At 36.2% G+C, this 1082740-nt stretch overlaps 38 protein-coding genes across 46 annotated transcripts; 19 read left to right on the top strand and 19 right to left on the bottom strand.

Moving 5' to 3' along the window:
• Positions 1-130030: 130030 nt before the first annotated feature.
• LOC120631895 (insecticyanin-A-like) lies at positions 130031-135513 on the bottom strand. Its single transcript, XM_039901570.1, has 5 exons — positions 134708-135513; positions 134411-134476; positions 133617-133824; positions 132355-132453; positions 130031-130629 (listed from the first exon to the last, which is right to left on the bottom strand). The coding sequence occupies exons 1-5, from the start codon at positions 134744-134746 to the stop codon at positions 130412-130414; spliced, it is 630 nt and encodes a 209-aa protein (XP_039757504.1). The 5' UTR covers positions 134747-135513; the 3' UTR covers positions 130031-130411.
• Positions 135514-137361: 1848 nt separating this feature from the next.
• On the top strand, positions 137362-142435 carry LOC120631894 (apolipoprotein D-like). Its single transcript, XM_039901569.1, has 4 exons — positions 137362-137604; positions 138701-138908; positions 141509-141607; positions 142203-142435. Exons 1-4 carry the CDS (start codon positions 137467-137469, stop codon positions 142397-142399), a joined length of 642 nt encoding a protein of 213 aa, XP_039757503.1. The 5' UTR covers positions 137362-137466; the 3' UTR covers positions 142400-142435.
• Positions 142255-144560, bottom strand: LOC120631892 (insecticyanin-A-like). The gene is made up of 4 exons (XM_039901566.1): positions 144396-144560; positions 143834-144065; positions 143370-143471; positions 142255-142921 (listed from the first exon to the last, which is right to left on the bottom strand). Exons 1-4 carry the CDS (start codon positions 144558-144560, stop codon positions 142731-142733), a joined length of 690 nt encoding a protein of 229 aa, XP_039757500.1. The 3' UTR covers positions 142255-142730.
• Positions 144561-146165: 1605 nt separating this feature from the next.
• Positions 146166-150259, top strand: LOC120631893 (lopap-like). Its single transcript, XM_039901568.1, has 4 exons — positions 146166-146345; positions 147447-147672; positions 148534-148638; positions 149999-150259. The coding sequence occupies exons 1-4, from the start codon at positions 146229-146231 to the stop codon at positions 150190-150192; spliced, it is 642 nt and encodes a 213-aa protein (XP_039757502.1). The 5' UTR covers positions 146166-146228; the 3' UTR covers positions 150193-150259.
• A 5756-nt stretch (positions 150260-156015) lies between these two features.
• Positions 156016-160515, bottom strand: LOC120631896 (bilin-binding protein-like). The gene is made up of 4 exons (XM_039901571.1): positions 160392-160515; positions 158251-158467; positions 156957-157061; positions 156016-156251 (listed from the first exon to the last, which is right to left on the bottom strand). The coding sequence occupies exons 1-4, from the start codon at positions 160491-160493 to the stop codon at positions 156103-156105; spliced, it is 573 nt and encodes a 190-aa protein (XP_039757505.1). The 5' UTR covers positions 160494-160515; the 3' UTR covers positions 156016-156102.
• A 12710-nt stretch (positions 160516-173225) lies between these two features.
• LOC120631897 (bilin-binding protein-like) lies at positions 173226-181399 on the bottom strand. Its single transcript, XM_039901572.1, has 4 exons — positions 181295-181399; positions 179197-179413; positions 176465-176572; positions 173226-173374 (listed from the first exon to the last, which is right to left on the bottom strand). The coding sequence occupies exons 1-4, from the start codon at positions 181397-181399 to the stop codon at positions 173226-173228; spliced, it is 579 nt and encodes a 192-aa protein (XP_039757506.1).
• A 20642-nt stretch (positions 181400-202041) lies between these two features.
• Positions 202042-282131, top strand: LOC120632183. Its single transcript, XM_039901990.1, has 62 exons — positions 202042-202155; positions 206842-207049; positions 210090-210173; positions 210637-210869; positions 211820-212037; positions 217526-217537; positions 219031-219039; positions 220887-220936; positions 221737-221966; positions 224096-224312; positions 227250-227345; positions 232770-232889; positions 238761-238764; positions 246612-246717; positions 247757-247976; positions 248108-248200; positions 248596-248825; positions 249274-249484; positions 249646-249741; positions 249847-250073; positions 251839-252055; positions 252461-252556; positions 252867-253096; positions 253481-253700; positions 253986-254078; positions 254323-254552; positions 255142-255352; positions 255612-255711; positions 255845-256064; positions 256512-256728; positions 257062-257157; positions 257479-257708; positions 258396-258615; positions 259395-259487; positions 260811-261040; positions 262025-262238; positions 262557-262652; positions 262881-263107; positions 263258-263477; positions 264061-264150; positions 264688-264758; positions 264943-265162; positions 265473-265565; positions 265652-265881; positions 266337-266550; positions 267036-267131; positions 267836-268062; positions 268950-269166; positions 269809-269904; positions 270333-270562; positions 270918-271131; positions 271594-271689; positions 273000-273235; positions 274256-274469; positions 275032-275127; positions 276315-276541; positions 276672-276879; positions 277898-277978; positions 278710-278936; positions 279633-279855; positions 280577-280684; positions 281920-282131. Exons 1-62 carry the CDS (start codon positions 202042-202044, stop codon positions 282129-282131), a joined length of 10164 nt encoding a protein of 3387 aa, XP_039757924.1.
• A 2758-nt stretch (positions 282132-284889) lies between these two features.
• Positions 284890-302392, top strand: LOC120632042 (serine/threonine-protein phosphatase 5). The gene is made up of 9 exons (XM_039901803.1): positions 284890-285154; positions 285302-285543; positions 288435-288582; positions 288998-289119; positions 290426-290696; positions 294798-295028; positions 296630-296849; positions 298632-298713; positions 300503-302392. The coding sequence occupies exons 1-9, from the start codon at positions 285058-285060 to the stop codon at positions 300563-300565; spliced, it is 1476 nt and encodes a 491-aa protein (XP_039757737.1). The 5' UTR covers positions 284890-285057; the 3' UTR covers positions 300566-302392.
• Positions 302393-309694: 7302 nt separating this feature from the next.
• LOC120632365 lies at positions 309695-313423 on the bottom strand. The gene is made up of 5 exons (XM_039902221.1): positions 313350-313423; positions 312865-313000; positions 311959-312112; positions 310602-310788; positions 309695-309851 (listed from the first exon to the last, which is right to left on the bottom strand). The coding sequence occupies exons 1-5, from the start codon at positions 313421-313423 to the stop codon at positions 309695-309697; spliced, it is 708 nt and encodes a 235-aa protein (XP_039758155.1).
• Positions 313424-317847: 4424 nt separating this feature from the next.
• On the top strand, positions 317848-325817 carry LOC120632367. Its single transcript, XM_039902224.1, has 5 exons — positions 317848-317976; positions 318301-318387; positions 318681-318810; positions 325050-325197; positions 325621-325817. Exons 1-5 carry the CDS (start codon positions 317848-317850, stop codon positions 325796-325798), a joined length of 672 nt encoding a protein of 223 aa, XP_039758158.1. The 3' UTR covers positions 325799-325817.
• LOC120632366 lies at positions 319062-324767 on the bottom strand. 2 transcript variants are annotated; one of them, XM_039902223.1, is made up of 5 exons: positions 324612-324767; positions 321488-321595; positions 320847-320953; positions 320371-320595; positions 319062-319695 (listed from the first exon to the last, which is right to left on the bottom strand). In XM_039902223.1, the coding sequence occupies exons 2-5, from the start codon at positions 321570-321572 to the stop codon at positions 319156-319158; spliced, it is 957 nt and encodes a 318-aa protein (XP_039758157.1). In that variant the 5' UTR covers positions 321573-321595; positions 324612-324767; the 3' UTR covers positions 319062-319155. The 2 variants fall into 2 exon arrangements, with proteins under 2 accessions (XP_039758157.1, XP_039758156.1); XM_039902222.1 differs by lacking the exons at positions 319062-319695; positions 320371-320595; positions 320847-320953; positions 321488-321595 and adding an exon at positions 321813-324022 and having other exon boundaries at positions 324612-324762.
• A 791-nt stretch (positions 325818-326608) lies between the features above and the next one.
• Positions 326609-340228, bottom strand: LOC120632280 (L-asparaginase 1). The gene is made up of 13 exons (XM_039902104.1): positions 339896-340228; positions 337403-337528; positions 337108-337220; positions 336398-336523; positions 335963-336087; positions 332759-332988; positions 332030-332187; positions 331815-331928; positions 331077-331133; positions 330104-330248; positions 329122-329251; positions 328064-328289; positions 326609-326782 (listed from the first exon to the last, which is right to left on the bottom strand). The coding sequence occupies exons 1-13, from the start codon at positions 340161-340163 to the stop codon at positions 326633-326635; spliced, it is 1968 nt and encodes a 655-aa protein (XP_039758038.1). The 5' UTR covers positions 340164-340228; the 3' UTR covers positions 326609-326632.
• Positions 340229-341390: 1162 nt separating this feature from the next.
• Positions 341391-347575, bottom strand: LOC120632088 (N-acetylneuraminate lyase-like). Its single transcript, XM_039901876.1, has 7 exons — positions 347476-347575; positions 346561-346690; positions 345173-345318; positions 344430-344598; positions 343495-343640; positions 342365-342536; positions 341391-341615 (listed from the first exon to the last, which is right to left on the bottom strand). Exons 1-7 carry the CDS (start codon positions 347476-347478, stop codon positions 341470-341472), a joined length of 912 nt encoding a protein of 303 aa, XP_039757810.1. The 5' UTR covers positions 347479-347575; the 3' UTR covers positions 341391-341469.
• A 1186-nt stretch (positions 347576-348761) lies between these two features.
• Positions 348762-357098, top strand: LOC120632181 (SAGA-associated factor 11 homolog). Its single transcript, XM_039901988.1, has 4 exons — positions 348762-349175; positions 350988-351171; positions 353485-353619; positions 354869-357098. The coding sequence occupies exons 1-4, from the start codon at positions 348821-348823 to the stop codon at positions 355107-355109; spliced, it is 915 nt and encodes a 304-aa protein (XP_039757922.1). The 5' UTR covers positions 348762-348820; the 3' UTR covers positions 355110-357098.
• A 3500-nt stretch (positions 357099-360598) lies between these two features.
• On the bottom strand, positions 360599-385426 carry LOC120631882 (adenylosuccinate synthetase). Its single transcript, XM_039901545.1, has 10 exons — positions 385158-385426; positions 377077-377179; positions 373291-373424; positions 372631-372776; positions 371578-371783; positions 371081-371235; positions 370638-370762; positions 367974-368100; positions 367393-367513; positions 360599-365997 (listed from the first exon to the last, which is right to left on the bottom strand). The coding sequence occupies exons 1-10, from the start codon at positions 385338-385340 to the stop codon at positions 365945-365947; spliced, it is 1353 nt and encodes a 450-aa protein (XP_039757479.1). The 5' UTR covers positions 385341-385426; the 3' UTR covers positions 360599-365944.
• Positions 385427-385756: 330 nt separating this feature from the next.
• LOC120631948 (post-GPI attachment to proteins factor 6) lies at positions 385757-397323 on the top strand. The gene is made up of 4 exons (XM_039901658.1): positions 385757-386255; positions 389021-389272; positions 393993-395132; positions 396359-397323. Exons 1-4 carry the CDS (start codon positions 385973-385975, stop codon positions 397084-397086), a joined length of 2403 nt encoding a protein of 800 aa, XP_039757592.1. The 5' UTR covers positions 385757-385972; the 3' UTR covers positions 397087-397323.
• Positions 397324-402464: 5141 nt separating this feature from the next.
• Positions 402465-404782, bottom strand: LOC120631947. 3 transcript variants are annotated; one of them, XM_039901654.1, is made up of 3 exons: positions 404714-404782; positions 404316-404543; positions 402465-403767 (listed from the first exon to the last, which is right to left on the bottom strand). In XM_039901654.1, the coding sequence occupies exons 2-3, from the start codon at positions 404478-404480 to the stop codon at positions 403396-403398; spliced, it is 537 nt and encodes a 178-aa protein (XP_039757588.1). In that variant the 5' UTR covers positions 404481-404543; positions 404714-404782; the 3' UTR covers positions 402465-403395. The 3 variants fall into 3 exon arrangements, with proteins under 3 accessions (XP_039757588.1, XP_039757591.1, XP_039757590.1); XM_039901657.1 differs by lacking the exon at positions 404714-404782 and adding an exon at positions 404615-404712; XM_039901656.1 differs by lacking the exon at positions 404714-404782 and having other exon boundaries at positions 404316-404677.
• Positions 404783-405104: 322 nt separating this feature from the next.
• Positions 405105-414924, top strand: LOC120631944 (putative FERM domain-containing protein FRMD8P1). 3 transcript variants are annotated; one of them, XM_039901651.1, is made up of 11 exons: positions 405105-405268; positions 405712-405929; positions 406809-406934; positions 407613-407843; positions 408693-408858; positions 409301-409462; positions 410346-410531; positions 411135-411264; positions 412877-413017; positions 413706-413823; positions 414674-414924. In XM_039901651.1, exons 1-11 carry the CDS (start codon positions 405138-405140, stop codon positions 414856-414858), a joined length of 1794 nt encoding a protein of 597 aa, XP_039757585.1. In that variant the 5' UTR covers positions 405105-405137; the 3' UTR covers positions 414859-414924. The 3 variants fall into 3 exon arrangements, with proteins under 3 accessions (XP_039757585.1, XP_039757584.1, XP_039757586.1); XM_039901650.1 differs by having other exon boundaries at positions 407604-407843; XM_039901652.1 differs by lacking the exon at positions 406809-406934 and having other exon boundaries at positions 407604-407843.
• A 1897-nt stretch (positions 414925-416821) lies between these two features.
• LOC120631943 (dynein regulatory complex subunit 7) lies at positions 416822-666734 on the bottom strand. The gene is made up of 14 exons (XM_039901649.1): positions 666193-666734; positions 663916-664041; positions 430526-430720; positions 429681-429842; positions 429200-429385; positions 427789-427999; positions 426527-426674; positions 425544-425653; positions 424005-424152; positions 422345-422621; positions 420556-420777; positions 419611-419820; positions 418250-418341; positions 416822-417116 (listed from the first exon to the last, which is right to left on the bottom strand). The coding sequence occupies exons 1-14, from the start codon at positions 666616-666618 to the stop codon at positions 416960-416962; spliced, it is 2670 nt and encodes an 889-aa protein (XP_039757583.1). The 5' UTR covers positions 666619-666734; the 3' UTR covers positions 416822-416959.
• Positions 658178-663498, top strand: LOC120631946 (protein distal antenna-like). The gene is made up of 2 exons (XM_039901653.1): positions 658178-658462; positions 660870-663498. Exon 2 carries the CDS (start codon positions 660886-660888, stop codon positions 662425-662427), a length of 1542 nt encoding a protein of 513 aa, XP_039757587.1. The 5' UTR covers positions 658178-658462; positions 660870-660885; the 3' UTR covers positions 662428-663498.
• A 1532-nt stretch (positions 666735-668266) lies between the features above and the next one.
• Positions 668267-672039, top strand: LOC120632241 (calcineurin B homologous protein 1). The gene is made up of 4 exons (XM_039902047.1): positions 668267-668642; positions 669147-669410; positions 669823-669916; positions 670567-672039. The coding sequence occupies exons 1-4, from the start codon at positions 668576-668578 to the stop codon at positions 670709-670711; spliced, it is 570 nt and encodes a 189-aa protein (XP_039757981.1). The 5' UTR covers positions 668267-668575; the 3' UTR covers positions 670712-672039.
• Positions 672040-672107: 68 nt separating this feature from the next.
• Positions 672108-689198, bottom strand: LOC120631984 (protein transport protein Sec23A). 2 transcript variants are annotated; one of them, XM_039901709.1, is made up of 14 exons: positions 689061-689198; positions 688692-688979; positions 688165-688420; positions 687395-687965; positions 686938-687080; positions 686532-686671; positions 685261-685379; positions 684092-684245; positions 683452-683603; positions 682521-682695; positions 681023-681178; positions 674436-674501; positions 674159-674179; positions 672108-672625 (listed from the first exon to the last, which is right to left on the bottom strand). In XM_039901709.1, exons 2-14 carry the CDS (start codon positions 688968-688970, stop codon positions 672536-672538), a joined length of 2322 nt encoding a protein of 773 aa, XP_039757643.1. In that variant the 5' UTR covers positions 688971-688979; positions 689061-689198; the 3' UTR covers positions 672108-672535. The 2 variants fall into 2 exon arrangements, with proteins under 2 accessions (XP_039757643.1, XP_039757644.1); XM_039901710.1 differs by lacking the exon at positions 674159-674179.
• Positions 675885-677102, top strand: LOC120631985. Its single transcript, XM_039901712.1, has 3 exons — positions 675885-675975; positions 676266-676374; positions 676918-677102. Exons 1-3 carry the CDS (start codon positions 675924-675926, stop codon positions 677036-677038), a joined length of 282 nt encoding a protein of 93 aa, XP_039757646.1. The 5' UTR covers positions 675885-675923; the 3' UTR covers positions 677039-677102.
• A 538-nt stretch (positions 689199-689736) lies between the features above and the next one.
• Positions 689737-799231, top strand: LOC120631978 (metastasis-associated protein MTA3). The gene is made up of 16 exons (XM_039901700.1): positions 689737-690055; positions 714107-714268; positions 751838-751945; positions 763275-763304; positions 778529-778725; positions 781431-781548; positions 783336-783538; positions 784492-784680; positions 786109-786242; positions 787559-787680; positions 788370-788470; positions 788860-788982; positions 789576-789795; positions 790360-790578; positions 790810-790970; positions 798915-799231. The coding sequence occupies exons 1-16, from the start codon at positions 690028-690030 to the stop codon at positions 798969-798971; spliced, it is 2172 nt and encodes a 723-aa protein (XP_039757634.1). The 5' UTR covers positions 689737-690027; the 3' UTR covers positions 798972-799231.
• A 2237-nt stretch (positions 799232-801468) lies between these two features.
• On the bottom strand, positions 801469-815659 carry LOC120631938. Its single transcript, XM_039901641.1, has 3 exons — positions 815038-815659; positions 808495-809811; positions 801469-807792 (listed from the first exon to the last, which is right to left on the bottom strand). Exons 1-3 carry the CDS (start codon positions 815210-815212, stop codon positions 807764-807766), a joined length of 1521 nt encoding a protein of 506 aa, XP_039757575.1. The 5' UTR covers positions 815213-815659; the 3' UTR covers positions 801469-807763.
• A 1131-nt stretch (positions 815660-816790) lies between these two features.
• LOC120631963 (eukaryotic initiation factor 4A-III) lies at positions 816791-820028 on the top strand. The gene is made up of 6 exons (XM_039901676.1): positions 816791-816849; positions 817046-817241; positions 817763-818098; positions 818360-818582; positions 819235-819489; positions 819587-820028. The coding sequence occupies exons 2-6, from the start codon at positions 817088-817090 to the stop codon at positions 819837-819839; spliced, it is 1221 nt and encodes a 406-aa protein (XP_039757610.1). The 5' UTR covers positions 816791-816849; positions 817046-817087; the 3' UTR covers positions 819840-820028.
• A 1041-nt stretch (positions 820029-821069) lies between these two features.
• Positions 821070-822343, bottom strand: LOC120631964 (ubiquitin-conjugating enzyme E2 J1-like). The gene has a single exon (XM_039901677.1). It carries the CDS (start codon positions 822156-822158, stop codon positions 821400-821402), a length of 759 nt encoding a protein of 252 aa, XP_039757611.1. The 5' UTR covers positions 822159-822343; the 3' UTR covers positions 821070-821399.
• Positions 822344-822803: 460 nt separating this feature from the next.
• LOC120632348 (splicing factor 3B subunit 2-like) lies at positions 822804-837541 on the top strand. The gene is made up of 13 exons (XM_039902202.1): positions 822804-823739; positions 825459-825586; positions 825707-825864; positions 826482-826677; positions 827987-828196; positions 830805-831007; positions 832790-832940; positions 833353-833556; positions 834561-834636; positions 834922-835096; positions 835919-836025; positions 836822-837018; positions 837354-837541. Exons 1-13 carry the CDS (start codon positions 822953-822955, stop codon positions 837420-837422), a joined length of 2661 nt encoding a protein of 886 aa, XP_039758136.1. The 5' UTR covers positions 822804-822952; the 3' UTR covers positions 837423-837541.
• Positions 837542-838887: 1346 nt separating this feature from the next.
• On the top strand, positions 838888-842953 carry LOC120632347 (electron transfer flavoprotein subunit beta). The gene is made up of 6 exons (XM_039902201.1): positions 838888-839044; positions 839584-839742; positions 840056-840214; positions 840941-841021; positions 841731-841871; positions 842653-842953. Exons 1-6 carry the CDS (start codon positions 838994-838996, stop codon positions 842821-842823), a joined length of 762 nt encoding a protein of 253 aa, XP_039758135.1. The 5' UTR covers positions 838888-838993; the 3' UTR covers positions 842824-842953.
• A 1504-nt stretch (positions 842954-844457) lies between these two features.
• Positions 844458-859686, bottom strand: LOC120632346 (DDB1- and CUL4-associated factor 10). 2 transcript variants are annotated; one of them, XM_039902199.1, is made up of 11 exons: positions 859268-859686; positions 858612-858725; positions 857764-858133; positions 857053-857208; positions 856441-856500; positions 855309-855490; positions 853250-853367; positions 851890-851972; positions 850437-850628; positions 848428-848578; positions 844458-847554 (listed from the first exon to the last, which is right to left on the bottom strand). In XM_039902199.1, the coding sequence occupies exons 1-11, from the start codon at positions 859489-859491 to the stop codon at positions 847279-847281; spliced, it is 1926 nt and encodes a 641-aa protein (XP_039758133.1). In that variant the 5' UTR covers positions 859492-859686; the 3' UTR covers positions 844458-847278. The 2 variants fall into 2 exon arrangements, with proteins under 2 accessions (XP_039758133.1, XP_039758134.1); XM_039902200.1 differs by lacking the exons at positions 851890-851972; positions 853250-853367.
• Positions 859687-862094: 2408 nt separating this feature from the next.
• Positions 862095-864314, bottom strand: LOC120632254 (nucleoporin Gle1). The gene has a single exon (XM_039902075.1). The coding sequence runs from the start codon at positions 864107-864109 to the stop codon at positions 862187-862189; it is 1923 nt and encodes a 640-aa protein (XP_039758009.1). The 5' UTR covers positions 864110-864314; the 3' UTR covers positions 862095-862186.
• Positions 864315-867840: 3526 nt separating this feature from the next.
• LOC120631957 (DNA polymerase epsilon catalytic subunit 1) lies at positions 867841-915617 on the top strand. Its single transcript, XM_039901669.1, has 42 exons — positions 867841-868104; positions 868233-868356; positions 868809-869027; positions 869483-869712; positions 870740-871060; positions 872246-872346; positions 873705-873846; positions 875262-875394; positions 876895-877008; positions 877706-877880; positions 879323-879590; positions 882980-883089; positions 883694-883812; positions 884750-884889; positions 885371-885553; positions 887376-887494; positions 888381-888499; positions 890159-890360; positions 891288-891609; positions 892372-892603; positions 893346-893516; positions 894161-894325; positions 894529-894616; positions 894923-895041; positions 896443-896675; positions 897905-898030; positions 898575-898668; positions 898968-899149; positions 900338-900534; positions 901677-901827; positions 902326-902481; positions 903435-903567; positions 904710-904782; positions 906577-906721; positions 906920-907104; positions 908666-908790; positions 909966-910040; positions 911680-911837; positions 912725-912887; positions 913463-913638; positions 914454-914586; positions 915415-915617. Exons 1-42 carry the CDS (start codon positions 868025-868027, stop codon positions 915580-915582), a joined length of 6669 nt encoding a protein of 2222 aa, XP_039757603.1. The 5' UTR covers positions 867841-868024; the 3' UTR covers positions 915583-915617.
• A 734-nt stretch (positions 915618-916351) lies between these two features.
• Positions 916352-918222, bottom strand: LOC120632331 (protein SEC13 homolog). Its single transcript, XM_039902179.1, has 2 exons — positions 917541-918222; positions 916352-916809 (listed from the first exon to the last, which is right to left on the bottom strand). Exons 1-2 carry the CDS (start codon positions 918108-918110, stop codon positions 916438-916440), a joined length of 942 nt encoding a protein of 313 aa, XP_039758113.1. The 5' UTR covers positions 918111-918222; the 3' UTR covers positions 916352-916437.
• Positions 918223-918665: 443 nt separating this feature from the next.
• LOC120632038 lies at positions 918666-921307 on the top strand. The gene is made up of 5 exons (XM_039901797.1): positions 918666-918865; positions 918934-918993; positions 919082-919255; positions 920239-920382; positions 920804-921307. Exons 1-5 carry the CDS (start codon positions 918794-918796, stop codon positions 921164-921166), a joined length of 813 nt encoding a protein of 270 aa, XP_039757731.1. The 5' UTR covers positions 918666-918793; the 3' UTR covers positions 921167-921307.
• A 119-nt stretch (positions 921308-921426) lies between these two features.
• Positions 921427-930572, bottom strand: LOC120632206 (ras-related protein Rab-8A). Of its 2 annotated transcripts, XM_039902012.1 has the most exons (6): positions 930380-930572; positions 930068-930128; positions 929795-929999; positions 927574-927714; positions 927256-927258; positions 921427-922330 (listed from the first exon to the last, which is right to left on the bottom strand). In XM_039902012.1, exons 1-6 carry the CDS (start codon positions 930501-930503, stop codon positions 922226-922228), a joined length of 639 nt encoding a protein of 212 aa, XP_039757946.1. In that variant the 5' UTR covers positions 930504-930572; the 3' UTR covers positions 921427-922225. The 2 variants fall into 2 exon arrangements, with proteins under 2 accessions (XP_039757946.1, XP_039757947.1); XM_039902013.1 differs by lacking the exon at positions 927256-927258.
• Positions 930573-930831: 259 nt separating this feature from the next.
• On the top strand, positions 930832-935510 carry LOC120631850 (DNA-directed RNA polymerase II subunit RPB7). Its single transcript, XM_039901506.1, has 6 exons — positions 930832-930969; positions 931089-931198; positions 932748-932907; positions 933695-933745; positions 934067-934204; positions 935413-935510. The coding sequence occupies exons 1-6, from the start codon at positions 930958-930960 to the stop codon at positions 935461-935463; spliced, it is 522 nt and encodes a 173-aa protein (XP_039757440.1). The 5' UTR covers positions 930832-930957; the 3' UTR covers positions 935464-935510.
• Positions 935511-935615: 105 nt separating this feature from the next.
• Positions 935616-1054777, bottom strand: LOC120631849 (myosin-I heavy chain). The gene is made up of 39 exons (XM_039901504.1): positions 1054555-1054777; positions 1014082-1014141; positions 974062-974186; positions 972814-972876; positions 969377-969466; positions 966126-966285; positions 965125-965315; positions 964285-964506; positions 963653-963817; positions 962572-962814; positions 962313-962438; positions 961296-961556; positions 960586-960719; positions 959467-959673; positions 958164-958305; positions 957345-957577; positions 956267-956498; positions 955248-955629; positions 954814-954976; positions 954257-954407; positions 953761-953917; positions 952910-953064; positions 951869-951997; positions 950888-951166; positions 950280-950515; positions 949555-949693; positions 948877-949053; positions 948289-948436; positions 947855-948026; positions 946678-946914; positions 945905-946073; positions 945608-945793; positions 944735-944920; positions 943883-944090; positions 943196-943328; positions 942830-942965; positions 942015-942257; positions 941235-941438; positions 935616-940461 (listed from the first exon to the last, which is right to left on the bottom strand). The coding sequence occupies exons 3-39, from the start codon at positions 974179-974181 to the stop codon at positions 940357-940359; spliced, it is 6684 nt and encodes a 2227-aa protein (XP_039757438.1). The 5' UTR covers positions 974182-974186; positions 1014082-1014141; positions 1054555-1054777; the 3' UTR covers positions 935616-940356.
• A 341-nt stretch (positions 1054778-1055118) lies between these two features.
• On the top strand, positions 1055119-1070845 carry LOC120632061 (lysM and putative peptidoglycan-binding domain-containing protein 2). Its single transcript, XM_039901830.1, has 4 exons — positions 1055119-1055300; positions 1055392-1055678; positions 1069477-1069701; positions 1070208-1070845. Exons 1-3 carry the CDS (start codon positions 1055130-1055132, stop codon positions 1069682-1069684), a joined length of 666 nt encoding a protein of 221 aa, XP_039757764.1. The 5' UTR covers positions 1055119-1055129; the 3' UTR covers positions 1069685-1069701; positions 1070208-1070845.
• Positions 1070846-1082740: the final 11895 nt, after the last annotated feature.

Raw genomic sequence — 1082740 nt, 5'->3', positions numbered from 1 at the left:
GATCAAATCAAAGCCTATTTGATATAGATTTGTCAAATCTACAAGTTTGTTAACTTGAAAACTTAAACTAAGGGCACTATAGCCTCTGAGATAGAAATTCAGCTAATAACAAAAAAGTGAGGACATAGTTAGTAAAAAGTTTCGAAATATAGGAAAGGATACCTACCTATTTTTTATTTGAATTATGGTTTTCATTTAGTATTTCAATAACCATATGAGAAAAAACTATATGACTTACAATACAAATACAGTACCTATATTTGAAACAATGTAAAATTTATTTATAGTTAGCATGATGAGAGTTGAAATCTTACAATTAAACAATGAAATTGTAATCATTGCAGTGTTCAGGTGGTCCATAATAGTCGCAATATTTCTGATCCTATCAAAAATTCAAATAACGCGATTGCAAAGTTATTGATTTTTTTTTATTCATAACATTATTTTTTTTTTGAATAATATATAATTGCAGTAACAAAATAGAACTCATTTTATGTCAGTGTTTTAATGACATTCTTTTTATTGAAAAATGGTCTATGAAGCAGCTTTACCAATATTGCATTATTAATAGCGTTGTCAGTAATTTTATTATTGTCATTTAAATGGGATAACACACAGTTACGAACGCTAATCGTCTATATGAATAAAATAAATAAGTGAATTTTAAGATGGTCTTAAAAAATTAGATATTTTTGGTACTGCCAGTAATTATTTTTACTGTACTGAAACAAACATTTTTCCATAAAATATTCTGAGCATGGTCCAACTCAGGGTCCATGATATTTATTATGTTAATATCTCGTATTACAACAATATTAATTATTTAATGATAAATATCATAAAATAGTCAATTAATTTGACGGCCGATTAGCGCAATAGGCAGCGACCCTGCTTTCTGGGTCCAAGGCCGTGATTCGATTCCCACAACTGGAAAAATGTTTGTGTGATGAACATGAATGTTTTTCACTGTCTGGGTGTATTATAAGTATTTATGTATATTATTCATTAAAATATTGATCAGTCATCTTAGTACCCATAACACAAGCTACGCTTACTTTGGGGCTAGATGGCGATGTGTGTGTGTGTTTAGTGTATTTATTTATTTTTATTTAATTAATTAATTAGATTCAAACTTTATTATTGACCGTCTGAACCCTGGCTGTATTTCGTTAAGAGGATGATCAAAATCTAAAATAAACCTATACATACAAAATTTATGTTGTTGTTGTTCTCTCGTTTTGAATAAACAATATTATTATTATTATTTAAGCAATATTTATTTTGTTTTGCATTGTATAGTTTCAAAGCATCACTATTAAAATAAAGTTTTGGGGCGAATGTCGCTCGATTTAAAAATATGAGAAGCACAATAAAATGAAAAATAAATACATTTCTAAGAAATTGCATTTTATTTTTTATCTTTACCAGATTTTAGTAGGCAGTGTCACTTTTGAAATAGTCAATAGACCTTTCAAATGATTTGTATCACAGTTAATGTTAAGGTTTTGCCCTTCGAAGCATTAGCATAAGAGCAAATGATATGAAAAAAGAATCATTTATTTTAAGTTGGCCTACTTTATAAGCAATTCTGATAATAAGTCATATCTGCCTGTTTGTAGTCGCTCTACCTCTGACTTAGAGAAGTCAGTAAGAAACTCAGCAGTTGCTTTTTTCCGACATCAATATTTTACATTGTTTCTAGAAAGGGAACAATAATTAACCCCTTGTGGGACACCCATTAAGGTAAATGATCCCTAAAGCTGTAGGTATGTTTTTTAAATGCTTATAAGATAAAGCATGCCTCTATGTTGTATCACTCAAAAATGTTGGGTTTTAAGGATTATCATCATGAAGATAAAAAGTGGGACCAACAACTTAACGAGTCTTATAAAATATGAGATAGTATAACGCCAATATGCCGCCAGTATTTATTACATAAAAATACAATACCTTAATTTTGATACGACCTCGGAATCAAACCTACCCCCCCCCCCCCCCCCCCGTAGTTAAAAATACTAACCCCTTTATTATTATTCTCAAATTCTTCATTGTAAACTTGAGGCTTAGTTTCAATTTAAATTTCCGTAAGTACAAGTCATAAACCATTGAAATATAAAAGTAATCAAGCTACAAATAGAAAATCTGTCTGAATTTATTCCCCGGTGTATTTTCCTACCAGATCTAGATAGTAGATCTCTTAAGCAATTTTCTAGGGAGTCTTACATTTTATCTTTATTGTGCGTAGAACAATAGGGGTGGGATTCAAATCCAATTTATTGCGTAATTATTTGGAAATTAACTGCGGAATGAGAGAGAACTGTAACATTATTTTATGGGAAATGAGTTTCTATAGGGCAGAGATATTTTAACTGGCAAGATAGTTCATTATCCTAGTCCAGATCTAATTAACCAATTATTTCGGATGTTTGCTAATAGAATCCAGGTTGAAATTTATTTCGGGTTCCTTTGGACTCGTTTTGATGAAATTTTAAGTAGATAAATAGATAGATACATTCTTTATTGCACACAATTAAGGGATAAAGATTATATATATTGAAAACAAAAATACAAGATAAATAAAAATGTGCAAAGGCGGTCTTACCGCTTTAAGCTATCTCCTCCACACAACCCTTAATGAAAGAAGAAAATGATTATGGAAACGGGATAGTGCAATTTTAAGTAATATTCAAGTAAACTGTAATATCCAAAATATCGGAAAAGCAACATAGGATAAGCAAGTTAAAGTGGCGATGGGCATTTTGGAAGAATGCTGTTGGAGGCGACACGTTCTTTAGTAAATACCTAAGACCAGTGAGCGAAGTTTTGGTTTATAAGATGGCTGAAATTGGCTCGTTGAGAAAGGAAGCGTACCATGATGGCTCGCTCTCGATGTTTTGTAGGCTGCCGTCAATGATCATATAATATATTTCTCACAAACATTGAACCTAGACTTAAATAATACGAATATTGTTGATATGAAAGTCATTATCCATAAAACAATGTTACGGTTCTTTCTCATTCCGCAGGTAGCTTCCAAATAATTACGCAATAAATTGGATTTGAATCTAGCCCCTATTGTTCTACGCACAATAAAGCCAAAATTTCAGGTTTTCTAGAAAATTGCCTAAGAGGTTACTATCTAGATCTGGTAGAAAAATACAAAGGAGATAAATTCAGACATATTTTATATTTATTCACATTTCAGGTAGATTGAGTTTTCCCTAGTATTTTACTTGAGCTTCTAAGAATTATTGATGGGTTCTTAAATTATTCAAGCATCAGACAAGCATGGTTCAAGTTTAATATTCCTCTGTTGTATGAGAGAGATCAGAAGTGGGATACATTATAGGCTGATGATAATAAAAGGTTATTTATTTATTTATTAAATTTAGCTTGAACATGGTACAAAAGACATAGATGTTATGCGTAATCATGATCTTCATATTCAGCCAAGATTGGCGTGCAAAAATCATTAACATTATTTTAAAACTAACAATAACGAAGATAACGCAATTACAATTTTAAATACAATTTGGTTTCGAAGTTATGACTAGATTTAATACCATAACTAGCTGACCAAATCAGTTATTACCGGAATACACGAATAAAATGACATTTTCTAAAAATGAATCCTTGCTAGATCGATTAATCGCCCCCGAAACCTCCTGTATACTAAATTTCATGAAAATCGTTGGAGCCGATTCCGAGATTTCAATTATATATATACAAGAATTGCTCGTTTAAAGATATAAGTTATTAAAGCATGTCCTCAAATGTCAGCCAATACCAAAATGTTTAGTCAAGTTGATTACTCTTCTTAATGTTATATATTTTTTTGAATTAACCTAAATATTCATTTAAATCATAATAACATTGATTCAGAACAAGCTCTTTCAATTTATTTTTAAATATATTAAAATTATTTGTTTTAATGAGATCGAACGGTAGTTTATTGTATAGCTTATGTAACATAACATATGAGCTTTTGCTATATTTAACTGTTTTCGATGGAGGCATAAGAAGCTTGTGTTTTTGGCGCTCTCTATTACAATGTTTATTATATAAATGCATATTCTTCTTTACGAAAAGCAATGATTCATAAATGTATAATGAAGGTAATGTAAGGACCTTTAGTTCCTTAAAATACGGTCTACAGCTGTCAGTTTGTTTAAAGCCACATATTGGTCTAACACACTTTTTTTGGGCTTTGAACACGTGCTCTCGCTCTACAGAGTTGCCCCAAAAAATTACACCATATCTTAGAATTGAGCCAACGTAAGCATTGTAGGCAAATAGTAGTGTTTCTCTTTTTACTGTTTAAGAAAGCATGTAGAGGGCATATGATAATTTTTGCAACCTAATGCAGGCATGCTCAATATGTGCCTTCCAATTGAGATCTTGGTCGATTTGAATCCCTATAAAACTAAATGAAGTAGTAGCAGCGATGCCTTTCGTTTCCATGTTGAGCTTTTATTAATGGCCGTCGCTTATTTTTATTTACAAATGTCATGATTTTAGTTTTAGTATAATTTAATGTCAATCTATTTTCTGTTACCCATTCTGCAATAGTCGTCAAAGTATCACTTATATTCATATTAAGATCAGTTTTACCGTCTTTAAGAATTACGTCACAATCATCAGCAAACACAAAAATAGGATGTTTAATAAAATGAGGAAAGTCATTCATGTAGATATTAAATAACAGGTTGCTTAAGTGAATATTGAAAGTCAGCGTGCAGACAGTCGTACAATATAAAGTAAGCGATATAAAGTACCTACAAATTAACCATCACACATGAAATATGCATAAATTGTTATGCAGAAAATATAAAGCAAAGTTTATTGAAACTACAAACACACATAAACGGCTCTTTCTCCGCACTGGACCGCAAGTCGGCTTTAGATAGCGTCGCACTTATATCGCGATTGCAGACGTACACTTTCTAGATGCGAAGACAGTATTTAATAATCTAAACATTTGGAATATCTTACATTTACGAGTATAAAATATACACAAAATGTATATTTTATACTCGTAAATGCAGTAATGCAGTTAATTATGCAGAAATAACTAAGCAAGGTTTATTAAAACTACAAACAAAGGTGTGGTCCTCAACGAACTTATACGGATCTTTCTCAGCACTGGACCGGACTGCACTGGACTGGAAATTAGGTTTTTATAGCGTTGCAATTATATCTATCATGCTTGCATACGTGCGCTCTCTAGAAAGGACGAATATATTTAGTATACTTAACATGTTGAATGTCATAAAACATCTACAAAAGTTATGAAGAAATTATAAAGCAAGGTTTATTAAAACTACAAAAAAAGTTATACATACGGGTCTTTCTCCGCACTAGACCGCAACTTGGATATATATAGCGTCGCATTTCCATTACAATTGCACAAGTACGTTCTCTAGATGGGGCAAATGTTATTCGTCTTACTTAAATGCTTAACATGTTTAATGTCTGTTATTCATAAAATATACACATACTTTAATGTTGATAAATAAATAAAGTTATAAAGTAACGTTTATTGTAACTACAAACAAACGTGTGTAGGTCTTTCTATATCGATATGTGTTGTACGTAACTTGTAGATAGCGGCGCACGTAAATAACTATTGAAGAAGTACGTTATAAGTAGGATATTTTTTTAGATAAAAATGCTCAAGAACTTCATAGTCTTGTTCCACCTGTCTACCACAATACAGAGCTATCACGCAACAAGAAGTCATTGTTAGTTTCATAAGAATATGGCTGTAATCCAATAAACTTAACTTATTTAACAGGTCTAATAGGAGTGCTATCCTTTTTATAATGATTGACGTGGAAAAGTATCGCTCTATTTTTAGAAATGTTTATTACGTTTCAAGATTAAGCTCCAACCGAATATTTTAACATCATTATATACTAATTGACGACTTTAAATAGCTTTAAAAAATGGCCACATCCAGTAACTCTAAATCGCATAACACAGCAAATATTAATAAGCCGCCTAAGGCAGTGTTAATTTATGTGTTTAGACGGGCTTGCGCAAATGAATACATTTTAACAACAGACACACACACACACACACGAGTGTCGCATCACCCCAACTAAACGAGGTTATTATTTATTGGACTGACAGCGAAATAAAAGATGTCGCGGTGATAATCACGGAGCTAAGCTTCTGGGCTTGATTGATTGAGTCGTACGGAGTTAATTTTATAAGGAGATTGTAGCGAGGGATGGTTATATGCTCACATTTCATATAAATACAATGTTACAAATTTGAAAATCTGTCTTTTTGTCTGACATTCCTTTACGCTCTAGCTAAGTAACCAATCAAACCGATTTTTGGCATAGAGTTGGTTGAAAAGACGGAGAGTAGCATAGGTTTTTACTTCAGGACATTTAACAGTTCCCACGGGATTTGGAAAAAAACAAAATTTGCTACTAATTCGATCTACTGCATTCACCGCCCCATCTGCCCATCGTGATGAGTATAGGTATAAATTTAAAAACACCCAACTAACAATATTGTGTAGGTATATTATTCTACTAATCAATCCCTTTCATTAGATACTCATATTGTGGGAGTTGTTGTAGCTAAGAACACACACACGCACACACACACACACACGCACACACACACACATAAAAACACGCGCGCGCGCACACACACACACACACACACACACATGATTCTTGTGGCACCTCGTCGTCGGGGGCTAAGAAAGAGGTACGAATATAAATGATGTAAACGTACCTATACCTACTAAAATAGCTGTGCAAAAAGCTGTCATGACGTTGCAGACAACCGGGATAGGCATTTTTAATAACAAGCATAGACTATTACGACTCATTTTTGTAGATTCAAAATTTCAAACACGTGATTCCTTTATTAAATTCCCCACATTCTAAGCGCCAGTCCATCAAAGCTATAAATGTTAAATAAATATATGTACGCTGGTGTTAGGATTTTAATTTAATTAGCGGTGTAATTTCCACTTGTTTGTCTTTTTTATTTAAACTTATTTTTGAACGTGACGATCGGTTGTCATTCTCAACGCCGGTAGACGCATAACGGCGGTTACCAATCAAGTTGCTTGGATCCTACCTGGACGGCTGTGAGTTTTGGCGGAAGACTTGTGTTTTTCTGCTTGGCGGGTTGAATCGTTCTCTGAGAAGAATATATTCATATTGTCATAGTTTATAAGGTAAATTAATAAAGTGATATTTTATGGTACGTTTATTTGCATCTTTTCGTTATCGCTGTCTCACTACTGTTCTAATACTGGTATAGTTGTTTCGTTTCAGTTTATTATATTATATGTATCTAGTATAACACAATTAACTAAAACGAAATAACTAAGTATACCAGCGTACATATATTCATTATCGCAAAGAACAAAGGGCGTCAATAGAAACTATAGGCTTGTTCTCAATAACAACTACTGCTAAACGCCGATAGGCGTCTGCTGACGATGGCAGAGGCGGCGGAATCAAAGGATCAATATCCTTTTGATAAGTTGCGGTTGACTGCTCTTTGTGCGCGGATACAAGCCAGGCTTTACAAGTCAATCTGTGATTACAGTGTATTCCATGATCTTACGATGACAATTTTATTACAAGGCTAGTCAGAAAAGGGATATCAAATCTGAATCGACTTACTATATACGTAACTAGCTTATGATGACTATATATATGATATAATATGATTTCATCCCCTATTTGATGCCTTTGGGGTTGAAAGTTTTAAAATTTGTGAAACACGTATAATGAAAAACCATTTTTTTTTTTTTATATATACTACGACAATACACACATCGCCATCTAGCCCCAAAGTAAGCGTAGCTTGTGTTTTGGGTACTGAGATAGCTGATGAATATTTTTTTATGAATATAAAACACATAAATACTTATAATATACAGATGAACACCCAGACACTGAAAAACATTCATGTTCATCACACAAACACTCTCCAGTTGTGGGAATCGAACCCACGGCCTTGGATTCAGAAAGCAGGGTCGCTGCCCACTGCGCCACTCGGCCGTCAAAGTTAAAAAGCGAAAAAAGAATCATAACTAATTATCATATAAATCATCATCATCATCTGCAGGCTACTAACGTCCCACAGCTGGGCACAGGCGTCATATCTCATAGACGGGTCTAGAGCATAGACCCACCACGCTGCTCCTATGCAGGTTGGTGGGCTTTTACAAATACCATCACAAGTTATATTAACTGCTCTCCGGGGCACGGTATTCATATTATATCATGATATACTATTAACCAATAAGAATGAAGACCAAGAATCAAACTCAGGAACTCTTAGTAGAGCATTGACGACCAAAGTTAACCAAATAATGCGCAAGACAAAGTTATAGTAGTCCAAATGCCCTGTTACCCGAAATTTGTTCAATGTACGAAAAACACCTTCGTAATAAAATAAATTATACTGAATAGGATCTTTAGTTTAAGTTCAGACTATGGACTTTTTGTTAGCAAACTTTTTGTCTAGTCGCAACAAGACTTAAACTAAATATGAAAATGTGGAACCTTTGAGAACATTATGTCGAACTCTCAGACATGCCCCTTTCTTCACCATTTTTTTCTTCACCGTTGTAAGAATGAATGAATGAATACACTTTTATTGTACACCAAAGAAAAAAAGTAGTTACAGAGATATAAATGTATATCAAGAGAGTACAATTTGGTGGCCTTATTGCTACATAGCTTTTTCTTCCAGGCAACCAATGGCGTAAAATGAAAAAACATAGAAAAGAGGTAGATGGTGCAATAAATAAGATTTAAAATTTTACAAATATATAAAAAAAAATATATAACATAAATACCTATATAAATATATAACATATAACATCCTCAATTTATATGAAACACATAAATAATTAAAATTAGACACTTAAAATGATCCGCTTCAGCGATGTTCGGCTGATAGAGACAAATAATGATCCTTCCCTAGTTTCTTGAAGGACCCAATCGATTGTGCCTCACGGATATCTAACGGCAGGGCGTTCCATATTTTAATAGCCTGAACCGTAAATGATCCGTTGAAGAAAGAGGATTTGTGACCAGGCAACTTCAACATTAACTTCCTCGTAGAACGAAGTTCGTCTGGGAGTCCTACAAATTGAAACCTCTCTTTCAGGTAAATAGGAGTAGAAGGATGAAATTAAACACAGTACAGAATAGAAACAATGTGCAAAGTCCGGCGAAGTCTGATAGGTAACCACTTGAGACGAGACCGAAATTAAGAAATATGATTATATTTGCGCAACCCAAATATGAAACGAATGCTAGAATTCTGGAGTCTCTCAAGTTTATTTAACTGATCTTCAGTTAAGTTAACATAGCTTGCGTCAGCGTAGTCAAGAATGGGAAGGAGTAGGGTCTGTGCGAGCATAATTTTGGTAGGTAGGTATAAAATTTGGAAGACGACGCAAAGAGCCTAGAGCTGCAAATGTCTTTCTGCTGATCTCATTAATATGGTTCGTCCAACTTAAGGTTCGGTCAAGATAAATGCCCAGGTTTTTTACATTTTCACAGTATGGGACTGTGACACTATCAAACTCAATGGGTGGAAGGGAAAACCAGTCAATCTTTGAAATCTGCCTTCGACTGCCAATAACAATATCTGGAGTTTTTTTTTGGATTTACGTCAAGGCCATGCGCTTTACTCCAATTTGAAATAACCTGCAAGTCTTTGTTAATGCTAGCTATTGCGATTGGAAGATTATCAAAGGTTGACTGGGTGTAAATTTGGACATCGTCAGTATACATATGGTAGGGAGAAGATATATTCCGAGTAATGGAGTTGATGAAAATAGAAAAGAGTAATGGAGATAGCACGCCGCCTTGAGGTACGCCAACAGTAATATCACACCATGAGAAATGAGATTCCTCAGTGTGAATACGCTGCCGACGACCTTGAAGATAACTATGAAACCAGTCAATCACTGATGAATAAATGTTAAGAGAACGCAACTGACTCAACAGAATGTCGAAATGTACCGTATTAAAAGCATTACTGAAGTCCAGCATTACCAGAACTGTGAGCAGTTTATTGTCCATACCCCAACGTTTATCATCGGTAACTTTAATAAGAGCAGTAGCCGTACTATGCCCAGGACGGAAACCGGATTGGAATGGATTATGCAAGGAATTTCGATTAATGAAAAGGTTCAGCTGTTGGTAAATGAGCTTTTCAAGGGCTTTGGAAAGAAAGGGTAAAATAGAGTTGGGACGAAAATCAGAGAAGCAAGCTGTAACAGCCAATAGGAACAATTAATGGCAGCCAAAAACTTTAGATCAAAGAGTAGATAGAGATATGCACTTATCGTCATTATTGTCAACAGAGAACATTAAAAATGGAATAATTCAAATTTTTTTTTTTTCGATCAGAAGATTTTGGGACTTAAGTGTAGTTACTGCTACATATTATTTTATTTGTTATAAACTTTATGAAGGATTATTCCTTAGAACATAGGTAGATGACGACTTAACCAAGAATGTTATAATTTGTTTACTTTCTACAGCACAATATGGTTATTTTAATAATAACTCAATATCCTAATAGGTTGAATTCAGTTTTTATAATTTATTAATAAGAACTTGTTATAGGTACCCTGTTGAGGGGACTTAAGATAGTAATTATAAAACAAGCATTTATAGGCATCTCTTGACTTTGAAGTGTGTATGTAAATAACGTTCAACAGTTAGAAGTATGTAAATACTAGCTGTTGAACGCGAATTTTTCTGCGTTTGTTTCGATTTTTCAAATAATTGCGAATTCACGTTCTTTTTCCCGGTATTAGTAAGAATTTAAACAACCTACATGCAAAATTTAATTATAATCGGTTTACACCATAGCCGTACTTACTTGGGAGAACAAGGCCTTTTATTCAAAACCCTTGGGAACATTTCTGGCTTAAAATATCCTTAAGCTATCTCCAGGGTGCAAGTAAATAGATAGCTTTACAAGTTAAATAAAGATATATAGCTGTCAAGGACGTTGAGCCAAGGTAACAAACAAAGACACAAACAAACAAACTGACATACTTTAACATATATAATATCAGTAGGTACGGATAGGTAGGATATGCATTTATTAATCAATATTAACAATGTCATACTGAATTGCTAGTGTTATCAAAGCAGGAAGGAAAGGTTAACTTAGAGAAATCCACTTAAAACCGCCACTACTTTGTACCTATTCTGCTTATTTTAAGTCGGTTAGACTTTAAAAAGGAGGAGGTTCTCAATTCGTCGTATTCTTTTTATTTTATGTATGTTACCCAAGGCGCCTGAACCGATTTAAAAAAATTTTTGTAAAATTGTTTTAAAAACCAGTTACCACCTGAAAAGCCCGCTTTTCAGGTGGTAACTACCCATGCAAATTTTATCGAAATCGGTCGAGCTGTTATTAAAAAATCAATAATAAAGTAACCCAAAGTAGCAGATTTGATTTTCTTTTTAGTTCCTGGGCGTACCGCGTATGTTAAAGTCGTTTTTTTTTTATTTAAAAATATTTTATATGTAGATTAATTATTTACTCGTGTGTCACGCCGGGCAGGGTTGGTAACTAAGACAAATTATAGCCGATAAAATAATGTTCTTAGGAAGAGGTATAACAACACATTACCGGCAAAAAAAAAAACGTTTTTAACCCCTTCTCGTTGTGGGAGGAGACCCCGTGCCCTGTAGTGGGCCAGTAATGGGTTGAAATGCTGATGGCTATAATTAGAAAAACGGCTCAGTATTGTCATCGTCATATCAACCCATTACCGGCAAAAGTAATTATCACGCGACATACAAAAATAAGTTTTTCGCGTGATAATAACGTCTGTAGTGTGATCTTACGTTTAGTTAGCTAAAATATATTGAACTTTACCGAACATCCGATCTCCGGTGTTATTGGAAGGTACTTTCCTAATAAGATCTTATTAGAAAAGTATCCTACAATATCCCCGCGTTAGGAAGATAGGGACGGTTTTTGAGAAAATTTATTACTGACGCCATTTCGTTTGAATGAAAGTTTTACTAAGTTTAATTAAGCATTCTTTGTTCCGCTCTGAAGGGTGTGGTTGCAGGTGTAATTACACGCTTAAAACCTACGTCTCAGGTTGATAGACCCACTTGTGTGGGTGATAGACCCACCTGACCCGTGTCCTATGTCCATTCATAATAGAAAATTCTGTCTTCTTTGCATGTCCTGCGAACAGCTTTTTATTTCCATTACAAGAGCTACCTTGCAATCTCACCTGCTTGTTAGTGATGATGCGGTAAAAGATGGTAACATGTCAAAGCCTCCCACCAGAAAAGGTTGCATAAAATTCAGTAATTATATATTCCGGAATGGGCCCTGCCGGTGATCGACCGGGGAACTCCCACTAAAAATCACTACGTTCAACGCTGCTCCAGGGAGATCGACAAAATATACTCGTACCTCCGTTCAACTGATTTTCCACTTACTATACAATCAGTTGTGCCGTCCGCATCACGCGTCACTTGTTACTTAAAAAGGCTTATTCCACAAACAAACTGTATTGATAATTTATTTATTTATTAATCATTATTAATTTGAACGGCCTAAAGCCAATTACACTAATTTAAAAAAGATAAAAAAAAATAACAAAACGGAAAATAAACTTAACAATTAACCAAAAATAAAAGAAAAAAAAAAGAATTATTGATCTACATTTACACAGACTTCACACAAAACTCTCTCGCGTATTATCTTCATCCATTCATCAGCTAAAAAATCATGATCAAGTTCAGCTTCTAGGACAGCATTGATCGCAGACAGTGTGCGAGGTATTGGCGAGCAAGCACTCGCTACTGTGCGCGCGGCAGGTGTCACAAACAGTTTGCGCCTCCTGAGGCGTTTGCTCATATCAATAGCGGATATCCGCAGGAGCTGCCCGATGGTTCATCAATCTCGCCACGAATAAAATTAAGTATTGTGATCTGATCGAGGTTCCTCCTAACTTCCAAGGACTTATACCCCAGGCATAACCTACATGCTACGCTTATAATGGTACCGAAGAAAGGCCTTCTTCTAATTTTATTTTCTTTAAAGTGCGCTTTTATGCGGGTTCCAAACACACACAAAGGCAAAAAAAATAAACAAAATTCATTTATTTCAACAACTCTTTTCCAACATCAACAATTTACATTTTACATTTTAACATTCATTTTTCTATCTTGTGAGAGCTGAAAGCGGAGCCGGATGCTTCCAAGCAACCTTGTCATTAAGAAATTCATCAATTGTATAGTAACCTCGCTTCTAGCTTACTGCAAACCAGTGTATTAAATAGCAATTTAACTGGACTATTGTCACGAAAAAGATGAAGACAAACAATCAGAATTTTCTATCTAGGATTTTAAATATATCTTATGAGCCTATATTATATTTTAATCACGTATCGAGTAATATCAGAAAAGCGTCGTAATCTTAAGAACAGCGTCTGATACCAATATCGTATCGGATAATGTGAAAGCAACCTCGAATCAACTAAAAATACGTGGCGCCAACGACCAATTTATTTGGACTATCGAGATGCATACAGTTTAATAATAAACGGAACACGATCCAAACAAGACAGATCAATATAAACTGGTCGTTTCGGTGTTGCTTGAATTCATCAAATAAGACGTGAAACCATAATTCTTGGAGAGTCGACCACGAGGAATGCAATTTATAAAAGACGAGTTTGTCTCAAAATTCACTGAACACTCGTCCATGACGGTATCTAGACTAAGAGCGATATAAATATCTGGGAGGGTTATTCTGAAAGTCTTGCGATATATTAGTCTCTTTCTTATATTTCCGGAGTCTTATGGCCGTTTTCACTAAACCTAGGCATCGTCTAAGTCGAATGCTTAAAGATTTCAAGCAGCATTACTGTGCTAAGGGCTAAAAAGCAGGGTTGCCGTCGTAACTGCAGGTACATGAAGCTTAATACCTACTGTTGATGGACACATGGAGGCTTTTTGTTAGAACGTACTCCTTGCAGTGGCGTGCACTGGACTTCTTACCAGGGTATGCATACGGCGAGAAGATTGCCAAAAATGCCAAAAATACTCCTACTGTGTATACGAGTTATAATTCAATTTTAGGGTAGGCAGTGCTTTAGTGAATGTACGAAGTGCACGCCACTGATTCCTTGAACGCTATGTTAAGTGTTGCTATGTGTTTAGGCGATGGTTTTCCACCTAAAATGAGGTTGGCTATCCGCTTGGTCCGGTATTTCTACAAAAAAAAGCGTGACTTCTGGGATGTTTATAAAACAAAATTGGAATCAGCTGATTTTTTTTCGACTTGGTGTTTGGAACTTGGTGTAGCAACTCATTTCCGTCCTGCTACCACGGGCCACGAGAAGGGTTTAAGTCGCAGTCCACCACACTGGCCACAGTACGCACTTGCGTCGCGATTCAGACTTCACTTGGAACAATGTTATTCTTCCAAAACGAATGCACAAATTTTTAATTTCCCGGTATTTCAAGTGAAATCCGGGGTGTTTAAATTAAAAACGCCCATAATTCCGATTAGGTAGATCCGGAGAAGGAACTCCGTGCCTACAAAAGGAAGGCTGAAGCCCTAACCAATAAGCTATCACCGACGTTCCTAAAAAAACAATCGATGAAGATAATTGATATTTATTCACAAAAATCTCTTTTCTTAATGAACCGTAATGCTAAGTAGTTAGACGCTGTGACGGAGGTCGGACCGAAGAACGCACGAACATGTTTACCATTTTGGCATGGAACCTAAAAATCAGTGAAATTTTATCGTCCACTATCCTAATAGACGCCATCACCCCTTGATAGAAGATTTCTTTCTAATTTTAGCGCTAACCGTTTATGACGTTCGTCATCCTTTGTGACGCCGTCTCGATACGGTGCATTGTCGGCGCTTTGATATGTTTATTTTTAGTAATTTTCTTAACAACAAACACTACCAGGTGTCCTACATGACTGTCAGATGTCAAGTTTAGCCTGAAAGTTTTATTTTGTGGGCTCAATGATTCTTTGTGACTTGAAAACCGTATTTACGAGGATAACAACAAACAATTTGACGGACGGAAAATTTATATTACAATTGTAATTAACAATGCCTGATATGGTTATTATGAAATAACAGACTGATATTATTATAGACTAATAATAATTTGTCCTAATTTATTTGGTAAAGTAAACGTTTAAGCTAACTATCGACAAACAATGCAGTTACGATATTTTATTACATTTAAAAAGGTGTACAAAACATATTATTTTTAGCCGAATTTTTCGACTCCAATATTTTTTATTAATATTATAAAACAACGAATAAAATTACATTATACAACAAGTGCATTAAACAAGACACTTCATCATCTTGAGCCTAAAGAAGGAGGCAGATATTTAAGTCGAGAATTAAATAAGAATTTGTTGCAGAGTTTACTCTAAGCAGAGTTTAGTCTACTTTCTACTTTGATTGATGGGTAATGAGATATTGATACCGTCTGTTAATGATTACTCTAAATAAAATTTAAAGTTAAAATCAGACAGTATTTATACCCATATCTATTATGTTATCGTTCCTCAACATAACACAAACAATAAACATGCAAATTTTTATCTGAAATAGGAAAAAATGAGAATACGATAGCTGATTTTTTTTGCACTTATCTATTTTTTTAGTCTCCTAACTGAAATATTAGGTTTGTATTTTAAACCTATATGGCTTATCAGTACATTTTAACTTTATATTATTTAGGTAGAAGTGAAAAATTGTAACTTTTTTTATTTGTTTTCTTTCTTTGGCTCGACCACCGCATTGATTTTGATGAAATTTGAAACCTATATAGCTCGCATACTGGAAAAAGACGAAGCACACTTTTTCTTCCAAAAAACACTAAAATAAAATTCCGCTAAATAAAAAAAAAATGGCGTTGTTTAGTACGACTTTACAGCAAAATCGACGGTGAAAACTGGATCAAGTCATACTTATCATAGGTATGACTTGATCCAGTTTTTATATTCAATTATTTACCACTTTTTATCCTATAAAAATAAACGAGAAGGAAGTAACTGTCAACAGCAAGATAGCAGTAAGTTATAAACATCTAATACTAGCGTACCCAGCCCGCTTCGCCGGGCTAGATTTGGTTTATTTTATTTAAACAATAAACTTACATCATTAAATTTTTAATTTAAGTCTCATAATATATGAAATCATTTATCTCCGTATTCATTCTCTTCTATTCTCTTCTCGAGCGGGTGAAGATCATTATCTACACCCATGTACACCCAACAATAGAATATCATCATAGTAAATAAAAGCTGTATTTGACAGTTTGATAGTTCAAAAATAGGAGTGCTCCGATCGTCGCCAAACTTTACAGGATTACTCGCCAGGTCAATCCGGAGATTCCCTGAAAGTTTCATTAAAATCGGCTTAGCCGTTTCGAAGCGTATAAGGAAAATACTTTATCTTTTATATATATAGATAGATGTTATATTATCAATGAAAATAAAAACAAATCAGTTGTATCAGACCGACGTGCCTGTGCCCGTCTGATTGTCAAAGCATCGCGGTCGATTCAGCACGTAGGCTATAATTACATACAAATTGGTAATTGGCCAGTATTGCCAGCTCATTTTCATTGTTTTCCGCATGTTGTGAAAACCACTCGAAGCTCTCATATTACACAGGTGATAAAGAAGTGACATAACTTTTAAAACATTTTTTTTTCATCAGCATCATTCTAATGTCCGTCCAACTGGGACATTACGCAGCACGGTGCTGCAGTATTAAAAAAATGTAAACCTATTCCCAAAAATGACCATGGTAATGTAACCGAAAAATAATAATAACAATTAATAAGAATTGCAAACCGTTTATAAGTTAAAAACTGATCATATAGGTGATATTCTGCAGAATTCCATGATAAACAATGATTAGGCTTTATTTCCTTCTAGTTGTTGCCGTTTCTTTCTCGGCGTTTAAGACTGTTTTTTTCAAGTCCCGTGGGAACCTTCTCTATTCCTGCGATAAAAAGCTTATGTTACTGGCCGTCTTCTCAACTAACTCTATGCTAAATATCAAGTCGATAGGTTGCTTTGTTAGGGCGTGAAGGTAGTACAAACAAACGAACACATTTTCGCATTTATAATAATATTATTAATAATTAATAAAATTATTAATTTTCAGTAATATTCGCTGAAACTGGGCAAATCTGCTCGGTGCAATCTGCAATTTGTTCATCTCTCTTGAGAGTGTATTTCGGAGATATGTGTGGTGTATAAATATTTAAAAAAAAATTAGATTTGTCTGGTTTTGCACAGATTATAGAAAATTTTGCTTAATGTTCTTTGTGTAAAACTGTTACTAATTTTACGAAATTTTAAGTTATACCTGAAAAAAACCCCTTGTTTCTGTAATGGTCGGTTAAAAATACATTAGTGATTATTTTAATGACGTCTCACCTAATAATAAATGAAGTATCAGCCTGAAGTTTATTTACGACTTAAATTTTTAGCCTAATTTCCTGTTTAACGAAGTTTTCGTAAAAGTTAAGGTATTATAGGTCATTATAAATTCAAGATGGTAGATGCTCCAATAAGACGGATTACTTTTAATTTTGAACCAAAACTCTTAACTCTTAAGTAATCATTAAAACATAGTTTGGTATGCAAAGTCTACTTTCTCTACTATTAACTTTAGTTACAGAATTTGCACCAACCAAAAAAGGTTATTTAAGTAAAAAAAAAGGCAAGAAAGCAACAACAATATTTTAATGTTTTGTGAAGATGCTGTCGTAATTAAACTATACACTATACAATAGCCTGATCGTGAAATTAATCTAGCTCAGAACCTGTTGTCAGATGAGGCAAATAGAAAAACTCAATTACTTAAAAAAGTTATGATATTTTTGGCAATGCGTCTTGGTTTCCGTCTCTCGCCATACATCATCAGACATCTTCAACGGACACTGAGTCTTTACCGGTGGTAGAGCCACTACGAGCAGACAAATATTAACTTTAAAAATGTGAATGAATGAATGAATACACTTTTATTGTACACCACATAAACATAACAAATTAAAAGTAAAAATTTAACAAAAGGTATACAATTTGGCGGCCTTATCGCTACATAGCGATCTCTTTCAGGCAACCAAAGGCGTTAAAAACAGCTCAAGAAGAGAGGTAGGTGGTGCATTTAACTGTACTGTGTTGCAAATAAACATGCATAAACCTATATATACAAATATAATATGTACATATAACAAACTTACAATAAAATATATAGATAGTGATAATAATTAATACATACCTATATAATTAATATCAGTAATAAATAAATATATACAATATTGTCAAACCACAAATAAAACAGAAGGGAATAGGCAAGTTAAAGATCCGCAGATGCAGACAAAAAATGATCTTTGACAAGTTTTTTAAAAATGGTAATAGACTGTGCCTCTCGGATTTCAAGAGGCAAGGCATTCCAAAGCTTAACAGCCTGAACAGTGAAAGATCGGTGGAAGAAAGATGAATTATGTGAAGGCACCCTTAAGATCAACTTCCTTGCAGTACGGAGAACTTCACCAGACGACCAACGAATTACAATTTTTCCTTTAAATAAGGTGAAGAAGAAGGAAAAAACAACACACAGTAAAGAATAAAAATAATGTGCAAATTCCGGCGAAGTCGAATAGGTAACCACTTGAGACGAGAGCGAAATTGTGATACATGGTCATATTTACGTAACCCAAATATGAACCGAATGCTAATGTTTTGAAGTCTCTCAAGTTTATTTTACTGACCGTCAGTTAGGTTAACAGAGCTTACGTCAGCGTAATCCAGAATAGGAAGAAGGAGAATGTGCTTTAAATGTTAGACCTTTACATGAAATAAATTAGTTTTGAATTGAATTTCGATAAAACCCAACTTTTTAGACTTACATCACGTTGATTGCGAGAAAATATAGTTTAATGTAAATTCGTAAAGCTATTTACGTAATTAAACTCGTATTAACATACGAAATACACTTGTTTTACTCCAATATTACACTTTACTTGTGCAAGTTAAATGAACCGATGCCTGAACGATAATAAATCATGTTAATCGCAATCACTTCGGAATGCTCATGTGGAAGTTTTCCGGGGAATTTCGTTTTGGGGAATAGCGTTAAATTCGCTTTAAAATTAAGCAATCAATTTTTGTGATAATACGCAATAAGCTGCCAACTGCTCACGGCAATGTTTCTATTTACATGAATCTTCATCATCATGATAACCCATTAACGGCGCACTACAGGGCTTAGGTCGTAGTCTAGCATGCTGGCCAAACGCGGGTTAATAGACTTCACACACTTCTGGAAACATTATACAGAACTCTCAGACATGCAGGTTTCCTTACGATGTTTTCCTTCACAGCTAAAACAAGTGATATTTTAAATTTGTTAAATTAAAAAACGCATCTAATTCCAAAAAGAAACGGTGCGTTCCGGGGATCGAGCTCGGTCACTCCAAAAAGGAGGCTGAGGTTCTAACCACTCGGTTACACAAATACAAGGTAGGAAATGCTTATGAGTTAAAAATTCAGAAATTACTAGGCATATTACGTGTATATAAGCAAAAGTTAAAACATTGTATTTATATCCTCATTGCTATCAAGTTTTAATTATTTTGTTAATTTCATTTCGCAATAGTCGAGAAAATTTAAAAGAGATATTTATTGTAACGCAAGACCGGCTTTTCGACTTGTATGGTAGTACCGCCACTGTCGCTAGGCGATCCACAGCATCCAAAGCGGCCATTTTTATAGCGGCTTTTGATAACGATTGAATATTAACAGCTGACTCGCTTATAAATATAGAGCGAGAGCAAGCAGGTCACCCGTATGTAAATTGAGTGGAAATATTAGTAGTAGCATATTAAAGAAAGTTGGTTCTTTAATTTGTGGAAAAAATATCTGGTATAATGTAATGGAAAAGCACATATTCCACGCAGTCGAAGTAGCAGACGTCGATTGTAATAACTCTTATTTTTATATTCCGTATAAAATATTTTGCTAATCGAAAAATATATTCTAGTATCGTTCTAAATTAAGCCTATAGATGTAGACAAAATAACACAAGAGTCATTTTGTAAAATAATTGCGAACTCATAATAAGACTAATTTAGTACCACAATTTATGTTGCTTTTTACGGTTTTCCATAAATATACAAGATTTAATTAAGTTATGATTATGGCGATTTTATAATCTTCAGCTCTGTGAGTTACCGTTATTAGATATTTTAGGGATGGGCAAATATTACATAGATTTTTTATGAGTCATAAAATTAAACATAAGAAACCTCTCTAAGGTTTCTTATGTTGCAAAAAATAACTGATAATAGTAAAATTTAATTTAATTTTTAATTTAAATAAATTTATTGCATAAAAACGGACAAAAGTACAAAAAATATAAATAAAATACCAAAAAAAAAGTAGCAAAGATCACTCCAATAGTAGTTTATTAATCTTATATATCTGTGATACTCAATTAACTAATATTAGGTTGAATATAACTAAATAGGTACACGATTTTTTAATACCTTCTATGTACCTAATACATTTTGAAGATAATAATTGTAATACGTGAGCTACATGTGTCTTATTATAATTGATTACTACATGTTTTAGTGTACCTGTGCATGAATTCTAGCTGGTGGTAATAAAAAAACTTTTTCTACAAAAGTACTTTTCTTTGACATATTTCGTGCCTTTCATAAGATTGTTTTTATTTACTTAATTTTTTTTTTTTAATTGCGGCCAACTGTTGTATTCGGAAGTGTATTAACATTTTCACTATTTACAAAAGTTTTCTGCACAAACGCGCTCTGCAAGCAGTTTCGCAATAATTATTTTTTTTATTTTTAGACTTACAATATTTATCGATGTCGATATCTAGAGTAGGATTGATAGGAGCAACCCTATTTATAAATATTTTCGCCGTGCAGCTATCGTCCAACTGACGTCGTCACTAACTTGTGCTTACATGTTTTGTATGCCACCAACCTTGTTTTGACGTGTGGACTGTTTTCAGAATAGGAACTTGCCTTTTTTCAGTTGATAAACGGTGAAGAGACCGTTTTATTGAATTTTGAAGAGTTATTTTTTCAGCTTTTTTAATTTTATCGACATCGATATCTAGAGTAGGGTAACCCTATTTATAAATATTTTCGTCGTGCAGCTGTTAGGATCCGTCCAACTGTCGCCCTCACTAACGTGTGCTAACGTGTTGCGAACTGCGTGTATGTTAACAACCTTGTTTTGACGTCCCGACTGTTTTCAGAATAGGAACATGCCTTTTTTCAGTTGATATACGGTGGGGAATTAGTTTTGAGCCCGTTTTAGTTGATTGTTGAAATGTTTCACGAGAATAAGTGTTAGAATTGATAGTACACTGTACGGTTTTATTATGCGCTTCTCAGAAACTCTTACCAAGCAACGATGTGATGCTGAATGGTGTAAAGTGGTCTTGTATTAAATAATATACGAATAAATAAATAAAACAAATATTAACATAGACCTCAAGGAACGAGAATGACGATATCATACTTTAAAAGGGACCTTTAGTCCAACGAGTCCCATCAGGCAACCACAAGACGCAGGCGGTACAAAACTGTAGACTTTGGAAACATATTCAAGATGTGCAGCAATGAACGTTCATCCGTTGAGATGTTGATGGTGATATTATTTCGTCAGTAATTGTAGTTGCAAGCATATAACATATTATATTTATAACTAAAAATGTCATACGTCTATGGCATCATATCTTAGTTGTAACACTAAAGTTATTAGGTTTCCCTGACCGATTTCAGCCACGGCGGGCAAGTTTCGGTGGGATTTTCCAACTATGCGGGAGATATTATAGCACACAAGTGAGTGTTCAGTCCGATGGCAGATCCAACACTACTGGTAAGAGATCAGGCGTAGGACCGACCGTTTAACGTGCTCCCCGATGCAAGGGGCTGAATCACTAGAAATTTTTAGACTCCGGGCTAAGATTAGACTAAGGAACTAAGAATTTCTTGAAAGAAAAAATCTATTGGCCTGACCCGGAGATCAAACCAGGACATCATAACCAAATTCAAATATTCTACAGGCACTTTTGAAGCATTCATACATATATAATGTTCGCGTATATAGCATATCGTTCGCCAAGTTTAACCTAAAGACACGAGGATTCCAAACGCGCTTTGGTCTTAGAAGAGCCCACAACAAACTTATAGCCGGGTATGTATTTGTTATAACCATCTCACAATCAATAAATAATTAGCTATGAGGTTAGAGCAAATCATCAAGCCCAAGCTTTTTTATCGTTTAAGTAATCCTTAATTGTACCATAGGATTTTTCTATAAGCTTACGTTTTGTATAAACTTTGAATTTGTTTAGAGACATCTCAAATATTTCATTCGGTAAATTGTTATAAAATAATATACAATGTCCCTTGAATTGGACGTGCTCTCCGCTGGACCAACGAGTCAGTTACTAAAATTACACTAAAACATAAAAATTTTATAATCCTAAAGCGGAGACACACAACAAAAGGCAATTAATTCAAAAATGTCACAAATTTTAAAAGCAAATTTATAATTCAATCCGCAGAAGGCAATCACAAAGGCCTAACCTGACGTAGGTGGCGAAATTGTCAGGAGCCGAATTCCACGATGGCTGAAAAAATCCCCCATTGTCTTCACTACGTGCCTCGAATGCCTGCAATAGGCTGCGTCAGAAATTATTATTTCCCCATTTCTCTCTTTTTATTTACGCAGACATGCTATGTCTGCGTATTTCACTGGAAATGTCATCTTTTTAGCGTCGGGCTGTATTCTACCTAAAATTATTATATTCAAGTTTCAAGATATTTTTAGGAACTTCAGCATAATGTATTGCGTAATTCTAACTATTGTAATCCTTTTCAAACTCAACAGTGTTATCTGAATCGGTTCTATCGAGTAGTATCTGGTTTTATCGTGATACAAACTACTAAATGAACAAACAAAATAAAACTAGGGTTCTATCAATTTCCAGATTATCTCGTAACCAATCGACTTTTTATATTGTATTATACCTACATAGGAGGCAAAACAGTCAAAATTGGAATTTTACACGTTGAAGAGATCACTTTTTCTTTCAACACACGGTAACTTTACCTTTCCGCTTTTATTAATTGAAGAACATATCAGCTTTTCAAGACAATTAAAATAAATAAAACTTTTAAAAGGGTGACGCTTTGTGGGATCTGCAACAATAAAACAACGCGCTTAAATTGTTATTATGCTGTCTTCATTCTACAAAATTGTATAAAATTTCAGTAGCAGGATCAAATACCTCCCTGGCGCAATGGTGAGAGCTGTGAAATTGGAGGTCCCGGGTTCGATTCCCGGCAGGGGCAATTTGTGAATTTATTATTTCTAAATTTTCTCTAGTTTGGTGTGGGAGGCTCCGGCCGTAGCAAGTTACCTGCCTACCACCAAAGACGTGCAGCTAAACAATTTAATATTCCAGTACGTTGTCGTGTAAAAACCGATCAGGGATATGGGTTCAACCGACTAGGTTTGCTGTGGGCTTCTTGTAGACCAGGACGTGTTTGGAACCCTCGTAGCTTTAATTTTAAGTTAACGAATATGGTTATCGCCATTCGCTACTATCGTGTACATATTTCTCATGTAATGTACGCATCAAAAGTGCCATTTACTTAAATAAAGATATTTTTGACTTTGACTTTGACTTTGATTTAATAAAGCTGCCATGCTTCCTAACAGGTTAGCACGATAGCATCTTCCATTGCATCATACTAACCACCAGCTGAGATTGCAGTCAAGGGCAATCTTGTACTAGAATTTAAAAAAGAAAACTAGCAGGATTGATCAAAATATGCTACGCTAAATAAAAACTTTAGTGTTATCTTGTGTATGTTTGTCATTTTGTCATGGCCTTAATAAGGCTTGTTGAATTTTGGCACAGAGTTAATGAAATGGACTCCTTGAAGATTTTCTGACTTAACTGGTATAACATTTAGTAAAGACGGTATAAATAAAAGACGGTATTTTTTGTTAAAACATTTACTAAACAATTAATCTTTTTCTTTGGTTTTTCCAAACAATTTTTCTCTCTTCGCCATAATATAATAATTATGCCACATCCAGTTCTTTACATATAAAACCTTTTCTAAATTTCGCATTTGGTTTGTATTGTTACATTTTTTTGGAAGCTCATTAATGATTCATTGTGAACTCTAATTAGGCTTTCTATTTAGGCATTTAACGAGCTCATTAACCGAATTAGTCACACGTTCAAACGGGTTGATTAGCTTTGAGCTAAGTGGTAATTATATGATGTCATTAAAGTTTACGTCCCCAGCGTTTGATCACAAATGGAAAAGTTTTATTTGCCCTTATTCTTTTAGCGTAATATTTTCTAACACCAGATGCAAAGACGAGAGACTAGAGAGAGGCGAGATGTTATAAGTTTGACATTTCTGTATGTGTATGTGTGTGTGTGTGTTTGTGTGTACGATGTTTATCCGTTTAGGAAATTCGATGCCACAGACAAACAGACTGTGTGTTTGTTCGTCTGTGGTATTTCCCAAACGGATGGACCGATTTTGACTTTTTTTTTCGTTCGAAAGGTGAATTAGCCGGGAGTGTTCTTAGATATGTTAGATGAAAATGGGATGGCTGCTGCCACAAAACAGCGGATTACAATTTTTTTTACAACTCTCTCCATATGGGTATCATATGAATGGACTTGACTAGAAGAATACTATACACAGCCAATTTTTAAATTCAAGATGGCAGCTACCACGAAATGGTGATTTACGTATTTTATTTCACGACTCTCTTTGGTAGGTTTATACCTACATTTCAAATGAAAGGGTTTACTAGTAGAATAATGTCCACTAGACGTATTGGAAGTCGGTAAATTTAAAGTTTATATTTCTTGTCAACTTTTTTCATTACCTGTTAATTCAAGGCGTACACTCAATTTTTTTTTCTTTTTTTATTTATTTATCAAACAAAACAATTACATTAAAATGGTTAGTATAAAAACACCGAAAAAACCGCAGAGGTTTGTCCTCGGTGCCTATCTGCAACGATTACCCTTGGTGTTAATTAGAAGAATAAACCACCACAGAAGAATAAATCACCAGCTGTGGGAAAAACATACTGCCACATTGTAGAACGATAGGAACTAAGTAAGCCTGTAAATTTCAATTTTAAATAGTAGTAAGTACCAAAATAAATGAATATAAACTATACGAGATACAAAAGAGTCAGACAACTAACTTCACTAAAAAGTATTCTTTGAGTAATTGATTTTCTTTTTAAGAGATATTTATTACAAGCTGTTTTCCGCATCATTTTTTTATAGAAATAATACCGAGCAGATGGGCCAGCCATTAGCAAAGATACGGGGCCCCCAGGGTCAGAGCAAAAATAGTAAAATGGATGGTAGTACGTCTCCGAACGAGCACTGTCACTAAAAGCTATACTACTACTCAAAACTTCGTCTGAAAAGGCAAACTTATATCCACTTTAAGGGTTATGTCTACAAAAGAGTATGACGGAATTATAGGTCCAGGAATGGACGATATCGGAGGAGATTTTCTGTTACTATTTGCCGTCCGATATTCTAGCTATTCTACACCTGCCCACCCGTGCTATTCAATTTCGCTAGGCCCTATTTTTAGCTTTTGTTCTACGATACCTAGGTAATACTGATGTTAATTGGTACTTCTATTAGTACCTATCTTAATTTAGTGCGCTTTGTGGCAATTCGCCTCTGCGTTTATTTTATAATTATTCTTATTATTATATAATTAGTTTATTTTATATTCTTGGAGCTACATAACGGAAATGTAAAACTTGTACTGTAATTGTGTTTCTAATTAAACAGTTTTTTATTATTATAAACAGAATAGATTTTTGTTGACTCCCTAATTCTATACGCTATACACTTAATAGATACTAATTCCTTGAGGTTTCGTGCTCGAAGGTTGCCTGTTTTGGACGACCGCCCTGGTTCAGTGGTGAGTGATCTGTGCTCTGATTATGCCAGTGCGCGTCGTCGTCATTTGTTTGCTTTACCATGCTGCAGAACTAAATTGACCACGCACGCCCCATTGACTCCTGCGCTACGCTTGCTCGATGACCTAACTCATAGTAATTCGGAACTGGACATATTTCACACCCCGCCGCGCCGCTTCAGTTCCAAAAGCAAATTAAAATATTATTAGAGAGTAGGTAATCTAAGATATGAATTATATGTTTGAATGTTTTGTTTTTATAATTATTTTGAATTTTAATTTTTGTTTATTGTTATTATTTTACTTTGTTTATTTCTTGATGTTATATAGCTTATTTTTATGATTTAATTTAACTTATTGTAATTATTACTCGTCCATACATTCTTTTAATAGCCCCGGGGAGACGAATTGGGCAACTGTAATGTCTTCACGGTTTGCGTTGCTAAATAAATAAATAAATAAAATTGGGGGTCCAGAGTACTTGGAATTTATTATTTTTTAATTTTCCTAGTGCCGTGCTTAGTTACCACCCTAAGGACACAAGGTAGCGTTTTACGATTTTAGACTGCATCATCACTAACCACCAGGTTAGAATGCAGTCAAGGGCTAATATTTTGTGAAATAATAAAATATAAACACAAGGTTAGTAGGATAGACCCTAGGTCTGGTATCTATCCATAAAAGAAACCTATATCTAACTAATTGTACAAAATAATATGAAATAGATAGGTATACCTATACAGACGGCTTCATAGTCAATAACAGTAGAGCAGGTGGAAATGTGATAACGATTAGTATATATGTCTAATAATAATACTACTCGTAAGAAGGTGCTGCAAATGGTCGGATTTTGGACGCAGGATTTGGTGCAGTCCAATTTGTAAGCGAAAGAGTTTATTAATATTAGTAAATCACTCTTGAATACAACCGAGTACTCTGATTGGGAAGAAATGACGACAGCAGCTTAAATTACCCCAATAAAAAATAGTTTAAACAATCAATTAAATATCAAGGTTATTAACTAATTCATGAATTCCTTAATGACAAGGTAACTTGGAAGCAGCCCGCTCCGCTTTCATTTCACACAAGATAGGAAAATGATAATTAATTTGTATAATAATATTGGAAAAGTGCAACTATTTCCTTTCTTGCTCGCTTCTTTCCGGCTTTAATTTTTCGGTAGAATTTGCCTTCCAAACCGGCGGTGTACAGTCTCTACAACCGGGTATAAAGCGTCTCAAAAGTGCTTATTTTTTTTTTTGGCAATAATTACAACCTATAACCAAACAATTACTGTACAAGTCATGCCTGCATGGAATGGTGTTAAGAACGCTAACAGCATTTTTGCATTGAACAATGAGACTGATCCTTCGATCAAAAGTTGAGTCACCAGATGAGGCAATCAACCACGGTGTCATAACACCTCGGTTGTTGGCCTAAAAGTGCAAAAAAAAAAACTTGCAATAAATTTCACGCAAGATTTGTTTTTTGTACTAATGCCTACTTACATAAATTAACTGGAATATCAATAATTAGAACATGTTTTTTGGCTTCTTCTAGTCTCTTAAGTTTCATACAATTTATCCTGGAAATTTAGTAGTAGGAAAGCTTCTTGTGGCAGAGCTGGTACGGGGAAGAACTACCGCCATTCTTATTTCTACTGCAAGCATTGTTGCAATGCTGTTTTGTGGTCTGACGGGCGTGTTACGACGGCTTAACACCAACGACTCAGGTTGATGGAGACAGGGCGGCACTTTACAGGAACTGTTGCTGGCATGATCTGCGAAGTGTTGTTCTGTTTATAAACGATGGTTTTCTAATTACCATTCGGTCAACCATCTAGTTAGTCCGCCCATTAATACTATAAAATACGCTTGATCCTCATCACTTCCACCACCCACTAACATTGCCTGCCACGTTATAGGGGTGCGTGTCCAGAATTTTATGAGCTTCCAAATTAACCTGAAACTGTTATTTTTTCCCGAACATCTGCTTAATTATTCCAGAAAGATCTTGCCAATGGTTTTTCGTTAAATAGATAACAAGCTGTATTCCCTTTTTTTAATCCAATTTCATTACGTTGCGAATGTTTATTTCAGCCATTTGTATTTATTAGCGTTGTTTTTATGTTTAAAGTTAGATGCTTACCAGAGTTTAGTACTCCTAGTGTAGGTTCAAGTTGACAAACGAACGCCATTTTTGTTAATTGTTTTTTTAATATCATAATAATTGAGTGGCAGTGATAGCTTAGTGGTTAGGACTTCGGTTGCACTTTTGGGGGCTAAGTTCGAATCCCAGCATGCGCCTCTATATTTCCTAAGTTATAAAATAAATGAAATAAAATAGCCGTTTATTTCTCATCACAAATCACAAATATAAACAATTTACATTGGTTTTAAGTTCCATTATATACAAAATATGCAGATAAGTTCTCTTGGCCAGGATTAATTCTGATTACCGTGCATTTACTTGGCATAAGTTTCATGTAACTTTTTTTTTCTGCTTAATATCTTTATATTGTCACAGTTATATATACATTTCCTTTTGTCGTAATATTTTCTTATTAGTTTTGTTATTTCCGTTTTTTTAAAATGTAATTTCTTTTCTAAGTTATATGCGTTTATAGCAATAGAAATATCACGTACTTCTCCATAATTTTCTCAAAGGCTTGTGGAGTCTTTGGGATAATGAGACAAGACCCGTGCCCTTTAGTGGGCCGGTAATGGGTTGATATGATGATGATGAATCGAAGGACCAATCAGATGGAGCAATCCTTAGCAGGGAATGAAGAGAACCCGTCCAGCTACGCACCGCCCTGTTCCCATCACGAGGTGTAGATGTTAAGTCTCGCGTGCCTGTAATTACACCGGCAACTACGCCATTTAGACCGGAACACAGCATTACCAAAACAACACTCCCGACGAGCTCTGTCACAAAAAGCTCTACGACTGATTTAATTTGTTTCTTTTTTTTATTCCTCTACAGAACAGAACAGCCCTTTACTGCAATCTCACCTGATGTAAGTGATGATGCAGTCTAAGATGGTAGCGGGCTAATTTGTTAGGGAGTATGGTAGTCATACCCCTAATCGGTTTCTACCCGACATCGCACCGGAATACTAAATCGCTTAGCGGCACTTTGTCGGTAGGGTGGTAACTAGCCACGGCCAAAGCCTCCCACCAGACCAGAGAAAATTCAGAAAATATAAATTCGATAGATTCGGGAATCGAATCCGGGAACCACTGATTAAATTCACAGCGCTCATCGTTGCGCCAGGGAGGTCGTATTTTTTTAATACGATACCAAAGATATAAAACTCTTCCATTTTCCAATTACTGAAACAAACAAGTCATCTGAAAGTTTCTATTGGCTGTAATTAGTCGGCATTGTGGAAATTTAGCTCATTAAGAAAACCAACAATACTCAGACACTCTTAGATAAGTTGAAGTTCTTAAATTTTTTGCTGAATCGGATGCAGCCTCGCTCGGTTTTCCAAAGAAGTGCTATTGTCTGTGAACTTTTACACCGTGCGATATCTTATCGGAAGACTTTATTTATTTATTTAATGGACAATCAGGAGGTTACAATATCTCTTATAAAACTAAACAAAAAATGAAAAAAACATATAAATGTAATATTGTAGACCCACTTAGAGACTGCCACAACTTGCGAATAAAAAACTAGATTGTAAGTTAGAAGTAGCAAAAACGATTAAGAGAGACATGAGAGTATAAGCTGTAAGATCCATCAGGCCAAGACTTTAAAATAATGGAAAAATACGCGTATTAGGCTATGTAATGCTAGTTTTATTATAATCTCTTTATTTCAGGCATAGTAACACATTTAAAAATTACAAAATTAGAGAAAAGAAAAAGAAGAAAGATTCATATACATAACATTATACCTACAATATCGAATTAAAATTAAAAATGAAATATTAATTTATTTAAAATTCATGTCATAAATATTAACTATAAAATATTACCTATAATATATATTAACTATAATTTATTACGGTTTGCTCCGTGTGAGCATATGTAAACCCGCTGGGGGGTTAACATATGCTCTTCGGGGTGACTTAAAAAAAAAGTGTGTGCGTGTAACCTTTACGCGCGCTTGAAATAAAACTTTTATTAAGTATTATTTATTGATGATAATATTCCTGGGACTCCGCCATTTCATTTAATATACATTATTTCATTTTAAATTATATTTAAAATTCATTAATATCACATTTTATACGACCAATCCAAATTATTATTTTTAAATAGCGGAAACTACACAGACCTCTGACGTAAGCGTTACTTCCGTCAGGAAAAAGATCTGAGCTGTGGTTTTAAGCGGAAGGGCGATCCCCGGCAGGGGCCATTAAATTTATTATTTCTGAATTTTCTCTCGTCTGGTCTAGTGTGGCTAGTTACCACCCCACTGATAAAGACGTGCCGCTAAGCGATTTAGCGTTCCGATACGAAATCGCGTAAAAACCGACTAAGGGGTATGGGCTTACTACAACAATCATACCCTAAGCAGGTCAGCCCGTTACCAACTTAGACTGCATTATCACTTACTATCATATTACAGTAAAGGGCTAAATTGTAGAAGAATAAAAAAAATAATTATTGACGTTTAAAAATACATTTGTTAGAAACGGTATAGGTATGTACTTCCAAGATGGTCTCATTGTCATTACAATCTGTCTTGGAGAAATATATGAAACACTTCAACTAGGTAATTAAAAAGTGTATTTACTTGCAAACGATATATCGTAAAGTTTTAAATACACATTAAAAACGACAAATCGTATTATGTACATGCATCTACCAATTGACTGAAATTTTCAGTAACAGACGAAAACAGAAAATATAAAAACAATTCTTGCTTCGCCGAGTCGAGCTTGCGTAATCAAGAACGAATTAAAAACTCAGTGTAGTCCTATCAAAAGTAATTTTGATAATATTTTAGCTTTAATAGGTATGTAGTTTTAATACATTTATTTTGAGGTAAGGTTTATTATTTCGATCAGGTGAATATCTCAGCAAGTCTATCTACTATTTAAAGTTCTCATAATTAAATATATAGCGATGAACGGTTAGCACATCATCCAATCCGAATCTGTGTAAATACGTAGGGTAGTTTACGCACTAGGTTCAACTTATGTCATCCGATTTCTCTCCGTCACACGTGAGTCTCTAATTCAGAAGAAATATAATATTAACACACCGAAGTAGCCGTAGTTGGGACGAACGCATTTGGTTTACAAATCTTTTAAGCCGATTGAATGGAAACAATATGCTTGACTATATAAACGTTCGCCTAAGTTCGTAGGAATGACGTCATATCATAGATATGATATCACTCACTGGAACTTCGTTTCATGAAAGCGAATTTTCTTCTGCCGTAAAAATCACAAGCCTGTACCGATGTCTTAACAGTCTAAACAGACACTTCTTTGAATAAACCTTTTCGCAAATACAAAATAGGTAAGTCTAGATCGTTTCAAGCATAATGAGGAACTAATTAAAACTCACTTTGATATTACCCGAGTCTAAGCTAGCTGCGTCGAGTTAATTTTGTTGATTATAAAAGTCTGGCTTTCTTTTCTTTTGAGAGAATTTTTATGAGTACTTTTACGTATTACTTTGTTTCAAAGAGTTAACTAAGAGTGCTTTATGTTTAACATTGCTTAACCCCTACATAAACTCGTATTTCATCGAGCGGCCCCTTGCCTAGTTGTTAGCAGGTTCAGCTGCGGATCATAATGGCCTAGGCTCAGTGCCCGAATCAGTCCAATTGAATTTTTCTGTCTAGAAAATTTCAGGTAACTTAACTTTGGGACGTTACAGCTTACAGTAGTTACAGCAGTTACGTTTTGGGTACATTAAACCGTGATTTTTATCGCTAACCTTTTATTATGATAACAGTCGCTAAAATCCGCCAACTCGCATTAAAGCAGCGTGGTGTACTATTCTCTAGAATCCTCTTTCCTATGGGAGAGGAAGCAGTAAGACTTTAAGAGACTGCTTAAATAAATAATAAATACATATTTAAATTGATAATAAAAATATGTTGCAATAGATTTCAAATTATCCTTAAAACCCTAAAACAATAACCGCCGAAATCCAAGGCAAATTTGAGAACAACAGCTTTTTAACCCTCCATTGAGGGTGAAAAATTGCAGCTATTAAATAAATCTTTCAAAAATACGTGTCACATTAGAATATTAGGTTGTACGCAATTTAACACGACACGGACGTAGTCAGGTGAAAATAATTTTGAGGGGGTGACTGAAACTTTTACATGTGAGGTGCTTAGTACTATTATGTTCTGGAATCTGGATTACCCTTTCGGTTTCTGTTTTGCATACCTATAACCTTAAAATCTAAACTATTCAGTTTAGTTAAGGCTTCAATAGCTTCAATAATTCTGAAAAGAATACCTTTCCCGAGGCCAAACAAATGGACAAAACTACTTTTAGCAAATGTATGAAAAATACCTTTATTTGATAGTCATTTCCTCCAAGTTAGCTCCGTCGTCCAAGTTAGTTTAGGCTTTATTTAGAATTTTGTAGAGTTTAAATCTTAAAACAAATCGTAAACAAGATCGGTTTCAGTGTTAATCGGTTCAAAAGGAACGAAATTTATTTTTTAAATCAAGCTGCTCAATCAATTTTTATTACTTAAATCAAATTGGGACTGTCCTCTGGTATTTTTGATTTTTAAATCAAGCTGGAATAGTCCTCTTGTATTTTTATTTCTTAAATTAAATTGGAACTGTCATCTTGTATTTTTATTTTTTTAATCAAGCTGGAACTGTCCTCTTCTATTTTTATTTCTTAAATCAAATTGGAGCTGTCCTCTGATATTTTTTTATTTTTAAATCAAGCTGGAACTGACCTCTTGCATTTTTATTTTTTTAATCAAGCTGGAACGGTCCTCTTATATTTTTAAAGCATTAAAAGTAGCCGATGTCCGTCTCTTAGATGCAAGTGAAGATGGTTTTTCGGAATACTAAGTATTCTACTTCCATCTCTAGTATATAAACTATCATCATCATTTTCACCATATACAACCCATTAACGGCCCACTACAGGGTCTCCTCTCGGAAAGAGAAGCGTTGCGGTAGTAGTCCACCACGCTGACCGAGTGCGGATTATGGAGAACTCTTAGACATGCAGGTATGTTTCCTTCACTATTAAAGCAGGTGATCATTAATAGCCTAAATTAACTCCGAAAAGTTGGAGACATCAGGGATAGAACTGATTCATCCCAAATTCTAACCACTAGGCTATCACCGCTCCTATATAAACCATACATGTGCCATATTTCATGATAAATTGTTTAGCTGTACATTGATAAATAAATAAATATTCTACGACATTACACACATCGCTATTTAGCTTCAAAGTAAGCGTAGCTTGTGTTATAGATACTAAGATGACCGATGAATATTTTTATGAATAATATACATAAACACTTTTAATATAGAGATAAATACCTAGACATTGAAAACATTAATGTTCATTGCACAAACATTTTTCTGTTGTGGGAATCGAACCAACCTTATACTCAGCAATAAGGGTAGCTGCCGTCTTTGCCAATCGGCCGTCGAGTAACAAACGAACAGACATACTTCCGTAATTGTAATATGCATGTAAGGATCATGTAACGCCTCTGGTATTACCAGGCTCGTATGGTAGTACAAATTACCCGCAATCGTGTTGGCCGTAACCGCCTAATGGCAACGGACGAAGTACAAACGAGGCTGGTTAATCCCTATTAAATAATTGGATAGGCATAAATTTACGGTCGCACGCTACGGGTTAGAATTTGTTTTGGCTAAACGGTACGCGAAACACTGTTCATTTTGGTTGACCAAAGAGTACTCAATACTGGAAACTATTTTCAACCCCCGACGCATAAACGGGGTGTTAAATGATTGAAGTGTCTATGTGTGTCTGTGGCATCGTATTTCCCAAACGGATGAACCGATTTTGAACTCGTTTTTTGTTAAAAAGTTGGATTAGACGGGAGTGTTCTTAGCTAGATTTGATAAAAATCGATCCAAGATGGCCGCTGCCAAAGAATGGCGGATTCCATATTTTTTCACAAAACACTCAATATGGGTATAATAATATACGTATATTGTATGCCAGGGGTTTTTAAAGTTTAAATTTATATTTTATTTGATTTTTGGGAGGAAATTTTCACATATCTCCACGGGGAAGAGCCGCAGTAGTAATGTTGAACTTTTCGTTTTACTTGTGATTGAGCCACGGAAACGCTTTTGCACATGACCGTTAGCGCTAGTTCAGACGTGCGGGAACCGCGCGTTTACGAATCGCGCGGTTTGAACCCGCAAAATTGTGAAGCTATTCAGACACCGGGGGTTTTTTTCGATTTTCGTGCGGGGATAGCGTCAGTTTGAAAATGGAGGTCGACGAAGAAGTGTGAAAAAGGCGGTATTGGGTGCATCCTATATTAAGTGACCTACTAGTAGATGATCAGTTCGTACCTTTATATCCCAATTTAAGAGTGTACGATAAAAAATTCTATTTTGTGGCGGTTGGGTTGCGGTAACCGCGCGGCTTGACTAACAGCGAGGTAACGTCTGAACGATTACTTATAACTCATATAAATAAACCCGCGCGATTTCAATGCGATTCTATAATCGCGCGGTTCCCGCCGTGTCTGAACTAGCGCTAACTCAGCCGGCTCTGTGGGACCTAAGATAGTTTAAACAAATTAACATAGATTTAGTATAGATTTTTGTAACAAAGATCGTCAAGAAAGTGCATACTAAAGCCACGCTTATTTTGTATTGTTTCAAAGGTGTGTTCCAGTCTGAAGGGCGCGGTTGTCAGTGTAATTAAGGGACACAAGGTTTAACACCTTCGTCTCAGGTTGATGGACACAGGGCGGCACGTTGTGGGACGTGTTCCTTGCCTGTCCTGCGAAGTGGTTATAGACGATGGTTTTTAACAGGCAGGCCATCGGCTTTATTCGTAAATTATAACTTAAAAAAACCAATCCATAAAGTAAGGGTTCAAGCGGTCACACATCGCCATTTTCTCAACTCGGGGTATTTATATTAATTTTACAACAGAACTATATCAATATCTGCCCAGTAATTACAGTCCTGACCTGGTATTTGAACACAAAACATCGTGATCCGAATCTGAATATGCTTACCATGAGAGCAATGTGAAAATTAAAAAAAAACAGAACACATTAACGGCCCCTCTACACGGTCTCCTCTCAGGTTGAGAAAGTAAAACTTTCCGTCCGTAGGTACTCTACCATGCTGGCTAAATGTAGTAGACTTCACACGCGTTTGAGAACATTATTAAGAACTTGTAGGCATTTAGGTTTCCTCACGATATTTTCCTTCACCGTTAAAGCAAGTTATATTATAATTGCTCAAAATAGAAACGCACATAACTCCAGTAGCCGCTAGGCTATCGCAGCTACCCACGCCTACAAAAATATTATAGCAATTCGTTTAGTATGATACCGTGCTATTACTTTGATTTTGCGTGCTAATCCCTATACCTAGCCCTATGCCTATCCCTATATATATATATATATATATATATTACTAATATTATAAAATGTGAATGTAAGTTTGTTTGTAACGCTTTAAAAAACTACTATACCGAATATCACGAAACTTTGTACACATATTACTGAAGGTATTAGAAGTAATATAGGCTAAAATTTTATCCCGAAATTAAGCTCAGTTCTATTGGGAGAGAGGACGAAAGTGTTTGACGATTTTACACCGTATTCTTTGTAAATGATAGGACGAGCTGAGATTGATTAGACAGTGCTTTTGAGATTCATTTATAACTCAAGAACAGCTGGACCAATTTTTATATTATTGGATCTTTTGGATTCCTCTTAGACTTAGGATAATAAGTATTAAAATATACCTATTATCATATATATCTATAACATTCATAAAAAAAAAAATATCATCGGTACGAAGTTCGCCGGGACGGCTAGTAAATAATAATTAGTATATTATGTATTATATTATACGACATGGTATAATTCTGACCACTATGGTACCCCTGATTAACGCCTTCTATTTAATTGAAAATTCGAAAATATTCGAAAATACCTTTTCTCCGTAAAAAGCATTTTTTCAATTATAAATATATTCCTTTCTTTTACTATAACTTATTTAAGTTTTTGATACAAATTGGTTCAGCCTTTTGCGAGTTCTTGCGATATATAGATGTGTATAATAGGATCTCCTGATCTTTAGTCTAAAAGCCAACCACTCGAGTGGTCTAGTGACAAGACCAACGAGGCAATAAATAACAAACGTGAATTCTAAGATAAATCTGAACGTTTCATTCAAAAGTATCTAAATAAATTTGAACAAAATCAATAGGTACATAAATACCCGCCCCTTTCTCATTTCCACACAAACCTTACACTCAAAAGCTAATAAAATATTCTTACCCCATAGCTTATCATACAAATTTAAGGCGAGGTTACCTTTATTAAATCCACTATGTCGCGGATACAACATACTACGAGGACAAAACCTTCAAGGGATTACAACCCTTATAAACATGTAATTAAAGAGTAAAACTGCTTGAGGATAATATGCACTGTAAATATTATGATGGTCGTGTGTACAAAGTCGCGGTTATATTTGAAACTTATCTCACAAATACGCGTCTTGCACGTAAATTCTATAAATATTTGAGTTTTCTTCGCCTTCGGTTGAAATAGGGTTGTCAATATGCATTTTAATCAGCATCGTTGCCTATGAAAATTAAGCTTAATTTGCCATACTCCACGAAAAGCAGGAGAGTCGGTACGGCGCTATCTACAATTTCTTCGATCTTTATACTCCACACCGGACAGATATTCGGCACAGTACTCTCTACGCACGTTTCGCGTACACTCTCCGACACCGGAGCATCCTCAGGAGATGTCTACTTTACAATATTTATTTTTAAGAGCAACTATGGAGATATAAGATATAGACAACTACGCAGATATAACTATGCAGATACAAGATATATCTATATCTATATAAGAGATTTCCACCTATATATTGACTCATCACGATATCTCCGGAACCATGAGGCGTAGAGACTTGAAATTTGGTAAGAATATTCCTTTCGCCGAGTAGGGGTCAGCTAAGAATGAATTTTACGAAATTCTCACTATCACTAACATCACAATCACAATCGCAATCGCAGTCGCAGTCGCAGTCGCAGTCGCAGTCGCAGTCGCAGTCGCAGTCGCAGTCGCAGTCGCAGTCGCAGTCGCAGTCGCAGTCGCAGTCCCAGTCGCAGTCGCAGTCGCAGTTGCAGTCGCATTCGCAGTCGCAGTTGCTATCGCTATCGCTATCACTATCGCTGTGACATCACATCACATTTTTTTGTTCTCTGTAACACTTTCTTTAGTGAAGAATATTTTCTTGAATGTAGAAATTTTTTTCTTGATACAAAACAACTTATGTCTTTTTGTATTCGTTGTTAGCTGACCTCTACTCGGCGAAAGGAATATTCCTACCAAATTTCAAATCTCTGCGCCTTATGGTTTCAGAGATATCGTAATGAGTCAATATATAATTTAAAATGACATTGTGAGATGGCGATAACAAAAAAAAAAAAAAAAAAAACACCCGGCTAAGTTTGTTGTGGGCTTCTTCTTAGACCGGGACGCGTTTGGAACCCTCGTAGCTTTAGTTTTAAGTTTACGAATGTGGTTATCGCCATCATCTCACTACCATGTAATTCTTGTGTACGCATCAAAAGTGCCACCTGTGGGCCTACTTGAATAAAGATATTTTTGACTTTGACTTTGACTTTGACTTTGACTTTGACTATAGGTGGAAATCTCCTCTATATATACTCGTATATAGATCTATATGCTAGTATAGCAAATTAAGTTAAATTTTCTCAATAGTTATATCATGGAATTCCACACAGCATGGGTCTCCTCCCACAATGCGAAGGGGTTAAGGCCGTAGTCCACCACGCTAGCCCAGTGCGGATTGGTAGACTACTCATATGGATCATTCCTTGTAAATTGGAACCATCAAAAGGTACTGTAAATGTTCAAGGGCAACTGTCGCCATAAGATGTTAAGTGATAACTACCGTTTACTCGTTTGACCTCTACTTAAAAAAGATATAAAAAATTGCACCCTCACAATATAAATTTTAATTTTTTATTGATGGCAACCCTGAGTTAAAGTGAAATACTTAGATATATGTGAAATTCAAGCGGTATCGGTAAAATATTAATACTTGGAAGAATTATTAACAAATATGCAATAGGATTTTGAATAAATATAATTAATCGAATAATAAAATATTTTTATTTAAACAAGAATCAATGAAGGTTTATATGTGTATGAAGTTTTCTTTTTTTTTTTTAAATAAGCTTAATTAAAAGATACGTTGTCAGCTGTGCTAGTGTGTTAGCTGTGGGTAGTGTTTATTTTCATACTCTATGTCTGTCATGTGGCATATCTTCTTCACTGCATAGGCAATGACTTTATCAGCTGTAATATATACTAGACGCAGATAAGATGATACGCATAATCGTTTCTCAATCACGCACCGTGTTACTAATGCGGTACGTTCACATTGTTTGCACGTCTTTTCTGACGGATCACCGTTTATAATGATAGTCTTTGAAAACTCGCTCACTTTTTTATAACAATACCACTTTATTCATGTTATTTGTTTAGATCATCATCATCATCACATCACCCATTACCGGACAACTACAGAGCACGGGTCTCCCACAATGAGAAGGGGTTCAGGCCTTAGTCCACCACGCTGGCCCAGTGCGGATCGGTGGACTCCACACTCCTTTGAGAATATGATGCATGCCTGAGAGTTCTACATAATGTTTCTCTAAGGTGTGTGGAGTCCACCAATCGGAACTTGGCCAGCCTGGTGGACAACGGCCTTAAATATACGAATACACTACGACAATACACAAGTCGCCATCTAGCCCCAAAGTAAGCGTAGCTTGTGTTATGGTAGAAAGCTGTTGAATATTTGTATGAATATAATACACATAAATACTTATAATATACAGATAAACACCCAGACACTGAAAAACAATCATGTTCATCATACAAATATTTTTCCAGTTGTGGGAATCGAATACACGGCCTAGGTCTCAGAAAGCAGGGTCGCTGCCCACTGCGCCAGTCGGCCGTCTTAACCCCTTCTATTTGTGGAGACCTGTGCTCTGTTATCATCAGGTGGATGACGATTTTAATTGCATAGTTCCAATTACGTTTCTTTTTGTCATCATCATCATATCAACCCATTACCGGCCCACTAGAGAGCACGGGCTTAAGCCGTAGTCCACCACGCTGGCCCAGTGCGGATTGGTGGGCTTCGATATGTCATAACCCTCTGCGTTTATTACGGTTTTTTACAAATCACGTGGGAACCGTTTGTTTTCTGGGATTAAAGTAGCTTATTCTACTCTCTGTCCTATCAACTAACTCTATGCCAAAACTCTTGATGATTGGTAACTTAGTTAGGGCGTAAAGGAAACAAAGAAATAAATAAATTCAAAATTCATAATTCATTTATTTTAAGTAGGCCTAATGTCTGTTTGTGTACTCTACCACCAGTTCGGAAGGCAGATTCTACCGAGATTCTAATCTCTTTTCCAACATCAACTATTTACATTATACAAATGAACAAATACACTTTTGCATTAATAATATTATGAATAAGACTTATTCCGACTTTCAACCGGCCCTATTTATAATGTGAATAGACAAACATATATTACACATTATCTAATGTCTGAGACAGGCTAGTTTTGCATAAATTAAACGCAAATTAATTCCGCAACCTATGCTTCGATGCGTTATAGGTTACAATACGTCAATTTAGGATAGAAAGGGATATTGTGGTCATTATGTAACTACGGGATTATAGTGGTATTTACAGTTTGCGGTAGCACCTAATGCTCTATATAGACAAGCTATGGTCATACGGACCGGACGTGAACATTCACACACAATTACGCAAGTCAGTTGGAACAGATGCTGTTGTACTATTTAACATTTAGAATAGAATAGAATAGAAAAACTTTATTGCAACACAACACAATAGGAAAAACAGAACGAAAACAATGCTAGAGTTCAAAGGCGGCCTTATCAAAGTGATCTTTTAATGGCAACCTGAGCGCGAGAAGCCGATAAAAAAGTGGAAAGTCGGTGGTGCATAAAGGACGTTATGTTGTTACAAAAACTAAAATAAACTTACTGAACATACATAGGTACTACATTTACATATTAACTACAAAAATACCGATATAAATTTATATATCTTAATATATATAAATTTCCTGTCACGATGTTTGTCCGCGATGGACTCCTAAACTATTTGACCGATTTTAAATTAAATTAGCACACCGTGAGCAGTGTGGTCTAACTTAAGAGATAGGATAGCTTAGATCTTTAATTATAGTCGCAATTTTATTTTATTGCAAATTATTTGTCTATAATTAATTGACAGTCACATGTTATATATATATTTATACTACTATAATCATTTAAGGCTTAGCGATACTGAATACTTTAAAAACAAAATCAAACGCAGACGAAGTCGCGGGCCACGGCTAGTACTATAATATATATTTATGATATTTTTTTATGCTATTATAAACTTACGTAATACTCAATTACAGAGATAAATAATAATTTTTAGTTAGATTTTTATTGAGTAATTTTTATGACTGAAATGCATCTCATTTCGATACAGCGGTTTTATCAAGATACCTACGTAACGGTGAACGTTTTATAATATTGCTTAGTTTCCCTATCAATACAATTATTACAAACAAATTGACAGATCGACTATAAGGATTTCATGTATAACTATGCAATCTTAAAAGGTAGTAACAGTGAAGTTATGAAAGTAACAAACTCACTTGAGGGGACAGTTTGAGCGATGAGTGATCCTGTTAAAGGGCTGAGGTCAACTAGTGGACGTTATACGGAAGACGGACGACCAATATTATAAGACCCCACTTTTTTGTGAAACCGAAAAAGAAATCTGACGAAGGAGAAAATCTCACAGAGTAATAGAGGTCAACTACATTGGACATCGTATAGACGGCTGAGTAAACAGATTTAATAAGATAGATATATCAAGTTTATCTTTTCGAAAGATTTATTGGCTCTTTTTTAATATACCTACGTTCTTTTTTATTTCTATTAACGTTAACAAAATAAACTGTCAGTAAAAATGTCAAGAGTTATTAATACATACTTAGATGCAGGCACTAAATCAGACAATCGTAATCGATCAATATTTAATAAATAATAATCTATATATACATAAATGTTATGTTTGTTTGTGTACGCTTCAAAAACTCAAAAAGTTCTGGACCGATCGAGCTCAAATTTTAGCATACGCATCAAGGATTGTTTTTATCTATTTTTCTCAACCATTCAATCACAATGTGCCACAGCGAAGCATGGCAGGGAACAGCTAGTAATAAATATACTACGGCAATACACACATCGCCATCTAGTCGCAAAGAAAGCGTAGCTTGTGTTATGGGTACTAAGATGACTATGAATATTTTTTAAGAGTAATATACATAAATACTTATAATAACAGATAAGCAACCCGACACTGAAAAATAATCATGTTCATCAAAGAAACATTTTCCAGTTGTGGGAATCGAAACCACGGCCTTGGACTCAGAAAGCAGGGTCGCTGCCCACTGTACCAATCTTCTTAAGCTAACGCACTATGTAATTGTAAAGTTAGTAGTCCCGGAAGTTTTGTTCACAAAATCACTTACAATGATTGCTTGGAGTAAAAACTCCAAACGATTTTGGATCATTATAAGGAGGTTATACGCTTTTTTGGTTTTTTTTTATTGACTTCATGGCTGTGCGTCTTTAGGGGTAAAATTTAAAAAAAAATAGCTATCGGATGCAAGAAAGAGTTTTTAAATCCGACTGGTATTCCTAGAGCTTAGCGCTTACAAACAAACGGAAAAATCAACTTGATTATAAAAAGATATGTTTAGATAGATAGATGATAGGTTTTTGCGCTGAAAACCTTACAGAAAAGCCGTCTTGTTTGATGTTTCAAATTATTTGTGGAAAGGATTTAAATAGAATTACCAATGAGGATACAAACACTAGCGACATCTAAATGTTCTCTTGCCGAAGTGACCGATTGTCGTAAATAAGTACGTAAAGACCATAAAAGATAATAATAAAATTATTTTCGTTCCTGATTTATCAGTTTCTCCGAAATAGGTCTGCACAGAAGGTAAGGGTAGTAAACTTTTATTCGTAGGCAATAAAACTGTATCATCGCTTATACAGGCGTTTCGTCATCTTACCCTCATAACTGTCTAACTTTTGTAATAACATACAAATCATTGAGCGGTAATAAGCATACGAAGCTGTTCAAAGTGCGAATGTTTTTGTAAATTACAATTTCGAAGTTCTCGGCGGCAGAATACATACCTACCGTTGTAGAGTTCACAGTCTTAGTCCAGTAAGGGTAACATGCGCGCTATGTGATAATTATGTCTATCCATTTCTCGTGTGACCACATTGAAGGACTAGAAAATGGCAGATATAATTATCTCGTGGGACGTATGTAAGCCCTAAGTCTTTTATCTCTACAAAAGTAAACAATACAAAGAAAGGTTCGGCTGCGTTTTTGTTTAATTTTAAATACAATAACAAAAAGTGATTTTATATCAGTGGTTAGGACTTCATTCCGGGGTGGACCGAGTCCGATCCCCCGCACGCATCTAACCAATTTAAAAAAAATAAACAAATATACTACGACAATACACACATCGCCATCTAGACCCAAAGTAAGCGTAGCTTGTGTTATGAGTACTAAGATGACTGATGATTTTTTTTTATGATAATATATATAAACGCTTATAATATTACATATATTTATAAACACCCAGTCACTGAAAAACATTCATTTTCATCACACAAACATTTACCAGTTGTGGGAATCGAAACCACAGGCTTGGACTCAGAAAGCAGGAATATCACTTGCTTCAACGGTGGTGTAAAACATAGTGAGAGAAACTGCATGCCTGAGAGTTTAACATAATATTCTCGAAAGCGTTTAAATTCTTTTAATTCGCACTTTTCCAGCTAATGGACTACGGCCTGAACCCTTCTCATTCTGGGAGGAAACCCGTGCTGTGTAAGATGTCGCTAATAGGTTGATGATCATGGCGATGATGATGATGAAGAAGATTCGATGTTTCTATATTATTAAATACCATAACACACTGCATACATATTTTGTGTAGTAGGCGTAGGTATACGATGTTCAAACATAATTTTTCTCAAGCAAAGCTTAAACATCAATATATCCCTAATAAAATTCGTGTGTCATAAAAATATTGGTTATCTTGAATGAAATATTATACTAACATGTTTATTTAGCAAACATTAATGTTTTAACGCTTCTTGAATACCCCGACTTTTGTTTGTCTGGCAGAGATCGCTACTAAGCGATAAGGCCGCCTTTTGTATGTCTTCCTATTTTTATGTTTCTTTTTTCTTGTGTAATTCTCTTCTTTCTTATATAATAATAATTGCACAAGTATAATGTTTTTCAAGGCTAGCACAGGCAGGCAGAAAAATTATATCCCCCCGATTATATATAGGGGATATTTTTAACTCTAAAGCAGGAAAGTAATCATTGAACATGGAAAAGAAAAAGTCTGCCCCCGTTTATTATTAACCATATTTTATTTGGATATTATTTCTACTTGTTTGCCAATGCTCTGAGAGTTTTGAGTTGAGCTGTGGGAGAAGATTAACTTTTATGTATTCCCAGGGGAGATCATTGTCTCCAGCCCATGCTAGCCGTGCTGGTGTTACCACCATGATGTAGTCTAAGAGGCTAACGAGTTAGTGGTTTAGCATTTTATCAAACCTATATCCCTAATCGGTTTCTACGTGGCATCAGTAGTGGTTGATAACTAGCTACGGTACGCCATTTACCCGACTAGACCAGAAGAAATTCTAAAATTATAAATTCCCACATTGGCTCTGCCAGGTATTAACAGAACAGAGCAACACTACGCCATGGAGCTAAACCAAAATACCCTATTGACAAAATAAACAGGGCATGGAAAAAAGTGAAGACAATATTATGAAGTATACCGAGTTTTTTTTATATAAAGACTACCTTATTATATTTTTTCATTCCGAACTTGCATCACCACCAGAATCAGACGTACCTACAGCGCTAAAATGACGTCAATCAATTGGGGAAGAAAACTAAGTAACAGCAGTCTTTCCACTGGCATAATTAAAGGTCGAAGTATCTGTATAATTTTACGTAACAAGAAAATGCCATGAAGTTCCTTAGAAACCCTTTAAAAGAATATAAGTGTTGAGCATCATACTGTGGCTTCATCGCTTCGTCAAATAGAGATGACAGAGGATTGAGCATCTAGTCTAAGTAGGGCCTCGCGTTGTTGTCTCTGCGTCAAAACCATAAAATAAAAACTATATTTAAAATTAATTTAATTTCAAGTAACCATCCGTATCCGTATCCCTATCCCTATCCCTACTAATATTATAAATGTCAATGTAAGTTTGTTTGTTACGCTTTCACGCAAAAACTACTTAACCGATCCTCATGAGACTTTGTACACATATTTTTGGAAGTGTTAGAAGTATATAGGATACTTTTTATCCCGACATTAAGCTCGGTTCCTTTGGGAGAGGGGATGAAGGTGTTTGACGATATTACACCATAACTCCGACAAATTAAAACCGATTTAAATAATTATTTTGTACTGTAGAGGTTATAATATGCGTTTAATTTTGCCCAAACTGTGGTTGGAGATAGAGAACAGAACTCCACAGCAGACAGCAGCGAACCCCTCATTTAAGACTTATCGATACTGAATACTTTTATTTAGAACTTTAGAACTGCAACAAAATTTAATGAAAAAACAAAATCAAACGCAGTCGCGGGCAACAGCTAGTTCTCTATATTTTCTCAAAATATTTTCCGTGTAGTGACAGTTCAGAATACAGTTGTCTTCACCCCTCCTCTTCCAGCGGTCGTCATATGGGGTTGTTCAAATAATGACAGTCTAAAGTCAATACATATTCGAAAATTTAATGTATGTTCACAAAAATATATCAAAATTTAAGAGAACATGTGACTGCAATAATTTGAACGTTAGAAGCAAAAACAAACTTGCAGTGCAATACAGTAGACTACATAAAATAAGCAATTCATTTAAAGGGAATCGTATACTATTTTACAATAAACTACCGGTTCATCTATTGGGGATGTCTTTAAAAAAGTTCAAAGTTTGTATTAAGCGAAAGCTTATAGAATAGTCCTATTATAGTATAAAGGATTACCTAAACGATAACAAAGCTTAGGTGTTAACAATTGCTCTTACCAGGTTGCTTCTTAAATATTTTCAAATGACAATGTGAGATGGTAATAACAAAAAGAACACCAGACTCAGTTTGTTGCGGGCTTCTTCTTAGATTAGGGCGCGTTTGGAACCCTCGTAGCTTTAGTTTTAAGTTTACGAATGTAGTTATCGGCGTCACTACTCACTGCTATGTACACATTTTGTATACAATCAACGCATCAAAAGTGCCATCTATGTGCCTATTTGAATGAAGAAATATTTTTGGTGACTAACGGAATATTACGGAGAACGACCAGCGGCGTCCTCTATCTACTACTACCATCTACTGCGATCACCAAACCCTCTGCGAAGCCTGGTGATTACAAGCAAACCATTCCGTTGAGAAAGGCTTTTAGTCCACTAGTGGACTGCTATAGTCTATTGATTGATAAATTATTCTTTAAGCAATTTTGAAGAGTCTAGTCAGCCCAGTGGCGTGCATAGAGGGTATGCACAGGGTATGAGATGCTATATAACGAGTTATAAAAACGTAATGGTAGGCTTTTTATAACTCTGACAAAGCCTATCCTTAAGTTTTTTTATAACTCGTACTGAGATTTTTCTAAATTTATATAATCTGCATACTCTGTGCATACCCTATATGCACGCCACTGAGTCAGCCTGATATTTATTTATCTTGTGACAGATGAAAGCGGAGACAAATACTTCCAAGAAACCTTAACATTCAGAAATTCATTACCATAAATTATTGTACAGAAACCTCGCTGTAATAAATGTGTTTTACCATATTGTTTAAACTTACGAAGAGTATACTGGTTTTTTAAATATTCTACTACTGTTTAAACCTTGTCAGCAATCTCATCCGGTTGTTAGTGAAGATGCAGTCTAAGATGGTAGCCGGGTTATCGGTTAGGGATATGACAGTTATACATACAAACATAATATCTTTTATTTGTTTCTACGAGGAATTGTTACAGAACTGTCGTGAAGCTAAAGTGCCAATGGGCTCATAGCTCATCGCATTAGGCATCCATCTTTTATAAATATAAAATACTCTTTCTCCATTGACTGTCACTCAACCTATAATAGCCCGTATGGCTGAACGTAGTAATTATAAATTTTGCGAGCATATTCTCCATAAGAGAAAAAAATATATGTTTTGATAAATGCTTTTATGAATTACCTACTTTAATAGCACACCACAAAAAGTACTTAAAAAAATTATAACAAAACAAGGTATTCAATTTGGCGGCCTTAATGTTTATAGCGATTTGTTCTAGACAACCAATGGCGAATCAAATCAAATAAATACCTATCCCTAAGTGTTTCAACCGTTATAGAAAGTGTGTGTGAAATTTTCAAGTTCTATTCAATAGTATTTGGGCTTCTGGGATAAAAAATAAAAAAGCGTATTTCACAGTTTTTGATAGGATTTTGGCGGTAAACCGATTAACACGATGGAGATTTTAAAATAAGGCTAGTTATCTGAATCTTAAACGCGCTTTAGTCAAACTATTATTTAGTAAACACTTAGGTAAATATTCTTCACTACAACCAGTAGCAATAGTAATAGATTTGCATGCTCGCAATCGAAAAGTTATTTCCGAGTATTAAACTCTGTAGCGTCAAATTAAAATGGACCTAGTAGCACTCGTTTTAGAGTCTCAAATCCTGTAGTTCTGATTTATGATTTACAAACTTTTTGTCTAAATGATTGCAATCAAATATGAGCTTTAATTTAATGCAAATAAGATCCTTTTTACGCCGACGTTAAAGTTTTCCCATACCTACTCGAAAACGACTTCTCGATTGCGAGCGAGTAAATCTTGTACTAAAGCTAAAAAAGTGGAGTGAAGAGGTATCGAATGAGTTGCCAATAACGAAGAAACAGCCGCTCGGGCCTCCACAATCCTATTTCAGTCGCATTTCGCTCCGTTGCCCTTCCCTCCTATTTTTCGGATAAAACTAATTTTGTGCTTTGTTGACTTTCCTTGTGTTATATTTTCATTCCGATTTCTAGCGCGTGGTGTTCACTGATAAGAGGCGTAGAGTGTATATTTTTGGTTTGTCAAGAACATCTCTCTTGGATAACATACATGAAAGGTAAGGTGATTAGCTACAACGTAAGTTAGTCGAAAATTTAATAGCAACATTGACTCAAATTGGTAACTGGATAAGTGATACATTTTGTATGTTTGAAGGTTTCCTTTCGACCATTCGTTTGTGCCTCGGAGTGTTAAGACATTCCCCCTGTTCAATATCACTACAATCTACGTGAAATTCTATTAATATTATAAACGTGAGTCTGTGCGTCAGGAAGATTACTTCTGCAAGCTGTTTACCGCTGCGGTGGAAGACGTCTTTAAGCTTCTGGATTGGAAAGGACTGGGCATAAACATGAAATGGGTACGTCATTCAACGTCGGTTTGCCAACTATGTGGTCGTAATGGCAGAGACTCTGGGAGACCTTAATATGATGCTCAATGACCTTAGCAGAATCTCGTAATAGGTATTAGTACACCACTAATGAATTTTCTACGACCTCCCTGGCGCCACGGTGAGCGCTGTGAATTTAAGTAGGAGGTTGCGGGTTCGTTTCTCGGCACGGGCAAATTGGGAATTTATAATTTCCAAATTTTCTGGTCTGGTCTAGCGTGAGGCTTTGGCCGTGACTAGTTACCACCCTACCGACAAAGACGTGCCGCTAAGCAATTTAGTGTTACGCTGCGATGTCTCGTCGAAACCGATTAGCGGTATGACTACCATACTCCCTAACAGGTTAGCCCACTACCGTCTGCATACCTACCAGGTTTGATTGCAGTCAAGGGCTAACTTGTACTGGAATTAAAAAGACCGATAAATGCAGTCACAGTGTATTAGTAAAGTAAGTAAGATATTAAATTTTTGACGGCCGATTAGCGCACAGGGCAGCGACCCTGCTTTCCTAGTCCAAGGTAAAAGAATTGCACGCCCGATTTGGTTCCTCGCCCAATGTGTGTGTGATGAACATGAATGTTTTTCACTGGCTGGGTGTTCAAATTTACGTTTAAAGTATTTATGTATTAATCATAAAAATATTCATCAGTCACCTTAGTATCCATAACACAAGCTAGGCTTACTTTGGGGCTAGATGGCGATGTGTGTATTGTCGTCACCATCATCAACACTTTACCAGCCGTCTAAAGGGCACGGGTCTCCTCTCTCTGGCTAAGTGCGGATTGGTAGACTTCACACGCCTATAGAACATCACGGTGAACTCTCAGGCATGCAGGTTTCCTCGCAATGTTTTCCTCCAACTTTTAAAGCAAATGGTAATTAAATTGCTTAAATTAAAACGCACATAAGTCCTAAAAGTCAGTGGTAAAAGAGTCAGTTTAAAGTCACCGGGTTAAAAAAAAAATTTATAGCGATATATCAACTTAATGTCAACCATACCCTACTACACAACCTAGAAGCATGCGTTAAACCTGAATAGATCTAAAAAAGAGGGAAACCCTCTTTATAATAATTTACATGCAAGAATAAAGCAATTTTGGAAAGGAAAAAAACTAATATGTGCAAAATTTAAATGACGTCCAATTTGACGCATGATATTATGAAAATATTTTTGAAATGAAAATGAAATGAAATGAAATGAAAATACACTTTATTGTACACCTAACAGAAATTAAATTATAAACAAAAACAACACTGCTTGCTTTTGCTGTTATGATATAGTTTAAATTTGAATTCAATGAAGAGATAAGCGCGAATTTTGGTAAAACCTCGCCAAAATTGAATTCTGTAAACGCATGTTTTCAATTAGTGATTATAATGGTTTAATTATAAATAACTAATGGTGCTTTGCTCTGTAAACCCAAGGGTTAATAATACAATACAATAATACTTTAACATTAATTGGTTGTATACAGACTTTGAATGATAAATAAATTCACTAACAAATTATAAAGAAGATACAAACATTTTAAAATTAGTGTTAGAGTTTTTTTTCGGCGCAGTGGTAAGCGCTTTGGTCTTTAAGAGGTTCCCGGATTCAAACCTAGGGAGGTCGGAAGCTTCAGTTGTGGCTAATAACTAACCACGACAGACGTGCCGCCAAGCGATTAAATGTTGCGGTACATGCCGCGTAGAAGCCATTTAGAGGTTTGGGTTCGACAACTCTAAATGATTTCTACGCGGCATGCCCTTTTTTATTTCTAGTCGGCTAACCTGTTACAAGTGTGGTAGTTGTACCACACTTGTAACAGGTTAGCCATTCAATTGATCAATTTATAAAAAGCTATTTCGGTTAGTCCGACTCCTATACAGATCTCCTTCTTGATTTTATCAAATAGATATACTTCGAGTGCTACTATCTCAAAAACTTACTGGACAACCGTCATAAGTCACACCGTCTAAATGGACTTTCGGGTACCTAGGTATATTACGGTAACTAGGATAGGTAGGATAAAACGGTGTATATCCTTGGTGCGCAAGCTTCGGGCCTTCTGAGGGCACTTTCTGGCAGGATAGATTGTCAGTACCTGTGCCATTGCTGCATAGTATATGTGCTTTCCAATCGGGCATGCCAGAAGATTATTATATAAACTATTTCGTCAGGCTAAGTTTACTAATTTAATTTTGTATTTTCCTAACCATTTATGGTCCAAGTCGGTCGAAATAAATGCCTTTTATTTATTTATTTATTTATTTATTTAATACCTATCGAACAATGTCCTCCAATAGATAACAATGTAATTGCTTACATTTCCCTTATATTAATATAGTTATCAGGTTTTTTATTTACTAGTTACTTAAGTGATGATGGGGCTGGCATATCCGTGTTGGATAAAAGTCCCAAATAAATAAAGATTTAAAAAAAAAAAAAAAAAAAAATGTAATTGCAAAAAAGCCGTTTATTCTATTATCGTGACAGTTATGAGATAACATAACTCGAATATCATGAAAGCCGAAAAGAGGAAAACGCTCTCATTTGAAGGGTTTGAACGATAAGCGACTCAGTTTAGATATCATACCAATTATATTGATCCACAACGCCCGTTTTTAATTTAAAAAGTTTTCGATTAACGAGGTTAGAATTCTGACCAACCACCTGGGATAGCGTGGAAGGAATAAAACCTTCTGTGCTTTACGAAAGGGTGTTTGTACCTATGAGTGGGGCGTTCAAACGTGTGAGGATGATAACGATGAATGCCTGCTCTCTTATCAGCCTGATAACTAATAATAATAATAATTGTCTTTATTGTGTCTCATTTACAACGGATTCTTATAATCTAAGGAACGGTAACAACTGTGTTAGTTAGAATCTGTGTACAGCTATTAACGCCCACCTCCGGGTTTGCTTAAATACAAAAAGACTACAACAAATAAAAATTAAAATATCACAACTAAAACAATACAATTTTCAATTTTATAATGTACGTGTTTGTGTATGCGTTTGTGTGTGTGTGTGTGTGTGTATGTGTGTGTGTATGAGTGTTCGTGCGTGTATGTACGTGTGAGTGTTGCGTGTTTTTGAGTATGTTTTGAAGTGACGATATTTTCCGTATCAGTATAGGACACCGTCTTAAGCCACTTGTTAGTATAGTATTTACAATTTCTGTGATTCATCGGGTATATCTTTAAGAAGTGATTTATTTTGTTGTACAATATTGGACTAGCATAATAGAAATGCCTTCTCGCAAGTTGGGTTCTACAGGGTTTGATCTGGCAAACTTTGTCCGACCTTCTTTTATTTAAAAGTGTGTCAGGATCAAAATGTAATAGTTTATGCTTTCGTTTGATAACTCGGAGAATGTACATATGTCTGATCGCTAAGACATCACATTTTTCACAACTGTCTATTAATCAATTTTTAATTTAGACCAATGCAACGATAACACGGTTAATCTGTAGGCACCAGCTAATCCAGCTTCGTCATGAAAGTAACATAAGTGTACTTATTTCTAGCGAAATTGCATGCCATTAGCCTTTAAAAATGGATTACTTTTAACAAGGAAGATAGACATATGAACGAATTTATTTATTTCATCAATTACCAATAACAGTCCGTTTCCGCGTCGGTCAGTGTATGGACTAAAGACCTCTCATGACGGGATGGTTTGCCCATAATCACCGCGGTGGGCAGACGGGTTGGTGATCCCTGTAGATAGATGGTAATAATAGCACGCAGGGAGCTACCTTTTCTACTGTTCTACTACACCCCCCTGACAATTAGTTCGTGGAAAAAATGTTTTATTTTTACGATGTAATTAAATCCTTCAAATCCTACTGTAACTGCTGTACATAAATAACTTTTACTGAATATAATGTATTTAGTAAATGCTAGTTATGGAGAGCAGTGTCCCACTGTATGATTGTTGTACTTGGCTGATTGTCCCAGTGGAATGGACCGGTCAAAGCATTTAAAGGCAATGAGGCATCATAAGTTTCTATCTTTATTGTTGTATACAAAAACGGTTACTGATCTCTGTTACAAAGAGGATTGTCCGTCCCTCAACTGTCCTCAATATTCACCATATTAAGTTTTGACTACCAATACTTGAAATCGTGTTAAGAATAAAAAATAGCGACCTTGAAACGGCCAGAAACAAAAAAAAAACATCTCGTATTCCTATTTTATATCACGCTCTGACATTTGAAAGGTGCTGGAGTGACAAAACACTGCATAACTTTTCCAACGTTATGCTATGTAAAAAGGAGGTTAAGTTATCTCTCAGTGTTCAAAAAACAAAACACTATTTACAATAAAAAAAAATTGTTGAAAATCTTATTGCGCGATCGTCAAGTCACGCTGTAATTACTTATAGAACTAACTTTGTCCAACATTAGCCAAATTAAAACTACAAAGTTAAAAGTAGATAAATATTTATTAAGGAAACTGTCGTAAACTAACACGGAATTACATTTACCGAGAACGGGGAAGTTCCATTTTTAAATCGGTTGAGAAAGTTCAGAATTAATCTATATTTGCACTAGCGACGTTCGATCACACTTTTCCATTAGGTTCTTTTTAGTGTTGACTTCGCGAGGGAAGTCACACAATTTTGACCTATCCACTCTTGGCTGGAAGGGGTAGAGTGGCTGAAACTCAACAAATAAAACCTGCTTCAAACCATTCCACAAAGACAGGTAAAAGAATAGAAGGAGCAGTTTCTAATAATCATATAGTCAGACAAATTAATAGATAATATCTTATTCTCGTTAATGCATCCGGCTATATCTAATAAAATTAATGCCGTTTAATACAAAATGACCTTATCGCACCTCACCTTATCGGGTTACCGATGTTAAAAATGATCTTATCGCTTTCTTTCTCAAAAGTGGCAGCTACTACAGTTTAACGGTACGGTATGAAATTAATGCTTCGACAAACAATGCCACTACGAGTAGGCAAATTATTTTTTACGTAAGTTAGTTTGTCGGATTTAATTTTTTTTGGCATAAATTCGGATTCAAAGCCGAAAGCATCTAGGCGGTAGTTTAGTTATACGTACATAGATCTAAATCCCACAAATGGCTGCTCTAGGCCTGTTTTAATTTTATCGCTGGCCAATTGGTGCTTTTTCTTTTAGTCTGTGATAGAACCTGCTTCAATCCGTTCGAGTGGAGATAGATTGGGTATATCGAAGACGTGGAAACGATTTTATTTCCGATAAAATAAAAATTCTTACTACGAGTATGTACATTTAATGGGTGTGTTATTTTTGCAACATTCACGCTAAGTGCGTAGAGTACGGGGAGCATTATTTCATATGAAATTTATCTTACAACTAAATAATAACTTATTTAAGCCATTGGTAAATATAATTCTAAACCGTTTAATCTGCTAGCCCAAGGTTTCCCCACATGGGCGCCGTAAAGGGAACAGAGGTGTAGTGAGGTGTGTTGTGAGGTTTCAAAATTATCAAGAAAATAATGTTTTTGATAGTTTTTTGCAGGGGCTTGTCCTATACTGAAAAATTGTGTGGAGATCACCAAGATCAGCGATCTTATTGTAGGGGTAGTTTATTTATCGTAAGTCACGGCTAAAGTCTTCGAATCCACGCAGCGAGGCATAGTGCTTTAGATTTGGCAGCGTTGCGAATGAGCCGTTCAAAGGACTGTCCGAACTCATTCTTTGGCCAAGGTAACTGCCTCTTCTATAGCGGGCAGTTACCGGAAGAATCGTTAACCCTTTTTCATACTTACGCCTCTTGGCCTGCTCGGCATTGGTAGCAGCCGCCCCACGATAAATAAGCGTTGATAGCGCAGTGGGTAGGAGCTCGACTTCACTTTGGGGGGCCGAGTTCGAATCCTAACACGTACGTACGTACTTACTTTTCTTAGTTATGAAAGTTTTGAGTCATTAAAAATATCACTCGCTTCGACGTTGGAAGAAAACATCGTGAGGAAACCTGCACGCCTGAGAGTTCTACATAATGTTCTCAAAGGTGTGTGGAGTCCACCAATCCGCACTGGGCCAGCGTGGTGGACTACGGTAGTGGGCCGGTAATGGATCTATATCATGATGATGATGATGCACCCACCATTGACGTGAAGGCCTGGATGTGTGATGCAGCTAGAGTATCGCCACACGTTGCATTCCACACATGTGACCATCCCAGCCTCCACGGAATGAGGGTCATAACATCAGGTCTCTTACCATCGGTCCGCGCCAAACCAATAGGTTCTAATACAGCTGGTACGTGAGCGTTAGCAAGAGATCGTCGGATGATGTCTTTGAGGGTGCTATGGCGAGAGAAGCGACCAGCGCTTCTTGAACAGAGAAGATTTAATGGTGAACGTAGGCTGAATTATAGAGGCGCCAAGTCTAAGCAACCACTGAAAGAGCGGTGTGGTCTAACATAGTGCCCAGATTGACAGAAGGGAGAACATATAGCCAGTAGCCTGGTTCTTTAGCAGAGACAGAGAAGACGAGTACGGCCTCTTTTAGGTGGCATTTGGTCTACAAGGTTTTCAAAGGATTTTTTACACGCCGTCTCTGTGAAGCAAAAGAAACCGACAAAAGACCGGAAACACGAGCACACCAACTATTTCTTGCCTTTGACAACTGTGGATTCCAAAGATCTGGATATAATTTCAAGGTTGTATACTGTATACAGATAAAAGAAAAGCTGGCAGCGAAACACCCGATATTTCGCGGTGATTTAGAACGCAGTTAATTAAAATTAATATTATTTATTATATTATCATCGTCATTAACCCATTACCGGGTCACTACGGTTAATCCGTAGTTCACAACGCTGACCAAGACTTTGACAAACATTATACATACAAATACTTATACTTCCTAATTATAATATCAGCATATGCACCCATAATAACATAAATACAAAACAAAATTCTAATACCATCCCCCCTACTTAATACAGCACACGGAACTTAGCGAGCAGCTAAAAATTAATAAGGCCGCGACCGTGGCGCCATCTGTTCAAATAACCGCGTGCTAGGCAAAATTCATAAAACGCTTAATACTTAGTACAACGGTGCCGTCTGTATACGTCTTTATGGCCATGCCGGGACAGAATTCAAAATTAGAATTTGCCCAATTTAGGTTCTTTATTGCGACGCGTTTGTATTTGGAGCTGGGGTAAGGGTTCTTTATGTTAACTCGGTCGTAATCGTGATTTTTTATATATTTTAGGTGAGAACATTTTATTATGATTAGTTATTATTATCTTTTTTTAATTACCTACCCACGTTTTCACTCGCTTTGTTAAAGTCTATAGGGAATATCCCACGATAGCTGTTCATTTTTCTAAGAAAGATTTAAGCCATGATTTCAAGTGTTGTTGAAGAAACTGTGTATCTAAATATTATTTCTCAGTCAATACATGGCTTTATTGCTGCTGGCTTAAAAAAATAAAACTAAACCAAACCAAAGTTGATGAAATGTTTGCAACGTTGGATTTTCATTTACAATAGTTAAAATTGATACAGTTTTTGGTTTAATACTACGAATAAAAATTTAAATACTTAAATAGTAATAAAGGAAGTCATCGTCATGATTATGAGGTCTAATTATTATTATGAAATTCTTTATTGCATACACAAAAAAAAATACAAAAGGAAAACAATATATAAAATTCAAACAACTAGTTTAGGTGTGCAAAGGCGTCTAATCGCTAAAGCGAGATCCTAGACAACCTCTGGCGAAAGAAGTTCTAATAAGGAACGGGTTTGTGCGGCAATAAAAATTTTATACCTAAATAAAAACATACAAAATATACTACATGTTGTAAATTCTAATTCTACACATATTTATTGTATTTAATAAATTTTCATCATTATATTAAATGTACACTGCTTAACGATTTAATCGAGTGCCAATATACTAATTACGTTAAAAAAAATTAACAACAATGCGCACCGACGTATGTCATTACTTACAGGCATGAGCTAGAATAAATGAAATTATTTATACCAGTGTCCAACGTCTTCGTTAGATAAAACTGTAGTCTACTTTTAGTGGGTAATAAAATGTAGACATGTCTGTCTGTATCTAACATCTTAACTAGACAACTGTCTGCACATAATAAAAACGTTTTCTCTTTGTGTTTGAGGTTTTTACATTAATAACATAGACTTATTATTTTCTACGCTAGTTATACTTTCTGTACAACTCATTCACTACACTTCAGTGAATGAGTTGTATAGAAAGTAAACACATCCTACTTTATTTTTTTATCATTATCATCTTTAAGCATAATCTCATAGCAGAAAGAGACTGTCTCATGATATGAGACTGAAAATAGAGTCTCTATTTTTAGAAGTAAAACTTTTTTAGGCGCGACTGGACGAGACGTGGGAGTAACTTAGATCTTTGTTCTGACAGAAGTAACGCTTACGTTGTAAATTTGGATTGTTCGTAAGTATATGTAATATAATACACGCTTCTTGACTTATACGACTTATTATTTACATCCAATAATTTCAAACGGATCAATTGTCAATAGCAAAGTGAATAAAAATTCAACGTTTCAGGAAAATCTCTAAATATCCTTGTTTATTTATTACTTTTGTAATAAATATATTAATAATAAATTTTCATACGATTGCGACATTCTATAATATTCAATGACAAGGTTATATTGACATGTGCTGATCTAATCTTCATATTTCTCCTCTCAATTATTCTATTTAACAAATGAAAATATTTATAAAATATTAAAGTGATATTAATTAATTTTAAATTGAATATAAATATTTAGTGTGTATAATATTAAAAGAAATGGCGGAGTCCCAGGAACATTTTACTATTTCACCAATAAATAATAATAAAAGTTTTACTTCAATCGCGCGTAAAGGTTACACGCACTCACTTTTTATAGTATAAATGTTATACCAAAGACATGAGTACTTTTACTAGATCATTACTTCGCAGGGCATACCAGGAACACGTTCTACAAAAGTTCCTTGTGTCCATCAACCCGAGGCGTAGGTGTTAAGAAATAAGCATGGCGGTAGTGACAGCACTACTTGTATCAATGTATCCCTATCCCTATCCCTATCCCTACTAATATTATAAATGTCAATGTAAGTTTGTTTATTACGCCGTCACGCAAAAACTACTGAACCGATCCTCATGAAACTTTGTACATATATTCTTGGAAGTGTTGAAAGTAATAAAGGATACTTTTTATCCCGACATTAAGCTCGGTTCCTTTGGGAGAGGGGATGAAAGTGTTTGACGATTTTAGACCATAACTCCGACAAATTATTACCGATTTAAATAATAATTTTTTTGATATAGAGGTTATAATATGTGTTTAATTTTGCCCAAACTTTGTGTAGATCTGATGAATGTTGTTGAAGATAGAGGACAGAACTCCTCAGAGCAAACCCCTCATTTAAGGCTTAGCGATACTGAATACTTTAATTTTTTTAGAACTACAACTAAATTGAATGCCACATCAAAAAACAAATCAAACGCAGAAGAAGTCGCGGGCAACAGCTAGTTGTAATAAAAAGGAACTGACGCGCTCTTCTTCACCCGGCCGTATTTTGAATCGATGCCATTAACTTAGCCGTTAACAATCAAATGACAGATGTCAACTGTCATAACTAACAATGAAAACCGACAAAAGCCACTCCAAAACTACCATACAAGTTACTTTGCTATCATCACATGTAGTACAGGACGAGTATATAAGGTAGGTACTATTTGAGGCTCGCGAATGGCAAGAATGAAGAATGGCCACTACAGAGCACGGGCTTCCTACAATGAGAAGGGCTTAGGCCGTAGTGCACCAGGCTGGCCCAGTGCGGATCGGTGGACTCAACGCGCCTATTAGAACCTTCTAGAGAACTTTCAGGCATGCAGGTTTCCTTACGGTGTGTTTCTTTAACGTTGAAGGAAGTGATATTTTAATCGCTCAAAAAATACGTAACATACTCTAATTTTGAGGCATCAGTGCAGTGATATTATTGACAGCGAAAACAAATACGAAGCCTTGTTAAGTGACCTCTTGATCCGTCCCATAGTTTGATCATGCAATTCACTACATACATAAAAAGTACTAAAGTTTCATCATATTGTGGTTTTTCTTTGTGTTATGGCAAAACAGAAATTACACGCCGAATTCTGGAGTACGAGCATATAACAATTATGTTAAGGCTCATAGACGGGGGCCGTTCATTTGCGTATCTTTATCGGCTTGTTAAATTATTGTTCTTGTTAAATGTGATACGGTAGTTAGCGGCACAAAAGATGATTACAGGACAATGGGCCAACTATCGTACCCTTCTCGGGCAAATATTTCGCCTATTTGGGGGAAAAAGGGACAGATAAGGCCCTAATGATTAAGAGGGGTGTTTTCTATTGTACGTGTAATTTTATAGTCTCGTGGATACGTTATGTTTTGTGAAATACAATGTTGATGGAAATACTTATATTGAAGCCTCTTTTTATAACCTTCAGGTTTTATTATGCTTTCAATTGACAAACTAAGCAGATTCCAATGATGGTTAGTGTAAAACCATCGCCTATATATCCAGAGAAGTACTCCAGAACTTCTCCAAAGCATTACGACAATGCTGCTTAACGCCAGAAATAAGCATAACAGTAGAACCTCCCCGGACGAGCTCTGGCTTAAAACTCCTATGTACTATTAGTTTAACTGTTTATATAATTAAAAACCTCTGATTTGCGAAATCGAGTACATTATTCTACTAGTCAAGCGCTTTTATTTGATCGTTGAAAGTTCATCACTTCGTGGTGGCGACCTTTTTGGACCGATTTTCATCAAACAAAGCTAAAAACACTCCCGACTAATTCACCTTAAAAAAAAATGAAAATTGTTTCATCCGTTCGGGCGCTACGATGCCACTGAAAGACACACACACAAATAGCCACGTCAGACTTATGACACCCCGTAGTTATTGCGTTGGAGTTTAAAAACAAACTGGTCTGTTCGCGTACAATTTATTGGTTTTCTTTTTAAATTGAGAGATTTTCAAGTCGTGATACTCGGAGATCGTGTATTTATGGATAATGCAACTCAACTTTTCTTTTTTATTGATAGTTTGTTATATTTGTGCAAATAACTATACAATAAAGTATAACAGCTATTTCATTAAACGAAATGAAGTAAACGTAGGGGTGAATAATTTACTACTTTCCCACAGATTTGTCGCCGCGTAAATGCAATATCAAGATCGCCTACACGCGTCGCTAAAAACGTCACGAAGTCACCAACAGATGGTCACAGGGGTGAGTGCGTGTTCACATACGTTATTCAACAGACAGGGTACGCAGATACAAAGGTTGCAAATATACAATCGTGCTTAAAGCAAGACATCGCGCAAATATGAGTCAAACTGTGTTCGTGGAAACTACTTTATCGTGTAGTTTCTATTTTCCAACTCCTGCACTCGAATAATTTTCTATAACAAAAGTATTAAGTAATAATAATGAAACTCCGGTCCTTTTACTATATTTTCAATTAGCTATTTGCATGGGACGAATAGCAAATTCATCCGTTGCTGCGTGAAACAACGAAGTAACAAACTACCTACCACAACTGTTTTGCATTTAAATCATCATCATATCAACGCATTACCGGGCCACTACATGGCACGTTTCTCCTCTCGCAATGAGAAGGGTATAGGGCTTAGCCCACCGCGCTGACCTAATGCGGATTGGTGGACTCCTTTGAGAATATTATGGAGAACTCTCAGTTATGCAGGTTTCTTCGCGATGTTTTCCTTCACCGTTACAGCAAGTGATATTTTTGCTTAAAACTCACATAACCTAAAATAGTAAGAGGTGCGTACTGGGATTTTCCTGGTAAATAAAGCAGCCTATGTGTTAATCTAGTGCATAATTTATCTCCATTCAAAAATTGAGTCGGATTTGCTCAGTAATATTACGCAGGACTAAGATTTCCGCAAAATAAAACAAATATAACTTCGGGCAGAGTTACACCCTGGTTGAATCACACACGTATATTGTCCGCTTATTTATTCTACTACCCTGTTCATAGTATTTTCATCAATGTATCAAATCAAAATTTCATATTTAGATAGCTTATGCCCAGATGATTAATTTATGTAATAATTCATGATTACAATAATAACCAATTATTGGAATATCAATCAAATAATTAAATGAACATAAAACAGTATCTTGAAATAATTATGTGCCAACTACGTCACGTCCGTCGGGTGCCTATTGGATACTTGTTAACAGTAGTTTTTCCGCGAAAGAGAAACAAACATCCATCCATCCATACAATGATTTACATTTATAATATTAATAGGAAAAGTAGGATTTATTTGTCTACAGTGTGTTATAATATTATTAGGGTTAAAGGAAACGTAGGGGGTGAATAAATTGCTGCATTTTCACAGATTTGTCACTGCGTAAATGCAATATCAAGATCGCTTGCACGCGTCGCTGGAAACGTCACGAAGTTGCCAACAGATGGTCACAGGGTGGGTACGTGTTCACATACGTTATTCAGCACCACAGGGTAAGCAAACATAGAGGGTGACTCTACTAGATGGAAGTCAAGATGTCTGGGAAAATTTACTAAAGAATCTTAATGCACGATCTGTCTGTCATCTGAATGTTGTCTTATTGTTAGGGGACAGTTTCAATGTCAAAAAGCATCAGATTATAAGATGCATTGAAAAATTACTGCTTTTAAATAACAAAACTAAATGTAAGTTTGTAATGTGTGCCTTTCCTTATTGTGGCACTCTAAACTCAAAACAAAATGAACATATTTATAAATTAAACTTATTAATCTATAATTTGACATACCGTCATAGCGACGCAATTTTTTATTTTGACATTAATAAATTCACGTCATCATTTGTAATGACAAGAGATAAATTGTATCTGCCTAAAAAGTGTAAGCAGCAGATAGCGTTTTTACTAGCTTATAATTTAAATGATACTGTTACAACTGTTGTAACAAAGTCTATTGACACTTTTACAAATTGTACTTCAAGTACTTCTATTTCTATTACTGACCCTAGTACTTGCGCTAGTACTATTAAGAAATTTAATAATGATTTAAACTAGTTAATAAGACAACGGAGGAGCTCTGCCATATGAACATTGTACACCAAAATATACAGAGCTTCACCGGCAAAGAATTAGAAATAGAGCTGTTTGTGGAGAAACTCAATGTACATATTTTGTGTATAACTGAGCACTGGCTCACTGGTACACAAGTAGCAGTAAACATCGATAACTTTATATTGTCAAGTGCGTTCTTCAGAAGGACTGCAATTCACGGTGGATCTTTAATTTTTGTACGTAATAATATAATTTGTAAAGAACGAAAAGACATAGTTGGTCTTTCTGTTGAACGCATTGCAGAACTGTCTTGTGTGGAGCTGGAGCGATTTATAATAGTGAGTGTATACCGACCCCCTTCAGGTGATTTTAGCGATTTCGAGAATGTCATGGAGGATGTACTAAAGCGTTTGTGTCTTTCTACTAAAAAAGTAATTGTATGTGGCGATTTCAATGTCGACATTTTACTAGAAAATGCAGCAACTGCTAGATTGCTTAACTTATTTAAATGTTTTAATTTGTGTCACACTTTTAGTGAACCTACTAGAGTAACTGCAACTTCAGCATCCTGCTTAGATAATATTTTTTTCAATTGTGACATTTTAGATAAAAGAATAATTAATAATTTAAGGTCAGATCATTGTGGTCAACTTATTACTGTTTTAAATACTATCAATAAAAGCAGACAGATTATAAAGTGTAGGCCAATAACTAAGACTAAATTAATGCGATTCAAACGTGAAATTACTGCGAAAATCCCTGGTATTGCGTGCGAACATTTTCATCCGGACAGTCTTTATAGTGCACTATTTAATACTATAAACAACGAATTTAATAGAGTATTCAACTTTAAGCACATCAATGTCAGTAATAAATTAAAATTTAGTGACTGGGCTACTGTAGGTATATATAAAAGTAGGGAGAAGTTGTATGAGCTGTATGATGAAAAACAATTTAATCATACTCCAACTTTCGTAGAACACGTAAAAAAATACTCTAAAATATTTAAGAATGTTTGCACTAATGCGAAATCGCTACACATTAAATATAGTATAATGAAATCTGATAACAAAATACAAACAACCTGGAAAATAGTTAATTACGAGTCAGGAAAAACTAAATCTCGTGATGTGGATTTTGAACTTATTGTTGATAACAATAAAGTGACGTCTGACAGGGAGGTTGCTAATACTTTCGAAAACTTCTTTCAGAATGTTCCCATTTTGTTAACAGATTCTCTAAGCTCTTCACCAATAGCAGCTCAGCGTATATTGAGAGATAATGTTAAAGAGTGCAATGTTTTATTTAATTTTAAACATATATCTGCAATAGATATTGTAAAGAATTTCAGGTTATTAAAGTTGAAAAAAACCGGTGATCTGTGGGGTATGTCGGTGATGGTCATTTCTAACATTATTGACGTTATTGCCCCTTATCTAGCTGTAATTTTTAATGAATGTGTTGATATGGGTATTTTTCCGAACCTAATGAAATGTAGTAAATTAATACCCCTTTTTAAATCCGGTCATAAAAATGACCTTAACAATTACAGGCCTATTTCAATCTTGCCAACTCTTAGTAAGGTCTTTGAAAAAATTATACTTTATCAACTTTTAAATCATTTTAATGTAAATAACTTACTTCATCCGGAGCAGTACGGCTTCACTAAAGGTCGTAGTACAACGGATGCAGGCGCAAGACTCATAAAGCATATTTACGATGCCTGGGAACGTTCGCAGAATGCCATTGGTGTTTTCTGTGATCTGTCCAAAGCATTCGATTGCGTTGAACACAAAACGTTGTTATTAAAACTAAGCCACTATGGCATCAAAAACGTTGCACTCAATTTAATTGCCTCTTATCTAAGTGATAGAGTTCAAAGGGTATGCGTAAAAGACATAAAGTCTAAGGGATCATCTGCCTTAATGGGTGTCCCACAAGGCTCAATTTTGGGTCCCTTATTGTTTCTGGTGTATATAAATGATCTGCCACACCATGTCAGGGGCACTTGTGAGATTGTACTGTTCGCAGATGATACATCTCTCATTTTTAAGACTGATAGAAACAAAGATAATTTTGACGACGTAAACCGTGCTTTGTCACATGTGTCAGACTGGTTTACTGTTAATAACTTACTTTTAAAAGCAAAAAAAACTAAGTGTTTGGAATTTGTTTTGCCTAACGTAAAAAAAATTGATAAAAACATCATAATAAATGGAGAAACACTTGAAATAGAAAACTCCACTGTTTTTCTAGGAGTGACCCTAGATTGTAAGCTACAGTGGGGTACCCATATAGAAAGCCTAGCGAGTAAACTCAGCTCAGCTGCATATGCAATCAGGAAAATTAGACAGCTTACCGATGTTGAAACAGCTAGGCTTGTTTATTTCGCATACTTTCACAGTATTATGTCCTATGGGATCTTGCTGTGGGGAAAAGCTGCAGATATTGAAAGTATATTTATACTACAGAAAAGAGCCGTACGATCAATATATAAACTTGGATCACGCGAATCGCTTCGTGAAAAATTTAAACAAATAGGTATTCTTACAGTAGCTTCGCAATACATTTATAGTAATATAGTCTTTGTGAGGCAAAATATTAATCTTTATAAATCAAAAGCTGAAATTAACAATCGACTTACCAGAAACGGTCATAAATTAGTGATATCTGCATATCGTCTGCGAAAGGTGCAGAACTCCTTTGTGGGGTTGAGTATACGCTTTTACAACATGATTCCTAAGGAAATTCTTGACCTACCAATGCATACATTTAAAAAATGTGTAAAAACGCATCTAGTACAGCGAGGTTACTATACATTTGATGAATTCCTCAATGACAAGGTAGAATGGAAGCAGCCAGCCTCGCTCTCATCTCCCGCAAGATAGCAAAATCATTGTAAATGTTGATGTTGGAAAAGAGCAACTACTGAGTTTCTTGCCGGCTCTTCTCGGTAGAATCTGCTTTCCGAACCGGTGGTAGAGTCACACAAACATGCATACTTGACGTTTCAAAAGTGCTTATAAAGTAGGCCTACTTGAAATAAATGAATTTGAATTTGAATTTGAATTTAATCTTTCGCCTTTGAACAGTTTATGTAACACGGCAATTTAAATGAACTATACTAAAGTCTAATTATTTATGATAGACTTATTGATGATCCATTTCAATATAACTTATAATATATTGTAAAGGTCCATTATAAAAAATAGTTAAAACTTTTATTTTGAAATTTAAGGTCATAATATGAATGTCCTTAATGAAGGACTACTTTTATCTCAGTGAGTCAGTCCGGATACATTCAGATTCAGAGCAACTGAAATTTTCATTGATGCAGTCTTGGAGGACTTTTTCAATATATGCTTCTTTCAGGAAGGTAAATTTTGATATTTATACGACATTTAGACGAAACTTTTAAAGCTGGAAGACTTTGTAAGCTACTTTTAAACTTGAGTGCAGAAACTCTGGTAGAAGTATCTAAAGCCCAGAGGCTCGAAGAAAGCGCCAAGAACGTCTTCCTAATAATTGAGTTTACAGGCGAAAGCGACAACGCACCCGTATTTCAACAAACTCCCCATTTTCTTATCACGGACTACGCTACTTGTGAAAGTATTCCGCTTTAAACCTCATCAAAGTTTTAAACGGCACGTAGGTGGCCGTTTAATTTAGGAAATGGAATAGGTTTACACGTCGGTTTAATGCGAACAATTAAACTTTACGTTTAAAATAACTACGAGCGCGTTAGAAACATCGAGGGACCGAATGGCGGTAATTAGCATTATCTTTTAGGGTGTCAGGGTCCTTATACGATTCGGTGGGAGAGTACGAGCTTGGCATTTATATTGTACCCACATTACGGCGTACTTAGGCTGCGTCTCCATCGGAGTCATGCGAGGTAGCGTGGCTTGGAACGTGTGTGAAGCCCACCTTAAACGTTTTATTTGAACTTTATAAGGTCTTTTTTTTCTTTTTTTGAGATTACTTTATTAAATCTGGATGTTAATTCTATATTAGCATGATCAAACAATAATACCTATAACTTTATTAATAGTTTTGATTGATTCTGATGAGATAAGTACTTGAATAGTGCAATCAAATTTAATAACAGTAGGTATATAAACTAACGGACAAACTAGAAACGTGCGAGTGACGGGCTGCCTTGTGTAAAACGCTCCTGGCACCATTTAAGAAAAGCCATCGCGCGTCAGTCGGGCAAAGACATGGAATAATTTTTGGGTTAAATAACCACAAAGAACGGAATAATATTAAACAGTCATATACTAAACTTCAAGATACGCGCAACACAGTTAGTAATCGATAGTATCGTCTAAATTTGGAAATACATCGGCACTGCTAAGCTACCACACATACACTCAGTGGCGTGCCCGTAACTACACCAGGATACACACCGTTAGACCGGAACACAGCATTGCAAAAATGCTGCTTAGCGGCAGAAAAAAGCATCGTTGGAGTACTTCCTCGGAAGTGCTCTGTCACAAGGAGCATAAATAAATTGTCATTTTAATTAATCTGTGTAGGATACACGGATGAATTAAAATCCCACTAATATTATAAATGTGAAAGTTTGCATAGATGGATGGATGGATGGATGGATGTTTGTTACTCATTCACGCAAAAACTATTGAACCAATTTGACTGAATTTTGGGATGGAGATAGATTATATCCTGGATTAACATATAGGCGGTTTTTAAAATTGTAAGGCGGAAAATGTACGGTTCCAGCACGATTCATGAAAAAGCAAAAAACCGCGTTCGAAGCCGCGGGCAACAGCTAGTATATGTATAAATTAATTGCTGTTCATTAGCCTCTCTAAAACTCGAGAACGGCTAGACCAAAACAGCTTATTTATGTCTTGAAATATTTGTGAAAGACTGGAGGTGAGAATAATAGTAAAAACTACTTTAATTTACATATTATGCATATGCATATAAACGGGTTTAAACTACTCCCACTCCCTGTTTCCGTGATTTTGCAGCTGGACAGGGGGAGGGGATATAATTTTTGCTTCGTGTGTGTGCTAACCGTGTGAGAACAAAAGTCTCACATACATACCACCGGCACCTAGCCACGATGAAAAATAGAAATAGAAATAATACATATTTGCTTTAAGATAAAATGTAATTCACAATAACTTTTCTAGTTTCATTATATTCTACCATTTCGGCATGCAAATAAACAAATAATTATTTACAGCAATAATGATAATTACTAATAATGTAATTTTATGAATATTCATTTAGTTAAATGAAAAATTTCATAGTAAAATTAGTGTGTCACTATTAAATAGGATCGTCAAGTTAATAAATCTATTATAATATTTAATAATTGCTCAGCCAATTGTTTAGACACCAAATTATGTTAAAATTACTATGATACTCGTATGTCATGAAAATCAATTTAAATAATGCGATTAGTATGCGAATACAAATTTTATAATAAAATAAATAAAGAACTACTACTCAAAGTTTGTTCAAATTAAGTAACCGAATTACGAACCAACGGTTAGTTGTTTTAAATTTGAAACAATTAAACGACCAGAATCAATCTAATTTGAGAACGAATTTTACTAAACAGATTTTATTAGGGTTCCCTCGGGGTGTTATTCATTCGGAGCACGTAGAAATCCCGACACAAATATAAACGACCCAGCGTTTAGGATTAAAATTCTGTATGCGCGGCATTTATTCATTGTCTATACAAAATAAATATATTTTAATCATGTAAACCGATTACGATTTTCTTGAATGATATCTTATCTTTTACTATTATATAAAGCTGAAGTGTTTGTTTGTAGTTTTACTTGAACGCGATGATCTCAACTACTGGTCCAATTTGAAAAATTATTTCAGTGTTACAAAGCCCTTATATCGAGGTAGGCTATAGGCAATATATCATCACGCTAAGACCAATAGGAGCAAAGCACCATTTTTTTTTTCTTTTGAGAGCTTCCGCTGCGTGCGCTACGTGAATGGTTGAAGTTTCGATAAAATATGACAAAGTTATTTGTCTTTAAAAGTTAAAAAAAAGTATAAGGTTGAAAAAAAGTATACGCGGATGAAATCGCGAGGGAGCGCTAGTAATATATAATATGTTATATACAGGATAACTACTAAGGTTTCACAAATCTAGACTGTTTTGTGTAATCTTTGCAAACAAAATGGTAATAAACCGTTTTGACGTCATACTGCGAATGGAGTGGATTCAGTAATTTTATCACATTCTCATAATTTACCCGTTGGACCATCTGTTAAGGACTAAGGTAGGTATTGAAAGTTCCCAATTTCACGGTCTTATACCGGCTTCCTGAATAATGCTCTGAACCCACTGTGTCATATTGAACTACGAAAATATATATATACATATATATAATTATATGTATATGTAAAGAACTCTATTTTCGAGTTCTTTTAATAGTCAAAGGTCACATTTAAAAAGATATTTAAGAGTTTATTTTATGAAGAATATTTTTGATTTAAAGACGTGAAGTTGCTTTAAATGTTGTTTCTTGTATTTTCACAGAAACGCAATTTCTATTATATTTCTATATAACATAACATATTCACGCTAACGTGGAAGTAGCGTAAGTTTACATGAAAACGAATACCAAAGCTATATAGTATGTTCGCTGTAACATAAATATGGGTGTTTGTTTAACAGTAGAACTGTAGAACATAACTTTCACTTAACGTTTCAATGTTTTATGATGGAAACTTTGAAACAAGAAACGCCATAAGTATCCACAATAAATTACACGCTTCACGGAAATGCTAATACATCAAAACTTTACCACTTTAAACTGAGTCATAAACAACGTTTGTGTAGGTATTCAGTAGCACTGTGTTTTGCGCTAAGCTAGACTTGCATGTTCAGGGCCTCGATCCAACTATCATACATTACTTATATCTTATATCTTTAAACGAGCAATGCTTGTATATATAATTGGACTCTCGGAATCGGCTCCAACGATTTTCATGAAATTTAGTATACAGGGGGTTTCTGGGGCGATAAATCGATCTAGCTAGGATTCATTTATTTTGGAATCTCGGTCAAAAACTGAAAAAATATCCTTTTTAAGAGATTCTGATGCGTGCGAAGCGTGAACGGTAAACGTTACGCCAAACGTGTAAGTATATCGGAATTGTCGGAATTGTTGTTTCTTTAAAATTCTATAAAACAGTCCGCGACAACATACGAATATTTTTTAAGTCGTCTCATTCGCGGTCGAAGTCGCGTGGTTTCGCTAGTATCTATTAAAAAGACTACGGATGTATTCATCATTATCAACTCATTATCGGCCCACTACAAGACATTGATCCCCTCTTAGAGTGAGAAGGGTTTAGGCGGTTGTCCACCAAGGCAATTCTCAGGCATGCAGGTTTCCTCACGATGTTTTCCTTCACCTCTTACTTTCGCTCACTTGTACAAAATACTAAAGCGTTGCCACTTTTTATTCCGACCGCACCTAAAAGAGTAACACTTCAATAAATAGAAACCGCACCACTTTAAATGAAATCTAATAAATAAAATGGCCGGTCGTAAAATTGTTCCGGCAACATCTCTAAAACAAACTTCTCGACATTTTTATCGTCGACCATCTCACGTGCCGGCTGTATGCTATAAACAAAACGAAAATTTAAGAGATATAAAGAAGATTTCAATTATTGAAACAACGTTAAGCTTTTATTAACGCCGCTTGTAACCCGATTTTTTTATTTGTATGCCTATTTTGTTCTCTGACTCCTGAAATATCACTATGCAAAAAATATGTCTCTTGCTCTGTGAAAAACTAAAACAAATCTATCCCTCGGGAACCACATAAATACATCTCAGTACCAGCTCATCCAGTGTAAGTAAATTGGTGATGTTTGAGCCAGTGCATCAGCTGTTAAGCCGTTGGTTCTCTTTACTATCACTGCACCATGGTTTACCATCAGGTAAGATGGCATCTTGTAGTGGAACAAAAAAAAATAGGCGAAGTTTTGATTGTAAGTTCGCTCTGATGTTTTCTCTTATTATACGGTAACTTTTAACTGTACACAAAAAGTTACAATTTTTTAAGTATGTAAGACTGTATTACCTACATGTTACCTTCCGGCGCATTAGCCACATGCTCAAATTCACATACGCAAGTTTCACGCAGTGATAAAAAGAAATTACTTGCTAAACCAAAACGTTTGCCCGCTTGATTATCACCTTTATTATTATTCTACTAAGAGACATATTTGTTTGATGGTTTAAGTCCGTTGTTCATACAAAACCTTCAGGTGAACGTTACCAATTAGAATGGCCGTAGAGTCCAAACCAAACACTGCTACTCACATTAAAAACAACGACTTCGGACATTACCAGGCCGTAGGTCACACCAAAATGGAAATCTTGATATTATTATGCATAACTTATTTTGTTTATTCATATGTTTGTTACAAATTCACGACACAATGTCTAACTTTCGATATTATTAATATTCAATCTAACCAAAAATCTTCCGATGGCAGATTCAGATTGAATATAGTAATGCTAGTCTTATCTTTAGTGAAGAGTTGGAAAAGCTACTCAACTAAACAACTTTCATCACAGCCATCCTTGTCGGCTGGAAAGAGTAGGAAAAGAATAGCACAACTGTGTTCAATCTGCGATGCTTAATAATTTAGGCGATAATTTTTTTTTTAATGGTGATAGCTTATATCAACTCTGAATGATTAGGTTTACATATTAAGAGGAACATTAAAAATATACAATGTACCAAAGGAGATCGTTATTCTAAGGATTCTCTACCTTGGTTGGTTTATTTAAAAACATCCGGTGTTCTTTCTGTATTGAACGTTTATTCTGTATACTCGTTTATATTATACGCCTATATATAAGCCTTACTAATTACCCAAATTCTTGATATTTTTTAAAATACGTTATATCCTTCTAATTGTTTTACCATTACGTAACATGTTATTAAAATGAATTAATTGATGTTACAGTTCGGTATAAGCTGCGGTCACGGGGGTAAGACAGCGGAAAACACAACAAGCGTACGGGTAATTACACAGTGGCAACTAACAGCTATGCGCATAGAATGCTAAGCGATCGGTTAGCGTATCGCAGAATACATAATGAGAGTAGGCTGATGGAGATCCGACCTATATTAGTTGTTTCTTTGTCCACGTTACTTTGGTTAAATCCAGGTTAAAAGTACTAATAACCGTCTCCAGGATGCAAGCTGTCGCACTAAAAAAATTCATCGAGATATGTTAAACGGTTGAATTATGAGAATCCCACGGGTTTTTCCAGGTTAAAACTACTTATAACTGTCTCAAGGATGCAAGGTTTCTCAGTGCAGAACTTCACCAAGATCAGTTACGCGATTGAAATGTGCATGGTAACTAAAAAGTACAATAATAGCTGTCACTTTGTCCACGTTACTTTAATTTTTTTAATATTACAGAAATGGTTGTTTCTTCCGCAGACAAATATATCTGTACCTATTTTTATGCAAGCTAGCTAAACCTGAATATACAAGTAGGTAACCAAACCATATATTATGTTATTAGATTTTTTTTTTTTTAATATTGCGGAAGTTGCTAGTTTTTCTGACTTTATGAAGATCGATTAAGCAGTTGAACTGTGTAACCGACCTTTGTATTGTATAAGCTTTTATTTACGTTATTTGAGTTACTTACGTTTGAAATGTGCACACCATCGACCCGTATATTAGTTGGAAATCACGGGTTTTCCCGCAGACAAATCTATTTATACCCATTTTTAGGTATTAACCAATATATTTTTAGCTGTTACTTTGTCCACTTTATTATGGTTTTATTTTAAGTTCGCGAATGCCGTGATTTTTTCAGTACAAAAGTATCTCAGTGCAAAATTTCATCAAAATTTGTTAAGCATTGCTTATAGGTAACAAAGGTTATTTCTTTAATTTCAGACTGACGAGATCCATTAGGGTTGCCTTTTATCATTTTAAACCAGTCAATCAAAACTTTATTCAGTTCAGGCTTTAGATACAGCATTTATGAACTTTATTCTAACTGTAGGTTTCGTATGTATGAATACATACGAAACCTACAGTGAATGTTCTACCAGAGAGTAAGGATACAGAGAAATCATTCGGTCAGTCCGGGTTGGAGCGGAGCGAGCAAATATCTCTTACTGTGAAGCAAATTTAGTAAAATTAATATAATTGTTATATAAACTATAAATAAAGAAAACTTCACAGATATTTAATAACATAGGTGCGTACTTCTTACTTAAAAGGAATCCAGTTAATTAAGTATTTACACATATTTTTGACCCACGTTACATGATAGGAGGAGGCGATAAACCATTAACGTAATTTGAAATGGATCAATATTTATTATGAATACTATAATGTGGAATCATCAATTAAACATCAGAAAAAAAATAACAAATATTTTAAGTATATTAAGTCGTAGTGGAGTATGTGTGTCACAAGCTACGACCATGTCCTGAATCTCTTTAAAAAAAAAATTTGTTGTCTGTAAAGTCGGCTTGAATGGAACGCCTCAGAGCGAGGTAACGCCGCATACGTCATGTTTTTTCGTGCGTGCAGCCGGCTCCATCGAATTATAAGACGTTGTCACGTCAAAATAAATTTAAGCCATAATAAGTATGTAATATACGTAGCTTGACCTTAATACTATACGTAGGAGGATCTCTAAGCGCAGGAAGGCTTTCACATACGCAAACGAAAGCGTAGTAGGCCAAAAGTGAAAGGCTTCAAATTTATCTTGTTACACACTTAAGTCTAGGGATAGATCTGGATGAAAAAAGTAGTCTCGGTCTTATATACCGTAGGTAGGTATAAAGATACGTATTTATTTATACTCTTTATTTGTACACCACTCAAGCAAAGAAACAAGACAAAAAAATAACAAACACATGAAGAATGAAGCAGGATACAAAAGGCGGCCTTATCGCTAAGTAGCGATCTCTGTACGTAGGTACTAAAAAAAATATGGGGAGATATGGTAGAACAGAGAGGCTAGTTTTTTTCGGAAAATACGTAGTTTTAAGGGTAGGTATGGAGTTGGGATAAACGCATCTTGTTTTTCCTCCTCACGATGAAATCGCTAGACGGTTTTATGATGATATAATATTGAATTAGGTGTTAAGGTGTTAGATTTTCCTTGAGAACCTACTAACGACTGAACGTTATGAATACAAAAGAAAAGTTTGTTGGTTTTCTTTCTTTCACGTTTATAATATCAGAGATAAGGAGTAAGGATACAGCACATGTGAATAATCCACGTTGGCGCAGCAACGGGAGAGAATAAAAAGCTACTACTAGTAGTGGAGCGTTTTGTGACAGAGTCGTTTTTTTGACGTCTGAGGAAGTATTATCGCCATATCTAATTCAACTTTCAGCTGTGTTCCCTTCTAAAGAGCGTGGTTGCTTGTGTAATTACAGGTACATGAGGCTACGCTACGGCTACGTTTATGGTCACAGGGTGGCACTTAGTAGGACGACTTCTTGTATGCCCTGCGAAGTGTTGCTCTGTTTATAGTCGATGGTTTCTCATCCCATCAGGCTGGCCATTGGCTTGGTCAAGTATTAAGTTCTGTAAAAAAAATACGACGACGAATGCCACGACGTAAATCGCTTCCGCCCCGCTTTGTCTTATGTGTGTCCATCCTGGTTCCTTTTAATGCTTCTCTTCAAGGTAGTATGCGCAAAAGGCGGTACAGAGTGGGTGGTACACGACGCAATTAGAATTCGGGCAGTTTAGAATTAAGAGGTTTCTCTTTGCAAGCTTGGAAATTACTTTATTTTGCGGTAGAAATTTATAAATGAATCTGCCGGTTAAACCTAGTAAATGCTGAATTTTCTTGAAGTCAAGCAAAATTTAAGCACCTCTGACGACTTTTTAAATGGCTAAAGCGTGCCAATAAATAATGAGCAAAATTAAAATAAGCACACAATGCGTGTTGTCAAATTGTAGAGGGCAAATTGTACTAATTTCTTTCCGCCTTTTTTTTCTTAAGTGTAGTTTTTGTACAAACTCATTTAACGCACGTGGATTTCCGCCGTTTGCGTTAGTCTTCTCGAAAATACTATTTTTTTAATTACGTTATTATTAATGCCCATACCCAATTATTATATAGGTGAAACTTATTTGGCTAGTTATTTAAGTAGTTGTGGAAATTAAATCCTACAATTGATTGTAACTTTGAAGTTAGAAATTTTTACTGTTTTTAATATAAGTACAAAAAATTTTGGAAGTGAAACTTTTATATCGACGTATAGGAGAAATTTTTAAGCAGTGAAAGGTTTTTGTATCACGCGCCATCTTGTTACGTTTTTTTGTTACGCGCCATCTCCATTTCTATGTCACATTTTTCCGATACGCGCCATATTTATTTCTAATACTGAATGTATTGTACACACGTGAGAGTGATTATGGTATTTTTTTTATATAAATAATTTTATCATAACTTGAAATTTTAGTAAACATCAATTAATTTTAATAATGAAATAAAAAAAAATGATGTCATAAAGAAGTTTCACTTCTTACGTCTGTAATAACATAAACAATAAAAAAGAAAAGATCTTAAATTTGGTTACTTAATAACATTATTTAATTTTATTAAGTAACTAATTACAAACAAATATAATTCTATATTTGCATTGACATAATACTATGTAACGTTCACATCTCTGTGGTGTTGTTTCTCCCAAACAGAGTATTGCCTCAACGTTAATCTGTACACTAATTAATACACACACACATTTTTTTAGTGCTGTCCTACTATGTAAAAGGAGATAGCACTATTATTGTTAAAGATTCTGTGGTCTATTGGTGGCACCTTTTTTATCAGGCAATAAAATAGTAGATTGTGCTACAAGGGCATAAAACCATCCGCGACTAGAACATCCCCCCCACGCCTTCAGCTCGGGTGATAACCACCTCGGATAAAATGGGTTTTTGGACTAAGTTGCAAATTATACTTTTCACATAAATTGATTGATGAACGATAAAATGGGTTTTATGAACGACTACATATAAAATTCAGTAAAGATGTTACTGGAAGTACTTAATTTATAAAAAAAAACATTAAAGTAATAAGCTTTAAAGCTGCGATTTAATTAACATTAAGCATTTTTATTTATGTATGTTAATGTGATTGTATAATTACGGTATACGGCTCTCAAATGGACCATTAAGGGATGTTATTTTAGAGACTTTGCGTAAAGTGTGTTATTTCTAATTAGTCTTAACCGCGTTTACTTTGCCTACAGATTTTTAACAATTATATTACAATATCGATCTACCCGTAAGTCAACAGTTAGACGGCTTATTTTTATTATAAATATTATTTTTTATTACTTATAACTTAGTCTGATTTTGAATGAAGAAAAGTTTTAGTTATATCGATGTTTATATTTTTTATTTTAATATAGGTACCTAAAATTAAATAAAAATATCAAATTAAATTTTTTATTTTAAATTTGTAAATAAACAAATAAATATACTGCGACAATGTGTTATGGGTACTAAGATGACTGATGAATATTTTTATGAATAAAATGCATAAATACTTATAATGTACAAATAAACACTCAGACCCTAAAGAACATTCATGTTCATCACACAACCATTTTTCACTTATGGGAATCAAACCCATGGCCTTGACCGCAGAAAGCAGGGTCACTGCCCACTGCGCTAATCGGCTGTCAAAATATATGATTAATAAAAAACTTTTTTTAAATTTTTTATTATAGTGTTTTTACCACAGAATTAAGAACATACAGAAACCACGTACACGACTAATATTGAAGCGTCAAAAACCAATCCACTTTAGAAGTGTTTCTCAAACAGGCGGTTAGTTACTTCACTCCATAGCAGTTGACAGTAATTATTTTACATTGAATGTTCTAAACGTTTACCATAAAATGGGGAAATGGAAAGTTTGTGAGCTTGCAACATCACACGGGTGTGAAGTGAGACGCGCGCGTTTTCACTGCTTTTGGACACAATGTACTACATACAATCAAGCTGGTTAAGGGTTCTCTATGTTCCTAACACTGTGGCTTTTATCTACACTTGGAGGAAAGATCAAATTGATGAATTTTAATAATATATGAATTTGCAACATTCGTATAAATACAAAAAAAATACTTGTTTAGTAGTAAATAACCAAGCCAATAAGTTTTAATTGTGGAACTCTATTGTTTTTCCGTACAAGCGTACTTTTAGCGTAAAACGAGATATTAAAAAAAACGGTTAAACAGAATATTTCAGAAAGCGGACTGAATTTGACCCAAAATTCCAGAGCTTAGTACGTAAATACGTATGCTTAGTTGAAAAGTTTCATAAAGCAACACAGCTAAGAGATGAAATAGCGCTATCATCATCTAGACGTATAAACATTCATGATCCACAAGTAGTTTTATTTCAAAATTATAGTTTTATGTGGCATGCCTTGAACGCGGTGATAGTCTAGTGGTTAGGACTTCGTCTTCACTTTCAGGCCGAGTTTGAATCCCTGTACCTCTAACTTTTCTAGGTTATGTGCATTTTAGGCAATTAAAATATCACTTACTTCAACGGTAAAAGAAAACATCGTAAGGAAACCTGCAAGCGTGAGAGTTCTCTATAATGTTCTCAAGAGTATGTGAAGTCCACCAATCTGAACTTAGCCGGCGTGGTGGACTATATCCTAAATCCTTCTCACTGTGCGAGGAGACTTGAGCCCCGTGAGTGGGCCAGTAATCAGTTGGTGTAATGATGGCATGCCTTGACGTCCTTAAAATGAGAATTGTAATTCTAAAATAGAGATAACCAATATTATTATATACTTTAAGTAATGATAGTAAAAACCAATAGCAGCATCACCCAATGCTCTTGAAATTAGGTATGCCTGTGATTCTAGCATCATGCTTCGCGTGGCTGTGCTAAGAGCTATATCAGTCCTGCAGATCTCCTTATTTGATGATGTGAAAATATTCCATGTATGACCCTTTCCATTGTCTACTATCTCACTGAGTGATCACATAAGTTATCACTGGTTAAGAGTCATTGTTTTCGGGTGATCTTACCTTATGCGTAACGATGTAAAAATAGTACAACATAAGATTATCTAAAATTTATGCACACTTCAATAAAAATCACTAAACTCAGAACACGCCTGGGTATTCTAAAAGTATTATAGTATTAAGCATGTGTTTATTTTCTGACCAATTGGTCCTATATTTTGCAGAGTGAATTTGCGTAGTTCACTCATACGTAGAAAGGATTGCGATGCTTTTGAAAAAGTTGTGAATGACGCCACCCATTGGCGGCTTAGCGCCTCGATTCCAGAAGTTTCTTTATACGCTGGATTAAGCTAAAATGAGTTTTTCACTGAAATAGTTTTCACTGTAGACGGTTTATGCTTTTATGTTGCTATGTGGAAAAGTTTCTTTAAATTTGAAATACATGAGCTTATTCAATTATATTTAAATATTATTCTTGATAGTGTTACGTATACGTACGTACATAAGCGTAATGAAATATCTTTAAAAGACATTATGTGATTACATAAAAGCTTTCATCATCATCATACAAACCCATTACCAGCCCACGAGTGGGCACTGGTCTCCTCCCATAATGGAAAGTCGCCCACGCTGGCCCAGTGCGGACGTATAGTGGACTCCACACATCTTTAAGAAGCAGGTTTCCTAATGATGTTTTCCTTCACCGTTAATAGTAGCAAGTGATATGTAGTTGTTTGAAACGCACATAACTTAGAAAAGTTAGAGGTGCGTTCCGGGATTCGAACTCGCTCCCCCGAAAGTGAAGTCAAAGTCCTACCTACTGGTATATTTATATTTATATAATAATGTTGTAATTATAGTTTGGAACTAAGAGGGCTATAGTGACGTGAAAATGTCTGACCTATCTAAGTTTCTTAATATATGTGTGTGTTTGTCCAGGTCAATCTTTGAAACTAACCATTAAGAAGAATATTATAACGAAAGAAAAATCATTTGTTTATGGAAAGACACACACACACACAATATAAAGTGGCTAGTAAAATAGTAAAAAAGTCATATGTACTTAATGTATCAAAATTATAAAATTATATTAATTTTATAATCAAAAAATAGTAACCATTTTTTGATATTTTAACTAACTGGCATCCGCTAAGAAGACGTTTTAATTAAATCGTTGTATGTTAGTTTGCAAATTTGTAGGATGATCCTACTTGCATAAGCATTAAAAATAATATTTTTTATTATTATGACTCTATATTTGTTTTTGGAGTTTACTCCTTATGGTGCTCCCACATTGCCGTTATAAAATGTTTGTAAACATTTTATAACACCAAAACATTTACTAACAAATGTTAACAATTGTTGCACTTTGTTAGAAACTGTTACATGTTATAAGTGCTCCTACATTGATGGAAAATGTTTAAACATTTTATAACATCTAGTATTGGCTCGCAGTTTGGTTTCGCCTTCTGAGGGCTGAGGACGTCTACACGAAAATGGAAGAAGATTTGCTCATTGGAATAGCTTTTATTTTTTGTTTAAAAAAGAAGAAAAAGCGCTCTTATTGGATGCGCCAAACGCTAAAAGCTAGAGGAAAATATAGTGCCACAGACTATCTCAAGGATTTAGGTATTGATGGTTGCTTAAAAGATTTTATAAGAATGAACAGTTCCGAATTTGAATATCTACAAAATTTAATTGGGGCAAAAATAGGCAAACGAGACACTACATTTAGAAAATCTGTAAGTGTGACGGAAAGACTTGCGGTAACGTTAAGATTTTTGGCAACTGGTAGCAGTTATAAAAGTCTTGGAAATGTGTTCAAGTTGTCAGACCAAGTGATATCTATTATCGTACCAGAAGTGTGCGAGGCTCTCAATGAGGTTTTAAAGGAATACATACAGGTAAGTCAAACAACATTTTTAATTATTTTTTTATTTACTTTTAATATGATCTAATCTAATCATACTTTAGGTAGGTACCTATCTTACCTTACTAATAATTTTTTTAATACTTTATATAATTTAAATTTATTTGTGATTAAATGTTTGCTAACAAATGTTTACTAACGTTATTAAACATTTTCTAACGGCAATGTGGGAGCACCATTAAGAATAGATTTTCATATATAAGGCGCCCGGAATGAGAAAAATGTGAGGAGTAAAATCTGCTGATGGATGACCTCGTTACGTTTTCGCTTTGCGACGTTGCATGCCCGGCAACGGTGATGCGCAAACATGCAACGTCGCTTTCGCTTAATTAACTTATTTTTCCTATTTAAGTTACCAAGGAAACCGAATATTATATGGGTAAAGAAACAAAGACATAAATATATGGGACAGAGTGAGATAGAAAACATCATACATTTTTTTTCCTATTCTTGTTACCATGGAAACTAAATAATAACCATTACATTTATCCTAATAATTCAGACCTACCTACTCTACATCCACCACAATCTCCCGTAGGCTACTTTTAAGAAGTCACACTTTCGCCGTGTGTGAATAAATTGCACAGGATTTTTAACCCTTTCATATGGTATTTATCCTTATTCAGCTAAATAAACTCTTTTTGTGTATGTTTCGACAATCTTACTTAAGGAGTAAACTCCAGTCGTGCGTCACACACTTTTTTTGTTTTTTTTTTTAATCGGTTAAATGATGTTTGTAAGTTTATGTTTAAAAATTTGCCCTCGTCCAAACAGGTACTGGTAATTTCTGCCCAGAAAAACTCAATACCGTACAGTTTAAAGCCCGTCCCGCGAACCGACCCCAGAACTTCGTGAACCCCTGCCAAACATGCTAACCACTAAATCAAGGAAACAGTTCAGCAGTAATAAAATCTTCCCGCAGCATTCAGTTTGCTGAAGAATAAAGTAGGTGCCTATCCAATTCTCAGTAACAAAACACACTAAGCGTATCAACGCGCAAAAAATGATGATGCGCGCGCCGTGCTTTATACGTCTCACCCGGAAGCCGTGATAGCCCAGTGGGTAGGAGCTCGACGTCACTTTCGGGGGTTCGAATCCTAGCTCGCACTTCTAACTTTTCAAAGTTATGTGCGTTTTAATTAATTAAAATATTACTTGCTTCAACGGTGAAGGAAAACAGCGTAAGAAAACCTGCAAGCCTAAGAGTTCTCCATAATTTTCTAAAAAAGGTCACACACCTTTGAGAAAATTATGGAGTCCAGCAATCCGCACTGGACCAACGTGGCCGGCCGTTCTCCAGGTCTTAACCCCCTTTTCATTGTGGGAGTGCCCTCTAATGGGCCGGTAATGGGTTGATATGATGATGATGGCGATACGTCTCATCGCACATAAAAATATGGATTTAATACGGCTAGTAATTGTAGAGCTTTACGTGAGAGATCTCGTCCGTGGGACTACTTTTTCCATACTGGTTTCTGTCGCAAAATACTTGATTTATTTATGAGCCTGTTTGTCTGCAGCTGAGTTCACGAGGTCCTGCTATTGCCGCCAGTTCCAGCCCTGAGTTTGGAAGTAAGCAGTGATTCACCACCGTGCCTCGAATAGCTCATTAAGCTGTCGCTCCTGCGCGTAATTTCTTTCCGGTCGCTATAAAGCTGCCCTGCGAATGGTATATAAAAGTGAGGGAATAGAGAGTGCACCAGTGTTTGCACACACATGTGCCGTATACTGTCTCCCACGTACAACCGTTTTTCAGTGGCTACAACCACTTCGCGTCGCGTTTAATGTGCAGTAAACAGCGTTTAATACGCTCAGTGTACTTTAGGACTAAGCCTCAACTCTCAAGTCGTTTTCTAAAGTAGCCCGCTTGTAGTAATTTAGCGTAAAGCGTAAACAGGCAAGTTTCGAGACCAAATAAACGGCAATGAAACTTCCCGGTGGTTTTCTTCGCCAGTTCCATCGTTCGGAAGAACACTATTTAGCGGAACCATGTTTTTCCGGATTTTATTTTTATCTATTTCTATCTACGTAGCACTTTTTTGCCATTTCAAAATGGTGGTTACTTCTCAACTCTTGCAGTATATTATAACAGTAAAAGATTTCTGCCAGTTTAGCTATAAACATTTACCAGTACATACCGGTCGATATTAAATATTTAGTTATAAAAAAAAAGTTAGTATGTATGCCTGCGTGTGGTGAAGGCATACATATAAGAAACCAGTGTTAATATATATCTTATCTTTTACCTATTGAATTTTTTAATATTTAAGCATATTATGTTACACATATAATCTTGGCCATCACCCCGATGGCCAAGTTTTTGTTATAGTTACGTTCGGGGGTACCGAGTTTGACCTTTAACTTTTTCGGAGTTAATTTGCGTTGTTAATCTAGGCAATTAAATATCGCATCGTATTATCTGTGAAGAAAACATGCAGTCGTAGAGAGATGTAAAAAGTTCACTGGGTTGCCTATGTTTTACTATGTACTATATCTCATCATTTCATACTAATATATAAAGCTGACGAGTTTGTTTGTTTGTTTACTTGAACGCGAAGATCTCAGGAAATGCTGGTCCGATTTGAAAAATTATTTCAGTGTTGAATAGCCAATTTATCAAAGAAGGCTATAATGCTTATAATGGTTATAATGGTTTTTCTCTCTCTTTGGTTATAATGGTTATAATGGTTTTTCTCTCTTTCTTATAATGGTTCTTAACGTGATGATATAATATATGCTTTATATCATCACGTTAAGAACCATTGGAGCATGGCGACAATAAAGAATCATTCAAAGTTTTTTTCTCCTTTTGAGAGCTTCTTTTATAGTTAAGTTTCGATAAACTCATGTATGACAAAGTTTAAGTTTTAAAACAAAGTCCGCGACAGCATATCCTACAGATTCCCAACACACTTGCTCTACTCATCAAGTCAAATCCTAAGCGTGAGACAGTTGTATATTTTGCAGACTATTCTAAAAGTACACAAAACCCTAAAATATGAGTCTGAAATCTGTAGCAGAAGAAGAAAAAATAAAGTAATAAAAGTTTTGGCAGCAAAAACTTTATTTTCACGCAATCAGTACAAGAAAAAATCTGCAAACCTCTACAATAAAATTAATGAAATTCTAAATATTTACGGTAGTAATAATTATGAAATCAAAAATAGGCTGGCTCAATGGTTGAAAACAAAAACCTACGAAGAAACGGAATCTCTACTAGAGAACCCATTCAAATTGATTTAAAAGTATTCTTACACAAATAAATTTAATTAATAAATAATAATTCAATTTAATAAATAAATAATATCTAATTCAATTTAATAAATAAATAATAAGTTAATTTAATAAATAAAATAATAATCACACACAGACCCACACACTCACACGCACATACACACACATACACACACACTCCACAAGTTTGCATGCATGCATGATAAAAAAAAAAAAAAAAAAATTGAATAATATACAGCTGAATTACAAAAATTAGCTCAATGTATGTACACATTTTGTTATAGAAGAGCGAGACCTCCTGGTACAAGTATATTATATGCTTAAAAGGAGATCTCAGCGTATTAATTAATTAAGAATGAAATTGTTAATGAAATAAAATTTATTATTATTATTATTATTATTATTATATCATTTTTTAAGGTTGACTTATATGCAGACAAAGTTGCGAGGGCCTGCTAGTATCTAATAATATTAGATCGTCCAGGGCTAACCTTAAATGGCTTGATAGTTTTCATATATCAGACCTTGCCGAAAGAAAAAGCCCCCATCAAGGTTATCGATGACGCTATTTCACTTATCGCCCGAGTAAGGACTCACATTGACCTCAAATATATCATTTCCCTCATAATAAGAGTTTCCATCCACAACTCTATTACACTGGCGTGAAATAACAGTGCAAATATATTATTTTACGTTCAATATACAACAAGTAGATCTTTTTCGAGGTTTACGGTTTTTTTTAAATATACATTTATAAATATTTCTTGTAAACGACTTATATGTTTATATGTATATATATATACTCGTACATATATGGTATAGTTATATATTTGTGTAATATTTATATCTTTTTTATTGCACCACCTACCTATTTTCTGTTTTTTTCCTTTTACGACTTTAGTAAAGTTGCTATGTAGTGATAAGGCCACCAAATTGTACTCTCTTGCTCTATGTTTATATCTCTGTTACTATATTTTTGTGTACAATAAAAGTATATTCATTCATTCAATGATAGTAATGTTCTACTACAAATCAACCACTCATATAATTAAAAATGCTATTTACATATTTATCCAAGCTATGCTACGCCCATGTGCTAATTTATTTGTTTGTTTGTAAACTATGTCCGGCTTAACCACTGCACCGAAAGAAAAACATTGGCATAGTAACAGAAATTTTGGACAAGCATATGGCATACCATACACGACTTATGAGTTATGAGCCGATCTTGACGAAATTTTGTCTGGAGATATTATTATTAGAGTTAACATTATTCTCTCTTTTTTTTCCACTACAAGTAAGCCCTTGACTGCAAACTCACCTGGTGGTAAGATGATGCAGTCGAAGATGGTAGCGGGCTAACCTGTTATGGAGTATGGTAGTCATACCCCTAATCGGTTTCTACGCGACATCGCATCGGAACACTAAATCGCTTAGCAGCACGTCTTTGTCGGCTACGGTAACTAGCCACGGCCAAAGCGACCAGAAAAAAATTTAATATTATATTAATTGTTCAATATTTATTCACAGAATATAATAATTTCCGATTGGCTAAGGTTACAAAGCAATTCCAAAATGATATTAAAAGTAAATAATACCATAAAATCCTTTGTTGAAATCCGTTCCCACTCGAAGTTTGATTGATTAAGTTTGTAATGGTTTTATAATTGTTAGAGTTTAGCTCCGTTTTCATTTTGTCTCTGGTCAGAGTTCAGAGTGGTTATCGCTATTTACTCTGTTATATTTCAATTTTACTTGTCTACTAGATGAGTAACTCAGTTTGTATGAGCGGTGACAGCCTGGGCCCTATTAGGTAAGTGTTTGGATTTGATTTTGGAAGGATCGTTATTTGTTTTAATTTAAGCAATAAAGTATCTCTTGGTTTTACATTGTAGGAAAATATCGTAAAATAACCTGCATGCCTATGAGTTCTCTACTTGGCGAGCGCGGTGGGTCATATATCTAACGGCCAAGACTTTCTCATTATAAGAGCAGACTTGTGTGCTGTGCAGGTGGGCTCTTAATTTTTCTCTCTCATGATATAGTAAGTAAAAAAAAGGCCAAAAATTATGATAAAAGAGTAAAAACATCTAAGACTTAAGTCGTACTAATGAACGCCTTCTTTTAATTTTAATTTAGAACATCTATTACAATCGTCTGTAACTCGTACAATAATTCTTTCGGGGACTTAATGACTGTCTGGCTTTGAATATCAGCCATTTTTTTGTGCTAAGTATTAACTTAACACCCATTAGGATGGAAAAGGAGTAAAGAATAATCGCATTGAGAAGTGATTAAGGTAATCGCTGGCGGGTGTTGATGATCATTGAACAGTTAAGTTTTAAATTATTGCGGCCGTTTGCATAATTGAGTTAAATTGAGATGTTTTTATTCTAAGCTGACTCCAGACTAACGTCGCTTTAGTTGTTGCCGCGTTTAACAAAACGGCGTATGATAAATGTGCAGGTTAAACAAAATATCTGAACAAAATGACTGAGATGGTTAAAGAAAAAAGCAGTAAAACAAATAATTTGCAACACGAGTCCATCCAGAAACATTATCAATAATAAGAACAGGGAATAAAAAAAGGAGAGCAAGATGCTAATCTTGTCATTACTAAGGAGATCAAACTGCGAATGAACGAAACAAAGATTGTAGAGATATTGTACGTGAAAAGAAACCATAAACAGTAGATGACAACTTCTATGAAAAAAAACTAATTAATAGGCAGGTTAGGTTAGAAGTCCTAACATGTCAAATCATAAGTGGTTGAGTATAATTCTTGTTAAGCTAATTTGAACACTGTTCACCCAAACACCTAGCATGAACGATATCTTCAGAAAAAATCAATCAAGAAGTCGAAGATATATTATTTTGCTGTTCCATTTATTTTCAACCGACTAAAAAAAAAGGAGGATGATCTTAATTTCTCCAATAGACAGTTTTTGGTGAACACAGTTGTTGTCAAAGTTATGCAATTAAAAAGCAAGAAATAAATATTTTCAACAACATTTTTAAGTTGGTGCCATGTAAAATGTAGAAAATTACTAGGTAAGGTTTCTTCCTTCTTGTTAGACACTATAAACAGGAAATCGTATACAAAGTACATATATATACATACTTATTTTACTTGGTACCGACTAAAAAATGTTGTACCTATTAAATATTTATTTCTTGCTTTTTAATTGATTAACAAAGTCGGTTTCCTTTTTCCAAAAATCTTATAATACCAAAATATTCTTAAGAATAGGAAAATTTGAATTGCAAGGATACCGAAAAACTTATAGCAGAGTAGTATCAAAAATCAAAAGAATGGTGTCTGTTCGGTCTACAATACTCAATCTCTCTTGGTAAGCGTACGTGCTCTAACTCTGAGGCCCCTCTACCAAATCCTAACTGACACTAGGTAAAAAAAAAACTGCCCCGTTTGTAAACGCCCTAAATGAAATCAGAAGAACAGTTAGACTTTCAACCTTATCGTATAGTATTAAAGTTCAATGTCACATGTAGCATTGCCGACGTTTTTGTCTATTGTTCTCACATAAGAACAATCCACGGGTGCAAGTTTTCCGGTATAATCAGATTACGGCAGATGAACGAGCGGCGATTTGCATGCGTAATGCTGCTAAGTGCACTTTTAGACTGACTTGTTTTGCAGAATGACGAAGTTCATACCGCCGTCTGGATGTGACAAGGTATATGAAACCGACTCGCGAGCTTACGATGTTGAGAAATAAAGCTTTAAAAAGCGCTAAGAGATAGAACGCTTGTTCTGTATCCGCTTTCTTGTTATATGCAACTTAATAATATTCTAGGCAACAGTGATGTATCTTGTTATAGAAAATTGACCCCAACCGCTGGTTGATCACTATTTTTTTTTTTAATTGTTGTAATTAACGGACCACCTGATTTTATGTAAAAAACCATAGCCTATAAAAAGATCAACACTTCACAGGGAACACGTCCTGCAACATGCCACATGTGTCCAACATTTTGAGGCGTAGGTGTTAAAAGTCAAATATTTCTTTATTCAAAAAGGCACATAGATGGCACTTTTGATGCGTAAATTACATATAAAATATGATGACAGAGGAGTGAGTTGATGGCGATAAATAAATTCGTCAAATTAAAACTACGAGGGTTCCAAACGCGCACTGGTCTAAGAAGAAGCCCACAACAAACTTCAGCCAGTCGTTATTAATATTTTTATCACCATCTCACACTGTCTCAAAGAAGCAACCTGGGCCCCAAAGTGCTCTTACCATTGTGTGTATCGATCAGTGACGTCATACTTGTCAGTTTTGGCATATTTGTTATTCTGCTAACTTGACCACAATGGTGTCATTATGGTGTCATTATGATTTTCCGATGGAAGACCACTGACACGCCATTGTACATTTGCAAGACTATATTGATTGATTGTTAATCCTCATGAGCCTGTAAGCACACCGGCAACCACGCCGGAATTCGATCTCAGGCAACAGTACCTCCCCGGACGAGCTGTCTGCCATAAACAGCTCTACAACAACTAAAATTATTTTTTAACGAGGTATTTATTTATTTAGAACAGTTTGAAATAAAATTATAAATATAACCTAAAATAAACTATTTAAAAACTAAATAAAATCTAAAACGTCCTCGAAACCACCGCAGCGAGGCACAGTTCCTAAGATGCTGGCAGCATTGCCCCTTTGGATGGCCAAACTAATTCGTTGGCCAAGGTAACTGCCCGCTCTAGGATCACCGGTAGACTCGATAACCCTTTTCGATAATTCTTTGAAAAGGCCTCCGGACCCCACGGTCCCAAAGTCTCTACTCCAAAAGGCACAAAAATGAAGCTGCTATCCAGGTTTTCATATTTACGCCTCTTGGCCTGCTCGGCACTGGAAGCAGCCGCACCTACCATTGACGAAGTGGCCTGGATGTGTGATGCAGCTAGGGTATCAACACAAGTTGCATCCCACAGAAGTGACCTTCCAAGCCTCCAAGGTATGAGCGTCATACCATCAGGTCTCTTGCCATCGCTCCGCGCCAAACCAATAGGTTCTAATACAGCTGGTACGTGAGCGGTAGCTAGAGAACGTCGGATGATGTCGTTGATGGTGCTATGGCGAGAGAAGCGACCAGCGCTTCTTGAACAGGAGAGTCCATGGTGACCGTAGGTGTCAACGCTGTCACCGCAGTGGCATCGATGAGGCTGAATTATAGAGGCGCCAAGCCTAAGACCAATCACCACCGATAGAGTAGTGTGGTCTAACATAGTGCCCAGGTTAGCTGAAGGGAGAGCATGTAGCCAGTAGCCGGACTCCTTAGCAGAGAGAGCGAGAAGACGAGCACGGTCTCTTTTAGATGGCATTTGATCTAAAAGTGTGTCAAAAGTTTTTTTGCAAATAATGTCGTCCCACTGTCTCTGTGAAGAAAAAGAAACCGGCAAAATACTGGGACTAAGAGCCGACCAACTATTTCTTGCCTCTGCCAAGTATGACACTTCTAAGGAACCCAAAGAATTGGATATAATTTTTTGAAAAAGAGTGTGTGTACTGTACACAGAGGAAAGAAAAGCTGGCAGCGAAACACTTGAAATTTTGCGAATTCCAAGACCGCCATACCCTATCGGAAGTGAGGCCTGGGTCCATGCCTGATTACTTATGGGACAATTTAAAATATTAACAAGAATATCTTTTATAAAAGTATCCAATTTTTCCATTAAAAAATTAAATTTCCAAAGAGGTGAGCATCTAAGAAAATACGTAAATTTTGGAACAAATAAACAAAAGCGAATAATGGTTAGAGCCATATGTGAATTAATTTCGAAAAGACGATCGGAAGTGTTGCTAAATTTGGAAATTAAATCGAAAAAAAAATAAGATTATGTTAACTATAGTTCATTAGCATGTTCGAGAAGTCACATTAAGTTCTGGTTGCGATCCAAAATAGTCGGTTAGGTTTTATGTTGAGAAATAGTCGTACTGCTGTTACGGAGTGAAGGAATTGATATTTCCAAACCCGTGCCTATAAGAGCTATTGGTCCCCGTTTTGTATCACTACAGTCTTAGCTCAAACTGCATGGGCATAACAAGTTGTCTTCATTACCTTACATGTCAAAAAATCGCACACATTCCCACACACTAACACACTTATTATTACCTCAAATAAGCATCATAATTCAACACAACATATAAATTATACCATGTTAGATTACAGGTATTTTGTATTAGTTGTTAAGATAGATAAATTGTATACGAAGGAGAGCGGGGCTCTTGAGGCACAGGTTTTATTTTAAAACTTACTTCAGGATTCCCAACTCTATATTATAAGTATTTATTTTAAGACCTATTCATAAAAATATTTATAGGTCATCTTAGTACCCATAACACAAGCTAAGTTTACTATACTTTTGTATTGTCGTAGTATATTTGTTTATATATTTATTTACTAATGTAAACCGACGATATTTTAACTAAATACTATTTTTTTTTTCATTATAATTTTCTGGATATGCTCTCGACTCTTAATCCACTTTTTTAACACTACTTTTATATTTCAAACAATCCATCCATTAAGTCTTTTAGTAACATGATTTACTTTCTTCTGCATTACACGACAACTGTTTATCCCTATCCCTATCCCTACTAATTTTATAAATGTGAATGTAAGTTTGTTTCTTACGTTTTTACGCCACAACTACCTAATCGATCTTCATGAAACTCTTTATACATATTCATGGAGGTATTAGAAATAATATAGTATACTTTTCATTGAAAAAAAAATACGTAAGATAAAAAAATGCTTGTGAAAAAATCTAAAAATCTCATATATAATGTGTACACTATGCAGCAGTACGCTGCCTCCTAAAATTACGAGGGCGAAGCCGCAGGGCACATCTAGTACTCATATAAAAAATTTTAAAACTCGCCAACCTACGTTGTAGCGGCACGCTATATTTACGCTGAATAACCCTCTTTCCTATCATCATCATCATCATCAACAGCCTATTTTAGTCCACTGCTGGGCTAAAGTCCCGACTGGAGGATTTACCCATAATCACCACGCTGGGCAGGCGGGTTGGTGATCGCAGTAGATAGTGCGAGAAGAAGAGCGGTGGTGACAACTGTATTCTAATCCGGCGTAAGACAGGGGACTCTTCTTTCCCATAAGATAAATTACTCTTTCTGCTAACATAAAAAATATGTAAAATAGCCCTTCCAGTAGCATTTGAATCGCAGAATCACCTCAAACACGAACACTCCGGGTCCTGAAGGGTCATTATGGCGGGAACGTGTGAATAATGCCCTCCACTGGGCCCGAGCACTCCATGGGATCATTGAAGCCAAACTGGTAATCGTCGCCGTTTAATTCCGTCTCATCCTTAGATACGTGCAGAGGAATAACTCCCCTGTTCCGCTGTGTATACTATACTTTTTTTTTATACACTTTTTATCTCGAATGGAGTCCTTAGTATGTTTATTGTCACCGCAGTCTTTATCAAGCTTATATTATTTTGAGGTTTAGAGTTGTTCACGTTCATAGGTTTAGATCAAGGTTCGAGCACCCTTTACAAGTTAAGCAGCGTTTGCCCAAGCACACTATAAAAAAAATATCATGAAGACAATTCATTTTAACGCTCAAATATTACAAAGGGCCAAATGCCAACGAAGACTGATAACAACCGGCATTCAAAGGGAGGTTTCGTTTTTCGGTCACCTACATCTCTGTACAACTGGTACAGGTATCCTCTCGGATACCTGTACAAGTTTCGAAGGTTGATCCTTAAAGGGAAAATTACCGGGAAAAGAGCACCTGGGAGACAGAAGAACAAGTGGTTCGACAATATAATAGAGTGGACCAGACATACCTATTTAGAACTGAAGAAGATGGCACATCATCGTACCATTTTCCACCGGCTTACCTCCGAACTTCAAGATGTGATCGCTAATGATTATAATCGGTGTTTAATTCTGTCTCATCCAGAGAAACGTGCATAGGAATTTCTCACCTGTTCCGTTAAATAACCAATTTATATTTTACTAGCTGTTACCCACGACTTAGTCTGCGTTTGTTTTTGTTTTTTGAGACACATGGACATACAATTTTGGTGTAGTTGTACTCAAATTTCTTATTAAAAAACAATATGTGAAGTCTCAGCTCCTCCGATCACTTATAAAAAATAGTGATCGTTATAGGCCGAATCGAAATCGCATTGTTAATTGATTTATATGCTAAAGGTTAACGAAGAATATTTCTAACATTTTTTATATAGTCGTTGAGTAAAACCGTCAAACTTTTTAATCACCTCCCCCAAAGAATCTGAGCTTAATTTTGGGATAAAAAGTATTCTTTATTACTTCTATTACCTCCAAGAATATGTTTCCAAAGTTCCATGATGATCTGTCCAGTAGTTTTTCCGTGAAAGCGTAACAAACAAACTTACATTCACTTTTATAATATTAGTAGGGAGTAGGGACAGGGATAGGGATGAGTGAAGTCCATAGCATGTGTAAGTGTAGTTAATGCAGCCTTTAAAATACTTTGACAGATTTGGTTCGGAGTTGCTTGCTTTCGTAGGTGTACCAAAACTAGATTTAAACACTAGTTATACGTAGAACAACCTGTGCCCAAGCATTCTATCATCATCATCATCATCATTTCAACCAATTGACTGTTGAATATAGGTCTTTTGTAGGGAGTTCCACGATCCACGGCCCTGGGCAGGTTGCCTCCAGTAGTTCCCAGCGACTCGCCTGATGTCCACCTCGTTGACACTGACCTACGCTGCGTTTACCGGTGCGGGGTCGCCATTCCAGCACCTTAAGACCCCAACGTCCATCGGTTATCCGAGCTATGTGCCCGACCCATTGCCACTTCAGCTTCGGGACTCGCTGAGCTATGTCGGTAACTCTATTTCTTCTACGGATCTCCTCATTTGTGATTGATCACGTAGAGATACTCCTAGCAAGCATTCTGTAGGATCATAAAAACTAAACCGTGTTGAGCTTCGACACATCCTTAGATCCTTAAATTACTTCTCAGTTCCGTTATATATTTTTATCCTTTACGAGGGAAGTCCTTAGTATTTGAGTGTTTAACACAACCTAGTATTATTATACACAGCTCGAGTCTTTTAGGCAGTTCAATACCAGAATGGTGGTACTACACAAAAAGTGTTCTGGATGTTAACGAGTCACTTACTTGTTGATACCAACTACAGAAACAAGGTTCAGGGTTCGATTCCCAAAAAAAAAGCCTTTTCTAGCCCGGAAGCCGCTCTTGAACCTCGTAAGGATTTCAAGCCAACAATCCCGGTTATAATCACTAAAGCGTAAAATTAATTGTTAAACTCTATCAACCCGTAATGGAAAAAAAACCTCGGGGGCAAAGAGATGAATGGAAGAAGGGCTTATGAAAATATTCACATGCTTAATTCCTGGCATGTGCATTAAATGCCCTTATTCTTAAGATTCTCGTAAGTTGCGCAAAATGCGCATAAATGGTTAAAAGCTTTGTCAACAACGGGGGCTTTGGTTTAGGACGTCATTAAAAACATCTCATATCCTGACTTTATATTCTTCTCCCGACATTAGCCTGACACTAGTTAGTATTGCGTAGGTACTGCAAAAGTCTTGCTCCTTAACTTACTTAAATCTTCTTTTATTACTTTGTGATACTTACCTTATTGGTCCCGTTTGCGTTTGTGGACAGTTAGTTAGTTTTCAGTAACTCTGGTTTTTCTTCTCAAATCTGACTAGATCACGTAGGGTTACTCCGAGCACAGCACATAGCTCTATCCATAACTCAGTTGGAGTTATTCTGAGCCTTTTTATGAGGACAATATTTAGCGCGCGTTGTTTAATGAATTTGGTTTTGGAATTTCGGATGAAAAGGTTTCAAACCGTCCCTGGTCACGCAATTAAAATCGGTTTATCCTAACAACAAAAAAAACAAAACTAGTTTGCGAAAACAATTGGCTGCTTAAAGCGAAATCACCGCCTAATTATATTGATCCAATAAAAAACAAATCGGGTATTCGAAATTCGAGTCACGTCCGTCCCTCGCGCGACACCTCAGTCGAGCACTTCATAGTGCCTTATTGCCTTACTTGTCACAACGCCCTAGCAAACGACCAGTGCCTCACAAAGTTTTATATACCTATCTATTTTTCAACGTCTTAATATAATAAATCTTAATTAAATAAAATAAAATAAATTTAGAGTGGATATGATATTAAATACTTAAGGGAGATTACTTAATGGATGAAACGTTCAGCAGGAGAATCATTCACTGAAATAACCCAAATTATCCCCTAGTTGAAATGGTATGGCCATCCATGCTTGTCGTAGGTATGATGGCTGTTGGGTTAGTAAAGTCCCAGAGTGAAGACAGCGAAGAAACAAGCGTATTATGGGACGCCCTAAAGCATTTGGGACCGAGGACATAAACAGAATGTCGGGCGATGGGTAGGTAAAAAACGCGGAGAACCGACTGTGGTGGTGCCGAAGGTCTTTTTTTCCCTATGATAAGTGATTAGAAAGAATAGACATAATTTTTTTTCTGATAACGCAGTTTATACTTTTTTACGCAGTATCAGCCCGATCAAACACCTCAGACTATAAACAGAAAGGTAGATAGGGAAGACCTTTGCCCACCTATATATTTAAAAAAAAGTGGCTCGTAAACGAAATTTGTTATTAAAGTTAATAATGTATCATTATCATCATCACATCAATCCATTACCGGCCCACTACAGAGCACGGGTCTCCTTCAATGGGAAGGGGTTAAGGCCGTAGCCACCACACTGGCCCAGTGTGGCTCGGTGGACTCCACACACCTTTGAGAACACTTTGTAAAACTCTCAGGCATGCAGGTTTCATCACGATGTTTTCCTACAGCGGTGAAGCAAGTGATTTTTTAATGATTTAAAACGCACATAACAGAAAAGTTAGTGCTGGGATTCGAACTTGGCCCCCCGAAAGTGAAGTGAAACTTCTACCCAATGCGCTATCTCTTGTATATTGTGTTGTTTATAAATTAACACATATTACTTACCTATTACTTCTCATTATATTTCGTGGATACCATGTTTACTATTAAAAAATAATTGTCCCCAATTTTGATGCTGATATTTAAGAACAACTGCCCAACGCATGGGGGCAAAATGGCAAAACGCGTTTCGGACAAAGTGTTTTAATACAAAGGGGGAACCGGACTGGAACAGACCAGTCAATTTTTGGCTCTAAGTATGCCCTTTGGCTCTTTTTCCGTTATATACCGAAATAAATCCCCTTTTAATGTTTGAGCACATTCATGTTCTAATACTCATTTTATGCTATGCTACTCGTATATCAATAAAGGTTGAACATGAAAATCTAGATATAATATGAAAAATATTTAATTTTTCTGTTGAATAAGCTTATTCAAATCAGCAAATTTTTGCTAAATTCAGCTAATTTTTACTTGAACCTAATGTTAAAAAAAAAATCCTGTACAATTTATTCACTCACGGCAGAAGTGTAACTTTCGAAAAGTAGTCTACGAGAGATTTAGGTGGATGTAGAGTATCAGAACTATTAGGATAAATGTAAGGTTTATTATTTAGTTTCCATGGTAACTAGAATAGGTAAAAAATGTATAATGTTTTCTATCTCACTCTGTCCTATACATTAAGTGTTTGTGTCTCAATGAACTTATTTTGTCGTTTCATCGATTTGGAAATCACAACGATTCTAAAGAAGATTCACTTCAATAGCCATAGGTTAAAGTCAAAAAAAGAAAAAAAAACATACGCTTAAAAACAAAAGCTTTTTCCTTATGACGCGGGTCCCACTTTAGGGCAAACCGCTAGCCCAAATTAATGCAAACGCAAATTGAATCTGCGACCTTTTGCTTGTGAAATGAGTATTCGCCAGAGATTTCGCAAGTTTTCTTCGAGGAAACAATCTTTTCCCGTATTCCATTGTTACGTATAACTAAATAATGCAAGGGGCTGCGACAGTATGCGACAATTTACGACATACACTCCGCTTGCACGTACGGGACGGCCCTTCGACGGAAATCTATCGGCTTTCCCCGGGGAGAGACGCTATACTGTACTGTACACTCTATGAAGATTAAAATTGTTTTGAAAAAAGTTTATGTCAATAACAAAAAAAAGAAAAATGCGGCTTTTGTGTAATTTTCATAATGATACTCTTTCTATTACAAATATTTGCTGAATTTGTACAATATGCGACTTTACCAATAATTTTAATATATATACGTTAAGGCGCAATCTTATGGATTTTATTGTTACCGGTCACCTTTTAGTCCTCTGCAGTTTTGTTGCCTGGCAGAGATTGCTTTTTAAACGATAAGGACGCCAATTGTACAACTTAAGTTCAATATGTCATTTTATATCGTTGTTGTACGTATTTCTTGATGTGCAATAAAGTATTCTTTCTTTCTTTCATAAAAAAAAAGCACTAACTTAGTCACTGCCACGTCGCTGTATGAAATAAAGCGCATTAAATTATTTGAAACTGGAAAGTTTTTAACAGGTGTCGAGGGAAGTCGTTAAGGCGAAAGAGTGTCTGCACTTTGCACTTTGCCACTTAATTGTTTGATTTATGATTTAATTAGCAGAAATTCGCGGAAAATAAGAAAACACCGACGTTGTGGAACTTTGGATTAATTTCAAGTTATTGCTGAGGCAAGTTTTGTTACGGCTTCTTAGATTTATGTGATTTATATTATCTGACAAGTTTAAGGTGACTTTCGAAACGATTTCCAAAAATTCGCTTATTGTTTTATCCGACCAGTGCTTTTTCAGGAGGTAAGTCAATATGTCTGTCAAACCTAATGGGGTTTGCAATAATTTAATATGCTACTACTAAGATTTTGAATGTATTTGAAATGTTGGAACGGACGTTCAAAACGATCGTAATGGGAGCCTTATTTTCAAAAAGTGAAACGAGTGAGCGAGCGGTTGCTTGCTTGATGCGTCAACTCATAAGCAAAATTTGTAAAAAATGCATATACAAGTGTTTTTGGCTCAAACCGGTTATCAAACCCAGAACTTTATCACTAGATAAATAATCGAACTTGCTAACTACTAGACTGTTCTGCTCTTTATTCTGCTGCTCTCTGTTCTGTTAAGTTCTTTGTTCTGTCCTTGGTTCTTTTTTGTTTTGTCCTTGGTTCTGTTATTTCCAGACCAACAAGGTACCTATAGTTTAAATATTAGTTTTTAACTGAATTACCATCAAATATCTGTTTAATATTATTACCGCTGACACCTTCTTTTCTGTTTGATTCAAGTAAAGAAGCAACAGTATTCTGAGATTGGTAAAATAGTAGACAAATAACATTTTCTTCCAATGTGTTAAAATGCACACATCAATACCTGTACAGATAAACTCTTTATTATCAGACCAACTTTAAACTGTTTACGATTCCGCTCCTAGCGTTAAGAGGAACCAACCAATAAAGTTTATCTAACCTTAAAGTTTAGCGCCCCCGTAATAATTGATTCGTTTTACCGGAAAAGTAGGTAGCGCCAGGGCCACGACTTTTTCACACAAGCGGCAAACAGCGGTTAAAAACTGCTGTAAAAGCAATACAGCTTATAAATTGGTTAACACAGATATATTATATACAAAAGAGTACCCTATACCAGAATACAGTGGACCTATACCTAAAAGTTAAGTCGACCCTGATGTATTGTATTTATTCATTGACAGACGAGTAATCTGTCCTATGCAAGTACCAATCAATGCAGACCCCCGACAGCTATCTGCTAGATCTTCTCCACCACACCACATTCTGGTCAAGATGGATCCTCCACTATACTCATATATTATATCTATCATTTATAATTTTCATTTTTTATTTTAATTCTTAACAATGCTTAAAAATCAAAACACTATTAATGCGATCTATATTCATTATTGTTAGGTAATACAAAAGGAAAGATTGTTTGTAGTGAAAATGACTATTATAGCAGATAAAAGCTAGAAAAAACAAAGAATTGTGGGTAATTAGATTTTTTGATAGGAGATATTACAAACGCGAGCGAAACCTTACGAGATGGAAACATTTGTGTACTACGGAATTTTTTAAGTAATTACCCAATAAGTTGGGTGGTACACTATTCATAAATAAAATAAGATCGATACTTTGGTTATTATAAATAAAATTAGGAAGGTAAGAAGAATGAATAATAGAAGAATTAAAATTGAACTTAGTTTTGGAATTAAGTATATGAACTATTTGTTTAAATAATAACGTAGCGTTAAATCCCTATCCCTATCCCTACTTCCCTACTTCCCTATCCCTATCCCCACTAATATTATAAATGTGAATGTAAGTTTGTTTGTTACGCTTTCACGCAAAAACTATGAAACACATGAAACTTTGTACACATATTCTTGGAAGTGTTAGAAGTAATATACGATACTTTGAAACCCGACATTAAGCTCGGTTCCTTTGGGAGAGGGGATGAAATTGTTTGACGATTTTACACCATAACTCCGATATGTGTTATAATATGTGTTTAATTTTGCCCAAACTGTGGTTGGAGATAGAGGACAGAACTCTTCAGCGGAAAGCAGCAAACCCCTCATTTAAGGCTTAGCGATACTAAATACTTTAAATTTTGTTAGAAGTACAACTAAATTGAATGCCACATCAAAAAACAAAATCAATCGCAGACGAAGTCGCGGGGCAACAGCTAGTATGGAATAAGTATTTGAACTTTTCTTTTTTCAACGGTAGGCACAGGCCCTTCCTCACCTAGGTAGAGAGCTTAGACCCTCTATCCTCTCCGAGGCATGGAGGTGAAATAATGTTATTTTATAAACTTTGGCTCCGGCAATTAGTTCCCTAATATCGTTTTTTATTTAAAAACCTGTGACTTTTTAAACTTTTATACAACGTAGGAAAAATATACCACATTACCTCTCTAGCAATTAAAATGATAATCGGAAAAGAAACATAAAAAGAAAAGATAAATAATGATTGTTCAAAGCTCATTCATTATAAAGACAATAAATTCGGTACGGCATCGCAAATGAGGTCGTTAAAGGATTAACGTCAAACCGACGCTAATTTTCAGAACTCTTTAATTGGGAAGAAACGGATATCCCGGTTTTTGTATAGGTTAATTCTAAAATAAGAACTAATTTGTGAGAAGATTTTGTAATTTTTGAATTAGATTTAAATATACTCATGCCAAGGCCACTGGCATAACTATTAACGCCCGTAATTAAAAAATCTATCTTTTTAACTCCCGACGCAAAAACGACGGGGTGTTATGATAGTAACATACTAAATCAATGCTAGGTTTTATAACTCTGACGTTTCTGTGCATGTGTGTCTGTACGTGTTATTATTTTTTGAATAGCAAATTAGTCAGGAGTGTTCTTATCTATGTTTGATGAAAATCGGCCCAAGATGGCCGCCGCCAACAAAATGGCGGATACATATTTTTTCAAAACTCCTTCAATATGGTAAATGAAAGGGCTTGACTAGTAAAATACTATTGACAAATTTGTAACCCAAGATGGCTGCCACTACCAAATGGCAGTTTATAAAATAAGTCTTTCATATATAATGCCGAACAATGTAGGTACAACAGCAAAATACTAAGCCACAATATATACATAGACCTATCAACTAAAGAAGAAACCAGCAGCACCTGTTAAGTATAATTTAACATCCTTTCTTGTAAATTAATTCTAAAACGTATTAAGGGAATGCTTTGCAATTTCCAGCAAAGTTAAGCGAACGAATTTCCGCCCCATATTGCCGAAGTTAGTAACGTAAAATAACATGAAGTTATAGTAACTCCGTGTCACTTGTTGAAGATTTTATATACTTGTAATATCAGTATTTTACAATATTTTACAGTATTCATAATAAGTTTTTACGAAACTTTGATCCGTTGTTGGAATGTTGATCCTTTAAGTTAGTAATATAGGTACCCGTGCCCTCTTCCTGCTTTTTCCACCAAAATCTTTATGGTGAAATTCACACTATTAAATCATTAGACAATCAAATAAAATTTAAATTACAAAAAATGAATGTTTGTGTACGCGCGCGTGTGTGTGTGCAATGTACTGTTACACTAAATGATCTTAAATATGTATAATTAAATATTAGTTTCGTGATCCTAAGGTATTTTAAACACAATATATTGATATTATCCTATTATATTAAAGTGCTTGAACTGCTTCCTACGAAACATTAAAAGTTAGGTCTAGACATTGATTTATCATTCAATATGTTAATACTGAGTCTAGTTATCTAATTAGTTCCTAAAACTTTTTTTATAATTTACTTAACAATTGAATATAAATTTAATACACAAAATAAACGAAAAGATTGTTTACATTATAAGACAGTTAAGAAAGAATAGATAATATCGTAACATTAAAACGTTGAGATGAGGGACCACATATATAACACGGTAGTATATTTATACTTTATTTTTCGTGAAACGGTAAACATTCTAGTAGTATCATAAAAGTGCCCATAAAAGGGAAGTGTACAAAATGCGGAACCGCAAGTGCACGCAAATAAAATAAACTTCACAGTGTGTTGTTTTTTTCCCCCTTTTTTTTATTGAAACGCAGGTGTTTTTACTTTTTTAAAGTGCACTAGGCAACGGCATAGCGCTGATAACAAACGACGCAAGCCGAAAATAGTTTGTGTGTTCGGTCGAAAAATCGCGTAACGCTCTATTGATTTTTAAACTTTTTAAGTGAAAAAGCACAGAACTTGTAATAAACGTTTTCATTCTATTTTCAAAATTACTCTACGGTACTTATTTATTTTGGGATTGGAAGTCGGGTCAGCCTTAATCAGTAATATCTCTGTAATAAGAGTAAACTGTCCTTGCCAATATTATAAACGCGAAAGTGTGTTTTTTTGTCTTTCCTGTACGCCCTACCAATCGACTTGATTTTTGGCACAGAGTTTGTTGAAAGGACAAAGAGTAACAAAAGCTACTCGTTTCCCACGCAATTTAAAAAAAACCCGGACGATGAACACAGAAGCTAGTCGAAAAGTAATAACGTCTGACGACATCCGGACCTCGACCCGTACCACGGTCACGGGGGCGTTCGGTCTAAACCATCATTAGTGCAATAGTCCACCAAGTCAGATTTACGAGCCAAGGTCCGAGTCCTCGAAGGAGGCACCCTCGGGTCGACGTCCCTCACTTTCCCCATCAATGTCGTCAAACTCTGGGGCTCTTCTCTGTGAGCGGTCGGTTATCGGCAAGTGTCCATTCGAAAATTGAAGTAATAACCAAAAAGAGTTTAGATGTGGGAGAGTAAGTAACAAAAGCAAAAAATCGCGTCAAATATACAAACATCTCATCTCTCATCATCAATAAACAAAGGAAGTCGTAAATGTTAACCTCAGAGAGCACGTTACGTGTTTGGTCCCTGTAATGATAACTAACATGTCATGATAATCGGTAAATCCCACCACCCCGCATTGGAGTAGAATGGTGGGTCTATGCTCTAGACCCTCAGACCTGTGAGCAACGAAGCCTGTATAGTGAAACATTAATGTGATGATGCTGATAAAGAAAATATTATTATAATAAATCGACCTTGACAACTGACAGTGACAATAATTAATTACATTAACTAAAACACTGCAACAATTTTAATACTTGCACAACCTCCACAAACGGCATGAAACAGTAATCCACAAAGGAGTCCAACACTAAAAATAATTGGAGCGTTTTTTAAAACCGCCCACACTCCGGTACTTTGTTTTTCGTTGAAAAATTATATTATTTTCCAGTTTTTCCTTTGAGAGTGCTCCGTTTGAGGCGGATACTTCGCGTAGCCCGCAGAATTGTTCCAGCAAAGGATTCCTTTTGACTCGGCGAAGAAATATGGCTCTGAAATAGATTAAACCGATCTCTAAGACGTTATTGGTCGAGAAATTGCTTTAGAAACGGCCGTGCTCCAGATTAATACACCAACTTACCATTTTTGTAAAGGAATTTATAAATTGCAAGAACTATATCGTCCGCAATATATTACGTGTATATAATTAACGTTTACGTAAACAGAAATGCGTGTTTGTTGATTTTTGTTCGATTCCGCAGCAACAGAACAACGGGTCGATGGGATTATTTGCATCGATTTTAGTATATCAATAATAGAACTACGCCGTGATCGATTTCAATAGTGAGTATTTTCAGGAAGAAAGTACACTACGTCACTCTCCAGCCGATCAACTATCTCTATGCGGAAAATCACATACGCTAATCTGTTGCTGCGTGAAAATAGTACCAACCTTAAATTGAGAGCTGCTGTTAGAATAATTATGTAATGGTGCCAATTTTGTTATCTTTAAACTAAACAAAAAAAAAAACGAATAAAATGGAAAATAATGAGTTTGTGTAAAAAAGTTGTGTGGTAACTCGTGTGCTAGGCATCGGCCTTCATTTCGTGTGACCGAGTTCGATGCCCGGCACGGGTAACTTTAAGGAGTTATGTGCGTTTTTAATTCAAGCAATTAAAAAAGCTTTAGCGGTTAAGGTAAAACATCGCTAGGAAACCTGCATGCTTGAGAGTTCCCATAATGTTCTCAAAGGCATGAAAAGTCCACCACTCCGTATAGGGCCCGCGAGCAGTAGCTTGCATTTTATACATGCACAAAAACAATGCATACCCTGAAATGCTATAACTAGTCCGGGAGGAGGATTTTTGTCATTTTATGCCTTCTACCCGCATTTTGCCTACCCGAATCGATAACCCGGCACGCCACTGCCAGCGAGGTGGACTACGGCATAAACCCTTCTTATTTCAAGTGGAGAAGCCCGATACACCCGATACAGAGCCGTCAATGGGTTAATAACGACGATATTTCCGATCAGAATTCCAAAACTATTTTCTTACAATTAACTGTGAATAACTTACGGTAGCCTTGGGCTACACAAACGGGTAACAAAGCTTGAATACGCAGCCAAGATAAAAGCTAACCGAGTGTATATACCTAAAGTGGTAATGGAAAACTCCACCAGAATTTTAGATCGCGTTTTAGTTTGCAGCGTTCTTAAATCGAATCCGGTAATTTCCGTCTTTAATTGTCATTCAATGCGTTCTTAGACAGCAATGCTCAATTGGATCTGTTCCATGACGGGTGGACAGCATTGTTCAGTCAATTGTTGAGATACTCTCTGAGTATATTGAATGAAAACTTCAATATTCGCAGTCTCACTATAGGACACTACATTAATACCATGTCTTAATAATTTTTAGTGTCATCTTTCATTCGTTTGTCTTATAGTCATCTATAAATTATATAGTTGGACGGCCGATTGGCGATTCCCACTACTGGAAAATGTTTCTGTGAGGAAGATAAATGTTTTTCTGTTTTTCAGTGTCTGGGTGTTTATCTGTATATTACAAGTATTTATATATAAATTATTCATAAAATTATTCATCACTCATCTTAGTACCCATAACACCAGCTACGCTTACTTTGGGGCTAGATGACGGTGTTGGTATTGTCGTAGTATATTTATTTATTTATTTATTATTTAGTTAGTGTAAGTGGCCCTGCCGTACTAACAAGTTACCCGTAAGTTGTGGGCAGTGAGTCTGAGTCCAAGGCCGTGGGTTCGCTTCACACAACTGGAAAATGTTTCTGTCATGAACATGAATGTTTTTCCTTTTTTCGGTGTCTGGGGAGTTATCTGTATATTGCAAGTATTTATGTATATTATTCATAAAATAATTCATCAGTCATCTTAGTACCCATAACACAAGCTACGCTTACTTTGGGGCTAGATGGCGGTGTATATATTGTCGTAGTATATTTATTTATTATCTAGTTAGTGTAAGTGGCCCTGCCGTACTAACAAGATGTAAAGTAAATAAGTTTCTTGTAGCGAAAGGCTACAGCTCTTTTCGATACGTCTATTCGGTTGGTTCGAAACTAACCATGACCGGAGTTTTCCACCAGAGGCATATCAACAAATCAACAAGAATAAAGCGAAGTTTTGACATCCATGACTTTTTAAACGAAACAAAGGAAATTTTTTTGACGGCCGATTGGCGCAGTGGGCAGCACCCTGCTTTCTGAGTCCAAGGTTGTGGGTTCGATTCCCACAACAGGAAAATGTTTGTGTGACGAACATGAATGTTTTTCAGTGTCTGGGTGTTTATCTGTATATTATAAGTATTTATGTGTATAAATATTCTAAAAAAATGTTCCTCAGCTATCTCAGTACCCATAACACAAGCTACGCTTATTTTGGGGCTAGATGGCGATGTGTTTATTGTCGTAGTATATTTATTTATTTTTATTTACTCATAACTCTGACAATAGGAATTTGCACATTGTTTCTATTCTGTACTGTGTTTTATTTCATCCTTCTACTCCTCTTTACCTGAAAGAGAGGTTTCAATTTGTAGGACTCCCAGACGAGCTTCGTTCTACGAGGAAGTTGATCTTGAAGGTGTGTAGTCACAAATCCTCCTTCTTCAACGGATCATTTACGGTTCAGGCTATTAAAATATGGAACGCCCTGCCGTTAGATATCCGTGAGGCACAATCAATTGGGACCTTCAAGAAACTAGTGAAAGATCATTATTTGTCTCTATCAGCCGAACATCGCTGAAGCGGATCATTTTAAGTGTGTAATTTTAATTATTAATGTATTTCATATAAATTGAGGATGTTAAATGTTATCTATTTATATAGATATTTATGTTATATGTTTTATTTGTATTTATATATAATATATTTATATATATATATATATTTTTTATTTATATATTTGTATAATTTTAAATCATATTTATTGCACCACCTACCTCTTTAGTGTGTGTTTTCCTTTTACGCCATTGGTTGCCTGGAAGAAATCGCTATGCAGCGATGAGGCCACCAAATTGTACTCTCTTGATATGTATTGATATCTCTGTAACTACTTATTTTTCTTTGGTGTACAATAAAAGTGTATTCATTCATTCATTCAATATTTTACTTAATATGGTCATAGGAAGTCAACGCGCTAGCTAATTAGAGACCAATAAGAGTATCTAAGGTAGATAGATAAGCATTGCTCGCAATATTGCTTGCTTTGTTCCCAAATTCACTATATAATATCTGCCTTATTGGTCTAGTGGTTATTGATTTGACTGCAGATCACAAGTTCCTGTGTTCGATCTCCGGCTCAGGCCAATGAAATAGTATTGGGTTTTTCTAACAGGAAATTCTTAGTAAAAACCCGGAGTTTGGAAACTGGCGGTGATTAGCCCCCGTGTCTCGGAGAGCAAGGTAAGCTGTCGGTTAAACGCCTGATCTTTTTTCTGTCGGGTCAGATTGACCATCGCATCGAACTACTCCTATGAGAGTGAATACAGAGTGCACATATGTTGTGCACCGGTGTATGAGCACACAGCTATGCACCATAATATCTCGAGCGTAGTTTGAAAATCTCTCCAGAGATAGACCAACGTGATCGAAATCGGTCACAGTTTGAAACTGTATATCTATTGGCTACTTTTTTATCATCATCATCAGCCAATGTGCGCCACTGCTGGACATAGGTACTTTTTCAAGCAGCGCCAACTTTCCCTATTTTCGGATTCCTCATCCAGTCGTTGCTTGCCACTTTTCGGAGGTCGGCCCTCCATCTAGTTGGGGGGCGCCCGACACTCCGTCTACCGAAACGTGGTCTCCACTCGAGGACCTTTCGACTCGAACGTCCATCGGTCCTCCGACAAACGTAACCAGCGGACTGCAACTTCAGTATGCTAGCCCGAAGAGAGAGCTAAGTCAGTTACTTTACTTCTTTGGCGAATCACTTCGTTACGACTTTCTTTATACAAAACCTGTTAAATATTGGGTGTAATACCAGAAACATGTCACAAAGAAGCAAGTTTAAAATTCTCACAATGCCAGTGGGGACACCCCATTGAAAAGCAAAGTTTCTAAGAATACTTCACTAACGGATTCTATTGAAAAACGGTAAGTGGGTCAAAATAATTGCAAGGCTCACCCTTTCAAAAGCAATTTCCCGACCAATAACGTCTTAGGAGTACAGTTTAATCTATTTTTAAGCCATAACTCCTCGTCGGGGAAAAGGGATTTTTTTGCATGAAGAATTTCGTAGGCATAGCTGTTATTTCAAACGGGAGTTCTCAAAGCGAATATTGTAAATATTAATCTTACCAGGTAAGACAATATTTTTAACGTAAATTTATTTTTTTATTATTAAGTATTAAAAACATTTATAAAAATACCTCCTCTGAATATGGTTTTTGTAATCTATTACGATTTCTAATTGTGTTTTTTCCTACATAATGGTAACTTAATACTGGTAAAATGAAGCGGTAATAGCAGTGGGTAGGACTTCGACTTTCGGGGGGGAGAGTTCGAACCCCAGCACTAAATTTTCTAAGTTATGTGCGCTTTAAGCAATTAAAATAACACTTGCTTCAACGGTAAAGGGAAAAATCGTGAAGAAACCTGCATACCTGAGAGTTCTCCATAATGTTCTCAAAGGTGTGTGAAGTCCGCCAGTCCGCATTGGGCCAGCGTGGTGGACTACGGCTTTAACCTTCTCATTATAGGAGGTGACCCGTGCCCTGTAGTGGGTCGGTAATGGGTTGATATCAGGTTGGTAATGGGTGATGATGGTGATGACATTTTTATTAAATATAAAGCAATAGATTTATGACATTATTAAGGTATTTTTTCAATACTTTTTCATAAGTAGGTAATTCAAGATCTAAGCCAGCAAGAAATACATAGGTTACTATACATACTACATCTACTCAATTAGGCATGTCTTAACTAAGTTTTTATATACTATAACCTAGTAACTTCTACGTAACAAACTCCTAATTTCAGTTCTAATATTCAAAAAGGTTTCTTTGGTTACCATTTTCGCCAACCACTTATTGTTATGATCTGATACTAAAAGTACTGAAAGTAGACCGAAATAAAAAGATCTAAACAATTGTTTTGCGCTACTATATATCCAATGCTACTATATCACGAGGTGGTAACTCATGATACAGTCTAAGATGGTAGCGGGCTAACCTATTGGATGGAAGCAGGCGTTACTTAGCGGAAATCCATGATATACTATGATCTTCAAGCTTAATTTGCTATATTCCACGAAAGGATAATCTGTTTGGTGTAATTTATAATTTCTTCAATCCGTATACGGACGGCCGATTAGCGCAGTTTGCTGCGACCCTGCTTTCTGAGTCCAAGGCCGTGGGTTCGATTCCCACAACTGGAAAATGTTTGTGTGATGAGCATGAATGTTTTTCAGTGTCTGGGTGTTTATATGTATATTCTAAGTATTTATGTATATTATTCATATAAATATTCATCAGTCATCTTATTACCCATAACACAAGCTACGCTTACTTTGGGGCTAGATGGCGATGTGTGTATTATCGTAGTATATTTATTTGTTATTATTTATTATACTCCACACCAAACAGATCTTCGGCTATGTAACCTCTACGCACGTTTTGCTTTTCGCGGAGTATAGCAAATGAAGCTTGATTTTCGCAGGCTAACCTGTTATGGCAGCTATATATTCCAAAATTGCCCCTGCCGGATATCGAACCCGTTTATAAGACCAGTGCTTACCACTGCGCCATGGAGGTTGTCTTGTGCTAACTGTTATATTTTTTTTGTTATTTCTATAAATCAAGTTTAAATTTAATGTGCAACCAGCTTTCAGTCGCGAAAATGTTTGCAACTTCTGGTAACCTTGAAAATGTTGGTGTAAACTGAATCCGCGTAACCCTTTCATGGGTACAGGTGTGATGTTTTTTAGTGTCATTGGGTAAATAATGTATATCTATGCAATTACTGTTGATTTGCTTTTATTTCTTAATAAAGTAATTTCGTAGTTCGTTATCCGTTCTGTCGCCGAAACTCTTCATCAGATATATATGAAATCGAAATGGCACCATTTTGGAATACACTTACGAAAAAAAATATTTTACAAACCCGTCTATAAATGACGGCGTTGTGCCTGAACATACATTTAAAAAAACTACAGATTAAAAATCCTCCTCAATTTTGGAGCCGGATAAAATACAAGGCGTTTTTAGAAATACTTAAGACTAAAAGACGAGGAAATTAACAGTTAGTTAAAAATGCAATCCCTACGACATATACAACGCTATTATCTCCCTCCGGTACAACCTCTGCAAAATAGAATGTAATTGTTTTTCTAAGTCGGCGCCATGTAAATCGACTACTTCGAGCGGTGTCCGAAGACCGTGCTGCGGTTTCACCATGGGCTATAAGATAGCATTGGAGACCTCACAATCCCATTTGTAATAATAAAAAGTAACTGTATATTATGAAACACAATATACGTTTACATTTTTACGTCAGAAGCTTTCAAGATTTAGTTGAGTTCAAGTCAAAAGTAACTAATTTGCACTTGTCTAAGCATAGACAATCATAGACAATAGTGTTGCTAGTGTGTAAATAAGTACAGAGGCGAATCTAAACAAAAATCAGGGGTCGTGGAGGTTCTGAAACTCGCGAGGTCTGTTCACAGAACTACTGGTTTTAGGAGGCTACCAAGAGTTTTATGAGCAGATTTTTAAGGCACTCTTGTAAAAAAAAATAGTAATAAGTAAATAAATAATAATAATTTTATCCGAAATAAAAGAAGAACTATATAATTCAAATCATATAAGCTGGAAAAATATCGCGACCCCATTTCGCTTTTTTTGAAGGAATCAAAAATCGCTCCAATCAAAAATCCCCGGCAGCAAAAATAATCTTAATAAGTCATACATATATAATTATAATCATTAATAATTATTTTGTATATATATACATATAAACATATACGTACATTTTAAACTTAAATTGCTACCACCCTGTTCCCTCGTTTTTCCTAACATCAAAGGTTGTCTGGAAGAAATCGCTTTAGTGATAAGAGCGCCTTTGCACACTCTATTTTCTATTGTAAGTTTCTTCTGTATATGTGTTTACTTTGTATAAAATGTGTGTGTGCAATAAGGATTTCAAACAAACAAACATAGTAACATCCCATTACCGGCCCACTTAAGACTTCAGGGCACGGGTCTCCTTCTAAAATAAGTATTACAACATTCCAAATTTTGAGGAAATATTTTCAAAAAAGAGTAACCCCAGATTAAGGGGCTATGGCCTCAAACTTGAATATCAGCAGGCATCGTCTAATCCTTCCAAGCACATGAAATTCTTCAGAAGCACTGCAGGAGTGCCTTGCCTGAAGATGTAGTGACTGCAGAATCACTGAATCAGTTTAAGAATAGACTGGATAAACATCAAAAATATAAAGAGCGTAAGAAATGATATAGACGCATCAGCGAAAGCTGCTTAGTCTATTATATACTAATAATAATAATGAGAAGGGTTAAAGGCCGTGGTGGATTACCACTCTGGCTCAGTGCGGATTTTTGGACTTCACACGCCTTGAGAACATTATGTAGAACTCTAAGATCTGTTTCCTTGAGATGTTTTCCTTCACCGATAAATAAAGTGGTATTTTAATTACAACGCACATAGCTTAAAAAAATTGAGGTTCCTGTTATTAGTATTCTTGAGTCAGGGATTCAAACTCGCCTCCATAAGTGTAGTCGATGTCTTACTACTAGGCTATCACCGTTTTAAGTGATTACTGCCAAGTTTTGTCCTGATATCAGATCAGGACAAAAAAAAAATAAAAAAATAATAAAAAAATAGTAAAATACGTCCTGTACAGACAAAGTGACAGAGGAAAACAATTTTTTTTTCCTGACATGAATTAGGGACATTACGCTCGCTTGGTCAATTAAACCCCGAAAACATTACTTGAAGCTAACTTGATGATTACGATGACTTTCCATAATAGGTTAGCACTATCGTATTTTTAAATAAAGCTTCAGCGGTTTAGGCATGGCAACACGAGAAAAAAAGAAAGTGCGTGTGTGTTAAAACCGGGCGAATTAGCAACATATTTCTGAACAAACTCAGACGCAAACGTCTTTAGTTGCTTTAAAGGTTTATAAAGAATCTATGCCTACGCCCCGTAGCGTAATTCCTCATTTAAGTGCGTTCAAAATATATTCTGCTACATTTTTAAAACCTTAAACAAGTTTTTTTTATGCATATTGATTTAAATAATTAAAAACAGATAAAATTACCATTCTTTACTCGCGTATGTTTCAATTATTTTGAACACTTTTAACATATTTTACATTAAAAAGGTACTAAATGATAGTTCTTTATATCTTAATATATATAAATCTCCTGTCACGATGTTTGTCCGCGATGGACGCCTAAACCGATTTTAAATTAAATTGGCACACCGTGAGCAGTCTGGTCCAACTTAAGAGATAGGATAGCTTAGATCTTTAATTATAGTTGCAATTTTATTTTATTGCAAATTATTTGTCTATAATTAATTGACACGGCACATTAGCACAGCTAGTAAATTATAAATAGTTATTTTTATTTTTTATTACTAATAATTTTCACCGATGATTGACGGTAAACCGAGCCATCAGCGAAAAGGCTTTTATGTGCAATTTACTCGTAAATAATTAATTAAACAAAATAAAATGCACGCGAATCGTTTTCGAACCGCAGCGTTACTCGCCGGGGCTCAAAAGCTTTGCATAGAAAATGAGAGTGGGACTAAAATCCACTTTAAAATGTGCTAATTCCAGACCGGCGGGTTTAACACTTCAAACCATTAAAAGTGAACACCTTGCGAAGTTCGGCAAGTGGGTGTGTGAGTGTGAGTGAATCTGCTGTATTATGTCTCTTTTTTTATTTCACCATAATCTCACTTGGTTCTCAAATTCAAATTCAAATTAAAAATTTATTTATTCATGTAGACCTATCACAGGCACTTATGAAGCGTTCATACATATACATATAAAATGTTTAAATAATTGTAAGGGGATGGTAATAACTTCATTCGTCAATTTAACCTAAAGCTACGAGGGTTCCAAACGCGCCTAAATGATGCAGTCTAAGATGTTAACATCAACATTACCATCAATTCAACCGATTGACGACCACACCACAGCATTGCAGCTGGTGATAGTTTAGTGGTGTTAGTTAATAACACTGGTGTTTTGGAGGAAGTTTTACAATCCACGGTCCTGGCCGCTTGTTTCGAGTGCCTCCCAGCGTCTAGCTTGATGTCGTCTGTCCACCTCGTTGGGGGCCGACCTACGCAGCGTTAACTGGTCGTCATTCCAGCAACTTAGGACCTCAACGTCCATCGGTTCTCCGAGCTATGTTCCCCGCCCATTACAACTTCAGCTTTGCGACTCGCTGAGGTATTTTGGTAACTGTAGTTCTTAAACGGATCTCCTCATATCTGATTTGATCACTTAGAGATACTCCTAACATAACTCTCTCCATCACCTGCTGGGTGACTCTGAGCCTTCTTATGAGCCCCTTAGAAAGTTCTAAGACTTTGGTCTTGATGAAGATGTGAGCTTTAATCCCTAATCGGTTGATATACAGCATAGTATACCGGAACGTCATATTACTTGATGGCGCGATTTTGTCAGTAGGCGATAACTAGCTTCGAACAAGGCTTCCCAGCAAAATAAATATATTTCAGAAAAAATAACATGCCAAACTGCTTCTTGCTTCTATGCTGCTGTGATAAGAAAAAAACACCTAAGTTTCTTGTGTATACGATACACACTTCCTATTTACAGTGATGAGTTACGAAACCATAAAATGGCCGATTACTTTCCGAATATTCGTCCTCAATTCCATTTTAAGATTGGCCTGCAATATAAATCAAAACAAGTTTATTTACCCATTCAGAAATATAAATTGAAAAATATCGACACAGTTCAATAAATGCAACATTGTGCTCGAATTTCATTTTGGAGCGATGCCTCGCGCGTTCGATGAATAGCGTATCTATTTGTGCGCTGCGTTCATGTATCTAAGGCTTGTTGTACACCCACTGAGTGAATTATAGCAAACTAGCTTAAACCCTATGCAAATCACGTCAACCCTTTGCTATTTTTAAACTAAAAACTAGTAATTTTCTTTAATTTTATTCTAAAATATCGATAGGTACACATCACATCTGTTCGACGTAGGTACTACATCAATAACGAAAAAGCATTTTCTTTGACGGCCGACTGGCGCAGTGGGCAGCGACCCTGCTTTCTGAGTCCAAGGCCGTGGGTTCGATTCTCACAACTGGAAAATGTTTGTGTGATGAACATAAGTGTTTTTCAGTGTCTGGGTGTTTATATGTATATTATAAGTATTTATGTATATTATTCATAAAAATATTCATCAGTCATCTTTGTAACCATAACACAAGCTATGCTTACTTTGGGGCTAGATGGCGATGTGTGTATTGTCGTAGTATATTTATTTATTTTATTTTCTGTTAAAGTTTACAAACAGAACCGTTCGGCATGACATTTCGATATAACATGTCATATTCTCCAGCTGATTTACGCCGCACTGTACATTGCTAGCGCAGCGGCGCGTTTGAAAAAAACGCGGCACGGGACAAAGGCGACTGTATGTAAATATTGGATAAGAACAAGCGTTACTTTTAGGAAATCCATGATATACTATGAAAATTAATCTTAATTTGCTATACTATAAAGCAGGAAAATCTGTGTGGTGTAATTTACAATTTCTTCAATCCTTATACTCCACACCAAACAGATCTTCGGCAATGTACCCTACGCACATTTCGCTCCGACCCCAGAAAATCATCAGGAGATGTTGACTTTACAATGAATAATTTTACCCTTAAGCTTAATTTCCATAACGATCGTATCTAAGCGAATAGAAGCGAAGATATTTTCTTCCCTTATATCATATCTCTTATTGTGATCTATCCTAACCGTTCCCGCTCCAACTTACGACATAAACAACTAACATCTGCTTTGTCTTATTGAGTTGGCATTTGAGTATATAGCCTTTCAATGTGCCCGTATTCAGATCTGCTGGAGTACCTACCTATTATATTCTATTCTTATTAGACTTCTAGGCAAAGTTTCCCAGTGTACTATTATTGTACAATAACTTTGCTAAGGAATACTAAAATAATACTTTAAATGAGAACCTGTACCCCTAATATGTGTTTTCATATCTCGACTACGTTAATAGTTTTCGTGAGTGTCGAAACTGGAAGTTAGATCCACGGGTCACATAATCCCATATAATTCAATACTATTTTGTGAACAGGAAATATTTGATTTTTAGTACAATTATGTTTGTTTTTAAATGAATGAAATCAAAACTATGAAATATAAACTTAAGTAGTATCAAAAAAAAGGTTTCTGCAAATTAGTGTACCTATCATATTTCTTCTTTTTCGGTACAGAAGATTTGAGTAAAATAGGTAACGACGTCGTTTTAATACTAAAAAAGGGGGTAGGGATAGCAACGATATGATTTATAAGTTTTTTGAAGTAAATCTTATTTATGCGCGACTAGGGAGTAACTTAGATTTTTTTCTTTAATCTATCATATAAGCTAAGAAAAAAATCAATTACTTAGCTTATTGTTATCCGTTTAGTTTCGTCTATAACATCCTAATCCTTGGAGATCAAGTCTTTAAACTCAATTTCAAAAAGTCAGGTCACATAATGTTATCAATGCTCATGCTAAAGCAATCTCTCGACCAATAACGTCTTAGAGATCGGTTTAATCTATTTCTGAGTCATATTTCTTGGCCGAGTCAAAAGGAATCCTTTGCTGGAACAATTCTGCGGGCTACGCGAAGTATCCGCCTCAAACGGGGCCCTCTCAAAGGAAAAACTGGAAAATAATATAATTTTTCAACGAAAAACAAAGTACCGGAGTGTGGGTGGATTTAAAAAGCGCTCCAATTATTTTTAGTGTTGGACTCCTTTGTGGATTACAGGTTCATGCCGTTTGTGGAGTTTGTGGAAGTATTAAAATAGTTTCAGAGCATTTGCCCTGTATTGCTTTCAGATGATAAGAGTATCAAGTTGTTACAGCGAGAGTAAAGCAAACTGCGATGTAGAAAGAGAAAAATACATTATGAACAAACACGTTTTGTTAAGTGGCGAGCACGGCGTAGTCGCAAATAAATCGCAAAGATTCACATATTTTGTCATAGCCCATCAACCCGCATTGAAGAAGCGTGGTGGGTTTAATCTCTAAATCCGTCTCTCCTGGCCTCCAGCAGCACGGCTAGCATGGACAGGAGACAATTATCTCCCCGAGGAAAGGAAAAAAAATTATCTTCTCCCACAGCTTTATAAATCCTCAGAGCACTGTCGCGCAAGTGGAAATAATATCCAAATAATATGTGTTGTAATAAACGGGGGAAGAAGAAACTTTAAGAAGCTTTCGCTTGGTTATTGGATCAAGGGTCGGATACAGAAGGCAGTAGTCCTTGAGACGGTTCCTCACTCTGGAGCCCTGACCGCCGGTTGCTTGGTCATTCAAATACCCCGCACGCAGAGGGTAGATGTTTTTTTTTTCTTAAATGTTTAATTGTATTTTTTTTAAGCATTGTTAAGAATTAAAAAAAATTAAAATCAATAAATGATAGAAAATTTAAACGGGGGCAAACTTCTCCTATTCCATGTTTCCGTACTATAGCAGGTGGACATGTTAATTACTCGTATGTTCCTAGTTAGGGGATATAATCGGAAGATATAGTTTTTGTCTCCTGCCTGTGCTAACTCTGGTGAGCGACGTTTATTTAGGCTGCGGATGACTTCGTCAAACATTTAATACTTATAAAGTTATACGCAGGGCATATGGGTGTCAAAAGAATGGCAAGGGGCGGACAAGGAGGAAAACTTTTTTATTGGAATAAATAATTTATTTCATTTGGGTTTACTATTTGATCTACAATTTTTATTAAACTATTAAAAAGAAAGATTCTATTCGACAAGCCATTTCGCGGGATACGAATGACAATCAAGTTATACAATAAGAAAAAGTAAAAGTAAGGTTGAGAGTTTTTTTAGACATAATCTATTTAACTTATAAGTAGAAATATGGGGGGGTTAAAATTATTATAATCTCTGTCTGCAATTACATTAATAGTTTCCAGTAAAATTCTTCTACAAGTTCTTTTTGATACGAAGTTTTTAGTAAGTTTATGGGATAAGGGATAAAAGTACGAGTAAATACCTGTAGGAAAATTTTACTTATCCTTAATTGTTCACTGGCTTCTACCTGTGTAATGAATAAAGTTTAGGTTGCCCCAAGTTCCTACTATTACTTTTTGTTACTAGCTGCCGAAATAATTAATAGGTCCCTACAGTCAAACGGATGAAGGTGGTCCGCACGTATCCGGTTATAACCGGACACAGCCGGGCGGAACTGGCGCGCTGCGGACCAATTAGTTTGATTCCGGTGTATGTACATTTAACTGCCTTGTTGGTCTAGGTTAGATTGTTCATGTGTAAATCAAAGGTTCGATTCAGGGGTCATGCCTAAAATATGTAAAAATATATAATGGGTTTTTCTAAAACAAACAATACCAGCTCGGAGTTAGGAAACTGGCATTGGTATATTGGCAAAGTGAATCTTAGAGCACGTTAAACTGGTCATTATCACTAACATTTAACTGCACGGCTGTCAAATTTTAGCTGATAATTTAAACATAAACACTGTTTCTGTCGGTAGCCACACTAGGCAAGTCTGTATTGAGGTTGCCTATTCAAGTTTACAATTCTTGTTTACTATTCGCTCGGTCAGCGCAAGTTTTTTCACAATTAAATAAAAAGAAAAAACACATGCACTTTTGATTACAGACAATTTTCTTTTTGTTGCTCGTACCTATTATTTTTATTCATATAACCCTTATGATGTATGAGCTTGCCAGTCGACTCATATGTTAACGATACGAGCCAAGAGGTAATTTTAGATGTAGTTTCTTTAACAAAGCAACTTCCTTCTTATTTTACAAGAGTGTCTACTATCTTATTATAGAGATGTGAGTCTATGTACGGACCGAAGCGTTTGGTGAAACAACTATTGGATAGCAGCAGGCGTTACTTTGCGGAATTCCATAATGTATTATGAAAATTAAGCTTAATTTTCTATACTCCGCTACTCCGCGAGCAGCAGGAGAATCTGTATGGAGTATTGTTAAGATACTTAACAATTATTCATTGTAAAGTCAACAATTATTCATTCGCCTGAGGATGCTCGGGTTCCGGAGCGAAACGTGCGTCAGCACGCAAAACAGATCCTCGGCAATGAAGGGTACATTCTCATCTGTTTGGTGTGGAGTATACGGATTGAAGTAATTATAAATTACACCATACAGATTCTCCTGCTGTTCGCGGAGTATAGTAAATTAAGCTTAATTATCATAATATAATGAAACAACTATTAACTTTCGGGGATCTTAAGGACGCGGCGTTTAAGTAAGCTTTTGTAATCTCTCGATGTTATAACTGATTTGTTTTTCAATTCCAAACTTGCATTTTTTGAGTTACATGTTTGTTGCAATAAGCGTGCGATGTGTCCACTAACTCATACTTTAAGCTTGCTCTCTCGCATTGGAGCAGGTTCGAAGTTATTGGTTCTATGCTCTAATACCAGTGGGACGTAACTTGTCCGTACAACCATTACCGTGACACTTCTAACAACTCGCAAGCGTAACGAGATGCCAACGGTAAAAATAAATTACAGAATAATGATAATATCTGTTATAAATTATTCAGAGAGCCATGTGAATTAATCCAACAGCTTTTTACACCATGCCGCATGTTGCAGTCGAAGTGTGGTCAGACTTAATTTTTACCAGTTAGATAAGGACTTCATACTACATTTCGGAGCGACCGAGTTCAAACTCCAGCACCTATATTTTTTTTATAAATTGAATGAGTTATGTACGCTTTTTTCAGCAATTTAATATCAGTTACTATAATGGTTTCAGACAACATCGCGAGGAAACCTGCACTCCTGATGGGCCTCCGTAATGTTCGCAAAGGCATGTGAACTCTACCAATCCGCGCTGTCTTTACTAGTAGTACTAGGTAGGTTGTGCGGGGAAGTAGTACCACCACGTTTATTTCTGCGGCAAAGCAGCATTGCTCTCGCCAAGGGTGAAAGGCGTGGTTGCCGGTGTAATTACAGGCTCACGAAACGTAACAGCTTCGCCTTAGATTCATGGACACAGTGTTGCACTTTGCAGGACGTGAAGTCACGTACCCTGCAAAGTATAGCTCTGTTTATAGGGTATGGGTTTCCACTTATCATCAGGTTGGCCCACTGTTTGTCTTGTCAATTATTACTATTAAGAAAATAAGTCACAGGAAGACACTTCGAAAATTACTGTCAAATCATCGTAGGCTGAATGTTCACATATCATCAGTTCAGACTGCAGCTAAACGCTAATCTATAAAAAATCAAAATTCATGTATTTCAAGTAAGTACTTTATAAGCACTTTTGAAACGTCAGTATGTCGGTTTGTACCACAGGACTGACTGATTGGTGGAACACCGGTTCGAAAAGCAGAAGAAGAAGAGCCGGCAAGAAACTCAGTATGTACTCTTTACCAACATCAAAAGTTAATTTCGTTTTATATATAAAATATGTTTTTATATATAAAACGAAATTAGCTTTTGATAAAGGAAAATATATATAAAATAGGCATTCCATAAGAAGTCTTATAAGGGTATACTGAAAGTAACTCAGACGGTTCTGTGGCCTGCTTTCATAAAGGCTCTATGCATCTGCATTAACAAAATGGCCGACAGTAATGGCATTACATTCTTTCGTTTTGCCTCTGTTTCGTGTCCATATTATACTTTTCTTTGCGTACAATGCTGATATAAGACATATAAGAAAAAAATAACTATTAGTCTAAGGATTTGAACTATAAACGATAGGTTACAATGAAATTTCAATCTCATAGTAAGTTTTAGATTATATTTATTTATAGCACTTAATTCCTGATAAACGGCTAAAACGATTTCAGAAAAAAAAAAGAATTCTACCTCTAACTTTTTTATAGCGAAAGACGAGATATTACAATTATCTCGTGATGTACTTACAAGAGAGGTTAAGATTCAAATTCGACCCGATTCTAGATTCTATGTTTAATTTTTAGGGCACGATAAATACTGTCAGACTTGTGAGCATTGAATGCGTTTATTTTCGCAGAAAATCTCTATTTAGTAGGTACTTGCTTTATTTAATTCTTCTCTATGACTTCTCTTGTCTTAGAGTCTATACTAATACTATGAAGCTGAAAAGTTTGTTTGGCTGAACACGGTAATCTCGAAAACTACTGGTTATAATTGGAAAAATCTTTTTGTTCATAATAAAGAAAATTATAAATGCAAAATATTAATACACTATTTAAAGTGCCAAATACAAACAATTCATGAATACATGAAGCAGTAGGTAAGAGTAGCACTCGACCTATTTCCGAACACGGGCAAACGTTTAAATCTCTTTTTTTTTTAATTTATCTTGAACGCTAATTTATTTTTCAATCTAGGCTTGCTGGTAATTGTGGACTTATAAATTTAAATTTTATGTTTTACATTTATTTGAAGCGGTGATAGCCTAGTGGGTATTGCTTCGGCTTTCCTTTCGTGGAGACCGAGTTCGAGCCCCAGCACGCACCACTGACTTTTCGGAGTAATTTACGTTTTTAATTTAAGCAATTTATATATCCCTTGCTTTAAACGGTGAAGAAAAATATCGTGAGGAAACCTGCATGCCTGACTTGACGTGACGTGGTGGACTACGGCCTAAACCCTTCTCATTCTGAAAGGACACCCGTGCCCCGTAGTGGGCCCGTAATGGGTTGATGACGTCGTTTTTTACTGTGTGCATTATAATACTAACTTTTTTACATATTTCGATACTTACTCTACGTATTTACAATTTTGTAATAAACTAATTTAGCGATGGGCGCTTATCAGTTGCGACGGGTATCGAAACGCAGAAAGCAAGAAAAATGCATCGGGCCGGTAGGTAGCGCTGCAATTCGTTTCTAGGTTTTTTTAAAATATTAAACCCTCTAATACACCGATTTGGTGCAGACGGAGTTGCGCGGGTCAGCTAGTTTTTTTTATATATAACCGTTTTTTTTCATTTTTAATTACAGAACTAAAATAACTCCTAATTTGTAACTTGTGTTTTAGTTAAGTGATAAAGCATTTACCACTAACGTAATAAATTTCCACAAAGAATCAGTTTGGTGGAAAAATGCTAACAAATCCCACAAATTTCACTTAAGAGGCTTATGGCGTAAGTTTTATAGGACGCTGTGTGACCATAAAATAACAATGCTTAGCTATGGTGTAAATAGCTTGCCCATAGATATCTTTAAAGATATGTGATGTTGGATAGCTATACACCGTTTATTTATATTTAAAATGTAATGGATATAGACGCACTTAATAACATGTACACACACACTCACACACAAACACACACTCACGCGCGCACACACACAAAAATAAACACAACATACACACCAAGACACACTACTCAATCGTTTTAATTTAATTTTATCTTGTTTTTGCTATGGAAGAGTAAGGCCTCCTGACACAGGTTTTTGATGCTTACTAGGAGGTCTTCACAACATGTATCATTTACAATGTAAGAAACGAAATAAACGATTTTTATTTTATTTATTTTATACACCGCACATCTAACTTTTCGAATTTATGTTTTAAGTAATTACTTATTACTTGATTTAACGGTGCAGGATACCACTATAAAACCATGCGTGAGACTTCTTCTTAATGTTCTGAAAGGCGAGCTTAGTCTACCAATGCGCAGTTGGCCAGCATGGTGGACTGAAGCTAATACTTAATTGGCAGCCGATAGGCGCAGTGCGCAGTGCCCCTGCTTTCTGAGTCTAACGCTGTGGGTTCGATTTCCACAACCGGAAAATGTTTGCGTGATGAACCGCTAAGGTTTGGAACGCTCTTCCGGCTTCGGCGTTTTCTGATTCATACAACTTGAATGCCTCTAAGTCAAGAGTGAATAGGCATTTTCTAGGCAAGCGCGCCCCAACTTAGACCGCATCATTGCTTTATATCAGGCATGATAGTTGTCAAGCTTAAGTCTATCTAGAATCCAGTTAAAAATAACTTCTTTGGGACTACAAGTACAAATTAACTTATATGGGTCGCAAAACTACCTCGACCATACATCGCGAGGTTTTTGGTGCGATTGACGGGTTTAAAATATTTGGGTATTGGGTCGTTAACGTTGATAATAATGAAATAATGAAATAAGACTCATGTTTTTTTTTTTTGAATGTTTTTGAGTGGGCTTTTTATAAGTATGCTCTCTGAAAAACAGTAGTGCCATGTGTATAAAAATATTTAATGCAATCCCAAAATCCAACAGCCGTATTAACGTATCAAAAATTTAAGAATACATTAAAAGAGTGGCTAATGAGCAATGTATTTAATTCAATTGATGAATTACTGCAATTTAAGCCTCAGAACTAGATTGTTTATATATAATCGACAAAAATTTTGTATGTTGGGGTTGCCTGACCGGATATGTTGCGACTTTTTATTTTGTTAAGAACATTTTATCACATATTCATACAAATAAATACATTTCATTTCATTTCTCATCTCTCCCAAGATGGAAAGTTTAAAAGATTGTTAACTGTAACATGATGTTAAAAAATAGCAATCAGCTGAGTTTCTCACCGGTTCATCTCGGTGGAATCTGCCTTCCGAACCGGTAGTAGAGTCACTACAAACATACTGAGTTGACGTTTCAAAAGTGCTTATAAACTAGGCCTACTTGAAATAAATGAATGTTGAATTTTTGAATTAATATTATATGAAAAATTAATCAATTAATTCATTTAGAATTTTCGAAAAGGGTTATCGAGTCGTCCGGTGATCCTAGAGCGGGCAGTTACCTTGGCCAACGAATTAGTTTGGCCATCCAAAGGGGCAATGCTGCCAGCATCTTAGGAACTGTGTCTCGCTGCGGTGGTTTCGAGGACGTTTTAAATTTAATTTTTTCATAAATACATTCATCAGTCAACTTAGTACCTATAACTAAATCTACGCTTACTTTGGTGCTAGATGGCGATGTGTGTGCTGTTGTAGTACCTACATTTATTTATTAATTTAAACTGAGTGGGGAGCCGTGAAATAGTTTGCTAATGATGTTGATAACGGGTAATTTTGTATAGAAAACTGCCCGATCCGGAAATAGGTCCTCGTAATACTTAGTTGCCAACCACTAAACGAGGTAACTTTTTTATAAGAGAATTTATTATAACGATGAAGAAAAAAATCTTTGGGGTTCATTGCCCCCTACGGATTAGTCCTCAAAGCCTTAAAAATAAAACAGACAGCAAGTGTTGCAATCCCCTCAGATTGTGGGGGTCATAAAAGATAAACGGTGTTGTAATTCCAGCTCCCCTTACAAAACCCTTGGAACAAAGGGCCCCTTAGGTAACCATCAGTACACAGTAGCTACAGACAGCGTCGATAATAATGCTTACTTTTCAAAACTATTGTTATATTTCGAGAATGTTAATTTGTGCTTTGTATAAACAAGGTATATGATCTAGTGGTTAGCATGATCAAACTCGAGCTCCTAGGCTCGATTCCCGGGTCGGTCAAAAATATTTTTTTTTTATATTAATAGCGGGCCAACGAGCAAGTGGGTCACCTGATGTTAAGTGATCACCGCTGCCCATAATCATCTGCAGCAACATAGGAGACATGCGTTGCCGGCTTTTAAGGATTTTTTTTATCCCCGCGTTGAATATACCTTAAAATATAATTGTATTTTGAAGGAAACATCAGATGGGAGATTATTCTTCAATTCGCTAAAGTGCGCGGTAGAAATGATTTGGTATTGCGAATAGTAGAAGAGTACCAGGCATCCAGATGATGAGGATGGAATTTATTTAAATTGCGATAAATGTTGGACAATGTCCAACTCGGATTGCATGCCTCATAAGCGAAGCGTTGAGGTGGGTTTTACTATCAGATTACGCACACCGAGTGATTCCGCAACTTATAATGTCATTTTTTTTTACTCTTTATTGCTTTTATAAGTGAATATAAATAGAAAAATGTTGAGAAAAAACACTATTTTCAACACTCATGATATTTTTTAATCTCTTTTTATTATTCAAACTAATAAAAAATTGTTTAAAAAAGTTCCGTCTTGGACGTCCGTGTGTCTGTATGTGCGGATCCCGTATCTTGTGGTCACGATAACGAGCGAAATACTTCACTTATCGAGTTGGTTTTTTTTTATAGGCTTCAGTATTTTGAGGAAAAGACGCCTATTACTTTTCACGGTATTATCTGAATTTTATTGTAATGAATTAGATTATTAGGCGTGGATTTTCCAACTGTTTTAATATGTTATTTGAAACATAATACTTGATAATTATGTAAGTGGATACGCACTATGGATTTATAAATGGTTTTAAATTCACGTATGACATTATAAAATGTATTCGAGACATTTTTTCGTCTTAGAAGAGTGACACAGGTAATAATATCTATTGGTAAAAACACTGAGCTGTGGGTAAAAATAAAAAAACAAACAGGAAATATTAAAAAAATGAAATGAATATTTTCGGCGGGCATTACGAAAACTACGTTTAATTTGCTATACTCGGCGGAAAGCAAGAGAGTCTTTATGGCGTTATTTATAATTTTCTCTGTCTACAATTTTTTTACTCCACACCAAACAAATCTTCGGCAATGTAATCTTTATGCACTAGTCTATGGGTTATGGATGGATGGGTATGGGATGATGATGAAAACATCTTTGTGCTTAGCATATTTTCTGAGATAAGCTGTAAACAGCGGAGCGAATTTTATATGCATTGGAACACTGTGCTATCTCTTAACATGATTTCTTAGTAGAATCACGCCTATTTAAAAATATTTGAGGTACCTACTGAGGAAGTTTTGTCAAAAAAATTCAGTATCTAATAATAACTTAGGCCAGAAACTTGAATTAAGCACCTTGTTATCGGAAGCGAAGTATCAAACGACTATCCGGTGTGTTTTTTTATTCCATAACAAGTTAGCCCTTGACTAGTAGTGGTAAGTGATGTTCCAGTCTAAGATGGTAGCGGGCTAACCTGTAAGGGAGTATGGTAGTCATACCCCTAAATAGTTACCACACGATATCGCACCGGAACACTACATCGCTTAGCGGCACGTCTTTGTCGGTAGTGTGGTGGCCACGGCAAAAGGCCACCCACCAGACCGGACCAGAGAAAATCCAGAAATTATTAACTCCTAAATGGCCTCTGCCAGGAAGCGAACCCGGGACCTCCAACTCCTACTTAAATTCACAGCTCTCACCGTTGCGCCAGGGAATTGTTATGAAAATAATTTGATAATGTTAATTTTTAGTGTATAGAATAGTTTATTACTAAAGATATTTTCCTTCCTTTCTTTCCTTCAAAAGAGGCAAAAGTTCACTAAAGCCGGTTACCTATATAACATTTTCTTCACAATTATTTGTGGTGCGCGGAAAAGTTTCCGGCTTCCACTGAACCAATTCCGCCGCTAAAAGAACGAGCAAAACAATCTGCGGGAGGTACTTTACACTTTTATCCGCGAGAGTAGTTTCATTGTTACAATCATTTTAGCAGAGTCTTGGATCCTTTAACAGAGTTTACAACAATTAAATTGTAATGAAGCCGTGATAGCGCATTGGGTAAGAGCTCGACTTCACTTTCGGGGGACCAAGTTCGAATCCCAGCAAGCACCTCTAACTTTTCTAAGTTATGTGCGCTTTAGGTAATTAAAACTTGTTTCAACGGTTAAGGAAAACATGGTGCGGAAACCTGCATGCCTGAGAGTTCTCCATAATGTTCTAAAAGGTGTATGATGATATATTGATAAATTCAAATTCAAAATTCATAATTCATTTATTGTAATTCAATAGGCCTTTGAGAACATTTTGCAGTTGAAGAAACCTGCATAATGTTCTCAAAGGTGTGTGGAGTCCACCCAATCCGCACTGGGCCAGCGTGGTGGACTATGGCCTTGATCTCTTCCCATTGTCGGAGGAGCCCCGTACTCTGTATTGGGCCGGTAATGGGTTGATGTGATGATGACGATGATGAAATTCTATTTATACAAACATTTTTTTTTATTACTGCATCATATTATGACGCAGTAATAAAAAAAAAATTGTAAGTAATAAAAAAATGTAGTGACGGCCGACTGGCGCAGTGGGCAGCGACTCTGCTTTCTGAGTCCAAGGCCGTGGGTTCGATTCCCACAACTGGAAAATGTTTGTGTGATGAGCATGAATGTTTTTCAGTGTCTGGGTGTTTATCTTATACATTATATTATAAGTGTTTATGTATATTATTCATAAAAATATTGATCAGTCATCTTAGTACCCATAACACAAGCTACGCTTACTTTGGGGCTTGATGGCGATGTGTTTGTTGTCGTATTATATTTATTTATGCAGGATTATCGTTTTTATGTATTGCATATACAACGTGTAATCGATTTAGGAAATACTGTTAAAGGGTGCATAAGTATATTACATTAGGAATCACCCTGGAAATATATTAAATCTAAAGAAGCATATTATTTATTGATCCATACAAACTAATTAAAAAAAAAAAAGTCTAAGTGTTTACGTATGACTATCGTATCGTTCACGTAAGATCGTGCATCCTAATGAATCCTCTTTCAAACTAATGATTTTAATTTTGCATGTGATGTTAGGGCGGTATTTGATTTCTTTCAGTAAAAACTATGACAGTAGTTTACACAGAAGCGTTTCGGTTTCACAGTTAAGTCTTTTACAGTAAATAATGTACCAATAAAGCATGCGAAGTGATATTTCGGTTTTTATTTACACGTTGTATACATAAAGTTTACAGTTATAATAATATATTATTTACACACAAAAAAAATTACAGAAAATAGCGATACCATGCCCCAATCAGTGGCGTTCACTTCATACATGCACAAAAGCTCTGCATACCCAAAAATTTTTGTATAAATCATTAATGCGAAGGATTATTCCATTTTATGGCATCTGCCTTGTTTATGCATACCCTGGTCAAAAAAACTGTGCACGCCACCGGCCCCAATGTATGTCCGTCTGTCTGTTTGTTTATTTATCATTCAAAGTCCTACTACTATCAATGCAAATAAAAAGCAAATATCACTGAAGCCGTGTACATTTCCCTCACAAACCTTTGTGGTGAGCAGAAAACTTTCCAGCTTTCACCGAACCAATTCACCCGCTAAGGAAACGAGTAAAACAATCTGCAGTACCTAACACTTTTATCCGCGGGAGTAGTTTCATTGTAACAACCGTCTGAGTAAAGAGTCTGTGATCCTTTACAGAGTTTAAAAATATTAAAAACAGCAATATTCCTTTTTAAAACTTCGGATGGTTTTACACGTTAAAAAAACGAAGAAAGCACGTTTATTTGTTCTGCAACATAAAACACAAGTAATACAAGGAGAAAAATAGGTGGAACTAAAACATGAAGAAATTCTGTAGGTTACAACTTAACCTATCAATTGCACGCTTATGACGCAGAAAAAAAATGGCCGCGACTCAGCATTGTTCTGCAGATTTTTAAATAAAAACCTGAGCGACGAGTAAGCACACTAATTCGAGGTCATTTCCAAACATGCATATTTGTTGTTTAGCATCAGAAGAATATAAATACTCTACTGGTGCTAAACTTTGTTAAATAACAGACAGCGAAGCAATTTTCACTCCAAGTGGTTAATCGACATACATCAGTACATTCGCTGAGAGACTAAAGAGTTAAAACAAGGAACGCACCTCTAACTCTTTGGAGATATGTGGTTATTTAATTCAAACAATTGAAATAGTCACTTGTTTTTTCCAGGAATAAAAAGCATCGTGAAGAAACCTGCGTGTCTGGAGTTCTCCATAGCGTTCTCGAAGGAGCATGAAGTCTGCAGACCCTAACTTAGCAGGGGTAGCACACACCCCTAAAGTGCGGTCCACCTGCTAAAGGACGGAAACATGGAATAGGAGAAATTTACCCCCGTTTATTTTTACACATATATTATTTGGATATTATTTCCATTTGTGCGCCAGTGCTCTGAGAGTTGATAAAGCTGTGGGAGAAGATACATTTTTATCCTTTCCCTGCTCCTCCCTGCTCCTTCGTGCTGGTGGATTAAATCCTTCTCATTTTGTGAGGAGACTCGTGCCCTACAGTGGGTCGGTAAAGACTTGATAATGAAAATCTCTAGTTCTAGTCTAGTCTAGAGACTCTCTAGTTAATCTAAAATTGGTGCATCAAATGTTTGCAGGGTCAGTGTTTATTAAAAATGCAATGAGACAGACAATATACAAACATAGAACGTAAAATAAATACCCCTTCCTATGCTTTGCGGAAGTTAAAACAGGCTCCATTTATTCCACTATTCGGCATCAGAAATACAGACGTGTATACACAAGCCATTATTTATATCATTTTTTGTAAATATTCACATAAAAATATGGCGTTGCGTTGACTTTTCAAAGGGAAATCCATTCGCCCGATGGGATGCATAGACTATTTGTTGCCAAAGCCGTTTGTATTTGCGAATTTATATATAAACAAAAGCGAACGACTTTTTTAGCACCATTCACATTTTTTTGTTAAAAACTAGATTAGCCTTTGAACTTCGTACCTCCTAAAGATTGCCATGTAGTGCTTGAAAATAATCCAGACAGGCAAAGTCACACAAAGTTTCTTTTGGGGTTTTAAATAAAATCCAAATAGATCGATCTACTTTCGTTTACGTTTTGACGAGACATATGCAAGGTAAACCAAAATACTTCTGCTAATTTCAATAACAATAATTTAATAAGATGTTTGTTTCGAAACTCGGAAACTTTCTGGACAGATTTTGACTAAACTTTCACAAGCAGAAGATTAGACATTGGCAACTTTTTTATTCGTAAATCTATTACTAAAAGGCTGTATCGGAGTTCAATTTTTTATTGTAAGTGACATTCAATTTTAGAAGGTAGAGAGAGCTTCTTTGTTTGAACCTTTTAAGAAAGCATTTCTGTAAAATCTATTTACTATGATTAGGGCATGAAAATTTGTATAGTTTTAAATAAGTACCTGAAGCGTTTTTATAAAAAACCTGTAAAGTTGTACAATTTGGGAAAAAGTTTGGATTTGTTTTACTTTATTTTCCTTACGTAAAGATTGCTACTAATTAATCCCTACCTTAACTTGCGTTAATGAACTTCGTTTCAAAAACTTGCCAGACTAGCAAAAAATGGAGCTCTATTCTATTACTAGTAGCTTCGAGAGTACAAACGAAACTCACTCGAAAAAATAGAGCCTAAAATTCACAGAAATAAGACCTCTCGTGCCCACTGTAGCAAGAACAAGTATCTACGTCTGACTAACGTCAGTGTAGGTAAATGAAACCTCATCGAAAACGTACGAGCCGAGCACGGTTCCGTCTGAAATCCGCTCGATTCAATGCTTTTTCCCCAACCCACATGTTTGTTTGCGAAAATAAGCAGAGTGGACTGTGAAAATAATAAAAAAAGGATCATTCGAACTCCTACCTACTACCTACTCTGGATGTAAGGATTAGTTACAACTGTATTATGTAAACTATGTAACTTAAATATTGATGTTTTCAAAAATTAATTAAATTCCAATAATTCATTTATTTATTGCTTTCTTAAAGTACCTATGCATATGAACATAAAGCCCCGTCAGGGTATGCAGAGTGGTGCAAATTATTTTAAAACAGGTTATTTTAAAGGTGTTGTTTTTTTAATTTGTAATTTGTGTAGGGCAGACATCACGACGTTCTCCCTGGCGCAACGGTGAGCGCTGTGAATTTAAAACTAGGAGGTCCCGGGTTCGAATCCTGGCCGGGGCATGGTATAACTTATTATGGAATAAAATAAAAATAAGAACAACAAGCATATAGCAGTTAAAAAGAAACTCACAAGCATGGGTAAATACTAACAGCCCATCACCGGCCCATTACAGAATACGAGTATCCTCTTAGAATTAGAAAGGGCATAGGTCGTATACAATACCATGGATCGTATACAATGGAGAACTCTTGGCCATCAAAGTTTTTCACGATTATATTTATATGTTTATTGAAACAAAATATAACATATTTTATTGGTTCTTTTCACCCTTAAGCCTTGACGACTTGTGAGGGTATTGTACATTCCTTTTAAATAACAGATGAGGTACTTAAATATCTATCCTATCGCTATCGCTACTAATATCATAAATATCAATGTAAGTTAGTTTTTTACGCTTTCACGCAAAAACTTCTTAACTGATCCTCAGTAAAGTGTTAGAAGAACCTAACTTAGGATACTTTTTATCCCGACATTAAACTCGGTTCCTTTGCGAGAGGGGATGAAAGTGTTTGACGATTTTACACCATAACCCTGACAAATTATAACCGACTTTAACAATTATTTTTGTACTATAGAGGTTATAATATGTGTTTAATTTTGCCCAAACTGTGGTTGGAGATAGAGGGCAGAACTCCTCAGCGGACAGCGGCAACCCCCTAATTTAAGGCGATACTGAATACTTGATTTTTTTTAGAACTACAATTAAATTTAATGCCACATCAAAAAATAAAATCAAACGCAGACGAAGTCGCGGGCTACAGCTAGTACTAAAATAATACGAAACAGCAGTCATCATGCTCGCAATCAAATCATGCGAGAAAACATATTGTTGTACAGTCTTTAGCAAATTAAACAGTATCAAATTAGATGTGTCCCTTTACCTTAAAGTAAGTGATATTAAGTTGCTTCAACGCAAAGAACTCCGTAAAGTTAGAATGGCCATCTAAAACGTGTAAATTAAAACCAAAATATTACTTTAGACGCTTTAGAAATACTTTATTTACTTACTTCATTAAACATTATTTAATATTATTTACTTAATCTGAGACTTATCTGTCTAACCGAAACGCTAATAGTTTTTGAGTAAACATTTCTATGGATCTTATGAAAGAAATCAAGTACATCTCTAACATCACATGCAAAAGTAAAATCAAGTGACTCCTGTCACTTTATTAGGTAAGTTTCGCATAGCGTAGGTACTATGCGCGTAAATAATTCTTTGAATTAGTCTGTATGGAAAAAGTATATGCTTCTTTTGATTTAATAACTTTACTTGTAATTTTATTGTTATGCACCCTTCGACGGTTACGCGTTGTATACTCTAAAAAAATAACCACACCTTTTTTATAGGTCGTGTAAAAATCCAATTAGCCGTAAGAGGAAATTGCATCATCCGGATGCCGGTGTTAACAACTGTTGTGCAGTTTTCCGTCAGAATAATCTACCTGCCTGGGGCAAAATATTCACTGAAACTAGACAGTTAAATTAGAAAATTAAATATGTTGCTTTGTATTTGCACAGGCCGTTAGTCGCTTTCTTCGCCCGCGTTTATTACGGGTTGAACCATTATTTTTCCTGGGATAAAAAGTAGAATATGTTACTCTGAGTCTTCATAACTAAATAAAAATCAATTTGATTAGTGACTAACAGAGAAAAGAAAAGAGTTTATAGAAACTGCTATAGCGTGGATATCTGGGTTTCTTACCTCGTATTACTTCTGTGGCATTCAAAGCACGCTTGAAATGTTATAATCAAGGCATGCAAAACCTAGGCGACATCGGTTTCTATGAGGCATGGTGACAGGTCGTATAAAAAAAATCGATGATACATTCTTCCCAAATATTTGACCTTTTGAACTCATCGTTTTGTCAATATGTTTAAACGACAAAAATATAAAAGCCGGTTTTAAGTATTACGTATAATGTAAATATAACGTCAAATAACAATATTGGAACAAACAAATAAATACGCTTATTTTTACTTTGTTTCGTCCATTTTACGACTCACGGGTGAAATATTTTTGGAGTTGGCGAGCTTTTTATGGACTACGTCCTGATAAATTCTGCTCGCCTAGTACTTTAAATTAAGAACTTTCGTAATAACTGGCCGTTAAGCAAATGGAATAAAGTTAGTTAGTCGGTCAGTTATGAATAGAGTTCCATGGAATAACAAATAAATAAAATTCACGATGGAAACAAATTTGCGCAATGCCCTCTTGTGGTCTAGATTAAAACTATATCTAAGAATACTGCTTAGAGGTGATATTTATGGAATGATTTAAATAAAGTGGGTGACAAAGAGAAGAAGAGCCTACATCGACCAGGAGACGAAAATCATATCCCCCGATTATATCCCCGGACAAGGGATATAACTAACGTATCCACCTGCTAAAGCACAGGAACAGAAAATAGAAGAAGTTTACCCCCTTTTAATATTACACATATATTATTTGGATATTATTTCCACTAGTGCGCCAGTGCTCTAAGAATTGACAAAGCTGTGAGAGAAGAGAAATTTTATTAATATATATAACTAGCTGTTGCCCGCGACTTCGTCTGCGTTTGATTTTGTTTTTTGATGTGACATTCAATTTTGTTGTAGTTCTAAAAAAAATTAAATTATTCAATATCGCTCAGCCTTAAATAAGGGGTTTGCTGTTGTCCGCTGAGGAGTTCTGTCATCATTCATATTCATCAGATCTACACATAGTTTGGGCAAAATTAAACACATATTATAACCTCTATAGTACAAAAATAGTTATTTAAATTGGTTATAATTTGTCGGAGTTATGGTGTAAATTCATCAAACACTTTCATCCCCTCTCCCAAAGGAACCGAGCTCAATGTCGGGATAAAAATTATCCTAAATTACTTCTAACACTTCCAAGATTATGTGTACAAAGTTTCATGAGGATCAGTTAAGTAGTTTTTGCGTAACAAACAAACTCACATTGACATTTATAATATTAGTAGGGATAGGACTAGGGAAGTGGGGATAGGAATTGTCTCCTGCCCATACTAGCCATGCAGAGTGTAGATGGGATTGCCGCGTTTCTATGAAGCATCTATGATGTTTGCTGAAGCTCGAACTTCCAATGTTATTCTGAATAAGCTATCACAAAACAAGAAAATCTATTTATTGGGTATTTATCCACTAGGTAGGCATGCATGTGTTTTATTATTGCTCTGTTAATGGAAGGTATGTCAAATAACATACTTACTGTGAAAGGTTTAGTATTTTTAACGAATGCAATTTTTAATTATTTTAATTTTAATTTCATATTATTTTTACAAATTTATGTTATATCTGTGAATAAAGATTATTATTATTATTAATAAATTACACCGATTACGGTTCCGGTTACGGTAGTATGTATATGCGTAAACACGGCTGCTCCGTCGCGACCAGAAATAGATCAGGCGCAGAACCAATAGCTTTTTTTTTTACCGATAGCTTAACATGCCCTCCAAAGCACGATCGTGAATCACACCCAATTTCCAGTTACTAAGAATTCCTTGATTGAAAACCTAAAACTATTAATTAGCCCGAACTAGGTATCGAACCGCAGACTTCGTGATCTGCAGTAAATATGCTTACCACAAGGCTAACTAGGCAGTTGCACACAACCTCTCAAACCAAGCACAGAACCATTTTCATTTCAACGTAAGTAACGGATTTAAAAGATACATGGTTGAACAAATCACGTCTTTATAGCTTCGCCAAACTATCTCCTACTTAACCTAGTCCGCGACGAGCTAATTTGTTAGAACGCTTACCGACTTCACGTAACGTCTATCCTTAGAACCGCCAAAGAATACTCCCACCCACTATTTCACCTCAGACATTACTGTAATCAACTCGTCGAGAAACAAACTTATTTGCACCTATCGAAGCATACGGCAGACTAAATTGGTGTTTATTTCTCGGTGATAAGGATATGATTTCGTTGTTATAGATTTTCGTGTGTCGAAAATAAGTTAGCACAGTTTGTTTCAGCGCAACCGAACTCTCCATTCGCGGGTGTAAAAACTGCCATAAAAGCCAACGAGCTTCTTACTCTGGAAGTTGCCTGTATGTAGTAAACTGTGAACGGATTGTAATCATAATAAGTAACCGGAACTAACGATTGGATTGTAATACCCTTTGATGGTAAGGTGTAATAATACTCACTTTTACAGAAGAGGTAACCAATTAACCCAGGTTAGCGAGCGGCACAGTGGAATTTCATCTCGTAACTTACAATTAAAGAATTTAAAAACTACTTACCAAACCTATTTTAAACCCCCCACTCAAATATAATAAATAGATTTTGAATTTGAATTTAAATTTAAATTCGGTTACAAAGTTGGCAAATAATCGATAAAAACACGCAAACAAAAAAAATTGTTAAACAGTCTATTTACATTGTTTTTTTTTACTTAATATTTACCCACCTCCGTCATGCGTCCTCTATTGGCAATATCCTTAACTTCGCAGCAACTTTGTTACTGTTGGTCGGAAAAGCTGTAGTAGTTGTAGCTTCCGACTGAGATCCAGTAGTCGCGATGAAAAGTTGCTCAAATAGTCCATTAATTAAGAACTAGATGGCGCTGTTGGTTTTTTTTTTTAAATGAAATATCACTGACCTCTATTCTACTATAGTAGTATAAAATTATCTACTGGTTATTAATGTATTGAAAAAATACTTTTAATGAAGTTGATAGGTCTATTAAATAGAAGTTTATAAAATTTCAAATAAAAACATGAAAATCGATTGAGGAATGATAAATTAATTTTAAGATGCATAATATTTTATAAAATAATTTATTTTTTTGCCTATTTTTTTTTTAATGTCAACAGAATAAAACTACGAAAGTCAACTATAAATGTCACTTATATTAAATAATTTTACCTTAACTGCTAATGTATGTCTTTATATAATTTATTTAAATCTAAACTAACAAAATGTAAAATAGTAGAGACGTAATCTATTTAAACAAACAAACAAAAAACATATTTACAACATATTTAGGTTGCGAACATGTGATGAAAATCTTTATATATTTGAGTTAATCATTCAAAGACCAAAGAGAATAATAATATCAAGAATATCTTTGGCAAAACTTAATTTAAACTTTTTATTGTACAACTAAAGCCTGAGTTAAATAATTACTTGAAAACAGCATCTCAACGATCCAAAAGTGAACTCGAAACAACCGAGAGTTCTAAATGGTCTTGCTCGTATATTCTAACCGATTAGACCAAATTATTAGATAGCGTAATTGGCTGGATCATGATAAAACCTAGAAAGAGCCATTATGGTGATGATATACAAATATTTACAAATATTGACGATAAAATTTATGTAATTTTCAAAGACCTCCTTCAGTAAAGCCGCCTAAACAAAGTTATAGCGGCAGCTGAGGTCATAACTAACGTTGCAGGGTTCAAATGATTTCCAGCATTAATCTTGCATGAGCTTTCGGTATTATTGAAATACATAAACGGAGTAGACTGCAAGCTGTAGTTTCCGACGGCTTGATCTAATTTTATCGCATCTGTCTTCTTCAAATGAGGGGATCGAGTTAATTTCCATAATTCATCTGCAAGATAAAGTGTGAATTAAATACAAAAATAAGGTAATTGTTATTACGGAAGCGTGCCGCTCTGCAAATAAGTTTTTTTATTGCGAAAATGTTTTTTTTAGTTATAATTGACGGCACAAGCAAATGGCCCATCGCGTATAAACAGAGCAACACTTCAAATGGCATGCACGTCGTCCTGCAACATGCCGCCCTGTGTCCATCATTTTGAGGCGTTGAGCCTAATGTGCCTGTAATGACATCGGCAGCTACACCCTTCAGATCGGAACACAGCATTGAAAGAAAAAATTTAAAGAAAAATTGAGAATTATTAAAATACTGCAAACAATATTGCAAAGTCTTTGCATTGAGAGATTGCCATCACCATTTTGTTTATACGGCTATGAGGGTACTGAGGATGAGAATCATATTATTCATGAACTATGAGAAAACATAGGCAACGAGATTTCCAAACGTGTAACTAAACAAGGGATCTTTATTGTTACTTGACAGTTAGCAAACACTCTTGTTACTGTTAATGTTAAAATTACAGCTCCGTAACGAGGTCGCTGACTATGGATCTCATAAGAAGGCTCAGAGTTACACAGCAGGCAATTCAGAGTGATGTTCGGAGTGAACAAATCAGGAATGAGGAGATCCAAGAACCAGAATTACAGACATAACTGTCACAAATCACATAGCTAGGAGAACCAGTAGACGTTGAGGTCCCGAGTTGCTGGAATGGTGACCTCGCACCGTTAAACGCAGCGTCAGTAGACCCTTGACGAGGTAGACAGATGACATCAAACGAGTCACAAGGAGCCGCTGGACCCAAGCGACACAAAACCGTGGTATTGAGAACTCCCTACGGAAGGCCTATGTTCAATGATGATGGTTGTTCAACTATCATTATTAAAAGTAAGCAATAATATTCAGAGGCTAATCTAGAAGGTTGATTGTAAACAACTCACTGTTTAGGTAGATACTTATAATGAAGTACGTTTTTTTATTTAAGACTTCAATTAAAGTAATTCACACGCGTCAAGGCGCTTGAACTCCGTTGATGCATAAAATTGAAATGTTTACAGTAATCCTCCATTTTGTCTGCACTCAGATGGATAATTTTGTCCATCTTCTGCCTATTTACTCACAATTGCTGGGCACATCCCTCCTTTTAAATAGGAGACAGGGTTTTAGAGAATAGACCCACCACGTTGCTCCGATGGGGGTGTGCTTTAATCAATATTCGCTACGCTTAACGTGCTCTTTGAGACACAAAGGTTCACTGCGCCAAATTCATGAACCTGGGCTCGTAGGTACTGAGAATTCCATAAAACTCCAAACCCTAAATACTTTGAATTCTGATTCGAATCCATAACCCGTAGCTAATCACTAGACTGTCGATGCCTTAGACTATAAGCACAAAATTCCATTATCCAATTTACATACAATCTTTAATTCCTCGAATTTTATAAAAACAACAAACAAATATAATGACTACTACTGTACTGTGTGTATGTACTGTTTTCTGAGGGGTTATTTTCGCCCTCGAATAGAACTTGTTTTATCCAATCCTACTTTCCTATTTTTTGAAATAATATATAGTATCTTATTATTTATATTGGAACCTCAAGCATTGTCATACTTATTGCACAAGCTGTAGTCTTAGTTAGACAGAAGGAGAATTTAAGTTATGTTTAAACATCATAATTTGTTTTTAAATTGTTATTTATAAAAAAAACTTACAACTACTACTGTTTCCATCAGGATCATCGTAGCATGCAAAAATTACAGCATAGTGCTCGTAGTCCACATCTAGCACTGAATAGGTTTCCGTCTTTTTATCTAAAACAAATGATACAACTTTATTAGTTTACTATTAAGCAGAATGTCTGAAATTATCAAAATGTCGCTTTCTGTAAAATATATATCCAATTTGTATTCTTAAATAAAGAAGTTAGATAAAGCGTAAAAAAATTTAAAAATACCTTTATGTAGAGATGAATTGAGAACCCTCAGTTTTTTTAAAAAGTCATTAAATGAAAACAAAGTTGATTGATGAAAAACTTATTACTATACAATGCAATGGCCACTTCTGTCACTTTAAAAAAATAGTTTTCACAAAGATAACGACTCAAACTTTTAGGATCTAATCATCAACACATCACCGCTTAGATGAAATACCTACTTCAAATTTTGATTTAATGTACCAAAAATTTTATTCAAAAACCTTAGGTATTAAAAGCAATAAGGTTTTTATCTGCATGCCCATTATCCAAAAGGAAATTTCATACAAAATACCAAGGTGGAATATAGTCGAGAACAATCCTAAAGCTCAATAAAAAATAATAATAATACCATATTAAATCTGTGCCTTCTTCACCGTTCTACTCTAAGCTACAAGGTCTACATAACAGAAACGGAATGTGGTTTCATAAACCATTCAATCAACTCTTAGAAAAAGTTTTTCATCTAAGTTTGTAATACGAAACGTCAAGTCGACAAACCGCTCTTCCGGCTCTTTTCCAGCGTTTTATATTACATAACATTTGAGTTCCTTAAAAGCAATACCGCCTTGTACATAAATAATTGACATCTGAATATCGTTTGCGAAAGGTGCAGAAGTCATTTGTGGTATTGAGTATATGCTTTTATAATAAGATTCCAAAAGTTACTTGGACCTACCAACAATGTGTTAAAATTCATTAAATAAAACGTGGTTATGCAATTGATGAGTTTCTTAAGGACAAGGCTGCTTGGAAGCAGGCTCAGATCTCATCTCTTACAAGAAGAATTTTAATTTCAGACCTGACTTCTTGCCGGTTAGCTTTCAGCAAGGATATTAAAGAGAAGGTTACTCCGGCTCGAATAAACTCTCCATTAGAGTTCCAGGATGAATAATAATCCAGGTACAGTACAACAGTAAAGTGAATGAAAAGCTTTATAAATTATATGTAATATGCTAAAAGTGTTGTTAGGAAAACTTTTAGTTGTTTAAATAATATTACCAGTATAAGTGACCATTAAGAAATCCGCTCCAGTACTATCACTAGTAAGGGCAACGGAACCATTGAAGTAGCTGGCCGTGTTGTTGACAATCCAACTTATTGAGACATCCGTTGTGTTGGTATTCTTATGGCTGAAGACCACCATTGCGCAGTCACCTTGTATGTTGAGATCGGTGGCCACGGCAGCGAGATACCATTTGCCATCAAGCTAGAAAGAGGAGTTTTTGAAATTAGAAAACTGTGTTTAAAGGTACGAGGTAATTGACTGATTGATTAACTCATTGACTTACTAACTAACTAAATGACTGACTCACTGACCGACTGTCTGACTCTTTGACTGTTTGACTATGCTATTGACTGACTGACTGACTGACTGACTGTCTAACTGACTGACTGACTGAGTGAGTGTCATTGATCTAGCAACGCACAGCTCAAACTAGAGGACTAAAATTGTATATGGGCTAAAATTGTATATACAGATAGTTTTAATAACGTAGGCTTCCGGTAAGAAGGGGTTTTTGAAACTAGGGGTTTAACATTTATATGGAAATCCAACAAAATGAGCAAAGCCACAGGCAAATAAGCATGGGAAATAGAGCATTTCTCATTTGCTAGCTTAATGACCAAGCTTTTTTATCAGGCATGATATAACACCAGATGGCAAAGGATGATGCAGCCTAAGGTGAAACGTTATTCTTCTTGCGGTGCGTATTAAAACTACTTTGCGTGACTGGCAACACCAACCGTTAAAAAATATTTATCTTGAAGTACTTATTGACCAAAATGAGACTCACCTCAAATAAGTCCAGCTCTCTGGGTCTTACATTGGGGCAGCTTACGTTCTGGGTAACACTCTCAACCTCAAAAATGCAAAGCGTCAACAACAAAAAGTAGAACATCGTAGAACTCTATCGCACCAGCGTCTCTAACAGTCGCAAGCAAACTAAGATGCAAGGCAAAAAAGTTGTTACATTTATAAGATTTTTTACTAACAAACAATTATTTACTTCCGTAGATAAAAAGTGAAGCGAATTTTCCGTTGCTATTGTATTTATTTGTTTACGATTGTGCAAAAAGGTGATCTTACTTACCTTACTAGAAAACGGTAGACTGAATCGTAAGTCTGACATAAGCAACTTTCGATATAATTGGGTAGGTATTTTTCAGTTTATTTTTTTATAAGCCGATTAGCATCATAGTTGAGCGTTTTGTGACAGTGCTCGTTGCAACTAACCAAAAGATCCCTATTAAAGGTCTAACTCGAACTAGAAACAAGTTCGATTGTAACTAACCCAAAGATCCCTGGCAATACTGGCACGGCTAAGACCCCAACCTTGTTGTCCCATAATAACTCTACACTTTTAGAGCGTCAGAAGCAACGAGTTCACATGACCAGATTTTCCTTAAACGTCATAATAAAGTGATCTGAATTTAATTTATTTTTATTTGGATGTAGAGTTTTACAGCTTGTACCCTTCAACGTTAAGGGTACAAGCTGTAAAGCTCTACATCCACGCCAACAAGTATCACTATTGCATTTTAGCCCACAAAATTGCATTGTAGCAACGTTGCGGGTACAAGCTGTTTTACATTTCTTATCCAATTGAATTATTTAACAACCCAGCACACTTTAATCTTAAACATGGTGACTTAAACGCCACAATCACTTGCTAATCGCATCTAAGCCACACCGACCTCATATTGCTTATCTATTGGAGTAAAGTACAATCTATTTCACTACATAAGGCAAAGAGCAAACAGAGTCAAAAGTTAGGTTATTATTTAGCTAAGTAATTTTACAAATCGGGTAATAAAACTTTTGGGGTACCTATAACTTAATATGTGCTCGAATTTTTATTAAATTGATGAGCATTTTTACAAATTAATTTTACAATAGTATTTGAAATTATATTTGATTCACAGCGAAGCGGTGATAGCGCATCGGGTAGAACTAAGAAGGTCGACTTAACTTTCGGGGGGCCGAGTTCGAATCCCAGCACGCACCACTAACTTTTCTAAGCACGTTTGGGCGTTTTAAGTAATTAGAAAATCACTTGTTCAACGGTGAAGGTAAACATCGTGAGAAACCTGCATGCCTGAGAGTTCTACATAATGTTCTCAAAGGTGTGTGGAGTCCACCAATCCGCACTGGGCCAGCTTGATGGACTACGGCCTTAACCCCTTTATTCTTTTTTTTTATTTTTTAACTGTGCGTTAAAATCTACTTATATATATTATCTTTGTTACATATTTATATCTATTATTTATATTTTATATTTATATATTACGTATATTTATTTAAATTATATATGTATTTGTATCTTTACGTATCTTTGGTACTTATGTATATCTATAAACACTCTTGGCACTATTCCGTTCTCTTGCTGTAAGTCCTATCTACAAAGGTTGCCTGTAAGAGATTGCTTGCAGCAATAAGGCCGCCTTTGCATGTCTACATTGTGTGCTGTTTACTCCTTACTGTTTCTTTTCCTGTATGTTATACGTGCAATAAAGTGTTTCTTCTTCTTCTTCTTCTTCCCTTCTCATTGTGGGAGGTAATGGTTTGATGTGATGATGATGATGACAGCGAATATTTATGAATTGTGTCCGTATTAATATTATGATATTAATTCGAGCGCATTAACACTACACTTCCGTCTTGAAAAAAGTACCTTACCCTATACCTTCTTGTGTCATTAGTTTATAACTTGCACTAACTTTGCGACGCTATGTTGAAGTTTACTCGTGTTTATCTCCTTATGCTAACGTATACTTGGGTAATGTGCGCTTAATTCAAATTAATCATTAAGTTTATTACGCTCATTACACCCTAAAATAGACAAATGATTGATACAAATGCAACGCGTATGTTACAAGCGACTGTGCGCAAGATGTCAAAGTTTATACAGCAGAACAAAAAAAACTATTTTGCGTTCAAATGGCAATGAAACCACTGACTAGCAAACATTTTAACGAACGAGACACTCCGGTGATAAATTATCTTTACCGTCTGGCTCCGTCTTTGCTTTCGAGTGGATGAAGTGAAACAGGTCTTAAAAAAAAAAAAAATAGCCTTTAATTCCAAAACGTCATTTCATACATACTAATAAACATTTTAATACCTTTAAATTTAATAAACATTAATATATTGATTCGTTAGGTTAGGTATGGTTTTACAATAATATTGAAATAAAATTATGTGCTTAAATTAATAATTAATTATGACACGCGTTTCGGATTGCCTGTTGGTAAAGGCCTCCTCTAGCTCTCGCCACTCGTGCGCTACTCTGCGCCAGTTAGGTCCCAGGTCAGGTCAGTAAAACAGGTCTTACATTATACTTATAGAGGTACTAAGAAAATAAATAAGAACGTTAGTCGCGACTGTCGATCGAATTAGTAATAAGTATTATACAAATTATAGAATAAGAATATACCTGGCATCAATATCTCATGACTCACCCACAGGCTTTAGAAAAAAAACAACACTTATGGGTGATTTGAATTTTTGTCAAATTAACTTTACATAACGTCTTTGTCAATGGTATGTGCACTTGTAATTGACGTGCATACCAGACCATGTTCTTGTGTGTGTTCTATATTTAAAACGTGTAATATGCATGTTGTTAGTGCTCTTAATAAATAAATACAATTTAATTTGTGTTGTGTTGTGTTATATTGAGCACGTCTTTACGTCGCCCGCTCCTAGACTACATCAGAATACACATCTCCCGTTTTAAATGTGCAACGTAAATCTCAATTCGATATCAATAACAGATGCTTATCAGATAAACTAATCTCTGTTAGATTGTTGTAAGAATTTGAGAGTAACGCACGAAGTATTGTGAAAAAAATGAACGGTTCTACGATATGTAAACATTATATTGGTTTTTTAATAGTTCTAAATTCGTATGTAATATGTTGTGGGCAAGTGATTTTATTTGGAGACTGTACCGATGTGAGAACTATGGAATACTTTGAAATTGAAAGAGTGAGTTATTATATTTTTATTGCACATCGCTGTTCGGCTTTGCTTTAAGATTAAGATCTACCTCTTCCTTATTGACGACATGTTCAAGGGCTTATCCTTCTCTAACCCCCACTGGAAATATCGCAGAGAATGTAACTCTCTTAAAAAAATTATGGCGGCCAAGTTACAGACTGTCAGACAAAAATTAAAAAATACAGTATAGATTTTGTGGTTTTGTTTTCTGTACGTTCTTAGTCGCCTCGTACGAAATCCAAGGGAAGAGAATGGGAGGTGACAACTGTTTTTTGATCTGCCGTCACCACACAGTATGGGCTATCTACCGAAAAGAACCTGTTTCCTTTGTAGAATGCAAACACTATCTTACAATAACCTAGATAAAATTGTGGAAGTTTAGCTTGCATAATTTTTGTTTCATAAGCACTTTATTTATCTTCCACACAATATAAATATACTCTAAACATAAAATCGTAGTGAGGCTTGTAGACACTCAGAAATGTCTCGAAGTGTTTAAGATGTGGTACTACGGCAGAAGACAAAGAAAGTTTGAACCGTGAGAGTACTCCAGAGCGTCCCCAGAAGCCGGGATTAACCGCAGGCAATCAAGAAGAGAAATGTCGAATATGTTGGCCGCGTCCTGAGGCATTACCGATACCGGCCGCTCCAACTTATAATGATGGGCCAAGTAGAGGGCAAACGACGCGTTGGAAGGAATCCTAATTGCGAGATATCCGTGAATGAACAAACAACGCTAGAACGGGAAAATGGTTTCGTTTGGCACCAGACAGAAAAATCACAGAACTGACGGCCAACCTCCAGTAGAGAAGGTTCCGGGGGGTAAAGAAGAAGATTCAATCAAACACATTCACATTAAAATCCTTACTCTTGTTTAGATAGATTTCTAATAAGTGGGAAGTCCCTGCTTTCCGAGATAAGTTCATACTGGTTCGGAAGACAAGGGCACCAATAAATAAGTTTTCACAAAATTTCATATTTCATCTAAATTCTAATCTTGTAATTTGCTTTATCTTGTTATGTACTGTAATATGTTGTTTTGTTTGTGTAATAATAATTTTAACTTTTCTTGTATTCTCAAAAGTTCCTAGGCAAATGGTACACAGTCCAACGCGTTCCATCATGGTACGAAGAGTACGGACAATGCGCGTATAAGTTAATCCAACAGTGCGGAAGGTCGATCGAGTTCCAGCACAGATCCATTAGAAATGGCGTTGAATACGTCTTGCATATTAACAGCACTTACGCTCCAGGAGACGAGGCTGTGTTTGATATACAAAGAAATAATATAGGTTAGTATTTTTTTAATAGTAATTATTATTGAGAGACTGAGCGTGATGAATTTTAAGCAATTACAAAATTTGCATTAAACCAGACTGAATTATCTAGCACAATAGCTGGTTAAAGAAAACCGCAAACGTCGTTGTTTATAGTGCAAACATTTATTATCATCGATTGGTAAAAATAACTGCAAACAATATGTTCTGTGTTGATCTCCCGTATCGGTTACCTGATTATCCTCGTTTTGTATAACCCCAGGTTGCGATAAAACACTAGAGAAGCGAGATCGTTCCTAAATTTTGCGCCTGATATCTGGTATAACGCGTTGAAGAAAATGCTGGAACCAGATGCTATGATGTTTTTCTATCATAGGGTACATTATTCGTATAAAAAAAATAAAAAATGTATAATAACGTAGACGAAAAAGCGATTAACTGTAAATAATGTAACAGTTTTATAGCTCCATTTTTCTTATCTATAGCGATAATGTGCCACTTACTACAAAGAGAAGTACTGTTCCACATAATCTGTACACGCTATTAGTCACGTAGGACATGGTATAACAATATTATGGATCACTTAATAACATAAAGGAAATGAATGATCTGGTAGGCACCAAATAATTAACTTTAACAACGATCTCATAAATACTGTTTTAAGTTCGTTGGACATTAATAACAAGGCGAAGTATTATATTAATAAAAATAACAATGACTCCACCACATTATATTTTATCAGGGTACCAAGGAACCCTTGATGTGATCAAAATATGATGTGTTCGTCTAACATTGATTTTAGCTACAAATCAATTCAATTTTTGTTTATGCTTTTTATCTGTACCAACTGGGCGCAAGTTACTTCGCCAAAGTCTTATAGATGAAAAAGGCACGAGGAGATTGATCGGTCAAAATAATGAGAAGTTAATTTTGTATATGTACCTTAAAAGAAATAGATTGTTAGTTCTTAAACACAGAACACAGAAAACACAAATATAAATATTCTATATTATGGAAAATATATTATTATTTACCAGCTCGCAGTTCAATTTTATAACTTTCTATATATTTGCTTCAATCTACAATAAGGACTGACACAAACATTAACAAACTTTTAGCACTTAAATAATTTAAGGACTTATTTGAAGGAAGAGATTTATTTGATTGATTGATTTAGATGAGTTTGAGACAATTACAAAGAATGTGAGATACAGTGCCCTCATTTACTTGACTTTTGAAGTTATCGTAGATAATTATGTTTAACATTCTGTTTGATTGTCCATATTCTTAAATTGTTTGTTATCGCTTAGACGCGAGGCTTCGACGATGATGAAGATAAGAGTCCTACTAACCATCAAATACAAAAGTTTTAAAACTATACAAGTGTGTAGGTACTGTAATTATTTAATTTCTCTCTTAACAAACTTCATATAGGGATGTTCGTCGTTTTCTTTAAACAGGATTAGGATAGGTTTTAGGATTTGTTATAACGTGAGAAAACGTCGCTGATGTACTCCCACGCCAACTAATGCTTGCCGACCTAGTTTCATGTTGCATATACTGGGCATTACAATTTACAATTTTAGAGCAACTAGAATTCTCATCAAGTTATAATAAAAACCCAAAGAATAACAAACAACTCGCTACTTAAATGTCTCTTTCCGTTTTTCTTATCGCAAATACTCATATTATAATCATTGCTGTTATTAAATGCACATTATCGCAGATAAGGAAAATAATATCTTTAAAATCTTTTCCGATTTGATAAAAGCTAACATAATTTTTAATTAGGCAAAGATTTTTATCGCAGATAATATTTTATGCCCTGACATTAAAACTATGTCACTGTCACATTTCGTTAATCTGGAGCAAGGTAAGTACCACTTCCCATTAACGAAATATTGCAGTAGCCTATCTGCTGACAGGCCAAGTGTAATAGATTATTCATCTTCTTTTTTTTAGAAAAGAAGCTATACAGGGCTGAAGACCCACTGTCAATTTGATCATTACCAATCTATCGTAATCATCACTGGTTGCCAAAACAAATATTCACTTTCCTGGCCGGAAGCTATTTAGCATCCTCATGAGTTTAACTCTGTGTTTTCCAAGATAGACGCTAGATCAGTTCATAAACATCACGACAACCAATGGACGTCCACTGCTGCAAATAGAAAATCAATCGCTTTTTTAGCTAGTTCCAGATACTACGGTCTTGTGTTGCTTGGTTCCAGCAGCTTGCTGTGTCTTGTTTGATGGCATCTGTCCACGTCATGGGTTAACCAACGCAGCGTTTACCCGAAGTCATTCGATTATCAGAACTATGTGCCCCGCCCATTTCTATTTCAGGTACGCGACCCGTTGAACTAGGTTGATAACTTCGATTCTTCTACGAATCTTCTCATCCCCGATTTATTTTCGTAGAGATACTCCGAGTAAGCTCTATCCATCGGCCACTAAATGACTCTGAGCCTTCTTATGAGACCACGTTTCAGAGCAACACCCTACTGCTATCCTTATCGATTTATCCTTATCCTTATCCAGCTCCATTTGCATAATATGCTTTATATGCAATTAAAATTACTGTAATTTGATATCGTAACTTTTTTGTATTTCAGATCCATTCGGTATTCCCTTGTCAATTATAAAGACGGATTACACAAACTACGCTATCGTATATGGATGCAAAAACAATCAGTTATTACAAATGAAATATGGTAAGTATGTAAAATTTAATCTCTTCAGAATCTTAAGAGCTATGTTAAAGCACGAAAATGATATAAAAGTAAGAAACGATTTCATATAATATATCAATTGCTGTATAATATAAACTTCACACACTCATGGTGTTGACTAAGGCAGCCCAATAACCAAGTATGGTAAAGTTATACCATCATCATGATAATACCGGCCCACTACAGAGCACGGGTCTCCTCCTACAATGAGAAGGGTTTAAGGCCGTAGTCCACCGCGCTGGCCCAGTGCGGATTGGTGGACTCCACATACTTTTGAGAACATTATTTAGAACTCTCAGGCATGCAGGTTTCCACGCGATGTTTTCCTTAACCGATGAAGCAAGTGATATCTAATTACTTAAAACGCACATAACTTGGAAAAGTTAGAGGTGCGTGCTGGGATTCGAATTCGGCCCCCCAAAAGTGAAGTCGAGCTCCTACCCACTGCCCTAACACCACTTCGAAAGTTATATGCATGACAATAATGATTAAGTCATGCATATAACTTTAGACTATGTACAAAAATATTATCAGTGGAAATCGGAAATAAAACGATTGCATTTCTATTAATTTTCAGTTTTAGCGTGGGTACTAGCAAGAAATACGACATTACCTCCTGAAATACTAGATAATGCGTACAAGGAATTGAATTTATTACCCGCAATAAGTCTTGCATATATGGAGACTGTGGAACATTCGCAGGAACTCTGTAGTTACCACTGGACGGCGCACGTTCAAGCAATTTACTACAACGGCAGTGATATAGATCCATAACACTTTTTTAGTACCGATATAAATAAAAAATTTAAAATCGAAAAAAAAAACTATTTTTTTTACTGCTTATCGAATTTTATATACAATATAGCTGTTACCAGGTTCAGCAATTATGTTAATCTTCAAGTATAAACATTATTTAGTAATCGTAAAGCTTTGATAATTTTTGGTATTGACAATACAATACTGAATTACTTAGTAGTTTGACGTAAGCATTTCTTTTAGATAAAAAATGTTTTCAATCAATTTAAAAAATTTAGATTTATCTGATTTACATAAAAAAGATATTCTATGGAGACTCTAATGCACAAGTAATTATTATAAATGCCACTTAAATTGGCACTGGGAATCTAAAAGTCATGGGTTCTGTTGGTATATCTTCGAAGTATTTCGGAACGCATTTGCTTCGATCGTCTTTAACCAGCTTAGAGGAGTCAATACCGATTTGCTGCAAGGGTTTAATCGCCAACTCCTTTGAAACATCGTTCAGGATTGGATTCCGTGAAAGGATCCAGACGTAAACTGCCATGGGAAAAATATTATAACGTTAATATTATAAATATTATAGCAAATTACTTAAAATTCTTAATCTCTTAACAGTATTGCAAAAATTGATGATCCATCTAAAATCGTAACGGTCGATACCGTTACGATTTTAGATGGATATAAACTATGTTTCTGATTTTGCTTCTGATTATGCTTTTTAATTGAATTATTTTGTTCTTCTCTTTATCCTTATAATTTATTACGTCTTAGTTTACAGAAACCATTTTAGTAAATTGAGAATTTTACTTTTATTTTTTTTTGGTGATTGCAGTAGATGGTAGTAACCCGTTACATTCTCGTACGACACCCGCAAAAAGAGATGGGCTGGTTTCAATTGTATTCTGATCTGCCGTTACCACGCGGCAAGAGATATACATAAAACATTACAAATAAATTAACTGAAATTCTACATTAGGGGACTTACGAAAATGTTTGTCGATAAGTGGACTATACTGGCAAGTGTAGACAGTAGCAAAATAATTGTAGTTAGTTGCAAGCACGTGGAATGGGTATCTTCTTGTCTTTACTGAAAAGCAATAAAAATATGCATTAAAAGGTAATAATACATATAATAATCAAAACAATTTATCTAAGATGACAATACTAGAAGCTTGTGAGAAAAAACTACTTAAGTTAGAGCTACTAAAAAGTTGAATGCCTTATGGGGATGAATGTTTGCTAAAAAATATTAGATGTGATAAATGCAACCAATATTTTCCTATTCAAAATACTAAATAGTTATGTGACGAAAATAAAACAATTGGGTTTTTTATCATGTGACATTTCGTACACAGTAACATTGATTAATGTAGGCAATAAACAACTTAACAAGAAGCCACATTAGCAATAAGAACTGTTTGTTTAAATAAAGGACAACGTAAAACTTACATCGCCTGGGAGCATTTTTAAATGCAAAAATAAGATCTAAACGTGCAGCATCTTCCAATCTCGGATTGATATCAAGCTTTCCAATACTAAACCGGTGGAACAGACCGCGGTCAACTCTAGACTGGTTGAGATAAATCCCTGAAGGTCTAGTCAATAATTCTAGGCTTGAGCAATTATTTTGTTGCTGACCATCGCTAGAGTAGTGGTAGGACTGGTACCATTTTCCGTAGAACTGAAACAAACATCATAGTATATAACTCATAAAACATTACTTTTATGCTATAACAAAAAGTTAATATTTTTGACAAACACCGAACAAAATTACAAGAATTGCTGTTATATTTTTTATGCAAGAAATCGCTTTGGCGGTAATGCCGCCTTTGCACGCCTAAATAAGTTTCTGTGCTGTTTCGTTCCCTTTGTATCATGTCTATTTTGCGTGTGCAATAAATAATTCGAGTAAAAAAACAAGCAAGAATATTTTGTATAAGCATGAATTTTCAATCTGAATTATTTTACGTAAGTAATAATATTTATTCAAATGGAACCAAAGTGTACATACATCTGGCAATCTAAAATCTTCTTTTAACGTCACCTCTTCCGGGCAGCTTCCAGGTAGCGTGAAATAAGCGAACACATAATTAAAACAAATAATAAAAGAAACTATTTTCAACATTGCTGCGTGTTCGTGGCTACAGTAAAACAAGCAGCATCGAATTGTGTGCATGATTACTGATATGTCATAGGTTATCTGGCATTACGAGTATAATTAAATAAATGTGTTCTAAGAATAAATCTGCTAATTAAATTCTCCCTTTTGTTTTCTTATTAATATGACTAGGTAAGTCTATAGATTCAGCTCCTTAAGCATTTTGTAAATAGTCAGCCGAGTAACTTCATAAAGTAAATTGAAAGAATTGCTCCGGTCGAATGTACTCACACAGCAAGGAGGAATATAAACATAGTTAGAACGATACATATAGAAAGCACAAAATGCCAATGTTCTTGAAAACCTAAACTTTTTTCAGCCTTATTTTGATGAACCGTTAGATCATTATTTTGTTTTATTACGTTTTATACTACAATAAAAGGCTCATTAAATGTAGTGGTGCTATCCTTATCTACAGAAAAGATAATGAGATGAAAGAGATGAAAGCACCACTAAATACTATCTGCAGTCTAAAGATTTTCGATTAGATTGATTATTAATATCATGTGATAAAAAGTAACATCAGAATAGTAAGAAAAAAGAGCGAAAGCTTCTGGGAAATGTATTCGATATAAAATTTCCTTGTGATTACGAGTAGATAATATTAAATTATGGAAAACAATTTCCGTTTCCGAGTAATCACTTATTTATGTTATAAAGTTATAACATTTCTAAGAATGTATAACAAAAACGAAATGAACTGGTAATAATGTTAAAATTCCAAATTTCCAATATGATTATGCCAAGAGTAATCAAAGCTTGTAGATACGTCGGCTTCAATTTCAGGGGGCCGAGTTCGAACCTACCTCTAACCTACCTCTTACTTTGTAAGTTAAGTGCGCTTTAAGCAAACATCGCATCACCAATGGCAACTGGGCCAGCGTAATGGACTACATCGTAAATCCTTCTCATTTTCTCAGAAGACTCGTGTCCTGTAATGGACTAGTAATGGGTTCCTATGATGATGATTACCAGATGCAAAACATGTAGCTTTCTTGTGGAAATACCTACAGGGCAATATTATACCTTTCTTAGTCAAGTGGAGACCTCAAAGTGGGTTGATAATGAAGATGATGGGGATAAATTATTTTTTGAAGAGCAGGCATGTAAAATCATCGGCAGTAACTATTCTAGATCAATTAATAATGTTGACCTGATGTTATTGGATAGAACCAGGCGTTATTGCGAAATTCCATGATATATTATGAAAATTAAGCTTAATTGGCTATACTCCGCGAAAAGCAGGAGAATCTGTATGGTGTAATTAATAATTTTTTAAATCTTTATACTGCACACGAAAAAGATTTTGGGTATATTATATATATTTTTACGCACGTTTCGCTCCGAAACCTGAGTATCCTTTGGAGGCTAATGATGGTCCGGTTTTGGAGTGTACGTTGCCGAAGATTCTCCAGCTTATCGCGGATCATTTTATCATAAAAAAAGAACATGAATGCCTATCTAAAATAATCTGCAAGCAATTGATCTGCTTATTGTCCTAATGCATTTAGATCCTACGAAGTATTCTAAAAAAAACTCGACCTGAGGACGTCCATATTATAAGTAAACCCTTGAATCCAATTTAACCAGCAATAAAGTATATAAACGGTAGCGTATCATTCATATAATTAACGCGTGGGATGTCGGGCATTACATGCGAGACGCCCGTGCTGCTTGCTTGTCACAATGCTGTTATTGAGTTTTTGTTTTTGCTTAACTATCGCCTCTTCTCTGGGCGCAGAGTTCACATTGATCGGCGAATGTCCAGATGTGAAAATACAAGAGAATCTTGATTATACTAAGGTAAGACATTTTGTATAGTTTAGATGCATGGCGCACTCGAAATCCCTTTCAGCGTGAGATACTATAATCTGGACTGGGTATGATTGCACGTTAAAATTTCAGAGAGAGTTAATACAGTTTTATATTAGATAGTGTTGACCTAGTCGGGGATAGGACAAGAATGAAACAAAACGAAAGAACTATTACGCATTAGAAAAATAGTAACAAACAATTATTAGGTCAGTAATTGGATATGAAAAGGTCTCATACAATTTCTAATGATGTTTATAATAAATTCGATATTACTAACGAAATTTGGTGACATTAACACGTTGAGCAACATATTTTCTCTGTGTTGTTACAATAACCTTTCGTGCGTGGGATCAACCTGATTGTACAGGACCTCGGGGTTAAATTTTTTTGCTATCATGGTCAACTTTAAGTCAAAATCTCTTAAAAACTATACAGTTTTTATACAACTAAGGGGCGTTGAAACAAAAATGCACTAGCGAATGTTACAATCATGGTCCAGAAAATTCCACAGGTGTTTTGTCTAAATTACTGCTCTGCTGATTGTATATTGTTTACGATGTCGTGTACATGACGTTGAAAATACAATAGTAAGTTTTTTTTGTCTTCAACCTTATCTCTCAACCTTTAATTCATACATTAAATAGTCATAAACTTTGTACCATCCAAATAAGTTAATCAGAAACCAGACCAGATCTGCCAAACTTCAAAATTTATCGAGTTAAGAATCTGAATATCCCTTACACTTAAGAATCGAAACAGTTATATACTCGTACTACGCCAGAAAGTTCATCAAAAAGTGCAATCAAATCGTTTGCTACATAGGTATAATTATTTAATCTTTGGAGAGGTCAATAGGCTATTAGGCTTACTGACTGACAGACAATCTATACCCGAAACGTATGAACAGTTAATCAGGGTAAGAGTGTTTGTATGAAAGTCTGGCAGTTTTCAAGTTACATCGACGATTTATTTATTTTGCCTGTAACTTGCTTTCTGGTCATGTTATCTTATTCTTATGGGATATTAGAAATACTAGGTTTTTTCAACTGTTCATAAATTAGATCAAACTAAACATATTGTAATATGTAGTTTTCAGGAGAATGGTTCAACGTAGCTAGTTACGCCAGCGATGGCCGAAACACCTACGACTGTGCTTCTTTGGATTTCCAAGAAGATAATCTTGGATACACTCTGCGGGAGACATACGTGGACATAGATCAAGGCAATAGGACTCAGAAGTCATATTTTGCAAGAGTCGATCCCACTTTTGATGCTGGAAACAAAGCTCAGTTCATCGTTAGCCATGAAGATGGAGGTTTGTATTTTAAAAGACTGAAGGGTTCCTTTTCCATAGCAAGATGCTGCTTAGCCGATAAGTAGCGCAGTTTGTCGCCACAGAAACAATGTCAATCTAAAATCTTTTATTTCAATTTTAATTTTACATACAATAAATTTGCAGTTATTGTATGAACAGGGATGGAAAGTACTTTGTTTATTATTCCAAAATCTAATATATTCTAGAAATATTTACAATAATCAAATTGTTTATATTGAACAGAGCTTTAGTTGCTTACCACAGGCAACCTGCATATAGATTTGAGATAAAAATATATTTTATTGACTCTCCGTCCCATGAACTAAAATACATCTATGCAAAAAAATCACTCTTCCAATTTATATACTTCAAACTGCACTTATACTGGGTGATTGAGTTAACAAAATGGTAAAAACTCATGGTGGCAAATACAAAAATAATAAAATTATACCACGCAATTATAACTCGCAAGTTTAACCTCGTGCTCCCACGAGGTTAAACTTGCGAGTACGATACGGTAGGTTTAGTATAGACGTTCTAAACAAGGCTTATATTTCACTAATATGTGACAAACTTTTCCGTGGTCCGTAATAGTTCATAAGTATAATGATAGATGGCGCTAATTAATTTTTGGGAACATATTTTATTAATTTATATTGATGCCTCAATTATTTTCTCTGTTCATTGGCGGGTGCAATAAAGTTTAAAATATATTTTATTCCTAATACCAATCAATATTCTCTTATAGATTCGATTCAGTAAGGATATTATGTATCATGCTACTCTTAAGGATGGTAAAATTCATACCAAAATGTTGAATGGAATCGTATAAATGTTTCAACTAATTTATTTATATTCCAGATAAAGTGCTACAGTTTCCCTTCTTCATTCTATCCACGGATTACGATGGCTATGCCATTGCGTACACCTGCAAGACGTTGAAAAAGAAGTTAAGAACTCACTATGGTGACTAAATTTTATAAAATTAATATAAAAGCTCAGTTCTAACTTACATATAAGATAAAGAGCATAGAAACAGCAGCATAGCAACAGCCGAGCCGCGGAATGCGCCTCTAACTTTTCTAATTATTGTGCTGTTCACTTGCTTTAACTAACTGGCCAGCATGGTGGACTATGGCCTAAACACTTCTTATTCTGGAGCCTAGAAGTACATGCTTTAGACCAGTTTAGTTGATATGATGATAATAAGTCTAGGCTAATGCGTGCCATCTTGACTAGGTACCTATACATCATTAATTGTACTCCAATTAATAATCTCCTAGTTGAAGTAGCAGGCATTAGCCTAGATTCATCGTCATCATCATATCAACTAATTCACGTCCGAAACCCTGGGCTGTGGGCTACAGGCTTGCCACCGTGCGGTCCTGAGTGAAGATGTCGGTGATGACGCTCTCGTCATTGTCGTCCTCACCGTCTCCGACAACATCTTTGGTTTACGGTGTCGGTGAAGATTACAGGAGCTGCTAATTAGCGGAACTATTTATGGTGATGAGCAAACCGTATGTTGCGTGACCGCAGGAATGCAAACGTATTCCTGCACGCCATACGTCTCTAGGACAACGCAAATTCCAGATCCATTCATGTGCCAAATCTCATTGATATCGGTACTAAACCACCATCCTTACATGTAAAAAACTGTAATAAACGTGTAGGAATAATAATTTAATTTTGATTAAAATCAAACACACACTTGTGCATGTACAACATTAATATGGATATTGGATAAAAGCATAAGTTACTCTGCGGATTTCCATGAAATACATTAAAAATTATGCTTAACTTGCTATACTCCCAAAAACACGAGAATCTTCAATCTTTACGCTACTATACTATCAGAATAATTTCTTCAATCTTTATTTATTTATTTGTACGCCACAAATAGAAAAAAAAACCATGGACACAACAAGAAGAAACTTAAAGAGTAGGATACAAACGCGGCGGCTTTATCGCTTACTAGAGATTTCTTCCAGGTATCCTTAGGTTTATTAAAACCAAGGGTAACCGATTGGTGGGGTGTATTGTTATTATATACAAAAAATACAAATTATAATAAATATAATAAATAATAAACCAATATATTCTATAGCATACGATACATAAGCAATTGTATCGTATGCTATAGAAAATGTAGCATTTGAGTAAGAGTAAATCATTGTCTTTATGGCCCAAGATGACCTTGACTATCGTATACTTTACACTCCACACCAAACATATCTTCGGCAATGTACTCTCGCATGTTTCACTCCGACACCGGAGCATCCTCAATAATATGCATTCTATATATAGTTTCGTACAACGCTTTCAGTGTTCACCTGGGTGCTGTCAAGAAACAAAGAAAAGCTGCAGGGAGAAAAACTGAAGAACATCGAGGATGCCCTGTCAAAGTATTCCGAACTGGCTGAGCATAGGCAGTCCTTTGTGCTAAAGGACTTCTCTGAAGCCACCTGCGCCTATACAAATAAATACGAAGTTGATTTCTTTACAAGCAACTTTTGGTGAATCGTATAATTTATCGATGTAACTTGTGACCACAATATTAAAATCACATTGTTGATTTTTCTTTTAATTTGAACGCACTTTTAAGTATTTTGGTACAACATCCTGTCTATCGGTATTCTACAAGATATACTCGCACCTTTCTTATATGGTACCGACGGTGGCGAGCACAAGGTTTTCACGAGGGTAGGCATAAAGTATGAAGGTGATAAAAAATAAAAACATCCTCCTCCTCCGGTTTTGCCGAACGGATTCCTTTTTATCCGCCCATTAGACACTTGTAACCTCGAGTGAAAATTTTGACGAAATCCTGACGATAAAGGTAAGGTAGAGGCGGGCTCCAACGATAAAGAAGGTGCCCAGAGGAATATCGAGTCAGCTGTGGCGCTACTCACCTACACCAATTCCTGATTCCTGAGGTATACCTTAAAAGTCTATAATGAAAATCAAATGTTTGATGAACCAAACACAACTTGACAATAAAACAAACGTATGTTGGTATATAATTAATTTAAATTTAAAGTTTGAGCATTATTAAAGTTTTATTGTCAAAGGCTATCCTTCTTTAATCGCAGATTTCGCCAAGGCTATATGTCAATTATTTGCCTGTTGTTTTTTCTTTTCAAACTAATTATAACAAAAAAAATCATTAAAAAAATTTATATATGGTAATGTGTGTAATGTATGTTTTATACATAATTTTTAAGAAAAATGAGCATTCTGCACTCCTTTTCTGTATAAACTATAAATGTCGGAAATAAAGGCGGCAAAATCGGTGCAAAGTTCTGCTTCACTTATTAATATAAACATAAATTAGTTAAAGTATTCTGAGTATTTCATATAATATAAAAAAGGAAGCAAGGAAATATCTTTTGCAGTGCTTAATATCACAGGCGCTATTTTGGGGGGGTCAGTATTACGTGTAATAACTGATTTCTTCTGGTTTGTATGAATGAATGAATATACTTTTATTGCGCACCATAAAAAGTACATAAAAAAGAAAAGTATAAAAAAAGGTATACAAGTTGCCGGCCTTATCCATAGTGAATTATTTCAGGCAACCAATGGCGAAGATAAAAAATACAAAAAATAGTTAGGTGATGCATATTTGAACGAATGAATGAAATACATTTAATTCCACACCAATACATATCAAAATAGATAACAAGAATTAAATCGTTAAATATTGATTTTTATATGACTTAACCAAAGGTACAAACGAATTATTTATAGGCATTCCCGGTCAAACTAAATAAATTGAACCAGAAATGGTTGTGAAATCATAAAAAGATAAAAGCATAAAAGCCTCTAATTACAGAAACGCCGCCTTCTTTGGAAATCTGTGAAACAAATATTCTGCCATGCATTACTCGCCAGCTATCTTCTATCTTATATCTATATATATAAAAGATAAAGTGTGTGGGTATGTTCCGTATAGGCTCCGAAGCGGCTGGACCGATTTCAATGAAACTTTCAGGGAATCTCCGGATTGACCTGGCGAGTAATTCTGTAAAGTTTGGTGACGATCGGAGCACTCCTACTTTTGAACTGTCAAACTGTCAAATACTAGCTATATATATAGCTTTTATTTACTATAATGATATTCTATTGTTGGGTGTACATGGGTGTAGAATATGATTTGCAAAGAAGGCGATGTTTCTGAATTCGATGCCATTATCTTTTTATGATTTCACAGCCGTTTCTGGTTACGTAGCTCTCCAACCGATGAACCGACTTTGGTTTTATTATTTTTTTTTGTTTGAAAGGAAAGTTGCGAGTGTTCTTAGCCAGGTTTGATGAAAGTCGGTCCAAGATGCACAAAATCGCTAATTAATTTATTTTTCATAACTCCCTCAACATGGGCCAAAGGAATGGGCTTGACTAGTAAAATAAACTGTCATAAATTTCAAATCCAAGGTGGCCGCTACCACATTATGGCAAATCACATTTTCTCCCTCAATAATCAATATGTGTATCAAATGATAGGGCTAGTATATATATATAGTAGTATAATGACTAGTAGAGTAATGTAAAGCATAATCAAACCCAGGGTTTTTTAATTTTTATATCCTACTGTTGTTACATATGCTGTTGATGTTTGTGAGTATCAAGAATTTTAACAAAGAATAACTATTTTTGAACTATTCAATAATCATTATTAAATAGCTCTAAAAATAGTTTTATTTTTTAGTGCTCGGTTGGGATAGTTTGAGTACCTACAAGACCATCCCTGATGTCTTATATCTTGATATTTTTAATCATTTTAATTGCCAGCCTTTGTATTAACACACATATAACCGGTGATCCGTGCTATGAAGTTTCAACTTTTTTAGTACCTTTTGTGCCGCGCATTTTCGAAAACAACTTTAAACGTACTACCTTTTAAGTCCCAGTAGAGGTATGACAAATAAAAACACGTGAAGCATAAAATATTTTTCCAAAATGTCAATTAAGTTTTTTTTTAAAGTAAAGGTTATTTATGCTTGGTAAGAACATTCGACTTTTGAGACGCTTTAAATTAATAATCAATCAGTCTTATCCAAAATCTACAGATCGCAGATTGAATTTAGTAGTTCTATCCTTTTCTGTTTTTTCCTGTTTATGGACTGCTCAAAGTTTAAAATTCAAAAATCAATTATTTCAAGTAGGTTTACTCTATACACTTTTGAAACGTCAAGTCTGTATATTTCCAGTGACTCTTCTCTTCCGAAGGCGGATTCTACCGAGAAGAAGCCGCCATTTTCGTTTTAAAATTCACTCTCTCTATAAACTAATTTGAAGATGTTTGATTCGATGGATTATTTATTGACATATTTGGGCGGATAACGTTAACCTTCATTTAATTCAAGCGGAGATGGCCATTGGTAATACACAGTAATAAGTATTTAATAGGTTGCAATTCGATTACGGTAAATAGTTTGAAAGCAATTTCTGCTCGACACAATTTGAGTCTCCGTATGGGACTCCATAGGTCATCACTGGCAACACGCACTGTTCGAAGACTTTGGTCTTCAGGCACTGAGGGATTTTTGACGAAAAGATGTCATGAAGCTTCCCGAACGCTGCCCATCCGAGTTGGATTCGGTTGGATTCAACTGAACTGGCAATGGGCGTGGCACATAGTTCGGAGGAGGGATGGACGTTGGGGTGCTAAGATGCTGGAATGGCAGCCCCGCACTGGTAAACGCAGCGTTGGTCGACCCCCGACAAGGTCGACGGACGACATTAGGCGCGTCGCAGGTAGCCGTTGGATTCAAGCGGCGCAGTACCGTGGAATTTGGAACTCCCTACAAAAGACCTATGTCAGCAGTGGACGTCAATCGGTTGATATAATGATGATGACTGTGATAACTACAAACCAACGTGAAACGTGGTGACGGCATATTAGAATACGTACCTCTGGTATTCTCGTGAGTATCGTAAGGGACTAAGGGAGTATAAAGGAGAAGAGCAGCATAATCTGTGCAACCTCGGATTGCACCGTGTATAAAACTCTTTATAAGCACACCTGATTATGAGGATCGGAGAATAAAACATTTTTTTTCTTTTTACTATTAATAATTGACAGGCCAAGCAAATGGCAGATGACGTCCGTTCACCTGAGGCAAAGGTGTTAAGCCTCATGTGTCTTTAACTAGAACGGCACCCACGCTCTTCAGACTGGAGAATAGTTACAACAATGGTGCTTATCGGCAATCTATACTTATAATAAAACTGTAAATGGAAAATTTCTGTACATTTAATATATTTTGAAAATTTTGACCGGGGGATGCTTTATAATCGATACTAAGTCCCAAACAGATTTTTATTTCATTTTTGTCTGTCTGTCTGTCTATGTCTCTGTCTGTCTGTGTCTCTGTCTGTCCGGGCATCACGTGAAAACTACTGAACGGATTTAAATAAAATTTGGTATTGTGGTAGCTGGTATTCCGGGTCAACATATAGAATAGAAAGAGATTTTTTTTATCAAATTTACGTTATAGCTCCGTTAAATTTGAACCAATTTTAATAATTCTAGCTTCTGGATTGACTCATACGCGGACGAAGTTCCGAGGGTCCGCTAGTATTTAATAAATGAGTTTGGACCTTTTTTTTGGATATGCCATGAACACCTTTTAATACCTTTAATCTCCACAACATGTATCATCTCCTACATAAGAAACAATTTTTTTATTTTTTTGTTTGGCACTTGACAGACTGGTGATAGAAATGGAAGTTTGAAACTGGAACTCCCTTAGGGGATGTAATTAGAACATAGGTTTGCACCCATTTAGAGATTTCTAGATTTACTATCTTGAGCATTCTTCAATGCATTAAATAAGTCTGATAACAGTTTAAAGTGAACACTGGAACTACCTTTAGGCATGTCAAGTTTCTGTTCGTACAGTTGGTTGTCATAAAAACTTTGTAATGCACAAAATGACGAGAATCTGATGATAGAGTTAGAACTTGGAACTAGCTTTATGTATATGATTGGTAGTTAAGTTTACAATCATATGGTTTTTTTTAAAGGGCATTCTATGTATAATGAAAATAATGATTCGAGTCTGATGATAAAATTGTTAGATATTGGAACTAATTTACGGTATAATATAATTAATAGATAAGTTTGCGCACATGGAGTTTTTGTTGACATGAAAATAAAATTAGAGGTCATAAAGTTAAATGATAGGATTTTGAGTCTGATGATTGAGATTGGAGTCAGACTGAGTACCAGGTAGTCGTGACATATAATAAAAACTGATGAGAACTCGATGAGCAAGTTCTTATTAGTTATATGTGTATACTGTATATTTTTATATGTATATATATTTTATGTGCATAATGATTCTATAACTAAGCCTCCACTGTCCATTCGTCTGCCCGTTCATCCGTCTCTCTGTCAGCTAGCTCTATCTCAACAACCAAGAGTAGATAGTTGCAATTTTAACAGCATGAGTATATTTATATTGCCGCTATAACATAAAATAAAGGAAGTAATAAAATAAAAGTGAGTGTTACAATATATGCCAATAAGTTTATCATTAATTGATTGATTTAAAAAAGTGTGTCTAGTATATATCTATAAATGTGTAGGGTTGCAATGTAACTGATCTTTACATTTTACTATGTTTATTATAATAAAAGTAAGCTACATGTCTCCAATTAAATTAAATAATAAAGGCTTTTAAAGGCATATAATCTATACATTAACAAAATGACTTGACGGCCGATTGGCGCAGTGGGGCCGCAGTGGGCTTTTTAAATACTAGGCCTGTGAGTTCGATTCCCAGAACTGGAAAATGTTTGTGTGATGAACATGGATGTTTTTCAGTGTGTGAATGTTTATCTGTATATTATAAGTATGAATGTATATTATTATCATAAAAATATTCATCAACTCTCTTAGTGCCCAAGACACAAGCTACGCTCACTTTGGGGCTAGATGGCGATGTATCATGTGTGTATTGTCTTAGTAATTCAAATTCAAAATTCATTTATTTCAAGTAGGCCTAATTAATAAGCACTTTTGAAACGTCAAGACAGTCTATTTGTAGTGACTACCTAGTAGGAATATTTATTTCATTATTTACTTAAAGGAAGTAAAGCAAAAACTTACAATAACTGGTTCAACATAATAATATGTTTGTTCTTGTTTATTATTTTTGAGAAGGTATTAGAAGGTTCTTTATGCGTCGGTTTTGAAAATTGATTCCGTTTTTTGAAGGTAAAGCGAAAGGAGTTATGCGGAAATGTGATCGTGAATTCGAAGGACAATTAAAAGAAAAACATATAATATTTTTTTTAAATCTCTATATAATTTACGAGATTCTTTACATTTTTTTTATTAATATCTACTATATCTATACTAGCAGTTTTTGATATAAGAGAGTTAGACCCGCTTGTAACAAATTCTGACATCCGTATGCCTTATTAGGCCTTGACCTTGCAGGCTTCTTCGGAGAAATCGTTCCAGATCAGTTTGCCGCCGTCAACGAAGTCGTTCTCGTTAAGGAACTTGTCAATAGCGGCCCTGCTGGTAGCCTTCAGAGTCTTGGAGCGTGAGAAGACCCAAGCGTAGTCTGCAAATGTATATATAGTTAATATCAAAATATATTCTAACTAGAAAGTAGGTTGATGAGGGACGAGGAAAGGTCCCTCACTGGCCTTCGTAGTAAGGGTGTAAAGCGTCGAACTAAAGCAAATCTACGTTACAGATCTATGCAGACTCTGCAAGGAGGCTTGGAGACGCCACAGCATTTTATCTCTTACTGCCCCGCGTGGATGCTAAACGTAGCAATCTTTTGGGGAAGTATATAACTATTATTATTATTGAAACTGCTGCTGTTCCTTGCAGCAACCTATACTTGCTGGGAGATCTAGACAGCGGCGTCACATTAGATGATAACCGGTCAACGTGAAACGAGAGATCAGGCGAACCCGAGCCGCAAGCAGAAGAAGAGTAGATCATCATCATCAAAAGCCTATAACAGTCTACTGCTGGACGATGGACGGCAGGTCTCTCTGGGATGGTTTGCGCATTTTCATCACTCTGGGCAGACGAGTTGTTGATCGCAGTAGATAGTAGAACTTGCACAGAGGACCCTGCTGCCCGATCTTACTTATATTCTCTTACTCGCCCCGAACGACACCCGCGGATAGAGGAGAAGAACACACGGGTCCTAACTGTATTCTAAACAGCCGTCACCACGCGGCACATTATTTTTTGTACTGCACTTTTAATATATCATTTTAAGACAGGGGTTATAAAAAGTTGTTAAAAATACCTTGACGGGAGGTCTTGTCCTCATTTTCTTCGCAGTGGAAGAGTACGGCGGATTGGTCGTCATTGTAGAGCACATACAGCGTGTTCTCTGTGATGGCACCACCAGCTGAAAGTTTATAACATATTATTAAGGTTCGAAGCTCCATTCCTTCTCACATTTTCAACATTTCTCAAGCCAGAATCCGTCCCGTCGATTTGACGGTAAACGTACACTAAACTCTTCTTGTTTAAATAACTAACACAATTTAAATAATATTGACATGTTATAAATTATGTAAATTAGCATTAAAAAAATTGTGAAGCAAACTAGCACGTTTGTGTATTTTGAGCCGTATTTGAGTTATTCATAAAATAATATTATTTCATTTTAAATATAAATTAAATATAACTTAGTCAAACAACTATGTTTTTTCAAACGAAAGTATGTGCTATATTTTCGAGAAGAGTTTATTAGTTCGAAATACTAGTATATTCGTTTTTTTATAGGTCTGAATATTTATTGTCAAGAGCTATCTCATAACTGGGCAAAGATTTCCTCTATCTCGCCGGAGTGAATTATCGAACTGTAGTGTAAAGAAAAACAGAAACATTGACAAAACCCGGAAATATATCGATATTCAACTTTTATATACAGACTATTTAAGAGGCGATTAAACTGCAAAAAGTATACAGAAAAACCTAATATAATAGGATAAAGATTATTGGAGTATTGTACCTATTCAATAAAATATTTTTAAAAACCAACCACAAAAGCTAACAATTAACGTAAAAAAAATATCCTTATGATTTGGCAATCGGCCGACCCGAAAGATTAATTAGAATATAGGCTTAACCTTGACATTCAGTTTGCGATTTGTCAGGACAACTTTTATATTGAAACAAAACAATGTCCTTCCTGAGGTTTACACGCCCGAGTATTGGTGGAATAACAATTTGACGTTGAAGTAAAACCTAATTAAAACGGGAATTTCCTTCAATGCGAATTCCTCATTTGAATCAATAATTGATCAAAATTACTTCTTTTACACATAATTTAAGAGCTTTCTGCAGAATTGTATAAGAAGCCTGTACCCGCCTGGGGGCTTACAGAGCGAACAGTTAACTTTCTCTTTGTTTCAGCTTTTACAAACAACAATCTATCATTTATTTTTTCACAGCTTCTCCAATATCCACTCTCTAAGGACATTTCGCGCCGATAAAGGCCCATTTTTAATCGGATTAAGCCTTTTTGTTTTTCGCATTTTTGTCATTTTTAAGAAGACATTTATGGTTATATATAAATGAATGGTTTTAACCTCCATAAGGATAGCTGAAGATCATTTTTCCGGTTTTGCCAGCATCAGCAGCTAACTTGGCGGATCCCTCAATCAAACGCTTCTTGCCGAAGGCAACGTCGTAGTTCTTCACTCCCATCCCATCACCTTTTGGTGTGTACTCAGCGTAGCCGCAGTTGCCATTCTTTTCCATTTTGTTTTTGTACCTTGCGGCCTCAAACCATATGCCAGTTCCGAACTGTAAGAAATATATAAAAAATAAAAATTTAATAAACGATACGTTATGATAACTGTCCACCAAGCAGAAAATCCCTTGATGGTAAGACAAACCGAATCCTATGTTCACCCGAGGCCTGGGTATTAGGTCTCATGTCCCTATTATTACAACACGCCAGATCGAAACTCAGCAATATCAATGATTGTAGTACGCCCCCGGTACAAGCTCTGACTCAAAAACTCTACTCCAACTGTCTGGTGACTAGCTCGCTTAGTCATCCCAATCACTAGTCTAGCAGTTAAAAGAGGCATTATCCCAGTATAGACATTATTTTTGATCTTTTTTATTATTATATCTAATGATATTTTAATATCAGTAAATCAGGCTCAGCTCATAAACATAATGTATTAAAGTTACTTGTATACTGATCAACTTCTAGGTATAAATGTATTAATTGTAGAATTTGCAAGTTATAAAAATAAACGCATATTACATACTATGCAGTTTAATCACAATCATATTGATAAATATCACTATAAAGTCACACATTTTATCCGAATATTCGTTCCACAAATCACAATTTCGTCAGTATATCAGTCTACCATTTCATCTGTCTATTTGTTTGTTTGTTGTATGTTTTAGTTCTTTATTGCAAACTATATAATAAGACACAAAGGCGAAAATGCCATGAGGTATGTTATGAATGCGTTAATATCAAAGAGTCTTTACCTCGTCGTTTAACTCGTGTACGCATGGATGAAAAGCTACATTAAAATTTATTGCGTAAAATAACATTAAAATATTCCACAACTATATAAAATATTATCTTAACCCCTGTTTTTTAAATATACAGAGTTACGGTAAAGAAACCAGATTACAGTCGATTTAGTAATATTTTATTACTTATATATCAAATAGACATATTCAAACACACACCGTATCGGTTCCATTCGTGGATAATAAAAATAAGTACCTACTCGTTAATACATAAGTTGTCAAATTCGGGTTGAAGATCATATTTTGAAAGCTTGCTGTATAAATGTTCAAGTGTTTGATGATAGCAATTTATAAAATACTTAAGCCTGCCAATTTTAAGATTACATTTGAACCACAATAATTTTAAAATAAGTTTTAGATCACTATATTTTCCGCTAATTTCTAAATTTCATTAATGATTTTAATGAAATTTAGAAATTATGCAATAATAGGCTGTGATGCCCACAAATTTAAAATTACATTTATAACACTTTAATGACCGCTAATTTTGAATAAACATTCAACAATATTGCAGCTAAAGGAAAGCTAAATCTTTTATTTAAATTAATTAATTAATTAGGAATATAAAAAAATTGTACAACTATTTTATCACTCTCCTTATATAATAAATATTTTATTAAAATTTAACCCAAAAATTAAATTAAATTTGTAACACTTAACTGCCCGCGAATTTTAAATAGCATTGAAATATAACGCAGCAAGACGAAAGCTTCGATTCATATTAGCTGATATTAAAAGGAATCTAACTTTTTTTATCAATTTTCTGAAGTAAAAAATATATTATTGAAATTTAACTAGCGACTAAAATAACATTTATAACACATTACTGCCCGCGAATTTTGAAATAACGTATTAGAATAACCGAACTAAAAGAATTATTTAAAGAAATACGAAAAAATATATATTTATTTTTCTTAAATTATATTCTATTTAATGCATGTTACTTATTTTTATCTTTATTTGTTAGGGTGTTTCAACCCCTACGGATTTAATATTAAATGTTTCATTGCAATTACATTGTTGCACAATGATTTATCTCTTTCTGACTTCAGTAATATAACATTCAAAAGAAGGAGACAAAGCATGGGTAATTTTAAAATTAATTTACAACGATCATTTGTAGGGGGCTATAATATTTCATACTATTTTCAACTAATTCGATACTTACAGTTTTGAAGTCGAAGTTTTCAGTGGCTACCACATTTGTGGGACAACCGGCTTTTGAGGCGGCGGCCGAAGCCACGAGGGTGAGTAGAAAGAATCCGAACATTGTTGCTATATTGTCGCTGAGATGCCTGAGCTAACTGATGAACGACAAAGAATGCCACTCTTTATATACCACCTCCCAGGTCTGGTCAGAGGTCGCGATATCGCATAAACATACAATTAATATTGGCGGATCGTCTATACATTGTACGTATAGAAAAAAAGATTAGAACATTAGAACAATAGTCCCATATCATAGATTTCTTATATTTATAAGTTTTTTTAATGCGAGATTGTATTAAATTATTAACTTATTAAAATATGTGATTGAAATAGTAGGTACAATAGAGTACCAGTTTTTATTTCGCAGATTTATTGTTTTTTGAGGAACGATAGTTTTGATATATTTATTTTTGCTCTATTCAACAAGGCATAGTTAAAATGAGAACAACTATTTCAAAATCCTTAGATGTCAAAAAAATAAAAATAGTGCCTAAAAAAATGCCTCAAAAAGTGCCTTTTTAAGGGAGAAAGGATTTTGTAAGGAGTTTTAGTCTTTAACGTTTCTTACATGGCTGGGAGAGACGGGTCCCGTTCTTTATCACTTGCACCTATAAAAATCATTACTTGCAGTTTACGGAAGTCGAAATTACTAACTCACTCCCATTGATTATAAATAGAATTGAATTTTTTGTACTGGGTTAAAAGTACATTTATATATGTCTCTGAGAGAAGCGCTTTATTAATTATCAATCAAACGGCGTTACGTATGTTATATATTATTAAAATTCAAATTTAAAAATTATTTGTACGTGCTCATATATATTATAACTTTTCAGTATTATCAGGTTATGGTGATAACTAAAAGTCTGTTTTTTCTTACCTGTCTTATAATGGACACAATCGTTTCTTTACATTTGGGGTAAAGTTTATTTAAATGGAAGAATGGAAATTAAGAGAATGCTAAAAACACACTAGTACATGTTTTTATTTATTTGTTCTATTTTTAAAACATATTTTTCTATTTAAAAAAAAATGAAAAGATCGCTTTCATTATAAGAAAAGATATAATAAAAGGGTGAGTAGGTACATTCGTTTATTAAAAACTAAAGCTACGAGGGATCTTACACGCCATGGTTTAAGGTGAGCCCACGCTCCTTTTTTTGCTTTTACAACTGAACAGAATTTATTAATGACTAGCCGCTGCCCGCGACTTCGTCTGCGTTTGATTTTGGCTTTTGATGTGGCATTCAATTTAGTTTTAGTTCTACAAAAAATTAAAGTATCCAGTATCGGTAAGCCTTAAATGAGGGGTTTGCTGCTGTCCGCAGAGGAGTTCTGTCCTCTATCTCTGACCACATTCAGATCTACACAAAGTTTAAGCAAAATTAAACATATATTATATCCTCTATAGGACAAAAATAATTATTTAAATCGGTTATAATTTGACTTGTGTAAATGTTGACTTTACCATTAATAATGGTTGGGTGTGAGTGCGAAGAGAGTACATCGCCGAAGATCAGTTTGGAGTGGAATATAAAGATTGAAGAAGTTATAAATGGCTACAATACAGATCGCGGAATATAGCAAATTATCTATGCTTAATTTTCATAAGACAATTTTATTTCTCACAAGAGTTTTTATGTACTGTTTTGTGTATGTAATGAGTATTTATGTACTTATAACCCAGTATAAAAGCTTCAATTCTATTTATAATATATTTGGAGAGTGCGCTCAGAATCTTTTTAATTTAGTTTCATCTTCATCTTTCTACCATCGTAAGGATATACACCGTTACGTATTTGATGTGCCTTGGACTCGTAAAAAGCGTTTTGCTTCCTCGTTCCTACTTCGCACCGAAAAGATCTGGAATGCCCTTACGGCCTCCGTCTTCCCCCATACCTATAACATAGGTTCATTCAAATCAAGAGTGAATAGGCATTTCCTAGGCAAGCGAACTCCGTCCTAGGCCGCATCATAACTTATTTTCGGGTATGATTGCGGTCAAGCGCTAGACTGTGGATTTAAAAATAAAAATGGGAGTCCGTTAGTAACTCCGACTCCTATAAACAACTATAAATAATAAATTGTATTCGGTGTACCTAAATGATAAGGCATGGAAGAAACGGTATAAGCTAAAACTCCTTTCTTAATCCTTTCTACCTAAGAAAAGATTTTTGAGGTACTATTTTTACATTTTTGTCAGCTGAGCATTTTAAAATTGCAATTTATTATGGTTTTCATAAACCCTTATTAACGTTTGGTTTTTTTTTAAAAACCTTCTCCAATTATTTTTTTTGTAATCGAAAGTACCATCAGTAAAGTGAGACCTATTTGAATACAGAAATAGTTAACCTTAGCCACAGCCGCAGCCTCCCAACAGACTAGACTATTTCAGAAATTATAAATTTACCAATTTCACCTGCCAACGACAGAACCAAGGACCTCCCACTGTTATATACAGAGCTGACCACTATGAAGGGAGATGTACTATGATATACACGTTTAAGAATGGTCGAAGTCGCGTGTAATTACTTTAATCCAAGTCTATAATTATACTACTTATGTCTATATGCTATAATACTATGAGGAAGTAAACTTTGTCAGTTTTTGAGTTCGTGAGATTGTCGGGGTTAATCTATGTATCTACTGAACTGATTTTGAATATTCCTTTAGCAAATAAAGCCACATTATTTTGAGTGCCATAGGCTATATATTAACCTGAAAACAGAAAAGAACTTTTCGTGGTAGTCGGATTTGCAAAGTAATACAGAAAAAACGGGCGAATGACAACCGTTTTACGAACGCTGTCTTAACGATAAGAGATATTTGACTGAGTTTTAGAGAAATGTTGTAGAGCTTGATAATGTCTAGAAAAAGTCACCGACAGTAAATATCTAACTTTTAAATTAAAGTAGTTTTTTTACATAAAAAAAAGATTTTTTAAATTTTATATCTATGGGTCGGTTTTATATCTATGGCGACGTCGTGGCAGATTGCTAGCATAAGATATTCTGATTGAAGGCCTGTATATGAGTAGTCGCGAGAGAAACGTGATTTGATAAAAGCCTATTGATTTTTACCAGTCAGTGAATTTGCGTATTGATATCAAGGTCATTTTAATTCTAAACGATAGACCCCTTATGACGTGTTTTATAAATGCATGAATAATAACGAAATAAATAAATTAAATAAATAAAGCGTTTATTGCTGATAGGTAATATCTACACTGAATAAATTATTATCGATTAAATCTCGCACTATGATTTCTTTCATTTTTACTGCAATCTCACCTGGTGGTAAGTAATGATACGCTACCTGATGTAAGCGGGCTAACCTGTTACGAAGTATGGTATTCATACGCCTAATCGGTTTATACGCGACATCGCACCGGAACACTAAATCGCTAAGCGGCAAAAGCTTCAGCCTCTGACCAGACCCGATAATCAGAAATTATAAATTCCCAAATTGCTCCTAACGGGAATCAAACACGGGACCGCCTGCTTAAATTCACAGCGCTCACCGTTGCGCCAGGGGGGTCGTCAACTCCATGCATAGTATAATTTAAATAGCTTAACATTGAAACAAAGTGTTGAGATTAGTTGACTCCATACGTATTTCAGAACATTATGGAGAACTCTCTGGCTCTCAGGTTGCCTCACGATGTTATCTTCCAAAATTCATTTATTTCATGTAGGTAGCCCTAATATAAGCACTTTTGAAACACCAAGTATGTCTGTTTGTTGTGTTTCTACCACCGCCAAAGGCGAATATTTAATTCTTAAAAAACACTTAATTTTGAAAAGTTATAGGTGCGTTTGGGTTCAAACTCGGCCCGTCGAGTAAAGCGGAAGTCCCACCCCTAAGCAATGGAGTGCACTTCATACATGCACAAAAGCACTGCATACCCAAATTATTTTATATAACTAGTATTGGAGGGGAATTTTTCCATTTTATGCCATCTTTCTGCTTTATGCATACCCTAGTCGAAAATCCTGTGCACGCCACTGCCCCTAAGCTATCACAATGTTCACACAATTCAACATTGCAGACAAATTCATCATCATCATCTCTTCAACCGATTGACGTCCACTACTGGATAGGTATTTTCAGGGAATTCCGAAATCCAGCCCCGGAATATTCGGCTTTGGCGGTGGTAGAGTCATTTCCAGCGACTCGCTTGATGACGTTTGCCACATCGTTCTTGGACCTCGACCATCGACTGGGTTCTTCACATCTGGGACCCCAACGTCCATCGGTTCTCTAAACTGTGTGCCCGCCCATTGCCACTTCAGCTTCACGACTCGCTGAATCATATACTAATATATGAAGCTGAAGAGTTTGCTGGTTTACTTGAACGCGATTATGTCAGGAACTGCTGGCCCGATTTGAAAAAACATTTCATTGTTTGATAGCCCATTTATCGCCAATGAAGAATGTTTCAAAATCGGGTTTTTTTTTCCTTCTTTCCTCTGCGTTTGGTTAATGTTTCAATAAAATCCACAAAGTTGTTCCCCTTTAAAAATTCTTATACAAAGTTCGCGACAGCATCCTATCCTACTAATATTATAAATGTGAAAGTGTGGATGTTTGTTACTCAATCACGCAAAAATGGCTGAACAGGTTTGGATGAAATTTGGCATGCATGTAGCCTTGACACGTAAAAGAACATAGGCTACCTTTTATCCCGATTCCTTAAGTTGTTCCCGAGGGAAAACAGAAAATTGTTTACGAGCTAACCCGCGGGCAGACAGCTTTGAATTTGGTATGCATGTCACCAATGCTATGGAAAAGTACATGTTCTTTCTTTACCAATCTCTCATATAGTACCCGAGGTAGGGTTAAATATTGTTAACGGGCGAAGTTTTAGAGAGCGACGACCTACGGTATTTAACATTTATGAAGTCCACGCAGACGAAGTCGCGCGCAGAAGCTAGTATGTCTATGTTTTAAGGTTGACTAATACGCAGACGAAGTCGCGAGGTACCGCTAGTATAATTATATAACAGACAAATTTATATAATGATATTCGCTTAACAAACTAAATTAAATAACAATAGCTAACAATGTAGGCGTGGCCGCAAACATAGCCTTATAGGGGTGGGCTGGCAACAATTCAAAGCTTTTGTTTTTCAGTTACCATTCCTTAGTCACCCGTAACGTTTAACATTTTTGAATTTGAATTTGTTAACTAACACGTTAGGGGTATGATTGTTATAATAAGCCCTAGTAATCCCAATTGGTTTCTACGTGGCATTATACCACAACGCTTATCCCTTGGTGGCACGTCTTTGTTGGTTGGGGGTGACAAGCCAAATTTCAGGAATTATAAATTTCCAAATAGCTCCCACCGGGGATTAAGCCCGACCTCCCTCCGAGGGAGGTCGTCTAAATAAACCCATACCTGGTTACCTTTACCTGATGTTTCTACAAACATCATGTTGCAACGGTAAATCGATACCTTCTTCTTTGCCTTCGACCACCCAAAATGTTACTGTATGAGACTGTTAATACCAAAATGGTATCTCATGAGAAGCTTACGTAACTATTATTGCCAATCCAATACCGGCCCACAGTTCACGGGTCTCCTCTCATAATGAAAAGGGTTTAGGATTTTGGATTAGTGATTTTATGAAGTTATCCAGGGTATGCTGGATTCCTCACGATGGTTTCCTTCGCCGTTATAACAAGTGACATTTTTATTGCCTAAATAAAATAAACTAACACAACTCCGGAAAGAAATAGGTCTAAGGTAGGCTGGGGATCAAGCTCGTTCCCAACGAAGAGAGGCCGAAGCCCTAACCTATCGCCGCTTAGTTAATCGAATAATAAGTTATTAATTATGGCAAAAATAACAGTGGCTGCAAGCACAGATGTACAGCGCTTTGGCGACTATGCCCAGTCAAAGTTATTTTAGGTAAGGTATGCCTAATATGTATCTATATGTGCTTTATATATCTTCATTACGTTATTGTTTTATTGTCTTAAATATTATCCCTATCCCTACTAATATTATAAATGTCAATGTAAGTTTGTTTGTTACGCTTTCACGCAAAAACTGCTAAACCGATCCTCATGAAACTTTGTACACATATTCTTGGAAGTGATGGAAGTAATATAGAATACTTTTTATACCGACATTAAGCTCGGTTCCTTTGGGAGAGGGGGTGAAATTGTTTGACGATTTTACACCATAACTCCGACAAATTATAACAGATTTAAATAATTATTTTTGTACTATACTTAGAGGTTATAATGAGTCTAAATTTGCCCAATTTTTGTGTAGATCTGATGAATGTGGTTGGAGATAGAGGACAGAACTCCTCAGCGGACGGCAGCAAACCCCTCATGAATGCGACATCAAAAAACAAAATCAAATGGGGCAACATCTAGTATTCATAATAAATATTTCTTTTTTTTTACATGCTTTACAATCTTATTACCCTTTAAATTTTTTTTGACATTTATACTTTTTATGTCTTCTCTATGCACAAGATTTAGGCATAACCCTGTCTACTTTACTAAAGGTTAGACTGGTAGGAAATGCCTCCAGGCATTCAGTTTTGTTCAGTTCCATATTCCTTTTTTTTATTGCGCAATATATAATTTAAAAAGCAATCATACAAACAATGTCCAGTATTGAGTTTCAGTTTTCTTGATCAACCGCCCCTTCATGTACACAAAAGTATTTTCGTCGTTAACATTATTGAAAAAAAAACTCAACAAAACACGTTCTTCTAAATACGTACAGAAAACAAAACGAAATCGTAAATAAACGTTTTAAAGACACGGTGGTATTTCAAAAAGCTGTACCTACAAAAAAGTTACAAATAAACCATAAAAATATTCAATTGACATTTCGATTTCCTTTTGTTTTTTTTTTTTTTTTTACTTTTTGATTCTTAACTTTTTGTTTATATTTTTTTTTATAATCCCTTGGCTATAGCCTCTTTCTGTAGAGTTACAGTCTGAGATGGTAACGGGCATCATTATCATTTCACTGCTGGACTAAATGCCTGTCCCAATTGGAGTGGTTGCTTATTATCGCACAGCTGGGCAGACGTTTCGATGATCGCAGTTGATGGTAGTAGTAGCACAAAGGAATCTGCTACCCGTTCTCTGTTTCCTTAGTCGCCTCAGACGAAACCCGCGAAATGAGGATGGTTACAGTGAATTATTGTTAAGTCTAAACAAATAAATTATTTATTTAAGTTAAGTCTTAATAGATTTAAAAATTGTTCATTATTTCTCAACATCTCCTGAGGATGCGGTTTCGGAGCGAAACCTGCGTAATTTTCGGTAATGTACCTTACATTGCCAATTTATTTGGTGCGGAGTACAAAGATTGAAGAAATTTAAATTAAGTTTATTTTGATACTATCTTTATATATATATTTCTTGTGTGCGTGTGTATGTCACTGAAATCCTCCTAGACGACTGGACCGATTTGAATAAATTTTTTGGCATACGTTTGGGTGGCCGATAAACAAATTCCTTTAAAGCCGGCAACGCATCGGTGGCTTCTCTGGTGCTGCAGATGTTTCTAGGCGGCGGTGATCACTTAACATCAGGTAACCCACTTGCTCGTTTGCCAAAAAAAAAAATTGTTTTTACTAAGACAGAACGCTGACAAAATTAATACTTACTTCTTTGCCAAGTATGCCACCCACTACATAAAATGTTATCATATTAGACATAAAGCTTGATTTTTTATACAGATAATTATAGGCACATGACATTTTTCCCAGACACTGCAAACCTATCGATAAAAAGTTTTAATTTTCCAAAAGTTATTTCAGTTCACCGGTTTTTGGATGGAAACTACTAGAACCGTAATAACAAAGTTTAAGTAAGTTTTTAGTAGTAGTGTTAGAGCTTCTTGTGTTTAAGCTCGTCCGGGGAAGCACCGCAATGCTTATTTCCTGCCGTAAAGCAGCATTGTTGCTATGCTGTGTTCCGGTCTGATGAGCGTGGTTGCCGGTTTAATTACAACCACATGTAACACGTACGCCTCCAGTTAATAGATACACGTCATACATAGACATAGAAATAGCGCGGCGCGATGCCTGCCCAGAGAAGTGTTGCTATTTTATAGACGATCGTTTTCCACTTATCCATCAAATTCAAATATTATTTATTCATGTAGGCATATCACAGGCACTAATAAAGCTTTCATACATATATGTTTACATAATTGTGTAATGGTGATAACTACGTTCAATAACTTAAACCTAAAGCTAGGAGCATTACAAACACATAAACTTTTTTTTAACGTTTAAATAATCCTTCTAATAGGATTTTTCTATAAGCTTACGTTTTAAATAAACTGTGAACTTGTTTCAAACCGAATGGTTTTTCAATTATTAAAAAAAAGTCAAAATAAGTCTGACACACGTATAAGAGAAATGGTAGAGACCACCTTAGCTATATATAGTTACTTGAAAAGAAGGAACAGGGAAAACATCAAATTTAAGTGAACTGCACGTAATTTTATTTTATTGCAATTACGTGAACCGGCTTATTCATTACGGGTAACGTCGCCCTGGTGCTAGTTAGCTAGTTGTAAATAGTTTGAGAAATGTTGTTTTTGAGTTGTTTACAAAATGATTTACAAAAATCGAGGCCACATTCATAAAAATCAGTTCCTGCATTCATCATAACAAAATGTTTACTTACTCATCATGATACAAATAAAAATTTTATTTCTTGAACTCTTTGACATTGTACTGTTTTCCGAAGATAACGTCAAAATTTAATTAAACAGTTGTACCTAGTTATTTTATAATCTTAAAATAACATTACTAAAACACCAAATTATATTCATTGTGTTGACTTGTTTGTTGTTTGTACAATTAAAGTATATTCATTAATACGTTACTATTATCAACTATCTTACGAAATCTAAATAAGCAAATCAAGTACCACGAGTTTACTTGTATGAAATTGCACTGTCTATTTCTGTCTGATCTACAAGTATTATATAATCTATGGCCAGAAGCCCTCAAAATAAATTATAAGTTTAAAAAAAACTTGTGTTGAACAAACGAATAGGGGGACTTTTTTATTTATTTGAATTTTTTTTTTGAATTTTTATTTAAGACCTTGGGTATTGTTTTTTAAATCGGTCAGCACTACTTTGACTACAAAGCAGTGCTGACCGATTAAAAAAAAATGTTTTGTAAACTAAAACGTAACAAATGTAACAATTAATACCTAGGTACTTTACTTGCTGCTATAAAAAAGCAAATCATATATATACCTAATAATTGATATTGATCATCATCATCATATCAACCCAGTACCGACCCCCTAAAGGGCACGGATCCACAATGAAGAGGGGTTAACGCCGTAACCCACCACGCTGGGTCGCGCGCAGTATGGAAAACTCTCAGACATGCAGGTTTCCTCACGATGTTTTCCTTTACCGTTAAATCGAGTGATATTTTAATTGCTTAGATAATATATTAATTATAATCGTTTATAATTGTAAATACACCGATATTTGAAATAACTACGTTTTGCTGCTTTTCCATTTGAGATTCTGGGCCCATGGTGTTGGATACAAATTACTAACTATTTTCTGTACCTGTTTTTTATCTTCGCCATTGGCCATCACGATAAGGCCGCCAAATTGTATACGTTGTTTTGTTATACTTTTCTTTTTTTTCTATGTACTTTTTGTGGTGTGCAATAAAAGTATATTCATTCATACAAAACATTTGATTACTAAAAATTGGTCTATCTATTCAAAGTGGCAATACCGCCAGCGTTTTGTGGACCATGCCCATAAGTGAAAAGTTAGGGGGCTTATATTTATTGAAAATATTAATTCTTTAAAATTTTGCTTCAAATTTTTTTCCACGTTTTAGCCAAATTTTCTTTTTCATCAGACTGCTTTTACCAAAGCCGGGACAGCCATTGAATCGTTCAGGAATTCTCCCAGCATTCCTCCATCAGCTTCTTTGTGACGAGCATATATTGCTAACCAACCTTTGCCATCTTCTTCATCATCAGTTCCACATGAAATGGTGCTAAAGGTGCCTATTAACATAAAAAAATAGTCGTCCCGAGTCTCAGTGGATATGAAATCAGGTTATAAAATATGGAAAATGCCATCAAAGATAACGTCTTGGGCACGTATCTCAGTTGGCAACTGATGTAACTTTCCATAGTTTCTAACCTATTTTCATATCCGTCGATATATAAAATAGGCTGGTCAAGAACCCTGCAGACGCCGCCGCATGCCAATAATTTTGTATTAAATTATTATTACGATGCGGGGGCAATAGGCTCATTACTTTTGGAAATTATGATAAAACCGTTATTTACGTTTGCTTCACTCGTATACATAAGTACACGTGTTCGCCAATTGTTAGCACCTCGCTACAAAGGTTATCGATATTTTTGCAATTTGGCTCTTAAAACAATATAAAGTTTGATATGATACGCACGTAATTTTTCTGAGAATGAAGTTTTTATTTTTATTACTTATTGATTGAGCTCTTGAATTGTAACTAGGTTGCTTGTCTCTATATCCTTCTTCTCTCTCAATATGATATCGTTTATATGAAATTTTAGAAATTGCTCTAACTACGGCATTTACTCTGTTAATCTTAAAATCTCTCTATCTCATTCTCGTTAAAAAAAGGATTTTCTAAACATATATATTTCATTTATTTTGATTATTTGGATTTATCAGAATTACAGGCGATAACGGGTTATATAAATATTAGCGTATTTTTTATATTTTTGGTGTAAGTTTTCCTTTTACGCCAATATTTTTTTTAAAGGTGCAGATATGTATAATTAATAATTATTTGTATTATAATAATTAACTTAAATAATAATTACTATTCAGTGATCAGCCAAGTAAAATAAGTTTCTTCTATATAATTGTAAATGTGTGTAACGAATAACGATTGTGTAGACTTAGTAATGATGCGTAAGTATTATAGGTTCATAAGTAATAATTTACTTAAGACTATATATTTATTCCTTAATAAAAAAGTCTTCTACTAATAAAGGTAAAATACAGTGACTGAATAATTCAAGAAATATCAGAGAACTATTGAGCTTAATTAGAACTAGAATTTTGAAAATAGGAATTAAAAATGCGATGTTTTAAAGGAGTTAAGTTAGCTAAGAAACTCGTTCGTAAATAAGGGGATGAAAGGGAGACAAATGTTTTCAGAAAAGTCCCATTATTTTACAATTAAAGACATTGACATTAAAATAGATCTTGATTGAATAGTTACAGCAAATTACTTTTAAGAAGTCTATCATTAGCAAACTGTTCAAAAACATGAAAAAATGTTAGGTTTAAAAAATTCAAATTAGGAAAAGCGGGCCTCTGTCTAATCGTTAACATAGGTACTTTCTGCTCGGACAATAAATGTGTATTAAGCTAAATTTGCTTTAATTCGAAAAAACCACGCAAATCTGCGAGGTGCAATTTAAATTTCTTGAGAGAAAGTTTGCTAAGTGAGAAAATTTTTAGTAAGGAATAGTGAACTGCAAATTATACCATTCTTTTACATGCTATGTGTCGAAGCAAAACGTGCGTATATCACATCTGTAAATATCTGTGTGGCGTGATATATAAAAAAAATGGTCAAATAATAAGTTGCAACGTTCAGGTTTCGTATACTATGCAAAGTCAAAGTTAAAGTCAAAAATTACTTTATTCAACTAGGTCATAGATGGCACTTAGGATCGTACATTACGTGATAAATGTACACGGTAGTGAGATGATGGCGTACACAATTTTTGTAAATTTGAAACTAAAGCTACGAGGGTTACAAACGCGTCCTCGCCTAAGAAGACCACAAGAAACTTAGCCGGGTGTTCTTTTTTGTTATCATCATCTCACATTGTCATGTAAAATTATTATTAGAGCAACCTGGTAAGAGCAATAATTCACACCAAACGTAATGCTCATTATATATCATTGCCTCCCGCAAAGTAACGCCTCATTCTATCCATTCATTATCATAAACCCATTACCGGTCCGGTAGTAGAAAACTGCCACCATACATGCTTTATCCATATTTTGCATTCTGAAACCTAAGGTTCCAACTGAGTTCATTTCAACTCGGTAATAAAATTCAAATTCAAATTCAAATTCAAATTCAAATTCATTTATTTCAAGTAGGCCTACTTTATAAGCACTTTTGAAACGTCAAGTATGTATGTATGTGTGACTCTACCACCGGTTCGGAAAGCAGATCCTACCACTACTACTACTATACTATTCTAACACTACAATACTGCATTGAATCGCTTTATGTAGGTACACAGTATTTTTATCGTTATGCATCGATCTCCAGTAACAGTAAAAATAGTATATCTCATATAAAGTATTACTTACACTCGATTTAGAGAAATTATAATAAAACTAGATAATTTAGTATTGAAAAGTAACCTTAAATAATAAAACTGATAGGAAATGATATAAAAAAAGAAGCAATTATTTTTAAAATCAATCTTTATTTCAGTTTCTCACCACCATTTTATCTTCGACTAAAACTATTAACTTTTGTCAACTATTGCTGGAACTAGAATTAGTTTAATAACTATTGCGCTAGAACTAGAATTAGTTTAATAACTATTATAGTAAAATACCAGCTACTTAACAATTCAATACACTTGGATGCGTACATGCTCGACATTTTAAGTTCAAGCAAACATAGGTATGATATTAACGTCGAGCAATGCTTTTATACAATAAGGCTTCATCATCGATGATTTTATTTGTGTGGATCCAGCTTTAGTCTTCTTATAATAATTTATACGTAATTTAGTACTGCACTTTGCATGCCGCTTCCGAGAAGTCGGTGTATACGAATCTGCTGCTGTCAAGGAACTTGCATTCGCTTATGAAGCGTTCAATCTTTGCCTTTGACACGGCGTCCAAAGTCTTGGTCCTTGAGAGAATCCAGGCAAGGTCTGAAATAAAAGTTCAATGCATAAGCTGACATATAGCGTTTCTTAAGCACGAAAGTATTATAATTGACGGCCGACTGGCGCAGTGGGCAGCGAACCTGCTTTCTGAATCCAAGGCCGTGGCTTCGTTTCCCACAACTGCAAAATGTGTGTGATCAACATGAATTATTTTCAGTGTCTGGGTGTTTATCTGTATATTATAAGTATTTTTGTATATTATACATAAAAATATTCATCTGAGTACCCATAACACAAGCTACGCTTATTTTGAGGCTAGATGGCGATGTGCGTATAGTCGTAAAAAAATACATTTAAGTAGTATAGTATTATCAGGTCGGCACAGGTCTCCTCAAAGTATGAGAAGGTTTTTATAATTTTTATTAGTGTTTTTACCTACACTTGGCGGAATTATCAATTTTATAAATTTAAAATGCATATAAAAATTTTCGGAACCGACAGGATTTGAGGATTTTTTTTTATATTTTAATAAAAACACTAATAAAAATTATAAAAATATAAAAAAGCAATGTGTCATCTCTTGTTTCAAACGTGTCTCATTGTAAAATGGATCTTTGAAAAAGTAGATCGAAACTGCAACGTTTCCTACTAGATGACGCTACAGTCGCTATAATACTGATGTGAAAGGCCTATACTAATTTCGGCATGGACGGTAGGAGAGCCGTAGAGTAATTGGTGAAAGCGCTCAGGCCGCGATTGCCCGAGAGTCGCAGGTTCAAATCCTGTCGGTTCCGAAAATTTTTATATGCATTTTAAATTTATAATATGAGAAGGTTTTTGCCCGTAGACTACTGTGCTGGCCAAGTGCTGATTCGCACACCTTTGAGAACGTTATGAAAAACTCTCTGGCATGCAGGTTTCACGATGTTATCAAGCATACGTTATAAAGCAAGTGATATTTGATTGCTTAGTCATTAAATATTAATAAATATTAAAACGTATATTATATTAATATACCAGACGTAATTTTATGATAGAAAACATTTTAGGCTAGCTTTTAATGCTAGGTGTCATGTTATGATACAGAATATTGTAAGCTTTTCTCATAACTAGTTTGTCCCGTTTTTTTTTTATATTGGTCATTGACAATCAAATGTGTGCGCATAAAAATTAATTCAATTCATCATTAAGGACAGATTAGAGGCAGAGCGGGCTTTATCTTAGTGATAATATCCTGGACAGAGGTTAACGTGCATTCCAATACTACAGAGCCCTTTGCTCTGTGGTATTGGAATAGACCTAACTCGGACTTCGGAAGACGGCCACAAAATCAACTATCTACTTGATTAACGTATCGCAACTATGTTTCCCCGTCCCCCCTAGTTTTAATAAGACAGGGTATCAATATTGTCTTAGTCACAACGGAGTTCAAAAGACAACTGAATCGCCTAAAAAGGCGTGAAAAATCTACTCATAGATCATGGGTATAGTGGGACGACCCGTAATCAGCGAAAATTTGTCTTGTAAAGTAAACGATAAGTACTTCTCAAAATAACGAACCATTTACGTGTAATTGCATACAAATAAAATATGAGGGAAGTTTGTGGTAACAAGATAATTATCTTTTTTTATCAATAACTTGTAACATTCTACATTAGTGCAAGGTTTTGAAATAGGCCGTTATAATCTAGCCTTCTGGTAGGCTATGAAGCCAGCATTTATCCAGAAGATGCCTATTCACTTTTGAATTGAATGTACACAAATTATAGATGGTGGGGTAAACGGAAGCCGGAAGGCCATTCCAAACCTGCAGTATTAGAAACAAGGATGTAAATCTTTTTTTACATTGTATGGAAAAAGACTAATGCCTGTATTTATAATCAAACATCAAGCTAAGAACAGGTACGCAAGTTCGTTCTTAAGCATAGATTGACCGATACTTCAAAATCTGTTCTTATCGATTCATTAATACGTGCTGTTCTTATCGTTTTATTACTACGGGCCTTACAGATTAGACCCTCTCTGTTACTACAATGTTATAATTTATACATTACACAATTTGTTGCTAATACTAACCTATAAATGTATTATCTTACGTTACACGGCGTAGAGGTGGCCGATTTCGTAAATGTGGGCTAGTACTGAGTATTTCTTGGCGGTCCAACTTCCAAAAGAAAAGTATCTAAACTCACAACGGTTGGGCCTAACCGGGAAATTTAGCTACCACCGTCTAATCCCCTCCTATGAGAATGTAAGTTCATTAAAGCGTAACAAACATAAAAACTAACATTTGCATTCGATCGGATTTCCTGGTTCGCGTAGTAAAGAAACTGTGATAGCGCAGTGGGTAGGCGACTCGACTTTACTTTCGGGAGGCCGAGTTCGAATCTCAGCACGCACCTCTAAGTTATGTGCTCCTTTTCTAAGTTATGTGCGTTTTAAGCAATTACAATATCACTTGCTTGAACGGTGAACGAAAACATCGCGAGGAAACCTGCATACCTGAGAGTTCTCCATAATGTTCTCAAAGGTATGTGGAGTCCACCAATCCGCATTGGGCCAGCGTGATGGACTACAGTCTAAGCCCCTTCTCATTGTGGTAGGAGACCCGTGCCCTGTAGTGGGCCGGTAATGGTTTGATATGATGATGATGATGATGATGATGTAGCAAAGAAATAAAGATTGGTTTTTGTTCTTCACAGATCAAGAGATCGAAATATTTTTGCACATTGGTACTCGTAGTTTAGGGTGCAGATAAAAACACAACAGAATTTCCATGCGAAAGAAGTATTGAGCAGCAACTAGTATTTTTATAAGTATTCCAAGATATGGAGTAAAGATTTTAAACTAAGATTTTCGTGGTTAATCAACATTTCTTAAATATAGTTCAACGGGTACATAGGTACCATACCACCCGTCGTGACCACGATCCATGCAACTGGGTCGAAATATAGACAAATCCCAAGATATTATCGAGGTATGTTTTACCCGTTAAACTATATTTAAGAAATGGAGTACCTATCCGTAAAAAGCAAGCATTTGAAATATGTCTGTGTAATTCTATATGTTGGTAATTCGAAAATGTTATTCCTTTCAACATTTCTCGAAATCAGTGTGAAGTGTAATTTAATTTACCTTGACGGGTTTTCTTCTCGTGGTTGTATCTGCAGTGATAGACAATGGCGTAGTTCTCATAGTCGGTATCCAGAACCCAAGCTGTGTATTCGTTGAGAGCACCTCCGACTGCAAATTATATCAAATGAATAGTTAAAATTGCTAATGAAAAAACCCTACGAATTTTCAAAAACAATGATATAAATTAAAAAAAGATAGGTGGTGTGCGCTTGAAATGTTGCACTTTAAAAATTGGGTAATTAGACAATCTCTTATTCTTCAGAACCTTGTTGAACAGATATTTTTCCATTTAATAGAATACAATATGCTATCAAATTGGTTCCGTCGTAAATTCATCAAAATAATTCCAATAGTTAAATTATATCCCAATAAACGAAATTGCTTACTTTTTTATTTACTTATTTTATTAATGGATACTAAAAATTTAACAAAGATACCACAAAGTCACTACATACCTACTGAACAAGCATTGGGATAGACAACAATGTCAGAACTATCTTTATACGCACACACACGCACACAAATTTCTTTCACTATCTAATGTAGTTAATAACAGAGCTTAAATTTTTTTCCTACTATAATTGAGCCCGTCTTATGTGAAAAGTATTAAAAACATTACGCTGTTAAATGTGAGAGCCGAGCAAACGAAGTAGACGAAGAGCTAGTCGTTGGGGCATAGAGGATTATTAGTTTTTATAGTGATTTTATTTATATATATTTTAAACATAAATTATATCCAAAATGATCGGAGAAATAGGACTCGAACTCGCATCTCTCTAGCAAACGAAATTTGCATGCTCTGGATTGGGTTTTGATCACCAAAATTTTCAATAAATTCTATAACTATTTAAATTTGTGACGTCAGTTATCTAATTGTCTCTTAAAATTTTAGACACCGGTGAATTTAAATGTCATAAAGCCTTAAAGGGCCCAAGCCAATTTTTACCCCACTCCTTATATGCGAGCAAATTTATGGCGCAACCTACGCCTGGTAACTCGTCAAGAAATGTTTTATACTGGCCCAATTTGGACCTAGATATATGCGCCTATGTCGTGTGAAATAAATCAAAAATCGAGCACAGAACAAGTTCAGACAGTTTTGGATTACGCGAATCGCGTAAAACTTATGAAAAAAATGTATCATCGACATAAACATCCCTGTCCAACTTAAAACCGACGTCTAGGTATACATTGGTATTTTTTGAGGTAGAACTTGGCGTTATAATCTGAAGGACATAAAATGTAAACACATAGGCACATGCTCTCCATAATTGCTTACCGTATGATATGTCTGTTAAATTACTACTTTAAGACATTAATAAATCAAAAACTGTGAAGTATACAAAATCAACATTTATTTAAAAGTATAAAGAGCAAACGTTTGTAAACTGGCCAGTAAAATGACTATTTAAGACATTGATATAAAAATACAAGAAGTATAGAAAACTAACCGGACTAAATAAGTATATTAAAATGTGGTTATTACTTTCTTAGAAATTGATATCGACCTAACTATAAAACAGAAATAGCTTACGATACAAAAGTTCTATTCTAGAAGGTGAGCATCTAAAAAATATAAAATTAATTGTTTAGTTTTATTTTAAATAAATTAATGAACATAATTAATTATACATTATCAATAAATTGTTACATAAGTTTTTGTATTGTGGACTACTTCAATTGCACGTTATTATTAATGATTATTTATTGATATTCGAATCGAAATAATATCATTTCATTGAAGAATATAAAATTTCATCGGATAGTATAAATTTCTCAGTGTTGAAAAAATATTTACTTTTATCTTTAATAATAATAATAATTTTTATTTTTATTATATGTTGATAGTTTGGTCGACTTTGTGTAGGGTTATATATTTACGTTACTTCCACTTGTTAAATTGATTTAAAGTTTGCCACTCTACCTTACCACCACTACTCTTGGGTACATCCTAAGGACACTGCAACAATCCTGACCTGATGCAACAACCAGGGCAGTCTACAGACAATCAAACTCTGAGATTTTATTGAAGCTGAATCGTGTTTAGGCTCATTCATTAATAATGAAATCTTGATATATATGTTTTAAGGATGCAACCAACCAACGCAGCGTGCGTTTCTAACGTCATGATTTATTTATTTTTTGCTACTGGTTTGAAATATTATAGTAAACCGAATAACATGTCAATGAACCTTTGTATTTTTATATCAACGTGTATTATTATTAGGTACGAAGTAATATTCTAGCACGTTCATTGTCCTGTGAGCCTCATGTGTGAGAATTATAATTTCTATAGCGAAAATTACAATATTGTATGAATGTATCCAAAACTCTTATTCTGTGTTCTTCACACATTTAATCATCATTACAGTATTTATAGAGAGGGTCCAAAGCTAACGACACAAATTGCATTTCGGGTTTAGTTATGATATCAATACCCTAAAGAGCCAGGAGACTTATTATGAACGCTTAAAGCTCTATTATTTCCATTTTTTATACGATCTGGTTTCAGAAATATAACCCTTATTTTAAGGCATTCAAAGTCCTTAATTTTTAGTAATTCCAAGATGCTCTTGGATACAATACCCGAGAATCCTGTTATTTCTTTGAACTTTGAAGGGCTATGCCGTTTTCGTTTTGGACAATGAACGTACTATTGGTAGATTGTTACACGAAAATTAAAATTTTACAGCATAAATATGTCTATGGCTAAAATTAATCTAAGTCATTACCACCGTATGGGAGTGTGAACACCAGTTTTCCTTCGTTGGCACTGGGGATTGCGAGCCTGGCACTTCCGTCAATGGATGCCAGCCTGCCATTGGCGACGTGGTAGCTTCTCACTTGGAATGTGTCACCCTGGAGATGGTATTCCGTGGAACCGCACTGACCTCCCTTCTCAGCCTCATTGGAGTACTTCGCTATCTCGTACCAGACTCCATTTCCGTACTAAAACACACAAACATAATACTTCAATAAATAGTCAATAATAGTCTACTATTGGACTAAAAGTCTCTTCCAACGGGAGGGTTTGTCTATCATCACCACGCTGGGCAGACGGACTGCAGTGGCGTGCACAGGGTTTCTGAGCAGGGTATGTATAAAGAAGGAAGATGCCATAAAAAGGAAAAATCCTTCGCATTTACACAAAAATTTTGGGTAGGCAAAGCTTTTGTGCATGTATGAAGTGCATGCTACTGACGCGCTGGTAATCGTAGTACATAGTAATAGTAGCACAGAGGAAGCTACTGCCCGTTCTCTGTTATATTCTCTTACGACACCCGCCACCGTATTCTAGGAGGAGGGGTGGTAACAAATAAGTATTATAATTTAATTGTTTTTCAATTCAAATTCAAATATTCTTTATTCATGTAAAGGTATTAAATATATACCAATACCACAGTCTTGTGCCAAAGCGGTGACGGTGTTTTGACCTCCCTACAAAACACCAATGTAGTGGACGTCCATTGGTTGACATGATGATGATTAAATATATAACTAAGCGATGATTGACTAGTGGTTACGACGTCGGCCTCACTTTTGGAAGGGCTGAGTTAAATGCACGACACAAACTTCTAACTTACCGGATTATGTGCGTTTTAAGGTATTAATAAAATGATCACTTGCTGCATGCCTAGGAGTTCTCATAACGTTTCCAAACGGACGAGAAGTCTACCAATTCGCACTTGGACAGCGTGGTGGCCCAAACCCTTGTCATTCTAATAGGTGTCCTTCGAACTTAAATCCGAAAAGTTAGAGCTGCGTACCGGGGATCAGACTCGGTCGGTCAAAAAATCCTAAACCCTCAGCTATTACTTCTCATGCTTTCTATCAATCAAAATTTTTACATAGAAACAAAGTTAATTCTTTACTTATGGCAGCATTTAATACTCGTGATTACGTTTCAATTATTGTAATCTTACATTATTGATGACGCAGTCTAAGATGGAAGCGGGCTTACATGTTAGGGAGTACTACAATTATATATAACCAGAACTAACTACCCCTCATCGGTTTATATTCGTCACGTCACGTCTTCGGCACGTCTTTGTCAGTAAAGTGTCTTACTGACAAAGACGTGCCTTGTCTTGTTGACGTTGTCTTGACGTTGTCTTGTTTGTTACTAGTCCAACCGAATCCCCCCAACAGAGAATTTATCCCATATTGCTTGTACCGAGGACCTCCCATTTATAAGAATACAGCGCTCACCACTGAGCCAGCGAGGTCGTCGAAAGTTTCAGTATACATCATATTAAATTATTACCGGCCCAGTATACATCATATTAAATTATTACCGGCCCAATACAGGGCACGGGTCTCCTCCCACAATGAGAACACCACGCTGGTACTCTGCTCATTGGTGGACTCCACACGCCTTTGAGAACATAATGGAGAACTCTCAGGCATGCAGGTTTCCTCACGATGTTGTCTTTCACCGTTGAAGAAAGTGATATTATTGTATATTTTAACAGCTTTTATTATTATAACAGCTTAAAACACACATAACTTAGGAAAATTAGAGGTGCGCTGGGATTCGAAGTACGAACTCGGCCCCCTCGAAATTGTAGCCTAATTCCTAACCACTAGGCTATCACCGCTTCTATAGGTGTATAAGCAACAGGTATTTTTTGCTCGTGTTCCAAAAAAATTCATATGTGAGTCAATTTCTGTCTGTCTGAAAGACATCACAATAAGTGATAATGCCGCCTTTAACACGAATTTAACTTACTAGTTTACTTCGATAACTTCGTTATTTTTTTTTTGTTTTGAGTTCAATGAAGTTTTTTGGATTTCTTGGATAAATTGAAATTAAAAAAACATTTTACTTACAGCTTCCAAGTTGAAGTTCTCCACAGGTTTGACGAGAGGGCATTGTACGTTGTAGACGTTGGCAGAAGCCGACGCTACGAATGCAAGAAGGATTAAACAGTACATTTTGAGTCGATAGTTCTTTCACTAAAGCTTGTGACTAACTGATAAATGGTTCTCAAAAACCATACTTATAAACCCACCCCAGACTGGGGTCACGGTCTTCAAAAGGATCTAATAGTCCAGTATGTTAAAAAAATTGTCGTGTTTGCCTGCCTACTTGCTATTCTGTCTTACATGAGTGTTTATTAGATGTATAGAAAGGGACGCATATAATTATATGCTAAATAATAAAATTCAATTTATGTATGGGCTGGTTTTAGCGTTCCGCGGCAGAAAAAGTCCGAGTAGTGGAACTTATTCTCGTGTTATTATTATTAACTAACGAAATCGAACATAAAATGTCTTCTTCCCTAAATCTGTATAATATTTGTGATCGAACAAGGAATTACATTAATAGAAAACATGTTTTCCCGTTTATCTTGCATCTACCGAAAGATAAAAAGCTTTTCCATAGGCATGATGACTAACAATGATGGAATAATGTTTTTAAGTATATACTTCAAAAAAATATCACATTTCTGCAGAAATTAAAGTTTTGCTTTCCGTACTCGTGACGTCGTCGGCAAATTAGAGCTATAGAAATTCGTTGTTTCATAGCTAAAGATTATTGTTTTTGGTATTGAAATCAAAAAACATAGGAAACTGATAGTTTGAAATCACAAAATACTTAATACGCGGAGATAAAAGTTCAAGCGGTAAACACAGCAACACACGGTATGTAGACGTGACGTCATCATTTTGAATTCGCCTTTTCACATGTAATAGCGGTTCGCTCGATTTTGCAGTTTATTTTTACTATTAATAAGTAATTAGAGGTTTTTTCAACCCCTAAATATGTCGTAAGTTTATATAAAAAATAAGATAAGAATCCTTCTGCGTATAACGTACTACTGTTTTTCTACATGACGTTCCGAGCTCCGAGCTCATTCGCTGTATCCTTTAAAAACAGATTTACAGGCAACATTACGGCGATGCTGTAAGCGTTCTTAGTGGTTTTAACACTGTACCTATAGAGGCAGTTTGATAACGGAAGAACTGTTTGTTTCCACCCTAATAGAACAACTATAACCACTTGACTGCATGCTATAGAAATACCTAGATCTAACTTTCTGAACAAATGTTGTTTCCCGTGAAACTGAATTCGGAATGACGATTAAACTTTAATCATCGACAATGTAAAACAACGTATCATCGAGCCAATTTTATAATTTCAAACTTCATGGCTGTAATATGAATTTTCACTGTTTTCGTCAGTATATAATTGTTGCTTCTTTAACTACAACCACTACAACGAATGCCGTTCCTAACATATAACAAGTCTTATTTTGCCTAGTGGGATACTTTCGCCTTTGCTAGTTACCTATTGGTAGAAAAGAGGAACGTGATACACGCTAAGTGATTAATCCTCGTTTTCACTAACGAGTAACAAGGCAATGCCTAAATAACTAAAGCTTATCTAAGGTGACTCCTAGGCATAAATCAACGGTTCGCCAATAGTTCACCTAAATCATTAGACATTCGATTCAGGCAACGCCTAGGTTTATTGAAAACGGGCATATGTGTATTTTACGAAGCCGTGTAAAAAACATAACTGCATCATTCTAACAGGTTAATCGACTACCATCTAACACTGAATGATCACGATTTGAGGTTACATGGGCTAACCTACCACCAAATAAAAAATAACGTGTGTTAACCTATTTAGAAGTACACGCGTTAGATGTTATATCTACTTATTAGGCATAACAATATAAAAAACTATTCAAAAATGTTATCTTTCGCCTTATTCTACGTTTCCAGAAAAAACATCGCTAACAATAGAAAAAAGGTATTGTTTGAATTATTCAAAGTCAACTGAAAAACTAAAAAAAGAAAAACTAAAATGTTGGCTATAGCTTACTTCATGGTGTCGGTTTTTTGTGGCGGTGTGCGCGCGCATCGTAAAAGTTTACTCTCACCATTTTTCCCTAATGCGCCAAAAGAAGTATAACTTCAAAAAAAATTGCCTACTTCCAAGTAAAGCAATTGCTAAAGGCATCTAGTAGTCTTGATCCGACGTTTACCTCGGCAGGTCCTTCACAGCGCTGAAGCAAACAACGCATAGAGAAACGTGGGTAGAACGCGGCTACGATTTTCATATTAATCACAAAGACTGGGATAAGCTAGAGATCGACAGGTGTATAGTGTTGCCTATATTTTATTATAGGTCGTTCGCCTAGTGAAGTGGTAAATAAAATTAATAAATTTAAATTGAAAATAAAATTTAAAATTAATTAAATTTAATTTTTGGCCTCCTGAGAAGATTAAAAAAAATGTTGCTTACCCCTCATAACCTAACCTTACCTTATCTAAAATATTATGTACGAACTGTTTATTAACATTTAGTCTGCGGATAAATTGACAGCTCTTTAACTTGAGAGGTTTTATAGGGGAAGTCTGTAGAATCCATGAAAACGCATAGTGCAATGAAGAGAGCGAACAGGCGAGCGAGTGTCGCGATTGCGTCAGTAATTGTCATTTTTGCTGTACCAAATGTGAAAGAAATTGTCGCTCACGTATTGGTCTGGACATTCACGGGAGAAAGTGCCTCTGAGACAATGTAGGAATCGTCTAGCAGATTGACGTCATGGCCTTCATGAGGACATCCTTACAAGGCCAATAGCTATAATATAAAAATCCAGGGTCCAACCTCAAATTCTGTACCCATTTGGGTTGGCTTAGTTAAAAGCAAATTTCAGTACTAGCATAGCTTTTTGTGTCAGACCTCGTCCGGAGAGTTATTAATGCTACACTTATTTCTGCCACAAAGCAGCATTGTTGTAATGCTGTGATCCGGTCTGAAGGGCGTGGTTTGTCGGTGTAATTACAGGCACATGAGGCTTACACCTACACCTCAGTTTATGGACATAGGGCGGCATTTTCAGGTCGTGTTCCTGGTATGCACTGCGAAATGTTGCTCCGATTATAGGCAATGGTATTAACTTACCATCAGGCCATCTTCCGTCAATTTAGCAAACTAAAGAAATAATATATTGGGAACCGTATCCGTGCGAACTAAGCTCTCGCTTGTCCGGTTGTAAATTTAACGGCAATTAAAAAAAACCAGTGTCCACAAGGCGTTCTGCACGTTTTATGTTAAGGCGTACCCCTTATGACAATTTTATCAGTTCTATCACAAACATCATACTCGTAGTGTTTCATGTAAGTGAAAAGTGGTTATCAGATAACGTAGAGAAAATATATATCAGATAATAGAACTTCTTAGTTCTATTAACATGAATGATGTTTATTTTTTGAATTGCTAAATTATCTTTAAATAAATAATAAATACGTTTTCAGATTTGTACAGGTATTTAGACAAATTTAAATTTCAGTTAGGTATTATATCGTTCGAAAACCAGCTCTTCGTTAGGTTTTCTATTTTAACTATAAAAAGATTTAACTTGACAGATTGACAGTTGTTTAAATGAACAAATAAGAATTTTCAAATTAAATTAGAGATTACCTAGAGGCACCCCAAGCCTTTTTAAAAGGGGAAGAAGTTTTGAAGTTATTAAAGTCAAAATGATTTTTCAATAAGAAACACGTGTTTCGTAGTTTCTGAAAATACTATCCTCAAACGGCTCGAATAGGGAATGTAGGTTTGAATGAAAGTCCTTCATTGGTAAAATATCTACGAAAATGAATATTCTGGATTTCGGTTCGAACTTCTTCCACCCTCGATAAAAGTTTCTTGAAAATATAAAAAAAATTAAGTGGTTCGACTTTTATTTGATTTTAGATTTGGCTGTAGCTTATTTTCTGCGCGGGATTTCTTAATCTTTCGGGTATACCACAAATTCTACATAATAGGGCAGCAGTGAAGATAGTTTCTTCAATAGAAAAATATCCTTACCAATATTATACTTAAATGTGAAAATGTGTTTGTTTACACTCCGATCACGCTATATATGAGCAGCGGATGAACGTGATTTTGGCGACTGTATCCGTTTTCGGTTTATAGATTTCTAGATATTAGCCGCGCACTTCGTCAGTGTTTGTTTCGGTTTTAAAATCCCGTGGGAACTGTTTTTTTTTTCTGGGATAAAAGTAGCCTATGTTACTTCCCGTAATTTCAACTAACTCTATGCCCACAAACCAAATCAATTGGTTGCTTATTTGGGGCGTAAAGTAAGGAGAATTAAACATACACATTTTCGCATTTAGGATATTAGTATGGATATCATGTTTGGTGGCTACTTATTTCATATCGGTGAACGACTGTTTCATTTTGATAACATAAAAATTTAAACCACGTGTTCTGCAAATTTTAATCAGATTTGTTTTCATGACACTACTTATGCAAACACAATATCAAGAAGTACAATGAACAATAGTTGAAATACCATCGAATTGAAAGAAAAAAACAACTTGGTTGAAATTCATTCACAGGCTGGAATCGATATAGGCTTTTTATTTCGGAGAATTTCACGGTTACGAGATAGGTATAGAGTGAAATGCTACTATTATCTCCTAAAATTGTTAAGTTAATTACACCTTCAGTTATTAATCAAAAAAATATTTTAAAATTTAAAAAAACCACCTTCGGTTGTTGTTCAACCAATTTCGATAAAAATTAAATGGGACAAACCTGGAAAGTATGCCACTTAAAGCATAAAAATAATTTTTCATATCGGTTCAGGCATCGTCTTCGAGTAATCGCGTAAAATACATAAAAACAAAAAAAGATTCCGACGAATTGAGAACCTCCTCCTTTTTGAAGTCAGTTAAAAAGGGTTTTTTTTGTGTATCCATCTCTCGCATTTATTAAATAAGAGTAGAGTCACACGAATAGTATAAAAAGGACGTAGTAACGTGCAGAACTAGTATGTATAATAAAATTGACATCCTATTTCTCTATGTCAGTTTTAGCCACACTAATGATTAATTATTTACTAAACTCATAAATATTAATAAGTTACTTTTTAAAATGCCTTTTAACATTTTTGTATTTGCCGTTTTATGTTTTCATTAATAATAAATGTATACTTTGCCATTGAATGGAAGTAGCTCAGCGAGTCGCAAAGCTGAAGTGGCAATGGGCAGGGCACATAGCTCGGAGAACCGATGTACATTGGGGTATTAAGGTGCTGGAATAGCCACCCAGCACCGGTGTACGTCGGCCCCCAACGCGGTGGACAGATGACACCAGGCGAGTTGCTGGGACCCGGTGCAGGCAAGCGGCCCAGGATCGTGGATTGTAAAACTCCCTACAAAAGACCAATGTCCAGCAGTGGACGTCCATTGGTTGGTGCCATTGACGGCGGTTCTGAATTATTGTAACCTCTTCCCGCGGGTGTCGTACGAGGCGATTAAGAGAATAAAACAGGAAAAGGGCAGCAGCTTCTGTTCTATTACTACCATCTACTGCGACCACCTACCCGTCTGCGTGTGTGGCGATTTTGATTTTCAATCCCTCACGTTGGGAGAAACCTTTAGTGCGGTTGTAGACTTTTATTCATGTTAATGAAGAAACAGAATCGGAGGCGTTTGGGTATCAGGAGATTAGCGCACTGCGCACTGAAACTGTGCCAGTGGCGTGCATGGAGCGTGTGCACAGAGTTTGCAGTTGTACAAAACGAAGAAAATCTCCAGTACGAGTTATAAATACTTAAGGGTACGCTTTTAATAACTCATACAATGCCTATCCTTAAGTTTTTTTATAAATAAATAAATAAATATACTACGACAATACACCGCCATCTAGCCCCAAAGTAAGCGTAGCTTGTGTTATGGGTACTAGGATAGCTGATTAATATTTTTATGAATATAATACACATAAATACTTATAATATACAGATAAACACCCAGACACTGAAAAACATTTATGTTCATCACACAAGCATTTTCCAGTTGTGGGAATCGAACCCGCGGCCTTGGACTCAGAAAGCAGGGTCGCTGCCCACTGCGCCAACCGGCCGTCAAATAACTCGTATTGAAAATTTTCTCCATTTTATATCATCTACATATCCTGTACATACCCTCTATGCACGCCACTGAACTGTGCTCACAAATATTTTTGCTTTCTTTTACGTAAGAAATAAAAAAATACATTCGTTCGTCCTGGCAGTTGTCAAGAATAAAACTCAATAGGAGGTTAAACTTTTTCATCATTATTATCAACCCCTTACCGGCCCACTTCAGAGCACGGGTCTCCTCCCACAATGAGTAGGGCGTCTAGGACGTACAGACGCACCACAACTGGGCCCACAACTGGGCCAGAATGGTACACCATTCTGGCCCAGTTGGTGGTGGAATCTTGGTTGGTTATCCTTATTACTATAATTGAAAGGTGTTTTAGCAAAATAAATAAAAAAGTGTTGTTTCAGTAATAACTGTCCCAGCGAACTTCGTACCGCGCATAATTTTTTTTTTTTATTAATGTTATATTTAAATACTTAGTATCCTATTCCGGTCTAAGAGGAATCCAAAAAAAAACAAAAATAATAAAAAATTGTTCCAGCCGTTCTTGTGTTATAAATGGTGTTAGTTACACCATACACAACTTTCTTTTATATATATAGATTAAAATTTTGGTTACAGAATATACAAGGTAAGTAAATATATACTCATAAATATGATGCATATGAGAGCGTCACGTTGATTGTCGTGTCGGCATTAGAGTTGTTTTACTTCCAATGTGGGCAATAAGTGAATGTGGATATTGGATTTAACTCCTTGATAAAAGCGGCACAAAACCGTAGCTTCTGGAAATTTCCGCAAAAAATGTATGTCCAGCAGTGTAAAGCTTCGGTTGATATTATGATAATGGTAAAAAAAATAAAGTTTAATTCTAATCAACAATTTTGATGACAACGGTATGTTTTAAGCCTCAACAGATTGTTGGTAGAGTTACTACAAACATACATACTTGACGTTTTAAAAGTGTTTACAAAGTAGGCCCACTTGAAATAAATGAATTTAAATTTGAATTTATAAAGTGTTACTAGAATCGTTTGACTTTAGAGATTGGATGACGTCACAAAATGGCGGAATCTAACCACCGAAAATCAATTATTCGTCAAGCACGGTCTACAACTTAAACGGCAAAAAATAATGATTAATGAGTTTCTCTTTACATTTGTAAGAAGACGTGGGAGTGACAATGGGTGGATTGCGTCATAAATAAGCTAAGCAAAGCTTAAACGCACGTACCTAACTTTAGGTCTGCTTTTTAGGACCAATCTAGATTGCGAGCAAGCAAATGAAGTATTCTCATTTCAAATGCAATATAGTGCCTCAATGGATGTGTGGTTTGAAAATCCAAGACAAAATCTAATCAAAGGGTCGTAAAAAGCATAAATCCCTATCCCTATCCCTACTAATATTAGAAATGTCAATGTAAGTTTGTTTGTTACGCTTTCACGCAAAAACTACTTAACCGATCCTCATGAAACTTTGTACACATATTCTTGGAAGTGTAATATAGGATACTTTTTATTCTGACATTAAGGTCGGTTCCTTTGGGAGAGGGGATGAAAGTTTTTGACGATTTTACACTATAACTCCGAAAAATTAAAACCGATTTAAATAATTATTTTTGTACTATAGAGGTTATTTAATGTGTTTAATGTTGCCCAAACTGTGGTTGGAGATAGAGCATAGAACTCCACAGTGGACAGCAGAAAACCGCACATTTAAGGCTTAGCGATACCGAATACTTTAAATCTTTTTAGAACTACAACTAAATTTAATGCAACATCAAAAACCAAATCAGTCGAGGACGAAGTCGCGGGCAACAGGTAGTAATAATATAAATCAATCGTAAATATAGTGTGACAAAACACACATCGCCATATAGCCCCAAAGTAAGCGTTGCTTGTGTTATGGATACTAAGACAGCCACCCTGCTTTCTGAGTCCAAGGCCGTGGGTTCGATCCCCCCAACTGAAGAATCTTTGTGTAATGAAGACGAATATAAATCAGTGTCTAGCCGTTTATCTGTATACTTGTTATAAGTATTTACATGTATAATATTCATAAAAAAAAAAAAATTATCAGCTGTCTTAGTACCCATAACACATTCTACTCTTACTTTGGGTCTGGATGGCGATGTGTGCATTACGTAGTATATTTATTTATTTAAAGTATACTTAAGGCTTAATCTCAATGATATTTCCGTATGCTAATACAACTTAATAGTGTAACTTATATTATTGCAATAGACCTATGAATCAAATGTACTGTAACAATAAAATTAAAACATAACCTATCTACATATAAATAAATTAAATTGAACTATCTGTGTGTAATTTTGATTTACTGCCTATTATGGTTCCATGTCTGCTTTATTGGTTTAGTGCTTAGCATGTTCAACTAACAATCACGAGGTCCTAGGTTCGAATCCGGAAACAAAAAGTAGGTATTGTGTATTACTGTTAAAAAAATCAGTACCAGCCCGGAGTAAGGACATTGGCGTTGTCAACCCCCGTGCCTCAGCACGTTAAGCCGTCGGTGTCGGTTATTAGCACTTAATTGTTAAAGTCGTCGTTAAAGCCCACCGATCTACATTAGAGCAGTGTGATGGGTCTATGCTCTATGCAGCCTTAAGATTATGATTTATTTTATTGTGAGACAACATAGGCCCTTGATTGCAATCTCACCTTCTCGTAAGTGATGATGCAGTCTAAGACGGTAACGGGCTGACCTGTTAGGGGAATAAAAATAAAATAAATAAAACCAGAGAATTCAGAAATTGAACCCAGGCCCCTGCTAGGAATTGAACCCTGAACCTCCCGCATACAAGCTCACCGTTGCGCTAGGGAGGTCGTTAAAAATTATTTGCGGACATAGCCACGGGTGACTTATGTATTGCACAAATAAACATTTAATTGGGCGTGCAGTAACATACTGGCTTCACTTAAAGATTCGAGGTGACGTTCATAAATCAATCGGTAATTTTGAATACCTACAGAGGCGTGAGGGTGGTATAGTATTGTCTAGTTCCTGCAGCGCATATAAATCGTTTGTCTAGTGGTGAGCATTTTCAAGTATTATTTCCAAGATTTTGGATTCGATTCCCGAGTAGGTCAAAAATTGTCACATATTGGATTTAACTGTTAGAAATCCACCACGTTTCCGCCTGCGTACCTCGGAGAGTACGTTAATATATCGCTCTAGTTTATTCTCACTCAAATAAAATATCGTTAAAGCCTACCAACTCGCATTGGTAAGACAAGGGTGGGCTCTAAAATCCTGTGGGCTCTGTTCTAGGAGAAACGAGGCTTGATACCAAAACTAGGACGAACGGTAGGTTATTTTAACATTTTCATTGGTTAAGCAACAATGATCCAAAATGGAAGCTGGATACGGGAAATCATTCTTTTTTCGAACGGTAGATAATCCGCGTTAGGATTATAGATAGAATACATAGGCAGCAGCAACTGCCAGAACGTCATATATATATGCCTTCTCCGATATATATATAATATATAAATATAATACATTAGTGATAGACTAATTCAAAGGGGAAGGAAAGGGTTCAATGGTGTTTTTGAGAAATCCAAGAAACCTTTTTGTGAGGAGTTAGGTGACAAACAAACGTACCGAAGTCATATATCTTTATATACTAAGATTACTTGGGCATTAACAAATAAGCCCTCAATAAATGGAACTATTAAAAAGGGCACTCATGATACAGATACAGCTTCTTCCATTGCAGTGAGCTGGTTATTACTTTAATAAAACAGGGTTCTTAAACACGATTTAGTTTATTATAATTTTCATGTCAACAATTGCTAGGTTTGCCTCGATCGTATAAAGTAGTACGCAACCTCTGCCGCTGTGTAAATAAATACATAATCAGACAAAGAAATATTTGGTTATATAGATAGATAGATCTTTATTTGCATAATACACAGGTTTACATAGATGTCATTTCAATATGAATTTCGAAGTCATAGTGTATTGCCATTAGCTGGCATGCAAATATTACAAGCCGTTGGTTCGAATAAGACAGAGTACCCTTACCTAGCCTAGGTCATTTGCTTTTGTAAAACATGATGTTTTAGATGTACTACTGGTTTTAACCAGTAATAAAAATAAGTTCATAAAAGTAACTGGCACAGATAGATACGTCTAGATATGACGCCCCAAGTTTTTGACTAATTCGATCAACATAACGTTTGTTACGGAGGACCTAAAGGATCAGGTAAACATTGATATAAGATAGTAGGCAAACAATAATCTAAACTGCCAGTGAGCTGTTTAGGAAATAACTTCATTAGACCTAGACGCTGCATCTCCGTGACATAATCTAATGGATCTTAAAATCAGCGTTGCAGTATTTCTAAATTACTACCAGAAGCCGAGAAGGCTCAGAATGAGAAAAGTTTAGGCCGATCACCACGTATTCGTAAACTTCACACACCTTGGAGAACATTATAGAGAACTCTTTGGCATGCAAGTTTCCCCACGATGTTTTCTCTTTCGTAATAGAATTTGATATTTAGTTGCTAGCCATTAATAACAAAACGTTCTTTTTTTCTAAATTAAATAATAGCTATGGCCTCCGATGACCGATTTAGCGTGTCTTGGTACAACTTCATTAATTAGGTCACAGTAATGAGCTGTAATTTCAACGTGCTGTTCAGCCGGTCCTTTATATATTTCAATGGTAACCAGACTGGTTTGCCAACATCTTACACTGTGCCTACTAGAAATAAAACGCTGGCCATTTTATGCCATTAGTCAAGACTGGAAGGACTTTTTATTCCAAAACCAGTTAGGAGTTTACTGCGATCTCACCAGATAGAACGCTAACGTGGAAGGGATATAGTTTATTGAACCCATAGGTCCCTTGTAGATGCATCTTTGGAGAAGGAGGTAACTCCGCGGTAACAAAGAATGATGTGTTAGGATTAATGTAGCACACTTTACTAATATTATGAAAGCGACAGTATGTCTGTATTTTTATTTGTTGGTTTGTTACCCACGCCGACGTAAAGCAGCACCTACCTTGACGAAATTAGGAACAAAGAGTCCGATCCATAGAGTCATGATCCGGGAAATTTAAAATATATATTCTTTGATTACCTATCGTGACGTTCTCTGTGGCGCACTGTTGAGATCTGTGGTTTTATGAGCTGAGATACAGGGTTTGATCAGTGGTGTGCACATGATTTTTGACCTGGGTATGCACACAGAAGGAGGATAGCATAAGATAGAAAAATCCTTCGCCTTTATGAGTTATGCAAAAATGTTAGGGTAGGCATTGCTTTTGTGTTACTATAAAATGCACGCCACTGGGTTTGATGCCGGGCAGGGAAATGAAAACGCCCGGTTTGAAGGTTTATAAAGTCTGAATTTTCTCTGGTTCGGTCTGGTGGCTTCCACGTGGGTAGTTACCACCCTACCATCAAAAACGTACCGCCAAGCGATTAAGCGTTACCGTACGATGTTGCGTAGAAACCTATAAGCATAATGGCTACATTCTAAATTCAAAATTCATTTATTGGAAATAGGCCTTATATAATCACTTTTGAAACGTCAAGTCAGTCTGTTTGTAGTGACTCTACCTCATTATAACTAACATGCTACTAAGAGGAAAGGCTCTTATTCTCTCTTATTCTTATTAGACGGTATCATCACTTACCATCAAGTAAAGAAATAAAAAGAATGTAAAGGTGATGAATCAACATCTGGAGGTAAGGTAAGGCAGACGCGCGCCATTTCGCCATTATACTTGATTTTAGATGTCGTAGGTACTTATCCATATTATTATCTACGCGGCAACGTAACGGATCGCTAAGTGCGTACTTTAAAAAGGGGAGTGGCCTGATGTTTGTATACAAACTAGATATACTTACATTGCATTAATAGGTGCATTCCTGTTCTTTGAACGTAGCTTGCAATGTAGAAACGAATTCCATCCGCCAACCCTAACGTCCACCGGTCTACCAAGCCATGTGCCCCGCCCATTGCCATTTCATTTAGCTTCACAACTCGCTGATTTTCATCAGGTAACTAGTTTAATCGCAATTTAAAAAGTCCTTACCCTATAGGGTGTTAGTAAACTGGTCGCTAGCCTCACCCCAAAGCTTCCCAGTATAGAAAAAAGGGCTAATAAAGCTATTTTAGGTAATAACGGATGAATGGACAGATGGTCCACATGGGTATGATAGTAAGTAGAAAACCATCGTCTATAAACATAGCAACACTTCGCAGGCAATTCAAAATTTAAAATAAATTTCAGGTACATAGTTTAATTATAATGAAGTGTATTCGTTATTGAAACGTATAATTTAGTATTAACTATAGTTATAGAGACCAATCGTCCATGAAGCCATACACTCACCAAACACACACACATACACACAAACACGCACGTAAACTACTATGCACCTTAAATATATACTCGTAGTAATGTCTTTTTATTTTTTGTTTCTATACCTAGCCTCGTTTTATGTTTATTTCTTGTTATGTCCAGCCATTAGCGTTTACAGTAATTTAATTTACCCAAATAAACTTTTTTTTTTACGGAACTTTTGTAACGTCAATTTCATGCAAAGAACATTTCATGCAACGCGCTACCCTGTCCCCATCAACCGGAAGCGTAAGTAATTGCCAGTAATTACACCGACAACGCTCTTCAGACCGGAACACAGCATTGAAACAACGCTGCTAAAAAAAACCAACAACCATCTGTTACGCTGTCAAAATGGCGCGTGTCCTAATTTAAATTTTATTTCAATTTGCACGAATGCATTCAGGTAGGTACTAAAAGCCAGTTGTATTATATTGGAGCTATAAAAATAATTTATTGTAATGTCAGGGGTTATATACACATTTTCGAGTCGACGCTGCTACTACATATCCTCAAAACTAAATCGTTTTCACAGTTACATAATATGCATAAAACGGATAACACAATTTTGCGTGTTTTGCGTCGTCGAAATTATTTAAATGGTCAAGATCATCAGATCAAGAAGAATATAATAAGGAATAACTTAATCTGTACATATTACCAAAAAGGGTAGTTTTTACCGCATAGTATTTGATTAATTATGGCAAATCATCTTGTTTTCATCCAATGTATAAATTATGGATACAATCTAATAATAATATATTTATTTAATATATATAACAATTTCATAGTGGTGAAAACATACAAATACCAATTATATATAATTTATCGAAGATACGGTTTTCTTCATCAAATGATGCAAAATATTAAATATGGAACAAAACGGAGATAGCAGATTATGTAAATATTACTTACTGCAAATGTAAAAAAAGGCTTTGTCTAGCACAGTTAAGAAACATAAATCAACAATATTCATCTGCTATTCTTTAAATGCTATTATTTTATCATATTCTACACATATTCGACTCCTATGCTGAATTACGCCGACCCGCCTAGGTCTACACTACGCCTTATTGGTTTATCTAAAATTTGCACATAAATAAATATATCGTATATCATATCAGATTTTTTACAAATACATTGTTACCTACTTTACCAGTTTGTATATTATTATCCTTTTATTTTTTCATTTTCTTAGACAGGTTTTCAACTGGCCTTACTCAAACCTATTTAAAACTGCAATGAATAAGACTTTTAATCCAATGTATAAAATGGGTCCAAAGAGTCACTGAGAGATAGATTTAAAGATAAAGATAAATATCAGAAGCAAAAATATATTTTTAGTGCCAACAACCAGGCTACATGATAACATTAATTTAAAGGTAATTATTAATAAAAATAATAATAACATTTATTGTACAACATTTCATATAAAACTCATGAATTATATTCCGAGAATGTTTTAGCTCCATAAATCTTTCTTAAGCACCGATTATCAAGCGTCTTGAAAAGAAACAGGGCGGCAGTTAAAATCTGGAATAAGTATTATCGTGATCATCATCCTAATAATCCCTGAACTTATGCTTAACTCTATCAAAATCGGTGCAAAAGTCGATCGGAGCATATGTATCAATCCAAAATATAAACAAACAGAGACACTTACGCATTTATAATATTATGAAGGTAAAGATATCTCTGTACGTGTTCGCACTGAACATAAACGTTATAGCAGTAGAGGGTTTGAATTTCTCGAATTTCTGTCGCCAAGCATCATTGCCGTATTCCACAGTCTGTGGGATTTGGCTGCCAGTTAAATTACAGGCACATAATTCTAACGCCTCATAGGGCGGGACTTTGTAGGACATGTTCTTTGTGTGGCTTGCGAGGTGTTGCTCTGTTTACATTTACACTCTTGTACTCTTGTAATTGACCAACTAAATTAATGTTCGGCATAGAGTCAAACGTTTCCCTTGGTATTTGTAAAAAATCTTAATAAACGCGGACGAAGAACGCGGGCAACAGCTTATTATTGTTATAAAGATAAATAAAAATTGGATCCTCAGATGGTTTAGATTCCCAATAATGTTTGGTGGCGCTGCAAACGGTTTCTAGGTTATGTTTTATTTTCTGGACAATGTCCGCCAGTTGAGGTAGTTTTATAAAATAGTTGTAACATATTATAAACTAGCGGTCCTGTGTCCACGAATGAGTCGACTTAAAAAAATAGTCATATGTCCAATTAAGATCCAACTTTCGCAGTTCAAATGTACAGATTTCCCAAAATATTCAATGCCATTGTATGGAGCATTGATGCGAGATTCCGGTATACTACTTATTAATTTAAAGTGTGCTAAGGAGTTATTCGATTTAGTTGCTCTTAAAAGCGTGAGCTTTTATTATCAAAATGCAACTATCGTCAACTTGTTACTTGGTTAATTTACATTCAGACAAAATGAGAAAACTTGGTTCGTGTGTTTGACTTCGGAACCTAGATGTTTTATTACCTCTCTTTATAAATCAAATATATCTTAATGTTATGTATATATATTACACAATAATTTATTTTATTATCGAATTTTGTTAGTAAAGTAGGTGCGACAATTTAAAATGCCATCTTTACAAGATTAAAAGCCACGTCCATTAGGCATGTTGTTGATTATTTCATAGATAACTTTTTTTGTACCGAGCAAAAATGAAGCAAGAGAAGTTTATTTAACAGACTATGTACTATATCTAGTATAGATGTTCTGCAATCAGTAGTTCTATTTTCATAAAAGAGGTGCATTTCATTTAGTCTTAGCATGAAGTGACGTCATGAGCAATCCAATATTGCGGATATAGATAAACTAAACTTTTCTCACCTGTAAAGCCGTTCTGAAAGATTCAATCACTCTCAGTACAAAAACGAAAAAAACAAATGCCATCATTATTTTTGTTAGAGACAAATCATAGATTACAAAAAGCAGGCCGTGCAAGTTTGACAATGGCTGCATCTGAATTTGAATATTATTAATATTAAAGCAGAATGCGCAGGTGACTTTTTTATAATTATTTTTTAATTTGCGTGTATATACAAAAGATATTAACATAATATGAGGCACTGTCAGCGTTTCAAATAGGTAGGTTTGTAAATATTTTGATAATAGTTTCAATATAGAAGCTGTGTTGTGTCTACTAAGATGACTAATGTATATTTTTTATGAATATTATACATAAATACTTATACAGGTAAACACCCAGACACTGAAGAAGATTCAAGTTAATCCCACAAACATTTTCCAGTTGTGGGATGCACTGCGCCAATAGGACGTCAAATCAGTAGGAGAAGCACCACAACTCTTTGTGACACATTTATTTTTTCATGAACCCTATCTGTAGGGACATCCATCTGATTGTATTTAAGTGATTTTAATGCATTTATTGATTTTATAAATTTTCCTAACTAGGTACTCGTGTTTATCTTATATCAAGATAATGCAACAGCGCTAGTACGCGTTTTAAGTTTTAGTAGGTATCTTATCGTGTTACTTTAATAATTTGAACACAACATTTCAATAGGTCTATTGCTATGCAGATATTGTTACGCTACTCCCACGCGAAAAGATTCCTAATGGAAGCGAAACAATGTTTTTTTTGCAACGATCTTCCAAATTAACAACTATGTTTGGATGTGCTGAGCTTTGCAAGTGGGAGATTCAGGGTTTCTATTCAGAGTGGGTGTGTTTGGAAATTTGTAATTTTTGAAATGGATTAGATCAGTAGCGGTTAGTTGGGCCAATTAAATAATTACGTTTATTTAAATAATTATGATACAATTGTATCTGATGCCCTCCCTGACCGGATACGGAAGGCAATTTAAAAAAATAATATTTTCTTAATTTTCTCTGGTCTGGTCTAGTAAAAGGCTAGTTCTAGCTGCTAGTTACCGCCCTACCGATAAAAACGTGATGCCGAGAAATTAAGCGTTCCGATTAGATGCCGCGTAGAAAGCGATTAGGGGATCGGTTGCCTTAGACTGATCACTTACCAGTAGGTCAGATTGGAGTCGAATTTAACTTACCTGTAGGGGAATAAAAAAACTCTTACTGCGCGAGTTAGCCCTGCTACTACCGCGACGCGATCTTACCGGAAGATACGCCTAGCTAGACTTCCGGTACCATTTAAACTGATAAGAGCCGATACTCAATATCGCAAAATTTGTAATAATATGCAACATTCTTTTCATTCATATTTGGTTAAAGTATGGTTTAAAAGTAGAAAAACACATATGTGGTAAATTGAGAAAATAAAAAAAAAAAATCGTTGCATAACATAAGACTATTTTACAATAAGTACAATTTCCGTTGGTACAAAGAACCATGTTCCGGTTACCGTGAGTCTTTTAACAATAATTTCTTAAAGGAAAACACGGAAGTATTGATTGCAAACCATTTCAACTTGTATTTAAAGGTCGATTGGCGCAGTGGTCAGTGTCCTTGGTTTTTGAGTCAAAAGTCGTGGGTTCGATTCCCACAACTGGAAAATGTTTGTGTGATGAACATGAATGTGTTTATCTATATTTATTTTAAGTATTTATGTATATTATCCATAAAAATAGTCATCAGATGTCTATTGTATGTACTTTTTCCCATAACACAAGCTACGCTTGCTTTGTGGCTAGATGGCGATGTGTGTATTGTCGTAATATATTTAAAATATTTAAATTTAAATTTTCTTTTATTTATAGTAACATTAAGGTGAAACTATCGTATGAAAACAGTACAACACTTCGCAGGGCACGTAAGAAATACGTCCTACAAATCTGATGCGCCTGTAGTTACACTGTTAACCGCACCCTTCAGATCGGAACACAGAAATGCTGCTTGGCCGCAGAAATAAACATGGTGGAGTACTTCCCCAGACAAGCTCTGTTGTAAAGAGCTCTACGACTATTTAAGGTGATTTGCCAAGGTCTCCGAATCTCGTGGAAATCGTTTTTTACCTAGCTAAAACGTATCCAATGTATTTGTATCCCATACCTTTCTCAAGGACGCTAGCTTCTCTATTCAATTTCAATATATGCTTTAGTTTTAAGTTTACGAATAATATGGTGATGGCCATATTCGTAAACTACCGTGTAAACATTTCTCTTGTAATGTACGCCATCAAAAGTGCCATCTTTGGGCCGACTTGAATGAAGATATGACTTTGATTTGACTTTGACTTTGACTTTTACTTTGACTTTTCAGTGTTCCTACATTATTTAACATTGTTAAGATGGATTTCGATTTTAAATGTTATATAAGTACCACGTTTAATTATGAAACCCCACGGATCTCAACAAGCTATCTATACCAACAATGGACAATAAGATCACCACCACCAAATTCAAATTCAAATTCCAAATGTAGGCCTAATATAAGCACTTTCGAAATGTCAAGTATGTCGCTTTGTAGTGACTCTACCACCGGCAGATTCTACCGAGAAGAAGCCGGCAAGAAACTCAGCAGCTGCTCTTTCTATTTACGGAATATAAGCAAGAATGGTGATTAAAGCCCTTCCAAAAAAAAACAACAAATAAATAATTGTTATGTTCATTTTATTATAATTTTGATATTTGAAACATATTAATTAGTCATTCAAAAAAATTTTTGTTTACCTTATCATATTACCGTTTTTTAATATTATATATAGTTTTTGACGGCCGATTGGCAGAGTGGGCAGCGACCCTTCTTTCTGAGCCCCAGGCCGTTGGTTCGATTCCCACAACTATAAAACGTGTTTGTGTGATGAAAATGAATGTATTTCAGTGTCTTAATGTTTATACGTATATAATTCATAAAAATATTCATCAGTCATCTTATTACCCATAACACAAGCTACGCCTACGTTGGGGCTAGAGGGCGATGTGTGTATTGTCGACGTATATTTATCTTAATGTATGGTGATTAAGAAGCGGTGATAGCCTAGTGATTAGAGCTTCAGCATGTCTTTCGAGGGGACCGAGTTCGATCTCTGGCGACCTTCGACTTCGAGCATTTGGTAAGTGCATTTTTAATTTGTGTCGGGAAATGTCGCGATGAAACCTGTATATCTAAGAGTTTCCGATATTGTTCGCAAGACCGTGTGAAGTTTACCAATATGCATTGAGCCATAGTGGTTGGACCACGGCTTAAACTCTTCTCATTCTAAGAGGAGGCCAGTGCCCCGTAGTGGGTTATTAATGGGTGATAATCATGATGATATGGAAAGTATTGCTCTTCGAATTTGTCCGCTTGAACACTAAGTTGTGTTTAAAGAAACCTAGCTAATTTCAAGGGTCACAGTGTCCCGCAGGGTGATTACGTATCTCACAACAAGCTTAAGACGGGCTTAAATCGCGCGATCATTGCTGTTAAACGTCACTTTTGCATACAAACTCAGGCAATGTAACGGAAAATGGGCAGCAGCGTCTTCTGTGCTAGTTCTATAATCTATTGCGATCACCAACCCGTCTGCCCAGCGTGGTGATTATGGGCAAACCCTCCCATCGCGAAAGGCCTTTAGTCCAGCAGAGACTGTTATAGTCTATAGGTGTTAAGCCCGTAAACTGATGCACCTAATAGGCATTCTGCATCGTAAACTGTAAAATAACAAACTACTCAGTACACCAGTTGAAGATACAAAATAAATGGATACAGCTAGGGGGTACCTACAAGTCATTGTAGATAGAGTTTTTCAGAATCATTTAACCTTGCCAGTTATCATAGACATAATAAGTGGTATAAAGGCATAATCTTTGTTATATATCTTATCAGTTCCGTAGCCAGCATAACTGTTAGATTTTCAGTCATATCAGGAACGAAGATTAAAAAAAACGATTTTTATAGTCTTACGGAACTGAAAGAATTAAAAGGAAGTATATAATAGTATTCAACTATGAGATTTTCTTGATAAGGCAAAACACCTCAAGTCGTTTTATTAGAATAGTGGGTTTTTTGACACGATTGACTCCCAAAGCTTGTGTTAAGAGAACATAGGTTTTAAAATATTATTTTCTAATATGCCAGTAACACCTGTGAAAAACTCAAAGGATAAAGGAATGTTTTAGTTTGAAATAGAACATGCTATAGAAAAACTAGGAAATTTACGCAACTTCGGTATTTCTTACCAAATAATTCAAAATGAAAGATGTTAATGATGTAAGATGAAAATAACCCGATTTCTCTAAGTTTTATCTTATTGAGTGTGTTAGTAAAATAAAAACCTAAAATGCCGGAAGGTATTCCTGAATAAACGAGCAGTAAATCAGGCCAGGTGGAGCAAAGCGACTCAACTTTATTCGCTGCGTACCCAAATTCCAACAGATGCAGTTAATTGAATCATCGTGGTATCGAATCTTCGGAGTTACAATTCTTCAAATTCTAAGTGTCTCTGAAATGAAAACCTTAATATTTTGTGAACTATTTAAATTATGGCCTATAAATATTAATCTAACTGAGACGAGCTTATTTTTATGTGACTTAATTTTATACTTCGGGTCTTTAACTTATTTTATTGTTCTTATTTTATTTATATTTGAACTAGCTGTTGCCCGCGACTTTGTCTGCGTTTGATTTTGTTTTTAAAGTATTCAGTATCGCTAAGCCTTAAATGAGTATAGTAGTATATATATAACATGTGACTGTCAATCAATTACAGACAAATAATTTGCAATAAAATAAAATTGCGACTATAATTAAAGATCTAAGTTATCCTATCTCTTAAGTTGGACCAGACTGCTCACGGTGTGCCAATTTAATTTAAAATCGGTTAAGTAGTTTAGGAGTCCATCGCGGACAAACATCGTGACAGGAGATTTATATATATTAAGATGATAGCTCAAAGAAGACAATTTTATTCAAGCTACTAATCAAAAGAAGAATACTAATATTGATCTTATTAGTATTGTTCTTTTGGTTTGGCTAAATCTTCGTCTAACATGATCAGTTAAGACTTGCATGTTAGGGTGATTTCTTTAGCTTCAAGAAGAGCATCAGAGTAGCACATAAATTCTTTAGTGAACTGCCAAAGTATGTGAAGAATATTAGAGTGGAATATTCTAGAATGAAGACCACAACTGTAAAAATTATACTTAATTATTTATGCGTCATAAATTCAAATACTTGAGTCACTATTGACGAATTATTTTCAGGTACTCAATAATTGTGATTAGCAAGTATTTCGGCGGCCGATAGATTTGTCGATAAGATTTTTGTATAAAAAATGGTATATAAAGAGCTATATCGCCATTTCGTTGGGCTATCTTAAGTGCAGTGTACAATATGATCGGATGATGTTCAACATGATTGTATTAGTGCTTAGTATAGTTTTTATAGGTTTAAGTAGTGCTCAGTTGGTTCAAAATTTGAAGTGTGATCCAGATATTAATTTAGAGCCTAATTTCGACGTGTCAAAAGTAAGCTTTTTTATATGGGTGTGCTGTTAATGTGAACGTGGTATGGTCGGTGACATTCGGTCAAATTTGGTTATTGCTAAATTCTAGATCAAAATTCATCCAAACTAATCACTAAAACTGTGCATTCAATCCCTGATTATAAATTTAATGCGCTTTATTTAAAAGAAAATGGGTTTTATTAATTTCATGTCTCGACAGTACTTCACAGTCTTTAAAACTATCAGTGTAACTAAAATTATCATCATCTAGTTTTCCATCACCATCAAATTCTCGACCAAATGTATCTTTTTAGGTAATATATTTTAAATTTAAATACATGTGGTTTATTGCAAAATTACTCATCTAAAAAAAATATCAGTTTGTGAAACCAAACCCCGTTATATTAAGTTTCTACTAGATAGTCATACCAAGGCAGAATGGTGTTGCCAGTGTGTGCAGTTATAAGTAGCCGTGGAAGTAGCATCTCATCCAATTTTGAATGGCAGTGCTATAACAGACGTCAAATATATGTAATATATTTAATATGTAATATGTAATATCCATCAAATTTTCCTATAATCGAACTAACTTATTATCTGTTTCCTAATGTGGTTCACTAAACGCGTATAGTTGTCCAAAAAGTAACTGCGTCCTCCGCATTTACCGTGACTTGACATACTAATCTAAAGAAGAATTATCAGATCGACAGAAAATACGCGTAGATATGAGAACATTCTCGTATATTATCTTCGTATCACCTCATGTGTTTTAGATACCGATACTATTAATATGGCCTGTCATCTTAATGCGCAAATGTTTATTCCCCGTTTGTGCAAACGCAAATCAAAGTGAATAATAGGAGCTTATTTTCATAATTATTCTGTCATAAATAATGATCGATCAAAGAGATTAAAATATATAGAGTATTGTTTCGTTTTTACTGTTTGAAATTGAATGTAATAAACATTCAATTTTAAAATGTGAATAAAAATTTCAACCAGAGAAGCAAGGCCGGAGGTAGGGGAGTTTCGTTGATTCAAACCGAACACACACTTTTTGATCGCAAGCCTTTACTGGAATCTCACCTTGTTTCAGTCTGAAAAGGGGCTTGAAAGTGTGCAAACTTGTAAAGATGGTGATACCATACCCATTGTTATTGTTATTTGTATAATGAAAATACTTTAGAAATGCATCAGAACCATTTCTTAAAATAATTTTATCTCCCCCTGCATTACATCATTTAGTCTCAAATGTAGGAAATAAAATCTTCTTATTATCAACGATGTTTATATTATAACGATAATTGTTTAGTAATAAACATTCTTTTTTAAAAATACTGGCCTCGATACCAAATCAATTTGAAATTTTCTTATTTTACCTCGATTTGCAAATTTTAAATGAGTACCAACATTTTTCCAAGATCGGTTTAACTGTGAAGCCATTTTTTAAGTCCCCCGAGAACGTTATCCTGATGATTCTTTTCTGGAATAAAAAGTATCCTCTTATAATATGTCCAGGGTGGAAGATGTATGTGAGAAATACATTAAGATCAATGCCGCTGTAGAGTCAAATATAGACCACTCGCTTGCATTTATAATAATTAGTAGCAATTACTGCTTCCGTCGCGTACAATTAATAATGAGTAGAATTTTGCGACACACATCTACAATTCTGCTACGTCTATATACTTCAAAAACATTATCTTTCAACTTTCAAACTCATTTTCAAATAATCTTCCAACCCCTATTAGGTAGTAGGTAGGTAGATTCGTTTTTAATCGAACGCCAAGTTCATAAAAAAAACGTTCCAAAATTCTATTCCCCTAACTTTGAAAATAAGAGATTATTCATCACCCTTTGGAAATAAATTTCATTACTAAAAAAAATTAAACAGAATTACCTTTCTGTGAAAGTCGCGCCGTTACAGTCGATCCAATATCCAGCATATACAAATATGTTTGATATTTATTATCTTTTTAATAATACTTATAGGTTTAATAATGGGAGGCAGTTATTACATAACCACAGATATCCGCTTCCATTCTATTTATTTGTACAGAATTGATTTTAGTTTTCTTGTTTCCATCTGTATAAATTATCTTAGACTGCTCTTTGCAAATCACTTGGCACTCGTGAATGTCTCATCCTACTTTGATGACGTTCTGAAAAATTAAGCTAAGCATACAGACTGGCAGAAAAAACATTATAAACACTTTAAGTTTTATAGTTTGTCTAATCTCTTTCTTTTGCTAATATTTCTTTATTTTCCGTAATTTTCTTTTCAAGATTATTTTGTCTCATTTTACGCTGTAGTTTAATTTCGTTAGTAACTCAAACATATTAATTGTTAATTCATATGTTGTTGTGGTTTATGCATTTGATCTGCAATGTTTCTATACTTTATTTTAAATCATCGTCTGTATCAGTTTCAATATCATTTAATGACAACAATTTTGATTGAGTCATCACAATTATGAATTTCTCCTAACCATAGTCACTAGCTTCTTAACTTTGGTAGAGGGTAGTTAACTATATTTTGTCTGTATACTTATTTCTATATCTACTTGATTTACTTCTTCTTGGACAACCCTAAAAATAAATGTATTATGATGGCTTTAATAAATAAAGTCCTTTTTGTTACGTCCTCTAGCAAAAGTTGGGTAGTGTAATATTATCTTATTAATTTTATAACTACAATATGTGTCACTAGCAACAATATCTTATCACTAATGATAAAAATATATTTTTTTATGTTATCGCAACAATATATTCACAAACTATTGTATAAGCTTAATGAATCAAATCATTACCTACTTGTTAAATTTTCCTAATTTATGTACGTTAAGCTTAGTAATCTATTTAGATTTAAATTGACGATGATTAATAATGATTTTATTTATTCATCCATACTTCAAACTAAACATTTATGACGGAAAATACAACTTAAGAATGCAGACAAATATCGAAAAATTAGATACAATTTGCAAAAATAAATAAAGCGGTATTATATAAAATTACGGTACCTATATCCAAAATATTTGGTTTGCAAAGATAATATTAACGACCTGATTGTGGTTAAGAGGCGTGTGTATTATTTTAAATACCTAACACATGAATTCTGATAACCTTTTATGCGAAAACAACGTACTACTTTTCCTACAAAAAACAAAGTGAAATGTTTGTAGACATAGTAAACGTGCGACTTATTTAGCGAAGAGGCTCTTATGCCTCCTCGGGAAATAAGTCGCAATTTAACGCTTATTGTGACCATTTAACAAATCGCCGAAGTATGAATATGTTGTTGACTTGAGGATGAACGGATCTGAAACGTATTGTTGGTAGGGTATTTTGCAAATTAGACGGTATTAAATCACATTTCGTTGTTCGTACAAATAAGCAAATGAAAATATCAAATCAAATCAAATACACTTTATTGTACACCAAATACAAAGCATTAAAATATACACAAATAAAAATAAAGAAGAATAGGCCTTATCGCTTAAAAACAATCTCAGGGAACCTACTAAATCAAATTGAGTACATGAAGTTAAGAAGAAGGGTTAGGGTGTACACAAAATAATACTTAAATAATAAACATAAATTACAAAAATAAATAAATAATAATAAAAAAATAAATTAAATTTACATACTTCATATACGTACACATATAATATAAAAAATAAAATTGAATATTTATATACAATAAATATAATATAATATGATATATGTCAAAAAAAAGCGAGAAAGGAAAAGAAGAATAAAGAAAAAATATGGCATATTTGATTTGCTAACTGTTCCGTATATATATACAGTTTTTTTTGTGTATTGTATGTATCGGAGGAGTACATACTTATATATATTTTATTTATAAAGTTTACTCTTTTTGAATTAGGTAGTTGGGTTTAAGTTAATAAACGCAACATTTAAGGTTATTTTAATAAGTAATTTTAATTTTGTGTATTAGGTTGTGTTTGTTTATTTTGGATTCTATAGCTATCGGAAGATAAATAATTAGTCCTGGAAGTATATAAACTATTGTTCTTTCCCCATAAACATTTGGAACATTCTTAAGCTGGAACAATATATTGGTGAATATAGGTTTATAGGCATTATTGATTACTCATTTTACTTTACTGATAACTTTAGTTCCTTCTTCGTTTTATCTTCGTTCTTTTTATCAATGAACATTAAAAGTGAATAAGTGTTATTTTTTAATGATAACGAAATATTGTCCGCGCCAGATTTAATTAAGCGTACCTACATCTAGAGATATAGATATATTATTCTGATTTGCAGATTTAACAAGAATAAGGGGTTATATGAATCATTAAAATTTTTACGTAATGTTCAAATGCTGATTTTGTTTTTCACCAAAACTGGGAAACTGGTACTATAAAGATTAGAGCGGCGCGCCACCACACCACAGCTAGTAAAGGCACTAGCCGCCATGCTTATTTCCACTGTTAAGAAGCATTGCAGTATTCCAGTGTGAAGGGCCTGGTACCCGGTTTAATTACAGGCATATGGAGTTTAACACCTACGCCTCAATTTAATCGACACAGGGCGATATTTTGTAGGACGTGTTTCTTGCATGTTTTACGAACTGTTGCTCTGTTTATAGGCAATAGTAAAACATACCATAAGGCCATCTGCTGGGTCTGATAATTATATAAAAAAAAAAAGTATAACACCAGTTCTTGGTCCGCAGTTTCTCGGAAAATGGCACGTGGTGCGTCGAACGGAAAGGCCCGGACATCCTATTCATTGTTCACACTTAGAACTTGTGAATGTCAACGATGAGATCTCACTGCACGACAGGGTTGTCAATCAAAACTTTCTAGAAGAAGTGAAGAGCCCAGCAGCCCACCATGAAGGCACAGCAAAGCTAACAATCGATCGGTCAGATCCCACTAAACGTAAGTAGTTTTTTTCTTTTTCATTCAAGTATCACTAAATATTTATGACTGAAAGTAGTACCAGTAGAGCTTTTTGTAATGAGCTCCGGGAAAGTAATATCTAATTTCTATGCTAATTTCATATCATCATTGCTATGTTCCGCTCTGAACTGCAAACAGACTGACTTGACGTTCCTAGCTTAAAAACTAGGCCTACTTGAAATAAATAAATTTTGAATTGGAAGTATTTTACAAATTGGAGCGGATCTGCCTAGATTCGGTCTAGTGATTCTAGGCCTAAACGTTAGCTTTTTTTTAATATTTAATGATGTTGGAAAAGAGAAACTGCTGAGTTTCTTACCAGCTTCCCGGTAGAATCTGCCTTTCGAACCGGTGGTAGAGTCACTACAAACAAACATTCTTGACGTTTCAAAAGTGCTTATAAACGAGGTCTACTTGAAATAAATGAATTTTGAATTTAAATTAGAATTTGAAGTATACCACACATTAGAGAGGATCTGCCTAGATTCGTTCTAGTGAGTCTAGGCCTAAACGTTAGCTGGTTTTTAATATCAAAATGATGTTTTAAAAGAGCAATTGCTGAGTTTCTTGTCGGCTTCTTCTCGGTAGAATCTCTCTTCCGAACCAGTGGTAGGGTCACTACAAACAGACATACTTAAAGTGCTTATATTAGGCCTACTTGAAATTAACGAATTTTGAATTTGAATTCGAAGCGTGTGGTTGCCGGTTTCATTACATGGCGCTTAACACCTTTGCCACAAGATAATGAACACAAATTGGCAGTTTGTAGGACGCGTTCCTCGCATATCCTGCGAAGTGTTGCTCTGTTTAAAGGCTTTTAGTGGTTTTCCTTTTAATATCAGGCTGGCTTACCATCTTTGCCAGTTAATTATAACGTAAAAAAAAATTATGCAAACCATGTGCAAAGCACACGGCTTAGATAATTAATTGTAAAAAGATATGTGTAAAAAGTCAACAGATAGATAATGGATTGATAGTAAATAGTTATATTAGTAGTAAGTAGGTAATTAACAGGAAATATATAGATTCCTACTATAAAGCTTCCATATTTTTAAATGCCAAATAAATATCGAGGTACGGGAAATCAGTTACTTTGTTAATGCGAAGTTAAGTACAAACCGACACTTTCGCATTTTTATATTAGAAGGGATTGATTTACATAAAAATAAATGATATCAAACCTTCGTCACTGTTTGAATTAAGTATCAGTTTTTTATATATGCGTGAAATCAAATAATACGGTCATTTAAGTAAATAACGTTAATCCGTTAACGTTTATCGAGTATATTAGAATTTCAAAATGTTGTGAAATACTTCAATAGCGAAGAGATTTAAAATTTTGATATGACGCAACGTGTTCGTCAAAGACAAAACCCTGACTTTATCGTCTTGGAGTCATTTGCGACTTGTGATTATACCGCAATCATTTTCATAGTCTGAACCGCTTAAGTAGCCAAAGCATTCTACGCGTGATAGTAGATAGGATATAATAACTCCCTGGCGCAATGATAAGCACTGTGGCCTTATAAGAGGGGAAGGGGCAATTTTCTCTGGTCTGGGGGCTGGATTTGGCCGCGGCTAGTTACGTCAGAGATACACTTCCCAATTTTCAGAAATGAATAGTTAATTGCGATAACAGTTTGAAGATAACATAGTTGAGAATTTTCGTATGTAGGTAGATAACTTTGAAGTTTGGATAAAGGCGCCATAAAAGTAATTTAACAAATAAATAATCATTGATTGATTGGCTGATTGGAAAGAATGATTTTATTTCTAACTAGCGGTTATGAGCGTCAAATTAAACAACATAGTACTTTTAACAACTATAAAACCGCAGTGCTAAAATCTATTTATATCTCTACCTTCATCATTCATTATACCAAATTTCATCAAAATCCGTTTAACCATTTTAGACCAGTTGAATGTACCGGTGATATAAAGAGCTCGACTTCACTTTCGGGGGGCTGTGTTCAAATACCAGCACGCATCTCTAATTTTTCTAAGTAATGTGCTATTTAAGGAATTAAAATATCACTTTCTTCAACGGTGAAGGAAAACATCATAAGGAAATCTGCATGCCTGAGAGTTCTCGATAATAGTCTCAAAGGTATGTGGAGTTCAACCCGCACTGGGCCAACGTGGTGGACTACGGCCTTAACCCCTTCTCATTGTGACAGGAGACCCGTGCTCTGTAGAAGGCCTGTGATGGTTAGATATGATGATGATGATGATTTCAGAATGGGTATAGGTAGTAACACTATTGCGCTTAAAATACATCTTATATATAAAATTCTCGTGTCGCGGTGTTGGTAGTTCTCATGAAATTTTAGGTGCATATTCGGTATGTCTGAGAATCCGACAACAACTATTTTTCATCCCCCTATATATGGTCAGCTAGTATTATATAAAAAAATATCACAAAGATTCTATAGGTCCACTTCTGGAGGAAAATCTTTTATAGGAAGTACCAAAAACCAAATTCAAATTCAATTCAAAATTTCTTTATTCATGTAGGCCTATCACAGGCACTTATGAAGCGTTCATACATAATTGTTTACATAATTGTAACGGGATGGTGATAACTTCGTTCGCCAACTTAAATCTAAAGCTACGAGGGTTCCAAACGCGCCCTGGTCTAAGAAGAGCCCACAACAAACTTAGCCGGGTAAATTTATTTTTTTGTTATCACCATCTTCCAGTAAATTTAAATTAAGCTATGAAGCTAGAGCAATTCACACCCAAGCTTTTTTATCGTTTAAATAATCCTTAATGTTATAATAGGATTTTTCTGTAAGCTTACGTTTTATATAAACTTTGAACTTATTGAGAACCATAGTCCTGGGCCGCTTGTTTCCAGCGGCTCGTTTTATGTCGCCTGTTCACTTGGAGGAGATCCAACACTGCGTTTAAGGGTGTGACAAATTACTGTGATAATTTTCTGAATTTATTCTGAATTCATGTTGAAGAATTTATTTTTTGAAAGTAGATTACAGCTTTGGTTTTAAATATTTTGTTACAGCTAAAGACTTTTGGATTTTGAGAACAGATTATACAAGCTTCGCGATTGCTTTCGCATGCGAAGATAATGGTTCAACAAGAAATGGTATGTATATTTCTAGATATATCAATCGTTAATTAGAATCACTATAAGTTGGCATCGAATCGACCGTACCCTTTTTGATACAGACTTGAGGAGGAATATTGCGACGATGATCATTACAATACCCCGAATAAAATAATATCATTTTATATGTCAGGAAATAAATGTTTAGGTTTTAATCTTTAATTTACAAAAAAACGTTATTAAAATACTTAATCTGCTACTAAAGATTATTGCAATAACAATCGACAATGAGTAAACAACTTATGTGTGGATTCCGTTGTCCCATTTATAGAGAAAACCGTTCTTCTTAACCGGACAAGTCTACTCAATCCAAGTATACAAAAGGGGTTAAATTATTGAAAGACAAAAAACCTTAACTCTGTCACCAGCTTAGTTATTGACTAAGGTAAGTTCGCAATTATTTCATTTGGCCTTTCAATTTACAAAAAAAAATTCTTTACAGTTACAATATGGCAGTTGGGAAGAGAAACGTACTTTCCCACAGGCATGATAGAAGCTTTGATGAACCAATCTTTGTTCAATTCGTTTGGCATCACAAGAGACCACCTCACGCCTGTAGACCATTCGGAGACTGCATGCAAGACTCTGCCCGAAATCCCACCAGGACAGAATGTCATATTACCCGGTCAATGTGATGAGAATATCGCTGTGGTTCAGAACTTCAACGTTTCCGGGGTAAGTCCAAAAATCTACTTCGTTCTAGATTGTTGTTTATTTCAGGGACTTTCCTTGGTTCCCTATTGAACTGTTATCGTAACATTTATAAATACAGTTGATAAAGTAAAAAATGTCATTGCTTGCATTCAAAGTTGTCATGCACTTAACAAATTGAAGTTGTCCGCAACACTGAATAAAAAAGCTTGGGTGTGAATTGCTCTAGCTTCATAGCTTAATATAAATTTACTGGAAGATGGTGATAACAAAAAAATAAATTTACCCGGCTAAGTTTGTTGTGGGCTCTTCTTAGACCAGGGCGCGTTTGGAACCCTCGTAGCTTTAGATTTAAGTTGGCGAACGAAGTTATCACCATCCCGTTACAATTATGTAAACAAATATGTATGAACGCTTCATAAGTGCCTGTGATAGGCCTACATGAATAAAGAAATTTTGAATTTTAATTTGAATTTTGATCTTCACCCGCTCGAGAAGAGAATAGAAGAGAATGAATACGGAGAGAAATAAATGATTTAATATATTATGAGACTAAAATTAAAATTTAATGATGTAAGTTTGTTGTTTAAATAAAATAAAGGAAAATCTAGCCCGGCGAAGCGGGCTGTATACGCTAGTAGTAAATAGATCTCCAAATGGCCTATCGAATTTGGTAAACTTAACTGAACCAGGACATCCTTAAAGGTCTTATTAACGAAAGTGCAACAAAGCTCCACTGCCCCAATTACAGCCTGAGTGAAACATCTATACCTTAGGTTAGGGGCACATGACGGAACATTGCAAGAACTAACCTAGGATGCCCTGCGAAGTTGTTTGACGTTTTTGTAAACTATTAGGTACTATCAGGTGGAGCATGTCCGTCAATAACATTGCAAAAAAACCCTCCACGATGCGGCTCCAGTTGCAGAACTATAGTTAAAGGCTTACTCAGCAATTTGTTTAAATTTTTGCAGTTCATGGGAGAATGGTTCGGAATATCAAGTTACTTCTCTGCAAACCAGCTGGGCGAATGCGGTCGAGCCAAATACACACTAACTGACAGTGGCGTCGTCGTTGAGAATAGCCAAGTGGCCAATCAAATGCTAGAAGTAATAAAGGGCAGAGCCGTTGTCAGTTCCACAGACAACAGTGCTAAGCTCCTGGTGACACTAGAGATAAGACCTGGAAGTGAGTAAATAAATTTTAATAACGCTTTTAAATGTAAACGTATTTTGCATAGCGTTTAAGACTTTTTTATTAAAAACTAGCAATTAAACTTTTTTAAAATGAATATTCATAACAAAGTACGAATAGTTCTAGCCAGTATTAACCTTTAATTAAGTAACAATTTAGATTCGCACCTAACACTGTAGAAATATACATAACACTAAAGTAGCGGCACGCTTTGATGACCGTCCTAAATTATAGTGAACTTATAAGAAGAAGAGAAATATCAAGTTGAAATTAAAATCAAATGTTATTAGAATTAATAATTTAAGATTTTTAGGCCCGAACAGCTTGTAACTTTAGCACTTTTTCTGAGGTCAGGTTCTACCGCGCAGAAGCTGGTAAGAAACTCAGCAGTTGTGTACAATTTAACAAATAATTCAATTTTTTTAAGATGAAAACGGAGCCAACAGCTTCGAAGCAACCTTAGTATTAAGAAATTCATCAAATATAAACTAACCTCGATGTCTTCAATTATGTATTTCAATACATTGTTTAAATTGACGTGTTGCTTAATTTAAAATTACCTTCGAGATGATCCATACGAATATTATAAATCTGAAAATGTGTTTCTTTGTCACCTATGTTCGGTTATAATTTTTTGGCCGGTTTTTATAAAATTTTGAGGAAATAAAATTATATATGGAAATGGATATAAAATTCTGATTAAGGAAAAGAATCCGGGAAATAGTCAAGCTTGATTAAGGAAATGCCTTTCGTTAACCACGCACTTCTTTACAGCTATGCCGTTTATAATATATAAATAAATATAAATATACTACGACAATACACACATCGCCATCTAGTTCCAAAGTAAGCGTAGCTTGTGTTATGGATACTAAGATAATTTTTTATGAATAACAAGCTGTAATCATTGCTGCAATCGTATTGAAACGCTGCTCGATTCAAATCAGCACTTGATAAATATCTTGTTCTGCGTCGCAAATTATCTATTTGTTGACCTCTGTTGTTCGCTCGACGATTCTGCATTGCCAACCGAGCTGTTTCACGGGCTGCTTCACTTTGCTCTCGTGATTGAGAAGCACGAAGTCGAGCCATACTATCGCGGCGCTGTTCACGTGCAATTTCTTGTTCTTCTTCAGTCCTTTCATTTGCAGTATTTCGTATTCTTCTTGCATCACGGCTTTGTCGGGAAAGATTCGATCGTCTTGGTCGCGGCATTATTAATTAAACTTCACTTCACCTAAAAACTTAAATTTTTAACCATACCGAGTTTTATAGTTCACTTCACTGTTTATACGAATGGGCAATTGGGCAATAATGTTAATTATTTATTTAATAGAAATAGTTATATTATTGATTTCTTACAAATATCAAATAGTCATCCATACGTCATTACATAGCTGTCATTATACGTCAATTTTGTTATTCCAAGTCTGATTCTTTTTTGTTATACCACGTTTTATAGTGACTGACGTTACATGTCAAGTCACACGGGAATGATGTCGAACGGGATAAAAAGTATCCTATGTCCTTCTCCTGGCTCTAAACTACCTCCCTGCCAATTTTCAGCTAAATCGGTTCAGCCGTTCTTGAGTTATAAGTGAAGTAACTAACACGACTTTCTTTTATATATATAGATATACATAAACACTTATAATATATATAATATAAACACCCAGACACTGAAAAACGCTCATGTTCATCGCACTAACATTTTCCAGTTGTGGGAATCGAACCCAAGACCTAGACACAGAAAGCAGGGTCGCTGTCCACTGCCCAATCGGCGTTCAATTAAATAAATAAATAAATTGTGGCATAAGAATAGCTGGATATGATCATAGGGCAATTTCCAAGCAATTTTTAAAATACTTATAGAAACGCGGACAAAGTTGCGGGCAAAAGCTAGTGCTATGATATTTATATATAATAGTATTAAATAGCATAACGCTACTTTAAGTTTAGTAAGTCTTGTTCATTAAAAAACAATCAAAGTATGAATTATTAATTATTGTGATAGTATAACAAGATAGGCAACATCCAGTCCATAGATAATATACAAACTTGAAACCAACTTGTTTGGATTTGTTCGTGTGCTCATGAATATTGTAAAAAAGCTCAACGTACGGGTTTGACATTTATAAAAATGTGTTGCAATCGAGCATCTGTAAACGGAAAAGCTACGGCCTACTGCTGAAGGTGAATCAACATATCATCATCACAGCAAGGAAATGGGCATGAAATATATTTTCCACGGGGAAAGTGCAAAATGTTTACCTTCTCACACAGTTTAATCCACTCTTCGAGCATGTGTGCGTGGAAATAATATCCAAATTGTATATGAGTAAAATTATTAATCAGCGGTACATTTCAGGATACCCTATAGATCTTTATCTGATGAAAATGGAACAAGTTCTAAGCCGTATACCGTTTCCAACAAGTAAAGTATTTTCCATGACGATTAATAAATGACCCTGAGGTAAAAAAAATATATTTACTTTTTAGAACCTCCGCCTTTTTTGAAGATTTGATAGATTAAATTTCTGTTTCCCATGTCATGTCCCAGCTGTAGACCCACAGCCATACTTGGGCAGGTGGATAAGTAAATTTTATCCTTTTCGAGTGGATATAATCGGGGCAAAAAATGTTTGTCTCCTGCCTTCGACGTGCTGGTCTCCTCGCAAAAGGAGAGGGGTTGTTAGGGATTACACTTTGTACATTGAATTTGACTTCTTTAAGTTCTGTAGGCTTTACCGATTATTGTCACATGTTAGTCTTAATAAAATAATTAAGAGTTTAAGAAAAATAGAACTATACTTGTAACAATTTAATGGTCCATAGCATGCAGGCACTTGTAGTGGTCAACTTGAAATAAGTAAATCTTCACACAGTATTCAAGGTAATTTGACCAATTAAATTAAATTCACCAGTCCATATTTCCAATTGTTGGCATCCGTTTTAAAAATGTCCGGCATTCCAAAAACGTTTTAATTTTTTACTTATGTTGTTTTTTTTTTTTTGTAAGGTTTTTCTCTTATTTTGCGTTGCTCACACCCGATAATTAATTTTCACGAATGGCTAAAAAATCATTAGCACCCCAAATGCGTTTCCTTCAATTAACAAAAAGGTTGCCTAATCCCTCTAATATTGCAATAAAAAATCAACAATTAATATCAAAACTAGCAAGAAGGTGGGCACAGCAAAAAAAAATAACAAAGGAAGGTCAGGCCAAGGTTAATGTACGTTAACAAGAGATGAATTTGCAATTATAATTAATGCCAATTTGACAGGTGAAAAAAGGAACCAAGACAAAAAACAACTGAAAAAAAACTGTCATTTGCCAAAGACAAGAACCGTATTTTAGATAAAGCCGCACCTACATTTATAAAATTGCAGCCCGACCTCACTCTAGACGGGTACAAATACTATGTTCTCGTAAAGTAGTGCTTGTATAGACAAGGAACTGTAGTTGCAATGTAGTGCAACAAGTTTCTGGCGGGTTACAGTTATTTCTCTGGTTTATAATAGAGGTCATTGCTCTGGTTATAGCTTAGAATAATAAAACAAAACTACTTGTAAACTACGCTTCAATTTCAATAACCAACAGAATTGATCAGACTGATGAATAACGTGTAAGCCAACATATGTTCTTCTCTGTTAAAAAGTCGATTTGGGCGGTTGTTTAAGTAGGAATGCATGTTGTCGATGCTATCTCAATGCCTGTATTTATTGTGTCCTTAATGTCAGTTAACATGTAGTTCAATAAGAAATACTAACAACAGTTGAAACTTCAATTCCTTAAAAGAATCCATAAGGTAGTAACCGAAGGCGTGACGCTTAAAAAAAAAATCTCATAATGCGAAATCTTTTTCGAGGCGAACCACTTGTAATAATACCGTTTAAAAAAATTATCTAGTTCACAATCTTATTACTATGCAGTTTATGATTTTGTTTTTTTTTTAATATTTTACAATGTAGGAAAGGTTTTTGGTAAATATGGGATCCTCTCAAATCCCGCTGTTATAGGTAGGGCAAAATTATAAACTTACTAGCTGTTGCCCGCGACTTCGTCTGCGTTAGTTTTTGTTTTTTGGACATTAAATTTAGGTGTAGTTGTACTGAAATTTTTAAGTTGTGTATTCTTTTATAATAAAAAATCTATTCGCGTAAACAATATCTGAATACAATAACTGTCTGACCAGTCTCAGCTCCTCCTATCACTTAAAAAAAATAGTAATTGTTATAGGACGAATCGAAGTCGCATTGTTAGTTGATTTATATGCTAAAGGTTAACGAAGAACATTTCTATCATTTTGTATATAGTCCCAGTGTAAAACCGTCAAATTTTGTCATCACCTCTCCCAAAGGAACTGAGCTTAATTTCGGGATAAAAAGTATCCAATATTGCTTCTATTACCTCTAAAAATAAGTTTCCAAAGTTTCATGATGATTTGTTCAGTAGTTTTTGCATAAAAGCGTAACAAACAAACTTACATTCACATTTATAATATTAAAGTAGGGATAGGGAATATTATAAGGAGGTTAGTTTAAATTGGCCGGTGCAATATATAGGCACACGACGCTTAACACCTACGCCTCAGGAAGATGGACACATGTCACTACTAAGGACATGTTCCGACATGTCCTGTGCCCTGGGTTACTCTGTTTATGGTCGATGATTTTCCACTTACCATCAGGTTTTGTTTGTGCCGTAAATTAAACCTACAAATTTGTATGTGGTGTGGATGACGTGAATTCTCCCTATATATATATTAAAAAAAAATTAAACAAAAGTGTACGTTCTGAATTCTGTGAGGGGTATGAACTTTGCTACACTACCCTTTACTAAAAAGAAAATTTAAACGGTTGACTAGCAAGGCATTATATGATTTTGATATAACACGATGTCACTATGAAATTATATACCACTAGCTGATACCCTCGACTTCTTTCGCTTGGATCAAGGTTTTTATTCCCGCGCGCTTGTTCAATTTTTTAATCTTATCACGGGAACTAATAGAGATTGGTATAGAAAGAACATGTCCTTTTCCATAGCATAGGTGACATGCATACCGAATTTCAAAGCTGCCTGCCCGCGGCTTTTCTCGTAAACAATTCAATTTTCAATTTTCCCACGGGAAGTACTTAACGAATCGGTATAAAAGGTAGCCTATGTTAATTTCCATGTCAAAGGCTACATGCATGCTAAATTTCATCAAAATCCGTTCAGCCGTTTTTGTGTGATTGAGTAACAAACATCCACCTTAACATTTATAATATACTCGTTAGTAGGATGACTAGTTTAATTACTTTGGGTCAGACAATAGTGTTGACAAGACAATAGTAGATTTTAATCAAATGATACTTCCACTTCTTATGACTGAGATTTATTAAAATTTGCCAATATTTTAGATTGAAACATTAATATCAGAAGATAAATATATACATAAAACGTTATATTCTTTGGTGCACACGTATAAAAATCAAAAGAGGCCCAAGAAGTAGTTTTATGGGTAGGTCTTTAGGCACCTCGCGCACTACTCGGGATGTCTTAGTTTGACGTTGATGCGACTGTGTTGCGCGCTACCTTTTTATGTAATATGCTCATTCAGAATGTTCAAACACATTTTTCATAGATTTAATTAAAACCTGAATTAAAAAAATGACTATATTTTTGATATACGAGTATAATGTAAATCTTCAGCCTTAAGTTTCTGTTATTAAAATTGCGTATTTTTTAACCAATAATGAAAGCACCATCATCTTAGCTGAGCTCTTAGCCTATGTCCCATTGCTTGGAACGTGTTATCTTATCTTTCATAAAGTCTTAAGGATTATGAGCTTAGCTCCTATGCGGGTTGTTTGGCTCTTTTTCTTTCATTTTAATCATAAAGACTAAGAAAGCTGAACGGGCATTATAGATTTTCATACCTAAAATAAGGATTTATTATTTCGAAACCATAAAACAAATACTTCACTTTAGGAGTGTAAGCTTCCTGAAAGCATTGCGATCATCACGTCACTGCTGCCATCCGACGATAAGCGTCCCAAGGCGTGATATTAACCGCGTAGTTCGCGAGCTTCCTTAGATTCTTTATGCAAATACTGAACCAATAAAAGCTAAAACAAAAACCTACTTATTTTCGCGCGCCATTAAAAATAATATTAGTATCCAAATGTTACATGCAAATTGTATGTTAAATAGTAGGTTTTTAAATGCTTGTCGTTTGGTGATAAATGAGTAAATAGTTCTTATTTTTTTCTAGCCACTTAGCGGCTATCATAATAGCAACAAGTTTTACATAAGTAGATAGCTATTATTCTTGATGTTGTTGCGATAAAATAGAGATAAAAAAAATATATATAAACATCTATGTCCACCCAAATAAATAAAATTGCTATGTCTGTCTTTGACATTCTACATCTATTATATAATTTCATGTTATTATTTTTAGTTACCTTAATATCTACATCAATTTAGCTACAATTCAAAAAAATAGCGATTATTTGGACTATCGCATTAACAAGTATACGTTTTTAAGTTTTTGTTTTTCTATCCGATTTTTTAACTGCTGAATCGTAGCCTTTTTTTAGTCCGTTGCCGATAACTTTCATAGGACAAGTTCTTCATAAGGACTGTTTTAAGCTAATTTTTTATGAGAAAATGGAAAAAAAGCGGGAACAGAAAGTCGCAAAAAGCTTCTAGTATGTAACAAAGTGTGTAGTGTAAAAGTATTTTTTGCTCGTTCATTTGGTATCTTTTATATCTTTGACTAATTATAATTTTAAAGACTACAACTACACCCGTGTCTGGCAGTCCGTATAAACTTAAGTCCGCGATTGATTTATGTACGTATCTTTAATAATGTTAACCAGAAGAAACATAAAAATAGTCTGTACGTTCGTGTGTAATGGATAAACTAATCATCTACTCAACCGATTAAAAAAATGCCTAACAGAGTATACATTCTCAGCAAGTAACATACCATCATTTTAGTAATAATAAGTCCTTCAGTAAGTATTTGTAAAAATAAAACAATCTTTACTGTACCTACTACTACAAAAATATTTGTCTTTTGTCAAAGTAGGAAGGAGCCACAAATTATTAAATATATTAGAAATAAATACTACGACAATACACACATCGCCATCTAGCCCCAAAGTAAGCGTAGCTGGTGTTATGGGTACTAAGATAGCTGATGAATATTTTTTTATGAATATAATACACATAAATACTTATAATATACAGATAAACACCCTTCCATTGAGCATACAACGATCCAAATCACTGGCGATATTTAAAAGAGCAGTTAAGGCTTATTATATTGTTAACAACTATTAATAGCATGTATATACTTACTCATTTATTGTATGTTAAAGTATTTAAATATGTAAGTGTTGTTATTATATATATTAGTTTATTTTTATATTTATTTATAAATTATATTATTTACTTTTTATCTATTTGTGTACACTAGTTTATGTATTCGCATGTATGTATTTTAATATTTGTTTTTGTTATATTTTATAGATGTTAATGCTTTGGTAGACAAATAAAGAGTTTAATAAATAAACACCCAGACACTGAAAAACATTGATGTTCATCACACAAACATTTTCCGATTGTGGGAATGGAACCTAAGACCTTGGACTCAGAATGCACTGCGCCACTCTGCCGTCATTATAACCTAGAAATTAAAGCCCGAGAGAGGATAGATGGTAGTAGAAGGCCGAAATCCGAACAGTTTTTTTTTTTTATTTGAAAGCACGAAAAACTTTACAACTTCGCCTCGGGTTTATCGACACCGGGCGGCATATTGAAGGGAGTATTCCTTGAATGTCCTGCGAAGTCTTAGTCTGTTATTATAAAATGCCAAAAAATCTTCGCGTACCAAATAAATTCCATCTTTCCTATTTTTTAATTCGGTTACTACCTCCCAAAACTAAGTAAGCTACTGTGGCGTAGAACTTAAATAATAAATAAATTAGTATTTAATGTTCTTTTTATAGGTCTATATAAATAATTATGTCTATGCGTATACTTGCATAATATATGATAATACTATACAGTCGGTGACGTTTAAATGTCTAGTTTTGCACTTTAGTGTCCATTATAAATAATCAAATTTATTGGTGAGGACAAAAATAAAATAATAAAAAATATTTATCGGCAAAACCTACCTATATCTTTTTTTTTTGTTCTTAAATTAAATATTATGGTGGCTTTCGTTTTAATTTGAACAAACAGATTTTCACCATCACCTAATCTTACAAAAATAGTATAATATATTAAGTCTGAGCTAAGAACGATTCAAAACAGTATGACTTAAGCCTACTTAATTACAAGAAAATACTTCTGAATTCTTGAATACAATTCATCGAAATTTTATACTTCCGTACAAGCTCCTATTACCTACCATTTTTCAGTTTTCCCTAAGGTATCTGGATTCATTTTAATTTTCCTCTAAACTATGGGCGAGACACGTTTAGAATTGTAACTAAAAGAAACAAAAGTTTGCAATTTTTTGCGTGAAGCAAAAAGGATAACATCAATCAATAATAATGAGCAATAATTTAATTTGTTGAACGCAAACTAAAACGTCCATGTTTACATTTATTACTAGTTTTATAAAGAAAATAACAGGTATTTGTTACATGTTGCTTAAAGCAATAAGTTGGTCTAATGTCCTCTCCCAACGGAAGGGTTTGTACATAATGACCGCGTTGGCGTGATGTGAGAAGACGGTGCTTCCTAAATGAATCAAGATAATAAAAAATAATAATACTTATGATAATTTTTGTTACAGTTTTCGTCGACTCTCCGCTCTACGTACTAGCAACTGACTATGACAGTTACGCGATCTCTTATAACTGCAACAATCTGCCTAATAATCAAAAACAAGGTAAGTTTACAGGTATTATTCTCTAGAATATTGGATTTCTTGTTGCGGCACAAAATTAATATGTACGACTATAATATACATAAATTGGCAGAGTGACCAAAACAACCTGCGTAATATATGAGACCGGAAATATATTTATAGTAAAATGCCACGCGACCCCGGTAGAGTCTAATGCCCGTTTTTACTAAACCTAGGAATTGCTTTAATCGTATGCCTAATGATTTAGGCGATGTTTATAGAAAAAAACGTTTCACCACACTGCAAACATTTAGCGACGAGTTTCTTTTCTTTACATATTTTAATTTAGGTATGCCAGAAGTTTTGGAGGTCTTTATTACCATATCTTTACTTTGTTCAGTCTACTATCTAATGTTTTCTTACACCAGATCAAATCAAAAATGTTGTATTCAAAAAGGCCTATATATTTAGAAGGAAAAGTTTATACGTATTTTTTCGTTTATTTCACCAAAAAACGCTCCACCAACTCTTAGGTGATAACTATAAGTGAAAGTTAAGTTAGTCAAAATGGGCATAAGTAGCATTTTTTTTTAATTCACTGCTACTTGGCCCTTGGCACACTAAATCGCTTGGTGGATGTCTTTGTCGATAGGGTGGTAAAGAGCCGAAAGCCGACCACCAGACCAGAGAAAATTAGAAATTATTAATCTCCAAATTTTCCTAGTCGAAGCTAGAACCCGGTACCTTCATCATATACCACAACGCTTATCAGTGCGCCAGGGAGGTCTACACTCCTCAATGACGCCTAAATACGATGATGATAAAAAGTATTATATTTTCAGTAAACGCCTGGATCCTAAGCAGAACACGTCAATTGACAAATGAAGCGCAAATTGCGGTTGATGAAGTAATAAATCGCGAACCCGATTTGAACAAGCGTTTTTTTATCGTTGATAACCAGACCGATGAGAGTTGCTTCTATTATCCTGAGCCAGCACCAAAAACGCCGGTCATCTTTCGTGGACAATGCGATGTTAACATACCAGTAATGAAGAATTTTAATGCTACTGCGGTAAGTCCTGTGACATCTTCATCATCTTGGCTTATTTGTGGGTCTTCTCCAAACGAAAAACAGGCTGGTTGGGGTTAAATAAATAAATAAAAAGCCTTTTTATTCTCACATCTCTTAAAATACTTACAAATGTTGTTATTTAGTTAGTACACAATTATATACTTAAATCTATATTGTTAGTTTGGTTAGTCAGTCATTTTTATTATGCTTATGTTAGGAAATATGAGCCCCTTCCCGGGTAAAGGCCTTCCCCAACCTTTTCAATGTTTCTCTTTCCTTGCCTTGCGTCATCCAATCGTTCGCTGTAGCTTGTTTGATGTCATGTCTGGTTGGGATTACGAGCCTGGAAACAAAGCCTCATCATCCGGGACATGTTCTTGCCCTTGGCCAGCTATGCTGCCCTGGTATAACTTATTTTAGCCATTTATATGGACTAAGACCCGCCATCTTATTTCTGCCGGCAAGCAGCATTGCTGTGTTCTGGTCTACAGGGCGTGTTGGTCAGTGTAATTTGAAGCACATGAAGCTTAACATCTACGCCTCAGGTTGACGGGAACTGGGCGGATAATAAGGTGCCCTTGGCTAGCTATGCTGCCCTGGTAAAACTAATTTTAGCCATTTATATGGACTAAGGCCCGCCATATTATTTCTGCCGGCAAGCAGCATTGCTGTGTTCTGGTCTACAGGGCGTGTTGGTCAGTGTAATTTCACGCACATGGGCTGCAATTTGTAGGACGTGTTTTCTATATATAGGCTACGGCTTACTCCTTACCATCAGGTGAGCCTATGAAAATAATGCTTAATTGCTAAACTCCATAAAAAAACAAAACAACTCCTCTTACAAGTCTGTAAGGTATAATGTACATTTTCTTCAACCTCTCAAACTGACTGTTGACTTTACAATGCTTAAAAATTATCCATTGTAAAGCCAACGTCTCCTGAGGATGCTCCGGTGTCGGGGCGAAACGTGCGTAGAGAGTACATTACCGAAGATCTATTTGGTGTGGAGTACAAAGATTGAAGAAATTGTAAATTACACCATACAGACTCTCCTGCTATTCGCGGAGTTTTGTAAATTAAACTTTGTTTAATGGAATTCCGCAAAGTTACGCCTGATTCTATCCAATATCAAGTTTTACGAAAATCCGAAAAATTAGTGAGGCGACATTGCAATTTAGCTGATAGTCTTTTTTTGAACAACGATTCTTAAGACATTAAACTTTTTATTGCAAAATAAACTAAAGGTAGGTACTAGGATATAATACACGGAAGGTATTTCCGATTTTTTTTTAATTCTTATAAACTTAACAAAACATAATAATTTAAAATCAAAAATAAATTTTAATTGCTAATTAATGCAGACATACAATATGCATACACTGCAGACATTTGGCGACGAGTTTCTTTTCTTTACATATTTTAATTTAGGTATGCCAGAAGTTTTGGAGGTCTTTATTACCAAATCTTTACTATGTTCAGTCTACTTTACGACCTGATGTTTTATTACATCAAATCAAATAAAAAATGTATTTATTCAAAAAGGCCTATCGAAGGAAAAAGTTTATAAGTATTTTTTTGTTTTTTGTGAGGTGATGGTGATAACTATGTTCATTAACATAAAACTATCAATATGTAAATACTTCAATAAATGATAGTTATTCTTCATGATAGAATATTTCAAGTGTGAACAACACGCAAACGAAAAAAAACATATACCAACTAGTACTGGGGAAGCAAAGAGAAGGTAATTTACTTATGACAACCCTATTGAAGATAAAAGACCGACACAAGCATAGTACCTACGCTACGCGACGCGTACCTAATAAAGTGACAAGTCACTCGATTTTAATTTTACATGTGATGTTAGAGCTGTATCTGATTCCTTTTAGTAAAAACTATGGCAGTGGTTTACTCAATAAAACTATTTTCTAATAAAGATTTCGGTTTCTCAGATTAATTTCAGAGACAGTAAATAATGTACCTCTAAAGCCTGTGAAGTTATATATCGATTTACATTAACACGTTGTTTATATATATATATATATATATATATGTATATATAATATTAGTATGTAATATAAGCCAGGAGTTAAATTAAAATAATTGAATTTGTTTGTTTTGTTATTCAGTACATGGGTCTCTGGCACAACATTCAGTCCTACCCTTCGATATCTCAAGCAGGCAGTTGTAATAACGCACGCTACACGCTGAAAGATGGATTTGTCGACGTTTTCAACACTCAAGTCGTGGGTGAACAACTCTTAAGCATCAACGGCGTGGCCAGGGTGGCTTCTGCCGATGGAAGTGCCAAGCTCACAGTCAACTTTCCCATAGCTGGTACAGACTGTAAGTATTGCTCAGAAATATCGATTGAGAAAAAACTTTTTTTTTACTTGCTAGCTTTGCACCTACCACCCAAAGAACGCAAGTTGCAATTCCCATAAAAAAAAAATTGTTTGATTTTTTAGCGGTTCCATTGAATCTTTAAAAAAAAGATTAAATAAAAAAAACCTAAATCAATCAAGCCATATTGGAGATCTTACGACAGTGCATACAGGGTACGCACAGGGTATGCACTAAGCCAGCAGAATATACAAAATTATATAAATTTCCAGTAATAAAAATCTAAAGGATAGACATTGTAAGAGTTATAGATACCCTTACGTTTATATAAATCATACTAGAGATTATCTTTATTTTATATCATCTGCATAACCTCTGCATACCCTGTATGCACGTCACTGCTTACGAAAAATAAGAAAAGATTTTATTCCTGATAGATCATGAGATGATACTCAACATTAGGTGTAATAGTCTGCATGTTAAAACAAATATAAGGTGTCAGCTTCGCGTTTTTAGTACTCCTATTCTCAAATATAATTAAAAGTATAATATTCAATCTGTGTAGCACAAAGTATTACTCAAAAGCTTCTAGCTCAGTATCGTTCTACATGCAAAACATACAAACAAATAACAGAACCAAATAACATGCAACGACTACAATTAGAAAGACAACAAGGAGGTCTCCTTAGAAGAGGCTTGTTCGTAGCTCTTCGCTTTCTGGACTTTAAAACCTCAACACGCTGCAGTAAAATAATAACGCATTAATTAAAAAACAACAACATTTGACACTTTGCTATTTATTATTCAGCTTTAACACGTAGTTGCGACGTTTGAATATGAATTCAGAATATAAATTATTCAGTATCAAAAGAAGAGATACAATCATAAACAAAAAAATTGGTAGACCAAGAAGCAATAATTTATAAAATCCCTACCTACCTACCTTTTATTTAAGTCTATGGTGAAAAAATTCTACTCTGTTGCCCGAAAAGAGACTGACTTTTTTGTTTCAGTTATAGTAAAAAATAAATTAATAATAAATATACTATGAAAATACACACATCGCCATCTGGCCCCAAATTAAGCGTAACTTGTATTATGGGTACTAAGATGAGTGATGAATATTTAATTTATAACTTACATATAAACACCCAGACAACATTTATGTTCATCGCACAAACATTTTCCAGTTGTAGGAATCGAACCCATACATAAAATAGTAAACATGTCGCTTTAACAAATGGAGTCTATGGTGAAAATATTCTACTCCGTTGCAAGAAGAGAGACTGTGAGCATTCTTGTCTCAGTTATATTAAACAAACATGGCTCTTTAACCAGCTAGATACATGTTTTTAATAGTAGGATACGTTATTTAATTGTAGATACCAAATGTTTCGCCTAACAACAACGGATTTGTAAAAATTTCCAATAATAATTTTGCTGATACACAACACCTCTGACCTTATAACTTTGCTAAAGTAGATAGTAGTTTATCATAAAACAAAATTTAGAATAACAAAAAAATTGTAGACAGTTATTTGTTTATCTAAAACATTTGTTATCATAAATTCGTTTATATCATAAAGAAATATAACTTTTGAACTTGCGATTAGAATGTTTGCTTAGAAATGAATAGATAGTAATAAGATGTCTAATTAAGTTTAGTTTTGCACTGATAACTTTTAATATGATGATAAAATAAAAATTAGGTTTGTTGCGAAAATTGCGTCAGTTAAATTTTAAAGTTGGTAATACACATTAAATGTACATAGGTACATACTTTAAAGTATGCAATTTACGTTAGGGTGCAAAGAAGTGCAAATGTAATGTAAAACTAATTTATTACTCAAAAATTCAAAATAAAACTATAACAAATTGTTTGACTGCAAATTGTTTATGCATTTTTACGCCCGGGTGAACCGCGATTGATGTGAGTGAATCCAGGTCACCTCCAATAGATTTGAGGATCGTTGCTGACAGCGCGATTTGCTGAGGTTAGAATGTTATGTGTGTAACACCTCCCCTCGTAGAGAAGCGACTATTGCGGGACTTGTCTAAGACGGTCACTGGAAGGCATCCAGGCTTGGCAGGGTGCCGGGATTGTATAGGCATGTTATTTTTGGGTGCCCACAAATATGATTTCAGCTTTCTTTGGCCACATTTTGTAGTCGTGGTTGGCTGTACCCTAGATAACTTGTAGGAGACAACATTGTTCTTGTCAGTAAGATGTCGTCATTTACCGACAAAGACACAAAACAAGTGGCGCAGGACCCTGGAATTTGGAACGCTGTACAAAAGATAGTAGACCTCAATCGGTCGATACCGACGATAATATGAGTTACCTAGAAACGGCTATTTGAGGGGATCGCTCACTTTTGTTTTCAGAAAGCTTAGGTATAAGAAAAATAATTACGATCTACTGTTCTAAACTACATAGAATTTTGACATTGGAAAAACATCAAAATTCTATGCCTACTTGAACAATGTTTAGACTTTGACTTAGAACATTAAGTATGTAGAACTTTAAGGCTTTCCTCCTGAAAGTTTTCCTCCCGATGTTTTCCTTCGCTGTGAGAGCTAATAACGTTTAGTTGCTTAAAACGGAATAGCTAAAGGTGCTCGTCGAGGTTCGAACTGGGCCTCTCAAAAGTGTAGCCGATATCCTGACCACCAACAAACTTTTCATTTACCGCGATTTGGCATTCCGGTACGGTGTCGCGTACAAACCGGTTAGGGGGATGAGTTTAATATGACTGCCATACTACCTAACAGGACCATCTTAGACTGCATCATCTCTTGCCAATTTAAACACGGTACGGAGTTTGCTAGAAGCAAGAGGTTTGGAATCGGTTTGCAGACTTCTCAGTTTCATGGTCTATATGAATGCATTTTATGGTTTAATGATATAATAATATTGTGTATATTTTTGTTTTTTCACAGCAGTTTCTACGGCAAATTACTGGGTTCTGGACACTGATTACGAATCATACGCCTTGGTGTACAGCTGCGTGAATATTGATGATGAAATACAACAAGGTATGTTTTGATATTAGGTACATGTACAATATATGTTGTTTTGACGGACGATTGGCTCAGTTTGCAGCGACCCTGCTTTCTGAGCCCGATGCCGCAGCATGAGCCGCAGTGGGTCCGATTCCCACTACTGGAAATTGTTTGTGTGATGAGCATGAATGTTTTTCAGTGTCTGGGTGTGTATATGTATATTCTAAGTATTAATGTATATAATTCATAAATATATTCATCAGGCATCTTAGTACCAAATACCCATAACACAAGCTACGCTTACTTTGGGGCTAGATGGCGATGTGTGTATTGTCGTAGTATATTTATTTATTTATTCATAAAAAAATAAAAAAAAATAAAAATTTGGCAGACTGTAGACACTTTCCCCATGTCACATTCCCATCAAAAAAACTAAAGAGGCAAGAAAAAATATTCTATTATTTACTAATAACAGTTCAGTAGTTTCGGAGCCTATTCGGTACAAACAAACAAACAAAAAAATATTTTCTCTTTATAATATCATTAGATAATATCTTATAGTTTACATAAATTATCAAATAGTATAATGATTACGATGCTAATAGTATCACTGTTTCTATGGCACGTCTCAGAAACTGTTATCGAAAATAACATTACCACGATTTATTTTACGGCCTAACATTATTTAGCTTTTATGTCTGCATATATAGATTAGGTATATAATTATAATATTTCGAATTCATCTGTCAAGGTATTATTATGTGACAAACAGCTGCTATTTAATATTGCAACGCATACAAATAGGATATATTTATAAAATAGTGAATCTATTTATTATCGGATCTCTTTAATTACATAGATACCACCGAAAAACATAATTTTGTCATTAAGAACTGGAATTTTTGATTTGAATATGTGTATAACAAAGGCCACTACTCAATTCACTACGCCTTGGATAGGCAGTTAGGATTTCATGTGCAACAGAAATATATGGGTGTTACTGAACTTAATTTCTAGACTTTAAGAGTAGCAGAGCTTTTTGGAGTTTACTCCTTAAGAATCGATTTTCATATATAAGGCGCCCGGTATGAGAAAAATGTGAGGAGTAAAATCTACTGATGAATGACCTCGTTACGTTTTCGCTTTGCGACGTTGCATGCCCGGCAACGGTGATGCGCAAACATGCAACGTCGCTTTCGTTTAATTAACTTATTTTTCCTATTTAAGTTACCACGTAAACCGAATATTATCTAGGTAAAGAAACAAACACATAAATATATGGGACAGAGTGAGATAGAAAACATTATACATTATTTTTCCTATTCTTGTTACCATGGAAAATAAATAATAAACATTACATTTATCCTAATAGTTCTGATAATCTACATCCACTTCAATCTCCCGTAGGCTACTTTTAAGAAGTTACACTTCCGCCGTGTGTGAATAAATTGCACAGGATTTTTAATTTACCCTTTCATATTGTATTAATCTTTATTCAGCTAAATAAACTCTTATTGTGTATGTTTCGACAATCGTACTTAAAGTAAACTCCAGTCGTGCGTCGGAGCTGACACACACTTTTTTGTGACGGAGCTCGTCCCGAGAAGTACTACCGCCGTTCTTATTTCTTCGGCCAAACGCCACTGCAGTGTTCCGTAACTACAGGCACGTAAGGCTTCAAAACCTACGCCTCAGGTTTAATGACACAGCATTTTAGCCGCATTTTGCAGGGCGTGTTCTTAGCAATCTTTGCGATGTATTTATCAACTTAGATGAGCCATCTGTCCCTAAAGGTTATTTTTTTGGACTATTAAATATGTATTCTTGGAACTTTTTGGGCGACCTTCCTGGCGCAGCGGTGAGTGCTATGAATTTAAGTAGGCGGTTCCGGGTACAATTCCCGGGCGGGGAATAAATTAAATTTTGGGAATTTATAATTTCTGAATTTTCTCTGGAGTGGCTTTTGCAGTGGCTAGTTACTACCTACCGCCAACCACGTGGCGCTAAGCGATTCAGTGTTCCGGTGCGATGTCGCGTAGAAACCATTTAACAGGTTAGCCCGCTACCATCTTAGAGTGCATCATCAGTTACCACCAGTTAAGAATGCAGTCAAGGGCTAACTTGTAGTGGAATTTAAAAACAAAATTTTCGTAAGCTAAACTAACATATCTTACTAGCTGTGGTCCGCGTTTGACGTTTATTATTGTTTTCAACGAATTCCGTGGAAACCATTTGTTTTCCTGGGATAAAAAGTAGCATATGTTTCTCTCCGTCCATTCAACTAAATCTATGCCAAAACAAGCATACAAACATACGCACTTTCGAATCGATAATATTATTTAGGTATATAATAGCTTATTTGCAGTGTAAATGCAAGTAAAAGTTCTATTTCTGTAGAAATTGTAGTTATGTTTTGTTATACCTGTTTTTTCATTGCAATTATTTAAAAAAATATATATACTTGATTTTAATATAAAAAAATCTTATTGCCAGCACGTACGTATATTTATTTGTTGAAATAGATACCAGACGTTTTTATTCTCCCATTAATAATTTATTGATCTAAAGTTGTATACGAAAACTGTACAAATAAATTAAGGTTTATTCTACTTTTCGATTTATTTATAAAGTATACGTTATATACAAAATGTTAATTTTAACGACAATATCGATACTCTAATTTCACAATATTTTTTTTTCTCATTCGGAAATTTCATTGCTATTGTTTTTCCCAATTCCTACCAAACGCTCATGCCAAATCTAGATCATTATGGTGTGATATTTCCAAATTTGTATGGTTGATGGAATTATTAATTTTTAATCGAACTAACCTACCATAACTTTTCTGCAAATCAAACTGGACTTTTGCATTAATTATCGATTGGATGAATTACTAGATTTGCATTGTGAATGCGCTAATCTGAGAAACTTTTAGTCTACCTTGAAATATTATTAGATTTGTATGTTATTGAGGTAGGTAGTTCCGTGGTTTATTTTCGTACTTTTTTAAATTTTACAAATAGTTTCTTCATTAATTTCCAAGTCCATTATTAGAAGTAATTTCCATAAAGAAAAATAATATAGGACGGAAAAAAATATAATTGTCGGTATTGGGAACGTTTTTAGATAAAATAAAAACCTTTAATTCTAAGTATTTTAATAACAAAAAACAACTGACAATATTGGTGACGAGCTTGTTTTCATATGACATTTAGGGAGTAACTTGGCCGGATTTTAATACTCAGTTATGTCTCTCGGTATCTCTTTTTTTTTTGTTTTATCCCATGATTTTAATAAATAACCAACAATAACCACTATCTTATTGAAGTCATACTTCTTTTGGCGCGTTAGGGAAAAATGGTGGTAGTAAATTTTACAATGCGCGCGCACACCGTCAAAAAAACCAACACCATGAAGTTAGCTATAGTCAACATTTTAGTTTTGCTAAAAAAGGTTTGACAGTTGACTTTCAATAATTCAAACAATACCTTTTTCCTATTGTTAGTGTCGTTTTCTCTACAAACGTAGAACTTATTCTACGTGTTTTCCAAAACTTCTTGTTTTTCAAAATTTCGGGTTAACTTTGTTATTTTCTCTATAAAGATTTTTTTTACCGTATAAAGCTAAGTTTTAGTCAGAAATATGATATAGATTGTTAATACTATAAGTTCCTTCAACCTTTAGCAGCACTGCCGTTTGCCGTATTTCCGCTTAAGGTGCCGACCTTAAGCGGAAATACGGCATATTCTGCACCTTTCCACGCGGCCTTACAATAAAACGCTAAGGTTATATTTTTAGTTGCCTATAACTTTTATTGTAATACATAAAAAATAAAAAAATAAAAATTCATTAAATGTAATAATTACTACACGTATAATATATTCGTTTCAAGAAATCAGCAACATTAATATTTATATGATAACATTAATATTCAGTTAGGAGCTTGTGAGCTAGAATATGTGTCGCTAATTTTATTATAATATAATAACTTGACATTGGCTATTTACATAAAATTACTTAAGATCTCTTAACATAAAACTGAATTTTCGGCATTGACTTTTGAATTTGAACTCGCATTTGAATTTTGAACATTGAAACAAGTTATTAAATACGTTGTTAATTTATTTTGTAAATAAGGATAAGTCGATGTCTGTGACTTACACTGTAATACCTTTTTCTCTAATGCTTTCTCATCAGAGAAGCATTTACAACTGTGTAAAGGATAACTATAAGTTTTTTTTTTTAATATTTATTTATTTTGGCGCCTTTATAAGATTGCTGATCGATACTTGGTTTTTTTTTTTTAATTTTACCTTAATTTTTATCAAACAGTTATATAAGCATAGATAGAACTTTACGAATGGATAAATAAATCAATATTAGTTTATTAACTAAATTTTTTCGTAAGACTTGAAACTAAAATAAAATAGTGGTAATATGATGCAAATTTTTTCGTTTGCATGGTCTAAAAATATACAAATATGTTGTTGAGGGAGTTTCACTTCACTCCGCTCCCGGCAGCATGCATAACTAATTTCCTACAATTGTTTCAACATTTTAAGTTTGGTATGCAAATCGCTCCGTGAACCGATAGACGTTTAGGCATCAATATGGTGGAATAGCGCACCCCGCATAAGTAAACGCAGTGTGGGACCCCAGCCAGGTGAACAGACAAATTCGAAAGAGTCGCTGGGAGGCGGCCCAGGACCGGGGATTTTGGAACTCCAGAGAGTATCCAGCATTAAATAATAAACAAATATTCTACGGTAATACACACATCGCCACCTAGCCCCAAAGTAAGCGTAGCTTGTATTATGGGTACTAAGATGGTGAATTATGAATAACTAGCGTACCAAGCCCGCTTCGCCGGACTAGATTTTGCTTTATTTTATTTAAACAATAAACTTACATCATTAAATTTTTATATTTAAGTCTCATAATATATTAAATCATTTATTTCTTTGCGTATTCATTCTCTTCTATTCTCTTCTCGAGCAAGTGAAGATAATTATCTACACCCATGTACACCCAACAATAGAATATCATCATAGTAAATAAAAGCTGTATTTGACAGTTCAAAAATAGGAGTGCTCCGATCGTCACCAAACTTTACAGGATTACTCGCTAGGTCAATCCGGAGATTCCCTGAAAGTTTTATTGAAATCGGTCCAGCCGTTTCGGAGCCTATACGGAACATATCCACACACTTTCTCTTTTATATAAATATAGATAGATAGATAGATATACATAAATACTTAGAATATACATATAAACACCCAGACACTGAAAAACATTCATGCTCGTCACACAAACATTTTCCAGTAGTGGGAATCGAACCCACGGCCTTGGGCTCAGAAAGCAGGGTCGCTGCAAACTGCGCCAATCGGCCGTCGAATTGCACGTCAATAGATTAAGTGATAATGATTATGAGGATAATTCAAAGATTTTCTTTTTCAGTTACGAGTTGGAAGCTAAGTCGGACTAAAGAGTTATCTGCTGAAGGTTCTACAGCTATAAACGCCATTATACAGAGTATTCGAGTTCTTGATCAACGTTATTTTGAGGACAATGACCAGAGTAGGAAGGGATGCTTCTATTTCCCCAATGCACAGCCAGGAGTCCCCGTCGTTTTCCCAGGGCAATGCAGCGACACGGACGTCCAAGTTGTGGGAAGCTTTAACGTTATGGGAGTAAGTGCATTTGATAGCATTTGCAACAACGATCTGTTTGACTAACAACATGTTTTAAACTGGATTAATTTCGGATCTTTATTAAAAAATAAATAGGTAGAGAAAGTGATCTCCTTGGTTTTAAGTTCGCTAGAGGCTGGTTGATTGGACTAGTCTTTGCTGGTGAAGTGCCCCAAAGTCTCGTGGTTACCTTTTTCTACATATCACGGGTTCGATCTTCAGGACACGCTAAATGTTGTATTGAGACTCCACGTGGCTCGCCATTAATGTATTTAATTTCTTTAATAAGAAACGCTCATAACTCTTAAAAGTTCCCCCGAAAAGGAAGCCGAAGTCTTACCACTAGGGATTTCACAATATTTAATTAAGACTATTTTAATGATAAATTTTATTACAGTTTGAAGGAATGTGGAATGAAATTCAGGCTTATCCCAAAGAACAGCAGCCAGGTCAGTGCGTGTCACACGCATTCGCAGCAATCGCTACTGGCTTCAATCTCACCACCACAAGTGTCGAAGACCAATTCCTCGGGTCCACTAACAACATTGTCACTCGTACCACAAATGATGGAACCGCCAAATTTACTATTACTGTGAGAGGCGTAAATGGAGGTATGTTTAAAGATATTTTTTTTTGTAATAATAGACGGATCAAGCAAATGGATGGCATCGCCTATAAACAGAGCAACACTTCACCTGTGCCTGTATTTAAAACGGCAACCACGCCCTTCAGACCACAGACGTACTTACAAGAAACCAAACAGCTTTCACGTTGGTCTATCAAAAAAAACAAGAGGGATTTAACTCCTACAGTAGTCTTACTGCTTTTGCCATGATAAACCCCAAATAAACACAAACATACATTGCGTAACTAGATATTACATGAGGCGAAATCTTCTCAGTGGAATCTGCCTTCCGAACCGGTGGTAGAGTCACTACAAACAGACTGACTTGACGTTTCAAAAGTGCTTATTAAATAGGCCTACTTGAAATAAATGAATGTTGAATTTTGAATTTGAATTAAAAAAAAAAAAAACTGGTTTAAAAAACATAAGAGAGCTTTAAGTAAATCTTGCAAGAAAAATAATTGAAACTTGTTTAACAGGAATACATAAAGTACCTAATACAGATATCATTATTTAATAAAGCTTTTACGTCATAATCATGGCATGACATGTTTGTGACATATAATGCAAATATAAATCATAAAAAAATATAGGCATACTTTTTTGATTGCAGGCATTAACTTATCATATTTTGTTGTAAATTAATTGGTCAATTTAATATATTTCATAATGTAATACCACGTGGTCTAATTAAAAATATATGCTTGTTCTTGTCACTTTGAGGAAGTGGGACAACCAACGTGTTAATTGTACTATTTTACACTGAAAGTTATTTGACTTCATCTAAAGTCATAAAGCATTAAAGAAAATGTTTAGCGTGTGATATTTGTCCATTCAATTTAAACTGCTGCTTCATCTCTTTTTTCACACGCTGAATTTTACATTTATCATATTATTTGGCAGTTTTATTCTGCTATTTATATTTTGTGTTAGTATTTTGCTTCGTTGCATTTATTGAATAAATTTAAATATTTAAGATTTCTTTAGCAGGTAATAGGAAAAAGGTAATGGGACATACTTTCATACTAGAAAATTTTAGAAAATGTTAAGTCAAGATTTGAATATTACGACATCTTAGTTTCTATTATCTGACCTTATCAGTAACCATGAAGTTTCAATTAATATGAGTATAATTAATGTCGGTAATTTTTTTCTAGATATAACTCTACCATATTGGATTTTGGATACAGACTATACAAATTATGCTTTGGCGTACAGTTGCATGGACATCAATGCAGATTTCAGAGCAGGTATGTCATTTATAAAATTGTGTCCTTTAATAATTTTAAGTCCAACAAATAAACGGCAGGAAGCTATCTTCAGCCTCTCTCATTCAATTTACAGTAGAATCTAATCTATCTACCTAGGAACGTGGTGGCTTCACTCTAATTGCATCCTCACGGTCCAACGTGAGTTGTTTTTGATTTCAACGCCAACCGATCCTTCAAATACCAACGCACTGCCTCTGTTATTATTTAGTACTTTTGTAGTAATAAATAATTAAAAATTCGAGTACCTATAACACCATCAAATTGTCTTTGGACTAAGTACATTTCTTAAAACTATTTTAATATTTAGAAAAAAATCTCTAGAAAATTCATTTTATGATCCTAAAAGTTGATTCGACCTAAGGTTCATATATTTTACGAAGTGTCGTTACAAAAGTATGGAAGTGTCAGAGGCGTGGAATTACAACATTGTGTATAGGTTAGTTATACTTTTTAGTAAGTAACCTATACACACGTTATAAGATTTTTGTAAAGTTGAGAACGAAGTCATCTATAGCCTATAGCAGTCCACAGCTTGACTAATAGCCTCTCCGTAAAGAAGAGTTTGCTCATAATCACCGCTCTGGGCAAACGGGTTGGTAATTTTAGAAGATGGTAGTAGTAGCACGGAGAACGCTGATGCCCGTTCTCTGTTGTTTTCCCTTAGTTGCCTAGTAAGACACCCGCAAGAAACGGAGGGGCGTTCACAACTGATTCTGATCTGCCGTCGCTACACGTGAAGCAAGTAATAACATGAAATCAATTATAGTTTACAGCTGGAAACTAAGCAGAACAAAAGAGCTGTCGGTAACTTCCGCCAATGCTATCAATAATGCTATTCAAAAAGTCAACGTATTAGAAGAAAGATATTTTGAAACCGTCGACCAAACAGAGGCAGGCTGCTTTCACTTGCCGGAACTATCTCCAGGGGAATCCGTTATATTGAATGGACAATGCGATCCAAATATTCAAGTTGTACAAAACTTTAATGTCACTGCGGTAAATATGGTTTAACATTACTTTATTATTAGTACTAGCTATTGCCCGCGACTTCGTCTGCGTTTGATTTTGTTTTTAGATGTGGCATTCAATTATTTGTAGTTCATCACATTCATCAGATCTGTACAAAGTTTGGGCAAAATTAAACACATATTATAACCTTTATAGTACAAAAATAATTATTGAAATCGGTTATAATTTGTCGGTGTTACGGTGTAAAATCTACAAACACTTTCATCCCCCCTCCCAAAGGAACCGAGCTTAATGTTGGGATAAAAAGTATTCTATATTACTTCTACCACCTCCAAGAATATGTGTACAAAGTTTCATGAGGATCAGTTGAGTAGTTTTTGCATGAAAGCGTAACATACAAACTTACATTGACATTTATAATATTAGTAGGGATAGGGATAGGGATAGTATTGGAGCTTTTTGTGACAGAAATCATTCGGAGAAGTACTTCTGCTACCAAGCAGCATTTTGGCGGGCATGGGGGCCGGTGTAAAACAGGCATTAAGGTTGATAGACACAAAGTACTTTTTAGGACGTGTTCCTTGCATGCCCTGGGAAATGTTGCTCTGTTTATAGGCATTGGTCCTTTTCCAGCAGGTGGACCTAATCGGTCAGTTAATTATTGACCTTCTCCATGTCAACCCTTATCGACCAGGGCACTCCTCCCGCGTGAGAATGGTTCAGACCATAGTCCACAACGCTGGCCCAGTGCGGATTAGTGGACTCCACGTGCTTTTGAGAATAATTTGGAAAACTTTCATGCATGCAGGTTTCCTCGCGATATTTTCCTTCATCGTTTAAGCAAGTGATATTTAAAGTACGTAAATCCGTCAATCATTATTACGATAAAAAACAAATTCGCGTTGCGAAATCTTAGTACTTATATAATGTAACATTGAGCAGGTCAATTCCTAGAGCGCAATCAGACGGTTCATCTAAAGTCAATCATTTTAATTTTAGCGTAAGATAATGGACTTATCACTCACGTACTCGTATTATAGAGCTGTGATATCCTCGTGGTTAACACCACGGCTTCTCTTACCCCCGCAAGAGAAGCCGTGGTGTTTATCACGGACCGAGTTTTATCGCTAGCCGATATATCACTAACTTTGCGTGTTTAATTTAAACAATTAAATATTTATTTATTCACTTGCATCTATGCCTCAATATATTCATGAGGTCCTGTCAGGGCGTAGCAATAAGAAACAGTTTGAACCTTATAATTATTACAAAAACACGATTTCTGTCTTAGGATTCTAATTAGTGTTAGTAGAAATATATATCAGATGTCAGAACAATTAGTTACTATTAAAGATCGTCAAGTTAATAAATCTATTATAATATTAAATAATTGATCAGCCAATAAAACTTACTGTGATATGTCATGAAAATCAATTGAAATAATAAATATCACTTGGTTTAACGGTAAAGGAAATCATCGTGAAGAAACCTTCATAGTCACACGGCGGTACTTTACGGGACGTGTTCCATGCGAAGTGTTGTTGTTTTGTTTTTGGGCGAGGGTTATCCACAACTATCAGGTCGGCCATCTTCTTCGTTCGGCCAAAATCACCATAAAAGAAAAACAAGGTGGGGTCGCCATTATAGGTGGGTACCTGGGTACTCAAACGTATGGCTAGCATCAAAGTCAAGTCATAATAAAAATTTCCTTATTGCCAACAACCAACTTGGCCGGGTGTTTTTTTTGTTATCACCGTCTCAAATTGTCATTTAAAATTATTAGAAGAGGTTAGAGGAATAATTCACACCTAAGCTTTTTTATCGATAACGTCGTCCTTTATAATATAATAGGACTTTTCTATAAGCTTACCTACACTTGGATTCACTGCCTTGATACGTGCTAGCTTTTATTTCTTCAAGTTATACTTCTTTTGGCGCGATGGAGAAAAATGATGAGAGTGAATTTTTACGATGCGCGCGCACACCGACACCTGAATTCTACATCATAAAGTTAGTTCTAGGTGGCATGAAAACTATGTTCAATTTGTATATTCTAGTATTTTTATATTTAGAACACGTGTTTCGTAACAGTACAAATACAATAAATAAATATTATTACGTTAATAAAACCTTTTTTATTTAAATAAAATCTTTTTGATTGATTTTTATATTTATCGTTAATCACTACTGCATTTTAGTTATTTTTTTTCCATACGCCAAAGAAGTGTGACTTCTAACGCGTGTACATAAGTAAGTACAGTACACACACTCTTTTTTTTTTTTATTCCACTATCAGTTAGCCTTTTCCTGCGATCTCAGTCCTGGTAAGTGACCTCTTAGGATCATCATTATTAACCATTATTTGCTTAAGCTACAAGAAAAACTGTATAAGCATAAAATTCATTTTTTGAACTGAAATAACATGCCCATGTATGCTTTGATCCGGTCTGAAAGGCGTGGCTGCTGGGATAAATAAATAATTATAGGCATACGAGGCTTAACCTCTAGGTACGCCTCAGGTTTACGGACACAGGGCGGCACTTGGATTTGTTTCTAGCATACCCTGGGAAGTTATGCTCTGCTTAAAGGCAATGAATGACGGCCGATTGGCGCAGTTTGCAGCGACCCTGCTTTCTGAGTCCAAGGCCGTGGGTTCGATTCCCACAACTTGAAAATATTTGTGTGATGAGCATGAATGTTTTTCAGTGTCTGGGTGTTTATATTTATATTCTAAGTATTCATGTATATTATTCATAAAAATATTCATCTGTCATCTTAGCACCCATAACACAAGCTACGCTTACTTTGGGGCTAGATGGCGATGTGTGCGTTGTCGTTATATATTTATTTATTTAATAGTTTTCCATTCTCCATCAGATAGGCGACCTACTAGGTCCGTTAACTAATATTAAAGAAAAAAAAAAAATTTGTAATTTTCAGTACTCAGGCCGCTGGCGTCTCATCGAGAGCTATGCGAGTGACTTCCAAAGTGGAACGTGCCAGGAGACGACGTACTCCATCACTAGTCCAAATACAATCGTGGTGTTAAACTCCCAGGTGGTCAACCAAAACCTGGATACCACTTCTGGAACTGCTGTGGTCGCCACTACAGAGGGAAGGCTACTGGTTCTCGTGACATCACCTAATGGTAACTTACCTATCTCCTCATCAACAAGCACACACTTTTAAAACTGACCTTTGACGTCCCGACTTGGGGATAAAGTGACCAGGTGTCGAACATGTCCACTACTAAACGAACGAGGTAGTTAGGTCAAGACACCTACTTTTTATCCGGTATTTTTGTTTTCTACTCAAATTTCGGGATAAAAGTAGGTACCCTATGTCCTATGTTGTAGCATGAAATTATGCCAAGTTGCATTTAAATTCATTCAGTAGTTTGGGAGTAATGCGCGGCCCAGATACAGATAGACAATCAGACAGGCAGACAAAAATGCGATCATACGGTGCCCTACAAATTTTTTTCAAATATTTTCTTATGGAATTAAACTTCTCAAGTTTAATAAAAAGTATAGAAACATATGAATAATACTCGTTATTCATATAATATATATTTTCAATCAATCAATCAATCAATTTTTTTTTGTCAAAATCTGATATGTACAGAACTACAGATCATAATAATATATTGAGTAACATTCATATTTCGTCATTACCGACAACGTCCAAATATTTAAAATTAAAAAATGCAACTTAAGCTATTAATATATTTTTCATTATTTCTCTCTTTTCAGCTCAAGCTAATGAATACCTGGTGCTCGATACGGACTACACATCATTTGCCCTTGTTTATACTTGCGTCAACATCAACGCTCAACAAAGAAGAGGTAATTTGTAGTATCGCTTTATATAAAGGCATGTCCTTATCATTATTGTCTACCCTTTACCAGCCTAATATGGCACAGATATACTCCTAAAATGAGGAAGGTTTAGGCTGTAGTCCAACAAGCTTACCAAGTATGGATTGGTAGATGATAAGACAGATGCTAGGGATGATAATAATAATAAATAAGTTCAGTCGACCGTTATTGTTCCGATCGTCGTTTCAGTCAATGGTCTTCTCTCGAAAAGCTTCGACCAACATCTTAAGAAGCTTTCGCTTGGTTGTTGGATCAAGGGTCGGATACAGAAGGCAGTAGTCCTTGAAACGACGCGTATTGTGAGGAGGTTCCTCACTCTGGAGCCCTGACCGCCGGTTGCTTGGGCATTCAAAAGCCCCGCAAGCGGAGGGTGGATGTTTTTTTATAAATTTTTAATAGTGTTTTTTATTTCATTTTTAAGCATTGTTAAAAAGAAATTAAAAAGAATAAATGATAGATAATAATAAATAAATAAATATACTACGACAATACACACAACGCCATCTAGCCCCAAAGTAAGCGTAGCTTGTGTTATGAGTGCTAAGATGACTGATGAATTTTTTTTTTATGAATAATATACATAAATACTGATAAAATACATATAAACACCCAGACACTGGAAAACATTCCTGTTCGTCACACAAACATTTTCCAGTTGTGGGAATCGAACGCACGGCCTTTGACCCAGAAAGCAGGGTCGCTGCCCACTGCGCCAATCGTCCGCCAATCGTGCAGCATTACTAAGATTAAGACTCGGCATGGTTGCCGGTGTAATAACATGCTTATGAGGATCAACACTTACGCCTCAGGTTGAAGGGTCAAAGATAAGTTCATCGCATGCCCTGCTTGATTTAAAGGCGATGGTTTTCCAGGAGGGTCGTCTGCTTGCTCCGTCAATTATAACTACAAATAAAAGACGCCGACGATCATTATGGAGAACTCTCAGGCATTCAGGTTTCCAAACGATGATTTCCTTCACTTTAAAGCTACAGATATATATTGCCTAAAACGCGCGCTTGGAGTAAAGCAGAGATCCAAGCGTGCTTATTGAATCTGTAATTCGTCAGTTAGCGTTGTATTTTGATAAGAGCTGTATGGTTTCAATAACAGCTAAATATAAATCTATAGATTACGGAATTTAATAAAGAAAAAATAAAATAAAAAAATAGAATCGACTTTGTTGTACAACTAAAAAACAAGCAATAAATATTTCAAATAAAATGTAGAAATTTCTCGTGGATCACTTCAACAGATCTTGTCCTGATGAAAATAGGACCACATGGGATGTGTACCTTCTCAAACAAAAAAAAAATTCAAATCGGTTTATAAATTATGGAGTTCTGAGCCAACAAACATTAAAAAAAAATTATAACCGAATTGAGAACCTTCGTCTTTTGTTTTTTGTCAGTTAAAAATCGACGTTATGTTCTATCAGGTGAAACCTTTATCATCGTTCTTAGCTTTAAAATACCCCACTACAAGGCAGAGGCCATATCTCTCGTAGGAAAGAGGGCTTGGGTTCTTTGACCCTCCACGCGGCTCGAATCTCTCTGGATATTTAAAACCTTGGCAGAAATGGGTCGGCGAAAATTTTGGTATTAGCTTTAAATAGTTACTTAGTACAGTTCCCAAAGACACAAGGTCTTTGGGAACTGTACTAAGTGAATTTAAATTATGTTTTCAGTCTGGAGCTGGAAACTTAGTAGAACTACAAGTTTGTCCAGCGCCGCCATTGAGCGTATCGACCCGATTATCAATCAAATTGATGTTCTGAACGACCGATACTTCCACCCCGTGGATCACTCGGACAACGGGTGCTTCTACTACCCCACGCCTAATCCTGAAGCACCAGTCATCTTCCCGGGACAATGTGATCCTAATATCAAAGTTGTCACAGACTTCAATATTCCTGCGGTAAGTTGCACTTGTTTCTGAGGGTTCATCATCGGCTACCTCTAACAGTCGAGTGCAGTCGAGTGCTGGTTGGCCTATTCCAATAGCCCATAATCACCACGCTGAAACGGTGGGTTGGTTATGGAAGTAGTAGCACCAGTGGCGTGCACTGCATACATGCACAAAAGCACTGCCTACCCTAAAATTAACATAATAATAATATATACTGGTTTTTATCCAATTGACCTGCTGAATCCGGTGCACGTCACTGAGTAGAACAGAGGACGCTGACGACTGTTCTCCGTTATATACTCTAAGTTGTCTCGTACGATACCCCTAGGAGTGTGGGCTCGTGAAAACTTTATTATGATCTGCCATCACCATACGGATGGAGAGTTTACCGCTAATAACCACACGGCGAACGGTTTAGTGAATATGCTTAAATTTCAATTCCATTCCAAGAAGGCCTTACTTTGTTATCAATACTGAAACAAGTTTTCCTCGCCAAGTTTGTTGTGGGTGGGTGGGTGTCTAAGTCCTGTAGGGCAAAGACACGTGCCCTGCACGGCTAGCATTCCCATGCTAGCCTAGCGACAATTATCTCTCCGGGGAAAGGAAAAAAAAATATCTTCTCCCACAGCTTTATCAACTCTCAGAGCATAGTGCGCCAATGCTCTGAGAGTTGATAAATAATATCCAAATATACGAGTACATATCCGCTCTGGCCCAGTGCGGATTCGAGGACTCCACACGCCTTTGAGAACATTATAGGGAACTCTGAAGCGTGCGGGTTGCCTCACGATGTTTTCCTTAACCGTTGAAGCAATGATATTAGAATTGCTTATAACGCACGTGACTTAAGTTATAGGTGCGTGCCGGGATTCGAACTCGGCACCCCGAAGAAGTAGCCGAAGTCCTAACCACAACTCACAAGGCTATCGCTGCTTCCAGTTAGCTATTATTTCCATACTTATTTAAATGTTTCTTTTAGTAGTGAATAAGAACTTAATATTCATTGGACATATTTACTGAGTCGCAAATTTTAAACAATAACACAGCTGAGTTCAATATAAGAATGCTAATTCTAGAATTTAAACTATCGCGAGTCAGTTTCAATTTAAATGTGTAATTGATGGCTGAATGCTAATACTAAGTATAATCTGTTTGTAGTTTTGAGCACGTTCTTTTAAGGATAGCCCTTTTATTTTCGATTATATATTCACGTTTTTAGAAACAAATGGCAAGGTAATCGCTAAGTAAGGAACGCCTAATAAGCGAATTTCACCAATCGATTTACACTTGGTAACTTGGTTCTTGACACGAAGTGTAGTATTTTGCTTTTGTATTCTCATATTTTTCATTTTTCGTATGGATTGAAAATTAAAATTAGACTTATTTTTACTTTTTTTTATAAATAGTAGTAAAAATCTAAAATTAAATAAGTTACTTGAACTAACGCAAATTTACAATACTTCCGGTTTTATGTGTTATTACAACTTTATAATAAAATAAAGCATACTAGGTATATAATTTAATAATATCTGGCACATATCAAGCTTAGTTATCAAAATTTTAATTAATTTATTTTGTTACTTAATAATACTCTATATATTCATCATTTTCATCATCATCATAAAGAATATTATTAAGAACACGTTAGCGGCACTACAGGCCGCGGGTCTCCTCTCAGATTGAGAAACAAACAGGAATGAATTTTACCTACTGACAATTTAGGTTACCTTTAATTTTTATTAAAAAACTAAAAATTTCAAAAAGAGTTGATATGCACGGATCCACCATGTATCATTGTAGGTCGCGTTTTAGTTTGCAAATTTCGAAAACAATATACGGTCATGTCAAAACAAGTGATATATGTTATCTATGCAGATTTATTTCGGACTGGCCACTTTACTAGGTACCTACGTACATACATTATTATTCAATGCCTAAAAGCCTAATAAAAAAAAATATAAACCTGTTGTAAATTGTAAATCCTTAACAGTTTTCGGAGGTCATATCCAGTAAGTAGCTTTGTGTAAAAACATGTAGCCTGTCAGAATCAGTTTAGAATATTAAACAGACCTTGGTTACCTACCGGGAACGTTCTCGAACGAGAAAGATGACTAATAGTAACCATGTAGGCATGTATCTAGGCTGCAAATTATGATAATGTAACGAAGCGTTCGGCCCGGTTCATTATCACAAACGCTTGCTAAATTATTAGCAAATGTTTTTACATCACTAACCGAGCGTTAGATATTGTTATCGGTGAGCTTCTATCTATGTTTTCAACAGCATTTTAACCCACGACGCGCGCAAAAACAACGGGTTTGAGTTTGATGTGTCTGTGTGTGAGTGTGTCTGTCTATGGCATCGTACTTCCCGAACAGTTTAACCGATTTTGATTCGAGGATTATAGCTAACTAGCTCTTGCTCTCGTTCTTTCTCTACTTTTTTACTTATTTTACAAATCCCGTGGGAATCCTGCTGTTCCTGGGATAAAAAGTAGCATACGTTACTCTCCGTCCTTTTAACTAATTCTATGCTAAGTTGAATGGTTGCTTAGTTAGAGCGTAAAGTAAGGATATACAAATAAAGGAAAACACTTTCGCTTTTATAATAGTAACCAGCAGGGTTCAAAAATATTAAATTGACGGTTTCCCGCGACTTAGTTTATTTTAACAGGAGATATGTGGCATTCAATTAAGGCGTAGTTCTACAGATATTTTAAGAGTTTTATTTTAAAATCGGGTGTAGTTTTTAAAATTAACATTTACAATTAAGTAATCCTATCTCTAAATATAATTGTCACCTGACATTGGGTAATCTGTGTAATGAAAAAAATAGAAATAATTCTTTTCTGCTTTGCCACAATATTTTAAACTCGCGATAACTTCTACATTGTATGTCCAATTGGAATGAATTAAAAGCAAAATAATCGTGAGTAAACCTGCATGCCTGAGAGTTCTCCATAATGTTTTCAAAGGCGTGTGCGGTCCACCAATCCTAACTTGGCCAGCGTGGACTACGGGCTAAATCTCTTCTCAATGGGAGTAGACCCATGGCTTGTAGTGGGCCGGTAATGGGTGGATATGATGATGATGATGACATATCTTATGAATAAACTTGTTTTAGATTTTATTCCTTAATTTCAAACCGTTTAGGCAGCGCATGCCGTACATTATATTTATTCAGTTTGTTTTGGGAATGCATACATATGGCTTTTATGGACAATGTTATTACACAACTTATAACAAAACTTATTACTGCACCTTTGTGAAATAGTGCTAGGTAAGCTAGGCTGCTGGCGCAGGACAGCCAGGTTGACCCTTTGCACAAAAAATAAGCCAGCCCTTCTGGGATCGGATTTTGTATTACATTGGATAAATTCGTTTTCAGTACATGAAACTTTGGCATGACATCGAATCCTATCCCGCCCCGTTCCTGAGAGGAACTTGTCCGAATGCCTTCTACACGTGGAATATCATTGGAACTGTAGATGTCTTTAATACCGAGGTTATAGACCAAAGATTGGACACAATCCAAGGAGTGGGTGAACCAGCAGCCTTTGATGGAAGTGCCAAGCTTTCAGTTCGCTTCCCCATCGCAGGAAGCACACGTAAGGATACTACTTATGTTTATATATATATATCTCTAAACTGAAGAAGCGTGTTTTTCGTTCATGGTCGAACTTAATAATGTAGTGTTATATATTGTACTCTGGTGCAGAATCCTACGTGTGCAAGGCTAATTCGCACCTTAGTCAGTTGTTATATTATACATTGTTTTTTAAAAACATGGGATATCTTTTTTATACATTTCGTAAAGAAATGGCTCTTTTACTTATTTCGAAAACACTTTAGCGATAAAGATTAGAAGATGTTTCTGGGCTGGTAGGAGGTTTCGGCCGTGGCCGTACCGAGAAACACGTACCGCGATGTGATTAAGTGTTCCGGTACGGTGTCGTGGCTAGGAAACAATCGACACACAAAGATTTACCGCCATGCCTTTTATCAATTAGGGATATGGTCTACTGTTCTCGTAACTGTTATACCTAACCTAACAGGTATCAAACTGTGTCATAGAAAGTATGATATTAATTAGGATAGGTAATTATTTTATTTGTACCTCGAGAAATTATTACAATTGCCCGTGGGAAGGTAGAGAGAAGATAGAAGATAACATGCAAAAATAAAACGTTGTGTTAAAATTTCCTATTGTGTTGCAGTAAAGTTTTTCTATTCTATTCTATTCTACTTTTTGAGTTTTGGGCACATAGACATACGAAACTGTTTTTGTATATTTTATATTTTAAGAACTTTGTTTTTGACAACATGAGAACTTCAGTTCGATACTTAAATAGTTTTCTGTAAAATATTACAAACCCAAAAGTAATATTTATTTAACATGCATTAAACAATAGGAATGTGTTTGATTTCAGTTTACAACACAGCACCATACTGGGTTCTATCAACGGATTACTCTACTTATGCCCTCGTATACAGTTGTGAGAATATAAACAATGAACAACGTCAAGGTAATATTTGAAGATTTTTTCTAGAAAAAATAAGTGTATTTCTTCAATAGTGTGGCTTCGTCATGGGAAAGTTACGCACATAAATAGTTTGCATCCTGGAAACGGTCATAGGATATTTTATCCCGAGGAAATAAAGAGTTCCTGCGGAATTTTCAGTAATTCAATTAAAAAGCATATAAAGTCAACAGTTTTATATAGAGTTGCACTCTTAGGAATAGTTCCTATGAACGTCAAATATTGTAAACAAAGAACTAATTTCAGGTACTTATTTCAATAGATTTTAATATTTAAAGCTTAATCATTTTTCTACAGTATTCTCGTGGAAGCTAAGTAGAACGAAGCAGTTGACAGATTCAGCGAGGGCAGAAATCAACAGAGTGACTAGCACTATTCCCGTGCTCAGAGATGACTACTACGTACCAAGGAACCAAAGCAGGGAAGGATGTTTCTATTTCCCAGATCCGCAGCCCGGTGTACCTGTGGTTTTCCCTGGACAATGTGACGTGAACATCCAAGCTGTGTCATCATTCAATATGACAGAGGTAAGTTATCCCCAGTTATTAACAACACTAATCCGAACATGATCAAGAGAGAGAGTGCTCTCTCTTGATCATGTTCGTCAAGAGTGACGACAATATAACAGCATTATGTAACCTACTCCTTGTTTCGATAGATTTTTTTAAAATTACGTTCGTGATGTGATGGCCCCTAGTTATTATGTGAGTGTCAATCGCAGTATGATGCTTAATTGAATCCAAAATAACTTCCATATAAAAACCTGCACGTAATATTCGAGCTTTACTTACGTCTGCCGCAAGGCAGCATTGATATGTTCCGGTCTGAAAAACGTTGTTGCCGGTATCATCATATCAACCCATTACCGGCCCACTAAAGGGCACTGGTCTCCTTCCGAATGAGATGGTGTTAAGGGCGTAGTCCACCACGCTGACCCAGTGCGCATTTTTGGACTCCACACGCCTTTGAGAACATTACGGAGAACTCTCAGGTTTCTCGTCTCATGTTTTCCTTCACACTTAAAGCAAGGGATATTTTAATTACTTAAAAACCATATAACCATATGGCCATTTTTTATTTTATGTTTTTATTTGTGTATATTTTGTTTACGTATTCGTATGTAGTTATTTGAATGTAGGTTTATAATAATTTTACACCTCCTTTTTGTTCTCGCTCTTGTTGTCTCCTAATCCTAAGGTTGCCTGGCAGAGACCGCTTTTAAGCGATAAGGCCGCCTTTTGTATTCTACTCCAGTTTTTGTGTTTCTCTCTATTCGTCCTTTATTTTCCTAACTGTGTATTGGTGTACAAATAAAGAGTTTACATAAATAAATAATAAATAAATAAATAACTTAGAAAAGTTAGAGGATGGGCTGGGGCTCGAACTCGGCCCCCGAAAATGAAGTCAAGTCCTACCCACTGGGCTATCACCGCTTCGTACAGGTACATAAGTACTCGATGCTTCAAAATAGTTTATAAAAAGTAGCAAAAGGTACTTAAGGTTTGGATTTGAGACTTCAGAGTCTGAAAATTAATATGGATACTGGATGTAATATTTTTTTTTTAGTTCCAAGGAATATGGCACGAAATTGAAGCTTATCCCAAAGAACAGCAGACTGGGCATTGCGTTAATCACGAATACACCCTGGGCACTGGAAACGCATTAAACCTCATATCTGCAAGTGTTCTTGACCAAATTCGCGACACAACCAATAGTCAAGTTACATTCACTTCCGCCCAAGATACTAGTGGAAGATTGACAATAACCCTTACATCTGGTGGATCTGGTAAGAATTTAAATAAGTTATCCTAACATCAATGAATTAAATGTATCTTATTCTTTGAAATGTGACTACATTCTTTGGAAATCTTTCAAGCTTAACTATATTCCGTCATCTAATTATTATTTTTGTTATAGTAATCAATATACCATTTTGGATTATTGAAACGGATTACACCAGCTATGCTTTGGCCTATAGCTGCCTGAACATTGACAATGACTACAGAAAAGGTAAGTTTGATTTTAAAAGAAATTAGGATGCTTGAATTATATTCAAAATATAGCCAACAATGAATTACAGTGATTAAAAACGGTTCATAAAGAAATACAAAGGAATTTTTTCGAGCTTGAGACTTTATCTTATTATCAGCATTAACGTTTGTTTTAAAATAAGTTAAAATAGGATTTTAAAACACTCTCAAAAATTAAAAAAGAACTTTTAAAATAAGTTGATTGGTTTGAGTAAAATTCTCTATCTCAGTCTTTAATCTATTATCTCAACTCTCTATTTTTCAAGTTTCAAGTTCGAAACCACCATCAGATTTTGGTCAGAACAATGACTTGTTTACATATTTCTGAAAATGAGTATGATCATCAACAACCCATAACCGATCCACTCTTTCCAGTTTTCAGTTGGAAGCTCAGTAGAACTCAACAATTGACAAGTGGAGCTCTCTTGGCTATTGACGAAGCCATGCAAAACATAGATGTACTACAACATAAATACTTTGAGACGATCAAACAAACAGATGACGCTTGCTTCTACCTACCAGATCCAGTGCCTGGACTACCAGTAACTTTCTCAGGGAAATGTGATGAGAGTTTACCTGTGGTACAGAATTTCGATGCACCGAGGGTAAGTAAAGGCATACTTTATACGATAGTCAATAGTCAATAGTCAATAGTCAATAGTCAATAGTCAATAGTCAATAGTCATTTATTCATAAATATTAATATTATACGTCACAAAGTAATTATTCAATAATAAATTGTCTCATGCAAATGTATATTGAAATTTTATAAATTCATTATAATATTATTCTATAATAACAAATAAGTAAAGTCAATCTTCACAATATTTTACTATCCAAGAATTCATTATAACTGTAGAAAGCCTTCTCGACAAGCCAAGTCTTCAGTCGATATTCTAAACCAATTATTTGTAATCCAGTTGCGATCATAATAATTGCCATCCTCAGCCTAATAATCTAGCACTGTGTGGCACAGCTCTCTTCTGCCATATAATGTGGTTTTGTAGACAAACATTTAAAGTATCAAAATAAAAATAATCTGCAAATTTTTAGTACCTTGGACGCTGGCGAAGAATTTCAAGTTACCCAGAACCTTTCCAAATTGGCAAATGTAATGAGGCCACATACTCCCTCAACGCTGACGGTTCAACTGTCGATGTCTACAACACACAAGTTATAAATGGGGAACTGGATACTATTAATGGCACAGCGATTATAGCTTCAAATGATGGCAGCGCTAAGCTTTGGGTTAATTTCCCTAGCAGTAAGTTTTTATCATAACTTATCTAATAATTCTATTTATTTTGCAATTCCTTACTTTTTATTTCAGAACCATACACCCTTTTATCTACGAACTCAAATTTTATGTATATGATGCATTATTTAATTTTTATGAACTCATTTCAATTCGTTCTATTTTTTCAGCCCCAGAGCCTGCCCCTTATTGGGTTCTTGATACAGACTACGATTCATATGCATTGGTCTACAGTTGCAGGGACTTACCAAATAATCGACGAAGAGGTGTGTATCTTCCTATTGTTACCTTCCTAGCGCATAAACATATTTACCGCACGGTATCATACCTTTTAGATGGAGTTTTATAACACTTTGTCTTTTGTGTTAAAGTTACAAGCTGGAAACTTAGCAGAACAGCACAACTGACTGCAGCAGCAGCGGAAAAGATAAACCAAGTAGTCAATAGTATCAATGTATTAAATGACCGCTACTTCGAAATTGACGACCAATCTGACCAAGCTTGCTTCTATTTACCACCGCCTGGTCCCAGCACACCCATCTTCCGAGGTCAATGCGATTTGAATATTCCTGCTCTTAGTAACTTCAACGCTGCAGCGGTAAGTAATCTTTTAGTAAAACCAAACACAAAACTAAAAATTATTATTCGATAATCGTTGTCATATTTATTATTGGCTAAATTGATGGCACGTTTATTAAAATTATTATGTGAATTGGTGGAAAAACAATGTTTTAATACAAGGTGATCTAGAGTCACTCGGTGATTTACTTAAAAATATAATGGAGATGTATATAGACGAATCAAAGTTAGCGAAACAGAATATAAAAGAACTTTCATAGATAAAAGAATTATTTTCATCTTACAGACTTTCATCGTATAAGTAAGTACAGAAACGTCATCAAACTCTATTTAACATAATATTTCTGTTTATGTTCACTGTCGCCTCCTTTTTCTCCCGTTGCTTTCCTTTTTCAAATCTTTAACTAGGCATCTTATACTGGATTATTTGCATACCAATACGCATCATTATTTTTCATTAAGCTGGATGCCTGACATTTGATTTCCTACTTACAAAAAAGATCAGTGACTATGCATAACTATGGCCATACAAAGGGCAGTTTTTCATTTCAAATAAACCTAGGCAATAAGGCACTTTTGCTAGCATTTAGAATTTCGATTATATTTTGACACTACTCTTTAAATGAATGTTGTGTATAGTCACTACGGACCCTTTTCTTTTTATGACTTACAATATAGAATGTGCACTGATTGAAAGTGGCTGACTGCTTTCCAGTCAGGGAGTTTCGTGCCATGATCATCAAATTTAAATGGAGTAATTTAGACGATATAAGCTTTCAAATGATAATTATAGTCTCCAACTAGCGGACCCTCTCGACTTCGTCCGCGTGAGTCAATCGAGAAGCTAGAATAGATCTGATGCTAAAATTATAATCATCGTGGCTAGCTATGTACCTACTTTCTTTATTTATTATTTATTTATTATTTTACGTAGTATACTGAGTTATCACGTTGTCATTATTTTAGTTGATACGTACTCGTACATACATGGTACGCATGCATTCGTTGTGTCCATCTCCGACAAATATTTATCAGATACTTATTAAAATAAGACAATGCATGCTTGATACACTTTCAAATAAAAAAAGAATTATTAAAATCGATTCAAATTTAACGGAGCTATGAAGTAAAATTGATAAAAATTGTCATCCAATTTCCGGAAGTAGACTTATTGTTTATTGGGATAAAAAGTATCCTATATATTTTACCCGGAATATCAGCTACCACCATACCAAATTTTATTTAAATCCGTTCAGTACTTTTCATGTGATACCCGAACAGACAGACGGACAAAAATTAAATAAAAATCGGTTTTGGACTCAGTATCGATTATAAAGCGTCCCCCAGTTAAAATTTTCAAAATATATTTAATGTACAGAAATCTTCCAGCTACACTTTTATTATTAGTGTAGATTACATCCACAAAAAAAGATTTCAATTTGTGTAACAAAGATCTGCACTAATTTTAAAAAGCCGTTTTTAAAGGAAAATGCTAGCCAACAAAACGCGCTGTGCAGATATGAATCATTTTCACACAAGGGAGTTAAAAGTGGTCGCGAAAAAGGAGCATGACGGCATAAGAAAATGTCACATAATTTGCCATAAATATTGGGTCAATTTACGCTTCAAACGCGGGCATAAGTTCTTCATATAAAAAAATTCATCTGATTCTGAATTTTAGACATTCGAATAATGGGACATTTAATGCGGAACTTTCTTTAACGTTAAGATTTTATAGCAGACTTTGTTTTAAATAATAATTCTTTATCTCTCTTTCATTCCAGTATTTGGGCCAATGGTACGATATCGCGTCCTATAACACTGCATTCCAACAAGGCACTTGTAATAGCGCTTACTATAGCTTAGGAGATGGTGTTGTCGATGTTTTCAACACCCAAGTGGTCAATCAAAGATTAGACACCATGACCGGAGTCGCAAGGGTAGTAAGTGACGATGGTAGTGCTAAACTATCCGTTACTTTCCCTGTTGCTGGAACTAATGGTAAGTAAAGAATAAGGTGTTAAAGCTAATACATAACCATGAATAATTACATTTTGTTATGTTAAAACTTAAAACTAATTTTAAACATCATCATCATCATATAAAACCATTAGCAGGTAACCTGCATGCAACTATGTAGGCTTCCTCACGATTCACCTTTCACCCTAGAAGCATGTAATATTTTAATTGCTTAATATATATTGAAAATTAAAACACAACCTAAACTAATTACGATAAATGTAAATCTTACATGCATGCAATGGTGCTATGAATATTGGCTATATTTCCAATTATCAAATGATAGCTTCCAATTTCCATGTCTTGTATCCTACAGACTATGATCCAAAATCTCGATGAAGAGAGGATTTTAGAACTCGCTTTTATTTAGTTTTGTTTCTATTACAGAAAATATCACAACGCCATATTGGGTTCTCGCGACGGATTACACATCGTATTCCCTTGTGTACACCTGTGTGAATATCGACGCTGAAAGACAACAAGGTAATATACCAAAATCTATCTTCAATCTTCTTTATATTTACATGAAAATTAATTGCCGAGCGTGCGTGTGTAGCCAAAAATCGTAAATGACTAGACCGATTAGTTTTTTTACTTTTTTGGTTTAATAAAAGAGTAGATCGTTAGTCTTTATTGCACAATATAAAAAATAAAAGCGAAATATAAAAAAAAATTAAAGAGAGAATAAGAGTTAAGAAACCTTTAAGATATGAGAAATGCCAAAGTGGATAACATAATGCGTGATTGATTTATAAAATCGATAAACTTGTAAATTTGAAGCTCTACTCCACAGTATGGTCTTGGAAGCTCGGCAGAGAGAAACAACTAACAAATGTAGCAGAGACAGCTATCAACAGAGTCATTTCTAACGTACCAGTACTCGATGATAGGTACTATGTCAAAAGGGATCATAGCAATCAAGGGTGTTTCTATTACCCTGAGCCCGAAGCAGGAATACCTGTTGAGTTCCCTGGACAATGTGATCCTGGAATACAAGCTGCTACCAACTTTAATATGACCGCGGTAAGTCAGAAACTTCACCATCATTACTTCTGACTATCATCATCTTCATAAGTTGTCCACTACTGCCTCCGTAGAAAAGGGTAAATAGAATATGGTTTTATTCAAGTTTAGATCAACAAAAGAGCACCGTGAAAGAACATCGATATTTTCAGTGTTAGTATGTTTAATTTGTTTGCGTAAATAATTGTTCTCCACCTTCGGTAAGTTTTTATGGTAATTTTTTTTTTTAAATCACGATAAGAAAAAATGCGAAGATATTCTCGTTGCTTTAAATTACTTTGAACGTAGTATTAAAAGGTAACTTAAAATTAAGCATTCAGACTTCAGGGTCTAAATATTGTTGTGGTAAAAATATACTCCAAAAATATATAAGAATTATTTTAGTTTCAAGGAATATGGCATGAAATTGAAGCATATCCTAAAGAACAGCAGACTGGGCATTGTGTTAATCACGAATACACCCTGGGCACTGGAAACGCATTAAACCTCATATCTACAAGTGTTCTAGACCAAATTCGTGGCATAACCAATAGTCAAGTTACATTCACTTCCGCCCAAGATACTAGTGGAAGATTGACAATAACTCTTACATCTGGTGGATCTGGTAAGAATTTAAATAAGTTATTTTAACAAAATTTAAATAAGTTTATCTCATTCTATCTGAGCCGTTTATTATTGTGTTTCACATTTACCGAATCAAGATTATAATATGCTTTTAGCGCATGTTCGAGATTTCGCTCTGAAAAGTAGTAACATCATGCTTATCTTCTTTTTGTTAAGTCCATTTATATTTTTTTATTACCTTGATTTAATGTGACTTTATTATTTAGAAATTGTCTTTCAACCACTTTCAACCTTCACTTCATGTAAATTATAATTTTTGTTACAGTAATCACCATACCCTTTTGGGTTATTAAAACGGATTACACCAGCTTCGCTTTGGCCTATAGCTGCGTGAACATTAACAATAACTACAGAAGAGGTAAGTTTGATTGATAAATAAATTATTTAAGAAAGAATTAATTAGACGACATAAAAATTGTATTCAAATTAAATGCTACAATTGATTACAGTCATTAAAAACTTTTAATACAGAAAAAGAAAAGAACAGTTTCAAAGTCAAGGCGCTATAAGCGTTTCATATAGTTTGGAATAATTGACTTGTTAAGATATTTATGCAAATGAGTATTATCATCATAAACCCATAACCGGTCCAATCTTTCCAGTTTTCAGTTGGAAGCTCAGTAGAACTCAACAATTGACAAGTGGAGCTCTCTTGGCTATTGACGAAGCCATGCAAAACATAGATGTACTACAACATAAATACTTTGAGACGATCAAACAAACAGATGACGCTTGCTTCTACCTACCAGATCCAGTGCCTGGACTACCTGTAACTTTCCCAGGAAAATGTGATGAGAGTATATCTGTGGTACAGAATTTCGATGCACCGAGAGTAAGTTATAAGCCATATTATTCTAAATCAATTTAATTAACTAAATCTCTTTACAGTAAGCAAGTTTACTTCACCCTCTAAAACTGATTTATGAAAATTTCGTGAACTGCTGGAATAGATAATTCTTAATTCAAAGTAATATATATACTTTAATAAAACCGTGAAATGATATAGAATATATTTTAATAAAACCGTGAAAAAATTATAGATAATACAAAACTGACATGTCTCCGGAATTTAATGATTAAGGCGTACAAAAGTAAGAGATCATAAATTTATGTACACCCCTTCCCGTTTAGGTAAATTTACTTATTGTTGGGATCATTATTATCACCATATTCAGTCTATTTATCCATTACTGCGTGACACAGTCATCTTGTGACATATAAATAAGAGGGATTACCTTCCACACTTCCATAATGCGATTTTGAAGACAGACATTGTTTATCTGTCTTCAAAACCGCATGGTTTGAATCTTCTTTGAAACCAGCTAATGGCAATACACTGCGACTTCGTTAATATTTTAATGGCATCTTTTTAAATGTATGTATTATGCAAATAAAGATCTATTCTATTCTATGATTTTTAGTACCTTGGACGTTGGCGAAGAATTTCAAGTTACCCAGAACCATTCCAAATCGGCAAGTGTAACGAGGCCACATACTCCCTCAACGCTGACGGTTCAACTGTCGATGTCTACAACACACAAGTCATAAATGGGGAACTTGATACTATTAATGGCACAGCGATTATAGCTTCAAATGATGGCAGCGCTAAGCTTTGGGTTAATTTCCCCAACAGTAAGTTTTTATTACATTATATAATCTTATAATTCTATTCGCACTGGTTAACGCAGTGCTGGTCGACACTGAACGAGGACAGACAACGTCAAGCGAGTCGCTGGGAGCCGCTGGAAGCAAGCGGCCCAGGACCGTGGATTTTGGATTTTTGTAAGAAAAACCATGTGCGTGTGGACTTAAATCGGTTGAAGTGATAATGATCATGATATTATAATGTAGGATCAGTAGAACTAATTTTAATTTCTTCCATTTTTTCCAGCCCCTGAGCCTGCACCATACTGGGTCCTTGATACAGACTACGATTCATATGCATTGGTCTACAGTTGCAGGGACTTACCAAATAGTAGACGAAGAGGTGCGTATCACCAACGTTCTTTGCCCGAGCACGTACAAAAATCTTCCCATTTTTACGTTTAATATAAACATATTTTTCCACGTTATCAACCTTTTTTGATGGAATTTTACTCTTTGTATTTGTGTTTTAGTTACAAGCTGGAAGCTAAGTAGAACAGCACAACTGACTGCAGCAGCAGCGGAAAAGATAAACCAAGTAGTCAATAGTATCAATGTATTGAATGACCGCTACTTCGAAATTGACGACCAATCTGACCAAGCTTGCTTCTATTTACCACCGCCTGGTCCCAGCACACCCATCTTCCGAGGTCAATGTGATTTGAATATTCCTGCTCTTAGTAACTTCAACGCTGCAGCGGTAAGTAATCTTTTTGTAAGTGTAAAACCAAACACCAAACTAAAGATTCGATGATCTGAATCGGTGGAAGTTCAATATTTTTAACCAAGATGGTCTCGGTATACCCTGTGACTAACTTAAAAAATAATGGAGATATACTAAGAACCAAAGTTACCGACACAGCTCAGCGGCAAAACTAAATGACTACAAATCTATTCGTATAAAAGAATTATTTATTTACATACTTTAAACGTATTAGTAATAACATATTCCGTTCACTCACGCTTGCATTCCTTTTTTAAATCTTTTTCTAGGCTTCTTACGCTGGATTATTTTCTTACCACCACGCTTCATTTCTTCACTTATTTTTCATCATTGAGGAACTTTCTTTGACATTCAAGTTTATGGAGGACCTTGTTTTAGATAATAATATTCCTAATATTTCTTTTTATCTCTACTTATTTCCAGTATTTGGGCCAATGGTACGATATCGCCTCGTATAACACTGCATTCCAACAAGGCACTTGTAATAGCGCTTACTATAGCTTAGGAGATGGTGTTGTCGATGTTTTCAACACCCAAGTGGTCAATCAAAGATTAGACACCATGACCGGAGTCGCAAGGGTAGTAAGTGACGATGGTAGTGCTAAACTATCCGTTACTTTCCCTGTTGCTGGAACTAATGGTAAGTTTAGAAAAAGGCGTTAAAACTTATACCTAACCATGACTTATTCAATTTGTTATGTATAAACTTATAAGTTATAACTAATTTAAAATATAACCTAAATCGCGATAAATGTAAATCGTACATGCATGCATTGGTGTTAGCCTAGGTGTACCTTTTGAATAATTAAATTATAGTTTTCATGGATTCACAGTTCTAATTTAATTGGCTTAGGATGGTTCTAATGTCATGGTTTTTAAGCAGAGTTGTCATGTTAAACGATCTACAGCTGGACTCGCCTTTATTTAGATATAACTATTAAGTAGTCGTAATGTTGTATTGTTTCCATTACAGCAACTATCACAACGCCATACTGGGTTCTCGCGACGGACTACACATCGTATTCCCTTGTGTACACCTGTGTGAATATCGACGCTGAAAGACGACAAGGTAATATACATAAAATCTATCTTAAATCTTCTTTATATTTACATGAAAATGAATTGTCGTGCGTCTCTCACTAAAACTCGTAAATAACTATTTTTTTTGGTATATTGAAGGAGTAGATAGCTAGTCTTAATTGCACAATGTTATAAAACAAAAAAAAATAACAAAATATAAAAATGCGGAAGTGTGATCTAACCGCTTTAAATCGAGAAGAAGAGTATTAAGAAACTACCGAAAATATATTTTATGTTAACATGAGAATGGTCAAATCATGAGTGATGGTTTTAAATATCGTTAAACTTCTAAAGAAGCTCTTTTTCACAGTCTGGTCTTGGAAGCTCGGTAGAGAAAAACAACTAACAAATGCAGCAGTGACAGCTATCAACAGAGTCATTGCTAATGTACCAGTGCTGGATGATAGATACTATGAAACAAGGGATCATAGCAATCAAGGCTGTTTCTATTACCCTGAGCCCGAAGCTGGAAAACCTGTTGTGTTCCCTGGTCAATGTGATCCTGGGATACAAGCTGCAGCCAACTTTAATATGACCGCTGTAAGTCATCAGTTACGTTTATAATCGTCTTACTAAGTTTCCGTTAGCCTCTTCTTTGAAGGAAGCAGTAGTCCTTCCTTTTTATAAGCCTAAAACAATCATCAACTGCTGGACTAAAGGACTCTCCCTTCGTGCTTGGTTGCCCACAATTAGCTGGAAAGACAGGTTTGTGATCGCAGTAGACGGTAGTCATAGCACTCAGGACGCTGCTCGGCCAGCAGCATCCTTCACCGTTTTTTTTCCTCGTCTTGTGGACACCTGCACAAACACAACTGTATTCCGATCTGCCATATTTGGTGTCGGCACTAAAAGTTATTATTTTTGATTTTGAATGTTAACTCGAAATTTTAAAAGTGTCAAAATTGGCGGTGGCTGGCTCTTGAAATAGATATAATTTATGGTTTAAATATTTAAAACTCAAAAAAATAAAAACTATAAATTATTTTAGGTATTTCAAGGAGGACTTTTGAAAAGTCAAGTCTCTGTGTTTGTAGTGACTCTACCACCGCGCCGGTTTGGAAACCAAATTCTACCGAGGAGAAGCCGGCAAGAAACTCAGCAGTTGCACTTTTTCCACATCATCATTTTTACAATTAAAGGTCTTTTGAGAAAATAATCGGAGCGGAGTGCTTCCAAGCAACCTATCAAGAAATTAATTATTAAAACTGTTTTCTCTTTTCATTACAGTTCCAAGGAATTTGGCATGAAATCGAAACTTATCCGAAAGAGCAACAATCTGGTCAATGCATAAACCATCGATACACTTTGGGAACTGCTAACTATTTGAACCTTGTATCGTCTAATGTTATTGATGAAATTCTCGGAGTCACTAACAGTAGAGTGACGTTTGCGTCAGCACAAGATTCTTCTGGAAGGCTTGTTATCAACCTAACGTCTGGGGGAACAAGTGAGTTTAAATATGTGATAACAACGCTGTTTCGCTCTCGTTGATGTAATTTTTGGCAGTCAGTTGACAAATGTCCTTCTTTAAACGGTATTTTTCCATCCGTCGAGAACAATACTTGTTGTAAAAGAATTACAATAATAAAAGTAGAGCTTTTTGTAATGGTAGTAGAGTTTTTTGTGACTGAGCTCGTCCGAGGAATTAATATGGCAATGCTTATTTCTGCTGCCAAACATTTGCAGCATTTGCCGTTTTCTGGCCTGGAGGGCCTGGTTGCCGGTGTAATTAAAGGCATATGAGGCTTTCATAGTACCTATGCCTCGAAGGGATGGACACAAGGCAGTATTTTTAGGGCAAGTTTCAAGCGTGCCCTGTGAAGTGTTGCTCTGTTTAAAAAAAAATATTTATTACATAGGAATAGAAACAACGTATGTAATATAACAGAAGAATTAAAATTAAAATGAATTCAAAATAAGTGATGGTTTTCACTTACCATCAGTTGGGAAATCTGCTTTGTCCGTCAACTATTAAGTGCTATTAAAAAAATCGCTCTAGCCCAAAAAAAAACATTCCATAGGATCTAAAAATTTTCCGGGTTAAAGAGCCAATGTCGGTTTCCGACTCATAAACTATCTATGTACAAATAATCACGTAAATCCATTGGTCCGTTGCTACGTGAAAGAGGGACAAACCAAAAAACACACTCTCGAATTTATAATAAAAGTGAAGACGAAGCTTAATTCTTAAATAAAAATAGTCATTTACGTGTAATTTTTTTTCAGCAATAACAATTCCATTTTGGATTTTGAGCATAGACTACGAAGATTATGCTTTAGCGTACAGCTGCGTCAACCGTAACGCGAATCAGCGAGCTGGTAATTTAACCTTGTTTATTTTTAACACCCGACACAAAAACAACGGGTTGTTATAAGTTTGACTGCATGAGCGCATGTCTGTATGTGGCATCGTATTTCCCGAACGGATGAACCAATTTTGTTTTAGTTTTTTTTGTGTGAAAGATAAATTAGTTGGAAGTGTTCTTAGCTACGTTTGATTAATGTGGCATCGTATTTCCCGAACGGATGAACCGATTTTGATTTAGTTTTTTGTGTGAAAGATGAATTAGTTAGAAGTGTTTTTAGCTAGGTTTGATTAAAATTAGTCCAAGATGGCCGCCGCCACAAAATAGCTGATTACATATTTTTCACAACCACCTCAATATGGGTATCAAATGAAAGGGCTTGACAAACAGAAATGTACACTGTACTGAAAGTCGGGGGTTTTGAAATTTATATATATATATATTAAATATATATATATATATAAATCTCATTTCAATTTACAACGTGTAACCGAATTACGGAATAATGTTAAAGGATGCATAAGAATATTTCATAAGGAATCACCCTGTAAAAATATTAAAACAAAAGAAGCATATTTATTTTTCCATACAAACGAATTCAAAACATTCTAAATGTTTATTTATGACAACCCTATTGAAGATAAAAATCCGACACGCGCATAAAATCTACGCTACGCGACGCGTAACTAATATAGTGACAGAAGTCACATGATTTTAATTTTGCATGTGATAGTCCGGCTATAGATAGATAGTGTTTGTTATATGTGCCATAGTTTTTACGGAAAGAAAAAAAAAAACTTTACTCAAAAACTATTAGGGTTTTGGTTTCACAGATAAGTCTTAGAGACAGTTCATAATATACCTCTAAAGCCAGTGAAGTATTATTTCGATTTTCATTTACACGTTCATTGCTTATTCCTAGTTCTCACATGTTCGACTCGACTTTCTCAAAATACTGTAATTTGGATTTGTTTAGATTATTTTTATAAGGCAATCTTATTTCGATAGCCAGTCACTCGGTCTGGTATTAGTCGGATTGCTGCTGGCGTTGCCTTGCAGAATTCAATAATATGCATTGAAAATTAATGCCAAAACGACGAACAAGGATGTGCCTTAATAAGTAACTCCAAATAAATTAGGCATGCATCAACTATTCACCAATATGTATCACCATTTTTTCTATACACATCACCTAAATCGGTAGGCATTCGATTAATGCGATAGGTTGTCTAAACTCCGCGAAAAGCGGGAGATTCTGTACCCTGTGTTGAAATTTATAATTTCTCCAATATTTAATCTCCACACCAAACATATTTTTTTAATCTGATTCTTACAGTTTTCAGCTGGAAGTTAAGCAGATCAAAAGTATTGTCGACTGCAGGAAGTATAGCAATAAACAATAAAATATCGGAGATCGATGTTTTGGATAACATTTATTATGAAAACGTCGACCAATCCGACAAAGCTTGTTTCTCCTTACCCGAGCTATCTCCGGGGCAACCAGCTATATTTGACGGACAGTGCGATAGAAATATTCCAGTCATTCAAAATTTCAATGCCGTTAGGGTTAGTATTTAATTATTTTTATCATTTACTTATTTTAAATATTTATAACATAAAAAAAGCTTAAAATTCCATTATTTTTATTATTATAATTATCTTTTATAAACTATCTACCACTATTGGTTCTCAAACAAATGCGATCTAATAAACTATTGAGCTGAGTCATTTAAGTTTAACCTTAACTTCTCAATCTTATACTAATATTTAAAGCTGAATAGTTTACTTGGTGCATTTACTTGAACGCAATAATCTCAGGAAATACTGGCCCGATTTGAAAAATTATTCTCTGCGTTGGATAACGCATTCATCGAGGAAGGATATATATTATCTAAGACCAATAGGAGCATAGCACCAACGTTAAATGTTTCAAAATCGGGGGATTTTTTCCTTCTGAGATCTTCCGCTGCGTTCGCTGCGTAAACGATTATAGTTTCGATAAAATCATTATGACATAGTTGTTCCCTTTAACAGATCTAAAAAAGCCCACAAAAGCATATCTTTTAAGGTTGATTTTTTAATTGGCCATCTGCCTAATCCATCCATTACTACTATTCAAAAGAAGTATAACACCTAGATAAGTGACCCTTGCTTACATCGTTCGGAAATTTTTTATAATTAAACTTTTAGCAATAATTAATTAATGCATGAGAGAAATCGTTTCTTTCGCACCCTGCTGCGACCCCTTATATCTGTCCTAATACTATTTTTATGTTTTGTACGCAAGATTTCACAGGACCTCATATATATTGTACATCATATATTACGAAAACGTAGACCAATCTGACAATGCTTTTTTCTTACCCGACCTAGCTCCGAGGTAACCTGTATTGACGGACAGTGCGAAGTATATTATCAAAATTAAGCTTAATATTTCCGCAAAGTAACGCCTGCTTCTATCCAATAGTGCGAAATATTCCAATCGTACAAAATTTCAACGATCAAAAACGCTTTACTACAATATTAACGCAATTGTTTACTGTTTCACAGTATCTTGGGCGCTGGCGTATGATTGAGACATATCCATCTGACTTCCAAAGTCTAATAAGTGGTTGTAACGAAGCTAATTACGCGCTTGGACCTAACAGCGTCGTTGATGTTTATAACACTGAAGTAATTAACCAAAGACTTGAAACTATTAATGGTACTGCGGTGATAGACGGAACTGACGGGAGTGGAAAACTTCTTGTCAATTTCCCTGGTGGTATGTTATTATTTTCCAATAGTTTAAATAGTGATCGACCTAACTGTGAATCAGTACTGCCTCATCAACATCAATAGTCTATAACAGTCTACTCCTGGACTAAAAGCCTCTCCCAACAAGGGAGGGTTTTACCATGATAACAGGAGACCAGAAGCAGCAGTTGATAATGGGCAGAAGGGTTGGTGATCGCAGAAGAATGTAGTAGCAGCACAGATTATATATTCTTAATCGCCTCGCATGACACTCTCGGGAAAAGGAGAGCTAGTGATAACTGCATTTTGTTCTGAATATTATATTTTTAGTTTCCTTTATTTTCAGCTCCTACTCCATCGGAATATTGGATTTTGGATACAGACTACGACTCCTATGCCTTGGTATATAGCTGCCTAAACATAAATAACCAACAGCGAAGAGGTAAAATTATTTCATATTTATGTATTTTTCTTTCAACTATCCACTTAACTACTAGCCTCTAATGCTAAGGCCTCCTCTAAAAGATCACTGTCACGGTCAATTAATAGGGTCACTTTTACACCCTTCTTCTTCTCCCTTCGCATCTTTGTGTTTTGTAAGATACTTTATAGGGCATCTCTATAATAAATGTTTTGTTTAAAAACATATTAAACGAGATATTTTTTTTAGTGTGGTCTTGGAAGCTTAGTAGAACAACAGAACTTACGTCTGCAGCTACAGCCAAAATAGACGCAATTGTTGATTCCATTAACGTCCTAAACAAACGTTTCTACATGAAAATTGACCATTCTGACAGCAGCTGCTTTTATTATCCCACTCCTGATGGCAATCCTGTGGAATTCAGGGGGCAGTGCGATCAAAACTTACCTGTGGTTACTAATTTCAATGCAGTAGAAGTAAGTAGATGTAGTCTTGCATTAACAGGCAAGAAGTGAATCTGTTTGATGTTGTTTTTCTGTAACGTGTACTAAAGTATTATATACATCATTATATTATTTTTTTTGTGTTCAACAGGATGATGTTTAAAGTTAAATTTATGTTTACAGTACCAGGGTTTGTGGCATAACATAGAATCATATCCCACACAAAACGCCCGTGGCACTTGCGGTAACGCTCGCTATACACTACGCGATGGTGTCGTAGAAGTCTTTAACACACAAGTAATAGATCAAAAACTTGACACAATCAGTGGTACAGCGTCATTGGTAGCAACGACTGATGGATCTGCTAAGCTAATCGTAAGATTCCCAGCTGGACCATCATTTAGTAAGTACCATATAAGTGTTAAAAATACTTGTTTCTTTTACTAATCTTTACTAATCTTTAATATCTGAAATATTGATCCATCCACTCTCGCGATGTGCATTTCGCAAAATTTTTGCCCTAGAAACTTGAGTCAGCGGAATATCTGAGGTAAACATTAAAATTTAAAAAAAATTATACAAAAATCTTGATTTAAAAAAATATATTTAAAAGTAAGCTAAAAATTTAAAAAGAACTAAATTCTTATTCAAAAATATTATAAAAATTTATAAAAGGACAAAAGTCTTATAATTTTATTTGGATTATCAGCTTCATCGGTGTTCTCATATTAAAATATGTGTTCACTCCAAAATCAGAGAATCGTCAGGTCATGTTGACTTCCCAACGTACAATTGCAAAAATTCTATCACTAGATCTTTTGCGTATTTCTTGATTATTAAGATTAAATTTATTTAATATCATTGTCTATATCTCATAATCTATCTGCGTTTTATCATAGAACATTTACTTATTCATTTCTTTATCTATCTATCAAATATTTAAAATCACGATATCTGAATTCATGATATTTATGTTTCGTTTATAGCTGAAGCACCATACTGGGTCCTGGATACGGATTACAGAACATATTCGCTTGTATATACATGTATCAATATCAGCACGGAGCGAAGACGAGGTAAATACCATAAATTTTAAATATCACCTTAAGCCAGATGTACGTTTTTAAATGTTTTAGTATATTATTCTTATGTCGTAATAATTATTCTTTTTTAATGGTAGAATTACATTCAGTAATGGATATACTATCAAAAATTCACAGTACTCGAGGTTTTACGATAACTCTTAACACCTAATAGACATCATTAAATCCCGCCAATTCCTCTTGAAGTTGCGTAGACTAAAGCTGCAAGCTATTAATTTATTTTTTACCTAGCAACAGGACATTAATAGGCCGACGATGATAGTTATGATTAAATAAATAAGGAGGCAAGTGTTGAGGGCATCCATCGTACCCTGGTAATCGCATTATTTAAGCATATTGATAATGTTTTAGTGTCATCATGGAAGCTCAGTAGAACAAAACAATTAACCGCCGCTGCCGCAACAGCTATAGACAGAGTTGTAAGGACTGTGCCTGTCCTCGATGACCAATATTATGTCAAATCTGACCAAAGTGACGAAAAGTGCTTCTACTATCCTGAACCTCAACCAGGTGTTCCTGTCGTATTCCGTGGACAGTGCGACAACAGTATTCAGGCTGTGGCTAACTTCAACATGACTGCAGTAAGTTAATGCAATGTATTTGGCACGTTGGTTGTACCTACACCTCAACGCATGCAACTTTCGGCTTTTAAGTGTTATTGTACTGAAATACTTAAATAGGTGTGGTCAAAGCTTGTGTATTCCCGCGTGTGTATTCTGATCAGGCCAATTTTGAATAATAATTCTCTTCTACTCGTATCCACAGTTCCAAGGAAAATGGCATGAAGTTGAAGCCTATCCTAAAGAACAACAAACTGGACAATGTATTAACCATGAGTATACTTTGGGATCAGGCAATGCATTGGATCTTGTATCCTCTAGCATTTCCGAACAAATTCGTGACTTCACCAATAGCCGTGTGACATTTGCATCTGCTCAAGAAACTAGCGGAAGATTGACCATTACACTTAACACTGGAGGATCAAGTAAGTCTAATTGAGACTAAAAGAATAATTGTGGCTTGTCTCGTATGAAGCAGTCACTTTTAAGGCTCTGCTATGTTATGAGGCCTCCTGTGGATTTAAGTGTAAAATTCTCAATCTAGATTAATGCAAAATCTTAATCTAGATTAACGCAGTCTACTCGACTGATATATCACTTTTTGGAACTTTGAAAGTGTGAGAAGTATTTAAAGAACTAAGATTTGAAATGAAAATCCAGCTTCTGAGATCTGCGCCACCTTTAATATTTTATTATGTTATTTAAACTGAAGTGTAATTTAATTTATTTTTTCAGCCACTACAATTCCATTCTGGGTTCTTAGCACTGATTATGAAGACCATGCATTAGCTTACAGCTGTGTTGATCTGGATCAAAACTCAAGAGCAGGTAAAGAATATGAGCCTTAAAATTTTTACTTATTCTACAATGAACATAATATTAATGCGGGTTTGTTTTAAACTTTATTTGTACAGTTTACAGTTGGAAATTGAGCAGAACGCAAAAACTTTCGTCAGCGGCTGTTATTGCTATGGAAAATAAAATAAAAGAGATTAATGTTTTGGATAATAAGTATTATGAAAACATTGACCAGTCTGACAAAGCTTGTTTCTACTTACCTGATCTTATGCCTGGTGAACCTGCAGAGTTTGTTGGGCAATGTGACGAAAACTTAGCAGTTGTACAGAACTTTAACGCACAAGCGGTAAGTGAAATTAATTTATTTGAAATTTTTATCATATTAGTATTTTTTATTAGGCTACATTACAGCTATGGTATCCATAATGGTCATATTATAGTAATTTTTCGGAAAATAACAATTAAAGCCACAAAACTATCATTAATTCTAACAATCAATAGTGTCAAAGAAGTAACCAAAATGCGTTACAGAAAAATGATCGCGTTATTGTATTATGCCTTAGTTACAGTCTTAACTGATCACTCTTAGATTAATGATTAAATTTATTTGGATTAATTCTAAACTTGCTATAATTCCATCTAAATCAGATTTAGATGAAATTATATCAAGTTTAGAATGTATCCAAAACACGCTCAATTTATTTAATTTATTTAATAGCTTAAAATCCTTTGCTCCCAGTCATCCCTCTCGATGGCCACTTATATACATGAACTACTTTATAGTTTTTATGTCCATTTCAGTACGAGGGTCGCTGGCGTATGATAGAAACCTACCCATCAGATTTCCAAAGCTTGCAAGCTGGTTGTCTCGAAGCTACGTACACACTGACACCTGGTGGCATAGTTCAGGTTTATAACACTGAGGTTGTGAATCAACGACTCGATACTATTAACGGTACCGCAGTTTTGGCTTCAACAGATGGCAGTGCCAAACTTCTTGTTAATTTCCCCGGCAGTAAGTCATTCACTTTTTGTTTTTTTTTTTCTTTGCTACGTCAATTTTAATTTTAATTAAAAAGACATATTATTCAAAATTATAAAAACCTTGACTTTCAATAAACCGTACATTATTCAACAAGTCAAGCCCATTAATTTGATACCCACATTGAGGGCGTTATGAAAAATCCAGCAGCCATCTTGGACCGAACACTTTCGACGAATTCACTATTCAAACAAATCCAAAATTGATTCATCCGTTCGGGAAATACGTTGCCACATACAGACACAAATACACACGCACACGCCGACGAGTCATACTTAAAAGACCCCGTCGTTTTGCATCGTGGGTTAAAAATAAATAGCTGAAATATATAGAAAACGGACGGACATAATATATGAAAAGAAAGGTAGATTACACTGGCGGGAAACACAGAGCCTGTCTCAAGTGTATGAACTTCGAATAACGGTACAGACAAATTAATATATATTTTTTACTATCAGGTCCAGAACCGGCTACTTACTGGGTACTCGATACAGATTACACTTCGTACGCTCTCGTGTACAGTTGTCGTAATATCGGCAATCAGCGTCGCAGAGGTAAATAATATTGTAGTTTTTCGCATATTTCAACGTTCAAACTTTCATCTCTCTCTTTGACGGCCGCGTGGCGCAGTGGGCAGCGACACTGCTTTCTGAGTCCAAGGCCGTGGGTTCGATTCCCACAACTGGAGAGTGTTTGTGTGATGAACATGAATGTTTTTCAGTGTCTGGGTGTTTATCTGTGTATTATAAGTATTTATGTGTGTTATATTCATAAAAAAATATTCATCAGCTATCTCAGTACCTATAACTCAAGCTATGCTTACTTTGGGGCTAGATGGCGATGTGTGTATTGTCGTAGTATATTTATTTATTTATATCTCTCTTGCTGTGTTGCCCGAATACTTTTGTTATAAATCTCTTATTATGAACAACCAGTTTTTCACTGTTCACAATAATACAAATATGTTTCCTGATTCTTACATGTAGTAGTAGCAGCAGTAGTAGAGCTTTTCGTGTCAGAGCCCGTCAGGGAAATTACTACCACTTTATTTCGGCTTCAAACAGCATTGTTTCTAGCAATGCTATGTTGCGATAAGAAGGGCATGGATGGCAACTTGCCGGTGCAATTACAGAAACATAAGACTTAAAACCTTCATGATGATGATGAAGACGATTACGATGATGATGATGATGATGATAATGATGATGATGATGATGATGATGATATGATGATATATTTAATAGAGATCAACTTTCAGTATGGACATGGAAACTCAGCCGTACCAGAGAGCTGACTGAAAATGCAAAAACCAAAATCAACCAGACAGTCAACGCTGTGGACGTACTAAACGAAAAGTTCTACATAAGCATAGAGCATTCCGACGCCTCGTGCTTCTATTACCCGATTCCTGATGGCAACCCTGTGGTGTTCAGAGGCCAGTGCGATCAGAGCATTCCAGTGGTCATGGACTTTAATGCTGCAGCGGTAACTATTCTAAATATCAATAATAAATAATTTTTTGAAGTAAATCTCCTTTAGAATGGTTGAGATTTGATACTCGATGAAACGAATATGCGTCACGCTACATAAACAAACACGTGTAGGATTAAGTCGGCGATAGAATGAGATAGAATGCGTTACAAATTTTGCTTTTGTTACCATTGAAACTGAATAATAATTATATGGAATTTTTATATTTATCAGTATTGTTGAATTTGTGTAGTCTGGTTTATGTATTAGTATGTAGCTATTCGTATGTATGCTTTAAGCAGTGTACCCCACCTTTTCGTTTTTCTTTTTAGTTTTCGTAATCCTAAGGTTACCTGGCAGAAATTCAAAAAAATTTTGTTATTCTGAATTTTGTGGTGTACAAATAAGGAGGCAGATAAGATTTTAAATAATCTTCAAGCTTAGAAAAAAATTATAAAACCTTACATTTATTCTAACACACCAAATACTGTATATCTATCTCAATTTCTAGCAGGCGTGTTCTCTGAAGTTTCACTTCTGCCGTGTGTCAATTGCACAGGATTTTTCTTACTGGCCAGCAGTAAAAAAAAGGTCGAAGCGTCCTGGTTTTTTAAGCTTTTCGTAAATCCAAGGCATGGTAGGAAAAATGGTTATTTCAATATTACAAACAGACACTCACACACATAATACATTATATCGTTGGTATATCAAATATCGTGAAAAGAACTTCCATAAGCACCTGCACGTAATAAAGAGCACACACGTGTTTGCTGTGTTCTGCGCTATAATATCTCCCGTGCAGTTGGAAAATCTGTCTGCAGATTGGCCACTGTGGCGAAAATCGATCTGGGAAACTGTTTCAATTCATTGGGACTTTAACTAAGTGTATCCACGGTTTTCAGTACATGGGAACATGGTACGATGTCGAAGGGTACCCAGTTCAATTCCAAGATGGCACCTGCCCAAGTGCTACTTATTCTCTGACGTCGACTGGCGTGGATGTTTATAACACCCAAGTTGTCGACTCTTGGCTAGACATTATTCGAGGATCTGCTGTGTTGGCCACTAGCGATGGATCGGCTAAATTGACGGTGACATTCCCTATCGCTGGAACTAATTGTAAGTATACCTTATAAATTGACATAAATCCTGTAAGCGGTAGAAGAATATAAGCAATTCAATCAGATTATTTTTTTCACTACGAGTTAGCCTTCCACTGCCATCTCACCTGGTGATAAGGAATAATGCAGTCTAAGATATCATCGGGCTCATCTGTTAGGGGGTATGGCGTTTGTCGACATCGAGGTGGTGCGAGAACCTCTGCTCGGCGTTTAAGACTGAATAAGCTTTAACCTTTCGTCGCTATTAAACAATGCGTTGTGTATGAAGTACTGCACTAGGCGACTTTTTGTAAAATATAGTGAAGCTGGCAGCTGTTACAATATCGTGCACTTTACCAAATCGGCAAGCTGTAGATTTAGTGAAATGGAATTCAGTAACAGTTAATGTTCAGGGTCCTATCAATGACTAAACGCCTCGCCCAACAGGAGGGTTTGGACATTATCACCACGCTCGGAAGACGGTTAGTGATCGCTGCACATGGTAGTAGTAGCACAGGAGTCGCTGTTACCCTATCTCCGTTCTAATCCCTCAGTTATCTCATATGACACTCGCGAGAAGGGGAGGGTTTGTGACAACTGTATTCTGATCTGCCATTACCACACGGTATTAGAAGGCTAATATCTATTAATTTTCTTTCAGTAACTACCTCCACACCTTACTGGGTCCTAGGCACTGATTATAGCAACTACGCTCTGGTCTACACTTGCATTAACATCGACTCGGAACGACATAGAGGTGAGATACTTTTTTCAATGGGGATTCACATTGACTTAGAAAATAATAGTCTCGTCTCGCCTCAAATTAAGAATGCATTAAAACAATTCTGCATAAAACTCATATTTCTGAAAGCGATCACAATCTCAGATTAAAAGAAAAAAATACTCTCCCACGATTCTCTTTAATTATTTGTCTTCCCAGATGAAGAAATAGATTCGTCGGGAAATTAAGATAACATTAGCTTGTGATTGCGGTGATGGAATAAGATGACGTGTAAAAAGAACGCAAACAAAGACATTTGAACACACTGCGTTAGGTGCATCATAAATGCGGCATCAAGAAGAAATATATTAATAAACCAACTGCTAATTTCGATTTAAAGTTAAACGTAATTAATGTTTTCTAAGTAATCTATCATATTTTTTAACTACTTCAATAATTCACAGTTGCCAGCTGGAAGCTAAGCAGAGCTAAAACACTCAATGCAGGATCGAAAACAGAAATTGATAATTTAATCAGCACCGTTCCAGTCCTTAGACAAGATTATTACGTCCTCAGAGGGCACACTGAAGAGAATTGCTTCCATTACCCAAATAACGAGGGAGGTCCTGTTATACAGAAAGGACAATGTGAATTAAGTGGAATAAATGTCACAGAAAAGTTTAACATCACCGCGGTAAGTTTCAAAAAGGGTATAATTAATAACTGCTAACATCAAATATATACAAGCGATCGGACTATAGATGGATGGACTTCTAGGTGAGAATGGAAGTTTCTATTGTTCAATAAGGGCGTGTATGTAATTGACATTACAGTTTACACATTGTTGAGTAGGAAAAAACAACACTTTTTATTCACACAACATTGTGATATTGGTTGCTTGGTCAAACCTCTTTCAAAAGCCTAGTGCATTTTGCAACCATTCAAATTTGCAACCATAAATTGTATCATCTCGGCCAGATGCCGACGCCTTGCTTACAGCTCAGCAGTTTTTTATCCAGATTTATACGTGATTCGCATCCTTTATTCAGTTTACAGGGTCTTGGTACGAAATCTCGCGCTTCCCTTCAGAAATCCAAGATGGCGAATGTGTCTCCAGTGAATTTAGTATCGACAATCAGAAGATACAAATGCGTAAAAGCATCGTATCCAATGAGGAAAAGACAACTTCGACTGGACCGGCTACGCTGTCTCCTGATGGAAGAGGAATTATGACAGTCACGCTTACTGATCCTGTTGCTGGAGGTAACATCAATAAAGTATCTAAATTAACATTTAGACGAAGATTTTATGTTTTTTAAGTGTTAGTTAAGTTGTTATGTCAAGTTTTACAAATAACTCCTCATTTACAAGTTTTTAATTTGAGAAAGAATTCAGCACTGAACTATTTTTAGGATTGATGCAGGCCGCTCAGTTCTTATGTCTTACAAGGAAACGATTTCTAAAGACTGTTCAACTGTAAAATTATGTTGAAAAAGAGCAATCTGCTGAGTTTCTATCTTCTCAGTAGAAACTGCCTGCCGAACAGCGTAGCGTCGAGACAAACAGACTTACTACACGTTTTAAAGTGGCTTATAAACTAGTCCTAGTTGAAATAAATGAATTTTAAATTTTAAATTTTGAATTTTAGGTTTTTTTTTTAATTACAGTATTTATAAAACATAAAGCATAATTTTTCTACTTGTTCAAAAACAGTTTTTCTTGCAGGAATCTTCGAAATGACCTTCCATGTGTTGGACGTTGTGTACGACGATTTCGCATTATTGTACGGCTGCCAAAACATCGACGGGACAAACAAACAAAGTAAGTATGAAAACATTAGATAAAATGCTTTTGCCTTTGTTCAATTTTACTGTTCTTGTTCTCTTAATGTTGTTATGCAATTATTTAATTGGAATCGTTACAAAATTATTAAGTTTAAATGCAACGACATTTTATGTATGATAGCCTATGATCTTCATGTTCGAAAAAGTAAGTTTTACAACAGGGGTTTTTAATTAGGGTTTTAGTAGGCACCAGTGGACTGTGGAACAAACCTTGTAATATAGATGTCTTGTTCCACTTGTGCTTTTTATGTTTTGCAATATTTTATGCTGGATATATTTATATATTTTATACTTGGGTCCAGTACTTAATTATAAACTGTTATATATAATTAAAAGCTTCTTTGCAATACCTTTAAAGCAATTATGCTCTGGAACAATCTGCCTGCTGAAATCCGTGGAAGTAGTTCCCTTCCGATATTTAAGAGTCGTCTGAAGGACTACTACCTCTCTTTGAGTGATGAAATATGAAGTAGATTCCTACATTCTTTTTTTTTTTTTTTACTGTGTGTTAAAATCTACTCATATATATTATGTTTGTTATATATTTATATATATTATGTATATTTTCTATTTATATATTACGTATATTTATTTAAATTATATATGTATTTGCATCTTTACATTTTGGTATTTATGTATATCTATCAACATTCTCGGCACTATCCCGTTCTCTTGCTGTAAGTCCTATCTACAAAGGATGCCTGTAAGAGATTGTTTGCAGCAATAAGGCCGCCTTTGCATGTCTACATTGTGTACTGTATACTCCGTACTGTTTCTTTTCCTGTATGTTATACGTGCAATAAAGTGTTTCTTCTTCTTCTTCTTCTTTGCTCTTAAAATTAAAAATCTTTATTAGTGAAACACAGTGTAAATGAATCTTAAAAATCTCTAAACTAGAAAAGGCTGTTTCTTAGGGCCTTTGCAAGCATTGAATCAATCGTTGACTTTGTTACTTTTACTACTAACATATTTCTGCAACCAAAGGTTATTTCATATACCTAGTTTTCTTTTTGTATGTGCATTAAAGACTTTCTATTCTATTCTATTCTAAAACTATAATTTGATGAGTAAGTAAGTAAATTTACCGTTATAAAAATGGTTATTTTCCTTTATAGAAAAAGGCTAGGTGAGAATAGCTTGCTGAAAGTACGTACGTATGTGCGTGCGTACTTGCGTGAGTATGTGCGTGCGTGCGTGTGTGTGTTTCTATTTTTATGTGCAAATACTTACTATTTTAATCTTTTTACAAATAAAATCTTATTACAACTTAAAAAAAAATTATTCCAGTCTACAGTTGGAAACTAAGCAGATCACAGGCTGGCTTATCAGAAACTGCAGTTGCGAGAATAACACAAATCGTCAGAGATACACAACCGCTGTTTGAACGTTATTTCGAGAACACAGATCAAACTCCTAATGGTTGTTTCCATTATCCATCATTTGATGATTTACCTCCAACTATCGAACTGGTAGGACATTGTGATACAAGGATTACCGGTAAAGCCAACTTTGACGTTGAAGCTGTAAGTATATTTTGTGTATCAGCGTTAACCCTTCCAAATGTTAGGAAAATCATTGTTATATTGGTAAAAGCTGATGTGGCAAAATAAAATTTTCTTGAGACTCGACTCGACTCTTTCTAGGTCGAATTAATTAAAAAACATTTTCAGTAGTCCAGTGTCCAACTATTTTAACGTACTGTTTACGTTACTGTAACTTTCTGCAACACTAACAAATTAATCCAACAATTTAATCGCTCACCAAAATAAAATTCCTAACTTATTAGGTCGGAAGCTTAAGTTGGTATTTATGCATTTCAACTTAATTACGCATTTATATTTTTTAAAACACTTTTAATAAGTGTAACTAAAGTTATAAAATAAAAAATAAAAAATTTGGTGATAATTTCTGTGCAGTCAGGTATACAAAAAATATAGTTCAATGAGTAAATTTCTGTTATCAAGGCATTTAAATATCTTAACAGTCCCTGTATATAATATATATAGCACTCCACTGCCTAGAACGTGACATAACGTGACGGTTTGCCCATAATCAATCGAATAGAGTAGTAGAGCTTCTTGTGACAGAGCTCGTCCGGGGAAGTGATCGCAGTCAATGGTAGTAGTAGCACAGAGGACGCTGCTGCTCTGGTATATAATATATGGGACTATAAGTGTAACCGAATTACGAAATACTGTTGAAGTATATTTCGTAAGGAATCACCCTGTAGAAATATTAAATCAAAAGCATCATATTTTTTAAGAGTTTACTCATGACAACCCTAATGAAGATAAAAGACCGACACGCGCATAGGACCGACGCTACGCAAAGGTTACCTAATAAAGTGGCAGGAGTCGCTAGATTTTAATTTAGCATGTGATGTTAGGGCTGATTTATTTCAGTAAAAACTAGGAGAACTCAAAAACTATTAGCTTTACGATTTCACAGATTGTCTCAGAGACAGTAAATAATGTACCTCTAAAGCGTCTGAAGTAATTTTTCGGTTTTCATTTACACGTTGCATATACCCATAACTTTTGTAGTATCTCGGGAAATGGAACGAAATTGCCAGCTACCCTCAACCCTTCCAAAACGGAGAGTGTGCTCGGGCACAATACAAACTTGGTAGTGATGGAGTCGACGTGATCAACACCCAAGTTGTCGACAAGCAACTGGACGTACAAATGGCAACCGCAGTGGTCGCTTCGGACGATGGCAGCGGGGTTTTGGAGGTCACCTTCAAGTTCCCTAATGGAGGTTAGTACGTTTGGAAACCCTCAACCTTTCCAGCTATGAAGAAAGTAGACGTAAATTATATTTTTTTCTCACTTGGCTTATAATGTAAAAAAATCTTTTCACTTTTCACATTTTTTTTAGTGTAAAGTATTTAAAAAAAAAATGAATACAATAAAAAGGGATTAAGATTTTTTTTATGTTAGTATGTTTTTATAAGTTTCTTAACAATTTACAAATAAACTTTACACTTAAAAGTAACAAAGAGATAATGTTATCAGATTATTAGACAATTATGAAAAAATGGACTGTACCTAATGAATTTCCCGGCATGGAATCGAACCAGTGACCTCCTCGTGAAAAAACCACAGCGGGCACCATTACGTCGTCAAAATGTCGGCATTGATCGCGACATAAATATTATGATACATATCCGCTCGGCGGTATCTAATTAAGCTGAGCGTAGATGTGAGAATAACGAAGATCTATTGGTTGTTTAAAACATATCTCTTCTCATCTCTTCTTGTTTTCGCATTCGTGGAGACCGGGCTTTATTCGTTACTTACTATAATTTTTTTTTGTACAGTTGTAAACGTCGTAAACTACTACATAATCGAAACTGATTACACAAGCTTTGCTCTGGTCTACAGTTGTCGTAACTTAACTAGCGGTTCAAGACAAGGTAAGTTTATCGCTATTCTTTAACTAATTTAAGGAGTGTTGTGGTAGAAACGTATTTAACGACAATCTACGCCACGTATGTGCAAGGATTGTGTTGTAATAGAGCTATTCTATTGGTAGGTCAAGAATTACCTGAGAATCATGTTGTATAAATAGAATAGTAGTAGATAAATAACTAAAAGTATAAGATTCTTCCAATAAACAGTTGTGATAATAATTTAAACGATTATTTAGATACAATCTGATGCCTATAGACACGTTAAGTATACTTTTATTAATTGTCGTTATGACTATATTTACCTCCAAACATCTCGGTAACGTGTCACTGTGGGTTACATTGTTACATGAAATTTTTTGTTCATCTATGTGCTCTCTACCAAAACCTTCCACTTTCATTGTGCGCTGCGTTTCTAAAAATAGTCAAAATGGCGGCGGGTCGCTATGCCAGCCATACACAAAGGTTTGATTCCCTTTATAAGGTAGTATTGTGGTTTTTCTTTTAAAATCCCCGTGCCTCGGAGAGCACGTGAATCGTCAGTCCCGGTTATACGTGCGGCAATAGTTGTTATAGCCTACTAACCCACAATAGAGCAGCGTGGTGCTTTAAAACCATATAAATAATAAACATATGAGAGAGGAAGCCTGTGACTAGCAGTGGGACGTTAGTAGGCTACAGATAATAACGATGAATGAAATTATTTTATCATCATATCAACCCGTTACCGGCCCGCTACAGGGCACGGGTCTCCTCCCACAACGAGAAGGGGTTAAGTCTTTTATCCCCCACGCTAGCCCAGTGTGGATTGGACTCCACGCACCTTTGAGAATATTATCGAGAACTGTCAGGCATGCAGTTTCCTGACGAAGTTTTCCTTCACCGTTACAGCAAGTGATATTATAATTAATTTAAACGCACATAACTTAAAATGATTTAATTTTGATTTATCAATAAGCGAAACTTGATTGAAACTAAAAATAAACATTCAGTCATCATCTAGAGCCTATAACTATCCACTTCTGGACTAAAAGCCTGTAACAAGGGGATCGCTGTCTATGGTAGTAAGACAGAGGACGCTTGCGCCTTTTCTCTGTTATATTTCCTTAGTCGCCTCGTACGCTACCCGAAGAAAGGAGAGGTGTGGTGATTACTGTATTCTGATCTTCCATAATCACACGGATTTCTTTCAGTCACCAGTTGGAAATTGAGTCGTGGAACAACTCTATCCGATGAAGCACTTCTGATCATTGACGAAGCTATCAATAGCACTCAGGGTCTTAGACAAGATTACTACCAACCCACCAGCCAAACTGAAGAAGCATGCTTTTATATACCGGAAGTCAATAAAAACGAGGCTCCATTGTTTAGAGGACAGTGCGGAAATATTAGCGGTGTACAAGGATTTGATATTCAAAAAGTAAGATAAGTTTTTACCTTTAACTGAAATCTAACAATAGTAAACGGTACTAAGAAATAGACAAGCAGATTGGTTTTATATTTTATCGGCGTTAAAAGTTAGTATATAATTTGTTTGTTGTATTTTTTAGTACCTCGGCTGGTGGCACGAGATTGAAAGCTATCCAACAGACAATAGCAGAGGAAGTTGTGTTAGCTCTGAGTTCGAGCATATTAACGGAGAATATCATGTAGTAGATACGAACATCTTCAACAACATCGCGCAAGTGAACTCCAGTGTAGTCACTGTTACCAATGACGGGAGATTAACGAAGGCCTACAGCAATGGAGAAAGTATCGGTAAGTATTTCTGATTTACTATAACAGGACTTCCCAACCTGGGCGCCGTAGAAAGTACAGAGGTACACCCCGAGGGGGTGACTGTATTTAAGAAAAAATATTTTTTTATACTTTTTGTGCAGTGGTGTCTCGTCTTGTTCAACACTTTGAAAAATTGTGAGAAGCTCACCAAGCTCGGCAATCCCATTGTCGGTGTTTTTTTTTTCTTAATCCTTTGTTAAAAAAAAAATTACGGTTTTATTAGTTTCATAATAGACATGCTTTATTTTTGATGTGAAACATCCATAGGCGGAGGGTAAACCTGATTGTTGGCGTGGCGACACAGACCGTGGCGAAGCATAGCCACGCTATACAATTTAATATATGTACTATATGTAGTTGAGTTGTCGCAATTTCAAATAAATTCTTTTTTTTTTTTTTTTTGATTTTGTTTTTAATAAAAATGTAATAAATAGTATTTTTTTTTTTGGAACACATTTGTAATGCTTTGTCTTTTTAGTACGCTTTATCTTATTGATGTCGTAATCTATACCGTATTTTTTGCATATACTCGTAACTTAAAAAAACAGTTTCAACGTTTCACATCTGCCAGGCGTCCCGTGACGGCTCACATTTTTTTAACTACCTAGGCTAGTGCGCATACGCCTTGACAAGCTTCTTAATGTGTGAGTGCGCCACTGGCTTAAAAAGGTTGGCAACACCCTAAAATCATCCTTGTTGGAGTGTAGAACGTAGTGTAGTAAGAGTCCTACACCTGAGAGAGCATCATTACTGTGTTCCGATTTGAACGGCGTGGTTGCCAGTGTAATTACGGACTCTTCGATGGACGTTTCCCTCGCATACCTCGATGGGTTTCCAATTACCATTTGGTAGGCTATCTGCATAGTCCGTCAATTATAAATATAAAAATAAAGATTTTAAAAACAAGTAAGGTACTGGGGGATCATGATTTACTGTAGGTACTTTGGGTAGGTACTGTGTGTCGATACGTTAGTTTAACCGTGTTATTTTGTTTCAGATATCTGGGTACTGGCAACAGATTACGAAACTTATTCTCTTCTTTACTTTTGTCAGAATGTTGACAGTCAAAATATGCGCGGTAAGTAAACCTTTACTGTCAAATCCAGAATAGCGGGTAGTAAAAACATTTCACGTGTCCCAAATCTGAACTGTGCTTAGTTATATTATGGTACCTAATGAAATCATCTCAGTCCCAGTCAGATATGCTGTCTCTTGCCTTTTACTTTCTTAAGAATCTTATCCAATATACTTTATTTTTTACTAGCTGTTGCCCGCGACTTCGTCTGCGTTTGATTTTGTTTTTTGATGTGGCGTTCAATTTAGTTGCAGTTCTAAATAAATTTTGAGTATTCAGTAACGCTAAGCCTTAAATGAGGGGTTTGCTGCTGTCCGCTGAGGAGTTCTGTTCTCTATCTCCAACCACATTCAGATCCACAAAAAGTTTGGTCATAATTAAACACATAATAAAACTTCCATAGTACAAAAATAATTATTTATATCAGTTATAATTTGTCGGAGTTATGGTGTAAATTCGTCAAAAACTTTCATCCCCTCTCCCAAAGGAGCCGAGCTTAATGTCGGGATAAAAAGTATCCTATATGACTTCTAACACTTCCAAGAATATATATAGTGTACAAAGTTTCATGAGGATCGGTTAAGTAGATTTTGCGTGAAAGCGTAACAAACAAACTTACATTGACATTTATAATATTAGTAGGAATAGGGATAGGGATTAGCTTAAATAATTAATTCTTAGTCGTCCGTTTTCTATCCATCTTGCAGCCTATAATAATTTCGATTCTTCTACAGTATGGAGTGCAAAGCACAGCAAAACTCGTCAGCTAACGCCAGCTGCGCAAGAAGCGATGGCCAATTACATTGTATCCACACGTGCCTTGGAAACTCAGTTCTATCAAGTCGTAGACCAGACTGACAGCGCCTGCTTCCACTATCCCGAGAGATCTGGGAACCAGATCATAATACCTGGACAGTGTGATCTTAATATACCAGTGGTCCAGAAATTTGACGTACCCGAGGTACTTTGTTTCTTTTTTTACACGCTTATTATTTATTTGTAGCCGACTCCTTTGGACTTGATTTTGACTGTTATCATACGGTCTCATTTCGTTCAAACTTTGTAGATATATCGAGGACCAATGACAATACGAATTCGATAACATTAGTATTCCACTTTCTTTTCATTTGAAAAAATAAGTTTTTTGTTAATTTATGCGGAGTATAGCAAATTATGCTTAATTTTCATAAGTATGCAAAGTAAAAAAATTTAACTGAATTGTGTTGATACGGTTTAGAGTATTCTTTTAGTACAAGAAACAAGTAATTACTGTTTCTTGTACTTATTGAAACGGTACCTACTTATTATAAAGACCAGCCTACACCATGGGCAGTTGCGTGCATAGCCCTTTGACCCAGGGTATGCACAACACAAGGTGCTTAGCACTAATAGATGCATGGCGTTTTCATATATTTTTTAATCAGTTTACTTTTAATTACGAAACATTAATGATCCTCTGTAAGACCCTGAGGGTATGCACTGCTTATTTGCATACATGCAATGCACGCTACTGACGATGGGTTACATTAGAACGCATTAGCTCCAAAAAGTCGGCGGTCTCCACGAAAGGAAAGCCGAAGCCTTACCCACTAAGGTCTAGGCTATCACCGCTTTTTATGACAGATATATTGCATTGAAATTTTCTTTTATACCATAGTATTCAGGTACGTGGTACCAAATTGAACGGTACACACAAGTGCACGAAAATGGAACCTGCACAGGCGCTCGGTATACCTTGGACAAAAAGACGGGCATTGTCACTGTATTGAACTGGCAAGTCATCGGTGACGTATTGGATACTGTCGAAGGAACTGCAACTGTGAACTCTACTGATGGCAGCGCCAAACTTATTGTTAAACTGCCGATACGATTTACTGAGGGTAATTTGTTTTTGTTTATGGCATTATTAATTTTAGTAGGATAGCTTTTTATGACGCAGCAGATTGTTGTGTGTGGCTTAACACATATTTATAATTAATAATTTTTATAATTTTAAATAGTGTTTTTACCTACCTACACTTCGAGGATATATCAATTTTTTAAATTTAAAATGAGTATAAAGGGTTTCGGAACCAACAGGATTTAAACCTGCGACTCAATCGCGGCCTGAGCGCTTTGACCACTACGCTATGATTCTCCTTCTGCCGAAGCCGAAATTAGTATATTAATTTATAAGAGTCATATTTTTTTTTCCATTAAATATATTAAATAATATACTACGACAGTACACAAATCGCAATGTAGCCCCAAAGTAAGCGGTAGTTTGTGTTATGGGTACTAAGATGGCTGTTGAATATTTTTATGAATGATATACATAAAAACTTATAATATACATATAAACACCCAGACACTGAAAAACATTCATGTTCATCACACAAACATTTTCCAGTTGTGGGATTCGAATCTACAACCTTGGCTTCAGAAAGCAGGGTCGTTGCCCACTGCGCCAAACGGCCGTCTAAATATATATTTATATAGTTTATAGCGACTGTAGCGCCATCTAGGAAACAGTGTAGTTTCGACATGTATCTATAAATCATCATTATCATCCTATTACCGTATTTCGCGCCTGAAGTATGAATTTTGCTTCTTATTTTCCAGAAGCAGAACCTATTATGGTGTCGACGGAGTTGTACATTCTCACGACAGATTATATAACACACTCTCTCGCCTACAGCTGTGTTAATGTCAACCCATATCGACGAGCTGGTACGTACCTACCTACTGTAAAATAGTTAACTATTTAACAAGGGAGTAATGCAATGCTTTATTATGGGCGCCGGGAGAGATCCACATGGAATCTCTCCCGGCGCCCATAACAAAGCAATGAGGGATTTTTGAGGAACTGCCGAGTGAAGCACGAGATTTACGGACCTGCCCATGCCCTGGACATACCTACCATTCTGATATGAACTCATATCACCTTCGGTTGCCTGGAAGAAATCGCTACGTAACGAAAACACCACAAAATTGTATCCTCTCTTGACTTGCTCTATTGTATTTTTATTTCGAAAATGTGGACTGAAGTGCAAAATAAATGGGCGCCGAGGCGAAGACCTGCAAATACCATTTTTAATATCAACGAATATTTTTCGCTATATAGCATACGAGCACAAAGTTGTAATGTCTTGGTACCTGAATTGTTTTATCGTATTTTTATTTCAGTAAATATCTCTGTGGTGTACAATGAAAGTATATAGGTAAATCATACAGTTTTTTTTAATGCGGCTTTGCCTTGTTGCATAGAGAATATAGTGCTCTCTAACAAGGTGTCAGAGACCTTCTTAATGCGACTTTTGCTCTGAATAGTGCCAGCTCACGATTGTCGTGTTACGGTTTTGCTATTTTTTGACGTGACAACGTCTTATAATTCGATGAAGCCGGCTGCACGCACGAAAAAACATAACGTATGCGGCGTTAGCTCGCTCTGAGGCGTTCCATTCAAGGCTTGAAGTGCAAGCGAGAGCGCGGAATGAGCGACAAAGAGGCACAGTCGGCCTCCGCGTTCGACATCTGTCTCTCTCCTACTTGAGTAAGCGATGCGGCCGCGTGGACAGCTTCTATACAATAATACATTTACATGTTTTCGGCAAGGATGAAGTGCAGTGGAAAGTGAATGTGGTGTCAATTGTTTATAGCAACGATAATATCTATCAAAAAAATAAAATAAAAAATTTCTTTTGAAAAATGCAACCATTCCATCAGTATTTTCTTACGACGTTGTCACGTTCAACTATCGTCAGTAAGCCGACTTTACAGACAACCAATTTTTTTAACTCCCTTTCCCTTTTCAGTAGCCCTGAATGCTCCGACAAATGACGTGAATGACATAAAGTGATTAATATTAAGTGTCAAACGGTCACACACCACAAGTATCAATGCTATATGCGGCTTATGCAAAATGGTAGAGCCTTAATCAAATATTTGTTTTTCTTTTTTTACAGTGGGGGTATGGAAGCTTAGTCGAACCCGTACGTTGACTGAAGAGAGTAAATCCGCTATCGACGAGTACATAGCTACAAGGAAAGAACTCCACCAGCCGTACTTTGATACGGTCGAGCAAAATGACGATTGCGATGAACCCAGTTCCGCGATCTTAGTTAAAAGCAGTATTATTATTATGTTAGTCTGCAGTATTCTACAATTCGTATTATAATTAAATAATTGTTAATTTATTCATATATTTGTAAGGATAAATATTTTTGTTAATATTTATAATGAACTTACAGTTCCACTTTTTTGGTAATTATGAGAGAATCGGGTTACTGAGTTCGTTGGTCTCACAAGTCTGACGAGACGGTCTCACCTTTGTAAAAATGTTTAAATATAGTAGTGTAATTCCTTAACTACAGCCCGTTAAACTTAACTTGACTCTTTCATAAAAAATAAAGACACATTTGGTCCCTAATTTTTGGACCGCAATTCATTATTGAAACATGCAGCACTGAATGCTCCAGTTCTGTCATACAATTTACACGTCAAATTAAGATAAACGGACTATAGCTCCGATCATATCTGACATTTAACTTATTTATTATGAGATTTATAAACTTTGGACTGTTAAACTTCTTCTGTGATTTAATAATTATTTTTAAGTAATTTTAAACTGATAAAACCAATTTAAATAATTATTCTTTTATTTTATTTTTATAAGTTAACAAACATGATTAATTGCCCTCATTCAAGATTTAAAATATCAACCAAGAACAATGGCAATTTCAAGGTCTACCCTAAAATAAAAGTCTCAAGACCTAGACTGTCATTACGTAGGGTAAAACACCCAGTTTAAACTTGTTTGTGGGGTAGCACTGCCAAGTACCAGCTCGAAACATAAGACGCGGTGGGTCCTCGTGCCAGAAGAATTATAATAGGCGACATCTATGAAACAACCGAAATTTTACGTTAACAGCACCAACGTAATGCTGCCTGATTGTAGGTTTTTTACAGGTGAAATTTCGGTTACTTTGCTCAGGAACCCAATAATCTTGTCCCTCCGACGTAAGAGTCTTTATTCTATTTATGTTCAATCAACACACAAAAAACCATTTTATCCTCGTTTCCTTCGTATCTATATAATTATTGTGTTTCCTGCCACGTTTAACTTAAGTACCTGCAAGCGAACAGTAAATAGGCAATTTCTAGAAAAACATGCATGCGTCAACTCAGACCTCATAGACATCTTCTATTTATAAGCGATTAAATTTTATTGATGGATAATAAACTCATTGACATATCGCGAATAGGTTCAAATCGCGTGCGGATAGTATTAAATATTTGTTTTTTAAATACCATTTAAATCAATCGTGGGGCTGCCAGGTATAAGCAGGTGAGTACCTAAATATTATCGATATACCTACTCTCATCAGTTATTTGACCATAAGTTATACAGCAAGGCAAATACTTTACTTTTTGGACACTTTAGGTTATATTCTCTCAACTGCTGTACGATAACATTTCATAAATTTAATGCATAAAACTATTATTTAATACTATCCGTACGCCATTTGACTAGGCGACCTATTCGCGATATTTCAATGCGTTTATTATGTATCAATTATTCCTTATCTACACTTCTACGCTAATATTATAAAGAGGCAAGATTTGTATTTATGTGGCGATTAAAAAAAAAATCGCCATTAGAAAGCTAAATTCGTCCTAATTAAGTAACATAGTCTATATTTATTGCTATAAAAAATAAGGAAACAAATAAAAATCTCAAGTAACGTAACCAAAAGGCGCAGGATGCGCTAAGGAAACTATTGATGATAGAACAAAAGCTTGTTCTGCTATATTAAATAACTATAAAAAAACTTCGCGATGCTATAGGTATGTCTAATAATTGTCACAATAACCACATTTTTCCTTTTAAAAGTTGATAGTAATACCGACCAAAATTAGACCATGTTATTCATACTTCTGTTTGATTCCTTATCCAAATAAATCATATTGTTTTCAAGACTGTTTCAATTCATGTAGATTATATTTAGAATTGTTCAAATCCGCTATTCCAATCAAGAGATATAACGAATTGAATAAGACAGAAATAGAAAAAATAAACGTTGTGCATATTACCTAATTGTTATTCATAACTCTTTATTAATCCTTATTTGTACTTTTTGCGTAATTGTTTCAATTGTATATTACTTTTTAAAATTTTCAAATCGTATAATTCAAAGGATATTGCGAATTTAAAAAGTCCCAGATACAGAAAAAGCGCCGCCTCCGCGCCGCCGTGCCGTGGCTAGGCATTGCAGCGGTGCTAGAGATAATATATAAAGCTGAAGAGTATGTTGTTTGTTTACTTGAACGCGATGATCTATTGAATTACTGGTCCGATTCGAAAAATTCTTAAGGAACATAGCACCAATAAAAAATAGCACGAAAAGTTTCAGCACAAACCTTCTTTCTGCACAATATCACTCAACCAAATGGCTTCAGCAAGAATTGGGCTCCCGAATGCTCATTTATTTTTATATCTGTGTCACAGGCCATGCATATGAGATTTATCCCGAGTGGTGTTTTAACATATTCGCGCGTTCAAATATACAAATATTCAAGTACAAGTACAGATACAATAACCATTGTTTTTTGGTGCAGTGGTATAAATTTTTGTCAAGTTTCATTGCCTACAAAAACTAATTACTAATCGATAAGGCATAGATAAATATTTATTGAAATAACAAACCACAGAGGATACAAACATTATTAAAATATTAAATCCCCCGTTAGATGAGAGTGATAAAATGTCCTTTGCATATGCTAACTGTGCTTTACCATTTTAAAAATAGGACAAGATAAGTGTCCCTCTAATTAAATTTTTGTGTATGTTGAATTTTTTGACATGGTATTTTAATGACATACTAATTTCATTGATAAATATCAAATAGCAACATTTCATTAACCAGTCAATAGTCATTGATCATTCAGAAAATCGTTCACTCATCAGTCATTTTTCCCCGATTTGCGAATTGCAAGTAAATGGATGTGAGAAAGTCACATTTCTATCTTAAAAATAAGCATAAAACTCAGGTGTAATAGTTTAAAGTTACATCTTCCTACCTGATAAATCTCGAAGGGAAGCCATGGCTGGAAGCGACGAGGTACCCGGTACCATATCTCAACAAGATAATATTGATGCAGCAGAGATATTCAAAAATGAAGCGAATGAATATTTTAAAAGTGAGTTTTTATCAAATTACCTATAATCTCAGTTAATCTTATGGTTCCGAACTATGAAACAATCTTTCGGATGTATTTCCTTGAAAGTCTGTGATTATTGTGTTATTTAAATAATGATTACTAATCGGTTAATAACCTAAATTTTAGAACAAAACTACGACCGAGCTATAGATTTCTATACCAAAGCAATAGAGAAGAACCCGAAAAATGCGGTATACTATGCAAATAGGAGTATTGCAAATTTACGATTGGAAAATTTCGGGTATGCACTGAGCGATGCATCACTATCGATCGATCTAGACAAGACCTACACCAAGGCGTATTACCGACGAGCTGCATCGTATATGTCCTTAGGAAAGTACAAGTTAGCCCTAAAGGATTTTGAATATGTAAGTATAAAGAAATCACCACCAATCATTTGTGTCCTAACACTAAACATAACATGATTAACACATTGCTGATAGAATCGTTAAAGTCAGATGTACTAAGTATTCAATGTGATGTTGCATACCACGTTGTAAATTGCGGAGCTGCAAAAATGTTCTGGTAGGGTTAAACACTTGATAAGCATGGCATAAGTCCACAAATTAGGTATGTTTGAGTAGTAACATACTGTGTTGTTGAAGGTGACAAGAAAGTTTTTCTTCACTATGCTGAAAGTTACAAATTTTATGGTAGGTTTCTCAACTAGCATCCATAAGTCTACAAGCATGTGAAAAGGAGACTTATTTAGAAGTCATATACATGCTTCTGAATGGGTCAATGTGTTCCATTCAACACAAGCGTGGTGGAAGACAAACTTGTGTTTTTTAGCTTTTTTGTCCTGTGTCATACTGTTATTTGATAAGAGAATATAAAAACAATTTTATTCATTGTAATGCTATAATCAATTCACTTGGTGCTGTGTCATCTTTCTAAGTTACTTGTAGATTTGAATCACATAATTAGTAACCATATAGCCACAATAGCATAATTTTCTATAATTACATGAAAACCATATTTGGCCTAAACTAGACATTAGCATATACTGGATAATGTTGTTATCTGTATTTCTCTTTAGGTTCAATTTATGTATCCGGTGCCAAAAATTCAGATATTATAAATTCTCCGATTGCTGCTACTGGGTGTCAAACCCGATAAACCTCCCACATATAAGAGCAACAGTCCAGGCACTCCCCAAATGACCAATCACCAATGCACCAAGAAGGTTGACATGCCTGGTTACTATCATATATAAAACCTGGAGCAGCTTAAATCTATCATTTAAACTTTAAATCAGCTTTTTTTAAGCGAGGAGTTTGTCTAAACTGCAGTGGAAAAATAGCTTTAATATTGAGGACGAGAGGAGAGAGAAATGCTAGATAATAGTTTTTGTATTATATCACTCAAAATATAAGAATACTTATGTAATATTTTGTAGTAATCTAATCTAATTATAGTTACCTATATACCAGTTCTACACCTATTTGATCAAATATTTGAGTAAAATTATAATGAGTAAAATATTTCCTTTATATATTATGCTGCCTAATAAATTAAGGCCACTAACAAAATGTATGCTTACAGCGAATGTACTTGATGCATCATATACCAAAGTCAATTAGCTTTTTTCTTATCTCTCATGTTTCTAACCTTGGTTCATCATCTTCATCTTTCACAATTTTCCTTAATTTTATTTAGTCATTGATTCCAAGTCTATTTGGTTCTCCATCCCATAATAATATCATCAATGACATATTTAATGCTTATAGGATTTTGTCATTTCATCATTAATCCAAGTCATACAGTTTTTTAATCCAATAATGTGTCCTTTTTTGCCTGGAAGAGATCGCTTTGTAGTGATAAGGCCCCTAATTGTATACTTTGTGTAAACAAGCTTTTTTTTATATCATTTTTCCTGTGTTTTTATGTGGTGTACAATAAAATTGTATTCTATCGCCCGATTGGCGCAGCGGGCAGCGACCCAGCTCTCTGAGTCCAAGGCAGTTGGTTTGATTCCCACAACTAGAAAAAGTTTGTGTGATGAGCATGAATGTTTTCCTGTGTCTGGGTGTTTATATGCATAATCTAAGTATTTATGTATATTATTCATAAAAAATTTCATCAGCTATCTGCTGTACCTATAACACAAGCTACACTTACTTTGGGGCTGGGATAGCAATATGTGTATTGTCGTAGTATATTTTTTATTAATTCATTCAATCATTCATTCATTCAATGTGTCTTAAAATATCTTATGTTTAAATGTTCTGTCAAACTTTAGATGGAAAAATTTGTTGGCTCAAAGCTTAATGTCTCGTATGCAAGAGTACGCTTAGTATAAGATATACATACTTGCAATTGTGGAGTAATTTTGGAATATTGAAACCCTGTAATGTTATAGTAAAACTTACCTAATGTTTGTCATATTAGAATCATAAATTTAATAATCCTGTTTGTATTTTGCAAGAACACAATTTTACTCTGTTTGTTACAGTTTCAATAGTCCAAACTGGCATAAGGGTGAAGGGAGCAAATGAGCTTTTGAGTGTAAAACTAATAAGACCATGCGAATTAAAACTACAAACAGGTTTTCAGTTGTTGTATACACTTTATCAATTTTGACAACTATGTTGACTGTAACAATCAACTGCAACCTGTTAATATTGAGTTGTGGCTATATGGTCGGTTACTAATCATTTCATATCTATAATAAATTTTAAATATGAATAGTTAATGTCTGATTATTTATTGGTTACTTTAATTTATACTAAAACTTAGCTAGATATTGGCCTTATATTAAGTTATTTGCGGCATCAGGTTAACACTCTTACTTTTCCTTAGTTTATGATAAATAATTCTTCAAAGATGTTATGAAAGATATGTACTGTCAATCTTGCAAAAAATGCAATCACTATCAATAATAATATTCATATATCATCATCATCATCATCATCATATCAACCAATTACCATACCACTACAGGGCACAGGTCTACTCCCACAATGAGAAGGGTTAAAAGGCTGTAGTCCACCATGCTGGTCCACTCGGATTGGTGGTTTCATATATACTAATTATTAATTATTGCATTAGTATTCTAACAGCAAAAGCTTTGTGCAATGGTCCTAAAATGTATTAAAACAATAATTTACACACACATGAGTAAATAAGATATTAACTCATTGTGATAAGTTAGGGTTGTCAACTTTAGTAGTCATAAAAAAAATTGTTTTATTTATTTTGGTACAACAATAATTCATATGTTAGTAATTGTAATTACAAATAAATAACATTTTTTCAGGTCACCAAAGTTAGGCCACATGATCAGGATGCGAAAATGAAATACAATGAATGCAACAAAATAGTAAAAAAAATTGCCTTCGAAAAAGCCATATCAGTGGACAAGAAGGAAATAAACATAGCGGACACGATTAACCTGGAAACTATGAGTAAGAATATATTGAGATTTATGTATTACGTACATCTAGGTATTTGAATAATTACTTAAGCATAAATAATATAAAAAATTTACCTTTGAGTAAAATTTGTATTATCAAACCAACCAACAGCTTTTCTGTGAACTAACTAACTCACGCCACCATACCAACCAAAACAAGCCACTATATTTCGCCATTTTTCTGTTCATAATGATGCGTATAGAGAATGGTATCACCAGGACGATATCATTTGAACTTCGAACATTTATATGAAACTCCATATTAGAGAGGCACACTTGGGCAACTTACCGTTTTCAGCTATCCAATCTTGATGCTTTCTCCCTGGTATGACATGAGACTTACTGCTATATTACGTATAAATTTGCTATTAAAAACATTCAATTTATTTACTTGTTTTCTAATATAGCCATTGAAGATGAATATGAAGGGCCCAGTCTGGAAGATGGCAAAGTGACACTCAAGTTTGTCACCGAGCTGATGGAGTACTACAAGGCACAGAAAAAGCTACACAAGAAATACGCATACAAAGTAAGTTTATAATTTCATAATTTTTTATTAGTGTTTTTACTGATAATAATAGGGACTGACGGCTTTACGTGCTGTCCGAGACACGGGGGCTGACTCGTATACAACGTGTAAATGAAAACTGAAATATGACTTCACAGGCTTTAGAGGTACATTAATTTCTGTCTCTAAGACTTATCCGTGAAACCGAAACACTAATAGCTTTTGAATAAACCACTGCCATAGTTTTTACTGGAAGAAATCAGATCTTGTGTTAAATCTTTCGCGTAGCGTAGGTACTATGTGCGTGTCTGTCTTTTATCTTCAATAGGGTTGTCGTAAATAAACACTTAGAATGTTTTGAATTAGTTTGTAAGGTGAAATAAATATGATTCTTTTGATTTAATATTCTTACTCGGAGATTCCTTATGAAATATTCCTATGTATCCTTCAACAGTATTTCGCAATTCGGTTACACGTTGTATACATTTTTTATAGTTGATAGAAAATACACAACTCCTTATATAATTTGGCACGGACAGGAGTTCAAACCTACCTACCTACTTGAAATAAATGAATTTCGAATTTTAAATGGATAGTTTAAAAAAGCGCAGTTCCTTATTAATAAATCATAAAAATAATAATAAATTAGACTTATAATTAATTAATCATTGAATTAAGAAAGTAAAGAATCCACAGCAGCCATTATTGTATGCAGTGCATTGTGTCCAAAAAGGTGAAAACGCCCCACGCACGTCTCACTTTACAACATCGCAATGGTGCATCGCAACTTTTTCCCATTTTTCCAATTTTATGCTTAGAACAGAGGTACTATAGTGAAGTGGTTTTTGATGCTTCAATATTAGTTGTGTACACAGTTTCTGTATATTCTTAATTCTGTGAATTTAATGTTTGATTAATCCTGAAACATTGAATCGTAAGTTGAGTTTTTGACGACCTTCGTGGCGCAGCGGTGAAAGCTGTGGATTTATGCAGGAGGTCCCGTGTTCGATCCACGGCAATTTGGGATTTTATAATTTCTGAATTTTCTCTGGTCTGGTCTGGTGGGAGGGGCTTTTGCCGTGGCTATTTACCATACTACCCACGTGCCGCGTTTAGCGTTCCGGTACAATGTTGCGTAGAAACCGATTAGAGCTATGTGTTTAATATAACTGCCATACCCCAAACATGCCTGCCCGTTTCTAACTTACCACCAGATTGTAGTCAAGGGATAACTTGTAGAAGAATAAAAAAAATTGTTGACTTTTATTTTGAATTTGTTTGTATTGAAAATACGTAGCTACGTACATTCACCTATGTCTATTTTCAGATTCTGATAGACGTGAAAGCATATCTACAAAACCAACCATCTCTTGTGGATATCAAAGTGCCTGATGATGAAAAATTCACAGTGTGCGGTGACATACATGGCCAGTTCTATGATCTCATGAACATCTTTGATCTTAATGGGTTACCATCGGAGACTAATCCGTATCTATTTAATGGAGATTTTGTGGACCGGGGGTCTTTCAGCGTGGAATGCATCTTCACACTGTTCAGCTTTAAGATGCTGTATCCCAATCATTTTTATATGTCACGAGGTAAGTTTTAGTTGAATTGTTATTGCTGCACCATTAACTTTCAGTTAGGTATATCTTAAAATTAAATAACCAACACATTGTTCATAAACTATTTTTGTTGTATTAAAACCAATGAGAATACAAACACTGCGAAAAACATCAGGATATTTATAATTCCGCACTCCTATATACAGGCTTGGGTTGACCAATTCACAAGTGCGTTTTTATACAATGTTATTTTAACCGAAGAACATCCTTAAACATTTTTTTAACAAATATACTCTTTGGTTTTATACTCTACACTTTTACTCACAGCCACTGGCTGGCTGCATATAGTTTTTTTTACCAGGGTAGGTATCAAACAGGAAAATGGCATAAAATGAAAAAATCCTCCTACTGTACAAACAAGGCAGCCTAAAAATGAATTATAATTAAATTAGCTCACACAAATAAGGGCCTTATAGTCGTAAAAATTTAATAGGCCCGTTTTGACATTTGTCATCGCGACGTAACTAGTTATGGAACCATAAGACTCGGTACTCGATACTCACGATAAATCAATTCAAGTTTGTATCAGTACTTGATTGATATGATTACGTACAGTGGCGGTACTACCATACAAGCCGAAAAGCCGGGCTTGCGTTACAATAAATATCTCTTTTGAATTTTTCTCGACTATTCCGAAATGAAATTAACAAAATAATTAAAACTTGATAGCAATGAGGATATAAATACAATGTTTTAACTTTTGCTCAATAATGTATATACTCTTTGTCTTCTTTACTGAAAGCACTACGTTACTCTGGCAGGTAGACTCTGTGGTAGCAACCAGAAGAACGGCGCGGCGCCGCGCCGAACTATCAGTATCGCGCTCTTCGCGTGTCTTCGTACGCGATCGGAGGTCCGGCTTTGTCTCGGTCACACTCATTTGCTTATATGGGGCTTTTATTTTACTGCTCTCTCTCATAGAAATTTCAATGTATTTAGCAGAGACAATCTAGATTATTTAATAATTTAGTATGGAGATCAAATGCCAGATTGCGAGTTGAAGTTAGGGAAGATGACCAGCGAGCGAATTGAAACAACTTCACGCGTGTTATTATTTGCACTACAACTAGTTGACACTTGACAGATTCATTATTATTGATTAGTAACTACTTATTTAGGAGTTTTTTATTGTTTTTTTGAGTTGAATAGTGCATTTTATTGCTTTGTTTTCTTACAAATTATAGTAAATATTGTTAAATATGAGCTTAAATTATTTGAAAATTGTTTCTGTGGCGAAATCAAAAAATAATTGGCGAACAACAGGTAAATTTTTTTTATTTAAAAATTGTTTGTTTGTGTTGCATATCTTTTTTCAATTGAAAATAATGGTTGGAACGCGGCTGGTTACGACATAAATTACCAGGCATCATAAAAATTAAAGAGAGCAGAACTCAAATAAACACTTGGGATTTCTATGATTACCTTTTAAGTTTGGCAAACATTGCATAGAAACTTCTTTATCATAATTCGCGTGCTGACCTTAATCGTAGTGTTTTTCAAAGATTTCTTGATATTGTTTCTCATTTAGCACAACAAGAATGGTTACTTAGAGATCATGACGAGTTAAATTTGTCCTTTAGGTAACTGGGCTTGCTCAAATTCAAAACCCTAGGAACGCCACTGATTACGTATTGTAAAGTGTTCGTTCGTTCAAAGTATTCCTTTAACTTCACAACCAATTCGCGTGACAGCTGTTGATTATACGTCCACTTTTCAATATGTTGAAACAGAGTTCGTACTATATAACAACAAACACAAAAATCGAGTCAAATCACTATGTTTAAATCAATATCCAAAGTAGAAGAGCAAAAGTTAACGTAATAGTAAACAGTATATATTATCAAACTTAAACGAGCGCACAGTCTACTTTACGAGATGGGGAAGGAAGAACTGCGCAGTGCGCGCAGTCATGTGCCGCTTGGTCAGATACATCAACTCAGTCTGAGTTTCATTATTTAGAACCCAGTGTCGTCAATTCAAAATTTTATTTGCGGCTTTGAGAACCAAGCGCGGCGGCTTTCGATATTCGGTAAAAAAAATGGTTACAACTCTAGAATAAAAAAAAAAAAAAAAAAGAATGAGAACGTAACTGTTCGCAACAATTATAATTGCATGCTACTATAAAGTAAGCGCAAAAAGAATACTCGCGATATATTCTTTCATATTATTTAACGTCCCAAAAAATTTTACGTATTTCTTAAAACACTGTATGTAATTGTTTTCATTTTATTGTTTCTTTCAGTTTTGTTCCAAGTTACATTCTATGGTCTTGCACAAATGTCAAAACGGGCCTATTGAATTTTTACGACTATAGTAGTTTAAACTGTTTTGAGTGAAGTCTTTCTTATATTTAACCATCGGACCCAAGCGCCATCTGTCGGGCTGATTTGTGAATCTAAACCATCCAGGGCGCCACCCAAACGCATACCAAAAAAATCATTCAAATCGGTCCAGCCGTTTAGGAGGAGTTCAGTGACATACACACGCACACAAGAAATATATATATAAAGATTATCTGTATATTATAAGTATTTATGTGTATTATATTCATAAAAATATTCAACAGCTATCGTAATACCCATAACACAAGCTGCGCTTACTTTGGGGCTTCTTTTTCTTCTTCCTCTGGGCTGGTCTCCGTACTTGGTCGGCCGGAACCTTCCGTTGTACGTAGTGCCACTGGTACGGCTGCCCGCTGGGTCACTCCAGACAGCCGAGCTTAGCAGGCCGCCCAGGTCGCCAAGTGCTTCAGGGAGTGATGCTGGGGAGCCAAGGTATGCTGCGCGTTGTTCCTTTACTCCTCTACATTGGAATAGTACGTGAGTCGGTGTTTCATCTGCCTCCATGCATGCTCTGCACAGAGGACTGTCGGTTATACCTAAAATGAAAAGGTGTTTGTTTAGTGAGCAATGCCCTGTTATCATACTTACTACCGTCCTTAGTTTTTTCCGATTTTGCTTTAGTAGTTTGGTTGTTAGTCGTGTGTTTAGGTTCGGAAAGACCTCCTTTGTCTGTTACACTCATTTTCGTTAATCCATAGCTCTGAGTGTGAGGATTGCGTCTGTTTACGAAGCCATGTTTTGTATTCACTGAAAGCCATGTTTTGTATTTGTATGATCGGTTCCGGACCTGCCACTTTCAGTGATGTGGCCAGCCGCGCTAGTTCATCGGCTGCATCATTTCCCACGTTTCCGTTATGACCTCGTATCCATCTCAGAGTTACTCTGTTTGATTGTGTTAGGGTTTGTAAAGCATTGTGGCAGTCTAGTAGGATTTTGGATGAGGTCGCGTATTTTGCTAGAGCTTTCAGTACTGCCTGGCTGTCACTGTTTATGTTGATCAAAGCCTGATACCTTCCTGTTTAACATAGCTGTGGCCGCTGTTGTGATACCCACGCACTCCGCTTGAAAGACAGAGTTGTTCCTCCCGAGTGCTTGGGCAATGTTTATGTTGAGCTCCGGGCAGTATACTCCTGCGCCTGTGCCTGAGTTTGTTTTTGACCCGTCCGTGTAGACGTCGATTGCGGCGGTGTTTGTTTTGTATGCCTTTTTACAGTTACTTTGTAGCTCCTGTCTAGCACATGTCGCTTCCGCGTTTTGTCACATATCCACTCCAGTTGTGGACATTTTGTCATTTCTTTTGATAGTATCTTTGTATGACCTGTGTTTGTGTTTTTCCACAGACCATATGCTTTAAGTCTGAGGGCAGTGAATGTGGCTCTTTGATGTGTAGATGGTAAAGGTAAAGGTAAGGTAAGGTAAAGGTGGTATGGCGAGTGTGACCTCTAGCGCTGTTGTTGGGATCGTGCTTATGCACCCTGTGATTGCAAGGCATCCTTGTCGTTGAATCTTTTGTAGTTCTTGTTGCGTTTTCTTAAGTGTTGTTCTTGGCCACCATATAACTGAGGCGTAGGTTAGCGAGCTTCTGACGACTGCTAAGTACATCCATTTCATTATTTGTGGTTTTAGTCCACTTTGGGGCTAAATGGCGATGTGTGTATTGTCGTAGTATATTAAAAAAAAAAAAATTAAAAAAGATTTTAAGAGCTAAAAACATTGTTTTCCTTTATTCCAGGCAACCACGAAACCCTAGATATGAACCGCATGTACGGATTCCGGGGTGAGGTGACATCTAAGTATACATCGCAGATGGCCGACCTTTTCACCGAGGTGTACAACTGGCTGCCGCTAGCTCACTGCATCAACAGCCGCGTACTTGTGATGCACGGTGGCCTGTTCTCAAAGGATGACGTCACTCTCGAGGACATACGCAATGTGGACAGGAATAAACAACCTCCTGAGGACGGTAAGTGTGTAATTATTGGTATTTAATGTCACATTGAAGCGGTTATAGCGCATTGGGAAGGAGCTCGACTTCACTTTTAGTGGGCCGAGTTCAAATCCCAGAAAAAGAGAAAGAAATGCACCTCTTACTTTTCTAAGTTATGTGCGTTTTAAACTGCTTAGCAACATCCGGTTACTTTGCTACCCCTTTTTACGGGGGGTTCAAATTCAAATTCAAATTCAAAATTTCTTTATTCATGTAGGCCTATCACAGGCACTTATGAAACGTTCATACATATTTGTTTACATAATTGTAACGGGATGGTGATAACTTCGTTCGCCAACTTAAATCTATAGCTACGAGGGTTCCAAACACGCCCTGGTCTAAGAAGAGCCCACAACAAACTTAGCCGGGTAAATTTATTTTTTTGTTATCACCATCTTCCAGTAAATTTAAATTAAGCTATGAAGCTAAAGCAATTTACACCCAAGCTTTTTTATCGTTTAAATAATCCTTAATGTTATAATAGGATTTTTCTGTAAGCTTACGTTTTATATAAACTTTGAACTTATTGAGAGACAACTCAAAGATTTAATTTGGTAATTTGTTATAAAATAATATACAATTGCCCTTGAATGAATTTGCAATTTTGTGTAGCCTAGTAAACTGCACAACGAGTTTATTTTTGCTTCTAATATTTATATTGTTACAGTGCATTTTCTTTTTAAATTTTGATATATTTTTATGGACATAAATTAAATTTTCATATATGTACTGACTATGCACCGTCATTATTTTAACTTCTTTAAATTTATCCCTTAATGACTCTCTTGGGCCCATTTTATATATCGCACGAACAGCCCTTTTCTGCAGGACGAAAATAGAATCTATATCAGCAGCATTACCCCATAATAAAATGCCATTGGACATAATGCTGTGAAAATAACTTAAATAAACAAGCCTAGCAGTTTCTATGTTTGTCATATGACGAATCTTTTTTACCGCGTATTCAAACTAAATATGCAGTTACACAAAATCAAGATCATAAAGATGTTAAAATAATGGTCTATGCCAATAATAGGAAATTTAAATGTATGTTCACATAAATATATCTTAATTTAAAAGAAATTGTGACTGCATTAATTTGAACGTTAGACGCAAAAATAAACTTGCAGTGCAGTACAATAGACTACACAAAATAAGCAATTCATTTAAAGGAAATTGTATACAATTTAACAATAAATTACCAGTTGATATCTCGGGGATGTCTCTGAAAAAGGTCAAAGTTTGTATTTATTATTTGAGCGAAAGCTTATAGAAAAGTCCTATTATAAAGGATTACGTAAACGATATTAAAGCTTGATTGTGAACAATTGCTCTAACCAGGTTGCTTCTTAAATATATACAAATCACAATGTACGATGGTGATAACAAAAAAAATACCTGGCTAAGTTTGTCGTAAGAAGAACTTACCTCACTTATTGCCATAACTACTCACTACTAATGTACCTACACATGTTATATGTAATCAACGCATCAAAAGTGCCACCTATATACCTATTTGAATAAAGAAATATTTGACTTGACTTGACTATCACCAAAATCCTAATATTTTCTTTCAGGCATTATGTGCGAGCTACTATGGTCAGACCCGCAGTTCATGGCAGGTCGGGCTCCATCGAAACGAGGTGTGGGATGTCAGTTCGGACCCGACGTGACCGCCAACTTCCTGCAGAAGAACGGTTTAGACTACATCATACGCAGCCACGAGGTCAAGAACGAAGGCTACGAGATCGCACACGATGGGAAATGTATCACTGTATTCTCGGCGCCCAATTATTGGTGAGTTTTGTACGGATTTTTTTTCTCCCCCACGATTTAATTACAATCTAGCGTTAAGACTAATAAGTAATTTTTTTTTTTAACCTAAACTTATACATTAATTCATTTTTAAGCCTTCATCATCATCATCATCACTTCAACCGATTGAAGTCCACAGCTGGACAGGTCTTTTGTAGAGAGTTCCAAAATCCACGGTCCTGTGCCGCTTGTTTCCAGTGGCTCCCAGCGACTCGCTTGATGTCGTCTGTCCACCTCGTTGGGGGCCGACCAACACTGCGTTTACCTGTGCGGGGTCGCCATTCCAACACCTTGGAACGTCCATCTGTTCTCCGAGCTATGTGCCCCGCCCATTTCCACTTCAGCTTTGCAACTCGCTGAGCTATGTCGGTAACTCTGGTTCTTCTACGGATCTCCTCATTTCTGATTTGATCACGTAGAGATACTCCCTACATTGCTCTTTCCACCGCCCGCTGAGTGATTCTGAGCCTTCTTATGAGCTTCATAGCATTTTAAGCCTTATGTGGCTGTAATTACGCCGGCACCCACGCCCTTCATACCATAACAGAGCATTGCGACGATGCTGCTTAGCCGCAGAAATAAGCATGGTGTTAGTGCTTCCCCGGATGAGCTGTATTAAACTCTGTAACGCCAAAGAGAAATAGACCTAATGCCATTCGTTCTACAGTCCCTTTACAGAAGTAAAGTGTTTGCGACTGTTTTTTGTTTTCCAAGCGTTCTGTCAAAACCGCCGAACTAAAGAATTGTAGGCAAATTCGAGCCTTAATGCAATGCAAATATGATTCATATTAATCCGATGAGTAATTATTCAACATTAGAAGACGACTTCGCGTTTGCGATAAGTATTTATAGGTATGGTAAAAGCCAAAACATGTCACTAGATAATAAGGTGCCTAAGAAACACCCTATGGCGATTGAATATGTTATAACGAAAACTAACTTTACACAACTGGTTAAAATGTTTTAAATTTTTAATGCTGCTACAAGTTAATATGTAATTTGTCATTTGTTAGTGATACGACAATCAGTTTTTGTATTGAACTCTCTAAGCCAAGCAATGGAGCATTCTATAAACTATTTCTCATTAACCCACGACGCAAAAACGGCGGGGTGTTATAAGTTAGACGAACATGTGTGTGTCTGGATGTCGCGAACGGATGAACCGATTTTGATTTTATTTAATTTTGTTTGAACGGTGAACTCAGTCCAAGATGGCCGATTACATATTTTGTCACAACTTCCTCAATATGGATACCAAATGAAAGGACTAGTAGAATAATATACACTATACAACGTGTAAATTAAAATCTAAATAATACTTCACAGGCTTTAGAAGTACATTATGTCCTGTCGCTGAGACTTATCTGTGAAACCGAAAACCTAATAGTTTTCGAGTAACCCACTGACATAGTTTTTACTGAAAGATATCAGATACAAGCCCTAAGAACACATGCAAAATTAAAATCATGTGACTCCTGTCACTTTATTAGGTACGCGCCGCGTAGCGTAGGAACTATGCGCGGATCGGTCTTTTATCTTTAATAGGGTTGTCATAAGTAAACACTTGTGACAACAAATGTTTTGAATTTGTTTGTATGGAAAAATAAATATACTTATTTTGATTTAATATTTTTACAGGGTGATTCCTTATGTGAAATACTTATGCATCCTTTAACATTATTTCGTAATTTGGTTACACGTTGTATGGGGTTTGGGGTGTCGGGGGTTTATTAATTTTTTAATTTATATGTTATGTTATTTCAGTGACACAATGGGTAACCTCGGCGCTTTCATCACAATGAACGGCAAAGACCTGAAGCCCAATTTCAGATGCTACACAGCTGTGGTATGTTGTATAGCATTTTTGTATCTATTATGTCCTATGACAGCGCTAGAATGACTAAATAGCAGAAAGGAGATATTTCATAAATATATGGAACCTGTCTTATCTATACATGGGATAAAACAAAGTCACTCTCCCTATTGTAGGCTTAGGTCTTATAAACTATGCAACAGATTTTAATGCAGTTTTTAGAAATAGATAGAGAGATTCAAAATATACTATGTTATAGAAGAGATGTCAAGTAATTCAAAGATTTCTAATGGTATGTAGTAACAAACATATTTTTGTGCGTTTACATTGCAAACGCTATCTTAACCTTTGGAAATAAATCAAATTATCTACATCAGATTTTTTTGTGTTCTGTACATTTAAAATTATGTCCTTTCTGTGAAGATATTTATTTCCGGCCAGAATATAACAAAAGCTCCAAAATGCCATTAAGTAATTCATTCAAGTTTCTACCCTTAGTACATCGCAATCGCAATCATGGAGACGTTTTCGAATATCGAAACACAGTAATGACAGAGTAACAAAGAAATTATTAATATTGTGTCAAAGTTTAAATTCGTTTACACTTTTTCAGGCAGCTCTCTCGGTAGAGCTTGCATGATTAGCGACTCTAAAATGATTTCAATAAAGTACACTTTATTTTATAGTAATAATTGACTAACAGATAGCCTAGCTGACGGTAAGTGAAAACCCATCGCCTATAAACAGAGCAATAATTCGCGAAGCATTCAAGGAACATGTCCTGCAAAGTCCCGCTTTGTTTGCTAATGATGGCGCAACAGTGAGTGCTGTGAATTTAAGTAGGATGCGCGGGTTCGACTCCCGGGACCTCCTACTTAAATCTCGGAATTTATAACTTCTGAATTTTCTCGGATCTGGTCTGGTGGGTGGCTTTGGCCGTGGCTAGTTACTTAGACTGCATAATCACTTACACTACCAGGTGAATGAATGAATGAATGAATGAAATGAAAATACACTTTAAATTGAGTACATGAAGTTATGATGAAGGGTTAGGGTTTATACAAAGTAATACTTAAATAATAAACATAAATTACAAAAATATAAATACTTCATATATATATATATATATTTATATATATATATATATATATAATAGAATGCAGTCAAGGGCTAACTTGTAGTGGAATAAAAAATAAGCAGGGCGGTTGTACTTCCCCGGACAAGCTCTCTCACGGAAAGCTCTAGTGCCTCACTTACTAACAACATAGCGTTTCGATATTCGAAAACCAATTTACGATTGCGTGTGTTCAAAACTCATACTAAGGGTTTCTCGGAATTTGAGGTTTTCCAATAAAATTAAATAATAATTCTTTCCAGAAACACCCGGACGTCAAAGCTTTGGCTTTCATAAATATATTTGCTTAAATAATAATGATTTTTGTACTACCAAAGGATACCTACCCTTATTTTTTTTTTGTATCATTCCCGAGATCTTCGGACTTTCTAATTTTTTTGACATTTTTTTTTAATTTGTTTTAAAAAAAATGGTGTGAACAGAGGCTGGTAAATTTGCCTTTGAAATTAAATGATAAAAACCGGCCTAGTGAGAGTTCCGTACCATTATATATAAAACATCTACTCTCGAGTCAGTCAGTAATGGCATCCCTTTTTACCCTTTGAGTACGGAACCTTGAAAAAAATAACTCTTAATCTCAATTGCTCTAATAAAACATAAATAAGATCGCTCTCGTTTTCTACTTCGGTGCCGCGTTCTATACTTACAATTTGGGGAGTCCAATAATAAAGTAATTATTCTTTCCAGACCCACCCGGACGTCAAACCCATGGCCTATGCAAATTCATTTCTGAGTATGCTGTGTCAATGATATGAATCAAACTTGCCGGCCAGCCCCGATTCGGACCTCTTCCACGGGTGAATCCGACTTGACCGGCAATAAAAACCTTAAAATAACCTCGTCTAAAAACCTAAAAGAAAATATCATACACCGGGGCCACGGCTTTGTCTATAGATCGATAGATTAGTGCTACAAAAAATTAATTAATGATTTAAGAACAGGCAAAAAACTCTCAGCGGTGCGGGTTTAAAGGCGTATTTTCATTGCAAGGCGTAAAATTCTTCAATTGTTGCAATTTTATTACGACCCAGAATTAACTTACAACTATATAATCCTACATCATTATCATCACAACCAAAGCTACTTTCTGATTACTTTGATGGCTACGTTAGTGGCCTCTTTCTGTAAGAACCGGTTCATATTTAGGCAAATAGAGTAACTGTATACACGCAATAGCAAAAATCTAGTCGAGTGCTTGATAACATTTAAACATGCGCACGCGCAAACACGTGAAAATTAGATTTTAGATCTGTTAAAGTCAAAACTTCTTGGTTTTTCCATAAGGAGGGTATTAGTTAGGGAGGGTTATGAACTGCTCCACGATGTGTTGTGTTGGTAACAGGCATGCCATGCGACCTACATTCAGGGCATTATTTCCTTCAGCGTTACGAGTATATTGTGGAATAAATTATTGACCGCATAATTTCACAAGTCACTAGCCTGCATGTTGGGTCTCCTCTTAATTTTCGAACAGTGAAAAGACACTTTAAGACCTGTCGCTTGATGCATCGGCAAAAGCCGTGGCCCTACGGTTGAGATCACCCGGTCTGCTCAGCTATAGAGTTATACAGTTCCTGGCAACCCCTTAGGCATATATTTCATCAGTTGTTACATTTTCTAAGGCACTGCGTCAAACAGCATCAATGATATCTCTACAGCTGGGTCGGGTAGACTATTTCCCAGTAATGACAATTCCAAAAAAAAATAATTGATGGTTAACTGTTTTCCAACAATACAAAAGTATAAACTGTCAAAAAGAAAAATGAACTCGTCGAATTTAAAGTAAATGTATAGTTTCACAAACGGTTTGTGATGAACTAGTTTTGGGTTCGATAATTTCCTTAACTGCAAATTGGAATACATAGTATGTAGAAATTGTACTTGATTGATTTGTACCACTATAATAATTTGGTACAAAGTTACCGAGAACACAAAAGTACGTAAGCTCATGAAACTTATCCACGTTTAGTGCCGCTTCATTCGTGACCGATACAGTAAAACCTCAAGGTATTTGAGTGTTTTCAAAATAACAGGTGCGAAATCCAAAAATTGTCGTTTTCACTAGTTTTAAGTGTACACGCACTAGAATTAGTTTAATAATTTCCATAGTTCAATAACGTTCCAACAATACAAATATACCAGTATTGTTTATCTAGTATGTATTTCTGAAATTGAATAACTTTTTTCCAATTTTGGAATGCCTAGTTAATTATGATTTACGAGTACAAGCATCAATTATTAAATTTTTTACCTAAAAATTAATTAATAAAAATATTTCCTACAATACAAAAGCCTTTTTTATATGAATTGTGAAACTCCAGTTTAAAAAGTGGTTGATAAATAATTAGTTAAAAAAGCATGAGTGAATAGAAAATGTTAATACTCTGCAGAAAAAAAAACAATTACACAAAAATAATTTTAAAATAAACCTAAACAAATGTAGTGACTACTGCTAAATAATAATAAATCTTTTTATATTGTACATGAATGCATTTTTACTCTGTATTTAGAATCTAGTGTTGCCATTACTTAGTTTTATATTTTTATGTTGCAATAAACTGTTGAAATTTAAATATTTTTTCGCATTTACTTTATTTATGTACTCTCTTCTATAATCTTGATCTATTTATGTTCCTTTCTTAGTTTTAAATAATTTCACAAAATATTACGACACAATGAGTTAATTTTTTCTAAATTACCATCATTCTTCATTTGAATACAAAAATAATAAATAATATGTTTGAAAATGAAACCTTTTGATAATAAAATACACTACAATTACTTAAGAAAAAAATAATAATTTTGTTTTATAATTTTCTATTTAATTTATGTTCTAAGTAGGTATCCTTTTAAAACAATCTGCAAAAAATACTAAACAAGAACAACTTAGGCATGTCTTCATGTATATGGAAATTCCTCAGATAAAATATGTATTATTTGACTTGAGAAAAAATGCGACGCCTGCTGATGATGTCAATCCGCATTTTTAGAACTGAATAAAATGCTATGCGTTCTCAGCTTTAGAGATTATTTTTCTCTTACATTGATACTTGTTTAAATTTACTCCGTCACTATTAATTCTAAAAGAGTATGTGGCTATGTGCTCTTATTAAATGTAGTAAGATTAAACGTATAATAAAATGTCTACTTATTATGAATAGGGATATAAGGATCTATATTCTAAACTATGCATATGAATTTAATTGAGCACATTTAATTCTCATACCAATATTAGTTACCTTTTCTTACTAATATTTTATGTTTATAAAAAACGATTGTCTATACCAGTTATGTTCGTTTTCTTTTACCTTTAACAGTAAATGGGTTGAGACCAATTTTTTATGGTTTCACGGAGAAAATTTATCAATCTTGAAAATAAATGTAGCAGAATTGAATTATCAAATTAAATTGAGAATACCGTTACAATATCAATAATATTTGATATATAAAACGATTTCATAATTTTTATAAATTTTGTCTGACACAATCTACATTTCTAACTTTTATTTGATCTTCTAAAAACAGCCTTGGTAGTATAAGCAGAATTGATAGAAGCTGTGTATAAAGAACGAATGAATGAACGAATAAATGTAAGCAAAATGACAATTTCAAAAAATTCTCGTGTAAAATGTGTTGTTACAATATTTGGTTTCCATTTATTTATTTTATTAATTCCTCTGATATATATACTTAAGTATTTAAGAAATGTGCTCAAAATCTTTGAGTAATAATGTACTACGTTCTAGAGGAGACATCTCGTAGCAAGCTGGAGCGCTACGGTTCATGTACCACTTGGCTACAGCTGCTACAAGTATCAGTGTATTATCTAAAGTCTAGTCTAAGACATGCCATTTGAAATAAATCAATCTCAATCGAGTCTATTTTGACTTTGCTGGATAAAAATGCGTAAATGCACCGTCCTTCGCGCGCTTGATACGTTCTAACTGCAAAAAATAAACAAAGCTATAAAAATGAAAGTTCATGAAGTCCGAAAAGTAACACCTATCTATTATATATGCATGAATCACTAAAGTAAAACAAATAAACTCATTATTCTAATATGGTCATCCACGTGACTGTAGGTGGCATACATTTCGCTTGACGTACGTACTCTTTGATGGAAATTGCCCATCGCCTGTGCCTAAGAGCATGTTAATACCGTTGATCCCGATTATTCTCACTTAACTACATGTGATAATAATAAATAAGTCTGAGACACAGAGTGGGGGGAACGAAGATCTAACTCCTTCCTGTGATTTAGAAAACTTAAGCCAAGGTTTGGGGCACTACACTGGGGGTTTGACACACTGATGATGATGATGTCTGCTCTATCACTTATTATATTTGTATTTTCTGTCTGTGGTACTTAATACATTATTACTCAATGCTCAAATTATTATTTCATTGTATGCACTCTCAAACAAACGCATTGAATTATATATGTATAGAAGCGCTATTCCAAACCAAATGTCGTGTCGCAAGTCACCGGTTGTGTACGTATTTCTTGTATGTACTATTAGAAAAATATCTCAACACTACGGCATGTTAAATCAATCGAAACTAATTTTTCGTTTTTGCAACCGGGCAGAACACATTAGTGATGAATATTGTCTTCTCTATTAATATAACTCAATGTTCACGAATTTGTTTCCAGATTCGTAGACTTAACTTTTTAATATGGTATTTTATTATGGTCTAAGAATATCTGTCTACTTTTAAATGGTACTACGTAAGTTTATATAAGACGGTGGGCGCTTTTTGGTGCACGTAGTTTTAACTTAGATGTTAAGTTACGCCAATGGTTGTTTCTAAAATATACATTGGTATGTTAAATGGAATGCTGGTTCGCGTCATGTAAGTTGAAGCTGTTACATAGTTTTCACGAAGTGAATGGCGCTATCTTAAGAGGTCTCGGGTTTGATTTCCGCCCCGTGTCAATTTTTCAGCAGCGTAATAACGTCTCACTACAAAAAAAAACAGGCCTACACAAGAGATTTTAGAGAAGAGCCGTCAATCCAATGCGTGTTTTTCTCAGAAATAATACTCCGTACGCACAGGTATAGTTACGAACATTACGCTGTCAGTTTTGAGTTCGTAAGTTCATAGCGAACTTCGTTAGCCCCAGTTGTCAACTTATGTGACGTGTACACTATTTACTGTGTGTTTTATTTAACTGGGACTATAGATATGTCTTTGCAAAACTGTGGCGTTCAACACATTTGTCATAGAATAAAATAAAATAACAGCCTTAGCACGGCTTGTGGTAGGAGTTATCTTGAAGATGAGGTAGAAGATAATGAATAAAATAAAATAACAGCCTTCGCACGGCTTGTGGTAGGAGTTATCCTGAAGATGAGGTAGAAGTTAATGAATAAAATAAAAAACACATTTATTATTGCGAGGTATAAATACGAAGAATTAATTTCTTAATGACAAGGCTGCTTGGAAGCATCCGGCTCGGCTTTCATCTCAAAATGTCTAATGTAAATTGTTGAGCAACTTAAAGAGCAACTGCTGAGTTTCTAGCCGGCTTCTTTTCGGTAGAATCTGCCTTCCGAACCGGTGATAGAGTCACTACAAACAGACAGACTTTACGTTTCAAAAGTGCTTATATGAGCCTACTTGAAATAAATGAATTTTGAATAATGTTAACTTTATCGTCACGTAATGGAAAAGCGTTATGCCCGTGCCATGTGAGTTCGGTTCCGTCCGGCGCATTTCGGATATTATCAAGTCGCGTGTGTTACAGTAATTTTATAAAGTGGGTAAATAATTAAACATTTGCTTACTAACCAATGTTCGTGACATGGAATTGGTGGGACTTTTGATATAAATACGACTGCATTATCGATATACTCCAGTGTAGGACTGGAGACTGGATGGACTCGAACGATGCAAAGATACCTCCCGGTGCCTTTGTCGTTTATTACGTGACTTGCATGCCATTGTTGCTCTGTTTATTGGCGTTGGTTTTATTGTTCCCAAAAGGTTGGCAAAGGATGAAATGGAAACCGTTAACCCTGTCTAGACATCTTTAACGCCGATATGAGAGCCTATAGACAAGAAAATCTCTCTTCTCTACTTTAGGTCTCACTAATACTTGTTTTCACTTAATCCAGGCATCGCCTTAATCGAATTTAATAAAATTTCACCAACTCTTAGGTGATAACTATTGGTGAACGGTTGATGTATGACTCTGAATCTTCTTAGATTAGGCGTTACTTATTTAGGGATTGGTTTGTATGTCGTTAGTGAAAACGGGCATAGGTGATCTTAAACTGGAACCCACCCAGTGACGTGCACTTCATATGTGTACAAAAGCGCTGCCTACCCTAAAATTGATATATAACTCGTAAAGGAAGAGGATATTTCCCGTTACGTGCAATTTTCTCGCTGTATGCATACCCTGGTTTTTAGTTGGATTACGGTTAGGCTGTCCCAGTTTAATAAAACGTTTCGTATTGGTACGGGAGCAGGGTAAAGAAAAATGGCGTCAGCTAGGGAAAGTCGTTTTACTCCAAATTTACTAAACCATGTTTTGATTAGGTACCTACATCTAAAAAATTCTTTACCTTGATGAAATATTGATGTATATTTAGGTAAGTCAAGTCAGTTGTAATAAAAAAGTATGATAACTTTTATTCTAATACATATTTTAATTAAGACTAGCATAGACTGGTGGCATGCGTAGTTGAGATGAAATTTCTCTATTGTGCCAATTCCTTGTGAGCCAAGTGTAAGTTAATTAAACGATGAAGTAATTTTTATGCGATTTGGAAGTCCATTGTGACTATTATTTCTTACACTAAAACAATAAAGCTCGAAGCAATAGTGAAATTCCGTTTTGGACAACTCAGTTTCGCCCTGTACCTTTATTTTGGTGTGCAACTCTATGTAATAAATTATGTAAGTACTTGTAACTTATGTCTACTTATTGGTCGTATGTAAGTATGTGCAAAGTTTAAGATAAAATTATATGTCAACAGTACATTATGTAAAGTTGCCAAAAATAATGCTCAAAAGCATTATGTTTGTAATTATAATATTTTAAATATTAGATCAGGGATGGTAAACCTTTTTAGCGCACCGTTTTTTGTTTCGTTTGTTTTTAGTGATCAATAGATCTAGTTTTCAGTTAATACATTCATTATTTTTTCATACTTACTTTATATTCGTGCACCACTTGGAAATTTCCAACAGGAATTAATGTCCTTTTTATTAGTCCTTTGCAAAATAGCAATTGCAAACATTGAAACTAGAAAATTTACGATGGCAAAATGTATGGCCATTGTAACAGCATATTTTGTACAATATTTTTACAAAATTAAACTAGGTTCACATAAAATGAACACACAAGCGAGGTAAAAAGTCCACAAAACATTATAATTAGAACACGAAGTTAGAACGAGAAAAATAATTCAAAAAATCGTGATTACTTTTTATTAATTTAAGAAATGTTATTTAATTTCTAAGTATTCTTTTATTTCGAACCCAACAAGTTCGCGTGCCAACGGTTCGGCATCCCTGACTTAGATGATAAAAATGCATTTATTTTTAGAGGTACGTCAATATGTCGTGTTTCGATTGACTTTGCCTTTTTTAATCAATATTTTTGCAAACAACATGCCTAATTTTTTTTAAACATGAGAAGCGAATATTTATTTGATAGCATTAAGTGCATTTACATAATTACTAGGACACCAGTAAATGGCGGCGCAACCAGTTGCGCTACAAACAGATGTATACAGCTCTTTGGAGAGTGGTTTCGCGACCAATTTTGTGGCTGCGACCGGATTAACCCGTTGGTGGCGTAACCACTAAAATGTATAGAGCGATTTGGCGTCTAACTCACTCAACCACCAGGGTCGTCCCTCCCTCAAACTGTTCGTAGGTACGTAGGGCGAATGCAGTGTTAACTTTCGACGATAAATTTTTAATTCTCATCATAGATCATAGTGCGCGCTCTGGTGTCTCTCCTTTGGTATTTCGAGACATCACGGAAGCGTGACCGGTGGCGTCGCCATAGTAGCCTAAGACGAGTAAATAACAGACAATATTACCAATAGGAAGTGGGTTGCAGTTGGTACAGCTAAACCAGGCATCTGTGGCCTCAGTTCATGATTTGGTCGCTCGCAATTTAGTTTTTTCTAGTATCGAATACTTGAACATTGGAGAAAAATGGATCATAGTAGCAGTAATTTAAAGGTCAAATTTTTAGGCTTTAGGCAGAACGATTGTGAAACAAAAATCAGAAGTACAGGATTTGCGACTCTATATCATATGGCATTAGTTCCATTTTACTCTAACGATACATATTTTATAAGTTGAAAACGACTCCGAGTTGCGAGTGAACAGATCTTGTACTAAGGCTACTGGCATAAAAGTCGTATGACTGAGAAGCTCAGTCGAGCCCGGTAGCAGGCAGGGTTTACACGTCGGTCACTTCATTCACTCCTCGTGTGTGCAAACTTACACGTTTACGTGGTCGTAAATACGTCAGCCTCCTAAGTTTTTTTTTTTGAAAGTATGCTCACTCAATCTAATCACGACACATTTTTCTATGTCATAATAATTAGAGATGCCGCGGTTGCCACAATTCACTAAACTAGACCCCTGTTCACTAAACCGATGAAGATATCAAAACAATCTAACAAACTTTAACATCTTCCGACTATTGAGTCGGGCTTAATTATCAGACCGGCTCCACGATTCACTAACTTTCCAACAAGTTGTTAACTTATCTTCATACAAAACGCGGAATTTATTTGTATCGCAAATTTTGATGAGGGTCTGATTACTAGCCGAATATCAATTAATGACACGTAACTTTTATTAGACTTAGCGAATATTTGTACATATTTAACTAGAAACAATAAAGTTAAAAATCGCGTGACGCTTTCTCCTTAAAATATATTATAATTTATAGTAAAAATGGGAAGAATAACTAACCCTTAAAAAGGTAATCAGGTTTCAAGTCAAAAGTAAGACTCAAAAAAACAAAATTGATGAATTTCATTAATTTTCAGTTGGTTAGTTAGGGTCGAGACCTTTCACCTAACTACTTAATGGTTTTTTTTAATAATCATTAAATATAATATATATTTCATTTCATAATTATCCGAGTATTCGCGGCATCTCTAATAATAATTTTCTAGCTTTAGGTATATCGGGAATTCAGTAGCGGTATGGAAAATGGAATTTGGTATCGAAATTTACTTAATCGTGATTCAAAAATATGTCAAACTTTTTAAAAAGTTGTAAAAGGTGCGTTGTGTATTGAGTTGCCGAGCATATCAGATGTCGATTTGGTGTTGACTTTCAAGAAATAAAATTGTTAAATTTGGAAATAAAAATCCTTTTATTTGTAACTAGATTACCCGACAGACGTCCTGTCCTAATCCCGTAAAAAGAGCACTTGCCGATTTCATGCTTTCACGTTTTAGAATTGAGAGATTAGATTCCCTAATGTGTCAGAGGAGAACAACGGATCATATTCTTCTGTTCCTGGGCTTTTTTCGCACTTGGTTGGTCTGGAACCGTCCGTTGTACGATGTTACTGACATAAAATCCGTTTCCGAAGTAAGCTAGGTAAAAAATGCAAAGGGTAATTTGATTAGAGATAAAAATTGTTAAAAGCAAGTATCATTTAAATAGGTATCTAGTAACGTTATAATTTTCATAAGTCATATTATACATACGACTAGATAGAATATTATATCATTTTAGGATGCTCTGCGTTATTGCAGAAATAAAATTAAGGGAATAGACTAGAAACCCTGGAGAGAACTTGTTCAAACAAATTACGTACCTTTGCTTTATTTTTGAAGCAGGTAATTAAAAAATAAAAAGTTCTAGTTTATTAATAAAAGTGTTTTATTATTAGGAAGGTACAATTTGTGTAATCATTTTGACAACAGTCTTTCTGTCAAGTTTACACTTCGGGTAGAGCTGCTGACAATCGGTGTCCAAGGAGCGTCCGGTCGACATGGCCTCGTATATCGAAGTGCCATCAAGCATGCGACGAACTAAAGAGTTACTGTAAACAAGCAAAGTTTTAAAAATGCTAACAACTTACGACGGTAATGTACCTAACGTAAACTCCACAAGATCGCCGAGTGCAGGCTAGCGGTGAGTTCCTAACGAGTCACACCCAATCGTGTCACACTGACTCTTTGGAATATCTATCTCATTATTCTCATGGCTAGAAAGGTATCCTATCATCATCCATACAAATCAATAAATAGTAAGTATACATAAAGTCAACGTCGCTTGTGTTATGGGTAATCACTGAGTTGACTGATGAATATTTTAATGAATAATATACATAAATATTTGTAATATGCATAATATAAACACCCAGACTCTGAGAAACATTCGTGTTCATCACACAAACATTTTCCAGCTGTGGGAATGGAACCCGCGGACTCTGAAAGTAGGGTCTCAGCCCACTGCGAATAAGTGAGTGTAGGGAATTTTCTTTTCCCATCGAGTCAAACCTGTTTACTCATTACAACTTTTTTTCATGACGGAAATAATTCTCCAAAAGTCACAGTGTGAATGTGACTCGTTGGGAAAAAAATCCCAAAGCCGCCAAAAATCAAGTTAACTGGTTGCTTAGGTAGGGCGTAAAGGAAGTACAATAAAAAACAACAAAATTAAGTAAGGACGAGTAAAGATTAAATAATCATTCTTTAGCACATCCCTAATTGGTTTCAATAAGGGAGTAAGGTCAACTGTTAATCTCTTGCCAATATGTAACCACAGTGCGTCACGATAAATATCTTACCTAGATAAATTGGTAAGTAACGCATCAAAATCAGTCGCGTTCCCAGTCAACATGTTCTCATTGGCCAGTTGCACGTAGGAGCATGCCAGACGCTGCATGCACGATGACGAATCGATGTTGTATCGAGTCAGAACCTCGTCGAATCGATTTACCATGTCCGATACTGAGCTAAGATCAGTTTCGACGCCTGTTGATAATCAAATGTGGATTTATTCTACATAGCAGATAGATTTTGCAGTAGCTCGCTTCGCACCCGAGGAATGTTGCAAGTTTTCGCAAACTTTTCCCATTTTCCCCTATTTTAAGGTAAACTAAACATTTACCTTAAAATGGGAAAAATTACCATTAGAGGACTAATAAAGAGGAGTAGAGAGTAGTTTTTTTTGCCTTAATATTAGAGGGTTTCTGTAAGCATGTTTACAATCTATGCTAATTTATTGTGCTTTAGGGCCGAACTCTATAGAGAAGTAATACCTATAATGTGTACAACGTGCCTATATGACGTAGCTATAAAATAGTTAAAAACTTTTTCAGCTAATATTTTGATTGACGCGAGTACTGATTAAAATAGTTAAAGTTATTTAAAGTAATTAGATACCTCTATAAAGTATCTTAACGCAACTTTTTGTTTAACCGATGGAAATATTGTGGTAGTAGGTACCTACGCAGGAGACTTGTTTTGTATAGGTAATCTATTACCCAAGTGCTTGACCACAATCTCACCTGATGGAAAGTGTAGATTTAATCTAAGAAGGGACATGCTTGCCTAGAAGATGCCCATTCACTCTTGTTTTAAAGATACCCTAGATAAAGAAATAAAAATAAATATACTACGACAATACACACATCGCCATTAAGCCCCAAATTAGGCTTAGCTTGTGTAATGGGTACTAAGAAAATTCATGAATATTTTATGAATAATATACAGAAATACTTATAATATAGATACAAACTCCCAGACACTGAAAAACATTCATGTTCATCACACAAACATTTCCATTTCTGCGCCAGACGCCAGTGCTCAGAGATTTGATAAAGCTGTGGGAGAAGATACATTATCATCCTTTCTCCGTGGAAATAATTGTCTCCTGCCCATGTTAGCCGTACTGAGTGTTGAGTGCGAGATTTTTCATCTATTCGATCGAGTAAAAGTTAACTATGATTTGTATGGCGTCTAAAGAGCGCAATCTAGGGACCAGAGATGGAACTGTTTCGACTCCATACAAATCACAGATAAAAAATCTCGCACTCAGCACACTAGTGTCTTGCGGTGCGATGGTATGATTGTGAAGATTATGGGTTTTTGTGGCGAGTACCTATTGACTTGGTTGATTTAAAAAAAAAAATGGTTACATACTTCGACCATATCCTCCGTAGCCATAGGAGAAGGCGTGAATGATCTTGGGCAGGATGATCACAGCGCCAAAGCCCAGTATGGATCCAAGCAGTACCCCGCCCAAATCTATTTTCAAAGGGCCGTAAAGTCCTGGTGCTGTGCTGCCGTATGGACCCTAAAGGATTAGAGTTATTGGATTTAGTTTAACTGCTTAAAGACTTCTGATCCGATCAGAGAAAACAAGACTCTCCATAAAACAGGGGTATTAAAAATATAGATTTTTCATATATCCCTATCCCTACCCTGCTAATATTATAAATGTCAATGTAAGTTTGTTTGTTACGCTTTCACGCAAAAACTACTTAACCGATCCTCATGAAACTTTGTACACATATTCTTGGAAGTGTTAGAAGTAATATAGGATACTTTTTATCCCAACATTAAGCTCGGTTCCTTTGGGAGAGGGGATGAGTGTTTGACGATTTTACACCATAACTCCGACAAATTATAACCACTTTAAATAATTATTTTTCAACTTTTGAGGATACAAAATGTGTTTAATTTTGCCCAAACTGTGGTTAGCGAAAGAGGACAGAACTCTTCAGCGGACAGTAGCAAACCCCTCATTTAAGGCTTAGCGATACTTAATATTTAAATTTATTTTAGATCTAAAATTAAATTTAATGCCACATCAAAAAACAAAATCAAAAGCAGACGAAGTCGCGGGCACCAGCTAGTAAGTATATAAAGAGTTGCCATACGACCCGTATATACGAGACTGATGACTGTCAACGTTTTGACCATCCCGTCCCATATAAATACTACATGACCCGGTTTTCTCCCGTATTTCGACAACAAACGACTGGGCGAAATTTTTTTATAACCAATGTGGTTTAATGTAAATCTGGCTATAATCTCAAAACTCACCGTATTGCCAAAGTCGGTAACGCCAAATCTCTGTGTCCTGTCCGGCTGGTTGTCTCTCTCGTCTCTGCTCTTATCAGCTCTTGCCGAGGGCTGAGCGAGCTGATCTTCTGTGTGCTGGTAGCTGCTTGGCATGAACCTTTTGTATATTATGGAAATTAAGCTACATTTGCTATTGTTAGACAACTCTCTTCAACAAATTACTCCTTAATTTCCTTTTGTTTATCCAAAATAAGTCGTACGTTTTTGTATCTAAAATAATTATACAGGGGAGAGCACTTATACCTATAGTACGAGTTTTTACACAGTTTATGTATAACTGTTTCAACCAAACATAGTATGTATTGCTATGTTATGATTTCTGTCACTAAGTATTTAAAAATCGTGTGAATAAATTATTTTATAATATCATTAAGTCAACAACACCTGAGGATTCCGCCTGCTGACCGATGCATTTAGACTACTAGTTAATTCAAAGAATTTCTCACCCATCGTTCCCATAATTTCCAGCAGCGCACCCCAAGCAAGCGGCCACCAGTGCAACAGTTATCTTCGGACCCATCTTGACAAGATCTCAGAAGTCACTGCCCTATTCCGCGTCCGTATGAATACTTTATAGAAATCGTTCCAAAGCCTGCTTCAGAACAATCGTATGGGGAAACACTATTGTCGTGTGATCATTACGCAATATCACTTTTACCACGTCACGGTTCGAGATGGTATCGAAACGGGAAGATTCTTTATGACAAATTTCGGATATGCTGCACTCGCGCCCTAACCTATTTAAAATAGATAGGTACTATGAAAATTAAGCTTAATTTGCTATTTTATTTTATTAAGTTTTTTTATTTCATTACGTTTCGCTTCGAAACCGGAGCATCCTCAGGAGATGTTGACTTGACAATGAATAATTGCGATACATGCGTAGAGGGTACATTGCCGAGGATCTGTTTAATGTGGAGTATACGGATTGAAGAAATTATAAATTACACTATACAGATTCTCCTACTGTTCGCGGAGTATAGCAAATTAAGCTTAATTTTCATAATATATTATGGATTTCGGCAAAGTAACGCCTGCTTCTAACCAATATTTAGGTACTTACTTGCAGTAGCTTACATAGAGGGTATGCAGATGATATAAAATGAAGAAAATCTCCAGTAAATCTAATAAAAAACTTAAGAATAGGCATTGTTAGAGTTATAAAAAGCCTATCCTTAAGTATGTATAACTCGTACTGGACATTTTTTCATCATATATCATCTGCATACCCTGTGCATACCCTCTATGCACGCCACAAACAAAATCATTTACAAAATCACCCTAACTGTGAATTTAATAAAACCATAATAATTAATAAATTTTAACAAACAAATTATAAGGAAAAATAAAACTACCCCAACATGGGATAGCTGAGCTTGGAAACTCAATTTTTCAAAGTGTGGAACAAGCCTTTTACGCCGCTGCACAAAGACCACTAAAAAAATATTCTTTTTGATTTTTTGAAGTACAGAAGAAACGCTTCGAGGTGCACCACCTTTGTAAACGGTTGGACCGATTTGAATGAATTTTTTGGTATGCGTTTGGGTTGCACCCTGGATGGTTTAGATTCACAAATCAGCCCGACAGATGGCGCGGGGTTCCACTAGTAGTCTATAAATGCTAACTATGTACACATACGAAAAGTCCTTCGTGAAGCAAGGGCAAAAAAAATAAAAATAACTTCCATCCTTACAAATATTATAAATATATTTATTTATATGTTTTATTGTTTGTTTGTCCTTCATTTACGCCCTAACTTAGCTACCATTCCACTTGTGTTTTGGCCAAAAGTTAGTTGAATGGACGTAAGTAGTAACATAGCCTACTTTTTATCTAAGAAAAAAAACGATTCGTCGGTTCCCACGGGATTTGTAAGAAACCGTAATAGACGCGGGCAACAGATAGTTTTGTGACGACCTCCTTGGCGCAGCAGTGAGCGCTGGTAATTCAAGTGGGAGGTCCTGCGATCGGCCCCCGGCAGAGGAAATTTGGGAATTTATAATTTTCTAATTTTCTCTGGTCTGGTCTGGATGGAGGCTTTCGTCGTGGCTACTTACCACCCTACCGACAAAGACTGCTAATCGATTAAGCGTGCAGGTACGATGTCGCTTAGAAACCTATTAGGGGTATGGATTTAATATAACTGCCATAATATATAACATAATACATAATAACCCCAACAGGTTAGCCCGTTACCATTTTAGACTGCATCATCACGTGAGCATGGTTAACTTGCAGTGGAATAAAAAAAAAAATGACAATATACTGGATATGCCCCGTGGTTTCCTCTGCAATGAAATCGTGTATTTATTATCATTATAAACGCATTAACAGTACATTACAAAAACGGGTCTTCCTCTCAGAATGAGAAAGGTTTAGGCCGCAGTCCATTACACGGGCCAAGTTCGGATCGTCGGACCTCACTGATAAACTCTCAGGCATGCAGGTTTCCACACGATGTCTTCCTGCACCGTTGAAGCATCTCGATAAAATTGCATTTTAATGGCGGAAGAATGATTAAACTCGATTCAGTACTTTCACGGTATATCGATTACAAACAAACAATGAATCTTAAATCTTCAATCCTCTTCATATATTATCGATAGAAAGAAAAAAATTATAATAAATAGATTCGTTCGCTAAGAGGTCACCGAAATCTATGTGAATACTAAAGTAACGAAGCGGTGATAGCGCATTGGGCAGGAGCTCGACTTCACTTTCGGGAGGCCGAGTTCGAATCCCAGCCCGTACCTCTAACTTTTGAGTTATGTGCGTTTTAATAAATAAAAATATCACGTGCTTTTTTAAAGACCTACATTACTATTGGCAAAAAATCAAACAGGGGGTGGTAGTGTCTACCTAAGATCCTACTTATCAGTGCCTTCTTATTTAGTGTTTATAATTTTTGCGTGGAAAATAAAACATAACAAATGAGGGTCGGCTTGTGTATTTACAAAAATGAAGACTATTTTGCATAACAAGGTATAATTATAAAAACAAGACATCAGTTGTTCATGTACCGTAAATAATGTAACAATTGTGTGTTATTTTTAAATCATCAAGAGTAAAGACGCTACAAGACTGGCTGGTTTAGTAAAGATTTGACTTACTAACTTTGTGATTCGATTCATGAATTACTGTAGCCGTCGTGCAGGTTTTAATGCTACGCAACGCCACATCTACGTGAGCGTGAATCTGTCATTTTATGTACCTAGATAAAACAAAACTTCAAAGTTTGACTATTTCATACAAATTGAACAGATTTTTAGACTATGAAATTTGTATGGAGAGATCTCAAATTTTAGTAAAATTTTACACACCCTAGAAAAGCTCGTTTCTACAGGCACGGCAACCTGGGCTGCGAGCGACGCACCCATGGTCACGCTTCATACGTCAAGTTTAGTACGTCTCTGTATATAGGTCACAAGACGTGTCGTTTATGCTAGTATAGAACATCTTGTACATATGGGTCACGAGTGTCGTTTATGCAAGTATATTACGTCTTGTAAACAAGTTGCAAGTTTGCAAGTTTAGTACGTCTTGTGTACAGGGTGCAAGTGTACTTTATGCGTGTTAAGTACGTCCCGTATACAGGAAGCAAGTGTAGTTGATAAAAGTTTAGTACGTCCCGTATACAGGAAGCAAGTGTCGTTTATGCAAGTTAAGAACGTCCCGTACAGGTACAAGAAGAAAGAGTAGTTTATGCAATTTCATCATCATCATCATTTCAACCAATTGACGTCGACTGCTGGACATAGGTCTTTTGTAGGGAGTTCCAAAATCCACGGTCCTGGGCCACTTACCTCCAGCGGCTCCCAGCGACTCGCCTGTCAATTACATCTGTCCACCTCGTTGGGAGCCGACCAACACTGCGCATACCGGTGCGGGGTCGCCATTCCAACACCTTAAGATCCCAACGTCCATCGGTTCTCCGAGCTATGTGCCCTGCCCATTGCAACTTCAGCTTCGCGACTCGCTGAGCTAAGTCGGTAACGGACATTTCTGATTTGTCACTTTGATCACGTAGAGATACTCCTAGCATAGCTCTCTCCATCGCAAGCTGAGTGACAAGATGAAGCAAAATGCTAATTTAGTTTAAAATAACTCAGCTTTTAAACCGAGTAGGTAATCGGTCCATCGCTAATTTATATCCAACTAGCTATTGGCCTTGGGAACCTTCTGTTTTCCTTGGATAAAAGCTCAACTAACTCCTTGCCAAAAATCAAGCTAGTTAATTGCTTTGTTAGGAAGTAAGGGGAAACAAACAAACAAACTCAATTTCGCATTTATAATAAGTATTAGTTCAAGTTTCACTCGGGATGTTGTAAGGATTCTTAAGATACCTTATACAACTAAATATCTCAAGGCAAATACACTATAACATACACAAGACACTGAGCGTGTTATTCCTCGCAAACTACTAAAGTCTAAATTCCATCAAAATCGGCTCAGTCTTCCCCGCGAGTCCTCACTTTACCTGTGAAAGCTCCGTCATGACAGACAGACACTTCAATTTTGTTTTATGTGCTATGTAAACAGTCTGTGGTAAAATGCCGTGTCTATTTTTCTACTAAGTAACGCATGGCGATCGTTATCTTGTATGTTCTAAACCGTTATAATTTTTCGCAACAATACGCGGAAACACGAATCCGTAAGGCTCGCAGTACCTTCCTATGCTATTTCTGTAAACTCATCGTAAAATGTCGCCAAACAGACTAAAGTTATGGTGGAATAAACATGGTTGATTTTTAGCTAAAATGATAATTCAAAATTCGAACAAAATAGTCCAACAATTGTTGTAAAGGTCAATTGCAAATATTTTCAACCCTACTAAACTATCAGTTACTTATAATTTAAAAAAAAACTCGGATTTCTACACAAAGTTTCTTTCAGAAACTCGCAAGATAAATAAATAAATTAAGTTCGCTTCGAAATTTGAAAATGATGCTTCTGTGTTCTCTTAATTTTATTATAGCGAGTAGTATACTGGGTTTTGTATCAAGTGACGATTTGAAAAATGAATCCAGGCAACCAAGAATATTTACTTTCAACGCAGATTCTGAGGATGTTGAGGTAAGTATCTATCGCTATTTTTGTCATGATTACCGGAAGGATCGTATTGATAAACCTTCATCAACATATTATTTTTTATGATTTAAGTTAACAAGATAGCTCTTTTATTGTGATAATTCGAGAAAAAACTTTGTCCAACAACAACGAAAATTAAATCTATCTTTATACTTCGCTGCTCTCTATGAACAAATAAATAAAATTAAAGTGTTCAGGTTATAATAATTGTTCTTAATTTGGACGACACCCACATTTTTTAAAATGGTGCAAGCAAATATAATACTACTTCCCGGATTGCAAGTTTATCCATTTTTATTTTTATTTCAGGTTGGGTTCGATTTTTCAATACCATTTTTAAAAATACCTTTCAAGAAAACGATCAATGCCGTGGCGCAATTTGGTTTCCCAGGCATTGTGAGTATTAAACCATTTAGTTTTATATTTTAAGGGATTTATCTGTCTCGTGTCTCTACCGGTAGTTTTACGACTCTTCATAAATTCCTTTATTTTACATTGTGGTGTTTGTATCCTCTTTGCGGTTACCTACTCTTCCTTATGCTTATCACTTTTGCACATAATGGTCGTTTTTATAGGTTTTCGTTTAATATAGGCAGTATTAAATTAAAGTAATATCACTGCTGAAAAAACTTAGGGTATTTATCCTTGGTACACTATCTGTTGACATTAAATGAACCTGCCTGTTTCAGAGTATACCAAAGATCAATTTAAACCCAATGGCCTTAATGCTTGGTGGGTTATTGATAATATCAACGAGTATTTTCGCACCTCTGTTGAATAAGGCCACGGCTTGGCATCATTTGGATCGCAATTCGAGGAGTAAGTAAGAAATAAATAAAATCTTTTCAAGAAACGTTCTCCATATTATTATGAAATACTACATACAGAAAAAATTGTTTTGTTGAAAAGATATTTATCTACTTTGGTGAATAATGTAATAGTGTGTGTTTTATTATTGATCGAACTGCCTTTGTACATGAAAAAATATAATACACAAATAAGATAAAGTTTATTGTAGTTAGTTTTACAAATCAAGTAAGCAGTTTTAAAACTAATTTTATTAAAATTATTGTAAAAATATCATAATACCCTTTTTTAATATTTCTAGAAAAAATCCCACTGTCACAACACACTAAAATTTGAAAATCCAAAACCAAGATTGCATTACCGACACGGGCTGCAACAAATCTTCTTCGCCTTACTCTTCCTCGATTTCATGGACGCAGATGATTTTTTACACTTTATCCTTGGTGGCTCAACAATCCCAGCATCTGCGGGAATGTATTGGGTCTCAACATGGATGTAGTTCCTACGCTTTTTCGGAGCTAAATCGAAACAGCCAAAAGGTGGTGTGTATTCGATATCCCAAGTAGCATTGCTAGATAAGGAACTCAGAGATTCACTTTTACAAACGCAATCAGGTTCTTTAAACGCTGGGCAACTATCTATAACATTATCGATAGCCGTCAAATCGTTACAGAAAACATCCATGTAAGCACACTTGCAGATATCCTCGACAGCTTCGGACAAAGCTTTACGTATTTCAGCGTCTCGCTCTTTCTTCAATTTGACCATCTTCCTTGCTTCAACCTTCGCCTGTTCCTCTGGACTCCTTTTCTTGATGATCTTGAATACCATGGGGTCGCAGTTTACGTAGGGATCTTCGTACGGACTGATTTCTGTGAGATCTTTAAGGGGATTCACCTAAAAAGAACTGGAGATTAAGTTTTTAAATATCTTATGAAATACTTTAGCTACCCATTCTGCTTACAGAGTCAGTTAGATGCTTTAAAGTAAAGGTCTTCCATCTCCAAAAGAAGTTGTTCCAATCAGTGTCTGTGTGTTTATCTGTATATTATAAGTATAGTCTGTTCAATTTCATAGTGACGGTACAAAGACAGGAGAATTCGGCATTTAAATTTATGTTTTTAAATTGTTTTGTAAATTTATCGTGAATACTTTTTGTTTCACAAATCATTTGTCTATTTTATTGTCTTTTGTTATTTATATAATAAATACGAATATAAATAACAAAAGACAAGTAAAAGGAAAATTTAAATGAAAAATATGAGTAGATAAACGAAAGCAAAATAGCCTCAGCTTTTCATCACGATGTGTTGTTGTTAGTTTCAATGTGTCCTGTACCTATTTATAATCAAACGTAATTTATTTCTGAATAGATCGTTTTTTTGTCTCCGAGACACAGGGATAGGCAATTTTCCTAACTCCAAGCTGGTGGATGAGATTTTTTTGAGCAGAACAAACCTATCACTTACCTAATCATCTTTTGCCCGATCCTGGAATCGATACCAAAACCGGGACACTTCTATATAAACGCCAGTTCTTAGTTCTCAAACTCTTACGCATTGCCAAACTTACCAGAATCGTAAACACATCTCCTTTCCTTTGAACCTTTAAAGTCGGCTTGGGTTCTAAAGGCTCATCTGGTTCCGAGTCACCCCCTCCCAAATCAGCGCCGGCAGCGCGACCTCTCTTCTTTTTCTTCTTATTCTTGTCCTTCTCCTGACCGCCGCGTGGACATTTAAACGTCATCATTTTGGCCACACTTTTACCAATAATGCCTGGCTGCCAACCACGCCGAGGCTGCAAAGGTCAAAGTAGTACCTATTAGATTGTTATCCCATCTATGACGATTGATGTCGATTGATTAGTGTGGCACCTTTGTTTAACAAAATGGTATAACATAACTGCCATAACAGGCGGCTACCAATTTAGAAACATAAAAACTGTCTAAATAGCAAATAGACTTGTTATGTATAAATACAGTCTTAGTCGTTTTGGCGATTATATGTCTACTGAAACATAATCACTAATATGAAAGAAATGCGTAACACCTTCATCCCTGGAACGTCCGTAGAATTCCACAGCCAGCCCATCTCCGCCGGAACTGGGTACCCCGGTTTGAGAAACGGATTACATCCCTTGTGGCCAATTGTGTTTCCTAAAATTAAAACAATAATTTTAATATTAATTGTACCTGTACTTAGATTAATGGCCTTCGGCCTTACTTTCTGGGGACCTTAGTTCGAATCCCACATAATTTCCCTAGTACGCACATAGCGTTTAAATAAAATATCAATTGCTTCAACGGTAACGGATAACATCGTGAGGAAACCTGCATGCCTGAGAGTTCTCCATAATATTCTCAAAGGCGTGTGAAGTCCACCAATCCACTCTGGACCTGGTGATGAACTATGGCCTAACGCTTCTCATTGTGGGAGGAGACCGTGTCCTGTGGGAGGAGACCGTGTCCTGTGGGAGGAGACCGTGTCCTGTGGGAGGAGACCGTGTCCTGTGTCGGTAACGGGTTGATGATGATGATAGTAGGCCGACCAGATCCCGTTGATCGTGGTTCGCTACATATTAGCTCGATTCAGCAGAGGCTATAAAGACTTTACGCGTTTATCTACTGATTTACTTTTTGAGACTAAAATTTGGTATAGGTAGGTCGAAATATTTTATTTTAAAGGTTTACCTGGATGCACGTCGCCAAAACTGTAATTATACTTGGAAGCATTTTTCTTCTTCTTTCTCTTATCGCCTTCTTCATCTTCAGCCATTTTGAATATTTAAGAAATAATATCTACAATAAATGATGTGTCAATGTTTAAGTATACTCGTTGTCAATGTTTAAGTATACTCATTATTATTATCAAGCCAGCTACTGTCGGGTAAAGTCAAGTAGCTAGCCGCTCTACCAGTTCCGAGTACTCAACCAGATATCATGAACACGAGCAAAGACTTCTTTATAATTAAAAACTATTACCAAATTCATTATGCATAAAAATAAAACATCGACATCAGTTGTACAAGTGTATTTAGATCTTAAACTATTTACACTAGTGGGTTACAAAATAAAATATCAATGTTATTCTAATTGTTAACTTTTCTTACTATCTTCTTTTAACTTATATTTTTCCTGTGCAGCCATTTTGTGAGCTCCGCAGCAGCTTTTACCCGTTAACGCTAGAAGAATATCCTCTCTGTCACAACATCTCCTTTCAGTGTCCAAGTTGAACCTGTTTACGCATCTATAATCATTTTCCTTCTCATGTTTCATATAGTCCTTCAGTGCTTTCTTTATTCGTTCGTATTCCTTTGAACAGCAAACCTTACCTGCGTCGCTGTAACTAGGTGGCAAGGCAGGTAACGCTGCAGTTTTGTACATTCTGGCGAACCCGTCTGGAATTGAACAAGGTCTTCCCATTACAGGACAGGGCCCGAGCTTTATTGGAGGCAAGCCGTAAGGAAGGGGTTCAGCTTCGTCTTCATCATCTTCAGCTTTCTTAGCCTCGTCTTCGTTTCTTACCGTCACTGGGCAGTTATCTTTGTGTTTGTAAGATGGACAGTAAGGTCTGTGTGTTTTCCTCATCTGGATGTCAGCGGTTCCTGTAATACATTCGCAGTCCAATGTTTTACAGGGTGGAGTAGGCTTGGGCGGATTACATCTGCAGTCCTTATTATCAGGCACCGTTACACAATCATAAACTGCCATTTTTATTTTTGGCTCCTTTTCCTTAACATCAACATTGTAAACTAAAGACTGGGTTAGGTTAGAAACATTCTGATTAAATACTTTATTTTCTGATGGCTTTGAGCATGGTGTACTTATTTTATTTTCTTCGGGTTGCTGTATGATCGCTGGTGTTGATGTATTTTCCAGTTCTTGACTCCAAGTGCATCCTGTACGGCCACATGCGCATCCCTTACTGTAAGATGAGAGAGTTTTGTCAAGCTCTGCATCTATATTTGTCAGGTTCTCAACTATGTAATTTTTTCCATACAGAGATTCTTTGAAACCGGGTACTTTGGTTACACTGAAGACATACGCAACTGTTGTTTTACTGGACTTAGGTGTACAGCCAGTTCCAAATGCTTTATTTTTGGTGTCTTCGCAAGTATGGCTTTTTGCTGTCATACCGCCACAACCTTTACACTCGACCTTATTTAGTTTGCCTTCTTCGTTATAGTTTTCGGGACATTCATCGCGATGCCAGCGGTCATCTTTGCAATCACAAGAACCGCAAATCTTTTTTGTTCTATCTCCCTTTGTACCGGTCACTTTACCTTCGGCTTCTCGTTTATAGGTTTCCAAGTTTCGAATATAAGTTTTAACTTTATGAGCTAATGGACAATTTGTATTACCACATGGTCCTACAATTTCACCCATTTTAATCTTATCAATAGGATACTTCGTTTTCTTCTGGGCCGAAGGATCTTCAGTTTCGTGCCTACAACTGTAGTCGCGATTATTTTGTGCGAAACCACAGCTTTGTAATTCCGTGCAGACTTCTATTCGCTGCTGGGCTTTAATAACCACAGTTGGATCTTCTAAAGTAGTCGTTTCGTATAAACTACCTACCATACAGAAGTTCGGATCATCCCCTTCAATTCGTTTGCATTGAAACATGCTTGGTGCTTTGTTGGTTCTAAAAACAAAGGTGTCTGGATCTGTCAACAGTTGCTGGAACTCTGTAATGATAGTTTCCCCTAAAGCGCTTACTCTGAGAATAAATGATATCTCTCCCACTCGTTTACAACAACATTCCGCAAACAGCACTGTATTCTGTTTTATCGACAAAGGTTCATGTACTTTAGAAGGATCAGCAGTTTCTTTCAACATATGATAGAACTCAGTTTCCCAAAACATTGTACCAATACCAACAAATATTTCGACTTCGTTTTCATCATCGTTCCATATTTCGATCTCAAGTGGAAACTTGCTAAGGGTCATAAGTACAGTATCAGGATATGACGGGAATAAATATGATTTTCCCACTCTTATTGTCCTAGTCCATTTTCGCTTTCCGTTTTCATCACATTCCATAATATCATCTTTCTTGTCCTCATTTAGAGCCAATTGGCCCTCCTTGATAATAAACTGTACTTTTGGCCCAAATTTAATTTTTATTATAAGATTTTTATTCGCGCTGCTCTTTTCATCTTCTTCGGTGGCATAGATGGTGACCGTGTCTATGAATATCTCAATCAGGTACAATTGCTCCATGACCTGCCAAGTTCAATATTTTTTATCAGAATACTCATTCGGTTTTCTGCGCTTCATTTCCTAACACTAGAACCAGTTGCCACTTGCATTTTAATAAAAGTCTTCTAGGAAAAACAATTAATTCTTATTAGTTTTAGATCATAGATCAAGATCATATCGAAAACGAAGGAAGTGTGTGAGTTCTTCCGTTTAGACAGTGGTGGTATTTAGTAATTTTTTTAAGCGGTGATAGGGCATTGGGTAGGAAGTCGACTTCACTTTCCGGGGCCGAGTTCGAATCCCAGCACGCACCTCTATTTTTCTAAGTTATGTTCGTTTTAAGTAATTAAAATATCACTTGCTTCAACGGTGAAGGAAAACATCGCGAGGAAACCTGCATGCCTTTTATCTAATATCGTGGTCCAAATCACTCGTTTATCCATTAAGTCTAGGTCGGACGACTTCATAGTAGATTAGGTATTATTGTATACATAATATGAATATCCGAACCTCGGGTTACTTACCTACTGAAAATTTCTTGTCAAAAAAACCGTAGGTTACATTTTGGGCAAAAAATTAAGCGTACGAAAAAGTTGTGGGATGAAATACTTACAGCTAATTTATTCCAACGCCCTGTCCTTTGAAATGGTATGGACACTGAAAATTTTATTTTGTAACCCGAAAGTTCGATTTTTAATGTCCTCTATACAACTGACATTTTGTTGTTGAGCGAATTCATTTGAAATGAGAATGTCATAACCAGACAGAATTTAAGTTTTCTGTCAGTTATTAAAATACGTTTGTTAAACAAAAAGAGGTTTTAGTAAAAAGTTTTAAGCCTTGCGTCTGGAAGTTTGGAAATTAATTTAATTTTAAAACTACATATGTGCTACCTGCAGTGCACAAGTATTTAGGTAAAACGAATTGTAATAATTGGTCACAAGTAGTAGAATGCTTTGCGCACGATCCCTTTGTTTTCGTTTAGCTTTAGATTCAAATAATGTGCATGCTATTGACTTCTCAAGTATTTACACATACTTTTCTATTACAGCAGCCTTCGGTAATGAATCTGATTCTTCTTTGTACATAACAGAAAAATTGTTATCAAATAGCCGCGGGTGTCCCGAAAGAGTAGCCTGCTGGTCCAGTCAGATGACTAAAAGCCCTGAGGTCATGAAAACATTGAAAGAAATTATGAGGTAAAGCATTTCTAAAGTTGTATGTCCATAAAATCAGTAGGTTTAATTAAAAACATACAAAACCCTCATATCGCTAAAATAAACTCGCTATTATTTCATGAAGTGTATGGTGCCCAAAAACAGTAAGAAAGCCCCGCGCACGTCTGACTTCAAAGCCGCGGAATGTTGCTAGCTCAGAAACCTTTTCTGATTTTCATATATTATGATAAACGTTCCGAACATTAATCGAGGTAAAATAATTACTGTCAACTGCTAAATGGAATCAAATGATTAACCGCTTGTTCGAGAAACACTACTGAAGTGGAGTGCTTGTGATGCTTCAATATTAGTCATGTACACGGTTTCTGTATTTCTTAATTCTGTGGCATCTTTAAGTTATGTCAGTTTAATATTTCTGATATTAAATGTTACTTTTATTTTCAGCAACAAACTTCTATCGTCAATAGTAAATACAACAGCTCTTGAGATAGCAACAATAAAAGGACGTGGTGGTCAAAACTGCGAGCTTTACAGCCCTTGTCCAATAGACGAAAAAACATTGCCTAAAATTATTAACAGCTTCACAATTTTGACCAACTTAAATCACGAGAGTAGTGGGTAGTTACAATTGTTTGTTGTAAAGTAAGATTTCTTTAGTAGGCACCTATTGAAAATAAATCGATTCTGAAAACTAAGCTGTCTTTTAGTTTAATCATCAATCTGATGAAGGAAATTTATCAAGGCTGAAATTTCTTAACACATCGGATTGAAAAAAAAAACTTGTGTGTACCTACTTATGTACACTCTATAGAAGTTATACTTCTTTGGCGTAACAAGATAAAAATATTACAAAATTTTTATTATAACGCATTGTATAGTTATCTCATTAAAGGACCGCCAAGTTTCACTGAACATTAAAATTTGAGATTATTATACAATTGAGTCAATTAAATCACAGGAATGAGCTCGCAGACTTTGACAATAGAAACTGTATACCGTAAAACCTTATAGCTAACTTCAGGGTGCCGGTTTTTATGACGGTATGCGCGCATCGCAAAAAGTGAGTTTGCGGACGATATATTCCCCTCTCATTCGGTTTCTACTACTACCTTCATCCTGTTAAAAACGTGTAACTATGTGTGCGCGCATATCGTTATATCTTTTAATTTCACTCCCATGTTTTTTTCCTAACGCCGCTAAAAAAGTATAACTTCAAAAACTCAAAACGATTTCAACTAATATACATTAAGTTTACCAGCTACCAGAGCGAAGCTACATACTTTAGAGCAAACTTGTAATTTAGAAATTCATCAATTGTATAAGGAACCTCTTTGCAGTAAATATATCGAGACCGTGTTCAGAACTAATAAATCGGCAGGTTCTAAATTACCTAAACTTAGTTGTAGCTGTTAATGGAAAGAAGAAACAAAAATAAAACTTGATAGTGATAAGTTGTTTATTGATTCAGCATATCAATGATATTCTGATAGCCAAGTTTAACTGCGCAGTCTAATGGTGTAAAACCAAGAACGTCCATTAAATCCTTTTGTACTTCCTTTTGTGCTAGAAGATATCGTACGACGTCAGAACTATTGCATAGCACCGCCTGAAAATTAACCGAACATTTATACCAATGTTTATTAAAACACGTAAGAACCTATTAATATTTCCTTAGTAGATAATAATGATTTATCGAAATATAGAGTAACTCTAAAATAACTTTGATGGAGATAAAAAATAGACGTAAAATTTTTCTACACAATCATGTCTATTTTCTAATGTAAATACTAAATTATAAATATAATTTCTAATAATAATATATTGTGCTGATGATATTATTAAAAAAAAAACTAATAAACTAACACAATCAAACACACATACATAACAATCTCTCTAGATCACACACAATCTATCCAGATTCTCTTGTTGAAGATTAAAAATGTTATCCAGATATTTTCTTGTAAAGACTGTCTACCCATGGATATATATGGATAAATGGCATGTGTCGATATATTATCATCTGATCTTAAGATGTTAATAAATGTACACATAAGTTAAACTTAACATAATAAAGTCATCTAACGAATTATTTAGTTGCAATGAATGTACATTTAACATTACATAATGTTACAGATTGATTCTGCTTATAATATAATTGTTGAACGTGCATTGATTTTAGAAATTGTCATAGCGAAGAACGCTTTAATGAGATGGCTATATTTTGTACTAAATATACGCAATTGTTTCGTGTGTCGCAGTAGTTTTATAAAGTGGGTAAATAATTAAACTTTTGATAAATAAATTCAAATTTGCCAGATATTTTATTAAATTCATTACAATTTTTACAAATGCGCTATTATTAATAAATTAATGCGCTAATATTAATAAATTATTTAATTTAATTTAAAAATAGTTTTCAAGAAACAAATATAATTATATTTAATCTACAACCACTGTTCATGAATTGAGTTGTTGGGTATTTTGATATAAATACGTGAGCTTTTACGATACACTTCAGTCCTGTATGGACTCAAACAATGCATAGATACCAACTCGAAATTCACCCTTATTAATATCAAAATACCCATTAACATAATTATAAACAAACTTAAAAATAATTTAAACTATTTCTTGAATACTATTTATTAATTAAATACGAATTAGTAGCACATTCGTATAAATGGTAATCAATTTAATGAAATATCTGGCACATATCAAGTAATAGGGTTGTTTTATTATAAGGTTTATAATGACAAAATTACTGTAACCAAAACTTATGCCGTTCCGCATTGACGTAGATACTGCCTTGTTAGTAATGACTTACAGTTAATACAGACTTAGATGTTAAGTATGATGATAACTTATATATCTTCATCTGATAACTTACTTTATGCAACGGGGTATGTTTAATTTCATCAGTAGCATTCAGATCTGCTCCAGCTATTCTCAAAGACTCAATTCTATTGACCATACCACTTCTAGCTGCCAATGAGAGCATTTCCGCTACAGATTTATTATCAGCATTTGTTAGGTGAGCACCGCATTGTTTTAGTAAATTGATAACTGTGTGATCGTCTTTATGTATTGCTGTCAGTAGAGGCGTTTCACCGCACCTGTTTATATTGAATTGGATAATTTTATTATAATGACGATTAGTTAAAAATTCAATGTTACAGGCAATTACGCTTTGCTAGTGATAAAATAGATTATAAAATGAAATGTGAAACTATTCAGCAGTATAATCTACTGGTTAGAGCTTCAGCCCACCTTTCGGGGGACCCAATTCGTTTCCGGCCCGCACCTCTAACTTTTTGTATTTTGCAATTGCATTATCCGTGATGGAAAACGGGCAGGATTCAGAGTTCTCTATAACGTTCTCAAAGGCCTAGGCGAGTGAAGTCTACCAATCCTATTTCTGTGTTCGTTTTTATACGCTATTCGTTGCCAGGAAGAAATCGCTATGAAGCGATAAGGCTGCCGTATATGTTGTTTTGTTACACTTTTCTTTTTTTATGTCCTTTTTGTGGTTTGCAATAAAAGTATATTCATTCATTCATTGAATCCGCACTAGGCCAGATTGATGGGCTGGATTTACCTTTCTCATTCTGAGAGAAAAACCGTGCCCTGTAGTGGGACGGTAATAGGTTGACGTAGATGGTTCATAGTTGTTTAACATTAAATAACGTTTTCTATATTTTTATTTGCTTACTTATATCTAATATTGAACTAATTTGTTAGATAGATAGATAAAGTCTTTATTGCACCAATTAAAAGTGAAAACAAGAAATAACAAAAACAAAAAAAAAAAAATATATAAAATGCGCAAAGGCGGTCTTATCGCTTTAAGTGATCTCCTACAGACAACCCTTTATGGTAGAATGAAGTTAGGGAAAACGGGACATTGCAACAGGTTAATAACTAGTGATTAAATTAGTTTTGTCTGACCTTGTCTTCAAGTGTACGTTGGCGCCATTCTTCAATAAATATTCTATAATCGGGACATTACCCTTTAGTATTGCTTCATGTAAAACTGTTTTGCCTTCAGAGTTTTCAGCATTGACATCTGCACCCATATCTGAAATATTTACACCATTTACTTTTACTATCCACTGTATTACTGCTGCAGATTAAACTGAGATCAAACTTTTTTTTTTTAATTACTATTAAGGTCATACCAGCGTGGAATAGTAAAGTCATAGTCAAAAATATCTTTAATCAAGTAGGCCCATAGGTGGCACTTTTGATGCGTAAATTACAGGAGAACTACACGGAGTGAGTACCAAGAATGCGGGCTGCATTTTCGCGCTGAACAGCCACGCTGATTCTTTATGCAAAAACTTTGCCAGCCCTTTTGTCACCATATGAGGCAATCAGCCACGGTGTAACGTCTCGTATTGTAATCATTATATTAATAAGCGCTCAAAAAATTCATATTTTCATCATCATGATCATCATCATCATTGCCGTTCTTATATTTCAAATCAAATCAAAATACACTTTATTGTACACCAAATACAAAGAATTAGAACAAAAAAAAAAAGAAAGGTACAATAGGCGGCCTTGTCGCTTAAAAGCGATCTCTACTAGGCAACCTACACGAAGTTAAGAGAGTGTATACAAAATAATACTCAAATAATAAACATAAATTACAAAAATTAATAAATAATAATAAATAAAATTAAATATACTTACTTCATAAACGTACACATATAATATATAAAAAATATATACTATAATATATAAAATATATACCGATATGTCATAAAGAAGCGAGAAAGAAAAAGGAGAACGAAAAAAAAAAAAAGAGACTGTTTAGGTGGAAGCAAGCTGAAAAAGGGGCGAAAAAAATCATTATTATTTTAAGAATAGATGTTACAATACTGGCTTAGTTATCAAAGTCCATATGTTATTGAACTAATAGTCTTACCTAACATCTTCCTAACCGCTCTAGCATCATCATGTTCTATTGCATAAAGTAATAAAGCACTGAACACTTTATCTGTTACTTCTATCAGCTTCTTTGGCGATTGTATATTTAGACTTGTGGCTAGTGCATCGACCAGGGTGTTATCCTAAAATCATTGATACATTTTAATTCGCACATAACTCATTGTTTCGAATCATAGTCATCGTCAACATCTTCTAACAGTCCACTGCTCTCCAAACGGGAGGGCATCACTCTGAGTTGGTGATCGCAGAAGATGGTAGCAAAGAGGACGCTGCTGTCCGTTCTCGGTTATATTTCCTTAGTGGCAAAAAAATAGCTATAAATCGTTTTGGAAAATCCCTCATTGAGGGTGGTTAAGTAGGGGATGATATTCTATTACAACCTGAAATTTAGAAAATACATTTCTCCTGAATAGAATCTGCATTCCGAACCAGTGGTAGAGTCACTACAAATACACAAAAAAACGTTTCTAGTTGAATAATAAACACTTAAATAAAAAAAAAAATTTAATATCGTGTCACAAAAATTGGTCCTTTGGTGACCCAAGAGCTGGCGCTTATTTAGCCCAACTGCTAAGTCTAGCAATTCAAAGGGGTAATAGCGCCAGCCTTTTGGGTACCATGTCCATAAGTAAACAGTTAGACGGCTTATACTCGTATTTATTGTAAAAATTAATAAATTTAGTTTGTAATCATTATTTCCCTAAAAAAATATATTATTCGTTGGTTCTTAAATAAATTGAATTGGAATTCCAATTAGAAGTAGTTACAACATTGCTCAAGTGAATAACTGAACGATGACAAATCTTGCCTTCCCTACGCGATCATTAAAACTCGCGTATGATAACTAACATCCAATTATACCCAAATATGAAATAGGTACTTTTATATATTCGATTGTTTACACTTTCTTTAATATTATGTTGATCGCTGATTCTGGAACTAAAACTTACCTCAATAGCTATTGATGATGTGTTTGTTAATTCGCCTCTTATGTTTGTTACCATCATCTGAAATTTAAAAAATATATATTATAGACTTAATTTTAATTTTATATTAAAATATTAGTAGCTAGCTTTTTATGGTAAATCAAGCTGGGGTCCATTGATTTCGGGACCGCCCGATTGACCTAAACCTTGTAAATGAAGGTCCAATTTACTTTCGTATTCTAATCATATCGTACCACTTTTTCATTACCTAAAAACATGACGTTTTCCAAAAATGAAACCTAGCTGCTCTAGATGCTGCAAACTAAATTTCATGAAAATCGTTAAACCCGTTTTTGAGATTCACTCGTATATATGTATTGACAAGAACTGTTCGTTTAAAGGTATTAGATAGATAAGCTACCAAAATAATAGCTAATTTTACTATGCGCAGCTCGTGTAGCTATGTCAGTAACTCTGGTTCTTCGACGGACCTCTGCATTTCTGATTTGACCACGTAGAGATATTCCATCGCCGCTGTTGACGACCATATCGCTGCATACCTATAAGCGGTACAAAACCGTAGCAAGTGAAAATCCCTACAAAAGACAATAATATGTCCAGCAGTATACGTTTTGTGGTTGATATGATGATGATGATAATGTCTTTAGTGAAAGTGGGGTACGTCAAGGTGTTACAATTGGACCAATTTTATAAATAATGAACAAAAATCGTAACGGTAAATAACAACGATATTTATAATACCTCTACTTTTTGCTGGTAAGTTAGTTCTGTTTTGGACAGAACATAGGAGAGTTTGGTGAGAGCGGCCTCTGGAGTCATGTCGTAGCCTGATACTACGCCACAAGCGGCAATCAACTGGAATTAAAATATTAAGATTTACAGACACATTCTTTACAGTTCTTTATCGGTATTGTCCTAGTGACAGTAATGGTGATATTTATGATGGCGTCACTCACTCTCCCAGTCTCGTACATTGGTGTGACGACACTGCCTGTGGCGCACTGAGTAATGTTGACGACTATGACGCCTCGTGCCACGGCGGCAGCTATCTCCTTGAACACGTCATCTCGGTTCGAGGGAATGTTGCCAGAACCGTAGCTCTCTAGTACTACACCTGTTTCAATTAAAACAATATAGTTTACTACTCTGATCTGACTGTTCTAACCACGAATTTGCGATGAGTGTTTGAGCAACGCGGTCAAATCATTTTCTTCAGTTAGGCATTATTATTTAAAATTATTCGATAAAGACAATAGTTGCAATTTTAGTTTGTTTTTGTTTCTTTCTACTTTTAACTTAGGACGTCACTAAACTTGTGAGCGATTCCGTGCTGTGTCACACTTGGTTGACGGTCTGTTTCGATGCATACCGTCATTAGGTGGCTGATTGGCGCAGTGGGTAGAGACCCTGTTTCGTTTTCATGGCCGTAGGTTCGATTCCCACAACTGGAAAATGTGTGTGTGATAAACGTGAATGTTTTTCAGTGTCTGGGGGTTTATCTGTATATTATAAGTATTTATGTACGAGAATATTATTCATAAAAATATTGACTACGCTTATTTACTACGCTTACTTTGTGGATACAAGATGACGTTGTGTGTATTTAATGTTATATTTATTTATTTATAATGGTAGCCCCTTAAATTATGTGTTTTGATGTGGGAAGTTTATATACAACAATTTACCTTCTATCGGCTGCTGGCAAAATGCTTTGATAACAGAAGAACTGATACTAGGAAATATTCTGAGAAGGCCAACGTTCTTCGACATCTTAGCATGGAGATGGCACCTTTCTATCACGTTTGGTTTGAATATGGCCTTTTTGTTCACCTCAAAGTCTATCCCGACTTCGACGAGAGGTACACAGTTTGGGGAGTCAAATGCGTAGAGGTTGTTTACGGACACCTTTCTGGTTCTAGGGAAACAAACCAAGCAAAGATATAAAATTAGATTAAGAAAGAATGAATATTTAATTAATGTCATATTCATTATGTTTTTAATATCATAATCATGAGCGTAGCAAAGGGGCAGGGGCAGGGGAGGGCAGCACGACAAAAATGAAAAATGCGACAGACAGACAAAAATTAAAAAAATACAGTTTTGGCTCCAGTATCGTTAGAGCTCTAAAAAAAATTCACAAAACAGCCGCGGATTATGAGACCTTAAAATCTCACCCTCCTAGACCAGAAGCTGGGTACGCCCATGGTCATACTGTTGTTACATCCGACTGATGTAAAAAAAAAGACTTCCTAGAAACACTAAATAAACAAGTAGGTAAAGATTTTCTACAACATTCTTAATTCGCCGCAAAGTAAAATGTATAATTACTAAACTTAGTAGGTATAGTACTTTGTACACGTATCCCTTTTATACCACAAAGGAAGCGCAATCTGTGTAATACTTATTACTGTATAGTTCCGGTGGCCATCCCTGGTCTGCATCATCAGTTACACTTACCGAATGGAACTCAAGTCACAGTATTTATATGCATTTTAAATTTATAAAATTGATAATTCCCCCAAGTGTAGGTAAAAACACTAAAAAACATTATGAAAATTTAAAAAAAAGCAATGTGTCATCTCTTGTTTCAAACGAGTCTCATTGTAATATGGACCTTTGAAAAAGTAGATCGAAACTGCAACGTTTCCTACTAGATGACGCTACAGTCGCTATATGACTGATGTGAATGGCATATACTTATTTAAATTATGCATTTTAAATTTATAAAATTGATAATTCCTCCAAGTGTAGGTAAAAACACTAATAAAAATTGTAAAAATATAAAAAATAAAATACAGTACAAAATCGCTTTAGATGGGCACAGTATTCGAAGAGATCCCTTGATCTTTCTATATATCAAAGCCAGTGGCGTGCATAGGGGTTTTAACCAGGGTAGGCATAAACAGGAAGTCGCATAAAATTGAAAAATTATCCTTCTATAAAAGTGGTTTAAAATTTTTAGGGTAGGCAGTGCATTTCTGCATATATGAAGTGTACGCCACTGAATCCTAATAATAAGTTTATAATTGGAGGAGTACTCGCGTAACAAATATGCAAAAGAAAAAAAAAATTGGTTGCCTGTAAAGTCGGTATACGGGCGAAAGTTTTACGTGACAACGACTTTGAGTGGTAAAATAATTTTAATGTGAATATTCATTCGTATAGTAGGAAGAAGGATGAAATAATAGTAACAATTTAAAACATTTATTTATACAAAGAATTATATTTAAAACATTAATTTATACAAAGAATCTTGCACTGAATTTCATATTAACAAAATTTAATTTTTACCTTTACACATACATACGTATTTATATACAAATATACATACAATAACTTGCAATACATTTGCGTACAATGAAACAGCGTTTACTACAAAGGGACGCGTGCCTTTCACTTTTTATGTCTGTCTCTCTCGCTCTTAGGCGGGCGCGTGCCTCTCACTCGCTCTCATTGTGAGCGCATAACGTGAGCGGAGCGTAACGCAGTTTCTTGAAGTGTCACCCGGCAAACCAATTTATAAGACGTTGTCACGTCAAAATTACACATCCTGTGAAAATCACAACTCTACCTATTATACAGACGGCTGGCAGACGAACCCGACCGCGGAGGTTTTAATATTAGGATCACGTTGTCACCGATCGTTACAACTCACTCTCTTCGTTTTTTATTGCGTAAAGGCACTACTGACAGTGGTTACCTTAACTTTTCTTACCTTTAAATAGTGCTTCGTAATTAGAGTTCATTTGCACTGGATAACTTCTAAGTATAGTTCTAGACTTTTCTGATAAATCCTATAGTCCACATAATATCTATGAATTTAATGCGTCTTCGAATATTAGACATATAGACATAGTTACCTACGTAACAATTACAGTTATGAAATAAACATACGATAAATATACATAAGCTCAAGATGATTGTAAGTGCATACTTATCTGTTAATTGGAAACACCAATGAGTTGGTACTTGGTCACGCAATGAAATTACACAATGTATGTACACTGGCCTCTAATAATAGCGCTAATTTTATTTTGCATGTAAACCCTAAAGATTTATGTTTTACCACTGATTTATTATGTCTGTATAAAGAACTAATAAAGTCGCTATAAGATTGATAAACAGGTCATATATTAATTTCGGCACTGGTGGAAAGCGAGCCGTAGCTTAGTAGTAAAGCGCTCAGAAATTAAAATCCTGTTGGTTCCGAGGTTTTTATATGCTTTTTAAGAATTTAAACTATTAATTATTATAATAAAAACTAAGCTTAACATAACACAGTGAATTTGAATACCTTCGATAGACGACTAAATTTCGGCGAACGAAGAATAATTGCTAAATTTTATATTGGTTATTTTAAATTGGTAATGGGTCTTCGAGTATAAGACAGTGAGATAGACAGTCAAACTGATAAACGTATTATAAATCTACAGGATCTCTTATTGTTTGTTCAAGGACTGTCTGTATCTGCCACCGAACACGCCATCAAAAGTATCAATATACCTATACAAATTCACATACCTATTCTATTTTTTCTAACTTCTCTTATTATTTATCCACCTAAAATATTTCCATTACTTTTTACTGTAAAGCATTTTTCTGATCCCAGTAGATAACAGTAACAAATTAAATATATAAAAGAAATTGCCGTTGTAAACGTGCCTCGGAACTCATGTTAAGCCAGTCCCGGTTATTATCACTAACATATCTTTAAAACTCACATTCAAGTAGCAAAGTGGGTATATTCTTTAAAAAATAATACTAAAAGAGCCTTGCCCATGTGGGACATTAATATGCAGATGAAGATATATAATGCGTAGCTTAGTAGGTAAAGCGCTCAGGCCTCCATTACCAGATTTTGCCGGAAAAAATATGGATTATGTACTTACCTATTTCCTCTAAAAAGTTTGCTTCCAAAATACACAGTAACTTCCGGAATGTTGAGACCGCCAGCGATGATTAATGACGATACAAAATTGTCGGCTCCATCGCTGCGAGGCTCAAATATTGGAATCTGAGGATGACATTTTCCATTTACAATTGTAGTCCGTACCGATGAAGACAGGCCGCCAAGTGATCTAGCGTTCTGGTACGATAGCGCGTAGAAATCCCGTGTTAGCTATCTAACATGTTAGCCCCCTGTCACATTAGACAACATCATCAATTACCACCAGGTGAAGTTGCAGTCAATGGCTAACTTCAGTGGCGTGTTACTCAGTTTATCGGTAATGGTTTACCACTTACCATCAGGTAGGCAATCTGCTTGGTCCGTAAATTAATTGTTGCGATATAAGTGTACGTTCCTACCTTTCTTGCTATATTACCTGTGATCCAGTAAAAACGACTGCCTTGCCAATGTTTTCGAACATAAAAGATATTGCTGATGCTGTATACGAGAGAGTGTCGGTACCGTGGAGGACCACGAAACCGTCGTACTGTTCGTAGTATTTCTGAAAATAATCATTTAATTTTAGTGTTTCGTTCGCTTTTTTGATTGAACATAGGAAAACCGAGTTTCCTAAAAAGATTCCTTCAGGTAAATAAGTACAATTTCAGTTCCTGTTTTCGCTAGGTATATTCAGGTCTGTTATAACGAAGGCATTGTTTCATTCTTAAATGGCAAAAATAATCTTATTTTTTTATTTATCTACGAATGTACGAAATGTCTAGTCTGTCTACAACGGCGTAGACAGACTAGACATTTTCAGTAAATAGCTGCTATATTTACTCAAAATGACTAGACAGAAAAATTTAACACAAAATAAAATTATTGGGGGGATTTAAATCCCCCACAAGTGACAAGTGCAGATTTTTGAATTATTTGTTTATCATGGCTGAGGCGTCTTGCTTAAAATAATGAACGACCATTGTCACTGTCCATTATGTAGGTCCATTTGTATAGCGAGACAAGCGGGCAATCAAAATGTCTAAGTAGTAAAGACAGAAGTCTTGCCGATAATATGGGATTAGGTTTCTAGATTAGAAGAAAAGGTGGTTAGGAATATTTTACATAGAAATATAAAATTTAACCCACCATAATATCTTCCGAGATTTTTATCCATTCCACTTCAGTCATATTTGATGAATCCAAAAGTGTTTCATACTCCACTATCTTATAGAAAATCCTTACGTCAAGCTCTTTTGCTTCTGAAAATGCATTCAAGTGTAAGAATTTATCTACTTCCAAATTTAAAGAAATAAAATAAGAAAGAAAAAGGTACCAAATTGTACTCTCTTTATATGTATTTATATCTTTGTAACTACTTTTTTTTTCTTTGGTGTACAATAAAAGTGTATTCATTCATTCATTCATTCATACCTCACATTACCTGGTAATACTAGAAATGATGTATCGAAGTCAGCTTCACTCAACCTTTGCCTCCAAAACATATTATCGTGCAACTGTGGGTAGCCTCTGATAAGATTCTCGAAAGCACCTTTTTGTGGTATAAGTACTGCGAAATTTAAGTTATATTAAAATACAAGCTGACCCCAGCGCCTTTTGTCGGGCTGATTTGTGAATCTACACCATCCAGGGTGCAACCGGAATGGTGGTGGGATTGAAAGGGCAATGTTAGGAGTACTTGATCAAATCAAAAATGACGAGATCCGTAGAAGAACTAAAGTTACCGACATAGCTCAACGAGTTGCGACGCTGAAGTGGCCATGGGCGGGGCACATAGCTCGGAGTACCGATGAACGTTGGGGTTCCAAGTTGTTGTATTTGCAACCCCACACCGGTTAACATTGGTCGACCCCCAACCAGGTGGACAGGCGATATCAAGCGAGTCGCGGGGAGCCGCTGGATACAAGCGGGAAAAAAATCCCAGAATCGTGGAGATTGGAACGCTCTACAAAACACCTATGTCCAGAAGTGGACGTCAATCGGTTGATTTGATAAACTGCAACAATGGATTAGTGTAAAAGGAATGGCGAGTGTTCCTTGAGTGTCCTCGCCTGGGAAACAGCGTTGACACTAGATGTCGCTCTGTCGCTTTCTTACCCATATCAAATCGTAGTTAACTTTCACGCCATCGCATAAGTTATCGTATGTGGAAAAACTCTAGGCATTTAGACCGTGACGATTTAAGAACTCCAATTATTTATTGCGCCATCAAACAATTCCAACCAATATAATTAATGAATTCGACCTTGAGAACTTTCAAGTACCAATCGGTAATAAGTAAAGCTACTGGTATAATTATTATTTATTTAATTTATGTAATACTGGGTTTGTTTGCTATTTATAGACACTTTTATTATTATATCACAATCGCCTTCTTATTATCCTTAATCCAACTTCTAAATTCGTGCTACATTAGTGCCAAAATTTCGTCAATTCCAGTTCAACGGTTGAGTCGAACATAAGTAACAAACAAAAAGACAGTTTGAACAGTTAATATAAAGGAAGCCGCAGCGAGTCGCTGGACAAAAGCGGCTCAAGAATGTGTCATTTAGAAAATCCTACGAAATACGTGTCCAGCGGTAGATATAGTTCATCGGTGGATATGATGATGATGATGTTGATATGTATACCGTACCGTATGTATAGACGCTTGGGTAATCTAACTAAGATCAACAATCGTTTGACCCTGCCCTTAATAAATAACGTTACGCATGTTATGTTTTATAACGCGTTATAAGTAAATATTTATCTTAATTATTTTTCTGCTTGAGTATTATGCATTAGTATTTTTTTTTTCATAAACTTATAAATTAAATTATAATGCAACTTAAGCAGTGAACGGTACCTCAATGGATGTATTTGTTAAGGGTTACACGGGGAAACCATGTGAAATGCACGTGTTTCGTTGTATACCGTTTACATAATATTATCTAGAGAATATATACCAAGTACCTACACGTTTCGCCGAGGTATGGAGTACCGAGTTTTACACGGTTTTATTGTCGCCAACCCGAGTAATTGGCAGAGTTACTGAGATCAGATTTTCACATCTTAGAGGAGCAAAAACCGGTTTATAAAGGTACGGGCCATTTCTGCGTTCACTCTGCTTTCGCTTCAAGTGTCTTTTTCAAGTTTAGTACCTCGTATACAGGTCGTTAGTGTTTTTATGCAGATCTATCTAGCACGTCTCTTATACAGATCGCATGAGTCTTGTATGCAAGTTTAGTAGGTCTCGTATACAGGTCTTTGGTGTATTTTATGCAAGTTTAGTACGTCTCGTATACAGGTCGTTGGTGTCTTTTATGCAAGTTTAGTACCTACGTCTGGTATGTAGGACGCTAGTATTGCAAGTTAAATATTTCTTCTACTTATAGGGGTTTCAGTTTCGTGCACAGGGTTCTTGTCGAAAGTATAAATAAAACAAGAAGAATTAATCGGGCTCATAACTTACCTACCTTTTACAAAATAGCTATTATGGCAGTTGAAAACAAACGTCTATAAATTAAATAAAAAAAACACTTGTTCCTATTAAGTTCCTACCTTAATTGAATAGGGAAACTGGTAGCTTTGTATCCTATTCAGTACGATACTATCTGACTCTTGCTTAGTTGAACAACTCTGCATTGAAACGGAGTTATTCGGCTGAATAGTGTTTATTTATTGATCAGCTGATGTTGTTAAAATTGTTAGGAATTCTACTTTACTTTACTATTTTAAGTTATTATAATCTGTTATTTAACCTATTTAGTTTATATTCTGTAAAGTTTTAAAAAGGTGTTGTAACCTTCTGAATTAATAAATTATTTATTTGTTTAACTTAAACTAGTCATCAGAATACGAACTACTTATTGCAATGCAATTATTTAATTAATAAAGATTTTAAAACAAAACGAACTAAAAATAAAACAAAACTTACCCCCATCCTTATTTTTCACCATGCCAATTGTACCCCCAGTGTAAAGAACTAAAACTCTCCTCTCGTTCCTGCCCAAACTTTTAACGGAATTGGCCATATTTAACATAGATAACTCCACATAACTCCTAGCCTTTTTAACTTTCGTCTCAATTTTCGTATTAACACTTTTACATTCGTAACCATTTATAAGCTTTGAATCTCCATTTTGATTATTACTTTCCCGCGCTACGTCTTCACTGTTGCGTTCAAAAACATAATCGTTTTGCATTTTTTTTTAATGTCAATAAATAAATAAATAATTTAAAATATAATTAAGGAGAGTACACGCCTCAAACAAGAGTCGTGGCAAACTAAATCAGTGCTATAGTAGACAGTAAACCGCGACATTATTATGCAAGCTTACCGAACTATTAATAATCCTACAGCAAAGCAAGCAAATGTAAACTGTCCATTGCGTTGTGCTCATTAATATTATTGATACTTTATAGTTCATAAACAGCTATGTATTAACAATAATACGATAATATCGCTTCCGCTCTACATTTTCTCATAATTTCCTCTGTTATCGAAAAAGCACGTGGTTATTTATTCTTTAGCCTTTACTTACTTACTAATTTCTTTTTACGCAATAATTATTTCACCTTAAAGTATAAGGTGTATACTTGTATTAGCCTGGATTTACTAAGTCAAAAGTTTCATCAAGTTGATGGGTAGGTACGTATATAAATTTACTTATTTATTTTAATTAAAAGCTTATTAAAAGAAGCTCTAGTTAGTAAAAAAACGGATTATGTAATTAAGCGATCTGTCGTCAGAAGAATAGTAAACGACTGTCATTATAATTGACGGACGAAGCAGATGACCCACCTGATGGCAAGTGGCACCCTAGCCTATAAACAAAGCAAAAATTCGCGGGGAAAGGAACCCTGTGTTCAACAACCTGAGGCGTAGGAATATTTTAAGCCTCACGTGTCTGTAATTACACCGGCAACCACACCCTTCAGACAGTGGCGGGCGCAGGGTTTTTGACAAGGGTATGCATAAATAAGGAAAATGGCATAAAATCCTGCCCCTTTATGAGTTATACAGATAGGTAGAAATAAGCATAGCGGTAGTACTTCCTTCCCGATGCATTGTCAAAACAGATCTACTAATAACTTTAAATCCATAGAAATATGAAAAATATGACAATACAAACACAAAATACCACACCATGTGGTATATCATAGACAAGTTAGGTTTATAAATGTCGTGTCAAAATCGATTGGTGAAAGTTAAATGTTACGAGTATGACTAGCTATGTTCTTTGATTAGGCGTTACCTACTTAGGCATTGCCTTGGTCGTCGTTAGTGAAAACGGGGGGACAAGAGTAGATTGGAGGTATAATTATTATATATCGTCCTATAACCCCCTACCCACATTTTATAAGCTTGTGCGTGATGATCTCAGCTCTTTCCTGAATATTAAATTAAAACTCTACCTGTCCTTTAACAGTTTTTATTATAAGTTAAGAAAAGCAAACATAAATCATTAATTTTGGACAAAAATAGTTCTGCATTTTGTTAGGATTATCTCAATTAATCAGTTGCAAAGTTTTCAGTCTTGCCGCAATCCTCTTCTTGGCTTCATCGGAGATCGGTAACTGGGGCAAGGCAGGAGGCCCCATCTTGATACCACTCACAATCTCCATACCGGCTTTCATTATCGGGACCCAAGCACCTGGAATTTATTTCTAGATTAGCACCTACCTAGAGATTCTGTGACAATGACGTGCAGCCAAGCGATTAAAGCGAGGGCCACCACGTTATACCTGCATTTTAGTACAAGATTTGCTTGCTCGCAATCGAGTGGTCGTTTTCGAGTACGGAAATACTTGGACATCAGAGTAAAATGAATCCTGTTTGTATCACATTAAAGCTCAAATTTACTGCCAGTCCCAAACTCGTGCCGAAATAATTTAAGCTCACTGAGAAACACAAACTTTTTTTATGCTGTGTAGTGACTAATGGAAAATCAGAATATTGTCACCACCCCCCTCTTCCAGTAGGCGTCGTACGAGGTGACTAAGAGATGATAACAAAGCAACGGCTTTCATTGTACTACTACTACTGTCAACTGCGATAACACACCCATCGACCCAGCATGGTGATTATGGACACACTCTCCGTTAGGAGAAGTCCAGTAGTGGACTAAATAATTATAAGCTAATAATTAAACGTTTATTTCTAAAGTGAAGTCACCGCGTCCGATTTGCGTTTTAAGCAGCGTATAAGTTTGCCTGCGTACTAAAAATCAAAAGACCCTTGTTCGAACGCGAATTTGAGTAGTTGGTCGTTCGCTAACGCAAACGTTGTCGCTTGCGTTAGCGAACGCAGGTTAAATGCAGGTAAAATGCAGGTTAACTTTGAGGTTTGGCTTAGCCTTAACACATACAGTTTTGCGCATTTAAAGAGTTCGCATTTCGTTACCTTCGATGGTATGAGCCTCTGCAGCCAAACTCAATTTATTTTGAAGGTTTCTAGCTTGCGCAACGTTGTTTTCTTCCACAGCAACCAATATATCTTGAGCCAGACGCGGGAACAAGTTGAATGTTGTTCCTATACTGGATTTTACGCCTAACAGGGCTGCGGGAGCCAGTAACTATAACGGATAAGATGAGAAGAAAGACAAGTGGATTAGTGATTTAAAAAAAAAAACACTAGGTACTGCCGAACACTGTACAGCCGACGTATTGTATTTTTTCCATTGCCAATGTAACTAGAAATGGATGAAGGATTATATAGTTACATGACTTTTCCGTGGAAGTACTGCCGCCTGTATTAATTCTATCGCTAAACAACTTTTTTTTGCAATGCCATGTTCGGTACCCGTGGGCGGGTAATGAATTTATTATAACGATGATGATGGTAGCTTGCTATCGAGTCAAACATACCCTTCCATTGAAGAAGGCAACTGAATGTCCCAGCGCAGAAAGATTTACCTTTGCATAAGTTTAAAACATATATGAAAACCAGTTTAATAACATTGAGGTTACTATACCATTGATGATTATTTTCATCACGAAATGGCTTGGAAGCAAGCTGCTCTCCTTTCATCTCACACAATATAAAAAAACGACTGTTGAATTGTTTAATAAAAAAGTTTAATGAAAAAGTATCGAAATTAAGCTTAATTCGCTATAATCCGCAAAAAGCAGGAGAATCTGTATGGTGTAATTTATAATTTCTTCAATCTTTATAACTACTCCACACCCAACAGATCTTCGGCAATATACCCTCTACGCACGCTTCGCTCCGAAACCGGAACATCGTCAGGAGAGGTTTACTTTAAAATTAATAATAGTTAAGACAAAAATTAATATTATTTAATTAATTGACTTAATTTTAATAACATATCATGGATTTCCGCAAAGCAACGCCTGCTTCTATCCAATATTTCAGAGGTTGGAAAAGAGAAACTGTTGAATTTTTGTCGGCTTCTTCTCGGTAGAACCTACCTTCCGAATCGGTGGTAGAGTCAATATAACTGACACACTTGACGTTTCCAAAGTGCTTATATTAGGCCTATGAATTTTGAATTTCGAAAAAAATGTACTAACTGTATCAGCGCCAAGGAACACCTCCTGGTCCTCCTTAAGAGCTCGAAGAACTTGGGCGCACTCGCTTAAATCGTTTGATGTGAATTTTATGCCCTTAAAGTTTGGTATGCTTTGTGTGGCTTCGATGATGAATGATGGCATGTTTACTGAAACAGATAGATAAATAAAATCATTTCATTGAAAAAAAAAAACTAAAAAAGAAAAAAATTACAATCAAACTGATGAGGCGAACCGAGGGTAAGAAGCTTGGGGAAGATCACAGATAAAAATAAAATACAAATAATGCACTTAGAGTGCACAGGCGTCTTTATCATTCAAACTGATAAGGCGAACCGAGCGTAAGAAGGTTGGGGCAAGATCACAAATAAAAATAAAATATTTACTTTATAAGTGGGAACATAAATAAACCAAAACTACATAAAGCTAATATAAAACTAATTGCTTTACATTTATCTTGCGCTTGCATGACATATTACGTATATCTTTTTATAATAGGGATTTACCTACTCTGAATAAATAGCGAACCCAAAATTTAAAGTCCCACCCACCGCGGAGTGTCAACAACTATTATGATTAGTCAAATTTTTATTTAAACTCACTAGTTTGTGAAATATTAAATATTAAATATTTTACATAAATACTCTACTTATTACTACTCTGTAATGCAACAGCGCAAACCACGACTCTCCGTGACTCTATCGTGCGGTCGATGACCCGACTTTACAACGTTATCGAATCATATGTATTTGGTTTTACAGTGTAATGTCACTTTACAGATATAACATGATTTATTAATTCTTTTGCATGAAATAAAGAAATGGGGAATTTTGAAAAGTCGTAGAACACAAGTTGTTAGTTTTTATGATAGGAACTACAAGGCCGAGAGCTTTCTGATATTTTTTTATTTATTTAACCCTGTATAGAAGGATACGTACATTCAACTTTACTCATGCTAGGTATGTGGTAATACAACACAGGTAAGTTGGGTGCACGGTTAGCTACTAACTTCACGTAGCTAACCAACTCTGAAACCGATTGAGGCTTGAAGTAAAGTTCTGGTAGAGTAAGCAGTGAATCTACTCCTATTTTCGAACAGTATTCCGCCTGAAAAGGAAAAATAAAATACAATTTGCAAAGAAATTATAAAGTTAAAATCAATAGTTTACTTATTTGTCTTGCTTAAAAGAGATCGCTGTGTTTTATGATCGCAAATATATACCCCCTACCTTAAACTTTTAGCATTTTGTGATTTCATTCCAAAAGGCTAAAAATTATCATCCTATTACCGGCCCAATACAGGGTACTTGTCTCCTCCCACGATAAGAAGGGGTTAAGGCCAGAGTCCACCTATTCTGTGGAATTGGTGGACTTTATTCCCCACATACCTTTGAGAACATTATGGAGAACTCTCAGACATGCAGGTTTCCTCACGATGATTTTCTTGCCGAGTTGAAGCAAGTGATAGGTATTTTCATTTCCTAAAACGAGCATAACTTTAGAAAAGTTGGGTGCTAGGATTCAAACTCGGGCCTCCGAAAGTGAAGTCGAAGTCCTACCCACTGAGCTATCATCTCTTCTGTTTTCGTTCATTTATTAATATTTAATAAAGTACCAGTACCAATGTATACCCTAAACTTTGTTCCTTATGAAAATACGCGTTATTTTTCAATTGACTAACCAATTCCAAAACGTCGGAAAACGGAGCTCCTCCTACTTGAACCATTATGTGAAGCCCGCAGGTTTTGCCAGTTTTTACCCATGCGTCTGCCACCTTCTTCCTATCCGCTACGGAGAAGCACATATTCTCCCCGGTCGTGCCTCCCACTAAAATATAAAAGTATACATATACAATATACATACCGTCACAACTAAGCAAAAACTAAAAAAAAATGTATTTTTTTATTTACAGGGGTTTTCTTTTCGTCAACCCAGTTACCTAATTTATTAGATATATTTTATTCGACTACCTCGTGGGTCTAGTGGTTAGCATGTTTAACGAAATTCTGAACAGATCACAAGGTCCTGGGTTCGAATCCCGGGTCGTAAGTTGATAGGAAAAATTTAAAAAAATATTTTCTGTTTATTGTGCTAAAGAATTTTTGGTACCAGCCCGGAGTTTTTTGAGCCCACATTTTCGTTTATTATCACTAACTTGTGACTTATCGTTAAAGCTCACCAACACGCATTGGAGCAGCGTGGTGGGTCTGTGCTCCGTCTCCTATGAGAGAGGAGGCCTATACGCCGCAGCGTTTGCAAGAGATGCAATCCGGTGTTGATATCACCGCAATGTTCCGGTTGTTCACATAGCGAAAGTATGAATACTTTAATTACATTTAATCAGTTGTTTTGAATAAACAATCCAAATAAAATTCGATAAAAACCGTTCTATAGTAGGTATAGATATAGCTGCGCTGGTTTGTTTATCACCTTTTTTTATATCGCTTAATAGAGATACCTAGTTACCTTACCTACTTACCTATCCGATTGAGATCGTAAAGATTATAAAAAGATATTTATAAACTTTATAAACTTTGACGTCGAATAGGCTTAGCGGGCAGTGACCCTTCTGAGTCCAAGGTCGTAGGTTCAATTTCCACAACTAGAAAATGTTTGTGTGATGAACATAAATGTTTTTTAGTGTCTGAGTATATTATAAGTATTTATGTATTTCCAAAAACAATTAAAGTTCATTCAAGCAGGCCTAGTTTATAAGCGTTTTTGAAACGTCAAGTTAGTCTGTTTGTAGTGACTCTACCACTGGCTCGGAATCAGATTCCACCGAGAAGAGCCGACAAAAAACTCAGCAGAAAGCTAAGATTAAAGAAAGTAAGAATATTTTTATTATTCATAAAAATATTAACCTGTCATCTTAGGGCCCATAACACAAGCTAAGCTTACTTTGGGGCTAGATCACCATGTGTGTATTTTCGTAGTATATTTATTTATGTATTATTTAATTTTTTTTTTTATTATAATTTTTTTTGGGCTTTTGCAAGAACTCATGTCAACCTTTACAGCCGGTAGTTACAAAAAATAATAAAAATCTTAATATTATTTTTCCCTTACCGAGTACGGACTTAATTCCATTGTCAGCTAAATATTTAGCGTATGCTGGAATAACATTATAGTTGATGCTTAGATCGTCATTTAAGGGAGTGAAAACCGGCGGCATCAATCCCCGAGCATTGAAGACAACCTAAAAATATTTATATTTTGCTCTGACGATAGTGTTTCAACTCACTCACTCAACTTTAGCTAACAGCTAGCCAACGTTGAGTGATGAGTTGATATTATAATTATTATTTAACTCTTTATTGGTACACCACTATGAAGTTAGGGAAAGAAAAGAAGAATAGAAATACAAAGACGGAAGTAGAATACAAAAGGCAGCTTTATCACTTAGTAGCGATCTCACTTGACTTGACTTGATACCAGGTTTAACGGTTTGGCCAGCCCTAGTTTTTTTTATAAGTATATTTTGGCCTTATTTAGGCGTACGTAATTAGGGTGCAAATAGTGAAATCGGAATCCACTATTTGAACCGCAAAATTTAGGCGATAATACGAAAAAAAATTATAGCTGGTCTAACCGGAATAATAGACCGGTTTCGGCGATTAACCATACTAACAAAATCATTGCGGTTTTGGCTTCGGTTTTACTGTCCGTTTCTAATTTTATAACGATTTTTAATAAAATGTAAAGGGCTTACCAAAACGAAGTTATTTTTATGATTTTCCGTATGGCAGATAAAAGAGGGAATTCAAGGACAAGCTGAAGGTATGAAAATGAAAAGTAAAATAACTAACATCACATAATTTCCTTAAACATCGTGCAATCGGCTTTTAACCGATAGGTTTTTCGGTAAATAATATTTTAAAAAATAATTGAAAGTACAGACCCTGTCAAGAACGTAATAACCATCGCAATAATCATTCTTAAAACATTTTAAACGCTCCCTTACCCATTGCAGATTGTACGTACCATGATTTTTGGAATGTAATATGTTTTTCTTTTAAATTATTAATAAACACAAATTTACTCCGTGTAAGTAAAAGATCTATTGTACCTATTGAATGAAAACTTGAGAATGAATGCTGATTCGTATTAACTGTTCTTAAATATTGGTTATTTTGATTAAATTATCTCTCAGAAATACTTGCACAAACAACGCTTATTTATGTTTTCTTTGCATCGAAAAGTGATCTTTAGCTCATTTAGAATAGGGTTTTTATTTCAATAGTTTGTTATTAGGGGTGATAAATAATAAAACGTTGGTGATGATAAGCGATAGGTAAGTAACATAATATATTCAATTCCTATGCATGCATAGGTACGTATATACTAAAAAAACTATACCTATCTAAGGTTTTTGTAGGTAAATCCAATAGAATTTTAATTAAATATATGTATTGTAATATAAATATTATATTTTAAGACGATATGGTGTACGTACTTTAAATAAGCTATTTATAATTATCTTTTAATTATTAACACCATACTCCAGCTTTTCCAATAATAACTAAGCATTTATAAAAGGTTAGTACTTGTATACTCATTGGCATTTTAAAGCATGTAATGTTGATTTACATTTAACACTCTTCAGGGACAAGAGGCAGGAACAAAGATTATCTACAATGGGCAGGAAGGCGAGTAGGATTGTGGGCAGCGTGATAATTATATTTTAAGCACTTCATATCTCCTAATTTGTAAGCTGCCAAAATGCTGCTGGGCTGGGCAACGAGAAGACAATATTTTATGATTTGCTGGAAATTCATAAATATTAAACTAAATGAATGACGGACTACAAAGAGACTGTATCGTGTCAAAGTGGGTAACTTCAGCAATATTTCTGGTAGCCTGCTGGCACCACGAACAGCAGAAGCAGGGACTGAATATAAATGAGGTTTTCAAAGCACGGATTTCTGTTAGTTAAATATTCGTGAAGCAAAGCTTCTTGAGAGAGAGATAAGCTTATTAAAATTAAATCCAAAGAGAATACAAACACTACGTTCGTTTTGCTTTCCGTTCCGGTTTATACTAAATGTAAACTTTACACTTTGTAATATATACTTACAAAATGGATGTCATCATTCATCTGATAGTAATTATTAGGATAGATTTTTGTAACTCGTGAATTTCGTCATTTTGCATAATTAGTCAAAGACTAGATAATTATTATGTTTGAGCCTCTGTTTTCATTATAGTTTTCATTAGAGGACTAGAGATACGTTAGTCTATGGTTTTCAGTTTCAGTAGGTAATTTCAGTCAGTCGTAGTCAGCTGTTTTGATTGCTGATTTTTGTGAACACTAATTTTGTGTCCCAAGATGAATACAATAGTCAGTGAATTGAGTATGAACGATTTAAATAGTAAATTTTTCGACATAATACAAAACGAAAACAACGCCGAGGACGCAGCCAACTTTATATTCGATAGTGTTTGTGAGGATGTTACTTTGGGAGTACTTTTTGAGGTCCATCATGGGATAAAAACTGGTCTCACGGAGCTTTTAGAAGGGGAAAAGGAAGATGAAGAGCAATTCAAGATCGTGAACTCCCCGGAATGCGATGTTTTTGGGTTTTCAATACTGAAAAAAACCCCAGACGCCAACTGTTCCTGTCCGAATTGCGAGAGGCCTGTATCAGCGACACGGTTTGCGCCGCATCTTGAAAAATGCATGGGTTAGTACACTGTGATGATACAACGCCTATTAGGCGCTGGCGTCTCAGACCAGGCACAGGGTAATCGGCTATGAAACATTTGAATAAGGCTTTAACAAAATTATTGATTGATGCTTTCGTATTATGATCTTAGAGGCTTGTGTAGCTCCACAACTAAACCTGGCAATCCTAAGTAACAATAAGGCACCATGCCTATAGTTAACCACTGCTAAGAATTATATTTGGTTGTAAATATTTGAACTGCTGGTTTTGGTATCTTACTAATGAACAGTTCTTAGTAATCTTTTCATCTAAATCTTATGAATCAAAAATCCCTCTGTACCCTTCTGTATCCTTCTGTACACACGCTAAGAGCGGTCAGGGTACATATCTTCTTCAAAGTTGAAGACAGACTAGTTTTGGTTTTAGCATATATTTTATGATACCAATACTTATGAATGATCAACTTTCCTTTAAATGTGGCAAGATTGTAGTCCCTTTTTAAGCAGACCTTTAAAACCCTTGCAGTGAAGTTTTTATAGAATCAGTACAGCTTATTGAGACACAACTTGTCCGGGGATATCCTACCACACTACTTATTTCTGTTGCTAACCAGGATTGTTGCAATGCTGTATTCCAGTGTTAAGTGTGTTGTTGTCTGGGTAATTACATTTACAGGTAAATTACAAATACAATTACAATTACAATTATGCCTTAGATGATGTCCATAGGGCATCATCTAAGGGAACTTATCTTGCACATTGCAAGATAAGTTCCCTTCAAGCTGCAACATGTTGTTCTGTTAATATGTGATGCTTTTCTTCTTACTGTCATCATGGGCCATTTACTTGCTCTGAAAAGTCAATTATATAGACTCATTAAAAGGCCTTACCTGGTATTACTTATAAGCAATAAAATTACCATTTCAATTCTTGATGCTGTTATAAAATTATAAATCAATTAAATTCTTGTTGTTTGAGTAATTTTTATATACATGGGGACATAGGGACACTTGGAGAAGGCCTATAGGTCAGGTCCTCAGGAGATGCACTGATCTTGCAATATTAATAATTGTTTTAAGCATTTAAATTGTAACATACATCAGTAATCAATTACAATCTTATTCATTAGTAATTGCATACTTCTTATAGAGTATGTCTATTTTGTATGTAGGTATTTTGTATGCAAATTCAATTTCCTGTCTCTCGGTTTTAAGATCCTTTTATGCAGTGAGCCTGAAAGAGATCACTCTTAGTGATATGGAAACTTTTGTCTGTGTTATTTTTAAGTCTGCCAATTGTATCTCTGGTTATACGTTATACACAATAAAGTTGCTTTTAAATAAATTATATATAATAAGTGCCAAAGGTTCTTTCAAATTTATGTAACTGATAATATTTACCTGAACTTTTGAAAATTAAAATGAACTTGGTAAACAAGCAAATTTGTGGCTTCGGCTGTTGATAGCTTTTACTTGTATTAAAAGCTATATTGTATTAATAGATATCTTGCTTTTACGATATCTAACTGGAAATGTAATGACTAGTGTATGAATACCATTCTTTATTATTTTGCGGAATTTCATGAAACATTAAGAAAATTAAGCTTAATTCGTTATACTCCACAAAAAAGCAGTAATCAGTAGGGTATAACTACAATTTCTTCAATCTTTATACTCCACACCGATCAGATCTACGGCAATGTACCCTCTTCGCACGTTTAGCTCCGAAACTGGAGCATCTCCTGAGTATGCTCCGGATGCCTCATTGTTAAGACTTCCTAACAATTATTCATTGTATAGTCAATATTTTCTAAGAACTTCTGTATCTCCAGGTATGGGCCGCAACAGCTCACGCATAGCGTCCCGTCGGATCGCGTCCAACAGCCGAGAGCCTACATCCTACGCTGGGCTACCGAGTGACGACGAAGATGACGCCGACTGGTCCGGGACACTGCACAGCGAGCGACGCAAACGTAGAATGAAGAGCAGCAACAAGCGGAACAGCAAAATCCACAAGTATGTTTCACTTATATACGTTAAAAAATTGCAGAACTTGAAAATGCTGACAACATTAAACGGGAGATGGAAAGAAACTCAGCATAAACAAGTACAAATTTAATTTTATTTGACACAACTTCGGATTCCCTCCGTCAATACCTAGCCTTACTCGTCGAATAAGTGGTCCAATCTGAAATTGTAAAATGGCGGCTTGCGTAGATACCTACTGATTTTGCTCACGGCTCGACTAGCGCTAGACTTTGAACCATACACATATTGTTCAGATTAGACTATTTGCTTTGCGATCACTATAAGACTTGCATCCTGGCAATCGTAGTCGTTCCAGTGTATAAAAAACATTGTAACGTGAAAGTGAATTGGACCTAAGTAACCTTGTTTTTAAGTTTAACTTCGTCTAAATTTCTACAGATATAAAAAAAACAGTTACAAATCATTTAGGACTTTCAATCGAAGACAAAAAGGTAATTTTACTTTGTCGCTCATTGTATTTCTATATTCGAAAACGAGTACAATTGGTGTAACTAAAATTGGTGCAGTAACTAGTAGTAGAGAGTTTTGTGACGGAGCTCCTCCGTGGAAGTAGAACTGCCATACTTATTTCTGACGCTAAGCAGTATTGTTGCAATGCTGTGTTCCGGTCTGAAGGGCGTGGTTATCGATGTTAGTACAGGCACATGCAATGGCGTCCACAGGGTTTTGAACAGGGTATGTATAAAGAAGATGCCATAAAATAAGAAAATCCTTCGCATTTACGAGTTATACAAACATTTTAGGGTAGGCAGTGCTTTTGTGCATGTATTAAGTGCACGCCACTGGGCACATGACACAGTGCGGCATGTTGCAGCACATGCTCCTTGCATGCCCTGTGAAGTGTTGGCAACCGTTTTCCACTTAAGATCAGGTGATCCATCTTGCTGGCGTCAATTATTACTATAACATTACTATAAAAAAACAAAGGGTAGGTTTATAAAAGAAATGTAACAGGGCTTTAAAGACAAGTCAAGACAAGCAGCCTTATATGATGGCATTTTCATTTTACATAAGATAGCTAGACTTAAAATAAAATATTCTCTTTGTGTTAGATGTATACATAAAAACCGGCGTCAAATTATCGCCAAGAGAATCATGATTCTAAATAAACTTTTTACTTATAACTAACAACATTAACTTACTAACAATATTGCGAAATTCTTGAAGTCCTCAAGCTTCTTTCACTAATTCTTGTAAATTCATTCATTTTTTCATGAACAAGAAGTCAGTAAACTCACCGTACAACAATACAATCTAGTGCAATTTTGAAATGGCTTCTACGTAGCATAGGTCAATCTGTCAGAAGATGTAACATTAGAAAATTATACACTATTGGGTTTTACAGACATTATTAAAGCTTTATATAATCTTAGTTCAAATTTAAAAGTTCTGGCTGAGTCCCCCTAAATATTTTTTATTATGACACCGAAGATAATTGAGACATACTTTTTTTAGCCCATTTATACATTTGAATAACTTGCTCTTACCCGAGATTATATTCGCAAAATCTTCATAATTATATCACTTCCAATTCCATAGTATATGTCTGTATTTTCATTTTGTTATACAAAAAATATAAACCCTAAAAAAATAACTGTACAAACACTTCAATTAATAGAAAAAAAAACAGATTTTAAAACTCAAATAGAACCAAGATTAATCTGAAGAAGATGCTACTTTGTCATAATAAGAAATGTTTAGCCTATGTTGTAACGAAATAATGCAAAATTATTTTTGGATAATGTCCTTGAGTCTGACATTTCCATCTCTATTTTTATTGTTAAACGATCGTTAAAGCTGTATTTTTCCTTATCTAGAAAAAGAGAATGGTAAGTGTAATGGCCGGTATATTGCCGATAGTATTTACAAATCATTGGCTTACTACTACACTCAGTCAAGAGTGCAGGCGCACGTCCAATCCGTACCTTGTCCGTCACAAGACTACCCGATTGACAGCTACCCCCTCTGCTTGTGTAAGTGAGACAATGTGCGTGTATATTTTTTATAGATACCCAACACTGCAGTAAGTCTCAGATATTTCTGTTTTAAAAGTAAGCAAAGTGCTATAATTGAAAGTCGAAACGGTTCAAGAATTAATACTTAAGAATCTATACACTGGTTTCGTAGTTTACTTAGATTTTTTTCTTAATCTAGACACAGTAGGACATCAATAAAAGTTTCTGGGTTGTTCCCTCTAATCCTGGACATCGCGCAGCCTCTGCCGGCTGGTCATACAACCTTCCGCGTTCTTCCTTCACTTAAATTTTCAGCGGCAATTAGGAGTAACAACGGGAACCATAATTCGGAGAACAACGACGGCGCCACTTACGAGACCATGTCTGCCAACGAGAAGAAGAACCTGCTGCTACAGATATGTGGGGTTGTTTCAGAGCATACCAAGAAATTGTGTACACGGTGAGTTTACTGTTGGACACAAAATCGACGGTTAGACAAGCAGTCGCTTGCACTTCATACACACAGTAAGAAACAGTGGCAATGCAATATCCAAGTAGTTTACAAAAACTGTGATTTTCTTTTTACAGTAAAAAACAGTCTCAATGTAAATAACTATCATTTTATATTATCAGGCGCACGTATTGTCATATGTGTTATAAGTGTACAGTAAGACTACTCGTTAAGAGTACTGGACCAAAACTGGGCCAGCCTATCGAAGGCGGCCTGTCTCACTGTATGCTTATGACACATATGGTAGTGTCCAGAGGAAAGTTTAGAGACACATCGTGCACACACACAAGCTTTAAACTGCTTCGAGCAATGTTGACCCTAAATTCAATTTAATTATTCATTCTAAAAACCTACATTTTAAATAAAAATACTTATCTCTTCTCATATTCATTAATTATATTTATTATGTGTATTCGGTATTTCTTTCTTGACTGTTTTTTTAGATGTTTATTAAAACACTATACAACAAACAATTCTCGTCAATCGATGGACGTCCGCTGATGGGCATTTTTTTTTGTTATAAAAACTTTATTAGTCTTTATTATTATAGATAAACCATCTGTGAAAATTTATCGAAACGAAGGTAAAGATAAGGTCCCATCAAAGGCGGATTTAGCTATAAAAAGACCGACCCGGTGACTTTGACTTTGTCTTTGTCTATTTAAATTACTTTTTCAGTTTTAAGTATGTTTTAAAAAACAAAACAAGCGTGTTTAAATAAATAGAATCTCATAAGAGTATCGATATAGGTTTCATTATTTATTGATATTTTAAAACTATCTTACACTTAAAAGTTATTGATAAACTGTTAACATTAAAATACGAGGTAGAAAAAATTTACTTTACGTACAGTATGGAAATAATACAGAATTTCGAGCTCCTGGCGTTTTCTCAATGTATAGCGGCTATATAGGTCCCTTACTACTGGAGTCAGTAAGGGTCCGCCACGCCCCGCACTTACCGCAGTATTGCTTTGTCTCGACGGCTTCGTAGATTTTCATTTCATGATGTTGATGACTGTGCTATAAATTGCTTGTAGGGACCTCCACGCACTATCGCCTTGTATAGCTTGGGTTATCTCATAGTGCGGTCTTATCAGTCCAGCACCTTTAACCCAACTTCCACTAGTCATCTAAGTTATGTGCCAATGAAGCTTCGCAACTTAAGAAACAAATTCTCATCCTATTAAATTTTCCAGATCAACCCGTTGTCCCCAACATTCCGAAGAGCAGCGACGCGCGTTGCGGAATAACGTTCTAGAACCTTCTACGCCGGAATCCCAATCCATGGGTCTCACAGCAGACGACGCTGGCTCTCCACCAGATTCCAGCCCTTCATCATCTTGCTCGTCTTCAAGTCGGAAACGCGACAGACATCGCGCTGTGCCAAGAACGAAGAACAAGCGGGAGAAATTGTCCCCCCTTAATGGGAGGGATTAAGCTGAAAATTATACTAGCTTATCGAGGAAGAAAATAATAAAAAAATATTTATTAGGTGTTGTATTATAAAAAATGGAAAAAAATTAAATCGAATCTTTCTTCGGTGTATTAACTTCGTATTCGCGCAAGTATGTCATATCGCAGTATAAAGAGATACAGTGGTCCGAAGCCTTTGATCTCGTGGTAAATGCCGACGTCGCGTCGCGTCGACTAAAAGCGTCACACTATGTAGCGTAGCGTGTTCTTTGTCCCACACTGATCGGAAGATTGCGTTCTAGACGATTTCGTCGGATATGACAATGTTTACTTTATGGTCAGGATATAGTTGCCAAAACACTCATGAGTGATGTAAACAAAATATGACTACGATGCTTTATCATTTATAACAAGAACATAATATCGATGTGGTAGTTGCTCTTCTTCTATCTTAAATTGTAGATGGGCCAAATCACCCAAAAAAAATACTGTCTCACCACGCATAGGAAAGTAGGCAATTTTGTTAATAGCGTTTATTAACTTCGTTTATCGACGATTATGTCGACAATAGACGACAATTTGTCTCGTTTAATGTATACCTAAATTAAGAATTAACGGAAAAAAACGGACCCACCTGAATTAAATGATTTAACCTAGAATGTATTTAAAGTGGCTAATCGAATATGAATGTTAATATCGCCGCCATTACTGTCGACTCATTGTAGGCGACAAGACACAAATTTTACAGAAGGTTTATTTTACTGTTTTCAATCTAAAAAGATATAGGTATGTTCGGGAATAACTCCGATACAGATGGATTTGAAAAAATTTTTTTTCGTTCGGAAAGAGATTTATTCCGAAATGGTCTCGTTTAAATTTCATACACTCAGATTTGATGAAGAGTCGTAGACACAATGGAATTAACAGCAAATCATTGTTTACCTTTTTATTATAACAATTAAAAATTCTAATAACACAGTTATCTGCAAAATATTGAAAAAAAAAAAAAAAACAAAAATGTAGATTTTTTTTAAGTCGTTTACATTAAGATGACAGTAATGGCTCGATATTTTAAACAGGGTACCACAGTTCAATGTCATTTATTTTGGCTTAGCGTTGTTAATTATTAGAATGGTCTTAATAAAAACAATCTTAAAGTTATATGACTAAGTTAATCGAAAGAGAGGAAGTAAAACAGAACAAATTTTATAGAAATAACATTCCGCCAAAGAGAATGAAATGTACAGTTCATTATGCAGGGATTAGGGGTAACGTGAAATATAAAGATCAGCTCAATATCAAGTGTTAAAAGAAAATTTGTAGATTAATATAACTTTAGTTTTTAACACAAATTATGCTGATTTTATGGCAACTTGGATCAACTCTTCGTTGAATACGAGGCAACCTTTAGCTCCTTTATAAAGGCACAGCTTATAATAACATAGGTATATAAATAACATAGGGATTGTCGATGCGGATTCGTGGAATAACCCGACTAATATACCTATCATTATCACCCATACAAATAAATAAGTGTTTTCTCTGTCTGAGTATGATGGAGGTTTCGGCCTTACCTTTTGATGGTACCACTCTCCACAAGGACGTGCTGCCAAGCGATCAAGCCAGGCTGCAGGTGAGATTGCAGTCATGGGCTGACTTGCGGGTGGCAAGGGTTGGTAACTCGCCGCGGGTTATACCTTTAACTGGCCTTTATATCTAAATGAATCTAAAACGTAGGGTCAATGGGTGCTCCTAAATAAAAAAGTGCCCAGTTGCCACAATGTGTGAAAAGGTATCTGAAAGGCGTTCGTGGAGAGTCAAGATCTGGGGTCACATTTTCGTCGTTATAGTTCTATCGCTTGTGTTTTAGGATAGTGATAAATGTTTAAAGAATAAAATTAACGATCTCTAAGTATATCTATTGAAGACAACTTCACGTAGGTACCTCACTATTTTTGTATAATACTTGTAAAAGCCCTAAGTTTTATTCATGTACCTATACCCGGCGGGTTCCCATCGGAGATCCTAGTTAGGTCAGATAAATAGTTAGGAATTCTGTTCTACCGAATAAAACTTAAAACTGTTTGTCTTCTGTGAAATTATAGTTATTTATGCAACTGCTGTATAATAAGTGGTCTTAAAACACGAACGTGGGCTTATATAATTATTGATAATAATATCACATGAGTGTTTTAATACTTAATTTTCAACAATAGTATACAAGACTATCTACACCCATAATATGAATCCTCTATAAAAGATTCTGAAACATTTAGCCTACTGCTAACATTAAAAAAGTCAGTCCTAGTAACCTATCTTAAAAGTAAAATATCTTATATCATCCATTACAAAGTATTACATACAAATAAGCTGGTAGTAACTGGCGTTCTGGTAGTGAGACGTGCGTGATTGACAATGTTCCTTTTTTGAAATTCATACAGATACCACGCATCGAGCAGTATGTATGTGGCTATCTGTTGAGTAAACCCTTTGCACAAAAGGGATAAAAAAAAACCAAAAGAGTGTTATCATGGAATTCAGTGAAACATTATGTCCTTGGCTTCGATAATATTATGATTATTAGAACATTGGTTATTTTACTGTTGGCAATAAGGTTTGTTTTAGAATGGTGTAACTACCCTTGGGCTAGAAGGAGCAGTACCTCGGGCCCTAAGGTTCCCGAACCTCCCCTCAAAAGTTTCATTGGATAATTTCAATTGAATGTTTTTTTTTAAGAAATAATTTTAAACTGCTATGTTTTTGGCCCCGAGTGCAAAGTGTAAGATTTTCTACCTACGTTTACTAATTCGATCGCGTAAAAGTTAGTTACGAATTGCATGGTATCGAAGTAGCGCCATCTACGTACAGTACTGGGAAACCAAGAACTGCCACTAGATGGCGCCACTAAGGTGGACATCGCTAATTCCCTAACTCCAGACTGAGATTGTTGGCAGTAATCATCATCAATTCAACCATCCATGGCTTGACATAGGTCTTTTGAAGGGAGTTCCACAATCCACGGTCCTAAGCCGCTTGCCTCCAGCGGCTCCCAGAGATTAGACTGATGTCATCTGTCCACCTCGTTGAGGGCCGTCGCCATTCCAGCACCTTTAGACCCCCACGTCCTTCGGTTTTCCGAGCCCCGCCCATTGCCACTCAGTAGTAGTTTCGCAGTAAAGTACCTATTTATTGATTAGTGCAAATATGGCACCAATTTCATTTATGCCTCGGGGTTCTTTGATTATATAGATATGCCACTGGTTCTAAAAATATTGTTAAATACGTTGATTATTATTGAAAACTTGTTAACTAAAGATTATTTAATAGTTTCCGTGAATAATAATCGGTTTAAAAAAAAATGCAAAATTTTAGATTTCCCACTAAATTTTGTACGACCGAATTAGCATCAATGTCTGTACTTTAGGGCTTAAATGTTAAAATACGCTTAAATATTATAGTTATAAGTAAATACATATTTTATTGGTGTTCAATGTTTATCGATGTCTAATGCTATCAATATAAAAAAAAAGTATGTGCGTATTATATTAGATATAATAAAATGGTATTATAAGTAAAAAGAGGGTAGATAGGTTACATGACCTCGGGGTCACGAGGGTGGACATCTACTGTTAAGTGACTATTTTGATAGGTATCCCGATACTCGATTTACCTATTAAGATAAAATATCACAAAAGATAAACTAAATAGATTTAAGACAAAATGTGTATTCTTATTATTGTAAAAAAGTGTATGCGTGTAACCTTACGCGCGATTGAAGTAAATCAATTACTTTTATTTATTGATGAAAGGGTAAAATGTCCCTGGGACTGCTCCATTTCATTTAATATACACGATTTCATTTTATATTGTATTTAAAATTAATTAATATCACTTTCACATTTAATAAATAATTTCATTTGTTAAATAGAATAATTTAGACATGTCAATATAAACTTGTCGTTGAATATTATAGAATTCCGCAATCGTCAAAAAAACTATAAATAATTAATTATATTTAGAGATTTTCAAAAAACTTTGCAATTAATTTTTTTTTTTTTAAACTTGAATTTTTATTCAGTTTGCTATTCACAACTGATCCGTTTGAAAATATTATATTAGCTACTAGCTATATACTTACGACCAATCCAAAAGGTTATTTTTAAATAGCGGAAACTACACTGAATAAAAAAAGGATGACAAAGATGCGAGAATCAAGGTGGTTTCAATTTGTTCTTTGAAAAAATACGTCATAGAGTCCTTTTTGTTCCGTCTTTTCCTACACAAAAATGGATTTTTGTAATGGAATACGCTGTCAACGTCACTAACACCTACTATCTGCTCACGTCACCCTATAAGTCAACCTTAGAACAAAGGAAAAAAGTTTACATCTTTTTACTTGTAACATAATTGTTTAAAATTGTATTTTTAATAAATATGGTTTGGGTGCCATTAATGGATATGATATTAACTGTCGATAAGTAAAACAAATACATATGTATAAATGTAGTGTACTTTATCTGTATTTTCATTTTATCAACCCTCTTAAAAATAACCTGTTAGTCTATAAAGACTTCATAGATAAAGCTGCGTTTAAATTAATGCCTTCTATTCACACTGATTCTAGGTTCAAACGTAGTAGTCTGAACTGCACTACAGTCTGCAACACAGCAAGGTGAAAGTTTCGTTATATAAATTAACATGCTGTTGACGGCTACTACCTTCGCATTTATAGATTAAAAAAAAATCCAGCGGGCCCGATTGTTTTTCGTAAGGTAAAAGATTCTTCAGTCTCTAAAACGCAAAATGTTATGTCGAAACATACAATTTCAGCAAGATCGGTTTAGCGCTGTATCTATGGCTAACAAAGGCTATTTTTTTCTCAAATCCGCGAGAGCGTTACCTATACAACGTGTAACCGAGTTAAGAAATACTGTCGAAGGGCGCATAACTATATTATAAGGAATTGCCCAGCCCTGTAAAAATATTAAGTCAAGAATTATATTTATTTTACAACCCTATTGAAGATAAAAGACCGACACGCCCATATTACTTTCGTTATACGAAGCTTACCTACTAAAGTGACAAGTCATAGGATTTTAATTTTGCATGTGATGTTAGGGCTATATCTGATTTGTTTTAGTAAAATTGGCAGTGGGTCTACTCAAAAACTATTAGCGTTTCGGTTTCATAGATAAGTCTTAGAGACAGTAAATAATATACCTCTAAAGCATGTGGAGTAATATTTAGGTTTCCATTTACGCGTTGTTTAATAAATATATGAAGTACATAAGTTTTAGGAAATATATATTTTTGATAAAGAGCAATCAATTTTTTTTTGACACTATCTGCATCTCAATAGAATTTTCAACTTCGAATCATACGGCCCTGTTGAGCTTAACCACCATTTTAGGCTACGGATGAGAATGTTTATGATAAATTATAATAAGCATGTAGAATCAGGGAATGACTCAAAAGCCTTAATAGTTACAAAAGGTAAAAGAAATGCATACACGTAAAAGAATAAAACATTATTTATTGGCATAATAATAACCGTAAAGTATTTACATTAAAAATTACAGATATCACATAAAACACACGCCAAAGAATTTTGGTACAGCCAACAGTAAGTTTTAATAAGTACAATTAATTCGAAATTATTAATCAAAATAAGAAATAAAAAATGTCCTAAAACCATAATTAAGTTCGTATGTTAGCAGACTACGTCACGAAAGGTTCGGAACAAATTCGCCACATTGGTTATGTTTTGACGTCATAACGTATCCATCTAATACTTTGCTAAAGTAACTTGAGGTTATTATTTTTATCGCCTAATTTGTTCTTTAAGAGCTAGCACACACAATACAATTTCACTTTCGCGCGGTGCGGTGCGGTTTAAATTCAAATAACGACTATGCTCCATAATACTGTCAAAAATCTTTTAATTTTACTTTCTGAGCTTTACTGTCAAAAAAAGGTGAAATTCGGTACGCGAGAGTAAAATTTTTTTTGAAGAACCCCCCTACTAAATCGATGAAAAAAGGTGCCTTGAGCGAGCTCCCTAACTTGTAACATCAAGATATAGATAGCAAAGAAAAACTTAACCTTCCGCAATCGGATATGAAGAATTAAAAAAAAAAATAATGTAATTAAAAAATAACATTTATCGATATTAAATATAAAAATGATTTATTTTAAAATAAAATATTCATCATTGATTAATAAAATTATACAATTAAAATATATATACGCATTGTATATAACGGTTTTAATATCGTTTACATTGTTTTTTATGAAATAAACATAAATTTATAAATAACATTTCAGCATAGGCTGAATAAGGCCGGAAACACATTTACAATGCGCGCAACACATGTTGAGTCTTATCAAATCTCAGTATTTTCTAGGGTCAGAAACAGACACAACGAACATGATAAGATGTGTATTGTGTCCTAATCGAACGTCGGTTATAATTTCGATAGAAAATGGAATTTATTCCATATTGTTTTAAAGTCCACATTGTCTTAAATGTTCCCCGCATGGACACCTCTAATGCCAAACAGAATTATCGCGTTGCATAGCATTTAAATAAGCTTTATGGAGTCAGTGTTGTTTAAATTGGAGATGCGTGGGCAAACAGTGGACTTTTGAGAAGATCGTTAGAGCTCCATCGAGTGTTGGTATAAACCGCGCCAATAAAGAATAGATTCATAAAAGGCGGGCGAAGTCCAGCTTGCTCAGTAGAACACCCGTATGTGCGAAAGAGATAGCACGATCTCGGTCGCCTTTTCTAAATTTATTTAAATTTGTTTATACATAATTTTTTACTGCGCATACATTGTACTAAGATTTGAGGATTTGACTGAACACGCACGGCGTCAAATGGTGAAGAACGTGACTTGTTAAACACAAATATAATATTGGTAAGTGAACACAAAGATGATTTTCTAGAGTTGTCTGTTTGTGCCATATATGTGCTGTATATAAACTAATTTTGTCCTAACATTATGGCATTAAAGTCTTCGCATCGATATCAAAACATCGATTCTGAAATTTATATATCTACTGAAATCGTCCGAAAAGATCGAAATTTAATATAATATATTGTATTTCTTCATTTTATGTTGGAGAAGAATATCTTCTCGGAAACATAATTTGCTCGGTATAAAACTAAATTCGTAACAAGTGCAAAGAATTTTCGACCCTATTGCTTTAAGAGTTATGAGCGCAGTTTAATTATTTCGGCTCCAGTTACTCGGCGCCTCAATACATTCCACTGTAATTTCACACAGAATCACGGATTAATGAAATGTTTGAATTCTCGTAACTTGCCCGCTGTCTAACTTACCTGATGTTCAAATGTAGGTTGGCAAAACTTAATTATCATAAAATGTTAATAATGCCCACCAACTAACATTGAAGCAGCGTGGTGGTTCTATGCAACACAAACATCTCTCCTATGAGAGACGAAGCGGTTGCTCAGCAATGGAACGTTAATGGGCTGATAAAGATTTTAATTATATTTATTATGTTTTTATAATATTGTAAAATTATTTAACTATGGACACTTTTAGGTGTCTATTAAATTTACATATCCTAGACAATGGGGGGTATGAAAAATAAAATAAAAATTTATTACAGGCACTTCACAAAACATAATGGTGAATATTTATTTAAATAAATATCAGAACTGCAAAATCAGCAGTATTCAAACTAAAGTCATTTGAAATTTTAACCACAGTCCAACCTGCCGATGCTAAAATTTTTTATACGTGTTTGCTAGTACTTAATACAATTTCAGCATCTGAAATTGGCTTATGTAACAGGGACCATGCCAGTCACTATTATAATTATTAAAATATAATTCAATATTAAAACAATTTTTTTCTGTGAAACATACGGGGATAAAACAAGGATTCTGTAATGGAAAATCAACGTTTGTTTCATTACTTTTTAGTCAAAAATATGTTAAAATACAACTTTAGAAATCTCTTTGACTACCATGTATTAAAAATGTAATAATCTTTTACCCCTGCACCTTTACGCCCTATGTTATTAATCAATCTAAGAAAAAAACCTCCAGATGACAGATTGCATTTAGTTTATGTATAGCAGAACATGGGTATGGCCTTAAATAACACGTTTTATTAATTACACATTTTCTATATTCGGGCAGTTTTCTCTTCTTCTTATACTAAGCTATGCTTCTTCTACAACAACCAAACAGACAAATAATATTTTGTGATATTAGTTTCTTATAAGTTATTACACAAACTATCTTTTGATTAATGTATTTGGAAAAATAATAAATATTTTGATTACAATTATAACGAGTTACATAAAGGACACCATTCAGACTACCATCTACAGGGTAGAGTAGGAAAAGATTGCACTACCAAATTCAATCTGCCATCTTAAGTTTTTTTTATTAGATACGGGGGTTAATGTACGAAAGAATTGTTTTTGATTTCAGTTAAAGTAATTTCGTTCAAATTGAAGAATACAAAATTTTTTGAGTGATAACGTCGATTAAATATTGCACCAGTTTTATTTTATTATCATAACATTTATGTATAATAAATACCATTAGAACATTAACATGATAACTGTATAGTTGCACAAAAAATTATCAAAAGCTGTATATATATATTTATGTTTTTATAGCGTTAAACTTTTTATAAACAGCGGAGACTGGACAAGGCCCATAAGCGCCACCTTCACGAGCGAATATAAAGCGGTAATAGCATCTCTCTTAACAACTTTAATTACTCAGCGATAAAACAAAAGTTTATTCTGTATTAGTTTTTGAGCACAAAAGATCCTGGAGGGTCGAAGTGCATCCGCTGAAGCGGGCCTTATTACAAGATAGATAGATCTGTGTCGGTTTATATTGTTAACCAAAAATTGTAGTAAGTACATGACCCAACCTGTGTTGGTGCAGAGCTGGATCCCAATCTCTTATGAGAGAGGTAATAAAATTATTATCACAACCTTATTAATGTCTCAAGAGCTGGGATTTTCTCTTATCGGAGAGAGGGATTAGAGTTTTAACCATTTACGCTGCTCCAAAGCGGATTGAATGGCTCTCATCTATTTCAATCACGTGGCAATCTTATATTCAACGTGTAAATGAAAACCGAAATAATACTTCAGAGGCCTCTAATGCCTTACATTATATGTACGTATACTAAATATTGTCTCTGAGACTTATCTGTGAAACCGAAACGCTAATAGTTTTTGAGAAAACCATTGCCATAGTTTTTACTGAAAGAAATCAGAATCAGCCCTAACGTCACATGCAATAGTAAAATCAAGTGACTCCTGCAACTTTATTACGTACTATGCACGTGTCGGTCTTCTATCGTCAGTAATGACAACAGTAATGACAACCCTATGGTTGTCATTACTGTTTACAGTAAGAATGTTTTGAATTAGTTTGTATGGAAAATAAATATGCTTCTTTTGATTTTACAGGGTAATTCCTTATTAAATATACTTATGCACCCTTCCACAGTATTTCGTTATTCCGTTACACGTTGTATATATATATCAATCCCACAATTGAGTTATCCCGACAAAATATCGCGGTAAGTTCGCGCGTGGAGGTGACGCCTTATAAATTGTATTGCCTACAATGTTTTAGGTGTATAAAATAATACAATGCAACAACATTGTCTCTATACATACTCATAGGTATTATGTTAAAAAATTACCCTCCTGGTGAAGTCGGGTAAAAATACTGTTGCTAGCATATAGCATATCGGCGTGCATATACGGGTCGTTGTTGTTATTACATATAAATAAAGTTGATCAGCACATATATACGAATATACGACGAGATTTGTATACTTTCGTTTGTTGCTTTCGAGTTTCGAATAAATTGTAAATAAATAGTGCGATGCAATATACAACACGATGATCAACAGTGACAATAAACAACAGTGGTCTCAGCGGGGCCGCGGGCTTTTTTTTTATGCATATAAATCGCTTAACTGCAATCACACCTGATGGTAATTGATGATGCAGCCTAAGGCCGAGCGCGCTTGCCTAGAAGATGCCTATTCACTCTTGATTTGAAGGTACTCATATTGTAGGTACCGGGGAAAATGGAAGCTGGAAGGCATTCCAGATATTTACGGTCTGTACCAGCATAAACCGCCATGATTCAACTTCAAAGTTAGTACGTAAGTTATTTGTGTGTATTGAAAGTTTTGGTAATCTTAATTGCGCTACTAAACGATGATATGCGGATGGGCATATTCGATGCGGCATCGTTCGACAACAACGCAAACCAGAATCAAAGTTTTGCCAAGCTTCCAGGATTTACATCTTTGTCAAACCGTCATCGCATAAACAATGAATCTCTCTCTCTCTCTCGAAGACAGTAAAGATGAATTTGATTCACTTATAAAGTAATGAAAAATACGGCCGGTGCTGTTAAATGTGCGATCAACTTTAACAACCCTTAATAACTATTTGCATATTATCCCTTTAGTCGGGAAATTGACGATTGTATAAAACATGGGGATGTATCGACTATTTCTGAAGTATACTTAAACTGCGCTAAAGGTGACCTGACATAATTCTGAACAGTTATTTTGATAGCAACGAAGCAAATTGTCTCCGTTAATTAAATACTATCAAAAGTACAATATAAAATGACATAATATAACAGTATTTAACGTGACACTGGAGTTTGAATGCTAAGCCACTTCTAGAAGTTGCTATATTTATATTACAGGGAGTGTAGCTTACGTGCTTCAGATATAGTCGAGGCCCCATAGTATTAGCCGTCCCTACATATATTTAGCGTACAATTAGAATATAACATACATTTCACTAACAACTTCGAACGTCGGGCGTTAATTCGCACTGATGATGGATTCGCGACCTTGACCCACGCCGATGTATTTCACTAGAACAAAAAAAAAAGTTATATGCTGGTGTTTAGTATTATATTTAAGTTATATATATAGTTAGAGTTATGCAGAAGCAGCAGAGTTTTTTGTGACGGAGCTCGTTCGGTAACTTTTAGGTACCAGAGTAACAATGGTAGCAGTGTCGTGGCATAGAGGGTATGCACAGGGTATGCAGATGATAAAAATTGAAGAAAATCTCCAGTACGAGTTATAAATACTTAAGCGTAGGCTTTTTATAACTCTTACAATGCCTATTCTTAAGTTTTTTATACCCTCTATGAACGCCACTGAGTAGGGTAGCTTGTAGGGTGGGTTGGTCAGTAAAGGGTGTGGTTGCGAGTGCAATAATAGGCACATGAGGCTTAACACCTACGCCTTCAGTTGAAGGATACAGGGTGGCACTTTATAGTATGTGATACTTCCATGCCCTCCATGCGAATTTTGCTCTTTTAATTTTTATAGGCAATGGTTCGCACCTAACATTAGGTGGGCCATGTGCTGTGTGCCCATCAATTATTACTATATAAAGAAAAAAATAATATTTTGGATAATTCTCATTTTCGTTAATTCCACCTTCTAACTCGCTCTCTTAATAATGCATTAAATGTCGAAAATAAAATTTAAAAAGTAAGATGTGACTTTCAATCGACTTTTTAGGCATAGTCAATAAATCTTTACAAAAGTTGTCATTTCACTATAAAGAGAATTGAATAATAAATATAGGACAGTAAAAAAATGTGACTTCGGACGAATTTACGGGAGTTTACTTCTATGAGTAAGGTAGGCAGATACGGCTTGCATTATGACATTTTGGGATTCATGTGAGCAACAGCATGTCATTTATACATTTTTTTAATTCCCAATCCACTACTAATTAGCCATTGACTGCAATCTCACCTGCTGGTAAAAGTTAATGCAGTAATCAGTTGCCGATAATAATAATAAATTACAACGACAATACACACATCGCCGTTTAAGCCCCAATGTAAGCATAGCTTGTGTTATGGATACTATAAATAGCTGATACATTTTTTTATGAATAAAATCCACATAAATACTTGTTAACAACTAGACACTGAAAAACACGTACAACCAACAAAAATTTTTCAACTCAGAAAGCGGGGTCGGGGTAACGGGCAAAATTTTAAAGGGGGTAAGGAATTTATATTAAACCCATAAACCTTATCGGTTTCTACGCGACAACGTATCGGAACACGAAATCGCTTAGCGGCGCAACTCTTTCGGTAAGGTTATACCACGGTCACGGCCACGGTCTAAGCCTCACACAGGACCAGACCAGTGTAAATTCTGAAATTATAAATTCTCAAAGTGCTTCTGCCACTTAAGACCACAGCGCTCACCGCTGAGCCAGATTGGTCAATAATATTTACCCGGCACTTGCAGGAAGTCCTCGATGAGTTTGACGTAGTCCCGCGCGGCGGCTGGCAGGTTGCCCATCTCGCGCACGTGCTCCGTACTGCAGGCCCAGCCCGGTAGTGTTATGTACTCCACCTGCGAATTGGTATTTTCATTCAGGGCTCGGAAACCGAAAAAAATTTAAGCCGGTTTCGGTCATTAACCCCGGTATTGGAATCATTTCGGTTAAGTTTTCGGTTTAGTTTTTTAACAGGTTAAACAGAGAAACCGGTTCTTATTTAATTTCACTTAATCCATTGAAGGTGAAATCAGTCTAACACAGCTGTTTATTCGAGAACAGTAGTCTCCAAACTTTTTGGCCGCTCTTAAATGATTTTACGCGTGGTCCAAAGTGGGCTAGAAGATTGGAGGCTATGCGTCCAATTGACGTAAGATAAAAATGTATGAAAATATTTTTTTTTTTACATTTTCATACGTTACGATTGAACTTGGTGCCCCCAAAAGGAAGGCAAAGGGTCTAATCACTAGGCTATCACCGCTTGGTATGTATCCTATTTAAATAATATGAAATAATACACATGGTCACCATGCATACCTCAACATTGCTAAGTTCCGGCATCGACGAGGGGAAGTAGTTAATTTTCTTTCCGTTCGATTTGTACGCCACGCCGACTTTGATTTCTTTCAACGTGTCCAAAATGTCCAGCTTCGTTAGACATAACCTGTAATCAAAAAAGTAGTAATCATTGATCAACTATGAAGCGTTCATTTATTATTTTATTATTTCATCAAATGATGAGAGTAAATTTTTACGATGCCGACACCCTGAAGTTAGCTATACTCAACATTTTAATTTTTCAAAACAACATTTAATATAAATTTGTATAAGTTGCCATGCCATGCCATGCAAATAAAAATGTCGATTTCTCTAATTATGTAGAATTTTTTTTTTTGTGATATTGAAATAAACTTTTTTAAACTAGATAATGCGTTACAATAAAACTTTCAATATATTAAATACGTTTATTTCTATAACGTAGAATGAGGCGAAATTTTTTAAAAAGATTTTATCTTGACTCTCTCTTTTAAACTTTATTGCACGTAGTTGTAGAGCTTTTTGCGACAGAGCTCGTCCGGGGAAGTACTACCATGTTTCTGCCGCTAATTGCATAAGCATTGTCCCAATGCTGTGTTCCGGTCCTGACAGGGCGTGGCTGCCGGTGTAATTACAGGCACATGTGGCTAAACACCTACGCCTCCGGTTCATGGATACAGGGCAACAATTTCCAGGATGTGTTCCTTACATGTCCTGGAAAGTGTTACTCTGTTTAGAGGCAATGTTTTACCACTTGCCAGGCTATCTGCTTGTTCCAGCAATTAATAATTATATAATAAGTACAAATAATATAAGTTTCCTGAAAAAATAAAATCGGTATGCATCATCATCACATCATATATAAAACCATCACCGGACCACCAGGTCTCCTTCTTATACTTTTATACTGTGTTGTTGTGTGTGACTCTTCATATGTTTTGTCTTTTTTTTCTCGTTTTTGTGAGTGGTGTACAATAAATAAAAAAAATAACATTGTGGATAACTCTCAGGCTGACAAATTTCCTCACGATGATTATCTTCACCGTTATGGTGGGCTATCTGCTTGTTTCAGCAATTAATAATTATATAAAAAGTACAAATAATATAGTAAAGAAATAAAAGAAGAACACATTTTAGCTTGCAAAGGTTTTATCGCGAGCGGCCTTATGACGTGCATAAATGAGTCGCATTGCCGACTAAGAGGACTTTAAGTGGAGTGGTGACTATGGAACTCTCACCTAACACACACACACTACATTTTAAGACCTTAGTCACTTACGTAGGAAACTTAATTTTCTATAATAAATTATTTATATTACACTATATACTAATAATATTTTTTTATATTACACTTTGCCATTAGACCAGCCAGAATTCAATTCAACTATTATCTACTCATTCAATGTAATCGTCTTTAAATTTATTGGTATTATTACTTAATATATAATAAGCTAATATAGTTTTGAATACATTGAATGAGTTTACGTTTTGTATAGGTAATTTATTATAAAATTTGGCGCCTTTAAAGGTTAGGGATAAAATCAAGAGACTTCTTAAAAAGCGTTTTATGTATCTGGTTTATGGTTTTCTTTTGGCTTGTGCCAATTTCCTTTAAATTGTTGGCTTATATATTCCCCTTCAAACTAGGCGTGCACAGTAACTACCGATTTTCACGAGACTTCTTAAACTCTCTTCTCGACTTAACAATTATTAATTGTAAAGTCAACATCTCCTGAGGATGCTCCGGTTTCGGAGCGAAACGTGCGTAGAGGGTACATTGCCGAGGATATTACACCATACAGATTCTCCTGCTGTTCGCGGAGTATAGTAATTAAATTTAAATTTAAAGATTTTAAAATAATGACAGTGTATAGTCAGTACATATTTGAAAATTTAATGTATGTTCATAAAAACATTTCTAAATTTAAGAAAAAATGTGACTGCAATAATACATTAGAATTAAGAATAAACTTACAATGCAATATACTAGGTTACATAAAATTCATAATTCGTTTAAAGGAAATTGCATACAATTCTACAATAAACTACCAACTGACAGCTTGGAAATGTCTCTTAAAAAGTTCAAAGTTTGTATTAAACGTAAGCTTATAGAAAAGTCCTATTATAGTATAAAGGACTACGTAATCAATAAAAAAGCTTGAGTGTATATTATTGCTCTAACCAGGTTGCTCTTCTAATAATTTAAAATGACATTGTGAGATGGTGATAACAAAAAAAAAACACACGGCTAAGTTTGTTGTAGGCTTCTTCTTAGACCAGGACGCGTTTGGAACCCTCGTAGCTTTAGTTTTAAGTTTACGAATGTGGTTATCGCACTACCGTGTAATTCTTATGTACGCATCAAAAGTGCCACCATGGGCCTACTTGAATAAAGATATTTTTGACTTTGACTTTAAGCATAATTTTCATAATATATTATGGATTTCCGCAAAGTAACGCCAAAAAATGCTTCTTTCCAATATTCTTAAAAAGCGTTTTATGCAACCTTAATTTGGCTTCTGTGTCAATTTCCTTTATATTGTTGGCTTATACTGTATGCTATATAATTATTAGTATTTTTGTGGGAACGGTGGTCTATCCACGGCTGAAGCCTCCCGGGGACAAGCAGAAAAACGTATTATTTCAAGAAATGGATAAACTTACGATGTATATCCGTTGACCATTGCAGTATAGCGCACGACGACTAGATCGAGCCATCCGCAGCGTCGCACGCGCTTCGTGGTAACCCCCACCTCGTGGCCGCGGTCTTGGAGTAATCGACCAGTTTCCTGAAAAAATAAAATCGGTATGCATCATCATTTTTCTGAGTGGTGTACAAATAAAGAGTATAAATAAATAAATATATATTGAAAAGGGCTTAGGCCGTAGTACACAGGCCTTTGAGAACATTGTGGATAACTCTCAGGCACGCAGGTTTCCTCACGATGAAACTCTTCACCGTTAAAGCAATTAATATTTAATTACTTCAAACGCACATAAGTAAGATAAGTAAGAGATGCGTGCCGGGGTGCGATCTCGTAGAAAAAAAAAGCTCCTATAATTTTATGCTTTTTATTGTTTTGCTGTTGATCCCATAAATTACTTACATCATGTAACTCTGTAGGGAAGGGTCCATCGCCGACTCTCGTGGTGTATGCTTTAACGACTCCCAGAACCTCCCCTATCAGTTTGGGGGGTAGGCCGAGACCCGTGCATACACCGCCGATACTGCAGTTGGACGACGTCACGTAAGGGTATGTACCTGAAAGCACATATATAATTAATAATTGTTTAGTAAGATGAACTCAGTGGCGAGCATACAGGATAAGCACTAAACTGGCAGATTCTATAACATTGAGAAAAATCTCCAGATGGTATAAGTCGGTGGGCTGGTTGGTTTAACCCCCGCGTTTTTGTATGATTTTGTTTTTTTTTGTTTGAAACGTATATAAGTCGAGGGTGTTAATTTTTATAACTTGTACCAACTGGATATTTTTAGTATGAGTAGTTTTTAAGATTAGTTTAGTAACTGTCCGTGTCTACATTATTTATTTATTTACGTACTTCCACGAAAGTACATAAAAGTACTATTCAATTGTCTCACCGAAGTCAATATCCAGCATGGCGGCATTGGCTCCCTCGACTAATACTTTCTTCCCGTCCTCAATCTCCGTGTGCAGATACGCAACAGTGTCGCGCACTAAAGGGCGTATCTTGTCAGCGTATTCGCGATACCTCACCAGCTCGCTGTCGATCTCAACCTCGAGGGATGGGAACATGCGTTCGTAGTTCGCTGCTAAGGTTCTGAATCTGTGGGACATCCATACTTAATTTTATAAACGCGAAAGTGTGTATGTTTGTCTGTTTTTTTACTTAATCTGTTGTTAGCTATTTGGGCTCAAAATTTGCACAGATCACTATGAAATAGATTGCATCCTGGAGAAGCCCATAGGATACATTCAAACAAAATATATTATCTTTATTTATAAAACAAAGTCGTGTTAGTAACACCATTTATAACTTGAGAACGGATGGACCGATCTTCATTATTTTTGATTCCTGTTAGTCCGAAATAGGATAATAAGTATTAAAATTCAATATTTTTTTTTAATTTAAAATCAAAACAATTATCCGTTCATTAGTAACAAAACACAACTGACAGCGCACGTCATGTTGTCTATACCTAATCGTAAAACTGTTGATGTGACCTATAGAGAGGTCGTTAATCCGGAGTAAGATGACTTTTACGGATTGTACTTTATAAATAAAATAAATTAATTAAATAATAGACTACGACAACACACATATCGCCATCTAGCCCCAAAGTAAGTGTAGCTTGTGTTATTGGTACTAAGATAGCTGTTGAATATTTTTATGAATAGAATACACATAAATACTTATGATAAACAGATAAACACCCAGCACTGAAAAACAATCACATTAATGTTTGTTTGTGTGAGAAACATGAATGTTTTTCAGTGTCTGGGCGTTTATCTGTATTTTATAAGTTTTTATGTAAATTATTCATGAAAATATTCATCAGTCATCTTAGCACCCATAACACAAGCTAGGTTTACTTTGGGGCTGGACTACGATAATACAACTATTGTCGTAGTTATTTTTATTTATTTTAATTATTTATTTATAATTTACTTACTTTTCCTCAAATATATTGAAGTCGCCGAGTAGATCGCCAATTCTAATGCCGTTTCTCGTGGCTTTTGAGGAGTATGTCGGACCAATGCCTTTCTTTGTTGTTCCCAAGGAGTTCTTTCCCTTTTCGGCTTCTTGAAGACCGTCGACCTGAAATAAAGTTTTGTTCATAGACCATTATAGTAGGTATAAAAAAACTGGCAAATGGTAAGCGGATTCGCGTTCTGAGGGTAAACTAATACTATGCAGGCTTTAATAAAAATTACCAGACAACTCTCGGCCTTGTAGTTCCTATCTTTAAAACTAACAAGTTTTGCTCTATGCTTTTGCAAAATTAAGTATTAATTTATTTCATACAAAAAAAATCATAAGTCATGCTATTTCTGTAAATTCATATTCATATTTCATATTCGATTCCCGGCCGGGGGAGGTATTGGTGGAAGGCTTTGGCCGTGGCTATGTACCGACAAAGACGTCCTGCTAAGCGATTTAGTGTTCCGGTGCGATGTCGCGCAGAAACCCTTTAGGGGTGTAATAAAACAACACACAAAAACGCATAAATTGACAGCGCAAGTTTTACACTCATAAATTATATATTGTGTCAACATCGGTTAGCAACTGTCAGCAACGTTACTGAATACGAAATCAGCTTGGGAAAACTTACCTGCTGATGTATATCGAAGACAAGATGCGCCCGGTCGGATATGATGAGCCTCTGCTGCCAACCCTCCATTCCCTTCAGCTCGTTTTTTTTCAACTCCTCGAACAGCCCCGGGAGATGTATCACCACTCCATTGCCTGAGAGATAAAAGTAACTAGGTATATGAAACTGTTGCCCGTATGAACTGTTTTTTTTTAAATCCCGTGAATACAGTTTGTTTTTCTGAGATACACTTTCGAATTTATAATATCATGTTTTGTATATATATGTCTTTGTTGTTTTTCATGTACCTACTATGCTATATGTTTATTTTATGTTCATGTAGCTAAATCATATTATTTTACTTTTATATATATATTTTTTATCACCTACCAATTTCCTATAGAATTTTCCCGTGTGCCTTTGGTTGCCTGGAAGAGACCTACCTTATTGTGCTATTGTATATGTATATTCATTCATTCATTATATTACCCATTACCAATCCACTACAGGGCAATCCTCCCAAAATGAGAAGGCTTTAGGCCCAGTTTGGTCCACATGCCTTTGAGAATATTATAGAGAACTCTCAGGCATGCAGGTTTCGTCACCATGTTTTCTTTCGCCGTTGAAGCGAGCGATATATTAATTGCTTAAAACACACATAACTTAGAAATGTTAGAGGTGCATGCTGGGATTCAAACTCAGCACCTTGAATGTGAAGCCGATGTCCTAACCACTAGGCTATCGCCGCTTATTATATAATATATTATTATTAGATATTATTAGATAAAATAATTGGCGACGGCCGACTGGCGCAGTGGGCAGCGAACCTGCTTTCTAAGTCGTTGCCGTGGGTTCGATTCCCACAACTGGAATATGTTTGTGTGATGAACATTAATGTTTTTCAGTGTCTGGGTGTTTATCTGTATATTATAAGTAATTCTGTTTTTAATATTCATAGAAATATTCAACAGCTATCTTAGTACCCATAACACAAGCTACGCTTACTTTGGGGCTAGATGGCGGTGTGTGTAATGTCGTAGTATATATATTTATTTAATTCTAACAAACTGACAATACAATGTTAGACAACGATTTAAATGGAATATTAAAATAATATATATTATTTTACTACTAATAAAAAACTATTTATTGCCCGATGATATTTTTCATGCTAGCAGCCTAGCGTGACATTCGAAGTTACTTCCAACAAATTCATATAAGAATCCACAATGTCAGAATAAACATTTGGATAGTTTTAACTGTAAATAATAATAATGTAAAAATACCGCAACAATCGCGTGACATTGAAAACTAAGACCAAAATTGGCATGAATATTTGCGATTTGTCGGCAATTCTAATATCACAATGAAAATGAAACGTCGCAAATCAGGGTCGCGAGTTTTGATCGATGCTCGCGATTATCTGAATCTTAGTCATTAGCTGAATTTTGTGGTTTTGTTATAACAATAATTCGTTATCTGTCGCGGTACCTTTATATTTAATTTCGTACTGTTGCTATCGTCATTTACTAGCATCGTCATTGAAGTCCACCAACCGCACTGGGCCAGCGTGGTGGACTACGGCCTTGACCCCCTCTCATGGGAGAAGACCACTAAAGTAGTGGGCCGGTAATGGGTTGATATGATGACTATCATCATTACCGTCCCGTTGCAGGACACAGGTCTTCACAGAATAAAAAAGGGGTAGGCCTTGTGCGGATTGGTACTTTACACGCCTGTGATAGCTTTATGGAGAACTCTCAGGTTTCCATGACGATCACGATGTTATCCCTCACCTATTCCCTTGTTAAAGCCAGTTTTAGCCGCTTTTAAGTGCTTTCTAAGAAATTAAATATCACTCGCTTTAACGGTGAAGGAAAACATCTAGGGGTCACCTGCAGCAACCTGCAACTTGCAGACCAAGTCGAGGGCAACTGCACACTAAACCATCACACTTATAACAACGATTTCATCAAATCCTTCGTGTGTTTAAGATCTTATGCTCACATAAATATATAATGATAAAGAAAATTTAAGAGAAAATATGATTCAATAATTTGATGTTCGAAGCGAAAATAAACTTGCAGTGAAATATATACTAGACTACATAAAATACGTATAATTCATTTAGAAGGGATTCTTCTTAGACCACGGTGCGTTTGGAACCCTCGTAGCTTTAGTTTTAGGTTTACGAATGTAGTTATCGCCATCACTACTCACTACTATGTACATATTTTGTATGTAATCAACAAATCAAAAGTGCCACTTGACTTTGATTTGACTTTGACTTTGAGGACATGAGTACCATTTTTCAAACTTCAGGCTGGTAGCCGTCCTTTAGTTTAAATTTTTACTCGATCCGAGAATCGAACTCAGAGTCTCGTGATCGTTTAGTTAACATTCCAACAACTCTACTAGTTGGAATGTTAACCGGTCCGGTTGTCCAACCGGTTATCACCTTACAACCCCTCATATAAATGGGAGAATAATAATACTTATAGATATTATTGCATTTTTTTTATTAATAATGAAAATTGCAAAAAAAGGCATGTCAAATTCATAACCCTCTCTGCCTTTTTGAAGCGGTTGACGGCTATTCAGAGCATTGCGCAACATTCCTGTTGGAAATACCCAAAACTACAGTCGTCGGTAGGTTGGATGATCTTGGATTTCGTACCGGTCTCTACCGGTCGTACGCGGTACCGCGTCAAAGATCGTGAAAGATATAAAAATGGAATGCTAATAGCAATGAAAACGATGTTAATGTAATTGCAGCGGGCCGGAGGAAATGTTCCAACAACATCTGTCGTCAATTTTTTAGGTACCGATGCACGACAGGCACGACCTACTGGGGCTAATCACGCTTTCTGAATTAACGGCCAAGGTTCTTCCAGCCAGTGGCGTGCATAGAGGGTATGCAGATGATATAAAGTAAAGAAAATCTCCTGCACGAGTCATAAAATGTAGAGGGAGGCTTATTATAACTCGTACGAGAGTTTTTTTTTCATTTTATTTAATCTGCCCGCTTAGTGCATACTCTGTGCATACACGGCATGCACGCCGCTGCTTCCAGCCCCAATTGGCTGAAAGCAACCTGGCTATAAATTCGGAAAGTTCACCGTTTGGGAAACGTGCTTAGAGAGTAGTTACATTACTGAAGATCTGCTTTGAGTTCAGTATAAACATAGAATACATAATAAATTAGTCTTACTTAGAATAAGATACTCCGTTTCTTCTATTTGAAGCACTACTTTTTCTATTATTTTATTAATCATGAATTCCAGTGGGTACGACTTCGACTTCACTTTCGGGGGGCGCCGGCAGAGTTTGAATCTTAGCACGCACCTTTAACTTTTTCGAAGTTATGTATGAAATATTAGTTGCTTCAACGGTAAACGAAAACATCGTCAGGAAAAATGCATGACTGAGAGTTCTCCATAATCATAATGGTCTCAAAAGATGTGTGGAGTCCACCAATCTGCACTGGGCCAGCGCGGTGGACTAAGGCCTTAAATATAAATCTGAACATATATACATAAGCGACCACGTGTCGGATCCGTAAGTCATCACGGGCAATACGCACTGTTCGAAGACTTTGGTCTTCAGGCACTGAGGGATTTTGGACGAAAAGATGTCTCGAAGTTTCCCGAACGCTGCCCATCCAAGTTGGATTCGGCGGTTCACCTCTTTCTCAAAATTAGACCTACCTAACTGGATCGTGTGTCCTAGGTACCTATATGTACTCGTCTACAATCTCGAGTGCAGAGCTCGCAATATCGTATAGGATACTGATGATTTATTATTTACCTATCACAGATGTGCATTTTGAGTTGATGATGCCGCTGGGCAGCAGATGGAAGTCGAACTCCTTGCCGTCCACCACGACAGTGTGACCAGCGTTGTTACCGCCCTGGAATAAACAAAAGAATCATCAATCAACTACCTATGGGAACTATCTCGTTGGTCTAATGCGATGATACCTTCATCCTTTATTGTGGTCAGTAATGGTGGATCTTATAAACGTGTCTAAAGCAGGGGAACAGGGAAAAGGAGAAGTTTGGTCTCGTTTATTATTATCACATATTATTTTGATGTTATATCAACTTGTGTGCCAATGCTCTGAGAGTTGATTAAGCTGCAGGAGAAGGCAAATTTTTATCATTTCCCCGGGGAGAACATTGTCTCCTGCTTATGCTAGCCGTGCAGATCATATTTAAGAAGGTTGTAACTTTGAATTTGGCTTCCCATGTTTTAGGAGCCCGGAGTTAGGATTGGAGTAGTCCATTCCATTACTGTCGGATCCGTTTATTATCACGATCTTGGGATAACAAGCGGGAGCGATGGGCATGGGGCAATAAATAACTAAATAAATATACTACGACAATACATCGCCATCTAGCCCCAAAGTAAGCGTAGCCTGTGTTATGGGTACTAACAGATAAACACCCAGAAATTGAAAAAACATTCATGTTCATCACACAAATATTTTGCAGTTGTGGTAATCGAACCCATAGCCTTGAGACTCAGAAAGCAGGTTCGCTAGGCACTGCGCCAATCGGCCTATAATGTGTTTAAGTATTTCATAAACATTAAAACAGCGTGGACTTTTCATACTAGGAATTCCGGGGCCAGCAGTTAGGCAATAACAGCCCATCTCATGCCAAAAAACAGAGTGATACTTCGCAGGTCATGCAAGGTTCACGTTGTCATACAACGTCTCGCCCTGTGCCCGTAATAACAGCGGCTGGCAGCTGGCTGCGGACATAAGCATGGCAGTACTACTTCTCCGGACGGGTTCTTCTACTTTTACAAAAAGCCACTAATAAAGCTACTAATACTACTCGATCTGCAGCGTGCACTTAATACATGCACAAAAGCACTGCCTACCCCAAAAAATTATAACACTCGCAAAGTGTTTTTCCATTTTGTGCCAAGTTTCAGAATTATGCCTACCCTGGTCTAAAACCTTTTGCACACCACAGACTTGAGTCAGATCCTTAAATAAGGTTAAGGGATATATAATATCACAATCTTGCCCTTAGCCTAGCAAACGAAGTAATAGCCCGGGCAGGCGACTTAATAGATCTGGGAATATCGAAAATAATAAAGGAAGTTTGTTTATATGGGAAACTTATTAGACTTATTACGCTGTACGCGGACAAAGTCGCAAGAAACCGCTAGTCCACTATATTTTCGCGTGGTGTCGCAACTGTCTGTCCATTACTACAACAAAGGCGCGGAGAAATCGTAAACAGATCACAGATGTCTAACATCAAGGCTGGAGCTGTTCATTTGATATCGCACTTTTTGTTGGCTGGTACAATTATTTTTCTCCTCGTGCTACTTATTATAATTAAAGATGGCGAAATCGGCCTGATTAAAATTTAAACGAAAATAAAATTGATTTATAAGACGGGGAGAAGTGGCCAGTTACTTTCATTTATTAAGGAAGATAATTTCATACGAAAACATGTGATACTTTTTTTTTAACTACTAAAAGTTATGAAAGAGTTAGTCTCTACCACACACAGTTTGCCTGACCAATTTCGGCCACGGAGGTCTATCTCCCAAAGAGATTTTCCAACTACTGCACTCTCTATTCTCTCACTCTCATCGTTCGATGGGACGGGAGCTCCGAAAGGATTGAGAGAAAGAGATCAGGCGCAGCACCGACAGCTTAACGTGCTCGCAGAGACACGGGCATGGCTCACCACCAATTCCCAAACTCCGGGCTGGTAGTACTACTTAATAAGATTTTTTTGATAGGAAAACCCAATATTATTTATTAATTGGTCGTACCCAGGGATCAAACCCAAGACCTCTCTTGGCCTGCATCTTTTGGCCCATTTCCCAAGGTCCAAAGAAGCTTAGAACCTTATTACAAAATTCGTCTACTACCACTTTAATTGAAATAGGACCTGTTTGTTTGAATGTTTCGTTAAAAGAGCCCTTGAAAATCTTCAAAACTGAAATCAGGGCTCGGTAACCGGAAAAAATTTCAAACCGGTTTCGGTCATTAAGCCTAGTATCGGAATCGTATCAGTTAAGGTTTTGGAATCGTTTTTTAGCAACCGAACCGGTTTTTATTTAATTACATTCAATCGATTGAAGTTAACCGGTTTTACAAACTTTAATTTCATTTTCTTTAGAATCTGAAGCAACAGGACGTTTTAATGGTCAAAAGTTATTCCATGTACAAAAATTTTTCTTAAATTGCTGGTTTTTCTTTGGAATTGGCCAAAAGTGTCGACATGGGGTACCTAAGTAATTTTAAGTCCTAAAATTATGCTTTATTTATTTAAACATATTGATTTAAAAGAAATGACACAAATCTATTTAAAAAGATAAATCATTTATACCATTCTAGCTCTTTTCAAAGATCGCGGTACGAACTAGGCTAAGTATTTGTCTAAGGAACTAGCGCGTCTTGCATAAACCGGTTAATTTAGGTTTAATAAACGTTAGGAAATCGTTCGCTCAATAAGAACGATAGCCATTTCGGTTCGTTCGATCACTTACCCGGTACCGGAAATTGAAACCGGTTCCGAGCCCTGACTGAAATCGAAATTGGCACTGTGTTAGTGATTAGTTAAAAAAGAACAGATATCTATGAAACAAATATGAAAACCTCTACAACAACTGAGACCGAAAAAGGTCCTGTGTAGTTTAGTGATTAGTAGTATAACACCTATTAAAATCCTCTTTATATCACTGAAGTCAAAATCGTTTCTGTGTGTTTTAGTAAGAGGATTCATGAAACCGTCATAATTTATCTGATTACTGATAGGGAATGTTACATACTCTGTAATTGAGAACGAGTGCGTTTTATCTCTATAGGTATATGTATCTATACAGATAAATTAAATCAAAGTGTCGGTCTGTTAACTTTGTAATTACAGCCTGTTTTAACCGACTTCCTTCAAAAAGGAGGTTATCAATTCAAATGTTTTTTTTTTATGTTCGGGCATATACGTCATTTATAGGCTGAATAGCGGTCACTCGCGACTTCTTCTGCTTATAAATCAACCTTAAAAGATAGAAATAATATGCTGTTTCGGACTTTTTTTACAACTTTTAAAGGCGAACAACTTTGTCATTGTAACGATACATTATTGTAACAAAACTTTAACCGTTTACGCAGCGGAAGCTCTCAAAAGGGAAAATAATCCCTGACTTAGAAACATTTATCATTGGCGCTATGCTATTGGACTTAGCGTGATGATAGCCTTCCTCGATAAATTGGCTATCCAACACTGAAATATTTTTCTAATCGGACCAGTATATCCTGAGAATCATCGCGTTTAAGTAAACAAACAAACTCTTCAGCTTTATATTATAGAAACAATTTCGATGGAAGTTTTCAGAATAGTATCGTGCGTGTGTTCCAGTGCTACTTAGGTGAAAAAAGTGAAATTGGGCGCACACGAAGTAAAATCTTGTCTCTATTATGATAACATCTAAATACTATCATTTATTAGTATTAGGAGTGGTACTTGTAATAAGCATTTAGCAATAAGTTTCTGTATTTTCCGACAGCCTTGCATGCTCTGTACGGCTTATACCCGTAGTTTCGGCGGATGCCTATTCGTGACTTTAGCCTCGGCTAGTTGGCGTTTGTTATGAGCTAAATAAATAATATCTTAATTTCTTTCTATTTGTCACGAGGTTTTATAAACAATAGGTTTAGTAATGATCTTGTTACGCAGTTTCCGGTTCAACTATAAGTTGTCACATTTTCTGGCGAAGCGGTAAGAATCGGCGCTGTGAATTTAAGTCGGAGGTACCGGGTTCGATTTCCGGCAGGAAGGAATTGAGGAACACGAATGGCACAATTGAGGAATTTACTATTTCTGAATTATCTCTGGTCTGGTCTGGTCTGGGAGGCCACTTACTACCCTAAAGACAATGACGTGCCTCTAAGCGATTTAGTGTTCCAGTGCGATGACGCTACTATCTTAGACATCATCATCACTCACCACTAGGTGAGATTGCAGTTAAGGGCTAAACTGTACTCCGTGATCCCATTTAACTTTAAATTTAAACACAGCAGATGGTTAAGTTGTCACTGCGTTACATCTTTTTATGACAACTTTGTAAACGAATTTCTCTAAAAGTATCTCAGGAGACATCGCAAGCGTGCAGATTTCTTTTATTGTGAAAGCAAGTGATATATCATTTCTTAAAGCGCACATAAATCGGTCCACCCCAAGTCTATCACCACTTCTATAGCTTAGCAGTTAGTAGATGAAAAAGGGAGTAGGAACTGCAATACCTCATCAAACTTACCTTGATTAGACTCTGACTGAATTGTCAATTACTGAAAGTTAATTTATTTCATTTAATCATCGTCATCAACCCATTACCGACCCACTGGGCACGGGTCTCCCCTCTAAATGAGAAGGCTTTAGGCCGTAGTCTCCCACGCTAGCCTATTGTAGAGTGGTAGACTACACACGCCCTTGAGTACGTTATGTAGAACTCTCAGGCATGCAAGTTTCCTCAAGATGTTTTATAAACACATCGAGACCCTGGAAGTTATCCAGAGTAAAACAATGACTCATGTCTGATATCCGTCTACGCTTTGTAGTGTATATACATATATTTTGTGTAAATAAGTATTGTACAGACACTTAGTTATATTTATGCATGTGAGTCATTAAACTTTGACAGCCGGTTGGTGCAGTGGGCAGCGACCAGGCTCTCCGAGTCCAAGGCGGTAGGTTCGATTCCCACAACTGGAAAATGTTTGTGTATTTATAAGAAATATTCAACAGTCCTCTTAATACCCATAACACAAGCTAATATATATTTTTTGCAACTATATATATTTTTTTAAGTGTTTATGTGTAATATATTCATTAAAATATTCATCAGCTACATATAACACAAGCTACCCTTATATTGGGACTAGATGGCGATGTGTGTATTTTCGTAGAATATTTATTTAACTATAGACCTATCGCTTCGTTTCAGTTCTTTTCTATTAAATCCCGCGGGAACCGTCGAGGCGATCGAGTGAGGCTGGATATTCTTTTAAATCCCATGGATCTGTTTAGCAGATGCCATTAAAAGTCCTATGCCCATCTCTAAGCCAAAATATTACATTAAAATTGATGCAGTAATTATGCAGTCTGTGCAGTACTTATGCAAACAAACAGACATATTATATCATATTAGTATAGATTGTGAATTCACCTTCACCTCACATTCAATAAGATGATGAATTGTGTTAATTTAAATACTACTATACTTTAAAAGCCTATTTGACAGACTCCATTTTTTAAATAATAAAGTTTGATCGTTTGTTTGTTTTTTCATGAGTTTGGCATATAGCTTGCACCCAGGAGATGGAAATGGGATTATATTTATCCCAGAAAAGGAACACCCAATCAGGGGTAGCATGATGATAATTTATAAAAAATTCTTTTAAAAAAATATATATTGTATATACATGATTTATATATATTATTTATTTATATATATATATATACATGATTTATAATATTGTCAGGACGATTGAATTCTAACATCTTCCACAAAGTTTCACAATTATGTGAAATATGATATCTTAGTGTGATTTAGTATGTTTTATTCCTCTATAGTCTGTGCGTATTAGTTACACCCAGTGTGGTCATAGTTCAAGTTTTGTGACTAATCAAGAGCAGATATTAACAGAAATTAACGCTGGTACAAAGCAGTTTTATCAAGAAACACTAAGTAATGACTCCATCATGATTTATTAATCTATATAACATTATGTATGTTTTGATTTTGATAATATGTCACTACTACGTTAAACAACTGTTTTATCTTTTGCATACATATGTTGGAGTTAAACAAATTTTTATATAAGGGTAGGCACATACCCAAGGGTATGTGCCTACCCTTATATAAAAATTTGTTACCACACCCATATTCAGATTGGTATTCTGAAGGGATTTTAATAGCAGTTTTTCCATTTTAACATGCTAAACTCTGATAGTAGCAGTTGTATTTGAAAAATCTTTTGTGTTTGATAGCCCAATTATTTGTTTGTTCTTTATCTAAGCTATCTAAGCAAGCAATCTACTAGACTTTTACCATAGAGTTATTTAAAAGGGCGAAAGTAACAAAGGCTACTTTCGAATATGGAAAACATCAAACTCCTTAATACAAGATTTGATTTTTTATTACGCTGAAGCAGTTGGAGAGAGTTGGTGAGTCAGGATATGTAGAATAGAGGAAAATGCATTGTATGATGACATCGTCATGGGAAAATGCTTGTGTTATATTTGTCTTTTGTTTAATTTATTAATATGTTTGTTTGTAGTTCAAAAATGTTGTCTAAATAATGGAATATTTTATTTTAAGAGTGACTACAATCTACGTACTATTAGAAGTTATTATTTCATATTTTAAAGCACTTTGCCGATGATATTCTATTGTTGGGTGTACATGGGTGTAGATAATGATCTTCACCCGTTCGAGAAGAGAATAGAAGAGAATGAATACGGAGAGAAATAAATGATTATATATATTATGAGACTTAAATTAAAAATTTAATGATGTAAGTTTATTGTTTAAATAAAATAAAGCAAAATCTGGCGTTGCGGGCTGGTTACGCCAATACAGAATATAATCTAAATCTGTTAAATGGTAAAGTATATAAAGTATGAATATATTTAGCACCAAAAGGCAGCTGCATTTATATATTTATTTAAAATATAGTAATATTATATCAATATATTCACTTAGGTGAGTGTGACAATAAATGTCCCAGACCTTGGCAGTAATCCACAGTTATTCTGTCATTATACACAATAACTATGTAGGGTGAATACACACTACACACTACATTTGTTGTTGCATAAAACAAATAAAACATAAATTATAATATTTTGAATTGTTAAATAATCATCTTTTATATTTTTTTTACTTGTATGTATATTTGATATTTAGTATCAGTTCCTCTTCTTAAGAGCAGTAAGCTAAAAATGAAGAAGATGAACTTTTGTTTATGTAGCCCTCACCAACATCCCCTTTCCATGACCTTGTCCCTCCCTATCCATCTTGTCCACCTCTATGAGGTGCCTACTCGAACCTTATGTTTTACATGTCTCACAAAATCAGGCCTCACTCATCCGCTTTTTTCTTTATTTATCTTATTATTATCAGGAAAAGTCTACCTAGGAAATTTTAAATGAAAAAGTGTTCAAAACAAAACAGGATAATTATTTTCTCAAAGAATAAGAATGAATATAATGAATATGTGTTTTTAAGCCAGATTGAAATTTGGCGGACTGACCAGTTCATTCGTAAAAACCCTGAACAATAAATTTTCTAGATTTAAAAAAAACTTTACGTTTGACTGCTGAAATTTTTTTAATTAATTGTCCAGTGAGCAATGCGCTAGTGTGTGCCGAGCTTTACACGCTTTACGCTACTCTTAGCAAATCAATCAGTCACATGATTAAAAAATGCACTATACGCGGGAAATGCGCGTAATCATTACGTAACCGAAGAATAGCTCTACAGTCTACACATTGTTTCATTACCGCTATTATGCTATTATCAGCTAAGCAAGTTCGCTCAACAAAACATCACGTTTATACAAAAACAGATCGGCGTATTTTCAAACAATTTGGCCCGCCGCCAATTATAGTTTTTACAAAAAGTGAACTTGAAATTTAAATGGGACGCTAGTAATAGTAGTTGTCAAGGCGGCATAATTGTTTTTCAACAAGAGCAATAATTGAAAACACCAGCGTATATTATAACCTCAAATATTGTTTCTAATAAACAACCATAGCAATAACGTATAATATTCATTGCTTGTTTTAAAGATACTATGTTATAATTTTCATTTTAAAATTACGAGAAACTATGTATTTATTTTTATAAAATCTAACCTGACAGCGGCACACGATGTCAGAGTTTATGGCGAGGAGGTCCACCACTTTTCCTTTTCCTTCATCACCCCACTGAGCACCCAGGACTACAGTCACTTTGTTATTTTCCATTTTATAATTTTTATTTAAGCGCGGACAGTCGCCGTTTACTTCGGCGGGCTTCGAAACTGTAATCGAAGCCATTATTCACTTCACAGAATAACTTCGAAAATTTATGCGAGTGAACTAGACATGCGCGCGCAGAATCCAAACAGAAAAAAGGTTTTTTACATTTTTTCTTTTGGAGCGCACTTCGCAGTGATACCATAATATATACATTGGATAGTATTCAATATTTTTACGAATTTAATTTCAGCATAAAATAATAATTATATTTATATGTGTTACTTCAATTCAAGTAAATTTTTAATCAATTTTGAATACAACGTAAGAAATGTATTGTTACGGGTTATATCCACTTTTTTTTAGTAATGGTAGCACATCAGCATAGGTCAGTAATTGAGGTCAGTACTGTTTATGGTTAAGCTGTCATTTATCCATAATCATCTGCTGTCACTTTGACAATAAGTTGTCAGTGTCAAATGTCAATGGGAAAAAGTTGTTGGAGTGTCCAAAAGTCAAACAATAATAAGTGGTCGAAAGGCGAAACTCGAAACACTAATCAAAATTCTGTGATCGATGATCGACGTCGAACGTATATTTCGTGTAAATAAATATGTATCGATAGCAAAAATATCTTCTTTATATATTATTTATTAGTGAGTGCATGCTTAAAGTTTTATCTCCAGCTAAGATTGGAAAGGTTTTGCCGCGAAATGAGATATGTTTATTTGTTATTACTCTATATTTGTTATGTGGCTTCCAATGGTGATAAAGAGGATGAAATTGAGTACAGGAAAAGGAGGATTATCGAGCAATTGATGAACACACGACCTGTTCTATTACCAGGGTATCAGTTGGTAACCAGACATGTGGGCATCGATGTGTTTATGTACAGGAGTTATCGGACAGTTGCTGTTGTTTTCTATCCTGTTACGAACGACTTGAGTGATGCACGGTTTACATTTCAATGCGAAGAACTTCATTTGAATAACATAGGTTGGTTTTTGTTGATTTTATATTCCTACTATTATTGTTCACAGCAATAAAGCAACAGATTGTTGTGATTTGGTGTATAGATGTATTTTACTTAGGGCTGGAGAGTAGATAAAGGCAAATTTTTGTCCTAAAAATCCACTCCCTTAAAAAGGTTAGGAACTTGAAAGTTCTCCTATAAAGATATAGACACTAAACTATTCAGGTAGATTTATATAAAACAACTTGCCAACCGCTTCATGTAAAGTTCAAATGCAAAAATCTGAATTATATTAATTCTATACCTTCCTGCTAAAGTCTTATCAAATTGACTCAGTTATTCTCAAAGACTAGCCCATCAAACAGATAAAAGTTTTCCTGATATTTTTAGGAGGCAGTTCAATTTGTTTAATTTGTTGTAAGATAAAAAAAAACTAACAACTAATAATAATGTAACAATACTCTTTATAATGTATTACTACTAATAATGTTGTATTTTTAGCATATAAAATCAGTATCATATCTCATTAATGTTTAAAAATATTTGTAAAACTCAACCAGCTCATTATAACTTGATAAGCATTATACTATGATAAAGATTCTAGTAATGTTTATATTATGAACCAATTAGGTTGGGCTTGTTTTTGTTGTATTTTTAATTTTTTTCAAATGTAAACTATAAAATTAGGTGATGCAGTCTCTGTTAAATTGCTAATTGTTGTTTTTTATGGCTCAATAAAAGCAGAAGAGAAGCCATTCTAAAAGAAAAGTAAAGTTTTTCTAGAAAAACTATATTTAAGTGACTTATGATATTGATGTCTCCAGATTTTTTCCTGCAAATGTGTGCAATGGTAGATAGGCAAGTTTGGAAACTGCACTATTGAGTTTTCATATTGGATCACTGGCAAGTTTGGCAAGCTTTTTAATTGATGTGAATTTTTGCATTTATTGACATTTATAGGCCAGAGAATGTCATAGACCATTTTAATTACGCAAAAAAAAACCTCTCACATAGATATAATGCATAAATAGATAGATCGATAGAGCAAAGTATTCCTATGGAATTTTATATATGTCTGTGTTCATGAAGCAATTGAAGCCTTCGCCAGCATAGACTCTGTGCACAGGTTGTATCTAAGTGTGCTACTTGGAATGCATTGTCAGTCGTCATTTAGTCTGAGCCAAGACCAAGCTGAGCTGCTGAGTTACCACTACGGCCCGGCTCGGCACTATTCGCTTAGCGTCACGGCGGGGCGTCTCGTCGCACACAAGCTACGAGTAAAGATTGCATGTCGCAACTATTTAAATCGGAATTACTCAAATAATCTAGTTTGATTAAATAAACGCAGTTGCAAGGAATCCTTAATACCTCCTTGTTTGCACGTTAACCCACGTACCTATGTAAGCGTGCAAAATTACAGGAAATGAGTAATTTTTATCTCTGTAAACGAAACCACTCGTTTGAAGCCAGTAAATTAAATGATCTGACTTATGTGAAATCCGCATCGTTGGTCTAGAGGTTAGTATGTTCTAATAACAAGGTCGAAACTCAAATAGGAACCTACGAGAAAACATATTATGCAATTTGGAAATAGCGTATCAAATGGATCTTATAAACCTTCGTTTCAAGTTCCATCGTTCCATCCATATGCAGATATTATATGCAACAAGCGTTCTTCGTTAGAGTCAAACTGGGTCCATTTTACTTTGAAGTTTACTATTTCTATACTCTGAAACGAATGCACGATTGTGAGTATCCAGAAACTAAGTTGCGGGTGGACAGTGGACGGTGCAGCACGGCGTAGTTATGCTACCGGAACAGTGCACGGCGCGGTGGCACGATGAATGTCACATTGCGGCGTAGCGAAACGATGCAAAGTTATTCTGACGAGAAAGCGGTGACCCTTGCATTAGCTAAAAAAAACATCGAAACCAACTTCTTCTTTCTTCTTTGTCGCAAGTAAACAACTCTCTCTTCTCTTACCGTTTATTTATGCCAGCTTTACTTATTAAGGCACGCAAGGCAGTACGATCTTGAGCCTTTCGTCTTGGATATTCAAGCGAATGCATTTACAAATCCTGTCGATCCAACGGGTCGGTACTCTTCCTCTGCTCCTCTAACCCTCCACACGCCTTGCCACGTGGCCAAAAAGTAAGAGCTGTAAAGACAGCTCAAAGTAGCTCATACACTAGAGAGACGGGTCTGGATCATCAGCTCCTCCAGGATAGACACGTTTTTGCGATGCGCACTCCATGGGCACTCGCAACATTTTGCGCCAGCACAACATTTAGCATCGTCGCAGCGCAACATCAATTCTGGAGAGGTTACGAGATTTTAGGGTCCAGGTTTCTGAGGCGTATAAAATATACAAAACATCAGTGATCGCATTAGTTTCACTTTTGTCTTGCGCTAGATGTTCCGATTCCTCTGATTCAACCGGATCTTTTCGTGAGGTTTTACTGCTACTTTAGTCATTTGCGCCCTTTTAAGCACCTCTTTTTTACTGTCACTAGTTACCACCCTACCGACAAAGCCGCTAAGCGATTTAGCGTTCCAGTACGATGTTGCATAGAAACCGATTAGGGGTATGGGCTTAAATCACTGCCATACCCCTAGCAGGTTAGCCCCTTACCATCTTAGACTGCATCATCATTTACCAGCAGGTGAGATTGCAGTTAAGGGCAAACTTGTAGTGGAATAAAAAAAAAGTTATTAGCGATCCCAGGTAAACAAACAAAACGAAAGCAAACAACTGAACGGCGTCTCAAATTAAACTCTTTTGTTTCAGGATCATGTAGCCCCAAAGAAGTAGTCATCCATCTTAAACAAGGCTCATACCCGGCGGTTAACCCGGATGGATATAATTTCCCAAAGACCTTCGTTAATCCTGTATTAAGGGAGGAGCCGATACATACGATAGAACTGCTTTCCAATGGCACTAACTTGACGTATTCAATACCGAACCCTAAGCCTGGTATATGGTATGCATTGGCATATATAAAATGGCAGGATCCGAGAGCTCAAAAGGTTGAGCAGCAAGGTTAGTACAACAATTTCTTAAAAATGTATTCACTACTATAGAGCTAAGAATATTTTCGTCAATGAACTGGAGTATCTAAGTACCTGACAAGAAAATTCAGGAGTTTCTCAGTAGGTAAACGAAAGAGAGAGCCTTCAGCATCTCTTATACGCTATTAAAATAGGTATGAAGATATCCGTAGTTGAATCACAGTTACCGACATTACTGGCTCTATCGCGGACCACCAATTATTGGTTTCCAAGGTGCTGGAATAGCGTTCTACTAGAAAGTAAGACGAGTCGCAGGAAGCTGCTAGGCACGAGATTTTTGAATTCGAACCTATCCTAGACCTATGCCAGCCACCAGCCGCGAATGTCCATAGGTTGAGCTAATGTATTAGAGACTTCATGTCGCTACGGGGTTCGCTTTGCAAGGCTACAAAATGCTTTATTAGTGACTCCAAAGCGCTCGCAGTGAAATATTCAAGGCTGAAGGCACGTCAAATAAAACAAATGAATCTCAAAATACCATCCCGTGTGCTCAAAGGCTGCGTGAATCACTCAAGGAAATTGTGTAAGTCCATTATTCTGTGATATCATTGTCACCCACGTGACTATCGCGTTCGAGTGGATTTCGGATGTCATAACTGTTTTTAACTTTGTGCATTGTATTTACTGCTAACAAAAGCTATTTTCACCTCTACCTAGCATGAATAATCCTTAGTCTATCAACTAGAAGTTGGATACTATATGGGCCTAAGGCATCCTCTCAGAAGAGAAGGATTCCGTAGTCCGCTGCTGCTTTAATAAGCTTTGATAATTATCACGTATTAGCGATGAAAATCGGATACGCGTCCTCTCCGAGCAATAGGAATGGGCATCGCTCATTTCCTGGTACTAGAAATGCCTTGATTGCAAACCAAATACCGAACCGATGCTTGAAATCTTTCTTAGAGCCTCGTTTCGATTCGTCGTCGAATATGCGCACGGGCAGCGACCACTACCTACCGACTACCGGGTACTTCCTCTTGAGCAGTGGCGTGCACAGGTTTTTTGACCAGGGTATGCATAAAGCAAGTACATGGCAAAAAATGGAAAAAATCCCCTCGAATACGAGCTATATAAAGTAATTTGGGTATGCAGTGCTTTTGTGCATGTATGAAGTGCACGCCACTGCTCTTGAGTGGGTGAGCCTTGCCTATAGACTAAACAGCAGGGTGATTACGTATCTAAAGACACGCTTGCGACAGGCGTAAATCTATTATGAAAATTAAGCATAATTTGCGTTACTCCGTGAACAGTAGAATAATCTGTATTTAGGTGTCATTTGTAATTTCTTCAATCTTTATACTCTCTACAAACAGATCTTTGGAAATTTATCCTCTAGGCTCGTTTTGCTGCGACTTCGAAACATCCTCAGGAGATGTTGAATTTTCAATTAATAATTGTTAAGCACTGATTTTACAATTGTAAAATCAACATCTCCTGTGTATACTCCTGTATATCAAGGCATTCATCCAAGGCGTGAATTTTGCCATCTTTGCTGTCAAACGTCACTTTTGTAATTTTTTTTGTAAGTAAAAGGGACGTTTCGCGAGATTTACGCCTGCCGCATGCTTGTTGTCGAATACGTATTCACTTTGCTGATCTCAAGGCTGACCTTCTAATTTCAATGAGTCTGTCGTACAGAGGAACTTCTCCGAAAGTGTCCGGAATGATATCACGCAGAAGCTCAGGGAGACGGGAATGACTTTGTAATTCAATGGATTATATCCGTGTAATTTAATCACAAACGTAAATAGTAATAACCATATAGGTTATAGTCTGGTGGTTAAGACTTCAGCGTTTCTTACGGGAGAGCAGAGTTCGAACCCCGGCACGCACCTCTAACTTTTCGGAGTAATATCCGTTGTTAACAATTGAATATCACGAAACTTGCATGTGTTTTTAATGGCGTGTGAAGTCTACCAATACACACATGGCCAGCGTGGTGGACTATGGACCTAACCTTCCCATTCTAAGGGCAGACACGTGCTCTGTAATGGACCGATAATGGGTTGATAATAGAGGTTGCGGTAATTCCACCAACAAAAACATTCGGAACGCCTGTCCGACAGTCGTAAAAATATGCCAAAACCAAAACGAACCTAGTCCAAGTAATAATTGACGGACCAAGTAGATGGCATACCTGATTTGTGGACAACCATCGCCTATAACCAGAGCATCTAAGTGCCACCATCTGTCCAACAACCTGAAGTGTATGTGTTATGCCTTCTTCTTAGTCGTTACAGTCTTGACAGACTGGTCGTGGTCGTCATCTGGGTGTTATGACTGGCTTTACAATCCGTTGCCACTCTTCCTTAACGGTTGCCTTTTTTGCGCATTCATGTAGAGGAGCCTCGATTGCGCTAAGCCTTATTGTACATACTTCCCTGGACGAGCTCTGTTACAAAAAGCTAGAAGTCTATGTAGACTTTGTAGAAGTATGTAGCCGAATAAAATTAACTAACTAGCAACAACTGACATGTAGAGTACCGTCAAGTAGGCCGGATGCTGTGACAATCACAGCGACGCGCAATCGAGGTCACTTTAGGGCATTATGTTTTGTTGCTATATACAGAAAACGTGTACACGATTAATATTGAAAATGAGAAAAGTTTGTGAGCTAGGCTAGCAACATTCCGCGGGTGTGAAGTGAGTCGTGCGCCTCCCGCTTTACGTTACGTTTTTGGACACAATGCAATAATGGCTGTATGAGGGTTCTGTACGTTCTTAATTCTGTGCTCTATAGTATTCAACTATTTCACAATGTGAGTAAACTTTTAATTTGTTGAATGAGTTTAAATAACAGTCTAGACTGTTAAAGTAAAAGCAGAGGTCAGTTATTGCCGTTGGGAACTTAATAACTAACTGTCGACCTCTACATGTATATCCTTGATTGCAATCTTACCTGATGATGCGTACTTTAATATATTTACTGTGTCCATGCGACAGACAATGATGACGAGAGGAGCGAGGCAAGAGTATCTAATAGCTCCTTTGTAAAGAAAAGTCGAAAATGCTTAAGTTTTAATTTATGCAACAAACGATCTTAAATAATATGTATGTGTACGATCTACAATAAAACACTCAAGTTGTTCGTGTTTAAGATTGTTAACTTAAATGTAGGCAACCAAGGCAGTAAGATACAGAATAAAATAAGCTTTCATTTGATATCACATACGATTAAATAACTGATGAGCGTATATCGATAACTTTTAGGTACTCACTTGCTTAAACCGGCAATTCCACAGATGGGCAAAGGGGAACAGGGCAACCTATACTTTTTTAATTCTGCAGGGTATGTTGTCTCAACAGGTGTACTGTTTTTTTAAGAACTTCAAAAAAAAAGTACATCAGTTCATATTTTAAATAAAAAAAAAAATTAATAGTATCCGTATGCGATTTGACTACGCAACCTATTCGCCATATGTTATTGAGTATATTTATCTATCGTTTATCAATAATCAATAATAAATAACAGATGAATTTGAAATTCAAGGCAAAATTACGTGACTGGTTGGTTGATAAATGCTATTACTCGGTAAAAGAGTTCTTGGATAATAAAATATAATTATTAGTTTAGTTATTTTTTACTTGACATTCCATGTTTATTGTTCCATACAGAATTAAAATTAATGAAATTTTATTATATTCAGCAGATTATTTTGATTTTATTTATTTTGATGTTTTATTAATTATTACATAAATGAATTTGTTTAAATTAAGATTTGCATGTCATATTATATTATGACTAAACATGTATACCTACAATGTTTTATGCAAATAAAAGGATTTGATTTGATTTGATTTGATGATTTTTTTAAATTCCTTAAGTTTTTGCTTTAGTCTCAATAGACTAATATCTGCTAGTTCCCACGGTAACTTATTATATATTATAGTCCGGTCAATTTAGACATTCGAAGGTGCATAAAATCCCAACAAGCTGAAAATCAGTAAAATTGCTCAAAACATAATTATAAATAATATTTGAAAGTTCCTTATCATTCCCGTGTATGGAAAGATTTTATTCAAGGTCATATCGATCAAGGAAATGAGTAATTCGCGATTTTCAGCAAAAAATTCATCGTTACTTATTTCCTACGAGCCACCATTTCTGAGATATAACGATTCAAAAGTTATAAAAGTTGTTATCGTCATAATATGCACACGTTTCCACGCCACCTATGAGGTAATGTACTTAGCGTGTTTTTTTAAATCGTTTGTTATTTTTTTAATATTATTTATAATTATGTACGGAAAAATTCTATTCATTTTCAGCTTGTTGGATTTGTATGTACCTTCCTACCTACCTACCACCTACTTTAATTTTTTTGTCTAGATTAACCGGCTTTTATAGTAGAATGGTTTTTCTAAATTGCGCACTTAACTTTTCGGAATTACGATGTTTAAACGGTCAAGTAAAAAATCGCGAGGAGACCTGCATGCCTAAGAGACCTCCGTAATGTTCTTAAAGGCGTGTGATGTCTGCCAGTGAGGTTGAGTATGGCCTTTACCAGTGGCGTTCACTGGGTTTCTTACCAGGTCATGCAGCAGGAAAATTGCATAAAACGGCCAAATTTCTCCTCCTATATGAGTTATATATATGAATTTAAGGGTAGCTGAAGTGCACGGCACTGGCCTTAACCTTTTTTAATGCTTTCTTCTAACTATGCCCTTACGTTTTATGTATTTATTTCCAGGTTTAGTAGCAGACTGCCATACAATCTGGTACACGGACCTCCAACATAAAGTCGAAGAGTCCTCTGTATTAATAAACTGTTATACAAGCTTAAACGTCAACTATGCAACTTTACCGGCACTATACAAATGTAAAGCCAAGGATAACATAGAGCCAATAATACTAGAATTAAACGTTATTAACACTACAATTAGCAGTGCAAACATAACTGTGCGAGTGCAATCAGAATCTCCGCCGACAAAAGATGATTATCTCATATACTGTGCCTTCGATCCTACGCTTAATAATACACAGATAATAAATTTCCACACCCACCCAACCGCCATGCACTTTATATACCTGGACATAATTGAAGGAAACACATCAGACATAGCGAATTGTGAATCTTATGATCTCAAAAATTTCGAAGAAAACCAAAATAGGTCTTTAACAGATCTAATGAGAGATGATACAGATAGGTTTTTCACTTTCGCCTACGGATTACCAACAACCGATTTACTGGACATGACCAGTCTAGTGAATGTAACTTCAAGCGAAATAAGGGTTCTGAGATTCGATGTGAACCAATTCATAGATATAGGCGGAAGCTTAGTAATTGAAGCGAGTTTACTTATGAGTGCAGGTTACTACGGTGGGTACAAGAGGGAGCTTCTGAAGGGATCGCTACTAGGTTTTACAGAAGATAACCAATTTTTCAAGGTCGTCGTATGTTTGAGCGTTGGTCACGCCAGCATTCCATTACAATCCGGTCAATGCAGGTTTAACGATCGGGTCACACAGGCGCTTTTTGTGCTGAACAGCACAGATTCCGATTCGATATACGACAAAATTATCATTCCGTATCCAGAGGCAGGGTTATGGTACGTGACGATACGTTTGTTCTGCGATAGCGTCGTCTGTCCATGTCCGACGTCGATCGATGGGACGAAGTATTACGTTCAGACGGAGAAAGGTGATGAAGATTTCAGCACGTTTTCGAATGTTACAAGGAATGGGGAAACTGATTGCAACGCGACCGTGTTGCTATCTCTGACTTCCGGTTCCTGTATCAGCGGGAAGTGTAGTAACAATGGAAATTGTGCATTGAATACTTTCAGCGGGCTCGTGATGTCATATTGTTCGTGCTCTGCAGGATATGGAGGTGAGATTAATCTTATTGAAATTTTAATTTTGGTTATTCACCTTTATTATTAGATTTTCGCTTGCGCTTGACCACAATCTCAACTGATGGAAAGTGCAGATGTGGCCTAAGATGGGACGCGCTTGCCTAGAAGATACCTATTCACTATATATCTTTCTGATTACTTTTTGCATGTAGTTATATCAATGTCTCGATGCGAGCTATCTCTATGCAAAATTTTGGACGTATTTAGAACGTGCGCAAAGTGTATTTGAACCGAGTAAAGACAACTCAATGAAAAACAAACACTAACAAAGGCCGATATAAAAATTATTCTATGTCCTTCTCAAAATTACATAGGTATTGAATTGCCAAATTTCGTCAAGATCGACTAACCCACTGACATTAAAGTTGCGTTGACGCGACGTTAACGTTGTAAAGTTGTAACGAAGACGCTTGCCACTATAGACTTGCGACGTTGACATACCGTCAACGCGACGTTGAAGAAACACTTATGCAAGAATAATGCCAGTGGGATAGGGGCCTAATTTGTTGCACAACAATGTTAATGTTGACGGCCGATTGGCGCAAAGGGCAGTCAACCTGCTTTTTGATTCCCAGGCCGTGGGTTCGTTTCCCACAACTGAACAAATGTTTGTGTGATGAACATGAATATTTTTCAGTGTCTGGGTCTTTATCTGTATATTAAAAGTATTTATGTGCAAATATTCATCATTTATCTTAGTACCCATAACAAAAGCTACGCTTACTTCGGGGTTAGATAGTGATGTGTCTATTGTCTAGTATATATACAACGTGTAAACTAAAACCGAAATAATAATTCAGAGGTTTTAGAGGTACACTATTCTCTGACTCTGAGACCTGTCTGTGAAACCGAAACGCTAATAGTGTTTGATTAAACCATTGCCATAGTTTTTACGGAAACAAATCAGATACAGCCCTAGCGCAATATGCAAAAGTAAAATCAAGTGACTCCTGTCACTTTATTAGCTACGCGTTGTGTAACGTAGGTACTATGCAAGTGTCGTTCTTTTATCTTCAATAGGGTTGTCATAAGTAAACACTGAGAATGTTATGAATTAGTTTGTATGGAAAAATAAATATACTTCTTTTGATTTAATATTTTTCCAGGGTGATTTCTTATGAAATATACTTATGCACCCTTTAACAGTATTTCGTCATATTTTTTTTATTCATGTGAAATAATGGCTTTTTTTTAATTTCAGGTTGGGACTGCTCCGACGATTCAAGGGTCGACAGCCACGCGTACATGCTAGTGTCCATTTTCCTACTGACCCTTAGCAATTTACTTTTTCTCTTCTCCATTTACGTAGCAACAATACGTCTTTACTACGTCGAAGCTATCATGTACGCTTTTACAATGCTATTCTCCACGTTCTACCACGCTTGTGATGCGCCTGCGCAAGTTGCGTATTGTATTTTGAGAGGCAACGTACTACAGTTTGGGGACTTTTATTGCGGTCTCATGTCATTCTGGGTGACATTGCTTGCCATGAGCATTATAGGTTTAAGTTTAAAGTCGTTCCTACAAATCATCGGTGCAATAGTTATAGCTTTATTAACAACGTGGAATATGCATTCGATAGTAGCTTTCCTATTACCTGTTGCATTCGGAGTGTTGGTGCTTTTAGGAAGCTGGTACCTGGATTTTAGAAAGACAAGGTTCTTTAGGTATCCAAAATCTTATTACGCGGTTTACATGCCTATAGGTTTAATTCTGGTGTCTATTGGATTGATTTGTTACGCGTTCTTGCAGACTGAGCAGAATTATAAAATAGTGCATTCCATATGGCATATGATTATAGCCATGGGCGTTGTTTTCTTACTGCCAGATATTAGGCGGCACGGGGAAACCCCGTTTTTACCGAATCGGGAATGCTTTAAATCCCCTTTCTATAGTTACTTTCGTTGTACTCGTCCAGAAAGTCCGTAATGTAATGTAACTAAGTTGTTATATATTAGGAAGTAATTCCCGTTTTCACTAAACCTAGTAAACTGTTAAATCGGATGCCTAATGATTTAAGTGATGCGTAGAAAAAAATAACGTTTCACCAACTCTTAGATGATGACTAGCGATGTTGGGCGCCATCTGAAGTTACGACACCGATTCGGCTTGATGAATTAATCCGGTTTTTTTAATAACCTTAAATCCGTACGAACAATGAAAAATATGAAAATACAAACACAAAATACCACTTGTGGCAAGAATCGTAGACAAATTAATTTATATGAGTTGCCTAGAGAAAATCGATTGGTGGAAGGTAAATGTATGCCTAGGAATCTTCTTTGATCAGGGATTGCTTACAAAGGTATTGAATTGTTCGTCGTAAGTGAACACGGGCTCAAGAATCAAAATTAATTAAGAAAATGTTTTGTATCTGTTTTGTTATTGTTCTTAACAATTATTAATTGTAAAGTCAACATCTCCTGAGGATGCTCTGGTGTCGGCGCAAAACGTGTATAGACCAAACAGATCTGTTTGGTGTATAAAAGTTGAAGAAATTATAAATTACACTATACAGATTATCTGTTTTTCGCGGAGTATAGCAAAGGCCCCGAAGGGCATTCCAATCAAGAGTGAATGGACATCTTGGTAAGCGCGCCCCATCTTAGGCCGCATCATCACTTACCATCGGGTGTGATTGCACTCAAGCGCTTGTCTATATATATATATTTAAAAAAAACTCAGTCAGTCTAGTTTTGTATAGTACCAGCGCCATTTTTTCTGTAATTTTATCGTTTACTAATTATTAATAGAAGACTTGTGATTATCTGGATTGCTACTATAAGAGATATAAAAAAGCCCTCGTGCATAATAGACTTATATTCTCTTCGATCAATTGGATATTATATACGCTGTCAGTATCAATGAAATATCCGTGAAATAGGTTTTTTACTCCCGATTTGGGAGTCCATTTTCGTTAGTTTGCTAGTGTATCAACCAATGGACATTACAAAAACACCTTTTTTTTAAAAAATTCAATATTAAGTATTCAATATAAGTAAAAAAACCGAACACTTGGTAAGTATTTTTAATACGTGATTGATCTAAGCCTTCCTATATTATGCTAATAACTTCATATCATTCTATACTTTAGTTATTAGAAGTGTACGCTGCATTTAAAAAAAAAAAATTTCAAAACGTTGAAGGCGATTTCTAATTCCGTCGTTAGTATATAAAGTGCAATTTTTTTAGCTTGTAAGATGTAAGTGGTAACTCAAAAAAGGTACATAGCTTTCCTAGTCAAGATAGATGTCACAAACTTTATTTATAAGACCCTAAATGATTACATTTAAAGTTGGCATAACGTTGGAATAGTTCTGCTGAGTTTTTGGTGCTCTCAGTTGAAGTATGAGAAATACTGAATAAATATTTCGACGTAAGTCTTATTTGTAAAGCCCAGACAACAGGGAATGCCGAATGTTTTTGAGATTTAGTAAAATTAGATTAAAATTATCACGTGACAATACTCATAGAATTTTTAAAAACTGATCTTATCGATCGTGTATCAAAGTTTTTAAAAAGCGAACGAATACAAAAAAAAAAACGCTTATATTATAAATTTTTTTTTTTTTACTTTGGTTAGTTCAGTCAGTATGCATCTAAAAACAATATTTTCAAAGTGTTGGGATGGGGCAAATAATACCCATTTCCTGAATCGCGACGATCTATATATCTCTTCGGCATTATTGCACGCCTCATAAGCGAAGCGTTGAGGTTGTGCTCTACTCTCGACATTTCAAAAATGCTTTTTTTGAAACTGAAATTGATTTTTTGCTATTTATATTGCACTTACAGGTTAATTTGAGTACACTAATATCAAGTTAAATAATTTGTCAGGCACATAAAATACATTTCAATAACATTTTTTTTGTTTAACATAGTAAATAATAACACTAAACATAATCTTTTCTGGACGTCCGTGTATGGACGGGTGTATGTGGCATCAAAATTGGTCGAAAAAATTATCGTATCGGAATAATTTTTTTTTAATTATCTAAAGTAACACACGACATAATTTCTTAGTTAATATGAGCGTTCAATTCACTGTCGTTAAATTTCCATGTAATTATTCTAGCTAATATTAATTGTAACTTTCAATGTGCAATCATTATGACATTCCCGTGTCTTGTTTACAAAAAATGAATAATAATTAATATGAAAAAAAAAAATTGTAAAGAGCATTGAAAGTTTCAGTTAAAAAAAAAAAAATTTTATTGTGAAAAAAATGAGATTATGAGGCGTGCAGGCGTTTTGGATTTTTCAAATTTCACTTTATACTACAGTAGTAATTTATACTAAAATATTCCATATTTACAGTCTAGTTTAAGTTGTTATATTGTTGCACATTTATAACAGACTATACATTCCTTTTTATATTGTTGTAAATTACTTTATTTATCATTCCTGTATTAATATTATGAGCTTTTATGTTTGTAGGTCGCCAACGGTATGAAAACGCATGGCTCACACCATAATTAGTAATATATTGGTGTATCCACAGAATTAAGAATACACAGAAACCGTGCACACGACTTATATTCAAGCATCAAACCACTAAAGAATGGTTTCTCGAACAAACAGCAGTTACAGTCATTATTTTACCTATTATGTTCTAATCGTTTACCAAAAAATTTAAAAATAATTGTGACCTAGCAACGTTCCGCGGGTGTAAAGTGAGAGGTGCTCGGGGTGTAATCAGCCGATAAGTTGCTTTACAAAGTTGTAATTTGTTAAAATTGTATGGATATTTTTTGACAATGACAACATTGCTAAGTAATCAATCTGTAAATTACGGATAGATTGAATATAAAAAATGGGCAACAGTAATTAAGTTACCTCTAATGTTCTTAAGAACGGGGAAAATAGGTAAAGATATGCTCGGGGTGTTTTCTCTGTATTTGAACACAATGCACTGCATGCAATAATGGCTGAATGAGGATTCTGTATGTTATTAATTCAATGGGTGATCGATATTTGTTTGCATTTTCTTCTACTCATCTTACAATACAAATAATGTTATCATTATTATCTTTTAAGTCTATGGTATGTTTTAAATTCGCGGTGTAAAATTTATTTGCATCTGCAGATGAGACATGAAAAAGTGTAAAAGATAAAATCGAGAATTCAACCATATACGAGTACGGAGTAGGTCCTAGATTAATTTGTTTTCCATTTTAGACGTCATCCGGATGTAGGTTGGTAACTGAAATGTATTTATTTATTTTGTAAACAATGACGTATTCTTAACCGCTAATGGATGAAACGATGATCACTGTAAAAGTATAAAATTGTGGTTTTATCCACGGTCACTCGGGAGTAAGCACTAAACTACGTTACCTTACAACTCCATGCCTATATTCCGTAGCCATATTAGTTATTTAAACTTGTGCCATACCATTTTTTTATTTTAATAATTATAATTTAATATTTTCCAAGCTCTCTTTACCTTACATAAAATATTAATAAAAACCCACGTTCTTGCTACTTACTAACAGCAAAGGATGGATAATGTATGTACCGAACAATCGATGTATTTTGTTTGTATATATAGCGTCGTTATAGTCTATGATGTTATGGTCATACAAAATGACGGATGGTACAGACAATTAAACGAAAAAACAAATATATATATCAAGTTAGGTATCAAAATAATAAATTTTTAATTTTAACTTTGAATAGAATAATCTCAGGGAATACCAGTTACATTTGTAAGCTTATTTTTGCAACCTTAATATAACCCAAAAACATGTTTACTTTCGGTTGTTCGCTTTTATATATCATCACAATGCGATCCATAATTAACGCAGGTCAAACCACCGCGAAGTGCTATCTTTAAATAATTGAAAAATGAATAATTTAACTTATTATTTAATTTTTTACCTTTATTTTGTAGAATTAGAACATTTAAGTAATCGAAGGGGACCACAGATTATTAGTTATTTGTCTATTTTTAATTATATTAATGAATATAATATTATTAAGCCTTATATAAAATGGTAGTCCAGAAAGGTTGTTTTTTAACTGTTCTGATTTATTATTTCTACAAGAATTAGTAAATATATTCTTATTTACAATTTGAATCGTTACTTATTATCATGTTGCATTTTCAAAGTTTAAATATATTAATAAGATTGCTGGCACATCAGCTTCCTTACTATTTCTTAAAGCAATATTACTTTGATATTAGTGACCTTTTGTTTCAGATCTATATCCTTATTTTTAGGGTGTCAAGGTGTGTCAATTGATATTTTTTTTTTAAAGTGCTTTAGGCAATGGTAGTGAGCCTCCTGACAATCAGAGGGGTTTCGTTGGCTTTCATTAGTCGTTGTAAATAAAGAAAAAATTAGTGTCATTCTTAAATCCAACGAACGTTGGGTATCCAACGCAAAATTCCTTCGTGGGATTGTTGTAAAATGAATATTTCATAAATATATTTTCATACAGATTAATAATTTCCACAAGTGTGCTCATTTAATTCAGTTGCATACTTCCTTTATATTAATAAATTAGATTAAATTAATTGTTAAAAAGTGTAAACGAAAATAAAATGTTCTTTACTGTGACTGTTAAAATATAATTTAGACAAGAATGTGTGTTGTATTTAAATTATAATTTGTTGCATCTTTGATGTAGAAGTTATAAAATGACCGGCGTTGCGTCCATATCGGTCCGACAATTGCCAGTCATAGGGTTTCTTTGGAGCTTTTTTATACCACTACAATTTGAGCCTTGAGTGCGATCTCACCTGTAGGGCTAGCATGCGCACCACGAGATAATCTCTACCCGTTACTCGTATTTTTTCTATAGAGAGAGCGCATCGTAGCCCTACTGGTGGGGCGTTATGATGCAGTCTAAGAAGGTTGCGGGTTAACCTGTTTCTACGCGGCATCATACCGTAACGCTAAGCCGCTTTCCAAAATACCCAAATAACCCCCGCCGAGAATCGAGCCCGGAACTCCACCTTAAGACCGCAGCGCTCACCACTGCCATGGAGATCGTCAAGAATTTCTTATTGGTCCTATGTGAATATATCAGAGATCATTATAACTCAAACATAGAGTTACATCATTAGCAAACAAATGTTGGTTGTCCTACTAATCCAACGACAAATCCTTTCGTAGTAAATTTGTTTCGTTGGCACTCTGTTCGATGTGTACGCAACTTGTTACCAATATTTTAATCAAATTCCTAATTTCATAAATAATGTGCTAAATTTGTTGGTTCTTGATAGCTTGCTGATAATATTAATTATTGTTTAAAATATGTTGCCATTTTATAGTTTTTTTTATTGCTAAATGTGACGATAATTAAAGACAAAAATATATTAAATATATTTAAATTTTATTTCGCCATACATTCCTTAGATTAACCTAACTAAAAAGCTTCAATAGCTTGTCAAGTCTTATTTACATTATTTTTATTGAAACAAATCACTGAACACAGCTGTACAGTGCTTTTTGCACCTTTGCGTTTTCCCTATGGAAAAGAATAAACATAAAAAATGGAAAAAAATAAAACTTATGGTTTTATCATCATTTTCATCATAGATTGACGTCCACTTCTGGATACAGGTATTTTGTAGGGAGTACAAAAAGCCCAGTTCTGGGCTGTTTGTTTCCCGTTATCTCAACAGTTTACACAAATATAAATTATGCAAAGTAAAAGTAAGGTAATTACTTTTGCTGGACAGAACAGTATTACAGTGACACTGCTAAAAATGCAGTAGGTATTTAAATTGCCCAATTCTGTAGATAGGTAATAAATTTTAGAAATGATATACTAAACTTATAACTTTTAAAATTTTATACCATACTATTTTTAACTGCAAATGTGACGTTAGGTAAGTTATTGCTTTACAATTTATGATAAATATACTAGTATGTATTAAACACTTTTGGTATCAAGATCCTACATTTGAGCATAGATGAATCTCAAAAACATGCTTTTGTGTACTTGTAGACAAGGGCACAAAAAAATTGAATAGCACTATAATTTTGCCTGTCAAATTTTATAGTAAGGCAATCATTTATAAAGCTTATAAATGATATATTCAGAGGTTATTGAGATTGACAAATGGACAATCGAGTAGGCTCAGAGACATTGAGGCTTCAACCAGTCAATCAAATTTATCTTATAAATATAACATATTTATAATATATTTTTCCCTAATATTAAATTATTTTATCTATTTTTAATATTTTCTAAATCATTGTTAAATAATGCATGAGATAAAATTATTTATCTTACACTACCAGGTCCAAACCGTATCTCTTTTTCAAACTGTTCTGCTTTTAAAGTTCCGTCTATACTGACACAGTGGGCATTAAAGACGCTATAAGCTGACACCTCTCCTTTCTTTTTCGGCCTAGTCCTAGTATTTAAACATATGCCTATTAGGGCGGATACAACAAAAAACACTGCACCAAATTGTAGCTTTAGGAAGATCACATATAACGTTATCCAGATAGTGGCATATAATAGCCATTTTATTGTGAAATATAGCCATGATTCTTGGTTTTCTTCAACTACAGATTCATTTTCTACTTCTTCTTCCATGATAAGGTGTGTTTTAGGAACATCGTTTTTGTCTAGTACTTCTTCATTTTCCAGCTGTAATTTAAAAAGAAAAGTACAGTCAATAAGAAGTTAAATGATCAATGCCTAGTTGGTAAGGATGTTGAAGTACCAATCACACAATCCTTGGTTTTATTCCAGAGGTTTTGGTAGGTTGGGCTAAGAATTTTTAGGTGCTGGATTTTTCATTAAAAAATTCTCAGTTCCAACAAAATTGTGTAGGTTTAAGCTCTCTAAAACCCTTTTTCCTACAAGCCCTGTGCCCAGCAATGAGATGTTAACAGCCTAGACATAAGAAAACCTGACATAAATGGTCACACCTCTCGCTCTATGAGGATACAATCTTTGCCTGTGTGTTGCTGTGCTGTAAAGCTATTCCTCCATAGCTTTACAGTGCATTTTGCTGTCTGCCTAATCACTGTAGGTGCGTCATGCATATTTCCACATGGCGGGACTCATCATTACATCTTACTCTAACATTGAATACAGCATTTCAAACTTAGATCTCTGGAGTATGTTTGGACAAAAGTTTCACTGTAATAGCCCAAATTTAATTTTTAAATATCTGCTTAAATTCAACTTACCAACAAAACTGTATCCTCATTTTTGTCTTTTTCCATGTCTCTTAGAAATTTCGGAATTAGAAAATTAAATAATTTCTCCCTTGTTTGTACCAGCTTTTCCTTTGCGTTATCTATCATTTCCTTTCTCCGTCTGAGCGCGCGATACTCTCTTAGTTTTGCCTCCATAAGGAAATTTTATTATCAATATAAATTTTTGCTACCCTGATTGTTATTGCCTTGATTAGTTATCTGAAATTATCGAAACGTGTAACATCATAACAAATAAATGAGAAAACGTTTTTCAAGGTTTTTACTGTTACTTGATATTTTTTATATTCAAAGGAGTAAAGTTCCATTCAATTACTATAACTTTCATAATTAGATTATAAAAATAATAACTTTATAATAAAATAACTCACAAAATAAAGTAAAATTATTATAAAAAGTCGCAGCTGTTATGTTGACGTTGCATTGTCAAGGAGAAATAACATTTGTCAACTGTCAATGTCATTTCACTATAACGTCATGAGATTGGTCCAACGAATGTTGATAAAAGAAAAAGATCTTAAGGGACTCTAACATTAATGAACAATTAAATTAAAAATGATCTAAAGTCTAAACTATTAAATCCGTAGGTACTAAATAAGTAGGTATTCTTAAACTAGGTATTAATAACGCTTGCAAAATCACTTTTTATTAGACTAGAGGCAACACTAAAAAAGGCGCGAAGACAGATCGATATTTCCGCGCATTGTTATTGTGGAGTTTTTTCATAAAGGTATTCCAAGTACAATGATATGGATACGCTGTATGGATGTAGAGAAATAAATTCGTTAGAAATACATGGAACATCAATCGGAAATGGGAGCATATGGGGAGAGCTCCAATGTCCAGAACAGCGGGAACTATATTACGATAATTCCCGTGGAATACTCAAGACGTGGATATCCAATACAAGCGGAATATCAATATAAGTAAGTACATATCTAGGACTATATTTATATACTAGATTACTTTTCTTGTGGGAAATAATGGAGAAATAAAGAATATTTGGATAAAGGAAATATTTATATTCATTCGGTGCACTCAGAAAAAACTTATATCAAGTGCGAGTGAGTTCGTCCTTACGATCAAAAATGGAATAGGTACCTACTTATGATCAGCTGTTCCAAAAATTAATAAGTATTTTAAATTTTTATTTTCATTACAAGCGTAGTAACAATTTGAACATTGCCCATTATTCTGCTATGTGTTTTCCAAGCAGAATCTTCCAATTGGTCAAAGAATCGGTTCATACTAAGTGAGTAAATCTAAATACCCCTATGATAAAAACCAAAACAGAGATACTTTCTAAAGTTTTCCATAAGGCAAATTTGGAATACATATAATTTTAATTATTCTATTCTTCTTTTTTTAGTGAATTCAGATCACGCGAAGAGTACTACAGCCTCCAGAGCCAGAAGCTTCAAGCGGAGGTCAACGCACATTTGTACTCTGTGTCACAGCGTTTACCCCATCTGTCATACAGTCCCCTAGGCCGGCACAATGAATGGGACAAACATGATCCTCACAAGCCCCTGCAGCCTGACTCTAAGGAGAGCAACTCTTCGGATTCCCTCGATAAAAGTGTTATGGGTGGGTTTTACGTTCCATTTTTACCAGTTCGCCAACAGACTGAGTTTCTCCTGTACAGAACGCGCAATCTAAATTGGCCGGACTGAAATGAGATACGAGTTTTTGGTCATCATATAAGTACCATTACCTACTTGCATAATCTTCCTTAAGCAGTTTCCCTTTAAACTGCGATTTGGGGTAGTTCAAGTTCCTCAATAGATTCCTGAAAAGTCCTGCAGATGTTTATGGACGCTGATAATAATTTATTATCTTGGGCTACTCGTTCGTCCGCTATTTTTGTAGGAAGCTTAGCCGTGAACGTAACTCAAATTACCAACTTCAGGCCGGCCAAATAAGATCACGTGACCTTGACTTAGTCTGTTGGTTTTTATTAGATCGCAGCAGCACAGAATGGGTTATAGAAATCAAGTCAGTGGCACTAAATTGCTATTGGAATCTCCATTCCGGTCGCAATAAGTAAGTTTTCTTCGTTAACACTGCGAGTTTTACACGGAGCTACTGACTTGAATAATAGATTTGCCATGTGACTTCCGCAATGTGTTTAAGATTATCGAGTAAATATTAAAATATCAATAGGTAGGAGGGATTTGGTATTATATTTCAGTCGTTATAAGCGGGAATGTAAAATACCGAGAGTAAAGATTAACAAATCGGGCTAACGTATTCTTTGCGATGCTACATCAAATCCTATTAAATCTAAATCTCTTTCGAAGTATTTTTATTTGAAATAATGTATAGTCAGGTTGGTTTCATTAAAATTCAGTAAAAATCTGATGAAGATATGTGAAGATAGAGGACTTCCTCCGCGGACACCAGCGAATCACACGCACTAAGTGCAATAGCTTAGTAAACAGTATTCAATGAAGTCAACGATTCCAGGCTCAAATCTCAGCAGTTGTTCCAATCAAACAGGATCCAGTAGCATTGCGGCTGGGTCTTTTAGCACCACCGAACCCATAACTAGTGGGGGTAGTTCATCCAGTGCTATTTCACCTCCATTACCAGGTATGATTACGAATATTACCCACTAATTTGAGGGTTGCATTTTTGCTGATACATTTACTGATTCTTTGTGTCTCGGCAATTGTCTTAACAAACTACTTATTATGGCTCTCATATTCAATCCAATATTCAATGGGGCAACCCTTATCGATAACTCTCGTGCAACCGGGCTTGGTTAAATATTAGACTGGTACCAACTTATCCATCCAACGGAGATGCAACTCACGTTGTGGAGTCACCAAAAAAAAACCTCGACTCTAACCTACGCTTATACCAAATGCTAGCTGTTATACCTCGCTTTTTCAATGCTTCTCGTTATTTTTTACGCAAGACTACTCGATTTTCTTATTGCTAGATAGTCTTACTTTTAACTTAAATAGAGCCATACGTTCTTATAGGTCAGGATGCGGTTGCTAGGATTCGAAAGGTACCTAATTTTTGTCATACGAAGCAGAAAACAAGGACGGCAGATATTATTTTTTTCCGCCAAAATTTTATGCTTTCCTCTTTATCTTCCATCACAAAAGTGTTTCACTTCCTTCTTGTTTACTTCAGCCTTCATTTCGTGCTTTTTGGCTTCATACAAAATCTTACGATAGGAAAAGCTTGTGACGAATTATTTGAATTAGAATAAAGAACTGAGTATGAAAAAAATACAGAAATGGTTTTCAGGATCATCAGGAAGTACGGCCTCTTCTGCCAGCAGTACTTTGAACCCTGTCACCTGTGTTTACTTGATGTCTAAAACCACTGTCATGGTGGAGATGAGTTCTGAGGAAGTTCCCTCGTGCGTCACATCTGCAAGATTCTTAAACGCAGTTTTATCTACTGAGGAATTAGGGTTGAGTTCTCCAAGCGCTAGAAGTTTGGCTACCAATGTGTTCGCTCTTTGGATGTGCAGCCCATTGCTAGGTAAGTATCTATATTCTAATATAAGGACCTCTAGCAGTTCATTAAATCCTGTTACTTACTTTTACCTTAACTATATATTATATGCTTGTGTTTTTTGTCACACTTTCGAGACACGGTATTATTAATTTTCTCACAAGGCCGTACTAACTTGTGTCTAAACCCACTTAAGTACTTTTTTACTAAGTTTAAGTTACTTCCTAACTAATTGGTTCGCTATTTGGATGTGCAAAGGATCTGTGTTACACTAGATCCTGAGTCCCATGAAGATCACTTCATATTCAATATTATATAACATAGCGGCGAGTCTGTGGATCAAATATACAAGATCTCAATTGTGCAGGTGCAACCTAATAATAAATGGTAGCTTTAATGAAATCGTTCTTATGTATCACTAACTGTGCTGAAATTAATTTCTTTTTGTGTAAATTTGATACAAGCTTACAAGCTTCTTACTGGATAATTATATGTTTTGCTAGAAGAATTTAATGGGGATTGATTCGTTTGTGGAGATCAAAACTAAAACTTGAACTTTATGCGGCGTTACAATTAAAATTAAGCATAGTCAACGATGCAAGGTTTGCGCGACAATAACGTAACATCATCAACCTATATGAGTGATGCTGACAGAAAGTCAGCAGTCTGTAGGCCAAAATCTACTCTTTCACAGGAGAGAGGGGTTAACAGATCTCCATGCTTTTCCAACGCGGGTGGGATGACTTTAAAGATAATTATACCATGTTTGTGATAATAGTTTAGTAACTAGTTTGATTTCCAAGTTGTTAAGTGTGCTAAGAATGTTCTCATTACATTCTTCAAAGAAATCATCATATTTTTTTTAAATCATGACAGAAATCCAGCTTAAACCTCACCACTGCCCCTGGCGTATGTGGGCGGGGTGGCAAAAGTTGCTACAGCGATACGGCCATGGCTCTGAATCACGACGAGCTCGCGATCAGCCCATACTGCGACTACAAAGGAACGTCTTCTTTCCCAAGCATCTCGAAGAAGGAATCAAGTAAGATCTGACTTTCATCTTCCTAGAGTAATAGGAAACGTTGAAGACGATGTGGAAATATTTAAATAACTAGGATTAGGTATTACAAAAACAGAAAAGAGTCAAGGTTTTCGATAGATTAAAAATTAATACTCGCATTATATTAAAGATTAGATTTTTTAGACTTTTTCAAATGCATGGATGGATCTCGTAATCGTTTAAGAAAATAAGCGGAAGTTGGTACGTACACTGTCGTTTCTTGATTAATTTAATAAAAATGAAATGAAAACGAATAATCAAATCAACTTTGCGGTTAGTTTTACAAGGTTATTCCAGGAGGTCATTTTGGATCTCTTTTTAATTAAGACCAGTTCGCTTTAAAGACCCTCGTAGCAGCTTTAAGTTAACTATTATGAGATGTTGAAGTGTTTTAATAAGGCCTTTTTGAATAATTAAATTCCAGAGATTCTCGAATTCAAGAGTTGCTGTACGAGGAAGCACGACATAACGTGGTGACTGGACGGTATCCGTTAGAAAGTGCCCAGGCGGTCATGTTGGGAGGTCTGCAGGCCAGGATTCAGTTAGGTCCTTATGACCCACACCGACATACGGCGAAATTCTTTAGGTGAGGCTTCCCTTGATTTCACAGCTATAATATTCCTCTTCTTAATTTAATCGTGATCGAGGATTTGATTAGGACGAGCTAAACATTTTGAATGTGTTTGCAAAACAAACAAACTCCTAAGCGTTATTATTTAACTAGCTTTTGCCCGCGTTCTCAGTCCGCCTTTATTACGGTTTTTTACAAATTCCGTGGAAACCGTTATTTTTCCTGCGCCGTATGTTACTCTCCGTCTTTTCAACTAAGTAACTCTATGCCAAAAATCAAGATGATTGGTTGTTTATTTAGGGCGTGAAGGAAGGATAGAGAAGTAACAAGCAAACGCACTTTCGTATTATATGTAATAATATTCGTTGTCGTCTGTCCATCTTAATGACTGCACGGCTAGCTTGGACAGAAAATATTTTTCTCCCCGGGAAAGGATAAAATAGTACCTTCTTCCACTGCTTTATCTACTTTCCGCCGTGCTTTGGCCACATAATTAACCCTCTTTCAGCCATTATTGCATGCAGGTCATTGTGTCCAAAGACAGTGAAAACGCTCTGCGCACGTCTCAATCCACACCCGTGGAATATTTCTAGCTCACAAACTTTTAAATGTTTAGTACATTAGAGGTAAACTAATTATTACTGTCAACTGCTAAATGGAATAAAGTGACCAACCGCCTGTTTGAGAAACACTACTAGAGTGGAGTGGTTTTTGATGCTTCAATATTAGTCGTGTACACGGTTTCTGCAAGTTCTTAATTGAGTGGCTTTGGCATTATGGATATGGGTACAAATATTATACGCTGAGCTGTTATTGTTTATCTGTTTTCTATATTTATTAATGTATCAATGATTAGATACAGAAAACAGAAGAAGAAGACATGACCTTTATCTTCCAGAGAGCAACAAGACAAATACCTACCAAGACATGCCAGATCTGGCAGATGGGCTCGTTTATTGCCGGCGGGAAGGAAGGGCAGTCCAGAAGCTAAGCTTCTAGAACAAGCACAACGACCACCCGCAGCGCCCCCTAGGAAGCTGCGACATAAATATTTATCGCACACGAGGACGCTTCCCACTTATGGGTATGAAGCTACTTGAAATTGTAATGAAAAATATGTTGTTGGTTTTTTATATATCCTGGAGGAACTGTTTGTATTTGTATTTCCGAGCTAGAAAAGAATCCCGTTCTCTGCGACGGTAACAAAGATCTACTGCTTTCACCCGTCTTCCCAGCACGGTGATTATGGGCAAACTCTCTCCTGGCTTTCTATTTGTATGTGCAATAAAGACTTTTTCTTCTTCTTCTCTCCATGGGAAGGGCCTTTGGTCTAGCAGTGGACTGTTAAAGCCTATTTATGATTGAAGAGAAGTTTGGCTTGGGTTGACATTCTTTGCTATTATTGAAGACCGATTTGCGCAGTGAGCAGCGACCCTGCTTTCTCAGTCCAAGGCCGGAAGCTCGATTCCCACAACTGGAAAATGTTTAAAATGTTTGTGTGATGAACATCAATGTGTTTCACTGTCTGGGTGTTTATATGTATATTATAAGATATATATGTGCATTATTCGTAAAAGTATCCATCAGTCATCTTAGTAACCATAAAACAAGCTACGCTTACTTTGGGGCTAGATGGCGATGTGCATATTTTCGTGGTATATTTACCTATTTTTATTATACCTTGCAGTGCTGCATTCTTCCAAGGTCAGATCGAGCAGCCTGTCAGAAGTTTGACCAGTCTTCTCACACACGAAGATATTCCCGTGTTGGTAGCTATCAATTCTAACGGAGTCTACGTCATTGATGATACTGAGAGTGTAAGTTATGGGGAGGGGGTGATTGCTCAATCAAATTCTGTGTTGAATTTAATGTAAACCATATTTGCTTCAAACCCAACAATCAAGTTTTGCCTTTAAATCTTTTCGAGCACTGTAATATGTTCTTTTGAGTGACTGAAGGATCACTGAATCAGTTCAAGAACCGACTTAATAAACGAATAAATGTATATATTGCATTTCTTTCAGACTACAAAGGTCCATGTGTTAGTATTTCAAAATAAACTTAACCTATTGACTGACCAAAAAAATTTTATGGCTTTATTTATATGGTTCAAAATTGCAAAATTTGGCTACTTTCTTCTTTATTTTGTTGCTTCACTATTCAGGGAAATGCGTAACAAAAAATAGCCAGACTACCTATCATGGTGGTAAATCGCTATGTAGCGATAAGGCCACCAAATTGCACTCTCTTGATATGTATTTCTATCTCTGTAACTACTTTTTTTCTTTGGTGTACAATAAAAGTGTATTCATTCATTCATTCATGGTTCTGTAAGCGGTAATGGCTTCCTAAATAATTTATCTTTATGTAAGTGTAATTTACAAAATCAAAGTCAAGCTACGAGGGTTCCAAATGGGTTACAGAAGCTGAAGTCCACCATAAATTGTTAAAAAGAAAAGAATGCGAGAACAATAGCGACAGAAACCTTTATCCTTATGAAAAACCTTAATACCTATGTCAGTTAATATAATTAATGTTACTACATACTTAAGCTGACAGCCAGTGCGCTTTAAATACACCATCCTGTCAGTTAAAACCTTCCGAACAATATTGGAGCTGCTCTCGATCCTACGTTTGAGGGACGCGATATTTGACACCAATAAAAAGCACAGTGGACTGAGATAGGCTGATGATTTTTTTTTTTCAAAATTAAGCTTAATTTGCTATACTCCGCGAAAAGCAGGAGAATCTGTGTGGTGTAATTTATAATTTCTTCAATCCTTATACTCCACACCACACAGATGAATAATTGTTAAGTTTATTGTTAACTTAAAAATTATTCATTGTAAAGTCAACATCTCCTGATGATGCTCCGGTTTCGGAGCGAAACGTGCGTAGAGGGTGTATTGCCGAGGATCTGTGTGGTGTGGAGTATAAGGTTTGAAGAAATTATAAATAACACCACACAGATTCTCCTGCTTTTCGCGGAGTATAGCAAATTAAGCTTAATTTTGATAATATATCATGGATTTCCGCAAAGTTGCTTCTATACAATTTTTTTTTATTTGCCTATCTCAGTCCACTGCTGGACTAAGGCCTCTACAATTGCACGCCATCTCGGTCTATTGCTGGTTAGCTGCACCCAGTTCTTCCCTACTGACCTTACAATATCATCTGTCCATCGAGCTGGTGGTCGGCCGATGCTTCTGTGTCCAGTGCGCGGTTGCCAATCCAGAATCACTCGGCTCCGCCGCCCGTCCTCCCTTCGACATATGTGACCCGCCCAGTTCCATTTCAGGGCCGCTGCTCTGTCAGTGATTCCAGTTCAGTTTCAGATCTCTACGTTGGAAATCTTATCTAAGAACAAGAATGGTGTAGCCGAATCAGCAAAAGCTAGTCTGTCTAGTTATTAGAAATTTATTATTTCAGACTGTACTCCTCGGTCTTCTTTACGAAGAACTCTGTTGGGATATTGGTTTGCCATCCGACGATAATGAAGATTGTCTCCCGTGTCTCTTCCTACAGTTCATGGTGGTTGAGAATGGACTAAGGGTCTCTAAAATACTTCAGGTGAGTCTTTATTCTATAAAAGGCTACAATTGGTAAGTAAAGTCGTTCTTCCTTTCCCGATGGGGTCATCATCGTCATTGGGTGCCATCTTGATTTAGATTGGAGTTTGGTATAACTATTCGCTGTAAAGATAACATCTCTAATCTAAATTAGAGGGCCGATTGGCGCAGTTTGCAGCGACCCTGCTTTCAGAGTCGAAGGCCGTAGGTTTCATTCCCACTACTGGAAAATGTTTGTATGATGAGCATGAATGTTTTTCAGTGTCTGCCAGCGCGGTTGACTACGGCCTTAACCCCTTCTCATTGTGGGAGGAGACCCGTTGTAGTTGGCTGGAAATGGGTTGATATGACGATACATAAATACTTTTTTTATTAATAGCTGGCAAACGAACAGGAGCACCTGATGATAAGTGATCACCGCCGCCAATAAAATCTGCAGCCCACCGATGCGTTCCTTGAATAACCCTAGATTGTATTTTTAACACACTATAATATATAAATAAGCACCCAGAAACTGAGAAGCATTAATGTTTACCACACAAACATTTCGGGAATCGAACCCACAGCTTTAGACGCAGAAAGCAGGAGCCACTGAGCCAACCGGCCGTGACAGGAGAGGTAGAGGGGACAACTGTATTCTGATCGCAAAATCTATTTTCTCGTATTTACGTAAAATTTTAAACTTTTAGGTATTCTCTAAACAAGCGGTCATGATGGATACACTGGTCGAACATTTCGCCGGAGAATACAGGAAGAGACTCGGCCAAGAAACGCCGAGCGAGCATGCGAATTACGACTATCATTCAGGTATGAAACTATCATATAGTTTTTAGTTTTTAGCTTTAATCTTTCCTGCAGGACAAAAAAATCGCGATCAATATTCTATAGCAATGAAAACATTAAAACTACACCTGCTCGGTATAGTCCTTTTTTTTTGTAAAACTTCTATGAAAACGTTTGTACCTACTACACTAGCTCGGAGAGTACCTTGATATTTTTTTGAAAACATTCATACCTATTACACCTGTTCGGAAATTACCGTAAGTAATAGTAAGAATAAATAAATTGGGCGAAAGTGTTATTCCAGTAAGACTTATGTTAGGTGTTACGACGACATTAGGTGATTTATTCTTACTCATACTTATTTAAGTATATATCGTATGCTATGGTATATACTACATAGTTTATTATTTTTTGTATAGTTATTATTTTTAGTATTTTATGTGTGTAATCTTGATAAGTATTAGTGTGTAATTATTTGTAAGTATGTATATAATAATAATACAACCCACCAATCGGTTTCCCTTGATTTCCTAATTCTGAGGTTGCCTGGAAGATTTTGCTACTAAGCGATAAGGCCGCTTTTAGTATCCCACTTTTTAAGTTTCAATATAAATTCCAAACTTATGTGTATTGTGACTCAAAGTAGATACTCGTTAGTAATAAATCGGTCGATGTCTTACCGTCCGCAATTTTCAATATTTCCAAAGGATCTCTTTTCCAAAACAGTGCTAAGAAGATTAAAAAAAGAAGTACTGGGATTCAAACTCAGCCCCTCGAAAGTGCCTCGAAAGCTCCTACCCACTGGGCTATCACCGTTTATCATTAGGCACCGTATATAAAGGTTTAGTAACTAGATATTTCTTACTATTTTTAGATTCAGGCAGCATATCTCTCCCGCCATTGTCGCGTCCGGACTCGCCGCAGCGTCGTCTAGCCAACAAACTGTCGCGTCTAGCTCTCGCGACGCACGACGGTCGAGGCAACCTGCTTGGCGGGGCTGGCGACTGGAATAGCGGGTTGCACCATCGACAACCTTCGTGGATACTGCCCAAACACTAACATCATAATTATTAAATATCTATATATATATAAAAGAAAGTTGTGTTAGTTACACCATTTATAACTCAAGAACGGCTGGACCAATTTTTTTGATATTTGATTTTTTGGATTCCTCTTAGACCCGAATAGGATAATAAGTATTAAAATATAACATTCATCAAAAAAACCGGTATACTATACTATATATTTAATATAATACAATAATATCTCATATCATTTTCTCACTAAAACCTCAATTATTCTTGTACTGGAGCTATGGTTGAATAGGAAGATCTTCCTTCGAGCGGGTGCTCGTGATCGAGGACCGACCGTATATTTTGATTTTTCGGAAGGACACTTGCCAATAACCACCTGAAGGGTTGCTAGGGCGTCACCGGGGGGAGTGGCTATGAGAAGAGCCCCAGGGCTCGACCACATCGGGGGAAGTGGGGGACGTTGACCCGAGATGTCCTTGGAGGACTAGGACCTCGTTTCGGTTCGACGTTAATACAACCGTTCATATTTGGAAGCTTTATATATGGTCAATGGCTGTGAATACTTTTTTAGCGCGATGCAAGATATTTGTGGCGCCATCTAGTTTGGTAACGTGGAGACCGCCACAGTTTATAAGACTTTTCATCTCGTGCCGAAACTTGGCGATCTTAACTTGGCATTACTAGGTAGCTTTTGATTTATCATTATCATCGTCATATAAACCCATTACCGGCCCAATACAGGGCACGGGTCTCCTCCCATAATGAGAAGGGGCTATGGCCGTAGTCCACCACGCTGGCCCAGTGCGGATTGGTGGACTCCACTCACCTTTGAGAACATTATGGAAAACTCTGAGGCATGCAGGTATCCTCACAATGGTTTTCCTTCACCGTTGAAGCAAGTGATTTTTTAATTGTTTAAAACGCACATAACTTAGAGGTGTCACTGTCCACTGGGCTAGCACCGCTTTTAATAAAATAAATAAATAAATCAATCAAAAATACTTTACTGAAAGCAAAAAGAAAATGAAAATTTAAAAAAAAATACCAAAATTTATATTTGTGTAACAAAGGCGGTCTTATCACTTAGTGATTTCTGTCACGCAACTTAGGCAAGCATACCTGGTAAAAAAGTATTAATGAAGTAAGGAAACTGTGTAGCACGTTTTATCATACTCAATCAATAATTATATTTACGTGATTTTATATCAAAATACATGTGATGGAATGTATAAACAATTTCATTGTTAGTATGTAAATCTCCTTTTTTATGCCACTTGATGCTATGCAATACGACATTTTAGTTATACGTTTAATATAATATAAAGCAGTAAATTTTACGTTATTTAACTCTTTACGTATGTCCATACGGGTACGTAAAAACAACCATTATGAAAAATAGGCTTATGGATTGAATTTGCGATGAGAAAAATACTAAGAATTATCTTAAAGTTTAATTTTGTTACTGATTGAGCATAGTGAAACTCAGGCAGTAAAATTTTCGCCACTATCGCATCCGGACTCCTCGCAACGTGCAACGTCACAAACTCTCGCAAAATAGTGATTGACAGATACTGTTTTATTGAATAAGATGCCATTTTGATCTTTCCATAAAAACATATTTAGATGGGCTTAACACTTCTACCATCACATTTTGTAATGCGCCTAACATTTCCCACTTTCTAAACTGATGATTAAATTGGATCATTCTGTATTACCTAGGTACGAAGGCTATTATCAGTATAACACTACTGATTTATTTATGTATTTTATTTATTTATTTATTTAAGAGCACTAACAACATGCATATTACACGTTTTTTAAACATAGCACACACACGAACACATGGACTGATCATGAGAACATGTTGTAATCCCATTTCTGATAAGAAAATCTGCGGAACAGCTTTATTTTATTTCAAATTGCTAACATTTCGAAGTACTAAAATGTAACTTTACTTACATGGGGGATAAAAATATGACAGCAAAATAATTAATTCAATCAATTTAATATTAAAATTTTCAACAAATTCAACAACAAACTAAAACAGTTCACCAATAACGTATTATAAAATATTTTCATCAAAAACAAATTGTAAATTATTTCAGTAAATAAAAGTATTCTATTTCTCATTTCATTCGATAGTAGTGCCGCAATCGATTGAACTCTTTCAATAGAGGATGCTTCGCCAAATAATCTTCCAGTACCTTGAACCTTTGGGCAGATAGATCCTTGTGTCTCGTCAGGCGAACCTCTAGGGTGTGAACTTGGAAGGCCAGTTCCGCGCTGAAATTAATTTTTTTTATTTGGATGCGAAAAATAGAAAGAAATATAGAAATAGAACAAAAGGTGGCGTTAGCGTTATCGCCTAGTTTTTTTTTTTAATAGTAATAACTAGCGTTTTTATTCCTTGGAGTGGTGTGTGTTACTCTCCGTCATTTCAAGTAATATCAACCAAAAATCATCAGTTGAATTGTTGCTCAGTTAGGGCGTGAAGGAAAGACAAACAAACACAGTTTCGCCTTTATTTAGGAAGTATTCAAGAACCAAGCAGATTTTCTGATTTATGTTAGGTGGAAAACCATCTCTTATAATTATTAACAGAACAAAACTTCCTATAAATGATCATAGATGACAGTATAAATCACTAGGTGTAATAAAAATTACTTTGTACGTAAAATTACATTTAAATTAGTTTCTGTACTGCATTTTATATTTTTGGAAGCCAACAGATTTTTAATAATTGTGACAGGATATTGTATTCAGAGTAAAGCATCAAACTATTTAATAAGTATTTATGTATTTTATTTATGAAAACATTCAACAGTTATCTTAGTATCCATAGCACAAGCCACCCTAAGTTTAAGGCTAAATAGTGGTGTGTGTATGGTCGTAGTATATTTATATACACAGTAGCTGATGCTCGTCAGGAGAAGAGCCGCAGCGCTCACCGAAATCGGGGGGAAGGGGGGACGTCGACCCAAGGTACCTCCTGCGAGGAACCGGACCTCGGCTCGGCTTGAAATGTCGGACTTCTAGGTGGATATTGATGTAATAATGAGTTAGTCCGTGGACCCACGTCTGTATGACGTCGGAAATCGGGGCCCTCTTTATCGCCGGCGAAGACACTGTGCAGGCGTTGCGTGCGCGTCATTGTGACACATCTATCTATCTTGTAATGAGGCCCGCTTCAGCCGATGCACTTCGACCCTCCAGGATCTTTTGTGCTCTATTAATTGGGACACATAGTACGTAGTTACTTATTTCATCGTCAGGATTGTCAAGGACGTGTTTCAGTCGTCTCCGAAAGTCGCCTGGACCGCTTGTTGTGGGTTGTCGGACTGATTTCACAAAAAAGGACTCGTCAAGACATTATAAGCGAATGCATAAAAAAGATAATTAGCTGATGGATACTAAACCTCGTAACAAAATATGCGCTTTCCTTTTCTGGCGAGAGAATGAACTGATTCGCTAAATACCACAACCTCTTGTTCTTGTACTCCGTGTTGAGCTGCGAATAAAAAAGTATTTATAGTTTTTTTATTCATCATTTTCAACCCATTACCAGCAAACTACAGGGCACGGGTCTCACAGTAAGAAAGATTAGAAGAAAGGCCGTGGAATACCACGCTAGCCAAATGCGGATTGCTGGACTTCACATTGCTTTTGAGAACTAATCTTAAGGTTTACTATTTTTACTAATATCTGCCAGATAAAAGCAAGATAATATGCTGTAGAGGACTTTTTTTAAGTAGCTACCCCACCATACATTGCTTTCACCTAGGCTATGCAAAACAGAAGGCAGATTTTTTCCGACTTATTGAAACTTTTATTATATTTACCATTATATACAACTAGCTTTTACCCGCGGTGTGGTAATTTGAAAAACTTTGTCAGGAGGAATAGGACACCGATCGTGAATACAGAACAGTGCACTATCTCAGGACGCTTGTGTAAACAATGTTGTAAGCGTATCTTCCCCTAGGAACTTTGCTTTTTCCGGGATAAAAAGCCCATGCCACTCTCCGGCCCATAAACTATCTCTATGCAAAAATTCACATCAATCCGTAGCTCTGTTGCTGCGTTATTGATGGATGGATATTAAGACAGATTTACAATATTAAGTATTGATATTTTTATATAGGATTCGAGCACGCAACAAGCCTGTAGCTTGTTGCGTGCTCGAATCGAACTCGGTCCTATCAAAAGAGAGGCCAAAGACATACCCACTAGCTTACGATATATTATGTCAAACTACTAAATATATATGTGTAGGTATATATGTCTCAACCGACATCTATAAGTAGCGGTGATAGCCCAGTTGGTAGAACTTCGACTTCCTTTTGGGGAAGCGAGTTCGAATCCAAGCACGCACCTCTAACTTTTCTATATCTCTTGCTTCAGCGGTGAGGGAAAATCATCGTGAGGAAACCTGCATGCCTGAGAGTTCTCCATAATGCTCTCAAAGGTGTGTGGAGTCCACCAATCCGCACTGGGCCAGTGTGGTGGATGGCCTTCTCACTGTGGGAGGAGACTCGTGCCCTGTAGTGGGCCGTTAACGGGTTGATATGATGCTGAAATACATATGTCTAATAAGCATACGGCGAAGTTGTAAGGACCCTGCATTCCTGAGTAATGTTCTCAAAGGCGTGTAAAGTCTACCAATCCGCAGTGTGCCAGCGTTTTTATAGGTAAACCCTAGGTTTTTATAGGAGGTCCTAACAGCAGTGAAATGTAACAGGCTATCGATGAACATAAATAGTATTTAAATTTCAGTTACCTTATCAAACCTCTCTTGCACAAGATTCTGTCTGGCCAGTTGCTTGGCTCTGAAGTCGTTTATACACTGCTCCCTGACAAATGTAGCTTCCTTCACCGTGATTGGAGAGCTCGTACCGAACCCTGAACCGAACATGCGCGCTAAGTATGGTGCGAGAGGATCTATTTCCGCTTCAGTTTCACGTTCGGTCACTGCAGCTTTTTGAGTTACCTTGAAAAGATACAATTGAGTATCAAATAATTATTTATTTATTTTAGTAAAAACACACATTAGAGAAGACATTACTCAAATAATAAAAAAAACACAAAAAATTTAAAAAAACAATAACAACAAAACATACATTTATACATTTAATTGATATTGCAGAGACCCACTCTCTAATATTTTTTTCTTTTTATGTGGAGTTCCGTAGTAGAACCAAAATTTTAGCAGCACATCTGTATCTCATGTTTTTTACGTTCGCACCAGCGTCAGGTTAAAGGCGAAACCCTCTATGACCGTCACCCTTGCGTGGGAATTCAAATAATACCATTGGAGCTTTGATTGCCAATTTTTCATTGGAGATTGATTCTCCAAAATTTATTTCTTGCATATAAAAGACCTACATCCAGCATTGAACGCCAATCGATTGATTTTATGAAATGATTAGGTTGGTACTGGAAGCGATTAGATATGTATCAGCAGCACGTGTAGGTGTGGTATGTTTGACGTTTACCTACATGTATAATGCATACAACACACCTAATATATATGCATATACACAAGTTATATAAAACTTAAAGATATTCATTTTAAGTGTTATAAAAAGCCTAACCTTAAGTATTTATAACTCGTACTGGCGATTTTATTCATTTTATATCATCTGCATACCCTGTGCATACCCTCTGCACGCCACTGCATATATGTTAGGTGTTTTCAGGAATTATTAAGTTTCAATGGAGGCACCTGTTCCTTCCATCCTTTCTTCGCAGCTACATTCCTCTCAGTATCAAACAGAGCGACAAACAGTATTGGTTCAGTGAGTTCTCGTAACCTTAGTTTCAAGTAGTCATTAATATCTGTCTCTCGATCTCGGATGTGCTTGCGCGACATATTCTCATATTCCATGTTATCGCAGAGAGCGTAGTATACGTCCAGTGGACGAGGTTGGTTGCCACATGGATCTGCCTAGAATTCACAAAGTAGATCTAGCTATAGTATTACTAGAAACGCGACTTACTAGAAATGGTCAAACATTAGTGATATCAGCATATCGTCTTAGCCCTTTAGCCGTCTTACCCTTTGTGGGTTGAGTATATGCTTTTATCTATATGATATTACCTTCGGTAATAATAGATTTGCCATAACAAAAGTTTCAAGAATCAAAAACACATTTATACATCGAGGTTACTATACGTTGGACGGCCGGCGCAGTGGGCAGCGACCCAGCTTTCTGAGTCCAAGGCCGTGGGTTCGATTCCCACAACTGGAAAATGTTTGTGTGATGAACATGAATGTTTTTCAGTGTCTGGGTATTTATCAGTATATTATAAGTATTTACGTGTATTATATTCATAAAGATATCCATCAGCTATCTTAGTACCCATAACACAAGCTTTTCTAACTTTGGGGCTAGATGGCGATGTGTGCATTGTCGTAGTATATTTATTTATTTATTTATACTATTGATGAATTTCATAATAAAAAAGGTAGCCTGGAAGCAACCCGCTCCGCTTTCATCTCAAACAAGATATAACAATGATTGTTAAATTGTAATGTTGGAAAAGAGCAACTGCTGAGTTTGTTGCCGGCTTCTTTTTGGTAGAATCTGCCTTCCGAACCGGTGGTAGAGTCGCTAACAACAAACAGGCATACTTGACGTTTCAAAAGTGCTAATATAAGGCCTACTTGAAATAAATGAATTATGAATTTTTGAATTATTTTCGTAGTAGTAAAGCTGTTTGTCTGTGTGACAGAGCTCGTCCGGGGAAGTACTATCGCCATATTTCTGCCGCAAAGCAGCATTGTCGCAATACTGTTAAGCAGTCTGAAGGGCGTGGTTGCCGGTGTAATTACAAGAAAACAAGGCTTATACTTACGCCTTAGGTTTTTTTTCGTTTCACTATTAGTTAGCCTTTGACTGCAATCTCAACTGATGGTATGGGATGATGCAGTCTAAGATGGTACGCGGGCTAACCTGTTAGGGGGTATGGTAGTCATACCCCTAATCGGTTTCTACGCGACATCGCACCGGAACACTAAACCTAACTAGCTCAGTGGCACGTCTTTGTCTGGTTGAGGTTGATGAACACAGGGCTGCGCTTTGCAGGAAATGTCTAAGTAGATCGCTTAATATTATCTACTATTCGTGGGGTTTCACGTACATTCGGTTGAAATACCTAATTCAAATCACAAAGTTTTCAGTAAACAGCCTACCACACGAGACATATCAACTCTATAAAATGATTGCTCTAGAGCACCAAAAATAATGAAACTGTTATTTGTACCTAATTATGAAAGATATAAAAGAAAAAAACGTTATTGTTTCTGAATTATTCTTTGAAGTTTAAATGTTAAAAGTGGCTTTAATACAAACTCTGCTAGAGCATTTGATCAATAATTTGCAGAAATAATTTAGATGTAAAGGAGAATAATGAAATGAGTACCCAAAATTAATTACTAACTTACCAAAAATAACGCAGGGATAAATATAGCAATACCTACACCTACATACATGTCAATTTAGTTTACTTACTATATATCCAGATGTTTTATCCGGATAAAACAATATTTTTCCACCGGTTTCAGCCAAATTAGGCTTAATAAACATACGCGTGTTGTTCGTAACGAAATTGTATGCATAATGGTACAGCAATTCAATGGTGTTCTCTTGGACATGAAATATCTTCTTCCAGATGTCATTCTTCGCTGGTATATGAGTATTACGGCTGAAGGTTTCGACTATATCTTTAACTTGTCTTTTAGGCTCTGTCTTTGTGGCTTCCGTGTATGTAATGTATCTGCATTCAAGCCTGAAACCAAAATTAGCATCTAGCAGATTAAGTCTGTAATAGAAAAATAAAAAAAATTTATCATTTACCAACTCCGTTATTTAATCAAATCAATTAAATCCAAAACTTTTATATGACAGATTGAATTCAAAAGTTCATCTACTTCAATGCTCTAATTTTCTAAATGTATAAAAGAATCTGAAACAGTTAGCTTTTTGCCAACATTAAAACACCCAATGTGCTAATAATAAAATATCCTTCGCCTTGTGTGTGCTAATACCCATTATTATACACCAGTTGCATAAATAACTATCCTATAACACTTCCCAGTATGAGGATTTAAGATAAGATTTAAAAATTACCTAACATCGGACTTGAATGTATACAGGATCGATTGATTAATAAAAAAAAATAAAAATAATAATACTTTCTACTTATTACTTAAAAAAGCAAACGAACTATGAGAATTCTCCCATCCGATGTAGGTATGTAGCAGAACTTTGTTATTTTCGGTAGAGGGATTTTTGGTTTTTTTTTTTGATTCCAATAGCCCCAAACTGCAATCTTATATGTCGGTAAGTGATGATGCTTCATGCTGTCTATGATGTTAGCAGCTTATCTTGTTAGGGTATGGCAGTTATAAGTTAGTTTAACCCAAACCTCTAAAATCAGCTTCTACGCCACATTATATCGGAAAGCTAATTCGCTTGGCGGCACTATTAGGTAGGTAGGCTGGTAACTAGCCGGGACCGAAGTCTCCCGCACAATTTGCCCTACTGGGGATCATACCCAGTACCTTTCATTTATAGGCCTAAAGCGCTCACCGCTGCGTACGGAGGCCGTCATAAAGGTGTTATGTACGAAATAAGAGGCTTATTTATTAAGGCTTAATCTCAGAATTACGAACATACAGAAACCGTGTACACGACTAATTATGAAGCATCACAAACCACTCCATTTTAGAAGGGTTTCTCAAACAGGTGGTTAGTCACTTCATACCATTTAGCAGTTGACAGTAATTATTTTACCTCTAACGTTCTAAAAGTTACCATTATATTCCATGGGTGTGAAGTGAGACGTGTTCTGGTCGTTTTCACTGTTTTGGACACAATGCACTGCATGCATCATGTAAAGTTATAAAGTCAAAGTCAAAGTCAAATATTTCTTAATTCAAATACATAACATGTAAAATGTGACATAGGAGTGAGTTGATGGCGATAAATAAATTCGTCAACTTAAAACGAAAAGAAGCCCACAACAAACTTAGCGGGTTGTTATTTTTTTTTCGTTATCACCATCTCACATTGTCATTTAAAAACTATTTAAGAAGCAACCTGGTTAGAGCAATAATTTACACCCAAGCATTTTTATCGTTGACGTAGTCCTTAATATATATGTTCTTACCTATCGTTCCTGTTAGTATAGTATTCTTGGAACGTAAGCCGTGTGCAGATGAGCTTGTTGAGGTGGTCGAGTCGCGCGTAGTAGTTGAATTCCAGAGTACGCTCGCCTTCCACCGATGTTGTCGGAGCGTCGATAGCATATGTGTGCTCTGTTAATTATCATCATTATCAGTATCATATCATTCATCATCATCATCATTTTATCATTTTGTTAGGCGGGACAAAATGATAAAATGATGATGATGATGAATGATGCTCTGGCCGTGGCTAGTAACCACCCAATGGCGTAATTGAACGCGATATCACTTAGCGACGGGTATTTCTCGGTAGGGTGGTAACAGTGGCATGCATAGACGGTATGCACAGGGTATGCAGGTTATCAAGGTTATATTTAAATGTATGTGTGTATATATAAGCATTAAGTGAAGAAGAAGAAGAAGAAATACATTATTGCACACAATCATGAAAAAATACATAAAATAAAGAATAAACAAAATAGCAAATATTTTAGGCTTGTAAAAGCGGCCTTATTGCTGCAAGTTATCTCTTACAGGCAACCTCTGGCAGAAAGAAAAGCTGGAAGAGAGCGGGATAGTGCAGTTATATATACATATAATATATACATACAATATATTCGAAAATAAATAGACATACAAAAATATACAATATACATATAAATAATAATAACATATATAAAATTATATAATGAAAGAAGAAAAATACAAATAATACACATAAGTAACGATATTTGTTTAAATGACTTCACTCAAAGACAGATAGTAATCTTTAGGACGATACTTAAATATGGGCAGGGTGACTTTTACAGATGTCAGCAGGAGAATTATTCCAAAGCATAATAGCCTTAAAAGTGGAAGAGTTACCGAAGAACTTGGTTTTGAAAAATGGGAGTACCAGACAGTTATCGTGCCGAGATCGGAGGTCAGTATGTAAACCAGAACGGAAATTTAGCGAAAACGGTATTTGAGGTACGAGGGAGTGACTGGATTATTTAGTGACTTACCTTTACGTTCGAATCTCTCTTTATAATAACAGTAACTTAAACTGTTGTTTATAATTTAAAATATAATACACACAATACAATATATAATGCACGATAAACAGCTAACTACACACACTCATCTCCAAATAATTGTTAAAATAATTACTTGATTTACTTATTATAACGTTTCTACCAATTATAACTATTATATTAACAAAGACAATTATGAGGTATGAAAATATAATAAACACAGAGTTACAGCTGTATTTTTCTCGCTCTTGTACACTCGGCGGTCACGAGCTCACCCGATCTGTCACGCTCTGAGATGAAAGGCTCTTTCACCTCAGAGCGTGACTGTTTAGCCTAACTTACTAACTACGGAAAAATCTGTGTGCGTTGCGCCAAGAGAACGTTTCACTTCAAAAAAACTGTCAAATTTCGTGACTGGTTGTTTTGCACAATAACACAAACGCGCACTGGATGAATAGGTAAGAAGTTGAATATGTGATTTATCATTGTTTAATTCTGGAAATAACTTACTTATAAGATGATCTCGTCTCCCGACTGAAAACGTTTCCCTTATCTCCTTCTTTATGTGATCGATTCTCACCGTCTCCATTTTATCTACACGGTGTTTGTACCATTCGTATCTGAAACAGACTTATGTTTCAAAGTTCAAGGTTACAGTACATTTTTTTATACAAAATAAATGCACGTGAACAGGTGGGGAACCGGACGTTAAGTGCACAGAAGTTAAGATCATACAGAATCCAAATTCAGCCATTGTTGTATGCAGTGCATTTTGTCAGAAAACAGTGAAACACCTCGCGCACGTCTCACTTAACGCCCGCTGGATGTTGCTAGCTGACAAACTAATGGTACATAAACCCCAGTTTCCCACTTTATGGTAAACGTTTAGAACATTAGAGGTAAAATAATTACTGTTAACCAATAAATGGTATATAATTTTACTAACCGTTCGTTCGAGAAACACTACTAAAGTTGAGTGGTTTTTTTGCTTCAATAAGAGTCGTGTACACGGTTTCTGTACATTCTCAATTCTATGGTTATGTGATTATTATTATATGTGAGGTTACGGACATAGAGTCGAGTCAAAATCCGTCAAGCCGGAGATTAGCAAGAACAATCAGACAAACAGCGGAAGCTACCATTTAGCACTAGGCCGCCGTGGTAAGTGGTTGATTATGATGAAAACGCAGTTATTTTAAGATTAATCATTAATGTCCACTGCTGGACATAGGTCTCTTGCAGCGAGCTCCAAAATCTACGGTCCCGGGCCGTTTGTTTCCTGCAGCTCTCAGCGACTTGTTTAATGTCATCTGTCCATCTCGTTGGGGGCCGACCAGTACAGTAAGTTCTAAGCTAGGGTGCAAAGGCGGCCTTATCACTAAAAGTGATCTTTTAAAGGCAAACTGTGCGGCGTCGCCATTTGAGCAGTATCATTTCGAGATAACAAATAGACAATGAAATGTAACTTATACATATATAGATTTTACTCTTACGTAAAAAGTGGTACGTTCAGTGCGTAGTCTTCAAATATTTTGATTCTCTTAATAACTCCATCTCTTTCGGAGTATGGCGAGAATTTCTCCAACAAAACTTTCTTGTAATGTATTATTTTGTGACTGCCAGGATATCTTTGCTCAAATTCTGTAAAAAATATATGTTTATTTTTATTATTTTAAATGATAGTTCCGACTTCAAACGGATGGAATCTTGGAATCTTGAGGTAATATTCATTGAAGATATACTTAATTCAACTCGTTTTATATACAACGTGTAACAGGATTACGAAATAATATTGAGGGATGCATAACTTTATTTCATAAGAAATCACCCTGTTAAAATATTAAATTAAAAGGAGCATTTTTTTCCATACAAACGAATTCAAAACACTCTAAGTGTTAACTTATTACAACCCTATTGAATATAAAAGACTGACACGCGCATAGTACCTACGCTACGCGACGCGTACCAAATAAAGTGACAGGAGTCACATGATTTTAATTTTGCATGTGATCTTAGGGCTTACAAAACTATTAGGTTTCGGTGTCACAAATAAGTCTCGCAGACAGTACATTATGTACCTCTAAAGCCTGTGAAGTATTTTTTCGGTTTTCATTTACACGTTGTAAATAGGACTGGAAAAAATTACAGCCCAATGATTTCGATCCCGGCACTTGTAACTTTTCTGAGTTATGTATGTTTTCAATTTAAACAATTAAATAACAGTGCTCCTATAATTACGCGGTTTTGGGGACTTCTACAGAACACGGGAACACGGCTAATGTCCGTTTCTCAGAGACGAGTAATTACTAATGCCCGAAGTTAAAAATCAATACAATCCGAAATCTTCATAACAAATAATGTTAGTAAAGTAGGACAGAATAGGAAAACGATCAACATTATCATTATCAGCTCGTTATCTGCCCACTACAGGGCACGGGTGTCCTCACAGAATGAGAAGCCGTAGCCCACCACACTGGTAAAGTGCGTGGTAGACTTCACACGCCTTTGAGAACGTTACAAAGAAACTAACCTAACCTAACGATGAACAAACAAACGCACAAAACTCCGAAAAGATAGAGGTGCGTCCCCGGCACGCATTCAAACGATGATCGATCCCGCCGAAACGGAGGCAAAAGTTCGAACTACTGGGCTATCACCGAAAAATAATGCAGTATTAAATACACTTTTAATGTAAACGTTTTTTTTTTAAACTTCAGTCGTTACAGGCGGTAAGCCTCGCAGAAAATCTTCTTACCATCTGCTGTGATATCTAATTTCTCGACCCAACTCGCAGGCACGTCCAGATGCTTCTCAGTATCAACGGCGGTCTTCTTCTCAGCCAAGTCTATACCGACTAGCTGCCTCCGATGAAACGGTTCACCAGCCAATAGATGCTCCCAGCAGGACAGATCGCTGAGTTCGTAGTTGATTGAGCCGAGACCTTCGTCGCAACTTTGGAGATTTACCTTTTTGAATTCAGTAAGATTTCTACTATAATTATCATCATCAATAACCCATTACAGTCCATTTCTGGACTGATGGGTTCTCCCAAGGGAAGGGTTAGGCCATAATCATGCTTGGCAGATGGGTTGGTGATCGTAGTGCAGTATATTTTTGCTTTGTAGTAGTAGGAATGCAATCCGGAAAAACGGATTCAGTAATCCGGCGGATCCGGCATCATTAAACATTCAACGGATCCGGGGCCAATATACCGAATCAAACGACCGTATCCGATGCCAGCCATTTTTAGCAAACTAATCAGCTCTAGCTGTTGCATGAGTAGGTGCTTTATTAGACAGATCCATCAAATCATGATGGTATCTGCCACAAATACAACACTCGTTAGTTAGAAATAGTAATAACTCTCAAGTACTATATAATTCTAAGTATTTATGTATATTACTCATAAAAATATTCATCAGTCATCTTAGTTCCCATAACACAAGCTAAGCTTACTTTGGGGCTAGATGGCGACGTTTGTATTGTCGTAGTACCTATATTTATTTAATTGTTGTGATCTCATCTTAGTAAATTACGGAAGGTTAAGTAGATATTACATTTTATAAAGTTACTTACTAAAATAAAAAATCTGTCTGTGAAAATGAAATCTTGGAACTGACTGAACTACTCTATAAATGATTAAAATTTTACTATAGTTACCTACATTGCTAGATTGAATTTGTTTTTCTCGTTCTCTAACCTTAACATCGGTCTTAACGCGTATTCTAGAAAATATACCAAGTTTATGTGATTAATAGCCAAGATATTGAAGCACCCTGAAATTTCTAAGGAACTGGCTCCGTTCAAAAATTTAACGCCTAGTACCTGAGTAGTAACTTGAAAAAATTGGTTTTTTACCGAGAGTCAATAAATACTATTGCAAAATTCTTCTAATAGAAAACTCAAACTATATGATACCCTTTTCTTATGGTTTACGGTACATTTCTTAGAAAATGTAGGTATTTTGCACAACCTTAATAATCAGAAATCGTTTATGAATAGAAATGGAATAATTTCTAGAACTCAATAATGAGAAAATAATGAGAACTCAATAATGTAACCAATAATTGTTTATTGTTTATTGTTTATTGATATATAATAATGAGTAATGACCTTCAAAGTAATGAATAGTCTATCAAATGCCTTTATTAATTCAGACAACTTACATAATAATTCTCGTGATTATATACGCTATCCAGGTGCTGATATTGTGGAGCGTTCAGTGGATACGCAGTCCCATCACTCGGTTCTATAAAGAATGGTGCCTCAATCCCCTTAAACCCTGGTAGGATAATCACCCAAGCGTGTGTACGCCAGCCGTCTACATCGTCAGGAGGTGGTCTTTCAAGTTCCTGCGAAGTAGAAAAATCATCGTCATTATAATCAGTCCACTACAGGACACGGTCTCCTCTCAGAATGAGAAGGGTTTAGGCCGCAGTCCACCACAGTGGCTAAATGCGGATTGGTATTTGGTAGACTTCAAACGCCTTTGACAACGTTATAAAGCTCAGGCATGCAGATATATATATATTTTTTATGCACATATTACAGACCACTAATCCCAACTGGGCCAGCGGGGTGGTAAACTCAAACTCGGGCTGAGTTTGAGTTTACAACCCCGCTGCCACCGCCCTATATACTTTATACCTCTATTCTCCTGAGCCTCGCGTTCTCTATTTTGTCTAGTTCTCTCTGTTTCCTGTCTTGTTCTTTCTGATCCATTTCTTTGCAGTACTTCGATGTGAGGTCTGGTAGTGGAACTAGCCGGTACCTCGGTTCTTCTGTTGGAGGTGGAGGCTCCTCGATAACCTTTAATTTTAATAAACAAGGCGATTATTTTACTGTCAATAATTTTCTGACTTTTTTTTTTATAATTGACGTGCCAATCTGGATGGTAAGTGGAAAACCATCGGCAAACCGAGTAACACTTGGCATTTTAGGAACACGTCCTGCAAGTGCCGTCCTGTGTCCATCAGCCTGAGGCGTAGGTGCCTGTAATAACATCGGCAACCAAGCTCTTTAGACAGGAACAAAGGACTGCAACCATGCTGTTTAGCGGCAGTAATAAGCATGGCGGTATAACTTCCCGAACGAGCATTGTCACAAAAAGCTCTACTATTAGATCTCATTACTATTCCATTTAAATCCATATTTGCCTACAATTCTTTAGCGCGCGCTTTTAACAGAACTTTTGTAAAATGAAAATAGACTCTCGCGATAAGACCGCCTTTGCACGCTCAATTTTCTATTCCAAGTTTCTTCCATGCATTTGTATACTTTGTATAAAATGTGTGTGTGCAATAAAGTTTTCAAACAAACAAACTCTTAAAAGTAGTAGCATTAGGTCGACTTTACTTTGACGATATAGAGTTTGATATGCGTATACGACTCCTCGATTGCGAGAACGCAAATCTTGTACATAGGCCACTGGTCTTCTAATAAGGCATTGTGAACCGGTGAATGGTGTGAAAATAATAATATTATATAAGAACCTCGTTTTCATTTGGCAATTCAGGGCAAATAGTTCTGTATCGGATTGCCAGGCATACGTCACGTTTGGCACAACCGACGACCACGTAGGCGTCGTAGCCGGCGCCAATCAACCAGGAGACCAGGACGTGGGCAAGCTCGAATGGGTTACCGCTTCGCCTCACGATTGCGGTGAAGGGAGACATTAGACGCTCCGGCTGGAAAATTTAATGAATTAATTAATATACTTTTATTGCACACCACAAATAGTACATAAAGTATAACAAAACAACTTCATAACGATTTCTTCCAGGCAACCAATGGCGAAAATAATAAAAAAAAAGAAAATAGTTAGGTGGTGCATATATACATATACCCATAAGTCAGTGCCTGATTAGGCAAGCGCGCGCCCCGTAGCAAATTCTTTAAAAGAGCCCTATATCTGCTATGGGTTCTTAAGTGATAAAAATACAATTCAATACTCAATACGTATCTTAAATACGTATAAACGTATATTAAATACATTACGTAGGTACTATAATAGTGTAGTAAATTACTATAGGCAACGTCTGTGTGCGTGTGCGTGTACATGTGCGTGTGCGTGTGCGTGTGCATCTTCGTGTGCGTGTGCGTGTCAGTCAGTCAGTCAGAGATGAGTGGTATTAAATATGCGGGGCTCCCTTTCGCGCGGGGCCCGTAGCAATTGCTATTCTTGCTACGTGGTTATTCGGCACTGCCATAAGTTATCATTTAGTAACTAGGTTATAGTTTTCATTAATATGTAAATCATCATCTTCATATACATTATTATGTATTTATACGTTTTTTAACGGTGAATGAAAACATCGTGAGGAAACTGACATGCCTCAAGTTCTCCATAATGTTCTCAAAGGTTTATGGTCTGTACCAATCTGCGTGGTGGACAAAAGCCTAAACCCTTCTCAATTTTGAGAGTAGACTCGAGCCCTGTGGGACGATAATGTGTTTGTAATGATAAGATACATTATACAGTAATTCCTAAGACTAGTACGTTTAAATATACAAAAAAATTCAAGCTTAAATATATTTATACTAGATAGATACGCCCTGCGGCTTCACCCTTGAAATTTCGGGACGCAGCGTACTGCTACATAGTCTACGCCTATAGTCATACATGAGATTTTTGACAAACATTTTGTTATCTTTCGTAAAAAATGTATATATTTTTTTAATACAAAGTATCCTATGTTACTTCTGATACCTCCAAGAATGCGTGTACAAACTACAAAGTTTCATGATGATCGGTTAATTAGTTTTCGCGCGAAAGCGTAACACACAAACTTACATTCACGTTTATAATATTAGGAGGATGATTTTAAGTTCTATACAGGTTCTAGATAACTACAAAAAAAGTTGTAACTATCTTCTAATATTAGTTTGTTCTAAATTGCAAATTATTAAAAACTATTTGGATTCGTAAGTTACCTACATTCAGTTAGAGACATTAACATCCGTGGAAAAATGTTCACGCATGCTTTCGCAGTTTTTCACCACTAAGCGGCCATGAGAGTTCGAGTTTCTTATATCTAGGGTTCAGGGTATGTGGTTCTTAACAATATTGTAAAATTGCAGCCTCACTGCAATAGATGGCGCTACATGTAAACTAATATTAAAAGTTCGTATTTCTATAATCTATTTGGTCAGTAGTTCCTATTACTACTACTGTTTAGTTTTAACTTCTTTAAACGTAAAAGTTAAATTGAATAACAAAACAATTTTTTGATTTAAAAAAAATCTAACAAACGTGCCAAGCTTTCATGATGTATGTGTGTATCTAAAACTTCCTTTGAAAATATTTTTCGGTATGTGAACTTAATAAGTAAAATAAGTAGATTTTGAATTTAAATGCTTTAATTTAATAAATATTAAATACTAGCTGTTGCCCGCGACTTCGTCTACGTTTGATTTTGTTTTTTGATGTGGCATTCAATTTAGTTGTAGTTCTAAACAAAATTAAAATATTTAGTATCGCTAGGCCTTAAATGAGGGGTTTGCTGCTGTCAGCTGAGGAGTTCTGTCCTCTATCTCCAACCACATTCATCAGTTCTACACAAATTTTGGGCAAAATTAAACACATATTATAACCTCTATAGTACAAAAATAATTATTTAAATCGGTTATAATTTGTCGGAGTTATGGTGTTAAATCGTCAAACACTTTCATCCCCTCTCCCAAAGGAACCGAGCTTAATGTAGGGATAAAAAGTGTCCTATATTACTTCTAACACTTCTAAGAATATGTGTACAAAGTTTAATGAGGATCGGTTAAACAGTTTTTGCGTGAAAGCGTAACAAACAAACTTACATTGACATTTATAACATTAGTAGGATAGGATAGGATAGGGTAAGATAGGATAGGATAGGATAGGATAGGAAAGGAAGTAGGATAGGATAGGGAAGTAGGGATATGGATTAGGATATACCAATGTAATATACGATTCCATTTGTTGAAATTATGGACTATGGTGATGATAATATACCTACTACTTGTCTTTCGTGACTTTTTTCTCAATCAGCTTTCATTTAATATTGCATCTTGCAACATCTATTGATTGATTGAAAAAGGAAATTATTCATTTCCGTTCAGCAATGAACGGTACGAACAACAAGTTTTGTTTTCCGAACGAGAACCATAAACGGTTCATTGTTACGGTAGGGCGGGCGGGGGTGCAAGGCGGGCGGACCCACCCTTAGCCTACAAATTGAATACTAAGTTGTGAGAAAACAAAGTCGGTTGCCGCAAACTTTCTCGACTTACGGCTTTCACTTTTCGCTGAAAACTTTTCAACACTTTCGCTGGCCGTCTTCTTTTTAACGTCCCCTCCCCTCCTTACCTCGCCCCTATATTCCCTCGGCGACGCGATTCCCAATTCCCTCTTGTTCTTAGTTTTTTGTTGTTTACGAAGTACGATTTGCTGACTATTTCAAAGTTTAAGTGGTGTTCGGTGTTTTTAGTTTATGCGGTCTGAATTTCTGACTCCTAGTTGGGAATATTATTTTATTGATGTTGTTTATGAATATTATTTACTCCTGCTCGAAGGGGGATATATATATATTTATTGAAAACATCTGAAATGCAATTACTTATTACGTTAACTACGCCATATCAAGCTTAGCACGGAAAGAATATTCTGGGGATAATAAAGGACAAATTTTTGTATAGATTAAACGTAATCTTTAAAATTTAATATGTCAATTTTATATGTTATTATCTTATCGCTTCATAGCGATTTCTTCCAGGCAACCAATGGCGAAGATAAAAGTACAGAAAATAGTTAGGTGGTGCATATATACATATACCCATAAGTTATCATTATGTAATTAAGTTATAGTTTTAATTAATATGTAAATCATCATCATTATATATATTATTATGTATTTATACGTTTTTTAACGGCGAAGGAAAACATCGTGAGGATACGGCCATGCTTCAGAGTTCATAATGTTCTCAAAGGCGCGTGAAGTCTAATAATCTGGGTGGTGGTCTTGGCTGAGCGGTGGACTGCGGCCTAAACTCCTCATTCTGAGAGGGGATCCGTGCCCCGTCAGTAGCCCATAACAGTCCACTGCTGGACTAGAGGCCTCTGCAAACGGGAAGGTTTGAAAGTTTGATAATCGCAGTGGATGAAAGTAGTAGTAGGTACAGAGGACTCCTCGTGTGGCATCCGAAGGGAGAAGTGGGGTGGTGCAGTGCCGGATTAACCACGTAGCAAGAGTAGCAATTGCTACGGGCCCCGCGCGAAAGGGGTCCCCGCATATTTAATACTGCTCATCTCTGCCTGACTGACTGACTGACAGACAAACACGCACACGCACACAGACATCGCCTATAGTAATTTACTGAACTATTAATTACCCACAAAATTGTAACCTATAGATAGTAAATACGTATTGTATGTAAGTTATTTTTATACGTATTTAAGATACGTATTGAGTATCGAATTGTATTTTTTTTACCACTTTATACTTAAGAACCCATAACAGATCAAGGGCTCTTTTAAAGAATTTGCTACGGGCTCCGCCCTTGCTTAATCAGGCACGCATTGGGGTGGTAAAAACTGTATTCTGATCTGTCATCACCACACACCACCGTGCTCTGTAGTGGTAATTGGGCAGATAATCAAGAACCTTACTCCATTAAAAATTATATTTTCATCTAAATCAAACAATCCTGACTGCACTTCTAGATGTTAATATTTCGTTATAAATTCTCAAGTAGGTAGATCTTGGTTCTTAAATTACGGCTCCAAAAATAGTTACACAAAACAAAAATAAACAAAAGTAGTCACACTTTTGTTTATTTTTGTTTTGTTTAACTATTTTTGTAGCCGTAATTTTAGTTTCTAGTCAAACTGATTATAAACATAATAAGAAACATTTCAAATATTGTGTGCACAAGCTATATCTTGATTTTTTAAAGTTTTTTCTATTGCACTAGTACTTTGTTTTATTTTTGTTTTGTTTAACTATTTTTGTAGCCGTAATTTTAGTTTCTAGTTTTAGTCACAGTGATAAGAAACATAAAATGTAACATTTCCAATAATAAGTATTGTGCACAAGCTATATTTTTGTTATTTTTTTTGGTTTTTTTTTTGCAGTAGTACTTTGGCTTATTTTTGTTTTGTTTGACCATTTTTGTAGCCTTAATTTTAGTTTCTAGTTTTAGTCACACTGATTATAAACATAATATGTATCATTTCCTCTAATATGTATTGAGCTGTTGGTTTTCCTTTAATAAATTAAATAATATTTTTTTACCTTTTCCTATTGTAGTAGTACTTTTCTTTATTTTTGTTTCACTTAAGTCACTCTATTATATTATGTATCAGTGATTTGTATCTTTAATATATATTGTAAACAAGCTGATAGTGTTCCTTCAATAATTCAATCAATAAATTTAAGATTTTTTTAGTTTTTCCTATTGTAGTAGTACCTAAGTACTTTTTTCCTTTACTTACGTTTCGTTTAACGATTTCAGTAGTTTTAAATATTATTTGAAGTTTTAGCCACAAAAGAAGCGGTGATAGCGCTGTGGGTAGGAACTTGACTTCACTTTCGGGGCCGAGTTAGAATCCCAGCACGCACCTTTTACTTTTCTAAGTTATGTGCGCTCTAAGTAATTAAAATATCACTTGCTTTAACGGTGAAGGAAAACATCGTGAGGAAACCTGCATGCCTGAGAGTTCTACATAATTCTCCCAAAGGTATGTGGAGTCCACCAATCCGCACTCGGCCAGCGTGTTGGACAACCCCTTCATATTGTAGCAGGAGACCCGTGCTCTGTAGTGGGCCGGTAATGGGTTAACATGATGATGACGATGATGAGCCACACTGATTTAAAACAAAAGTGATATGTTACATTTCCTATAATATGTATTGAAAGAAAGAAGTTTTTAAGTATGCCAAAACAAGCCATACAAACGAGTGTCCGATGTACCCGAGGTCGTCGCGGGTGTATAGGTGAACATGGTGAACAAGCTTGGTGTTCCTTAAAAGAGTAAATAAATGAAGGTAAACTGTAAAACACACACAACAATAAAGTTACCAAGTAATATAAGCAAGGCGTTTCCACCATGTTTCTACATTTAGGCACATAGGTACACAAAGCACATAAGATATTCCGTAGCTCAGAATACGGGCACGCTGCAAGCACAAATTAGAGCGGGCCACGTTCCTCGCTTTGAGTTGCGCTTGACCAAGCGTTATTCGAATTTCCAACAAGACGCCCGCCGCACTAGAGATGTACTATTGCGTTATCGATATCGCAAGTATCGATTCAGCCGTCGGGAAGGCGGGGCGACGCCGCGGGCGACGCTGAAATGCCACTCGTGCGAGTCTGTTCTTCGTCTTTAATTGAATGCGCTGCGATGTGTTACAGTATCGACTGTCGATGTTTCGATAATTTACAATAGTCCTGTGAGATTCTGAAAATCACCCAACCGGCAGGGGCAATTTAGGATTTTTTAAAGTTATGGATTTTATGTTCTGGTTGGTGGGTGCCTTCAAACGTGGCTAGTTGCCACTCTACTGTCAAAGACATGCCGTCAAGCATTTAAGCGTTCCAGTACGATGCCACGTAAAAACTGACCAGGGGTATGGTTTCAATATAGTTGCCGTACCCCTAACAGGTTACTTGCTGCTATCTTAGACAACATTGTCCGTACCATCAAGTGAGATTGGTTAGTGAAGTGAAGTGAAGGGCTAACTTGTAGAGGGTAAAAATTTTGTTTAAAGCACTTTCACGCTTCATGTTTTCTTTATGTCTAGTCTCAGTGATTTATCTGTATGTTTGTTTATTTGTAATTTATAACAATACGTTAAAGCCGTTAACTGGGTAAATTCGCGGGGAACAGCTAGTTTTTTATTTAACAACATGTCTATTATTGATATTATGTACATAAAGTAACATGTATTTTTGATAGGTTATGCATAATTATCTCCTTAATTTTTCGGTACGTCGTTTAACCTTTTGTAATTATATCGAAATCTGTCAACTGGGTCAGACGTGAAACAAACAAACAGAGTGACTTTCGAATTTATAATATTCGTAGATATGGAATCGTGTGGGAAGTATGTATTAAGCTTAACGTACATCGGAAAGAGAATTAAAAAATTCCAGCATCAAATTTTACAAAATATCGATAAAAATTCAAACAAAAAAATCGCACCACAGCCGCAACTCAAAGCACAAGAGGGAGTCCTCTCCAAGAACGGCAGTCCGCGCGAGTGATTTGCACCACCCGCCGTCGACGCCGCGCGGTCGCGACGCGGATTAGTGATGTGACAATAAAATACTTTTATTTCTTTATCGACATCGATGTTTAATTAATTTATATGTCACATTTTTTATGTCCACCAAATAGCAAAAGATAGAGAAACAGGGACATTGTTGGAGACCTTTACCGAATCCGGGGTTCTTGCAAATAATTAACAGACTGTAATTTGAAAAGTAGAAGCAAATTAAACAATTACATTTAATTATTTATATTAATTTATTATGTAATGTAGTATAGTATAGTTTAATGAAAGTTGATATAAACAATAGGCTTTTTATTGTTTATGACATTTTTTCTTTTATAGAATTAAGTAATAGGTCATAATAGTTTTTGTTTGTGATTTTGTCTGTTTTCTCGTAAGACTTCAATATTTTCTAGAATTAAAAACTGTAGGTACTATATACTGATACATTAAAATGATTGTTGGTCTAGAAATAAGCTTGTTTTCACAATAGATTCCCAGGTCGAATCAACACAGTGGAGTCATCAAACTATACCTTTTCGGGGTTATGTGCTTTTTGTTGTTGTGTTCTGAGAGGCGTGTGAAGTCTAGCAATCCGCACACGAAGGCCAGCGTGGTGGACTACGGCCTGACCCCTTCTCATTCTCATTCTGTGTATTTTAATTGTAAATTTTTTAAATGCTTATTTTTTTAATTTGGTGTACAATAAAGTGTATTTGATTTGATTCAATTCTGACGTTTACTGTAGTGGGCCGGTAATGGGATGAGAATGCTGAAAAGAAAAGGCTCTATTGGTTTAGATTGATTGATGCGCATTAAGTTCGTTTGGAGACCTTTACAGGCCGTTCAAGGTATATTTGAGACCTAACAAATAAACAATGATTTCCCACTATGTTATTTCAAAAGTCAGTTGAAGTGTGAAAAAACACTGTAACTATTGCAACGTTATTTAATTGTAAATAACTGCGAAAAGTTAGCGATGCGTGACGCGGCATCGAACTCGGCCACCTCGAAAGGGGAGCCGAAAGCTTAGCTAACTCTAGGCTATCACTACCTTTTAATTTAACTAAGTCAAATTGAGAATCTTTCTTTTTGGTTTTTGGGTAATAATGGCAGCAGGCCGTAGGTGGCGTTTACGAGGGTTTTTTTGCCTAGTCGCCATTCCGCGCGTTGCGTGTCACCGGCTAGGCTAACTCGGGGCTTCGGCCGCGTCTCCAAACAAAGGAGATGTTTTTGTCGCGGCGCCACCCTCCCGCCGCGACTGTGTCCGCGGCGACGGGCCGGCCGCGGATCGATATCGCCGAGATCTCGGCCTACGCGCCCGCCTCGCCGGCCATTTGCCTACCTCGACGCCTCGGGCTCGTGCTCGTGTGTACATAACCCGCCACCCACCACCCGGGCCGATACACCCCCGCAGATTACCGCCTACAAAGCAAACTTCATTGGTACGTGCATGCAATATGCGCAAGGAGCCCGAATTGCGCCTCCGAGTTCGGACTCGCTCCGCCGACAGATAGCTTTGATACACCCGGCCCCGTATTGAGCAATGCCTGTTCGACCCCACTGCACTTCCAATCTTAGACGGAGGATACATACATGTTCATTACGTTTTGGTTCCAACATTGATCAACTAAGGAACTAAACAATAATTCCTAATATAACCTAATCTAACCTGACCTGTTGGTTATCGTGATAGACCTCAGATCACGAGGCGTTTGGTTCGGATCAAAAATAGCAAAGTAAAATTTCTTGACAGAAAACCCCCTGTCAAGAAATTTTCTGTACCACACATTCCCGTATAATGAAGACTAAAGTAAGGAAAAAAGGGCAAAAAATGAATTTGAAATTTTTAGGCAACTTACCAGGAGGACATGATATTAATAAGTTGAGTTAGGGTTTTACTTTAATTTGAATCCATCGATTGTTACAAGGCCGATCATCAGATAACGATGTATGTTGAACGATTCCCGGTTCGGGTTAAAAATAGTTGAGTATGCGAGATTCCTGGCAAGAAATTTTCAGTACTAAGTACTCCGCAGTCATCAAATTACAGAAAATACGATAAGACATTAGTCACTTACTAACGAATCATAAATAATAAGCCCGGCACTCCTCACTTGAGTACCGTTTTGGTTCATGGAATTTTTATAATATCCATGAACCAAATTTGCACACTATTAATTTAGTTTAAGACATCAGTCACTAACTAACGAATCATAAATAATTAGCCCGACACTCATTTGAGTACCTTTTTGGTTCATGGAATTTTTCTAATATGCATGAACCAAATTTTAATATCCGCACTATTAATTTAGTAGAATGTTATGCCCTCTAAACTGACTGTATTGTTTATCAACATCTTGGTCTTGTACAAACATTCTTGCAAATAAATGATTGTTATTATTATTGTCTAATCTATACATGATAAGAGCCCTGTGCCCAACAGTGGGGCCTAAACAGGCTGACGGCGAAAGACAAGAAAAAGATGAAAATCCCCTGACTAAGATCAAAGCTAAATGCTTTCTAAAACATCTTAATAAATGGCTTTTTAATTTAACATTCAGTCAGGGCTGCCACATAAATTCTTACAGTTTATTTTTGAACCTCGTAAGTATTACGCTAATGTATTCAAACTTTTCTCTCTCTTTCTCTTATTATGTTAACGGGGGAATGACTCTTTAGCTTAAAAAGCCAAAACTTTTGAAAACGCGTGATTTTTTTAATAGTCTGTTAAAGACACAGAAATCAAACAATCCTGACTGCACTTCTAGATGTTAATATTTCGTTATAAATTCTCAAGTAGGTAGATCTTGGTTCTTAAATTACGGCTCCAAAAATAGTTACACAAAACAAAAATAAACAAAAGTAGTCACACTTTTGTTTATTTTTGTTTTGTTTAACTATTTTTGTAGCCGTAATTTTAGTTTCTAGTCAAACTGATTATAAACATAATAAGAAACATTTCAAATATTGTGTGCACAAGCTATATCTTGATTTTTTTAAGTTTTTTCTATTGCACTAGTACTTTGTTTTATTTTTGTTTTGTTTAACTATTTTTGTAGCCGTAATTTTAGTTTCTAGTTTTAGTCACAGTGATAAGAAACATAAAATGTAACATTTCCAATAATAAGTATTGTGCACAAGCTATATTTTTGTTATTTTTTTTAGTTTTTTTTTTGCAGTAGTACTTTGGCTTATTTTTGTTTTGTTTGACCATTTTTGTAGCCTTAATTTTAGTTTCTAGTTTTAGTCACACTGATTATAAACATAATATGTATCATTTCCTCTAATATGTATTGAGCTGTTGGTTTTCCTTTAATAAATTAAATAATATTTTTTTACCTTTTCCTATTGTAGTAGTACTTTTCTTTATTTTTGTTTCACTTAAGTCACTCTATTATATTATGTATCAGTGATTTGTATCTTTGATTCTGTATTGTTTATCAACATCTTGGTCTTGTACAAACATTCTTGCAAATAAATGATTGTTATTATTATTGTCTAATCTATACATGATAAGAGCCCTGTGCCCAACAGTGGGACCTAAACAGGCTGACGGCGAAAGACAAGAAAAAGATGAAAATCCCCTGACTACGATCAAAGCTAAATGCTTTCTAAAACATCTTCATAAATGGCTTTTTAATTTAACATTCAGTCAGGGCTGCCACATAAATTCTTACAGTTTATTTTTGAACCTCGTAAGTATTACGCTAATGTATTCAAACTTTTCTCTCTCTTTCTCTTATTATGTTAACGGGGGAATGACTCTTTAGCTTAAAAAGCCAAAACTTTTGAAAACGCGTGATTTTTTTAATAGTCTGTTAAAGACACAGAACAGATCACAAAATCATTGGTTCCTTATTCAAAAGTACGGCCCGTGGAAATCAATTTAATATGTTAAAACCTGGTTAAATTTATTTCAATTCCAAAAAAATCATGTTTTAAAGAACTGTTTTTTGAAACATAATAAGTACTGGTCGTATAAGTTACTCTATAACTTTAATTTCTAAAATCAAACATTATAGAATATTGTAAGGTTTTTACGAGAAACACTGCATTGTCCTGGAATTGGTACAGCCAAGGTGGCTAGACCTCCCTCTTGATATACTCCAACATTTCTAAAAGTAATAGAGTCTGGGTTGGTAACAAATAATTACGAGAAAAAGATCTGTCACATAATTACCGGAATCACCGAGAATTCCCGTCCATCTGGCAACCCTTAACACCATATACACCCAATATAAGATTATGTGGGAGCTAGCAAAACTTTTTATTTTTGAGATAAAGTCTTATTTGACGAAGTAAAATGATTTACAATGAATAACAAGTTATTGGTATAATCTGAATATAAGCCACAGATAAACACACATGGCATTTTATTAAGAAAATAAACTTATTCAGCCATAATTGTCATATGTATGCAGTGTATTGTGTCCAAAAACAGTGAAAAGAAATGTGTACGTCTCATTTTACAACCGCGGAATGTTGCCCATTTTATGATGAACGTTTAGAACATTAGAGTTAAAATAATTACTGTCAAATGCTAAATGGTATGAAGTCACTAACCGTATATTCGAAGAACCATTCAAAGTCAAAGTCAAAGTCAAAGTCAAAAATATCTTTATTCAAGTAGACCCATAGGTGGCACTTTTGATGCGTACATAAGAATTACACGGTAGTGAGATGATGGCGATAACCACATTCGTAAACTTAAAACTAAAGCTACGAGGGTTCCAAACGCGTCGTGGTCTAAGAAGAAGCCCACAACAAACTTAGCCGGGTGTTTTTTTTTTGTTATCACCATCTCACAATGTCATTTTAAATTATTAGAAGAGCAATCTGGTTAGAGACATGAGGGTTTTGGAATTTCGGGACCGCCCCCATTGGAGAAATTCGCTTGACAAAGCCAAGGCCCAGCCAGGGCTGTAGAGATTTGGTGATAGAATGGGACATAGAATTAGTGCATTGCAAAGTTAGCATCTCAATGTATATTATTGTACATTACGGTTTATACGGTTATTAAGGTATAGGATACGGTATAAATACAAAATAATGCCTGCTTAAATAAAATTATAAAAATAAGCCTGCCTATTGTGTTGTTATGTTCACGAGATTTTAGCTTCAATTTCCGAGTGACGAAAAAAAGTTTTATTGGGTTTTACTGTACTGTAAAAAAACAGTACGCAACTTACGTACCTAAGGAACTAGAAGTATGAAAATTGCGGTGTTCATCCCTGTGCTATAGCTATCATCATCATAATGCATAGCCTATTATCGTCCCACTGGCACAGGCTTCGTTTCTCATAGTTTTACACCAAAGACCCACCACACTTTCCAGTCCTTTATACTATAATAGGACTAGATTCTAAAGTGGAGTGGTTTTTGATACTTCAATGTTAGTCGTGTACACGGTTTCTGTATGTTCTTAATTCTGTGCACACTTGGTAAAACTTATATTATATCTTCTTAATACGTCACGCCGAAAAGGGTACGAGAGCTGCTAAGAGTTTGATGAAGGGCGAATTGGAGTGGCGTACAGGCTGAGGACGATTCAGGAGTCGGTGGATTGATGGAATATGGTGTTCATCCCTGTGCTATAGCTATCATCATCATAATGCATAGCCTATTATCGTCCCACTGGCACAGGCTTCGTTTCTCATAGTTTTACACCAAAGACCCACCACACTGTTGGTTGGTCCAATGTGGGTTGGTGGGTTGGGTGGCTGTCTTGGTAACGTTTTTTTTTTAACCCGCTTTGTAGCGGGTGAGTCAAAGTTCTAAAGCCCTATCTCCTAAACATTTGCCAAGCTGTGGGAAGGTTAATAGACTAATATTGGTGGTACTACGAGACACCTTCAACTAGCCACTGTTAGAAAAGTTACACAATACGGTGTAGCCTCTGTCTTAGCCTACATCTCTGTTGCAGTGCATACGACGCTGCAATCAAGTTAATTACTCGAACGTAGGTAGTTTCTTGGAAGCAGAAACCGAATAGGTGATATGAACTGAGATACCTAGCGTAGCTTGCCCGTTCTCAGCTAGACTCACTTGCGAGACACTTAGATGGAATTACACCAGCAGTGTTACACTACGTAATTTGCAACTCTATACTTTAATAATATTTAGATGGCCGAATGGCGCAGTGGGCAGTGAGCCTGCTTTCTGAGTCCAAGGCTGTGGGTACCATTCCATCCCACAACTGGATAATGTTTGTATGAACAACATGAATGTTTTTTAGTGTCTGTATATTTTAAGTAGTTATGTAGGTACCTACATTTATCCATCTATATCCCTACTAATATTATAAATTTTAATGTAAGTTTGTTTGTTACGCTTTCACGCGAAAACTACTGAACCGATCTTCATGAAACTTTTTATACATATTCTTGGAGGTATTAGAAATAACATAGCATACATTTCATTGAAAAAAAAAATACGTAAGATAAAAAAATGTTTGTGAACTAACTAACACTATAGGGTTAGACTATGTAGCAGTACGCTGCCTCCAAAAATTATGGCGACCTGGCGAGTTATCCTGTAAAGTTTGGTGACGATTTGAGTACTCTTATTTTTGAACTGTCAAACTGTCAAATACAGCTTTTATTTACTACGATGATATTCTATTGTATGAGACTTAAATTAAAAATTTAATGATGTAAGTTTAATGTTTAACTAAAATAAAGCAAAATTTAGCCCGGCGATGCGGGCTGGGTACGCTAGTTATTTAAAAAAATATTCATCAGTCACTCGGGCAGCGTGGTGGACTATGGCCTGAACCCTTGTCTTTAGGGCTATGGTATATTACTGACATACGTTAGGTACACCTTGTCCCGCTACTATCTTAGCATCATCATTTACCGCTACCAGGTGAGATTGCCATCAAAGGCAAAATTTTAGTAAAATAAACAATAATAAAAATGCGAAGGCGTATCTGTATGTCTGTCCTTTCATTACGCCCCAACTAAGCTACCATTTACATTGATTTTAGGTATAGAGTTAGTTGAAAGGACGGAGAGTAACGTAGGCATTTTGACGCGAAAAATCTTCTTCTTCTTCACCAAAATAAAAAACCAGTTGACTTGATTTTTAGCATAGAGATAGTTGAAAGGACGCCGAGTACAAATGGCTACTTCGAGTCCTGAAAAAACGTGAATTTTCAAGTTTTAATTGCAATTACGCGTACAGACTTTTACTAAAAAAATAATTTATGATATCGCAAATATTCTCCACTCACACAGGTAAAGAAAAGTAAACTAATCCGACGAAGCAGCAACGTGTAGAAATGGTCGTGAATTTCAATAGAAAAGCTCGGGAGGGTCGTAAATCGGCCAAGTGCAGCGCTCCTCTGTCCTCCAAGCCCGACATGGGAGAGGGAAAGTTCACATTTGCATATTGGCGTCGGCCTCCGTCGCCCAATTCAAACATACTTACAAAAGTTTACTTTGCGCAGTCGTCCGCACTCCGTGAACGGCCGACTGCGTTGAGTTAACTTTTAATTTGCTTTGCATCATTATGAGTTATACTTTTACATTTGTTTGACGCCTCACTACAGAGAGGTGTCTGGAGATGATGTGACGCTTTTCTTATTTGACTAATCAAAGCTAGTAAGCTCAAACAATATTTTGAAAATATTAACCAATAAATGGGAAAATCCCTTTACGGAACACTGGGTTGGTACACACTCACACAAGTGCTCAAGAGGGTACTTACCTTAGTTAGGAGATTCCTAATTATTTATGGCTTTGGCATATTTTAGTTTATAATATAGTAAATAAGATAATTGTTATTGTTGTAGCTTTTATTGTTGTAGTTTATCTGAATTTAAAGTTATTATTATTATTATAATCAAGCTAAATACGTACTACTGCCTTAATAAATACTGCCTCGTTGGTATAGTGGTTAACGAGGCCCTAGTTTCGATTCCGGGTCGGAGCTATTGTGTTTTTCTTCCAAGAAAGTCTTAGTAGGTAATTTGGGATTTACCCACGTGCCTCGGAGAGTAAGTCGGGCTGAGAGTGCAATTGTGCGCTATTATATTTCTCGCGTAGTTAGTAGAAAAATCCCCCTTGCGGTAATCCACCACCGTGTCCGAAATTGGTCATGAAAACTGTTATATATACAACGTGTAAATGAAAACCGAATTATGTTCGTTATTTTATAGTCCAATTTATATTTATATTTGTTAGTCCAATTCTTTGGGAGGGCTATGCTAGAAAACTGCACGCTTCAACTTTGAGAGCAAAGTGTCATTACACTTTACATTTACACTACAAAATAAAGTCACAAAGAACGCTAAGTGGAAGCGTGGTTAAACGGCGGGCGGTTGATGCGCCACAGTCGGTAGTTCGAAGGCAGTTTATAAACAATCCGATTTCTTAAGAATTTATCAGCGCGCCGGGTAATATCATAATATTAATAACTGTTGTGTAAAACGCCTGAAAGGCACGAGAAAAAGGCTTTGCGGCTTGAGTCTCTATACAATAATACATCCGAATTTAAAGAATCTCTACTGCGGTTATAGATTCGAAAGATCTATGAAAATATTAGGTTTTTGAATTTAGAGATATTGAAATATGGGAAGGGTTTTGCTAAAATAAATTTCTTTAGGGTTTAAAATAGGCTTCTTAAAGGTGCATGAATTATGAAAGTAGGTGCTATGTTTATTAAGTTAGAGAAATTTTAATTTTGAGGTTAGATTCCTTTAGAAGAAGTAGACATCCGTCAGTGATGGATTTTGCTAAAATAAATTCCAAAAGGGTTGACATAGGGGTTGAAAAGTTTTATGAAAGTCCTTTGTTTTCGAAGTTAGAGATACCTATTACGGTTTTGACATTCACACCAGCTCATGATATTGTATGTGATAAAAAAAAATTAAATGTAAAATGTGTATGTTGTGAGTGTACCTAACAAATAAATAATACCGATTGGAATTTGGTGGGTGGGTTTCGTCATTTGTAATGGAAGATTCTCGCTAAAATGTATCCCAAAAGGGTTGAAATAGGGGTTGGAATTTTTTTTGAAAGTCTTAAATTTAGAGATTTGGAATTTCGAATGTAGATCATAAAGATTTTTCTAGAGGTTTAGCTGAGATCAATCTTAAAAGGGATGAAATAGGGACTAAAAAGTTGCATTAAATGATAGGGTTTTGAACGGAGGTAGATACGAGATAGATTTCTCAGATCAAACCTAACCCTAGGTAACTTTAATATTAATTCTTTATAGTAGTCTTTAAAGTCCGTAGTCCACCACGCTAGCCCAGTGCGGATTGGTGGACTCCACATATATATATATATATACTAGCTATACCCGGAAAGGAAAAATAGATAAAAACAATCCTTGATGCGTATTTATATATCATGCTAAAATTTCAGCTCGATCGGTGCAGAAATTTCTCATTCCTTCACCGTCGAAGCAAGTGATATTTTAATTACTTAGAAAACGAGAAAGAAAACCTAAGTTAGAAAAGTTAGAGGTGCGTGCTGGGATTCGAACTTGGCTCCCCGAAAGTGAAGTCGAGCTTCAACCCAATGCGCTATCATCGCTAACAGGTAAGTGAATAAAACTTGCATCTGAAGGCTAGGCTAGTGCAGGGAAATTCTGCAATCTCACGGGAAATCAAACATTGTACGTGAACTATCGCGGGGAACCTACTAAGTAGTTATGGATATCTATCCCATACCTATACAGAACTCAATAGTTTTACGTTCAAAATTTTAATCTTAACTAGAGACAGCATTCCAAAGTTTAAAGATAAATTGACGAATTATTTATTGATCCAATATATACTACGACAATACACACTACTACTAAGATAACTGATGAATAATTTTTATGAATAATATACATAAATACTTATATTATATAGATAAACACCCAGACACTGAAAAACATTCATTTTCATCACACAAATATTGTCCAGTTGTGGGAATCGAACCTACGACCTTGGACTCACAAAGCAGGGTCGTTGCCCACTGCGCCAATCGGCCGTCGAAACACGGTACCGCGTATGGTAAACACGATACCGCGAACGTGATGTCTACAGTAAGAAAAATATATGTTTTTGCGCATTTTAAAACTTATAGGTAGTATTTTTGTTTTTGTATTGATTAATTTTTTTTTCTCTAACTTATTTGCAATTATTTAATTTATAAGCACCCACTCTTAGTGGGTTAACATTAAAACTTATTTTATTATTGTTTAGCTTGCACGTAATAGTTGTTTTATTTTTTGTAACCAGTTAGAGCCCTTATTAAAAAAATAAATAAAAATATACTTAATAGTATAATTTAGGTCTTAGCGTATTTATTGGTTTTTTTCAATTTACTAGCCGATGCCAGCTATTTCTTAGATTCATTTTATACGTTATATATAATTTCCTCCAACTTTCCAAGTGTAGGTGGTAAAAATGTTCCAATAAAAATATAATTTATACTGAATTCGAGGCTCCTAGAATTCATCAAAAAAAAGCAAAAATAAACCAAAAATAATGCAGCCTGGATATTGGAAATTGAATCAGGTCATGACTCATTTATGGATCAGTTGCACAAAAGTCCAATATTTTTGAAGGTAGATCTTTCTTTTTATGGTGTAAAATAAAAGTATATTCATTCATTAATTCCTTTGCGGCTGTGGCTCTACCTTAAGGGGGTAAATTTATAGTTCAAAAATTGTTTGAAATTCAAAATGCTATGGCTTAGCACCTACGCCTCAGATTGATGGACACGGGACGCCACTTTGCATGACATGCCCCTCGTATACCCTGCGAAGTGTTTTTTTTTGTTTATAGGCGATAGGTATACACTTACCCCCACGTGATGACTTGATGGACCAAGTACATGATCACTTGGTCCATCAATTATTACTATACAAACAAAAACGGTTTAAAGTTAGAGGCTGTTTGAAGTTATAAGATAAACAGCTTGCTCTCTGGAGACTTGTGCACAATAAAACATCGCCGGTGCCGAAAACACACGAAATTATAATGAACGTGATCCAAAATCTTCCATTGGGGTATTACAGCCCTCATTATCGTTATACCCATTTACGGTCCTCTACAGGGCACGGGTCTCCGACTGAGAAAGCCCGTAGTCCACAACATTGGCAAAGTGTGGATTGGTGGACTTTACAAGCAGTTTACAAGCAATTGTGGCACTGAGAACACAATTATTTCTGGGCCTTATGACCTTGGATAATGAGTTGCAGTGGGGTACCCGTACACTAGCGGGTAAACCACGCTCGGCTGCATAAGCAGTCTGAAAAATTGGACAGATTACTGACGTTCTTTTAGCTAGGCTTGTTTAATTGGCTTACTTTCAAAGTGTAGTCTCCTACGGGATCTTGTTATGGGACAAAGCTGCTGATATGGGAACTATATTTACTTATATTGTAGAAAATAGCTGTACCATCAATATATAAACTTAAATCACGCGAATCCCTCCGTCAGAAGTTTAAAGAAATAGGTATGCCTACTTACTGTAGCTTCACAATATATTTATAATAATATAGTATTTGTAAGACAACATATTACTCTATATAAACAGTCGACTTACAAGAAATGGTCATGGATTGGTGTCATCTGTATATCGTCTGCGAAGGGGAGCAATCGGCTTCGTAACAAGTCAGTGCAATAACGATAGGAGCAAGATAATTTTTCGTTCACTCAACAATATTCGCTCGTAATAAAACAAAAGCGCTTATGAAGCACAATAAACAGCAGAAAACAAACAATAAAGAAGTGAATGGAATGAGTGCGAGAGTTGAATGTGAATGAACGGCCAGGCGCCGCGGTGCTCGGCGGGAGCGCCTTCGGGAATATTTTAGCGTATTTCAATAAAGGCGCGACATCTTTAATCTAGGCGGGATCGGGTAGGGGCATAAATCTTGCAGGTCCGGGCGAGTTTTGAATCATTTAGCGCGGTGCGGCTTGAGCCCTGCGCGACTTCCGTCCGACACGTGCGCCCGCCCGTCCCGACCCGCCACCCGCTGCCCCCCGCGCTTATACGAGCGCGTCTGTCTTGCCGAGACAAAGGGGCAACAGGGATGCGAACGTTCCGTTGCTATCGATAGAGCTTATTGTATTAATAAGTTGTTCTAAACTAACAATACCGTAATCCGAAGCAAAAAACAATTGGAAAATCGAACCAGGACCCCGCCATCTGAAGTTTCTGTACATTTTTTTTTTACATTTGTTAGTTTGGTACTTGGGCTAAAAAAACATGTGGAAAATGTGGCATAGATATTAGCTTGAATTCTGAAACGTTTTTAACCCAGGAAAATTAACGGTTTGAAAGGTAATCCTTTGGGAACCGTTAATTTTCCGCGAAATAAAAAAAATAAAATAAACGGGGAAATTTTGATGTTTAAATAAAAATATATCGATGATACCATATGGTTAATGGTGAGGCAGCCTAAGGTGACTCGCGTCTTAAGGAACGATAATGGTTAATGACCCCGTATTTCGTCTATTTAGATTAATTTGATTCTTAATTTGAAGAAACCCATTTTATAATAGAAGAGAGAAGCTGAAATGGCTTTATTTTATAAATACAAATTTATACAACATTGGCGAACTTATCGATAAGCAAGTAGAGTACTCAATCCCTAGTACACGACGTCCGAGCCGCCTCTAATTTGAATTCACGGAGACTCCGCGACGCGTCCGCCGCGTCGGCCGCGCCCGACTTAATGAATCGCGAGGGGGGTGTGGGGGCGCCCGCAGGGGGTAGCCGGGAGGCGATCGGACGGCCACCGCATCCTCCGCGCGGATAAGTGACGCCCGTGTTGCTCCGTAGGTACATAGCTCCTTATGTATTGCGGCATGGCACATAGCCGGCCTGTACCTACGTAACGCTCGCCAAATTTATGTCCCGCACATGTCTAGAGACCGCGGCGTACCTTTAGAGGGATTTTGCGTGTATACGGACAAACAGGGGCCGCCCAAGATATTCGAGATGGAATTTTGTGCGGACCTTTATTGATGAGTTGCCTCGAAGGACAGGTGTATTTCATCTCGTCTATTTAGGTGAAAGACAATTTTTGCTAGCAAAATCATTTTATTATTTCTTACATGCCCTTAGATATACAATCTTTTACAATATAATTATCTATTTTTTTAATAATCGACCATCTTTTAAGTATGGTAAATAGTTAATGTTGAAAGAAGAGATGTCAAATCTTAAAGTATAATGTTAAACAAATAAAAACAACTAAGAATTTAATAAGTACACTTCGGTTTCTATTTTTGAAAAATTACTCTAAACCACTTTCTAAAAGTGCAACTGCGAAGTAACAAAAGGTATATTCCATTTAATTTAATACCCAGGCTACGTAAAACAATGCTAACAAATTTAAACTATTTTTTCGAACCAAGCCTATGTTTGTTGCGTGAAAGTTCTTAGGTACCTACTCAAAATTAACTACGAGTATGTGCGTAAGAGTCTACAAAAATAATGGAAGCCGTAACAGAAAAATAGAAAAATGTACCTTCGTAGGCGAGGCTCTGCATATATCATATTTTTTTCCATTTCGTAAGAATGGACTAAGGGAGGGATGTAATAGCCTACCGCTCACGTGTCAACATTAGAACCCATCGGTTTGGCACGGAGCGATGGCAAGAGAACTGATAGTATAACGCTCGTTTCGCGGAGGCCGGGAAGGTCGCTTTTGTGGGATGCCATCTTTGTTGATATCCTAGCTGCATCACCAACCAGGCGACCTCGTCAATGGTCGATGCGGCAGCTATCAGTGCCGAGCAGGCCAAGAGACTCAAATAATATGAAAACCTTGATAGCAGTTTAATTTTCGAGCCTTTTGGAGATGAGACTTTGGGACCGTGGGGACCGAGGGCTCGTGCTCTTTTTGAAGAATTTTCAAAAAGGGTTCACGAATCTACCGGTGATCCTGGAGCTAACTGCCAGCTCTAGGATCACCGGTAGATTCGTTAGACCTTGGCCAAAGTTTGGTTTTTTATTTAATTAGTTTGGCCATTCAAAGGAGGGATGCTAGCATCTTTAGTTTTGTTTGAACATAGGTTACTTTAGGTTATTTTGTTTATAAATACTTACAAACAAATAAAATCAAAACCACGGTATCTAAATTAAAAGGGACGACCTAATGCAGCGCGTCCCGTCGCCTCCACGATGCGTTATTCGGACCCGTTTTTTTCTTCCGTTACATCTAATCGCGTCCCCCAACTAATACCTCCGTTCAAATTACTCGCCGCGGTCGGGGGCCTCGCGGCCATCCGTGGGAGCCGCTCGCCATTATGCTCGATAATCACGCGATATCGATTGACGACGTGCGTGCAGCCCTAATTTGGATTCTCGTGAAATTACCTCGCGAGTAGAGCTCGTGTTTCGTATTTTTTTTTATTCCGTCGAAATAGTTTCGCGTAGATGGGAGGTATTTTATAGCTATATCCTTGCTAATGAAGCGGTGGTAGAGGTTAGGACTTCGGCTTCGCTTTCGGTGGTAGTGTGAATCTCAGCACGCCTAACTTTTCTAAGTTATGCGCGTTTTAGGCGATCACGAGCTGCAATGGTGAAGGAAAACACTGTGAGGAAACCTGCATGCCTGAGAGTTCTCCATAATGTTCTCGAAGGCGTATGGAGTCCGCCGATCCGCACTAGCCCGGCGTGGTGGACTATGAAACACACACACACACACACACACACACACACACACACACACACACACACATACACAGACACGTCAAACTTATAACATCCCGTGGTTTATGCGTCGGGGGTTACAAATTTGCTGGGTGAATAAAAGACAAGCCAGCGAAAACTTTCATATTAATTATATTATCACTTGAGATTAGTATGATTAGGTTCTGTGTAGCAACAGGTTGCGCCATTACGAGATATTTTAGAACTCCCGGAACGAAGTTGCGAACTTTGCAATTCGAGATCGTGTTTATTACGACTTTGATAAAGCAACTTTCAAGCTGTTTGCGAATATCGAAATGTTTATTTTGTACTACTAATTTTGTCAGTATTATAAGCGGTGATAGCGCATTGGGTAGGAGTTTGACTTCACTTTCGGGGGGCCGAGTTCTATTCCCAGCACGCACTTCTAACTTTTCTAAGTTATGTGAGTTTTAAGCAATTAAAATAACACTTGTTTCAACGTTGAAGGAAAACATTGTGAGGAATCCTGCAAGCCTGAGAGTTCTACATAATGTTCTCAAAAGTGTGTGGAGTCCTACGGCCTTAACTCCTTCTCATTGTGGGAGGAAACCTGTGCTCTGTAGTGGGCCCGTAATGGGTACATGTGTGACTGATTGTATTAACTGACTCTGTGGTTTGCGTGCACGATGTCGTGAATCAAGAGGTTCAGGGATCGATTTGTAGGTTGGAAAGTTGATGTTGGGTTTTCATATCAAGAAGTTCTCAGTTACAGCCCAGGTTTAGTAAATTGACGATGTGGGGTGCTGGGGTGCTGAGAAAAGAGCACGTATGCAGCTGTGTTATCCCACTAGGTGTAGTAGTGATAGTAGCGAAGCTCTATGTATGCCTTATAACTTAAAAATAAATAGGTCAGAGATACATCAGATGACATACTTATTTAAAAAACAATTGATAAACTTTCACTTTCATAACATCGTAATGAAAAAGTCGTTGTCTTCAAGATAAAGGTTAAAAAAAATTACATCTTAAACAAATAATCCCCTGTAAAAGTAGTAGAGACAGTGGGCCTACTTTTAATTCAAAATTAAATCACCTACTTTTACACTATAGTAACTAGGTTAAAGTTTTAAACTTTGACTAAGAATAATCAAGTATAATTGAAGTACTACACCAATTAAAGCAAAGTAAAACACTCTCGCTGGACAATCAATAATTATATCATAACATCGCAATAAATTTAACTTTGAAAACCTCCTCTGGCAGGTAAGTTTACCAGTTAGTTAGACATTTTTTAATAAAGATATTTGCAAAAAGTGATTTTTGTATAGAGACATATTCTCTATACCTACTTTAATACTATAGTAACTTTGATACTGTTTTATTTTTTCAACGCGAACTACGAATAATCAACTGTACTGTATAATTTAAGTTCACCAACTGAAGCAAAGTGAAACCCTTTCGCTCGACAGTAAATAATTACGTCATAACATCGCAATAAAATGAAGTTCAAAGTCACGCGCTCGAAGATGAAAGTCTTCAAGTTAGACTTGCTAAGTTTTCGCTATAAAATATCACGTAATGATGCAACCTGTTGCTATCTAAGAGTTACGGGGTGTTTTGTTACGAGCTACGAAACTTCCGGACTGCGATATTTCAATTTAAAAATATTAATGCTCTCCGTTATTATTATAACTTTAGACATTTTTGGAAGCTATATCGATATTGACATCGCCTTTATTATTGTGTTTATTGACTGCTAGCTGTTCTGTAGCGGTTTTACTCGCGTTAACTAAGGGTCGTTATTTAATCCTTGGTAATATTCTTAATGTGAAAGTCTGTTTGCTTGTTTGCCCTTCCTTCACGCCCTAACTCCGAGGCATGGGAGTGAATCACCGCCAATTCCTAAACTCCGAGCTGGTACTTACTTCGAATTTATTTATAGAAAGACCGAATACTTATTCATTGGCGCGACCCGGAGTTCATACAGGACCTCGTGATCGGAACGTGATCGTCCCAGCTATACCATCATCTTAATAAATTAAACCTCGTAATTCTTGTTGAAGTCAAACGCACCTAATAACGATAGTATATATATTGTTCTAAATAAGATTCTGTGTAAATCAAGATTTGCTATATATATATGGATATGTTTAGATAAATAATTAAAAAAAAAAACACAATTCATTTATTTCAAGTTGGCGTAATATAAGAACTATTGAAACGTCAAGTATGTCTGTTTGTAATGACTGTACCACCGGTTCGGAAGGCAGATTCTTCCGAGAAAAAGCCGGCAAGAAACTCCGCAGTTGCTCTTTTCAAACATAATTTTACAATTTACCAATCACTGTTCTATCTTGTGTAAAAGCGGAGCGGTTTGCTCCAGGCAACCTTGTCATTAAGAAATTCATCAATAGTATGGTAACCTCGATGTATTAAACGTGTTTTTATACATTCTTTAAACTTTATAAATATATATATTATTATATATTTATTTCTGTAGGTGTTAGCTGACAGACAGGAAAGTGCATTCAAAGTCACACTGGATGTCAGCTTTTTATGTAGCAACATTAATTATATGAACTAACATAGATATAAAGTTTATTGGAATTACTACTGTAGTTACGATATATTACCTTTGTAGTCTTAAATTAAGTGAATACATATAAACATAATATATAAAAGAACAACGATTTAGTAGGAAAGTAGAGGCGAATATACAAGCGGACAAAGCCATCCGGCAAAGCTAATGAAATATAATGATATTATAATGAAAAATGGCGATGCAATTTCTCTGACAGATGCGCTCGGCATCGCAACTAAGGTTGGAGGTGTCGCTCTCACGGGAGGCCGCGACGTGCCTCCCAGCTGCGCCCGCGCTGACCGCGTATCCGCTGCGCTGATAGGGCTGTTCTCTATCGATATAATCATTTTTTTATATATTTATCTTCAGTAGGTAGTATAATAATTTTACACGTTTCGATCCCAAGCCTTATTGGATATAATTATCAACCTATTCCATGTCTACTTCAGAATGAGAAAGGTTTAGGCTGTAGTCTTCTAGGCTGTCCTAGTGCGTATTGGTAGGACTCCAATGCCTTTGAGCACTTTATCGATGCAGGCATGCAGGTTACAATGGATTTGCTGAAAACGCATATGACTGAACAGGAGGTTCAGTTTCGTACCTACTGGGGATCGAACTTGGCAAGCACTTAAAACTAAAATGAAAAACTATATTGTTGATAGGGCGTAGTCAATTTAATGGCAACAGACTGATACAGCTACTTCGCGCCGCAAGCAAAGACAAGGTCTACAAATTTTTTCATCTCCCTGACTAGGTCTAATGTCTCGTTATTTCCAACGTCACCCCGAGTCGAGATCAGTTCCCGGTAACTATATCACCTGATCAGTAACTTTCATATTTAGATTAGGTATTTAACACTTAAAAATAACAAATTTACTGGTGTAATATTCGTATAATTTGAACACCACATTTAATTCTAAATGAACTATATATTGAAATCTTATTGCACATGCGTACTTACTTATTAATATTTGAATATTTGTTAAACCTTGTAGGTAAACGTTAGAAATTTTATCAAAATGTATCGACACTTTGGATAGATGCTGGCGTTACTTTGCGGGATGATATATTATGAAAATTAATCTTAATTTGCTATTCATTGTAAAGTCAACATCTCCTGAGGATGCTCCGGTTTCGGAGCGAAACGTGCGTAGAGGGTACATTGCCGAAGATCTGTTTAGTGTGGAGTATACAGTTTGAAGAAAAATATAAATGACACCATACAGATTATATTGCTTTTCGCGGAATATAGCAAATTAAGCCTAATTTTCTTAATATATCGACACTTTGACCACGTCCAAAACATGGCCCATCACTACGCCCGCGGTTTCTCCCGCGACAATCGCGTGACGTCCCTCAGGCTGCGATAAAATCTCGCGACGTGCGTGACCACATCCTGTTCCCTGACCCCTTCCCCCGTCCCCCGTTCACCGTCCCCTATACCGCGCTGTGAAGGACTCACGCGCACCGGCACGGCGGCGCGGCGTGGCGCTTCCGCCCGCGATCACAGTCCGCAACGTCCCTTGCGGCATAACGTTACATAATAGATAGCGCTATAATAATAATATGTATTCCCATTTCGTTCGTATGTTAGGCCCGCCAACTTATATTTTAGAGTAGCGTGGAGGTTTCCTATGAAAGAGGAGACCTGCCCGTTGAAGTGAATAGGCTGAGAATGATCATTATTCTATATCATACATCATAGTATACTATTTTATCCCCCTACAAGTTAGCCCTTGACGGCAATCTCAGCTGGTAGTAAGTGATGATGCTGAGTCTAAGATGGTAGCGGGCTAACCTGTTTGGGAGTATAGTCAGTGGCGTGCACAGTGGCGTGCACATGGCATTAAATGGAAAAATTCGCCTCCAATACGAGTTTTATAAGATAATTTGGGTATGCAGTGCTTTTGTGCATGTATGAAGTGCACGCCACTGAGTATGGTAGTCATACCCCTAATGTGTTACTACGCGACATCGCATCGGAACATCTAGATGACATTTAATTAGTTCACTGCTATTATGTGTTACAAGATATTAACTAGTATTTCGATTTTATTACTTAAACTTTTATGTGGTTCGGTTTTCCAATAAGCGAATTAACTTGATATTTTCATGAACAAAAGTGTGATGACTGTTAGAATATGTCTAGTGTATTTTTGATCGAAGTTGAAGCTGTAACTACCTAGTTTCAGGACCTCCGAAACGAAGCTTGGGATTAAAAAAAGGCCGCCGGGCACACCTGCGGACGTTAACGGCCTTTGACGCGATCGTAAATATGGGAGTTACGACCCCGCTACAGTCGCGAAGTGCTTTATGAGAACTGAGAGTTTTGTGCCTGAAGGGCATAAAGCTACTCACTTTTGATAATGGCTGTGATAAAACTTATTATAGCCTTTAGCAGGCCTGTTTTAGTCTGCGCTAAAAGTAAGAATAAACTTACAGTAAGAATTATTTTACAGTGCAATATACTAGGTTACTTAAAATTCATAATTCGTCTAAAGGAAATTGCATACAATTCTACAATAAACTACCAATTGACATCTTGGAGATGTCTCTTAAAAAGTTCAAAGTTTGTATTAAACGTAAGCTTATAGAAAAGTCCTATTATAGTATAAAGGACTACGGAATAGATAAAAAAGCTTGGGTGTAAATTATTGCTCTAACCAGGTTGCTCTTCTAATAATTTAAAATGACATTGTGAGATGGTGATAGCAAAAAAAAAACCCGGCTAAGTTTGTTGTGGGCTTCTTCTTAGACCAGGACGCGTTTGGAACCCTCGTAGCTTTAGTTTTAAGTTTACGAATGTGGTTATCGCCATCATCTCACTACCGTGTAATTCTTATGTACGCAACAAAAGTGCCACCTATGGGCCTACTTGAATAAAGATATTTTTTATTTGACTTTGACTTTGAGTACAAAATCATACCTCCCTGTAGAAATGCCTATTCTCTCCTGTTTTTTTGGGGATTCACAGTATTGTTTCAATTTATTGATATTCAATGTAAGTATAGATTTATATTAATTGTTAGTATATATAATATTATGTAGAAATTTAATATTTATATATAGATATATTTATAAATTACTCGCTGTTGCCCGCGACTTCGTCTGCGTTTGATTTTGTTTTTTGACGTGGCATTAAATTTAGTTGTAGTTCTAAAAAAAATTAAAGAATTCAGTATCGCTAAGCCTTAAATGAGGGGTTTGCTGCTGTTCGCTGAAGAGTTCTGTCCTCTATCTCCAACCACAGTTTGGGCAAAATAAAACACATATTATAACCTCTATAGTACAAAAATAATTATTTAAATCGGTTATAATTTGTCGGAGTTATGGCGTAAAATCATTAAACACATTCAACCCCTCTCCCAAAAAAACCGAGTTTAATGTCGGGATGAAAAATATCCTATATTACTTCTAACACTGCCTAGAATATGTGTACAAAGTTTCATGAGGATCGTTTAAGTAGTTTTGCGTGAAAGCGTAAAGAACAAACTTACATTGACATTTATAATATTACTAGGGATTTATATGGACCACCTACCTCTCGTCTTGAGCAGTGTTTTACGCCATCGGTTGCCTGGAAGAGATCGCTATGTAGCGATAAGGCCGAATAATTGTATACATCGGGAAAACTAGTTTTTTTTTTACAATTCTTCCTGTGTCTATGTGGTGTACTATAAAAGTGTATTCATTCATACTTACCTACAGCAATGGGCGATCATCATGGTAGTATAATGATTTTTTTTATCTTACTACATGCTACAGCTGCCCTCCCCTGCTCCCACTTTGGTACGCCCATGACTATGGCCTAAGCCCTTCTGATTGCAGAAAGAGATCTGTGACCTTCAGTGGTCCGGTAACGAGTTTTATGATGAGTAGGTACGATCACCAGCAAGCACCTCTGGCTCCGGAGTTCTATACATTTTTAATTTAACCAGTTAAATATCACTTGTTCTAACGTTAAGGAAACCTCGTGAGGTAACCTGTATGCCTTGGAGTTAAGGCTACTTTACTTAGTTTTTTTTTCAAGATGAAAATTATCAGTATTTTATGCAAAACCAGGTACCTTAAGTGTTTCATGTTAATTATTTCTGAATTTTATATAAAAGGAGGATATATTGATATAAGTATTTATTTTATATATTTATATATGTTGTATATGATTTTTAGTAGATTACATTAACTATGGGTAATTTCATGTATGTTTATATCTTATTTGTATTTACATATAATTTATTTATATATTTGTTTAAATTTTAAATCTTATTGATTGCACCACATATCTCTTTTCTATGATTTTTCCTTTTACGCCTTTGGTTGAATGGAAGAAATTGCTATGTAGCGATAAAGCCACGAAATTGTACTCTCTTGATCTATGTTCATATCTCTTTAAATACTTTTTTCTTTGGTGTATAATAAAAGTGTATTCATTCATTCATTCTTACCTTAGTTAAAATCAAATATTATGAGAACCCTTCAAGCCTTTTTGCTACGACCGCGAATAGCAAAATTGCACTTAAGTAATTCATTGCGTTATCGGAAGGCAAAAGCACGGACCAAAAAAACTCTATTAACCATTTATAATAATAGCTAATGAAGCGAAAGTTACTTTTGTTGATTCTTCTTTCTTTCACACAGCGTATATATTTGCTTAATTTCTTGAATGGTACAGTTGCAAGGGTCGAAGAGTAACATAGATTCTTTTATCTCAAAAAATTATTAACATAATTATGTTTATAATCCATCTAACCATGTAACATTAAATTATATATAACCACTTCTTTTGTATCATCGAAATCGATAAAATTTGTCTCATTAATTCAGTAACATAACAAAGAAAACATAAAAAACACTCGAAAGCCTTCCTGTAGGAAGTTAGTTGAAAATCTACATATAATATAATTAATCCGCTGAAACCAACGTTAATACGAAAAGTGTTTGATAAACACACTGAAAGTTTTATTACAGGGATAAATATCGGAAGATTATCGACCCGGGTAACAACATCCGTATTTAACTATGGCCCCGCTTATATTACGAACCCCGTGATTGATACTTTATAGTTACTAACCGAAGATTCGGTTTCGGTCAGTTTATGCCAAAAATGGGATAGAACTGAAATACAATCTTTTCTGTACAATCCTCTTTCCTGCTTAAATTTCCGACCGAATATTTAACCGGGTAAAGACGGCAGATACTATGGATTATTCGGTTATTATTTAGTAACAAAAAAACATACTCGGCCCCAATACCTACGAGTACATATGCAATAATTTCAACTATCTACCTATTATGGTTCAGGAGATATAATAGCCCGTTGACAGACGGAGCCTCAGTAATTTATTCCAATTCGCATCTTAAGGAATCTTAGAAGCATCGATCGAAGAGATTTATTAAATCGTAAGCCAAAGAAAAAAAAATCTTTGTAAGAAAATTAGTTTGCAAGACGCAAAGCGTTTGCGCCAGAGATTATTCAATTATTGACGTTTACAGCATCAACTTGACTGCCTTCTTGGTCATGTATATGGAGGGTAGAGGTAAGGAGAGTCATCTTATATGGGAGAAAAGTTGAAAAAGTGTCCAGTTGTATGCGCTAAATAACAGTTCAAAAATCCTCCACAATGGCGCTGGTGGATGCACAGGGTATGGTATGAATGTAGCAATCGTAGATGAATTGAAGTATGCCGAGTTAAAAAATTTAATGTCATTATCGACTAAAATAGTTAATTATTGAGAATTTCAACAACTTACGTTGTACAAAATATTGTGGTAAGAATAACCTTACTTCCTTGTTTATTTTTCAAGTCTACTCTAACAATATTTGGTTTGGCGCTTCTTTTAAGAGTTACCTTGATGCAAATGTGGCGCCATCCTAATTTAATACATTTTGACGACACTTTTTCATATACACAGATGATCCTCCTTACCTCTACCCTCCATAGTCTAGTGGTTAGCATATCCAACTAAGGATTACGTGGTCCAGGCTCAACTACTAAAAATCTTTTTCCGAAGATACAAAATACCTTACTATTCAAATACCGGGTCGAGCCAAGAATAGTAAGGTATTTTGTATTTTCGGAAAAAGATTTTCCACTACTAGCCCGAAGTTAGGAAATCGACGGTGTCGACCCCGGAGCCTCAGATAGCACGTTAAGTTGTCCGTCCCGGCTATTATCACTTACATCAAACTTGTGGTAATAGTAGTCAAAACCCAGCAACCCGCATCGGAGCCGCGCGGTGGGTCTGTGCTCTAAAACCGTGTCTCCCATGTGAGACGAGGGCTGTGCCCAGCACGGCTAGCGTGGTCAGGAGTCAATTTTCTCCCCCCAGGAAAGGATAAAAAATTATCTTCTCCCACAGCTTTATCAACTCTCAAAGCATTGGCGCACAAATGAAAATTATAACAAAATATATGTTTATATAATAATAAACGAGGGTAAACTTCTTCTATTCCCTGTTCCCGTGCTTTAGCAGTTCGACACGTTAATTATATCCCCTGTCAGGAGATATAATTTTTGTCTCTTGCCTGTACAAGCTCTGCAGTGGCACGTTAATAGGCTGCGGATATCATTATCCGCAGCATCAAAGTTTTCTAATCCACCCAACGCGGGTCCGTCGAATCCTCACATTTGTATCAAGTGGGCAAATAAAGAAAGCAAGTTAGATGGAGTGAGCCGGACCGCGCTCGCGACTAATTAACCCCCCCGCGCGAGTGGGGTCGCATCGGCCCCCTGCCGACGACGGGGGGGTTGACCTGGCGTAAAAAATACGAGTCCAATGAGGCGACGGGTTTTAAGAATTTCGCATGTGGAGTGGAGTGCAGCCGTTTTTTTGGATTCGGCTCGTTTGTTGGAAATTGGGGAATGAAAAATACTTTTCTATTGCATTGTATTATTGAAGTGAGAAACTTCTTTAGTGGCGCACTTTTTGGACGGACTAAAATCGTGGAACTCGTATCATATTTTTTTATAATTTGAGCGATAAACATGACTTAAATATTTAATATATTTTTTAAACTAATTTTGTTACTTAAAAGTTATAAAAATGCTGTCTCTGACTTTTTTTGTAGACATTATCAAGTCCTAAAACCTTCCTCTAGAACACAATCTTATATCTCTCATCGTTGAGGCAGTGTTCGTAAGAAAGGTTTTAGTCCGGCCGTTTTTTCTCCGACTTACTTTGCGACTCCGACTACCATAAAAAAAACCTCACAAACTCACAAACTTTACCTCTTTATAATATTAGTATAGATTGGGAAACAAGTTTTTATTTTCTTTTCAGTAGCACGTTTTTAAATTAAAAAACGTAAAATAACTTACTATTTGTCGGAAGGTTGTAACGAGAAATACAATAGAGACAAATTGATGTAAATAATATTATAGAAGTTTTTGTAGAAAATGCATACTTAAATGTTAAAATGTGCATATGTGTGTATATTTTACTCAATTGTATGTAAACGTTTGTATACAACTAACGTTACAAATAAGTGTATAATGTTTGTAACAGCGAATTTCCCTCGTATTTTATTTGTATGCAATTACACGTAAAATGTAATTTTGGTAAGTTCTTATAGAATACTTTATAAGACTCATTTTCGCTTATTACAGGTCAAAATTATGCCCGTGTTTGAGTAAACTGTTCACTCTAAAAAAAGAAAGCCAACTAAGAGAGATTTTCTCTTAGTTGACGTTATATAAATTATAACAATTATGATAATAAACATAACAACAAAAGCTGATTAGTTATAGCAGCAAGTTCATTATAGATTGAGCTAACAATGTAGGTATGTTCATTGATTCTAACAAATAAATACGTTGTTTCTATTATTATTTACTTCTTTGTATGATTAGATCATTTTTAATTATTTAGCTTAAACAAGTACGTAAATTGAATCAGTTAAGAATATGCCTTAGTTAAGTAACAATAATAGAAGCAATACAGTTGCCCAGTCCATTGAATTATGATAAACAATCGTTATCATCTTATTTGATGTATCTATGTTCTTGTTAGGCTCGTATGGAATCAAGATGCTTGATCACAACAATCACTATCTTGTTAGGAATAACCAATTTTTTTTTAGAGTGTTTGAGTCTTAATAAATAAAGTAAAATATCATATCCTACACATTATGTTACTAAGGTAATGACTAACACGAGGGAGTTTTGGGATCTTTATCCAATAATACATAAATTAGGTACACGAGTTTTGGAGTAACGGATGGCTTCTGAGTAGCGAATTAGTTTGGTAAGTTGCGACTACAGCAAGCGTCCCCGCGGGGTCAGCGAGACCCGCACTAATGAACGCGAGTCTTCAAAGGGGTCAAAATAGTCCGACAGTAGGTACCGCCTCAGGCGATCTCGGCTCTTGCATCTTTGAAGGGTTTACGGCGGGAGAGTTTCAAGAAAATATCACGTACGTAGTTTAAACGCTGGTGTAAGTCAAAGTCAAAGTCAAACATGCACAGCGCATACTAAGGTAAAATGTTAATTTAATTATTTGAAACTATTACATTTGACTAGCAGTTGTTAGTTACGTCATTCACGTTAGATTCAGTTTTTTTAAAAGTCAAGTAAGTTTTCAGTGCGTCTTCCCAGTCATGACTAACGATAACGAGGGATGGACATTCCTAGAGATAAACAATGTTTTACGAACTCTTAAGTGATGTCTAACGTTAGGCACCGTCTGTAGTTGCGACACCGATTCGGCGGATCGTAAACTTAAAGGGGACTCTTAAACTGACACTTGACAGATGAAATAATATAATTTCGGTTTTTTTTTATAAACTTAAACATATAAGGAAAATAAAAAAATATGATAATACAAACACATAATACAACCTTGTGGCAAGAAACAAGTCATACGATATTTTCTTGCAAGACCCTCGGAGCCCTTAAAAATTAAGGATCGCCGCGGGCTGGAATGTTGGTTAATTTTGACCGATATAAAGAGCCTTTTGATTAGTGGGGCTGGTGGCACTGACCCCGCGAAACCGGACCTTCTGTAGATACAATATTAATCTACGCAAAATATATACATTACTGTGACGCGGTGAACTTCTAAAACTACTTAAACTCAACGTTTACCATTACGTTAAAAAATATTTAGTTTATTTGTTTTTTAACCTTTGCTAGACTGTTATACCAACATCATCTTCTTTGCTAATATTATTAGACAAGCTTTTGCCCGCGACTTCGTTCAAGTTTGTTTTTGTTTTAAAGCATAAGCTGTATATTGTTGTAAAAAAAAATTGGGGTTAGTTTTTAAATAGAACTTTTCCGATTAAGTTCTATTTGTTCAGGTGTTCTTAATTTTTTTTATCTCACGATGATTTAAAAGATTTTTTCTAAAATAAACGTAGCCTAAGTTAATCCTTATTACATCAGCTACCTGCCAATAAAAGCCATTCAAAATCGGTTCTGCCATTTAGAAGATTAGCCGGAACTAACAGACATACAGACAGACAACAGACAGTCCAATTGCATTATATATTTATGTATATATAATTCATAAAAATATTCATCAGTCATCTTAGTACCCATAACACAAGCTACGCTTACTTTGGGGCTAGATGGCGATGTGTGTATTGTCGTAGTATATTTATTTATTTATTTATTATATGTATAGATATAAGTTGTTAAACAGGCGCTGAAAAACCTGGGGGTTTGAAGGGTAAAACGTTTAGGACACGGGTATGGTCTAGGTATTTCAAACAAACGAACAATTCAACAGTATTATAATAATATTAGTTTAAACAGTAAATTCACGATACACCTATCAGTTCAGTAGTTGAACGGTAATCAAACTAGAAACTTGTACAATTACAACGAGCGGGCGACGACGTCCCCGCGGGGTCAGCTGGCCCCCACTAATGAAGGCGAATCTTCAAAGGGGTCCGAAAGGCCCCGCTGTCCGGCCCGCGGCGCTCTTGAATCTTTAAAGGGGTCGCACGTCTAGAGAGTTAAGAAAACTATGCTGTTTGCCTCAGAGCAGGTAGGTAAGTACATGATAAAACTATTCCCTGTCTCTTAATTTAATTCAAGCAATTTAAATATCACATACTTTAACGCTGTACCAATACGCACCTGGCCTTAAGAATTATGGCCTTAACTCTTCCCATTCTATTGGATGGAAGCTGGCGTTACTTTGCAGAACTCCACGATATATTAAGAAAATTAAGCGTATTTTGCCATACTCCGTGAACAGCAGAAGAATCTGTATGGTGTAATTTATCATTTCTTCAATCTTTACCACACATGTGTGAGTGAATAGGCATTTTCTTGGCGAGCGCGCCCCAACTTAGACCGCATCATTGTTTTACATCAGGCATGATAGTTGCCAAGCGCAAGTCTATGTAGTATAATAAAAATAAAAAAAAAACACCAAGTGTTAAGTGTTAAGATCAACTATTAATCATTGTAAAGTCAACATCTCTGCTGTCTCAACGATCTGTTTGGTGTGGAGTTTAAACATTGAAGAAATTATAAATGACCCCATAAAGATTCTGATTTTCCTGCTTTTCGCGGAGTATAGCAAATTAAGCTTAATTTTCATAATACCTTCCCATTCTGAGAGGAATGAGAATCATATTAATCGCGGTAATTCTAAAAAGGTCAATAATCAATATACTTAATATTTAAACTACCGCTCTCATTCCAACCTATTTATTAGTAATTGCACTAACCCAATAAGTCCCCGCGTTTATTTCGAATATTAAAATATAACCAAATAAATGTGGAGAAGAATCATTTAAAATGAAAATACTCGTAAAATAAAGATTTCCTTTACCCGGTAATTCTCCAGTCAAAGTGCTAAAATCTCTGCAGCCTAAGTGGAAATTCTAACGAGCCGTCTCAACTCAACTGTTGCTCAGTTATATTTACATAATAATATTATCTACTCACTAATAGTATGCAGCAAAAATGTAATATAAAAAGACAATTAATTGCACCAAAATCTCCCTACATACTATAGTCGTAAAAATTTAATAGGCCCGTTTTGACATTTGTGCCAGACCATAGAATATTACTTGGAACGAAACTGAAAGAAAAAATAAAATAAAAAACAATTACATATAGTGTTTTAAAAAATACGTAAATTTTTTTGGGATGTTAAATAATATGAAAGAATATATCGCGAGTATTCTTTTTGCGCTTACTTTATAGTAGCATGCAATTTATAATTGTTGCGAAACGTTTCGAAAACAGTAACGTTCTCAACCTTTTTTTTTTATACTAGAGCTGTAAACATTTTTTTTACTGAATATCGAAATTAAAAATTGTGTAGTAATCTTTACTGCAAATAATGAGCTTGATTCTCAAAGCCGCAAATAAAATTTTGAATTGACGACACTGGGTTCTAAATAATGAGTCTGAATTGATGTATCTGACCAAGCGGCACATGACTGAAGCCTCCCCGCGCGCACTGCGCAGTTTTTCGTTCCTCATCTTGTAAAGTTGACTGTGCGCTCGTTTAAGTTTTATATATATTGTTTACTATTACGTTAACTTTGGCTCTTCTATTTTGGACATTGATTTAAACATAGTCATTTGACTCAATTTTTGTGTGTGTTGTTATATAGTACGAACTCTGTTTCAACATGAAAAGTGGACGTATAATCAACAGCCAGTCACGCGTATTGGTTGTGAAGTTAAAGGAATATTTTGAACGAACGAACACTTTACAATACATAATCATATCAATCAAGTACTGATACAAACTTGAATTGATTTATCGTGAGTATTGAGTACCGAGTCTTATGGTTCCATAACTAGTTACGTCGCGATGACAAATGTCAAAACGGGCCTATTACTTTTTTACAACTATAATCTCTGAAACTTTGAATTGCAAGAATAAATATGTACTTGAGTGTTTAATGCGTTATAATATTATAAAAAGTCAGTAAAAAAGATAGTATATTAAGATAGCATTAAAAAAACGTGTTATTTATGTACACGCGTTAGAAGTTATACTTCTTTGGCGTAACAAGATAAAAAAAAACTAACGCCTTTTACCGTTGTAGAGAATACGACACTAACAATAGAAAAAAAGGTATTTAATACATCGAAAGTTTTATTATAAGGCATTATCTAGTTAAATCATTATCAGTCCACCAAGTTTCACTGAACATTAAAATTTGAGATTTTTGTACAATTGAATCAATTAAATCACCGGTATAAGCCAAACTTTGATAATTGAAAGTGTACACTGTCAAACTTTACGTGTGCGTGCGCATCGTAAAAGTGAGCAGGCAGACGATGTATTCCCTTCTCACTCGGTTTCGCAACTACCTTCATCCTGTTAAAATCGTGTAACAATGTGCGCGCGCATTTCGTAACATCGTATAATTTCACTACCAGGATTTTTCCTAACGCTGCTAAAGAAGTAACTTCGGTAATATCATGGTCTCTCTAATAACGGATCATAATATTATTATATTCAATTGGAAAGGCAGTCATTCAAAAAGATAATTGCATTAAGATTTCTATTACCCTGTAATTCTAAAGCGCGAGTGCTAATAAGTGTATTTTAACGAGCCATCTCAACTCAACCTGTTGCTCACTTGTATTTACATAATAATGTGTGGGTTGACTCGAGTGTATCATGCATTAAAATATCACGAAGTGCATAAAGAGCATTGTACTATTACTAATGAGGTTGTGTACTTGCTTATTTTGGTATATTATTCAGTTTTAAACTAGCGGATTCTATGCAATTTTAAGAAATTCTCAAAGTCTAAAAACCATTTAGTTACAATGTTTTATTACTTTGAGTAATAAATAGAAATAAATAAATATACTACGGAAATACACACAGCGCCATCTAGCCCCAAAGTAAGCTTAGCTTGTGTTATGGGACTTGCTATGATGACTGATGAATATTTTTATGAATAATGAACATAAATATTTATAATATTCAGATAAACACCCTAAAAATACCCTGAAGACACTGAAAAACATTCATGTTCATCACACAAACATTTTCCCGTTCTGGGAATCGAACCCATGGCCATCGACTCAGAAAGCAGGGTCACTGCCTACTGCGCCAGTCTAATCTTAGTCAGTGTTTAAATTTTCCTAATAAAAGATTTTTTTTCAATTATAAAACACATCACTATTAAAGAATATGTTAATATGAAAATATTTCCCGAAACCGAGTTACAGGCAAAGCTAAAAAGTCAAAATAGTTCCCAAGTTTGAGGATATTAATTTAAAAATTGAATACTTTCTTCGAAGTTTTATCCCCATAGTTGTATTATATACTCGTATTATAACTTATTAGCTTTAAAATAAACTTTCTTTCCCTGTTTAATACCCTTAGCGGTAGAATTAAAAAAAAAAATCTTCCGCCTCACCACTTTCAAAAAATTAAGGATTTTTTTCTCCAAAACTCAATGCAGAAGGTCAGATTTTTGAAAATCGTCAGTCGTGGTCTATGCTATAGAGTCCTATGGATTGTATAGCATAGACCTATCTTAGGTGTAAGTGTTTTTTGGGGTCCGTACCCAAAGGGTAAAACGAGACCCTATTACTAAGACTCCGTGGTCCATCCGTCTGTCACCATGCTGTGTCTCATGAACCATGAACATGATAATTAGACAGTTAAAATTGATCTAAATTGATGAAGCATCAAATGCGAAAAGAGATAATAAAATGAATAGTAAAAGGGGCTGCCATACAGACATGATTTTTTTGCCGTTTTTATAGAATCATAGTTTTCATAGTTAGCACTTGGCCGGTTTTCTGAAAATAACTCCACGATCCCGAGTGAAAAGCGACTCGTAGACTGTAATAAGTACGTAGTATTCTGGTCGGGTTCTCTCAGCGCTATTAGGCACTGAAGGTATATATGGGTATCCACTATATACCTGCAGTCCTTTAGCGTGGATTCGCAAACTTGAGGAATAACGGAGCTGTAAGGGTGTGAGAGGGTGGCGGGGTGGTCGCAGCTGACGTCGCAAGCCGGCCGTAACATCGTGCCTAACGTTGCTACTACCTAATACCTATATGCATATGTATGTAAGGTATATGCCTTTAAAGGACGTCGGTATATCTGCAGTTTGGGACAACGAGAATTATTTCGGTAGCGTATCGTTGCCCGCGATGCTCATCTGCGTGCATCACGGGTTTTCACATTTCCTGGGATAAAAAATAGCCGATGTTACTCACCGTCGGAAGGCATATTCTACCGAGAAGAGCCGGCAAGAAACTCAGCAGATTGCTGTTTTACCACATCATTTTACAGTTTACAATCTTTAGAATTTTTTATCTTGTGAGAGATGAGAGCGGAGCCTGCCAAGCAGCCTTGTCGTTAAGAAATTCATCAATCGTACAGTAACCATGATTAATTAAATGTGTTTTAACACACTGTGTTTTTTAATATGCAATGAGTATTAACAATTACCGCTTATAATGGACAAAGGGCGGCACGTTACTGGACGTGTTCCTCACATAACCTGTTTATAGGCGATGGTTTTACATTCACCATCAAGTCACCTGCTTTGTTCGTCAATTATTACGATAAAAAAAACTTTTTCTTAATCTGTGAAGTTTTTGTTTCTGACTAAAATATATGTTATTTATCACCATATTTCTGACAAAATGGCAAAATATTAATTAAAATTTTCTCGAAAATTTTTAGTAACGTTTTCTTGTTTATTAAAATTTTGGGAATAAAATATTATTTCCTAGGGATTACTGATTATTCTAGTTTTGTTCAATTGGAATTAGGTAATTAAATAATGGAAATGGAAAAATTTACGCTGCGGCCATGTAGTGTTTTAAATTCCTCTATAGTTTGCAACGTTCTGAATTTTTTAGGAGAATATTATAAAAAAAATCTAAATTATTCATAATATGCATTCAAGAATTAAACACAAGTAGCTTGTTCAAAAAAAGTGTTTGTTCAAAGGCAACTCTTTACGCATCTTTAACAAGATTCAAATATCCATTATCATCATATCAACCAATTACCGACCCACTATATGGCAAGGGTCTCCTTCCAACAAGGAAAAGCGGCTGAGAGCGTAGTCCACCACGCTGACCCAGTGTAGATTTATTGATTTACTTCAAACACCTTTTGAGAACATTATGGAGAACTCTCGGGCATGCAGGTTCCTCACGATGCATTCCTTCACCATTGAAGCAAGTGATTTTAATTACTGGGAAATCGCAGCTCGCCTAACTTTTCTAACTTAGACAAGCTGGGATTCGAACTCGGCCCTCCGAATGTGAAGACGAAGTCCTACCCACTGGCCTATCGCCGCTTCCAAAGTCCTAAGTAAATAATAACAAAAATTCAAAAGTTTTGTCTATTTACTAAAATCAAAGATGATTTTAGTAAACAGGAGTGAGGGAGGCTTTTCTGTTAAAAGGAGTGGGACTTTAAAAGGCTAATGATAATATTTATGTTTGCTTATTTGTTACCTATGGTCGGCTCAACCACTGTACTAATAAAATTTTGCACATGACGTTATAGCTTGCTTTCTTTTGATATCGTAACTTTTATTTTACTAGCGTATTAGCGTACATAATACTGTCTTCTTTAATTTTAACTTTCAATATATAACTACGAGTGACTCATAATAGTTTAGTTTAAAGTTATCGGAAAAACAATGAAAATTTAAAAATCGGGCTGGAAAATCAAAGTAAAATGGACCTATCGCTATTCTTTTCAGAATTGCAAATTCTGTAAGTAATAGGTACTGACATTTATTTCAGAAACGTTCCGCTAAGAACTCTTCTCTCAGTCATATAAGAGGAGTCTTATGCAAAGTAGTGCGAAATACATAGACACTAGAATATATCTTTTATTTACCCATATAGATGCTCATAAAAATATAGGTAAAACAAATCGGAAAAAACAAAACATCAGAAGCCTCGACAAACAAGATAAAAATTGATCGAGATATTACTTATAGATTTTTGAGATGCAATATATCAAAAATCGATTGCCTATTGGCCAAATTTCTCTCATTTACAGAAAGAAAAGCATCTAAGCTTGCCAAGGGATAATGTAAGTTAATGTTTGCCACCCAAAATATCCTAGCAGTGGGATGCTAACAGGATGATGAATATATAATTAATAAGACTTTGAAGTATATTTAAAACTTAAAAAAATAAGTTTTTTATTAAAATCATGTTTGTTAAAAATATAGGTGAGACGAATCGGAAAATATAAAACATCAGAAGAGCGGGATCGACAGACGTGATTTAAAACTTTCAAGTTGTCACTTCAAGATTTTTAAATTTTAGCGTTCGTTAGCCCATCGGCCTATTTCCCCACGTTCACCGAAATAACAACTCGAGCATCCTAGGACAGAGTATTTTCTCTGTAAATTAATACAAATTTAAAGCATCGCAACTCAATTTTTAGGTCACCACCCAACAATGGTTTGCCTTATTCAAAAGTACATAAGACATGTTTTTGATTAAAAATGCTATATTAAAACGGCGGTCAACCGACAGTTCACAAAGCTTGGCTTGCTTTTGTCTTAACAAAGGCCTAGGCGTAGTATTCAGACTGCGTTATATATAAGGCTGGTATATAGCCTGCGCTGGTCAGGAGTTCGGGACATCGAGGGTCCGGCTCTACGGCCGCGGAGTCCGCGCTCTAATTAAAACCCCCCTCCGCCCACTGCCGCCCGATAAGTCACAGAGCAGAACCGAAAATAAACAGACGGGTCTATGGACTATAGACTACGTACTATTTGCGTCGTACTGTAGCATTAGTAGTGAACTAATGTTTCAAACATTATTTCCCTACTAATTTTATAAATGATATGGGAATTTGTTGCTTGAAAGTCGGACAAATAAAAATACTCACTTACGCGTCTTTAATGTTTATACTTATTTAAATGCAAAAGTTTACTTTTTCATTTTTTCATCGATCACATGCATTGAGATTATTTTTTAGCAAATTTATATACAAATAAAAGCTGTGAAAACAGTAGCTTATAAATCAGATGCGACTTTATATTTTTATACTTACTTTATAGGTAGGACTTTATAGGTTTTGGAATATATCCACAGTATATAATTTAATTTCGAATTTTAAAACCTAGGTGCTTATGACTCAACATAAATATAAGAAATTGAGTTTGCCGTTTTGTCCTTTCGAACGAAGTCAGCTACGTATGCCGGATAGTACCTAAAGTATTTAGATTCATCATGTGTTTGTTAAATTGAACTTTCTCCGATGGTCCGAGGAGTTAAGACGTTGACATCAAGGCATCACAGGAGATTACATTGTAGTCTGTAACTTGGTACCACTTGTGAAAGATGATTGGATAAAGAAAAAAAAAATCTGCCCTATAGCCGAAAATATAACTATTTTGGGGCCAGTACTCCCCGGGGACAACATCACTGGGGTACACTGGTCCCAAAATTTAAATTTAAGGAAATTGTATTATTAGTTAGAGACAGGGACGTAGTTTGAAATCGGAAAGGCTATGGTAGTTCTACTCGTAGATTCCACGAAATTATTCTTTGACAACGCGGCGCCGCTAGAGGCAATGTAAAAAAGGACAGCCACGTGCCGCGAGTAAGATTGCTCCATGAAAGCTCCCTATGCCTGCGAACCTATATACGCGTAATTATATAGCAGGCAAGCCGAGACAAAAGGCGGCCTAATTAAAAGATATGTGCCTTACTCACATTACGTTTCAGTTGGGAATTTCGGTTTCCAAACAAATATGGAACTTTTTTCGAACTTCTACAGAACGTTCTTGAAAAACAAGCTCAGTAAAGAGATGATTTCGATCGAAATTATTTCATAATGTCTATAAACTACTTCCAATATAGTCTAATAAAATTCCTGGCTAACCGAAGGAAGCCTTATGCACTTAACGTTTCAGTTGGGGGAATTGGTTTCAGAACGAATTTAGAACTTTCTTCAAACTTTTTTAGAACGTACGTACTTGTAAAAAAAGCGGTGCGATTCTCTGTGGACTACTTGTTATACACATATTTACTTAATAATGAAGCAATAGAATAAAGGCAGACAGAAAGGGAGAGTGTGCTCATTAGATATTCGATTTGGTTAAACCATCCCCTTTCTACCATCGAACTGCGAGGCACCAAATGAATCTGCACCGTCACACACACAGTTGAAATACCATCAGTAGGTACAAAGCGCTTTGCTTCTTCCTTTCACCGCAAAGGTCTGGAATGCCCTTTCATCTCCCGTCTTCCCCGACTCCTATAAACTGGGAACCTTCAAATCAAGAGGTAATTGGCATCTTCTAGGCAAGCGTGATTGTGACCGTCAGGTGTGATCGCAGTCAAGCACTAGATTATACTCGTATATTTCAAAAAAAGACTCATTTAAAGATGCATGATTTATGTATAGCTTTCCAAATAGGGATTTTAATTTCAAAACAAAGATGGAACTTTTTCGAATTGCTTCAGAACTGTCTTCAAAAACTAGTTCAATAAAGAGATGATTTCGAACGAAATTGTAACCAATTGGATCTGCTGCTTCATTTTGACGTGCAATAAAAGAGCGGGCATACCAATACCAAAGAGGGCATAAATGTGCCATACTCACTTTACGATGAGGTTATGTTGGAGATTCTGGATTAAAAACAAATATAGTATTTTCGCGGAACTTTTAAATCAAAAAAGAATTACTAAATTGGTTATTCAGCTCCTGTGTTGGCTAGCATGCGCACCACGAGATAATTATTTCTACCCGTTACTCCTATGAGAGTTGAGAATAACATTTAAGAATTAAATTTAATGTAATAATTAGCGCTCGATCTTTAAAAGACACAACGCAAACATGCTGAGTGAAGACCACTTTTGGGATCACACCGTAGCTAGCATTGTTGTGTAGACTATAAGTTGTATTTTAATTTTAGTGTGTGTACACCACCAAACAGAACTTCGGCAATATACCCTCTACGCACGTTTCGCTCCGAAACCGGAGCATCCTCTGGAGATCATGACTTTACAATTACATCTCCCCAGGAAATTATGATCCTCGTAGAGGGTACATTGCCGAAGATATGTTTGGTGTGGAGCATAAGGATAGAATAAATTATAAATTACACTATACAGTGTCTCCTGATTTTCGCGGAGTATAATAGCAAATTAAGCTTAATTTTCATAATATATCATGGAATTCCACAAAGTAACGTCTGCTATATCCAATAAACATTATTATTATTAAATTGTTATTATACAAATAAAATAAGAAATATTGTCGATGTTTCGCGCATTAAAACCGCGCATTATGATAGGCTAAAATAGTTTCGCGACATATATTAAATATATCCCAGAAACAGCTCTGTCCCAAAAAACTATACTAGTTGGAAAAATATTATCAAATAGGTATTCCGGTGCAAAGATTTTTACGAATAAAGCGAAATTCCGCTAACGACTTCGGAGGCACACGGCGTGGCTGCGACGGAGGCGAGCGAAAAAAATACCGTTGCCGGATTCTGAATGCCCTCTCCAATATCTACCGGGCTCGGGAAATTCTATTTCCTTTAATAAATACGTATTAAATTTCAATTCAGAAAGATCAAACAGTGTAAACTAAGTATTTAGAGGTTCCGAACGGTAGCGCTGAATAAATTTCTAAATGCCATAATGTTATTATTATGTAATTGCGAGTAAAATTTATACAGATGGCGGATTTTAATAGACTGGTAGTCCCCGCGTTTTCATCCGCATATTAAGCTTGAAGATTTTACCGCCGAAATCATTATACCTTATACAAAGACAGTTTCTACAAAAGATTGATTTTTTTTTGTTCTTCTATTAATTAAACTATTACAGACAACTTATAACACCAACGGAAATAAACACTCAAATTCAAGTATGCCTAATATAAGCACTTTTGAAACGTAATGTATGTCTGTTAGTAGTGACTCTACCACGGGTTCGGAAGACAGATTCTACTAAGAAGAAGCCGGCAAGAAACTCAGCAGTTGCTCTTATCCAACATAATTTTACAATTTAACAATCATTGTTCTATCTTGTGTGAGATGAAAGCGGCGCGGCTTGCTTCCAGGCATCCTTATCATTAAGAAATTCATCATCAGTATAGTAACCTCGATTGTATTAAATGTGTTTTTATTCATTCTTCAAACTGATGAAATGACAACTAGTTTGAATCAGTAAAACAAAAAAGTTTAAAAAAACAATAGAATAAAATAAATAAAACTGTGTTTTAAAACACTCCGACAATTAAAATGTTTTAACACACTGCATAATTATTGCGTCGCTATGTCACTGTTTCAATTTGTAAGGCCCACTAAATCGAAGGAATACACTAAATTTAGAGACTTTAATGTTTTCATATCTTAAGTATAGTTCGGCGGGTACATACCACGATAATATTTTGGATTTGTCGATATTTCGACCCAGTTGCACGGATCGTGGTCACGACGGGACTCAAGTACGTACCCGTTGATCTACACTTAAGAAATGTTGATTAACCCTTGAAAATCTTAGTTTAAAATCTTTAATTAACGTTTTATAGTTGTAATTGAACGGCCGAGCAGGTGGCCCACCTGATGGTAGGTGGCAACCGTCACCTATAAACGAAGTGACACTGCTATGTGCCGCCCTGTGTCCATCAACCTGAGGCTTAGGTGGTTAAGCATCACGTGTTTTTTATCACACCGGCAGCCGAACTGGAACAGCATTGCAACAATACCGGGGGTGTAAATAAGCACGGTGGTAGTACTTTTCCGTACGAGCACTGTCACAAATACCTGTACTACTGCTGGAAAGCTCTATAACTGATAGCAGAAGGCCTACTAATGTTGCATATATAATTCATTGTTTCGCACATTCATGTGGTGCATTATTGATGACTAAAATAGTTTCGCAAAATAATAGATCTACCGGAAGGTTCTGTCCGCTCTGGTTACAATCAGTTTCAACAAGTATGCGCATATTCCTGTGGCACATATTTGGCTCTCTCTTTTGATCGCTAACAATGTTTACACATTTTCGTCGCAGATGAACTAAAACTAAGATCATTCTTGTTAGTATTTAGTGAGACGCGATCGTGTTCCCCACAAAGTTCATTTACGCCACTGTATTTTTTACGAATTCCAACAAGGAATAAATGCTACACAAGTGTATAGAAATTTATTAAAAGTGTTTGGTGAAGGTACAGTTTCTGATAGAACATGCAGAAGATGGTTTCGGATACGAAAAATTTCATGTAGGTGATTTCGATCTTTCTGATAAGCCATCTTTGATCGACGACGATACTGTCAAGATCATGTTAGAGGAAATTCTGTCGCATCCACATACTCTGTCAAGAAGTCATAAATAATGATGACAATTTTATTATTCAATAAAGTTTATCCAAAGTATGAAAAAATTTATTCCTTTGTTTCGTTCTAAAACGGACGGAACTTTCCAGTAGACCTAATATTTAAAGTACAACTAAGAACCACATCGGTAAGATACTCCCATGTTATTTAACAAAGTGGTAAGTACAGTACATAAATACAATGTTCCAGGTCCGCGTTGGATATCAAATTGCGCAAAGACAGCGGTTTGTGACGTAAAGAAGGTCGAGTAGACACGAGGGTCGTCGAATGCCGCTGATGAGGGCTCGACGGCACTCAGACGGGTGACGGGTTAGGGATGCGCGGCTATCAAACTCACGCCGGTGTCACTCTTGCCAAAGACTCGTTTTTAAAGAGTATTAGATAAAAGGAAGCGTTACTTCGCGGAATTGCACCATATAAAATGAACATTAAACTAAACTTTGACGGCCGATTGGCGCAGTGGGCAGCGACCCTGTTTTCTGAGTCCAAAACAACTGAACAATGTTTGTGTGATGAACATAAATGTTTTTCAGTGTCTTAGTGTTTTTCTATATGTTATTCGTATTTATGTAGGTACATTAATGATAAAAAATTATTCATCCACCCATCATTAGTACCCATAACACAAGCTACGCTTATTTTGGGACTAGACGGCGATGTGTGTGTTGTCGTAAAAATAAAAATAAAAAATAAATCCGCGAAAACAAAGGCGATGTGTACAGTGTAATATATAATTTCTCCAATTTTTATACTCCAAGTCCACACAACACAAAAGACCTTCCAGAATGTACTATCTACACTCTGACACCGGGCTATACTCAGATGAATAATAGGCATGATAAATTAACAAAGAATCGTCAAAATATTGTATTTATCTAATGATATTTTATTCATGTATAATGAAAACCGTATTTTTATTTATATTTGAAGTATAGTCACTTCAAGTATGGTATTTATTTTCCACAAATAAAACTGCAAAATCTAACGATCTGCCATGACTGATGAAACGCTGAACTCAAAATAATGACGTCACGTCTATATAAACATAATTTTTTTACCACTTGAACTTCGAAAATCTCTGCTTATATCCTATATCGTAATTTGTGATTTCAAACTGTCAGTTGCTAAATTTTTTGTTATCAATACCAAAATCAATAATCTTTAGTTATTGAACAAAGACTTACCAAAGCTCTAATATGCCTATGACGTCACGAGTGCGGCCATGTCACACGACGGTGTTTCCGCGGGAAATAAGTTTTTAAAAAATAATTTGCAATTTATATCAATAAAACGATTAATTTCTGCGAAAATCAGTATATATGTATAAAAGTTAATAATATTTTTTGGATATAGTAGATACATCCGAACTTCATAGGGGAGATTTCAAAATTTGACATTACAGCCTATGATAGCTTTTTTCCATTATAAGGTCAACATATCTTGAGGATGATTCGTACGAGGCGTGCGTAGAAAGTATATATATTAAAAAGACTTGGTTTCGAGTATAAAGACAGAAGAAATTATAAAAAAAAAGATGAGAATAGTGTAACTCCGGGATAGAATTCGTTTTAAACGCCACACTATGTCGCTGTCACGGAGTCGAGAAGATTGTTCTTATTCAACTGATCCCAGAGATGGGATGGCGAAATGAAAAGATCCTTTTTTTGAATAAATCACAATGATCTTTGACTATTAAATATTCATTCTGGGAGCCTAGTTAGTTAGATTAGCCACAGGTTAGAATTTTGGCATCCTAACTTTAACTTAAATATTGCTTACTTTACGTCACGAAGCGTACGAAGGACTAAATTTAAAATATAGTTTCACATTATCATCATCATATCAACCGATTGACGTCCACTGCTGGACATAGGTATTTTGTAGGAAGTTCCAAATACCACTGTCTTGTGCCGCTTGGGTCCAGCCACCAGAGGCTCCCTGCGAGTCGCCTGATATCATCCGTCCACCACATCGGGGGTCTACTAACGCTGTGTTTATTGGTGCGTGGTTGCCACTTCATCACATTGGCACCCAAACGTCCATCGGTTCTCTTGTTAGCTATCTCCGTAACTCTGGTTCTTCTACGGATCGCCTCATTCCTGATTTGATCACGCAGAGACACTCTAACTTAGCTCTCTCCATCGCTCCTTGCGTGACTCTGAGCCTTCTTATGAGTCCCATAGTCAGCGACCACGTTTCTGAGTCATATGTTATCACTGTTTCACATAAATAATAGAATTTATAACATTTTTAATTACTTAGAAATGGTATTTATGAAACATTGTATGAAAGTCCATGTTGATAGAAGTTTTATTTTAATTTGGAGACTTTGAAATGTTTCTTTAAGTATAACGGTTCCAAATAATAAACTTTACACTGAAGTTAAATGTGTTTATTTATTTTGAACAGCCCCTAAAGATGGAGAATAGGGGACGAATCTCGACTGTATGTAGGGGAAAATTATCCTAACTGTTAATATCAGTTAGCATTCAAATTTGATAAAAATACTCTTCAAAGTCTCTTATCTCTTATTTATTTTAAAAGCCCCTAACGAGCGGGAGTTTAGGGGTGTTAGAGATTGTGTGGGATAAATTACGTGTTTTTCAGTTAATTATTGCAGCTCTTTCTTCTTTTTGAAATTGCGCCTACACACACTATTATTTAACACACAAAACACACAGAGCACACAGAACAGTCATAACATAAACATTAAGAAGAGCAACGCAATAAATAAAATAAGTCACACTCCACCACATGCGTGTAAAGATGCAGCAAATAGATGTTACCAATTTACGTTCTAGGATATTTTCCTGAAAAAGAAACAAGTTACATATTATAAAACAAAAGAATAAAGTGTAAGAGAATACAGTGTCAAGTTAATTAAAAAAAAAATGATGGTCACTAGCCACCACAGAATGACCCTTAAGGTATAAAAAAAAAAAAAAAATGATGATATAATATAACCCCCTTCTGCTTCTAGGAGTCTTATAAAAGTGAAGTGTTAAAGTATCTCTTTAACATAAACATAGGTATATTTAACACAAACATTGTAACACTTTTTATACGTAAATGATATAAAATGGAAATAATATCTGTTATACAAAACTTAACGGTAGGCATTGTACGAGTTAAAAAGCCTCTACTTAAGATTGTATAACTCTTACTGGAGATTTCTCCATTTTGTATCATATGACCGCTTATCCCTTAACCTGTATGCACGCCACTGGTGACATTGTACAAATATGACGTCAAAGTACGTTAGTGGAGACGAGCTACGTCAAGTCCCACTGATATGGGCTCAACGGCACTCGACGAGCGACGGTTTCGGCTATCCCAGTAAATCCTTTGTCACTCTAAACTAACTGGGCGCTTTCGTTCATCCGACCGCAGGGATGGCAACACTGAAGTGCCACGTGATAACATTCGAAGGAAATTGATGTGCGTCGCTGCCAGAAAGAGTATATAAATAATATCATACTCGCATTGAAGGGCAATTTGATTAGATGCGTTTTTGCATTTACCATATAGGTAACGAAAGTCGAGAAAACATTCACAAAAAACAAACAAGAGAATTTTTAACAAAAACAAACCGAATTCTGAAGTAAGCATTATACCGACTAAAAGGTGAATAATTTTTTTTTGAAGTTATCAAATTATGGCGCGTTAGGGAAAAATGATGAGAGTAAATGTTTGCGATGGGCGCGCACACCGTCACAAAAAAACGACACCCTTAAGTTAGCTGTAAGGTTTCACAGTGTACACTTTCAATTGTCATAGTCTACGGGCTCATTGCGGTGATTTAATTGATTCAATTGTACTAAAATTGTAATGCTGAATGAAACTTTGTTGTCCGATAATGATTATATTAGTATTCCAATTTTAATTACGTTTACTATGTTCATTTTTTTTTGATATTTAAATAAACTTCATTTAACTAGATAATGCGTTATAATAAAACTGTCAATGTATTAAATACCTTTTTTCTATTGTTAGTGTCGTTTTTTCTACAAACGTAGATTAAAGCGAAACAAAAAATTTGAAAAGATTTTTACCTGGGTACGCTAAAGAAGTATAACTTCTAAAGCGTGTACATAACTACACACAAGTTTTTTTTTTATCAAGCCCGAATAGTTTGTGCTACAACTAGATTTTAGTCGAAAATTAATACTACTAACTTTTTGTCTTTGTTTTCTTGGAAAATCTAATAAATAAATAGAAGTACCCCGATATAAAGAACACATCGTAGCGTAGCCTTTTCGAGTGTACATGCTTGATGTTATGTAGTTCCGTTGTCTGTTTCCGGAAGTTTTCATCAGATTTATAGGAAATTTAATTCGGACTATTTCAGTATGAGAAAATAAGATTTCGCAAATCGGTCAATATCCTTCTTATTCGGAAAGAAGGCGGTCATAAACCAAATAATGATGGATTCATGGATGGTTAACCTTTCTCACCTACATCGTTGCATAAATTCTAGAACGATTCAGAGGTGCGGATAATATTGATTAGTTTTATTCATAGCCTGTAAAAGCTGGACTAAAGGACTTTTTTTTTCGTGGGGAAATCCTCATGGATACTGAATCTGTTGAATGCATATAAATATTATTGCAGTCTTTTTTTTATCTTCATGCATCTTGCGATTCTTAGCTATTGTAAAAATTTACATTCACATACTCTAGATTCTGGGAAGCTGGTGTGCATTTTTCCCAAAACGATAAACACCGAAGATAGTTATTAAAACAGAGGTGAAATAATTTTAAAAACAAGCTGAACAGTTTCAGATATCAAAAATATTTACACCCATTATAGGTTGGTATCTAACCGTCTCAAAGGCACAAACTTCGAAATTGATACATATCATTGAAGATCTTGCGTAGGTTGATATTTGTTTAAACTTACGACCAAAGGGATTCAATATCATGTATTTCAGTGGTTATTTATTTGGGATCAATAAAGTCCGCTCTGAGGCCAGGGCTTGTAAGTCCTAGGTTCTGGACACGTTACTCGGTTGCATCAAGTTTTTTTCTTTTTCTACGACAATGTATATATCGCTATCTAGCCCCAAAGTAAGCGTTGCTTGTGTTATCGAGACTAAGATGACTGATGATTGTTTTTATAAATATTATACATAAATACTTAAAATATACAGATAAACACCCAGACAATGAAAAACATTCAAGTTCATCATGACACAAACATTTTTGGGAACAACAGTTGTGGGAATCAAACCCAGGAGGGGCTCCTCTCTAGACTTACAAAAAAACTCTCTCTCTCCTCTTTAGACTTTTCAGTAATTGCCAAGTGTTATAGCGTTCCAGTACAATGTTTATGCGTAGCTACCGACTAGGTTGAGCCAATAAGTTACTAAGCACGTTGACGAATGGACGTCCACACTCCAATGCTGTATAAAGTAAAGTCGCTTCCCGCTTTCCGTCTCTCCCTATATAGATCTTTAAAAGTACGCAGAAGTAAACAGATGTCGATGCGGTTTTTTTTATGGGTAAAGTGATTCAAGAGGAGGGTTTATATTTATAAATCTTGCATAATATATTAGAGAAACACTGATAATTTTACAGGTTTCTAACGTGTTGTCGTAAATAGATCTTTGTTAATACTCAGGTTTAAAACTATTACTATTTCACCCGGTTAAGTTTGTTGTGGGCTTCTTCTTAGACCAGGGCGCGATTGGAACCCTCGTAGCTTTAGTTTTAAGTTTACGATTGTAGTTATCGCCATCACTACTCACTGCTAGGTACACATTTTGTATATAATAACGCATCAAAAGTGCCATCTATGTGACTATTTGAATAAAGAAACATTTGAAAAAAAAAAAAAAAAAGAAAAAAAAACTACTTCTGCAGTCTTTACGAAAAATGCAATTAATGAAGGATCTGTGAGGACTGCAACGCGGTTTCTCATAGACTTATATACATACTCGTATAACCGAAATAAGCAAAATGAGTGCTATATTTTCTTCTGAAACAGTTTTCTACAAATATATCGCGAATCTTGTTTTTTTGCAAAGCATATCTGTGGCTATGGTTGCGGTTTACTCATCAAGACTGACATAACTCTATTTTTAGAGTGAATAATCAATCATACTATTTTTAGTTAATTAATATTTGAAATTTAACCTATTTATTGAACGTATCAAGAGAAAAGTAGGCGTGTTTTCAGCTTTTATATTTCTAGTTATAAAATTAACTTGCATTATTGTATTTATCAAAAACCTGCCTACATATAGATTTAGTTATAGTTTCACTTATTACTTTTCTGTTCTAGTTTTTTAAGCGCAACGAAACAAATTGCAATCGTTACATTAAATTATACAACAAAATTTTTGTCCAACTTATTACATGTTATAGTCTTGGAATATACATAATCATAATAAATTAATTTTATTTTAATGACATTATTACTAAATCATACATCACTTGCTGACCCTCGTGACTTCGTCCGCGTGTGAGTAAACTTTAATAGTCGTATGTTGCCGCGTACTGTTTTAAAGAACTTTAAAGAAACAATTCCGACTTTCTTCCTGCTTTCTGTTCTATTTTGGAAAACTGTATAAACTGGCACACGAGGTACTTGGGGCACAGAGGATCCAGCGATCGATCGCGCGACGCCCCGAGGGCGCGTCAATTTGCCCTCGCCTCGTCAGCGCTAAATTATCCCGACATCTTTAAATGGAATTCCGCGGCTCGCGTCCGAGTCCCTGCACGTTTCTGTAAGGCGACCTCCACAATGGATGCGACTGTTTATTATAATTTTTAACCCAGAAAAGCGAAGCTTATTAATTTATAATACGATTATATATAATCGCTCGATTATCTAGTGGTTAGAATGTTCACGAGATCTGCATATCGTCTAAGATAAGTGCAGAAATACTTTGTGGGGATGGGTATATGATTTTATAACATGATACCGTAGGTTAGATCTATCTTTACCTAAGTTAAAACAATATTTTAAAACACATTTAACCAATCGTGGTTACTACACGATTGATGAATTCCTTAACAACAAGGCTGCTTGGAAGCAGGCCACTCCGCTCTCATCTCTCATAAAACAGAAAAATTCTAAAGATTATTAAACTATAAAATGATGTTGGAAAAGAGCAATCTGCTGAGTTTCTTCCCGGCTCTTCTCAGCCTTCCAAACCGGTAGTAAGTCACTACAAACAGACTGACTTGACGTTTTAAAAGTGCTAGGCCTATTTAAAATAAATGAGTTATGAATTTTGAAATTTTTGAATTATGCGAGGAGGGTTCGAATCCCAGGTCGGCCATCGAAACGGATTAGAGTAAGGTAAGGGCTTAGTAAGAATAAGAAGCGGAGATAGCCTAGTGGTTAAGACCTCGGCCCCGCTATCGGAGAGGACCGAGTTCACGCACCTCTAACTTACCGTAGTTATGTGCGTTTTTAAATTAAGCGATTAAATATCACTTGCCTTTTGGTTGACCAAAACTGGATTTTTTGACAAATTAAAGGTTGTAGTATGGTTAGTATTAGATAGGAAAAAGAGAGGGCCAAAGAAAGGGAAGGTTTGAGAGGGCTACATTGACAAGAGCTTAGCTCTCAACTTGAAGAAGTAGAGAAGAACAAGGTGAGCGGTGAATCCAACTTATAGTGAAATAAAAAATTGTAAGGTTTATGTGAGACTTTATGCTAGTATGAGATATCTCAAAAATATCTTATACTAGCAGTTCCTCGCAACTTTGTCCGTCTATAAGTTAACCATAAAATATAGACATATGCTTTTGCAGAAATTTTTTTATAACTCTAAGTTCTAAAAATAAGTCTGTCTTCACTTTGTCTCACATGAGTTTATCGAAACTTTAACTATGTACTCAGCGCATGCAGCGGAAGCCGTCAAAAGAGAAAATTACCTCGAATTTGAGACATTCCTCATTATTATCAAAATTAAGCTTAATTTGCTATACTCCGCGAAAAGCAGGAGAATCTGTGTGGTGTAATTTATAATTTCTTCAATCCTTATACTCCACACCAAACAGATCCTCGGCAATACACCCTCTACGCACGTTTGGCTCCGAAACCGGAGCATCATCAGGAGATGTTGATATTACAATGAATAGGAGCATAGCACCAATGAGGAATGTTGTATAGAAGCAGGCGTTACTTTGCGGAAATCCATGAAATATTATCAAAATTAAGCTTAATATGAATAATTATTCATTGTAAAGTCAACATCTCCTGATGATGCTCCGGTTTCGGAGCGAAACGTGCGTAGAGGGTGTATTGCCGAGGATCAGTTTGGTGTGGAGTATAAGGATTGAAGAAATTATAAATTACACCACACAGATTCTCCTGCTTTTCGCGGAGTATAGCAAATTAAGCTTAATTTTGATAATATATCATGGATTTCCGCAAAGTAACGCCTGCTTCTATACAACATTCCTCATTGGCGCTATGCTCCTATTCGCCTTAGCGTAGATATATCCTTCCGCGTTAAATTGGCTATCTAACACTGAAAGAATTTTTCAAATCCGACCAGTAGTTCTTGGGATCATCGCGTTCAAGTAAACCAAAAGACAAACGAACTCTTCAGCTTTATATTTATACTAGCTGTTGCCCGCGACTTCGTCTGCGTTTGATTTTGTTTTTTTATGTGGCATTAAATTTATTGTAGATCTAAAAAAAATTAAAGTATTCAGTATCGCTAAGCCTGAAATAAGGGGTGTGCTGCTGTCCGCTGAGGAGCTCTGTCCTCTATCTCCAACCACAGTTTGGGCAAATTTAAATACATATTATAACCTCTATAGTACAAAAATAATTATTTAAATCGGTTATAATTTTTCGGAGTTATGGTGTAAAATCGTCAAACACTCATACCCTCTCCCAAAGGACCGAGCTTAATGTCGGGATAACAAGTATCCTATATTACTTCTAACCCTTCCAAGAATATGTGTACAAAGTTTCATGAGGATCGGTTAAGTAGTTTTTGCGTGAAAGCGTTACAAACAAACTTACATTGACATTTATAATATTAAGTAGGGATCGCCAGTATAAACGCGGCCTACCGGTTCTTCAGTGCCACGCGGGGGTGGCTTACGGGCAGCTTTCGGTCCCTGACGGCCGCGCACGCGACGTGCCACCTGCCTGCTACAGTTTGCTGAGCGCACAGCGAAGCGAGCTACGTACATCCCACACATAACATATTCCAGTACCTATACACGGATACGGATTATTTGTCGAATCTTGGCAACTTTCTCAGAGATGGTACAGAATCGTTAATATAATCTACTATAAAAAAAGGTTGCATTGCGTGCACACAGTGGCGTGCACTTCATACATGCACAAAAGCGCTGCCTGGCAACAAAGTATTTTGCCATTCTATGCCATTTTACTTCTTTATGCTTACCCTGGTCAAAAATCCTGTGCACTTTCCTACACACACACACATCTTTCCTCTTATTTATATTAGTATAAAAGTATAAAAAGTATAGAATAGACTAGAAGGTCTGGCAGATGTTGTTATTGTACTGCTACGGCCAGGCTTACTTTAGGTTAGCTACTAAATAATTTCTCTACATTCAAGCTACGCAATGCTACGAGTTCAAAGAGTTTTTTTCAAATTATTCAGTGCATTGTATGTACATGTATATTTTTATATAAAGTTATAAAAAGGATAAAAAAGGGGATAAAATGCATGTTATGGCCGTCTCCGGGATGCAACAAGATAAATGTGTGCCAAATTACATCAAGGACGGTCAAACGGTTGAGCCCAACAACGGTGACAAATTAACAAAGAGACACACTTTCGTATTAATAATATTACTACAGATGAATGGTAGAACGGATTTTACTTTATTATTTAGCATAATAGATAGATTAATTACTACAGGCCGTACTTATAATTTTTTTTTTTTTTATTTACAATTATATAACTCGGGATTTCGGCAGAATATTTGTGAAAGATAAATCAAAAGAAAAAGATTTGCGGTTCTAAAACGAGTGACATTAGGTCTATTTTACTTTGACGAAACAAAGTTTTATTCTCGAAAAAAACGATTGCGAGCGAGCAAATCTTACTACTAAAGCTACAGAACGGGTGGTATAGTCAATACTACGAACATAGTTGACGTTTCAAATATGCTCATAAAGCCTACTTACAGCAATAAATGAATATTGAATTTCTTGATAATTACCTATGTATTTGGAAAAATACCGGACTTTGGAATAACATCTAATACCACGCGGACAGACTAGCGAGTGTTTTGTTTTTCTTTATTTCTCTATACGTTAGCCCTAGAGTGACAATAAGTAAAGTAAGTAAGGTAAGTGAATAATGATGATGCAGTAGAAAATGGTAGCGGGCTAACCTTTTTGTGGTACGGCACTCCAATCGGTTTCTACGCGGCATCTAACCAGAACTCTAAATCGCTTGGTCGCACGTCTTAATCGACAGGATGGTAACTAGAATAAAGAATCCCACAGACTTTGTAAAAGTCACGAATAAAAGAACAGATGGAAGCCACTTAAACATTTTTCTAATATTTTATCGGGAAACGGGCATCCGCAACAATAACTGACATAGCCTATGGCAACGGATATTGAAATCGGTCCCGAAATTTGATACATTTTAATCGGATCAATCAATGACTTGCGTTGCCTAGAGGGTCTCATTGTGTTGAAACGCGAGTTCTAAGCGACATTAACGAAGGTTGCAAAGGACCAGCGTAAGAAGACCTCCGTAGTTTAACCCTGCTGGCTATGCTAAAGCCACAGTCTTAAATAAGCAGCAGTATCAAAGTCTACCTAAGTATGCATCATCTAAAGTTATTCCTTTGTTTCTTCATCATATCAACCGTTTACTGGACTGCACAGGGCACGTCTCCTCCCACAGTGAGAACGGTTTAACGGAGAGGCCTTAGTCCACCACGCTGGCCCAGTGTGGATTAGTGGACTTCACACGCCTTTGAGAACATTATGGAGAACTCTCAGGCATGCAGGTTTTCTCACGATGTTTTCCTTCACCGTTCAAGCAAGTGATATTTTAAATACTTTAAACGCACATAACATAGAAAAGTTACACGTGCGTGCTGGGTTTCGAACTCGACCCCCCAAAAGTAAAGCCAGCTCCGACCTTCTGCGCTAATACGTTTTATATTAGCAAGTAAATCATCATTACCAGCATCCCATCACGACCCCACTACAAGCCTGAGCCGTGTTTACTCTTAGAATGAACAAGGTTGGCCTGTCTCAGTTCCCTCACGAAGTTTTCCTGAACCGTTTAAGCCAATAATATTAAATCGCCTAAAACGCATATAGCTCCGAAAAGTAAGTGCGTGACCGAGTTTTATCTGGGGATCAAACTCGGTAGAAAGTGAAGCCAAAGCCTTATAAGCCCGACAGCGCTAATGTAGAGTAAATTCAGTTTTCGAAAAGGCCTTAAAAGAGGTAAAGAGAGAGACAGAGCTACAGTCGCACATCAAAAATTTCAGAATTAGACTTCATAAAAAAGGCTCGGTTTTCATATCGTAGCTTAGTCTTTGACTATATTATAACACAGGCATACTGTATTTGCTACACTGTAACCCGCTACAAACAGTGAGCGGCTCCTCTCTCGAGGGGTCGCCTGAGGACGGTCTGAGTATAGCGGACAAGGCGCGTAATTTACGCGTGAGTGCTCGCCGCTAGTGATTACGAGCGCCGGACGGAGCTGATAATTCCGAACGGTATTATGGCGGGCACGACTCTGACTCCCATTCACTGTGAGACTATTCGACGGACCAAGTAGATGGTAAATAGAAAACCATAGTCCACGTCCATCCACGGTCGTTGGTATAAAGTTATTTGTAATTACATCGGTAACCATGCCAACGAAAAACAGCACTGTTGCTTTATGATAGCAATTCTGCTAGAAAGTATTCCCCGGACGACCTCTGTCACTACTTAACTGTCTTAAATATATATAAAAGAAAGTTTACACCCTTTATATCTCAAGAACGGCACGACCAATTTTCATGATATTTAATTTTTGGCTTCCTCTTAGACCGGAATACGATAAAAAGTATTAAAATATAACATTCATTAAAAAAAAAATGATCCGCGGTACGAAGTTCGCTAGGACAGCTAGTACATGAATAAACAATTCTTAAATAAACAATTCTTAAATAAAAAATTCTTAATGTTTACACCAACTACAAGTAAAGGAATTAGAAGGAGGGCAAGTGCTAAGAGCAGCCAGGTCTAATAACGTTTGTTGTAACTGTCGTTCTCAAAAGAAAAAAAAAATTGGCAATAAAAACAACGAAACTCTTTAGCAGCGAGATAGTTTTGTTGATTCACAAATCGTTATATTTTGTATTAGTACGCTTAAAGGTTTGATGATAAACGAGTTAAAATTATGTCAGCAGTAGTATAGGGCTCCAACTCAAAACAATTAGATCATCACAAATAATAATAGAAACAATTACAGTACAAGGATCTGACATAGAGTACGTTGACAAATACATTTATTTACGAGAAGATATATCTTTTATAAAATCAAGACATGAAGACGAGGTCGCGAGAACAGTTAATATAACGTAGAATAAAATCTAGAGCCACACAGAAGTTTTACAATCCAGCTTGCCTCCTTGCACTTAAAAAGAAAAGTTTACCTTTGCCTTACATACGATTTCCAGACTTGGATCTATAATAGTGCAACGTGACAAAAAATACTAACCTGCCAACGAGCAAGGAGGAGTCTAAATATTAAACTCAAAGATAGACACAGAAACTCAACCATCAGGAATAAAACCAAAGTCATAGATGCCTTGGCCTTTAGCAGAACCAGAAATGGTCAGGACATGCAGGTCACGTCGCACGTGACCTGCATGTCCTGACCAATAATAAATGGACAAAACGCACATCTCTATGGTGAGGTCCAAAGGGCATCAGAAAGCGGGGTCAACCAGAGGAACGGTGGGCAGACGAAATTGGGAGCGTGGCTAGTGAGAACTGGGTTGAAAGAGCTGAGTGGCAGAAATTGGAGGAGGCCTTTATTCACAAGGGGTACTTGTTTTCATAAATCAATATATAAAAAAAAAAATTTTACATAACAAATTTGCATAAGCATAATTTTTTTTTTTCTGATCTTTTTTGTTAACTTTTTTCTGTACTTGTCAACCTAGGAATAAGGAATCCTTTTTATTTATTTATTTATTTATGCTTAAAGGTTTATTAATGTAGGCAATAATTTATCGGGCAACGTATAGCTCGCCTTATGCTCGGGTGATTTGGCCTTCGTCGGACACAGGCGTGGTGGCGACGCGAGTCATTAAGATGGCGTGTGACTCGTTATGCCCGGGGGCGCCTGCTCGGTATACCTAATACCGTATAACCTACACTATATTTACCTACACTATGTAACAAACCACCACTCAACATATCAAAAGCTCTGCATAATTTATCTCAGCAGATAAGAAATACGGATACGTAGGATTAACATTTGATTTGATTTTCGAATGTCGATTCGATTTTAGAATCGAACCCAGTCGCAGTCGAAATACGAACAAAGCATGTCTTTTTTTATTAGAAGTACTAAAGTTTATATCATCGTAAAAGAAGGTCACCTTCGCATTGAAACAAACTATCACGCTCAACATACAAAAGTTCTGCATAATCTCTGCTCGGTATACCGCATAACCTACACTATGTAACAAACCCCGTCAGCAGATAAGAAACACGGATTCTTACCTATGAACATTTGATATGATTTTCGAACTTCAACTGGGCTCGATTCTAGAATCTAAGAAAGTCGTAATTAAGATTCGAACAGTGCATGTTATACTTATCTAAACTATGAAATAAATTATTTACTCCATATGTCAAAAGCATAATTTCTCTTCTGCATAAGTTCTCAGTAGATAAGAAGTGAGATATGGATTGTTTTACGGCTACGTATAAAATTTTTTGCCTGTACCTGGAATCGAACCAAGTCAAATGGAACATAGCACTTCATATCTACCACTACAATAAAATAAGCTAAACATACAAAAGCTCTGCATAATCTATATAAACAGATAAGAAATATAACAGAAAAAGTAAATATAATCAAAATTTTCGCCTGATCCTGGATTCAAACCCAGATGTAGTCGAAGTTAGAGCGTTGCATTCCGTATTTATTTTCATGATCATTCATGATAAATGATCTTACAAAACATATCAAAAGCTCTGCGTAATTTATCTCAGCATATAAGAGATGTAACACAGATTGTGTAATGGCTCTGTCTCAACAGATAATAAATTTGGGACGGATTGTTTCACGGATTGCACCTAGCAAACTTCCGCCTGTCCCTGGATTCGAAATAACCTAACCTAACCTTACGTTGCTATTTTAAAGTTTTACATAAATCCTCAATAACCTGTATTATTAAAAGTACCTATGTACTTTTAAAAACTTAGGTTATACGCCTAGTAATTATTTCCACGCTGTATTCCAATAGGTACACGATTGCTTAATAGAACTAACAAGCAAGCGCCCAGCAGCCACTCCTAGCGCTAATGACGCACCTGGCAGCCATAATTGAATCCCCGCGAGCAGTGGACGCCTTTATTAAACATCCAGCATTATCTTCCCGACGCCAGCGCACGCCGAATCCAATATCCGAACGCAATAACAATCGCGACCGTCTATCGGACGCGCGTAAATTATGCACGGAGCCTTACCCACTTGGGAAATCAATCAGGCAAAACGCAACTCTATTTCGCAAGCGATAAGGTTGCTTTTTAGATGGATAGCTGGATCTCCCGCGGACGCTCGTCGACGACATCGTCGTGCTAATGGCTGAAGACCTCCCCATGTCCCCCTCGTAAGGGTTTCTCTACACTTGATGTTCTGCATGCAAAGATTACTAATCTAAGCAGAAAGCTAAACTATGGATGACTAGAAAAAAGGATAAGTGAACCACTCTCTCTCTATTATATGTAACGTACCAATAGAGACCTGCCAATGAGAGAATAAGCGTTCCAGTACGTTGCCGATGCTGGCCACAAGCTTTGTTCCTCTTAGGAAAATTTTATGCTTTGACCCTCCATTCTGTTCGAAAGCGGAATGCGGGTATTTATTCTCATATTTTATTGAAAAAACCTTTCATTATACCTCACATTAACGCACTTCAACTTCAGTGCTCTCATTTGAGTGTGAAGGCTTTACAGTGTATCCTTACTAAAAATATAAATACGAAAGTGTGTTCGTATTTAACACAGCTTGATTTTTGGCAAAGACTTAATTGAAAGGACGAAAAGTAACATAGTCTACTTTTTATCCCCGAAAAATCATCGGTTCCCTCGGGATTTGTGAAAAAACCGTTATAAAAGCGGACGAAGTACGCGTGAAACAACTAGTAAAATTATAAATTAAACCATACAAATTTGTCTGATTGCCACGGCAAATTGAGCTAATTGTACATTGGGATTTAAACCTGTTTTGTAAACAATAAAACAGACAGGTAAGGCGCAAGTGACGTAACATCCAGTTTTCTCGGTGTTTCCTCCCGCAGGGCCGAGCGCCGGTGAATTCTCCGCGTCAGCAGGGAATTAGATCCGCCGGAGTGGAGGCCGAACAGAAAAAAACAAGTTTACGACTACCGTATCTAATGCTATCTATGTTATTGAGAGGCAATCTCTAACATCCGGACTTGCAAGTATTATTTTTTAGTAATAAAATAAAGAGAGAAAAATATATCTTTGAAAGAGACGTGCGGCGTAACCGTCGAAATATCTGGTGACTACAACAAATGTTTGGAAATATAATAAACATGCCATGGGTAGAGGCGACCGGCGACGACGCGACTAATTCTTAGTAGTACAGCGTTTTGTTGAGTAACAGAGCTCGTCCGGGAAAGCTCTGCCACCATACTTATATATTAGCAGCTAAGTAGCATTGTTGCAATGCTACGGTCTGAAAAGCGTGATTGCCGGTGTTATTACATCGCCATGAGGCTTAACACCTACGCCTTAGGTTGATGATTCTTAGGTCGACACGGTGTAGAACGTGTTCCTTCGGCGAAAATTACTGCATGCCCGTGCAGTTGTCTTGGATAAAGGGACCTTGGAGCCACGGATGGCCGGAGTGAGGGTTCTGGCCTCTCACACGTTGTCCCAGGAAGACGCCGCCGGTGGCTTGATGCGGCTAAGGCTGCTTTGCCTCACATAGAGACAAAAGAGCAATTGGGGAACCCCCTGATGATCCAAAAAGGGCGCCGTGCGTCGGAGACACCAGTGTGTTCTTAGGAGGTCCCGGAGCCTCACAAATATGTTTTGAGTACGGCCATCAAGGGATTATTTTTTTTTTGGTGGGTAGGCACAAAATAAACAAGTCATAAGTTTTCTGCTCTGATTTTAATTATTGATATAAATTAAAATAAGTGATTATTGTTTACAAAATATGTACCTTTAAATAGCCTAATCCTGCCAGCTTACATACAATTATTTGCACAGAATTATTCAACAGCTTACTCAGTATCCCAACTTAACCTCACTTTTCACTGACTCATTGTATATTTACAACTCTAACAATGGAGTCTCTAAAACAAAGCTTGGATGAGATTAAGGATCACTTCAATGCCAGAATGGCAGAGTTCCAGAGGGATCTAAAGGGTGCTGTCCCGGCCACAAGCCCTACTTCTAATGTTAACTCGCAGTTTGGAGCCTTTCGGTCATTTGTCTTGACTGCCTTGGAAAATCTTCAGCTGCAGATGGAGCTCTTGGCAAGGCAGCAGGATGAGCTGGAAATGCGTTCTAGAAAGAAGATTCTTCTGGTGCACGGTGTTGCGGAGGCTGACAAGGAAGATCCGGGAACTTCTGTGTGTAATATTTTATCTGGGCACCTCAAATTACCCCATCTGACCCCAGAATCTCTGAGCCGTTGTCATCGCTTGGGACGTGCTGGTGGTGATAAACCCCGTGCTGTGCTCTTGAAATTTAAAGATTGGGCACTCAGGAACACAGTTTGGTCTGCCAAGACCAACTTGAAGGGCTCTGGGGTAACAGTTTCGGAGTTCCTAATTAAAAGCCGTCACAACATCTTCCTGGCGGCTCGACAGCGATTTGGCGTGGCGAAGTGCTGGACTAGGGATGGCATTATCATGGTGCTCGCCCCTGACGGTAAGCGGCATCGCATCGTATCCATGTCTGAGCTGAACGCTATCCCAACCTCCGTTCAGGGTGTTTCTGTGTCGGCCAGTGCTGCTACTTCTGCACATCAAACAGCTCCGAAGGACTCCAAGGTGGCTAACCCCGAGGATTAAACGAGTAGTCCGCAAATAGGGCTTAAGCATTTTTTTTTTATTTTTTCTCTCTCTCCAGTGTGCTGTTTGACCGAGAATGTATAATTTTACGGTAACTATTTTTCATTTCACTGCAGATTTATGCTTTAAAATTGTTATTGTGAATTTTGTTTTGTTGACAACTGACTGACACCGACAGGCGTTTTATTTTATTTATTTTTTTCTTTATTCTTTCTCTTAGGGAACGGCAAAGGTATATCACCATACAGCCGGGTCTTCAGTGTTTGTTTTATATACAACTCGGATTTTGGAATTTGACATTAGACAGTTCGTTCGGAAACTCTATAGATCTTTTATTACTAGAGCACAGTCTATTGAGGCCTACAGCACTCTGGTCAGAAAATATTTTATATCCGTTAGTTTTATTGAGTTACTATTGTTTTGTTCTTTTTTTTTTGTTACTTTCTGTGTAATTGTTTTTTTTCTGTTGTTTTCCATTATTTATTTTACAGCTGGCGGATTGGGAAAATTAGTTCGTATATAGTTTTAAAAGACACGTTGTCGTTGTTATTATAATATACATATATATATTTTTTTAATATATATATATATTTTTTTTTTTTTTTATTATTAAATTTTAATTTATTTTATTAGGTTTATATTGATTATATTAATACTTATTATTTTATTATGTCGTCTGATAGTCTAAATAGTGATCTTTTTCTGTCTATGTCTTCTAGTTCCAATAGTTTCCACAGTACATCTTTCCTTCCTCTTAATGTCTCCCTTGATTCTTATTTCTCAGATTGTCTGAAAACATTTAATGTTGTTCACATTAATGCACAAAGCATCCCGGCTCATTTTCCTGATATGCTTGCGTCTTTTGAATCCCGTAATTTGCATGCTATCTTGGTGTCTGAATCTTGGCTTAAAACTTCTTTACCTTCATCAGCCTTCTCTTTACCAGGTTTTCGACTAATTCGGAATGACCGTGTTGGCAGGGGAGGGGGTGGAGTTGCGATCTACTTGCGATCCTATATTCCTTTCTCTGTTGTTAGTTCGTCTTCTCAACCCCCTCTTCCTGATGCGGCTGAGCACTTACTGGTGGAAGTTCTCCTATCTCATACTAAAATCCTTCTTGGTGTATTCTATTGCCCTCCATCTATTTCCAATTACTTTCACTCTTTTGAAACCCTGTTAGAAAAAGTAATCCCCTCGTACAGCCATTCAATTATTATGGGAGACTTTAATACATGCTTACTTAAAGATGATTATCGTTCCAGGAATCTTCTGGCTACGATAGAATCCTGTAGTCTTTCGCTACTCCCCCTTGCTGCTACACATTATTCTCCCGGCTGTACTCCCTCTCTTCTTGACTTAATTATAGTTTCTTCTCCAGATTTCGTCAATAAGCATGGTCAATGTCCTGCTGATGCATTTTCCTATCACGATTTGATTTATCTCTCCTATAATATACGTCCTCCTAAATCGAAAGCGAGAATTCTTCTGCGGCGTAACTTTGGAGGGATTGATAAGAGTCTTCTATGTGATGATGCCAGACATTTAGATTGGGCGGCTATCATGAATGTGGATTCCGTTGATCGCAAGGTCGAAATATTCAACACGCTGATTACACAGCTCTATGATAAGCATGCTCCGGTAAGACCAATTAAATTTAAGCACTTGCCAGCTCCGTGGTTATCAGAGGAGATTAAAATTCTAATGCATAAGAAGAACACGGCAAAATTTAATTATAAAATTAATGATTCCGATGCTAACCGTATAAAGTATCATAGGGCACGAAATCGCTGTAATACATTGTGTAGAGATGCCCAACGTCGCCACATCCATAAGTCAGTCGAGAACGGTGATACCGCTAAGACTTGGAAATTTCTTGAGTCACTTGGAGTTGGTAAATCATCCCCTAAGACTTCTATCAACATTGATATTGAACTCCTTAATAAACATTTCTCTACTTCTGATACAATTGATAGTGTCAATAAGGAGCGTACTCTTAGTATTCTTTCTTCGTCATCAACTCCAGACTTTTTATCTTTTACCTTCAAGACTTTCACTGAATGTGATGTTAAGAAGAGCATATTGTCCATCGCCTCGAATGCAGTCGGTACTGATAGCGTCAGCCGTAATATGATCGTTCCCATTCTTGATGTTGTTTCCCCTTTTCTTACCCATATTCTCAACTATTCCATCTTGACTAGCAAATTTCCTGAAGCTTGGAAGAATGCACAAGTCACCCCTCTGCCTAAAAAGGCCAATCCTGTTTCTTTCTCTGATTTCCGTCCCATTTCTATTTTACCGTTCCTTTCTAAAGTTCTTGAGAAGCTAGTTTACGAACAATTCCATCTTTTCCTTAATAAAAACTTACTTCTCAGTCCCTTGCAATCCGGCTTTCGTGCTGGTCATAGTACAGTTACAGCGCTAGTAAAAGTAACTGATGATATTCGGTGGGCGATGGATAATAAGGAACTCACAGTACTGATACTGCTAGACTTCAGTAATGCCTTTAACTCAGTTGATTATGATATCTTGTTGAGTATCCTGCGCTCCATTAACATATCTCCATCGGTGATAGATTGGTTTCGGAGTTACCTGTTTGGTCGTCGGCAACGCATTCGGATTGAGGAGACCTCTTCATCCTGGTGTGATGTTGCGGCCGGGGTACCTCAGGGCGGCGTGTTATCTCCCTTACTCTTTGCTATTTTTATTAATTCAATTTCCAAACGTATCTCTTCTCTCTATCACATGTATGCAGATGATATCCAAATCTATCGTCATTCAACCCTTGATAACCTTGGTTCTACTGTTGCTGCTATTAACACCGATCTTAATGAAATTTTTGAGTGGAGCAGGCAGTATGGACTTAAGGTTAATCCAGCAAAATCTCAGGCTATTATTATTGGAAGCCCTGGTATGCGGTCAAGGGTTGATTGGGGAAATCTACCTAGTGTTGATTTTAATGGTGTCATAATTCCGTTTTGTGCCTCTGTAAAGGACCTTGGCTTGCATCTTGATAAAGAGTTATCGTGGTCTGTGCAAGTCAGGGATTTGAGTAGAAGGACTTTTGGCACTTTTAGGTCGCTGTGCCGTCTGCGATCCATTCTTCCAATCCCGACTAAAGTTATGTTAGCACATTCTCTTTTTCTCTCTATTCTCGACTATGCGGACGCAAGCTATCTTAATTTGTCCGAGGACTATCTTAACAAACTTGAGCGTCTTCAAAATCTAGCTATTCGGTTCATATTTGGATTACGCAAATATGACCATGTATCTGAATTTCGTCAGAAGCTTAAGTGGCTCCCTATCCGCCGTCGCCGGGATCTTCATGTACTTTCACTTCTGTACTGTGTGTTATTTAATCCTAAGACTCCTTCTTATCTTAAGGAGAAGTTTAAATTTCTTGGAGTGCAGTCGGAACTTAGATCGAGTCGTGCGCTGACTTTGAGCATGCCGTTCCACAAAACGAAGTTTTATAAGCATTCGTTCACTGTCAAAGCTACTGAATTGTGGAATGCACTCCCATTGATCATAAGACAGTCGAAGTCATTGGGCATATTTAAAAATGCTGTTAAGGCTCATTATCTCGCTCAGTAAAGACGACTATTATTATTTATTATTATTTATTTATCTACTCAAACTCATATTTAAGTATTTATGGTATATTAGGATATGTATTAGTATATTTATTTTTTTTATATTTATCAATAGTATTTTTAATTTTTTTTTTTATTTGTGTAGTCTGGTTTATGTATTAGTATGTAGATATTTGTATGTATGTACTAAATAGTGTACCCCACCTATTTGTTTTCTTTTTAGTTTTCCTAATCCTAAGGTTGCCTGGCAGAGATCGCTACTTAGCGATAAGGCCGCCTTTTGTATCCTGCTTCATTCTTCATGTGTTTGTTCTTTTTTTGTCTTGTTTCTTTGCTTGAGTGGTGTACAAATAAAGAGTATAAATAAAAAATAAATTATTAGTGGGTAGAAATCCCACATAAGCCGATTTTCTCTCCAAGAAGTCCGGTATCTTGCTTTCAGGACATTTTCCCCGCGTATACAAAATGCGATAGACCAGTGGGTAGGAGGGCGAGTTTACTTTTTGGGGGCTGAGTTCGAAACTCAAATCACCCTTTACTATTCTAAGTTATGTGCGGTTTAAGTAATTAAAATATCACTGGCTTCAACGATGTAAAAAAACATCGTGAGGAAACCTATATGCCTGAGAGTTCTTCATAATGCTCTCAAAGGCGCGTGGAGTCCAACAATCCTCACCGGGCCAGCGTGGTGTATTACGACTTTAACCTCTTCTCATTATGGTAGGAGACGCATGCCATGTAGTAAGTCGGTAATGGGTTGATATGATGTCCCACACATTCCGCACAAACGCTAGGAAAAACAAACCTCAAACGTGTAATATACGTTAATATCCGCCAGGGCACGCGCGCGGCTCAGTCCAAGGCAGTTAAACGGGATGACGCCTTGCTTGGCGGCCGGTCAAAACTCATTAGTGCTAGTCGATTTATGCACCTATAAATTCCCGATGAATGTGTCCACACTATTCACTAATATTATAAACTATGGCTATATTTATCATCATCATCCACAGCCTATCCATGCCCCAAGAATTTGCGCAGGTCTTGTTGGTGCGAGATCCGGTAAGAAATTTATACCCTTATATGTTATTTTATAAGTCTTATAAAATAACTGATAGATAATTAACTCATTGACATATTGCGATTAGGTCGCCTAGTCAAATCGCGTGCAGATAATATTAAATAATTAATAAATCAATTTATTAATTATTTAATATAATCCGCTTTAATCGTGGGTTGAATCCCACTCCTGAAATATAACGTTTACAGGACAAGGGCAGCCGAATAAGAAGCAGTTCTTCTCGCCACTTTATTTTTTGTTTTACAACAACCGAACGCCCGATCACTCCACCTTTTTATGGCCTCGTAAGACCGGAAGTAATCAAAACAATGTCAATAATAAGTTCAAGCATAGCGAGGATTACTGAACTATTAAACGAAGTTTATAATTTTATAACTATTTTTATTATTGTTGTTTATTATTTAATCATGACTCAATCAAATGTTATCAATTACTTTTAACTAGCTGTCCCGGCGAACTTCGTAACGCGGATCATTTTTTTTTTTTGATGAATGTTATATTTTAATACTTATTAATATTATCCTATTCCGGTCTTAGAGGAATCCAAAAAATCCTATATCATAAACATTGGTCCAGCCGTTCTTGAGTTATAAATGGTGTAACTAACACAGCTTTCTTTTATATATACTTATATAAGATTACATTTAACATGCATGTAAATAATTATGTTCACTTCATTGTTGTTATTAATTAAAAAGGAAAATATTAAATTTAATAGTTAAGAATAGAAGGAAGTATGTATGGAATACTAAAGGAAAATGTATCCTGTTGCCAATGGAACATACCCTGTCCAGTCCAGCCCAGTCATACCCTAATAGGTTTCTACGCGTCATCGCATCAGTAGTCGTTGCCAGGTATGAGCAGGTGAGAACTTAAATATAATTGATATACTCTCATCAGTTATATAATCGTAAGTTAATAACAAATGAAAACTTACTTAGGTTGCCTTATTAAAAAGTTAAATAAAATAAATAAGTAAATAAATTATTTGTTAGAATTTGGGTGGATAATTTGTTGAAGAACAATTGAAAATCACAGTTTATTTTTAATTTTTTTTCGACTACAACTTAAATTACAATTACCTAACATATATTATGTAACCACGGAATTTAGAACATATATAAACCTTGTCCGCGACTAATATATAAGCATCAAAAACCACTCCACTTTGGTAGTGTTTCTCGAACAGGCGGTTAGTTACGTCATTCCATTTAGCAATTCACAGTAATTATTTTACCTCTAATATTCTAAACGTTTACTATGAAATGGGAAAAATGTATGCTAACATCATTCCGCGAGTGTAAAGTGAGACGTACGCAGAGCGTTTTCATTGATTTTGGACACAATGCACTGTATGCAATAATGGCTGAATGAAGATGCTGTATGATCTTAATTCTCTCAGATTTTGTTACTTATATTTTTGTAATACCTATTTAGTATTCCAGTTTATTAAAGTGAGTTATGCGGAAAATCAGCTAGAACCATTTTTTTGTCGTTTGGTTTGCGTGGAAACGAAACAAAGCCATATATAATTATATTATATGATATTACTGGATAAAATAGTTTAGTAGGTACCTTTTGGTAGAGAAATGATTAAAATCGGTCTAGCAGTTTCAGAGCCAGAGGTACAAAAACACAAACAAAAACATCTTTCCTCTTTATAATATTATTACAGTGAACATCCCTTTACAATTATAGTACTTTGTTATAAATACATTCATCAAATTAAATCGAAACGCGTGTTCCAAGCACACCCTGGTTTCGTTGTAGACCACGGCCTAAATCCTTCTCATTCCGAGAGGAGACCCGTGCCCTATAGTGGGTCGGTACCGGGTTGATGATGATGATGATGATGATATATATATATATATATATATATATATATATATATACATACTGTCGCGTCGCCTGCTTTTGAAGTAATAGTTTTAATTTCCAGAAGCCTACGATCGGAAGACCGAGAGAAAGGCCTGCGCCGTGCTTTACATTAACTAACAATAATGCACGAAGAATTTCCAAAACCAAGCCGCTTATTACTGCGAAGGCTGAGCGTAAATTCAATTTCGCTCAAAATATCTAAAGACCGGCCTGCTACGCATACAATGGATGCCGGCTTTGGTCGTCGGCGGAGCGTCATTATTATTTAATCTGTGGAAGCATTTAGGCGCAACGAGCATCAGCCAGGCATAAGGCTAGGTGACTTGGGTCAGATCTGAAAGGCGAGCCCCTATTTACCAACCGAGAGCCGCACATAGCGGGTATATAGCTGACGGCGAAGTGAACAGAAGCGCGAATGGGGCTGTGACACGCTCAACTTCAAGATATCGACAATGGTGGGTTAATTACTGTATTTTTTTGTTTGATGGTGGTTTTTTTATAGTTATAATTGAGGGAGGAAACCAATGGCCCACCTGATGGTTAATGAAATAGTTACGTCTATAAACAGAGCATCAGTTTGCAGAGCATGCAAGAAACACGTCCGACAAGTTGTCGCCCCGATTCCATCATCTTGAGGCTGTACTATGTACGCCTGTTTAGCCTCCTGTTTCTGTACCGACACGCCCTTTAGACCGGAACACAGCGACTGATAGTACTTACCCGGACCAGACCGCATCAACGAGTAAGGTAGCCAACTCCAGGTTGTGTGGCCTACGTTTCGAAGAAGCACAAATCGTCGCCCTAACGGCATCTTAAGTAAGAGAACCGTGGCTTGGTTGGCAAAGTGTTCAGGCTGCGGTTCCGGAGAAATCTTGCCGGTTCCAAAATTTTTAAATGCATTCTAAGTTGTCTTTTCTTTTAAATTAAAAGATATAGATTAATTATAGGTTTCCAAATGAATATAATTGTTGAGGCAGCGTGATTATGTGAGCATTCTGTTTTCAAGTGGGGCGTACCCGGGTCCAATACCCGGCAGAGAATTTGGGAATTCATAATTTCTGAACTTTCTCCGGTCTGGTCTGAAAGCCTTCGACCGCGGCTAGTTACTGACAAACGTTGTAACGTTATGGTACGATGTCGCGTAGAAACCGATTAGGGGTGTGGTTTTAATATAACTGCCATACCCCTAACAGGTTAACCCGCATCTTAGACTGCGTGATCATTTAAAAGCAGGCAAGACTGCAGTCAGGGGCTAACTTGCAGTAGAAAAAAATGTATATCGATAATATTTCACCAGTGGTCTGTCTTCCCTAGTGGTCTGCATGCGCGTCGATAAATTCCGACCGCGTTGTCAATCGCGCGAGGAGCGTTCAGGAATTAACGGCGCTGCGCTGTCAAGGCGCCCGCTCGGCCCCCTTCCGCCGACAGGGCTGTGCTTGCGTTCATAAAATATTACCTCAGCGTAGCTCTGCGATAAGATTTATGCTTAGCATGCCTACCATTACATAATGCTTGCTAAAATGTGAATACGCTCAGCTCGAGCTGATTCACAAAAAGTGTTATAACGTCTCACAGTTTATTTTAATTGAACAAATAAAGAAAGAAATCCCTACTAATATTATAAATGTATATGTAAGTTTGTTTGTTACGCTTTCATGCAAAAACTTCTTAATCGATCCTCATGAAACTTTGTACACATATTATTGGAAGTGTTAGAAGTAATATAGGATACTTTTTATGCCGACATTAAGCTCTGTTCCTTTGGAAGAGGGGATGAGTGTTTGATGATTTTACACCATTACTCCGACAAATTATAACCGTTTTTAATAATTATTTTTGTACTATAGAGGTTATAATATTTGTATAATTTTGCCCAAACTGTGGTTGGAGTTAGAGGACAGAACTCCTCAGCGGACAGCAGCAAACCCCTCATTGAGGGCTTAGCGATACTGAATACTTTTTTTTTAGATCAACAACTAAATTTAATGCCACATCAAAAAACTAAATCAAAAGCAGACGAAGTCGCGGGCAACAGCTAATAAAATATAAATAGTAGTAGAGCTTATCCGATAAAGTACTGCCAACATGCTTATTTCAACTGCCAAGCAATGAATTACTGCGTTCTGGTTTAAAAGGCTTATGCCGATTAAAGTACTGTCACGTACTGATCATCTGAGTCACCCCCCGTGACCTTCCTGTACAATACTGACTGTCTAATGGAAAAAGATAATGGGTAGAAATGGTCAATCTCAAACTCGGTCGTTTACTAGTTAAGTTAACGAAGGCATACTTACCGTTTGCTTGGTCCAGCAATTACAGTGATAAGAAAAATAAAAACAATATTTAACTTGCTCTCTATAAATATTTACTGGATAGCACTGTTAACATTGCCGGACACGGGAGTGTAGAACTCTGTACAAGAGCAAAAGCGTCCTTCAGGTCAAAGCAATCTGATTGGCGGGGAAATAAGCTTGACGGTACTGCCCCGACTATGTTACAAAAAGCTCTAATTTTTTAATTTGTTTTGAACTTTGTGATTTTTTTTAATTAACCTTATTATAGGCTAATATTTTTTTAATTGGTTCTTATTAATTAGGCCTAACTGTTCCGTAAACATATCTAAAAAAATATATTATTTGGTCAGCCCTGAGTAAATTGCACGTGTACAGTGCCCCCGTGAATTATAAGGATTATACGGCGCGCACATGCGAGCTATGTGGACGATGCACGCCGCACCCGCTGCCGTTGCCATTACCGATATTAGCAACTCTTAGACGCTATCGACTCTCAGAATAACTTTCTCTAGTGAGAATAAGCATAGCTAGAAATTTGGGGACACGCATAATCTATACTTATAATAAAACTGTTACGGGTCAAATTCTGTGCATTGAAGATATTGACCAAATTTTTTTTGCAGAGCACTCTATGAGCACTGAGTAGGCCCTAATTTACGCGGGCGAAGCCGCCGGGCACGTCTAGTTTTCTAAATAATGTAGTACCGTTAAAATTTGGGAACAATAATAAGTAACTTTCTTCTGTGAAAATTAGCATAGCTAGAAATCAGGGGACCGGACATAAATACATTTGTCTTTGTGAAAATTAGTATGTCTACTTATTTAGGGGCATTTAGGGGCTTTTCTTATCAAAATTTGCTTAGCTAGAATTAACAGGTCGTAAATGACTTTGTCTTAGAAAATGATTTAATTTCAATTGGTAATAAACTCGGATACAAATATAAATATATAAAGATTATATCTGTCTAGTGCTGGAAGTTTTCCGATATGGCCAGAGAAATGCGAAATCTCTTTTCTTCCTTACAAAATATTTAGCGATCTACGTGCTCTCGTTTCTGTTACGTCATTGTCCATTCACTTGTGGACGTCGGCCGTAGATTTCTCATAAAGATTTCCACACCCCTGTGACTACCGTGGTTTCGAACGAAGACAATAGTTTAAATTGATGAAACTTAAAATGGTATACATGTATACCCTCCAGGGATCTATGACGACTTATGAGGCGTCTTTTTTAGCAAAAATAAAATTTGATATCTAGAGTAAGCATTTATAAGTCGTGCAATGTCTACGCTTAATTTTTTTATGACTCGAACTGGAGACTTTCTATTTTACAACGAATGAAAACCGAAATAATACTTCACGGGCTTTAGAGGTACATTATTTACTGTCTCTGAGACTTATCTGTGAAACCGAAACGCTAATAGTTTTTCGCACGCACCTCTAACTTTTCTAAGTTATGAGCGTTTTAAGCAATTATAATATAACTTGCTTTAACGGTGGATGAAAACCATTCGTGTGGAAATCTGCATCCCTGAGAGTTCTCTATAATGTTCTCAAAGTGAAGTCCACAAATCCGTACTGGGCCAGTATTGTGGACTATGGTTTTAACCCCTCCTCATTGTGGGAGGAGACCTGCACCCCGTAGTGGGCTGTTAATGTGTTGATATGATACATGGTATGTTTGGAGTCCTAATTTTAGTTTCTCGGACATTGATTGGTATACCAGCAACACGGTTATCCACCGCGCAAAGATAGCGTCAATCAATTGGCGACAAAAGCAAAGTGATAACAGCCAGTCCAGTGGCCGTAAAAGAGGTGAGTACAATGAGTAGGTAGGTACATCTTATCCTATTACAGTAACGTTATGTATATCTGTAACATAACTGAGAATGGGCGTACAGCTCAGAATATGAATGAATGAATACCTAGCTTTTTATCGTACACCAAGGATAAAAATCACAAAAATGCAAATACAATAGAGCGTTAAGGTAGAAAGTACAACAAGGCGGCTTTATCGCTACATAGCGTTCTCTTTCAGGCAACGGAAGGCGTAAAGGAAAATTCCATAGAAGCATGGTGGTACACAAAAATATACATGTAACATAATATGTAACATGTAACATACTATTATAAAACCGTAAACTAAATACACAACAATATAATATAAATTTAAATAATAAAAAGGCCTAAAGATACAAAAATATTCGATATAAAAAAATCAACCTAAACATGCCAAACATCTTACGAGATCTAATGTTGTACCACAAATGAAGTGTTGCCGTGCTTCTGATGCCAAACCGCAAAGGTACCCTATTACAGCAATTAGGGAGCTTAAACGTCGAACCTCGTGGGAAATTATATCGTATGATGAATCTGTTTAAATATCTATTTTCCTAACAAATTCGCCTCCCGATACTTTTGACACGGGAATACAGCATCTAGATAAGACTTAGAGATTGCCTTAGATGCGGAGTAGACAAAACGGAACCGAAAAAAATGGTTGTAGATACGCACACGTGCTTATAAAGGCCTATTGCAATAAAGGAAAATTTACGTTAGAGTTTTCCTTGTAAGATAATAAGTATAAAAAATACGCGCTGTAAATTAGTTGAGCTTGACTATCGACTTATATTTTGAAGAAGAAAAAGTCTTTATTGCACATACAAATAGGTTCTCTATCTAGGTTAACAAAAAAAACGATAATACACATATGAACAAAGGCGGCCTTATCGCTTGAAGCGATCTCCTCCAGACAACCTTTGGTTGAAGAAACATATTACATAAAACGGTATTGTACAATACCCAAATTGTGCTAATTATATAGATTTTGAGTGTGCACGAACAAGACACATCCTTAAAATATACATCAAAGAATTGGTTAATGTTATAGTCATTAAATCATTTTTGAATCAGACTCCGGTATAAAATAGGTTCCTCATCAAGAGCAAGGTGCTTAAAAAAAATGTTTAGAACGATTAGCCTTTAGAAACGCCTCTTAAATATTATTGACTTAGGCATACATATTATGAATGTTACTGGTGAAGTTGTAGTGGACTTTGCGGCAAACATTATGCAGCGGTAAATTTGCAATTCCTATGTATTTATTAAATATGTTACAGTAATTTAGAATATAAAGGGTTTGTCGTGATCATTTTATCACAGAATATGGAATAGTTACTAAGAATTGATAGCAGTTATAGCCCAGCGGGTAGGGCGTCGACTTTCGGGCCGAGCTCAAATCCTAGCACGCACCTCGAACTTTTTTAAGTTTTTTTTTTATTAGTTATGTGCGTTTTGAACAATACAATTTCAATTGTTTCAACTTTGAAGGAAAACATCGTGAGAAAACCTGCATCCCTGAGAGTTCTCCATTATGTCCTCAAGGGTGTGTTGAGTCCACAAATCTGCACTGGGCCAGCGTGGTGGACTACGGCCTTAACCCCTTCTCATTGTGGGAGGAGACCCGTGCCCTGTAGTGGGCCGGTAATGGGTTGAATATGATGCTAATGATGATGATTAAGAATAGTTATTGCTTATGGCACGAGAAGCAGCGTCATACACAAAAAACAACGAAAACAACAAGTTGTTGTAAAGTTCAGGGGTCAATCCCGCCCCCGCCAATAAGCCCGATCCAGCATCGATCTATCTCCGCGCACGTGGGTAGTTGTTAACGAGAGACCGCGCCGGGTTTCGCCTAATGTCTTCATTTGTATTCAGATTTACCTACGCAGATAGAACGTGTGTACAGCTCGCCGCAACCTAATAGTTGCGATTAATGCGGAAAACCTTCACACAATAACAAACTTTATCACAAATGGATACGGACAAAAATCGCGTGGAATCATTCCAGCTGTGGAATTGCTGCTCAAAGATAGTACGGGCTTACGGCAGATATAGGGCGGGTGTTTCCAGGGAAGTCGTGGTCACAGTCTAATTAGGAATTAATTATTTGATTGGGTTTTAGATATTGGTTGTGTCTTAATTGATACTATTATTATTTGTTGAATAACTTTACAATATCCACCCTTAATATATTGAGAGCTTAATATAAAACCTCTAAATTACTTAATTCCATCGGTATATTAGGATTGTTGTGACAGGGTAAATCATTCGATTGCTAAGCTTAAGCAATGTTCATCTTACACCCGAAATTAACAATCAATGTAATCCAACATCTTAAGATTACAGATTGGATTTGGTAGTGATATCCTTATGTTAAGCGAAAAGAAGGAGAAAGAGCTTCTCTCAGACCGTAGTTTAAGAGACTGGTCAAGGAGTACCTCTTGAAAATGTATAAGAGACATCCTTCCCCGCGGCGTAAGCACTTTTGTCTTCTTTTGTGTAATATATTTGTATTCTTTATTACACGCATTTTAAAGTTATATATGAATTTAGTTATAAGGATATAAGCTATATATATAATTTTTTTTTTTGGGCCCACCCTCACTTATTCTCGCAAGTTTGAAGGTTGGCTGATAGTAATTACTTTAGCATTAAGTCCGGCTTTTGTAAGCTGATTTACGTATTGCAATGAAGAGAAAAAAATACAAAAAAAGATAAAATAGAATAGAGTAGAAGTCTTTATTGCACATACAAATACAAAGCTAGATTAACAAAACAAACTATAATTTTTAACAAAATACATGCGCAAAGGCGGTCTTATCGCTTGGAGCGATCTCCTCCAGACAACCTTTGGTTGCAGAAATACTATGTTACATGAAAAGATATCACTGTTCAAGATTGATTAACTTGATGCGTTAGTCGATAACTTAGGAAATCGGACCAACGGTCTTTAGATCTGTAGTCAATTTATCTATAACTACTAGAATTTATCATGTATAACTAGAAGAGATATGGCAGAATAGAAGAAAAACAATAGAGAATTGGGCAGTTTAATAACATAGCTAATGATTTCCTGTAAAATATTGATAGAAGTGCTCCTGCGAAAAAGGAAAAACAGTAAAAGTCGCGAGTAACAAATAAAGTTAAAAATATTTATTTCTTTATTTTCGCTGCTGTAGTATAATAAATAGCGTTGTGGGTTGGTGCGGCAATAAAAATGTATACCTAAATAAAAATATTGCAAAGTAAACTACATGTTATAAATTCTAATACTACACATATAATTATTATATAATGTAATACTTATTGTTCATACATAAAATAATAAAAAAAAACTACATACTATAACTTTTTAAACTACATTGAAAAAGAGGCAACGATTTTGCCCGAGGTATGTCAGCAGGTAGGGAACTCCAGAGTCTGACACAATTAACTGTTAATTCTTATTTCAATAACACCTAATAATATATTTTTTTAAGACAAATGCGATCCCTTTTTATTTTCTGCAACAAAAATCCAAAATCGAAAACAATTTAGCGTCATTACATAATTTACGTCGTCATAACAAAAGTTAGCGTCGGCCATTTAAAATTACAAATTCACGGCGCGTGACGTAACAGCGCAGACTGCGCCAGACACTGTTATATAGCGGCTAAGTAGTTAACAGTATGTACGATGTAACTTTGACCCAATTTTAGCGACTTAACTTTTATTACGTTTGCTTTTACTCTACTTTTATTGCAACATTGATAAAAGTTCAACGGGATACATATACATTGTAAATAGTTTATTAATTTGGAACAAAGAACTTCAAAATATTCATGAATTTTATTTTATTACACATAAAAAATAAATTTTATAAAAATGTACGATTTTCGACAATTTGAAAACTGTTGTATAAAATGATATTAGCGCGAGCGAAATAATTACACCAAACGGTATTATTAGAGACGTCCATTTTAAAATTACAAATTCACGGCGCGTTACGCAGCATCGCAGTCGTCTGCGACAGACGGCGCTGTTCTATAGCGCCTAAGTACTAACCTGTATGTTCGGTATACATTTAACCCAATTTTAGCGACCTAACTTTTATTACGTTTGCTTTTACTCTACTTTTATTGCAACTTTGATAAAAGTTCAACGGGATACATATACATTGTAAATATTTTATTAATTTGGAACAAAGAACTTCAAAATATTCATGAATTTTATAACACATAAAAAATAAATTTTATAAAAATGTACGATTTTCGACAATTTGAAAACTGTTGTATAAAATGATATTAGCGCGAGCGAAATAATTACACCAAACGGTATTATTAGAGACGTCCATTTTAAAATTACAAATTCACGGCGCGTTACGCAGCATCGCAGACGTCTGCGACAGACGGCGCTGTTCTATAGCGCCCAAGTACTGTATGTTCGGTATACATTTGACCCAATTGTAGCGACCTAACTTTTATTACGTTTGCCTTTACTCTACTTTTATAACAACTTTCATACAAGTTTTAGGGGATAAATAGATAATATAAAAAGTTTATTAATGTAGAAGAAGTTCAAAATATTCACGAATTCTATGTTACACAAAGAATATTTAAATGACAAAAAAAAAACTGTATAAAATTTACGATTTTCGACATCGAAATATTTACACCAAACAACGTTAATCAAAAAACGCTCTTTTAAAATAAGGCATTGAAGACGTCTGCCACAGACGGCGCTGTTATTTATTATTTTTATTTGTATACCACAACATTAACATATACCTACATAAAATAAAAAAACAGAAACATGAAGAACGAAGTAGAATACAAGAGGCCTTATGGCTCAATAGCGATCTCTGCCAGGCAACCTTTGAATTAGGAAAAAAGAAGCTGTTCTACAGCGACTATGTACTTACAAGTACGTACGGTATAACTTTGACTCAATTTTGCTACCTTGGTTTTATCTAAAATCCTTCCACTCTATAAGTACCTAATTGGTGCAACTGTGATAAAAAAATTGGCAAATTCATCATTATCATTAAATAAGGCGATGCTTAAAATTAGTCACAAATTTAATTTAAAATAAAGAACATTTAAAGGAAAAAAATCTCTGAAAACGTAGTAGGGCGTATTATTATTTGAAGTTATAAAATCAATTTGTGACTAATTGACTCTTTCAAAAATATACTCTCATCTAGTATCTTCAAGTAAATTTTATACGATGCACGCGCACATCGTCACAAAAAACCGACACCGTGAAGTTAGCTATAGTCAAAATTTTAGTTTTTCAATAAAAGGTTTGACATTGTACACACTTTCAATGGTTTGATTCAAATGTTGCGTGAAACTTGGTTGTCCGATAGTGAGATAACTAGATAATGCTTTAAATTAAACTTTCAATGTATTAAATACCTTTTTTCTATTGTTAGTGTCGGTTTTTCAGCAAACGTAGAATAAGTCGAAAGATAACATTTTTAAAAAGGCTTCTATCTTGTTACGCCAAAGAAGTATAACTCCTAACGTTTTTACATAAGTACACTCACGTTTTCTTTTTAGAATAAAAATATTTTTGGTAAAATTTGAGGTTAATAATTATGTTAACATTTATATCTCAAATCCTAAAGAAGATAAGTATTCATATGTATCATTATATACATAAGTATTCATGCTCATGTTGTAACGAAACCTAACCTAGGCTAGTTCTGAATTTGCAAAATACTCTTTTTTCCATATTTCGATTTTGATAATTCCGATGACTTTTACACAAACACTACAGAAGCGGACCGAATGACGTATCAAGTAAATGATAGCGTCTTATGGTTATTTCTTTATTCACAAAAATACACATTGCACTTTATTAAAATTAAAAAAAAATACGTTTTATCTTAGGTATATTAGATTTCCATCAATGACTGATTTTTACTCACTAAAATTGCAATTTATGCTTTCGATTTTGTCCATAACTATGTATTTCTTCAAAAGCCTAGAAAAGGTCTAGAAAAGTGACCATCCTCTGTCGAATGCGCAACTCAAAATAACCAAATTCCAGGACGCACGATATAAAAACCACTGCTCAATGTATACTCATAGTCTCGTTGGTTTAGAGGAGAGCATGTTTGACTGCAGATCACTAGGTCCTGGGTTCTTAGCCCGCGGGTGGCGAATTAAAGGAGAAGTTTGTCACCCAACTAATAACAGGCCTAAGAAGGTGGCGTGCCGTGTAGCGCACGCATCTCTGGAGGATTTGGCAGCGATCAGGCCATTTATAATAGGACCCGTCATGCACTGGGGGGTCAAAACCTTGGCGAGAGTGCGGTGAATACGCAAGTGAACCCCGTGCTCTCACTTATAGGTCTATCGAGGGACACACAGAGTTTTTAGTGGGTGCAAGTCCCACACCGTTTCCCCCAACGGAGTGCTATGCGTTAGGCATTTTCTCTGTATAAAAAAAAAAGGTCCTGGGTTCTCTTCTATTACAAAATTCTTAGTACAGTTTGAAAATTGACGGTCATTCACCCCTCTGCCTCGGAGAGCACGTTAAGCTGGCCGGTGCGCGATCGCTTTCCGGTCGTGTCGGAGCTGCCGTTCCATCGGACTATGACAATGAGGAAATAGAGACCGCACCGTTTTTGCGCAGACACTTGTGCTCTATAATTATATCTTCCGCGTAGTTGAAAAATCTGTTTGTAGATTTCTCACCGTGGCCGGAATCGCTCATGGAAACTGAACATAAATAAATATATATAAATATACCACGACATTACACATCGCCTCATAGCCCCAAAGTAAGCGTAGCTTGTGTGTGGGTACTAAGATAGCTGATGAATATTTATATGAATGTAATACACATAATTACTTATAATATACAGACAAACACCCAGCCACTGAAAAAAAATCATGTTCATCACACAAACATTTTCCAGGAGTGGGAATCGAACCCACGGCCACGACTCAGAAAGCAGGTTCGCTGCCCACTGCGCTAGTCGGCTGTCTGAACATGATTTCAGAACATTGAGCTGTTTTCACAGCTTTTCGCCATCAATTAGGTTATAATCTGTGCTCCTCATCCTACATCAGAATCTTCTATAAGAGGTTTGGCAAGAGCAGCAGTTGCAGGCGATGAAAATGCCCTGGATGCTGGCTACTTTTAGAGTCAATACTATTTTACAATACGATCCTACGATACAAGTATAATTCACCTGACCCACTTTTCGTGAGCGTTCTCTAAAAACTCAGCTAAAAACTACTAAAAAAAAAACTCAGTGGATACCCTCAGACAACCCTATAAGTGTATCTCTAACCATCCAATGCTAAAAGAATGAGGTTATTGAGAAAGTTTGGCCTACCTTTCAAATACGATTTTTACTTTTTACTGTCATTACATCGTCTTTTGATTAAACTTAATAAAAGTGATTCCAGTTATACCTCTTTGATAAAGTTTAACATTTAGGTAGAGTTTTTATCGGGAAAAAATACATGCATTTGCTAAAACAAAATGTTGAACTATTATGGTACCTGTACTTCCTCAATCTTTATCTAGACAGCCGGACGTTAACTACTTAAACCAAAACCAGCAAGGGATTGGGTAAATTTAATAATTTAAATAACCTATTTTTTACTTTTGATTTCAATAAGATACACCACCAATTTTGTATTGCTGCATTGTCAATATTAAGTTATAATTTCTAGTCCATGTACTAACTGTACACTGTTATTACAGATACACATAGCACTGAAGGATCTCCAAATAAAAACAATAAAAATATGTTATTAATAAAAAATTAAAATTATAAACAATTATAAAAATTAATTATATAATAATAAATGCATAAACTATTAATTTCAGAACCGGCAGGATTATAACCCGCGATATTACTATCGATGCCGAAATTATCATATGACTTTTCAAAAGTTCATAAAAAGTCTACTTGAATGAATGATTTTTTATTTAAAACGTCGCCACACAGGACGCCAACAAATGAATTTGCTTGAGCGGCACGCTAAGTCGCGACGCGCGAGGGCCCTACGCATAGCAATCTTAATAACAAGACTATGTTATTAAGATTTTTATGGCCCTACCTCATCTCCATGATAACAATTTCAGCGTGTGGTGCAGGACTGCACTGTGTGGCATTCCATGGATTTTTCTAAGCGAAAAAACCGCAGCTGCGTCGCTTTGCACCGCGCCTCGTCGCGCCCGCAACGCAGTGTGGAACTGCCGTAAGACCAACAAGGGAGTTCAGTTCGGGTTCATTCGGCTAGAACATTCAAATCACATCGATTCCGTACCTACCTGTTCGCAGATAAATAAAAAAAATACGTGCCGGGAATACAGCGCTAACTCGATATTCGTAATGAGAGGAGCGTCCGTCAATTTAGATTTGCGCAAACAATTCAAAAAAAGACTGCTTTCCGTCGATTCGAGATGTCTATTCCTTTCATCTGTTTAACAAATAAACGAGAAAAATTATGTAGGGAGAAGCTGTTTTGCTGGTTTTTTCATTGATCCATTTATCTACATATATATATCTACACTTATAAAATAGTTTGTTTGTTTGGACGCGTTAATCTCCGGAACTATGAATCGGCTTTGAAATATTCAATATATAGCCATGTATTTAACATCACGTTACGTTTGTTAGGAGCTAAAGAAACGAAGTAGCTTGGTGGTAATTATTTCTGACTATTTTCTCAGTTCGGCAAACTAGGTATCAGCAGTGGCGTGCATAAAGGGTAAGCACCAAGCGGGAAGATTACTGTACGGGGAGCTATGGTGATACACTCGACCGTAACAATAGGAAGATCTTTCTCCGAGCGGGTGATCGGGCTCGGGGACAGAGGCCCGAACATTCATCTTTGGAAGTTGTATATATAGGCATTCTTTCTGAACGCAGGATGCAGGATTTTTGTAGCACCATCTAGTTTTGTAATGTGGAGACCGCTACATGACAGAAATGAAAAAAAATCTCTAGTAAGATTCATAAAAACCTTAAGGCCTTATAAGAGTTATAATAAGCATACCCTTGTGTTTTTATAACTCGTACTCGAGATTTTCTTGATTTTACATCGATTGCATACCCTCTACATACCCTCTATGCACGCCACTGGGTATAAGTAAGCACTTGCCAAACTGACCAGACCTACCGAACATAAGCGTTTCAGTATCCCATAGTAGGTACCTTATGCCATAATAATGCAACACAGAGCTGCGAAGGTGGCCCATTGACGACAACGATGCGATGTACGTTTTCGTAAAGAACATTTTCTGGTGAAAGGCTCTTATTCCGTGGCTAGTTACCACCCTACCGACAAAGACGTGATGCCAAGCGACTTAGCATTCCGGTAAAATGTCGCGTATAATTATAATTGCCATGAAAGATTATCCCGCTACCATCTTAGGCCGCATACAATCAGATCAGATTGCAGTTAAGGGCTAACTTGTAATGGAATTACAAAAATATTTGTAAACTTTTCTATGTTCTTCTTGTTTATATACTCTGGCGTGTTATTCATTTGTTTTTGTGTATTGCAGTAGAAAATATTTAGTTATGTCAGTAAAAACTGTTATTTTATATACAATAACTTTAGTATTTTGAATTTAAATCTGATTATTTTGCTTTTGTGTCCTCAAAGATTCAATGCTCTATTTTTTATCCTTGTTACATATCTTTATTGCTCACCATAAAAGTACAAAGACGGCAGTAATTTATCATTTGATTCCAAGCAGTAATCTCTCTCAATGCTCTCCAGAAGCTGTTAGATCAACACAGTTTCATAAATACGAATAGGTAATTAGGACTCAAGTCTACAGCGTGGTCCACACTGCACAGCATCAAGCGGTATTAATTACGGTGCCAAAGGCTATGTGGCATGTACATATAGGCTCGAATTTCCAAGCATATACCTAATGTAGATACGTGGGCAACGTCTCGCGGCCCTCGCCCACCCCATCCTTCAGGCTACCCCATCAGCCTAGGGTTGCCGATCACCCAAGTCCAGATAAACTTGCCCTTGTTTTCTTTCAATTACCTCGAAAAAGTGATGCAACATCTCTGTCTACGCTTGACTTTTTTTTCATTTAGTTTCAAGGTTATAATTGAGTAGGTACGCTGTTTTGTGATTTTTCTGTTTTATGTACTTTATGTGTTGTACAATAAAAGTATCGGTCATACATTTATCATCTACATAAATACTACACGCTATTTGACAGATATTGCGTTGAGCTAGTATCAGAAAAGACTGACTGTGTCGTTATCGCTGGGCCAGCTTGGTGGATTACGGCCTTAAACCCTTCTCATTGTGGTCTCCTACCTGTGCCAATGGGTTAATATGATGATGATGATGATCAGAAAGTAATCAGTAATTCTTCTAATGGAGAAGTAAATTAACTAAAATTTTATCATCAGTGCTAATTATAATATTAAGTTCAAAGTCAATTCTTGATGCATTTTGGGAATCGTTGAGTTGTTATAATTTTTTTTTTCATTCGCATTGTTTTTAGATACACTTGCGATGAAATATTGTAACAACAACAGTAAGCTGTATTGTCTACATATCTATTAAGTATTTCTATGTTATCCCAAGATTTTAATAAAAAAACTAAAAAATTCTAACTTCAAATTCTTCACCTATGACATATTTTCTATGACGTAATTTTTACTAAATCATGAAAAGCGAACAACCGTGTAGAAATACGGTCAAGAATAACAACCCTAATTTTTTTCGTTGTGAGTCCTGTGTGTCATTTTTTAAAAACTTAGTTTAGTTTATTAATTTTAAATTAGTTATTTCATGTTCTGTTAATGTACAAAAAACTCGTTGATATAAAGAGGAGAGCGCTGATGACTATTATATGAGTATATATCAATACTTAGTTTAAGCAAAAGTGGTCAAATTTACTATATATGTTGTCATTTTTATGGAACAATAAAATTATTTTTGTTATTATTTTAAAGAGTCCATAGTGCCAGCCCTGACATCAGTCGACCCGTCTAATTGACGCCGCACCGGACGCGAACGCCCGCGGGGACTGCGCTCCGCCTTCCGGCCTGCTCCCGATTTACAACATCGGCCGATAATCTTTTCTTGATGACGCAGCACGGCCGTGTACGTGTGAGGAGGTTCCGCTCCGAACTTCCGACGTACTAGTCCGCCGGCATTACGATAATGAGGCTATTATTTCACATGTTTACTTACATGAGTTTCGCGCTCGAGTCCGGTCGAGCCCCTAAGAGCTAAGCGGTAGAGATTGCGAAGGTGGTAGAACTCTAGCGCGGAATTCATCTGACATATAATAAATACTATGTTCCGGTTTCGCTAAAATCTCGCGGGAGCAGTTTGATTCTGTATTCTTATAACCTACACTCATATTATAAGGACATTGTTTCGAGCCATTATAATAACTACCCAGTAAAGAGTAGTAAATATTCGATGTAAAAAAACACTTTGCCCTTGAATGCAATCGCAGGCTTAAAATATCTCTTGCTTCAACGATGAATGGAAAACTAGGTGCCTGCATACCTGAAAGTTCTCCATAATGTTCTCAAAGGCTTGTGGTGTCCGTCAATCCGCACTGGGCCAGAGTGGTGGACTATGGTCTAGACCCTTCTGATTCTGGGGAGAGACCCTGTAGTGGGCTCGTAATGAGTATGAGATGATGATGAGACATCGGAAAAAAATTGTATCCACAGTATTACACAGTAGGTAATTATTAATTACGCTCCCGCTCCTACCAAATAACGCAATCTTAAAGTCTTTGACACAGTAGCCGACTATTTCCGTTATTATCCGCCGCTGAAGGATCTACCAGCTAAAACAAAGAAGGCCTCGTAACGTAATGTAGATTTTAATTAAATTTCCTCTGGACGCGCCGAACTGAACCCCGTGAAGTATGCTTTGAAGGATTCCGAAGTCTCTAAAATGTATCTGATAGATGGTTGGGTCACATAATTATTAACTTCCCTTTGTGTCATCTCAAGTAATAAATTCATTATTTCATAACTTAGATAACAACAAAAAAAACATTCAAAGTAGATGGATAGAAAGAAAGTGGTCAAAGTGGCAACCCGGTATAGTGACACAGGTCAATAATTAGTTCATAAATAAATTAAATGCACATAACATACTTATAATACATACATTAAAATAAGATGTATATATAGATATAATGGCTCTCTGGCAATCCTGAGTGCTTTACCAGTAACCGTACTTAACCGAACCGTAGCTTAATAGCTACGGTTCTGATACCACCGTAGCCAAAATAAGTATATGCCTTCTTTCGTCAGTGATATAGCGATTGTATGCTTTTAAGCGATAAGGCCGCCTATTGTATCTTTTTTCCTTTATTTTATATTTTTTTTATATTTTATTGTGTATCTTTTTAATTCTTGTTTTTTTAATTAGGTGTACAATAAAGTGTACTTGATTTGATTTGACTGTATCGCCATCTAGTAGGAAACATTGCAGTCCCTATAAGACTAATATTCATATTCTAACTTCGGCAATTTAAAGTTCGGGAAAAACTGTTTTTACTCCACTCCATAAATAATTGATATGAAAATACGTACAAAACGCCCGACGTCGCGCTGTAAACACAGTGCGCGCGAAATGTAACCGCACGAACTTTGTCGCGATAAAACCCTTTGATGTTTGCAATTTACCGCCCGCATCGCGAAGTTTATTCGACTTCGAATACTTCGCGATAGGTCGAAGTTCTTGGCCAGACGTATTCCGACAACGCGACGCGAAGCTTAGCGTTATCGCGATAAATGCAACTAACTAGGAAAACCTTCTGCGTAGCTTATGACGTCGTATTTTGTGACGTTGTATTTTGTGACGTTGTCTTTTGTGAAGTGAAACTTCTTTAGAATCGTTGTGATTTGAAACTCGATGAAACGAAAAAATAAGTCCATAGAGACACAAACACCTAAATCTATAGGATTCAGCCGGTGAGAGAATGAGATAGAACACATTAGACGTTCTCGGACTTAATGCATTTTTTCTGTTTAATGCATGTGTTTGCGCCTGCGTATTAGAAAGTTTTAGTAAAAGTGTGTTGATTGTTGATGAATGTTTATTTTTGTCAATATTTTCATCTCCTTGATGTGTTAATTTTAAGATTATGCCAAAAACTAAAGTTAAAAAAATTGTGAATACTGGCAATAAAAATAAAAACCCGCAAAAAGTACTACGGAACGTGTTCAAGAATTTCGTGCACGTCAAAAAAAGTTATTATGACACGTATAATATGAAAATAATAGTTCTAACGTGAATGATAATGTACCCGGTGTACCAAGTAGTAAGTAGGTACTTGAATATTTTCTAATATTTATAATACAAAATTGAATAAATGAATTTTTATATTTAATCATTAAATTTCATTATTGTTTCTTACTACTCATAAATCACATGTTTAACCTCAATGTATAATGTGTATAGCCTTATTTATGTTGCTTCTTTTTTTTTAGATGATTTTCAAGGGCAAAGTGATGTTCCAACGGAAAATAATATTATAAACAATGATTGTTAGTACCAGAAGCTGAAGTTAGTATATGTCTCATTGCTTTATTTTATGTACTTATAAATATATACAGTTTACATGAAGCGACTGTGCTTTTTTCTAATAAGTTTATTAATCGGGGACTTTTCAGAAGTTTCAATTCTACCGTGTGTACTCCACTCCATAAATAATTGATATGAAAATACGTACAAAACGCCCGACGTCGCGCTGTAAACACAGTGCGCGCGAAATGTAACCGCACGAACTTTGTCGCGATAAAACCCTTTGATGTTTGCAATCACACACACACACACACACACTTTTTTATCAGGAGGGTTTTACTTAACAGTTTATAGAAGTTAACGATTAAATAAATGGTCAAGAATAATAGTTTTTTGTCTCAGTGAAGAAGTTCATAGATTTATTGTTTTATTTATTTGGTGTTTGAATTTCATTCATAATACTCTAATAATGTAAACAATATTTTTATTACTTTTTAGGGTTTTAGGTATTTTACTATCAAATGGTTAAGAAAATAATAAAAGCAAAGTAACATACTGAAAGTTATTTTTATTGCGTTTGCTAGTTATTTTATCTGTCGCACTTGTTGTTCTTGGAAAACCGTTTTTGCGTTAAAAGAATCATGATATTATTAATTTATGTACTAAACAGATTTTCAGCTTATAGCATTCTTTTGATCATTAGGTACTCCTTATATTTATTCTTACTTGTCTTAGGTATAATGAAAACAATATTTTGTATATGTTTTTTGTGTAAATTTTTTTTTGAAGTGGTTAAAAAAATAATAAAATCACATTTACATAATGACTATTTTTTATTGCGTTTGTTTTTATTTATTTATAGCATTTTTTAAAACATACTTTATACTAAAAAGTACGAACGAAAATATTGTTGACATCAAAGACAAGTTAGAAAATATGGGGTTTACATTTCTACTGCTCATATCATCTGGCTGGCAGGCTGGCTTAGAAACAAGTCGAGTCACGCCTGAGGCTCACACGCGGTACGTCGTGAATCAATATCGACGGACCCTTATTAATTAGTGCGTTCGTTACGCGGACCCTCGCGTCTCCCCCCGCGCCCTTCCCACCCTCCAGCCCCTAGCTTCACCCCCTGCCGGTTCCGGCGATGAGCGTTTTTAATTAGGATCCCGAAGGCGATGTTGACACCTTCCTTGCAAATAAAGGTGGCAACTGAATGGGGGCTCGATTGGCACACGTATACAGTTTTTCAAGGACGCCGGAGTTCTTTCGCTTTGGTACGCTTATGGGGTAAGCGATGCTAAGTATTAGCACGGGTAGACGATGTTACGCAAGAGCAAGCACTTTATACTTAAAAGACTGGAAGATACTTGACATTCGACCCTGCGTAACGACTTTTTTTTCGACAGTTCTGACCTTTCACGGAGATTTTAAAGCGGTAAAAATATTAGTAACAGGAAAACTTTAATACAAACTTTTTTATTTTATTGGTCGATTACAGCTTTGTCGGTAGGGTGCCGCAACTAGCCACACCGGATCGGACCATAGAAAAATTGTTCCCGCCGGGAATCGAACATGGAACCTCCCACTTAAAGCCACAGCGCTCACCGCTGCGCCAGGAAGGTCGTCACTGAATGATATTAATAAGTATCGCTTAAACCAGTCTTCTGGCCAGAAGTATTAAATTTTATATTGATTCTTCAATAACATTTCATTAAGAGATTGAAAAGGAGAGTAGAAACATTTTTTTCGGACTTTAAATTAAAACAATCAAACCTAAATTATATACTATATATACTACGACAATACACACATCGCCATCTAGTCCCAAAGTAAGCGTAGCTTATGTTATGGTTACTAAGATAACTGATGAATTATTTTATGAATAATATACATAAATACTTATAATACATAGATAAACACCTGGACACTGAAAACATTCATGTTCTTTACACAAATATTGTCCAGTTGTGGGAATCGAATCCATGGCCTTCGACTCAGAATGCAGGGTCGCTGCCCACTGCGCCAATCGGCCGTCGAATTCCAAATCCGATTCCGACTATCACTCGACATACAAGTTGCAAATCATATTATTATTATATTTAATTTAGTAAAAAATATAATAAGTTTTTTCTATAAATATTAGTAGAGCTGTTTATGACAGAGCCTTTATTATTCACACCTTTATTTAAAACCATTGAACCCAAATTCCATTTTCCGTTCATCTCAACTTTAGAAACATGAGAATATTGTTAGACATATCTACAACTTTCAAACCAATGCAATTTAGTATGATTTATTGTCCACTATACAGTTATAAACTGATTGTTAAAAAATTATTTAGTTTTTTTTGGAATTATTATTTATTTATTAGCATGTTTTATTACCAGGTAGCCCTTGACTACAATATAACCTGGTGGTAAGTGATGATGCAGTCTAAGATGATAGCAGGCTAACCTGTTAGGGAATATGGTAGTAATACCCCTAATTGGTGTCTACGCGAAATCGCACCAGAACACTAGTAGCACGTCTTTGTCGGTAGGGTGGTAACTAGCCACGGCCAAAGCCTCCCACCAGACTAGACCAGACAAAATTCAGAAATTATAAATTCCCAAATTGCCCGTGTCGGGAATCGAACCCGTGACCTCGACTTAAATTCACAGCGCTCACCCTTGCACCAGCGAAATCGTCAAGACAGTTAAAAGTTACATACGAGTTTGTAAATTATGTCAAAAAATATCAAAAAGTCACCGTCAAAAAATGTAGGTACATACAGGTTTGTAGGTACCTACTTTTAATCCATTTCAACATTTCAATTTCTACTCCCGACACAATTGAATTAGAAAAAAATTCTCTCCCCCCCAATATCAGGCAAGTACGAAAATCTTTTCACCGCGCAAAGTAACGAGCTGGTCAAAATAGGTACATTAGTGAAAAATTCTCAATTCCCATTCGCCCGCGTTCCCAGTGACGGCGAATTTGCATCGGAAAGAAAGGTAAAAGAGGCAAAAAGAGCAAGGTCTCACCCCCCTGCCACCCCGGAGACCAGCGCTACCCACCACACATGTCCTATACATTGTACAACATGTTATATGTAGATAGGTGTTTAGTTTTTGTTATCTGTATCGATTAAGAACTTTTTAATCGGTAGGTCCTCATTTTCGAGGCCCAGATAAATTGTCGATGCGAAGCATTTACTTGGCTTGGCTTATGTTCTAAGTATAACATTCCCTTTAATAGATGTTACTTAAGCACCTACTTTCGTTGAAAGTCAACCTTATAATAAGCCAATGCTTAATTTAGCCATATTACAGAGTTTTCTAGACTTAGCACGTTCTAAGCATAGATATCGTATATTATTGGCAACTATTAAAAAACTATTTCACTTTAATACGACTGCATGGTTGTTGATTAATGCCACAACCCCGGCAGTGTCAATTAACTAAAGCGTAGTCGACGAATTAAAAAAAAAACCTAAAAAATCATTAAAAAAAAATATACAAATCCAAACTACCAACAACAACAGACACATTTATTGATCTGACAGCTCGAGTAGAGCACACAATTTTTCTTCTTTGTTCGATCCCATAGGGAAAAGGCAAAGGTGTATCACCAAGGTGAGCACACAGTACATGTGAAATTCGTTGAAGTTATGTCATAGGTAGCGTTCAATTTTAATATATTGTTTAAATTCTAGGCTACACTATTTTTACACACATAGTTGATAACTTTATTAATTTTGACATGATATTCATTAAACATGAAAATTAACAACGAAAAAAATCAAATTCTGTTTATTTTGGTTGCTTTAAGAATTTAATATGTTATGAAGGCATCCGAAAAATTAAAGGAAAGTTGGACTGTGGCTTGAACTACGACTATGCTTGTGGTATACAAAGCAATGCCCTTAGATCCGTTTATTTAAGTCGGTATAAGTGACAGTGTTATGTCAAAGTAGTTAATATTAAAATATTTTCAATAGGCTTTCTGGCCGATGAAAGGTGTTAGTCATATGTAAAATGTATCCGTTGTATTTAAATTTGACGGCCGATTGGCGCAGTTTGCAGCAACCCTGCTTTCTGAGCCCAAGGCCGTGGGTTCGATTCCCACTGCTGGAAAATGTTTGTGTGATGAGCAGGAATGTTTTTCAGTGTCTGGGTGTTTATATGTATTTTCTAAGTATTTATGTATATAATTCATAAAAATATTCATCAGCCATCTCAGTACCCATAACACAAGCTACGCTTACTTTGCGGCTAGATGGCGATGTGTGTATTGTCGTAGTATATTTATTTATTTATTTAAATATGAATGAATGAATATACTTAATAGAAGCAATAGTTGAAACGACGGACAGTAACATACTACTCTTTATCCTGAAAAAAACGTTATATTCCTAAGAAAGATTAAAGGCACCAGACTTTTTTGCACGCAAAATCGATCTTCTGTAAAGAAATGGAAATTATGCACGTATATTATCGTACGTATATTATCCCTGGAAAGCTTACGGTTTCTTCAGGATTTAAAAAAAACCGTAATACGCGGACAAAGAACCCGGGGAAGGAGTGTCTAATTTATAATTGGAAAAGTTGGTAAATTGCAAAGTTAGTCAATATAAATAATAAAAAATAAATAGGTTACAGTCATAACCCATTTATTAGTAAAAATGTATTTTTTTCTAAATCCGACCTCTGCTTCTCTTCCCGTATACTACATTATATTGGGTCGGCCCACTACTCCTTCAAACTTGAAGACTGGCTTGTTTTGGTTTTGGAATATTTTTACCGACCTTCCTAACGCGAGCCCTCGTTTTATTGACGAATTTTTTAATCCTATACTTAAAACGTAATCAAATTGGGCTATAACATAAACAGTGGTTTACTATTTACACGTTACAATCAAACACTTCTTTTTAAATTGAACCAGACCATCAAAAAGTACAGTAAGAGAAAATGTGATTTAATAGTAACACAGGTAACCTGTTCTAAAAATCTCTAAAAATAAAATTATGTTGATCCAGTGCGAGAGACACTCAACAATCCATATTCCAGCACCTGGCAACGAACACGTTCGACTCTCTCGGAACTTTTATTCAAATCCTTTGCCTCGAGCGATACACAAAAACTCTTTGAAAAATCCATTGAACCCTGCGATGTTAGGTTAAAAAAGTTCCGCGCTCCCCGGAAAACGTTCTCAAAATTCCGAATGCAAATTCGAATCCAATTGTAAAATTAAACGCGATACGTGTATTAATATCTATATTGGATATTGATACCGTATGTAGATAGATAGATACCTTAATAAATAATCTTTTGTTTATTTTACTATCCTAAGAACATAATGTTCTCAACGGCATGTGTATGTTAGAGTAGGTTTAATATTGGGGTGCACCCGCTTTTATGCCGCTTCGGAGCCCTAGAACCTTGCTTTACTCGGAAATCGTAAGCTAAGGAATGGAAGGAACCATGTAAGCATATCGTTTATTAGGTATTTAATTAATTTATGTACCTAGGGTTTTGGAATTAGAACACCTAAATGACCCTAGTTAAACTTTGGCAATCCGCACTGGGCCAACGTGGTCGACTACAGCCTTAAGAGTCTCAGTCTCAATTTGAGAACCCCGTGCCCTGTAGTGGGTCGGTAACTGGTTGATATGATGATGATGATGATGAAGAATAAAATTTATAATGGAAAAATTATTTTATAATTAAAAACAATGGCATAGAATGGCAGATTGTAGAACGGAACTTGTTATGTTTTATTATAACATCAAATTTGTTAGCCTGCACTCACGCAAATAAAGATTTGAATTTGATTTGGAAGAACATAAGGTATTTGAACTTTGAGTATTAGTACAGCTTATTGTGTCATAGCACGTCCGGAGGAATGCTACCGCCTTATTTCCACTGCAAAGCAGCATTATTGCAATGCTGTGTTCCGGTCTGAAGAGCGTGGTTGCCGGTGTAATTCCAGGCACACGAGGCATAACACCTACGTCTTAAATTGATGGACCAGGGCGGCATGTTGCTGGACATGCTGCTTGCATGCCCTGTGAAATGTTGCTCTGTTTATTGGCGATGTATTTCCATTTACGGTCCACCATCGGTATTTTTTGCAATGGGCCAGCGTGGTGGACTGCGGCCTCTCACTGTGGGAGAACCGTACCCTGTAGTTGGCCGGTAATGGGTTGATATGATGATGATGATATTCATTTATTAAATCCTACTATAGCAAACTAACAATGAGTGGACAAAATTCGTATTAATTGATTAATATGCTGAGTATTCTAAAATAAAGTTTAAATAATATACTCAATATAACATTACTAGCTGTCCCGGCGAACTTCGTACCGCGGATCTTTTTTTTTTTTGAATGTTATATTTTAATACTTAGTCTCCTACTAGCTATTGCCCGCGATTTCGTCTGCGTTTAATTTTGTTTTTTGAGGTGGTATTAAATTTAATTGTAGTTCTAAAAAAAATTTAAGTGTATAAAAATTTATATGTATGAGAGGTTTGCTGCTGTCCGCTGAGGTGTTCTGTCCTCTTTCTCCAACCACAGTTTGGGCAAAATTAAACACATATTATAAACTCTATAGTAAAAAAAATAATTGTTTAAATCGGTTATACTTTGTCGGAGTTATGGTGTAAAATAGTCAAACACTTTCATCCCCTCTCCCAAGGGAACCGAGCTTAATGTCGGGATAAAAAGTATCCTATATTACTTCTAACACTTTCAAGAATATGTGTACAAAGTTTCATGAGGATCGGTTAAGTAGTTTTTGCGTGAAAGCGTAACAAACAAACGAATGCGAACGCGTATATAGAATAAATTCTTGAACTTCACACGTCCTTCAGCAAAAGAAAGTTATTCTTGATCATATGTTTGACAAAACAGTTAACCGTTTTACAAAAACTAAGTACCTATACAAAATTTATAGTTAAAAATTTTAGGATAAAATCTAATATACTTTATGTACAGAATACTGATCATTTTGTTACTGTTTGGGAAATTAAATATTACGGAAGAAATAGAAAAGGAAACTGCACGAAACGGCTACGTGGGTGGGCAGGTAGGTCGCCATTTTAATTCGAGTTTTGGTTTGCAACGTTCTGAAATCATCCAAAAAAAAATGTTAAGTTCCTGAAGAGAGAAGAGAAACACTCTTAGAGTACTCGAGGCAAAAATTCCGAACGTCACGATGAAAATGTTCTTATTTACGGCGACTTTATTATCTTCCGTGAAGTAGTTAGGTGCGAGTAGGTCGTAAACGGATGCTCGCTGCTCCAAAGGCTACAGAGCGAACTGGCTGTAAAACTGGCTTATTAACTGTCATGCCAACCAGGTGACTAGAGTTACAGTAATTTTATAAAGTGGGTAAATATCCAACCTTTTGATAACTATAAATTCATATTTGCCAGATATTTTATTAAATTGATTAGGATTTTACAAATAACCTAATAATTATTAATTAATTCAAAGATAGTTTTCAAGAAACAGTTAAAATTATATTTGATTAATAACCAATGTTCATGACATTGAGTAAGTGGGTATTTTGATATAAATACGGGTGCATTTTCTATACACTTAAGTCCAACATGGACTCGCACGATGCACTCATACCTGCCGGTTTCTTAGTCGTTTATCACTAGAGTTAGCATTTATTTTCATAGATCAGGGCGCGTTTGGAACCATCCTAGCTTTAGTTACAAGTTGAAACATGTAGCTATTACCAAGGTCATCGACATTTTCTGCTTAAACTACGACGGGTGTTATCCGTGACGGTAATCATTAATTTCTTGTCGCAGAAATAGAAGTTCCCAGCTACTTTTGTACAAAAAACATTGTTTTGTTACCTGCAAACCTTTTATTACTTATCATCTTTAATCTTAGTTCCTTATCATAAAAGTAATTAAGTTCAGCAAATGAAGTTGTAAGGTTATTTTCAGGTGCATTTTCTATACACTTAAGTCCAACATGGACTCGCACGATGCACTCATACCTGCCGGTTTCTTAGTCGTTTATCACTAGAGTTAGCATTTATTTTCATAGATCAGGGCGCGTTTGGAACCATCCTAGCTTTAGTTACAAGTTGAAACATGTAGCTATTACCAAGGTCATCGACATTTTCTGCTTAAACTACGACGGGTGTTATCCGTGACGGTAATCATTAATTTCTTGTCGCAGAAATAGAAGTTCCCAGCTACTTTTGTACAAAAAACATTGTTTTGTTACCTGCAAACCTTTTATTACTTATCATCTTTAATCTTAGTTCCTTATCATAAAAGTAATTAAGTTCAGCAAATGAAGTTGTAAGGTTATTTTCAGGTGCATTTTCTATACACTTAAGTCCAACATGGACTCGCACGATGCACTCATACCTGCCGGTTTCTTAGTCGTTTATCACTAGAGTTAGCATTTATTTTCATAGATCAGGGCGCGTTTGGAACCATCCTAGCTTTAGTTACAAGTTGAAACATGTAGCTATTACCAAGGTCATCGACATTTTCTGCTTAAACTACGACGGGTGTTATCCGTGACGGTAATCATTAATTTCTTGTCGCAGAAATAGAAGTTCCCAGCTACTTTTGTACAAAAAACATTGTTTTGTTACCTGCAATCCTTTTATTACTTATCATCTTTAATCTTAGTTCCTTATCATAAAAGTAATTAAGTTCAGCAAATGAAGTTGTAAGGTTATTTTCTTAAAGTAGAGTTTTTGTGACAGAGCTGGTCCGGGAAAGTACTGCTGCCGTGCTTATTTGTGTGCCGTGCTGTGTTCCGACCGAGTGTGGTTTCGATGTTTAGGTATTAACCTCTTGCCCATTGCGGGAACCCCGTGCCCTGTAACAGTGGCGTGCACAGGGTTTTAGACCAGGGTATGCATAAAGAAGGAAGTTGCCATCAAATGGAAAAATCCTTCGCATTTATGAGTTATAGCAAATTTTTAGGGTAGGCAGTGCTTTTGCGCATGTATGAAGTGCACGCCACTGCCCTGTAATGGGCTGGTAATGGGTTGATATGATGATGATGATGTAGAACGTAAGGTATTTGTACCTTTAGTAGTAGTACAATTGGCTTGTTTATAGGCGATGATTTTCCACTTACCATCAGGTGGCCAATCTGCCTGGTACGTCAATTATGGCTATATCAAAAGAATCAACATGTGCCTCATGTGAGTCACTGCTGTGCCATTTCAAATGGATTCGAGCGGCAGTGATTAGCATACTTAAATATTATGAATTCATTTTTGTTCATTATTTCCTAGTTATCTTTTAGTTATAAAGAAATCGTGTATTTTATATATCAAAAATATGAGCCTTTAAGGCATCATAAAATAGCAATTATAATTATTATTACTATTTTAACCTCAATATATAAATAAACTTCAATGAATAATGTCAAGAAACTTCAACAAAAAAACTTAATGTTTGTTTCGTATAGGTGTAGGTATATCAATACACCTAAGTATTTTATATACGATTGGTGTCGTAGTAAGAGTTCAATTGATATTGTAATAATAGTTATAGCGAGCTACTCCACTTGATATTCCCGATGATGCGAGTACATAGTCTATATGGGCTTTTCAAATTCAAATAATTCTAAATTTAAACTAGGCCTACTTTTATTTAAAGTCGACCTAGTTTATAAGCACTTTTGTAACGCCAAGTAAATAGTTTTGAGCGCTTTATTGCATGACAACTAATGTCAGGGCGAAATTAACCTACCTAATCTGGCACATTATTTGGCACATAACCGGTCCAATAGTTCACGCATTATGCGGCGTGCCAAAACAAGTTAACAGGACTGTACGGAGCAAATCGAATTAATTCGCAATAATTACACGTTCAAAGCGAGATGGCATTGCAGTTCAGCATCAATATCTACGCTAAATTACGCTTTTAAAGGTATGGCTTTGTGTCATAATCCTTTGCAGTCTTATTAATAAACATGTTAAGCGCTCTATAGCTAGTACAGAGTAGCTACCTTTTTTTTTAATACAGAGAAAATGCCTGACGCATACCGCTCCGTTGGGGGAAACGGAGTAGTTATGTGGGACTTGCACCCACTAAACACTCTGTGTGTCCCTCGATAGACCTATAAGTGAGAGCACGGGGTTCACTTGCACGGTATTAACCGCACTCTCGCCAAGGTTTTCACCCCCCAGTGCATGGCTGGTCCTATCATCAATGGCCTGATCGCTGCCAAATCCTCCAGAGAGGCGTGCGCTACACGGCACGCCGCCTTCTTAGGCCTGTCATTAGCTGGGTGACAAACTTCACAGAGTAGCTACCCTATGGTAGGTATTTTTTCTATAAACGCAGAGTAAGGCGAAAGATAGAAAATGTTAAGATTTTTATCCAATTACGCCAAAGAAGTATAACGTCTATCGCGTGTACATAAGTACACACACGTTTTTTTCGTATTCGTATCTTTAAATCGAAAACACTTTCATCCCCTCTCCCAAGGAAACTGAACTTAATTTCAGGCTAAAAAAGTACCCTATGTCCTACCTCGCAGTATGAACTCGTATCGTGCGAAAATTCATTTTCATTCAGTAGTTTCAGCGTGATGCGCGGCCTAGGTACAGACAGATGGACACGAACGCAAAAAAATACAGTTTTTGGTTCCAGTATCGGTTATAGCGTACCCTCCAAAATTAATTAGTATAGATAAATTGGTTTGGTTTTTTAATAACGACTGACTGAAGACGATCGAAGCAGTAGGTTATTGAAACTGCTATTAAAATAGATTGTTTCAGATGTTTTTGTTACTTTACGTTATTTATATAATAATACTACTTTGTTTTTAATTTGAATATAAAATTTAATTATTTTATTAATTTATCTTAATCATTAAATGTTTATTTACCATTATTAAGAGTACTTGTTTATATCTTATATATATTTTTTTTCTTGTGTGTATGTCACTGAACTCCTCCTAAACGGCTGGACCGATTTGAATGAATTTTTTGGTATGCGTTTGGGTGCGCGTGCGGGTCATCTCCAAGCGGCCAATAGGCCAGTCGGGGATACGGGCCTCGAGGCAACGCCTCCTTACCCGGGTGATATTCGCAGGGCAGCTATGCTGCTCTGGTATTTGTTGTTTTAGCACCTTTATAGCGGGCTAGGGCCGCCATCATTGATGAATGATGCCACTATTCGCACGATTGTCTGGTGGAGCTTCGCCAGGAGGCCGGCCGGCGTTTGGGTGGCACCCTGGATGGTTTAGATTCACAAATCAGCCCGAAAGGTGGCGCTGGGGTCCGCTTGTATATGTATATATATATATATATCAAAAAAAATCAAAATCCGAACTTTCCTGATAAGCTCTGTGGTCTTATACGTAAGTGGGAGGTTCAATCCGATTCCCGACGAGGTCAATTCGGATATTTATAATTTCTGAATTTTCTCTTGTCATATGGGTGAATTTAATTCAACTGCCGTGCCAGGTTGACCCACTACCATCTTACACTGCATTATAGCTTACCATCAGCTGAGATTGCAGTCAAGGGCTAACTTGCAGTAGAAAAAAAAAAACTAAATTCTGAAATGACCAGTCTGTTTCAGAATCGACCCGCCGACCGCACCGGTCCGTTTGCGGCCGAGTTAACAAACGACGGTGCAAAGCTCATTACAGTTCGAGTAATAAAACACGCGGACACCTTTCGAAAGTCTGAAGATGCAATTAAGTATCCTCACCTGCTTAACAAACTCGAGTGTGCTCGTTTTCCCCCTGTTTTATTGATGTTGTATGTGGTTGCGACCACAGAATTAGGAACGTACGGAATCCTCGTTCAGCCATTATTGCATGCATCCAACGCCACGCGCAAGGATCACTTCACACCTTCGGAATGTTTCTAGTTCACAAAATTTTCCCATTCTCCCCATTTTATGGTAAACGCTTAGAACCTTGGAGTCAAAATAATTGCTGTGACTGCTAAATGGAATGAAGTCTAACCACCTGTTCAAGAAACACTACTAAAGGTTTTTGATGTTACAATATTATTCGTGTAAACGGTTTATGTACGTTCTTAGTTCTGTGGTTGCAACTTAATATAACTGCCTGGATACTCACACATTTTTGTGTCAGTTAACCACTTACATAGTCACAATGTCTTAAATAACAAACCGAAAGGGATACAATAAGGTATTTTTAACTCTTAAATCAGTTACTAAGTTGACTGGCTGTGCGGAATTGTGATTTTCTAAAGATAAATAATAAGGAATTCACATGAATCAACATTACATGTTGTATTGTCTCTAATACCTATGTTCGCACCGAAAAGCTTCTTCGGGTTTCCTTTTAATAACCTAGCCTAATTGTTAACTAATTGAAATGAATAATGTTAATAATTGTTGGATGTAACAATTATTCATTGTCAAGTCAACATCTCCTGAGGATGTTCCGGTTTCGGAGTGAAACGTGCGAAGGTACATTGCTGAAGATCTGTTGGGTGTAGAGTATAAGGATTGAAGAAATTGTATTTATATTAAGGATTAAAATAGGTTGTACTATTATATTAATACTAATTTAAACGGCGGTAGTAACTTGTAACAAAGAATATACTGGCGAGCTAAGGTTAGTTTAGCACGTACATTGTAGATAGCGGCTTGCTATGTTCGCCTCACGTACCCACTCCGACCATTTGTTTAAATGCACATTGCACTAAGCTTTCGAGCAAATGAGGTATACGGTATTAAATCTTTATGACATTGGATATTCTGATGATATTGGCGAGATACTATCTGAAAGTTATAATATTGTGTTTGTTTATAGAATAAAGGTTTACTATATACTTTAGATAGTCTTTAACACCAGCAAATAACTTTGTATGCTTAGAATTCTGAGACATTGTGTGCTTATGAAATTAGCCTGCGTCATCACTTACCACCACTTTTTTTCAGTTTGATTCCACTACAAGTTAGCCCTTCACTGCAATCGCATCTGGTGGTAAGTGATGACGCAGGCTAAGAACATTCTTAAACAAGTCAATTCGCAGCGGGCTAATTTGTTTGGGAGTTTGGCAGTTATATTTGACCTATAAACCCTACCCTTAGCTAGTAGTGTGTTGGTCACCCAACAAACCAGCCAAAAGAAAGCCACAGCGCTGCAGTCACATAAAATAAAAATCAAATAGGTATATAGATATATCTAACTACAAAAACGAAGGACTATTTTCTAGGAATACATAATTGTGTTTCCTATTTATTCTTAAATATATACGTTTAGATCTCTCAGGCATGCAGGTTTCTCACGGTGTTTTACTGAACCGTTGAAGCAAGTGATATTTTAATTACTTAAAACGCACATAACTTAGAAAAGTTACAAGTGAGTGCTGGGATTCGAACTCGGCCCCCGAAAGTGAAATCGAGCTCTTACACAATGCGCTATCACCGCTTTGTTAATGTTCTCAAAGGTGTGTGGAGTCCACCAATCCGCACTGGGCCAGCGTGGTGGACTACAGCCTAACCCCTTCTCATTGTGGGCTGAGACCCGTGCTCCATAGTTGGCCGGTAATGGGTCGATGTGATGATTATGATATACGGATATAAAAAAGTAGCTAAGTCCCCAAGTCCTTCAGAACAAAGCTTAACTAAGTCATGAAGATGGATCGAACCTTCTAGACTGTTTGCATACCGAGTAACGCATCCTCGCTCAGCTCTGGTGGGAAACTGGAAAGGCGCCTTAAATCTTAATATGTACATACATAACGCAAACCCCTATCCAGGCACGTCAACAGGCCGTGGGTATATATATACTAGTAGCTACATATCCGCACTGCACATAAGCAAATGTATAGCACAATCGAGCTCTGGTAAGACGGGCGACCGCACGAACAGCCTTTGTGCGGGTTGGTTGCTAAATTACAACGAGATTACGCTAATAAGCGGAGCGAGTGGCACTTTAATAAACGTCGACGCATATTGGGTGATAGTTTAATCGGCAATGCACACAACAAAGGTATAAGAAAACCTAACAAATTGGTAATTGATATAAGAGGTGCTGTTTTGCGTAGTATTTAAAAGTTATAGGATTACAACAGAATTAATAAGACAACAACACAGAATACAAGTCGAAAGAATATACAACAACAATACAAATATCTAACCCCAAAGTAAGCGTAACTTGTCTTATGGGTACTAAGATTATGATGATGAAATACTTATAACCAGAACCGACCATTTGTTAGATACACACCAGACACTGAAAAAAATTCATGTTCAACACACAAACAATTTCCAGTTGTAGGAATCGAAGCCACAATTCCTGAACTCAGAAAGCAGGGTCGCTGCCCACTGCGTAAATCGCACGCCGAACATAACGATTGCTTTATTTAAACAGGACACTACGGAAATTTTAAATTCCAAGACAGAGAGGTCCATGAGTATTAACTCGATCTCTTTTTAAGTTCTATCATATATTCTCTTTTTCTCGGTCTTCGAATATTTTTTATCTGATGCCAAAGTCCAGCTGTCTTATTCGTCTCATCTATTATTCAATTTTAAACTGTAGCTGGCATGTGTTGAATATCTTTAACTTGGGACTTCAATCGGAACGAAGATGAAAATAAGCGTCATTTGTTTTACCTACATGATGTATTTTCCAAGCTGGGTTAGACAAATACAATGTTTTTATACTTGGTAGCGAGCACATTGCTCGTTGATATTACGTTACGATGAACTTGTACTGTACCGCCAACCCAGATTTTTTTCTAAATCTTTATTTCTAAATCGCTTCCTGTAGACTCTGTATGCGCCCCGAACTCTAACTCGTGGAGCGGCGAGCGTCAGGTGCCCGTATTTTGGCCGCCACGCTCGGACAGCCTTCGTTCAGTTTATGTAGCATATAAACATATACAACTACCGTAATATAGCTCCTGTACAGCCTGCACCTTTACTAATCATTCTATACAAGGTTTTGCTCGCGACTAAATCCGCGTCGATATATTTTTTCAGTACAAAAAGTATACTCTAAGTATTCAAAACATTACGCCAGGTCATTGACAAAGAGAGAGTCATAAAACACTTTCAAACTTTACAATAAAACTACTTTATTAAAATCACTTTTAATTTACTTTAACGATAAGGTTACCGCCATATTTCTTACAACTATAAGTTGTCCGTATTATAAAGCATCATTGAGTAGACCTACAAAGAGTATACTAACACACTTATCCTTCTCATGAATTCTAATAAAAACTTTATTCAAATACGCCTGTTTATGGTAATTGTGATACGACAAAACCTAGAGATCGTGGTGATAACCATATTCGCAAACTTAAAACTTAACTAGTTGAGGTACTTACACAAGAACCCAAGAGTAAGTATTATCATTAATTAGACGATATATGATATTTATTTATTTTTCCATGACTTTAAAATATTGAAAAATTCAGACCGCATCTGGATATTACTGAAACAGTAATAGGATCTGTGATCAAAATCAGAACTATTTAGGGGGCATTTTTAGCATGACTACGACATTGAGCTGAGTAGAGCTTCGGAGAACGTTTACATAGTTTAAAGTGTCATTAAAATCTACAAATCCTGCCACTGCTAATATACAGAAGAAGCAAAATAATCTAGGCATATCTTTTGCTAAACCAACATTTAAAAGAAGCTTTTAACATAAATCAGAAAATGCTGAAACACGAAAGTAAAAGAGGCTTAAAAGAGCTTAAAAGAGGCCTACGGTCATTATGATGATGATTATGATGAAAAATAAAATTTTCAGGAATTGAACCTGACGATCGCTGTCTCAACGCTTTACCACTAAGCTACGGTTTTCATACATTCAATGCCGAAATTAGTATATGCCTTTTTATCAGTCGTACAGCGACGCCATCTAGAAGGAAACATTGCAGTTTCGATCGGTTTTTTTTATGTGCATTTTAAAATTTATAAAACTGCAACTATTAGCTCCTCATCATCAAGACTTCTTTATAGGCAGTTTAGTAGAACTAATCAATTATAAACCATCAGATTAATGCCGAGTTGACCAAAGCGGATAATCCTGCTTGAGACGACATAATGCCAGGTTAACGAGCAATTTAACCAGTTAATTGAATCATACCTTGACTAAATATCTGTCTATTCAAACAAATTATGAAATACGTCGGCACGATTACAGATGCACAAATTTCTACCGCGGTTTTAAATTATATTTCTATAGCACGTATTTCGGAGAGATGTGAGAGCTTACCCTACTGAATGAAAAAAGTATTTTTTAAATGATTTTGAATAATAAAGTTATAAAATAAATAAATAAATGTGACCTTTATTTTAATTGATGTAACTTAAGTGCATTTCAATGTGGTTCTATATTACATCTTTCTAAAAAACAAGCATGTATTTTAAATGGCGTTGGGCCGGACACATAGCGAGAGCAACGGAAGAGCGATGTACGGAAAAGTTACTCCACTGGTATCCACGTGAAGATCGCCGACCGAGAGGACGGCGACGGTCAGGTATCGGTGACGGTATTATACCAAGGCTGCGGGAACTACCTGGCTAAAGGCTGAAAGCTAAAGGCTGCCAAAAGATAAAGAAAGATAAATGGAAAAGGATGGTGGGCAAAAATGGGCATTCCAAATGACTTTAAACACCTTACACCGACATACAACCATTTTATAAATGACATACCACTATAATAATTAAAACAATAAAAGCTTGTACAATTTTGAGATACGAGTACACATTATACTGACTGAGTTTATAGTGAAAAAAATTATTAGTTATTCAATACGATGGAAAACTTATGTATTTATGTGAAAAATTGTGAATGTTTTACATTTGGAAATAAAGGCTTTATTTATTTTATTTATATATCTAAATTCTACCTACTTTTCGTGGGAAACGGTCTTTGATAGGCCTCATTAAAATTTAGTTTATATTCTTTATTTGTTTCATTTTCCCGGCCTTTTATCTGGCTGTAAAAAGCACCATTATTTATTACTCATCTGCGATGCTTTTAAAGTGGGAAAAACTGAAACTATTCTATATAACGGAACTTTTAGTATAAAAGTTCCGTTATATAGAAATCATTTAAAAAATACTTTTAGTGTAATTTGCACAGATTTAGAGAATGTTTCAAGGTTAATTCCATTCTACTATACAGTGTATGAAACGGGAAGAACGAATTAATGCTCGGGTAACTGCTAGTTTCAAAATCAAGGCTAGTAAGGAGAGAAAAACTATAGGTGATATATAAACGTTTAATTTTTTTAGTGTATAATTTTTTTCATACACTTATGCAAGTATATCATGGAAAGAGCAGGGCTCTTTTTTGCAATGATGTCCAATAGGCAATAAATAACTAGTTAAATATGCCGGAAATTAAAGGCTGGAGTTAGCAAATTGAAGTTTTCTAACCCAGTGCTTCGGAAAGCTAGCGATCCCATTCATTATAAGTTTTCAAGGTGCACCCGTTTCACATCAACTAGTTATCATCGAAGTAAAGAAATTACGAAATACCCTTCCTTAAGGCTCACCTTATCCTACAAATACATGATCTAATTTCCCCATCGTTAGTCCTATAAATAACTAGTAAACAGAATAACGATATAATATTGAACGATGTATAAGTATATTGCATAAGAAATCACCTTGTAAGATATTAAATCAAAAGAAGCATATGATAAACCACTAAGACACAGGGAGGTATCTCTGCAACGTTCGAGTCCATGTAGGACGGAATTGTATAGAAAATGCACCCGTATTTATATCAAAATACCCACCAACTCAATGTCATGAACTTGAGTTTAATTATTTAAAGTGGGTGCTTTATAAAATTACCGTAACACATATTTATTTTTCTATGCGAACGAATTCAAAACAATCTAAGTGTTTAAGACAACCCTATTGAAGATAAAAGACCGACACGCGCATAGTACCTACGCTACGCGACGCGTCTCTAATAAAGTGACAGGAGACTTAGCTTTTAATTTTGCATGTGATGTTAGGGCTGTATCAGATTTCTTTCAGTACCAACTATGGCAGTCAAAAACTATAAGGTTTTCGAATTCACAGATAAGTCTTAGAGGCTGCACATAATGCCTGTTAAGTATTATTTCGGTTATATAGTAAAAATCAAATCAAATACAAAGCTACGCAGCGCAGAGGAAACTGAGGAAAATACATTTAGTAATAATTGAAGACACTAGTTCTATATTCTGTAGACAGCTACTGGCTGTATACAGCTGAGCAGGTATAATACCTACCTGCAGATATATAACGGACGGTATCGCCGCGGACGCTTTGCTCTCGGCCGCTTACCGCGCTGCCTCCTAATGACGACGTTAGTAGAGGCTAGGCTAGTAAGGCGGCTATGTCAGAACTAGCGATAGCGATTGGCGATTTTAATTTGGTAACATAATTTTTTTTTATTCCTATACTTACTTGAAAATATCAAAATTTAAAAAGATAATGGACTGTAACCATATAAATATTAGAAACAAAAATAAACTCGTTGTGCAGTTTACTAGGCTACACAAAATTGCAAATTCTAAAGGGTAATTTAATTGTATTTTATTTTATAACAAATTACCATATTAAATCTTTGAGATGTCTCTCAATAAGTTCAAAGTTTATCGTAAGCTTACAGAAAAATCCTGTTACAATATTAAGGATAATTTAAACGATAAGAAAGCTTGGGTGTGAATTGCTCTAGCTTCATAGCTTAATATAAATTTACTGGAAGATGGTGATAACAAAAAAAAATTACCTGGCTAAGTTAGTTGTGGGCTCTTCTTAGACCAGGGCGCGTTTGGAACCTTCGTAGCTTTAGATTTAAGTTGGCGAACGAAGTTATCACCATCCCCTTACAATTATGTAAACAAATATGTATGAGTGATAGGCCTACATGAATAAAGAAAATTTGAATTTTGAATTTGACTTGGCGAATTCATTAGCAATACCATTTATTACGTTTAATTGGACAGCCCCAATTCAGCTGCAGGTATCATCAATATAACCTATAATAAACTCCACTTTTGGACTAAAGACCTCTTTCATCGAGAAGATTTGCCCATAATTGCCCTGCAATTGTCAAAGATGGTAGCGGGCTTACCTGTTAGGGGAATGGCAGTCAAACCGGTTTATACTATTATTATTATATTATTATATTTATATATTAAATCGGTTTAATAATTTTCGGTATATTTATTATATTAAATCGGTGTATACGCTACATCAAGCTGTGAGGAAATCGACTTCGCTTTCGGGGGGCCGAGTTCGAATCCCAGCGCACACCTCTAATTTTTCTAGGTTATGTGCGTTTTGTGCGATTAAAATATCACTTGCTTCAACGGTGAAGGAAAAAATCGTGAGGAAACCTGCATGCCTGAGAGTTCTCCATAGTGTTTTCAAAGGTGTGTGGAGTTCACTAATCCGCACGGGGCCAGCGTGGTGGACTGAGGCCTTAACCCCTTCCTATTCCTAACTCGTGCCATATTGTGAGCAGTTAATTAATGGATTGATAATGATGAAGATGATCATGGAGGTATTGTGATTGAAAAAAACGCGTAGCTTAGTTGGCAATGCACTTAGGCCGCGATTTCCGGAGAGATGCATTTTAAATTTATCTATACTATGATCTAAAATTGAGACACCAAAACGTCTTAAATCGCTATTCATTCCACTTTGCCCGCAGCCCATTGTCGTAGAAATGGACGGAGCCATGTGACATCTAAAGGACCTGCACTGTGCCCCGCATGGATATATAACCTGTCTTCCCGGATACCACCCCTTGATTTAGGGGCTGAATCCTCCACATACAGCTAAAGGCACCGAATGTGCAGATACCTTATGAATTTAAATCGTGCCACCCTCGTTCTATCTCTACTATGGTAGGTATGATCAAAGACGACAAAACCCAATATTTATAAAAATGATTAAGTGAAAAGAAAAGTGATTGGTCTAGCAGTTATAATGTTTTAATGCGAATATCATCAGATGGAAATTAAGGTAATAAAAGTATATATGCATAATAAGTTTATATATAGAGATATGCATGCTATGTATAGTGTTGTAATGCATTTTATTTATTATTTATTTAATCTCTTTATTTGTACACCACTACACAGTTAGGAAAATAAAGGACGAATAGAGAGAAACACAAAAAAAACTGGAGTAGAATACAAAAGGCGGCCTTATCGCTAAAAAGCGATCTCTGCCAGGCAACCTTAAGATTAGGAGACAACAAGAGCGAGAACAAATAGGTGGTGTAAAATTATTATAAACCTACATACCAATAACTACATACGAATACATAAACAAAATATACACAAATAAAAACATAAAATAAAATAATTATAAATAAATTTAAAAATAATAAACTAATACATATTCTGAAAAGCTATATTAATTAATAGTGATATAAAAATAAAAACCAGTCGTCTTATTGCGCAAGATAATAAGCTTTAACTGCATTTTTAAACATATCAAGCGATTTTGCCTGTCGTATGTTCGTAGGGAGAGCATTCCACAATTCGAATGTATGCTATGTATAGTGTCTATAATAGTGTTTTTTTCGACTTATCATCGTAACCAGTTTGAGGAAATTTTAAAAGATTATCAAAAAGCTATATAAACCGCAACAGCTAGTTATAAATATTAAAAAAAAACTTCATCTCAAACTCCATACATTGAATATCTAAGAAGTTAATGACATCCAATTTTTTTTTAAATGAATAAACAACTTTTACCACCTTTCACATCCAAAATTATATTCTGAAAGCTATTCTGAGCTTAAAAAAATTAAGTAAATTAAAATAATAAAAAATCCTCAGTTATTTAGCGCTAGCAAGAAGCGTGAGCAATACACAAAAATAAAAACCTGCTCATTTGTGCAAAATTTTCCAGAATTAAGAACTTTATGTCCTATGCTCTAAGAATTATATTTATGCATGTATGAAGAATCACAGGTACACAGTAATATAACCTCTATTGCTATTTCATTAAGAGCGTTAATTGCGTGTATCTAGGTGTATTTTAAGACGGTACGTGGACACGTGAGGTTGACCTAGTTGCCATGTGCCGTGTGCGAGCGACCACACGTGTCTAACTTACCCTGAATGTGTTCCTATATGACATCTAGGTATACCTATAGACATCTAAATATACCTATGGACATATAGGTAGCCATGTGGAAATATTCCGTAGAGGCTACTCTATGTACATACGGACGTAAATTTAAAAATAAAAACTAAAAGCATTTTACCTATCTTATTTAAATGCTACGTAGGTACCTAGATTATGAAAGAAAAACTGAAAACGAATAAATTCTACAATAAAACACTAACACTCACCACAGTGAAACACTCAACCTAAGAATAATTAATGTCAAATGTAGGAATGAAAAGAGCGATTCGTTCCTTCCAAACAACTTTAATGAAATTATCTTTTTAGTACTAATGAAAAATTAACTTCTAAGTATTCAAATAAAAGAAGAAAAACTTTCAATAAAAAATCTACACCTTTACCCGTTACTACAAAGCTCTAGTTCAAAAATAAAAAAGTTAGCATCACATAACACAGGCAATTAAAAAAGAAAACTTCAAATAATCCCGCGCTTTTTAAATAAAGCATCTACGCTCACCTCAGGCAGCACGATTACATGATGCCATAAATTATGTTGAAAACGTAATAAAACTAAATGCATGAAACAAATCGTCGACTACGAAGAGGGTGGCGAGGGGTCGACAGAGGGTCCGGGAGGGGGAGTCTACAACTCTACTACGGCACTCTCGGTTTCATTCATAACTTTTTACAAGTTTATCTGCGGCGATACCTCCTACATATTTATGTTTGTGACTGTCGTCAAAGATTAAGAATTTTAATAAAACGAAATATTATTTTCCGGACAGCAATTGATCTCTGCAGTGGCCTAGCAGATATCGTTTGTAGAGTAATGGTAGCCATTTGTAAAACTGTAATTGCTTTTTGGTCTTATGTTAATATTGCACATGTTGCTTATTAATTTGCCGATCAACAAAATTTTTAATTTTTTCATACGTAATATACGTATGAAATAATATACGCATTTTATTGCGTATCAATAAAATGCGTAGGGCATCGTAATACTGAACTTTTAGTGTAAATCCATAACTGCGAGGTGTAAATATATTCTTAGAACTGCAACAGAAATGATGAACTGCAATAATTTTTTTTTTAGTTGGTCAATGAGAATGAATTAAGGCGATAATGTCGGAGTTAAACAGGCAACAATAAACCCAAAGGTATATTTATTTTTTTCCCGTACTAATTTGAGATAGAATGCACGTAACTTAACGCAACACAGCATGGTAATACGCACACTTGTAAATTAGAATCAAAATTGTTCTGGTTAGGCGATGGGCGGGAATGAAAGCAATTATTATTATTAGTATTAGACTCTGAGAGACAAATTGGCAATAGGCAACAATAAAAACCTTGAAATGTTTCCTTTTCTCATATTACTCTGTGACGAAACGCACACAAACTCAATACACACACTTGTAAATTGGAATAAAGTTTGTTTTAGTTGGGCAATGGGCATGAATGAAAGTGAAAGAGGCGGGAGTTTAAAATGGATCGCTATCAAAACATTTCACTTTTTTATTCGTAAACTTTCATACCGTTTTAATATTTTATTCAGTTTTAAAAGTTTGCAATGAATGAATTTGAATGAATTGCTTGAGACGTTCAGCTGTTTTGACTTTCAATAAAATGTTCCTATTTAAGTTGGGCTTTTGTGGTTTCCGCTGTTATATGTATTTTTTGAGTTCTTTTCATATTGGTCAAGGAACTAACAAAGGTAACAATATTGTTTTAGTAAAAAAAAAACGGCTTAGTCTGACTTAGTGAGACAAGAGTTATGTACCAAGGTGAAATATAAAACATCATCATCATTAGGAGAATACATACCAGACATCATAGACAGTGTGTGCCTGTGTGTGTGTATGTGTGTGTGTGTGTGTGTGTGTGTATGTGTGTTTATGTGTGTGTTTGTGTGTTTATGTGTGTGTGTGTATATATGTGTGTATGTGTGTGTGTTTGTGTGTGTGTTTGTGTGTGTGTGTGTGTGTGTGTGTGTATGTGTGCACGTAAAGGTAAGTTCAAGTTGTAATAACCATTTACTCATTACAAGATTTTGATATTTGGAGGTAATTTGGCTACATCTACTACGCATGGAGGAGGTGAGCGCTAAAGTCTTAATAATGGCAGGTCCCGGAATATATCCGCGGCAGGGATAATTTGGGAATTTATTAATTATAATATTTAAATTTTGTTTGATTTGTGGACCCGCAATCAATTTAAACGCGACATCTCGTCGCTTTTTTCCGGTAGGGCGGTAACTAACCACGGAAAAAGTCTACTACAAGACCACACAAGAGATTATTAAGAAATTATAAATCCCCTGCCGGGATAGAACCCGGGACGAAGACCACAGCGCTCACCAGTGCGCCAGGAAGGTCGATAAAACAAATACTTTGACATGTATGTCCATAAGTGGACTTCCATCGGTTGAGATTTATAATTTTTTGACGGCCGATTGGTGCAGTGGGCAGCGACCATGTTTTCTGGGTCAAAAGCCGCGGGTTCGATTCTCACAACTGGAAAATATTTGTGTGATGAACATGAATGTTTTTCATTGCTGGGTGTTTATATCCATAAAATAAGTATTTATGTATATTATTCAATTCAAAGTCGACGCTTACTCTGGGGCTAGATGGCGTTGTGTGTATTGTCGTAGTATATTTATTTGTTAATTTAATTTTCAATTTCTTATTATACTGTTATTTATCATCCCTTGGCAGCAAAAGGCATGATGACAGTAACAAAGAATGAAACTGAAAAGTGATCTTCAATAAATAAAACTGCAAATCTAGCGATCCACCAACATGTGAAACTCCGAATTAAAAATTATGACGTCATGTCAATGTAAACAATTATATTCCGCACTTATATTATTAAGTTTTTTGTTATCAATACCAAAATCTATATATATCTTAATATATATAAATCTCCTGTCACGATGTTTGTCCGCGATGGACTCCTAAACTACTTAACCGATTTTAAATTAAATTGGCATACCGTGAGCAATCTGGTCCAACTTAAGAGATAGGATAGATCTTTAATTATAGTCGCAATTTTATTTTATTGCAAATTATTTGTCTATAATTAATTGACAGTCACATGTGATATATATATATATATATATATATATATATATACTACTATACTCATTTAAGGCTTAGCGATACTGAATACTTTAAAAACAAAATCAAACGCTGACGAAGTCGCGGGCAACAGCTTGTATATTATATACTCTTTGGTTATGGAAGAAGGCCTTCTTAAGCTCCTATTTGCCTATGACGTCACGAAGACGGCTATGACACCCGTCGAGCGTTTTCGCGGGAAATATTTATTTTAAATTTTATTTGCAATTTTTATTAACAAAACCTTTAATTTCTGTAAATCGCTCAGCGGCACGTCTTTGTCGGTAGGGTGGTAACTAGGTCCAAGCCTCCCAGTTCCCACCAGACAACCAGTTATCTACGTTTTAAGCAATTATATTTGACGCAATGAATTGCTGAATTTGTTAATGACAAGGTTGCTTGGAAGCATCCGGCTCCGCTTTCAGCTCTCACAAGATAGGAAAATGAATGTTAAAATGTAAAATGTAAATTGTTGATGTTGGAAAAGAGCAACTGCTGAGTTTCTTGCCGGCTTCTTCTCGGTAGAATCTGCCTTCCGAACCGGTGGCAGAGTCACTACAAACACACAGAGTTGACGTTTCAAAAGTGCTTATATTAGGCCTACTTGAAATAAATGAATTTTGAATTTTGAATTTCGAATTTTGCAGTGGACAGCGACTCTGCTTTCCGAGTCGATTTTGTGGGTTCGATTCCCACAACTGGAACAATGTTTGTGTGATGAACATGATTGTTTTTCAAAGTCCGAGTGTTTCTATGTATATTATATACATAAATACTTATACTAATAAGTATTTATGTATATAATTCATAAAAATATTTAGCAGGCATTTTAATACCCTCAGCACAAGCTACGCTTACTTTGGGGCTAGATGGCGATGTGTGTATTGTCGGTGTAGTGACGGTGAAGGAAACCATCGTGAGGAAACTTACACGACTGAGACGTGAGAAATCTCCGTGGCGTGTGAAGTCCACCAATCCAGTCGGGGCCGATGGTTGACCAAGGCCTACACCCTTCTCATTCTGTGAGGAGACCCATGCCTTATAGTGGGCCGGTAATGGGTTAATAATGGTGATGAAGATTCGTCTTATTCATAAAAATGTCTAAGAAACCTTGGTTACTTTTTATTTTGGCCTTAAAAGTTTTAGAGACCTGCGGCAACCGCGTCTCATACAACAAAATATGAATAATTTTCGGTACAAATTAACAATGAACTTTGATCTCTCTGGCACAGTAGTAAGCGCTATGTAAGGTCCCAGCTTCGATCCCGGGCGGGGAAAATTTGGGAATTTATAATTTTCTCTTGTCTGGTCTGGTCTGGTTTTGGCTGTAGCAACTTATCCACCCACCCGACAGAGACGTGTAACCAAGTGATTTAGCGTTCCGGTACAATGCTGCGTAGAAACTGATTTGTTCAAAATTCATTTATTTCATGTAGGCCTAATATATAAACACTTTTGAAACGTCAAGTCTGTCTGTGTGTAGTGACTCTACCACCGGTTCGGAAGTCAGATTCTACAGAGAAGAAGCCGGCAAGCAACTCAGCAGTTGCTCTTTTCCAATATCAACCATTTATATTTTAACATTTTAAAATTAATTTTTCTATCCTGTGAGAGATGAAAGCGGAGCCGGATGCTTCAAAGCAACCTTGTCATTAAGAAATTCATCAATTGTATAGTAACCTCGCTGTTATGAATGTGTTTTAACACATTCTTTAAACTTATGCATTGGTAGGTTCGAAATTACCTTAGGAATTATATAATATAAATCATATACTCAATGTACCTTTCGCAGACGATATGCAGATGTCAATAATTTATGACCATTTCTTGTAAGTCAACTGTTTATATCCACTTTTTGTTTATATAGATGTTATATACATATAATATGTTGTCTTACAAATACTATATTGTTATAAATATATTGTGAAGCTACCGTAAGTATACCTATTTCTTTAATTTTGCGATATGGATTTATAACAAAACCTTTAACAGGTTAGCCCCCTACCATTTTAGACTGCATAATTATTTATAACCAGGTGAGAATACGTGCAAGGGCTAACTTGTACCTATTCCATACAAAAAACATGCAGCTAATACATTCAAGCTGAATTCAATGCGCCTTAAAAGTAAGGTAAGGTCATCAATAGCCAGAATAGTGACTCAAAATAGACCTTCGAGACCTCTCATGCCCACCTATAGGATATATGGTAGGTACAGGCACCTATAACAAAAACAAGTCGGGTGTTTGACCGTGTGGCGTGACGAGGACGTTATCGGGGGGGTTAGCCGGTAGGTGCAGGTGGGGGGGAGGAGGAATGGTCGTCGCGAGGCTGCATTGAGCGACACACTGAAGTCGACATAGCGCTGTTGTCAGACGTAAAAAGATTCGCCTGACTGTAAAGTTTAATTGTAAGATATTAAATGTTTATTAATATCTTACAATTAAACTATGATATTAAATTAAATGGAACAATGTTTATGACATCTTTGTCAAACCAAATGCACGATCCTGTGACATTCTTTCCGAATGTAAAAAGTCTGCACTACTTGATAAAAATGATAAGCTAGTAATTTTGGTTGGTGCAAATGATACAAATCCATTCGAAGTAATTGATGCCCTATCTTTGAAATTAGAAAAGACATGTAACACTAACGTAATCATATTGCCCGTTGTCAATAATCAGTTTCTTAATATAAGCTCTCTGAATAATTTTATTGCGTCTACCGCTAAGCTATATAAACACGCCAAATATTTGAAACTCGATAAAGATAAACTAAAGCATAACCGAGACTTGAAAACACTATACTCGGAACTAATAAATTTTTCAATTGATTTTGACGACTATAAATCCAAGTATCTAATTGACAAAAGTTCTACAAAAAAAATATATTTAAATAATACTTCTAACAATCGAATTTCCTCACCACCGGTAAAAAAAGGTACAATTCCCTTCTACTTCGGTAAAAAAGAAGTTCTAAAGGAGTTAATACCCAACGTATCTAGTCCAACCCCTTCAAAAGGTACTATACCTTTTTATTTTCCAAAAATAATCAATCGCCCGAAAGTTTCTAGACCAAATAAGCTTTTTCGTGACTGCAAAACCAGCAACACATAAAGGTAAAACAATCTTACATCAAAATATAGCATCAGTCTTATAAAAAACCGACTCGATTGAAATTGCACTCAATGAACTGCGATATAAAAGCATACACATTGACATAATTTCCCTTAGTGAAACTTTCTTGAAAAAGGGAACCGAGCGTAATATCAAAATTAATAATTTCTCGATAGCATCGTCGTATTCGAGGGAAAATGAAAAAAGAGGCGGAACTTGTATACTAATAAATAATTTATCAAACCTAGAATTCAAAAAGATTAATTCTATAAACAAATTAGCAAAAAAATATGAATTTGAATGTTGTGCCATTGAGCTTCCCAAATGTAACCTAATAATTTGTTGTATCTACAGAGTACCAAAGGATGAAAACATTCAAATGTTTTTTAATAAACTTAACGTAACACTAGACATTTTGACGCGCAATTCCAAATACAAAGTGGTAATTTGCGGGGACTGGAACATAAATATATTATTAAAAGGTAATAAATTTACACAAGAACTCAAAGGCATTTTAAGTAATTATAATATGTTAATTCATATTAATGTGCCGACTAGGCGAAACGCATGCCTAGATTTATTCGCTAGTAATGTAAAATCAGTTAGATATGGAGTTCACGTTCTGGGGCTGTCGGACCATGAGACTGCTCAAACTTTATCAATAAATGTACTAAATCAAAGAATCAACTCTTATTGGTACGACTATAAAAGAGACTACTGTACAGAAAATAAGCGTAAATACAAAGAATGCATGAAATCATTATCTTTTGCAGAAGTATTTGAAAAAATGAATTTAGATGAAGCATTCGACTATTTTTTGGAAGACGTTAAATTGTTCTACGACCTTTGTTTTCCATTCATAAAAGTCAGGTGTCAGTTTAAAAACGAAAAGGTAAGATGGCTGACGAAAGGCATAAAAAGATCTAGTATAGTAAAAAGACGTTTATATCTAAATTATATAAAAACAGCGTGTAATAAAAAAAGAAACAAATTTAAATACAACAATTACAATAGATTATTAAAAAAATGTATAAATACTTCTCATAAAATTCAGAATACGTTATATGTAACTCGCCATAACAACAAATCCAAGGCAATATGGTCAGTTATTAAAAACAATGTAGGCAGCATTTCTCAAAAAAATAGTATAGCTAACATTAAAAAAGAAAATAATATCATCACAAATCCTACACAAATTGCAGAATCTTTTAACAACTACTTTGTACAACTAACTAATAAATGTAAAACAAGAATTCCTCATGCTCTAAGAGAAAAAATCGACTTAAACGTCAACAGCTTATTTCTTACTCCTACTAACTCGTATGAAATTTTAAAAATAATAAAATCGCTTCGAAATTGTAACTCAGTGGGATCTGATGGCATAAGGACAGACATTGTTAAAGAAATAGCCCAAGAGCTTAGCGTCCCACTAAGTTATCTTATTAATTTGTCTTTTGTGCAGGGTAGATATCCTAAAAAATTGAAAGAGTCTGTAATAAATCCAATTTTAAAAAAAGGTGAAAGTGATGAAATGTGTAACTATAGACCGATCGCTCTTATAACTACATTTTCAAAAATCTTTGAAAAGGCGATGTACACTAGGTTGAATCACTTCATTACGATGTCAAATGTTTTAAAGGAAGAACAGTTCGGATTTCAAAAAAATAGTTCAACAACCAAAGCGTGTTTCAATCTCATTAAGACGGTCACAGAATGTTTGAATAAGAAAATACCCGTTGTTACTATATTTCTCGATATGAGTAAGGCATTTGATTTTGTGAATCATGATATATTGCTCTCTAAATTAGACAAGTATGGAATACGCGGCATTACCAATGATTGGTTTCAAAGCTATCTTAGCGAACGAATGCAATGTACAAAGATTAGTAAAATAATGAACGGTGAAAATATTAATGCACAATCTTCTTTTATACATAACGGTTCTGGTGTTCCACAAGGAAGTATTTTAGGTCCTTTGCTATTTCTGCTGTACATTAACGACCTTCCAAACGTAACCGAACACCAGTGTTTATTATTTGCCGATGACACTACGTTAATCATTAAGAATAAAAACGAAAAATTGCTTGAATCGGACATAAATTTTACATTTGCTAATATAATACATTGGCTAGAAAATAATAACCTACAAATAAATGTTGACAAGACAAAATTTGTTGCGTTTAGAACAACTAGAGCAAAAAAAATACCACTACTAATTCAATATAAAAATATGATTATAGAGGAAGTTACTGTATTTAAATTCTTAGGTATTACACTAGACTGCCATTGCACCTGGAAGGCGCACATAAACGACCTGTGTGATAGAGTAGACAAGTTTGTGTTTGCTATTAAAAGATTAAGACAAGTGTCTAGCAGAGAGGCAGTTTTATGTGCTTACCATGGATATGTATCTTCTGTGCTCAGCTATGGTATAGTCATATGGGGAAATTCTGTAGATGTAGGCAATATTTTTAAAGTTCAAAAAAAATGCGTTCGTGCCATAAGTAAGGCTCATTTTATGGACAGCTGCAAACCTTTATTCAAGGAATTAAAAATATTACCTCTACCTTGCATATATATAAAAGAAGTTTGTCTGTTTGTGAAAAGGTATCCCGAGTACTTTAAAACTCGAGGACAGCATTTTGACAACGAACCAAGGCATAAGGATCGTCTTCTTGTACCTAGGATTAAACTAGCCTTATATAGAGAAAATGCATTTTGTATGGCTATTCGAGTATATAACAAGTTGCCAGACTCCATAAAAGGAATGAATCTTCCTTTATTTAAGAGGAAACTGCATGAGTGGCTATTATTTAAGTGTTTTTACTCAATTAATGAATTTTTTGACTTTACTTAATATTATTATTCTCGATAATTTTTGTATGCATGTACTATCAACAATATAATGTATATTACTCAAGAATGACTTTGTTAATTTAAATATTTTTGCGTCCAAATTGTAGTTGTAATTTCTTTTGTAATGTTTTCCTTGTATGTTTTTATTACATATAATATGATTGTAAGTTGCACGCCAAATTAATGGTAATACACTGTTTCAACAACAAAAGCTAAATTTGTAACATCTGATTATCTACGTGTATTTATGCAATAAATCTAATTATTATTATTATTATTATTAAACAATGCATTCAAATTGTATTAAAGTACTGTTATGCTATCACATGTCACACCAACAACTTGCAAATCGCCTAGCAACATGTCAGCGGCAAGTCACGGATGAGACCTCGATTCCCGCCCTCTATTTGCCGCCGAGAAGCACGTGTCTAGTGGTATACAGCTCTTCCAAAATGAAGCCGCTGACAAACTCAAAGAAACGAACAAATTCACCAGGCTGTGTAGCCGGGTTGGCAACCTATCCAAAGACTTTAAGTTATTATAATGTGTGTAATTACTGTGTTTATTTCTATATAAAATAATAATATGGCTTCTCCCCCTAGTAAAAAAGTTAGTGAACTACTTACTCTTTGTAAGTATACGGAGCCAATGTTACAAACAGTGTTATAAGTGAACGATAACTTCGCTATATTATGCTAACAATACAGATCAGTTAGTCCCACACAGGGAACCATTACGTATGCCTGTGTTTATTCTAGCGAAGGTTACACTAAAATTGTAATAATAATAAGTTTGTTCTTTAAAGGAACTTAATAAAGGTAACTCCTTGCACTTGCATAAAATGATTCTCTATACTCTGTGCTAAGGAAATTTGTTATTCAGAGAGAGTGGGCCATTCCAAGGTTTGTATAAGCGTAGAATTCTGTTTTAGACCCACTGGGCATACAGTTTTACATACAGAGCGTTGCGTAGAGCATATCCCCCGTGAGCGGAGGGAATCTTTCTGTTAGCGAGGCCGCCCTTGCGAAGGTGACGCGACAATTAGCGTCGCGCGGTCATCGGCCGAGCGCGGCCGCGAGCTGGCGCGATGTCAACGATTCCGATCGCGATAGCGTGACCGGACGCGACGCCCGCGCTCGCGGTCGCGGACAGTGCTGTGACCATTGTCGCTGTCGATATTCTGATCTTAGAATCTTGGTTTCGAGTCTAGTAATTTTTTTAATGGGGTTTTCCGTAAATTAAATTAGTTGCTACCTGTAGCCCACCAAACGCTTTGGAGCGTGAATGAATGAATTAATTTATTACTTTTATTGTTGAGAAAATGCAAATACTATAAATAGATAAGATAGAAGGTACTTTGCTCTAAAACAGTCCCGCCTATGGTGAAGATGATGAGCCTTGTATCTGTGTAGAAAGGATTTTCTGTTTTATATTGTACCTCTATCGCAGCGGTTGATAGTTTATTTAAAAGTCTATAACTTCACATTTACTTGAGTTTTAATTTTAAAATGAAGAAACGTCTACTTCCTTTTTCAAATTATACTACCCCGAAACGAGTGAAATATGGAAGTTGAAGTTGTTATGGAAAGTTGTTAATTTTTCAAGTTTTATCCACGTATATAGACTGCTATTTTGACTCTAGGTTTGTTTTAAAAAATTCCGCCCGTATCCCCAATGTGGGTTACATTGAGTATAATAGTTCTATGAACAGAATTGCACTTTTGGGTTGGTTTGCCCAATCGGCAGGGTGATTACGTATCTCGCGACAGGCTTGCGACAGGCGTAAATCTTGCAATCACTGCTGTCAAACGCCACTTTTCCATACAATAAATAAACAAAAGTGAAGTTTGACAGCAGTGATTGCAAGTTTTTCGCCTGTCGCAAGCCTGTCGCGAGATACGTAATGACCCTGCGGTTTTTTCTATAACTCTCACACCCCTTCCATCGACAGCATCATCACTAGTCACTAACTTGCAGAAGAATTAAAAAAAAATGTGAATTAACTGTTTTGATTTCAATAGCAACAGTTTACTGTTGGTTCCAAGTGTAATGCTTTCACTTACTTTTCTTCTCAACTATACCTAGAGAAGAAGAATAAATCGAATGTAAAAAACTACGTGAATAGGCATATTTTCTTAAAATCTCTTCTAACACACTATCATAATAAATAACACACATCAGTCTATTATCGTAGTATATTTTTTTTAAATTAATAAATAAATATACTACGATAATACACACATCGCCGTCTAGCCCCAAAGTAAGCGTAGCGTACTTTTATGCATATAATACACATAAATACTTATAATATACATATAAACACCCAGTCACTGAAAAAAAATCATATTCATAACACAAACATTTTCCAGTTGTGGGAATCGAACCCACGGCCTAGGACTCAGAAAGGAGGGTCGCTGCCCACTGCGCCAGTCGGCCGTCAAATTAATGGTTTCTCATAAAAATACCTCAAAATATCGACAATAATAGTTGCTCATTACTAATCAAATCAGCCATCCCTAAAAGTTAAGCATGCCGAAGCCAAACTCGCTAAATCACGCTACTAAAACGCGTCTCTCGAATTGGCCATCGATTAGAGGCGACCAAATAAAAAATTGGAAGCATTCCAAAGAACATCCAAATCGGTGAGTTTTTCAAGCGAAGATTCTTATCGCGCGTGACTTTCAGACAAAATTCGATTACGGACTGAAAATAAAACACATCCTGCGAGTCCATAAGCCGACGAGCTTATGCTCATGTAGACTTACTTCAGAAAGCCATAGACTGAACTTTTCACTGCTATTAATGAATGATTGAACCCACTTTTATAATAGGCTATAGAAATAAAGGAAAATACTAAATAATAATTTCACACCTATATTACCTATGGTTCTGGAACATAGTCGTTAACTATGGGCCTCATAAGAAGGCTCAGAATCACTCAGCGGAGAGAGCTATGCTCGGAGTATCTCTACGCGATCGAATCAGAAATGTGGAGATTCGTAGAAGAACCAGAGTTACCGACATAGCTCAACGAGTCGCGAAGCTAAAGTGGCAACTGGCCGGGCACATAGTTCGGAGAAAGTATGGACGTTGGGGTCCCAAGGTGCTGGAATGGCAGCCCCGAACTGGTAAGCGCAGCGTTGGTCGATCCAAAACGAGGTGGACAGACGATATTAAGCGCGTCGCAGGTAGCCGCTGGATCCAAGCAGCACAGAACCGTGGAATTTCCAGCACCTTGGGACCCCAACGTCCATCTTTCCTCCGAACTATGTGCCCGGCCCATTGCCACTTCAGCTTTGCGACGCGTTGAGCTATGTCGGTAACTCTGGTTCTCCTACGAATCTCTTCATTTCTGATTTGATCGCGTAGGGATACTTCGAGCATAGCTCTCTCTATAGTTCGCTGCCTGACTCTGAGCCTTCTTATGAGGCCCATACTACATGAAATCATTTTTTTTATTACAATTAGGTACGTGTCTCTGTGGACACCACGTCCACAGAGACACGTACCGTAGAGCGCAGCTATTTATTACTAAAAAAAACACATCAAAAGTTATGACGTCGATGCTATACCACCGTGCCCATAATCCGTAGCAGTTGTTTATAGTTATATCGTATTGACAAGAACTGAATAGTTATTTATTCGTGTAGGCACAGTATATACTCATGGAGGTATTCTTCGGAGGCATATAAGGCGTAATGGATGTTCGGAGATGTGAAAGCACAGGTGGCATTCGACGCGGCCCATCGATCTCGGTAAAAATACGATAATGCCGTATATTGCCTACTCCGCTGGTTAACGCCCGGGATAGAGCGACGAGCGGAAGCGAAAAGAGTATGTGAGTTATTAACGCAATCGTCAATAACTCACATACTCTTTTCTACGCTTATACAGTAGATTGATGTCCTACTACTGGCCTCGTGTCTCAAAAAAGAGAGCACACAAAAGAAAATTCAAACAACATCATCAGCATTATTATTAATATTATATTTTAATATATCAAAAATACATAAAAAAGAAATTATATATATAGACCACACACACATCGGCATCTTGACCCAAAGTATGCGTAGCTTGTGTTATGGGTTCTAAGATAACTGATGAATACATATAAATAATATTCATAAATACTTATAATATACAGATAACCTGAAATAAAATCATGGTTATAGCACAAATGTTTTCCAGTTGTGAGCATTGAACCCACAGCCTTGGATACAGAAAGCAGGGTGCTCAAAAGCTGCCCACTGCGCGAATCGGTCATCAAATTTTATTCCAATACCCGTTAGAACTCATCTGGTGCAAGTATTGATGCAGTCTAAGATGGTAGCAGGCCAACCTGCTAGGGGTTTATACATATAGTAAACTCCTTATCGGTGCCCAAGCAGAACTGTAGAGGAATTCTAAATAGCTTTGCGGTTTTGCGGTAACTACCCACGTTCCAAGCGTCACCTCCAACCAGCAAAATTATAAGTTTAAAAATTCAAAATTCAATAAAATAAATAAAATATAGATAGATGGAATCTGCATCTTCAGTACTTAATTGACTGAAGGTTATCTGGGAGAAACATATTATAACATAACCGCTTTCCGCTCATGACTGTGGCATCGCGTCGGTATTGCCTACGCGCGGCAAAAATACACGCGATTCGTGGCCGTCAGCGATAACGCAGACCCTGCCGCCCACGCGACTCACACTTCACTAGCTCCACTCCACGCCACTGTACAGCAATCGTACAGAGGGATTAACTAAGGTACAGGGATAAATATACTATTGCCTAGCCTACTTACCTACGGTGATGCAAAAAATACCATAGTCAATAATTGTTATTTATTTGAATGTCCATGCACAAAGTATAGCAAACTTAACTAGAGATAACGTCTCCAAATCTCATAGATTGGTTCACTCATCAGTGGGGTGCTCGCACAGGGTAGGTATTCGACCAGTGAAAGCATTAATAAAATGATACGAGCACGATTTTCAAACCACGCTGCAGGTAAAACGTTTCTACATAGCAGCATACTGTATCTATGTCTTTAGTGCAAACCGTAAATATAGCCTGGAAACCTACCTACTACTTACAATTTAGTATGGAAAATGTTGTAAAGCAATTTTAATGTTTGTTCTGTAACAGTCCTATCTTTACTTGTATAACCAATCAACCCAATATGCTCGATTCCACAAATAACATAGTAATCTGCTCTAACCTAACTACGATGGCATATCAGTTGGTCAATGGTTGTACACACATTCGTTGCCAATTGGTACGATTGTCAAACCGTTCTCCAGTTATAACATTCCTACAAACGTGCATACTATCTATGTGCAAGCCACGTCGTTTGCTCAGTAGCGAGTCTGATCCGCGGTAAATATAGCCGGGGACGAAAACCTGGAAAAGGCAATATTGAAATCCAAACTTCCATAGCCACACTCTATGTACAAAATTTCAAGCACATTAGAGTACCAATAACTGGAGTAGTTATATTGATAAATGAACTCTATGTACATAGCTCATCAAATGTCAAGCACAATAGACTAATAACTGAAGTAGGTATATTGATAACGAATTCTGAACCGAAAATAGCCACCCCACTTGTTAATGATGTCGTTGTTTTGTATAAAGAATGTAATAATGCAATTTAATGAATCAATTTTATTACAATAACTAATATTTAAGTCTGCAGCCCTGTACGCTCGATACGCTTAAAATCGGGCAATGGCTATCTATGCCTATACTCGATGCCCATCTGTATGATTGTGAAACCGTGCTGCAGCTATAACGTTCCTACATAGCTGCATAGTATATCTGTATACGAGCAAGCCGCGTCGTTCGCTCATTAGCGAGTCCGACCCGCGGTAAATATAGCCGGGGACGAAAACCTACCTACTACGAGAAAATGCAATACCGCGGCGCCGTGAATGCGCCATTCCGACTCTGGAATGGGTTTTTTCAACTGAAACACTCGTGGTTTAGCGGCCCTGATTAACTAGCGTGCTAACGTAAACTCGACCGCTCAATAAGTTCACAGAGGCGCTAAGTTTTATACATATCTTCATACACTTAAATAGACGAAAGAAAGTTTATGTGTCAAAGATAGTCCGGTGAAGTACTATCTTTCGTTGCTTTATTTGTCTGTTTTGTAATAACAGGCACAAGTACACAAGTTAACACCTACGCCTCAAATTAATGGGCAAGAAGTATTTCCGGGATGCCCAGCGAAGTGTTGCTCTGATTATAGTCGATGGTTTCCCACAAACCATCAGGTCACCCATCTCTTTGGTTCAAACCCCAAAATGAAGTTTTCAACTGAAACACTTGTGGTTTAGCCGCCCATATTAACTAGCGTGCTAACGTAAACTCGACCGTATAATAATGTTTTCAGAGGTGTTAACTTATTGAATATATCTTTAAAAATCAAGTATCTTAAAATCTATTTGCGACAGAGCTCGTTTGGAGTACTACCGCCAAGCCACCAAACAGAAATTTCTGTGTTCCGGTCTGAAGGGTGCGGTTGGTTCATAAGCGATGCCGTCAATTATTACTATCAAAAAAGACTGTAAATGTGTAATTAACAAGGTCAAATACAACGTAGGTATTATGCAATTTTAAAGCATGAGCAAGTTACCACAGAAGCGCTTGTGTGGTATTATATCAAACGATTCAAGATCATCAATAATGATATACCAATATTATATATATACCAATGTTATCTACGCGCTATCAACCACGGTATGTAACAAAGCGTCGCTTTTTGCAATGTAGAGTCAAATACTTCGTCGAAGTTTTCAAAGAATACCGTTGTTAACGGTCATCGATCGATTTCCCAAGAGATCCTTTTATTTTTTCTTTCACACATCACCATAATATACATAAAATAAAAGTACCTGCAGAATTAAATAAAAAAAAAACACAACACAAAATTCATTCTAATAATTGTAAACATCAGTTGATTCCCCGCGATTATCTAAAAAGGCGTACAAACAAAGGTTACGTTAATTTCCCTAATAAATTAGCATTTCGGATCAAAGAGATCCTACCCGATTTTAACAACTTGCTCTACAACCTCTTTGGCATTCCCAGCACAAGCTTATTCGTAGACAACACAAGACATTCAATAGAAATTCTAGCTATTTTCACACATATATTATTCGTATACCGACATAGTCGCTTTCGCTAATCTTCAGAGATCGGTCCTAAATGACAAGACACGCTTTGTACGGCACCGTAGTACGCGTATGTTTATGCGCATTGATCAGCCGGATTATACGATTATACACAATTGTATACATTATACATATACACGGCGCCTCAATATCAGATAGCGGGCTAAATTTATACCGAGCGGTGACTGCAAAAGGCGAGCTCATAAAAACCGCGGCACGGTTGATTACAAAACGGCGCCGGGAATAGTGTTGCCAGGTATCACGTATTATACGGGATGGTCCTTAGTCGAAGTTAAAGATTTCTGTATTCAAATGGACATATAGATGGCACATTTGATCCGTATATTACATAAAAAATAAGTACATAGCAGTGAGATGATATTGGATAGAAGCAGGCGTTACTTTGCGGAATTCCATGATATATTATGAAAATTTAGCTTCATTTGCTACACTCCACGAAAAGCAGGAGACAGATTCTCCTGCTTTTCGTATGGTGAAATTATAATTTCTTCAATCTTTATACTTTACACCAAACAGATCTTCCGCAATGTACCCTCTATGTAATGATAACTACATTCGTTAACTTAAAACTAAAGCTGCGATGGGTCCAAACGCATCCTGGTCTAAGAAGACGCTCACAACAACCTAGGTGCTGTTTTCTTTTGTTATTATCATTTAAAACTATTCACGAGTGAAAAAGGCTTTTTTATCATTATCTTTAATACTATTGTTATTATAATAGGTCGTTTCAGACTTTCAGTACAGCTTAAGTCATCATCATCATCATCATCTCAACCAATTGACGTCCACTGCTGGACATAGGTCTTTTGTAGGGAGTTCCACAATGCACGGTCCTGGGCCGCTTGCCTCCAACGGCTCCCAGCTACTCTCCTGAAGTCATCTGTAACCGCTGCCAGAGCCAGGAATAGCGGGGCTGCCGGGGACTAGGGGCTGTGGCTTTCTTTCCTCCATTTACAAAGATTTGCCCGATAATGACCACGCTGGGCAGGCGGGTTGGTCATCGCAGGGCTAGACTGATCGCACCGGCGTCGCTGCTGCCCGGCACCGGTCTGTGCCATTTATTCAGTCTAGCCAATTTGAAGTAGTTATACCGCCACTTGTCGGTCGCCAGAGCCTCGTCGGTTAGACGGCAGGGTGCACCACGTGCAGGTGAGGTTGGCATTTTGGGAGGCTGACTGGTACTAGCCTCCCCCTTACACCCCTACCCCAGCTTAAGTACAGAACATTAAACTTTTCGGACATCTCTAAGATATGAAGCGGTGGTTTTTTTGTAAAATTGCCTTTTAGTTAAATACAAACTTTTTGTAGTCTATTATATTGCAAAGCAACCTTTTATTTTTGCAATGATTGACCCACCAAGATAGCTCACCTGGTAGTAAGTGGAAACCATCGTCTATAAAAAGCTTTTGACGACTTCCCTGGCACCGTGGTGAGCTCTATGGTCTGATAAGTGGAGGTCTCAGGTTCGATTTCCGGCGGGTCCTACTTGGAACATTTTGAAGGGATTTAGCGTTCCAGCACGAATAAGATTATTTGAGTGCCATACCCCGAACAGGTTAGCCTGCTATCATAGACTGTATCATCACTTACCATCAGGTTAGGGCTAACTTGTAGAAATAAGCATTGCGTACTACTTACTTCACTTCCCCAGACGAGCTATATCAAAAAAGCTCTTCTATTAGTAAAACTTAACTTAGTACACATTAACTATCTACACACAACATTTCGAATCCACACACTCACTTACTTTACTTCCCCGGACGAGCTACAAAAAAGTTCTTCTATTAGTATAACTTAGGTTTAATCGGGTTCCTGAAATGTGAGAGATCATGGCAACCCTAGTCGGGTTTACGGGCGCATCGCGTACCGGCGCGGCGTACCGTGCAGCAGCTCGCCTCCAAGGGTAGTTTTTCGCGGCCCCGCCACATAAATAAGTGATCACCCCGCTCCGCCCGCGCACCTCCGCTCACCCCCGCTCGTAAACTAAGCGCAGATAGCGAGAGGACTTAATGGCTGATCGGATTTTGATTAGCGAAGGCCGGCGACGCAACCCTGCTCCCGGAGCTAAATTTGAATAGATAAGTGGGCACCCGAGGACGGCCGCTCGCGACCGTAATTTACATACTTACTGGCTTTCGGCGAACGAGGAGGGTGCCAAGTTATGGACGACGCGAAACGATAAAAGTTAATATACCGCTTTGGTCATCGATTTGGCGGCGGCGAGCGGTATTTCACCGAACTCGGATGCGAGAACAAACATAATCGCGGCCATTTTTTAAACGACTTCAACAATAGGGACTGCTTAATACTATTCTAGGTACACATAAATAGAACAAGAAAGATGCAATAGACATCCATCTTTTTTGCTTCTTTCTTTTATCTAGATAGAAATCCATATATTTTAATTATAATAAAACTGTAACAGGTCGAATTCTGTACAATGAAGATTATTTAAAAAATTTAATATGGGTGCCCACCCCAGAAACAGACTAAAAAAACTAAAAAAAATCGTGAAGGAGATTTTTCAAGAATTCTTCTGTTTAGCGACGTCGTGGTTTTCAGGCAGATAAAGCGTTACGTTGTCTTCATCGCTTTCAATGCTACCAATGAATTCAGGCTAGTGCAGATATTATTTATTTTTTTGATGGCTGATCAGTTATTATGTTCGGCTAAACCCGCACTGCTCCGTTAGTGGTAAAATACGGCACAGAGATAGTTTGCATCACGGACATAGAATACTTTTTCCCTGAGGAAATACAGAATTCCCATAGGATTTTCGTGTTGTCAGGCATTTGAGTCAAGATTTCGAAAACTCTGAACCAAGAGCGTTTTTAATATCCAGTGGAATTTTCTTTTATGCCTTGAAAACGCTCCCGGTCGAGACGTGAACCATCCATTATTTTTAATCTCTGATATGTCATAACTTTAACCCTATTAGTATCCATAGCTGGGCATATGCCTATCTCATCATCATCATCATCAATCCATTACCGGCCCACTACAGGGCACGGGTCCCTTCTCACAATGAGAAGGGTCCCCGTGCCCTCGCTTCTCAGAATGAGAAGGGTTTAGGTCGCAGTCGACTAGACAGGCCAAGTGCGGATCGGTGGACTTCACTGATAAACTCTCAGAAATACTGGTTTCCTCATTGCTTAAACTGACGCACATAACTCCGAAAAGTTAGTGGTGCGTGCCGGGACTTGAACTCGGTCTCCAGGAAAGGAAAGCCGAAGCCTTACCCTATCATCTTGGCAATCATCGCTTTACGAGAGCAGAATTCAGAACTTGGGCCTCTCGCTTTATACTTGACTAGCTGTTGCCCGCGACTTCGTCTGCGTTTGTTTTTGTTTTTTGATGTGGCATTTAATTTAGTTGTAGTTCTAATAAAAATTTAAAGTATTCAGTATCGCTAAGCATTAAATGAGGGGTTTGCTGCTGTCCGCTGAGGAGTTTTGTCCTCTATTTCCTACCACATTCATCAGATTTACACAAAGTTTAGGCAAAATTAAACACATATTATAACCTCTAAAGTACAAAAATAATTATTTAAATCGGTTATAATTTGTCGGAGTTATGGTGTAAAATTGTCAAACACTTTCATCCCCTCTCCCAAAGGAACAGAGCTTAATGTCGGAATAAAAAGTATTCTATATTACTTCTAACACTTCTAAGAATATGTGTACAAAGTTTCAAGAGGATTAAGTGGTTTTTGCGTGAAAGCGTAACAAACAAACTTACATTGACATTTATAATTTTAGTAGGGATAGGGATAATAATATATTAGTAGGGATAGGGATGGGTTGGCGGGCTTTGGTACGAGACGAAAGAGAAATCGAACTTGCTGCTTACTTCACTGGCTCAGTGTGCCGAAGAGGATCTTGACCTCCGACACCAGGAGCTTCCACTCACGCGTCTAGCGCCACTTCACGCAATCCTTTCTTCTAAGGGCATTCAAGTCCTCACAAGCTTTATCGATCCCAATACGTAGGGTGTTTATCTATTGGACGCTCTATTAAGTGTGTCATTCTTACAGCTAAATCCTACGCCTCGTTGTTCTAGTGGTCCAGTCCTGAATTCATTTTCCGTGTCGGGTCAAAAATTGCTGAATTTAAACTTCTTTTAGCGAGTTATGAAAATCAGGAGCATGTATTAAATAACTGCGATGAATTTTTCGGAATATACCACAGAATATATATGCGACAAAAATAAATATCTCCATCCCAGTTTTGAGATCCCTGTAAGACTTTTTAATTTAGATTTATATTCCTGAAATGCAGGAGTGTAAAACACAAAAGTTTCAAAAAGCTGGATGTAGAAACTAAAAAATTCACATCATACGAGGCGATTAAGGGAATATAACGTAGAAAGGACAGCAGCGTACGCTGATCTACTGCTAGCATCATTGTAAGAGCCAGTGCTCTGTAGTGGGCCAGTAATGGGTCGATATCTTAGTAGCCATAAAACAAAGTAGGCTTACTTTGAGGCTAATTTTCGGTGTGTACTGTCGTAGTATATTTCTATCTTCCTTCTATTATTTTGTTAACAAGTAGCACGACGTTTCTTTACCTAAGTTGTGTCCGTACCGGTCATCGATTCGTTTCAGATATAGCAATGTTTTGCCGTACAACGTTTGTTATCGTCCACAGCCCGGTTCTATTGTACCTTTTTTCGTCCGATGTAATCGCCCCGCGTGCTCGGCTATTGAAACAAAGCCCCGGACAGTTTTAACAACTCACTTTTGTATTTCAAATTCCCACCGGCAGATAAATAATGCCCCGTTTTTTTGACATTCATGTCGCAACCATCCCATGCGGAATTTTTGTGACATTCAAATACAGTGGTAGTAGAGCTTCTTGTGACATATCGTCCAGGGAATTATTACCACCATGCTTATTTCTGCCCATAAGCAGTATTGTTGCAATGCTGTGTTCCGGGTCTGAAGGGCGTGGGGTCGGTGTAGGCTCATGAGGCTTAACACCTACGCCTCAGATTGACGGAAACAGAGTGTAACGTTGAAGGGCATTTTCCTTGAAAGAAAGAAAGAAAGAAAAATCGACTTTATTGTCACACATTTGTGTAAAATGTTACATTTGTGTCATAAAATTGTTAAAGTATAAAAAAAAAAAAAAAAATGTGACAAAGGAGCTGGCTCATTATCGCTGCATACTAAAACGCGCAGCACTGGTTTTCAGCCAGGCCTTGCATACCCTGCGAAGTGTTGCTGTATAGGCGATGGTTTTTGACTTACCATCAGGTGGCCCATCTGCTTGTAAACTATTACTATAAAAAATCTTTATATATATATATGTATTTCTTGTGTGCGTGTGTATGTCACTGAACTCCTCATAGACGGCTGGACCGATTTGAATGAATTTAATGGTATGCGTTTGGGTGGCACCCATTTAGATTCACAAATCAGCCCGACGGATGGCGCTGGGTTCCGCTAGTATATATATATATATATATACTATCGGCTATATACTAATATCGGCTTTGTGTCATTTAAAACATTTGAAAATTGTACGCTCTTAGAACTACAATTTTAAATTGTTTTAAATGACACAAAAAGCCTACCACTACTAAATTAATAATAAATAGAATCCCCTTTACTATGTTGTTTAAAGCGACTTCGAGAGCTTTCCAATCTTATGCTAAGGGTACAGAGACAGCCTACGAGGTTGACTTTGACCGAGCGCCGCTATTGACAGGTCCCTCCCCAGGCGGATTCTGAAGCAGGTAGATCGGGCAAGCCGGCTCAATAACACGCGGGCGGGTGGCCCCCTCGACCCTAGCCTCCCCCCGTCTTCACATTTGTTTACTTTGGCAAGCCGCGTGCGTGTAAAAATTAAACACGTTTTTCCTCAATGTACTATTGTGTTCGTGTTGTCGTGTTGTTTGTTTGTTTATCCATTGATTGTTTAGTTAATTAATATAGCTCTAAAGAAGATATACATAACTACTATATCTGCTACAGAGCCATATTGGTGCCAATTGAAATACAAATTCTTTATTTCGAAAAAATATGGTAACTTCTTAGGTACTTAACACTATTTTGCAGTTGTTAACATTTTGTGTCTCACGTATAACGACGTCCAAATATTAAGGTTAATTAATAAAGCTTCTTATAATTACAGGAAGTATCTATAGGTAATTAGATAAATTGAGTGAAATATTTTTGTGCACTAAAAATTCCTTGACAGAATAAAGCGAATTTTGCAAGGGCCATACAAAGCAGGTTGTACATGAATCTCTAAATGTCATTATTCTATCTCGAAATACGCTTTTGGGAAAATTGAGAAGAACTCTCAGGTTAGAGGCACTCTTACAGGTAGGAGATGCCATCCGACATCTCGTACCCGGAGTCCCATGGTGACCACGATCCATGCAACTGGGTCGACAAATCCCATATTGTATCGTGGTATTTATCCGTTGAATTACTTGTATATTCAAGTAATGTTGATTAAGCACGAAAATGTTAGTTTAAAATCTTTTGTCACTCTTACAGGTTTCCCAACTGTGATTTCTTTAACTAAAAACGTCCTTAACTCCGAAACGTTAGTGATGTGTGGCTATTTGCCAAAGGGAGGCCGAAGCCCTAACTACAACGCTGCACCGCTATAATATAAGGCGGATTTTATGGTAACGTACGATGTGCGATGAGTATCGTTATTTAAGAATCCTCTGCATTGGAGCAGAGTGTTAGAACTCAGCTCTATTACCACTCACGGCTCTCGGAAATAGGGCTGGTGCCCGTTTTCACTAACGACAAACAAGGCAATGCCTAAGTAAGTAGCACCTACTCAACGAAGATTCCTAGGCATACATTTAACTTTTACCAATCGATTAACACTAAGCAACTCATATAACCTAACTTGTCTGTGGTTCTTGCAACAAGGTGTGATATTTTGTGTTTGTATTATCATATATTTAATAATTTTGTATTTTTTCATCTGTCAAGTGTCAGTTTACGACTCCCCTAAACTTTACGATCCGTATCTTTAGACGGCGCCTAGCGTCATTAGACATCACATAGGACATCAGTCCCGTCGTGACCACGATCCATGCAACTGGCTCGAAATATCGACAAATCTAAAAATATTATCCGTTGAACCATATTTAAGAAATTTGATTAACCACAAATTCTTAGTTTAAAATCACATAGGAGTTGGAGAATCGTTTGGAGATAAACTCCAGGGATAACCTAAATCGCTAAGCATCCGATTAAGGCGATTCCTAGATTTAGTGAAAACGGACATAAGTAGTCTGTGTGAGACTAATAGATTTATCATGAAGCTGTTAAACATGCTAGGTGGCTAGAGTCCAGTCGTGTGATGATTAGACTGACCATAAAACTGTCATCAGTTTTACAAAATCCGGGCAAACGATCATAAATATCTCGCATCTTAAAACATTTTAGGCTGTCCTTAAAGTTGACGATAAACATCTAAAGAGAATAGATATCCAATTAAATTAACAAAGATGTCCGTAAGCCCATTCATTTGGGAGCGGATGGATCGCGATGTAGATCCCTTTCAGATTCCAGCCGAGGTTCGTTTACAAATTGAACTGAATTCACCATAAATGAACTTGACATTTCGAACTTTTAATCGCTTATTTGTTTCTATAAATATGTATTTATTGCCTATGAATGAATTTGAATACTATACTTATATATAAAGCTGAAGAGTTTGTTTGTTTACGCCATGATCACAGGAACTACCGGTCCGAATTGAAAAAAACTTTCAGAGTTGGATTCCCCTTTTATCGAGGAAGGTTCTGTAGTGACTAGTGGGCCCGTAATCTACGGGCCCACTACAAAGCACGGGTCTCCTCCCACAGTGAGAAGGGGTGAAGGTCTTAGTCCACCACGCTAGCCGACTGCGGACAGGTGGACTTAACACGCCTTTGCGAAAATTACGTAGAACTCTCAGGCATACAGGTTTCCTCACGATGTTTTCCTTCACCGTTGAAGTAAGTTATATTTTAATTACTTTACAAGTAGATAACTTAGAGTTGACTGATCTATGATCATTGACTGATGAATTCTCACAAAAATGTAGGATCTGACCTATAAGATCAGCGCATTAATCAGGAAATGTCACAGTGAGGCGAATCCATCAACAACGTGTTTATCGCAGCCAAAGTGCGTGGTATAGATGACCTAGTGCGCGTCACGTTTATGGCGGTTTTTTTACAAATCCCGTGGGAATAGTTTACTAGAGTAAAAAGTTATTTAATTTACTCTCCGTCCTTTCAACTAACAACTATGCCGAAAATCAAGTTTATTGGTTGCTCAGTTACGGCGCAAAGCGAGAACAAGCAAACAACCTTTCGCATATAATATTCGTAAATAAAAAAAAAATGTATTCTACTACCATTAACCTATATAACGGCCGATTGGCGCAGTGGGCTGATTCCCACAACTGATTCCCACAACTGAAAAATGTTTTCGTGATGAACATGAATGTTTTAAGTGTCAGGGTGTTTATATGTATATATTCACAAAACTATTCATCAGTTATCTTAGTACTCATAACACAAGCTACTCTTACTTTGGGGACTAGATGGCGATGTGTGTATTGTCGTAGTAAATAATAAAAAAAAAAACAAATTAAAATTTACATATTTCATGCACTTACTTAATTAAATAAGATTACATAATTCAAATTATAAATATTTTAACGAATTACTAGCTTGTGTTTAAAGCTATGTGTGTCTTATTCATTGTTACTAGCGGTAGAACTCTCCTCTCTGGCTCAGGCCTCCAGAGGATGACTTAAATCTCTATGGAACATAAACGACTTTTTTGTGTGCCAACGGTATGGTAGGTAGGTATATTAAGGTCACGCTACAACTTAGGGATGCCCCAAAAGTTGTTTGAGAGTCAATAAAAGGGAGTTTTACGAGCTCGATCGAACCTACAACTATTTCTCAGGCCGTATTAAATCCCTCCTGATTTACTCTAGTTAGAGATAACGCGAGCATTGTTGGACCGCATTCCCGATCAACTTGTGTTATTCAATATTGGTATTTCATTAAATGAAAAGTACTCGTTTACAAGGCATATATTAGTTTACGGGTTACTTTTTTCTTTTTGAATTCACCATAATCTCTTATTATGGTCCGAAATTTTTTTTTTTTACGTCTAGACATTTTGGTGATTTTCGACCTAAAAACTGAAAATTCTTTTACAGTTCGTCTTATATATCATATAATACATATATATATATATATTTGTATATCAGTTAATACATTTGTATTTTTATAGCATTTACTTTTTAAAGCAAAAATCTACGCCAATCCGTTTCTTTGTTCGGTTGCTACGTACCGGCGCTGTACGAAACAGTTTCCACGAAAAAAAAACAAAGTGATACAACAAACACACTAGCGCATTTATATTAGAAGTAGAGTGAGATGAAGGGATTTCATAGTAATTCCTGAAAGCAGAAAGAATTTTCAAAGACAAAGGATGCTAGGTTAAAACTATGTACGAAATAATTTCCAAACTAATAAAAATCATAACAATTTTTTGTTTCGTTCCAGCGTGAATGGAAAAGAAGCAAACAGAATTTCGCATTTAAATTATAGGTAGAGAAGAGTCTGCCTACCGTTATAATACCGTTTTCATATCGTTCTGAAAGAAGTGTGAAGTCTACCATTGTGCCCTTGACCAGAATGATGGACTACGGCCTAAAACCTTCTCAATCTGAGAGGAGACCCGTGTCCTTGTAGTGACCGGGAATGGGTTAAAAATTATGATGACGATGATTATTGGCAGAGATGTCGGAATTTTTATTTTGAATTTTCAAAGACAAAGTAAGCTACGTACCTACGTATCGTACGAAATAAAAAATCCGAATTCAAATTCAAAATTTCTTTATTCATGTAGGCCTATCATCATCAGGCACTTATGAAGCGTTCATACTTATGTGTTTACATAATTGTAAGGGGATGGTGATAACTTCGTCCGCCAACTTAAACCTAAAGCTACGAGGGTTCCAAACGCGCCCTGGTCTAAGAAGAGCCCACAACAAACTTAGCCGGGGTTAGGAATAAGAATATACAGTTTCCATCATAAAATGTTAATTGCCTTATAATATTTCAGTCGAAACTCTCACTCAAAGTTGTGTTAAGTCTTGGTAGACTTAACACAACTTAGCCAGAGTAGTGGCCTACGGTAACCCTTCTCATTAAGTATCAATGGGTTAACGGCAGTAATTCCTGAAAGCAAACAGAATTTTCAAATGCAAAGAACGCTACGACCTTCTTACGATGTACGAAATAAATAGTTTCCATGATAAAATGTTAATTGCCTTATAATATTTCAGTCGCAACTATCACTCAAAGACATGTGAAATCTATTTATCTGCACATGGCCAGCGCGATGGACTTCGGCTCTTCTAATTCTGAGAGGAAACCTGGTGCATGTACGAGTAGTACCTAAATGAGTTGAAATATGAGTATAGGTATGATTATTAGCAGAGATGACGGAATTTAATTTGAATTTTCAAAGACAAAGGACGCACCGTACCTACGATACGTACGAAATAGTTTCCATGATAAAATGTTCAACGCCTTATAATATTTCAGTCACATTTATCACTCAAAGTCCGTCGGGGTACGCCGCGCGGACGCGTGCCAAGTGCTGGCACGCAGTATTCACTTGATATTTATTATTCTTAGATGGTTTGTTATCGATGAAAGGTTCGCTCGACATCAGTGGATGCCATTAGAGAGAATTTGTATTCTCGAACGTTGACGGTTTTCGAATATCGAAAGCACTATAAACTTAGAGTATAATTGATTGTAAATAAACCAACCCATATCGGGGTATTATTGACATACTATAATAACGTCTCAATACAGTGTTTTTCACGCTCTGACATTTAAAAGGATGCTGTCAGTTGAAGTGTGACGTCCTTTTCGTTTGACTATCAATATTAACATTAGATTTCAAGAAACAAATCTTTTATTAATTCCGTGTTGCACCATTATACATCATTTGATTTTAATTAACCTCTATTAATTCTATAATTAAGTGAATCTTTAGATCTACATAAAATTCTTAAAATTTAAATAGGACCTACAAACGGCATTTTACTTTTAGATCATCTCGAATGAATCATAAAAATCTATTCGAATTTAACGAAGTTATGAAGTAGCATTGCCCTGAAAAATCAAGTCAATTATCTATTTATTTTAAGGGCTCAGTTGTTTTTTTTTTTTTACTTTGTTCCTTTTTTCATTCTGATTACAAAGAGCGTACGTTAGGACGGCATAAGGCCTGCTATCTTTGTTTATAGACTTGTGACGCTGGTTGTCAAATTCTTTTCTCCTGCGCTGTTAGATTAGTTCACGTATCCACCGGTATGCAAAAGGAGTTTTAGCTTGCCCGGTAAACCCCGCTGTAAGGAAGAACTTGAGTTTCAAAACAAGTGGAATTAAATTCATTTTACTTCTATGACGCTGTAATGTTTCGATATTCAAAACTCAAAACCATAGACAATAGCGAGGTGTTTCATCCCGTACTAAGGTAGTCGGCTGAGTGCTCTGAAGCGCTTGACTACTTTCTTACCAGCAGAAGAAGATAGAAGCAGGCGTTACTTTGCGGAAATATATATATATATATTATGATATTATGAAAATTAAGCTTAATTCATATCGTAGAGTATAGCAAAATAAGCTTAATTTTCATAATGCATATAAAAAATTCGGGACGGACACTCTACGGCTCTATGGCCATTTAACAACGTAGCTACGATGGTAGTACTACTAATGCCGTAAATAATCCTATTCCTTTTTTTTCAGTCTTAAAGCCGATCAGTTTTATGGGCTTAATATAACAGTTTCGATCTACGTGAATTTTTACATTCATTTTATATTAACGATTTGTTAAGTACTCATCCTTATCATCCTTATGTATCTGAATTAATAATTATTAATATATTACAAATTATTTTTATGAATTTTCCTGACTCTCGAGAAACGCACAAACGCATTCGCAGCTAACTGCAATGTCCACAACGCAAGAGTCGTATCCTCGCTCGCCGGTTATCGTACTTCCACCGCGCACTTTATGCGATATACGCAGAGAGACGCAGACACGGTCGGTTAGATAACGTCCGAGCGCTGTTTAAAAGGCCATCAAAGCGGCGTCTACATAAAACGAGTCCCATTTTACATTGCGCCCCGCAGGACCCCGGTTTATAGCGGACCGACAGGAATTCGACTAGTAATGAGAAGGCTTGACCGGTACTAATGGCATTCTACACGAACTCGATCTCCTCTCGATAGCATCTCTAACTTTGCATACTACACTTGAACAATATTATCGACGATTAGCAAAAAAGATGCAAATGTAAAAGATCGCTTGGCACACATCTAGCTTAAAGTTTAATATTACTATCATGATCAATAGCTCACATTCTAACTTAAATTTGTATCCAGTTTGTGTGGAGAAGATATTGTGTGCCTTGTTAAAATTCTTGATAATATATTATGGGTGTTACAAAATTCATAAGTTAACATTTTACACAGGTTATAAGGCCGCCTCTACTTCTATCTTCTATCTTTGTGTTTGGTTCAATAAAGCTATTTTATTGATAAATCAAGAGATCGCTACTAAGTGATAAGGCCGCCTTTTGTATTTTGCTTCTGTCTTGTTTTGTTTTTCTTTTCTTCTTTTGTTCCTTTAACTTGTAGTGGTGTGCAAATAAAGAGTATAAATAAATAAATAAACACTGTCTCTATGGTCATTCCTTTATTACTAATAATCGTGGTCCTACTGAGATCTCATCTTCGAGTAGATTTACCTACTGTCTCCATCGGCTATTTTGGCGGTTTATTGAATCGGCACGAGTTGGACTCTTACAACTGGTCAGTCCATCTCGTTGGTAACTCGCCTCTAGCTTTTTTCAAAATTAAAAATTATCATTAGTCAACATAAGGTAGGGGTAATGGCTGAACGAACAGCTATTTTAGCGCTGGCACCTTATCTGCGTGAAAAGCGAGCGCGACTCACACTGCTCTTTGCACTCTCAGTTAGTAAAGATTGAGATTTCCAGACGATCACTAATAAACCCGTGTGACAAAAGAACGAAACGAGATGCTAGCCAGAGAGAATCCAGTCACAATGCAAGCATTATAACCCTTGTTGTATTTACAGTAACTTGTTTTAAAACTAAACTGAAAACAATTTAATTAAATTCTTTTAAACAAATGCTGTAGAAGATATACTTATATATAATTGAGAACTCTCCATCCTCAACATTAACGTCACCACAACCTTACTCTCTCTGGAAATCACCATAAACTGAGAGGATGTCTGATGATATAGTAAAATCTTTGTTAGATATAATTTTAAAAAAAACGTGTGTATACTTATGTTTTTACCGATAGACGTCGCCTAAATCATTAGGCAATCGATTAAGGCGAGATTCCTTGGTTTAGTGAAAACGGGCATAAGTAGTACCAGAGGCTTACATGAGAGAAGAGGTCTTTTTGAAGTTATACTTCTTTTGGCGCGTTAGGGAAAAATGGTGAGAGTATTTTTTTCTTTTCTCTTTTTGAGAAAAGACCCGACCACTTTAGGGCTGTGGCCGGTAAAGGGCTGATAGTGACGATGATGATGATAAGAAAAATGTAGACAATATTTATAAGCCAAATACTCAGAGATAACCTTTAAAAGATTTTAACTAGATCATCCTCAATGTGGAGATGTAAATTTTTGTAAAATCGTTTTTATAGAAAAATTAAAAAAGAAAAAAAACATACGATAGAATACATTTTTTACTTAATACTACTTAACTCTAAAAAAAATTAAGAAAAGTAATTAATTTTAATTTAATTTGCCGTTTAACGGTGAAGGAGGGAAAACTGACTAAGCGTATTCTGCCATAGTGTATTCAAGGGCGTGTGAAGTCTACTAATCCGCACTTGGCCAGCGTGGTAGACTATTATGGCTTAAACGCCTCTTATTCAGTGAGAGGGGTTTAAGACATTATAGTTTTTACCCATGCCCATGTAGTTGCTGATAGTTATTAAAAAAGAAAATCAAAATACACGTGGTCTAAAAAGTTTGGGAGAGTGTTGTAACGGAATTTCACCTTATACATGTAAAGTACAGTTTCGCTAAACCTTTTCGAGTTAACACGTATAATGAACAGACGTCATTACAGGAGTGAAATGGCAAAGGAAGCGCAACTTTTCAGCGCTTGGCAAAAACCTGCCAAGCGGTGTTCACGTTTTCAGGTGGCGTGCTAGGAGCACGTTTACGGCGTAGGTAGGGACTCTCAAGCGCCTTCTTTGACATTACCGCGATGGCATAAAAGCTTATTTTCACCCACGCCACGGAGACCGTATATTATACGTCTGGAATTAAAGTTCAGAGGTCTTACTACCATCGTTTAAATGGCACCCTAAAAGAAGGATTATATATTTTTTATTATTCCACTACAAGTATGCCCTTGACTGCTTCATCGCCTGCACATCTAGCATGGGCAGGGGACAATAATATCCCCTGGAAAGATAAAAAAATCATCACCTTCCTCAGCTTTATCAACTCTCAGCACAAGTGGAAATAATGTTTAATATATGTAATATTAAACTTCTCATATTCCCTTTACCCGTGCTTTAGCATCCGAAGCTGTAATATCCGAATATTCTCTGGTCTGGTCCTTGCGAGATGTTATTACCACCCTAACGACAAAGTTGTGCCAGTTGTGCAAAGCGATTAAGCATTCCGGTGTGATACCACGTAGAAACCGATTGGGGTTGTCATACCCCAAACAGTTTAACCCGCTTCCATTTCAGACTGCAACATTACTTACCACAAGCTGGTAATGAAGACGAGGGCTAACTAAAAAAAAATAACTTTTCCGAGTTATGTACGTTTTTAATGTAAGCAATTAAAATATCACTTTAGTTGACGGTAATATATCGCGAGGAAACCAGCATGCTACCCCAAACGTGTCATTCCTTTACCATCTTGGATTTCTGTATCATAACTTACTAGAGTAAAAAAAACATGCTTTATTAGCGTTTTTTTTTATAATAGACGTGAACAGCTACGTCAAGAGAAGGTTAGACACCTAAGCCGAACGTCGAACTTCATAAACCAAACAAACAACGCTGACCTACATTCCGAAGTAACTTTTGCGCGAACAAACGACACATAATTTACCGGCGAGCGTGTAACATAAGACTCGCAGACGCAGGTCCAATAGCTCCGATGCGACCTACCTATCTCGAAAACCAAACGTCTTTTCTAACTTACGCAACAGAATTTACGCTTAAGCGAACCGAGGTCCACTACTAACATTTCTCACACACACACAGAGGCAATGTGTGTGCGGAGAGCCCAACGTAGCCTGATCCTCCCCGCTTCCCTTATATCTTACTTAAGAGAGGAGAGCGGGGCGAAACTGACTCGCGGTCAGAGCTCTTGTTATGCGAAACTATGGTAGTGCGGTATCGGTAGTTGGCTTGTGTAAGTTGAGCCACGTCGTACGCTTAGCCTCAGAGGGTTGGTGGTACGCGGTGGGGTCGCGTGAAGCTGGTTGCTTTGGGTAGGTATTAGCGTGGATGTGAAGCGAGGCGAGTGGCAAGCGGGCGCGCGCGGCGTGTGGGTGAGACGTTTACGGTCGGATCGCTGGTCGACAACGACACTGTGTCCATCAATTTCATGTGTTTATGCAGGATATGTTATAATTACGGTAGCTGCACAATATATATATAAAAATATAGTATTTGTAAGATAAAACATTACTCTTTATAAACGAAAAGTGGATAGAAACAACCGCTTTACACGAAATTGACATAAGTTAGTCACATCTACAACGTTTGCGAAAGGTGCAGTGAAAGTCATTTGTGGGATTATATACTATATATATATATATAAGAGAAAGTGTGTGGGTATGTTCCGTATAGGCTCCAAAACGGCTGGACCGATTTCAATGAATCTTTCAGGGTTCTTAATAATATTATTCCTAAGGTAATTTGCGACCTACCAATGCATAAGTTTAACAATGTGTTAAAACACATTTAATAAATCGAAATTACTAAACGATGGATGGGCTTTGAAGCAGGCTCCGCTCTTATCTCTCTTGGTAGGAAATGTTAATTCAAATTCAAAATTCAAAAATTCAAATTCAAAATTCATTTATTTCAAGTAGGCCTAATATAAGCACTTTTGAAACGTCAAGTCTGTCTGTTTGTAGTGATTCTACCACCGGTTCGGAAGGCAGATTCTACCGAGAAGAAGCCGGCAAGAAACTCAGCAGTTGCTCTTTTCCAACATCAACAATTTACATTTTGCATTTTAACATTCATTTTTCTATCTTGTGAGAGCTGAAAGCGGAGCCGGATGCTTCCAAGCAACCTTGTCATTAAAAAATTCATCAATTGTATAGTAACCTCGCTGTAATAAATGTGTTTTAACAAATTCTTTAAACTTGTGCATTGGCAGGTCCAAAATCACCTTAGGAATCATATTATAAAAGCGTATACTCAATCCCAGTTAAAGATTATAAACTGTAAAATGATGTTGAAAAAGCAATCTGCTGAGTTTCTTACCGGCTCTTCTCGGTAGAATCTGCCTTCTGAACCGGTGGTAGAGTCACTACAAACAGACTGACTTGACGTTTTAAAAGTGCTTATAAACTTTATTTATTTTAATTCCCCAGTAACCAAATCATCACTGCCTCGTTGCAGTGTTGATTCTTTTATTAAAATATTTTGTGCATTTTCTATGTGGTGTACAATAAAAGTGTAGGTATTCATTCATTCTTTCATGTTCAACTACGGTATTCATCTCTAGGTATTGGGCTCGAATCCCAAGTCGCGCCAAGAATTCTTACGTATTGTTTTTTTCTGTTAAAGGCAGGCAAGTTAAGCCGCTGATCTGTATATTATAAATAAATATAAGGCGACTAATTGATGAAGTTGGTAAGGAACAAACAGGCTTCGGCTTTTTCTTAATAGACCTTATAAACTGATGGTAGAGTACAAGCAGACAGACTGGTCTTTTAAACATTGCCATAGTAAGCTCACAATTTTAGTACTCAAATATATATATTTTTAAATATATTGACAAGTGCTTGACTGCAATCACACCTGATGGTAAGTGACGATGCAGACTAAGATGGGGCGCGCTTGCCTAGAAGATTTTGGTTTGATTCTATTCACTCTTGATTTGGAGGTACCCAGATTATCGGTATCCGGTAAGACGGAAGATGGGACGCAATATAGGCGTCTGCGGTGCGGATCAGAAAGGAAAAAGCAAAACGCTTCGTACGTGTTGATGTTATTTCAACAACGTGACGGTGAAGATTGTTTCGGTGCCTCGCAGTTCGATGGTGGAAAGGAGATGGTTTAACCACATCGATATATTTTCATGAATATACGTATCACCAGTGGCGTGCATAGAGGGTACGCATAGGGTATGCAGAATAAATAAAATGAAAACATCTCCAGTAAGAGTTATAAAAACTTAGGGGTAGGCTTTTTATAACTCTTACTCTTACTCTCCTTATATTTTTTATAACTCGTACTGGAGATTTTTTCATTTTATATTATCTGCCCGCTTAGTTTATGTATGCACGCCATTGCGTGTCACACTTTTTCGTCAAGTATAACTTCCGATTTACATAAAGAGATTGGCGGTTCAGTCCCAAAAAAGGACACCAAAAGCGCAGTGACACGATCGCGGCGCAATACCGCGCTGCGAGACGCGCCGCGGTCGGCCCCTCGCGTCGCGCCAATTAATTACGGTGGCCATCTTACCCCCACACCCCCTGCCACCCCCACTGGCCCCTGACGGACAATAATTGCCGACGCCGAATCCACGGCACTTGCTAGTCGCTAGCCTCTTGCCCGCACCTTATTCGTCTACACTACCCTACAGTTTCACGACCTCCCTGGCGCGCAGTGTGCGGTTCAAGTTATAGGACCAGGGTTCGATTCTCGAAATTGCCATTTGGGAAATTCATGACTTCAGGATTATCTCTGGTCACGTCTTGCGGGAGGCCTCGGCCGTGGCTAGTTACCACCCTACCAACATAGACGTACCGGTACGATGTCGCGTCGAATAGAAAACGATTTGGAGCATGGTTAGCTCTCTAATTTAGACTGCATTATCACTTACCACTAGGTGAGATTGCAGTCGAGGGCTGACTTGTAGTGCAATAAAAAAAAACGGTCGCCTCTTCGCTCTGCATCGTGCAGCCTCTAGTCTTGGGCAACTGTATTCTAACTTTACAATTCGGAAATAGTAGCTACAGCTTCGAGTTTAGAATTCACTAAGCTAGGAATAGCGAAGTCATCGACTATTCTAGATGTACCTAAATAGCTATTGATAGAGGTTTTTTGTGACAGACAGGCTAGTTATATCAAAGCGGCACCCTAACGGAATGCCATAGCTTGGTGGCCCTCTTTGTTAATGGTTTGGTAACAATCCACTCAATTCAGAATTCAAGTTTAAAAATATTTGTTTTACTTTATAAATTCCCAAATTTACAATGCTGGGGTTCTAAGCTAGCTAGAGTGAACAACAAGTATTAGGTACTTACAATTTGCTAGCCTTTCACACGCACTTTATACTGTACGTATACCTAGCTAGCAAAAGTCTCTACCAACTAAGCCGCTGTACAAAGTGGGCGCAACCTCGAGTCTTGGGCAACTGTATTCGAACTTTAAATTTCGGACACGATGCAAAGCTAGAAATGGCCAAGTCATCGAATATTCTAGGTACAGGTGGTAGCTAGTTACTGGAATATTTTAGTAGTTACCGATATCAACTGTGAATCAGAAACATCATCCAAGTACTTACCCAATTTCTCCCCTATGTATGGATTTTAAGATTGTTAATTAGTCTAGTAAAACATTGCAATTGTTATAACAAATTATTAAGTTGTTAAACATAGCATTTCATTATTTATTAATAACTTAAAAACTTTTAATATACAAGCAATTCTGAAAAAAGATCTTAAAAGAGGAGAAAATTTCAGAAATGAATATTTAATACTAAAAATATATTTTGTGTGATAGAAGTTTCAAGCGGCGTTGCCGTCATACTGTAATGGCCGAGCGAAAGGCTGTTTTTGGCGTTAAATTAAGATTATTAATAATAGATAAATAGTTCCGGGAGTTAAGATTTTTTTTTTGGAAATTTCCTTGTATTTACAATATAGTTTTTGAGTTAATAAAAAAAAACAAAATGCTATTTTTTCATCTTCATTTGTTTCCTTGATCATTGATCAAGCTCAGCGCATGCACACAATGGTGCCCGTTTGATAAGAAACCTCTTAGAAATCTTTATAAAACTTGTGATTAAGATTTTAAGAGTTAGCCTTGTCCTACAACATGGTAATCCAAATAAAGTGCGTCGACAGTCGACGGTATAGCCATCCGGCACATGTAGACCTACAGACTCCAAAAGGATCGAAATAAATTCATTATATAAAGTTTCTCACTTTTCTTACGCAAAGCCTTGGCTGTCATCTACGAAAGTGAGCACCCGAGGCCATAGAAATGCTGCAGACCGGTACTCCAATAAGATTAATGAGGGAAGACAAATTAAAATTAATTCTTCAACATTTCTTACATGTAGGAGATAATGGAATTGCAATAACATGACTTTTCTTTAAATTATATAAAGTATCTAATAAACACAACATCCTATTTTGTAGCTCTAAGGGCAAATCTGACGATCATAGAAAATGGCTTTTATTTTAATTCTCGCAGCAGGGTGCTTAACCAAGATAAAGAGTACCCTATGCCTGCATTCGAGTTCTCGATACAAAGTTTGATCAAGCTCAGGTCAGAAGTTAAGCCGAACATAATAGGCAAACGCACACAAATTGGAGGAACTGGCCGATATAACTCTGGATCTGCCAAAGCCTTAACCGATGAACTGACGCAATGTCGCTAATCAAAATATCAGATAAGCTTTAGGGATAAGGGATGCTCTATGAGAAAATGGTTCAGTCTGGTTTTGAAGAACATCTCAAAACGTACAAAAATGAATTTAGAACAAAATAATCGATACTGAAACGAAGTTATTCTAGATGTGTGGACCACGCTGTGTATAAATATATGAACTCGAGACGAAATTAAAAGTTCAGTAAAAAACCTGTATTCGCTTTGCGATTATTAAAAAGAAGAAATAGTAGAAAAGTAGTAGAAATCCCCAAATAAAATGTGGATGAAATATAATAATGGTCATGTAGGAATATTTTTTAATAGAGTTTATTAGTAAATATTACTAACCTACATATTTATATTTGAATCAACTACCAAATGGGTCATGAAAATGTAAACAAAATGATACTCATATTATATTTTATTTCTTTTAAGTTTTAATTAATAATATGAAAGGAACGAAAAAAAATTCAAATTATATTTAAGAAATACACACAATATTATTAAGTTTAATTTCAGTTTATATTATTAATTCAATTACAGGTTTTTTTCATTAATATATTACTAAATTAAATGTTCATTCACCACTCTCCGCGGTTCTACCTAAGATTTTAGTATAATACCCTCAAGTAATTAAAAAAAAAATATTTTGCAGATGCAGTGTTGAGAAGTTTCAAGCGACTATGCAACGTGCCTCAAAAATAACGTCTCGAATGGGAAAACAAAAGACGAGGAAACGATAAGTAGAGTCTTGATATCATCATGTCAACCAATACACGTCCACTGCTGGACATGTGTCGGGAGTTCCGAATACAACGGTCTTGCGCCGGTTGGAACCTACAAACGCTGCATTTACGGTGCGGTGCGAAGTCGCAATTCGAACACCTTGCGACCCTAATATCCATCGGTTCTCCGAGCTATGTATTGACACTCCAGCTTCACGTCTGGTTTAGCTATATCAGTAACTCTGATTCTATGGATCTCCTCATATCTGTTTTGCTCACGTAGAGATACCCCAAGCTCTCTCGATCGCCCGCTGGGTAACTGAGCCTTAAGAGACCAAAGTGAGCGACCACATTTCGTAGTCCTAATATGGCAATCAATTGATATCTTCGACCGTTACCACTTTTAAATGGCAGCATCAACACAATTTTTGGGACAATAGCAGACGTTACTTTGCGGAAATCCATGATATATTATGAAAATTAAAATTAATTAATTTAATTAAGCTTGATTGCGGAGTAAATTGAGCTTAATTTTCATGACACATTATTTTTTTTATATATAAACTTAGAGTAAAAACAATTAACGACAACTAAGTAACTCACCTCGTCTCAAACCATAAAGGTTTTATGTGACAATACATTTTTAATTTAAGTCTCATAATACATATATTAAATAATTTATTTCTTTCCGTATTCAATCTCTTCTATTCTCTTCTCGAGCGGGTGAAGATCATTATCTACACCCATGTACACCCAACAATAGAATATCATCATAGTAAATAAAAGCTGTATTTGACAGTTTGACAGTTCAAAAATAGGAGTGCTCCGATCGTGCTCGCCAGGTCAATCCGGAGATTCCCTGAAAGTTTCATTGAAATCGGTCCAGCCGTTTCGGAGCCTACACGGAACATACCTTCACACTTTCTCTTTTATATATATAGATTAGTACACGTATTTCGTTATTCAAATCTTGTGAGCTCCGAGTTGCATACCGTCAGGTCCCTGAGCGAAAGCTGAAATACCCCTTTGAATATTATTCAGTTACCTTTGTCAGTTTCTGGATACATTTGAAGGCTTTTGCGACCAAATATTTCACGAAATGTTATTCTACGATTTACTGCAGTTCCTGAAGTATCTTTAGCTGTTCTGATGTAAATGGAAAGGCTTTTCAAAGGAGATTCAACAGAGAGGTAGTTAGTGATCCGCCCCTTCTATCAATAATATATATACTCTAGGTCTAGACATATCTGTTATCTTAAATATTAGTTGGGGCCTCGAGCTTAATCCCCGGCCGAGGCAGTTAGGGAATTCATGATTTCTGAATATTCTCTGGTATGGTCTAGTCTATGGGAGGCTTTGGTCGTGGCTAGTTACCACCCTGCCGTCTAGAAAGTGCCCCACCCGAGCTAATTTTTATAATATTTTACATTTGGAGTGTCATGTCATCATTGTCGCATAAAAGCGAACTATAATAAACATTAATTTATATTGCATGCCCCTGCTTGATTTATATATAACCTTCCTTCTTGTGCAGTTGCCACCCTACCGACAAAGACGTGCCGCTAAGCGATTTAGCGTTCCGGTACGATTTGGCCTAGAATCCGATTCTTAGTAAGTATGGGTTTAATATAACTGCTATAGCCTAACAGGTTAGTCCGGTACCATCTTAGATTGCATCAACACTTAACAACAGGTTAAATTACAGTCAAGGGCTAACTCATAGTAGAATAAAAATAAAAAAGCTGGGAAAAGAGAGAACCAAATCAAATATATTGTTTGTTTCATAAAAGACATCAACGCAGTCAGATAGGGCGATTGTTGCAGCAATTAATAACATGTTATGTTTCAATAAACCCTTCTCAGATTTATCGTATTATAAAATTTGATTCGGACAGTTTTGCATTAGTTTAATTTATTGATTCGTTTATATTAGTTTTATTTTTGGATGTAAATTCATTTATTGAAATAAACTTCACTTCATAAGCCTTTTGGGAAACATCAAGACTGCCCTGTTTGTAGTGACTGTACCATTAGAGTTCGGAATGCAGATTCGAACAAGAAGTTAGCAGGAAACTCAGAAGTTGCTCTTTTCCAACGTCAACCAAGAGGTACAGAGAAACCAAATCTGCTAGACTTAGGCATCTATTATAAGTGTTAATGTGTATTATTCATAATAATATTCATCAGTCATCTTAGTACCCATAAGACAAGCTACGCTTACTTTGGGACTCGGTGGCGATGTTTGTATGTCGTAGTACAAGAATGTTTATTTATATATCGATTTATCTAAAAACTATGGTATTCAATTAAAAAAAATCATTATCTTAAAAAGTTAGTACAGAATCTTGTTATAAGAAAAAGAATACATGCGGCCATGTATATACAAATACATTCATTGATAGTAAAAAAAATTAACGGTTCAGAGTACAGCTTCAAAATTGTGAAAATAATTTGGAAGTAAATAAATCTTTTGGAATCTTCGGAACATAGGAAATACAAGCTTATTTCAAGAATAATAAAAATCTTAATAACAAATAAATAAAAATCACACTCATAACCGCGGAAAAATCAGTATGGAAATAAAACAAATGGAAGTTTTTCCACGTTTCAAGAAGTAGATTAAACAAAAATTAAACCAGCTGTTACTCGCGGCTTCGTACGCGGTTTTTCGTGAATCCTGCGGGAACCGTACATTTTTCTTGGATAAAAAATAGCCTATGTATTAATCCAGGATATAATCTATCTCCATAAGAAGTGAAAGAATAACAAACATCCATCCACCCATCTATCCAACTATCCAACCATCCATCCATACATACAAACTTTCGCGTTTATAATATTATTAAGATAACTACCTTACATTGGAAAAGAGCTCTTAAAAATATGCATCTATGACAAATAATCCTGGGAGTTTTTCGGTCCTTCCCGAAAAAGTCCCAAAGCCGTGGTAATAAACGTCATGAAATATATGTTGGTAAAATCATACCGGATTATAGCGGCCAAAGTGTATGAAACACGGGGTAACGTTGAATCAGACACCGCACTGCGCACAGCAGCGCAAAGGAATTAGTAATTTGTACAAAGCTAATGGCCGGAAGCTCGGCCAAGCTATCGTTTGGGTAAACTTGATCCGCGCGGGCGTTTTATTAACTTGCCTTCATATTAGCTTTCGGTTCTGTTGTTTTAAACATTTATCTATCCTGCGAGTTATCCTTTGATTTATGAATGACCCCACTTAGAGATGAATGAACTGGTCTTATAAATGAGAGGGTCTACCTTGAACCGCGGCACGCAGCTTTGTAGTTGTTGTAGTAAATATCACATGCTTTAACGGTTAAGGTTTTTTGAAAATAATTTTTTTTTTTTTATTTACATTATTATTAATTTATATTTATTGAAATTTTCAACACTATTCTTAATTTAAATTTATTATTATTTTTTTTCTATTTTTTAGTCCGGTTTTCTATAAAAAGCGTGTTTTTTAGCTTTTTTAAACTATTATTTATTTTCTACTTTGTAGTTTGGTTTATTTATAATAGCTTGTTTTTTTCATTTTGAACTATTGCACGACTCATGATGCAAAGCATCAGAGAGTGCTTCACGATCGAAACATTTTTTTCACCTCATTCGCCTCAGTTAATTTTCTGTGGAATTAGTATTTTACGCTACGCTTTTTTTAAGTTAGGTACGCGAACGCCATCTGTTGGTAACGCCATAGGTTTTTTACGTTTGGGTCTAGATGGCGCTGTAGTAATTGTAATTTATCGTTCGAAAAAACTAAAAAAAATTCTTAATTTTTATATTGAAAATGGAATAATCTTCTCAGATTAGTGTATTGTCATCGGTCCTCGATATGTCTACAAAGTTTGAAAGAAATCTGACCGTTTAAAGTGGGTCAAAATCGAGCTCAAAGGGGTCGGTTACATACATACAGCTAATATAAAGCGTGTTAAAAGATGTGCCGCTAAGCGATCTAGTGTTACGGTGCGATGTCGCGTAGAAACCTAGGGGTATAAATACCATACACCTTAACATCTTAGACTGCATCATCACTTACCACCAGGTCAGATTGCAGTCAAGGGAATAGTATAGTATATAGTAATAGTAATAGTCAGTCTTTATAGTGGAATAAAAATAAATAAAAAATCTTTAGATACATAGAGATTAATACACTTAACTATACATTACATAACGACATATTTTCTCCCCGCCAGGGGAAACCAGATGGTCGGGGGTCAGGGTGCCAATGTTATTATTATTAGCAATGGCCAACTTAAAGTGGAATAAAAAAATAAAAGAAAGTGGTTAGAAAGTGGGAATTATCAATTTGTACAAAGCTAATGTTCAACTTTGTAATAAGCAATGTTCAGCGACATCACACTCACTCTAATAATCTCAAGACCGGTAATTTAACGGTTTATACCGACTTGTTGACATATAGAACTTTTTTTTTATTCTTACCGATCTATTAATATTTTAGCCACCGATATTTAGTCAAAAGAAAAAAAAAAACATATTTTTGTTATGCTTATTTAAGCACAAAAACTGATATATACGCGTAACTGTTTTTCGTATTGGGTCTCCGGTCTCGGTACCAAAATGTGCATTTTTCTTCACACAAATAGTCGGTTGCAGGGACAGGTAATTTCGTATCTAAACCTAGCCTTAAAGGTGAGTTTTGATAGTTGTATAAACTGTTTCAAACAGGGTGGGGGAACCCAAGGCTATAGCAGAAGTGGGTAGTGAGCGGGAATTAGCAATTTGTACAAAGCTTGATGTTCAGCGACATTACACGTGCTCTAATAAACTCTAGCACAGAAGCTTTATTAAAGTCAATTCAACTGTTTATACTGACTTGTTGATATGACAGTTATATTAAATTTATACTCTTAATCTTTTTCTACGCGGCATCGTAATATAACACTAATTTTCATTAACGGACAAGGCAATATAATAGTAATAATAAAAAGAATAACTCATATAATATAACTTGTCTATGGTTCTTGCTACAGCGTTTTTTGTGTTTGTATTATCATATTTTTCATTTTTTTGTATGGTTTATTAAATTGATATATTTTTTCATCCGTTATGTGTCAGTTTACGAGTCCCCTATACTTCTCTGCCGAATCGGTGTGGTCGTTAGACTGCCTGTAAGAGATGGCCTGCAGCATTAAGGCCGCCTTTGCATGCCTACAACTCTTGTATTCTTATATTTTGTTTATTCTTTATTTTATCTACATTTTGTTGTCTATGTGCAATAAACTATTTCTTATTCTTCTTCATTTGTCCGTGTTCTTTCGTTTATAGGACTACTTGCACCAAAGACGCGCACGCCACTGGTAGCAAGCGGCCCAGGACCGTGGACTTTGAAACTTCCATGATATACAAAAGACATATGTCCAGCAGTGGATTCCATCGGTTGAAGTAATGATGAAGGATGCGTACTGGACGCAAGGTTTGGCCTTGCCTTTAGAGCTATGCTTATACTGTGTGATGTAACAAAGGGAGGCTGACTACGCTCCGGGCGCTCGTCCGGTCAGCACGTTTTTTGTCACGCGCCCGCGGGACTTCGCCACCCTGACGCCGCCCGCTCCCCCCCGCGTCACGCGCGACTCAGAATAGGGGTGAGATCAGCGCGTGCTATAGGGCTGCCACTTATTGCTTATTACATTTCTCATATCAATTATAAAGATGTTAATTTCCCAGTAAATTCGAATCCTGTCTCGAGCCAATAATATAAAAAATAGGGTGATATAATGATCCTTTTTTATTAAAAAAAATATAATACCTGTAAACAATTGAAACGTATATGACATTATTCGTCTCTAATAAAACATGATATGATGTTTATAACTTTTAATAAATATTGTTGAGCCTTAGCTTTTAGCTATCCCCTTTAAGGAATATAGTAGGTCATGATTTATTAGACCAAATCCTAATGTTTTGTTCATAAAGTCAGACTGTAAAAGTCAATAAAAAAATAAGTTAATTTCCTAAACCTCCTTGCAACTAGTTCTATTTGGGCCTCTAGAGGAAAATAAGTGTCTTCGAAGTAGTGTTGTACAGCTGCAATAGTTACTAGTAGCGTAGAAGTGCAGCTGACCTTGGAAACACACAAACAATTAATGCAACATTATAACACTTAAACACTTTATATCACGAAAAGTAGTAAACGAAACGTTTCTAGTAAGGTAAGGTCTGTTGTTATTATATATATATTAGTTTATTTTTATATTTATTTATGAATTATATTATTTACTTTTTATCTATTTGTGTACACTAGTTTATGTATTAGCATGTAGTTATTCGCATGTATGTATTTTAATATTTGTATCACCAGTAGTCTATTCTCCTCTTCTTTTTTTTCCTACTTAAATTTTTTCTTAATTCAATTTCAGAGATCGCTATTAAGCGATAAGGCCGCATTTTGTATTACTACTTCTTTCGATATGTTTCTGTTTTTGTTATTTTTTATATATGTTAATGTTGTGGTATACAAATGAAGAGTTTAATAATTAATTAATAATAACGATAGCACTTTGGTAACGTGAGAAACAAAATAGAATTTCTGCAAGGACGTTTCTCTTTCTGTCCCGTGGCGAGCAAGTAAGATTAACATTATTCTATTTCAGACATAAGGGGCAACCCTAATCTGTAAACATCGTAGCCTTCATTGTAATACCGCGCTCGAGGCCGCGTCGCGTTGCCATAACAACCGCCCGCCTACCTGCCCTCATTAATATGTACCGGACCGGACCGGACCGGACCGGCTACTGGGTAATTTGCAGCAATCGACAGCTGAAAATTTTATCAGCTCGCCGCGTTTGTTTGTATAGTCTTAGAGATTACGGAGATGATATTAGAAATGCATCAATATAATAACTTCTTCAAAGTCTATTTCTTTCTTACTTGTCTTATATTATAAACAATCGTTTTGTTACTTTTAGTGTAAAGTTTATTCGCAAATTGTCAAGAAAGTGATAATAATACACCTACATAAAAAAAAGTCTAATTTGATTGTGTTTGTTTTTAAATTATTTTATCGCACATGTTTTTTTTTATAATTTCTGAACATCCTACTTTACACTATAATAAATAATGAAAAAACTGTTTACATTATAAGACAAGTTAAAAAAGAATGGAGTAGTTGGTTCGTTAGATATTGCTATGTTCACCATCCTGTCTGCCCACTGTAGAGATAATGACCAAAACCGTCTCATCGGTAGAGGCCATTGAATTTAAAACTTTTAACCAGTAAATCTCGATGTAGAAGTTTCGCGGCATCGCTATCGCCATACAGATTATTCCAAGAGGGCAACACTAGTATTCCCGTACACCAGCAGGAAGGATTTACGCGTAATCTTTTTATTACGTAAACCGCTGAGCTCGTCGTTGATTTCGCCGTTGTGACTAGATCTAGACATCGGTGAGCGAGACAATGATATCATGACGTCTGTTCACTTAAATTAACCTATGGTCCGCCTAAAATTGGATCATAGGAAAAAATCTTTTTCATGTTTCGTCATCAAACTTTTAAATGGACCTTTTTTTTAGCTATACCTTTTTGAAAATAAATCGATATTAATACTTACAATATATTTTTTTAAAAACAGGATTTAGCTGAAAGTATATAAAACCTGTAACTTCTATTTACGACTTCAGAACAACAACCTTAAAAGATGCAAACTCAATATTGTCTACTATTGAAGTAGATTTAGAAAGTGTAAATATGGTAACTTATTACCAGGTATCAATTCACAAACATGCTAATAATCTTAATTCGAGAGTATTAGTATATTTATCATCTTTCACGCAGCAATGGACTAACGAATTAAAATGATTTTAAGCGACATCAGAGAGTAATAGACGATTTTTTAAAATAGGGCACAACTTCATACAGGCTTAAGTTATAGTTGAATATATAATATATAAACGTACCTATAGGCATTTAAAATTAATAAAATTTATAGTTTCTTCAAGTGTAGGTTAGTGTAGGTAAACATAATATGCAGGCTAGTGGCTGTGTTGCGGTTGTGTGCGAAAGCGTTCCCATGACCCAGTCACCAGGCGATGGAGGGAAGACCGTGGGGTTTCAGTCGGTAAAAGTCCGGCATAACCACTGCACCTCCCCGTGGTGTAGTGGTATCCATGAGGATTTCCCCGCGAGAACAACAAAAAATTTTACATACAATAGTTCATCGCTGCGTCAGCGTTGAATGGAAGGCTTCACGTTAAGAGAATGAGAATACAGATGTATTCAGCTTATGCAATCCTTCGTGCTCGTATCACATATCAGCGGCTATAGCTACGTACGAGTGTGTGCCGTGTTCGCGTGCAAGAGGGCTTTCTGCGTATTATAGGGTCCAGCTCGCAGCGCCACGGCTCGTAACCGGGTCACCCGATACTCCTTGAGGGAGTTCACTGCTCGCTGGCTAGGCTATAACTGTCCATGTGAAACGAAATTATGGGATTTTTCCAATAAATTAATTGAATCGTTTATTCAGCTTCAGCTATAGTTCGATCGCTCGAATAGTTTACACACTAGCCGCTGGTACATGCCAAAGGCTGGCGTCGGCTACTACAAAGATTCGGCACGTGCTGTACACCCGCAGTGTATATTAGTGCGTCGCGACTCATCTCCAGGCAAACAAGCTACAGGTACTTAACTGTAGCCCCGTAAGATCAGTTCGATAGTTTATTCGTCAGATAACCAAATCGTTTTTTTTAGCTATGACATCACCTACATATAAACTACCCACTCGCTAAATTATTGCGTCATATTAAGTTAAATTGTCGAGATCTCTCTTATGATACACAATGAGTCAGTCAGTCAGATTTTTCAGACAGTCGCTTTATTTTTCACAAAAAGCTCTTGAGTACAATCTAATTCAGTGGTAAGTACTGTGATGATGCCGTCTAAGATCAGGTAACAGGCTATCTGTAAAGTCGCAATGTTATTGTATTAAATCCATACTTGTAATCGTCATTTAAAATCGTCGCTTCAGGTAGGGTGGTAACTAGTCACGGCCGAAGCCTCGAACCAGACTGGACCAACCAGAAAAAAACCAGAAATTATAAATTCCCGAATCGATTCCCCGCCGGAGTTCGCACCCGGGACCTCGCTACTTTAAACCAGGGAGGTCATCAAAATATACATTATTACGTATATTTGCTAGTTATTCAATTCAAATAAAACAACAACACAGAAGATAGAGGTATTACTTTTAGGTATTACATTACCTACCTTTGTCAGATTGATTCCATAACCCCGAAAAAAACTACTGAATTCTAATATTCTTACGCCCCTCTACGTAATTAATCTAATCTAAATTCTTCAGAAGGCAGATTGAATTTAGTATTGCTGTCTCTTTCCTATACTATTTCCTATAACTAATTTACAATCAATAATTATTGCTTATAAATTTGTCCGTTATCCAGTTTTATATCATAAAATTCAACAGTAACAGCTATTGATATTATTTTATTAGGTAAATGTTTCATTTTTTGACATCCTTATTTGCCCTTGCCCTTTACCAACCAATGAACTTAATTTTTGGCACAGAGTTGAAAGAACGCTATTATAGGTAGCTAGGTAACTAATTTTTATCCCAGACAACAAACTTTATCCAGGGAATTTTTAGAAAAACGTAATAAAAGTGGACGTAGACACCGGGCAACATCTAATATTTTGAATTTTATTAATAAATGTATTTCTTTTGTAGTCAGTATTATTAATGTATATGGTGAAGACCAATATAATTTTTTTTTACACTAAGCCGTCAGTCCCGGTTATTCTAGCTAACATATGGCAATAACCATTAAATCCTGCCAAGACGCACAGAAGCAACGTCTAACTAAGCCCAAAATCCGTCTCCGCTCTGAGCCAGACCTGTGCCTCAAAGTCGTAGGTAGCTGGTAGTTCGCAATACATACATCCAGAGCGTACCCTTACAGAATATTAGTAATTTACACTGAGACGTAAGGAGAAGCAGTCATCGTACAGCAAACTTAACACGCTAGCGTTACCTACATTTGTAGGTAACGCTAGGGACTGGAGCTATCAAAGAGACTTCGGTACAACTTACCACCTGTACCTATAGAATTGATGCCAATTAGTAGATGTCGTTATCCTACTCTACAGGGAAGATAGTGACAAGGACAGCGCTAGATTCACTTAAAGTTTAGATTGGAGATTTGTGTACAGCCAAACTAACAGGATTATAGTGTAACTTACTTCATTTGTAGCGTATCCAAGTTACATCTGCTTAAAAATTGTAACTACCTTACCTTAGTCTGTACATATTTGCTTATCTTCACAGTATTTTTTGTATTTTTGTTTTAATTTTTGTCATTTTTGTCATATGGTTATTTGGCCTGAATTAAAAGCATTTATTTATTACTAACTGTCCCGGAGAACTTCGTACCGGGTATCTTTTTTTTATTTGTGAATGTTATATTTTGATACTTACTATCCTACTCCGGACTAACAGATATATATATATATCTTCCATTTATATATATATATATATATATATATATATAAATGGAAGTTGTGTATAAATATATATATATATATATTTATTTATTTATTATTTATTTTAAACGTACAAAGTTTCTAATATGTCATTATATTCACTTAGGAATTGTAAAATGCATATCGGAATAATACTTGTGTATAGTATGGAACAACCACACGTCTATAAATCGGCTTACCATTGTTCGTAAACGCACAATTAGTTTTTATCCTAACGCTGTTTTTCTATTTTTTTAAACTAAAAGTATTGATAGGATTCAAGAAATTAGAAAAAAAAACCATACTTAAATATAATATTGTAAGCAACATCTCCAACTCCATACAAATATAGGTGTATACCTACTGTACATTTAGAATTCATACGTTTATTTTTTGGGGGTAGTGTTAATTTTATCTTTGGCGGGAAACATGCCATACAAGTGCCATATATATTTGCCAGTTTTTAGGCTCTGGATTTCTGTTGTAGCTAAAAAAGTCTAGAAACACAAAAAAAAAATTCTCGCCACTATGCAGTTCAAGGACAAGGAGAATAGGCACAACAAAGCCATTTTTATTACATTTAAATATGATAGACAATTGTATCTTAAATTATTTTTTGTATTTTTAAATATTAATTTTTACTGCTAAAAATAGATAAAGATCTATTAAAATATACGAAGCTATTTGTAATCAAGAGGAAATTTTTTTAAAGTCTCATGGCGTTGTATTGTATTGGAAGTTGGAATATAATGTTTTTATTTCTTTTATTTCACAATATTTTCCAATAATTACCCACTATAAATTTCTACTATGTTTTGCTAGGCTTTAATATTTATTAATCTGCTTACCAATAATGATATTAAATTTTAATGTAATTTATCTTAAAACTTTAAAAATGTGTCAATTATACAAATTACTAAACAAATTACATCATTAAGTTTGATTATGTGCCTACATTTGACTCGTAAACGTAGATTATCTATTAAAAAAATATAAAAACCTACTACTGATTTGGCTGTATGGCCAATAATCTTTGCCTAATACTTTGTACAAATGAAAAAACAATAACATAAACACGATTGGCTATCCTTACTTCTCTTTTTGAATACTTTACCGGCCACGGTAAAGTAATGAGGTGTTTTCCTACCGCAGTTTAGATAAAACCCCAATTTTCCGAATATGATATATGGAAATACATTTTCTCAGTTTTCTAAACTAGCACCTTTCGATATCTATAGAAACTACAATAGATGCTAGCAAGTCCAAATAAAGCAGAGTCCGCACTGTGGACTGCAGGGTAGAGGGAATTAGCAATTTGCACGCGGCTAATGGTCGGAGGATGCAATCGTCGCCCGAGCAAACTGGAAGCTCTCTGGAGCCTGGGATATTGCACACAACTGACAATCCTACGTATCGGGCTTTGCGAATTCATAAGGGAACCGAAATACCTACCTGTGACTTGAGCATAGAAACTACGTGTACTACGGATATTTATTACCTTAAATTGAAATTATGCACGAGTTTGCACGACTTACGCGAGTTTACTTGCATGTGGAAACGCACCAAATTGCATAAAATTTGTATTAATGGTTTTGGATATATATGCATATCATCAATTGCGCCGGACTGCAAGGCGACTGATTGCCCAACGTATGAAGACCTAATGGATCTTCTTTATCTTATAGTAAACTCGCCATGCTAGTTGGGCAGCAGCCAGCACATAGCAACGAGTTCGGTAGCCCGCCGCACTGGTATGAAAGTAAACACTGGCCACAGAAATTTCCGTACCTTACTAATAAATACATCAAAGAGCGGACGCTTAGTTAGCAAAGGGGGCTCTCTCGAGCAGTATTGGGTGACCCCATTTCGAACTCTAGTTGGAGCTGGGATTTCGCGGAAAGCGAAGCGCCTGCGGACATAATATAGGTATACCTACTCCGATACGTAGAATATCGGAGATGTGTAAGGATCGATCATCTAGGTCGCCTAGTTGCTATGGGAAACAAATAATTTATGTTGTAGCTTCTTCTTCTCAGTCGGTTCGCTCTTTTCAGAGCGGTCTTGGTCGCCATTTAAGAGTTGTGGCACGCTTTACTATCCGTCGCCACTCCTCTCTGGCAGTTGCTTTTGCAGCCTTTATTTGTACGATCTCCCGCGTGATCTGGTGCCCTCAATTCTTCATTGGACAAACCAGACGTGTTCAATGGAGTCATATGGCAGCTAGATGACTTCACTAATCTTTTTCATCTCACTAATTCGACAAGGCTTTCTTTGTTGTTTGAAATCTACGCGCGGTTAGTTTATTTTATCCGCTAGCGTGTAAAATTCATTCGTGTAGCTTTTATTGAAATTTCACCATCGAAACACCGAGGCAAAAGTATATAAATTTACAAAATAGCGACTCATTATTCTAAGTAATCGTTCACACTTCACAATAAGTATATATTAAAACAAAGTCGCTTCCCGCGGTCTGTCTGTCTCTCTATATGCTTAGAACTTTAAAATTACGCCACGGATTTAGATACGGATTTTTAATACACAATCGTAATTATGGATAGAGAAGTAAAGGTTCACGAGGAAGCTTTATATTTATATAATACATAATATAGTAGAAAAAAAGCTGATAAATTCTAATATGGTTTTGTAATACATTTAAAACGCTGGCTGAACCTGGCGAGATGGACCAAAATAATGTATACTACGGTATTATACACCTTAAAAAGTTCCCAATGGTAAATTTTTATCAAATCACTTATTCAACCCGGAGTCCGCGGATAACAACGCTAGTTTTATATTAAAATAAATAAAATATATCAACATTGTAATTATAAGTCTATATTACTGAAAATATATTATTATTATTATTTAAAAAAGCCAACAACTCTAAAAAGATCCGGGCGACGCATATGTGACGGCTACGATAGCGTCGAAAATAAAATTATTTTATCTCGACATTTTCCCTAAAAAACTTCGACGCGAAACCTTACTGCATTTTTTAAAATCCTACATATATTTTCTAAATTTAAACAGAAAAAGGGGAACGAATCAAAGGATAGCAGGTTTTCTCTAAAGATGAAAATCCTTGGATCGATTTTCATCTTTATTTTTTTGTGGGCCGCCGCCACAAAATAGCAGATTTTATTTTTTATTAAATTGATTAGTAGAGAACTCTCACAAGTATCAAATAAAATTGCTTACTTATGGAAAATTGTGGGTATAAGTACCCACAATTCTTCTTACATGTTTACCTAATTTCAATATTTGGTATTATGCGAACGTGCCAAAGCAACAACCTTCCTATAACAGGCAGGTCTCACAAAAAGCGGCGATGAGAGTAATAAGCCCTTTGCTTACGTACCGAAATTAAACGGATCGCCCGAGTTCTAATTTCAAACCGTTTGGGACTCGAACGTTCGAGAATGACAAATGGAATTCTACGTGACGCTTTTGAAGGACGAATTTCGGACATTATCTAAACTTTATGATCACCCATTTTCCTCAATGGCAGTGAATTAGGATTTCTCAATAAATTATCATGTCTTTAACTTTGACCATTTAATTTTATTAAGCGATCTTTTATCATAAAGAAGTTCGCGGGTAGAATTTATAAAGTGTAAACTTTAAGTTTTCGCTCTAAGTTAACAACCGCATTCTTTTTTCAATTTCGAACTCGAAAGGTAAGATATAGAATCAAATATCTGCAGCCTTGTCATATTTACTATACGTTAAGGCTCAACATTATAAGTTAGTTAAAGGCTGGGCTATAACAACAAGAAACTTTAAACCTAAGGACAGTTTTTTTTTTCACAGGGTAATAACAATACGCATAAAAGGACAAAAATATATTTAAAGTTGTTTTAATTTAGAAATTTGTGTAAAAACACTGACTAACTAACTCTTAGGGACTTATAAAGTTAGAAGTTAGTAAGTTTAGTTTTTTTTACGTTCTGCTAATTTTTAAAAATTCAATGGTGAAATTGTAAGACAAAGTGCCTTAGGCACGTACAATAAACGGGGAAGATATAAGAACAGGATCGAAGCATAGATTGACTAATATTTGAGAATCAGGTTAAATAGGTGTCGGCTTATTAATATAGCCTTTGATAAGTAATAATATCTACCAGGCGCAGTGAATCACAAACGCGGGTGGGCCCGGGCGGCGTGTCATACGCACGTGCCGCGGGCAAAGAGCCCCAGCCATACCGCCCCGAGTCCTGCGTCCGGGCGAATGGCGCTCATAAAGCGACGGCGAGCGTAATAAGCCCTTTGCTTGCCGTTTCGGTGCCTCGGCGCGAAATTAAACGAGCTGCGGAGACCCGGGCATTCTAATTTCAAACTGTTCGGAACTCTATCGTTCGGAATAGTGTTGCCTGGTTTATATCCTCTTTGGTGATGCCTTTGAGTCACTGCGAGTTTATCATAATTCTGGTATTATATAATTTAAATTATATAGCGGAAAATTTGTGATATCTCGTGAACCTTGTATTTATAGATATGCATATAATGTTTCTAGTTAGGAATACAAATACCATCATCATAATAATCATTCCAACAGATAAATGTCACAGCTCTGTCATTTGCAAGGATTTCCACACTCCATGGGTGCTACCCCTGTAGCACCCATGGAGTGTGGAAATCCTACAGTGGCTGCTAAGCGACTCTGATCTAGAAAGGAGTTTATACGTACTGCGTTGACCAATGCAGGGCTGCCACTCCAGCACTTTGACCAGCCAGATGGATGTAGACCTTAGGTTTCAACATCCATCAGTAAAAAGGGGACCCCTCCCATAGAGATTCTGAGCTTTTTGAGGTCCATAACAGACAACCTGATTGATGTATTGAGGAAATAAACGTCCCCTACCGAAAATTTTAATCATTTGTCATGAACTTTCCGAAGGTACGTTTATTCAAAATTCATTTATTTCAAGTGGGCTTACTCTTTAAGCAATTTTGGAATTTTAAGTCTGTTTTTTTGTAATGACTACCTCAAACTTAATTCCTAGACTAGGGCACGTTTGGAACCCTCCTAGCTTTAGTTTTAAGTATGATATAATTAAATACTAATGAATGATATAATTAAATACTAATGTAGTTATCCAAATAACCCACAATTCACAATAATGAAAACAAATGTCTGTTAAGGTTTGACACATGCTTGGCATAAATGAATAAATAATTTTAAAAAATAATTTTGATTTTGTATATGCCATTAGACAAAGTCAATCCACTACGCTGTAAAGCCATGCTACTAACCACTTGACCAACGTGGCAGTTTCAATCGCCAGACAAACATTTATCAAAGACACACACGGATAAGCCAATTTCTAAACTCGCAAATTCCACGCCATCAAACAATTTGCACAAATTTAAATACGATGCCAACAAGTAACAGACACTCCATTCGGCAAATAGGTACGGCCATTAACAAAGTTGCAAAACCGAGTTCAACAGGTGGTGCTATTCGTTTCAATATCTGCAAAACTTCCCGGCACGACTCAATAAATCGACCACCCCGGCTGGAACTCCAACATCCCCCCACAACTTTGCCGGTAAAACGGGAACGCCGAACCGGAGAGTTCCGTTTACGCTGGTCCTTCTTTGCTCTGTTGTTATAATCATCGCCCTAATAGGTTGAGAGATGGCGAACGATTTGTCTCGTTGCTTTTGTGACGATAGAGAAGTTTTTCATAAAGCTTTTTGCAGCGTGATGGGATGGATCCGAACAACGGAAAAGAAAAAAACTGACATGAGTAAAGTGTAATAAGAATAGTTCAGATGAGTTCTCGAACGCAATAACTGCAGTCCGTTCCTCAATCTCCAGTATAAGTAAAATACTGTAAGAGGCGAATATAATTGGAGTTTACTCCTTAAGAATCGATTTTCATATATAAGGCGCCCGGTATGAGAAAAATGTGAGGAGTAAAATCTACTGATGAATGACCTCGTTACGTTTTCGCTTTGCGACGTTGCATGCCCGGCAACTGTGATACGCAAACATGCAACGTCGCTTTCGTTTAATTAACTTATTTTTCCTATTTAAGTTACCAAGGAAACCGAATATTATCTAGGTAAAGAAACAAACACATAAATATATGGGACAGAGTGAAAAAGAAAACATTATACATTTTTTTATTCCTATTCTTGTTACCATGGAAACGAAATAATATACATTACATTTATCCTAATAGTTCTGATACTCTACATCCACTTCAATCTCCCGTAGGCTACTTTTAAGAAGTTACACTTCCGCCGTGTGTGAATAAATTGCACAGGATTTTTAATTTACCCTTTTATATGGTATTAATCTTTATTCAGCCAAATAAACTCTTTTTGTGTATGTTTCGACAATCGTACTTAAGGAGTAAACTCCAGTTGTGCGTCGGAGCTGACATACACTTTTTTATTTTATTCGTATCTCTGAGTTACACTAACTACCAGTCTGATTCTAGCTTAACACACACACAAAAAGTTCCAGAAGTGTGGACCTACAGACAAAGGTTGTGAAATTTATTTTGATTATTTTCGTATAACGTATGCTTGTATTTTCTATACCTGCTAAACTCTGCCTGGTCCAATCCGGTCTGAAGGCTTAGTCATACGCGTAACTTTTACATTATACAGATCTACGTAGATGTAGATCTAAGGAATTATACAATCGTGCTGCTCCGTTTGCACCGTTCAAACTTAGAGCAGAATCCTAGAGTAATAGCTTGCTAATGTTCTAGATATCCATAAACTCTTCGACATCGCACGCTTCTGATATAAACAGCTAAGACGCATTACAACTTTCCCGTGACATCTGTATGCAATGTAAAAATGAGTTACTACAAAGCAATAGTAAATAACATTTTCTACAGGTGCGCCCAAACCATTATTGCCATCAAAAAACATTAAAAATGGTAACGCGCTAGCAGGACAGTGAACCCATACTTCCTCTCGAGTCTCGTATGCTATGCGCCGGAAAGATTCACTTATCTTACTTCACTACTTTGGTATGTACCCATACTAATACTGTAATTGCGAAAGAGTGTTTGTTTCTTTGCTTGTTTGCACTTAACGTCCTAACAAAGCTTTGTGAGTTGGTTGTAGGGACGGAGAGTAACATAGGTTACGTTTTATGCAACACAAACAAACAGTTCCCACGGGATTTGTAAAAAACCCTAAGAAACTCGGATGAAATGCAAGCAGCAGCTAGTAATCTACTAGAAATAAATTTAAATTTTTTCTTCTGTATTATTCTTTACCCTGTATAAAGGTTTGGGCAAATCAGTACACCAGCTCTTGGTCAATAAAGGCCCTATTTGAAATTGAACTTTATTTAAAGCCATAAAAGCTCGTTTTTTGTATTGCGAGGCGTTTATTTAATATTCAGCAGTTAAGTGAGATGTTATTATGAGGGATGACATATTTTGTGATTGTCGAGATCAGCCTTTTATTGTTGTTTTTAAAGTAAGGTGACATTTATATGTTGTACGTACTAATTCTGTTGGCAGAAGTTTTTGACTGCCGTTATAAATTTTATGAAACAATTTTTTTAAATTCTCTATTACTGTAGGCTATTGAATGTATGAACGTATTTAAATTATTCAAACCATTCATACCAAACGGCGGACGTATGTAGTAAGTATATCGGATTTATCGAAATTGTTGCTTGTTTAAAGTTCTATAAAACAGTCCGCCACAACATACGACTATTTTTTTAAATCCACTGATTCGCGGACGAAGTCGCGCGGGTCCGCTAGTTATAAATAAAAAATTATTATCTGTACACAGAATTATTGTCATTATACAGTTATACTTTTAAATAAACGCCTTGCGGAAATAGGTAAACCACGTGATGTCGAAAGTATAAAAATAGTATGACTTGTCAAAACAAGGACAGTCTCTTTAACCGCAAACAGTTGGTTCTTCACGTGTATTGCTATTAAAGTTAAGTGCTTAGCATAAATCTTATATCTTTAAACAAGCAATTCTTGTATATATATATATAATTGGAATCTCGGAATCGGTTGCAACGATTTTCATGAAATTTAGTATACCCCTGTATATATGTTTCAGGGGCGAGAAATCGATCTAGCTAGGATATTTCATTACTTTTAAAACAATTCAAATCTATGTTTATAATTTCCTAGTAAATTCTTTTATAGTATAAAATATGATGTTTATAAAACATCAAAGAAATAATTGTAATAATATGTTCTTAAACACGATATTTAAAAGATTGGTTGCTTTGGAGTTTCTTGCGCGACTTCTTCTCTATGACATACCCACACCCTTTACGAAGTGGTAGTTATTAAAAAAACATAACATTAAACACAAGATTAATGATATGACCAACATACCTTAACCGAAATTTGCTTGTTTTATTTTTATGTAATTTATTTATTTTATTATGACTTTAGTTAGCAGAATAATATTCGGTTAGGTTAAAGAATAACAACGTACGCACGCACGCAAGCACACACAGACGTCAAATTTATAACACCCCATCGCAAACACGAGATAAAAGATTTTAGATCAATTGAGTGAAATTTTATCTAACCTTTATGATTAATTTTGTTTTTTTACCATTGACTACGGCGCTTATTTTATCTACACAAAGTTACAGTATAAAAGGCCTTATACCAAAATTAATAGGTTGTTCCATGAAAAGGGGAGGAGTAAGGTTGTCCCTAATTAGATGAGTCGCCCGCATCATTATTCCATACTTCATGCACAGACTACAGATGTACCTATATCGACAATGTGGGCATGTAACTTGTAATGCCCGTCGCGTCCGCGTCCTGTCCTTTCCGCGTGAGTCAGCGAACCGCGGCGTTGTGCGCGCGCGCACGTCACAGCGCGACCACCTCTGTGCGCCGCGAGTTATAGGACATAGCGTTAGCGTGAGCGAAAAACGAATGAACATCCTACAGATGTATTCAACGCTGCAAATTTTTAGTCGTAGGGGCTGAGACTGATGGACACCAAATTCTCCTTGAAACTTTTAAAGTGCACCATCCATTTACTGACCGAAGAGTCTATGTTGCTTGCTCAGCCTTATTAACTAATATCTGATGCTGCTATAAAGGCACATATTATTTGCAGTCATTTGTTATCGAGAGTAAAATATCGTTTAAGGTATAAGGCAAAAAGGGAGTGGGTCCCCGGGACGGTCATTTGCTGATTGTAATGTTAACGTGATTGAAGGTTTTAAATAGTGAGTGATTATATGCTCTAAGAACAGAACAGAGTTTTCCACTTACCATCACTTAGATTAGTTCAATAAAAATAACAATGTTATAAAAAAATAAGTTGGCCTCACGAGACTACTCGCTGCGCCGGCCAGATGTGAAATCAACGATCAAACATAATATGGAGTAAAATAATAGTGAATAACTTTCAGTGGTATACGCGAGCACACGCAAAAGTGGTGGCGGTGGCATGACAGTATAAAAGAACTTTATTCCGTTTGAGGTAACGGCATACTGGTCGATTTTACTGTGATGGCACGCCAATAGAAAATTCAAATTAATAAATAATAGTTTAAAAAAAAGAAAAAACACGCTAAAACAAAGAAAAAAATCACTTCTTCTAAGGGTCGTAACTAGTATCGTAGATTTTTTTTATAGCATATAACCTAAGTTTTAAGCGCCACCTGTCTCTAGTAATATCAATAACGAAAATAAGGCAACCTTTAAACTAAAATTTAAGTAATCTTTACGTCCTATCCCATATATTCTTTGTTTACATTAAAAAGGTTACCTACTATAAGGACAAGTGTATAGCTATAGTTAAAGTGCCGTTATAATTGGTACCGTAGTTTGCATTCATTATATTGTGAAGATGATAGACATCGTGATATCAATAATCATTTAGTTCGCATATTAATATTCGCAAGAGAGTCAACAACCTCTAGCGAACTCAAATTTTAATTTCGAAACAACTTATTCAGTTCACACATTCTCAATTTTCGCTGGAAACCTAGCCTTTAAAACACAGCTGCGAATACTAGCGAGCAGGCGATGCACTCGCCATGTATTATACGTTACTGCAGCAAGAAGACGCTCATGGCTCTACAAATGATATTCTCAAGAAGATCGTTATAACAGAATAGTTTCTCAGTTCCCGCAACTTCGCTAGCACCTAGTACCATTCTTTCTACCTAGGTACTTAGGTTTTATCAGGAGATTTAATATGAGATTTAATATGTGACGGCCGACTGGCGCAGACCCTGCGTTCTGAGTCCTAGGCCGTGGATTCGGATTCCCACAACTGGAAAATATTTGTGTGATGAACATGATTCTTTTTCAGTGTCTGGATGTTTATTTGTATATTATAAGTACTTATGTGTATTATATTCATAAAAATATTCATCAGATATCTTGGTACCCATAACACTAACTACGCTTACTTTGGGGCTACATGGCTATGTGTGTATTGTCGTAGTATATTTATTTTATTTATTTAATATGCAAAATGCCTGTATAAATTGATGCGTTTTAGATTTTGGCAGTTAATAAATAACGACAAACGGCACTAAATATTGAACTTTAAACGCTTATTCAAGCGGTTATAGCCTAGTGTTTAGACTTCAGTTTTACTTACGGGGGGGGGGGGGGGGGGGGGTCGAGTTTCACTCCCAGCGCCTCTAACTTTTCTAAGTTACGTGTGTTTTAAGTAATTATAGTATCACTTGCTTCAGCGGTGAAGGAAAAACATCTTTAGGAAACCTGCATGCCTGTAATGTGCCCCATAATGTTCTTAATGGCGTGTCCACCGCCACCATCCGCACTTGGTCAGCGTGGTGGACTACGGCCCAAACTCTTCTTATTGTGGAAAGGGAGTCGTGCCCTGTATTGGGCCGTTAAAGGGTTGATGTGATGATATGCTGAAATGCTTTATTCATAACGTTATTGAAAATGACAAAGCCTGATATCAAGGTACTGTATTTGCGATAACTTCATGTATTAATGTTATACGTATACCTTAACAAATTAAGTTTCTTTATTTTGTAACTCGTAACTCTTAACTCTCACTCAGTAAGTGTATATATCTCTTATACCACCCTGATGGTAGTGGTAGTAAAACTAAGATTACAAATGCGGAACTCTACTATTATAAATGCGGAATTTAAGATGAATAATAAATATACTAAATATACTACGACAATACACACACATCGCCATCTAGCTCCAAAGTAAGCGTAGCTTGTGTTATGGGTACTGAGATAGCTGTTGAATATTTTTTTATGAATATAATGCACATAAATACTTACAATATACAGATAAACACCCAAACACTGAAAAACATTAATGTCCATCACACCAACATTTTCCAGTTGTGGGAATCGAACCCACGGCCTTGGACTCAGAAAGCAGGGTCGCTGCCCACTGCGCCACTCGGAGGAATGGATGTTTGTTAATCAATCACTAAAACGGATGTAGATGAAATTTGGCATAGATATATATTATAGTCTGAAACAGTAAATAGGCTACATTTTAACTCGAAAAATGAACGTGGGCAAGTTCCCGTGGGGCAGTTTTGTTTTTTCGCACAGCACGGTACATGATTTTTAGCATAATCGTAGTTTAGGGGACTGAATAAAGAAGGACGAAATCACTAGAGACAGTAAAATAAATTTCACTATAAATATGAAAATAAATGTTTTACTACCTAAACATCTTTTAATATTGAGTTTTAAAATTTAAAAACTGTAAAAAAACGTGAATAATAATGACGGTAATTAACAATGAATATCTCCGGCAGGGACAATTTAGGCAGACAGGGTATTTGTAATTTTAATTTTTTTTCTGTTTTGGTCTTGCAGTTATAGACACAATAATACTCCTTTTCTAATAAAAAAGGCATGATAGAAACAGCTTAAGATTTACATATGGATAGATATGGAATTAAATTTATTTACTATCTTTTTATAATTACTAAAATGTTACGTCTTACAAACAAACAAGTCGTAAGTCGAAACATCCTCTTCTTGGAAATTTATTTATTAAATAGTGACCATTATTTTACTGTACTTACTATAGATAGTGTATATGAAGTAAGTAAATTTAATCAATTTATTATTATTTATTTATTTTGTAATTTATGTTTATTATTTAAGTAATATTTTGTGTTCACTCTAACCCTTCTTCTTAACTTCATGTAGGTTGCCTGGTAGAGATCGCTTTTAAGCGATAATGCCGCCTATTGTACCTAAATTCTTTATTTCAACTGTGTTTGTTTATTGCTTTTTATTTGGTGTACAATAAAGTGTATTTGAGTGATGAATCCTTAATACAAGACCTTTGTTTGTTCTTTTCAATCTGTTAAACTCTTGAAATACATAAAATAAAAGTTCAGGACAGCCACCAGACAACGGAGTATTTTTGAAATGTTGAAAAAATGTTCTATATAAACCTTGTTAACAACAAGATCTTAAATCTTACAAATAAGGTAAAGAACAATCGATTACCACTAATTCCATTAAGCTCACGTTGGCAATTTTACGCGTGTTTGTGTCGAATTAAAAAAAGTATTTTCCGCTTACGCATCCGCTCTCGTCCGTGTCACAGTCCGTGTTTTTGCAATTCACGTTAAAAACATCGAGCAGCTGCGGCCTGGTGCAGTCGGCGTCGGCTTTGAGAGGGGAAACGCCAAAGCGGATAGTTTTACATCACTGACCACCGCGGCGACTAGTGATGTCGATCGTCCCACATTTAAGCGACATACCGAATGTCACAGATTTTCTTGCCGTGCCACCGAATCGCATATTTTCCCGCAATATTATTTACCAAAATGTTAGGGTATAGAAACATAGACTAAAAATCAAAGCTTCTCTCAAAATTTCCGACTCCCAAAATGCGCATAATGGGTTTGTCAACCAACAAAACCTAGTTGCTGCCCTAGTTAGTACCTGTACTTTGAACATTCCGGACCAGCATCATTTCTAAAAGCTATCACCGCATTTCTAAAAGCTACGTAATTTTTGAAAGGCAATACATAAGTCATACGAGCTCATGCAGTCTTCTTGACCTAAACCCCCCCTATTAAAGTACAAAAATCCGAAACGAGATACTCTAAGCAAGCCGAGAAATACCCCTTTTAAAAAAGTTTTAGTCTTCACTTGAATATAACCTTGCTAAACTTAGCCCATGCATACCTTAATTTACATTACCTACTTCAGTTACAAAAATTCGAAAATATATTCGACGCATTTAATTTAAAATCAGTTAAGCAACTGAATGATTAATTTACAAGTAACTTATACATGTTATTTCGTCGTTGTTTACGAAAAAAGTTACCCACATTGATAGAAAAGAAAAATTCGGGACATGAACATTGTACAGTGCCGAATCCCGATATCTCAGTGAATGCACTTCGCAACACTAATCGCGAGCGACAAATTCCGCCCACCCGCCTTCTGTGAAATACGGCGATAACTTCCTGGAACGCGATTTACCTATTTAAATGAGCTCACATTAGTAACCTATATTTTGAAGTTTAGCTCTGTATGCACTGCTTTACCGATTTTTTAATGATTATAAAAACGTAACCATAACACCGATTTTGACAACCTCTCCGGCTCGGTGGTGTGCGCTGTGGCCTTGTATGTGGGAGGTCCCGGATTCGAGCACCGGCGATGGCAATTTAACAAAAAAACCGGTACAATGCCGTGGGGAAACCATAGAGGTATGGGTTAAATATATCTTACATCAGGTTGGCTCGCCACATCTTAGACTAGGTATATCACTACTTCCTTAAAGGTGATATTGCAGTCAAGTGCTAACTTATAGTGGAATAATTTTTTGGTAGACTTCCCACCCTTATGAGAACTTTATGGAGAACTTTCGTGCATGCAAGTCACCTCACGATGTTTTGCCTCCAGCGTTAAAGAAAATGATATTTTAAATTTTTTACATTAAAAACACACATAACTCCGAAAAGTTAAAAATGCGTGAAGGGGATCGAAATCCGAAAAGCAGGCCGAAGCTACAATCACGAGGCTATCACCGCTTCTGGATAATACCGGCCGTAGAGATGCTAAGGTAACATATCTCACTGGAACGTATCTCACTCAACGCAGGTTAACAATCCACGTAATAAATATCTCACGCAGTAGCAATAGGCAATAAGCTATAAGCATGTAATTAAGCGGCAGCGAGGGGCAATCGCCCTCCGAAGTGGCGCGGCTGCTAACGTGGGAGTGAGCGCTGACTCACAAAATGTCCGCGGTAATGCGTCTGCGCATCGCATCCAAACGGCGCGCACGTTTTATTGCTGGTGGGCAGTGGACTGTAGGATAATCGAACGGGAAGTTCGACAGTTTAACTTCACCGTCCTTACTAATTAACTTGTATCATCGTCGACCCATTACCAGCCCAGCCAGGGTATAGGCCGTAGTCCACCAAGCTGGCCTGGTGCGGATTTGGTGGACTCCACACGCCGAAAATAACAGAGAACTCTCAGGCATGCAGGTTTCCTCACGATGTTTTCCTTCAACGTTGAAGCGAGTGATATATTTATTTCTTAAAACGCATATAACTAAGCAGAGTTAGTGGGTGCGTTAGTGAGGTGCCTGCTGGGATTCGAACTGCCCCCTAACCACTAGGCTGTTAGGGCTTTACTACACTTTTTATGCCGGAGGAAAAAACATATTCATGCCTTCTATCAATAATAGTACTATGAGAGCTTTTTGGGAGTCTGTTCGACCGGGGAAGTACTTCCGCCATGCCTATTTATGCTACAGCGACCGCGACAGCGCCAGCGACAGTGGCAGCGACAGCGGCAGCGATAGCGGCAGCGATAGCGGCAGCGATAGCGGCAGCGACAGCGACAGCAGCAGCGACAGCGATTGCAAATGCGATGATTGATAAGCTATATCTCTGACCGCATAGTCGTAAGTCGTATGTCATAGTACGACAATACCTTGTCGCCAATAATCAACTAAATACTCTTCTTCGAACCTGTATTGCGTATTCAGGGAATATTTGTTTATTATTTTGTACTATTTGCTGATTATCTTCATCTCTTTCATGCTTCCGCCGCATAATTATGTTAAAGTAGGTGTTCCTGTGTGTGTGTTTTCCTATATTATGCAATAAAGTTGTTTAAATAAATAAATACAGAATAACCGCATTAGCATATCCCCCTTACCACATAACATTGTATATGTAATGTAATATAATGATTTCAATTTGAACATATTTCCCTGCTTTATATCAAAAAGGTTTTAGTTAACAATTTCCGCATCTCAAATATTCATTGGCAGATGGATTCCGGGAATCAGTTTCGGGTACGCCCTACGCCCCGGGGATTCGCCGGGTTGTTAGTTGAGAACGCACAAACTATCGAAAACTAACTTAACTTACAACAGGTAGTAGGTAGGAATTAGGGAGTCCCGGGAAAGGCCTTGGGGCACGACCGCTGATTATAGAGGCCGCTGCGGCCGATCAGAAGTCCTTAAAAACACAGGGGATGCAACTTTAAATTACTACGCGCCACATTGTGCGTAACGAAGCAGGTTTCAATAAAAATTAAGTTTAATTTTCAATTGTTCTATAATCCGCAACAACAAGACAAATCTTGTTTAATTTATAATTTCTGAATCAAGCTCAGCCATTGTGGATTGTAATAAATTTGCCAAAGATGAACGCGCGTGCGCAGAAAGCGCATTTAAGAAACCACAGTGGCTCCATCTGCGGGTGATCGATTTCAATTAAATGAGGGTACTATGGTAAAATATTCACTGCTTGCTTTCGTGCCTTCAATAACAGTGTATCTACATATTTGTGTTTTTGTTATTTATTAACGATTTCCCCTGACGCAGTAGTGAGCGCATTTGTCTTATAAGTGGAAGAACAATGAGGCAACGATTAAATCAAAATACTAAGCATTAGTCATTTGAACTCTCCGAATATATACTGCGTGAGTACAGTACGTGCCGATTCTTTGAAGTAGCCGACGCTAGCCTGAGCTGGTCGCTTTCAAGGAGAGCAACTGTTTTTCCAAACGAAATAAATATTTAAAGTCGGTGGTTTTAATGTAAAAACCTTATATCTTGATCACTTTGCTATATTTCACACAATGATTCTCAGAACATTACTTTCGTTTTTACAGCAAACTAGTTAGGGTTCAAGCGTTAATGTAGACTTAAATTTCGTAAGCACAAAAAACCCAGTATTTAGATGTAAACAAGAAATTCCTAAATACTGGTTACCTTCTGAGATCCCACGTACAGGTAACTACTGGACTTAACCATGAGGGCCATAAAACTTGCAAGATACCGTCGAATGACAAATCCTCACCGACACGTCTCTTCCTGCTAAAGACGATTACAGAGATTTCGCAATACTCGACATCCATTGCTGAATTAACAAAATAAATATTTTGCAATTACAAAGATATACGTCAATGTGTATTGAATTTATCGAAGGTATGATAGCAGGTGATTCGATGGTACAGATTCAACAGCGTTGATTCACCTACGCACAGAGAGATGGGAGATTCGCTAATTATATTATAAATAGTTTCCGAGTTGAGAACGTCATTATTTTGAAGGGTAAAGCTTTAATATATGCAACTTTTGGTAATTATTATCCGTCTTAAAAAAGGGAAGATTAAAGTGAAAGAAGACTTGTAAAGTGCGTTGTATTTACCTTGAATTGGTTAACTATGGCACAAGCTAGTAGCTTTACGGATAGCCGAAATTTGGCCTTTACTGTGGCGTCAATCCCGGTAACTTATATCTACAATCTATACGAAAAAATTAATCGACGTGCGTGTTTTGCATAATATTAATAATGATAATATACTCGACCCATTTGAATATACTTCTTTTTAAAAGTTTATGTAATAGAGGTGCTTACATTCGAAAAATGGGAAAAATCGCAATCGGTAATTTTGTACAAAAATCTACATTACCTTCAATAGATGGCGTTAGATTAGTACTGATAATCGATTATGAATATTTATTTATTTATTTATTTGGGTTCACAAACAACATCACAGTATCACATTACACAATGGTATCCATAGTACAAATAATTACTCACTGCGGCGTCAACTGCGTAAACCACATATTACAAGAAATATTTGTTAATGGGGCTTATTCAAAAGCTAATAAAACATTATTGTTGCAACATTTTCTACAAAAATACAAACAAAAAAAATATAAGAAGGAGATCTGTAATATTATTTATGAATATCTTGTGATCGCAAAACTTTGCCTGTAACAATAATTGATTATCACCCGGAATACTAGTATATAAATTTAATTTTAAGACTATTTTAAACAATCTATGACCGCCTTCTTAAAGGCGCCTATTCGCGTAGAAAAAATGTCTATATTATTAAAGTTCTCGTTATATGATTGTGTCATTCTAAATAATGGAGAACGCTTGCCTGCATTGGTGCGACACATAGTAGTAGCAAAAAGCTGATGCATTCGATTCTTTCGTATTGGAGTTCTAAATGGTATTCTATAACAAAGTTTTCGGGTTAAGGTAATACAGTCATATTTATTATGACACAAGTCATATAAGAGCATCGCTTCCAGTTGTTTTCGTCTAGACTTAAGGTCAAGTAGGTTATACTTTTTAAGCAGTTGGTCATACGAGAGGTAACTCTTAGTACGTTTGTAATGCAATCTGCGTAAAAATTTTTTTTGTACAGTCTCAAGGCTCTTATTATATTTATCATAATAAGGGTTCCAGATACAAACGGCGTATTCTATTTGTGAACGTACTAATGTCTTATACAGGTGTATATACGTTGTGGCTCGTTTAAAATTATTACTAGCTCTCATTATAAAACCGTACATTTTATAAGCTTTATTTATAATATTTATGACATGTGAATCTAGGTGTAGTTTACTGTCCAAGGTTATTCCTAGGTCTTTAATTAAATCAACTTTTTCCAGACTAACTCCACAAAGTAAATACGTAAAATTGCTACTAATATTTTTTTTAGTAAAAGTTATATGTTTACATTTGTTCAGGCTTAAATTTAATTTATTGTCTGTACAATATGCTGTGAATCTATTAAGATTGGCTTGAAGAAGGCTATGATCCTCTGTCATTTCAATAGTTTTAAATATTTTAAGGTCATCTGCGTAAAGGAGTATTTTACTGTTTTTGAAACATTTATGTATATCATTTATAAATATAATGAATAAAAGAGGCCCAAGAATAGACCCTTGTGGAACACCAGAAGTTATCACAGCCGTCTTCGAGACATGACCATTAACAAAAACTTTCTGACTGCGATTTCTTACGTACGATCTGAACCATCGCCACAGATCACCACGTATACCGTTATAGGCCAACTTTTCCAATAAGCGTTTATGATCCACCCTATCGAAGGCTTTTTGGAAGTCTGTATAAATGGTATCTGTCTGTTTATTATTATCTAAATTTTCAAATAATTGTGTTGTAAACACAAGAAGGTTAGTAACTGTGGAACGTTTTTGTACAAATCCATGTTGTTGTGGAATAATGATATTGTGTAGTATAGGATAAATTGAATCATGTACAATTCGTTCAAAAAGTTTAGACAGCACAGGTAATATAGAAATCGGTCGGTAGTTTTCTACATTCCTTTTTGATCCCCCCTTATGTACGGGCACTATACGTGCTATTTTCCATTTTTTTGGGAAAATGCCTTGCTTCAGACACATGTTGTACAAGCTATGATAATCAATATAATAATCGAAGGAAAAGAGTATTAATCAGGCTGATAGTCGATGCTACCCTTCGCAAAAGTCTTAAACTCCGAAATATGATCGTACGCTCATAGTTAATACTAGCTGGCAGTAGTGCCTGATAAGACGATTCGTTTAGGATTTAGGAACTTAATTCAGTCTATCCAAACCTCTAGTCTTACGACACGAACCCTTGAAGTGTGAAAATCCCTACAGAGGGACCTCACCACCGGCCAGGGAAGTCGACAGGTCAAGTGATGGGCCATCCAATCCTCTGGACTACGATGATACTGAACCTTTAAGTGGAATCATCATCATCATCATATCAACCGATAGAGTTCCAAATTCCACGGTTTTGTGCCGCTTGGATCCAGCGGCTACCTGCGACGCGCTTAATGTCGTCTGTTCACTTCGTTGGGGGTCGACCGACGCCGCGCTTACCCGGGCGGGGCTGCCATTCTAGCACCTTGGGACCCTAACGTCCATCCTTTCGCCGGACTATGTGCCTCGCCCATGGCCACTTCAGCTTCGCGACTCGTTGAGCTACGTCGGTAGCTCTAATTCTTCTACGGATCTCCACATTTCTGATTTGATCACGTAGAGATACTCCGAGCATAGCTCTCTAAGAGGCCCATAGTTAACGAGCATGTTTCTGAACCATAGGTCATCACTGGCAATACGCCGCAACAAGCAGTGTAGGCCAGAGATTGAGATGATGGTGATGATAACTTCATATAACGCTACTTTAAAGGTTCATCCTTTAACGTCTCGAACCCTAGTACTTCCCTTGACATTTACGCAGCGGTTGTCGGTAAAAAGTGGTCAGATTAACCTTTCCGGCGCCCGTGTCGCGGTACCGTGCGTCGCCGCGCCGCGCAAAATAAAGGAAACGTTCGATGCTGATCGATCGCGGCTATATCCGTTCGATGCGGTGACGAAACGTGCCGCGCCGCCGAACTACAGCCCGTGCGCACCAACATGTGGTACTACTTACATTTTTTTGTATTTTTCGGATTGTGTGCAGCTGATTAACCCCAATGATTTCAACAGCGTAACGTTGTTGGCGTGCCTCGGAATAGGGCTCTGCCAGGAAGAGTTTAAACCCTAGGGTTCGAAGAAGCGAAGGGATCGTCGGCCTGAGGGCGCCTAATGTGACGCCGAGCCTGTGACGATTGGAGTGAAATGGTTACGGACAGTGATTAGTCCGCACGTCTCCAAGGCCGTGGTGTTAGCCCATGTCCGGATGACGTCAGAAGTCTGTGACTACTTCTCACAAAAAATCAATCAATCAAGTCATTTATTGCAGAAAAATTGGTTAGGTACAGATCTTATTCAATGCATAATAATGGTTTCCACCCAAGATTCGCCTAACTACTAATATTATAAATGTGAAAGTTTGTAAGTATGGATGGATGACTATCTGTTACTCTTTCACGCAAAAACTACTGAACCTATCTGAGTGAATTTTGGAATGGAGATAGATTATACACTGGAAAATGTACGGATCCCGCTGGATTCATGAAGAACCAAAAAACCGCGTACGAAGCCGCTGGCAACAGCTTGTGTTTGATAAGAAACAATTACAAAATATAATAAATACCTTATAATTGATTTTTTTTGTCAATAAATAAACTAATGTCAAGTAATTGAATCGTGGATCTTGGCTTCCTCTACTACATTTCTCCATTGGGTTCTCCCTTCCACATCCTTCTTTCACAACTTTCCAATTTTGTGTCCCACACAATCCATCCACCTTTTTTGGGTCTTCCCTTGTCCCGTCTTTTTCCCTTTTTCGCTGTGGCCTCCATTTTTACCACCATTTAGTATAAATTCATAAAATATTCATAATATTTCAAGTATCCATACCAACAGTGCAGTGTGCTTCTTGCCGTGCCGTCTGCTATCAGAGGTTGGAAACCAATCTGGACTTTGGACGCAGCTGCACGAAACAACGATCGGGTACTTTTGGCCGAATAATTGGCATAATATTTCAGCCACGATGTTCTTCTTCGGCCCAGCACTTCACGATTTGCAGTCGAACATGCGAATTACTAAACCAATGAGGCGACTAATATAACGCTGACGGTGATACATATCTATATAGCTTAACCTTAGGCTATTCCCTTCTGTATTGTTGGGGCATTGACAATATTGTATCTATTTATGTATTACTAGCGTACCCAGCCCGCTTCGCCGGGCTAGATTTTGCTTTATTTTATTTAAACAACAATAAACAAACTTACATCATGAAATTTATAATTTAAGTTTCATAATATATTAAATCATTTATTTATCTCCGTATTCATTCTATTCTATTCTCTTCTCGAGCGGGTGAAGATCATTATCTACACCTATGAACACCCAACAATAGAATATCATCATAGTAAATAAAAGCTGTATTTGACAGTTTGACAGTTCAAAAATAGGAATGCTCCGATCGTTACCAAACTTTGCAGGATTACTCGCCAGGTCAATAATAATAATAATAATAAATGATAGAAAAAATAATAATAATAATTCTTTATTTTCAGGCACGAGTCCCATAGAATAGAATTGTTTTATAGTACAATAATAACAATAATAATAAATAAAGCTAGTGCAGATGTAAAAAAATATTAACAACCCGAACGTGTGATCCATTTAAAAACACTGGCAGAACTACCTCCGGACTTTTCAATCCGGAAATTCCCTGAAAGTTTCATTAAAATCGGTCCAGCCGTTACGAAGCCTATACGGAACATACCCACACACTTTCTCTTTTATATATATAGATAGATAGATTGATATTAATTGTATATTTAAATTATCAATATGTATATATAATATTGTGTTTAAGTTTATTATATACTGTAGTATTTATATATAGGTATAATACAAATAGGCAGGCACCACCTAACTCTCTTCTTGATCTATGTTTTACGCCATTGGTTGCCTAGATCGCTACGTAGCGATAAGGACGCCGAATTGTATACTTTGTATAACAATTTTATTGTCAATTTTTCTGTATTTTTATGTGGGTGCAATAAAGGTTTATTCATTCATTCATTCGTAGCTTTCAGGAACTCAAAAGAAGTCCAAGTTGTCTTTTGTACGTGGTACAAGCACGAACGTCTCAGCGAGCCAACAACAACTTCAAGAAGGATTGCGCCAACTGCAACCGCAACGACATTTAGCGAATGGGTCGTACATTCGTGCCAGTCGCGTCGCGAGGTCACTGCGACATGCCGCGAGCCTCGGGCCGTGACGCACCGTTGATAAACCCAACAAACAATATATTTATACTGGTTAAGGGAGACTATAATAACGTACTAGCCGTGAGAAACTACATCTGGCAGACTTATGAAAAAGCTGTAGATGCATTAAAATAATCCAATTAATTATGAATAAACAAATATCATAAAGAATTAACCTAACCAATAATATGTATATACTGTTTAAAGGAGACTTTAATAACCTGCTGGCCGAATCTATTTTATCCTCGTCCTACTAGTATAATATTATAAATGCGAAAGCGTGTAAGTATGGATGGATGGATAGATGGATGGATGGATAGATGGATGGATGGATGGATGGATGGATGGATGGATGGATGGATGGATGGATGGATGGATGGATGGATGGATGTTTGTTACTCTTTCAAGCAAAAACTACTGAACCAATTTGCCTGAATTTTGTAATGGAGTTATACCCTAGATTAACACATTCCAGCGAAAAATGTACGGTTCCTGCAGGATTCATGAGAAACCAAAAACCGCGCACGAAGCCGCGAGCAACAGCTCGTCCTAACTAATACCCGGGAAGGGTAAATATAGAGAAAAAATATACTAAAGCAAAACACACATCGCCATCTAGCCCCATAGTTAGGGAAGCTTGTAGTAAGGGTACGAAGATGACTGCTGAATATGTTTATGAATAACATACATAAATACTTATATTATACAGATATACACCTATACACTGAAAAACATTTATGTTCATCACACAAACATTTTTCCAGTTGTGGGAATCGAACCCACGGCCTTGGTCTCAGAAAGCAGTGGTCGCTGCCCACTGAGCCAATCGGCCTTCAAAAGGCGAAGCCAGACCCCTAGTGGCTATTACCGCTACTACAAAAATTACAAAAAGTCAACAATATAATAAAAATACTAATTTAGGCGATGGTAGTAGGGTGATAGCAATACATAAAGGGCAGGTAAAAGGACACCTTGGTCAGGCCTTCATTAAATTCGAAACGCACGCTGTAGTGATTGACGAGTCAATAATTAAATAAAACAAATACCTACGAGACAGACGCTGAAAGCGGCCAACATAAACATACGTGTGAAATACGGATGACATATTTGGCGCGTAATTATTGCAACAGCATTGAGCGTATGCGCTCTTTGTGCGCGCCGCGAGGTCGCCGCGCCGCTGCGACACATCGCGGACACGGTTGTACTAGTGGCAATATCGACATTTACAATAATATCGACATTATTATTATTACTCTTTAAGTATTTATTTACGCTCCGTCCCCGCGTGTGGTGGTGGTAGATCAGAATACTCGTACAGTTGTCACCACCCCTCTTCATCCCTCGGGTGTCGTATCTATCTATAGCCTTTTAATTAGTGTGTTTTAGACCTACGTGCGTCATTACGGTCAGGTCATTGCGGGTACCGAGTCGTGACCGGAATATAGTTGTCACCAACATTTCTTGTCCCGCAGGTATTATACGAGGCGACCTATTACAGAGAACGGAGAGCAGCGTCTGGCCATCGTCGTGATTACGGAAAAAACTCACATTAGGAGAGGTATTTAGTCCATCAGTGGACTGTTATGGGCTATTATTGATGAGGAATAATTTATACACAACAAGGATATGTACAAGAGAATCACAAAACTTCATATTTCTGTTTTTCTTGTACATATAGAAAGAAAGAAACAAGTAGAACGCAAAAGGCGGTCTTATCGCTTAGTAGCGATCTCTGTAAGGCAACCAATTGTACAACTGAATTGTTTGATGTGTCGTTTTTCTGTTAATAATTTCTGAGTTTTCTCTAGTCTGATCCAGTAGGAGGCTTAAGTCGTTGCTGGTAACCATCCTACAGACGGATACATGCCGCTTACTGATTTAGTGTTCTGGTGCAAGTCTCGAAGAAATCGCTAGGGGTATGACTACCATACTCCCTTTCTCTAGGCTGGTCTAGTAGGAGGCTTCGGTCGTTGCTAGTTACCGATAACGCTAACCGATTTAGTGTTCCGGTGCGATGAAACTGATTAGGGGTATGATTACCATAATCCCTAACAGGTTACCCGCTACCGTCTTAGACTGCATCATCACTTACCAATAGGTGAGATTGCAGACAAGGGCTTACTTGTAGTGGCATAAAAAAAAATATCGATGGAACTACAAGCATCACTATCGCGACCGCGGCCTGCGCTCACGCACGCATCAGCCGCGTGACGGCAGTAACAGGTCACCGTCTGCCTGGACGATTGATGTTTCGAGTTCCGAGCTTTCTAGAAGCTCTAAACAAACATGGATGACGTTGCCGACAGCTAGTGTAGAAACGAAAATGATATATAGAAAACCCGATTAAAGACTCTATAACAGCTGTTAGATAGGTACCTAAATAAAGCTGGGAACTACCCGCGTTATTGTAAAACATATTTTGACGTAACAACGTCTTATAAATTGGTTTGCCGGGTGACACTTCAAGAAACTGCGTTACGCTCCGCTCACGTTATGCGCTCACAATGAGAGCAAGTGAGAGGCACGCGCCCGCCTAAGAGCGAGAGAGACATACATAAAAAGTGAAAGGCACGCGTCCCTTTGTAGTAAACGCTGTTTCATTGTACGCAAATGTATTGCAAGTTATTGTATGTATATTTGTATATAAATACGTATGTATGTGTAAAGGTAAAAATAAAATTTTGTTAATATGAAATTCAGTGCGAGATTCTTTGTATAAATTAATGTTTTAAATATAATTCTTTGTATAAATAAATGTTTTAAATTGTTACTATTATTTCATCCTTCTTCCTACTATACGAATGAATATTCACATTAAAATTATTTTACCACTCAAAGTCGTTGTCACGTAAAACTTTCGCCCGTATACCGACTTTACAGGCAACCAATTTTTTTTGTTTTGAATGTTCTGAAACCCACATGCAAAAAAGATTAAAGTTTTGTTCAACTAACTTCATGCCAAAAATCACGTTGGTTGGTGGCTGATTAAGGGCGTGAAGAAACGACAAATAAACAAACGAACTTTCGCCTTTTTTACCTTTATTTTACAAACGGAATGATAACATTTTAAATCATAACGTATCAACGTTACAGTATCGTTAAATACATAACACACGAGTAAGTAAATTTTAAAGCAAACTGCCATAGAGCTAAATTACACTGCTACATTAGATTCATACAAAATTACTAGTGGCTAATTGCTTTCCCGTTCGCCGCGAACATGAAAATTTCCCACGGGAAAACTCCAATTATCTCAAATGATAGAGAACTTTAATCTAGTCTACAGCGCTGAGCTCCCGGAATCTAAATGTGCCAAGTGAAGATTTTAGTAGCACTAGTTTTTTGTGACAGAGCTCGTCCGAGGAAGTACTATCGCCACGCTTATTTCTGCCGCTAAGCAGCATTGTTGCAGTGCTTAGAGCTTCTTGTGGCAGAGCTCGTCCGGGGAAGTACTATCGCCACGCTTATTTCTGCCGCTAAGCAGCATTGTTGCAGTGCTTAGAGCTTCTTGTGGCAGAGCTCGTCCGGGGAAGTACTATCGCCACGCTTATTTCTGCCGCTAAGCAGCATTGTTGCAGTGCTTAGAGCTTCTTGTGGCAAAGCTCGTCCGTGGAAGTACTATCGCCACGCTTATTTCTGCCGCTAAGCAGCATTGTTGCAGTGCTTAGAGCTTCTTGTGGCAGAGCTCGTCCGGGGAAGTACTATCGCCACGCTTATTTCTGCTGCTAAGCAGCATTGTTGCAGTGCTTAGAGCTTCTTGTGGCAGAGCTCGTCCGGGGAAGTACTATCGCCACGCTTATTTCTGCCGCTAAGCAGCATTGTCGCAATGCTGTGGTCTGAAGGGTGTAGTTGCCGGAGTTATTACAGGCACATGAGACTTAACGAGAAGGACAGCATGTCGATATGCCGATAAACAAAGACAAAATAAAATTCGATTTGAACCAGCAGTTCCTGAGATTAGCGCGTTCAACCAAACAAACTCAAAAGCTTTATAATACTATAGCTGACCCGTGCCCACTTCATTGGGCGTTAAGTATTTTTACTGGTGAGTATCGATCAGTAGGTACCTAGTACCTACTGAGTGCTATGATTTATTTCCTTCCTTCAAAAAGGAGGGTTATATTTTACACATATGTTTGTATGTATTTGCATACCAATTTGGCTACATTACCAGGTTTCAAATTAGTGAATAAAATGATTATTATTGAATATATTATGTGGGTATATTTTTACTGTTCAAAATGTCTTATACTATAATTAGTGCTATGCCCGTTTTTACCAAACCTAGGCCTTTAATTTAGGCGATGTATATCGAAAAAAACGTTTCACCAACTCTTAAGTGATAATTATTAGGCAATGATTAATGTATGCCTAGGAATCTCCTTAGATAAGCCGTCACTTATAAAGGGCCTTTTGGCATGAATATAATTTTTATGTTAACAAAATATTACACAGTCCTGCAAGAATTCTAGCCCAATATAAGCCAACATAGATAATTTATAAATAACTCGACATTTTAAATATATACAAAAACCGTCTAAAAGAATTAATATCACTCAAAAGATTACGACATGGTCGCGATTCCATACCTATCTCGTATTTTGGATTCTCGTATTTTTATCTCGGATGTTGGAAAAGAGCAACTGCTGAGTTTCTTGCCGGCTTCTTCTCGGTAGAATCTGCCTTCCGAACCGGTGGTAGAATCACTACAAACAGAGAGACTTGACGTTTCAAAAGTGCTTATATTAGGCCTACTTGAAATAAATGAATTTTGAATTTTGAATTTAACTCTTTAACAAATCGTCCAAATTATATGCAGTAAAAGGAAAGTCTTTTGTTTTAAATACTTAAGACGATAAGTGCACTTATTTTGATAATATGGCTAATAAACATGACCTAAAACAATGGTATTTTTTTAGTATGAAAAATTACTTTTTACTTAAGTAACAACTTAAATAACAAATTTATACATGTCGTTATTGTCGTTTTGGTTTCATTATCAAACTCTACAACTTTTCTCTGCGGCAGCGATCGTAAGAAACGTTTTCGTTCGATTGTTTTTATTCCAACTTACTTTGCAAATCCAAATACCACGAAAAGTTCTTTTCAGTTTTCAAGTAAAAATAGGCACTAACAAATAATGTGGCTTTATATTGATGAAAGAATTTTCAAAATTGGTCCAGTAGATCCCGAGATTCTCACAAACTTTACCTGTTTATAATATTAGTACAGATAATCAATGATATGCTAGTCGCTAGGGCTAGGGCTTACACCCTCGAGTTGGATTCACTTCTAACATTTTTAACAATCTCAGAGATTTACTTATGTGCGTTTTATTTAGAAATTGAATAGCAGTTAATTCAACTGTGAAGGAGAACATCGTAACAAAAACAAATAAATCTTACCTCTTTATAATATTGTAAATAAAGATTGAGAGCGCTAACCACTGCGCCATCGCGGTGAAACGGTAACGACCATGATAACCACTAATTACCACGGGGCGAGTGAGAGGCGAACGGTGGTGACTCAACGGACGCGGACGTTCGCTGATCGAACACGTTTCAAACGTATACATCTGCTGGTCAATACTCAACCACGTTACAGGCGGATCGAATTCGGACTATTTAAAAAAAACCAGTTATGCATAATGACAACCAACACCGCGACGTAAAAACGACGTAAATGTAATGAATGAATGAATTAGTAATCACTTTTTTTTGTACACCTCAGATATCAATAATATAACAGAAAACTTCTACAAGTTAGGCCTAGACTGCAAAATAACCTGCTGGTTTGTGATGCTGCATTCTACAATGGTAACGGGCTAACCTGTTGGTAGAATGACAGTTATTAAAACACACATCTCTAATCGATTTCTACGAGACATCGCTAAATCGCTTAGCGGCACGTCTTTGTCGGTAGACTCGTAACTCGACTCGGCCGACCGCCGAAGCTTCCTACCAGAAATTATAAATTCCCAAACTGTCCCTGCCGAGAATCGAAACCGAGACGTCCCAGCTTAAAAGACCATAGCGCAGTCCACTGCGCCCGCGTCAGGGAGGTCGACACTAACCACTAGACCAACGAAGCAGTTGGTGTTTATTGACAATAATTTCGCGTGTCGACGCTATAACGTTACCATTAATGTAAATTTGTTTACATTATTTTTTTCTCTATTTTTTTTTTCGTACCCTAATTTTACATAAATACCTATTGTTCGTGTAGTTCATAAGTACATATAATGTTGTAATTGTTAGACAGTGTAAGTGGATTTGTCCTTACTAATTAATTATTTAATAATAAATAAATAGCCCTGGCCTAGGTTTTATTTAAAAATGCCATGAATGCCATCTGAACTGCAACGCGTGCATTTCACGCGCGGCTTGCCGGAGCCAAGTAACTATCTATACCTGGCGTTGACGCTCGCGATCTTATTACCGCGCCGGTGGAAAAAAAAAGACAAAGGAAGCGACGCGGACGGCCGCCTGGCCTCGGAGATTTATGAAGGCGCGGCGCCGCCGGGGGCCGCGAGCACGCACGCCGCGCGGAAACCGTACCGTTATGAAATCCTTCGGGAGGTTGAGAGCGTATGGAACCGTTTCGAGAATCAAATTAACTTTGGATAGAAGCAGGCGTTACATTACGGAAGTCACTAATAAAGCTATAACCCGTGCTATTAAAGAATACATTTGTGAAAGACTACCGATGTCGTGCTATCTCTTTTGACTGCAAACAAGTTATTGTTTCTAAGCATTTAGCAAATTAAGAACTCCCTCTAACTATTTCCCGCGACTTCTTCGAGATTTATGAAGAAATGGCAGCACCGGGCCAGGACCGCGGGCTCGCACGCCACACGGAAACCGTACTGTTATGAAATCCTTCGGGAGGTTGAGAGCGTATTGAACCGTTTCGAGAAGCAAATTAACTTCGGATAGAAGCAGGCGTTAAATTACGGAAGTCACTAACAAAGCTTTAAGCCGCCCTATTAAAGAATAGATTTGTGAAAGGCGACCGATGTCGTGCTATCTCTTTTGATTGCAAACAAGTTATTGTTTCTAAGCATTTAGCAAATTAAGAACTCCCTCTAACTATTGCTGCGACTTCTTCGAGATTTATGAAGAAATGGCAGCGCCGGGCCAGGACCCCGGGCTCGCACGCCACGCGGAAACCGTACCGTTATGAAATCCTTCGGGAGGTTGAGAGCGTATTGAACCGTTTCGAGAAGCAAATTAACTTCGAATAGAAGCAGGCGTTAAATTACGGAAGTCACTAATAAAGCTTTAAGCCGCGCTATTAAAGAATAGATTTGTGAAAGGCGACCGATGTCGTGCTATCTTTTTTGACTGCAACCAAGTTATTGTCTCGAAGCAAATTAAGAACTCCCACTTACTTTTGCCCGCGACTTCTTCGAGATTTATAAATAAATGAATAACAAAACCAGCTATTAGTTTTTGAACAACTAGCTGTTGCCTGCGACTCTTTGGAGATTTATGTAGAAGCGGCGCCGCCGGGGTCCTTGAGAGCACGCACGCCGCGCCGCGGAAACATTCTAGAGGTTGTGAGCGAATGGAACTGATTCGAGAAGCAAATTAACTTTGGATAGAATTAGGCGTTTACATTTATAGGTATACCCGGCCAATAAAAAATAAACTAAGATATATGAACCTACGAATACATAATTTTAAACAAGATTACTATGCATTGATAAATTTCTTAGTGTCAAGGTTGCTTGGAAACTTTTGCTCCGTTTTCATCTCACAAGATAGGAAATTAAGAGGTTTATTTTCGGGAAACAAATTACTTTAAAAGAGGCAGACGTTTCATTGCGCAAGTCACAAATAAAGGTATAGCCCGGGCCATTAAATGATTATAATGTGATTCCTAAGATATGTTTTGACCCAATGCATTAGTTAAAACAATGTGTTATTTACTGCAACTGCAACGGTATGAATACCCACATTCGTGTTTCAATACCCCTTATTATAAAACAGTTGCATAAATAACTATTATCACAGCAAGTGTACTATACAATTAATAAACGTCCATAATAGCAACGTCGCGTGAAATAAATTTTGAAATTTAAAAAAAGAGCAACTGCTGAATTCCTTGCCTACTTCTACTCACATGTGCAATCCGTCTCTTACGTTATCGCTCGCAGGGTTTGCACCGTGCATGGAGACCTTCATGTAAACGCGAATATGCCAATGCCTCAAGCATAAGATCGGGACATCGTCGCAATGCGGGATGGCTGGCAAAAAAGAAACAGAAAAAACAACAAAGGAAGTAACGGCTACAAGCGGCCAGCCTTTCGAAGACGGAGGCGCGGCGTGGCGCCTCGACTCAAGACTCGCGTCCAAGCTGCACCACAGAGCAGGTAATATACAGTTCGGAAAAGTACTTTTTGGCCGCATTCATCGTCCGCATGTATTACGTTTCTATAAATCCATTGGGAACAGTTTGTCATTCTTACATAAAAAGTAGCCTATGTACACTCCGACCTTTCAACTAACTCTATGCCAAAAGTTCAAACTGATTGTATTCGTAGTAAAGGCAAGACAAACAAACTCGCTTTCGCAGTTATAATATTAGTAGTAGTTGACGGACCAAGCCAATAGCCCACCTGATGAGTGAAAAAACATCGCTTAAACAGAAGTGTAGCTCATCCTGGGCATGCGAGGAATATAATCTACAGAACGCGGCCCTGGATCTATGTACCTGGGGCTTAGGTTGTTAAGCTTAATTAGCAAAATCTGTAAAACAAAAATGTAAAAATTTACTCTTAATTTACTTATTATACTTACTAGAAAACCAATGTATTTATATATTTGCAATAGTCATAATGCGGATGAACTAGGCGCGTCACTTATTATCGTTGACGCCTCATAATGAAAAGTCAAGTATACCCGACAACTGTACGATCGCTAAGCTATGGCCGCTGCACGCACACGTGTGCATGAACGTACAGTGTCGGTGTCGATACGCGGAAGTGATAGAACTGCTTGTGAGTGTGTGTGTTGCTTAACTAACGAACCATCTGAGCTGACAATTACGGCGCCATTTCACCAGAGCTTTGCGGGCATGCGTTAACCGACCAAAAGGATCGCTTCAATTTCAAACCCCTGCTTAGCTTTGAGCCCCTAGTAGTTTTATTTTTTAAGTGGCTTTACGCCATGGTGGCCTTGGTCGGACGCTTCGCCATATGAAAGTATTCGCGAGGAAGCCAGATCATTCGAATATTTATTATTCTAATTAATCATATGCAGTACAGTGTGCTTGTTTATTTGTTTTTTTGTCGCTTATTCATTCATGCACTCATCTTCCCGAATTAAGCAACTCTATTTTTGGCAAAGAGTTCCTTGAAAACGGTTGAGCGACCCTGCTTTCTGATTCCATGGCCGTGAGTTCGACTCCCACAAATAGAAAGAGTTTGTGTGATGAACATAATATGTTTACCAAATGGCAGCCTGGCCAACGTGGTGGATAACAGCCAATCCAGCTCATTCTGACTGTAGACCTGTGCCCTGTGCTGTGTGTGTTCTGACTGTAGGACGGTAATGGGTTGATAATTATGACACGTGTTATGTTCCCTCTACACGTCGCGTGGAGTCGACAAAAGTGTTAAAAAAATTAAAATACAATAAATAATGTTAACCTTCAATGTCGCATTTGTTCATTTCTGACACGCAAGCTGTTTTTCCACCAAAAAAAGGGTTTTTAAGAATCACAACAAATATTACCATGTTTAGTTTTTTCCAATTCAATTTACCTAACTTATCCCTTCTCATGGTTGGAGACCCGCACCCCTTAGTGGGCCGTCAATGGGTTGATATGATGTTGAGATGAATTAGTTAAAATAATAAAGATGTGGGTATCTACATTATCTACATGCATCTGTAAAGTATTAAAACACCACATCGAATTGCTCTGTTTTGCTTCTCGTACCAACTATTTGTGTTAGTAATACAGCTCAGGTACTGAAAAAAAAAATGCAGCTCTTTGCTAATGGACGCAGTTCTATAATATAAATAAACAGGCGATCGGGATGGTTACCATGTAATTACCGAGTGTAATTATGTCGCCTCGCTAGTATTGACTCTCAGGATCAATTTTATTTCCGCGATAAAATGGTATTCCACTGCTGGTTGTACAAATGTCGTCATTCGATAAGATACAATACTAGTCACATAGGCCTATTACATCATTTTACACATTCCACAGTCTTGTGTTTCATGCGTCCAGTCCTTCTATTGGTTTTTTTTCCGTCCACACCAATCACTTGCCGAAACTATTCACGCCCATGTTTAGACGTTTGGTGGAGCGCAACGTGTAGAGGAAGTTTAAGAAGCTGAAATCACGTTGTAATGAATTTTACATTGCCCGTACGTCATTATGTGATATATGTTTTCCTTATAAATAGCAATTCTTTATTTATACCGTCAACCGCATCATATAGATTTGCGTCAGTAATACTTTAAGATGAGTACCTTTACCTCGGTCCTCCCGAAAACGTGGGGTAATCTTCGGGGTGAGGTTTACCTCGCTGGCGCAGAGGACCCGAGTACGGGGTGCTGAGACAAAAGCACACAAACCTATGTTAGGATCTTGCGGTGGACTATGAACTACCTCGTTGCCGGTGAGGGCAATGGGGGGGTTCATAAGTCCACCAAAGGCACTAGGAGCAGCAGCACGCGCCGATGGAGCGCGAGCGCAACACCTGCGGGGCATCGCGCCATACCATCGGCGCCTGCCGGACGTCAGAGGCCTGCCACGAGACCTCCTGGACTTTTAAACGCTTCCTCACCGCTGGCTGATGGGCGCTTGCCAACTCACATTGGTAAGCTCGACCTTGCTGAGCGGCGGGCGTAAGCCCTCGGACATTCCAAGTCGCCGCAACACCGCTGATCGCCGCGACACATCGCATGCTTGATCGCGTTGCCGCGGCTCTACCCGGACACGACACCACGGACCCAACGGTCCCACCCAGTGACCCGTCTGTAGTTGCGACGGCGCTGCAACCACCGAAAAGGGCCATCGCCCTGAACGGTTACCCCGAGCCCCAACTGGGACTCCGAGGAAGACTAGAGTTAGTTAGGAGCAACAGTGCGCAATGCTTATTTCAACCACTAAGAAGCATTGTTGCAACGCTGTGTTCCGATTTAAGGGGCGTGGTTGCCAGTGTAATTCAGACACACTAAGGCTGAACACCTTCCACCGCCTTAGATTGATGGACACAGGGCGGCATGTTTCAGGACTTCCTCCTTGCATGCCCTGTGTAGTTGGTCTGTTTATAGGCAATGGTTTTCCACTTACCATCAGGTACATGCACAAAAGCACTGCCTACCCTTAATTTTGGATATCCCTACTAATATAATAAATGTGAATGTTAGTTTGTTAGTTACGCTTTCACACAAAAACTACTTAACCGATCCTCATGAAACTTTGTACACATATTCTTAAAGTGTTAGAAGTAATATACGATACTTTTTATCCCGACATTAAGCCCGGTTCCTTTGGGAGAGGGGATGTAAGCGTCTGACGATTTTACACTATAAATCCCGACAAATTATAACCGATTTAAATAATTATTTTTGTACTATAGACGTTATAATATGTGTTTAATTTTGTCCAAACTGTGGTTGGAGATAGAGGACAGAACTCCTCAGCGGACAGTAGCAAACCCCGCATTTAAAACTTAGCGATACTGAATACTTTACATTTTTTTAGAACTACAACTAAATTGAATGCCACTACAAAAAACAAAATTTAACGCAGACGAAGTCGCGGGCAATAGCTAGTAACTCATATATGCGAAAGATATTTCCATTTCATGCCATCTTCCTTCTTTATGCATTCCCTGGTCAAAAGTGCACGCCACTGCAGGTGGACCATCTGCTTGGTATTTTATTTATTTTATTCCACTACGCAAGTAAGTCCTTGACTGCTATCTCGCCTTGTGGTTAGTGATGACGCAGTCTAAGATGGTAGCGGGCTGACCTGTTAGGGAGTATGGTAGTCATACTCCTAATCGGTTTGTACGCGACGTCGCACCGGAACAGTAAATCGCTAAAACTAGCCACGGCCACATTATCACAAAAAAAAATAATGTATTAATTTCAATCCCTCTCAGTTATCTCTAAGTGGAACTCGAGTTTTCTACCCCAACATCAGGAAAAACAATATGACAGTTGGTATAAATAATTTTGCATGCTAAATGTACCATGTTGCGTAGTCTTATCCAGCGAGCGAGGAAGCACAGTTCTGGTCCGTACACTTGGAACACGGGGCGAATATTGATTGCCTCTGGACCTATTAATAGGGCCAGGAGAGCAGTCCCCCGCAGAAATGGTGTCCATTCTAGGACATGAATTTTGTGGACATTCAGAAATTAAGGGTCTCAGTAAAGGACACCATTCGCAAGAGGGATAAGGCAATCTTAGTGATTCTTAGAAAGATCTTATCTCATAGAGGAGGGTACATTGCCGGAGATCTGTTTGGTATGGAGTATACACCATACAGATTCTCCTGCTTTTCGCGGAGTAGGTATAGCAAATTAAGCTTAATTTTCATAATAATCGTTAACTAGCAAGGCTAGCATGGGCAGTATACAATTATCTCCCCGGGGAAAGGATAAAAATATATATACTCCCACAGCTTTAGCAACTCTCAGAGCACTGGCGCACAAGTGAAAATAATATCCAAATATATATGTTTTTCTTATATATAATTCAACGGGTACATACCACGATAATAAATTATATTTAAGAAATGTTGATTATCATAGAAAATGTGTAATTATAAACGGGAATAAACTTCTCGTATTCCATGTTTCCTTGCTTTAGCAGGTGGACGTGGTTAATTATATCCCCTGTCAGGGGATATAATCGGGGGATATAATTTTTGTCCCCTGCCTGTGCTAGCCCTGTTGAAGGTAAGTAATGGTAGCGGGTGAAGCTGTTAGAGGTATAGCAGCCATGTCAAACCAATACAGAGTATTAAATCATACAAAAAATCGTACTTTTAAGACGTCGTCGTTGGTCTTGTGCGGTTTGATGGGCTTCGCACGCTTTTTAAAACATTACGGTGAACTTTCGGGCATGCAGGTTCCCTTACCATGTTTTCCTTTACCGTTAAAGCAAATGCTATTTAAATTGCTTAAAAACGCAAATAACAAGAAATTATAAATTACACCATACAGATTCTCCTACTTTTCGCGGATTACAGCAAATTAAGCATAATTCTCACAATATATCATGGAATTTCGCAAAGTAACGCCTGCTTCTATCCAATATTTAAGAACTTCTTGAAAAGGTCGCTTGGTCACTGTAGCCGCGTCCGAGGCCCGAGCTCGCCGCTCGCCTTTCCGGTTGCCATTTCGCTAATTGCTTCGCATCGGACGCGTATGTCCTCGTTAGGAGCGGCGCGGCGCTAGGCGGTCGGCGACTAGTAATTTTAGCCACAAAGCGTCTAACAGGATTAGCTATAGTCTATTTTTCCTTATCTGGATGATCAGATTGACACTACACTTAAGATTGACACGTCGAAGGTTCTTAAGAACGCGTTAACGACTTACTTTAAGTAAGATAGTTAGAGTAAGATGTTCTCATAGGATCCTAAATTATGTTCCAGTGCTGATTAACCGTTGCTAAGTCCTATTATAGTATAAAGGACTACGTAATCGATGAAAAAGCTTAGGTGTGAATTATTGCTCTAACCAGGTTGCTCTTCTAATAATTTTAAATGGCATTGTGAGATGGTGATAACAAAAAAAAAACACCCGGCTAAGTTTGTTGTGGGCTTCTTCTTAGACCAGGACGCGTTTGGAACCCTCGTAGCTTTAGTTTTAAGTTTACGCATGTGGTTATCGCCATCATCTCACTACCGTGTAATTCTTATGTACGCATCAAAAGTGCCACCTACTTAAATAAAGATATTTTTGACTTTGACTTTGACTATTCTGAGAGGAGACTGGCCAGTAATCGGTTGATGATGCTGACATTCGTAAAAAAATAAAATTTTTGAAATTCGTAAAAAGAATTTCACTTCTCTCTGATAATACTTTAGTTATAGTAGAGCTTTTTGTGACAGCGGTCGTCCGGGGAAGTACTATCGCCATGCTTATTTCTGCCGCCAAGCAGAATTTTGCAATGCTGTGTTCCGGTCTGAAGGGCGTTGTTTGCCGGTGTTATTACAGGCACATTAGGCCTGACATCTACGCCTCAGGTTTATCGACACAGGGCAACACTTTGCAGGATGTGTTCCTTACACGGCCTGCCAAGTGTTGTTTATAGGCGATGGTTTTCCACTTTCCATCAGGTTACTATAATAGACAGCAGGTACTCCATCTGATTGGTCCATCAATTATCACTATTCCTACTTAATATTATAAATGTGAATGTAAGTTTCTTTGTTACGCTTTCACGCAAAAACTGCTTAACCGATCCTCATAAAACTTTGTACACATATTCTTGGAAGTGTTAGAAGTAATATAGGATACTTTTTATCCCGACATTAAGCTCGGTTCCTTTGGGAGAGGGGATGAAAGTGTTTGACGATTTTACACCATAACTCTGACAAATTATAACCGATTTAAATAATTATTTTTGTACTGTAGAGGTTATAATATGTTTATAATTTTGTCCAAACTGTGGTTGGAGATAAAGGACAGAACTCCTCAGCGGACAGCAGCAAACCCCTCATTTAAAACTTAGCGATACTGAATACTTTACATTTTTTTTTTTTTTTTTTATATTTATAGACGAGCGCTTGACTGCAATCACACCTGATGGTAAGCGATGATGCAGCCTAAGGTGGAGCGCGCTTGCCTAGAAGGTGCCTATTCACTCTTGATTTGAAGGTACTAATGTTGTAAGAACTGGGGAAAATGGAAGCTGGAAGAGCATTCCAGATCCTAGCGGTGCGAATTAGAAACGAAGAACGCGTCCGCGGTATATCGACCACGTAGGGATGCAGATCCTTCCGGTGCCTCGCGGTTCGATGGTAAAAAGGCGAGGGGGGAACTAGATCAAATAGTTCTTGAGCACACTCTCCGAAATATATCCTATAGAATACCGAAAGGCAGGCAACCTTGCGACGATGTTCCAAACTCTTAAGTTTTTTATTGGCTAGGTCACCGATGAGCCTTCTAGCACGGCGATCAACCGAATCCAGGGCATCAAGCTGATACTTGGCAGAGCCATCCCATAAATGGGAACAGTACACCATGCACGATCGAACTTGAGCTTGGTACAAGGTAAGAAGCTGTTCAGGCGTGAAGTACCGCTTGACCTTATTGAGGATGCCAAGTTTCTTGCCAGCTGTTTTTGCCCTGGATTCGATGTATTGTCTAAAGTTGAGGTTGGATGAAATATTGACACCTAGAAGCTCTAAACTGTCGGTAATAGGCAAAGATATACCTCGGAAAGTCGGAGTCAGGGGAAATGGACTCCGTTTGGTAGTAAATAAACACGCTTGCGTTTTGGTAGCATTAAATTTGACCAAATTGGCGTCTCCCCAATCAGACACCTCATTTAAGGTCAGATTAATGCGTTCCACCAAAGCCTCTCTGTGTCCTAAAATTTCAGCACCACTAGCACGGGGACCGGGCATATATCTCTCCGTTACAGTGCATCTGCGTACCCAAAGATACCGGGTTTCAACAGATCATTAATGTGAAGCAGAAAAAGCGTAGCGGAGAGAACAGACCCCTGAGGGACACCGGCATTGATTGCCATTTGATCTGACGAGGAGCCATCTAAGACAACTCGAAAAGATCGTCCACTCAGGAAATCAGATATCCAGTTGATGAGACTAGTGGGTATCCCGTAGCTAGGTAACCTATTTAAAAGGCCTTCATGCCAGACCCGGTCAAAAACCTTTGACACGTCAAGGGAAACGGCTAGCGCTTCACCATGTTTGTCAATGGCCTCGCCCCAGATGTGAGTGGCATACACTAAAAGATCCCCCGTCGATCTATTACGACGAAAGCCGTACTGTTGATCCGACAGAAGGTCATTTTTCTCGAGGTATGCCAGGAGGTTGGAGGATGGTTATGCCGGTGGTTCAATACACGCTCCATACTTTTGCAAAGTATGGAGGTGATTGCAATAGGCCTGTAGTTGGCCGGGTCTGCACGACTACCCTTCTTAGGTACCGGTTGTACGTTGGCAACCTTCCAAGCTTTAGGGATTCGGGCATTTTTGAACGAGAGGCGAAACAAACGTGTTAGTACTGGAGACAGCTCGGCAGCACAGGTTCTGAGCACTATTGCTGGTATCCCGTCTGGGCCGCTGGCCTTATTCACGTCTAGATTGCGCAGCACTTTTAAAACCTCACCTTGGCGAATCTTTATCTCTGCCATGACGGAGTCGCAGGGTGAAAGGGTAGGTGGAAAGGCGCTTCCAGAATCGAGACGTGAATTTTTAGCAAACAGAGTCGCTAAGATGTTAGCTTTTTCTGTTGCAGTAAAAGCCAGCGCCCCATCCGGTTTTAGCAGAGGTGGCAGCGAAGGACGGCAGAAGTTCGTTTCCACCGACTTCGAAAGAGACCAAAAGGCTTTACTTCCACGCGGATATGATGCTAATTTGGCCCCAATTCGATTAGTGCGGTTGAAACGAGCCTTCCTAAGAACCTTCTTGTAGGACTTGGCGGCATAATTAAAGGCTCGCTTTTTCGTACTGATGTCCGGAGCTTTTTGGGCACGCGCGTCAGCCCATGCAGCAAAAGCCATGTTCTTACGAGCTTCAGCTTGGGCGCATTCTGCATTGTACCAGCGTGGAATCTTGCTATCTAGCGATACGTCAGCGTAAGGTATAAAAAACTCCATTGCTTGACGTATCACTTCCGATATGGCTTTAGAAATACAACTAAATTGAATGCACAACAAAAAACAAAATTAAACGCAGACGAAGTCGCGGGCAATAGCTAGTTTTTCATAAATAAATTATAGTAATAATATATATTACTAGTTGTACCCTGCCACGCTACGCTGTAGCACATGTTTATGAAATGGTTGAGAAATGAGAAACAACACAAAGAATACATTACATATGTCAGCGAGTGTTTTCTCGATTTCGGCAGATCGATCGTTAAATAAAACTGTAGTTTCGCGGTCTCGGATATGTGACAGATGCAAAAAATAGATAAAAACAATCCTTGATGGGGATATCATGCTAAAATTTCAGCTCGATCGGTGCAGAACTTCTTGAGTTTTTCAAGCGTACACTGACCAACATAACATTTTATATATATATATAGATAGGTAGTATATAGTAGAGAGAAGAAATTGTAGGTTAGATAAGCCAAGTAGCTCCAAAGCGCGTTGTCAGAAAGCACATAATAAGCTTTTATTAGAAGGGGTAGAGCCACAAAAGTGAACACTCGAGCGCGCTGTAGAGTCTGCGAGATGTAGCATCTCACGGCCAACGAGTCTTTAGCATACATAATGACCCGACACAGAAAACCACTTGGAAATACACCTATATACTTACTATACTTACTAATTAATATACTTACTTGTAAGATAAGTTTTTGAGACATCGTAATAAGGAGAATAACTGATCGGTATAAATAGGAAGTTTCGAATTTCGAATCCATGTCTACATGCTTTAAAATTTTCTATACATCTAATTGGTTCTTGTCGGCTTCTGCTCTATAGAATATACCGTCGAATCCGTAGTAAATTCATAACAAACATGAAACATGACTTCTTCATAGTTGACGTTTTTAAAAGTATGTAGTTGTAAAGTAGGGCTTCTTGAAATGAAATTATTTTGAATAAATTCATATATTTTTTTTCACTTAGTAATATATCGAAGACTAGCTATTACCGCGATTTCGTCCGCATTTGTTATGGTTTTTGTAATGTTGTGTAAAATATGGTTTTAAATACCTCGGGAATTGTCTGATTTTTTCAAGAATTATAAATCTGATCTATCGCTTGCTGTTTAACTCTTTCCTTTACCATCAGGTGCAGTCTAGCACTTAAACGCAATCTTATCGACAGGTGAGTTCGCAATACAAGACTAGATTCCCAAGTTAGTTTAGAACTAAACAAACAATTGATCAAATCTCTTGAATGGCTTTGACATGCTAATTCGACACAAATAGCATATCTAAGCCAACAAAAGCCAAAAATCTATATTGAAAGGGTTACACACTCTGATCTGTGCGAGGAAGCCAACACATATGCTTGTTAAGTCAGTTCAAGATATACCTAAACAAATACCGATAGAATCTGGTCCCGCAACACGCTTTGAGATGTAAATTCTATACCATATCTAGGCTAACAATCCCAATTTCAACGTAATAATGATCTGAGATCTATTCTATACTAACTCTGCCTGAGGCTTCGCCCGCGTGATCTCATCGATTTTAGACGGAATACAATATTTGCACTAAGCCGGCAGATGGTATAAAATTAAAAACAACTCCAGTACGGGTTATAAAAAACATAGATAGGCATTGTAACTGGGGCTAAGGCCGTAGGATTGACGGACTTCGTACTGGGGCAGAGAAAGTAAGAAATTATAAATTTCCAAATTACCAGCCGGGAATCGAACGCGGGAGCTCCCTCTTAAAACCACAGCGCTCACCGCTGTGCCAGTAGGTCGTCAAAAAAAGTAGAAGCTAGGTGACCAACACACTAACAATGAAATTATATATATGTATTATGATATAGTATCGCGTAAAATCGTCCCTAAACGACGCGCGTCTTACCACCTACTCGAAAGATTCCTCGAGTCAGCAAAAAATAGCATCGCTAAGCCACCGAAAGCCATTAGCATATTTAATGATCCCTGATACTTGGACCAGTTTGCAGATTTTACTCCTACTTACTTATACGAGCGTGATAAGTGACTAATTGTTGCTACAATGTCACGTGTCACGCCTAAGTTATCCTTGGTGACAATATAACTAAGAATATAGAAAATAGAAACTTTTAACAAAAAAAACCGTCATTTACCAATAAAGTATAAAGTAAATAATTTTGCTATATGTTTTTTTATATTTATATATGTTTGTTTTCATTTGCAATTCAGTTGATCAAGCCTTACCTATAACAATCCCGAAGTCGATAGCATTATAATAATGACCTCCAAACACTAACAAAGTTGACAAAAATGATTTTGTTGGGATTGTCTTTCTTTATTATTTAATCTTTGTAAAACAAAAAAAATAATCTTTATAAAAAAAAGTGGATATAAATAATCGACTTACTAGAAACGGTCATAAATTAGTGATATCAGCATGTCGTCTTAGGGAAGTACAGAAAACCTTTGTGGGGCTGAGTATATGCTTTTATAACATGATACCGAAAGTAATATTAGATTTACCGTTACATAAGTTTAAAGAATGTATTAAACAGATCGAGGTTACTATACTATTGATGAATTTCTTAATGACAAGGTTGCCTACAAGCAAGCCACTCCGCTTTGATCACACACAAGACAGAACAATTATTGTTGAATTGTAAAATGATGATGGAAAAGAGCAACTGCAGAGTTTCTAGCCGGCTTCTTCTAGGTAGAATCTGCCTTCCGAACCGGTGGTAGAGTCACTGCAAACAGACATACTTGAAGTTTCAAAAGTGCTTATATTAGGCCTACTTGAATTTGATTTTTCGCACAGCAATTTTTGCAAGTAAAGATGAAATATAAGCGTATAGTCCCACGAGGAAAGCTGCGGGCGTAACTACAACACCTATACTTCGAAAGAGCCTTTAAAAATAAACGCTTATCTAAATATCGTTTAATAACCCGTTCACTGTTACACGCGAAGATTGTAGATACAGTCTATCTCATTACTCACGCTATTGTGATGCGACCGTACGTACACATTACTTCAATAGGTAGGTACCCTGCTTACTTGACATTATCTATTACTGATTTTTACCCAGTTGTATTGTAGTGGGTACTGTATTTTTTGGGCTTTGTGTTTATTGATGAAATTGAGTTTATTTCACTGGTAGTTATTTTACTATTGAACAACTAGTGAGTTTGCGCGTTGAATGATTTCACGAGAAAATTATCGAACGTAAGGAATTATACTCCTTTTTTTCCTTGAAATTATTATGCAATTCACTTGGTTATGCAACTTTTATGGTCTTATTTGTGATTTGATCAAAAGGAGATGTAGACACTGAACAAGTTGTTACTACAGAGATTAGAACGTCGTAGCAAAGTGTACATACGTCGTAAGAAATACACGTGAAACTAATCGTTATTACAATTATCTACTACGTAATATTTCTTCATATGTTATTAGTTGCTTTGTCAGTCTCGTCTCGTCTCGTTCTACCGCCAGAATGTATTGTACTCATCATTTTAGCATTTATTGATAAAATTGTATTTATTTCAAAGATAGTTATTTCACAGTTCAACGGCAGGCAAGTATCCGCGTTAAGAAATTTCACGATAAGTTAAAACGCAAAAGCAACCCATATTGTCTCATTTCTGATTGGGTAAAAAGAGATATTAATACTAGATGACATGTTACTTCGAAGTTGGGATCATCAGAGCAAAGCCCTCTAAAAATGCTTAACATACTTGAAACTTAGTCATTGTTATAATTATCTACTACGTATTATTCTTTCGATCTTGTTTTTCGTCTCGTCCTACGTACAAATCCGTATCAAATCAATAACAATAGGTCGCTGTTTTTTTTTTTGCCAGGAACGGAATGGTTCGCGACAATCTATGCACCCGGTAGCGTGAAGCGAAACAAAGGTGACACTGAAGGCGAAATTATGAGCCTGGCACACTTAAAAGTGATAATACAACAAGACACTCGACCTGACGCTACGTCACGTAATGAGACTTATCAAATCGAAGTACCTAACTAATTTTACTCTTTATATTTTGTCTTAAATATCATAGTTAGGGTTAGAACTTGAATAAAAAACATTTGACGTCTGATTGGCCCAGTTTGCAGCGACGCTGCTTTCTGAGTCCAAGGCCGTTCATTCGATTCCCAAAACTGAAAAATGTGTGTGTGATGAACATGAAAGTTTTACAGTGTCTGAGTGTTTCTCTGTATATTATAAGTATTTATGTATATTACTCAAGAAAATATTCATCGGTCATGTTAGCTACAACAAAACTACCCATAGCACTAAGTTTTTACTTTAATTTAGTTCTTTTTTATTGCTTCTTTAATCGCTTTGGTTAGTATGTTCCATGGATATTACTAAGATTTACCTTGACAGACGAGTCGTGACGCCGCGTCTGTTCGAGTACAGTGTTTTAAGTCTGTAACTGGCATTAGAATTTCGCGCCCGCGACGTTACTGGTCGCGATACCCGTGAGAACGATCGCAGAGAAAGGGTTAGAGACCACGGAGTTGCAAAAACTAAGGGACGGTCCCACGATAAAGAAAGTTTGCGGATGTCACGAATTCGCACAGAGGTATCTTGTATGCGTCTCAAATTCACAGGGTTGGGAACTAATTAAAAAACATTATTTCTAAGTTTGAAGCTGGCAGCATTGCCAAAGTAAATGTTAAATAATTACCACAAGATTAATTTGTTATAATATATTGTTGAACTTTACGTTGTAAAGTTAATATATGAGCCTCTACCACTAAATTAGCGTAACCGACAGATACAATTTATCCAAAACATGGCTTATTTAAATTTTCAATTAAACCTTTTTTTGTGAATTTTTTATTTGTCGAATTCGCTAAATCGGCGGTAGGTAAAGGCTCGATATCGATACAGCGCGGTGTGAATAGAGTGTGATTTTTAAAGGTTGCAAGTTTTTATGTAAACTTACGTCACAACAACGTTAGCGTAAATCTGTCATTTTATATGCAAGACCTAGACAGGACCCCACGTCAAATTTCAAATTTAAGTTTTAATTCATTATGAACTAAGATCATCAGTTACAGTGCTAGAGAGTTACAGCTATAGAAACTCTGTGGCATTGCATATAAGAAAAAAATAAGAAATTCTGATTAATATGTAATAACACTAATTAAAATTATAAAAAAGCAATGTGTCATCTCTTGTTTGGAACGTGTCTTATTGTAATATGGACCTTTGAAAAAGTAGATCGAAACTGCAACGTTTCCTACTAGATGACGCTACAGTCGTTATAAGACTGATGTGTAAGGCATATATCTATTTCGGCATCGACGGTAGGAGAGCCGTAGCTTAATTGGAGAAAGCGCTTAGGCCGCGATTGCCAGAGACTCGCAGGTTAAAATCCTGTCGGTTCCAAAAACTTTTTATATGCATTTTAAATTTATAAAAATAAAATACATACTTCAACAATATCATTTTATCCGTCCATAAAGCGTTTTTCGTCTTGCGCCTATGTATCACAAACATCCTATATTCGATTATAATATTAAGGATTACTTGAACGATAAAAAAGCTTGGGGTGTGTATTGCTCTAGCTTCATAGCTTAATATAAATAAACTGAGACATGGTGATAACAAAAAAAAAATTACCCGGCTAAGTTTGTTGTGGGCTCTTCTTAGACCAGTGCGCGTTTGGAACCCTCGTAGCTTTAGGTTTAAGTTGGCGTACGAAGTTAACACCATCCCCTTACAATTATGTAAACAATTTATGATCATTTGGACGGCCGAGTGGCGCAATGGGCAGCGACCCTGCTTTCTGAGTCCTATGCCGTGGGTTCGATTCCCACAACTGGAAATCAGTGTGTGGATGTTGATCTGTATATTATAAGCATGTATGTATATCTATATATATAAAAATGTTATGTTGGTTGGTGTACGCTTCAAAAACTCAAAAAGTTCTGCACCAATAGTTCTGTAATTTAAGCATGATATATAATATGCATCAACGATTGTTTATATACATTTTATGCAACAGTTGTTTAGACTTAGATGAGCATTGCTTTTCACATGAACAACTGTATGTTGGGTGTTCCCGAGTCGGCAAACCAGATAGTCTTTATATCTACGCAGACAGTGGAAAAACAAAAAATATCGTATATCCACAAGTATTGCAAAATTAAACTTATATGAAATGTATTCTTTGTTTTGTTTCTCATTCATTTCTCAATCATTCAATCACAATGTGCCACAGCGAAGCGTAGCAGGGTACAACTAGTTATTCATAAAAATATTCAACAGTCATCTTAGTACTCGAAACACAAGCTACGCTTACATTGGGGCTAGATGGCGACGTGTGTATTGTATCTTTTACCTAACTGAGGTATTTCGTGGTTGCAAAATGCCGTTCTTTGTCCAAGATGAGCGGTAGGTGTTTAGCCTCATGATATGAAGATATCTCTTGATGCAAGTTAAGAAGATATACCTGACTTAAATAAAAAGCTACACTAGAATCGGTGGCTACCGAGTAAAATTAAAGCTGGCGTGAGAGATTCCCATATTGATAACGTAATTCAGTGTTAATTGCAGTACTTACTCTTTCGAAATTTGGGCTCGTTATGCATGCATGCATGCGTGCCGCGACGAAAGGATTGTACGTGAGGGACGACGGGAAATGTATTATTAGCTTTTCGGAATCGTGTAACTTGGTTGAATTATTCGACGGCCGACTGGCGCAGTGGGCAGCGACCCTGCTTTCTGAGTCCAAGGCCGTGGGTTCGATTCCCACAACTGGAAAATGTTTGTGTGATGAGCATAAGTGTTTTTCAGTGTCTGGGTGTTTATATGTATTTTCTAAGTATTTATTTATATATAATTCCTAAAAATATTCATCAGTCATCTTAGTACCCATAACACAAGCTACGCTTACTTTGGGGCTAGGTGGCGATGTGTGTATTGTCGTAGTATATTTATTTATTTATTTATTTATTTATTGACATAACAGCTAGCTACTACTATACTAGGCGATAGTTTTAAGTATATATATCTAATACTTATTATGACTTATTTTATTTAGATAATCTATTATGGAAGGTAAGCAAATAATATCTCTACGCTAAATATAACTCGTATTGACCGAACTTGCGTTTTAGACTTCATGGCGTTTTAGCCTTCATTTTTGACCAGCCTATCGACGAAGACATGTCATCGAGCCATTTTATGTTCGATTAGGGGTATGGTGTTCATATAACTGCCATACCCTACCAGGTTAGCCCGTTAACCTCATAGACTGTATCGTCGCTTACAAACTGGTGAGATTGCAGTCAAAAGCTAACCAGCCCGGCAGGGTGATTAAGTATCTAGCGACAGGTTTGCGACAGGTGTAAATATTGCGATCACTGCTGTCAAACTTCACTTTTCATCACTTTTCCATACAATACATAAACAAAAGTGACGTTTGACAGCAGTGATCGCGAGATTTTCGCCTGTCGGAAGCCTGTCGCGTGATACGCCATAACCCGGCGGAATAAATCACCGCCAATTTCAAATTTCAACTCCGTGCCTCGTAGAGCACGTTGAGCTGTCGGTCCCGCTTGATCTCTTTCCAGTCGTGTCGGTGATGCCGTTCCATCTTACTATGAGAGTCACAGAGTGCACTATACCACTTCCGCGTGGTTACCATAAACCACCTTTTACGCCATTGGTTGCCTGGAAGAAATCGCTATATCCACCAAATTGTACTCTCTTGATATGTATTTATATCTCTGTAACTACTTTTTTTCTTTGGTGTACAATAAAAGTGTATTCATTCATTCACCACCGTGGCCAAATCGGTCAGGGAAACTGTATGTTTTAAACATAGGCACGTTATTACGGGCCGCTCCCGAAGATTATGTAACCGAGCATTGTTCCCTTATCACACGCGGCGCCGTTATCAGCATACCTACACCGGTGTCCGTGATGCCTTATCAGCCGCAGGTTCGCCTCGCGATATCACTTGCGGAGATCGTTTATCGAACACGTCACTGCAAGACAACTGTATTTCAAAACAAAGCTTTATCATAAAACAAAATTTTCGCGTAATTGAGAAATGTTATTTTCTTCGTGGGTGTACTAAGGTGCAGATATGTATAGGTACAGAAGGCTTATTACCGTAACTTAGAACAGTATATATATTACTTATTTAAAAGCTAGCGACCCGACTTCGCATGAGTCAAAGTCGCATGACTTCGTGAATAAGAAAAAAATTAGCGAAATGTTACAGTAATTTTTCAAAGTGGAATATGAAAAATGAAAAATATGAAATGAAAATTTATTTGTTCACATGAAACAATAGCAGATTATGAATTAAACCTTCACCTGGGAGCTTACTGTTATCGCTAAAAGCAGTGTTATTTTAATATTCCCGACGCTTTCCCGGTGTTTCATAATGTCTTCATCTACTTTTCTCTACATGGTATTGAACAAAATAACTTCACGCTGTTTACCCGCTAACTCCACCTAAACTACGCAATGGATTGCGATGCGGTATTCACCATCGTTCTTTCCAGACACTGGGAGGTATCCTCGTTGGAGGTATAGTTTGAATCTCAAACAAGAACGAAATGTATCGAAAATGCAGCGATATCTATATTAAAATACCCACTGACATAATGTCATGAACATTGGCTTTGAATCAAATATACTTATTTTCATTTTTGTGAAAAATCATGAAGTTGTGAAAAAAAATTATAATTAGCCATTTTGTGGTGGCGGCCATCTTGGATCAATTTTCATCTAACATACCTAAGATCACTTCCGACTTGTTCGCCGTTCAATCAAAAAAACAATATCAAAATCAGTTCATCCGTTCGGCCGCTGCAATGCCACAGATAGACGCACACACAACCACACCCAGACACGCCAGACTTACAGCACCCCGTCGTTTTTGCGACGGTGGTGAAAAACAAAATATTCATGACATTTGACCGTAGTTCCTAGTAGTAAGTAGTAAGTAGTTCACACAAAGACGGTGATCTACTAACACAGCACTGCTATAGTTGCTAAGCCCGCATCTAAGCGGGTAGATGAACGCTCGACATTTCCCACCCTCGGCCTCGCGACGGATAAAGGTCCCCATTCACAGGCAAAAAGAGATCCATCGCTTCAAAACTGCCGACCACACTTCTACACAACTGGTCACCGAAATCGAGCGATATTTCTTGCTTGCAACGAGACGTGGCATCATGGAAAGCTTGTGCAAGTAGAGTGCCCCAGTACAGTAATATATGAGTAGTAGGACTGTGCTTGCACCAGTTACTTGTGCTAGTAGCTTACACCAATAACATGTACCAAACGGTAACGCAAGGCTTACTCGTAGAAACGCACTATCATGAATGCGATCTGTGAAAACGCCTTGATGAAGGTGCAGGTATTCAAACTTTTTGCCTTCTTGAAATTATTGCGTTTCAAAACGCAGAATTAAATATTCCGTGTCAGCCAATCAACGGGAAGGTACAGTTGACTACCTTTTCGAAGTACACTCGCAGCTAACTTCTGCGAGGACATAAAGTTTGAGTCGGGCTGTGTATGGGCGTACACGTGGAATCCGTCGCTCGCGATGACACTTGCGGCTGGTTTCTTCGTGTATGGACGATTTAACATTCGAGAGGGATCGTGGGGTTTTAAGTGACTAGCTGCGAAGTGCGAGGTGTCTGCATGTAGCTCGCCTATGTGCTGGAGTGGAAAGAAATATACCTATCTGCCCCTGTATGTCGGTAACATTTCTAACCTGCCAGCATCATTTAAAAATAACTTTATCAGTGACGTTTATTCATTGACCGCCGATTGGCGCAGTGAATCCTATCCAGCTTGCTGAGTCCAAGGCCGTGGGTTCGATTCCAACAACTGGAAAATATTTGTGTGATAAATCCGAGTCCGCTTTGTAGATTTCTCACGCTTTTGAAAACATTATGGAGACCTATCAGACATGCAGGTTTCCTCACGATGATTTCCTTTAAAATTCAAATTCAAAATTCATTTATTTAAAGTAGACCTAATTATAAGCTCTTCGAAACGTCAGGTATGTCTGTTAGTTCTGACTCTAACATCGGTTCGAAAGGCAGATTCTACCGAAAAGAGTCCGGAAAGAAATTCAGCAGTTGTTCTTTCCCAACATCATTTTACAATTTAACAATCATTGTCTTATCTTGTGTGAGATGAAAGCGGGACGGCTTGCTTTCAAGCAACCTTGTCATTTAGAAATTCATCAATTGTATAGTAGGTAACCTCAATGTATTAAATGTATTTTTATACAGTCTTTAAACTTACGTAAAGGTAATTCTTACATTACCTTCGGTATCATGTTATATAAGCCTATACTTACACTTACGCACTTTTCTAAGACGTTATGCTGATATCACCAATTTATGTCCGTTTCTAGTGAGTGGATTGTTTATCTATATCCACTTTTTCTATAAAGACTAAAGTTTTGTTAAAAAAGATTAAGCTAATATTCTATATATTTATCGTTACAGCAAGTGATATTTTTTTGCTTAAAACGCACATAACTTAGAAAATTTAGAGGTGCGTGCCTGGAATCATGTTATAAAATCATGTACTTTTACTCAGGCCCATAAAGGTTTTCTGCACTTTTCTAAGACGTTATGCTGATATCACCAATTTATGTCCGTTTCTAGTGAATCAATTGTTTATATCCACTTTTTTTATAAAGACTAAAGTTTTGTTAAACAAAGATTAAGTTAATATACTATAAAGTCATCGTTACAGCAAGTGATATTTTATTACTTCAAACGCACGTAACTTAGAAAAGGGTGCGTGCCGAGTTCGAACTTGGAAAAGTCACATAACCTGTTATAGGCAGTTTATTAATCGTAGATTAAAAAATTGGTTGCCTGTAAAGTCGGTATACGGGCGAAAGTTTTACGTGACAACGAAATAATTTTAATGTGAATATTCATTCGTATAGTAGGAAGAAGGATGAAATAATAGTAACAATTTAAAACATTTATTTATACAAAGAATTATATTTAAAACATTAATTTATACAAAGAATCTCGCACTGAATTTCATATTAACAAAATTTTATTTTTACCTTTACACATACATACGTATTTATATACAAATATACATACAATAACTTGCAATACATTTGCGTACAATGAAACAGCGTTTACTACAAAGGGACGCGTGCCTTTCACTTTTTATGTCTGTCTCTCTCGCTCTTAGGCGGGCTAACCATGCCCGAGTGGAAGGGACGCGTGCCTCTCACTCGCTCTCATTGTGAGCGCATAACGTGAGCGGAGCGTAACGCAGTTTCTTGAAGTGTCACCCGGCAAACCAATTTATAAGACGTTGTCACGTCAAAAAACAAAAGGATGAAGGCCTAGTGGTTAAATTACGTTAAGACCTCACGCTGAGTAATAAAATCAATGATTGCAAGTAGGAATCGACGCACGCGAGTAGGTAAAGGAATTGATGGAAAATCACTATGTAGGCATGCCGCAGGATATAGCAGATGCCGCGACGCACCGCGCATTTACATTCGCGCGCGCTTCTCTGCAGCCTCACAGCCGGCACGCGACACAGATGTATGTCTCGGCTAGACATGAACCCGATTATTGACAAACGTGGCATAGCGCCGGAATAGATACCTTATCCTAAAAACTCCTTCCCATAGTACTACTTTCTACTCTAAAAACCTTTTTAGTTGAAGCTGTTCGGCTATGGAATATCTCTCCCCTTCCAAATTAGGCGCGCGGTGTCACTACCGATTTTCAAGATACTTCTTAAAATGCATTTTATACCACGCTAATTAGTTTTTTTTTTGCTTCCGAGTCATTTTCCTTTGTGTTGTACAAAACTTTGTATGATATAATGATTGATATAATATTTTTTTAATTTGGTAACTTCTTCTTGTGTACGTCCTAACCCTAAGGTCTAAGTTTTTTTTTCCCTTTCCTTGGTTGGTTTGCCTGGCAGAGATCGTTTTTTAGCGATAAGGCCGCCCATTGTACCTGTGTGTTATATTAAGTGTTTTTTTTTACAATTTCATTCTGTTAGGTGTACAATAAAGTGTATTTTCATTTCATTTATGCACGCAAAAACACTGCATAATTAAAAAATTTAAACTTAGATTTTCTTGGCTAATTAACATTTCTTAAATATAGTTCAACGGGTACATACCACGATAATGTTAAGGGAATTGTCAAAATTTCGACCCAGTTGCATAAATCGTGGTCACGAATGGACCTCGCAGGTACCAGATGTCAAATTGGATGTCACTATATTTAAGAACTGCATAATTATTGCGACATTGTGCAACGTTTGACACCTAGTGTTTAGAACTTCGGCTTCTCGTTCGGGGGTCCGAGTTTAGCATACACCTCTAAGTTATAAGCGTTTTAAGAAATTAAATATCACTTGCTTGAACGGCGATGGAAAACATCGTGAGGCAACCTGCATACCTGAGAGTTCGCCATAATGTTCTCAAAGGCATGTGAAGTCCACCAATCTGCACTTGGCCAACACGGTGAACTACGGACTTAGCCTTTCACATTGCTAAACGAGACCCGTGCCCTGTAGTCGGCCTATAATGGGTTGATATGATGATGCAAGTTTTATGAATAAAACCCAAAGAGATTATAGACCTTACAAATATTCATGGTATGAAGTCGGAATAGTTATAGTATTTTGTTATACTTCAACCGACAGCACCTTCCAAATGCCTAAACCCGACTTAACATTGCTTAACTATACCGACGTGAATCAACCTTTATTAATAAAACCTGAAAAGTTTAAACACCTTTAAAAAGTCTTGGCATAAAGTCGGAATAATTGTTTGTGCCTGACTAAGCACTGCATATCTATTCTGACGTTATGTCACATTCTATGGGACCGAACTTGCTCGTTTGCCAGTTTATTAAAACGAGTTCAGGTAGTATTTAAGTACGAACGACACTGGCGTAGTGTAGAAACTGCCTCAGCAATTAACGCATCCAGCGTGGGCCGGTCCTTGGTCCGCGAATCACAGTAGGTACCTGAGCGAAGGTGCTCATTACAGGCGTCTACCTGCCGGAGCCACTATTACACGCCCAAGGTTTTTTCCGCGACACCAATTTTACCGTTTCGCGCCTTTAATTCTTAACTGGAATTCTCAAAGTGTGCATACAAAATGCAAATTCTTAGCTACTTACCATCGCTTTGAAGCAATATTATTTTAATATTGTTATCGATCTTGTTGCACTTGTTTTAGGGACGTCGCAAAATGTCATATAAATCTGTGATTTCAAAATAACAATACTCCTACTGGCATCATTACCAATGGCATATAGCAGGGAGGGTTGGCCTATAGTCACTAAGCGTGGCAGACAGACCGGGTGACTCGCAGTTGATGAATGATAATTACACATTTATTGTACACCAGACCAAAATATAGGAAAATTTTAAATAACAAGTTCGCACAATGCACACAATTTGGCTAGTACGGCTGGCGGTTACGGTTGGGCGGTTTGGCTACATAGCGAAACACAACTTAAGAAGAGAGGTAGATGGAGCATTTATATATCAATATATATTTATATAAATAATAAATAAATAAATAAATAAGTATACTACGACAATACACACATCGCCACCTAGCCCCAAAGTAAGCATAGCTTGTGTTATGGGTACTAAGATGACTGATGAATATTTTTATGAATAATATACATAAATACTTAAAATATACATATAAACACCCAGACACTGAAAAACACTTATGCTCATCACACAAACATTTTCCAGTTGTGGGAATCGAACCCACGGCCTTGGACTCAGAAAGCAGGGTCGCAGCAAACTGCGTCAATCGGCCGTCAAATATATATTCCTATTGCACTATTTTATATATCAATATATATTTATATATATCCCTATTGCACTATTGGCTGTTATCGTGTAATTGATAATAGTAAGACTAGAATAATATTGTCTTCTGGTGACGGCAGATCAGAATACAGTTGTCACCACTTCTACTCGTCCCGCGGATGACGCGTACAGCAGCGTTTGTAGTACTACTACCATCTATATATCATCTATATATTTCGATATATTTAAGACGATATTATTCTAGCCTTACTATTATCAATTACACGATAACAGCTAATAGTGCAATAGGGAAAATCCCTGGTATTGTGTCGTAAAACTACCTGCAAAGCGTCCCTAACGAACGCGTATATATAACCTTAAGCTATTCCGTTGAAAGCATAATTAGCGATTAGGGCCCGCGGACTTCTGCGAAGCGTGCGTCTTTGGGCAGGCGTTATCACAAAAATTTCTCGCGCGTCCCCGAGCGGGCACGTCCGAACGCAATAAACCACCTTGATAACAAAAGGTGCAGCTCTTTTCAATTAGTTTTTACGGAGATAATGATTTACAGCGGAGTGGGCCGCGACGGCGCGGCGGATGGCGGGTGGCGGTAATCGCGGCCATCTTTTCCCGGAAAGCGACAATGACGTCCGCGCGGTTCGCCCTTTTGTTTGGGCCCCGGGCCGTGAAGCGGCGCTGTGGGGCAATAATAATATCTTGCGCGTCTCACGGCACGGCATGTGCGCTGCGTGCGCGTCGACATTATTGGGGCTTAATGTATTTACGAGTTTTTGCTACACTTTCTGTTTGTTATTGTCATGTTAGGTTTGGATTTTGTTGTACGTATGTTTGCTCCTACACAACATCATAAGATATTAGCATAATACTAATACGCGTAGGTGAATTATTTCGGTTTTAATTTACACGATGTATGTAGATTACAACGCGTAAATTAAAACCGAAATAATACTTCAGCTTTATTTACCATCTGAGATTTATCTGTGAAACCGAGAACCCAATAGTTTCTAAGTAAACCATTGCCATTGTTGTTACTGAAAGAAATCAGATACAGATCATACATCACATGCAGAAAAAAACTCAAGTGACTCCTGTCACTTTAATAGGTACGCGTCGCGACGCGGAGGTACTATGCGCGTGTCGGTCTTATTTTCAATAGGGTTGTCATAAGTAAACACTTAGAATGTTTTTAATTAGTTTGTATAGAAAAATAAATATGCTTCCTTGGTTTTAATTTTTCACCGAGTGATTCCTTATGAAATATATTTATTCACCCTTTAACAGTATTTCGTAATTCCGTTACTCGTTATATATTGATAACGGAACGTAGATTTAAGTTGGTCTTTTGACATAGCGCAAAAATTAATCAACGTTACGTGGGGAAGCTTCATGAATACTACTGCACCCAGGGAAGTGCAGTAGTAACGTCAGATGCTTACTGACTAAAAACCACGGCGCGGTGTTCCAACTTCCAACTTGTGGCCTGGTGACCGGGTCACGGGAACGCTTTCGCTAACATCCGCGACCCAGCCAGCAGCGTACGTTGAGGCGGAACCTCCTCCGGGGGCAAAAGCTCAATTGTAGGGGTACAATCGCCACAGGCTCACTTAAAAAACTCACTACAGTGAGCTTTCCAGCCCGAGGTTTTATCTCCCACAAGCGAAAGATGTCCCCGTATCTATCGCCCGGAGATCCTCCTTAAGGAAAATCTTGCGCGAGTGGCCTTCACCCGAAACTGCTGCGGGGGGCGGATGAGAGTCAAAGGCATCTTTTGTCCCGTCTTCTTCTGCATCGTCACGTTCTTGCACGAGCGGGCAGGGAGAGATACTGATATTAGATAACCTACAACACAGTGAAAGACCCATTTAACTCAGCCATATTGCAAAAAAAGTAATTACTTAAAAACTACCACTACTTAAAAACAGGTGAATACATTATTCATCTATTTTATTTTTAAATAGGGCCCTGGTAGAACATCACTAAACCTTCCCCGTAAAATCTATTAAATATTTTTCAACACAGACTAGGTACAAAAATTAACACAACACGCCGAGCGAAACTACTAATTTACCCTTATCCAAACACAATATAAATCACAATACAAATCCACCGAACGTCCGAGCGGACGTAATAGCCATGTACGAAAAACCCTCAGAAAATAATACGAGATACGCAGGCGTGCGTGAATGTGAGATCTAGCTTCAGCCGCCTGCCGCGTGCGTGAATAATCCCGCGTCGAAAGAGACGTGCGTCACCCATTTAGAGATCACGACATTATAAAACACCTAATGGAAATACCTTCACAGGAATATAGGCTGTAACTATATAGCTATAAGTACATAAATCTCGTGGTGTTTTAACAGATCTAAGACTCATCCAATGGATCGTTGCATTTAATTACGCACAGTATTCCAGTACTCTATTGCACATTATTCTATACTGTTTTGCTCCATTATGTGACAGCTTCCTGTTCCTTATTTGTAGAAGGTGATTTTTATGTTGTCTTATTATCGATTTTAGTAAAACTGTTTCCTTTTTATCTATTCTAATTTCAAATGTAGGTGTAAGTACCTCCGCACAACCAATTAAACATGAATGTTTGTCTTTGATCTCGAAATGAATGCCTATTAAGTTTTTTAATGATTATTTGCACTATAACTACGCCTTTTTTTGTCCGTCCGTTTATTGATGTAGTTCTTTTAATTTTACAGGCGGGTAAAAGGCTCTATAGAAAGTGTCCTATACTTTCAAAATTTATGATCAATATCAACCCCATTACGTGCCCAGGACTACTCACGGAATAAGAATGGTTTAGGCCGTATTCCACCACGCAGGCCAAGTGCAGTCATCGGCTGTGGGATGAGAACGCCTTCTTAACGTTATCGGCTATGAGCAGTTGCCACAGATAAAGTTTGTGCTCTATGGCAAATTGGAGAGCTTTCAAATAAATATTTTAAGTGGTAACAAATGTCCGCCAACATTAAATCATAGCAAAAAAGTTGAAACCGGAATTATAATAAGTCTATTTTTAGGGCTCCGTAATAGAGATACGAGTACATTCGTAAAAGTGAAGTAAGTGAAAAATAAACTGCAGTAAAAGATATTTCGAAGAAACGAATTTCCATAGCTGCCTATTATAGCTATGGAAATTGGTTGGTTAAAACAATAAAAAAAATTCGCGAAGAGATAGAAAGAAATTGTATTTTAATGAACCTCTTGTAGGTTACCAGACCTACTTATTACTTTCGACTTATTTTGCACAAAGTGTAAAAGTTAAATCTAAATTATTCGCAATTATATTATAAAAATATTCTACTCAAAGCTATTAATATACTGCAGTGAACATAAGAGTAAATAATAACTTTACCGAGTTGAAATCCGCCTTTTCTGAAAGCCAGTTAAAATATCTAACTGCGCTCATAATAATTTCTATAACTATTGTTACCAATATACGATAAGCAGTGTTCTTTATGCTGGTCTCAGCAAGGAGCCCTATCTTATGCGTAATCCGAAACACCCTTGACCAGTTTTTTTAGGATTTATTTTCGTTCGACCAGACTGTTAAAGTAGAAATATTGGTTATTTTAAACACTTTAGTTCGCAATTACAAAAAAACACTCAAATCTCGGTCAAACTTCCATCGCATTTTAGATTAGATGGTTATTTATGAACCGCTTTTGTCAGCCAATACTGATGTTTAGTGTTGAAGCGGTGATAGCCGAGTAGGTAGGCCATCGACTTCGCTTTCTGGGGGCCGAGTTCGAATCCCACCTCTTACTTTTCTAAGCTATGTGAACTTATATGACACTTGCTTCAACGGTGAAGGAAACAATCGTGAGGAAAACCGCATGCCTGAAAGTCCTTTATTATGTTCTCAAAGGTGTTTGGAGAAAACCAATCTGCTATGGGCCTACGTGGTAGACTATGCCGTAACCTCTTCTCATTGCGGGATAAGACCCGTGCCCTGTAGTGGGCTGGGCCCCCGACTTTTAATAATAATAATAATAATAATAATATATAACTCTAATACATAACTCTACTAGAAAAGCTCTTTCATTTCATATCCATATTAAGGGAGTTGTGAAAAAAGATGTAATGCGCAATTATGCGGCGGCTGTCATAAACCAATTTCATCCATCTAGCTGGGAACACTCCCGACTAATTAAACTTGCAAACAAAAAAAAACTAAAATCAATCGGTTCATCCATTGGAAATACGACGCCACAGACATACGGACACACACACAGACACACACGCACACACACACTCACGCACACACTCATTCACAGACACACACGCACACACACACTCACGCACACACTCATTCACAGACACGTCAAATAAATAACGTCCCGTCGTTTTTGCGTCGGGAGTCACAAGTCAGAAGTCTCAACTTATTTGTAATGAATCGTATCAGGCTTTGATAGCAACTCTTTTGGAAATAATGTATGTCAAGAAAATAAGCCTTAGTACATTTTTAGGTGTGCCTCGTATGCTGCGAAGTCTGATTAGAATCCAGGACCTAGTAAAGTTGTTTTGCTGAAATCCCCATGCGGCCAATTACGGCCATGGTGGACTCCAGGGAGTCTACGCGGGAAATATTATAGTGCACACAGGTGAACTCTCGTAGTCCGTTGGGACGGCAAATCAAACACGACCGGACATCGATCGGGCGCAGGACCGACAGCTTAACGTGCTCTCCGAGGCACGGATAAAGTACCTAACAGACAAACCAGATTACTATAGAAGTATAGATTACCCACTCACTCACTCTATTAGAAATACCCTGATAATGAGAATTACTTTAAATCATAACAATTATGTAAGTGTCAATAAAATATGTTTCGCATTGCGCAGCCCTACAAATCTCATATTCGAGCCACCTGTTGATATCTATTGTGTGAACTCCACTTAACTAATTTAAGCGTTTTATTGGCTTTTGTTGTTTTGTTTTGTTTTGTTCATTTTAGACACACATCTCGACCGTACGAGTAATATGCTTTCAGGTAAGAGGCTCAGTATACGTGTGTTATTATTCACTTTAAAACAGCTGATCCGATTTTGATACGGTGTTTTGCATCAGATACGTTTTCAGGTCTGTGTCAATAAACGACATCGACTGAAAAACTCGCTCTCTAGTATCACTATGTATTTTGCTTGATAAAAGTTATTCGAGAAAAACTTATCAGCTTTTTTTCTCAGCAAGTGTAGTAGGTACTTTCATGGTATATTTTGCAATCCTCACTATCCAGAGAAACTTACTATATAATAACAGACATAGCTATCCTTGTAGGCCGCACTTAAATTACCGCACGAGGGCGTTTTATGTGATGGAAAAATGCACGATGTGCGTAATAAGGTACTTTAAAGAAGTAACAACGGTGATAAAAGAGTCACTTTGTGAGTAAACGTATCGAAAATTATTTTACTACATTGTTATTTTATGAGGCTTCAGTAATTATACTGTTGCGAGTATGTAGATGCAGGTAACCGCAAAAGTCGGATAAGAGGGGGAAACCCGTAAGTTTATGCCTCACTCCACAATGGCATTCATTATTATTATACATACGTTACCTAAATGCTATCGTTAATGAATTGAAATCAAATTCGAAATACACTTATTTCAGTTATTTTATACCTCTGAGAGTTCTTTTTTTAATTTTCACAAATGCACGTGTAGTCCACCAATCCGCACTGGGCCTGCGTGGTGAACTACAGCCTTAACCCTCCTAACTTAAGACTTGTACAATTTTTAAATATTGGATAGTAGCAGACGTTACTTTGCGGAAATCGATGATATCAGTCCCGTCTTGACCACTATCATTGCAACTGGGTCGAAATATCGATAAATCCAAAAATATTATCGTTGTATGTACCCGTTGAACTATATTTAAGAAATGTTGATTAACCACGCAAAATTAAGCTTAATTTGCTACACACCGCGAAAAGCAGGAGAATCTGTGTGAATTTATAATTTCTTCAATCCTTATACTCCACACCAAACAAATTTTCGGCAAACCCTCTACGCACGTTTCGCTCCGAAACCGGAGCATCCTCAGGAGATGTTGACTTTAGAATGCTTTCTGCTTTCCGAACCGGTGGTAGAGTCACTAAAAACAGAAATACTTGACGTTTCAAAAGTGCTTATAAAGTAGGCCTACTTGAAATAAATGAATTTTAAATTTGAATTTTTAATTCGAATGAATAATTGTTAAACTTGGTTTAATTTTTAGCTGTTCTTCGATTGCGTTTATTACAGTTTTTAACAAATCCCGTCAGAAGCGTTTGGTTTCCTGGGATAAAAAGTAGCATTTGTTATCCGACCGTTCAAATTACTCAACGCCAAAAATCAAGTTGATTGGTTTCTTAGCTAGGGCAAGGCAAGGCAAGCACAAACAAACAAACACATTTTCACATTTCTAATATTAGCATTTTAATTTTGTAAATTGTAATTATATTTTTATACCAGCGTACGCCGCGACTAAAACAAAAGCTCGGTTAAATAGATTATCTTAGTGTTTTAAATTGAATTAACAAAGTTATATTATGTTAAGAAGTGACGCTTTCTTTCTCCCTTCCAATAAATGGTTTAAATAATAACGTACGTAACTAATACAGATATCGGTCTTGTTCTTACCAAACAATAGATTCCCATATCTTTTCTAAGTAATTTTTTGCTCTACATTTTAAAATTTCTCATCTGGACCGCGCGCAATTGGTTTAAAATTTTTAAATGACCCTCCGTCACTTCTCTTTTGTTTAGGGTTGAAGCAAAAAATGAGTCATAAAAATATCAGAAATCACGTACAACAATGCACTGTAGTCGTAGGGTGCGACAGTTTCGAGAACTTTCTATTGAATGTCCCTACGAGCAAGATGGTTTTGTTTAGTCACGCGGATGTTGTCTACGATCTACGGGTAGATCAATGATAGCATAGTGCTTAAGGTGAAGGAAAGCATCGTAAGGAAACCTTCATGCCTGAGAGTTTTTCATAATGTTCTCAAAGGTATGTGGAGTCCACAAAACCGCACTGGCCCAGCGTGGTGGACTACGGAATTAACCCCTCCTCATTGTGGGAGGAGACCAGTGTAGTGGGCCGGTAATGGGTCGATATGATGATGATGTATCCGCTTTAATATTTTTAGTAATGTATAATTGTCCAGTGTATGAGATATTTATAGATTTTTTTGAATTCCGAACAGTTGTTATCAGCTTCGCCTCGTCATCGTAAACAAAGACATAAAAAGAGGTTGTACATAAAGTGAACAATAATGCAGGTCGCGGGCACGTACCGCGAGGTGACGTGTCCGTCGGTCAGCTCGTTAAGCCGTAGGTACCTATTTAATGCAGGTAGCGGAAACGTATTAATGACTTCACAGAATATCCGCGGTCCTTGCGATTCTCCGAATGCATTGACGGATTGACTTTTTATCTCAGTTTATGGTCCCCTTTTAAAAGTTTGAAAGAAAAAATAATACAGAATATAGAACACTTTTTAACAAAAAATAAAACGACTTCTTCCATAAATGTTATATCAACTAAAAAGCAAATATATGCTTGTATTAAGCAAGCTTGCGTACTACGCGCTACGACTGGCTCCGAGTCGCCAAAAATATGCAACTACTACTATCTTCGCTAGAAAACGTGCGTGTAACCCGATATACTGAATACACTGCGTAACCTTTTCAAAGTTACAGCCATGATGTTATGTTATGTTATGTGATTTGACAATCGCGGTTTAATAATAATCATACTAAAAAAAAAAAAAAAGAAAAATTATAAATGATATAAATAACTATTTTTTTTCTCTTCTGGCTTTACAGAGATTAGCCAATGTCAGGTAAAAAAATACTAATATTATAACCCTACTATCCCTACTAATCCCTACTAATATTATAAATGTCAATGTAAGTTTGTTTGTTACGCTTTCACGCAAAAACCACTTAAATGATCCTCATGAAACTTTGTACATATATTCTTGGAAGTGTAGGAAGTAATATAGGATACTTTTAATCCCGACATTAAGCTCGGTTCCTTTGGGAGAGGGGATTAGTGTGTGACAATTTTACACCATAACTCTGGCAATTTGATAACTCCGATTTAAATAATTATTTTTGTACTATAGAGGTTATAATATGTGTTTAATTTTGCCCAAACTGTGGTTGGAGATATAGGACAGAACTCCTCAGCGGACAGCAGAAAACCCCTCATTTAAGGCTTGGCAATACTGAATACTTTATTTTCTTTAGATCTACAACTAAATTTAATGCCTTTGGAATTTAGTATGCATCTATGCTATGGAGAACATGTATTTTCTATACCGATCTCTCAAATAGTAAAATTAAAAATTGTTAACGAGCGAAGCTTTAGACCCGATTCTGAATTCCTCGCAGACGAAGTCGCGGGCAGAAGCTAGGTAGATAATATTACGAAGAATTCCGTTGTATGTCTCCGAAACTCTTCATCGGATCTATATGAAATTTAACCACTGGGCCACTGCTGGACACACTGCTGTACTCTTCTCGATTAAATTTCGCACAAAGTTTTCGAAGTATACCTTCTGGAAACTGATATCATATATGGACTGTTTTTATCGCGAGACACAACTAGAGTTCAATATTAAGAGGGCATTAGAATGGCAGCGATCCATAATGGGTTGACTGAGAACATGCGGGCCAACCATCCATCTTGGACGGAAATCAATCATTCCACTTCATCTTTGAAACGGCAAATGGCAAGTAGGTATAGGTGATGTCTTGTAAAAAGGTTTAATGGAAACAAAACAAAATGTTTAAATTAAGCATTTTTTAAGTGTTTCGTTTCGTTCATCATTATTAATATTAATAGTTTGACACCGGCTTTCTATTTCAGAAATCCTCCAAACGGATTGCAAAAAGGGGGGTTGTAACATCATTTAAGTTATTAATAATACACTTAGGTTTTTGAAGTTATACTTCTTTTGGCGCGATGGAGAAAAATGATGAGAGTGAATTTTTACGATGCGCGCGCACATCGACACCAGAATTCTACATCGTAAAGTTAGTTCTAGGTGGCATGAAAACTATGTTCAAGTTGTATATTCTAGTATTTTTATATTTAGAACACGTGTTTCGTAACAGTACAAACAGTGTGAATAAATAAATATTTTTACGTTAATAAAACCTTTTTTATTTCATTAAAATCTTAATAAATAATCTAATCTTTTTGATCAATTTTATTATTTTTTTTTATCTTCGGAAATATCAGAAATTCTACGCAACATCCGGCTGACGTATACAATTAAGTTATCTGTCTGCGCCTCTGAAGGAAACGACATTCATATAGGTAAAAAAATAAACAGCTGCATTCCCGCTCGTAATCAAAAACATCTAGAAACGTTTTCAGTCAAACGCAAAACTCAAAGCCCGACGCAAACTGTCCTTGAGAGTTGAGATATTGTGCAATGCAGTCGAGTACTGGGAATTAGGTCATACGAACCTAGCTTAGGATATCGCCGCAACGCGGACCTACGTACGTGTACTTTGGAGCGGTAACACACCTTCGCATGGGACATTCCCTGCCCGGCGGTTTGCGTCGAGGCTTTTAAGGCTCTATAAAAAGACTTTAAAAATGTTAGTACATACAGGATTCAAGCGACCTCTCCGACGGGGTAGTGGGGACTGGGGAGGTCCCCGGAGGAAGCAATTTGGAGATTAATAATTTTTTTAAATTTCTCTGGTAGGAGGCTTCCTCCGTCTCAGGTTACCTACTGATTCAGCGTTTCTGTATGGCTTATAATATTTTTAAAATGCGTACTCATTACTTAAACAGTAAGATAAAGGTACCTAACCTTAGGTACCTATGAAAAATATAAATAAAATTAAAAACATAAAGTATCCTTTTATTTTTCATTTCCAACCACGCGAATTCATTTTTATCCTAAAAGTAATATAACTTCTAAAAATCCTTAGAAAACTTTCAGAAAATATTGAAGTAAATTTAACAATTTACGCGCTTCTTCTTCACATTTGATTTAAAAAAAACACCTAGTCATCAAACCACTATTGATAGTTCCACCATTAGTTGTATGATATGCGAAACAAAAGCCAAGCTGCATGTCCAAAGCTAGTGCTCATTGTAATTTCTATACGAGACTCTTGATTTATGTGGTTTCGATGTACCTATTCAGATACTGTTCATATGTAAGGGTGTTCTCATTAATCTGCTTGGGAATAATCTAGTTAAAATTTGAAACAGTGGATGTCACAAGATGACGCTCTTTCAATTCTATATAAATCATACTTCACTTTCACGCCATCGAATAAGTAAACGTGGGCAGAAAATCTCACACCAGGCACCCTGACCGTTCATTTTGTGACGTCATATCGGTATACCTTTTCGGCGGAGGTGTGCAAGCGCTCACTATTTTAGTATGTTACCTTTAAACCGTTCGGTATTTAGTATTCGACTCGACGCGGCGCCTCTGATCGCGGCATACATACAACAACCACTTCATAACCCTTATTCCCTGCACGATAGGGTACAAAATCATTAGCGTGGATATCTAAAATGTTCTTAGTAATTGTTATCATGACGCGAGTGCAACAGGGCCGCGCGTCGCGAGGCCATACGACCAATATAGATAACGGCCCAACCCTGCGATTCATATATAAATGAACTTAAATCTAAACCTTATTGCGTTGAGTTAAAATTGGTTTTCATTTGTGTTCTGGTTAGGGTTGTCAACAACCGGGATTTCTGCCGTCAATCACCCGTGCCGTGCGACTATTGTGTTTATAAATTAATCTCTTGATAGCGATTTTACTGCGATCTCTTACGGTTATGAGTCATAATATTGTGGCTGGTTGTTGGAGGCAATTTTATTAAGTCGTACAAGCATTCTTATCAGTCTGGACTCGACATCGATTCAAAGTAATACGATAATGTTGCCTTTACGTTTATTTTTAAAACCGAGATTTTTTAGTTTAGACTTCTAAAAATTGTGCATAATCTGTGATCTATATACCTAAATTGAAGTGAAATTTCCAAATTACAGGAATCCAGATCACAAATGAGAGGATTGTATAGATGATTTAAGAAAAGTAGATATTAAAAAGTGAATAAATTTAATTATTAGTTCAAATAGTTTTTGAGCTTACAACGAGTCATGTTGTAATTAAAGACATGCTATTAAACACTAAGATAATAATAAAAAGATTCCGGTAATAATTTACAAAAATAACAACTTAAAAAAAGTACATAGATAGATAAACACCCAGACACTGAAAAACATCATGACACAAACATTTTCCAGTTGTAGGAATCGAACCCACGGCCTTGGACTCAGAAAGCAGGGTGCTGCCCACTGCACAATCGGCCGTCCCTATGGGCTTACTTAAAATACAATAATTTTGAATATTTTTTTTAACTATGAGAATGACGGTTACTGCCAAAACCACAAGACCTTTTTAATAATAACGAGTTGTCGTAGCCAGGGTAACCAGGGTTTATGGGTAAGGTAGATCATGAGAGACGGTTCAGAAGTAAATTTTTTGACGTGACAACGTCTTATAATTCGATGGAGCCGGCTGCACGCACGAAAAAACATGACGTATGCGGCGTTACCTCGCTCTGAGGCGTTCCATTCAAGGCTTGAAGTGCAAACGAGAGTGCGGAACGAGCGACAAAAAGGCACAGTCGGCCTCCGCGTTCGACATCCTACTTGAGTGAGCGATGCGTCCGCGTGGACAGCTTCTATACAATAATACATTTACATAGTAGTAATGTAGACTCCCAGAGTCTGATAGCGCGCATGCTCTCCAGTGAAGAGGAATGGCAAAAATATGCACAAATGCTAAGAAACATTATGGTGAGGAGAGAGGAACGAGAAAGAGATGAGAAGGAAAAGAGAGAAAACACTTAAAGAAGGTCGGCATGAAGTAATGCCCAGCGGTTCCGTGCAGACCTGGCAGATACTGGGGGTTGTTTTAGTCCGTGCAAGTCGGACATGCCCTGCCATAAGGCAGAAGTCCGAAGGGATTTTTTCCTCCTCGTTTAAAAAAAAAAAAAAAAAAAAAATACATTTACATGTTTTCGGCAAGGATGAACTGCAGTGAAAAGTGAATGTGGTGTCAATTGTTTATAGCAACGATAATATCTATCAAACAAATAAAATTTTCTTTTGAAAAATGCAACCATTCCATCAGTATTTTCTTACGACGTTGAACTATCACGTTCAACTATCGTCAGTAAGCCGACTTTACAGACAACCAATTTTTTTTTTCGTAGATTTATTTTCATTCAAAGGGTTTTGAATATTAAACTAAGGAGTCTGGCATACCTACTATAGATACTGTCAAGTGATTTCGGCCCGTATTAACCAACCGCAATCGAGCTAAGAACAGGTTCTCAAGTATCGTTTATTATCGAACCGGTGGTAGAGTCACTACAAACAGACTGACTTGACGTTTCAAAAGTGTTTATTAATTAGGCCTACTTGAAATAAATGAATTTTGAATTTAAATTTGAATTCTTTAATCTATACTTAAGACACAGTTTTGGCCACTGACATCGGGATTTTGCTGCTGCACTCCGGTATGATGACGAGTAGAAACCCTACTAGGTATTATATTAAACCCTAACCTAAGGCTAGCACGGGCGGGAGATAAAAAATATATCCCCCGATTATATCCCCCGACAAGGGATATAATTAACGTGCCCACCTGCTAAATCACTGGAACATGGAATAGGAGAATTTTACCCCCGTTTATTAATACACATATATTATTTGGATATTATTTCCACTTGTGCGCCAGTGCTCTGAGAGTTGATAAAGCTGTGGGAGAAGATAATTTTATATCCTTTCCCCGGGGATATAATTGTCGCCTGCCCACGCTAGCCGTGCTGAATGGTTACCCCGCTACCATCATAGACTGTCACGAGGGTTAACCTCTAATGAAATTTTAAATCAATCGGTTAATTAATACAAGCCTATGAACTCACTAAGAATTAAGAGGTGTGGCAGTCCAATCGGTTCTGGAATCCTACGCGACATCGTACCAGAAGACAGTCTTGGTTGAAGTCGTCCAACCACCTAGTGGGTGGTCTGCCGACGCTGCGTTTCTGCGGTTCGCCATTCCAACACCTTGGGACCATCGGTTCTCGGAAATAAGAGCAACTAAAACTACAAATTATGCCAGGTGGGTTTTTTTACGTTTCACCAGTCGCCATGGTTGTCACTGCGTATTTTTTTGATAACTTTGTAGTTATTCGTCTAAAAGTCATTGTTCGTGGAAAGTTTTTTGTTATTATGAACTCTGTAATACACCATCAGATATTGGTAGCGGTTTCTTGCTCTCCCTTTGCAAGCTCGCTCTCTTTAGCCTTTGACGACCTTCCTGCCGCGGCCGTGAGCCCTGTGGTTTTAAGTGGGAGATCCCCGGTTCGATCCCGCCGGGGGGAATTTTGGGGATTCATAATTTCTGAAGTTTCTCTGGACTGGTCTTATGGGAGGCTTTGGCTGTGGCTAGCTACCACTCCACCGACAAAAACGTGCCGCTAAGCGATTTAGTGTTCCGGCACGATGTCGCGTACAAACCGATTAGGGGTATTACTACCGTACTTCCTAACAGGTTAGCTCGCTACCACCTCAGAATGCATCATCACTTACCACCAGGTTAGATTGCAGTCAAGGGACGTTCCCCTTAGTTAATTAGTTACCCCAAAACATTAACTCGGCGGATATAATCGCATAATGGATGTTTCCGAAATTTGCCTCTGTTCTAAAATCGAATCTGAAAACGGTAACCAAAGCGGTCTTCATGAAAAAATACACCATAGATAGACTTATGTATGTGTACTAGATAGTAGTAATTTGCACAGATAGCCCTAGCTTACACGTATGTATGTGTGTGTGGCATTCGGAGAGTGGCGTCTAAAAATTCTTGTCGCGGCGTCAGCGAGTGCAGCCGGTCTCGCGCCATCGGGCTAATGAGTGGGGGGTCGTGAGGCGGGGGGTTGCCGCCGGGCGGGGGGTCGGGGGCCGCGGGTCGCGGTAATGGCGCGCGGCGTCGGATGTCGCCGGGGGGTGCCGCGCCGCGCCGCCGATAACAAAATCACTAGAGAACGTGGACGCAGATGTCGTGCGGACACTTGAGATGGATGCGGTAGATAGATAATATATGGTTAGTATACGTTTTTTTTTTCATATAAAATACTACATCTGCCAATAGCTTCGCTAGCTTTGATCCCTTGGGTATACTCTAAACAATAGTAGTAGAGCTTTTTGTGACAGAGGTCGTACGTGAAAGTACTACCGCCAGGCCCATTCCTGCATTCAATCAGAATTGCTGTACATCAGTCTGCGGGTTGCAGGTGTAATTACAGGCAAAAGACTGCTTAACAACTCCGCCTTGAGTTGATTGACAAAGGGCGGACTTTATAAGGCGTGTTCTTCGTATGCACTGCGTAGTGTTGCTCTGTCTATCGCCGAGGGTTTTCCACTTACCAGCAGGTGAGCCAATCGCTTGGTCCATTAATCATTCGTATAAAAAAAACCTCTCCGTGCCAAATATCGATCCATACTAACCGATTTATGTCAACAACTAGAAGGGTGTAAGTTAAGAAGTTTCCACCACTTCCGTTAACAACAAGTCTCTGGGCTAAATGTCGTAAAAATTGGCTAAGCATTGCAACTCAACAAAATTAGAATGGTTTAAGCCGAAGTCACCACGCTGGCCAAATGCACATTTGAGAACTCTCAGGCGTGCAGGTTTTCGCCATTATGATTTTCTTTACCACTAAAGCAAGTGACACATTAATTGCTTGCATTGAAAACGCACATTACTCGGAAAAGTTAGAGGTGCGTTCCGGAGATCGGACTTAATTTAATTAAGTGTGAAAAACAAAAATATAATTGTGTACCGCATCCAACAACTAACGCTCTGTAAACATCGCCAATGCCCAAAATACAGTGCGGGCGACGCGCCGTAAATCGCGCGCTCGGAGGGCCTTAGTGGCCTCGAGTTGGCACAAACATACCTACCGCCTGCCTCGCCGCTCGCCGGCTATCTACCTCTACCCGTGACGTCACACTAGCGACACGTGTCGCCCAACAACACTAACTTGCTATACCTCATTGAGTGCTTGACGGGCTTTAGAAGCCTCGAGTCAGTCAAACAGTCCTACCGCTTTCCTCGGCGCTCGCCGGCTAACTACCCCAACCCGTGACGTCACACTAGCGACACATGTTTCGCAACAACACAACGTGCTATACCGACATCATCGAGCGCTCGAAAGGTTTTAGAAGCTCGCCACTTGCAGTATCACCTATAACTGTGACGTCACACAAGCGCCATTCGCCCACACACAACTAGCTACTCGTATGTCCAGTGAGGTCACTAGCTATACTTAGCACCATATACCTGTTATCTAACTCTTCATGTGACGTCAGAATAGCGACATCATAGGTTTCCTAACAATTTGCTATTGCTTCATAGTGCGCTCGTAGAGCCTTATTGACTTCTTTACGACAACTTCGTCGCTATTTACCGCCGGCCTCGTTCCTCGCCTGCCATATCTACCGCATGCCTCGTCATTTGCTGACTATCCGCAGATGTAGAGACCCATGACGTCACACAAGCGCCATTTCTACGGCGTGACAAATGGCGCTTTGGTATTTGATATACCAATAAAAATAGCAAAATTAAAACAACACTTTATAATTTCGTCTCGCTTGGAGTTCACTATATACAGTACGCACACATCATATATATGCACAATTGCACTGCCAATGCAAATGAAAAATATAGCTGGTAAAGGAGGATTTCTCCATTGTATGCCTTCTGCCTAGTCAAAAACTCTGTGCACGCCACTAACTCTTGACCCCAGCCCGTGTTTTGAAGTCAGTCTGATCCGTAACGTCACAAGCATTTGCGTCGCGACAGATATATTTTGAAACAGAATGTCTTTAGTGTGAACTGAGGCTAAGACTGGCACAAAAACATGTGAGCGCAAAAACAGTTAGCTAACCGCGCCTTAGGTGGGATCTGCAGAGGCAAACGTATGTAGGTACCCTGAGACAGGTAATTGTAGGTACAAACCTAGGTGGATGCCTCGTGAGATAAAGGGGTAACTGACTTCAAGATGGTACACCTAAAGGGGTAAAGCATTTTTAAAGTTGTATTCATTTTATTTTTAATGTAAGCAATTTAATATAACTTGCTTCTACGGTGAAGGTAAACGTCGAGAGTAACTTAAGATTTCTTTATTATATTCTCAAGGACGTCAAGTTAACCAATCCGCACTTTGTTACTAAACCAACTGGGTCCCTATCAAGGATCTCTCCGTGAGGTTTCATAATTTCTTAAATAATACTGGCACATGATCATCCAGAGGATAAGACCCCAACCTTGTCATCCCATAATAACTAAAGACTTTTACAGCGTCAGAAGCAACGAGTTCCCAAGACCAGATGTCCTTTTAAAATATTGTTTATTTAGCGAGTACGGTCGATTCGTTACAACTTGCCCAGCGTGGTGGACTACGGCCTAAACCATTCACATCCTAATAGGACACCCGTGCCCTGTAGTGGGCCGTTGATGGGTCAATCATGCTGATGATGAAGCAATTGTAAATACTAACAAAATAACCATTTCAGATCCTTCATGGAAACTTTTTTTTTATAGAAATTATTGACGGACCAAGCAGATGACGTGACGGCAGAGTGGCGCAGTGGACAGCGACCCTGCTTTCTGAGTCCAGGGTCGTGGGTTCGATTCCCACAACTGGAAAATGTTTGTGTGATGAACATGAATGTTTTTCAGTGTCTGGGCGTTTATCTGTATATTATAAGTATTTATGTGTATTATATTCATAACAAAATATTCATCAGCTATCTTGGTACCTGGCGATGCTAGATGGCGATGTGTGTATTGTCGTAGTATATTTATTTTTATTTTATTTATTTAGATTGTATAAAAACAGAGCAACACTTCACAGGGTATGCAAGGTCCAGGTTGCAAAGGTCCTGCAAAGCATTGCCCTGTGTCAGACAATTTAAGGCGTAGGTGTTCAGCCTCATGTGTCTGTTATTACACCGACAACCACGCTCTTCAGACCGGAACACAGCATTACAACAATGCAGATTCGAGGCAGAAATAAGCATGGCGTTAGTACTTCCTCGGACAAGCTCCGTCAAGAAAAGCTCTACTTATACAATTCATACCAACTTCACATGTTTTATGTATACCTAGTACCTTCTTATATGTGGAAATATGTTATATTATAAGAGAGCTGATTCCATTATCAACTGTTATCAGTTTGGCGGAATGTTTAGTGTATATAGTAGTAATATTTATTTATTAATTATATATACTTATCAAAAGTTTAATTATTTACCCACTTTACAAAATAACTGTAAAAGAAAATAACTGGGAAAAAGGCTTAGGGCCAGCGCACATCGGGAACGGTACGACACAGATCGACTACAAAGTCATCAAAAGAGATTTGTCAAGAGATGGGATTGAGAAGAGATGGGTTAAATTCACACACAATATACACATACTTTCATAGGTCTTTGTAATAGGCCTTAGCCTATAATAAACGAATATTGTAATAGGCCTTAGCCTATTACAATATTCGTTTATTCTAACAAATCTCACCTGGTAGTAAGGTTGAACAGTTTAAGATGGTAGCGGGCCAACTGTAGGGGTATGGCAGTTTATTTATTTATTTGTTTATTTCGGTAATGTGGTAACTAGCTCACGGCCAAAACTTCCCACTAGACCAGTTCAGAGAAAATTAGGAAATTATAAATCTTCCGGAAAAAAAAAATCTCCTTGTTTTATAAGTGGGAGGGTGAACCCGGAACCTCTTTTTAAGCACTTTTGAAACGCCAAGTCAGTCTGTTTCCGAGAGTCTCAGTCCAAGAAGAGACGGCAGGAAACTCAGCGGATTGCTCTTTTTTAACATCATTTGCCAGTTTACAATCTCTCAAAAGATTGTAAAATTAGAATTTTACAATCTTTTGAGAGATGAGAGTGGAGCGCCCGGAGTGGAGTGTCTATTTCCAAGTAGCCTTGTCATTAAAAAATTCTTTAATCGTACAGTAACCAGAATTCAAAGCAAGTTATCTTTGATTGCTTAAAACGCACATAACTTCCAATGTTAGCGGTGCGTGCCGAGGATCTAACTCGATGAGATCGAAAGGAAAGCGTAACTCATACTCAAAGGGAAGCGTAACTCAGTATGAGCAAAAGGGTAACAAGAAAATGATAACAAACGAGCAAACATACAACCTACAAACTCAAACACACACTATATATTGTAAACTTGAAAGGATACAATATGTATGATAGTATTAAAAACACTATAAACGAGTAACAGAGGCAAAAATAAAATCTCGAATTCAGATTTATATACCATCTGCTAATTCTTACACCGAATAAATTCTGATTAACAAAATTACCACCAATCAAAAACTTTTAATTAAAAACGGTAAAATTATGATTTCCATATTCAATAATTTTTTTCATATTTTTATTTTAATAACACCATGCGGCGAGATATAAAGTTGCCCGCAATAGATTTCAACGCGAGTGAAGCCGCTGAAAAAGCTAGTTGATTTCGATTAAATAAAATTATAATTTCCTAAACACATAAATATTTTCTAGTCAGTTATTGTATTACACAACAAATATATTTTGGGAAAAATAATTTTCTAAATTGTTATTTCTCATGAATTTTTATTTACTGTTATTATACTATACGTCTAGGCACCTAATTAAAGCACCTAATTAAAAATCTTGGCTTAAGTCTTCTGAGGATGAACTTAGGGCTTAATGTATGTTTTAATAAAAAAAATATAGTCATGATTTTCTATAATAAATTAAGCTATATAACTACCTTAAAATTTCAAAGATATACTAAAGTAATGGAGAGTACAGATGTCCGTTAAGTCCATCTTACATCATCAAAGATCTATTAAATCTCTTCACCCAATAGAAAGTTATTCGTGAACATCGACGAAACGTACCTGGTTTTCAAAACCACCTCCTCGTTGTTCAAAATAGCCACAATGATAAAGCAAAGTTTTAAATACTATCGTCATCATCATGCTATCAACCCATTCCCCACCATTAGAAGGTTTTAGGCCGTAGTCTACCACGCTGCCCCAATGCGGATTGGTGGACTCCACACGCCTTTGAAAACTTTATGGAGAACTCTTAGGCATGCAGGTTTCCTCACGATGTGTTCTTTCACCGTTGAAGCAAGTGATATTTTAATTGCTTAAAACGCACATAACTTAGAAAACTTAGAGATGCGTGCTGGGATACGAGTTCGGCACCCCGAAAGTGAAGCCAAAGTCCTAACCACTGATCTATCACCGCTACTAAATACTTACAGAACGTGAAAGAAGATGTCCTAATATTCATGTATTGTTTACAATAAGATTATGAGTTTGCAAGAAAACAATCATAACCGAATTATTAAATATTGTACGTCGCGCGTCGTTGTATTGTTCCTACCGGTACTAAAATTATCCTGAAACTTAAACTAAATTTAACTCGTAAATAAACTCATAATTTTTTGTTGATGTTTTTAAATATGATAACACGAAAGAAACAATGCGTAAGTTGTGATAATTATTGCGTTCATCAGCCGTTAACTGCCCGCCGAGACGGCCGCGAGACGCCGCGCATTGTGATAAAGTTAAGAAAAGTTGCGAGCGTGCGGAAAAGTTGAGTGAACTTCGCGAACGATAAAACTTCGCCGTGATCTTTTCGGTAGAAAGTTGATGCGCGGAGAATTAATTGCGTTAATAAAGTGCGGAGGCCGGTCGCCGGTGTTTACGGCTCGCGGGGGCCTGCGGGGTGCGGCGGACGGGGCGCGGGTGCGGGCGGGCGCCGATCGGACACAAAGGAGAGGCGCGGCCGGCGGACGGCGGACCGCGGCTGGCCTTATCACCACCGGCACACAGTCGCCGCGCGCGCCCCGCGACGAACGTCTCACCGCGACCCGCACGACCCGAAGGACAACTGAACTAGTGTTGCGTGATAGTGAGTGAAATCCTAAACTGTGAACACGTGCCGCGTTTGCGCATATCCGCATTAGTTTTATTGGTTGCCGTGCTGTTTGTGAACAAGCGCAACGGCTGACCTGTCAAAAATTGTAAACACAACACACGTGCCGGCTCGCAAGTAAGTTGAAAACTTTTCATAACGCTAGGTAACTAGGTAACAAATTTTGGAAACAGGAATTTGCTTTGTTGTTGCAATTTTTCCGAGGTTTTGTATTTAATTCACGTAGTTACAGGCGGTAAAATAGCTCCTTTACCTAACTTTAAGACCGTAAGACAAAAAAAAACAGTTTACTAACGTTGTGACCAATGAAAACAGAAGTAAATGAAAAAGGTGCTTTCTTAATTAACTTTTCATTACGGTAACAGCTTAGAGACATGAGATAAGCTTTGCAATTTCAATTTTCGATCTGTTTCACACAATATCTTAAAGTAACTTACCTTATTTAAATTCTGATTTTTGTACTTGGTTACAGATAGGTCCTAAAATATTAAACTAATATAATAATTACTTGACAAACTTTTTATCATGAATAGTTGTGGGAAATTGGTAGGTATTGCTTTGTTGAAATTTTTTCCGAACTTGATTATAATTCTTTATTTTCGATCGTGATCGACCGTAGGGTAACGTAACTTATTTTAATCGGGATAGAATTTTGCACTTATAGGTAAATAACGTAAATAATTCGCAGAAAAAAAAAATTATAAATTTATAGATATTTCCCTTGATTGAACTACTTTTTTAACGCTGACAATGGGCAATATTCCGTTGTCCCGCAAAAAAGGTGTTTTTTAATTTAAACAAAATTCATTTAAAGTGGCAAGGTATAAATCTCAGAAACTATCATGTTTGCACTAATATAACCCGACAAATAACCGCAAACAGAAGTATCAAAACAAAGTAGTTAGGTAAATACCGAAACAAATTACGATAACAAACAAATAGGTAAAACTAAAACGAGTTCCTTTTTATTATAAAAATACCTAATACAAATAAGTTTTAGTCATTTATGGAATGGAATAACTAATTTTGGGTCTTCCAGTATAGGAACCTACATTACATTAGTGTCAGATTATTAGATTCACGAAAAATATATCTCTGTTACTACCGAGTCATCATAAATCTTAGTCTACACTCTCAAAAATATAATTTTATTAAAGAAAATACGATAACAGTAGCCGTCGGCAAACTACATATAGATATTTCAAAATTTCGGGATACTTGAAATCATAGCTCCCAAATATATTGCTAAAATTTAACCTAACCTAAAACAAAGTTGTGCTAATTTAGCTTAGGCGTCTTTTTCCTAAAAACAAAGTCTTATTACCTAGTTTCACAAAGCAGTTTTGGTACCTACTTGAGAAAAATTACTTATAATCATGTTCATAAACCTAATTTATAAGTAATCATTCATTAGCTAGGTATACACAAACTAAATCCGCGCTGTAATAAGTAGAATAAGTACCCACTTAGACATCAACTAATTATACAACTAATGTAAATAGGTAACACCCCGCAGGTAATCGGATAATCTGATAAAAAAAGAAAAAGTATAATATATAAACCAGTAAAGTTTAACCAGTTACATTTTTTAATAGTAAAATTGGTTTTGTTAGTTATTATATCATAAACAAAAGTTGTTAAAGGAAATATTATTTTCTGTGACATGCAGAGCCATCTGTTGGCGGCCGCGAGATGCGTGCGTCGCATGCAAGGTCACGATGTCAACGACCCGACAACTTTTGCCGCTTACTGTTGTCGTAGGTCATAATTTTATGTGTTCTTTTTGTTTATCTTTTCGTAACTTTATAGCTTCCCGCGTAAACACATTTTATCGTTTTTACCCAAATATACAATGTTCGCGTAAATGTTAATATCTATTATAAAATTACTGAATGATGTTTAGCGGTCATAAAAATCTTTAATCTGCACAGGTCATTGATATGATACGAAATAATTCAACGGTGTAGGTGCATTGATAAGTAAAGTTCAATGAACTTATGTCGCATTATTCTTTGTACCTCAAATGATTTAATTACTTGTATAGATTTCAAATTTCCTTATAACAGTGATTTGCAAAAATGATAGGCATCGTCAACTAGTTAAACTCAACGTCAATTTCACAACAACTAGTTAGGTACTCGTATGTAGGTGGATTGTAATTTAAACAATTACATACGTTTTTGTATCTAAAATATGAACATGGTATAAATTTTTGGATAATATAAAATATTAATAGGCTGATAGCGAAGTAAATAAAAAAAAATTAAACCACATTTACAAAACAAGCGATTTCATAAATCTACCTACCTAACAAACGTTATCTGCTTTATTTAAAATTATATTACTCGAGAGACCGCTTGCAATAATTTTCCACACAAACTGTCGATGACGACGGTCAACGTGCTAATTATCCGCATATATAAGCACCTCAACTTTTTTGTGTAGACTCAAAAACATGTCTATGAAGAATAAAATTTCCTTTCATAAGTGGAAGTAACTGATGTTGTAATTTGCTTTGTTACAGTAAGCGAGAGGCCAAAATGACGACGAAGGGCAAGCGTCCTATGCGCGCCCTCACACCCGGTGACAAGATAGAGGCAATACAACGCGTCAACGATGGCGAGTCCAAGGCGTCAGTGGCACGCGACATCGGCGTACCGGAGTCAACACTCCGCGGTTGGTGTAAGAACGAGGACAAACTGCGTTACATGACCTCTCGCTTGTCCTCGCCGGACACCGATAAGAGCAATGACGGGGAGCCTCCCGATAAGCGTGCGCGTACCGAGTCTCCAACCGCGCCGCAGTCACCCGTTGCGACCGGCCTCGACCTCTCCAGCCCCGCGGCCGTGACGCATAGTGCGCCGCTGCCGGTGCTGCCGACCGACTCGCCCGTCGAGCTAACAACTAAACGGAGTGAACCATCTCCTCCCTTGCACCCACCTAGAGAGCGTCGTCCCGACCCGGGTGCGAGCGTTTCCATGAGCGCAATCAGCCCCTTGTCGGGACTTGCACATTTACCCGGCCTTACCCATTCTCATCTTGGCTTAAGCTTCAATGAAATTGCAACAAACCTGACTTTGCTAGCACAACTGAATCCTGGTTTATCTGCGCTGTCTGCGCAACCTGCTAGTCGAGCTTTACGCTCAGTTCGTTCCCCGAAACCAGTACACAACGGAGTACTCAACTTAAACGAAACAAAGCACCGTAGTAAATCTAGCCATTCCTCAGACCCTTATCGGCATAGTGGATCTAAGTCAAGTCATCATATGACTTCGCAATCTTCCGCCGCTCAGCCGGTAGACGATACGTTATGGTACTGGCTTAAAACTCAACAGGCTATGCTGGACTTGACAGCTCAGACATCAGCCGCTCACCCACTTCAATTAGGAAAGCCAAACGATCCGACCTTAGCCCCCAAACCGGTTGCTCCGACGCCACCCGTCACATCCCATCTCGATTACAATAGGAATTCATGGCTTTGGCAGTATTACAAACAATTTGGTGGGGCAATGCCACTACCCGAAGACAAACTCAAATCAGCATCTCAGGTTCCAAAGGATAAATCTGCAGACAACATCCTGTATTCTCATCTTACCAAAAGCAAAACTGAAGAAGATCGAGGTGCTACGAGTCCAATACATGGCCAAACACAAACTGTCGAAGTACGCGAAACGGTCACCGTGCCCGAGGAACCACGAGCGGCAGAGCCCGCGATAAATATTGAAGTGGGAACCGAAAATAAAGAGCCAACCACCGAGAGGTCATACGACACCGGCAAAAGTCAAACAAAAGCTCGCAACGTGCTGGATAATCTGCTTTTCAACAGCAGCCAGTCTGCGAGTGAGGAGAATAAGGCCAACGGACACGTGAATGGAGAATGGGAAACTGGCACGGCAGCGGCGCTGGAACACGGCGATAAGTTCCTGGCGTGGCTAGAGTCGAGTGGTGACCCGAGCGTGACGCGCATGCACGTACACCAGCTGCGTGCTCTGCTGCACAACCTGCGCACGCGGCGTGTTGCGCTGCCCGGCACCCATGGCCCGCCCGGCGTGCTCGCGTCCGACGCCGCCCGCCGCAAATAGACGCCCGGACGCTGTGCGCTCGCTACAGGGAATATTTCAATTACGTGTACATAGTCGTATATACGTCGTCGCCAGTAAGCGTTCACTTGTGATATGTGTAGCCAAATTTGCGTAATTTCTTTGTTCTAAAAGAAAAGCTATGCATTATTATCTCTTTAATTTTAGTTATAATTCAAATAAGTTAAGAATCCGACGCTGTTCTCTATGCTTTGTCGTGCGACGATAGTTAATCTATTTCCGAGTTTATATCAGATGTAATACAGATATTATAGCTAAACTTTTTAAATGGATGTCACTGATCGGAGATCACGTTACTTTACTATGCACGCAATCTGTTATGTGGTTAGAATAAGTAGTACCGCTGCATGTTGCCATTTGACGATTACATTCCTAGATGTACCCTACTGTAGTAGTTCGAACCCTAAGTTCTACCTCAAGTCATAGCTAATGCTAAGTCAGGGCGTCCTTTCACCCGCTCACTGACGGGCCCGGCCGGCTTGCCCGCAGTCCGCCGCCGCTCGTATGTATTATACCAAATATTGAAAGGATGCTGTGTTCTCGTGTGCCAATCATGTGAACAAGGTAATATTGTTAAGATAATTTATGACTACTGTGTTAGAGCTAGACACTCGTATAATTGTTTTCTATTGCTCAGTATTTTATATGGACGTCTATGTCGCGACTCGGAATTGTATAATATGTTAAAGTTAACAGTTAAGGACACTGTGATCAAAATTATAAATTATTGAGAGATTATTAATATTGTAAGTACATTCCTAATGAATAGAGTGTATTATTGTAATGTTAAAGAGATTGTCCGAGATGGTTTAAGCGCAGCTGAATCGGCAATGCGCAATAAATTCTTCTAGCAGAGTTCAAATCTCATTTTCACTGAATTTAGAATATATGTAGTTAATTTGCATTTCGTGTTAATTATAATAGCTCCAGTGGATATTGTTTGAGAGATGATATTTTGTACAAAATTACAAATTGGAATTATTAAAAATTATACTCCCTACACAAAGTTTGTGAACTTGAAAATGTTGAAGAATTAAATATGATTGAACTTTATATGACTTTTTCTTACCTTTAAATATTATAAATATAGTTGAATCTTTATACTAATTGCCTAGACATAAAATAATGCACCCAAGTTGTCTGGAACTCGAGACTTGTAGCGCCATCTATTGGAAAATACGTACATACGTACGTATTGAGAATATGATTTCAAAAAAACACAGCAGTCTCACTGTCAAAAAACACTCGCTGATATTATGTGGAAAAAAGGCAAAGCGAGAAAATTTACTAATTTCTCTCATCTTATATAGTCTTCAATGAAAAGCAAAACAGTAACCTTGCAATAATATATTCACAGTCCATTAGAATCACGGGATTAGACTTAATTACCCTCTCATTAAGTAGGTAATAATAAACTTATCACAGGTAAACTAAGATAAATTAATACAACTTAATAAACTATCTACTCACGTGCAGCATTGGTTTTCGTAACGGTTCAAAGTCAAAATAGTCCGAAACCAATGAAGATAGACCCTGCCAAGTATTTGTCTCCGCGAAGCAAAGTTTTGTAGGCCGTATTGAAGAGCACACCATTTTCTAGGAAAAAAAAATTAATTGAAAATCCAGCATGATAATATGGAAAGCTTCATTTTAACTATCTGTAACGCCATCTAGTGATGCTCTTGAAAACTAAAGTTCTGTGTTCGACGGCGTGTACCGCAGAAAATTATTGGAAATAATGTAGGTAGTTATTATATTATTAATACGAAACGGTCATAAATTAGTGATATCTGCATATCGTCTGCGAAAGGTGCAGAACTCCTTTGTGGGGTTGAGTATACGCTTTTACAACATGATTCCTAAGGAAATTCTTGACCTACCAATGCATACATTTAAAAAATGTGTAAAAACGCATCTAGTACAGCGAGGTTACTATACATTTGATGAATTCCTCAATGACAAGGTAGAATGGAAGCAGCCAGCCTCGCTCTCATCTCCCGCAAGATAGCAAAATGATTGTAAATGTTGATGTTGGAAAAGAGCAACTACTGAGTTTCTTGCCGGCTCTTCTCGGTAGAATCTGCTTTCCGAACCGGTGGTAGAGTCACACAAACATGCATGCACGTTTCAAAAGTGCTTATATTAGGCCTACTTGAAATAAATGAATTTTGAATTTGAATTTTTTTGAATAATTATGTTTTACTTATGTTATGGGTCACTGGCCTCTATAATTATCAATTACTGACACTTTGTGTCTTTTGGCGCTGTAAGTTGTGGATCAGTTATACTTTTTTTTTAAATGTAATACATGGCCTGAGACCTATCGCTTATGAATAGGGCATGCAAAGAACACGTCCTGCCTGCCCACGCCCTTCAGATCGGAACAGCATTGCAAGAGCAGTATGTTTTTCCCACAGCTTGTTATATTCTTCTAATGAACACCTAATGTAATCGTTGCAGATAGTCACCGAGGACAAAGCTCTGCGGTTTTTTCGGTGCTTTTACACTAACCATTTCAATTTGATAAATAAAAAAAAAACAATGTGGCTGGCGGTAGCACTTTTCCGAACGAGCTCCGTCCAAAAGGCTAATAAATTGTCCAAGTAAATAGCCTAGTTGGTTTTTAGTCCTAGATTTAGGACTAAAAACCAACTACCAAATTTAGCGCTTCGAATGAGGTTACTATATCAGTTGTCAGGATAGCCAGTCCTCTGTTAGGTCAGTGTTCTGGGTACATTGGGTACTGGGTGAGTTAAAAAACCGTTGGGCTTGAAAGGTATATTATATGGTACCTAGCTACCACCATTTTTGAGTTCATTACACGTAGTTTGCATACTTCAATGGTCTATCGGTTAGTTCGTTCGACTTTGGATTACGAGCTACTGGGATCGTCTCCAGAGTCCCAAATCAGACCGAAACTTTTAGGTAGCCCGAATTTAGGAGTTAAAATGGCAGTACCCATCCTTGTGCCACAGGTGGCACGTTGAACCTTTCGTCATGAATATTATCACCAACTTTTGATAATAATCATTAGAACCTTCGATAAAGTACCTACTAGAAATGCAGTTCATTAAAAAACCCTGCCGAAACTGTTTCGGTTCTTAAGACGTATTTAAGGGTACCGTCACATTTATTGCTTTCTCGGACGAACACGAACACGCCAATAAAAGTCCACTGCTGGAATAAATGCCTCTCCCAATGGTATTGCAGATGGTAGTAGTAGCACCGAAAACGCTGCTGCCCGTTCCCTGCTATATCCTTAGTCATCTTGTACGACACCCGCGGGAAAAGTAAGGGTGATGAAAACGGTTCTGAGTGCACCCGGCACTCCCAAATCATGAGTAAATTCTTATTTTTTCCATACTTTCTGACGACTGACATCATATTGAATAGAAGCAGGCGGTACTTTGCAGAAATCTATAATATATTATGAAAATTAAGCTTAATTTGCTATACTCCGCAAACAGCAGGAGAATCTGTATGGTGTTATTTATAATTTCTTCTCCGTATACTCCAGACCAAACAGATCCTCGGCAATGTACCCACGTTTCGCTCCAAAACCTCCAAATCCTGCTGTTCGCGGAGTATAGCAGAATAACATCATATCTATTATACGATTGATCAAAAGTATGTAGACTGCTAACCCTCGTTGGAGCGCTCTGGGTTAAAGTTCTAGACCCCTTTCCTGATATGAATCAGGAAGCCAGGCAATGACTAGTCGAACTTAAATATTGATGGTGAAGTTACCTGTAGGCCACATTCATTCGGAGCTTGTAAAAACAGCGGTTTTCGAAATTTGTAGTGGAAGTGAAATTGTCGTCGAAAATTTTCTGCATATGCCAACAACAGCCTCTCTTTATTGGTGTTGGTATAGTAACTTTTAGGAAAGCAACTGCGAGTTTCGAATACTGGCTCGGTTAAATCTGGCCAGCAGAGATTAACAACGCCGAGTTCATATATTGCGTTATCTAAAGCCTCCAACGACAAAGGCTCTGTTATATTTTTTTGTCCAAAAATTAACGGTTCTATTTCTTCAAATTCGCCTTCTTCGTGAGGACGGTCGAAAAGTTCACTTCCTACATTTTCATTCACTTCAATAACTGGGTCAAGCTGATCAACGTCCGGTTTCCTTTCTGAGGGGTGAGTCTCAGATGGAACTTTAGTAGCACTCATTTCCACGCCGATTGCAGGTTACTTATTTAGAAATTTTGATAATACTTTTGCATAGTTATTAACACAACCACAATATTGACTCATATTTATTTATGGACAACTGTGTCAGCAAGAGAAGTAGGTCACCCCTGAAACTACAGGTTTTCAGCCTGTAACCTAGCAACCAAAAACTATTTTAGTATCAGAGCCAATCTTTGAAACTTTATGATAAAAACATTAAGCACACGTGGTTTAAGGACAAATAAATAGAAATTGACAGTGCATTTATTTATTATGTACCTACATACATATTTACACTGAAATTGTTGTTTTTTTTGTGTATTTGTTACTCGATTAATCCGACAATTATACACCGATTTTGATGATACTTTCTTTGTTTGGTATGTCATACCTCAGGCAGAAGATCTATTAGGGGGCCTGACAAATCAAGGGACTCTTCAAATGTCATATCAACGCCTATAGTAATGAATATTTTTTAATGTGTCTTGAGCATTTTCTATCGAAAAGTAAACGCATATATATATATATATATATACATTAATAAGTATTACACTAGTTGCGGTTACGATTATAGTAGGTAAGCAATTTATGCCCGCGAAATAAAGGAGCTCATGGTGAAGTGCCCGGAGAACTCCTCTACCATCAACGCCGCCTGCTAGGCTTCGGGAAAAGCAACATTTTGTAGAAGGTTGAAATTTGACTATTATAACTTAAATATAATTGCAAACCTACCCACTAAAATGCGTAATTTTTTTTTTTCTAATAGTAATTTTCTACATTTTACTTTGCACCGGCTTAAAAAGGTTGTAGTTAATATTTATTTTATGCTTTTTAGTTCTTTTACAAACTCGGTACTTTTTTATTCATATTTTTTGCTTGTTTGTTTAGTTATTAAAATAAATTTCTAACTAAATCTAAAATTCCTTTATAGTACAAATATAATATTTATATAATAAAGAAAAGACAGCTAGTTATCCTAATGTAGTCAATCCTAATCCATAGATCCATCGAATGTAAATTGATTTATTAATTTTTTTTGCAGTCATGGAAATGTTTAATTTAATTATTGTTTAATATAATTATTAGACTATTATTGGAGTTATGATATCCGCTAAAAACAGCTGATAACCTTGAAATGGCTGAGCCGATCTTGATAAAACATTCTAAGACCCTCTGCTAGAAAACCTGCATTTAAATTTTAAAAACACGCACCCTAATTGTTTTACCAGGATAGGAACTACGGTGCAACAGACAGACTAAAACACCCAGCAGTCAAACCTATAACATTCCTTTTTTTGCATCATCATCCATTTTTCTGATTTGAGTAAATTAGAAGATTTTTTTTCGAAAACTACGCTTGGCATACTGCATTTTACTTTACTTTATTTATAGTTTCTACAGTTTACTCCTTTTTGACAGCCGCTTCTTCAAAGAACAGAGATATTTAATAATTTAATCACAGATGCGTGAAAGAAAATTTTTCATCCATTTTTTTTATTTGAGACCGAAGTGCTTAACGTTTAAATGATAAGCTTTTATTTTCTTCTAGAAAACGTTAAAGGGTAACTGTGCAAAGTTCGGTCTTTGTTCTTGGTTATTTATTATAATCTGTCTGAAATATCTATGGTTCCTATTTTTGCTTTAGTTTGTCAATGTCAAAAAAAACAAATAAAAATGAGAAGGCTAAAGTTAAAGGTCGCGAGTATTTTATTTGTGTAATAAAATACTAATATCTTCCTGTTTAGGATAGCCTTTGGACATTTCTGTTCGTATTAACTATTCATGCAGTGTGTAACCAATTAACAATTTAGTCCTATTGTTACGTTAGACGCAGTATTCCGAGCATATCAAATCAATTATATCCCAGCCTGTCTGAATTTTACGACTAGCGGCCAGCTTATCAGTTAATCCTCCAACCCAGTGCTAAAGTTAATAAGTGTAGTCGTGGTGTAGCAAAATGGGCAACAAGTCGTCTTTGATGCTGAGAGAGGAGGAAATTGCACAAATTCAAGATGAAACTGGATGTATGTTTTTGTTTTACGTTTGTTCACAAATTGGCGCTGTCTCGTCTAGACTCTGTTTATTGTATAAAATTATAAATAAAATTGTTTTAATCTCTGTCTGACTTGAGCCCTACTGAATTGTATGGGTTTGTTGCTGGAATAACCTTTCGATTCCAAGGGGTTAAATTGTAATTACCTTTTATTGGCAAAGTCAGTCAGTCTCTCTGAGCATCCAAATTCCTTTTCAAGACAGACTACTTACATTAGAAGGTCACCACATCATGTGTGATAATTTGTATATTATTCTATGTACATACATTTAAATTACATTTTGAATGAAGAACACTCATTCCATCAGATTTTAACTAAATTTACCATATTACACTATATACACTACAAATAAGAAACAACTTTTTATTATTGCTTGATTTTTTGAGGTTTGAATTAAGCCTTTACTTTCATCTTCACCTTTGTATTTTGTCTGTAGTCAGACCATAATACTACTAAACCTATTTTATGTTGCAGTTACTCCAAATCAGATAGAGCGCCTGTACTCACGTTTCACAGCATTAGACAAAAATGACTGTGGTACTTTAGCAAGGGAAGACTTCCTTCGTATCCCGGAGCTAGCTATAAACCCACTGAGTGAAAGGATTGTCCATTCATTCTTTGCTGACAGTCACGATGACAGAGTCAACTTCCTGCAGTTTATGAAAGTGTTGGCACACTTCCGTCCTATTAGGAAGAATAGGGAGAATAGGCTTAACAGTCGAGAGGAGAAATTAAGATGTAAGTTCATTTAATAGTTTTACATCCAACACTGTAGGTGGCTTTCTTTCCAAGATTCAATTCCTCTAAAAACAGTTGAATAAATACTCAAAATTCCATTATTTTATCACATCAGCAAAACAATACAGTCAGTCAGATTCAACCACTTTCTATATCCAAACTCTGCATCTATCTTCTTCTTGCTAATCACTGCTTGATTAAGGTTACTTTTTAACACACTTTTAAGTAAAAAATATTTGATAACTGTTTTTTTCCACAATATTATAAATTGTTTTGCAATTGAAAACTAGCCCTCACTAGACTTTACCAGTATGGTTGTTACCTCCCTAATTTAGTTATCCACTTAATAAAATATCATAAGCTCTTCATAAGATGTTGGTCATATTTATAAAGGGTGCTTGTTGATTTGCAGTTGCTTTCTCTATGTATGATCTGGACAGTGATGGAAAAATATCAAGAGATGAGCTGTTGGCCATTCTACACATGATGGTCGGAGTAAATATAAGGTAAGTTGAATGTCATGCTTATTTTGCAGTTTTAAATGATATGACTAATATGTATACAGAATACTGTGTTATTAATGCATGATAAAGTCCATTTGCAGGTAATTGTATGGTAATGAACGAAAATTATAAAAATTCCAATTGTTGAAATGCGTTTAACAATTTATTTCAATAAGAAACACTATTAGAAATATTTTAGTTATAGAATAGAAAAAAATTAACTATGATTTCATAAATTTTCTAAAGAGATGAATTAATTGTGCAAGCATTTCATATAATCAAATATTATATCATAGGTGATAGCGTAGCTCTACCTCACTTTCGGGGGGCCAAGTTCGGATCCCAGCACTCACCTCTAACTTTTTTAAGTTGTGTGCATTTTAAGTTATTCAAATATCACTTGCTTCAACGGTGAAGGAAAACATCGGAAACCTCCAATCCGCACTGGGCCAGCTTGGTAGTCTACAGACTAAACCCCTTCTCAGAGTGGCAGGAGACCCGTTATCTGTAGTGGACCGGTAATGGGCTGATGTTTATGATGATGATGATTATATTAAATAAATATTTTACAAAACATTTATGTAATTTTTCTTTTCTAATGTTTATAATGCATATGCTCTTTAGAAGATAATTCATTACCCAATCCCTTTCAGCGAGGAACAGCTTACGAGTATTGCAGAAAGGACCATATTAGAAGCAGATACAAACAATGATCAGATGATTTCCTTTGAAGAGTTCTGCCGAGCATTAGAGAGGACTGATGTTGAGCAGAAGATGTCCATTCGCTTCCTCAATTGACCTCCAACCTCTTGAACTATATACATCACATATGCTATGACTGTGGTTCTGGCATTCTTAGTATATGGACTGCAAATGAAAAAATAAACGCTCTGTGCTTCAATATAAATTAATAGTTTAATAAAGTTTGATTTTATAGAAGTTTTCCAAACATATTAATTATGAATGAATACCATTTCAAAAATTCTCAATGATTCGTCAGCGCCAATTTCTAAAGCTGTCTTTGCATTTAAATTTGTTTTGCTTTGTGTGTGTTGCAAGTGCAAATCATGCGAAATTAATCACAAAGTAACACTGCATTCTAGTTTAAAACTGGCTTAATTGTATTAATAGTTACCGTAACGATTTAAAGATTTATACTGGGAATTCCACAGGGTTGGAAATTTCTGTAAACTATAACAGTCATAAAATGGTTAACTACATTAAAAGGTATTAGTTTTAGATGAATTAGAAATAAATGATGGGTTTAAGTGGTGTAACAAATATCTCTCTATATATAAATATATAAAGACTTGTATATTATATTAGTATGTGTAGATAGAAAATGCTTAATTTATTTAATAGAAGAACAATGTTTTTAATAATATATCTAGTGTAAATGGCTGAAAGCCAAAGTGCGGTAAATCCTAAAATTATCTTAATTAAAATAAATATGCCTTATATGGCCACTTAAATGGCACATGACAAATTAATTCCAATTGATGACAATCCGTAATTATTCTCGTAGTTAGCAGGCCGATAATACAATTTTTTTTAATGTAAACGTTCATAATAAATAATAGATATTTTTTCAAACTCTAGATAAAGCCACTAATGTAAATTAAAAAAAAAATGTATAAACAGCAAATTTTCATCTCTCGTTTGAAATGTTTATTAAAACATAGTTTTGTTTGCCTTGAGGCTAAGCTCTTTGTCCGAGGTTTTCCGAAAGAAATGATAGACCTTTGAAAGTCGATCGAAACTACAAGGTTTACCTACCCACAAGAGGGCGCTAATATTCCCTCTAAGACTTACAAAGAATTTCAGCATCGATGTCAGGAGGACCTTGGCTTAATTGGCAAAACACTTCTACCATTTATGAAACTCCAGTCACAAATTTGCCTTCAACACAATCAAGTCATGAATGGGGAGTTTATGAAGTGCACAACACTGAGAACCAACGGGAAGTAATAAACAACTCATAAAATTCATCTTTACATGATGACTCCAATTTTTAATGGCACAAAATGTACTCTGCGCTTTAATTTAAAAATTGGTGAGACAATTGTGGGTATCTAGATTATACTTAATGAAAACCTGGTTATGTTTACAATAAAATATTTTTCATACGTTGTTGTATTTACTGCTCCCTTCCCGATAAGATTAAAAAAAAAAATATAAAATAAAACAAAAATAATGTTCCTTTAAATAAAGATTTATTTCTACAGAGTACTTACATTACAAGGTAGAAAATATTACTGAAAACTTCTCAATCCAGAACATTTAATACCGATTTCAAAATTTAATATCGATTAAAATAATGTAAACATTATAACAAATTGCATTTTATTTTATAGTCGCCAAGAACCATGGCTATCTAAAGAAAATATTAGCTTAGAACATTAAATGACGTCAAGTCCCTTTCACGCCACTCCCAACCTTCATTCATTTACAACACAAGCTATTCTCTGTTCGATTTTTACAGGAAAATTAAATGCGCATTTTATACGCGCTTTGTAATAAAAAAAATATATCTTATATGAAAAGTGTTTGAAACAATGGAAAATAATATTATACACATTCAAACATAATATTATGAAAGCAAAAAAAAAATATCGATTTATTTTACGCGGTCGACGACACAGCCAACTTTTTCAAATGCTCCATGAAGACTTGCAACGAGACATCGTCAGTTAGCACGGGGGCGCCACCGTCCTATGAACACAATAAGTAGGATTATTATATTGCACATGTTTTGAAGCACGCTAATTTGTTGTTAGGCTTACCTACCTTAAACCCGTAAATATATATAATAGAAGGACTTTCAGTCAGAAGTTGTCAGAAAAACGAGATTAACAATGTTAGCGATCTTTGTCGCCAATCTAGTTTGAGAAACGGATTAACATATTATATCTCCTTTTCGCTCACATGCGAAATTGCAATTGAAATTGTAAACATTGTTATTTTCGTCTTACTGTCATTGCTTTAGCCACAAACGTATAATGAACATGCTATTTCTTCATGCTATAACAGAATATAGAATAATAAAGCCTGACCCATTTTTCTTTATATCAATAACATATGAATTGCATTCTGAAATTGAACAAGACATTCATTCCTTTGAACCTCAAATAAGGTATTGAGATTCATACTAGATTAGTAAAAAATTTAAATATACATAATATATAAGTGATAGTTTTAGATCTAAATATAGGTTCATATATATAAATGTAAATTGTTACGAACACAAACACAAATCACTCAAAAAGATTATTAAATGATAAGCTTTATAATTAACATGCGACTTGGTTTTGCTAATGCCATTTAACTTTTAAAAAAATTTGCTTATACATTAAAAAAATATTCAAAACAAATGTTAATGTTCTTTGTGAATTTAATTTTTAAATAAGTTTGCAAACAAATAGGCTTATGCACAAATTGTTATACTTAATACTAGCAATCAAAAAGCATAAAGAATACAGTCCATTTTCCTTCAGTCCTTTATTTAATATAATATAATATAATATATACTACGACAATACACACATCGCCATCCAGCCCCAAAGTAAGCGTAGCTTGTGTTATGGGTACCAAGATAGCTGTTGAATATTTTTATGAATATAATACATAAATACTTTTTATATTCTCGTATATAATTATAATATAAACACCCAGACACTGAAAAATATTCATGCTCATCACACAAACATTTTTCAGTTGTGGGAATCGAACCCACGGCCTTGGACTCAGAAATTAGGGTCGCTGCAAACTGCGCCAATCGGCCGTCAAATTTGTCTTACTATGTTAACAATGTTTCCATTCTTGTTAAGTGTAAAGTATTCTTTTTTTTTTCAAAATTAATAATTACAGATTCCACCTTTCTTACAAACCTACAAAAAGCAATGTGCCAAATAAAACGAGATTAATACTAAAACATCATCAAAAGCGAGGCATAATGACTAAGATGCTGGTAGCATTGCCCCTTCGGATGGCCAACTAGGTGTAAAGGCGTAAAGCATAATTTGAAAACAGTTCATAAAGACCTATAGAAGAATAAGATAGCTCTATTTTATTGTGTAATTTAAAAAAGTTTTAATACACTTGTTCTATTTTTGAAAAAAAAAATTGCACTGAAAGGTAATGATAATATTGTTTACACAATAAGACAAGTTAGAAAAAGTAAGGTATGTATAGGTAGATTGCAAAACCCAAAACCATTTTTTTTAAATAAAGAAAAAAAATATGTACCGCAGATGGTATCGGCATCGCCTGGATTTCGCCAAAACAATGATGAAACAAAAAAAAAAGAAAAACGTCAGTTCAAAAACCATGCTCACATGGCGTATTAAAACACATGCAAATTGCATTGCTATAAAAAACAAAAAAAAATTAACTCAAAAATAATATCAAACATGAATCTCTACAAATTTACTTAATGTTAAAAAAAATCGTGCAAACTTCATAAAATATTCAACAAATGTACTATAACAAAACTATATAAGAATTATTATGCTAATAAACTCACCCCGCCGTAAGCATACATGTTGTTATGCGTCTGCGATGGATTCACTTTGGACAACAGGAATCGGGCCTGCAACGATAAAGAAAGTTTTATATATAGTATCAACCTTTTCGAACTATAGCACTTTTAGTCAAACAAGAGTAATCATAGTCTATAGCTGGACTAAAAGTCTCTCCCGACGCGACGGGTTTGCCCATAATCACTACACTGGCCAAACGATTTGGTGATAGTAGTAGATTTTAGTAGGATCACTGAGAAAGCTACTTTCCACTCTCCGTTATATTCCCTTATAGTACGACAGCCGCGGGAAGAGGGGTGATGACATCTGCATCAGATTTATTTATTTATTTATAAGACACCAGCAATTAATAGTAACTACATTCATAAAAAAAATTATGTGTTAGAATTACAAATTCTCTCTAGTGTCATTACAATAATCAAGTAAAGGAGTATACAGCATCATCTTCGTTATCTCCAGTCACAATAAAAAAAAAAATTCAAACTTAAATAAGTATTTAACGAAAGATTATTAAAAATATTAAAAATAATAATATAAATATGAATTAAGCTATTATAACAGATTGATTAGTAATATTAAATTAAAATTCATAATTAAGATTATTTATATTTAATTTACATACAATTTTCTTCCTAAAACTTTCTAGGGTATCGTGAAAGATATCAGTGTCAGGGTCGCAATCACTCACCAACTCTAGTCTTCTCATCAACACATTACCAGACCACCACAGGGCACTGGTCTCCTCCCACAATGAGAAGGGGTTAGAACCGTTATAGTGCCCCACACTGGCCCCGTGCGGACTCCACACACACTCGAGACCATTATGTGGAACTCTCAGGTTTCCTCACGATGTTTTCCCTCACCTTCAACGGTGCAAGTGATATTTTAATTACTTAAAACGCACATAACTTGGAGAAGTTAGAGGTGCGTGCCGGGATTCGGACTCGGCCCCCCAAAAGTGAAGTCTGTGTCCCCTGTGCTGTCAGCGCGGCGGTTCAATCACACAAAGTCTAGTAATCTTTAGAATCTATATTTAAAAACGGATACATAGTCCATAAACAATCTTAATATTTAAGCCCTTCTCATTGTGGGAGTCTCCTCCCTGACAGACCTGTGCCTTTTAGTGGCACCGGTCTCCTTGATAAAATGTTGTTGTTGATGATGACATTTATCATCGCAATGAGTTTATATCGATCACCGGGTTTCATACAAATTATAAATAAGAACGTTTTACAAACAATGTAGATTGTTGTGCAAAACATGTAAGTAATAAATAATCTTAAAATTTAACCAAAATAGGTTTCGCTAACTCCGTGGCGCGAAATCATTTACCGTCATAACTTAGAAATTGTTCTTCACTCAAACACATCAGAAACTTTTTTAGTTCCATTAAGTCTCAAACAAGCACAATGAGAGTACAATAAGTAGAAAACACAACATGTGATCAGGTGGCGAGGCGATAAGACGTCAGAATGTGCAGAGTTCTGATCGCCGCGGTCGCCCTTACATGTACGTTATCACACGGTCAGTCGACACCACGCTTAGGCCGGATAAAAGGTTCCAAAAGCATACTTAAATCATTACTTACGTTATAATTGCGAAAGTGTTTGTTTGTTTGTCCTCCCTACAAGCCCTTACCCAGGCTCAACTTAGGAAGTAGGCGGGCAACAGCTAGTTTAAGTAAACAGTGCCAAACAACCTACATAAGTCCCTTATAATTACGAACATAATACAATCGCGCCGAAATCTGTACTATACTATATACTGTAGTATAATTTCATATTGCAAAATCGATTTTAATGTTAAACTTTCAGACCTAATGTGCATTTTGTTGTTGAGTGGAATGCAAAAGGAACACTTGGACGGTAATTTGTTGACAAAACTGCAACGACACAACGTAAACATCGAGGATATGAACAATGCGTGAGTACTTTATTTTATTTGGAACGGACAAGCTACATGTATTTTTGTACATAACAAAGAATTAGGACTTACGAAGTTATGGCAGAACATAACCCAGATATATAGCTTAGTTCTGTTCTATTCTATTATACAACGTGTAAAAGAATTACGTGATACTATTGAAGGATGCATAAGTATCATTCATAAGGAATCATCCTGTAAAATATTAAATCAGTAGATGTATATTTATTTTTCCATACTAACGAATTCAAAGCATTTATGATGAACCTATTGAAGATAAATGACTGACACGCGCATAGTACCTACTCTACGCTACGCGTACTTTATAAAGAGACATGAGACATATGATTTTAATTTTGTAAAAACTATAGCAGTGGTTTACTCAAAAACTACTAGCTTTGTAGTTTCACAGATAAGTCTCAGAGACAGTAGATAATATAACTTTAAATACTGTGAGACATTGTATAAAAACAATACCAAAGTTATATGCGTTCTTAATCAAAACCTTAAGAAAAATAAATAAACTTTTCTTATTTGTCCTAGAAAATTACTGCAAGCTTGCGTACAATCAAGGGATAACAATAGCGACGATAAATTTACAAACATAACAGAAACTCAACCATTCAATCAAATAAAAAGTAAGTCGATCTTTCTTTCTAATTAACTACATATTTAGGAAAGTTTAGACAGCGGTTTATAAGTTAAACTATTTTACAGATGCTTTAATAAATGACTTTAAAAATATTGGTGAGCCTGCAGTATTAAAAAGCTCTCGCATAGAAAATAACTCTTACAACGCCAGTAATGTATATAAAAGTAGACATGAATTCCATGAAGATGATAACGAAGCTTCCAACAAAAATGCATATAAATATACTAAAAGTGTTACTGAAGTTATTCAAAATAATGACGGACAGCCTGAGTTAGAAATACTTCGGCATGACACGGCAATAAAAAAAGTGAGAAGGCAGCTAATACAAAAACCAGATTCTATAGCAGAACAAGAAAGTAAGAGGAGGTTATCAGCAAATATTCACTCATCCGAATCTGACACCCTGAATAGTTTACTAGCAAAGTTTTTATCAAGAAGTTTGAGCACTAAATCGACAACAACGCAAAAAACTGTAAATGTTGATATTGAAAAATTGTATTTGATGCGAATACAAGATATGGAGAAAATTACCAATGGTTATTTAACAACGCAACAAAACGCTCTAAAATCGCAAATACCAAAAGAAATTATCGATATAGAATCCGAGTCAAAAGGAGAGAAAACAAACATAATGAATCGCACAAATTCCAGTGATGCTTTTATTCTTAATACATTTGAAAATTTTAACACATTTACGCAGAACGCTATTAATGTCAACAGAAAAATTAAAGAAAGTTTAAATTTGCCTAGAAATCCGTACTTCTTACCAAGTTTTCAAAGAGTTGATACTACGAGTGCGGAAAATATACAGCTAAAACATAATATATCTCGTGATATGATTAGAGAAATAGCTGACAGTGTAAAGGAAATAATTTTAAGGGACTTGCGAAAAGAATTGCACGTAACAACAACAGTGTCTACAAGTGCTACAACTTTAATTTCTACAACTACGGTACAAAGCAAAACACTAAGAGGTAAATTTCGATTTAACTATAATAGGTTTATGCCCTTAGTTATACCGCGTAGTCGAATGGGATCAATTTTCATTAAGGTAGAAGTATTTCGGTCTGACTATCTGCATGAAGATATGAAAATTTTTCATCGATGTAAACAAATCGAACTACTGTTTTGTTTGTTTGTTTGTTTTAAAAATATATTTATTAATTAAATAATTGTATTACAGTTCATATCCTAGTGACTAGCCTAGGTTGAACAAATAAATAATATATTACTTACAGTTTTGCAGGTTACAAAACCTTTTTAAAACTTTACAGCATATAAACTAAACATTTTTAACAACTTATTGAGCCACATAACAGATGATAATAACTTGTTTTACGTAGAACTTAGTACAGACGTACGTTTATTAATAAAATTAAATGCATTTAATTGTTAAAGATATTAATCCTATATTTATAAATTAAACGAGGGTAGCACTCGGAACTATGCAACCGTTACGTACAAAGCATTCACTCAGTAGTCGAGGAAGTATTGATGTGGTAGTCGGTACCGATTGTACTTATCCATATATGATAAGTCTTTATCCAACACAAGCGAATTTTTATATTTTTTATTACAAACTATATAGAACTTTTTGGATTGCCCAAGTATGAAAGCTTACTAAACTACTATTACAATTATAATTTTATAAAATTAGTATATTATTACAATTGTATTCCTCAATTGAATTCAATAAATCAATGAAGTTCAATTATTCTTAATGTGTTATATTGTTCTATTTCAGAATCCGTATTCAAAACAACACTTCAGAATGAAATACCAATAAAACTAGATTCTGTAATGAGTAAATTCTTAGAATTATTCGAAGAAATAAAATCTTTGAAAGAGAACACTGTAGTAATTACAAGTGAAACTGAAAAAGGAATTAATAACAAAGAAACAAATCAAAACGTTAATATTAAAGAATTTAATGTATTTCCTCACAGGACAAAGTCTGATTTATTACCAACTAACAATATACAAGCCAAAGTTCCTTATTATACCAACCAAGTATACGGAATGAAACAGTACCCAATGGTAAACACAGAAAATATTATTAATTTTGCCCCACAACTCCACAAATACCGATCAAAGGGATCCATCGATAGTCAACCAACGATTATGAAACCTCCACTGATTACAAAACAGGAACCAAATAATAGTTTACTTCCTCTAACTGTACAGACTAATAATATAGAAATCCCACCTCTAGGTATAACTTTAGATAAATCACAGAATCTAATAAGACAGAATATTATTATAACTACAAAGGCGCCATACAGAATAACTCTATTTGACAATGGTAAAAGGGATGCAAGTATAAAAGGATATCAGCACAGAGACAGTCCACATTTAGAAAGGAGTAAAAATTTTGAACCGTACATACTAAAACACCTAAATACTCGTTTATCTGATAAACCATATCGACCACCCTCGCACAACTTTCATGCTTACGATAATGACGATGTTATTAGGTTCACATTAACCAATAATGAACATTCTAAATACAACGCCAATTATTATGAAAGGATCAATTTAGGGAAGTATAAGTCACTAAAAAACAGCCACGAAATTACACATCAAGAAACACCACGATACCATGAGAAGTTGGAAAAAATTGAGCGCAATCTAGATTATCCAAAACAAAACAAGTATATAGAAAGAAATGATTGTTGTAACGAGAATTTAGGATATTCAGAAGCAATGGTAGACTGTTGCAACAGAAAAATTGCGTCTCGTCATCAAATTACGCTAAACAATATGAAAAAGAAATCGTACGACGGCGGGCATTTCCAAAAATTTCTACAGTCCCAACAGAAAGTGACCGATATGCTCGAGAAAATTTTAGGAGACAAGGGAAATGTTCAAAGCGTGGAGACGGCTTAAATACACTTTCAATGTTAAATCTTTTTGAATGTAACGATTACAAATTTGAAACTCAAACCGACTTATTTTAGCTCAAAAAGCTTTTCCACAAACTAACTTTGACCAGTGTCATTCTTTAGTAGTGAGTCATTCTTGAAACTACAACGTTCGCTGCTAAACGGTACTGAGTCGAAAATTAAATAATCCCATAACGAGAAGGGATTAAGGCCGTAGTCAACCACGCTAGCCCCGTCCGGATTGGTGGACTTAAAAATTCGAAACTACATACTATAAGAAAAGAATATGCCATCCACAGAATTAAGAACATACAGACACCGTGAACACGACTCATATTGATCCATCAAAAACCATCAAAAACCACTCAAATTTAGTAGTGTTTCTCTAACAGGCGGTTAGTCACTTCATGCCATTTAGCATTTGACAGTAATTATTTTACCTCTAATGTTCTAAACGTATACCATAAAATGGCGAAAATGGAAAAAGTTAGTTAGCTACCAAAAGTCCGCGGGTGTGAAGTGAGACATACGCGGAAGGTTTCCACTGTTTTAAGACATAGAATAATGGCGAAAGAGTTTATGTTCTTAATTCTGAGACACCATCGGGCGGGAAAGCCAGAGACGTCTTGTGCCTCGGAATCCGCAATGTTGTAGCCGCTAATTATTTCTACTACTAAACTATTCGGCTAAGGTTCGCGTTGTCGCGATCCGTTCGGCTAAAAAACATAGTCCTATCACTAATGATTTTAAACGAGCTATTATTTCTGCTTTGTCAAGCAATCCCGACTGCACTATTGGATCATAGTTTTTAGTTTTTTTATGTTACTTTTGTATAACTTTTTCGTATCTTTCATTATAGTTTGTGGTGTTAAAATCGTACATTTTGTAGTAATTGCTGTGCACACTGATTAGAAACAATATATTATATATATTGTATATAACAACCTGATTGTATATAACTCCTTTCATAAATAAATAAATAAACACTGCGGGCGGGTGGTTAAACGGCAGACATACAAGGATTATATCGCGATAACCATCTATCCTGTGAAAGACGTGGCCTGTGCCCAACCAAATAAAAGTTAATCTAAAAGTCTATGACTAAAGTACAAACCTGTGATCCACCATGCTCAGTGTCGATATAACGCGGTACGGGGAAGCGACTCTGCAGAATTTCTTGCGCATCATCTATGGGTGCGCGAAGCAATTGCGCAAAGCTTTCATACTCCGCCATATCCTGATAGCGGAGGGCTCGCCACTGGGCTATCGTCTGAGGAAAAAAAAAATCCATAAGTGGCTTGTCATTTCGAGATTTCAATAATGGATTATATTTGTGGGAGTTATTATTATTAATATTTAATTCTTTAGTGCACACACAGAAACAAGATACAAAAAGAAACACAATAGATAAAATGTAAAAACGGGATATTAAAAACAAACCTGTACCGCAAAGTCAAAAATATCTTTATTCAAATAGGCCCATAGGTGGCACTTTTGATGCGTACATTACATGAGTATTACACGGTAGTGAGATGATGGCAATAACAATATTCGTAAACTTAAAACTAAAGCTACGAGGGTTCCAACCGCGTCCTGGTCTAAGAGGAAGCCCGCAACAAACTTAGCCGTATGTTTATTTTTGTTATCACCATCTCATATTGTCATTTAAAATTATTAGAAGAGCAACCTGGTTAAAGCAATCATTCACACGCAAGCTTTTTATCGATTACGTAGTCCTTCATATAGAACTTTCCTCTAAGCTTACGTTTAATACAAACTTTGAACATTTTAAGAGACATCTCCAAGATGTCAATGGTTAGTTTATTGTAGAAGAGTCAAGAGTAAATCTTAATTTATTATAACGTAAAAATCTGTCATAGTAGTTTACCTAGTATTCACATCATCATTGTTTTAATGTTTTAGTTTTATACTAATATTGTTTTTCTTTTCACCAGAGATAATAATGATAATACTGTATACAACTATGATTGATTGTTGTAATGACAATAGAAAGAATATCTAATTGTTTATTTTTGTGAATGATATAACAACGAATTGCGCATGTCTCATAAATAAATGAATAAGGGATATGTTTTGTCATATGGAAATTACAATAGGGATTATGTAGATTCCAAAATTCTTCTATAAAAATAACATTTCATTCTAGCGGTTCCACGCAACATTATTCAACGTCTATAACAGTATTATTTTCTTGCATTCGATATTCTACACAAAATACCCGGACACACCGCGTCGCACCACCCGCCGTGCTATAACTTCCTTTTGCTCAAATCGGACGTAGTGTTAGCCAAATTGTAAAAAGTATTTTTCCAAAGTTATGCATATATAGTATTTCAATAGCTATGAAAAAAATAAACTACAAAACTCTCAAGCTTTTGTATAAGAATAGATTGTCGATTAAGATTTATGATTATTGATGTTGATTATCTTTCATCCTGGAGATCTCGTTTTGCTTTAGTTCAGATTGGTTAACTTCATGAAGATAGCTGTTTAGCTCAAGTCTCTCATACACAAGTCAGCATGATATACGCTTTTAGTTAAAGGATTGCGGATGTAACTGCAAAAGATTTATGAAACACGTGCTTCATTACCTCGCCATGATATATAAGGATCTGGAAAAATGTGTCCATGAGGAGTATACGGTCAGGTTGTATCGATGACGTGTCCAGCAGGACCGGTTCCGGCGGTCCACCAAAACTGTACGAATACAGGATTGGCTGGATCATGATGAGCGATTGCGTTAGGTCCTCACGCATCAGCATGTGCCTAGAAGAAGAGATTTCAACTGTACTCGATCACGAACCGACTACCTCTGTCAGGGCAATTTTTATTTTATTTCATTTAATACACTTTATTGTACACTAAAACATACTAAAAAGTTTAACGAGTATATCTGTATTTTTACCGCTAACAAAATTCAAAATTTTGAATTTTGAATTTTATTATTATGAATTTTGAATTTTATTATTTTGAATTTTGTTAGCGTTAAAAATACATATATACTATAACAAGCCATCTCTACCAGGCGACAGGACAAGAGAAAACAAAAAAAAAAGGGTTACAGTAATTTCATCCCAAGGCCGTTCATCATATCAGTATATTACCGGCCCACTATAGAGCACGGGTCTCCCCACACTTAGAAGGGGCCGTAGTCCACCAAGCTGACCTAATGCGGATTGGTGGACTCCACGCGCCTTTGATATCATGATGGAGAACTCTCAGATATTCAGGTTTCCTAGTAATGATTTCCTTACCGTCAAAGAAAGTGATATTTTAAATTTAAAACGCTTATAACTAAGAAAAGTATGAGGTGCGCGCCAACAAGGCCCCCCGAAAGTGTATTTTTGCTTAAAAAAAATATTTTAGAATTTTTGTCGACAGAATATAACGTCTCAAATTTCTGTAACAAGCTTTATCTATGATAATACCGCAATATAGTATATATGATGTATAAGATAACGAGGACGATGATGAAAGTACAACAATCAGAATGTCAGAATGTATTCGTTAAATCGCAATTACCTGTAGAATGTGGTTTCGTCGGGCGAATTGTTGAACACTTGCAGGAACTGTGAGCGACGTAGATGGTACATGAACTGCGGGTACAGGCTGAAGTTCTCGGACAGGCGGAAGCTGTTCGGATCGTCCTTTGCGTATTCTCCAAATTTCTGACACTGGAAGTATAATTTTCCGGTTAATTTTTAAAAGTTATAACCTAAAAAAAAGTAAAACATGCCGCTAAATCATTTAGTCTTTGTCGATAGGGTGGTAGCCACTAGCCACGGCCGAAGCCAGACCAGAGAAAATTAAAAAATTATAAATTCCCAAGTTGCCTGTATTCCCGGAATCGAACCCGGGACCTAGCACTCTTCGCATGTGTGTATATATTATGGTTTTTGACGACCTCTCTAGCAAAATGGTAAGCGCTGTCCCATTTATAATTTCTGCATTTTATCTGGCCTGGTCTGGTGGCAACCTCACCTGGTGGTAAGCGATTTAGTTTTCAGATGCGATGTCGCGAAGAAACCGATTAGGATGACTACCATACTCCCTAACAGGTTAGCCCGCTACCATCTTAGACTGCATCATCACCTACCACCAGGTGAGATTGCTGTCAAGGGCTAATTTGTAGAGGAATTAAAAAAAATATATGGGTGGTTACCAATCTGATGAGCATCCGGTCCAACCAGCGCAGGACATCTGGGCCGTCCTCCTGCTCGGCGCGGTACACCACGAGGCGAGCCATCACCACAGCAGCGGCCTCCTGGTCGAACCCTGCCGAGATGTGTTGCAGGTTCACTGCTGCGTCGCCCCAGCTACGATAACATCAATACCACTTTAATATCTATCAGTATTTTATTGTGTATCTTTAAAACGCGACCTAAAATAGTATTTTAGGCGTTGTTTTTGCCACACCTAAAATAGTATTTTAGGTGTGGCACCTTGAAGTGAATATTTAAATATAACCAAAATAATCAATAATCCCTACATTTATAGTATTTTTTCATTTACAATTTTAATAAATAAATAAGTTAAAAAAAACCTAGCTTGATTTTTATTCTGTAAAGAAATTTTACATGAGAATTTCCCAAATTCTTTAATTCCGATTAGTTAATAATTAAAATAAGAATAACTTTTAAAAGGTCAGTCTATGTTTTCTAGAGCAATTTGAGAACTAAAAATATGTCAATAACATTCCTTGAAATAAATTTTAAAAAAAATGTGCCAAACAAACAGTTGTAGTAAAATAAACTTACAGTCTTAAGTCCACATTTGCCTTTGCATATAGTATTAAGATTAGGAAAAAATTTATTGCCACAGTAATTTTATTATCATAAAAAAACATGCTTTAAACCAATTACAGTGCAATTCAATATCGATATTAGCGCTTATAATAACGCAACTGTTGATATTTAGTTATGAAAACAATCAAGTGATGCACTTGGATTCGCCTCACACACAACCCACATAATACCCCTTATTGTTACCCCTACTGTTTTAATACCCAGTATGGGTAGCAATAATAATATACAACAGTTACATAAATAACTATTATAGATTTCGATATACCTTCTTTAGTGTATGCTCACATTATGTAATAGTCTAAGTTTAATGTTTTTTCTATTAAGCGAATTTTTGTAATTCTTTTGAGAAATAAAGATCTTAAACCATAAACCATACTAATAGTGCAACAAAGCCTGAGTTAAGAATACTAATATCCATAGTAAATTAAAAAAAAAGTGTTAGTTGTTTTTATATAAGATACATATAATTTAGAAATATTCATATAAGATGTTTTACCTTGCAAACATTTGTATACTAAAAACTTACTTTCGAGCCGCGGTTGTGACGCGTACACGGCGTTGCCCGCTTGAGTGTTGGTACTGCGTTATGAGTTGCACGCATCCGCGCCCACCTTGCGGCACTGGCGCCGTGTGTTGATTCACAACCTGAAATACAAAAAGCCAATTTATAAGCAATATTTACAATAAGCGCTGCAATTTACTTGACAGGATTCCATTCCAGAATCCTAAAAGAATCCACCACCTTAAAGACATAACACCCACATCTGGACACAGGTCTTTTGGAGGGAGTTCCAAATACCACAGTCTACCTGCGAATCGTTCGACGTCATCTGTCCACCTAGTCGGGGGTCTAGCAACGCTGCGTTTACCGGTGCGATGTCGCCATTCCAGCACTTCGGACCCCAACATCCATCGGTTGTCCGGGCTATGTGCCCCGCCCATTGCCACTTCAGCTTTTGACTCTTTAATCTATGTCGATAACTATGTTTCTTCTATGGATCTCCTAATTCCTGATCATGTAGAGATACCCCGAGAATACGCCCGCTGAGTGACTCTGAACCTTCTTATGAAACCGAAACGTTGTAACTGACTGCATTTACAACGTTTCGGAGCCTTAAGTCATCAATGGCAACACGCACTGTTCGAAGTATACTATAAAACATCTTAATATATATAAATCTCCTGTCACGATGTTTGTCCGCGATGGACTCCTAAACTACTTAACCGATTTTAAATTAAATTGACACACCGTGAGCAGTCTGGTCAAACTTAAGAGATAGGATAGCTTAGATCGTTAATTATAGTCGCAATTTTATTTTATTGCAAATTATTTGTCTATTTTTAATTGACAGTCACATGTTACATATATACTATTATACTCATTTAAGGCTTAGCGATTCTGAATACTTTAAAAACAATATCAAACGCAGACGAAGTCGCGGGCAACAGCTAGTATTACTATAAATTATAAGGTATTGGGATTTTTTGTCAAGAAAATGAGAAATTCTCTGTGGTAAGAATTCTGTTACTAAATTGACATTGAAAGCAGTGCTTTTCGTTTCACACTGAACTCCCTTTACAGACTTGTCTGCTCAGTTTACAGATTTATTTACAACCCAAAGTTAGGAGTTAGCACAGTCTTGACTTATATGAATTGGATAGTGTGTTACACTCCACTCCACTGGTCCAGGATATTATTAAAAACATGTGGTAATAACTGTTGCAAGAGGCATGTGGCCATTTTTAAGATGTTAGATGTAAGAAAGATTTTATTTAGATACAAGGATAAAATCGTACCTCAAAGAATATAGCCATCGTGGTGCTGGGGGTAAAAGTGCACATCTTCCATTGACATGTGTTGCCCATACCAACCTCTTGGTCTGATACACATGGGCCTTTCACATTGAGGGATACACATGAACCAATTGCACCCGTTACTGTAAAGAATCGAATTTTATAATTTTTGTCATTCTTTGAAAATATGTTGATCTTTTGCAGAATTCTTTGAAGTACTTGATGGAGAGGTCAATAATATTTTATATTAAATTCTGTCTCATTTGATGATGATTGAAATCTATTTGATTAGATTTGATTTTAGTGTATATTGTCTTGGGTTGTACTATGTACATACAGTATAATAGTTTACCATCTTAGAATGCAGGAACTAGTTTTTTAGTAAAGTAAGTAAGACCTATTTACTTACTTTTAAGTTCACGGCTGCATTTAACTTCTAGAGTACCATTAAATGCCATTTTATAATCTCCTTTCTGATCTTTCGCAAAGACCCTTTGGAACGTTTGCTTGAAAAGTGAAGAATTGAATGAATCACCCATCACCATGTGACCTCTGAAAAACACTCATCATTGGTTAATATGATAAATATTTAAAAAATAGATTAACATTAATTCTTAATGCTATGAAAATATAAATTGATAAATCTTTGACAGAAAAGTGAAGGCTATCATCCTATTTGCATGACTGTAAATATTGAAAACTTTGTTTTTTTTTTACCAAAATGATGGAAAGGTATAACTTTTCAAATGAACAGTCCAGCCAATCACATTATATGCAAATCCTGTAATGGGTCAACTAGGAGGCAAGCCCAGTCATGAGAAATTAAGTAGAAAAAGATAACAAATAATTAAAAGGGATATACTAACCCTGTTGAATTGCAACACTGCTTCATTTCCATTAATCCAGTTTGATCCAAAGCACAAGAGTAGATATCAATGGCATGGCCATTTGTTGCAGCCCTGAGTGATAAAGCTTCATAATGTTTTATGGCCTTCTTCATGTACTTTGCATTATCCTTATGAATATCGTGATGTGATCTGATCGGCTGCTTCAGTTCATCATTGACTACTTGACCTGGACCTTGAGAGCAAGGTCCTCCGAGGAACAGCATGACTCTTGCTCCAGTATTAGGATAAGTTACCTCTAATAAGCCTACAGCTAAGGATAATGCAACTCCACTGCTTCTTAAAGGCCGTTTACCAACACCTAAAGGCCAGGGGTCGCGATCCAGTTCACTCAGCAAGTCTGTCAATGCCATGTCACATTGTTTTACTGGTTGTAAGAAACGGTGTGCAGGTGGCTGAGGTGTAGGGGCCCCTTGTCTTTGTTGTGGATTTGGTGCGTTCACACGTCCAATGGCTAATTGCTCTTGTATTTGTTTACCTGTTAAATCTTTTGTGCCCTTGAATACAAAACACTTGTACATGCCCTCGGTACCTGCAATAACACACAACTTTTCAAAGTACCTCACTAGTAAAGTAAGCATACTGTACCAGAGTAGAGGGTAACTAGCCACAGCCTTAGAGCTTGAGACCAGATCAGAGGATGTTCAGAAATTAAAAATTCCAAGCCTGACAGAAAAATAGACGTGGTTCAAACCTTGAATTTTCTTTTCTTTTTTTGTTTAAAAACTTACCTAATTCATGTATTTGTACCATACGGCCAAATGTAATGAGACCGACAAGAGCATTTTGTGGCATCAAACTAAGTGAAGTCTGGAGAGAATCTTTGAGAGCACAGAGTTCCTCTTCATCTAAACATGTATCAACCACTAATAGGAAAATGGGGGGCATACTTTGAGCCCTTGTTATTGTGTACTCTATGGTGGAGAAGTTTGCTATTAGCTCGGCAGGTTGATGCTGTTCTGATATTGCTGCATATTGCGGTGGAAACTAAAAATAACAATATGAAATTAATTGTATCCTAACTTGCAATTTTGCTCCAAAATGATTCTTGAAGTTATTAAATATTAAAGTCAATAATTTCAGTCTATATTCACATATGATTTTTATTTTAGAGATGATTTCTAGATTTGCACATTTAATCTTTAGCCCTGTGGAATATGGCTTTGCTGTAGTGTTTTGTACTAAATGTATTAGTCTGTTACTGTTAATGTTAAACATTTTAAATTATTTATACATAGAATATTTATAAAATACTTACAGGATTCCTCTGGAAACAGAAGTTACAGACCCATAACTTAGCTCTGTAATCCACTTGGCACATTGGATTTAAAACTGCACGACAAGTATTGCGTGTACATAGCACAGGCTCATACTGAATCGGTGGTAAATCCGGTCGTTCCTTCAAAGGTTGGTACAGGGACACTAAGGGTACTACAAGTCGTGTAGCTTCAATTCTACTTGAAGGCCACACGTTCCATGTGAAGCGTATACCATCCCTGTCTTCATTCTGCTGGATGAACTCCTCGTAAGTCGCCATATCACCGATCTAATAACGAAACACGAATAACAACCAACCATACACTATAAAACACAGAAAAACACTAGTAAATATTAGAAATATACAAACCAAAGATACATGTGCCTACTTTAAGCTAGATAGTCTAGCAATATATTAATAATTCAATTCAAATTCATTCAAAAATCTGTAAGAAATTGGTTTGAGAACAATTTTACCAGACGGACCGAGCCTAGCTGATTTGGCAAATGTCAATTAGTCAATACCATAGACCACCAAACTGTCACTTTAGCCACGTCATTTTTGTAAACGCAGTCACTGAAATTCAAACTTAACAAACATAATTAATTTAATTTAAAATATTATATAAATAAATAGTATAAAACCCAATTCCTATTTTAATTATTTTGTAATTTTATAAATTCCTCTAAATAGAACATTTGTCTATTATTAAAAATGCCATAGTGTAAATGTGCGTCCTTGTCTATGATTTTTAACATTACGTTCCTTTGCAAGCATGAAATATAAATAAGACAATAAAAAACATCGAATTAAAAATTTCAGACAAAAGCAATAATAGGTGAATTTACTATTTTTGATGAATGTAAAGTTATTTAAGATAAATATTACTGTTATTATGCATCTTCTTTCAATTTTAGTTCAAATTAAACTGTTAGATGACTACTTTTTTATGTTGAAACGAAACGTTCTTGAATGAATGGTTTTTTTTTTTTTAATTTTGATATAGTAAAATATATTTCAATCGCGGGACATGATTTGTAAAATAATATAAAATAATAATTAAAGTAGAATTACTTTCGAATAAAATAAGTGGATATAAAATTAATGATAATTATGTCATTGCTTTGTTTCAAGAGCAAGAAGTTTACGCCAAAAAGTGCGACTGCGCACTGGCCAAATTAGTAGGTAGTGTGAAAGAAAATGGCGATCAGCGAAAGGCGTCCGGAGTTAACGTGATGAAAAACATTGTTAAAAGCTCAATTACATAGTGTTATAGTTATTAATTGTGTCAGATGTAGATTAATTAAGTGTTAATGAATAGTGATTGTGTATAAAAATGGCTGCGAATATGTACAGAGTCGGCGGTAAGTAACAATAATTGGTTATTTTTGTTGTAGCTTCGCCGGTTCACCGCCAGCCGACTAGCGGTGCTTTGCTTTGATTGTCGTACCTTCATTAATTGCTCATATTAATTAGTTCAGTAAAGTTTAGTATAAAGATCACAAGAAAATAGCCTGGTTTATAAATATTTCGTATTGTTAAAGCCGGTTTTGTAGTATTTATCAATGACTTATTATTTTTACCAAAATTCTTCAAATAGGACATTAGCATTTGCATCTAGGTATCATTGTATTGGCTTGCGTACTGCGTGCGGATGCTAAGACATGAGAATGGAGTCATTAGAAGCTAGTTATTTGGGCAATTTCTCGCTTGTTTGTGATGATTTGTTAGTTTTTGTCACGAGTTTTTAGGTTATAACTGATGTTGTCAAAACATTTTGATTCATATTTCTGTAAAATATTATTATGATGGGTCTATATGTGGGATCTAAAACCGGAGTAAAGTTGTGTGAAGGCAATTAAAGTCGTTTATGGTAATGTGAGATTGTAATAGTCGTGCGGTTTGATGGGACGGGTCTTCGGATCGGCGCTTTGGCGCTTCGGTCTAGTGGTTGATAGAGGTGGCGTTGTCGCGACTGGCGGCCGTGTGGCGCGATCCGCGGTCGCCGCGCCGAATATTAATTAGCTCTTCCTTTACACTACTTCCTATCACTAAATATCGCGTCATTGAAAACCTATAGCACTCTGTTTTTGTTACTAAAACTGCAACTCTTATTAAAAATACTATGAAAAATAATAACAAATTGGTAACTGTTAACTTTTATTAACGAACAATCTCAAATAGTAGCTATATGTTGCGAATTCTAAATACAAATTTGTATATTCACATTACATACATGTTCAATAATATGTTGACAGATAATGAATTTACATGTAGTATGAACAATAGGTACATATTGATTAATATTTAATTGTACTTGAGCGGTTATCTTTTAATTTGTGGTGACCTTTAAATACCTGCATACATAATATACTTGTGTCTGGCAAAGAATTACCTGACCTACATCCATAACCTTGAAGTTTTTCATTTAAAACTCAAATGGTTAATATTATAATCACACTGACCATACAATAATTATATTACTGGCAATGTTTTTTACCAAATAAAGGTTACTTAATCAAAAAAAGCTTACTCTCTTGAAGTGTAGTTTGTTTTGTTTGTGTGCTCGATAGGCACTAACTAAAATGACCATTGGTTCGAAGTGCCTTGAGATCTTATTTTTTTTTATCAGTTCCTGTATCATCTTTGTGCCCCTATGCCAATGCTACTTAATTCAATACTAATATTGATAATTGAGTGTTAATCCTGCTTATATATTTTTAATAATGCCTTTACAGTATATTTACTATGTAACATTTTGATTTGCTCAAGATAAATTATATTGTAGAAGTTTTAATATTTTTGTAAGACAAAAAATATTCATAACATTTTAAACCTGAAATATTCAATATGCCATATTCAACAAATGAACTAAATGTATAAATTTTTCAGTGAAAAGTTTTTTTTAGTAAAGGTGTGCCTCATATCAACCACATCCAAACAACCAAAGTTATAACATTGGATATTTCCATTTTGCACACAATTGTCTATGCAAATGAGTTTGTTCACCTCTTAGATAATACTGAGTGAACTTTTACTTTGTATGAGTACTGTAACATTTGTCTTTAAAAATTATCTACCTAGTATTTATAATTGTGCCAAAATAAAAAAAAACTGAATCAATTTCTTGATTTATCATTACTTTAACATTGACTATGAAATATATTAAATCTTTTTTAGCTATAAGCAATTTTCAGTTATTATTATTCTGTACTTTGTCTTATCAAGAAAGAGTAAATTTATTTTATTTCTGTAAATGCCAACAGAATAGCCCACTGTTGGGCTGCAATGGAGAAGTTTTGAATTAGCCCTTTGCCCGAAAAGGGTAACTTGGGACACAAAGAGTTAGTAACTATTGGCAGATTTTACTCAAATGCTAAAGTAAAGTATAATAACTTTATGTGCATTTAAATTTGCCGCTATATGATTAATGTTATAACTTTAATCCTAAATGTGATGCACTACAGGCATGCTGCTGGTGTGCAGCTCATAATTTTTTTTTTCTAATCTACCCACCCTTTGTTCTATATCATCAAAAAATCATGCCTTGTTTAAATAATATTGTAACATGCAATAAATTTATGTTGAAGTGACTCATTAAGTTTGTCTATGTACTTTATGATAATATCTAATCTTTGCAAAGTAAACATAATGGGTTCATAACATAGGCAGAATTCTTATATTACTCCTGCTTTTTAAAAATTGGTCCAGCCAACCCAGGACAAACAGACACAGTAAAAAAAATTGATATTCTTTTTAATTTAACTACAGAAAAACTAGCTGTTGTTTTCGTTCTTTGGCCGCGTTTATTACTTTTTTTTTTTTACATTCCATGTTTGTTTTCCTGACAAAAAAAGTAGTCTGTGTTACTCTCCATCCTTAGAACTTAATCTATGCCAAATATCAAGTCAATTGGTGGCTTAGTTAGAGTGCAAAGTAATGACAAACAAACAAACACACTTTCGCATTTAAAAATATCAGTATGGATAACATAGAAATACTATGGATGAAATTTTATTACTGCTGTGTTAAGAAAATAATGTTTAAATCAACACTTAACACTCTCTACACTGACTGCCAACCGACCCAGTTTATCTCCAGTGGACTTAGTCTATAGAAGAGGTAGAGGAGGTCTATACTGACCAGAGCAGAAAATTCACTTCTTGCACACCGTTTATGTAATGGCAACTCTAGCAGAGCGGCGATAAGTAGCGATTTTCTAGCAGCCCCGCTAAGTTTGCATAAAGAACCCTCCTCTCTCTGACCCTCCGGAAACATTCGCGAGCGTTAGTGATGCGAGCACATGAATTCGCAAACAAATCATTCTTTCGCGAGCACAACTTTTAGAATTGACCGGACCTTTTGTTCGAGAATGTGCTTTTTCGTGGCAAACGCTCGCGCACCGAATGCTTAAGAAAATGAGTAAACTGTCCTTGCAAACTTAGTTTAAAAAACTTATCGCTAGTACTCTTATAATTAAAAACAGCCGTCGCTCGCCATTCAGGTCACAATCTAACTAATATCATAAATGTGAAAGTTCGGATGTTTGTATTTTTGTTACTCCTTCGATGACACAACAAAATTATCAGATTAATCCTCTGCGTTGTTTAGCCCACTACAAATTAAACTGCAATCTCACTGGGTTGTAAGTGATGGTGCAGTCTAAGATGGGAGCGGAATAACCTGTTAGGGATATGGCAGTTATATTAAACCCTTACCCCTAATCGATTTATTCGCGCCACCGAACCGTAATTTATTGCTTACCGTATTTGTTGCAGTAACTAGCCGTGGCCAAAGCCTCCCAGGCCAACCATATTAGATCATAGGAAATTATAATTTTTTGAATTATTCCTACCGGGCATCGAACCCGGCACGTCCCACTTCGACAGTGAGACTTCGAGACTTCCTTCTTAGGTTGACAGAACTCAATTGCTTAGCACAGACATGTCTCACTGAGGAGAAAAATATAAAACTTGAATCATTTACGCTATGGCTGGATTTAGATAATTAATGTCTGTATTTCGAAACGGTGCTAGTCACAACAAACGGACCGACTTAACTTGCCACAGGAGCTTATTTGTTATTAGTCAAGTGTTAGTTATAATGATTGGGACCGACGGTTTTAGTGTTTTCCGAGACACGGAAGGAAAGGTAAATGTTACCCGACTTGTGTTAACGTTGCTTCACCAACACCATCGTCTGATGAGGGTGCAACTAGCTGCAAAAATATACTCGTTATAATGGTTGGAGGCAGCGTTTTTTGTTATGAATGAACGAGCAGACAAATAGGTTTGAATATGTTTATTTACATTCCGCTCCCCATTTTCCAAAATCGCGGCCGCGAAACAACTTTTATGAATCATTAGCTGAAATCAATACAAATAAGTTATTTAACATAAGATCGAAATCGTCTAAAGTATTCAGAAATATAAGCTACTCTAACTCTAAGTCTAGAATTTCCCTAAAAACCTAAAAGGCGGCAAGGAAAAACATTAGTAGCCAATTCGTACGTTCTAATTTTATTGATTACATACCACGAATAAAAATTTGATAGTTTGCATCTCGGAAACCTGACACATTAGAAGATGTTGTCTTTAATAATACTTATTTGTTTTATGATTGAGGACAGTAGGTAGGCAAGGCTCCATACTAAATGATTCAAACCACTCTGTAAGGTTTATAGCTACGTTTTTCTCGATTCTACATCCTCCGCAAGACACTTTCTTTCTCACGTTTTGTTCCAAAACAGAAGCATTCTTTACGGGCATTCTAGCTAAGCACCAAGAGAAAATGATGTCTTCCCATTATCTCGTCATCGCTATAGAAAAATACGATTAACGGGTAGAGATTATCTCGTGGCACGCATGCTTGTGCTACAGGAGGTGTACAACTCACAGTCCCTACATCCTGGTTGTACAGCCAAGTTATCGTACTCTATTCCGGTTTACTGACGATCTTTAATTAGCCGCTAAAAGTTAAACGTACTCTTTATTTGTAAACACAAATGGCGCCCTAAAAATCGTCGGATACGCAGCCCCTAAAATAAACTACACCCAATGGTGCCACTTATCAATTTGCTTACGCTTGCGGCGCTAAACAAAAAACGTATGGCGTGAGTTGTAATGTTTTGATGCTTAAATTAATATAATGTAATCTATATTTAGGGTTCCGTAATTATAATGGATACCATAGCCAAATACTGCGAGGTAAAAAAAAATTGTATTACTGCAATTTGCGAATACTCGACCAATAGCGCGAACGGTCTCTGGCGCAATCCCCAGTCAATGTGAATTACCACTTGTAGAATTGTATGGTTACATTTTGTCAGAATTCCAAATAACTTGAATCTGCAGACATGGCGGCAACCGCGCTCGCTTACGTGACGGAGTCTCGGCTAGTCGAATATTAATTCTAAGTACTATCCATACTTAAATTTTTCATCTATACTAAAATTCAAAATAACCTGTAGGGTAGCTATACGATTTCTGTAAATAAATTTTTTTTTCGTAAATTTTAATCGGGGTATTGATGAAACTTGGCACTTAAATAGCTGGAGTCAAAAAAACTAAAACGAATGCGGACTTATGTACCTGCACACTTTGTTTACACTTCATTTTACATATTATGTCAGTCAGTCCTTGTGTCTAGGGTCCTTTTTGTTTAAATAGCCGAGCATCCTCTTCTGGGCACCACAGGTATTTTAAAGGGAGTTCCAAATACCACGATCTTGAATATAACTCACAGACGCTGTGTCGAATCTATTCGATATGGATTGTGAATGCCTAAAAATCGTATTTATCCTATAAGACATGAAATAATGAAGTATTTCTTGTGGTACGTGTGTCTAGGCCCTTTTTGTCATCATTCAAATCACTTGAATCTGTATACAAAGTGGCGACCGCGATCTCTGGAATACATGTGAATTCCTATTGCGCAAGCGGTCCTGCACTCTAAGGGGAAATTTGAATGATTTAAAGATCAGTTTTTTGTCACGTCTGGCTATCTGTTTACGTAGGTACACCTTTTTTCCAGACTTTGAATAATCCAACATGTACTTTCAATCAAGTTTCACAGGTTTTGATTAGATGAATTTCTATGAGCGAAGCGAAAAATCCTTTGCGAAGTTTGATTACTAACCACTAGTAGATACATTTGTCATCAAAGCAAAGAAGTCTCATCATAAGTTAGGGTAAGAAGCCAATTCTTAATGAGACTGAAATCACTTGAAGTGAGAATATTCTGTGCTTTATTAATTATAATAACTAGCTTTTCTCCACAGTTTCACCCGCGGTAATTAGGATCGTAATGTAATAGTCATAGAGCCCGTAATCTAGAAGTCTTGTGAGGATAACTTTTCTATGGCTAAAAATGACAATTTACAATCACATATTGATATTTTCGGTATATCGGTTCACTTAGCGCAATAGGATAAGCAGTTAGGTAGCACTAACTTTTTTTTTACTTATATTAATTATACATAGCCATATATATATATATATATGGCTATGTATATATATATATATAGCCATATGTTACTTCTGACTAAAATAGCTTTCTAAAAGTAAAATTACTATTAAAATCAGTTAATTAATTTAAAAGTCTACCAATTAAGTACAAATAAATATTTAAAAAATCTTTCCTCTTCATCAAATGAGTTAAGTTTCGGTTGTGTAGCGTCGTCGTGTGCCTATTAAACAAGATATAATAATTTCTATTTTAATCTTTCATCAATTGTATCTTCTATCATCTTAATAGGGTAGTTAGGATTAAACTAGTTAACATGTCAATTCGGTGAACTAATAAACATCTTAGTGTCGATGCCTGTAACTATGCCTATTGCCTTTTACTTCCGCATTAGTTATTCGTGAGTGTGTTCAAAGTGACGGTGTAAGGTCATCGGTCCCAATTATTGCTCTCCGTTGATAAGCGTCAACCATGTGTGAGAGAGATTGTTGCAATCTTGTGTGGATAGATTGCCCTTAATACGCTTCAAAACATACCATAATGATCAAAACGAAATGGTAGAACCTCGGAGATGTAACTTTTATTCGCCTTCATCCAAAACTATGTGTGTTGGTTTCAGGATGTTTTCTTCTACCACTTATGGCAGCTCTCCGCTGACTGTTCCTTTTACTGCACTGTTATCCTCTTCTCACAATCCATATAAATTATTTTTGGTATTTTTATACTTCGTTATCTTGCACATGTACATAATATTAAAGAAATACATTATTAAAGAGATCGTATCGAAATAATCTACTTTTTTGCTACACAGGGATGTCGACGATTACAAAAGTATAGTTGTTGATTAATTTATGTTCGTTCTCGAACACGATTTTTTTTAATAAAAATTTTGATACAATAGATAAATATCACAAAGTTTTTGTTGACCTGATTGTAGTGACCTTACAACCCGATGCGAAACTAAAGAAGTATAAATTGTTTCTAGTATAACTATGCGTGAATTCCTTTTTCATAACAGCTAACAGTACCTACTTATTATACCTGCTAGATGCAAATCTTTAATTTTTTTTTTAATTAACAAAAAAAGTTTTGTATGCTTAATTCTACAAGCTACAGCTTTGACTTCATTTAAGAAGAACCTAATTACAATTGTCAGTGTCTTCATATTTATTTGTATTAATATATAAACAGCTCAGTGCGAGACGGACTCGCGCACTGAGTTGAGAGGGTTATTACCGTCAGACGGGCCAAGAAACGGAAAAGGGAAGGGATTTATAGGTATATAATTTTTATGAATCGGTAAAATAATTAAAGTACTATCTTATATATCTCAAAGTGTATCTTTTTCAAATTGAATGCTAATATTTAATTGTAGATACGTTGAGCTCTTTGTTTATACGTCCAACACATAACAAAAAAACTGCCAACTCCGCCTCTCATTCCAATGTCACTCGATTAGGCAGCTGTATCCTATTATTAAGAAGCGTTTACGACACAATGGGGTCATAGGTGCCTAAGTAACAGAATGGAGCTTAGTATATGGACATCTGCCCCGTTGGACGATTTCGGTTATTATTATTTGTTGAATTTAGGTACACGTACACACCGCCAAATAACGCTTTCATATGAAAAACTTTGCCATACTTTACTAACGGGCAACCGACCGTGAGATATATTTTTTGATGTTTGTTTGATGCTGAAAATTTCAGTTCAGTTTTTGTTTCGTTCCAATTGTTGGCCTTCCACTATCTCACTCTCATATGAGACACGAGAATAAGTGAGATATAAGTAGAGTTTAGAGCTGAAAAATTCAATAAAAAAAATTAATAATCGAAGATGGCATTTATATAAGTAATATTAAAAAATATAATTTAGTATGTGTAAACAGTTGGCGGTGATATTCTTGTGTGTGATTTCGACACGCATAAAAGTAAAACGTGAGATAACTTGCATGTCTCTCGTTTTACTTTTTTAAGAGTTTTTTTTTGTTTTGATTAAGAGTTCGCCATAATAATCTCAAAGGCAAAGTCTACCACTTCGCGCTTGGCCAGCTTGGTTTGGTGAAATAAAAAATCGAAGAAGGAAATTTATTATAGATTAGTAAAATTTAAAACAATTTAGAGGCATTTTAAACGAGATGTCTCTTAAGTTTTCCTTCCCCGTCAGAGTTTTATTTAATTGCGTAAGTTAAAAACGCACATAACTCCGAAAAGTTAGAGGTGCGTGCCGAGGATCGAACGCGGTCCCCCTAAAGGGAATCCGAAACATTACCCACTAGGCTATCATCGCTTGGTTTTATTATATGCAGGTAAAGCTGAACAATAAGTCACTTTACAAAGCTTCAGCTCTACTCAAACACCACTTCTAAATTGCTTACGCCTTCTCGGAATATAAGGAACTGAGTGCAGTTGCTAATGACGTGACAGGACTGCGATCTCTATTATATATTTGTATACAAGTTATTGCCCGCGACGACTTAGTCCGCATACAATTTCTGACGAGTAAAATTTACCTGTACAACCTTTCAACATTCTAGACCCTTGAGTTATCAAAAGTTCCCAATGCAAGCTTACTTAACAAATGTAACACACAAGAACAAGAAAAGTCTATATTTAGTAAATTCTCTGAATGGCTGTCCCATACTCATACCGGTAATATTGTTGTTTCTTGTGTGAACAAAGAAGAATTATAAAAAAATGCTAGATATCTGATGGAGATTTTCGGAAATGAAAGAAGGAGGTCCTTATTATACAGCAGTAAATCACTCTAATTCTGTAGAATAGTATAATATTCCAATACAAGTTTGTCTTTGACTGCAATCTCATATGGTAGTAAATGGTGGTAGCGGGCTGATCTGTTGGCATACGGCAGCTATGTTCAACTCCGCGATGCAAGATTTCTACGCGGCATCGTACCGGAACGCTCAATCGTTCGCGGCACGTCTTTGTCGGTAGGGGATGTAACCTCGCCTGAAGTTTTTGTTTGAGTCTGTTGGGAAACAGATTAAAACTTAGTACAATTCAATAGCACATTAATTTCAGTTATTACTGTTTTTTATTTATTTGACTGAAGAAGTGGGGTTTTATTCTGTGGTTGTTGTTTTTCATGCATAGGGCATCGATAACGATGCGTTGTTTACAGTTTCTATTAATTAGCGTTAGCTATTAAAATGAGGCGAGCGTATTGTGTACAATTATTATAGTTGGGCAGACTCGTATCACGCTCGAGTTGGTCTGGTTTAATACTTACCTACCCATATCATCACTGATGTAATTGCTAGCACATCATCGTAGCTTTAGGTTTAAGCTGGCGAACGAAGTTATCACCTCTGCCTTATGTTATGCCTCTTACAATAATGTAAATATTGCACGAACGCTTCATAAGTGACTGTGATAGGCCTACACTAATAAAGAAATTTTGGAATTGAATTTGATCTGAAAAAGATATAGAATACATACATGCAAGGTACCTTAAGAAAATATGCTCTTCGCACTGACAGTACACTCGATTATTATTGTGAAGTTAATTTAAAAATTATATTAAAACTAGAGCACCCGGTAAAACTAACGAACTCCATCTTTTGGAAGTAGTAAGTGGCATTTCACACACATAAGATTTTTGGGATTATTCAAATGTGTAACCTCTGGGTTTTTTTTCTAATTTTCTTTTTTTTACACGACCCTATCTTTCGCAAACCTCGAGTTTTCTAGTTTTTGCGGACAAATGCTCAGTAATTGATTTTTACTTTATTTTTTAGTTTTATTTTTAATCATTAAGTAAACTTTTTGTTTAATTGATTGGTAACAGTTTGCTAGTCAGACAACATCATATCTTAGAGTAGACACGTACTGCTGAGCTTAAAGGCAGGGCCTTTTAAACCAACGCGTTCTGCCTGCGTCCGATGGCGTGCATAACTTCTAATATAACAAGACGCACCGGATTTTCCACCTGTCTTGTTATTGGTAGCAAGTAGGACAGAATTGCTCGCCTCCGCGGACTTTGGCTGTAACTCAGTTACGCCCTGCATTCATTCCATGCCAAAATCACCCTCGGTAACTTCAAACTTAAAGAAAGTCATACACACAATCTGAAGAAACACTGTTATTTGCTAACACGAATTCACTACATGAACCAAGGTATTATATCTCGGGAAATTCAAATGAATAAAATTGATATGCCATTATTTATATTTAATTTTTATAATATTAAATAAAACCAGTTACCGATACTTTTAATAACCGTTGGGAGTTATGCGAGGAAGGTGAATTTTATTACCGATAATTATTTAATTACACTACTCTTAGGATGTTTTATCCGATATAGTTCCCGGCATCTCTGTTTCTTGTTACATGTTATATTATGAGCAAAACTCATTAGGCATAATCTTGGCGCAATCTTGAAGATTCTTCAAACGCGTTCAAAATCCAACTCCTGTTTCTATTATGCTTGATTGCAATCAAACGCAAACTCCTACAATATTATCATCAGGATCATCATGGACACAGTTCTCCTTTTTCATAGAGATTGTCTTAAAGCATAGAACCACCACACTGCTGCAATAAAGGTTGGGATCTGTACGATTATTATCACATGTTAGTAAAAACTTGGTAACGACCACTTCAATTGCTCTCCGAGGCACGTGAGTAGACATAGCCAACTTCCTAAATCTTACTTTTAACAGAAATATCTAATACCAAACAAATCCTGGCCTGGCCTTGAAATCGAAGCCGGGACCTTGTGATCGTAGTACGATCACGCTAATCACTTTACCAACGAGCCTATTCAGCCCCTCTCTTCAGTACAGGCTGTACGTGTCCCTCACGATAGAGAAGGAAAATGTTTAAAGTTATCTTTTTTTTTTTAAGTTCAACACATGTAACAATGATCCGTTAAACGCTATGAACTCGCAATTACCAGCGTCCACGGTGAAAGTTGCATACCTAAGTACGTTTCCGAACAATAAACTGGTCCTGACAAGCTAAACTCGACCGACCAGTTGCCGCAATTTATTATTTTACTAACAATTTTCCGACGCACATCGCTGGTGTCGCGTAAGACGTTACTGAGTTGTTGGTTTAAAGTGTAACGACTTTTTACTAACTAGATTATGAGTTCGAAGTAAAGCTGGACTTATGGTTTAAAATGTGATGTCTTAAAAGTTTTGCGGCACACAACCCATTATGTAACATGCATAATGGGTAAGTTGGGATCAACACGATAGTTTTATCAATGCGGACGAATGGAAAGAATAGCACAGCGGGAAGCAACGAGTATTTACTAGTTACGCAAAAAATTCAAAAAAGGTTTCCAGTTTCCTCAGCCTCCGAAAACGTATTATATGTGAAAATTAATCTAAAAACCTTTTTTGGTCCTAACCATGTCTGCGTGAAGTGTTTTTTTGAAATCCCTGACTAAGTAAAATAATTTTGCTGGTTTTATCAGTGATCGACTAATAAAAGTTTTTACATTTATAATACTTACCTTTCTAAATCCAATATATGATTGAAGCTTGTTGGCTGACAAGTGCCCAAATATTCTTCTTTGACTAGCAAAGATTAGTGGTTAGCTTCTTATACAACTGTATTATATTCTCCGCGAGGTGAAAAAAAATTGCTTGATTTGCGATTTCGCATGTTCCCTAGTCAGGGCATTTAATGAGACTCCCATGAATGGCATACATAACCTCGCGGTTTTTAATTGACGCGAAAAAGCATTTCCATATAGGGGAGACTCTGGGTGCCCAGGTAATGTCCAATATACCTTACAAGCTTCTTTATGTCGAACCATAAACGCTGATCTGGCTTAACCGACATAAAACCAATTCTAAGTTTTGGACTTTTTTTCTTATATACTTTTGCAGAACATTTTCTGCAAACTTGAAATTTTATCAAATTGACAGGTATAATATCTGTAAGAATATAAAAAAAAACAACAACAAAATTGTGTTTTGTCGGTTACGCTAAGTTGGCGGTTGGCGGTGAGGGGTTCATGTATTAGACTTATTTAAGTCTTCAATACATTACCCCAAAACCGCCATACATACGGATGTGAGGCGTGTACTATGAAGTCCACGCCTCACATGTATGTATGAGACAAATGTAAAACGCAGTAGTCGAATGCGCAAAGCCTTTAGGAAATAATCTTTCAAAATAAAATGGGGCTTATATCGCGCAACTCCCGCGCAGGTGTTAAACAATGCACATAATAAACAAAGGCTATTTTCAAATTGCGCACTGTTGGATTCGAAGATATTGGCTATTTGTGAACTAAATCTGTGAGGTGAGGCAATTCGTCAACGTCGCGTCGCCTCGGTTGTGCTTTACCAAAGAGATTTACTTAGAAGCTAGAGCGGCTATTCACCTTTTTTTTACAAATGAAATGTATGAGTTGACGATGTTGAAGTATATTTAGTATAATACTAGCTGTGTCAGCAGTTCTCTTGCGTAACGTTGTTTTATCAACCTTATTCTGTTTATAAAATTGAATTACCACTAAATTGCTTACCTACTTGCAAACTGACTATTGCTCAAAAAACAATATTGGTTCAATAAATGTTAATCCCTTTAAAATTTAATAAACATTAAGCTTGACCCGTACAATTCCTAAATTAACCGTATAAAACGTTTCCCATGTCCGTCTCCAGGATGCAACATATGCTAATACTTATTAAAGCCCACCAACTCGCAATTTAGCATCGTGCTAAGACTATGTACTTAATCGCTTATCCATGAGAGAGAAAGCCTGTGCATAGTAACATTAATAGGCTGAAGATGATAATAATCATTGTAAGGAACCTTGCCAAAATAATTCCTATAGGTTTTGATGCCGTTGTTCATCCGCCTGCTGTTCGATATGACAATCGATATAAACGTGCTTATAGGTTTTCAGTGACTGAGAATAGTGCAAAAAATGTCAAAATAAATAAACTAAATAGTGCAAAAATGTTATGCCTGCATGGAGCAGGCAGTATTTCCTATCTTTATCTTTAAGATTATTAAAAATTCCAAATTTATTTCCAGCAAGCCAAATTAACGAATAACGGAGTTATATAATTAATCACTCAAAACTGTCCCACATTAATATAAACATAGCACCCTTGATAAGTCGGGGCGGGTCGCTTGTTCAAAGTAATGTCTATTGGGCCTGTCTTACACTTATAATAACGATTTAATATCTTTGTGGGCTTCCTAAAACCAGTAGGTCAACGATCGGAATATGTGCAAAGTATCCATATTTATTTATTCAACAAACACTTGGCGACTAGTGTGTACATACTACATAAGCATTAGAGTAGGCTTATGTTCACGATAAATTGGTATAATACTTATTATTGGTTGACATTACGGCTATACCGTGGATTTACTATACGCTTTATCTAGAAGTTGGTAATTGAATAAATACTTCAACATCCGCATAATCATATTCACCGATTAGCGGGAACTTCTGTGGCCTATTTTTAAATATTATTTTTATTATTAATTTAAAATAAATTATGTGTATATAATCTGCGAGTTTCATTGCAGATTGCGCAAGTTTTACATTTTAGTACATATATGTATGTATATTTAGTATATTACATACATACATATATACAAAATTTGTACCACGTTCCAGCAAATAAAGATATTCTATTGTACTCTGTTTTATTCTATTGTTTTCTATTTTATTACAATTATTGTGTGACAGTGGTCGATCAATGCCAAAAATTTTTGATGAAAATAAAAATTCAAATAAGTAAAACAATTTGACTAAAGATAAAATTTCAGTTGGTTCCTACGCTTGGTAGACCTAAATCGCGGGTGCCTATCCAAGTTTACTTTTCGTAGATTTAGAAAAATTTTAAAGTTGTTTATAATATTAAAATCAAACCATAAATCCCTTTCAATCAACCAAGGCAGCTTTAACTATCGACTATATGACTTTAAAATGTGTGTATCTACAAACAACATTATTTTTTTGCTTTTATAATGCTACTATATCACTCCTCCTTTTGTAGTTTTTTTTGTCTGTACATAGTTGTGTTCCAGCATTAGCATTAGCCAATTTAAGAGTACGAACAAATCAAAACTCAGCTAGGGCGCCTTGCTGGTTTAATAACATTGTGATAAAATTCCAGCTTATTTAACAAGTAGCCCGCACCCTCGCCGAATGTCTGTTTTCCCGCGATGTAAACTACCCTAAGAACATTACTTGCAAATTCCTTACTATTTTTTAAATCTAAATCGGACTGGTACAAAGTTGCCTAGATCACTACTTGAAAAGTATAAATTACAGTCTCTTCAAAATAGCTTCAGTCTTTTTCAATATTAGCCCCGAGTTTGCGAAGGCTAAATAATTAAAGTGCCAGTATATCTGTTTGTTGACCAATTTTCTTTCTATTGAGAAGCTGTGGACGAGCAATATTGTTATCAAGAAAACAAACAGTACTTAACCGATCTAATTTCGACTACTCGGAGACCAGACTAGCAATCATAAAAGCTCAATAAAATAAATTGAATGCTTACATTTGTGTGATATGATGTGATAACTACTAACTTAATATTCAAATATGAATTGTAAAAACTAATATTACAAACTTGAAAGTTTATGTATGGATTTTTGGTCTCTCCCTCTTATGCAAAAACCACGTTTTTAAGTTTTTGAGTTTGAGTACTGCGTGCGTCCCGAACTTGAACGCCGCCTATGACGCCACGATTTGGGATTAAGCGTTGGTCATTAATGTCAAATTTTAAGCTCGCAAAAGTTGTGATCGGTTTTCACGATCGAAACACCGTCAGGGTAAAATTCAAGTTATATTCTTAACAATACAGCTCAAATTCGTAGACGCAATACCAGTCGGCGTACTTGGTTTCTATACTAAAAATTACTAGTATTTTACTTTGACGTAAAAGTGTTTCGATACTTACTCGAAAACGACGACTCGTACGAGCATGCAAATCGTATACGAAGGGGTTTGCATAAATGGCCAGGTAGGGAGCTTTTTCTGTGTTGACAAAATAACTCATAAAATCCCGACGCCATAATTGTATACCCCGACGGGATAATTTAATGACTTTTGCGCAAAGGGAACTTTAAAAATTATGACATGAACGAGGACTCTGCAGGACTTTACGTTTTAACTGGTTCACAACTTCAAGTGGATGTTTAAGTACGCACTTAGTACATCATATGTGCCGTACCACAAAGTGATTCTGTGATATCTATTGTATCTCCTATATATTTTAGTAAAAAAAAATTACTAGATAATTAAGAAATTGAATTTTTTATAATAAAAGACGAAAAACAACAATAAGATACAAACTTATTGCCTTTTTCTTGTTGATTAACTGTACACGTGTTAATGATTGGCAGCTCTTGCGAATTGTATATCAAATATTAAAAATCCCTACTAATATTATAAATGTCAATGTAAGTTTGTTTGTTACGCTTTCACACAAAAATTGAGTAGTTTTTCATGAAACTTTGTACACATATTCTTGGAAGTGTTAGAAATAATATAAGTTACTTTTTATCCCGACATTAAGCTCGGTTCCTTTGGGAGAGCGGATGAAAGTGTTTGACAATTTTACACCATAACTCCGACAAATTGTAATCGATTTAAATAATTATTTTTGTACTGTTATAATATGTGTTTAATTTTGCCCAAACTTTGTGTAGATCTGATGAATGTGGTTGGAGATAGAGGACAGAACTCCTCAGCGGACAGCAGCAAACCCCTCATTTAAGGCTTAGCGATACTGAATATATATTTTTTTATAACTACAACTAAATTGAATGCCACATCAAAAAACAAAATCAAACATCGACGAAGTCGGGGGCAACAGCTAGTATTGAAATAAGATGCATTGAATTTATAACTTTTTTTCAAGCCTTTATCTATCTATATAATATAACAGAGAAAGTGTGTGGGTATGTTCCGTATAGGCTCCGAAACGGCTTGACCTGGCGAGTAATCCTTTAGTGACGATCGGAGCACTCCTATTTTTGAACTGTCAAACTGTCATATACAGCTTTTATTTACTATGATGATATTATATTGTTGGGTGTACAATACGGAGAGAAATAAATGATTTAATATATTATGAGACTTAAATTAAAAATTGAATGATGTAAGTTTATTGTTTAAATAAAATAAAATTAAATCTAGCCCGGCGAAACGGGCTGGGTACGCTAGTTCACTATAACTTTTAGGCTCAGTGTAGTCTTATCTTGAAAGGTAAATTTGGAGTTGATCTGATGATAGAGCGGGAAGTGGTGGCCATAGGAATGCCGTAATGAGTAGTAGTAGACCTTTCTGTGATGGAGCTCGTCAGGGGAAGCAGTACCACTATGCTTATTTCCGCCGCTATGCAGCATTGTTGCAATGCTGTGTTCCGGTCTGAAGAGTGTGGTTGTCAGTTTAATTAAGGGCATTTGAGGTTTAAGACCTACGTCACGTGTTTCTTGCATGGCCGCCGAAGTTTTGCTCTGGTCATTGATTATAAAAAATATATATAGTTAATAAAACGAATCGAATTACGATCGAATTTGAAGTAATTTTAACAAAGGGCTCTGGTTCTAGGCTTAAGTTTCTAAATATAAAAATCCGCAAATTTTGCCGTTTTGATTTCCGGGTTGTATTCGAGTTTCGGAACACTACTTCGAAAGTAAAGTATATATGATTTTTATTCAATAAGCCAGGTGTAAAGCGCCAAAAGACTGGGCTGGGCTGACACGTAAATCGTCATGTTCGGTACATGACGATTTACGTGTCAGCCCAGCCCAGTCTGTGCGAGGGCGCTTTCCTCAGTTCAGATTTTGTGGCTGAGGGCGTAGTCTGCCATCATAGGAAAGCGAGACATAAATTCCGTCCTTCGCTTAAATAATATTTCAACGTTTAGTATTTATAAGATGGATTATATATTGGAGATGGATATAAGGTTCTGAAACGGGTTCTTCTTTCGAAACATCGTTTCGCTTCGATACTCGAAAACGATGCTAATGCGCAAATCTTACTGGTGCTTTGTGGCCAGCAAGATTTATAACACGAAACATTTCCATCAACGTTCGATCTGCGGGAAATCCAATCATTCCCGATACCAACATCTTATGATGACGTGGCCGATGCTAAATTTACTACACTTACTTATTGACACGTTCCAAAAATACACTAAAGTCTTGGCAAAACTGAACGGGCGTTAACATCGCTATCAGCCGCATAATGCCTCTCCTGACATATATGTACATACATGAATATATAAGCGGCCGTGTAGAATAGGCCGTCTCGCTGCTTGCGCCGCGTGTGTTTGTACTCGTAGTTACGTTTATGCAGATGCATTGGCGCGGGGCTTATAGGAAGCGAGATGAGCGTCTAACCGTTGTTAGGTTACCTAGTAATATCTAGATGCGTTTTTAAGTCTCCGCACCTTTTTTTTTTAACGGTGATAGCCTAGTGGATAAGGCTCATGCCCGTTTTCTGATAACGACATTCAAGGAAATGCCTAAATAACTACCACCTAGTCTAAAAAGATTCCTGACACTAGTACATAACCCGTTCACCAATAGTTATCACCTAAGTTGGTGAAAAGTTTTGTTTCTCTAGACTTCGTCTGAACCATTAGGCATTCGATTTAAGCGATGCCTAGGTTTAGTTAAAACGGGCATTAGCCTTGCCTTCACACCCGGCTAAGTTTGTTGTGTGTCTCTTCTTAGACCAGGTCGTTTAGAACCCTCGTAGCCTTCGTTTTAAGATTTCGAATGTAGCTATCTCCATCACTACTCACCACTATGTACACATTTTGCATCGAAAGTGCTATCTATGTGCCTATTTGAATAAATAAATTATTTGACTTTGACTTTCGGGGGGACCGATTATGGTCCCCAGCACGCTTATACCTTTTCCGATTAAGTTATGCGCTATTTTAATTCAATCAATTAAGTTACTTAAATACTTAATTAAGTAACTTGCTTTAAAGGGGAAGGAAAACATCGTGATGAGTTGATGATGATAATGATGATGACCTTTTTTTTATAATCCCCTTAAAGCATTTGACTGCAATCTTAACTGATTTTAAGTGTTGAAGTGCCGTCTCAGATGGAAGCGATAGTGGTTTAACCTTTTGGGCTATGAGGTTAAAACCAATAAACGTTTTTAAAGCGGTATTGTACCTAGACTCTTAATCGCTTAGCGGAATCGTTAGTCGGTAAAATACTTACTAGCCGCAGAATATCTCACCATACCATAGAGAACATTCAGAAATATATAAATGCCCAGAGAAATGGTGCATACGTAATTTTTGAAAATGATGTTTTACTTATGTATATCGATATATTATACATACAAAAGATTTAAGAGTTTTTAGATATCTCGAGCTAATTTAAATAAGAAGCGATCCAAAATTAAACTCCGTGGTACACGAGTCATTGTGCGCAGGGCACGTGTTCTATTGTAGCCGGTAACGGTAACCGCCGCCATTTTATTTGTTAATTCATGTGATCGCAACTAAGCGTGTGTCGTTACTGCCTAAGCAGAGACGTCCGTGGTAATGGTTTTTTTATCTGTATTGGAACGAGGGGTAACGTTTGCTGGATGTACTTAGTTTATTCTTATTTATTGCATTCAAATCAATACTAGTTGTATATATGTGAAAGTGATTCGTTTGTTTGTTATTATGTTCGGCTCAACCTCTAGATGAAATTCGGCAAGGATATTTAAGCTGGCATTTCAAAGTAGGCCATATTATAAGGTGTACTTTTTATTCATCCCGGAAATGCAACCATACACCGTTATAAAATTCAAAAATGTTTTATTCATGTTGGCCTATAACAGGTACTGATGAAGCGTTCATACATATTATATGATACCATTAATGTTCAGTGATGGTGATAACTACATTTACGAACTTAAAATTATAGCTGGTTAAGAAGAGCCCACCACAAACTTAGCCAGTGTAAAAACAATTTTAACTCATGCAGATCTAAACCGATTTTGACCACATTTTGTACAGAGGAAACCTTGAGCTCTAGAGGAAAACATACTTATACGGGTATAGTACATAACGGGTACTTTATACCTATACTGAGAAAACTTACGGTTCTTTTTAGAAAAACGAAGCAATCACGGGCAAAACCGGAAGTCCTTCTATTATTATATCATTTCAAGTAGCACGTGTGTGTAACAAATTCTTGGACGAATACAAAAGACTAAACTTTTTCACCTCTAAAATTTTGGATTCCAATTAAACATGTTTTTAGGATTTTTAAAACGGTCCGCTTGTTTATGCACAACATTTTAGGCCAAAAGAGAGCCACTGAATAGCACATCAAGTAGTGTGACCGAGTTCATCATCACCCTTCGCACCATTGCTCGACATTGCATCTCTCATTGGAGGAAGGGTTTTCGAGCACAGCAGCTTAATAATTGTGATAGCAAAAATAATCGGATTCGGTTTGTAAGCAACGCTGATCCAAGTCGGGTGGACCGATTTTTATCAGCTAATGCTTACAATTAGCCCGGTATTACGGAAGCAACAGTATTGGACCGAATTTGAAAGATTATTGAAGAAATAATTATGTAAATTTTAAGAAAATTATAACTACAAAACACATTCACTTCTGCAGCGCATAGCAGTAATGCAAAAACAGCATCAGAATATGTTCATCCGTTTGTGTGTTACAATGACGCTGGCAGACAAAGCGGTGAAACTTAAGTTACCCAATTTTTGACGTGACAACGTCTTATAATTAGATGGAGCCGGCTGCACGCACGAAAAAACATGACGTATGCGGCGTAACCTCGCTCTGAGGCGTTCCATTCAAGGCTTGAAGTGCAAGCGAGAGCGCGGAACGAGCGACAAAGAGGCACAGTCGGCCTCCGTGTTCTACATCTGTCTCTCTCCTACTTGAGTGAGCGATGCGACAGCTTCTATACAATAATGCATTTACATGTTTTCGGCAAGGATGAAGTGCAGTAAAAAGTGAATGTGGTGTCAATTGTTTATAGCAACGATAATATCTATCAAACAAATAAAATTAAAATTTTCTTTTGAAAAATGCAACCATTCCATCAGTATTTTCTTACGACGTTGTCACGTTCAACTATCGTCAGTAAGCCGACTTTAGAATAGGCAACGCATTTGTCTGTATATTTAGGTGTTGAGCCCCATGTGCCTGCTGTTATTACACCGGCGACCTAGCCCTTCAGACATGAACACAGGGATTGGGGGCAGGAATAATCATGGCAATAGTACTCTCCCGGACGAGCTCGAGTCACAAAACGCTCTACGACTAATAAACAAATAGTGCTTTAATAACAAAATAAAAAATTTCAAGCCGGATGTATGTTTTTATTACATTTAAATATTGTTTTTCACATACTTAACACTAAAAAGTAAAAAAAAGTTGTTTTACATAATGTCATATTATAGTTAGAAAAAATTGAGAATAAAAATATTTATTAGACTTTGATAGAGTTGCGCAAACGTGAATGCCCAATATACACTCAGAACTTGGAACTGCAAGTTATTTACAAGCAGCGAGTATCTCGATAACGATAAGTTTAAACTAAGGTTACACTAGTGGCTAATCGCTCTTCAAAATGTTATTATGTCAATCAAGTCGTCGTCCTAGGATCCCAATCGATTGTTGTAAAAAACATAGGACGATTGCAAAAGTAGCGGATAATACGGACCAAACTGTTTCCAATCAGCAACCATCCAAGCTAGGTAAATGTATTAATAAGACAAAACACATAAAACACGAATATTTATGTAATTACCTAACCTAACTTGGGATTTTAAGAGTACAAAAACTTTCTTAGATTCCAATCATGCGCTCCGTTGCAAACGTTGTCTCTTGTTGACCACTTATAAGTGGGAGGATATAAGTTGTTAACAAAAGACAACGAGGGATACTTATTTTCTCTGGTTGAAGCTTCGGCCTTGGCTAGTTATCACCTTACCGACAAACACTAGCTACTAAGCAATATACCATTTCGTACGACACGGTAAGGGGTAGAATTCATTTTTTAAAACTGTCAAACCCCTATAAGGTTAGCCCGCTACCATCTTAGACTGCATCGTCACATCCAGACTACCTTGTAGTGCATTAAAAAAAAATTAACCGCAATGTTAGTTTTAAAGATTTTATACTAAGATTTTCGTGGTTAATCAACATTTCTTAAATATAGTTCAAGGGGTATATACCACGATAATGTTTTTGGATCCGTCCCGTCGGGACTACGATTCATGCAACTGGGTCGAAATATTGACAAATCCAAAAACATCGTGGTATGAACCAGTTAAACTTTATATATTTTGTTTTTGATATACCACGACAATACACACATCGCCATCTAGGCACAAAGTAAACGTAACTTAAGTAATGGGTACTAAGATAACTCATGATTTTTTTGTGAATAAATACTTATAATATATAGATTTAAAACCTCCAGTCACATTCCATTAGTGGAAATCGAACCCACAGCCTTGGGCTCAGAAAGCAGGGTCGCTGCCCACTGCGCCAATCGGCCGTCCGACCGATCGTTCTATATAAAGAAGGTGCGTTGCTCACTGTCAGGCAGTTAAATATCCTTAACATAGCATGCATAGGAAGCATGCCGTAATTCCACCAGAATCTCATTTGAAACCACGAAAGCGCAGTATACGGAACACTCTTACCGTAAAACAATATCGAACTGCTTTTGCCAGTCGGCACAGTTGTGTTCTTGGTGCTCGAATATATTATAAAATTAACAAAATTCATAATAATATAAGTTCCAAGCCACGGAATCAATGCAAGCAAATACTTACGTCGTGGTTAAAAACTTTGACATACAAGGAAACAGAGGAGCTACTTAAAATCATAGAATAATTATTAGTATGTTACGCACTTTTCAAACACACACATACACACACACAAACACACAACACAATGTAAATAAAAAAATTAAATCATTGTAATTAATTTAATATATATATTTTTGTTTTATCTATTATGTATTGCGATGATTGTATTTTCTAATTTCACGTTGTTGTAATGGGTCCGAAGGAAGGTAGCGACACTCTTAACACAAGTTACCTTAGTGCAAGTGTTTAAGCACTCCTTTTTGCACAAATCAATAAAGTATCACTGTGTCCATTAGGAGATTTCTGCTCTATACATTTTTAAATATGAAATAAATAAATAATAATAATAATTATTATTATTATTATTATTATATATAATTAGGTTATAACTATTGATGAACAGTTGATGTATGCCTAGGAATCTCCTTAGATTATGAGTTACTTATTTAGGCATTGCCTTGTCAATCGTTAGTGAAAACAAGCGTTACTATCGTTAATAATCGTCGTCCTCGACTGAGATATTATTGTATTCTCGATGTAAGTGAACTATTGTGTTCTTTTTTGAGAAAATAAATGTCTTTAAGCTGAATAAGTTATGAATTTAAAAATCCTTAGTGCGTTCCTAGCCTTACCGCCGTATCTCGTCACACAACGCGTAGGTCCGCACTTCAAGATCTCGTTCCCATGCGTTTCGCTTTCGTTGTACCCGTCGCCTATCGTCGTAGTCGCGTAGTGGAACCGGTTTGCGCGCAGCCTAATAAAACCGAGTAGCTGTAGTGCCTACTCGATATTGATAGGCTTTTAAGAGGTTTACTTTAAAGTCATCATATCGATACTGTTTTTGGTAAAGAATTTAAGTTACTTTCTTTAATATATTCGCTCACGATAAAACAGTGTAGTATATGGTAGTAATATGGTTTGTTTTAAATACCAGTTAGCCCTTGCCTTTAATCTCCTGATTACACCTGTTCGGTTAGCAGTTCTATTCAACCCATCAGTAACAGTAAAGCTTATTGTGACAGAGCTCGTCCGAGGAAGTACTACCGCCTTTTCCAGCAGCATGTTGCTTGTTGCAATGCTGTGTTCCAATTTGAACGGCGTGGTTGCTGGTGTAATAGCACGCACGTGAGGCTTAACACCTATGCCTCAGGAGACACAGAGCGGCATGTTGCAGGACGTTTTCTCTATGCATGCTGATAGTTTTCTAACGATCAGGTGGACCCTATGCGTGATCCGTTAAATTATTACTATTAAACAAAAAACCCATAACTCGGATGAGCTCTCGCCATGAAAAGCTCTTCTACTATTGAAGAAAAAAGTTTTTTTGCTGTGAGAATTGCAAATGTTAGTATCTTGCTAGTCAATGTTACCGGAAAAAACTTTTATATTGTAAGAATCTATTTAGTCAAACAGGTTTGGTTGGTTGATATAAAAATGAAAGGAATCCGCAATACTCTAAAGTCATTGAGTTACGACCTATTGTCGATACATTCTTAATTTTTGAAAGACGTTCATACTTCAAATATTTAAGGCCGGTTTTTCAATCGTCGAGCATAGCTCGTTAACATTGTTTTGTTTTCTACAAGTTTTTTAAGCGAAATCTCTAAAATGTATTCCTTGCTTTTATTAGGTTATTCTGACTTTTACTACTTCAATACAGTCTGGAAAAATTGAATTAATTGTTCAGGCAGTCTTAAATAACAGGTCACATATATTTCGAAAATATCGGCATCCGATGCAACTTATAGAGAACATAAAATAAAAAGTATTTCCATTAAGCAATCTTAAGGTGATATTCAAGAAGATATCAATATTTGTGTAAAAGTCTTACTAGCAACTTTCATGTACTTGGTCAATAGATTATCCGTAATAAGTGATTAATATCTCATTCAAATTTAATTTTTGAACAAGGATTTTCTACAAGTGGCTACTTTATAACAGGGAAGCTGATAAAGTCGCACTTATCGCACAATCATACTTGAGCGGTCGCTCATGGAGTTCTGTCTCGGAGACGGACACACGTCACTCGCGACTTAAGTCCGGCTAACTTAGATTACTTATTCCGTAATTTAGTTATTTATACTGTTTCTGTGATGTTTTTAACATTGTATTTTTGTTTGTCAACAGACTGCGTCTATTTCGAGACGTCGTCGACGTCTCCGTACCAAATCCGGCGGATAGAGGAACTAAATAAGACGCCGTCCGGCAACGTGGAAGCAAAAGTCATGTGCTTCTACAGGCGGCGGGACCTGCCCAACCCTCTCATACAATTAGCAGATAAGCATCAAAGTGAGTTTAATCAATTTTTTTGTTCGTTTAGCCACGTATTAGTACTAATGTTTTTTTAAGGATGCACCCCTATTACAGTATGTGATTTGTATGCTTACTACCGTTGCGTCGTTTTCGAGTATCGAAGCGCTGTTACGTCAAAGCAAAATGGACCTAATACTATTCGTTTTAAAGTCGCATGTTCTGTAATCGTGCTGTAGCATGCAAGCTGTAGAGGAATGGACGAACTTGAACATGACAATAATTGCTATTAATTTAATTTTACTCTGACTAAACCGACCTGAGATAAGGAGCATATAAATGATATGATATACTAAGGGTACATACAGAGTAGAGTCTAACATCTAAACACAGTTGCGCCAAAGTAAAATCGACTAAATGTTCACTTTAAAAGTCGTACATTATGCACCTCTTATGTCAATCTATTTCAACATGTATTTCGCTGGAAATGTTAGCTGTTAAAGAGGTGTAGACGCATTTTGGCTTTAAAACTAGGTTAATTCGGTGAATTTACTTCAGAATTACTATTAATTTACGGTGTCGTTGCAGCGTTTCGGTATACGACAACCACGTCGTAAGCGTGTGTGCAAATCAGCTACGGAGAATATTTTTTTGCTCTCCTATACTAAGGGGTCACCTGTCCTTATGACTGTCGCTTTTAATAGCTTTAAAATATGCTTGCGAATTTTTTTTTTCCTTTATATTTGTTGTTGTTATTGCTCTTTCAGTATATAAATGCTTATTTAAAATATCAGGCGAAAAATAATATGATTGACATCAAATTTAACTTTATGTATATTGACAGTTTTACTTACATTTTGTATTTATGAATGTGCCACATCTTCTAAAGTTAAATGTACATTTTTGATTGATATACTAATCAGAGACTTGACGAGCAAAGGTAGGCCAATTTTCAATATCGAAAATCATCTTATATAATGTGGAATGTTTTTAAAATCCTCAATTGCGGACGGACTAATGCAAAACACGAAAGTAACTCATTACGTTAAATCCTTCAGTTTATTATTGGCGTACTGAAAACCATACGTAACGCGTAACCAGAGGCGCTTACTTGCAGGGAATAAAGTTTGAGGTCGTAATGCACGAAAATTAAAGACCGACCTTTAAAAAAAAAATTTTGAGCTGTCCTTTGGAGCAGCAGTGAGACTAAAAAAAAATAGTCGTTTTTTTGCGCCACCCTACTCTATAGAATTAAAAGTACTTGCAAAATTTTTTTTTTTTTATTATAACTTATTGATAAAATTGGGGAAAATAGTGTTAATTTTTATTCCACTACAAGTTAGCCCTTGACTGCAAATGTCACCTGCTGATAAGTGATGATGCAGTCTAATTTGGTGAAGGTCTAAACTGTTTGGGGTATGGCAGTTGAACTAAACCATACCCCACCCCACCACCCCCAGTGGCGTGCACAGGGTTTTTGACCAGGGTATGCATAATGCCGTTACATGGCATAAAATGGAAAAATTCCCCTCCAATACGACTTATATACAATAATTTGGGTATGCAGTGCTTTTGTGCATGTATGAAATGCACGCAACTGCATACCCCTAATTGGTGTCTACGCAAAATAGCACGAAACGCTAAATCACTTAGCGGCACGGTTCGAACCGAGGCAGAAGTCTCCTACCAGACGGGATGTTATAAAAAGGACAGACTTCTACACCAGTTAACTTAGGTGTGTTTAGAGTTGTGTACAACAGAATCGGCACCATTACCCATCCAAAAAAAGAACAGTAATTTCGGTAGATAGGATGGGAGTCCACATTTAGTTCGCCAATGGACTACCACGTCAGCGCAACCCATGTGGCTCTAAGTGCGCTTGATTAGTTTCTATAAATAGACGATTATCCTATATTAACTACTAGTAACGAATATTCGCAGCGGGGTGTCTAGAAACTTCTAATCAAATTCGTACTTTTTATGGGAATAATTTTCAAATATTACATTCTCAGGAATTTGCAATAAGGGTTATTTTTGAAAGTGATTTATCGAATTGTATTATATTATTGCCCTAATGAAGAAATGTCAAAACTAAAAACATTACACACACAAAAATAAAATCTGTTGAAGATTATTAAAATATGAATCGATAATTCACTTAGTTTCTTATTTAGATTTTTTATATTTTTATACTATTATTTTTAAATAGTCGAGTGATCGTCCGGTAATGTTTGCATGGATAAACGCTCAGCAAACGCAAACAACTTATTAGCACAATAACTGTGCCTGTTTTGTACATATGTTGTTTTGTTACCTTTAAATACGATTTCTATTTAATTAATCGAGTACAATAGTAAAGTAGGTACATTGATGATATGGAAGACGTAAATAGCAAATGACTAAGATTGTATTAAACACTAAGTCTCAAAATCATTAATGAACAATGTTGGTAGGTCCCTAAGACTATACGCAAATTAATCATATAATTAAAATTATTGATAACGATTAATTTTGCCAATGCACTCTGAGCGTTCAGTTCGGTTCTCTGTCGTTATAGTGTTTCTCGGATACCTCTCCCGTTCTAGACGAAATGCTATGACGTTATAAAGTACATCAAAGCTCAAGGCCTCACAATACTTGTGTATCTGCGAGGCCTTAAGTTATAATAACGTCGCAAGATTTCTTTGTTGCCATCAATCAGATAGCAACTACTGCTGATATCACCAAGCAGGTCTGCCCAGCGTGGTAATTATACGCAAAACCTACCGTTGGAAGAGGCCATTTGTACAACAGTGGACTGTTATAGGATATATGATTGGCTGACAGATTGAATCATAAGTATGCCTATATATAATTTAATATCGGATCCTAAAGTTGTCGAAAGTGGTCGTGGTCGTGTCGGGTGACCCTACTGACAAAGATGTGACGACAAGCGGTGTAGCGTTCCGGTACGATGTCGCTAGAAACCGATAGGGGTATGGCTTTAATATAAGTGCCATACCCCTAGAATTATAGCCCGTTACCACCGTAGTCTGCATCACCACTTACTACAAGGTGATTTTGCATTCATAGTCAAATGACAAAACAAACTCAATATGCAAATACAAACCAACTAAATTATTCTGCTTTATTACATTACCTAAGTATAGATTGAGCGGGTTATTCAACCTTGACCCAATTTGGTAACTGGATGGTCTAATGGTGGAACCAACTAAGGTGGTCTGAAATTGGCGGTTACAGAAATGGCGTATAGTCACGGCACAGGTATAAATGTGAAGCCTTGAGCTTTCTTTACATTGAAATCGCAAGCTCGGTTATAGCTTTCGATTTAATACTTTAAGATTTCTTCAACTGCGAGGTAGATTTGAGCTGAGGTTACCTGAGTTATGCCACATGTCCACTGTACTTTGTCACAAACACACACATGTACATAGTCTGTGTGTGTGTTTCGTACTGTTATTTTTAAAGTTATATTTCAAATAGTTAATTATAAAAATAGTACAATAAATAATGTAACGAGCGATGCGGTATTTTGCTCACTTGGATACTTTATTTGATTGAGATTTGCTTGCTTGCAATCGAGAAGTCGCTTTCAAGTGTCGAATTACTTACAGGGTTACTTGCAAACAGGGTGTGACAATAAAGCTTTATAATAATTATTATAAAAATCAACGTAACTAAATTGGAAAGTCTAAAAATAGTGCTATCCTTTATAAAGTTAAACATTGTTAACAACAAGCACTACTTTTGGACCTGTCAGTATAGTTTAGTTTAGAGATTTGTGTATATTAGCATTGGCACCAGTTTGAGGGGGTTATGGCTTTAAGGGTTCTTGACGTTATATCAGAAGGGGTGGCGTGGCCTAGTGTTGACAGTCAATCGATTGCACTGCTCAAGTAACTTTGACCCAAATCGGTAAATGGATGAACTACAATGGCAGTCTGAATTTAGCCTTTACCTTTCCACAATGCCTCAGTGAGCGAGTTAGAATGCCCGTCCGGTAATTATCAGAAACCGATAATTACTGTATTCGCGATTTATTTGGAATGATTCTTAGGACTGCGGCTTCATTTCTTGGGGACCGAGTTCGGATCCCAGAACGCACGGGCTTTATACAAATGCTATACCCCTTACAGTTGAGCCCGCTACCATCTTAGATTCCATCATCGCTAACAACCAGATGCTAGCTGACGTGGGAAAAATTGTAAGGAATTGGGCCTCAACACGAAAAATTGCGTACAAGCGAACCCGGCAGACGCTGAAGTTGCCCTACCCGTTAAAGCAACGCCAACCAACGGGTGCTGATATCGGTGAAATCGTTATTATTAATAAGTTATCATGACCCATGACCAAGTGAGACAGGGATTCATTTTTTTTGTAGTTGCTGACGTTTTGTTTCAGAATTATATTCCCTTTATTTAGGAAATAAAGGTATGCCATGTAAAATAATACTGTTTAAAGCGGTGGTAGTCAGCCTCCTGACAATCCGCCTGACGCGGGCGGGCGGCCACTTTTGAATACATTTACCATGTACATACATTACATACTTAACAAGCGAGTACGAGTAGGTACTACACGTCACGTAACGGGTAGTGAACTTATAACAAGCTGTTTACACCTTGCTAGTGAGATTTTATTAACTGGCTACACAGTTACAGTTAGTTTGGTTCACTAAGGGACTTGATATACCCAGTTCTGTCCTGCAAAATGCGCGCGCCGAGGTGATTATGTGCATCTATTTCCCGTCTTATCTTTTATAGAAATATTAAGTGACAATGGCAGACTTAATTATGATGTGCCGTGCATCATAGCCCTACAAAAGAAAGCAGCAGCGACCAAGCCTTGCCATAGTAACCCCTGAGGAAAGACACTTAAGAAATAAAAATAGATACAAATAAATATATTCTGTGAATTAGAAAGAACACCTTCTTATCAAATTAATAGGATTTTTTATTTGAAATTTCTTGTCTCTCTGATTAAGCCGAACATAGATATAAAATAAACCGACAGACACTTTCACTTTAAGAGTATTAGTTTATACTTTAAAAGGAATTTATCAATGAATTATTACAGAATAAATTACTACTTGTCATTCCGCGGCTGTCCTTTTAAAAAACGTCATCAAATTACAAAATGTTTCTGGAAGAATTCGTGAAATCTCGTAGCATCAAATAACTCCATTTTTGCACAGCACCACTCTCAATATAGTTACTTGGAATCGCGCTGGCGATTTTAATTAATTCTAATTAGAACCGAAACATCCATCTCATCGACTTTCATTAGGCGACCCTCTACCTGAATAGCGTTATTTACAACTTCGCAGACGCTATACATATGAATCACATTCATATAGTTTCGCGCTTTGTGCTCACTAATGTATTCCCACTCTGTATTCGGAACTTTTCTATTTACTATTTAGCTTAATGCTGCGCCCCTCGTACTATAATATTCTATGAAGATCATCGTTGTACACGCCTCGTAAAATTTTAAATTTTACATTTCCCGCGTTAATCCTCTAGACGAAAAACTAGTGTCAAAATCGGTTCAGAAGTGATTCTCGTGGTAAGAAAAGCAACGTGCTCTACTTACCCCTGATAGTCTGGTTAAAATCGGTTCAGCCGTTACGAAGATTAGCCCGAACAACAGACGTACTCACAGCCGGTTAAAAGCGTATTTAAGTTATGGTGTGATTCAAAAATGAAATATCGACCTCGTAATTAAGGAATTATTATCTAGATCATTACTAATAGATTTGTCTCTATAATATGCTATATAAAAATTAAGTTCATCTACAAAAAAATAATCTTCATAATTCATTTAGTTGGTATTTTGACTTTTATGTGTGGCTTTTAGCTTTGCCTTATGCTTGTATTATATGTATAGGCGCCTCGACAAAATTCTTAATCTCACGGCATATCAGTAATTCTATATTTATTATATATATATATCACACTTAAGAAAATAGACTTTCATACAATTTTTTGTTCCCATGTTCTTAGTAAACCTCTAGGCTACTCAGAGAAATTTTATTCAATATTTAAAATTATTACATTTGGAATAAAGGTTGTCCGTCAGACAGTAAGAGCAAAGCCTTTTATAATTATTGATTAGTAAAGATTACGTATGTTGTATGCATGCTTAGTATAATATATCATGCACCTGGCGGGATCGTGGCTGGAATTAGTTCAGTTTCAATTTCGAGAGGTAGATTGTATGCTTGTTGGTTGTGCATACAGAGTTTGTGTGTCTAGTTAGGGAGTTCGTGACATTGTGACCGGGCACTCGTGTCAAGTGGCTCCTCGTGGAAAATTGGAAAGCTTTTTTCTTAACGTTGAATATTTCGCATTGAGTACATTGAAGAATTTTAATTTTCATTTTATCTTCTACTATCTATCTTTTTAAAATGAATTGCCGTGCGTGTCTCGCAAAAAATCGAAAATTGCTTGAATTTGAATGTTATGATTTTTTCGTTTTGTTTGCCTCAATATAGGAGTGGTTTGAAAAATAGGAAAATTGGGAATTTCTTTATGCAAATTGCCACTTTGGATTACTTTCAATAAATTGCGTTCTTTGGGTGGTACGAACTCACCTAGTTTATATGAAAATTTACGCTACACATTAATCTAACTTTATTTGTACCAGTACTAAACTGGCCTGAAATACTTCTTGCAGTGTCGTTTGCTACTTAATTAGGAAAGTGCCATCGAAATCTGATCGACTTTTGCTTCGGTAAAAACCCAATTGCAGTCTACCAACACAACAAATAAGCCTACTATTATGTTCCTACTGATGGGCACAGGCCTTGTCTCTCGTAGAAAATATGGTTTAAGAGTGGTTTAGAGTTTATACCTATCACGCTGCTCCAAGTGGCGATAGCTAAGTGGCTTTTTGTAGTACTATAGATTCGGGCCCCTTTCGGGGGGAAAGAATTCGATAGCCGGCACGCAACTCTTAACTTTTAGGAGCTATGTGCATTTTTAATTTAAGTAATTAAAATGGCACTTGCTTTAACGGGGAAGGAAAACATTGTAAAGGAAACCTGAACGCCTGAGAGTTCTCCATAACGTTCTCAAATGCGTGTGAAGTCTACTAATTCGCACTTGGCCAGCGTGGTGGACTACGGCCTAAAAGCTTCTCTTTCTGAGAGGAGACCCGTGCCTTGAAGTCGGTGATGCGTTGATAATGATGATGATGACGCTGCTCCAATGCAGGTTGGCGTTTTTATTGCATATGATCCTATAACAATTTCAAAAGTAGTTACTTGTACCCTGTTAGTTTTTTTTCCTCTCTTTACCTCCGGGTAATGGACACCACAGCCTATCAAATCTTCCATCTTCATGTCTGTGGTAAACAACCACTCTAGAGCGGAATAGTCTGCAAATACGAACAGTTGAAAAATTCTCTCAGCTTGTTTAGGTCAGAATTTTATAAAGTCCAGACTACCGCAACCACAGAGTTTTACAGCAACCAGAGGGTACCCAAGTAGCGTGAAGAGGATGTTGTTAGATGAAACGTTGAAGTTGGAAAGTTTTCTCTTAACGCTTTTATTCTACGGTAAAATTTTGGAAGCATATTTAAATTATTACAAAGCAGAATTGGTTTATTATTTATTACTTCTTACTTCGAGGACCTATTTGACCTTATTATGCTCCTTTTTGTTTAGATGCCATTATTGCATACTGTGGGACTAGAAATTATCGAAAAATGCATTTATTTACTGTTACACACTAAACAGTAATAAACGATTTTCTGCTTACAACAAAACAGAATAATAATTCTTATACTAAATGCAGTGCACAGCTCAGTGTTTATGTCTTGCATTGCAAACATATACAATACACAATGAGGATTTTCAACTGAGACCCTAGTTATGTCACAGCAACAAAATTAATAGCACGCTGACACTTTGTCCCTTTCGCTACTTTGAAGCATAATTCTAACAATTGAAAATCTTATGCCCAAGGTACATATCGGATACACTTTAAACATGTGAACCGTTTCCAATATCGTTGCGGATATTGTAAAAGGCCGTTTTACGATATTTTATATTGTAGGTATTTACAAGTTGTGGCCGGCACGCGTTGCAGTGCAAAAAAGTTTTGGGTTTTTTATTGACAGAAGCTTTCACTGATATTCAAACAACAGCTCGCAAACGTTTCATCGTAATCGAATGGTACAGGAAACACATGGACGACCAATAAACGGAGAACTCTAATCACTTATGTGTATTTATTGGTGTTTATGTGTGATATACAAAAGATAAGCCATTGATTCTCTATCTACTACCGCCGCGTTCCTTTTTATTTTTTTTAATCCTGCAGGAATCCTTTATTTTCCAGGGATAAAAGGATCCTATGCCCGTATCCAGGATGCATTCAATTTATATGAAACATTTCGCCAAGATCGGTTAAGCAGTGAAGCTTTGTTTTTAAATGTCTTGAAAGATTACCGGCAGCTTTTCCGGGTTCAATATTATCCAATGTCCATCTGAAGGATGATTTACAAACATCAAAAAAAATAACAAACGGTCACAGTTTGGCATTTATAAAATTAGTATACAATTTAACGTGCGGTGCCGTGTGGTGACGGCAGATCAGAATACAGTTATCACCACCCCTTTTCTCCCCGCGGGTGTCGTACGAGGCATCTAAGGGAATATAACGGAGAGCGGGCAGCATCGTCCTCTGTGCTACTTACTACTACCATCTACTGTGATCCAACCCGCCTGCCCAAGCGTGGAGATTAGGGGCAAATCCTCTCGTTGGGAGAGGCTTTTAGTCCAGCAGAGAACTGTAATAGGCTGTTGATGATGATAATAAGATTTTACAACGAACAGTTTTTTTTTCGTTCTATATCGTAAATTTTGATAAGGTGCCTGTAAATAATATAAATTCACAATTCGAATTAAGTTTTTGCTTTTTCTTGCCAAAAAAAAACCACAAAACATCTCGTTTCCGAACTTCAGACCGTAGTTAGTGTAAAACCACGTTTTTTATATGGTTAAATTTCGAATTGAGTGCGTTTATGTTTTTCGACACCAATTTTTCTAATACATGAATGGTAACAAAGATTTTCTTAACTGAAAAACCTTACAATTTTAATTTGACTACATCCAGTTTAAAAAGTGTTGTTTATGTTTCTTACTCATGATTATCTTTCGACTGTTTAAAAGATCATTTCTATTGCTTTTTGGGGCGCTAAGGCTACAAACAAATAGGCTTTTTCGCTAGCCAAATAACGAATGCAATGCGAAAGCAAGATGGGAAGTCATAAAGGATGTGACATCTTGCAATAACACTAAGCCTGAATTTGATAAAATTGCTGTATCAGGTATGGAATATACTGATCCAACAAAAATTTGTGAGTTATTTAATGATCATTTTATTGATATATGTACTAAATACAGGAAAGAAACAAAAACGGCTGTAAATTTTTTAAAAAATAACACACATTCTATGTTTTTATCACTAACTAGTCCTTATGAGATTTATAAAATAATCATGACACTTAATAATACGTACTCAGCAGGTTATGATTCTGTTACTACTAAGATAATAAAAAGAGTAGCTCCATATATATCGGACATCTTAAGCTATATTATAAATTTATCGTTCTTGCAAGGCTGTTTTCCAAGTAAATTAAAAATGACTATTGTTAAGCCTCTATACAAGAAAGGGGACAGAACGTTACTAACTAATTATAGACCAATTACATTAGTTCCTGTATTTGATAAAATATTTGAAAAAGCAATGCAATCAAGAATCCTAAATTTTATAACTACACATGATATTTTATGCAAAGAACAGTTTGGTTTTAGAAAAGGGAGCTCTACTTCGTTAGCTTGCTTTAACCTTATTAAGGATGTGACAGAATGTCTTAATAAAAAAAAACGAGTAGTATCTGTCTTTTTAGACATGAGCAAGGCCTTCGACTTCGTGCATCATGAGAGACTTCTAGCAAAACTCGAAAGATATGGCATGAGGGGTAAAGTCTTTGACTGGTTGTCAAGTTATTTGTGCAACAGAAAACAATGCACAGAAGTCACAAAAATACTAAACTTTGAAAAACGTACCTTTAGATCATCCTGGTGGATTATCAATAGTGGTGTTCCGCAAGGAAGTATATTAGGTCCGTTGCTCTTTTTGTTATATATAAATGTCATAACAAGCATTATATCTCACAATTGTATATTATTCGCTGACGATACAACTATTACAATTAAGGGCAAAGACGTAACTGACTTTGAAAATGACATTAATAATTCAATTTATAATATAATTCAATGGTTAGATGAAAATAATTTAAATATTAATATTGACAAAACCAAATTTATTCAATTTGAAACAACTAATTCATATCAGCCGTTACTAAACATACATTATGACCAAGAGCCAATAGAAAACGTAGAAACTATAAAATTCTTAGGTATAACAATAGATAAAAAACTTAATTGGAAATCTCACATAGACACTACTTGCAAAAAAATTAACAAATTTGTATTCGCTTTACGAAGAATAAGTCAAATTTCCTCCATACAGGCTTCCTTGAGTGCCTACCATGGGTATGTGTCACCTATCCTTAATTATGGTCTTATTTTGTGGGGTAACTCACCAGATTTCGAGAGAGCATTCAGAGCTCAAAAAAAATGTGTCAGGGCAATAACTGGGGCACATTTTTTGGATAGTGCAAAACCAATCTTTGAAAGACTTAATATTTTACCCTTACCCTGCATGTATATTAAGGAAATGTGCCTATTTGTAAAAAAGTATGGACATTATTTTATAACTAAAAAAGTACAGCAGGCGAAGGATTGTAGGCGGGGTAATAAATTAGTATGGGCCAAAGTAAACCTCACTTTATATAAAAGAAATGTTTATTGTATGGCAATAACAATTTATAACAAATTACCAAATACTTTAATTGACATACCTCTGCCTAAATTTAAGATAAAAATTATTGAATGGCTTATGCTTCATCAATTTTATTCAGTAGACGAATATCTAAAATCAAAGGCTTAAATTATTGTATTTCTAGGTTTATATTTTGGTTTACTTTACATTAATTAATTTTAAGTTGACATTGTAATTTAATTTCATAATTATTGATACCTTAATATTCTGACATTTTGTATAAATTGGAAAAATAATTTTATAATTAAGGTGTTATTATAATTTGCATGCCATAGAATGGCAGATTGTAGCACGTAACTTATTATGTTTTAGTATAAGATCAAATTTGTTAACCTGCAATCACGCAAATAAAGATTTGAATTTGAATTTGAATTTGAATTTGAAAATAGGCTGCCGACTCGCGATTGAGAACATATCTTACAAATACACGAATCCAAGAGACGAACGGCAAAATAAACAATAAAATGACTAAAGATTTGACCGAGATCGAGTAACATCAAAACCAAAATACACACTCATCTTGATACTCACCTACTGTAAGAAGCCTTTTTATAGGTTTTCTCGAAAGTTTACCGTTTCAAATCCCTAAACAGCAGGTAGCCTGACAAAACAACACAAAGCGAAGGTATTCCCTTACTCGTGCCTGCAAGGGCAAACAAATCTGTCTTCTCATTTTCCTCGTGCGAGAGCAATGACCAAATGACAAAATACCTACTGTACTTACATCTTTTACTACATTTAATTTTAATAGTTTTTTTTTAAAGAAAGCTGAGAATAGAAAAAAAATTATTACACTAGTTATAATACACATTTAAATTTAACAATGGATTTTCTACTATTATTTCTTTTCCATTAAAAAAATTCTATGTTTCAAAAAAAATTTACGTCGATTGTTTGTCTTTGTAGTGTATTTTGAAAATGTTATTTTATTAAAAAAAAAATATTAAAGAATGACTTTATTTTATAGTAAAACTATCATCTTATCTCATCCACGGGGTTTCTCTTTCGTTGCCGCTCCGTGAGCAAGCTGGGAATCTATGTTATTATCACGATCATCTGACAACAATTACAAACCAAAGATGGAAGATATTTTCTAACACATAGTGCGTCCTTGAATTTATAATGTAATATGTTAGATTACCATCGTCACGTGTACAAGTACTAGCTGTGTTTCACCTTATTTGACTGTACTGTGCTATTATATAATATTGCTGTTATATAAAGTGAAATAAGGGATTTATTCTTGGAGTCTCGTGGACCGAATCCACAACTTCACAAACCACTTATACTTCTAACAAAATAAGCATTAATAATTATAAGATTTGTCGACCGCAATGATTCTAACATCAAAATAAAATGATAAATTGTACAGAATAAGAGAAAAAAAATCGAATACTAAAATTCTTCGGACTCGTCTACTGGTGAAAAAATGTATTTACCCCTTCGCATACAATATCGACTCAACAACGACTCGAACGACTAAAGTAAACCTTGAAAATTGTTGTGACGAGTTGCGCTGACTGCGCTTTGCGCACACGACATACAATCCAAACAGAACTTAAAATCACATAATGTATAATATAGATCTCACCTTTCAAAATTATTATCTGAGTTGAATCGGTGTTGAATCGAAAATGGTTAGCGAAAGCCAAAAAGCGCCCATTGTTGACAATTCGCCCAAGCATTAGACCGATTGAATCATGTTCTGGCGTGATTTTATAGAGCTACGTTATTTAACTTACTCATGACCATCAACATCGTTATCAAACCATCACCGCTCCAACTCAAGGCAACGTCTCCTCTCATTATTAGAATGGTTTAGGTCATACACCATCCGCACTATTTCCACATGCTGGCCTAGTGTGAATTTACACGGCTTTGAGAACAACAAGGAGGCATGAGACACACTCTTGCATGCATGATTCACAATGTAGTTTTTCTGCACCGTGAGAGAAAGTAATATTCAATTGCTTTAAACGCACATACATATCTCCAAAAAATTATGTATACTTATACGTATACGCCGGGGATCGAAGACGGATTGATTCGGTGTCTGTTATCTGTTTTACCAATTCTTGTACTTAATATTTTGCGACGGTATAGTGTCCAAATATATGTCTACACGTAAATAACATACCTCATACAAAAACTACTATGTATGAGGTATAGCCCAAAAGGGGAAGAATCGTTGAGTTTGCAGTTTATCAAGCACAGAATTATGTCGCTGATGATTCCTCGGACTTTCGTCAGTAGTGATGTGAATGCATTATTATAGCAGATTATTTCAATAAGGTCTAAGAAAATATTGGAACGCTTCATTTGATCATTATTCTTTTCAGATTTACCGCCCTTAGAAACTTGATAAATCTCTATCGTATAAAGAAAATTCTTTCTTAAAATCTTGTACCCCGCAAACCCTTTCCACAAGTTCTACTACATGTTTGGATAAAACGTGGGACAAAGATCGAGTGTTAATTCGGTCCGCGTAGACCGTGGGGCGGCTTGGCCCGGGGTTAGTAAACATAATCATGGCCTCCGCCCGCTCTACAATTTAGTAGCTAAATGGGAATGAAGAGCTCCTCCACCACCCCTCCCCCGCGCCCCCCTCGTCTGCCCCCCGGCTCCTGAACAACGCGTATTGTTACACTTATTAAAATTGCCTACCTACAGTTTGCAATCGAACCCAAATGTATAAATTCGTGTCACGGTAAAAGAGCTCCTACGGGCTTACTTGAGTCTTCTATACTTATATTATAAATGTGCGAAAGTGTCGTGGTAATTTTTTTTTCTTTGTTGTTTTTTACAAATGTATATATGTACTTAAACCTACAAATAATAGAGTAGTCTTTGACACTAGTAGTGCTCTTTGTATATGGCACCTATGGTATCCCTACTAATATTATAAATGTCAATGTAAGTTTGTTTGTTACGCTTTCACGCAAAAACTACTCAACCGATCGTCATGAAACATTGTACACATATTGTTAGAAGTGTTAGAAGTAATATAGGATACTTTTTATCCCGACATTAAGCTCGGTTCCTTTGGGAGAGGGGATGAGTGTTTGACGATTTTACACCATAACTCCAACCAATTAAAACCGATTTAAATAATTATTTTTGTACTATAGAGGTTATAATATGTGTTTAATTTTGCCTAAACTGTGGTTGGAGATATAGGACAGAACTCCTCAGCGGCCAGAAGCGAATCCCTCATTTAAGGCTTAGCGATACTGAATACTTTACATTTTTTTTGAATTGAATGCCACATCAAAAAATAAAAATCAAACGCGGACGAAGTTGCGGACAACAGCTAGTATATTATACAAGTCTTTTATGTCCGTCACCAGGACGCAAGCTCAAGCTTGGTGCAGTGGTATAGCCGAACATTGGAAACAGATCCAAAATCCTTGCAATAAGTGCCCTGTTTATTTTACACCTGTTAAATATGATTCTATTTTCTGTGGGTTTGTGTATGTTTTTTAAGCTACAATACTTCAATATTTATTTACACAGCTATCAAATTATATATGTAATAGTTTAACTAGCAAGCGATGCAAATTTTACTTACCATTTATAGAAAGACTGCGCTGATTAAGAAATCTCCTAATCGGTTTTTAGGTGGCATCGTTCCACCTAAATCGAACGCGGAGGCGTTTGGCGGCAAGTCTTAGTCGGTACGTTAACTAACCCGCACACGAGACATTGCTGATGTACCTAATAAGAAGAGGGACTAAAGTACTAAACCCCAACCTGCGTCTTAACTGGGACCTAGACAGACGATAGACAATTGCTCTTGCTAGTAAACATATCAGTCTGCTTGGAGAATGAGGAAATGCTCGCGAGAGTCGCGGATAAACCCGGTCGTATCGACCGTAATGTCGTCATCATACGGTATGCGTATGCTTATCCCGGCTTAATTGTATGTCGCCACGCGCCAAACGGTGACTCCCGGACAGGATCCCCCGACCTGGCCTTGAATGACTGCATTGACTTGTTATTAAATTTCAAATATTACGAGTATACCCTATATATCTGGAACATAATCGCAAAACCTGTTGCTTTTGCTACTATATGCCGTAATGGTAAACACAAAGCCCTTATTTTTTTAAAGAGTGTCTGATGAGAAGCAATGATGAGGTGTTTGTTGGGACTCGCTTGCCTAGTAAAGCGTTCCACACCTTAGCGGTAGCTAAATATCAGAAACGTTTCGTACGAGTCCACCGAATGGATAACAAGATGTATAGACATAAGATGCACTCGCTCACAGCATTAGGTCTCATGGAAGAATGAGATTCTAAAATTCTTGATTAAAACGTTATTTATTTTTTGTTTCCATTATAAGAAATGTTATAACAATGGATTTATTGATTTATTAAGAGCACTAACAACATACATATTGCACGTTTTTAAATATAGCAATAATATGAATGTCAATTTCACAAACGTCACAAACGACAAAGCGTCATGTAAACATAATTTGGTAACCTTCTATCACATAATTATAAATCCTTACATTTAAAACGAATAGGTACAATAATAATAATACATCAGATCTCAGAACCGAAAGCGTTTTTATATTATCATGTCTTACGTATCTTAAAATTGCCTGCTAACCGAAACGTTTTAATCACATGTCCGATAAGGGATCACTATACTGACTCGCACACATTGCGTAACCGATTATTGTGTAAGTCTTGCTTGTACGGGTTTACTCGATTTCTGCAACATCCAGCATATTGTTAAAGCACTGTTTACACAACTCTACCAAGACATACGTTTTTCGCAAGTAAATAACATGATAATTTATCTGTTTCTAGAATATCCTTTATTTTCCTTTTTGGAAATTGAATAAAAAAAATCACTATCATTACTCACTCTAACCAAGAAGCTTCCAGGCCTTCCACTATCGCACCTTTCACCAGTAACGCTATCAGATGGCTTTTCGCTGGCTTAACGGACAATAATTATCGAAGTTCGGCCAAATTATACTTCACTGCTACTTAGGAACTGGACTGGATTAGGAAAAACACTGCGCGGCTATGTAGGCATGGGCAGGACATTTTTCTCGACACAGGAAGGATGCGCTGTTCGTCTTCTTTGACAGTTTTATCCACTCTCCGTGGGTACTCTCATCCATATGCCGTACGCACGTACGTACTGAAAACGCGGGGGTAAACTTCTCTTTTTCCCTGTTGCCGTGCTTTGGCAGGTGGAGAAAGAAATTTTATTCCTTGTCAACGGTACATGAAAGTGCCCCAGCTTTTTAAACGACTCATAGAATGAGGAAGTTCTAGTGTTGGTAGAAGACGGCCAATCGGCGCAGTGGACAGCGATTCTGCTTTCTGAGTCTAAGACCGTGAGTTCGATTTTCACAATTGGAAAATGTTCGTGTGATGAACATAAATGGTTTTCAGTGTCTCGTAGTTTATCTGTATATTATAAGTACTTATGTACCTATATTATCCATAAAAATATTCATCAGTTATCTCTGGGGCTAGATGGTGAGGTGAGGTGAGGTGATTTGTGTATTGTTTTAGTATATTTATTTATTTATTGATATAAAATAAAAATAAGATAAAGTTCTCAACTCGATGCATATTTTCTTGTATTGCACAGATATATCTTTTATTCCCTAGGAGAAGCCTTCATGGAGGTTCCCCAATAAACAATATGTATATTTCGATGTCGGGTGATAAGTTAAGGACCTCGAGCATGAGGCCGCACAATGCGTTGCAGTAGTAAATGTTGCAACCGAAATCTGTATACTTGAACTATCTTAAGGCGGCCAGTACACAGTCAATCTCGATCGATAATCTGCGTTTGAAATCAATGAATGCGATCAAGATTGATCGTGTAAAGAGTGGACCAGAACACGATCAACCTGTGTAGTAGCCAAGCCATACGTTTTATGTTTAACATTCGTCAGCCCAAAGCACCTTACATTTTAGCGTATGTATCACGTCGATAAAATTATTTCCGAATTAAATAACTATTCCTCTTAAACTGATGTTGTTATCTTTAACACGAAGAGCTAAATCTGACTGTATCGTGTTTGTATCCGGTACGGAACGCTTATCATTTCTCGTTTAATTTAATTGTTACTAAATGTAACAATAATAATATTGTTTGTACTTGTCAAATATAATCTACTTGTATATTTATATATGATAGAAATATACAAGTAGATGGACTATATACAGACTTCTCAAAAGCGTTCGACCTAGTCGACCACGAACTTCTTATTAACAAGCTTAAATATTATGATTTTATCGGAAATATTCTTAACTGGTTTGATTCTTACCTAAGAGATAGACATACGACAGTAGTTTTGGGAGGCTATGAATTATCTGTTTCTTATATAGCTCGCTCAGGAGTGCCCCAGGGATCCATCCTGGGTCCGGTGCTTTTTAATATATTCATCAATGACATAATACATTGTTTTAACTCTGAAGTTTTGCTTTACGCTGATGACTTGAAAGCGTTTAGAGTGATCAACTCATTTAGGACTACTTATTGCAGGATGATCTAAATTGTTTAAATCAGTGGTGCATCGCTAACAAAATGGATCTAAATCATAAAAAATGCTATAGTGTTTCGTTTCATAGAAAAGTTCATCCTTTTCAATTCGTGTACAGTATAAATGGCCATGATGTTCAAAATGTAAATTGTGTTAGAGATTTAGGGATCACCATCGACCATAAACTCAGTTTCATTCCTCATATTGATAATATATGTAAAAGAGCATCAAAAATCACTGGGTTCATTAAGCGTAGCTCCAAAGACTTTCGGAATTCGAACACCAAAATATTGTTATTTAACGCTCTTTCAAGGAGTCTCCTTGAGTATGGTTCAGTTGCTTGGAATCCTCATTATAATGTTCACTCAATGAGAATTGAACGAATCCAAAAGCGCTTCCTGCATTATGTAAGTTTTGGTGATAAGTTATGTAATATTAATTCTAGCTACTTTTCCAGACTGCGGCACTATAAGTTATTAACTCTATCTGATCGTAGAAAACTATTGGACCTTTGTTTTTCTAATAGACTTTTTAATAATGCCCTAGATGCGTCTGATCTACTTTACAAAGTTTCTGTCAGAATCCCAAGGCCGTTCAGTCGTGTAAAAAATTATATGCCTTTTAAAGCTGCCGTCTCTAAAACAAATCTGGGGGTCTCAGCGCCTATTAATAGGTTGTTAACTTTGTATAACAGCATTAATAAAGTGCTTGACATAGACATAATAGGGGATAGTCTTCCTATATTTAAAAAAAATCTAAAGGCCCACTTCCTATCGCAATACGGTGGTACTGTTTAAACTTAGTTATTATTATTATTATTTTTTTCCTTTACTCTTTTTTGTGTTAGTTTAGCTAGCTTATGTCTCTCTTAATCGTTTTTTCTCCTAACTGACAATATAGTTTGTATTTGCAAGTTGTGGCAGTCTTTAAGTGGGTCTACAATATTACATTTATATGTTATTTCATTTTTTGTTTAGTTTTTAAGAGTTGTTGTTGTAACCTGTTGATTGTCCCTTAAATAAATAAATAAATAAATATAAATCAGCCTTTTAAATCGTCATTGTTAAGCACAGTAGTACGGCTAGCAATAGGCAGGAGACACAAATTATATCCCCCGATCTGTGCCTGTTTATATAACCTGACAAGCGATAAAATATACCACCTCAAAGCAAGGCAAAATTATGCCTGTTTATTATAACACTTATATTATTTGGATATTATTTCTACCTGCGCAGCAACGCTCGTAGAGTTGATAAAACTGTGGGAGAAGATATAATTTTGTTCTTCGGTACGAAACGTTTCCTCGGAGTAAGAAATGCCTCCTGCCCTTGTTAGCCGTGCTTATCTCTTCCCTCGGAGGAAAGAAGAAGAGAGTAAGGATTTCAACCCATCACTCAGCTACAAAGCTGGTTGGCATGCTTGAATGATACTTATCACGCCACGTTAATAATAATTTAACTCCACCTGGTCCAGAGAATATTTTAACAGAAAAACTCAACACTTAACAATTTTGACCCTATTGGAATTTAAAATTCATTTATTTCAATTAGGCCTCATTAATAAGCAATTTTGAAACGTCTAGTCAGACTCTAACACCAGGTTCGGAAGCCACATTCGAGAAGAGCCGGCAAGAAACTCAGCCGATTGCTCTTTTTCAACAACATTTTACAGTTTATAATCTTCATATTTTTTCTATCTTGTGAGAGCGGAGCGGCCTGCTGCCTAGCAGCCTTAGCGTTAAGGCAAGGAGAATCAGACTCTTATCATAATCGAATGTGGCAACCACTATATACAAACGAGAAAGTAAATTCTTAATCTGTGATGTAGCATCCTTGCCAGTTAACAATAATTCTCTCATGAAGACTACGTATTGGATCCATATCATGCAAGCTTTAAAGGGTCGGGCTTTGCGTATATTACCTCAGTATACAAACATGTTTTGTATCACTGAGGCGAATGATGTATTACGAAATAATTTTACAACCCACGATGTCTGGACGTATATTCCCATAACACTGTCTGCATCGTTTTAACACTAAAGCGTGGTATTTCGCACTTTCTTTCGTCTAGCCGTGTTTCTTGTTTAACTTGCATGTAACCGATTTTTACGTTAAAAATTGCCTACCATTCTTTGAATACTGACCGTATTACCTTAACTAACTTAGCTATAGTGCTATACTATACTTTTTGCTGACTTGTGACTGACATATCATCGACCGTTTGATGTCCATTGTTGGTATAGATCGGGGTCAATAACACACCCTAAAATGGGCATTTTTTTGAAACAAAAGTTCTTGTTCTGTTCCTGGGCCTGTGTCCGTACTTGGCTGGCCTGAACCGAACAAAAGTTATACTATTTCGCAGAATATTTGATTTCCAACATTGATTAAGTAGGTCAGTAGAATTGTTATTTTCGTTCCAAATGGTATGACAACAATGTATTGTTTGCTAATGAGTAAAGTTCTGTATTCACTAAAAATAAAATGGATTCTCAGTTAAGTCAAAAAAAATATTGAAATATGCCGAAAAACGTAATTTTACGTTAATTCGATTTGTGGAATTTACACTATGCGTGACTGCTATAGTGCGATCCAAGTTGGCCCGCACGTCACGAGTGGCTGGCGCAGATGTTGTTTCGGTACGATGTCATGTAAAAACTATTAGGTGTATGGGTTTAACTAAAAACAACTGCCATACCCCAACAGGATAGCCTGTTAAGCTCCTAGACTGCATCATCATTTACCAACAGATGAGGTGGCATTTAAGGGCTAACTTTTAGTAGATTAATAAAAAATATATATACTTGTACATGGCATTCGCGCGCGCACGTCTCGGAGGGTCAATTTCAGCCCGGCCAAGTAAGATTGTCCGCACTGTAATGTTTGTGAAGACGCGATGGGTGTAAGTATGCCAGTAAGGAGAAGGCCAAGATCTAGTACGGTTCCCATGACAGTCCTAATGAGGAGCCCAAACAGCTCTACGCTCTGGCGAGCGCCGCGCCAGTCGCCGTGCACCGTTGCGTCCTGCGGTGACGTCAGCCACCGCTGCCGGCACGTGGGGCTGAGGAGCCGCGGGCGCATCGAAAGTGAGACCGCGGGGCGCGGGGGAGGGGGCACGGTTAGATGCCGGGTCGACGACCTTCGCGCATCCAACCGATCCGCACTTGTACATGGACCGTCTTATTGTTTCAATTTCCGCACCACGTAGGTAGCTCTACGATCTATACTTTACTAGTTAATCCAACAGTAGATAATACTGTCCGTCAAAAAAATCTGACCCATAATTCCCGTCACCTATTTTCTTTTAATTAACGAGTAAAATAGGGAAACAGCGATAAACGTAATACAATATTTATTATTTCAAGTAAGAAAAATATTATGCTTTATTTAAAATATTTAACATATAAATACAAAAAAAAACCGAGTAGCACACGAAGGGAGCCGTAAGAAGGGCAATGGGAAACAACGAAGTCAACATCGCCAAGATTGAGAAAAAACCCCAACAAAATACGTTTCTTGGCATGGAGATTCCACTTTAATTTTATTATTCCCTGTTATATCGGCAATAGATATATCTACACTCTGAAAATTTTTTTGAACGTTATCTATATCGTTTAATGACATTTGTTAATAAACCGGCTATAGATTCTGAGAAAACTTGGTTACCTACAGCCCGCTACAGAAGAACAGCGGAGACTTTGTAATACGTCCCGTTGGCACCCTTTGGCGCCCTTTGTGTACGAAACTCTGAAAACGGGAGACCTCCTAAATGGGACAGCAATCAGCATATCTAAATTATTATAATTGACATGAATATATAACATTGCTTAATTCAAAAGCTATTTATATCCGTACATATTATATGTAAATTAAATACACATAAAACCGTCCCGATATATATAACCTAAAGGTTGCGATGCTTTGCATAGCTCACTTTATCAAGTTTGACCAAAACTAAATATCACGTACCAATGAGGTAGGTAACCAGCCAGACCCAGACTAACAGGTAGTGACCTAACACCTGTCGAGTGTCCGTCAGTCCGACTTCATACGGTTACGGATATTATATTTTGATTTAGACTTTATAATCAAAGCCTACCTTTCGATAGAGCTCGGCCTACCTTTCGGTTGGACCGAGTTGGAATCCGGTATGCACCTCTAACTTTTCGTAGTTACGTGCGTTTTTAATTTAAGAAGGAAAACATCGTGAGCAAACTGGTATGCCTGAGAGTTAACCATAACTTTCTCAAAGGCCTGTGAAGTCTACCAATCCGTGCTAGACTACGGCTTATAAGCCTTTCTCATTCTGAGAGGAGAATCGTGCCCTTTAGTCCGCCGATAATGATAATGATGAGTTATGTGGGTTTTTAGCAATTAAAATATCACTTGTATCAACGGTGAAGGAAAACATCGTGAGGCAACCTGCGTGCCTGAGAAAGAGAAGAGAACCCACATAATGTTCTTGTACTTTGACCTCAACCCCCTCCGATTGCGGAAGGAGACCCGTGCCCTGATGATTGATAAAATGAAGGTGATGATGAAGCCTCAGCAAATGAGCGCCAACTCACTAGGCCCTGGACCTTCCTTATCCGGCCACGCCTCATTTATTTGATTGTTACATCTGCTCTTGGAGCGCTATTTTCGCAGCGCCGTGGCATCGTTGCATTGCCTCAAAGCTGGCGTGGCGCTTTGCGTTTTTTTTTTATGATGTGCCCCCGCAACGCGCTCTGCAGGGCGTAGTTCTGGTAAAGCGGCTGGAGTTCTGTGACCACAATTCACTTACCCATTAATCCAGATTTTCTGTTATTAACTTAAATTATTGTGTGGTGTGGTGGCATATGTAGCGAACGACAGCATTTTTATCTACTCGTAAATATTAATAAGTGAAGCAGAAACTTTGCACCCCTTTTTAGGAAAATTGGCCGGACGGAGGAGTATGATATTTCCGGAGGAGTGCAGATTTTTTTTTTTAATTATGCATAAAACATACATTATATCAATAAAAAGGACTTTACACACACTACTCAGTGGCGGTACTACCATACAAGCCGAAAAGCCGGGCTTGCGTTACAATAAATATTTCTTTTTAATTTTTCTCGACTATTCCGAAATGAAATTAACAAAATAATTAAAACTTGATAGCAATGAGGATATAAATACAATGTTTTAACTTATGCACAATAATGTATATACTCTTTGTTTACTTTACTGCAAGCATTACTTTACTCTGGCACGTAGACTCTGTAGTAGCAACCAGCCGATCGGCGCGGCGTGATCGGAGGTCCCGCTTTGTCTCGCTCACAATTATTTGCTTATATGGGGCTTTTATTTTACTGCTCTATCTCATAGAAATTTCTATGTATTTGGCAGAGATAATCTAGATTATTTAATAATTTAGTATGGAGATCAAATGCCAGATTACAAGTTGAAGTTAGTGAAGATGACCAGCGAGCGAATTGAAACAACTTCACGCGTGTTATTATTTGTGTTACAACTAGTTGACACTTGACAGATTCATTATTATTGATTAGTAACTAGTTAGTTTATTATTGTTTTTTTTGAGTTGAATAGTGCATTTTACTGGTTTGTTTTCTTACAAATTATAGTAAATATTGTTAAATATGAGCTCAAATTGTGTGCAAATTGTTTCTGTGGCAAAATCAAAAAATAATTGGCGAACAACAGGTAAATTTTTTGATTTTAAAAATTGTTTGTTGGCTTTGCATATTTTTTTTCTAATGAAAAGAATGGTTAGAACGCGGCTAGTTACGACATAAATTACCAGGCATCATAAGAATTAAAGAGAGCAGAACTCAAAGAAACACTTGGGATTACTATGATTAATATCTTTATCTTTTTAATTTTGGAAAACATTGCATAGAAACTTCTTTATCATAATTCGCGTGCTGAACTTAATCGTAGTGTTTTTCAAAGATTTGTTGATATTGTTTGTCATTGAGCACAAATGGTGACTTAGAGATCATGACGAGTTAAATTTGTCCTATAGGTAACTGGGCTTGCTCAAATTCAAAACCCTAGGCACGCCACTGACACTACTATGTATTTGACACGTACGCATACACATGTTACTCTTTTTTAATATTTTTTTGGATCATTCCTAATTTGTTTGAAAAAAAAACAGTCAAATTGGCAGTGTAGCCTTGGCGAAATCTGTGATTAAAAAAGTCAACAGTCGTTGACAATAGAACCTTATTGGTGTCCAAATTTACAATTTGCATTAATTATGGTTGAATATCGACCACTAGGCAGCCACTAGTTCAAATTATTCTGCATGTACCTTTAACTAGATTATAATAATAGTTATTAGTAAAAACCATCTCAGGATGCGTCGCCGTCGCGCCATTCTGTCGTTATGGTAAGTTGGCTGTAGCGACACAAAATAAATGGAAAGTATGATTATAATTCATTGTTAGAACGATGACAATATCGGAGAAAGCTATTCATAGGTGTTTCTTGCAATTATCCAGCGGAAGCGGACCACTGAAGCGAATATCCGTTTCTACCTGCGCAGTTATCATTGGGAACTATGAGTACACACCTACAGCACGCGGGTTTCGTTATTATGCTTTTACCCTTATTAATTGGTAACATAATTTATTCCAATCTAAGATCTGTTTTTATTTATAATTTATTTTTGCTTCGATTGTGTTTCCGTCGGGATGCGTCGGATTAAGACCGTAGTCTACCACGCTGGCGAAGTGCGAATTTGTACTCTTCGCACGCCTTAATAATAACAATATGGAGAAATCTCAGGCATGCAGGTTTCTTGACGATACGTTTCTTAATTTTAAAGCAAATTATGTTAAATTGCTTAAAACGCACATAACTTCAAAAAGTATGAGGGGACCAAACTCGGGCTTCCCAAAAACACACAAAAAGTTTTACCTTAGAATTAAGCTGATTTTTTAATTCTATCTGAGTAACAGTAAATGGGAAATAGAAATGGATGCTTATCGAACCTAGGAACGCGTGTTCTCCACTAGTCCAACGCGGTAGATACAGCAATAAGCAACCTATCAACTTGATTTTTGGCATAGGGTTAGTTGAAAAGAGAATACCATAGGCTACTTTTTATTTGAGGTCAACCAACAGCTCCCAGGGGATTTTCAAAAAACCTTAATAAACGCGGTCAAAGAATGCGGGCAGAAGCTAGTTATTGATAATAATAATAACACCGAACTGTCTCGAACCGTGGTCGATGTTGCAAAAAAAACGGCTCGCCTTCACTTCACAGACAACCTTACTTACATAGTCACGTTATTTTAAACAAACCATTTAATTGTCTTGCGAATACCGAACGCTGAACGCTCGAGAGTACTATTTTATAACGAAGGTCACACGAGTTTTGAGAACTAAAAGCAATAAAATGGTTAAATTGCTAGATGCGCCGCTCAAGAATTTGATTTCAATCTCATCATCTCTACGAGATTATATCACTAACTAGGAGATCCGTAGAAGCACCAAAATAACCCAAAGAGGAAAGAAGATAAAGTTACAATGGGCAAAGCACAAGGCTCAGCGGGGCCGATGCACGTTGGGGTAAATCAAGTTGCTGGAGTGCCAACCCATACCGGAAAATGCAGCTTTGGTAGACGTTACCAATCGCCTTGCATTGAGTCGCAGTTCACAAGCGGCGATTGTGGAAATTGCTACAAAAAAGGCATCATGCTCTTATCAACTTAATAATATAAACCAGGACTTCCAAAGTGTTTATTTTATTTACATTAAATGGGATTGTAAGTAGCTGAAAATAAGACAAAAGATGCGACTTATGTTTCTTTAGGGCAGGAATTGTTACCGCAGTAGAAGATTTGCCTATCGGAAACAAAGACCAATTTTAATTAACTTTGAATATAGGCTTTATTCGGTGTTAATAATGGTATAGCCATAAACTGTGAACGTTCTGATATAGGTCTTAACATAAAAAAACTATTCTTAAATTGTCTTTCAAATATCGTACTCTGACCGGTCGAGTGTTATGTTTTTGCGAAGGTCACTAGATTTGTGGCTCTTCGTGGTCGTTATCCACTCCACATATATACCTACTGCATCGGTGTGTACATGTATAGTATATCGCCCACATTTTTTACGTTTCAATGAGTGTGTACGCAAGCACGTTTCGGAACGGGCACGCGGTATAGTAACGTGATTCAATTGAGGACATTATACTTATTAGTTAATATACAAAAGGGTTGTTGTGTGTTATCTCGTTATCGAATTTAATTGAAAAAGGGTTTTTGAGGATAATTGACGAAAATTTATAACAACAGGTTAATGTGTTCTCCAAAGCACGGAGTCGGAATAGGTGTCCACAGGCCACTGGCCACAACCACAAAACGCCGCCACCCGTGTATTTTCTGCAGTGAGCAAAAGCGACGATTTGTATGTAGCGTGTCGCGGCCACCAGTGCCGACCGTGTGCAGCGAATCCATATAAAATCCATACAAATGTAGCCCCTGACTTCAATCTCACCTCGATTTGGTGGTAAGTGATGATGCAGTCTGAGATGGTAGCGGGTTAATCTGCTAGGGAGCCTTAACCTTTAAACTACAAATAATATGCCGGTGGCGGCGTATTGTGGTTGTGACCAGTGGCCCGTGTGCGGTGGTGAACATAGGGTGATTTTTACGGGCCGGCACCAAGTGAGATTTATAAAACCTAATAAACTAATACAAACTTGGCATAGCAACGATATAGTAGGACTCTATAAAACTTGGCGTGAGATATATTAGCAGAAATATCCGATATGTCAAAAATTTTATCCTGAGCAGGTGGAACCTAGAACTTCGTGATCGTACACTAACTACTATCTACACATTCGAAGCAGTTGTTTGTATGTACGGTTATCTAGCAATTCCCAAAATACCTATTGGATTATGATAAATGGGGTGTCGTTCGTTTGGTTTCAGCGTTCCCTGTCTTATAAGCTAAAAGACGTCAGGATTAATCTAATATGGCGAATATGACGCACAAAAATACATGACATAAAAAAAATATTCAGAAATACAGCGCATTATCTTCGAGAAAGGTTTCATTGTTTAAATCGAATTATTTATTCGAATATGTATTGCGTTGACTTTGGAAGAAAATCGCTGGGAAATCGAACTAGTCGCAGTGGTGAGCGCTGTGGTCTTATATGATGGAAGTCCTGGGATCGATGCCTGGCAGGGGCAATAAGGGAATTTATAAGTTTGGAAAGTCTATCGAAAAAGACGAGAGACGCTGCCAAGCGATTAATCGTTCTGGTAGAAACCGATAAGGGGTTTATACATCTGAAATAGCTGTAACAGGTTACTTCTCTACCAACTTGGACTAAAAGCTTTATTCTATAACGGAGCCTCAGGAGGCGTAGCGTATTTGAGATTTGCCTTTTGCCGATTTGTAGAGGAAAACATTTGCTTTATTTGGTCACTGAGTCAAATAGTTGAAAAAAGGCGTATTCCGCCTTGTTCCTGTTGTCTCTTGTCGGTTTTTAATGACGCATCAAAGGAATCAATATGTTTGCCATTATTTTCTGGTACACTCCATGTAGGAAAAGCTGATTGGGAAAATTTGTGTGTATATCAAACTCTGCAAAATACATCAGATACCCGCTACACATATTATACGCTACGCCAAGTGAGGATCAACCACCATTAGGTACTTCGTTTATAACCCGTGGACACGCTGAAACCGCTTTGTTTCTAATATGTACCGCAGTCTTGTCTTTAAAGTGTTCAAATAACGAATTTGCATCTTTTTGGAAAGCGCATTATACTATAGGCTGCATCAGTAATGCACCCAATCGCAATAAAATGAATGTATTTAAGAAAAAACCTTCGGTCCAGATTATGTTAGTATAAAGATTGAATAATGTATGTACCTTATAGGTACATAGCAGCAAATTCGTTGTTATAATTTTAAATCAAAACAACAAGACTCATAAAAAAGCTGTTAAACCACACCGGTGCTTTCAAGGAGCTCTTCATTCGACTTCGTCGTTTACAGATAGGTACTGCATATTTACCGTTGAGCCGAAGAAAAATAACTTGATTTGTTTACCCTGAGGGTTACGCAATCATGGGGGTCATGCGGTCCGCGCCCAAATGTCGTTCCCGCGGAGTTGAGAACAGTCATATCCTATCGATTTGTTAAGATGGCGTGCGCGGGGTGGGGGTGACGTGAGGTGCGGGTTGCAGGGGGGAGGGCGCGGGTGGCAGCCTCCCGGCGCAGCGTGCAGCTTGCACCTGCCCTGTATCGCGACCTAACCACCGTGCACCGCGACACACTAGCGACATCACTCCGCACTTGAGTACGCGTACACTGCAACACAACAAATAAGTAAGGTTTCGATGGGACATCAGGTATCATGTAGTCCGGGGTTCAATCCCCGCAAGAAGCGATTTAAGATTTCATAATTTTTGAATTTTCACGGCTTAGACCGTGGCTAGTTTCCACTTCAACCACAGAGACTTGCCGCTAAGTGTTTGAGCGTTCCGGTACGATGCCGCGTAGAAACCCGCTACAGCTAACTTGAAGAAAAGAAAGAGAAGAATAAAACCTAGTGTAGTAGGCTCGTATAATAAACCAACATTGAGCTAAGAACAGATTCCCATGTTCAGTATTAAGCATAGATTGACCTAGGTATACTTGAAACCCTGTATTCGATGTCGGTATATTAATACGGCTCTAAACTGCTTGTAAAAATCCCGCGAAAGCGATAAGCTGATCCATAGATTAACTTGAATTCACTTTAAAAAAGTGATGAGCTTATTATGTCAATAATTAACTTTGCCACAAAAAGCGTTTTAGTGTCTTCATAGACCAGTCTCCTTGCGTGTTTGTAACCTTTAACCTTATTTAATAAAACGAAGTATCTATCATACATATTTTTAATATTTGACTGGCAGTTCCTGAGGTTCTCCTTTCATTTATCTCATTAGTAAAGACACAGGTATCTCTATTGCATATGAATCTTAACGCATGAGCCTAGATTGGAGCATTAAAAGTTTGTTCACAAACATAATTATGGAATCATACAATGCATCCTAACGTATAATATGGAATCAATCCGTCAGCCAATTGAAAGATGATGATGTCACTCATTTTTCCACTACGGACAATAACAACAGAGCGTTAAAATGTTTTCCCTCTTTGTTAAATGTCGGCGCATATTATTTGAATAGATAAAATGAAGAGCTTAATAACTCACCTCCATTATGATCAGATACGTGGAGTTTAAAACGCACTGTTCAAATAGAACGTTTGATTTATACAACTATATTAAAGATTTTAATATCAAACATGAAGAATAATCACCTTCGCGCACCATGTCGACTCGACTGCATTAAAGCATTGGAATGTGAGCTTAATGTTACGTGACATAGACTTAATAAATATTGGTCAAATCGTTCCACGAGTGTACGCAGACTTTCCTCTAGCAAAATCTTCGATGTCCCCTTTGGCCTCGTTCCATTACCGCTGACCCTGAACTGTACTGAAATTAAATATAAACTGAGTGAAAAAATACTTAAGGTCCTAACTTAAGTAGGTTTTAAGGAAACTTAGTTTCTCCGTAAATACGAGTATTGATATAATTTCTCCGAATAATATATGTATTTACTTATACCCTGCACCGTCGACGAAAGTAAGAATGAATTAGAATATAATGTTGGGTGGTGTATCACAATAAACAAAATCAATAAAAACTTAGATACGCAGACAAGTCAAATGTCATTCAACGTACCTACACCCGCCCTCCCTCCTGCGCCGCCGACCGACCACTTCATGATTAATTTTATATACGAGTAGATCTACTTGAAAAGGGCAGAATAGCAAATAGGCTTGAAGTAAGTGTTCATGTGCATGTCTACAGAATACGTATAAGCTCACTAAGTACCATTCTAAATATATGAGACCTAAAATGAAAAAATGCTCACAAAATATTATTAAAATAATGACTTTTGAAATCGTTAGCTTAACAGGATTTCTTTATGTTTTTATTTGTAAATAATAATAATAAAAAAAAAATTGGTTGCCTGTAAAGTCGGTATACGGGCGAAAGTTTTACGTGACAACGACTTTGAGTGGTAAAATAATTTTACTGTGAATATTCATTCATATAGTAGGAAGATGGATGAAATAATAGTAACAATTTAAAACATTTATTTATACAAAGAATTATATTTAAAACATTAATTTATACAAAGAATCTCGCACTGAATTTCATATTAACAAAATTTTATTTTTACCTTTACACATACATACGTATTTATATACAAATATACATACAATAACTTGCAATACATTTGCGTACAATGAAACAGCGTTTACTACAAAGGGACGCGTGCCTTTCACTTTTTATGTCTGTCTCTCTCGCTCTTAGGCGGGCTAACCATGCCCGAGTGGAAGGGACGCGTGCCTCTCACTCGCTCTCATTGTGAGCGCATAACGTGAGCGGAGCGTAACGCAGTTTCTTGAAGTGTCACCCGGCAAACCAATTTATAAGACGTTGTCACGTCAAAAAAAACGACGTCTTTTTACCTGATATATAATATAAGCTTATTTAATGACTAATGTTACGTTAATTTTATAAAGTGGGTAAATAATTAAACTTATGTTCATGACATTGAGTTGGTGGGTATTTTGATATAAATACGGGTGCATTTTCTATGCAATTCAGTCCTACATGGACTCAAACGATGCAAAGATACCTCCCGGTGTCTTAGTCGTTTATCACTAACATTTCAAAAATAAATGTATTGTTGGACAATTCACAGAAAGTAAAAGCTTAAAGTCTAGGCCCTCGAAACATTATGCAGATAGATACTCGTTGTGAAATGTCATTGGCGTACGCCCGCCCTCGAACGTGAGCGCGACCCGCCCAATAACTCGCATGTATCTTTTAGCACAAGGCCGAAATGTATCTACAAGAGCTTTATTATTTACTACCAGGTGCACGTTAATGTACACTTTTATAACTAAAATAGATCACCGGAATGTATCAAGATGCTCCTTTAACGTTACCTTTCAGATAATCTTATTCATAAACTTATACTAATTTCGAGTTTGATTCAATACCAAATTAAATAGAAATAACATCTCAAACTCATTAACATATTTTATAAAGTTATTTATAACAATATTTCATGTAAATCGTTTTCTCTCCTCAGGCTAATAGAATTCTTATTTTATGCTAAAATCGAACAAAAATCTCCTAAAATCGAACTGAATAGCAGAGAATAGTAATAAATTGTATTAACAGAAAATAAAAGTAGATTGATAGGAACCTCAATATCAATGTGCTTATGCGTTTTTTTATACAATTTAACATTTTCTAGGTTAACTCAGATTAGAAAATTTACACTGTCACTTTGTACCTACGTTATTTGCTCAAGCACGAGTACTTTTCTTTCTGCTACTTTAATGCTGCGCTGCAAATGTATAAACACAGTATCAAGAAGAGATGCAATAGCTTGACTCCTTTGATATGGCAAATGCCGACATCGTTCGTCTTTAGTTTGCCATCGTTCGTCGTAGATTATGAAAATCAAGCCTAATTTGCTGTACTCCGCGAAGGCTCCTTCCGAGGAGTATTGCAAATTAGGCTTAATTTTTATAACATACCAAGGAATGACGCAAAGTAAACGCCTCCTACTATCTAATATGCAGTGGTGTGCTTAGAGGGTATGCATATGATATAAAATTAAAAAAATCTCCAGTACGAGTTATTAATAAATAAGAGTAAGTTTTTTTATAACTCTTACAATGCATATCTTTAAGTTTTTTATAATTCCTACTGGAGATATTCTTCCAATATGACATCGTCTAGGTAGCGTCGTCGTAGCGATCGAGGGCCTTTATTGTTAAGGCCAGAAAAAGTAATTCCTCGTCCCGCACTTACCGCACAATTGCACTGTCTAAATGGCATCGTTGGACCTCTGTATAACTATCCCTACTCTGTGATGTAAATACCCTGTTTGTGAACATGATTGTGACCCATATTTGTACTACGCGTTGGATAGGGTCATGGTATTTTCATGTTGTACCACAACAGTTACCAAAGCTCTCAGCGCCCCTCGACACGAAGCGCTCGTGACCGAAGGCGTACCCCCAAGGCCGCAGACGTACGTTGAAGTGCTACTCGAAGAAATATCACAGCTTTGTATTTGGAATACATTAGGTTGAGAGTTGCCATGGATGTGCGAAGAGAGACTAGTGATTACGGTTATATATAGGTAACTGCCCCACTATTCTTGTTGAGTGAGGTCGCGATTTTCATTTCCATTACATACGTGTGCTCTTTATTTACTCGTTAGATTTTTAGATATGTAGAAGAATGCTAAAAAGTTTCATATATAGATATGAGTTCTTAAAATAAATCAAGACTAGAATGACAGCTGTGACCAGTGCTAAGAAAATACTGATCAAATCGAAAAATTATTAAAGATAAAATTAAACAATAAACCAAAGTCACAATAAATTTATTTACTTAATAGTTTAGGTACTTCCTAGGTCAGTATCGTCATCGTCATCAGAACCGCAAGAACAATCCTCAAGAAAATTTACATGAAAAGGACATGTTTTCAACAATTTTTTTCATGGAAACCTTTTTTTATCGATTAATTTATAATTTATCAGTAGTCCGTCCCTAACATGTTTGCAACATGATGTAATCATGTTAAGAATTATTAGGTATGAAATGTTTTATTAGAAGTTCTAATTATGTGCGTTTTACATACTCTTTATCCCTAACGACTAACGCACGGGATCGAGAAAGATATTCAAATGTCAGGCTGAGCTTGACTAGCTAATAGAATATACGAATAGATTTTATGTTATTTGAATTAAACAAACACACTCTACATGTCGGGTACGGTTGCGATTTATAATTTGGTGTATACCTACCCCTCATAATTTTCACAGTTCATGGTGGTCCGACGCGGAGCGCTCGGAACCGAGGCCCCAAGGTCGTAGACCAAATGTCAAGTTGCAATATCAAAACCGAGTATACCTGAACGATAGCAATTAGGTACGTATCAGATATTCTTTTGATTCAAATTAATTTAACGATTTTTCAGTTTTAAAACTGTTAAATATTTGTCGTGTTCAGTCTTCAGCCTCGTTCAGGAATTTGAAATTTAACTTAATCAATATTTTGGCAACCCTAAAAAAATATCTGAAGTTAGAAAAAATAATAAAATATTGATCTTCCCTTTCAATCCCTCCCTCTGGCAAGGGTTTTTATGAGGGTGTCTCTTGAGAGAAAAGTGTTTCCGGTGAAGAGGTGGACAACCTCTTTTCTGTTTATTTATTTATCACTTCTTTTGCTACTAAAAAAATCAAACAGCAGGGGCAAAATGTCACAGGACTAGATGAAAACAAAAATATGTGTTACTAACATATATATATATAATACAGTAGCGGTTTTTTTTATTCCACTACTGGTGGTAAGTTATGATGCACTGTAAGATTAGGTAGCGGGCGGGTTGTAAGGTAGCCCCATACCCCTAATCGGTTTCTATGCGACATCGCACCGGAAAACTAAATCGCTTAGCGGCACGTCTTTGTCGGGAGAGTGGTAACTAACCACGGCCAAAGCCAGAAAAAGCAACGTCGTCCGCGTGCAACTTCTGATAAGTTTCCTGTACAAATTTATTCCTCTTTTCACCATATACCATATACCCTGAGCCACTTCGTCGTGTCGCCCGGTTGCGCTAGTACTCGGCTCCTAAATCGGTTCTCTTTATAATTTGCTGCGATTCTCTAACTTGAGGGTAGCGTTATTCTAAAAAAAGAACTTCCATCTCCTATTTAATTAATGACCTTTTGGGTGAAATTTTATTTTATATACCCACCTAGCTTGCCTTTACAAAGACAATTATTGGGGAAAACCATTCCTAAAAAAAAATTTTTTGTAGGGTATGGTAGTTATACGACTGGTAGTTCCAGAGATATGAGCGTTCAAACAAAGAAAACTTATCAGCTTTATTATTTGTATGGATTTCACATTACAGTCTTTAATTTCATAGGTTACTAGGAATCCACGAAAAATTCACAATATAATAATTAATACTTTTATTAATTTATCACTAATTAACTACAACTTATGTTGACCTTCGGAAGGGCTCACACCTCTGATTGGATCTAAAAAGTTCGCTACTGGATGTCACTACAGTCGACAAGATTGAAGAAAGATTTATATATAGATACTAAAAAAGGTATTGTGCGTACGAATCCTGTCAATACCGCAATTTAAGATAAAGCAATTACTCCACTTCAAGTAGCCCTTGACTATAATCTCACCTTAGCACCAGGTTTGATTGCAATCAAGGGCTATTTTGTAACGTGATGGTGCGGTCTTAGATTGCGGGTTAACCTATTACACATCCCTGCATGACATTTCAGCTCGATTTCAACGCGATATCGTACCTGAACGCTTAATCATTTGCTGGCAATATCTATGTCAGTAGGATGGTAACTTGGCTAGTTACCATCCTACTGACATAGATAAACCCCCCATTATTTCTACCAGATCGTTTGTATCAATGCAAGTTAACAATGTTACGCAAATAAAAATACGTATTACCGTGTCGCCCAGCGAAGCGGGCTGCGTTTATTCTCGCGCTTCCGAAGCAATACATGATACAGGAGTTTAAAACGTTCCCTTAAAGAATTATGAACACAAACTTTAAGGGAACGTTTAGCACTCTATATGTTACCGCTATAAATGCTAAAATACTACCTGGCCCACTTTTTAGAAAAACAAGTTAATTCCCTGCCAACTGGCGATATATTTCAGAAATGGGTGTTTATTATCCCATTATTGTTTTGCAACTACTGATTGTTGTCTACCTACTGCGATTGGAACAATCTACATAGTATAGGATTACAAAGCACTATACAGCTATTATGTAGATTGTTCTCTAATTGATTGATTGAGTTCTAGGCTCGCGTAACATGATAAGTGAACGTTCGATAACATTTTGCAGCAGCGAAATGTTTGTTATAAAGACTTCCTAAAAATTATTAAAACCCACATATCCCTGAAAATATAACTTTGTGCAGGTAACTTAAAAAAACCTCCGCACTCTGTGCGCTTAACTGTTCTAACACCTTCCGATAGTCTTATGAAATCGGACTGGACCGTTAGGGAGTTCCTTTTGAATTAATCCTTCAGCAGAACGGGCTATCTTAAATAGCCTGTTATAATCCACTGGTGCAGGGCTAGCACAGACAGGAGACAATAAATATATCCCCTATTATATCCCCTGACAATGGATGTAATTATCATGTCCACCTGCTAAACCGCGTGAATAGGAGAAGTTTACCTCCGTTTAATACATACATTTATATTATTTGAATATTATTTCCACTTGTGCGCCAGTGCTCGTGAGAGTTTATAAAGCTGTAGAAGAAGATAAATTTGTATCCTTTCCCCGGGGAGAAAATTGTCTCCTGCTAGCCGTGCTGGACTAAAAGCCTCTCCCAATGGGACGGTTTGCCCATAACCACCACGCTGGGTAAACGGTTTGGTGATCGCAGTAACTACATGGTAGTAGTAGCACAGCGTACGCTGCTACCCCTTCATTAGTCACGTTATACGACACTCGCGGGAAGAGAAAGGGTCCGGGCCACATAGAAATATTTTTTAGGCTAGGCAGAGATTTTTTGCAAGTACATGATGATGATCTTTTAGAATGATCATCATCATCATCCTAACCATCAGTAACTTATTGACGTCCACTGCTGGACATAGGTCTTTTGTAGGGAGTTCCAAAATCCACGATCCTGGGCCGCCTGTTTCCAGCCGCTCCCAGTGATTCGCTTGATGTCGTCTTCTACCTCGTTTGGGGCCGATCTACGCTGCGTTTCCCGGTGCGGGGTCGCCATTCTAGCATCTAAGACCCCAACGTCCATCGGTTCTCTGAGCTATGTTCCCCACCCAGTGCCACTTCCGTTTCGCGACTCGCTCGATTTGATCACATAAAGATACTCCTAGCATAGCTCTCTCCATCGCCCTTCTGAGTGACTCCCAGCCCATAGTAACAGACAACGTTTCAGATCCGTAAGTCATCACACGCAACACGCACTGTTAGAAGACCAAAGGTGGTTTTTAGAAAAATAAAGTCTAACTTTACCTATAAGATCTGTTTGTAGATAGTACTATAACTATATTATGTTACCATGTTCTAAAAGCTTATAACATATCAACATAGTTTTCGTCAAAAATATGTTGGTTGTAGGTAACCTCAGTAACAAAACATCGTAATATCACTCGTCTTAGAGTAGCGAATTCTCCACTACTGTATCCTTAGTATTAGATTTGTACGCTCCCAATCGAAGGTCGTTTTCGACTATCGAAACTCTTCAGAGCAACGTGGAGCTTATGTTCCTGGATTTTAGTAATGGTAGAGCTTTTTGTCCGGAAAAGTAATACCGCCATGCTTATTTCTGCCCCTAAAGCAGCATTGCTGTCGCCAGGTAGTAATGCTGTGTTCAGGTCTGAAGGTCGTGGTTGCCGGAGTAATTACAGGCACATGAGACTTAACACCTGCGCCTCATATTGATGGATAGGGTGGCATTCTGCAGGACCAGTCTCTCGGATACCCTGCGTAGTATTGCACTGTTTAAAGACGATGAGACACTCAGCATCATGTAGGCCATCGGCCGGGACCGTCAATTATTGTTACAAAAAAAAGCTCAAATTCGGTACTATAAACGCTCTTGGCAAAATAAATAACAAGATTACAGAATTTGCACCTTTAAAACTAGCGATAGGCGATAGCGATAGGTCTTTTTGGTTTCAGCGTAACAGACTCTACGATTGCGCGCACCGCTACAACCCAAATTTATAAACGCCTGCATATCAGGGGGCCTAGTGGTATTAAATATACTTTCTTTTAATTTTACCTCTTTACGGTTCAATCACTGAACCGATGTTGATGAAAAAAATTTGGCACTAAAATGAGATAGCTTTCATCTGGAGATAGATGGACGCAGGCTATTTTTTACCATGCCAGATTGCTCACGGAAACCAATATTAAAAGCAGTTCAAGACGCTGGCATAAGCTAGTTAATTATGAAGAATTAGAAATGAATATATTAATACATACTTAATTAATTCTATTGATCCGATCAATTAATTTGAATTGTTATGTTATTGCTCTTGATTTATAGACTATCAAAGCGTAGAAGAGTTATAATTTTTTTTATTTTAATACAAGTGAGCCCTTGACTGCAATTTCCACTGACGGTAAGTGATTATGCAGTCTAAGATAGTAACGGGTTCGTACCGGAACGCTTAATCGCTTTGCTGCAAGTCTTTGTCCAACTAGAGCAGACCAGAGAAAATTCAGAAATTACCCCTGCCCGTTATGTTTATAAAGTCTAATAAGAATCTGTTTTGATAAACAAAGATGACACGTGCTTGAGTTTGTTTATCGTCGTTGACTGCTATTTTAAATGAAAATTTGATTTTTTCTAACCTACCTTTGGTATTATTTTATTCATGTTTATTAAAGATTGCATATTGTGTATATTCAAAGTACTTGTAAGGAATATTGTTAGACTAACTAGAAAAGATTTATAAGGTTCTAAGTTTCATGCCATGAATCTGTAATTTATATGGGCTACCTAACGCTATTATTTAGCAACTCTATAAAAAGATGGGGATTAACATAGCGCTAGCTGTTGGTCCAATTATAAAAAAAACACAACTTAATTTCTTTATTATTTTTTATATAACATATTTTATACAATATCAACCCATTACCTGCCTATTAAAGGTCAAGGGTCCCCTCCCACAAGGGTTTAGGCCGTAGTCCTCCACGCTAGCCCAGTGCGGATTGGTTAACTCCACACCCCAATAAGCCAATAATCAAAACATTATGGAGAACTCTCAGACACAGGTTTTCTTACGAGGTTTTCCTGCACCGTTGAAGCAAGAGATAATTTAATTGTTTAAAACGCGCATCACTTAAAAAGTTACAGGTGCGTGCTTGGGATATGAACACGGCTCCTCGAAAGTGGAGCTGAAGTCCTAAGAACTAGGCTATCACCGATTAACGATTAGTCCAGGTTATATCATATCCTTTTCACAAGTCTGTCTACTACCTATAATATTACTTCAATCACCAGTGAAATTATAGTCCGAAATATTAATGTTTATTTTGTGTTACAGTGGCCCAGTCAGAAGACTCACCGGTAGCAATGAAACTCAAGAAAATTTGCCTTAAGACGCCGATAGGCGAGGAACAGGCGGCACAAGCTGTTCTAGACCCTGCGATAGGTAAGCATAAGGTTTAAAATTATCTACTTAAAGTTAACCTATAAAATTTCTCTCTCCCGACTAACAGATACGAAATAACCGATAATAGTAAAATAAAAAATCGTTTACACTCTATACGACGACGTAGCAAACATTTTACCTTTTCGTAAGCAAGCGCAAAAGAGGTTATAAATTCAGAGCTTTAAAATATGCAATTTGGGACCCAATTCTTTTTGAACACATCCCGTAAATAAACTAAATTGTTAGTGGAAAAAGTTAGCATTACTTTTAGATTTGTTAAATTAGTTTAGTTTAGAGATGTACAACAGAATTGGCACCATACCTTCGGAACGAAAGGACCGAGTTGGAACATAACGCAAGGTCCGGGAGTTCGGGGTGGAGACAAAACTCAAAAAACTGAAGCGATCGATTGATCGGATGGGAAGCTTGCTAAAGAAACGAAGTCGAAGGTCAAATCTTAGAGCGAAAACCAATTTTTTTTTTGTATTGTCGTGCCAAACACAATAGGTCAAAGCAAAAAATAATGACAGTCTATAGCCAATACATATTTGAAAATTTAATGTATGTTCACAAAAATATATCAAAATTTAAAAGAAAATGTGACTGCAATAATTTGAAATTTAGAAGCACAAATAAACTTGCAGTGCAGTACCCTAGACTACTCAAAGTAAGCAATTCATTTAAAGGAAATTGTATACATCTTTACAATAAAATACCGGTTGATATCTTGGGGATGTCACTAAAAAAGTTCAAAGTTTGTATTAAGCGAAAGCTTATTGAAAATTCCTATTATAGTATAAAGGATTACGTAAACGATAAAAAAGCTTGGGTGAGAACAATTGCTCTAACCTTCATAAATATTTTCTAATGACAATGTGAGATGGTGATAACAAAAAGAACACCCGGCTAAGTTTGTTGTAAGCTTCTTCTTAGACCACGTCGCGTTTGGAGCCTTGTAGCTTTAGTTTTAAGTTTACGATTGTAGTTATCGCCATCACTACTCACTGCTATGTACACATTTTGTATATAATCAACATTTCTCATTAATGCTGGTAGTCTTTGGTCGTAGCGTGATGTTATATAGCTTTAATTGATACTACCAATCCAAAAAAAAGCAGCAAAACAGCATTTTCTAAGATTAGCGCGTTCAACCCAACAAACTCAAAAGCTCGATAATATTTTAACTATGCCTATCTATAAAAACCACGTCAATCTAAAACTCCGTTGCGCGGATTTTGAAACACAAATGCGGAAAAAATAGCAATGCTATCCTGTAGGAGCTGTTTGCTTTTCCGGGATAAAAAGAAGCCTATGAGCTATTCCAGGACGGTACGCATGCATTCGATCGTTCTCCCATATGTCTTGCGACGTGCTGTTATCTGTAAAGAATTATGTCCTTGATCTCCGACAATATTCATCAGATCTTCATTAAATTTAGGCAATAAATGTTTGGTAGTATATACTTTCAAATCGATGCAAATTTAACGGAGATATGAAGTAAAATTGATAAAAAATTTCATACCACTTCCCGGAGGAAACTTATTGTTTACCGGGATAAAAAATATACGATATGTTGACCCGAGATATCAGCTACCACTATACCAAATGGCAGACAACCAGGCAGACAAAAATGAAATAAAAATCTGTTTTGGGCTCAGTATCGATTATAAAGCATCCCCCGGTAAAAAAATTCAAAATATATTAAATGTACAAAAATCTTCCAGTTACAGATTTATTATAAGTATTTTTTTTTTATACTAAGACAATACACACGTCGCCTACCCCCAAAGTAAGCGTAGCTTGTGTTATGGGTACTAAGATGACTGATGAATATTTTTTTGTTAATTATATATACATAAATACTTAGAAAATACATATAAACACCCAGACACTGAAAAACACTTATGCTCATCCACAAACATTTTCCAGCTGTGGGAATCGAACCCACGGCCTTGGACTCAGAGAGCAGGGTCGCTGCCCACTGCGCCAGTATAGAAGAAAGTCAAAAGTATTAGGAAACTCAATTATAACACAGTGACATGTACCCGAGCGTTATAAAGTAAATGTTTTACGAATACATTGATGCCTGTACGTAGGTACCAACAATGTATAAGTGCTAACAAAACCTTGCTATCTTTATTTCGCCACCTGTTATTTTAACGGCCACGTATCATAATAGCTACCTAATTAGCATTTTTTATGCATTACAATAACTTGTGACTCTTTTTCGTCTTACAACGACTTTAATTTGTCCAATACCTAACTATTCATTTCATTACTAAAAATGCAATGTAAAAAATAATTTAAATGAATGATATTGAAGAAAATAATAAATTGTTCGGTACATTAAGAAACTACTACTATGTACGGGAATCAATGCGATAGGATGGGAGTGCGGTGCGTTCGTTCATTATTTCTAGCGTAAAAATACTCTATTAGGGTCCTTAATTCGACAATCAATTTCAAAAATGCAATTGAGGGTATTTTCTAATATTTTTGAAACGATAGGTAGCATACCGCTGTAGATAAGACGATGAAAAACGCCATGAGGACCATAGAATAAAAAGCCACGTAGCAATTAGTTGATTGATCCGTGCTTCTAATTCCCAAAAGCGCTTACCAGCTTCGTCCGAAAATTTCTGTTTTCCCTAAAAACTGAACAAGCCTTCTAAATTGTTCATATGCCTTTCCTCTGAAAAGCATAGAATCTTGCGATCCCAATTTCTCCAGCTCAGTGGAAGTTTTTAGGAATAAAAGCCGACATCAATAGCAGTATAAAACTTAACCTTTCTCTAAAAGTCCTCTCGATGTCGGTGCAAGCGTTCCCAAGATAATCCCGGACAAATAATCATTTTTAAAAAGTGTGTTGTGTGTTGGGTTATCAGAATCAAATTCAAAAATGCTTTATTCATGTAGATCTATCATAAGCACTTATGAAGCGTTCATATATAAAAAATATGTTATTGTTTAAATAATTTAGAAGGTTAATAAGAGGCAATCAATCTGCGCCTTTTCTCGTCTTATCTCATAGATCTAGCACGTGAAAATGGTAGAAATAGTTAACTTGTGGCGGGCATCTTATACCTAATCCCTAAAGAGCCATGCGGCCATCGGTTCAGCGATTAACATGGCCTGCCCTTATTACTTGATAAGTGGTAGACAATACACATTGACTAGTCGGCATAAAGAGACAGACAGGGAAAAAAGTATCAGTTATTGAAAAATCACAGATACATTTAAATTATTAATTTTATAGGAGATTTCCATCCGCGATTATGGCTATGATGTCATCAATTTAATTAAGCCAGGCCACTTCATTACATACCTTTAAAACGCTATTTATTTCGCCGCTTACACGGCGGTTCCATCGAACCTGTCATACCTTTTACCAAGGTCATGTAATCGATAATACTTTCGTTGTAATTACACCACGTGTCTGTATAATAAATAATTTTGTTAACTATACAAATAAATAAAAGTATCTATTAATGATTTGATAATAATTACCAATAATAAAGCTTGCACCATGTTTGTCTAGTAGTAAGCAATTTAAACTGCAGATCACAAAGGCTCACAAAGGGCTAAAACAAGTTTTACGGTTTTCTTCTGTCTTCTTCGAAGTACCAAACCGAAGTTAGGAAATTTACACTTTCTACTCTCGTGCCTCGTATTTCCTATCAAGCGACAAGTGTAAACACCGTGGGGTTTTAGTCGGCAGGAGTCCGACGAAACCATCGTGTCTCCCCGTGGACCGTTTGTATTCGAGAGGACTTTTCCACTTACTCTTTCAAGGTTATCTGACAGATATTAAAATTAATTTAATATATTTCAGTATTATTGTAATTTAAAAATAAATAGATTAAAATTTAAGTATAAAGTACCTACCTAGTACGGTCAAACTCATTGTACTAGATTCACGAAACAGCAATGGCTTTCAAGTTCCAACAAACAGCTTTCATGCCGAGTTTTTGGGATCATATAACATTTTTGTCTATTGAACCCAAATAAAATTTTCTTTCATTCAACGCAACGGGTCAACTTATACAATAATGGTAGTGTACTTATGAATCTTACACAATCTTTAGCAGGTTGTTAATGGTATAAAGTAGATCTGGTGCGCGCAACGCGAGAGGAATAACCTATAATTAGATGCGCGTATAACCAATTCTCGCCTATGGAACTCTGGGCACGTTCACTCTGTTCCGCATAAATGTTTGATGTTAAACAGTCTCCAAAATTTGCGGACTTTGTTTTCATTGCGTACCGCATTCTAACACCCGTATTCACAAACATTACTATATCGATCGTCGTTGTACCTCTGGACCTTTTAGGATTCCTTATTCGAAGGATGCCAAACGCTACCCTATTACTAAGTCCCATAAATAAATGTCGATAAATATTGACAACATGACGTCAACGTTTCAACTTTATTTTATGAAATGTAATATGCAGTAGTTTGAATATGGTATCACTGGTAGTTAGGGGATTCTTATAGCTATGCGGGTAACTCTAGTTCTACGGATCTCTTAACTTCTTTTTTGACCGCGTAGAGATACTACCGACCGCGTAGAGCATAGCTCCCTCCTTGCCCGGTGAGGGACTCGGGAGCCCTTACTTCCCATATCCAAGTTCACTACCTTTGGAATCGCAGTGCAGGTCCTCTCCCACCGACAACACTGCTGCCCATTATCTGCTCAGGTAATATAACGGAGCACGGGAAGCAGCGTCCTCTGTACAACGATTACCATCTACTTCGATCACTAACACGTCTGCCCAGCGCGGTGATTACTACTGGCTACTTTTTACAGGAAGTGTGTGAAATAGGCGTCGAGAGATTGTAAAAAAGCACGATACATTATAATCTGCACTAAGATTTCTAGGTTTACAAGAGATAGAATAGGATGGTATTGGATTTTTTACACTTATTACAAAACGAACGTAGATGGGTCGCAAGTTATTAACTTTATCGCCTTTTTAAAAACCCCCATGGAGTTTCTTAAAGAAGTTATTGAGATACAAATTAAATGCAGTAGGTATCTGAGAGCTAAATAATAGGTATCGGAGAAAACTGCCTAAAGAGTTACGTGAAATCAATATGATGCAGAATTGTACTATACCCCCACTCTATATGGTTACCGCGGGAAAAATCTTTATACTCACGGGAAATCAGAAATTCTGTGCGAACGAAGTCGCTAGCAATCACTAGTATCTAAATATTTATTTTGTTTGCTTTTGATAACTAATAAAGATTTACCCATGATTGGACATTGTTAACTGTTTAAATTTATTAAAATATTTGTCTCTTTTTTTTCCTTAATCTTACAAGCTTCCACAAATAATCCAAGTACTTGGATGATATTATGAACACAATTAAGGTAGATTACGAAAAGATTTGAGCCGACTTATTCGTCGGGTATTTATAATTTAGTTAGATTGCTTCGCTATGGGGAGGCTCTAACATCGGCTAAAGTGCCTATGCCCTTAATGCATTGTATGGGCGGGGTTAGCGGGCGTTTTAGCGCATCGGGTAATAGACGTGTATCTGCATTTCGTACTAAACTATTGTACATATTCAACGTGTATTCAGCGCCTCAAGCCAAGGTGTTTTTTTTGTGAGACCAAAGCCTCCCACCAGACCAGACAAGTAAAAATTCGGAAAATTATAAATATAATAAGGTGATACCTACTATGTATGTATGGAAACGTTGAACAGTTTCATCACCGTAATATACTTAGTCTGTTAGTAATGAGTAATGACTATCTCTGGTTTTGAGTAAAGCCTCCTTTTGGCTTCTTCCTAGCGTAGCGGAGAGCGCTGTGGTTTTAGGTGGGAGGTGGGAGGGGAAATTTGGGAATTTATGATTTTTTTCTTGTCTGGTCAGGTTAGCTTTGGACGTGGCTAGTTACCACCTTACCGACAAAGACGAGCCGCTAAGCGATTTAGCGTTCCGGTACGATGTTGCGTTGAAACCGACAAAGGGGTATGGGCCTAATATAACTGTCATACCCCTAAAAGGTTAGCCCGTTACCATCTTAGACTAAATCAGAACTTCAGGTGAGATTGCAGTCAAGGGCTTCATTGTAGTGGATTCAAAGAATACAAAATTTGCATTGAAATGATTCCAATCGAAATAGAACCTGTACGATTTTGTAAACAGTAAAAACTGTATTCGTTTTCCCTTATTACAAAAAGTAAAGTTTTGAATAAGTAGTGTCTTTTTATGAGGGATACTTTTACTAAGTTAATCCCTCCGATAAACACAACTTCGCACTTTTACTTACACCAGACGGACGTTAGTGCAAGTATGTCGGCGAGAGATTGTTATATTTGTCAGATTTTCTGTACCGCTTGATAGATCTGTCAATTCGCTACTTTTCTACGTCATAAGAAGAAGTTACATAGGTATCTACTTTGATTTTCATTCTCATTTCTACCGACTAGATCCGTTTCAGCTAATTGCTTATTAAGTTGGAATCTCATTATGTTTTGGACCATACATATACCAGTTTAATTAGGTACAATTTTACAGTTAAAATCTTCATCAATTTATTTGCACTTTGTAAAAACAACGCTACTTTAAGTTAGAAATCGCATTTGATCTTGGCACCTCTAAGTATACACTATAATTTTTTTTTAAATTCAACATTAAGCTAGTCCTTGTCGAAGTCTCACCTGGTGGACAGAAATGAAGCCATGCTAAGATATTAGCTTGCTAACCCGTTAGGGGTATTGCAGTTATATTTAATCCATACCCCTAATCGGTTTCTACGTGGCATCATACCTTAAATCGCTTAGCGTCACGTCGTTGTCATTAAGGTGGTAACTAGCCACGGCCGAAGCCTCCTAACGGACTTATCTCTTTCCATATCTAAAAAAATATGCGTTTAGACTAAGCATGTGAATTATTAGTCAGCAATGCTTTGGAAGCCTAAATTTGCATTTATGAAGAGGGATGAATCCTCCCACCACTCAAATCTATTCAAAGACTAAGAAAAATTTAATTCGAATTTAGGGATAATTGAATGATTTGGCTACTTATGCTTTCTTTCATCATTGTGAAAGAAATAAACCGAAAAGATCGAAAGTCGTTAAGTATTTACGATGAGTTGCGAGACGTTCGCGGCCATAGCATTTATTTGTTTTGGGAATTGCATTGTGACGTAGGTCATGAGCGCCCGCTTCCTCCGCGGCGCTCCCCGACCCGGCTCGGTGCGTGCCGGTGCAAGCTCCTCCGCCGGCGGTAATTTGATTGGGCCCGAGCTGTCACCTATGCGCCGCAGTCGCCCGGCCGTCGCTCGCCGGCTATCGATTAGAGCCCCCCGCTCCCCGCCCACCGCCCCGCGCCCGCGAACCGGATCTCGTCACGCCGCCATTGTGTACCGCGACGCTTAAACGCATTCGTTTCTCCCGATGCGAAAACGACGCATTCCTTCCGCGCGCCCGCCCGCCCCGCCTGCCGCCCGCGCCTCGCGGCTCCTCGCAGGACCGCACCACCGCACGGATCCTCTCATTACACATTTACAGTTTCACCTCGCACACCGATCACGAACCACCGCACTTACCCGTTGACACTAGCTCACATGTCACTGCACATATTATACCAACAGTAAACATCCGTTGACGTTACCTTATCTGTCATGTTAGATGACGGGTTAACGTTTGAGGACGATGATTTTTTTTATTAATTCCACACAAGTTAGTCCTAGACTGCAATCTCACAGGGTGGTAAATGATGCTGCGGTCTAAGATGGTCGCGGGCAAATCTAGTAAGAGTATGGCAGGTTCATGAAACCTTTCTACTTGGCCCAGTTGTACAACTCTCCTACAAGGGTGGTACACAGTGGTAAATAAACTAAGACAATATAGTTGTAGAATGAATTAAAAAATTGGCCCGAGTCGGGAATCGAATTTGAGGCCCGGCTCCACAACGTACATATCTGCGCTGGAGAGAGTTCATTAACACATTATCTACCTTTCCAATATAAATGTAGTAATTTTTCCGTAGTAGCGTAAACAGAAACAGGTGAATATGTAAAAATTCCCACCCTTTGTTATAATAAAAAAATTAAACTTATCAGATCCTTGTTACTTGTTACACAACAAGGCAAACATTTACGTTCTTTAAACGAAAGAACCTGACATCAAAGATTCGCACTCACTTATATTTTATTCTTATAAGTATATATATTGAAAAATGTGTAAGTGCAAGTTGTGAACAAATAACATTGCAACATGTACATTCACTCCATGAGGTTACACCAGCGCGTCCGAGCAATTTGTCCGTGTTAAGTAGAATATGTAGAATATATATACTTTATATATATATATATATATATCTATCATTTCGAATAATTAAGCTGAAGATATAAGTTTCTTTGAACTCTTTTTCTCTGTCAAACAGTCAGTCGGATTTTATAAATCACGCTACGACTATTAGGAAAACGTATTTAAGTACAGCGCGGGCAAGCGATGCAGACGATCGGCGTATTTAGCTTAGCGAATGAATGTTTGTATGGGGAAAAATTAATTCATTAGAAGTTTTACGCGGACAAAGTCGCAGGGAGGTGACCCTTACTAGGAGATTAAGTAGTACGCTCGCAATCGTAGAATAGTTTTCGAGTGTCGAAACGCTGAAACGAAATATTAAAATGGAACTAAGTATCCACTTTTATTTTAAACCTTAAAATTGTCCAAAATTCTTCAGCTAGTTGTACTTTTGGCAGAAAACTTTTTATAGTTAATAGAAATCTGAAGTAGGTACAAAATTTGCGACCCTAAAATGAGTCGTGGTAAACGACATAGTAATATTAAACTATGACACGCCAATAAGACTCGACGTTTGCGGGCGTGCAAATCTTATGCATGTCGAAAACGAATGCAGACTTTTGCACGTTTATACTGGCTAATACCAACAAACCACTTGAATTGAGCTTACCAATCATTCCAGGTGAATTTTAGTAACTGACGCAATGTATATTTAACTGTAATATATCGGAGAAAGAAAAATGCATCATTTGTTTATGGCCTTCGCACACCATATCGACTTAACACCGACTCGACTGAAATGAAAGCATTCGAATTCGAGCTTATTTTACATGACATAAAACCACCTATGCAATATTTACTTGCCAGTCGCATACTACGAATAATTATTTGCGCGGCCCTGGTCATAATACTTCAAACAATATTTTAAAACACAATTTGAGTTGAGACTGTGTTTAGAGTCGATATGGTGTCTGAAGGCAATTACCCTGCTCGCGTCATTTACAGGACAGATCTGGTGAACAACTGCGGTAGCGCTCTAAAGCGAAGGCGAACCCAGGTCTTCCGAACTGCGACTGCTGTGGCATTCAAATTTGCGTCCTGTGTGCATCCAATCAGAATCAGCGCCTAAGGAGTCTCGTAATTGGTCGCCCGAAGAATGCTTTGAGCGCTACCGCTAGAGACCTTGTTGTTTTACGTCAATCATAATAAATAATCATCATTCTGCACTAATTGGAAGTACTAGTCAATCCGTTCTAGTTAGAAGACAAGATATGTATAGCATTCGAACGGGATAAAAAGCACATCAAGATTTACTATGTGATATTCAGTCGGTTATGGTCGCCATGTTGCATTCATTCCAACAATCACTGTCGCTATCTTATCGAAATGCTTAACGAAATTAATAACAATTGAAATAAACTAAAACTTAAAAGCCCCAAGTGAAAAAATTCTAGCGCCAGTACTGGTGTAAAATCTGAAAATGGTATGGTAAGGCAGTGAAATATTTAAAATCATAAACGCCCCGTGACTGTAAGTTATATCTTAAGAGGTACGCTGTTCAAAGATTCACCTATGCCGAATTCGAATCGGTAAACTAAATTGAGCTCTACAGATCACTCTATCAATTACCTTAATTATTAAAAAAAAAAAAAAAAACTTGTTTGTGAAGCATTCTTTCGATCAAATGTGTAGAGAATCGAACCCTTAAGATTATTTTCTTTGCAATTTCTAGTATTTTTACACGCACAGATATGTTCAGCTCTCGCTGAGGATGACAATTAAGGTATAACGCCTAACTAAGCTGAATAAGCTTTAGTCAAATGCGCTCGTCAAATATTGACGGAACCTCAAGACGACTTGAGACCCTTAGGTGATTTACATCAAACATGTACATTGAACGTTTTGCGTCCTAACTGGTCACTCCTCGCTTCCAATGCTCTTAAATATAAAAATAAATAAATATACTAAGACAATTCACACATCGCCACCTAGCCCCAAAGTAAGCGTAGCTTGTGTTATGGGTACTGAGATGACTGATCATTATTTTTTCTATGATTAACTAGCGTAGCTTCGCCGGGCTAGATTTTGCTTTATTTTATTTAAACAATAAACTTACATCATTAAGCTTTTAATAAAAGCTGTATTTGACAGTTTGACACTTCAAAAATAGGAGGGGTCCGATCGTCACCAAACTTTACAGGATTACTCGCCAGGTCAATCCGGAGATTGCCTAAAAGTTTCATTGAAATCGGTCTAGCCGTTTTGGAGCCTATACGGAACATACCCACACACTTTCTCTTTTATATATATAAATATACATAAATACTTAGAATATACGTATAAACATTCATGCTCATCACACAAACATTTTCCAGTACTGAGAATCGAACTCAGCAAGCAGGGTCGCTGCAAACTGCGCCAATGGGCCGGCGAATATGAATTGCCCTTATGCCCTTGTTTACTGCCACATGTCTTAGTAGCAGTTGTAGGCTGAACAGTACTTCCATTACCCACCCACCTTTAAACGTAAACAGCGTTTAAAGGTGGATATTGGAGATACTGTTACTGGAAATAATAATGTTCTCATGGCGTCTGAAGTCTACCAATCCAAACTTGGTCAGCGTGGTGGACTCCGGATTAAACGCTTCTTATTCTGGGAGGGAGACCCGAGCCCAGTAGCGATGGGTCGATGATGATGAATGGAAATATAATAACGCAAACCAAAACTGCAAAAAAATCTTTCTCATTAATGGACTACCTCGTTGGTCTGGCGGTTAGCATGTTTAACTATAGACGAGGTCCTCGGTTCGAATCCTGGCTCTGGTCACAAACACCCTTGACTCGCGCTTTATTAGCTTATCAACTTTAACGAAAATCAGTTCACAACTTTATGATATTTAGCCATAAAAATAACGGGTCTCTTGAGACTCCAACAATCGAACAGCTTAGCGATTTTTTTTTAAAAAGCTTGTGTTGTATGTAACGTCTGTAAGTGATTATTAACTTGTGTTAATTCTTGAAAAGGTGGTTCACAATTTGATGCCTATTTTTTTTTATCAACAGACTTCGTGAAAGGCGGCGGTTCTCCATTCGGTGAGTTTTTTTTTTTCTTTATGTATGCACACTAATTCCCTCTCGTCTCTTCTTGGTTTTTGATTTTGTTACTTTTTCTCAACTAAGGTAGTTAGTTATAGTTACGACTCCAAATGTTATACTTAGGCTATTGGCAGAGGGCCACTCGCAGCACGCAATCATTCGCGCGGCCCGAACACCGAATACCGAACACAGTGTTTCAAGATTTCAAAGGCGTGTGAAGTCCACCAATCCGCACTTGGCCAGCGTGGTGGAGACCCGTGTCTCGTAGTGGGCCTGTCATGGGTTGATATTGGTGATTATTATGAACTGAAAAGCGTCTAGAGATTGCGACAAACAAATGTATAAAAATATACAAAGCATGCCGAGGATAGCGGGAACTGTCGTTTCATCTCATACATTCATTCCCATCACGCCAGAACTTCCGCGTTGCGAATGTACCAAGTAGTAAAAGATTTGTTCGCTTGCAGTCGAGGAATCGATTTCGCATATCAAACTCAATATTTTTAAAGTTGAATGAACCTATTGTCATTCAATCGGTAATCGTGTACTTTTGATTTTTGTTATACAAACGTTTTTTACTTTATAAAGAGCTATTAAATTGTTGGCAAATTTGAGCTTTAGCTCAATGTGTATAAGATCCTTTTTACTCCGATGTTCAAGTATTTCCATACGTGAAAACGACTCCTCGATTGCGAGCGAGCAAATCTTGTAAACTCTATGATCACATTATTACATCTGCCATGCAATCAGTTTTATCAGTACAGCTTACTGTAACAGTGCACGTCAGAGGAAGTACAACCGCAATTTTATGTTACGAAAATGAAGCATTATTAATGAATAATTATTCACTGCAAAGTCAAAATCTCCCTAAGGACGCTCCGGTGTCGACGCAAAGCGTGTGTAGAAAGTACATTGCCGAAAATCGGTTGGGTATAAAGATTGAATTATAAATTACACCATACAGGTTCTCCTGCCTTTCGCGAAGCAAATTTTGCTTAATGTTCTTAATATGAAATTCCGCAAAGTACTACCTAAATGGTTATTTCTGACGACAACCAGCATTGTTGCAATGCTGTATTCCGGTCTGAAGGAAGGGCGTAGTTGCCGGTGTAATTGCAGGATAAGACAGATGAGGAACATGAGGCACATAAGGGTGGCAAGTTTCAGAGCGTGGTCCTTAAATGCCCTGCGACGTGTTGCTCTGTTTATAGGCGAAGATATTCCACTTACCATCAGGTTGGTCATCTTATTGGTCCGTCAATCATAACTATAAAAAAAAGAACACAATTAAATAATACATCCGTCACACCCTTCTTCGCCGTAGTCGGATAAAAAAACCAGTAGATACAATATAAATGAACCCATCATCGGCCCCGGAAACAAAAAGTCCGCATCGCACAGATATTTTTTCTACTTACAATAAAAAAAATATTAAAAAACAAAAGCATAAATATGTATGCAGCCTAAATGGCCTGCACTGGCATTCATGCTTTTGTTTAAACTGCTCATTTGGTATTACAATGCCACAAGTACCATGAGTGTATGCACCGTAGTTAGGGCTACCACAGCGGGGTAAGACTCATTTTAACCCTCGATGCAATTAGTGGGGAGGTATTAAGTTTAACGTGTATATCTGTGTTACTGTCTCTTACATCGTAACTCAATCAAATGTACTTATTGACGTGACAACGTCTTATAATTCGATGGAGCCGGCTGCACGCACGAAAAAACATGTCGTATGCGGCGTTACCTCGCTCTGAGGCGTTCCATTCAAGGCTTGAAGTACAAGCGAGAGCGCGGAACGAGCGACAAAGAGGCACAGTCGGCCTCCGTGTTCGACATCTGTCTCTCTCCTACTTGAGTGAGCGATGCGTCCGCGTGGACTGCTTCTATACAATAATACATTTACATGTTTTCGGCAAGGATGAAGTGCAGTGAAAAGTGAATGTGGTGTCAATTGTTTATAGCAACGATAATATCTATCAAACAAATAAAATTAAAATTTTCTTTTGAAAAATGCAACCATTCCATCAGTATTTTCTTACGACGTTGTCACGTTCAACTATCCACAGACAACCAATTTTTTTTAATGCGGTTTTTCTGTCTTTTTTTCCATATACGGTCATAGCTGACTTGATCTAGATTGTTCTTAGCTACAATTTATGATGTTCTGTTCAGGCGTTTGAACCCTATCAGCTTATTTCCTACGTAACAAAATGGTCTTACCACCATCGCTGTTATGATATCACCTTAACTTTTTAGTTATGGTAGATACATAATCAACAGTTAAAATAAATACATAATCACTTTATAATAACTGCTTACCGTATAGGTATGGATGGTTCTCTTTTTCGAAATTCTAGTTGGAAAAAGAAGAAGAAAAGACTGGTAATTGCGTTAATTGCTAAAAAAAAACATTTTGGATATTCTAATCGTAACCTATTTATATGCAATATGGCTTAGTAAGCGATTATTTTTAGAATAAGAATCATCCAAGGGTTGGGATACCTAAAAATATTTTATAAATATACTTAATATGCAACTTTTTCGATCCAACGGTAGTCACTAAAAACGAACAGATTTCTTAACACGTGTTGACTTAAGACGTGTGAAGCACCCAACACCCCGAAACGATACTTGGTTGATCGTTATGTAAAATTCATCTTCATTTATATCAGTTATTCATAGTTACAAAATATAAAGATGAGTGTTGGCAGCCCTAATAATATTATATTTAATATATTTGGACACTGTAAATTTGTAAAGGATTTTCAAAGTCAGTGCCCTATGTTATTTGTCAAAATATGATTTACTAATACACCCCCCCTAAACCCCTAAACTGACCTCATCTGGTTTAGTTTAACCGCTTCCGCATATACTTTTTTTATTTATTTTGACTTTCTTACCCACGTTTTGCAAATGCTGCTTCGTATACACGAACGAATATTAGTGTTCGTGTTATATGAGTTCAAATATCAGACAACGTTGTAGTATCTCAATGTAATAGATCATCATAGTGTGGCCAGGTTCAGCTTGTATTAGATAAATTATAATTGTGGTCGATGCCACAATAGCTCACACCACAACTCCCAAGGAGTTGTAGTGTGATGGAACAACTCCAATTTGATATTATGTAGAATAAATTATCAGAAGTAATGCACGGACGAAATCGCTGGGAACTGTTCATGCTGAATACGGCATAATAAATAATACACTTTATCAAACAATTAAGAGTAATAAAACTACCCTTACAATAGGATGTGTGGGATAGGCCCGTGACACTTCTGCACAAAAGCTATCAAAAAATTTTTTTTTTTTTGAAATTCAGAAGGAGCTCGCGTCTCATCTTTGTACTTTATACTACGCCCCCAAGGCGTATTGGCGATAAGTACATAAATTAAACATTTTTATTATTTTTTTTTATTCTTACATTTTTCTCTCTGGAGACAGTTATTCTTTAGTCCATGCGAAATCGCAGATGCCAGTAATTATCATGAACCTGCGATAGGCCTATTTGATGTCGCGAGTTCAAATTGTTTTTGATACCCCGAGATTTAATCTCTGGAAATAAATGGCGAACTTACCTCTAATTGATCAGACTGTATACAACTTGGCATGCCATATGGTTTTTGCAGCAGAATTGCCTGAATACATTCGATAGCTTGGCACGGTTTGTGTTTGAGCGACAACAGTTTCGTTCTTCAATTCCCGATCATTAAAGGTTTTTGCAGGTGCATTCTGGTGATCCGTTGTAGGATAAGGTATTGGACCTTATCCTATAGATATTTTTAGATATCTTTATAACTAATGTAAATCGACTTCTATGCGTCATAATTCTTGATTCCAAACACTTAACACCTTTCTAATGACAATACTTATATTGGATACAAGCAGGCGTTATTTTGCAGAAATCTATAATATATTATAAAAATTAAGCTTAATTTGCTATACTCCGCGAACAGCAGGATGTATGGTGTAATTTGTAATTTCTTCAATCCGTGTACTCCACTACAAACAGATGCTCGGCAATATACCCTGTGTTTGGTGTAGAGGGTCGGTGCCTTTTTGACTATTATCAGCCTCTTTTTTATTAATTTAATTTTATAACTAGGTTAAAGCAAACTCTTTTTGTTGTGCTTCGAAGAAGGGATTTCGAATTGTTCCCGTGTTCGGTTAAAGATTTTAAGGTCTTCATTCAACATATTTAAATTTTAATTTTATGAAGATCCGATTATGATCATGAAATACGGAGAGAGAAACTCTTCAATGAACCATATAAAATCATTCACCATCTAGTAAGTTAAGTCAATAAAACGGGTTTTTTCAACTTACGCTAGTTAGAGCGCATATTTATTCGCACGTTAATGTAAAACCCTAATATTGTTTTATATAAATTATAGATAGGTACGTCAACCAATGCGACTGAACATTTCTAAACGTTATTTTTTCATCTCTTCGGAACAGTAGTTCCTTCTGGATGAAATGTCATCTCCTACCACTGATGTGTCTGCAAAATTTCTTGACGGCCGGTTGAGAAGTTAAGGCGTAGAAAGCCTTAACTAACAAACAAAGTCACATTTTCATTATTTTAATATTAGTTACAATTATATAATGTTTTAACTTCATTCACGTGTCAACTTGTAGCTAAAACCCTGATTGTTTAATATATATGACATTCTTAACTGCGAACGAAATTCATATTGTGATGTAGTTTTTTACACATTTTCATATAATTACAATCAAGTTAATAACCAAACATTGTGATAACAATTTTACAAGAGAATCAAAGCTAGATTGTTATCCCTAATATCACTATTTTAATTGAAGACCTCTTTATTACAATTTTAAAGAACGCCATGAGACGGCTTTTGGTATGTACCTTCTCATAAAAATGTTAAGTGCATTTATCGCTGCCGTATTCTCGGACCACAGGCTAAACAAAGTACTAAATTATCTTTCCCATGATCGCTTTTATGACATTGAAAGATACTCCATTGTGATTTTATACTTTGTTGAAACGAATAAATGTAGACATTTGAATAACAATTACCCATACTGCCTGTTCATTATTATTGAGAGCAGCTTACGTGTTGAATATCTCGTTTGAATTACAGATCCAACTCGACACGAATGATAGTTGTATCTTTTATTTAATAGCAAATGTCGTTGACCCCTATGAAAATAGCAGAAGCGTCGCGGTTTAACACTAGGTACCTTCAGCGGCCGCGCGCATGCCTGTTTCTAAGGTCGCGCCCGCCGCTGCCTTCCGATGAAAATGATTTCAATTAAAATGGCATTTATGCCTCATGCTGCGGATCGCATTGCGGCCGTACTCCCCGGACTTTGCGGCCCTCGAGATGAGCTCCGGATACTGTGGCCGCATCTTACCATCGGCCGTTGTTGTCACTGCGGTGTTTCGCGAGCGGGCAGATTTATTTGGACGTACCCCCTTCGGGAGGTGGGGGGCCGGGCGTGCCACCCACCGCGCCACCTCCACACATTTGACTGGATCAATAAGTAAGCAAAGGATGCCCGAGCAGAAAAACCATACACCCGACCACCCCAAGGGGGCACACGTAACCAACCCCCCACTAGCGGGGGGGAGGGGCTCCACAGATTGCCATTTTCTCTTTGCCTACGCTTTAATTAGTTGCGTAGTGACGCGTGTGGATCCATAATCCGAATTTATTAAATTGCCGAGAGTCGTATTCTCAAACAAACTAATAAAATTCGAACTTCTGCAGGCAACCGAACACGTTATAAAATTAACTGCCGTACGCCATGATGGAATATAATAGTGACTGGAGCTAAGATTACAAAAACTGTGACAGACAAAACGTTCATAACAAAACATTTTTTTTATAAGCCCGTAAAAGCTCGCGACGCTCGCCCGTGCTGGTGTAAACGGGCTGTATATAAATATCATAAACCTAACGCTATATTATATCACGATCGGAATAAAGCTGTTCCATTTAATGCTAATCTTGAGTCTATAGCGCTGGCAATGCCACCATAGGAAAGATAAGATAAGAAGTGATACGCCGCACCCCATCTGAAATAGACAACCAAGCTTCCTGTATTTTATGTATGTTTAATTTAACCGAATTGTTTAGCGAATATTTAATATTTTCCATACCTACAAATATAGGGTAATTTGTATTTAGAGCAGCGTGGAGGTTCTGAACTCGAAATCTCCTATTGACTAAGTAGTCATAAGATAGTCACAGCGATGTTATAAGACAAAGAGATAACAACTTCGTAGTGCTAATAATATTAGCTTAAAAAAACCACGAACAAATTACGGTAAGAAAAACAAAAGCTTTCAAAGGGCATTCATGTATAATAAATTACCTAACTACATTAAAGTAGAACAAAATTTCAAAATTAAAAAAAAAAAAAAAACTTAATACCTTTGTCTAATTGACAAAACCTGAGTGCGGTACTGGCTATATATGACAATATGAAGTATTTATTAATTTACCCTCAAGTTTTTTTCATATATTTTCTGATGTGTAGTTATATTTATGTATGTAGTTTTAACACAACGTACTCTCATATTTCTCGCGAGACCTTACTACTTATTAAATCGGCCAATGTCAATCACGACTAGTAGAAGAGTTTTTAATGACGAGAATTCGTCTGCCATAGTACTACCGCCATGGTTCTTTTTGCCGCCAAGCAGCATTAGTGTGTTGGTCTGAAGGGCGTGGTTGCCGGTATAATTACAGTACGGGTACATGAAGCTTAACACTTACACTTCAACTTTCAGGACATATTCTTTGCATGCTCAGCAACTCTATTTATAGGCGATCCTGTTCCACTTATCATCAGGTGCTACTTGCACAATTTATTCTATAAAAACAGCAATAGTCACACTGGTATGTAAGTACCTATATTCTATATTCCTGGTCTGTATTGACGGAATTGGCGACCTAAGTTCGTTATTTAAATTATATTTATGTAAATGGAATTTTTCTGGCCCCCTCATGTCCTCGACTTGAGCGACTAGAACATTATTTCTGCCTAGGGTTCCCATCCGTCTCTATTTTCCCGGATTTTCCCTAATAAAGGTTTCGAAAGTTTTCGGTTTTCAATGTCTAAATAAACTTATATGAAATGCCAACCAATTAGCTGCTAGTGCTTCCCAACTAGGAAAATAGTATAGTACCTACTGCATGTGTAGGATAATAGTATACCTAGTACTGTAAATCTGGTAAATCAGCCACAGGTTGAGGAGTGCAGCCTTGCAAATATCTTTTCCGACCTGACCTGAATTGAAATTGTGCATAACATCAAACAAGGTGCACAATAAATGTAACTCAATAAAGAAACCGTGATTTTGGATTTGTTGGTTTTCGATTCCATGATATTTTTAAAGCTATTCATTCATCCATGCATACAAACAAGTCAAAGAACAGTGGGGAAAACTAAAGTTTTTTGTTGAAAACGTAAGCCTGTATTTGTTAAACATCGTTTTCAAATTTTAACCTGGGTTAGTGAATTGATGGTAACCCTATTCTATTTTTATCCTACCCACAAAGCTCCCGAATCGGTATTATATAATACATAACAAGTTTTATTAAAATATAATAAAGTACGTATGTATAAACATTGCCAGATCCGGTCCCTCCAGAGTTTAGAGTGTAAAATCCAAAAAAAATAATTGGTCCTTTTTTAAAATCGGGATTTGTGCATTCCTTGATGACAACCCTAACCGCAATAAGTCCCGGATAAGTTACAACTAACATAAGTCATAACAAAAGTTACTATATAAATAAATGCCGTCATAATGTTTCATATATTCATGAGGTACTCGAGACGTCTATGTCGTGATTCTACATTCCACTTGTTTGCCTGCTTGCTTCTTAGAATGTTACGATCAAACCGCATTTCATCAGATCCCGTTATCCTTATGGTACATAGAAAATTATTGCACAACTCTTAAGCTCCCTTATTCGCTATGACTTTTAAGACGCAATCACGCGTAAAACGAAATACCGATTAATGAGAATAATGTTAATCAATATTCAACATTTTACGAAGTAGCCTAGTTTTTGAATGAACTTTTTTTTAAATCTAAGCATCAAAGTGACAGATCGAAATTGTATGCTATTACTAGCGGTTACTACCCGCGACTTACCTAATCGTAATCGGTCGTAAAATAAATTAAGTACGATCGATTCAGATCTACCGATTATGCAAAAAAAATCATAAGAGTCTGTCAAGACTTTTCGTGGGAGTGGAACACTATTTCGCGAGAATTTTTTGTATTAGATTTATATTAACCTATTGATCTCTGGAATTACGGTGTCGGATTTAAAACATCTTTTATATCCAACGCATTATATGTTACATGATAGTATTTGATAGCCCATCTATTCTTGAGAAAGGCTGCTATTTATGCATTTTCAATTTTCACACCAAAATAAGGGGATGAAAGTTTTTATGAACGTCGAACATTTTTCAATTTATACCCATGAAAACTGGTATTTGACAATTAAAATACATGTTTCAGTTAACACCATCTTAAAAAGCGGCTTTAGATGAGTATATGATTTAGTATCTCGCGTTTTTGCGGTTTGACTGTCTTAGAAAGTAAAATACAGACTCGCCCGCAGAGACCATTAAGACACATACATGACTTTTAATGGATACATCTTCTCCCTCAATTTTACGCAGGACTATGTTCTGTGAAAACACGCGCTGTATGAGCCTGGCGTATACATTTTACGAACTTTTTTGTGGCACTTTATAAAAGGGTTCCAAGTCTTGAAAAAGAAAATGTAGCATGTTATTTTTCTTCTCATCAGTTTTCTACAAACTTTTTGTCACAGAATGAAGTCTCGAAAGATAAAAATAAATTCATTTCTTTGTAGTCCCGAAACTCTCGAGTCTAAATTTGCTCACCTCCAAATTATAAAAAAAAATAATGTAAGGTGATAATAATGAGACTTACCTACCTCCTCAAGGCGTGTCTACTGTATTGTATAGCAGAGGCGGAGTTATTCTTATCAAATTAAATTTAGTATCAATTTACTATAGTAAGAAAGTGTCGTAAAATTACATGTACATTAATTGTATGATTTCATCCAACACGTGGACACGTGGACTCGTTTCTCACATTTTGTAAATAGGTTGTTTCAAAAGTTGGAAAAAATTGTCCAAAGGAAAAATTTTATTTCTTTACTTTATATGGCTTGCTTGACGCATTTTGTCCAGAACTTGTTTATATATACCCCTGATGCAAAAGGGGTTGTAAGTTAGGCCGCTCGCCGAGGCAGGAGGTTGGAGAATACCAATTTCTATAAATACGGATTTGTACTGAGAATCTCAAGATGTAAAAACCCAATACCAAACAATTTGAAATTCTGACTAAACACGAGACCTCGTGAATCAAAAAACGCTTACCACTAGACCAACGAGGTAGATAACTCATAAGGATGGCGATAGACTAATTTTAATGCAGTTATTTTCTATTTGAAGGGGCAGTTTGAATTGAAAAAAACTTAATTATATCGTGATGATTCTAAGCAATAGATTATTTCGCTTCTCAGCAGGCGTGCGTAGCAGTTTCAGGCATATATACCTAGGTAATAATGTTCATATTACTTCAAATTGTCTAACCGACATGTTTGCTATGCAATGCCATCTAACCTAGATGCGATGCTCGCCAACTGCCAGCAGATGTATCCCTTGATTGGGCTAATTAATATTATGCAAAATGGGCATATTAATTCGATGCACTTAATATGAATAGATTTTTTTATTCTTTACTAGCTGTCGCCCGCTTTCTTTGAATGCTTTAAGTCTCTTAGTGTGGGCGTGAAGAAAGGACATACAAGCAAACACACTGACATTTATAATACCAGTTAGGATACACCTCATACGAAACAGATCTTCCGACAACCGAGCATCCTCGGGATATCATATTGACATCAATACTTAAAATTGCTAAGTGAGTAAGTCTATTCAGTCTGCATGCCTTTAAGATCCCTGTTATGTGGTCAAATGCATTTTACAAGCATGTTGGTAGACGGGCGTCGGCTACTACTTAGATTCGGCACTTACACTGTACAGCCGCAGTTTATATTGGTGCATGGCGTTTCGGAGAAGTAAGATGACCAATATCCGTATTACCTTATTGTGATTTAGAGGTTGTATAACAATGTATTATTAAGTAATTTATTACATAGTATTTATTTTCACATAGTTTTCCAAAATAGCCTGTGGGCTTACTGCAAACTACTTAAGCAAATGAACTATAAATCATTGATGCCCGGGACTAAACCGGGGTAACTCTTAAATCGGATGCCTAAATATTTTGGGTCATGCGTAAAGAAAAAAACGTTTCACCAACTCTTAGATGATGACTCTTAGCTTAAGCTACGTTAGGTACCATCTATAGTTACGACACCGTTTCGGCTGTGCGTAATGTTTAGGGAACTTGAAAACGGACAAGACAAGTAATTAGTTTCTTTTTTTTTTACCTGGATTTATCATACGAAAAATGAAAAATCTATACTTATAATAAAACTGTAACTGGAAGATTTCTATACATTTAATATATTTTGAAAATTTTGACCGGGGGATGCTTTATAATCGATACTGAGTCCAAAGCAGATTTTTATTTAATGTTTCTCTGTCTGTCTGTCTGTCTGTCTGTCCGGCAGACAGACAGACAGACAGCATCACGTTAAAACACATAATGGATTTAAATAAAATGTGGCATAGTGGTAGCTGATATTCCGGATCAACATATAGGATAAATTTTATCCCGATAAACAACAAGTTTCCTTCGGGAAATTGGATGAAATTTTTTATCATTTTTACTTCATAGCTCCGTTAAATTTGAACCGATTTGGATAATCCTTTTTTTATTTAGTTTATACTATCAAGCATGTATCGTCTTATTTTAATAAAGATCTGATAAATATTGTCGGAGATAAAGGACGTAACTCTTCACAAATAACAGCAAGTCGCAAGGACAATGTTCGTATGCATGCGTACCAGTAGTAGTAGGACTAATACTATAAATGCGAAAGCTTGTGAGGTTGGATGTATGGATGGATGTATGTATATACTAAAATAATGACAACTTACTCACTCAGTATATCACGTAAAATAATAGTAGGTACATAGCAAGCCACGATGATTATGATGTTAGCATCAGATCTATCCTAGCTTCTCGATTGACACAAACGCGGACGAAGTCGCGAGGGTCGGCTAGTATGACAATAAAAACACAAAATACCACGTCTTGTGACAAGAATCATTGACAAATTAGGTTATATGAGTTGCCTCGTGAAAATCGATTGATGAAAGGTAAATGTATACCTACCTAGGAATCTTAATTAAATTACGCGTTACTTACTTAGGCATTGCCTTGTACGTCGTTAGTGAAAGGCATAAGAATGCATTGACACTTAGCGCTCTTACCTAAGGCATATACCAAGTAGTGGATGCTCACTTACGAAAAACAAAAAATGCTACCTAGTAGAATAGGTAGGTACTTATGTATTTGCCAGATTCTCCATTACTCCCAACAATAGTATTGCGAATTGCGATCGGAATTAATGCGGCGCTTGCCTTAGCATCCAATCTTTTTTGTTCCCCTCCCCTTCTACTAATGCCAATAATGGGCTTACTGTATCGGATTCGAGCTAAATGGACGATGTTTGGCGATATGTCTTTTGTGTTTATTTTATCTGGTTGCTACTAGCAACCGGTTTTTAACTTCACTTTTCGATTCAATGTTCGGCCCGAATCCGAGAACCTATCCAACGTATTGGTATCAAACGATTCGAACACATCCATGCTAATATTTTAAATGCGAAAGTGTTTGTTTGTTACCTATGTTTAACTAAACTGCAATATCGATTTTGATGAAATTTTCCATTGGGATCGCTTGCATATGAGTGATGAAAAATGGATATCGAACATCTATAACTTAGGTTGACAGTTAATTCTTGTTTTAGAAATATAACCCTTATTTTAATATAAAAAAAAAAAGATTTATATCAGCAATTTTAACGGAAACTTGGAGAAACCTTGCCAAAAATTAAGTCAAATGTAAATCCTTCTTTTGAGGATAGGTGGAACGATATACCTGTAGGAATTGACTGACGGCTGATCACTTTCAACGATAAAGGTTTTACTCATTTGAACCCGCTCATAATATTGTACTACGTAGTTAGTAGCTAGCTATAAATTTGGTATTTATTTCCCCACAGAGCCCCTTTTTATTTGTGACAAAGTATGTTCAACACTCTTATTAGACTAACAACCTTCCTATGTGCCTCTCTTTACCTCGATGTTAATTGTAAACAGTAAAAGAGACCTTAAAAGTTACTTTGGCATTCGTCGATTTGGTTAGCTTTGAAGTTGGAACTTCCTTGCAACCAATTCAATGTTAGACTAAAGACAGTCGTAAACTATATTATATTATCTACTTAATCCGATGTTAATTATAAAGGCGATCGTAAAAGTTTCATTGACTTTCGTCATTAGCCCGATCGCCATGTTATCAAGGTGAGCTTTTATGACGCGTACGGCATTAGTGCGGTGAGGTGTCTGTGTGAGACTGCGTGGTAATAATAAGTAGCCACCAGTCACCACCCCTCGCCAGCGGCCCCCACCCCACAGACCGCACGCGCGCGTCACCACACAAAAGCCATCTTAACTCCAAACCGGTCCTCGATATCGCCAACTTTTAAATTAAACGTAATGAATGAAATATGAATGTGACCCAATTCAAGCTTCAACTTTCATTATATCTAGCTACTCACTGGAATACAAAGTAGCCTAAATTAAAACATTAATAACATAAGATTTTACCTAGGTACCTGTTATTTAATAACTACATACGACAAACACAAACTGTGTGGCCTATACCTACCTGTTTAGTGTGTTAAATACTGCCAAAATTAAAAAAAAACATTTAATAATTATTTTAAGTAAAGATTAAACAGATAAAGAATGTGTTTATTTTAAATCTTTATTTGTATGTAGTAAAGTTTTGTTTGTATAAGCGTGTAATATAATAAGAACGGTTTCGGGCATTGATGTTCGAGGTAGCCATGTCGCGTTGCGTCGCCGCGCAGGGCACGCTTTTGTCATAAGCACATAGACGCCGCCTATGTGGTTGACCTCTTATGAATGTATAAATGTACCTACCTGAAACAATGCGATCTGTTTTAGCGTTACCTTTCATTTTGAAGCACGAATGAGACAAATATCATTCAATAAGTAGTATTTTCTATTGTTCTCTGTTAAACCAGGAATGTTTTGTGATTACCTTACCTTGATAGCCTTGTGATTAATTTCACACTCCGTTTCGAGGGGACCGAGTTCGTTCCCCGGCACGCACCTCTGACTTTTCAGAGTTATGTGCGTTTTTAATTTGAGCAATTGAAATAACGCTTGCTGTAACGGTGGAGGAAAACATCGTGAGAAATGCAATGCATACCTCAGAGTTCCCCATATCGTTCTCAAAGACGTGTGAAGTCTGCGAATTCGCACTTGGCCAAAATACGGCCCTTCTAGTTCTAATAACAGATCCATGTCCTGTAGTGGGCCGGTAATGGGTTGATAATGATGCTTAAGATGTTAGCGTTAAGGTACACCATATTATGCATTACTTATCTAAAAGAACGAACGATCTTATTTAGCTTTACCGCTCTAACTGTAACTTAATTTATTCATTCAAGGGCAATTGTATATTATTTTATAACAAATTACCAAATTAAATCTTTGAGTTGTCTCTCAATAAGTTCAAAGTTTATATAAAACGTAAGCTTACAGAAAAATCCTATTATAACATTAAGGATTATTTAAACGATAAAAAAGCTTTACTGGAAGATGGTAATAACAAAAAAATAAATTTACCCGGCTAAGTTTGTTGTGGGCTCTTCTTAGACCAGGGCGCGTTTGGAACCCTCGTAGCTTTAGATTTAAGTTGGCGAACGAAGTTATCACCATCCCGTTACAATTATGTAAACAAATATGTATGAACGCTTCATAAGTGCCTGTGATAGGCCTACATGAATAAAGAAATTTTGAATTTGAATTTGAATTTTGAATTTAATATCAATAGACACAACTATCGTTTAATAAGTAGCCTTTTATAATCCTCGAAATTTGAACCTGTGTTTTTTGTTCTCACGTTTATGTTCGTAACTCATAATGTCGGCTTATTAACTTTAGTATTCCAAAATTTGCCTTTTGCTCTCTTGTAGAGATTTGTTTTATTTTCTTTTGTTGTTCTTCCTATGCACTATTTTGTATTAATCCGCCAACACGCGTTGAAGTAGCAGTGGTAGGTCTCATTTCTCCAAATTTCTCTCAATTAGCACATTAAGGTTTTAGATTATCGATTGTTTATTTTAGGAGTTGTGCAAGTAGATCTAAACTGTATATTCTAACCTACATATGAACTAAACTGTTATTAAAAATAATCTAAAATTACGAGATTTTCCGTAGGCGACGAAGCTAATCTCATCACAATGTAAGATAAACATACACTATCGGTAATGCTATCTATATTAGAATTTGCATGAAATGTGAATAAAACATTTTGAGTTAAAATTTAAAATTCTATTGAATAAGTAGTTTGCCTTTGAGAAAATTATGAGAGCAAGTGATAATTCAATAACTGAAATTAAAAACGCCGAAGATTTACCCACTAGGCTTTTACCGCTTACACTATCATGACATCCTAAACATATACTATCATGACATCCTGTTGTAAAATACAGATTTTGTTTAAAGTTGGTGTGGAATATGTGTTTTCATCGAATCGCATAACTGTTTGGCTGCGAAAACTGTGAAGTGATATTGTTATCGTGCGCTTAAAAAACTAGTTTAAAGTTTTAACAACGGTTTAATACAGTACTACATCATCATCATCACCCTCCTAAAAAGAAGTATCTAATTGCCTCGAGTGAGATTTTCTACCTATTCGATCGCGTTTAAATTAACTACGATTTGTATGGCATCAGAAGAGCGCCATCTAGTTGCAATAGTTGGAAACAGTATTGTTATTAAATGGCGATAATAATATAGTATAGGTAGACGTGGGTAAAATAACTCACACTTAGCGCTCTCGAGAGCTTTTTTTGTCTCGTGATAACCATGTTTATTTAGAGCTGGGTGGGGTACCTTTTTTAACTTAGATAATGTTCGTGTTGAAGCCATTTTAAAGCAGGTTCACCACTCATTTTCAGTAGCAATGGAGGAGGAATCTTCAGAGCTCCCGGGAGGCGGAGAAGGCCTGCCGCCGAAGCAGCGGCACCAGGCCAAGCACCGCGAGCTGTTCCTGTCGCGGCACGTGGAGACCCTGCCCGCCACGCACATCCGGGGCAAGTGCACCGTCACACTCCTCAACGAGACAGAGTCGCTGCTCAGCTATCTCAATAAGGATGTGAGTATGTACCGCCGCACAGAGACCATCGCCGTTCGCCATCATTTATTTATTATATCTAGAGGGTTCTCCGATCTATAATATACTAGATGTGCTGATCAGTAGTCGAGGAGTGTTTATTAAAATAGGAATGCCTAACGTTCGAAAAGTAATAAGTGACAGTATATCCTGTTTTAAGTAACGACACGCATATTATAAGTTATGTTCAATATTTTTAAATTCCAAATATATACATAACGCAATTGGAAACTTTTTCGTCTTCGATTTTGTATCGCACTGGCATACCTAGTACACTATTGATCGAAGGCAGGGTTACTGGTAACTCGCCGTACTTCTATCGGGAAAGATGAGATTCGGGAAAAGGGATATTAAGGCTATCTGGATAGGATGATAGAATAAGTAGGTAGATAGATATGAATTTGTCATAATATCTCAATGTTTATGAAATTGGAATTTTTTTATTATACACCCAGAACTAGCTCCCCTTTCGAGTCATGCCGTATGTTACCAGTGACCTTGTATCATTAGATTTACACGTTTGAAATCGTAAAGTAGGCAATTTATTAACATCATCAACTCCTTCGGTGCCGAGTTTGATCCACAGCACGCATCTCTAACATGACGGCGTTATGTCCTTTTTTTTAACTTCGAATTAAAAAAATCACTTGTCTTCACGGTGAAGTTAAACGTGCATGCCATAGTAGTCCATAACTTTCTCCATGTCTGTCAATCCGCACTTGGCCAGCATGGTGGACTACGTGGCACGGCCACTTAGTGGGCCGGGAATGGGTTTTATGATCATGAATTAAAATTATCGCACCGACTTGCCTAAACTATAACGCTAATGCATGGAAGATAAAGCCAAGCACAGACTTCTAACACTTCTTCTCGAAATCGATTAATTTGCTCTGCCATGTGCAACAAGGCAACACTGTGTTTGGTAGAAGTGGTAGTTTATAGTTATTACAAGTAAGTGTAATTAGATTTTCCTTCGCAGGTTTCCTTATTTTAAAAGGTATCTGCTAAATTTAGAATTCTATATACCTACGAGTGTATTCAAACTCTGATAATGTACGTACATAATTACAATTGCCGGCTGCAATTCATTCTCATTATAATAAAGAATGATGATTGATAACAGTTCAAAAATTATACGCATGGTATAATATAAAAAAAAAACTTTTTTTTTTAAATTTTTCTGGTACAGGTATACAATAATTAATGAATGTTAAAAAAAATATATTCTGTATTTTAATCATGTTGTACTGACACATGAACAGTAAATTCAATGACGTTTGAGACGTCTTTCCTCTTAGAAGCTAGGTACATAGAACTTTAACCTACCACGCTGTTGCGATGCAGATTAATTCATAGCTTAGGTGACGAAACAACAAAAAGTTAAGTATAGAGAAATTGACTGGGCGTGCTCAACGTGCTTTCGGAAGCACGGGCTAAAGAATTTTTAATAAATATACTACGACAATACACGCCATCTAGTCCCAAAGTAAACGTATCTTGTGGGTACTAAGGATGACTGATGAATATTTTTATGAATAATACATAAATACTTAGAATATACATATAAACAACCAGACACTGAAAAACATTCATGCTCATCACACAAACATTTTTCAGTAGCGGGAATCGAACCCACGGCCTTGAACTCAGAAAGCAGGGTCGCTGCACACTGCGCCAATCGGCCGTCAAAGATAATGGCCTGCAAAGTGTGACCACCCATTCAGCTATAGACTTGGTTGAAACTTGCTTAACCAGTGCAATCGTCTCATTTACGCTATCGCACCTAAACGACGCCACTCCCAGTAGAAAAGTAAAAATAACTCGTGCTATTAGTTTAGTACATTATACATAATATATGAAACGTGTCCCAACGTCCGGTTCGAGCCGTAACTCCAATAATATTCCATCTACGCAACTAATAAGGAAATGAGCATGCACTTGCCGCGTATCTCGTATCGTGCAGCTTCCTGTTCGCCGTATTAACATGGCCGCACAAAGATTGATATTATATTGAACGAAATAGTATTGTTTATATCGGTGATAGCCGTAAGGAAAGTGGTTAGAACTTTGGTGTCATCCAATCGGGAGTTCTATGCGCGGCACACAACTCTCTACGTTTTCGAAGTTTTAAGCAATCAAATATCACGGTAGAGGTGATAGCCTAGTGGGTGGGATTTAGGGGGAGCGAGTTTGAATCCGATCATCGAGCCTCTATATTAACCTATATCCTCTAATATTATATATACCTCTAACTTATCTAAGTTATGTGCGTTTTAAGCAATTAAAATATCACTTGCTTCAACGGTGAAGGAAAACATCGTGAGGAAACCTGCATACCTGAGAGTTCTCATTTAATTTAAATTAAATGTATATATCAATAGTTAAAAACTAATATTAGACAGGTATCTCCTGTATTCGTAATATATTCAAAGGGATATGCTCAAAAATGTCTAACTATCGTGTTCAAAATTAATTGCCGCTATAAACTGTCATTTTAATGTGCTTAATTTAAATATTCGTATATAAACATCCAGACATTGTTTTAGACGCTTTCGGATACGTTTTTTGTACCTAGTCTGTTTTATATACATAATATGTGATTCTCGGAGTGAAATTAATACATTGTCTATGTTAACTTTGATATTATTATAAACCAATGAATAACACACGCTTTCTCTTTGTTTCAGGACGCATTTTTTTATTGTTTAGTATTTGATCCTTCACAAAAGACTTTATTAGCAGATAAGGGTGAAATCAGAGTTGGAAGTAGATATCAGACTGAAGTAACTAATTTATTAAAAGAAGGTAAGAAATTGGCTTTATTTATTAGTTTTATAAGCTTTTTACCATTTTAATTATCATACGGAAATAAGATATATAACGATGCATGAAATATTTGTCATATGTCAGACATCGAACATCGTGATCACGATATTCGAGCTTTAAATATTTCCTTCGATGTTTATACCATACGACTCAAATGCGTAGATAAATAAGGAGATCAATCCCCTATTTACACTTTATTATTTATAATATGTTACTTTTTGGTGCAAATCCCTAAAAGCCACATAATATGTCATAGATGTCATCCTCGGTATGGTTGGAAGCTTCGGTCGTGGCTACCACCCTGCAAGTAAAGACGTGTTGTCGCATAGAAACCGATTAGGGCTATGGGTTAAAAATAACTGCTACATAATCAGTTACCGTATGGTTATATTGTATTCAAAGGCTATCTTGTAAAAAAAAAGAATGGATCTAGTTAAAAAACTAAATAAATCGGTGCCCCTAAATCACAAGATTTTACACATCTAAAATGTAAAACAGGTTTATGCTACAGTCGAGTATTGTATTTGTGTATACTAAACTGAAGCAACGAGCATGTCGAGGTCATCGGTGATTCTATAAGTTTTTTCCTACAAAAAATCGCTCAACGTAATTATTAATTATTAGCTGTTGCTATACCGGTTTTTCATAAATCCCGTGGGAACTGTTGGTTTTCCCGGGATAAAAAGTAGCCTATGTTATTTTCCGTTCTTTCAACTAACTCTATTGCCATAATCAAGTTGATTAGTAGCTTAGTGAAGGTGTGAAGCAAGGACAAACAAAAAAACACTTTCGTTCATTGTTATTAGGTATATTTTTAAGTAAACAAGTACGAATATTTATTTTCTTTTATTATGTTTATATATTTACTTTTGTAATTTCATGTACATTTGTGTTTTTACATTACTAAAAATGCATTCAACTATCGATTCCAAGTTCTTTTAAAACATATGTATGTTTATAACATGTAAATTTATTTTTTATATTTATCAATAGTATTTTTGTATTTGTGTAGTCTGGTTTATGTATTAGTATGTAGATATTCGTATGTATGTATTAAATAGTGTACCCCACCTATTCGTTTTCTTTTTAGTTTTCCTAATCCTAAGGTTGCCTGGCAGAGATCGCTATTTAGCGATAAGGCCGCCTTTTGTATCCTGCTTCATTCTTCATGTGTTTGTTCTTTTTTTTATCTCGTTTTTCTGAGTGGTGTACAAATAAAGAGTATAAATAAAACAACCATCAATAATCGGATAAGTTCATTAACACTGCCTCCAACCCTAGAGCTGTCAGAATGATCATCGTAAATTAGACAAAGCATAGGGCATGAACGACAAACAAACAAACAAACAGACTTTCGCATTTACTATATTAGTTTTTTATACATCATCATCATCATCCTATGAACCCGTTAGCGGCCCACTACAGGGCACGATCCACCAATCCGCACTGGGCCGGCGTGGTGGACTACGGTTAAAGCCCTTTTCATTGCGGGAAGAGGCCTGTGCCCTTTAGTGGGCCGGTAATGGGTTGATATAATGACGATGATGACAGAGCAACGTGCACTTCATACATGCACAAAAGCACTGCCTACCCTAAAATGTATATGTAACTCGCATAGGAGGATTTTGGCCATGCGATGCAATCTTCCTGCTGTATTCATACCCTGGTAAATAACTCAGACAACAAGGACAAGAGTAACAAATAGCTATGTAAATAAAACTCGTGTGTCCGTTTGGCCGATGTGACCGGTGTATCGACGGTTCCAGGCGAGGAGGACACGCGCAAAAGCTCGGAGCTGGAGACGCTGGTGTGGACGCCGGCTCACGGGCTGTCGGACCGGCAGATCGACCAGTTCCTGGTGGTGGCGCGGTCCGTGGGCACGTTCGCGCGCGCCCTCGACTGCTCCTCCAGCGTCAAGCAGCCCAGCCTTCACATGTCGGCCGCCGCCGCCAGCAGGGACATCACACTCGTACGTACCAGCCGCGACATGTTCCCACAGCACGTGGACGCCTGGCTGCCTTGAGACAGTTCAACCAACTAGCTGCAGTAGGGCTATCTTACACGCGCGTGTTAGAAAATAGAAAAATACAGCAATTGTTTTTTTTTTACTTCGACAACGTACACATCCCATCTAGCCCCGAAGTAAGCGTAGCTTGTGTAATGGGTACTGAAATGACTGATGATTATTTTTATGAATAATATACATAAATACTTAGAATATACATATAAACACCCAGACACTGAAAAACATTAATCGTCGGGTTCATCATAGAGTGTCATAAGTGCTGTGTTTGCCTATTTCCTAACACGCGCTACAAGCTACAAGGTGTTTCCATAGCAGGAGTAGGGCTAACTAACAAGCGCGCTACAAGCTAGGGGTTGATATGGAGGTTAACATATGCAGTATAGTTTTACTTACACATATCTCTTAAGTGACAATCTGCCCATACTCCTATGGGTCCATAGGTAGCATGGGCGGGAGACATTTTTACCCCCTTTTCATTTTAAAGTTTCTATCGAGACCTATGCTTCATGCTCACTTTCCATCTGGTGGGAGTCTCGTCAAACGGCTGTACGCAATAAAATGCACAGTAATGCAGCGTCGCATTTGACGGACACGGCCAAATATATGAAATAAAATAAATAAACTACGACAATACACATATCGCCATTAGCCCCAAAGTAAGCGTAGCTTGTGTTATGGGTACTAACGTAAACGTTCGTGTTCATCACACAAACATTTTCCAGTTGCGGGAATCAAGCCTACAGTCTTGGCCTCAGAAAGTAGGGTCGGTGCCCACTGCGCCAATCTGCCATCAAATATATAATGAATACGAAGCAGTTTTGGTATTTGACATCCATTACCTTGATGGAATCTCTTGTAGGATTGAAGGTCGTTGACGACGCTGATCATGTTTTCAGTTCCACGCGATGGACACGCTCCACAAGTCGGGCTACAGCATAGAGGCGGCGCTGTCGTCGCTGGTGCCCGCGTCGGGGCCCGTGCTCTGCCGCGACGAGATGGAGGAGTGGTCCGCCTCCGAGGCCAACCTCTTCGAGGAGTCGCTCGACAAGTACGGCAAGGACTTCGCCGACATACGAAAGGACTTTGTGAGTCTGATAAAATAATGTGTCCCCACCATAGAAATCATATAACGACAAGACACTAGGCATGCCCTTTAGCACTTTCAGTATAGAAAACACTCGTCGCCGAACGACGGCTCCCAGCGGCTACCACTAAAAATTCGGAGTGGAAATACTACGCGCTGGAAGTCATACATTTCTTTTGTCACAACAGTGTACACTGTTTTAGAGCGTTATATATATATATATAAATGTAGTTACAATGAACAGTTCGTGTGCTAGGAACTTAGTCACGTTCACGGCGACAAGGCGACACCTCTAATTTCTAATGTCTTGTTATTAAGATTTCTGTGGACCCTACTGACCTTTGTTATAATCTTAGCGCGTTAAGAGTCGAAAGAACCAAAATTAGGCTTTTAAAATGGGGAAAAAATTTTACCTGTCATTTATACGAAGTGTAACAGAATAACGAAATAATATTGAAGGATGCATAAGTATATTTCATAAGTAAAGCCCTGTGAAACAAATTTATTTTTCCATACAAACGAATTTAAATAATTCTAATTGTTTAAATATGTTTAAGATAAAAGACCGACAAGCGCATAGTTGCGCGCCGACGCTATGCAACGCGTACCTAATAAAGTGACAGGAGTCACTTGATTTTAATTTTGCATGCGAGGTTAGGGCTGTATCTGATTTCTTTTAGCAAAAACGACAGTGGTTTACTCCAATACTTAGGTATTCGCTTTCACTGATAAGTCTGTGTCTGCACATAATGTACCTCTTAAGCCTGTAAAGTATTATTATTTCGGTTTTCACAAACAGTGTGTTGAAAGTAGTCATTTAGAATTTGCTGCATTATAAAAAAAAAAAAAAAAAAAGAAAACACCAGCCAGCTCTTTTCGCACGTAACGATAAAGTAGGCCAGCAATATATCACACCAAATAATATAAATAGCTGGACACTCGACACTTTACACGCGAGGTTTTATAACCTAGCAAAAATTTGCTGGTTTACGCGGTTTATAGCAAATTAAACTAAATGTTAATTTTATTTGGCAAGTCATATTATTTATAAATTTTCCTTCTTTTCGCGGATCATAGATGACCTCCCTGGCGCAACGGTGAGCGCTGTGAATTTAAGTATGAGGATTCAATTCCGGAATTTAAAATTTCTGAATTTTCGCTGGCCTGGTCAGGTGGTGGGAAGGCATTGGCCGTGACAGTGTTACCACCCTACCAACAAAGACGTGCCGCTAAGCGATTTAGTGTTCCGGTGCGAAGTCACGTAGAAATCAATTAGGGATATGATTACCATACTTCCTAACAGGTTAGCACGCTACCATCTTAGACTGCATCATCACTTACCACCAGCTGAGATTGCAGTCAAGGGCTAACTTGTAGTGGAATTAAAAAATAAATAAGCTTGATGTAAATTTGTTGTGTCGTATTGCAGTTGCCATGGAAGACGCTAAAGAACCTAGTTGAGTACTACTACATGTGGAAGACGACGGACCGCTACGTGCAGCAGAAGCGCGTCAAGGCGGTCGAGGCCGAGTCCAAGCTGAAGCAAGTGTACATTCCCAACTAGTGAGTGTTTGTACCACTTTACACGCTGATACTAATCTATGTCTTATCGTTTACTTTGCTTTATTGTTTTACCGCTTCCGCTGACAAGAAAAATGAGCCTAGTGTCGAAAACTTCTTAACAAAGGAACTGATATTTGCCAATTTATATATATTTAGGTATATTGCCAAAGTTTTTCATGAATCCTGCGGGAACCTTACATTTTCCCGGGATAAAAAGCAGCCCATGTGTTAATAAGGGTATAGTCTATCCCATTCCAAAAACAGTCACATTGGTTCAGTAGTTTTTGCGTAAAAGAGTAACAAACATCCATCTGTCCATCATTATAAACTTTCGCAATTATAATAGTAAGATTCGATTAAGGCGGATAAGTTTACTAAGTTATCTCCCATTATGTAAAATTTAAAATTCATTTATTTAAAGTTAACTCCAGAAGAACCATTGAAACGTCTCACGTCAATAAGTCGGCCAGTTTGTAGTGACTCTAGGTACCACCGCTTGGGAAAGCCGCAACATACTCAGCGGTAGCTTTTCTGCAATAATTAAACATATCCTACACATTTTTACTCTGATTAAGTATTAACACTCTCCCTCTTAAGAAGTTTTTGGGACTAATCTAGTCAAAGTATATTTAGTCAATCTTAGACATTTATCTTTGGAAAAAGAAAAGGGCTAAATAATGCTTGGTTTGTGTACACTATAACCAATATTCAATTTAAAGCTGAAAACAAAGAACGGAACTGAATTGAAACAAAAGACATGACATTTCCATTGTCATTCCCATGAACTAATTTGAAATAGATTTCGATGATCTACATTTAAACCATATAACTTATTCCATTTCAATGATAAATCTGCTTACATCTGGCGACAGTATGTGGCATGGCGATGATAGGTCGCGCTGCAAATATTATTGAAGTGGAAGACTAAAACGACTTGCAGATAATATTGCCTGCATTTAGCGTGTGGCTCGTGTTAGCCTCACTTACTAGCACCACATTTGTCGGTTTAGTTTTTTTAGGGTGATATTTCAGTTGTCAGATAACCTAACTAAGGATTAAATTCGACAGATTTCTTTCCTATACAACTGCTATCATGTCAAGTGTATTCCTAAATTGAGAGCTTATTTTGCGATTGAAAAATCCGCCCTAAAACATATTGTTATACCATTATAGGTAACGCTGTGAACATCAACCTAGCTCAACACTTTGCCAAATTACCGCAACAGCGAAAAATATGTGAATGCTTTTTCTAAATATTTCTTTAGTAGTTATCAAACACAGCAGGCATATGGATTTATTTATTGTTTAAATTGCAGCAATAAACCGAACCCGGCTCTGATAAACAGTACGCCCAACGCGGCGAACAAAGGTGCTGTGCTAAACGGCGGAACAAATGGCACGGCAGCTGTTTCACCCAGTCTCTGCGCTTCGTGCCAAGGTATGGAACTCTTGATACCTAGTTATTAGCTGGTGCCTCAGTGGTACCATTCTTGTTGTACAAAAATCGAAATTAAAATAAATTGACGTGTCCCATAGTAGGGCTGTCCATATTATACTGTATCCCCTGGAAAAAAATAGCACGTTTTTTATTTTTTTATTCCTATTGATATAGTTTAGAAATTTATGTACAAAAGAACTCTTGATTGCTAGTTATTAGCTTCAGTGGTGCCCATAGTGGTACTATATTTGTTGTACAAAATATCTAAATTAAAATAAATTTACGTGTCTCAAAGTAGTCCTTTTCATACTGTATCCCCTGGAAAAAGACAGCACGTTTTTTATTTTTTAGACCTATTGCTATAGTTTAAAAATATATGCACAACAGAAATGACACCACTATCACACATACATAGGATACACTCAATGCGTGACGTGACGTACTTTCTCGAGATTATGTTATAGTTTTCTATATATATTATGTATATATATATACACAGATTAACATTTTTAAAACATTCAAAAAAATCTAAATATATAATATAAATTCTTAAACATATGATTATTAATATTTAATGTAATAGTAGAAATGAGATACTGTATTGTTATTTTCATTTGTCTATAATCTACCTGTATGCAGTTTACATTCCGTCGATGTACTTCAATAATTAGTTAATTATTTTGTTTCAGTGACGAATTCAAACCACTGGTATTCATGGGGTCCACAGCATTTACAATACAGATTGTGTGGCTCATGTTGGCAATATTGGAAAAAATATGGAGGACTAAAGGTGATATTACATTATTTTTTGTTTGAGTCCATTTTACGAGAGAAATTCTGTTGCAATAAGCAAAACTAAATAAAAAAACACATTTTCTTATAAACGTGGGCTATCTGGCGTAGTACTACCTACAACCAAATAATACGAAACACCAAGTCGCTCACTTTTGGGGATCAATGTGTTAATCGTATCAAATAAATTTCCTCTGATGTAGGTATGATGTTGTGACTAAACGCTGCATGAAAAAGTTTTCTCAAAATTTAATAGCAGAAATTCGTAAGTTTTCTTACGACGTTCTGCTATTTTCTACGGGATTTCTTTTAAGAGGACTTCAAAAATAATAAGGAAATAGTTATTATACAAGTTCTAGGACAAAACATAATATAAATTGTTTGTAGACGGCAGACGTGTTCGGGGAGAGCGAAGCGGAGGTAGTGCGAAGTGCGCGCGCGGAGGGCGAAGAGACCGCGCTATCGGTGTCGCACCGTCCGCATCGCTGTACTGTTATAAATTGTGCTAAGGTATGGACGACTTTATGCTAACTTCATTTGTAAGTTATACTTCTTTTCATATAAGATTGAAGTTTCAGTTTATTTTTCCGAATGAAACGAGCGCAGATTACATTGTAATGAGAATCGTCAAAGCACACCCAGGCTTAGCACACAGTCAATATTATTGACAATATTTTATATCAATACGTGCACAAGGGCAATATGTAGATTATTGTCAACAATATTGGTGTGTGTGCGTTGTGCTATTGGATGTTATTGGAAAAGCGTGATGGATCTATCTCCCTCTCTCCCATGAATAAGTAGGTCTGTTTCCAGCAGTGGAACATTGAGGTGCTAAGTGGCGCTAAATAAGATTGAGATTAAAATATTAAAAATCAATGTAGTTCTTCACAGCGGCTCTTTCTGTACCATATAGACATTACTGAGTATTTGTGCTGTTTTAAATTGGCTCACCTTAATCCAAATTTAAAATGATATTTATTTTGAACTCTACGACTCCCAGAATTCATCAAAAATGAATCTTTGCATACTGAAACCGAATAAGGTCATGCAATGAACTCGGCTGTGTGGATGTATGTGTGAATGCGTCCGCTTGGTTGCAGGAATTCAAACTGCGCGCGCACCTCGCGCGACACGTGGCGACGGCACACGGCGGGCCGGGCGAGGGCGCGCGGCCCGTGATGAAAACGCGCGCCGCCTTTTACCTGCGCGCCTCGCCTTTCACGCGCCTGGCGCGGCGACTGGCTCGCGCGCTTCGGCGCCCACGCCACTTCGCGCGCTCCCCCTTCTCGCCCATCAACCTGCACCAAGTGAAGCACGAATGTGAGTAGCGCCATAACCTAACATACACGTCAAATATACAAAATACCCTGACCCCTGAGATCTCGGCAACCGAGGGCATCAAATTACATAGATATGGATACAGGACAGCCAAGTGATGTTGTGGTTGTCACCGCGTAATCCTTCATTTTGTGAACATTTTGTTCAGTCATTTCAAGAATGTTGGTATATTGTAAAAAGAGACTAATATGTATTACTTTCAAATGTATTGCAAAGTTTAATAATAAAACTAGCTGCTGCCCGCTTTCTTCTTGCGCGTTTATCTCGGTTTTTTACTAACCTTTTATTTTCCTGCCAAATAAGTTGTTATTCACTGATTTCTAAACAAAAGGCCTCATGGAATGATAGCTGGCATCATTTCAGCGCTCAACAGTCTCCGACTCATTTCCGCAACAAATGTCACCAAATGAGATAATATCTCGCAAAGTAATTGGTAGGGACATTGATTTTAATTTGAGGTTATTTAAGGAGTTCCACGTTTATCACGTGTACGCTGCTGCGTACGAAATTTGTATGTATTTTTTTAATGTACTTTTTTTTTCGCAGGCACGATAGCGATGGCAGGGCTGGGCGGCGCGGAGATGCGCGGCGCGGGCGCAGCGGGCGTGCCGCGCGCGCGGGGCCCCGTGGGCGCCGTGGCCACGCGCCTGGCGGCCACGCTGGGCACCGCGGCGCCGCGCGCGCAGGAGTGGCTCGTGCTCACGCCGCGCGATCGCATGCCCACGCCCAACCACGTCGCCTTCCCGAAGCCGCCCAAGGCGCCAGGTGAGACCCTGACACTCGTACCATAATAAAACTGTTTAAGCAGTTTGGCGAGATTCAATATAAATTTAAAAAAAACAATTAGCTACGTAATTTATGTCCACATCATTTAATTTCAGCGCTGTTTCAATTTTATTCATGGGTAGCTAAATACAATCTCTAAAATATGTCTGCTGGGTCCGCCATTATGACAATTAATACTGGTTGTACATTGACAAAGAACGTTTTTTGTAGACGGCAGTCTGATGTACGAGCGCGTGCTGTCGCGCGCAGAGCAGGAGGCGCGGCGCAACGAGGCGGCCGCGCAGGCCGCGCCGCCCGCGCCGCCCGCGCTCAAGCGCCGCGCCTACGACGACGTCAACGGGCTCGATAGTCAGTATCCCTCCTACCGGCGCGCGCCCTCCGGCCGCTAATAGATACTAACACCATCATCACCGACACCACTACTACTACCACCACTACCAATATCACTAACACAACCACTAACACCACCACCACTACCACTACCACTACCACCACCACCACCACCACCACTACCACCACCACCACTACCACCTCCACCACTACCACTACCACCACTACCACTACCACCACTACCACCAGTGGCTTGCACATAGTGTCATTATACTGCTACAATGCAAATTATAAAAGAAACATCGTTATAGACAGACAGTCTGCTAAAATTATTATATTATTCTAGTTTATAGTATTGAATCGATTTATAGTTTTGTACGACAAAACAAATAAATATACGAAAAAAATGATGATTATAGAAGAATCAGTAGTGCATTAAATCCAATATCTTGCATTTTATACATGCCTAAACCGCGTATTTATAGTAGGATATTTATGATATATTACAAAGTCACCGGTTCGATGCCTATAGTATGACTTCTCCTTGTATATACCCTGTCCGAAGCCCCGTGCACGCCACTGACATTTAAACTGCTGCTGCTGCATCACTACAGATTAAACACACCATGAACACTTGCTGGCGCAAACGCCAAATACTTTGGATATATTTACGATCAGTCGAATCTGAATCTGATGAGAATATTCCATGGAATTAGGGGAAAATCCCCAAAAATTTATATGGTTTTATATAAGACCTAATCATTTATATAATTTAAGACATACTGTAAAAATAACATAGTGTTATATAAAGTGTTGGTTATGTGTGAAACAATCGCGAATAACTACCTAGTAGTTATACAGTTCGGAATATTTTGCATAAAAACCAAGTGTACCCGCAGTGTATCTCATTACAGGCTCGCGAAAGGCGTAATTCTCACGATCTTTGCTGCCAAACGTAACTTTTACATACTATAAAATACATTAGTGACGTTTGACAGCAAAGTTTGGAAGATATACGCCTGTCGCAAGCCTGTCGATACGTAATCGCCACCTACCGGGTCCAATTGTATTTTAAAACAAACCAGGCACGCTTTGAAATATATACACATACAATTCCATCAAAATCGGCCCAGCTGTTACGGAGGAACTATTTAACAAACACGCGTACAGAAGAATTATATGTGTTAGTAATTTTCTCACCGTTCAAACCTTCCGTACTTCCACGAATATTTCAATACCCAAAATTAGCCAATTCGGATCAGCCGTTTTCGTGTTTCACTGAGACTAACGAATAATGACTAATAATGGGACTAACGACCAAATTTTATATATTTATAAAAAATAATGTGATGTTCTTTTATCATCCTATCAGTTTGTTATACAAGTTGCGGTGACTACTTATATCCAATGTATTTGACGTTCAGATACAAGGTAAAATTTAAAAACTGAAACCAGAATATGTTTGACTAACAATAATCAAAGAATAACGGTTACTATTTCCCCACACACATTTTACGTTGTCTTGTGGGATATCTTCATAAAACACCTTTTAAACAGAGCACAATAATATACTTCACTAATTTAATATCTGTTAAAGTAATTGTTTCAAAGGCACTTATCCCGGGTTAAGTTACAGCTTTCTGAAGCTGTAACTTGAATACTTCGAAAACCAATATACATTTATTTTCTTGCAATGGTGTACCAGGTACACTTCCTTACATAGTAGTTACAGAGTAATATGCTAGGACTCCCAGACATATCTTATTTTCCAAAGAAAGGAATAAAGTAGTTTTCCTTTGTACTTTTAACCCAAGCGTACCTGGTAAGTTGAGTAGATGGCTAATTCAAAAGTACCAGAGACTACCGGCCGGCAAATCTCAAAAGAATTATTGAACTCTATTTTCATCTTGATTTTCATATATTTTAATAAGGGGACTTTTTCAAAATACTTTACGTGTTCTACTGTTGTTGTAGATTGGACTATATTTAAACGCATAAAAAATAAATGAATAAAAAAAACGCAAAGTTAATAGATATTAACTAAGTAGGAGTTCCTACACTATAACTTGCCTTGATGAACTTAACTTGATGTTAGTGATAATGGCTAGTATACCTTATCAACTAGTTTTTGTTTGACTTATAACATGTTCTAACTATTATTCCCTAAAGAGTAACTATTTAATCAATGCCTGACTTAATTCTAAAGTAAATACTAAAACAACACTTGTTTCTATAAAGTACCGTCAATAAACTGTAATATATAATATGGTATAGGACCAGTCGTTTTATTGTTTTCTTTTTATATAGGACAATATATAACAAGTTATATACAACAATAAAACTAATGGTTTTCCATTTTGTCCTATAACATTATATCTGGATCAAACTTAGCCCCGAATTATTCGCAAAGAGCATTTTAAAATTGCCGAGTACCGAGAAATGAACCAGTGCTAGTCCTATGTGTAAAAGGGATATACTCTATTTCCTCACATCCTTTGGTAAAATAATTTATGGCTGGGGCCCTGGGATCTTGGAATATAAGTTCAGTATATAGATGGCGTTGAACAGAAAGTTTTATGTGTGATACACGTTATCGTTACGAACCTTTATAGCGAAGTAGTATTTTTAACGAGTCTGGTTTAAGGTTTCAAAGTTTACCTTGTATCTATAAATATTTGCAATAATTGAGAACTCTATCTAGTCAATTTTTACTGTTTAAATATTGCATTCCCCCACATTCAAAAGAAAGCCCTTGAACTTTTCTTGGAATAGTCAATATATTATCAGAAAATAAGTTTCAAAGAATAAATTTGGAGTTTTGAAACTTTTAAAAAGCCATAAATTTGCTTCTGAAAAATAATTAAAACAAAATAATGCAAAATATCGCCACATACTAAAAAATACTTAAATTATCACAAAATAAAGTAACAGACGTTCAGCCGTTGAAATAATATGTTCCTGACACTTCGTGATTGAATCAACTATATACCTTTGAATTGGCGTTACTTAATTATGTTTAAAATATGTTTATTGTTTATTTCCTCCCTACTAACTAATTCTGTCATTGTGTCATATTTTTTTACTGTTAGAATTTTTTTTTTTTTAAATTCATTACCCGCTGTTAAACCAATTGCATATGGTTCTATATGATCAACTGACAGGTGTCGAGAAACGCATTCTTTCAGCGGTGCAAAAATAAGAGTAAATTCATTGTAGAGAATAATACTTTCAAGGAAACCATATTTCTTTTTCTATGCTGCTCAATTTTATGATGGAGTAGCAACAGGTTTGAAGCCACAATTACATTTTTAAAATAAAACATTTTTCTATGCGTGTATTCATTTCCCAAACCCCTGATTTAAGCAATTGAATTTATTAAATTTTAATTCCCCCCCTATATTGACTGATTAATTAAATTATATTTTGCTTTGTTGTAAGACTAACTGGTACAAGGTAACAATATCACCACCTCGGTAGGTAAAAAAATTGATGTCGTGCGAATGTTTTATTTTACTTTTATATTTTAATCTGTGCTATATTTAATGGAGCTCATGGACCAAATAATAAAAAATTAAAAAAATTAAAGTTTTGTCCATGAGATCTATTATATATCTAAGAAACCTGCTCCGCTATATTATACCTTGTTAGAATGAACTGTGCACCCCTCTGTAATAGCAAATAATGTGTCCCGGCGTGTCTATGGATAGACCACGGTAGAGCATTTATATCGCAGCGCGGTGAACAGTAAGTTCTCTCCCAGACAGATGCGAGAAAACATTCGGAATACAAACTATGATTCCGGTATATACCTACTCAATGCGATAATACCTTGTCGCATTGATTGGACTAGCGAACGCAGTCGTTTGGGAGGGAGCATTATTCTGACCAAAACCCAACTTGCACGAATAATACGAGAGAGAAGCACCACAACCCTTTACTAAAGTGGTAAAGTAGCGGCAGGCTTTGATGGCCGGAATTAAGTTAGGCTTTTTATTTATCTCTTTCTCTCTTCTTATACCTTAGCTGTATCCTCTCACTATCATAGTGTGCAGCTACTATTAATAGTGTTTCAACTCTGTGCTAGTTGGGAGCCCACCTAGCATGTCCGCATAACACTGACTTCTTTTATTAAAACTGTACATGATGTTGCCACATTGTTTTTGTCTCCAATTGATTGTCGCTGCGGTAAGTTGTGAAGCTGCGGTAAGTTGTGAAGCTGTGGTAAGGTGTGAAGCTGTGGTAAGTTGTGAAGCTGTAATATGAGTGTCCGAGGAACTGAAAACAATATATTATCAACTCCAGCGACGCTCGTATTTGGCGCTTCAAATTGGTACATAATTTGAGCTAGCATTTGGGTCAAACGTCAAGTGTTAATGATAGAAGTCAGTGTCGTCTAAGAATAAGGCACGCGGCTGTAGACGAATTTTAAATGTCAGAATTGGACGTAGTTAAACGAAAAGGATCCGATCCATATTGAGATAGTTTTGAGTCTTAGAGACAAATGCAGAAAAATGTCGAAATAGCTATGCAGTGTTTCTTCACGCTCTGACATTTGAAAGGTACAACACTGCATAACTATTCCGACGTTATGCTACATTTAAGGCCCTAAAGCTGACGCGGATTGGATCCTTGTCGTTTAACTAGCTCCATTATTGCTGAAGCATTGGTAATGCATGGTCTTAATGTGTGAATGTTGGCGAGTGAGCGCGGGGCGGTGGTAAAGTTGGTAATGGCGTGTGGCAGGAGGGGCGGCGAGTTTGGGCGGCGGCGCGCGGGAGGGCGGCGCGCCCCCCGCCAAGCGGCCAAACAAGCACCCGGCGCCGATGCAGCGGCCGTCGCGCGAGCAGTACGCCGCCATGTGTGCGCGCGCGCAGGCCACCGGACAACCCCTGCCTGCACACGTTTTCGCACACGTACGTGGAACATCTATATATAATCTATACATACATCTCTCTCGCTCACTTTCTCTGCTTCATATCTCGTTGTTTACTGCCTTGATCCCTTTCACTTCATTCCTGTACTCTTAGGTTAGCAGTTTACATTGGATCGTGACGATATTTTACAGAGCTATCTCTGAGAACCGGTGGACGTTGGTGTCCCAAGGTGCTGGTCAGAGCAAAAAAAAGTGGATAGTTAATCTAGAAGCCACGAAGCATAAAACTGCACGGCTATCAGTCGTGGTATGTTATGGTAAATTTAGACAGAACTTCAAAATGCCCGAGTTGATAATGTAACTGGCTCCATTGAAAATGAGACCGCATTTCTATAGTCTAAAGTTGAAAGTTGTATAAATATCGAAACAGCGGGCTTGCGAACATTTACACGTACAATATTCGAGTATCAAAACACTGAAACGTCACAGTGAAATGAACCTTCTTGTTTTATAGAAACGCAAGTTCTATAAAGATGCATTGGTTCTATACGCCGTCTATGGGATTCAAAGGTTTCTCTTAATGTCTATCTAATAAAAAGATGCTTAAAAGCGCTTTAATCTCTGATGACATCTAAAAAATATCATTACATTGTAAATGCCGTTGTAAAAGAGCAACCGTGGAGATTCTTGACAGCTTGTTCTCTGTAGAATCTGCCATCCATACAGATGGTAGAGTCACTAAAAACAGATAGAATTGACGTTTCAAAGGTGCTTATAAACCTTATAAATAATGTAGATAAGACTTGAAAAAATTTAAATTTAAATTTATGGAACCACTGTCTATTTCTAAGCTAAAAGTATGGTTAAAATGATTGTATAATCCAAATGGGCTTATATTGTATGTATTAGCGTGTGTGGGCTATCTGCAAGGGTAAAACTGAAACACTGAATCTGATTTTATTACAAAGTGAAGTTGATCGCACACTGATGCAAGAAGCACAGCAGCCGCATGAGCCGCACGCAACACATTTGTTATCTGTAAACCGAATGACATCAGCAACACGACCGCATTCGATGCATCCAACTATTGCGTGTAACTTTACATTCATAGGAATTGCGCAAAAAATTGTTTCGTGCAGCTCTCGCGCGGTAATGCGGTTCTTTCGGCAATGCGCGATCAACTTGAGTGAACAAAATTTATTTTGTAATCAGACGTCATTTTCTATTGTGCCAGGTAAACGGCAAACCGACAAACCTGACCGGTCGCGGTGGCCGACGCCACGTCATTTCATGGATGGACGCACCTGACGACCTCTACTACAGAGCTACAGAGGCTGCCAAGTAGGTTTCACATTTATTTCTATAACTTATCCTTCCATTAAGGAATAATAGTCAATAGTCAGACCTCACGAGCACAAACATCACTACAGAGCTACAGAGGCTGCCAAGTAGGTTTCACATTTATTTCTATAACTTATCCTTCCATTAAGCAATAATAGTCAATAGTCAGACCTCACGAGCACAAACATCACGCTGTAGTACCTCCTATAATCAAAACGCCCCTACCGCGAAATCCTTACTTAGTATTATAAATGTGGAAGTGTGTTTGTTTGTTTATTTGTCTTTCACGTCCTTACTAAGCAACTAATTTATGACATACAGGTAGTTGAAAGGGCGGAGAGTACTATAGGTGACTTTTTATCCCAGGTAAAATCGGTTCCCACGGGATGTATAAAAACCCGTAATCAAGCTGACGAAGAACGCCGGCTAAAGCTAGTATTCTATTAATTCGTTTCGTCCAGATCGGTTTGTAAAATACGTCCTGGATCAATAAACTGACAGCGAAAACCAAATTTCACAGACCTAAAGTATTGAAGCAGAGACGCTTTAATTGCTCGGTGGTCAATTACAAAAAAAATATCATTGAATTATCTGTGAACTATTGAATCTGTCAAGTTGTAATGTTTAGCAAGATAAATATAAATTAAACGATGAAGTTCAATCTATATTTGCTCTAAAAATATAATAATTGAGGACATGATTTTGAACTGTTTGAAATTGTTATTGTATAGAAATACTTTTTAAAGAATGTTTTGGTACTGTACAAAGCTATCAGAGATGGGTGTAGACTGAACCGGCCACATCAAGTGATTTCGATTTGGATGCAAGCAATAAAGTGCTCTAAGCCAATAAAAGAATTTCAATAGAAAATAATATGACTTCGACCTTGCCACGAAAGTTAGATACGCCTTTATTATTGACAATAGTATTGCCCTTGTATAATATAAAATTATAGTACAAATTATGTCAATATTTATACAGTCAATAATAATTACTCTGTGCCTAAGATTATACTAATATTATAAATGCGAAAGTGTTTTTGTTTGTCTGTATATTTGTCCTTACTTTATACATCCGAACAAAGCAACCAATCGGCTTTATTTTTGGCATAAAGTTAGTTGAAAGGACGGAGAGTGTTATGCCCGTTTTCACTATGGATTTATAAGATAAGATTATTAAAAAAAAAAAAGAATTTATATTTTTTCGCCGAATCGGTGTCGTAACTTGAGACGGCTTCTAACTACTTCTAACATCTAACGTCGTAAGACATAACATAAGAGCTCGTGAATCGTTTTTTTCTCTCTAGGAATCACCTAAATCACTAGGCATCCAATTGAGGTGACTAGGTTTAGTGAAAACTGGCATTAGTCTCCGGCTACTTTATATGTCAGGAACACAAACGGAACCGTTTCCGTTATTTGCAAATCCAACAATAAATAATCTAAAATTTTATTAAAATGACCTTGATAGTTACAATATTACGAAATGTCCCGCAAGTCGTAACTACTACGGGGCACGGTAGACTAGTCCGCGGCCGGCCCAGTCCGGCCTCCTCTGATAGCTGTGCAAGGTCGCTAACCCGAGCCCCCGCAGAGGCGCGCGGCGCTCGCTGAGCTGCGGCGACCTGCGGCGCGGCGCGCGCGCGCCGTGGCGGGCCATGCGCGGCGCGCTGATGGGCGTGGGCGCGGCGCTGGGCGGCGTGGGGCCGGGCGGCGCGGGCAAGGTGGCGGCGGGCGCGGCGCCGCTGCAGCTGGTGATCCTGGACTGACAGGAGCCGCGCCCGCCGGCCGCGCCGCACCCCTACACCATGGAGGCGTTGCTCGGCTGAGCGCGCCGCTGTATATTGCCGTGTACAGAGCCGAGGCCCCGCCCCGAACGCGAGATTGTATTTTTGGTAACCGAATCGCCGACGACGGATTCTGTAGATAATATTTTAAACTATATTGTTCTTATGTGGTTTGATCTGGCGATGAGCGAATAATGTATTTGATACATAAAACGATATGTAAGTCTATTTCATTCGGAGATTCATTGTAGGATAATTTACAATTTTTTTCATAAATAAAGCACAAATTGGAATACTGCGTATTTTATTTATGTGTATGTCATTTATTTACCTTTGCTAAGTAGGTACACCTTACCGGCAGTGGCGTGCATATAGAGGGTATGCACAGGGTATGCAGATGATATAATATGGAGAAAATCTGCATTACGAGTTATAAATACTTAAGGGTAGGCTTTTTATAACTTTCACAAAGCCTATCCTTAAGTTTTTTATAACTCTTACTCGAGATTTTCTTCATTTTAATCACACGCTACTGCTTACCGGCATGTCCGATTGTATTAATAAAGGAAAGAAAGTGATGAATGTACAAGGTCATTCGGAAAGAGGGTACGAAGACCTGGCTAAACTTGGTCTACTCAATGGGCTCGAGAAGTACTTTCCGGTGGAAAAGCTTATTATCTTTTACTAAGCTCATTTTACCTTTGAAGTGGTGGGGCACGTAGGTCAGAGAACCGATAGACGTTGAGGTCCATCGGTTCTCCTCTTCAGGTGATGGAATGGCAACTCCCCAGTAAACGCAGCGTTGGTCGGGCCCCAACGAGGTGCCGTCCACCTCGTTGGGGGCCGACCAACTGCATCAAATAATTCGTTGGGAGCCGTTTGCAACTAGCGGCCTAGAACCTTGAATTTTGGAACTCGCTATAAATAAAATACCTATGCCCAGCAGTAGACGTCAATCGGTTTATGTGATCAATGGTAATGAAGAAGCTCATTTTCGATCGTGCATTTACTACCTGCTGCTCTCATTTATGGAATGGCCTTGCTAAGCACAATCTTAATGCTTTAGATTAGGTGGATCGCCGTTCTAGAAGACTGATCGGCAAATGGAAAACTTCAAAGATTTGAGCATCGCCGGAAGGTTGCCTGACCATCGGGTTTCTATAAGATTTATTCCACCTTCTACAACGAGGCATTGACATGATCTGCACCCTAATGTAGTTGATATCCCACATTCATATGTATAACTCTCTTTGCTTCGCTTTTTTTTAAGAATAATGGATGAACAAAGCTCACCTCGCCTAAAACAGATTAACACTTCACAGGGCATTCAAAGGAATAAGTCCTACAAAATACCGGCCTAAAAAATAATTACATTGTGTAAACAAAAAAAGTGATGTTTGGCGGCAGAAATAAGTGGGGCTGTACGAATCTGTGTCGAAAGGAAAATATATCGAGGGTTTCCTGCAAAACCCGCAGTGTGCAGAGAAGTTAGTTTTGGAGAGTGCTTCGTAAAGATTTTACTCCTTATGAAATAGGATCCACGTACCTTAGCAATAGCATCAATACTTATTATAAATGCGAAAGTGTGTTTATTTATTTGTTTGCCCTTCCTTAACGCCCTATCTAACCAATTAACGAGTTGAAATGCTAAGAGTAACATTGGCTACTTCGGTCCTGTAAAACATCAAATTCCCAAGGGTGGTTTACAGGAATATTCAAATTTCCTGACAAAGTACCCATATCATTTACTAACCGCGTAGCGCAGCCTTGTATTAGAATACATATATACATTTTTTTTAAGTCAATGTGACAGATATTGAAATAATGAGATGATAATTCATGAGAGGGGTCCAGTTGGCAGGTATGTTGTTTTACGTGTAAATTAAAAAAAATAAGATTTTTACCGTGATTATTGATGTTTAGGTTCAATTACGACTTAGATTCAATAGTAGTTCCTGATAAAATAAAAAACCCGTTCATGTTAAAATGGTAAAAGATCTTATGGAGTAGTATCTATATTAAAGAAAAAAAGATAGTTGGTTTTAACTGTAAATGTTTATCAAATTTACAGAAATGGATGTCATCCAATGGAAAGTTATTTGTATTACTTTTCGTCATAGTTAACTCCACTTTCTTGTGGTTCAGATAACAAAAATAAAACTCATCACAAAAGTTGCTTATCCGTTTTAGTATTTAAATCAGAGCAGTGAATTTCCTTAGTTGCAATTGCTTTATTACATAGATTTTCTACATCTTTCTTTTTGGCTTTACTTATTTTCAGCGGCTCATACAGATTGTTTTATAGATAACAGGTGAAAAAATTTCAGTTTGTAACTTCTTTCGCGTTCAAAAGGCGTAATTTATTTAAAGTAGTTACTCTGTGCAATGTTCTAACATTGGAAATGGCAGTCAGAAGTTTAATTTTAATTGAATATTAGAAAAGCAAAAAATTTTATTTCTAGAGTGACGGCTGGCTAATCGAGGTTCTAAACAGCCATATCGTATTGTTGTGTATTTATAGCAATTAAATAAAACAACGTATTTTAAAAAGTTATATTTATTCGAGTACATAACTACATCTTAATATAAATGGATAATAACTATTCCGCATGATAAATATGTTTTAAGTTGATTTTAAGACACCTGCGTCGTCACGTAACACTTTACAAGGAAAGCGCTATCACATAGATGATTACAAAATAAATGTTTGAGTAGAAAAATATTTATATTTGCAACAACAGCGGCACACGTTGGGGACGAAACTGAGATTTCAATTTTCCAAGACTCCTATATAAATACAATAAAAATATACTTTCAATGGCACATGTGTGTACTTTTTTTTGTTAGTAGTTTTTATATCGTTCAGTAGCATTACCGTAATTCGTAAATATATTAGACCGTTTTGGTAGGTAATTAAAAATAGTAAACAATCTTGAAATGGTTTAAAAGCGAGGACCAATCTGCCGCGTCTAATCAGCATCCATAGATCCTCAGATCACAAAACTGACTCGAACGAGACTTTCTTTTCCGCTACGAACGCTAGTTAGACGCGACGACTTGGCCTTTACTTAAACATAGCTTAATATGTTAAATCCTACAAAATATCAAAAAAAATAGACCAACCATAAATATGGTTTCTGAATTTAGATTAATATTCACATTTATATATCGAGATATAAGTTTTTAGATTTTCTTTTAATTCATATTTTAAATACATTTCAAGATTGCTTTTATTTCATTAAATACCTAAAGGATTCCACTATAGTTTTTTTGTTTCTCAAACATATTATATAGGACTGCGTTAAGTTTACATGAGACTTAAATAAATAGATTACAGAATTATTGTATTACAATCATTATCACACCCGTATTGACAATCAATTGTATCTCTGTAAGGACATACAATTGTAACCTATTTGATTAAAAATTACTATGAAGTCTTAAATCTAGATCTTTCCTTTAGATCGACAAATCAGAGAGTGCCGAATTTACTGTCATATATTCGGTAAAAACCGTTTTATTATAAAAAAATAAAGCTGGCTTACTTATGTTTTAATAAGAATATAACCCACTTTGTAAAAAAAATTGTTTGTTCCAAAGCATAGTTTCCGACGGCACGGCGGTTTTCTCACGGGAAAGACTAAACCGATTTCGATGTAACTTTTCATTTAGGTAGAAAAAAGATTTTATAAGGAGTTTTTAGGCTACAATATACCGAAGAAAAACGAGTTAACAGGAATTCTGCATAAATTCACGTAGGTATGCTAGGTAAATATATGGGATGGGATTGTGATTTAGACCCTGATAGACATTGGTCATGCAACAGAACGTGTAGATTAAATTGAACGTTCTACACGTTAAATTCCACAAACTCTTATAAGGATATCACGTCATCGCTCAATAATTAGACTTGTTGACTATATATAATTAATAGTTAAAGCTTTAAAATAACTAAGGAAATACATTACAATCTGTGTGTTACATTTTACATTCATTTCCTAAGTTTTCTGAAGCTTTAACGATCAAAATGGCTAAACCTGCAGGGCCCTCATTTTGTTTGATAATGAGATGTAGACTGGAAAACACGGCTGGAAACTCTACGTGCCTTAATCTAAGTAATAGCAAGGGCGGACGATGCGACGATGGCTATTTCTTTTAATTAAACGAGGAGCGAAACCGTTACACAGTTATATCAGCCAGTTTAATTCCAACGTGTTAAAATATGAACGCCAAAGAGAATCGGGGCCCTGATATGTAGAAACTACACAATACTACGTTTGAATATATTATAGAACTTCATAGTAATATTCGTAAATAGGTCCGTATGTAAATTTATTGCGGCTGCGTAGATATTTTTTATATAAATTATTATTTATAATCAGCTTAATTACTACGAACCTTGGATATATCACGCTTGGTCGAAATACAAACCACAAATATAAAATTTATCAGACAAGAAGACGTTAAATAGTATGTTTGGTTTTCTCTAAAACTCACTTAGTTTAGTCGCCGAGTGTGATATATGGGGCAAACGTATACGTATTGTGATTCGGACATCTAATGTATACATAATTTTGGTAAAGATATAGAGGTCACGTAAAAAGAGGACTGACTATCCAATTGTGTATCAATTTATACAATTAAATATTAGCAAATAATAATATAATGATTTAAATTTTAAGGACAATATATAAACAAATAGCCTAGGATCTAGCCCATATTAAACATGTTTTGAAATATTGAATTTTTAAAGATTTAAATTGTCTTTGGTTTTATTGGAACAGAAGTGCAAACTTGATAATTTTATAACAAAAAAATGACTATCTTTACTATTTTTCTTTATTTAGTAGAGAATTTGAATGTTAGTATGGATGACAAACAGCCTTTTGATGAAATTGACATGTATTTTTTATATCTATAATAAGAAAAGTGAGCGTATGTCTACAATATTATCAGATGTTGCCTTCTGATAACATTGAGAGGTAGTAAAACTCCGTCTGCTTCTACGTGATATTGTATTGGTATACTAAATCGTACGGCTACGGATAGATGGATGGGACCAAAATGTCCCAGCAGAGGAAAAATAAATTATTATTATTAACTACTAATATATAATAATAATAGATAATTGCATTAATTATTGTTCACGCACACGGTGCATCGTAATAATCTTCCTGTTATCGCTTTAGCGCATTTTGTATATACCAAAACATAATATGGGAGACAACGGTCGCACTACAATATTTATTATAGGATATTCGCAATGAGTTGCCCTCCGGTCGGTAACCGTGTGTGTTTACCAAAAGATCGCTCTTATTACGTGACATGACTTATACCTATCTTAGAGTGGCCATGTAGCGTATAAATTAACATAATAGGCTAAAAACTTAAAAGCCATTATTTTAATTAACCTAAGGTAATTATATAAGATTCACGTGAATTTGAATTTTATCAAATCTATTATAGATTTAATCTAATACAATATATTAATAATTAAATAACCATGTCTATGCAACGCTACTATGTAACTCAAACAATAAAACGAAGCGTAGTCAAGACAAAGTGGTAAAAGACCTCCGTGGTAAGAACTGACTTTACGTATAGTCTTTTTAGTATTTTTTTCCGACTTGTCTTATTATGTAAATTGTTTTTCGTTACTTTTTGCCGTCACGTATGTTCTAAGAGATAATAAAACATTAATTCCCAAGGATAATCTATTTTTATATATTTCAATGCACTTTTTTATTTTTGTTGGAAAATCAACTGTACACTTAAGAATAATTAATAGATTGTTTATACTAAAAGATAATTATGTAAGAAAAAATGGACTATATAACATAATAGGTAGGAAAGAGTTGAAGATATGTAATTTCTCTTTCCTACTTATTCTCTTGAACGTAAGCTGGGCAATCATTTTAGGTCTGAATCCATACTATACATGGACAATCAACCATATCTTCGGCCCAGTTACTTGGCGACTATACATAAGTTCGTCCCGATGCCTGGAAGGTCTGGTACTACTTAAACGAAGGCAAACAAAAGCATCCAATCTGTCTGAGTGCCTAGTGTGAGATTCTTTATTTAATCCATCGCGGAAAGTTAACTGCGATTTGTATGGAATCGATAGAGCGCCATCTAGTGACAATACTGTTTCCCGCGATCTAGATGGCGATCTTTTGTTTCAATACATATCGTAGTTAACTTTCCACGATCGAATAAATGGGAAATCTCACACTAGACATTGGTGGCTAGCAAACGCGTTGTGCTTGCGACCAATCACAATACGCGACGGTTTGAGGTAGTTTTGTGATTGGACACAAATTTTTATGCGATGGCGTACGCAGTTTGGATACCCAAGTTCGGCTTTCGAGTTTAGATATAAACAAATTAGAAATGTCAGTTCCATCCCCAGTAATAACATTGATATAAAGTTGATCCCTTACTTTACTCAGAGTTTAATTGAGCAGGTTATGTTACAGCTACATTTACACTAAGTCAACTTTGTTGGCGGACAACGGTCGTTACAGTAGGCCTCTCATTACACCACTATATATTTTTTTTTTACACAATTCCATATATGATTAAAAATTACATCAGTATTCAGTCCCTTACCATTCGTTTAACTGTCCTTATATTACATAACCCCATACTAAAATTGCAGAAAACTACTACTCTACGTTATAATCTCAAAGCCTTCTCGTCTAGCGGCCTCGCGCTGCCGAGGCCGCAGTGTGCTCGCGGCTCTACATAATCCTAGGGCAAAGCGCACACCCAGCAACAAACCCTGCCCGCATGCTCGCACACTCTTCCAACAGATACCAAATAGGAAACTACCAACTCAAATAGACAGTATACAAGACATTAATTGGTGTGTGAGCCGTTTTTTTATTTGATACGTTAGCGTTCGAGAGCATATCTTACTCACTGTAGTCCTCATTCTGTATTTTTTCTTATAGATTGCCATTTCAAAATCTTCATATAGAACACAAGAATTTGACAGCTGTATACTGGTGCATAATTTTAACTGTCGCTGATCTGCCTCCATATTTAATAACTTTTCAAAGTCAAAAACTTTATTGTATGCAAAAATAAAGTTTTCTACTTTTGTGACCGATACAGCGGTGAGTATGAAATTGCTGTGAGATTTGTTTTTCTTTTTATATAAAGACAACTGGTTAATAATTTGCCAGAAAAAAAAGAATATGGCAGCTAAGAGGAGTATGAATGTTCATTGGACACATACTCTTAATCAGTGTTTATGTAGTGTGGTTGAAGAAGGCCTCATCGCTTTTTGCATTTCCAGGAATGTGTTAACTAGCCAGTTCCTTTTTTGCATAGTAATAACAATTTTATTAGGATACGGATAAAACATCCGTGAAAAGAGTGCGCGAGCATGACAGCAGAGTTTTTCGCTCGGCTTTTATTGACCCTAACATGACAGACACGGATAATCACCATATTCGTCGTAAAATACTCGATACAAAAATACTGTACAATTACAATAACTATTTATTATTTGAAGGTAATAAACTCTCGCCGACGTGGTCGGAACCCGTGAGCCGCGGCGCTCGAGGCGCTCTCACCAATAATACACCATTCACAAATTATATACAATGTCTTTTATTATACATGTTACATAAACACACATCCAAATTTGATCCCGAAAAACTGTAGTCTTTACCTCGTTTATTTTCTAAATTAAATAATGAGATCGAGATATAACACCATTATTGATTTCTTGTTGAATATGGACCGAAATAAAAATCTTCACCTAATTTATAAATATATCAAAAATGGGTACAAACAATCACGATAGCAAAACGGCAGTATCCTATATTTTACTTTGTTTTTATTTTCTTTAATTTATTATAATATAACCAGGTAATTCATTCGTGTAATACTTTTCATTCATAAATATGTTCATAATATCTTTATTTATTTCAAGGCACTGATCGTTAACATCGATAACTGTATCTTTTTTTGTTTCCATTAGATCTTAGCTATCTTACTCTAAATAATAGCCAATATTTAAATATTAAATTCGCAGCTCAAACAATTCGTATGAAAATACACGCATGACTCTACATACATACTCGTAAGTATATTTCTATACTAAAATAAGATTTCAGTATATTATACAAAAACTTTGTAAATAGATTTTCTGACATTCAGATCCGCCGGAAAATCACGATTTATACAAAAATATCGTTCGCTCTCGTCAGAGAGACACTTTATAGCTATAACCGTAAGCGGCAGGTGGGATGCATTTTTGGACTCAACGGCGCCAATCGATAACGCGACAGTGGAATGTTTGCAGGACTACGCGAGCCGCCTCGCACGCGGCCGACTCCATGAAGCCTTAGTACAACATTTGCTTGCTCGCTATCGAGGGGTCTTTTCTAGTATGGAAATACTAGCTTAATATTATTATTATTAATAAATTCTTTAGCTCTGGCTTTTGAGACAACGTTTGTAAAACAAACACCAGAAGCACTGGATTTGCGACTCTAAAACGAGTGACATCAGGTCAATTTTACTCGGACGCTACAGAGTTTTATGCTCGAGAAAGACCCTCGATTCGAGCGAGCAAATCTTTTACTAACGCTACAGATCGTATAAAAATATAAAAATCGATATTGCAATTTCATTTATACTTTAGTTAATACTAATCTAAGTCTTTTTTTACTTTTGTAAAAATATCTATATCGCATAAGTTTATGTAACAAATACACACGACTCTCCGCTTGGTGGCCGCCCGTGGCCGCCGGCTTGTGCTCACTGCTCAGATCAGTCTACGACACGGACGCTCCGCGCCGGCGCCTTCTACGACGACTTCAGTGTTTCGATAAGTTCAATGGCAAATCTGAAATTAGGAGAGGTTTCAAAAATATTTTAATTGAAATAAATAGGAAATAATATATACTTTTCATTATCGGTTAGTAAAACTTACAGCAAATAATAGAAGATAAAAATAATAGAATATAGAACTAGTAAAAAATTACAGCACAGCCAATAGCAAGTTGATCCGGGGAAATCGCAAGACTAGGCCAATGAAAAAAAACTTCGAAATTTAAGAAAATATACAATCCAAATTGGAAACATTAAAATCCAATTTATTTATGTTCAAGTTTTGATCCAGTCGATTGAAGTTATCATAAGGATGAGAAGTGTCTCATACTTGGAATTGTTTATAACCCTAAGGATTCTCCGGAAATTGCAAAAAGTTAGAATTTGGAAAACAAGAGCCTATATTCCGGATGAATATGTTAAAAAGCAAAGGCTCGATTAATAAGCCTTGCAGAACCTCTGAGGGCGCGCGACGCCACGATGAAGAAAAACCATTGGATAAGAACCAACCATACAGCTCACTTTTTACTTCTAACCTTGGATAATTTGAGTAGACATATGTCGTGATAAATTCGATCGAAAGTCTTACTTAAATCAGTGTACACAGCTTCGACCTGTTCTCTTTTTATCAATATTTTGACGCGGCAATTTGTTTAGTATGAAGACTGCTAAACCTGCCACTAGTAAGAAGACATAGAAGTAAGACTTGTGAGTGTACCTGAAGTGGGCTCGTCCTTCGGGATGTGGTCCGTGAGCAGCGGGTGCGGCAGCGGCGCCCAGGGCCCGGGCGGCGCGCCGGGCGCCAGCGCGTAGTGCATCCACAGCGGCGGCGCGGGGGCGCGGTACACGTGCGGCGCGTAGCCGTAGCCGTACACGTACTGCGCGTAGTCGTCGCGCCGGTACGCGGGCGGCGGCGCGGGCCAGGCGCGAGCGGCGTAGGGCGACGCGGGCGCCGCGTACGCGCGAAAGGCGGGCGCGCCGGGCTGCGGCGGCGTGGGCGAGTCGCGCGGCGAGCCCAGCGCCAGCGCCGAGTGCCGGTAGCGGTAGTGGTCGGGGCTGGGGCTGAGGTCGGGCGACGTCACGCTGCCCGGCGACTCCGTCTTGAGCGGCGCGTAGGCGTGCGGCGAGCGCTTGGGCTCGGGCTCGGCGCGCGCGTCGTCGGGCATGCTGAGCAGCGAGTGGATGCTGTAGCTGCTCACGTGCTTGGGCGCGTCCTTGCGCGGCGCGGGCGCCGTGCCGTTGGGCGTGCGCGCGCGGCTGGGCCCGGGCGCGGGCGGCTGCGCGCACGGGCCCGTGCTGAGCGCGGGCACGGTCTTGGCGCGCCGCTTCGTGGCCTGGTCCTCGAGGCTGACGCGCTCCATCTCGCGCAGGATGCGCTTGCGCGGCGACACCATGGCGTGCTCCTGCCGGCAGCTGGCCAGTTTAGCGTTCACGAGCACCGGCAGCGACGCGATCTTCTCGCGCAGCCGGTCTATCGTCCGCGTCAGCTCCTTCGGCCTAAACGGCGACTTCGTTTTCTTGTACACCCTTAACTTATGATACTGATATGGTTTTTTGAGTTTCATGTGATAGTACTTTTCGCGGTCGCAGTCCGCCCAGCGGTCGTCGTCCGCCGGGCCGTCCACCGCGTCCTCGCCGGCCGCCGCGTCGCCGTTGCGGCGCTCGGGCGGCGCGTCGGGCGACGCGGACGCAGGCGCGGCATCGAAGGGGCGGCGACGCTTGTGGCGCGCGGCGCGGCGCACGAGCGCGGCGCCCAGCGAGGCGGGGCGGCAGTAGTAGAAGGCCAGCGCGCGCGACAAGTCGCGGCGCGGCGTGGGCTGCTTCCAGGCGTGGTCACGGTGCGAGGTGCAGGGCGACGAGTGCAGCGACGAGTTGTCGTCGGAGAGCGACAGCGAGGCGCAGGGCGGCGCGGCGTGCGGCGGAGTGGGTGGCGCGGCGGCGGGCGGCCAGAACGTCTTGCGCGGCACCGACACCCAGCCGGAGCGCTCGCCCTCGCGCGCGCAGCCCCGTACCAGCTCCAATATAAACTTTCCATCTGGAACATTTGTAAATCTCCATGTTACCCAGCTCTACAATCTTCAAATACTGACAAAAATCAAAAATACTAGTCTTTTTTCATTCAATGATACCCCATAAGCCTGTCCATAGCTTATTTTTTCTTCTGGCTATACCTAGGTATGAACATGACAAAACTAGACTAATAAGGTATAATAAAAATTATACTTCCATTAATTGCTTGTTATAAATATTTTCTCAGATTAAATTTTGGCAATGGGCCTGAAGCTGACAGATGCACAATCAATGCAATGCAAAGCAAGCAAGCAAATTCACTCAATAAAATTACTTCAAGTATGGTCTGTGCTCAACTCACACTACAACTCACAGATCTACTCTCCCATGAGAGAGTAGGTCTGTGCCCAGGAGCGAGACATTAATAGGGTACAGATATTGATGACTATGACACAAATATAATGTAAACCTGGCTTAAAGGCCAAAATAACGTGTATTAAAGTTATCTATCTATAACCTTCAATATTTATTTACTTTGCTTATCTTCAACTAGTAACTTACACTTGCCCCAAATGTTTGTTTATTAACTAAATAATAGAATGTGTTGACACAGCTTATGTTGTGTACTATGTACCTGCACAGGGAATAATTTACATTACATGCCAATGAGTTCATACTTATTGGCATGTAATTGTGTAAATTATATCATCTAGCTTTTGAATTGGATCTTAGCATCAACCTCAGCAGTTTACCAATTACTACTTTGCTAACAATGGAGCCCTTATGAGTCTGCGGAAGACTTTAATACAACGGTTGATAACCTCAGCAGCTTTCCTACTGATGAGCTTGAGAACGAACATAAGCAAGAAGAAGATTATGTCTAATTCATCCATTCCATTAACATTGAAAACTCCACAATATGAATTGTAGTGTAATTATATTTACGACATAATATAATACAGTTAGTAAGGTCATATTATTAATTGACAATAATGTTTACTTCTAAACCTTTCCCGTTGTGGGAGGAGACCCATGCCCTGTAGTGGGCCAATAATGGGTTGTAATGCTGAATGTTTATAGAGTAGCTATTTAATTAAATAGAAATATATGACGTTTCTTTATTATAGCAGACAGCTGTTACTTTGTATCATCATTTCCTAACTATTACTTTGTTTGTGCCTGTAGACCTTCAGAGATATTTATAAGTTCTCCATCATTATCACCCACAACAGTAAACAGGTCTCCTGAGATGAGATTAGGCTGTAGTTCATACAATGGCCAAGTGCAGTTTGGCAGGCTTAACACACCTTTCAGAACATGGGAGAATTCTCTCTGGCATGAATGTTTTCTTACGATGTTGTACTTCAAAGCAAATGATACTTAATTGTGCAAAACACATAAGTTCCGGAATCTAAATGGGGAGAGCTTGGGATAAAATACTGAAATTAGCATAAAAATTCTCCAGAGACTGGAAAAACATGTTTGGCCTTTTTGCTTTTTCAGAAATTGAGACTTCAATTTAGAAATTGAGATTTTAAAACTAATGAGACTTATATATACTATAGAACTTCTGAATAATCACAAATAAGTATTCACGTTTGAGATATCAAAATTTACAAACAAATCACAGGAATGCATAGGTTTGACTGTGTATTACTAGCTTCATTAAGCTGTTCTGTAAGTGGAATAAAGCAAACTATATCATCACTATTCACTAGGTATCAGCCTCCAATTTGTCAAAATTTGAATTAATATTGGAAGCAAGAATCCAATATTTCACATTAGACTGTCACTATAGATTACTTTATCTCTCAAATTAATTAAAAGGAAGTATAATTTGACCAGTTTGATATTTTAATAAGATATTCTAAATGGGTTGTTTGCTTAAAGATAATAGAAAAAGTCTATTACAAGTGTCTTTATTGAAACAGGATCTTGCTGGCTGTATCTATGTTTATGTAAATTTAATTATTTAAGCTGTTATATATTCATATCTTATACCTGTATGATTTCAGATTTGTAATAATTTATATGGTTTATTTTATTTACTGATTCAGGAAGATATAAAAAAAATATTAACTGGTTTAAAAACACATATTTAAATATGTGTTTTTAAACCAGTTAATATTTTTTTTTTATGGCATATCTAGCTTTTTTTTAAATAAACATCAGACAACTCAAAACATACTGTACTTAGAACAATGACTCATATTTTGCTGAAGAATAAATTTACCAGGAAGTTCTGAAGCCAATTCCTTTTTTCAATAGTCTAAACTGATTCTATTCATATATATTAGATATACCTTCAATAGATATAGTATGAAATTAACTACTATTCATTCCATGTTTAGCATTACATTTGAAAAGACAAAAATCAAGTATCTTGTGTTGACATTTTTTATTACCTAATTTTCAATTTATTAGTCAAATAAAATACATTAAATTTACATAATAATATGTTACATTTGCTTTACATAATAAAGGAAATCTTATGATTTAAGATATTTACTAAGGTTAAGAGATCTTAATAAGTGTGATGTTGGAAAAAGGAACTCTAAAACTTTTACATTTTGCATATAATACAATCATAGATATTCTGTAATGTAATTATATAATTCAATTCATAGACATATTAGATCATACTTTAAAATAATTGGAAATTACAAAGGTAAACAAAAAAGAACAGAATCATAAAGAAATTGATCCTCCATGTTCATTAGACAAAAATTCAGTTTAGCAGCAAATAAAAAAGGAATACTCCCAATGCATTCAGTGACTGTTTAAACTAAACCTACGAATCGCCTAAATTGAATGCCTAATGATTACAGCAATGTCTATAGAGAAAAAATAATTCACCAATCTTAGGTGATATATATTGGTGAAATGTAGATGTATGCCTAGGAATATTCTTAGATGAGGAGTTACTTATTTATTCATTGCCTTGTTGCAAGTGTACATCAGTAAAAAGGAATAAAAAGTTTCTTCTTGATGTCCTCAATTATGATATTATTGCAAATTACATAAAGGCGTTATTCGGAACAGAAAATTGCTTGACTTTTTTAAGTGGAGATTAAAGCACTAACCTAAAATTCTTGCTCAAGTTTTTAAAGCTTAGCATATTAAAAATAACTTTTACTTGTACAATTGAATCAGCATCAATTTTTATTACATATTGTTGACAACTATTCTGGGTGCATAAAGTGATGCATATTATGCACATTTTGCAACCTTATTTAGAAAATGTTGAAACATCATTATGTGGGAAACAAAAACTACTTAACTAAATGAGCTCATACAAAACACCAAATTAGATTTCTTATTACATCCCTGACTTTGCCTAATCAAGCAACAAAGTTTTGAATTATAAACAGTTTACAATAATTACTATAATTTTCCAATTATCTTTGGCAGAAGTGTTAGTGTCTAATTTTGTATAGCTCAGTGTAATGGTTTTTCCGCAAGGGTGGGCTCAGCTCCTTGCAAAACATAACAATGGCAAAGGCTTGCAGACAATTACCAATGGCTCACTCGTAGCTGTGTGTGCTTATCAGAGCATAAAAGACTTTCTAGTTTTTCTTAGTCTGATAAATATACTCATATACTGCTATAATAACATTTGCTATCATAATATTGAATTTTCAGAACTATATTAGATGGAATATTTATCTATTTTAGGGTAGATCCAAGTCAGTTCCAGTTATTATTATATATATTTATGTGTTATAGAACATGTGAAAGCCTGCCAACCAGCTTTAGAAGCATAAAAAGAGGATTATACCTCTTTTCTATGACAGAGGCCACAGGTACCCAGAAATAGCAAAGGAAATAACAATAACCAAAGGAAACCTTTCTACATCATACTTGAAAGAACTCATAAACATTTATAAATCATCCACTGCTGGACATAGGTCTATTGTAGGGAGTTCTAAATACCACAATCTTGGACTCTCATAAACTTTATAATTTTCAATTGTAGATGGAACATTTACCTATTTCAGAAATCCAACCACAAAATTATATTTAAAGCCCACTTTATATTACTACAATGAACCCTAACTAATATATGTTTTTAACATATGTATAAAGTAAACAGATGAACAAAGCTTTCTCTTCTTTTGAATTTAAATTTATGATGATAGAAAGAATGAAACAATGAAACATTGAAATATGCACCTACTAAATAACATTTATTAGTAAGGCTATGCATACATAAAGTCAGTGCAAGTTCTACCAAAAAGATTAATGATACTCATTAATGTCATGTTTGTGATTTACGTATATGTTGAGATCTGCTATCACATACATGCTTAACTAGAAATAGGCAGGAAAAACACCTGCTAGAATATATAAAAGCAGATCTATTTGAAAATAAAGCTTCCCCTCCTTTTTGCCCATATCCAACATGAAAGAAGAGAAAATATTTCCAGGACAACATATCTTCTTCTTTCACTCACTTATACTGACTACACCACTCCTTTTACATGCATATCCTGTTTCATACAACCCATCCATCTAATCACTGATCACCCTCTACTATTTTAAAATAAGAAATTAAAGCTAATAAATGCATTGAGAAAATAATTACTTGTCTTGTCAGAAATAATAATTATTTTAGTAGTGAGTAATTATGAAAAGGATAAAACATTGTAAAAAGCATAGTTTCAAGAAGAATTTGATTTTTATTGAATGGGCAGTAGTGAACCTCAAAGAAATGAGTAAATTCTTTAACATTTCTTCAATAATTTAAGTTTATATCATACCAATAAAAATAATAAGAATCTACAAAAAAGGCAATGGTATCAATTATTTTGTACACAGACTGTTATAAACTTAATCAAACATTGTTTTAAAGTAAGTAGCAGTAGTAGTAGTAAAAGAGGTATCCCTTCTACAGGGAACTAGAATATCGATACTTCAAGACTTGACTGTTTAGTTTAGTTAGATTTGTAAGCAACATTATTAGCACTAATGTCAATAAATTAGCATTATAAGATAACCAGCACAGTTAGTTTATATATGATAACACTAAAAGCAGCTGATGGTTGTAGTTTTAAAAAGACAATCCATAAATTAAGATTGTAATCCATTATACATGTTGTTTACACCTCAATCAGGATTAGAATTGGATTCTACTAAGTACATGCAATAAACTAGTATCAGCTACAGCTGCTGAATGAAATTTGGTGGGACTCTTTATTAAAATCATTACTTATATAGTAGTTTGTATGAGATTGTTATAGGAATTACTGACCTTTGAAAAACTTGAGCCTTCCACCCGTGGCAGCCTGCGCGGCGCTTTGCACTGGAGGATCCTCGTTGGCACCCTTACTGCTGCTGTTACCATTCACACCATGTCTTCTGTCTACTTCTTCTGTCATTTTGGTACATGTTGTCAGAGTTGTGTTCGTTCCTTCCTGTATATGCATTTCATTTCTGCGCGCTCAATGAGCACACGCGCCACTCTTTAGTCCGTATATTCTCGCCATTTCGCACCAAGAACCTGCGGCTGGCCGACACACACCACTCGCTGAATTGCATCGACATTCAATATTTCCGTCAGAGTCCTCATCCTATTAGGGACACCTGCGGGAAGCTCGCCTAATACTCTCGTAAACACATTACCGACGGGGGGACTACCGAATTTAGCAACCACTGCGATCAATCACGCCTGCTAGGGCACATTCACGAGTACAGCACTGCCCAAATTACAACAAAACAAAACCGTGATGCCGGATTCCCGATTATAATCGGGCCCACGACACAACTCGATAAAAAGCTGTTCGTTTTTCAGTACATAGTTCATTCACACCCAGCATCCATTTTGATTCGTTCAAAATCCAAATATAAATTATAATCGTTCATTTTGGCCACAAATAAACTTGAAATGCGAATGCGTTGTTTAATGCGTTTTGTTTTTACAGTACCGATTGGAATTCTAGTGAACGATAAAATAATATTATGTATTTAATAAGAAGCATAGATCTTTGATTAAATTGAGGCTAATTCAAATAAATTCTCTTATATAAAATATATGGCTACCCCACGAATATAAATAATTTGGTGATACACTAAATACATTTTTATGAGATGGAAAAATTTCAAATGTTACATTTTGGAGCAAGAAAATATCAAGGAAAATATTATTATAGCCCGTTCAGCTTAACTAGACGCGTGAGACATTGTTCCTTCGTTCTACTTTCTTTAGTCGCCGTTTTGGTATTAGTTTGATTTAGTATATCCGCATTTTTAGGCATTTTATTTTACCCGAGAGAGAAGAGATATAAAAATGGATGAATACAAAAATACAACACGAGCACGAGCGTGTGTGGAAACTTTGATATTTTCCAAAAACCTCTTTGGTGAGAAGTGACGAGGCGAAGCGACCGTGTTCACGATTCAAGGCGAGCGGCCCTCTTCACGCTCGCACTCGCCACCGTTCACCTGCACTCGACATGCGTGAGGAGGCAACATAATGCATAAAAGCTTACTCTCAGATAAAGAGGCTACTAAATTCTGGAAAGTAAGACGTGTTCGACTGAGTTTACCATTGAGTGTCACGGACTTTTATGATAAAAAGAAATCGCAAACAAAAACGAAGATGACTTTTGGGTGGCTTCACCGCTGGGGCCCCGTCATCGTTACTACCAAAGAGAGCGTTTCTCAACTAAACGACTCCGCTTTTTTACATAAACACACAACAACAGTGGGAACAGATTGACTGGCTGTACTATTTGTGTCTCTGTCTATCACAACGACATTTTGAACTTCTTTTTTGAAGAGAGATGTTTAGTAATATTCGCAAAAGGTATTGAGATTTATTAAGATCTATCGAAATATAAATGTATATTTTCTTTTCGCTCTGTATCTGTATGATACGAAGATGTAAATATATACATTCTTCTTCTTTTCATTTATGGATATAGCCATTATATATTCATTATAGCTGCCGTGTCTGAAATCCTTAATTGACTAATCCACAGATTCATGAAGTAATCTTGAATCTATGATTTATTTGGCGCCATATTGTTTTTTTGCTCCGTGATATGTGAATGTATGAGTGGCTGTAAGTCCGATAAATAAATAACGATAACTTTTGATAGGCAACTGAAGGGAAATAATTATTTCCACGTTCCAAATTTCTCTAAATTCCCATACCTCTGAGGAGCTTGTGATTTGTGTGTACTTGTGACAGCCACATTGCCTAATTTTTTAGCATTGCGTGCAAATATTGTTCTCTTGACACGGTTTATTCTGTTTAGAAAGTTGAGCTGTACTAATAAATACAACACGAAGGTAGAAAGATGACTGCGTCGGAAGTATCATATAATAATCGAAAAATAATATCAGAAGATTTGTCGAACGTTGAATTCGACACTAGCGAGGATGTTGAAGTTATCCCAACTTTTGATTCCATGGGCCTCCGCGATGAGTTGTTGCGAGGAATTTATACTTACGGTAAAGCCACGTATTTACTAATAAACAAATATTTCGGTGTACAAATTGTTTCAGATACATAGCGTAGCTGAAGGAAATAATGTAAATGAAAGGACTCACCGTCCAGATTCATCAGTGATAGCAAATAGTATTATTATAATACAACTAGCTTCGCCCTGCATTTTGGTGTTTTTTCATAGTTATCCTGAGCCTATAATAATGTGTTCATGTTCAATCACACTGATCATGATTGTTAGGCAAAGAGTAACCTAAAATAGCTGACAGCTCAGTAAACAATTTTTGCAAGTGTACTAATGTGATATTTTTAATTTTACGGGAATGGGTTCTTTAACAGGATAAAAGTATTCTTTGTTCTTAGTTCTACAAACATAAGTAAAAAAAAAAATTACTGGACAAAAATTTGCATTTATAAGATAAGTAAAGAAATAATCACTATGATAGTTGATACTTGTAAACTGGGTATACAAAACGTAAGGTGTTATAGTTTGATTAAAATTTTATGGTTACAAATTTTGTTTTAGGTTTTGAAAAACCATCAGCTATCCAGCAAAGGAGTATCCAACCAATAGTTAAAGGTCGGGATGTGATAGCTCAAGCACAATCGGGTACTGGTAAAACAGCCACCTTTTCAATATCAATTTTGCAATCGCTTGACACAACTCTTCGTGAAACTCAAGTATTAATACTTTCACCAACCCGAGAATTGGCTACACAGATTCAGAAAGTCATTCTTGCATTAGGGGACTTTATGAATGTACAGTGTCATGCCTGTATTGGTGGCACAAACCTTGGAGAGGACATAAGGAAATTGGACTATGGTCAGCATGTTGTGTCAGGGACCCCTGGCCGTGTTTTTGGTGAGTTATTTTATGCACTTCATATTGTTATAGCTTCTGATGCAAATTTACGTCATTCAGTGATTTTAGTTTATTTGCAATATGCAATTGTGGTCTTTAAGTTTCTATTTATGTAATATAAATTTGTAATATACTGGCTGGTATTTTGATTTATAATTAGTTTTTCATCATTGATTTCAATTTCAGAGTTAACTGATTGAGGTAATGCAATGAGAATGAAAATTTTCAAATTACTAATTTTGTTTATAATTTATTTTTTAGACATGATAAGGAGGCGTGTGCTTCGTACCCGATCTATAAAAATGTTGGTTCTTGATGAGGCAGATGAGATGTTGAACAAGGGTTTCAAAGAGCAGATCTATGATGTCTACAGATACTTGCCACCAGCTACCCAAGTGGTTCTTATTTCTGCTACATTGCCCCATGAGATACTTGAAATGACATCAAAGTTTATGACTGATCCAATCAGGATTCTGGTAAAACGGTAAATATTTGTTTTTATGCCATTATCCCATGTCCCATATGGTCCAGCTATCTTATTGAGTGCAAAGTTTTTGTGTGAAGCAAAAACAAAAAAAAAATGGTTGTCTGTAAAGTTGGCTTACTGACGATAGTTGAATGTGACAACGTCGTAAGAAAATACTGATGGAATGGTTGCATTTTTCAAAAGAAAATTTTGATTTTATTTGTTTGATAGATATTATCGTTGCTATAAACAATTGACACCACATTCGACGCTTCGCTCATTCAAGTAGGAGAGAGACAGATTGAGTGCAGAGTGAACGCGGAGGCCGACTGTGCCTCTTTGTCGCTCGTTCCGCGCTCTCGCTTGCACTTCAAGCCTTGAATGGAACGCCTCAGAGCGAGGTAACGCCGCATACGTCATGATTTTTCGTGCGTGCAGCCGGCTCCATCGAATTATAAGACGTTGTCACGTCGAAAAAAACTGATTGATTTTATTCCCATTTCTAAAGAAAAGTTGATCAAATCAATTTTATTTACTTACATTTATCAAGTTGAGTGATCAGAAATTATTTTAGCAATATATATTTACAGCTGTACCCGTAAATGTAACATTTTTGTATAAAATAAATTACTATAATGTGATAAAATTTAAATTAGCCATTTATTTTCAGTGATGAGTTGACACTGGAAGGCATCAAGCAGTTCTTTGTTGCTGTGGAGCGTGAAGAATGGAAATTTGACACTCTCTGCGACTTGTACGACACTCTGACAATCACCCAAGCAGTGATCTTCTGCAACACTAAGAGAAAGGTAGACTGGCTAACTCAGAAGATGCAGGAGGCCAACTTCACAGTTAGCTCCATGCATGGAGATATGCCCCAGAAGGAAAGAGACAACATCATGAAAGAGTTCAGATCAGGACAAAGGTACTTATAACTAAACTCTTATCATTTTCTTATCATACAAGTAAAAGATGGCTGCAGATGTTAATCACCTTAAATAATATGTTTATTTTCTTTACAGTCGAGTGCTGATCACAACAGATGTATGGGCCAGAGGAATTGACGTACAGCAAGTGTCCCTTGTAATCAACTATGACTTGCCCAACAATCGTGAATTGTATATTCACAGAATTGGTCGCTCAGGTCGTTTTGGACGTAAGGGTGTTGCCATAAACTTTGTCAAATCTGATGACATCAGGATTCTCAGGGACATTGAACAGTACTACTCAACTCAAATTGACGAAATGCCTATGAATGTTGCAGATTTAATTTAGTTCTTAGTTCTTTATCTCTATAATATGCAATAAGCAAAAGGATTAGATTGGAATATCTTATAAAAAGCCGTGGAGGTCACTTCACTGTTTAAAATTATATTCATATTGCTTAAGAAATAAGATACAATACTTATCTTATGCTGACTAGCTATTTAATTGTTTCCTAAATAAATTTAACCATAAATCTGACTCTTTATTACCTACCTTAAACTAATTCATATCTCAAGATTTTTAACAAAATACACATGAAATTTACAAATTTTATTTACAAGAAGCACAGCAATTTTATAGCAAACATTATTGAAAATAAATACTACAGGAATATACAACTATCACAATACATGAAAGCTACTAAAAATTTTAATTTTCAAAGCTAAGCTCCTGGAATGTTAACATCCTATAGTAATATATTAATGTAGTGGTGCAAAATATCACATCAATATCATAAAATTTCACCATGGTAAGTAAAATTTATATGAGTAATGTATTTGTATGTAGGTATATGATTTAATTAGGGAAAACATTTCGCTCTTTGTAGTATTACATAATCCTACAAAGGGACTCACAGTTTTAAAAGTTATGTTAGAATCTCTTAACCTTTAGCAATGAAATGTCACAAGTCTGCTGTTTTTCTAAAATTGCAAATGACTACAAAAACGCTATAATTGTATGATTGCAGGTTTTTTTTAATTTTTTTATTCTGCTACGATTTTAGCTCTTGCATGCAATCTCACATGCACGGCTAGTATGGGCAGGAGACAATTATATCCCCGGGAAAAGACAAGAATTTAAATTCTCAAGTCTTATCAAGTCTCAGAGCACTGGCGTACAAGTCAAAATAATATTGAAATAATATATGTGTTATAATAAACAGGGGTAAACTTCTCCTATTCTGTTTCCATGCTTTAGCAGGACACAGGATATCCCTTGTCAGGGAATTAATTATTTTTCTGCTACCTGTGTTAGCCCTGCTGCTGTTGGAAAGTGATCATGCAGTCCAAGAAGGAAGCGGGCTAACCTGTTAGGGAGTATGTATTTATGACTACATACTCCCTAACAAGTTAGCCCATGATCTACATGTCACAACGGAATACTAAATAACTTAATGGGACATCTTTGTCTGTAGGGTGGTAACTAGCCACAGCCAAAGCTTACCACCATATCAGAACAAAGAAAATTCAGAAATTATAATTTCCCAAATTGCCCCTGCCGGGAATCAAACCCAGGATCTCCTACTTAAATTCACAAAAGCTTTGTTTAATAATAAATAATTACTATCTACAAAATCACATTCTCATGTCATAATAATTTGAATACAATATTCTATAAATTCCATGCCTTGGCTTATCATCATATTATCTTCACAATTAAGGCACAAGTAAAAAAAGAATTACAATTATAAAAAAAACTACCTATGAACAAGCAGCATATGTTAGGTACTTAGGATACAATTGTATTACCACAATAAGAAGAAATTGGTTACAATAGTTTCATTAAACTTATAAATTTTTACTTAGAACTCAAGTTTAATACACAATTATAATGATACAATTTTTAAATCTACAAATCAGTAGTTTCAGAGGCAGCAAAAGCATCCCAACGCCTGTAAACAAAAATTCCTATTGCACCTACTAACAGTGCCACAAGAATTTCTGTTAACTGGTCCAAGAAACTAGTGGTGGAATCAGATGACTCCAAGACCTGTGGTGTGAACTGTGTGTTTTGGGGTTCAGAGGCAGATTCTGCTGGTGGTTTAGATGCTTGCTCCTCCTCACCTTTAAATGCTATTTGATTGACAACAGTCTGCTCCTCATCAGTTGGTGGTTTAGCTGCAGTTGAAGACAGAAGAACTTCAATATTGCCACACTGTGGGCATACCCAATTAGCAGATTTTATCGCAAGTGATTTCCTTTCCACTGGTGTGTAATCTAGTGATCCAATAGTTCCTTCAGCAGGAGTTGGCATAAATGCAATCAGTGCCAACAGAGCAGTTCTTATCGACCAGGAGGGCTGCCAGGTCTCCGGGTGGTGACCAGAAATAGATAAACAAATTTTCTTATTAATTTCAAACCTGCCGTTTGGAGTCAATAGTATAATATGAGGAGGATGCATTGGATACTCTTTCGGCAACAATATCCTGCCGTGGTATATACCATCCTCGAATTCGGTTCCCCTTGGGCCACGTATGGTGAAGTGCCACTCAAATAAATTGTCTTCAAGGGGTCTTGCACAATATTCATCAGTGGCTTCTGCTAATTCCAACGCCTCTCTCATAAGGCGTTTTACACCAGGACATTTTGTGTTATACTTTTCTGCCATATTGAAAATGGTTTTCTCGATAAATTCGTGGATTCACAATAATTTGCTACTTAATTTCTTGAAATAGGCAAGAACAATCTGATAAGATTTTCAATGTTATGGCAAATTAATGACGAGTTCACAAAAACACCAATCATAAATTCACAATTCAGCCCTAAATAAGCAAAGACTATTAAAATTTTGAAGAATGAACACAGAATGAATGATAAAGTGAAGGTGGAAATAAATTATTATCGGGCATGACGTTCTTCGTATGTTGGTTGTGGAATAATTGGCTAATGTTTAGTTTCCTTTTCCTACTTTACCAAGCCTAAACAAACTTCAATATTTGATACGAAGATTGATACGTCGTTCCCACAGGCCATAACACGTTACATTGCAAACTAAATTTCATTTGACCATATGAATTAATCATTAAATAAAAAAACCAAAGTTTTTGGAAAAGTTTTGGTTTTTTTTCTCGGAGCTCTTGCTGTTTGTGAATTTACATAAATTTACCCTTTCATGGAACGTCTAAATATTTTTCAGACGTTTTAAGCAATGCCGGAAGTTGGAAACAAATAAAATCATCATTCGGTCATTTAGCTCAAAAACACTAGAAGCAGTCATAAAAAAAGTTACAGCTTGGCTTGTCTAAATGTCAACTTGTCATGATAGTTGTCAACGCTCTAACCTCATATTTTCGTATTTTGTTATTGTTATCTTTAAAGTAAATGAATAGTTCTAAGTTTTCGGTTCTATTTTAATATAGCTAATAAGATAAATAGTGTTCGTTGTACCAACCAACATACAGTATGGACGGGCCACCCGGCACTAGTTCTGCCAACAGTGGGCCGCTGGGTCCACCGCCGGGAATGCCAAGCTTTCCTCCAATACCACCGCCACCTATGGGGACCGGAGGGATGCCTCCACCACCTGTGGGACCACCTGGAGCTATGCCCCCAGTTACTTCGCCTGCTCCACCTCCAAATATGCCCCCGCCAAATATGGGTCCACCGCCTGGTATGATGGGCATGGGACCACCGGGTATGGGTCCCCCACCTCCGCCTGGGATGGGTCCTCCTCCGGGTATGGGGATGGGGCCAATGGGACCACCAGGCATGCCGCCACGAATGCCGCCTAGTATGATGCGTGGAGGGCCAAACATGAAGGGTAATTTTAATCCAGCAATGGACTTAGGCCCGCCTGGAATGGGACCGCCACCTAACATGGGTCCACCAGGCATGGGTCCACCAGGCATGGGTCCACCAGGCATGGGACCTGGGATGGGTCCATGGGAAGGACAAGGGCCACCTCCTGGGCCGCCAGGATGGGTACGGCAGGGTAGAGGAGACGGCCCTCCAGGTTGGGATGACCAGGGCGATGAGCAAGATGATGATGATAGAGAAAATGATGACTCTGATGCACCCCAAGGATTATTGCCATCCTTGTTAACTATGAAGATTGATACACCAGAAGAGTTTAGGAACAAAGTACAGGCTATCCCTGCTCCAATTGGTGTTGTGCTGCCAAAAGCTCTAGAAGAAGCGCTAGCATATAAGGATCAAAGACAGGCTGCACTGGGAAATGAAAATGAAAAAGGTAAATTTGATACTACTTTTCAATATTGCATAGTAATTATCCTACAACTGGCTGGCTACTAAGGATGCTCTTCCATAAGAGGCAACTAGGCAGCTAAGCAGTGAGTGAGGTCAAAGCCAGGCTATGAAACTGCCACTGTTACACCACTGTGTAGCAATTTCAAGCGAATCCCTAGCTTACATACTCAACTACCGATTGTAGCTTTCTTTGTTTATTTATTTATTCATAATCAACAGCGTTACAATCAAAGGCCACAAAGATTACATAAACATAGCATTTTGAAATAGCACAGTCTCGAATTTAACATAAAAATTGAATAAATAAATATTTAAAAGAGTTGTTGGCATTCATCTCTGTATACAACCAAGTGCAGTGTTTAGCTATGCTACACTATTAACATTCCTAGTGGTAAAATCCTAAAACATACATACATCCTTAGCTACACTCTGTCAAACAGCTTAGCATATCTCATCATCATCATCATCATATGTACACTTTACCTAAGACGTAAAATCAAATTAACAAACCTTTATACCCATAATCTGTATATCTACTATCTTCTACCGCAATTCCAGTGAGGGGTCACTAGTCCAGCCCCTTGGGTTGAGCCAGCGGTTCTCCAAGCTATGTGCTCTGCCCATTGTCACCTAGCTTTGTGACTCATTTAGTTATGTTTTTAGCAACTTCAGAGATTAGCAACTACATTTCAGATTTGATTATGTAGAGATACTCAAAGCACAGCTCTGAGCTATATCTAAGGCAGTATAATTGCCGGCCAGCACACAGTCAGTATAATTGTCAAGTAGCTTTTGCCCGTGGCTTCACTCACATTGTGTTAAATTTTTGATTTGGTAAATTTTAACTACAAAGGTTTAAAAAAATTCTTGCAGAAAAATATGAAAGAAGAAGAGAATATGATGATGACTTTTATAATATGATTTCATCCCCCTACCCTATTTGATGCCTTTCGAGTTGGACTTTTTTAAATTAAATTTTGTGAAACATAGTTATTTATTTTTATTCAAAAGCTTAGGCTTTTGATTTCATTGATGTAACATGAAAAATAAATTGGTAAATCAGGGGTTGGAATTTTCAAAAATCCAATCTTAGCGCATGCCTACCTTGTAATAACTATCTGTGTGCAAAATTTAAACCCAATCCATCAAGTATTTAGAACTGTGAGTTAATAGATCACTCAGTCAATCACTCAGTCACCTTTGCCTTTTATATATATGGATAAAAATATTTTACATATTTCATTTCATTACAATATTACTGTCCATAATTATGAGGTGTGTGCGGTTTGGCGTGTTTTTATTTCGTACGAACTTGGATTTTGTTTATAGCCTATTAAACATATATATCATAAATAGTTGATTTCATAAAGTCAATTAAATTATTTCAGTTTGGCCTATATATACGTACAGTACATATATATAAGTACTATCTGTCTGTTTATGGTCTGCCTGTTTATAGTGGTTCAGAAGGTAGATTCTAAAAAGAAGAAGCCAACAAAAGATGCAGCAGTTGCTCTTTTCATCCACAACATTCTACAATAATTATTCTGTCTTGCGGAGATACAAGTAAAGCAGTGCATGTTTATCAACCTTGCCATTAAAAATTTGTCAGTTGTATAAAAAATAACCTTATTGTAATAAATGTGTTTAACAGATTGTTTGAACTTATGAATTATATTGAGCTACCTTGTTATTTGTGCAGCAAACAAACAACCGCTAGCTCCACCCGCTCCTGTAATAAGCACTGAGTATGACGCAGAAGAGGAGGGCGACTCTGACGACGATAACATGCCTGAAGCACCAATGCCACCTGTTATTTCCAAACAAGAGGTAAAACTTTCAAGCTTCACTATAATAAATTACATCCACATATTCCATTGTAATATCTATTCATTTCTGAACAAAATAGAAGAGCTGTAGTAAAAATACAGTATTTTTAAATGATTACAGACTCTCGCCAACAAAGCAAATAAGAACAAACGCAAGAAAAAAAAGAAGAAGGTGGCTAAACAGAAGCGTAAAGAGGCCAAACAACAAGACACAGACAAAACTAAGAGTCAGAAATCCAAATCAAGTGATAAGGAGAATGAAAAAGAAGTTGAAATTGAGTAAGTTATGAAAATAAATTAAAATTATTATCTAATTCTACATTAAGCATAAGTTTTGCTATAAATTAATGTGCGTTTTTTTAACATAGTACTCAGTAATGCCAATCAAATTAGTAAATTTCAAAACGTAAACAACCTCATCATTAATATCTAGTCAAAAATTTGTTTTCAAAACAAGTGTTAAAGTAATTTTATAAAGTGGGTAAATAAATCAACTTTTGATAACTATAAGTTTATATTTGCGAGGTACTTATTAAATTGACTAGGATTTTTACAAATACGCTAATCTTTCATTCATTTTATCAATATTTTTTTTTTCCCTCATTTAATTCATATAAAATCGGAACCTACAGTATTTGAATCTTCGACTCTAGCAATCGCGGCACTTTCCCACTAAGCAAAACTCCCAAACTGCCTTTCAGACTGTCTTTTTATTTTAATAGAATGTTCTTTTCTTTTCTTTATTTTCATTCAAAAGCATCGGCACGATTGTTAATAATTATTTAACCGTACATGCTAGAAAAGCTGAAATAAGAGAGGGATACACAAGATGTGCTATGTTTTAGCTCAATCACAACTTTAGCCAGGAAATATGACTTAATTTTGACTGTTTATAGATATGTGCAAGAAAGTATCCATTTCCACGAGATGGAGCCAATGTACCGCCAGTTCCATCGTATTCTTGAATCGTTCAAGATTACAGAGAAGAAGGACGAATTGAAAGACGAGCTTGGCAAGGATGCTCCTAAACCAAGTCAGAAGCCACTCGAAAAGGTTACAGATCAGTTCGCGGCTGATGAAGAAGCAGTTGAGGTTAGTTACTTTGGAAATAATGAGATTGTTGCCTTTTTCATTGCAGTTTTACCTAGAGCAGTTATTGATACATAAAAGTCATCACGACGGCCGACTGGCGCAGTGGGCAGCGACCCTGCTTTCTGAGTCCAAGGCCGTGGGTTCGATTCCCACAACTGGAAAATGTTTGTGTGATGAGCATAAGTGTTTTTCAGTGTCTGGGTGTTTATATGTATTTTCTAAGTATTTATGTAGATATAATTCATAAAAATATTCATCAGTCGTCTTGGTACCCATAACAAAAGCTACGCTTACTTTGAGGCTAGGTGGCGATGTGTGTATTGTCGTAGTATATCATCATCACATCAACCCTTTACCGACCGACAGGGCACAGGTCTCCTCCCACAATGAGACTAAGGCCTCAGTCCACCAAGCTGGCCCAGTGCGAATTGGAGGACTTCACACGCCTTTGAAAACATTATGGAGAACTCTAAAGCATGCAGGTTTCCTCACGATGTTTACCTTCACTGTTGAAGCAAGTGATATTTTCATTGGGTAAAATGCACATAACTTAGGCGTGCTGACATTCAAACTCGGCCACCCGAAAGTGAAGCCCAAGTCCTAACCACTGGGCTATCACCGCTCCGCTATTAAAAGTTAAGTAATATATGTCTTACTTACTTGTAAAAATATCTCAAAAAATATAGTATATAATTGTAGAGCAGTTATTGAAACTAAACATAAAAGTTAGGTGATACAACGTGTAACGGAATTACGAAACACTGTTGAAGTGGGTATAAGTACATTTCATAAGAAATCACCCTGTAAAAATATTAAATCAAAATAAGCACTTTTATATTTCCATTACTTATGACAACCCTGTTAAAGATAAAAGACCGACACGTGCATAGTAGCTACGCAACGCGATGCGTACCTAATAAAGTGACAGGAGTCACTCGATTTTACTTTTGCATGGGATGTTAAGGCTGTATATAATTTCTTTGAGTAATAACTAAGGCATTGGTTTATTTAAAAACTATTAGCGTTTCGATTTCACAGATAAATCTCAGTGACAGTAAAAAATGTACCTCTAAAGCCTTTGAAGTATTTTTCATTTACACTTGTAATATGTTGTTTATATATCCCTTTGTTACTTGTAAAAATATCTTCAAAACTGTGTTTGTGAACACATTAATGGGTTTTAGTAATAGTGCACATTGCAATGTGTAACGCATTTTTATTAGAACACTTATTTTGGAGAAACTTTAATGAGCTTTCAGTCTTAAAATTAAGAACTTGCTTCCATATTTACGGGCTCTGTTTGTTGCAGAAACACGCAGCGGACGAGAAGGAGCGTCTATCGAAACGCAAGCTCAAAAAGCTGTCGCGACTGTCCGTGGCAGAACTGAAGCAGCTAGTTGCGCGCCCCGACGTGGTGGAGATGTACGACGTGACCGCGCGCGACCCCAAGCTCCTCGTCCAGCTGAAAGCGCACCGCAACACCGTGCAAGTGCCGCGGCACTGGTGCTACAAGCGGAAGGTAAGAATTGGAGCAGCTGGGCTTTTTATACTTCTCCTTCGCTGGACCCTTTTCTGTACGTTAGCTAGTTTTCCAGTTAATGAAGACGCTGTTCGGTCCCTTTCTGGCGCAATGTAAAGTTGACAAAACCCAGGCTGTAGTTGCGTCATTATTATATATATTAGAGTAACCCAAAAAAAAAAAAAAATCTTTTTTTCCAAACAGGCTCAAAAGTTTCTTTTGTTTGTACCAAAAAATTCTGTCAAAGTCAAAGTCAAAGTCAAAGTCAAATATATCTTTATTCAAATAGGCACATAGATGGCACTTTTGATGCGTTATTATATACAAAATGTGTACATAGCAGTGAGTAGTGATGGCGATAACTACAATCGTAAACTTAAAACTAAAGCTACGAGGGTTCCAATCGCGCCCTGGTCTGATAAGAAGCCCACAACAAACTTAGCCGGGTGTTCTTTTTGTTATCACCATCTCACATTGTCATTAGAAAATATTTAAGAAGCAACCTGGTTAGAGCAATTGTTTACACCCAAGCAAAGATGAGCCCCTAATATTAATATTAAGGTAGTCCTCATCGCATTTTTTTTATTCCCATAAGAATAACACAGGATTTCTTTTTGTTTTCTTCTTCTGGTTTTTGTACCGTTCAAACAACTGATTGACTTATAAATCACTGTTTCAATCTTTATAGAGAATTGAACGTTTGCGTTTGTTTGGATGACCCTAATATATTTATAGATACAGCCTGGGTTTAGTCTCCTTTACTGTGCAAAAAGGGTCCGAACAGCGCCCCAAAAGAAAATTATAGTCAAGTCATATAAATATGACGCAACTATAGCATTTATTTACACGTTGTATATACATATATGTACATACACGTGTAAATTAAAGCGAAAACCTAGTAGTTTTTGAGTAAAAAACCGCCATAGGTTGGAATGAAAGATATCACATACAGCCGTAAAATCACATGCAAAATTAAAATCATGTGTCTCCTGTCACTTTATTAGGTACGTATCGCGTTGAGTAGGTACTATGCGCGTGTCGGTCTTTTATCTACAATATGGTTGGCATAAGTAAATAATTAGGATGTTTTGAATTCGTTTGTGTGGAAAATTAAAAATGCCTCTTTTGGTTTAATATTTTTTCAGGGAGATTCCTTATGAAACATATTAATGCATCCTACAACATTATTTCGTATATCGGTTACACGTTGCATATAAATAAAACCTTTTTCTAATGAGTTAACCTGTAAATGCTTTTGGTCGAAGCGAATAATGCGGCTTAAGAATGAAATTCAAAAAATTCAAAATTCAAAATTCATTTATTTCAAGTAGGCCTAATACAAGCACTTTTGAAACGTCAAGTCTGTCCGTGTGTAGTGACTCTACCACCGGTTCGGAAGGCAGATTCTACCGAGAAGAAGCCGGCAAGAAACTCAGCAGTTGCTCTTTTCCAACATCAAAAATTTACATTTTATATTTAAACATTCATTTTTCTATCTTGTGAGAGATGAAAGCGGAGCCGGATGCTTCCAAGCAACTTTATCATTAAGAAACTCATCAATTGTATAATAACCTCGCTGTAATAAATGTGTTTTAACACATTCTTTAAACTTATGCATTGGTAGGTCCAAAATTACCTTAGGAATCATATTATAAAAGCGTATACTCAATCCCACAAATGACTTCTGCACCTTTTGCAGACGATATGCAGATGTCACTAATTTATGACCATTTCTTGTAAGTCGACTGTTTATATCCACTTTTTGTTTATAAAGACTAATATGTTGTCTTACAAATACTATATTGTTATAAATGTATTGTGAGGCTACCGTAAGTATACCAATTTCTTTAAATTTTTCACGGAGGGATTCACGTGATTTAAGTTTATATATTGACCGTACAGCTCTTTTCTGCAATATGAATATAGTTTCAATATCAGCAGCTTTTCCCCATAATAAGATCCCGTAAGACATCACACTATGAAAGTACGCGAAGTAAACAAGTCTTGCTGTTTCTACGTCAGTAATCTGTCTAATTTTCCTGACGGCGTAGGCAGCCGAGCTTAGTTTACCTGCTAGTGTATCTATATGGGTACCCCACTGAAGCTTACAATCCAAGGTCATGCCCAGAAAAACTGTGGAATCTTCCATTTTTAGTGATTCTCCATTTATTATTATATTTTTATTAACTTTAAACCAGTGCGACACATGCGACATAGCACGGCTTACATCGTCAGAGTTGTCTCTACCTCTTATGAAAAAAAAAAGACCTTAATTCAGTAATACATTAATCTCGGCATCGTCGGTATGAGAATCGCAGTTTAGTGGTAAAGCGCTCAGGCCGCAATTGAGGGTCACAGGTTCAAATCCTGTCGGTTTCGAAATTTATATGCACATTCATTCAATATTTCCTTCATAAAACAGCCCAAATATTGAAAATTGAGTATCCTCACTTGTAAGTATTGCGCAATCATTTAGCGGTTACGGACTCGAATTGCTATGTCTGTCTTTTCATATGAATACTTCATTGTTTGGACTCGATAACTTTTTTAATTGTTCATATTGAAGTTAACCTTATATTGAAGGATTTGTTTTTTATATTTTATGCAGTATTTGCAAGGCAAGCGTGGTATAGAGAAACCGCCGTTCGACCTTCCGGACTTCATCAAGAAGACTGGCATCATGGAGATGAGGGCTTCGCTACAAGACAAGGAAGAAACCAAAACGCTCAAAGCTAAGATGCGAGAACGATCACGGCCCAAACTCGGGAAGATTGATATCGACTACCAAAAATTGCACGATGCTTTCTTCAAGTGAGTCATGTTTTCGTACTTTATTTACATCATACATTTTTGTACAGTACTACTGCTGTGAAAACATTGCTAATACTGCACAACTATTACTGTATAAATATGTAATATCATCTCGATATCAACCCATTACCGGCCCACTACAAATTCAAATTCAAATTCAAAATTTCTTTATTCATGTAGGCCTATCACAGGCACTTATGAAGCGTTCATACATATCTTAATATATAAAAATCTCCTGTCACGATGTTTGTCCGCGATGGACGCCTAAACTACTTAACCGATTTTAAATTAAATTGGCACACCGTGAGCAGTCTGGTCCAACTTAAGAGATAGGATAGCTTAGATCTTTATAGTTGCAATTTTATTTTATTGCAAATTATTTGTCTATAATTAATTGACAGTCACGTGTTATAAATATATATATATATATATATATACTACTATACTCATTTAAGGCTTAGCGATACTGAATACTTTAAAAACAAAATCAAACGCAGACGAAGTCGCGGGCCACGGCTAGTATGTTTATATAATGGTAAGGGGATGGTGATAACTTCGTTCGCCAACTTAAACCTAAAGCTACGAGGGTTCCAAACACGCCCTGGTCTAACTAAGAAGAGCCCACAACAAACTTAGCCGGGTAAATTTTTTTTTGTTATCACCATGTCACAGTTTATTTATATTAAGCTATGAAGCTAGAGCAATTTACGCCCAAGCTTTTTTATCGTTTAAGTAATCAGGCTACGGGTCTCCCAAAATGAGAAGGGGTTAAGGCTGTAACCCACCACGCTGGTCCAGTGCGGATTGGTGGACATTTAATATAATAATCGCATGCTATTCAGGCTTCTGTTCATATGTTGATTAAAGGTAATGACAGATCAAGTCCTCTCGTCCCGCCGGCAATGTTCCAAATGGATGGCCCAATTCAAGAAATACCTAACTCCACTTGTACAGAGCAAAGTTTAAAATTTTCTAGCTAATAAATTATTTTGAAATTAGTCAAAAATGAAAAATATTATATATTCTGTGACATATTTTACTTCGTTTTTGATATGGTTTCCATTTTAATGTAAGCGAAATAAATTACAAAAAATATATAGCTTAATAAAAGGCATGTTATGTCAAGTAATTTAGATTTAGGGATATCTTGAATGGGTCCATTCAAAGATGCATCAACTAAATTATAAAAATCGAAGACGGAATAATATGATGTCTATTTTCTTTTGTAGTTACCGTGTGATTTCGCTTCTGTAATTACAATCCAAAAAAATTTCAAACAAGAAATATTGAAAAGCATTTTTTTGTATTAATATTGTAAATAGTTGTATGCATAAATAAAATTTAAAGTACCCCTGAAATGTAATCATAAAATGAGATTTCCGAATAACTCATACACCTTCTGATCTCATACGGTCTAGTTTAATCACTAGACCTGTCAGTTTTCTTCACTTTACTCAGGTTTACAGATGGCCATGACATAATGGGAGCAACATTCATAAAATAGGTAAGAAATGTGATAAAATATTTTAATTCGAAATTAGTAATTTTTAAGTAGGCCTACTTTATACCTACTCTTCATTTTTTCTTTCAGTAAACAGTCTTTTTGTTACTTTTTATTGCAAGGATCGTTTTAAAAATATAAAAAAATAATAAAAACAATATTCCAACATATTATCTGTTATTTTGAAAACGCTGGTGTGTATTAAGGGTACAAGTTTTCATGTAGATACCTATTAATATTTAGAAAACGAATTAATCAATAATATAAATGTAATTGCTCAGATGGCAGACAAAGCCCCGCATGACAATCCACGGCGATCTGTATTACGAGGGCAAGGAGTTTGAGACCCGGTTGCGTGAGAAGAAGCCGGGCGATCTATCCGAAGAGCTGCGAACTGCACTCGGTATGCCAGTTGGACCCGGATCACATAAGGTAAGTTTCATTTCTATACATTCGCGTCGAATTATTACGTTTTCTGCGAAAGAGCCAGTATGGATCTGTCGATACTTCGACATAGTTGCTGTCACTATATTCCTCGCCTAGTTCATGAAGTGATTGAAATTCAGGACGTTTTTAAACTAGCAAATTTGTAGCATCCAGTGGTAGAACTGTGCAAACCAAGAAAGAGTCGTACAGCTTTTCAATTCAAAAGTGACGTTGTCAGAATAGTATGTCGAACAGTTCGTAAAGTATCACCAACAATTCGTGAAATATCGTCAAATCCCATAATGTACCCGTCAAACTATTTCTAAGAAATTACACCACGAAAGTCTGTTTTGGGGGAGTTTTCAGTGATACTTAATAAAAAAAACCTTTAATCAAAATTGTATTTCCGCTGTATAAGGTTCCCCCACCATGGCTGATCGCGCAGCAACGCTACGGGCCGCCGCCGTCGTATCCCAACCTGAAGATTCCCGGTCTCAACGCACCCATTCCAGACGCCTGTGCCTTTGGCTACCACGCCGGCGGCTGGGGCAAGCCGCCCGTCGACGAGGCCGGGAAACCACTCTACGGCGACGTGTTCGGACACCAGAGCCAAGGGCAGGATGTAAGCACATGTTCACTATCATCATCATCATCATAATCATATAAACCAATTACCGGCTCACTACGGGGTACCGGTTTCCTCCCACAAAGAGGAGGGGTTAAAGTCGTAGTCCACCACGCTAGCCCAGTGCAGATTGTTGATTGACAGGTTCACTATACTGGCTTGTTTTATATAGCATTAGATTAATTCTACGGGCCTTCATTTGTAGCTAGCGCTACTCGTATAGCATTGCTAGCGGCAGCGAAGGCCGCATACACATAAAGTATAGGTACAGACAGAATTAAAAGCATATAGAACCCTAATTCAGCCATTATTGCATGCAGAGCATTGTGTCCAAAAACTGTATATAAACTCCACACGCTCAAAAAAAAACATCATTTACCTATACAATATAGGTAGGCAGACACAAAAAATACGCGGTGACAGCCATCACATCTTCCTTACATCTATAAAATACACACATCGCCACCTAGCGCCAAAGTAATACGCTTGCTTGTGTTATGGGTACTAAGAAAGCTGATTAATATTTTGTTATGAATATAAAACACATTAATACTTATAATATACCTACAGATAAACACCCAGACAATGAAAAACATTCATGTTCATCATACAAACATTGTCCAGTTGTGGGAATCGAACCTACGGCCTTGGACTCAAAAAGCAGGGTCGCTGCCTACTGCGCCAACCGGCTGCCAAATATAGCTATGTACGCTTTCGGTTGATAAGACCACCAAAATGTACCTTGATTCCAACTTCTCTATTTATATTTACTGTTATTTTTTCTGTGGTGTACAATAAAAAGGAATTCTTTAATTTCGGACAAACACACAGATAAAAGGTAACAGAACAAAATAATAAGCAAAACAATACTTACACCTTTACATCGATTACGATTAGTCGGAATTGCCAGTTTTTCTTTGGTTAATCGATTGTTGATGATGCTTTTAAGAAGGATATGTCCTAAAGGTCTCTCTCTCTCTAAATTACGTTTTATATTGCAGGATGCCGAAGACCAAGACATCGACAGGACAATGTGGGGCGAATTAGAATCTGAATCTGAAGAGGAATCCGAGGAAGGTATGTACTTTTTATAATAATATCAAAATGAAATTTGATTTGAATGCAGTTATTTTCGATAACGTGAACAATTAATAACTGAATACCCCACAGAAACCGAGCCATTCATCTCATCATAACCGGCCATAATATAGCTATGCAAAAACACAGTTGAGGCGTGAAAGAAGAACAAAAAAAAACATACTTTCGTTTTAATAATATAAGTATTAAAAAACCGCAATTATCACGGCAACTATGTTTATACCATATTTTATGTTTTGTAACTAAGTTTTTTTTTGTGCACAGAGGAATCCGACGAAGGCGAGGGTGAAAACCAAGGAGAGAACGATGTGGCAGCTGGAGTGGCGACACCTGGTGAGGGTCTCGTCACACCACTCGGCATCAGCTCAGTGCCGCCAGGCGTCGAGACGCCGGACACTATAGAACTGAGGAAGAAAAAGCTGGACTCCGATATCGAAGGGTAAGAAATATTAGTAATGAATTGAAAAATTGCTTTTTAATCTCTAAAAATATATCTGCATCATCATATCAACCCATTACTGGCCCACTCCAGGGTACGGGTCTCCTCCCATAACTAGAAGGGGTAGTCGACCACGCTGGCCACGCTGGCAGTGCTTGGTGGACTGTGGGATCCAGTTCGAATCCACGCACCTCGAACTTTTCTAAGTTATGCGCTTTTTTAAGTTAAAATGCCTGAGAGTACACCATAAAGTTCTCAATGGTGTCCACACACTTATGGAGTACTCTCAGGCATGCAGGTTTCCTCACGGTGTTTTCCTTCACCGTTGATATTTTAATTATCTAAAAATTCAACAAAACAGTAAGCACGAATGACAATGACATAATAATGAAAATTGACAATAGACACAGGTGTCTAGTCGACCAGAGTGAAGCCAAATCAGAACGATAACCAATCACAGCGCCCCATTGCTATGCGTTCGCACATCAAAGTTTATTTCGAATATTGTTTATGAAAAGAATAGCTGATCATACTGAACGCACTGAGAAATGTCGTACTTAGGCATTGCCCCTATACACAAGGAAGTATTGTTTGAGAATACGGGCGGTAGTGGCCTCGTACACCCGCGGGAAGATAAGGAGTGGTGAAAGTTGTACTATGATCTACCGCCACACGGCCACGGGTTTATTACAAATAACAACAGATTAAACTGCATCATTACCACCAAGTTAGATTACATTGCTAGTGCCAGGCGTTTATTCTGCAATCGTAACCTCAACCGCCTTAGAAGCGCTTGAAAGCAATTTTTTTTTTATTTCTCAGCGGCGACACCCCCGCGTTGTACCAAGTTCTGCCCGAGAGGCGCGTGGGGTTGACGTCCGGTATGATGGCTTCAACTCACGTCTACGATATCAACGCGGCTAACCCTGGTAAGTGTACGATCTTCTTCGGGAAAAAGCAACACATAGCGAAATTGATATTCCAAATTTCCAACCCCTCTCGAAGAACCTTCCCAGCAGAATATTAAATTCTTTGGCTGTGCTTACAAAAAAGATAATGGTCAATAAAAATAATACTTCAATTCTTCAATAAGACACACGCCATATAATTACGTCAGACAGAATGTCCCACATTTATAAAAAAATATAATACAGCGCAGTTCGAAAGTAACTAAGGTGTGGCCAACACAAACAACCCAGCCAAACAGGTCGAAGAAAAATCGTCGCATATAATGTGTTATAACTTTTAAAAAAATGTACCTCTAAAGTCTGCGAAGTATTATTTCGGTTTTCTTATTACACGTACTATATAAGATTGATGTTTTCTAAATTTTACTTGGCACCGACTTTAAAATGTTGTAGAAAATATTTATTTCTTGCTTTTTAGTTGTATAACAAAGTCGGTTCTTTTATTCAAACCTTTTTATTTTAAAAAAAAAAAGAACCGACGCTTTACGGTGGCCATCGCCTATCCATATCCATCAACCTGAGGCGTAGGTGTTAAGCCTCTTGTTTTCGTAAGTACACCGGCAACCACGCTCGACCGATTTTGATAAAATTTAAATGGGACCACCTAGAAAGTATGCCCTTTAAAACAAAAAAGAATTTTTCAAATCGGTTCAGGCGTCTTCGAGTAATCGGGTAACATATATTTAAAAAAAAAGATTTCGATGAATTGAGAACCTTCTCCTTTTTTAAGTGGGTTAAAAATAACACTATGTTCTAGGTAAGAGAGCTGTGAGCGCACCAGGGGTTAGTTCTGATGCCGCGTCAGGAGGCGTGGAAGTAGCGCTCGATCCATCAGAGTTAGAACTGGAGCCTGAGGCTGTAGCGGCGAGATACGAGAGACATTTGAGAGAGACCAGGCCCAAAGGAAGAGAGGACCTGTCAGACATGCTTGCTGACCACGTCGCTAGGCAAAAGGTAAACGAATAACAATTAGTTATTATTAGTTCTGAGAGTAAATCCCCATGCAAATCTTAGCACAACCCTGGACTCTTAACTCAGGACTTCGCAATCCGTAGTTGAACATGCTAATAATTAGACCAACGAGGCACTTAATGAATACTGTTAAGCAATATCACCAGCGCCAACCAACAACCTCAAAAATCTAACGAACACTCCAAAAAAGGGTTGATATCACACTAACAAGGGTTGCCAGTTTAAAAAAATCTTATTTCTGACACGTTTTTGGGATTACGAATAATATAATAAATTTTAATTTGAAATGAACTATCCCTTTGGTTTTTTTTTTACAGAACAAACGGAAACGACAGCAAAATACGGATTCGAAGCAAGCAAAGAAATACAAAGAATTCAAATTCTAATTGTATATATATTATATAAGTTTAATTGTATTATTTTAAGTATGCAAAATAGTAATGTGATTGTGAGTGAAGCTCACATGTACTTATTACCTGACGAAAATAAAACACTGAAATACTTACTGTGACTTTTATCTATCTTTACATAAAATAAAATTGGAGTGTTTGTTAGTAATATTGAAATAACCGTTTTTTACTACATGTATAATGTATATGAATATATATACGATACATACACCAAAATTTGTTCCAGCTAATCTCTGAAATGGCTGGATCGATTTCGATGGGACTTTTATTGACAGGACAGCTGATGCGATAAGGAGTAACTGAGGCTACGTTTATTTTAGAAACAATATTTTATATTTCAAAAATAAGGTAATGTTGCAATGTCTAAGTATTGTCCAGTACCGCGCGCAACTCACGCGCATGCCACCTGGGCTGTCACGTCGGGCCCCTCCCACCACGGTTTTAATATATAAAGCTGAAGAGTTTGTTTGTTTGTTTACTTGAACGCGATGATCTCAGGATGATGACAAGATCCGGTTTGAAAAATTCTTTCAGTGTTTGATTGGCCATCTATCGAAGAAGGCTGTAGGCGATATAGCAGCACCCTAAGCACAATAAGAGCATAGCATCAGAGAAGAATGTATTAAATCCGGTGTTTTTTTTTTCTTTTAAGAGCTTCCGCTGCGTGCGATAGTGACAAAGTTGTTCCCATTTAAAAGTTCTTTAAAAAGGTCCGCCTTTAAAAGATAAATAAGTTTATTTTTTAAATGTTGACTGACTTATACGCGGATGAAGCCGAGAGGGACCGCTAGTTATAATTATAAATCCAGTATAGATGTAACGATGAGGCAGTATAATAGTTAGTTAGGCTGAGTCTTTAGTTGTTTAGAATTGTCTAGCAGGTGCCTCAGTAGTTAAGGCCGTAAGTTTCTGGGAGCTTCTACGTCGCATTAGCAGACTGCGATATATTATTTTCCGAATTGGTAAATATTGATTATTATTAATTAAGCTGGTATTAAAAAATTCATACAATTATTATTTTAGGTCAGTCTACCTACCTATACATTACCTGCTACCTGTATTTTTACAAATTGCGTGGGCTTGACGAATAAAAGGCTAAACGTGTTTCTTCCATCGGGCTGGTAAGTACACGGACTTTTTAACAAAAGTTCAATAGAATATGATTCATGGCACGACCCGGGAGTGAAACCCATCTCGTGAGCCGAAGTTCAACCTAACCACTAGAACAACAAGGTTGCATTACATTAAACAGGGTAAAATTTTTTATATTTGCCTAGTAGGTACTACTAGGCAAATACTAATAGGTACTTGGTCTTAAGAGCACAAAAAAAACCTTATTTACATACATAAAATATATACTACTATTTCATAGGTACTTAAAAGTCCTAGTCTACGGTGGTAACATGTTACTTTACTCTTTGTTTTCGCCCGTAGACTAAATTGAAATCTGTGTCGCAATATTTTTGTTGGACTTCGTACTGTCGTCGAAGTCAATTTTATTATTTATTAATTTATTAATTTTAAGATATTTTTAAGTAATATTAAAGATGTCTCGCGTCTTAGTTGGTGTCAAAAGAGTTATTGACTATGCAGTTAAGGTAAGACGTTTATTTAACCTCTGAAAATAAAAGTACAAAGGTTAGTTTTTACTTGTTCGAAAACTTTATAGAAATAACATTTCACATAAAATACACAAGCACTTTTAAGTGTTTTATCCGAATAACTGTTTATAACTGTTGTTTACTCAACTTTGTCGACAATTTTTTTTATCTCCGAATTATTAAATAATTAGCTATGAATAAACAAAAATCTACTATATAGCTCCAAAAGTTGTATAAAACTTCCAACTTAAAATTTGACATTGATATTGACTTCTGAATCAATTGTTATATTCTTTGGGAGTTTGGAAAGTATATCTTGAGGTGTTCCAATTATTGTTACCAAGTCTCCTTGATGATGGGATCTCATCAAAACCTCTTAAATTTAATGCCATATACAGTGTTTTGAACATTCTCATATCAAATTAAATCTGAAATAGGCTTATGTTTGAGTCTGAAAGTCTTTATTCTACTGAGAAGTTAAAAAAAAAAGGTTTACAAAAATAACACTCCTTATTGTTCATTTATATTTTTTGTAGATTCGTGTGAAACCAGACAAAACTGGAGTAGTAACAGATGGGGTGAAGCACTCCATGAATCCATTTGATGAAATAGCTGTGGAGGAGGCTGTAAGAATGAAGGAGAAGAAGCTAGCGAGTGAAGTCATTGCTGTTTCTTGTGGCCCTGCACAAGCTCAAGTAATACTTTTAAATGTGTAAAGCTTGTCACTCCACCAAAAATACTTCTAAAAATTGCCATTTTGCATCTACTGTGCAGTTCTTACTAGAATCCTTAAATATGCTAACTACTACACTAATAAGGCAGTTAAACCTTGTGTTTCTTTCCACCAGGATGTATGAAATCTGTCTGTGCTATTAATCAAAATTATTTTGTGTTGGATGGACTATGGAGTTATGAACTTTTTTTATAATCTTAAATGCATGAAACTGTTGGTTAAAGCTACGAAACTTATATTTAATTTCTTTAACTAAATACTCTTTATTTTGTTAGGAAACCCTGCGAACTGCCCTTGCCATGGGAGCAGACAGGGCTATTCATGTGGAAGTGGCTGGTGCTGAGTATGAGACCATGCAGCCTCTACATGTCGCCAAAATATTAGCCAAGCTCTCCCAAGATGAGAAGGCAGACATCGTTATTGTTGGAAAACAGGTCAGTATTATCTAATACATGTATGTATAAGGACTTAGTTGGAATACAGATAGTTACTTCCCCAGCACTACTATCATAGGCTGGAGATAATAATTATATCTCCTGATTACATCGCCTGACAAGGGATAAAACTTAAGTGTGGACACTTAAGTTTTATCCCTTCCATAGCACTGTGTCAGGGAATAAGAGAAGTTTGTTTGTCTGTTTATAATTACTCTATTATTATTTGGATATTATTTCAACTCTTTCTGCTCAGAGATTTGATGCTTTAGGAGGCTATTACGTTAATACATATAAAATGTATCAACGTAGCAAGTCATATAAATACTAAGATGATGCTAAGCTATAAGTTGCTCCTTGGTTGTGACCTGCCATCTCAAAGAAAACTTATTAAAGGTATTGTTTGCAGCTATTGCCTCATGTGTTTTGTTTAAGAATTCTTTACATCATAGGCCCTATAACTTTTGGGTTGGGCTGGCTAATGTGAGACATAACTTGATTAAGTTTCTCTGTTGCAATTATAAGTTTAAAGTTTGGGTCACTTTGTCTGCTTTTCATCTGTTCTAATAGAGTTTCTTCAAATGCCTAGAAATAATATCAAATTGATATTATTTCTGGGCAATGTTTTTTGCACTTGAGATATGTTTCGCGTTTTGAACTTTTAGTCTTTAGTGCTGCAAAAGTTTTAATTTAATGGAGATTAATTATTTTGTCATTTTTTTATAGGCCATTGATGATGACTCCAACCAAACTGCACAAATGATAGCTGCACTCTTGGACTGGCCTCAAGGCACTTTTGCCTCTAAGGTAATTATAAAACATATTTCAAATGTACTAAATTGATCTTTTTAGAGTTTGATAACCTTAGATAAGAAATAATATTGTCAACTGGATCTTATTTAAACAATGATAAATGAATGAATATGATGTTTGTAAAATTTTAAATGATAATATGAAGATAAAGTTGTTTTACTTATTTTTCTGTTTGAGTATGAATATCACACTGTAGGGGTTCCAGTATGTTTGTATGGCGCCTGGCTTATTTTCTACCATATTTATTTTCTTCCAAAATTTTTGTAGACTTTTAAAATTGAATTCTAAATATTTTTTTTTACAATGTTGATATACCATTATTGTGTGGTGATAACTAAAATCGTTAACTAAAAACAAAGCTAAGAGTATTCCAAATGTGGCCTGGTCTAAGAGCCCACAACAACCTATAACTTAATTATATAAACAAAATTTGGCCTAGATTGATTTATCTGCAAATCCATAGGTTACAAAGTCTTTATTTAAATCTTGTGGGAACATTTCTGGTATATAAAGTATTTTATGTTCATCTCCAGAATGCAAACTATTATATAATATGTGCCAAATTGACTTGGTTGACCTGAAAATAGATAACAAATAAATTAATCAGATAAAATTTAACATTTATAATATTTGTATGAATACACATGACCAAATTCCATCAGAAATGTTTTTAAATGACTGGTTTACTTAAACTTATTTCCAGGTAGAAAAATCAGATGCTGGTTTAACTATAACCCGCGAGATTGACGGTGGTTTAGAGGTGATTAAAACGAAACTACCTGCTGTGATCAGCGCAGATCTTAGGCTAAATGAACCTAGATACGCTACTCTACCAAATATTATGGTTCGTACTTTATATTATTTTTAAGTGTCTCCAGTAAAATATTAGTGCTAACTTACTGGTTAAATATTAGTTGACAGGACTAAAAATATAGTCTATCCTTTTGTTTTTCAATAAGAACATTGATAAAAGGATAGTACTACCTGTATCTCTGTACCTTTTAAAAACATCATTTATTAAAATTATTCTTGAGTTCCCATGCTGCCAAGAGATTTAAGTTGTGCTGTCTTTAAGATACTGCTTGGGAACCAATATAGGGTAGTTTCATATAACTGCCACACTCCTTAACTGGACTAGCCCACTTCAATCTAAGATTGCATCATCACTTACCACCAAAGTAAAAAAGCCTTTGTTTTTATCCTTTTATAGGAAATAAATAAAAATACACAACTTGTAACGAATGTCGAAATACTGGAAAATATTAAATCAAAAGAAGCACATATTTTTTCCATAAAAACAAATTCAACACATTTTCAGTGTTGACTTATGACAACCCTATTGAAGATAAAAGAACGACACGCGCATAGTACCTACGCTACGCGACTCGTACATAATAACGTGACAGGGATAACTTGATTTTACTTTTGCATGTTGCGTTAGAGCTGCATCTGATGATTTTCAGTAAAAACTATGACAATGGTTTATCGAAAAACTATTAGCGTTTCGGTTTCATAGATAAGTCTCAGAGACAGTAAATAATGTACCTCCAAAGCCTCTGAAGTATTATTTCGTTTTTCAGTTATGTACTATGTGTAGTATAATGAAATTTATCAAAATTTTTCAGAAAGCAAAGAAGAAGCCAATGAAGAAAGTCAGCGCAAAGGACCTTGGTGTCGACCTGTCCCCTAGGATAAAAGTAGTCAGCGTTGTAGATCCACCAGTGAGGCAAGCCGGCTCTGTCGTCCCAGATGTAGACACACTGGTCGCTAAACTGAAGGAAGGGGGCCATGTTTAAAAAAACTCACATCATAGTTTACCACTTTAATCTTTGTATAGTTTATGTATCGTTGTTTTTGATACACGGATTTTAAGAATCATTGTAGATTTATCGTATGTCTGTTAAATACATTTTATCGTCTTTATAACATCGTAGTTTTATTTTATATCTAAAGTAATAATAGTGCAAATAAAGTCGAAACTCTATTGTACAGCTGATTTTGTTTTTTTTTTTACTAAAAGCAACCTACTATCTCAATACAAATTGTAGGGATGAGAGTTTTGTAATGGTTTGACTTAGTAGCAAACTGCCCATATGACAAGTCATGACTCAATATCATACTGTCAGCAAGACAAGTCAAGACTGAGTAGCATATTTCCAATATGGCAATTTGGTCAGAAATGACAGATCGCGACTGAGTAGTATGCATCGAAAAAGGGTTAGATGTATACCGGAACTATTTTTATGTTTTGCTGCCTTAATTAAGACGGCAGAGTGGCGCAGTGGGCAGCGACCCTGCTTTCTGAGTCCAAGGCCGTGGGTTCGATTCCCACAACTGGATAATGTTTGTGTGATGAACATGACTTTTTTTCAGTGTACATGTATATGGAAACACCCAGGTTTATTTATATATTATAAATATTAATCATAAAATTATTCATCAGTTATCTTGGTACCTATAACACAAGCTAAGCTTACTCTGGGACTATGTGTGTATTGTCGTAGTATATTTATTTATTCATCGCACCATATACAAATATGTAACGGTTGAATCGATATATGGTATAAAATGGCCCAAAGTAGCCAGCATACATGGCGAGTTCTTATGTCATCGCTTAAGCTTATATTTGCCCAATTAAGCAAAAGAAGAGTGCCACATGTGTGTATTTTAAAGGCACCCCTGTTGTGTTTTTTTTTGCCATCCAAAGTCTTATTCAGAGTGCCATAGGTAATATGACATTTCTCAAAAGTAGGGAGAGAATAAAAAAATTAAGACAATTTAATTCAATTTGGTGTCTAAGTATAGATATTCTATTCATATATACCGTTATTACTTTCATTTTTATAGAAATTCAAGATTTTAAAAGAAGTGCCAAGCATTTCTTCTTTATCACGAAGGTTTACGAATAAAAAAGACGGTAATAAAAATAAGTCTTTTATTGAGATGAGGTATTAAATAAAAGAGCCCAATGTGGAGTAATAAAATATATATTTTCGTTTACGTTATCGATAGTATTTTTAAAGAGCAGAGGACCAACACTCATTGCTTGCAAAAATATAACGGACAAGTATGACTCACCATGTATGCTTACCTTAGTCCAAACAACTCTAGTCATGAAACCAATTTGTTTATAAAAATTATATGCATATAATTTAATTTACTAATTATATTTATGCATTAAAAACATGAAAATAAAGTGTTTATGTACAGATCGCACAATCTTACCTGGCCGAATGTAAGAATTTTCAAAACACACACTTGCGCTGCCACTTGTGACTTAAAATATTTTTTTTCTTTATTGTCTTATATCGTGAACAATCTTTTTTCTTTTCAGTGTAAAGTTAATTTTCATGTTTAAAAAATAAAAATAAAGTAGCAAAGATTTCGTTTTTGTTTTTATTTATTTTATTGCTTTTTTTATATTTTTAAAACATACTTTACTTTTAAAATTATTATTTGAAAAGTATTATTGATTACTTTATAAGACAAGTAAAAAAAAAATGTAGTGTTCTTCAGTCCGAGCAAGTTAGATTCCGCGTACTGTAAATACCTTTTATACTACGCACAATACTACAGGAGCGTTCAAAGAGATAGATAGATGATAGACATCGATTAATATTTGACAACATCTATTAGAGGGCAATGGAAAAATTTGACATCTATTATTTGACATAGAATAATATTTGAGATTTTACTATTTGCGTGGCTGTTTATCAATGATGAAAGAGAATATACACCGTGAGTTTGTGTTGCTAATCTCTTTCTGTGTCATCGCACCGCTATAACTAGCGGACCAACTTGAATGCATAAAACACCGATCTTTATTTACTTCCAAATCTTTGGGAATCAACCAATTAACATTATTACCAACGTAAAACTACCTACACCTTATTGTAAACCTGTAATTTTGTACCAAATCATAAGTTATTAAATTACATTACGGGCTCAGGTTGTTATTAAAAAAAAAAGTTTTTTTCTCCGAGCTCACCGTTTTTCTTGTAAATCTCTGGTAGACAGCCACGCTTTTTTTTTTACTCCACATTATTGTTTACATAAACATTTATATTATACGAAAAATGTGTAGCCTCGTCATTCTCAAGTGAAAGCTATGTTTTTATTTACATTTGACAAAGTTGGTTAAGGCAGACGGCTCCGTCGGTCTTTCATCTGAAAGTAGTCGGTGTAAGTTCGAATTATACACAGTTCAGTAACGTGTAAGTCAGATAATTTGAAAATATACTTTATTTTTACAACACTCACAATATGTTTCAAGGTCGTCCGCTTAAATAATTTGCCACACAGTATTTTGGAAACTGTGAAAAAAAAAAAAAATTTACAATCACTTCAGGTTTTTTTTTATTATTTTTAGTAAATTGCAATATTAAAACAACAGAAAAACAAAATGTTGAGCCATGTGCATCTTCCAAATCGCGACGCACCACCATACAATGCGGGTGTAAAGTACGTGCCGAGTCTTTGAAGTAGCATACTAGTATAGCAAACTATTTACGAACGAACTATAAACATACGGATAAATCGCTTAAAAGTGATCTATACCAATTATAACGACCATGCAGGGGATATCAAGAGCAGTGAAAATACAGGATATGGGTTTTTAGTTATTATGTACACCCATAACAGTCACAATAATAAAAAAAAAATATTAAACAATCAGCAAATTAAAATAATGAACAAATAAACTAGGTGTTAGGGTTGCCAATTTTTTTTAAACCAGTCTAATTTCAGTTTGTTCTATGAAATTTCTTTTATATAAAAAAAGATTCCGTATGTGTCCAAAACTCGAATGGTGGTCAATAAAATTTTTATAATCGACTCTGTTTTTCTAAGTAAAAAGTGTATGCTTTTATACCTTTTACCTTTAAGTTCCAACGACGACGAGAATTGATATTAGACTGAGATATCGTTAATCGAATCTCTACAAATACTTACTCAAAACATATATTAAAATGTGTAGCAGAGTCCTAATTTATAAAACATAGCTATAAATACAATGGTGCTAGGTTATACAACCAGTTCTGGTCTTCAAAAATGTCTAAAATTGGCAACCCGTAAGTAACGCAAACCATATCTCAACGACTCAACAACTTTTTAACTTGAAATTATACCAAAGGTTTTATAAAATATCTATGCCAGTGGTATACGAAGACTGGACCACTGGTAGGCAGTGGCGGTACTACCATAGAAGTTACCTTTATTTCTAGTCATAATTCGCGTGTGGACCATAATCTTATTGTTTTTCAAAGATGAGTTGGTGTTTGTCATTTGGCACTACAACAACTGCCTTATATCGGCCATATGATGAGTCAAATTAGTCCAATTGCTCTAAAGCAAGTCCTGTTATATTTAATAAATGGATTAACTGCTTTAGAACAATGGCGTTCCTAGGGTCCTAACTAATTCAAGACCCTAGAAACGCCACTGCTCGTTGGCACCGCGTCACACAAAACAACACTTCTTCAAACAACACTAAGTATTTGTCACGTGCGAATTAAGCCCTCACGTGCGAATAAAGCTCTCACTTCGATGAGCCAAGTTGGTGTCCAGGCGATATGATATGCGAAAGACATTAAACTACCTCGATACAACAGTCTAGCGAACAAAAACAGACACAATGATTTGTCAAGGGCACCTCAAGTGCTTGGTAAATTAACGTCCGAATGATATAACGTAAGCATAAGAATCTTTTTTAAATATGTATGATAAAAATAAGCGAACGAAACGACTTTGAGATTACGTGGATATATTCGTTTTTATTTATCTGTCAAAACTTTATAAACTAAAATAAGGAATATTGTAAGTCCATATCATTATCCGCAACCCAAAGAGAGAGAGCAAGTGGTATTTACGACCCATTGCTGTGCTCTTATGCGGATTGGTGCGTTTTAAAATAATGATTATCACATGATAATTGTGTCACTAGCTGGGACTGACGACTTAAAAGTGCTCCCGGGTAGCACAGCGCCAAAATTTCAACTCCGGGCTGGTTCCGCAAGTTAAAAACCCCGCTAAAATAGTTTGTTCGGAGTTCATCAGGCCAGGACATGTTTGGAAACCTCACACTTTAAATTTGTCAAAGGACGAATAGAATATATTTGCACGATCCAAAAGTGTGGACACCAAACACTCCAAAAACAAATAAAGCGTGCTCCAATTTCAAGAAACATTTCAATATTCGCAATTGAGGTATGAAAGAGCTCATATGAGTAGCGAATTTAATGTGTGTCTAGGTTTTAATACACCGATGGACCACTGTACGGATCGTACCAGACCACTTTGCCCTCAAGGCATCCTGTCACGAGAAGGTGATGCCTTGGACTAAACTTGGAGCTGACTACAAGGTCCTGATGGATGAAGAGGCTCCGGACGACGTCCACCATTTTCGTTGGCCCGTCGAGCTCTTGCACGCAGTGCGATAGTTCCGCGCAGTTATCGTTGAGAGCTAATAGCCTCATGCCACGTCCGAATGGTGAGCAGACCAGCCGTCCGTCCGCCGAGAAGCATAATTCCTGTTCAAATTCAAAAATCCTTTATTCATTTTTGCCTATAACTGGCACCTATGATACAATCATAGATGGTAATTTAAAAAATTAAAAAATTAAAACATTTAAAAATAAATAAATATACTACGACCTACAAACATCGCCATCTAGCCCCAAAGTAAGCGTAGCTTGTGTTATGGGTACTAAGATGACTGATGAATATTTTTATGAATAATACACATAAATACTTATAATAATATACAGAAAAACATTCATGTTCATCACACAAACATTTTCCATTGTTGGATACGAACCCACAGCTTTTGGCTCAGAAAGCAGGGTCGCTGCCCACTGCGCCAACCGGTTTTCAACATTTATAATCATATAAGAATTATTTTGGCCTCCTTTTTCAAAGAATAGTTCATTCGTGTGTGATTTTTCTTGTAAACAGGGTTGTAACAAATTTTTGTTTTTTTTGCTATAATTTACGAAACTCCAAGTCGCTTTTGAAAAATCTTTTACGTATTTGATAAACTTAAGCATACAGTTACAGCAGGCATACATTTACCTTTTACCAATCAATTTTACTGGGCAACTCATATAACCTAAATTGTCTATGATCATTGCCACAAGTTGTTGTATTTTGTGTTTGTATTATCATATTTTCATTTTTCGCATGCATTTAAGATTATAAAAGAAATTCCGAATTTATATTTTATCACCTGTCAAGTGTCGATTTACGAGTTCCCATTACGCAGCGCCAAATCGGTGTCGTAACTATACGTTAGTCATCATCGAATAGTTGGTGAAACGGTTTTTTCTATACGTATCTCCCAAAACCTTGGACATCCGATTTAAGCGTTACCTAGGTTTAGTGAAAACGGGCATTAAACTCCTTACCTTTATAAATCCCTTGCCCAGGTTGGTTTCCTCTTTGTAATATAGCAGCCTTTCACGGTTCTGCCGTATGTAGTGTCGAGTTTCGGGTTGGTCCTCGTCACACGAGCTTGTGCTTTCGCGCCGAGGAGTCTGGCCCGACGTAGAGGGAGAGCTGTGTAAATAGATATTTAATTCAATTTCTACGATACATTAAAGCTCAAGTTACTAATTGTAATGTAGACTGATCTGAGACCCGCACTAGGTACTAAATCCAGTTACGTGTCTGGTACAATTATTTTATTTCACGCATATGCACGCAATGATCTATATATATCATTTGGAAACTAGCAACTACCGCTAGGAAATAACCGATTGTATCATTAATTAATAAAAACAATAAATATACTACGACAATACACACATCGCCATCCAGTCAAAAAGTAAGCTTAGCTTGTATTATGGGTACTAATAACTGATGAATAATTTATATGAATAATATACATTAATACTTTTAGTATATAGATAAACACCCAGGCACTGAAAAACATTCATGTTCATCACACAAATATTGTCTAGTTGTGGGAATCGAACCCACGGCCTTGGACTCAGAAAGCAGGGTCGCTGCCCACTGCGTCAATCAGCCTTCAAAAAAACAGAAATTATGTGAAGTAGTAATTTTTTTTTTGACAGAGCTCGTCCAGGTTAATACTGCCAAAAGGCTTTTTTTTTGTTCCGATCTGAAGGGCGTGCTTATTCAGGCTCATGCGGCTCAAACGCCTCAGGATGATGGACAACGGGCGGCATTTTCTAGTACGTGTTCCTTGCATACACTATGAAGTGTTATAGACAATGATGTTCAAATAACCATTCGGGACATAAACCTGCTATGTTCAAGGTCAAAGTCAATATCTTTATTCAAGTATGCCCATAGGTGGCACTTTTGATGCGTAGATAAGAAATTCGTTCGTCACTCCTTACTACTAATATAAAAAGTAAAATGCGAAAGCAACATAAAATTTTGAAAATCATAACAAATTGTAATAACTTGACCTCTACATTCCACACGTTTATTATTTTCCAGGACCTTAACCCGTTGCTTTATTTATCCGAGACTGGTTTTGACATTTAATGTATAAGCAACTGATATTGTGGTTGTCACCGCGTATTTTTAATGAAACATTCTAAAACTTGTAGAACTTTAGTTTCTCATTGTAATTAAATAATAACTTAAGTATCCCATCGGCAAAGTTTTCCAACTTTAAGCCTTGTATATAAAATAAAAGGGTTATTTTTCTCTTAGCATTTATCGTGCACATACTCTGTTCTAGTTCACTTCTATCGTGAAGCGTAATCATGGAAACGTCATTATATACATTGTTAAACATAAAAATTATAATTGAAACAAAAATTATTGGATACAACAAGTATACTAATGATTACAGTAGTTCTGTAAGATTAGTTTAATCGCGAGATTAACCGTGCAAGGTCTATAAGAAAAAGCAAGTTCTGTATTATGACGGATTTGTAAACCTTGCTTGCCAAGCTCCGCAAAATTATAGGTATTTAAATCGTGCCAACGCTTACGAATTTTGTACCTATTTAAAAAAAACCTCTATTGACCACAATAATTGTCATAAAAAAACACAGACAGAAACAAAGAATAAAATTACAGAGCAAACCAAAAATTATAATAACTACAACTAAAACTAAATACAGTTAAATATTATTAATACATATATTTATTATACGCGTTATTCTGATTTAGGTCACCACATCTCTGTGTTGTGTAGCTTATTTAGGTAATATTAGCGTTCTATTTTGCATTTAAGTTGAATCTGTTCGCCTGTAAACTTGTCTGTGGTGACGTTCTGATAACTGACGACCATGCCGTGACGTGGTGGCAAAGTGGCGTGATGGCGTAGTGACATGATGTCATAGTGGCTTAGTGACGTGAATTCGTGGTAGCGTAGTGATACCTATCACTAGCGGACGCCGAAGCGTGGCGTGGTGTCGTAGTGGCATGGTGATACCTGTCAGTGGCGGACGCCGCAGCCAGGGCGGCGTCGGGCGCGGAGTTGGAGGGTGTGGGCGTGGCGTGCAGGCGGGGCACGAGGCGAGCGGGCGCTGTGTGCATGTGACGCGTGCGCATCACACCGGGCGGCGTGATGCCCGTGTTGATGCCCATGATCCGCTGCATGTTGAAGTTGCGGCCCACCTGGCCCCTGCCCGCCGATACACCCGGTCAAATATTGATTTGTAATCCACTCGTACTGTATTCAATGGCTCGGGTCAACTAACTATATTATTGCATGTGTCCGTAAGTGCGTACATGCGAAAGTGCGTGCTCGCAACATTGCGTGCACGTGACAGTGCGTGTAAGTGACACGATGATTGGACGAACGTATATAACATTGGCGCAGTTTTAAATGAGAGATCCGCCGCACCCAACAGACCAACCAAGATGTTTGGTGAGTGCAGTCTCACAAAATTTCTCAAACCGCTCACTACTACAGAGGTCTACTCACAGAGGCGTACACAGGGTTTTTGACGAGAAAAGAACAAATCTTCCTCCTATACATCATCATAATACTACCCGTTACCGGCCCACTACATTCCACAATGAGGCCCACCAGCCTTGTAGGTTTCCTCACGATGTTTTCCTTCACCGTCGAAGCAAGGGATATCACTTGCTTTTTACTAATTAAAACGCACATAACTTAGAAAATTTTGAGGCGTGCTCGGATTCGTACTCGGTACCCCTAAAGAGTAGTCGAAGCGCTACCCACTGAGCTATCACTTCCTCCTATAAAAGTTGTATACATATTTTAACTAGGCAGTACTTTGGCCAGGTGTATACAATGCGCGCACAAACTGAGAACTATGAGTAATAAAAGATGATAGAGAAGGTTGAGCGGAGCCATACGTTTTGTATGTGTGCACAATAGACTATTGGTTGTGATTCAGTCGTCACGACATCATAAAACGTCTTTGCAGCATGTATTGTTAGTATCTTTAACAATTACCTAATAAAGTGTTTTCAGGAGCACATGATTCAATTTTAGGGCTGATTGTGGTTTACTCAAAAACTATAAGCGTTTCGGTTTCACGGATAAGTCTCAGAGACAGTACATAATGTACCTCTAAAGCGTGTGAAGGATTATTTAGTTTTTCACTTACACGTTGCATACTAATTAGTGTTTACGCACATTATGACAATATTATAGAAATATGTGAGTATTTTATTCAACAATTTAACATAGACGATTTGGCGAATATTATCAGTTTAGGCAATGATTTTAATTTTTTGGAAGTAAACTCAATATGTTTCTGATGAGCGTTTAAATAAAGCCGCAAAATTTGCACCCTAAGGATAAAGATATATTTGGAATTGATGAAATCTGTTAAAGTGAGCGCTTTCTTAAATTGAATTAAATTATATCATTATATTTATAAATGCATAATTTGTAATGTAATGTTAATTACCTGCTGTACATCTCTTGGAGCATTCTTTGTTGTTTTATTGTAATAGAGGCCTCCCATACGTCATTCTGTATGCTCGACAAAACCTGGACAAAAATGGTTATAGTACTTAAATGAAGAGGGATCCCGGCACTTATCAAAGTGATAGCTAGCATCTTCTCGAAAATCGAATCATAATAATATTACTCCAACAACATTTTTTTTTTCAAAACATAATATTTTAAGCGACTAGGAAAATTCATGTCTCTTTTAACTGCAAATTAGTTATTCAACTTCGACCTATCGTTTAGAAGTTACGGCCGCACGCTGTTACTACATAAGTTTTTAACGATTTTATACCTTAATCTATACTTACTATTAAACTGTAGCAGGTCAAATTCAGTACATTGAAGATACATTGAAAAATATTTTGGAGCAGTATAGAGTGATATTTGTCGCAGTTTCCTTGAGAGAGGGACATTATTTACGATTCCACACATTAACTTCGACAAAAGAGAACAAATTTTATTAATTCCTTTTGCACTGGAAAGGTTGTACCATAAGTTTAATTTTAAAACAAATTTTATGACTATTATTATAGTTAAGAGAATCAGACCTCCTCAGCAGACAGCAGCAATTCCCTCACTTAACGCTTAAATATACCAGATTAAAGTTATGCCACTGTATGTGGCAACGCAAGGACTGAATAGAAAATGTTGGAAATTTTCTTGATTAACCTTTTTCGCATACCGGTAAACTAACCGCAATTTTTACTCTTTCTTTTACGTTTTCTATTTCTGTTAGCAGTAACAGCTGAAACTGACAGAAGCTAATTTTATTCAAAACAATCAAAGCCGGGCACCCATCTATTTTCGGACTTTGGTGAACACTGTTTACCTGCTTACCTATACTAGACCACACTTTTTGCAGTCATTTGTAACAGAGTATTTAAAGAATAATAGGTAAGATAAACTGGAGTAGGTCCCAGGGAATAGGTAATGTATACGTGATTGAATGTTTGAAGCGCTGAATTCTTATGAAGTTATGTGTTGGAGTGGGTTCCTATAGTCCATTTAGTTTGGAATTAAATCAGTGATGCTGCAATAAGGTTTTAGGTTGTTTTAAGATATCAAAACCAAAGTAGCCTAGATTTTATTTATCTTTTGCCGTTAGACTGGTAAAAACTTACTCCTGGGGTTAAATGTCGCCAATTTAGGTAAATGTATTTCTTCTTATGTGCAATGAAGAATAAAAACAAACAAAAAAAGAAGTCTTAAAAGTACCCAAGTTGTTGTGAAAAGTGTAATGTTATTATGGTCCTTCGAGCCGGATAAAAGCGGTTATACTAGAAGTACGCTCACGGAAACAGGCTTCATCAACTCACCGGCGCTACGTTGGCGGGCCGCTCTTCTGCACGGGGGGCGCTCGGGCCAGCTTCCGGCTCCGGCCTGTGTGGAAGAGGATCCGGCCTGGCTTGCGAACGACTCGGGCTAACCGAAGGCCTAATCGCAAACGTTGGTGCTTTCAAAAACGGCACAATGAACAATAAACCAAATTTACTTATCTACGACAGCCAGACAAATTCTACCGATTTAAGTAATACAGAGTATAACCATCCATACTAATGTTCTAAATACAAAAGTGTTTTTGTTTGTTTGTTCGTACTTCACGCTCTCTGTTGAAAGGACGGAGAGTAGTAGTGTAGTAATAAGTTCTGGCAATACGCACTGCGAAAGACTTTGGTCTTCAAGCACGGAGGAATATTATTAAGTGACGTATATACAGTGAGTCCAGTTCTTATAAGTGGCGCGCAACTAAAGTCGGGTCGCTCTACTGGAGGCGTCGCTAAAAACTCAACACTTATTCATTGTAAAGTGAACATCTCCTGATGATGCTCCGGTTACGGGGCGTCCTCGCCTACGTGCGTAGAGGGTATATTGCTGAAGAACTGTTTGGTGTGGAGTATACGGATTGAAGAAATTATACATTATACCATAAAGATTCTCCTGCTTTTAGCGGAGCATAGCAAATTAAGCTTAATTTTCATAATAGATCAGACTGTTGTCGGTAAAAAGTCATTTGGAAATGTATAATATTCAAGCATTCTTAGAATCGACACACTCAATGCTCATTGAACATCTGATATTAGACAGGGGAATTAATACCATCGTTTAAAGCATCGATTATAATTCTCAAACAATATTAAAATAATACTGTTTTTAATCGACAGTAGTTAGGTTCTTGATAAAAAAATACGATCTCTATTTCACACCGATAATGGAGATAACTCAGGAGATATTGATTCTGTAATAGCATTTGTCTGGTTATCGCAGATTTAAGAAAGAAAAAATTCTGTCACTCATTATGTGCAGTATTTAAAGAATTAAAGTGTAATAAAATAGTTCTTAATGTTCATTGTTTATCATAATAATTGTCTATTTTTATTCGTTTAAATAATCTAATAGTCATTTTAACATGGGCGTGTAACATAAGTCTAAAAACTTTCATAAAGTCATACAAGTGTGACAACCTTTCTGAGCGTTCGAAGAAGACAACATAAATATACAGGTAGACATAACATAAACAAAAGACATAAACGTAGCATAACGACGTAACAGTTAGGCAATGTTTTGTTACACTTGAACTAACACGTCATTTTCCAATTTAAATTCAATTGTCACATCGTAAAAAAACTGCATAACTATTCCAATATGCCATGTTTTTTTTAATCATTGTACCTTATTAGTATAGTTATAAGTTGTATTAATATTTTGTAATCTTATGTATTTTACAAATATTTGGTATTCATATACCTATTAATATGATTGAGTTATATAATTAGAGAAGACACTAGTTATTGACTCAATCATAATAATACATTACTAATGTGTCCCGTCCAGATGCAGCGCTGATACCTAAGTACTTGGGTCCGTGCTGGCTCTAGAGCGCACGAAACAACACGTGTAAGGTTATTTGTTCGGAATAGCGCTTATTTACTATATATAATTCAATAAATTCATCTTTAGAATAATATATTTTATTACATTACATTTAATCCTATTTTGTCTGTAATATATTGCTTTAGCAATAAGACCGCCTTTGCATACGTCCGTGTAGTTATTGCCTTATCGTAGTCCCTGTATGTGTAAATAAGTATTCTAAGGGCCGGTTTTTACCACCTTCTATTGAGTGTTGGATAGCTTATTCACAAGTTTTGTCTTTGGCACTTTACACATTTATTTACACTCCGTATTTGCACACCCCTACAAGTTGATGGAATAAAAGAATGATAGAAAAACAAAGACAGGAGCAAAAAACAAAAGGCTATCGCTTGTTACCGATCTCTGCCAGACATAAGTAAGAAAGTGACAAAACTTACGTTTAGGCTATGTAACACTTGTCAGAAGGTGGTGAGACAGGCCCCAAACAAATAGAATACTCACGACTGCTCTCCAGTGATCGGTGGGACTTGTGCCATGGGTCGAGGTTGGCGATAGGGGTGAGAGCGCGTGCGCCGCGGGGGTCGGCGCGGGGCGGGCACGCGGGGCGGCGGGGGGGAGTTAGTGTCGCGACAGCTCTTATCTGAACCGGTATCAAGCGGTTGGATATCGTGGATGCAGGACCACTGTCAACAGAAATGACCAACAGTCAAACAAAACTATCATCAACTGCACAATCAAATATATGTTCATATACACAGAAATAAAGAATTATAAATTATAGATCTTTTCTGTCCATGGTCCACTCCTCCTTCATTACTCCCTTTCCTTTTAATCAGGTCGCAAACTATTGTTCCTTAATAGGGGGAAATCAACTACTATATAAAGAACGCAAGAATCAAAAGTCGCCGACTTATCACTGAAATTGTGACCGACCAAAAAAATTCAACAACTCTCTTCCCTACTCCCTAACAAGTGAACGCAGCAAACTACTGGCCGTCCGATAGTGAAACAAATGGGTGCGGAGCATGGCATCCCCCCACTGCCTACAACGCCTGCAGACGGCTTTGCTTGCGCGCCTGTACTCTCAATGAGTATACACACATAATATGCTTCCACACAGAGCAAAAAACACTTATCTATGCTGACTATCGGAGAGTATAGCACCGTTAGCGTATACTTTTCCCATTCGTTCCACTTTTCACTGAAAACATTCGTATCCACCGGAGTGCCCTGTTTTCGTTTTTACCCACCCCTTATACTATGGGTTTATTGCATTCAGTTAATTTTATGCTGGCAGAAAATCGATTACAGAATGATAAACGTGGGCGACACTTTTAAAATACGAAAGGCTTTCTTTTTCTTTTCTCCGCCTAATTTATAGCCTATATGATTATACGCCAGTTTATAGCCTAGTCTTGTACTACCATAAAATTGACTTCCATATCACACATGGATGATACCATGAGAGTTTAAACATGTTTATACAAATGTTTAAACTGTCTTTGTGCAAACATTATATTTGGTTCCTTTATCGACTTACACATGTGAACATGAAAAAAGATTTTGTTTGCACATAGCAGGTTGTTATGAAATTCCTAACTAAAGAAAAAAAGGTAAATAACTATAATGTTACCTCAGATCGGTCATCATGGCTTATGTTCCTGCTCAATGCACACCAGCCTTGCGGATGGATCTGTAAACATTAATGTATTGTTATCATTAGCTTTACACTACCTATATTGCCTTCGCCTCATTATTATTATTATGTAGAATGAAGAATAACATCTAATGTGACTCCATTTCAACTAAACTGTGGTCAACAAGAAGATTTCCATAAACAATGTAAAAAACTTAGAACAGGTTTTTTATTTCATGATGGATGGATGTGATACAAGGTATACATAGATTCTGTTTAGTAATTTTTTTATGAAATACTAAAAGTAATTTAGTACTACATTCTATGGGGTTCATCGAAAACTCTTGACTAGCACCAACTCCAGATTTCATTAAACTCACTAACCAAATATTAACACAAGAAGTTTACAAGCATTTTAAAAAAAAATAGAATACAAGACCACTATGTACTTTGGATGAGAATAAATGAAGCTTCTAAAATAGTACAATTATTTGGACACCAATCAAAAGGCATAATCATACAACCTAAGTAATCAAATCATGAGCTATATTCACTATGACGCAGGGTCCCAAATATCCTATTCATTATTACCTTTATTATTACTATTACCTGTAAAGCGCTGACAACCTCAGCATCATTGCCATCGGGAAAATCGGAGACAAACTCTACTCTGTTCTCAGTGCGTTTGGCGTCAAATAAATGGTCATACATGGCAGCAATGGGTATCACCTGCTGGCTCATTTGCATTAGCCTGTACAGATTTGGCTGAGAATAATAAAAAACATGAATGAATAAATGAATGAACATACTTTTATTGCACACCACAAAAAGTACAAAAAAAAGAGAAGTAGAAACAACAACATTTACAACATGAAATTAAAAAAAAAAAAAATTTATCAGCCGATTGCCAGAGTGGGCATCAACCCTTCTTTTAGAGTCCAAATCTGTGTGTACGATTTCCGCAACAAGAAAATGTTTGTGTGATGAACATTAATGTTTTTCAGTGTTTGGGTATAATCGGGTTGCTAGCCTTGCAATGGACCAATCAGCCGACATTAAAAACATTTTCGCATTTATAATACTTAAAGGTGCTATTTAATTGATCGCACAATCTCACTTGGTTACCCTGAAGTTGGCAAGAGAAGTTCACTCAAACATAAATTCACCTTTGCATACATAGAAAATATACCTCCACAGCAAGCTCAGTAGTTCATTCCAGCCTGACCATTTTAGATTGTAAGCTCATTATGAAATTTTACTGCTTTTTTGTTTAAGTCAACTAATATAGAATCGAAATAAATATAAGATAAAAGGCATTACCTTGAATCCATGTAAATCATTTGCCAATGTTGACAAGTTCAAGTCATGTATGATGACCAACAATCCACCGGTCGTACACATGACCATTTGCCTTGCATCAGGGGACAATCTGCACCTCATCAGACCGGATGCATGAAACACTCTTTGGTACACTAGGTTAAACTCTGTATAGGAATTGATGTCCCACGTATAAATACTGCCATCAAGTCCAGATGTGACTAGTAGTTTGTCTTTTACAGAGAATTCAATGTTCTTCACCCAATTTGAATGGCCTAGGAGGGAGCGGATTTTCTTTTTTAAGTTTCTAACATCCCATAATGCTATTGTAGTGTCATCTGAGCAAGTTGCAAACATTCTTCCGTCTAGGAATCTGAAAAAAAATATATTATAGTTAGTATTAAAGTGTTTAATTTTAAATGATATTGATTATCAAGTTCATAATAATTATTTTATGATTTTTTAATCAGAAAATTTTTTTGCCAAACTTTATTTTTATTCCACATTTATTAATTTATTTTGTGATCATAACCACAAAGCCCACTATCACACATCGAAACAGCATGTTCCATCCAATGTTTTAGTTATATTTCCCCTCTCCTGAGAAAGACCTTTACCAAACAGTGGGACATAAATAGGCTGAGGATATTTTTATTTCAATCATTTTCAAAGATTTCTTGATTCCTAACACTTTTCTATTAAGTTTTACTATATTAACTATATTTTAGGAATGCTGCATATTTAAAGCAAAATCACTATAAGGGAAGCATAATAACAGAAGTGGGATAGTTGTTTTTATTTGTAAATTATTTTACTATTTATCTCACAGTAACATATTATTATAAACTTACTTAACACAATTCACACAATCTAAATGTGCATCATTAACAGAGTGTATCCTTTTGTGGGTGAGTGGATCAAATATTTGTATTGACTTCTTCTCACAAGCTGCAACTAGTAGTGATCTAAAAAACAGGTTTTAAATTTGTGGGTTACATAAATATTATCTCATATTGGATGTTTGAATTCTTTATTCCACATAAAAAACAACACAGAAGATACTCAAACTAATTTATGAAACATTTAATCAAGGAGTGGGTGCAGCAATAACATTGAGGGCCTAGTTATAAATATTTCAAAATATTCTACATGTTGATAATACCACACATAATATAATAAACATTTGTATTTATTCTGTTGTTTATAAATTTAATAATTTACTGAACACAAGATAACTGTGTAGTTAATATAAAAGATTCAGTAGACCATGAAAAAGGTTTAGAAATTAAATTTATAGACACTTTAAAATAAGTAAATTTAGAGATGGTGATTACAAATAGCATAGATTTGGTTATTGTATTCCTTTTCAGACCAATTTGTTTACATAAATTAACCAATACCAATACCTCAAAGTAGTGAAATTTTTGTTTTACCTGCAATCGGAAATTCCTTAGTACTATACAGTAATTAAAAGGTTCAAATCAAGGCTAACTTCTGTTTTACTTACCCTTCCGGGGAAAATTCAAGGTTGAAAACGCCACCGATCGGAGGTGTGTTCCCTATTTCACAGTCCCAGGATGCCAGGGGTTTCATAGCACGGTATAAACTGCGGGCCATCGCATCACCTGCTCCCACCGGGTTATAGAACCCGGTCTCTCGCTCTATCAACCTAAGTGGACTGTACGCTGAGTACTTCGTCATGAACGAGCTATCAAGACCTTTGGTGCCCATGTTGATATTTTCACTTTTGAGACGAATTGCAGACAGCCAGTAAATTTAAGTACACAACATATCAAGGTACAGGTAAATGCAACGGTATGTAATATTCAATGATTTAGGCCTACATCGTTCTAGTTGGCAAGAAAAAAAATAATCGATAACATTTTCAATATCAAACTACAGGGCACCACAGAGTAATTATTGAGAAATAAAGAATAACTTAAAAAAAAATACAGAATACTAACAAATCATAGACAAATAACCACATGTAGATCTGTCACTCTGTGGGAGCATAACACTCATTTTATAGCAACTGATGTATCATAAAGTATAAACTATGGAGGGTAAAGGTACCTCTACCCTCCATAGTATAAACTAAGCTTTTTAACTTTTTAGCGCATACCATTTAAAAATTAGAAACCTTCTGCTTGCTTGTAATGAAAAATACAGTGGTATTTTCCTGGATACCTACATTTCGGGAAACGAACGTGCTGACCAGCTCGCCAATGAGGCTATTTCACGCGGAGATATTGCAGACTATAAGAACTATGCTTATGATCTATCTGCATTGCCTTAACATTCCCTTCAGGAGTCGGGGTTAAACTTTCTCTAGGATTCAAAACTCTTATTGCACCAAAGCCATGGTTCTCAGGTTTAAAGTTGAGCAGGAGAGTGACGTGTATGCGTTTGGGCCACGTTTGTTCTCCTGTGCAATTGGCGAAATTTGGACTTATGTATAGCGATTTGAGCGAATGTGAGGTGGGTGATCTGAACCACATATTTTTATCATGCCCAAAGTATAACCGGGATTAATTTTACCAGGGTTTTATTCAGTTCACCTCACTTCCTACTTCCTTTGACATTCTCTTGTCCATTGATGAACCATGTGTACATAAAGTATAAACTTTTTTCCTCATTTATCCTATTGTAAATATGTTCCCAGTTTAAGTATTCCATTTTATATCATTTAAACTCTTTCCTAATCCTGTAAATTCCTTTCAAAATTCCGTTTCCTTTTGAAAATTTAGTTTTTTTAATATAAAAATTTTTGTTCTTTAAAAATATATGTATTTAAATAACGCTTTACTACAGAATAATATTGAGTCCAAGGAGCATTTAACAATGGTTCAATCGCTCAGCGCGCAGAGCCCGCGAAGCGCAGAGGGCGTGAAGAAAAAGATGCGCATAACATCGGCGAAGTTTTTCCTTTATTGCCTGTAATACACCAAAAGAATATTGGCTAAGAAATAAATTCAAATTCATTTATTACAAGTAGGCCTACTTTATAAGCACTTTTGAAACGTCAAGTATGTATGTTTGTAGTGACTCTACCACCGGTTCGGAAAGCAGATTCTACCGAGAAGAGCCGGCAAGAAACTCAGTAGTTGCTCTCAACATCAACATCAACATTTACAATCATTTTGCTATCTTGCGGGAGATGAGAGCGAGGTTGGCTGCTTTCAATCTACCTTGTCATTGAGGAATTCATCAAATGTATAGTAACCTCGCTGTACTAGATGCGTTTTTACACATTTTTTAAATGTACGCATTGGTAGGTCAAGAATTTCCTTAGGAATCATGTTGTAAAAGCGTATACTCAACCCCACAAAGGAGTTCTGCACCTTTCGCAGACGATATGTAGATATCACTAATTTATGTCCGTTTCTGAATACAAAAAGCGGTCCAGTATTTTTTAGAACAAACATAATTAGCAAAATAAATGTCCAATTAGAATATCCTGGGATTTCAAACCATTTGGTTAGGTATAAAAATTTAAAACAAAAATGCTGTGAACCCTCTTACTCAAATCATATTGTCGTAAAATATTTTTAAGACGTAATGCTAGAAACTCAATAAAATCTGCTAATTCTTACATGAAATGCGAAAGTGTAGGGCCAACTACTGCATCAAACTTTCAAATAAAATGTAGCTGGCAATGTGACGATTGACGTAGGATACTTCTTAACTCAGTAATCTTCCCGGGGAATATTAATTAAAAAAAAGATGTGGCATGGTTATTTGCACAATTAAGCTTTATGAAACTCTCTTTAGCTTCATGATCTATGCAGAGTTTCAAAATAAAAACACACTTCTCATAAAAATCCTCAATAGTGTTCATCCTCATTGAGTGCATCTGTCATACTTGGTTAAACATTTGCATTGGAAAATAAAGAAAAAAGAAACTGCTCTGGGCTATATGGCTCATACTTTTTTTTTCCAAAATAAGTGTCAAAGTTAAGTCATAAAATTTTTGTAAACCATAACTCAATGAAACTTAATTTATTTTACTCAATAAACAGTGTTTTTTACTTTTATTTGTAGTTTCGATTTATTAACGGTTATTCTAGATGACGTCACTAAAAAATCACTGCCTTATTGTGAAATTTGTAACCACGGTACTTAAAAATGCGAACAAGGGTGTCGCTTTTTAATTTTTTTGATGAATGTCTATTACTACTTAACTATGTGACATGGATTTTTTCCTTATTTTTCCCAGAACTGGTATGAGTTGGCCTCTCGGCTGGTAACATTTTATTGTCAAGTTTTGGGACACCCTGTATATAGGGTGAAGTTAAGACTTAATACTGACATCTAGAGTATAAATAAAACAGATATTCAATCAAAATCATTATTATTTTAATTTCATTTTATTCTTAAAGTACTGTTTGCTTTTATACACAAAAATCCGCATAGTTAATATGTCAGTTTACCAAATATTTGGTGGCAATAATCCGTCTGGTGGAGGAATATGACCCGTTTTTAAGACATTCTGCAGAAAAACTTCAAATCTGGTTTTTGGACCACCTTCGTCAATATTTTGCAAAATTTTTAAATAGTCTGTACTCAATAGCTTAATTATTTTAATGCATTGTCTCTTGTAGTTTTTCAAAAAGTCTGACCCACATACTGTAAAAAAATCATGTATCAATGTGGCAGATATGTCTGGTTCAGGTTTTAAATTAATGAAAGAAGCTAACCACTGCCACGCATAACGAAAACCATGAGGGTTAGAAGCATTTATAAACCTTGGAGTCCTTGCTATCCAAATGGCACAGTGTAATCGAAATATGCCTGACATTCTCTTTAAAAACTTGTCTTGTTTTTCCACAACACCCTCATCATTGTATGTGTAACCTCTGGAATTATAAAACTCTTTGTCACTCTGGCCTTCTTTCTGAGGAAGCAGCATTGGTACTAAATATGGGCAAAATCTATGAAAATATGCTTCAAGAAGTTTACCAAAATCTGGGAACTGAGACCATAAAGCAACAGTAACAGCTGCAATGGGGAATGCAGCTTCAGCATTGCTAGACACTAAAAGATCTCCTTGTCTCACAATCTTTTTTGCAAGTAGAGCAGTACAGTAATTGAGGCCTTGAGGATGCTGTGTAGCAGTGACAAATGAGTCTAATACCTTTACTTTCTCACCTTGAAGGAGTTTTGCCAATTTGTCAAACTTATCCCTTATGTGTGTACCACTAACAGACGATATAGCATTCACAGGTGTATTTATAGCTTTCTGACAATCAAATCTAAATTTTTTCAAGCTAGGATTCTCTACAAGATCTTTATAACTCTGCTCATAAGTGTCAAGGAAATTTTGAAGCTGTTTATAATAAGCATAGTTTTTATCAGAGTAGAACATGGACTGGGCCCTTTTAGCTTGCTCAACAAGTCCTTCCTGGGTACGCACAAGTTCTGCAGCTTTTTCTTCTTGCGCTTGTCTAACTTTCAGCTCCCTTTGCTTGACACCTTCTTCTTCCTTCTGTATCCTTAACATTTCATGTTGCTTGGCAGTGCTTAAATCTTCAACAATTCTCATTTTAATGTTTTCTATCTCTATAGATAATAATTCAGCCTGTTTCACTACATTATCAGAAATGGAACCAGATTTACAAAAGTCCATAATTACATTAATATTTACCATTATTGTACTTAGATCTGAAACATATTTATCTAAAATAATTTTTACTAAAGGTTCTGATTGTGTTAGATTGGTAATTTCATTATAACATATGCATATTTTGGTGTGACTATCTATGATAGATGCAAATCTGGCTGTAGATATATTTTGTTCTTCAAGTATTTTGTTCATGTTTTCGATTGTTTGTTGGTTAATCATCTGACATTTTTGCTCGTCCAACCTAATTCTTTCAAGTACTGTTACATTATCATTCTCTCGTATATTTTTGGCCAGTTGAAGTTTTCTCGCTCTGAGCTCTAAAGATTTTTGTTTACATTCATCACGTTGTTTTTTCCAATAGCCATGCAATGTATCTGCATAAGATGCAATCATTTTTTCAACTAAATTTTTAAAGCATTCCTCAGAGTTCTCTTGTAGCCTGGACTCATAATCTTTAAGTATTAAAGTATGTCGTAAATCATCACTGATTTTATCCTCGATTAGATCTATGACATCTTCAGGTTTAGGGACAGTAATACGGGTGGCTTCAGATTTTCGACTCTTCGAGGGGCTTCTAGGTCCAATAGTGACTTCATTGACGAAGGGGCTTATTTCAGCTGCATTTGTTAGAGCTGATATACGTAATCTCTCAAAGTCTGCTAGTGTATCAGAAATACTCAAATCGAAGTTTCTTGTTCCACTTCTTGAATAAGTTGGATCTTCCATATTCAGTAAAACTACCACAAACTTTCTCAATAATGCAACAATAACGAAATAACAACAATATTCAGCATAGCACTAATTATAAAATATCAAATCAATAACTATATTTTACAGGTATGTAAAACAGTGAGACTAAAAAAATTGTGCCGCATATAATAACATTAACAAAAATAACGAACTATCAAGAATCAACTGAAGTTTGACAAGCATGATTCTTACCTTAGCATGGAAACAGAATAAAGTAAAATTATAGGCTATAGTGATGGAAACCCATCGACATTAGACTATTACGCCTCGTCTTCACGCTCGCCGAGTGACGGCGAGCAATGGAGAGTGCGACTGTGAAGAAGGACCGTTCGCTTCAACTCGCTTCGCATCGTCATCGCTCGCACCTTCGAGATTCCTGGAATGTGGTATGGACTGAATCGAAGACTATCAAAAGCAAATTCTATTCAATAGTTCAACCAGATATACCTCGCAAACCAGGGTTCTTTAAGTTCCGGAGTATGAATCGTTGGGTGTCGTCCACAATAAGTCGGCTGCGTACCGGTCACGCCTGCACTCCAGTACATCTCAGTAAATTGAGAATACGGGACCACTCCATGTGTGAATGTGGTCTTGCCGAAGGATCGGTTGGTCGCGTAAATTTTTTATGTAAATATATTCAATCTAACAAAATTAAGCTCTAAATATATCCTATTATGATTTATAAAAAAAAAAAAATTGTAAGCTGTAACTATTTTATTTATTTTTATCGAGAAATTTTTACTGGATCGTGTAAAGAAGGCAGTTACTAAGTTAAGAATAATATTTCATTAGAGATATATCTCGCCTTGGCGTCATCGCTCTCCGACTAGCTTCTACGAGCGCCTCGTCCGAGCGTGAAGGGCAAGTTCATAGTAAAATAGAAAAGAAATCAAAGCCTGTTTGTTTTTATCGAGTTTTTTATGTCCTGTATCTGAGATATTTTAATATCGAGGTTTTATATGCTTTTTGACATTGTAGGTTCCGCAGACAGAGAAGTAAATAGACGAATGGTTGGCGTGCCGCTTGTGAGACAGAGCATATTTGAGAAGTGTTGCCATACATTTTTTTTTACCCCGATTCTAAGGTCCCAGAATTCAGGTCTTCTACCACACTTATAGTTTGTTGGTAAACAGATACCAATATACTAATAATAATAATTACTATTTGTTCCATACAAAATTTATTTATTTATTTCCAACTTACGACTAGTTTTACAGGAATTTTCCTAATGCACTAGCGTAGATACTTATGCCTACCTACATACTAAACTTTATCAGTTTAGCAAAATGTATTCATATTCATTTAACATCATTTTACAATTTAACAATCATTGTTCTATCTTGTGTGAGATGAAAGCGGAGCGGCTAGCTTCCAGGCAACTTTGTCATTAACATTATAAATCTATATATATACAAACTAAAGATGATTTTATAGTAGGCTAATAAACAAAAAGTGTCATAATTATATCATCCAGCATATCTCCATACAATGAAAACTCAAAAGCTAAATTATTCACTGACCAGTGTTGGAATAGCGTTAGGATACAGAACCGTTAGCTTGTTCTTTTTAATGACCATATTTTTATGAAAGTGTTTGCTGCAAATCTTTGAACTCTTTTTGGGTGTCCAATTAGTGCGACCTGTGGATTCAACCCAAAGCAACAATAAATTATGGACCGTAGGAAAACTGGAACAAAATATTTTAAACATAATTTTTAATTATAGTTGGGAGATTCGTTTCTCCGCATAGTATAGTTTTAAGTTTACATGAAAATGGTCAAAGACTATCTTCGATGGATTCCGAAATATTTCGAGGAGTATAAAAAAAAATTAGCTTTAGACTGCAACGTAGTGCTTGCATATTTGTTGGGAGTCAACAAGTGTTTTTCTTACAGTTCCACCAAATACATTTTTTCTCTAATAAATCAACATCGTATCATACATCCATGGTATTAAATTTATGATTATTGACACCTAAAACTTGAAATTCTATAATTTTAATAAATTTAACTACGCAGTTTGGGCAATTTTCATGTTGAATATAGGCAACACTGCACTCTATTATACTTTAGGTTATGTATGATTAAAATTAGCATAAAACCTTATAAACGATCTATTTTCTATTGCAAATTGTGTTGTATATTATAGAAATATAATAAACGATAATTATTTATACTTTTAGCAAATCAAAAGTATTGTACTTACGAGTGGAACGACAAATCCGGAAATTTACGTTCACTATCACTTTTACATCCTAAAACACTGCATCGAACCATGTTTTCGCAGAAATTCTTCACGGAAGCTGGTTATTAACAATGTCAAATTAGTTAGGTCTGTATTTTTGTGCTCACAATCCGTTTATCTTGATTTCTTATTAATAAAAGTATCTCTTACTAATAAAACGATGGCTAACTGTCAAACTTGTTTCGCAAAGTGCTTTGCTAATCCATGAAAAAACCGGCACGCGGTATGAGACAAAAGACCCTATCGCTTTATCTCGTTTATTTACAAGACGTATACATAAGTTGTTCTCTTAATTGTGTGAATGCGACGGATGCTATCCATTTGTCTATTTACTTCTCTGTCTACGGTAGGTTCAGTCACGAGAGGTTCTTCTTCTTTTGATTTATGGCTTTTCGTAGTGCCAAAACAGCACAATGTACTTTGCCAGTGTCAAGTAGCTTGGAAAAGGCACGAACTAGAGTGGTCAGTAAAGAAAAAGAAATGTCTATTTCATAACTTCGACCTGCAATAGTAGTTGTTAGTGTAATGAACTAAGTACGCATAAATTAACAATCATTTGAAGATAAAATAAAATTCAAAATTTATATCCAAAATATAAAAATCATAGTTTTAATTTGTTAATTTTAATAAATTTGCATAGATATTTAACATCCCGACTATACACTGACATTAACACACACTCGACATTTAAGGGAAGAGAAATTTTAGAAGTAAGTATGTCATACAGATTAAAGGGCAATTTCGGCCAGGAAAAAAGAATATGTGAGACTGATCCTTCGTCCAGGCCACACTCACACAGAGAATGATCTCGAACTCTTATTTTTGTCAAATGTACTGGGATACAAGCATGTCCAATCCGTAGACGACTACGATAGTTGACCCAACGAACAGATTTTTTATGAATAAAGAACCAAGGTTTTCGGGGGATATTAGCTTGGATTGAAGCATATTGTTTTCCTTTAACCGATTTTGATTCGACCCACACTGAGTTCCAAGATTTCTCCAAGTCTGATTTTGCTAAGCAACGAAGGTCTTGCGGGTGGATTTTAAAATAGGTCATAGAACCCGATTCGGTTGCAAGTTTAGCCCAGGCGTCAGCTGTCTCATTACCAATGATGCCTGAGTGACCTGGAACCCATCCTATCACAACGGTAGTAGCCTTTCTGCTGACATGTTTGCAATACTCTCTTATCCTTAATATGATGGAGATTCACATCTTAAAGCGAAACGGATTATCCTTTAGTGCTTGTGTCACGAGAGGTTACAACACAATCAACTTTGAGAGCTTAGTATTATTCTATGACTTTGACTTGGGTTTTTGGACTAATGAGGGTACAAACAATTGCTGTGGGTGATTACAGTTACGAGATTTTAGCTATATGTATCATAGACAATTTTTATAATCAGCAGTTAATTGGCGCGAAAAACAGTTCAAGTTTAATGTTTCCACTGTGGTTTTGCGTTTGATTGACAAACGAAACAGCTGTAAAAACATTGTAGAAATTTGATTACAAGTCTATTAAAAAAGAAATCCACAAGCTGAAAACTGAATATCTTATTCCCACTTTCCTATTCCCTTTACAAAATACAACACTTACAATGTGTCTGTTAAAATAATTAACAATTTAAAGTTTCTGTTCTTTATAAAATGGTTTTTCAAAATACCGGGAAATATAGAGCCGATAAGGATGCAAACAAAAAGGATGCAGGATTCTCATCTGGACCAAGGTTTGTCTATTTCTAGTGTTAGTTGTATATGGGAATAAGGTTTTAGTCATACAATTTCTAATGTATTGTTGCTAATAATAGGTTATGTAAAACTATATTTATATTTGCTTAATATTAATTCTTTTTAGGGAAGAATCTTCTGAATCACGGATTCGTGTGACTTTGGATAACGACAGGATAGATTCTAAGTATGGATTTGATAGGGTGCGAGATACCAAAGAGCGTACAGGTTACCTGATTAACATGCACACTGTAAGTATGAATCTATAGTATCTCTATATACATATATATATATATATATATATATATATATATTTATACATATATATATATATATATATATTATATTAAATTAGTTTGTATATTTATGAAGTTCTGGTATTTATGAAAAAGAACAATCAAATATACAACATATTGAAAAAGTAATACAAAATATATTCAAATGTTAAATTATATATTCTACCCAATTTAAACCAATATATAGATAGTTAAGAGCCAGTAATCCAACGCTAACAAATATTCTATATGCAAATTTGAGTTTGTTACGCTTTCATGCCTTGACTTCTTAACCAAGATCATTTAAAAATTTTGGATATGAATATCCAAATAAAAAAAGCTGGATTAAAAAAGAGCCCATGCAAGTGAAGAATAATGTATCAGCGACAACTAGTTCACCATAAACAGTTATTTTTTCAATGTTTCAGGCGGAAGTGTTAGATGAAGACAAAAGGTTAGTTGCAGCCATGGACTACTATTTCATAGAGATGGATGGTTCCAGGTTCAAAGTGTCAATGACGTTTAACCCCTATTTTCTGGTGCTACCAAGGAAGGAATGTGAAAAGGAAGTTGTTCAATACTTGTCCAAAAAGTTTGCAGGCAACCTTAATAAGATTGAAATTATTGAGAAGGAAGACTTGGATTTGGTAAGATGAGACCAATGAACTAATATATAAAAAACATAAATTTTAAAATATTATTTATTTCCGTTCAAAATGTATGGGACTTTGTCCTGATTATATGACAAATGGCTTTCAGTAGGATCTTTCCAAACAAAAGAGGAAAAGGTCCTATTTTGGACCCTATTAAACTTAACTTCGATCCAAAATAGGACCCAATTGAAGTTAAATCTTTATTTAAGATTTTGTATAGTAAAAATTTGTAATGAATATTACAAAGTTATTTAAGAATAAACCAAACCATTTTCCGTGTGTTACATACTATGGTTGTTTACACCTTTTTCTTATTACTAGGGAGTAATCCTATAAAGAACACCTGTCTGGTAGAATATTAACCTTTTTTGGTTTAAATTATATGTAACTACTCTTTTCAATAATAATATAATAGAACTCTTATTATATAAATCATTATGATTTTTCAGCTTAACCATCTCTCTGGCATAAGACAGCGTTACATTAAGTTGTCATTCATATCACAGAACGAGATGATGAAAGTGAGAAGGGAAATATTGACCGCCGTAAACAAAAATAAGGAAAGAGAGAAAAAAGATGCAATATATTCTGAAATGTTGACAAACGCTCTGACAAGTGCTGCTGCAATCGAACATGCTAAGAAAACAACTGATCATATGGATAATGTCTTAGATATAAGGTAAAAAAAGGTGTACTTAGAAATGTCACAAAACTTGAAGTTATGTATAGTATAGGAACTTTGAAATGAGAAAGCTATTTTAAGTAACATAGGCTTATTAAATTTCAGAATTAATGTAACCAGAAATAAAGGTGTTTGTAAATTAATACAGAAAAAAAATGTTCGCGTCCTCGTCCAATCCAATGGCCAATCAGAAATAGTACTATGATCTGATAAAACTGGTCTTTAGTAGATTTAAAGAAATGCGTGCCAAACTATATGCCTACAAATAAGCTAAAATAAAAGTATCTAATGTCGAAAAATAAATTAAAATGTGATTTTCTATCGTGTCTATATAGCTGTGTGGCTTAGATAACATTTTTGCAAAAAAATAATGCCTTACACCATTTAATTTTAGTTTGTAATTATTATTTCCCTAGAAAAATATATTTTCAGTTGGTTTATTAAAAAATAAATAAAATATGACGAGTAAAAAAAAATATTGAAATAGTTTTCTGTAACTTATTGCAGATATTTCATAATGAAACGATAAAGCTTTATAAATTTGTTCCACAATTAAAGATACCACCAAATTGATATAACCACTCCTTTTTGTAAGTAGGTTAATAATTACTGTTTTTTTACAAATTAATATTAATTTTTATTGTTACATACGAAATACAAAAATTCAATCATATAGCATGGCGATGTATTAATAGTTTTTAAATGACTATGAGAGATGGTGATAACGATAAAAAAAATAACAACCGGCTAAGTTTGTTGTGGACTTCTTCTCAAGAAGTGTTTGGAACCCTCGTAGCTTTAGTTTTAAGTTGACGAATTTATTTATCGCCATCAACTCACTCCTATGTCATATTTTACATGTAAAGTACGCATCAAAAGTGCCATCAATGTGCCTATTTGAATAAAGAAATATTAGACTTTGACTTTGATGCGTCGCCACGCCAAAAATCAGGTCTACCCTCTGCCTATAGATGTTTCAAATAAAAAAAAACACTATGTTGATAAAAGTAAAGTTCACTTTCAGGGAACACGATGTACCATACCATGTGCGAGTATCAATAGACATGAAGATTTTCTGTGGTACATGGTACACTGTTAAAAGCAGAGGCACAGAAACACCCGTATTCACAAAGAGAGATGACATCATAGAAAGACCGGACCCTATAGTCTTAGCGTTTGATATTGAAACCACAAAACTGCCATTGAAATTTCCGGATTCGCAGACTGATCAAATCATGATGATATCGTACATGATAGACGCGCAGGGTTACCTGATCACAAATAGAGAGATTATATCGGTTGATGTTGAGGATTTTGAGTATACACCCAAACCGGAGTTCGAAGGGTAAGAATCTATCATGTTTGTTTATTGTAAACCACACAAAAGCCTCTTGGACTATGCCATTTGATGGTAGTCTCAATTTCGGTCAAAGAATTTCCCTGTCCTATTTTTTATCGTAATAATTGACGGACCAAGCAAACATGCTACTATTTTTATTACTGTTATTTGTAGACCACATAAAGTAAAAGATATATACAAGTAAACAGAAACATAAAAATAAACCAGAATATAAAAGGCGGCCTTATCGCTTAGAAGCTATCTCTGCCAGTCCTTTTTTTTATCGTGTGGAAATCGTCATCGGTCCCACCGCACGTAACGATTTCAATACTTAACTCTTACAATGCCTGTCCTTAAGTTTTTTATAACTCGTACTGGAAATTTTCTTCATTTTATATAATCTGCATACCCTCTATGCACGCCGCTGGTAAGACATTGCTTTGCGCCCTTCTTGAAAATTCTTCTATTAATGTATCTAATTGACATTCTACATTACATTTAACTTGAGAAGCGGTGATAGCGCATTGGGTAGCTCGACTTCACTTTCGGGAGCCGAGTTTGAATCCCAGCACGCACCTCTAACTTTTCTAAGTTATGTGCGTTTTAAGTAGTTAAAATATTACTTGCTTCAACGGCGAAGGAAAACATCGTAAGGAAACCTGCATGCCTGAGAGTCCTATATAATGTTCTCAAAGGTGTGTGGAGTCCACCAATCAACACTTAGCCAGCGTGGTGGACTACGTCCTAAACCCCTTCTCATTCAAAGTCAAAGTCAAAGTCAAAAATATCTTTATTCAAGTAGGCCCACAGGTGGCACTTTTGATGCGTACATAAGAACCACACGGTAGTGAGATGATGGCGATAACCACATTCGTAAACTTAAAACTAAAGCTACGAGGGTTCCAAACGCGTCCTGGTCTAAGAAGAAGCCCACAACAAACTTAGCCGGGTGTTTTTTTTTTTTTTTGTTATCACCATCTCACAATGTCATTTTAAATTATTAGAAGAGCAACCTGGTTAAAGCAATAATTTACACCCAAGCTTTTTTATCGTTTACGTAGTCCTTTATACTATAATAGGACTTTTCTATAAGCTTACGTTTTATACAAACTTTGTGGGAGGTGACCCGTGCCCTGTAAAGGACCGGTGACTTGCCTTTTACATTAAGTTTTGTTTTATATTACTTTGCAGACAATTCATAATTTTCAATGAACCGAATGAATTGGCGTTGATACAAAAGTTTTTTGATCACATCATGGATGTGAAACCCCATATTTTTGTTACATACAATGGTAAGTTTAACTTAAAGTCACTATTCTTTCTTAGTCAGTATTGTCTTAGATAGATATCGCTGCTCTGAGTCCTAATCGGTTTCTAATCCAGAGAAAATTCGTAATGCCGGGAATTGAACCCGGGACCACCTGCTTAAATTCACAGCGCTCACCGTTGCGCCAGGGAGGTCAAAACAATACCATACGTGAGCCATTGCCGAGCTATCTCGAATGGAATGGCTAAGCAATGACTTACTCATCCCTTCCCTACTTAATATTATAAATGTCAATGTAAGTTTGTTTGTTACGCTTTCACGCAAAAACTACTTAACCGATCCTCATGAAACTTTGTACACATATTCTTGGAAGTGTTAGAAGTAATATAGGATACTTTTTATACCGACATTTAGCTCGGTTCTTTTGGGAGAGGGGATGAAAGTGTTTGACGATTTTACACCATAACTCCGACAAATTATAACCGATTTAAATAATTCTTTAGTACTATAGAGTTTATATTATGTGTTTAATTTTGCCTAAACTGTGGTTGGAGATAGAGGACAGAACTCCTCGGCGGATAGCAGCAAACCAGTCATTTAAGGCTTAGCGATACAGAATACTTTAATAGTATATTGTGCAACAAGCGCGACAAGTTGTCGATTGATCGCTTGAGTGGGTAATCGACAACGTCGCACTAGACGCACATACTATTTTACACAACACATACAACTAAATTTAATGCCACATCAAAAAAACAAACGCTGACGAAGTTGCGGGCAACAGCTAGTATTAAATAAATGAAATAAAATATGTTAAGTACCGACTAACATCCCTATCCCTACTTCCCTATCCCTATTAATATTATAAATGTGAATGTAAGTTTGTTTGTTACGCTTTCACGCAAAACTACTGAACCGATCATCATGAAACTTTGGAAACATATTCTTGGAGGTAATAGAAGTAATATAGGATACTTTTTATTCCGAAATTAGGCTCCGTTTGGGAGAGGCGATGAAAAAGTTTGACGATTTTACACAAGGAATATATAAAAAATGATAGAAATGTTCTTCGTTAACCTTTAGCTTCTAAATCAACTAACAATGCGTTTTCGATTCGTCCTATAACGATTACAATTTTTTGTAAGTGATAGGAGGAGCTGAGACTGGTCAGACAGTTCTTTTCAGACATTGTTTATGCGAATAGATTTTTTTTTTTTAATAAGAATACACAACTTAAAAATTTCAGTACAACTACACCTAAACTTATTGTCCATGTGTCTCAAAAAACAAAAACAAACGCAGATGAAGTCGCGGGCAACAGCTAGTAGTTTATAAAATAATACTTGAAATAAGTTTATTATTAATATATACACGAATTTTTAGGTGACTTTTTCGACTGGCCATTCGTAGAAGCGCGAGCGGCGATCCTCGGTCTAGATATGAAGCTTGAGATAGGCTTCAGTAAGATTGTCTCTAGAGATGGTACATACGCTTGCCGACCGGCGATGCATATGGATTGTTTGTGGTAAGACTTTTGGTGAGGTTTTGACTACCTCGACGAAATAAAGCACCTACGCTTTGATCTTATAAGTGAAAAGTCCCTGGTAAGATTCCCGCCAGGCCAATTTGGGCATTTATAGTTTCTGCATTTTCTCTGCCGTGCCGTCTTCAACCGTGGTTAATTACTACACTCCCAGTAAATACGTAGGCATCGCCACTTACCATCAGATGCAATCTTACTGTGGTAATTGGGACACAGTCTAAGATGGTAGTAAGCTAACCTGTTAGGAGTGGGGCATAATATATATATGTTCTTCATTGTCTCTGGTCTGGTCTGGTGGGCTTCGGCCGTGGCTAATTACCACGCTCCCAATAAAGACGTGGGCGTACTGCATCGCCACTTATCATCAGATGCAATCTTACTGTGGTAATTGGGACACAGTCTAAGATGGTAGTAAGCTAACCTGTTAGGAGTGGGGCATAATATATATATGTTCTTCATTGTCTCTGGTCTGGTCTGGTGGGCTTCAACCGTGGCTAATTACCACGCTCCCAATAAAGACGTGGGCGTACTGCATCGCCACTTATCATCAGATGCAATCTTACTGTGGTAATTGGGACACAGTCTAAGATGGTAGTAAGCTAACCTGTTAGGAGTGTGGCATAATATATATATGTTCTTCATTGTCTCTGGTCTGGTCTGGTGGGCTTCGGCCGTGGCTAATTACCACGCTCCCAATAAAGACGTGGGCGTACTGCATCGCCACTTATCATCAGATGCAATCTTACTGTGGTAATTGGGACACAGTCTAAGATGGTAGTAAGCGAACCTGTTAGGAGTGGGGCATAATATATATATGTTCTTCATTGTCTCTGGTCTGGTCTGGTGGGCTTCGGCCGTGGCTAATTACCACGCTCCCAATAAAGACGTGGGCGTACTGCATCGCCACTTATCATCAGATGCAATCTTACTGTGGTAATTGGGACACAGTCTAAGATGGTAGTAAGCTAACCTGTTAGGAGTGGGGCATAATATATATATGTTCTTCATTGTCTCTGGTCTGGTCTGGTGGGCTTCAACCGTGGCTAATTACCACGCTCCCAATAAAGACGTGGGCGAACTGCATCATTAGATGCAATCTTACTGTGGTAAGTGGGACACAGTATAAGTTGGTAGCGAGTTAACCTGTTAGGAGTCTGGCAGTTATAGTAAACTCACCCCAAATCTGTTACTTCACGGGCGTCGTACCGGAACGCTAAGTCGCTTGGCAGCATGTCTTAGTCGGCAGTGTGGCTCCTCGAAATACATATATTATTTATGAATTAATTGACAAAATATTACATAGGTGTATGTGATATATAATACGGCATTACTCTTATGTATAATAGTACTGTTTGTTTCCCTTGAAAAGCTAATAAATAAATAGTTTTTATTTGCAGTTGGGTAAAAAGAGATTCGTACCTGCCGGTGGGTTCGCAAGGCCTCAAAGCTGTAGCTAAAGCAAAATTGAGATACGATCCCGTGGAGTTAGACCCCGAAGACATGTGTCGAATGGCCGCTGAGCAACCACAGGTAACTAATATTACCAGATAAATAAACATCATTACAATATCAGCCCATTATTGGCCCACTATAGGACCAGGTGCCAGGGCAAGTAATGAGAAGGGTTTGGCCGTAGTCCACCACGCTGGACCAGTGCGGAGTGGTGGACTAATAATGATACATAATACTATGTATGTGTATGTTGATAACCTTTTCCTTTACACAATAAAGCAACGAACACAAACAGCTGGCCTTTTTTTAAATTTACTGTTCAAATATGAAACAGCGGTCGTTCGTTCGACGATTCGGTTCGTTAAATGGTATGGTTAATGGTATCATCCATGCCAGTATACAATTACTCTTTCGTAGTCAGTATGCTTCTAATCCTGCTGAGAACTCTCCCATGTGTTTTCACGCGTTTAATATTGCTGCGAATATCAACGTATTAGAATTATTGACGGCCGATTGGTGCAGTGGTCAGCGGCCCTGCTTTCTGAGTCCCAGGCCGTGGGTTCGATTCCTACAACTGGAAAATGTTAGTGTGGTAAACATGAATGTTTTTCAGTGTATGGGTGTTTATATGTAATATGTATATTATTCATAAATATATTCAGCAGGCATCTTAGTACCCATAACACAAGCTACGCTTACTTCTTTTTTTTTTAGTAAATAAATTAATATACTACGACGATACATACATCGCCATCTAGCCCCAAAGTAAGCGTAGCTTGTGTTATGGGTACTAAGATGCCTGATGAATATTTTTATGAATTATATACATAAATACTTAGAAAATACATTTAACACCTAGACATTGAAAAACATTCATGCTCATCACACAAACATTTTCCAGTAGTGGGAATCGACTTTGGGGCTAGATGGTGGAGTGTGTATTATCGTAGGATGTTTATGTATTATTTATTGCATTCACAGTGATTACAGAGTGTTCTGCTTCACACACCCAGAATTTAAAATATTCTGAGTCTCAATCTCAAGATTGCATCTCAGGATGTTACTTTCTATGTGCTTGAAATGTGAAAGTTCGCATGTTGGTTTGTTAATGCCACAATTAACATGGATGGTTATAATGAAGAATTGTATACCTTTAATAAATACTAAGACTATAATATAACATTTTACTATAAAATAACGACTATAATATAACTTGACGTTTCAAAAGTGGCCTATTAGGCCTACTTGAAATAAATGAATTTTTAATTTGAATTTATTCATTAATTTAATTGAAAAATTCCCTCAGGAATATCAAACCGACTAGTACTAGACTTCCACACAATGCAGGGACTTGCACTTCATATATGTATAAAGGCACCGCATAACCAATTTTTTTTTTGTTCCTCGTTCAAAAAAAATATTTTTGCACTTTATATCTGCCTGTCTCTATTATATTTCCTACCCAGATCAAATCATCTATAAACGACACTGATTGCACACACACGAAATAAAGAAAGTAGTTTTACAAAGTAGTGTTAATATCCTCTTTGATTTATTGTTCTTTTTATATCCACGCAGGTGTTATCAAATTATTCGGTGTCCGACGCCGTGGCGACATACTATTTGTATATGAAGTATGTTCATCCATTTATATTTGCGCTCTGCACGATCATTCCATTGGAACCTGATGAGGTGAGTAACGTTTTCGATAAATTACCTTGTGAGTTATTTGATGTAGACAATACTTTATATGTTATAAACAGTGATAATATTACAGTAATGGTATGTACAGAATAACTGAATAACTATCTGCTGTGTAGGATAGTTAGCACAAAAGTCACTACTACACTTTGACATCGTTGCTTTTTTTACAAAGGTTCTGGGTTATCACGCGGATGCGCAGAGAAACTGCGATTGACTTTGACTTTGACTTTGAAAATATTTTTTTTATTTATACACCTTATTTGTACACCACAAATAGAAAAAAAACAATGGACACAAAAAGAAGAAACTTAAAAAGGGCGGCCTTATCGCTGAGTAACGATCTCTTCCACACAACCTTAGGATTAAGAAAACCAGGGGAAACCGAATACTTATCCAGATTAAATACATAAAATACTAATAATAATAAATATAAGAAATAATAAACTAATATATACTATAACATACGAAACATACTTAAATATAAGTAAGAGTTAATCACTGTCACACAATGTTTGAATATGTCTAGTGACCTTGACTGTCGTATGCTTATTGGGAGTGCAATCCACGGTTCAGTAACTTGAACAATTAGTATGGCGAGTAAAACTAAAAAAAAATGCAATACTACTACTTTTATTTTTTGTAAAGTTAAACTTTTATATGCTTATTTAATTGTCTGATAAATCAGGTACTCCGGAAAGGCTCAGGAACACTATGCGAGTCGCTGCTCATGGTTGAAGCCTTCCACGCGAATATTGTGTTTCCTAACAAGCAAGTCGAAGAACTGAACAAGTTGACTAGCGATGGCCACGTTCTAGAAACCGAGACTTACGTCGGTGGGCACGTAGAAGCGCTCGAGTCAGGTTTGTTAGCGTGTAATAGAGATAACCATACAACTGTCGACCTCCCTGGCGCAACGGTGAGCGCTGTGAATTTAAGCAAGAGGTCCCGAGTTCGATTTCCGGCAGGGGCAATTTGGGAATTTATAATTTCTGAATTTTCTCTGGTCTAGTCTGGTAGGAGGCTTTGGTCTTGGCTAGTTACCACCCTACCGACAAAGACGTGCCGCTAAGCGATTTAGTGTTCCGGTGCGATTTCGCGTAGAAACCGATTAGGGGTACAACTAACATACTGCCTAACAGGTTAGCCCGCTACCATCTGAGACTGTATCATAACTTACCACCAGGTGAAATTGCAGTGAAGGGCTAACTTGTAGAGGAATGAAAAAAAATGTCTCTTAACATCATAGCAATCCATTAACCATTACCGGACCACTAAAGAGCATGGGTGGACTACACACGCTTATGAGAATATTATGCAGAGCTATCAGGCGTGCTGGTCGTTTTCCTTCACCGTTAAATAAGTAATATTTTTATTGTTTAAATTGAAAACACATGTTTGTGATTGATTTGCACCTTGGATCAAAAAAACATTAGTTGGGCTTTGCTGTGAAGAAACAGTCCGTGCCGCTCAAGAGTTAGGGATTTTTTGCTGTCTTAAAATGCCTGCCTTTTTTAAATAATATAATAAACTATCACTTCGCCACACTCTCACTTGATGGAAAGTGTAGATGTGGCCTTAGATGAGACGCCCTTGCCTAGAAGATGCCTGTTCACTCTTGTTATAAAGATACCCAGGTTGTAAGAATTAGGAAACACAGAACTCGGAAGGGTGTTCCAAACCCCAGCCATGCGTATAACAAAGAAGATACAAATCGCTTCGTGTTAGTTTTTGGGATATTAAAAACATAGGGGTGAAAACACGTCCGGTGCCTTGAAGTGCGATGGTAGCCTAGGTAACTGAGGCGTGTTCGTAAATGTCCTGGATAGCCCGCCTACCTGTATTTTTTTTAAGACAATACACACATCGCCACCTAGCCATTTTTTATATATCTACTCCGGTTGTCATCACATCAACTCACTGATATGTTGATGATGATCGCAGTAGATGGTAATAGTAGCACAGGTTGTGCTCGAGTGGGTACCTAATCATCGTTACCATATCAACCCATTGATGTAATTGGCGACTAACGGAGAACTGGCACCAGCGTACTTTGTGTTACTACTACCATCAACTCCGATCATTATCATATCAACCCGCTGATACGATGATGATGATAAGCAGTGGCGTGCTCTTCATACATGCTTAAAAGCACTGCTTACCCTAAAATTGATATATAACTCGTATAGGAGGCGGATTTTTGCCATTTTATGCAATTTTCCTGCGTTATGTATACCCTGGTAAGAAACTCAGTGCACGCCACTGATGATAAGGTACCCACTCGAGCCCAAGTTTTTCATTACAGGCGTATTCCGCGCTGATATAAAATGCAAGTTTCGTATAGTGCCGTCCGCCATAGACAAATTGATGGAAAACACAGACAAAACCATGAGGCACGCGATAGAGGTCGAGGAGGGCATACCGTTAGACCTAGTGACAAACTTCGAAGAGGTTTGCGCGGAAATCAAATCGAAGTTGCAACACATGAAGGACCATCCAAGAAGAGATGAAAATCCCTTGATCTACCATTTGGATGTTGGGGCTATGTATCCTAACATTATTTTGACTAACAGGTGATTGTTTATTTATTCATACTCCTTATTTGCACACTGCAAGTTAAAAAAAAAACAGAAGAACAATATTAAAAAAAAAACGTGTGTTTACTTATGTAGGTACACGCGTTAGAAGTTATACTTCTTTGGCGTTAGAAGACAAATATCTTTTCAAAAATTTTATCTTTCGCCTTATTCTACGTTTGTAGAAGAAACGACACTAAAAAAACGGGGTTATCTCATTATCAGACCACAAAGTTCCACTCAACATTAAAATTTGAAGAGATTTTTGTACAATTGAATCAATTAAATCACCGGACTGAGCCCGCAGACTTTGTCAATTTTTAAAACCTTTGTTTGAAAAACTAAGATGTTGACTATAGTTAACTGCAGGGTGTCGGTTTTTTGTGACGGTGCGCGCATCGTAAAAAATTACTCTTATCATTTTTCCCTAACGTGCCGAAAGAAGTATAACTTCAAAGAACACAGACAGAAGCAGTACCTATACAAAAGGCATCCTTATCGTTTAGTAGCGATAAGGCCATTATGATTAGGATTGATATGACATGTTCTACTTTTGTTATGGTACATGTAGATTTTGAGCCTAAATACTTAAATAAATCGACTTATTTTTTAAATTTAATTGGAAATGAAGACTTATTAGCTAGAAACTAAACGCAACATGTTTGTACTACAGTAAATATATTAAATCAGTTTGAAACTTCTAACAAACGTTAGAAACAGCACACTGGCACAGTTACACGGACCGACGAGACCCCAAAGCTAGCACCCAATAATACGTTTCATTATAATTTATTAAAATTTCTTTACTATCATAGATCTTTCGGTATAAGCTGTGTCCTATATTTTTTTACGTTTGGTTACTTTGTTAGGACTTGAATGAAGAGCTATTTTTCTTTTTTTTTTAATGTTCCTGTAAACTACCCTTATGGGAATAAGATTTTTTCCAGGACCAAAATTAGCTCATGTTACTCTCCATCCTCTCAACTACTCAACCGTTCGTTCGTCAAACTATCTCTATGCAAAAATTCATATCAATCCGTTGCTCTGTTGCTGCGTTATTGATGGACAAACAAACACGCTTTCGCATTTATAATATTAATATAGTTATGGATGCATGCCGTAAGATGACGACAGATCCGAATACAGTTGTCACCACCCTCCTCCTCCTAACAGGTGTATTACAAGAAATCTTCCTCTGTGCTACAACTACCATCTATTGCGATCACCCGTCTGCCCAGCTTAGTAACACGAAACCGGCAAACGCTGCCGTTGTGAGAGGCACCCTTTTTTTTTTTTTAAATCTCTAAATGTACTGTGTGTAATGTGTGTTATTTATTAACTTTTGTAATAAATAATTTATTAATAAATTTTCTGACGATTGCGACATTCTATAATATTCAATGACAAGGTTATATTGACATGTGCTGATCTAACCTTCAATTTTCTACTCTCAATTATTCTATTTAACAAATGAAAATATTTATAGAATGTGAAAGTGATATTAATGAACTTTAAATTGAATATTAAATTAAATAGTGAATATTAAATAAAATTGCGTCCCAGGTGCATTTTATTAGCAGTTTATATAATTTTTATTAATACATAACTAAAACCTAAAATAAACTATTTAAAAACTAAATAAAATCTAAAACGTCCTCGAAACCACCGCAGCGAGGCACAGTTCCTAAGATGTTGGCAGCATTGCCCCTTTGGATGGCCAAACTAATTCGTTGGCCAAGGTAACTGCCAGCTCCAGGATCACCGGTAGACTCGATAACCCTTTTCGATAATTCTTTGAAAAGGGCTCTTGCCTCCGGACCCCACGGTCCCAAAGTCTCTACTCCAAAAGGCACAAAAATGAAGCTGCTATCCAGGTTTTCATATTTACGCCTCTTGGCCTGCTCGGCACTGGAAGCAGCCGCACCTACCATTGACGAAGTGTCCTGGATGTGTGATGCAGCTAGGGTATCAACACAAGTTGCATCCCACAGAAGTGACCTTCCAAGCCTCCAAGGTATGAGCGTCATACCATCAGGTCTCTTGCCATCGCTCCGCGCCAAACCAATAGGTTCTAATACAGCTGGTACGTGAGCGGTAGCTAGAGAACGTCGGATGATGTCGTTGATGGTGCTATGGCGAGAGAAGCGACCAGCGCTTCTTGAACAGGAGAGTCCATGGTGACCGTAGGTGTCAACGCTGTCACCGCAGTGGCATCGATGAGGCTGAATTATAGAGGCGCCAAGCCTAAGACCAATCACCACCGATAGAGTGGTGTGGTCTAACATAGTGCCCAGGTTAGCTGAAGGGAGAGCATGTAGCCAGTAGCCGGACTCCTTAGCAGAGAGAGCGAGAAGACGAGCACGGTCTCTTTTAGATGGCATTTGGTCTAAAAGTGTGTCAAAAGTTTTTTTGCAAATAATGTCGTCCCACTGTCTCTGTGAAGAAAAAGAAACCGGCATAATACTGGGACTAAGAGCAGACCAACTATTTCTTGCCTCTGCCAAGTATGACACTTCTATGGAACCCAAAGAATTGGATATAATTTTTGTAAAAGAGTGTGTGTACTGTACACAGAGGAAAGAAAAGCTGGCAGCGAAACACTTGAAATTTTGCGAATTCCAAGACCGCCATACCCTATCGGAAGTGAGGCCTGGGTCCATGCCTGATTACTTATGGGACAATTTAAAATATTAACAAGAATATCTTTTATAAAAGTATCCAATTTTTCCATTAAAAAATTAAATTTCCAAAGAGGTGAGCATCTAAGAAAATACGTAAATTTTGGAACAAATAAACAAAAGCGAATAATAGTTAGAGCCATATGTGGATTAATTTCGAAAAGACGATCGGAAGTGTTGCTAAATTGGGAAATTAAATCGTCAATAAACTGTGGGACTGACGTTTCCAGTATAGGTGCCCCTAGGAGACGAAGTGATTTATCATTTAAAACTTTGATGCCGGGAGCCAAGTTATTAAATTGTTCTAAAATGTGCTGTTTCGATTCATCCGAAAATGAATTTGGAATAAATATTTCACATTTATCAAAGTTAAGCTGTAAGCCAATCAGTTCAAATTTTGATATGATACTCTTAAGATCATCCAAAACTGTGTTCACTTTGCCACCTAAGGTCCCATCATCTAAATACCAGATATTAAATTTTGAATTTAACATTAGGTGTATGTAATTTTAGGTGCATTTTACTCTTTCATCTATAAATAATAATAAAAGTTTAACTTCAATCGCGCGTAACACACTTTTTTTTGTAATTACATAACTTAAGTTATCATTACAGGCTCAACCCAATACGATAAATAAGCTAAAAAGACAGGAAACTAAAACTAAAAATTTTGTGTAATTATTTATTAAGATTTATTCAATATCGTAGATTACAGCCATCAGCAATGGTCAACGCAAGCGTATGCGCAGTGTGCGACTACAACCGGCCCGGCGCCGATTGCCAGAGACATATGGACTGGATGTGGCGGGGAGACTTCCGTAAGTACCTAACACTTTTTGGGAATAAACAGGTAGGTATACAACCTGTATTTCCTTTTTCAGAAACTGTCAAAATTTTCCATTTCAAAAAAAAAAATCACTTTATTTCCAAGTTTTATATGGAATCGGGACAGCAACCGCAATCCAACTAGACTCAGTATAGTCTATTATATCAAGCCTTTACCGCCGAATTAGCGTAACCAGCAAATAAAATGTATTCCGAAAGAAGCTTTAAAAGAAATAAATGTTATTTTCTAAAATGTTTGATTAGTCGGATTCGCCGTTATCTTGGATCTAGATTCGCGATCCAGCTTTCTGAGTCCAAGGCTGTTGGTTCGACTCCTACAACTGTAAAATGTTTGTGCGATGAGCATGAATGCTTTCCAGTGTCTAGGTTTTTCTTTGTATATTATAAGTATTTATGTATATTATTCATAAAAATATTCATCAGTCATCTTATTACCCATAACACAAGCAACCCTTACTGTGTGGCTAGATGGCGATGTGTGTATGGTCGTAGAATAAATTCCAAATTCACTCTTATGGATTAAGTCATACATTAAATTCTGTTCATGAATATTTTGAAACTAACTTTTTTTTCCAGTGCCAGCAACCCGGAGTGAATATCAAAGAATACAACAGCAATTGGAAACGGAGAAGTTCCCTCCATTGTATCCTGGTGGGCCTCCAAGGGCATTCCACACTTTACCTAAAGAGGACCAGGTTTGTAATTGCTATTTGAAGTATATGCATTTTTTGCCAATACTTCTCTGCACAGCTACCATGGGCAAGAGACATTAATCTCTCCGGGGAAAGGATAAAAATGTATCTTCTCCCACAGCTATATCAACTTGAGCATTGTCGCACAAGTGGAAATAATATCATATAAATAACAAGGTGTAATAAAGCTGTAAAGATAGCTTAGTGGGTAGGGCTTCGACTTCACTTTTTGGGGTGGCGAGTTCGAATCTCAGCACGCACCGCTAACTTTTCTAAGTTATGTGCGTTTTAAGCAATTAAAATATCACTTGCTTCAACGCTGAAGGAAAACATTGTGAGGAAACCGGCATACCTGAGAGTTCTCCATGCTGATCTCAAAGGTGTGTGAAATCCACCAATCCGCAAGTGCCCAGCGTGGTGGACCTTAACCCCTTCTCATAGGAGACCCATGCCCTGTAGTGGGCCGATAATGTGGTGAAATGATGATGATGATATGTGTATCCATGTTCCCTTTAGCAGGTGGACACATTAATGATATCCGCTGTCAGGGAATATAATTTTTGTCTCCTGCCTGTGCTAACTCTTATGGCGCAAGTTTGTTAGTTTATTAGTAAAGCTGTACCTTTTTTCAATGCCAGTATCAAGCATATTAAAGACGAATGCTAAGAAAAAAAAGAATAATAAGAAATAATAATATAATATTAAATAGAATAATAATAATAATAATAATAATGTTTTTTTAAGAAAAAGTACTCACAGGCTTACAGGAAATGATAGAATTAGAGGTTCTGTATGTCTTGAAAACCATTGCAATAATAGTTCCTTCGACCAAAGTTTCCGCAAAATATTTTTTGTATACTCTTCTTTTTGCCACTGGCATGAAATATGTTCCGGTTAATAATATAATAATGATGCTTCTTCGAATTCTTCTGGTTTTCAGGCTGCATATGAAAAGAAACGTCTAGCGGATTACTGTAAAGTGGCGTATAAGAAAACTAAAGTGACAAGGACCGAAGTGCGTACCACGACGATATGTCAGAAAGAGAACTCATTCTACGTCGACACGGTCAGAGCGTTTAGGTAAGAATTGAATCTTCTTCACTTACGCAAAATCTTTGTCCTTTTTTTTCGCACTTATTATTATCTTATTTGTTGAAGGAATTTATAACTTGGAATTAATAGCTTATTTCCTAAATTAACAGGCTAAATTTAATTTGAATACACCGTAATTCACGTGGATGAACTATATATAGTTATAACTTTTTTTATGCTCTCACTCTCATTATTTTATTTATCAATGGACAGAATCCCAGCGTCCACGCATACGATAGAAACTGGTATCCACGCAAAACCCAATATTAATATTCAGTTTTAACAACGAAACATAATAAATTGTATTTGAGTCGTAGCCCATATGCAGTGCAATGACCATTTAAAAAAAATTACATTTAAAGAAACACGAATTAAATTAAACACAATCATAAAAATAATAAAATAAACTCGAAATAACTATCAAAATAAAAATAAATATTTTGCATTAATGATGTCTTTTTTATAACAGGGATCGTCGCTACGAATACAAAGCGTTAAACAAACAGGCGAAAGCAATGGTCGGTCAAGCGGTCGCGAGTGGTGATGCTGCTGAAATAAAAATTGCAAAGAGTCGCGAAGTTTTGTATGACTCGCTACAATTGGCCCATAAGTGTATTCTAAACTCTTTCTATGGTTACGTTATGAGAAGAGGGTGAGTATTTTATTTTTTTTGCTATCGGCATATAAAATCTCTATAACTCTTCATCATATCAACCTTTTACCGGCCCACTACAGGGCACGGGTCTTCTCCCACAATGAGAAGGGGTTAAGGCCGTAGTCCACCACGCTGGCCCAGATTGGTGGACTATGACTCTTAATACATTTTAAATCTTAGATTACATCTTGAGTATCCTAAATAAGTTAACTTTAAAATTTATAAGAAGACAAGGAAAAACTTTTATTTGGGTATACACACACTAAAATTAAAATAAAACTTATAGTCTACACAAAAATTATAGGTACGTTATCATAATAATATATGGTAAACGAAATGGTATAAAAACAGACGACATATTATACTATGATAATTAAGCTCAATTTTCTACGCTCCGCGAAAAGCAAGAGAATAATTGAGTCGACAGTTATTCATTGTTAAGTCAACATTTCCTAAGGATGCTCCGGTTTCGAAACAACGAAAAGTGCGTAGGTGGTACATTGCCGAAGATTTGTTGTGGTGTGGATTATAAGGATTGAAGAAATTATAAATTGCACCATACAGATTCTTTGTTATTCGCGGAGTGTAGCAAAGTAAGCTTAACTTTCATAATCTATCATGGAATTCCGCAAAGCAACGCCTTCTTTCCAATAGACGACATTTTGTCTGTTTACGTCACCTTTTTTATTGATTCACAAAACGCTTGTTTCACCTTATGAGTTCCAACATGCATGCTTTCGTGGAGACCGAGTTCGAGCCCCAGCACGACCCACTGACTTTTCGGAGTTACGTGCGTTTTTAATTTAAGCAATTATTCTTCATAATATTATAATTTTATTTAGTTTTTTTAACTACACTCGGAGGAATTGTCAATTTCATAAATTTAAAATGCATATTAAAAATTTCGGTTTTCGATTCGATCGATTGAAACCTCCGAGATTCTTTGGCAATCGCGGCCTAAGCACTTTAACCAACTAAGCTACATCGACCTACCGTCGATGCCGAAATTAGTATACAACAACAATTGCTCTAACCAGGTTTCTTCTTAAATATTTTCTAATGACAATGTGAGATGGTGATAACAAAAATAACACCTGGCTAAGTTTGTTGTGGGATTCTTCTTAGACCAGGGCGCGTTTGGAACCCTCGTAGATTTAGTTTTAAGTTTACGATTGTAGGTATCGCCATCACTACTCACTGCACACATTTTGTATATAATCAACGCATCAAAAGTGCCATCTATGTGCCTATTTGAAAAAAGAAATATTTTACTTTGACTATATGCCTTTTACATTAGTCTTATAGCGACTGTAGCGCCATTTAGTAGGAAACATCGCAGTTTCGATCTATGTTTTCAAAGGTCGATGTTACAATGAGACACCTTTGTAAAAAGAATATTCTTCATAATGTTTTCAAAAGCGTGTGAAGTCTACCAACCCGCCTTGGCCAGCGTGGTAGACTACGGCCTAAAACCTTCTCATCCTCAGATGAAAACCGTGCCCTGTAGTGGGCCGGTAATAAGTTGATGATGCTGAAGAAGAAAGAAGAATTGCACTCTACTAGGTTGATCTCCTCACATCAAATGAGAGCACAATGTTTAAATTAGAAATTGAGTCGATAATTCTTTGGCCATAACGTTAAACTAACGTCATAGAAAGTTCTGCTGTCTATGATATAAATCGCACCTCGAAGGGTTATGTCAGTTTTAATATACCTTCACCTGAGTAACATAGTAGAAGGAGAAAAACCCTGAATCTTAAAATAAGTACACTCTTAAACTGTCAGAATTTACGAGTAATGGGATACATGTTTTGTTAAGAGCTCGATGGCACAGTATGGAAATGGCGGGCATCGTGTGCTACACCGGCGCTAACATCATCATGAAGGCGCGAGAAATTATTGAGCAAGTGGGACGACCACTCGAACTGGATACAGATGGTAACGAAGGATAATACTTTGTATTTTTATAAAAACATAATCGACTAACGTGTTATTTAAGCACTAACTATTATGTATTTCAAAGTTAAAACTTTAAAATGATGTTGGAAAAGAGCAATCTGCTGAGTTTCTTGCCGGCTCTTCTCAGTGGAATCTGCCTTCCGAACCGGTGGTAGAGTCACTACAAACAGACTGACTTGACGTTTCAAAAGTGCTTATTAATAAGGCCTGCTTGAAATCAAGGAATTTTGCATTTGAATTTAACTGTTTGAGGTATACTGGTTAAGTAACCAGTATACCTCAAACAGTTAAATGGTGATGGATTAACCCGTTAGGATGTTGACGATGGAAGTTTTGAAAGCAAACAAATACAATTCTTACTAATAGTATAAAAGGTAGTGTGTTTGTTTGTTTGTCTTTCCTTCACGCGCTAACAAAGCTTCAATCAACTTGATTTTTGGTATAGATTTAGTTGAAAGACCAAGCGTAACATAGCCTACTTTTTATTCCAGGAAAAAATGGTTCTTTACTGATTCGCAAAAAACCGTAATTAACGCGGGCAACAGCTAGTCTTTTCTTTTGTGAGAAAAATTAATAGTACCAAATAAAATCACACACAATAAAAACCCTTTACCCTAATAACCTTATTTTGGACGTCAAAAAGATTATCTTCGAATCAATTTTTTTCTTAAAAACAAAATATAGTGTTCAAGTAACCTAAGATACTCCCAGTCCTTTCAGCTAACTGTATACAAAAAACCGTATATAAAAAAAAGTTGATTGGTTGATAAGTTAGGACGTAAAAGAAGGACAAACAAACAAACAGGCACCATTTCACTTTATATAATATAAGTCAAGATTATTAGATAGTAAAATTGGATTGCAGGTATATGGTGTATTTTGCCTTCATCGTTTCCCGAAAACGTCACAATCCACACAACGCATCAAAAGAAGAAGAAAATTAACGTATCGTTTCCCAATGCAGTTCTCAACGCTATGGTTAAGGTAAGAAATTATAGTATCGAACTTGGCTTTCAAATGCCTAAAAATAGTCGCTAGAAATGTGACAAATTTCGGGAGAATATCAGCTCTTATGTTTTCATATAGACGGCCAATTGGCGCAGTGGGCAGCGACTGCTTTTGAGTCCAAGGCCGTCGGTTCGATTCCTACAACTGGACAATATTTGTGTGATGAACATGAAGGTTTTTCAGTGTGAAGTTGAACCATTCATGTTGTTTTTCATTCTTAAGTGTTTATCTATATTTAAGTATTTATTTATATCTATATATATAAAAATGTTATGTTGGTTTGTGTACGCTTCAAAACTGAAAAGTTCTGCACCGATCGAGCTGAAATTTTAGCATGATATATAATCCGAATCAAGGATTGTTTCTATCTATTTTTTGCATAGATGGCGATGTGTGTAGTGTCGTAGTATATTTATTTATTATTTACTTCATTCTAAGACATGCAGCAATATTCAGATTAAATTCAATTCAGATTCAATACCCAGATAGTTCATTACTGTGGTATAATTATTGGTGTTAAATAGTGTTTAAATGCGGATAAGAAGAAGAAGAAGAAACACTTTATTGCACGTATAACATACATATAGGAAAAGAAACATTAATGAAACAGTAAACAATGTAGACATGCAAAGGCAGCCTTATTGCTGCAAGCAATCTCTTACAGGCAACCTTTGTAGAAAGGACTTAGAGCAAGAGAACGGGATAGTGCCAAGAGTGTTGTAATATATACATAAATACAAAAATGTATAGATACTATTACTTAGATAATTTAAATAAATATACGTAATATATAAGTATAAAATATACATAATATATATAAATATATAATACACATAATATATATAAAAGTAGATTTTAAGTATAAGTAATAATAAGTATTAGTGTGTAATTATTCGAAAGTATGTATGTAATAATAATACACCCTACCAATCGGTTTCTATTGGTGTTCCTAATCCTAAGGTTGCCTGGAAGAGACCGCTATTAACCGATAAGGCCGCCTTTTGTATCCTACTCTTTAAGTTTCCACTTGTTGTGAAAATGAAAAAAAAAATGCTTTATTGTCGTAAAGAAAATCATAACAGAATCAAAAGTACTTAAACATAACACTTAAAATATATACAAATTTTGTTTTATTTTGCACAGATAAAAAGTGTACCTGCTCTCCGAACTGTCTGAGTATTGAATCTTATTGGATGTAATCAGAATGAAACAACTCGTACTGGATTAATATAACTTAACTCAGCTCAACTTACGGGTAGGCTTTTTATAGCTCTTACAATGCCTACCCTTAAGTTTTATATAACTCGTAATGGAGATTTTTATCATTTTATGTAATCTGCATACCCTGTGCATACCCTCTATGCACGCCACTGATTGGTGGACTTCACACGCCTTTGAGAACATTAAGAACTCTCAGGCATGCATGTTTCCTCACTATGTTTTCCTTCACCGTTGAAGCAACTGATATTTTAATTGCCCAAAACGTACATAACTTAGAAAAGTTAGGGCCGAGTTCGAATCCGAGCACTAGCTCGGATTCGAACTCGGCCTCCTGAATGTGAAGACGAAGTCCTAACCACAGAGCTATCACTGCTTCTCAAGTGATTTGTCTATTAATGATGTCAATAAACTTAGGATCACTTCACCAACGATCAATACTACGAGCTCACAGATCCAGTGGAAAAAACGTATGAGAAACGGGCGGAGAACTCAATTTTCTTCGAAGTAGATGGTCCATATCTTGCTATGGTGCTACCCGCCTCGAAGGAAGAAGGGAAAAAATTAAAGAAACGATACGCTGTGTTCAATTTTGACGGATCTTTGGCTGAATTAAAAGGTAAGATCTATAGTATTGGAATGAGTTAAACGGTTGCCTAAAATATAAAGTTGTTCTATGGCTAAAGTACTGAACCGATTATACAGAGTAGGCGTATGTGTGTACAATACACACATACGCTTACTTAAGGATATAGTTAAGGATATGCATTGTATGAGTTATAAAAAGCCTACCCTTAAGTAGTTATAACTCGTACTGGAGATTTTCTTTATATTATATCATCTGCATACCCTGTGCGTACCCTCAATGCTCGCCACTCTCGTGTATTACTAAAGACGGAACGGTGACCGTGTTTTAGATTCTTATTTTTTGGTATGAAACAATCTATTTACAACGTTTATATTAAAACTGAAATAATACTTCAGGGGCTTTAGAAGTACATTATTTACTAAATCTGGGACTTATCCGTGAAAATGAAACTGTAATAGTTTTTGAGTAAACCATTGCCATAGTTTTTATTGAAAGAAATCAGATACAGCCCACATGCAAAATTAAAATCAAGTGACTCCGGTCACTTTATTAGGTACGCGTCGCGAAGCTATTCGCGTGTCGGTCTTTTATCTTCAATAGGGTTGTCATAAGCAAACACTTCGAACGTTTTGAATTAGTTTGTATGGAAAAATAAATATGCTTCTTTTCTTTTAATATTATTACAGGGTGATTCCTTATGAAATATACTTAGGCACCCTTCAACAGTATTTCGTAATTTTGTGACACGCAGTGGCTGGCATAGAGGGTATGCTGCACCAGTACGAGTTATAAATACTTGCTTTATATAACTCTACAGTGCCCATTCTTAAGTTTTTTATAACTCGTACTGGAGATTTTCTTCATTTTGTATAATCTGCATACCCTGTGCATACCCGCTATGCATGCCACTGGTGACACGTTGTCTATAATATGAAACATGTATTTTGAAATCACCAGGATTCGAAGTAAAACGCCGTGGTGAATTACAGCTAATAAAGATATTCCAATCGTCCGTATTCGAAGCGTTTCTGAAAGGGAACGATCTAAAGGCATGTTACGGGGCAGTCGCTAAAGTGGCAGACTATTGGCTCGATGTTTTATACAGCAAAGGGTCTAATATGCCCGATTCGGAGTTGTTCGAATTGATCTCGGAAAATAGATCAATGTCTAAGAAATTGGAAGATTACGGCGTGCAAAAGTCGACGTCGATATCTACCGCGAAGAGATTGGCGGAGTTTTTGGGGGATCAGATGGTGAAGGACGCTGGATTGGCTTGCAGGTATGTTTCTGCCTTCAATTTCATTTTAGAGTTATGGTTTACAGAGCAAACAATGTTCATTTCACGGTACTGACAGAAGGAATTCGTAGAGGAACATAATTTTAAGTACTTAGTATATGGCTCCTAGCGTTTTAATGTCAGTTAAAAAAAAAACTATTGTTACTAACTATTTTATTTGGGTAGTTTTTTATTTTTTAAGCAGTTCTAGTCCAGTGGAATCTACTTCACTTTCGGAGGGCCGACTTCAAATCCCAGCATACACTTACTTTTCTAAGTTATGTGCGTTTTAAGCAATTAAATTGTCACTTGCTTAAATGGTGAAGGAAAACATCCTGAGGAAACCTGAATGCTTGAGAATACCAATCCACACTGGGTCAGCGTGGTGGACTACGGCCTAAACGCTTCTCATAGTGGAAGGGGACCCGTGCCCTGTAATAGGCTGGTAATGAGGTAGCTTTAGTTTTAAGTGTAGCAATATAGTTTTCACCAACTATCATGTAAATATAATGTAAAAAGTTTGCCGTGCACATCAAAATCCTTTTTATAGGACTATGAATCAATAAATATACCTGATATATTTAACTACTAGCACGGTATTTAAGTTGGAGCGCTGTGCTATTCAAAATTTAAAATTGCATGAGCGTCTTTAACTGCGGGCAAGTTACAAACCTACTTGTGAACCCTTATTCGCAAAGCTATAAAGATATCAATATGAACGTTTCGTCAAAAATCTGTTAGTTTAAACATGTAAAAAAAAACCAGGTTTATAATCTCACGGAAACCGGACGGCGCGCCTGTGACCGAGCGGGCGGTACCATTAGCAATCTTCCAATCCCCAGCAGCGGTCAAGAGACATCACCTAAGAAGATGGCTAAAGGATAACACTATAAATGAGGACATAGACATCAGAGATGTGTTAGATTGGGCGTACTATATTGAGAGGCTCAGCGGTGCCATACAGAAGATTATCACGATACCTGCAGCTTTGCAAGGAGTAAGTGTTAATACTGTTTACTTCAAAAAATGCCGAATATTTATTTATTTTCGTATTGATACACAATATTACATAGTATATAGATTCTATGCACTCTTAAGCCTTGTCGACTTTTCTGGGTACTGCACATTCCTCTTAAATAACAGATTAGGTACTTTAATACTAAAATAAATAATGACCCGAGGGCAATTAACCCTCCTCATTATGTGGAGGGTACAGCAGAAGATCTGTTTGGTGTGGAGTATGAAGACTGAAGAAATTATAAATTAAACCATACAGATTCTACTGCTTTTCGCAGAGTATACTCTGCGAAAAGCAGTAGAATCAGCAGCAGCAAATTAAGCTTATTTTTCATAATATATCATGGATCTCCGCAAAGCCGCCTGCTTCTATCCAATATAATATGGTAGAGCGATTCGCAAGACACATAAAACCATACGATTTGGAAATTTCTACAAGAAATCTACTTTTACAAGTAAAACGTCTATTGGTTGAGACCTTCTCATAAAAGTATAGTAGAAGCTCAAATCATCTTAAGACGATTCAGGTGTTTAAGCCACTCTTTTTCTCGAGCTCGTCTTCTAGCTTTCTCACAATGTTTCTGTCCTTATATTCTACGTATTTCATAATAATGTCCGTAATAAAACTTATCCTTAAATTTCCTTCTACTATACTCTGTCAAATATTTCCAACAACTAATGACCCATGAACTTTATTTGATAAATATTTCTTTTTTCTGCAGCTTGACAACCCAGTTCCCAGAGTTCAATACCCTGACTGGTTGCACAAGAAAATGTTAGCAAAAAGCGACAAGTTCAAAACTAGGAAGATCACAGATATGTTTTCAGCGAAATCTAAGGATTCCCCATGTGAACAAAACGAAGAGGATGTTTCCGAAAACAATGCTTGCGCAGTAAGTGTGTTTCAAGAAAATTTCTGACTGAATTTAGATCTAATAACAAAAACATCTAAAAAACTATTGTTATTCTATAAAATACTAGCGTACCCAGCCCACTTCGCTGGCTAGATTTTGCTTTATTTTATTAAAAGCTGTATTTGATAGTTCAAAAATAGGAGTGATCCGATCGTCACCAAACTTGAAAAAGTTTCATTGAAATCGGTCCAGCCGTTTCGGAGCCTATACGCACACTTTCTCTTTTATATATGTAGAGAAGATAACGAAGCCTTACATATAAAAAATAAGAAAAGCCTTTATTTCTACAAACATGCGATAAAACAATACATATTAAAATGATTTAAGGCCTTAAAAACATTAACTATACATTACATTTATAATAAAAAATTATTACAATAATTTTATTTTGTTGATAAAGTAGCCTGACTGACATTTAGCTAAAGTAAGACTATCCTTGTCGAAAGCGGTTCTTTTAGAAGAACGTTATGTGTAGTGTGTGATTCGCCGCAAATATCAATCTTAGATTACCAGTTACCGATTTTTTGGAATCGTTTTTGATATTTTAATAAGTTACCGGTTTGCTTATTAAAGACGGATTTTTGAGGTATCCAAATTCATTTTTTGATGTTTCCTTTAAACAGAATACAGAAGTAGATATAGAAGATATTGGTAAAGAAGTTTCTGAACCTGGCATCATCCGACCCATAGTGCATAGTGTTAAGCGAAAACGTGAAGAGTCACCAGTAAAAGAAGCCGCCACATGGAGAGAGGCGTTGGGACCTCCCCCGCCTTTTGGCACTACCAAGGTACAGTTCAGCGATTTATAAGATATATAACAATGTATAAACTGCACCATTAAAGAATATATACATCGTATAAAATAAAGTCACTCCCGCTGTTTGTACGCTTAGATCTTTTAAACTACTCTCCAAAAACTGTATTAATATCAATTATTTTAATACAGGTTTTGGAGATTGATAAAATGATGTTCTATTCAAATGTATTTTAGGAAGAACGAAAGGCTTGGATAGTTTTTCAAAAGAAGAAATGGATGTGGCAAATGGAGCAACGTGGCCTTCGTAGCAAGAGCAAACGAGGTAACATGGATATTGTAATCCTAACTAATATTTGAAATGCGAAATGTGTTTTTTTTGTCCTTCCTTCAAGCCCTCACTAAGCATACAATTAACTTGATTTATGTCATTTAAAGTAAGTTACAAGAATGGACGGTTAATTACAGTTAGTAAGGACGGAGAATATCAAAGACTTATTTTCATCCCAGAAAAAAAACGATATCCACGGGAGTTGTAAAAAACCGTAATTAAAGCGCACGAAGAATGCGGGCATGCGAGTATTATTCAGTTATACCTATTATTGTGACACATATAAATATATCGTTATAGGTAAACCGGATAACAATGCACCCTTGATGTCTAAGAATACAGGTCCAACAAATACTCTCGGGGGTTTCATAAAGAGAGCGCAACGTACACTTCTAAACACGCCTTGGCAGATTATACAGGTAATTTTCATGTCGATTATTTTATTATTGATTTACATGATTTCAATACTTTAGAAAAAAAGTTTGAAGTTTGACATAATTTTTTTTAACACATGCTAACTCTGTAACTTTGTGGAAAAATCAACCAATTTCAAATTATCACCTTGGTATGTATCCGTTTTTTTATTCAATATGTTGATAAACCTCGAAAATCTTAGTTCAAAATCATTATTTTTCTTTTCTTAATATGTGGTGGTGAATTTTAATACCGCAAGTGTTTTTTATGAAACTTTAGTGCATCTTGTAAAAAGGAAACAAGGGTCTTTTATGCAAATTCAGTACGCCTCGTATACAGGTGGTAAGTGCCATTTTTGCAAGTTTGGTACGTCTTGTATACAGGAAGCAATTGTCTTCTTATGCAAGTTTAGTACGTCTCGTATACAGGTCGCAAGTGTCATTTATGCGAGTTTAGTACGTCTGGTATATAGGAAGCAAGTGTCGTTCATGCAAGTTTAGTACGTCTCTATACAGGTCGCTAGTGTCATTTATGCGAGTTTAGTACGTCTGGTATACAGGAAGCAATTGTCTTCTTATGCAAGTTTAGTACGTCTCGTATACAGGTCGCAAGTGTCATTTATGCAAGTTTAATACGTCTCTATACAGGTCGCTAGTGTCATTTATGCGAGTTTAGTACGTCTGGTATACAGGACGCAAACGTCTTGTATGCCAGTTTAGTACGTCTCGTATACAGGTCGCAAGTATCATTTATGCGAGTTTAGTACGTCTGGTATACAGGAAGCAAGTGTCGTTTATGCAAGTTTAGTACGTCTCGTATACAGGTCGCAAGTGTCATTTATGCGAGTTTAGTACGTCTGGTATACAGGAAGCAATTGTCTTCTTATGCAAGTTTAGTACGTCTCGTATACAGGTCGCAAGTGTCTTTTATGAAAGTTTAGTACGTCTTGTATACACAAAGCAAGTGTCTTTTACGCAAGTTTAGTACGTATTGTATACAGTAAGCAAGTTTTTGTAACTATGCAAATTATTGTTTTGAACGTGGGGTAACAAATATTCACTATAAGGTAACTGAAAACGGGCGGTAGCGTCCTTTGTGCAGCTACTATTACCATCTACTGTGATCAGCAATCCATCTGCCCAGCAGCACGGTGATTATTTATGGGCAAACCCTCCCATTGGGAGAGGCCTTTAGTCCAGCAGTGGACTATAGGCTATTAATGATAAGTTTTGTACCCAAGTGCAACGGCACTTACATATACTGTTACATGTTATATTTATCTAATATACTTATATTTCTCATTCTAAAAATCTCTGACCGAGTCTTTTTTTAGAGCAAAACAAAATATATTAACTAACTTATTTCTTCATGTCAAACGTGCGAATACATAAGTGTTTCCTTAACAGATAGCGGAAACAGCAGAACCAGGCTTATTTAGATTATGGGCATTAGTAGGCACGGAGTTGCACCAAATAAAACTGACAGTGCCCCGGATTTTCTACGTGAATCGACGAGTTGCCCGGGACGAGGAGAACGGCCCGTACTGGCGTCGCTGCAACCGAGTGTTGCCGCGTGCGAGGCCCGCCCACCATCTGTACCAGTACACCGTGCCAGAGTCGTTGTACAGAGAGAGATGCCAGTACGTATACCTATCTCTTTTACTACAGCTCAAATTCAAAATGTTTGTAAGAATTAATAAATATACTTTTATTGTACACCACGTAAGCATACAGATAATTTGTAAATAAAAATTTAACGCAAAGTATACAATTTGGCGACGTTATCGCTACATAGCGATCTTTTCCGGGCAACCAATGGCGTAAAACACAGCTCAAGAAGTAGGTGGTGCATATACATATATATTTGCATATGTATTAAGTATTTCAATTCATTTTATAAATTTAAAATACATATATAAATAGTCGGAACTTTTCGGAAAAATTCGGAGCCTAAGCGCTTTAACCAATTAAGCTACGTAGCCCTACGGTCGATGCCAAAATTAGTATATGCCGTTTAAATCAGTCTTATAGCTACTGTAGCACCATCTAGCAGAAAACATTGCAGTTTCGATCTAATTTTTCATAGGGTAAAATTGATAAACACCATTAAAAATTATTTCAAGTAAGTTTATTTAATTTGAAACGTCAAGTTCCGTTTCGGAAGGCACATTCTATCCCGAACAAGTCGGCAAGAGACCCGTCTTTATATTTCATCATAAACAGTTACATTTTAACATTTATTTTTGTTAGTTGTAAAAGATGAAAGCGGAGCCGGATGCTTCCAAGAACCTTGTCTCCAAGTAATTCATAAAAAAATGTTTTATATTAGTAGATATAAAATTACCTTGGGTATATAAGCAATACACAGGTAATGTCATCTATTCACTTACACCAGTGGTCCTTGCTAAAGTTGCTGCAATAGGGTATCTAAAAATCTTTCGCTTTAGATAGTATTCACTCATCAAAAACCCCTTATTTTTTTCTCTTAAAACTTTAAGATTAGAAAATTAAGCGTAATTTACGATTACCTATATTAAGTTTTTTTATATAGGTAATCGTAAATTACGTCATCGTATAGAGATTATTACATCGGCGGCAAAACATCTTTGGCATATTTTAATCGAATTCATTTGTACGTCAAAATATCAAACTTAAACCTCCATCTAAATATTAATCTGACTCTAAAATATTAACAACTAAGTGGTAGTTCAAGCCACTTATGTACTCTTATCTCTGGCAAAGGAATTAAAATCTTTAGATCTCTCTGAGCCAAGTTTTAAACGCAAAATATATTTGAAAACGTGTTTTGCGGCTCTCCGTGTTCTAGATCTGTTCTTGGCGTAGTCGTGACGGTGTCATTTCTTTACAGAGAACTTATGAGCGAACTGTCGGCACCAGAAATCGAGGGAATATACGAGACACAAATGAGTCTCGAATTCAGAGTGCTCATGCAACTTGGGTGTATTTGTGCTGTCGACCCAACAGAGGCGAGACGGTGAGATACATTATCTATACTCTTACATCCACTGACGTAGAAAACGACGGGCTTTTATTAGTGTGTGTGTGTGTGTGCGTGTGTTTTTGTGTTTGTGTGTGTGGGTAGGTGGGTTGGTATGTTGGTGATCGGATGAACTGATTCTGGTTTTGTTTTTTTTGTTTGAAAGGTGAATTAATCGGCAGTGTTCTTAGCTATTTTGGATGAAAGCCGGTCCAAGATGGCCGCCGCCACAAAATATCTGATTACATATTTCTTTTATTCCTTAATATCAAATGATAAGGATTGACCAGAAGAATATAATGATGAATTTCAAATACAAGATGGCCGCGACCACGAAATGGCAAATAACATTTTTCCACAAATCTTTTTTTTAAGAAAATCTAAATCTAAAAAAATCTTTGTTTAAAGAAAGCGCTTGACTAGCGTAGCGTAGAATATTGAACACAATTTCATATATTATTTAACAACAAAATATATTTTCTTATATTCTAATTATGTCTCGTCCGTGTTAATTTGAAACGTTTCATATAATATGTTTTAGATTAATTCAATTTGGTTCAAACAACATGGATTCCTATGCACTGAGTCAATTACAGTTTAAAAGTGTTGCCCATCAGCCGTATTTGCCAAAACAGGTATGTGTACTTCTCATTGAAAGCTAATTGTTTCACTCCTCTACACTCTGCACTTGACTGCACACACCTGATGTAATGTAACATTTAGGTGTATGGCACTCATATTAAAGCCAAACTTTAATCGATTTCTACGTGACATCGTATCGGAACGCCAAATCGCTTTGCGGCACAACTTTTGTCGGTAGCTTGTAAATGTATTACAAAAACTTTGTTGGTCCGTGTCACGAAAGTTGAAACTGCCTATCGTTTTTATAGTATATGTTTTTTTTTGTAATAATTCCTTATTTTTCATTTAACAGGACGGAGTGTCGCCTATAAAACATATATTCTTGTATCAACACTCTGCACCAAACTCCAGCCGTAGTATGTGGGCATTAATACTAGGTCCAGTGAAAAAAGCGTATATTTTCGTATTAGACACTGTCAAAACAAACCAAGTGCCTAATATGAACACTCTGTATACTGCCGAGCGAACTGCCAAGTGAGTATTTGATTTAAATCGATAATAATGATTTTCACACTCGCAATCATAGGCAATGAAATACTTTTATTTAGATATTGAATATTAGTTATTTTATTATCATAATTCTGCGTGATTTAAATATTTGCACACACGACAGAATGTGTTGAAGCTCTGTTTTATCAAGACCTATTTTATACCCATATTCAAGCAAATAAATCTATTCTATTCTAGGAATGAATCGCTACAAATTGCGACCCAAGTTCCGTGCAGGATTCTCCTCAGTTTGAAGAATCCTTAAAGACATATTGTATTCTAATGGAACAAGTAAATTTAAATATGTATAGTCACTGAATGAAAAAGTTCGTCGATTTTCAAATTGATTCGTTCAACGTATCGCACATATTATAAAAAAAGAAAACTAAATTCATTTATTTCAAGTAGGCCTACTTAAATAAGCACTTATTAAACGTCAAGTATGTATGTTTGTAGTGACTCTACCACCGGTTCGGAAAGCAGATTCTACCGAGAAAAGCCGGCAAGAAACTCAGTAGTTGCTCTTTACCAACATCAACATTTACAACTATTTTTCTATCTTGCGGGAGATGAGAGCGAGGCTGGCTTCAAATCTACCTTGGCATTAAGGGATTCATGAAATGTATAGTAACCTCGCTGTATTAGATGTGTTTTTACACATTTTTTTTAAATGTATGTATTGGTAGGTCAAGAATTACCTTAGGAATCATGTTGTAAAAGTGTATACTCAACCCCACAAAGGAGATCTGCACCTTTCGAAGACGATATGCAGATATAACTTATTTATGTCCGTCTCTGGTAAGTTGATTGTTAATAATCGCTTTTTGTTTATTAACAGTAATATTTTGTCTCACAAATTATACACAGATTATATTATTATGAATATATTGCAATATGTAACACAATAGACTCGAGTTAGAGAAAACAATGTTGAAGTCATTTGACTATTCATCTTGTTAAAAAGATTATTATTTTTGATAAACTACAACCTTCTTGTTGGTTCAACCTGCCATTATTATTTCTGTTAAAACTATTGTATTGTGGCAGTACTAGTGCAAGCGAAAACCGACACTAAGGTGACGAATCTTTTCATTCCGTGACCTCGAAGAACACGCGCCGTGTGTGTTTTTAATCTGTCCAAATGCTCATGCTTTAATGTTATAATATTGACAGGATCAACCTCGGTACGGATGAGAGTACTCTACCAGGTCAGGAACTCACTTGGGAAGTGGCAGCGGAGTCGGAAGGTCGTGCAGTATGGCGGGGGGTTCAAAGAGCTCTGCAGAGATACCGCGACGAAAGATGTGGACCAACAGTTGTGGCTCTTCAGACTGCCTTATCCCCAGCTGCTTTAATCGCTTTGATGCCAGGTACATTCGCACGGAACTTTATACATTCATACCCCGCTTTAAAAATCGCGCTAACTGAAATTCGAGTAAATCGAGGTTTATTAAACATAGTCAAAATTTAATACGAATCAAAATGATGATCAATCACTTTAATTCTAAGAACACTTTATATAATACGTATGCATCTTGTTATGGGGCAGAGCTGCTAATATAGAAACTATATTTATACTACAGAAAAGAGCTGTGTGATCGATATATAAACTTAGATCACGCGAATTTCTTCGTACCAAATTTAAAGAAATAGGTATACTTACAGTAGCCTCGCAATATATTTATAATAATATAATCATATAATATATTTATAATAATATAAACAAAAAGTCGATATAAACAGTAGACTAACTAGAAACGACATAAATTAGTGATATCTGCATATCGTCTGAGAAAAGTACAGAAATCCTTTGTGGGAATGGGTATATGCTTTCATAACATGATACCGAAGGTAATATTAGATCTACCTTTACCTAAGTTTAAACAATATATTAAAACACATTTAACAAATCGTGGTTACTACACGATTGATGAATTCCTTAAAGACAAGGTTGCTTCCACAAAATTTCTAAAGATTTTTAAACTTTAAAATGATGTTGGAAAAGAGCAATCTGCTGAGTTTCTTGCCGGCTCTTCTCAGTGGAATCTGCCTTCCGAACCGGTGGTAGAGTCACTACAAACAGACTGACTTGACGTATCAAAAGTGCTTATTAATTAGGCCCACTTGAAATAAATGCATTTTGAATTTGAATTTTGAATTTGACATATTATTAATTATTTTTACGGAAAAATACATCTATTGTCTTTTGGGTAGCGTTTTTTTACGTTCTTTTAAAATACGTTCATAACACCCCACACTGTTTTTAATTGTTCGACGCACGGTCAAGACACCATAGAGAAGTTGATGACTACATTATGTTTATTACGTACTCTTTCGCGTAATGCAAGGCATTCTAACGCGAAATTTGAACTCTTTTATGCCCTGCTACTATTCAAGAATGTTCTCTTTAATTTTAAACTTTAATGAATATATACGCTTTGCATACAATTTATAAATCTAATCTGAGTCTAAATAACAAAACTTATATATTTTCCATCTTAATACTTCGCAGGTTTGTCGGACTTCCCTCTGGTTCCGTTGCACGTGCGTGACGTAGAAACGCTGTACAATACATTGGAATGGCAACGATTGGGCGCGCGTGCGATAGTGCGGCATTATCTGAATTTGGACTCTGTGGTCGATCTCACAGTTGAGCAATGCAGGTAATGTTGAAAAAATGGCAAATTGGATTATTTAGCATTTTATAAAATTTGTATTAATATGTGCTTTATTGGTTTTTAGCTTTAGACGCTCCTAATTAGAGAACAAAAGCTCGAATTGTTACCAAAGAACGAAATTTTCATTATCTGAATTTGGCCTCTGTGCTAGGTCTCACAGTTGAGCAATGCAGGCAATGTTGAAAAAAAGGGGTTAATTGGCTTATTTTCAACATTAACTTTATGGTCTTTAGCTTAAAACGCTCCTAATTAGAGAGCAAAAGCTCGAAAACCAAAGTACGAAATTTTAAAGTGCTGTATTCAAAACTTTGAGCTATAACTTTGTTTATTCGGTTGAATTAAAAAACATTGAACTTCTCCCTAAATCGCGTTTGAACTTCTATCGCGGAACACAAATTTTACATTTAACATGCCTTTTGTAGCGGTCTTCACATTGCCAAACTAGATGGCGCCATTAAAATTCTTTAAAAAAAATGATTGCAGGTATTTCCATTTGCCGCTTGGCAACACTGCAGCAGATCCGACTCAGTTCGGCGCGGACCTTTTCTTTGCAAGGCACCTCGCCAAACACAATTTTGTGCTTTGGTGCTCTAGCCTGGAGAGACCCGATCTTGGCGGGAGAGAAATTGACGATAACAGGTAACTCACCTTTCCAAAAGCAAAACAAAAATAAATTATGAACTGTTAATACATAATTGACTACATAACCTAAAGAATCTGTAATCGTGTAGCAGGTATTAGGTAGCTAATCCACTCAGAACAGAGATGACCTTGGTCCGGCTGGACCGCGTAGTCATCAGTCATAACAGAAATTCCTTTCGAACTTCTATCGCACTGGTATTGAGAGCCACACCGACAAGCCGAGCCAAGATAACCTTCCGACACCGTTATGTGCTTTTAGTCGTTGCTAAGTTATCCCACTTGAAATCGCTGTCGAAGTCTTATATTAGATTCACGCTATCCCTTTTAAGTAATTGCATAATCTAAAACATTGCCATTTTAAATGACATAAGGTTTGTCATTAAATAGCTATTTATGCAACTGATATGTAATTATGTTACGCGCTATTTAAATTTCGCTTACTATTTGGAAAACACGAGAGCTAACATGTCTATTCACTAATAAGTGTGTACTAACCACTGTACTAGCGAATTTATATACGTCCAGCAAAGAAGTTAATATAAAAGCAAAAACAATTTATGTTAAAAAAATTGTTAGGAATAATTAAATAGTTCAAACAAACTAAAAAAACACGCTTGGTATAAAAAACTAAACTAATTTCTTTCTTTTAGTTTATTCATAATAGCGATTTTTTTTAGTTTTTCTTGATCTATTATTTTTATTAGAGCAAAATTAATCGGTAACCCATCCACCATTAAAGAGATAAAATATTTTTTTTTTATTCAGTGTGCCCGTCTCTCGAAATGCAAGTTCTAATTATTATTTAAAACAGGCCATTAAAAAGTAATAGCTAACGCCCTCTACCATCTAGTAGCTTAATGTTTTCTGTGGAATTTGTTAGGTACGCGAACGCCATAGGTTTTTTACATTTGGGTCTAGATGGCGCTGTAATACTGTGTATTGCTGTGTAGGCTAGTGAGCGAGGCGGAGGAGTGGTCGGGCTGTAGCCACAGTTCGAGCGGCGCTTACGGCGGCGTCTGCGTATCGCTGGACTGCGACGCTCTCGCTGTATGCGCTCTGCTGCAAGCGCATCATATATTACAGGTATAAACTTTTATTTTTATCATTTATTGATTTTTTTTAATTCTTAACAATGCTTCAAAAAAAACACTTAAAAATTTATAAAAAAAAAACATCCATCCTCCGCTTGCGGGGCTTTTGAATGCCCAAGCCACCGGCGGTTAGGGCTCCAGAGTGAGGAACCTCCTCACAATACGTGCCGTTCCAAGGACTACTGCTTTCTGTATCCGACCCTTGATCCAACAACCAAGCGAAAGCTTCTTAAGATGTTGGTCGAAGCTTTTCGCGAGAAGGCCATTGACTGAAACGACGATCGGAACAATATTAGTCAGTCGACTCAACATTCCACATGGCGGTAACCTCGTGAGCAAGGTCCAAGTATTTAGATACTTCATTTAAATTTTCCTTTTCAGCTTTCACCAGATTATCGTCATGTGGAATAGTAATATCAACAATTATTGCACGGCGCACTGATTGATAGACTAGCACTATATCAGGTTTAGCTGTAATATACCTTATTACCTTACAGGTATTATTATTACCTGTTTGTATGCGATAGTACTCCTTTTTTTATATAGAGAAAATACCTAACGTTCGTCAAGTAACTGAAAAAAAAAGTAGAGGCACCAAGCAGATTGCCCCCCATGTGGTTAATTAAAAACCATTGTACATTCTCATGCACTCATTGTATTGCCGTTTTAGATTTAGATGTTTCTTTTCGTTTAAAATTTATATAAATACAATATTTATTTGTCAAATTATTTTACAACCTTTTTGTATATTGTCTAGTTAGCTCAACTAAAATACAAAATGATCTGATGAAATCACGTGGCTAAAAGTTTCCTCAAAGTAGCAGTTATTAAGTAAAACAAAACACATTGTTTCCTCGCAGGATCGAATTCTTTGAATGTTGTAAGACCGCTGAATGATTTTAGTCAGCAAATTTAATATTTAAACTGAACATATTAAAATTATTATTGGTTGTTTAAAATCGCTAGAGCTGATACCTATTTAGTGATTGCCATAATGTGAGGTGAAAGTTAATGCTTCGGGCAAAATATATATGTTGTGGAAATCGCTGCTATGACGTCACAAGATTCCGAGAAAGTATGGACACACCTACTTTTTGGTATAAACAAATAACTTATATAATGTTTTCATTTTAGGTTGAAGGAACGAGCGTAGCCACTTCGTTTGGTGCTCAACACGCCAACATTCAGGACGTTATGGCTTCTACAGGTAAACACCATATCCATTATCCGGCTCGAAGGACCATCTACATAGTTCATAGGTATGGATCATAAAAATCCGTGACAGTCATTGTTATGAATTCTCATCACCTCTTATTACCCATGGTAATGAGAGATGATGAGAACTGTACAATATTTTCCAAAATATAATCCATTATCATTACATTATTATGAGCACCCTAACACAATATGTTTTTAATACTATAGGTCTTAGTTCTTGGCCGCCAAATATTTATTTTGTATTTATTTCTGAGATTATGTACATTATACAGGCACTATGCGTAAATGTTACATTTGAATGTAGTGTCTTACTCATGATTTTTTTTACAAGGAGACATGTATCTATTAATTAGTACCACCTGCACCTAGTTAGTTCTTCTCTTTTTTTCCTAATTCTAAGGTTGTCTGGCAGAGAACGCTACTAAGCGATAAGGACGCCTTTTGTATTCTGCTTCTATTCTTATGTTTTGTTTTTTTCCTGAATTCTTCATGTGGTACAAATAATAAAAAGAAGTTAACATAGTTCCCATAGTATTGTCCACTACAGGTGTCATTCACAAACAACTTCACCCAGCTTATTCAATTTACCGGAACTCACCTACATATCTCTACAAAATCCTGAACACTTGAAGGATAGTCCGTAAAAATTCTTCCAGGTTAGTGAAGAGCCTACACATCGAACTGGTGAATCCACGCACAATCACAATAATGTCCAAACACAACCTTCTACAAAGACACGACATTCCACTCAAACACAACCCTACACACATACAAACCCACAACCTTAATAAAACTGGGATCGCGCGAGTATCACTGACAGGTATATTACAGCTGATAGAGCTGATATAGTGCTAGTCGATCGATCAGTGCGCCGTGCAATAATTGTTGACATTACTATTCCACATGACGATAATCTGGTGAAAGCTGAAAAGGAAAAAGTATCTAAATACTTGGACCTTGCTCACGAGATTACCACCACGTGGAATGTTGAGTCGACCGTTTCAGTCAATGGTCTTCTTGCGAAAAGCTTCGAACATATTAAGAAGCTTTCGCTTGGTTGTTGGATCAAGGGTCTGATACAGAAGGCAGTAATCCTTGAAACGGCGCGTATTGTGAGGAGGTTCCTCACTCTGCAGACCAGACTGCCGGTTGCTTGGGCATTCAAAAGCCACGCAAGAGGAGGGTGGATGTTTTTTCTTTTAAATTTTTTATAGCGCTTTATATTTTTTTTAAGCAATGTTAAGAATTTGAAAAAAAACAAAAATTTAAAATCAAAAAATGACAAAAAATAACTTAATTAATTATTAAGTAATTAAATAATGTTTTTTTTTTCCTTTTGATACTGGGTGTGCACTTGGCTTAGGTCCGTGCCCACCTTAAATACCAGCTGTTAGCTGAGACACTAAAGGGTACACAGATAATAATAATATTATTATACTACATGTGCTCTGCGGGTTCGCCTGCGTAATTTGTAGCTCAAAATAGTCTATACCTATAGTCAGTAGAGATTTTGAGATTTTTCACAAACTTTTTTTTCTTACGTAATTTTTTTTCTCAATGAAAAGTATACTATATTATTTCTAAATATGTATAAAAAGTTTCATGAAGATCGGTTCTGTAGTTTTTGCGTGAAAGCGTAACAAACAAACTTACATTCACATTTATATTATTAGTAGGGATGTATATAGATTTTAGTTTTTTTTTGTAAATTATTTTTGTTTTGTTAGTGGTATGTACTGATGGGAATGAAAATAATAAGTTAAGTATTGTTATTGTTGTGTAGGCGCCAACGCAACAGAGACGTACGATGAAACAGCGCAATGCAGTGCCGCCTTCAAGATTCTGCGTACAATGATCGCGTCGTGGCTACGTGACGTAACGCTCTACAAGAACGTCTTCGCTGACTATCAGATATCGCATTTTTACAGGCAAGTTTTTGTCTAATGTATTTTCTTTATTTATTTTTTTTACGCTCTACAACTTCATCATGTACCTTTGTTATTACTTTACGCCGCAGAAATAAGAACATAGAGAAACCGTGTAAACGACTAATATTGAAAAGAAACGGACGACAAGCTAATTCGATTCACCCCCTAAATTTTATGTTACCACCACGTTTTCTACAGATGGCTAAAAACACCGACATCGTTGCTCTACGACCCGGCTTTGCGGCGTACGTTATACAACTTGATGAAGAAGCTGTTTCTTATGTTGGTGGCGGAATTCAAGAGGCTGGGCTCGCAAATCGTATTCGCGGACTTCAATAAAATAATACTTTTTACAAAGAAGAATTCCGTTATGGATGGCATCGGTGAGTGCATCTAACATGGATCTCGAATAATAACAATAATAAGATTTTATTTCAGGCGTAGCCCATATACATTGAAATTACCATTTTAAAGAAATACAATACAATACAATATAATAGAAATACACATGAAATTGAGTACAATTATAAAAATAATAAAACAATCACGAAACAACAGTAAAAAATATTAATTATTAACTAATGTTAGTAATAAAACTAAAACCACTAACCTATGTTAGACTAAGACTAGACGAACTCGTCACGACACCCAAAGAGGCGTCCACTGCTGGACATTATTGTATTCAGGGATTCGAGCACTCAATGTTCTTGCTGCTTGTATCTTGTGACCTTTTGGACATAGGTATTTTGTTGGGAATTCCAGAAGCTACGGTTTTGTTCGTTGATACATTCCTCCATACGACTCGTTTTATGACGTCTGTCAATCTCGGGGGGTGGTGCGGGGGTTACGCTTCCCAGTTCGCCGCTCACAATCCAATGTCCTAGGTGTTCCAAATTAAAAAATGTTTTTTTTTTTCATGTGGACTTATCACAGGAGCTTATGAAGCAATCAATGCTATATATGATATATAACGTGTAACCGAATTAAGAAATACCGTTGAAAGGTGCATCAGTATATTTCATAAGGAATCACCCTGTGAAAAAATTAAAACAAAAAAAGCATATTTATTTTTCCATACAAACTAATTCAAAACGATTCAAAAGTGTTCACTTATGACAATCCTTTTGAAAGTAAAAGACCAACAAGCTCATAGCACCTACGCTTCGAGTCACTTGATTTTAATTTTGCATGTGATGTGAGGGCAAGAGAGAACTATGGCAGTGGTTTACTCAAAAACTATAAGCGTTTTGGTTTCACAGATAAGTCTTAGAGACAGTAAATAATGTACCTCTAAAGCATTAGTAATATTTCTGTTTTCATTTACACGTTGTATAACCATTATTTTTTTATCACCATCTAACAGTCAATTAATATTTAGCTATGAAGTTGGAGTAATTCATAACCAAGCTTTCTTATCATTCATGGAATCACATCGTGAGGAAACCTGCATGCCTGAAAGTGCCACAACGTTCTCAGAGGCGTGTGAAAATCACCAATCCGCACAGAGCCAACGTTGTGGACTTCACCTTCTCTGTGGGGGAAGCCCTGTAGTGGGCCGGTAATGGGTTGATATGATGATGATGACGACTCTTGGTAAGGAATGTGTTATTGCAGTATCTTGCAATTTATGCATATGTATTTAATGTATATACTTTAGATAGATCTGCATCCCTACGTGGTTGATATACCGCGGACGCGTACGAAGCGCTTTGCATCTTCGTTTCTGATTCGCACCGCAAGGCTCTGAAATGCCCTTCCAGCTTCCATTTTCCCCAGCTCCTACAATATGAGTACCTTTAAATCAAGAATGAATAGGCATCTTCTAGGCAAGCGCGCTCCACCTTAGGCTGCATCATCATTTACCATCAGGTGTGATTGCAGTCAAGCGTTCATCTAAAAAAAAAGAAAAAAAAGATTGTTGCTTGATATAACAATTTTTTTTAGGCTACGTGGAATTCGTCGTGCAAAGTATAAGGAATAAAGAGTTATTCCACGGCATCGACATCAGATATAAACAGTGCTGGTCGTATCTTCTGTGGTTAGATGAAGCCAACTATGCAGGGATTGAGGTATTATTATTTAATATTTACTTTAATTTACTGTTTATTTTTTTTTGTTTATATTTATGACATGCCATCTGAATACATTTATATTGCTTTTTAATTTTTAATTTCGATATTATATATTTGATGTGTATCTCATTACTCATAAGTCATAACTTCAGAAAACGATTTCGATGTTTCACATCTGCCAGGCGTCCTGTGACGGCTCACACATTTTTTTTTGCTGTGTCCATTGTTTTTATTCTATTTGTGGTGTACAAATAAAAAAAAAATACCACTTCGTTGGTCATGTAAGGAATACATCCTGCTAAGTATTGCCCCGTGCCCATCATCCTGAGACGTAGGTGTTAAGACTCATGTGCCTGTAACTACACTGGCAACCACGTCCTCCAGACCGGAATACATCAATGCTGTCTAAATAGTCTATAACAGTCCACTGCTGGACTAAAGGCCTCTCCCAACCAGGAGGGTTTGCTTATAAAAATCATCACGTTGGGCAGACGTGTTGGGGATCACAGTATATGGCAGTAGCAGTGGCGTTCCTAGGGTCCTGGATTAGAGCAAGCCAGTTTTATTTAGGACTAATTTACGGCCGACTTGCGCAGTGGGCAGCGACCCTGCTTTCTAAGTCCAAGGCCGTGGGTTCGATTTCCACAACTGGAAAATATTTGTGTGATGAACATGAATGTTTTTTAGTGTCTGGGTGTTTATCTTTATATTATAAGTATTTATGTATATTATTCATATAAAATATTCATCAGTCATCTCAGTACCCATAACACAAGCTACGCTTACTTTGAGGCTAGATGGCGATGTGTGCATTGTCGTAGTATACTTATTTATTTATTTTAACTAATCACATGCCTAATATAAGGCACTCGTTGTTGTGCCAAATGACAAAAATCAATACATCTTTGAAAGACACTAAGTTTTTGGTCCACACGCGATTTATGATTAGTAATTTCGATTGATAATTAAAGTCCAGCTTTTTGGCTTCTATGGTAGTACCGCCACTAGGTAGTAGATGGTGCCACTTCTCTGTTTTAATCCTTTTTGGTCTCTTACGTCACTACACAGCAATGTCGTTTGGCGGCAATAATAATAGTAGTACTTAACCAGACGACGACGAGCTCTGTTACAAAAAGCTTTACTACTACTACTACTAAAATAATATGTTACAGGGTAAACTACCCCAAGGATTAGTTGAAGTAGGATCATCCCAAGTGGCCGATGCAACTGAAGAGCAATCCCAGGAGGTAAGGAATTATACAAAAAATACTAAAATCAATGATATAATCCCTATCCCTACTAATATTATAAATGTCAATGTTAGTATGTTTGTTAGGCTTTCACGGAAAAACTACTTCACCGATCCTCATGAAACTTTTTACACTAATTCTTGGTATATATATTGATATTTATATACATATATATAAATTAGTATGTATTGTATATATACAATACTAATACTAAATATATATAGAAAAATAAAAATTAATTAATGAATTATAAACATTACATATATGTAATGTTTATAATTAGTACAATTTAGGTATTGCACTATCCCGTTTTCTCTAATATGTTTCTTCAACCAAAGGTCGCTTCAAGCGATAAGGCATTTGTGCATATGTATATTATCGTATTTTTTTTTGTTAACCTGGTTTATATTTATATATGCAATAAAGACTTTTTCTTCTTCTTCTTGAAAGTGTTAGAAGTAATATAGGATACTTTTTATCCCGACATTAAGCACGGTTCCTTTGGGAGAGGGGCTGAAAGATTGTTTGACGATTTTACACCATAACTCCGACAAATTATAACCGATTTAAATAATTATTTTTGTACTATAGAGGCTATAATATGTGTTTAATTGTGCCCAAACTTTGTATTGATCTGAATGTGGTTGGAGATAGAGGACAGAACTCCTCAGCGAACAGTAGCAAACCCCTCATTTCAGGCTTAGCGATACTGAATACTTTAATTTTTTTTAGAACTACAACAAAACTGAAGGCCACATCAAAAAACATGATCAAACGCAGACAAAGTCGCGGGCAACAGCTAGTATTATATACATTGCGTTAACGTAACCTTCGGCCGTTGAAAGAATCTGTTTAGTTGAATATATAGACAAACAATTGTAAGAACTACATTGCATTGGGCACATTGGGATTCCATTTACAATGTGTAAATGAAATCCCAAATAATACTTCACTGGCTTTAGAGGTACATAATGTACTGTCTGTGACACTTGTCTGTGAAACCGAAAACCTAATAGTTTTTGAGTAAACTACTGCCATACTTATTACCTACTGCTAATACTCAATGTTACTCCAGTCCTATTAAGTACGCGTCGCGTAGCGTTGGTACTATGCGCGTGTCGGTCTTTTATCTTCAATAGGGTTGTCATAAGTAAACACTTAAAATGTTTGGATTATAAATATCGAATATATAATGTATAGAAAAATAAATATACTTCTTTTGATTAAATTTTTTTCCAGGCTGATTCCTTATGAAATATACTTATGTATCCTTCAATATTATTTCGTAATTCTGTTACACGTTGTATGATTTTATTCTATACCTGACAGGTTGCAATTGAGTAGACGATGCAACTTCGAAGTGGCGTTGCCTTAATATGTTTTTTTTTTAATATTCATCAAAAACAAAAATTTTAATTATTTTAAATAAACTTTTAACATACAATTTCATTTTATAGATTTATCTAAAATTTATTTTATCGAATTATTATGTTAATGATACTGCGCTGTTACAAGGTTATATCAACTGTTTATTGTTGTTTTATATCTTTGACTGCATATTCACTTACCCATTAGGTTAACCTAACTAACCTTTAAATAGTAGATTGACATAAAATAAAAATAAAAAAAATTGCAGGGTGAAGTAACAATGCACTGGAACATAGCTAACTTCATGCCGAGTGCTGTCCGCGAGGCGTTTTACGCGGGTGTGGCGGGCTTCCTTAGCGCAGCGCAATCGGAACCTGAGCGTCTACCCGCCCTACTGGCGGGGGAGATCTCGCAGAAATTATTTCAGTAAGCTCTTTATTATTACGATGCTCATTTTAGCGCTAGAGGCGCAAGTAGTTTTTTAAGATGGTTTTAAGTATTAGTGATAGGAACTAACAAATTTTATTAATATTGTGTAAAATTTGGATTTTTAATTTAAATTTATTATATATTGACGGCCGAGTGGCGCAGTGGGCAGCGACCCTGCTTTCTGAGTCCAAGGCCGTGGGTTCGATTCCCACAACTGGAGAGTGTTTGTGTGATGAACATGAATGTTTTTCAGTGTCTGGGTGTTTATCTGTTGTATATTATAAGTATTTATGTGTATTATATTCATTAAAAAATATTCATCAGCTATCTCAGTACCCATAACACAAGCTACGCTTACTTTGGGGCTAGATGGCGATGTGCGTATTGTCGTAAAAAAAAAAAAAATTATAGCTATATTCTGAAAACTGAGGCTAAAGCTCTTACCACTAAGCTATTACTGCTTTAACTGTATTACTGCTTTAACTGTATTACTGCTTTAACTGTATTACTGCTTTAACTGTATTACTGCTTTAACTGTATTACTGCTTTAACTGTATTACTGCTTTAACTGTATTACTGCTTTAACTGTATTACTGCTTTAACTGTATTACTGCTTTAACTGTATTACTGCTTTATCTGTATTACTGCTTTAACTGTATTACTGCTTTAACTGTATTACTGCTTTAACTGTATTACTGCTTTAACTGTATTACTGCTTTAACTGTATTACTGCTTTAACTGTATTACTTCCGCCAAATTGTACCCTCTCCATATTTTATCTGTATTTTTGTTTAATTTTTTTCAGTGGTGTACAATAAAAGTGTATTAATTAATTCATTCATAATTAGAATTATTTTTGAAATCCTCAAATTTTTATAATGTAGGATGACGGAAAAGATAAACCGTCGTATGCCGACCATGAAGCTGGAAGACATCGGTGCCCAAGCCGGTTTACGTGCGGACGCGTTACAAGGGATCACTCCTGCTTTGCTGTTTGTGAACGCGCTATGTAAAGTGTTGGCACTAGACCAGCAATTAGATGACGAGGTAGGTATGTCTGTCCGGCTGGCTGCCTATCAGTCAGTCAGTCAGCCACAGAGTCAGTCATTCAATCTGTCAGTCAGTCAGACAGTCAGTAACTCAGTCATACAGTGAGTCAATCAGTGAGCGAGTCAGTCAGTGAGACGGTCCGCCAGTGAGTCAACCAGTCAGTCAGAAAAAATTCAAATCAAAAATTTAAATAAAATACTGTGCTTCTAAGCAAAAACAATAGTTTTTTGAAATTTCCAATTAAACAAATCAGTTAAACGCTTACCCGAAGTCATTGTATTAATAGGAATAATGAAAAAAAAATTAAAAGCGTGTAAATTTTATAATACCCCTATCTGCGCGCTTTTTTATTTTTTTGGTCGTACGTATGTTACAGTAATTTTACAAAGTGGGTAAATAACAGATACTTTATTCAATTGATAAGGATTATAAAAATTACCCTAATCATTATTAATTAGTTTGAAATTTGGTGGGTATTTTTATATAAATACGACTGCATTATCGATACACTTCCCGGTGTCTTAGTCGTTTATCACGTATCTGGTTCTAAAATAATTTAAAAATATTTCCAGGTGACACTTGTGCGTCGTAACTTACTACGGCTGATCGGTGTGGGTGAGTTTAGCAGCGCGGCGGAATGGCGGGAGCCTTGCGCCTCTTGTATCCTGGGAGAGGTGATCTGCAAAGTGTGCAACCACTGTCGTGACCTCGACCTCTGTCGTGACACTCATCGGCAGCACGGAGACCCGTACGTACAGCGTAATGCTTGTAGCCTAATGCCAGTTTTCACTAAAGGCAACGCCAAAGTAAATAACACCTAATCTTATGAATTCACCAATCGATTCTCAGTAGGCAACTCATATTAACCTAACTTGTCTATGGTTCTTGCTACAAGTTTTCGTATTTTGTGTTTGTATTATCATTTTTCGGTTATTTTAAATTTGTGTATTTTGTGCTTGTATTATCATTTTCCGGTCATTTATAAGGTTATTTTTAAAAAAGCTACGTGACACGTTTTTTTCTCCTAGGCATTATTAAGCATCAGATATAAACGTTTCCTAGGTTTGGTGAAAACTGCCATTAGTGTAAGTTTCCATAATAAAGTAATGCTATAAGGTGGGCTATCATTTAAAAACTGGTTTGGATGAATTTGAGTTTTTCTTTAACCTAACTTGTCTATGGTTCTTGCTACAAGTTTTCGTATTTTGTGTTTGTATTATCATTTTTCGGTTATTTTAAATTTGTGTATTTTGTGCTTGTATTATCATTTTCCGGTCATTTATAAGGTTATTTTTAAAAAAGCTACGTGACACGTTTTTTTCTCCTAGGCATTATTAAGCATCAGATATAAACGTTTCCTAGGTTTGGTGAAAACTGCCATTAGTGTAAGTTTCCATAATAAAGTAATGCTATAAGGTGGGCTATCATTTAAAAACTGGTTTGGATGAATTTGAGTTTTTCTTTGAGTGTTTCGATGTAACAAAACGTCACTGCGATTGCTAGAGTACAACCCTTATACCAAGTGTACGGACTAATTTTAAACATGAATATTTATATTTCCAGCCCCGTATGCCTGTGTCCAACGTGTGGTACCGCGTATGAGAATCAAGAGTTAGAGTGGAGGCTGATCGAGACAATGAACAGGCGAGCAATGACGTACACGTTGCAGGATCTTGTCTGCGTCCGGTGTCGACAGGTACAGTCATATAACTTCATCCTCATCAGCCATTAGCGGCCCACTACTACAGGGCACGGGTTTCCTTCTAGAATAAAAAGGCATTAAGCTGTAGTCAACGCACAACACAAGGTTACAACGTTATAACGCTAGCCAAGTGCGGATTGGTAGACTTCACCGTTAAGAACATTATGAACAACTCTCAGGCATACAGATTTCCTCACGATGTTTTCCTTCACCGTTTTAAGGAAGTGATATTTAAATTGCTTGAATTAAAACGCACATAACTCCGAAAATGTAAGTGGTGCGTGCCGGGGCTTGCACTCGGTCTCCACGAAAGGAAATCCGAAGCCTTACCTACTACGCTATATAACTGTTCATATGACTTATGTATATCTAAATATAATCAGCAACAAGATATCTCTACAATAGCCTCAACCCAGTACAATTTTCCACTGAAGCAAGGGTTTCTCAAAGTCCAGAAATGCTAAGCAAATGTGACTGGTAATACTCTTCCATCTTCTATATAACCTACGGCAGCGTATGGATGTGGCATGTGGTACTAAAGCGCTTTTGAAATTTGGTTTTCTCAGAGTCAGGAGACTGAAAGTTGTCAGACCTACGAGCAAGACGATTCGTAATGAGTCTAAATAGTATGATGGAGTTTTGGTTCTTCAGTTAGGTATCAACCTTTTTCGAAGAAGAAAGTAACTAATCAATACAAAACTATCGCACTCTGCAACGGAATTGAAAAACCACTGAACAATTTAGGAATCGGCTTTCCCTCCCCAGAAGTTATACTGTGATTTCAACTTAGCCATCTTTATTTATTTCTTCCTAATTCTGCAGGTGAAACGAGAAAACCTTTCAACAGTGTGTGACTGCGCAGGAGACTTCACTACAATAGTGCCTATCGTGGAAGTTAAAACGCAGCTGGCTACCTTCAAAACCATTGCAGAGTATTACAAAATGCCCTTACTATTGGAACTCATTGAATTTAATTTATGTAATATGTGATATAATTGTTAAGTCATATTTTATAAGGAGCAATTTTTAAATAATATAAATATATATTTTTTCATGTGTTTTTTCTGCGCATACTTCTCTACCTTGTATCCATAACCAGACTGGTTTTACTCCACAATATGTCTATGGTAATTTATTAAGTCAATGTGTTTGTTTGTTCAACTACGGTTAACAAGGTATGTAATTATAAGTACCAACCTGGGGTTAAGAAAGTGGCTGCATTATAAGAATCATTTAATAACATAATCTATACTTATAATAGAACTGTATCGAATCTGACGGGCACCCATCCATTTACTGACTTTAAGCAACGTTGGCCAAGTTGCTTACCCGGCGCTATCGACTAAAACGTAGTGCTGTTGCCGCGCATTATTTGCAGGCTGGTCATTTTCGTGAGGCAATATAAAAGTGATTGAAGGTTTCGAATAATAGGTACGTTGCGTCTCTTTATTTACGCGGGAAAAGCCGCAGGGCACATCTAGTCGTCAATATTTTCCTAAACATATCATTACCTATTCAATATTTGGCCAGTATACCTACTTCTACCACCCCACTTATATTTAAACCTCAACGGTCAATTTTAAAAATATATTAAATCAATGAAAAAATCAAACCTTAATACTGTAGTACAATAATAATAAAAGGAGAAGTCTTGTGGTGTTACTCTGTAGGACTATTCTATGCAGGCAAAGAAATAATTTTTACTTGTAACAGCATGTTAGATATTATTTGCTGTGTAAGTAATTAAAAGTTGCATCAGTATAATCAATAATTATATTACATTAATTAGAATAGAACATAAACAAAATTAGAATAATTATAACGCATAATGGATATCATATGAAGTTAGAGAGTGCTTCTCTCATCATTGGTAGGCTGTCCTAGTCCTTTAGCAACTTCGCTTATGCATAACCACTGTCCGTCAGCATTTTCCCTCCAAAGGCTGACTTTATTGTCTCCGCCTGATACTGCCAAAATATTTCCAGTTAAAGACCAGCTTACACTCCATACAACATCATCAAAAGTATTAAGTATTGTGGGTGTCCAAGAGATATTGTCATCGCTGGACCATATAACTACTCTTTTGTCTTGTGAACAGCTTGCTATCATAGATCGTTGTAATCCAAATGAAGGAGCCCAGGCTACATCTCTGATCCAATCCATATGCATGTCCAATCGTTTCTCTTCTATCCATTGGTCGCCTTGCTCTTTCCAAATCTACAAAAATAACAGTACACAAAATTAATAGAGATAATAACATAGTTAAACTCACTGAGCTACTATAGTTCCACAAGTATGGGTAAGTACCTAGTTTAAAATGCCAAGAATCAAAACTCATTTATAACATGTTTTTTTTTTCATTTTATCACTTAATTCAATATTACATCACCCAGTCTAATTAACAAAATATCTTGTGGTCCAGCATAAATAAACCAATGCAAATAGAATACTAAAACTTACTAACTTCATGTTAGTAACTTCACTTAGAAATATGTTCTTGGGCAATTGAGAGACATCCAAATAAAGACCATCATGGTAAGAGCTTTACATTTTGTTTTGAATCATATTGTGGCTTGATAATCCATTGTGTTAAGAAATCAATGACATATGGCAAGAAATGCATTCATTATTTATTTAGAAGGATAAAGTAAATTCAACTGCTAAGCATTGTTCAAGTTGTACTGCTAGTAAATAGTAGACAATTTGTATTGTTTGTTGAGGATTTCTATTTCAAATCTCAGATCTTCATCTGTTTAATGATAGTTAAATACTGTTTAATATTTCAGATAATTTTATGTATCTATATTAAAATGAACTATAAAGAAAATTCTATTATCGAAATCCCTGCTTTAAATTATAAAAGCCAGATGGGTCCCCAAAAAATTTAATCATAAACGCTTGGAATTGTTAACCTCTTATAAGTTGGTTGTATTTAATATTATACATACCTTTATTAAATTATCACATCCACCAGATACTATTCTCTTAGGTGCTTCTTTATTAGTCAGGGGATCTAAGCTAAGTTCTGCAGATATAGCTGGGCACCAGCTGACAGAGTTAACTCCAATAGCATGAGCACCAGGTATCTTCTTCACATCCCAGGTAGCACCATCTTGGTTATAGCTTATTGTGGAAATTGAGCCGTCGGAACTGCAGCATGCTAGTACCAAACCGTATTCCGCCGGCGCCCACGCCACTGCGTTCACAGAACTCTCGTGTCCCGTGTATTCGTACAATTTACTCCATTCCCCTGACTCTTTCCATATGATAACTTTCCTATCATATGAGCAGGACGCTAACAGATTACCGAATTTAGGATGGGCCCATGCTACTTGCCATACGGGTCCGAAATGCCCTTTCAAGTCGGCGGCAAGGGTTTGTGTACCGCTCTTGATGTCGTAAATTTTCACTGAATTATCGGATGAACACGTCGCTAATCTTAACCCGTAGTAATCTAATTCTGCATCGTGTATCATATCCTCATGTCCCGTATCGATAGTATTCAATACACTTATCATTTTGTATATTTCTCTTCACAAAGTTAGCAAATTACAGAAACACTGGTTACCTACGTTTTCGATTACTTTTCTACAATTTTCGTCTTTCCTGTCATGTCAAAAAAGTTGACGTGGAAGGCAATGTTGCCAAGTGCAAAGATATTTTTTTTAGTTTTGTGACTACATCTAACTTCTAAGCCTCTTTGACTTTTGACGAAATGCGTAATATATAGTCATCTCATTCACAGTGTTCTGTATTCTTAGGTTGCACAATATAATGACGCGAACTCTTTTCTCCTTCGCTGTTCACCGTGAATTACAATTGATTAGCCGTAATGATTATATATTTGACTAAAAGTGATTACTGTGTTATTAATGACTGCTTACTCCATATTTCAAAAATCTGTGCACTGTCCCAGATAGTGACAAAATATAACAAACCCACCAAACTCTTGACAATTGTTTTCAGGCTTCGAAATGCAATAAAACATGCAATGGATTTAATGTCCTTTTAACTTAAAAAAAAACTGGTGACATAAAATAAAGTACGGCAACCTGAGATGGCCGCACGGCTGAAACGTCAATGTCATAAAGTTATGACTTCTGTCAGTTGAAGCTAAAAGGAAAGTTCACAATTTAAAAATATTGATGAGTTAATTGTGTAAAAAAATATGAAAAGCTGCATTTGTGTTAGATAACAAAACATGGATAAAAAAGAAGGAAGCTTGTTTTACAATTTAGAGAGTCTGCTACAACAGGACTACCGTGGAGTAAATGTATGCAGAAAGGTCAAAGATGTTGTATAAACAGCACTATCTTTGAATAACTTTATAATTATTTTCAGATAGCGGTTTATGCCCTCGCCACTGCAGGCTTGGCTATATCCATACATAAGATCCGTCCGGTAATATCATATTAATTGGCTTAAAGTATTATATAACTAGTTTCCAGCTACCCACCTAATATTTAAAAATATTATCTTGACTTCTTAGGTAAGCAAGTTTTCGAAAGCTGCAAAGGTTCCTGATCACTTTATACAGAGACATGTGCCCCTTAAAGGTGTTTATGTTGGGGTTCAGCATTCTCCAGTTCGCCTTCTAATCAACCATAAAGCACCAATTTATCTTCCATTATGGCATTCAAGCAAACCACCACTACCAGTTAAGGTAACATTCTTTTTAATAATTGTAAGTAATAGATGATATCATAATAATAAATTTAAGTGATAATCTCTAATAAAAGAAAAATAGCCTAAGTAATACTCCCTTTTCTCTGCCCAACTTAGCTTAAAGGAGCAAAAGTAATCTGGCACCCAGAAATTGCACCTCAAAACCACCACCACAGCAACCTTTCAGCTATTGAGGCGTTAATTTATTTTTTTGTTATTTTTTAATATAATTTTTAATTAGGTACTTTCAGCTCACTAATGTGAAATTCAGTTATTTACTAATTGTCTGAGAAAATTGGATTTTTCTGGGGTATAAAGTATGTGTATTCTAGGTTGTAATCCAGGTTACATTCATTGTCATGCCAAATTGCAGTCATAGTGGCAGTGAGAAGGAGTAACAAATATTCACACTTACATATAAACCTTATAATATTTGAGTGATATCTATCAAATTTTTTTCAAATGATTATTCTATGATTGAAAAATAGAATAATACTAGCTGTACTTTGCCACACTTCGCTGTGGCACATTGCGATTGAATGGTTGAGGAAAATAGATAAAAACAATCCTTGGTGTGTATTATATAATATCATGCTAAAATTTCAGCTCGATCGGTGCAGAACTTTTTGAGTTTTTGAAGCGTACACTAACCAACATAACATTTTTATATATATCGATTTATGATTTTATAATTTTTACTAGTGTTTTTACCTACACTTGGAGGAATTTATCAATACTTATTAATTTAAAATGCATATGAAAATTTTCGGAACCGACAGGATTTGAACCTGTGACTCTGGCAATCGCGGCCTGAGCGGTTTCTCCAATTAAGCTACGGCTATCTTACCGTCGACGGGATGCCGAAATTAGTATCTGCCTTCCACATCAGTCTTATTTTTTTATATGCATTTTAAATTTATAGAAATATAGATTTATGACTGAAATATTATGTATGAAACTTAAAAAGTAAATTTTTTTTAGCTATGGGGAGTAGACATTGTGAGTGGCAATGCTGTCAACTGGCTGGACTGTGTTGCTAAAGGAAAGAAAGTCACATTGAAACCTATTGGCAGAGACAAAGATGACTTGGTCTCCACTGTACTTTTGCATTTACCACAAACTAAGGTAACTCTTCAACAATATCATCTAAGCCCTTAGTGTAGCAAATTTTACTATGTTACTGGCTGTGCCATGCACTTCATACATGTACAAATACATGTGCGCATTGCCCACCCAATTTTTTTTGATTCAACTGATAGTATTAGGATATTTCCATTTCAAGGACTAACAGACAAACACTAACTTGAGAATTTCTTTACTAACCAAGTACTAACTAGTAGTTTGTAAAGATTGTTATTTCTGTAAATTTAGATAAAAAAAATAAGGCTTTATTGTTATTGTATTTTATATAATTATTATTATATTTCAATTCAATGAAAAAACTAATGTGTTATGAAAATAATTTGTCAACCGAAGTTCCAAGTGACACCTGCAATATTTATCTTCATATACTTAATTAATATGGTATAAAAATAATTTCTTACAGACTAAAACAGTGGAGACTGTTGACATTGGACAGAAACTAGTTGAGCTTGGTTTTGCGAAAGCCTCTGTGCCACAAGACATTAAGAAGAAAACAATAGAGTCTCTACTTGCACCGAAGATTGTCTCGGCAGAACACCATGCACGCTCATTAAGAAATGGAATCTGGTCAGAAAGACTACCACCAATTCCAGCATACGTCACTTATTGGCGGAAAGGAAGCCAACTATCAATCGATTTGATGATTTTGTCTTTCAAGAAAATATTACAACTGCTATGTTTTCTATCTAGAAGTGCCTTAGTTGGAGGAAAAAAGTTAATTCTTCTACCTTTTAATAGGTCTACTCCAAAACGAATACAAACATGATTCATACTTAATTATTTAGTTATAGGTACCATCAAATGCAATAAAATGTATAGAACTTTTGGTCATTCTCTGATATATATTTGTTGTTGATATATCTTTTTTATAAAGTACATAAAAAAATAATTTTAAAGGTTAATGTTGTTTTTGTTTTTTCATTCAAAATCAAACCATAATCTTAAAAAAAGCACTGTTTATTCAAATTAAATATGTAGTATATATTACATTAAAATATATAATCTTAATTAAAATAGCAAAAAAAATACAGCTAATTATAAACTATTGAATTAATAATATCCTTTAAACCATTGCATTGCAGCAATAATACCAAAAAAATTGCCTAATTAAATAATATTTCGTTTATGAATGTTTTTGAATTTACAAATTATTTCCAACATTATTATTTTTCAACATCTAAAATACTGATTTCGAAGTTTGGTTGGCAAAGTAAACATTCCAATTTATCCAACAAATCATTATGTGTATTACATGTGATTTTGTATTTGTAATAAGCAAAGAAATTTGCAATTAAACAATTGTACAATTTCGAACGAAATGATAGGATATAAAAATACAAAAGCAATTCTCATCCCCTTGTGGAGTTGCACCAGTTAAAATTGTAGGTCGAAAAATATAGTGGTGGGTTGACACTTGACAGCCCACGCTCACATAAGCTTTTTATCCACCGGTAAACATATATTTACGTTTAAATTAAATAGTTTAAGCAGGTATAATTTCCTGGAAACAAAGTTGACTTTATTTTTTGTCAAATTTATGATGAGAGTTCGAATAAAAAAGGACAAAGATTTTTCATGAAAAATCAATGTCCCACGATAATGATTTTATTTCTTGTAGCGAGATTCTTAACACGAAAAAGAAAGATTTCATATCAATTTTGCGGCGCAAAAAAATTAATAGTGTGAGCTTATTAAACGATTTTTATTATTCTTAATGGACAGCTATGCAGTCTATGCTTATTTTATGCCGTGGTCCGAAACATTGTTTACCGGTAAAAATATGGCTTTAGTGGCAGAGTATATGGCGTGGGTACGTGCGCGGCCGTCAGAGTACGGAGCAGCGTGCGAGCCACGACGTTGGTTGGCGTTTCCGGTCGGTGTCATTCAGCGTGTGTACGCCACTTCTGTTGCCGGGCGGGTTACTTGCCTCCTATAAACACAAGACATAATCGTTTCATAAACGCGCGTAATAAGTGTGCAAGACAAGTACAGGAATTCAGTCTATAGTGCCAAAAATACCCACGTGTTAATTAAATTCATATTATAGTCTTCCATACATTGTGGTCATGCATGGTTCAGAGGACACAGCATATATACAGGATACAAGATATTTTCGCAGTAGTTTGTATCCTCAGAACTACGCACAAGCTAATTTCAGAACGACAGTAAAATTAAGTAGTAAAATCTTTGAGCAGTATGCGGTTAGCCCTCAGAACAGTGGATATAGGTACATCATTGTTCTGCAGGTTAGTCGTGACAATATAACGTCCGTAATGCTTTCTAATTGGTTGTCACGATTCTACTATAGGTGTAAATACGCAATTCAAGCAAGAGCCACATCAGTTCAGCCAATAACAACCAAATGCGATAGATGCAATATGTTAATCAGTTTTCGAAATCGACTCGCTGTTTGACATTAAATAGTTGGTATATACAAAGGTTTTGTCCCGTTGTAGGATTTTCCCTTATCAGCTAAAAGAAATAATATCGAGCTTATTTGTTGCGAGTTCTTACATACGTGGGTGGCATTGAATGACTAAAACTTTCGAAAAGACATATCGAATGTATACGGCAGCACGTGATTAGGGGCGCCAAATGCGTTAAACCATTGATTTCAAATTCAAAAATTATTTATTCATGTAGGCCTGTCACAAGCACTTACGAAGATATAATATGTTACTATTGTAACGGAAAAAGTTTTGGATAGGAGCAGGCGTTACTTTGCGGAGTTCCATGATATATAATGAAAATTAAGCTTAATTTGCTATACTCCGCGAAAAGCAGGAGAATCTGTTTGGTGTAATTTATAATTTCTTCAATTCACACCAAGCCCTCTACCCTCTACGCACGTTTCGCTCCGGAGCCGGAGCACCCTCAGGAGATGTTGACTGACTTTACAATGAATAATTGTTAAGACTTAACAATATTCATTGTAAAGTCAATATGGAATCACCATCCGGTTTCTCATGTTTTTCGCGGAGTATAGTAAATTAAACTTAATTTTCATGATATACGGAAAAAGTTTCGAGCGTAATCCTCTAGTACCTCTAGTAACAAACTGTAAGAGATTTATAACAACAACAGTTTTTCTGACCTTTGTTGCTGTGGTCCGCAGCAAGATTTTTGAACTACGCGGGAAAATATTAGAATATCTTATATCTTTAAACAAGCAATTCTTGTATATATATATATATATATATATATATATATATGTATAATTGGAATCTCGGAATCGGCTGTAACGATTTTCATGAAATTTAGTATACAGGGGGTTTCGGGGGCAATTAATCGATTTAGCTAGGATTCATGTATATTGGAATCTCGGAATCATTTATATTGGACATACAACAATTTTTTTAAGTCGACTCTTTCGCGGCCCATTAACCCATTGGCCCCATCCGGGGATAAACCTAGGACCTCGTGAGCTGCAGTTGACCATGCTCACCACTGGACCAACGAGGCAGTTATATATTATATTAAGATATTTTATATCAGTTATCTATCTATCTATATATATAAAAGAGAAAGTGTCTGGCTATGTTCCGTATAGGCTCCGAAACGGCTGGACCGATTTCAATGAAACTTTCAGGGAATCTCCGGATTGACCTGGCTAGTAATCCTGTTAAGTTTGGTGACGATCGGAGCACTCCTATTTTTGAACTGTCAAACTGTCAAATACAGTTTTTATTTACTATGATGATATTCTATTCTATGTACACCCAGTACATGGGTGTAGATAATGATCTTTACCCGCTAGAGAAAAGAATAGAAGAGAATGAATACGGAGAGAAATAAATGATTTAATAAATTATGAGACTTAAATTAAAAATTTAATGATGTAAGTTTATTGTTTACATAAAATAAAGCAAAATCTAGCCCGGCGAAGCTGGCTGGGTACGCTAGTACATTATATTACACAGCGTGGGTCTATATGTTATATAACTTCGTTCTGACTAAATCAATTGATTGAAATGATCTATCAATAAAAATTACTGGCAAGAAACGCGTAACAAAAATAAATCACAAAATCATAGATACATGTTCAATAGAACAGTCAGACAATGGGTACGTGAAAGCGACTTAACGTGTTGTGAGTATTGAATTAAGTTGCAAAAACTAGGTTCAACCCATTACCGGCCCATCATGGCGTCCCGCACAGAATGATGGGTTTAGGGTGTGGTCCACCGCGCTAGTCCACTGCCTTGCAGGCAAGGTTTCCTCACGATGTACATTCACCATGTGTATCACTAGTGATTGCTAATGGTTTAAAACGAACATAACTTCGAAAAGTTAGTGATGCTCGCCGGGGTTCGAACTCAATTCCCCGTAAGTGAAACCGAAGTCCTAACCACTAGGCTATCACCGCTACTAACATTATAACATCAATTATTGTGATTATTAGTAGTAAAATTGATATTTCTATGGTTTATGTAATTCTTGAAAACAAATGAGTCTACATCGAAAAGACCTGAGTCAGAGTCGACGTGTCAGCCAAACGGAGCGCGATATCTTGACTTATATATTACATAAAAACTGATATGATATAACTGTGATAAGAAAAATAATCATACAGTACACCACAGGCATATGAGATTACCGATTGAAAATATCGCGACTTACCTAACAGACTTAGGGCCTTGCTAATTAACTGGTGATTAGTTATTACACTTTTTTTACAATGTATTACAAATATATGACAATGTTAATATTTAACATTAAATCAGTGTAGTAACTCAATAAATAAATAAATATACTACGACAATAAGCTAAATTTGAAGCTAATAATTTGGTTTTAAATGAAAATAAAACTAAGTGCATAAAATTCACATTACCAAATGTTAAACATGTAAAAACCACTATACTACTTAATAATGAGGAATTGAATCCGGTGGATACAACAGTATTTCTAGGAATAACGTTAGATGCTAAACTTCAATGGGGCCCACATGTAAATAATTTATCGAACAGGCTTAGTTCTGCTGCCTATGCAGTAAAGAAGATACGCCACCTGACAGACATAGAAACTGCTAGGCTAGTCTATTTTAGTTACTTTCACAGCATTATGTCATATGGAATTTTACTATGGGGTAATGCTGCTGATATTGGCACTATTTTCGTGCTGCAGAAGAAGGCTGTTCGTGCGATCTATAAAATGGGTCCGAGAGAGTCATTGAAAGATAAATTTAAAGATGTTAAAATAATGACACTCTATAGCCAATACATATTTGAAAATTTAATGTATGTTCACAAAAATATATCAAAATTTAAAAGAAAATGTGACTGCAATAATTTGAACGTTAGAAGCAAAAATAAACTTGCAGTGCAGTACACTAGACTACACAAAATAAGCAATTCATTTAAAGGAAATTGTATACAATTTTACAATAAATTACCGGTTGATATCTTGGGGATGTCACTAAAGAAGTTCAAAGTTTGTATTAAGCGAAAGCTTATAGAAAAGTCCTATCTTAATATATATAAATCTCCTGTCACGATGTTTGTCCGCGATGGACTCCTAAACTACTTAACCGATTTAAAATTAAATTGGCTCACCGTGAGCGGTCTGGTCCAACTTAAGAGAGGATAGCTTAGATTTTTAATTATAGTCACAATTTTATTTTATTGCAAATTATTTGTCTATAATTAAATGGCAGTCACATGTTATATATATTACTACTATACTCATTTAAAGCTTAGCGATACTGAATACTTTAAAAACAAAATCAAACGCAGACGAAGTCGAGGGCAACAGCTAGTTATAGTATAAAGGATTACGTAAACGATAAAAAAAGCTTGGGTGTAAAAAATTGCTCTAACCAGGTTGCTTCTTAAATATTTTCTAATGACAATGTGAGATGATGATAACAAAAAGAACACCCGGCTAAGTTTGTTGTGGGCTTCTTCTTAGACCAGGGCGCGATTGGAACCCTTGTAGCTTTAGTTTTAAGTTTACGATTGTAGTTATCGCCATCACTACTCACTGCTATGTACACATTTTGTATATAATAACGCATCAAAAGTGCCATCTATGTGCCTATTTGAATAAAGATATATTTGACTTTGACTTTGAATACACACATCGCCATCAAGCCCCAAAGTAAGCGTAGCTTGTGTTATGGGCACTAAGATGACTGATGAATATTTTTAAATAGAGAATAATATACATAAATACTTAGAATGTACATATAAACACCCAGACACTGAAAAATATTCATGTTCATCACACCAACATTTTCTAGTTGTGAGATTCGAACCCACAACCTTTGACTCAGAAAGCAGGGTCGCTGCCCACTGCGTCAGGCGGCCGTCAAACTATGTAGATTTCATATATAAAAAAAATTTAATTTTGCAGTCTCTCAAATTTCAAATATAGGTTAGTATCAAAATAGTATTTGAATTAAATGTGAAATCAGCTTAACACTGCTACATGCAGTTAATTGCAAGCTATAATTACAGTTTTATTATAGTTATGGGGTTGATAAAACAGTGATAAGTATTTAGAAACAAAAAGACTTTTCCGGTTTCTAAGAATTACAATAATTTACATGAATTCATAACTTAAATTGGAATATGAATAAGCAATGTCAGTAGGTTTTTATTAGATAAAAGTAACTGACTCATGAACATAATATATTCAGATTTATAATTTGTATGGTCATTTTTATCACACTAACAAAATAATGTTATCTATGTTTAGTTAGGAATAAAATATTATTTGAATGAATTTCAGCGCAAGTAAACCAACATAAACTAAATGATGAAGGTAGTTACATAAAAAAAACAACAATATTTAAATCTATCACAGCGATGCAACATCAAAATACAAAACAAAACAACATCAATAAAGTATTTTACCTTCTGTTATCAAGTTTGCCATGAAACAAAAGAATATATTAATTAGAATTATTATTGCTAAATTCAGACAGCAAAATTACTTATGGAAATAGGAACTAAACTCTAGAAACATATAACATATATAAAAATTAACTCATGTTAATTTAGGACATGGTCTACCTTTGTGAGAAATATCATTAAAATCCATTCAGCTGTTGAAGTGTGTTACAAACTTTCACACAACATATTTTTATATAAAATTAACATTCATAATATTTCAATTCATTTTAAATGCAAGACTAAAAGTTCCTTAATATACATAGAATAATAGTGACATACCTGTTTTTTCTCCATCTTTGCTTTGATATCTCTTGCTAATGTGTAGAATGCATACTCAACATTTAAGGAATCCTTTGCAGATGTTTCTACAAATTTAATCTGATATTCTATAGCTAATTTTTCACCTTGCTCTTTCGAAACCTGTAAATAAAATAATTACATATGATTTATGTATGAATACCTAAATGCAATATACATCCCAATTAATATATACTACTTTTTTTTATAGTAGAATTTATAAAACAACTATTTTTTTCTTTTTTTGTTTATTGAAAATGTGTTTTATTCAATTTTTTTCAAAACGATATTTTTATATTATGAGATTGGTAAGAAGAAATGAACTTTAAACTATTTTATACATACATGTTTTGAAATGTAGCAGAGTTTTTGCATGTTGGTAATTGTGATATAACAATAAATTATAATTGGTGTTAATATGGTAGTACCAAATTATAAAGTGACAGATCTAAAATTGCAACATCCTTATGAAATGTTGGAAGCAGGAAGTTACTAACTTTTAAATGGGTGCAACCAAATTAGCACCTCTACTAGTTGGGACTAGTAATGCATTCTAACTTATGCAAAAGTATATAAGTAGTTACTAAAATATAAAATATTTTATATTAACTTGTTTTATGGATTTCATGGGATTTTAAGTATAAAAATTTATAGGTAAAATATTATTTTGCCATTTTTGTGTTTTTTGAATATATTTGTATGCAATGTAGTGTATCTATCTATCTATAGCAAGTATTATTTAATAAATGAAAAACCAAAAAAATAAAGAAAGAAAATTACAAGGTAAAACTGTTCACTCATGGTCATAGCAAACAAAAATAGGGGGAGTAAATCCAGAGTGAGGGATACATCATCATTTATTTGAAAAAAATTAAATAAAGGCTGCCATTTTGGTTTAATTGTGCCATTTTCAAGTGTGAAAATTCATGCAAAGTATTTTTGAACTTTATTGAAATTTATTGTTTGGTATTTTTGTTTGTGGCTTAAAAGAGCACTGGTCATGACCTGGACTAATTGATTAACCTGATTTCATCTAACAATACAATACAATGTTATAATGAAATGAGGAAAACCAGTTTCCTTCTATTGTTATAAGTTTTATCTGAGTTGCATAATATTTATATAAACAGTAAATGTTTCAAATTGTGTTACCCCAAAGCTGAGCAAAGACCTTCTTCTGTTTTCTATGACACCCATATATGTGCCTTTTGGTAAGATGAAAAGTATCTAATTTGTTTCACCAACATTGTTTTAGTCAACCACTGGAGGGTTTATGATTTATGCTCATATTTTAATTGGTCTGTTACATTGCAGATAGTTGAAATTTTGTCACTCATAATCATCATATCCAACCATTACAATCCAACTAAAGGGCACTGGTCCACTGGGCTACCTGGGCGGCCTGCTAAGCTACTGGAGTGAACTTGGCTGGCTGGAGTGACCCAGCGAGGAGTGGTACTAAGTACAACGGAACATTCTGTCCGACCAAGTATGGAGACAAGCCCAGAGAGAGAAGAAGAAGGGCACTGGTCTCCCACATTGAGAGGGGTTTAAGGCCCTAGTCCACCACGCCGGCCCAGTGCAAGATGGTGGACTCCACACACCTTTGAGAACATTATAAAGAACTCTCAGGCATGTAGGTTACCTCTCAATGTTTTCCTTCACTATTGAAGCAAGTGATATTTTAATCGCTTAAACTTGCACATTAGTTGGAAAAGTTGGACGTGCAGGTTGGGATTCAAACTAGGCCCCCTGAAAGAAGTCCTTCTCACTGGGCTTTCACTGCAATTGTACCAAAAGCCAGCAAATGTTTCAATATAATGTAAACATTACTTTGAGCAAATTTAGTTAATTGATTAATTATCATGTGTCTTTAAATAAATATTTATATTTGCCTTGAAGTGAAGGAAAACATCATGAGGAAACTGGCATGCCTGAGAGTTCTCAACCGTGTGTAGACTACTGCCTCAACCAGAGTCATTCTGAAATCCATACCATGTAGTGGGCTGGTAATGATGATGAAACATTATTTATACAGTACTAGTGGGAACATTGAAAAGTATTGTAGCAAATCCAAAAAAAAAATCTGAAATATTTTTAGGAAATGTTCAATAAAGCAGCACCATTAGACCTAATATGCTGCTCTAATGTGCCAGATTTGCTGGCTTAAATATTAACAACATTTACATAAATAATACTTTACCTGTCTTTTAGCATCTAAATCACATTTGTTGCCAAGTATCATTTTTTCAACATCAGCACTGGCATTTTCCTCAATGTTTCTTATCCAATTCTTGATATTTTCAAAGCTCTTCTCATTAGTAACATCATAAACCAACATGATGCCCATCGAACCTCGATAGTAAGCTGTCGTTATCGTACGGAACCTTTCCTGACCCGCCGTATCCCTAAAACAAGTATAAACTAAGTCACCTATTGTTTTCTAATTTAGCACATATGTTGAACGAAAACTTACCATATTTGTAACTTTACTTTTTTGCCATCGAGGTCTATTGTACGAATTTTGAAGTCAATACCTGAAACGAGAGAACTGGTAAACTAGGTTCAATTAATTAAAATTAGTGTGTATGATGTCATTAAACTGTACACTCGCTAAACTCACTACGGGTTCCGTTAAACCGAGAGCCGCACCCTTCATATATACATATTGATATGAAAAAATAAAACAATGCAACAAAAAAATCTCGTTCGATGACAATTACGCACGTATAAAAAAATACAACTTGTCTGACAATAACCTTTGGATACAAAGACTGAGACCACTTACCGATGGTGGATATAAATGAAATGTTGAAAGCATCTTCGGAAAATCTAAATAATATAGATGTTTTTCCCACACCAGAATCACCTATTAAGAGTAATTTAAATAAATAATCGTAAGTTTTTGCCATTTTTTATATTATTCAAAGAATACTCAATACACAACCACTCATTTGGCATTTTTGAGTAATCGCTAGTGATGTACCACGAGGCAATTTTGAAATGTCAATTTCGGCTCAAAACCGAACATGATGGATGAACGAATGGATTATTAATTTCAAATAAAAAAGCCCAAATTATTAAATTAGCTCATATTAGAGAAATGTACCTAATAAAATTTCTTCTCTCCATTTTCTTTTCAAAATAAATAATTATATTATCATCAGCAAGAATATAGTACCTAGCAATAATATAAAAAAGTCAAAGTCATATTGTCTACTTGACAGTGACAGAGAAGCGCGGCGCGGCATTAGGCGAACGGGAAACGTTTCAATGCATTTGCTACTATAAGTAAAACATTTTTGTTATTTACGTTTTCATAATGTATTAAAGTGCCCCACTGATGAATATAAATTACCACTGACGATGTTTTATCACGTAAGTCCTTGATTGTCATTGTTTTTATTACTATAATGAAATTGTTTTGGTCTTGTCAAAAAAAGCGCCAGTTTTTCTGTACCCAAGTTTCTTACCTATTGATATGGATAATATTGCAGATATCTTTAGAGCACGAGATTTTACTTCATCCTCGATACTTTGGGCCCCAGTTACTAGACACAGTAAAACAGAAGCTATATACAGAGGTAGAAGGGACATGTACAGGCAAGTAAGTAAATATTCTATCAGTTTTACAGGTAGCTCGCAGAGCTGCTCTTTTACAATACCTGTAAACTCGTAAGTATCCTCATACTGTTGTGAAAAGTTCTGCTTTCATCTCTCACAAGATAGAAAAATGAATGTTAAAATGTAAAATGGAAATATTTGATGTTGGAAAAGAGCAACTGCCGAGTTTCTTGCCGGCTTCTTCTCGGTAGAATCTGCCTTCCGAGCCGGTGGTAGAATCACTACACACGGACAGACTTGACGTTTCAAAAGTGCTTGTATTAGGCCTTCTAGAAATATATGAATTTTGTTTTTTTTTATGTACTGGATAGGATTCTTTATGTAAAATCTATGCTGCACAGTAAATACCTGTTTTCCTACAGCTTGCTTCTTATTGAGGTTTACATCATCTATATATATAAAAAGGAAGTTGTGTTAGTTACACCATTTATAACTCAAGAACGGCTGGACCAATTTTTATGATATTAGATTTCTCTTAGTCCGGAATAGGATAATAAGTATTGAAATATAACATTCATCAAAAAAAAAAAGATCCACAACAAACAAAGTTTGCCATGATACTATATATTTTATACATTAGCCTGACAGTTCTTTACCAGTGCTGTTACATCCAGTGCCGGTAAACTATAACAATCCATACAATTCTGTGGTGGACACCTGAATTTTGAGTATATCTGTTCACTTTAATGTTGTGAAATATCACTGGGTAACCCATTTTTAGACCCAACTATATATAATAGTTAATGGATAGATGACTTTTTTTTATATGTAGTTCTAATTGACAGACCTAGCAAATGGCCCACTTGAGGGTAAGTAGAACACCATCCCCAATAAACGGAGCAATACTTCTCAGGGCATGCAAAGAACACATCCTGCAACAAACTGCCCTGTGTCCATCTATCTGAGGTGTAGGTGTGTAGCCTAATGTGCCTGTAATTATAAAAGAAAAGAACACTACTTGTAGCATTAGTAGAGCTTTTTGTGGCAGAAAATAGAAGTACTATTGCCTTGCCTATTGTCTGGGGAAGTACTATTGCTAAGCAGCATTGCTGTGTTCCGGTTTTAGGTGTACTTGTGTACAGCCTGTACAGTACAGGCATATGAGGCACAGGGTAGCACTTAGTAGGATGTATACCTTGGGCGAGTTGGGCGCCCTGCAAAGTGATTTTCTATTTATATGGGACCATTTTTCTCACCATCGAGTTGGCCATCGGCTAAGTCCGTCAATTATAACTACATATGTGTAAAAAAAAATCATCTATCCATTAACTACGATAGTTTAGGGTGTAAAAATAGTGATATTTACCACAGAATTATAGTTTTACCAGCACTAGGCCTTAACTGTGCAGCGTAGATTTTATATCTAGTCTAATCCTATCTAGTGCATTTCAACCTTAGATTTGGTTAATCTAAGAGTGACTAAACTTATGACTATGAAAAAACGTATCATCTTAGTTTAGATAAGAGGTTTGTGTGCTAGACAATTGTCAAGTTTATGACAAGATATTATGGTTTAATATTTTTTGTTGCAGATATGGTTTTGTAATAGCAGTAACAACAATAGATAGTATAGGGGCTGGACTTATTCAGCCTGGTCAAGGATTTGTGGTATACCCTGTCAAATATAAAGCTATAGTTTTCCGACCCTTCAAAGGAGAAGTTCTTGATGCTATAGTTACCCAAGTAAATAAGGTAAATTATTTGATTATTGATTAATTCATACCTTTACTACCCGTAAAAGAACTTATGCACCTCTCTGTTATGTTAATTTGGGAATGTTAATTTGAGATTTTCAGATTAGTTATGAATTGAGAATCTGGATACATAGTTTAAAAGTGAAAAATTATGAAAACTTAAAAGATAGAAATGGAAAATTTTATTGCAAAAACACAAAGAAAACAGTTATAGTACTTAGTGCTAGGGTGCAAAGATATTTGTCATGTAATCATGCATAACAAACAACAGATTTTAATAAAGTTACAATTTACATTGCTTTTACACCTAAAAAGAAGCACTAGGTTCTATGCAGAAATATGTTTGTTTTGTTTGTCTGTTTGAAGTCTTTATTGCACACACACATTTTATACAAGTTAAACACAAATACAGAAGAATCTTAGAAAATAAATTAGAGTGTGCAAAGGCGGTCTTATCACTAAAGCGACAGAGGTCTTATCACTATGTATGACAATGATAACTACACCATAGGTTGGTTCGCTAGGTTGTCTGAAAAAGATCACTCTTTAGCAATAAGACCACCTTTTTGTGCCTACGCGATAACAGAAGTGGCACAATATTGTAATTTTTAAACAATATTTTCAACTTTTTATTTATTTTCTAATAACCTGACTTTGCATGTATTATGAAGAAAGCACCATCTATTACTGTAAACTTCATTAAATTGCATTAAGAACTTTTGTAATTTAGCACAAAAAAACAATTTACAAGTAGTGTTTGTTATAATTTAACTGTTATTTTTCAGGTTGGAATGTTCGCTCAAATAGGTCCATTAAGCTGTTTTATTTCTCATCATGTAAGTAATTTTTTTATACTTTTAACTGCTTTTTCAGTTTTGCATATAGTATAACTATGCAGAAGCTGAATTTTATATAAATTCTAAGTATAAGGTTTTCCAAAGCTAATATGCCGATTGTTACAAAATATGACATTGAACGCTGCTGCTAACAAATTAATATTTTTATTAATAATTATTTATCTTTATCACCTCGACAACAGCTTTAATTAAAATACTGAATGGTTCTTCAACCTTCCCAGTCAATTGACAATTTGCCAAAGTGCCAATTGGCATTGCTTTTATCATGTTTAAATAATTCGATGAAATATTACGTTGCAGTCAATTCCGGCAGATATGGAGTTTTGCCCTAATGTTAACCCCCCCTGCTACAAAAGCAAACAGGAAGATAATGTCATACAGGAAGAGGATGTCATCAGATTAAAGATTGTTGGTACACGAGTTGATGCCACTGGAATTGTAAGTTTATTTTAATTTTGAATGTAGTTATTGATTCCTCATTTACTTTTTTGGCCGATAACTTGTATTTGATTACCAGTTGAGCTTTAAGTGTTCCGGAAGTGTGTGTGTGTGTTATTGTATAATATATCTATTCTTATCTGTATAAGAGTATTCATTAATATATACTATTAATGTCCCAACAGATGGGCACATGCCCCTCTAATAAAAGAGAGGGCATTCGTTTGAAATCCACCATGCTGCCTAACTGTGGAGTTGGCATCTTTTAACGTAGGGATCCTGCATCCCTGTCAAGTGCCATAATGTATATCAGTTGTAATTTACAAAACTACAAATTGATGTTGCGATAGCCTAGCGGTTGAGCTTTGGCCCTTTAAGGGGGATCGAGTTCGAATCCCGGCATGCACCTCTTTAACTTTGGAGCTATGTGCGTTTTTAAGGTTCTTCATTATGATGAAAGTTTGTGTCGCGATTGTTGCCGCATTCTTTCAGTTTATATGTAATTGATTTTGTACTTCAGCTTCCGTAAATAACACTTTTATTAAGATAAACTATTAGTAAATGCCATTTACAGAATCAAGATGGGTGGTCTGAATTTATTTATACGGATTTCTTTGAAAAGTGGCGCGAATAAATACGATGTTATGGCGAGTAAAAAAATAACAAAATTAGGTATAAAACAACTGGCCTTTCGTAAAAAGTTACACAAACAATTGAGCGACTGCTGATAGATTAAGCTTAACAAAATGTCACTAGCTTTAACTGTGAAGGTAAATATCGTAAGGAAACCTTCATGCCTAAAAGTTCCCATAACATTCTCAAAGGTGTGTGAAGTCTACCAATCCACACTTGGCCAGCGTGATGGCTTAAACCATTCTTATTATGACATTCAGTTGTTCTTAGCATTCAAATGATTTTTTTCCCAATTAATACAAAGTAACCGTCTATATCAGCGATAATCGCAAAATTATCATTACAACAGTAATTTTTGAGATAATCCTTTATTTATTTTTTTATTTTCTCCTGCTGGCCTGGATTCCGCATTTAAACATTTCTCTTGCATTTTAAGTTTCACGTATAACGGTTGAATAGATTTAAATGTTAGTCACAAAGCTAGATACTGTAGGGTTAAGATGTCTTACCATTTTTCGTCTTATCTCGTGGCGTAGGTATATAATAATTCTAAAAAAAAATATAATTTGTTTCAGTTCGCAATCGGAACATTGATGGACGACTATTTAGGATTAGTGACACAGTAATTGTAATTAAATTATTTTGTAAGTTAATAATACAAAATGAAACACAACCCTTTTTTTATTTATATTATATTTATTTGGCATTCAAATAATATTGTAAAATTCATATGTAAGTATGTAACAAAAAACAATCTGTCAAAAAAGGACAAAATATTTGGACACTTCAGTCTATTTGGGCAGTTTGTTTGTGACCGTTGACTGTGTACTGGACTTGTACAGTGTTGGTTACAATAACGATACAATCTTAAGTCTTAAATAAAGCGAAACTTACTGTTATTTCTTAGAATGTAGTGCTGATCCTCCCGTAGCTCCAAAATTTGATAGTTTATCAATGCAATACTTGGAGGAAGTATTCGATTGGGTCAACTGCGGTACGTACGGTCTCTTACCACGGTATGCATACAGCAGGAAAATTGCATATATGGCAAAAAATCATCCTCCTATTCGAGTTGGTATAAGAATATTAGTAGTAGGCAGTGCTTTTGTACATGTATGATGTGCACGCCACTATTTCAAAATATTTTTCATAATAATTATTGAAGTGCATTTTTATTGGTCGCATTCGATGTGGGGGAGTATTTTAAAGTGAATGCCGTAATTATTAAAAATTACGAAATTGTTGCACGATGTAACTGTGCCTATAGGGACTAAAGGGCTGGCAAATTTTACTAGTATATAATACCTCGATGCGTTGCACAAACGCGCGGTGGCAGTTCCTGACAAGCTATGCCTGTTTTAGGATTACAACAATCACAAGTTTGGTGCTACGGTGCTAGTAAAATGAACTTCAAAATTGAATAAATTGTGCACTCTTAGTAAAGAAATATCCACTGATCTGTACGTCTTGAGTAGTGTGCGTCAGTGGATATAACTAACACATACAAAAAATTTGACGCAAAAATGTGCAAATATATATATATAACGTACGTACAGGAAAAAATTTTTTTCGAAACTCTTTAAAAGACACGTGATAATGCAAAGAATACTAACTATGCTAAGTAATATGAATTTTACGAATTAATACAATTTCAACAAATTAATTTCATGTAGATCGTATTTCTCTGATGAATGGAGATTAATTTATTATATTTGAAAATATGTCAAAATATTTGTTCCCAGAGCATTATTTCATAACGATTTAAGTATTGTTGTTAAATAAAGTTTTTGCGTTATGTTTCATACATTTTACATTAGGTTATGTCCAAACCAATACATATTAAATTCCTTTTATAATTATTTTAAAATGTTAAAATAAGACGAAAAATATATACACTATAATATATTCGAGTACAATTAATACAAGAATTAACTTAATTTATTCGAAATTTGTCAATCATTAAAAAATACCCAAAGGGATGATTCATTGTCTTTGGTTTGTCAATTATATACAAAAGTACCACAATTAAGAAATAAAATAAATAAAAAAAAAACCCTAATCAAATATTGCTTGTGCTTAACGAAATATGGCATCTAAATAAATAATACTCAATATGAGATCAGAAACACAAACTAAGCAATGATTATTTATTACCTAAGCACCGAATAGGCCTAAACTTTAAAGATATCTATATGTATAGAATTAATATTTATTTTAGCATAACTTCCAAGCATAAAATGCTTCACTACAGTAAAATCTACATAATTATCGTATATGTATTTTGTTATAAAATATTGAGACATAACATTGTGCAATACAACATAATAATATGCTTAGAAGATATATTTGGAACAGTCATTTAATTTTTTTTAGTCACAATAATTTGCACAATCGGCTCACTGAATACACGCGGGCGATGACGTATGCCGACTAACTGGCCTGGATTCTTACGATATTATTTAACTAACGGAAAATATGTATTTCGACCCGACAGGGAAGTTATATCTACAACCATTAGCGTAACGAGTACATTTAGTCTCCGTGGTTTCAACAGTCTTAACTTTGTCCTAATAAAATGTTATATTACGGCATGCCGGCAACCTTACTCATGGTCGTTAACTCTCGTTTCGTAAGTATTCTGATTTTAACATGATGTTAAAAGATTGTCTTGATAATATAATTACTTTTATTTATGAGGATTATTATTTTATTCTTATTATTGACGATTGCAAATCTTTAATTTTTTATTATTTTTGACATTTTGTAATATGAATATACGTGATTAGATTCAGCGACCTAATGGACGTTGGCATAAGGTTTCGTTTCACCGGGCGAAAATGCTTAGTAAGAGGCATGAGTGTGGAACCCGCATTATTTTTAAAACTCGCTTCCCTAAATTTCCTCTTGCAGGACTTAGCGCAAAGCTTTGCTATAAAAGGTAATTATGTTGGAGGTTCTTATGCACATAGCCCGCTAGGCTTTCTATCATATCCAAAGCGGAAAAGCAAAAAAGTGTTCTACATAATTAAAAAATTTTGTTACTTTCTGAACTAAAGATTTTTTGTATGGAATAAAGAAGGTTGAAGAAAATAAAGAAAGGAATTCAGAATAATTGATTTTCCACATTTCATTCCTGGTGTAGGATTACAATGGAAAAAAAAAAAAATTGCGGAAGATAAAGGTGGAAATTAAGAATAACTTTTAATCAGCTCGTAAGGTTCAAATTCGTACGACAAGGCTCAGTTTCGTCAGCAACGCAATCGCCGCCTTACAAGGCACAAATCAAGACTTTAGGATAAACATACGACACTGCAAACATTTCAAAACAAGTATATACTCTGCTACGTACTCAACAGTACAGGAAGATTCGAAGCGAAGGAAATAACAGATTAGGAATTCTTAAGGTTGATATGAATATCTTATAGCTATCAGGATAAAGTCTATTTTGTTATAGGATTTCTAAACAATTATAATATTGTGTAGGGAGAGGTCTAGAATTAAGAGTGGGTCGGCTTAGTGCTAAATAAGTTCTGCGGCATTTTAACACTTACTAATCTCATTCGTAAAAATCTATAATAATTGAGAAATCCGATTACGACGATATTTATCGATTATAAACCTTAAACACATATATTTAAGGTGGAATTTGTAACTTCGTACGTTAAAATGCCGCTTGAATAGGACTCCTTAATTGTTAACCATCGAATAAGAGGGGAAAAAGATTGAATTACAATCGCTATCTATCATCAAAAACATCTTAACAATTTTAACACTTTTAACACTATAGTGATGAATTTCTCATGTAACACGTATTATAGTTTATATTATTAATACTGACATATTTTATTGGGGGCCCGTTTTGCCACTTTGTGCTGTTAATTTTAGTTAGTAAAATTCTCTAGGTCGTGTAGAAAAAAAATTAAATAAAAAGAAATTAGGGAAAACTTATTCAGGATTTTCCTAATTTAACGTAATTGCTTTAAAATCGTTCTATAGTCTTAGCATTGCTAGGATATTATTTTACTTATTATTATTATTATTTTAGTACATGATTAATTATAGTTACCTATTTTACTTTTAAGACTCTTTCTTAATATGAAAAAGTTAATACCGAATCGGAAGTCGGTATTTGGGAAGCACAATTGCTTCAGAAGCTGTTTAGTATAAATAAAAATAAATTAAACCATCGACAATTCACTTGAGCACAAAGTGTGAAACAGGCCCTGTGACATACAACACCGGAATATAAATTACCTCTATTGATTAAACTGCTGAGCTATGTGATTACTTTGAGTCTACCAAAAATATTCTATTGTTTTTTATGCTTCCCCGTCTCTTGGCAACTGAAAATCGTCCATCCACACTATTGACCAACCCCACTTGGAAACTGTTCACTGTTTTGCATTCCGAAGTAAATGTAGACTGATTTATAAACATCGAGATTTCGCTAACTAATTCATAGACGCCACATTTAATTGATATTTTGAACTGTTATAATAGTACAGTTGTCAGTCCGTAAGTTGAGACTAGACTTAGTTCGGAGTCTTCCGTTACTTAAACTGGTATTTGGGTCTGCCCAAGTATTGCCATAGCTTGCACAGTAAGTTTTACACCGCCACTATGATCCTTCCTCAACTTACGCGCCTGTATATTACATTTTTATAATATAATTTACATAATATATCATAATAAATATTATCATATCAACATTTACTTCTATATTCAATGACTACCCAATGCTGCTTACGAAATCCGAGCGACTTCAAAAAATATACGTGTATTGATATTTTTATTATTTTTAATAGAAATGACCGTAAATTCTTGTTGAATTCAAATCCTATGAAAATGAACACCAGTGCCTAATATAAAACATGAATAATAAATAATGTTAAATATTACTTACATTTAAGTTTAAGCTGTATAATATAAATGTTAATAGTTCCGTTTCGAATACCGATAGCATCAAAAGTTTTAAGGTGATAAGTATACCTAAACAGGTTTTGAGGTATTTTTGTGCAGGCGTAATATTTATTAATGATCGATTTTCACTGGACTGATCTAAACTTATTAGGATTGTGATCGTTTCCAGACGGAATCCGTTAGAACCTCATCGATCGGTTATAACTTTTAGTGGACATGCATTGACTGCTCAATTTGACTGCATAATTTAGAGCAGCCTAAACCACGAGGTAACAAATTATACATACTATGTCACAGATCATAAAAACTGTCACCTTATATTCGAGTTAGCCCAACGTGCTGGCCACGGGACAAATCGCGCCACAAAATCTGTATTTATATGGTTAGACGCTTCGCCGGTCGCGTCGCGTGTCTCGTGACCAGCTCGTTAAACGATTAATGTAACATTATTCGGCGGTTAGTCATTAGTCGTCGGATTTCGTGCAGCATTCCCGCCTATACACTCACATTACCGCGTGGGTGTTGCGTGTGCGACTAGTGCGCTGACGCGACTAGTGCGCGTGCGCGACGTGGAAGCACTGGCACTAGGCGGGCGGGTGTCAGGACGCGGGGTGCGCGGGGCGCGCGGGCTGCGGGACTGCGGGGAACACGGGCCCGCGCACCGCCTCGATGTAGTCCTTGATCAGCGTCGCGATCTGGTACGCCTGTGCAGCAAACATGGGAATACTTATTACCGAGGAAAACGACTAAAAAGATGGGTGTGACCCTTGCTTTTGCAATGGTTTGCATCTATCTATTTTCTCACCAACCAGTGAGTGGTGTGCGCTATAATCTAATATATGCGAGTTCAATCTTCGTCAGGGGGGAATTTGGTGATTTATGTTAGAAATTTTTTCTGGTCTATACTTGTAATAAGCTTCATCCTTTCAGCCGTCGGCTTCCAGTACAATGACGCGAAGAACTAAATAAGCGATATGGCTTCAATATAATTGGCGTGCCAACGTGTAAAAGGTTAGCCGGCTACCATCTTAAACGGCATCATCACGTATCTGATTGTACGTTATGAAGCGACTAAGGGCAAACAGGTAGTTAGTAAAAAAAAACTCCACTTTATGGAAACCCGAACCCTGAATGGATCGCAGAACCGTTTCGAGTATCTAAACACTATAACGTCCAAGTAAAATGTGCCTATTGGCAAACATTTGATGAATTTGACCCGCTTGTGTACAAGTGGTTCCCTGCTCGAGGTCAAGAATGAAGTGTTGGTAGCCTATTGGGTCATACAATGTTGCATTTTCTGTTCCAGCACTTTGGAACCCCAATCCATAAGTTGTATTGATCTTAATATGGAGAGGATGATCTGGTCAATTGGTGACCATGATCCAAGTATTGTAGATAGACATAAACTCTTTCATAACGAATGCTTACTACGTCAGAAATGGCAAGACTAAAATACTATTACGAGTGGGATACTGACCTGATCAGTAGAGAGCACTAGTTTAGCGTGTTTGCGATCAGCTCTGGTTACAAGCAGCAACGCCCGCGGGGCCGGAGAGACAGCTAGCAACTGGTCATGGTCGTGGGAAACCAGGGCTGCTCTCGCGCCGCGGCGTAGCAACGTGAGTCCACGCGCGTCCACTGCCAGCCACAAAGCTCGTGGCCAGTTCGACGTAAACGATTGCTGTGTGCACAAACATGATAATATTTTAAAATTAATATGGAAATCGGTGAAGCCACGCTATCTCGCTAGCACGCTAGGGTAAGATTGCTACAGTTTGATTATAACTATGTCATCATGGAAATACAGCCTTGCTGATTGTCTGAAAGTGAATATTTAGGTAATTCTGCGCACCGAAACGCTCGAAGTCCGTTTGATTCGTATTATACAAAGTTAAAGTTTTTTTGTGTGGTTGACTTTTACATTACATTTACACAATCAAACAGTGGTGCAAAATCGTCTCAACGAAATCCAGCCAGTAAGAAACAATATTTTTTTTATATATTGACCAAGGATGTCGTACGAGGCGATTTAGGGAACACAACCTGGGCAGCTGAGTCCTCTGCGGTACTTCTACCATCTACTGCGATCACAAACCTGACTGCCCAGCGTGATGCTTATGGGCAAACCATCCCGCTTGAAAAAGGACTTTTAGCTTAGCAGTTTTAAAAAGTATCTACATAATACAGGAATAACTTGTATATTCAATGGAATGATTGTCTGCTGTGGAATAAGTTTTCAAGTCTAAACTGTACTCACCATAACATCGAAGATAGTGGCTCGCGTGAGAGGCCACGACGATGCGAGTGTGAGCGCTCGTTGCATTGCTGCGTGCGGTTCGGTTCCGCGTAATGCGAGATGGTGTAGTCGCACCGCAGGCGCGGGCAGTGCAGGATTGGCCAATCTCGCTGGCAGGACTGCCCCTGCAGCCGCGGAACATTCCTCGCCTCCGCCCAGACAGTCGCCTTTCACTACTTGGGCGTGTAACGCTGCCAGCATTACCTGATGGTCCACGAAGTACATTTAGAAATAATTGTATTGAATTAACTGTACCAAGGTACACACCTTGGTACCGTTTCAATAGATGGTCGATTGTAATATGGAATTTATGGTACCGATCGTTAAGCTTACGCATTAAAATAAAAACAGAATTACCTAGTGAAATAGTTCGAGCCAATCAGAAAAAGATGCTCAGAATCCCTGCTCCAAGCTGACGACTTTTGTAAGTAATGCACATTTCATTGAAGACTAATATTTAGAGGTGCAGATTTTTTCCTTATTATCTTATGGAAGTAGTCAACATGTATTCGACATCAAATAAATTAAAGTTGTTTTACTAAGATAAGTGGGCAGGATTTAAATATCGAACGATTCGCTTCGCAGTTAAACTTTTTTTAATTCAATCAAGACATATTACATGCGCGAATCTCTCTGGCAGGCAATGTAAAAGGGATCTACATTCTATATTCTATACTGTGTACAAGAGAAAAAATTCGACCTAACTTAATTTAAAATTTCTTAGTTAATAAAATAATATTGGAGCATACTTTAAGATATGGGAGAGATACACTCACCGCCTCATCAGTTTCGATCGGCAGCCTGTCATGGCGCACAGCGTGTAGAACTTGATAGTACAACAGTTCCATTTCCGCCACACACGCTGTATGAAGCGGTCTTTCTCCAAGGAAAAGACGTTTTTTGAACACGAGCCTAAAATTGTACAAATACAGAGTATCACGTGTCGGAAATATAAAAAAAAAAATATTGCTTAGCTTCATTATGTTAGGAAATTATGTGAGATCTAGATTCTCGGGTTTTAGTTGGGCGTTGTCTGTCAGTCAATGTTACAGATTTATTACGTGGATACATACTTTAACAAGCGAATGACCACAATTATGTATGACATGCTGCCAGTGCATAGAATTGAGTGATTACTATACCTGCAAGCAGCAGCCGTAGCCCCGGCCTTCTCCCACCGGGCAAGCACGTCTCCCACACGTTCAGAGCCACCTAGTGCTCGTTCGCCCGCACCCGCAGGGCTTGAATTTGCGCACACTTCGTATAACGCGTAACCTGTTATGGAGAGGTCAACCTTTATTGCACGCAAACAATTTAATGTACATAATAGAAAATTTTAGGCATACTAGGCTATCGCCGCTTAGAAATAATGGTATTGAATTACCTAGTCAAATATGGCATGCAAAGGCTGCCTTATCGTAGCAAGACTCTTTTACAATACCACCTTTGTGGAGAGAAACCTTCTTTTGAAAAGGTGAGGTGGGCCTTAGTTGTCTTACTTAGAAAACGATCGTCAGTTATTTGTTGTCGAATTTGATACATTGGAAATGTTAAACGTGAATGTTAAATGAATTCGGAAATGGAATAATAATATTCTACACTATAAAACACTATACTAAAATGGTATCAACGCTGCAACTGGATTTATTGGTTTAATTTAGTCCCTAATACGAGTCTACGTTCTTTCTCTTCAGAGACGAAACAACAATTTGAGAAGGAATATGATAAAAAGTTGTTGAGGATAAATGATAATAGTTGGGTTGGTAAATGTAGGTCTTTTCTAACCGATCCGTATTATTTTAGATCTAAGAAGCTTTTTGGCCACTTACCAGTAGCGGCATCATTGAGACCAATTTTATCCCTTAACATGGCGACTAGATGGTCAGCAGTTGCGGCTGGCCCAAACACCAGTCCATGTTGTTTGCCGTCAAGCAATAACACGCGTACATGCATCGGTCTACGGGCCGCGGCACATAGAAGTTCCTCCTTTGAAGGTGCAGCCAGTCGCCGTGGTACTTGAGCTATACTTAAGGCCACCTACAATAAAGATTAGGCTATTTTAAGTTTGTCAAATAATTCTTGTCGGAAGACAATAACTTAAAGCTACCAAATAAATTGACCAGGTAATCAGAAGTCCTAGATGTTATTAGTAACAATAGTGATTAATATTTTCTTTTTAGACCACCGTTTCGATAAAACTGCAATGTTCGATGTACTCGTGTCCTTGATTGAATAACCGCACTTCGGAAAGACGCTACTCAAACCGAAACATAACAATGCTGCTGGGCGGCAGAAAAATAGACTCATAATAAGGAAAAACTGTAAGTAGACCAATAGAATCTGTTCAAAATGGCGTTAAGTAATGCCTGTGATATAATGGATAATTGATCTATGGCTTATCGAACCATCTCTGCCGCCTTCATCTCTTGGCCTTGGATCTCTAATCCAAATAAAAAGTATTGTGATACACCTTCAGTGTAATTTATAAGAGACATTCTGTCATTTCTAAATTACACTATAATTAATTTTTAATTATGCTTTTTGGGTTTTTACCATTATAACGAAAAATAATAATTATTATTTTCCCGAATACATGATGCGCGTCATGTGACGCAACATTTTTAACTGCTCCGTGACCATGATCAAATATATATTTCTTTAAGATAACAGAATAATTATACCTGTTCCGCTCGTCTCGCGAACTTGCCCTCTTCAGCGGATTGCAGCGCTGCAGCACGGTACCGCAAATGAGCCAGTAGCAGGCGGCGCAAAGGCTTTGCAGGTGGCAATGCGGCACCCACTGCCGCACATAACAACGCCCAGTGGCGCGCCGATACGCGAGAGCTTGGATCTGGGTGTTCAGTCGTCTGGAAACAATTTATTTTTGGGTTCCATGTTTCAAAACGAAATGGAATGGAAGGTTGTAACCTTTTAACTATTACAGAATCTGCACAATTGAATTAATCTCTTTTTTTTTTTGTAAAGTTAACGTTCTATGTATTACTGGAAATGTAATTCAACTAGATCCAAAAGTGTGCTACAAGATTCGTAAAAAATAGCGCTCTACAAATAATACAACAAGTTAGTCCAAGGTCGGGTGTACACCGAACAAAAATATCACTTGCTTCTTCAGAATAATGATGAGTAACAATTACAAATCTAAGAAACCTGGATGGGTTCCAAACGAGTAAGTAATCCCGACCGACCAAAGTTATAGGCAAAATAAACTGTTGACATATTTAAAATTATTATTTGTATGAGTATTTTTCACGACATCAAACTAAAAGAATTTTAAACCATTGGAATAAAGAATATAGAGGAGAAGATTAAGTGCTATTGCAATGGTACTAAAGAGTAGCCTTGGATCTTCAGCAACACTGCATGAAGCACTAAGCGACCTGGGCGGCCTGCTAAGCTTCTGGAGTGAGCTCGGCTGGCTGGAGTGATGCAGCGGGGCGCCGTGCCATCGGCCGGTTCAGGCTAACCAAGGCGGAGACGGCCCAGGAACAGGAGAAGAAGAAGAAGAAGAATGATACTAAGGAGTGATAACTCACCTGCTTGATGAGTTGCGCATAGAGCTCGCAAAGTAACGTGTCCTTTTGCAAGCAGCGTTGCAACAATGCTTGCGCGAGCGCAACACGGTCATCACTGTCACTCTCATGGCTACTAACGCTGTTGTTGTTAGCCAGATTTGTTGTACTACCCTCATTGCTGCTCAATCCCGCGTGACTCATTATATCCTGTAAAAAGGTTGACAAATGTATAGGGGTTCTTATTAGCTATTAAATCAAAATTTGTGTAAGAATAATAAAAATAATAAATAAATGAGCTAAGGAGTTTTCACGCCATACCTTGAATATCTGCATGGCAGCGACTTCTTCGGCCTCGTTCAATTTAGTGAGGCTGTGCGGGAGACTACGCGCCCAGCACCAATATCCAGACGGGAAGCCCTTGTAGCATTCGCCCTGCGTCTCCGCTGTTATATCCAATCGGACGCGCTCGAGACGATGTTTGCTGAGCCTAACAATTTAATTGCTTGTTAAATGTTGTGTCCCGTACAAAAGACAAGTTCTCAAGATGATTTTAACTAGTTCATTGTTGTCGGCGTTATTGATAAGGTGACCTTTGAAATGTAATTTGAATTGTTATACTTAAATGAAACACCTAACAAATCTTTCTAAAATTATTACTAGTGTTTCATACAAACAAAGCAAAACTTCTCAGGGCACGCAACGAGCGCGTTCTATAAAGGGCTGGTGTGTATTCATCAACTTGTGGCGTAAATGTTAAACACCATCTGCCTGTAATTTCACCCATCAAACCGGAAAACAGCCATGTAGTTTTTCGCCTAACGAGCTGTCTCAAAATGCCCTACTGGTACTAAAGTCCCAAGTCATTAAACAATTCATAAGTTATGCATGAATGTAAGTAAAAAGTAAAATCGGCCCATCTTATCGCTAAAGCTTATTTGTAGTAGTAACCAAAAGATATATTTTCGGAATATGCTAAAAATTTTAATGATAATGTTCGTGTGAATTTTGACTTTGTTATTTAGAAAAACATTGGACTTTTTGATTCAAAAAAAAAGGTTTATGTATGTTGCCTTCAAGATTGTTTGATTCACCTTCTCAGCGTGTTTCTAAGGAACCCGCCCGCTGATAGATCCTGTGGCCTTCTTAGTAATGCGGAGTCTATAAGGGCGCGTCTCGCAGCTCGCAACGCATTGGCAAGCCTAGTCCTTTCAGCAGCTGGCGCGGCCCGTCGAGGCGCTTCTTCGGTAAGGCTGCCACCTAAAGCGGGGCTGTATGCCGCCATTAACCACGCCGCCTCAGCTTTTTGGGAACATTCTAGTACAATGCATCTGTGAAAGCATCAAAGTCTCAATTATTTTGCTCTCAGCATTTTGCGTGCGTTTAAAACTACAGTTTATTCTTTTGAACTATATTTAATACACTAATCTTATTTGTATAACAAGCAATTTACATTTATCATCCGCACGCTTACATAGTTAAAATAACGTATAAATAATTCTATTTTTCTCACTTTAAACCCTAAATTACATATGCAATTCAATCTGTTATCGATATGTTTCTTGTACGATAGTCGATACTGCTTCAAAATGACTCATTGTGAAATGCTGAGCTGAAATATGTGACGAACCAATAGTTATCATAGCCGAATTTCCAAGACACGATTAGTAGGATATTTTGGCCAGAATTTTGGATATTGGATTTTGTTTAGTTGATGATAAACAATTTTTATAGCATATGTTATGTGCATAAAGATCTTGTTAATATATCTTATTTCTATTTATGAATAGGATAACGAACGTCAATTATATTTGCACGAAGTTCAACCAAAAGTATTTTTTTGGCTAGATTACTACCATCACCAATACTGTAATCCCAACCAAGACACAAAAATCTATCAGTAAGTAGCTCATGTGTTTGCGGACCGCTTATTAATGCAAAATCAATTGGAGATTAGGTTATGTTATTCTTTTCCTTGCTCGAATCCCAATTTATGCGGAGTCTGCACAACAGTTTGTCTCCCTCAAACTTAAAGACAAACTTGTTAGTTTAGTTTTGGACCAACCGCTTGCCTGACGTCAAGTCTCCCTGGGACTTTCAAAGACTACCCTTGTATAATATTCGTGACTTAATAATTATTTACTACCAAAACATGATTATTTCAAATTCTACTAAAATATTTAAACTACGATGATATTTTCTGTAATGTTGATTAAACACGAAAGTCTTTATTTAAAACTCTATGTAAAATAGTTTTTTTATAAATACTACCTTAGTCCATCATGCTGGCCGTGATGAGTCAGACTAAGTGTCAGGCCATTATCCACCGGGTCCATCAATATAGCAGCAATGTTACTGTACGGGTATTCTGCTAGGACCACTTTGTCTGCAGGTCGAACTAACACTACACCTTCTGCACCCACTCCTAGGAGTACATTTGGACCTAAGAGATAAATATTAAGATTATGTAATGAATGTCACATAAAAAACGTAAAGCATCTGTTCAAAAGGAACTTAAGCAAAGTGGCCGGCTCGGAGAGATGGGTAAAGAAGGTAGTTTGCGAGGAGTTAAGAAATGGCGTTAAGATATTTCAAAACGTCCTTGCCACCATAAAGATATATTAATATCAATTGTGCCAGTCATTAAAGCAATCATTTCAGAATTAGATTAAATACACAATTTTAAATTTCCTGAAAAATCTTACCATGTGCCCAATATCCTTTATACGTTACAGGGAATAGAGTGACTCCGTAGAGCGGATACTGCATAACGCAAGACAGGTATAGAGCCTTGGCGGTAAGTTCTGCTCGCCCCGCTCCGTATTGCCGATGCGCTTGCGCTAGAATAGTTGCCTATGGAAGAAAATGGCCATATTGTAAAATTGTCTGTGATCATCGCTAAGATTATTTATAGCCGAAGGTAAGTACAACAACAAGGCTGATTGCGAACATAAAATACAATCAAAATAAAATGCTAATTAAAAGACATTTTAGCGCTTCTGCGGCAATCCTATGGTCAAGTGATTTTGCACAACCTGAACCGGCAGTTTTAGACTTTAGTTCTTCTAAAAGGTTAAACTGATGAACTTTATAAGCAGGAACCACTTTGATCCTTAAAGAATTACCGTATAAATAACGGATTACGTAGAGTCTAGACATACTTGTATAAACCAAAGGGCCTTGCGAGTTTACGTTTTAGAAATGAAAAGAGCGTGTTAGGATTAAAATGTTGTAGACAATAAGGGTCAAGGTTCAGGTACTTTTCTGAAGTGTTTTTTGGGAAGTGTACTCACCCATTGGTGCGCGGCACGTTGTTTCGCAACTCTCGGAGGCAGGAACTGATCAGGATGGGAGTAGTAAGCACGTGTATGAGGCGGAGGCGGACTCGGTGGCGGTTCACCCAGCGACACTTGTGCTTGTAACCCAGCTAATTGGAGTGCCACTTTTTCTGACACTGGGAACTCGTCCATCTGAAAAATCCATAGTTAAAACGATCTCGAGCTCGTGGACTCATTCGTCCTTTTAAAGCTCTGAAAAGGACATCCAAAATAGTCTCAACTTTTAGTTACATGTTAAAACTATCGAAAGATCTTCAAATAAATAAATAAATATACTACGACAATACAAACATCGCCATCTAGCCACAAAGTAAGCGTAGCTTGTCTTATGGGTACTAAGATGACTGATGAGTATCTGTGAGGTCGCTGCCCTCTGTGCCAATCGGCGCCAATTGCTAAAGAAAAATGAAATATGCGACAAATCATGCGGCGAAGACCACTAATTAAAAGCCACTACTAATACCAAGTTTATTGAAAAGTTCCGAAACTAATTAAGGCTCTACAAACCATTTCGAGGGATCGACAGACCTTTTCTTCGGCTTAGTATTTAAGAGCCTCGGATGTCAAGGACATTTCGAAATAGAGACGCTGTCAAAGAAATGGAACAACATGGATTTTCACAAGAGCACCCACCTTAACTACGCTATGAACGGCCTGAGCGTAGAGTAATGCAACTTCAACTGGATCATGAGGCAATTCCCTTCCACCTCTGAACAGTCTCCGCTTGAATACGAAACGGTTGTCCGCCGAACCACCTCCAGGTCCTTGTTGCCTGTATCATATTTTAATCATCATCATATAAACCCATTACCGGCCAACTACAGTATACTGGTCTCCTGCCACAATTAGAAGGGGTTAAGACCGTAGTCAAACACGCTGGCCCAGCGCGGTTTGGTGTACTCCACACACCTTTGAGAACATTATGGACAGCGCTCAGGCATGCAGGTTTCCTTCCGATGTTTTCCTTCACCGATGAAGCAAGCAATATTTTAATTACTTAAAACGCACATAACTCCGAAAAGTTAGAGGTGTGTGCTGGGATTCAAACTCGGCCCCCCGAAAGTGAAGTCGAGCTCGTACCCACTGGGCTACCACCGCCTCATTTGTTGTATTGTTATAATAGATTAATTGATGAATGGTTTCTGAGCAGCGAATAGTTTAAAGCACACCTAACGGGTGACCTATGGAGGGTAGAGGTAAGGAGAGTCAGCCATAGGGTGACCCCACACCGGAAACGCGGAGTTAATGTCTGCCGCCTACCCCAACTACATTAAAGATGTCACAAAAAGTGCCCAAGACTGTGACATTTGGATATTCGTACAAATATGTACTCAGTTAATATGATGATGTGCACTCACATTTCCCAAGCAGCAATAACGTCGTAGAGATACTGCGTTGCCCGGACATGCTCTTCAGTGCCCGCCCTTTGTTGGTACACGGCCCAGCCAGCCCTAGCCTGTGGAGCCAGGCCCAGTTTGTCAGCCAGTCTGGCCGCGGCAGCAGCAGCTGTGTCCGCGGGATGCACATCTATAGCTTTAGTGCGACCATCGAGGAAGAAGAATCTGCATACGATGGTACCTAGGCGACGCATAGCCTGTGTAAAAAAACGACAGTTAAGTTTTCCAGGTGATAAGAACACAAAGTGTTTAGTTGTCGAAAAACCAGTATTAATAATGGAATGCGTTGTGCAAGGTGGTGCATCGTTAAGTAGGAAAATGTTTTAAGTGCTGAAATTCTCCAGCATACTCTTCGGTTCTTCATTGGCGGTTTGAAGATATATAGCAGAGCCGTAAGGAGAGAAAAATATGTAGACATGCCATTTAGTAAATGTTATTGCACAATATTCTTTTTTTACAAAACGTCGATTTACTTCAATACAAAATTGAGGCATTATAATTAATGATAAATATTGACACTGATAGATTATTATTGTGATTTATTTTAAAATTTGATTATGATCTCTTACCGCAATTTCCACAGTACTGGGTGGCAGCTGCCTCGGCGTAGCTCCTCTGCAGTTATCCAAACACCATTGGGCACAATGGGCAGCTCTGGCACTGCTTGTGACAGACGCCACTGACGTCACAGACCCAGTTGACGCAGGTGAGGTTACGGGCCGGGCTCTTGCGCGTAACCAGGTACAGTAATATCGAGCTAAGCCGCGACTGGGTTGCCAGGCTACCGCGCAAAGACAGAGAATGAGCCATACACGCTCGGCCCAGTCCTCAACGGGACATTCTGTTATCTGTTGGCATGGATAGAACAAGTCAAGGAATGGACAAAATCAATAAAATTGAAATCGCTTGTTACCTGAAAATGCCTTACGACTAAATAAATAAAAAGTTACGGGAGATTAGCCGCTGCATATCCTAAGGAATTAGCCGCGAATGAAAGAATTAATTAATTTAAATGTTTGAGTTTCATCATTCACATGTCGCAAAGTAACACATACATAAAACTTCTACGATTTTTCAGCTCACATTGGCTGTTTATGCTACTTATTTCTGTACGACGAAACCATTTACATTACAACCAACCATTACATTACATCAAGACATCGTTCATAAATAAACTTTTTTGAGAGATGCGCAAGGTTTGTCGGCAGAATAAATTGTTGCGATATCAGCCTAATGCCATGAAAAAGATTAAGGTCTATTTAAATATTATGGTAGCATATGTGTAACAGTGTAAAATGTAAATAGTGAATCAACTGCTTTGTTTACTCATTGACTGTGTCACGACGACATAACGGTGACCTATCGCAGGCGTCATGGGCAGAAGGTACTCCGTACTTCTCCACAACGCATCAATTCGTTGCGCTGTCTTGTGGCTGAATTGACTTACTATTTACACATTATTACACATATTATTTTTGCTATACTCATTGCGATTTAACGTAAAATATTCAATTACAATTCTCTAGTAAAAGTACTAAAAATGATCTTACTTGTCGGACACATTGTACCAATATCTCGTCCCGCAGCTCTTCCCTTTCTAACCCCTTCCCTATGATCGACTGAATGACCTGAGTTTCCTTTTCTGCAGTGAGTTCACCTCGCATGTATCTACACAAATCCTGTAAACAAATATAATAAAAAAATAGAGACTTTGTGGATTTTGACTTTTGACTTGGGTTCCTTGTGGACTTAAGTATTTCCGAACTAAGCAGATTCTGCACAATTACACTGGGTTCGACTTGGTTTAGACGAAGTGGCCAGAAACGCACCTCGCACTAACGCACACATATCACCGTGGCGATATAAACAGCCGACGGCTCTAATGCAACATTTGAAAAAATGATCTTAATATCAAGTAAAACTGTAAAGGAAGATAGAATGTTCTTTCCTAATTTGTTACGAACAGAGGGTTGCTTTAGCACTACTAATATTCGTAAGTGTTGATGTTTTGGATGTAATTTATCCCCCCGCAGCTATAGACCGACAGTTCCCTCGATATAGTATAACTGATAGAAAAAAATCACATTGCAAATCAATGATGAGTGGTAAAATAATTTTAATGTGAATATTCATTCGTATAGTAGGAAGAAGGATGAAATAATAGTAACAATTTAAAAAATTTATTTATACAAAGAATTATATTTAAAACATTAATTTATACAAAGAATCTCGCACTGAATTTCATATTAACAAAATTTTATTTTTACCTTTAGACATACATACGTATTTATATACAAATATACATACAATAACTTGCAATACATTTGCGTACAATGAAACAGCGTTTACTACAAAGGGACGCGTGCCTTTCACTTTTTATGTCTGTCTCTCTCGCTCTTAGGCGGGCTAACCATGCCCGAGTGGAAGGGACGCGTGCCTCTCACTCGCTTTCATTGTGAGCGCATAACGTGAGCGGAGCGTAACGCAGTTTCTTGAAGTGTCACCCGGCAAACCAATTTATAAGACGTTGTCACGTCAAAAACACATTGCAATATTAAACTGCACTTCCATGATAAATAGTCCGTACTCACCCTAAATATATTTACAGCAGCGGTTACGCTATCGGGATCGTGCAGATGTATGTGCGAGGTGGGTATGTTGTTGCCTTTATGGTATGTTATCATTTCCTCCTTCGTTAGTAGCTCCATTGACTTGCTCTTCCGTGTAAGCGTCGCCATTATTGTACCTAAAATAAAGATATTCATCCATATGTATTTTTAAATCACACTTGCTTTTAACGTAGACCTTAACACATCGACATAAGGCTCATAATCACTGGCATTTTATTTATAACGTCCCGATTAAGTTGAGTTTGTACCTTACTGTAAGTTATATGTATAAAGATGGACCATTTTTATTTTAACCAGGTAATACAGATTCTTCTTTTAATACCAACAAAGAGGTCTTATGCGGCTAAAAAAAGTGCGCATTTTCTCAAATAAAGATGCTTTCGCTTTAAGCTCGCGCGCCTAATACCGCCTCGAGTGTATAATACAATGTAACCATACTTGATACATAATGTGCTAATAAAATAGGAGAGGTAGCTTTTCAACACTCCTTTAGGAGACTACGTTGCTCAGAATTTTCTTACCTTCAGACTTATAAGGTGAGGTAATAAGGGTATAAGGTAGTAAAGTTTAGCTCGGATGGAAAGGGATAAGCTAAGAGCAAGTGTACTCTATTATCTGTCAGTCACACGCCAAACAGTACTTGTCGTTGAACGTCATAAATTACTCCTTCGTGCATCCTCTTCGGCCACCTCGCTGATCATTTTGGATCTACTTAGATACAGTGAGCAAGGTTATATGTGACTTTTCGCAGCTTAAGTTCGCACAGCTGTAGTAATAAGTAATAAGTCGTGCTTATGTTAAAAATGCTTTACCTTCGGGCGACCGTGGGTGGTCGTTGAAGTACAGTTTAGCAAACTCAGTGAGATCAGTTGTAGAATCTGCAGGAGCGTCTGTATTCTGAGCTGGAGTTTCTAATTGGTGAAGCCTGCGTTCGACTCTTTCTTTTCGGCGAGCGCTACGTTCTGAGTTCTATTAACAAAAAGGATAACCTTTCAAGCATATTACCGTTAAGAGATACAAATTTAGGTATATGATGCTCTGCTTTTTTTATTCTCGACTTCGCATCAAATAATAGTCTTATTTTTTTAATCAAGTGGTGAAAAATGGCACAGTGGCATAAATTTGGATTTTCCCCCTTTTTTTTCAATTTTAGTCTTGGGTCTCAATTATATGAACTATTCCATAGTGTTATTAATTTAACTAAATTTTAAATATGTATCCGGCTCGAAGGACCATTTAAGATGAATAAATTCAAGCAACCTTATAACGAAAAGAAATACAAAAGCAGACTTAAAACGAGAAACGCACATTAGGATCACCATTCATTGTAGGAGGTGGACTGATACAAGAATCCATTCCAATCGGCGATATCGCATCGGGGTTTACGGGTGACGTCACGTTGCTTGGCAACGGCGGCAGGGGAGCTTCAGGTTCCACTTCTTCGTTATTCGATAAAAATCTGAGAAAAATCAATGAAATCGGAATAAAATTGCGATGTGATATGAGATTCGCCTCGTCATGTATAAATATTTGCCGTCAATATTGAAGAAGCGGTAATAGCCTAGTGCTTAAATGACTGCCTCTCTTTCAGTGAGACCGATCACGACACACACCTATACCTCCTAATTGCGTTATAAGCCAACATAAGCAATATCATCAATTTGGTTTTACAGTGAAAGAAATCATCGTAAGGAAACCTGCATGAATTCAATGCGTGTGAAGTCTAGTTCGCAATATAGCTAGCGTATCGTGGAGATTAGCAATGAATTTTAATCCCGGGAAAACTGTCCACGTGGGGTATAAAACCAAAACAAACCCGTACGAAGACGCGCGCAACAACTAGTTTATTATAAACTGTAACTTACCCGTTAGTCTCTGGTGGATACGGCGGTGGTGGCGGCGGAGACGTCAGAAGAGGTTCGCCGTTTGGTCGAGGAATTACCGATTCGTATATCGGCTCCTTGTCTTTTATTACAGCCACCTTTCCGTTTGGTATTATACCGTTTGTAAGGTCGGGTGGTGTGGCATCTGGAGGTTAAGTAATAATAATATTAAATTATTTTTTTTTGTATGTTTTCGGGTGATTGTAGTTTAGATATATCGCTGTTACGAAAGGGGAGTTTACGTCTATGAGCAAGGTTCCCCCGCTCTAGTATTTTCAGCGACAAGGCCGCCAATTTGTACAACTATTGTTTCTCGTTGTGTAATCTAAAAAGTATACTTTTTTTTTTTTGTAACTAAATGTAGATACATACATACAGATACATATTATTGTCTATGATTGAATTTTTAAAAATACCTTTGATAGGAGGCGGGGGCGGCGGTGGTCCGGCTGGTTCTGGCAAAGAGCAAGGCGGAGGAGGTGGGAATATAGGAGAATCTTCTACTGTCGGGTCCATTATGGGTGGTGGAGGCATCACAAGTGATGACGACATCAGATCGCCATTAGTCAGCGAAGACGTCATGACATCCGAGGGCGACACGCCATTGGACGTAACACCGTTTGTCATAGATAATGTCATAGAACCAACTGGTGTAGCGGGTTGGAGAATGGATTGTAATGCAAGGGTTGAGGGCGGTGGCGGCGGTATTGCGTCGGATGGCGCACCATCGGGTTTGCGTTGGAATTCAGTGTCCGCTTTGCTTAGCTCATCTATTTCTTCAGCTAGCACGTTTTCAAGCTGAAAGTGAGTAAAATGTTAGACCCCTCAGTTCTATGAATATTTATAAACTTATTCTCTTAATACTCGATCCAATTAGTTAACTTCTATCACAAGCCAGCAAGTCAAAGCCAGGCCAGCATATTTTTCATTAAAACACTTTTGCCGAAACAAGATGATGAAAAGATAAAGTTAGTAGAGCATTCTTCGGTCTATTTATAGCCGCGCTGTATGTTTAAGATTTCTCAAAGTATTAAAACACACGTTCTAACGAATGTTAATATCGAACGCATAAGAAACTAAAATCACAATGACCAGGTGGTCATAGAAATATCTACCAAAACTGCGATGGATAAGGGTAAATCAAGACTCAAAGCAAGTTGGACAACATCAATAAATACTTTGGTGTTGTAGATTTATCAGCTAGGAAGCCCACGAGATTTGGTAAGCCTTCATTTTACTGATCTTGATAAAATTTGGCATATATTCAAATATAGTTTGCACATCCTGGAGCAGTATAGCATTTTGCTCCCGAGGAAACAAACTGCTCACGCGAACTTTTAATAAAACCGAAACGAACGATTAAAATAATCTTTATCAACATCTTAATATTGACGATCTTCAGATACTTCTATGATGCCATCTTTATATGACATACCTCGTGGTGCAGATCGTCTGCAAGTCGTTCCATAGAGTCGCCAATCTCCGCGATAGTAGGTTGGTGTGATTGTCCGTCGGGCGCTCCACGTTGTGCGGGCACATCCGCTAGGAAATCAAACAGATTGTCCAGATTGACAGACTCTGCTCTCGCGCCCGAACACGAAATGCCTCGGAGTTGATCCGCCATGTTTTCCAATTCCGCCCGCTCTTGCTCTGCTTTTTCTGCAAGGCTAAAATGGAAATAATTTATGGAGAATATGATCGTAAGCAGCAACAGAACATGGCTGATTCGACACAAAAATACTAAATATATAAATAGACTGACATATGCAAGCGGTGTTAGCCTTCGGCTGCGGGAACCGAGTTTGATCCCCAAAACACACCTCTAACTTTACGGAGTTATATGCGTCCTTAATTCAAGAATTTAAGAAATTAAATACCACTTGTTTCAAAGGTGAAGGAAAACATCGTAAAGAAACCTGAATGGCTTGGAGTTCTCCGTAATGTTCTCGAATGGCGTGTGAAGTCTACCAACTGCAACAATTCTTGAAAGAAGACTCTTTTCCTGTATTGGGCGGGTAATGGGTTGATATTGTGATAATGACTTTTGACAAGTAATATCGTTGGCGAGTATCTATATTACCCGTTTCAATCTAGCCTAAAAACCCAATCCTTCTGCTCTAAAATTTTAAACTCTCACGTTGTAGCTTAATATTTTTTATATTGCTGAAGGGTTTTCGGTTGAGTTGTTTCAATTACTTTTAGACAGCCAGTTGGCGCAGTGGGGAGCGACCCTGCTTTTTGTGTTCAAGGCCGTGGGTCCGATTCCCACAAGTGGAAAAATGATTGTGATGTTTTTCAGTGTCTGGGTGTTTATCTGTATATTATAAGTATTAATGTGTATTATGTTCATAAAACTATTTATCAGCTATCTTAGTACCCATAACACAAGCTACGCTTACTTTGGGGTTCGATGGTGATGTGTGCATGATGGTAGTTTATTAATTTTTATATTTATTTATAACTATACTTTTTGTAGCATCTCCGTATCTCCTATTTCTCTTTTCAAAGCATACCTGTTTCGCTCTTCTCTTAGTTTGATCTCCTGGTTCACTCTCTTCATTTCCCTCAAGGCTGCAGCTACTTCTCTCGCGAAAGCCCCTCGTAAATGCCTCTGGAGTGTTAGAGCAGCCCTGCGCAGTCGTAGGAAAGCCGCACGGTCGAACCATCCTCGCCAAGCAGCTTGTAGTACTATAGCCGCTCGGCGCCATTGCAAATATTGGCGACGTTTTGTTGAGCCCTTATACCACTGAAACATATATGGGACATTTCTCAAAAGGTGTACATGAAAGTCTGTATTATTTCCGTCTGTATATATTTCTGCATTTTTATGTGTTGTGCAAAAAGTGTGTTCATTCATTCATTCAAAGCTTACATGGATATCTATCTAAGAAAAATCCGGAAATGAACTGAGATATCAAAATGTATATGTATAGCACAGAAACCACGACTGTTACCCTCGGTCGCAGATGGAATAGGTCCAAATGAATCCTAATTAAGCCTAGGTATTACGAATTACACACCACACAACAACAAACATTTACATTTACAATTACAATTGTTATATTACATTTACAATTGTTCTTCTTTTTGCCTACTCGATTTATTTGATTATCCCAATGAGTCGCTGGAAGTGGCTAGAAACGAGTGGCACAGGACCGTCGATCGAAATTCTTTAAAAGACATCCAGCAGTAGACGTCAGTTGGTTGAAATGACGATGATCACTTCAACCAACCAAGTTCTCGGTTCCTTCATATTTTTTATTTTCCTTACACTCCAAATAAGGGTTACTTTTTTGATAAGAATAGATAGAAAGTTAATTCGAATATGTCACCTTTTGCAGCAGCAACGCTGATGATTGCAGTAGAGCTGTTCTCTTAGCTTCGAGCGGTCCGTGTACTGAGCTTCTCATGAATATCTTCGTGTGCCCTATTTGCCAATCACTAGTTGGCGCATTCACCAATCCCATTATATATCTGTAAAAGAAAAACATATCAGCATTCTAGTGTTTACAATACAAACAATTGATCAAATATTTGGTAATTTTCGGTTATTGAGCATACAATGTGTAAATGAAAACTGAAATAATACTTCACAGGCGTTAGAGGTATATTATTTACTGTCTCTTGCGACTTATCTTTAAAACCTTAAACCAAATAGTTTTGAGTAAACCTCTGCAATAGATTTTACGGAATGAAATCAAATACAGCCACAATTACATCACATGCAAAATTAAAATTATGTGACTCCTGTCACTTTACGCGTGTAGCGCAAGTTCTATCCGCGTGTCGGTCTTTTGTCTTCAATAGGGTTGTATAAGTATATACATACTTCTAATGTTTTGAATTCTAAAATTTTGTATGGAAAAATAAATATGCTTTTTTTGATTTAATATTTTTACAGGGTGACTCCAGATGAAATATACCTATGCATCCTTAAATATTATTTCGTAATTCTGTTACACGTTGTATAATATATTCGTATCACCAAGAGTTGTCTGTAAGATATTGCTTTTTTTTTTTAATAGCAATAATTGTCGAACCAAGCTCTCTCTCTCTCTCTCAAACCCACCTCAGGTTGAGTGGAAAACCATTCCTATCACAGAGCAACATTTCGCGGCAACCATGCTCTTCAAACCCGAACACAGCATTGCAACAACTCTGCTTTGCGGCAGATATAAGCAACGCCACTACCACAGAACAGCGAGAGACCGTGAGCGGTGGCATCCTTATGTGATCGATATTCCATCAACACGCACGAAACATTTTTATCCACGTTCCTGATACGTACCGCTAAGATGTGGAACGCGCTCCCGGCAACTGTGTTTCCTGCCACGTATAATTTGAGTACCTTCAAGGCGAGAGTGAATAGGCTTTTTCTAGGCAAGCGTGCTCCAACCTAGACCTCATCATTGCTTTCTAACGGGCTGATTGTCGTCAAGCGCTGGCCTATCGTTAATACAAAAAAAAAACGCGGTAGTACTTAACAGACTACTATTTACTAATATATGCAATAAGACTGCCCTTTCGCAAAACTGTATAGCTTTTCTTCTTCTTAGTATCATGTGTTGTTTCTACGTATGTGCAATAAATTTTTCTGTTATAAATAAATAAAGATGCAGAGAGATAAATACTTACGCTATATCAGGGTTGGTAGGCCGAGGATGTGGCAGCAAACATCTATATCTAGTTTGAAACATCGGTGCTGGCAAATGAACGGGGAAACCGTCGCGTCTGATACGAACTATTTCGTTCATTCCAAGATATCTGAGTTGTTCCAGAACCAGTTGGTCGTTGTATTTACCGGCTACTTTGTTCTCATTTGGTTTAATGCAGCGGACATACCTGAAATGAATACCAGTTAAATAGTCTGTCGCAATGCTCTTGCTACTGTCCTCTTTTTAGAACCACTGTCCTATCCCTTCGAAGGGTTACGCTGGACTGGTGTGGAAGTTCATACAAAAGAACTGTTTTTTATTCCTCATTACAATATTATTTCCGTTAAAAAGGCTGCACTGTCTAATCTAAAATTGGTTTAGTGAACCAATACGAAATACAAGCATCGGTAAAATAGTTCTATAACAAGTGGCGACAAGAAAAACATTGAAGTCGGGTCATTACGTTCACCCAGAGAGCTTGAGTGCGAAGTTTGCTCCATTTTGTCTTAGACTAGGGGCTCATAAATGATTCGATAGAAATCAGGACTTCGATCAATTGGGAACAACGCTAAGCTATCTTTATGATTCTCTACAACAGCGTACGCGATCAACATACGACTTCTGTTAAGTTAGTACGGTTTTTTTATTTTAACCCTGTTAATTGTTACAAGTTAACCCTTCTCTACAATCATCTAATAGTATCTGATGATACAGTCTAAGATAGTATAGGGCTAATCGGTGAGGAACTTCGGAAAACATTGCATATTGTTTCCAAACGGCTACACATTGTTTAAGTTACAAAAATATTTGAAGGAACGTGTTTTTATATTCCAATGCTAAGATATCCCTTGACTGCAATCTCACTAAGTGATTATGCGGTCTGAGGTGGTAGCGAGTTAACCTGTAAGGGGTATGACAGTTGTAATATTAAAACCCACAGCCCTAATCAGTTTCTACGATTTAAAACTATAACCCTACGCAGAATCGTACCGGAACGCTAAATCGCTGCTCGTTGTAATGTAAAACTCCTGGCGAAAAGGCTATTGTTATGTGAAGTGACCTATCTCGACATTCGTAAAGTTTATTTCTGTTTACGTACCACACATCAGTGACTTGCAGCATGTCAACTAACGACTGCAATTGTGCTCTGAAAGTATCGACTACTGTAGGCCTTCCTTTAGATGTTCCCCTTTGAGTTGTGCTCGTTGAACCGGGACTTGACAAAGAAGTGTCCTGAAATTATAATTAATTAACTTTATTTAAAGAATAATAAAACAAAAACCGATTTTCAAAGTATAGAAATTAATGAACGAATTTGATCTTTTGATGTTTCAAAAAGCGCTTCTTCCAAGCGCGTCTTCTATTCACAGACATAAATATAAAGATATTCTTTTTTCACTCCAAAACAAGGTAATTTTGCTCTTTTTATCAGTCCATTGATTTCCATTAAATACTGTCATTTTAAATGGCTTTATAATTTTAATGAACAGTAAATATTCGAATAGTCTATGCACTATATTGGAAATATTGGTATAATAATATGAGATTTGTTTGTTTGGTTGACCTTCCTTCACACCCAAACTCAGCCACCAATCAACTTGATTTTTCGCCTACAATTAATTGATAGAACGTAACACTGGCAAGTAAAACAAACGGTTCCAACGTGATTTGTGAAAGACCTTAATAAACACGAAGAAAGCGGGCAATCGCTAGTCAATATTATTCGTAGTCATAATTATTAACAGGGGTTTTTTAAATTTACTATAATTATTAAAGACTTCCTTTAAGTGTTAAACAAAATGATCATACGTGTCCAGGTGGCGCTAAATCCTGCACATAGTCAGCTAGTTCCCTCACAAAAGGGTTCGCAGATCTGCTGAGGTGGTCGATAAACGCATCCTGCTGGGTGTCACGGTTCTTATCGACGAATCCCTGCGCGCTATATGTGACAGTACCCGCGTAGTGTTGCACCCCGAATTCTTCTTCCCATTTCCTTCGGGATCCTTTAACGAAACTTTGGTGTTCGCCGAATTCGCCTTGGATGTTCGTGAGGTAGGCGTTGTCTGATCCCTACAAACAGAAGAAGAATAAGAAACATATCGCCATGAATTTTCATGAAGATATTCAAATTCAAAATTTATTTATTTCAAGTAGCTCTTATATAAGCACTTTTGAAATGTCAAGTCAGTCTGTTTGTAGTGACTCTACCACTGGTTTGGAAGGCAGATTCTACTGAGAAGAAGTCGGCAATAAACTCAGCAGTTGCTCTTTTCCAACATAATTTTACAATTTAACAATCATTGTTCTATTTTGTGTGAGATGAAAGTCACTATAAATGTATCCAAATGTATTGATGTGCTTTTCACCATATAAATTTAAAAAAGGCAACATCGAGGCGTAAAACCAGCATCCTTAGCGGCGTTAAATTTCGAATCACAACTGTGACCAATTGCAAAGCTTACTCAAACAGGCGTGCTTTTTGATTGGTTGCACGCGGCAAACAATACACCACTCCGGAGGCCGGAAAGATGATGGAAGCCACGTTATGACTTTGTTTCAAGATCTTAAGTTGATCTTTGAAGGAAATACATTAGAAATAAAAAAATTAAAACAACCGAAATACTTAATGTCTACATGAATACGTTTTTTAGTGTTTTCCAAAATTCCAAAACGTAAATAACTAACAAAGGCAGTACACATTTTTTTTAACTGCGAAGAACATTGATCATTGAAGTAGTTATTTTAGTTAGTATCATAATTTAAGTTCTTTCAAAACTATTTAGCAGCACTCGGCATCGTAAATCTATTAATGTAGTTTGTTTTCACCTTTGGCATATGACACTGTTCGCTAAGTAACTTGAGCAAGCTTCTCGGTGGTTTTTCCAAAAGTTCTAAACATGCAGCGTTATCCGTGAATTGTATCTGATGGTATTTGATACCTTCCTGGCGATACTGTAACAAAAACATCGTTTAAATTCTAAACCTCTATTCATTCTTTAAAAGTAGGTAGTATTCAGCTTTGATTTGATTTTCCCAGTATTTATGACAAATGAGTCAAGTCTATATTAATAGATTCTGTACTTACAATTTCCTGTTCAAGAGCAAAAACGTAGTTATTGAAGAACATATGGAGTTTCTCGTTAGCGTAGTTGATGCAAAGTTGTTCTAGAGAGTTCACGGCAAAGTTTTCAAAGCCAAATATATCTAGTACTCCGAGAGCGCGTCTTGCTTCCCTTCCTGGCGCTGAACAGCTGTTTACGTGTCTGACAAGCCATGCAAACGTGCGGGCGTAAAGTGCCCGGGCCATAGCATGGCGATTTTCTCTAGCCTGGAATAAAAAAACCGAGATTTCGGTGAGACATGTGGCTATCATCACCAGACTAATAATTTATGTACCAATGTTGAGAAAATACCATCTAGTATATATAAGAGTCGCATACAATGTTCAGCAGCAACGTGAGCAAATTAATAGCAATTTATGTGTATTCGTATGATAGTTAAACTAAATGTTACCGAAAATTCAGAACTTAAATATGATTGAATTGAGGCTTTGCTAATGGCATAAGCGTTTGGGGAACTCTTCGTGACATTTTTTCTTCCAAAATCCCTCAGTGCCTGAAGACCAAAGTTTTCGAACAGTGCGTGTTACCAGTGAGTTCCGAAACATCGTCGCTAACTATGGGCCTCAGGGTCACTCAGCGGGCGATGGAAAGGGCTATGCTTGGAGTATATCTAGGTGATCAAATCAGTAATGAGGAGATCTGTGGAAGAACCAGAGGGTACCGACATAGCTCAACGAGTCGCGAAGCTATAGTGGCGATGGGCGTGGCACAGGGGTCGAAGAAAGGTTGGACGTTGGGGTCCCATGGTGCTGGAATGGCAGCTCCGCACTGGTAAGCGCAGCGTTGGTCGACCCCTAACGAGGTGGACAGACGCCATTAAGCGCGTCGCAGGTAGCTGCTGGACCCAAGCGGCACAAAACCGTAGAATTTGAAACTCCCTACAAAAGACCTGTGTCCAGCAGTGGACGTCTATGGGTTGATATGATATATAATGATTAATGGTCTATTCCAATACCGGCCCACTACAAGGCACGATTCTCCCCCGAAAGGGAAGTCGATGTGCACAAGGCACCGCGCAGATTTATTGCGGTTTATACAACGTACCTCTGGCAATCTCAGCGGTATATCAGTCACATTCCCTCTAACATTGATTTGTCTTTCTAGCAGAACACGTTGGGCGGTAAGCGGAGCGAGTCCCAACAAATTTGCCACAGCATCTACGGCTTCTGCATCTTCCGGTGCTAATGTTGTCCGTTCACCATCTACATCCTAGAAGAACATTTGATAGTACTTTTAATAAGAAGCATAATGGTGCCAATTCTGTTTTAAACAAATCACTGAATTTAACCGAATTAACAGGTCTAAAAGTGAAAAAATAAACATTATTAACATTCGGGGTTGTTTTTTTGACGGCCCAGGCAGATTGTCCATCTGCTTGTTTATAAACAGAGCAATACTTCGCAGGACGTGCAAGGAACGTCCTCACAAATACCGCTCCTAGTCCATCAACCTGAGGCGTCCGGTACCGGCAACCTTATCCTTCAGACTGAAACACAACAATGCTGCTTATCGGCAGAAATAGTACCCACTACCTTCCCTTCCCAAAGTCTGTCACAAAAAGCTCTGCTCCTAATTATTTCCGAAGTCTATACATATTTAGAGGCACAAATATATGCAGCTGAAATTCAAAATAAAATTCAAACGAAGAAATAAAAAACTTATTGATTTTTCCTTACCTGAAACTGTATGTTCCCAAGCCACAGTACCGCAGCAAGAACCTTAAAGAGTCCCTCACACATATGTAAGGGAACTTGTAATACTGTTAACGCTAGTTGCAGTGCTTCTAGCTTGCCCTGTTCACCACCCCTGCCTTTGCGAGCTTCCTCGTCTTCTGGGTTCAGGTACTTGAAGTGAACACCATCCCGAAGCCGCAATGTGGTACGAAGTTCGGCATTATGCTGCAAGTTTAAAAGAAATAAGGATTACGAAAACTTCATGCAATTATCTTAGTCACTCAAAGGAACGTATATTAAGATTTCGGGGTAAATGAACCACTGGCATCTTACAAATTAGATGTAAGATAAGATGAATAAGTGGAAAAAACTTTTAACCAAATTTCTTGTACTGTCGTCCATTACGACATTTACTTAATATTTCATTATTCATGGAATAACTTAAGTCTATCTAGTCGAGAGTTTGTGTAAAAGTTCGTCAATTTAACACAGTCTGCAATTGAGGACTGCAGAAAGAATTTATTTATTTTGTTTGTCTGTTGAGGTAGAAGGCCAACAAAGACATGCCTTCACACGATTAAACGTTCAACGATGCAGCGTAGAAATCAATTAGCGGTATGAGTTTAACACGACTACTACATAACAGGCAAGCCCGCTGCCATCTTGGACTACAATATAACTTACCACCTGTACAGCGGTCAAGGGCAATTTTTTCGTCTTATATGAAAATATATTAATGTAGTACTTTTAAACCGCAAGTTAAGTTAGTTGTTCATTTATTTTATATTATTATTCATGGATTTTATAGAATTTATGATTGGCTACAATAGGAAGTTCTATTACCTTAGCGCCTTCAACTAGCTGATAGAATACGTGGTAATTTGTCTCTCTAGGGGCAGGGCCTGTTATCCTCGCGCGTTCCAACAGAAAGTCTCGCAGCACTGCGCCTCGGATACCACCCCGATGGTCCAATCTCACTTCTACGAACTTTCCAAAACGAGAAGAGTTGTCATTACGCACGGTCTTCGCATTACCTGGAAAGAATAACCATTAATATTTATGGCTAAATGCTCGTATTACGTGCCATATTAGCGAGCACGAAAAACACTGAGGTGAAAACACGTTATTTATCTACCAGACAGCTTTTCGACCTTCAGATCTAAAAGAATGATGAAACGGGGTGGTAGTGTTCGCGAGGAAACGTTTTAACGGTCCTATGAATTTTAGATCTTGGAAATATTACAAAAAATTTCATAAAAGAGCACTTCACTTAATATTTATGTATGCTTGTTGTTATTTAAGTTTGTATATTAAAATTCAGAGTAGGGTAGAAATCGATATTTTTCTTGGACTGAGTTAGGAAATTAAAGAATCATAAATACAGTCCTTTGTCTTCTTAATTAATTTCAGACCAGCTTGAAAAAGGAAAACCTTTGTATCCCTAGGGAGCGCACAGCCCATTTAAACGCGTTACCTCGTAACGGAGGATTGTCTAGAATATAATTCAATTTACTTCAGCAGAATTGCGAGAGAAAATGTTATTGTAACGGGCTCACGGTCCCTCTTCGTAACTTTGTAAAGTGGCTTTAGGCTTTGGAAAATTTAGTAGCGTACCTAAAAAGATGATATTATTGTCTCCTAAATAAACAACTGCAGCGTATATTTTAAATGTTCAGAAAATCTTTACTGTTCGTGCAGAGAAATTGATTTGCGTGATTTACTTTTTCTCTAATTCATAGAACGCGCAAGATAAAAAAATTATTAAGACACTTATATCTCTTCTCTAGATCCTCGAAACTCTTTTCGATTTCTAGAAATTGTTTTTCTTTTGTCTTGGGTCTTACCAAAAGCTTCTAAAACAGTATTGGCTTCAAGGATCTGCTGTTCTGCCCAAGACGCTTGGCCACCAGCGGCGCAGAGGTATTGCAGAATCAGCTTGGTGGTCTCAGTCTTTCCAGCACCACTCTCACCAGATATCACCACAGATTGATTCTTTTCGCCATTCTGTAGAAATTAAACTCGATTAAACTCTTTTTTTTCTGTAAAAATAAAAGGTACATGAAGGTCGTGGTTACTATCGTAGTATCAACCCATTACCGGCCCACTACAGGGCACGGGTCTCCTCCCACAATGAGAAAGGGTTAAGGCCATAGTCCACCACGTTGGCCCAGTGGGGAGTGGTGGGCTATTTGTTGTTACTATACGATTGATGAATTTCTTAACCACAAGGCTGCTTGGAAGCAAGCTACGCTCTCATCTCTCACAAGATAGAAAATTTATTACATATAATTTTTTCATTGTAAACTGTAAAATGATGTTGAAAAAGAGCTGTGCAATCTGCTGAGTTTCTTGCCGGCTCTTCCCGGTGGAACCTGTCTTCCAAACCGGTGGTAGAGTCACAACAAACAGACTCACTCGATGTTTCAAAAGTGCTTATAAACTGGGCCTACTTGAAATAAATGAATTTTGAATTTTGATTTTTTTTTAATTATGAATTAAAAAAAAAAGACCTGACTTTTTGGTTTTGTGGTAAGCGTGATCGACAACGGATCATTAGTTCGTTCGGTTCGATTTCTCTATGGAGGGTAGAGGTAAGGAGAGTTTGTTTGTTTGTTTGTTTTAAGTCTTTATTGCACACACACATTTTATATAAATTAAACACAAATAGAAGAAACTTAAAATAATAAAAATAAAATAGAGCGTGCAAAGGCGGTCTTATCACTAAAGCGATCTCTTCCAGACAACCTTTGACGTTAGGAAAAAAAAAACGAAGGAACGGGTTGGTGCAGCAATTTAAGTATAAAAAAAAATATATATATATATATATAAAATAATTTTAATAAACTACTTACTCATAAATTCTAATACTACATACATATTATACATAATATATATAAGTATATACATATTTAAGCAATATACTACATACTAGATAAAAAATGGTTTTCCAAACGCTTCTTGAAAACATTTAGGGATTGAGCCTTACGTATGTCAGCAGGGAGGGAATTCCAGAGTCTGACACAATTAACCGTAAAAGAGTTACTATAGTATTTCGTGCGACTGAATGGAACCTGGAGTTTGCCGTCGGTGCAAGTTCGAAGCAAGTCCTGGCAGTCCGCTCCGTAAAAAATAAATCGTTCCTTCAAATAAGGTGGTGTTTGAGGAAAGAAAAGGATACGATATAAAAGGGACAAAGCATGCAAGTCTCTCCGCTGACTGATTGGCAACCACCCAAGTTCCGTCCGAAACTGGGATATGTGGTCGAACTTACGCAGGCCATATATAAATCTTATGCATATGTTTTGCAACCTTTCCAACTTATTTAGGAGTTCCTTTGACAAGTCCGGATAACACACATCACCATAATCAATTATAGGACGTAAGAGGGTATTGGCTAACACAATCTTCGTCTTAATCGGCAAAAGATTCTTCCAACGCCTTAGATAACCGACAGTAGCAAAAATTTTCCGCCCCACCTCTGAAACCTGTGGTGCCCATGAAAAGGAGCTATCCATAATAAGCCCAAGGTTTTTAACCGTATTGCAGTAAGGCAACGCTACACCGTCAAAATAAACTGCTGGTAGATCATTGAGTCGTGTCAGTAGCCTTGGATTACCAATGACGATTACCTGTGACTTAGCAGGATTTACCGCAAGCCCAAAGGATTTGCACCAACTACAGATATTGTTTAAGTCTGAATTAAGCTTGGAGATAACAGAGGAAATTCCATCAACAGTTTCGGAAGCGTAAATCTGTAGATCGTCAGCATAGAAATGAAAAGATGAGGAAATAACAGAAGAGATAGAGTTGATGAAAACTGAGAAGAGAAGAGGTGACAGAACCCCGCCCTGAGGAACACCAGCAGTGAGGGGAGAAAACGAGGAACATTTGCCATCAAATCTGACGCATTGTAGACGCCCGAACAGGTAGGATCGAAACCAGTCAATTACTTTAGTTGAAATGTTTAACGACCTTAGCAGCGCAAGAAGCAAGTCAAAATTAACATTATTAAAGGCGTTACTAAAGTCCAGAAGAACAAGAATGGTGACCAATTTATTATCTAAGCCTTTGCGTACGTCATCGCAGACTTTTGTCAGCGCTGTGACCGTACTGTGCCCTTGTCTAAAGCCAGATTGGAACGGGGAGAGAGAATTATTTCTAGTAAGAAAAAGAGAAAGTTGTTTACTAACAATACGTTCCAAAACTTTAGAGAGAAAAGGAAGAATAGAAATTGGTCGAAAATGAGACGGAGTTAAAGGATTAGCTGTTTTAGGAATAGGAATAACATACGCCTTCTTCCACCCAGAAGGAAAAGTACACGAAGATAGTGAGAAATTTAACAAGTGTGAAAGAATAGGACCTATGTTATCAAGAAGTAAAAGAATCATTCTTCGACCAATTCCATCACTGCCAACTGCATCAGACTTGATGGCTAAAAGAGTCATCTTATATGGGAGAAAAGTTGAAAAAGTGTCCAGTTGTTGCGCTAAATAACAGTTCAAAAATCCTCCACAATGGCGCTGGTGGACGCACAGGGTATGGTATGAATGTAGCAATCGTAGATGAATTGAAGTATGCCGAGTTAAAAAATTTAATCTCATTATCGACTAAAGTAGTTAATAATTGAGAATTTCAACAACTTACGTTGTACAAAATATTGTGGTAAATATAATCTTACTTCCTTGTATCTCCATACTTCCTTGTTTATTTTTCAAATTTTCTAATAATATTTATATTTGGCGCTTCTTTTAAGAGTTACCCTGATGCAAATGTGGCGCCATCCTAATTTAATACATTTTGACGACACTTTTTCATATACACAGATGACTCTCCTTACCTCTACCCTCCATAGATTTCTCATCTCTTTCTCATCGAAACCACCACTAAACTGTCACCACAGAAAGTAAAGTTTTGGAAACTATATTTTTGGGCCTTTCATTTGTTATTTAAACTCTTTAGGAGTCTCAATTATGTTTTTGCGTTAGTTTCTGTCTTACAATGGTAGAGAAGTTGGGTTGAAGGGTCAAGAAAGAAACAATGTAGCATGCAAAATAGACAAATGAGTGCTAATTTGAAGGAATTTATGAATATTCACCTGCAAGGAACTGTAAGCCGACTCGGCTAGGGCGAAAACATGCGGCGGCAGGCTCCCAAAGGCTCGGCCGCGATAGTTTTGCATATCCTCCTGGAATACACAAGCGCTGTTTATAACTCTCATAAATAACGTAATAAGTAGTGTTTTGCTGCAAATTTTCGCTACTATAAACTCTAGCTTATTTAATTTTCGTGTCTATGGACCTTCCAATGTATTAGAACATATTAATGACATAGACGCAATATAAATGATGAATATCTTAATGACGAGGTAGCCGGAAAGTGGATGCAAGGGAAGATAATGGCTGTCAAAAAGAAATTCAAAATTGTATCTTGAGGAAGTTTTTTATTTTTCGAAGCTGTCTTGCGAACTGCTGCCGTAAAGTCACTCCAAATATAGTACTTATGAAGTTAGTCTGTTTGAATATACAGTTTCGAGTATCTAAACTTTCTATATAAAGAATATAGTACCCAAGTATCCCATAATTGCATTTAACAATTTTCTCATTTGCAGTTAAGAGTTACTTAAGTATAACGAGTAGAATATTAAACAATGTCCCTTTACACATACTATTAACATACCGTGTGTTTGGCCGCGTGTTTATAATTAGATGATAGAGTAAAAAAAAAGATTTGATTAAAAGCGTCATTCGTATATTTGCACAAATTACTATTGGCTTTTGAGTCATTCTTCCACTACAAGCAAAGCAGACCGAGTGACGTGCACGACCTTTTTTAACTTACCTATATTCTTCCTTATTTTTGAAAGGATACCTACATTTTTAAACAATGTAATTGAATTGAAACAATTTCAGTAAGAACGTCTCATGCGCTATGCAAAACTTCGGTTACGCGTTTTCATGAGGAAAACCTGAGACTGGTATGGATTCCAGCCAAGGAAAAGGCTATAGAATACTATACTATATATAATATTCACTTTGGCTGAATTGCGCAATGGGTCGACTGTTTTGGTGCATTTATATCAACTGTAACAGAACTGTATCTAAACAACAGTTTGCAATTTATAGTGTTGATATGTTGTTTCCGTGGGATAGATTTGTATTTTTTGCACAGTTGTAGTTCAGGGAAACGAGACAGAAATAAAACACGTCATCATATATTGACGTGTTTTATTTTCGTAAACAGAAACAAATATGTTATTATTTTTATTTGTTAAAATTACTGGCTAGCTTTATCGCTTGCAGTGGAAATCTCGCTCTAACGTTTGCTTTTCTCTTTTCGCATTTGCACCCATAAACAGGGGTAACACTCCCAACCCCTTTATTAAAAAGGGGCGATAAGTGACGTCCTATGACAATAATGTTGCCTTATGTTAATGAATGTTGTTTAACTTTCCGCTCATCTACTCATCTTCCTGTATAGTTAATTAGTCATATACAATAGCCATGTTTTCTCACGAAAGATAAACGTTTTCCCACGTGCAAGAAAAGTGTTACTTTACAGAGGAAAGTGATTTAAAGTTTAGAGGAAATGCGTAGTTTTGTAAAAAGTGACAAAATATAGGCTATTTTCTTAGAACTTTCTACCATTACATTGCATACGTACGATAGGAAACGAAATGAAATTGATTTATAGCACATTTACGTCAGATAATAAAGTAACGTTTGTTAATTGTATCGTGAGTGACTGTGTTATTAATAGTTCTGAAGCCTTAGTACAAAATTAGCTTGCTCGCAAAGATTGAGTCCCTTTCGCACATCAAACTCTATACCGTTAAATTTACTTATTTTGGTAGAGTCGTAAATCCAAAACTTCTAATTTTTATTTAACAAGCTTTCTGCCAGGAACCGGCAAACCTGTCATTTTTTAAAACAATACTCATAAGATACATTTTACTCTGTTTTTTGGTTGCGCAGACTAACGATTTTTTGGTTATTGATTTTCCGAGAGACAACAGTCGTTTTCTGGATTAACTAGCTTAGCCAAAGATTCGAAGATGATTCCTTATGGCTGAACGCTCTCTTCGCAAAATCTTTTAAACCAGTGACCAGAGATGGCGCTTTAACGGTATTTACGCGGTAACCAGATGAGACTATAATTCATTCGCTTATTAGAATACCTCGTCACGCGAAACAGGCATAATATTGAATTAAGCTAAAACGCCACGCATCACTATTTCCTGACGCATCCCACAGAGTCGAAGAGTCTTCGAGAAGAGTAAAAGTGGATTTTCCTAGATGAGACAATGTTTTTTTCGGGGGATTTGTAACCACGATTAGTGAGTTTTCATTCAAATGTAACCATATTACATGGTCATATCAACCGCGCTAAACGCTCAAAAAACGTAATCTATATAAAAAAAATATATCCTTATTTACACGTCATTACTAGTGTAATGTTCAAGTATTTCAATACTCGAAAACGACTCCTCGATTGCGAGCGAGCAAATTTTGTACTAAAGGTACTGCTTTATTGCCTTATTGATTTACGATCCTATTTCATACTTATTCGTTTGACTTTACAAAGGGCTTTATTATGTACGCGATTTTAGTCCTCAAACGGTTAGCCATTATTGGGTTGAGTGTGCACCATTGATCTGATTCAAACGGGTGAACGCCAGATAGATTCCCAATCGACTGTGTAAGCTTACATATTACTAGTGCTGACAAAATCGTGAAAAATAAAAGCATAAAATGTTTAGGGAAGTAAGCCTTACGCATTTTATTCATGCGAAAGTGGATTTTTGGTTTTTTTGTTGTTTCAAGCAGCAACGTATTGATGATTTAGATTTTATCCTGAAAATTGCATAGGTGAATAATGAACGGTTATGTTATAGATTGCAGCGCTATTAAATAAGTTTAGGTTAGGTTAGTGGCGCTATTTAGGAATGATCTATGTCCAGCAGTGAACGACTGTAAGCTAAAATGATGATGATGATTAATGATGCTATCATTTTATCCATATGTATTTATACGTCACGACAAACCACTGTTATAACGAACAAAGTTACTATTATTATTATCATTATACAAATGTATGTTTTATAAATATAACCAATGTTTATAAGTATATATAATATTCGTGTGCTGAATACTTTTACATATTATGTGTTGTACAATGTACATAATATGTAAGGCTTCATACAATTGTAATAACATTATCTCCCACGCCCTTCAGACCGCAAAACAGCAGATGCTGCAGAAATAAGTACAGCGCGGCGTTAATACTTCCTAGGACGAGCTCAGTCACGAAAAGCTACACTAATACTAAAACAGTTTCATTTCATACTATATGATGCAAGTAATTGCAGCGAGACGGATAAAAAGGCATATAAAAAATTCGGCACCGGTACGAGAACCGTGGCTCAATTAGCAAAATACTCAGGCTGCGATTACCGCAGATATGCGGTTTTGAATCCTACCGGTTCTGAAATTTTCATATGCATTTCAAACGTATATGTGTATATACTGTACTTACCATGTTGTAACATCCTAATTCTTTGTATGGATTCACTGCTACTAAAATTGATCCTGTGTAGGTCTGTTTATAATATAGGAAACAATCATCGGTAATAATGAATGAAATAATGAATACACTTTTATTGTACGAGTACATCACATAAACATACAGAAAAATATTGAATAAAAATTTAACACAAAGTACACAATTTGACGGTCTTATTCGCTACATAGCGATCTCTTTCCGGTATGCACAGGGTATGCCACTCAAGAAGAGAGTAATAATGTAATTATATAAATTATTACGCATGTTAAATGTACAGGTTAATTATAGACCCTAAGCCAGCTAGAGATATACGATATGAATTCCCGTTTAGTAAAATTAAATAAATGAAGCCCGTAAGTAAAAAATACTTTTTCTTCAATATAAATTACTTTGGCACTAGTTAAGAGTAGTTCGAGAAGTTACAGTCATTCTTTTAACCAAATATCACAATTGTAAGTGCTTCTTATTCGAGACTCCGTGAACTAATCTGTAGACGATATAATGTTAGTTCAGCTAAGTTGAACCATTTTAAAATGATTGGACAGTTTAAAAGCTCAAATTCGCATTCTCAACGCCTACGACAAATGAAATTGCTTTTTATTTCGCTTTTTCAACTGATCAAAATGAAATAGCTTTTAATAACTAACTTTTCAGATTTCCGTGGCAATTGCGTATCCCTTGCTTTAACGGCGAAGGAAAACATCGTGAGGAAACCTGCGTGCATCAGAGTTCACTATAATTGTCTTGTGAAGTCTACGAATACGCATTTGGCTGACGTGATAGACGGTCGTAACCCTTCTCATACTGATACGAGACCCTTAACTCTATGTTATTATAATCATCTCTATGTCTATTTAAAGTATTATAACTTGAAGCGGTGATAGCCCAATGGGTAGGACCTCGACTTCACTTTTGGGCGACGGAGTTCGAATCCCAGCACGCACCTCCAAATCTTTTAAGTTATTAGTGCGTTTTAAGTAATTAAAATATCACTTGCACCGTTGAAGGTGAAGGAAAACGTCGTGAGGAAACCTGTATGCCTGAGAGTTCAACATAATGTTCTCAAAGGTGTGTGAAGTCTACCAATCCGCACTGGGCCAGCGTGGTTACGGCTTTAATCCCTTCTTATTGTGGGAGGAGACCCGTTCCCTGTAGTGGGCCAGTAATGGGTTGATATGACCATAATTATATTGTTATATATGAGTTTTAGTCAAAGGATACGTATATGAGGTCGTGGATGTACCGCCGCTTGAGGTTGTCGTTGATGGCGTGTTCTGTTATCTGTGGCATCATGGTCATGTCGGGCACGCCGGGCCCCTCATCCTTGTCCCGTTCCTCCATCTTGGCTGTAACAAACGATAAACTTATTAAGTAAATTTTTGGACTGAATACCTACTTCAACATTTATTTTTAGTAGGAAAAAACTTTGCTTTTTACATCACACTTAACATAGAGAAGGAATTGTTACTCGTCGTACCACTGAGTCCGGATCATGCTCTTTTCAACTTCCCTTTAGATACAACGGTATAATTTCTGTGTGGTGCCATTTTCATTCCTTTGCCTTTCTTTTCTAGACCATTTTTGGAAAAATTTATGTTAACTACTTGAAAAGTTTTTGTTCTATTTTCGACAACCATTCATGTTTTCCTTATCCTTAGGTTGCCTGGCAGAAATCTAAGCGATAAGGCGGCCTTTGTCATCAGCTTCTATCTGTATTTTTTAAATTCTTCGTCTGTTTTTTTTTTATTTGTAGTGTGCAACTAAAGAGTATAAATAATTATTATTTGAATTGATTAATTGTTAAATCCAGAAAAAAATGATGAAAATATACCAACCAGACCTGATTTTAGTCAAAGGCTGTCTTTTAAGGAATAAAAAAAAGAAACAAGATCAAATCAACGTGATCCACAATCAAACTGGCTTACAACTAGTCCGACGAGGCAGTTAAAATAAAATATATTCATGCCACACTACCGACATTTTTAATACCAATTTCGAGATGCAAAAGCTCCAAAGTTTCTGGAGGACCAATCTCCATGTATAAATTGGCAACGTTTCAAACTTTCTATACGACCTAAACCAATAAAGGTTACATGAATATAGATAGCCTCATTGTTGTTATTCCGGGAGGTTCATCAGTTACAATATTCTCCTTGCACCAAGTAACTTGAGTTACACAATAATAGAGTATGGTTTGGATAACATACATTCACTTGGTAAAGGTGAAAAAAACATCGCAAACTTAATTTTTTTCTTCTTTATTTACTCCCTTTTCTTTTAAACATAAGATTTGCTTCCTAAGTTTTTGGCCACACCCTCACTCGTATTTTCGCACTTCCGAAGGTTGGCTGGTAGAAAAAACTTTAGCTTTAAGACCGCGTTTTGTAAAGTTTTTTTGGTTGTGCAATAAAATGAATAAAAATAAAGCGTTTAAAAATAAAATATTTCTCCACAATGTTCTTAAAGGCGTGTAAACTCTACCAAACCGCACTAGGCCAGCGCTTTGGACTACGATCTCGACCCTTCAGTAGAGCTGGAGACACGTTCCCTGCATGGCCCAGCACAGACAGGAGACAAAATTTATAATCCCCCGATAATATCCCCTGACAAGCGATATAATTAACGTGTCCACCTGCTAAAGCACGGGAACATGGATCAGGAGAATTTCATCCCCGTTTATTATGACACATATTATTTGGATAGTATTTCCACTTGTGCGCCAGTGCTCTGAGAGTTGATAAAGCTGTGGGAGAAAATAAATCTTTATCCTTTACCCGGGGACATAATTGTCTCCTGCCCATACTAGCCGTGCTGTGGTGGGCCGGTTATGGGTTCATGATGATACTGCGTAAATTCATTTTTTTATTCCACAAGTTATGCCTTGACTGTAATCTAACCCTGGTTTTAAGTAATTGTGCAGTAAGATGTTAGCTGGCTAAACGTTACAATCCTCGGTTTGCTGATAAACAGAAAAAAGTCTAAATAATGAAAAGGGTGTTCACTTATGAAATCCGAAAATAATCTCGTTGAAAAATATCTACCTAGTTTTTATTCAAAATGATACACGCTTTTGACCTCCGAGTAAGACAAGAATAAGAATAGTTCAAGTTTTTCCTCTCCATCCCCTCTGAAGTAGGTAATTTTTTGCGCGTAGGATGGGATAAATTGAGTATTGATTTGGCTGGTACTTGAACGGGTCGGAAGAATATTTTTCTTCAGATATTATTTCGTTTAATTGATTGCCGATTGGCGCAGTGGGCAGTGACCCTGCTTTCTGGGCCCAAGGCCGTGTGTTCGATTCCCACAACTGGAAAATGTTTGTATTATGAACATGAATGTTCAATGTCTGGTTGTTTATCTGTATATTATAAGTATTTATGTATATTATTCATAAAATTATTCATCGGTCATCTCAGTAGGTACCCATAACACAAGCTACGCTTACTTTAGGACTAGATGGCGATATGTGTATTGTCGTATTTACTTTTATTATTATAAATTGGGCTTATTTTTAATCGGAGAATGAATGAGGCCTTTACTAGGTTTTGACGACCTCCAGGCGCAGTGGTGGACAATATAAGTGGGAAGTTCCTGGCAGGCGTAGGTTGCAGGCAATTTCTTTACTTGTTTGTATTTTCCTTTCTAAAAATAAGTTATTCATTAAATTTTATTGCATTTTTGGACGTTAAGCACTAACATATTTTTCTTTTTAATAGCAAACTAACGTAAATAGGCTGCCAATTCGTAAGTGAATTACTTTTCGCTAATACGATATCTTTAAGATCGAAACCTATAACGTTCACTCAGTGTTTATATAAGCAATGTATTGAAATTGTACTGGGTGATAACAGCGAGCGCTTTCAGGATAACGTGCTGGCCACGGGACAAATTACATATGAGTTAATTTATAAGTAAACGATAATTTTATTCTTATACGCATACTATTTATCGGTAAGTTTTTTTTACCATAATAGTTTTTCTGTAATGCATCATACATTTACCATTTGCCCATTAGCTCTGCCCCGCGGCATGCTTGATATATTTCCAAACATTTGTTATAACGACTAAGTAGGCCTAGCACAAGCACAACGAGATAATTAACTCTACCCTATACTCGTATTTTTTTCTATACAGATAGAGGATATAATAGATAGGCAAAATTCTCTAGTGGCGCACAGGAAGTTTCTTTACGCCGCGCCGCCCGAGTCTCAATACATGACTGAAGTGCATAGCAAATGCAACGTATTTATTTCAAATACCCGCCGACAGAATGCCATGAACATCCTTAATTATTTCATGAAACCTTATTAATAAATAATAAGGAGTTAAGGCGTTAAAGTTATTAAAAGTTTAATTATTTATCCACATATTTATTTCAGTCTTCGCCGCGCGCTAGTCGCGTCATGCGTCCCGTGGCCAGCGCGAAGATTCAAACATTGTGGGGTGTTGATTTACATGTATCTTGATTCCTCGCTCCGAGGGGTCCTTATAAACATAATTTAATCTCGTCTCGATCGTCTAAATAGTCATTTTTATGGAAATTATCGAATAACGCGTAGGTTTGATTTTTGTAGGATAGTGTTGAGCATTCTCGCACGTAGGTAGTAGGTACCTACTATTACTTAGCCATTAACATATTAGTACAGCGAAAGTCTGTTTGCATATTTGTTTGTTACCTACGTTCGAGGTTGAACCGATCCGATAAAAATATCCTGGACATAGAATAATTAGGATAAACAGTAAACTGTTGGTAATAGATACCGAGCTTTTGAAATCTATGACTTATGGTAACATTTTGCATAAAATGGCTATGAGATTTTTAAAAAACCCGAAATAAGGGCAACGGGTATTCTACGATACTAGGAAATTATATTTTTGACGATACAAACCTATTGTACAATGTTAAATGTCTCTAGTTTATGGTTAAAGTTTAATAACAAAGCTCAGTGCAGAAAATTCTAACAACCATAAAGTTAAATTAGAAAAAAAAGAAAGTCTCGTTCAGAAAAAATCCATCAAATAATTAAATGTAAGAAACAAATTTTATGGATACTAAGTGAAGCCTAAGGGCCACATTTTTAAATAGGCACGATTTCTACCGTCATCTCTTATTAATTAACAATTTAAATACGAAAGTATAATATATTAATTTCTTGTCTCTTGGCGACTAAATTAAGTGCACACGTCATCGCCCATCGGTAGATATTATTACAAAAGCACCATAAAAATCATAACCTAACCCTACTTATATAAATAACAACCTACGTAAAAAATTACTAAAAAATTAAGTCAATAAAATTTAAACCAAGTTTTTAATTCCTTTACGGAAAACCCAATAAATTATTACCTCTAACCATATCTATCTAACGTCCCAGTTAATTATTTACTTTACTAACTAGTCGAGGAATCTACACAAACAAGGAAAACAATAATTACAATCAACTGCATGTGTACACATACCTAGTAAAGTGCAGTTCATTCCACCCGACATCGACACCAGAGTTATCGATTAAATTGCGTCATAAGGATACAGACATCTGGAGGACACGCAAACGATCGCCGAGACCATAATAGCCCGAATAGGTCGATTAATCGAACGGAAGTTTAACTCAGATAAGTCATCTTTATTCGCTTTTATCGATATTACTAGGTTGATAGTGGTTGGAACTGTAGAAGGCAAACGTCTCCGTGGCAGATCAACAACCCGGTGGTCAGATCAACTAAGAGAAACTGGTGCCCGTTCCTTCTATAAGGCAAAACAAATGGCCAAAGATAGGACCCGATGCAGAGAGATCATATATAAAAAGATTACTCGCCATAGCAGTGATCACGATTCTCAGGCATGAGACACCGATTCAAGAGAGAGAGAGATCGATATTACTATGGAAATCATTCCATTTGTACTCTATTCGATCCAGGAATGGCGCCCGTCATATAGGAGTCACTAGTATCGATTCTCGATTAGGTCTACACTACTATACATAGGCAGTAGTGCCTGGTGGACTCAGATTTAAAATATTAGCATTCAGTAGGTAACTCTCTCAATACTAAAACATATCATATATAGTTCTTTCCCAACCCAATACTTAATTTAAATTCGTTTATGCTTTCAATGGAAAGTTTTTGTTAAATTAAAAAGCTTGTAAATATTTCTGACCGATCGTATAACCGTGTACCTAGTTTTACTGTTATACTCATGTTATTGTTGTAAAATATGTGAGTGGAAGTAAGTTTGGGAATAGGAAAGGGTTTTCTCTGTATAAATAGTTCATTTATAGCCTAAGAGGAGCCCACGACAGCCAGATCTTCTCTATCAGCTGTAATAGTATTCTGTTAACTCAAGTATTTACCTTTATGGCAAATTTAAACCATTTGAACGTAATGGTGGTGATTTTGATCTATTTCTCATAGAAACTGTGATTACTTCGGTATATTATGACAACCAGTTTATCTGTACAAGAAGGACAAACACTTTTTAATTTGATGCTTTGTAATCATTACTAATACCTATTATTAATGCGAAAATGTCTTATTTGTTTGTTTGATTATTTGTCCTCCCTTTACGCTCTAACTAAGCAACCAATCAATTCGAGTTTTTGCATAGAGTTAGTTGAAATGATGGAGAGTAACATAGGCTATTAACGGTTCCTACGGGAATTGTAAAAAACTGCAATAAACACGAAAGAAGTTCGAAGGCAAAATTCATTACAAAAATAAAAGGACAAAGGTATCGCCATTGCGGCAGGACCATTTGTTTTTGCTCATAAGGGCAGGACGATCGAGTTATCGAGCGGAAATATCACTCAGATAAATCACACTACTTATGTTCGCGCTCTCTACTGTCTACTCATATTATGCGAAACGTCATGCCATTATCTAAGTACGATATTATTTATTCTTAGCACAATAGCTTAGGAGGGATATTATTCAGTTGTAGTAAATATATGATGAGACCTTAGGGGAGGAGGGGAACAGGTTTTTATTTATTCCACTTTAAGTTAGCCCTTGACTGCAATCTTACCTGGTGGTAAGTAATGATGCAGTTTAATCGGTATCTACGCGCCATCGCACCGGAACACTAAATCACTTAGCGGCACGTCTTTGTCGGTAGGGTGGTAACTAGCCATGGCCCAACCCTCCCACCAGACAACACTAGAGAAAATTCAGAAATTATAAATTCCCAAATTGCCCCTGTCGGGAATCGAACCCGGAACCTCCTATTTAAATTCACAGCGCTCACCGTTGCGCCAGGAGAGGAGAGGAGAGGAGAGGAGAGGAGAGGTGAGGTGAGAGGAGGTAGGAGGTTTGAGTTGAGTCGTGACTATAGTTACCTACTCTAGAATTAACGTTGATACTATTATTATATTAGGAGTATGAGAGAACTTGTAAAGGAGTAAAATAAATGGAACAACTTTTTCATACATGATTTTATCGGCGCAGCGGAAGCTACCAAAAGGAGGAAAAATTTCCCGATTTTGGAACTTCATTGGTGCTATGCTCCTATTGCTCTTAGCGCGATGATATACAGCCTATAGCCTTCCTCGATAAATGGGCTATCCAATACTGAAAGTTTTTTTTTTTAATTGGACCAGTAGTTCCCGAGTTAATCGCGTTCAAGTAAACAAACAAACAAACTCTTTCGCTTTATATATTAGGATAAGATATCTCCTGCTTTTTAAATCAAGTACCTTCAGTCTGTAATATGAGTACGCATGGCCCTGTCGTTCTCTCTTTTAAAATGATTACATTCGAAAAGTATGCTCCGAGACAAAAAAGTTAACTAACGATGCAATCATAATTCAATTGCATTACATCACTGCATTGGTCTGACGTTGAACTCAATATGAGGCGACGCCCCTTTAATGGGTCAAGGTAGATAAACATCGGTCAATGAAATGTTCGAACATGTCCATCAAAACTTAGGAGAATTTGGGTTACATCGAGTGTAAATAAACATAGTTTTTAGTTCTATTATGCCATGATGGGAAGCAACGATGAGGTCTAGGTTTGGGCACGCTTGTTTAGAAATGGTCTATTCACTCTCGCATTGAAAGTACTCTAGTCGTACGTGGCAAGAAACACAGATGCCGAAGGAGCGTTCCACATCTTATGGGTTCGTATCAGAAACCAGAATGACAAACGCTTCTTACGAGTTGATTAAATATCAACCGATGACATCGTTGAAGACGTCTCGCTTTTCAGGTAGAAGAATCATCATTTCCACCGATGTTTAATGTAGTGGTATTTTGTAAGGATTTCCACACCCCACGGTCTTATGTCACTAACCGTGTCTTACGATTTGCTACGTCGAGTTTGATGTCATCTGTCCACCAACACTGCGTTTAGAGGATCGAGGTAGAGGAATTAATAGAGTTCACTATAGACTTGTTAAGTCCATGTGTTCTTGAACCTGAATTTCGAAAGGTGATGTGACCTCGCTTCCAATTTCATTCCATTTTCAAGATAAAGTTACCAATTTCAAGCACCAAATAAGATAACAAATTAGGCAAAGTAATCACTTTAACACTAGGGAGTACACGGACCAAATAAAGTTATTGAACCGCGGAGTAACACGATCGTAAGTGATAAACAACTACACCGGGAGGTATCTCTGCATCGTTCAAGACCATATAGGGTTGAAGTGTATCGATAATGCAGTCGTATTCATATCAAAATACCCACCAACTTAAACTTAATGTCATGAACATTGGTTGTTAAATAAATATAATTTTAATTGTTTCTTCTAAACTATTTACTTATATACCTTATCAATTTAACAAAATATCTGGAAAATATGAATTTATAGTTATCAAAAGTTTAATTTTTTACCCACTTTATAAAATTATTGTAACATTAGTCAATTAAGATAAAGTAAAGCGTATTGAACAGCTCTATCATTGAATTGAACTGGCCCAATACGGCGCCTGGCTTAACGATATAGGTAAACAAACATTGGCAATAAATGATGCACGTGACAAGTGTAAAACTTCCGTGAATCGTAATTAAATTTTACATAACAAATTAGCTACGAAGTCTGTTACTGACAACAGTCAACTACCTGCCAATCAATAACAGAATGCAATTTATGTACATTGCGGTAGAAGTTTGAGTGAATAAGTCGCACGGAATAGAAAGATTAAGAGGTGTAATAATAACAATGGCTACAATAAGTTCTTACAACAACATACAAACATTGTAAAAAAATCCACAATAATTAAAAACTACGTTGGGCACCTCCTCTGTTTGTTGTAGTACCAACTTACCAAGGAACACTGCAACGCTGATTTCATGGAAAACAAATGTACTGAATGAGTTTTCCAGAGATTGCAGTTCAGACTATGATTGCATTATTTAAGTAGGCAACAGTATGTGAGCTATCAATCAATAATAATGTGGTGAGTTTTTAATTTTAATGCAATTTATCTACACTGTGCTGGAAAATTGAGGTTTCATTTAGACGGTTTGAAAGGATCTGAGAGATTTAAATGTTTGAAATAGAAGAGAATCCGATATTCTATACACATTAGAGACATAGGAATGTGTTCTGATTTTTCCAGATGTGGCATCACTGACTGCTATTGAATTAGGTAACAATCTATGATTTATCAATCTCTGATGTAATGCAATAGGTACATCGTAATTATTGACTTATTACCGGCTCAGTACACAGCACGGGTCTCCAATTAGTATGAGAATGGGTATTGGCGTAGTCACCCACGCTGGCAAAAACCATGTTGATATAATTCACGCTACTTTTGAGAACATTATGCAAAACAATAGGCATAATGACAGTAAAAAGAATCGCGTAAATACAGTATTTATCTAATGATATTCGAACTTCGAATTTATTTATGTATTTTCAATAATTAAAACTGCAAATTTTAGCGATCCGCCATGACAGGTGAAACGCTAAAGTTAAGACTATGACGTCACTTCTATATAAACATAGTTTTGAACCGCTTAGACTTCGAAACTACCAGTTGTTAATTTTTTTATCATCAATACCAAAATTAAATAATCTTTAGCTATTGAACAAGGCGTTGCGAGTACGGCCATGCACCCGGCAAACGTTTTCGCGGTAAAAAAAACTGAATATAATTTGCATATTTTTTGGATATATGTAGTAGATATTTCATGATAGATCATAGTGCACTTTTTCAATATTAGTCAACATGCCTATTGCAATACAATCAATTATTAATTTGATTGCTTATGACTTGAGGAGGACGTATTCGTAAATGTTTGTAACAATGTTCTCTTTACTTATTTTAGCATACGGTCATATAAGTACAAAAGATCCCGCAGAAATAACCTCACCTCGCCCCTGATCTATGTTTGAAAATTAATTACTACATTATAAAAATAGTAGTACCGTATTTTTGTGCTTATTAGAGAGGTCCACAAATATTCGATTTCGAAGAAATACGCCGCACTTTCTTTTCTTCAGAATGCTCCCAAAAAGCATATATCTACAATCTACATTCATAGTTACGTTGACGAAAACCTTTGAGGCGTTCCTGTTGGAAAAGCGTCCTAGATTTACGAATATTAATGAGTTTTTTTTTTTCAATTTACCATGCGGAATTTACGAACGAATATTTTTAGCCGAACTTTTTTCCTGACCTACTTTCTCATTTTATCTCCCTACCGTAGTGTAGGTGTCCTCTTTGGTTTTCTTCAATGTAAGGAAACCAGTAAGATCACAATCAGTCAGCCAGAACAGGAGCTTGGTAAGGATCTACATCCCTACAAGCGCTTGGTATTTTCGTTTCTGATTCGCACCGCAAAGATCTGGAATGCCTTTCCAATTTTTTTCCAGTACCTACAATATGAGTACCTTCAAATCAAGAGTGAATAGGAATCTTCTAGGCAAGCGCGCTCGCCTTAGGCTGCATCGTCACGTGTGATTTTAGTCGCTCGTCTATATACATTAAAAAAAGAACTTATAAAAGTTGGGGCTATTATTTCTGTTTCTGAAAAAAAAAATTATCTATAGGTACCTAAATCTTAAAGTTATTTCTTTATTGCGAAACACATACCGAGGGAGCGCCTAAAATTACTAAAAACAACTATTAGGTTCTGTCTCATTTAGAAAAATCAATATGTCAGATATGGCTCTAGAGACAGTGACATAGGGTTGGTTAACTTGAACTCGTCTGAACTGTGACGTAAGCAAGTTATTAGATCGCTTGGGAATTTGCCCTCTTGGAAAACATGCCTTCAATAGTTCTTATTTTAAGGCAGTTAAATATTTGCCTTTATTTGTTTGTCAAAAAAACGAATGCGATTTCGAACACACGACTGATGGATGAACTTATTTAGCTCCATCTATATATATATATACATACAGATAATATACATATATTAATTTGCTTTCTCTTGCTCTTTGTGATGCAGACGATATACCAGCACTTAGGTATACAAAACGTAACTCTTACTCTCTCTTCTTCACTAACTTCCTTCCTTTTCTCCCTCTGAACTTCCGTTCGCCTCGCCACACTTTTCGTAACGTTCTCGTCACGCATTCCTCAACTTACTGTCAAGGGTGCGAAAAGAAGTTTTACTTCAAGAAAATCGACGCATCTAGTTATAATTAAATTAAAATAAAAAATACACTACGACAATACACACATCGCCATCTAGCCCCGAAATAAGCGTAGCTTGTGTTGTGGGTACTGAGATAACTGATGAATATTTTTATGAATAACAAACAGAAATACTTATCGTATTCAGATAAAAATCCTGATACTGAAAAACATTTATGTTCATCGCACAATCGCTTTCCAGTTGAAGTTCCATGCGGATTCGTTGGACAGTAATGAGTTTAGGTTTTAATTTAATTTAGTAAAGGAACTTTTACTCTATTTTTATATTTGTGTGTATTTTTATTCGTCTTCATGTCTGTGTTTCTTATTTTGTATAATAAATGTTGCCTGGGTAGACGAATTGGGAAAATTAAGGCCGATTTTTTTAAATATTTTATGTAAAATACTGTCAAAATTAAGTTATTCGTTTACTAATTAATAAGTACGCCTGACTTCAAATTCATCACTTTAGCAATTAACGGATTTATTCTATACTAGCTGTTGCCCGCGACTTTGTATGCGTTTTATTTTGTTTTTTGGCGTTCAATTTAGTTCTAGTTCTAAAAAAATTAAAGTATTCAGTATCGCTAAGCCTTAAATGAGGGGTTTTCTGCCGTCCGCTGAGGAGTTCTGTCCTCTATCTCCAACCACATTCAGATCTACACAAAGTTTGAGCAAAATTAAACACATATTATAACCTCTATAGTACAAAAATAATTATTTAAATCGGTTATAATTTGTCGGAGTTATGGTGTAAAATCGTCAAACACTTTCAATCCCTCTCCCAAAGGACCCGAGCTTAATGTCGGGATAAAAAGTATCCTATATTACTTCTAATACTTCAAAGAATATGTGCACGATTTTCATGAGGATCGGTTAAGTAGTTTTTGCATGAAAGCATAACAAACAAACTTACATTGATATTTATAATATTAGTAGGGATAGGGATAGGGATAGAAATATTTTTTAGTAAAATGTCTAGCGGCGTGAACAAAATGGTTCGAAAATAACTGCACTTTGTATTAGTTGTCTAACCTAATTGTAGCGAACACAAACTAGATCAAAGTGGTATCTGCATTGCAATACTTATGGCAGCCCTGTTCTATTACCACGAGGAATTCCTCGGACCTGTCTCGAACAGCCTTGCGCGTGGGTTCCCGAGAATAATTTCAGAAGGGAGGAGCAATTTATTTTTGTCGTCTTGCTTTATTTTATAAGTGCCTTGTTAAGATAAAGTGTGGCCATGCGACTCTTTACCTTCAACATGATTTGTTGCTAGATGCCTTTACTCTCGCGCTACCTTACAATTAGTTATGTGACCTTATTCAGAATATTACTGGTTTTTGAGACGGGTATTGCATTGTTGTTACCTTATGTATCAGAAACTAGTCGCTTCTCGAAAATTCGACCGCATGAAATTTGTAATATGAAAATATTTATTATAAAAATTTTCGACTGCTATTCCACACAATATACCCCAATCTAACCGCGTCGCATCATCCGACCACGCTATTGCTTCGTTTACTCGTAAAGGGCGTAACGTATCGTTATATAGCTTATCGTACACCTTCCTAACCTTTCCCAAGAATTAAGCTATCAATTACAAAAATGTTTTTAAATCTGACTGATAACAAATAATATTACCGTTCAAACAGAAAATGCAACCACTCAGCTTTAATGCTGGTAAAGATATATTATAAATGTTAGTTAACATTCATCATCATCTCGTAGAAACTTTAGTTGCGTGAAAAAAAATGGGCATTTTTACATTTTGAGCAAAAGATATTGCTTGTTTGATAATTTCTATTCAGTTTGGTAATAATATAATTATCGGTAAGTAATTTAAAAAATGTGAGTAATCGTTTTTTACTATTTTCTACAATAAAGCTTATAATATGAGATGAGGCATGGACTAGTGATCTAATCATTACATTATTTTTAGTTACAAACTAAAAACACGCTTGGTATAAAAAACAAACTTATTTCTACCTGTTAGTTTAGTTTTTCTACAAAAGAATTTTAAATTAACATCATTCCTGCCTTATGGAATATACTTGAAAATCATACAAGTTGAAAATTGGAATAATCTCTATTCGCCGTCGGTCTTCGGTTCTCGAGTATTTAGATATACTAAAAAAAAATTAACGAAGTAAGACTGTTTGGAGAGGGTCAAAATCAAGTCTAAAGATACATTTTATGGAAAACGAGAAATAACTAAATATCCCAGCTCTCCATAGAAAGTAGCAGATCTCCTTCCATTAGGACTAGTTAATTTTTCCACGTGCATTACCGAATCACGAAAAAATCAACTATTAAACCAGAAAACAAAGATACGGAAAATTTTAGATATGCCATTATAACTTTCAAACACATAAAACACTTCTTTACAATAAGTTTTGTTATAATACGGCAAACGCCCACAGTATCAGCGTTCAGATTTATCGTCACAATGTTTGTGGGTGCTTTTATTATTGTAAACCGTAAGAAGAAAATACACAGTCAATAAGACGAGGGTGACAGTTCATAAATAATGAAGTCTAGCAAGAATTTCGTAGCAGTCGCAATTCTGCAAACCAGATACAATTATTTCGTTTTTATTATACCTAAGCTCTGCTCTTACATGATATAAGACTTTATGCTGTCTCTTGTTCGCTTTATAGCAAAACTTGCTCTTGGTGATCAACTTGAATACTAGACATGTGTTTAGGTCAAAGTCAAAATATTTCTTTACTCAAATAGTCACATAGGTGGCACATTTGATGTATACTTTACATGTAAGATATGTACGTAGAAGTGAGTTGATGGTGATAACTACATTCTTAAACTTAAAACTAATCTATGAAACTACTTGTAAAGTTGAGTTGAGAGTACTGCATTACTAAACATTTAGTAACATTTAATGCTGATCATTGTCGAGTAGAACTCTACAAGTACTTTTGTATTACAAAAGCTGAAGCACAGTAGTAAGCTCTATAAAAAAATTGGTTGTCTGTAAAGGCGGCTTACTGACGATAGTTGAACGTGACAACGTCGTAAGAAAATACTGATGGAATGGTTGCATTTTTCAAAAGAAAATTTTAATTTTATTTGTTTGATAGATATTATCGTTGCTATAAACAATTGACACCACATTCACATTTCACTACACTTCATCCTTGCCGAAAACATGTAAATGTATTATTGTATAGAAGCTGTCCACGCGGACGCATCGCTCACTCGAGTAGGAGAGAGACAGATGACGCGGAGGCCGACTGTGCCTCTTTGTCGCTCGTTCCGCGCACTCGCTTACACTTCAAGCCTTGAATGGAACGCCTCAGAGCGAGGTAACGCCGCATACGTCATGTGTGAATTATAAGACGTTGTCACGTCAAAAATATGATGTATTACGAAAATTAAGCTTAATTTAAGAGAAAATTGCTATACTTTGCGAAAATCAGGGGAACATGTATGGTGTCATTTACAATTTCTTCAATCTTTATACTCCACGACAAACAGATCTTCAGCAATCAACCCTCTACCCACGTTTCGCTCCTTTAATTAAGAAAGGTATAAAAGGCAACACATATTTTTCACATATCAATTATTCATTGTAAAGTCAACATCTCCTGTGAATGCTCTGGTTTCGGAGCGAAACGTGCGTAGAAGGTACATTGCCGAAGATCTGTTTGGTGTGGAGTATAAAGATTGAAGAACTTCTAAATTATACCATACAGATTCTCCTGCTTTTCGCGGAGTATATCAAATCAAGCTTTTTGCAGCAAGTTTTGATTTTTTGAATTTTATGACGGCCAGATCTGAAAAAGATTGTAGGCTGCGATCGAAACGTGAAAGTTAGTTATGGTCAAAATTATTTTGAAATACCTTATTAAGGTAATAAATAAAAGACAACCAACAATGTACAACATCTTCCAAGCTGTGTTTACAATGAAGAATAAGGTCCTATCTTTCCTCAAGATTATTGTACTCCCATTATCTACTCAAGAAAAAAATAACGTTTAATTAAACAACCTAAGTGCGTCGAATAAGATTTATAGAATTACACGTGCGGTTTAACCAAGTAACTTGATCGTTACAAGTAGTTAATTAGTGTCAAAAGAAGCCCATTGTTCGCATGGCAGCTCTTTTAGAACCCTTATAAAGCTAAAAGAATATTAGGTTAATAGGGGATAAGAGTATAAGTTAAGCGTCTAGACGGAAAACATTTAATAAAATCGAGGATTACTTGGACTCGTCACCGCAGAGTGGAAAGCGATTTTCTTTAAATCGCTTTCAATACGAATTTCATATACAACGTTAATACATTATATATAAAGTGTATCTTTGTGACTCTGTATTAAGAACCACTTAAAGGGCTCTATTATTTATTTCAATCTTAAACAGTTTTGTCTTTCGATGAAACGAATTCGACGGCACTTTGACAACAAAAGTATTAAACAGGTTAGTTTTCCGCATACCAAGATGGTGAAATGAGAAAATTCATGTTCAATGAAATGGAAAGATTTAAGGCTTTTTTTTGAGTTTTAAGACATTAATATAATACTTACTCTACATAACATAGAATGTTAGTATTTTAGGATGATCCACGCTCAAAAACTGTCAACCACAATAAATAAATGGAGCTCAATCGATCGAAAGTTGCGTAGTCTGTTTCCAAACAAGAGATAAACGTATAGCACTCACTTACTTATTCTACAAAACTAAAATTATTTGATTCTATCGGGAGCTATGGTTTAGTGTTGCATGGACCTACATTATTTTTAGGATTTGATAAAGCTGTAGGTTCTTTATATACTCCATGTCGTGGTATTTAACTTGGCTTAGTTATTTTTTGTTAGTCACTCAATTTCCTGAAAATATGTTAAAAAGGGGGCAGAGCTTTAATAGCAATGTAGCATAACACACTATAAAATAATCAAAATCCATTCCCCTGTCCGTTTATAGTGACTCTACCACCGATTATACAGGACAACAGACCCTATTAAGAAGCCGATAAGCTTAGTCGTTGCGGTTTTCCAGCAACAACATAACAATGATTCTATTTTAACACAATGTCTAAAGTGCTATGTTACCTATCTATACCATGTCATAATGTTAAGGTATTGGACTCTTCAAGTCCAGTTCATCAAGTCGATGATTTATTTGTTTTTTTTTACTGTTACATGAATGTGCTATTAAACAAAATATCTTAGGTTACCTATAATACATAACAAGATAAAGAAAAGCCAAAAGCCATTATTAGTTGAAGGTTAGACATTTTGAATAGGGTTATTAAAAAGTTCTATGTTACGTATCTATATACACCATGTCATAATGTAGCGGTATTTGACTCTTCATGTCACTAGTACATCAAGTCGATTATTTATTTATTTAGTATACTATCTATTCTATTCGATATTGAGTCGATTATTTACATATACTATCAACAGAATTACATGTATGTTCGATTAAAAAAATATCTTAGTTTTCTTTTAATACATAATAGACATTTTGGATGGAGTTTCTATAGAACGCAAAAAGAGAGCACCCCAGCCGCGATTTAGGTCTCATAATATATTAGTTATATATAGGTTTAACAATACTCTAATAGGAAAATATTGCATGCTTTTAATTTCTATTTGTTTCCACAAGTAGTAAATTTTAAGTAATGCGAACAGGAATATTTATTAGCGAGCTTATTTCGCAATTCTTTTTCTTGTAAGTACAGCATGCGAGCAGTAAAGCCAGAGAAAAATCCGGTATTTCGATGTAAGATAAGGATTTTATTTTGCAAGGTTAAGAGGATTTTATCCTGGAGGTAGTACGATAGACTTGTCCCCGAGATAACATTGATGGTGTCTTCGTTCTTATATACAAGCCTAGTTGGAAAAGGGGTAAAAAGCCTAAGGGGTATTAGAGTATTCATATTAACCATAAACTTATTTTACACAATTTTTTGCTGAGCTCAATACTTTAAGAGAAACAACTCCACAAAGTTGTCGAAAACAATATACGCAGTGTCAACCTCAAAATCAGCTGTGATCGCATTTAAGGTAACATGGGGTACTTATATGAAATTATAGGCTAGCACTGCTATTTACGTTTTCTAAGTTTAACTAGTTTTTGAATTAAAGTTATGGGCGTTTTAAACAAAATATAACCTACTTCAACGTTAAAGGAAAACATCGTGAGGAAACCTGTACGTCCATAATGTGTCCAAAAATATGTGGAATCCACCAATCTGGTGGGTCTGCTTGGTGGAATACAGCCGAAACCTTCTCATTGTAGGAGGAGACCCGTGACCTGTAGTGGGTCGGCGATGGGTTGATATGATGATGATATAACTGCTCTTTACCGCGCCGAATTTTAGCACAATATAAAGAGCCGTTGTGTGGCACCCATCCTCTTACCCCGGGTTTCGTACGAGGCAACTAAAGGAATATAACAGAGAACGGGTAGCAGCGTCCTGTGTGCTACTACTACCGTCAGTGATCATCAACCCATCTGCCCAGTGAACAGCGTGGTGATTATTTAAAAGCAGTAGCGTGCACTTCATACATGCATAAAAGCTCTGCCTACCCAAAAATTTTTGTATAACTCATAAATGCGAAGGATTGTTCCATTTTATGGCATCTTCCTTTACAAGCCCTACCATCGGGGGAGGCCTAAATTTCAGCAGTGGACTGCTATAGGCTATTGACAAAGAAGAGATACAGTAGTTTATCTCGTTTTTGATGCCGACAGCTGTATGAATCTGTTTTTGTTTGCTTAAATGCCTTTACTACCCAACTGATTATCTGCATACACTGTTCCCGAGAGATGAAAAAATAACTTTTGGAAAAGGTCAATCGACTTTGATTGATAAAGGCTGCGCCGTAGGCTGATGTACCGTACGCAAAAGCTAGTTTATAATAATGAAGCAAATTCGAGCAACTAGGACAAACGATACATAATAGGTAGTTACTCCAAGTACAAACAATCCAAAGTTCTCAAGGCACCCCACTTCCAAACTCTTGAGCCTTGACGCTTGGATACGCTCATTGCCGACCGTGAGAACACTGTAGCTAGTAAATTATTTTCACCCTCTCATACCTCGCCCGTAATAGCTCTTTGTTTTTACGTAGGGATTAAATAACAACACGAATTACTATGTTTCTTGCGACATCGTCTATTTGGCTTCTTTTGCTTTTAATTAAATAGGTATAGTACGCATCTTAAAAGTTGGAAATGTACGAACTGAATGAGCGGAAGTCTACGAACTTACCACCACTGCCATCTGTGCAGCTAAATATATGTTTAATGAAGTAAGAAACAGTTAATCGCATTGAAGCAGTGATAGCCGTGACCACTAAACCTCGCTAGAGGGTGCTTTAAATGCACCTATGCAATGTTCTAGTCGTCGATGCCGGTCAGCCAGTGGCGTGCATAGAGGGTATGCACACGATATGCAGATGATATAAAATGAAGAAAGTCGACAGTACGAGTTATAAATACTTAGGGGTAGGCTTTTTTGTAATTCTTACAAAGCCTATCCTAAAGTTTTTTATAACTTTTACTTTTACATTATTTTCTTCATATTATATTGTCTGCATACGGCGTGCATACCCTCTATGCACGCCACTGCGGTCAGCCCACGGTAGAGCAGCGTGGAGCTATAAGCTCTTAATTATTTTTTCCTATAAGAGAGGTACTAATTTAGTGGTTAAGACTTCGGCTTGACTTTCAGAGTGCCGAGTCCGAATCCCAGCACGCACCTCTAACTTTTCTAAGTTGTATGCGTTTTAACCAATTGAAATATCAGTTACTTTAACGGTGACGGAAAACACCGTGAGAATACCTGCATGCCTGGTAAGTTCCCCAGAATGTTTTCAAAGGGGTGTGGAGACCAATCTACACTGGGCCAGCGTGGTGGACTACGGCCTAGATCCTTCTCATTGTGGGAGGAGACCAGTGCCCTGTAGTGTGCCGGTAATGGGTTGATATGACGATAAGAGAGGTGAATTGTACTGCTGTGCCCAGCGTGTCATTAATAAGGCTGGGGGGTTGATGATTATTATAGCCATCTTTATTTGAAATGACTTAGGGGGCGATCCGATGATGTTTTTGGATGAGAATTTAGAGTGAAATTTCAAGGACACAGTTCACTTCTGTCACGCACCTGAAGCTGTGATAGCGAGCGCGACTTCATTTTCGGGGGGCCGAGTTCGAATCTCAGCACGCACCTCTTTTTCTAAGTTATGTGCGTTTTAAGTAATTAAAAATATCGCCTGCTTCGAGGGTGAAGTAAAACACAGAGAAAACCTGCATGCCTGAGAGTTCTACATAATGTTCTCAAAGGAGGAGTCCACCAATCCGTACTGGGCCAGCGTGGTGGTCTACGGCCTTAACCCCTTCTCATTGTGGGGGGATACGTGTCCTGTAGCGGGCCTGTAATGGGTCGATATGATGATGATGACGTACCTACCAAAACCAGCTGCACACGTATTTATTTTTGGTTGTTTTCTTGTGCCGCACATCTAGTTTCGTAATAAGTAATCTTTTACGAGCAGTAACAAGTGCACATATTAATTCCCTAACAACCGAAAGCAGTGGCAGAGTAACTTGTTGAATAATAAGTATTTCCCATGCATAAAACAACAAGACGCGTGAGTCCGCAAGATGAGCTCTGCGGTCTGTGGAGCGGCAGCACAGTTTAGCTATCATACAGTTTGTCAGGAAAATATTAAGCCCGAAATTTATAATCTAATTTTGATTGGACCGATTATACCTCAGTCGGAATGGATGTCTTACCGTTCCATTTTAATTTCGTTTTAAACATACCTATACAAACCTGACTCATTTTTAATTTTATTAATTTGGATTTACAATGAATTTATATTTTGTATGAAATTCTACATAACGATATAAGTAAGAAACCCTTTCCTTATTCTCTCTAGCTCTGTAAACTGATGCACTAACTCCACCCATAACCATTCTCATATAGACGCACATCGACTAGTATTAACTATGTTGATTTTCTGTTGTTTAATTCATCATTGTAATTAATGTTTAAAAACTAAAATAAATGAGGTACTAATTGATTAAATAACTTAACTATTGTTTATTTTACATAGTTTCCAAAGTATCGTGTATACTGTAAATTATTTAAGAGAAAGAAATATACAAATAGTGTGTTTGTATATATCATGCTTCTTGATAGCTGAACTGAACTGCATGGTCACGAAACAGTGGTGGCAGACTGGCGACATTCCATTTCCTAATGTGGAGAACAATGCTGGACTCGCCGATATGAACGTTATTTCGGGAGCGGCATTAGCCCGGCTCGCTTTCTTTCTAATAATCACTTTTGATGTGCCGCAAAGGATGCCTTTGGATATTTTTTGCAGGGGTTTCATATTTCGGTATTATTAGAGCTTTTTGTGACAATGCTCGTCCAGGGAAGTACCAGATGCTTATTTCAGCAGCCAAGCAACATTGCTGTGTTCCAGTTTTACTGGCGTGGTTGCTGGTGTAATAACAGGCACATGACGCTGAATAACTACGCCTCAGGTTCATTGACACAGGGCGACATTTCGAAGGTCGTGTTCCTTGCATGACCTGCGAAGTGTAGTGCACCATCTGCTCCGTCAATTATTATTATAAAAAAAATGCAGACAAAGCAAATTAAGACAAATTTCTGGCTCGCTTAGCTAAAATATTATCACTCTCATCTTCATCGTGAGCTCATTAAAGTCCCAATGCTGGGCTCAGGCCACCTTTCTTATAGTAATATAAAAAGGGCTCTATTGCATAGGCCCACCATGTTGCTCCAATGCAGTTTGGCAGGCTTGGGCACTGGTTATTGCATGTTAGTGACAATAATCGAGAGTGATAGCTAACTTGCTCTGCGAGGCACGCGGGTTGACAGTTGGACAGCAAAATTTGGACTCCGGAATGAGACAAACTGAGATTTCTCCGTACAGAAAAACACAATATAAATTCTCGGTGAATGGTCCCGGTTTCGATCTGCTGTAGGGACAATTTAAGAATTTATAGTTTCTGAATTTTCTCAGGTCTTCGTGGAGTCTACGGCCGTGAACATCCTACCGACTAAGCCATAGTCACTTTAGAGGCAGTTTTTTCATTATTATTTCTATCTGCCATCGGCTTTTTCAGCCATCATCAGATTATATGTTTGGAGCGGTATTCTAGCGAATATCCTCTAATTTAGATAATTAATTACAGCTAAGTTAATCTCTCGTCTAGTTTTTTTTTGAGTAGAAAAAATCCCTTCGTCTTTCGTGTGTCCAACTCGCACGGACTAAATTCCGTCCAATGTTATTATATATATGTGCCATCTTTTCAGATTTTTAGTATTTCGGTCTGTAAGCAAAGGCGTTGGCGGTCTCTATTCCGAGTCTGTATTTGTTCGCTTCTTCTTTGATAGTTAGTAGTTCTAAATCTTTGTAAAACTCCTCTCGCAGTGGAATACATTTATGTCTGTAAGCGATCTCTGTGCCGCGTTGGGATGTTTCTCTAGTCTACGCTTGTATTTGTGACGTCTCCTTTTATAGTATGTACTTCTAAATCTTTGTGAAACTTCTCTTGCTGTGGAATACAACTGAAATTCAAGAGCAATACTCAGCAATAACATTGAGCCACCCCATTTATTTGTAACGAACCCTTGAGAGCCCCTACCGAGCGCAATCGACACTATAATGAATTCTCACATTGCAGTGATAGGTCACGGGATAAGTGGGTCAACGCCTGCAGCTCAGCTGTGACCCAATTCCGGCAACACCTGTGATGTTATTTTAAAGCGTAGAAGCCTAGTAATGGATGAAATGAATGTTTAATGCGTTTTCGCTAAACTTTTCTTTCTATCTAACTAAAATTATTGACATGCATTAATTTTTTAGATTTGTTATAAGTTTCGCGAACTTATAAAATTACTAGCTGTTGCCTGTGTTCTTTAGCTTCGGCCGCGTTGATTACTGTTTTTTTAAAAATCCTGTGGGAAAAGTCTGTTATCCTGGGATAAAAAGTAGCATATGTTTCTCTACGTCCTTTCAACTAACCTACGTGCGTTTGAAGGGTTTTTTAAAGTGGGTAAATAACTAATTAAACTTTCGATAACCAGAAATGATTAGCAACAAATTTAAGCGAATAAAGCGATTTAATTAATGAATAGTTTTCATAAATATAGGTTCGTTAGCGATACACTTTAGTCTTGTATTGAGACTCAGACGGCGCAGATACCGTCTGGTGTCTCATTCATGTTTGTGAGATTTTGCATAGAAATAGTCTGGGAAAATCAAGGTTTGGATTTTTGAATAACCCAAAATAAAAGCGGAAGACGTCGTCGGCAAAAGCTAGTTACTACAAGGTACGAGACTATTCTACATAACCAGTACACTATGTTTCAAATTAAGTAGTTACATTTACCGTAAAATCTTTTATTAACGTTTAAAATTCACTTTGAAAGTTTTGAAGGAACTACCATAAGCCTTGTATAATCAGCTTTAAGCTTGAACAAGCCGGGTAAGCTGCTTCACTATTGAGTGCTTATAGGCGCCCCTTAATCATGTTATCGAAAGTACACTGCACTGTGGCATGTATTAAGGCGTATCATCCTTGTAACATGAGAAACACGTGTTTTTTTGTATAGTACTTTTTGCACGAAGCAACTTGTCTTGATTTTTTGCGTAGAGATATTCTACAACATCATCGTCATATCAACCTATTACCGGTCCACTACTAGGTACGGGTCTCTTATCAAAATGAGAAGGGTTTAGACCGTAGTCCACCATGCTTGACTTTACAATGAATCTACTGAGGATGCTCCGGTTTCGGAGCGAAACGTGCGTAGAGAGTACATTGCAGAAGATCTGTTTGGTGTGGAGTATAAGGATTGAAGAAATTATAAATTACACCATACAGATTCTCTTGCTTTTCGCAACCTATAGCAAATTAAGCTTGATTTTCATAATATATCATGGACTTCCGCAAAGTAACGCCCTGCTTCTATCCAATATCCAAAAACAGTGAAAACGTCCCGCGCACGTCTCACTTTACATCCGCGGAATGTTGGTAGCTCACAATTTTTTTCTCCATTTAATGGCGGACGCTTAGAACATTACAGCTAAAATAATTACTGTCACCTACTATGTATGAAGTGACCAGTGGCGTGCACTTAATACATGCACTAAAGCACTGCATACCCTAAAATTGTATTGTATGTTGTATGTATATGTAAAATTGTATGTTCGTATTCGTATTCGCGGTAAATATTCAGAACAAGCGGACAAAACCGCGGGCGTGTAGATAGTAGAAACTGAAATGTTTAATTTAGGGAAGATTTTATGTTTTATCCAACCGAAGTGATTTTTTTGGCTACTTATTTTCTTTGTGAATCGCTCGCTCCCTTGTTTCACGATTAGTGAGTTAGTCAGTTAATAGTTTTAGTCCGAGAGTAACGAATCCTAAGTTATTCTTAAAATATCTTTCCAAGATCTTTTTTCGGTCTGGAAATCTAAAAATTGAAAAAAAAGTACCTATAAAAAAATACTTCTTGAGAATGCTTCTCAGCAAAATAATTGTTTTGACAGCACTGTAAAACGCAGTAAACTATTATGATAAGGTTAATCGCACATTGTGAAGAGACCTCGCTCCAACCACGACAGTAGCAACGCAACGCAACGCCTCTAGCGACTTCAGCCTGCAAACAACTTGTTTCATTAAAGTTTTAATTAACGTGATGCTAACTTTAAGCCAAAATTTATGTTTATACTCGTGGTCTTACAAAATACTATCCTAACAGACAGTATTGTCTTCAACAACGGAATGGAGGCTCGAAGTCCCCCCTCCCGCCTCTTTTACGATCTCAAACAAATCCTCGTCTCAAGTTCTGGTTTCCACAGTTATACTTCGTATACCCTTATATTTTATTCACTTTTGAAACAAAAATGTTACGAAGTTTCTGAATTCGGTGGTATTTGCATATATTTTTAATATTTAACTTTTACTTTACGTTAGTAGCTTTAATAGGCTGTTTACCAAGCCTTTGTTTGCGTTCCTTTGATTTTTTTTAAATCCCGAGGCAACTGCAAAGAACAGATTTTTCGAAAATGGCATGAAATGGGAAAACCCCCCTCTTCAGTTAAATAATTCATTTTGGGTAGTATTTTTGCTTTTATATGTGTATGAAGAAATCCAAGGAATAACTGGCGGGTATAAAAAACTAAATAGTGGTTCTTGAAAATCAGTTTGTATATTATAATATTAAATTAAAAATTTGTTAACCATTGGTACCTAACCAATAACTTAATCCACTCATACGCCACCATCCATACTTCAGTATCTAAAAACTGCCGAGGCTGTTGGGTACGTTACTTAAACACTAAAAAAAATACCATGGCGCGAAAGGTTCGTAAGTTAATTAATGTAGTAATGAAGCCATCTCTTCATAAAAATGTAAGATATGTACAATAACGGGCCAAAGGACCTTGTAGGCTTGAAAGGCTTATTTGAATAAAGAATTTATGGATTTGATTCAAAGTTGATAGATTTTCACGAGCATGCGTTTTACCAGTTTAGCTTATTAGTGACCTATAGACAATAACAGCGAAGCTAATCTTAAAACCAAAATTCGCTTAGCGTGCTAAGAAAACAGCTACTATGTCTTGAACTTCAAAGTGAACAAATGAAATAATTTGCCAAAGAAAGTAACCGTAGCTCTTAGAGCTAGAACGTAGAAGTGGCAGTAAGTTAACAATGTCTGTCTGGGGACCGATGGGAGTTGGAACCTAAAAGTAGTACAAGTGGAGGGTAGACCCTGTAGGGCGTCCACCGACTAGGGGGAGCGACGACTTACGGAAAGATGAAGACATCAATTGCACGAAAAATCCTGTCGTTAGAAAGGTTTGGCGCTGCTTAAAAGTGCAGTGGATGCACATTGGCTGATAATGGTAATGGTGACAAACCGTTTTTTTTAAACTCACAGTGTGGGAAGAAACAAGCAACAAAGGACCTCGTAGTAGGCCTATTTTAATAAATAATTTATTGATTTGATTTAAACATGTTGTAGGACTGTTTGAATAAAGTATTTATTAAATTGATTACCGAATAACAGATTGTTTATAACTCACTGCAGGAGTGTGATTAAGGTAGAGGGCTCGAAGTAGACCTATTTGAATACCGAATTGATTGATTTGATTTGAACATATAGTGCGGCCTATATTATGATTTAAGAATTTATTGATTTGAGTTGAATTAGAATAAAAGATTTTTTATTAATCTCAATATGTATAATCTGGTCGAGTAATTTAAGTATGCAAGCGTTGGTTTAGTTAACAGGGAAATAGAATTTGCTACTTGGCTATCCCTTACATCCTGATTAGGGGCCATTGAAATCCCATCCTCCTGCTCTCAGCTCTCACCAAGTAATAATTTCCCACAGACGGCGGGTCCCCTTTGTGGCCCAGCAGCTCATTCATGCCATGTTCCTATTCTTACAGTAGACAGTCTTAGTTACTCAAGGCTGTCTAGGATAGGAACAATATGCTCGACGTGGACTGGGCCCGAAATTGGGTAAGCGGCCTCTGGTTTCTAACGTCTGTTATAACCTGTTTTGTTTGATCGTGGTCGTTTTTACCCAAAGTTTACCAAAAATTAAAAAAACAAATAGGTTATGGCTTGGTAAACAAATAAATGATTATTTATATTCATCATAGAATAGAAGAAGTCTTTATTGCACATACAAAAAGAAAGCTAGGTTAAAAAACAAACGATACTACAAAATAAATGAGCAAAGGCGGCCTTATCGGCGCTTGAAGCTCTCTCCTCCAGACAACCTTTGAATCAACGTTATCATTATGCTATTTATTGACTCAATGCTGGGCATATTAGGGTCCTCTCTCATAGGAGAGGGTTTAAAAGCATAGACCAGCCACGCTGTTCCAGTGTCGATTGCTAGGCGGCATCGTACCGCGATTGAAGGCTTAAAATTCAGCCTAAGACACGGGGGCTGGTTCTAAGGTTTCTTTAACAGAGAACCCAAAAACTTGTTAATATTTAGTTCGAACCGGGAATCGAACCAAGGTTGTCGTAAACCTTAGCAGAAGAACTAGACTCCTACTACTAGACCAATAAGGCAGTTATTTTTACCAATTATATATTAAATAATTATCGATAATTATAAATTATATTAAAATTATATTAAATTTATAATTATCAATTATTAGAACGCATTAGATTTAAAACCTGCAAATTGTTTGATTAATTTTGTTTAGAAAATGCAGGATTTGGTGGTTATTTGGTGCGTAGGAGACATCTAACCAAGCCAAAAAATAAACAGTTAATTAATTAATTGTGGTTAACATTAACTTACTGTTGACAGCCGAGTGGCGCAGTGGGCAGTGAAGGCCGTGGGTTCGATTCCCACAACTGGAAAAATATTTGTGTGATGAACATGAATGTTTTTCAGTGTCTGGGTGTTTATATGTATATTATAAGTATTAATGTGTATTATAGTCATAAAAATATTCATCAGTCATCTTAGCAACCATAACAAAAACTTCGCTTACTTTAGGGCTAGATGGCGATGTGTGTATTGTCGTAGTATATTTATTTATTTATTATTTAACTTAAAACATATACTGTAGTTGATTTTATTAAAATCAGAATCAGAATCAGTATCAGAAACCTACACACCTAACACTCCGACAAAATTAGCTGAACTTCATTAGTAATAAAAAATAAGAACAGAACTGTAGTTTTTTTCCGCTATTATTACGGACTTTTACAAAGTTCATTGAAACCGTTTGTTTTCTTCCGATAAAAAGAAGCTACTTTAAACGCGGTATGTGTCTCTAACTCAAGTCATCAAACCAATGTCAATAATCAAGTTGATTGGTTGCTTAGCTAGAGCGTCAAGGACGGACAAACAAATAAACACATATCGCATTTATAATATTAGCTAGGACTGAATAGCAAAAAAGACCAGCACTTGCTAATCTGTCTGTCACAAACAGAAGTCAAGGGTTAAACGCTTTATTCAATCGGCGGACGCCAACGTAATTGCTTCTATTCGCTTATTACATTCTTGCATACCTAGATAAAGCAAACAATCTTATTGCTTCAGCAATAGAGGCTACAATAAATCTTGGCCTAAATAATCCAACCTAGCACTTGAGGATATGGAAATGGATACGCAAGAAATGCTTGCAATTTTTGAAGCAATCATCATTGTTTTCTTGGACAACTCAGGAGTATTAAATATTAGATTATGTATATTGTACTTTAAGATATTTTATGGTAAGGTTTTGGGGGGCAGTTAGTCACGACACGAGTTGATTTGATCAGCATAACGAGATTATACATGTGTTAAGAAAATTAGACCTTTTTATACCTTACTTCCAAATATTACATAACTCTGGTTTACCTATTTCAACCTACAAATGGTCACCGAATTTAATAAATAACACTTACATTTATAATAACATACAGTTCACTGTATTTACGATCGTAACGGATATTCATAAAAAAATTAGATACATATTTAATTATGCATAACTAAATAGTCTATGAGATCTATTTCCGTTGCGGCACGCGCCTTTTATGTCCTTTTAGAGTGGCCACAAATGGTGGCCACTGGTTCCACTAATTCTAGTCATCAGCCTAGCCGTAGCCCTCCTTCTTTTTTGTCTGGGTAATTTCTAGAACATAAGCAGTTAGAAATTTAATACTAGACATAGCAACGGGTGTTATATGAAACACGCTGTTACGCAGTGCATGTAGTATGCTCATATCATCAACCGAGTGAGAGAGTGGTGAATTATTTATATTTATATAAATATTATAATTAACATAGTGACGTCGCAGTTATATCTAAAAAAGTTATAATCGACCTAATTTTCTAAAACGCCAAAATGAATATCCATAGTTCTAATAATATATAAGGAGCTCATTTGGAATTATGTTACAAATTCCAGATGAGCTCCCTATAACCGTTCCCACAGGATTTAAACATTCATTCAATCTTACTTATAATTCCCGCAAATTAAAAAATCGCGGACTTTGTCGCTCCAATAACTAGATTCGTATAATTTTTAATTTTTTAGCCGATTTCTTATTCTACTCTAACCGCTTGGGGCGTGTATGGCCACGCTTATACCAAAAGATTTATGAGCGCACGCGCAACCAACGCGTGCGTTACCAGGAAATTAATATTGATGGCCAGAAAAAAACTAATTGGTTTAGCTTTTTATGCATCCTTAATCGATGAGTATAATATAAATTTACTACGACTGCAATGTAATGGAAGGCATCTGAATATAAAATTAGGTAGGTATAAGTTGAATTAGTCATTGCGTGAAACGGGAGTCTCGTTTTGTAAACCCCGACGCAAAAATGAAGTGTCTGTTTGTGTTTTTTTATGGCATCGTAGCTCCCCAACGGCTTAATCGATTCTGATTTTTTTTCTTTTTGTTCGTAAGGTGAATTAGTCGGTAGTATTCTTAGCTATGTTTGATGAAAAACGGTCCAGGATAGCCGCCGCCACAAAATGGCGGATTACATAGTTGTTTTTCACATCTCCCTCAATATGGGTATCAAATCAAAGGGTTTAACTAGTAGTATAATGCACGGAAACACAATACTGAGAAAAAAAGATTTTGTGGCGGCGGTTTTCAACGCACGGCGATTGTTGTATGTATGCACAGTTATGCATAGATATAGTTTAAAGATGACGGGGTGTGGTTATACATCTGCCAAATTTAGCAGGTTAGCCCACTAGCATCTTAAACTGCATCATCAATTACCACAACGAGAGCTTGTAGTCAGTTGCTAATTTATGGAGGAGAAAAAAATATATAAGAATCTTACACCATTGACAAATCCACATAGCAGCTTCTGGTGTCGGAGGCCAACTTATTCTTTGGGTCACTGACCCGTTGTAGTAAGTAAGTTAACATATTATACTCGTACGTACATAAACCATCTTTTTTCAAGTTGGTTGTATAAAAGAACATAAAGTCAATGTATTGACATGACCTGTAAATGTACCAGGTAATCAGAACATAGCCCGGGCATGTGGAAGTAACGCTCATTTGACGCCACGTCCGCTGAAGTGGCGGGATATTGCACTACGCCATTTTTTACCAAAGCGGAATAAACGACGCGCCTGGATTGAGATGATTTATACTCGATTGCTTTTACTCGATTTTCATCGATTCGTGTTTAATTTGCATGTTTATTTGAGTGTGCTTCTGCAAGGCTCGCACAGGTAGGAGACAAACATTATATCCACTAACAAGCGATATAATCAACGTGTCCACCTGCTAAAGCACGGGAACATGGAATAGGAGAAGTTTACCCCCTTTTATTATTACACATATGTTATTTGGATATTATTTCCACTTGTGCGCAAGTGAATAAATAAAATAAGTATACTACGACGATACACACATTGCCATCTAGTTCCAAAGTAAGCACCGGGAGGTAACTTTGACACCGTCCATGAAGGACTGAAGTGTGTATTTATATCAAAATACCCACCAACCAAATTTGTAAAAATCCTAATCAATTTAAGATAATATCTGGCAAATATGAATTCATAGTTATCAAAAGTTAAATTATTTACCCACTTTATACATTTACTGTAACACTTGTGTTATGGGTGTTAAGATAAGTGATGAGTATTTTTATGAATAATTTACATAAATACTTATAATATACAGATAAACACCAAAACACTGAAAAACATTCATGTTCATCACACAAACATTTTCAAGTTGTGGGAAACAAACCCACAAAGCCAGTGCTCTGAGATTTGATAAACTTCTGACAGAAGATAATTTTTAATACTTTTCCCGGGGAGAAAATTGTCTCTTGCCCATGCTTGCCGTGCTAAGGTTTAATCGTCATCTATAATACACTGCTGGACGTACGGCTAGGCCATAATCACCACGCTGGGCAGACTTGGTTATCGCAGTAGATGGTATTAGTGGCATGGAGAACGTTATTCAGTTATGTTAAAATCGAATGCCTGAAATAAATAAACAATACAATTCAAAATCTTCAGAACGAAGATTTACACTTCACGCTGGCTTTACTCCACTATGCCCAACGATGGAGCACATTTGTAGGCTGACGAGAATGTTCCTAAATATAAACAGTATATCTACTATTGGAAGCATTTGTAGTAAAAACTACTAACACCAAAAATGATCTGATTTGCAGGTTTTATTAACTTGGATCTGGTACTACAATAATTGGTCGCCCGCGCCCGATACCACTAATCCAACAGAACAGTTCAAAAGTTACACAAAGATCCTATTTTGGTTTCACATATCGTAAGAAATAACATCGCTATCTCAATATGTCCCAAACACCTCGTAATGGATGTCTAAAAGAGCTAAAGGATTTCATAAATCAGTGGGACTCGACGGAAACGGTATTAATGTCGGCGTCACAGCGACAAAAAACATATCCCAGCTAAAAGACGAGGTAGAATTTAGATTCTTATAACTATCCCCTGAATTCATACGATTTTATTATTCACATACACTTCAAATATACGGGGTTAAATAAAAAAATACCAGATAGCTCTCGGCCTGGTTGTTTACAGTAAAACTACGATTCGATACTGACTGATGATTATTGGCCTTTTTTTAACTCGATAGTTTGTGAAATATATAGCTAATACATAGATACTCTTTTTGATACTACTGTGTAATGTTACATCGGCAATAGAGCGCGAACCATGACTCTAACACACGATGCAGCGGTTTACCAATAGGGACAGTGGACTACGGTGACTGGTTTAGTGATTCTGGTATGTATATTGTTTCACAGTGTTATGTCATTATACAGAAATAACATGATTTGTTATTTTCGCCCCACGTTCAATAGTGTACGCAATTCTACTAGTCAAACCCTTTAATTTTATACCCATATTCAGGGTTTTAACGCACAGACACACGAACACGCACACGTACTCACGTACGCACGTACGCACGGACGCACGGACGCACAAACGCACGCACACACACACACCCCGTCGTTTTTGCGTCGGGGATTATAAATAGGCAGCCGAAGCTTACAGAGTAGCTTCGGGAAATTTATGTCAAATAGAGGAAGAAAGTTTCTATGGGAAACTTATTATCAGTCAAACGCGGACGAAATCTCAGGTTATTGCTAGTTAAATAATAAGTATAACTGCTACCTACACCTTTAACAAGTTAGCCCGCTGACATCTTAGACTGCAGCAGACTACAGGCTAACTAACACGAAGCGGCAAAATAAAATAAAGTCCTTAGTCTTAAATAAACAATATATCTACTATTTGAGAATGACTCAGTTGTTTATAAGTAAGATATAAACAATGTTAGTTTCTCGTTAAAAGTAACCCATGTAAGGTTGGATATGATATTTTAATGCGATATGTTAATCACTTTTGATCTTGTTCTAAAGCTTTATTATATGTTTCATTGCTTTGTTTCTAATTCAAATTTTGTTTGTACCTCGTAATACAAAGCAAGGGCTGTACAATTAGAGTACTCGTATTTTAAATTTTGATTCACTCGAGAGTTCCCTAATAGGCCCCATTGTATTCTGATGAATTTAATTTGTAAATGTAACTACGGAGTAGGGATTTTTTCAAAAACAAATGAAGAGAGAATTCAAAGTCAAGCATTGTCAAGCAAGTGCTAGAGAGTTTCCTGTGTTTTAATCCGGGATTAATTTTGACAACAGTGGTTATGCAAAACATTTTTTTTGAAGTTATACTTCTTTTGGCACGATGGAGAAAAATGATGAGATTGAATTTTTACGATGCTCGTTGTATATTCTAGTATTTTTATATGTATTTAGAACACGTGTTTAGTAAAAGTACATTTAAATAAAAAAATTTTTTTTACTTTTGTTATGTATATTGCGTGTAATGTGTTATATTTGTGTTATGCAATACCTTGCTGGATGTGTTCCTTGCTCGACCTGAGAAGTGTTGCTCTGTTTAGAGGGGATGGTTTTCCATTCACCACTATTTGCTTAGTCATTATACATATCCATCCACACCATCAATTAATAATTATAATTTAAAAAAAACTTCGTGCGTTAGCATAATTACCGACGTTTTCGTTTTGTAATTCAAGTTTTTAGCTGTGTTTTAATTAACATTAAACGTTTAATCATAATATTGTCTCCCCCGAAAATATGTGTTTGGAATTTATTATTGTTCTTGTTCTTAGGTTTGGGAAGTTGAACTTCTATGATTTTCTTCTAACATATTCTACATTTCGTGTTAGTGTCAACTAGTATTCAAAACTTTAAAATTTAATATTCCCGGTACTTACGTTTTATAATTTCAAAATGGTCCTCAATCATTATCAGCGCTTGTATAACACTTGTTACTTTCGCGTTAACTAAAATAATATAGTATCCTTTTATATTCTTGTTGTTATCTAAAAAAACACGCTCGTTTTAAGTGGCCATTTCCCACCGTAATGCCACTTAAAATAAGCCAACTCAAATAACGTTTCATTTATTTTTCTGACCCACTAAACTCAACTAGGCCTTTTTAACCCTTCAATGCGTGACACCATTCCGTGGAATAAAAATTAATGTAGGTTAATTTATTACTACTAAGCGGACTAATCAGTGGAGTGCTTTTAAGTCTTAGAAAAACGATCTTTCATTAATTTTTACCTCGTGTGTCGCAGTTAGTGACTTGCTAGTCTATTTAAAATGTAATTTGAAAAGAAGCTTCGTGGTAATTAGATAAAAATTAAAATCAAGCTTTTAGATTAATTTTTGTAAAATTAATTGTAATTATCTATATTATTCATAGAATTAAGAGTTAATTTTTTTTTAATTCTTTATAACGATGATTCAAAGTAGCACATATTATTAGATCATTTATGTAACTTCATTTTGCAATCATTTACATGCAACTTTAAATCTTACAATTGAGATAGTATCATTTTGGCATCTCTTGCAAAAGATGTTCTAATCAGAGGAATGACTATAATTTGTTATGATTTTGAATGATTACTATTCATTGATGTACCAAGGCGATGGCCCACCTGTACGTCTAGCATGGGCAGAAGACAATTATATCCCCGGGGAAAGAATATAAATTTATCTTCTCCCACAGCTTTATTAACTCTTAGAGCACGGGTTGTGCACCCGTGCTGGATATAATATCCAAATAAAATATGTGTATTAATAAACGGGGGTAAACTTCTTTTATTCCATGTTCCAGTGATTTAGCAGATGGGCACGTTAATTATACCCCTTGGATATAATCGGGGATATAATTTTTATCTTCCGCCCGTGCTAGCCCCGCAGATGGTAAATGAAAAACCGTAGCTTAAAAATAGAACAATACTTCGCAGGGCATGCTAGGAACACGTCCCACAAACCGCCGCACTGAGATTATCAACCTGAGGTTTAGGAGTTCAGCTTATGTGCCTGCAATTAAATCAGCAACCACGCCCTTCAGATCGAAACAAAGCAATGCTGCTTGGCGGAAGCAACAAGCAAAACGACAATAGGTACTGCTCGGGACGAGCTATGTCACAAAAAGGTACATTAAACGCTGTACAAAAATGAAAAAAAATTAATTTTGGTTATATTTAAGCACTTTTATTTATTTAAAGCACAAACTGAAAATAAGTAGGATTCCCTTCATATGAAAAAATTAATATATATACTACGACAATACACACATCGCCATCTAGCCCCAAATTAAGTGTAGCTTGTGTTGTGGGTACTAAGATGACTGATGAATATTTTTATGAATAATATACATAAATACTTATAATATACATAAAAACAGCAGCCACAGAAAAAAATTCATGTTCACAAACATTTTCCAGTAGTAAAACTCGAACCCACGATTTGGAATGAAGGTTGGTACAAACGGACCAAGTCGCCTCATGGCACAGTTACCAAAATGGTAAAAACGTACGTAACGTGCCTTTGAAAATACACAGCTTACAGCTGCTTGTTTCTAATGAATATAGTGCGTCAGAAATTATTCTCGTATCTACTAACTAAGTAGGTGTTGCAACTTTGATATCAGACTCCACAAGTTGGTATCGCGTTCACGGCATCCGTTTTAAGTCATAAATACTAAACCTCTGGGAACTCGGCTTCTTTGAAGGCTTGAATACGAATATGAATTTTATGAATAAAATACTCTATCATAATACATAATTAAAGAGTCTATTATTAGCAAATATATTAATAACAAGCATCCCTGAATCGAGGAAAATAATTATAGAGCCATCTCTGAGGTATTTGCATTGTTGCTATTGGAAATCCACAATGGCAATATCTGAATACAAATTAACGCTGGGCTTCAAACGGCACTATTATATTGACGAATAATTAAATTAAGATTTTTCTTTAAAGTTTTTTCTAAATATCTTTTTTCCGAGAATAACAGAATTATGAAAAAATATTGAAGGTTGCATACGTAGGTACGAGTATATTTCATAAGTAATCACCGTGTAAAAATATTAAATAAAAAGGAGCATATTTATCATGCATACAAACGAATTCAAAACATTCTAAGTGTTTACTTATGACAACCCTATTGAATATAAAAGACCGAGGCGCGCATAGTACTTTGACAATATAAATATTAAAGTTGCTATAAGTCTGATAATAATAATTTCGGAAGTGGTACGTTAAAATAGTGATGTTTTAAAACCTATTTATTGCCTTCCTCAAGAATTGGCATGTTTTTGTGTTGATACACTCTCTTCTTCGTGAAAACACTATTTTACAAAAAATCGAAGCTCGGCTGCCGAGTTACTTACATTTTTACTTAAATATATGAGGGAACTTAATTTAAAAATCTCGCCGAACTAGACAGCCATTTTGAAGAATTTATAAATAAATAAATAATTGGCAAATATTTCATCTGTTGACCCATTCATCATATTCAGCCAATTAATGTCCCTGTAATTAGAGCACAGGCCTCCGCATAGACGAGAGTTTTGGAGCATAAACCCAAAACAGTTCTCCAGTGCGGGCTATAAAACCGATGATTACACATTGCTACTTTTTTATATATTTTGATTCGAAATTTATTTTTATTCCGCTACGAGTTAGGAAAGTAATGATGCAATCTAAGATTTTTGGGGGCTAATCTCTTAGCCTGGAGTAAGTTACATTAAGCCCTCATCACCCACTTCTAAACTACATCGTACTGGAGTCCTTAAACGCTTTGTGGCACGTCTTTGCCGGTAGGGTGGTAACTAGCTATAAAGCCTCTAGAAACAATACCATTTTAAAATTTCCCGCTGGGGATCGAACCAGGGGATCTTCCTCTTATAAGATCACAGCGTAACCACTATTCGAAGAATTTACCTAATGCACGCCTACCTTACTGAATACAGACGTTTGTGAACAGAGCGTAGGTACCTCGAAGTTTAGGACACAACAGAAACATCACAATTTGTATAAAATTATCATTTCAAATTGTGAGTCACCAATGAGGGTTGGAACACCATGTCCCGCGGAATCCTTTGCTTGTGTTAATCGATAAAATACCTTCAAACAAACAACCGTGTCCTTTAACGAACAATTTATGCAATATCGCCGCAGTGATACTCGCTTTTCCCACGAGACAATGTATGGAGAGCGGGCTACGAGCACGTTCTCAGGAAAGCCTTTGCATATCGCAGACAATCTTCCGATATGATTCCACTTGATGTCACATCGCTACAATGAAATTCCAGAATATAATTACCATATCTGATGTTCTCATGGAGTTTGAATCGCAAAATCTGCGGTATCCCGTGAGGAATAATGGCGGCAAAGCAATTTGAGCGACAATGCAGTTTTTTTCCTCATGAAACCGTAATGTACGCGTCGCGGCTGACAAGGACGCTCTTAGAAAGGCTTTTGCGTATTGCTGACAGCCTGGATATCCTGATTGTGACGTCATACAGCTTCACTGTTCTATCCACAAAGGGGCTATTACCGCTGAAGTGGGTTTTAACCCGCAAGCTAAGATGATAGTACCGGTACTCTTGCTGATAAGCCGAAAGAATTTCTTTAGATATAAGTATTTATTCATCGTCCAAGATGAAAGGCATCTTGCATATTTCCGTTTTAAAAAAAGGTCTTGGAAGGGTTTTTAATGACACGTATATGCCTTTGCGATGTTACTCAACTATACCGATTTTAGTAAGTTCATCGTTTAGTACTGGTCGACTGTGTAAAGCGGGTCCAAGGCTGTGGGTTCAATTCCCACAACTGGAAAATGTTTGTGTGATGAAAAAAAAATGTTTTCTGTTTCTGTTTATGGGTATATTATAAGTATTTATGGATACTATTCATAAAAAAAATACTAATCAGTCATCATAGTAAGCATAACACAGACAACGCTTATATTGGGGCTAGGTGACGACGTGTATATTGTCATATATATACAACGTGTAAATGAAAACCGAAATAATACTTCACAGGCTTTAGAGGTACATTAAAATCATGTATTTTTGCCAATTTATTAGTACGCGTCGCATAGCGAAAGTACTATGCGCGCCTCGGTGTTTTATATTCAATAGGGTTGTCATAAGTGAACACTTAGAATGTTTTGAAAAATATGCTCCTTTTTATTTAATATTTTTACACGGTGATTACTTATGAAATATACTCGTACGTATGCAACCTTCAATATTTTTTCATAATTCTGTTACACGTTGTATATGTCGAATTTAAAGTAAGATAAAGGTGGTATTCTTTCTAAACCACGTACGAACTGATTCTACTACTATTAACTATTCTTATTATAAACGTATATTCTAATACTCATCATCATATCAGTTACCCACTGTAGAGCACAGGTCTCATCCCACAACAAGCAGGGGTTATTGCTATAGTCTATCACGCTGTTCCCAGTGCGGATTGCTACTACGAGTAGTATTAACTATTCTTATTAAAACCACGTACGAGTTTTGTGTTGATACACTATTGACTCACGTAATATTTTCATAATGATTTACGATAGTAGATACCGCGCCATTATGGCACAACTAAGCGGGTGTAATTAATGGCAGGTAGGCCATTGCGCACTTGATTATATCTTCTCTCAGTTTACAAATAGACTACCGTTTTGTTTAGTGCCTGTAATAAGAGCCAAGTTTTAATGTAAAACTCCATTGATCTCAAGAGTTACAACGAACAAAGATGCGACAATATAAATATTAAAGTTGCTATAAGTCTGATAATAATAATTTCGGAAGTGGTACGTTAAAATAATGATGTTTTAAAAACCTATTCATTGCCTTCTTTAAGAATTGGCATGTCAAAAACAAAAAACGTTTTCCAAATATGACTAGTAGTTCCGTCCAAGAAAACAAATCGAAAACTTAACAAAACTTTATTATTATTAATAATTATTAACGATATATTTTAAAATATGAAGCATAAAGGTTTCAAGATAAAGTATGTTTATTGTATCAACTCAAAATAATGGAAAGAAATACGGATGAACGCTTCAAAGTTGCCTGTGGCATATAGTATGCTATTTCAGTGAAAATATTGGAATTTGAGTCGGTTGTGAAGAAAGAAGCTTTTTGAAACAAGGTTCTAAAAGCTAGTTGAGCTAAAAGCAACATACACAACAACCTATAAATATCATATTGACCCAAAGAGCAGTATGACAAAACTGTATAAGAATAATTCTATTATCCGTGCATTCTCATTATATGGGGAGAATCTTATGAGTTACTGATTCTAAGACCAATTAGTACGGCATGCTAGGTAATTAATTATCCGAGTTGTTGTATGACATTGTACTCGTCGTCAGCGTGGGAATTAGGTCAGAAAGTTTCAAGAGTCTGATAGTTGCGGTTAAGCTACTTCTACAAATATGGATAGAATAGTTTATCAGGCAGAAAATGCTTCTGTACCCGACTAATTCAATACATTAAGATGAAATTCAACCCATTACCGGCCCACTACAGGATACGGGTTATAATAGATAAATATACTACGACATTACATACACACATCATTTTGTTTTATGGGTACTAAGATTAACTGATGATTAATAATTAAATGAATTATTAAATACATAAAAACTTATAACATACAGATCACCCAACACTGATAAACATTTATGCTCATCACGCAAACATTTTCCAGTAGCTTTTATAATGTAGTATAAATATGTAGTTATTTATAACGTCCATTTTAACGAATCCCGATTTAAAAGTCATAAAGCACAAGTCAAAGTCAAAAATATCTTTATTCAAGTAGGCCCACAGGTGGCACTTTTGATGCGTACATAAGAATTACACGGTAGTGAGATGATGGCGATAACCACATTCGTAAGCTTAAAACTAAAGCGAAAATTTTAATAGCAGCTGTTATTAAATTTACACATTGCAATTTGTGCTAATCAAACAGTTCAGTTACCTATACTTTTTTACATTCAAATTATAATGCAAGATAGTAATGGGGATCGTTAAACCGTGGCTGTTACGCTGCTATGAATTTGGGGATAATTTATAAAATGAGGGTATTTGCGTGAAGATTATAGATTTTGAATAAAGATTGTACAATTAATTCTTTTTTGTGAATAATATATTATGTACATTAAAAGATTAAAGCTAAAAAGTAATTCAAAAGATTATCTTCAAGAAAGTGTAAATACCCATAATTTTATTAGGTGCTTTAACTGTGGCTCTCAAAAGAAACATTATATAAAACTGATTTAAAAATAAAAATTTTTTGTTTGTTTGCACAATTATATTTTTTTTTATACGAGAATGTGTGTCGACTTGGCATATTACTACGAGTTGAGTACCTAGCTCAAGACCTTGGCCCAAAACACTTCAAATCCACTTGTCAACCATCTTACTTAAAACTTAAAAAGAGATAAACCATATTTTTTCCTAAAATACCTACTTACTTTTTTATTTCAAAATTTTTTTCTTTTACAGATTATACTATTACACATATTATTTAAATGTATTCAAACTAAATCTACACGAGCTTTTTTTACATACTAGAAAACACGCAACTAGACCTAGCAACCTTCCAGAAATCAGTTTACGTAAGGATAAAAATGCGCCTAGGTAAAAATTCAAAATCAGGACGTTCGCTTGCAGGCTCGAGGGCAAGAATTTGAAATTCAAACGACACGGTCGGCGACTATGCAGGTGAAACTAGGACAAGCCGGGATACGAGATGTTACCGGTCCTTTATACCCCGCGCTCAGTAATGTTAGGGTTAGTGAACTCCGGTGAAAAAGAAGGATGCTTAAGTAAATTTTTGTATAGTGGTTTTTATTAAAATCCGGCACTAATTTAAATAATTATTCTTACAGTGTGTTTACATTATCTTAAATGTGTACCTGATGGTATTTCATTACTTACAGATTTTCAAAGCGTGTATATCGAATGACCAATATGTGGATAGAATAACAAAATATATTATTTTCCGTTTCTTTTAATTGCAGTAATTAGGAACTATGTCTATTACTAAGTAAGTACTCTTTCTTTTCAATGGACTGTTTTTTTTTTTTTTTTTTTTTTTTTTTTTTAATAAATGGTCTATAAATTGTACTTAGTATTACGGGTCTAAGTATAATAGTACGATTTAAAAATTGTGAAACTACGAAATAGAGAAAGTATTCGATTTCATAGTGAAACACGGACACTACAATTTTACCGTCTACCGTTTTTTTCTCGTAAAGATAAAAGATAATCTTTTATCTTTACGAGAAAAAAATTCCCACAGAAATTACTGATAATTTGATTTATTATTGCCTCAGTTAAACTCAATCTCGGCAAAAATTAAAAATCAGGGCGATCGCTTGGGGGCTTTCAAGAAAGAATTTAAAATTCAAACGAAGAGATGCAACGAATGGGTAGCTAGAACAAGCCTTATAGTAAGATGCTTATGGTCTTATATACCCCACTTAGTAGTTACTGGTTTAGTGAATTCTCCCGACTCATAAGTATTTATAAATGGTTTTTTTTAATTGGCAGACCAAGGAGATCTGTTGGGAAGTGTAAAACTATCGCCTATAATCAGACCAACACTTCGAAGAGCATTCAAGGAAATTTGTAGGACAGCGTACCTGTGTTCATTAACCTGATGCGTAGGTGTTAGCCCTTATGTGCTTGAATGACATCGGCAACCACGCTGATCGGACCGTATTGGAAAAATGCTGCATAGCGGCAGAAATAAGCTAGTGGTAGTACTTCTCCGGGCGACCTCTGTCACAAAGAGCTCCACTACTACACTTCTACTAGTAGTTGTACTCGTAACAAATCGCAGGGGACCGAATAAGAAGTGCTCAAAGATAGATCTCAGAGCAATGGTCGGTTGTGCATTGACGTCGTATCTACACCTACTTAGCTGGTATTGAAATCTTCAAAAAGCTTATAAATCGTTCAAAGGAGTAGCCTCGGGCATTCGTCACCTCGCAAGGTATAGTGACAATAGACAATAGGCCGATTGTCATTCAGTTCATCGGCGGCGGATATGTACGCATGTACCGCGCCTTTTACGACGCTAGATGTTGGCACATGCCGTATTATAAGCACCTTTTCCGTTATATTATTTGATAACCTCCCTGGCGCAGCGCTGTGGTTTTAAGTTGTAGGTCCCGGGTTCGAACACCAGCGGGGAAAACTTCTAAGTCAAGCCGTAAAAATTAAATTTCATAATTTACCTGATATTTGTGACTCTATATTGCGGTTCTCCTTTACGGACGCTTCATTTTACGTGAAATCTGTGGACAAAAAACAAAAAATTAGTTAACATTGTATCACTTTTACAATATAGGATCTGAGTCTGGTACAGTAAAAGAAGCTGCTCGACCTTGAAATACCGCCTAACCTTTTTAAAGATACCCAGTTTTTAGCACGTGTTCATAGACTCGATTTTCCGAAATTGAGGTAAAATGAGATTCTGAGACCTCATATTTATATACATATTTACATACACCCCGCAATGTGGGAGGTGAAAAGGCTATTTAAAAAGACTTTTTAATGCTTGTTTTTCGTTATATAGTCCGGTCAATCTAGACCAAAAAATCTCATTTTTTGGTCTAGAAGGTACATAAAATCACAACAAGCTGAAAAACAGTAAAATTCTTCAAAACATAATTATAAATAATATTTAAAAGTTCCCCATCATTCTCGTGTATGGAAAAAAAGTTATTTAGGGTCAAAGTTATTTTTTAGATCATTAAATTATCTACAAGTTTTGTCGAAGGTACTTTTATGATAAAACTTACCGTTTTGCTCGAAATCGCGAAAAACTCATTTTCTAGACTTTTGACCTTGAATAAAAAAAAATCTATACACGGGAATGGTGAGGAACTTTTAAATCTTTATATATATATTTCTTGTGTGCGTGTGTATGTCACTGAACTCCTCCTAAACGGCCGGACCGATTTGAATGAATTTTTCGGTATGCGTTTGGGTGGCACCCTGGATGGTTTAGATTCACAAATCAGCCCGACAGATGGCGCTGGGGTCCGCTAGTATTATTTATAACTAGCGGACCCGCGCCACTTCATCCGCGAATGAGCCGACTTAAAAAAATATTCGTATGTTGTTGCGGACTGTTTTATAGAACTTTAAAGAAAACAACAATTCCGATATTCGCATCAGAATCTCTCAAAAAGGATATTTTTTTCAGCTTAAATGAATGCCAGCTAGATCGATTTTATCGCCCCCGAAACCCCCGGTATACTAAATTTCATTAAAATCCTTTGAGAAGATTCCGAGATTCCAACTATATATAAATATTTGCCGATAAAACACGAATAAATTTTCTAAAAATGAATCCTGGCTAGATCGATTTATCGCCACAGAAACCCAATGTATACTAAATTTCATGAAAATCGTTGGTGAAAAAGGTGAACTTCGAATGTCTAAATTGACCGGACTAATAGTTAGTTTAACTTGACCAAATTGGCTTCACCGGGTGTGTTTGTGAAAACGAGCAGTATTTTTAGTTCATTGGTTTATAAGATGCAAGCAGGTCTATGTAATATGCGGCATGTTGCGTATTCAATTTTCCCGTCCGTCGATTCTGCACACTCAAATGTAATTTCCTCTCGTATTGCTGCGTTGATGGTAATAAGTTGCATACAGACACGTAGTTTCATATAGCACGTGAGAAAATCTATGTAGCACACTTGTCTATTCTAACTCTACGTGAAAATCGAAAATTGGAATATTTTTTTATAGTAATAATTATCTTTATCCCTATCCCTACTAATATTAAAAATGTCAATGTCAGTTTGTTTTGTTACGCTTTCACGCAAAAACTACTAAACTGATCCTCATGAAACTTTGTACACATATTCTTGGAAGTGTTAGAAGTAATATAGGATACTTTTTATCCCGTCCCGTATCCCTTTGGGAGAGGGAATGAAAGTGTTTGACGATTTTACACCATAACTCCGACAAATTATAACCGATTTAAATAATTATTTTGTACTGAGGTTATAATATGTATTAAATTTTACCCAAACCTTGTGTAGATCTGATGAATGTGGTTGGAGATAGAGGACAGAACTCCTCAGCGGACAGCAGCAAACCCTTCATTTAAGGCTCAGCGATACTGAATACTTTAATTTTTTTTAGAACTCCAACTAAATTGAATGCCACTCGCCACACAATTGAAGTCGCGGGCAACAGCTAGTATATTATATACTTCTTGTGTGCGTGTGTATGTCACTGAACTCCTAGACGGCTAGACCGATTTGAATGAATGTTTCGGTATGCGTTTGGGTGGCACTCTGGATGGTTTAGATTCACAAATCAGCCCGACAGATGGCGCTGGGGTCATCTAGTATTATTATTTTATAGTAAGTGGAAAACTATCGCTTATATATATATATATACATATATATATATATCTCAGGGCATGAAAGGAGCAAGTCCTGCAACACGCCGCCCTGTGTCAATCAATTTGAGGCGTAGGTGTTAAGCCTCATGTGCCTATAATTACACCAGCAACCACGCTGGTACACAGCATTGCAACGATGCTGCTTAGCGGCAGAAATAAGCATGGCGATAGTACTTCTCCGAACGAGCTCTGTCACAAAAAGCTCTACAATTCGTCGTCGTCAATTACTGGCATACGAGGCTTAACATTTACGTCGCACGTGGATGGACACAGGGCGGTTCTTTGTAGTAGGTACGTGTTCCTTGCATGCCCCGCGAAGAGTTGCTCTGTTAATAATCAATGGTTTCACCTTACCTCTTTTTTAACTGTATTGCTTGGTGCATAAAATTTAATAAATGAAATACAGACGAATAATATCAAAAAATACAGATTCTTCGTTAAGGGGGGTTTTCTAACTCTGCAGCCCTAGGAGCCTAAGGAACCAATACAGTCATGGTAATTATCACTAGTACGTGAAGAAACGTTATAGCCCGCGAACAGTGGCGTGCATAGACGGTATGCACAGGGTATGCTGATGATATAGAACGAAGAAAATCTCCGATAAGAGTTAGAAAGCACTCAAGGATCGGCATTGTAAGAGTTATAAAAACCTTACCTTGAAGTATTTATAGCTCCTACTGGGGATTTTCTTCATTTTATATCATCTGCATACCCAGCAGTGGCATGGCATGCCACTGTTCGCGAACTCGCGACAAGAAGAGCTCGTGCGTAGCAATGAAGCAGTTATGGGCGGTGGATGATTATGACGAATTTCTAAATTTAAATCCAGCTTTACAATACATTTCATGAAAATTACGTGATTATATTTATTTAGTGCGACATAAACAGCGGGAAACGTCCTACCTTCAGTTGAAAAATATGTTCGCTTCAGCGGTTTTGTCTAAAATGATCAGCGAGTCAGTATCAAGCGTTGGACGCTTGCTGTTGGCTTTACCAGGACTCTAGATGCGTAACTTAAAATAGATTTCTGAACTCTCCTGCCTAACCAAAAACTAAAAATCCTTCAAGAAAATCGAGAATCGAAAATCTAGATATTATATGTCTATCGTTATATTGTCCCCTTCGTGAAGGCCGCAAAATTTTTCTTGCATATGACTGCTCTATAGTACCTCTGTTATTATCGAGTTTTCTATACCCTTAGCTCGAAGAACAGTCAAATGGAACCTATCCTCATCCCTTTAAAGCTTGAATTTGTCCACAACTCCACAGCTAGTGCTGTTGGCAACACGTTAACGTAATAAATGAGTGGCATAGGTCCCTTTTGCTATGACGGTATAATGTTTAGATACGTGATAGCTACTCCGTTTGCGAGCGTGCCAATCATAAACTAGAGTAGGTACCCTTTAAATAGGCCATAAATCTTTAATCATGCTGTCTCACTCGCACTTATTTATCGTTTATGTGAGAGAGTTACTGACGTTTAATAATAATAATGCGCTATGATTTACATAGTAGGTTAGTTACTTATTTATTTATTAGTCTTTAGTTACAAATATTGTATTAAGTAATGAAATATGTTTTTTATGGCTATATGTATATATGTACCACCTAACTATTTTCTGTAACTGTTTTTTATCTTCGCCATTGGTTGCCTGGATGAAATCGCTATGTAGCGATAAGGCCGCCAAATTGTATACGTTGTTTTGTTATACTTTTCTTCTTGTTCCATGTACTTTTTGTGGTGTGCAATAAAAGTATATTCATTCATTCATTCATTCATTCATAGTAGGTATATTATTATTTAATGCCTTGTTATAGGCACCGATAGAAGAAACGTATCCGGTTATATTTTTCAAAAGAAAACATATATGGCATTAACCGCTTCAAAGACCCGAGGAATATATTAGAATGCAAGAGAGCGAATCGCGTGCCCATTATAAATGCGTTACACAGTTATTAAGCAAAAATATTATAATTTAGGCGAGGACACTACAGTTCCTTTTGGGTGGACCGGAAAATAACTGAGTGCAGTATTCTGATATCATAGTTATTTTTGTAACGGGGTTTTTGAACTTTTCCTATAATAACTTTTAATCATGTTTAGGGCCATTTACCCTTGTAAGTATTATTTAGCGCCGCGGTCGATTGTTTCATTACGATATAATAAGTTTTTTTTTTAAAGCCGGCTAAGTTTCTTGTGGGCTTCTTCTTAGACCAGGCGTTTGGAACCTTCGTAGCTTTAGTTTAATGTTCACAAATAGGGTTACCGCGATTATCTCACTACCATACACACATTTTTTATGTAATGTAGGTACCGCATCTAAAGTACTTGATAAAAGATATTTTTGAGTTTTTTTTGAAAATGTTTATTGTATGTGTAAAATTAGATTCATTTATTAATAATAATATACAAGTAATAATAAATAAATATACTACAACAATACAAACATCACCATCTAGCCCCAAAGTAAGCGTAGTTTGTGTTATGGGTACTAAGATAGCTTTTGAATATCTTTATGAATATAATACATATAAATACTTATAATATACAAATAAAATACCCAGACACTGAAAAACAATCATGTTCATCACACAAACATTTTCCAGTTGTGGGAATCGAACCCACGGCCTTGGACTCAGAAAGCAGGGTCGCTGCCCACTGCGCCAATCGGCCGTCAAATCGGCCGTAAAATCGGCCGGCCGTTATTGAATTGAATGCGGGTGAAACCATGGAGCTCAGCTAGAAGTCAATATGGTGTCTCATTAAGCTTTCATCAGGGAAGTAGTCATTAAAAAGTGTGCAACGAGCAATTTCCGTCGGTGACTTCGTGCGTGGAGACTGGATGCGTCGTCGCATGGCTTTCGCTTTTATGGATTTGTTTGTACTTAGGCCAAATCGCTACTTTAATTTTGCTACTGTTCTAAAGGTTTACCACGCCACTGTTCTAGTGGCATGTACTATCGCTTAAAGTTTTTTTTTTTTATATTATTGACGTTTTGTTTCATAATTTAGGACAAGATATGTCAAAAATAAACTGATGTTTAAATCAATGGTTGAAAGTATGATAAATCATCTAACTAGTAAATTGTTGTATAAATACACGTTATAGGAGGTGGGCTTTGGACTATCTTAATATATATAAATCTCCTGTCACGATGTTTGTCCGCGATGGACTCCTAAACTACTAAACCGATTTTAAATTAAATTGGCACACCGTAAGCAGTCTGGTCCAACTTAAGAGATAGGATAGCTTAGATCTTTAATTATAGTCGCAATTTTATTTTATTGCAAATTTTTTGTCTATAAATAATATGGTATTATATATACTACTATACTTTTTTAAGGCTTAGCGATACTGAATACTTTAAAAGCAAAATCAAACGCAGACGAAGTCGCGGGCAACAGCTAGTAGATCTAAATAATATTATCTTCGTTCAAGTTTTTTCACAAATCCGGCGAACAAGAGTTTTAATGTTCTTGGTACTGTATCGTGCTTCTTAAACCCGCAAAAATGGTGTATGATTTATTGAGGTACATTAAGAAGCAATGTTAATCCAAAGTCCATACTAAAATGAAGATGTTATTAAGATTTAATGCATGCAATTTAAAGCAAATCAATCTACATTTGTCGAAGAAACTAAAGAATATTTATAAAATAAAAAAATTGCGTGTTCAAGCAAAAATAAATCCACGTTATTCGTAGTGGGTGAAAATCTCGTCAAAGATTCCGTTAAGTACATAATTTATAAATATAGATACAGGTGAAGTAAATCGAAATGCAGAATAACTAAGAACCGTTTCTTTTTTTGAAGACAGCTAGGTAATAAGGCAAATTTATCTTAGAAAAAAATGTTACTAGGATAGCTGAAAATAACAATTACTGATATAGTAGAGAAACCGATGTACACAAAAGAAATATAATTGAGATACGCCATCATTTTTGGGAGTAATTATGTTTAATTTTTCCGAGCCACTGTGGTGTAAAAGACCTGGTAAATAGAGCTAGCACACAAAGCTTTAAACTTTGCACTCGTATGATAAACATCCGAGTTTTCAACTTTACCTACTCTCAAAATAAGTTTCCAGTTCTCCACCTGCGCCGCGCTCCAGTACTTGGTATTTACCGTGCCAATTTGGAATTAAGTTGCAAATTAAGTTTCCACCTCTGCGCTTAGCTCAACGGTGTTTGCGTTTGAGTCGTGTAATGGGTCGCTAACTAGGGCTGTTTCAAATTAAAAATATCCAATTAAACAGCCCGAAGGCAGTGGACCGCAGTTACGCCCGAGTTAATCAGTCAATTGCGATTGTTGTGCAATGTGTACCCGAGTTGGTACTGGATAGGACTTTATCCAAACGAGCAAATAAATATAAATTAAATTCGAAAAAAGAATGCGTTAAATATTATATTAACGGTTTTGATATGAATAGAACTTTAATTTGAACAAAAACTAAGCTATTCCGAATAATACTAGAAAATCCATTATAATAATACAAAAAAAAATATATACTACGATAATACACACATCGCCACCTAGCCCCAAAGTTAACCTAGCGTAATGTTATGGGTACTAAGTTCACTGATGAAAAGATTTCATATGAGAATGTTATCTTATGGAAAACAGAAGGTTGGCTAACATTAACAGAAAAAAAACTTGGTTAAATATTCCTATAAGAGGCAGAGCAGCTATCCGTAAAAAATAGACAATTTACAATATAAAGAGGTTTTTTTTTAATTATAATCCCAAAATATGTCATTTTATTTGGGGGTGCAACCAATGCCAGTGCCAAAAAATAAATGATGCTGTAGAGTGTGGACTTGTAGGGTTCTATTGATTTTTGTAGGTTTCTGTTTTGAGTCATATTTTTTATAGTCAGTCCAAGTTTTTATATGTATTAAATTGTATTTAAATATCATTGAAAGAAGAAAGTTTAGAGATCTGCAAAATAGCTACTGAAGCGAATAATCCTAAAGACGTAATACCACAGAATTAACTACAGTATAATAACGATAGTATAAAATATTATGCTTCTTAATTGTTTTTAAACGCAAACGTAATTATTTTATTGTTATAGTTATTGTCACTCTCTAAAGTAAAAGCTGGTTAGATAGTGGTTTCTTTAGCTTTAACTTTTTTATTAGTTGTAGTACAATAAGAATATTATGGATACTTATTGCATATTCTTTTTTGTTGGAAACAACAAATTTAATATTTTAAAAGATTATTAAGTGATATATGTGTGTAATATGTATGTGATATGTCTACTATAAAAAAAATTCTATTGAAATTTCTAGAGAAATTCTTAATATAAGAGAATTTCAAAATGTTTTTTATATAGCTCCTGCTTTTCTCAAGAGTTGGGCCAACAAATATAAAAAAAATGTCCGGATGAGATTAGTAGTTCCAGGGGTTAGCGCGTACAAACAAATAAGCTTTATTCATAGTATAGATGTGTAAATACAGCAGTTGAACTTGAATACTTTAACTCATAATATAAGTATTATAGGCTAACAAAATACTGGAATATTTATATACATGCTATGGATTTCCTAGGTTTTTGTTATTGCAAATATTTGCCTGATATAAATGTTTGCATTCAAGTACATTCTGAACTAAATCCAAGCTGGGTATGTTTGTTTGTTTGCGTTTAATTGCGACGACGGGCGGCAGCTGGCGGTTATTTTCTATGTGACTATGTTAGCTCTGTCGCAACAACTAACTTTATTACTTAAATCATCCTCGTCACTTCAACCGACAGATTTATACGAGTGGATATAAGTCTTTTGTAGGGAGTTCCAAAATCCACGGTCCTGAGCTGCTAGCTTTCAGCGCAGCGGCTCCCATCGACCCGCTTTGATGTCGTCTGACCATCACCGGTGCGGGAACCCTATGTGCCCCCTTATATAGTACATTTTAACTAACGAGAATTATAAGAGTTTTTAACAATTCGACATGGCGGTTTCACGCGCGCTAACTACGGATCATGTTTCGGTTTAACAGGACCAATTTTTTTTTAATTCGTATCGTCACTAAATACTGTAAAAGATGTTTTACCGGCCCACTACAAAGCACAGGTCTCTCCTCTGACAGTGAGAAGGAGTTAAGGCCGTAGCCAACCACGCTGGCCCAGTGCGGATTGGAGGACGTCACACACCTTTGAGGCTTTGAGGAACAATATGGAGAACTCTCAGGGATGCAGGTTTCCTCACGATGTTTTCTTTCATTATTGATATATTAAGAAAATTAAGTTATATACCATACAGAATTATGTATGGTATAATTAATATTTTCTTCAATCCTTATACTCTACAGCAAATAGACCTTCGGCAATGTACCTACGCACGTTTCGCTCCGAAACCGGAGCATCCTCAGAAGATGTTGACTTTACAATGAATAATTGTTAAGTGTCTTAACAATTGGTATTCCGCAAAGTAACGCCTGTTTCTATCCAATATCCGTTGAAGCAGGTGATATTTTAATTGCTTATATTGGTGATATTTTATATGCTTATAAGTACCTATAGGTAACAGATCAGACAATTCTGGAAATTCATTGAATCACATTTCCAATTACATGTATATGTACGTGTAATGATTACGTGAAAATTAAATATTCCGAAATGTTCATTATGTTTTATTTCGAAATGCTCATTACCAAATAAGTAAAATGCATTTATGCAATAAAATATTTGTAATCATCATAAAAATGCACGCGGAAGTTTAAGATAAATAAATGTGATGATTGAACATTGTACAATCACGAGCGTCCGTAACAATGATGCAAGTATTGCTTTTCGACAAACTTTCACAATAAAGTTTTCAGCTCCAAAAGACAGACTTATTGTTTCATAAAGTTGCTATAATTATAATCCTTTTTTATAATCCTTATTTTACAAATTTAGCTTCTAGTATAAAGCTGTAATTTTCAAAATACTGCGTTAAACGATCGTAGGAATTCCATTTAAGTCAATGTGGCGGAGGTTGATGCCATTTCAGAACCGAGGTTAGAGCAGTCAGATTTAAGTTTTTGAAGTAAGCGTTTTAATGAATATATATTTACACGCCTAAGGCCGCATTTGCTTTATAGTACTTAAGCGACCTCCCTGGCGAGCGCTGTGGATTTAACCGGGTTCGATTCCAATCAGGCGCAGTTTGTAAATTTATCACCAGCCTACCGATATAGAATAAGCGAACTAGCGTTCCTGTACGATGTCGCGTAGAAACCGATTAGGAGTATGGGTTAAATAGAACTGCCATGTTACCTTACAGGTTAGTCCGCCGGATAGCTACCATCTTAAACTGCATCATCACTGGTGAGATTGCAGTCCTGGACTGCTAAATTGTAGTGGAATAAGAGAAAGCATTGATACTTGTGATTTTAAAATTTCACGGTCCACCCCTCATGGACGAAGCCAGACGTTTCTATTACGTGTAAATACTAAATATATCGACCTATATGAAGTAGGTAATTCGGAATGCGGTTAGGGATCGCTCAACCCCATCGCGTGTTGGGTGGTGCATGACTCGGGCAGACACGCAAACGTGTATACATACAACGTATATGATATAGGAATCTAAGGTATGTAGAGCCTCCAATCTAATTACCCAGACTTATCTGCTAAACTAGATACCTTCTTAATTACTTACATCCACTTAACAACATAGATAGGCACTCTTAAATTACTTTTCTATGAGGTTTTCATAGAAACAGCAAAAAGGTGGAATTTATGTAGCAGTTGTTTTGTTTAGAATGATGGGAGTGTACTCCCCCCCCCCACCCCCCCCCCCCACAAACAAGCGGAACAAGAACGTGAAGTTTGGCAATTATCTTCTAATTCCTGTTAGATATATGGTCTAGAAGTAGACGTCCATCAGTTGATTAATAACGATAACGTGCAGTTATGAAAATAAAGCTTAATTTCCCCGCGAAAAACAGGGGAATCTGTATGGTGAAATTTATAATTTCTTCAATATACTTCACACCAAACTGATCTTCGGCAATGTACCCTCTATGCACGTTTCGCTCTGAAACCGGAGCATCCTCAGGAGATGTTGACTTTACAATGAATAATTGTTAAGATTGTTGTTTTTCGTGAACTATAAATTAAGCTTAATTTTCATAATACATCATTGTTTTCGAGATTTCCGCAAAGTAACGCCTGCTTCTATCCAATACCGATAATGTGCAGTTTTTGCTCTGTAAGAAAACCAGTAAACCGATCTCGGCCAACGTACTGCCCAACTAGTAAATGGCAAGTAGACTCGGTGTAAGGTGCGATATCATTTTCTGTCATGTTTTGCAACCTAGGTGTAGGTAACCGGTTGGGTAGTAGGTTACCACGCCCACCACAGATATAGGAATGGTGGTAGTACTTGCTCGGGCGAGTTCTGTCACAAAAGCGCTCATCATCATCCTCATCATGATCATCATCTGCCTGCTGACGACCACTGATGGTAGGCCTTTCCCCAGAAGCGCCAACACACTGGATCCTTACCCTTCTGATCCATCCAATCCCCTCACTCTCTTTATGTTGTCGGTCCATCGTGCTGGAGGCCTCCCCACACTACACTTGCTTATACGGTGTCTTAACTCTAGAACTTTCCTGTCCATTGCCATTTCAACTTACTGATAGTTTGGAAGAAATTGCCCATATTTCAGTGACTTTGGTTTGTCTGCGGATCTCTTAGTTTCTTATCCTTCAGGGAAACTCCCAACGTAACCCCCGAACGGGTTAAACGATTTTGATTTTGTTCTTTTTATTTGAAAGGTGAATCAGTCTGCAGTGTTCTTAGCTATATTTCATGAAAATTTCTGCAAGATTTCCGCTACCACAAAATGGCAGCTCAGATATGTTATCACAATTCCCTTAATATGGGTATCAACAGTAATTAACATACGTCGATAATTTTCAAATTTAAGATGGCCGCCACGACAAGAAGGCCAATTACATATTTTTTATCACTCGTGTGGTGGTAGTGGCTCGACTAGTAGAATTATGTACATTAAGTTGAAAGTCGGGGGTTTTCAAATTTTTTATTTATCAAACTAATCGATGAAGTAATGACGTGGTACATTAAGTTGGTCAGTTAGGTGTGACCAATAAATAGTTTTTTTTGTTTGCTTTATTAACTATCTTTGTTAATTAAATAATTGTATTACAGTAGTTCATATCGTAGCGACTAGCCTAGGTTTAACAAATAAATGATTTATTACTTACAGTTTATCAGACTACAACACCTTTTTAAAACTTTACAGCATATAAGCTAAACATTTTTCACAACTTATTGAGCCACATAACAGATAATAATAACTTGTTTTACGTAGAACTTAGTACACACAAACGTTTATAATAAAATATATGTTATTTAAAACCATAAAACGAATGGATGCAGTAGGTACTTTTAACTAACTTTAATCAATTACATTAGATTGGTCAGTTAGGTGTGACCAATAAATAGTAATTCTATCTTCAGGAAGGCGGACGACGCGTCGCGTGACTCCACGTTACCTATGCAAATGCAATTGCAGTTTTCTTAGCTCCGTAAACTTTGCCTTCTCCTTAATTCACCTAACTTAATTCACCTAACTGCATTATATATTCCTGAAAATGAACATTGTTATATCGTACCAAAGGTTTCTTATTAATTTTGGACTTTCACAATATCTTATGATCAGTGGCGTGCAAACATAAAGCAAAATCTAGATTTTAGATATGTCGGTTTATAATCAAATTACTTTACGAAAGAAGGTCCTATCTGAAGGCTCTTTAAGACCCTGAGGGTAGGGTATGCACTGCTTATTTGCATATATGCAATACACGCCACTGCTTATGTTATACAATCACCAACTGCATGTAATTCCTGCTAATTTTAATGATAAGTCTATCATAAATTTTATACATTCAAAGTAACTATATGAATATGTAAGCTTGGGAGGTCTAAAAAATGTAGGGGCTAACTAACGAGGACTGCTTGAAATAAGTTCTTGTAAATAATGCTTTCAAATATTGGAATAAACATTTATATAGTTGATACCTAAGTTTAACCATCAAACGAAGGAAAACCTGTATCTAAGTGTATATGTCATCGACTAATTGTATATGTACTCAGTAAAGATCGGTGCCCATCTTTCAGATAAACTAACTGAATTATCAAAACCACCTCGTAAAAAGACTCTCGGCTAATCAACAATCAGTGAGCTGCAGCCAACACGGCAACAACAATTTGGGGAAAGATAGAGAAGATACCTTCAGTAATAGAGATACCACGAGAAAATATGAGGTAGCTTTCTACCTGTCTGCTATTCTATAACATTAAAGAACTCAAAAGCTCTGTTTCCATGATATGACAGATTGATTCAGATAATATGTCCATCAGAAACCCATCAATTGGCAAGTCTTATTAATTTCAAGCAAATCAATAATGATACCTTCCTAAAACTCGTTTTTGACTGCTATATCGGAATGTAAATATTTATTCAGTTAGCTATCTAGTCAAGATATATTAAGCGGAAGGAAACGATGCGCATTGGAGACAAAAACAATTTAATAAGCATCATTCCAAGGCTTCCCAGGTGCAGCACACATACACACATGACTACACATCCTTTTGACATCATTGCTATTCACATGGAATCGCTTATATTAATATAACCGTTTTCATATAATTTACTCGTTCAGAATCTTTTAATGATTTTGGGTGTTTGGAAAGACGGATGTGAAGGATTATTATGAAACTAAGAGATTTTAGAACCACAATAACTAGATATCATCGTAGTTAGTCCAATTCTACTAAATAATAGTTAATTTTATATACCGAGGATATTTTTAAATTGTATATTAAAACAAATAAATTCAAAATAAAATCAAATCGTGCAAAATTGATCACATTCGTTTTTAGAATAATAATTTTCTGGCGTTGCTGTGAGAATAAGAAAAATGAACTTACATTATTCAACAAAATAAACAAGTACGTGACTATTCGTATCATCGATTATATATATATAGTACTATATACGATGTAAACGTACTGCAAAAGAACTGAGGGCATGCAGCTTGACACAGTCCTGCTCTTTCAAAGTTTGGAGGGTTTATAAAGTTTAGACGCTTCACTCTGCTTCTATGTGTTATACTGAAAATAACCTTTCGTAGCCTTATTCGTAACCTCATTGGTAGTGGATAACATGTCCAACTATAATACATATACATACAACTAAATATAACTACATGAGGTCCTGGTACGTATTGGATCTTTCTTTTATAAACCGCATTAGAAAAGCGTGGTGAATCTATGATCTTTAACCCTTTCTCACAGGAGAGAAGAAGCCTGTACCCTGAAGCAAGTCTAGTAAAGGCAGAAGACAAAAAATATACTCTCGGCAAGGGTAAAATTGATGTGACCACCTGCCAAAGCAGTTAATAGAGAATATGGGAAGTTTACCCCCGTTTATTAGGATATCATTTCCACTTGTGCGCCAATGCTCGGAGAGTTGATAAAGATTAGGGAGAAGATACAATGTTATCCTTTCCCCGAGGAGTGGGAAGGGAGTGGGAGAGGAGTGGGAGAGGAGTGGAAGAGGAGTGGGAGGTTCGTAGGCTGATGATGAGGTTTACTTAATAAGTTTAAACCTATCTATTAGTATTTACTCAACCACTTGTTTAGAGAGCGGACTGATATTTTGTAAGCTACCGCCGTTACCGTTGTAACAAACCACCTCGAATGAGAGTTTGACATTATTGTTGTTTCTCCCGGCTTAATGCGGCGACATTGTTGATTTTACAGCTGAAACGCTTTCGTTTCAGACGTTTTCAACTGGAAAGCCTTCGCAAGCAACGCTCAAGTCCTGTTCTCCATGCGTCCTACCTTTTGTTGTAGATTGGCGTTTAGAAATTCTTTCTTCCAACTTTGCAAAGAACCTGTTAGGTAAGCTATAAGGAGGAGTATGGAAAACGAATTTGTCGGGAGAGCAATCCAGTAACACATTTCATAAACTTATTCAACCGAATCTAAGCTTTCGCGGGTTCAGCAAAATATATAAATGGGAGTAGCAGGATCTAGTTTAAAAATATCTAATTTTCATTGAGTGTTACAAAAATCGTTAACTGGAACATCGTCTTTGCATAAGACGCAACGAAAAACGCGAAATAAATATGCATTCCTGATAAGTTGTAGATTCTCTTTCTCATCTTGTTCTGTGTCTTTTGCGCGACTGGTTGCATAAGAGAGATCAGCAAATTGTATACGCTTTGTTGTGCTTGTAAATTAGTTGGATTGGCCTATTTACAGGACCTTTGACTAAGAGTGAGCATAATAATAAATTGAAATCAATCTGTTTCTCTAAGTATATGAATCCTGTATAATTAGGCAATGGTTTATTGGTAAAGTGTTGATGACCTTCGTTTTGTTCATGTTTATCCCGTCAAACTTACTGAGTCCGAGCCTTTCAATATGTTTATTAGACTTTAATCATCAGCCGGTATAGGGTAATCGGATATTCTAGTCATAATCTCCTTAATAATCTACCTCTTAACGGCCACTGCATGTAACCGCAGGAACCGGGTTTAATTAAGACACCGTAGCAATCAATCAGTGTTAACGTTGCGGTGTGTTTACTGGCACATTTATAAGTGTTCTACTACTTAATAATATCACGTCTACACCTGAATTTATTTTCACTCGACTACGGAAAGGTGTTATAATCAGAAGTCAATATGCGGAGTAAATGTTCGACCATCTATCGTCCTAAATTGGTAGTTTAATTTAATGTTTTGCAGGGCTTTTATTCATTGATTAGGCTTCTAAACTCATTTCACAAACATTTTCCAGTTGTGGGAATCTAACCCACGGCCTGGGACTCAGAAATCAGGGTCGCTGTCCACTGGGCTAAACGGCCGTCAACTAAGAAAAAAATCAAGTCTCACAGTCAATTAAAATAAGCTTCTTTTGTCCCAGAAAAACAAACGGTTCGGATCGTACAACAGCTTGTACTGTCGACATATGGTTACAAAAAATGTGATATTAAATTATAATTTTTATTCATCATTATGCCAACCAATGAAAACTTCCACTTCTTTAAATGGGTATTCCGTAGAGAGCAACAAACGTCAAGTTCTAATGCTGTTTGCCCCCAGCGGCTCTCTGCGACTAGATTGATGTTTAGTTTAGCCTAATTAAGTATGTTCTGGTCAATCACAGATCAAGAGGTCCAAGAAATTCAAAATTCAAAATCTGATGAATGAATTATGTGCGGGCAAAATTCTATATGAAACTCTAAATCATACTATATCTTTAAAAATGGATATGTGTAAGTTCTAAAAGACTGCAGTTATTAACGGATCAACCATAACATAAAATCTCCGTTAAACAGCATTTTACATTTGAATTCGCAATTTTTGCATCGTAAAACTACTGTACTGTACAAAGCGCATAAAATTGCCAGCAAAAAGCTTTAAATTGTGTTCCAAATGTCTTAATGTTAATTTTATCGTATTTCAGAGTGTATCATGCAAAAATTTTTTTTTTTCGGTTTTAATTTGTTTAACGTTAATAAAACATTCGATTAAAACATACCTCGTTGGTCTAGTGAGTAGCACTATTTTTCTAGATCTACTGGTCTAGATCACGAAATCCCTGGTCGGAACTAGAATGGTTCCGTATTAGGTTTTCTATCTTGATGTTCTCAGTAGCAACTCATAGCATTTTGAGGGTCGTCTACATCCGGACCTTCGTTGTCGCACAGTCGGTTCCGGGTTTTATTTATCACTAAGAAATATAACGTCGCATGCATACCCATGTTAGTGTTTCAATAAACGAAATCATCTCTACGTTTGCAAGTTATGAACCTGATACTAAGACTACTGTTTTGCTGTAACCTACATATATTTAAAGAGCTTACGAAATATGTGTTCTAGAGGTATAAGTGTCCGTAAATTTCTGGTCTATCGAAGAAGAGGCCTGTTTTCAATAGGATGTTATCAGGCAGAGATTGTTGAATGAAATGTAAAAACTCAGTAAATTCATAAAAAAATTAAAGAGTGGATCCTACCATCCTAATATGATTGCTCACGCAAGCCGTTGTTGAAACCTTAACACAAACACGACCGTTAAGAGTGACGTGCTATATTATTGTAAACAGGGCGTTCCATCAAAGAACAATAGGTAGAAAGGAGCACGCATAATGTTCTGCCAAAAGTACTCGACGAAAGGGCCTATTTTGGTAACTGAATGGAGCCCGCATTGTACGTGTTCGTTCACCTTGTGACCTATTAAGTGAATATTTAACTTCACCTGTTCTAACAACAGTTTGGTGTTTGAACTGCTTGTCTTTTGTGAGTTAATTTTTTTGGTATAGGATGTCGAAACACGACTTATTAACGGTTTCGAAATAGCCATTTCCATTGATTTAATTTTTTTGAAGGTTATTAAATACTAGACTATGTAAATCAACCTTGTTAAATATATAAATGCAAAGTATCGCTTCTTGGCTGAACAGCTCACTTAAATTTTTTTCAATAGTCCACTGCTGGAATAAATGTCTTTCGCAATGAGAGGGTTTGCATGCGGATTTGTGATTGCAGTAGATGGTAGTAACACTATTTTCTTACCTGTTTATAAAATATTTTGGTACCCAAATCCTTGAATTACAATATTTCAATCATATGGCTATCTCCCTGCAAGTTTACGCATTGGTGAAGTGGTAGAGCTGAACAAATAACCAAACTTGGGTCTATAATTACATCCTACACATTTATGCCAGGAAGTATGGATCTGCCCTAGAGACCATAAGCTAATGAATCTAGTTGCTGTTGTAAGCAAGCGTTCACGTAATCAAATCAACTAGTTGTAGGTTTTGTAGGTAGATGTCCGACATAACCTCTCCGCCTGCCCGAGGCTAGAAGTATTCATGAAGATTGAAACATGAGAAAAGAAATATTATTGAGTCTAGAAGCAATTATTTTTTCCGAGACATTGCACTGTTTTTAACTGCCTTATTTTGTAACAGAAGGGCTGGCTCATTTTTGGCACCCTGGCAGCTCAACGCGGAATACATCCAGTATAATTGGCACCATGCCACGCGGAGATAACTTGTAGATTTAATAAGATTAGGTCATGTTTAAAGTAAGTTATGAGGTTATTGTAACAGTTGCAGTTTTGAACAAAACAAAACAGTAATCGTGGTTTCTCGGAAAGTTTCTTCTGCTTAAGCTAAACAGCGGAATTATCAAGCATTTTAGACACAGAATCATTTATCTAGAAAAATATTGAAAGCGATTCAGCTAATTTTGAAATTGATTGAAACCCGCTTTGATTTAACTTCCGTTCGTTGACCTCTGACCTGATTAACGAAAGATAAACTTGACGCTCAGTTCTACCTGTTTTAACATAAACTTCTGGTTTTCATCTTCCGTTTAAACAGATCTTATAAGAGTATGATTAATTAATTTTAAAGCATAGTATGCTGAAACAAAGTAAACATTCCATCTCCTGACACGCTGTAACATAAGTTAATTTAAACTTATTGTATTCGGGGCAGCATGCAAAGCTGTACAACAAACAGACAGACAATAACTCACTCGTGTTTGAACACCACGGAACAACGAAATGTTTACATTTTTAGTTAGCCTGCTTCCACTTGACTGCACTATTAATAATCAACATCTTAACCACTGGACGTCCATTGCTGATCGTGTGTCTTTGACATAATAGGGATTTCAACACCTAACGGTCTTGTGCGCTAGTGACCAGCCACTACCTTGATGCCCTTTAACGATCCTATACTTAGGAACTTCCACTTACTTTAGTCCTCCAAGCTATATACCCCGCCTCAAATGTCACTTTAGATTTCTAACTCTTTGAACTATATCGGTACCTTTAGTTCTCTTACGGATATGATCGCGGTGAAATACCCAAAAGCAGTTTGCTTCATTGCTATGTGTTATTCAGAGGCCCAAATTTAGCGACCATGCTTGGAAGCCTTAAAACGTAATGGAAAATGAAGATGCAGACGATGCAACGTTCACAGGTGGGGTGGTACAACTGTTGTACGTTTGTTTATTTTAATAGTAAATAGTTAAAGAAAATAGCTTGATAATATTTTGGTGCACACCTCATAATATGAATGGCGATACCTACCTACGCGTACCGAAATAAATTCATTCGAAAGAACACTATTAGATATGGTTTTCAAAACCTTTGTTTTTTAATGCTAGAATTAACTTTTTAATACTGAAAACATTTTCAATATTGCTGCTACTACAAAGTAATTGTACTACAAATACAAGAGAGTTCATAGCACATTTCTTAAAGTTAAAAGTAGTACATTCTCTTTGAGTCACAGGATTTCATTCTGATTACGGGACAAACATGCTAAACAAAAGTACAAAAGACTAGCGTAAAGCGTTTACTCTCGACATACATTCAGAGACGCACGGTAGCGTTTACGAACACTGTCGGATAAGGATATGTTAGGTAGGTATGTAGCTTCGTGCCTATGTAGGTGCCTACTAGATACCTTGAATTTCGAAGTCGGGTGAGCGATTTCCGTCTTCAAATTGTGCGTAGTTTTAATATGACTTCAAAAAATAATAAGGCCCTATGTTCCATTGTATGTATTTCTAAAAAACGCGTACAACTCATAAAGTCTTGAAGGTGAAGCTTTAGGTAACGTAGGTACTGAAATTGTAATCAATATTTGATAATTATCGCGACCGGTGACTCAATCATGGGGGGCAATATACGCCAAATTCGAACCTCCAAATTCACACACCCGTCCTGTTAAAGATTTGGATCAAAGTTGCTTTAACTACGCAATTTATTTATTTGCCATTATAGTCATTATTGGTTTAACTTGTATTTTTAACTCTTCGATACATCTGGTTATTCTTTGGTGATAAATATTGCTGAAGGAGGTTCTAAGAGTCCGTTTCAAATACCAGGGCAGCATGAACTGTTCGTAACTAAACCCTAAATAGAAAAATCCTTCCTAGAAAAAATACCTTTATGCGCTATCACTAATCAAGAGGTAATGGCCATATACGAGTAGAATCAATCCTTGGCTGTCAACAAAAGGAAAAACAAAAGAGCATCAACACACACAGACAGCCCTCACGCACACACTCGACATAGTTCGCACGGGATTCTCATCAAGCTAACGAGCTCTCGACGCCATAGCCAGGCATATCTAGATACCTGCAGAGCCTAACATCAGGATAAATATACGTCGAGTTCAGATGGCTCTCAGTTACATATTTCGAATTTATTTTTTTAATTCTGCACGCACACGGTAAAATGGATTAAAGTGTTTTAACCTACTTTTTGATTTACTGTACGAGAGCTCTTAATTAAGAATGTTGCAGAACTCAAATAAATTATTTTTTTTTTTTTTCGAATATATTTTACAAGCGTAGGACATTATGGATATTTTACTAAGCACATTTTTTACCATATGGATGTTTTTGATGACCTCCGTGTCGCAGTGGTGAGCGCTGTGGTCTTATGAGTGGAGATGCCAGTTTCGATCCCCGACTGGGCAATTAATAAAAAAAAAAGAGTTATTTCGACTTTTTTTGACATATTATCCTGTTAAAAGGAGTTTCACCTACATCATGAGACTCGTCATCGAGTGTTATAAAAAGTGATCACGATTAGAAAACGTCCGAACTCGACGTCTTTACACATCACATTACTACTTTCCCCTTTGAATTGCTAGACTTTAGCCGTTGGGCTAAATAAGCGCCAGCTCTTAGGTCACCAGACGTAAGGGACACGATGTTAATAAAATTTTTCGTGTCCGAAGATCATGGGCCCAGAGTCTCAAACGCAAGCGCCGCAAAAACGTAGTCATTACAAATAACGTAGTATTTACGGCGCTAATATAAAATTATTGTTAAGTTTTCTTTTGTAAGTAAAACCATAATATTTTTCAATTCGCAAAAAAATCAATTTACATGGCAGTATCTTCACTCTAAAGTATAATCGAGACGGATAGCTAGTGAAATATAACCTTAAAACTTTTTCATACCCATCTGTTGTTTTTATTTTTCATTTTTTATCACCAACTTAATTTGCATTATTCATGTTAATTTATTTAGTACTGAACTTAATTAGATTAAGCGATTAATTATTCAAATCACGTTAGAGTGGAATGGTGTTAAAGAGCTTGTTACATTACCGGTTTTTAAAGTGATAATTGACGGAACAAGCTGTAGGCCCACCTGGAAAAAATGCCTGTAAACAGAGCAAGGAACACGTCCTGGAGAGTGCCGTTCTGACCATAGACCTGAGGCGTAGTTGTTAAGCCTCATATGCATGTAACTGCACTGATTCAGATCAGAACACAGCGATACTGGTTGGCGGCGAAATAAGCATGGCAGTACTCCCCAGAACGAGCTCTGTCACAAAAAGACCTACTGCTAACATTCTTCTCTTCATAATATACTAAATATTACAGCCTCTTCACAGTTCCCATGCCTCCATCGATGAGCAATTGATGCGCTGGTCACGTTTAATGAGATTTATATGGGCACGTCAGTTAATGTAGTTGCTCAGCGCGTGGACATGTTTTATAACTAGTTTTAGCCTAACTGTACCCCACATGTGTTTTTAAAAAGGTCATTATACTCACATTGGAGTTATTATTATTATATTCTAACACAGGTACTTAGTGGTGTCCAAATCGCTATTTAATAGTCGCTGAAAAGAAAGTAGTTTGGTACAGAGCTAAGTAGGTTACACTTTACAATAGACTGAGAGAGCTCGAATACCTAATGACAAATGTTCGTTGCAAGACCAACTATTTGAAACGAAATTAACGATGAGTCTATAGTTGACATACAAAGTTGACATGCACAAAAGCTCTGCCTACCCAAAAATTTTTGTATAACTTATAAATGCGAGGGCTTATTCCATTTTATGTCATCTTTCTTCTTTATGCATTCCCTGGTAAAAAACCCTGTGCACGGCACTGGACCATACGATAGAACTGAACCAGTCAAATGATATGTTTTATATCCTAATATATATAAATCTCCTGTCACGATGTTTGTCCGCGATAGACTCCTAAACTACTTAACAGATTTTGAATTAAATTGGCACACCGTGAGCAGTCTGGTCCAACTTAAGAGATAGGATAGCTTAAATCTTTAATTACAGTCGCAATTTTATTTTATTGTAAATTATTTGTCTATAATTAATTGACAGTCACATGTTATACACATATATATACTACTATACTCATTTAAGGCTTAGCGATACTGAATACTTTAAAAACAAAATCAAACGCAGACGAAGTCGCGGGCAACAGCTAGTGAGCTTATATGAAGACGTTTATATGAACGCCGGTTGGCAATTTCATTAAAGTTCACTGGAGTTCTATAGTATAAAAATGTATAAAAGCTTCGACCAACATCTTAAGAAGCTTTCGCTTGGTTGTTGGATCAAGGGTCGAATACAGAAGGCAGTAGTCCTTGATACGGCGCGTATTGTGAGGAGATTCCTCACTCTAGAGCCCGGCACGCAAAACTGACTATTCGGAGTTATGTGCGTTTATAATTTAAGCAATTTAAATATCACTTGCTTTACCCGGCGAAGGAAAACATTATAAGGTAACCTGCATGCCTGAGAGTTCTCCACAATGTTCTCAACGGCGTGTGAAGTCTACCAATCCGCACTTGGCCGCTAAACCTTTCTCATTCTGAGAGGAGACCCGTGACCTGTAGTGGGCCAGTAAATGGGTTGATGATCAGTGGCGTGCACTGCATACATGCACAAAAGCACTGCATACCCTAAAATGTTTGTACAACTTATAAATGCGAAGGATTTTACTATATTATGGCATCTTCCTTCTTTATGCATACCCTGGTCAAAAACTCTGTGCACGCCACCGTTGATGATGATAAACCAAGTAACAGTTTTTGTTGTCACATCCATCCAGTTGTCATGAATCCATGTTACCGTGACACAGCCGCAGCTTGCGTCAGTAGTTGAGCATCGATATGATTTTGATGCGAAGGTGCTTCGAAACTACCCACTTACAATTTACAATTTATTTATAATGCGCTCGAAGATGCAATTTTATATAATTACCTACTTTTTGTAAATCAGCCTGTAAGTTTCATTTATGTGGAAATTCTTTTATGGAACAATACATATCTTAAGCCAGAAACGTACTAAAAAGTGTGAGCACGCAGTAATATTCGCATTTATAATCTTAGTAGATTACACGACAGCCGAACGAAGCCGCCCGGCGAGCTAGTTTACCTATAAGTTTAAGAATGTAAACTATACATTTTGGGCAAAAGACAAATCTCATTATAGAAAATGTCCTATAAAATGTCGTCGCATCCCAAACATAACATTTACGTGCCCCATCTTTACGAGCCGCGAGATTTCGGGCGTCATAACACCAAAACGGCCACTTGACGTACAAACATCAACACGTGCTTCCCGCGCCCCGGGTCAACAACCCGACCACGTGTTAACCTTTTTTTATTAGCCATAATTTGGCCATCATGTAATTATTTCGATTCACCGCACATCTTGCTGCGAATATTTCGCACGATTTATTTATTGTTATGGTTTTGTAGAGATCTGAACTTTTTTCTTAATCGCAGCTGATATTTAAATAAAATATAATAGACGAGTCGGTTAGACTTCGGGGAGACCGTGTTTGATACCCGGTAAGCACCTCTTAACTCTTCGGAGTTCTACGTTATGCAGAACGTAGAACGTTATAGGTTAAGGAAAACATCGTCAAGAATCCTGCATGCCTTAAAATTCGCTGTAATGTTCTCAAAGGCATGTGAATTCTACTGAGGCCATCGCTGTGTACTACGGCCAAAGCCCTTTATATTCTGACCAACTCGTGTCCCATTATTACACTACTAATTGAAGACCGATCGGCGCATTGAGCAGCGACCCTGCTTTCTGATTCCAAGGCTGTGGGTTCGATTCCCGCAACTGGAAAGTGTTTCTGTGATGAACATGAATTGTTTTTCAGTGTCTCGGTTTTTATCTCTATATTATAAGTATTTAGGTATACATATATTATTAATAAAAATATTCTTCTATCTATACCATTGTGTACCATACCTGTGATATCCTAAATACAGTTATAATTAGTTAGGAGTCAGATACTCACCACACCATGGCCAAATTAGGTCTTTTTACCTGAATCTATTCAAATATTTGTGGGTCATAGTAAACCTTGTTTTTATACATATATAAATAATAAAAAAAAAAAATGTACCAATAACAAGTTATGCTTACTTTGGGGCTGGATAGCGATGTGTGTAGTGTCGTAGTATATTTATTTATTTATAATGGTACTCGTAAAAGTTTCCTAATGATGATTCAAATAATATTTTAGAAAAAATCAAGGGAGGTAGTCATTTATCGTTGTATAAATCGTAGATAGATAGCGAATTGCTATTTAGTATTCTGATACGATTAAGCCTATTGAATCCGATCAGGGGTAAACAGCCAATGTAGTGCTTCTTCGTTATAACAGGGAGTGCAACATGGTTGTGCAATCGAGGTTGTTCAATATATCACCAATAAGATATTAAACTAATACTTTAAAGTACAAATAAATAAACCTAGGAAAGTAGGGTGTTTTGACGTGACAACGTCTTATAAATTGGTTTGCCGGGTGACACTTCAAGAAACTGCGTTACGCTCCGCTCACGTTATGCGCTCACAATGAGAGCGAGTGAGAGGCACGCGTCCCTTCCACTCGGGCATGGTTAGCCCGCCTAAGAGCGAGAGAGACAGACATAAAAAGTGAAAGGCACGCGTCCCTTTGTAGTAAACGCTGTTTCATTGTACGCAAATGTATTGCAAGTTATTGTATGTATATTTGTATATAAATACGTATGTATGTGTAAAGGTAAAAATAAAATTTTGTTAATATGAATTCAGTGCGAGATTCTTTGTATAAATTAATGTTTTAAATATAATTCTTTGTATAAATAAATGTTCTAAATTGTTACTATTATTTCATCCTTCTTCCTACTATACGAATGAATATTCACATTAAAATTATTTTACCACTCAAAGTCGTTGTCACGTAAAACTTTCGCCCGTATACCGACTTTACAGGCAACCAATTTTTTATTACACTACAAGTGAGGTACACTTACGAAAGTGACGATGCAGTCTGAGATGGAAGCGGGTGATATTAAATCTTTACCCCTATGGTTAATAAATAAATATACTACGACAATACACACATCGCTATCTAGCCCCATAGTAAGCGTAGCTTGTGTTATGGGTTCTAACTTTCTAAGATATCTGATGAATATTTTTATGAATATATAGTTAACAAAAAATACTTATAATATACAGATAAACACCAAGACACTGAAAAACATTCATGTTCATCACACAAGCATTTTCCAGTTGTGGGAATCGAACCCACGGCCTAGGACTCAGAAACCAAGGTCGCTGCTCACTGCGCAAGTCGGTCGTCTACACGATATCGTATAGGAACGCTAAATCCTTTGGCGGCATGTCTTTGCCGGTAGGGTGGTAACTAGCCCCCCACCAGGTAAGTTCATTATGAGAAAGTGAAGATTATTTAATCAGTTTCAATCATTCACAGACTGAGTATGATTGGTAATAAATTATATTTCAATTACCGATTTTTCATCTTCGTTTCGCTATATCGACTTATGGTTGTGTAGGTAAGCGTTTTTTATATTATTTCTTCACAATTTGAAAACTAAACTTTACACTAAAAAGTAACAAAAATTGTTTATATCTTATCATATATATATCTTATATCTTTATCTTGTATATATATAATTGGAATCTCGGAATCGGCTCCAACGATTTTCATGAAATTTAGTATACAGGGGGTTTCGGGGACGATAAATCTAGCTGGGATTCATTATTAGAAAATGTAATTTTATTCGTGTTTTCCGGTAATAACCGATTCGGTGCAGACGAAGTTGCACGGGTCAGCTAGTTATAAGTTAAGTAAGAAAAAATAGACTATAGGTAATGTTCAAGTATCCCTTTTGGTCATGAAAGCGTTTTTCAAGCTATTTCCGGTATGTACTGCGATCGCTAATTAAGCGTTTATTTCTTTAGGTACAAATGTATCAGTAATCGGGTAAATTACCAATTACGAACGAAGCCAGTGGCCACCTGTTTATCACCATAAAACGGGTTCCTAGGAAGTTGAGCTGCAACACGGCTCGTTATTTGTCCAGCCGTTTAAGGTTTAATCGCTTTTAGGGGTAATAAAATTAGAACTATGTTGTCTGTTTCCTTTATTTACCATGTTAGTAGAGCTATTTATTGTGTTACTACTTAGAGTACTTATTAAGATTCCAATATAAATGAATCCTAGCTAGATCGATTTATCGCCCTACCATAATTACGTTTTTATTACAAATACCATGGCACTGTTTGTTTTCGGGGATAAAAAAGTAGCCTATGTTACTCTCCGCCCTTTTTTAAGGCTGAGGCGTAGGTTGCTTGTATTTTACAAGAACGTAAAAAAAAAACGCTACCCAAAAGACAAAAAACAATATGTATTTTTCCGTAAAAAATAATTAATAGTATGTGTAAGTGTTCTTAGAATTTAAGTGATTGATTAATATGATTCGTATTTTTTTGTATTCAATTTTGACTATGTTTAATCATAAACCTCGATATCCGTGAATTTCAGTTGACGCGATTTTTTCCGGAACGTATCCTTCGCGTAAAGCGGGGTATTACTGTATAATGATCCTTGTGGCACGGTTCGCGCGAATGATAGTGCGGCCGCCATGATAACGATATCCCATGTCCGGTGGATATGGTCATCTGGAAGTTTACCGACTGTCATAATGAGAATACATTACCGAATTTATAATGACTAATATCCGCAACACCGAGCGTAGGTATCTATCTTAATACACTATCATAACAACCAATTAACGGCCACCACGCGTCCCTGGGGTCTCCTTGCAGTACGGCTAGCATGGGATACTTTTTTCTCCGCCTTGAAAGAGACAAAATTTTATCTTCTTCTACAGTTTCTCAACTCTCCGAACATAAGCGTACGAGTGGAAATAATTTCCAACTGGGGTCTCCTTTCACTACGGCTAGCATGGGCAAGATACTTTTTTCTCCGCCGAGAAAGGGACAAAATTTTATCTTCTTCTACAGTTTTCTCAGCTCTCCGAACATAAGCGTACGAGTGGAAATAATTTCCAAATGCGATAAGTTAATAACTTAGTTAATATACATACATATACGTGCTTTGGCATTTGGATACGCCCTTCTCAGAGGATATAATCAGGGGACATTATTTTTGTCTCCTGCCTTTGATAACTCATTCTGAGTAAGGTTTAGGCCGTAGTCCACCACGCTAGCAAAGTGCGGATCGGTGGATTTTATACGCCTTTGAGAAATCCCAGACATACATGCTTCTTCACAATGTTACCTTCAGCGTTAAAGCAAGTGATATTGAATTGCTTAAAACGCTGATAAGTAATGTACTTAGAAAAGTAAGAGGTACGTGCTGGGATTCGAACTCGGCCCCTCAAAAGTGAAGTCGAAGTCCTACCCACCCACTGCTATAAGATATATTTTATAAGTATAGGTAATAATTCTAGACTATAGAAACAACCTTAAGAAGTATGAACTAGGGAGACGAATATTTAGATTTTTTGAGAAATGTAGGTTCTTGATCTTAAAAGTGATATACTCAAAGCAATTGATAAAAAAAGAAAACATTATTCCCCCAAAAGAGCAAAACCGTAAAATAAACCGTAATTTTCAAGGCTTGTTTTACATAGTAAAAAACTTTCTACACAACCAAGTAATAAAAATGACTTGAAATTAAAACACCATATGCCTGCTTTATAACACAACATAACTATTCGGCTTATAATAATTAACAGGTCACAGAATAGCAATAAAACTTTTAACAGCCCTTAAAAAAAGATAATATGTTTACAGCTTGGTGATACTTTTGATTTCAAGGTGTAAATTATACAGCAGGTGATAAATCAACCCGTCTTTCAAACAACTATCTGTAGCCATAGTAAAAGAGTGTTCGCTCGAAATCGAGGAGTCGTTATCGAGTACTTGAACATCGGAGTAAAATCGATCTTATTTACGCTCAGTGTGCTGAGTGCGAGATTTTTCATCTATTCGATCGCGTAATAGTTAAATATGACTTGTATCAAGTCATATTTAACTATTACGCGACAAACTATTACAAGTTGTATGGCGTCGAAAGAGTGCCATCTCTGGTCCCTAGATGAGATGAGGGAGAGAGCACTCTGATTTGCATACGATTCTTTAGCACGGGCCTCGGACTTTTCACATAAGATTTGTAAAATACAAATAAAAAATACCTACAGGATTTGCGATTCAAAAAAAATTACGTTAAAACCATTTTACTTTGACGATACATAGTTTTATATGCGAAAACGACTGGTCCATTGCGAGCGAGCAAATTTTGTACTAAGGCTACAGTGATCATAAACGCTTCAATATTTAGCATTCTTTGACACCTGCCCTTAACCTTCATAACTGGTATAATATAATGATGGCTTATTGTAGCTATTCATACAATGATTGATGCCGGAATGCCCATTTACCAACATAAGTCTATAAAATAAATATGTGAATACATTACGCGGTCTGTATTTTTTGTAAGCAAGCAGGTTTTTTGCACGCCTCATAAGGGAAGCGTTGAGGTTGTGCTCTACTCTCGACATTTCAAAAAAAGCAGTTTTATCGAAACTGAAATTGATTTTTTGTTATTTATATTGCACTTACAGGTTAATTTGAGTATACTAATATCAAGTCAAATAATTTGTCAGGCACATAAAATACATTTCAATAACAATTTTTTTGTTTAACATAGTAAATAATAACATTAAACATAATCTTTTCTGGACGTCCGTGTATGGACGGGTGTATGTGGCATCAAAATTGGTCGAAAAAATGATCGTATCGGAATATTTTTTTTTTAATTATCTAAAGTAACACACGACATAATTTCTTAGTTAATATGAGCGTACTTGACTGTCACAAGGCCCTACAAGCCCTATCAAAATCCAACAGAGTAACCCTAAAATGGATACGAGGTCACAACGGAAACAGAGGAAACGACGCAGCCGACGAATTAGCGCGTCAGGCAGCATCACTAAGGGTAGCTGGACCGGAACCCATCATACCCATACCCTTCACTGAATACAAAACATGGCTCCACAACCAGACGCAAACATCACACTCGGTGCTATGGTCTAAAACAAAAGAGTGCAAACACACGAAGGAGGCCGTACCAGTTCTCAACCCACGACTAACAACAAAATTACTGCAACTGAATCGACCCAAACTAAGGACAGTTGTAGGTATGATAACAGGGCACTGCCCACTAAACAAACACCTTTCAATTTTAGGTATAACTGACAGCCCTCTCTGCAGAGCATGCATGGAGACGGAGGAAACACCGATACACGTAATGCTCCAATTCAACGGAGTAGCAGAACAACGCGCAGCACACCTTGGCTCCTCAGCAACACTCCATGAAGCACTCGGCGACCTGGGCGGCCTGCTAAGCTTTTGGAGCGAGCTCGGCTGGCTGGAGTGATCCAGCGGGGAGCCGCATCAGTGGCCATACGTACAACGGTCCCAGACCAACCAAGTGCGGAAAAGGCCCAGGAACAGAAGAAGAAGAAGAAGATGAGCGTTCAATTCACTGTCGTTAAATTTCCATGTAATTATTCTAGCTAATATTAATTGTAACTTTCAATGTGCAATCATTATGACATTCCCGTGTCTTGTTTACAAAAAATGAATAATAATTAATATGAAAAAAAAAAATTTGTAATGAGCATTGAAAGTTTCAGTTAAAAAAAATTCAATTTTATTGTGAAAAAATGAGATTATCAGGCGTGCACTTCTGGATTTTCCAAATTTTTTATAAAAAACGTAAACCCCCAAAAAAGTACTTAGAATGGCTTAGAAACATTTCATTTGGTAGAAAAAATGCCGGCTAACTCTAATAAAACCGAGGTTAATTAATAGTCCTACAGCTTCGATATTAAGGAATGTTTGGGCGGACAAGTAAGTAGGTACTGCAGGTGCTGATGAAATACAGATATTATTTTTCAAATAGCGGCCAGCATGGATAGTTTTGGTACTTTGGGCTATTACATTAAAAGCATCGCAGGCTTTATTATAATTTTTTTTTTTGTTGACTTGTTTGCGATAGTAAATCACCTAGAAGTACGATCTCACCTGATTCTAAAATACATCAATAAAATACTCATAGTTTAAGTGTTTCAGTCTGACGATTGAAATTTTAGAATTTAAACAATCGTGAGTACAATTCATTTTAGACATTAGTTTCTTGTTTGTTGCCAGGTTTTTTGGTTGTGTATTAAGTCATAATATACGATCTAACCTACTACTTGTAGTATAACATTTTTACGCTTGCAATCGAAGGTTCGGTTTCGAGTATCGTAACATTATAACAGCACAGTAAAATAGAACTTATGCCTATTATTTTTACTAAATTCGTTTACTTATATGGACAGCACTATTGGCGAATAGCGGCACGTTTGTAAAATAAAAATCAATGTTACAGAATTTGCAACTTTAAAATTAGTAATTTAAGTTTTTCGTCAAAGTAAAATTACTTTGACATAACAATGTTAACGGCTCAACGGTTGTTTCTAAGTCCCGTATCAATAAACCCTAATTGAGCTAATAACAGGTTGCCAAGTATCTGTTAATCAATGTTAAAGATCAAACTTGACGTGTTTTAAAAGACTGTTCTGGATGCAGTCTGAAACGAGTTCTAGTTAAGGTGAAGGTAGATAGAAACAGAAAACTTGATTGCAACAAAACATTGAAAAGACTGCGAGTAATATAGAAATAGTGCTAAGCGCAAAGGAAAGAGCATTGTGTAAAACACTACGATAGGAGAGAAAAAAAGACAAAAGGTCTCTCCGCTGATTGCCTAGCCTAGTGCTGCCGGCGTGGCACTTCGAAAAGTCCGGCTCCGACTGACCTTGTTTATGACCCTGACATGAAAATTATAACAGTGCAGCGTTGATATTAAAGAAAGGAAGAAGGTTTAATAATATTAAAGAAAGATGTAGTGTCATTATCATCATCCTCGTCGTCATTTCATCCCACCCACCAGGCCCACTACAGGGCACGTGAGTTCTCCCACAATGCAAAGAAGGTTTGGTGGACTCCGCGAAACTTTGATAACATTATGGAGAACTCTTAGGTTTGCAACTTTCCTCACGATTTGTTCCTTCACCGTTGAAGATATATATAGTAATAGTGTGAAACCGAAGTCTTTAACTCTAAAATAATTTTTCGTTATTCCAACAGTAAACTTGACGGTCTTGTATAAACCAGGAAATGCCAAATTTGACGTATACAAAAGCGAAAATACCTTTTTCATTGTTCTTAGAATTCTTAAATGCATTTCGTTCTTACTACAGTAAACCCCTCTATGACCTCGGTTTTTTATTTAACATGTTTGACGTTTTTTATTATAATCCTTATATAGGTACTAAAATAGTACTATTTTCAATAATGATATTATAATAGTAATTCCCGTTTTTACAAACAACGAACAAGGCAACGGCTTATCTAAGGAGATTCTTAGGAATACATAATTTTTTGAAACGTTTTGCCTATAGACATCGCCTAAATAATTAGGCATTCGAATTAGGTGTGCCCGTGTTTATTAAACCTTTCCTAGGTTTTCATTAAACCTAGGAAAGGTTTAATGAAAACGGGCTTAAGCCCCATATCCAGTTAGGCGTGTTCTTTAACGAAATCAATTTGTCGATTTGTGCAACCTTAATTTGAAACTTAATGGAGAAAAAATTACTTTTATTTATGTGTTTTGCAAGACAACCGCTAATGATAATATTTAAAGTTTTTAAGGTTTAAGTTTAAGGTTTAAGTAAGGTTTAAGGCATGAAACGTTGGGATATGGGAGTGTTTTGGGGGGGCCGTATCCCAGCATTTAAACCGCAGCAGGTAGTCCCATTAAAGGTCGATACGTTGCAAATTGCAAATCGATGTCTGCGCCATTCGTGCAAAAAATACCAAATCTGTCGCAGCTGCAAGTCGAAATGTGAACGTGATAAAAATGTGGGTAGTTTATGTTCAATGCATTGAATCGAACCGCGGTATCGAAAGGTATTAAACGAAATTCTTTACGGAGAGGCATTTTATAATTAGGTTTTGCTCTTGAAAACCATGTGGAATGGCTCTGCAGATTTAAAACTTTTTACAACCTACCTACCGTAAAACGTATGTACCTACTTACTTAGTTGTTTTTTTCTAGATTCTTCATTGTTACCACGGTGGCATTAAACGCTTTATGATCGTGTAAAGAAAGCTGTTTTTATTTCTGTTTTCATGGATATCTGATATTTTTGTTTTATCTTTTGCAGCTATTGGCGGTTGAATACAATTTTTTTATGACCTTATTAATATGCAGTATGTTTTCACCCTATGACATTTGAAAGGCGCTGTCAGTTGAAGTGTGATAAAATACTCCATAATTATTCCTACGATGTGCTACGTTTATTAATAAGCCCATAGTATCATCAACGTCGGTCGTTACCACAAAAGGCAGTGTAGAAGTAGAAAATTACGTGAGTTTTCACCATTGAGAAAATAGACAAGGTATCATATTTGCTGATGATGCCGTTTGTAATTTTAATTGTATAGTGTAAGATCAAAAATGGTCGGCCATTAACGTTGCATCCATAAACCATTCGAGACTTAGTTTTGCGCCAATTTTCATGTGTACAACTTATGATAAGTTAATTTTCTAGTACAAGGTTTTATCTACACCTATTTTACACATTAAACTCTAAACGACCTCTCGCCCAGGTTATTACTCCGTTTGTTGGGTTCTACAGGTCGTAACCTGATATAAGAGCATATAATTTTTCTCAAGAATTTGACTATCAAATGCAAAAAAAGTTATATTAAATCCAAACAAAACAAACAAAAACAAAACTCTCCAGCTTTGGTTTGTTCTTTTGAAAACTTAATTGCATACACACATTTTAAACAATGTTGCATATACAAAAAATAAACAGAAATTAGGGCGTGACAAGGCGGTCTTACCGCTAAAGAGGTATTGTTATTTGCGCCGATCTACTAGACAGGTACGTGAGATGGTATTATTTAACACGCTTTAACAAAATTAATTTTGGTAGCTAAAATAAAAGCAGTAAGGAAGGTTTTTATCATATTCTGTAGTGGATATTGGATAGAAAAACAAACGTTCAATTATCTTCTGACTAGCGGATATAAAGACAAAGTAATCAATAATTTTAACCGCTACTTAAGTATATAATTATGCGTATCTTTTAATGAAAGCGTGACCAACCAAGTCGAATGTTAGCATTTTTTGTGTAATCTTTTAAGATAAACTTGTTATGCTTTAAAAACTGGTTTAGTAAATTTTTCAATGATTAAAAAAAGCATTAAACGATCGCCAAACGTTTTTGTTACAACATTTCTTAGGCGATATTTTTTGTCATGCAATTTCTACAAGTTCCTACTATTCTACGAATGTTGGGTTGAACTAAATTTACGATATATAGGTATTTATGTACTGCTTAATGTTAAAGTTTATATGTAGATATACGGTGAGGATGTGAAAAATATGTCACCACAGGTAAAATTAAAAATATAACGAAAACAGAACCGAGAAAAATAAGTAGCCCAGAAAAATATTAGAACAAAGTTTAATTTTTTAGGGTTTACTTATGTTTTTAATTCTCCCACTATGAGAAGGGATTAAGGACGTAATCCACTACACTGACCCAGTGCGGATTAGTGGACTAACACCTTTTAGAACATTATAGAGAACTCTCGGGCATGCAAGTTTCCTCACGATTTTTTCGAAAATCCGCATTGAATTTACAGTCTCACGGGAAATCAGAAACTTTACGTAAAAGTTTCCGGTACTATTATATTAGGAAATAATTCGCTACTTTAATATTATTATATAGCTTATATTTTTTACTTTATTAATTTTGGAGTATTGGAACCGTGGAAAAAGGAGAAAAGGGCGAAAAGCAAAACGCTGGGATGAACATTGGTCAAGAATGGATTATAAAGTACAGTAAAGTAAGTAGCGACGTGGGCAGCGAGCTTGCTTTCTGAGTCCAAGACCGTTGGTTCGATTCCCACACAACTGGAATGTTTTTGTTTGATGAACATTAACGTTTTTCATTGTCTAGGTGTTTATATTTATATTATAAGTATTTATGTATATTAATAATTAAAATATTCAAAAGTCGTTTTAGTACCCATAACACAAGCTACGCTTACTGTGGGGCTAGATGGCGATGTGTGTATTGTCGTAGTATATTTATTAATTATTTATAAATGCAAGTGATAATCTTTAAAAGATTCCTTTGGGGAAGAAAAAAAACGCAGACCGCCGTTGATAACTAACATCAATAGCCTTTAACAGCACATTTGGACTAAAGACCTCAAGAAACGGGATGTCCATAATCACCACGCTGGACAGACGGTAATCGCAGGTGTGGTATAAGTAAGACAGAAGACGCTGCTGCTATATTCCCTTAGTTCCCTCGTGACGCCTCCCGCGGGAAAGGAGGTTTATTTTTTAAAACCCTAATCGTGTGTCAGTTATTATTGTCAGCGTCATATTTAACAGCCGACACCCCCCCAGTAACGGAGGCACGCTGGAAACCTAGTTATTAATCTTCCGAGCGAGAAACCGGACAAGGTGCATTTATATTAAAAAAAAAAAGGTTGATAAAAACAGGCACGTGCACACCTGCTGCGTAAAAAGGTTGAACATCTGTCCCATTATTCGTTTCTCGATATGGAAATATTTGATTTAAATAACTTATTTCCAGTTTCGTAACATGCATCGTTAAACTTAAATTTAGGTAAAGCGCACTTATACGTGACCGTACGCGTGCACAAAACTTTTAAACAAAAATCTGGTCAGACGGAATGGAAGAAGGTAGATAGATACTTTTGAAATAATTGGTGATAAAAAAAATGCTCTGTGTTTTCGTTTCCAATGAATAATATGGTCATTAAAATTAGTTTTCTTTTATAAAAGTAGACCTTTTTTAAAGTGATATTCACAGTGCCTTTATCAAATGACTATACATAGTCTTTTCACAATCTCTATTTTAAACAATAATGAAGTCAGAGGTTTTATCAACGATCTATAAGAGGCACTTATACGTGACCGTATGCGTATACAAAATTTTTAATCAAAAATCTTAAGACGGAATGGAAGAAGGTAAATAGATACTTTTGAAATTATTGGTGATAAAAAAACTGGTCTATGATTTCTGATCGAATTAATAATATGGTCATCAAAATTACATTTATTATTATAGTTTTCTTTTATAAAAGTATACTTTTAATAAAGTGATATTCACAGTGCCTTTATCAAATGCCTGTACTTAGTCTTTTCACAATCTCTATTATAGTCAATAATGAAGTCAGAGGTTTTATCAACGATCTATAAAAGAGCTTGTTAGGTTTCGCTTTGTAAAATGGAACCGTTGTTGTGTCGTGTTATCTCGGGGTATAAAATGGAAATGTCGCAACGGTAATAGGACAAGTTTTGTGGAAATAAAAACATTTCATTGATTTACTTTGATTAACTCACAAGCAGAAACTTATTTTTTGTCAGATCAGAAAACAGCACATGGATCTTAATCAAAGACAGTTTTAAATGATAGAATTTTGTAGTCCTAAACTACACTTTGCAGTGAGGCTGTCTTGGTTTCAATCTTATGCAGTTCCCACAGTTTGCTTTTTATGGGCTTGGAAGTGCATTCCGCTCTATCGTACATTTCTATACACGGTCAATTCATTAGCTGTACACGACAGCAATTGTACTGAATTATAACTTTACTAGACTCTTATAGGTTGCATATATATTTGCGATGTCCACCTACGCGTATCCTTTGACCGCCGATTGGCGCAGTGGGCAGCGACCCAGCTTTCTGAGTCCAAGGCCGTGTGTTCGATTCCCGCAACTGGATAATGTTTATGTGATGAACAGGATATTTTATTACTTCATTAACTTACTTTTATTTTTTATTAACTTAAGTTAATAATTACAGTATTATGACATTGATATAGTTTATATATATATCAAGTTATAGTCCGTAATTCTTATACAACGTGTTTGTTTGAAATAGATAAATAAATAAATAAAATAAAAAAAATTGACAACGAAAGCCGAAGCTTTGGAGGCTTCACAGGTACTTTATTTACTGCCTCTGAGACTTATCGCTAATAGTTTTTAAATAAACGATTGCCGTAGTTTTTACATTTAACATCACATGCAAAAGTATAATCAAATGACTCCTGTCACTTTTTTTGGTACGCGTCGCGTAGCGTAGGTACTATGCACGTGTCGGTATTTTATCTTCAATAGGGTTGTCATAAGTAAACACTTAGAATGTTTTGAAATCTATTTCATACTAACCTCAAAGCTTAAACCCACAACGCTGCTGTAATACGGATTAATGAAGCTTTAAATTGTTAAAGGCTCGTCTAAATCAGGTCAGGGTTGTGAGTTTACGTCCATTCATGCGGGTATTCCGTATTACTTTCTTAAGACCGCTTACACAATAGCATTCGTTACTCAGACATCCTTCTCAGAATCCATCGTGCAACGAAACCTCTCCATACTCACCTGACGTATCAGTACCGGTTTTATGACGTCACTCGCTCTACATTTTATTGATAAGCAAAATATTGCCCTTGTAAGGTGGAATGTTTTGGCTATTTGGACCGGTTTAATTTACGTTTGATTCCTTGAAACGAGCTGCGTCAGAGTTTTAAGAATTCGTTTGGAATTCGCGTGAGTTATGACGAAATTTCGAGAGATTTCAGAATAGATTTCCCACTGAACAAACATAAAAAAATTGTTTCCATCAAAACATCTTTTACTTCACGCCTTTTTCCATTATAAATTATTAGATTTAAAATTCCTTTCCTTTATTATCAACTGCTATGTTTACCAACTAAATAAGAGTTGTTTCTCTTGATTTTTTAATGGCCGACGCACTGCTCCGAGAAAAACGGTTTGTCTAACTTCAATTAAAGGAAAAATACTAACATAGAACCTTCTTTATTCACCCTTATTTCTACTACGGTCAACCCCTTAGAGAGATTTAAAAAAAACAACAATTTAAACTCCTGAAATAACTGTTAGACATTCTTTGGTAATTGGTAGGTAGATACTAGTATATTAAATTATTGAGTATGATGTTTATATCTTTTGTATTTAAATTTATTTAGGTTAAATATAATTCAAATTAGTAAACACGTAATAATTATTACGCTATTGCCCATTTATATCTTTGTTATCATAAAACCCTTCGTAATATCTGAAAGACCCTTCAACTTAAAATTCTTATCTTAAAAGACAAATCTGATTTCATAATCATGGAGATTAATCTCGTGATAAATCCTAAGATAAGTATGGGATTCCATTGGGGTCGAGTTCAGATCGTGAGTCATTATGATAACATGTCGCTAACCTTGTCTCGCGTTGTATCTCAGTGTCTCTACAAAGTCTCTACGTGTTTGTGACTCATACCCATTTTGTTCTTTTCTTCCCGGTTTTTTTCTGTTGTAACAAATGCAGTGAAGGCATATCGGTATTCAAATGACAATTAAATGGGTTGGAATGTAAAGTACGATAATAAGACGTTATTAGTAGAGGTAACAGGTTTGTTTTAATTATTTATTTATTAAACAAATTTCAGGTTTCCATTAAACTTGTGGCGTCCTTTTTTTAGTGACCGATTTGTTAACATTTGATCCGCGTTTAAAAAGCGGCGTCTGGTAGCATATAACCGTAAAACAGAGGCCACTATATGTTAAAATGCTCAAAATGGGCATTTGTATACTACATGTTACTACCAATGCTGTAAACAAATATCGTAACGAGACTAAATTGACAGATCTGCAAGTAATGATATCCTTTTGAAGGCCGAGTGGCGCAGGCCGCGGATAAATTGTGTTTATGTAAACATACATGAGGCCCATAGTTAACGACTATGGGCCTTATAAGAAGGCTCAGAGTCACTCAGCGGGCGATGGAGAGAGCTATGCTCGGAGTATCTCTACGCGATCGAATCAGAAATGTGGAGATTCGTAGAAGAACCAGAGTTACCGACATAGCTCAACGAGTCGCGAATCTGAAGTGGCAATGGGCCGGGCACATAGTTCGGAGAAAGGATGGACGTTGGGGTCCCAAGGTGCTGGAATGGCAGCCCCGAACTGGTAAGCGCAGCGTTGGTCGTTGGTGGACAGACGACATTAAGCGCGTCGCAGGTAGCCGCTGGATCCAAGCGGCTCAGAACCGTGGAACTCCCTCCAAAAGACCTATGTCCAGCAGTGGACGTCTATCGGTTGATGTGATGAAACATACATGTAAAAAAGTCTCAAGCGCCAGACCGTGGAGATTTGACGGCTCCAGCGACTCCAAGACACATCAGCATTGGACGTCCATCGTTTGATTTGATAATGATAATAACTTGGGACTCCGGTTCTTAGCTTCGATCTTAACTTCGATTAAATCTAGCTAACAGCAGATTCTCAAGTTCAGTACTAAATAAAGACTCAAAAACAAAAAATTGTTACTAATTTTTGGCGTCTATTTACTAATAGGAGCCTTAGAGATATAAAATTGCTCTTTGAAATTATCAAAGCAAAAAAATATAAACACGTACCGTAAACAAGCTCAAAAGCGCGCAATGCATTTATAAGCCTCCCATATGGGAAATACGTGTTCTTTCTTAGCAAAACGCTGCAAATGCTCTCATAAAACATTATTGGATACTTTTCTCGTCGATGCGGCCATCTGCATCGAATGTGCATTCAACCGTGATTGCGCCGATTAAAATAAAAAGTGCCTCCCTCTATCAATGAATACGGTTCATGTGCTGACTTCCCGGGGACTTGTTATTCGAATATGGGTTTTATCACGATAGTATAAAGATTATAATTGATCAATAGAAAAATATTTGAGCTCGGATGATAGAAAAGGTATTTTTGTTGGTACTTGTTGGTAAAGTAAAGTAAAAAAAAGTTTCATTGTGTTTAAATATAGGTAGCTTATGCATAATTATTAGTTTTTAGTACCAACTTTATAAATAGGTATTTATCTATGAACCTCTTTCTTACATTGAAATACCTACCTATTTAAATGCCTACAAACTTATACCTATTACTAAGACTCTGCTGTCCGTACGTCTGTCCCTCTGTCACCAGGCTGTACTTCATGAACCGTGATAGTTAGTATTTCTGTTGCCGCTATAACCAATACAAAAGAATAACAAGATTTTTTTAAGGGCTCCCATATGGCGGACATGTATTTTTTGGCGTTTTATATGCAGATAATTGTATGGAACTTTTCGGTCGACTCGCACTTGGCCGGTTTTTTTCTCCTTCATTAAGTATCTATCCTCCTAGAACGTACGTATCTAAGTGGTGTTTTAGTTCAAGAAGAGCGCTATCCAAGAATTTTAAAATCCTTAGCCTAACCGGCACCTAAGAAACATCATAGCGAAACGCCAAATTAAGCAAGCAATTAAGAAATTTTAAACGGACTTCAAGTATGAAGTAGGTACTTAGGTTCTAAATTATAGATTTCTTAAACAATCTCAGTATGTATTATAGGTAAGTAAGTATCTAGCTGTTTTGCAGCAAAATTGGAACGATAAACAGTAGTAAATTAAAATAATAACGTTCTAAGGCTGCCCACACACACGTCAATATTGTGCATATTGACCATAATAATTCCCGTGTGCAATGAAGAGTTGAAGTACATATTTGTAAAAAATATTGTCAATAATATTGACTGCGTGTCGGCAGCCTAAGAATAAAAACTTATAGGTATACCTAGGTACACTACGTAAATCGATACCTACGTGTTTTATGCATGAAAAGGTCTATTTTTATTAGGTTTTATGAAAGACTTGCACACCACTTGCAATTGCCTGATTGAAAGTGATGATGAGGGCTAAAATTGCATCGAAAAATGGAATTTCTCAAGAAATACCTATCAAAATTCATATATAACAAGTTACAAGACCTGACAAAGGATAAAATTTACGTATTAATCTGGCCAAAGCACGGCAACAGGTAAAACCTAAAATAAGTTTACTGTTTAACCCAGTTTATTTTTACACTATATTATTTCCAGAGATACCTACGCCAATGTTCGGAGAGTTGATAAAGCTGTAGTCACGTACAACGGATGGTTAAGGCCAACCAAGTACGGAGACAGCCACAGGAACAGTCAGCTGCGAGAGTAGAAAGAATTTGGCCCTTTCCTGGGAATAAAAATGTGTCCTGCCCATGCTAGCCGTGCGTAATGCGTAATGACGGTAGGATACATTCCTCTAACAGCACTAGTGGTATGAGGTTCGATAACTATCGACAGTTATCATTTATTAATCTGGTTGGACATCTTAGACCTGATCGGTACGCTCACAAAAGTACCTATCCACGCTTCTAACTTCACCATCTTAGTGAGAACCCGCGCCGCGGAGAAATACCAAGAACTTCATAAACTTATTAAAAAAGTTTTTTTATCGATATCTCATTACCGTTTGTACCTAGTACTTTATTTTTCCAAATTCGTTTGAGTTTTAACAAGGGCGTGAAAACTTAAGTGTCAAGAATCCTGACTAATTTTATTTAGAATTTCATAGTTCCATTTTTGAATTGGGTTACTACTTATCATATTGGTAGGTACTAGTGTTGTGAAAATTACCTTGCATAACTACATAGGTAGCTAGTAGGTAGTAGGTACCTACCTTAATTTTAGCTGGGACCTTAGGTTAACAAAACATATACTATGTATTTTTCCGTAAAAAGCATATTAATAAAAGCACCCTGAATGTGCAGGATATTAGTATAGGTAGGTACGTGAACATTTCGGACTGTTCAAAACAAATTACTACATAAAATAGGTATATCAAAAAATTCATTAGGGTTACACCCGTGAGCATGCAAACCCCTAAATTATGGCTTCACAGTAATAAAATTTGGCTCGTCTGCGTTTCTACCCTGTAACTACAACCCTCGCGATATATTATTCGCCAGCGCACCCGGGCAAGGCAGCTGGTATCGTGCGGAAAACGGGGAAAGACTAGTAAAGACCGAAATCCATAAATTGTTCAATTTATTCTTCACTTTATTCAATACTAACACTTTTTCAATTACAATAATTCAAATTAAATACTAAATTAATTCATATTTACCCTCATTAGCGACGAATCGTGCACGATAATAATAATTATTGTTGTATTGATCACACGTGTATACACTAAAACAACAATCCATCAGGTATAAAGACACTATGATTTTACTCAATATTATAAAAATAATTGAGTTTCAAACACAAATTAATACACTACATTCAAAATACCACAAATCATTAGTTCATAACAATTGTAATGTTTAATCGTCACAACACTATACCACCTCGCATGAAACACAACGAAAGACTGATTGATTGACCGAATGAAAACCAGGAGCAAGTATTGAATGAATGAGTACTGAGTGATTGAAAACGACTTGTCATCACATTACGTTGAAATACCGTGCAACGCCATCTATTAGTGTATTCGTGTATAAAAATGTTTTAAAATTTAAATAACCCACGAAAAAGAAATCCCTTTTTAAAATTATTATTTATTCATTTCTATTATTTTTAGAATTCCACCGCAACTTATTGCTAGCTTCACGTATATCGTTTGTTTCACACTTCATTGCTTGGATCTTGTCAAACGTCAAACTGAAGTCAACTTCGTCATTTCGTTGTGTTACGTCAAATATGGAGGAGGATCGTCTTTTTGATGAGCGAATTTCAATTCGAGAATCTGCCCGTCCTCTTAAGAAATACGGGAGTACATGCAACCACATGAAAAGGAACGAGGAATACATCAAACATGTAATGGCAAAGGGCGACACGTTACAAGGGATCGCGTTAAAATATGGTGTCACAGTGAGTGTAATCATAACAAAATATTCAAATAATCGTGATGGTGCTGTATCTGGTGGTATAGTTATAAAGTGAATGCGTTGTTTGGTTGTAGATGGAGAAGATAAGGCGGGCGAATCGTCTGTTTGCGTCGGATAGTTTGTTTTTGAGAGAATACTTGCTGATTCCTGTAACTAAGGAGTCTCCTTTCTATGCAAATGGGGAGAAGGTGAGAGAGCCTGCGCCACCCAGCCACCGTGCCTCAATCGCCGGAATGCCAACCAGGGACTTCTCACCTGGAAGTCCAGATGAGAAAGAGTCATTCGACAATTTCCTCAACAGATTGGACTCCTCCATTGCTAATATCAAGAAACATGTAGAAAAGTCTAAAGAAAACAGCGAGTGAGTATTCCTTTATCTTATTTTTTGTCTAATTAGCTATTCTTAGGTAACTATTCTTTTCTTAATTTTTGCATCAACGCTGGTATAATAATAGTCCAAATTCTTAGACAAACCAGGACACTTAGCAGCTGTGCAGTGTATGCACACTGCACAGCTCTAAGTGTCCTGCTTCCAATCTATTAGATGGCTACAACTACACTATGGAAGTGTTCTGGACAAAATAAGGTTATCCCAAATTGGGTAAAAGATTAAGAAAAAATAACAATCTAAATTAATTATTAAAATGCCTTTCTTGTAAAAAGAGAGAGTGTCAGACAGTTTACTTTAAGAAAGTTTTTATTTTGGTATGGCGCTCAGAAATAATTTTGTCTATTTCATATGCATTCCTGCAAAAGTATTCTGTATCAACAACACTGTTATTTTGACAGTCGATTGATGCAGTGGGCAGCAACCCTGCTTTCTGAGTCGAAGGCCGTGGGTTCGATTCCCACAACTGGAAAATGTTTGTGTGATGAACATGAATGTTTTTCAGTGTCTGGGTATTTATATGTATATTATTTATAAAAATATTCATCAGTTATCTTAGTACCCATAACACAAGCTACGCTTACTTTGAGACTAGATGGCGGTGTGTGTATTGTCTTAGTATATTTATTTATTTATTTACTGTTTTAATTTCTTGCCACACCATTTTATGTGAATTTACTAAAATCAATGCTCACGCAGGTTACATAGAGTGAGCTTCTGTTGTATTCCGATTGCCATCATGTTAATAAAATGCTTGACACCCTGAAAAGAAAAAAAATGCTATTTGAGCTGTTATTTCATATTCAGTAACATTCAATATTTCCTTTTATTATCCAATGTTTTTTTTAAATTTATTTATTGATACAAAATATAACATAGTTTATAGATTCTTCACACCCTGGCAAACTGTCAGTAAAGGTGGTCTTATTCCTAAAGCAATCTCTTACAGACATGATTAGCATGAGAGCAGTCCTTAAACATTAAAAATGCATTCAACTAAGTATTTTTAACTTAATAGTTAATTATGTTTTATTGTGTGGCATAGAATCCTTGCTGCATTAGTTGGAATCATACTTGGCTTGGCGGTTTATTATTTTATCAAATACAGTGTGTTTGTTCCACATTAAGGACATTGAACTGATATGTGTTGAGTTGTAATGTATATAATTGCCACTTAAATCACACATTTACTATCTTAAATTTAAATGACATTATATTATACAAACAAGTCCTTCCAAAAATGTAGGTGGTTTTTAACTTACAACAACATCTTCCTGTTGCGATAGAACAATAACAAATATTCCAAATTCAACTTCATGAATCATTATTATCATAATCATCTCAACCACAGCATGCCCACTGGTGGTCATAGACCTTTAGTTGGGATTTCCACTCACTGCAGTTTTGTGCCACTTTTATCCAGTGACTCCCTGCAACTTGTTTTATGTTGTCTATGGAGTACCCCCCTTTTGGGGCTGTCTACTAACACTGCTTTCCAGTGCGGGGTTGCTAACATAACTAAGTATTTTGTTTACATGAATCCAAATCAAAATAAATTATTACCAGTGAAGCAATAATACTATTGTTCCACTCAAAGCTCAAAATATTCCTTTGGGTTTAATTGTTTCTTTTGAACAATTATACATGTATAATGCTAGAATAACAATGTGTGATAGATCTTCTTTCTGGAACCATCACCACTTTAAGCATCAAAACCTTGCTAAACAAACCTCATATTAAACTATTTAACTTGTATCAAGTGGATATATTTTATTAAATATTCATAATAGCTAGAACAAAAGCTGTCTGTATCAGATTGCAAGTTGTTGTCTTGTGTAATGTAGTGTATTGTAGTCTAATCCATCTAATAATTTACTTTTATACTCCAAATTAAATTATTTCTTTAGTTATTAAAGTTCCAGTCAAAAAGTAAGTTGTCAAGGTTATAATTAAACTCATGTATGTGGATATCGTTGAGTACCTAATTATATGAATTTTATTTACCACAGAGATAAGATGTACTGGGTATACACTATACATCCAGCAAATGTACATAAACTCAGTTCTATATTCTGAGAGGGTGTGGACAATATTTAGGAGGTGTTTGATAGCTATAACTTTTTCTTATTTGATAAGCTAAAATTTTGCAACAGAGTTAAGACTGAGTTGATGTGATAAATTTAGGTAAAACTGCCAAGTATTGTAATAATAATAAGTTTCGTCACTTATTGTTATTATCAGTTATCATCTAACTTTTGTTCATTAATCTCAGTCACTACTGGACATACACTGATATTAACTAGAATCTAAATCATGACCTTGTGATACACAGTCGAACATGCTAACCACTAGACCAACAAGCCAGGTAATCTTACTATTAAAAAAACCTAGTAGTAAATTTAATAATCTTTCAGCTTTCATCAAACACCCTTAAAATATTGCTCTCACACTCTCAGGCTATTCGCCTTGATAGTGATGTTTACAAAAGACTGATAACGGTTGGGTTGATATATAAGTATTCAGACTAATAAAGTGTAAAAAATCAGAGGTTGTTCACATAATATAGTTGTTATTCCAGTTTTTTTTTTTCTCATAAAATACATGAACATTTTACAAATTCAACCATAATCTATACTATAATTACTATATTCGAGCTGGTGCGGTACACCCATCGAAAATATTGATTGGTCATTTGAATGTATGAATACTTACCCTTACTGTTAATTGAAAAATCATGCTTCGAGACTTCTATAATATACTCGTATATCAGGGTGTATTTCACTTTTTACATCATTGACCCTCTTAGTGTTAATTATTTAATAAGTAGGTACCCTACTACTGACCAAAATAAAATTTTATTATACAATTTTTATCAATCACAACCTCTCTCTCTCTATTAATGAACATTTCCACTGACCTTAGACAGTTGGACAGATTAAAAATAAGGAGAGAGGATACATGTGTTTGTATTACCTAAATATTTATCCAGTAACTGTCGGTAGTGGTTAAAGTCTTGGAAATTCAGAGCGTTTTTATAATACGGAAAGAACCGTTATTATAGTCTCCTTTTTACTGTGGCAATTTAACAAAGAATCTTTTTTATCTCTTTTATGTTATTTACCTGTTGTGACCAACGTTGAAGGTCAACACACCCATTTAGTTGCGGGATAGATGACGATTCGACAGTCTCGGATCTATTGGAATTGACAACACTTTTTTCGTTTATCTCTATATAAACTATTATATTTTTATTTTTTTTTTACTTACAAAGTAACAATTTTTAAACTTTCCCCTTTAATAGAATAAAGACATATTCCTTCTTGCCAAATTTCATGATTCTTTGACAACAGGAAGTTGGTACCTTCTTGTAGGTGGTGATTCCCTCGCGGCTTTTCGAATATGCAACATAAACGGCCGCATCTTTCGATTGCGTTGATTTCGAAGTTTGATTATTTTATTGCTCGAAGCAGATTTCAGGATTTATTTTAACTTATCGCCAATGAGAGAAAGGCTCTTCACAGACAGATGGATTTTGAAGCTTTATTAATGTATGCAACCTAAAACAAGTGGACATAAACAGTCGACTTACAAGAAATGGTCATAAATTAGTGTCATCTGCATATCGTCTGCGTAAGGTACAGGGATCATTTGTGGGATTGAGTATACGCTTTTATAATATGATTCCGAAGGTGATTTTGGACCTGCCAATGCACAAGTTTAAAGAATTTGTTAAAACACATTTGTTACAGCGAGGTTACTATACAATTGATGATTTTTTTAATGACAAGGTTGCTTGGAAGCATCCGGCTCCGCTTTCAGCTCTCACAAAATAGAAAAATGAATGTTAAAATGCAAAATGTAAATTGTTGATGTTGGAAAAGAGCAACTGCTGAGTTTCTTGCCGGCTTCTTCTCAGTAGAATCTGCCTTCCGAACCGGTGGTGGAGTCGCTACAAACAGACAGACTTGATGTTTCAAAAGTGCTTATATTAGGCCTACTTGAAATAAATGAATTTTGAATTTTTTTGAATTTGAAACCTACAATTGTGAAAAGTGTTGAATTTAGTAGTTTTTTTGATAGAGCTGGTCCGCGCACGTACAATCGTTATGCTTATTTCTGCCGCCAAGCAGCTTTGCTCTGTTTTGGTCTGAACAGCGTTGTTGCTGGTGTGATTATAGGCGCATATAACACCTATGTACGCCTCAGGTTTATTGACACATAACAACACTTTGTAGGTCATGTTCCTTCCATGCCCTGCGAAGTGTTGTTCTGTTTAAAGGGGGCGTCCATAAATTACGTGAGGTGTTTTTTTAAATTTTCTGCCCCTCCGGAGGGAGGGGAGGGGGGAGCCCCTGGTGAGAATTCGTGAGATTTCATTCAACCCCCTCCCCCATCCCCCAATCTCACGTGAGATTTTTCAAAATGGGAGTTTCTTACGTAAACGCGTTGGATTGTTATTGTAATAAGAAAAAAACAAATTTGCTTCATGCTTTTATTTACGACTATTCAAGACTAGTAATCAATATTGCTGAGAGTTTAATTATAAGTGTAATAAAAATTTAACAATAGAATACTTAAATCGTAACTACTGTGATTAAAAAAAGAATATCTACTCTAAAACGTCGAAGTATGAATGAAATTATTTTCTTTCGAACGAATTAATAAATGATCTTAATCGTATTACGATTACGCTGAAGATAAAATCTTAAGCATGTACAATCTGGATTAAATGGACCAAAATAGTATAATTTTTTTTTGTTTCAATCAGAACAAAAATTGCGTGATATTTGTCGAGACCTCCCCTCTCTCCAACGTAAGATTAGATGAGATTTGACTCGACCCCCTCCCCCCCTTAAACACCTCACGTAATTTATGGAAGGCGATTTTTCTCTGCTTTGTCCGTCAATTATAAGCTCCATTTTATTATAACGTGATATTGTATTGATAACAATAAATTCACCGGTTGCGATCAATGTTGCGGATATCATTAAGCTGTTAACTATACTTTGATGCATTGCTGTATACACGTTTGACGCGAACACAACACTTTCTATGCGCCCGCGCTGCTCCGGTCACCTGACTGAACGGTAGTTGCCTTTCTCATTTTCCGCATTAGATGGCATTTTTATACGTTTGCGTTAAGTTAAACATCATATGACTAAGAGCGTTCAAGGTCGATGAATATTACATTGACACTTCATGGAACATTGGGAGTTGCCTATTATGAGTTGTTTTGTGTATTTTTGACGAGAACGACAAGTTATCATGTTTCGACTTACTGTTCCTCGCGTTCTTGGTCCGCACAGTTTTTTAGAAATCCCTTGGGAACCGTTTATTTTTCTGGGATAACAATTTTTGTATGTGTATTCTTTTTCTGTTCAGAGAAAGGAGGTCGATTATTCTTGTAAAAATAAACGATTATTCCCTTTAATCTCCCTTGGGAATTTGATGGTTTTCCAGGGCTAAAATACCCTTCATAAGCGCGGTAGAATTAAGAATGAAAGAACAAGACCCTTAACGGCGATCTATTTATAAAAGCTTGCTTTAACGGTTCATGTTTATAATTTTTTATTTATTTATTAGCTTTTCAAGGGAAACAAGCACAGTAATGCCGTATTTTTATATCACATAAACCAATGAAGAAAGCCTACCCTGAATTTTTTGTTTCACTCTTATTGACGATGGATTTTTCTATTTTACGTAATACAAGCTTTTCTATGTACTTTATTGTACATAGGGTATCAATGCTGGGCCAAAATATTGAGTGTTGTGAAAGCCTTCCCTGGTCACACTATATCATCACTGCCTGTGAAATGTTCATGGCCTGAGAATTTAAAGGAATAGATTCCGACTAAGAAATCACTAATTTATCAGGTTTTTTTTAATAGTGACCTTGATAGATAGTATGAGGATAGAATTAATATTAATTTAATCATGGCTTAACCTAAATCTATAAAAAATGTCTCGTCTATACGAAGTAAGATTGCTGTATGATAAAATTCACATACCTAAGTATCAAAACCTGATTTCGTTCCCACATTCGTATTATATATAATCTTAAGAGTGTTTAATTTTATCTAAGGTTATGCGAATTTATCATCATCATCAACCATTGCTGAATTTAGGGCTTTGGTAGGGATTCCATACGTCACGTTTTTGTGCGGCTTGTATCCAGCGACTCCCTGCGAATCGTTTTATGTCGCCTGTCTGCCTTGTACAGGGTCAAATCTCCACTTTCCAATGTAGGGGTCTACTACAGCAACTACATCAGCTTGGGACACCAACGTCCATCGGTTCTCCGAGTTATGTGCCCCGCTCGTTGCCACTACAGCTTCGCGACTCAATGAGTTAGGTAACTCTGGTTCTTCTACGAATTTCCTCATTTCTGATTTGATTATGTAGAGACTTTCCGAACATAGCTCTTTCCATCGCCCGCTGAAAGACTCTGATCCTAAGGCCCACATAAGTCATAAATAGCAAGAGATACTGTTCGAATACTTTGGGCTTCAGGCACTGAAAAATTTTGGACTAGGTAGATCTTTCAAAAGTTGCCGAATGCTGCCCACCAGAGCTCCATTCGGCGCTATACAGATTGTGCTTAGCAATTTTCTGTTGTAATGTCAACATCTCCAGAGGATGCTTAGGTGTGCTTTAGAGATCCGCCTGGTCTGGCCAGGGTATAAAGAACGAAGAAATCGTCATTTTTCTGCCAAATTGTGTATATAGGACTGGTATCTAGTGCATTATTCATCGCCTTCGGCCTTGTAACACCCTCTTTTAACGTAGGGTTATAAAAAGAGGAACTATTACGTTGCTTGACGGTATCGAATACGTATGATCAAGCATAATCCACCTCCTACGTTTATTGCATGTACTTAATAATCCAACCATAATTCTTTTCCATTCTTGGAACTGCATCTATCGATTTTCTTTTTGCCTACTACGCGTTGGTACTGCTGCAGTACCAAACTTTCGGATACGTAACCACCAAAAGTTTATAAACGTCCAGTCTTGGCTGCGATTCAGGATCAGTATAATATTTCAACATGTTTGGTAACTTGTTTCGTTAGTATTCGTTTGGATTTGGGAAAAGTTGGCACTGTTATAAAGAGCCTTATGTCCAACAGTGGATGCAAAAGGAAATTATGAGTATCAAACCTTATTCCTGGTCTTACATCACAAAGTAGCGAGGTTCGGAATTTTATTCCATCTCGGTATTAATTTCAGAAGTAAGGTACCTTACTAATATTATAAATGCGAAAGTGGCTTTGTTTGTATGTCCTTACTTTACGCCTTGACGGAGCAACCAATTGACTTGATTTTTGGCATAGAGTTAGTTGAAAGGACGTTAATTGATTAGGTAAATGGGACGAAGCTTACTCAGTCCGCCAGGAATTTATGTTTTTTTAGTTTCCAAACATGATTTATCCGTGTGGACGAAACTACATGCAAATCCCTCCAGACTTATTGAGTATCAAAAATTCAATGGTGTGAAAAAATAGTGGTACCTTATCCATTTTAAATTAGTTAATTATCAGATAATATTTAATATTAAAAATTTTAATTTAAAATGTTTGCAGTGTCTTTCAAGTATGCAATTCATACATTTCAAACTAATATTTATATCCGCGATATAGTACATAGAGCTCGTGATAGCCATTCCATATTAAGAGTAGGTAGATAATTTTTGCGAATAATCGCTTATTATTTTATAAACAGTAGATAAAATTTACTAAGAGGAGTCGTGTATTACTTACTTATTTAAGTTTCTTGTTCCAATGCCACGAGAAGTACAAACATTGGCTGTGAACGTAACCAAGAGAAAAAAACCTATTGATTTAACTGAAGCGGAAATTTTTTGCATTCTGTTCGTAATTGCATTCACGGACCTTGTTATCGAACACTGTAGTATCAATGCATATTTGAAACTTTTTAACCTCATGAAGAGAATGGAGTTAGAAAATGCTTGGTCAAACATTATTATAGGAATAGGATTGTAAAATTCCTAAATGGTGGCTAGAAGCATCGTTGGTCATCATAATATAATGCAACGTATTTCATTTATACATTCCAAAACTTTTGTTTACTTTAAACCGTAATATTTACATTACCCTTCATTTCGTTAGCAAAGCAAAATTATCGGAAATAATGTCTTAGGTACCGATGGTTACACGGAATTCAAAAATTATTATATTATATTTTTCTCTTTGTCTCATTGTATTTTATGTAAAAACAATGTATAAAAGGCTAACTTGATAATAATTAAGTATTGTCCTTGGAGTGTGCATGAATTTCATGCAAAAATTATGAACAAAAAAGGAAATAATGAAGTAAAATTTAAAAGTATTATACTTTTAAATTTTACTTCATTATTTCCTTTTTTGTTCATAATTTTTGCATGAAATTCATGCACACTTCAAGGACAATACTTAATTATTATCCGCTTCAGTTATATTCATGAAAATAATTACTATTTGGGGCAAGTTAACCTTATCGGGAAACTTCTTTTGAACTACAATAAACTGCGTTAAGTGAGTAGCTAAAGTCTATGACAAAACACTTTAACCTTGGATATGTACTGATATATTCTGAAACTAACGTGTTTTCATAACAGCGTTTCCAGTTTTGGCTGTTTTACGATGCCTAACCAACTAACATTCGTCATATTTTATAAACCAGTTGCATACCTCACTATACTCACTCTTATCTCGCTGCAGTAAAGTTCATTATGTTCGCTTTTAACGGAGGAAGTCGTGAGTGGTCAATTGTCGGTGTGATCTTAATTCAGCACTGCACGTCTATAAATAATGTCTTTGTGTGTTAAATTCTTGTGCCATGAGACGCAGCCGTTTTATATCTTTTACAGGAAGGAAGGACTAATAAAGCTAATCTCACATTACCGAGAGCTGTAAAGGATCTCTCGCAATTCACGGCCACGACCATGATTTTGTTTAGCAGTCTGATATGTGTAAACTAATTTTAATGCACTACTTTTTATGTATATATACACTGTAAAAATAAAAATGGAAATAAAAATAATAAAATAAAGAAGCCCTCAGAAGCAAAAAGGGCTTCGTTAATACGAAAAGTTCAATTTTTATTAACCACTGGAACAAAGGCGTTTATTTATCATGGGACTATAATATAACAATAAACAAAAATTATAAAAGCACTTTAAAAGGACTTATAAAAGCACCTTGAAACGTTAAGTCTGTACCCTAATTAATATTATATAAGAGGAAGTGTACTTGTTTGTTTGTCCTTGCTTCCTTTATGCCCTAATTAAGCAACCAATCAACTTGATATTTGACAAGAACGGAGAGTAACAAAGGATACTTTTTATCACAGAAAAACAAACTGTTTCCAATGTGTCAAACACAGTAATAAATGCACACGAAGAACGCGGTGAACAGCCCATGGTTCTTAAGTTAGGGCTTAAGCATTGATGAAATGGTACTTTAGCGTCTGTTCTTAGCTCTTAATTGTAACACAATTAATCTCTTAATTGTAAATCAATTGAATGTAGAAGAAAATCAATCAATTCATGAAAACAAAAACAAATAAATTCATTTGTCATGTAAAATATAGTTCCATATTTTACTATAGACCATAAAGCATCTTGTCTCTACAATAAAGCATCAGTACGTAATAAGAAAAATTAAGTTTTGTTCATTGATGTGATTTTAAAGTAATCTAAATTGACAGGTTCAATAATAGTGCTGTCTTTTTGCACATACAACATAGTGAGAAGGATGGCACGACTTTCGATTGTATCCAAATAGATTTGTGCATTAGGAGGCTTCGGCCGTGGCTAGTTACCGCCCTACCGACAAAGCCGTGCCCACAAGAGTTTGCCTTCCGGGTGCGTACCCGGAAGAAAGCGTGTCCTGTAGAAAACATCGGGGTAGGTATAGGTTTAATAATATAACAGACTTCCAACACGTTATCCCGCATAATTGCAGTCAGGAAGCCAGTTCAACATTGAATTCTTGGGGAATTCTTCTCAGTAATGATTTCTTAGAAACAACGTCAGCTTCAAGTAATGAATGATATTTTCTGAGATTAACACTTCAAACATACATAAAACCAACAAACTATATAATATTGTATTGAAAATTGACCTAGCAATGTTAATTAATAACAATAGCGCACATGTTATATTATATGTGTTATATGCGCAATTCTATTCTTATTCTAACCTATACTTTGTGTGTGAGACTAGATTGAGTGTTGCTGTCCCAAACTATCTTATATTATAGATTTGATGTTATTCACAGTTTCTATATTGTCAGAGAAACTTATCTTTTTGCGTATTTGTTTTTTCGTGGGTGTTTCAATTAAGTTATTATCTTACATATTGCTTGTTTATCTTGTTTTTTTTTATCACTGTGTGCCTTTTTTATAATCTTTCAACGTTACTACCTATTAACCACTGTGTCATCAGTGACGCCCCTTTAATATCTTCAAAAGTGGGATGTAAATGTTGCAAATAAACCTAGTAACATAATTTTATTGCAAATAATGACGAAAAAAAAAATCGTTATTATATAATTACTAACATACGTATGTCTGTCTATCAACAGGCCTCATGAGCTGTAATAGGTAGAAATTACATTTTTTTTACAGAATGTGCATTTCTTTTGCCGCTTTAACAGCAAATAATGGTGGTTTTCTTTTTTTCTATGTGGACACCACACAGGAAAAATGAGTTTTTTGCTCGATCATAATTTAGTTACCACGGTTTTGTTTTTATATTGCACCCTGGTATGGAACATTTCCGTAAGCGAGGCCTACTAGTAACTCCGCAGAAACCGACTCGTTAAAGACGAAATCGTTATGTGCTATCGATTATCCAAATCGCAAACTTTCTCTGTCATATTATATTGAAATTTCAGTAGTATAGGTGTGAAAAAGCACATTTCTATGTTGATTTTTCACGCTTTGATTTTCTGATAGATTTTCGAAAAATACATATTATAGAGTTTTCGGATTCCCAAAGTATAAAATTGGATGGGTTATAAACTATTACAGGAAGTCCGTCTAAGATTCCTATCACTGTCTATACCAATGCCTCATTGGCAATCGCACTCGTCAATCAAATCAATAAAACGCTGCGCGCGTATAAATTTGCAACCTTATTTTTATTTATATCAATTTAAGACGGTACTAAAACTGAAAGTGGCTTTTTCCATATTATTTTTAGCTACATCCGCAACCACATATTGTTTTTATTTAGTATCGCTACGTTTACTGAACAGTGTTATGACGTCTAAGAGATCTCGGAATTATCTTTTTGACACATTAGAGTGTGTTTCAGTCATATTGTATACAAAATAAATTTTAATAAATTTAAATTAAGAATAGTGTTAAAAATTTCAATAAATATAAATTAATAATAGTGTGAATAAAAAATATATTTTATTTAAAAAAAAGCGTGGGGTGCATGGTGTCAATAGTTATAAATATTTTATTGACAGATATGAGTAGAGTGATTATTATTTTGATAATATCTTAAAAAGCACCCCACACTTTTTTTTAAATAAAATATTTTTTTTATTCACACTATTATTAATTTATATTTATTGAAATTTTTAACACTATTCTTAATTTAAATTTATTAAAATTTATTTTCTATTTTTTAGTTCGGTTTTCTATAAAAAGCGTGTTTTTTAGTTTTTTTTAAACTATTATTTATTTTCTACTTTTTAGTTTGGTTTATTTTAAACTGTTATTTGATCTAATCTACTATCAATTCCGTGATAACTTATTTAAAACAGCCCATTAAAAAGTAACAGCTAACGCCCTCTACCATCTAGTAGCTTAATGTTTTCTGTGGTATTTGTTAGGTACGCGAACGCCATCTGTTAGAAACGCCATAGGTTTTTTACATTTGGGTCTAGGGTTTTCTACATTTGGGTCTAGATGGCGCTGTAGTAATTGTAAGTAATAGTTCGAAAAAACTAAAAAATCTTATTTTTTATATTGAAAATTGGAATAATCTTCTCAGATTAGTGTATTGTCATCGATCCTCGATATGTCTACAAAGTTTGAATCAAATCTGATCGTTCAAAGTGGGTCAAAATCGCGCCCAAAGAAGTCGGTTACAAACATACAAACATACAGGTGAAGCTAATAAAGAGCTAATCATAATAATAACTTTTAAGTAAGTCTGCCTTATTCTATCTTAGTCTTAGTCGGTTTAGTGCCGCTTGCGTCCAGGCGGCTTCCTGCGACGCACTTTATGTTTTTGGTCAACTTAGTTTGGGTGTACCTGGGTGGTAAGAAATCATTATGGAGTCTCCATTCCACTTTGGCGACCCCAATGACCATCGTTTCTCATATGTGACCTGATCATGCTACCATCAGGGCTAGCACGGGCAGGAGATAAAAATTATATCCCCCGATTATATCCTCTAACAAGGGATATAATTAACGTGTCAACCTGCTAATGCACGTGAACATGGAATAAGAGAAGTTTACCCCCGTTTATTATTACACATATATTATTTGGATATTATTTCCACTTGTGCGCCAGTGCTGTGAGAATTGATAAAGCTGTATTTATTTATTTATTTATACTTTTTCAGTCAGCACCGTCTCACTTAACCGTTAGAGAACTCAACACACCTTTGAAAGTTTCCTTTGTTAAAGTGCACTATATTTTATCTCAATGATTGAATATCTATATTATTTAAAAGATACTATCTTTATTAATTAAAAGATACGGGATTTCCTAGTTTAGGGGTCAGGATTCCAAAGACTACTAAAAAAGAGTACTGAGTTTTTCTAATAAATATTTTCTATTTCTATACTCTTTGTACACCACTCAGAAAAACGAGACAAAAAAAAGAACAAACACATGAAGAATGAAGCAGGATACAAAAGGCGGCCTTATCGCTAAGTAGCGATCTCTGCCAGGCAACCTTAGGATTAGGAAAACTAAAAAGAAAACGAATAGGTTTATCCTTTCCCCGGGGATATAATTGTCTCCTGCCCATGCTAGCCGTGCTGGTGGACTCGTTACCCATACCCCTTATCTATATAATTGGGGATATAATCGGGGGATATAATTGCTGTCTCCTTCCCGTGCTAGCCCCGCAGCAGTGGGCAAATAATAAGTTTCGGTTGGTGAACCAATGATGTTTTCCAATGAAGCGATGCAGCTATAATCAATTAATCAATGTGGCATGCTGCCCACTGGGTTTTTATCCTAAGTCCGTCGCAAATAATGTACTGCAAACAAATTATTAAAGCCTCGACCTAACTGCAAATAATATGGTTTTAGCCTTTAAATATCGTCATAAGTAATACGAGAAGATATGTTATTTATTCTAAGAAAGAATGAAAAAAGGTTTTCTTAAGGTGCCTTTACTCTTCATAAAGCATATACGTTAGTCTTTTAGCGGAGCGTGTTTTTAGGAGGGTCTCGGATTCGATATAATTTCCGAATTTTCTCTGCAGGCTTCAGCCGTGGCTAATTACCACCCTACCGATAAAGACGTGCCGCTAACCGATTTAGCGTTCCCGTACGAAGATGCGTAGAAACTGTTTAGGGTTTAATATAACTGCCATACCTCTGACTAGTTGCCTATTATGACCCTGGACTGTAGAAGTCCTTAAAAATACCTTTATCAAGCAGTGGACGTCTTTCGTTTGAAATGAGGATGAATCTAGCCCTCATAGTTAAAAATCCTATATAATATGTCTGTGGCACGCATCTCGATGAGCCAATATGACATTTTTATCTAACAAGCTTACATATAATTTTCAGATTCGTGAAAGATATCGAAGACGGTTTCGTCAGGCATCGGCCGACGGCGCGTCTGAGGCAGTCACATTCCATGGGCGCCTCTACGTCATATAATGAGGTCATACCCCCGCCCTTGCCGCCTCCACCGGCCCCCCTCACGCAGGGACGCAGGGTCGACACGTCGCTCAAACGCCTGGAAAGAGTCCACGACGACTTATTCCAGTTGTAGCGGCCGAGACAGCGCAGGTAATCTTATTAAACTCTTCTTTATTTTATGGCGTAATATGTAGGTTTTAATACAGGCTCCTTGGGACCTACGCTGTAAAGCGAGGGTATCCTGGTCCCTGGTGCTTCCACTTTGCACGCTTATTTATACAGGATAGCAGGATCGACACCTCGCTTAAACGCTTGAAAAATTACGCGGTTCCTATGCTCGTCTCCAGAAAGTCATCCACTTGGGATGCCAAAAATAGCAATGAGCAATAAAACATGAAAAATGGAAAACTTTTAAACGACCCTCAAGAGGAGTTAAAACTCTCTAAAGTTACCAAACTTTATTATAATTAAAAAAAAAAAAAATTCTCACCTCTTTTACCTTCTACGCTCAGACGTCTGAACTGGCCATCAGTCAGACAAGATAGCCTCTTAAAGTTATAGAAACAATAAAAGTAGATGTATTACTTTATTACTGTACAAATATCGTAAAAAAAAATCTCTGCCACCATTCAATGAAGTGTGTTTGGTATTTCCAGATATGCGCGTTTAGAATGAGCGTGATGCTTCGCCGCTGTGACGTCACAGCTCCCGAAGGATCACCCAACTGGGCATCCGAGTGAAGCCTATACGAAGATCGTATGAACTGAAAGTACATGCTTGGTGTTAACACTTTCACTACGAGTGATATTAGGTAGTAAATAAATGTAATATATGATCTGTTTGTTGATTAGGTCGCGTTCGTACTGACAGGGGTCTAACTTAGCGTCGTTGTAGCGATGTTTTATGTTGAAGAACAGTCTTTCCATTAGAAGGAACAAATTATTTACCAATTATTGAAGAACAAAGTCTTGCCTTTAGTCTCAAACTCGTCGCTTCTTTAATCTGACGCTTTTGTATAAGTTAATGTTCTAACGATGAGTAGTATGTGACATCATTGCTATTAAAAAAAGATATCTAACCCCTCTGGAATATGGCTCTCATGACTCATGAGTGCTAAACCTTATAAACTGAAATAAGTTTTATACTACAGAAAAAAAAATTTAAACATTATATCCCATTTTAAAGTACGCAATTATCCGCATTGCATTCAATCGCTATTAAGTTGATTGAAAGCAAGAAATGTATGTAAAATATTATTACTTTTACCGTCGGATTGGCGCAGTGGGCAGCGACCCTGCTTTCTGAGTCCAAGGCCGTGGGTTCGATTCCCACGACTGATGAACATGAATGTTTTTCAGTGACTGGGTGTTTATATGTATATTATTCATAAAAATAATCATCTTAGTACCCATAAAGCAAGCTACTTTAATTTTTTGCTTGTTATGGTATATTTTTATAGACCAAACAAAAATAAGTTCCTGAAAGTTTCAATTAAAAACTCAAATTTTAAAAAGTCGCTCAGAATTTTAATTTGCAAATGCGTTACTTTGGATTTAGTCGAATTTTTTCAATAAGGAAAATAATGTATGTCGATTTTTGATGATTTTTGAAATTTTTAAAAAATTCTAAGCGACATATAATTATTTTTTCGAAAAAACATCGAAAACCGATACTTTTTCACGTGAGACTAAAAAAAAATAGTCTGTTTTTTGCGCCACGCTAATATATATATATGTAGATTGAGTTTAGTAAGCGATTCAACATGTTGCTACTAACCGCAATGCAGATTAGTTCAACCGCATTATACCACTGTGTAAATGAGTGCATCTAGGGTGTCAAAATAATAAATAAATCCTATGTTCCTTGTTGTCTACGACCGCCGTGCAGTGGTTAGACTGAGTTCTATAACGAAATATTGAACGCTATCCTAGACATCTGTTAGTTCAAACGACGCTTTAAGTTTATACTATTTACGATATTTGGTCGTTGGACCCGGATCATATACACGGTGATTTTTTTTACGACGGTGCTTAAAATATAGCATGTGCAATATAGGTGCGATAAGAAACACCCTGTCTCGAGTGTAAGCGACGCAGCGCGGAAATGGTCTTTGTGACTGTTCCAATTATTTAATCAAAGTGATTAATGCATACAAAGTATAGTAAAAAAACTCATAAACAGATGTAGACAGATTAATGGCCATTTTCAATATTCAATCTATCCGTAATAAAAATATAATTTTTATTAATACATAACTATAACCTAAAATAAACTATTTAAAAACTAAATAAAATCTAAAACGTCCTCGAAACCACCGCAGCGAGGCACAGTTCCTAAGATGCTGGCAGCATTGCCCCTCAATACGGGCAGTTACCTTGGCCAACGAATTAGTTTGGCCATCAAGAGGGGCAAGTGATTAATTGTATTTATTTAATGAAAATTTTATGACTACAAACATTTTACATAGAATGAAGGGGCCATCGATTTATCACAATAAAAAAATCACCGCGTATATAAGTTAGCTTATTTTGTTGGCTGTGGTAGGGTAGTTTGTAAAACATTGCATTGGAACATTCCAAAAAATTGCTTTTATAAAAGATATACAAAGAAATATTGATAATATTGAAAAAAGTTAAATAAAAAATAATCTATATAAATATCATTAGAAAATTAGTAGTGCTATTTAGGTTCACCTAAACTGGCGGCTCTGCAAGTATTCCATCCCATTTCCCGGCATACAATGGGAAAAGGACGGCACTACTTTACACAACAGAAGTACGATCATGTGAGAAAATTATTTATTTGACCGCATATTAAACGGGGTTCAGAAATAATGGTTTCATAAATTAACTACATGATGATGAATAAAATACATAAATATATGTATACACACATATAAACTAAGTCTTATATATTAACGATATTTTAAAACCTTGCCAAATGTTTTTTTTTTATAAAGGAATTTGAAAAGGATAGCACTAGAGCTCAGAGTTGTCAATTTAGTTTTGTGAATAGCCTAATAAGCACCAATTTGTACTTTATTTTAGAGGCTATATACAAATATTCGAAAAGATTAAAAAAATTACAACGCATTTGCCTGCACGCATATGGTGGACTAACTACCCTACCCTTCTTTGCATTCGATGTAAAATAAAAACGATGACCGAATACTGAAACGTCGCCATTTAGCGTGCCTTAAATAAAATAAAATTAATACTTCAATTACGATTTGAGTTGATCGCGCACTGCTGCAAAAGTCGTCGTAAGTGTTTTACTATTATATCAAACATAATTACTACACTACAACTATCTATAAATCAATATGAAGTAGTTATGAATTCATAAAATAGTTATTTATATTTAATTCGCTATTAAATAATAATATACGTAACAAATTTAAAATTATACAAAAGGAGAAATTACGCCTGCGACCTGCTGGATTAGAAACAGCAAGAATACTGGAATTTTAGGCGCGTCCAATCAAACCATCAATAATCTGTGGGCCGAAGCTCTATTTCGCATTTTCCTAAGAGGATGAAGGTATGTACAGTAGAGTAAAAGTGATGCTGAAGCAATCGACATGGGCAAATTAACTTTGCATTTCAGTTCCCTTAAGATTCTCACACTCGTAAATAAAAAACCTTCTTGAAGGTATCACGTCACAGTAAAGGACATTATGCTCCTCGCATTAAAGTCGTACATTCCGTACTACTGATTATTATAAAATGAAGCTTTAAAGTAAAATTAATTAGGTTAATTTGACTCTAACAGATCTACGTTTGCTATTGTGCAAATAACAGTTAGAGTATGGTACTGTAAATTGCGACGTGATACGGTTCATGAAATCCTTATAACTAGCTAATTTATTTCTAGAATTCTTGCGACAGTGTGTAATCAACTTTAAGGTACGTTTTTAGTCGCGCTCCAGTATTCGGGTTAGTTAATATTGCTTGCCTATTGCAAACATTTTGTATTAAAATTAAAAAAATATTATATGCACCCTGCAATGAATGAACGCGCGTTTTGTTTGATCACAATAATCACTCATAGAGCGCCACTAAGCCGCCGGACAGTGTCGCCGGCTTTCAATATTCCTCTCAGATCCCGCAAGGTGCGTTTACGTACTTTTTGCTATATATACTCTGGCTATCGGGATATAAGAGACATATAAAAAATGGCAAAACTGGTGGGATTGAAACCCTCGTCTCTCTGGTTAGCAACGATTTGCTAATATATAGATCTTTCTTTTGTAATTTGTTTGCAAAACTCGAAAAATAGACGATTTTTTACAAAATGTATTTTCTTTTATACGTAAGCCCCGGAAACAAAATATCGTCCGGATTATACAAAGAGACGCGGGTGCAAGTCCTTCGGGTTCTGCAATTTAGAAATTAATACTAAAAATATTTGGGTCTGTCTCACAATCGCTCGACAAAAGATAAATTTGTCATTTTACAAACTTCCACTACAAAAACTATCAAACGTCAAATTTATCAATCAGTTTATCGAGGAGGTTGTGAAGAAACACTACCCTTAGAAAAGGTCTCATCTTTTAACTCGACTTCATAAACAGATGATTCAAATTATGGCACATTTTTTTGGCCTGATGTGTTCGTTTGATAAGCAAAACTTGTTAAACGTCAAATTAATTCCACGGTTAGCGATAGTTACAGACTATTCGTCGGTTGAAAATACCTATAATACAATTCAATATTGGCCGGCTCCTAATAAAACAAAATTTGTCCGCTCCTAATGCAAGCAACGAATTTTTTAAAACCTATGTAATAACTTTTCATTCTGAAATCGGAATTCAGTTTTAGTCAGCGAACGATGTAATTATTTCCGAGTTTCCAGTACCGGAAAAATGTTTTTGTATTACAATGGTTTACGCTTGTGTTTATATAAAACCACTACCAAATATGTGCGAGTAGATTATACTATGTCCTGTTTAAGTTAGAAGCACGTTACACTGTCGTGGCGTACCATGACGCGCTAGAAGCATATTAGCTTCGTATATATATGTCGGAGTTTGATATATATATTTTTTAAGGAATAATAATAATAATGTTTATTTAAAAAAAAAAGTAAGTCTTAACAATATAGTCTAAAGGTTTTCTTATTTTATAGTATGGGGCATCCTCATATGATAATAAATACTTAATAATAACGCACTAGCACTAACGCGACGCGCTAGTGTAAATTATGTTTAAGGCGCGTCACGACACTTTAATGTGTTTCTATATTTACATATAAAACAATTATAATACAGGTGAGGTATTCATTATTATTTCATCACCTAACCAACCCATATAATCATACACCTAAGTTGTGAATACTGTAACAATATCAGTAGCCTACAACAGTCCAGTTCTGGACTAACGGACTCTACCAACGGTAGGGAGTGCCCACAATCATCATGCTGGGAAGACGGGTTGGTGACCTCTGTAAATGGTAGTAGTAGCACAGAACGCTGCTGCCCGTTCTCCGTTTGATTTCCTTAGTCGCCTCGTACGAAACCCGCGAAAATAGGAGGGCTGGTGACAGCAAAATTTCATATTTATTCTTTTATCTTAAGAATGATCTTATATTGGAATAAGATTGGCTTATTTTATACCAAATTTTATTGCTTGGCTGTTTTTGTATCATATTATAAAATTTAATATCGCCGATCGATTGTCTTTATGCAAAAAGTAACCGCAATAACGACAAAGGTGGTTGGTTGGTTATCGTGGTTGTCATTAGGGCGGCATTCGGAAAAGTACGATTGTTGCCGATCGGCAATATTAAATAAGATCTTGTATACGTAATATAAAATGTACAGAATGTATATCAAAAATGTATAAATATATCGTAGTTAGCGTAATGAGGTGTCTTCTCTGGTCGTCCATATGTTTATATGAAAGTAGATAGAAATGTTTTTGGTACCCTTGTTACACGTGACTCAATGTTGTTAATACTACCATGTCTATTTACAGCGTGCTTTGTTTTTGTCGAAACGATATATTGTATCCTAATAAAGTTATATTAAAAGCTTGAGATTCCAATGGGGTTTTGCTTGTACAAAATACCTTAACTAAATTTGGTAAGAAGCTATCCAAACTCAGTTTTGTGTATACTTATTTTTTTCTTGATACAAAAAATTGTTTTATGAGATAAATTTTTGTCCAAAAAATATTTTATCAAAATTTAAAAATTAATAAAGGATAAATATACATAAAAACTGTTTTTATTTTTAAATCTTTTTTTACACAATGTTTTCTTTTCTACTCTAAAATATATTTTAGACTAAAAAGGAATGAAGAGAACTTTGTTTGGTAAGAAACAATTGAACCTACTAGCATTATCCCAAAAAAAAAAACACTGTATACTTAAACGTAATTTGTAAATTTTCTAGAAAAAAAATTGCTTTAGGATTATGTATATCCCTAATAATAGAATTATACAGACAAACAATAATTAAATTAATCATGTATAATAGTGCTTGCTCGTATATTGGAAATATTACAAAATCGTCACGGACAATATTAAAGTTGAAATATTTATTCTTGATAGTCAATATAATTTATAACTTAGTCCTTAATTAAGTATTTTATGCAAATACTAAGCGTTTGTTGCCGTTTTGTATTAAATAACAAGGGATTCCTTTTGCTCAATAACTTAGTTTCAAGTAGTTGGAAATTTGTTAACCGTATTCCCTACAAATCTTGAAGATGAAAATAGATCATTTAAGATCATTGATTTCATATATTTAAAAAAATATACCACAAAACACAAATAATAAGGCAGAATATAATAACATATTTAATGTAACTATTTTGTTGAAATGACCAAAAACTTTATTATGTCTGCTTTTAAACCTACATTGAGAAAATAATGTATAAATAAATAATCACTTGAGGACTAAAATATGTTGTAAAATTTTAGAATGCAATAGTTATTGAGCAAAGATAATCAACGAATGACTAACGCAATTGAGGAGTTTGATAGAAAATTTTAATTAAGTTTACCAGTGTTTAGATGTTGTGTACTTCATGTTTTTAACTCATATGCAAACAATATTTTAATTACTTTGTAGCGTTTTCAGGAGGCAATAAAAAATAAATGTAAAAAACATTAATTTAAAAAACGTGAAACTCAGCAGATGTGAAACATTAAAAACACAACACAAAGCATTCGAGGTCGTATAAAAGACGTAATTCCAATTTTACTGTCAAGTTGCGCTAAAAGATGTTTTTCTCACATCAACAAAAAAATTCTTTATGTAAGTATGTTATTTAAAGTGAAAACTTCCTTATCCGCGTTGAGCAATTTTAAGAAGAATTTCTCCTAAAGAATTTCGCGACTGATTTCGTTTTTGCTACGCATTTGCAGTGTGAAGCGCCCTTGATCTGTACTCGCTTACCTTTAAACATTGAGTAATGTACACCGACACTAGATTAGTCATGGCGAATAAAACGGTCAATTGCATATGCAATAATTTGTTAATTCGATTTAAATGAGTGAATCGTACACTATATTTTCAGATTGATTAATTTTAAGTGGGCAGTCTTGACACTGCAACCTGAGCTGAGACACTTGTCATTTGTAGTCAATTGGACCACAAAGCGAATATGTTTTTCCCTGTAGGCAGACAACTCCAGTTCTTTACTATAAAGTTATATATTGTGTTATTATTGTATGTTAAATATAAGAAACCTCTCCGAGAAACCATTTTTTTGATAGTGTTTAATATTGTTAAACCTTTTATAGTGTGTTTAAAACAGTTAATCGTGATTTGGCACTAAAAAACTATATGAATAAGTGTTTTAAATTAATGAATGTTGAGCTTGATAGTCTATAGTAAAATAAGAATAAACAATATCATGACTAATCACATTTAGTTAAATAAGGAATTGTCAATCGAGTCATTGATGTTAATCTTTAATAAAGATTTTATTTGAACTTTGTAGTTTTAATTCACTGATATGTGATAACTAACTAAGATACCGAGAGTATCTTTGCGCCGTCTGAGTCTCTCACAAGACTATATCGAAAATATTTTGATATAATTCCGCCCGGATTTATATCAAAAATGACCACCAACACAATGCCATGAACATTAAAACAACTGAATCAAATATAATTTTAATTATTTATTGACAACTATTAGGTAAATTATCAAATAAGAATTACAAGAACACATTTTATTAAAATGTTATAAAATATATGCAGATATCAAGTTAGAGTTATCAAAAGTTTAAAGTTTAGTGATTATCCCACTTTTAAGAAACACTATATGGCAAACTTTAAGGTATCATCTTCATAGAAAATAAAGTTATCCTGTTTGATAATCCCAGATATAAACTATATTTTTGATAATAAATTATCAAAAAATTATCATTAGCACCCTTTTAGTCGTTTCGTTAGGCAATGTATTCATGTTGGAAGTTCCCTTCGATATAAGATATGAATAATGTTAATATGAAAGATACCTAGCCTATGGGCCATTACTGTATTCGCAGTAACAAAAAAGTTTGGTTTCACAACAGTGTCCAGATTTCATTATATAATAAAAATATCTAGAATGTTGATATAAACAACTTATCCTAGCGCTCCTATACTTATAAACCTGACCAATGAAACCTCGCACGTCGTTGAATAAAACTACGAAATAAATAGTAAAAAACTTTATTGTAAATAAAAAATATATTGTACTCGTTTTAACGTAAAATTTTTATATTATGATTCGTTTAGAATATTTTCTAACGTATGTACAAACAGTAAGTATTATATTTACATTCTATATTAATAGATGGCGTCAGTGAGAAGTTGTTATCTCCAGAAGGATTTTACACCCACTGATGTAAATTGATGTGAAAAGCGAAGCCACCTAATCAGTTATCAAAGCTGCAGAGAATTGATGCCTGAATGGTGTAACTATTCAATTTAAAAAACTCAACTATTGAGTAAATTTATCAAATTTGAATAGATTTGCCAAATTGTGACTTTTCATACTCTTAAAAAATTATAAATGTACGCTGACTTCACTTAAATATAAGAAGATACACTAATGCTTCAAGGCCCGGGCCTGCATACCAGGTTTAACTTGAATATCAACACTGACGACTCTAGAGATGATAACGTCTCACTGGATAGTGTAACATCTTTTTGGACAAAAATATTAATATTATTAATTACAAAAAGTTATAATATCCGGAAATCAATATAAATATTTATACATTAACATTATTAAAATAATGAAGTAATAATAATAAGTTCGTATACTGATCATAGTAAAATATAAATTAAAATGTTGACATTATTTTAACATCGCATTGCTTAGCTTTTAAAATAAGAATCCAAAAAAAATGCTTAAAATATTAAAAAGTATTAGGTTACAGTATAATTAAGTATATAATTATTTTACTTAATTAAATTTAATTGTGCTCGTTTGTGATTTTAACTGTGTTAAACTAAATACTTAATTCTATGAAATAAATTATTTTGTAGGTCGGTATCTGAATACTGTTTTATGAATGGTATTAAATTACATTAATACAAAAAACGTATTTACCTATGATTATTTTTAAAATAAATAATGTACAGAAAAAATATAATATCACAATTATTCTGTTAAGTCTAATAATAATTTATTACGTATCTATCGTGTATGAATTTAATATTGTTAAAATATTTTTATATGTATTATTGATTAATTACTACATTTAGCAATTTGAGTGTGAATTTTGTGCTTTGAGTAAATTTTTACAATATAAAGGTTTATCTGATCGTCTTTTATATTAGAAGCTTCCGATTTCATTTGAGTTTAACTAAAGAACTTGTTTCCAAAGAAATTAAGATTTAAAAATAAAAAAAAAGATATTATGAGATTGATAATAATTACGTATAAATTTTACAGTTATTATGAAATCAGAAAAAAATACGTAAAGTAAGTAGGTACCTACCCAAAGTAAAACTATTTTAAAAAAAAAATAGGCGGGTTATACACAGTGACTTTTTTTCGAAGTACAATAGTATCCCAGTTAATCTGTCCAATGCCTAATAAGTATTCAATTGTAAAAAAGAATAAAAAAAATAAAATTTGTTTCGGCATCGGTTCAATAAATTGGGGTCTGTACTTAATCAGATCAGCTGCTTCCAAATTTAAACTTGGTATAACTGGTATATACTTCAATTATTTTGAATATTGATTGCAGATTTACTGTAGAGCGAGCAGATTAAAATGGATGTCGATGTTCGGCGATAAATAATCACTGTTTAATTAGATGCCCAGTTCTGTTGTTCACAAATTTCTAAACTGAACTAAATTAACTGGTTTAAAAGTAGTGTTGTCCTTTTAGAAAAGGAAAGCACTATTTTGAGACTTCTTACAGCATAGAGACAATGAAAACTGTAACGAATGATTATTAAAAAAAATCAAACTTTATAGGTAGACACAATTAAGTACAATTACAATATATTTTTATCAGTCCCTAAAAACGAAACAAACAAATAAATTAAGCATATTTACCTACTTCCTTAGTCTTTCCTGGTTGATTATACTAACGCAAATATATAATAAAGATGCTTCCATAACTTTAAAAATATAAATCTTACGTTACAGACAGTGTGGCCCATTTTTTATGATGTAGCTATATCACAAGATTTAATTTGAGTCGCAAATCCTCCTACTTATGATTTTTTGGTTTTCAAACGTTCTGTCAAAAGCCCAAGCTAAAGAATTTAAGGCAAATTTGGGCTTTAACACAATTCAAATAAGATCCATTGTATTCCAATGTTCAAGTATCTCCATACTCGAAAACAGATTAGATGAATGAGTGTTCCCCGTTGCGCTCCAATAAGTAGCGCTCTACGAACCTCATATACGGCTCCAAAATATCAGAAATTACAATAGGTATTATAGATATGAGGTATTTTTATACCGCTAATCGTATAATAAAAATATTTTTATTATTTACCAAAAGTACCTATGGAAACGGTCGTTTCCTCGGATGAAAAGTAGCTTGTGTCCGACGATGCTTACATTTTGTCAAAATCGGTTGAGCTGCCAAGGAATGCATAGCAAATGTTAATTTTGAAATCCTACAGGAACGGTTCCCCCAGGATAAAAATTCTGCTAGTATTTTTCGTCCCGTTTCCAGGATTCCAGCTCTGGGAACGCTAACTAGCTAGCTAGCTAGCTAGATTCATCAAGATCGACGAGGTGGTTGGGCCAAACAAGGGTAACAAATGAAAAAAAAAACAAACAGCGATTAGCATGAATACCTACTATTAATAGGTTTCTTATATTATTCTTCGGTAAATACATCATAGGTAGTCGCTTCCGATTAACTGCATAGACCTTCGACATGAAGCGAATCGCAGGGAGTGGAGCAAGGAAAACTCAAAAAAATATTTATGTTTAGTTTAGTGGACGTCCATCGGATGAGGTGATGATAGTATTTGTTGGTATCCAACAAGAAGATAACGCATAAAAGAGAAGAAGATAGAGACATAAAAATATAAAAAAAATAAGTTTGATATAAAAGTTGATCTTAAGCCGGCACAAGTACACATCAGAACCTGCCTGCGGTATAGGTTATAGGTAGAAGTTTTTGAATTTGTTACAATTGCTGGAAAACTAAACCACTCTAAGCGGAGGCGCTAGCGCTGTTCGTAATAAACTGGTGTAAGCCAAGTACGCCAACTTCGGCGGAGTATTTGTAAATCAAACTAGTATGCTATCGCTACAGGGTAGGAGCGCAGCGGAGATCAATCATAAATTAGGCTTTCAGTTGCCGTATGAGCTTTTTGATAAGTTACTGTTTTTTTGCTTCTTTGTCCCTTAATGCAGCAAGCCTTTAAAGTAGGTAGGTACCTATTGAATTACCCTTTATTTTTATAATATTTTTGGCTAGGGGTTGAAGCCTGGTTTATAATCAAATAACCCAGTCATTTACCCTGGTCTCGAAATCGTTGAACCGTTTATAAGGCGATAACGTTTCTATTTCTCTCTACTAACAGATATTAATCGGTGTCAGTGTCAAACTCTTTTTTTTTCAGTCACAACAAAAATTCATAAGTTTCGGAAATTGAACGTCATATCATTTCGGTTCCTTAAAATCCGGTTGTAAATGTTAAATAAGGAACAATATTTTAACAGATTAGTCAACCAGAATTTACAGGTAAAAAAGTTAAACCGGTTTCGAGCAATGGTTGCTTGTACCTGCGCAAACCGCCATGTTACAATTTCAGAACGAGCTATTTATTTTGCGAGTACCTACTACTTAACTACCACTGAAGAAATAAAACCTTACTGAACCTACTAATTATATATGCAGAAATAAATTTAATATCCCCTTCCACGCACATGGTCTGTGACCTAAGGTCCCCACGCCCCACTGACTCAATTTTTTGTTTCAAATGAAACTAAATTCTCAAACCCTAAATATATTTAAATTATTGTAAGACTGGCTCAAGCATAACAAAGTTTAAAGGAGATACAGTAGTTCGACGTCTTTGATCTCGTGTAAATGCCGACATTGTCTAAACAGCGCGAGCGTCGCATCAGTTTATGGAGGCCATGTTATCTGAATTTTTTACCTAAATCTCTTTTTATGTAAACTAACTTTCAATTACTTTTTAGTGTAAATACAATTCTGCTAATATAAGCAAACATTCGTAAGGAAATTAACTTTTTATTTGTTTCAACACATTTTTTTTAATAAATAATCTTTACACAAAAAACAAAAAAAAAATTATTAAATAAAGTATAGGTGCCTTACTACTCTGGCCAGAAAGGGTCATTCGTCAGCCCTAACTTAAAATTTCTCCATCTAGACCCATTCGTCGGACCTCTGTACGATCCTTACTCTGCGATTATAATAAGGTACATAACACAGATTTTTTCAAAGAAAACAATTTGACTAGCTTTATTTACAGTATCTTATAGTTATGAATGATGTTTCTTACTGTATATTTTTAGTAAGTAAATAATATTACATTTAATCTTGGCGTTAAAACTTTTTCTTTACACATAAATAAAATATATTAGTTTTAATATTAAAATACAATATATTTACTAATATTTATGCATTTGATAAGATGAAATTCCTCATACAATTTATACGAGTTTTCTGTACAAATAAAAATTGAGATTTCTTTTTAAATAAACGTATCACGCAACATTTTTCTTTTTTATATAAAGTTT

Source organism: Pararge aegeria, chromosome 19 (genome assembly GCF_905163445.1).
Source record: "Pararge aegeria chromosome 19, ilParAegt1.1, whole genome shotgun sequence".
Taxonomy (NCBI): domain Eukaryota; kingdom Metazoa; phylum Arthropoda; class Insecta; order Lepidoptera; family Nymphalidae; genus Pararge; species Pararge aegeria.
Note: the sequence above shows the minus strand (reverse complement) of the source record. Positions and strands in the feature narration are given on the sequence as shown.

Excerpts from the sequence above, each read along its gene's own strand:
- LOC120631895 (XM_039901570.1), bottom strand. The coding sequence starts at position 134,746 with ATGTCAGACTTACGATTCAGTCTACCGTTTTCTAGTAAG. Across the intron at positions 134,477-134,707 it reads GTCTACCGTTTTCTAGTAAG|GTTGAGAGTGTTACCCAGAA; the intron begins GTAAGTAAGATC and ends TGCATTTTTGAG. Across the intron at positions 130,630-132,354 it reads TGATGGAAACAGTAGTAGTT|ATGAATTATGGAAATTAACT; the intron begins GTAAGTTTTTTT and ends TTTATCTTGCAG.
- LOC120631894 (XM_039901569.1), top strand. The coding sequence starts at position 137,467 with ATGAACGGTTCTACGATATGTAAACATTATATTGGTTTTTTAATAGTT. Across the intron at positions 138,909-141,508 it reads TATACAAAGAAATAATATAG|ATCCATTCGGTATTCCCTTG; the intron begins GTTAGTATTTTT and ends TTTGTATTTCAG. Across the intron at positions 141,608-142,202 it reads GTTATTACAAATGAAATATG|TTTTAGCGTGGGTACTAGCA; the intron begins GTAAGTATGTAA and ends ATTAATTTTCAG.
- LOC120631892 (XM_039901566.1), bottom strand. The coding sequence starts at position 144,560 with ATGCACACAATTCGATGCTGCTTGTTTTACTGTAGCCACGAACACGCA. Across the intron at positions 144,066-144,395 it reads AAGATTTTAGATTGCCAGAT|TTCTACGGAAAATGGTACCA; the intron begins GTATGTACACTT and ends TGTTTGTTTCAG. Across the intron at positions 143,472-143,833 it reads TAAAAATGCTCCCAGGCGAT|TAAAGACAAGAAGATACCCA; the intron begins GTAAGTTTTACG and ends ATTGCTTTTCAG.
- LOC120631893 (XM_039901568.1), top strand. The coding sequence starts at position 146,229 with ATGCTGTTATTGAGTTTTTGTTTTTGCTTAACTATCGCCTCTTCTCTG. Across the intron at positions 146,346-147,446 it reads AGAATCTTGATTATACTAAG|TTTTCAGGAGAATGGTTCAA; the intron begins GTAAGACATTTT and ends TGTAATATGTAG. Across the intron at positions 148,639-149,998 it reads GAAGTTAAGAACTCACTATG|TGTTCACCTGGGTGCTGTCA; the intron begins GTGACTAAATTT and ends CAACGCTTTCAG.
- LOC120631896 (XM_039901571.1), bottom strand. The coding sequence starts at position 160,493 with ATGTTCGGATTCTTTCTACTCACCCTCGTGGCTTCGGCCGCCGCCTCA. Across the intron at positions 158,468-160,391 it reads AAAACTTCGACTTCAAAACT|TTCGGAACTGGCATATGGTT; the intron begins GTAAGTATCGAA and ends TATTTCTTACAG. Across the intron at positions 156,252-156,956 it reads GGACAAGACCTCCCGTCAAG|ACTACGCTTGGGTCTTCTCA; the intron begins GTATTTTTAACA and ends ATACATTTGCAG.
- LOC120631897 (XM_039901572.1), bottom strand. The coding sequence starts at position 181,399 with ATGTACTGTTTAATCCTTCTTGCATTCGTAGCGTCGGCTTCTGCCAAC. Across the intron at positions 179,414-181,294 it reads AGAACTTCAACTTGGAAGCT|TACGGAAATGGAGTCTGGTA; the intron begins GTAAGTAAAATG and ends TGTGTGTTTTAG. Across the intron at positions 176,573-179,196 it reads GTTCACACTCCCATACGGTG|TCGGAGGTGCTCTCAACGAA; the intron begins GTAATGACTTAG and ends TATAATTTGCAG.
- LOC120632183 (XM_039901990.1), top strand. The coding sequence starts at position 202,042 with ATGATTGTATTAGTGCTTAGTATAGTTTTTATAGGTTTAAGTAGTGCT. Across the intron at positions 255,712-255,844 it reads AATAGTAGACGAAGAGGTGC|CTGGAAGCTAAGTAGAACAG; the intron begins GTATCACCAACG and ends TTTAGTTACAAG. Across the intron at positions 273,236-274,255 it reads CCAACTTTGACGTTGAAGCT|TATCTCGGGAAATGGAACGA; the intron begins GTAAGTATATTT and ends TAACTTTTGTAG.
- LOC120632042 (XM_039901803.1), top strand. The coding sequence starts at position 285,058 with ATGGCTGGAAGCGACGAGGTACCCGGTACCATATCTCAACAAGATAAT. Across the intron at positions 285,155-285,301 it reads AGCGAATGAATATTTTAAAA|AACAAAACTACGACCGAGCT; the intron begins GTGAGTTTTTAT and ends CCTAAATTTTAG. Across the intron at positions 289,120-290,425 it reads ACAAGAAATACGCATACAAA|ATTCTGATAGACGTGAAAGC; the intron begins GTAAGTTTATAA and ends GTCTATTTTCAG.
- LOC120632365 (XM_039902221.1), bottom strand. The coding sequence starts at position 313,423 with ATGGGTCCGAAGATAACTGTTGCACTGGTGGCCGCTTGCTTGGGGTGC. Across the intron at positions 313,001-313,349 it reads GGAAATTATGGGAACGATGG|GTTCATGCCAAGCAGCTACC; the intron begins GTGAGAAATTCT and ends AATATACAAAAG. Across the intron at positions 312,113-312,864 it reads TTACCGACTTTGGCAATACG|GGTCCATACGGCAGCACAGC; the intron begins GTGAGTTTTGAG and ends CTAATCCTTTAG.
- LOC120632367 (XM_039902224.1), top strand. The coding sequence starts at position 317,848 with ATGCTTCTGTGTTCTCTTAATTTTATTATAGCGAGTAGTATACTGGGT. Across the intron at positions 318,388-318,680 it reads AATTTGGTTTCCCAGGCATT|AGTATACCAAAGATCAATTT; the intron begins GTGAGTATTAAA and ends TGCCTGTTTCAG. Across the intron at positions 318,811-325,049 it reads TTTGGATCGCAATTCGAGGA|CAGCCTTCGGTAATGAATCT; the intron begins GTAAGTAAGAAA and ends TTTCTATTACAG.
- LOC120632366 (XM_039902222.1), bottom strand. The coding sequence starts at position 324,019 with ATGGAGCAATTGTACCTGATTGAGATATTCATAGACACGGTCACCATC.
- LOC120632280 (XM_039902104.1), bottom strand. The coding sequence starts at position 340,163 with ATGCAAAACGATTATGTTTTTGAACGCAACAGTGAAGACGTAGCGCGG. Across the intron at positions 331,929-332,029 it reads CAATGTACGAGACTGGGAGA|TTGATTGCCGCTTGTGGCGT; the intron begins GTGAGTGACGCC and ends TTTTAATTCCAG. Across the intron at positions 330,249-331,076 it reads CATCATCAATAGCTATTGAG|GATAACACCCTGGTCGATGC; the intron begins GTAAGTTTTAGT and ends CAATGATTTTAG.
- LOC120632088 (XM_039901876.1), bottom strand. Across the intron at positions 345,319-346,560 it reads TGGAATTAAGTCCGTACTCG|TGGGAGGCACGACCGGGGAG; the intron begins GTAAGGGAAAAA and ends TTTATATTTTAG. Across the intron at positions 342,537-343,494 it reads TGTTCCTTGGCGCTGATACA|TTACTGGCTCCCGCAGCCCT; the intron begins GTTAGTACATTT and ends TATCCGTTATAG.
- LOC120632181 (XM_039901988.1), top strand. The coding sequence starts at position 348,821 with ATGAATACAATAGTCAGTGAATTGAGTATGAACGATTTAAATAGTAAA. Across the intron at positions 349,176-350,987 it reads GCATCTTGAAAAATGCATGG|GTATGGGCCGCAACAGCTCA; the intron begins GTTAGTACACTG and ends CTGTATCTCCAG. Across the intron at positions 353,620-354,868 it reads ACCAAGAAATTGTGTACACG|ATCAACCCGTTGTCCCCAAC; the intron begins GTGAGTTTACTG and ends TAAATTTTCCAG.
- LOC120631882 (XM_039901545.1), bottom strand. The coding sequence starts at position 385,340 with ATGGCTTCGATTACAGTTTCGAAGCCCGCCGAAGTAAACGGCGACTGT. Across the intron at positions 371,784-372,630 it reads TTCAATATATTTGAGGAAAA|ATTCAGAACCTTAGCAGCGA; the intron begins GTAAGTAAATTA and ends GATGTCCCACAG. Across the intron at positions 365,998-367,392 it reads GGACTTCCTGCAAGTGCCGG|TGAAATACATCGGCGTGGGT; the intron begins GTAAATATTATT and ends TTTTTGTTCTAG.
- LOC120631948 (XM_039901658.1), top strand. The coding sequence starts at position 385,973 with ATGAGATATGTTTATTTGTTATTACTCTATATTTGTTATGTGGCTTCC. Across the intron at positions 386,256-389,020 it reads ACTTCATTTGAATAACATAG|GATCATGTAGCCCCAAAGAA; the intron begins GTTGGTTTTTGT and ends CTTTTGTTTCAG. Across the intron at positions 395,133-396,358 it reads GTGCTCTGCAGGATATGGAG|GTTGGGACTGCTCCGACGAT; the intron begins GTGAGATTAATC and ends TTTTAATTTCAG.
- LOC120631947 (XM_039901654.1), bottom strand. The coding sequence starts at position 404,480 with ATGGAGGCAAAACTAAGAGAGTATCGCGCGCTCAGACGGAGAAAGGAA. Across the intron at positions 403,768-404,315 it reads ATGAGGATACAGTTTTGTTG|CTGGAAAATGAAGAAGTACT; the intron begins GTAAGTTGAATT and ends TTTAAATTACAG.
- LOC120631944 (XM_039901650.1), top strand. The coding sequence starts at position 405,138 with ATGGAACATCAATCGGAAATGGGAGCATATGGGGAGAGCTCCAATGTC. Across the intron at positions 406,935-407,603 it reads TATTTCACCTCCATTACCAG|GATCATCAGGAAGTACGGCC; the intron begins GTATGATTACGA and ends AATGGTTTTCAG. Across the intron at positions 407,844-408,692 it reads GATGTGCAGCCCATTGCTAG|AAATCCAGCTTAAACCTCAC; the intron begins GTAAGTATCTAT and ends AAATCATGACAG.
- LOC120631946 (XM_039901653.1), top strand. The coding sequence starts at position 660,886 with ATGACGACGAAGGGCAAGCGTCCTATGCGCGCCCTCACACCCGGTGAC.
- LOC120631943 (XM_039901649.1), bottom strand. The coding sequence starts at position 666,618 with ATGAGTGCTACTAAAGTTCCATCTGAGACTCACCCCTCAGAAAGGAAA. Across the intron at positions 664,042-666,192 it reads CGAATGAATGTGGCCTACAG|AAAATGGTGTGCTCTTCAAT; the intron begins GTAACTTCACCA and ends TTTTTTTCCTAG. Across the intron at positions 417,117-418,249 it reads AGCGCATATTTTGTTACGAG|CGCGGAACTGGCCTTCCAAG; the intron begins GTTTAGTATCCA and ends AATTAATTTCAG.
- LOC120632241 (XM_039902047.1), top strand. The coding sequence starts at position 668,576 with ATGGGCAACAAGTCGTCTTTGATGCTGAGAGAGGAGGAAATTGCACAA. Across the intron at positions 669,411-669,822 it reads TCGAGAGGAGAAATTAAGAT|TTGCTTTCTCTATGTATGAT; the intron begins GTAAGTTCATTT and ends GTTGATTTGCAG. Across the intron at positions 669,917-670,566 it reads ATGGTCGGAGTAAATATAAG|CGAGGAACAGCTTACGAGTA; the intron begins GTAAGTTGAATG and ends AATCCCTTTCAG.
- LOC120631985 (XM_039901712.1), top strand. The coding sequence starts at position 675,924 with ATGTGCAGAGTTCTGATCGCCGCGGTCGCCCTTACATGTACGTTATCA. Across the intron at positions 675,976-676,265 it reads TACATGTACGTTATCACACG|ACCTAATGTGCATTTTGTTG; the intron begins GTCAGTCGACAC and ends TTAAACTTTCAG. Across the intron at positions 676,375-676,917 it reads ATCGAGGATATGAACAATGC|AAAATTACTGCAAGCTTGCG; the intron begins GTGAGTACTTTA and ends TATTTGTCCTAG.
- LOC120631984 (XM_039901709.1), bottom strand. The coding sequence starts at position 688,970 with ATGGCGACTTACGAGGAGTTCATCCAGCAGAATGAAGACAGGGATGGT. Across the intron at positions 686,672-686,937 it reads ATGCAGCCGTGAACTTAAAA|TAACGGGTGCAATTGGTTCA; the intron begins GTAAGTAAATAG and ends GATTCTTTACAG. Across the intron at positions 684,246-685,260 it reads GTCACAACCGCGGCTCGAAA|CTGGGGCGACGCAGCAGTGA; the intron begins GTAAGTTTTTAG and ends ATGTTATCGTAG.
- LOC120631978 (XM_039901700.1), top strand. The coding sequence starts at position 690,028 with ATGGCTGCGAATATGTACAGAGTCGGCG. Across the intron at positions 690,056-714,106 it reads GAATATGTACAGAGTCGGCG|ACTGCGTCTATTTCGAGACG; the intron begins GTAAGTAACAAT and ends GTTTGTCAACAG. Across the intron at positions 790,579-790,809 it reads GAAGCCGCCCAAGGCGCCAG|ACGGCAGTCTGATGTACGAG; the intron begins GTGAGACCCTGA and ends CGTTTTTTGTAG.
- LOC120631938 (XM_039901641.1), bottom strand. The coding sequence starts at position 815,212 with ATGCATATACAGGAAGGAACGAACACAACTCTGACAACATGTACCAAA. Across the intron at positions 809,812-815,037 it reads AAGGCTCAAGTTTTTCAAAG|ATGGAAAGTTTATATTGGAG; the intron begins GTCAGTAATTCC and ends CAAATGTTCCAG. Across the intron at positions 807,793-808,494 it reads GAAGGACGAGCCCACTTCAG|ATTTGCCATTGAACTTATCG; the intron begins GTACACTCACAA and ends TCCTAATTTCAG.
- LOC120631963 (XM_039901676.1), top strand. The coding sequence starts at position 817,088 with ATGACTGCGTCGGAAGTATCATATAATAATCGAAAAATAATATCAGAA. Across the intron at positions 818,099-818,359 it reads GACCCCTGGCCGTGTTTTTG|ACATGATAAGGAGGCGTGTG; the intron begins GTGAGTTATTTT and ends TTTATTTTTTAG. Across the intron at positions 818,583-819,234 it reads ATCAGGATTCTGGTAAAACG|TGATGAGTTGACACTGGAAG; the intron begins GTAAATATTTGT and ends ATTTATTTTCAG.
- LOC120631964 (XM_039901677.1), bottom strand. The coding sequence starts at position 822,158 with ATGGCAGAAAAGTATAACACAAAATGTCCTGGTGTAAAACGCCTTATG.
- LOC120632348 (XM_039902202.1), top strand. The coding sequence starts at position 822,953 with ATGGACGGGCCACCCGGCACTAGTTCTGCCAACAGTGGGCCGCTGGGT. Across the intron at positions 832,941-833,352 it reads TTGGACCCGGATCACATAAG|GTTCCCCCACCATGGCTGAT; the intron begins GTAAGTTTCATT and ends CCGCTGTATAAG. Across the intron at positions 837,019-837,353 it reads ACCACGTCGCTAGGCAAAAG|AACAAACGGAAACGACAGCA; the intron begins GTAAACGAATAA and ends TTTTTTTTACAG.
- LOC120632347 (XM_039902201.1), top strand. The coding sequence starts at position 838,994 with ATGTCTCGCGTCTTAGTTGGTGTCAAAAGAGTTATTGACTATGCAGTT. Across the intron at positions 839,045-839,583 it reads TTATTGACTATGCAGTTAAG|ATTCGTGTGAAACCAGACAA; the intron begins GTAAGACGTTTA and ends TATTTTTTGTAG. Across the intron at positions 840,215-840,940 it reads TCGTTATTGTTGGAAAACAG|GCCATTGATGATGACTCCAA; the intron begins GTCAGTATTATC and ends ATTTTTTTATAG.
- LOC120632346 (XM_039902199.1), bottom strand. The coding sequence starts at position 859,491 with ATGGGCACCAAAGGTCTTGATAGCTCGTTCATGACGAAGTACTCAGCG. Across the intron at positions 848,579-850,436 it reads GCGGCGTCCGCCACTGACAG|CTCTCCCTCTACGTCGGGCC; the intron begins GTATCACCATGC and ends CTATTTACACAG. Across the intron at positions 847,555-848,427 it reads TGGGCAAGGGATTTATAAAG|GAATTATGCTTCTCGGCGGA; the intron begins GTAAGGAGTTTA and ends GAATTTGAACAG.
- LOC120632254 (XM_039902075.1), bottom strand. The coding sequence starts at position 864,109 with ATGGAAGATCCAACTTATTCAAGAAGTGGAACAAGAAACTTCGATTTG.
- LOC120631957 (XM_039901669.1), top strand. The coding sequence starts at position 868,025 with ATGGTTTTTCAAAATACCGGGAAATATAGAGCCGATAAGGATGCAAAC. Across the intron at positions 868,105-868,232 it reads GGATTCTCATCTGGACCAAG|GGAAGAATCTTCTGAATCAC; the intron begins GTTTGTCTATTT and ends AATTCTTTTTAG. Across the intron at positions 894,617-894,922 it reads TCGTAGCAAGAGCAAACGAG|GTAAACCGGATAACAATGCA; the intron begins GTAACATGGATA and ends ATATCGTTATAG.
- LOC120632331 (XM_039902179.1), bottom strand. The coding sequence starts at position 918,110 with ATGATAAGTGTATTGAATACTATCGATACGGGACATGAGGATATGATA. Across the intron at positions 916,810-917,540 it reads GATGTGATAATTTAATAAAG|ATTTGGAAAGAGCAAGGCGA; the intron begins GTATGTATAATA and ends TTATTTTTGTAG.
- LOC120632038 (XM_039901797.1), top strand. The coding sequence starts at position 918,794 with ATGGATAAAAAAGAAGGAAGCTTGTTTTACAATTTAGAGAGTCTGCTA. Across the intron at positions 918,994-919,081 it reads CCATACATAAGATCCGTCCG|GTAAGCAAGTTTTCGAAAGC; the intron begins GTAATATCATAT and ends TTGACTTCTTAG. Across the intron at positions 919,256-920,238 it reads AACCACCACTACCAGTTAAG|CTATGGGGAGTAGACATTGT; the intron begins GTAACATTCTTT and ends AATTTTTTTTAG.
- LOC120632206 (XM_039902012.1), bottom strand. The coding sequence starts at position 930,503 with ATGGCAAAAACTTACGATTATTTATTTAAATTACTCTTAATAGGTGAT. Across the intron at positions 930,000-930,067 it reads AAAGTAAAGTTACAAATATG|GGATACGGCGGGTCAGGAAA; the intron begins GTAAGTTTTCGT and ends TACTTGTTTTAG. Across the intron at positions 927,715-929,794 it reads ATTTAGATGCTAAAAGACAG|GTTTCGAAAGAGCAAGGTGA; the intron begins GTAAAGTATTAT and ends TTTTATTTACAG.
- LOC120631850 (XM_039901506.1), top strand. Across the intron at positions 932,908-933,694 it reads TAGTTACCCAAGTAAATAAG|GTTGGAATGTTCGCTCAAAT; the intron begins GTAAATTATTTG and ends GTTATTTTTCAG. Across the intron at positions 934,205-935,412 it reads GAGTTGATGCCACTGGAATT|TTCGCAATCGGAACATTGAT; the intron begins GTAAGTTTATTT and ends AATTTGTTTCAG.
- LOC120631849 (XM_039901504.1), bottom strand. The coding sequence starts at position 974,181 with ATGGAGGAACGGGACAAGGATGAGGGGCCCGGCGTGCCCGACATGACC. Across the intron at positions 949,054-949,554 it reads CCGTTCATAGCGTAGTTAAG|ATGGACGAGTTCCCAGTGTC; the intron begins GTGGGTGCTCTT and ends TGGATTTTTCAG. Across the intron at positions 946,074-946,677 it reads CTTAGAAACACGCTGAGAAG|GCTCAGCAAACATCGTCTCG; the intron begins GTGAATCAAACA and ends TTAAATTGTTAG.
- LOC120632061 (XM_039901830.1), top strand. The coding sequence starts at position 1,055,130 with ATGGAGGAGGATCGTCTTTTTGATGAGCGAATTTCAATTCGAGAATCT. Across the intron at positions 1,055,301-1,055,391 it reads CGTTAAAATATGGTGTCACA|ATGGAGAAGATAAGGCGGGC; the intron begins GTGAGTGTAATC and ends GTTTGGTTGTAG. Across the intron at positions 1,055,679-1,069,476 it reads AAGTCTAAAGAAAACAGCGA|ATTCGTGAAAGATATCGAAG; the intron begins GTGAGTATTCCT and ends TATAATTTTCAG.